Raw genomic sequence first — 1,083,600 nt, 5'->3', positions numbered from 1 at the left:
AAACTGCCCGAGTAAAATATTAAGCTAGAATATAAAAACATAGATCTGACTAAAAAGATTTAAAGTACAAGCACAATATAACCATACAAAATATAGAAACAAGACTGATTCACATGCAATAGCTTACTGAAATGATCATTTAAAAGTGTACACCCATACATACACTCTATTGTTCATGTGTGAAGGCTATTCAGACGTTCAACTCGAAAGCATCCAAACATGCTTACAGCACTGAAGCGGAAGTTCCGCCCCCAACATGTCACTCACCCCCTCCACCTTGCCGCTCACAGTTACAGCAGCATTTGTCTGAAGAGATAAAAACTGTAACCGTGATGGCGAGTGCTTCTGTGATCGGCAATTTGTATCACCCCAGGCTGCATATCTGCTTTGACACATGTACAAGCATTTGGGTACTCATTGCCAACACCTGGTTAAATAAAATGTTGGAATTGGGCCTGTTCAGATGGTACAGCTGAGCCAGCCCTGTCCACATTTGTTTAGGGACATGAACAAGCACCTCCCACTCCTCTTTCCAATGCACCATTCTGGTTTTCATAATGGCATTGGGAGTGGGGGGGGTCATCTGAATTGCATCCTCACATGCAATGCAATGCTGAAGTATTTATAGTATTATTTCCAATAGAGTTACTCTTGTGAAACACAATTTGTGTAAATTTTCTGTTTGCTCAGATTGCACACATGAAACATTACTGGACTGAAGCACTCTTGCACAGTATGTCAGCCTCTCTTTAGCTGAGACTGAGCCTCAGTTTATGTATTCAAAATCCCCCCATGTGATAGAGCAGTAATTTAATTGCACGTAGGAAGGAGTGAACAATGCCCCTGTGGTGCCGTGGGTGTAGTAGTATCCAATAGCGTGGAGGCCTAGCTTAGATTACGTTCCCTTCCCTTTTATGAAGGAGAGAATTCGTATGAGTAAACAGAGGTCTAGCCTATGTGTTATTTCTCTCATGTGGCTGTGGCTGTATAAGACATTTTTGAATGTATATGGTCACAAATACCTTAGTTATATCCAGACTGGATTTACTTACTTACTTATTTATTTTATGTGCCGCCTAGTATAAAAATTTCTAGGCGGTGTACAGAATTAAAACATACAATACAAGACATTTAAAATCCATTAAAAGATAAAAATTATAGATAAAAACATGTTAAAAACACATTAAAATTTAAAAATTGAATCTCAGTTGAAGGCCTGAGGAAACAGGTACATCTTCAGGGTTCCCCTAAAAGCAAAGAGAGAAGGAGATGCTCTTATTTCAGCAGGGAGCGCATTCCAAAGCCCTGGGGCAGCCACAGAAAAGGCCCGATCCCGAGTTACCACCAAATGAGTTTGCAGCACCCGTAGTTGGATTACTGTAACACATTCTGTGTGGGGTTGTCTTTGAAGACAATTTGGAAATTCCAGTTATTACAAAATGCTGCATTTCTGCCCAATGCCTATCAGAGTGTCTGATCACATTGAATGTGTGTATGTACGTTTGGGGACCAGGGATAGATTGGGACTTCTGTAGGTGTACCGATCACTCCGCTGCCCAAAAGAGTCCCTAACTGAGCTTGCGGACTTGGTCTTGGGTTTGGCATTGGAGTCCCCCAGGCTTATGGTGCTGGGAGACTTCAATATCCACTTTGGGACCGGGTTGTCTGGTGCAGCTCAGGAGCTCATAGCGGCCATGACAACTATGGGCCTATCCCAAGTGGTCTCTGGACTGACACACGTTGCTGGTCATACTCTTTATCTGATCTTTCATTCTGATCAGGATGGTGTTCCGTGGGTGGGGACTCCTGTGATTTCCCCATTGTCATGGACGGACTACCATCTGGTTAAGGTTGGACTCACAGTTGCGTCCCACCTCTGCAGGGATGAGGGGCCTATTAGAATGGTCTGTCCAAAAAGGTTATTGGATCCAATAGGATTCCAAGAAGCCTTGGAAGGATTTAATGTTGGCCCTGCCGGCGATCCGGTTGATCCCCTGGTGGAGAATTGGAATAATCCAACATGGCCTCCGAACCGGTTCGTGCACATCCCTATTAGCTATGGGTACACCTAGGAGAAATAAATATATAGATAGCTACTCAATGTGCATCAGAGAACATATGATATGATGGCTATTCTGTGAGTCTGGATCAGGGAAGTTCTCTTATGAGAGTCATGTGGGTTGCATACTTTATAGGAGCTGTACAAGAGCACATATATCATCTAGTCTCCTCAAGTACCTGTACTCTTGTACATTTCCCATTACATTTAATAGGGTTTAGGCAGTAGAACATCCTGGTGGATTTTGTCGTTAGAAACTATATCATCAAACATACATCTCCCCATCACCTATGAAAAAGCATACTTTTTATACCCTGAAGTTATTTATTTTTCAGCCTCACACAAATCTGAATTTATGTGTTTACACTAAATCTCAGTTTCCCTGATCCTAAATATTCGAAACATCATTTAGGAAGCCAGTCTGGTAATACTGAGAAGTGCTTTTCTGAGCACCTTAGTGCTTATTCCAGCATTATCCAAACAATTCCTAGTACTTCTTTAAGGCCTGGTCGACACATGCAACAATAAATTGGTTGAGTCCTGACCTAAAATAATAGACTGCAGCACTTCAGACTTTGGATAAAGGAACCACAATTTCAATACCACTCTATTTTAAAAACTCTCTGAAAATAGTAAACCAGTCAGAGGTTGCTGATTTGAATCCCCGCTGGTATGTTTCCCAGACTATGGGAAACATCTCTATTGGGCAGCAGCGATACAGGAAGATGCTGAAAGGCATCATCTCATACTGCGTAGGAGATGGCAATAGTAAACCCCTCCTGTATTCTACCAGAGATAACCAGAGGGCTCTGTGATTGCCAGGACTCGAAACTGACTCAACGGCACACTTTACCTTTACAGCACACAAAGGGCTGGGATAGACCCTTTCTCCCTGATGTGGTAGTTTTCTACTTGCAGGGAGAATTTATGTTTTCATTTTAGCATTTCAAAATTGTATCCCCACTCACTGTCCAAAATGCTATAATCCATTCTACTACCCCAGTGCATTCTACCAACCCATTCTGCTGCATCTAGACTTGACCTATCTACACTTTACTGAATCTTTCCCAACATGAAACTTCTTTATTTCATGCAAATAATTTGGTGCCATTTTGCAGTATACAACTGTCATTTGCCTTGCATTTGAATCATTTTTCAAATATGACAACTTCCTCACACACCCTTTTTTAATTAACCCCACTAGCTGTTTATTAACCAAGCTATGAGTAGAACATATCAGTATTCTTCCCTGCTCTCAGTTTGGTGGTGTCTCCACTGAAACATGTTAACAATACAACTTTGAAAACAAAAACAGTCTTTCCCCATCTCCCAGAACATTGCACAATGTCAGCTTAAGGGACAGGTTTAGCAGCAGTACTAATGTTGTGCCATCAAGTCAGTGTCAACTTCTGGAAGTTTTACAGACAGGGTTCCCCCCAACCCCCGCCATCAATCCACTCCTGATTGGTGTGCCAGCCTACATATTCGCTGAATTTAACGCGACCTCCCTGTGGGCTATCAGGGACCAGGACAGACAGGGCTTTGTTTTTTTCTGAAGGGAGGCTGCGAATTCTGGCTTCTGGGGTAAAAAAAATCCTCTATTTCCAGCAGCTTTTGAAAAAAACTCCAGGGCTTCTGCTTTCTCAAAAGGTGTTGATGGAGGTGCTGATGGCTATGTGAATGGCCCATCTAATCCCTCGAATTAAAATGCCTCATCCCGAGGCATAGAGCCACGTGTGAAAAACTTCCTGGCGACAACAGAGCCCTGTGGTTGTCTTTGGTAGAATAGAGGAGGGGTTTACCATTGCTTTCTCCCATGTTTTATGAGATGATGCCTTTCAGCATCTTCCTATATCGCTGCTGCCCGATATAGGTGTTTCCCATAGTCTGGGAAACATACCATTTGAACCAGCAACCTCTTGCTGCCTAGGCAAGTTACTTCCCCACTGCACCATTAGGTGGCTGTAGCATCAGTACTAGATAGATATTATTTTTTGGTTATTGGTTATTGGCTGGCTATGCCCCTGACAAATATCCCAAGAGGCTCAGCCATTGAGTTTTATCAATGGGAACTAATGGTTAAGAAACACACAGGTAACCTGAGATATGAGGAATCGGTTTTTGAGTGAGATAACTTGGAAAAGATGAAACTTCTCCAGCTGAGGGAAGGGGACAGGTGTCTGTGTGTGTTTGCTTGTGTGTGTGTGTGTGTGTGTGTGTGTGTGTGAGAGAGAGAGAGAGAGAGAGAGAGAGAGAGAGAGAGAGCATGAGTGAGCGAGCTTTGGAAGAAATGGAGATAAAGATAGATAAAAAGGACTTCTGATAGGGATGTGCTGACACGCAATTCAGCTTCCAAATTGCCGTCACCATCCCTTTTAAAATGAGGGCTTCCACAGCTCCTTTCAAAATGAGGGCTTCCACAACAAGGAGGAAAGCAGGTCCATACCTCCTGCTCCTCTGCTTACTGCCATTGCCATAATCCCAATGCTCCTCACAGATATCTTTGTGCACCGGCGGGGCATCTCCCAGCTGTTCCTGCACATGACCCCGGCATGCACATGGCCTCTGCAGATGCACAAAGATATCTGGGAGGAGTGCTGGGATTACAGCAGTGATGGCGAGTGGAGGAAGAGCAGGTATGGACCTCCCCTGCTAACTTGGCAAAGAGGCACCTTTTTAATGTGGTGATTCTCTTTATTGTGCAGGGGGAGAGTAACTGGCCCTATCCACCCCTAGCACAGTACCTCCTGTGACTGTTGCTGGTATCTATCTTGTGTTTCTTTTTAGATTGTGAGCCCTTTGGAGACAGGGAACCATCTTATTTATTTATTATTTCTCCACGTAAACCGCTTTGGAGACATTTGTTGAAAAGCGGTATATAAACATTTGTTGTCGTTATTGCTCTCCTCCTTGTTAAAGGGGCTATGAAAGCCCTTGTTTCTAAAGAGATGGTGCCAGCGATTTGGAAGCTGAATTGCGTTTCAGCACATCCCTAGTTTCTGACTAGAGATGTAACCTTGGAAGGGTGGGATCCCAAGGAGCTTTCCCAGACAGCAGGCTTTAACGTGGGTTTTCTGCAAGGCTTTACTGCAAGTTCAAGTTGCCCTCCAAAAACTATGCAAAAAGTGGATTTTTTTAACCCCTGGATATAAATCGGATTACCCTCTACCATGCAATGAAACACCTGAATTGTGTGTGAAATGCTCCTTGATAGCTTGCAGGGACTTCAGGGTAAATTTGGCCACTATGTGAACAAACACCTCCATTCCAGAGGAGATCCAAACTAAAAGCTGGGTGTGAAGAACTTCAAGCTCTCTGAGGGTTCTTTTGCCTTGTAGAGCGCCCTTTGCTTCCACTAATCACTGCTTGTATACTATAATTAAAGCGAGAATTACAAGGCTACCTAAAGTCTCCAGTGTTCTCACATCCATAAACCTGGTAGTGCTGCTCCTGGAACTTCTTATCACATGCAGAAGTGGCAAGTTTTGGAATCTATTGTGCAGCATTGTCTCAGTTCTTGTCCTAGACATGCTTGTCTGTTTGTATATATTTATGTTCAGGCTTTGGGGTGGAGTCTAAGTTTCAGTTGAGCTTCTTACTTGTTGCCTAGAATTTCAGTCAGAGAGGTTTTTCCCCTCACTGGAATAAGAGGCTGTTATGTTCGCTAGTTAGTGTTTAAGCAGTAATAGATATTCAAGTTCTTGTTTCCTGCCACCCCTGCTAACTTGGCAAAAATGCACCTTTTAACGTGGTGATTCTCTTTATTTAGCAAAGGGAGAGTAACTGGCCCTATCCACCCCCAGCACAGTACCTCCAGTGACTGTTGCTGGTGTCTATCTTATGTTTCTTTTGGATTGTGAGCCCTTTGGGGACAGGGAGCCATCTTATTTATTTATTATTTCTCTGTGTAAACCACCCTGAGCCATTTTTGGAAGGGCGGTATAGAAATTGAATTAATGATAACAACAACAACAACAACTTTGTTTCTCTGTGTAAACCACCCTGAGCCATTTTTGGAAGGGCGGTATAGAAATAGAATAAATTGTTGTTGTTATTGTTGTTGTTTACACAGTCAGAAAGATGTTATTGACTGGTTTGTTTTATTCAGACATCGAGTCCTTCCAAAGGACCTGGGATGACTGAATTTTATTGTCAGTGTTGTTGCTTTTGTTATAGATATAGTCACAGAATATAGGCTGTTCCGAGTAAAGTTGCTTTTTGTAATTGGCTGATGGTGATTTCTGTGGCCCTGATGGTGTTGAGGTGCTCTTCAAGGTCTTTTGGAATTGCACCCAGGGTGCCAATTACCACTGGGATTATTTTGGTCTTTTTCTGCTACAGCCTTTCAATTTCAATTTGTAGATCTTTGTATTTGGTGATTTTTTCTGTTTCTTTTTCTTCTATTCTGCTATCCCCTGGTATTGCTATGTTGATTATTTTAACTTGTTTTTCTTTCTTCTCGACTACAGTTATGTCTGGTGTATTGTGTGGCAGATGTTTGTCTGTTTGTAGTCGGAAGTCCTATAATAATATTTTTGCATCTTCGTTTTCTACTACTTTTTCAATGTTATAGTCCCACCAATTTTTGGCTACAGGTAGCTTGTATATTTTGCAGATGTTCCAGTGTATCATCCCTGCTACCTTGTCATGCCTTTGTTTATAGTCAGTCTGTGCAATCTTTTTACAACAGCTGATTAGGTGGTCCACAGTTTCATCTGCTTCTTTACAAAGGCGGCACTTGCTGTTTGTTGTTGATTTTTTGACTCTTGCTCTTATTGCATTTGTTCTTAGTGCCTGTTCTTATGCAGCCAATATTAGACCCTCTGTTTCTTTCTTCAAGTTGCCATTCTTAAGCCATTGCCAGGTCTTGGTGATGTTTGATTTTCCAGTTATATTGTGCAAATATTGACCATGCAGTGGCTTCTTTTTCCATTTTTCTGCTTGGTTCTTGACTTATTCTTTCTTGTAGGCCTGCTTTGTTTCATTTGTGTTTAATAGTTTCTCGTTATTGACCATTTTAAGTGCATTATTATTATTATTATTATTATTATTATTATTATTAATAATAACTAAAGATAAGCTCCCTGTGCAATTACTTATAGAAGATGAGTAATCACTCTGCAACAGCAAGCATGTAACAATATAATCCCTGAGGGCAGTATTGAGGAAGAGAGCTGGTCTTGTGGTAGCAAGCATGACTTGTCCCCTTAAGCTAAGCAGGATCTGCCCTGGTTGCATACGAAAGGGAGACTAGAAGTGTGAGCGCTGTAAGATATTCCCCTTAGGGGATGGAGCTGCTCTGGGAATAGCATCTAGGCTCCAAGTTCGTTCCCTGGAAGCATCTCCAAGATAGGGCTGAGAGAGATTCCTGCCTGCAACCTTGGAGAAGCCGCTGCCAGTCTGTGTAGACAATACTGAGCAAGATGGATCTATGGTCTGCCTCAGAATATGGCAGCTTCCCATGTTCCTATGTACTGCTATGAATGGACGTCACTGCTCACACTGTAAGGCTATTCACACAAGCAGCCCTACCAAGGCTTGGGCAGCTGTACCCGAGTAGGGCTGCTTGTGGGAGATGCTGGGATTGAGACTGATCCTGGTGCTTCCTGCACTGGTAGTCTGGGTTTTTAAACTGGGTTTTTATCTGGGTTAACCCCTGCCTGCCCTTCCCGTCCCTGTTAGGGTCATGAGGACAACCTTTTTGTCTTTCATTTGCTCGCACAGGGCTTTTCCAGGCAATGGTGGTTCCATCTATTTTTACATCCCTTAAAGACAGGCTGTCTCACAGGCTCCAGACTTTAAAATGGTCATGAAAAGAGATTGGGGGGAAGTGCTGGCAGGCAGTTGGCTCTGCAAAATTGTGTGAGGATGGTACTCCTTGTCACTCACATGGAGGGATGATGGGTTTCTTCAGAACTTGCTGCAGGTGTCTAGAGCCTGTGAGAGAGCCTGTCCTTAAGTAAGGTAGGAACTCAAAAAGCTACAGACTAAACTTGAAAAGCCCACAAACACCAGTGGCCCAAGGCAGTCATTTGGACCTGATGCCCACAGATTTTGCTCAAGACCTTGATGATTGGTGCCTTTGCTGCCTGGATATGATATAAGAAATGTGACACTTCTCCCAGGTTGGCCGTCCAAAACTTCAGAATCTACACAGCATAACATATGTATTTGTGGCCACCTCACCTACTTCTTACTGCAAGGTGGAAGGTTATCACCTAGTAGACCTAACCACCTGAGTAGATCTACCTGCAGAGACTGAATGAGTCACAGTTAGACCAGAGCTCCTGCATTTGGACACATAAAGAGTTGTGGTGTAAACATACCAGGATTCCCCGGGCACTCGGAGATGAGAAGGAAAGGGGAGAGGGGAGGGGAACACTTTGCAAGCTTTGGGTTGCATTCAACCTTGATTTTGGGGGTTGTCTGAACTCTTTCTTTTTTGCTCTCCCCACCATAAACCACAGCCATTTCCTTATGTAGATTTTCCAGTCTGTACACTTTCCCAATAAGAATTCCTTTGGAGAGGTGGTGCAATTTAAAAGGCATCCTATTCGCATTTCAATCACTACTGAATCTCTCCAGGGAGTTCTCCAGACAGCAGGCTTTACCTTCAGTTTTCTGTGAGGCTTTACTGTGAACTCAATGCTATCTCAAAAAAAACTGATGCAAAAAGTGAATTTTTTACCCCAGATAAAAATCGGGTTGCACTCTAACGAGCAGCGAAAAACCCAAATCGTGTGTGAAGTGCTTCCCGATAGTTCACAGGGCCTTTGAGGTAAATCTGTTCAATATGTGAACACGCCTGTTTCATGCTGGAGGATATGCAGGCTAAAAGCCGGAGATTTCGGATGTGCAGTTTCTCTGATGATTGCATGTGCTGAATCTGAAATGATATCCTCTCTATACCAACGTTTCTCAGAGTTTTAGCAAGACTGTAAAGGAGTTCATGTCCCTCCATTTGCTAATTTTTCAGGAGAGCGTGTATTTATTTTGTGCTCTCTGATGGCAAAATATCCATTGGTGTGCAGCAGGAAGAGTGTTCTGCGCTTACAGGTGTTCATATCCTTGTCGTTTACTTGCTGGCTTTTAACTGCTGACACAGTGATGTAATTATGTTTTCACCTAGGACATATACAATCACGCTTTCAGATAAAAAATCATTTCAGAGATTTTACTTTGTCATAGACTATGAATTAACTGTGGTCATGTACATTACAAAGTACAAGACCACAGTTAGTTCATGTGAACCTGAAAATTATTCTGCAAAGCTGTTAAACGTCTACCTTCCACAAGATGGTGCTATGTCACTTTCTAGCAAGGGCTCTAGTTTAGAAATTGCATCCTGTAGTTTCCAAACCTTTGATTCACCAGTGGCATTTGGGGTGGTGGTGGTGGTGAACCTTTCACCTGGAAATGAAACAAACATACTTCTCTGTGCTGAAATATCCCACATATCTTAAAAGATCAACTCACTTATATTTTAAAAGATACACTCACTTCTGCAACCTACTAGCAATTCCAAAGTGTCATTTTGAAATCATGGCAGACATCGTAATTTCTGTATTGGCAGTTCATACAGGAAGTTCATACAGGAATTTTATGCTGCTTCTGTTTTGCTGTGGATTTCCCCCCAGTCTCAATTTAGCTTATTTTTTCTGCACATTTAACTCTACTCTTACGATGCCACACTTAAAACTAGGGTCCCTTGTAAGTCAGAGAACCAATTTTTGTACTGTATTTCGTACTGCATGGAGCTAAGTCACGGTTGGTTCTGTGGTCGAAATGCTTTTGGAAAGCCAGGCTTAATTGGCTAACGTGGGGTGGGAGTGGGACTAATTGCACATGGGACCCTCCCTTGGTGCAATCCAGTTCTAGACAGATCCGCACCACACAATGGCTACAAGTCATAAACACACTCTTTGTAAATGTTTCCTCTCATCACACTGTGACAGCAATGTTTGGGGGTGTAGGTTCCTCCGCAAAATTTTCATTGCTGTCCAAGAAAGACTCCTTTGATTTAAACTAGAGTAAGAATGGGTGGCGTGTAGTCCTAGACATTTGACTGCCTGAGGCAAAGGACACACACACACACACATGCCCTACAACATCTATGAGTGGGTGATCAGCATTCTCAGGCCATGCTGCTGAAGCAATGTTGGCAACACTGTGAGCATTCTCAGACTATGCCACCACCAAGCCAGAGAATGGTGGCAAGGGTATTCCTAGCTCCAGTCAAGTGGCAGAGAAGAAGAGGTGTGCCCCAGTGGGGTGAGGAAGGGTTTCAGTCATGGACGACGGGGTTGCACTGATGATGGGGAGCCCGGCACTTGCCACCTCCTGTGCCCCTTCATACACTGCGACCACCTCACCTTGCCATCTCTGAGAATGGGACAGGAAAAAGTGTTGTTGTGGTCAAATATTCCATGTTATTTTTAGGCAAGATGTAAAGGTTTTTATCAACCCCTCCACTGGCTCTGATGTTTACATCATAAAGAGAATCCTCTCCCACCAGATCTGCCTCTGTGATGCTATTCGTCTTCACTGAACCTTAGCAAGAGACACTTGTGGGTTTGTGCATCCACAATGATGGTTTTTGCATCAGATTTACTATAAAGCTTTCTTCCAGGAGAATATACAGTCACAAAAATAAACATGATGAATGAGCAAACAAAAAAGATAAGAAGAGTATTTGGCCTCACTTGCTTTTTCTGTATGCTTTATGGCGGAAATAACCATCAATCAATTTGGCTTCTATGTTATTTCAATTGTTCAGCCAGCTTGCTCTGCAACAAGATGAGCTGAATGGTTTAGTGTGTGTTAGGGTCTTAAAGGAGTCTGTCTAGTGGACCTGATAAGTCCTGATACTTCAATTCTTGAGTTGCACATTTAGATGCAACATTTAGATGCACATTTAGACCATTCCTAGAAACCGTTATTATCCATATGTTTTTTGCCATTGACCATTCTCTGTGTGTGTTTGCATTGTATATCATCTTTGCTTAGAACTTAGCTACAAAACCACACCCATACAATACTTTGAGAATACTACAGAACTCCAGCTGTAATGCATCTATTTGTGTTCAGTTTTTTTTCATTTCCCTCCAATAGTTAGCTTGTACAAGAGTAAAGCCAACTGGCTCATTTTGAGCATGGCCATGTGAATTGTGAAGGAATGTGGGAAGCTCTTGCTTTACTCTTCTGGCAGCTGCTCTCTGCTTCCCACCAAATCCTCCAGGGTAGCAATACGCATGTTGGTCAGACCCCATCCCTGTCAGCAATTAGGAAGGATTTATTTTGAGGTCTCTAGGGAGTTGCAGTTCAGGCCACACAACATCTTGTCCATAAGACACAGTTTTCAGATTTCTTGGCCAAATTAGATTGGGGATCTAAGAGCTGGCCTCACTTCGACAGCAGCATTTAGTTGGCTATAGGACTCCACAGCAAAAAGGAGAAGCAAGGGTTACTGAGGGGAGAAATGCAATTAAGTTGAGATCATTATGGGTCATGTGCATATAATTTCAGCAATGATGAGCCCACTGTAAGAGTGCATTCGGAGCAGTTGTATCCAAACCCTGTCTTCTGCTTACTCAGTCTTATGGTTGTGCAGAAGGGGATGCAATTTTCACATATCCCTCCCTTTTTCTCCCCTCACCATCCCTGAAAATCTGCACCTGAGGGTTGGGGGACAGGCACAGGAAGCTGCAAAGGGAATCAGTGAGAACTATCTCCTTCTTGCACAACCAGAACCACAACACACTAAACCATTCAACGTAAGACAGAGTTTGGATACAGTGACTATCTTCTTGTCCAAATCAGGCAGAGGAGGAACTTCTTCTTCTTCTGGTTTGGAGTAGAAACTGGATTTGTGCAGTACTGGTACTTGTGTCAATCACATGCTCCTGAGAGCAATGCAGTGTACAACACTGACTGGGTGTTGCTTGTTGTGTCAGTCACAAAGCCACCTCACACCAAGAGCTGATTTTGAAGTGTAAGAAAAAAGGGGCAGGGGGACTTTTAACAATTGCTGAACAAACTTTTGATCAGAGACCTATGCAGTTACTTGAAGGAAACACCCAACCAAAACCAAAGTAGACAGCTTACCTGAAGCATGAGGACAGGGGCAACATTCAGCTTTAACTCTGAAGCAATTAGGTCTATCACTATGGGAGTGAATGAAAGGGGAAGCAGAGTTTTCTTGGCAGCAAAAATTATTCTGCGCCACTTCTTTTTCTATGTCTGTCTAGACACGGATGGTTGTTAATAGGACTTTAAGGGCCTGAAGAGGAAACAGAATGGGCAGAGTGGCCATGTGACTCAGAAGACTGTCAGTAACGGGACACTGGTTGCTTCTTTCAGAAAAACAGCTACATATAGAATGAGGCATAAGCCTGGTACACTCTGGCAAATTCTGGGGAGAATGTAGATATGAAACTGAATTGATATTTTAAAAAACACTATAGCAATGCACCTCACCTTTCCCTCTTGCTTTTCCATATTTTTGGAATCTGGGTGATACTAGCTGAGGACCTTTGACAGGTATTTTTAATTAGTTATTATGAATTTGTTCTATATGCCAACATGAAGAACCCACGGCCCTTATTACAGCCACATTTGGACCAGATTCTTATCTTATAGTGTGTAAGTTATCCTATAGTGTGTAAAAGCCATTCTACTCCTCATTACACGCAAGGAAATGTCAGCATTAGGTACTGTGCCACATCATTCATTCATTCATTCATTCATTCATTCGATTCATTTGATCAGAATGCATGTGCACGTGATGCTTTTGCAAGGTTCCCTGTGTAAAAACAAAATCTCCCTGTGAGGAATAAATGAGCACAACAGGGAGAAAATAATGCCAAACCTGTCTTTCTGAGGTGCTTTTCCCCACATGTGCCTATCCCCACACAATGAAGCACAGCAAGCATATAAGAAGCCATGGTGCTATGTAAGAAAGGTGCAAATAATTGTCCAAAATACAAGACCTTTGGTCACTACTGAATTAAATGGTCTAGGGCCAGGATTCTAGCTGCAAATAATTTGGCTTCCACCACCAAAACTGATCTCTTTTTCAGCTATTTGCTCCCAAGAGCCCAGTTTAAAAGTCACCATAGTTCCGCTGCTCCAAACATATTGTGGTCCATTATTTTTTGGATCCTGTTTACACCTTGTAGAGTTGCCACTTTCCCTCTTGTGTGTGATTTCTGTAGCTGCAATATTGTTTTATAGAAAGGGAACAATATTTATGATGGAAATGAGAGGTCTGCAGAATGGGCCAGGAAAGCAAGCACTGGGAGTATTAATGTTTGTTTTCCTTGACAGGCAGGGTGATTAAAGTGCTCTTAAAGATACAGCCATGTAAAGTTAAAGGCCTGGCTTAGAGCCACATGCCTGTAAAATTTAAAATTATATCTACATGCAGAACGAGTTTTCATTGCTTCTTGATGTTCCACATTAGGGATCAGCAACTGATATAACTCGTTACTGAACCAGGCGCTGTGTAATATACAATTAGATTTGAAATGTGCACTTATTGAACTTCAGTGGGGAATATGATTAATCAGAATCTTAAAATTTTGTATTCAAATTGTCAACTTTCTAGACCTCTTGGCTGCACGGGAGAGGATACAGCCACACTGGCAGTGCTAATTAAGGCTTGAGCAATCTGGGTGGGAGTACAATTGCCCCTGGAAGACAACAGGGAGGAGGGGCAAATGTGAAAGCACGAGTGTGGGCTGTGCTCCAGCACGGCATCCCACACAGGGTTCCTATCAGGGGCGTAGCTAGGGGAGCGGGGGCCCATGTTCATCCCTCTCTCTGGTGGCCCCCCCAGAGTGAGGGAGATAATGAAGAAAATAGGGAGGGGTGGGGCTAGAGGGCCCTCAGGAGCTGGGGGCCCGTGTTCTTTGAACCCTTTCGCTCAATTATAGCTACGCCCCTGGTTCCTTTGAAGACTACTTGAGACCTTCAGCCAGCACAAATCATGCCAGTCTGCTTCTCTGCCATTCAGAGGCAGACTATTTATTTATTTGTTTGTTTGTTTGTTTGTTTATATTTTTATTTACATATTTTTATACCGCCCAAAACTTAGGTCTCTGGGTGGTTTACAACAGATAAAAACAACATTAAAACAGTAGTTAAAAACAAGAAATTTAAAACTCTAACAACATTAAAAACAATCAAAACAGTATCAGTTAAAAGCCTGGGTGAACAGATGCATCTTTAAAGACCTTTTAAAAGCTGTCAGAGATGGGGAGGCTCTTATTTCACTAGGGAGCGCATTCCAAAGCCTCAGGGCAGCAACGGAGAAGGCCCGTCCCTGAGTGGCCACTAGATGAGCTGGTGGCAAATGCAGACGGACCTCTCCTGATGATCTCAATGGGCAGTGGGGTTCATAACGAAGAAGACGTTATATACCCAGGGCCCAAGCTGTTTAGGGCTTTATAGGTTATAATACCTTGTATTTTGCCCAGAAACATAACTAGCATGATTTGTGCTAGATGAAGGTCTCAAATAGTCTTCAAAGGAATCCCATGTATTAGAGTAGACTAACTTTGGAGCTACAAAGACATGAAAGAGGAGAGCTGGCCTTGTGGTAGCAAGCATGACTTGTCCCCTTTGCTAAGCAGGGTCTGCCCTGGTTGCAAATGAATGGGAGACTAAATGTGTGAGCACTGTAAGATATTCCCCTTAGGGGATGGAGCTGCTGTGAGAAGAGCATCTGAGGTTTCAAGTTCCCACCCTGGCATCTCCAAGATATGGCTGAGAGAGACTCCTGGCTGCAACCTTGGAGAAGCTGCTGCCAGTCTGTGTAGTCTGTGTAAACTAGACAATACTGAGCTAGATGGACCATCTTGAATTAGGTTGGATGACATTGCCACAACCTACACCATTGAGGTGGCCTTATGTGTCCCTACAGCTGTAACAAATTTGGTTCAAATTGGTTAAGCAGTTTATAAGTTAGCCCACTTGTGCCTCCAAAGTTTATGCATCTGCCATTTTGGATTGGCGAGGATGACATTATCACAAACTGTGCCATTGAGGTGTCCGTGTGTGTCACTCACTACAACTGCACCCAATTTGGTTTAAATTGGTTAGACAGTCCACAAATTAGCCCACTTGAGCCTCAGATGTTCACACAGCTTCCATCTTGAAATGGAGTGGATGACATCATCACACACCACACCATTTGGGCATCCCTATGTGCCCCTACAGCTATAGCAAATTTGGTGCAAATCGGTTAAGCGGTTTACAAGTCAGCCCACTTGCGCCTCAAAGGTTTTCGCGTCCGCCATCTTGGATCAGGGTGGATGACATAATCACAAACTATGCCGTTGAGATGTCCCTATATGTCCCTACAACTTTATCTGATTTGGTTAATATTGGTACAGGTGTTGAGAAGTTGATGGGGTGGGGGGACACACACGGATGGACACACACAGAGAAAGCCAGGTGATCTCATAAGCCTACTGGAAAGTAGGCTAAATAAGCGGAAAGCAGGTCCTTACCTGCTCTCTGCTGCCGCATGCAGCTTCCTGCGATGGCGCTGCCCCAAGAACCTGCATATGTCACTGGCACACACATGGCATCCACACGTGTGAGCGCCATTCGTGTCGTCAGCAACACCATCCGAACTGGTTCAGCGCCCAACCAGTGCACAAACCTCGAGTCGTGCACATCCCTACTATCTATCTATTCTACACACACACTTACATAATACAGCAGATGCAATACAGTTTATAAAACACTTCCTTATATATGTGTACAAGCATTTATTTACATATAATATGCCTCAATCATTTAAAACAATTAATACCACAATTATTTGACTTCAACTAGTCAAGTGTCCCCTATACTGTAGCTATATCTATACTGTAGCTGTCTTCATTTTCATCACTTCAGGTCTTCCATTAGTTAGGATACCTATGCTGACAATAGAGCAGGAGAGGACATCCAGGCGCAACTAGACTTATCTACAGATCAACCAAACATATTAACAGCATAGTCATCAAGTACAGCGGGTAAAGTCCCAGAATAAAACTGGCTCAGAAACAAAGGTGTGGTTTGTTTCTTATAAACCTTTGCTTTGCATTTAATATAAGGAATTGACACTTGGGACACTTGGAAATCGAATGAATGAATGGATGGATGACTGGATAATAGGTGAAATAAGGGCTCTTGCTTTTGGGAATGGGGACGATAGGATGGGTTGTTTAAAAACAGAGAAGTTTGGGATTGGAATTTTCCCGACTAGAGTACCCACCTGACTAGATCAGCTGGGAGGGTTCTGCTCTGCATACCAACACCTGATGTAGCCTGTTTGTTGAGAATACGGGACGGGGCCTTCTCAACTGTTGCCCCCAGATTGTGGAACTTGCTTTCAGCTGAGACCCACATAGCTCCCTCTCTCCCAGCCTTTAGGAGGAAAGTGAAGTCTGCCCCCTTTACCCAGGCTTTTGGCCAATGAACTGTCCTTTGCTCTTTTACAACTTTTAGCTGTATTTGTTTTGTTTTTATTGAATTGTTTTTATCTTGCTGTTAACCCCTCTGGGGTCTTAGGTTGAAGGGCAGTATATAAATATAAACAAACAAACAAACAAACAAAAGTACATTTTGTGTACGATTTTTGTTGTTTAAAATGTTGCAGAACATAAATTTATTGTAAAATATATATACCAAGGCTGGAAAAAGATTAGGGAAGATTATGGTAATGAATGGGTGAAGGAGAAATTCCTTTTAAAACGTAAGTCACTCCAAGCCTATGTAATAGGATATGGCAGCAACAGAAACAAACAATGTAGGCATCATATCTAAACAAGAGCTTAGTAAAAGAGGAAACAGAGTGGTAAGAAAATAGAAAGGGAAAGAGTAAAACATGATGATTGTGGAAAGAATGATCATGTGTGTGTGATTTAAATAGCTTTTGACAATTTAGCAAATATCCAGTGTTTTCAGTTAGTCAGCAAAAGGGCTTTTAGGGATAATCAGCAACTTTGTGATTAACCAACAACATAAATAATTCTGTCTATGACAGCAGTTCCAAACATACTTACTAAGGGAGCAAGCCCTACTGAACACAGTGGTACTAACTTTCAAAAAATAGCACATTTGTTTTGAACCAAGAAAGTGATCTGTTATTAGTCACCAGCATATGTGCACATGAAGTCATATCCCATGGTGTAAAACTATCCTGGAACTGAGAGCTAATTTACTTAATAATAATAATTTTTTTAAAGAGCCTGACTTTAGGTGGCAAAATACATGCATAGTGCCATTAATTGTGACTGGAATGCCCACAGTTACACACATTTATCTTTGTTTACATGAGTAATTAGCTGCTTTCCCCAACATTGCTTAAAGTAGCATACAAAATGGTAACATTTCCTACAATACTTAAGAAGGAACAATTGTGGAAGGATAAAACTCTCATTTCCTTGTTCATTCTAGGGACACACACACACACACACACACACACACACACCCCAACCATGCAAATGCATGTGCTTCATCCATAACTGACAGCACGGTGTGTATTTTTTCCATTTAAGCAAAGTCCATTAATAAACAATTGGTTAAAGTGGAACAAAATATGGCTCGGGGAAAGGGCTAACCTAAAGTAGACCTTATAGATGACCAGAAGTTTAGCACAGACAGTATACAGTCAGATGGACTGAAAACATACAGAGTTAATATAGCTGTTTGTATCCTAGATATGCACACCTCTTACTTCATAAATAACTCTTTCACCTGCCTCACAGCAAGTTAGTTTGTGGTCATCATTCTCAGAGCAAAGCAAAGACTATGTTTACTTCAAGCCATTTGATCTCCCCTCTTTAAGTTCACATATTCTGCAACAAGTGCCAATTTTACTTACAGTATATTTGAAAAATACTACTGTGTCTTTCGGTCAGTCACTTTTCTTGTGCTACTTCCCAGGGCCGGACTGGGGGCACTGAGAGGGTGGTGGGATGTATGTGGGGAGAGCACCGAGTCTTGAGCAGAATGGGTAATTCAGGGTGGGAGTTGGGGCGCAGGGGTGCCACGTGGGTAGGGCGCACCGGGAATATGCCCTGTTGCCCTGTGGGCCAATCCGACCCTGCTGCTTCAGGCTCAGATCAGTATGGCAAGAGCAGTTCACAGCCAGGAAGAGGAGTAGGCAGTATGCCTGGCTGAGCTGAGCTGCATGTAAGCATGCAGTCATTTATCCAAAGTGTGCAGGTATGTGTTGACAGTCAAACGAGACACACTCTAAAGTGGTTGTGCCTGCTGGGGAGCTGAGCTATTTTTAAAATAAAGCACAGCATTTCTGTCTATGGGGCTGAGATGTTCTTTAATAGAAGGGTTGTCCCATAATAGCAATAGCAATAGCAATAGCAATAGCAATAGCAATAGCACTTACATGTATATACCGCTTTATAGCCAGAGCTCTCTAAGCGGTTTACAATGATTTATCATATTGCCCCCAACATTCTGGGTACTCATTTTACCGACCTCGGAAGGATGGAAGGCTGAGTCAACCTTGAGCCCCTGGTCAGGATCGAACTTGTAACCTTCTAGTCACTTGTAACTTGTAACCTTCTTTTGTAACCCATAAGATATTGGGTGGAGACTAGAGAGCTGGCAACCATTATTGGGGCTGACAGAACAGCCCTGAGCATTATAAAACAAAACAAAACCCAAAGCTCAATAAATATTAGAGGCTTCACTAAATCGCCTGTACCTATAAGGCCCTGCTCTGTACCCTCGCAGCTGAATGAGAAATGAATAGGAAATGGTGCCTCTAAAACACAGAGACAGTATTGGGGGCGGTTTCCTCTGATGCAGAGCATTACTGATCCAGAGAGTCGGGCACGCCACAAAGAAGCGCTTTACAGGCCGATCCTATCCATGTTTTCCTCGGAAGTTCGTGTCGTTGCTGCGTTTAGCGGGGCTGCTGCCAAGCAAGGCAGGCAGCAGAGCAGACGACCGCGCGCGACACACGTTCTTAGAGTCAGAGTCGAAGATGCATGTTCCGGGGCTCACAGTCACTTATTTTTGACACGGCGCTCTCATCGATTCTACAGCGAAAGAGGGAGGGGGAAGGAATAATGCAAACCCTCCACCAGCAAACCAACCGAGGACCTAAAGCTTCAGAGGGGAAGGGAATCTCGATCGGGCCACAGAGAGTTAATAATCCCTGGACGCCTATTGGGCTGGCTGGGCGGAGATTTGCCATTCAGATCCTGTAGGAAGAAAGTTGCTGAGTCTTGGAAGGGAGTGAGAGAGAGAGAGTGGAGAGTGATCCAGGAAGGAAAGAAAGGCGAGAGCGAGCAAGAGGGAGGGAAGCACCAGCCAGATCCATGCAGAGATGTGGAAGAGAGGACTAAACCAGCAGGGCCTGGGAGAATTCCGCGGCTGAGGAGGCGACCCGACAGTCACTCACGCAGCTGTTGAGTCCCTGGCGAACAGCACGGCGGCGCTGGGAGGCGAACTAAGGCGAGGAGGATTGCCCGGGACGCTGCTATGGACGGGGCTGCTGCTGCGGCGGCGGCGTAAGGCAGCAGAGCTTCCCCCTGTCCTCTCTCTCCCCTTTGCTTTGGCTGCTCTGACCTGCTGGCTGGAGCGGGAATGCCCAGGATCGCGCCTGCTCGAGCGGCCAAGCCGATCGGTGCCGCACGCAGCTCCAGCGGTGGCCTTTGCTAGAGACAACCGCGCTGCAGAAGGAACGCTGCGCTCCTGTCTTCGCCGTAGCTGCACAAAAGACCTCGGGGGGCTTTTATTTCCCCATCTCCCGCTGCGGTCGTCATGTCCCGCGGGAGGGGGCTCCTGCCTTACCCCGCCGCTGCTGCCTACATCTGCATCCTCTCCTCCCTTTTCCACAGTGTTAGAGGTTAGTGCGCTCCTGCAAAATAATCGGAACCGAGAGAATGATATTTCAAGTAAACATACTCGGGTCATGATGAGTGGGGACTAGTGGGAAGTTAGATGTGAGTGATTAAATGAAGTTTCTTTGCAGAGTGGGAACCCCGGAACCCTGGCCGCACCAAAAACAGCCTCTAAGAGGCAATCTGAGCTTGAATGGGATGATTAAATATTTCTGCTTGACCGAATAAACAGAAGTCGGTCAGGCTAGTAAATAGCTGGAGTGAGCGTTCTATAAAGTTCGGGACGCAGTTAACTGTTGGACAAGGTACCGTCCATCTGGAGCCGCTTCCACAGCCCTGAGACTCAAAATATCAAGGTACAGTCCAGCCAAGTTAAGCGGTCGTCCGGCTCTTCCTCTGTTTGTTTACTGGGAAGTGTTTTAAAGTGCTTAACATTAGGAGGACTGTTTCTTGTTTCGGAGATGGGTTGGGGATTGGAGGCAGGCGAGTGGCCAAATGGGCTAAGCAAGCCAAGTAGCTTGGTAACCATTTGTCCAGTAAAGGTTGCAGAAGCGAAGCCAGAGAATATTGGTCGTGTGCCACATTAAAATTGCAGGTGCCAAGCACTGCCCCTGGAATGTATTTCCATAAGATTCGCTTAACCAATCTTGTTAGTGGAAAAAATAAGTTGTAAATATTTACTTACTTATTCATTCAGTTTATATACCCTCCTTCCCAAAGTGGCTCAGGGCGGTTTACATTAAAATAAAAACCACATAATAAAACAATTAAAACAAAAACATGTAACCAGATTAAAATTAAAACTAAAACTAGATATCATTAAAAGCCAGGCTAAAAAGATGGGTATTTAAGGCTTTCCTGAAGGCCTCCAAGGAAGACAATCCATTCAGGGCTTTAAAGATAATTACCAGCACTTTGTACTTTGCACGGAGACCTGTCGGCAGCCAGGGCAACTGTTTTGAGAACAGGCAAAATGTGGTCTCTCTGGGAAACCCCAGAGACCAATCTAGCTGCCGCATTTTGAACTAACTGAAGTTTCCAAACTACCCATAAAGGCAGCCCTACATAGAGCGCATTGCAGTAGTCCAACCTGGGGCTGGTGTACCACTGCTTTCAGGTCATTCTCCCCAAGGAACGGGCGGAGTTGTTGAATAAATTGTAGCTGATAAAAAGCACTCCTGGCCACAGCTTCAACCTGAGGCACCAGGGTGAGACCCAGTTCCAAGAGCACTCCCAAGCTACGAACCTGTTATTTCTGGAGGAGTGTAACCTCATCAAGAACAGGAAATTCTATCCCCTCTTGCAGATTACGATCCCCAATAATGAGCACCTCCATCTTGCTTGGATTCAGCTTCAGTTTAATATCCCTCATCCAGTCTGTAGGCAGGCATTTAAGGGGCTAATGCCATTTCCTGATATTGATGATAAGGTGAAATAGATTTGGATGTCCTCAGCATATTGATAACATGCAGCACTGAATTCCCTGATGGCCTCACCCAGTGGTTTCATGTAGATGTTAAAAAGCATTGGTGACAGAATGGAGCCCTGAGGGACTCCATATAGCAGCTCCCATTTTGAAGAGCAACCATCACCAAGCAGCTCCATCTGAAATCTTCCTGACACATAGCAGCAGAACCACTCTAAAACAGTGCTTCCTATCCCCAAATCCCTCAGGTGATCCGGAATGATGCTATGGTTATCAAAAGCCACTGAGAGATCCAAAAGAACCAGCAGATTCATACTCCCTCTGTCAATTCCCTGGCGAAGGTCATCAGGCTGACCAAGGCTGTCTTGGCCCCATAGCCCACCTTATAGCCAGTTTGAAATGGGTCTAGATAATTAGTTTATTCCAAGACCGCTTGGAGCTGGTCAGACACCACCCTCTCAATCATCTTACCCAGCCATCATGGGAGGTTGGAGACTGGCCTATAATTATCCATCTCCAAGGAATCCAGAGCGGGCTTCTTTAGAAGAGGTCTAACCACTGCCCCCTTCAAACAAAGTCACAAACTGAAAGTGGTCTTGCCAGAGGGATTACTGGACACCTCTCTAACTGGCTCTGCAGAAATATTGGAGTCCGGATCAGCCTGAATGCGAGAGATCTTTATCTGCAAATAACCCATTGATAATAAACTCTATATTCATTCCTTGCCATAAGTGATCTATGAAGTCTTCCTTTGTAGAAAATGCCGAGTTTATGCAACTGTTCATCAGTTTCTTACAAAGACCACTTCAGAAACCAGCCACCAAAGATGGGTCATGTTTATCCTGCAGCACAAAAGAGGCCTCTATGATGGGTTTTTCCATCTCAGCCAAGGAAAAGTGTATGCTGCAGAGGTGTTTATACTGGTAAAACTGTCTTTATAAGAGGGTCTTTATAAAGGAGGAGAGTTCACTCCATTTATGTGCTGGCACTTCCCGTGTTACTTTTGGAAATCGTGTTTTTAGAATGAGTATATGAAAATGGCTGGGAAATGTCCTATGATCCAGAGACTCATAATAATAAATAACCAAATGTGGGCCAGACAGCAATCTGAAGGTGGCCTGCAAAATGTGCATCTCAGCCTTGTGTCTGACTAGTTGTTCCTTACATAGGCCACAGTCAATGAGTCATTTTTATGCCAGGCAAGATCCCAGTTCTGTGCCACCCCACCCTAGAATTGGCATGACGGCAAATTAGAAATGGTTGCCGGCCATTAACAGTACTACTGCTTAAATTCCAGATTTTCACTGCTTCTACTCAGAAAATGCTGTGCCAAAAATCTACTGACTGATGCTATCCAATCAGTCATTTGCTTCTGGCTCTTCTCTCCCCCCACCCTTCACTAGATGTTTTGAATAGCTGAGTGGGTGTTAGCACATCTACAGGTACCATACCATCCTTCTCTCATCCAAGGTGTTAGGTACAAAAGAGATCCCAGTAACTCTCGCAGCAGCCCACCTTGCCTGAAGCTGGTGCTATTAAATGCCAGGTCCATAAATGCAAAGACCACAGCCATCCAGGAGGTTATCTTGGATGAGCACGCTGACATGGTGTGTATTATAGAGACCTGGGTGGATGAGGGGGGAAATGTAAGTCTCTCCCAGCTGTGCTCACCAGGTTTCCAGGTGCAGCATTAGACAAGGCAGGATGGGGGGGCGGTTGCCCTGGTTCATCGGGACACCATCCCCCTCACCAGATGCACTGTCCACTATTCTGATCAGTTTGAGTGCCTGCATGCAGTGATGGGATCACAAGACAAAGTTAGGATTCTAGGAATAGGACACCGAACCGGTTCATGCACATCCCTAAGGGGAACAGGCCCAATCTAACTCAGATGCCTGAGTTGAATCTTTCAAGTGTAATAATGGTTGCCCTTTATTTCCAAGAGCTTTTACCATCCCTGACAGAAATTATTCTCATCTGTTAGAGTGAAAGGCCAAAAGATCAGGAAACAGGTACTCCCCTCCCCCATACACATAGTTGATCCCTGTTTTCAAGAAGGGGCAGAAAAAATAAAATAAAAATAAAAACACAATATTGGAGGATAAACATGTTATAATTTATTTGTACTAACACTGAAGTGGTCCTGTCTAAAGCAACTAGTGTGGTGTAGTGGTTAGAGTGCTGGACTAAGACCGAGGAGACCCGAGTTCAAATCCCCATTCAGCCATGAGACTTGCTGAGTGACTCTGGGCCAGCCACTTCTCTCTCAGCCTAACCTGCTTCACAGAGTTGTTGTGAGGAGAAACGTAACTATGTACACCGCCCTGGGCTCCTTGGAGGCAGAGCAGAATATAAATGTTAAAAAACAACAACTGTAACAATTATTTTAGAGAGGAGAGCAGCTGGTCTTGTGTTAGCAAGCATGACTTGTCCCCCTAGCTAAGCAGGGTCTGCCCTGGTTGCATATGAATGGGAGACTTGATGTGTGAGCACTGCAAGATATTCCCCTCAGGGGATGAAGCAGCTCTGGGAAGAGCAGAAGGTTTCAAGTTCCCTCTCTGGCTTCTCCAAGATAGGACAAGATTTTTTTATTGAACCAACAAACTACCAAAGCATACAGTACGTTGCCAAAGCACAATTATATACAAAGTGGTTGTTTGTACATGATATATCTACAAAGATTTACACACAAGGATTTGGAAACCCACAAGGTTATGAAGTATATGCAGGTAGTACTGTAACTCAGGGGTGGGGGATTTCAAGGCACATCAGGTAATCGGGGGGGGGGGGGTTTACGTCCAACGTCCATTTCCACAATTTGTCCCATTGCTGTTTAGAAGAGATACTCTTGTCTTTTTGCACATAACCATACAAACTTTTCCAGAAGAGATTTACTGTCTCATCTGCGTGAACCTCTTGGTCGCGTCTTCCCTCCCTGAGAGAGACTCCTGCCTGCAACCTTGGAAAAGCCGCTGCCAGTCTGTGTAGACAATACTGAGCTAGATAGACCACTGGTCTGACTCAGTATATGGCAGTTTCCTGTGTCCTAACACACAAACAACACGGATTTCTCACTAAACAACATTTCTCTTCTCACTGTATCTTCCCAAGCTTTGAGTTGCTTTTTCTCTTTAGGTACATGCACACATATTTTTTTCTGGAATGCTTTTTGTTGTGCCCTTGCACAGTTGTACTATACACCACTTGTACTTTCTGGATATTTCAAAATCACTGTTCTTTTTGGTCAGATTACTGCCGGAAACTGCACTCTCCTTGCACGGGATGACCAGCCCTCAAAGAAAGATGGCAGTGGTGATGTCACAGCAAAGCCAACATGGCTGTTGTGGTGTGTGGCCAAATAGGCATTTTAGATGCACATGAGCAGATTTCAAGGGTGGGGAGACAAGTGACTTGTAATCATTTATTAATAAGAACAGAACAATAATTTTTTGGGAGACATCCCCATTAGTTTCACCTAGGGTGGAAACTAATGTTTCTGAAGTGAAATGGTAGAAAATATACAGCCTTTATATTTGCAAAGTCTGCTTTTAAAAATCTTACCCATTCTAGAATAACTTTGATTTTAAACAACAACAGCTTCTGGATTCTTCAAAAGCTCTGGTTCAACACCCTGCCCTCTTCAACCTTATCCTTGGATGTTGTGTACACAGGAAATCTTTAAATATCCCACCACATTTTTATGTTCCTTAAAAAGTATCAGATCTCTGTCTGCCTGTGCACCAAAAAATAACATCAGTCAAAGAAACAATATCCTCTTGGAATGGTTTACTTCTTACTCAGGGCAATTGCATATAGTAGATCAGGGCCAACAGTTTCTGGCTTGCTAAGCCTTTCATGCTCACTCCTTTTTCTGTCCACACTGTTTAACTCTGCATGAATTGCCTCAGCCAATCCCCTTTCCCAGGGTTCAGAATTATGGAGAAGAAGTGTTCAGTGAGACCTGCATTAACCCCATGTCGTCCATAGGCCATAAGTTGCCTGCTCCTGATCCAGGTCATTAAATGCCTTGCCTGTGATGTGATTACTTCTCCATTAACCCATGTTTACAAAGCTACCAAAAAGTATGTTCACAGCACACTAGCTGCCTGCCTATTTGATTTCCACTTATAATAAAAGTAATCCATTTCTGATTGCTTTTTAAAAGGCCCTCAAGACACACCTGTTTTCTCAGGCTTTTAATTAAAATTAATTTTAAACTGTATTTATTCTGTGAAATTGTTTTAATTGTGTTTATTCTGGTTTTATATTTTGTATTTTAAATTATGTACACTGCCTAGAGATACACGTATTGGGCAGTAGATAGATAGACAGTATTTCTAGATGATATCCCAAAATGCAGTATTGGTAGTTTGGGCATCTACCATATTGGGACAGATCGAAGTGTTTCAATAAAATAGCAACATTTTACATTTGTGGTGCCCACAGTGCTGCCCACAGCCATGTGGGAATCATGTGAGAAGATCTTATGTGACTGGGAACTGCAATCTGGCCACCTGGATGAGGCTGACTGTGTCAGTCTTTTCCTGGAAATCAATGTGTTGATTTCCATTTCAAACTGGCTTTCGGGCGGGCTCTGTGGAGACTGTCTTGGTTGGCCTGATGGATGATCTCCAATTAGGAATCGACAGAAGGAGTGTGACTTCGTTGGTCCTTTTGGATCTCTCGGCGGCTTTCAATACTACCAACTTCTGGAGTGTCTGAATGGGTTGGGGGTGGGAGGCACCGCTCATACCTCTCAGGCAGATTCCAGATGGTGTCCCTTGGAAAGTGTTGCTTTTCAAACTCTGAACTTTTATATGGTGTCCCCCAGGGCTCCATAATGTCTCCAATGCCTTTTAACATCCATGTGAAACCACTGGGAGAGATCATCAGGAGATTGGGTGCAGGGTATTATCAGTATGCTGATGACACCCAAATCTATTTCTCCATATCGGCATCAGAAGAAGAAGGCATAACCTCCCTAAGTGCCTGCTTGGAAGCAGTGATGGGCTAGATGAGGGCTAACAAACTGAGACTGAATCCAGATAAGACAGTAGGAGGGATGTGCACAAAACTGGAAAACCTGGTTTGGTTCAAGTCAAACTGGACTTGAACCAAACTGGGTCTGGCTTGGTTTTGTGCACATGTGAACTGGGCCCACTTCAACTTGAATTCAACTGTGTTTGAGTGGGGAGGGTTTGAGGCCGTACTGGTAAAGGGGGAACCAGAGGGCCTAAAGAATAAGAGTTGGAATGGGAGGGAAGTAAAAATTTATCTTCGATTCTTGGAAGTGGTAGCGGGGAACCACCACCCCCAGAGCCATTTTGGGCCAATTTCAGGCCGCTGCACCTGCATGGTGGCAAAAATTGGTCTTGTGCATGCATGGCGGCCATCTTTTTGTCACCGCACACATGCAGAGGCCTGAAATGGGCCAGAAATGGGCCTGTCGTGGCAAATTGAAGGTAAAGTTTTACCATATTCCCCTTTACCAGTAATTTTTGAGCTAGTTTTAACTGAACCGGGCCCAGTTCAGCTCAACCTGAACCCCCCTGAGCCGAACGGCTCGAAGTTGAGCCGGCTTATATACCCCTGTAAGACAGAGGTACTTATTGTGTGGGGTCGGAATTTGGGTCGGAATTTGGGAGACAATTTTGATCTGCTGGTTCTGGATGGGGTCACACTTCCCCAGAAGGAACAGGTACGTGGTCTGGGAGTGTTTCAGGATCCTAAACTCTTCCTGGTATCCCAGATTGAAGCAGTGGCCAGAGGTGCTTTCTGTCAGCTTCGGCTGATATGCCAGCTGTGTCCATTTCTTGAGATAAACGACCTTAGAACAGTGATACATATGCTGGTAACCTCCAGTCTTGATTGCTGCAATGCGCTCTATGTGGAGCTGCTTTTGTACGTAGTCCAGAATCTGCATTTGGTCCAGAATGCGGCAGCCAGGTTGGTCTCTGGGTCACCTTGGAGAGACCATGTTACTCCTATACTAAAAGAGAGACACTGTCTCCCAATACGTTTCTGGGCAAAATACAGGGTGGTGGTTATAACCTATAAAGCTCTAAACAGCTTAGGCCCAGGGCATTTAAGAGAACATCATCTTCACTAGGAGTCCCATCATCCATTGAGATAATCTGGTGAGAGGTTCATCTGCAGTTGCCACCAGCTCATCTGGTGGCTACACAGGGATGGGCATTCTCAGTTGCTGCCTTGAGACTCTGGAATGCATTCCCTCCTGAAATAAGAGCCTCCCCATCTCTGACAACTTTTAACAAGTCTCTAAAGACTTGTTTTTTCACCCAAGCTTTTTAAAACTGGATTGTAGTTTTGATTTGTTTTAAGGTTTTTATTTTTCATCTGTTCTATGTTGTAAACCACCCAGAGACTGAAGTTTGGGGCGGTCTACAAATTAAATAAATAAATAAACAAATGTGTGTGCACGCTCTCTCTCTTTCTTCTCCACCCACCCTCCTCAACTCCTACTCCCTATATGCACACTTCATATGGGCTGCTTCATATTTCAGAGAAGCAATTGCTGTGTGGCTCATAATTGATATGCAGCTAAAGGTCAGGAAAACTGTAATTATTGTGACATGGAAAGGTTGTCACATGCAAATTGCTGTGGACAATGGTCGTGGCAGAGTTACAAAACAGGTAATATAGAGTTGCTGTATTCAAAACATTATTGTACTTCTCATCTTTTCAACCAGTTGAAGGGAGCTCTTGTATTTGTGTAACTTTTTGAGGTTTTTCTTCCTAAAAAGCATGTCGGATGGATGGCATTTATATGAAACATTTGGAGCTGATGGTGGGAAGGAACAACAATTTAGTTTTTCCTGTTAGGGGAAAACATTGCTTGGTTCTGAGCAGGGTGGATTTGATTTAAATCAAACTGATTTAAATCATGATTTAAATCACGATTTAAATCACTAGCAGGGTGGATAAAAATCAATGATTTTTTTTAAAAAAATCAAAAAAATCTGATTTAAATAAAAAAATCCGATTTAAATCAAAAAAATCCGATTTAAATCAAAAAAATCTGATTTTTTTGATTTTTTTTAAAAAAATCATTGATTTTTATCCACCCTGCTAGTGATTTAAATCATGATTTAAATCATGATTTAAATCAGTTTGATTTAAATCAAATCCACCCTGGTTCTGAGCATACATGTGCTCGATGGTAGTTGATACTACACTTCAGCACTTCTAGTATCTTTAAGCTTCATTTAGCTCTTTCTAAGACAAAATGAAGTTGTAAACTGTTCAGGGGTTCTCTTCCTCGGATTCCCAGACATTGTTGGACTACAGCTCTCGTCATCCTACATATATTCTACATATGTATATCCTACATATACATATTTAGCCACTATGACGAGAGACATACAGCTCTCGTCATAGTGGCTAAAGGCCATTGGTCTAAGCTTTGTATATAGCACACTGAGTAAACTTCAGTGTCAGTATCATGTTACTGGTTTATCTTGTGTGGGGGGGTGGCTGAGTTGGAATCACCTTGGCAGGCACTGAATTGTAGCTATCTCTCTCGTGGTGTATACAGGATTCTAGAAATCAGAGTTTTCATTCACAAAGCGGCGTGCTCGTCCTTATGGTTGTGCTAAAGTACTTGAACATTGTGTGGGCAGTGTCTCCTCAAGGCTCAGAAGCAGAGCTTAACTATTAATTCAGAAACAAGCTCTACTAAGTTCAGTGGGACTTACTAACAGTAAATGTGCAGAGGATTGTAGCCCTAGTCCCAGGACATGTTTCCAGTGTAGCTGATTCTGCACTCTGGAGTTCTGTGATCAGATGAATATCTGCATGGTATCCCTAGTCATATATGGCATCCATCTTTAAGTGTTGGAGGCTGGCAGGCATGGCTAGCCATCTTTCCTCCGGCTGCTGGGGTTGAGTTATCAGCTCTGTAATAACGCATTTAACTCGAGGCAACTGCTATTGAAGCAGTAGGGATGCTTTTATGTTTCTTCTGAAAGGCTTTTTAAAATAGCAGCACTTTTGAAAATGCGTGCGTATAACATTCTTCCTCTTTTCATGTTTCCACATTGGGCTTTTAAAAAGCAAGATAACAGTTGAGTGGCTTTAGTTCCATATTCATGGATTTCCATTTGTGCATGTTTACATTTTAGCAAGTCACATTAACCACGGATGCATTATAGTACTGAGCGTCCTGTGGCAAAGGGCTATACAACTTTATAGGTGTTCTTAGTATTTGCTTTCTTTATAGGGCCTATCATGGAGCTTCTAGATACTGCTGTAGTTGTGAATCTAGAACAGGGTTCACTGCTGATATACCAATACATGAAATAAAATACAAGCATGGAGATGGCAAGTTGCTTATCACTGAGGTGTAATCAAGAGAACTGTAGGCTGGAATGCTGCTGTAAACTTGAGATTTTAATGGCATTCTTAGCAATATCATTTACATATTATTTCTATGAACATTTTGAATACTGGGCTACAGCTGGTGGGCTTGTAGCCCATATTTTGTTGCAACTGATCTTCAGAATTCTGGAACTTTTAACCTCCTGCGGGCCAAATATTTGAATAAGGTTCTAACATATCTCACACACACACTCTCACACACAACATAAACAGAAACAAAAGCAACTTATACTTGGAAATAAAGAAAGAGTGGTTTTCTTGGTCTTCATCTTGTTTACCTTCTGAACCTTAACTTACTGTTGTCATCCTAGTATCCATAAATCCAAGCTAGAAATATGAGAATTTCATCTGGAAACACACCCCTAGCCTTTCTAACCACCTTAAATGTAAAGTTGGGGGTAGAATGCTGATGAAAATGCTTCTAGAGACTGGCTAATTTTATGCGGTTAAAATGACATTAACATGGACAAGGAGTCAGGGCATTTTCTGCCAGGCTTAAAAGTAGAAGAGCAAGAAAATTATTTGAACCAATTATTTCTTCAAAGTCCTCTTCTGCAGCGTTGTATTTATTATTTCTGTGGTGCTCCAAAATGATGAGCTGTACAGCATTAAAAGGTGACAAACTCTTTCCACAGGTACAAAATATTATATGGATAGGAAATGAATTATAGAGAGAAGGAAACACAAGGAAGGGGGAAATGGGAAGCCAAAGCAAAGGTAGTTTTAAAAAGATGAGGTTTTAAGGGCTATTTAAAAAGGTGTGGTGATAAATCATGAGGGACAGCAAAAAAAGTCCTGCATGTACAGATCTAGCATACACAGCTGAGTTTGGATTTAGAGAGAACTTTTCAGCCACCACTTGTATAAAGAAATGGTGATGGATGTCTTCAGCCCTTGCATCTTGTTTCATTGTTGACTAATACACACCTGCTAATCTTATTTTTTGACACAATCATCAGAGCTTCAAATGATTCAAGCAGCCAACGCCCAAGTCTTGCGTTTTCAAATATCAGCAATATTTGAAAGCATTACAGTAAAAGCATTGCAATTGGCTCTAATAAGAAATTGGGAAGCTCTTGCTAATGAGGAATTTGAACACTTCAGCCACAAATATCATTGTCCACCCAATCTGCATTCTCAGTCATTTCTCTTTGTAACTACAACTGCTTGTAATAAGGAAAGATATGGAGGAAGTTAACCAGTACTTTTGTTAACCTATTGAAGGTAGCTCGGTGGGATTTTGTATGTTTCCAAAGAGGTGGCTGTATTGTAGGTAGGGATGTGCCCAAACTGGTTTGATGCCTCTTTAGGGAAGCGCCGAACCAGCTTGGAATCCCACATTTGAACTAGTTCAGCGGGGCGGGGATCAGTTCCTTTTAAAATCAGGTAAGCAGATCCATACCTGCTCCTGCACTGCCCGACTGCTTTCCTGGGAGTGGCGCCCACTTTCCAAAAGGCCGTGCGTGGCTACAGCACTGCTCCCAGCAGCCTGCATGCCGACGCCACACATGCTGCAGCCACACGCGGCCTTTTGGAAAGTGGGTGCTGTGCCCAGAAAAGTGGTGAGGCAGTGGAGGAGCAGGTAAGGACTTGCTCACCTGCTTTTTAAAGGAACCGATCCCCACCCCAATTGCAGCTGCCTGAACAAGTTCAGGCACATTCCTAGTTATAGGCTATTACAGCAGGAGCAATCAAGAGTCTTGTAGCCTCTTAAGGATTGAAAAAAGCACAGATTTCATGGACTTGCTCTATATCCATATATGCTTGTGTGTGTGCATGCCTTCAACTGAGGATAGTGCTTCATTTACCTGATAATATGTATTCCAGAAAAGCTTTTGCTACGATAAATTAGTTTGACTTTAAGATAGTACAAGACTCATTGCTGTTTCTATCTGTATGTCATTGAACTGATACCTTAGTATGGAAAAATACCACAGTGGGTTTAGAAACCAGCCTTGGGTCATTTCTCCTTAGACTGCATAGTGGCACTCTAGTGTCAAGTAGATTAATTTAATTAGATATTGACAGTGCACTGAATCTGTTGGGCTGAATATATATGTGCACTGGAAAATAGAAATATCAATAATATTGACTAGTCTTGTCTCATCTACAGATATAATTACCTTACAGTTGCCTACAAGTAAAGCAGCTCCTCTACATTTCCGATTTTAGATTGGAAGCCTGTGAGCAAGATCTGTTGATTTTTAATTTTACTTTCTACTGTGCCTAGGTTCTTAGGTGCTTCAGAAATAATGTTTAAAGGCTTGAATACAGTGTGATGATTAATAGATATATGTGAGCTTGTAGCTTGATCTATAACCCAATCATTAAAGCACTACAGTTTAGCCTGCATGGAACTGGATTCACATTGTGCTCCAAACTTGGAACTGAATGCAAATGCTTGGAACCTTCCATCAGAACAACCAGTCAAGCTGGTTGTTTTGATGGAACAAAATCTGAATATTCCGTGTTTTCCAAGCACCACCCCGGTGCCCCTCCCCTCCCCCGCCGACTGGCCCCAGGCCCTGACCAGCCTGCAACCTCCACCATACAGATCAAGTTGGTTTGCAAGACAACAAGCCAACCAAGAAGCAAGCCAACTGGAAGCCAGCACCAAAACCAGTCAACAAGGTGGGGAGGTCGCGGGTCAGTCAGTAAGGTGGGGAGGCAGCATGCCATTGCTGGGGGAGGTTATGCTGTTATCCTATGAGGAGTCAAACACGGAGGAAGCAGGATTGCATCTTAGGTCAAGAATATGACTGGATTTTTTTTAAAAAATGGACAAGTTAATGAAGGAATATTTGAAGATTTGTGTACCAGCTGCCGCCGCCTTGTTTTCAGAGTTCATATGAAGTTATTGATGAGAAATCATGAAGAAATAGCCTTGTGACTACATATTGCTTCCTTAATTATGAAGCAATATTAAAAAAAAATTGGTTGCAAATATATATAAAATCAGGGACTGATGTCCAGACTGGGAGTGCATTGGTGCAACAGTGTTGAATTCCAGACTAAAGTTGTGCCATCACATGCACAAGGGAAAAGGGCAGTTTTTGCCAACCTCCCCTCTGAAGCTCAGTATGCATCACAAAAACAGGAACCTTAGGAACTTGCAGGTCCCCAAGGAATGGCCCTTTCCCCTTCTCGTGTGACGGCGCAGTGCTAGTTTGGATGTCAGCCAGAGTGTTTTCTTAGAATCTGCCTTGGGCATTTTCCAGGATAAACAAATCATCCTACTTAACATGGATATCCTGTGGAAATTATTCTTTAAAAAATAATTCATTATTATTTATTCATTAAAAAATAAGTAAGTCAGAAGTAAATCAGTTGTGTAAATTGCTTGTGTGTTTTGGACATGACATGAATAAGGAAGGCCTCTGCGATTAAAAGGTCCATTTCAAATCAACAGAATTCACTGCCCTTCTCTTCAACAAAAATCCATTCAGACTGCAAGCGTTTCTACAACACGGTGTATTATGACTTCCTGTTACAGCTGATTAAAACAGATAAATGACTAGCAAAATTGGCAGTTTATTTTCAAGTTGTATGGTTCTGTATTCTAGGGGAAATTCTGGATAGATTGGTTCACATATACAGTGATGTTAGCGCAAGCAGCTCTCAGACCTGCTACAGCTTCTGTGCTGAGCCTGCTGGAAAGGTGTAGTTGAGGTGGAGGGGGTGAGCCCCGAAACGGGGTGAAGGACTTCTGCCAATGGAGTCCACCTGGTTTCGAGGTTCTCCCCGCTAACTGCAATGTAGCCTATGTTGTTGCTGAGGTTCTCTCAACTCTTGGCAGGGCCTTTTCAGCAGGTTCAGCAGTCTGCAGTGGCACAGAAGATTGCTTGTGTTAACCCTCTTCTTCCACTGGCATTGATATGTATGTGAACTGTCCTTATTTAAATAGCTGAATGACAACCAGAATTCCTGCAAACAGGCTTCAAAGAGAGACAAACCAGCCCATCATAGGTTGCAGTCTGCACACAAGTGGATTGTTTATGTTCTATTGAGTGTCATTTATAAAGCACCTTCAATGTGCTAACAACTCATTAATGCTTCTACAACACTGCAAACAGAGCGGAGGAAATCCCAGGCATCTGGTGCCTGTGTGCCTAGAAAACTAAAGTTGGTGCCTAGATATTTGAAATATTAACTCCAAACAAACAAGACGGACAGCTAAAAGTGTTACCATTTGTGCCTAGGATTCCATTCTTTCTCCAGTGTAGGCAGTACTTAAGGTGTTCACCACCCCCTCCCCCAAGCAGGGCTCCTTTATCTTTTGAGCCCTGTTCAGATGCTGTGTTGTTTGTGTGTACAGGTGTCTGTATAAATGAACACAGTTTTTGTGTGGGTGACTGTACGTGTGTTCATTTTAAAAGTGAATCTCGGTACAGGCCCCTTCAAATGCAGGGTACAGATAAGAAGGGTACCACTACATGTGTGTTGAATGTAATGTGTGGATAAGCATACAGATTGGATGTGAGTTGGATAGGGTTTTAATGTCTGCATAACCAGCAGAAACCAACAGGAAAGGCACAGCTTTTGAGTTTCTGTCTTTCATAATGCTGTTTTAGAGGCACAGGAGTCCTACCAGAAAAACAGTCAAAGTTAGCACAAGTTTTTCTGGTGGGAAACAGTCTGGAAGGGAGTGATTTTTCCACAGACATGCAATGAAGCAAATATGAATTTGGCAGTCTCCTTGAGCTGAACTCTTTGCACTGTAGAGGATTTGGTAGTCTAAAGGAGTGGGGGCTTCAGCACAATGGGATTCTCCTGAGACTGGGCTGTCTGAAAGTGGCCAGTGTATAGTGAATTGAGTGACCAGATTCCTTTTATCCCAGAATGCAGCTTGCTACAAATGTGGATGCCATTGAGTTGCTCAAGAGCTGTTTGGGTGTCTTCACTTCAGGACTCTACATCCATAGTGGCTGCATTCCTAACAGTTATTTGTCCAAATGTCTAAAGAAAGTGTTTTTATAACTTCTTAGGACAGTGTTTTGTTTTTTCTTCTCAAGTGTGAAAATAAGAATCCACCTTCTCTTGGGGTGAATAAATACAGGCTCTTTTTAAAAGCAAATCAATCTCCCCAGATTGGTTTGGGATCCAATATATCCCTTTTATTTGAATAAAACTAGCAGTAATCACCCAGCTATTTCTCAAGCCTTTTTCTCAGTTTCTTTCTGTTACTCTTTGAAGGTGTCAATATTTGCACGAAGGGCAGTGCTACCTCCTGTGAAGAGTGCTTGCTTGTTCATCCCAAGTGTGCTTGGTGTTTTAAAGAGGTAAGTTGTCACTTTTTCTTTGGTCCTTTTTAACATGTAAAACTGCACTTAAATGTATACTCTAGCCCTTGTTAAGTGGGCAAAGAAGCACTTTTTAAAGTGGTGGTCCTCTTATACTGTATTAGCACGGGGAGAGCCACTGTTAAATATTCAGACCAGCATGACATGTTTCCAGTGATCATTACTGGTGTAATGATCATTACCGGTGTGTCCTTTGTGTTTCTTTTTAGATGTTGAGTCCCTTTGATAAGTGGCACAGCGGGGAAATGCTTGACTATCAAGCAGAAGTTTGCCGGTTTGAATCCCCGCTGCTACTATATCGGGCAGCTGCGATACAGGAAGATGCTGAAAGGCATCATCTCATACTGCATGGGAGGAGGCAATGGTAAACCCCTCCTATATTCTACCAAAGAAAACCACAGGGCTCTGTGGTCGCCAGGAGTTGACACCGACTCGACGGCACACTTTACCTTTTACCCTTTGATCCAGAGAACCATTTTCTTATTACTTTTGCTGTGCAAACCGCTTTGAGAACTCTTTTGCTGATAAGTGGAATATAAATATTATTATAAAGACGAGCTGACATCCAGACTAGTGTTGCACTAGCTCAAGGAGTTTGCTGAGTTGCACAATTGTGATGCTCCAAGATGTTGTGCAACTGCTGGGGGAAGACCTTGAGCCCTTTCTCACGATCAGTGAGAAAGGGCTCGAAGGAGAGCGGGGAGGAAGGCTGCTAGCACTTAGCTCCCCACAGATGCCCCCTCTGTCCTTGCTGGGTGGGCAGATCACCCACCCAGACAATTGCCGGCTGCACCCAACAGCGCAGAGGGCTGGGAAGCATCGCCTCCCCCTTGAAACTCCCATAATGCACCACATGTGTACGTGGTGCATTATAGGGACACACACACCCCGATGCCAGCCTGGAGCCCCACAGTCTCCCAGTCCCTGCTGCAAGCAGATGATCAAGAAAATGGGGCTAAGAGAGCACTAGCTCTCTTAACCCCATTTAAGAGGGTGGCCTCTTTATGGGTGCTGCCGCCAGGAGCCGCAGAGCTCTTGGCAGTTCTTATGATCAGCAAAGACCGGATTTCCTAGCCTAGTTTAGGCTGATTGTAAGAATAGCCTCCTTCTCTATGACACATGCTGTGCAGCTTGCTGTACAACACACTGAGGTCATCCACACAATCAAAAACTGGGTTTGGCAGCTGTGTGTGCTTCAGTTGTGTGGAAGCAAGGTAGTGGGGAAACCTGGGTAGCTTTTCTTCCTACTTGGCTTCCACACAATCACTTTTACCAAGGTTTTCCTTTAATCTTTCTTCCACACAACCGAAAATTGGGAGCACACGCAGCTCCCGAACTCGGGTAGAATACAGTTTTTGATTGTGTGAATGACCTTGATCTTTTATATTATCCATATTATCCAAGCAAGAGTGGGGGATAGATTGCTTTATTTCATTGTGCACGTAAGTCCTTGTAGAAAGAGAGTATATATACATGGAGAAAGGGTGTGCCCCCCAAAGACTTAAAAAAAAAAAGACATATTGTATGCAGCTGTAAAAAGTATGTTTCTGCCAAGTATATTAGTAGTGGTGACATCAGAATGAAAAAATGACTTGTGAAGCTGTAGGTATCCAGTAGTGTTGGGCTGGTTGGGCTTTCCCCCCTTCTTCTTGGCACAGAAGTGCTGTTTGCTAAATAACTCTGCCAACACTAATGTTTATCCATGGACTGTTGTGACCGCTAGTTATAGGTCAGCCTTCAGCAGTAGTTGAGAGTGCTGCATTATCAAACCAATTATTTGGTTTAGATTTCCCCCCCTCTAAATAGACTAGAGGGCAAAGAAGAGAAAAGGACTATTTATAGGAGATAACTCCCAACGCCTACAGTAGCTCTTAATTTAAGCATCCTCATTGAATTATGCCCTTGCCAATAACAATAAGGCTTTTATGGGGTGGTGAAAAAGCTGATATCTCTATTTCCGCTATATACAGTCAGTTGTGGACAGACTGTGTTTAAAGATCCTTGGCTGTTCCACAAAAGTTCAAGTTCTGATGAAAATACTGCAACCTGGACTTAGATATAAAGTTTGAGTTCCTGTGAAACAGAGAGCTGAGATTTTAATTAGAGAAAATTCACACCCTGGACCCAAGTTTATAGAACAACACCCTTCTCCCCCAGGATTACAAAACACAAATATTATATTGTAACTTTCAAGCAGAATTCCATATGCAGTTTCATCCCCCCCCCACCACCACCAAGTTGCAGATTTTTTTGTGGAAAATCTGCTCATTTAATCAAATTTCAGCCCATCCTTTTTATGTTGCTATACCATATCCTAAATTGTATGTTTGGAAGTGAGAGAACCACAATACTAGTCTCAAATTGAGGTGGGTATTTCCTCCTGAATTCTAACTATTCAAAAATGTAACTTCCAGACTCTACGCCTCCCTCCTGAGGATTTATCAAACTTTAGTTGTAAGGTCTGTCCATCTGCATAGAGCACTGTGCCCTTGAGTCTGTTTTTCAGAGACTAACTTTTTGGGGGGTTGCAAAACAAAAGGAACTTGGCCATTACTACCCAAGAACACTTATCTGACTAACCTTGACCTTGAGTTTGGTGTAATATGGCCTGGACCTCCTGCTGGACCTCCAAGTCCTGAACCTCTGAACTCCTATGATAGTCTGATTCGATCTGGCAGTTTTAGTTTTGCCCAAATAGAACAGCTGCAGGTTTAAATCAAAGTGGAAAAAGCCACACCTAAATGAAGCTGAGTTCTCCTGAATCAGTTTAAACAGTGAGTTATGGGCTTATGGAATACGCTATGTTTATCCTAGTATGATGAGTTCATGAAGGCAAAGGAACCACTAAACAACAAGGCAGTTCACACGATCAGAAATAGGGTAGGACAAGCTTTTCTTCCTACCTCATTCAGCAGCTGGGTAGGATGGAGCCCTCATATCCAGCTGCCACTTAGCAGGTGATCTCTGCTGGCACCTCCTACCCTGTGTTTTTACTCTCACACAATGAGAAAATGGGAGTGTGCACAGCTCCCGAAACTGGGTAGGACACATGTCTTACCCAGTTAATGATCATGCGAACAAGCCGGGTATCTTGATGGAAGTATCTTCTGCTGAGAGCCTTGGACAGAATATTTCTGAAGGCATTTTCTTCTAAGAGATGCCATCTGTATCTATCAGTGTCTACTACTCATGGTTACTGTGTGCTACCTCTAGGTTTTATGTGCTGTCTCCAGGTTCAAAGTCTCCAGGTATACTTTTGAATACCAGGTGAGCATCAGTGGTGGAAAGATATATCTTTATCTCCTGTTTGTCTTTATCTTCTACTACAGATATATCTTTATCTTCTACTTCTCAGAGATATCTGATGGGCTACTTTGGGAGGCAGGATGCTGAACTATAAGGTTCTTTGATCTGATCTAGCAGAGCTCTCCTTAGGTTCACTTACCTCTGTTTTCAGGAAAAACAAGTTGCGGTATGGAAATAGCATGCCTGTGGTATTTGTGCCTTGAGGCTGAGGTGTGAACAGGACAAGAAGTTGCAAGATAAATGGTTAAAATTGAGAAAATGACTTACAGTGAGTTAGCGTTCAGAGAATGGTGGGCTAAAAAGAGAAAATACTAAACAGTCAGAGTATAGTTTACAGCAGTGTGTAAGAGATTTTTGTCACACCAAAACTCCTGCAACCAGGAATAAATGGGGGCTCCAAAAATCCTCACGTTACCAATGGGTTCTTTTGATGGTACTGGCTGTCAAGAATCCCAAGACCCAAGAAGACACGAGGAGAAGAGGAAAGGTATATATTCAATCAAAGCAGATTTATTTTATTCAGGTGAATTGCAGCATACAGCATGCAGCAGAGTTATTTCTCTCACACAAAGCAACCAAGACAATATCTAACTGACACCCTATAGATCATCAGAGTTTTCACTCACCCTTTGTGGTTTATCTCCTGAGCTTATCAAGAGAGACTGATGTTCCCCTTTTCGGAGTATCGGTATGTCAAGTTGGGCAATCCTCCTCTAATTCTTCGGCCTTGGCAGCCATTGGTCTGTATGTTGACCTGTCCCTGCTCTAGATCAGGGTTCTAAATACCCCAACTTCTCTGCCCACGCACCAACGATGATTGGTCAAGACGGGGTCCTGACCATTTATGACCCCTTGCTCAACCTGTAACTTTTGACATTTAAACATCATTGGTCGGGGAGATCGGAAAGAGGAACCAGGTGTGCTGTATGACCAGGAGAGATATGAAAGAGGAACCAGGTGCAGGTGCAGGTCGAGTGACCTTCTCCCCCTCCTCAGATGGAACATTTGGGAGGGAGCGTTCTCGATATGAATTATCGAAAAATGAGGAAGCGTGCCCAAGCCAACAGGCCGATTTTCTCTAGCATGGAAAATGTGTTGGAATAGGGGAACTTGGCATTTGCCCAAAGGTTCATGTTAAGATCAAGAACCGAACTATATCAGCAATCAGACTAATGTCAAGCATTTATCTAATACAACATGGTTAACCTATCTGCGTGCCTATTCAATATAAAAATGATCTCAAGTGAATCTTACAAGTGTTAGTCCTCAAGGACTACCCCCCCCCCCCGATAAATCAGTTGGAAGGAATAAGCCACTTTTGGTAGCACAGTACATTACACTTTTGGAAAAGTGACCAAAGCAAAAGTATCAATATTGGCTGTTGATAGAACCACTGAAACCTAATAATAATGTTAAGGATGAGATGAAATAAGCCATGAGATACATTGGTCAGTGAAAGAGTTAATGAGGCTGTTTTCACAAGCAGCCAAGCTTGGGTTTGGCTGTCCATGAGAACTGCTGCGATCTAGGCAGATACCGGTGGTGCCTCGGCGCCAAACCCTGTGGCAAAGCCCATCTCTTAGCTGAGATTAAGGGCACAAATGCACTCTTAACCTGGTTGCCAGGGATCATGCAGCTCGCACAGACACAGAGATGGGTGCCTAGAGTGCCCGTCCCCTGGGGGAATCCCCCAGTGCACTGTGTTCAGCCACACGGAGAAGGGCTGATCATGTGGGAGTGTGCTTCACATTCCCACCAACCAAAGAACGATCGTCTGGAGGGAAGGCAAAATTTGCAGAGCTTACCCCCCAGTAGGTTGCGTGAATGGCTCCAGTATCTTCTCTGCAAAAGGTCTGCTCTCTCTTCCCTCACGTGTTATCTATCATCTGTTTGTTGCTTTTGGTTCTCAGCTTCTGTATTTAAGTGTCTTCAGCTCACATGCTAAATGGGGCACTGAGGATGGTGTATTACACCAAAACGTTTGTTCGGTTTTGTTTTAGCGTACATGTTTTGTGCAAAAATCTGTAAGTTATTTTAATATCTTTTCCTCATTAAAGAGGTTATTTTGAAGCTTGTCTTTGGAGCAGTGCAATGCGTATTTCATTGCTGGTATATTGGCTTTTTCTTACAGCTTTGATTTGTGTGAGTTCCTTGACACAGTGAACTTCAATCTCATATTAAGAGTTAAACCTCAGTGTGGTTTTACTCAGAAATTCATTGACTTGTATATAGTAATAAATTGGTCACATAATATACTCTATTATATCCCCAGTTTAAAAAACCTCAAATGTACTCAATAGATTTTCTGCTTTATTAGTAGACGTTCATTTGGAGTTCTATTCTTTACTAGCTTCTGGAAAGCCATCAGCTTTTAATGGAGCTCAGCCATGACATCAGCATGGTGATGCATAGATTTTGCTCTCTAAGTAGAGTTATTAGTTCCCTCCACCATTACAAGTCTGCAGGATTTGCCAAGTGCAGGTCATGGTGATTGAGGCCATGGGGAGAAGCCCCACACACCAGATCTGACCTGTGGACCTTTGTTGGTTATCAAGAAATTATGTCAATAGCAATGAATGTTTCTGGCAAGTATGCTGCCAGTCAAGTCCAAAGTATGTACCACTTTGGACAGTTCCTTAGCCTTGGTGTGGTTTTGTTTCCAATTTACTGAGTTGGGGACCTGGCAATAGTGCAGCATGGGAGAAGCAGGCCGGAGTATTTGGCTCACTCTGTGTCACAACCAGGCCATCCTGGTCCAAGTACATGGCTGGTAGCATGGCACACTTGGACAAATACTGGAGGTGAAGAACCCTGGGGAAGTACATCACTATAATACCTGTTTTATGGACCCTTTAAATGTATTTCCATCCTTCCTGACAGCACACCATTTTAATTCTCCCGCAGTGTCCAGAGCAACGCTTTATTGGGGGCACTATGGGTCAATTTAAGTGGTGGCTCCAGCTGCGGATGCCATGTGCGTGCTGATGCTACATGGCGGGGGGGGGGAGAATTGGGATGCGCGCTGCCCCAGCAGGAAGCTGAATGGGGTGGCGGAGAGCAGCCAAGGACCTGCTCTCCTCTTTCTGAAAGTTCCCATTGAATTTCCCAAAATTTCAAACCACGGTTCGCGCACATCCCTACTCTATGCATGCCGTTTAATGTTGACTGCACATGGATTCAGTGAGGCTGTTCTCATGTGCAGCCTAAACCAGGCTAGGGAAGCCCAGCCTGTGTTAGACTGTGCGTGAGAAGTCGCTGGGATCGTGCCCGATCCTGGTGGGGTAGCACCACCTAGCTCAGCTTTTAGCCAAAGTGCTCCCTTAATCTGGGCTTCCTGCTCATGTGTGAGCTCGGGCTACTTCCAGCCTGGCTGCACACAGAGGTGGGTGCCTAGAGCTCTGTCTCCTGGGGTAATCCCCAAATGCACTGTGCTTAGCGTGCAGTTCATTGTGGGATACCTGGAGGCCGGGACACGTCATCCCGTCTCTCTGTCGATGGATAGTGGGGGACCATGGACAGCGCTCCTACCAACATTTTGCCAATCATCGGGGGTGGGTGGGTAGGAGGTACGTGAAGCCAGGCCTTCCTCACCACCTGCGGCCCCACCGCCCAGTTGTGTGAATGACCTCAGTATGTTTTCAAGTAGGAAATGATAGCTGTCAGTTATACATCAGTCCCTGGTAAGGAAATGGTGTGAGTGTTTCCCCTTCTTTTAGAAGCATTATGTTTTTGCAGCCCTCCCTACGTATCTCATGGTAGGCTCTATTATGGGGTGTTTACATTTGCCTGTTGGTTTTCCCCTGTTCAACATGCTTCTTCAATAGTAATGAAATGATGGATAGATGATGTCTTGGTAGGGTGAGGCAATTGGAAGGAAAGCCAAGTGGTGTGTGTGACATAAGCTGTGCAGGCCTAGCTTATACAGTAATGTGGTACCTGCTGGCTAACCAGTGTGCTGGCCAAGCAGCTGCAAGGCCTCTTTTTCTTTTTTCCGCTTGCAAAACTCTAGAGCAGGGGTTCCCAAGCCATGGTCCTCCAGATGTTGATGAACTACAACTCCCATCATCCCCAGCCACAACAAATTGAGTTATAGTTCAGCAACATCCAGAGGACCAGGGGTTAGGAACCCCTGCTCTAGTCTGTTTTGTTCCAGGAGTGTGTCTTTTCTGTTTCTAGTGTCTGTCATTTTTTAAAAATAATTGCTCATACAGTGGTCCCTCTACTTACGAAATTAATCCGTTCCGAATGCACATTTGTAAGTCGAAAAATTCGTAAGTCGAAAAGCGGTTTCCCATAGGAATGCATTGGGAACGGATTAATGCATTCCGGAGCCTAGAAAAAAGACCCAGACCCCCAATAAGGCTTGCAAACTGCACAGGAACATTTCTTTTCAAGAATAAACAGGCAGTAAACAGGCAGGCAAGTCAAGGAAACCGCATGTAAAATTTGTAAGTCGAGGAAACCCCATCTAAAAATTTGTAAGTCGAAAAAACCGCATCTAAAACCGGATCTAAAACTGCCGTTTGTAACTCGAAAAATACTTATGTCGAGTAGTTTGTAAGTCGAGGGACCACTGTACTTTATTGCGATCTGCAGAGTATCATCTAAATTCAAAGGTTTGGCAGTAATGTTTGTATTGTAATTGATGTCAAAACCATGTGTGGAGTATTAGAGATGTAGGAGAGAAATCACTGAGATGATCTGTATTTTTCACTCCCTTAAAAAAAAACACCTCTAATCTTAAAAAACAAAACAAAAAAACAAAAAACCTTTATCTCAGCGTGTGCATGCACACACAAATACTGTGCATGATCATAGTAGACAGTGTGGATTTAAAAAACAAAACAAAAACACAGGGCAGCCTGCCGCTAGTTCTGCATTCAGACATAATGGTGTCAAAACTGAGTTGGAGGAACATTTTTAAAACTCTCTTCTCAGGTACTCTTTAGTTGGTAAAAAAAAAACAAATGGGTGAGCTGGCTGGTGGGTTTCCTCCTTTGATTGATGGAGAGCTGTGGCAGCCAATCAGGATGGGGAGAGGGAGGAGCTTCCTTCCCTCAACTGATTCCAGGGCAGCCTGCCTCTAGTTCTGCATTCAGACATAATGGAGGTAGCCACATACCAGATGCCCAAGCAGCGAACCTTACTTCAAACCAAGTGTTCAAAATGGAGTTTGATAACTGAACCCTCAGTTTGAGTTAGGGTCCAAACTGCAGTTTCACGCAGTTACACAAACCCTGGCCATCTGTAATTCTGGTTTCATGCGATGTCTGAATACGACCTTGATATCTGACATCCTCTTGGCATTTCCTACATGCACAACTTCTAGAAATCTCTGCCAAGAATTGCACAATTCTATATTGTGCAAATATACTTCTGTTTTTATCACACAGGCTTATCTAATGTATTTGCTCACAGAAAGTTGCATTGAAGAAACTTCCTTAAAACACCCACCAATACGCACACATGCACATGCAGAAGCTCTTACAATCAGTGAGAAGAACTTCTAGGTGGTCTGCAGGGAGAGTGGGTTTGCCCGACCCTCCCCAGATGAGCACTCACCTGTCGCTGGGCAGGCGGATCAGCTGCCCAGATGAGCGGCAGCTTCCCTGCGGGTCGCCCCCAACTCACTTGGGCGCTCCGGGGGTCAGGTGCAGGGAAGTGCCTCCGCACAGTGCCCCATGGGGGACGAGGCACTGTGCGAATCCCACCCACCCCAGTCTGTCTGCTGCGGCTACAAGCAGCCATGGCAGACACATGATTGTGAAGCCTCTGCACTTGTGCCCAAAACCTCGATTAAGAGGCGGGTTACTTAAGAGGGCACAAGCCTCATGGCTCCCGGTGGTTCTCACATGCAGCAGAAACTGGGCTGGGGTTCCTTAGCCCGGTTTCTGGTGCACGTGTGAATAGCCCCCCCGCCTCTGTCTCTCTGTCTCTCTCTTTACTGTGGGAAGTGTATGGAGTAGGAAAAGGAAGCAATAACAAGTACAGGACAGATAACTCATAAGCAATAGTTTCATTTTGCATTATTTTCTTTGTCATACCTTTTGTGTTTGGAATTTGATGTGGGGATGTTTATCTTTCCCTCCTTCTCATAAAACTGATTCAGTGTTTAGGCCTAAATACTCTTGTGTGCAAGAACAGAAACATTGTTCAGATACTTTAGTTTTAATGCTGTACTAGACTATCGCTATTTGGAACAGATCAGATATACTTTTCACATTCCAAATATGACTTCTAGCCAGAGCTCTGTTGACATCTTGACAGGAATCTGGATTCATGTTAAAGCTTTTAAATAGGAAGACTATTTAAATGAACTCTAATATTTTTTTTTAATGTTCAGAACAGTAAAAAGCAGCTTTTTCTTGAAGGCCAGTTTAAAAAAACAAACCTGGTGTATTGCCTGTATTGTACAGTGACTAAAAGTATGAGCTATGAGCTGAAATCTTGGCTCTCTGGGTAGCCTTAGGTAAGCCTTTATCTTTCAGCCCCTCCCCCCTTTAAAAATGTGAATTAATAATGCTGACTTACTTTACAGGATTGTTTTAAAGATTACCAAGAGACTGGCCAACATCCTTGCTAACACTGCACATGTGCTTCAAAGGAAGCAAGTGTGCAGCATTCCAGCGTAAAGCAGTGCAGGCACTTGCTCATGGGCAAGGTGGGAGGAAGACAATTTTTGCTGATCTCCCCTCTGATCTTCCTGATCTTCCCTCTGCTCTCTGCCACTCAGAATTTCCCCCCTCCTCTGAAGCATGTACACTGCACTGAGACTTCTTCCATTGTCTGCAAAGAGCACTGAACACGTAAGAAAATCACAATATGTATAGTTTACTGTGATTATTAAACAAGGCAAAGCAAGGAGGCTGGTAGGAGTTTATTAAGGAGAGGCTATGAGGTTAATGAATTTGCCTTTCATCTGCAGTGCACATATAAAGCACCCTTATACTACTAGCCCAGTATTGTCTACCCTGATTGGCTGGTTGCTATCCAATGACCATTGTCGGACTCGGCCCTACTGCCTGAGATCCCTTTAAACTGAGATTATTCTTCCTAATTCTAATTTGATTCCCTCCCTATCCTGTTCAGTAGGGAATAACATGTTTGGGCAACCCATCACAAAGAAGAATGTTTTAAGATGTAGAGTTGCATTCAACATGTCTGTGACCAGCTCTCTTGCTTTGGTGGTAGCAGTCTAGATCGAGGCTTTCTCAACTTGATACAGCATCCTGCTTATTTGATGGTCTGTATAATAAGCTTCAACTATTACTCTCCTTGGCTTTCGTGGTTTCCAGACCCGAATCCCTATCCTATTCCCTTGACAAATAAAACTGCCTTATATTGCATAGATCATTGATCCATCTAGGTCAGTAATATCTACATTGGTGTGCAGACGCTCATGTTTCAGACTGGAGATGTCAGGTATGGTAATTTTGTATGCATGTGTGTGATTCGTACATGTGCGCACACCTGCACACTTTAAAAAACCTTGCATCTTGACTGTCTCTCAAGTACAGCTGAGTGTGGTCAGCAGGCACAACCGTGCTCCAATTCCATATGTTCAGTATATATGTGGAGGGCGGATGGAAAGATAAGACTGTTGTGAACTCGTAAGTTAATATGCTAAATCATTGTAAACCGCTTAGAGAGCTTCCAGCTATAGAGTGGTATATAAATGTAAGTGCTATTGCTATCAGTCTTGAACCAGGGTGATTTGTTTCAAAATTCCCTCGTGGTTCTGAAGCTCACTGGCTGACCCTTGAACCAGTCACTGTCTCTCAGTCTGATCTACCTCACAGGGTAATTGCAAGGAAAAATTGAATTATCCCATGTTTACTGTTCTGGGCTCTTTGTGGGATGAGCAGGATACAAATGATTTTAGATTGTGAGCCCTTTGAGGACAGGGATCCACCTCATTTATTCATTCATTCATTCATTCTCTGTGTAAACTCCTCTGAGCAATTTTTGGAAGGGCGGTACAGAAATCAAATCAAATCAAATCAATAAATAAATAAGTGATGGCTTGCCAGCTAATTCTGTGCCGAATCATAATAGCTCTGATTGGCAAACTGATTGTCTTTTTTTCTTATTCTTTAACTCCTGTTTCCTCACAGGAATTTGGCAGCAAAAAATCCATCACTTCGAGGTGTGACTTCATGGAAAATCTCATTGCCAATGGTTGTGCGGGACACTTTGAAAGTACAAAAAGCAGTATCCAGACAGTGAAGAACATTTCTTTGAGTAGTAAAGGCTCTAGTGCAACTAATTTGGATGTTACTCAGATAATGCCTCAAAAGATCTCGCTCAATCTGCGGCCTGGTAAGTTAACAGTGAATGTCTGTAATTTGGTATGGATATTTTCCAAGCAACATGGACAATCCATGGTCCACATGCAACACTGGACCATGGATTTGCACTATGGATGTGAGTATCTGTGGCTGTTTGCTCCCACTGACCCACTCCACCCCCATTTCCTTGCATGTTCCATATAGTTACTTCCTGGTTTGCAGCAAACCATAGTAAGCTGTTACATCTGAACCAGCAAACTGCAAGCGAGGATTGTACACCAGCTGTTTTATAATCCTGGTCTGCAGGGCAAGCCACATTATTGTTATGATTAATTGTAATTATTGGTATCCCCCTTATACCTTTCTTATAGATTGGAATAAATTAATAAACTAACTTCCTGACCATTAGAAAGCCAATATGGATATGAGTAAAGATATGAGCCAACACTGGTGTCTGCCTATCCAAATTTGTCTTATGAACTTTAAAGTAAAGTTTGCTGTCAAGTCGATTTCGACTCCTGGCGCCCACAGAGCCCTGTGGTTTTCTTTGGTAGGATACAGGAGGGGTTTACCATTGCTTCCTCCCACGCAGAATGATATGATGCCTTTCAGCAATGAACTTTAACAGAGATAAAGTTTCCCCTAGAAGTTTTCCTTTGTCTGGGTTGTTTTACATAGTTTCTGGAGGATTGACTGGAGATCAGAGAAGAACATTATCCAAGGTGAACCCAATAGGCGATACTGAAATAGGGAAGAAATACTATTGCAGACTGTTATGGAATGATATTTCCATTCTTCTTGGACATGTGAGAATCAAAATCCAAATGAATTCTACAACTCAACAGTGGTGGCTGGTCAGTAAGGGCAGGAGGGGCAGTGCCCACCCCCACACCCCGGCCCGGCACAACAAGAACAAACAAGCTAATAAAGGATCAGATTTACCAGCAGCCAGGGAAACCTTCAGAGCAGGGAGTTTCTTCCAGCTCCTCCTCCCCTGCCTGTAACTTCTTGTTTTGGTCTTACTGGCTGGAACAGCTACTGCACAAGCTGCTCCAACCAGTCTGATTCCTAGGCACCTCCTCCATGCACTGCCCACAGGAAGAACTAAAATAATGGATTAAAAATGTGCTTCCTGATTGCTTCAGAGAATATATTTTTAATACATTTTCCTCTTTTTCCTGGGGGCAGTGCCAGGAGGAGCCCCCTAGGAATCAGATTGGCTGGAGCAGCCAGCCAGTAAGACCAAAACAAGAAATTACAGGCAGGGGAGGAGGAGCGGGAAGAAGCTTCCTGCTTTGAAGGTTTCTCTGCCTGCTGGTAAGTCTGATCCTTTATTAGCTTGTTTGTTTGGTAGGAGGGAAGATGCAATCCCAGCTTTTCCCCTTCTGTCCCTCGTTCTGCCTTTTGCTCTTCTTTTCTCCCTTCTTTAAGAATTTGCAAGGATTTTTGCTTTCTGCCTTCTCTCCCCCACCCTGCCCCTAAAAAAAAAAAAATGTTTTCTACATTTGCCTCTGCTTTTTATCTCTTTCTGTTTTCCTCATTGCTGGCAGGCTTGGGCTGGCATGGAGGAAAGTGGGGTGGCTGGGTTGGTGGGTGGCTAGGCTTCTGCCTTGGTGGCCAGGTTCTCCCCTGCTCCAGTGCCCACCAGCCACTACAGCAACTCAACAGATACACATCTCCAGAAGTGTTGGAGTTTTCCCAACTGCATTCCTTTCTGGCATGTGCTGGTGAGTGCCCCACCTTCCCTCTGAACAACAAGATCATTCTGATGTAGTGAGACTTGAACTTCTGATCTAGCAGCTAGAGTTCCTCATATTATTAGCTTGCCGTTGAGGTGGAGAATATTTATTAAAAGAAAGATTTAATTGTAGAAATAGTTTGCAGAAAGGAGGCGTTAGTGCAGTTTCAACACTTGTATAAAAATATTTAGCCTTTGACATTTTGTGAGAAAAAGGCCCTTTGTAGTGAAGTTAAAGGCAGATACAAAAGACAGATTCATTAAATCTTTTGTGTGTGTGCTTGGAATTTTTGTTTTGTAGTACAGTCCAGGCAAACGAGATGGAAATCATGATTCCTACTTCCATTCCTCCCTTTCTGTGAGCGTTAAAAGGGAAAGGCTGTTTCACCCTTAGGGCCATATTTAGGAATGTTATAGCACTTCTGGGAGAAAGAGAGACTGCCAAAAATCTCCCTCCTGGCCCTGTGGCAATATTCTGGATTACTAAATGCTGCAGAGGTGCTTTGCATGCAACACCTCTGCACTGTTAGTGGGAAGAATGTCAGCCAGTGAATCTTTAGGCTGCAGGTGAAATTCTTACATAGGAAAAAAAAATCTAATTCAATGCATAATGAAAGCATGTTAACTTTAAAACCATATACATCAGGTTATTCTGTTGTGCAAGGCAGGAGGGGTGATTTTTGACAATTAAATGTGCATGCTGGATTCTGTGGGATAGGGCAGCAGCAGTGTTCCCTCTAACAGGGATTACCAGATGTTGACTCTCATAAAACTCCCATAATTCCCAAGCAACTATTTGGGAATTATGGCCATTCAGCCAAAAGAGCAATTGCAGCCGGGGATTCTGGGAGTTTTAGTCAACAACTGGGGATCCCTGTTAGAGGGAACACTGGCCAGCAGTTTTAGGGACATTGTTTTTTGGGAGGCAAGAGCAGATGCAAAAGGAAGAGGGGTTGGAAATCACCCTTCCTCCCTCATTTGGTGCAGTGGGAAAACCTGATGTGTCTGTGAAAGGCTAGTCTGGATGTCAGCCATTGTTGTTCTTTGTATGTATAAATTCTACATTGCCTTAGTTTTCATTGGCTTTTAAAGGCTCTTTTATTCCAAAGAGCATAAATATGTAAATATTGCCATAAAGATGGTCCACGGCTAAGCCAATCTCAACCTTCCTTGCCCTCTCAATCCTCTTCTCTTAAACTGCTTTAGTGACCTTGATTCTCTGGGGGGTTTTCTGCTCATTTTTCTCATTCCCTTTCTCCATTTTCTCTTCATCTTTCACCAGCCTCTGAACTCGTCCTGTACTAACGGTAATTATGTTCTCTCCTCATCCTATTGATTTGTTGCCAATCACCGCTAGGAGTACTGTGGCCACATAGGACCAATTTGGACAATGCTTCCCTGACCCATGCCAGAGAAGATGGAGGGATGCACCAAAAGCACGCCAACTCTGACTTCTTTCATGGATATCTTGACACATCACATCCCTACATGTGAGAGCTGCCATTTGGACAGACAGTTTCCAAAGGGATGAGCTGAAGGGTCTTTGGAGAGGAGAGCTGGTCTTGTGGTAGCCAGCATGACTTGTCCCCTTAGCCAAGCAGGGTCTGCCCTGCTTGCATATGAATGGGAGACTAGAAGTGTGAGCACTGTAAGAGCCAGCGTGGTGTAGTAGTTAGAGTGCTGGACTAGGACCGTGGAGACCCAAGTTCAAATCCCCATTCAGCCATGAAACTAGCTGGGTGACTCTGGGCCACTCACACATCTCTCAGCCTAACCTACTTAACAGGTTTGTTGTGAAAGAGAAACTCAAGTATGTAGTACACCGCTTTGGGCTCCTTGGAGGAAGAGCGGGATATAAATGTAATAATAATAATAATAATCCCCTCAGGGGATGGAGCCGCTCTGGCAAGAGCAGAAGGTTCCAAGTTCCCTCCCTGGCATCTCCAAGATAGGGCTGAGAGAGATTCCTGCCTGCAACCTTGGAGAAGACGCTGCCAGTCTGTGTAGACAATACTGAGCTAGATGGACCTATGGTCTGACTCTGTATATGGCAGCTTCCTATGTTCCTATGTCTCGGGATGTCTGTGGAAGAAGCCACAATGGGCTCTCAGCACTTCCCCCTTTTAATCACATGAACAGAGGAAATCTCATTTGAACCAACCCATATATAATATAAGGGGGCCATTCACATGACCTACCAGACGGGAGGGGTGGGGGGAAACCTTCACAAACCTTGCCTTCTCCCCCAGACAATCGTCCTGTGCTTGATGGGAGCATGGAGCATGCTCCCACATGACCGGCACTGCTCAGTTCAGCATGGAGCCGGATGGATCACTCTGAGGCTGGGCCTCTGGGTATCCCACAGTGCACCACACGCCGAGTCTAGGTGCCAGCTCTAGACTCCAGTCTCTGTGTCAGCACGAGCTGCAAGTAGACACTGTGTCAGTAGTGAGCTGCAAGAAGACACACGATCCTGGCAGTGGGCCTTGACTAAGAGCCAGGCTTCAGTGCTGGGTTTAGTGGCACTGCCGGGATCCATGTGGGTCCTCTCAGTTCTTACAGGCAGCCATGCCCAGGCTTGACTGCTCATGAGAACAGCCCAAGGGCTGATGGCTGTTGATATAATGAAGGCAATTCAGCATTACTCTGAAAGTTGAGTTGGAACTCTTGCTTGGACCTACATTGGAATGGTTGGCTCTAATGCAGCCAGCTGTGGAAGAAAGCCTGATCCTTGGGGTTGGAAAAGTTATTTCATGCGGTACTGCAGTATGTTGCTCCCAAGCAAGGCCTCTTAAAACCAGTCATTAGAGATACTTTCTAGATTTATTTTATTTATATTTTAAAAATGTTTATCTTGCCTTCCAACAACAAAAGGAGACTACAGTATTGTTCAAATTACAAAAAGGCTGAACCTCACTCTTTCTGTGCAAACCATTTGACCTTGAAACTGGTGGTTCTGAATACTTTGACTCCATGTTAATGCTAGAATCATAAGACAGTGTTGTCTTGATGTCTTCTCCCTCCCCCTGCTAGCTCCACTAGCAGGGGCAGCCAAATGTGGGCATATCCCAGACATATTTTTGAGTTGGAATACTGGCTCATGGAACAGCCCTGGAACCACTACCCATTCTACTGTGATTGCTTGGAGCATTCTCTGTAGGCTGCTTCAGAGAGAGAAGCAAGGTCTCCTCCATCAAACCAGCAGGGAGCAACTACCATTTGGCTCCTCCCCTCCTTAGCCGTCGTCTCTAGCTGCCTTAGAGGGAGAAGTGACACCGTGAGGTCTTCCGTGGGTTCAGCTGTGAATCTGCCATTTGGCTTTTCTCCTCCCAGAACTGTCTCAGGCCGGGTTCATAATGAACCCTGAATGTGCAGGTTTTCCTCTTCCTTTTCGCCCCCCTTTCCCTTTTTGTACTGCACCAAATGGTAAGGCATTACTCTAACACTGACCATCTTCAGTGCATTGGTAGAAAGGCAAGAGGTACATGAGGTAAATACATACATGAAACAGCTGCAAGCCCATGGCACCTCACTTCACCTCCAGCTGGGTGGGGGCTGGACCAAGAGATGCCACAACTTCTCTGAACTGTAGCAGCAGCAACATTTGTTGAAGGGCTGCAGTATCCTGAATCACAGCTATGCCTGATCTGAAGTTTGCCTGCCAGCATTGGAACTGGATGAAGAGCAGTCATGGAGCGCAGCTCAGTAGGAGTGTGGCTATCCATTGTTGCCAAATCATGCCGATGGGGTGGGATGGGATGAGACAGCCTTGGAGCATTTATAAATAAAAGAGTTAATGCCACTGAGATGCATGGAGAATGGTTTCATTTGCTCTTCCCTTCATCAGCCCCCTTTACCCCAATTGCCAAGCTGCAGCTATTTGAGCTTTAGATGAAAGAATAACATCTATGTGACACAAAAAGGAAAATATGCTGTCTGGATTTTGGCATATTATATTAATTACATGTTGTAACAGGAAACCTTGTGCAGAACTATTCATACTTCAGCCATGAATCTGTGGCTATTTCTGGTAATGGTTAAGATGATAATTTTATATCACAAGCTGAGTAAACCAAGAGCCAAAGAAGGAAAAGTCTTTTGCTTTGCTTATTAATATGTTGTTATCTGATGCTTCCACAGGTGACCCAATTTCCTTCCAGGTACAGGTTCGGCAGGTAGAAGACTACCCTGTGGATCTATATTATTTGATGGATCTTTCCCTGTCCATGAAGGATGATCTGGAGAACATTCAGAATCTGGGAACCAAGCTGGCTGAAGAGATGAGAAAGCTCACTAGCAATTTCCGCCTTGGGCTTGGATCTTCTGTGGACAAGAATATTTCTCCCTTTTCCTACACAGCACCTATGCACCAGAATAACCCATGTACTGGGTAAGTAAGAGGGCTGCTGTTATGTGTATTGTCTTGACATTGCTTGAAAATATATATATTTCATATTGAGAAAAACAAGCTAGTGGCTAGTACCAGCTTTCCACTGCTTAAGATTTTTGACAGTTTGCAGGATAATTTAAAAGTAGAGACACCAGAGAGTTCTCCCTCTACTATACACTTGCAAAACATGTAAAATAAAATTTTAACATTAGGAGGTTCTTTCCCATTTAGTGATTTTATTTGATATTTAATCACCGAGATATAAATCCATGTTGGGAAGTGGAAATTTGGTTCCGCAATTGTGAAAATATACTTGGCCTATGTTTTTTTGTACCTAAAATAAGGACAGTACCCAATATTAATTTGTTTATCACTTTTTAAAAGATGTATAAGTTGCTTGTCAGCAAACCTCCCAGTGGTGTGGTGGTATGGAATCTGTGAACAATTAAAACAATAAATGCATCACAATATTATAAAAGCAGAACAGAGCAGCAATAAGCCATATCATGAAAGTTTGGTGCAGAAGAATAAAAACAAATCTGATCACATGATGAAATGCCTGGGCAAACCAATGCTTTTGTCTGGCACCAAAATGACATCAGTTCATCAAAATAGTGCCAAGAACTTTCCCAGACAGTAGGCTTTGCTGCGGGGTTACTGCGAGACTTTACTGCGAGACTTTACTGCGAATTTGAATTTGTAAAAAAAAACCCAACCCAACAAAAAGGTGGATTTTTAAAATCCCAGACATAAATTGGGCTAGGCTCTAAAGTGCAGTGAAAAACCTGACTTGTGTGAAGTGCTCCCTACAAAGCTGGCTGATGTGGGAACGCACACCCTCCATTCCAAGCTAAAATCCCTGTCTGGAAATGCTCCAGGTGAACATTCCTGGAAGGGAATTCCAGAATCAGGGTGCCACAACTGATCACCACCCATCTCACATCTAAAGATCTGCTCAACTTCATGTATTAGGCTTCTGTTTCATGACCAGAAGTTCCTTCCTAGTCAGAAAACTAGGCCTGCATCGTATGCAGTTTACCAACTGAAAGTCTGATGTGGCTTAAAAAATGGTCCCAGGCAGCAAAAAGAGACTTGTTGGGTCCCTGCTAGGCTGCCTTAGATGGCTGATAGGCTGCTGTTGGTTTGTGGAGAGAGTAGCCAGGGTGGGTTCCAGATTGTGTGGGTCTACACAGAGACTTTTGACTCTCTTGTAGTTTTAATTTGAGGGAGTTTGCTTATATGGGGCACCACTTAACCATATTAAGAACATAGTGATGTTCTAAGGGCATGTGGGGGCTGTTTGAGCCGAGAACGGCTGCTGTACAAACTGTTGAGTTGCTCTGTAGATTAAAACAGTCCACATTCCTGTTGTGTATCCTTATGGACCTTGAAATATTACAAATCTGTGGGGACTTGAAAAGTTTTGTGGTGTGTTACGCTGGTATCTGTTGTTCAATGGAGGGAAACATGAGAGATTTCACTGAATCCGCACAAGTTGAGAGTGACTCCCAGCCTTAATACAACCTACAGAAATGCATAGGATGGATAATGGCCTATTTTCCTATGAGGGGGACTGATTGGTGCTTGTAAAACATTTGGAAGATCACAGGATGGATGGGTTGGTTTTTGGTGACTGGAAAGACCATGCCTGGATACACCAGAGGCTCCTGCTTATGTTTACAAATACAACCCTACTAGCCGACCCGGACAGAGCATCTGTGCGCTCTTTGGGGCTGGCTGTTCCTCCCCTCCATCCTGCCCCCTCCCTCCCTCCTGCCCCACTCTCTCTTACCCTCCTGCCACACTCACTTGCCCTCTCTCCTTCCCCGTCCGTTCCTCCCCCCCATCTGCACTGAGCATTTTACCTCGCTGCGTGGCGGGCGGCCATTTCTGGACGGACCTCACCGCCGCCACAGGCCCTCCGTACCGGGTGGCTGAAAAGGGCCCCGCTGCTGCCGTTCCTCCTCCCAGGCGGTGAACAGGGAAGTCCCGCCGCCTGTTTCCTTCTCTCCCCAGCCTCCAACGGGCGCCAGGGCTATGCGCTGCCACCTGTTTCCCACTCACCCCATTTCCTGCCACTGCCTCCCGCCTCTGGTGGCCAGGCCAGGCTTTGCCACCACCTCCTCCTCCCCTTTACCCAGGACGGCCCAACAACCCATCCTCCTGGGTGCGCCTCAGCCTATCAGGCGCCTCTGCCACCCAGCCAATCAGCTGAACGCACATTCTAAAGGCGCTTCCAGGAGGATTAAATATATAGATATTTTTTGCTCCGCAGTTGAGGTAGAGTTTATTACTCTTGATCAATCTTTGGTTCTGATCCCTATATCTTAAAAGTTTAAATACCTAAAAGATTGTTTTACTAGTTAAACTATGATTTAGTTGGAGTGATTGAAACTACTTTGTAACTACTCTTTAAAAAAAAAAACTTTTTGCCCCTCAGGTTCAAAATTAAGGCATTTGTTAAATAGATCAAATAAAGATCTATAGATCATAAATAAATAGATCATAAATGGAACGTTTACTGGAGTTAGGGACTTTAGATATTTAGTTTACTCAAATAGCCTGGACAAATTGCTGTGTGTGCGTTCATCTGTTTTCTATCATCTTTAAGGGGAGGGAAATGAAGTAAAAGCTAAAAGGGAACTAGAAACACTGTTTCAAGATGAGGTTTATTTATTATTATTACTTAGTATTATTTACAATATCATTCTCAGATAGGAAGTTCTAACTGTGAATGTAAACATTCATAGATGAAAATAGTGAGGCTCTTGTAGAAATGGGGTGGGGAAGGGTGCCCTGACAGCCCAGGGGCTATGGCTCACTAAAACAGCCCAGACGGCTCGTTGGTGTAAGTCAAGCTGCATACTGCAGTGCGATTTAAAAAAAATATTCCATGCTTTTCTAACCTAGGTGACTATTTCTTCCTTATATCAACAGTGGCAACCATCTATGCTCTAAATATGAAACAATTATACACACAAACTCTTAAAAGTCAGGTTTTCAGTCCTCTATCAAAATTCTGCAAGCAATTGCTAGATTTTGTTTAAGACTGGAAAGAAAGACAATTCTCTGCATGCTTAAGATCAAAATAATCCTTTCTACTAATTTTCCACAACCAATAAGGTAGAATTGGCCATTGCCCTTTCCCCACTCCTTTCTCCCCTTGCTCTACACCAGAAAACTATGATCTAGTAGAGCTATCACAGCATTGCCCCATTTTATCTGGTCACTAAGCCCTTCCTGCAGCTTCTTTTAGTTTTTCTGTGGTGCCTGAACATAAGAACAGCCCTACAGAATCAGGCCCAAGGACCTTCTAGTCCAGCATCCTGTTTCATACTGTAGCTCACCAGATGCCTCTGGGAATCCCACAGGCAAGAGGTGAAGGCAGGGGCGTAGCTAGCCCACCAGTGGCCCGTGTGCGGCCGTGGCGGGCGCCCCGATAGCCACGCCCCCGCGTCTGACGTCAGACGTGGGGGGCGTGGTCTGGCTCCCGAACGGAGCCTTGAGGCTCCGTTCGGGAGAATCAGCTTAACTGCTGAAGGGGCCACGCGTCCCCTTCGGCAGTTAGACGAAAGCTGGCGCTGCGTTCGCAGTGCAGCCCAGGAGCGGCTCTTCCCTGCAGGGAAGAGCTGCTTCTGGGCTGCATTGAGAACGCAGAACCAGTCTTAGCTCCTGAAGGGGCCGTGCGGCCCCTTCAGGAGCTAGTTAGGCTGGCGCTGAGTTCACAGCAAAAAAGCCGCTCCTGGCTGGCTCTGCGAATGCAGCGCCAGCCTTTGTTTAGCTCCCGAAGGGGCTGTGCAGCCCCTGCTCGGGAGCTAAACTACCGCCCCCGTGTCTAACGTCAGACACAAGGGGCTTGTCAGTGCCGCGAATGGTGGCTCCTGATTGGGCACGGCCCGTGTTCTTTGAACCCGTTCGCCCAATTATAGCTCCGACCCTGGGTGAAGGCATGCCTTCCCCTTGCACCTGGTATTCAGAGGCATCCTGCCTCTGAGCCTGAAGGAGACTAGTAGCAGCCATTGATAGACCTGTCCTCCATGAATTTGTCTAAGCCCCTCTTAAAGCCATCCAGGCTTCTGCCTGTCACCACATGCATGCAGAAGGCTCCAAGTTCCCTCCCTGGCATCTCCAAGATAGGGCTGAGAGAGACTCCTGCCTGTACTCTTGGAGAAGCCGCTGCCAGTCTGGGTAGACAATACTGAGCTAATAGACCAATGGTCTGACTCAATATAAGGCAGCTTACTATGTTTACATCCTGTGGCAGAGAATTCCACAGGTTAGTTTTGAGTTGTGTGAAAAAGTGCTTCCTTTTGTCAGTCCTAAATTTCCTGGCCCTGAACCAGGATGACCCTGGTTCTAGTGTTGTGAGAGAGGAAGAAAAATGTTGCTCTCTCCACACCGTGCATAATTTTATAAACCTGCTATAGTGATAGGCTTTGCAGTGGCGTAGCGAGGGCAGTGAGGGCCCAGGTTTGGGAACGCCCCCCCACCCCGGGTGCCCTGTCCACGGCAACACAGCCCCCCGCTCACCCATGGCAGTGCCTCACTTGCCTCCTGCCTTCTCCTGCTGGCTGGTGCTTTTGCTGCCTTGCCTGCCGCCACTGTTGCTCCTGCCACTCGCTTGCTGCCTGCTGTCATCGCTTGCCAGGGCTCCTGGGCTGGTCAGAAGCAGGAAGGTTTCCTGTTTACGATAAGCCTGCCGGGAATGGAGGGAGCACATGCCCTCTTGGGAGCCCTGGCAAGCGACAGCAGCAAGCAGGTGGCAGCAGTAGGAGTGGCTGACCAGGGGGGCAGCAAAAGTGCCAGCTGGCAAGAGGTGGGAGGCCTTGGAACACCGATAGCTCCACCCTGAGGCTTTGTGTTAAGTAATAAATGGTGGTGATGACCAAGGGTAGCTGTTTCCAAAGAAGAGGGCATGCCATTTAGGCGTGCTTGAGCACTGGGACCAGTATTCCCTCTTATAGGAATCCCCAGATGTTGTTGACTACAACTCCCACAACCCCCAAGCAAAAGCCATTGCAGCTGGGGATTCTGGGAGTTGTAGTCAACAACATCTGGGAATCCCTGTTAGTGGGAACACTGACTGGGACCTTTTTTTTTTTTAATGTTTAAAACAAAAAAACAAGTTTGTGTTTAAATAATTTCTAGGAACCAAGAGTGACTACAAATATCTGCGAGAGTGTGTAGAGAGTTATTTTATTTTACAGCTAAGTAACTGCTAGCAAAACTGGCCTTTGAAGAAATGCAGATGAGTTACAAGTGAAAACTAACTAAACTTTCTTTCAGCCTATAAAAATAAGAAAAACGTGGTAGATCAAAATGTGCTGCATGAGAGCTAAGGTACATAGACAGAGAAAATCTGCATGCTGGAATGCAAAAAATTGATTAACATATCCCTAGGCAACTTCCCCTCTTCCTCCTAAACTTCTTAACCTTTTGCTTTCAAGTGAGAATAACCTACCCTTGCTATTCCAACTGTAACCACATTCAGTTCTCAAACTAAGATAAAGGTTTACATGACTGAGCGGATAGGAACAGAGCTTAATTTGTGCCAGGTTCACCACAATCTCCCTCTCTCTTACTGTCACCAGGACACTACCTAGGACTCTGAAAAAATAAAAAGAACAGTGTCTCTGAGCCATGGGCATGAGACTATAATAATACAGGAGGGGGAATGCAGCCTTCCCTGCAGCATATATACATATGCACATATACTGTATGTAGATGTTTGTTTGGATATATGTATATAGGAGGCCCTTGATGATTGCAGGTTCTCCATTCATGGTTTCAGCTATTCGCAGTTCAGCAGTATGTACCCGGTTTCAGTTATAAGAACATAAGAACAGCCCTGCTGGATCAGGCCCAAGGCCCATCTAGTCCAGCATCCTGTTTCGCACAGTGGCCTCCAGATGCTGCTGGAAGCTACAGGCAGGAGTTGAGGGCATGCCCTCTCTCCTGCTGTTACTCCCCTGCAATTGGTACTCAGAGGCATCCTGCCTTTGATGCTGGAGGTGGCCTGTAGCCCTCCGACTAGTAGCCGATGATAGACCTCCATGAAGTTATCCAAACCCCTCTTAAAGCCATCCAGGTTATTGGCTGTCACCACATCTCGTGGCAGAGAATTCCACAAGTTGATTATGTGTTGTGTGAAAAAGTACTTCCGTTTGTTGGTCCTAGATTTCCTGGCAATCAATTTCATGGGATGACCCCTGGTTCTAGTCTTATGTGAGAGGGAGGTGAATCACGGGAGTGAATTTGTCCATTGTTCCTGTGTGTCCATTGTTCCTGTGTGTACATTTCATACTTCCGGTGGTATTTTCAGCTTGGGGGGCACTTCTGGAGGCAGTGTGGAGCCATGTTGGGAAATGTTTGTGTGGAATTTGGAGGATGTTTTGGGGGCCATTACTTGATCTCCTTGAAATTTAACTCTGCCCATTCCTGCACTAGTGTCTGAGACTAGGGCTGCAATTCTAATTTACTTATATGGAATAATCCCTGTTGAAATCAGCAGAAAACATTTCTAAGGAAACATGATGAGATTGGGGCATGAAAACCACTTCCCATGTTCTTCACCCATATCTTCTAATGCAATACCTTTCACACATGGATGTTTTAGGCTTTGCAGTTTTATATCAGACAATTGGGGACAACTGGAGTGTGTGTGTGGGTGGGCAGGAGAGTAGCCAGGAAGATGAAAGAAACTTTCAGACTTCAAAATCTTCCCAGGTTAGTTGCCATCTTGCTAAGCACAAAGTTGCCATCTTGCTAAGCACAAAGCTATTGGGCTGACTTTGTAATGTCTGGAAGCATTTGGTGAACAAAGCCGCTACTTTGTGGATCCTGGATAGTCATTCCATATTGTTTCTGGTGAAGTATCCTGATTTCATGTGAGTGTACAGCTTCATGGCTGCTGATTTTACTTATTATGTAGCAAGTAGTTTCTGATCATGAAGCAACTCTGTTTCTGAATTCCTGTGACCTTTCCAAGTCTCACTTTTGAGGAGGGGAAACAGTTTAAAACTTTGGTAAAACATGTCATGTGGGGCCTCCTCTATCTCCAGTCCTAATGGTTGAGTACAAGAAATATTGGTGTGGCTGGTACCAGAAAAAGAAAAAGTGCATGCTACTTTCAATATAGAGAACCTAGAACATTTTTGCAAACGTATTTATTTTGCATATATATGTTTAGTTTCCTGCTTTATTCTGAATACCAGATTGAATTTGAACAGCATGTTATACAGGTGAAACTCGGAAAATTAGAATATCGTGCAAAAGTCCATTAATTTCAGTAATGCAAATTAAAAGGTGAAACTGATATGTGAGACAGATGCATTACATGCAAAGCGAGATAAGTCAAGCCTTAATTTGTTATAATTGTGATGATCATGGCGTACAGCTCATGAAAACCCCAAATCCACAATCCCAGAAAATTAGAATATTACATGGAACCAAGAAGACAAGGATTGAAGAATAGAACAATATTGGACCTCTGAAAAGTATACAGTGTACTGTGCTTGATTGGCCAGCAAACTCGCCTGACCTGACCCCATAGAGAATCTATGGGGCATTGCCAAGGGAAGGATGAGAGACATGAGACCAAACAATGCAGAATTGCTGAAGGCCGCTAATGAAGCATCCTGGTCTTCCATAATACCTCATCAGTGCCACAGGCTGATAGCATCCATGCCACGCCGCATTGAGGCAGTAATTGCTGCAAAGGGGGCCCAAACCAAGTACTGAATACATATGCATGCTTATACTTTTCAGAGGTCCGATATTGTTCTATTCTTCAATCCTTGTCTTCTTGGCTCCATGTAATATTCTAATTTTCTGAGATTGTGGATTTGGGGTTTTCATGAGCTGTATGCCATGATCATCACAATTATAACAAATTAAGGCTTGACTTATTTCGCTTTGCATGTAATGCGTCTGTCTCATATATCAGTTTCACCTTTTAATTTGCATTACTGAAATTAATGGACTTTTGCACGATATTCTAATTTTCCGACTTTCACCTGTATTTGTTGGCATGCAGGTAAGGGATGGTATAGTCTTTGAACAGGAGCATCATTTGAAGCAATGAAAAAGAGATCAACAGCCAAATAAGACAGTCAGACATTGTCCTTGAATGGATGAGTGCTCTGCTGAAGAGGCTTGTATATATTTTCAGTCTAAACTCCATAGAGAGCCAGCGTGGTGTAGTGGTTAGAGTGCTGGACTAGAACCGGGGAGACCCGAGTTCAAATCCCCATTCAGCCATGAGACTTGCTGGGTGATTCTGGGCAAGTCACTTCTCTCTCGGCCTAGCCTACTTCACAGGGTTGTTGTGAAAGAGAAACTTAAGTATGTAGTACATCACTCTGGGCTCCTTGGAGGAAGAGCGGGATATAAATGTAATAATAATAATAATAACCATGAGGACTGGAAACTTATTACAGTTGAAATGTGCAGGAATTTGGATCAGCTGCCAGAATTTATTTTTTTTTAAAGACAATTCTAGCTTGAAGGGTCAAGTGAATTCCTGCCAGAATATTTTGTTCTTCAAAATGGTAGGCTGGTGATATGAATATCTACTTTCCCTTTGCATAAACTAAGGATCCTCTATATCAGCAAGACAAGCAAGCATTTGGTCTTTGCTTCCCACCAAGACACTAGCTAGAATTTTCTCAGGCTTGCCTTGGCATTAAAAATGTTTTGAAACCAAAGTTTGGAAAAAACTACATCCTTTGCCACTTCCTTAATATTAATTTAAAATATAGTGTGCAACCTGTTAAAAAACAAAATTTGCAGCTCAATCTTACACATGTTTTCGGTGAACTAAGTCCCGCTGGGTTCAGTGCAATTTGCTCCTGTGAAAGTGGACTCCAGTTTCCAGTTTTATTAGCAGCCTGTTTTATTAAATTTCATATAATTGTATTTAAAGCCTTCCCTCTTCTGGACATTTACTTGTAACAAAGAAGTCCATATCCAGTGTCAGTAACCTGGGTGTGATGGTAGAAGCTGCCCAGCAGCTGAAATAAAGCTGGCAGTGAATGAATACTTGGCTCCAGGGATGAACATTTTCACTCTGAAAGTGGCCTCGTGTTACTCAGTCAAAGTCTATTATGTAGAACACCAGGCTCACCTGGTCTGGATACTTACACACAAGACTATGGGGATCCTGGATACTATTATTTCTTATTTGACCTAAGCATCCCTGGGGTGCACTGTTCCCTCTAAGGCATACACACACTCACAAGTTTTTGGATGTCCACTCAGTTCGTTTTAGATCCTGCTCAGGTTGAATCAGGAAGGCCACATTCTGAATGCAGGTGCACACACACTGCCTTGATACTGCTGCCCAGAACAAAACTCATTCCGCACACAGATGAAAAAAATTAGAGGGACCACTGCTGGGGTGCATGCACTTGCTTCATCTACACTGTCAGTTGTCTGCTGCTGGCTGCTAGGGGAAGTGATGTGGATATTGGCTGCAAGAAGAAACCTCTATAAACCGATCCTCTGCCCTGAGATGGAATCCTCTAAATCAATAACTTTTTTGAATGATTCACATGTTATCCATATCATTGCTTGCTTCCACCTGCTCTGGGTAGGTGGCCTTGACAGGGATGAGAAAGGCCCTCCTGCTCCAGCTACCTTTCTGAAAGGCTGGGCATGTCTGCCTGCCCCTCTCTTGCCCCTAGACTAGCCCACCCACCCACACTTTCAATGCAGCTGCCATTGAAGAGATGGAAGCCTTGGCTCCTGGAGAAAGGCTTTTGCTTTGTGGGGGCTGTTGGTGTGGTGTGCCACCCTTGGCTGCTCTTTGTGACCAGAAGCCAGCAAGAAGTTGCAGCCACAGTTCTCCCCCACCCCCACCAGCTCTTGCTTGAAAAAAACAGGAGTGGCTGACAGCTAGCATGCAGATGTTCCAATGTGAATTGGTGGCAACATGAAACGCAGGATAATTGGCATCTGAACGTTCAGAGAAGGGGATGGAGTGAAAGGTGAAGCCTGGAGGAACAGTTTCTCCACTGAGAACAAAGTACTTAATTGAATATAACTACTTAAGTGTCAAGGTGCTCCTTTTGGGTACAGGGATGGAGTATTTGTCATTTCTGAATTTTCTAAACCTTTCAGTGCCTTTGTAGGTGAGGGGAAGTTTGGACTTTTGAGCGTCAGTGGCCAAGGCACAAATGCACCCTTGGAAATTCTCCCTCCTTACACACATAGATGGGATAATCTTTCTTGTGTGGGGAAACAAGTTTTTGACACTATCTTTGAATGTCACTGCTTGAATAATTTATGACAAGTCACTACTTTCACATTTTGGACTGTGTAATAGAATCACATGAGGGGTCAGGCTTGCTGAGAAATTGAGGTTCTATGTTATGAAAGGCTGCCAATTTTCCTTCAGCCTAACACTAGTCTGACATATGATTGCTGCTAAGTTTCAAATCACAGAGTATTAGCTAACTGAACCTGAAACTGCTAAGCTTCTAGGGACTCCTGTTCATATTTGTAAGAGAAAGTAAGATTAAGCTGAAGCTACTCCCCTGAAATAATAAGGCTAGTGGAGCAGGGCAAACAAATTTTTTAATCATGGTGATTCATTCTCTAGTTCCTAGAATGGAAAGACTAATTTCACTCAATTGGTCAATTTCACTATTTTCATGTGCTATGTGGACACATGAGCCAGTCAGCTCAACTATTTGATTACAGTATGTAAATTCATTGTGTTAATACAAAGAAGAGCGATATAAATCAAAGGCAGAGGATTTTTCTGAGTTCCTCTCATCTCTGCTTCCCAGCTGTTAGCAGCTGCTGCTGTTCATCATAGCCAGGTCAGGCCTCTCTCCCATGGTGGGTTTCCTGCAATGCTGAGGTGATCAAGACAAGGAAAGGAGTAAAAAAAAAAAGTTATGTAGTAACTGAGCTCTTTAGCTAACAGGTTGTGGTGAGCCAAAAATAAATTCTTAAATGGTGTGTCAGACTCTCAAGGGACGAGGTGAGCTTCTAGCCCTCCTTGAACTCCAGAATGACTGGAACACCCCCCCAAAAGGTCAGCCTCAGGAACAGCCAGGGAAGGAGGTTAGCTTGTCACCTGTATCCTCCTCCTGGCTTGCTGCATTCAGCCAGTTCCCTCTCCTGGAGAACTCCTGGCTCCCATACTCAGAAGGAACTCCTCCTCATCAGCTGCCTTGTCTTTAAATGTCCCAGTGAAGAGCTGACAGGGCTTAAAGCCTGTTTCCAGCCCCACCCCCTTCCTAACCTTGCTCCCTGTTTCCTGCCCCACCCAACCTAGCTGTCTCCCTGGAGCTGTTTCCTACAGCTCTCCCTGCATTGCCCTCTCAACCCCACTGGTATCCGACTAGCCTGGACCCTTCTCATCCCTACTGCCCCCTGAAGGGAACGAAAGCCCCGCAGGAGGGATGCCATGCCCTTCTCCAGACTCCACAGGACCACCCAAGCAACCAGGTAACATGGCATCCCGACACACTGTGTAAGCTCTGTTCATTGCGGGGCATTTTGCCCTACAATCCAAAGGAAATAAGGCTGGTGGGATCTATGTGTGTGTCCTTCTCTAATAACATTTGCATTGTTAGCTGGAATCAAGCCATATTTACATGGCATGGAGAGGGGCAGGTTGTGTGTGTGTGTGTGTGTGTGTATGTGTTTGCTGATTCACAATGTTTCAAGATGGCGACCACCCAAAGTATTGACAACACCCTTTTGGAATTCATACGCTGATGGTCAGATAAAAAAATCAAATTCACAGCACATTGGAGAGGGTCCTAGGTGAGAGTCACCAAGTTAAAAGATAAAGAAAGGAGGCATGACTTCTTGTCAGAAGGAAAGTCCAGACAACAGATGTTAAATGACAGATGTTAAGGGGTGTGGAATGTTGGGAGGAGGGCAATTGAAGACAATTGGGGAGGAAGGTGGCAAGGAAAAAAAGGTTTGATTTCAGGTGTGAGGAGCTAGGATTTTATGTAGTCCTCAGAGGAGCCAGCGTGGTGTAGTGGTTAGAGTGCCAGACTAGGACCGGGGAGACCCGAGTTCAAATCCCCATTCAGCCATGAGACTTGCTGAGTGACTCTGGGCCAGTCACTTCTCTCTCAGACTAACCTACTTCACAGGGTTGTTGTGAGGAGAAACTTAAGTATGTAGTACACTGCTCTGGGCTCCTTGGAGGAAGAGCGGGATATAAATGTAAAATAAACAAATAAAGGAGGTCCTATTATCCATAGCCAAGCTATCAGATCAGTGAGAGACAGAATGGCTATGAGGAGCAGGCAGAAGCAGGTGGCCTGCCACACAGGAGCCTTAAGAGAGATTAACAGCTGCAGGAAACCTCATAATGTTGCTCCACGCCATCTGGGTTACCATGTGCATACATGCAACAACAGAGCCTGAAAACTGATGAACAACGGGGTGGTGTAATTGTTTCCAGAGTATGGGTGGGGTGGGGTGGGGGTGGGAAGAAGCCTAATGTAAGTCTCAGAATATAAAGAAAATATGTTGTTTCACGCAAGTGTTTGTCTGAATTCTCTAACTCCATCTAAAAGAGCATGTGGCTTCCATTTTTACCTTCTCAGGCTTTTAATTAAAATTAACAGTTTAATTGTTTGTATCCTGTGAAATTATTTTAATTGTTCACTCTGTGAATTGGTTTTAATTGTTTTTATTATGTGAAAGTGTTACAGGTCGAGTATCCCTTATCTGGACATCCCAAATCCAGAATGCTCCAAAATCCAGACACCACGCCGTAACCAAAAAACCCCCACAAAACCCCCCATCTCTGCACATTTAAAAAATGCAGTCAAGCCGCCTTCCTCAGGGCCATGCCTCAAGATCATCTTGTACATAGGAAACTAGTGCCGCCGCTAGCTGCCCACCCCCACTGCCCACCCACCGCTATCAGCGCCTCCTGCCTCCTCCACTTACCTCTTCAGCCATCCGCCTCCTCGCCGCCGCCATTGTTTCTCGCCACTGGAACTCTTGCACACTCTCACAAGAGTTCCGCCTCCAATTCCAGACCCCCATCTACCAGAATTACATGGCTGTATTACATGGCTTTTCCAAATCCGGAAAAGTCCGAAATCCGGAACACTGCTGGTACTAAGCAGTCCAGATAAGGGATACTCGACCTGTAATTGTTTTTTTATTTTTATATTGTAATTTGGATTGTGCACACTGCCTAGAGATGTAGATATAAGGTGGTATATAAATATGATAAATAAAAAATATATAAGTTCTATTAATTCTACTTAGAGGGTGGGTTTCTGTGTGCAGGCTGGGGTCAGTACCATTAAATAAGGCCTTGTAGATCAGTTTCTCTCTTCTTCTTTTGTCTACATTAATTGAAATAGTGCGTGAATCATGCCAAACTTGCAGTCCTGAGTGAGTATATTTACTAATAAGTTGGTCCTACAGAATGCATGGAAACTTATTTCTGAATAAATGTATTTAGGGGTCAGCCTATTAATGTTCAGAACAGAACTACTGGTTGAAAATTCCTTAGCATATTAACTTTATGATGGCAATCTGTAGGTGATTACAGTCTGCAACCACTGTTTTAAATTGGGCTTTATTGTGCATCATTTATAATTCAGACTTTGGATATTTTGAAATAATATGTCTACATTTCCTTTCTTGAACAACTTCTGTGGGTGCAGCTGTACAGTGAAGCAAAGTCTGATATTCCTGTCCTCCAATCTTGTGTGTGTACCAAAAATGCATCACTTTTATTTCCTCACTTTCTAGTTACAAGTCATTTCCAAGTTGTGTTCCATCCTTTGGATTCCGACATCTTTTGACTCTCACAGATAAAGCTGATCGGTTCAATAAGGAAGTTCAGAAACAGAAAGTTTCCCGCAACAGAGATGCCCCAGAAGGTGGCTTGGATGCAATCTTGCAGGCTGCTGTGTGTGAGGTGAGTTACTAATTTCTGGTAAGTTATGAATGTTTGCATATACTCGCACTTTCATGTGATATTGTGAGGCACTACACATGAGCGGTGTGTAGAGCCTGGGAGGGTTCAGTGGGGAGAGCGGGCTTAGTAGCTGCTAATCACCCGCAGGGCCCTGGGCAGCTGGATCAGCCGCCCACACGACTACCAGCTCCGTCACGGAGCCAGTAGGGGCTGCGGGCATCGGAGGCCGCTTGGCCACCAGAAGTCCCAGGATACCTCCAAGACCGGGAGGCTTGTGTTAGCCTCCCGGTGGGGGTCTCCTCATGAGTCACCATGATGCGGAGCTGCACCATGGTGACTCGCAATCACCAAAATGGGCTTAGTGGAGTGCTCGCTTCGCTAACCTCATTTAAGGGGAGGGCTACTTTGGTGGGCTAGCCACCACTGAACCTCCAGGCTCGCCTGCAAGCCCGGTGGTTCTCACGATGGGGGGAAATTGGGCTGGGCTCCTTTTGCCCAGTTTTTACCCATCGTAAGAATAACCTCTGTTTACACTAGTCATTTTGGAAATGGGAAGTCAAGTAATATATATAAACACTGGCTGGCATTCTGACTAATACTGAAAATTGGCGCACACACACACACACACACACACACACACACACACACCATGCACACTTTAGAAGTGGGCAAGTAGCCACTGCGTGCGTGCTTTTCTGGCTCCATGTGCTCAGCATTAGGATTAACCATTTTTTAAAAAAAATTAAGAACAGTCAAATGAATTCTTAGTATGGTTTTACTCTATTTACCTGAATCCAAGTTTAGTTTTTTCAAAGTTCTTTGATATGGGGAACCAAGGGGGATGTCTTACATTCAGAGTCCTGTTCCTTTTGGATAAATACAGGTCTAATCTGTGTCTGTATATAAGGGGGTTGTCTTCTATTCAGGTAAATGTTATGAAGTATTTGGGCTAGCGTGGAGAAGTTATACATCTACTCAATGTGTGTACTAGTCTCTGCACCTGTAACTTGCATTTACAAGGCAGGGAACTTGTACATACAGTATAGAGTGACAGGTTTCTCTTCCTGGATCACTCTGGAAGCATAATAAGAGGAAGCATGACTCATTTGTACATCTCTGTAATACATGGCACCATCGTTGGCATATTTCCCCTTCCTGAGGAAAAATGTCAATATTGCTTTTACTTGTTGCATTGGCTTTTCTGTCAATAGCCCCTGCTGCTGTTAGTTTCTAGATATGCTTTCAATGTGAATAACCATAGAATCATATCTACTTGCTTATTTCATTGGGATTTTGGTACAGTGTTTGGCAAATGTTGTTCTTTCCTTTTTCACCTTTTGTAACTTGGTAAGGTAGGTAATGATGGGCCTACTTTAAGCTGCATCAATTCAGCTGAGCTTTATTTACTATTGCTCATTCTCCTTTATGACCCAAACACAGCCTGCTTCTTCAGGCACAGTTGCCTCTCATCAGCTGTCTTGGCAGCGGTTCCACTGCTGGCTAAATGACAACTTTTTATTCAAACTGCTGTCAACATAATAATAGGATAATATGTTTTATCACTTCCCAGGAGGGGGGTTATTTCCTGCTTTGAGCAGGAGGCTACATCAGTTGGTTGCACCTGTTGCTAATTAATTCCCATATGGCATTTCCCCTGTAACCATCTTCACACCTTTGTTCTTCTTTCCTGAAAGTGGAGCTGCTTGCTTAAGTTGCAAGAGCAGATGTCAAATGCTAGCTACTTTTTGTATTCCAGAGCAGGGATCTCGAATAGGATAGCCATCACTGTGCTATTAATATAGGGTCAGTGAAGACTTATGTCCTGACTTGTAGGCCACATACCTATTCTCTGGTGATATTGACCTCTAAGAGGAGCAGTAGTTCATTGGTTCATTAGTTCATACATTCTTGCATGCAAAATGTCCCAGCTTTAATCCTTGGCATTTCTATGGAGGGCTAGAAAGAGCATAATGGTTAAGAGGCAGCAACAAATCAGGAATTACCTGGTTCAAACTTCACTTTTGCTTTGAACTATCTAGATAGTCTTAGGCAAAACACTCTCTCAGCCTCAGTCCCACATTTGCATTAAGGCTACTGAGCTCCTTATTTGGTGGTTGTAAGAATTACCTTGTTAGCCAGTCCAAAAACTGTGGTCACCAGGACCCTGTCCCTAACCTTGCATTATGCCTCTGTGTGAGTCAGGATCACTCCTGCTTCCCTCCTCAGCTACAACTTTGGAGTTGGAAACCATGATGGGGAGGGCTTATTGGCTTGGCCATTCACCGTCAAAGCACTCTGGGCATCTCAGCAACACTGTGGCCAGAGAAGCCACCACTATCCTTTCCAGCACTTGTATTGGAACAGGGGAAAGCCAGTTTTCTGTTTGGCTCTGGGCCCCCAAATGCTCTGGAATGCAGTGACCAAAATTTCTGCCACCTTTTCCAGCTCCAGAACGGAAAAGGGTGGCAGGGCTTAATGGTTTGGTCCTGTGCTACTGAGGTGCTCTGGGCACTTCAGTAACAGAGCAGCCAAATACACTCCCAACCTTCTCCCTAAGTTTGAGGAGGAGAGATTGTGGCACATTGCAGGGGCAATCCCACCTCTGCAGCTCCAAGGTTGGGAGGAAGGCTGGGGCTCACTCATCACATTCCCAGAGGGTGGCAGCATACTTTCCATGGTGGGTTTGGCAAGTGAAAATGTGGAACCCCGAGTATCTCTATGATGAGATATCTCTATGGGTTCTAGAGCAATACATTCTCCTTGAAAATGCTGCCTACTAACTGCTGAGCACATACCCAGGGTTATATGTCCTGTTTCGGTCTGCCCTTGCACATTTACTGACTTGTATTTCAGTCAAGCAAGTGATCATGCTGCAGTGGTGATTGCTCCACGTCACCGTGTGGCACAGTTGGGTGTGATGTCAGTGCTGCAGAAGGCACTAGAGCACTGGGAACCCCTTAGCTAACACCCTTGCATACCCAGCTGCCTTCTACTGAGTCAGATCATCTGTCCACCTAGCGCAGTATTGTCCTGACTGAGTGACAGTCAGTCAGCAGCTTCCCAGGGTTTCAGACAGAAGTCTTTCCCAGCCCTACCTGGAGATGCCAGGGACTGAACCAGAGATAAGTACTTGTATTGAAAATATATTTTTATAGCTGCAAATTAAGAAGTATTCCCTCCTGCATGAGAGAGACTGAGGAATGCCTCTTTCAGTATGATGCCTGCTGCAATACATGCATGCATCATCTAAAAGGTGACTAAAGGACTATAAGGAAGTGTTCCTTTTCTCATTTTATTTTTTTCTTATTTGCAAATTTATGCAGATTTAATAGTAAACTAAAACTCATATGTGTAATCAACACAGATTATTTGAATCAAATACCAGCTCTGAGGAAATGCTGGAGAACTGTTGCCAAATGGAACTGGCATTACTGGGTTAAATGCGCCTTTCTATGACAACATAATATACATCCTCACTCGCTTACATCTTTATCAGGTGAGGTGAGGCAGGGCAGGAAAGTGCCTACTGGCTAAATCTGGGACAAGGAGACCACAAAATGTTGCCAAGGAGATATGTGTCCATGAAAATGAAGGTTAATTAGTTAAGTTTTTATCCTGTTCTTCCTGTAAGGAGCTCAAGGTGGCAAGCATGGTTTCTCCTCATTTTATCCTCACATCATCACTGTGAGCTGGGTTAGGCTGCAAGTGAGTGATGGCCTAGTGAATGGGTATACCTGTTGGTTTCTTGAGTTTCTTGGGAACTGCTACTACATACAATACATCTTGTATATTTATTGTATGTTTGTTTCAGATACTCCTATTTTCATATCAAGGCCCACACACTATTAAAGGCTCTTTGTCAACAGGCATACGTGGAGTTCATTTACCCTGCAACCGCCTGTGGTGCTCTGGCTTCTAAAGCAGGAAGATTAACAAACTGTCCAGAACACTTTCCTTTTTTAAAAAGTTTTTTAAATTTTATTTTATGCCTTTCTTTCTGGCCCTCATGGGCTTAAGGCAGTTTAAACATGATTAATATCTAATCTCATAATGAATCTGGTAGCTGGACATATTAGGAGAATAGCTACCATTCAAAACACCCCCACCCACCCCAACATCTTATCATCTGAAAAAGCAGGGGAGGGGAGAAGGGGAGGGAAGCTAGTGCACAATCTTTTTAAAAAGTTAACCTCCAAATTTCCCCAGTAGGCAAAATAGGGACAGTGATTTATCAGGACAGATATTAGAAAATAGAGACTGTAGGAACTTAACCAACTGTACCCATGGTTGTATTAATTGTGTTTTACAGGCAGAGACTAAAGTTGCTGTTCTGGTATTCATGGTGAAAAAGGAAGTAATCAAAAGGAAGTAATAAATATTTTGGCAGGGTACTTTCTACCTTAAAATGGGGGGGGAGGCATTCAAGAAATAGGATTAAAAATGAGGAACCAGTAAAAAAAGGGATTCAAGCGAAAATGAAAATGTTAGCACTGCTTATTAGGCTATTTTGATATATGCTCAAAACTTGTGCATGTGTCCAGTGCTAATCATGGCACAGGAATAGTATCAATAATTTATTTTAATTAGTCAAGTGAGCATTTACATCAGTGGAAACACAGCTGACCTAGTGGAATGCACACACATTATTGTTGCCACTGCTAACAAATGCAAAAAGCCAAATAAGTTGCTTGTGGACACTGCTGTCCTGGCTTCAGTCCTCCAAAGCCAAACAATGTAATTCCCTAACTTAGCAGAGGCGCACAAGATCAGAAATGAGCAGGGTAAAAGGGTAATGAACCCCAGGATCACTACAAAAAGCAGAAAATATAAATTGGGTATTTATATGAGCCTGCAATCCTTATGGCTAGTTTGTTCAAAGTGTGGAGTGGCACATTCTGCTTTCCTTGCTTCTTTAGAACCTCAGGTGTCTGTCTTTTGCTAGAGCTGTGCATGCAAAGAACAGTTAGCTTTGGCTACCCCTGTGCCCATTAGTTAAGACATTTACGCATTACATAGGTACATCAGACGCTGCTTATATTGAGCCACACCCTAGGTCCATCTAGCTCAGTAGTGTCTAAACTGACTAGCAGCCGCTCTCCGAGGTTCAAGGAAGGAGTCGCTCCCATCCCTACCTGGAGATGCTAGGGATTGAACTTGGGATCTTCTACATGCAGAGGAAATGCTCTGTCACTGAACTATAGCCGCATTCTCTTTGTGCTTGAAAGGCTAGCTAGAACAACCTTCTGCCAGCCTTAGGCAAGAGGAAGTGGTTGAAGAAGGTTTCCACTAAGAAGGCAGAAGAGGTCAGCACTTTGCTGAATGGAATGTTTAGAGCGTTGGGATATTCATATTTACTAGTGGTGCAATGAGCGTTTTTTTGTTTGCACTACCCATTCGTTCTGTGCATAGCTGATGTTGTGCAACCAAGTTGTGCGAATCTGCATATATTTGCTTGCATTGTGTCCATTATTCTGTTTCCTTCGTTACAGTCACAGGTCTTAAAGTTTGAGTACAAAATCTGGGGGTTTTACTGTGTAATTCTTCATGCTCTGAGTGTATTTTTCTTGTAGCACACACTTTTTGTAGGTTGTCTGCTTTTAGCCCTTTTGAATTTGGGTTTGCTATGGTAAATTTGAAGGGACCTAACAATACTATTTTTCTTATAAACGTATCCGTAACAATCAGCATATTCTGATGCAAGGAGGTGTCCACTCTTAAATGAAGACTGACAAATTTCTTCTTTTGTCTTTGTTTTCATGTAGAAGGAGATTGGATGGCGGAAGGAGGCTTCTCATTTGTTGGTCTTCACTACAGATGATGGCCCACACATTGCACTGGATGGTAAGCTGGCTGGATTGGTGCAGCCACATGATGGACAGTGTCACCTGAATGAGGCCAATGAGTACACAGCATCCAGTCAGCTGGTGAGAATAAATAAGTGTCCTCCTCCTCCCTCCTCCTCCTCCTTCTTGCTGAGCAGCTTAGCAATTGTCATCTAACTCCAACCTGTTTTTCTAATTTCCAAAACACTGCCTATCGTATACTCTGCTGATGGCATCCATGGATAAAGTACATAACTGGACACATTAGGCTAAAATCCAAGACAAATATTTTCCCACCATGTCATCTCATTAAAATGGATGAGTCGAACGTCTCATATATCATCCTAGCTTTCAGGGAGTTCCATAGAACTACTTCTGAGGTTGTTTTAACGAAACACATAAACGATTAACCCATTTTGAGGGTACATGGTTAGAATTAAAGCCCTTTTGTAAGGCAAAGTAGTACATTCTGCAAAATTGAACCGCATATTTCCTCCACTGTTCTCTTTCCCCAGCACATTTTCTACTGTTGCAGACGGGTTAAAAAAAAGACCTAGCCACTGTCATTGGCATGTATGGATGATGGTTTCTAATATTTATCTGATGTAAGCAATGCTCCCTTATGAGTGGTTTTGTACCATTGCAACTTGTTGCACTTCATTTTGGGATGAGACAATGTGTTACCCAGAAACATGCAGCTGCTGCTGAAAGTGACAGCTGTGCATCTCATCCTCTCTCCTTCTGTAACATTTGGTACAACTTATCTTGTCATGGTGTTTTCAGCATTAGTCTTCTGTTTCAGGTAATGTGTAGTTCCAGCCTCAGTTTGCTTTTCACTATTCTATAAATTTCCATTATTCTATTAATAATTCTAGTGCTCACATGTCCCTGTATATATGTTCAAATATAAATAATCAAAGAACAAAATTAACTTTGAGATGTGATTTTTACTGAGCAGAGAAGAATGCAGATGGCTTTCCAGTTCTCTGGTTGAAGAGCTGCTTTGTTCTTGCATAACTATGAGTTGTTTCTGTAGGCCAAGCAAATTGCAAACCCTAATTATTTTTGTGTCCTTTAATGAGCATGTAATGTTTCCTCTCCTCCATGTTGGAAGGATTCTCTAACTTGCTGTCTTTTGACAATAGGCTGGAGTCCTCACACAAAACTGTCTTTTGTTTTCCTGAATAAACCAAACAAACACATGTACAGCTACATTGGCTATTCCTGTGACTGGTGAATGGGCATGGAAGTTACCCGAAGGACTATATTGTAAACATGGTATTGGAGGCATGCTACATTTTGCTCACTAAGCCAGAAACTTGCTGGATGATCTTGCTCGTCTGTCTGTCTGTCTATCTATATAATTCTCCTAAATGTACCCGTCGCTAATCTCATGTGTGGCAGCTCTCGTGAGAGTTTGCAAGCAGCTGCCTGAGGGAAAGTGACTGAGACGGGGAGAAAATGGCAGCAGCAGCCAGACCAGCAGGGAGGGGAGGGGAAGCACCCGCAGCCTGGCCCAGCAAGGAGGGGAGTTGCCCACAGCCCGGAGGGGAGGAGAGTCACCTGCAGGCTGGCGGGGAGGGGAGGCACCCACAGCCCAGTGGAGAGGGGAGGTGCCCAGTGGGGAGTGGAGGTGCCCACAGCACACTGGGGAGGGATGGGGCCCACGGCCCACTGGGGAGGGGAGGTACCCGCAGTCCTGTGGGGATGGGAGGCGCCCGGAGGGGAGGGGAGGCGCCCGCAGCCCGGCCAGTGGGGAGAGGAGGTGCCCGCAGCCCGGAAGGGAGGGATGGGGAGGGGAGGTTCCCGCAGCCCTGCGGGGGGGGTGGAGGCACCCGCGTCCCTGTGGGAGGGGAGGGGTGGCGCTCGCGACCCGGCCGGTGGGGATGGTAGGGGCCCACAGCCCACTGGGGAGGGATGGGGTCCATGGCCCGGCCAGCGGGGAGGCGGATGCGGTGCTCGCGGGGAGGAGGTGGCGGCGCCCGTGGCCCGGCAGAGAGGGGAGGTGGTGCCCTGGCGGGGAGGGGAGGCGCCCGCGGCCCGGTCAGGCGGGAGGGCAGGGACATATTTTCAAGTGGAACAGAGGGCTTCCTGGGGGAGAGGTGATTGTAGAAATTTCCCTTCACTATTGAGCCAGCTGTACAGCTGATTTAGCTAAACTTTTCAGAAGCAGCATTGCACTGGTGTTTTGTAATCAGGATATCATCCACTGAAACTTCCAAGTCACCATGCATAGGGTCAGACTGCACATCTCAATGATTTTTGTGGTATGTTTAAGAATGAGACTTAGAATTAAAATAGTTTGCAAATGATTCAGGGTTCTGCTCCCTGCAATGTCAGATATACTTGTGCAAGGTAATATTCTCTACAATAAGAGACAGAAGATATAAATAGTATCCTTAGGGTGCAATCCTATTAAGCTTGTCCCAAGCTGGAGACAGTCTGTTTTTGCTCTGTTTGGATTTACCAACTCTGTAGCAAGCTTCTCCCTACTTGAATACCTAAGGAGTAAGTCACCACTGAGTGTCTACATAATGCTTCAGCTAAGACAGAGTTATTAAATGTTTGTTTTCTAGAAATTTCATGAATATTTGTGAGGTTGGTTGGTTAGTCATGTATGGCTTGCACAAACACAATGAGGTCAGTCATTCACACAAAACCTATGTTCTACCCAGGCTTGTGAACTGTGGGTGCTCCCAATTTTTGGTTGTGTGGAAGCAAGGTAGGAGAAAAACCTGGGTAGCTTTTCCTCCTACCTTGCTTCCACACAACCAAAAATTGGGAGCACACACAGCTCCCAAGCCCAGGTAGCACACCATTTTTGATTGTGTGAATGACCCAATGTGTGGGTTGCCTTTGTATACTTTGCCAGAGCTAAGCCTTCCCACCCCCACCCATGCTCCAAATGTATGAAGTGGGAGAGGGGCTTCCTTCCACCTGTCAGTCTCACTGATGTACATGCTGGAAGAGCAAGCGGTTGTTGCTTACTGCTGCATATGGGGGTGATGGGAAGGGAGAGTTCCAGTGGATCCCACCTTGCCCAAACATTACTTTAGAGAATCCAGGAACTAGTCTAAGAGCGCAGGAGGCTGCTTCATTGCTCAAGTTTTAAGTGTCTCAGCCTACTAATAAGCAAACAAAGCGACAGCTACCATTAGTGGAGAATCGAGGGAAGGAGCAATTGGGCAGCAGGCATATATGTGTGCTATCTAGCTGGTTTGATGCGACTAACCAGTTGCACTGCATGAACATTTTACATTGTTGGGTTGCTCTGTTGACTGAGACTGATTTGAGGCAAAGCCTGTTGCTCTTGTCAATGGAAGCCTTCCAAGAGAGAGACACATAGCCAGCTCTGTCATAGTCCCACTTGCATGCTTTCCACAGGCAGTGACACGAGTTGAGGAAAGATCACCCTTTCCTTCCTCACTAAGAATGCCATGGATCTTGGGGGAGTGGGGGGCATTATGAGAGTTGTTGAGGCCCAGGAGTGGTTTAGAGTTAGTTCCCCAAAGGAACAGCATTGGGAAAGGCAAGGGGCAGGGGAGTTGAACTGTGATGAGAGATTCACAGGATACAGAACATCCTGTTAAGCCAGAATGCATCAAACAGTGGGGCTGTTCCTATGATCAACTGTGAGGGCAGGCGGGGAGGAAGCCTTACTAAGCTTACCTCCCGGACAGATGATTGTCCTGTGGTGCTGGACATGCAGATTACGCGCCCAGATGCTCAGCCACTGTCCCTGACAGTGTGGAGGTGCGAGGGCCAGGATGCGTCGTCCTGGTCTCTGGACATCCCACAATGCACCATGCAAGTGTGTGGTACATTGTGGGGATTCCCACAGCAATGGGCAAGCGCCTGTCCGTGCTTCAGCACTGGCTGAAAGCAGCCGGTTCTGGCACACGAACAGGGAAACGGAATTGAAGGAGCCCTTGTTCTCTTAACCTTGTTTTAAGAGGCATGTTTAACAATGGGGTTACGCGGTGCCGGCTTGTCTGGATTGGGCCCGATCCCAGTGATTCTCACCTGCAGCCTAACCCAGGCTGGGAATCCCTAGCCCAGGTTAGGCTGTGCATGAGAACAGCCTCAAAGCTTCCTAGCTAACAGATCCTACCTAGCATCAATTGAGATACATCAGAATGAAAATCTGTATGTAATCTTCTCTTGCAAACACAGAGGCTCTCCACACATGGAGCACTGAAGAGGGTTTGGCGGGGAGAGTGAGCTATGACAATCATAGCCCTGGGCGGCTGGATCGGCCATCCACACTGTAACTGGCTCCATCATGGACCCGGTTGGGGTGATGGGGATCGGGCGCCGCCTGGCCCCTGGAAGTCCAAGAATGCCCCACATGAGTGCATGGGGCATTCTGGGGGAACCCTCATGCTGGGAGGTTTGTTGGAGCTTCCCGGTTGGGGGTCTCCCCATGAGTCGCCATGGCACAGAGCTGCGCCATGCAATTCACGATCAGGGTAACAGGGTTAGCGGAGCGCTCACTCTGCTAACCTCATTTAACGGGGGCGTATTTAGAAGGGTTTGTTGCTGGGAGCTGTGTGGCTCCCATTGTAGCACACAACCACTGGAACATGGGCTGGGCTCTCTTAACCCGCTTTCCAGTGGTCGTGAGAATAGCCTCATAAAGTTCTAAACACAAAGATATGGAAGGGGTCAGTTGTAGGCCCATTTTTTGCATGCAGAAGGTCCTAGAGTCAATCCCTGGTGTCTTCAGTTCTGGCTAGGGAAGACCCCTGTAGGAAACCCTGGTGAGCTGCTTCCAGTCAGTGTAGATGGTCCCAAGCTAGATGGACTGATAGTTTAACTCTGTATAAGGCAGCTAGTCATAACAGGATTATATCTGTAACTGATCGCTGATTACAGCTACTCACTGAAGTGGCCGAATCTCACTTATGAACACAAATTCATGCTTTTGATGACAAAGTACAACATATTTTTAATTCAGAGGTACTATTGAGTTCAATTTATTGACAATTGATGCCATAATAAATGGGAATTAAAGTACCTTCAGAGTTTGGAAATGTCTTTCATTTGAAGACTATAATTGCATGCACATTCTACATTACCATAACATGGTTGCAAATTTTTCACTTTTTCTTGGCTTGCTTTCTCTCCCCAACCAGGATTACCCTTCCCTTGCACTTATTGGAGAGAAACTGGCTGAGAACAACATTCACCTGATTTTTGCAGTGACAAAAAATTACTATGTTCTTTACAAGGTAAGTCCTGGGAACAAAGAAGTGAAGACCAATTTCCTGTTCGAAACCTGCAAGACAGAGGGGGAAAGGGTTCTTTTTCCTTTTTAAAAAGAAGCTATTCTCACGATTAGCGAGAACCGGGTTAGGAAAGCCCAACCCAGTTTTGCTGAGTGTGAGAACCGCTGTGATGTGTTGTGCTTTAAAGCCAGGGGAGTCTCGCTCTGTGCAGCTGAATCGTTTCTGTCTATCCTCTCCTTCTGATTTCATTCCCCAGTTAATTTCAGAATGGAGCTTCACTGAAAAGCAGCTAAGCTTCTTAAAGTAAACAGATAAATGTTAGTGATCATGAGGGCACCAAAAATAGCTGAGGATATAATCCTTATTTTGGCAACATTTCCAACAGCACTGTATTTCAGCCAAATCTACCATTACTTAATCTTATTACTTAAAAGCAGGGGTTATATTCATACATAATTAAAGAAAAATTGAAATTGGGCCAGTTTTGTTCCCTTTTCATTTGCTACAAATCAAATGGCAGAGGAGTCCAAAAGGACCAAATAGGTCATTTGGATTCCCAGTTGTATTTTTGCAGTGAAGGCCAGGGATGCTTACCTGCAGTGTGACAGAATAGCAAGCTTTTTTCCTTTTTGAAAAACTAAGTAACATGTTTTAAAGTTGAAAAGAAGCAGCAGAGCTCCTCCTGATGGCTGCCTTCTGAAAGCCACAATAAATTTCCCCGCACACAACACTACGGGCATCAGTCTGGGGCTGTGTGTGTGTGTGGGGGGGGGGGGGGAATTATGGTAACTTTTGGAAAACAAACTGAATAAGAAAAGTGGGTGGATTCATTACAAAATAAATGGGAGTACAAATAAAGCAATAAGAAAATAGGTCAAGTTTTTAACAAAGAAGACAAATGGGGAAATAAAAATCTCTGTTTGAAAACCTCTGTTTACATGTGAGGTACATCTCTGCAAAGTTCAAAGCCTGAAAACACATTGCATTATTTTAAATAATTTCCCCCTGTCTGTTCCCTATCAATTCACTTTCATCTAGTGACCTAATGGTATGAAGTGTCTTATCTGCTCCGGAGAAATATTTAGTGAGCAAAACAGTTTTTTCATAGCCACTGCTTAATAATGAAACTGATGAAACTAACACAAAACTTAGAGACGAAACTAACAGTATAGCTTTTCCTTCTTGATCATATTTCAATACTTCTTTCTCTTGTGTTTGTGGTTAAGAATCTTACAGCCTTAATTCCTGGGACAACAGTAGAAATTTTACATCAAGATTCCAGGAATATTATCCAGCTCATAGTCAAGGCCTACAATGTAAGTTTTTTCTTGTCATTAGTGGTTTGATGTCTTCTTACACTGCATATAGTAAGACAGCATTTCAAATTCTCATTTGTATACGCCATCTATATTCAATAATTCAAAAACCTTTGGTTTAAGATGCTTTCCGTTTTCACTCGTGCTCTGAAAAGCATGGGAATTGCAAGTTGAGATACCCATCTCAACTTCCGTGTCATTAAAATTGTAAAGTCTTTGTACAGTCTCATATTTTATGCTGGCTTGGCAATTGAGGTTCTGTGAAGCCACACTTTACTTGGGTCTTTCAGCTGGACATTGTGCTGGGGTGAAGGAAATGCATCCAAGCAGAAATTCAACAGGTGCAGATTCCCAATCACTTGCTGGAGATGCCCCTGGTGAATTTCTGCCTGATGCACCTTTACAAGGCACAGTACTTGCCCAAAATGTCACCTAAATACCATCACTTCCCACAGATGCATGTGATGGATATCTGCCTGATGTAGCTACATGATGCAGTTCTTCTATTAATAGCATGCCTGAATGTCGAAAAGTGTTTGCAAGTATTAGGGCTCTGGTACAACAGTGCAGGTGCTAGAGCACTGGGGGAGTTGCCTGAGGGCTCCTGCTGTGTCCCTGTAGACCCTTGAAGTACACACACTTCATTAGGATGTCAGCCACTGTGATTTCTGATACAGTGATTTTAATTTGGAAATATCTTGCTTGACAAAATGAAAATGGCACAGCATTCATCTAGTTTCTTCTGTTTCGTATAAGCTCTGTTCAGATGTTATGTCCAGCGCACTTACAATCTATGTACAGTGTATGTTTGTACAGTTGTTCACACAGACAGTATCTGTACCATGTATTGGAGGATCTGTACCCAGGTTCATTTTTAACATGAACGCATGCACAATCATTCACACACAAACCTGTACATGTGTACAATACCTGAACAAATGTACAGTACAGCATAATGTCTGAATCGAGCAGTCATTTCTTCCCTCTGCTTCTCCTTAAGCACAGTATATGAAACAGGAGAAACTAGATGTATTGTCTTTCATTAAGCAATGGCACTCTTTATCTTACTTTTCTAGAGTATTCGGTCTAAAGTAGAGTTAACTGTCTGGGACAGTCCTGAGGATATCAATCTGGCTTTCACTGCTACTTGTCAGGATGGCTTGTCATACCCTGGAGTCAGGAAGTGTGGAGATCTTCAGATAGGAGACACGGTGAGTAAGCAAATACAGTGATGTGAAAGCTTGGCTGGAGTAAGAAGTTATGGGCAGCATTATGGAAGGTAAATGTTGAGCAAAGCCACTTCGAAGTACACTCACGGCATTAAGGGAAGCAGCCCCTCCCCTCTGCTCTTGGGTTTTGTTTCTGCAAGTTCACATGGCATGCTCCATGTTTTCCTTCTAGCCAGTGGGGGGGGGGAGAGGAGAGAGAGAGCTTCTGCAGAGATAGATCTGCCTCTTATGCTAATGATTGTAATTGGAGCCTCCCATTTGCTCCAGCATTTTCAGAAAAAATAGCTTTAAAACAGTATTTTAAAAACACAGGCATACGTTGAGATAAGCTATAATTTGCATCAGTTTGTGTGTGGAGTAGGTCCAAAAATCTTGAAGGGGCTTTGAAGTAACTTTGGCTGGTGTGTGAACGCACACTCTCTCTTCTGAAGGAGATATGGGGCAGAAGCCCTGTGTGTAAAGCTGCTTGGTGAATTTTCTTTGGCAGCTGTTTGGAAATCTGTAGGCAATAGTGTTTGGCATCCTGCTTACTTCAAGCCTATCTATAGCTCCAGTAGTTTTAATGATAATTTTCCAAGTTTGATTGCTTAATCAGCCATTTCACATCTCTCGATCACTTCCCCTGCATCACCTACAAGAATAAGAGCAATAGCAAAAGCTGCTGGGCAATATCCAGACTAAGTTACTGTTGCATAGTCCTGTAGAGTAACTCCTGAGTAGTCCTATTGAATAGCTAGTCTAGATGCGGCTTGCTGTTTTTAATGCTACTTTACTCACTGTGGTGTTATAGTCCAGGCATGTATACAACACTTCCCCTTTGTATTTGGACAGAGCTGGGGTGTTACATTTTCTGTTTTGAAGGACTGAAACCAGAACAATAGTATTAATAAACATGCAATGTTTTTATTCCCACTGCTCTTTCCCCAGCTGCATCTTAGGTCTGTTTCACATATGGAAGCCCAGCCCGATTTTGCTGGCGCATGTGAACCACCGGGAGCTGTGGCGCAACAGCAAACCGACTTAGGGAGCCTGCAGTGTAGCCCAGGTTTTGGGTGCAAGGGCAGATCATGTATCGGTGCTGTGTGGCTCTGCACGGCACCTGCATGTGATTAGCCTCCTGGCCAGTGCTAGGAAGATCCCTATAATGCACTGCGCTCTTGTGTGGTGCATTGTAGTAGTTCCGGGGGCTGGGAAGATGCATCCCAGCCCCTGACCCTCCACATGGCCAGCAGTAGCTGGTAATCGTCTGGGCGGGTGATCTGCCCAACCACGAAGGAGCCCTTAATTGTTTGCTGGGGAGGTAAGCATTTCCACGCTTCCTCCCCTGAAGATCAGAGCCCTTTCTCTGTGATCGTGAGAAAGGGCTCACGGTCTCAGGATGTCGATTTTATACACTGTGGGATATGGGAGCAAGCTAGGTTTTGCTTATCTCCTTTAATATACATAGAATTTTGAGTGTGATTGGGATTCTACATGCATAAATGTCTGTGTGAGTAGGTCACAATCATGGGGACTATGCATCCCCCAAGAGGATTGACAGGTGGCATAAACAGGGTCTGTTTTGCATAGCTATTTTCCCTGCACCATTCTTTCCCAACAGAAGTTAATGCTTAAACTCTGCAGAGGGAGCAGCATTTTACACATACATATATTGAATTAGTTCTCCGGAAGAAGATAAAGCTGGGTATTGTGAACCTAATCTGCTGTGATTTAGCTCTTGGGAAACCTGTTGACAATCCTTGTAATCTTGAGGCTTCTCAACAATCCTTTTAGTTCTGGCTTTCTGATCTATATTGCTGTGTAATGTAGGAGGGCTCCTCTTCAATTACTTTACTGCAAGTCCCATAATCAGGCTTCCCTGCCCCTTTCCTGAAAGCTGCACGGCATTGCGGGTATTTCTAATGGCAAGACTTGCTGCTGAGTACTATCTGTGTGCTGCCATCTGGCATACAGGAGCAGAGCAGGCTGCATTCCAAAAAAGCAAAGAATTTGCAGTGAGCATTCAAAAGAGCCAAGAGATATTCTTTCGTCCTCTTTCTTCCCCCGCCCCCTGAAGTACATACAAAAATGGTCTTATAGATAAACCGTCAACAGTGCTATTATGCCACATTTACATAGTACTTTCCTCCAACTTTCTCAAATAAGTTTCTTCATTCCATGTGTGTTGTCATTCTAAAAGGACAGGCTGCTTTCTGTGCTGCATTTTCAAAGTAGCCTCTAAATGTGTTCTCTCTCTCTCTCTCTCTCTCTCTCTCTCTCTCTCTCTCTCTCTCTCTCTCTCTCTCTCTCTCTTTTTTTTTAAGGCAGCACTTATTTGTAGTCTAAGCCATTGGCCTTCACTTCTCAAGAAGAGAAACATTTAGTAGCCTGGGTTTAGTTTGAGTCATTGTTGAATCCATCCACTTAACATTTTTTTAAAATGCTATGTTTTATAATACATACTTAATGTGGTTCTCTCTGCCAATATATAGGAAGGAAACACTGCCTACTATTTTATCAGCTCCCTCCTGTTGATAAGACCATATGTATATGCCCTGCATGCCTTCAAAACTGGTATGATTGCATGTCAGATTAAGAAATAGGCATTCTGAAAACAGACTAGTTTTGTCACGAAATCCTGAGCATATGAGAGCTTGTATACAGAATCATTTTTTAGAACAATTGTTTTTAACAGCTGTTTATAAAACAATTTAGAGTGGTAATCAAAACAGAGCAAATGTGATCTCCTACAGTATTTTAAATTAATCTGAAAACACTTGGTTATTTTCTAATCTGTCCTTTTGTGAATGTAACACGTGTGTGTGTGTGTGTGTGTGTGTGTGTGTGTGTGTGTGTGTGTGTGTGATTTTTGCTGCTCTCCCCTTCCCTCTATGGCTCTCCCATATTCCCTAAAAAAGGGGGGGGGCTCCTGAGGGTTGTGGCGGGGGGGGGGGCTCCAAAGCAGGATGACTTGGGGGCCTCTACTAGCAAGAGGTGGAGAGGAATGGCAAAAATACTCCCCCTGTTGCATATTCTACTTTCTTTTGCTATGTAAACCACATTGAGAACATTTCTTGGAAAACAGTGCATAAATATTTTACTAAAGATAATGAGGTATAGTTACTCAGAGAAGCGTTTTGATGCCTCTGCCACTGACACTTCATACCAGGTCCTGCCGCCCGATCTGAGGTGTGGTTGGCGGTGAACTGGGAGTGGAACAGGGACATTTTCAGTGGTTGCGCCTAAGTTATAGAACTGCCACTGCCTAGAGACTCAGCAGGCTCCTTCTTCGGCTGCTTCCTTGGACAGTTAAAATCTTGCTCTTTAGACAGGCACATGCCTGCTGCTGGGTTGCTTACTGACTGCTGCTTTTTTTGCTCTGAGATTGTTGCTGACTTGGCTCCCCCCCCACCCCATTTTTGCATTCAAGTTGCGCTTTGGTATTTGTACTGATTTTTACTCTTTGGATTGTATGCTGCTTTGAGTACGGTCTGGTAGAAAAGTAGTATAGATCTTTAATCCGTCCATCCATCCCATATTTTCTAATGGTCTTTCCACTCACTCTCCTTGTGTAGGTTTCATTTGAAATATCAGTGGAAGCGAGGAGCTGCCCTGCTGAGAATACCTCACATACTTTCACTATCAAGCCAGATTGGTTTCGGGACACTCTGGAGGTAACTGTCACCTACAATTGCACATGTGGATGTACCAAGCAGATTGAGCACAGCAGCAGCAAGTGCAGTGGGAATGGCACTTACATGTGCGGATTATGTGACTGTGACCCAGGCCACGTGGGAGCCAAATGCGAATGTGAGGAGGGAGAGAGTGGGAACATGTACCAGAATATGTGCCGTGAGGCTGAAGGGAAACGTGTCTGCAGCGGCCGGGGGGAGTGTTCTTGCAACCACTGTGTCTGCTACGAGAGTGAATTTGGGAAGATCTATGGGTTGTTCTGCGAGTGTGATGACTTCTCCTGTGCAAGATATAAGGGTGTTCTCTGCTCAGGTAAGTGAGGCCATCTAATATCTGCTTCCCCTCCCAGCTCACAAAAGCTCTGCAACCTCTTAAAATTTGGGACTGGGGAGTGAGCAGAGCAGAGTTCTCTCGTGGTCTCGGAGCCTTTCTCTTGTGGTCACTGAATGAAAGAAAACACAGGCAGAAATCATACTTGTGTATGACTTCGAGGAAGAAGTGATGGCACAGGTCCAAGGTAACTGAAATGCTCGTTTAGGCAGCAGCCTAAAGGGGCAGAAGAGATTACACTCGCAGACCGTGGAAGGAAAAGTCTTTGCAAACTGACACAACATTCCCATGGTCTGCTCAGAAACAGCCACCTTAAGCAGTCATCTGAGTCTGAGTCATGCTAAACAATCAAAACTACTGTGCAGATGTTAGGTCTGCGTATTTCAGTTTTTTTCCCTAAGTTTGTGTACGAAGAGAGAAGAACTGAAAGTTACAGCAATAATCAGGACCAGATTCAAGTTTGAGAAGATCAAAAGCAAGGTGCCCTCCATGGGTCCCCCCTTACCTTGGTGGGGCCCCTCGCTGTTCCTTGGCTGGCCCTCTCTCTGCTCGCCAGGGAGCCAGTAGCAGCAGCAGCAGCTTCTAATCCTACTCAGGGGCCAGGGCAGGCATTTGCAGTGGGCCTTCCTCAGTGCCTGAGTCTGACAATCACCATGGAACCATGTGCTGATGCTTCCAGTAACAACAGTAATGACAACAAAGAAAATGAGGAAAAGGAAGGTGGTTGAAATTCACCTTAAGTGAAAACTTAGTATCTTGTTTCTGTTACTAAGCTTCCTCTTTTTCCAGTCCAAACGACATCTAGTAACCTTGGTTTCCAGTGTGAGATTTACTACTTGGCTAGTAATTTTCTAATGGGGCAGTATGCTAAAAAGGTGTCAAGCACTGTGGCTGTTGGGGGTAAAGTTGCTTGGAACCTATTGTGTGATAACATAAGAACAGCCTTGCTGGATCAGGCCCAAGACCTACATATCTCGTCCAGCATTCTGTTTCACACAGTGGCCCACTAGATGCCTCTGGGAAGTCCCACAGGCAAGGGCTGAGGGCATGCCCTCTCTCCTGCCGTTGCTCCACTGCATCATTACTGAGGACTGGAATCAAGCAGAATACAAAGAATGTCTAGTTTTCATTCTCCTGTCTTTCACCCTTTGATGATGGGTAGTAGGTGAGAGCATTACAAAAATAAATCTATTGGATGGCATTCCGAGTAACAATCCACACGTGCAGCCAAAAGAGAAACATGTTCAGTAGGTGCATTCCTGCTTCAGCAGTGTGGGCACCCATGCATGGAGGGTGCAGTTTTCACTGATCTCCCCTTTCCCTGGAAGCACTCTGTGCAACCCGCAAATAAGTCCCTAAGGATTGTGCAGCCTTCAGGGACACACTTGCAGGTTGTGTGGAGCACTTTCAGGGGAAGAGGAAATCAGTGGAAATTGCACCTTGCACAGATGCCTGAGCTGCTGAAATGGGAACGCATCTACTGCACATGTCCTTCTTTTGGCAGTGAGTGCACAGTGTTAGTTGGGATGCTGGCCGCCACTTAAATATTGCTTTTTTAATGTTCAAAGTGCTTTATGTACACTTTCTCAGTGATCTTTACATCAATCCTATAAGACAGGCCAGAACACCATTTTTGTATTACACAAGAGAGGAGGGAGAAGAGGCTGAGAGATCATGGCTTGCCCAATACTTGTAGCTGGAATAAGATTTGCATTGGGGTCTTCCATAACCATTAAACTGCACTAGCTTTCAAATTCCCTGGGAATTTAACTGAATTAAATGCAGTTTTTGAAATTCAGGTTAACTGAATTTCAGTGAAAGTTGCATGCCCAGGCTGTTGGAACAGGGTGCACAATGGTATGGTCAAGAAGGTGGTGGTGTGATAATAACGGAGAGAAGGCAGCCTCTGAGGCAAAGAAGGCTAAAGCCATCAAGGGCTTTGCTGGTCAAAACTGTGAATGGTGCAGGGGAGGCAGCCAGAGCACCCCAGCCCAGCAAGGAGGCAGGCTTCTGCTGCCTCCTTCGCCAACTTAAATTTCTGAATGGTCGTCAAGAGCTACCCAGAGTGAAGTGTGTTGCACTAGTCTAGTGACAGGAGCCTCAAGGTTGCAAATGCAACAATGACTCCCACTAAATCTTCATTGGATAGTAAAGGGTTGCTGCTTTTTCACACAAGAGAACTTCCTGGAGACACGCCTGGCTGCCACTGCAGTCTGTTCTGAAGTAAGGCACATTTTCCAAAATGTCCACACCTCAGGGAAAAAAATCAGGATACCTTGAAGTATGTAGAACTTGTCCAAGACATGTAGATGGAAAAAGAACATTTTGGAGGACAAAAGTTGTAGTTTTTCGTAAGGCTGTGACAAAGGCTATCCTTTTGGGATGCTGCTCCCTTTCCCTGGGCTGCTCCTTTTATTGGACATGACTGGCAAACAGCTGCTGAACAAAACCGCTGTTAGTCTCCCCAGTCACAGCACCAAACTGAACCCTGGCAACTAATATTATTATAATTATTATATTTATTATTTATTACATTTATAAACCGCCTCATCCAGAGGCTCTGGGCGGTGTACAATAACTTTTAAAAAGACATAAAACCCACAATTAAAACAATGCTGAAACAATATAAAAACAATTCAAACATGATTAAAACTATTTAAAACCAATTAAAATACTTTTAAAAACAACACTTTATAAGCCTTGGAAATAAATAGGTTTTTAGGGCTCTCTTAAAGGCCGACAGCGAGCCTAAACTGCGAATATCTGCCAGGAGTGCATTCCATACACCAGGAGCAGCTACAGAAAAGGCCCGGTTCCGAGTTGCCACCAGACATACCGGTGGCAACTGGAGACGGACCTCTCCAGATGACCTCAATGAGCGATGGGGATCATACCTGTCTTGTGGTAGTAAGCATGACTTGTCCCCATAGCTAAGCAGCATCTGCCCTGGTTGCTTATGAATGTGAGACTTGATGTGTGAGCACTGCAAGATATTCCCCTCAGGGGATGAAGCCGCTCTGGGAAGAGCAGGTTCCAAGTTCCCTCCCTGGCTTCTCCAAGATAGGGCTGAGAGAGATTCCTGCCTGCAACCTTGGGGAAGCCGCTGCCAGTCTGTGAAGACAATACTGAGCTAGATAGACCAATGGTCTGACTCAGTATATGGCAGTTTCCTATGTTCCTATACCAAAGAAGGCGCTCTCTAAGGTAACCCGGACCCAAGCCGTTCAGGGCTTTAAAGGTAATAACCAGCACTTTGTATTTTGCCCGGAATCATATTGGCAGCCAGTGCAGCTGTTTTAAGACAGGCATAATATGGTCTCTCTGGGTTACCCCAGAGACCAATCTGGCCGCCGCATTTTGAACTAACTGAAGTTTCCAAACTACGTACAAAGGCAGCCCCACGTAGAGTGCATTGCAGTAGTCAAGCCTGGAGGTTACCAGCTGATGCACAATTGTTTTGAGATCATTCTCTTCAACTGACCCTTTGTCAAGCCCAAAATAACAGGAAGCCCTGAGGAGAATCCACTTACCAAAGGCAATCCACTACAGTAGGACAGCTTGAAAAATAGATACAGATCAGAAATTTAGAAATGAGATATGTCTGCCAAGCTCTGTGAATATTTCTTTGAATACATCGCAATCTGGGTCAGACTAGACGTTATTTTATAAATGTCTCTCTTGCTGTTTTTCTTTTCTTTTTTCCTAGATAATCTGTTCAGGAGTACACAAACCAGATTGAAACCACAGCTGTTGTGTGTGTGTGGGGGGGCTGCCCTTAGCATTTTGTAAAGGGATGTACAATCTGGATCAGGGCTATATGGGGAGTGGGCAAAGTATTGACACTCCCTTATTATGGTTCCATTCCATTCTGAGCACTGCCATGTGTGCTGTTTACCAAAAAGTAAAATAAAGACAGGGTCAAGAGATACATTTCTCAAGCAGCAACTAGTTTGAGCGTAGTGGGCCAGTGTTTGTTAATTTGCAGGGCTTATATAAGATTCTTGACTTTGGGGGAAGAAGAAATAAAAGCATATTTTATAGTTTGCCTATGAGGACTCTGATGTCTGAAATCTTTCCCAAGACTGATTCAGTATAAGCTTAATTGCAGAATAAGACTCTGTGGTTTGTGGATAAAAGCAGCATAGATGCAAGGAATGAATCCTCAACCACATGGAGTGTTGAGTCATGTCAACATTGTATTTATATTTTGTGCAGATAAAATAAGGTTATTATACACTTCATGGAAAAGGATAATTAGAGCAGCAGCCAAAAGATACTATGGAAACTCAAAATAGCCTTTTGATATTGGATAAGTTGCTCTTTTAAATAGTGCCGCATGTTATGATTTGGCGGCATTGCAGATGGCACGGTATAATGTAACTCCATGTCACCACAAAAGAGGACAATGAACTGCCTCTGCAGCCAAATTCCAGCCATATGCTATGCTTTTGGGTATTTTGCACAGATATAAACCAGTAGTAGGGCAGAGGAAATGGTCCGACAGAGAAACCCAAATGTTCCAAAATCTTTTGTGACTCAGTCATGTAATTTCTTGGTGCCAGCTGGCTGCTTAGAAATCTAGATCCAAACAACTTGCAAAACATTAGAGACCCCGGATGTGCAGATGACATAGTTGGTTCTTTGTACATCTTTCTCCAGCCACTCCTATCAGCTCCCAAATGTACAATTTCGACCAGCTGTCTTGCACTGCTGAACTCTCTACAGTGCAGAGAATGTCTATATTCTTTCCGGGTCAAAGAGCATTTAGATTAGTATTTTTATGAGATCTCTGCCTTCTGCTCAGGGTTGCAGAATCACAAATAGGTATCAGAAGTGAGAGGAAAAGTAGGATCCAGACTGGAAGAAACAGCCCAAGGTTCATCTTGGTTGCTCTGGTATGCCCTTGGTGGATTGTAAAGTACTTTGCACAATAAGCACAAAATCTTACCTGCCAGCACAGAGTAAACCTGCATAGAATAAGGCTGTAAATGTGAGACCTGCAATGCGTAATAAGTAAGAATCACAGCTGAGATAGCATTTGCAGCTACCTCTTCAAACGAATATCTTTCCATCTGTGCCCATGTTAATTACTGTATTCGAATTTTCCCCTTTTATGTGCATTTTATGAGCTTCTCTCCTGTATTAAGTAAGAAGTCTCTGTATCGGAACCCCCTCATATTTCCAACCAGATGCAGCAGAAAGCTAGAAAATTTGTAACTAAGGCAGTGTTCCCTGTAAGAAGGATTCCCAGATGTTGTTGACTACAACTTCCAGAATCCCCAGCTGCAATGGCCTTTGGTTGGGGATTATGGGAGTTGTAGTCAACAACATCTGGGAATCCTTCTTACAGGGAACAGTGGTAAGCAGCATAGATCCACCTTCATAAACAACAATTCAGCTTCTAATAGGACTCCTTCACAATTTTCTGCAATATAATTCAGTTAAATATAATTCAGCCCTCTCATGGGAGGAGAGCTGGTCTTGTGGTAGCAAGCATGAATTGTCCCCTTTGCTAAGAAGAGTCTGCCCTGGTTTGCATTTGAATGGGAGACATGTGAGCACCATAAGATCTTCCCCTCAGGGGATGGAGCCATTCTGGGAAGAGAAGAAGGTTTTAAGTTCCCTCCCTGGTATCTCCAAGATAGGGCTGAGAGAGATTCCGGGCTTGCACCCTTGGAGAAGCTGCTGCCAGTCTGTGTAGACAATACTGAGCTAGATGGACCAATGGTCTGACTCAGTATATGGCAGCTTCCTATGGTCCTAATTAATATCTGCTGAGTTAATTCTATGATTGCATTCAATATTTGATAAGAGAGAGCAGTTTATTGAACAATTGTTTATAATCGTCAGGTTCACACAACAGCTGTTAATTTAGTCACTTTAGCTCCAGTCCAAGTTCTTATTAGTCAGTTGCAATAGGTTGGTGGGTTTAGGGTGTTCTCTCGCTTTTTTCTTTCATTTATGGGTGATCATGAACTTTGCTGCTATCATACTGTTTTTAAGCATCACTGTGCCTTTCTTTTTAACAATAGAAATCTGTCTGTTACGGTCTGTCCTGACGTGCTATTTGAATGCCTCACTGTTTTCTTCAATATATCTCTTTTTATATGGCTGTCACATCCTGATGTGTGTGTGGGTTTTTTCTGATTCATTGACAGTTCTGGATAACTTTAAAGATTTATGGACTCTCTGGACATATTTAAAAACCAAGTGAGCCAAATTTGGAGTCTGCAGGCCTGCTTTCATTTAAATTCTGCTCCAAGTGAGTTTTAAAAGCCATTAGACCTAGCATATTTCTATTCCACATGGATTAATATGGAAAAATGTGAGGCTAAGATGTAGCCCCCTCAGATTGTAATAGGGGCTGACATGAACAGCAGGAAGTGGCGTCCTCTTGTTTGTTTTAGTCACAGTAGGGTGATTCTGCCGTATGCACTAGATTGTGAAATTAATGCTGAGCCCCTGCCCCAATACCTTTGTACCTTTTTTCTGATGCCCTCTGCATGGAGTTTTCAGTCCTATTATCTCTAGGTCTTTATATAGTTTTTCATCATCACTGCCACCACCACCCTACAGACACCTCTCCTCTAGCGTTCTCCCCTGTCCTCCCACTGCTTCTCCCAGATTCCCTTTGGAAAAGGCCAAAGGGTTACCTCTCCTACTGTGAACTGTCTGTTGTCAGTCCTTGCAATAATGCAACAGGCTGTCGCTAGGATAATGGCAAACAGCTCTACTCTGGGGTGGGGTGTGGATATTGCACAGTATGAAAACCAGAAGCAGCCGAGACATTTTCCACTTACCACAGCTTGCTCAAGCAACATATTTCTCCGTGACACTAAGCTCCAGCAGACGTGGGCAGGGCTATTGGATAGTGGATTCTTCCAAAATAATGGAATGACTCAACATTCCATGGTTCTCTTCAAGTTATACATGCAGCAAAGCTGTGTGTCCACTGCTGTGTGGGAGGAGCCCTTGACCATACCCTGGCAAGGAAATTCAGCAACCTTAACTCTGGACCCCCTTCTCCCATCAATCATGATTACTGCATTGGTAGTCCAATTTTCAGATAGATTGTATAAGTGTAAATCTTGACAAAGCTTAGCAGTTTATGAAGAATTTTAAGTGTTCAGTTCAAATTAGTGGACTTTTGAATTTAGAGATTTTAGCAGATTTTTATGTAATATAGTGCCACCAAACAAAAGTTGTTTTGAGAATCTTGACAGATGAGCCATATTAGGGTTCAGGAAGCTATACTTCAGATCTGGTTAACCAATGACTCTGGGGGAGATTTTCTTCTTCCTGTAATCCATGAGCTATGTATAATTCAGTCTTCCTTCCAGACTACGGTTCTGTCATGGGGACATCACATTTTCTAGCACCAGATGCACTATAGTTTGCCTCTGGTGGAAAATGCAATTCTAATCCTATCTAGCATTTCTATACCTATTGAGATCACCATATGGAATAAGGTTGCATGAGTGCTATGTAGGACTACTGTTTATGGGTCACTGTTCATACTGACACACCTACTCCCTCAAATTCATATATCATTCTGTGAACTTGTATATTTTAAATGTGCTTACTGGTGGAGTATACCTCAGTGTGGTAATGCAAATCTGGTAATACTACTCAGTGTTTGTAGAGGTTTTAAAAACTAAGATAATACACCTCCCTAATATTAACTTTTATCTCAAATTTGCAGTTTAAAAAAAATTGTGCCAGATGTGCATTCTTCTGTTTTGCAAAGCCAGATCCGTATGTTAGGAAAAGATACAAGCAATAGCAAAGTCAGATCTCTCCATTATATGAGAATAAGACATAGGACTACTGGCACCAGATTGAAGCCAGCAGGAATACAGCACTATGGATAATGTCTTTGATTCGTTTTATTTGGTGGTTTTTTGTTTTTTGTTTAAAACTGACTTTAAAAAGTACTAAAGGACTGTCCTGGAAGCAGAGAAATCTCCTGTTCATTCTTATCTGGATAGTTACAGAGGGGCAGCAATTGTTTAGCATCTGAATAAATTTGTTTGCATCAGGAAATACACAAGACCACATATATGCAAAGCCTCTTAAGAAATAAATTCCTGTGTAATATGCACCTACCGCTACCGCTAATATGTGTAATATGCACCTACCGCTATATGCACCAACCGCTAGGATTCTGATGTGGCAAAACCTCGCTGTTGGCAAATTTGTGTTTGGCAAAGCATTAAAGTCTATGGGAAACAGTGGGTTAGGGGTTAGGGGAACCATGACCACAAAAAGAACCATGACCACAAAAAGACCTAAAAATAAAGGAAAAAATCCCCCCCAAGCTAAAATTCACCAAAAAAAATTCCTGTAATATTGCCAAGAGTCACCAAGAAGAATGAGCAGACCGAACCTTCGAAACCCCCCCCCCCCCCCAATCGCTGGAAATCACCACCACCCATCACTAAAAAAACCGCAAATACTCAGGTCGCAGTTGACAAGACCTGTCACAATTTCCTATTCGCATATACTCAAAACCATGGTTGGTAAAACCATGGTTGGCAAAGGATGACTGTATTTCTTTCGCTCTTTTGAAAATCCAGATTTTGGCATCTGAACTAATAATCTTTAATTACTATTTCAGTGTTCTGCAAAATATTGTGATCATCTAGGATGGAAGGGCAAAGAGATATCCCTGAGTGTAAAATTTTGTGATCTATGTAGTGACCTTTTATATAAGGAAAACCCAACTGCCCCAGCAGTGTAATGAAAGAAATCCATCCAGTGATGACGATCCACAAGAAGATAGCTACTGCCATCCAGAAAAATTTCTCCACTTCAGATCACAATATTTCGCACTTAGGTCTCCCCTTGGACTTGTTTCTGAAATATTGTCAACTCAATAAGACTGGCTGCTTGGCAGTTGTGTTAGCTCTTGACTGCTGCTATAGGTTTGTCAAGATATGGTGAAAATTCAGCAGAATCCATAACCTCATTCTTCCCCACCTCTCACTTATTCCCTTCCTCAGACATCCTCTCCCAACCCATCCCAGTTTACGATGGCTATAAATTTATCACTTAAACTCTTCTCATGTGTAAATTTATGGACTCACTGAGCTTGGGACATATGGCAAGCATTCAATCAGGGGAGTTTGTGGGGAGACTATGTATCTAGTTTATGGGGAGACTAGATTTAACCTGTTAATGTCCCTTTTTTTCCTCTTAAGTATAATTCGCTTCTTCTGATGTGCTAGGCCTAGGGCAAAAGATGTTGAGACCTGCTATTGTGCATTGTGAAATAGTCTGAAGCAGTGTGTGGAAGGGATTTGTTGGTGTTTTTTAAACACAGTCAGGTTTCAGAGGTTGATAGCCGGAGATTCATAACCCCATGTTTATAGAAGCAAGAAGTTCTAGAGATTTTCAGCCACACCCCTGCACTGGCACACTTGGTTTTCTTGCTTGGTCTTCACTGTGAGAAAACACGTGGAGGCTATTCACACAACTGCTCGAAAGCAGGGCTAAGGGAGCCCAGCCCACTTTTGAATGGTCATGAGAACCGGCAGTTAGCCCGCTTAATTCCCTCCCCTTAAACAAGGTTAGTAGAGCGCTCCATTTTGGCGATTGTGAATCGAGACTCACGAGGAGACCCCCCGACCAGGAGGCTCCAGCAATCCTCCCTGCCTCGGGGGGGTCTCCCCATAATGCCCCATGCACTTCCACAGGGCATGCTGGGACTCCCAGAGACCAGATGGCCCCCAATCTCTGCAGCCCTTACCAAATCCGTGACAGAGCTGGTAGTCATGTGGGCGGCTGATCCACCCAGGGCGAGCTACCTTCTCATCTCCGGGAGCGCGGAATAAGCCCACTCTCCCTGCAGAGCCCAGTTAGGCTGTACTCACGGATCGTGTGTAGAGCCTCATGATTTTCTCACAGGCTTCAATATATTTCTCTGTGGGCCTGATAATTCTAGCCTCTACAGCAAACAGGCCTGCTGTTTTGTTTAATCATTTAGTCAAAGGTATAGAAGAAGTGTGCCTAAGGCTGCTGATTTTGCTGCGGTGATTGACTGACTCATCACTCCAAACATCTTTCTTTCCTGGTTTGTATAACTAAACAACAAGTGAATAGACAGGCTGCAGGTGTTTGAAACTGTTTAAAAATGACTGTTTCTCAAGGAGCCCACCACAGGGGACTGACCTGGCATACTTCCCCCACAGTAAAAGCTATCTTTATATTGCATCCTGATTTCTGTGGGGCCCCATAAGTGCTCCCTGTGACCCAGAAGTGCATTCCTGAGGATTATGCAGCCCTCAGGGACCCACTTCTGGGTTGTAGGGAGCACTGTAGGCACAGTGAAGACCAAGTGAGATTTTTGTGAAAATCACCCCTCGCCAGTGACCAGCAGAGCCCTGCTAGTCGGCAGTGCCAAAGTGCCAGCGTTGCTCCATATGTAGTGCTGGCATTTGGCTAGTCAGAATGCTGGCCACTGTGTCCTGTCCTGGTCACTGCATTTCAAAAATAAGGTGGTGAAGGGAGCAACCAGAATGATAAGGGGGCTGGAGCAGCTTCCTTATGAGAAAAGATTATGGTGTTTGGGACTATTTGGTTCAGGAAAAATGTGATTTAAAGTGGACCTAATTGAGGCTTATACAGTTATGCATGGTATGGGAAGTATGGGAAGAGTGGCTAGAGAGAAGTTTTTCTTCCTCTTCCACAGCCCTAGAAACAAGATATCCTGACGGCCAATAGCGTAGATGGCTTTAAAAGTGTCTTAGCCATATTCATGATAGCAATAGTTACAAGCCATGATGGCTTTAGGCTAACTCCAGTTTCAGAGGGTCAACGGCAGGAGATGGAGCCTGCTTTTATGCTCCCAGAAGCATCTGGTTGGCCACTGTGTGAAACAGGATGCTGTGCTAGATAGGCCTAGACCTGACCCATAAGAACAGCCCTGCTGGATCAGGCCCATCTAGTCCAGCATCCTGTTTCACGCAGTGGCCTACCAGATTCCGATGCAGATGGCTGTTATGTCATCTCAAATTGGTTTGAGGTTTTGCTTCCCTTAATACTATTTCTGTTAATGGAAATAGAGGGGGTGGGTGGGTGGGGGTGGTAGTGGGCGTTGTTCATATTATTAATTATCTTATGTTGTCTCATTGCATGCCCCGTCTTGTAACTGCAAATTTCACATCCTCAAGGAGTGAAAAAGCACGGGAAGCAAAGTGTACAGAAAAAGTTGCAGTGCATCTGCTCAGAGGTGCAGCTAGGTAATTTTGTACCCTGGAGCGAATGAGCTTAAAAACACACACCCCACCCCCACCCCGGCAAAATAAGCAAAATAAAAATATCCTCTCTGTAGATCTGCATTTCACCACAAACCCACAGGTCTGGGCCAGAGTGCATTTGTGGGGGGAAAGAAAGACTACACAACCCCCCAAAGGATCAATATATTTTCTTGATCATTTATCACAAAGCCACAGATCTTTCCAGAGTGCATTTGCACAGGATTGACAGGTTTCCTTGAAATAAAAATACACACTATCTTGTGCTGCATGTGTGCATAATTTCAGAACTTTAAACCCAGCTATTCTCGAAATGTAAAGGGTTGGGCAAAAGCGGGGCGCGTTGCACTTTCTTTTATAAAGGCGAAGGGCAGAATCCTTCACATGGGGGTGGAATGATGGCCCTGGGAGGAGAGGCTTCAGTTCCAGCCGTGTCTGTAATTTTCTGCCTTGAAACAAGCCACTTCTGGCAATATAAAAAGAGATCTCTTTTCCCTCAGGTGACATCATGGGGCCCTCTAGGTGAGGGGTGCATGGTTCTGCCCCCCCCAAGTCTATACTTAGTGGTGCCCCTGCATCTGCTACCTTTTCCACTCTTGTTTTCTGTTGCAAAGTGGGTGGTTGAGACAAACAGTCCAGTGGCGCTTTGCAGACCACTTAATGTAATGTGGCAGGAACGTGGTTAGAGAAGAGGCAAGTTTATGTGGTATGGAGTGAGGTGTAAGTATGCTTTAATGAATAAACATGATAAACGTGTTGAATTGACATGATAAAACCTGAAGTAAAGCACACTTTCTGACAACCTGGACTTTAAACATGGGAATAATATATAGGGGCCATTCACATGACCTACCGGGCGGGGGCGCCGGGGGGGGAGGCATCCTAAACCTTGACTTCCCCCAGATGATAATTATTTACCTGGTGGGAGTGGGGCGCATCCTCCCCCGTGATCGCCGCTGCTCCATGCATCGCAATCCCAGCCTCCAAGAATCCTGTAGTGCACCGAGCGCAGTGCACTGGGGGATTCCCCCAGGGGATGGGCGCTCTAGGTGTCCATCTCTGTGTCTGCGCGAGCTGCAAGCAGCTCCTGCTGACACACAGTTCTGGTTGCTGGGTTAAGGGTGCATTTTCTCCCTTAAACGTGGCTAGCCGCCAGGCTGCGGATCCCAGCAGTTCTCACAGGCAGCCAAACCCAGGCTTGGCAGCTTCAGCCGTGGCTTGCTTGCTCATAAGAACAGCCTCGGAGTTGGGCAAGGATTGTTATCTATCTATCTATCTATCTATCTATCTATCTATCTATCTATCTATCTATCTTTCTATCTGATTTCTATACCGCCCTTCCAAAAAATGGCTCAGGGCAGTTTACACAGAGAAATAATAAATAAGATGGCTTCCTGTACCCAAAGGGTTCACAATCAAAAAAGAAACATCAGATGGACCCCAGCAACAGTCACTGGAGGTACTCTGCTGGGGGTGGATAGGACCAGTTACTCTCTTTTTCTGCTAAATAAAGAGAATCACCACGTTAAAAGGTGCCTCTTTGCCAAGTTAGCAGGGGATTATGTGAGGTTGTTTGCTAATACATAGCACATAACCTCACATAATTGACATGTTTATGAAAACCTAATTGGCTTTTTAAATTTTATTTTTAATCTGCACTATTTTAATATGTATCCAAGGAGGGGGAAACGTGGAAAGCTTGGTTATTTGAAGTTCTTAACGACAGAACAGAATAATTTAAAATTTCTGCTAAGGAAAGTCTCCATCCTAAACAGATACAAAAGTTCTGCTCACAAATACAGAAGGGATGGAGTCCTGCTTTGCGCAAAACTGCAAGGCACAATCCTTGCTAAATTAATTCCTTAACACTTGCTGAGAGCATAAAAACAAGGGTGTGTGTGTGAGAAGAGGAAATGAAGAGACAGGGGTGAGAGAGTGACCTAACACTTAGAGAGGTTCAGGACATCTTAAAAAACAAACTATGTAACTAGAAAAAAAATTCAAAACAAAATAGTATCATCAAGAATGACTGGAAAAGACAATTGTGTCAGCAAAAACGACTGCTGTGAATGCTAGCTCATAAGAACAGCCTCAGAGTTGGGCAAAGGTTATGTGAGGTTATTTGCAAATACATAGCACATAACTTCACATAACTGATATATTCATGAAAACCTAAATGGCTTTTTAAATTTATTTTTAAAATACAGAGTTAGTTTGAGCAGTTTGAGAGTTGCCAGTTCTGAGCTAAAAAAGAAGGTTTTTGCAGAGCTTGCCCTTTGAACCTTCAGTGTCCTGCAGTCAGGGGCATCCGCTACATATAATAGGATTGTACAATAATAGGACTATGCAGGTTGGACGATTTGGAAGCCCATTTCTGAATTCCCACCCACGCCATGAGGAGGTGGCTGATCATGGGGCAATTGCCCCAGGTAGTACGGGGGGGGTGAGTTAGGTGGGTGCTTTAAATGCAAACCCAGCACTGGCATGGGGAAAGCTGGGTATTTGTGGAGATTCTTGAGAGTGTCCAGGGGGCGGGCAGAGAGTGAGGCAGGGAAGGCTGGGAAGGAGGGCGGAGTGACTGGGGGAAAGTGCAGAAATGCCTGGGGACTGTAGTTCCTCCCCGAGGATGGTTCCTCCCCTCCTATGGAAGAAGATCAGGGAGGAACTAGAACTACAGCTTCCAGACATCCCTGGGCTAGTGGTCCCTCTCATTTTTTTCAACTCTGTGTGGAATGAGTTTTGTTCTAGGTGGCCGTATCAAAGTAGAGTGCATGCATGTGCATTCAGAATGGGGCCTTCCTGATTCAACCTGAGCAGGATCTAAAATTAACTGAGCAGACATCCAGAAACTTGTGAGCGTGTGCCCATGCACACGCCTTAGAGGAAACATTGCCCTGTGCTTCTTCCCCACTTCTCTGCCCTCATTCCCAGCCTCCTCTGCATCATTCCTTGCCCACCTGCTGGACGCTTCCAAGAATCTCCACTGTTGCCCAGCTTTTCCCCAAACCAGTGCTCAGTTGGCATTTACGATCCCCACCCCGCACTATACTACTTGGGACAACTGCCCCACGATTAGCTGCCTCCTCGTGGTAGGGTATGTAAATTCCAATTTAGGCTTCTGGATCTTACAACTTGCACAGTCCTAATATGTAAATCAGTAATGTTTTGGAATGAAGAGCAATACAAATAGTGTTTCCCAGTAGGGCATACATGGAAGCCCCATTTAAGGCTGAAGTCCACTGCATGTTTGCTTGGGCATAAACCCCATTGAATTCAGTGGGCCTTTCTTCTGAGTAAACATTCAAAGGCTTGTGCTAGTAGACTGTGTGATTTGTAATGTGAACAACTACATAAGAGGTAGAAAGCAAAACGGAGTCAGCTCCGGATTTCAAGGGGTCTTCAGAAAACTGCCCTCCATGCCCACCCCCTACCTGGGTGGGCCCTGAAGGAGTTAATCCATCACCACCACCAAAAGGCGGTGGGCACAAATGGGGTCTCAAGAATGGGCAGGGCACCCTTGGTGGCTGCCCCACAATGCCAATCTCTGACTTTGGCCCTGTAGCAAAATGACCAAAGATGATAAGGGTGTCCTAGCCCATCATAGGAATGAACATAGCTTACAAGAATCTCACAGGAAGACATGGACCATGCAACCTCAAATATTCATATCTGCATCCCTCATAGTTGTCACTGTCAGTTTAACATATTTTAGGGTAAGAAGGGGCAGTGAAAGCCTAGCAGTGGTGTGAAGATGACGTGAGAGAGGCTAGAGGAGGAGGCTTCAGGATGTGGTGATGGAACTTCTACAGTTCCGTGCATTTTGGAGTATATTCATAGAGACGAACTACTGATTGAGAGATATATAGGCACATTGTCCTGCTCCAGATTCTGGGTCATTCTTCTCATATATATGGGGGATATCCATACACCACCCCTGTCTCCACAGCACAGTACAAGTCCAGGGTCTCTCTTTCAGTGACAGGCAGGGGGAATGGATCCGAGAAGTCTGTTGCCTTGGAAAGAATGTGTGAACCCATCATGATTTGTACTTCAGGTGTGAATGTTCACATGCATAAATGTATATTGTTTATGTGAACTTTTCTAATATAACTTCACTGGTACAACTTGAATAAGTCAAACCTTGCTTTGCTCCAAGCAGCCTCTACAAGGCTGATTAGGGTTTTAATGGCAGCACTATTGAAAGGGTAATCAGATCCATGTTGGTATAGTGAAATGTGGAGGAGAGTTGGACCAAAGAGACCAGAAACTTAGGTTCAACTTTAACTAGTTGTCCCGAATCTCTAATATTTCGGTGAGGGTACCTTGTGCATCTGCCCTCCTCTTTGTTTCTTTTTCTTTTTTAACTTTTTAAATATTTTTATTGGTTTTTACAATATCTTAACAATCCCGTTACATCTAATTAATTAAATACTGGCTTCCCGCTCATCAATCTGCGCGATTCATTAACTATACAAGTCAACCATTGCTATAGTAATTCAAAACATATATCCTACACATTGCAAACTCAATTTTGCTCTACCCAATGATTTTACTCTACCCAGCCCTCCTCCTTGTTTCTAAACAATAAGCAGAGATTGCCCCTTTTTGTCACTGTGAGTGCTAGAGCCTTGTAGGAGATGGGAGAGGAGGTTGTTAGTTCACTTCTGAAGTTTCTGGACTCTATAATAAAGTTGCATTTCACAAGGTATGGTTTATTCGTTACTCTGCAGAGAGTCATATGTGTTGTAGCCTTGCCAGATAACACTATATGTATAAAACCTTAACTCATTTTTATTATACGAAATGTTAACTCTCGCTTTTCCTGTGTGTTCTCTGTGCAAGTGCTGTAACTGAGGCAAACACAAACCTGTCACTCCTTTTTCATTTTCCTTTGCACGGTAGCTCCCGCTAAGCCATGAGAAACATCTGGCAGACCTAGCTACTGCTGGCTTGCCCAGAATTCACTGCATGTCAATTGAGTTGCGGTGCCTGGTGCTTGGTTATTTGTTTGTACCCTTCTGGAACACAGACAGAAGCTATGCTCCTGTCTTGATTGAGTAATGGAAAGAACTTGCTAGAGACAGCTTAATTTGCTTGCCTAAGAAGGCACTGCTTCTCATTATATCCACTTTTAAATGCAACAGTCTATATTTTCCAAAGCTGAAAGATTGTCCAGCATCCCTCCTCAAATTTAGACAGCTCTTGAGAAATGTGTTTGTGTTTATTTTTAAATTTGTATCCCACCAAACATGGCTCCACAGAACCCTCAGGGCAGCTTACAATATAAAGTAGGGATAACAATCAAATCACACCATCTTAAAAGCCATCATACAGTTCTAACAAAAACAGCATCAAAACAATACAGAACTCTGTTGGGGGGGAATCAGAATCCCAAGCCAGCCCAGTGTTAAATGTTAGCCCTGGCACTTTAAATTGTGTCCAGAAGCAAACTGAGAGCCATTGCCTGCCCTTCGGGCCAGGTGGCATGTGCTTCCTTTGGCTCGCTGCCACTCGTAGTCAGGCTACCGTATTTTGAACCAAGTGAAGCTTCTGAACTCTCTTCAAAGGCTGCCCTTTTTTATGAACACTTCCATGAAGCATTAAAGTGGACATGTTTAATTAATTGGTTAGATTGATTAAAAGTGATTTGATTAATTGGGCATCAAGTTTCTCCCTCTCCCTCTCCCTCTCCCTACTGTATAAGTTGATATATCGGTGATGCCAGTTAGGATTTAATAATGATTAATATTATAAAAGCTGCATCATTTTAAAAGAGGCTTTCCCCCTTCTCTTTCACATAAAAGGAAGTGCTTCTTCAAGGTGCTGCCTGCTATGATATATATGTACATAAATTAAAAAAACAACCAAAAACGTAGATTTTTGCTTCAAAACGAATGATTGCCACATATGCAGCTATCAGTGGAGCTTCTGCTAAGTGTACTGCCTCCTGCAGAGGTGGACTGGTGAGGACAAGGCCTTTTCTGTGCTGGTGCCTGAAGTGTGCAATGCCCTCCCACCAGAAGTTCACCTGGTCTCCTCGTTGGTTGTCTTCCGTCGCCTGATTAAGATCTGTCCACTCAGTCATGCATTCCCCTGCATTTATTGGATTTTATAGTTCTTGGGCTGCTGTGCTATTTGTATTTCTATGATTAAATGTCTGATCTTATAAATTGTTTTAATTGATTTTGTTTGTTTATATTTTTGGTACACCACTCTGAGCATTGTATGACCTTGTTTATAAATAATCACAATATCTCAGTATAAGGGATCCTGCTTCAGTGCAGGAAATTGGACTGGAGCACCCTATGATCCCATCCAGCCCTACAGTTCGATGTACACGGAGCCAATCAGGCACTTTATAGGGATTTCCATGAAGGAAATATAAAAAGTTGCTCAACCAGTGTGTTTAATCCAGTCAGACCAGCTCCACTTGTCAAACCCAGATGCATACGCTGAATATCAGCATGTGTCCCTGTGAACAAATTGCAGAAAACTGCAGCATGGAGGCTGGCGTCTAAAGCTGTGCCAAATCTCTTCATTTGTATTGTGCTCCTGACACCACTGTGAAAAGGCCAGGGTGAAGGAGCAGCGAACGGAAAGGGGGGAGTGAGCAGATGAAGAGAGTTGGCCTTTTGCCTCTGCCTTGCTCATTTCACAATGATTCTTGCCTACAAGGGGGTGGAAGAGACCAACCAATGGCCTGTTAAGCACTTGAATGACCGCAAGACATGACAGTATAGCTCCAGGTATTTTTCTTTTAGTTAGGAGCAGTGGACTGGCTTTTAGGAGTGCTGAGCATTTGCATGTCTGACTTGTCCCATATTTCTAGCCTCTTGCTGAGATGAGGAATGTTTTTGATAAAAGCAGGAATCCAATGATGTTCCAGTCGTTCAGAGACATGATGCATTTCTGCAGAAACAGGATCATCTTACTGGGGTGTGTGTGTGTGTTTTATGCCTTGGAGTTTTTTAATTATTATTATTGGTGACTGACATGATGCACAGCAGTAAATCAATGTGAGAAGGGCTGAGGGTCCACAGGGAGCCTCAAACATCCCTGCGGTGACACTTCATTGCACAGCTGAGTAGGTGCGCAGAGGAGGGCGAAGCAATTTTTTGCTTTTCACTCTCAGGAATATATCCCCAAGGACTGTGCAGCCCTTAGGGACATATTCTTGCAAGTGGGAGGGGCTTTTGAGGAGGGGAGAAAGGCAGAAACATCTCCCCCTCCATGCTCGCTTGGCTGCACAATGTGTCATCACCTGCAGGGACACTGGAGGCTGCCTGCAGACCCTCCGCTCGACTTGTGCTGGCCTACTTGCCTGTGCACATCATACTGGCCATTATTATTAGCCTTGTTTTTCTCAGAAGTAACCACACTTGAGAGACTGGAAGATAGCTAATGGTAAGGAAGGTGATGGGTCACCTGCAGCTACCACTGCCAAGTGCGACTAATAATATTTCCCCCCAAATCCAATGTTTCCCTGTCTCTTTATGAATGGTGCTGAGCTGCCACACTTCCTGATCCAGTCCAGAAGAGTTGTTTTACACAAGACCCAGAACATCTGAGTCACTGCAGCTACCTAATTCACTCATCTGCAACTATGGCAGGAGTGTTGTACAAGTGGCCCCTGTACTGTGATTGTTTGCAGGGTTCAAGGCTATGGTGTGTGAAGACCATAGGCGGAACTGGGGGGGGGGCAGGCAGGGCACGTGCCTTAGGCACCACTGAGGTGGGGGAGCCATGCCAGTTCCTGCCACCCCCACCCCATTGCCCACCTGCCCAGCCCCAGGGCCCCTCAGCCACTTGCCTCCAGCTCCGGCCTAGGATCGGAGCAGCCTGCAAACTGCAGAGCTCTTCTCTCCCCGCCTCTCAGCTGATCGGCGGGTGGGCGGGGCTTCCAGAGAGGCCTCCGAGTAGGCCTCCCTGAAGCCTGAACTCGAGTAGGCCCCAAGCAAGCCAGGAAGGAGGCTGGCAGAGCTCCCTGCAGCAGACCCTCCCTGCAGCAGAGCTTTTGCAAGGTAGGCTGTGAATTCCTTTTTGTGGTTACCCCTGTATATAGGGATCTGCTTGCCATAGGGCTTTGATATGGGTGGTGGGGCGAGACTGAGAAGTCTCTGAATATTTAATTTAAAACAGACTGGAAAATGTGCTGGCTTTAAAAACAAAAACAATCTAAGGCCTATAAGTGGCTTGTTTCATGTCAGAAAATTACAAAAACTTCTGGAACAAATATTTATTTATTCATTCATTCTTTCATTCATTTATAAATGCACTTATGTTCAAGTTGTTTTGCAACCCAGAAGGTCTGAGTGAGAACTGCTCTCCAGTAACTTGCAGGGACTTCAGGGTAAATCTGGCCAACATGTGAATGCAGCACCTCCATTCCAGAGGAGATGTGTGTTAAAGCGCTTTAAAAGCCTCGTGTGAAAAACCTCCTGGAATCAAACTTGACTGAATTTGTTCAGAATTCCGAGAAAACAAACATAGGCTCACACTGCATGGTTGAAAGTCTCCTTTGCTAATCTGCAGCAAGGGGGCCATTTTAATAATGAGTGTTGCTAGTGTGTTCTAGGCATTAAAAGTAGCACAAATATATAGTACTCAATGTATATCACTATATACTGTGAAGTGTGCATGTGTGTATTCAGTGAAATGTATTTCCAGGCAGCCTACTTATTTTGAAATATCAGACTTAAATCCTTGGGGGCCTGGGGTGTGCGGAGGCCCTGGACTTTGAGGGGCTGGGGGCCGATTTTAAAATCTCGTCTCTGGGCCCATTCCAACCTTGCTATGCCCCTGGCGGAATAGATACTACACATGTGTTTCTGCACAACACCTGCACAGAAGAAACTTCCATATAGAAAATGTGTCTCTTGTAAATTGACCCTGAATTTTCCATCCATGACTGGGATATCTGAGAGTTAGAGTCAATAATAAAAGAACAGAACACTGCTTGTGACAGGAAGGGGCAAATTACAATGATTTTTTAGTCTGGCAGGGGCTGGTTTTGGCCCTGGCAGAACTTGGCTGTCTTGCTCCTGTTTCAACTGCCTCTGTCTAGTGTGGCAAACTAATGTATCCTCCTACCTCTTGATGTCAAAGTAAGCACTGGTGTGGTGAATGCACATATACTCCATCATGAGCCAACAGTCATCATAAGACAAAGGCTGGCAGGAATCATTTACCATCACCCCCCACCACTACCACCTTCTTCTTCCCCTATTTTGCTAGTGGCTATTTGGGCAGGTGATCCTCTAGGACAAAGTCATGTTTTTTTAAAAAGAATGAGATGAGACAGAGAAAATGACACTTGGAATCCTCGCATAACTCCTGACTGTTGTTCTAAGTCTTTTACAGAGATGGCTCATGTTTTCAGGTTTTGATCAACAACCATGTCTAGATGGTACAGTGTTCCTTTTAACAAGGATTTCCAAATATCGTTGACTACAAGTCCCATCATTCCTGTATGGACAGGGGCGCAATTTCAGTGCTTGCCCTAGGCGCTATTTTCCCTAGTTACGCCTCTGGTGAAGACATGCCAAACCATGTCTCCATCTCCAGTGCCAGTTCCTTTTCCAAGGCCTTCCATGAAGCCCGCTTCTCTCATCCCTTTGTGATATGAGGAGAATAATACTGATCCTTGCAAGATTACCATAAAGATTACAGAGGGAATCCTTGCAACAGTCTTGCAAAATGGTTCAGTGTTGTTCATATGGCAGACGGAGGGATGAGATTGAAAGAGAACAGTTTGCTAATAATTATTAGCAAAGATTAGCAAAGGTAAGATTTGAGATGGAGACTTCCCAACTAGCACTTTCTTTTAGGAAAGTAAGCTTATGAGATCACCCGGCGTTCTGTGTGTATGTCCGGGTGTGTGCCCCCTCCCATAAACTTTGCAGTGCCTGGACCGATATGAATGAAATTGGATACAGTTGTAGGGCCACCTAGAGACACCTCAGTGGCATAGTTTGTGATGATGTCATCCACCTCAGTTCAATGTGGTGGACTTGTAAACATTTGAGGTGCAAGTGGGCTAACTTGTGAACTGCCTAACCAATTTGAACCAAGTTTGCTACAGGTGTAGGGACACAGAGGGACAGCTCAAGGGCATAGTTTGTAATGATGTCATCAGCCCTGATTAAAGATGATGAATGCATGGAATTTTGAAGCGCAAGAGGGCTAACTTGTGAGAATGGTAATTATCATTTTAGACAGAGGTCCTCTCACCCTTAGACCTTGGGGACCTGGTCTGTGGTCTCCAAGGTCGGGGGGGGCTCCAAATGGCCAGAGAGCATCCTGCAGCCACCCCACACACGCATGCACGCCGCTGCTAACCTGTGTGTGTGTGTTTTCATCAAAGCCACCCCGCGGCCAAGAGGTGGCTGCAAGGGTGGTGGTGAGCTGAGTGTTCGTCGTCCTTCCCCACTGGCAGTGGCAGGGAGAGCACCCGCTGGGCCTGTCCTTTTGGCCCAGCAGCTGTTGTGAACCGCACAGGTGCACCTCGCAGTTCACAACAGCCACTGGGCTGAAAGGAAGTGCCCAGCGGTTGCTTCCCCTCGCCGCCACCTCCGGGGTGGGGGAGGAGGACTGCTCAGCTCGCCACCACCACTGCAGCCACCCCTCGGCCGTGCAGTGGTTTTGATTAAAAAAAAACACCACATAGGTTCACCACAGCAGGAGGCCCCCAAAGGTAGGTTTCGGGGGCCTCACAGTATGTGTGTGGGGGGGTGCCTCTCTGAAGCTGGTCCAGGTGCCAGAATTACCTAGGTGTTCCCCTGGTTTTAGATTATAGTGAAAGGAAAGTAAGCAAGATATTATCTGGGTGGCCAGATTGGCCACCCACACGACTACCGACTTCATCACGGAGCCAGTGGGGGCTGTGGGGATCGGGGGCTGCCTGGCCCTCGGAAGCCTCAGGATGCCCCACGCGGATGTGTGGTCATTCTGGGGGGACCCCTGAGGCCAGGAAGCTTGATGTTGCCTCCCAGCCAGGGGTCTGCTCATGTGTCACCATGCGCCACGGTGGCACACAATCAAAAAAACAAGGATAACGGAGAGCTTGCTCCATTATCCTTGTTTAAGGGAAGGGGGAATTAGGCAGGCTAGCCGCCATGGAACCACCGGGCTTGACCCTGAACCTGGTGTTTCTGTCGATCACTAGAAAGCTGGCTAGGCTGCCTTAGCCCGCTTTCTAGTGATCGTGGGAATAGGCTCACTAACAATAGCTATTGCTTGAATGTGTGAAGCTGCTATGACAGTGTTTCATCTCTGCAGGGAATAGCTTTTGGAATCAAATGTGAAAGAGTAGTAAGCCTATCTAGTGTTCTGTTGACTCTTCAGGTCAGTTTTCTGGAAATTACAGCTGCATGTGTGGCCACCTCCAGCCTTGGGGGCGGGGTGCCTCTGAGTACCAGTTGCGGGGGAGTAATGGCAGGAGAGAGAGCACGCCCTCAACTCCTGTCTGAGGCTTCCAGCGGCATCTGGTGGGCCACTGTGCGAAACAGGATGCTGGACTAGATGGGCCTTGGGCCTGATCCAGCAGGGCTGTTCTTATATTCTTATGTGTAGTGACGATAAACCATATAGCAGCCTGTCATCCCATGATGAGCCATTCACTTGCGCTTGCTCACTGTGAGCATTAGTCTCTTTCACCATGGTACTGCAAATAGGCAACAAGAAAGGTCTGTGATAGTGTGTTGGGAAAGGACCTAATTCTCATGGGGAACTATTTCAGCCCAAATAATAATCCACATGGTAACAGACACCCATGAAGAGGCTTTAAAGAGGTTTCTGCCTGGTTCTGTCATACCATTGGCTTCAGTCCAACAATGCACGTGTGCAGTAGTCTGTGCTGTGTAGACATAGCCCTGTAAAAGGAACCCCAGTACCACTGATCCGTGGAAGGAGAAGGGGAGGCTTAAATACAGCTCCCCCTTCCATTCTTGAACAGCTGCTTGGCATTCTGAAATCATGGTCCTTTTACAAGGCTGTAGACATGCATCACTAGCTACTGGATAGGTCAGGGACGTGTGGAGATGGTGCCCACGTGAATATACAATTTTCCATCCATCTGGAGACAGAGAGAGATATCCTGTGAATGCACAGCTCTATGCTGGATCCAGACAATTGTTAACTGCTCACATGCTTGGACTGCTCTTCTGCCTGCAACTGATCTTCTAAGCACAGCGATTATGTAGACAAGAGAGCTTCTGGAAATAATCGCATGGCAGAGTTCCAATGAGTAATCTTCAGTCTTTAAGAGCACTCTGGTAAAATAGTCTATAAATTTTTAAACAGAATGTTTAACTTACTACTTTTATCTGGAGAGCGGAAATGTCTAATATTTAATTTTAGAGTTGTAGCCGAAGAAGCTTCTTATGGTGAAATTCAGAAGTGAAAGAAATTAGCACAGAACAGCATTAATAATTTAGTGGCAAAACCAAAATAGAGTGATTTTGTAAATGCACATAATATATTTAACTGGAACAGGTGTTAGAGTATTAAGATGCATGTTGCTTGAAACTCATTTGATCATTTTAAACATAAATCACTTTTAAACGCTTCAAAATGGTACCTTGCTACAGTAGCCTGACGTTTTGTGTCAAGAGCAGCATAACATATTGAGCAGCTGAACAAGGCTGGAATAATTCAGTTTCAGGCTCTTCAAAGCTTTCAACAAAAATGCATTTAAAAACAAATTAAAAATGCATTTGGTCAAAGACCGTAAATAAATACTAAACTAAACTAAATTAAAAATGTTAGCGAAATGCCATGCTAAGCTTCCTGGCCACCCAATCTCTGTTGCTTAGACCTCTAATTGGTTTTTAGAATTCTCTCTTGTATTGAGATTACCTTCCAGTTTCCTTGGAAGACTTACAGGTGAAACTCGAAAAATTAGAATATCGTGCAAAAGTTCATTAATTTCAGTAATGCAAATTAAAAGGTGAAACTGATATATGAGACAGACGCATTACATGCAAAGCGAGATAAGTTAAGCCTTAATTTGTTATCATTGTGATGATCATGGCGTACAGCTCATGAGAACCCCAAATCCACAATCCTAGAAAATTAGAATATTGTGAAAAGGTTCAACAGTCTAGGCTCCAGGTGTCCCACTCCAATCAGCTAATCAATCCATAACACCTGCAAAGGGTTCCTGAGCCTTTAAATGGTCTCTCAGTCTGGTTCATTAGGAATCACAATCATGGGAAAGACTGCTGACTTGACAGTTGTGCAGAAAACCATCATTGACACCCTCCATAAGGAGGGAAAGCCTCAAAAGGTAATTGCAAAAGAAGTTGGATGTTCCCAAAGTGCTGTATCAAAGCACATTAATAGAAAGTTATGTGGAAGGGAAAAGTGTGGAAGAAAAAGGTGCACAAGCAGCAGGGATGACCGCAGCCTGGAGAGGATTGTCAGGAAAAGGCCATTCAAAAGTGTTGGGGACTTTCACAAGGAGTGGACTGAGGCTGGAGTTAGTGCATCAAGAGCCACCACACACAGACGGATCCTGGACATGGGCTTCAAATGTCATATTCCTCTTGTCAAGCCGCTCCTGAACAACAAACAACGTCAGAAGCGTCTTAGCTGGGCTCAAGAAAAAAAGAACTGGTCTGTTGCTCAGTGGTCCAAAGTCCTCTTTTCTGATGAGAGCAACTTTTGCATCTCATTTGGAAACCAAGGACCCAGAGTCTGGAGGAAGAATGGAGAGGCACACAATGCAAGATGCTTGAAGTCCAGTGTGAAGTTTCCACAGTCTGTGTTGATTTGGGGAGCCATGTCATCTGCTGGTGTTGGTCCACTGTGCTTCATTAAGTCCAGGGTCAACGCAGCCGTCTATCAGGAGATTTTGGAGCACTTCATGCTTCCTTCCGCAGACGAGCTGTATGGGGATGCTGACTTCATTTTCCAGCAGGACTTGGCACCTGCCCACACTGCCAAAAGTACACAAACCTGGTTCAATGACCATGGGATTACTGTGCTTGATTGGCCAGCAAACTCGCCTGACCTGAACCCCATAGAGAATCTATGGGGCATTGCCAAGAGAAGGATGAGAGACATGAGACCAAACAATGCAGAAGAGCTGAAGGCCGCTATTGAAGCATCCTGGTCTTCCATAACACCTCATCAGTGCCACAGGCTGATAGCATCCATGCCACACCGCATTGAGGCAGTAATTGCTGCAAAAGGGGACCAAACCAAGTACTGAATACATATGCATGCTTATACTTTTCAGAGGTCCGATATTGTTCTATTCTTCAATCCTTGTCTTCTTGGCTCCATGTAATATTCTAATTTTCTGAGATTGTGGATTTGGGGTTTTCATGAGCTGTACGCCATGATCATCACAATTATAACAAATTAAGGCTTGACTTATCTCGCTTTGCATGTAATGCATCTGTCTCATATATCAGTTTCACCTTTTAATTTGCATTACTAAAATTTAATGAACGTTTGCATGATGTTCTAATTTTTCAAGTTTCACCTGTATACCTGTGAAAGAATGCTATCTATTCCAGCATTAATTTCTAGAACTGGAATGCTTCTTGAGGGCATTCTCCTTACACATAGTGTAATGGTTCCTAATGATTTATTTTTTATTTGATTTCTATGCCACCCTTCCAAAAATGGCTCAGGGCGGTTTACATCATAATCTGTGAGGCTCAACACACGATCTGTCTGTAGAGCCTGCAGGGCTGCTGTGAAGAGAATGTGCTTAGTCCGCTCTCCCCGCAGACGATCAAACCTTGAGCCCTGGGCGTCCGGATTTGCTGCGCACATGACTACCGGCTCCATCACGGAGCTGGTCGGCTGCAGGGATCAGGGGCCGCCTGGCCCCCTGAAGTCCCAGGATGCCCCATGCGAGTGCGCGGGGCATTCTGGAGAGACCCCTGAAGCCGGGAGGCAGGTTGCAGCCTCCCAGTCGGGGGTCTTCTCGTGTGTCATCACGCGCCACGGCAGCACACGATCAAAAAAACAAGGTTAACAGACCTCGTTTAAGGGGAGGGGGAATTAGGTGGGCTAGCCGCCTTGGATCCACCGGGCTCGCCTACAAGCCCGGTGGTTCCAATGATCACTAGAAAGTGGGCTAGCCTCCCTTAGCCCACTTTCTAGTGATTGTGGGAATAGCTTCTGTATATATCTACTATAATATATATAATATGTATATATCTAAAAAATTATCAAGCAGTTTCCCACGGGTTTAAGATTTTGTGGTTCACCTTAAGTGTAGCAGCTGGGAAATGCTTGACTAACAAGCAGAAGGTTGCCAGTTCGAATCCCCGCTGGTACTATATCGGGCAGCAGCGATACAGGAAGATGCTGAAAGGCATCATCTCATACTGCGTGGGAGGTAGCAATGGTAAACCCCTCCTGTATTCTACCAAAGAAAACCACAGGACTCTGTGGGCGCCAGGAGTTGACACTAACTTGACAGCACACTTTACCTTAGCTGAATCTAGTAAGCCTGTTTATTAGTTATAAACCATAAGAAGATTGTGGCAATGGAGTGGACTTGATGTATACATGCTTTGCATTCTGTTGAATGCAGAACAAGAGAGTGTGCACACACACAAAGGAAGATCCATTTCAAATCAAGGAAGCACAAGAATTCCAGCTGAGCTTGCCTAAAACTATGAGGAAGTAGTAATGGAATCAATAACCATGTGACCAGTCCCTCTCTGAATAACAGTCGGTGCATTTCCCAGCACGGCACCTCAGTGTGAATCAGAATCAAAATATCTCAATTGTCCCCTCTAGCAGGAGTCTTTGCCACTAGCTTTGAAAGCATAAACCTTCAATTTTATGTGCTAACCAGTCAACCCAGTCTCTAGAGCAGGGCTTCACAATTTCGGCCCTCCAGCTGTCGAACTTCAGCCCACAACATCCTCGGCCACTGTGGCCAATAATTTGGGATGATGGGAGGACTGAAGTTGGTGCAGCCTTGCTCTAGAGGCCTATAAACAAGAAAATAATGTTTAAACTTGCATATAAAGGTAGATTCTTAATAGTAACATACCATTATAACTATAGGTTGCCACAAAGAAAGGGATAACTTCTGCCAGTCCTCCTGGCAATTAATGCATTTTAAAAAATACATTAGAGTTTGGTTTCAGACCTGTAATTAATTCGACCACCAATGCAGCGTCCAAATGGATGTGGATGTTTTTAGCTTGCCAGGATGTTGAGTCTTCCAAGCAGGCTGTGACCTGCTAAGTAGTGATCACACACTTCCTGCCACACACGCTGAAGGGAGCGGATGGCACAGAAGATCCAGTCCTCTAACTTCCAGTCACTCCACATCTACCCTCTGCCCTTCCCTATTTGCTGCAAGGTGAGAGGCTCCTGATCCTGCAGCTAGGGAAGGAGGAATGATGGTCCCACCACTACTGCACAATGCATGGGGTGGCAGCATGTTGAATCTGCCACGTTGTGCAGGAATCCCCTTCCTCATGAAAAGCTTTTGGGTAACAATCTGTTGCAACAATCTATTTCTAAAAACAGAAACTTCAAATGTCAATTCCAAATTCGTCTTCTTCTTTTAAAATATTTTGAAAGCCTTTCCAGCAATTAGTTTGTTGTGCAATAAATGTGCAGTTGCTGCACACCTTTTCTTAAAGAAGCACATCTGATTGGTAGATATTTACATATATTTCCCCAGCACTCAAATATCAGTATTGTGCTGTTTGGAAAACTGAAAATTAGTTTTTTCAGCTAATTGCCATTTGAAATTCTCTTTTGTGTCACAGGCACCAACTGGGCTGTATCCATGACATCACTGAACTGATAATTTGCAAACACACACACATACACACCCCAGTGCCTGTGCTGTGTTATGACCCTGACAACAGAATTCTGTGGGGCATTCTCACAGGAGTTGACAGATAAATCGCCTTGGAATTTAAGTGGGACTTGCAGTGAAACTGGCAAGGTACTTTAGAATTTGCTCTGAGTCAGTTTCAGTTCCCTTGCAAATCCTCTCTGTAGACCAAGGCTGGGTTTACACATCATGCACTGGGGTGCACATCATGAAGCAGCACAGCTATGCCTTACTTGCATTAAAGCTACTTTCCTTCCCTATGTGTTTTATTTGCCAAGAGTTGCCTCTAAGGGTGTGCACAACTGTTCGGTCATGAACCGCTGCGACACGAACTGGGCTGGTTTGACGGTTCGGTCATGAACCAGACCAACCTCCAGGAGAGAGAGGCCAGTCCACCATTTAACCAAACAAACCTCAGTCTGTGGTGGACCAGTTTGAACTGGTTCGGCAGTTTGAGGGGCTATGCTTGTAAAAGGGAATACAGTGAGGATTCCTCTTTACAAGCAAAGGGAATTGAGGCTTGTTAAAGGCTTCTAAAGGGTGGCCATGGGGGGAGGGGCTTTAAAAGTAGAGGTGAGGGGCTTACCTGTCTGGCGTTCCCCCAAGCAGCCCACCCGTGTGGCAGCAACAGCACCGTTCTGAAACTAACCTGGCCTCCGTGGATGCCGACTGGTCAGTTCGACTGAACCAGTTCAGGGAGCAGTGGTTCAGTTCAAATTTGGTCCGAATTTGAACGGAACCCCAAAATTCTGTCTGTGCACAAAACTCTGTGGTACACTTAGGGATTCCTGGAGGCCAGGACTCATTTTCCCGGCCTCCAGAGATCCGCGCTGCTGAGAGCAGTGCAGGTCATGTGGATGTGCAAGCAGTGCATCCCACACGTCAACCAGAATCAGCTGGCAGGAAGCTAAGCTGGACCTCGCCTTCCCCCCGCGCCCTCCCTACCCACAGAAAATGGTTGTGTGCACAACCTGACTATGTTTTCTACTTTAAAGCCTCCCCACATAATGGGTGGGAATGGGAGCCAGACTTGGGTCATACAGTGAGCTGAATATTAATCTACTCTACCTCTCCTCAAAATTATGGGAGGAGAGCAGCACCCAGTTTACTGCATGACCAGAGCTTCAACCTCAGGAGGCTATTGCTGCCACATGGGATGTTTCAAAGTTACTGCCAGATAGTCAATGTTCATCTGTTTCCTCTGTGGCTTATCAAGTGAGAAGGAAATATTTTCATTTATGTATATGTTTGTATAGAGGGGTCAGCATACATGTCACTTTACTGAATCCCTGCTCTGAAGAACTTATCTAAATTTAGGGCAAGGGGCAGGGAAAGGCATTCCTAAGCCAGGGGGATCATGCTTTGGCAATTCTGTGACTTGAGTATGGTTTTTAAGGCATAGTGTTTTTTGGCAAAGTATACCTTGCTCTCCACAGGCATTTTCAGAACAACAATATTTCAAGAGGTGTCCACAGTGCGCACACACACACACACACGCACACACACACACCCCCCGTCTGGTGCTTCATTTCCACACTCAAGTACCCCAAACTGATATCTAAGCAGAGCACGTTAGGACAGCAAGTTCAGCTGCAAATGTAGTCATTTGAAGTGGCTAGTTCTGGGGTACTGAACAGCCTAACTTGAAAATGAAGTTGTAATGGAGGGTGAGTTTGGTCTTGAACGTATTTAAGATAGTGTATATCAATTCTGGAAGTGCCATATCTGGAGTTTTTGTTGAGATGACTTCAGACCCTTTACTGCTGCTGCTCCTATTTAATATTAGTGGGACAGTACTTTAGTGGAATAGAATAAAAGGGATGCAGTCCTAATCCAGAGTGTTTGCAGTCTACATTGGTATGTACAATGAAAACATGAGTGAGATCAGGGTTCAGCCATGAAACTCCCTAGGCAAATCACTGTTCCTCAGCCTAGCCTCACAGAGGAAATATGACAAGGAAGGGAGGATAAAATAAGATAACAATATACTACGAGTCCTTTGCCTTGGAGGTAGGGTAGAGTGGAGAAAATCTAAATTAATCAAGGCATCCAGTCCTCTTGGATTCCTTTAGATGCAAGCTCATTGACTGAACAACAAGGTTTATCACAAATTTCATTTTCCTTCTGAAAAATCTAGGGAGGGGAGATGGTGACTTTTACTGTGCAAGCACGGCCAACATCCTGGAGTTATTTGGCTGGACTACACTCTTCTTCATTGTAAGAAACTCTGCTTCCAAGTGTCCTAAATATGAAGGAGTGACCTCTGTATAAAGATTGTATCAATCACATTTAGGACATAATTCCTGCAGGGAAAGGTTCTTGCAAAGTGTTGTAAACAGCAGCATTGCTAGGACCTATAGTAGCCTTTTTAATGCCCGTTGTTGTTGGCACAGAGTAAAGAAAGAGTGGATTTATTATGTCAAAGAAAGGAAGAAACTCAAAGATGAAAATATTTTATATTGTTCAACATTTGTTATTGCAGGGGGTGGGGAGCAGGGGGAAGAGCAGCTCCAGTTTAACTAAGCAAGCATATATTTTTTCAGCCGCATCATGAAGTAATCACAAGCATGTCTGTGCTCTTGTTCTATAGAAATAATAAGCATTAGGAACTGGCTTTCTGTTTGAATGTCATGCATAACACTTTTTTTTTGTATGGAGCATAGCTGAAGATAGCAAGATGTGCTTCAAATGTATGAGCCATCTCCCCTTTTAAAAGATTGTCCTTTATTCCAGAACATAATGGGTGGCATCTGCTTTTGAAATCTGACCTTGGCAGTCCTAGGGTAGGTAAATCTTTATCCTGATTGCTTTGATCACAACCTTGGATCACCAATGTATTAATTTCCAGGTGGGGAACTAAAGATAAGAGATCACGATTTGTCCAGGGCCACACAAATCACGATTTGTCCATGGCCAAGGAAGGGTTTCACTTGAACATCAGTCTAGCCCAACTCTGCATCATTGACCTCATTGGCTGTTTAGTGTCCCTGTCTCTGAAGGGAAGTTTCAGACATCTTCTGGAATCGTGCCCATTTGGCCACACACTTGATGCCCTTTGTTTAAATTGCCTTTAGGTCATGGAGAATGCCATTGTGGGGAGTGCAAGTGTCATCGGGGCTATATAGGAGACAACTGCAACTGCTCAACAGAGACGGACCCGTGTCTTTCCAACGATGGCCAGATGTGCAGTGGCAGAGGCAACTGCATCTGTGGGAAATGCCACTGCACAGAACCTGGTGCCTTTGGGGAGACTTGTGAGAAATGTCCCACCTGCCCAGGTGTCTGCAGCACTAAAAGGTATTGTACACCCTTCAAATAGGAACTTGACAGTGCCTCTTTTTGTGGTTCTTCAGCTTCCTTCATGGCTACCCACCCACATATAGTCATGAAGGTTCAGGATGGGGTGATGTGCATGGCTTGAAATTTCCATAATGTGGCTGAAGGTAGAAGTGATTACTGTAGCTCAGTGCTTTGCAGACATGAAGCCCAGACTCCATCCTTAATTTCCTCAGTTTAAAGATGTTCTCTGGTAGTAGCTGTGAAAGGTCCCTGCTTCCTTCTGCAGCTGCCTATGCCTCCTGAAACTATTTCCCTGAGAGTCCCCCAGCCCTCTGTGGCATAGTTTTGGGAGGCACAGACAGCTGTGGGGGGAACGGGAGGTCATCAGAAATTTCATCATTGTCCCTTCCCCTTGCACAGTGGAAAATCCTGGCTAATTGGTGGAGGGTTAGTCTGGCTATCTGCCACTGAGTCCAAATGCTGCTGTCTCCTGCTGATTGTAAAACATTGGCTATGAAACTGAAATTCCAAAGTGGAGAAGGCACTTGAACTTAGATTTATAGTTTGTTCCATATTTTTAGTTTTAGTTTATTTCATATGAAGAGAGCCAGCATAGCATAGTGGTTAGAGCATTGGACTAGGACCGGGAAGACCCGAGTTTGAATCCCCATTCAACCATGAAACTCACTGGATGACTCTGGGCCAGTCATGTACCTCTCAGCCTAACCTACCTCATTGGGTTGTTGTGAGGATAAAAATAAGCATGTACATTGTTCTGAGCTCCTCGGAGGAAAAGCGGGATATAAATGTAAATAAATAAAAACATTTCTGTTTTAAAGATGGGAACAGCTCAGAGTGCTAATGATTTGCAATTCAGTCTTGGCAATGATCTAGCTCCTATCTCTATAATATACCAAATAAAAAGCTAAAATAAAATCTGTGGTTAAGCAATGCTAATATAGTGTAGAAACAATGATAATCTTCAAGTATGTCCATACCAGAGCTTATGAATGGTTTACAAAGGTATGGAGCTATTTCAAGCTTTAAAATAAATTTCAAAAAATTGGAGAGATTAATTTGTCCACCTTTGAATTGGCCGCATATCAGTTATTAAAATGTCACCTAAAATTCTATGTCGTGGCTTACATAATGCAAAGCCTTCTGTTGCCAGTAGACAGGCTGCAGGACTGAAGAAGAAGCCTTCAGCGTCTGGGCAATGAAGTCTTCTTTGCGCAGAGTTCTGGATGTGGAGGGTGAGGAGGGAGGGATTCTGGCACCCCTTCCCTCCATTCAAAAAACCTCTCCAGCTGTATAAATCTGATCCTGAGGGTTGCACTGGCTGGAACATTGTTCAAGGAAGCCTTCAGGGCAGGGATGTTGAAGGCTTCTTGCAGACCCACAGCCTTCCTTACGGCGTTGGAGGGTTGTGCCTTATGTATACCTTTAATGTGTAATCTCCCTTGAACGATTTTATTTTATTGAAGAATTGGCAAACATTGCTTTTAAAACAAGTCTAGGAAAGTAAACTACTTGGAAATATCTCCTAAATTGATGCATAAACCAGTGAAAAAAAGAGAAATGGGATTTACATACGTTGAGCAATATTATGAGGTATGTCAATTGGATGTAATAAGAGAATGTTTAAAACCTTAGAATAATGGTATGTATGGTGAGTCTACACTTCAAAAAGATCTACTGTGGCATTGTTGAACAAGAGAAACCAAGGAAAGATCTGAATATGATTTTATATAGCAGACACTATGCCCTGTGTCAACATGGAGCAGGTCTCCATTGGCACATGTAGACAACAGGAAAATTGTGTTATTTTGAGAAGGGACCCTGACTGTCGTGTTTAAAGGCAAGCATGTCTTGAAGATATTCTTATCACTCCCCTCTCGTCCATCTTTCAAAAGGGACTGCATTGAGTGTGTGCTGTTTAACTCGGGAAGACTGGCTGATAACCAGACCTGCCAAAAGCACTGCAGGGATGAGATCATTACGCAAGTGGATGTCCTCAGTAAGTACCACCAAGGTGAAACAGATGGAATCCCAACATCAGCATACAAGCTGCATTTCTAGCAGTCAGATTCAAAGTAATTTGCTTATGAAAAGAAGGATGAAAAGGGGGAATGGGGAATTTATCTCATGAGCAAAAGAAGCTAGAACAACACAGCTTATGTAGTATAGCCAAAAGGGAATTCAAAGGGGATAGTATACCATTCTACAGCTGCATTGGAGGAGGTTATGCCAGAGTGGGACATGGCAGTCTCAGTTAAAGAAAACTGTGGGTGCATTTATCTTAGAATTCAGAAGAAAGTTTGTAGAACTGATACATTCGCCTGAAATTGCTGTGAAGACAAAAAAAAACAAACCCTACAGGCTTCAGGTCAGATTAGACATAACTATGAAGCATATTGTCTAATTTCTTTTGGATAGCACATGGTGGCTCATTTGCATGAGTTATTCCAACTTTTTGCTCTGTAGATGTCGTCATCCATGGGGTTAGAGGCCATTATTGCTCAATGGTAGAGTACCTGCTTTGGATAGAAAGATCTCTTGTTCAGTCCTTGGCATTGCCAGTTGAATCTTGGGCCACAGAGCTGGGAGAGACTCTGTCTGGATCATGTGCCAGTTAGAGCAGACCATTCTGACTAGTGTGAGGCAGCTTCATGTGTTCAGCGGCCCCTTGCTTGAAACACATTGCAGTCTGGACTGCATAAGCTGGTCTTTGTGGAAGGGAGATGCAGTTGGTACTTGAATGGCCTTGTGTGGGTTAGAGAGCTGTCCATTCCAACTCTGTGCCTCGAAGCCTCTATGCTTTTAATCTATAAGCCATTATATCACTTGAATTGAAAGTTAATCATAGCCTGCGCGCACACACACACACACACCCTCCTCTCTCTCATTTGTTGCTGCTCAGCCATGCTTGTGGTTTCTTTCTCTTGGACTCCCTGACTTTCCCCCTAATTTCACAGAAGAGAACTGTTTGCCAGTGCCAACTGTTGTGACACACTTTTCAGCTGTGGTGGTTTTTTTTCCCTTCTTATCAGCAATGTTTGTATTTCTTTTGCTATGTAAACTTGACTTCACTATCAGCCCTACTGCCTTCCTTGAGAAAAACGCCAGCATTTTCATCAGTGGCACCCGACAATGCTACAGAGATTTTGTGGCAGCATATTTAAAAGGTGATTCATTCTCAGAACCGCCACTTGAAACCCTTCAGGCTTCTTCTGTAAACACAGATGTTTACCAGTCACAAAAAAAGCTAAATTCAGATAACCACATACAGATAAGCCTGAAATGCAGGCTTGATATGGCTTTACAGGCAATGCTCCAATGATATGGACAACATGGATTTAGCACATAGATATTGTGCTAAATTGTACCCAGATCACTTCCTGCACAAAGAGAGGGGAGGAAATACAAATGAATTTGGGAAATTTGCTCACCCGGTGTTAGCAATTATGATTAGGAAATGGCACTGGTACCTTTTTCAGCTCTTATTTTTGCACTGTGTTATCTATCAGTGGATCTATGTTATTGGAAGGCATGGGTTCAGGAGATTCTGTGATCCATGTATTTTGGGCAAAGCACAAAAATCTAATTTACTGAAGGTAACGTGACCATGCTTCAAACAGACTTTTCTGCTGGAGTCCCACCCTGAGATATCTACAAAATTATCAACCATTGGTGGCAAATTACTTCTGATGGTGGGTGACATATTCAGAGGAGCAAATGGAATGCTTTATTAAAGTCCCCAATCTGGGGCTTAAACTGTTCCATTATGTGGGAGTATAAAAGATTTAGCTAGCATGAAACTAGCTTTTAAATGAACATTTTTGGTGTACATTTGTGTACATTGTATAGGCTGCAATAAAAGGGTTTCAAGAGGACCAATGCTGAAATCTGAAAAGTGAAAGAACACTTTCCTCCTGCCCTAAGGCAAAGTCATCCATGAATTTATAGCCTATATAATATGTTCCCTAACTCTTTGGCACACTTTGTAAAATTAGTGTCGTTGCTGCCATCGTATGAGTAGGATATGAGAAAACATATTAAGAGTGTGAATCTTTTGCTGTTTGGCCAGTTGCCACCCTTTTCTTGTGGATCTGTTTACAAAATGCAAAACACAAAAGTGAGCAAGTTGGAACTTGCTCAATCAAAATAGACAAGGGTTGCCTAGGAGGATGAGTGATTTGATTCAGGAAGCGGCAACTCCTTGTTTTCTAAGACAAGAAATAATGGCTGACCTACCGTGCTCAGGGACACGGGTGGCTGCTGCACTGCAGAGCAGCAGTACTCTGTCCTAAAACTCTGTGGACACCGTTGCATGATGCAAGACCCATTATTTCCAATGGGTGTTGAGTCGTGTGATTATGTTCACAGAGTGCTTACAATGGAGCGCTGCTGACAGCTGCCCTGCAGTGCAGCCCCATAGGCAGTGCTTACACACGTGTAGAGAGTGGGGGGTAGTGCCCCAGTCACCCATGTTTCCTTGCACAGTATGTCAGCTGCAGTCACAGTTTTAAGTTTCGTGAATTCCGTCTTGTGAGAAGGCTGCACTAGATCAGAGAGGTTCAGTTGCTGGGTACTTTGAATCACAGAAATACTTTCTATCTCACGGTCTGCACAAAAGAGCCTCAATGCTTATCTTGGATGAGCTGGTCCTAGAATTTCCAGTTCTATATTGTGTTGGCCACCCATAACTCTGGAGTGCAGGTGCCCCCTTAGAGCCCATGGAGAATTGGAAAATGCCTCTTAAAGAACTGGGCCTGTACTTACAGCTGATGTTCCTACAAAGGAAGAAATTGTCACTGGACAACGGATATAAAATCAAACCATGATGGTTTGAATTTGAAATGCCAACTTTCCTTAAATGTTTACTGCGATGTTTCCTGGTGTTTATTATTGCAAGAGTGTGTGCTTCCTGGTAGCAATCGATCCTTGTGTGATCCACTAGAACAAACATTTTCCCACTTGACCTCCATTCCAGGTCCTCTCACTTCTACGCCCTCCTCTTGAAAATGGCCCGTCTAAGCATATCTGGAGACAAAACCATTCCGCATGTTTTTGGAATGCAAGTGCAGTGGGTGGCGTGCAGCTTTGATAAGAGCTGTACTCACTTTCTCAGCACATTGTAGCCATATGCCTCAGGATTGGCCGGTTGGCTTGGAACGTTCAAAAATGAGTTCAAGAGAGAGAGAGAGAAGAACATGTAAATTCAGCAATTGTACAGCGTGTTGCAGAGCCATCTTCTCACATTTTAACTACCATGGGTTATCGGGTTGATTTCTTCAGTCAGGATTATGATTGGCCTTCTTTTTTCTGACTAGAACTAGAACTTATATTTCCTAGCTTAAAATAGATATCCAGTTCTCATGCATTATTTTTGCAAGTCCATAATTGGGTTTGAAAAATAATGGACAGGCATTTATGCTGCAATTGTTGTTTGCCAAGTTGGAAAATGTGCACGCATAATAGGAGCTGTTCCAAAGAGTCGGCTTGTTGTTTAGGGAAAGTGCTCCTGCTACCCAGTTGTTGCATGGATCCAAACCATTTCCTGCCAGCTAGCACATTCCTATGGGTGTAAAGGAGATCCAAACATCTTTTCCCCAGAGACCTCATTGCCCACCGGTAGGAAAAACCCAAATTCTGCACCATCTCCCACTCCCGTCATGGCCCCAGTAACATAGCCATTGCCGTTGCCTTATGGTTGCATGATTGTCATGGTTATCTCTTGCCTAAGGCCGGCAGCATATTCTTCCCCACCCCCTTAAATATCCTCCCTGCATCTGCTCTTGAGAAGCCATCTCTTGTTTTGTTTGATATTCTCTATTTATTAGAGAATGCCATCCTTCCTCAGTGGGAGCATTTCTCTCATCTTTTAAACTGTGGGAGTAAAGTAATGTGGTAAATACTAGTGATGATCACTCCTCCCCTCCGGTGTTGTCTTCCATTATGTGGGACATGATGCACAAGCCCTACAGAGATGGGAGAGACTTGTGGCGCCGCTGCTGTGGACCTGGAAGCAGTGACACCGCTCTAGAGAACGATGGTTGCTCTGCAAGCATTACTGCAGTTTTCCCCATTTGTGACAATGGGAAGAAATAGGGTAATGCTTGTAGTGCAACTACAGCTCTCTACAGCTGCTTTTGGATCCACTGCAGCAGTGCCACAAGTCCCTCCTGTCTCTTCTTGTCAGCCGCTTTATTGACATTTTTCTTCTGAGTTGTATGCTTCTCTTTTCCAGCACACACTCACAGTGGCTCATATACTGTGCAAGAATACATCAGTCTAGTAAAAGTGGATTTGTACAATTCCCATAAATTGTGTAAATGTGAAATTTGCACAAGTTATGTTCCACAGGAATAAGCCCATTGGAAATGATGGATCCACTCTCATATAACACAATTTGTGCAGTGTTTGCACACTTGTGCAAATGCAGTGTTACTAGGCTGATGTACTCTTGCGCAGTGCGTGCACCAGGTTTTTGTTGTTGTTGTTTTTAAGGAAAAAATCCCTTGCAACTCATTCAGCACATTTGAGAACATGTTGCTCATCAAAACCATAGGAGGAAGCGGAACATCAAACCAGGAATGTAGCCAAAAGAACTGGATACCTGTCCTTAAAGTGATTGCAATGTGAACCTTGTAGAGAATAAATGTGAACAATAAACAGTTCATTCTGTGTCCCCTTGACTAGTGACACTAAAGCCCTACACTACTACTAAAAAAGCCCCTTGATTCTGTTCCCCTATGTCTGGCTGTAAAAAGAATGAGAGGCCTTCCCGGCACTCGGACTATCAGTCAACCAGTGGCCAAGTTCTGATGAACTTCCTTGAGCTTGCAGCTTGCTAGGAATTCTCATAAAGAATGCTGCAATAGGTAGAGACACTCTTGTGCATCCAGCAAGACATCTCTTATTTCCTTAAGCATGTGTGCATTTCAGATACTCTCTCTTTTTAATGGAATACTTAACACTGATCAGTTATTCCTTAGCTGTTATGAGCACTGTTCTCTCTAACAGGGATTCCCAGATGTTGTTGACTACAACTCCCACAATTCCTAGCCAAAGGCCACTGCAGCTGGAGATGCTGGGAGTTGTAGTGAACCTGGGAATCCCTGTTAGAGAGAACAGTGGTTATGAGGTTCTGATGTTATGAAGGTGAAGTACATCAATAGTTCACATGGATACACAAACACAAACAGAAAGTAACTTCCTCAAGGCTTTTAAGTGTCTTCTTGACTGATCTAGAATTAGAGCCCAGATGTCTTAGGCCCCCAGGGATAGCTCAAAAAGGGTAAGCAGGCCTGTAGAAGCGAAAGTGAGAGGTTACATCAAGACCTGAGGATTTTAGGCACTTGTTCATCCCTGCTCTGCCCTAGATCTCTGGCTGCTTTTGAGGCTATTTACTCCATTTAATGGCACCTGCTGACCTTCTTAGTGTAGCCATCCCAGCATGCATTTCTGTAGTGCATGTCATAGACATTATTAGTTACTATTTTAATCCCCATTTCCTCCCTCCATTCCTCTTGCCCCAACTGGCCTGCAAAATTAAGCTTATTTCCAGACAATTATTTCCTCCACACAGATTGATAGAAGGAAATGAAACTTCCTCTTCCAAAGGAATCCATCCAAGCTTTGGTTTTGTTTGGCCTTCTTTCAGCGACTCATGCGAATTCCTCTCATAGAAGGGTAAAGAAAGCCACAACATTTCCTTTTAAATCTTGGAAACGTGTTTCGCCATTGGTTTCTAAATGATGAGGTTAGGCACCTCTTCCACCCACTTGCTTCCTTAAGGGTTTCTACAGTGTTCAGTCACTGGAGTGGTTCCATAATGCACTCCATATGTACCACGAGCCAGCCTCTCGTGCCGAAAGGAATCCGGAGCCCCACAAGTTCTAGAGTCCCAGTGTAGTCTTTCAATGCTGGGGCCAAAATAATGGGTACTTCACACATAAATTGCAATGCATTGAACAAGTAGCCAACAAAACAAACATGGAGCAACAAACACTGAAGCAATGCTGTCGTTTAGCAGCCTTGTCAACATATGCTACAACGTCACCCTTCTACTGCAAAGGAGCCTAAGAGATTTTCCTTAATTTTATTCCAGAAACTGATGACCCACAATCTATCTTGTGCGCTTACCCTGTGAAGGACTGTGTGATGAAGTTTACCTACTCAGAACTCCCAAGTGGGAAGACTAGTATCACTGTCCTCAAGGAACCAGGTGATTATATATGTGCTTTGGGGGAATGGATTCCAAACATAGGATATTGATGAGAACTGGTGAGGGAGGGTGATATTTGCAGGCTGTAGAGGCAGAGCAGTGGACCATTGGGGAACATGACAAGGGAAGAAGAGACAGAAGAAATTGAGGCCTTAATTGAAAGCATCAGTGTCAGAAGTGAAGTTTGCACCAAACTGAGTTTGTAGGCTGTACTCAAATGCCAGTGTAACACATATGCTGGTTGGGCTTAAATAGAACTATGAACTGAGCAAAAAGCATCTAAGGAATTCAAAATACATAGCAGTCCAAGACTCCTGATCTAAACAGTTCCAAACTTTGGAGATGATTCAGTCCTGAAGTTTTGTATTGAAAGCTTGACTCTTATGTTTGGTACTGAACGGCTGTAAACTTTTATTTAAGCCAGATATCAAAAAAGAGCAGGAAACTCTTTTTTCTAACTCGTGAAAGAATTCCATATTCTAGGCTTCTTTCAAATGTATCTCACAAGTGGTAACTTGCCAAAATAAATCCCAGCATGAGAAACAGAAACACATGACAGTAAACAAGCACCATAATACTGAAGATTTTTCTAACTTCAATCCAAGAAATACCCATTACCATGTGGGGTCCAGAGGCTGATGGCAGCAGCTGTAGCTTCCAGCTACACGAGTGTTAGCATTTTAACAGAATGTAGTGTTTCTCTGAAATGAATTGGTTTGTGTATGGCAGTAGAGGCCGCTAATCTGTAGAATCTCATGACACAAACCATTAGGGAGATGGCTTCTGGGGATTGTGGTTGTTATCCAAGAGAGGGCTGCTCTCCAGAATCAGAATGCAGATGCCCGATTCCAGGTAGGGAATGTTTCCACACCCATATTCCTAGCTGGACAGGAAATCACATGTGCAAAGAGGTGTGGCAAATGCAGTTCCCCAGAATAATCCAACAGCCAGGACAGGGTGTACGTAAGCCTTTCAAAAGCATTGAAATCCTGCCTACCAGTTGTTGTTTGCCAGGGAAGCAGAAGTGGGGGAGTGGAAGACCACTCTGAAGAGCTAAGTGGTAAAAGTTCACCTTCTCAAAGACATCCAGACATACATATAGCCCTGGCTGCTTGATCAGGCCGGGGAATCCCACTGCAACACTTGTCCACATGTGTACTTCTCTGGCCAGCTAGAGCTATACATGTAGAAACAGCATCTAACTGGACTGATGCCTATAACTTTTGTTTCTGCGACAGTATATATGCAAATGATTTAGGAAAGCTGATCATCCGTTAACAGTGAACTCTGGCCTCCTAGATCCCAGATTATAGATTTTACTGTCGACTGGATAATTTTCTGTCTTCATAACAATGTTTAAAAGTTCACTTTTGGAGTTCACAATTTGCACTGACCTTGGAGTCATGCACATTTCAGGGATCATCTGCACTGTTCACCACCTCCACCCCAAGTTGGAATGTTTGTAGCTATTGTCTGTATTTGTACTGTAAGGGTCTTAACATTCTCCCTTCTCTCTTCCTGACTAGAATGTGGCACTGCCCCTGATGTCAAGTTGATCTTACTGTCAGTGGTTGGCAGTATTGTGCTCCTAGGCATCATCATCCTGGCAATCTGGAAGCTCATTGTCACTATGCACGACAGGAAGGAATTTGCCAGATTCCAAAGTGAGCGCTCCCGGGCAAGATATGAAATGGTACGTATCAGTTCATGCTGGGGGAAATGGGGGATAAACGTTCAGGGATGGGAGAGGAAGCTTAAGTCTGCTGAGAATCTTGAAGCACACAAGGTAGCTTTGCAGGTAGTGAAGAGACACATGGAAAAAGCCATGCCTTGTCATATTTAGAGAAGGGCCTAGTTCTCCTGGCCCATTTACTAGTACCCTGATTAATTATATAACCCATAGTTTGACCACAAACTGAACAATGCATTATTGGCCTGGGGAGTTGTGTCCCTAAGTACAATCTCAGTACAAGTGTATCTGCTTGCTATCAATATCCCTTTGAACTGGTGAGAAATAAATCCTGTTCAATGTGGGAAGGTTGGTAGGTCAATGATACTAGCATTGTCTCAGTAAACCTTGAGATAACATGACCAGTATGTTATATATGGAGTTAGTGTAAAATGTTCTGAATACCAGAAAAGGGCATTCAGTCTTTTAATTTGACACATCTAGTCAAACTTCTTTATATATTCAGAATGATGATTCCCATTTCCTCCTATCAGTACAAATGTTGTGTATAGATCAAGCCTAATTTTGTCATTGTAGTGCTGCCTTCCTTTCCTCTCTATACAATACACCTTCCCCTTGATATACAACTACTATTGAATTGCCACCAGTCACTACCCACCATTTGCCAAAATCCTCATAAAACTGTATCAGCATCGTTCTCTTTATCAGCTTTAGAAGGACCCGCCCCCACCCCACCCCATAGTTTAGTCATGTATTACTGATTGATCTGTACCCTGTCTCTCCCAACTGATGTCAGTGGCCTATGTGATGCGCAAGGCAACACCAGGGTTCCCAGGCAGCTAGTATTGCCCTGCACATGGAAACCAGCCCCAATGGTGTTGCACAATTACTCAAAATAGCATTGCTGCACTTGTAAATCACAGTAGCGTTGCACAACTGCAGTGAACCATTCATGCCTTATTGGTTTATCCATCACTGCGCTCTTGCACAGTACTGCTGGGGCTGGCTTCTGTATTTGCATCAGCTCCAGCCATCAGGAACACCAGTGTTGCCTTGCACAACATGTGGGCCACTGAGGGTGTGTCTTCATCAGGGCTGCTGGGCAAGCTCTTCTGCACCATAGGCATGCTTGGGTCTTTCACTACTCCTGCTCCTTCATACAAGGAGTCTTCCTTCCTCACAAGAATTCAGACTCCAGGCTAGTTTAATCAACACAGGTGTCCTCTCGCCGCTCCATACTCCCATAACCACAGTGTTTTGAAAACCGGACCAAAGTGAACAGAGAGACTCTGTATGTGGACAGTGTCCCAATGTAGTCACAATGCAAAGTCAATGTAATCATCATGAAAGGACTGTACTTTTGAGAAGTTGATGGATCATAGCTCAGCAGACTGGTTAAGACTGTAGGTATATACACAAGACCTTTGTGAAGGACTGACAGCGCTGCATATGTGAATGAACTAATTGGATGAATTTATTGCTTCTAGTTCTATTGATTTCAGTGAGATTTAGCAGTAACTAACTGTTGCTGATCTGTACACTATTGTTTCATAATTTAATTTCATTTTCCTCTTTTTTAGGCTTCTAACCCTCTTTACCGCAAGCCTATTTCTACACATAGTTTAGATTTCACATTCAACAAACTCAACAGGACCTATAATGGTACCATTGATTGACAGCATACTTGAAGCTGGTTGAGTGAGAATTGAATGCTTGACAACTGCTTCCGCTTCCCCCATGGAAGACAGAACCCTCTGCGAGAGTCTCTTCAAATGCAACTTAAACATGGGGATATGCACATTAAAAGACAAATAGCCAGTGGCTCATGTTCTGGTCAGATCTCTGTCCCAAAGCCACACTGATGTGCTCAGAACCTGTGACCCAGGACTCTCTTTCGATGCCTTGGAAGTGCCAGCAGATTGAACAACAAACATACCATATAGCAGCTTCAGCTATATCACTGTAGAAAAAGGGATGCAGGCCAAGTTCATAGAGATATTCTGCCACTGCCTGGTTTTTAGAGGAAAACTAGCATTGGAGAAGGTGGTGGGAGCATTTTTTTAAAAAATCCAAGTGTTCTACAGTCTTTAGAATAATTTTTTTATAAAAAAAATAAAGCAATTGCATATGCATGCTATGTGTATCATTTCTTCCTTGCTTTCCTTCAGGCCATAGATCGGCACAAGGTCTATTGCAGTTTTTACATGCTCAACAGGGTCATTTTTAGACCATTTTTCAAAATGTTAATGTACAGTGAGGAATAAACTATCATCAGATAGACTGCTGAAAATGTATGACAATGTACATCAATAATATGAAAGAAGCAAGCTGACCAGTTAGTTAGCTGAGCCCTACTTGGATCCCATCTCCTAATCTAAGAGAGGAAGACAGAGGCTGCAAAAAGCTGTAGACGCTCTTGCAACACAATGGTCATAACATGTTTTGATTTTAACAAGCACGCTTCCTAGATGAGTTGCTTTTTATGGTCACTAACGTTGCTTGCAAAACTGACTACAAAGGCAATGTTATTGTATCAGATTTCAAAGCAAGAGAAAGAAGTCAGCTTTACAATCCTGTCTTCTCCAAGTAAGAGCATTGTCAAGTTTTCTGTTTCAGAATATTCTTACACAAACAGGCTTGGCTGCTGGAGAAGCTAGCAGAAGGGGACATAATCCCATGCATATTGGGTATTGGCCTGTGGCCGATATCTGGCAAAATGACAGTTGGGTAGCATGTTTTCACACCTGCAAAGCAACTGGAGTAGGGACATTGCCATGACTGGTGGGGGAAGGCAACAGTGGATGTCTGATAAGCTTACATTCGCACAAGAAAAGATGTTTACACTTGTCCTGTCAGTGTTTGACTCACACATTTCCACAAAAGACTTCTGCCAATTTAAATGTGCTGCTTTCAAATGGTAGTTTTGTGAAGTGGTGAGGGCCTTTGTGACTAGAAAAATTAAGAACCTTCATAAGATCTCAGTACATTTATAGGGTTCATGTGGCTTTCAAATTACACTGGAGCCAACTTGCCTCAAAATTCAAGTGGGTGGTTGAAACACCTATAAGCATCTCCTGTTGGGTTGGGCCTGCAAAAAAACATCCTACATCTTCATAACAAATCTTCTTGGGTTTTATTTACCAAGAGCCTTGGACTCCCTAACTTTATATATTAACTTCAGTTCCTTAGGCCGCTTAATAGGCTTTATTAACCCACTTTTTCTTATCCTTGGATGCCCAGCTGGGGTTTTTTAAGCAGCTGTTGCATATGAGGCACTATGCAGAAGGCAGCATGAAATAAATAAAAGGCTGTTTGGCTAGAAGCTACTGATTCTCTCACTGTAATCCAAAAGAATCACAAGGGACAGTTGCTCCGTCACAGGCCATTTGCCAGGAGAAAACAAAAAGTTATTTTCATTGTTTTGACTTTTATTTCCCTGCTGGAGAGGGAGGCAAGCCTGTAGCTATGCTCATCTGTTTAAGCTTTCCGCTATGAATACAAGCTTTATTTGCTCCCCATACACTGCTCAGCCATGTTTCATCAACATTTTTAAATTCCCCACTTAGGCTCAAAAAATCTTTACAGGCCTAAAACCCAGCACAGGCAACAAACTCCAAACAGTCCATAGCATGCAAAAATAGAATGCTCATTAAATCAAACCCAGGATTTGTTTACAGCAGAAGCAGGAGTGCCATTGAAGTGTCAAGTTATGAAGTTTTAGCCAAACCACATTTACTCACAAGCATAAAACCGCCTAGACAGTACAGTACAGTACACATCAGACATAGTATAGAAAAGGTTGCATACAAAATTAACATGGATATCATTTTGCTTCAAAATGAAAGAGCCCAGGAGCCAAAGTTTAAAAAAAGGGGGTGGAGGAGTCTCAAATGTAGTTTATGGTCAGCACTTTGACACACTAACATGGAGAATCAGAACAAGCCAGAACACTCAGAACTACACCAGCTAAAAGGTTATCTTGCTTTTCTGTTGATCTCTATAATGCTCTGTAAGGAGTATCCTAGATGCAGTTACAATGATTTGTTTTATTAAAATAAAATTATCCAGAACAGCTATGTTGTTGCTACAGCTAGTTAGTAGTTAGCCTTTCATTTCCAGAGTCACTATAATGCATTCCCTGTCCCAGCTAAGATTCCTATATTGTAATGCAAATGAGGTTTTGTTTTGTTTTTTTAAAAATGCTGACCTAGTTCCCATGTTGCAGGCAGTTTGAACCAACAGCTGGATCCATGTGTCCGAGGCATGTAAAACAGTTGAGGCGTATAAGAAGAATTAACCCTGGCTCACCGAGACATAGCTTTCTTCACAAATAGGTGGTGAATGAGGAGGATTGTTCTCTTCGGTCAGCTCAATATATGGCCACTTCCTGAACCTATGCCAGTGATTGGTGCCCAAGTACAAAGGGTATTGTTTAATGCCACTGCTGCCTTCCCATGATGAGATGATGTCAACTCGGTAGGAATCAGCTGCCCTACAAGGTCAATGTAACTGCTGTCAGTTTCAATGTAGAGTGCCCCTATTCTTCTGTTTCCTAAAAAGAAATTGAAACTTATTACTGAGTTCTCATCTATTAAGATCTCTGTCATCTCATTCCAACAATACTTCATACATAGCCTCAGAACCTTTCACATAATCTCTAACTGTCCTTTTTCAATAGGCCCCATTTTTATACAGTGTGCACCTTAGAGTAGCTTCACATATTAGAGATTTTTTTAAAAACAACAACAATGTGCAGACTTCTTTAACAAATCTGCACATCTGAAGTGTGTGAGCCAGACTTGAGCTTGCACGGTAGCACAAGGGATCTTTCCCACTCCCCACTTCACTGTGGCCCCTGAAAGTGCTCCGGGATAAAGTCCTTGGGACCAGTGTAGGGGCTTCAGAGGGACCCCCCCGAAATCTAGCTCATGCACTTTCAGGCAATAGAAAACTGCTTGCAAGTCTGGATCCCACCCACTGTATAGAATCCCATCTAAAGCTAAATGATCGAGCACATCCCTGTGCAAAGTCTGAGGCTTGGATCCCATCTCCAGTCTGAAGACAATAGCTGCAAATTCATTCAGGAGAGCCACTGTTATTCAGTGTAGATGGGAGGGTGCAAGAGGAAGGTATGACACCGAGTCAGGCTGTTGCTCTGTCTCTTTATAGAACCATTGCTAGCTTCTTAGCATATGTCACTTGCCCATTATGGTTTTCATATGTAGACACTCACAAACACACCACACAGTCCTTAGTTCTAGCATACATCAGAACCTTATGTAATAGCACAACACCAGCAAATGAAGACTCCACTACTAAATGCAACATCTAAAGTAGCAGGAATAATGGTTATTACTAACCAAGATTTCCTCATGATAGCCCTGTTCAGTTATGTACCTGGGTCCAGTGTGGGCAAATCAGTACTCCAAATTGCAGGAAGAAAATGTCCCCAGCTTAGCACTCAGCAAGTAGCCAGGGGATAACAGATACAATCAAGTGTTACTTTTCAAAAGTACATAAAGGCTTCTAGCGCCCTCTGGTGGTCAAGGTTTTACACAGCAATTGATGTAAATGCCTGAGGCAAAGAGCAACTGTGGAATGAGCCTGAACCCCGCCCTGCTCCGGCCCTGCCACATTTTAAAAGTCAACATTCGAGAAAGCTGAGGCATAGGAACAGGAAACTGAATACACAGCACTTACTGAGAAAAGATATACCACCATGAAGCATTCATGGCCATTTACAAATGTCTATAGGACACCTTAATCAATGAATGAATGAACAACATTCAGGAACTAATCCACCTAGAATTTTTGAATCAAGGTGTTCTTCCACTTAACTAATTTGGGACCAAAATATTATTACAATTAATCCACTATACAGAAGCAAGAGTGCTTAGAGGACTGCCTCCTTTCAGTAACAGACTTTTTGCAGAGAGAACATTATCTGATCTCTTAAATACAATTAAGCAATCAGAAGCACCCATCTGACCAATCGATTTAAATTTAAGCCATCGAAACAATTATGAAGTCTTCAAGGAAAGAGAGAACAACTTAAATCATGTTTATCCTTGTTGAATTCTTATTTCCTCAGAACTCATGAACAGTTTCCATAAACAATTAAAACACAACTGCTACTAAATGGAATTTTTATACAATTTAGAAGCATAATCCATTACAGAATTCTATCTGCTCAGAGACAGATTTCTAACTATTGTTCTCGGTACACATGCAAGAACAATAAGCAAACCTGCCTACCTGAAGGCTCCCAAATGCTTCACAAGGGCACATAGTTACTAGGCAAAACAGTGTTTCTCTATGAGATGGAAATACGTGGTGTTTGAGAACTGTGAATACAAGCGCAGGTAGGTAGTTAGAGGCCACAAAAATGGGAAGCATAAGACTATGCAAATGGGCTTTCTGGTTGATCCTGGCGAGATTGTGTGTGTGTGTGTGTGTGTGTGTGTGATGTCCTGCATTCCTAGTACTTCTGATGGCCTGTCAGTACCTAGGTCCAGTAAGAACCCCACAACAATAAAGCATTTCTAAAAAGGAAACCTCAGAAATCAAGATGTTTTAACTCCGTGGTTCTTTTTACATAGAAAACCAGGACTTAACTGATGTGATAGATGGCCATGATACAGCTGATATAAGTACAGGCTTTAATGCATGTGTTAGCATTAAATTCAAGCTTCGTTTTAAAACTGGTCACATTTTAAGGGCTATAAACATCAACAGAAATAAGAAATCCATTTTTATCCTCACACCCATGTGCTCCTTTACCTCCTCACACCCCCCCAAAGACCGCGGCTGCTGCTGGTGGGATGGGGGTGCAAAGGTGGCGGCTGGCACCTCAACCTCCTCTGAAGTGACTGCAAGGGCTCTGCTGCCTTCCACATGGAGGAAAGCCGGAAACAGGCTGCAGACAGCAGAGCCGTGCAATCACTTGGGAGGAGGGGAGGTGGGAGGAGCTTGCCTCCCCCCATCCTGCTGCACTGCACAGCAGGCTTCTCTGCGGGTTGGGGAGAGGGAAATGGAGCAATGCTTTCTGGACAGGGAGGGGGGAAACAGGGGGCCGGGCAGTTGGGCAGCAGCAGTGGGCACAGCAGAGACTGCACGCCCACTGGAAACTGCTGCATGGGGGCCTGGGAGTTGGTGTGTGCACACGCACACATACACACCCCCTAGAGGGAACAGTGCCTCTTACCCAAATTTCCCCTTCTCTTTTCAAGGTTAAGCTATATTTACAGGTAGAGGGGTGCTGCACGAATCAGTTTGGTTTGAATTCAAATGGTGCTGCAGCCACACAGCCACCCCACCTCCACCCCCCCAAACACAGCCCAGAGCAAATGCATGCTCCTTCCTCTTTTACCAAGCCGCTCGCTTGGCGGCAGCTTGATTCTGGCATCCATGCATGTGCAGATGCCATATGTGTGGTGGCCACACAGATGATGTCCACGCATGCGTGGAGGCTAGAACCGAGCCACCGCCAAGCAGGCAGCTTGGTAAAAGAGGGGAAAGCACACGCGCTTTTGCTATGGGCGGAGTCAGGAGAGTAAGCGGCGGTATGAAGTTATTTTTACTCCCTCTCTCGCCACCCCTCTCCCAGCTGCCCATTTGGTGCCAACCAGTTTGCCCAAATCGGGCCTGCTTTGATTTGATCATGGACCAAACCGCCCCCAGTTCAGTCCATGGTTGAATCTCTGAACCAGCTCAGTTTGAGGCGAACTAGCTCAGCGGCGAACCATTTGTGCACACCTCATTTGCATGGCATGCAGCTGAAGACAAACCAGTTCTTAATCATAGCCTGATACCTGATTTCAACAGTTTTTGAAAAGAGAGAGGAAATGCAAGCGGCGGGGGGGGGGGGGGGGGGGAGATGTTCCTGATCTCATCAGGAAATGTTCAGTCTGTGCTGAGCCTTTAACCAAGATACTTTAATAAATTCACAGAAGCAGAACTTGAAGAGCCTACAGAACTGTTCTCGTTTCCATACAAAACTATTTTAATATTATTAATCAGTCTTGTCAAATGTAGAGTATACTTTACAGTATTGTCATTATAAGAACATGCAGCACATTTTAGATTCCAGACAACTGCTAGCAGGAGAAGCAAGGTTCCCAAACAGGCTGTGAAGTAGAGGGTGGAACAGGATGGAATGCATCTCCACATACCATTGTCAAGGCATCCATCCAAATACGGGCAAGTGTATTAATTTCAGTTTTTAAAGACTTTCAGATATAAGTTTTGAAACTAAGTCAAGACAGAGAAACTGCTACACGGCAGAATGCTCAGCTGTATTGCATTCAGTTCTTCTCTCCCAACACAGTTGAGAACAGCAATTAAGACTGTTTACTAAAATGGCACATGGCAGGTTATCACAGATTTCCTTCATCTCTTCTGTTCTCACAACTTATTGTGGCTATGTGGTTCCCAGAGCCAATGGAAACAGGCCAAAAGTGAGGAGAGTAATCCTATTAAATGTCCTTTAGAGTGCTTTTTTTTTTTAATGCAGTAAAGCAGAATTTTAAGACTAGCAGAACATGAAAACTTGCTGCTTGAGTTCACACTGCGGAAAAGTGCCACAGCTGCAATTTGTGTGACTATTCCTGAATGCTTAATCAGTGCCAGATTGCTTTCAACATAGCCAAACATTCATGGGGGATGTGTGCGTGGAGATCCCAAGGAGAATTACATGCTCAATCATTCCAGCTTTTAGGATTTTTCTGCTCAATAGAACCCACTACTTGGGTTAATTGGGTGCATTAACACCCATTCTCTTCAAGTAACTCTCCCACGCCGTCTCTCTGTAAGCCTCTGCTTCCTTCAAGCGATTGGATGCAGACAAGATGCCACGTCCTACAATGATGATATCCGAACCTCTTCCAACGATAACTTCTTGAGGACTCAGGTACTTCTGCCCAAGGCTATCACCTGCAATGGATCACAGACACAGAGCCACAAAACTCTTTTGCTTTGTTTTCAGCAGTCACCTTTTGAGAGAAATGTCAGAAATTGCAGCACATTAAGAAATTCTTCATGCTAACAGAGGGCACACTCATATACTGATCTTTCTAAACTGCTTTAAAGGATTCACAAAGAAGTAGAGCAGAAAGTCTTTTACATTGGCCACAGAGGACATTTTTGAGAAGACACCATCGCCCCACTGCCTCAGGGGATACCCTTTTATGCTGCTCTAACATTCATACTACATTTCCAGTACAACATAACATTAATTAAGAGGCATGCAAGTGTCTAAAACTGATTGTGTGAAGCAGCAACCCCCACCGTTGCAGCCAAGCATATCCATAACAAATACAAGACCTTAAGATTTGAAATATGGATTCTGCAAGTTTTGACTGAAAAAGCATCAGGAACAGGAGACCGAGTCAACACACGGATACATATTCGACAGCTATCATCTACACATCTGTGTAGTAGTATTAATTCAGAGCTTATAGGCAGTCATAGGAAGACAGATTTTCTACAAGTTCTGCTATCAAATAGATCACCTGCAGTTATAGCTTTCATTGTATGACGCATCATGACGAGCATCATAAACACACAGGAAAAAACAGGCATGGCCATTTGACGTTCTGCCCCACGGAACACAGCAGGGCTTAGTTCCAAGTAAACATGTGCTGAAGGGAAGGGCCTTGGCTTGGCCATATTTATGGAGTCCTGTATATTATTGCATTTTATTCCATTTATTGTTAGCTATCTTGAATGTATGTTGAACTGAAAGGCAGGATATACAATTAATAAACTCAACTTTGAGTGCATTGTCTGATAAAACTAGAAGCACTTTCTCAGCATAGTTCTTAATGACCACAAACGTTTTGCTCTGTCAAATAAACTGTCCAATTGGCTTGAGCTAATGAACATGAGAAATGGTCCAGATGGATCACTTGCACAGGAGTACTTACCTCCGGCCTGCATCTGAACTCCTGGAGTCAAGTGAAGGAATTCAGGCCTTTCAGCAACTCTGGAGCCAGAAATAAATCCGAAAACAAAATCTGAGTGTTCTTCAGCCATTTTAACCTAGAAGACAGACAGACACAAGAGCAGTTGCACGTTCTAGTAGCAAAATGAATGAGATGCTACAGCTCCTGTGGCTGTGTGTGTGTTGCTTTAAAAGGGAGGGGGAAAACTTCAGGAATGTAGAATTGATAATCTGCTTCTGGTATCAAAGATGGCATCTGTGTGGCAATGTTTGCTTTAGAATAAACGAACACAGAGTAGTTGTTTTCTGTAAACCGCCTAGGGATCTTTTTGTTGAGCAGTATAGCCATGCAATAAATAATAATAATAGATAAGGATGCCATTAAGTAGCCACAGAATTTCCAGATTGCAACTTTTAAAAATTCAAAGAAAAGGATAAAAGAATCTGGACATGTTCAACACACGTTGACCCGATTGTAAAAGTATGTACATGTCTCTGGTCAAACACAGATGCCCTTAGATTATCACCACCACCCCCAATACATCAGTTTCTGTCCTTAGGGTAGAAGCACCTGCTTATGAGCAAAAGGCCCCCAGACAGAGTATGCAATACTGGGCTATTTGGGCCAAAGATCTAACTCATAGAAGGTTGGTTCACATGTCCTCTTTGCTCCTTTCCCTCAAATCCTTACATTCAAGACATACTGCAGAACACAACAGTTCTCCTGCCCTGGTGTGTAGTTTTCTTTCTGCTATAACCAGCACCCTTGTGGCCTTCAAGAATTTCAAATATAGTAGAACCTCGATATCTGCAGATTCATGTATTTATGGTTGGGCAATAGACACGTGACCTTGGTATATGCCAGCGGTGGGGGGATGTTAAAAAGAGTTAAATCTGTGTATTGGCAGGCCGGAGGTGGCTGGAAATGACCTCAACAGTCATTTCTGGTCACCATTTTGAAATAAGGATCCATTTTATGACTCCTTTTGCAAAAAAACCACCCCAAAACAGGAAAAAAACCTTGTGATTTTCGGCCAATTTTTACTATTGAGGGCACTGCTGGGACCCGTAAAGCAAGGTAGGCCACTTCTCCCCGCAGTTCTAGGGCCTTTTACCCCATTTTTGGGACTTGTTCCAAACTCTGGGAACCTAACCCCCGGATTTCCATAACCCCAATGACTCAGTATTCATGGTTTCCTTATCCGCGGGAGTAGTGGATAACGGAACCCTGCAAATACCGAGATTCTCCTGTACCCACAAAAGCTCTGACTTACTGCAGCTTTAGTGTAGTCGCCAGTGGCCAGTGATCCTTCTGAGCTCATCTCACCAATCAGCAGACATCCTCGTTGTAAAGGATATCCGACTTCTTTCAGCCCCCTGACAACTCCAGGACCAGGAACCACATGGGCATTAACTATATCTGACCAGGATGCTATCTTGAAAACACCACCTGAAAGAGAGCAAGTTACCAGCTATGCATCTTTTTGTCAATAAGAAAATGATTTGAAGGGTTGGCTATGAAACCATTTTCATATTATTTATTAGAACTGCAAAAGTACTGCTTAAGATCTAGTCATGTTTTCCAGGTTCTCTAGTTCAGCAGTTTTCAAGATCCTTTTCTCACAACCCAGTGGAAGGCAACCACTAAACCCCTTGTCCCAAATAATAAGTTTATTCCCATAAAGGATTCTTCACAAAATCACGATAGGGAAATACATGCTGTAGGGCTTAGAAATCAGAATGTCTTCTTAAATTCAGATACCTGTTCCTTTTGTGTAAATTCAGGTATAATCTGTATCTCACAACTACTTTTTAAGGGGGTCGTCTTAAATTCAGAGTCATCTTCGATTTAAGTAAAACACTGCTCTATTTGGACCTAAGACGGGCATAAATAAGCGTATATCACTATCACAAACCTTAGTTTCTAGGAACATTAAGGTTATCTCTTTATTAGAACGTACTAAATACGTTAGTCTCAGGCTTAGTTTCATTAGTGTTGATCTTCTCAATATAACACACACATCTGAATACAGTTCAGACCAAGAGAGGCTCTGAAAGCTTGAAAATAAAGAGCTAGTTTCAAGGAATTCACAGCATCTTTTAGAGCAATTTACAGGCTGGAATGGGAATGGAGTGGGAAGGTAGGAAGTCCAGTCAAGCTCACCTTCATACTGATGCTTCACAGTATTCCCAATGTCTGCAAACTTGCGGTCTTCAAATATCAAGAATTCATGCTGGTCTGCAAGCAGTCGCAACTGTTTTATTACTTCTGGGGTGAAATCTTCCAGAATATCAATATGAGTTTTCAAGACACAGATGGAAGGGCCCAGATTAGCAGCTAGCTGGAGCAATTCTTTGGAGGTGGTGACATCAGCAGACAGGCACAAGTTAGACTGTTTTTTTTCCATAAGCCTGAGAAGCCGGGCAGCAAGTGGATGGGTGCCAGGCAGCTCAGCCCGAGCACCAAAGCTCATTTCTTTGCATATTCGTTTCATGGGAGCAGTACCATTGTGCTCAGAAGGTTTGATTATGTTTTCCTGGATGAATTTTTCTACCCTTATCATCATCTCAGGAGAAACTTTTTTCTGCTGCTCAAGGATCTTGAGAACTTTAGACAAGGTACATACTGAGTGTAGGCGAATCCCGTGTTTCCCCAACATGGCTTCCCCTCCTTGCTCTCTGTCCAGCAGCACTATGGCATCAGTCACCTTTAACCCTTCTTTCCGAAGGACCTCTGCTGTCTCCAACACACTTGAACCAGTGGTAACGACATCCTCAATGATGAGACAAGTTTCTCCTGAATTTATGGTGCCTTCCACAAGACGCTTGGTACCTTTAAAAACAACACACCAAAAAAGCACTTTACACTACCTCACAAAAATTGAAAAATGCTGCCAGTTCAGATCAAACGATTATTGCTATTATTATAAATAAAAATATGCAATATATCAGTTGTTAATGATTAACTCCCAACTAAAACATTGCTACATTGCTGTCCAACTAAACACTCCCAACTAAGATTTCTACATTGCTGCCCCTAAGTCACAGACATACTTACAGAAAGATTAGTTTAGACCTGCTGAAAATCATTAAACTAACATGCCTATTTTCAAAATACTAGATTCAGCGGGTCCACCAGCTATAGCTTTACATGGAAAGAGAGGCACTGGCTTCATTTATCCATGCAATAGTTATATGCAGAATAGACTACTACAGTGTGCTATATGTGAGGTTGCCTTTCAGTTATGGCTGCAAGAAAACTGATTAGAGCAGGCTGCTTAGAGCACATTACCTCTGTTTTGTCTCAGCTTCAATTTGCTTTGAGGCCCAATTCAAAGTGCTGGCTTTGGTCTTTATAGTTCTAAACAGCTTGGGCTGCCTGCTGCCTAAGAATCTACCCAGTCCTTAAGATCAATCACAGAGGCTCTGCTCCCTGGTCCATCACTGACAGAGGCGCACTTGATTAGCAGGGCCTTTTCAGTGGTGGTACCGTAAACCCTCTCTAGGGAAATTAGGCTGACTCCCTTCTTTTGTTGCTTTTAAGCAAAGGTGGAGGACCTTGACCAAGTTCACACATTTATTTATTGTTCTGTCTCTATACTGCTTTCATTAAAACTAGCTGGGCCGGGCACAGAAGATGTGCACCTCTGTCCACCCCGCCCCCACCCCGCCTTCCCACCTGGCATGCCTGGCTTTCTGGCTGGCTGGCTGGCCAGCTGCTCCCCCACCCCCAGATGCCCACTTCTCTCCCACCCCTCGCTTTCTGGCGGGCCGGCGGGCCGACCCGCTTCCTCTCTCTCCCCCACCCCCACACTTTTTGGCTTGTGCGCCAGCCGGAAGGCCGGGCCTCCACCTCCTCGCACCCTCTGCTCCCAGTGGCCGGGCCAAGCTGGTCTGCCACCTCCTCCTGCCTCCTCTGGATGACCAGCAGCAGGGCCAGGCTGGCTCACCACCGCCTCTTCCAGCCGACTGGGCCAGGCTGGCCAGCTGCCGCCATTGTCTCCCATCCCCGTCACTAACCCCCAGGCAGCTGCTCTCACAAGAGCTGCCACACATGGGATTAGCAACGGGTACGTTTAGGAGAACTGTATATATAGATAATCCCAAATCGGTTTACAATATAATTAGACGAACGCACAATCAGAATGCAAAAAGAACAGATAGATAAATAAATAAAGTGTGTGTGTGTGTATAATTTCATTTTAAAGTTTAAAAACCTACATAAAACAGTAACACACAAAACACAAAGCAGCAGCAAATAATGTACACATTACCAGAACCTAGCTCTGATGCACTCTAGTCTCAAGCACACACAACACCCCCTCCTTCATACACAAGAGTAGAAATGATTCTACTTCCAAATTTGGTTTAGAACAAGTCACCATCTGTCAGGATGTCCAAACTAGGTGATTCTGCCTTATTCTAGCCAACACTTTGCAAAATCAGGATATGAAGGGAGGATACCAGTTCATTTCAAAACTCACTCATTTGGCTAAAATGAGCCTAAAACCACCCAGGTAAGATGTCACAACAGAGCTTTGCTTTTTCTCAGCTAGGACTAGAAGTAGAATCATTTCTACCTTTGTGTATGACTGTGTGCATTTATGTGTGTGTGTACCCACCCAACATTAAGAATTGCCATGTAAAAGCAAGTTCAATCCTAGCTCTGTGGTATATCTGTTTCAGGCTCTTTTTATTTCTTTCAGTTTTGATCACACTTTTATTTTATGCTGGCTATTATTTACTCTGCTATCACTCTTTATTTTTATTGCTAGTGTATTTTATTACTGGCCCTGTAGTTTTAAATTTGTGTTGTGTTTTGTAAAAACAAAAGGTGCTTTGGAATATTTTAATGAAAAGCCTTAATGAAAGGTCATAAATTTAAGGGGGGAAGTATATATATGCCCCTTAGGAAGTTGTAAGACTCACTCATTTTTATGGACACCTTGCAATCCTCTTTACTTACACAACACCATTTATAATCTAGATCTAGTTTGCCATTTCTTTTACCATAATCTTTTGCTTCCTTCCTCCGTATAAGCATTGGGATCTGGTTGATGGAGCAGATGATTGTAGCCAATGGCAAAGCTGTGTAGGGAACACCACACACTGAGTCATACTTGATCTTGGTTTCCTTTGCTGTCTGAAACAGGTGGTCTGCTACCTGAAAGGTTAAATATATATATATTATGAGATACTTTACTAGCATAAGAGGATCTCATAGTGTTGCCAATAATATGGGAAACAACATAATCCAGAAGGCATCTGCCAGAATGCAAGAACACATACCTCCCTGAGGAAGACTCCAGATCACAAAGCTGTGAGCAAAATCCTTCTGGTCTACTATTTCTTACTTCACAGGGCAAACTATGGTGCTAACTTGCATGGGTAACCTTTGCATTTAGGTGAAAGAGTGATAGCTTCTCCTCCTAGAAAAGAACTGGGTAGCCCAAACACAATCCTAGGCTGCATGCATGTTATCAGCTCTTCTGCCTCTCTCCTTGACCCCATCATGGTTTATCTTCCTCATTCTTCAAGCACCAGAAAGAACACAGAAATCCTTGCTTTTCAGTAAATATTTTTTTAAATACTTTAAATGGTCATCAGAAGTGTGCCTTTTTTATTTATGTAGGGGAAGGTCACTTCGATTTCACTTCATTTACTCCCTCCTATAACCAACTTGTATCCGGTTTCTATTCACTTCCCTCCTGCAGTCACTGTTCTCCATCTCTCTTTCATCTTGTCTTTGCACCCAAGCCTCCTAACTTTCCATAAGCATCTCTGACTCCGCCTTACGAGCTCAATAATAGTACTTAGCATAGATATGGCTAAGCATTTCACACACATTATATATCTGAATAATATATAACTATCCAAAGCATTTCACACATATTACCTCACTGCCTGATTTGAGGGTGATAGTAGCCCTATTCAGATGTTATGTAGTGCTCCCTCACCCACACTTCCATCTTGAAAAGCAGGAAGAACGTCCCACCCCACTGCTGTCACTCACCCCTCGAGTCCAGCGATCATGCTTACCATGCTGTCTGTATGAAAAGGGAAGCACAGTAAGCATGATGCCCAATGTTTCCATTTGCAGCAGCCCCCATCCGTGCTTACCCCTTCAGCAGGAGCACTCCATAACATCTGAATAGGGCTAGTGACCTGAAGTTACCACTACACAGTCACATGTGCCACACAGGATTACACATGGCACCTACAGACGCACAACTAGCATGCTTACATGTCATGCACCCAGGGTCATAGATGTTGCTGCCAGTAGCCTGACTGGACTGTAATGCCAGATGTACATTTCTTACCCTTTAAAAGGTAACTGAAACTGGACCTTCTCAGGAGTACAGAATGACCTGTGTGCCCTGAGAAGAAGGAAAGAAAGGTGTCCAGGCTAACAAGCTCTTGGCCTCAGCTCCTGAAAAGACCAACAGCTTGAGACGACGTTTTATTAATCTTATGTAATTTCCTTGTTTTAATATAGTAAACCGCTTTGGGTGCTTTTGTCAAGGCAGAAAGGTGGTATAAAATGCAACAAATAAATAATTGTTCAATTGGTCTGTGTCAAAAGATTATACCACACCTCACTCACTGATTGATTAAGTGCCGTCAAGTTGGTGTCAATAATGTCTTCAAGATCTCACTTTCTTCAAACACACCCCCACCCCCACAAATCCCACATCTTTTTTCCTTTTGTCCTCTTTGCACCCTGGGTATATCAACTTACTCACTTAGATTTAAGTGGGCTCTGGGGCACAATATTTTAGGCCACAATTAATGTATTAGTCTTTAAAGTTGCTACAAGATGGTTTGTTGCCTTTCCTGCAACAGAGCACTGGGCTTCCCCTCTGGTTTTTGAGATGATGAGCAGTATATGAACCACATTGGACTCTTCCACAACTGAATAATTCCTCCCTAGGGAGGTGAGACAGACTCTCTCCTCTCTCTAGGCACCTTCAGACAGATTTTGAAGACTTTCTTTTCTGTAAGACTTTCAATTCTGTCATTTGAAACTCTATTTCTTTTGCTTCCATACATATTAAAGTTGTTGGGGGTGGGTGGGTCTTGTTATTATTGTTTTATTGCTATCCCTAGTGTTGCACTGGGACTGGGAAGACCTGAGTTCAAATCCTCATTCAACCATGAAACTCACTGGGTGACTCTGGGCCAGTCATGTACCGCTCAGCCTAACCTACCTCACAGGGTTGTTTTGAGGATAAAAATAACCATGTACACCATTCTGAGTTCCTCCGAGGAAGACCAGGATAGAAGTGTAGAAAGAAAGAAAGAAACTTGGCTGGAGGCCGTTTTGGTTATTTCAGTTAAAAGCAACGTAGGAACGACTCATACAACTACCAGCTCTAAGGGGGCTAACCCAACAACAACCCTGCAAGGAAGGACGCTATTATTACTCCCCCTTCCCCTCCTTCTTCCATCAATGCCCCGCCCCCAAATCACACACCCTTCTCCGACCTATCAAAAGCCGGAGCCACATCCGAGCGCACAAAAGCCCGCCCCCCGCTAAGATTCGCGAGCGCCATTGGGCGCCAGGATAGTCCTTCCCCCTCCTCCAGCTCCGCCCTCTCCTCTTCCTTCAACTAACTCCCGCCACCACCTCACACTTTAGCCCCCTCCTCAAGAATCGGCCCTTGCCTTGTTGAGCAACGCCGGGTGTGACACGATGACGCGCAGGTCGACGTACACGGGGGAGACGAGGCCGCTTTTCAGCACGAACTCCCCGAAACGCAGAGCCTGCACGCCGTGCAGATCGGAGGCCAACGACTCCATCCTCTCGCGCGCTTCCCTCGTTCGCGCCGGCGGCACACGTCAACGCAAGCGGCGCAGGCGCGCAAGCAAGTCTGTCGCCGAAAAATGACACCCATCACCTAAGAAAAGCCTGCCTGTCTAGATGGCTCTATGATCACGCGGGGGCGGTTGGACGCTCTAGCGGGACTCTATTGTGCGCCCAGACTGTCATGTGTATTTTGCGGCCGGGTGAGAGAATGCGGAGACACTGGCATCCGGGGTCTCTTTCTTTCCTGCCTTCTCATTGGGTCAGGGCGGTAGAGGGCGGGGATTCACAAATGTCTCTTGTGGGGTGTCAGCCTGTGATGCTCGGAGCGCTGCAGTCGCTACTGCGTGTTTCAATACATCCTCCTTAGTAAAGTGTGCCGCCGTCAAGTGGATTTCGACTCCTGGCGCCCACAAAGCCCTGTGGGGTTCTTTGGTAGAATACAAGAGGGGTTTACCATTGCCTCCTACCGCACAATATGAGATGATGCCTTTCAGCATCTTCCTTTATCGCTGCTGCCCGATATAGGCAGGAGAACAAATGGAGGACTGTGTTGAACAGTACTGGTCGGGGAGGAAGCTCACAGGGCACCTTGTTCTCACTCATCTTTTGATTGAAAAGCAGACTTTGTTTTTCAATCAAAAGCAAAGTCTGCCTACACAAATTAATAGCAATACATTGTGTATAAAAACTATGTGAACATTTATTGTGGCAAAAGACCTCCTGTACTAGAGCTGCCACCTTAGCTGCACAAAATATGAACTCCAACTGGCAAATACACATATGAACACATGGGATGATAGAGAGAGAAAGGGCCAGCCCACACGATATGGGCCCCAGGTGGGGTGCACAACTCAAATGTCCCGGTGGGCCGAAACAAGCGTGACTTGCTGTGCGGGGTTAAGTCGATTTTAAAATAAAAACCCATTTCAACAGGGGGAGGGGTGAATATGGGCACAAGTATCTTCTCCCTGCTACCATGCCAGTGCTTAATGGTGCAGGGGGTGGGGGGCAGCCATTCATTTGAAAAATCCTTCAATATGTGGTTTTAATACAATAAAGTAGAATTTAAATAGTGGTAGTTTGGACAACCTGGAGGGGAGATGTGCTTGCCCCACGTTCCCTCCGCCACCTAAGATGGGCTGGTGGACATATTGTCCAGATGATTATTATTTTATTTTATTTATTTATTTATTTATCAAATTTGTACACTGCCCCAAACTTTCATCTCTGGGCGGTTAACAATAGCATAAAACAAGTTAGAAACGTATACAAAAACTAAAAACAATTTAAAAATTTAAAAATAAACCAGAAACTAAACCTTAAAAATTTAGGAAGCTGAGAAAGCTTGGGTGAAAAGATGGGTTTTCAAGTGTTTTTTGAAAATTGCCAGAGATGGGGAGGATCATATCTCAGCAGGGAGCACATTCCACAATCTCGGGACAGCAACTGAGAAGGCCCATCTCTGTGTAGCCACCAAATGAGTTGGCAGTAACTCGTTTAGCCCAATATTTTAATATTTTCCCCTCTATATCTATGTCAATGTGTACGTGGAGCTCTAGTTTACGAACATTTTATGCCACAAATACTGCAATAATTTTCTTGTGCTTATTAAACACCAACATGGCTAACCTCCTCTGCAATAAAGATGATCTGATTTTTGTTTGTTTAATTAGTTCAGGTTAAATAATGCCTCTGCAGTTAAGCATAGGATGTACGTGTGAGTTCCGTCCCAGGTTCTCATCTCATCTCTTTTAACAACATATTGAAGCCTTCAACTAGTTTGGACTATCCTTTTGCCCCCTAAACTAGCCCACACAATTAAGAAGAGGGACACATAGAGTGCACATGTCCTGAAGTCTTTCCCAGACATCCTCCCAGCATATTCCTTTATTGAAGGAAGAAGGCTGAAGCTAAGTCCTGGTTTCTTCAACACAGAGCTGCATGTGAGCAGCCTGCTTGCCTGCTTTTCAGTTTGAGAAGTCATCCAAGGATCTGCAAAGACATTATCACTTCGCTGATGACCTTCAGACCAGTTTTATCTTCTATCAGGGATGGCATTGGAAGTGCTGAATTCATGACTGAAACCAGTAATGAGCTGGATGAGGGCCAAAAAGTTTCAGTTCAGTCCTGACAAGACAGAGGTTCACTCTTTTGGATGGCATTGTACTCCTTCCAACAATGGATTAGTTTCGCAGACTGTGAGCACTATCAGTAGAGACCCAAGTGGCGTCTATGACACACAGAGCCTTTTACCAACTGAGGATGATACATTAACTGCAGCCTTTCTTGAACGGGGATCGCCTTGTTCCTACCATTATCCATGCTCTGATAACCTGTAGAATTGACTACTGTATGAGGCACTTTTTGAAGACTTTCTGAAGTGTTCAGAAAATGGGTCAGGGGCGTCGCTATAATTGAGCAGATGGGCTCAAAGAACCCGGGCCTCCAAGCTCCAGAGGGCCACCCAGCTCCACCCCTCCCTATTTTCTTCAATATCTTGCTCACGCTGAGGGGCCGCTAGAGAAAGGGGCGGACATGGGCCCCCTTTCCTCTAGCTATGCCCCTGATGCTGGTGCTAGTCTGGTAACTAAGATTGCTTGCTGGGAACATATTCTGTTGCTGCTTGAACAGCTACATTGGCAAGCAAGCAAATTCTGAGCACAATTCAAAGTGCAGATGTTTACCTTTAAAGCCCTACATGACTTGGGACTAAGGTACCTAAATACACACCGGGAGGCTTTACAGTCAGGGCTTCTACCCCGGATCTCCTTTGGGAGAGAATGTGTGTGTTTTACATACACCAGCCAAACTTACCCTGAAGTCCCTTCAAGATCCTTGGACCCACTCCACACACAAGTTGGGCTTTGTCTTGCAAATTCGAGCTTATCTCGAGGTATTTCCGGGTTTTAAAAATGCTGGTTTTAAGCTACTTTTTCTGAAATAGGGAGAGGCACTGACATAGACTCATTAGCATGATAAGAGGAATGCTGTCTTTGAAATGCAGATATAGCTCTTTAGTAATATCTCTCTCTCCCTCCCCCCCACCCATTGGCTAGAAGGAAAACATGGAGACATGCCATGTGAAATTGTAAAAAGAAAAAACGAGGGGAGGGACTGCTTCCCTCAATGCCGTGCGTGTTCACACAATTCACACGAATCAATGCGTGTGAATCATTGCGACTTCACTCAACATTTACCCCACAGCATGAAGCCCGCCGTGTGTGAATAACTCCCTGGAGCTTTCCCAGAGAGCATGCTTTACCACAGGTTTTCTGAGAGGCTTTACTGCAAGTTTGAAGTTGCCCCAAAAACCTGACACAAAAAATGGATTTTTTAACTCTGGATACAAATCGGGTTACACTCTAACATGGGATAAAAAACCCAAATTGTGTGTGAAATGCTCCCTGATAGCTCGCAGGGACTTCGGGGTAAATTTGGCCGATATGTGAACACATACCCCATTCTGGAAGTGATGTGAACTAAAAGCTGGGTTTCAAAAAGTTCCTGCAAACTTATAGAATGTTTTGCAAAACTAGATTTGCCCATAGAGAACACTGCTATATTGTGAAGTTCATTTTAGTCTCATGGAGCATGTGCCCCAGAAATCAGAAGAAATCATAGCCCTGGCTATATAGGCCTAGCACCTATAAATTAAAATTAAAATTATTTGTAATTTTTAAAATTAAAATTATTTGTAAAATTATTTGTAACATAAAATTATTTGTTTATCCTCCGTTTGTAGTAAGAAAGTGTTCCTTTGCTGAACGATTATGATATATTATAGACAATGTTTAAAAAGATGTTGGGATTGGCAATATAGCCCATTCTTCTTCTGGTAGAATAAAAAGTATAAATAAGCAATACATCATTTAATCTGGAATTTGTAACAATGCAATGAAAAGTATCCAAAAATTTGTGGCTTGCATGTGCAAGAAATTAGCTTTCCCTAGAACATAGTTTAGCCCCAAATAAAGACTCTCTCTTCCTGCATTTATGATGTCTCAGTTTTCTTGGAACAATTGTATTTATGATTTTAAAAAATCTGCAAACTCTCAATCTTTTGTATATTGTATTTATAAGGAAGGCAGTTTTATCCTAAAATGTAGAAGCATCATCTGTAGATAACATGTACTGCATGAGAGTACAAAGGAGTAAGAACATGTTACAGCAGGAAATCACTTTACAACATCACACATGAAGAATCAGAAGTATAAATAAAATATTTACAAAATGTATCTTTAGAAAACACATATGCATACAAAATGAAATCAGCAATAAAATAAAAAGATAACACTTAAGGCAGACCAGCGAAAGACTGCAAATGATTAAGGCTGTGGAATTTGTTTGCACCTTGAAAAATATTAAGCTTTTAACAATACATTCACCCCACCACCATCACCATTCACAATTGTTGCAAATATTTTGAAAGGTATATTTTTTCAATTGCCTGCTGTGCCCTCTGCATGTTAGACCTTATTGTCTCCAATCCTTCCTGCTGGAGTGGCATTTTTGACAGAGAAGTAAAAGCACCAGCATTGAAGAACCGGCCATGAAGGTAGGATATGGCTTAAGTAAGACAGACATTTGTTTCTGCTAGCTTCAGAATATAAGAACACAAATCACAGAAATCCTAACATAGTTAACAGTCACTAGTATAATGAGTCCAGAACAGCAATTTGACCATTGATGGCAGTTGTATAATCAGTCTTGAGTTTTGTTTTGTTTTTTAAGGCAGAAGATTTGATTTTATTCCCTTAGAAAAGCTCCATTTTCTGATAGTTCATAAATGATCTGATTGGGTGATAAACCAAAGATCTGTGAAATGAAATTTACTTTTGCAAATGGATGGGATAGAAAATGTTGTCCATGAAATGGCACTGTGGGGTCCCTTTGGGAACCAAATCACAGATAGCAATTCCTAATTGCCAGCTAAAGCCCTAAAACCATTGCTAGTCACCATATGTGCAACTATGGCCCCCTATGAGAATGTATATCCCTTCCGCCCAGAGACGCAAGGTTTGAGTGGTATAGAAATACGTTGAATAAAATAAAATATATATCTGCAGCAGACACATCCATCAAGTTCAATGCAGAGTCAGGACCATTTGGACATCAAGATGTACAGCTGTATCAGCTGCACAAGGATTGCTTTTGCTAGATCCAGTTCAGGACATTGTTCATTTCTACTCGGCTTGAACTAGAATATTAAACAACCAGGTCTCTCATCTCATACAGGTACTGGAGAAGCAGGTCTGATCCTGGCCAGTATCTAGATGAGAAAAGAAACCACCACAGAAACATTTTAGGTGACAATATGAGGACTGAAAGGAAATGTATTATTAGGGACGTGCTATCGCCTTACAGATCAAAATGCTGAGAATGATCTGGAGTTGGAGAAGTAAATCAGAGAGGTGTCGAAAAAAGACAGAGCTGTAACAATGGATGATTTCAATTACCATCACATAAAGGTAAATTGTGCCGTCAAGTCAATTTTGATTCCTGGCGCCCACAGAGCCCTGTGGTTTTCTTTTGGTAGAATACAGGAGGGGTTTACCATTGCCTCACATAGACAGGGCAAATTTATATGTGGGTATTGACAGACCAAATTTCTAGACATGCTAAATGACTGTGCCTTAGAACAGATGGCTGCGGAACCAACCAGAGGAAAGGCGACCTTGGACTTAATCCTGAGTGGTGCCCAAGACTTGGTGCAAGATATCAGAGTTGTAGAACCATTGGGAAACAGCGACACTAGTGTGATCCAATTCAGTTTATATGCAAGTGGAGCATTACCAAGGAAGTCCAACACAGATGTGTTCTGTGTTGGACTTAAGAAGAGGAAAGCTCTCAAAAATGAGGGGACTGGTAAAAAGGAAGCTGAAAAAGGAAGTCGGGGTGTGTGTGTCAAATCACTCCAGAAAGCATGGAACTTACTCAAAACCACAAGAATAGAAGCTCAGTTGGACCATATACCAAGTAGGAGGAAAGGTAGAACCAGGTTCAGGAGGACACCAGGGTGGCTAACAAGCAGAGTCAGGAAAGCTATAAAAGGGAAGACAACTTCCTTCAGAAAATGGAAGTCCTTGTAAAAGCCAATAAAATTTAAAATGCAGAAAATGGAAGTCCTGCCCAAATGAAGAGAACTCCAATTATCAAAACGGGATCCGGTGGACGGGGTGGGGTATGTGAATCCAGAAAAATATAGGCTGCTTAGTTTACCTTCTGTGTTGGGTAAATTGATGGAAAGCATACTTAAACATATAGAAGAACAAGCTTTCCTGGAGGAGAACCAGCATGGCTTCTGCAAGGATAAGTCTTGCCTCACTAACCTTTTGGAGTTCTTTGAGTGTCTACAGGCTTGTGGATAAAATGTTGGCAGGCATGTGGTTGACTTGGTATACTTTTGACAAAAGTTTTGTCAAAAGCTTTTGACAAAGTTCCTTACCAAAGGCTCTTGAGTCAACTTAACAGTCATGGGATAAGGGGACAAGTTCTTGTGTGGATTGGTAACTGGTTGAAGGACAGGAAACAGAGGATAGGAATAAATGGACAGTTTTCACAATGGAGGGAAGAAAGAAGTGGGGTCCCCCAGGGATCTGTACTCAGACCAGTGCTCTTTAACTTGTTCATAAAACAAGTTAAAAATTGAGGTAAGCAGCGAATTGGCCAGGTTTGCAGATGACACTAAACTATTTGAGGTAGTGAAATCCACAACAGATTGTAAGGAGCTCCAAAAGGATCTCTCCAAACTGGGTGAGTGGGTGACAAAATGGCAAATGTGGTTCAATGTAAGCAAGTTGCATATTGATGCATATTGAGGCAAAAAACTCCAACTTCACATATGTTCTTAAGGCGATAGCATCTGGGACTTTTAAGTTTGGAAAAGAGGCAACCACAGGGAGACATGACAGAGGTGTAGAAAATTATGCATGGAGGAGGAAGAGTGGACAGAGAGAAGTTTTTCTCCCTCTCTCACAACATTAGAACCAGGGGTCATTCCCATGAAACTGAAGGCCAGTTAATGTAGGACCAACAAAAGGAAGTACTTTTTCACACAGCACATAATTAACGTATGGAATTCTCTGCCATGGAATGTGGTGATGGCCACTAGCTTGGATGTCTTTAAAAGGGGCTTAGACAAATTCATGGAGAACAGGTCTATCAATGGCTATTGGCCTGGTGGCTACAGGCCACCTCCAGCCTCAGTGGGACAATGCCTCTAAATACCAGTTTAGAGCAACAACAAGAGAGAGGACATGCCCTCACCTCTTGCCTGCGAGCTTCTCAGAGGCATCTGATGGGCCACTGTATGAGTCAGGATGCTGCTGGACTAGATAGGCCTTGGGCCTGATCCAGCAGAGCTGTTCTTATATTATGAAACCCTGTGTATACTATGGTGTTGCCGCTGATGTGCAAAGTTGGGTTACAAAAGTAATTAGGAAATAAGTCATTTCATTGGAACAGATTTTAAATTGTTGCATTTTTCCAGTTGTGAGCAATTTAGACTAACTGTTGCAACCAGTGTATGTATGTGTGTCTGAGAAGTGGAAATGTTAAAGATCAAATATGTGCAGTCTTGGAGGAAACATATTACTTAGACCCATTTCAAACTGGCTTTTTAGAGGGCAATAGGGTTGAGACTTCATTGGTCTGATCCTTTCTGATCTCTTGGCAGCTTTCAAACATGGTATCCTTCTTGGGTCGTCTGAGGGAGCTGGGATTTGGTGGCACTGTTATTGCAACAGAGATTCATGCATTTGATTCAACTAGTTATTATTTCATGGTGGTATACAAATTTACCAAGAAGTTTATTCTGTCCCATGTAAGAATTCTTTTCTTGGAGAATGTGTGGAGTATACTTTGGGTTTCCTTGGAATCACAAGTAAAGGGCCAGAAGCAGGTGCACATTTTAACAGGTTGGTTCACCCTTCCATGTACACGTGGAAGGATAAAACTGGAAATTACTACCTATTATCCCAGTCCAGCAAATGCTGTGCAGCCTGTATGGTTTTCCCTTTTCTTTAAGCAAGCATTACTGGACAACACCCAGACTAAGTTAGTCATGACTAAGCACTATTGAAATAAGTGAAACAAGACTTATAACTAAGTCCCATTGATTTCAATGGGATTCAGCATTAGTCTGGATCTTGCCCCCTGTGTTTTATGGGGCTTTCCCCTAGGTAAACATGCTTAGGATTGTAGCCTAGGTTCCACTGGAAGCAATAAAACATGTTAATTTTAAGCAGATCTTGACTGTTCTTTGCACATACCACTTCTGGATGATTGTCAATAGTCAAAGGAAACAGTGACAATTCAAATCAACCACAGCTGATCCTACCCCACATTCCATACTATGACATCAATGGGTTATATGATGATCACATGGGTTATAAAAACTGTGGTACAGTAAACTTCTTGAGAAAAATATATACAGGGGGGAAAGCACTTTTCATCAAGAAGGAAAGGGAAAGGCACTCAGCTTTGTTCAACCACATTTACTCGCCAAAAACCCAAATCAATACCCTTTCCTATACTTTATCCTTTTCTGTTCTGATTATCTGATGCCTGGTGAGGCAAAACAAATCTCATTCAATTTGTTGACACTTCTTGCCTTCCTAGAGTAGTATTTACAGCTCTTGATCTGGCAATGGTGACGCCAGTTCTATAGAGAACAACAAGAAAGAAACATCAATACATAGAAATAAATACAATATACCTGTATAAAGAAAGGCTCCATATAAACGGAAGTGAGTGTCGTTACTTAAAAAGAGTGTGAGCCTTTCAAAAGCGGTTTTTATTGATCATTGGCCCACAAATATCTTAAGGTGAGTTGTAGATGCTGAGACATCATGAATAACTAACTCCTATAGAAAAGAGCTAGGCGGGAGGATTAGAATAGTCTAACCTGGTTAAGAAAAAATACCTGAGAATTGCACTGGGGAATGCCAGGTTACAGTCTTGTTTGGAGAATGCATTCCTGCATTGTCTAGAAAATTGACACAGTGGAGAGAGAAACCAGGTCTTCCCTAACATTCAGGTCCCCAACAGTACTTTGCCTTTTAGCTCTGACAGAAAAGCCCCTGGCCTCCTCTTTCCCCACCACTGATACAAAAGAAATACAGGCAAGCATTTCCCAAACTGTAACAGATCACAATGTGCCCGCAACCACTCGGTAGCCTGGTCATCTGTACAGTCTTGCTAAGCGCATTTTGTTATAAATAATATCTTATTGTATTTGAAAAGTGAGAGATAGATTGGTCTTTACTAATCTTAATAAATACATTATGGGATGAGAACAACTCTACCTTCCCATTCCTTTGCTTCCCCAGATTTCTCATCAGATGAAGACATGTGGCAAGATTTACCCCATAATTTGGCAGCACAGTACAAATGAAATGACCAGCTAATCAAGTGGTTATATGCCCATGGCTTGTGATAAGTTCCCACTTCGTAAATGGTCACCTGTACACATTCCTACTCTTTGTTTGTTATTGTTTCTCTTGGGCTGAATTTCTGACTTTGTTTAAATCTGCCTTTTAATGCAGTCTCATGTAAAAGTGCTTTGCATCTATGAACACGCAACAATAAAGACCCTCTCTGGCTGAACAGTGTCAAGGTGGCAGAACTGTATTTCACCCAACAGCAATTGGTTGTGCAGAAAAGTTATCCTGTACAGATAGCATCTGTTTATCGCTCAGCAGGCTGCCCATGACAGATGTCTCAGGGCAAACGTGGCTGAAGAGGGTGCCAGAACCATTGGCATCCTGCTGGGAAAGAGAAAAAGGAGCAAATCAGACATGAATCAAAGGCTAATGATTCATGTAAACCGCCCAGAGACTAAAGTTTTGGGAGGTATAAAAATACGTTAAATAAATAAATAAATAAATAAATAAATAAAGATTCAGCCATGCTGACTTTGTAATAAGGTTGCCTTGGTGTAAGGAGTTGGACTAGTCCCTTCAATAGCAATATAAGGAGACTATAACCTGGAACTGTTATCCCAGAACTGTTTAGTTTGAAAGTAGTTACTAGTAGTTGATTCACTAGAAAGTAGTTGATTCACTAGCTGAGTATTTCATTAATGAGAACTGAATGTAGTAATGGTTTTTATATTAATTATCTTTTTGAGTTATTTCACACCAGACTTTTGTAACTGGAAAAAGAAGATAACAACAGTTTGAGGGATACCCGAGAGATGCATATATACAAATGTAGTAAACTACCAATCTTACTCACTAAGAGCCATTTTGAAGCCATAAGCATTAGGATGGACCCACTATGTTTACCACACTTTGGCTAACTTTGGATTGAAATCACAACTGAGCAACTTTTCAAGCTGAAGGAGGAACAAGGTCCTTTTTCATCTTACACAATATATGAGAGTTCAACCAACGCCCTGCAATAGAAAAAAGTCTTTGACATCTAGTTTACAGATAACAGCAATTATTTTAACATCGCCTTTTCCCCATGAACGGGTATTTCAAAAGATTTCTGTACAAGAGCTATAAAAATTCTAGTAAAAAAAAGTCTCATTGTGCTTCATCAAAACATTTTCTTTTTGTTCCAGTGAATTTAGCATCTCAGCAGCAGCATGTTGCCACTTGATGATATGTTGGCTTTGACAACAAGAGTGCCATAGAATCCAGAGAGGACTTACTGGCAAAGGTACACTGAGATCTTTCTCAATACAGCATACTCAAGGCAAAGCTGATATTATAATGGCACAAGAGCCATAAAACAACCACCCTGCAGCAAGGTTAGTTCTTATTGAAGATACGTGGAGTCCTCCTTGTGAGATACTTCTGGTCCTCCGTTGGCACTTGTAAAAGAGTTTCTGCAGAATCTGAACCCAGTCCAGTTTGTTTTTCAGGAAATGTTGACTGCTGAGGGTCAGCCGAGCCTACCCTTATTACTTTGCTTTCAAATCAAATTTAAAATTACTTAAATTTTATCTCTCGTTAAAGACTGCCCAGCTCTTTTAGGAGGCTGCCTTTCAAAAGCAAGGCAACAGTGTTTTCGTTCCCCTTCTCAACTGATGCGGTTTTTAATATTCATCTCTCTCTCTTTTTTTTAACATGACTACAATGTAACAAGAATAAGTCACCCAGGAAGTTGTATATGGAACACCTGAAAGCATCTAATTCTATTTCTAACTAGTTAGATAATGCAGCTGCTGGAACAGTGCAGATACTTTCTTGGACATCACATCAAATAGAACACTTTATACAGACATATGAAGGCAGATTCTACCTTCTCTTTTTTCATACCTATTACACTTCAACGTCAAGTCAAAGTACTTGTGTTGCATTATGTTCCTAGGTTCATCCTGCTCATTATGAAACTCTTAACATTGGGAAGTGGGCGCACATCAAACTGGTGTTTGCGGCGTTCAATGAAGCTGGCCAGGCGTGAGGTATCTAGTGGGATTTTGGAATAGCTGCCATTGTGAAACTGCAGCCAAGGGTGCTGCAAGCAAGTGGCTGCCGTTGGCCTCCTCCGGAAGTCCTCCTGAAGAATGACCGTGATGAAGTCTCTGGCAGCATGACTGACCTCGCAGAAGTATTCGCTGGGGAAGCTGAAATCCACTCGGCACACATTGATGCAAGTCTCCTCTCTGCTTTCATCCAAGAAGGGAGACACACCACTCAGCATGACATAGGTGAGCACTCCTAGGCTCCAGATATCTGTGCCCAAGGAAACAGGAACGCCTTGGATAACTTCTGGAGCAGCAAATTCAGGATTTCCAAGGAGATGGTGGACGTGGTAATTACCAGTGATTTGAACAGCATCTTCTAGGTCTATCAACTTAACACGAGGCACTGGGATCCGTAAGTCAATGAGCAGATTTTCAGGCTGTAGAGAGTAAAATAGTTTTGTTTTGTTTTTTAAATGAAAAGTCTCCATCATTTTTGTAGTTAAAATCAGTTTAACTCAACATTGGTTAAGTTTCCATAACTACCTGGCCGTTAGGGAAACCTAGTCTTGGTTTCCATAACTACCTGGCTGTTAAGACTCAGATATACTTGCAGTGGTGGTGGTGAATAATACAGCAAAGCAAAGCAAACGTTTATGTTAACTCAAGACCCTTCCTCAAGCAAACATGATGCATGAAAGGTCTTAGGAACACTACAAGTATTTGCATGGGTGGGGTTTGTGACTGATTTGCCAGAATAGAGTGGGAAGGGGCTATAGCTCAGTGACAGAGCACATGCTTTGCATGCAGAAGGTCCCAGGTTCTATCCTTGGCATCTCCAGTTAAAAGGATCTTTACTAGCAGGTGATGGGAAAGACCTCTACCTAAGACGCCAGAGGCCTACTGCCCTACCAGTCTACTTTGACTGGTTTTCAGGGGTGGTTCTTTCATGAGGCAAGGTGAGTTAGATGGAAAGACAGATTGGTTCACTACAGGGTTTGATATAGTGGCATATGTTGGGGTGCTTCATATTGGCATACTTTCAACAGCAGCTTTTTGCCTTTGACAGTTCTATTTTGGTTTTTTAATTCACCAAGCACCAAGCAACCTGGCAAATTTTGAGCATGAAGGAATGGGGGGACATAATTTGAGGTGTCTGTGAAAGATAATGATAGTTTAGTGCTCATCTGCATTAAGAGTATTGCATGGTTTAAACAAAAGTAACACCAGATGATTTGTGAGACTGAAAAATCATGAACATTGTGAGTAAATGCCAACCAGATAGAACTTGCAGACAAACATTATGACACATTATGAAGGAGAGGAGAGCTGGTCTTGTGGTAGCAAGCATGACTTGTCCCCATAGCTAAGCAGGGTCTGCCCTGGTTGCATCTGAATGGGAGACCAGAAGTGTGAGCACTGTAAGAGATTCCCCTCAGGGGATGAAGCCGCTCTGGGAAGAGCAGAAGGTTTCAAGTTCCCTCCCTGGCTTCTCCAAGATAGGGCTGAGAGAGATTCCTGCCTGCAACCTTGGAGATGCCGCTGCCAGTCTGTGAAGACAATACTGAGCTAGATAGACCAATGGTCTTACTCAGTATATGGCAGTTTGCTATGTTCCTATGTTTCCTATGTTCCTATGACACAAAATAGCTCATTCTGATGTAGACACAGAGTTCACTTCCATTTCAGCAGTAGCTGGAAAAGTATATCATTAAACAGAAAGGTGATGAAAAAGCTGTGAACCAACCCTATATAGAGTGTGTGTGTGTGTGTGTGTGTGTGTGTGTGTGTGTGTGTGTGTAATAGTGCTGATATGTAACGTAGACAAGGAAGCAGAGCACTCAGCCCATCCGCACAAGTAACTGAAAATATCACTGGGCCTTTCCCACACTACTTGGTCCATGCATGAATGTTGCTAAAGTATAGAGCTGTCTGGAGTTGCCTGGCTTGAGGCTGAAAGCAAGATTTTATCTAAGCTGGCCCCTTGCGGCAGACCACTAAACTGTAGCAGCCTTGCCAAAATACAGAGCTCTCACGCCTCGAAATGGCCCTGACCTGCCAGGGAGTTTTTCACATCCGGCTTCAGTTTGCATCTCCTCTGGAATGGAGGGTGTGCATTCACATATCGGCCACATTTACCCTGAAGTCCCTGCAAGCTATCAGGGAGCAGCACTTCACACACAATTCAGGTTTTTCATCACACGTTAGAGTGTAGCCTGATCTATATCCGGAGTTTAAAAATCCACTTTTTGCCTCTGTTTCTTTAGGCAACTTCAAATTTGTGGTAAAGCCTGCTGTCTGGGAAAGTTCCAGGCTGGCCATTGGCTCCTGCCAGAGCAAGGAGGATAAGAGACTTCCTGTCTGGACTTTGCGTCAGAAGGTCTCCTTGTTCCTGATCCATTGTTCCTGTTCTCTCTGGCTTACTATTTGACTTCTCTGACCTCCAGCTTACTGCCTGACCCCCGTTTTTGGTTTTTCCTACCCAACTTGGGACTGGACTCTGCTCCTTGATGCCTTGCTTATTATTTGTCTCTCTGGCTTGACCTTTGGCTCTGCCCCTAACCAGTGGTCCCTCTAATTTTTTTCATCTCTGTGCAGAATGAGTTTTGTTCTGGGCGGCAGTATCAGGGCAGGGTGTGCGCACCTGCATTCAGAATGAGGCCTTCAGAATGAACCTGAGTGGGATCTAAAATGAACTGAGTGGACATCCAAAAACTTGTGAGCGTGCGCACATGCGCACCCCTTAGAGGGAACAGTGCTCCTAACCCACAGCTTGCTGCATGATCCTGCTTCCAGACCCCTGGCTTTGATTCTGACTTGTGCAAGCAGAAGTACTTTTCCACTTGTGCAAAGTCTCCTCTGAATCCAACCCATTATCACAGGGGTTCCCAACAGGGAATATTAGTATTAGGAGGTTCCATTCTGGTCTATTGCTGCAAACAGGGAAGCTATAAAAAGAGAAACCTTGAGCCTATGCGGATTGGGGGATTAGGTTCCTCAATACACTTAAGTGTACTCAAATCTCATTTAAAAGTGTGTGGGTGGGTAGGTGGGGAGGGAGGGAGAAATAAGAGTAGTAAAGCACATTATCTTGCTCTCCAGATCTCCAGTAATGCCCCCGCCTAAATCTTCCAATATTCTGGAATTTTTTTGGCAGGGTGTGTGTGTGTGTCACAAAATGGCCACTGGGAATGACACTGGAAATCATTTCCAGGTGGCAGTTAACCACAAATTGCTGAAAATAACCCTAGTTTTAGTGCACAAACAAAATAACCTATCTCTCTATACTTCAAATCGCTGAAAATAGGGCTATTTTTGGCCCACAAACAAAGAAACCAGGTCTCTATGACCTACCCACGAATAACAGAAACCATGATAGGAGAACCTGAGAAAAACAAGTGTCTCCTGTACTTGAAGGGGTACTTGAAGCTCTCCTGCCACCTCGCACCGCAATTGCACTGCTAAGAAGCTTCATTGAAATTAATGGGACAAGTTGACTTCAAATATGAGTAATTTCAAAAAGTTTAATTCAATGGGAATACTCATGAGTAACAGTCTGGATGTAAGCCAATGATTGGACTAGCCTCTCTCATAACTGTAACATTTGAATGTATGTGTGAATATATGTGTACACACACACAGAGTATCTCTATGGGGTACCTGAGCTGAAGGCTTGTGACAGAAGGGAGATACTTGTTAAAAATGTTTGGGAACCCCACATTGTTATAGTTTACATGATTGAATTATAGAGGACTGTTTCTTGATCTGGACTTAGAATAGATCGATATTCTGTAAAGTTTGGAACTTTCTGCCCTTGACCAATACATACTCAAGTCTTAATTTAATCATTTTTCCTATATATATCTTGTATATACAGTGCCCACCTTTATATCCAAATGAGCCACCCGACAGTTGTGAAGATATTGTAAGGCTTCCATAGTGTCTCTTATGTAAAAAGCCACTTTCTCCTCCATCAGTTCATCATGATTCATAAGGTAATCCAAGAGACGTCCATCATCCATCCTAAAAACCCAACAAGAATCCACTGTGAAAAAAGAGTCAAATAAGACTACTAACATATGAAGCATACCACTACTCTCAGAGTATAAATAGAATTTCTAAGAGAAAGAAGTGAAAACTAGAGCTGTAAGGAAGGTTCTCCCAGTTTAGGAGTGGAGAAGTGGTCTGGAAGTTCAAAATTCCACTATCCAAAGGAGGGGTGAACTTTACCTGCCCTGAGAATTCTTCTCCAAGCCTGAGCTCAGATAGGTTCACCAGCCTGTTTTTCACTCTCTCTGCCAGCCTTCCACCCTTTACTTACTGGTCTAGGCAGTGGAGACACTGCACAGGGATAATGGAAGATTTTTCTCCCCCGCCCCCATCATCTGGCCCACTCCAGAGCAGCACATCATGGGGAAAGTGGCAGGCAGTGGCATTGCTGTACAGGAACTGGGAAGGATTTTTGTCTTCATTGCTTGATGCACTGCCCTTCAGCATGCCAGAGCAAAGCTACAGTGGCCCTTGCGATTTGGAGTAATCAGTTACTGCAGTGTATTTGCAGGGGCAAGGACCACTGCATGTCTACACAAATCCCAAGGGCCTCTGCACCTTTGCTTTGGTGTACTGCTGAACAGCCCACCAGAGCAACAGCCAAGGGAAGAAAATGCCTCAGTCTTGCAACGGCTACTTTCACAATGGCATGCATGCTGCTTCAAGTGTGCCAGAATGGTTGGGAAGAGGGAAAAAGCCTCCCTTTCCCCTGCACAGCCCTGCTGCTTCTCCCACCACTGAGACCGGATGGAGGTGCAGAGAAGCGGGAAGGGCATGGTGGACTGTTTTTGGAGCTGACTTGGTTCCGTGCAGCAAATGATCTGAATTCCTCCAATTCAGGATGAAGAACCTGGATGAACCTGGATTTCCAAGCTGAGGCGAGCTCTATACAGTTTGACCATCTCTCGGAAAAGAACTATACACAAACACACACACAGAGCGCAGCATTCTAAGGGCCCACTCATGTTGTTATTTTTTTAAAATAAGGAACATGTGATTATTTCTATATAGGTGTATGCTGTTTCACATTGAGTTATGATGATCACACACACTCACACTCAACCTCACAAAGTCATCCCACCTACAATGGTTTTCATGGGGAAATGAAACAGTGTTGATGAACATCATGCAGTGCTTGAGCTGAACAAATACCCAAATCACTCATCACAAATAAGAAGGTCCAGCTTCTGTCAAGGGACTTACAGTTCTAAAACCAAGATATAGGAGGAAGGCGACTCATAGGTGTCGTGAATAGTGATGTACTGAGGATGTTGCAAATGTTGCAACATGGCTGCCTCATGTGCTGCCTGCTCCTTCTTCTTCATTTTTTTATTGATGAACTTCACTGCCACATCCTTTCTGGTGGCTTTGTGGATACATTTCTTTACAACAGCAAATCGGCCTCTAGAAGAATAAGGAAGATAGTCCATAAATAAATCATGCAAAGAGGCATCTTTAAAAGTGGTGATTCTCTTATATTTAATAATAATAATAATAATAATAATAATAATAATAATAATAATAATAATAATTCGATTTCTATACCGCCCTTCCAAAAATGGCTCAGGGCGGTTTACACAAAGAAATAACAAACAAATAAGATGGCTCCCTGTCCCCAAAGGGCTCACATTCTAAAAAGAAACATAAGATAGACCCCAGCTACAGTCACTGGAAGTACTGTGCTGGGGGTGGATAGGGCCAGTTACTCTCCCCCTGCTAAATAAAGAGAATCACCACGGTAAAAGGTGTCTCATTGCCCAATTAGCAGGTATTTAGCAGTGGGGAAGCAACTATCCCTATCCAGTCTTAGTGCAGCATCTCTCTAATAGCTGTTTCTGGTATCTACCCTGTGTCCAGTTTTAGATTGTGAGCCCTTTTGGGACAGGGAATCATCTTATTCCCTTTTCTCTAAATATTTTTTATTGAAAACCAATATATACATATTCTGTATTTCTTCTTCTTCTTCTTCTTCTTCTTCTTCTTCTTATTATTATTATTATTATTATTATTATTATTAGTGTTATTAACAGAGTAATTTCTAAGTGTGTTTTGAATCAGTTAATTTAATAATATTGTACAAGGAATCAAGTCACTTCAGTGGAGTTGATCACAACTTTGCCTTACGAAAACCTTTCTCTTTTTTCATCTTGGGTACCTGGATTCTGTTTGGATTAGCAAAGGTTTGTATTTCAGTGAAACATAATGATTTCAATATTACCTTCCAATCTCATTCAGTTCTATGTAGGCTAAATCAAAGTTCTCTTTCCAGGTCACAGTGGCTCCATCTGCGGCAGAGTCTTTGCAAAACAGGGATGGGAGAAAGCAAGGTTGCAATACAAAATGTAGTCATTGTTGTTGTGTATCTGTATCTGATCAAAGATCATAATAAATTAATTTAGCATAGTCATCGTTGCATATAAAAATGGGGAAAAAATAAACCTGAAAAGCACGTGTGTGCATGTGTGTGTGTGATAGAGAGAGAGGGAGGGAGAGAGCAGCTAAAAAACAATCAGTCCTATCTACCGTTTGAAATACCCCCTCCATGAATAACATTATTTGATTGCCCCAGCTTCAGATTTGTGATAGAGATGTGCACAAACTGTGGTTTGAGCACTGGTTCAGTGCCGCGGAGAGGGGAGTGGGAGCGCTAAGAAAAGGGAGAGCAGGTCCTTACTGCTGCTCTCTGCTGCCCCATGTAGCATCCTGCTGGGATGGCGCTCGTCCCAAGTACCCCTGCACAGCACGAGCACACACATGGCATCCGTGCATGCGTAGGTGTGATGTGCATGGTCAGCATGGTGTTGCTGACCACGCAAACGGCACCTGCACATGCATGGATGCCATGTGTGTGCTTGTGCCATGCAGGGGTACTCGGGATGAGCGCCATCCCAGCAGGATGCTACATGGGGCAGCGGAGAGCAGCGGTAAGGAAGAACATGTAATTAAATAAACAAATAAGGCACCCTGGCCTTCAAAGAGCCTCCTAAGAACTCTGAACACGTCACATCCAACTATTCCCTGGGGTTATTAGTAAACTATTTTAAGAGGGTTTCAGCTGACACAGAATAGCTTTTGATATGGTTGTTTTGTTTCCAAGCTCAGGATGCCACTAAAACTCTGCACTTCCAAGCCATTACATAGGAAGCTGCTGCATACTGAGTCAGACCATTGGTCTATCTAGCTCAGTATTGTCTTCACAGACTGGCAGCAGTTTCTCCAAAGTTGCAGGCAGGAGTCTCTCTCAGCCCTATCAGACGTGACCAAGAGGTTCACGCAGATGAGACAGTAAATCTCTTCTGGAAAAGTTTGTATTGTTGTGTGCAAAAAGACAAGAGTATCTCTTCTAAACAGCAATGGGACAAATTGTGGAAATGGACGTCGGACGTAAGCCCCCCGATTACCTGATGTGCCTTGAAATCCCCCACCCCTGAGTTACAGTACTACCTGCATATACTTCATAACCTTGTGGGTTTCCAAATCCTTGTGTGTAAATCTTTGTAGATATATCATGTACAAACAACCACTTTGTATATAATTGTGCTTTGGCAACGTACTGTATGCTTTGGTAGTTTGTTGGTTCAATAAAAAAAATCTTGTCCTATAAAAAAAAATCAAAAAAAATCTTGTCCTATCATGGAGATGCTAGAGAGGGAATTTGGAACCTTTTGCTCTTCCCAGAGTGGCTCCATCCCCTGAGGGGAATATCTTACAGTGCTCACACTTCTAGTCTCTCATTCATATGCAACCAGGGTGGACCCTGCTTAGCTAAGGGGATTGCCTTTGTATGTAGTCCGGAAACTACAGTTGGAAGGGCCTTCTCCACTGCTGCCCCAAAGCTTTGGAATGCACTCCCTGCTGAAATAAGAGCCTCCCCATCTCTGACTATGTTTAAAAAGTCCTTAAAGACTCACTTGTTCACCCAGGCTTTTAATTAAATCCTGTTTTAGTAGTTTTTAACATTGCTGTAAAATTTTTAATTGTTGTAATATTTTAACTTTTTCTTTAGTTATTTGTATTGTTTTATTGTAAACCACCCAGAGACGCAAGTTTTGGGCGGTATACAAATATGTTAAATAATAAATGAATTTTAAAAATGACGCACACATTTTGTTCTTTGATATCCAAACCCAAGTTCAAAATGTCAGCAAAGAGAAGCCTGAACAAAGAGAAGTCAATTCTAATTTTAATTAAGAGAACTTTTCCCCTCTGCAAAACTGGTATCCTCCCTTTTTGAGCAAGTGCTCACCGTATTCTGGAAGCTTCACAAACTCGGAGGCCTCGCTGGGTAAGCTAATGCCCCAAGGATTGCTGGCGCTGACTCGGAACTGATATTCACTGCCCGGTGTGAGATCTTCCATAACGAGGTAGGTGTCCAAAGTTGAGGCAACAGACTGCTGCCAGACCTGTGACCCTGTGTTTTATGGGAGTGGGGAGAGAGAGGAAGATAACTGGCATGTATATGTGACTCTAGACTCCGGACAGGGAAGACAGGCTGCCATGTTCTCGTGACCCTCCCCAAATTACACCCACATTCAGATTTAATTTGGCCCTGACTATGTTTCAAAACAAAATCCCCAGTGATTTTAAAAGCCATGCTTATTAAAACAAACAGTGGGTCCTTTTGTCTTGTTGTGTGGGCCTGACCTAGACACATAGCAACACAAGGTGACCGTAGGGCTGGCGTCAGGGTTGGCCAACACAAGCACCTCAACCATGGCCAACCCCCCGAGGTCTGGTGGAAACGGATGGGAGCCACTAGTGCGGCTGCTGAGAAGCAGGCCAAGCTGCTGGCGTTGCATTCATACCTTCTTCTCTGTATTCCACTGTGTAACCTGAAATCGTGCAGTTCCCTGTGCTGGATGGAGGCAACCAGCGGAGAATCACTGAGGTGCAGCTCCTTTCCTGAGCAATAGGGCGATTTGGAGCTGCTGGGACACCTGAGTTGCAGAAACAAACATGAGAAAAGAGTTACAACTGCTGCTGTTTGCAATGCATGAAGAATCCAGCTCCTTAGAAGCGAGGTTTGCTAGAGTAATCCTGTGCACAGCAGAATCCTTGCACAGCAGAGAAGACTATGGTGGTCAGAGCCAGAAACTGTATTCTTTTCCCCTCTGGGGAAAATCAATGCTGGGGTTGGGATTTCACTGGGGAAAGGGGTTAATACCCTTCTTCAGAGCTGTGTCCTTGGTCCAATTCAGCCTCCCCTTTGACACTTAAAAAACCACACGAGAAATCCAGTTACGGATCTCCCACTGTTCTGTCTGTCTTGACCCCAGGCTGACAATGGGCCAAGTTACACATCTAAGTCACTGACAATCAGTGATGTGGTTTGTGTTCTTCTTTCAAAGAATGGCATGTATGGGAGCTGATCTACATGTGCAGAAAAACGTGCCTTATACATTCCTCCTAGGTTTGTGTTACTTTAGAGTACAGGTATGTGGGAAGGCAGAATGACATATTTTGAAACAAAATATCCCTAGGCCCGTGTTTGTCTTGTAGTGCTAATGTAAGGGGAAGACCATGCCAAGGAGAATTGATGGGTGGAGGAAAGATTAAGGACCCCTTCTCATTCCTTATGTTGCCACACACGATACTTTTTGCATATAAGAAACTATTACAGCAGGCTGCGGCCTACCCTCTCTTTCTTGCTGACATGCTACCTGTTCACAGACAGAGTGTGTGTGTGTGTGTGTGTGTGTGTGAATATTCAGTTCCTTGCTTGCATTTTGAAGTATTACAGGCCCAAGAAAGTGCATGATTTTTCAGAATCTGCAGATAGCTAAGAGAACCTCTGTGTTATCCACAGAGCTACTTCAGTGATAACACCTAGGGAAGGCCCCCATGCACCCCAACTGCCCCCCCCCCGATATTCCCTTTACCTAGAACTGCCATATGGAAAAGAGGACAAGTTCCCTGTAACTTTAATAAATGCACAGAAGAGGGATTTTCAGCAGGTGCAGCTTGTCATTCAGGGGGAAAAGAAAAGCTGCCATGCTGAAATTACCTCTTCTGTGTATCTGTTAAAGCAACAGGAGACCTGTCCACTGCCAGCCCTACCTTTACAACTTCCATGTAACATTTGTGTCTGTGAGAATGTTTTCAGAATACATCCAATGAAGGCATTCAAGTAAAAACTGTTACATAAAAGTCAAAGTAGTTTTCCCCAGAAGTATCCAGGAGCAGGACAGTATTGCTACAGACAAATGGACTCTTGCAGTGCAAATACCATGCAAATAAAATAAAGGTAAATGGGTGTGGGTGATGGGTGAGAATCCAGTACCTTGTCCTGTAGGGCTGGTATGATCATAAGAAGCTGCCTTATAGTGAGTTAGACCATGGGTCCATTTAGTTCAGTGTTGTCAACTGTGACTGGCAGCAGCAATTCAAGGTTTCAGGCAAGGATCTTTCTCGGGCATCACTGGAGATGCCAGGGATTGAACCTAGGATCTCCTCTGCCACTGAGCAGCAATTCCTCCTCTTAGGCTGAGTAAATAGATGGCATATTCATGCTGTTAAACTGAAGATTTGCAAGGCACCAGGACCAAAATCAATGGAAGCTCTGGTTGTGCAAATATACAAAAGTCTCCGCAAACTACATATTGTGCCTGGGGAAATGCTTGACTAACAAGCTGAAGGTTGCCAGTTCGAATCCCCACTGGTATTATGGGAAACACCTATAACAGGCAGCAGCGATATAGGAAGGTGCTGAAAGGCATCATCTCATACTGCGCAGGAGATGCCAATGGGAAACCCCTCCTACCACAGACAACCACAGGGCTCTGTGAGCGCCAGCAGTCGAAATCAACTTGACGGCACACTTTACCTTTACTTTAAACAAAATGTAAACCGGGGGGACTTCACTACCTTGCACTTTGATTGTAGCTGAAGTGGATGTTGTTCCTAGTTCGTTCGTTGCCACACATGTGTAAATACCACTGTCTTGGGGCATCAGATTACAGATCTTCAGAGTAATTTCACCCGAGTCACTGTAGAGAAACAAAATGTCACTACAGTATTTTAATTGTTGTTCTGATAAGCTTTTATACGGCCTCTTTTCATGTTTTGTTTTGTTTTTTGCAGACAGTCTCCAATGAAGGTATTTTGTTTTGTTTTCAAAACATATGTCATCCACTTTGAGAAAGTTACTCCCACTGGTTATGTTTTTAATTGGGTGCCTCCTTCATTTGGGGTTTTCTCTTCTAATGGCTAGCAGGGTGATTGACACAGAAAATAAGAACCAATGGAAAAAAACAGCCAAGCAGCATCCCTTTAATGTTTTTTTTGGTGGTTTTTTTGGTAGATGCTGATGAACTGGTCACTACTTTTGTAAAGAGCAATCATGAATGTTGGAGATGGAGTTCCAGTGCTTCGAGCTTTTGCACCAACTATCTAATGACCACTAGGGGCATTGAAAGTAGATGCCAGAGGTGCTCTTACCCCAGGACTTTGGGGCTGAAGTTCAGGGCCTCCACAGCCCTGGGGGCTCCCAAATCCTCTTTAGTCTGTCCTGGGTAGTGTGGTCACCCGGCGGAGCATGATGTTGCTTAATTTGCAGGGGAATTGGGGCCTCCAAAGGCCTTTAGGTCCAGGCTCCAAAACTACCTCGGTGCAACTTTGGTAGAGGTAGCCAGTGAGGGTCTCCTTTACCTGTCCTTGCTTTCCTCTACTCTATGACCCCTGCTTTGATGCCTCAGGTGCTTCCTGTGGTGAGTCTGTTCTACTTCCTTTTTCCTTGGAGAGCAGATGAGAGCATCTCTCTCTCTCTCTCTCTCTCTCTCTCTCTCTCTTCATCATGTAGCTGATAGGATAGGTCTTTCCTATCCCAAATTTACTTCACCAATAAACTAGTTACTTAACTTAGAATCTACAGTGATCTCCACGCGTGTTACTTAAATAGCTACAACAACTAAACTCCGCACTCTATAACTGGAGTGGTAGCTTCCTTGGTGCTTTGCTAAACAACCACAAACCCCAACAATGAATACAGGTACTGCCCTGATGGATGAGGGATTTTGATCTCCATAAACACTGTTCTGTATCACCAGATAGGCAAGTTTGTAGTGTGCACTATCACTGTGGCTCTCTTCTTGTCCTAATGCCGACAGGGGAACCCTGAAGCTGGGGTTGGTGCCAGCATGCTTCACAGCACTGACTCGACATACCTTTCCTGGAAACACTGTAAACCTTCGAGGCATTCCAATGCAATACAGATGTCCCACAGAGAAGACCAACATTTCTCTCAGAGTTGCTAAAGGATATCCCAAGCATCATTTCCAGAAAATGCTTGCAGCCATAGAGCTTAAAATGCATGAAAATGTAATACAGGAAAGAAGAATATTCCTTTGGGGCTCTGGGTTGTACTCTGTGACTTGTTTTTCAGGTGCTTTGTGTGTGTGTAGGGAGGGGGGGATCACTCACTGTCCATTCTGACTTGAACTCCTCTTTGAATATTTTATTTATTTATTCCAATATTTATATCTCCTGCTCCCACCAGTACAATATTGCTTGGAGTGGATCACAAGAATAGTAAGACAATAAAACAATATAACATCTTTTAAAATAGCTAAAAAGAGGATCCAATTAAGACCTTAAAAGCTGGAAAAAACCAAACATTTAAAAACCCATCAGCCACAGACTGTAGATAAAAACACGAAAAAGCCTCTCTAAAAAGATAGGATGACTTTAAGTGCTTGTTGAAGATACTGAGAAAGAGGAAGCATGTCAAAACTCCTCCAGGAGGATATTCCAAAGCCAAGGGGCCACAACCAAAAAGGCCCTGTTTCTTTTCCACGGCTGAGGGCAGGGCCTCAGATGCTGAACAGAGGTCCCTGGCAGCAGAATCCAGCTCCCATTTTGAAAATGTCCTTGACTCCATCTTATCATGTGGTTGAGTTTCAGTTATTGCTTCCAAGGGATCTGGGCAAGGGTTTTGGAAAGGTCCAGCTCTGGATCCTTGCCTTTCATGGCCTATATATCTAGCTGTAGGAGTGTGATCAAAGAGAGAGGGGGAGTGTTCCCTTGAAGGAGGGCATGGTTCATCTGCCTCTGATCCTGACTAACTTAGATATTTACAGGCTAGTATTCAACTTAACTTTTTTGGGCAAGGTAATAGAACTTGTGTGGTGATGTCTCAACTGCAGAACCTCTTGGGCAAGATTATTTTGATTAACTTCCATTTGGTGTCAGGCCTTAGGATAAAACCATCTTGGGTCACTGTGGCTGACAATCTTTACTCACAGATAAATGAGGAAGTGTGCTGGTGCATTTTCTCAGTGGCTTTTGATACCATTGATCATGTTATCTGGCTGGGCGTTTGGAGGCACCAATAATCATGTTGTGTGTAAATTCCCAGAGTGGTCCTGCGAGTTGATTTCTAACTCGTACATGGACTGTACCATGGTGCCTTACAGACCACCATATCCCCCCACATAGTTTAAGGTCTTTGGATGAGGCCCTTCAGAGAGAGGGTGTGTGTCTAGGCTTCAGGGAAGAGACTTTCTTAGTGGTGGATGGATCTTCTACCTTTGGAAACTGCATTGCAGACACCCCCACCAGCCCTGCTCCAGTGAACTGAAATGCCATGGCCTTTGAAACAGGTGTTTCTAGGGAAGCTATTTTTAGCTGCTGCTCTGGGGGTGTGTTTGGGTTTTTTTGCACAATTAACTGATTTTGCATATTTTATTGTAACAGTAAGCTACTCTTGATGCTCCTTGGAGCTATAAAGCCAGACAGAAAGAGAAAACGCACAGGATCCTCTTCTTAAGATTTACCCTGCAGTGGAGCTATTCACATGCGCACTGAAAACCGGGCTAAGGAAGCCCAGCCCGGTTTTCGGTGTGTGTGTGTACTCCTAGGATCAGGCCCAATCCTGGCAGTGCCTCAGTGGCAAACCGACCTAGGCAGCCACCCTCCAAAACGAGGTTAGTCCTAAGCCTGTTTCTATGATTGTCTCTCAGCCGTGTCTGCTTGCAGCCATGGCTGGCAGACTGAGGAGTTCCCAGGCAGCTTCGGGGAGGGGGGGATCCCCATAATGCACTGAACTCTCACGGTGAGCTCCAGGGGGTGGGGCGACGCGTCCCAGCACCCCGGCCCTCCAAGCTACCAGCAGCAGCCGGTAGTCATCTGGGTGGGCGATCCACCCACTGAAGAGGACACCGCCGGTTGTCTGCGGGGAGGTAAGCTCTTTAGGGCTTCCTCCCCACTAACCCTATTGCCCCTTCTCACTGCTCATGAGAAAGGGCTCAATGTGTCTTGAAAACAGAACGGAGAGCCAGAACGGTGATGCCTGTGGTTAGAGCATCTGTGTGTGTGTGTCCACTTTCCGATCTCCACTCAGCCATAGGAACTTAGGAAGCTGCCGTATATTGAGTCAGACCATTGGTCTATCTAGCTCAGTGTTATCTTCACAGACTGGCATCGGCTTCTCCAAGGTTGCAAGCAGGAATCTCTCTCAGTCCTATCTTGGAGAAGCCAGAGAGGGAACTTGGAACCTTCTGCTCTTCCCAGAGCGGCTCCATCCCCCAAGGGGAATATATTACAGTGCACACACATCATGTCTCCCGTTCATATACAACCAGGGTGGAGCCTGCTTAGCTAAGGGGGCAAGTCATGCTTGCTGCCACAAGACCAGCTCCCCTCTCCATGAAGCTCATTGGCTGACTCTGGGCCAGTCCCCATTTCTCAGCCTAACCTTCTTCACAGGGTTGTTGCAAGGATAAGATGGAGGGGTGGAGAATGTAATATGCCACCTTGGGCTCCTTGGACAAAGGGTGCAATAGAAGTGTACCTAATCATAACCGCTCCTTAGATTATCACTGGTGTGAGTAACCAATCCTTTTAAAGATAATGAAGAAAGCAGCTCTAAGTTACTAGCCAAGATAATGTGTCAACAACCAGGTTAACATTTATTTGGCTTGTGGGAGTAGAGGGTAAGGCTAGTTTTCAAATTCTAATATCTTAAACTAGCACACCTACACCACAATCTTATGCATGTTTACTTGGAAGTAAATCCTGTGTTCAGTGGGGCTTGCTCCCACCAGGGGTGCACCTAGGTAATTTGGGCACCCAGACCACCCAGCCACAAGGCCCCCGAATCCTCCTGTTGTGGGGCCCATCGCCGAACCTCCATTAAAAAAATTATTATTACAGCTGCCGCGTGCCCCACCAAACTTCCATTGTTGGTTTTTTTAATTACTACTGTGGCTGAGGGGTGGCTGCCAGGGGGGGGGGAGCAGAACAGCCCTTCTCCCCCCTCCCCTCCCCCAGCAACAGTGGAAGCAAGAGCTACGCTGGGCCCATCTGTTCAGGCCAGAGTCTTTTGCCAACTGCGAGGCGCGCCTACGAAGTTGAGAGATCGGCACAAGCATGTGACGTTGCTCCAGCCCTCGCCGCAGGGGGGGAGGGGAGAAGGGAGAAGGACTGCTCTGCTCCCCCCACAGCAAACACCCCTTGGCTGCAGTAGTAATAATAATATTTTTTAAAGGAGGTTTGGTGGGGCGGGAGTGGGATGGCTGCCGGAGGGGGGCCCCCCTGGGACCTTTGAGGAACGGACTGGTTCCCCAAGGTCTGGGGGTTAGAGCACCTCTGGCTCCCACATAAAGTGTGCACAAGAGCACACGCCTAATGTGCTGGTTCATACGGACTCAATAGCTGGACAGTTTCTGATGCACTCACATTTGGGAGGGATGAAATGAATACCTTTGTACCATCACAGGACTGAATGTAAAAAGCAAACCTACCAGGAGGAAATTGTATATGCAGCTGTGCTGCTGTCGTTTTCAAGGATGTTTTGATCTGGCCCTTTCCAGGTGATGGTTGGTTTTGGTCGTCCACAGACTTTGCACTGCAGCATGACTGTGTCTCCAAGTAAGCATGTGATGTCCACTAAGGGCACGAGGAACTCTGGAGCCACTGGATCAAAGGTTATACATACAGATAACATTACATTCACCAAAGACACAAAATTTGCCACAGGATGCTGAAGGTATCAGATGTGCCTCATAGATGCCTTTGCATCAAATACTATTTGGAGAGGATACACAAAATAATACCCGAAACCTCCTGTTAAACTAGCTGTCAAAATAGTTAAAGCAAGATTGGTTGCACAAGCAAAGAATCTGCTTTCAGATGGAATTTGGGATCCTAAAGATTTCAGTATCCCCCCCCCCCTTTCAAAGCTGTGTGTAGCCTTGATGGTTCTATCTCCATATTCAAAAATATCTCCATATTATTTCTTTCCTCTCTTCTCTTCCAATGCCTCTTAAAAAAAAAGTCTCTTAACGATTTGCAAACCAAAATCTTAGAAAGCAGCACAACTCATCCAAAGTTAAGCGAGTGCAAATATGCTTAATTTATAGCCTGCAGAACTGATCTCCCCCCATCCATTTGTATGATCTCCTCTCCATCCATTTGTATGATGAATAAAAGATATTGTGTTTTCATATTCTGACCCCAAAAGAGCAACATGAAATAGGAAGTTAGAAGGAAAGTTCCTGAAGCCATTTTTATTTCAGAGCTGCTGTGTTTTTAGCCCTGCTGCTAACCAAGCAAAGAGGCACCTATGTGGCGATTCTCTTATATTTAGCAGGGTGAGAGCAACTGGTCCAATTCAGCCACAGCACAGTATCCTTCCAGTGGCTGTTGCTGGTACCTGCTGTATGTTTTGTTTTAGATGGTGAGCCTTTAGGGACAGGGGATCATCTTATTTATTTTTCTACGTAAACCGCTTTGAGAACTTATGTTGATAAGTCATTGTAGTAGTAGTTCTGTTAAAGCTTTTGCAGTGGCAAAGCTTCAGAAAGAAACCTCTTCCTACTGTTTGATCTTGCAGGAGGAGAGAATTGAAATATGCACATCTTTTCCCACTTGTAAGATGAGTTCTTGAAGGGAGAAGATGACAAAGAACTTTGGGCATTGAAGCCTCTGGGAGGTTGTGGACATTAGCAGGAATAACTGAGGCACCATAATCAATATGGGGCTGAAGATCAACCTCATTCCTTTTTAGTACCTACAGTCCTTTCCAGAGCCATTATGAGTTGTCTTGAGAGCAAGACTGCGATATACAAGTGGATCATCTAATCCTGAGATATTACTATCCTGAAGATCTTATGAATGAATAAGCCCGCCAAAAACTCTTATCAATAATATCTTTGCAGTATAGGATGGTATGTTCAAGTGGGGAGAAGTTACAACTTCTATACAGAATCGAGGTGCAGTCGTTCTCACAGACAATGACAATGGACTCCGTTGCAGTCAATACATACTGTGTGATGAATTCTGTAGTGCATGCCTGTGCTAACCTGCTGCTGCCAAGTTGCAAAACCAAAATGTAAGTATTTGAAACTGGTACATTTTTAATTTCAGCATTAAAAGGTGCCTCTTCAGAATTAATTCTATTCATTATTTGTAAAGTTGATACTGTATTTGAAATATCTACATTCATGAATTGTAAATTACTTCAAATAATAATTGAGAATATTTCAAGGCCATTTGGTAAGAGCTGAGGATTTCAAACTTTCCACCTTGAGGAAACTTTTATGGAGCTTCGCCATATCGTTCATAGAGCCCCTCACATTCTGAAGAATTCGGGCGGGGGGGTATTCTAAGGCAGTAACCCCATTAGTATAGGGCTTATCATCTGCTGGGCCTCAGTCACAGAACAAGGTCAATGCTCGGCAGTGTGGAAGCTAGGCAGTGTGGAAGATTGACAGTAGTATACAAATCATTTTCCAAGGAAGTGTGCCATATTTGATTTTTCCCCATTAAAAAAATTAAATTGCCAGTACCAGGAGTTGGCATCACTGGGCAGCTGCTGATGGCTCACAGCCTCAGAAAAATCCACTCCCAATCACTCAGCCCCTCTCTGTACCCATAGCCTTCAAAAGGTGGCAGTCTCTTAGCCAAGAGAGTAGTGGTTCCATTTTCACCTACTATCACCAAGGTAAGCCCTACCATAAATCATTTTGAAAACCACTGGATTGGAAGAACTGAAATCCACATAAATAATTAAAAATAAACCTAATCAATTTAAATATGAAGCAACCAATCTCAAAAGCCAATAAATCAAATTCAAATGAATTCTAAAGCAGCATTCACCTTTGTGAGAAGATGCAGTTACAATGAATATTCATCCAGGTATTATTATAACATTCACATTTGATTGGTTTGTATTGAACATCGTGTATTCCTCCCCTTTGTTTATGAGATCACAACTGAGTAGGGTCCAAACTGGCAAGTTCACCATACAATTAGATTTCTTAGGGTTGTGGATAGCGTATGTTTGGAATCTTGCATGCATTTCTTTCCTGGGCAATTTCCCATAAAGATAAGATTTCCCAGGACTCCTTTTTGCCAAGAAAATGAAATCCTGTGCTTTGTATTGTTTTTCAAGCAACATCATGGAAACAATCTCACTGGCACATTTCTGTCTTTAACTCACCTTCCTGGATGAAGTTTGGGTTGATGATCTGAAAAAGAATGTATAAAGAAATAGGGGGGAAATAGAGACTTGTTTAATTTCTCTTTTCATTGTCCAGTTAATCTTGGCAAAGTAAGAGAGTTGGAATAAAGACTGGTGAGAAAACTAAAGGCACTTCTGGAAGGTTCTGATTTGTGGCCCTGGGCTCACACCATCCAGCACCAGAGGCGTAACTAGGGAAAATGGCGCCCGGGGCAAGCACTAAAATGGCGCCCCCCCCCCAACATACTACATTATACTTAGGTTTTTCCTCACAAGCGGCCGCCGCCAAGCCAGGCCACTGACTGGCCGCCAGGTGCCAGCAAAGCAATGGGGGGGTGCAGGCGGCGTGGAAGGGACCGCTCATGGGGAAGGGGGCACCAACGCACTTCCTTGACTGCTGCAGCGCTGCTGCACTGAGCAGGAAACATTTGTATTAAAATTTTTTTTTTAAAAAAAATGGTCATGGCGGCGCCCCCCACGTGACCAGAAAAGATGGCGCCCGGGGCACGTGCCCCCCCTGCCCCCCTATAGTTACGCCTCTGTCCAGCACTCCTGATCTCAACATCTGCATCATATTTCAACCCACACAGATAGGAAAGATTTATGGCAGTAAACACAAATGCACTCCTGCCCCAGGTGGAGGATGCAGTGCTGAGTAAATGAGCTGCAGCCTCATCCTCGTGTCTTAAGTTCTTATCACGCTGTCTCTTCTGGCACCTCCATTGGCCGGTGGACCCACTGCTCCTTTAGCAGTCAGCATGACTGAAGGGAACTACACATAGTCCATGTAGCCAAACTGCTGCTGTTAGCATTGGACTGGTCTGGATTGTCCTGACAGAACATAAGAATTGCCTTGTTGGACCATCACATCAAAGAACGATCTAGTTCAGAATTCTGCCAACAGCAGCCAGTCCATTGTCTCTGAGAAACTCAGAAAGCAGGGCATGACGGAAGTGACATGATGAAGATAATATTCATCTCCTGTTCAGTGTTCTTATTGCTCATCAGAAGTATAGTGGCTGACATGGGGAAAATCACTCCAAGTAATCCAATTGAAATTGAAAAGACAATGTCCTTTCAATTTCAATGGGACTACTTTGAGTAGTTCTCCTGACCACTTCAGCCAATCTCTCCAGACATGAAGTTTCAATGCTTGATTATCAGGACTAAGAGCCACTGAGAAAACAATCCTCCATGAATTTGCCTATTTATAAACTGCTGAGCATCAATGCATCTTATGGCAACACATTATGTAAGTTAGTTAGCTATGTGTTGCTTGGAAAAAAGTGCTTGCTGCCTTGCTATGCTTCATTTTTGGGCTGTCTAACCAGGAGCATAAGAAGCTTTCTGTCAGAGTTCAGTCTTACCTAGTAGGGTAGTTAATTACATTATTTTGTGGAAAGACAACACTGATCAGTAGCTGATGAACTTCAGGGGGAAACTAGCATTTCAGGACTCGTACAAACATAGTCTTTACTTGCATTCTACTTCCACGTTGCTCTGAAATGCCAGTAATATTAGGAACATAGGAAGCTGCCATATACTGATTCAGACCATTTGGTCCATCTAGCTCACTGTTGTCTTCACAGACTGGCAGCGGCTTCTCCAAGGTTGCAGCCAGGAGTCTCTTTCAGCCCTCTCTTGAAGAAGTCAGGGAGGGAACTTGGAAGCTTCTGCTCTTCCCAGAGCAGCTCCATCCCGAGGGGAATATCTTACAGTGCTCACACTTCTAGTCTCCCTTTTGTATGCATCCAGGGCGGACCCTGCTTAGCTATGGGAACAAGTCAGGCTTGCTACAAGACCAGCTCTCCTCTGCATACTATATTGTATACTAGCATTCCAAAAGCTACTTATTGAATAATTGATGTGCCGAGTCACACCATTGGTCCATTTAGCTCAGTATCATCTACCCAGACTGGCAGCGGGCCTTCTCCAAGATTTTAGGCAGGAGTCTCTCTCAGCCCCATCTTGGAGATGCCAGGGAGGGAACTTGGAATCTCCTGCATGCAAGTAGGGTCAGAGTGGCCCCATCCGCTAAGGGATGCTCACACATGTAGACTTCCATTCATATGCAACCAGGGTAGACTCTGCTTAGCAAACGCAATTAGTCATGTTTCTTACCACCATTGTTGAGCATTGTTATTGAGAATGAACATGCACTGAAGTGAAAGGAAAACATTTAGCACAATTAGCCAACCAGAGGCCTGTCTTGAGTTTGCTGGACAACAGCTCCCATAATTCCTGGCTATTGGCCATTGTGGCTGCGGTTGATGGAAGTTAGTCCAACAACAGCTAGAGTGCACCAGGCTGGCAATCCCTGCCATGTACACAACCAGAGCAGCTGATCAAGTATATCTGAAGCTGGCTGGCTGGCAAAGGTAATCCTCTTGAATTCACACCAGCTCCTGTTTTAACTGGCTCTGTAGCTAGCTGATGTGTATGAGCTGTGTGTACTAGAATACCCACTGTAATTCTGTTCTAAAGGCGAAGTGTGCCGTCAAGTTGATTTCCACTCCTGACGCCCACAGATCCCTGTGGTTGTCTTTGGTAGAATGCAGGAGGGGATTACCATTGCCTCCTCCTGTGCAGTATGAGATGATGCCTTTCAGCATCTTCCTATATCGTTGCTGCCCGATATAGTACCAGCGGGGATTCAAACCGGCAACCTTCTGCTTGTTAGTCAAGATTCTATCCTAGCAAGCTTTAAAGTTGCTGGAGGTACCCACTTAAAAAGAAAAAGACACCACACCCTGTGTCTTCCATGGTAACCAGTGGTGCCAGAGGAGTTTGTTTGTTTGTTTATTTATTGTTGCATTTATATACCGCCTTTCGTTAAAAGACAACCCCAAGGCGGTTTACAAAAGTTAAAACATACAATAAAAAGACAATAAAAATATTAAGCTAAAAAATATAAAAACAAACCAAATTTAAAATCTATAAAATACAAGCATAAAAACAATACAACAGATAAAAACACACAGAAGCAGCAGCAAAAACGATTATGTAAAAGCCAAGTTTTAACAAGCTTTCTAAAAGCCGTGATGGAGTCCGAGGAGCGAATGGCCACTGAGAGAGCATTCTAGAGTCTGGGGGCAGCAACAGAGAAGGCCCTGTCCCGCATGCACAACAACCGAGCCTCCCTCATTGTCGGCACCCGGAGCAGGGCCCCCTCAGATGTCCTCGTCAAGTGGGCAGCAACCCTTGGGAGCAGGCGGTCCCTCAAATACCCCGGGCCCAAACAGTTAAGGGCTTTAAAGGTCAAAACCAGCACCTTGAATTGGACCCGGAAATGAACCGGCAGCCAGTGCAACTCTTTCAGAATGGGGGTGATGTGCTCCCAACGGGCAGCTCTGGATAAAACCCTAGCTGCCGTGTTTTCCACTAGCTGCAGTTTTTGGATATTCTTCAAGGGCAGCCCCACGTAGAGCACGTTACAGTAATCCAGCCGTGACGTGGCTAAGGCATGGGTAACCGTGGCCAGATCTGCCTTCTCGAGAAAGGGACGCAGCTGGCACACTAGCCGAAGCTGTGCAAAGGCACCCCTGGCCACCGCCTCCACCTGAGCTTCCAAAAGCAGAGCCGGGTCCAGTAGTACCCCCAAGCTGCGTACTTGCTCCTTCAAGGGGAGTGCAACCCCATCCAGAACCGGTAAAATCTCCTCATCCCGATTGGCTCTCCTACCGACCAACAGTACCTCTGTCTTATCCGGATTCAATTTCAGTTTATCAGCCCACATCCAACCCATCACAGCCTCCAGCCCCCGATTCAGGACATCTACCAGCTCCCTAGGATCAGATGACAAGGAGAGCTAGAGCTCAGTGTCATCCGCATATTGCTGACAACTCAGTCCAAATCCCCGGATGACCTCTCCCAGCGGCTTCATGTAGATGTTAAACAGCATGGGGGACAAGACCGATCCCTGCGGGACCCCACAAGCCAACGGCCACAGGGCCGAGCAGTAGTCCCCCAGCACCACCTTCTGGACCCTTCCCCCAAGAAAGGACCGGAACCACTTCAACGCAGTGCCTCCGATTCCCATACTCGAGAGGCAGCCCAGAAGGATACCATGGTCGATGGTATCGAACGCCGCCGAGAGGTCTAGCAGAACCAACAGGGACGCACTCCCCCTGTCTAGTTCCCAGCGTAGGTCATCCACTAGAGCGACCAAGGCAGTCTCAGTCCCATACCCGGGGCGGAAGCCAGATTGAAAAGGGTCCAGATAATCCGTATCATCCAAGACCCTCTGCAGCTGGGACGCCACCACACGCTCCATCACCTTGCCCAAGAAGGGAAGGTTAGACACAGGTCTATAGTTATCCAGGTTGGAGGGATCAAGGGAGGGCTTTTTTAATAGTGGTCTTACCACCGCCTCCTTGAGGCACGATGGCATCCTGCCCTCCCATGTAGCCATGTTAGTCTGTAGCAAAAACCAAAACAAACCACAGAGCTTCGTGGCAGCTTAGACGAACACATTTATTGTAGCATTGGTATTATGAACTACAGCCAACTTCATCAGTTGCATAAAGTGTTATCCTCAGTAAGTAGGTAGGGAGATAGATAGGGGTGTGTTTGCGCGTGCGCATGCAGTGTAAACAGTGAGGCCAAATAGTCATTAAATGCAAGAGGGACAGACTAGTCTTATTCTGTGTACATAAGATAAGCAGAGTGACAGCTCACAATGCGGTAATCGTGTATAACAGAATCCTCCTGTTAATTAACTGTAATCCTGTAGTTAATGAACACTGTAATATGATTGAAATGCATAATTTTGATTCAGAAGTGTATGGATACAATCAGATCTTGGTAAATTCTAATTCAAGTGTCTTGCACTGTGGTTTCACTTTGATGTTCCTCAGCTGAAGGATGGCACTTTTTCTTCTCTTCTCGCCCCCACCCCCACCCCCAGATACAACATACATACATATACTTGCTGAGGATAGCATTTCATACATCTGATGGACAGTAGCCCATGAACGATTATGCTAAATCTGATTGCTCATCGTTTACTTCACAAGACTCCTTGTTTTGGTTTTTTTAAAGCCCTTTTCCCTACATGGTAAAGAGCTGCACAAAACGGTCTCCACAATATAGCTATGACCGCTGAATGAACATATCACCAAGCTGGAATATAGAGACCACAGACTGAGCTCACTTGGGCATAGTGCAAACACACCATTCAGACATGATGTCGTCCAATTGTACAGATGTCTGCACACTGGTACACGTTTGGGTGTGAATGGCTGTACCTGTGAGGAGAGCTGATCTGAGGAGGAGAGCTGGTCTTGTGGTAGCAAGCATGACTTGTCCCCTTAGCTAAGCAGGGTCTGCCCTGGTTGCATTTGAATGGGAGACTTGATGTGTGAGCACTGCAAGATATTACCCTCAGGGGATGAAGCCGCTCTGGGAAGAGCATAAAGTTTCAAGTTCCCTCCCTGGCTTCTCCAAGATAGGGCTGAGAGAGATTCCTGCCCGCAACCTTGGAGAAGCCGCTGCCAGTCTGTGAAGACAATACTGAGCTAGATAGACCTATGGTCTGACTCAGTATATGGCAGCTTCCTATGTTCCTGTGTGTTCATTTTAAATGTGAACCTGGATTGAAGCCCCCTGAAATGCAGGAAACAGATAGGCAGTGTAAGTGTTATACCTGTATTCAACACAACTTGTAAATAACAGTACCTGTGTACACTGTACACTTGTTGTACAAGTGTTGAACGTAACATGTGATTAGGGCACAACACTTGCACAGAGCTGACATTTCATAATTTCAGTTTTAACATTTCCCAAATGCTAAAGCAGTTCAAATTTCACTTTTGACCTTTGGAGGGACGCAGGGAATAGCTTCAGAAAACTATGTCTTGAAGTCTTGTTGATGGAATTAACACTCTAATCCCTCAATCCAGGGATTCTCAAATTTGGGTCCCTAGATGTTGGGGGACTACAATTCCCATCATCCCCAGCCACAATGGCCAAAGGTAATGCTGAAAAAAGTCAGAATATACATTTTAGTTTTTGAACACAGATATACTTATTTATTCCAGAAATTGCTCCCAAGTTCATTTCAGGTCTAGCATAGAGGTGAATGTGAACACGAATCATACTTTGCTTCAGCAGCAGAGGGCAGTTTTGTGCCAGAATTGGTGAACTGAGTGAATTGCTCAAAGCAACTGAGCTGCTCTGCTGCTGTCACCCAAACCCAAATGGGTTTAGTTCAGTGGTACCATTATTATTTCACTATCCAGACAGGAGTTTCCTGTTGTGTTTCTTTAGCTTCATCAGGTATTTAAGGGCAGCAATACATGTTACTATTACTTGGGGGTGGGGGTGGGAGTACCAGTCTAATGGGGGCTGTAGCTCATTGGTGAAACATACGCTTTGCACGCAAAAGGTTTAAGTGCATTGTTGTTGCATGCATCTATGGGGAGGACTGGGGAAGAACCCTGCCTGAAACCCTGGACAGCCACTGTCAGTCAGTATAGACAAGGCTGATCTAGACCAGGGATTCTCAACGTTGGGTCCCCAGATGTTATTGGACTTCAACTCCCATAAACCTCAACCAAAGGCCACTGGGGATTATGGGAGTTGAAGTCCAATAACATCTGGGGAACCCAACGCTGAGAATCCCTGATCTAGACCAAGGATTCTCAACCTTAGGTCCACAGATACTATTGGACTTCAACTCCCATAATCCCCAACCAAAGGCCATTGGGGCTGGGGATTATGGGAGCTGAGGTCCAGTAACATCTGGGAACCCAAGGTTGATAATCCCTGAGCTAGACAGACCAAGGGTCTGACTCAGCAAAAGGCAGCTTCCGATATAGCTTTAATGTCTTAAAATTCAAGAACTCTTTTCTATAGCTATTATTCAAAACCCAATTTCAGACTTTGGAATCTTACCCTTTGTGCAAATTTTCACAAATGCACACCATTGTTTTCTGAAGCATTTGTAATGTTTCTTAGTGGCTAAACCAAAGTGCAGGATGCAGTTCTGCGCAAGAGACGTTCCACATTATTTGATGCTTTGAGCAACATGCCTTCATGGGCAAGGGGACCACAGTTAGACCATGGTCAATGTGGGCTAATAAGGGGGGTCAACAGGGAGAAAGGCCTTTCCAGAATAGATTCTATCTGTCCAGGTTCTTCTTTTTTGTGCCTTTTGATAGGGAAAAACCATGTGTATTGTATTTCTGCCTGTCATCTATAGATTAAAGGCCAAAAGCACCTCTAAAGACAAAAAACGAAGTGATAATCCTAACTGATATTTATCTTCCCAGACTGCATTGCATAGGAAAATGGACACGCACACACACACACCAATTAATGGGAAGGTACCTTAATTGCCAAATGCTTGTCCTTTGCAAAAATAAAATGTTATATTGCACACTAAATTATACGGACTGAAGGGGTTGTGTAATCAATACTCTGAAAGAGACATACTACAGTCTGCCTATTGGTTCACTCTATGGTGAGGTGTTTCTATGTGGCAGATCCTGATTCTACCAAAAGTGTTTAACCCGATACAAGGCAAATTATTAAGCACAGAACCTCCCCACCCTCCAATTATTAACAATCTCAATGTGTCTTCAGTGGACTGGTTTTGATCAAAGACAGTGGTGTTCAATTGAATATCTATGTTTCCGTTACAATTTAGCTTTGTTATTTCCCTGATGGACAGCTGTATAGACCAAAATTAATTAGAATCTTGACTTTTGGGGGCTCAGTACGTCCTCTTGTGTATTTCTGTGTTGAATTATGGTTTGATGCCATCACCTTTTCCTATCGTTTTGGCAAATATAAATGCTGGTACCACAGATAAGGCACATAAGTACCAATCTACTTGTTCTAGGGTCCCAATTTGGGAGTGTCAGTACACCCCCTGGGACCCGCTACAAGATGTGACTGCCATGACGTGACCTGTGTTTGAGAGGAAGACAGTACGGGAAAGGAGGAGCAGGGCTTAGCACTGAACCCAAAGAGCAGCTTAGGGAGTCTGGCATTAAAAAAAGCCAGGGATATTGGTTCCTATCTCTAGGAGGGTCTGCAAAAGATACCCCAATGCACACAAACAGACTTCCTGGATAGCGACTCGAAGGCATTCCTGAGACCAGGGGCGTAACTATAATAGGCAAGGGGAGACAGTTGTCTGGGGCCCCTCTGCCTTGGGGGGGGCCCCCCAGAGACAAGTCACATGACTGACTCCCCCAGCCACGCACTTGCCCGGGCTTCCTTCAGTTGTATTCATCCTCCGAAATTGATGTGGGTGTTAAGACCTGGAGCTCCTAGGACAGCATGTCTTTCTCTAGTACCATTAAATGACTTGTATCATCCACAATTTACAAAACCTTTAAAAAATAATTTAGGATGATGTTCTGTTGTGGCACATAGGTGTTATATATAGATATATAATAAATTTTATTATGCTTTTTGTTACCACTATTCAGCCTCATTAAAGACTTCTTTACTTCATGAGCTGAGCTTCAGTGAGGAGGGACATTTTAAAATCTTGTCTCTGGGCCCACTCCAACCTTGCTACGCCCCTGCCTGAAACAGGCAAACCAGGTCTCCATTGCCCTGCTTTCCCCCAACATATTTCCAACATTCCTTCTCTAGTTGGTAAAGTCACTGAGTCATCCTCTCTGGACTCTTCTAAATCCAAAGGCTAACAGAACAGCTTCCCAAAACTAATAAAAGGTAAGTATTCCCTTATCAAGACAAGCCTCTCTCTTTGTCTAGCCCCCTTCCAATTTGATTTTTCTATTGTTTTACATGGGAAGCAACTCCAAGTAATCAGTAACTCAGATGACGGATTTTTTGTTCCTCAAGCATGTCTCAAGGCACAAAGTCTCTGGGATTCAGCCCAGGGGTGTGACCTCTCTGCCTCTTCCCATCACTGCACCCCAGCTTCAGCACAGAGAACCCAGCTTACTCTTCCTTCATGTTAGACATGTTGTATAGGGAGCTTTTTTCTCTTTCCTCTGCTCCCAGGCATTCTCCTTTTTCCTCCCCAGAATTCCCCTTTCCTTCCCCATGGATGGGTATGGGTGTGTGCGTGTGTACATGCTTGTGACTTATTGAGCTAGGCTAGAAGGTTTTATTATTTATGGTTTAATATCTGAAAGCTCCCCTGTAGGGTATCCTAGCCTAGTGCGGAAACCATAGGAAATCAGCCTCTAATTCAATCCACTGGTCAGGGCCATCCACTGGGTGTCCTTCCTAAGACTTGCTCACACAGCCTTTTTGTTCCTTCCGTTCTTTGCCACCAGACCTTAACAAACTTCTAACTCTGATCACCCCTCTGCCTGAGTGGCCTACAACAGCACAGGGAGCCGCCTTCTCTTCCACTCACACTTTTGGTTAAGTTCAGCCCTCAATTCACCATTGATTGGGGAGAAGGCAGCTGTTCCCCTTCATAGGCAAGGAGGCCGTTGCTTCTCTCTCCTGCCCTTGCCTCCTTCCTCTCTTTGCCCTCTGTTTCTTTCTCCTTCTCTGAACCCCTTCAAGCTGTCATCCTCCTCCACCCCTGGTCTTTTTCACTGCTCGCTCTTCCCTCCTTTCCTCCAGCTTTCTCTGCATCTTCTCCTCTCTGCCCTCACCTCTTCCATTGACATTTATTTATTGTTGTTGTTGTTGTTGTTACATTTATATCCCGCTCTTCTTCCAAGGAGCCCAGAGCAGTGTACTACATACTTGTGTTTCTCTTCACAACAACCCTGTGAAGTAGGTTAGGCTGAGAGAGAAGCAACTGGGCCAGAGTCACCCAGCAAGTCTCATGGCTGAATGGGGATTTGAACTCGGGTCTCCCCGGTCCTAGTCCAGCATTCTAACCACTGCACCACACTGGCTCTTTTACAAGTTTCCCTCTCCATTTCTTCTCAAACCCTTTGGAGTTCCTTCTCCATCTCTCTTCTCCTTGTACCTTTGGAGGTACAAGGTACTTGCTTTCCCCAGCCTTTGATTCTTTCACTGAATCTTCCTCGCTAAGCAGACCCACCACCACCACCACCTCCTCCAAAGCCATAACCATCACTTAAGCTTGAAATAATAGACATTTTCATGGTCAGCTAATATCAGGCTACCTCTTCAATACTCAATGCTACATCTAGGTAGTCTTACTTCATACTATCCTCAAACAGCTCTTCAAACTGAGCTGGGAAAATAATTTACATCAGGGGTTCTCAAATTTGATACTGTGGCTCCTCATCACCACCACGCCCCCGTTTAAAGCTACTGGCTGACATCCTGACTAATGATGTGTAGATCAACAACATTTTATTGAGGGTCAAGCAACCTGTTTCCAGTCTAGCAGAGCATTCCTGGAGTGCTTCCAGAGCCCAGGCAAGCTCCAAACAGTATTTGCACTCTTGCCCAAAGTGCCCACACTTTGCAGGGCAGACCAGCACAGGGCTAGTGTTTCACTGATGTTAGGAGCATACACACCTTTTTAGTCCAGATGTCAGCCACTGATTTGATTTGGCAGAGGTAAAGCAAGCACATTTCCCTTTTAAATGAGAATGAGCTTGCTTGCTCCTACTACCTGGGTTTTATGTTTGAGACTGCCAGTCTAATTTCAGGCTCCCGGTTATTTTCACGAGGTATTTGCTCATTATAGCAGCAGCTGCTGAAAACTCCGATTGACACAAGCAAGAATCAAGCCAGAGGAGTCAGTATTTTCATGGCTTTCTCACTTAATTCTTTGTGCTCTGCTTGCACACTGATCCAAAATTCAGGACGAGACGCTGTTGAGGATGTAAAGCAAAGAGCTGCTCTGACTTCTCCAAGAGACAGGGAGGCAGGCAAAAGCCCAAACCCACCTAGATTCTCTGATGCTCACAAAGCCAAGGGCAGCAGCCATGGCACTTCTTTGGCCACTCACTAGATGAGCTCTAGCGACTGGCTCCCAAGAGGGGAGGAAAGGGAAGGGAAGGGACTCTCCCTGGCCCATCAGCCAAAGAAAGATCACTGCTGTGCCTGCCCTTGGCTTTGTGAACGGCAAAAGAGGCAAGCAATTGTTGGCTTCTGTCTCTGCATCCCATCATCCCTGGCCGTCTCTACACCTTCTACATGTTGGGTAAGTTCCCTCCCTGCTAAGTTGCTGGGCATGCCCTGGGGGTCCCAACCCCCAGCTTGAGAACCCCTACCATAGTGGGCATCTGAGAAGAGTTTGCACAGAGCCTGATGGTGCTAAAACTAAAGCATTGGGATGTAGAACATGTAGGCCTTATTCCCTGCCCTTAACACCAGGCCAAACAAATATTAGTGCTTCATCTCATTTTCTTCCTGATGCCATTTTCCTTTGTCTGTGAGTCTTGCATTTGGGTAAACAAAGCAATGCGGCCAACAACAGCAACAATGGATATTCTATGAAAAGGATTTGAAAATAAACCATAATTACAAGGCACAGAGAGTACTGTGGTATCAGCGTGCCATTGTTTAGCCAAAAGCAAACACGGTAAGGAAGTGGGGAGGGAGGAATTCACTGCTGTGTTATGCATCTAATTTGTCTTTTCAGCTCAAGATATTCTAATAGGTTTGGTGGTGTGTTTTTTATTCAGTTTCAGGGCCAAGCTACATGTCACGTTAAGCACAGGATGGGGGCAGCATGCTCATTTTTGTATTCTGTAAATAGCAGCTGGATAGCCCCCAGAATCTTGCAGGAGAGAGAAGAGGAGAGACAACATCTGCTCCCAGGTAGACCCCAGGGTGTGAGACTGGGTGCCTGCCTGTTTGCTTGTCCTGCTTCCCCTCTGTCTGTTATCTGAGGTGAGGCCTTGCAGGATTGGGGCCAGGGAGGAGGGTGACAGCAGTTTCCTGCATTCCAGCTGCCTAGAGCTGCCTGCTCAGGGCTATATAGGCTTCTGCCAGTGGCGGCAGCCCCTTTGGGGGAGCCACTTTGGAGGACAGCGAGGGCGAGGGACAGGTCTCTTGGCCTAGGTATATGTAGGGGGGGCATTTAATAGTGGAGCTTCTGTTTTAATTTGTCCTGGGTGAGACAATCTTAGAATGTGTCTGGGCTTAACTGGAGATGGGGAGACAGGGGCCGTGTCCACTGACTGTGGGGCGGCCATTCTGGTCGTGGTGGGGAACAGAAGAAGTAACATTGGCAGGTCAGCGGGCTGTTACAGGGGAAGGGGACTTGGAAATCTAATAGCTGTTTCCCCTTCCGGCTGTCCTGCCAGCTCTTTGACCTTAGGGAGCAGTGCCGACCACCCTTGGGACCTCACCTTGCTCCTCTGTAATGCCAGGTTGGTCCAGAACAAATCAGAAACCATCTATGATTTGATTCTGGTTGAAGGCGCTGACCTGGTATGTATTACAGAGACCTGGCTGGGGGAGGCTGAGGGCCCAGTGTGGTGTCGGCTTCTTCTTCCAGGCTACTTTGTTGAGGAGCGGGTGAGGGACCAAGGGCAGAGAGGTGGAGTGGCTGTGGTCTATAAGAATAAACTTTCCCTTACCAGGATCCCTGTTAGAGTGTTGGACCATATCGAATGTGTGTACTTAGGTCTGGGGACCAGGGATAGCCTGGGACTTCTGTTGGTGTACCAATGGTCCCGCTGCTCAACAGGGTCCCTAACTGAGCTGACGGACTTGGTCTCAGACTTGGTGTTGGAGTCCCCCAGGCTTGTGGTGCTGGGGGACTTCAGTGTTCACTTTGGGACCAATTTGTCCAAGGCAGCTCAGGAGTTCATAGCAGCCATGACGACTATGGGCCTATCCCAAGTGGTCTCGGGACCGACGCACATTGCTGGTCACATGCTTGATTTGGTCTCTCACTCTGATCAGGATGGTGTTCCGTGGGTGGGGACTCCTGTGATTTCCCCATTGTCCTGGACGGACCATCAACTGGTTAAGATTGGACTCACAGTCACACCCCACCTTTGCAGGAGCGAGGGACCTATTAGGATGGTCTGCCCGAGAAGGTTATTGGATCCAATAGGATTTCAAGAAGCCTTGGAGGGATTTAGTGTTGGCTCTGCTGGCGATCCTGTTGATGCCCTGGTGGAGAACTGGAACAGCAAACTCACCAGGGCAGTAGACATTATCGCTCCTAAGCATCTTTTCCGACCCACTTCAAAATTGGCCCCTTGGTATACAGAAGAACTATGGGGGCTGAAGCGATGAGGTAGATGACTGGAGCGCAAGTGGAGAAAGACTCAGCTTGAATCTGACAGATTGCAACATAGAGCTCATTTGAAGACCTATGCTCAGGCGATACATGCAGCAAAGAAGCGATTCTTTTCTGCCCATATTGCATCAGCAAGTTCACGTCCGGCGGAATTGTTCAGGGGTGTGAGAGGGCTAGTGAGTGCCCCTCCTCCCTTGAATCAGAATCTGGAACCATTGATTACTCGCTGTGATGTGTTTAATGAATTCTTTGTGGGGGAAATCTCTTGTATTCGGGCCGACTTAGACTCCGTCTCCACAATTACCTCAGTGTCTGATGTGGAGGTGTCCAGCTACTCCTTTTGTGTGATTAGGTTGGATCGGTTCCAGTTTGAGACTCCTGAGGAAGTGAACAAGCTGATTGGAATGGTGCGGCCTACCACCTGTTCTCTTGACCCTTGTGCGACACGGCTTATATTATCTGGCAGGGGGTTGTTGTAGAAGGCCTGGTAGAGATTATAAATGCGTCTCTGAGGGGAGGTAGGATGCCTCCTTGTCTTAAGGAGGCAATTATTAGACTACTTCTGAAGCAGCCTACCCTGGATCCCTCGGACTTGAACAACTACAGGCCTGTCTCCAACCTTCCATGGCTGGGCAAGGTAATTAAGAGGGTGGTGACCTCCCAGCTCCAGACAGTCTTGGATGAAACTGATTATCTTGACCCATTTCAAACTGGCTTTCGGGCTGGCTATGGGGTGGAGACTGCTTTGGTCGGCCTGATGGATGATCTCCAATTGGCAGTTGACAGAGGAAGTGTGACTCGTTGGTCCTTCTGGACCTCTCAGCGGCTTTCGATACTATCGACCATAGTATCCTTCTGGAGCGTCTGAGGCGGTTGGGAGTTGGGGGCACTGCTTTGTGGTGGTTCCGCTCCTACTTCTCGGGCAGGTTCCAGATGGTGTCCCTTGGAGACTGCTGTTCTTCAAAAACTGAACTTTTGTATGGTGTTCCCCAGGGCTCCATACTGTCTCCAATGTTGTTTAATATCTACATAAAACCGCTGGGAGAGATAATCAGATTTGGTGCAGGGTGCTACCAGTATGCTGATGAAACCTAAATCTATTTCTCCATGTCAGCATCATCGGGAGAGGGCATAACTTCCCTAAATGCCTGTCTGGAGGCGGTGATGGGCTGGATGAGGGATAACAAACTGAGACTGAATCCGGCTAAGACAGAGGTACTCAGTGTCTGGGGTCGGAACTCGAGAGATTATTTTTATCTGCCTGTTCTGGATGGGGTCACACTTCCCCAGAAGGAACAGGTATGCAGTCTAGGGGTGCTTCTGGATCCACGCCTCTCCCTGGTGTTCCAGGTTGAGGCGGTGGCCAGAAGTGCCTTCTATCAGCTTCGGCTGATACGCCAGCTGCGTCCGTTTCTTGAGACGAATGACCTCAAAACAGTGGTACATCCTCTGGTAACCTCCAGACTGGATTACTGTAATGCGCTCTATGTGGGGCTGCCCTTGTACATAGTCCGGAAACTACAGCTGGCCCAGAATGTGGCAGCCAGGCTGGTCTCTGGGTCATCTTGGACAGACCATATAACTCCTGTACTGAAGGAGCTACACTGGCTGCTGATATGTTTCTGGGCAAAATACAAGGTGCTGGTTATAACCTATAAAGCCCTAAACAGTTTGAGCTCTGGGTATTTAAGGGAATGCCTTCTTCTGCATGAACCCCACCGCCCACTGAGATCTGCTGGAGAGGTCTGTCTGCAGCTGCCACCAGCTCATTTGGTGGCCACTCAGGTACGGGTCTTCTCTGCTACTGCCCCGAGGCTTTGGAATGCGTTCCCTAGTGAAATAAGAGCCTCCCCATCTCTGACAGCTTTTAAAAAGTCTTTTAAAACACATTTCTTCACCCAGGCTTTTAATTAATGTTGTTTTAATGGTTTTAATGCTGTTTTAAAATATTATTTTAAAATTTTTAAATTGTTGCAATGTGTGCATCCTCCCCCCATTTTTGTCTTAATGAATGTTTTACTTTGTTTTTATTCTGTTGTAAACCGCCTAGAGACGTAAGTTTTGGGTGGTATAGAAATGTTTTAATAAATAAAAAATAAATAAAATAAATAAAAGGACTGTGACACAGGAAAGCGGGCTTTAATCCTCTGCCCCCACCAGGATCTCAGTTTAGAATGGGCTCAACCAGTTATTTGCCTGAGCGTGGCAGTGGGTATGTGGAAAGTGGTGGCAGTGGGTTCTTTTTGCTTCAGAGCCAATAGCAGGCAAGCAGGCAGGGAGGGAGGGGTGCAGATGTGTAAACCATCTGGATTAGGAGCAAGTGGTTAAATCTCCCTCTCCCCATGCCAGTCCCAAACCAGAGGCCTTATCCAACTTATTTATTAAATTAAATTTATTTATTAAATCCAAATTATTTATTAAATTAAAAAAACCAATTTGATTTTATTCAAGTATTTTACTGGAATTAACAAAAAAGCAAAACTAGCCCCAACTGTGAACTTAAACATATAGTTGGACCCTAAATGAAATGACCCCCGCTAACTTGGCAAAGAGGCACCTTTTAACATGATGATTCTCTTTATTTAGCAGTGGGGAGAGTAACTGGCCCTATCCACCCCTAGCACAGTACCTCCAGTGACTGTTGCTGGTGTCTATCTCATGTTCCTTTTTAGATTGTGAGCCCTTTGGGGACAGGAAGCCATCTTATTTATTTCTTATTTCTCTGATTAAAGTGCCCTGAGCCATTTTTGGAAGGGTGGTATAGAAATTGAATTAATTTATTATTATTATTATTATTATTATTATTATTATTATTGATGATGATGATGATGATGATGATGACATAAGTCTACTCAGAACTGACTGGTACATGCACTTCAATTAAACCTTGCTTAGAGCTGGGCTCTGCGTGACATCTCCAAGCCTTGGAAATGTACACTCCCCTGTCCCATCACCCTGTGAGCATCTACTTCCTATCTAGTTATAGTCGGTGAAGACTGGTGGGTTTGGACAACATGACCAGTCTTATTGTAACCTATTTGCTTCAAAAGAGCCCAAGAACTGCAGCCAAGATTTGAAGTGAATTGTAAATTATTTGAAATAGGTAGGCTAGAAAAAGCAGTGATTTGTGGGTTTGGAGTAAACTTATTTTTCAAATGTTTATACCATCCCAAACATCTGTCTCTGGGCAGTTAACAACAACATAAAACAGATTAGAAATAAAAACCTTAAGTCAAGACTGGTCATGTTTTATTTTAACCTATATAGGAAGTAGATCCTCATGTGAGGATGTGGGGCGGGGGTGGGAAGGTATTTACATTCCTAAGAACGGGGACATCCCCAGGAGCACAACTCTAACCAAGGTTCTGAGTGATTTCTGAACCAGCCCAATGCACTCATTGCGGACAGCTTCCAATACTGATCAATACGTAACCATTTTTCAAAAGGTGATGACAACTGAGAACCCATTCACATGACCAAAGGGGGTTGGTTCTTTCCCATAGGCTTGAGTTTCTGGGCTGACAGGAGTTGTTTTAGCATAGGTTGGCAAAGACAATCGTGGATGTGGCTGCTCATTTGCAAATGCAGTTGTAGCTGGGAACTAGACACGGGTGACAGAAGGAGATGAAAAATCAAGGATGCAGCTAGGCAAAGACATGTGGGTCATGTCAGAAATTAAACATGGGCAGGCAAAGTATTTTAAACAGGATGACTTTGGTTTTACAGCTCTAAGCACATTCCTAGCTAAAAGTAGTCAGGTGTATCCACACTACAAACTTAACACCAATCAGCGTATGCATTTCTGTTAGCCAGAGGTGGCTCAGTCCAAAGTTTAAAAGTATTTTGAGGAGCCCACACATGTCTGGAGCCAGTCAACATGGTGTGTAAAACTGGTCAGGTGTGTCCCCGCCTCCCTGCTGCTGGAAAGCCAACATGGATCAGTGGAGTATGCACTAGCATGGGATACATGCCCCACTTGATGATTCTTGTCATAAACAGAGCTTTTTCATAACATATACTTTTGCACAACTGACTTTTCATGCAATACATGGGCACTTATTTGTCATGTACAAGGCAAACTATCTTCCCTTGTGCTTCCATTGAGGAAATAATGCTATAAAATTGTGCTGATAGATCAAAACCAGCAACAATCTGGTGTCCTTTAGTGGTGCTCAGAATAGACCACCAGGGACAACCACATCACTCTGCTTCATAGTAGGGTCAGCCCCAAGAACATCTAAATAGATACATAACATTTCAGACACCATTTAGAAACAGGCACACAATTCTGTGAGGTAAGAACTGGGCAACAGAAGGGGGAGAGGGGTGAGAAAGGAGCAATGTCTACCTCCATGCTAGTGTTGGGGTCAAGGTCATCACATTCTGACTCCTCAGAACTGTTTGTCTCCTTTTTTGGCAGCATGGAGAAAAGAGAACAGAGTTACAATAGGCAGAAAGACTGTGACACAAGAACAGAAGAGCAACTGAGAGCAACATAGAAATGTGCGCTGGTAACAAAAAATGCTTTCCCAAACAGAAAAGCATGAGGCAGAAAACAACATACTGCTGGCAAAAGAAAAAGAGAAAAAAAGGGAAGCAGTCTTGAAATCATTCAGCACACACAAATGCATTAGTGAAAGCAGCAGCAATGAAGAGCTACTTCTGCTGATGTAATACTAGGTCCCCAATTTGGCAAGGTGCTTTAAACCTTCACAGCAGTGTTATGCATTCAGGAATTCACACTTTAACATAACATTCTGGTATATTCAGCAGATCTAATAAAAATAAAAATCTGGAGCAGTCAAGAGCTCACGATTCCATTCAGTTTGGGATTTCAGCTCATTGGAAGCTGAGTTTATGAGTCATGAACTTCAAACAATTTGAAGTTCGTGAACCATATATTTCGAAAGGACTGAATTCAATATGAAGTTTGCAAAGGCAGAATTGTGAATTAACCCCTATCTTAAAAATGCAGCCAAATGCACAGAGTGTGTGTATTTAGAGCAGTGTGGCTTGTGTATGCTACATTCAAGACATAAGGGAAGGGGAGAAATGATGGTAACGTAACCAACAAGACAGCTATCCTAAAGGATGCTTCGTAAGAACTGGGTGTGGTTAGCACACAATGTAGCTGTGTATTGATTTTATAGGGACAACCAGACATCTAGAGTTAAAGTACAAATCTGGCTAAGGAGGCAGAAAGTACAAATCTGGCTAAGGAGGGATTTTGTCGTGAAGCAAGAATTACATTGGCTGACATTCGCTGCAGTGCTACGGCAATGGAAGAAACTCTGCAGGGACGCAAAGTAACTGGAAACTAGCTGCACCTCTTCCTTCTTCCATAGCCCAGTGGCAGCAGCAGAGGTGGCGGGGGGAGGAGAGCAATTTTTGCTGTTCTCCCCTCCCTCCTAAATGACTATTCACTTGCAAGATAATGAGGCTATTCACACAAGTGTGCAAACCTGGGCTAAGGGAGCCCAGCCCGGTTTTGCATGCTCATGTGAAACACCAAGATCGCACCCAATCCTGGTGGCTACACGGTGGCAAACCCCCCTAAGTATTCTCCTTCTAAACTGAGGTCTTCTCCAATAAGAGCTCCAATATGTCTGAGTCATATTGTAGAGGAATGGGATTGACAAAAATCTCTCTTTACATTGTGCTTTGTTTCACATGGCTGAAGTAGCTGCCCTGATTGGCATGCACTCCCAGAAAGATAATCTTTGCAGTTAAACCAGTCTCCTCTCTCTATCTTTTTTAAAAATCCCAAGCAGCTGACGGAACTTCTATTCCCAAGGTTTTGTTAGTCAGGATCCACAAATCAGTTTCCCTAGAACTCAAGAGAAAAACGTAAGTGGATTAAGGCCACACAATATTTGTTATATTTCCATACTAGGTATTGCATACAATGTGATCTGAAGAGACTTCTATTTGTTTCATTTATGCTCTTTTATTATTCTAGCTACGTTCTAAACATTTTACTACTATTAACGTGTCTAGAAATATTTCAGAGTTCTAACCACCTAGAGACTTTGGTAGTGGATGGTATACAAATATGTTAAATAAAAGGGGATAAATTAAAGGGATTATTAAAAGCTGAATCTCTGTGTTGATTTAACAAGGGCTGCAATCCTATGCATGCATACTTTAGAGTAAACTCAATCAAACTTGTTTGTGAATAAAGATGCATTGGTTTGCATTGGCATTCTACTCTAGACATAATCTCCACTTGTATAAGCAGTTCTCTCCATAAAGCTTAGACTGAACTAAGCTTACTCCTTTCTACTGTATTTTGGTGAGAATGTAACTAGTATTTTGGATCCTTGGAGCATTAATATAGAAACAAGAGAATGCAAATAAGAAAATGAAATAGAATGTGCAGAATTCTCTTTTGAGATGCCTGATTTTTAAATAAACATTTTAGACATAGTTTGCTCCTCAGACACACACCTCAGACACAAAGGGGAAGGATGTTACCATGAGTGAATAATATTGCTTATGTCTTTGGAGATATGAAGCGGTTTCTAGGTTTTTAAGCATTATAGTTTTGATTAATTTAGAAATATGGGTTAAGATCACAAATTGTATGGAACACATAGGTAGCATAGAAATATAACAAAGATTAATTGGGATTGTTTTTATTGAAAAACGGTATATAAATTTAACAATAATTTTTTTTAAAAAAGATGATGCATGGTATTTATCCAGTGATAAAAACTTTCTGCACTACTTTAAAGATTTTATAGCTCCCTGCTGAAGAGCTGTGTGGGCTTGAAGTCAGACAGATAACTGGGGAGGAGTCAAAGACCTTTTATTGCACTCTTGGACTACTTCCTTCTGTTTCTGTTAGAATGGCCAGTTGTAAAGGAAGGAAAGTCTCCTGCACCTTTAATATTCGTGTAGAAGGAGGAATTTCAACAGGCGCAGCTGTCCATCGGGGTGACAAAAGCTGTGCTTGCTAGAGCTCCAGCTTTAGTCCATCTATTAAAGATATGGGAGCCCCATCCTTCATTACAACAATTAGGGTGAGTAGAAGCAAATACCAAAAAGACTTAACATTGCCATATAAGAGCTGGCAAAACACAAGGAGTTAGAACAAAAAAAGCAAACTTTCTGTTAAAGAACACATGCAGAGTTTGCATTGGCAACATCATAGGGAAAATGTTTTATTGGGAATGTTGGCCCCCAATTCAACTAGGGATGGTCCTTGTTTTATACCAGAGCTGCACAACTTCAGCCCTCCAACTGCTGTTGGACTACAAATCCCATCATCCCTATTGGCCTCTGTGGCTGGGGGCAATGGGAGTTGTAGTCCAACAGCTGGAGGCTCACATTTGTACACCTTTGATCTACACTGTTCTAACAGTACTGAATAGTTTGCCTATGGGTTTCTGCCAGCATGAGTCACAGAAAGTAGACTTGTTACACTTAAGAATAAAGTTCTAAAGGGGGGAAAGAATGCTGGGTGGACTCTACAGCCAAGGAATATGTCCTGCTCAAGAGTTCCACCATCACATTCTTCCAGCTGTTATCACCAATTATCACTTGAACTTCACCATGTAAGTCTCCTAGGCAGAATTTAAAAAGAAAAATATTACAAAGAAAAGGAACCGCAGTTGTATCCACTTTTGTATGTGTGTTGACTGTACACACAGATCATACGTGCACTGAACATAATGTGTCTATTCGGCTATGGACAGCCTTCAAAAGACCATGGATGTCTAGGGTTCTTCTAGGGTTGATTTCAGTAGCTGCCTCAATTAATCAAAACACTTGAGTTAAACTAATGAATTCTTTGGGGCTTAGGCAATCAAAGTCTGGATTTTTCCAGTTTGAGAACCCAGTTCCCAGCCACTTTTCTCAGGCTGTGTCAGATCTTCCAGATCTCTCTGGGTGCTAATTCACTGGTACTTGTAAGGGGTATTAATAGTTATTCACATGTTATGTTCAATGCATATACACTTCACACCAATGCATTCAAAGAGGCCTGTACCCAGGTTCACTCTTAAAATGAGCCCATGTACATGGAATAAATATGTACAAAAATATGTACATGGATTAAAATGAACCCATGAACATAACAATATGTGCATGGGTACAGACACTTGTATGCACATTCAATGTAATACCTGAATAGGGTTTGTGAGAAGCCAGTTACACTACAGCTGGGGCCTTTATTTTTAGTCCAGTATTACAAAGGGGCTAGTAAGTTCCGAACAATCCAAGTTACAAAAGTCACTGCAGGAATATCTAGAGAGAGATTCAGGTCAGACTATTCTCATACGCAGTTGAGAATCAACATAAACTACTCAACAGGGAACAGGTAGTGCGACTTTAGATTATCTTTCTCTCCTGCCAACCCTGCATGGTGGGTGCCCAGCTGGGTCTCCTTGTCATTCTTCCATACTAAGCACTGGCCCTGACAAGTGCATGGGGGCAGGCAAAAGGTAAAGTTGTGCCATTGAGTTGGTGCCAACTCCTGGCACCCACAGAGCCCTGTGGTTTTCTTTGGTAAAATATAGGAGGGGGTTACCATTGCCTCCTCCCACGCAGTAGGAGATGATGCCTTTCAGCATCTTCCTATATCGTTGCTGCCCAATATAGGTGTTTCTCATAGTCTGGGAAACATACCAGCGGGGATTCGAACCGGCAACCTCTTGCTCCCTAGGCAAATGACTTCCCCACTGCGCCATTAGGTGGCTTGTATGGGTGCAGGAGAGTATAGAAAAGCAATGGGTGAATTGAAAACCCTCAGTTGCAATGCATAGGCCATTATCAAGACTAGCATTAATAGTACATGCTGTGTTATTCTGCTAGTGCCACTAGAAGTAATGGATCAGGCCTCCTTGTCACATGTCAAGGGGGTTAAGGGTAGCCATTTGTCACATGCTGTTTGTTAGTTAAGGGTTGCAAGTGCTTCATTCTTATTTTTTACATTTTAACCCCTAAGTTAGATGGCTCGCCTGAATAAGAAATAACCATTTTGAGCGCCATATTAGGTATATTTACCAAACCAGAAGTAACTCTGGAGACAAGGCCATTTAATTTGTATAGGATTCAAATGTTCTGAGTCCACCCAGTAGAATGCACAATGAACTTGAAATTCAGTTTGTGTGACAAATCATTGTTTTGTGGCTTCCTGTTGAAGCAGTTGCTTGGAATAAAGGTGTTATGTCAATCATGTGGAACAATATGTGGGAATGGAGGGCGGAATCTGTCACTTCATATGATTTTCCCCCTCTGCAGCCCTCAACTCCCATTATAAAAACATTCAAAATGTAAACCCTAGTCAAGAGGAGGTCAACAATTAGCATATAAGTTTGATACTCAAAACATTCCTGCTTCAACACAGCAAATAACCATGGCATTTTTATACTCAAAAAGTGACTACAAAACCTGTAAAGCTTATCTAGGTCATGATATGAAGTTTCCTTATTGGGTTTTTTTAACTAGGGAATTTGCATCACCAAGATGCAAATCCACTGTCCAAGAAGTCCCGACTAATGGGGCTTGAAATGAGTGTGATCTGGGCCTACACAAGTTGGCTTCAAACCAGGTTAAGTCATAAATGTGCTTTGTCAAGTCAGTGTTTCAGTTCTTCAGGGGAATGTTCCCTTAGGCATTCTCTATGGATTAGGAATGTTCCCACCTCATTCCTTCCATCCAAATGAATACACAGGGACAACATGCATGGAACACGGAAGGAAAGAGAATGAAATTTCACCACCCCATTTCATTCAGGGACTGCAATAAGAGATCTAGAAGCTAGTTGAACTTCCAGTTCTTTTCCTTGACTTCTAACATCCATTTCTGGAATTTTATTTTATATTTCTATACCACCCTTCATGCCAAGACCCCAGGGTGGTTAACAATTTTTTTTAAAAAGCTATATATTTTTTAAAAAGCAGCTACAGCCTATTCGCCAAAAGCTTGAATAAAAATGGCAGTCTTCACTCTCCTCTTAAGACTGGGAGAGAGCCTGTAATTATACCCATTACAGAAATATTATAGGTACAATTCCAGGAGTAAATGTGAGAAGCCAATGGAAAGAACCAGAATGCATTGTTTGCTGCTATTGGCCTCTCAGAACCAGATGTTAGGAAAAGAAGGCATAATGATACAGCTTTCCTTCCTTAACTCCAAATCGGAAGGGAAGAGAGCAAAAAAGATGTAGGTTGTGGACAGTTTCAGTTGGGATACATCCATACCACATACATACATAAGTGACAAGTCTGTCATGGCGTCTCTGGGAATTGTAGTTCTGTGAAAGCACTCATAGTGGCTAGAAAACCTTTCCTCACCCCTCACAATACTATAGTTACCAGAGTTGTAAGGAAGCCCAAGATAGTTATACTAATATGGAAAAATACAGAATCAAGCTTGTAACAAAGATATGATTTTAGGAAGAAGTAGTAGTTCCACCATTAGTTTTGACATGCCATTTTGATAACTTGAGCCTTTTAACCCGAGAGAGGTTATGTTTGTCCTCCAATTCCATGGCTTGCCAATCTCAAGGTACCCTGTTCATGGGATCACTTGTTACAGACAGGTCAGGAACTATTAATAGCTGGAACATGCTTTAAGCCTTTTCTTGTCTGAGCTGCTTCATTCAAGGGAAAGGTTTTTCCAACTCTTGTGAGCTCTGTAACTGTACCCACATTTTTGATATTTCATTAAACTTCTGAAGTATATGCCCCCCTTTCCCCCACAGAAACTACTTACATTTTAGATGCCAGTGGTGAGGAGGGAAAAGCCGTGTTGTATCTTGCATGCAAAATCCGGCCAAAACGGCTATTACTACCAAAAAGTAAAATAAATTTAAAAAGCCAAAAAAGAAAAGAAAAAACACAAAAATAAAGCCAGATGCACCCCCTGTCCTCAGAGAGGATGTTGCAGGGGGAGTGAGGATGAGAAGCAGGAGGCAGTGCAGAGCTTCAGGTGGCCCTTACTCACTTTAACAGAGACTTTGTTGCCCAGAATATCCTTGGGTTTACGTAGGCCATTGGCTTCAGTTTTGCCACTGCTTTCCTTTTCCGCCCGCTTTCTCATGCGCAGGGTATGCCATGAACATGACTTCCTGTTGTACCAAAAAATGCACCAATCAAATGGCATATCTTAGTAGGAAGAGGAAGGGATGTGGAAAGGCAATGGGCACACATGTTCTTGATACCTGCAATTCCCCAACGGAGATGGGAGCCATGTGCATTATGCATATCTGGGTACAAGCATTCATGTCAGTTTCAAAGTATTCTAAAAATTGTTTTGTTATTCTTGCCATTTGAAAAAGGCATTTTCTTTAGAGGAGGATTGCAGGTCCACAGGTGAAAGCAGACAGCATACAATATGAATAGAACATGCAAGAGTTAAGTGGCAGAACACCACAATTATTTCCAGTTAAGGCAGTGAAAATAATGCAACGTTAGACAGGAAACAAGTCCATCAATATAAGAATATTTACATATTCCAGAGTTCAGTGTTAGGCCTCAAAACATCAAAAGTTAAATAATAACCACTTTATTAGATTAAGGAATTAAACCATTTCCTGGAAAGACCAGCTCTGCTACCCTTAAACCAAGAAATTGTTTCAGCCTGCCTGTGTTTTGTCAACCCAGCAGTATAATCATGTTTATTAGTACAGGACATTTTTTTCTGTGAAGAAGAGAGCATGGAACACACCAACACCATTCTTGTCCTGTGCCCCAACAACCCCCTTTTCAGGTGAAGGAGTTGAGACAGTGGAGCAGTATGCAACAAAATCAAGAACATACAGAATATAATCCCAGCAAAAAGTCTCCACGATTCTCCAATTATATATCTCATTTTACTTTACAGTGGAAAACGGGTTTCTTAAACTGTTTCAACACACACCAATGGAACACTAATGCTTTCCACAGCAAAAGCATAAAGTGCAGGCATCCAGCCATGCCTCTTTAAACTAATACCAATTGGGGCAGGGTCTCTGACACGAGTCCATGCGTTTTGATAACTGCAACTGATACGCTTGCTGTGGAAAACCAGTGTGCCCCACAGCAATAGCTTGGAGAGCTGCCCAGAAGAGCAGGCAGTCTGAAGATAGTTTGCAGTGCCAATAATGCAAGACAGATTACAGTTTAAGACTTTATTATGCTCACTTAAGAACTGTTTTTTCAATACTGAGAAGTCTTGTGCTCTTTTATATCTTTAATCAGATTAGCTGGGTGCAGTGTAGAATAGTAAAAAAAGACATTAGAGCAAGCCACAGCATCACAAGTCTAAGCTCGTTTAAATAAAACTGTGCTCGGCTGCAATTTATCAGACTGTGTGCCTGCTACAGGAGAATTCACAAAGGTTTTTCATAACAAGTAACTTATCAGTAGCCACTGAATGGTTTGGTGGTAGATGGCATTAGGCCTTGTGATGTTGGACAACTTTGTTTGCCGGTCTCAAATATTTTGCTCAGGCTGTATGGATGTTGCATTCATGCACAATCATAAAAAGTAAATGGGGGATCATTATTTGGGATGGGTGTATAAAACACACACACAGATTCCCATTTCCCTCTATACTTCAAACTGGCTGCTAGTAATTTAGAGAAAATAAAATACTTTGTACTCCAAGTGTGTGCAAATAAAGAGACTGCTTGCAATGATGCTCTTCGATAGCATGAACCCAGAGATAGATCAAATGTTTTAGCTGTGCGCAAATATTTTATTCGTGACCAAAGATGAAAGCCTCTTGAAGGTTTTAAAATTCACTGCTAGACTAAGCCATTGGGGAGCCTTTTAGTTCAGGGGCTGGGAACCTCTAGAAAGTGAATTCATAGCCACAGGCCTCTTACTAGAGTCACAAGGGGACGTCTCGGCTCCATTTCCTAGTTCTGCTGTGTGTGCTTTTCTTCTGTACCCAAACAAATGTCAGTGTTCTGTCTCATTCTATTCCCAGCTACTTTATGAACACTATATTCACGTTCATTCCCCTACCCAATAAGTAATTGTGTCATTTCCACATGGTGAGTCTTTTAACATATATTATTATGGTGGCCACCTGGAGTCACTGTTGTGCAGAAGTAGTGTTTTTCAGTAGCAAACCATACCATGTCATAACAACCAAGTGGCTCTGAGCAGGCAGAGGAGGCACGACTTTCCATCACACCTCCTCCGACTACTCCGCTGTTTCTAAACAGACAGGGCCAGCCTTAGCTTGACAAAACCAGAACAGGAAGTTCCACCAAGAAGGCTTGCATTATATTTAATGATAGAATAGTAACTTATAAAATGTCGGCGAAATGTCACCATCTTGCAGTCCTCATGGACCAAGTTAAGTCTGATTGACCTGGTGAATTCTTTTGCAACTGTCAGTACAAACGGAACATAAATTATTAGGCCCTGTACAGACATAACGCTGCCGATCCATTATCCATAGCTAGAAAACTGGGAGTGAGCCATCTGCTTACATACTTTCTTCCCTTGAAGCTGCTTTCTACTGAGTCAGACCACTGGGTCCAGCTTGCTCATCATTAATTACACTGACTGGCAGCAGCTCCCAGCATTTATGATAGTGTCTCTCTTTTCCAGCACACCTGGAGATGCCAGGGCCCAAACCTAGAAACGTCTGCATGCATACTGCCCTAAATCAGAGAGCTATGGCCTTTCCTTTGCTAGTTTCAGCCATAGGTTAGCATTGGTTCAAGGAAAATTTTAACCACAGTTAATACAAAGCAAGTTCCTCTCAGCCATGATTTGCTAAACCTGGTTAAGACGATGCGCTGCTTAAAGATAACCATGGTTAGCATCTTGCAAATGCAATAATAAACTATGGCTAAGACTAAAAATGCAACACATTTATATATGGAATTCATGCCAGTGACTGAGGAGGAAACCTGTGGCCCATTCCTTCTCTTAACCATAGTAAAAAAATTAGTAGCATTACATTTGTACTGGGTCTTAGACATTTGCTACACTGAACTTTAAATCTAATGAGTAAGCACCTAATCTTAAGTACAATACTTGAAATGCAACTGAACATTCTTTCTCGTGCAACATGACCCTACAAGAGAAGAGTGAGAACACCATCAACCAGCATTAAAACTGATTTTTGACAATTACAAATTAAAAAACAAACAAGTTTTACGGAAAAGGATTGCACCTTCTGTATTTAATATCAAAAACATTTTCTTGCATTATTTAGTTATTTCAAACTGAGAAATTCAAAAAAGGGGAAATAGTATTCACACATTTGTTAAATAAACAACAAAACATTGTAAGAAAAAAGAAGAACCAAAGACGGTAAAAAAAAACTGGTCCTTTTTAACCTCTTCCAAACATGCTCATGGTGAAAATTTATTTTACATATTTAAAATAGTACATTTAAAATTATTAGTTACATTACAGGTACAATGATGAACATTGCGACTATCCATAATATTGCACAACCTGACTTCAAATATGGGTTTCTTTAAATAGTGCAAAATACTTTACAGGAATGTACTTCAAAGGGGGTTTCTCAAACAATTATTATTATTTTTTACAAAATATTACGTGAACAGAAGAAAAATTCAAAATAAAAAATTGTTACAAGCTGTACAAGAAATTGCCATAGACAACATAAAATCTCTCTTCCTTGAGAAGCATGATTCAATACAAGGCCTGATGTATGTGGGATTTTTTGCTCTATATGCCATTATAACCAATATATATATATAAGCAATTTCAACACAAGATAAATAGAAGTCCAATCAGGTCCATTATTAGGAAAGGAACAAAACATGCCTTTTAAACTGTCTATGGATTTTAATTCTTTACAAACTATAAGAAAAAAATAAACCAAAACAAAAATCATAGCAAAAAATCCAACAAAAATCCAACTATCCCAACATGGATACCCCATGCTGTGTATCAAGCAAAGTTTGTTCCAATGGCACTGTAGATTTAAAAAAACAAAAAACAAGCAGGAAAATCCTACCATTTGAGTTTTATTTTTCCTCAAAAATCCACATACTGCTCCCAGGGAATCCAACACAGCACTTACTTTATACTTCCGTCGCTACTATCTGTAGTTGATTTAGTGAGGGGAGCCAAGATATTCCCTGGGATCCATCCTTCTGCTGCTGGTGAATGGTCATTGGCAGGCTGGTACACAAGGAACATGTTCTGCTGGTTAATGGCAAGTACTTGGACCACCTCACCCTGGTTGACAGAGATTTCATTCTCCTTCAATGCATAGTAATCTTTGACGACCACCATGGAAGAGGTTCCATTGCACCCACCCAAGTCATTCTGACAAAGAGAGGGGGAGAAACTGTGTCATAGTACATCTGGCACAAGGGTAAGTTTTTTCATCATCTTCTACACAGCACAAGTCTACGTTAAAAAATAAAGTCAGCTTCAGAAGTCAAAATACTTCTATGTGCATGTATTTCTGAGTACTGCATCTGAGGAATGTAAACTTATAATACTCGATTTACATTACAAGTAGAAGTCCATTTCCAGGAGATTGGTAGCCTGCCTCAAAATATATTTTATTGCAAGCTTGGTAAATTCATTCTGAGTCAGATATTTTAAAGCACTTTAGCAACTTCACCAGTTACTACTTAACACACCACCAGCTTTGCTAAAGCAATTCTATAATTTCACTACTCTGCTGGATCTGACAAGTCTTCCAGATTCATGGACTCATGCGTGTATTAAACCCTTTCCCAGACCACTCCTCTCCCAACAATAGAAGCATAGAGAGGTTATGGAAAGGGGAAATACAGCTGGCAGAATAAAGCATTGTTCAATGTATCAGCAGGTCCTGGCAAGTATTTAGTATGACAAGGATGAGGAGGAGGCGGCACTGTTGACCCATGTCTTTAAGAGTATATAGAATGGCGTAGGGTGGGATGGGACACAGAATTTAGGGATGAGCAAACAGAAATTTTCAGGAGGGATATGTTGACATAGGCTCTCCGAATACCTCTGTCAGCAATTATTCACTTTAGAAGTGGTCTGCTCCTGAACACAGCTGCTGTAGAACTGTGAAGAGCAAATATTCTGGCGATTGTCAGAAAAGATTTGTGGAAAACCCTTCCTTTTCCTAAATCATGGAGGCTGGGGGAAGAGGGTCAAAAGGCCATTCGATACATTTATAAGTGGAAGATGTGGATTTTATGGTTCGCGTCATGATGGTATTGTGGACAGCGTAACAAAAGCATGCAGGATCCAGGGAAGAGGCACTGTAAGAAGAGGGATAAGAATGTTAAAAAAGGCCTAAGGCCCTAGCCCTAACCGGCCATAGCCCTCCCCTGCTGTTGCTCCCCCAGCAACTATCCAGGGCCATACAACATATGATCTGGAGGAAGCTATCATGACTAACAGCCATTTTTAGACCTTAGCGCCACAAATGTGTTTAAGCCTTCTTATACAGTGGTTAGCACCATCTCTTGTGGCAGCAAACTTCATAAAACTGCTTGTTGTGTAAATAAATATTCTCTTTTTCACTGAAGTACTGTTTCTTCATCCAGGGGGAAATTGAACAATGGCAATTGTGGGGAAATATGCTCCTTTTTGACCCAGTGTGAGTTTACAGCACAGCGGCACTGACAATACTTGGCAATAGTTGTGTCTGTCCTCCTAGGTCAGCACTAACACATGCATCAAATCACCCATTCATTTGCAGAAAATAACTAGCACTCTGTGGACGATTCAGCAGAGCAATAATTGGAGAAAGAAAAAAGAGTTGCTTTGTACTCTGCCATATGTTCTGATAAGAAAGTTCCCCAGATGTGTTTGCATTTTAGTGCCTAGAAACCATTTAACACCAGGATATTGTCAGGAGGTGACAACGAAAGGGAAAGGGCATTGAGGGCCAGAGGTGAACGAATAAGGGCGGGGTGGGGGAGGCACTTTTGACTCATAGGGAATGACACAGCTCAGATAAGTCAAAGGAGTGTATCAAGTACAGCCTTGTAAAAACTAAAGCGGGTTGTAGTCATAACCTGAAACCACTGGAAAAAACATATTCTGAGCCACAATCTCTTGTGTATGCATTTATAATCTTTCCAAGTGATCAAAGCTGAGTCTTATCTGCTGTCCTGTATAGAGGGGCAAACCACATGTTACACACAAAGGCATGTAGAAGTCTAGGAAGTTTACCTTGGAAGCACACATCTAGAACTTCATAGCAGATAAAAGCAGCTTTGGGGAAAGTTGAGAGCACTCATCTCTCCTCTAAATGAAACTGAAGCCTAAAGTGTGCATGCTCTCTCTCTCAGGACACTAGTGATGTGCACGAACCGGTCCGGAGGCCATTCTACAAGCCTCCAGATCGGTCCGAACATGGGGCGGTTCATGGTTTGATGCCGTGGAGGTGTGTGTGTGTTCCTTAAAGGCAGGGGGAGGGTGTACTTAACCCTCCTGCCACTTTTCCCCCGCCGGCGCGTGTTTTTCAGGAAGCATTTGGGGTGGCAGGATACCTCCCTCCCGCCCCTTCCCCCTCTCGGCTGCAAAAGGCTTCAGAAAGCCTTTTGAGCGTGGTCATGTCACGTGCAAGCGTCACGTTTCTGTGATGTGCGCACGCATGTGCGCCACTGCCACGTCTCTGTGTCATGCGCACGTCGCTGAGACGCAACGCGCGCACGCACAAAAGGCATTCTGAAGCCTTTTGCAGCCGAGGAGTAAGGGGCGGGAGGGAGGTATCCCGCCACCCCAAATGCTTCCTAAAAAATGTGCGCCGGAGGGGGAAAAGCAGCGGGAGGGAAAAGTACACCCTTCCCCCGCCCTTAAAGGAACCCCCATCCCAGTGCCGGACCGTAGCGCCGCGGTTCTGTGCACATCCTTACAGGACACCACAGTGGTCAAGATCCAGACTCAGTTAGGCTGAGCTCATTAAACTAAATAAGACATGACTAACTTCCCATTACATTTCAGTGAGACTTAGTCTGGATCCTAAAAAAATAGCTTCCACTCATATTTCTAAAGCCCCTCCCAGACCCAATTATAGTCACAGCCAGGACACTGCTGCCTTAAAAACATAAAGACTATTGATATGAGTTAGTATCTATCTTTTATATAGTGAGGTCCAGTCACACTATCAAAAAGTGTGTTCTATCCAGGTTTGGGAACTGTGTGTGGTCCCCGTTTTCGGCTGGTGTGGAAGCAAGGTAAGAGGAAAAACTACCCAGGTTTTTCTCCTACCTTGCTTCCCCCACAGCTAAGAATTGGGAGTGCACACAGCTCCCAAACCTAGGTAGAACACAGTTTTTGATTGTGTGAATGACCTCACTGACTCAGGAACCCCAATCCACTGGCCAAGTTTTTAAATGATGGGAATTACAATACAAAGGTCACCTTAAGTGGCACAGCCACTTAATGCTTGACTAACTAGCAGAAATGCTTAACTAACAAGCAGAAGTTTGCTGGTTCGAATTTTCACTGCTACTATATCGGGCAGCAGCGATATAGGAAGATGCTGAAAGGCATCATCTCATACTGTGCAGGAGGAGGCAATGATAAACCCCTCCTGTATTCTACCAAAGAAAAGCACAGGGCTCTGTGGGTGCCAAGAGTCGAAATCGACTTGACAGCACACTTTACCTTACAAAACAACAAGGAATGTGGTCTACACAACACAGAACACTACAATACCTTGCTTTGTTCATATTTGTCCCCAGGCTGGTGCTGCTCATGTCCTGTGCTGCCATTGGAGGTAGATATCTTCAGAGGTGGCAGAGATGGGTTACGCATTGTAGCCTTCAAAGGTTTATCGGACCCTACTGGACCTGAGGAATATGGTCTGGTGATGGGCTGAGGTACCCTGCTGGTCTGGGGTCTCATTACAGCTGAACTACTGCTCTCTTTGCGCTGGTACTCGATAGGAGACTGTAGTGCTAGAACAGAATACTGCAAGTTAGTACAGGCTTCCCTATTTGCACCACCATGTTGTCCCATGTGAGGAATACCATGCTTTCCTAGTTTCAAGCAAACAGAATTATGCAGGGAAACACCCTTAAATGCAAGCTGGAACGACTTGATAGTTCTACAACAGCAAGCACTGAGAGTAACTAATGGAGAGTAACACGAACTAGGACTGGCTGGCAAACACAGTACAAATTCAGGACTAAAGATCAGGAACCTCAAGGCTCTTGGGGGTGCTTTATTCACTTGGATCATACAGACGACATCAACACCTGGCACTGCCACAAGCAGTGGTGCCCCTCCTGCTTGCACAGGATGCAGCTCTTATCGCCTGAACAGCAGCCTAGATAAGCCACTGGTTTTTCTTTCTTGAGACTGATTATGAAGGTATCTATCCTGATGCAAATGACCACCTTAAGTGGTGCAGCAGGGAAATGATTGACTAACAGCAGAAGGTTGCCGGTTCGAATCCCCACTGGCACTATATCGGGCAGCAGCTGTACAGGAAGATGCCGAAAGGCCATCATCTCATATTGCGTGGGAGGAGGCAATGGTAACCCACCCCCGCCCCTGTATTCTACCAAAGACAACCACAGGGCTCTGTGGGCACCAGGAGTGGAAATCGACTCAACGGCACACTTTACTGTACCTTTATCCTGATGCAGGGGATAGATCAAGGGGACTTCTGAAAATTTTTAGTTGAAACCAAGCAAACAGCGTGTGTGTGTGTGGGTGGGTGGGTGGGAGAACCATCTCCTTCAGAATCTGCCCCTTGCTCACTGGAGAGATTTACAGGGCTACAATCATACAGAGGACTATACATTTCAATGATCACCTCAAGACCATTTCTGCAGAAAGAGACCACCTATTGCCAGCTAAGTTGCACACATTCTTTTCTGGAAGTCTGTTGAACTTAAAATCATTTCCGAGTTCTGCTAGTCCTGTGGCTGAGCATAAGGCAGCTTTCAGGCTTAGGTGAGCATAAAACCTAATGCCAGGGCACCAACTGCTGACTCCTCTTACTTACACCTCACTCCCCCACTGCTGGAAGCAACTGTAGGCAGGCTTCTCTGGACTATCCCAGAGGAAGCCAAGTGGCTTCTCAAATGAAAAGGGAAAATGTGATGGTGTTCAAGAATTTATTTATTTTTAAAAATTATGTTAGAGACAAAAGCAGTATGACTTTCAGATTGCATAAATGTTATGATGTCTATGATGCAATTCTCCTTTTTCTGTCAGAGGGAGGTGCCTTCTCAGAGATGGAACTGAAATTTCTCCCAAAGTGAAATTCAATAGAGAATGCTGGTTCTGTCTTCTAACACTTCCCCCTAGTTGTAGGCCATGCATTACAATGGCACCAAAATATCCACAGCACTAGGTGGTAGGCTTGGTTTAGAAATAAAAAGTCCTCCTCTCTGTGGCCAGGACTGTACACAGTGCTCCAAATGTGGCCACACATAGACTTGTTCTGTTTTCAGTCCCCTTCCTAATGATCCACAGCATGGAATTTGCCTTTTTCACAGCTGCCTCACACTGCATTGACACTTTCCATGAGCCATTCACCATGACCACAAGATCCCTCTCCTGGTCAATCAATGACAGCTCAGACCCCATCGGTATATATGTGAAGTTTGGATTTTTTGCCCAATGTGCATCACTTTTGTAGTGATCAGTCACTGATCAGCCCCTCCTCTCCCCCAAAGAGTAACCAGAAGTGAACCTTGTCCTGACTGACAGACTGGTGAACTCCAGGGCTTAGCCAATCAGGACACCAGGTGGGTGGGACCTAGACAGCAGTTGAGAGGAAGAGAAGAGTTTCTTTGTTTGAAAGAAGTGGGCTGGAATGCAGCATGACATGTGGCCATGGAAATGGCTGCAAAAGGAGGACTGCAGTTCTTGGAAGATAGGACTGCAGCGGCTTGAATTCTTAATCCAGGGAGGGGTTGGTGAGTTCAAGGAAAAAGAAGCGAGGGCTTTTGGCTTCTGAAGTTTAGTCTAGGGAAGTTTAGTCTATTAGATAATTGGGTAGGGAAAGTTTGTTTAGTCAGATTTTGCATTAGACTTTTATTTTCTTTTGTGTGTTTTGCATATCCCTGAAACCGATCTATTGTTGTTTAATTGTAATGTAATGTAACTAAGCTAAGCCTGCACCTATCCAGCTAGGGTGTTGCAAAAGACTCTGTAAACTTTTAAAGGTGTTTTTGTATTGTCTTACATCCAAGTTCTTTGCAACTGGGTAACTACGATTTTTAGTGTGCTGCCCCAGTATCATCTGGGGTGCTTTCTGAAGTATTCTTGTAACCACCGTTACAAAGTTTAAAAAGTATTGCTTTTGTTTATCTGTAACTAAAAGCTGAGAGCGCCTCAGACGGAAGCTGTCTGTAGTATTTTGCTCCCCGCCCCCTTATGCTATTTGCATTTTAAAAGCTTCTCTGAGTAGATTTTTGACTCAGAAGAAAGGGGGCTGGAAGGGGGGGTCTCACTATGATGCACACACATGCCTCGGGAGCTGTTAGTTTTCTCACCACATGAAGCTTGCATGCAGAAGGTTTTTGTATACTTTTTCAGTAGCAAATGTTGGAGAGTTTCCCTGGGATTTCCACCCAAGCCCAGGGGGGGATTTAAACTCTGTTGATAATTGGGTGGGGTGGCAGCCTAGATCCTATCAAAATTATTGGAAAGTTTTGGGAGAAGCCTTTGCTCGGAAAGCATAGAGGGGATGAAGCATTTTTCTTCCCCTCACGAGGGCTTGCTCTAAGACAAGGCTTGTAATCTGCTACAACTTTACACTTGCTTACTTTGAACTGCATCTGCTATTATGTTGCCCATTCACCAAGTTTAGAGAGATCCCTTTGGAGCACAATCTTCACTACCCTGAATAGTTTAGTGTCATCTGCAAATGTGGCCACCTTGCTGCTTACCCCAACTTCTAGATCATTTATGGACAAGTTAAAGAGCACTGGTTCCAGTACAGATCCCTGGGTGTGTGTGTGTGGGGGGGGCACTTTGTACTTCCCCTCCATTGTGAAAGTTGCCCATTTATTCCTACCCTCTCTTTCCTCAACCAGTTACCAATCCACAATTGAACCGATCCCTTTATTCCACAGCTGCTAGGTTTACTCAAGAGCCTTGGATGAGTCAAAAAGCTGTTTGAAAATCGAAGTGTACTATGTCAACCAAATCACCTTTATCCACATGCCTGTTGACACTTACCCTTGCAGAAGCCATGCTGGTTCTCCTTCAGCAAGCCCTGTTCTTCTGTGTGGCTAACTATTTTGTCCTTAAGTATGTTTTCCATCAGTTTACCCGGGACAGACGTTAAGCTAAACAGCCTGTAATTTCCTGGATCCCCCCCGTTCCCTTTTTGAAAATCAGTGTTACATTGGCTGCTTTCCAGTCCTCTGGTGGCAAAATGATCAGTGACAAAATGGACTGATTGTACAATCAGTGGCCTGATTGTAGGGATAAGTTATATATTTTTCCTAAGAGATCAGCAGTTTCACATTTGAATTTTCTTGGGTGGCTGCCATCAGGCCCTGGCAACTTGTTAATTTTTATGTTTTTCTAGCAAGTTTAGATCATCTCCTTGCATCACCTCTATTGGTGACCTCTCTCATTACCTGAATGTGAATTTACCCAGCCTATGTGAGGGTAATTGAAGTCACCCATTATTATAGCTCTGACTGCCTCCCTGATTTCCTTCTCCAACTCCAGGCTACCCTCAATAGAGTGATAGCACATTCCTTCTAATACATTTCCTTTCAGGCCTCATATTATCACCCACAGCCTTTCTGGAGAACTCTGGTCTGCCTAGGTTTTCTAGTTTGTTATGTTCTATTTCTTCTTTAACCCACAGTGCTACTCCACCCTTCCCTGTCCTTCATATTGAGTATAATATAGAAGAATAATAGTGTGCCATTGGTTCTCATGTTTTCAGCAGATTAGTGGGTTGCCATCCTGTGCATATAACCACTTGAAAGTTACCACTTGGAAAATGGTTCTCTATATTCACCCTAGGCCATCCTGTGAGCTTCATGGCTGAGCAGGGATTTGGACTTCTAGAAGTCCAAAGCAGGGGTCTTCCATCCAAACCCAATACTCAAATGACTAAAGCATACTGGTTGTTTCCTGGGTGCAGCAGAGCTAATACTATTTGAGGAAATTCTCTGATATTTCTCCTTGGTGGAACACTCAAAATTTGCTTTTCTTAATTGCAGTTCTGTGTTATTTGGATAAAATCCAGGGTAAAATAGTCATAACCAAGTTCCATTGAAATTAATGGGTCTTAAGTCCGTCATTACTAACTAGTTTCATTGATCAACAGTGCTTAGGCATGACTAAGTAGTATGGATGCTATCCTGTAAGTTTGACTTTTCAGTTAACTGAACTCTTGTTCTGTGATCCAGGTAGATTCTAACTTATACCATGTTAATGACTTGATCCCCTCAGCAAAGATAGTGTGCAAACCCTCCAAAGGAGTGGGTGAGCAGAGATTGTAAACAGGCAGAACTGTAAACTCAGTACTCTAGTTGAATCTCTCCTTCCCTACCACATAATACTTAGGAGTCCTACTGCTCCAACTCTGTAGGCTGCAGAAGCTATTGATTCTTTGGGTGTTTTAGAGTGGATCTAGTGCCAGTGAGAGCTACAACAACTAGATACTCATCAAATCTAGCCTACTAGTGGACCTTCTCAGGTGCCAGGGTAAGGAGAGGAGTAAGGATTTTCCAAAGCACTCCAAGGTCATCACGCTACATTATCATTAGATGTCACGTTTTGAAACATTTTGCTAGATAGACTTTATGTTAACATGGAATTTCTGTTCAGCCTATAGCTGGCACTTCCAGTCATGTTTCATGTTAAAAGGGACGACAACAAAAGCTTAGTGTGTCTGAGACAGAATCAAAGAAATCTGAAACAGAAATATCAGGACAGCACAGGAAGTTTCATCTAGCAGTTTGGATTTTACTGAGCAGCACTTTGACATTAAAACCAATACAGAGAAAGAGCGCTTACCATTTAAGAAGTCCCTCTGTGTGTCCAAGACTTGGTTGATGTCCTGCACCCAAGCTTGCTGGATTTCAGGATTGGCAGCTTGCAAGATGAGCCTCTCGGACGTTTCCCGACTCATAAGAGCAAATTTGCAGGGATCATTGTCCACATTATCTTCGAGAATTAGGTATGTCATCTGAAGGCAGACAGAGAAAGCTCAGTGCCAATTCTCAACAGCAATTCAAGAGAGACAAGGGAAAGTATACATTCAGGCCAACTGTACAGCAGCTGAGCCAAAAGACAGTCCAAAGGAGTAAAAGCAGCAAATGCACTATCTGATTTCTTATCTGGGAGTAACCCCATAAGGAAAATCGGTTTTCAGTTTTGCAAGGGAACATTACAATTAGCAAAAACCAATCACCATACACGAAGGTCCTCCAAAATACGGATTTTTGGCATCTTGCAAATGGATACAAGCAAACTCAACACGTTGAGTCAAACCAACATGTTTGAGTGCATGTTCACTAATACTTAAAATCAGACAGTATCAATTTGCAGTAGTTCTTCACGAATAGTTTTTCTGCATCTTGGGAAATTCCCATAACACCCTTGAAGGACAGCAAGGTCTATGATAATGTCTATGATAATCCAGCTCTGGCTCCAGTCAAGCCTCCACTGTATACAGCAGGAACCAGGGCTGTCCCTAGGGAGGCACAGGGCTGAGGGTGAATCAGCATGTGCGGGGCCTCCTTAACATTTCAATATAATATACATTATCTGCACACACACACACACACACACACACACACACACACACACACACACCCCTCTACCTTTCATTCCAAAATTGAGTTCTCTTGCACTAAAAATCTTAATTTGAAAGAAGACACTTGGATTCCCAACATGACAGTACATTTACTGCAAGGGCAGCAGTACTAGCCAAGGGAGGCAGTGTGTGCACACGTGCATTCAGAGTCCAACCTTCCCAATTCAACTTGAGTGGGATCTAAGCAACTCTCCCAATTCCCTACCCTCCCACCTTACAAGCTGCTGGCATGTTTCCATGCTCACCTGGGCCTCCTAACACAAGTGGTACATGGTGGGCAGGGGCAGACAGCAATCACACAGGAGGAGCAGATGAAGCAAATACAGACAGATGAACAAACAAATGGATGATATGGGCTGGGAATCTGGATGGATGGGTCGAAGAATGGATGTTGGAACAAGCAGCAGCAGTAGGGCAGCCAGATATGATTTTTGGCACATAGAACTGCACAGAAAGAGTGCACAGCCACAGATGGTGGTGTGTGCAGTAGTGAGTTCCCAACACCAGAGAAAATGTGCAGACCGTGGGAGAGAGAGTTCACACATCTCCTCATAGCCCACAAACCTCCTTTTCCCAAGAGAAGGTGGCTTTTTCCACACTGTCTCTTCCCTTTTGCATTCCACAGCTGGTGAACACACACAGACACACACACACACCCTCCTGGGGTATGGGAAGGTTCAGTTATCCAGAGCTGCTTTTAAGGGGTTCATAGTACTCAATTGACGGTTTGTGTGCTTTTTTTTTTTTTAAACCCCCAGGCAAAGTGGAGAAGGAAACAAGCATGGGAGGAGAGCTGGTCTTGTGGTAGCAAGCATGGATTGACCCCTTCTTCCCCCCTCCTCACACAGGCACAGACCTATTTTCTGCTCCTTCTCAAGGCTTGGTGGTGTGTGGATTCCCACTACCCCACCCCAACAATGCAATCATTCTGTGCACAGCTAGTCTTGGCTGCAAGGAGGAGCTGGCAGGGCCTGGGGCTTGTTTTTGATCCAGGCTGGGCAGCATTAATAGCCTTGTGCATTAACCACCGGGGCTCCTGCTGCGTTGGACCCTGTGGTTGTGCGATCTCCATCAGAAGGCGGGTGGGATGGGGGATCAGCAGAGAAGGAGTTCCTCCTTAAGCCAGTAAGAGACACACTTTGAATCTGCAGTGGGGCGTCTGTGAGTCTCTGAAGTGCTCCCTACGTGCATGCTGGTGTGTGCTGCCTTGTTGTACTTCCCTGTATAATTGCATTAATTTGGAGGCGGGGAAGAGAGAGTGCACGTATGCCTGCCCCCTGCCCAGCAGTGGCAAGAGAAGACAGAGACAGCCCCCACAGCCTCCGGTTGACAGAGTCGAGAAAGCAGCACCACGAAGGTGGCAGGGACTTGGGAGAGCATGCACACTTGCTGGCAGGTCTACGCCTCTTCTCTGAGTGGCTGGCAGTAGCTCTCTGGGAGCCGCTGGCTGTGAGAAAAGCAGCCGTTGAGCCAGTTGAGGGGAGAGAGCAGGGCAGACTGCCTGGCCAAGCAGTCTGTGGGGCCAAGCATGGGGCCAAGCACAGGGCTGGGGGCAATTGCCCTGGTCACCCCACCCAAAGGGCAGCCCTGACAGAAAAAAACATGCAAGACCAGTTCCACAAGCAATCTGGTGAGGGCGAAAAGCACAGTACACTGAAATCTGTGTCTACTGCCCTTTGCAGATCACATGCACCCACAAGAGGGAACAGAAAAGCAACATGTACCCATTCCAAGCATCCCTATATCAGACAATGCTCTAGCCCACTGCAGTTGAAGTCATTCCAGTTAAATGAGGACAGGATCTTTTAGTAGTCACCACCATCCTCCAACTATGCAACTTGCCACAAAAAAGGCAGCAGGAACAGCAAAGTGCGGTTTCCTATAGCCCCAAATGACTCCAGGAAGTAAGTCTGGCAATACAGGAAGCAGCCACACAGAAAGCTTTCCACTGACCTTACTAATTTCTTACCTTTATGCTCCGTTTAAACAAGTACCCAGGCGTTAGAGAGCCTTTCCTAAGGAGCTCACTAAAGATGACTATTTGCTCAAAGAGAAAAACTCTGCGTTCCTTCGGCCGAGAGAGCCCTCCAGAATCCTGCTCCGTTACATAGAACGTATCCTGCTGCAGCAACTTCCCTTGGGCTGCCAGCTTGCCCTATTGGTGGTGGTGGGGAGGGGGGGGAGAATGATGTTAAGTTAAACCCAGGTGATATAGAAATAGAAGAGACACCCATCAAAGCAAGCATAATAGAATTTTTGTTCACATTCACGGTTTAATGTTTATACTGCCTTTCAAAAGGCATCCCAAGGTGGTTTACAAAAGTTAAAATACAATAAAATTCCATAAAAATCACAATAAAACCCCCATAACACATCAAGAAAAACCACATTTAAAAAAAAGCAGGAGGTCCGCGAGAACTGGCAGCCTCTAAGAGGTAAAAGCCTGAACAAATAAAAAGATCTTTAGTTGTTTTTTTAAAGCAGCCTCAGATGGCAAAGAGTGGACATTCTCTGGGAGAGCATTCCAGAGCCTGGGATTGGGGGGCGGACAACAACAGAGAAGGCCCTGTCCCGCATGCCTGACACTTTAGCCTCTCTCAACACTGGCACATGGAGGAAAGGCTCCACTGATGACCTTGCTGGGAGAGCATTCAAGAAAACACATTTGTGTTATGTTTAACTATTGTATATTTTTAGCATTTGTCCTCACTTTTATTCATTTTGCATATGTAGGTGCAGTGTCTGAACATATTATTTACAATGTAGTGTACGCATATACATTTGGGGTACATATGTGTGTGTGATCCCTATAAACATTCCACATTAAAAAGTGAAAGCAATATTCATTCATTCATTCAGTTTCTATACTGCTGTTCCAAAAATGGCTCAGGGCAGTTTACAGAGAAACAACAAATAAATAAGACGGCTGCCTGGCCCCAAAGGGCTCACAATCTAAAAAGAAACATAAGATAGACACCAGCAACAGCCAATGGAGGTACTGTGCTGGGGGTGGATAGGGCCAGTTACTCTCTCCCTGCACAATAAAGAGAATCACCATGTTGAAAGGTGCCTCTTTGCCAAGTTAGCAGGGGTTAGCAATATGGCAGTGCATCTGCCCCAGAGCATGGTCTAAAGGCACCACCATACAGCCACCTTGCAGGTCTTGGTGCAGTCAGTGCCTGCATGGGAGAGCTATGTATTCCACCATTGGGGATGGAGCCATAGCTCATCTGCTTTGCATGCAGAAGGTCTCAGGTCCAATCCCTGCCATATCCAGGTAAGGCTGGGAAAGACTGAGAAGCCACTGCTAGTCAGTGAAGAAAATACTGCACAGAATCTGTTATACTGCAGTAGAAGCTGTTATCGTTTTAATTTAGATTATTTTATTGTAAACCACCCAGAGACTTGGGGCAGTATATAAATATGCTAAATAAATAAATATACTGTCCGACTCATCTAATGGTCTAATTCAGTATAAGGCAGTTTCTTATGTCCCACACCACGCTGTATTCTAAACATGTTGTGCCCAGTGCCCTTCTATAGATACAGGATTTCTTCACTGAGCATCCAACTAGATGTGTTTGAGTTTAGAAGGTTTACTACAAGATGTTCATCAACTCCATTTTTCTCCTGTGAGACTGTTTAGTGCAACACTAATATTTCTCCATGGGCTAAGCAATTCACAGCTGTATAGAAACGTCACTTTTTTTCAGAGAGAGAGATGCAACTACTTTTGTGAGAAACAGTAATGAGCCTGTTCATACAACACCACCACCTAATGCATGGAGGTAGTTGCCTTAGGAAGCCATGAAAGAAATGGCGGTTTTGAACCGATTGGCCCATAAAAGAACCAAACTCTTTCTCCATAGGCAAGGGTCAGATCGGGGGGTGGGGAGGGAGAGTGACAGTTTAAGTACACTTTCCACACCCCCTTCAAGCACATTTTCAGGGCAGAAAGTACCCAAAGTTCCAAACAGAAGGTGGTGATGTTTCATTTTGCTAAAAAAAGAGAGGGGGGGGAGCAACTTAAAGAACAAATAAATAAGGCCCCCCTACTGGAGTACAATGTCCAGTGCCAACACCAGCACTGTGATATTCACATTCAAAACTAGCTAATATGTTTGTACCTCAAAGCCCTGAAGACGGCCCAGGTTCATCATGTCATTGCAGCGTTTAGGAACAAGGCACATTAACTCCACAGCTTTCTGTTAGAGAAAAGAGAGAACCAGATCACACTAATCACTACCACAGAAACCCATTTGAGATTTTATGTGCACACAATGTTTTAGATGCCCACAGCAACAGCAGTGTTCTCCGGTAGCTTCCTGGGTAGTCAACCAGGCCTTATTTTGTATTTAACTATTTTAAAAAGGTAAATTCCCACTTCATCTTATTGAAAGAAATAGCAGGACTAATGTTATAACAAAAAACAAACAAAACAAAAACAAACAAAAACAAAACAGAGCAATAAGGGGAAAAACACCAACAGTGGGAAGAAAAATGCATCTACAATTGTAAAAACAGAAACAGCCAAGCACTTAGCCCAAAAGCTTTCTAGAAAAGTCAGGTGGTCTTGGCCTGATGTCTGATGGAACGGAGAGTGGGAGCTTGCTGTGGATCCTACAACACTGTTCAAGAAGCCTGCTCCTGATGGCCACTGCCCAATCTCATAACAGGGCTTCTGGTGTTAAGAGTGCACAAGGTAGAATATACAGGCTCTTTGTTCTAGGCAGCAGTAAGCAATGACTCACTGGAGCTCACCACAACAGTGATTGATTCCATTACCACTATTGGCACTTCTAAGAGAAATCTCATCAAGTTGCCCTTTAGTATCTAAAGCCCACTAGACAGCAACAGTTCAACTTTCACCCTCTGACAAATACAAGCCCCAATGAAGCAACATTCATACTGCCTGCCTCAAACTCAGAAGCACAGGTGGTACTTCAGTGTTACCGACTTGCAACAGAGGAAAAACATCCCTTTGTCCAAGGCCTGTGCCGCCGCCATTGTCTTCATGCAAGTGAGCCTCTTTGCAGCAGTGACAGCGATTTGGATGAAGAGTTCCAAGGTGCAAAGGGGAGGCAAGCACCTTTCACTCACACCTCCAGCTTGCAGTCCTCCATTCAAGCCAATGCTACTCCTGACCCATCATTATGCATGTATGAAGAAGATCCCCCCCTTTCCCAAATTGATTGGGTAAGACTAAATCACTATCTGAGAAATGTGAGTTGCTCAAGGCCACTCAGCAAGTTTCTGGTCAACATCTGAATCTGGATCTTCCGAGCTCTGAACTCATGCTCTGAATATGCTACATCAGATTTTATCCTTGCCATCAAGTAAATATAAATAGAGACAGAAGGACCAAGAAAATCTAAAGTAAAAATACACAGGGTAGACAGCTATATTAAGTTGTGGTTCATAAGGCTAGATTAATTTACATACTTTAGTGCCAGTTTACATTTGGCATCAAATGCAACTGAAAGTTAATGCTGCCTAAAAGCAAACATCTGAGTAACAGACATAGGCAATCAAACCCCAATTTTGCCAACAGCGTAACCATATTTCAATTGCACTTAGAACAGACATACCTCTGTCTCTGAACATTCCAGACCAGCTTTTTCACTGTATTTTAGGAAGTCCTACAGGAAGAAAAAAAACATCCCTCTCAACATGATTCACAAGAATGCACCTTCAGTGATGAAAAAGTATTTGTCTACCTGCTGAAATGAAAACAGCTTGAGAAAACATGAAATTCACAGCCTCAAACACTGGACTATCTACTTGGAGAATATAGAAAAGAAATTTATCATGATATTTGGGTCTTAGTCTGTAATATGGGGCACGGATAAAAGATACAGACTCTTCATTAATTACTTCTTCATAAAAGCTGCTATCCCCACAATTTTATGAATAAGAGTCTGCCAAGAGAAACGCATCTTAGTGTGCATGTTTTAAATAAGTATACTCCACCTAGCAAGCAGTACTCTACGCAGTTTAAATCTATTTAAACACCCAAACAATATAAAAATCCCAAACCAAAATAGAAGGCAATCCACCAACAGATTAACTGCATCAGCAGACCACTTCCTTTAGATCCTGCCAAAAGACTGGGCAAACTGTTTTTCACCTGCCCCTTAAAGAGAATAGCTACAGAGAAGAAATCTATAGATAAATTGTCCCCACAGATAGCCTGTCCCTGGTAGCCACCACCTCATCTCAGAAACTGGAGGGCTGCCTCTGGTGAAAATTGTAATAGGGAAAGTTTATACAGGAACAGGTGGTCCTTGAAGTTTTACTACATCAACTGAGGGGATCCCCTATATTAATGTTATGTCTAAATGAGGATATATACATATCCAAACCACCATGAAGAGGCAGAGGGAAACATTAGTGCTGTCTTGTAGACTCTTGCACGAGTACTAGCAGAAGATTCTCTCAGCACAGTGCCTCAGTGCATCTGAGATCGCATGACAGTGCAAGGAACACTGTGAATATGGAAGATACCAGCTGCAGCATACATGTATTTTAATGGGCCATAAGGTCTAGAGAAATGCTTGTAAGTGTACTTTTCTCAGGCAATGCTCTTCATGTGGTAATGCGCTTCAATAACAGAAGGGATCTTTGGACTCAAGTTAATATAAATTGTACTTGGATTACTCTATGTTTTAAAATGGCATTAACATGTATTCTCTATTTTGCATTTCAAACAGGGCAACTTAGAATCAATACTGGAGCTATATAAATGGTATTAGGCTGTATTCCTCACTTCTGCGAATGGAAGGCGCTAGGATTTACGTAAGGCAGAAGCAATTTTTGCCAATTCCCCTTCCTTTTGCAGCTCTCCATGCCATACCATTTGAAGGTCCCCGATTCTCAGGAAGAGATTATCGGGGTTGCAGGGGAAGGGGGAATTGATGCAAAAACCCACCCCTTTGCATCATTTAAGGTGCCTTTTTTGGTGCTTAGCTTTTGTTAGCAGCTTTTTGTCTGTCATTACCAGAAACAGAATTCTCAATGGTCTTTGTACTACCACAAACACACCACTCGCGTATTTCCTTTCACCTTGAGTAATAGCTGGTACTTGGTTATTCTTTGAATGGGTTTGATTAAGAAGTCACTGAGAGTTAGCCGCTGGTTTATTTCTTGTTGCACCTCCTACAAAATAAGAAGCAGGCATGGTATCAACATTAAGAAGCTTAAATCATAGCAACATATGGCATAACTAGCCAAACTTAAACAGCTAGACTGGCCTCTTGTGGTGATTTTAAAAGCCCATCTTTCAAACACTACTGCAACAAGCATCTGCGTATTCCTGTAACAACTGGAGAAGAGCTATATAGAATATTCTTAGACAATGTAACTTTTTTCTTTTGGAGGGTACTATTAACCTTTGGCTATCTGGCTGCTACTGGAGTCTACCTTGTGTTTCTTTTTAGATTGTGAGCGCTTTTGGGACAGGGAAGCATTTTTTTTACTATGTAAACTGCTTCATGAAGGTTTTTTTTGTTGAAAAGCAGTATAATATTAATACACTATCTTAAAATGGATACAAATTTTCTGTGAACAGGTCACTAGCATTATTTGTCACCTACAGGAACATACACAACCCCCAATGCTAATAAACTACTTCCAGAGGGTCTAGCCACATTGATGTGTTGCAGGAAACATGACCAAAATGCTTGTGACATGTTAAAGACTGACATATTGATTGTAGTACAAGCTTTGCAACCAGGCTCATTTCATCAAGAAGCATGAAGTGATAATGATTTAAAGTTTTCTTTATGGCAATTTTAATCTATGATTTTTAGGTTTTGATAGTGGCTTGGATTAAACCGCCCTCAGATTTTATATAGGGTGGTAAATGTGACAGATAAACAAAAATAAATTCTCAGTTGGCAGATAGTTTTATAGTGTCTTGATTTAACAGATATATATTAAACAGCCCTAGGGAGAGAGAAATAGGTTCACTGGAATCCACAGTTTCCCTCCCTCTGAAGCAATACGTCTTTGCTTCAAAGGAAGGAAAATTGTGGATGCCACCATTTTTATTTTTAACTAACCACCTAATGACATATGAATAGCTACAATCAGGTATATAGCAGAAATGTGAAATTTAAGGAGAAGTATTATAATCCTCCAAAATTACAAAGAAGGTTTTAAGACCTCATGGCAGAGAAATGAGATTCCTCTGATAAAAGTTTAGGAATAATGAAGTATTGGGAGGTTGCTTTGCTCCTCTTATATAATCTCTCCCCACAGTTCCATCCATTAAACACCCTTCCTCAAAAGTATTAAAACAGCTTTATAAAAATAAAATAAGATCAATTACACTACACAACTCTTTCCAATTGTGTCAGTTTCTTCTATTTCACTGCAGAGCACCAATGACGACCCAACTATCATATCATTCTAGGTGGCAGATGAAAAGCTCTCTCTTTGTCTCTCAATATGCTTTGCTGGCCTGGTACAGCAGATGGTAAAAGGAGGATGGTAGGTTAGATGCTATAGAAAACAAGGGAAGAATAGGCAGTAGCTGAGGGAACAGGCAGTAGCTGAGGGAACCAGCTGCAGCTGATGCACAAGAGCAAGAATCCACTGAAATATGAACCAGTGACTGTGTCCCGCAACAGTCACCAAGCCAACTACCTGAACAGGGCAATGCTGGCTGACATGGTTGTAGGACCACATGCATGCAAAATATGGGATGGGTGAGCTGATCCAGTCAAATGCATTTTTAAGCTGAAACCGGAGGCATCCAGTGAACAAAGCCAAATCTTACCTCAAAATATGCACCATATTCCGCTACTATATATTCAGATTTTGGTTTGTTTTGACAGTACACCACGTACATGTGTAATCGTCTCTCCTGTAAAAGCAAATTTTACATAGCTGTTTGAGATTAAGCCCACACTGAAACTTTTACCACAGCATGGATTGCAGCAGAAAGCAAAATTAATTATTTCTGTCACCCTGAGCTGAGAGCAGGTTGAGGGTACACATTCTTTTCCTTGCCTCTATTTGCTTGGACTACTGTCTTCTGATCAGAGTTATGGGACAGCTCTCATAGGGGAATAGGAAGTTACCTTCTACCAAGTCCATCTCGCTCAGTACTCTCTACACAGACTGGCAGAATCATCTCCAAAATTACAGGCAGGAGTCTCTCTCGGCCCTATCTCGGAAATGCTAGGGAGGGAATCTGGGAACTTCTGCATGCAAGCATGCAGATGCTCTTCCCAGAGCAGCCCCATCCGCTAAAGAGAATATCTTATAGTGCTGACACATGTAGTCCTCCATTAAAATGCAAACCAGGGGAAACCCTGCTTAGCAAAGGAGACAATCCATGCTTGATGCCACAAGATCAGCAATCCTCCCCTATCAATATGCTGCTTTCAGAAAAGGAGCAAAGGCCTTCACAGTGGAGTGTGCTTTCTCCTCCCACATAGATAACATTGCACATGATGTGGGTGCTCCAGACAGGATGCCAATGATTCTTCCTGTTCAAGGGAGGAGGAGGGCGAAAGGCTGTGAGAACTAGGGGTCAGAACTCATGTTAACACAAGACACCACTTCGTTTTTGCTAAAATGTCCTCATTCCATCTCTTTGCTATCGGAGAAAGCCAGGCATCACCGGACAGAGTGAAGAGGCAAAACAGAAGTGGCAGCAAGGCTTATGTTCTATATATTATGAGGCTGCATATTACACAAAGACTGTATTGTAGGGGGATTGAAGTGTTCCTATTGCTTCCTGAAGCCAAGAGACAGGCCACATAGGAAGTACAAGACAGACCTAGAATCTGATTCCAGATCCAAACCCTGCAAGCTATGGTAGGACATGCTAACTCTATTATCCCAGCAACAGTTAATGCAAACTGGCCTGTGAGTGTGCACTCACTCATTCACTCGGACGTTTTGGTTTTAGTTTCTAATTCACTGACACACACATCTTCACCAGCTTGGTAGTTTTCTTCAGCATGCGTGCACATGCACACGCACACACTCTAGCCTGGAAGGAAAAACCTAGACATAATCTGCAGAGCACATTTCCAGCTAAGATTTCTCTTTTGAGTCACTCCTGAGTTCTGCTGAATTCAACACAAGAAGTGCCAAATAAAACATAATTTATGACAATTATTGCTTTAGTTAACCTATTGCCTCAATGGATACTTGTCAATGTGACCTTTTGTCCAGAAATGCAAGATATACATCAATTAGGAAAATCTGGACATTCAGGGGTTAAACCTTATAGAGTCTCCATTTTAGTCCTCCCCCGCCCCCAAATTTGTTCAAATCCTGTAAGTATAACTGAGCTATAGGTTAGGAGAGATCTCCCTCCCCCCGTAAAGACTGAACACGCAACTCACATGTTTGATGAAGAGTTGTGCTAAACGGTCATGCTCCTGAAGGCACTTTTCCAGTTCAGCCAGAAAAAAACTGCAAAGCAGGGGGAAAGGGAAATTGACAGCTATTCTCAAAAAGTAATACCTTCCTTTCAATACTTTGCACTCAAACACTCGATGGCTTTATATGACAATAGGCGCCTCACAGACAACCGAACTACCCCGATGGAAGTGCCATCATCTCAGAGTAGCTTGACATCTGCATCATCCTGCTAAGCAAGCAAGGAGCATTGGGCACTTACCGTAAAGGCTACTTCTTGCTGCTGGAATTGAGGACATCTCACGTGGGTTATCCTCCCAGCATGCTCCAGAGGGCAGGACAAAACTAATTAGCGAAGCCTTTAAGAGGCCCTGGAGAATACCCCCTCCCAGTTTAGTTAGTTAAGCTGAGCTTCTAGAAGGAAGACAAAAAAATAAATGAGTACATGGACTAGCAGGCGCGGAGTGAGAAGGCAAGAAAGTAATTCAGGGAGATAAACTGCAGGCCAGTGGCCTTGGACGCTCAGGGTGGGCTGAGATGTTCTTAACTCCAGCAGCAAGAAGAAGCCTTCATGGTAAGTGGCCAATGCTCCTTTCTCAACTGCTGGATGAAGACATCTCATGTGGGACATGCCACAGCTGAAGACCATGGGGAGGGGGCGTGTCTCTGGCTACCGGGGATGAAGAACATACTGTAGCACATGCCTGTAGAAGGCAGCCTGAGAGGAGTGAGCAGTGTCCAGTTTATACTGACGCATGAACATGGATGTCGAAGACCATGTGGCAGCTCTGCAGATGTCTCCTAGTGGGGTGTTCATGGAGAATGCCGCTGAAGTGGCCGCCAAACAAGTAGAGTGTGCAGTAAGTTTGAGAGGTGTCGAGATGCATTGGACTTCATAGGCTAGGGAGATGAATGCCTTGATTCGGTGTGCGAGCTTGTTGACTCAATGGTCAATGGTTGGAAGGAGATGAAGAGCACATCCGTGGATCAGAAGGATGAGGTCCTGGACAGGTAAGCTTTTAGGCATTGATGAACGTCCAATTTGTGCCATTCCCATTCTTTGGGATGAGAAGGATTCAGGGAGAATGAGGAGACCACAACGTCCTGTGACCAGTGGAAGACTGATGGGACTTTGGTGATGGCTACTAGGAAGGCCAGCTTCACTGACAGGCTGTATAGAGAAATGGAGCAGAAGGGTTTAAATGGCGGAGCATGCAGTACTCTGAGAACCTTGAAAAGGTTCTGTGATGGGAATTTGTGGACGACCAGAGGAGATGATAGGGTGGCCCTTCTTAGGAAATGTTGGAGGTGAAGATGAGATCTGAGTGTTTTGCCTTTGCAGGGTGTGAGGAGGCCTACCAAAGTCGCAGTGTGCCGTTTTATGGCGTTGGCCCGAAAACGCTTATCTAATCTGTCTTGTAGAAACAGAAGTTGTTCTGCAGGTTTCCATGGTGCACCAACATAAGAAAACATGCTATGTAGTTTAGTAAATTCTGTTAGTTGGTGCTTCCAGAATGCGAGGGTCATAACCATGGCTGCTCAGGATGTTGCGCTCAGTCACCAGGCGGCAAGCTTGAATCATTCTGGATCTTGGTGGGGTACCAGACCTTGGGAAAGGAGATTATCTGTTGCTGGTAGGAACCAAGGACTGCCCACCGTGAGGTGAAGGATTTCTGTGAACCACAGGTTATGAGGCGAGTATGAGGCTACTAGGATGACCTGCACTTTCAGTAGCCGGTTGCAGTGGCGGCTGATGACTGGAATTGGAGGAAAGGTGTAGAGCAGTTCCCTGGGCCAAATGGGCGCGCTGTAGTGTTGGTTGTTGTAATTGAAGCAAAGGAGGTGTTGGGAGTCCTGATATTGGGGACATGGACGTACACTTCTGTGAGGTTGATGGACGCCAGGTGATCTGCGTGGTGTAGTGTCTCTACTATGGAGCATAGAGTTTCCATGCGAAACTTCCTGTGCTTCACCCACTTGTTTAGCTATTTTAAGTCTAAGACTGCCCTGGATGACCCGTCTTTTTTGGACACGGTAAACAAAATTGTGCAGATGCCCCGACGCTTGGTGTTTTAGAACCGATTCTAGGGCTGATATGGCAAGAAGGTGATGTATCACCTTTTTCAGTGCTGCGTGTTTGTGAGGAGTTGGAGCGAGGTGTTTGGAGGAACTGGTCGTTGGGGCAGGCTGTCAACTCTGTCATCTTGCAACCGTGAATTACTGTGCCCAGGGCCCATTTTTCTGAAATGGAGACCTCTCAGGAGTGAAAGTATCGGCAAGAGGGGAGAGGGGGAAAACACTGTTGGAAGGCAAGGCAGGAAAGAAGGAAGGTTCTTTCTTTTGTTCCTTTTTGTTAGGAGAAAATGGAAAGCGGGTGCTGAAGAGAAAGAGGAAAAAATCTTGGAAATAGAGTGAATAAGGGAGAAGAAGCTAGGCAAAGTAAACTGCTCTGAAGCTCTTGCAGAACAAACAAAACTGGGAGGGGCTATCCTCCAGGGCCTCGTAAAGGTTTCACTAATTAGTTTTTGTCCTGCCCTCTGGAGCATGCCGGGAGGATAACCCACGTGAGATGTCTTCACCCAGCAGCCAAGAAGCAGTGGACCGGGTCTCATGATCAGTGAGACCCTGTTTTGTCTGGTGAGCAGGAAGAGCAGGGCATACTGGGGAAACCCCCGAGCCGGAAGGCTGCTTTTAAGCCTCCCGGCTGGGGGTCTACTCACGAGTAGCCGTGGCACGGAGCTGCACCGCGGCTACTCACAAGCAGATAGCCCAGGTTTGCGGAGCGCTCGCTCCACAAACCCAGGCTAAGGGGCTGGCTACAGGAGCGGGTTAGCCACTCCAGAACCACTGGGCTCGGCTGCGAGCCCGGTGGTTCTTACGAGCACAAAAATCGGGCTTGGATTTTCCTAGCCCGATTTTGTGATCGTAAAAATAGCCCCAGTATGTTATTACACACTCAGTATCGTAGCTGAGAATCTTGCTGTAACTTTTTCTTGTTCCTCAATAAATAGAACTGAACCCAAAGGCCAGCCTGTAAACAAATAATGGTGCTAACTACACAGCAATTTTAGCAAAAGGTGTGGTGGCCAGAGGTGCCTTCAATCAGCTTTGGTTGATACACCAGCTGCGTCCAGTTCCTGAGAGCAACGACCTCAGAACAGTGCTACATATGCTGGTAACTCCCAGACTGCATTACTGCAATGTGCTCTATATGGGGCTGCCTTTGTATGTAGTCAGGAAACTATAGGTGGTTCAGAATGCGGCAGCCAGGTTGGTCTCCAGGTCATCTTGGAGAGACCATATTACTCATGTATTGAAAGAGCTACACTGGCTGATGATAAGTTACCGGGCAAAATACAAGGTGCTGGTTATAACCTATAAAGCAGTGTTTCTTAACCTTGGGCCCCCAGATGTTGTTGGACTACAATTCCCATCATCCCCAGACATGCCCTTTGTGGCCGTGGATGATGGGAGTTGTAGGCCAACATCATCTGGGGGTCCAAGGTTAAGAAACCCTGCTATAAAGCACTAAACGGCTTGGCCCCTGGGTATTTAACAGAATGTCTTCTTTGTCATGAACCCCACCGCTTATTGAGATCATCAGGAATGGTCCGTCTGCAGTCGCCACTGGCTCGTCTAGGGGCTACTCTGAGACGGGCCTTCTCTGTTGCTGTCCCAAAGCTTTGGAACACACTCTCTGCTGAAATAAGAGCCTCCACATCTCTGAAAATTTTAAAAAAAATCTTTAAGGACACGTCTGTTCACCCAGGCTTTTAATTAAATACCGTTTTAAAATATTGTTTTAAAATTTAAATTGTTGTAACTTTTTAAACTTTTTGGAGTCATTTATTTTAACCAATGTTTTAATTTCTCTGTCATTTATTTGTTTTAACTAATGTTCTAACTTTTCTGGGGATTTTTTGTTGTAAACTGCCCAGAGACATACCTTTTGGGTGGTATAAAATATGTTAAATAAATAAATAAAAATAAAATAAGAGTCACAGAAAGTAGAAAGAGCTCTTAGAGATAATAATTCTTTGCTGCACAGTCTCCTCCCCTGCCCTCTGAAGTCTTTTATTTCTGCCCCTTATGGGCACACACAAATCCTAGTTCACCTAAACACAGACGTTTACAGACTCATAACCAGAAACGTGCAGCAATTACGGATTAACAGGTGCAAAACTTCAGTCAGGGTCCAGACAATGTTATGCTCTATATGTTTTTAATACTCAGCAAATACATATAGCAAGGAAAGAGGCTGTAGTTTTCCCACCCCCATTCACTTAGCTGTTAATCAGATGGTGAGCTGATACTGTGAACCAGTTTTCTATTCTTGCCCTTTACTAGTCATCTCTCTATATCTAGCAGTTGAGTGATGGTGCACATGCCAAGTAGCTTCCTATCTACTCAGTATTCCCTTGTTACACATTTGTAACTCTGTTCTGTGAGTTTACCAGTGTCGTCGTATTCAACCAACAATATTTAGCTGAACCAAGCAGCCCAATTTCAATATGCTCTCCACTTTTGCTCCAGTACAATTAAGCTTCTAAACACACTATGAAAAGAGAAATCAATCACCTTCCTTATTAAATGTACAGTATGTAATGGCTGTATTTGAAATCAACACACTCGGCCAGTAGGGCAAGCAGTGCCTGAAATAGCTATTACTTCAGACACTTGATTGCTAGAACTGATCATTAGGCCTTGTGCTAAGAGCACAACACAAGGTCACGTGCAACGTGGAGGCATCTGTAGGCAATGAACACCAGTAATACCAAAAGACTTGTAAAAAGGATCATTTTTTAAAAGCTTCAGCTTCTAATTCATACTGTCATTGAAAATCTATGAAAGCCTGCTCACTATTTAAATACCACTTAAACAAGAATACATTGATCAGAAAAGTTTAATGTAGTTGTTTTCAATCTCTCTCTCTCTCTGGAACTCTCTGGAACTCTTCCATAGCAGTTCTTACTAGCAGGCAAAATCAGTGGGGAAAGACGATAGTACATTTGAAATGCTCTGGTTTGTCTTTCTCAAGATTAAGAGTTGCTAGTTTTTCATAGTGGCCTGGCAGATCTGGAATGCTCTGATTTGAAGCACACAACAGTAATCTTGAATTCTACCATGGATTCAGTGCCATCTGCCTTGTGGCACTGAATTGAAATTAACTTTGGATTATCCCAAGGTGTGCAACACTATACATGCAGAATGAGGAGCAGGAAAAGTGGTTCAAGTCAAGAGACAACATTTTTCCATTCAAAACTCCTTACCCACTGAAGCAATAGTGATTTAAAGCTGATTACAGACTTACTCTTTGTGCCAATCATAGATCTGGTGAATATTTCCAAATACAATCTTGTCTTTCCCTTTCATGTCTTCAGGAACACCTTTTTCTTCTGTTCTTTTCATGAATCCCTTTAGTTAAAAAATGGGATTAAGCTATGGCAGAGTGCAATGGAACAGCAATTATATATCATGTTCACTTTTTATGCAAGGAAGAATAAATGACATAGCATAAAAGAAATCTTTTCTCCTCAGAGCACAAAGTGTTGTACATCTTTTTAGGAACTTCTCATTTCAATTTTAGTATTGCACATTATGTTTCAATGAGACTTGAGGACTTATTAGACACCAATTCAGCAAGTTAGCAAGTAAACTTTCAATAGTAAAGTATAATTAGAATAGTTTGCAGAGAGAGTTTGTCAAAGCATTTCTTGCTTGCCCTCAGATGGCAGATAAATTATCTGTTTTCAGTTCAAGAAGAAAGTTCACAGCATTATCCTTTTATTGCAAAACTATTTAACTTGAGAATCCCAGTGAGAATACATATCCAACCTAGTTTATTTTAACTCACCTCCACCACAGTTCCCAAGTCTTTGACATAATCTTTCTCAGTCTGTACCAATTCATTTAGAACAAACCTAAAATTCAAAAGATGTGCATATTGTAGTGACCAGGCTACATATCTGTCAGGTATAGTTTTCATGAACTCCCTCCTTACCAAAATATTATTACTGATTTCCATCACTGAAAAACGGTAAGCTATTTTAAAAAACACCTGTGCGTCTTCTGTCATGAAACGAAAAGTGACATACGTAGACTGCCCAGGCAGCCTCACATCCAGGCATTGACCAGACCTAGATCTCACTAGGCCAATATCTGGGCAGTTCAGGTTGCTGCAGGCAATTCCCACACAGCAAGGATTCCCAATAGATTTCGTCTAAGAAACTAGGATGTGTGGCTATTTCCTTGAAATTATATCCCCTACCCCACAGATTATAAAGAATTAGCAAGATCCTGGCTCTAGTTCCTGCAAGTGGAAGGGTGAGCGATGCAGCCTGGTGGGCTTGGAGGTTTTCCCATTCTGGCTGGACGACTGCATCAATTCTACTGTGGGACTCCTTATGTCCACCTGTGCTTGCTGCTGCATTCCAATTTTTGTCAGTCTTCACATTTGTAAATGAGTGCATTATAAAAATATATACCCCGGACGCCAATACTCTCATTCTGCCAAAGAAAACTGATCCTGCAAAGGCCGACTTCCAGTTTCCAATGCTTGTACAAAGGAAAGCAGTGATCACATGCCCTGCTTCTTTCAGTACCTGCTCAGCAGGGCAGCATGTATTCCACAAGCACATCACTCAAATGTGGAATTTGGTATTGTGCCTATAATTCAGCATCATGAAAACCTCTGCTTTCATGGTGTGTCTTTCCTCTCCACCCCAGGGAAAACACGCACACACACACACACACACACACACACACACACACACACAACACCTCTGGGCCTTAAGGCTGCCAGGGTAGTCTTCAAAGTCTGTGGTGAAGTCACAGAAGGCAGGAGGGAGAGTTGGTTTCCAGAGTTGAAGGACCCTTAGGGACTGGTATCCTCCTTGCCTTTCCCCACGGCCAGGAAAACGATAAAAGCATGCAAGACTTATCTATTTAATTTACAATATACATATATTATATCGTATACAATATAATCTACAATAAACAGAGGACAGCTTTCCTTGGCTGCTAAGTTACTAGGTACCATTACCAATCTGGTTATTTTTTCCTTCCCAGTGCAGACTATACATAACCTCATGTATGTGCCTGCATTATCTGGGAAACCTTCAAGGAATCTATCCTAGCAATGCTCTTGTTGGGCTAGAGAATGGAAGCAATTGCCAGATTGGGTGCAATACACTGCATATGCTGTTGGTATGTATGCGACACCAACAATCTGTTAAGAGGTAAGGTATAGCCGTGCTGCAGCACAACACTACAATGACATGGTGTCTTGGACTGTGCAGCTTCCACTGTTGATCTTTTCAAGTTCTGCACATGAGAGGAATTCTGTAAATCCATAAGAACATGTACTACATCCAATTCCTCAAGGCAGTTCCATGGAAGCACATTTTTGATAGCTGCCATGCATGTCAGAGTCATCTGTTTTTCTCTTAAATAAGCAAATGACTGAATAAAGACAAGTTGCAGAGATGGGATCATTCCAGAGGTGAAGAACCCACTGTGAACACCATTACATCTCTCTCCACCATGCTATATTCACAAGATATATTTCAAAGACAAGAGGTACATAATATTGGCAGGCACGTCTACCATTAACCCTGAATTCACTCATAATTGCATTATTCCACATCACAGTGAGATTTTTAGATACCTATTCAAAAAGTTAAAAGCCATCATTAACAGAAAGTTAACTTACATCCTGCCTCTCATAGCTTTGGCTTTTTGTTCCTCTTCAAGATTTCTCAAAGGAGGAGTTGAAGGTACTACACTTTCATTCAAGCATCCAGTGGCATCTTTTAAGCTTCCTCGGTACGAGCCTCCTTCTAATGTCTTAAAAATAAGCAGAAACCACAGAGGATTAAACAGAATATTTACCCATATAGCTGTAGCCCACTTATCTCTAAGGAGTTCTAACTCTAACAATGTGCAAGTGGGGAAAAGCCCTTTAGTTTTCCCCAAACACGCTCCCAAATCAGATCTGATTCTTTTTCAAGTGGCTTTCCATTCAGCTCAGCAGATCTCACATACTAAGAGCATTTCAATTGTGTCAGAAGAACTATTTCAGAGCTTCCTTAGAATATTGTGAGCCCCTTGTAAAGGTGGAGAAGTTTGGGCAGATAGGGGTTAAAATGCAGTCAAGATTGGGTTATTCCTCACCAAATGGTATCCAATGTGTGTTTACAGAAGAGTTCCCTCAAAGGGAGATTTCCCCCAGGAAGCATATGGGTGCATTAGAGAAGAATGCACCTGATTAATTTTATTTGTGTTACTATACAGTTGTCCAGAGGAACAATTTGTATAGGTGAAAAAATGGGAGGGAAGAACTTTAAAGAGGTATGCCAGTTGCAAAGTAATGAACAGCATACTGTACAATGCAAGTGTGGCTTTTTACTTCGAATGCTCAAGACAGTGTTAAAAAGTGCTCTTCCTACTGTGAAGCAGTGCACTCAGATATGCATTTCTGTAAGCTTATTTGCAGTTAGAAATCTAAATTGATGGAGACTATTTTTCAACATGCTCATTTCCCTTTTAAATTAGCCCCATTTTATTTCAACATCTGGATGTGTCTTTCTACACATTTTTTCTTCCGAATATGCAACCAAGTGCAAACACACTTTTTACAACCTGACCATTTCCATTTAACCTATATGTCACAGTATATAAAACACTTGTGATTATACTCATTTCATCTAGAAAACTGTTACTATGCCATTCGCATATCACAGTTTTAAGACACAGAAGCATTCCAGGAAGTTTTTCTGGCATCTGAAAAAGACACAAGTATTGTCTGAATGGAAAATTGCATAACTAATAGCAAGAGCAGCATTCAGATTCCATCCAGTCATTTCAATAGGCTGATAATAGGCAGCTATATCTTTGACAATTTTGTTTAGTAGAACCGGGACAACAAGAGTTTGAGCTGCCACCACCACTTTTTCTTTGTCCTTACAGATAAGCAGATGTTTACAAGAAATGCTTACTTCCATCTGAAATGAGATGGCAACTCCAACTATGATTAAGATAATGGAGTCTTGCAACAAGTGGTCTGATCCAAAAAACAGTTATTTTGAAAAAAAGGTATATAAATACACATTCCCTGGAAACAAGCGCCATCAAATTAAATGGGGCTTCCTCCCAAGGAGGAGGAATGCAGCCTTTTCTGCCCTTAAAAAAAAAAGTATCTAGGATTTCTTTTGTTGGTGTCAGCTGAAGAGCTTACAACTAGGTTGAGATAATAAACTGAAATTTTGATTTTAGGAAACATACACTCAAGAGCTCTTAAATCACATTTTCTCAGAATGAACATGAGCTCATTCACACTTATCCTAAAATGAAGCAACAGGAATAAAAAATACCTAGTCCTTTAAAAATATCACCCCTACACTCTCACGATCATAGCTATACATTTGTAGGTTTGCTTTAATGGCACTTCAGTAAATACTATAACAAGGAAACAACCTGCAAAGCAATCACAATTTTAAAGATTTAGTTGGTAATTAAGAGATGTTACGCACTGTATTGTAAGCAGTACATCAACAGGAGCAATCAATGGGGAATGTGCAAACGTGTCGTACTGCAATTTAACTAATCAACCAACTAAATACGGAGCCAACATGAGCACGCGACTTAGGCATTTATGCAAGACAACAATGGTGAGGGAAGCAGGGAGAGTCAGCAAAACGACAAGCATAGCCCAACTAGGCTGTTTCTCTTCACAGAACTCCAGGACTCCAGACTTACCAGCTTGGTTTTGACCAGTTTTTCTATTGCACTGACAAGATCCGCAGCAGTTGGGACATCAGAGGTGCTCTGTCGAGCAGCTAGCAAAGAGGAGGACTGCAAGACACCATTTTGCAAAGGAATAGCAGGTTAGCAGGAATGAGAAGGAATTAGGAGAGCAACAGGCTAGCAGTTTGAGGTCACATATTGGGACACAAGCAGGAACAAACATGGCAGGTACATGAAGTTGGAGGGGCGGGGGGAAGGTCACCACACAAATACAGCACTCAGCAGCAGACAGGAAGACCAGAGAGCCAGCTATGAAATTGGGTAAGAATGTCTGCCTGCAATGGTTCTATTTTCTTAAAGATCACAGAAGAACAAAGGATGAATTAGAAAACCAAGCGTCATTTTGAATGGTACCCCTCCCTGCTGCTAACTTAAAGACCAAAGTGAGGCAGAAAGACAGTATCTGCCACATACAGCAGTTTTAGTTTTAAAACAACTGCCAAATGAGAATCAGCATAGACACTTATGAGTTTGGGGGCAAATTCTGTGTGCCATGTTTCAAATAATATATCTGAAGGGAGAATCTTTCCTCCTAATTTATGTCAAAAACAGAAAAGCAACATTTGGAGAGTCAAACAATTCATAATATTCAAGAAGTTCAAGATCCGAAAGAATAAGTTCCCTTTCTCTGCTTTCTAGTTACTACAAATTTGGATGTAGGGTTTTCTAGGTTTGCAAGACCCTTCCTCAGTCATGTTTTTATACACCAGTTGCAGAATATTGTGACGCAGACTGGAAGAGCATCTGGGCCCTTTTCTACCTGTGGCCACTTTTCCCACTTCTCTGAACAAATCAGGAATGGGACGAGCAAGAAAAGTCCACCCTCACCAGTTCTTCATTGAAGTGAAGAGAATGTTGTGCATGAGAGTTTGTCTTGGAGAGCCCTAAAATTTACGAAGGGTACACTGAAGAGATACATGCAGTGAAGAAAGCCTGCCCTGGAGGACTGGGCCCCAACCTCAGAATCCTGACCCAGAGCTGGCATGAATGTGGGTTCCTTGGGCCAGTCACGGTCTCCAGCTGTTCCAGGCCTTGGTGCTACTCTGGATCCTTGCTACACAAGCCTTCTCCCCTCATGTGGGAAAACAGAACATGAGCACTGCATTAAAACTGCTCCGGGTACAGCAGACTACTTTCATATCGTTCACCTTTACTCTAAAGGGCAGCTATTGCTTAAAAACTAATCTACAAGGATAAATATACAAAGTCCATTCATTTGAGGTGCAGATTTGCAGCCTTCCAAAAGGGAAGAAGAATGACAGCAATCAAGTGCCAAGGAATATAGCGAAATTAGTAAGTGTGGCTGAAATAGACCCTGAGAGGTGACAGTAAAGATTGGGCATAAAGCCATCTCAATAAGCAGACTATTGTAGAAGAGTTAGCCACCGGCAGGTGAAGCCTTGTTAAGGACTGCTGCTGAGTGATGCATCATTCTAGTTGCTTTATCCCCAAGAATCCCTATTCTAGAGATTCTGTCAATCTCTTTTGATAGCATGTCTTTCACTTTAGGTTCTCTCAACAACTCAAATTAAGTCTGTAACAACAGAATTCCAAATACAACAGGAATTATCTTCCAGAGGTCAGCCTCTTCGTTATCTTTAATAAAGGCTTAATAAGAAAATATGGAGTGTGTGTTGACTTTAAAAAATATTGTAAAAACCTTTTATTGTATTCTCTATTTTCTATTGTAATTTGTCTTTAAGTGTTTTTATTGGATGTTTTGATCATTGTGTTGGTATAAGCCGCCGAGAGAACAATTTGTTATGGGGCAGCTAACAAAGTTCTACTACTACTACTACATAGGATGCTGGGAGAGTCCTGAGTGTGCACACTTTACTGGGGATAATTAATCCTCCATGTATGTAAATTAATTGTGTTTCCCTCCCTTATAAGTGTAACAACATTCACTTATCTTCCATCCTCAGGATTATGCCAATACCCAAGTCTGCTGCAGAGGCTATTTTAATTCTTTCTAACTTTATGCAGCAGTGAATAGATCACACCTTTACTAAAGCTGAAAAGGGCTTTATGCAGCATTCAACCTGAAGACTCCTGCAGCCCATGCCAAAATTTCAAATTCAATCCTTAGGGTCAAAAATGTCTGCGATGCTCAAGGCACAAATATTTTCCTGAGGTAGACCTTTCCCCCTCCAACAGCTCCTTTGGGTGTGAAGCAGCCATCTGTATCAGAAGTCTGCAGCAGGGGAGGGATGCACTTATCTCCTCCTCTGTGAGCCATTTTCTGATCAAAATCAAGTTGGTATTTTGCCCCACAGATGGAAAAAAGTAATTCTGAGGAAACAATTTTGATAACGAAAACAGCCTGCAAGGCAAGAGATAAGTGCCTCCTGCTTCCCACTGACCACTTTCAAACTTCTGAAGCTGGGGGTGGAGTAGGGGAACACCCTGGGAAAACCTTAATTTCACTCATGTGCAGTTTGATTCAGGGGGATTCCTCTGAAGCTTGTCAGTGAGCAACTCTGCAAGTCTTCAATGAGTGGTAAACACAATCTATAAGATACAGGGCATTTTATGCTTCTCTAGCAAATGAAGAACATCAAGGGACCCTGCAGAAGAGTGGTGGAAGAACTACAGAATCACTTTTCCAAAGTTAAGGGAGAATGCAAGGCCACAAAGACCAGCCATGAAAGAATTAAATCAAAGACCGACCCATGTCTCTGCAAGGGCTGCCACACCTAGGCAGTATAAAAACTAGCTTCACTAACGGGAACAGGGAAGGCTCCCTACAATGTGTGTCTTAGGTTCACTTCAAAATAATCTCATCTGGTGGGTATCCACTTATAAATGCAAACATGTGAGCAAACCCTGGAGTCATAAGCAACAAGTGCACTCTCTACAGAGTTTGGGCAGATTTTCGTGATTCCCCCCGCAACACGACAAAACCCCTCATTTTGGAGATAAGTTAATATGTTTAACGATTTTCCAAAACCAAAGTGGAGAGCTACTCATACAAATGGCTTACCAAATTTAGCTCTATCCATAACATTGCATTACGGGCAACCACTCCCATGGGTATTTTCATATATGAAGCAAGTTTTAGAGGAGCATTAAAAGGGAAGATAAATTCTATAACACACATCTCTTATCAGACATGTATATGTATTAACTGAAACAAAACTGAATGCCCAATCCTGTTTCTCTACTTTAGATGCCCTTTGAACAGTATTAGGACCCATGTGCCCATATAAAAGTAAACTTTTACAGAGTGATAAAAACAAGTTTCGAAACGTAGATGAACTGCCTTGATATGAACCACCAGGAGATTAACAATGCTCCTATCCTCTGGGCCCAGAAGTTATGGTACTGTGAACAGTATCTGTATTCTAACAACCCTCCAATGTCATGTTAAGAGAGGCAAAAACAAGGCAAGAACATTCACCATCAGTTTGCTGATGGATGTGGAAAGCTTTTCCAGATCTTGGCACAATCTGCATCAGAGACTGATCCATTACATGTGACTGACCAATTCACCTTGGCTTGCCCATTTTATTTCCTGCTTCACAGGGGGATACAACACCAGCATCATGCCAAACCTGCACATGCATGGCTGTTGCTCTACAGCAGTGGTTTTCAAACTTGCAATGAAAAAGATTTGCCCATAACCAGTGATCTTCTCCTGCAGTTGTGTATGGAGGAGCTTGGATATGTTTTAGTATGCACAGTCAGTGGGAAGATTGCAGAGATCAACAGAACTGGCCACTGCTCTATGTACATCCAGTGTTCACCTAGAATATGCTCAGGGACACAAAGTGACACAGAAAGTGCTTCCTGATGATAAAACGTGTGATAACCCCTGCCCTACAGCAAGAGGTATGGAACGTAAATTTATGAAGATAAGAAAATTCAAGCTACACGAGAAGCAGGCAGAGCCACATATACCCTGACAAAAGGTAAAGATGAATATGCCTAAGCACTGCAACAAAGATGTAGAAGGTAAATTGCCCAATATTGGTCCTTCAGGATACAAAGTGCAGCTGCATAACAGAACACCAGTTCAGTACAGTTATTTGGGGTTGTGGGAGAAAAGAGTTAGAGCCCTACCATCTCATCTTGCGTTGGGTCATTATCAAAAATCTTCATTGGTGGGGGGAGTGGTGTATGAGATTCTTCATCAGGTTCATCTTCACCCCAACCTTTCTTACTCTTCTGAAAGCAAGAGAATTAACATCACAAAACGGGGGAAAGTAACAATACTGAAGGGAGCTCTATGCTTTTAGTATTCCATTATTGGACCAAACTCAGACAGGACCCGAAACAGTGCATGAAGGAGAAATATACCAAGAACATTTTAACAGAACAATTTAAAATGCTATCAACAGCAATTAAAACCATCAGTAGAGTCATCAATAAGAGCATTTGTCAGCAGCATTAAAATGTGACTAGAGCTCCACAGACCTTGCCCAAAGGCAGCTAAGAAACAAATTGTTCCAGTAAGAACTAATCAGCCTACTTTCCTTTCACTGTCTCTGTGACTGGACTATATCTGGTTCAAATTGAGGTTCACAAGTTAGATTGCACCTCAAATGTTCATGCATCCACCATCATGGATCAGGGTGGATGGCATTATTACAAATGATACCATTGAGGTGTCCCTGTGTGTCGCTCACTACAACTGTATCAAATTTGGTTCAAATGGGTTAGACAGTCCTCAAGTTAGTGTACTTGCTCCTCAAAAGTTTATGTGTCTGCCATCTTTTAAATGGGTTGGATGACATTGTCACAATCTACACCGATGAGGTGTTCCTATATGTCCCTACAGCTGAAGCAATTTGGTTCAAATTGATTAAGCGGTTCACAAGTTAGCCCACTTGCACCTCAAAAGTTTATGTATCCATGATCTTGGATTAGGGTGGATGGCATCAGAAACTATGCCATTGAGGTGTCCCTGTGTGTCACTCACTGTAACTGTATGCAATTTGGTTTTAATCAGTTACACTGTCCACAAATTAGCCCGCTTGGGCCTCAGATGTTCCCATGGCCGCCATCTTGAATTGGAGTGGATTACATTGCACACCATGCCATCTGGGCATCCCTATGTGTCCCTACAGCTGTAGCAAATCTGGTTCAAATCGGTTAAGTGGTTCACAAGTTAGGCCACTTGCGCCTCAAATGTTTACGTGTCCACTATCTTGGATTGGGGTGGATGACATCATCACAAACTATGCTGTTGAGGTGTTCTTATGTGTCCCTACAACTGCACCTGATTTGGTTCACAATGGTCCAGGCATTGCGAAGTTGATGGGTGACTTCGCGCGCGCGTGTGTGTGCGCGCGCACACACACACACACGATCACACACACACACAGAGAGCTTGGTGATCTCATAAGCTTACTGGAAAGTAGGCTAAATACACATATATTGGTGGGGAAACGGTAGAGAAGAGCACTTTCTCCCTTTTATACATGTTTGCAAAGATGAATAGTTGAGAAGCTCCCTCACACAACAGAAGAGGGAAGATTATGTACATCCCCAGATCTAGGAAAAGAAAAAGGAACCAAACTAGGACCATGCAAGAACCAGGGAGGGAAATAAACAAGCCTAAGTGGCTAGGTGTCTGCTCCCTGTGTATGAAGAGGATACAGGTTCCTAAAGCTGGCATGAGACTACATGTTTTTCTATGGCTACTTTAAAAACTTATTACTAGTCAACATCACACAACAGAAGTTAACACAAATATGCTATGTCTGAGTCAGCATTATTTTAGAAAGTGTCATAGTGTTTCCATACCTCATCAGCGCTATCTCCCTGAGGTGTGGTCTCATCACCAGGCTTGGGGGAACCCAAATCAAAGCTTTTCCTTCCTTCGCGCACTTTTTTCTGCTTTTTGATGTTACTGTCTGCCTTCCCACTGTTCAGTCGGCGGACAGGGCTCGTTAACCATTTCTTCAGTGTGTTGGTTGAGCGCTTTGGACCAGGCGAGCTCTGGATGGAATTGAGGGATGGCTGAGGCTGCAAGTTGGCAACCGATTCAGATTTCCCTCCATTTTCATTGGAGGAGGCGGAATAGGAGTCTGCCAGCAGAAAGAGAACAAGGATGTTACATAATGTCTTGACCTAAGGTCAACAATTCTTTCTGGAAATGACCTAGTGGCCAAAATGTAGCCCAAAAAGGTTTTCAAGCCCAAAGAAAAAAGTTATTTTTGAAGTTACAGAAGAACACTCAGACGATTATGAGCATTTCAAGTGCCCACTAAATGTAGTCAACTTGTTTGTCATTCTACAGATGCCCCCCAATTGCTTCCTGCTCTTTGGTTGTGAAATACTATTGGCTAGAGATTATTTGGTAGGATTGAGTATGGAGAATTTTGTCTACAGGTCCTCTGTACTGGGACCCCTCCCAGCTCCACAGAATTACTATTTCTCATAACAAAAAGGAAGAATAGTTCCATTTTTGGACAGATGGATATCTGTATGCACATCTGTTAAGGTATGCTTGGTTTTTCTGGACAAGTTAGTGGCCTTAAGTCCCCTTGAAATGCCAGAGCTGCCTTATCTGTAAAATATAGTTGGCATTGGCTATTTGCTGCCAATATTACTTTCCATCTGTTTACGCACACTAAGCAGCATGAAAGGGGCAGCAGATAAGTAAACTGTTGAAATTGGTTCTACTCTGCTATCTTATGTGTGATAGGCTTTGGACATTTTCCATCCACAGAAACCACATGATTTGAAGGCATGTGGCGGGGGGAGTGTAAAGACTGGAGAACCCAAGCCACATCAAAATGCCATTTGTCAGCAAATTCCAAGGTCTAAGACTGATTCATCTAGGAGAATGAAGAGAGGCATAGGACATAAGTTTGCCTCCCTCTCCCAGTTTTACAGAAGGGCCTTAAACTCATTGCAGGAACATTACAGAATGAAAAATGTGTTCACACAATGCTTTAGCAAAATCTCCCAGCTACAGCAGCACTGTCTTCTAAAATGGACTACACCTGAAATGGATCCACTGCCAATGCACTCGTCTGATCACTTAGTTACTCTAGCAATTGCTGAATTAATCTGCAAGAATGCCAGCTTATATATGAAATTTTGGGTGACTGGGAGGTGTCATATTGACAGGTCTGTACAATAGAGCCTTGTTCATCAGCACAGGGAGCCCAATGTAAATCACGCCAGATTTGTAAATTGGAGAAACATTATTACTGGTCTCCCAAGTCCTTAAAACAAAACACAGCCGCCTACTCTTTCACCATGGTGTTATTTTGTGACTCTATGCTTCTACACAACACTCTGTATGCAATACCAAAACTTCTACACATGCTTTGCATTTGATCTGACAACCTTAAATACATATTACTGGGCTGGCAAATGTAGTCTGCACGCTATAAACTAGCCCAGACTCTCCCAAAAATATAAATAAGAAAGTGAGTTTCTAAGTTTAGACACCAAACTCTAAGTTATGAAGCTTCTAGGTACACAAGCAATGGCTTAAAAAAAAGAAAATGAAAGTCAAGTCAGGTCTAAAATAAAACTCTTCATCTGGACATGCTTTTAGGATTGCAAATATGCAAGGTGTACTTCGGGGTATGTTTTCGTGCTCAGTACTAGCCAGCAGCAAAAATGAGAATATGAGAAGGGTTAAGTTGGTACAAGGTTGGCAGCCTTCTGTCAACAGCTATACTGCTTTTTTAAAAATCTCACATCCCACCCCACACAGAATGCTTAGAATAAAGTGTTATGAAATGTTCCGAAAGCCTAGAGTGGGCATAAGGGTGGTACTTCACTTGGTAGCCCACAGTACACAAGTGCCAAGAAGAGCAGTAGCTAATCTTATTCTACTATCTTTAAAACGACTGTTCCTTGATACCACATGATTGGCGGAGGTCTAATTATGGTACACTGGCAGGTGATATGAAAGGCAGCCTTGTTCTATCTTTAGAACTGCTGAAGTATCTAAAGGCCCAGCCTGAAGTCAAGACCTACTTTTTACAAACCAAAAGCAAAAAAGAGTGCGATGAAATGACAATGGAGGGACTAATGCGCTGTACTTTTATGCAAACGTGTTTGGAACCTTGCAGAGGGCTGTCAATCAAAGGAATCAATTGGTGGGAGTTGGTGTGGACAGAAACGTCAGTTGAGAGTTAGTTGGGGGTTTGGGTCTAGTTAGAAACAGTCTCAAAAAGGAGATGTTCTGTGACTCAAGGAATAAGGCACCCTGAAATAAGGGCTAGGGGCTCTGTGGTCGCCAGGAGTTGACACCGACTCCACAACACACTTTACTTTTCTGTGAAAGTGCCTGGTTTGGACTTTCAATTAAAGAATACCTTACAACAAAGTAAAGTGTAACCTTGTCACATCAGCAAGTACAATACCGAGTCTTGTAGAAATAAAACCTCAGAAACATCCATTCAAAACAAATTTTATTCTTGTTTGTTTTGAATCTCTAGTCTGTGTTCAGTTCTGTCACTTCCTTACTCATGCTATGCAAAGATACATTCACCAACATAGTGAGAGACTGAAAGGAGAGTAGAGTATTACAGAGGCTTTGTCATTGTTTTTCTTGCTGGCAGCATGTGGAAAACTTCAATAAAGCATAAGGAATTCCTACAAGGTTGATTTCCCTCAAAACACAGAGTCCTACATCACCCCAAAACCTCACAAAGGGAGACATAAGGAATCCTATATAGTGGCATGTAAATATCAGAGAGAGACTGAACACATCTTAAATGGTGTCCAGTCTAAAGGCTGGTCACCTCCAGACCTGACTACTGCAATGCGCTCTACGTGGGGCTGCCTTTATACGTAGTAAGGAAAATGCAGTTGGTCCAGAATGCAGCAGCCAGGTTGGTCTCCGATTCATTTCGGAGATACCATATCAATCCTATCTTAAAAGATTTACACTGGTTGATTTACACTGGTTGCCCAGAAACCCATCAGTTTCCGGGCAAAATACAACATCTTGGTTATAACCTATAAAGCCTTAAACAGCTTGGGCCCTGAGTATTTAAGAGAACGTTGTCTTCGCTATGAACCATACGGCTCACTGAGATAATCAGGAGAGGTTCGTCTGCAGTTGCCACTGGCTCATCTGATGGCGACTCAGGGACAGGCCTTCTCTGTTGCTGCCCCGGGGCTTTGGAACATGCTCCCTACTGAAATAATAGCCTCCCCATCTCTTTTAAAAAAGCAGTCAAGACACATTTGTTCACCCAGGCTTTTAATTAGATACTGTTTCAATAGTTTGATGATTTTTAATAGTTTTAACTTTTTAAATCTTGAATTGTTGTAATGTTTTAAACTTTTTACTTGTTCTTTTTATTGTTTTGTTGTAAACTGCCCAGAGACTTGCATTTTGGGTGGTATACAAATATGTTAAATAAAAACAAACAAACAAACAAATGGCCTGCCTTAAATTACAGTTGAGTGGGTAGCTCATTTAGCTGCCCCAGGACATCATCAGGCGAGTCCTCCTGCTCCTAACCAAGACAGAGGTTTTGTGAGTACTAGGCCTTCCCCAATCTTTGCAATGGCCAGGCAAATCAAGTACAACTCACCACATTGACAGAGTTGCCATAGTTACTGAAGTGAATAAAGCCCTGAAAACACACCAAGATCCAGAACATACATTACAATAGACACACAGGAGTTTAAATGTATGTCTATGTGCGTAGAGCAGAGCAACTTGCTCAGCACCGAGGTCAAGATTGGAATTTTGACTGTGGTGGCAAGGACTATCGGGATTAGAATGTTGGTTGAAATTCATCACGCAATTGTGTGTGTGTTCACACGTGTGTAATTATGCTCCATTGCTTCCAGGCAGTAGTTAAGATGGACGGTGACTTAAAAAAAAAAAAAGAGTAAAGCCTCAATTGTGTTTTAGCAGAAGCCTGGAGACAACAACTGTTTCACAATAGTGCATGCACAGGAGATAATTCTGGGAGGAATAAAAATGCAAGGACTAGAGGCTGACAAGTATTTTAAGAAAGAGAACAGAATTTGAGGAATATACTATTTTCCATTGGGAAGTCATTTTCTCCAGTAGTATCCATTTAGCTGTTACACAAATGTACGGCACCTCCCATGTTTCTAGAAATCTCTAGTCTAAACTGTATTTTATCTGCTAGATAAAAGTTTAATGGGTTTTGGGGTTTTTTAATGGGTTTAATGGGTTTTTTTGGGGGGGGGGGTTTGCAGAACAAGAAAATTGCTCTCATTGGCCAGAAGTAAGCAAGAAGCATCGCTTATTTCTGTGAATGCTGAGAAATGTGCTTAGAACTCTGTTAAAGATTTCCAGTTCCCTCACAAGATAATACTTCCTAGTTCTTCAATCGAGCATGGATGGAGGAGAAAAAAGCTATAATACTTTGCACATCAGTTTTAAAGTGTGGTTTTAATAGTAGCCTGATCAGTGCTCTTTTGTTACTAACCATTTATTAAAAGATAAATTCTCTCTTAATTTAGAGGTGTACAAGAGTTGCACCTCCTCGGTGTTCCCTGTAACAGGGATTCCCAGATAGTGTTGACTGCAACTCCCGGCATTCCCAGCTGCAATGGCCTTTGGCGGGGGGTTATGGGAGTTGTGGTCAATAACATCTGGGAACCTCTGTTACAGGGAACACTGCACCTCCTTAGTGTACAGCTTTATAATTGTGTAAGCACACACTCAAGGGTTTCAAGTTAGTTTTTAATTTTAAAGAGCCTACTCAAAGTTCTAGCGACTATTCTGAAGACTGTAGTGCCTATAAGATCAGCAACACCTATTACATCGCATGGGGCTGAGAGTATCTTGAACAGATAGTTATTTTTCCATGAGAAATTTTGCCTTTACTTCGAGCACATGTATGACTGAAGTTGAAGCACCCCTTCTTAAAAAGCAGCATGAAGACCTCTGTTTCTGCACTTTGTTACATAAGGATATACAGAAATCCACAACCACAATCTTCTAAGTATTTATTGAGCCAAGACGTTAGCACCAAACTCAGATGTCAAGGATGGGTCATATTATTTGCTGAGATTTTAAGGAGTGTCTCCAAGGAACATGGAGCTTGATATAGCTTCAGCCAAAATTAGACGCCTCAGTCAAAACTAGACACCCCAAACACCTGAAGCTTTCACTGTCATGAACACATACTAATTTAGGAGGTTAACAAGTTTAGACAAAATATATGTTCTCTCTTGTGACTAGACCACCTGCCTACAATCTGTCTTGCATGCAAAAATATCTATTTCTGGCATGCCACAGTTTTATTGCTGTGAACATGAACAGACTTTCACAAAACAGGTGATGAAAAAGTAGCCATCAGACAAGAGAGAAAAGTTTTGTGGTTGGAAGTTATGTGGATGTGCCAACCAGTGTCCCCTCTAACAGGGATTCCCAGATGTTGTTAACTACAACTCCCAAAATCCCCAGCTGCAATGGCTTTTGCTTGAGGATTATTGGAGTTGTAGTCAACTATATCTGGGAATCCCTGTTAGAGGGAATACTGGTGCCAATAGTGTAATGCAACTGCTAAAAAGCTCAATGCAATTTTAAGCTGCATTAACAGAGACAATATCCAGATTACCAGAAACTCTATTCCATGCTAGTCAGACTCTATTCCACTCTACCACTCTATTCCATGCTAGTCAGACTTCACTTGAAATACCATGTCCAGTTCTGGGCCCCATATTTGAAGGAGGATATTGATAAGTGTCCAGAGGAAGGCAACAAAGATGAAGGCAACCAAGGGGTACAGAAATGAAGTCTTAAAGAGAGTAGTTAAAGGAGCTGGTTATGATTAGCCTGGAGAAGATAAGAGTTGACTTAAGAGGCATCAACAGCTCATTGAAAATGTCAGTGCACAGCAGCTGTGAAAAAAGCTAATTCCATGTTAGGAATCATTAGGAGGGGGATTGAAAATTAAAATGCCAATATTATAATGCCCTTATACAAATCTATGGTGCGGCCACATCTGGAGTACTGCATACAGCTTTGGTCACCATATCTTAAGAAAGATATGGTAGAACTGGAAAATGTGCAGAAGAGGGCAACCAAAATGTCCAGGGGCCTGGAGCACCTTCCTTATGAGGCTAGGCTACAGCATCTGGGGCTCTTTAGCTTGGAAAAGAGGCAACTAAGGGGAGACATGATTGAAGTGTATAAAATTATGCATAGAGTGGAGAGGGTAGACAGAGAGAAATGTTTCTCCCTCTCTCACAATACTAGAACCAGGGGTCACCCCATGAAACTGAAGGTTGGGAGATTTAGGACTGACAAGCGTAATTACTTTTTCACACACTGCATAATTAATCTATAGAATTCCTTGCCATGGGATGTGGCGGTGATGGCCACCAGCTTGGATGGCTTTAAAAGGGGTTTAGACAGATTCATGGAGGACAGATCTATCATTGGCTACGAGTCTGATGGCTGTGGGCCACCTCCAGCCTCAGAGTACGATGCTTCTCAATAGTTGCAGGGGAGCCACAGCAGGAGAGAGGGCATGCACATACCTCTTGCCTGTGGGCTCCCCAGAGGCATCTGGTGGGCCACTGTGTGAAAGAGGATGCTGGACTAGATGGGCCTTGTGCCTGAGCCAGCAGGGCTGTTCTTATGTTCCATGTATGCATACGAGAGCTGTCTTCAGATATTTGAAGGGCCATCATGTAGAAGGAGCAGATTTGTTTTCTTTTGTTCATGCAGGACAGGACTAGAACCAGTGGGTTGAAGTCACAAGGAAACAGATTTAGACCAGACATCAGGAAGCTGTTCCTAATAAGAGCTCTTTGACAGTGGAATAGTTTGCCTTGTACAGTGGTAAAATCTCATTCGTTGAAGGTTTTCAGACAAAGGCTGGACAACGATCTGTAAGACGCTGCAGCAGTATCATGCTTTGAGCAGAACTAGACGACTTCCAAGCTATCTTTGAACTCTGTCATTCTGTGAAAATGAGACGATTGTATAGGGCCATCTGTGTGAGAAGCAGCAAGACTGGAGCAAAAAGGTCATTACTATTGCAAAAGTAATTATATCAATATAATTTCCATAAGAAGTTATTGTGAATGCATGTGTTCTAGAAAGAGTTAACTATTTTATGTAATAGCTAGACTTACAGGATACTTGGCAGCAACAGGCAAGAGAGGAGTGAGAGCTTTAGGTTAATAATCAAGATAATACAATCACAATGTAGGTGTCAATGCAACAAAGAAAGAAACCTAAGTGAAAACAGCCCTTACCACCAATCAAGTGTGTGCATGTGTGTGTGTGTGTGTGTGTGTGTGTATCATTGTTGACACAGGAAACAGATAAAGAATTGGAAGATATTAACAAAGCAACTCTACTATTTCAGTGAACACCATGAATCTAGGCAACTACCTATTCAGTTCCAGATTTCCTTGCAAATCTCAGCTCTTGCCTGTACCATTACTGCTAGCAGTTTAGTCGGTTTTAATACATTCTAAGGAATTCTTTCATCCCAGGCAAGAGTCATGATATATGCTATGGTTCCATATGAGAACTCATCTAGTGTCAACCCCTTCCCCCAGGTGGCTTCACAAGTCAACACTTTTGCTGCAGTAGCACATGCGACATTCCCATAGCTTCTCTTTTGCTGCCCAGCAAGAAACGGCCTGAAGTTCTGAGATACTTTCACGTGCACACACACACGATTCAACTAGACATGCAACCTCTGCCGCCTGTAACATATAATAGATTTGCAACATTCCTGACATGTGGTTTTGTTCCTATTTTCAACAGAAAGTAGAAAATTTGCAATCTGGAAAACTGAGTCTCAATGAAATACCTTCCCCCTCCCTTTTCTGTTCCTGTTCAACAACAGAAACAAGGTAGTCCTTGCTTCAAAAGGGAACTCCCTTAAGCTTGACCACCACAACTCTGCGTAACTTAAGTGGACATCCCTTATTTCAGGATGGGTCTGCTAAATAAAGCAGCAACTCTTTAATATTCCTTGGCAGGGGATAAAATATAGTTTCTTGTTCATGTAAATTATTGTGCAAACTCATTCTTAGCCTCATATTGGATAGACTTGAAGGATTCATCAAAGTCAGAGTGTTCTGGTCAGGATTTCAGGATGAGGTTATACTATTTGCTGAATAAAACCAAAAGCAGCAGAATCAAGGCTGAAACCCCTCCATATTTACCTTAATACAGTTCACAAGTCTAAGGTTCAAGCAGTCTACTTCTGGGATGACCAAGAAGCAGCAACTTCTAAGGAGGCCAAATTCCCCAAATAGAAATAGACTAAATACAAAGTGACAGACTTTTAGAAATCAAACAGTTTGCAAACCCGTTATTACTTGGAACAGGAAATCTGTTTGATTCTAATGTTTAGTTTGCTCCATCCAGGGTTGTCTAGGTCAATAAGAAATTTCACAATCAAAGCATTACTGTGCAGTCACCATCCTCCTCTTCCCCCACCTGCCAGTGCAGGGAATGTGATTATGGGAAGAACATGAAAGCTTTTTCTTCTAACTAAAGGACCTTCATTATAGCTCTCTCTGCTGATCCTGCTGCCTATTTCCTTGACAGTGTCTTTCAGAGAGGCCTCTAATTTAGCAAGAAAATAACCCCAGAGCAACATGAACCCAACCACCTACTGTACATCATGTACCACCTATTCTGATTGAAGGATGGGATTATCCCATGCACAAATACTGTATCAGGAAGCTAATTTATATGGCTTTTTAAAAAGTCACCTTGCCAGTACTACCAAATCAAGTTTTCCCTAGGAAAAGCAACAAAAAGTAAGAAAAGCGATATCAAACCATTGCCAACAGATATTGGTTCAAATATATGCTTAGATACAAACATTTATATATTAGGGATTCAAACTTTGATATTGTATGGGAAGAGACTTTAGTTCTGTGATACAGCACACACTATTGGGTATATGAGCATGGACAAGTGCTGGCCTTGGATGACATGATCTCTTCCAATAACGAACTCATTTCAAAGTTGACATTGGAAGGCCTTTCACAGCTGAATTTGAGAGCTGGTGAATGAAGATGATCTCTGATGCTTTGTGAAACAACGGGACTTGTGTTGGTGGTAAACAGCTGCTTGGAAAGCATATGTATAAAGGCTGCATTTGAACTTCACACTACAACAACTGGTACTCTGAACCATTTGGAAAAGGACTATGGGGTGTTATGCAGGGGAATATACTGTAATTGTACCAACTTGGCATTTTTAGCAGAAACTAAAAAGCTGACAATGTTTTTTCAAGTAATTGCCACCCTGGCCTTTTTATCCAATACAATTCTTGAACCACATTAAAAGCAGTACTAAACAAGATTTAATTATAGTTCTTTTGGTACACATAATTTTATTATTTATTAAAAGCTTTTGCAGTTTTGAACCAAATATGTGGCACAGTGCTATACCTCAATATTAATGTTATTTGCTTCTTTTAAAAGAAACATGAGTTTCAAAGATCGACTATCAATGAACAAGATTGTACACATTTCATATACCTATATAATATATATTTGTTTTGCTCTGGATTTTAACATTTGCGAGTTTGAAAAGCTGTAGGTTTGTACCCATGTCTACATATCTAAATTCAATAGTACACATTCCCCAAAAAGATGTGAATTTGCAAATTCGGGGGGTGGGGGGCCCCTAAACCAACTGGGATCTGCTAAAAATGTTTGACCTATTTAGTAAAACTTCACAGGGAAGTTGTATTAATTTTACATAGTGATTCATTTTATATGGTGTATAAATAGCTGAAGTTCTTCCAAAAGTCAAAAGTATTTGAACTGAAATATACGATGAGGAAAAGGATAATTCAATAAGGCACAATTAATCCAATTTAAATGTTATTTTCAAATAAATTCAAAGCTTTGCTGGAAATATTTTTATTGAATATTTGCAAAATGTTTTAACACAGCTCAATAGTATATACTTCCTTACATTGTTTTAAATAGTAAGGAGGAAAAGGCAAGATGGCACCAGTGGTCCCTCTAATTTTTTTCATCTCTGTGCAGAAAGAGTTTTGTCCTGGGCAGCAGTATCAAGGCAGTGTGTACGCATGTGCATTCAGAATGGGGCCTTCCTGATTCAACCTGAGCAGAATCTAAGATGAACGGAGCAGACATCCAAAAACTTGTGAGTGCACGCATGTGCGCATGAGAGAACAGTGGACAGCATTGCAAACATACCATACTAATTTTAGCATACCTAAAGAGCCAGACATTTCTCCCTGGAACATATGCATGCATATAATATAAATACGTAACTCTTTGTTCACCCTAAAGTTAATATGACAATTTGACTGGAACTGTAGCCATTCATTATGTTACATTTTTAGAAATGGAGCATTTTCCAGTGAAAAATATAGCAGCTGAACCTGAAAGCTTTCATATCAGCATCAGCATCAGTGTTCCCTCAAAGGTGTGAACATGTGAGCATGCTCATTTGGTTTTTAATGTCCACTCAGTTAATTTTAGATACCGCTCAGGTTGAATCAGGAAGGCTCCATTCTGAATGCATGTGCGCACACACTGCCTTGATAATGCCACTCAGAACAAAACTCATTCCACATACAGATGAAAAAAAAAATGAGAGAGAACACTGGTCAGCATTGGGGGTTGGCATGATTTGCGAACTGCTGAAGGCCTACACCATCAGAGGGGGCCTACTGCTGAACCCTGAAGCTCACTCTGTAGCCTTCATGCGATAGCAGCAAAACAATTATCTTGAGAACCACCCAAGTAAATGGGGACTCATGAAAGGTAGTTGGCAAAAATCCCATGTAACCTGGAGCCACCTCTGTCCAAGATCTTCCTTGGAGGCCCTTCTCCAGAGCCATACAAACAGAGGCAGATAACTAGGGAGAGGAGTTTTGCTGTTGTGGTGGTCTCAACTGTGGAATGCTCTCCCATGGAGGCTTGGCACAAACTCCAATGTCTTTCCAGTGCCAAGTGAAGACCTCTTTACATGTTAATAATTGCTTTTCAGATCTATGAGAGTGGTGTGTGTTTATTTTCCTGCTCTTGGTGTTGCTTAATAGTATTTCAGAGGTTATTTATATTTTTAAGCTGTAAGCTGCTCCGGGAGTCTTTTGACTAAGAAGGATAGCAAACATAAATAAGCTAGCTTTATTTGGTCAGCATTTATGACCTGTACTATCTGAAGAGACAAGATAATAGTTGCTACTGGCCCTAGCCTTCCTTCGGCAAAGAACTATGTCCCAGTTAACAAAAAAATTCCTTTTTATAGAGCAAGATCTAAGTGATGCAATGTTTATATGCCATCTTCTATTGCATAAATGTACCAGTTGGCATATGTTAACACAGAGGATCCATCAAAAGATAAGTTCTCCAGGAGAAATGAAAATTAGATCTCCCACCATGATCCAGAGAGATTTGCATTATGCAAGGAGATGTCTGCAACATTAAGACTGCCACTTCAATATATTCTGCATAAAGGTTGATTTAAAAAAATTGATTGAAAAATAAAATTGGATTTTTAAATTTTAAATCACATTTTTTTCATATAAATCAATGTTTTTGACTTAAATTGGATTTTAATTTTGTAAAAATCATTTAAAAAACTAGGTCAAAGCTATCATGAATATCATATCATAACTTCTCATTATATTCCATGATCATATTAACAGAAATATGTGGATGAGAGATAACAGACCTGATCAATCCTATTTGGCAGGTGGTGTACATGCAGTACACACATAGTCAAACCCTTGCCCCCGCCCCCACTGCCACAAGTGCAATGACAGAGGTGGTCAATGAATGAATAGAGGATTCAGGGGATGGAGCAGACCTAAGCGAGGAGGAGCTGATACATTATTATATATGCAAGGGGATGGGGGTGTGGATAGAAAGTGAAAACACAAATGACCAAACATATTCATGCAATACTGAGGAAATCTTTTTGGAGTGTATCCTCCATTGCAGAAGGGGAGACACCTATCATGGCAGAAGGTTGTAAAAAGGGACCCCATTTGGGAATATTTTAATTAAGTTTCTGTGGGTAAGACAAGCATGTGTGCAAAATGCAAACAAAGAAATGTAAGGCCCAGTTGATCGAATGAAACAGCATTTTGAGAAGTGTACCTACTATAGTGAGTACCTACCTTCTAAAAATGAAACCTACACCTCTGAATCGTGATTTAAACCAATTTTATTTAAATTCGATTTAAATCAAATCAACCCTGTTCTGTATAGCACCTAGGATAGTGCTAGCACTAAAATAAGTGCTGCAGATTCTAGGTTCCTTACCGATAGAAGGATCTATTTGTTTGTTTAGCAATTTTTACACAAAAAAGCCTGCATAGATGGTTTAAATGGACCAGCGTCAGACCAGATTCAAGTCTCCTCTCTGTACATAACCCGGAAACTGCGGCTGGTACAAAATGCAGCAGCCAGGTTGGTCTCCAGGGTTATCCAAAGAGATAATATTACCTTCATTTAAAAAGAACTACACTGGCTGCCAGTAAGCCTCCGGGTGAAATACAAAGTGCTATTATCACTTATAAAGCCCTGACTAGCTGGGGTCCAAGATATTTAAGAGAATGTCACCTTCTTCATGAACCCTGCCGCCTATTAAGATCATTTGGGGAAGTCCAGTTGTGGCTGCCATTGGTTCAGTTGGTGGCAACTCGAAATTGGGCCTTTTCTAGGGTTGCCCCAGGACTTTGGAACGTGCTTCCTAATGAAATTAGAGCTGCCCCTTCTCTAGATGTTTTTAAGAAGGACCTGAAGACACACCTGTTTAGTCAGGCTTTTAGTTATGTTTTAGAGTTTTTAATCTGCACTTTAAATTGTTTTAATTGTGTTAAAGACTTAATTGTGGTGTTTTTAGATTGAGAACCACCCAGGGACTTACGTATGGGGTGGTATAAAAATTTGTGAAATAAATCATTTGCATCCCCTTCATTTGCATTGCTTTTTTCTCTTAAAAGATTACTATACAGATTTTCCTCATGCTCTAAATAAATCGATTGTGATATGATTTGGCATGCTATTTGATCTATTTATACATTAAACACACACACCTGGATCATATTAAATCCCCCTCAGTATACCACAAAATGTTTTCAGGTAGCCAAGCAGAAGCTTTAGAAATGGAAAAATTTCCACATAAAGGGAAAAGTTTATAGAAAGATGTTCACCCCACATCTCTAGAGCCATTTTTCCCCCTACAGTGGGTGCAGGAGTGCATGCATATGTGTATGTGTAAGGATAGGACCATGTGCACTTCCACGTCATGCGAAAATGTGCACCAGTTGAGTTGGACTCTGGTTGTGTGTTCCCCAAGATCCCGCTCTTGGAACTATTTTTGCTGGGGATTTGGTAGCCTTAAGTTGCCTTGTACTGTGCCAGAAACCTGCCATCTAGGTTCTTTCCTCAGGACCTGAATCCCAAACTCTTGCCCTTAGCTAAGTAACTTCCATCAAGGTCAAGTTCCCCTGTACATGGGCCACATCTGCCCAGGACCCTCTAGCTCTCTTCAAGACTCCCAGCATAAATGTATTCTTTGTTGTTAAAGGTCTTGTTCAAGTCTGTTGCTCAGCTGGGAAAGCTATCTCTGATCTGCCTTTATCCATGACTAACAGCCCCCCAAAACCTACTGCTTGATGTATGTTTGCAATTGGTTTCAGGGCTATTTTACCCACTTTGAGCAAAAGCATAGTCACAGGACATAATATCAAACATGTGCCTGAACGCAGGCAATGGGTGTCAATTAAACTCTAAAAACACATTTACCAATATTCAGACCAGCTTCTCTCCAAGGTAGCAGGAAAGAATTTCATTCAACTAACAAGAAAAAAGTTCCCTTAGAAACCGGTCATATTCACTAGCAGACAGCTAATATACCTACCTCAAAACATACAGACCAAGACCTTCAGCGCCCACATAATTAACAAGTGCCTCTGGTTTAACAACATGAACCACACAACTTGCTAAACCTTGGAAATTTCCTCTTGAGCAAAGATGTAATTCCTAGGTTGCAAGATAAGCTATTGCTCCAACTAGTAATATCACTAATAATTAAGTGGGTGGAAACTAATTAAATATTTAAAGTTATTGTTAATCCCTGCAAACCAAGTTAGCCCCTGCTAACCAGCAAAGAGGCACCTTTTAATGTGGTGATTCTCTTTATTTAACAGGGGGAGAGTAACTGGCCCTATCCACCCCCAGCACAGTACCTCTAATGATTGTTGCTGGTGTCTTGTCTATCTTATGTTTCTTTTTAGACTGTGAGTCCTTTGGGGACAGGGATCCATCTTATTTATTTATTATTTCTCTGTGTAAACTGCCCCGAGCCATTTTTGGAAGGGCGGTTTAGAAATTGAATGAATGAATGAATGAATGAATGAATGAATGAATAATAGTCACATTCATAACTAATGAAGTTTTATTCAGCCCCAAGTTAAAAGTATCAACACACGTGTGTGTATTACTTTGTTACTAAAACCAGACATTTACCCTGTGGCTCAACAAGATAACCCCCAGAAGTACATTAAAATCATATCATAGTGTTGGTCAATCGGGCAGCGGCAGGAGGGGGAGAATCTAAATCCCAACTCTGGTAATACCTTTATTAGGACATACATTCTGAAACAGGCTTTCAAGTTGTTCAGGACTCTTCAGCAGGCTGGATGTTCAGCAAAACAAAGGAGATGGTTGTGGTACCTGGATATAGTTTAAAGTAGACTCTCTTCCAAAATGGTTACTTATCAGTGGAAGAATATTAAAGACTATTCCATTGACCTCTACTGCTTAGATTCTTCAGATGTCACTTATGGCAGTGGTGACAACTGCCATCTGGGGCGGGGACAAGGATGCTAGTTGCAAAAAACACACACTGAATATTACACATGAGCAATCACATTATTGCCAATGAACCTACTCACAGGTAACAGACACTGCATAATTTGAGCTACTCAAATCTAGCAGCAGCCAGCACCCCTCCCCCCTCAAAAGAAAACAACCCATGGCTGGTAAAAGATAGCTTAGAGTGTTCAGCCAGCCAAGGGAGAGAAGAAGCAGCTGATCTGCTGGGAGGCAGAGACATGTGTGCACTTCTCTTTTGCCCTTTTATGTCTAACCCAGGAAGGCAGGGGTGCAGGATGCCCAAAGCAACAAGGTGAGGGAATCACCTTGACTAGCAGGCTATTCCCTCCAGTAGCAGAGCAGGGGAGGGAGCTGCAGCAGCCGGAGGAAAAAGCAGCAAGTTCCCTGCCTCCCAACAAATTAGCTGCCTCTATTCTGTCCTGGCTGGACACTATTTATTTTTTTTAAACCCACTGAGTGTTTTCTTTTCTGTCCTTTTTTTGGTGGTGGTGGGGCACAGCTGCCTGCCCGCCACCCACCCACCCCTGACTTATGAAAAGAGGCAACTCAGAATACATCTGTACCATTTTCACTGCCTTGAATAGAAAGCATCAGTATATTGATATAGTACTTAATTTACCCAGCTCCCTTGAGAAGCGCATCTTACTGGGAAAAGTTGAAGGAAAGAGAAGAGGATGACCAGCAGCAAGGTGGATGGACTCGATTACAACAGAAATGAATGCACCACTGAGAGACCTTAAAGGCCAAGTTGAAGACAGATCATCCTGGAGAGAATCTATCTATGCCATTGCTAAAAGTCAACACCGATCTGACGGCACTTAATCAATCAGTTAACGTGCTATTGTTTTAGAAAGCAGATCAATACCATTTTAAATCTGTGAGTTCGTTTAGAAACTATGTTCAATGCTTGCTGTGCTTCAGGCCCACATATGCCTTATTCATGTAAGCAATGCACTTAATAGTATTTTTAAAAAATCCATCATGAGTTCCAAGGCTCTTATCTTTGTTAAATAGCCTTAAAAAATATTCATATAGTAAAACAGTTCTTCTAATCAGTGAACAAACTGGTTAAATGGATGCCCATTTTATGGAGTTGTGGTGTCCAAACTTCAGGAAGTTCCCTTATGAAAGAGGAAATATCTACTGACCTGTGTTCAAAAATGTTATCAATGTTAAACTGTTACACAATACATAGCTTCTGGTCACCTGATCTTTTTGTTCGTTTTCTACTTTGGAACAGCCTTTAATAATTTGATTGTCCTAGATAAAATGCTGCCCACATGGGATCTGGGAGGTACTGGACCTGACAGTATTCACCCAGACTGCTTGCTTTTGGTTTATCAAGTTACCTCAAAAACTCAGGCAAAACGTTCTAGCAATCCTACCCCTGGGGATGCAAAGCACAGGTCCTCCCTGAAAGCAATGACATCCCAATCCAGGTCAGGGCCACTCCCACAAATCCTTAATGTGGGCCCCAAAGGCATGGGACAGAACAAGCAGATGTGCTAATCTTGAAGACGACTCTCCCTTCCCTTAAAGATCCCACAGCTTCCAGAGTATTACGACAGGCCCAAGGGTCCCACTGCCACCAAAGAAGCACTGCCCAAGCAAAGCACTTGGAACGGCTGGGTTCTGAAAAGGTTTGTGGAGCCACACCACTCCCCAAGCCCCATTGGCACAGATTGCTGTAGTAGCCATACAATCTCAGCTCACAGAGACCTTCCTCATAGTCACAGAGTGGATCTCAGGCTGTTGGCTTCTGGGGGAAAAGACTTGCAGAGCCACACACTGCAAAAAAAAAACAACCCTTTAGAAACAACACATGCTTTTTCTAGAAAGTAATCCCAAGAGGCATCTTTTTGAGATGTTTTTGACCTCAGAATACTTTGTACAAACCATATGACCGGAACAACTGGAGCAGAACCTGTGATTAATTGACATCTTTCAGCCCACTTAATCCAGAAACAAACTTCCCTGGTTTCTTGCTATATGCAACATGCAATAAGTACTCGTAGCCACACCTAAATGAAATCCTTTCTTCTTGTTAATATGCCAAGGCCTCACTCAAACACAACCTGCATGTACAGAAAAAAGGATAGTCGTGCCTCTTGAATTAACTTGGGCAAGCCCTCCCAGCTAGGCCAAGCACCTTTGAAAACGCTACCCACCTCTTGCAACCAATTGCTATACAGTATTAAAAATCCATTGCTGCAATATTACTTTGCAACGGTTGGCTTGAGTATGAAGCATACATACTTGTGGTTTATACTGGCACTAAGGGAAAGGCAAAGAGCACAAACATAGCCACCTTGTAACTCAGGTTTAGAAGTGGCCCAACTCCATTGCATTAGTCCTTCTCTCTTCTTGTTTCCCTTTACATTTTGGGATTCTGCCACCTTGGGGAGATAAAGGTGCTAACTATTTAACAACGCTGCATTTTTCTAAATTTCGAGTTTCATTTGCTCGGGCCCAGTTAAATGTGTTGCCCTCTTCTCTCTTGGAACAGAGGTTTGCTAAAGATCATCCTGTAACGGTTTTTTGCCCTTGTGGCGCTGGCCTCTTGGAAACTGTCACCCATGTTTTGTTATATTGTTCTTTGTATCGGGACGCTAGAGAAGAACTTATTTTCCCTCTGTTACTTAAATTTCCTGGAAGGTGTGAGCCTTTTTACACATATTATTGCCTCGTGGATTTAAGCTCTAAGATTACAAAAACTGTAGCTAATTTTTTTTATATACAGCCAATAGGTTAAGGTCTCAATTAAGTGCTTAATTGCAGGAGCTGCTTATTGTTTTTAAGTAACTCACTATGAATGATTGTATTTTGTTTTATTGTGTTTTAGCATTGATTATTGATCGTGGTATTGGATGCATTTGCTACCTCTATTCTTGCTGGCCAATGGCTGTAACAAAATTGATGATGATTAGTCCTTCTCTCTTGGATTCAGAAGGTAAGTGGTTTTAATTCTACCTTCCTTTTTCAGAGATATGGACATATGGAGCTGCCCATCAAGGAAGACTATTTGTCTACAACACTGACTGGCAGCAGCTCTCTGCCATTTAGACACGTTTATTTCCCAGCCATACCAAGTGATGCCACAGACTGAACCTAGGACCTTCTGCATGTAAAGCATATGTTTTACCACTGATCTAAAGACCCTCCCCCAGCAGGTCTTATTTTCTAAAACTGCAGAACACTTTTAAAGAATATAGCACATAGAGTTTAGCTTCTTAACAGTCATGTATTCAATCTAATTAAACCCATTACATGATCTTTGATAAGCCATATTTCCAGATATTAATACAAATATTAATGAACCAGAGCAACACATATGCTTCTCTTTCCTCATTGTAACACTATTTTAATCCCCCTATGAACCAATAGTACTCAAAAGGAGGCTGTGTACATACATTTAGCAACAATGACTTGGAAAGTTAACACCTCACTTTGCTGGAACTATGTCTTACTACTGTGAAACTGTCAAAATATGCCATTTTAAAAGTGTTTCCCTTTCCTGTTATAATACCAGAGACCTCTACATTTGAACTACACCTGCCTAATATGGTAACAAGCCACCTAATGGCAGAAACACCTATATCAGGCAGCAGCAATAGAGGAAGATGCTGAAAGGCACCATCTTATATTGCACAGGAGACAGCAATGGTAAACCCCTCTTGTACTCTACCAAAGACATTCACAGGGCTCTCTGGTCGCCAGGAGTCGACGCTGTCTCGACGGCACACTTTACCTTTAATATGATAACAGGGAGAAACTGGCGAGCCCTCCCACTAGGCCCTACTAGCTTCAAGATGGATAGCTGGCATGAAGGAATCCCCACACTATACCAGGCCTGCTCAACTTCGGCCCTCCTGCAGATGTTGGCCTACAATTTCCATAATCCCTGGCTATTGGCTGCTGTGGCTGAGAATTATGGGAGTTGTAGTCCAAAAACAGCTGGGGGGCCTAAGTTGAGCAGGCCTGCACTATATCATAAAGTTGCCTCGGCCTCACTCACTGACGTGATATTCCAAGGCCAAACCACTTGAGATAGAACCATGCTGTTTTTGCAGATAGGTTCCATATTTTGCTCAGACAACCAAACAGAAAAAGAAAATAAAACCCTCAGAACAATTTATGTTCCCACAAAATGCAGGAACACTCTCCCCATTGGAAGAGTATGAATTAGGGCTAGTGTTAGGAGTTCAAACAAACCTTAGCAGGTTTCGTGAGTATTTTTGCACACAGAAAGTCTAGATGTTGTGGTACAGGATGCATTCTTGCCAACTGCAAAGTGTTTTACTAGAGTTTTATACGAATTCAATGAATATTTGTATACTGCTTTTCAACAAAAGTTCCCAAAGTGGTTTACATAGGTATAAATAAATAACAGGCTTTGAGAACATTACTTTGGATCTAGGAGCCAGACAATGGACACTTGAAAAAATTACTGACCTACTGGCAGACATTGTAGAGGGGGAGGGTAAATGGACTTCTCTATTCCCTTTACAAGTAACATTCTTAGAACAGAAAGGGGGCTGCCTGGGACAAATAATGATTTTATTAAATAACTATAACTCTGAATATCCCAGTCTAGGCACCACAATTCTTATATCATAAACAAACATCCAGATCTCTTTTATGGTTCTAGAATACATTTGGGAAAGATGTTCTCATTCTCTCTCTCCCTCTCAGAACAGTCCCTTTTATTCTATTTTCCTTTTTCTGACTGCCCTGTATCCGATAGATATTCCCTGTAATATTAACATCTTGCTGCATTATTGCTTTTTATCTGTAAAACTGCTTTGTTGGTGTTTTCTTTAAAAATATATGCAAAACTGATTATTATTTTTAAATCTTGGTGCCACGGCTCCCTGGCAGCTAGGATTTGTCAAGCCCTGTCCTAGAAAAGCAATTATACTCTCCCCATGGGTAAATATCGCTTTTAGATATAATCTGGTGCATACTTCTTGCAATATGCAAGATAATATTTTGGCAAAACTCACTTATCTATTCTGCATAACTCTGGGCACTCGTATATTCTCCCCAGTGGAGAAGAGAGCTGGTCTTGTGGTAGGCAAGCGTAACCTGTCCCCTTAGCTAAGCAGGGTCTACCCTGGTTGCATATGAATGGGAGACTAGAAGTGTGAGCACTATCAGATATTCCCCTCAGGGGATGGAGCCGTTCTGGGAAGAGCAGAAAGTTCCAAGTTCCCTCCCTGGCATCTCCAAGATAGGGCTGAGAGAGATTCCTGCCTGCAACCTTGGAGAAGCCGCTGCCAGTCTGAGTAGACAATACTGAGCTAGATGGACTACTGCTCTGACTCAGTATATGGCAGCTTCCTATGTTCCACTGGCAGTAAAGGCAGGTTGGTGAGGCGAGGCATTTTCCAGTGGGGAAGAAGGTTGAGACCCCCTCCTTACCCACCCTGTGCCAGTCCCCTCCTCAAAACTGCAGCATTGCACTGGCATTTTAGAGATGTACAACTTGCAGTTTCCCTCTTTTCCATAATCAGACTTCCAGCACTGAGAAAATACAAGTATAAAAGGGAGGGAGAAAGAAGGAAAGTGCTCAGAACTGTACATTACTATAAATGTGTAGTTTGAGCTTTCCATGGTTTGGGTGTGTTAAGGAAAACAGCATGCATAGGGCCTCCAGAGCTGGACTGGGACCATAGCTGGGAGGAGAGGCAAGAGAAGGAATTAAAGCCCTCCTGTGTTATGGCCTCCATGCGCTATTTTCATTTTTTAAAGAACACATAGAAGGCTCGAATTGTGTGCTTAAAGCAGGGTTTCTCAACGTGTGGGTCCCCAGATGTTATTGGACTTCAACTCCCATAATCCCCAGCCCCAGTGGCCTTTGGTTGGGAATTATGGGGGTTGAAGTCCAATTACATCTGGGGACCCACACGTTGAGAATCCCTGGTTTAAAGTAATGGGAAGCCTGACCCTCATTTTTGTCAGGGCCACATCTTAGCCTTTTGTTGGGGCTCCAAATCCCAATGTGCATGGCTGTGGACACAAAAGCTTACTCCAGAATACTGTGCTGATCCCAGACAGTGGCTACAACACCATGTGGGCCGCACAGACTTGCCCATGCTGTTGCAGGGCTCTAACACACACACAGTGGTGATGCCACAGCAGCACACCACCTGCATTATGCTGCATGATGTGTCAGCCAGTGTTTCTGTATGTGGGGAGGAACATGTCAGCCAGTGTTTCTATATTAAGAGCACAACACACCAGGCTAGCTCATTGGTATTATCAGTGTATTCACAACCAGCATGGGGCATGCAAGAACAAGCAAGCTTTTAAAGATCCTCAGTGCTTGGCTTGACAGAACCCTCACTCCCACATTTCTGCCCATCAAAACATGCCCCACCCCACAAAAGAAACTTGTTACCTATTCTGTGTCTTACATAACGACATGGAAAGATATATAGTATGATCAGTGATGAAACCACTCCTGATTGTTAGACAAGCTTTCCCCAGACAGATCAGAATAGTTCCAGTTGTTTCCTCATAGTTATCATTCAGGAAGCACAAGGAAACTTGACAAACTTGTTCTGGGCTCTTAATTTTTGCCATCATTTCCCTTACCATGCAAAATTTAGCCCAGTCAATTTGAACATATATTTACATTCTCCACTTTATCACTCTGTTGGAAACAGAAAATAAGGAATTCAAGGTCCATAACATTTCCATAGAAGAGCAGGTTGTGGTGCAAATCATACTGGGGAGGAGTCCGCCTAGGTTGCTTGCACGCTGCACAAGTTTTGCCACTGTTCAAGGTCAATCCCCAGCACTGTTAGGAACTTTCTCCTCTATTATGAAGTATAGTAAGAAAACACTCAAGGTGTTGGTTTCACAATTTGTTTTAATACAACTGAGAGGCCCCTTATCAGTATGGTACTTTGTACAGAGAAGAATACTGCAAATAGTCACATTCACTGCCCTTTGGCTTATCAAAAACTGCAGCCAAATGCAAGAGCTTAACAGAACATGTTTTCTTATGGGGGTGAAGTTGCAATGAATTTGCAACTGAATTTGTTCTCTTATTTGCTCCATATTTTGACTGGATAGTGCTATAAATGTTACTTCCCGAGCCTCAGCCTAGCCATCTATATAAAGGATGAGGGATTGATTACCGTGATCAAAATAAAGATTTGCCTACTTGAAATGGCAATTATGCCATTTCAAAAAATCCATATGCATATGGATTTTTAATAAAGCCACATAAATCCCAAATGTAACCAAGTATCCATGCCTGACAGGATACCTACCAGCTTCATGTGAGCAGAGCTGGGACCCTTTCCTCTCCTTATGGTCACATAATCCTTTCCTACAGGCTTACCACTCACCCTTCTTCCCAGCGTGAGCCAGCGTGGTGTAGTGGTTAGAGTGCTGGACTAGGACTGGGGAGACCCGAGTTCAAATCCCCATTCAGCCATGAAACTAGCTGGGTGACTCTGGGCCAGTCACTTCTCTCTCAGCCTAACCTACTTCACAGGGTTGTTGTGAAAGAGAAACTCAAGTATGTAGTACACCGCTCTGGGCTCCTTGGAGGAAGAGCGGGATATAAATGTAATAATAATAATAATAATAATACTTGGACAGGTTAGCATTAGAAGAGGCATTTTCCAAGGGGACTCACTATCCCCTCTGTTGTATGTAATCGCCATGTCCCCATTTGTATGGAAATTCCAGTCGGAAATTCCAGTCAGTTGTATGGAAAGTCCCAGTCAGAAACTGAATCACTGCTAAACACTGTCCGTATATTCAGTAGCGATATAGCAATGGAATCTGGTCTAGACAAGTGTGCTGCATTAATAATGAACAGAGGGAAAATAACAAAAACAGAAGGAATAGAACTGCCCAATGGAAGCAAGATCAAGAACCTGGAAGAGAAAGAACATTACAAATACTTGGGCATTCTCCAGGCTGATAACATCGCACACACTGAAGTTAAAAGAAAAATTGGAAGTGAATACATCAGGAGAGTTAGAAAAATCCTCAAGTCCAAACTCAATGGCGGGAACACCATACAAGCCATAAACACCTGGGCTATACCTGTTATCAGATACACTGCAGGAATAATAGACTGGACCCAGGCAGAGCTAGAGACGCTGGATCGTAAGACCAGGAAAATCATGACCATCAATCATGCTCTGCACCCCCGCAGTGATGTCGATAGGCTATATCTCCCTCGCAGCTCAGGTGGAAGAGGAATACTGCAAGTCCATCAAACAGTAGAGGAGGAATATAGGAAGCTGCCATATACTGAGTCAGACCATTGGTCTATCTAGCTCAGTATTGTCTTCACAGACTGGCAGTGGCTTCTCCAAGGTTGCAGCCAGGAGTATCTCTCAGCCCTATCTTGGAGAAGCCAGGGAGGGAACTTGGAACCTTCTGCTCTTCCCAGAGCAGCTCCATCTCCTGAGGGGAATATCTTACAGTGCTCACACTTCTAGTCTCCCATTCATATGCAACCTGGCAGACCCTTCTTAGCTAGGGGGACAAGTCATGCTTGCTACCACAAGACCAGCTCTCCCCTCTATAGGGGAGAGGACACTACCATCTCACCTAGCCTATCTACTCTGTTTCTGTGGACTGAAATCCACTTACATTATGCTGGTAGCCCCTTCCTGTGCTGTTGAAGTAATATGAGATGTTCATCCCCAAGTCAGCATTGCATACACTGCAACTGTTGCTATTTACTAGGGCAGTCCCTATTTACTCACACCTGTCCCTGGTAAAATGCTGGCTAACTTCCATATTAGTGGTGTGTGCTATGCATTGAGAGAAGCTGTATGCACTTAAGGAGTTTGTAGAGCATGTGAGGTTGTGGTGCTCCATGATGTGCAATTGGCGGGGCACATACAGGGTTCCGCAAGGTGTCGTGCAATGCACTGTGCAAGATGTCAACATCTACCACTTGTGGAAGAACTAGTCTGGAAGATACTTCCTTTCTTTGCACAATGTCCTTGTGTTGTGTCCTTGCACTAGCACAACACTGGACTGGATGTAGACCACTGTTCTTGTGGCACGTTTTGGGGAGATATCGGGTATGCCTTTTACAATTTGCTTCTTAGTATGCATGAGTGCACGGGAGTTCTCCAGGTTTCAAATACCTCCTTAAAATTTCTAGAAATGACATGGGGTGGGAGAGAGAGAGAGAGATCCTGGCTCTGGAGCACTGACACAAAATGCCAGAGCATTGCTTTCTGTTAATCTCCTCATAACCACCAATCCAGAGAGAGTACAATTTGCAGAATTTGGTTTGAGCAGCCACTCTATAAGTGTAACCCAATCCATTATGAAATACTTAAAAAGAAAGCTGCTCTTGCACTACACCCAGCTTCTGACGCTAGTACAAGGCAGCCTACCACAGAGTAAATGAAAGCAGTGCATATTAGCAGGTAGAGAAGAACCATCAGCTACATCGTGGTGGGGGGGGGCGGCAGCAGCTCAAGAGCGGGGAAACGAGGTTAACAGAGCACCCGCTTGGTTAACCTCGTTTAAGGGGAGGGTATTTTAGGCGGGCTAGCCGCCTTGGGAGCACTGGGCTTGCCCACAGGCCTGGTGGTTCCCACGATCACTGGAAAGTAGGCTAAGGGAGCTTAGCCTGCTTTCCAGTGCTTGTGGGAATAGCCTCAAAGAAAAGAGGCCTTGAAGAATATATCAAGGAGAGTGAAGAAGATGGTCAATAATGGTCAAATGGTCAATAATGCGAAACTATTCAACACCATTGAAAGAAAGCAGGCCTACAAGAAAGAACAAGTCAAGAACCGAGCAGAAAAATGGAAAAATAAGCCCCTGCATGGTCAATATTTGCACAATATAAGTGGAAAATCAGACATCACCAAGACCTGGCAATGGCTTAAGAATGGCAACTTGAAGAAAGAAACAGAGGGTTTAATACTGGCTGCGCAAGAACAGGCACTAAGAACAAATGCAATAAGAGCAAAAGTCGAAAAATCAACCACAAACAGCAAGTGCCGCCTTTGTAAAGAAGCAGATGAAACCGTGGACCACCTAATCAGCTGTTGTAAAAAGATCGCACAGACTGACTACAATCAAAGGCATGACAAGGTAGCAGGGGTGATACACTGGAACATCTGCAAAAAATACAAGCTACCTGTAGCCAAACATTGGTGGGACCATAAAATTGAAAAAGTTGAAGAAAATGAAGATGTAAAAATATTATGGGACTTCCGACTACAAACAGACAAAAATCTGCCAAACAATACACCAGATATAACTGTAGTTGAGAAGAAAGAAAAACAAGTTAAAATAATCGACATAGCAATACCAGGGGATAGCAGAATAGAAGAAAAAGAAATAGAAAAAAAAATCACCAAATACAAAGATCTACAAATTGAAATTGAAAGGCTGTGGCAGAAAAAGACCAAAATAATCCCAGTGGTAATTGGCTGGGTGCAGTTCCAAAAGACTTTGAAGAGCACCTCAACACCATAGGGGCCACAGAAATCACCATCCGCCAATTACAAAAAGCAGCTTTACTGGGAACAGCCTATATTCTATGATGATATCTATAATAATAACAATGATATTGATAATAAAATTCAGCCATCCCAGGTCCTTGGGAAGGACTCGATGTCTGGATAAAACAAACCACTCAATAACACCTGTCTGACTGTGTAAAATAATAATAATAGTAATAATAATAATATTCACTTCATTGCTGTTTGGAAAGGGGAGGGAACAGAAAAGCAGTTAGCATGGACTATGGTGAGATTCAAGCATGTCTCAACAGACCTGACTTGGGTGCAGGACATGCTAAATAGAGTGAAGAGGGAGAAGCCAAATGGAAGTAATTTGTACCTGCTAGAATGCAGCTAGATTCAGATTCTGGACATGGACTTCCTTGTTATGGTAGGCAAGAGAGACAAACATCTAGGCACTTTTACTGTAGAACCACTTATTTCTAGTGATAGAGATGGGTTGTGGAAATGAGGCATGTTGGAAATGAGCTCCAATTCACAAGTCCCCTAGCCATTATGATCCCAGCCCAATACCGTAAAATTGCATAAAAGTTACCTTAAAGTCAGTGAAACAATAACATAAAACAGCAAAATACAACCATTAAAGAGGCAAACAGAAACAGGAAAGCCGATAGACCCGGCAGCCCCTAATGGGCACACAAGGACAGCCCTGCTGGATCAGGCCCAAGGCCCATCTAGTCCAGTATCCTGTTTCACACAGTGGCCCACCAGATGTCACTGGAAGCCTACAGACATGGCATGCCCTTTCTCCTGCTGTTACTCCCCCTGCAACTGGTACTGAGAGGCATCCTGTCTCTGAGGCTGGAGGTGGCCTATAGCCTTCAGACTAGTAGCCTTTGATAGACCTCTCCTCCACAAAGTTACCCAAACCCCTCTTAAAGCCATCCAGGTTGTTGGCTGTCACCACATCTTGTGGCAGAGAATTCCACAAGTTGATTATGCATTGTGTGAAATATATAGCTTGTCCCTACAGTCAGGCTCTGTACCAGAAGCCTGGAAAGTAGCCAATGTAACACCAATTTTCAAGAAGGGATCCAGGGGTGATCCAGGAAATTACAGGCCAGTTAGCTTAATGTTTGTTCCGGGCAAATTGATGGAAAGCATTCTCAAGAATAAAATTTTAAAGCACATAGAAGAACAGACCCTGCTGATGGAGAACCAGCATGGCTTCTGCAAAGGTAAATCTGAAAGTATGAACATTTTGGAAGCCTTCATTACAGAGAGCTGGAAAGAGAAGGAGAGCTTTTGGTTTTTGCAAGCCCTCTCAGCAGCTGTTTGCCCTATCCCTATAACTTGCAGGTTTGAGGAAATGTGGAGCAGCGGGGGGCGGGGGACTACCAGATCAGCAGGCATGACTTCCCTTGAATTGAGTCTGGGCTTTGAAGAATTCTACAGAAAGGGCTCAAAGCTCTCCAGGACAACTCTGAAAATTCCAGCCCATTCTGAATCAAGATTGGTGGTTTTTGCCAGTCTATTTATTTCCTTTCAATGAAAAAAGAATTAATTATTTAGATCAGACATGTTTTACCCTTACTATAGAGAACATGCTATATGCAAGACCCACCCAAATATGAAGATCCTGACCAACTTTTAACTAGCATATATCTTAAGGGCCTGTGTTATTACTTTAGAGCAATTGCAAGCCTATTGCTTGCTAGAATACCTGAGAAACTGCTGGAATTTCTTTAGGTAAACATATTCCTTGGCAGGACAAGACATTTGCATGTGCAAGAAGTACTTCAGGACAGGCACCTTGGGAAGGTATTACAGGTCTTAAGATACTCACAGAGGTTGAAAGTAAGCAGAAGTTAAATGAAGAATGAAATTAAGAGCAACAGCTAATTTTGCTATTACAAAGAATTGGATACATCCTATGTCCATTCATTCAGAAGCAAATCCCTCTGTACTTACTCCCAGGTAGGACTGCAGTCCAAGATGCAGCAAGCCTTGTATTGCTGAGCCTTCAAGGAGCTCAGTGTGGTATGTATGGCTGCACCCCAGTTTTCCCTCACAACCACCCTGTGAAGTAGGTCAGGCTTCAGTAGGTCACTCTGTGAAGTAGGTCAGGCAAGATACTGACTTGCCCAAGGCCACCCACAGGGGCGTAGCTATAATTGAATGAAAGTGTTCAAAGAACATGGGGCCCCCAGCTCCTGAGGGCCCTCCAGCTCCATCCCTCCCTATTTTCTTCATTGTCTCCCTCACTCTGGGGGTCCGCCCGAGAGAGGGATGAACACAGGCCCCCCTCTCCCCTAGCTACGCCCCTGGCCACCCAGCAATCTTTACAGAAGAGAAAAGCCTTGAACCCACAATTCCCTTGTTAAAGCAACTCTACTCACTATACCAAAACCAGCAAAATTAAGCTCCTTCACAATACGACAGTAATCGGCAATTCAATGACCACAAATATGAGAATCAGCTGAAATGAGCCTACATTTCACATAGCATTAGTAATCTGAATAGGAGCTCCAGCCACTAGACTCTTATCCCTATTTTCCTGACTTACTATATTGTCCCTGTGGCTCTCCTTTTAGTTCTTCAGCTCTGCAACCAGCTGTGAAAACAGTAGATTCAAAACAATGGAAAACTGCCAGTTCCTTCAAAATCAGATACAACTTGGAGGAGGATTTAGTGGCACTGGCACATCAAAACATCTAAGTGGTACCAAATGCACACATCTTACCCACTTAATGAGGGCTGGGGTGGAGAAGAGAGAAGTTTAACTAGAAATCAAGTAGTGGAGATCATTTACTATAGGTAAAGTGTGCCGCCGAGTCGCTGTCGACTCCTGGCGACCACAGAGCCCTGTACTAGACAGCAGTAGTATGACCAGTTATTCCTTATTGTTGTCCTATTATTACATCCTATGTCGTTCATTTGAAGAGAGAGAGAAAGCCAGTTGCTGGACAAAGCAAGTCAGAGCAAAATAAGAGATTCAGACACAGAAGGACTAAAAATACAGGGGCTGTCACTGCTGAACATGAAATCAGATGTTCAAAGGTCAATGTGCAGATGTGAAGAGAAAGCATTAATGTCCTATCATTGTGCCTAGTGTATGGATATTATGACAAACAAAGGATCTTGCTAGCAGTGGTTCTTATAGGTTCAGGCAGGACAACCCACCCCCAGACTACACACCATGTTCATTATTCCCAGTCCCAATTGGTAGAAGTTAGGGAGAATGCCTACAGAACCGATTAGCCTAATTCAGAAGTATGAAGATCACTAGAGGGAACATAGCCTAAAGAAGAAACACTTGTGTGTGGGGGGGGATTGTTTGTTTTTAGACAGGAGGGTTACCTAAATAGTTGTGTGATGAGTGAGAAGCAAACCCATAAGTATCATAATCAGAGGCCTGATGACTCATAGGTTTGGAAACTTTTTTTTATCAAATATGCCACATTAATGCATGATCTGATGCACAAATAATTCATTATGCAGATGCACCCTGGGCAAAACAGGAAAGGCTGATCGTTACAGCACTATCTTCAAGGGAGGATAGAGATGGGTGTACATTGGAGTACATTCTATGCATCCTCCAAGAGAGTTTATTGAAGAATGCATAATACTAGGCAAGAGAACTGATAGAGGATAACTGCACACCTGTCTGTTCAAGGGCAAGCAACAATACATTCAAGGTGCTTATAGTGGTAGCATACTTTGGGTAGTTAGAGAAACAGACTATTAAACATAATAGTTCATTATGAATACATCCAGAAAAGGAGGGTACACAACTCTGCTAGCAATTTGATCAATTGCTCAACTACTATTATATTTAACAATTTATCAAGCAGCTAGCAAAGCTGTGCACTCTCCTTTTCTGTATATAGTTATCAATTAATGATGAGGCTATATAGACACCAGTTGATGACAACTTCAGAAGAAATCCTGCCATTTCAGAGGGCTCGGATGGTAATTCCTAACCAGAATCAAAGACCTTCTTTTCTAAAAGATGACCTTTTACAACTGCTGAAGAAGAGGTATTTTGTTTACAAGTAATTGTTGTTTGCTGCCATCTTCTTTTGTATTCCCTGCCTATTTTAAAACACTTAGATTCTTACAATTTTAAAAGGTTATTTTATAATAATTCTGAAGCTGTTTTGAGAGCCTTTGGTGATCTTGGGGGATGTAAAAAAAAATCATGGTTTTAGTTCATAAATACTTATATGCAAGCAGGTCACTGCTGTGCTACTTTGTTCTAATTAAAGACTCCTGCTAACTGAGCAAAGACACGCCTTTCAAAGTGGTGATTCTCTTGTATTTAGCAGGAGGAGAGCAACTGGCCCCATCCACCCCAGCAGAGCATCCCTCCAGTGGCTGTTGCTGGCATCTCCTTTACACTAGATTGTGAACCCTTTGGGAACAGGGAACCATCTTATTTTTCAATGTAAATTGCTTTGATAACTTTGGTTGAAGATCAGTATATAAAAATGTGAAATAGTAATAAAAACAATTTCCTACCCATTTTCTCAGCGGGGAAATGACTTGACTAGCAAGTCAGAGGTTGTCAGTTCAAATCTCCGCTGGTGTGTTTCCCAGACTATGGGATATATATAGTCTGGGAAACACACCAGACTATGGGAAACACCTATATCCCTATTTCCCAGACTATGGGAAACACCTATATCGGGCAGCAGCAATATAGGAAGATGCTGAAAGACATCATCTCCTACTGCGCGGGAGGAGGCAATGGTAAACCCCTCTTGTACTCTACCAAAGACAACCACCGGGCTCTGTGGTCGCCAGGAGCTGACAGCGACTCGCCGGCACACTTTACATTTACCCATTTTCTCCAGTACTTTTCTTATTTGTAGTGGGAAAGAGGTGAATGAAGGTGAAAATAGTCAGGTATAGAGCCAAGGCAAAATACTACATCTTTTGATTCTGATGCCATATGAGCACAGATGAAATGCAAACATGACATGTGTGCATTCCAGATACAAGAGAAAACACTAGCTTAGCTAAAGATGAATGGTAGAACACATGCTTTGCATGCAGAAGGTCCCTGCTTCATGCTCGACATCTTCAGATAGGTCTGGAAAAGACCCTTATCTGAAAGGCTAGAAAGATGCTGTCAGTCGGGAGAAGCAATACTGAGCTAGTCTGAATTAGTATAAGGCAACCTCCTACAGTCACATCTCTGCTAAGTTCATATATGGATAGCTGGACCTACCAAACACACATTTGGAAGTTCGAAGCTTCAAACAGATAAAATCCACAGAATCTAATCAAAAGTGCCATCAGTGCAAAAAAACAGAACAAAGGGCACATAGCTTTGTTGCATCCACACCTCCTTATTTTGAAAACATAAAGGGACCTGTACCTATACTTCTTCCCACTGTGAAGCCAACATCGGAGGGGGGGTAATACTTGTCCAATCTAGACAAGTGGTGTTGGGGGTGGGTTTAAGTCTCCATGCCGCTGCTCTGATTAAAACCAAAGTTATTGCTACTTTTAAAAGGGAAAACTAAGGTATCAGGAGATCCAGTTGTGTGCATTTTCAGTCTAACTCCAGAATAAGTGGAGAGGTACAACATGTTCTCAGAGGATTAAATGGAAGAGCAGCACAGATAGTATTCCACATAATATGTATATATAGTAGCATGCAAAGAAGTCATACCAAACCAAATGCATGCCTATTTCTGGAGAGGCACAGTTCTAGCTAGCATTCAAAATGCTCACACTTCAGTAGCCAGAATCTCTAGTTTGTCGAGATTCGATTAAAAAAAAAAAAAAAAAGATGTATCCTTGTTGGCATCCCAGCTGCTTAGGATTTCTTACTTATACAATTATCCTAAGGGTTTGTGAGCCCAGTTAGAGTACTGATCAAACAGAATAATTCTTGTGAATTTTTTAAACATTTAAATTTGTGTAAACTACTTTGAGACATACGTTTTGGTAGTATATAAATGCAATAAATAAATAATTGGGGCCCAAATACACTGGAAGGACTAAGTAAAGCAAAGAATTTGCAACACCCTGTTAGCTTTTAGAATCATTTGTGCCACAAAATCTGCTAAAAAAAAAAAGTTCAATATTTAGACTGTGAACCCATTCTCATGATTGGAGAATGGGCTCGGATGGGGTGAAGAGAGGAAGCTGTGAAAAGCTTATCTCCCCCCACAGACGATCCTGCCCATGTTGCTGGGCAGCTGGACTGGCCACCCACATGATTGCTGGCTTCTGCCGGGAGCAGGGAGGGAGCAGCAAGTTTGGGGGGCCAGGAGGTCCCCAGAGCTTCCATAATGTTCTGTGCAAGTGCCCGGGGCATTATGGGGAGCATCCCGATGCCAGTTGGGAGGCTATTTGTGTGTAGATGCCATGAGAAGCTGCGTGGCACCAACACACAAGCATTTAGCCCACTTTTGGGACACCCTCGCACGCAAAATCTGAGCTGCGTGGTGGGCTCCCTATGCGGGCTTGCTGCCGCGCCACCACTGGGAGCTGTGCAACTCCTGGCGGTACACTACACACACGCACTGGGCTTCCTTAGCCTGGTTTTCGGTGCATGTGTGAACAGCTTCCATATGTTCCTCCCTGCAAAGCTGTGCATTTAATGGATTACATTTCCACCCGATGCCCTCAGCTGCAGTAGAAGGATGCGTATATCCAAAATGTCCACAACATGCTGACTTGCAGCACTACCTCATAAACTGCCCTCAGTTTATCAGCAGAGAGGTTTTTTAGCAGATCTTCTGGGAATATGCATACATTCTGGCCAGATACTGAAGCTGTCTTCTACTGTCAGACTGTGATGTGGCAACGACATATACAGTGGCCCAATGCAATGGTGGCGGTGGTGGTTCTTTAACTGGCGACCCAGCACTGGCTAAAGAGATTCTCGGGAGCATTCCAGCAGTAAAGCAGGGCAGTCTTGGGAAAGCACACCGAGTGGCTGAGAGGAAGCGCAGGATCGCAGTGTCCTGCAGTTCCACTCAGAGCTTCTCCCATGTATTTATTATCTATTTATTTATTTATTTATTTATTTGATTTATATACCGCCCTTCCAAAATGGCTCAGGGCGGTTTACAATTAAAACAAACTACTAAAACAATAAAAAGCTAACACAAATTAAAAACAGTATAGCAATTAACAATTAAAAAACATTTTAAAACAGCAATTAAACAATTTACAGTAATTAAAAGCCCCAAAATCGGGTTAAAAAAAATTAAAAACCCTGGAAGGCCAGGCCAAACAAATACGTTTTAAGGGCTCTCCTGAAGGCTAATAGAGAATTCAAATTACAGATTTCTGGAGGGAGCACAGTCCACAGCCCCGGAGCAGCTATAGAGAAGGCCCGCCTCTGAGTCGCCACCAGACGAGCTGGTGGTAACTGGAGACGAACCTCCTCAGATGACCTTAATGTGCGGTGGGGATCACGCAGAAGAAGGCGCTCTCTAAGGTAACTCAGGCCTAAGCCGTCCAGGGCTTTAAAGATAATCACCAGCACTTTGTATTTTGCCTGGAAACATATCGGCAGCCAGTGCAATTGTTTCAAAATAGGTGTAATATGGTCTCTCCGGGTTACCTCAGCAACCAATCTGGCTGCCGCATTCTGAACTAATTGAAGTTTCCGAACTACGTACAAAGGCAGCCCCACGTAGAGCGCATTGCAATAGTCAAGCCGGGAGGTTACCAGCTGGTGCACCACTGTTTTGAGGTCATCCTCCTAAGGAATGGACGCAGCTGTCGAATCAGCCGAAGCTGATAGAAAGCACTCCTGGCCATGGCCTCCACCTGAGAAACCAGGGTGAGGCCTGGGTCCAGGAGTACTCCCAAGCTGCGCACCTGCTCCTTCTGGGGGAGTGTAATCCCATCCAGCACAGGGAGATCTAACTCACTCCTCAGATTCTGAGCCCCCACAATGAGCACCTCCGTCTTGCTTGGATTCAGCTTCAATTTGTTCTCCCTCATCCAGCCCATTACTGCCTGTAGGCAGGCATTTAAAGAGTGAGTGCCATTTCCTGAAGATGAAAAGGAGAAGTAGATTTGGGTGTCATCAGCATACTGATAACACCCAGCACCAAATCTCCTGATGACCTCACCCAGCGGTTTCATGTAGATGTTAAAAAGCATTGGTGACAGAATGGAGCCCTGGGGGACTCCATATAACAGCTCCTGCTTTGAGGAGCGATAGTCACCAAGCTCCACCATCTGGGATCTACCCGAGAGATAGGAACAGAACCACTGCAAAGCAGTGCCCCCTATTCCCAACTCCTCCAGGCGACCCAGAAGGATACCATGGTCGATGGTATCGAACGCCGCCGAGAGATCCAAGAGGACCAACAGAGTCACACTCCCTCTGTCGATTCCCTGGTAAAGGTCATCCATCAGGCCGACCAAGGCTGTCTCAACCCCATAGCCCGTTCTAAAGCCAGTTTGAAATGGGTCTAGATAATCAGCCATCCCGCGCTTCCTCCCAACTGCCCCATATCACTTTCTGCCTGCCCCAGTCAGCATATTCTAAGGCAACCAGGCAATGCTCCTCATCCTCTTGTCCCGAGTTGGCATGTAGTGAAACGTGGTTGAACACAGGGCACAACGTCAGGAAGAGTTCCATCCTAGCAATCTTTCCTTCTTCCTTCATTCAGACTGAGGGCCGAGAAAGCCCTTGTACTGTCAACAGCTTGAAGGCTGGTGGCAGAAAGGCTTCCTGAAGGAATGTCTGGAGATTCATTATGGGAAACAGCCTCTGGGGGAAGAACTGTTCCTTGTGGACACCCCATCAGACAGAAATCCATCATGCATATCTGTAAGAAGATATTGTGGCTGGACTGGGGACTTGTTGAATTTCTGGCTGGACAGTTACTATATAGGTGACATTTTAGGGAGGCCCTGTGCCTTGCAGAGATGCACCAGGAAGAAACTCATCATGGTCATGTATAGCATTAATTGGGGAAGCTGCACCTGTTGAATTTCTGCCTGGATGCATCCCTCCAGCTGAAAGACCAAGGCAAAGTGTGGGTGCATGAAGCCTCATTTATAAAGCCAGACTATTATACCAGACTGTACAGTCTTTACATCTTATATGACATGGGAGTTAAGACAGGCACCTTAACTTGCAATTTGCATGCTTTTTAGAGCACAAGAAAAAATGTAAAGCCATCTTAAACTAAAGATTTTTGGATTGTTGAATTGCCAGGCTTTTAAAAAAGGAAAATCTGATTAGGCACTGTGGGGAAGAGAACCATAACATGATGCTTCCCCATGCTGGCTAAGTGGAGTTTCCATATTCAGAGGCAGCATTCCTCCGGTATAGAACCCTTATGTTCAAAGGCAGTCTGCCACTATGTTGTATGCCGCTATGCAGCCCCTGACATCTTGTCTCTGCACATTCCCTCATAAAGACCATCTCCGCCTTGTTGCTGCCATATGTGTTTTCACATCCATTCCCCACCTGCCACTACTGCCCTGCACACACCTGGAATCTAGAAGGCGATTTATGCAGCAAAGCCTTTCTCTCCTTGTGGACCTCTCTTGCTACACTTGGGCAATTGCATGCCACTCTTCTTCTTAACCTCAGTTGCCTATCTAAAATTGGGAAATAATGGCCTTCCACAAAGAGCTGTTAAGAGTCAAAGCTAGTAAGAAAAGGTCATTGTCTACACAAAGCATTTATGACAATAAGAGCAATTGTATATCTGCTTGGCAAAGACAAGTATGTTGGACACCATACTTACTGTAACTACCACCCTGTATTTCCACTCCCTCTAAAAGATATACCCATTGTTAAGAGCACCCCCCCCCCCCACTACAACAGCTGGAGATATTGTTTGTTCGAACATAGCTTTGGCCAAAATATTTTGGAATTGCAATCTAAGTACTAGTGAGGAGAAAAAACTGACCTTCTAAGACGTTTTCTAGACCCCTCCCACAAGTTCTTAAGCATGCATTGCCTTCAGTGATAAAGCAAGGCCACAAAAATGCCTGGTTAAGCAGGTTTTCCTTTATTTGCATTAGAATTATCTACAAAATATAACCATGGTTCAGTGAAATCAGTGTTTTACTTTTTCCAAGTTCACTGTTAGCCTCATCATAATTAGCTTGGGATCTGCAGTCATGGGACACTAACAACCTCATCCCATGCATGTTTACTCAGAAGTAAGTTCCACAGTTTATTTTTTGTTTTATTTTATTTTTTACATTTATATCCCACTCTTGCTCTGAGGAGCACATAGCAATGTACATGCTTATTTTTGTCCTCACAACTACCCCGTGAGATAGGTTAGGCTGAGAGATACATGACTGGCCCAGAGTCACCCAGTGAGTTATATGGTTGAATGGGGATTCGAACTCGGGTCTTTCCTGGTCCTAGTCCAACACTCTAAATCACTAGGCTATGCTGGTTTAATGGGGCTTTCTCCCACTGTACACAACACTGCAGCCCTAAGAACCATCTGACAAGGAGAACCAGTGTGATGCAGTGGTTAGAATATTCGACTTAGGCTGTCACCATTTCTCACTCTAACCTACCTCACACGGTGGTTGTGACAATGACAACAAGATAATCCATAGATACCACCAGAGGAAGGCAAAAAACTGCCTTATTCCAAGTCAGGTTATTAGCCCATCTTACTCACTATTGTTTCTACTGACTAGCAGCATCCTCTCTAAGGTTTCAGGCAGAAGTCTTTCCCAGCCCTACGAGCAACGTGGGGGGTTGAACTGGGGGCTTTCTGCATTCAAAGCAGATGCTTTACCACTGAACTACAGCCCCACCTCCAAAGGTGGCATACATGGGCCTCCCATCCCAACACCAAGACTTGCTTAACTTCAGCACAGTGGCTATATTGGGTGCTATTCTAAACCATGCTGTGACCTCTGTACAAAGACTGGGCTATTAAATGCAAGGAATAATAGTGGGGAAGGGGAAGAGAATGAGATAAGATAGAATAGTGATACTGGAATGTCTAAGAATAGTGGATATTAACCTAAAGTTCTGTTTTTGCTTCCTTAGCAAGCAAGCAGCCACATGCTTAACAGAAAGATAAAAATAAAACCACTCACTTCACAGAAGCTATCTGAGGGAGTGTGCAAACACAGAGTCTGTGACCGATTAGCAGTAATTACAGCCGTTTGTACGTATCTATGCACGCAAGATTGGAGAAAACAAGCTTGGAGGGGGAAAATTAAAAGCACAAACATAGATCCATGTGCTGATTTTACTACCATTTCTACATGTAGTACACAAAGTATCTCCTCCCTAATCTCCGTGGTCAGAAAGAACCCTGCGCTGGGTTAATAGTATCCAAGAGGTGTTCAAGTCAGGGTTATTCATCTCTAGCCATTTGTGCAACCAGACTAAAAGCAGGACAAATATGTCTCTGTTCGATTTAAAGGAGAGCGCTGCCTACAGCTCCTCCTTCCCCACCCCAGCTCTCAGTTCCGAAGAGCCTCTCGTCTAGTGGCTACTAACCTTTGCACGTCGGGAAGCAGCAGCAGCACTTTGTAATGAACCAGCCCAAACAAGGCGTGCGAGCATAGCCGTGCCTTCCCCCCTTCATTCTGCCGGCGGGGTACTCATGGCAAACAGCTCCCAGGCTCAATACAACCCACCGGCGGATCGGAGCCCGGACACCACAGCGATCTCCCAAGAGAGTGAGAAAGAAAACTCCAGCGGGGAGGGGGAGGTGGAGCTTCTCGAGGAAAGGGGCGGCGCTCGATGCTCAACTTCAGTGGCTGCAAGACCGGCTCCGATCGTTATGCAACACGGGCAAAGCACCGAGGCAGAAGAAACACACCTACTACGACTCGCGATGCTTTTCTCCTTAGCCAAAACATTGCACAAGGAAGTCTCCCTTCCACTGGGGGAAGACCAAGGGCAACTTGCCCGTGTTGGAAGCGTTGCCGCTAGGCGGCAGCGTGCCACTTTAAAACACACACACACACAGACCCGAAAACTAGGTTGGTTTCACTACTAGGAGTACGTGTTTCGTCTGCGGCCGTCACACCTGTGCTCAGTCGCCAGCAATAAAACCCAAAAGAGAGATTTCCCCCATGGCCACCCTCGCAATTGAATCCTGGACGGACATGTTGGCTCCTCCGCGGTAGCTCAATCCAATCCGGTTAATCATTCACTATGAAGGGGGGGGGGGGGGGAAGCAGCCTGTTGGTGGCGCTCGCAAGTGCGGAACGAGCTAACGCCAGAGAAACCGCATGCAAGCAACCCGTTTTAACTTTGGCGGCGGCTGCTGTGGCTGCTTGTTAAACATGTTCACTGCTTTGGGTCTGAAATTGAACGGCCTGCTAGATTTTTTCGACTGGTTCCTCCGCAAGGTTGCCCGCTGGCCAGAAACAGCCTGCCTTTTCCATCGAAGAGAGGTTTACTAAGCAAGTGATACTTCTTGGGACACCATGCTAAGCAGCAGGGTCACTGGCTAATTGCTACAGAGAACAAATTGCTATTCAAGGGACAGCTAGGGGAGCTGGTTCAAAAGTTGAAAACCCTATTATTGTGCCTTTAACAGCAGGACACAATGATTTCTCCAGTTTGGGAGCTGTGTGTGCTGTGCTCCCAATTTTTGGTTGTGTGGCGCAAAGGTTAGAGGAAAACCTGGGTAGAAGTGAATGTGTGGAAGCAAGCACTAATGTCGTTGCAAATTCAGAAGTGCAGAAGGCACTCTCCATGACAGCCGCCATGGCCATGCCCACCCCAACAGCCAGAGAAGCCAAGAAGTATCAGCGCTCCATCCCTGCACGTCCCACCCCCCCCCCACTCCCTTGGAAGCAAGGTAGGAGGAAAAGCTACCCAGGTTTCCCTCCTACCTTGCTTCCACACAATTCACCAAAAATTGGGAGCGCACACAGCTCCCAAACCTAGGTAGACATAGGTGGATTACAGGAGAGGCAGTGGAGGCAGCTGTCTACAGCGGCAAAAATTCCCCCAGCTGAATTTTTTGAAATAAATAACTGTATTTTAACATTGTTTTTTGTGTCTCTTGTCAGTTGTGGACGTGGCGCGGCTGACCAGTGGGGCAGAGGGGCAGAGATGGCAGTAGCCGCCAGCAGGCTGCGTTGTTATTGTTGGCAATGAGAAACGGCCAGCCTTCCCTCAGATGCCCTCATCTTCCTTCTCCTTCAGGAACGGGAGCCTCTGGTTCCCCTCAGGTCCCACCAGCACTGCCTCCTCCTAGGTCCCTCTGCCCCCCCCCGCTCGCTTCTTCTCCCCTCGCCGCCCCCACTTCTCCCCACCCCCTAATTTCAGCACCACGCTGCTGCCACCCTCTTTCCTCCCTCCCAGCCTCCTCCCCGCCCCCAGCAGAAGTGGCCTCCGCCAGCAGTGCCGGTGGCAGCGCAGGTAGCAACAAGGCCGGTGCTCATCACCCTGTTTGCCCAGCAGTTGCTTTGTCACCAGGCGCCACTGTATGACAGACACCCACTCGATGCAACAGAATTTGGCAGCTGGTGCAGCAACAGCTGGCAACCACGCCAAACCCACCGGCTGACCCACTGATGAGGGGAGGTGGCAGTGACCACACAGGGCCACCCTTGCAGGCTGAGGCAGTCAGGTGGGCAGTTGCTTGGTTGTCGAGCAGGGCAGGAAGAGGCGGCCATGGCTATGGTCGGGGTTGATGCAGCCGCTGCCTCCATCGCCACCTTTGCTGCCAGCTGTGCAGAAGGAGCTGGTCTACAGTGAGAAACCCAGCCCAGCAGCTCCCCTGCAGCCATGCCCCCACGCAGCGCTTCCTGCTCTCTGGAGCCTGCCCTGCACACAGGCCCTCCAGTCACCTCATCAGGGGTGCTCTTAGCCCTGGACTTCGGGGCCGAAGTCCAGGGCCTACATAGCTCCTGGGGCCCCCCAAATCCTCTTTAGTCTGTTCCGGGTGGTGTGGTTGCCCAGCCGAGCATGATGATGCTTAATTTGCAGGGGAGGGGGGGCCTCCAAAGGCCTTTAGGCCTAGGTTCCAAAATTACCTAGGTACACCTCTGCACCTCACATCAGGTCTGAACAGTACCCCAGCTAATTGCAGCCTCCCTTTCCCCTGGCCAGCTCCACCCTCTCCTCCCTGATGCTGCGCGGGGCTCCTCCTGCCTGCCTAGGGAAGTTCAAGCCCGGGTGCCATAGAGCTCTGGGTAAGGTTGCTATTCCTCCAATGGACTGGTGTGTGTGGCGTGCTGGGGAGAGTTGGGTAACAAGGGGGTAGTTGTTGGGCCCCTGCAGGTAGAACACAATTTTTGATTGTGTGAATGACCTCTTCACCTTTTATGCAGCTGATGAAAGCACAGTAGGAGGAACAGTGGAAAAAACTGGCAACCTTAGCTTTATCAGTCACTTTGAGTCACAAACTGGCTTAAGGGCAGTCCTTCCTCTTGCAGTAGGCCTATTCATATGTATGGAATTATGAACTAGGGGTGTGCATGGAAGCATGCATACACTACTTCCTGTATTATGCTGACTGGGACAGCAAGAAGGAATACAGCCATGCCAGTGATTTTTAATGCAGCGCTAGAGGGGAAAGCATGGCAGAGGAGGTAAGAACACCCTCCCCACACCTTAAAGAGACCCACACCCCTACGTTCAAACCAGTTCGAATGCAGGAGTTCCGGACGTGTTCGGTGGTCTGTGTATAGACCGCCGAACATGTTCATGCACATCCCTATTATAAACAGGGTTCAAGTATCAAACACTTCAGCTATGAATGTTGTTCATGCAGGAGGGAAAATAAAAGGCCATTATTTTAATACTGAATGTGTGCATTGTGGTCACAATAAGTTTTATGGGCAGAAACTGAACAAGTACAGCCTTCTCCAACAACAGTGTGAAATGTGGAGGGGAAAGTACATGTGTGAGTGTGTCATGCAGAGAGCCTTGTTTAGGAAAAAGAGGCAATAGAGTTGCATCCCTGCCCCCATGGCAAGATCCCTGTGCCTTGTACAGCTGTGTGATGAGCAGAAATTGAGCAGGTGCAAATGTATGTGACATGGAATGCAGTGAAGGAGAAAGTCACTCCAGCTGAATTTCTGCTTGTCAATGTCCAGGAGTCCTGCTAGAATTGAGGGGTTAACTAGACCAATAAATCTAAGGTGTGCAGGACTCTTTGTTGTTCTTGCTTACAACAGACTTAACACGGCTACCTCCCTCATTATTCTTAATTGGTGTGCACTTTTTAAGTGTGTGAGCCACCACAATGAAGCCCATTGATTAAGCTTCTGGTGTTGTCCTTCAGTGTTTATATGATCTTGACTTACTTGTTTCTCGTATATGATGAAATATAATTCTTTTAAAAGGCTGTGGTTGTCAGAACTCAGGATTCACTACTCAAGAGCACTGGATTAGCTTCAGTCCCACTATTCATTAGCTTTAGCAGTAGCTTCATAATTAGCATCAGTGGCCATATTCTGGAGTGGGTGGTTTGAAGCTCATAGTCTGAAAGGGTGTGACAGACATCCTCAAGCAGAGTTGAGCTGGATGTTATGGGAGGGCAACTCTCAAGGTCTGCTGTGATTTGTTGCCACTCCCTTGCTTGTTTGTTCTTAGAGATAATTATTTGAAGAAAACTGCAGAGAGCAATTTATTTTTCCTAGTTTATTGTGGTGTGCAGCACTTTCAGCCTAAAACTTCCTTTAGAATGTTGTTCTTAGTGGGGGTGACCCCCTGCCCCATGTCTTTAACAGCAGCCCAGCACAAAGAGATCAAGCAGGTAAGGCTTTTGCTGGCGTGAAAAGAAAGTGGCAAGTTTCACCTGCTGAATTGGGCGTGTTGAGCTGCTGTTAAAAGCACAAGAGCAGTGACCATGTCGTATGCAGTGCATCAGAATTTTGGAAATGGAAAAAAATATTACAAATCAATACGTCAGGATGACTCAGAATAATTACATATTAGCCAACCCGCACAGAGCATCTGTGCGCTCTTTGGGGCTGGCTGTTCCCTTCTCTCTCCTGCCCCACTCTCCATCCCTCCCTTCTACCCCACACTCTTGCCTCTCTTCCCCTCCCTCCCACCCCACTCTCTCTTGCCCTCCCCACCCTCTCCGCCTCCTGCCCCAGTCTCTCCTGCCCTCCCTCCCCTCCCCTCCCCCTGCCCGTCTCTCCTGCCCTCCCCCTGCCCCACTCCCTCTTGCCCTCCCCCTGCCCCACTCCCTCTTGCCCTCCCCCTGCCCCCTCCTTCTTGCCCTCCCCTCCCCCTCCCTCTTGCCCTCCCACTCGCCCACCAGTGGGCCTGCCACACCAAGTGCCGCCTCTACAGCCTGCCGTGCCCACTGCCGCCGCTTGTCAGTCTTTGCGGCCAGCAGCAGGCCAGCCACCTCTCCCCCACCCCCACCTTCTGCAGTATCGGGGCCGTCTGCCGTCTGCCTGCCACCCGCCCGCCTGCTGGCCGCCTCACCACCTCGGCCCTCGGCTGGGCCCGCCACTGCTTCGCCGCGGCCAGGTCGGTCCCGCAGCCACCACCTGTCACCAGGCCAGGCCCGCCAGCGGCCATGGCTCGCAGGGGCCAATTCTCCTTCTCCTGGGTGTGCCAGCCAATCAGGCGCCTCCGCAGCCCAGCCAATCAGCTGGGCTGCCGGGACGCATTTTTCCCTGGCACACCCAGGAGAAATATATATATAGAGATTTTTAAGGTTCTGAAATGACACTAGAGTATAAAAATGATTCAATTTCTGCCTGCCCCAATGCTGAGCTCTGAGTGGTGAGGGCAGGCGGTGGGTGACGTGGAGTATGCATGTGTAAAACCGATTTGAATCAAAGTGGGTTCAATTTGAACCCGCCTGGTTTGACTGGTTCGAGCTCGAACCAGTCTGGTCCTCCAAAACGGCAGGCTGGTCTGAGTTTGATCTGAACTGGGCCTAAAATTCAGATCCATTTGGGATCAAACCCAGTTCAACTGGTTTTACATGTTTGCAAAGGGAATCTGGTAAGGATTCCTTTTTATAAGGAAAGTGGGGGAACCCTATGGGGTTGAAAAGGGAGGGCGGATGGTGGGCAATGGGCCAGAGGCAGCTCCCCTAGGCCCCGCTGGCAGGCTTGGACTGGCTCACCGAGCAGCAGGGCATTTTCCCGGTGCACCCTCGCCTGGTGCACCCCGCTGCACTTGGTGGGCTCTCGCCATGCCAGCTGCCTGGCTCCCCTTTCCCCCTCTCCCTGTCCAGAGAGCCCCACCTCCTCTCCTTCCGATGGGTCGTGAGAAGTAGGCTCAGACTGCCCTTAGGGCAACAGGGCATATTCCCAGTGTGCCCCACCCCACCTGGTGTGCCCCACCCCACCCCTGTGCCCCAACTCCTTAATTACACATTCTGCTCAAAACCTGGCCCCTCCCCACATACATTCCACCACCCTCTCAGTGCCCCCAGTCCGGCCCTGCCCGCTGGCACTCCCCTGCCATCAGCACCAGCCAGTGGGGGCCCGGTTGGGGGAGAGCACCAGCGGATCCTGGGGGAGACCCCACTAATGCCTATCCTTCCTTTTCAATCCCATAGGGTTGCCCTGCTTTGCTTGTAAAGGGAAATCCTTACTGGATTCCCCTTTGCAAGCATGTAGAAACACTAGAACCCGGCCAAAATGGTTCAACCCAGTTCTAGTGCAAATTCAAACTGCCGGCCAGTTCTAACAAACCGGCTCACTTACCAGGCGGTTCGCTTTGAACCCGAACTGAACCGCCTAGTGTGGTTCCGTGCACACCCCTAGCAGGGAGTAGTGATGGTTGAGTGCTGACTGTACAGCAGCTGCACTTTCTTTTTCATTTTTTTTAAAAAAAGAAATTATACCTTTGTTCTTCCACCTAGAGATGAAAAGCTGGGAAAGCAGAGGTGTTAGGAGGGGCTGCCTGCCTGGCAGACATTGAAGGAGACAGAGCTCCTCCTGGAAACTAAACAGAGTGCAAAAAATAGGGATTGGGTTGTTTATGTGGTTTAAGGAAGACTGAGAGGAGACAGAGCGGGTGGTTTGTGAGAAAAATGGGTTTCAGGCTGCATGGAGGGACTTCAAGCATGAGTACAAAGGTTTGAATTGGGCTGTTGCTGTCCAGTCAGGATCAATCCAACAGTGTCCCCAGTAGGCAGGCTGGACTTCAGGAGCAGGCAGGTAGAGGCAAGGGCACAGCAAGCCTGGAGTGGGCCCTGGGACAAAAAGGGCCCTTTTTTCTTTGGGGTGGAAGTGAGAGAGACAAGTAATAGGCAGGGACGAATTTTTGGAAGAGGAAATTATTTGGGGGGTGATTTGGGAGGGAAATTGATGTTTTTAAAGAAAATTAATTGTTGGGGAAATCAAGTGGGGAATACCTGGCAAGGAAAAAAGTAGAGGCACTACAAACTTTTCTCTCCAAGATAGCCCCTAACATTCTGGAGATAACAGCTGCCACTAAGAGCAGGACCACTAAACACCTGAGAAACTTGTCTTACAGTGGTACAAGCCACCCCCAAATGGTTTTTGGGTTTAGTTGGTTGGCAGATCACAGAACTGCATGGAAGGAGAAACATGAAGGATTGCACTCTCCACCTACTGCAACTGATAGTAATAAAATACATATCAGGAATCACAGTAATTAGAGGATTGCCAGTGTTTTTGCTAGTGTTGCTCTGATGACACCCACAGCAACCTAATTCACAGTCACTTCACAGCTTAAACCTTGCCAGCATGGAAATAGTGATGTGAGAAGTGTTGCACAAGCAGGATAACTTGACTAGATACAAAGTTGGAAAGCTATTAAATGTTTCCCCCCCAAAAATGGTAGGTAGCTATGTTGGCCCAGTAGAACCATGTCAAATGTCACAAACTAGTGAGCAAACCATTTCTTCCAGAACTCTTCTTCAGGCAAGGGCAGTGGAGGATCTTAGTGACCCACTGTCACTGTATATTACAACTGCCCGTTCCCACCCTCTCCCCAACAGGGCTCTTTTAACTGATGTTAAAGACAGGGCAAAAACCTGCAGGTGAAACTTCTCTGGCCATAGACATCCAGCAATGGGAAAAGATTAATCTTGTGATTTCTGCCTGTTGTACAGCTGCTGATGCTCTGTGATCTGTGACAGGGGGAAAAGCTGGTAACCTAAATACCCACATTTCATCTTTATGGAACCATGTGTCCTTCTGAACTACCTACTGACCACGTGTAACTAAACATTCCTAACACAGCACCCTGTCTTTCAATCTGCACCATGTTGTGTTGAAATCAGTTATGATGTGTTTTTTACTGAACAAGACAGGTTGTGACAATGTGTCATCTGTTGCACTGGATTATGAAAATGTGGAGATTTCCAATGGAAAATTATAACAGAATATCTGCCATAGCAAAATATTTATTCAAATAATCAAATGCAAATTTCCTATCATCCATGTACTCTGGCTTGCTCCTCGAAGCCTAATAACACACACAAAGAGAGGGAAGCATAATGAACCATTGTCTGTGTTTGATGCACTGCACAGGTGCTATGAATGGCCAGGGAATAGAAAATAGAAGCAAATGGGTTCCTTTGACAGTAAACTTAGGTGAAACTTGACAGTTTCAGTAAAAGCTACATCTAAATACTTTTTGGCTTGTGGTTAACATTCCTAATGACTAGCTGCTTCAACAAATTATGAGGGAGAAGCAAAACCTCAGCAGGTAGGTCCATGATATTAAACTTCATTCTAACAGTTCCTGAAAAGTAAACTATTTACTGGCAGAGTAAACTAACCAAACCTGGTGTTTTTAATCCAGCAATAAACAAACTGCTGTAGTACTTCAACACATGCAAAACCATGGGTTATTTTTGAGCCTTGTGGTAGGCAGATAATTATGCTTACAATGGAAGGAAGGATGGAGTGGATGGTATCTGTTATTTATATATTTTGTACTTCTATACTGCCTTTCTCCAAAAAGGCCTCAAGGTCTTTATACATAATATACATATACACATAAGGACATCTTAATTTTTTAAAAAATCATATTTTAAAAAATCACAGCAGGATCAAAAACTATGCACAGGACCAGCTTGAGTGCTGGCACCACTTGAGGCGATGCCAAGACACTACTGGCCAGCTCCCCCGACACCAGCCACACACCTGGACATTGACATGCTGTTGTCAGGGACATGGCTGGCAGCAGGGCACGTACCACACATTGACATCTCCCAGTTTGCTGGTGGTTCACTAGCCACCTGGATGGTTTCCTTTCTCTTGCTCGGAATGAGAGAAAGGAAGGAAGTCAACCAGCAGGCTAGTGAAGTCCTTGGCAGCTGGGAGATGCTAGGTAGCACATCCTGGCCATCAGGTGTGGGCAGGGAGGACAAACTTGCCTTCAGGCCGGGGGGGGGGGGGGAGCCAGTAGAGGTGACACCTATGGGTGGTGGTGGGTGAGGTGGGATGGCTTAACTCACCGCCCCAGCGTGCAGGCATGGCCTGAGGCCATCACCTCACCTCACCTCGCCTCACTGATGAGCCACCTCTAACTACACATCCTCAAAAGGAGGGAATAAATGACCAACTGGTCAATCACATCTCCCCTTGCTGTCTGAATAAGAAGGACAGTCTTCAATTGCCTATGAAAAAGCAGTAGTAAGGTGACAGAGTAAATCTTCCCTGGGATGGGAGGGAAGTCTGGGGGCAATTACTAAGAAGACCCTGTCACATGTTCCTGTTGGTGTAAGCATAAGAATCAGGGCCTCCCCTGTAGATCTTGGGTGGATTAGGATGGATATTATTATTAGGATGAGGAAGTGGGTATTATGAAGATGGGGAAGTCTCCAACAAAGTTGGAGAATCCTGTGTACACTTGCAGTCTAAAATGGGCTTTCTTTTGAAAATAGTATAGGTAGCTCCGTTGTAGAGCTGGAAGCGACTTTTGTGGCCACTTGTAGAGTCTACTGAGACAGTGGGTGACATCCTTAAAAAAGCTGCATGCATGCAGTGAAAGGCTGCACAGCTGCAGTGGTATCATACCCATTTCTGAAATGTGGGTGCTCGCATGTGGGGGGGGGGCAATTATAGCTGATCTCCCCTTCTCTTGGAAGTGCTCTGAGCAATGTGTAGTTATGTTCCTAAGGGCCCTCAGGAGCATATCTCAGGGTTGCCAAGAGCACTTCTGAGGGCCATGCACACAGCTTTAGTCAGGATGTCAGCCACTGTTACATTTAAGTGATAGATCCACAACTTCAAATTTGACTGTGTGAATTTAACTCTTGTGGGTGCCTACGATACTATTAATAATGTTTCTTCACAGTAAACCAAACAATCCATCTGTCCAGGACTTGTTGACATGCTGGTTTCAATTTTAAGAACAGTGTAAAAAAAGAAAACACAGAGTTGTTTTTGTCAAGTATGATGTAAATAAATAAGAAGAGCACAAGCCTCCAAAGGGAAAACAAGAACAAGATTACTTTAAGGATTTGGGAAATAGCCATTTGCTGAAATAACACAACTCTCTCCTCCAAGGGCCAAAGTAGACAAGGTAAGAAATGTGTCACTGCATTTCCATCGGATATGCATATTCTCCAACATTTCACAGATGAAAATAGGGACCCACTTGCAACAACCAATTCTCGTGCCAAGGTTTACTGCTCCATTTGCCCAAGCCCCTCACCCACTATCACACATTCCTAAAGTTTGGATTCCACCTGCTACATGCTGTGAACTGCATAGTGCCTAACTTTTATGCACCTATTTACATACTGGTGCATTAAAGACATGATCCACCCACCCGCCCACCCACTTGGGAGATTTCTTTTCTTGAGACTCTGGGGAGGAAGCTGTATCTTGAAGAATGACAACTTTAACAACTCACCTGCAGGTGGGGAGAGAAAAAGAGCAAGACATCCCAAAGAAGCAAGAACAAGGAGGGTTGGGATGAGGAACAGTGATTTACTTGGGTCAGGTTGCAAATAATAGGGGCTCTACTTGGTAAACAGAAGCAGCTGGAACCTATGGGATATGATCTGCAGCAATTCCTGTTATTGTGGAGGATGGACAAAACAGTTGCCATAATAACTGGAGCTGATGCTAGCTATTTCTGAGAGTGCCTGGTTTGCACATTATTTGTCTACGCAAATGTGTTTTTGGGGATGGTCAGTACTACTTTCAGGGAGGGGAAAAATGCTGTGAACCAACTCTATGTCTTATTTATTTGCAGTATACAAGTTTTTCTGTTCTCTTATGAGAAGGCTTGATTGATACTAACTAGGGCATCCTGCAACTGGATAGAGAGCAGTCTATTTTCTCCTGCCATGGCATGCCTCTTGCTCCTCGCATTTGCTGGGCCAAACACAGACAGCCAATCCACAGTCATGAAAATCTGCCAGCTGACAAATGGGGCTCAGATGTTAATCTTACTTGTGACGTAAGTGCCGTTAGTGCACAGCAGCTCCTGGAGTGTGCAAGAGGCACTGAATCCAATGGTTTCGGCCCTATTTGGGGTGTGCTGCAGCCATTTAAGTGCTGTCTTGAGCACTGGATTGTTGCGGACCCGGGGGCATAACAAGGTTGGAGTGAGCAAAAAGAGCAGACGGGCCCCTGGCCCTGCCCAGACAAAAAGAACAGACAGGCTCCTGCCCCTGCTCCCCACCATCTCTTTTGGAGAGGCAGCATGGGAAGAGCAAAGAGCAAGCTGCTAGTGGACCCCCTTTCCCTCAGGAACATCTGCCCCTCCTTGACCAAGCTCCTGTGTGAACTGGAAAGTACCTCAGCCATGCTGGGCTTGCTGAGGGCTTTATCATTGTGTAAATACCTACCCATCTCTGCATACTAAAGATAATAACAACTAGCTGAACTGGTGAAGAGTATCTCTGCCCCTAGTCCTCCCTCGGTGGCTAGCCATTCTCCCGGGCGGGCGGCCGTTCACCGGGCTGCGGCTTCTTCCCACCCCCAGGCGGCCGGCCGTTCTCCAGACCACCACTTCCCCCCCTCCCCCGCCCGGTGACTGGCCATTCGCTGGGCCGCTGCTTCTCCTCCCTTGGTGGCTGGCCATCCCAGTCGCTCATCATCAGCTCGCTCACGAACTCTTGCAAGAGCTGCCACATGTGGGATTAGCGACGGGTACGTCTAGGAGAATTAAATATATAGATGGCTACAACTTATTAGACATTCTCCTGTTGAAATCCAAAGGCCAGCATGGGAGAAAAGACATGGACTCCTTTTGGCAATGAGCCAGTGTCCATCACTCCTTCTGAACTCAATGTCCTCACTAGAGCTCGGTAGGTGAAAGCACGATTCAGGGTTTGTTTGTTTCTTAGAATTCTGGGGCTGTGTGCACATGGTCCCAAGAAATTCTCATCTGCAGATGTTACTGGGTCCAGAAATAGAAACATCTGTAACCTCCTTGGCACCCCCTCCCACAGTGGTGCTTGGCCTGGCCTGTGTTTAGAAGAGTCCAGGGAAGAAACAGTGCTTGAAACTAAGGTTAGGAATAGGCCAGGAGGTCAGGGAGGAAGCATGGCTAGTGAGAGCGCCCCTCTCCAACACTCCAATCTGGACTTTCCGCATGGCCACTCCAGAATATTCCTGAGACTTTCAAACCAGGTTTCCATGGCTTTTCTACCTTTCCAGGACATCTCTGCATTCCTCACATAGGTGTTAAAACCGGTTTCTCTTTCTCAGATTCTCTTATCAATTCCCTTTCCCAGATCTGCCTAAGCCCTAGAGCCAACAAGCCCCTAGACATTTAATTTCCTGAGCCAGTTATCTCTCTATCTGGACATTCTGAACCCATTATTTCTAATCAGGGATTTTTATAGAAGGTTCCCTCTTCACCCTCTAAGAAAAGATAGTCAAGTCCCCCAGGGCACACAGTCTTTGGGACTCATTCTGAAGGCTGTTAACCCCTCTGCTGTCCATCACTGCACCCCAGCTTTGTTCCCGAGAATATACTGTAGCTTCTCTTTCCACAACATCGTACAGGGATATATAGGGAGCACTCTTTCCTTCTTCCGCTTCGAGGATATTTCTGTTTTTCATCCCCAGTTCCCCCTTTCTATCGTGTGTGTGTGTGTTCCAACGTATGCTTCAGGTCCCAACCAGCTGGGCTAAAAGGGTTTTTATTTAAGATCTATTTTTCACCAAAAAAAGGGGGTAGACTCCTTCCAAAGCAGGGAGGTCAACTCCTCCCCAGGATAAAGAGAAAGCTCCTGTAGGGACCCTGACCTGAAGGTTTGCCCAAAGACTGTAGACTCAGGAGAGATGGTCCATTCTGGTCCAATCAGAAAATGCACTTAGTTTACTGTGTGAACCAATGGCGCTCTGTGCATGAACCTCTCTGTCATGAGGGTGTGAGCCGTAGACAGAGGACCATTTCTTAGGCTTTAGTACCCAGGTGGGAATGAATTTCAGCTGATTTTCCTGGCCAGCGGTACTGGACCAGTGTCCCTTTCAATTCAGGTGACTCGTGCCAGATCGTATCTCCTTCTCAACCCTAGTTGCCCAATCTCCCACCATTCCAATATGGACTTCTGTTCCCCTGTCAGTGGCCTCTCAGTGACACGAAGACCATTGTCACATTAGACCCCACTTCTTAGTACCCAGCAGCCTCCCTTCATTTGCATAATTCCACCCCAGGCTTTGCTCTGTAGCTGGAGAGACAAGTGATGTCCATCCTTCCAAAGAACAAAACTGTTTCTCAGCAGTCTTGCCTAGTTCCTATACCCAAACTCATTTGGGTTTCTTTCCCTTTCCGTTCTGCTCCTTCTGCTGATTCTCTGGATCAGCTTAACCTACTTCCTTCACCTGAACTCTTCAGGCTTCTCTTTTTCTGGCCCGCACTGTTTTCTCTGAATCTCCAGACCAATCCAAATCTACTTTTCTGGGTTTTTCTCCCTTCACTCTGCCTCCTCCCCCTTGATCGACTCTACCCGCTTACCTGATCTGAATTTGCTTGGATGTCTCCCCTTCCTCCTCTCACTCCTTCTCCGGAACTCCAGATTTACTCAATCTACTTTCTGTGCACAAACTTGTTCAGGCGACTCTTCTTCTCTCCCTCTGTCTTCTCCTGGTTCACTTAACCAACGTCTTCTTGCCTCTTTCCCTGCACTTCTTGGGATCTTTTCCCTCCCTACCTCCCCTCTCTAGACTGGTTCTAGTACCTTTCACTAGCCTCTCCCCACTAAGCGGACCTCCCCATTACCGCTTTCCTTTCCCCATCACCCTTAGTCATAAGCACCCAAGTAGTAACCATATATATATATATATATATATATATATATATATATATATATATATATATAATATATATATCCTCTATAATAAAATGCTTAGGTGTAATCCCGTGTCCCTGTGCCCGTGTCTTTCTCGGCTGTTCTGGGCATGCGCGGAGCGCATGACCAGACGTCCGAAAAAGATATGGCCGCAGAGACACGGCGGCCATGTTGGAGAGTGGCAGTCGAGGAACGGGCTACAGGGAGGACAGAGGCGGCAGCGGGGAACTGGGAGAGCAGAGGCGGCTACGAGGGGACCGGGAGAGCAGAGGGGGCAGCGGGGGTCCGGTTTCAGGGGAGAAACGGCCATGGGGAGGCAAAGGGAGAAACGGCGGCAGGTCTGGCCCGCCCGCCGAAAAGGACAGAGGCGGCTGCGGGTCCGGCGGGTCAGCAGGCAGCACCCCGACCGCGGGGAGAGGAGAGGCGGCGGTGGGTCTGGCCCGCCGAAAAAGGAGACAGAGGAAGAAGCCGGGCGGCAGAGAGGTGGGGACACTGAAGTGCAGCTGGAGCCAGGAAAAGAAGGCAGCAGGAACAACAAAGGAGCGAACGGGGCGGGGGGGCTGGGAAGAAGCAGAGAGGCAAGGCAGGGAAGCGAAGCCTGCGCTGCGCCTCCTCCTCGGAGCCTGGAGAAAAAGAGGGGGGGGGAATTGGCGGAGCACCTCCCGCCCAGGACCGCACATCGGCTCTCCTGCGCCGCTCACCTCCCTAGAGCTGATCACGGAGGTGCTGTACACTGTGAGGCTGGCCATGGTGCTGGGTTCGGAGCCGCTCCCTCTCTGCTCTGGCTGTACTGGATGGGAGGAAGGAAGGGAAGGGGTGGGGAGGAATCTGCTTCCTTGCCAGCTCCGCCCAGCATGTGAGAAGGGAGGAGGAGAAAACTAGCACACACACCCCCACTAGAGCCCGTTATTTCAACGGGCTTAAAAATACTAGTATATATATATATGGTTACTACTATATATATATGCATGCAGAGGTCAAGTATTAGAGCCCAGACAAGTGAAGACCCAAATGTCAGTGTAACATAGGAATAACTACATGCTCCATCATGGTCAAACCTCATTTTGTCCTCTATATTTTATTTGGCCTTTTATGCCTGTGGGTGTTTCTTTCTGGGTAACTGCTTGCTTTATAACCATGCTCTGAGGGCTCCAAGAGGGGCTAACCAGCACCCTTCATAACATAGTGATAAAAGCTTAAAGCTGCCTTCCCCTGCTATGGTATTGATGTGGCTTGCCCCTTGTGGCTGCTGTTTGCATTTTTAAATTACACATGCAGACCCCGATCATGCCATAAGGCCTATGGGAGGGGCTCTGGATGGGGCTACAAGCACTAGGAAATGGGGAGAAAGAAAGTTACAGTGACAAGAATCTGTGTTTAAAGGCTACACTTTGGAATTTGTAGCAATGCATGTAACTGCAGCGTGAGAAGCTATTGCCTATGTTCCTTAAATGTCTCAGAGATGCCTCCTTCCAGCTACTGCAGTGGTTGTGATTAAAATATGAACGTCAGTGACATTCCTTTTGTAGCATTTTAAAAGCTAATTTTCAGTTTACAGATTCACTTAAGTCACAAGGAGACTTTTATCTGAATCCAATGGTTGTTTTTGCCAAGATAAGAGCAAGGATTCCCTAGTAATTTGTATCGTGAGTCTTTTTATTGTTTAAAGCAGGCTTGCACAACATAAGGCCCGGGGCCCAGATTCAGCCCCCAGGGATTTACTGGCCTCCAGGTATCCTGCAGCAACACAGGAGCTGGAAACTGCCTTATAGCGCCATCCTATGCATGCTTTCTCAGAAATATGTTCCATGGTGTAGCAAGTGAGGCTTACTCCCATGTAAGCATACCTAGCATTGCAGCCTGAAAACAATGACAACTTAGGGAGAGGATAGGATATGGCATTTGGTTGGGGCTGGCATACACTCCAGGGACCCCACTGATTGAGCAGGGACAGGATCTATTTTCTGGCCACTATCCTTGGTTAAAACTATGAGTCCATTGATAGGGGGAATAGATCCACAAGTAACTAATAATATATTTTTTAATTTTAATGTAATAATTTGCTGAAAATTGACCTCGGCCCCTGCACGCCAAGCTGTGGATGGTTCCAGCCCACTAGGGCATTTGAGTTGTGTAGCCCTGGTTTAAAGGCTACTGAGGACTTTCCAGATGAGCAGGGACCTTATGATTCTCTCAGTGCCACCTGCTGGGCAGCATCTGAATTCTGAGAAGAAGCTGCTCCTTTTATTTCCTACTTAAAAGAAGTAGTAGCAAAGTCCCTGCTCAGCATATGGCCAGAGAGTAAGATCATGCCCCGAAGAAGCACGGAAGCCTATGTGGGCATGTGAACTGTAAGATGGCATTTGAAGCTTGTGCAGAAGCTTTCACAGTCCCGTACCTTATTGCCGTTTGGAAAAACCCTGAGACAACAAAGCAGATTTTGTCTAGTGAAATCTCTTCAGGTCCCTACATTGTTCTTGTATTCAAGTTCCGCTCCTAAGTGAATAAAATTTTATGCCTGCCTCTATCACTTTTGAAAATAAAAGGAGATGTAGTAAGGAAGTGTACAAGCCACACTCTGTCTGTCTGTCTCTAAATAAACTTTACTGCATTCAAATTAGAACAGTAACAAACTTGTTTCCCTAAAACAACTCTTTCTGTTCTATTACAGCATTTACAGAGGAAATAAAGAAGTGATGGATTTAGTTATTCCAGTGCCAGAAGCTGAAGGTTCTTTTGTTTCTGGGTATTTTACCACTGGTGTATTTCAAGAAGACTGAGGGAAGTAACCTTAATGAAAGCTTTGGTTTGCCAAATAGAGCAGACAGAAAAAAGTCAGTCTGATTAGATTAAAGAGATTACCATAACCCCCCAAATAGGTTATACACAACAAAACGTCCCTAATGTTTACAGCAGACAACTTTCCTCCAAAGTATTTGGTAACTTTCTTTCACAATACAAGGGGATGGAAAAACAGCTTAAAAGCACCTGTTTTGCATGTGGAAAGTTCCAGGTTCAAATCCTGGTAGCTCCAGGCAAGGCTGAAAGACCACTGTCTGAAACGGTGGAGAACTGCTGCTATTCAGTGTAGACAATATTTAACTAGATGGACTAGACATGACTCAGTGTAAAGCAGCTTCATATGTGGATACAAACCTTTCATTGTTCTATTATTCTATTTACAATTCTGTTTTAGGCAGTGAGGGAAAGGCAAATGTCACATATGACCACTGAGGCCATCAAGTGCCACAAGCAAAGAGGACAAGGTATGCCAAGTCAAAATTGGCTGGAGGTCAATAAATGAGTTGTAGAAAATAAAGTGACTTGGTATGCACTGCAGAATTAAGACCTGCTGCATTTAATGGAACGTATTCTTAAGAAAGTGCGCACAAGAGGGCAGGCTCAGATAAATATGCTATGCCGAGTGCTACAAGAGAAGAGACTGACTATACCAACAAACAAATTACTGCAGTTGTTTCTTGGCCCAAATATGGAGATTAGTGAGAATGAAAACACAGTTGGCTGCTGAACCTCTGCAAGTGGAATTGTTCCCAGGGCTTGAGCACAGTCCATCCATCAAACATCTTGCATTCAGTTACAAGCTACCAAAGAAAGAGTGAAGAAGTAAGAGAACCTAGGTTAACTTCCGTTCTAATATCAATGGAGATAACAGCCTGATCCTGTGTCCCATTGTAGCTGTTACAGCAAAAACAGATATCCTACGTGAAGCGAGTGCAACACAGCTTGCTTCTGCAAAAGCCTCCAGCATTAACTTTAGTTTTATCTGGGAAAGCCCCCTTGCACCAGAGCTAAGGAAACAGGGCCTACTTTCGGACAAGAGTTTCTGTCTGTCCTCCTGATCCCAGACAGCAAGCCACAGTTGGTCGCCTGTTCTGATTAAAAATTGCATTCAGAGGATGAGGTGGAAAAATTATAATCTGGAAGATAATGAGGCGCTTCATGTGACACTTGCAAAGTGCCAGGAGAGTTTGTGCGGGGAGAGCAGCCTTAGCCCCTAGCCCTGTCATGGAGCCGATAGGGACTGCGGGGATTGGGGGCCGCCCGGCCCCGGGGGGGTCTCTCCAGAATGCCCCGTGCACTTGCGCGGGGCATTCTGGAGAGATCCCTGGGGTCGGGAGGTTGGCTACAGCTTCTCGGTCGGGGGTCTACTCGTGTGTCTCTGCGCGCCACAGCAGCACATGAGCAAAAAAACGAGGTTAAAGGAGCACTTGCTCCGTTAACCTTGTTTAAGGGGAGGGGGAATTAGGCGGGCTAGCCACCTTGGAACCACTGGGCTCGCCTGTGAGCCCAGTGGTCCCCACAATCAGTAGAAAGCGGGCTAGGCTCCCTTAGCCCGCTTTCTACTGACCATGGGAATAGCTCCAATAGATCTGGTTTTGCTTTTAGGCTGTCTCTGCCACAACTGATTAACACAGCTGTATGATGGCTGCTGAGCGAGTAAACGGTTTTTTTTCTGGGCTAGTAACTTTTTGCAGGCTTCTTTGTAAGGTTGCCAGAAAGACTCTTGTGACTTGGAGCCACTTTTCCACACAGTGAAGTTCTACCCCAGCCTTTGCTTGGTTGCAGTTGCTGATGCCTCAATGCAGTGAGTGGAGCAGGCCTAAGAGCAAGGCAAGGGAGGGCAGCCATGGAAGCAGAAAAAAGAAGCTCTGTTAGGTGCAGGAGACAGTTTAATAGGGGGAAAGCCAATTGCAGTCCCAATGCTACAGACAGCTCTTTATCAGGGGTTTAGATTACTAGGAATCTAATGGGAATAGGAACAACACTCTGAAAAGAGCTGAACTCTCCTGCAGGATTATTCTGTGAAATAGTTTTGTGTAAAGATTCAGCAACTCTGGGAGAGTTATTGGCTTAAAGTGGAGCTTCCTGTGGCTTATGTATTAGCTTCTTGTTCTACATTTTATTGCCACCAATAATGGACTGCTGAGTTTGGTGAGCCTTCCATGGGTAGGCTTGAGAAGAGGAGGAAAGGGCTCCTCTGCCTTCTACTGAGCCAGACCACTGGTTCATCCAGCTCAGCACTGTCCACACTGACTGGCCATGGCTCCCAGGGATTCAGGAAGATATTTACCAGTCCCACCTGAAGATGTCAGGGACTGAACCTGGAAATTTCAACATGCAAAGCAGATGTTCTGTCACTGAGCTACAGTCCTTCCTAGCCATTTTTCCCCATGTAAATTCTAAAATTTGACCACCTTCAAGGAGAGTACGCCATCTTCTTTTCTTAAAAAAAAAAAGTAGTATTTGTTTAAAGTATTTTTAATTGAAGTAAATCTATAAAGTGTACACTGTTGGTAGAAAAATATTTAACTAAGCAAGTACCCCACCCCACAGTTTCTACGTTATGAATGTTATTCAAATAACTTTACTTTCTTATTCTAGAGTCTGCAGATTAATTGTAGTAGTAAAAGGTAAAGTTGTGCTGTTGAATTGGTGTCGACTCCTGGCGCACACAGAGCCTTGAGGTTGTCTTTGGTAGAATACAGGAGGGGTTTACCATTGCCATCTCCTGCACAGTATGAGATGATGCTTTTCAGCATCTTCCTCTATCGCTGCTGCCCGATATAGGTGTTTCCCATAGTCTGGGAAAGATACCAGCGGGGATTCGAACCAGCAACCTCTTGCTCCCTAGGCAAGTTACTTCCCTGCTGTGCCATTAGGTGCACCATTACTACTACTATTTGTAGTTGTAACATGAATAGAAATGTCAATGTTATGTGAAACGTCCCAAGTAAAGATGGTGGATCTGTACAATATTTCTACTATGCTGATTTCATGCTTTACATAATGCTATTGAAATAAGTGGAGTGACATAGGAGATGTGTTTTACATGGCTGGGTTAGACAGGCTGCCTTCCATCTATGCATTTCTCTGCCTTCTCCCTCAACTGGAAGATGTATCACTTAATACTTCAGAGATCCTTTCTAGAGCTATACTGTCAGGAATAAAAAGAGCCTGTTTTTTTTGCTGTGCTCCATGGAGTAGTTCAGACAGAATTAAAATCCAAGCAGATCATAAACTTTATTTCTCTTTCCCCAAGATTTCTAACTTTAGAAGGATAACTCCTTATTCAAAAGAGATAAATGTACATCCCCTGCTGGAAAAACTAGACACACATCAAAAGTGAAAGTTTCTCATAAATTGTCGTCCTGAACTTAGAGAAGTTCATACTTTAAACACTTGACAGGCGAGCTCACATTTTTGAAAAGCTGTTTTTTATGATAAACCATGATGGGATCTTTCCAAAGGGTTGGCACACCCATATCTTAGTAAGTAAAATTTGTCTAAAAGAGAAGAGAAGGCTAGGCAAGGAAGAAAAATGCTGCTGCTGCTGCTGCAGCCTTGATCATGACATCAAGGGTACACATTTGGCTGCTGCAGATCAGTTATATGGACACTACACACTCGAGATTACTAAACACAGACTAATAATCTCTTTAATTACAGTTCCATATTCATGATAGAGCTCCCCCCTCCCCCGATTCATCCAGTTTACCTAAACAGCTATGATATTCTAGGCCAGTCCAAGGTAAGATGGAAAATTAATTCCTGCCACACCCTCCCTGTTCTGAATCTACTCCATACTAAACAGCAGACTCCCTGCCTTGGTGAGCCCAAGGGACAGCCTGGCCACTGCTGCCAGTCAAAGAGTGATACATGGTTATGAGATTCACTTCTGGATGTTGCCACTCTCCAGCCCAGCGCTCACTAAGGGGGTAAGCCCATCTCAAGGCTATGCTACTTCAGACCACAGGTAGGGCCTCTCAGAATTGAATGCTATTTTATACAAATATTTCCTACACCTAGAAAACTTCATCAGGGAGAAGGCTAGGCTAGAGCCTTTCTCCCTGACATGCTAGTTTTCTTCCTACAGACTACTTTTTGTTTGTTTGAGAGAGCACTCATTCCATACCTGCCACTCAGGTGAATGGGAAAACAGGGACATGTTAGCAGGTATGTCATTCACGTGAGCTATTTTACATGCAGTTTGAACAGATACAGCCCAGACGCAGCTTGACAACACAAGAGCTACAACCACTGATTTTTTAAAAATAATGTATTGGCCCTCATCTCTACATTAACATTACATCACTTTAACATCCAATTCCTATTTTTAATTTCTTATTTTAAAAAAGTCGATATTTTGTTTGAACAATCAGAGTAACACTGCAAGTCATGAATGCCCTCTTGTGAAGGAATTAGGAATAGCACACATATCTGCCACAGTAGGAGAACAGGAGAGAGAACAGCCCAGTAATAGCTGTTAAAATTGCTGAAAGCCAGGGGTGGTGCAACCATGAAGCAGGCTGCTTCGGGCAGAAGATTCAGGGGCAGTCCTCAAGGGTGGCACAAAAGCCTACCTAATATCTCCCCCAAAAAGATTGGCAGAGGAAGGAAGGCAACATGATGCCCTGCTTTGTCTCATCCCCTTCTCTTCTTAATTAAAAAGGGAGAGACCCCCCCCTTTAACTGAACAAAGAGTAGGAGGCACCTTTTAAAGTGGAGTTTCTCATATTTAGCAGACGGAGAGCAATTGGCCCTATCCATCCCCAGCAGCATTTATCCAGTGGCTGTTGCTGGTGTCCACTCTGTGTGTGTGTGTTTAAGAATAGGGAAGAACCAGAATTCTTCTGGTCCCCATAAGAGAACCATCCTATTTATTTGTCTGTGTAAACCTCTTTGAAAACTTCTGTTGAAAAGCAGTACATAAATAGTTGTAGTTATTGAAGAGATTTGAAAGAAGGAAGAAATAGGGGATGTGATGTTACTAGAAAAAAAGAGAGAGCAGGGAAGGGATGGGAAGTCTTTTGGTCCTCTGCTTCAGGTAGCAAAATGTCAGGGGCTGGCTGTGTTGAAAGCAGTATGAGAGAGGTTGTGCTCCCAAGGTTGTACACAGTTTTATTTTGTTCCATTGTCAAACAGGCTTCTGAACTAAGACAAAAACCTGAAAAATCTGTTTTCCAGAGAATGAGGGATGGGTACACATACCACAAGTAGGGATGTGCACAAAACCGGTTTGCCCGGTTCGGTTCGAATTCAAACCAGGTTCGAACCAGGAGGGGGTGGTTCGGTTTTGGTTTTGCTCTAACCTCCCCCTGGTTTGGTTCAAATTTGAATCGGTTCAAACTGATTCGAACCAGTTCAAACTGGTTCAGACACCCCAAAATTGGTAAGATGGTAGCTGGCACCCAGGGGTACCAGATACCCAAACCCCAAAGCAATCGGACACTCGTACGATTTTTTATGAATTTTTGAAAATTATTTCTATTTTTTTCTCATAGGATATAATGGGACTCCAACCAGCCCATTATTCCTTATTGTGGAGCACCCATGGGTGCCAACAACCATGCAAACCCCGAAGCAATTGGGCACCCCTATGATTTTTTATGAATATTTGAAATATTTTTAATTATTTTTCTCATAGGGTATAATAGGACCCGAACCAGCCCATATCCCCTATTGTGGAGCACCTAGGGGCACAAAAGTGGGGTGGGTGGTAGACAACCAGGGGTGCCTACTATCCACAAAGTTCCAAGGCAATAGGACACTCCTCTGATTATTGGTGAATTTTAAAATTATTTTGGAATTCCTCATAGAGAATAATGAGGATTGCAGCAAATGTATAGCTTCACATCAGGGAGAAAGGGGTGTCCTAGAGCGGAGTGTGGTGGGTGGTAGTTCCCAAGGTGGGCAAGGAAGCTATCAGAATTATTTGAAATGAATTGGGCAAAAGGCTGATTTTTAAGTGATTTTTGAAGTTTACGCGACTTTAAGGTTTTTCTCCATAAAGAAGCATGGAGGTGTCAGCAAATGTATAGCTTAACGTCGGGGGGAAAGGGGTGTCCAAGAGAAGAGTGTGGTGGGTGGTAGTGCCCAAGAGGGGCCAGGTAGCTATCAGAATTATTTGAAAGGAATTGGGCAAAGGGCTGATTTTTAAGTGATTTTTGAAGTTTATGTGTCTTTAAGGTTAGAAATGAGAGTGGATTCATGGTTTGTCATTGAAAATCTTATATGCTACCAAAGAATCTAAACTCAGAACACTTCAGAAACAACAAAACCCAGTACCCCATGGGTTAGCAACCCATGGAGGTGGTTGGCACCCTCGCTCTGGGCCACCCCAGCACCCCCCAAGTGCAGTTATGGGGCTGCTGAAACCTGCATTCTTCCCTATGGAGAAAAACCTTAAAGCCACTAGTGGGGTGCTGGGGTGGCCCAGAGTGAGTGGTGGTCTAGTGCAAAGAGGAAGTGTTCTGAGTGGGGATTCTGAGCCTGAGGTGTTCTGAGTGTGGATTCTAGGATAGCAAATGAGATTTTCAATGAGACACCATGAATCCACTCTCATTTGCTATCATAGATTCTACACTCAGAACACCTCAGAAACAACAGAACCCTGTACCCCATGGGTTAGAAACCCATGGGGGTGGTTGGCACCCTATGTGCACTACACCACCACTCGCTCTGGGCCACCCCAGAACCCCCCAAATGCACTTATGGGGCTGCTGAATTATGGGCACTTATGGGGCTGCTGAAAGCTCCATTATACCTTATGAGGAAAACCTTAAAGACGCGTAAACTTCAACAATTCACCAAAAATCAGCCCTTTGCCCAAATCTTTTGAAAAAATTCAGGTAGCTTCCTTGCCCCTACCTGGCACTACCACCAACCCCACACTGCTCTAGGCCACCCCTTTCCCCCTGACGTGAAGCGATACACCCTCCATTATACCTAATGGGGGGAACCTTAAAGACGCGTAAACTTCAACAATTCACCAAAAATCAGCCCTTTGCCCAATCACTCTGAAATTGGGGTGGTAGCCTCCACCCATTAGGCACTACCACCCCACCCCACTCTTTTGGCCCAGATCCCACGTTATGCCCCCAATCTGCCCCAAAGACACTAAAACTTCAAAAATTCACCAAAAAAACAGCCCTTTGGCCAATCCCTCTGCAATTGGGGTGGTAGCCTCCACCCATTAGGCACTACCACCCCAACCCACTATTTTGCCCCTGGGACCCGAAATTTGAGTAGACGTCACATCAGACCTTTTTGCTTTGAAGTCAATGGGAGGCAAAAAGGTGGGAAATTCAAATAGACGTCATTGCTCAAAATGGAGGGGGAAGAAGAACGCATTTTTTGGCCACAAAATGGAGGGCCGAAACAACAGATATTTCGGAGCCGAAACGGGGGTGATTCGTTTCGGCTCCGAAAAATTTCGGATGGCTAGAAGGGTGATTTGGTTCGGATCCGAATCACCCGAAATTCACTGTTTCGGGTACAGATCGTTCTGTACCCGAAACGTTTCACACATCCCTAATGCAAAGGATTCATAGCTTTTGAATCCTTTGCATCCTCTAGGAACATTGTAGCACCAGAAATTTTGCAATGCAGTAACATTCATTAGTACTTTTCAACACTACCTACTGTGAAGGCTGTGACCTCTTCTGCAGAATTCTGACATGACTATTGTAATTCATACCTTTCTTTTTCAAAGGCCCACATGGCTATCTGATCAGAAGCTTGTTCACGGCTTCATATGCTGATTTTAAACATTTCTTACTCAGCTTTTTTTACACTTTGAAATCTACTCTGAGTGGGGAAAGAGGCAGTTTTGGGACTGACACACTGACCAGACAATCAGGGCACAGTCCTGTTCTCAGAAGGAAAGGGGGAGTTGCTTTACGATTAATCAAAGGGCAGCCAATCCTGTTCAAATCTGGCCTCTGCTCAAACAAGAGAAACAAGCTCACCCTGAGCATAATAATGAAATGAAAAGAGAATTATACATGTCCAAAATTCAGAGAGTACACTTCCACAGCAAATTTATTTATGCCTGTATGCATTTGCAACTGAAAATACAGTGGAGGAAACATCAGTCCAGTTCAAATTTGGCCTACCTTTTCCTGAAGGGAAGAAGCAGTCCATCTCCACACTGCTCCGGGAATGGGAGATGCAAAGAGCACTGCTGGGGACCAGGCCTTCCTGAGGAGGGCTCCGCTCGGTTGTCCGTACTAAGCACCAGCCAGGCCTTTCACTGGGCCTCTCTAGTAACTCCACAGTTTGTCCAACCTGGATGCTCAGCTCACTGCTATGGCTAGCGGTATAGTCTTGTAGCACCACAGTCAGTTCACATCCTCCAGACAGCTGTCAGGGGTGGGGGGAAAGAGAGGAGAAAAGAAGTGAGCCAAGGTTAATGACATTTAATATTACATTTGACTCCAGTAAGCAGAACCTATGTTCTTTGATTTCCATTGTGACTCTTCCGAATCCTTATTATTTTCTTGATCAAAAATCCAGTTTGATCAGCTTTGCTATGGCTCACTTTTCCTTTATAAATCCTGCAGTTTCTACATTCTTCTACCCAAACAGATCACTTGTGTCCTGCAGGGGCATAGCTAGGGGAGAGAGGGCCTGTGTTTGCCCCTCTCCCTGGCGGCCCCTCAGAGTGAGGGAGATAATGAAGAAAATAGGGAGGGATGGAGCTGGGGCCCCGGGGTTCTTTGAACTCCTCTGCTCAATTATAGCTACACCCCTGGTGTCTTAATAACAGTGACTATTGTGTCTACACAGACTAAGTGACAACCTAGATGTGGTCATAGGAGATCCGTAATTGCAGTGTGCTGTTTTTTAAAAAAATGCAGCTTGAGGCAGGGGAGCATATCCCATAGGGACCACAGCACTTAGGGAGGGTGCTGCTAACCTGTCCCGCATGCTGTTTCCCCAGTTAAATCCACCCTGCAACTGCAATATACGTTGGTGTGTGGGGTGTGTGTCTGTGTGTGTACAAGTATCATATGGGCATTTGTAAATTAATTTGGATTATCCACAATTAAGCACCTTTGAAATCAATGAGAACTTAGTCATGACTAATGTAAGTTCCATTAATTTCAATAAGACTTAGTTATGACTAACTTAGCCTGAATGTTGCCCACACAGTGTGAAAAAAACGGACACATGGAGGTCATTCACACAATCAAAAACTGTTTTCTACTTGGGCTCGGGAGCTGTGTGTACTCCCAGTTTTCAATTGTGTGGAAGCAAAGTAGGAGGAAAAGCTATCCAGGTTCTGATGGCACTTGATTGATTAAGTGCTGTCAATTCAGTGTTGACTCTTAGCGACCACATAGATAGATTCTCTCAAGAATGATCTGTCTTCTACTCAGCCTTTAAGGTCTCTCAGTGGTGCATGATGCTATTCCACTGTTAAAGTTTAGCAGGTTTAAGCCTGGCCAGTGCTTAGATGGGAAGGCACAAAACAGTGGCGTCCTTGTTTAAAGTTATGCCTGGGAAACCCCTCTTATCTATGGTTAGAATGCTGCTACCAAGGTGACCATGGCTTTGTACTCTGCATTCTGATTTATGTTTGCTAAATTTGCTTCCAACAGTCTCTTATCTCCTGTTTCTCAGCAAAGGATAGTGTGTTGTAAGATCACTTGTTTTAATTGATGGAGCCCATGAGGCATCTACTACTCCCCTTAGGAAAGAGGCAATGATTATTATAATCATTGTTAGCTAAAGAGTGCCATCAGTGTAAATGGTGCATTACAAAATTAAATAAAGCAGATACTTGCATTAAGTGTTTGCTATCCAAGAATGAGACAAAGGGGAGAAAATAGCAAGGGAGGAATACTGAAAAGAGCAAATTCTCAAACACAAATATATGCTATGTATGACTGAAGTCATGATGCTTGCAGGGTACACACTGATGAGAGTATTCCTCGCTATTTATTTCAATGCTCCATCTATAAGGAGGCAAGAATCAAATTCCATTCCAGCTTGCTCTTTAGGTTTTAGCCAAACATACTGCATATTTGCATTTTAACTTGCAAGAGAGAGAGGTTTGTTAGAGTAAGCAGCTTGGGCCCTTATAGCAGAAAAAATGAGACACATCCACATGGGCATCGATACCTGGCTATTTTAACTTTTTGCATTCTGTTTACACCTCTGCTGAAACAATAAACATTTCTGAAACTGAATATAATGACAAAAAACTTCTAATCAATTACAGAACTGAAGGGATGAAAGGAGAAGCAAAAGTAAATTCAAGCTCTTACATTGATAGGATCTGTTATATCATAATCACTCTCAACAGACTGAGGCACTGGACCGGGTCTCACGATCTGCGAGACCTGGTTTGGGGCGGTGAGCAGGAAGAGCGGGCTAAGCTTGCTCTCCCCGCTCATGAGCGGGGAGGGAGCCTTGGGCGGCCAGATCGGCCACCCACACGATTACCGGCTCCAAGACGGAGCCGGCAGGGGCTGGGGAGCTCGGGGGCCGCACAGCCCCCAGAAGCCCCAGTATGCCCTGCATGAGCACGCAGGGCATACTGGGGAGACCCCCGGAGCTGGGAGGTGGCTTTTTGCTTCCCCTCCGGGGGTCTACTCATGAGTAGGTGCTGCGCGGAGCCGCGCTGCGGCTACTCACGATTAAAAAACCCAGGTTTGCAGCGCGCTCACTCCGCAAACCTGGTTTGGGGGCAGGAGTTCTTGAGCAGGTTACCCGCTTCAGAACCACCGTGTTCGCAGCCGAGCCTGGTGGTTCTGACGATCGGGAAAAATTGGGCTAGGCTTTCCTAGCCCAATTTTCCCCGATTGTGGGAATAGCCCCACAGAGGAGAATAATATGATCTATGATCAAACTTGTTTTTACAGTGTATCCAGACAACTTTAATTTGGGGGATTGGGTGCACAGTCCCCCCAGTGCAGAGGTATGAGGTCCTTCGGGCCATGTTGGTCTTTCACATAAACCACCATGGCCTTGTGGTAGCAAGCATGAATTGTTCCCTTTGCTAAGCAGGGTCTGCTCTGGTTGCATATGAATGGGAGACTACAGGTGTAAGCACTAAAAGATATTCCCCTCAGGGGATGGAGCCGCTGGCTGCACACTCCCCCTGGGAAGAGCACCTGCAGGCTTGCATGCAGAAGGTTCCAAGTCCCTTCCCTGGCATCTCCAAGATAGGAATGAGAGAGACTCCTACTGCAGCCTTGGGGGAGCTGCTGACAGTCCCTGTACTGTAGACAATACTGAGCTAGATGGACCAATGGTCTGACTTGATATATGGCAGCTTCCTATGTAGCCCATACAACTGGTTTTCCACAAGGAACATGGCAGGGTCTTGATGGAAAAATCTGCCGTTTGCCAAATATTTTCTTGGGTCTGATTGTGCATAACTGTGCCTAACCAAAACTTCAGAACCATCACTTGGACATATACTTAATATGTCACAAGCACAGAACAAGAGGGACCAACAGCATCCATGATGATTGCTGCTCGGGCAGTCTTCCTAATTCTTTGCTCCAGCCTGCTACTAGATACTATTTATATACCACTTTTCAACAAAAGTTCCAAAGCGATTTACATAGATATAATATTTTTTTAAAATGGTCCCCTGTCCCCAACGGGCTCACAATCTAAAAAAAAGGAACATAAGATAGACACCAGCAACAGCCACTGAAGGGATGCTGTGCTGGGGATGGATAGGGCCAGTTGCTCTCCCCCTGCTAAATAAAGATAATCACCACTTTTAAAAGTTGCCTCTTTGCTCAGTTAGTGTTGGGTGGGGGTGGTTGCTGCTAATTTCACCACATCCTTGTTCTTCTCTCTGCCAGCCCTGGCAACCAGTTTTCCTTCTGTACTGGATCTCCAGCTTAACCCTGGTTTTGGCTTATGACTGTGCACTATAATTTTCACGATCATTGAGAATATTCATAACTTATTTGGACTCCTGCTCCATTGCTCTTGATTTCCCGAAACTTCTCAGCTTCCTCTCCATAACAATATCATCTGTGGAGCTCACCATGCAAGTGCTTAACCAAAACACCACTCTGTAATTGTAATAACTCCGTAACAAACTGAAGCTGAATCCAAATAAGACGGAGGTACTGACTGTGCGGGTTCAGGAGCCGAGAGAGGGTTTAGACCTGCCTGTTCTGGATGTGGTTACACTCCCCCTGAAAGATCAGGTACGTAGCCTGGGAGTGCTCCTGGACCCAAAGCTTTCCCTGTTTTCTCAGGTTGAGGCGGTGGCCAAGAGCGCTTTTTATCAGCTTCGGCTGATTCATCAGCTACATCTATTTCTAGAGGTGAATGACCTTAAAACAGTGGTACATATTATTATTATTTGCATCCCACTCTTCCTCCAAGGAGCCCAGAGTAGTATACTATACACTTAGGTTTCTCCTCACAACAACCCTGTGAAGTAGGTTAGGCTGAGAGAGAAGTGACTGGCCAGAATCACCCAGCAAGTATCATGGCTGAATGGGGATTTGAACTCGGGTCTCCCCAGTCCTAAGTCCAGCACTCTAACCACTATGCTGGTAACTTCCAGACTTGACTACTGTAATGTGCTCTACGTGGAGCTGCCTTTGTATGTAGTCCAGAAACTACAATTGGTACAGAATGAGGCAGCCAGATTGTTCTCTCGAACAACACGAAGGGACCAGAATGTTGGGGGCAATATGCTAAAATCTTTGTAAACCACTTAGAGAGCTCCGGCTATAAAGCGGTATATAAATGTAAGTGCTATTGCTATATAACACCAGTTTTGAAAGAACTGCACTGGTTGCTGATATGTTTCTGGTTGAAATACAAAGTGCTGGTCATTACCTATAAAGCCCTTAACAGCTTGGGACCAGGCTATTTAAGAGAGCGCCTCCTCTGTCATGCATCCGCCCGCCTTTTATGATCTTCTTGAGAGGTCTGGTTGCTGTTGCCACCAGCTCATCTGATAGCAACTCAGGACCGGGCTTTGGAATATGCTCCCTACTGAACTAAGAGCATCTTCTTCTCTATTTGTTTTCAAGAAGACCCTCAAGACTTTCCTGTTCTAGTAAGCTTTTAATTAGAATTTTAATAATTTTAATAATTTGTTTTATATTGTTTTTATCATGTTTTATATTTTTTAACCTGTGATTTTAATGTTGGGATTTATACACCACCTAGAGATTTACATATCAGGTGGTATAAAAATATGATAAATAAATAAAAAAAATTGGCTGGGAAGGAATGTAATAGAACAGTGATCTAGACTCATAACACTAGATTCATAACACTGACTAACTGACCTTGAGGTCAGATCTCCCAGAAAACCCATTAACAACAAAGCATTTGTTTGGCATAGCATTTCTATGTCAAGGGTATTATATTGAAAATGGAAAAGCAGGATAATATCGATAATAAATAATAAGAAACTGAAACTTACATGAATAAATAAGATATAAAAGAGGGAGAATAAGATATTAGAGGTGATTAGAGGTGTGCATGAATCATTTTTTAAAATTCAATTTGAACTGGAATCGAAATACAAACATACAGATTGATTCATTGAGCTGGCTGGCCATTGCCAGCTGGTTCAACCAGTTGAATAGAAAATTCACACAAAAAAATCTCACGATTCACCCATAGGGTACAATGGGGAACTCAAATTACCCAATAGTTCCCCATGGGTAAGCCCTAGGAAAACCAAAGTGGGTTGGTTAGTAGGGCATGATGGGTGCTACCTACCACCCAACCAACCCACAAAAGAAATAGCAAGTGGGCAATTTTTAAAAAAATTTAAACTCCCCCCCCCAAAAAAACCCCATAGGATCCTATGGAGGGTTAGGTTAAACCAAATTTTAAAATCACACACTTGCCCATTTCTTTTGTGGGTTGGGTGGTAGGTAGCACCCAACATGCCATACCACCTAACCCACTTTGGTGTCCCTAGGACCTACCCATGGGGAACAATGGGGTGATTTGAGGTCCCCATTGTTCCCTATAGGCAAAACAAGCAGAGTGCAGTGCACAAATTTTGCAAGCCTGCCTTGAAAAACAACACTGCAGAATAGACGCACACACAGTCCCTCCTGACACAGAACAACACATTTTGCCAGACACAGTCCAAAGATGGCCAAAAAAGAATCACTGATGCAGAATCCACTGCCAGCCACAGTGCCTGCACTGCAGTAACATCATTGGCACAAGTCGCTCTCTCACACACAATTATGACACCGTCCTTACTTGCAACAGCTGCCACAGCACAGTAGCAGCCTTAGCAGCCAGCAAGCATAGCCTTAAGCTCAACCAGAACAATGACTTCTGCCACATTTTTACTGAGTGAACCTTGCAATGTAGATTGCAGAACAGAACAGAGCAGTGAGTGAAGCACAAATTAGTCAAGGCCAGACATGGAGCTCATTACAGCAATTACCAAGAAATATTACACACAGACACATAGAGCTAAGCTGCCACTGTCCATTTCTCACCACAACACCATCTCACAAACAGACCAAACCACAGCTCAAGAAAAGAAGGCAGGCATCCAAGTTCTGCCTTTGCCAATCTGAGGTCCAGCAAAACCAGATAGATATGGTTGTAAGCAATAATAGCACAGCATTCTACTCAGTGCTGAGAAAAGAAAATCACAAAAGCAAACCTTCTTTGATTCCTTCCTCCTCTCCTGATTTAAGGGCTCTCTCTTCCTCCCAGTCCCTTTGAATACATTTTGAAATTCCTTCCTTTTTTGTCCCCCCTTTGTCAATCTAAGATCCAGCAAAACAGTTATAGGAGCAATAATATACTCAGTGCTGATAAAAGAAAACCACAAAATCAAACCTTCTTTCCTTCCGTCATCCTGATGTATCCTCTTCTTGCAAAAGGGCTCTCTCTCTCTCTCTCTCTCTCTCTCTCTCTGCCTCTCAGTTCCTTTGAATACATTTTGAAATTCCCTCCAAAAGTGTTCCGCCCCCACCATCCTCCCTTCCCCCCATCCAATGGGGACATAGTTGCCCATGCCAACACTTGATTTGAATGAGCTGAACAAGAAGGAGATCTCAAGCCTCGAAAGCTAGTGCCAGAAAACCAATCAGCATGGGGGGGGAAAGCCAGTCAAAATGGTCTCTGGACTCACATGAATTGATTCACGTCAAATTGGGCTGATTCAGTTCGACCTCAAATCAGCCCCTTCATTTAAGAGGTCTTTTGATTTGTGGTCAAATCAGCTAATCATCCCTAATTTGGCACGAATCGAATTGCACATCCCTACTTGTGATCTCCTCCTTTAAACGAATATAGTCTATGTGCCATGTATAACATGACCACTAGGTGTCCATGTTTGCTGTTTTATGGCAAATTAGGTGCCTGTATAAAGCCACTCATGTGGCTGTGATAGAGGATATGCCTAGACAGCACATGGATACGATTCAACAAATGCTCTATTAGCAAACCGAAACATCAAAACAAACAGGCGTATATCTAGGAGAATAATTTAATCTCTTCCCTTCTGCATGTTTGCATGCAAACAAGTTTCTTACAGTAATAAGCTGATATGTTTTTGTGAAGCAAAGGCAGAGGGAAGCTTCCTTCTGGTGGCTGATACATTTGGAAAATACAACAATTTGTACTGCCAGAAAGAGTCAAGGAACAGGGGAAGAATAATACCCTAAATACCTAAGGAAACCACTAACTAATTCTGGGAAATCAAATTGAACTGGGGGGGGAAAGCCAAGCCAGGAAGCAGCATTTCTAGACATTTACATGACCATCATTACACAAAGTATCTTGCTTTCTATTATATAACAACATGTTTTACAAAGTCATTAAAGGTAAAGTGTGCCGTCGAGTTGGTGTCGACTGCTGGCAACCACAGAGCCCTGTGGTTTTCTTTGGTAGAATACAGGAGGAGTTTACCATTGCCATCTCCCACGCAGTATGAGATGATGCAGTTCATCATCTTCCTATATCGCTGCTGCCTGATATAGATGTTTACCATGGTCTGGGAAACATACCAGCGGGGATTGAAACCGGCAACCTCTGGCTTGCTAGTCAAGTCATTTCCCCACGGCACCATTAGACCCCTGAAAATTACAGCATTTATTTTCTTGACAAAAATGGTTTTTCTTCTTCTTATGGATATGGAGAAAGGGCAGTAGCTTCATTCAAACACTATAAAACAGAGGCTGCACTTGAGTACAGCCTCCCCAAAGAGCAGAAGTCCTGCCCTGGCTTGTCACTCACCCCACTTCACTGTGCTGCTCACAGATACCGTGGTCTTCATCTGAAGAGGCAAACGCCATATCCGTGATTCGTGGAGCATCCATGATTGAGTGGCTCCGGTTCACAAGCCTCCCAGGCTTGGAAACTCCCCCGTCACGGATATGGTGTCTGCCCCTTGAGACTAACGCCACAGTCTCAGTGAGTGGCGCAGTGAAGCGGGGTGAGTGACCAGCTGGGGTGGAACCCCTGACCCGCTTTCACACTTGAAAGCATGTCCTGGCTATTTTTAAAATAATGTCTGAAGAGGGCTACAGTCGGTTAAAAGTGCAGACAGGTCATCTGCTTTACATGCAGGACCTATGTTCAACCCCTGACATACCCAGATAGGACAGAAGGATCCTTGTCTGAAACTTTGGAGAGCTGCTGCCAGTCAGTGTCCGAGCCAGATGGATCAACTGACTCAGCAGAATGCTGCCTTCATTTGGGGCCTGAAGAAATCTTCTGTTGATTAGGCACACTGAATATTTTGGACAGCTTCAGGGTTCTCATTCTTTGGGGGCAGTGTCTGGCATTTTACTGAATTTTGGATCCCTCGTTGGCTTACTAGGAACATTACTCTCAGCTAAGAAGCAGAACAGGTAACAGCCAAAGCATCCCCATCCATTATTTGTGACCCTGTGCCTCAGATGAGAACTAACATAAACATCAATTTATGACATGACTCTTGTCAATAGCTTATTAAATTCTTAATGCTCTGAGATAACAAAGACTACTTTGGGCAGAAGGCCAGTATATCTGAACTCTTTGCTGCTACTAACAAGAGACCTCTTACAGATTTTTCATCTTTTCTCATTAGTTAATATGTCACTCAAAGTAAAAGCTGAGATAGGGCTCCATCACAATGTGCTGTCATCAGACCAATTCCACTGAAGTTCACCAAGGACAGAAAGCAGTTTCCAGTAAAACTACTTAGAGGATATTTGGAGAGGCTTGTTTTCATCATAAGGAACAGGTTGCCTTTCCACCCCGCACAGAAGGACTTTCTTTTGAGTGAGTTGTTAGTTATTAGACACACATCATCCAAGATTTAGCTGGGGTTGAGGAGAAGGAAACCTAATGTCTGGCTGTTTTATTCTTGTTGCGATGAAAGCTCACTTCCGGTTTCCCATAGCAACCTATACCAAAAGGACTTGGTAAATAGTTTCCCACCTATATTAGCAAATGTATATTACTTTAGCCCACGCAGAAATGTATATTTCTCTAGCCAACTGAGTAGGAGAATATAATGTGCTGGTTAAAAGTAAAAAACAACCCCCTCCACACACACAGTGAACAATGCTAAGACTCTTACAGCACAATACTATGCAGGTTTACTTGGGAGCAAGTCCCATTTGTGTTCAATGGGGCTTACTCCCTAATAAAAATGTTTTAGGATCACAGCTTTAGTAGCTGGCTTGTTTCTCCAAGTAGCACAGTACAAAAGAGGCAGTGCAATGTATAAGCTCAATTAGCATTCAAAATAACAAAAAGCTTCCAGGTTACCGAGAACCATTTTTCAGGAGGAGTAAGTGTTAAAAGGGGCGGGGCGGGGTGGGGGGGAAGTGTGGTGGTTTGCTAATGCAGCTAGGTAGGCTGTGTTATATGGAACCTCTATATTCAGAGGCAGTATGCCACTGAATATGGAATTGCTGGGTGGTGGGCAACAGTGAGGGAAGGCTATTGCCTTCATGCTGTATTTGTGTGCTTCCCAGAGGCATCTGGCAGACCAGGGTGGAAAATAGGATGCTTGGCTAGATGGACTCTTGTTCTGACCCAGTAGGACTCTTCAATGGTTTAAACAGAAGTTAGAGGTTAAAATTATAGGACTGTTCAGTCATTTCCCCAATCAAGGGACACATGAGAAGGAGACGAGGCACTGTACAGTGGCTACATCACCAATCACAGGGCACATGCTGACCATGTCCCCACTAAGATCCATGCATTAGATGCTAATGGGAAGGGGCTCAATGTTGGTAGTGCTTCTCCATGCATTCAAGCACACTGGTTGCCTCAGTTAATCATGACTAACCCAAGTTCCATTGATACACTCTTATGATGACAAGAAGCATGGTTAAAGAGTTAACCATGGTCACTGAGATCTAAATGCTCCTGCAGAGTGTGACATGAGAATCTGGAATTTCCAGGCAATCTGCTGCCATTAAACATCATTTAACTGGGATCGATAATGAGGAGCTGATCACGCTCCTTGTCATAATGAGAACATGGCCCATATTATGCCTATAGCTCCTACTCCTTCTTGAGCAGATTAAAAAAAAAAACAATTATATGTAACTTTTAATCTCCAGTTCTGAAACATTGTCATCCAAATATTATGATATGCAAATTAAAAATGATTGTCTACAACTTTTTATTCTCATGCATATATTATACCTGACAAAAGTTGAGGCCATGAGAGCAAAGGAATATAGAATGTCACATAGGGGGCCATTTTTCCTAGGCAAATGGGTTAGTACACTTCTCTGCAATATGCTTGTGTCTTGTTATTTTTGCAATAACCCCCACCCGCCTCAATTAAATTGTATTCATTTTCTTTATCAGCTTTACAAGCCATGTAGCTGTATTCAATAAAAGGAGGAGGAAACATTAACATGAGCCTGAGCAGAAGCAACCAAGTAGGCCGAAAAAGAAAGAAGGAATTGGGCGGGCGGGGGTGTGTGTGTGTGTAGAGAAATGATGAAGAGCTGATTCAAGAGAAAACCTATAAAAATCAGGAAAATAACCATACGGTTACACAGCACAAGGTTCACAATTAACACGAAAAATAGGGAAATGCAGAAGCAATACAATGGGGCTCTTTGAAGCAAATGGGATTTACTTTTGAATAAGTGAAGAGTATCAGTGTTTGTAGCAAAAGTCAGGTGCTGCAGTAAAATTATAGTCAAAGTCTAGGCTATAATGCACTAGCTTAACCTAAGCACTGAAGCAAGAGCTTTGGTGTAAAAACAGTCCATACACGGATGTAGAAGTATGCTGTCTGTGATTATTACAATGGCGGAGTGCTACAGGAATAAAGGAAGCGTGCCACCTACACTTGCTAGGAACATAAGAAGCTGACATATACTGAGTCAGACCATAGTTCCATCTAGCTCTGTTTTGTCTACACAGACTGGCAGCAGCTTCTCCAAGGTTGCAAGCAGGAATCTTTTTCAGCCCTATCCTGGAGATGCCAGTGAGGGAACCTGGAACCTATATGCTCTTCCCAGAGCAGCTCGATCCCCTGAGGGGAATATCTTACAGTGTTCACATGTGGTCTCCCATTCAATGCAACCAGGGTGGACCCCGCTTAGCTAAGGAGACAAGTCATGCTTGCTACCACAAGACCAGCTCTCCTATCCTGCTACCTGCAGCAGGATTTGCTCCAGCAAAAGTTAGAACCCATTTCCTCAAGGTAGCCATCGTTATCTTAATCAGTCTATATTGGTTCCTATCAGCTGTGCCAGCAGGAAGAGGGACCAGCAAGCCAAAAAGCATCCTCACAGATATGGACTGCAAGGACAGGAAGTAATTTAGTGGATTATAGTGGTTATTTTTAATCCATAAATGCCTTCTACTGGCTCCAGTCATTTCCTTCCTATGGGTAATACTGTACTGTGAACACAGCTAGAGTCTGAAATGGTACTTCTCCATTAAAGAACGATTTCCTTTTTTTAAAAACACAAATCTGATTTTGTTTATTCTGATCTGTTGAAAGGAGAGATATGTTAAAGATGGTGAGAAAAGCTCAGGTATTTACTTTGGTGAATAAGGAAACACAATCAACATGTACTGCACAAATCCACAACAGCTTTCTATTCATATGACTTCCCGCTTCCAGGCCAATTTAAACAAAGTGCAGGTCTTCCTTGAGTACTAACATAAATTGCCATTTTTCTGTCCATCAGGCTTGGATGCCTCTAACTTTAGTCACTATAAACATGCAATTCAGAGAGTGAAAACAAGAGAGTACACAGGAAAGTTGAGGGAACAGAGAATGACAGAGAATGACTTACATCTGCAACAGGAGGGAACACTGATTAGATATTTGAAGGCTTATCAACATAGCTAGGAAAATTAAGCATTTCTCATTTGTTAGCTCTCAGGTGTATAATGTTCAGCACTGTTTGGAGCCCTCCTGAATAGATGGGAAAGAGAGGGACACAACATTCTCTATGTAATTTGCACAATGTTCTCGGCACAATTTTATGAGATTAATGTATTGCTCTTATTAAAATGGATGGGGTCACTCATTTTTGTCCTACTTCTGGGTCAGTTTATGTATGGCTGATAACATATTAAATTATCGAGTGACCAGGGAGAAATGCAAACATTTGAGTAATTGTAATCATTCCTCTGTCATGAGAGTTACATGTTATGTGTGACCTGAGGTTACTGTTGAAAATAGCCACCCCATGTGGAAATCTCCCCTTTCCTGCAAGGTGAAGAACAACTTACCATGTAACGGCATCAGCCTATTGTGTGATCCTCCCCCATTAGCAGCAGGCAGGGGCAAGACACAAAATGTTGCCTTCCTCGTGCCTGACGGGATCAGCCCTCTTTCAAAGTTGCCCCATGTAAACTGTGATAGGGTATGGGGGGCAGGGAGAAAGAAAAGTTGCTAGCAGCCTGTTCTTCTCTCTCCATGTTCCTTGAAACCTCTGAAGGAGTATGAGGAGAGGCACTCCTTGGAAAGTTTGGAAGGGTCAGATTGGTCCCAAATAGCTGCTCCAATTGTGACAGTGCCAGCACCCCAATCCTTTGCTGCCTAAGGCAACTGTTTCAGAGAAGAAGGTGCAGAAAAAGAGATGACAGAAAAAGTTGTTTAACACATACGGTGTAGTTCTGATGTATCTTGATGATTTAGGTTTCTCATTTAGTGAAATCTTGAATGACTTCAGGTTCCTCAAGCAGGTGCTGTTGCTCTATATGTGTTTTGAACTAAAACAAGAGATGGGGCTGTTCTTATGTCCTGCACAATAACAGTTAAAGGGTTAACTATGATCAATGAGCTGGTTACTGTTGGAGATGAACTTCCAGTGCATCGACCTTTTGCACCAACTGTCCTAATGACCACTAGGGGCATTGGGAGTAGAGACAGTGAGTCAGGGTCTCCCTATCTGTCCCTACTCTATGACCCCTCAACTGACTCTGCAGCACTTCCTGTGCTGAGTCACAATCCTTCCTTTCCTCCTAGAGAGCAGATGCAAACATCTCTCTCTCTCTCTCTCTCTCTCTCTCTCTCTCCTTACCTATCCACTATGTAGTCCTTTAGATTAGAGATAGGTCTTTCCTATCTAAGTGTATTTAACCAATAAATATTTAGTGTTTAGTCATACAAGGATCTCCATGTGTTTTCTCTAAACAGCTGCAATATCCAAACCATCCTCTGCTACCTACTCTGTAACTGGAGTGTGTGCTCATTCCTTAGTGCTCTGCTATTTTACCTATTGTGGGTAAAAATCAACAACCTTTAACAGTTACACACCCGGAGACTATGATATGAGAACCCACACTTTACCAGCAACTGTAGTCCCACTACTGCGGTTAAGACGGATTAAACTATGATGATCAGCAGCTACAGCCCATGGCCTTTGAGCAAACCATCCTTCCAGGAAACCGAGTTCCTGGAAAAGGTCTCCTCGGTAGTTTGACAACTGAAAAATTATCTGTGGGGATGGTGGGCTCTCTCCCCCTGGAGGACTTCAGCAGAGGCTTGGCAGCCATCTGTTGGGGATGTTCTAGCTCTGAATTTTGGACTAGATGGTCTACAGGTCTCCCCAACTCTATGATTCTGCTCTCAGTCTACTTGGAAGAATCAGAGAGAGATTAAATTAGTTTTGCAGCTATCAGGGAAGAACTATGATGTGTGCGCAGTTCTGTAGATCAGATAAATGCAATGTGTCTTTTAACAAGTGGAAGAAACAACCAAAATAAGTGGAAATACACAGACATATTAGCCAAAAGGAATGTGGCTTTTCAAAAGTCAGGTATCATTCACCTTTTAGTGTTCCAGATTGCTTGAGCAGATTGTGCCTCATCAGGAGTCCCTAATAGACAACCACAACTACATCCTGAGTCTGCTGATTTTTGGACTGATGTCGGCTGTCTGAGCACAGCATACACATCTGCTACACAGCTTGAACAGATCCATCGGAAGGATTTTTAGATGTACTTCAGCAAAGAAACCATGCAAGCACTATTCCAGATTGGTTAGCAGTGTATCTGCATTCACCTGGAATAGCTTCAAGGATAGAGGTACCCATATTGCTATTTTTCTTCTTTTGCTCAACATCTGGCTACATCAGGAGTCAGAGTAAGGGAAGGAAGTCAAGACAGGTCCGATTTCTTCCAAGTCCTCAGTACCATCAATGGGAATCAAATGTAGTCCAAGCAACCTGCTCATATGCCTTAATTGACATTTAGACTATTACAGGGAAGTTTGGGGATGGGGATATGAGGGGATATGAGGCCGAGGGATTCTTACATGTGGGACTATTTGAGACCTTTATAGAGAATTCTGCCCATAATCAGGATCTTTTACCTGAGACAGGACCCCTAGCGGTGTGCTGTGCTGAATAATGGCACTGTTTACTTATTCACACAAGCTGCAAGTTTAAGAAAACTGAATCATATTTTCTGTTTCCTCAAATCAACCAAGAATGCTGTTTCCCTTACACTGTTCATGCTCTTATCAAGCACTTGCACATGCACTTCATATGCCTTGTTGCCAACTAACTTACCAAATTAACTCTATTACGAAGCTAATCTTACCTATTCTCTCTCATTGCCCTTCCCTATGGTGCTGGCCAGGCACCAAGTAAAGAGTCAGGGTTCTTGCTTGTTGGAGAGTTGGCTATTCTCTTCACTTGAGCAGAAGGTACATCTTCCTAAGGCATTTATAAGTCCTTTTTTATAGTTTGGACTGGTCAGATAAGAGGGGGGTGACCTTCTAATTGGCTCCAAATTATATCATCTTTCTTATTCTTTCCCCCTCCCATGCCATGGGTTCAGAACATGTCAAGATATATCCCATAACTTAATCACATATAGACGGCTGGATGTTTTTCTGATATCTGATCCAGTCAAACTCTCTTGTCCCTTATCTCCCATTATCGTATATGGCCTCTCAGAACAGCTTGCTTCACACACACACACACACACACACACACACACACACACACACACACTTATATACCGCCCCAAATCAAAGTCTCGGGGCGTTTCACAATCATAAAACAACAATACAAATAAATAAAACATGAAAATCAATTAAAACTCCAAAAAGCTTCCTAAAACAAAAATTAATTTACAATATTTAAAATTACAAAAGCTAAAAGACATGGTTAAAAAGATGAGTGTTCAAAGATCTTTTAAAAACCGCTAGAGATGGGGAGAGTCTAGTGTCAGCAGGAAGAGCATTCCAGTCTTGCAGTGACAACTGAGAAGGCCCGTCCCCGAGTGGCCATCAAATGACTTGAAGGTAGCCACAGATGGGCCTCCCCTGACGAATGCAGTGGATGATGGGGATTGTGCAGAAGAAGACGCTCTCTTAAATACCATGGGCCTAAGCTGTTTAGGGCTTTATAGGTTATAACCAGCACTTTGTATTTTGCCCGGAAACCTATTGGCAGCCAGTATTGTCAACTGTGACTGTCAACTGTGACTGTCATACTTCAATATAGGAATAATATGGTCTCTTCGAGATAATCCGGAGACCAACCTGGCTGCAGTGTTCTGTACTAATTGTATTTTCCGGACTACGTACAAAGGCAGCCCCACATAGAGCAAACTGGAGTAATCAAGACTGGAGGTTACCAGCAAATGTACTACTGTTCTGAGGTCATGAATCTCAAGACATGGACACAGCTGGCGTATCAACCGAAGCTGATAAAAAGCACTTCTGGCCACTGCCTCAACCTGAGAAACCAGGAAGAGGCGCGAATCAAGAAGCACTCCCAAACTGCATACCTGTTCCTTCTGAGGAAGAGTGACCCCATCTAGAACAGGTTGGTCAATATAGTTTCCCGAGTAATGACCCCGCACAAGTACTTCCGACTTGTCTGGATAGAGTCTCCGTTTGTTATCCCTCATCCAGCCCGTTACCACCTCCAGGCAGGCATTCAGGGAGGATATGCCTTCTCCTGATGAAGTTGACATGGAGAAATAGATTTGGGTGTCATCAGCGTACTGATAGTACCCAGCACCAAATCCCCAGATGACCTCTCCCAGCGGTTTCATATAGATGTTAAAAAGCATTGGAGATAATATGGAGCCCTGAGGGACCACATAGAAAAGCTCAAGTTTTGAAGAGTAACAGTTTCCAAGTGACACCATCTGGAATCTGCCCAAGAGATAGGAGCGGAACCACTGCAAAGCAGCACCTCCTACACCCAACTCCCTCAGACGTTCCAGAAGGATACTATGGTCGATAGTATCGAAAGCCGCTGAGAGACCCAAAAGGACCAACAGAGTCACACTTCCTCCATCAAGTCCTAATGGGAGATCATCCATCAGGCTGACCAAGGCAGTTTCTACCCTGTAGCCCGCCCAAAAACCAGTTTGAAATGGGTCTAGATAATCAGTTTCTTCCAATACCGCCTGGAGGTGAGAGGCCACCACCTTCTCAATCACCTTACCCAACCATGGGAGGTTGGAGACAGGCCTGTAGTTATTAAACTATGAGGGGTCTAAGATAAGCTTCTTAAGAATAGGTCTAATAATTGCCTCCTTTAAACAAGGGGGAATCCTGCCCTCCCTCAGAGAGGCATTCATAATTGCCACCAGGCCCTCCACAACAACCTCCCTGCCAGATAGTGTAAGCCACGTCGGGCAAGGATCAAGTAGACAGGTGGTAGGACTCACCGTTCCAAGCAGCTTGTCCACATCCTCAAAAGTCATAAACTGAAACTGATCCAGTTTAACCACACAAGAGGAGTTGCTGGATACCTCTTCATCTGATACTGCGCTAACTGTGGAGTCGAAGTCTAAATCGGCCCGAATACAAGAGATTTTGTCCACAAAAACTCATTAAAAGCGTCACAATGGGCAACTGATGAATCCAAATTGTGATTCAAGGGAGCAGGGGGTCCTACTAGCCCCCTCACAACCCTAAAAAGCTCTGCTGGACGTGAGTTTGCAGAAGCAATATAGGCAGAAAAGAAATGCTTCTTTGCTGCACGTTTAGCCAGAGCATAGATCTTTAAGTGTGCTCTATGTCGTAATCTGTCAGATTCAAGTTGAGTCTTCCTCCACTTGCGTTCCAGCCGTCTACCCTGCTGCTTCAGCTCCCTCAGAGCTTCCGTATACCAAGGTGCCATTTTTGAAGTGAGTTGGAGAGGACACTTAGGAGCGATCACATCTACTGCCCTGGTAAGTTGACTATTCCAATTTTCCACCAGGGCATCAACCATATCGTCGGCTGAGCCAACATTAAATCCAAGCAAGGCTTCTTAGAATCCTATTAGATCCAATAACTTTCTTGGACAGGACACTGTAATAGGCCCCTCACCCCTGAAGAGGTGAGAGGTAACTATAAGTCCAACCTTAACCAGATGGTGGTCCATCCATGACAAGGGGGAAATCATAGGAGTCCCCACCCACGGAACACCACCGTGATCAGAATGAAAGACCAGATCAAGCGTGTCAGCCCGGAGACCACTTGGGATAGGCCCATAGTTGTTATGGCCGCTATGAACTCCTGAGCTGCTCCAGACAACCTGGTCCCAAAGTGGATGTTGAAGTCCCCCAGCACCACAAGCCCGGGGCACTCCAACACCAAATCCGAGACCAGGTCCGCAAGCTCATATAACTTTTTAATTTCAATTTAATCACAAGCTCGCTCCAGCAAGCGTGTAAATATACAATATACTATTATATATTTAAAAGCAAAACATATATACTGTATGTCAAAGACATTTCACACCAATATGTAATGTATAATGCCTTGGCCTCAGCATGTTTCAGTCTCAATGGGGATTTCCTTGTCATATCATATCAATATTTCATTCTCCTATTGCCCAATTTAGCACTTGTGATGGGTTCTCTGTAGGGCCTTCCAGTCCTTTGGTAAGAGGAGCAAGACCCCAGCTACTGGTAATTACTCCAGGATTCGCTGTGGGGTAACACCCTGTCCTGCAAAAGCACTTCTTGCTGCAAGAAATATGTCCCTGAGGGTTGTGTGACAAAAAATATTAAAAAATAATTATTAAAATTTTTAAAAACCCAGTGCTTGATTAACTGAGGGCACATTTTCCATCAATCAAATAATTTTAAATCAATTAATCTGATTAATTTATTACACTTTGCAGTCTGAGTGAACTCCCACATGGCACCCATCTGGTCATGGATACACGCATATGGGGTCCTCACTGCACATACAGCATTTCCCAATTGAAGATCACAGTAACTTGCTTAATGCCAGTCAGTGAGACAAGGGAAATACTTTAAGAGCTTTGAGTGAACTATTACCTCTCAGTGTAATACACCACAACAGTTTGGGGACAAAGAGACATCGTAACTTTGCCTGACATATTCTAAGATAAAGTATTGTAGTTAACTTCCCAGTAGTTACTGGTGAGTGAGTGAGTGCAGGACCGCCGAGAGTGGGTGTGGACCCTGGTGAAAAAAAAGTTTGGGGCCTCCACCACAAGGCTCCCCTGCCGCCATAGTTGTGAGGCTGCTGCCACTACAAGGCCTGCACAGTTTGAATAGAGCACCCACCCACCCCCTGGCCATACACATGGTGGCTAGAATTATTTTAAAGATTGGCCGAACTGCCAATCTTTAAAATAATTCTAGCCACCATGTGTATGGCCAGGGGGTGGGTGGGTGCTCTATTCAAACTGTGCAGGCATGCTGGAGTGCCTCACAGTTCTCAAGGGCCACTGGGCCAGACGGTCAGGCTCAGCAGCCACTCCTGCTCCGCCCGTTGCCACGGGGTGTGTGTGTGTGCTTGGGTCACACCCCTCCACTCCCCAGCCATGCACATGGTGCAGGGGCGTAACTATAATAGGGCAAGGGAAGACCGTTGTCTGGGGCCCCACTGCCTTGGGGGGGCCCCCAGAGGCAAGTCACATGACTGACTCCCCCAGCTGCACACCCGCCCAGGCTTCCTTCAGTTGTATTCATCCTCTGAAATTGATGTGGGTGTTAAGACCTGGAGCTACCAGAACAGCAGGTCTTTCTCTAGTACCATTCAATGACTTGCATCGTCCACAGTTTACAAAACCGATGATGTTCTAGGTTGGATATGGATATGGATATATAGATATATATATATAGAGAGAGAGGGGGGGGTGCATTTTAAAATCTTATCTCTGGGCCCACTCCGACCTTGCTATGCCCCTGACATGGTGGCTAGAATTATTTTAAAGATTGGCAGTTTGGCCTTGTGGCAGGACAGGTGTGGGGTGGCGGCAGGAGGAAAGACAAAAATATATGCAACATATTTGGGCCCCGGGCCCCCTTCCGGACTGCCGGGCCCCGATAATTTGTATTGGCTCCCCCACCCCTTCGTCGGCCCTGAGTGAGTGAGTATGTATGTATGTATAGAGGATATTCAGTTTGTTTATATGCAACAAATAAAAATACCAGATAAAGAAAAGACAATTAAATACCATGGAAGTCCAAATCCAAGATGCCATGACATCAGTGGTGATGAGGTTCTTTGAAGCTTGTCATATTCTAGCACAAATTATCTTTACTTTCTGTGTTTGCGTTACTGATATGCAAAATATGGAAAGGTGGTCTGAACTGAGAAGCTACTGCCCTTTCTTATCCTAAGAACTAGTTTAGTTTGCACACACAACACCCTAATTAATCTCTCAGTTCATGTTCATCTGCAGTGGAAGAATGTAACCTTGATTAGGCTTTTTTCAAGGAAGCTCTAATTTGGGAGCCCCACTCAGTAATAAACAATACATCTCTGGTGATTAGAAAATGATAAAAATAAATTGAAATAATGGCAGATTTGTTTGATACTAATAAAATAATGCTGAACACATTTGGCAGTATCACCTTCAGCAACCAAACATCAATTCTGAATGCATAAAATGAAATCCTGATAGATGGGTTCAAATTATTCCCTCATGTTTTTCTCCTCTAAAACCCTGAAATCAGAGAACAGATGTTTTATATGAAACTGGTTTTAATTTTAATTGGAAGGGATTATTCAAACTAAGCAGAAGCCAGATGGCTCTTGAAGTCAGGCTCCCTTTTGCCCCTTTCTGGAGAGACTTCTTTGAATCTTAGTCTTTTTTGTTTTTGTTTTTTTGAGGTTGTTTCCCATTTATGAATCTGATTGTTGCTATGTTTCATTTTTATCGACTGTCCTTAGGCACTGTTACTGTAAATTAGAGCCCAACATCCAACTTGGACTCAAGGGAAGATTGGAATAAATTTCACATAATGGTTCAGTGGTTTGAACTTACTGAGCAGAGCAGAGCTGGATCTACTGATGAGCTTATGGTGGGAGAAAAGAAAAATACTGAGAAATTAACTAGCAGCATAGCATTCTCCAGTTACCAAGCAAAAACTGAGTACTTTGGCTTCTGAGGGCTGCTGCGTTTCTTTCTCATTTAAATGGAACTTCACAGGTATTGCATTATAGACTGGTAGCACTCCAGGGGGGTCTTAAGTGAATGGCTTAGGATAAAGACTGCACTGCTGATGTTTACTATTTAGAAAATGTTGCATGCCATAGACCACACTCTGTGTGCAGCTCATACTCATAAATCTATCAAATATTAGCATCTCAGAAAATCATTGCAGTGATAGAATTGCAGAAGAGGCAGTTTGGTTTAATTATGCATTGCGCATGAACCTGCACTTTAGTGCACACCCCTGTTCACTTCTATTCGGTCAGTTAAAAGCAGGTATACAACACAGTCACTCCAGTGTGATTCATTTTGCTTTGCTTTCTGTTGTCTCTCTCCACCTCTCTTCTTCCCTATTTATTCTTGTACATCTGGGTAACCCATGCCTCATGTTCTTGTCCGATGTAACAGCTGATTGCCAAAGGAAAGGCTTCACAGAAAATACGCTCTGGTGGATGAGTGAAAATAGTGGAGAGCATTTCACTCAAGGGACTTCAATTTTACTAACTTGGTGGATCACTTACATTTGGAGGAATTGAAATTTACACTCCAGTGAACTACTGAATGTGAGACCATGAAAGACTCAAATGCACAACCTTTGGAACACAGACAAATATCCTCGACTGCCTGGGAATAACTTCTTAAACAGAAGAAAAATAATCATGAAAATGATGCTGCATGAAACCCCTGGGGATGCCGCACAATTCTGCTGGATTATGTGATGACAGATAGGCAAAAAACAATAAGGCAAAATGTTTGGTCTGATCTGAACCTGCCTTAGGGGACATGTGCTGTATGAGCTTTTTGCTCTTTTCCACAGCAACCAGAAATAATATATTTGGGACTTTTAATTTAGAAAAAAATGACCAAGGAGAAGTCATTATGGGGGAGGAATGTGATAAAGGTTTATATCATCATTATGATGTAGATAAAGTAGATGGAAAGAAACTTTTCTTCCTCTCATAACACTATTGCTAGAAATTAGGGTCACCCAATGAAACTCATTTGCAGTCGATTCAGGACAGGCAAAAGAAAATACTTCTTCACACAACTGATAATTTATGGAAAAAGAGGTGATGGACATTCATTTCGATGGAGTTCAAAATGAGACAAATTCACGGAGCATGATAACCAGTAGAATCACTGTGTTCAAGAGCAGAGTACTCATGAATTAGATGGCAAATATTTCTCTCATTCTGCTCCTTTATTGTTTCTCTTCTTCACTCTGCTCCATATTCTACTCTTCCTGCATTCCAGTTTAACTAGGAAAAATCCTAACATTAATTCAGGAACTAGAACAGGTTCAGTTTGTCACAGCCATCAGTTCATCTTGCCTTCCTCTACTGACACATACATATGCACTGATAAAACAACTGGGGGGGAACAAGCTTTGTGCAATCGTATGTATGAGTGAAACAAGATTCTTTGAGCGCGGTGTCTTAGTGATGCACGAGCACACACACGCACCCTTACCTGCCTGCAACCACAAAACAGAATCTCAATACAACTGTATATCAGATCATATGATTGTTTGCTTTTGTGCAATGTTTTATCCATGCATATGGGTACAACACTGCAAAAGAAAAACTTTTGTTACAATCATGCATACAATCACATCAAGGTTTTATACCAATGTGCACGTGCTCACATGTATATCAATAAAAAACTCCATTAAAAGAATCTGGATGCAATCTGAATCAAGACTGCATTTTTACAGTATTTTACAAATACACACATAGACATTAGTGATGTAAAGCGAGGGGGAAAGATACGAATGAACTGAAAAAACTGAAAGCTGAAGCAAAATGCATATGCATTGTGCTTTGTACAACATTTGGAAATTAAACAAAAACCAGAACATGTTTTGTTCTGTTAGTCATTATTCTCCCTTTTCATGGAACAACATGCTGCGAAGGGGTGGGGCGGTTACTACCCAATGATTTATTTCACTTTATTGTTTTGCATATTTTGAAAACTTTCAATAAACAATATAAAAACATAACAATGGAGAATTTCTAAAGCATTGGTTTTGCTTGGAAAAAGAGGATGGCTTAAATTGGAGCTCTAGAAAAATCATGGAGAAATTCATATCAGGATAATTTTGAAAGCATCTTTACGCTGAATATGAGTCATTGGGAGGCAATAGTAAAAAAAATAAAAATAAATATGATAAATAAGAGTTGTTGCATTATGAACTTAAAGTTGTTGCATTATGAACTTATGAAGTGGCTATATAATGAGGCTGTGAACAGGAGGAGAGAAATCCAGGCTTGGGCAGCCCTTGTGCACTGCCGGGATTGAACCTGATCCTGGCACTCCCAACTTTTGACCCCGGCCTTTAGTTAGGGTTTAAGGGCACGAGTGCACCCTTCACCCCAGGGTGGGTCATGAGTATGCTTGGGCTGTGTGCATACACAGAGTTGGGAGCCTAGTGTGCCTGACTCCCACAGGAATCCCCCCATCATTGCATGGTGCATTGTGGGATTCCTGGAGGCTTGGAAAACAAGTCCTAGCCTTCAGAGATCTGCGCTGCATGGAGCAGTGCCAATCATGTAGGAGTGCAATGGCGCACTGAAGAGGTGCTTGGAGACTGTCTGAGGGAAAGGTAGGTTCATCCCTGTCTTCCCTTGCACCTGCCCTCCCTGCCCATCTCATGGTCAAGTGCATGACCTCACTAAGTCAGAGCATTGGTCCATCTAGGTCAGCACTGTCGACACTCATTGGTCATGGCTCTCTAAAGCTTTAGATAGCAGTCTTTCTCAACCCTACCTGGAAATGCCATGGATTACATCTGGGACTTCCTACATGAAGAACAGATGTGCTACCCTTGCATGATGTACTTAGTGCCTGGCAGTACACGTGCACTACCAACCTTGGGATTTTCCAGCCGCCTTGGGATTTTCTTAATGAAAGGAGATTGAAAATTAAACGGCTAACATTATAATGCCCTTATACAAAACTATGGTGCGACCACACTTGGAGTACTGCGTACAATTCTGGTCACCACATCTTAAAAAGGACATTGTTGAACTGGAGAAGGTACAGAAGAGGGCGACCAAGATGATCAGGGGCCTAGAGCACCTTTCTTATGAGGCAAGACTACAACACCTGGGGCTTTTTAGTTTAGAAAAAAAGACAACTGCGGGGAGACATGACAGAGGTCTATAAAATCATGCATGGTGTGGAGAAAGTGGAGAGAGAGAAATTCTTTTCCCTCTCACACAACACTAGAACCAGGGGTCACTCCATGAAATTGATTGCCAGGAGGTCTAGGACCAACAAACGGAAGTACTTTTTCACACAACGCGTGATCCATTTGTGGAACTCTCTGCCACAGGATGTGGTGACAGCCAACAACCTGGATGGCTTTAAGAGGGGTTTGGATGACTTCATGGAGGAGCGGTCTATCAATTGCTACTAGTCGGAGGGCTGTGGGCCACCTCCAGCCTCAAAGGCAGGATGCCTCTGAGTACCAGTTGCAGGGGAGAAATGGCAGGTCAGAGGGCACGCCCTCAACTCCTGTCTGTAGTTTCCAGCAGCATCTGATGGGCCACTGTGCAAAACAGGATGCTGGACTAGATGGGCCTTGGGCCTGATCCAGCAGGGCTGTTCTTATGTTAAAGGTGGGGTATAAATTTAACAATAAATAAAAAATAAAAACCTCAACCCTTTAATTACTCTGCACTATCAATGCTAGTTGCCTTACTGCACTCCTGTTTGCTTCAAAAAAGCAACAAAGTATTTGAGCAATAAGAGAAGGAAAGTAAATTCATTTAGTGAGAATGATGCACTGATGTTCTCAGTTTGAAGAACAGGAATTGCAGATACCATGTGTGTGGAACATCTCAAAATGATAGTTTTTATATTTATTTATTTATTACATTTATATCCCGCTCTTCCTCCAAGGAGCCCAGAGCAGTATACATGGTTAGTGTTTGAGCCACATGGCAGAAATATTCTGGTGTAACATCAACCTCAGCTGTCACCCTGTGCTCCTGTATCCTAGAGCCACAGCCCTGCATGGGAGCATCTCAGAAACACATGATTGGACACAACTGGAAATAGAATGCTGGACTAGGTGCTTAGATCCAGTACAGGGCTTTTATTTTCTTAACATTCATTCATTCATTCATTCAATACATTTATATACTGCCCCAAATCAAAGTCTCGGGGCGGTTCAAAATAATCTTTTAAAAGATCCCCTCCCTACCCTTCCAATGCTGCAAAAAAATCCCAAAGTTCTTGCTTGCAACACTTTCCTGTTTCGGGGTGGGGCTGGGGTGCTAGTAAGAAGTGTTCAGTGACTGCTAGCTGCTTTTTCTACTCCTCACAATAAAAGAAACCTAATTATGAACCAGCAATTTATTTATTTTTTAACAAAGGAAAGGAAGTGATGGCCCTCCAAAGCTTGTTGTGCTAGAGGAGTGATAGAGTGCATGTTTTGCATGCATAAAGTCTCAGGTTCAATCCTCACTGTCTTTTCCAGTTAAAAAGAACTTAAGAAACAGGACTGGAAAATACCTCCACCTGAGACCTTGAAGAACTACTACCACTCAGGGTAAACAGCAATGGACTGGATGGGCCAATGATCTGACTCAGTATTGGCAGCTTCAGTTGACTGCCACTGTTTTGGCTCTAGTTTGGTAACAGAAAATGGGAGACAGAAAGGGATCAACATTCTCTAGTTTGAATTTGCCTGGATGTCATCAGTTATATACCTAGAAAAAAGACATACACAATGTTTGCAGAGAGACCACCTCTGTAGAAATATAAATGTGTTCACTTTACTTGTGCAGTGCAGTGGCAAAACAAAGACTGTGGCAAACCAAACACAAGTCAGCAGGGTTGCTGACTTTTCTATCTAGAAATTAAGTCCATATAGGACCAATGTACACAATAAATAGTTAGAGGATGACAGCTGAAACAAGATATAGTTTAATAGACCAACATCTGAAGGTGGATGAATGCAACTCTATAAGCTTCCCAAGTTGATCTGAAAATTCAAGCTGCCTATAGCTAAACCAGCAAATAAACAACTGCATTATTCTAGGCAGTCATTCTTTAGTTTGGACTAGGGACAAATTGATTTTCTATCTGTCCTTGATCACTGGTTAATTTCTATATGCTAAACAAGTTCCTTGGAAATCATCCCATTGATTTTACTGCATGTTCCTTTCTCATGTAAGTAATATGTTTGGTGATGGTGATGAGTGATAATACTGTTGTGGGTCTGCTGTCTAATTGTTGTGAATGGTTCTTGCCTTAAGCAATACCTGAGCAGGGTCTGGGATTTGACCAAAGAATGTTAATGTTTCTTCATGGTCAGCTGATTTCTCTTTATGGGAACTAATTTGTAGAAGATGGTTTCTTGATACATATTGGAATGGGAAAACCATCAGCTTCATTCCAACTTAAGGGAGGGGGCAGGGGGTCTGTGTGTGTGTGTATGCGAAGAAACAACTGTTTGCAATTTGGGGTCAGACAAACACAGGTCCAGAGAGATAGCTAAGAGTCAGCAGAAGCTGGAAACATGATGTGGTATGAAGGGTCAATTTCTCTAGGTATGAAGGGTCAGTTTCTCTAGGGATCTGATCAGTAGCACATCTGTTGCCTTGACAGGAGGCAATCTGCTTGCTTCCATTTATGTTCTACCTCTATATTTGTAAATAGAGAATATTTCAGACACACCTTAAGTCTCTAGGGGTCTCTTTCCTAAAGGAAACCAAAACCTGATCCTGGAACTTCTTGCCACTTGGGGAACTGGGGGGCATAACACAATCTTGATCAAAACAGAAATGGTAGAAAAGTAATTTCAGGAAGCATACGATGAACAAGGGTGTAGATAGATTCCTGTGCTGTAGGAAAACTAGGAATCAGGCTCAATACTCCTCCAAATTCCCAAATGATGCCTATCAACTTTTGGATGCCAGTGAAAGGTTATATGTGGCTGACAATGTAAAAGCTTCATTTTTAGAGAGAGGCAGTTCAGCCAACATTTCCCAGCCAGTGTGCTGCTGACTTGCTCTGACATTAGCTGGTGCACTGCACTGCCTTACTCTGAGTCAGCTCCAAAAGTGGGGAGCTTTTGGATCTGATTTGTTCTTTTAGCGATATTTGCACGCAGCAGCAATGCATGAGAAAACAAACAAATAATCACAGGGCAGCACAGCTGCCGCACAAATAAAAAGCATCTGTGCTGCTGTGCCTGATTTTTTTAAATGTAAGTGTACCTCAGGATGAAAAAGACTGAGAAGTATTAAGTTAAGCAACACTTTTGAACTTTGAGCACATTCTTATTTTTACTAATCCATTCACATCATATTTTTACTTTCCACTGAGGGCAGTAGAATACGTAATTTAAAACTTAGAATGCTCTCTAGGATTTTGGAATGTATTACATGCAGGAGGGTCCTTAATAAATAAACAGGTTAATTAAATGAAGGCTATCATAAAGCTATGTTTTTGTACTAATGTGATTAATGCTACCTATTTAATTGTCGGGCACCTTTTAAAAAGAATAAGCCGATAACTTTTTAAAAATAATCTGCCAGTTATTGCAGTGTAGTGAGGTAAATAACACCCCACATTATGGCGGGGGCGGGGGGGACACACCAGTTCTCATTACCACTTGCAAAAGCAGTAGATAACAAACAACTACATTACTACTGACTATCTCATGAAGATATTTGATAGAACCTCAATGGCAGCTTCAACATGATGCTGTTCTGTGTGCTTCCTTGGATCTAATATTGCTTCTGCTTGCCCTTACAGCAGGCCTGCACAACACAAGGCTGGGAGGCCAGTTTTGGCCCACAGGTAAGAATATCTTGCAGCGACAGCAGGAGCCATAAGAGCTCTTGGGCAGTGGCTCAATGCAATTGGCCACTGGTGACCAGATGTTCCCTACCCCTGGGCCTGAGCCCATGGACATTCCCCTTGACTCCAAGCCTCTGCCCTCTCACTTTCATTAATATTTTTAATAATTCATTTTAATGTAATAATTAATGTGCTGAAAATTGACCTCGGCCTCTGCACACCAAATCATGCTTGGTTCTGCTCCACTGTGGCATTTGCCTTACAGTGGTGGCACTGGTGGTCCCCACCTCTCTCTCTCTCTCTCTCTCTCTCTCTCTCTCTCTCTCTCTTTTTCTCTCTCTCTCTCATGATCTGTATCACCAACATATATGCCCTTCTCCATCTTTTATAAGCTATATCCTAGGAATCTATTTCACTCGTACAGTTTACCAACTACAACAAAGCAGATGATAATGTAAAGGGGTTATCATACAGTCCTGCAACCAAGACACCAGCATCTTGTTTGTGCAACTGATGCAAAATGAATGTCTTCGCGAAAGAAACAGAAAATGCATCAGCTTCTCATACTTGCATCATATAACCCTGGCAGTATTGAGTACACTTCAGAGAAGCAGAAATACAGAGCTATAAACCTTTTAATCATCACAAAGATTAAGTCAGCAACAATATTAGTTAGGAAAATCAAACTCTCAGAGAACACTGTGGAAATGTTTCATTCTTATCAAGATGCAGTTCTGAAGGAATTATTATTACCCTGCTGTAATGACCATCTGCTAATATCTGCTATAAGCTTGCAGTGGATAGAAGAATCAAAAGCTTTTGCTCACATGCAAAGAGGGTTAAAATAAAGAAGAGAGTAAAAATAAAGCATAGGGGAAAGTGTGTCCCCAAAGAGTGCGTAGACTAATATCATTAACTTTCAAAGAGCAGGAAGATTAGATAATTTTGCAGAAGACTCATCCAGCTAAGACTTCTATAAACTGCATTTCTGTGTCAGTAAAATGGAGATAGCAATGGTAAACACCTCCTGTATTCTACCAAAGACAACCACAGGGCTCTGTGATCGCTAGGAGTTGACACCAACTCGACTGCATACTTTACTTTAAATTGATTTAAGCCACAATGAACAGGAACAAAACACCACTGAGACCTAAGGAAAAGGTTTTCTTGTTTTCTAAAGCTTATTTTTGAAAGGAAAAAAACCCACTAGGTTGTATCATACCAAAGGATGGAAAATGTCAATCCCTCTGTACCTTGCCCTGCTGCATCTTAACAGGTACGTTCCAAGCAGACGAACACTGATCCCGGGGACACTGTCAACCTGACGTCACTGTTACTGGGTTGACAAGATGTTTCCATGACAAATTTGAAAGCTGATCTACTATTCCCTTACATTCTGAAAATGCCCCAAGACCACCTATCTTTTTCACATGTTTTATGGAAGCCATTCTCCTAGTCATTCAGCCTAACTGAAATTTGGCTTTTCGTCATATGTTTTTGAATAGTAAAACAAAGCTGTTTGTTGATCTCTCCCCCTGCTTTCTGTTCTGGTCTTGCTGTGACTACACCTTTATGACCCATAACACAATGGGCTTTCAAAATTCTTGGCTATACAGGAACACTAACAAAGAGTGAAGAGACATACTTTTAACACTTTGAGGATTCTCCCCCCGCCTGATGGCTATGAATTATTATCTCTAGCAGGCAGAGACCATAATAGATAGCAGATGTCTGAACTTTGCATGATCGGGAAGAGATTTTGCATGGATTATGAAATGACACAGCTTTCCAGATGTATCAGGGTGTTTCAAGGTAAAGTAATTTCTCTGTATTCTATAGCCATGGATGACAAGTGGAAGGGGTACAGTAGAATTTGGGTGGCTTTCCCATTTCATCCCATCACAGCTGTTGCCCTCCAGCCTGCTTTCAGAACAATGCAAGCAGCAGGCTGCCGGGTGCAGATGGAATTCCCATGACAGTTGTCGCTCTGTTAACACAATGCAGACTTGCATGTGGGGTAGGAAGGTTTCCAGTATTATTCCAATCTAGAGCCTTTGGAGTCAGGCGGTATATAAATTGAATAAATAAATAGTTTAGCATGTCAGCTTTGACACAATGCGATGCATATGTTCCCTCTCTGAATGTTCTTTTTGTGCAAACAGATGCCAAATAAAAATTATTTGCTCAAGGTCCTAAACCTTCCAGGGTTTGTGAAGAGTGGGAGACACCATAGGTACATCTGCAATATTATGCACTAGACTGGCTGTGACAGGGTTATGGCTATGATAGGGCTTTTCATTGTGAAACTGTATGACATTCCATAGACCAGTGTGAGTGTTGAACAAAAGAAGTCCACATTGATCCTTGATATCCTATCCTCGAGCCAGCATGGGTGTAGTGGTTAGAGTGCTGGACTAGGACCGGGGAGACCCGAGTTCAAATCCCCATTCAGCCATGAAACTAGCTGGGTGACTCTGGGCCAGTCACTTCTCTCTCAGCCTAACCTACTTCACAGGGTTGTTGTGAGGAGAAACCTAAGTATGTAGTCCACTGCTCTGGGCTCCTTGGAGGAAGAGCGGGATCTAAAAATGTAAAAAGAAAACTAACAAACAAACCACAGTTTTATTGGACCCAGTTCCTGAAGCAGGGTTCCATAACTGCATGGAAAGTTCTTAACACTCATTTCCCTTGGGGAGGAGCCATAGCTCAGTAGTAGAGCACCTGCTCTGCTTGTGCAGGAAATATCAGGTTCAATCTCCAGCATCTCTAGGTAGGGCTTGGAAAGACTCCTCTCTGAATCCTGGAGAGCTGCTACCAGTCAGTGCAGATAATACTGATCTAGATGGACCAATGGTCTGACTCAGTATAAGGTAGTTTCAAATGTTCACACCTTCTGCTGTGGGCTAAGAAGCAGGAAGTGGCCAGTAATTGGGGCAACTTAAAAAGAAACAAGTTCTGAATGTTAGGACATCCTGCTTAGATCATTCATCTGACCTTCCACATGATGCTGTTTGCATCAGCCAAAGATTCAGCAGTGTAACACTTAATTCATTTGTACGTTGTTGTATTCTTCTAAAACATAAGAACTCTGTCACAAAATATAAATGAGCAATTATTACAGGCAAGCAAGATTATTCAGAAAAAGCCAACACACAATTTCTACCTCATTGAATCATTGTAATCATTTCAAAGTTGCTTCACTGGCAACCAAGGATGGGAGAGATGACCTGGGAACTTCCTGATTTGTCTCTCTTAGTAAATACATCTCATTCATGATTCTGATGATAAAAACCAAAACAAATATTTTTGTTACATGGCTAGTTGGATCAGATTTCCCACTGTCAGCATCAACACACAGGACATGTCTGTAATGCTTTGCATCGGGATTCAGTCCCTTCTTATAGGCTTTTCAAACACGCCACACTTTTCAGAAGCCATGCTTTTTCCTAGTACGCCTATTTCTTCTAATTTAGGAAGCTGTTTGTTTTTTTAAAAGATGAATGTGAGATAAAGGGGGGCATTTCCTTGAAATATACCAGACATAAAGGAAAGGATTTCTTCTACTCAGCTGCACACTACAGTCCACTGCTGTGATCCCTACGATCAGTACCAATCTCTGTTGGTCACAAAACAATCCACATCTCTTTCATATACAAAAACTTTTTGTATATGTTTTTAACTGGTTTTATGTTATTGTAAACCGCCCAGAGATGAAAGTTTGGGGCGGTATACAAATTAGATAGATAGATAGATAGATAGAATAAATATAGTTAAGCAATTGCCTCAAAAGCTCCTGAACCAAACTGGATAAAGATTTCAAACCTATTTTTAAGTGCATGTTCAATTTCTTGGAGGATTTCTAAACTGTGAAACAATCATCAACCTCTCAACTCACTAGTGTACCTCTGAAACAAAATGGTGGGAAGGGTTAAAGTCTACCAAAACCCATCTAGTACACTCTGAGGAAAGAGAGGTCTTTGCTTGCATCTCCTTATCTAGACAAATACGTCTTATCCGAAAAGATTAATGAGTAAGAACAAACTTCAACAGAGGAAGCCACCTGCTTCAGAACAAAAGAATCCCATTAGTAACATGCTCAACAGATCTCTGAATTGAGAACAATTTGGCAGTCAACATTAACTCTGTTTAAAGTGAACAAGTGCTGGCATGGATAATGAAGCAACCTCTTTTGCATACATATATACATTTATTTATTTATTTACACACCCACAACTCACACAAGCACCCCACACTGGAGTTGCAGATCAACATCTCCAGTCCCAGCATGTATCAACATCAACAACACAGCAAAACATGTACTGCATACATTTCTATTTGATTACCACCATTTTTGGAAATTTTATCCGTTCTGCTCTGTGGCATCTATTCTAGTCCAGAGTTTTTGAAGTTTATTAATCTGTGGGTAATCTCTTTGAACAATAATGAATAATTTAGCCCTTCAATTACTTCAGCTCTTATGAGCCAGAAATGCTTTGTAGAGCAGTACCCATATTGTCTGAAAGCTGTTATTTCATGTTTAGGCAGTCGTCATAGTAACTCATGGATGAGCATGTGAAAAAGCCCAGTAAGCGAATATAGAAGAGTTATAAGCACATGTCAAATTTGAGAGTGGATTCCATTCCAGGATCTACTGTCTGTCCAAGCTGTGGGCTTTAAAGCTTAGAATATCATGAGCTCATGTAGATGCTGGTGACAGTCTAGTAACAAATTATCACTGATCTTCTACTTTTATCATCTGCCTGGTTTTCTGAAAATGACCTGTTTGTTAGACACTGGAAAACAGGCTGAAAGGATCAAAAGCACTTAGGAAAAGCATGTAAAAAGCGTTTTGCTGGATCAGACTCCAGAATTCTGTTTCCAGCAGCAACTCAGCCAGATGCATCTTTGTGAATTCTCTTTTGTGAAAAGAAGATTAGACAGCTTTTGGTCAAAGGGTGACTTAGATGTGCAGTATTCTGTCTTAGGTCATAATTGTTTGAACTCATTATACCCTAGCAAACAATTATACCCCAGCAAGCAGTATTCTACCCATGCTACAATTCTATCTAAGAATTTTGGCGGTGGTGTTGCTGAGAATACAGGAAAGAGCAGGAGAGGGGTGTATATGGCCAGGTTCAAGAAACAACGTCTCCCACTGTACAACAGGGGTTTCCAACCCTGGATCCCCAGATGTTGTCGGTCTAGAACTCCCATCATCCACAGCCATTGTGATGAGAGTCCAACAACATCTGGGGACATCCCTGCACTACAAGATGAAGACTTTGAGAGCAGTGTCCCCTCTAATTTTTTTCATCTTTGTGTGGAATGAGTTTTGTTCTGGGCGGGAGCATCAAGGCAGTGTGTGCACACATGCATTCAGAATGGGGCCTTACTGATTCTGTTGGGAGTTGTTAATTTTACCCCAGTAAGTAAACAGTAGAGCACTAAGGAAGAGAGCACCTACTCCAGTTACAAAGTAGGTAGCAGAGGATGGTTTAGTTGTTACAACTATTTAGAGAAAACACATGGAGATTCTTTTAGAACTAAATCCTAAGTATTTATTGGTTAAGTACATTTGGATAGGGAAGACCTAATCCTAATTAAAGGATCACATAATGAATAGGTAAGGAGAGAGAGAGATGTTTCCATCTGCTCTCTAGGAGGAAAGGAAGGATTGTGACTCAGCACACGAAGTGCTGAAGAGTCAAATAGGGGCTCATAGAGTAGGGACAGATAGGGAGATCCTTACTCACTGTCTCTACTCCCAATGCCCCTAGTGGTCATTAGGATAGTTGGTGCAAAAAGTCGATGCACTGGAACTCCATCTCCAACAGATTCAACCTGAGCAGGATCTAAAATTAACGGAGGGGACATCAAAAAACTTGTGAGCACAGGCATGTGTGCACACCTTAGAGGGAACACTGTCTGAGAGTCACAGTGTCTCAAGTGCACCCACTTCCCTTTTCTGTGTGCTTCCTATCACTACCTCCTCTGTTCACACCTTGTCTTTTTCTCTCGAGCACTGTGGCACTTCTCTCTTGAAGTAGTTGCCCCAGCTGACCTGTGGGCTCTCTTGGTGGGCCAAAATGAGGAGGTGAGGTTCCTGGGACTGTGGGCTCTCTTTGGTTTCCCAGTCTCAACAATCCTACAATTTGTGCCCTGCAGCAATATATGTAGCTGGGCTAAATGAAGAGGTGGAGAAGAAAACAGTGGTGGCAGCAAAAGAGGAGGCCAATGGAGGAGAGAGGTTAACCCCCCCCCCCAAATATTGTATGGTACTTTTGCCCCACAAAAAGAAAAAAGAAAATCTGAGGGGGTGGGGACTATGGAGAAGGTGCAAGAAATACAAAAAAGCATAACAGCTTTGCCACTGCTAAACAGAGAATAATCCAGGTGGGGTGGATAGAATTTGGAGCGTAACCTTGTAGACCCTGGATCTACTAAATACCTAGGAATTTAGTAGAAAGCCCCTGGTGTGCATGTGTACATACACACATGCATGCACACGCACACCAATACACACACACACACCCCTTTCCTTATCTACAAAAAGACATTTTCCATTGTATCAAGAAGAGGCTGAATAATTCATTCAATACAGAGGTGCACTTTGGAAGCCTATTATCATGTCCTTTATCAACGTTAATATTAGGGCTGCTAGCTTTAATCAGTAGATTAGTCCACTTAAATTGGGCCCTCTTGATTAATCAACTAAATATTCAGCTTTAAATATTAAAGAGAGTGGTTGGCATGATGCACAGCCATGGGGCGATGGAAGAAGGGCTGTGGGTCTGCAGGAAGCATTCAGTGTCCCTGCACTGAAGGCTTTTTGTGAAGCAGACCAGGTGCACAGGGGGAGGGAGGAGGAGCGATTTCCGTGCCTCTCTCCTCACTGCAAAAGCCCTTTCCACTCATGGAGACCTGTTCCTGGGGGCAAGGGCATAGCTACCAGTGTTCGAAGGTGTCCAATGAACACAGACCCACAGGCCCCCAGGGGCCCTGTCACCTGCCCCTCGCCTTTGCCCCCTCCCCCACCGCGGCCACGGCTTGCTGCCATGGCTTGCCGCCACAGCTTGCCTCCTGCCTTGCCGCCCCTCTCTGCCATCGTTTGCCTCCTGCCCCTGCCACTCAGTAGCCAGTCCGCACAGTGGTGGTGGGGTGCTCCACAGCTTCTTTCCTCGTTTGCATGAGAAGAGAAGCCATAGAAATGGAAGGTGGACATGGGCCTTGATGCCTGATCTGGGCATGTGTGCCCTCCACTTTCTAGCCCATCACACAGTGCTGAGGAGTTCTATGGCTTCTCTCCTTGTTCGGTCGGGGAGAGAAGTCAGGGCACATGCCCTCACCGCTGCACGAACCAGCAACTGAACAGCAGAGGTGAGGAGCGGCAGGATAGGAGGCAAGCAGCAGGGGCGAGGAATGACAGAGCCAGGAGGAGGAGGAGGAGGGGTGGTGGTGGCGGCGGCGGCAATAGCGAAAAGAAATTAAGTTTTTAAAAAAGTAATTTTGTTGTGGTGCCAGAGGCACTGCAGAAAAATTAAAGCCCTACCCCAGTGTTCATTTATGGAACCCAGGCCCCACTGTTGACCTTGGTATGCCCTTGCCTGAGGGCTATGGGACCCTCAGAAACATATTTATGCCAGTGGAAAAGTCCTTTGCAGCTAGGGAAGAGACATGAAAATCCTTGCAGGGTTCCCTAGCTTGAGTCTTGGTACACTGGAGAGCCAAAGCATGACTTTCCTGCGCAGCGCTCCCTTGGTAACTTAGCTTTGTGGAAACATATCCTTAAGGATCACTTTTTCTCACTTCTTGGAAAGTGTTCCAGCATTAATGTATCCCATTATATGGAGAATACTGATCACATCACAGGGGGCAGAATACTGACAATGCTTCTCTGGATAAAATTTCAGAAATGGTTGTTTGTGAAAACAAAGAGACCATTGGAACTATCTGGTTGGCCTGTCAGCCTGTAACTCGGGTAAAGAAGTTCTGCTAGACAAAATTACAGTAGTTCAAAAGGCAGGTTTCAGATATAATTGCAATAAAACATACACACGAAGGCTATACTCACGACTGTGTGGGCGGGTAGAGGGAAAGGCAAGGTGGAGCCTATCTTACCCCCAGATGATCCTTTCAAGTCGCACTACAGCAAACACACACAATCTCTGGAGGCCGGCACTCATTGTCCTGGTCTCCAGGAATCCCATAATCACCACACAACAACGGTTTGCACTAGGGGATTCCACCAAGAGTCGGGTCGCTCTAGGCACCCAACTCTGCATGCTCGGGCTGCATGCACACAACCCTGGTGCCAGGGTTAAAGGCACCCTCATGCCCTTAACCCGGGCTAAAGGCTGGGGTTAAAAGTTGGGTAAGGCTGGGCAGGAGTGCCAGGACTGGGAGTGATCCCGGCACTGCACACGAGCAACCTAGCCCAGGCTGGGCTGCTCATGTGAATAGCCTTACAATCATTTATGTACTGCTTTTTAGAGAATTCAAAGTTCTCAATATATATTATCTGAGTAGTCCTTATAACAGCCTTGTAAGGCCAGTCAGTATTTATCCCCACATTGGAGAGAGAGAGTACTGATGTTGAGAAATGGTTTCTTGCCTAAGGCTACTTAGTGAGTTCATGTCAGAGGTGACATTTGAACTGGAAATTTCCTGGTTTACAGCTGGGTCTGTAAATAAGCCTTCCTCTTATGCATTGGCTGAGTCTTATAATACACTAGCTCTTATTTAGTCACAAATAAACTAGAACACGGTCACATCTGCTGCTGCTGAAACAATCTAAACAAGAACATGCATGCATCTTACCCACAGGAGGCAACTAAAAAGCCATGGAAGAGAGAATGTCTTCAGCCTCTCCAGAATTTGAAGGGAGAATCCTGGACGTAGTTGTCACTTCTTGCAATGTGAGTTATTAGATTATTATTAAAATCTGTGTGGCCTGAAAGAGACCCCTTTGATATTAAACCCCTCCTCAGGGTCAGGGTGTCTCTGAAGCACACAAATCAATGAACACATTTGACCTGAAGCAAATGCTAATGAATCCTGCTACACTTATATGAATGTTCAATTAGAATGTTCAATTAGGGTGACTTGTTAGCCCAATTTGCCTTTTCTTTCTTCTCCCCTTCCCTAACTCTCCACCTCCCAGCCTAGCCAGAAATCACTGAATCACTCTTCAGTGAAATCATTTCTAATTAAAGCTAGACCCACAACTTGTTTTCTTACCCATCTAAAAGCCTCAGACAAAAGAGTGGTTCCAAAACCCAAACTCCAGAAGGGATCCCTAAGAAGAACCTTTGTTGAAATTTGGATTCAAGGCATGATCTGGACTCCTTTTTCACCTATAATGGCATTGCACAACTTCAGCGTCATACAACATTGCATTGCCTATAATAGTGTTCTCAGCATAACCTTGAATCTTCAAATCAGCAACTGTTTCCCCTTAGCTTATTCAGACAGGCACTGCACACGAGCAACCTAGCCCAGGCTGGGCTGCCCTAGCCTGGGCTAGGCTGCTCATGTGAATAGCCTTACAATCATTTATGTACTGCTTTTTAGAGAATTCAAAGTTCTCAGTTTTTGTTATCTCAGTAGACCTGCAAGGTGGCTGTATGGTGGTGCCTTCAGACCATGCTCTGGGGCAAATGCACTGCCACATTGCTAACCCCTGCTAACTTGGCAAAAAGGCACCTTTTAACGTGGTGATTCGGGGGAGAGTAACTGGCCCCATCCACCCCCAGCGCATTACCTCCAGTGACTGTTGCTGGTGTCTGTCTTATGTTTCTTTTTAGATTGTGAGCCCTTTGGGGACAGGGTTCCATCTTATTTGTTTTGTTATTTCTCTGTGAAAAGCGCCCTGAGCTATTTTTGGAAGGCCGGTATAGAAATTGAATGAATAATGAATAATGAATAATAATAATACAATTCTTCTCCCACTATAGAAAGTGAAGATTGTCAGCTCTTCTACCAAATTTGCAATGCATAATGATTATCACCCATTATATACAGACAAGTGAATTTTAGCCCGTTGAAAAACGGGCGCTAGTAATGCTTTCGGCCCCCGCCGCCGAACCTCCCAGCTGCCTGATCCCACCATTTGTACAGGAAAGAGGAGCTCGCTAGCAGAGCTCCTCTTTCTGCAAAGGCTCTTCTCAAACTGGCGCTTTGAGCGGAAAGGACGCCCTTTCCGCTCAAAGTGCCAGTTTGAGAAGAGCCTTTGCAGAAAGAGGAGCTCTGCTAGCGAGCTCCTCTTTCCTGTACAAATGGTGGGATCGGGCAGCTGGGAGGGCGGTTCGGCGGCGGCATTTTTCAGGGCCAATTTGGCCCTTAGGAATTTGGCGGGGGGACGGGAATGGTGGGATCGGGCCCCAAGGTTCCCCCCCCCGCCCGGCTTTACTGGCGGCGCCAGGCCTCGGCGGCGGCTCTGCCACCACCTCGGCCAGCTTCCCCGCCGCCTCTTCCCCCGGCGCCTCTCTCCTTTATTTGCGGCGGCCGCTTCTGGCCCCGCCGCCGCATCACCCGCACTCCCGCCGCCAGTTGCCCCGTCGCGGCCACCGCCACCTCTGGCCGTGGCCACGGCTGCGCCGCCGCCTCTCCCGCACTCTCCTCCTGGCGTAGGCGGCGGCCACTTCTCCTTCTCCCGGCCCCAACATGGCCGCCGGGTCCTGCCGTTCGTGCCTCCCTTGCCCTGTTCTGGGCATGCCCAGAACAGGCCAGGCACGAACGCACGCTTGGTGTCCGTCCACGGACGGACACCAAGCGTTTTATTAGAGAGGATTACCTTGCTTTGCGGATTTACTTGTCACTCATTGACATCCATAAACTTGTTTTAGAGTTTATGTAACTGATTCACCAGAATTTTATTACCTATTCTTTACATAGGGGTCATAGGCCTGAAGTAATTTATTAAGTGCCTATTTCACCTTAAGGACTTTATAATCAAAAACTACTGTATTAAAAACATGCCAACTAAGAGAAACTTAGGGGAAATATCTATTTTCAAAAGCAGCAGAGAAGAGGAAAGGAATCCAATCACAAAGATAAACATCTTTATGTGTATTAGCATCTTTGTAGTTCTTACTCATAAAAGAAAGTGAAGGTAACACATGTTCTATGTATGAAATAATGAAAAAGTGACAGATAAGAGAAGAGACCCTACTCATGCAGCCACTGGAAAAGCCCAGTCCAAACTGACCTTCGGTCAGAGCCACCACCAATGCAATAATGATAGGATGCCACTATCCAGTCCATACAGGCACATACACACAAGTAGCTTGGAATGCACAGAGGCTGTGCAGAGTCGACATGGGCTTGGCTTTTCCCTAATCCTAAACGTATTAGCTATAATTAAGTGTCATTAATACCAGCACAACATAAATCCATGTAAAATGTTTAGGTACAGTATGAAAGACATGTATGAAATGGCCATCTACAATTGTAGAAATACCCACTACAAAACAACAACAACCCTTTCAACTGCATGATCATGCAACATTTCTCTCAATAGTTAACTTCACAACTGTCCACATTTTTGGAAAACATGTTTAATTGTCTAGACCTCAGCATGACAATTTGCTCTGCCGCAGTGAGGGAGTTTCTGCAAAGTTTCACCACACCCTCCAACCCCTTTTATGAAGAGCTAAGTGGGTGGTCTGTGGAAGCATCTCCTTGAGACTCTTTGACCCGAAACCTGCTGTTGTCTGTTAAAAAGTAATCTGTGGACAGGAGTTGCATACTCTGGAGGAATGGGGATTTATTTGCCAGACCCACCCTAAAACCCTTAGGTGGGCTCAAATAAGAAACAAAACACTCTTTAGCACTTTCCATCTCAGTGTTAACTCGCACTTAAGACATTTGTAATCTAAGAAAGCCTACAAACCTGTTCTGATCCCATTAACTTACTTCTCCATCTCTTTGTGAGAGGACCTTGAATAAAAGAGTATGTGGGAGCGAGCAACCGCCCTCCTGTGACATGGAACGGCTTCTTAAACCATTTCTGTATTTGCATAAATGCTAGTCCACTCTGTAAACTCTTACCTCCATTGAAAAGTCACACAATCACATCCAAAGTTGTTAGCATTTGTTGCAAAATAAACCTTGTTTCCTCCACAAAGGGAGAATAAATTGATTTCTAGCTTTCTCCTAGCTAGAAATGAAAAGGAACCCCTTTTGTTCCCTGACCAAATGGATTTGAATAGTTCATTTTACTAGTTAATTACACTATTACCCCCTTGATCTAATGTGATGTAAGAGAAAAGGGGAGGGGTTCAGTTCATACTCACTCCCTTCTTGATCTGTTTTGGTTGCTTCGAACTGATCCACTTTAACATTCTGCTTCTTTGCTGGCTGCAGCCTCTTTGCAGTTGAAGGTAAAACTGAAAATGTTTCGCTTTCTCTCTGTGTCTTTTCCCACTCCCCTCCCTTGTCTGATTTTTTAATGAAGCTTTATAAGTTTGCAACGTGATTTATTTCCTGCAATTTAGCACCACGCTGTCATTCTGAACAGAGACTTTGTACCACCTCTGCAAACTTGTACGTATTGCCAAGTTGTGTGCCAGGAACTGGGCTAGCCTTATGCCTTGGAAGATTCAGCCATTCTGCCTACAGCAGGATCACATGTACAGCAGGAGAATCTTGTGATATACAGACCTCACATCAGCAATTACCCGTAATAGCAAATATCCACTAACATGCAGTTTAGCTTTATGGTTATGGGATTTACACAAAGATGACATTTTGTGAAGATATTGTTTTGTAATTTGCTTTTTTCATATTGCCTGGACTGCAATGAGACTTAGTGTTTGGCTGGCTACGATTGTTTGATTGCAGTCAATATTAATGAATTTATGAACGGAAGTTCTGCTTCTTTTCAAGCTAGGCATTTGTCTCTAATCTACCCAATGGCTGATATGGTGCACAGCATAGCACAGGCAGTCCTGCACTGCCAAAACAATGCTGGCACTGCTGCATAAGAGTGGTCTTGTGCTAATAGGCAAAATTGTATACTCGCACTTGGGCAACACTACAGCCATTATTTCCAACAGCCACAGAGTCACACAGTGCCAGCACTGTTTTAGGCACCCACAGCAGTATGGGCAGTGCAGAACCACCCACAAAACACTGCAGATTATGTCAGTCAGTATATATGGTATACTAAGTGATTGCACTATCCAAAGCAATTGGGCAAAGAAAGCAAAACAAAGGTGAAATGCAAGGCGTGAGGCAAGAAGAGATCTCTACATGGGTCTTTCACATCATATAGTGTCACATCATATATAGATCTTAGCCTATTGAGAAGTCACAGACCCCATTAAATCTGCATACGTCTCCTTGGGAGGTCTAGCCAATACTTTTGGATGGATGATTTATTCTGTTTTCCCATACAAACATGTGGAGGCTCCTGAGGTCATCTTGTGGGCTGCTAAATTATAACATTAGATCTCAGTTAAAGAACCAACTAGACGTTAGACATTAAAGCCCTTTGCCACAAAATACTATTCAGCCAGCTAGGCAACCAAAAAATGGAGGTAATGACAAATACGTCCCTCTCACCAGAAGTCTTAAGCTCTACCTTTTATGTTGCTGTTGCTCAGAACTATAAGAGTTCAGCTTCGGACTGCATATTTAAAGGTGCTCAACATTGGTGTGGTCAGGGAGGTATGAATGACAAACAAAGGCGTTTTCGTTAGGATGAATCAGATGCTCATAATGTATGAATCAAACAGCATGAAAGCTGCTTTACACAGTATGCAATTACACTTAGCTACCTGTTCACCGGGAGGGATGAAAATGCATTGCTTTTCCTTGACTTTTCTCTCTGTTGTTCACGTTACTTATAGCAACTATTCTTGCATAAAGCTATGGTTGTAGTGGACAAAACCCTCAATGCTTCCAAGACAGTCTTGTCAAAATACAAATGCAAATTTAGGGAAGAAATGAAGAGATTTCATTGCCATCTTCATATTTGCAAATAAATACTATTGATCCCCTGCAGGAGTGTAGCTACCAATGTTCAAAGGTGTCAAATAAACTCAGGCTTCCATGCCCCCAGAGGTCTTTTCATCTGCCCCTCGCCCCTCCCTCACCACTGCCATGGCTTGCTGCTGTGGCTTGCCTTCTACCCTCTCACCCCTTGCCCCCATTGTTGGCCTCCTGCCCTGCCATTCTTCAGCACTGCTGCTCCTCACCCCACTGCTTGGTAACCAGTTCACACTATGGGGGTGGAGTGCTCCATGACTTCTTTCCTCGCTCAAACAAGGAAAGAAACCATAGAAACCCTTGGTGCTGCTAAGAAATGGAAGTCGCATATGTGCCTTGATTCACATGTGCCTTTTGTAGCCCATTGCACAGCGCTACGGGGTTCTATAGTGCGGAGAGAAGCTATGGAAACTGCCCTCACCGCTGTGTGATCCGGCTACCGAGTGACTGGGGTGAGGAGTGGTGGGGCAGGAAGAGGAAAAATAGGAGGACTGGCAGCAGTGGTAGCAATAGGTTAAAAAAAGTCTTTTTTATAAAGTAAAATATTTTCATAGTGCCAGAGGTGCAATCAAAATTAAAAAAAATTAAAGGGGGACCCTCCAATATTCATTTATTGAACCCAGACCCCTGTTGACCTTGCTACACCCCTGATACCCCGACCTAGCACTATGCTGCTCATAAAGCAAAGAGCTGTTTGCCTTTGAAGCTGATCAGGTCGTAATAAAAGGCAGGTGTTTGCGGAAGTCTGTTCAGGAAGGATTCAGAACCTCGGGCAACTTTTTAAATGTCCCCTCTGAATGAAATGAGAAAAAATTAACAATACACATCAGGATGCCTTTATATGTTAACATGGAAAAACATATCGCAACCTGTTAAACCCACACTTTAAATGTGGTATTTCATCCTCAGATGATTCTGAAGGTTTACATGGGAAAACCAGAGGAGAGGTTCTCCAGTTCTTTAGTTCTTGGTTGTGCTTTTATATCTTGTAACATTTGACAAGAAGCACTTTACATTATTCATTGTCTCGGACAACAGATCAAACTGGAAGAGCTAAGTTAAACTCTGGCCTTATTTGGTGCCTTAGGGCCTTAGTTCTCTGAAGCTTAAGTGGTGCCAATAATCTTGAACATAAGCAATCAACCATCTGGAAGAAGCCACAGCTACTGTATTCAAGAGGAGCATGGACTCAACTTCAAGCAACAAATTGAACAGATTATTTCCTCGAGATCAAAAAGAAGTCCCAGGGGGAAAATCAGAACAATACAATACTGTTCAGGTACACACTGCTAAATTATTTTATTTTAACTTCTATTCTTTCTTCCCTACAAAAAAACATATATATCTGTTTGACTAGAACTGTTAAAGAAAAGCAGGGGGGTGGGGGAGGCAGCAAATACCAACTAACCAACCAACCAAAATCAATCATTTTAAGTAACCTTAAATCCATGTTGTTTGTCGCCTTATCTGACCTATTCAGGAATCTACATAAAGAAACTAATTTAGGAATATAGAAACTTTGATACCACTTTTCCTGCTTTTTCCAATCCAACACAAATCTAATCCAGAATTCAGGCTCTCAAAGGATCCCAAGAAAATGCAGAAGGAACTCTATTTGCACAACAGCCCTATATACCTTCATGAAAAGTCACTCCTGCAAGTCAGGGGCAGGGTGGTGGTGTTTCCAGAACAGTGAGAGTCCTAGCATGGGGTGTGTGTGTGTGTGTAATTGGTAAAAAAAGTATAAATATGATAGATAGATATGAAAGGTGAAGAGATATATTGTACCATCTAATTATGAACACTTTCAAAGCCCTGGCCTCTTGATAAAGTAGGGATGCAAAAATAAAATAGGGGTATTTTGGTTACGTGTCCAGACTGACTGAATGCTTTAATCAATTAGGAAAGAAACTTGCAAGACAGTCTGACTGACAGATGCTTCACTGAAGAATGGTACCAGTGTTGTACCAGTGAAAATGTGGTACCAGGCCACATTTATTGAATACTTATGGCTGATGTTGAGTAATAGCCGGAGAAAATTAACTTGAAAGCTAACAAGTCCTTACTGAGTGATGTATTTGATAAGATAAGCACTCTTCTACAGTGCTAAATAGAAATATTAATTGTTTGCTCACCAGGGCTAATGAAAGTGTCCTATTACCTGCTAACTACAACTTTCTGTTCCAGTGAAATGCAGTTATTAGGTCCTTCTTTTTTTCCTGGAAGTGGTGGGATCATTACATTAATACATGCAGCAATAGCAACCAAGAACTCTTCTGTAAGGTGCCAAAGCAGTAGAGCCATCTCAACCTAACTTGGATCACAGTGTGTGTACTGTGAGATTTAGTCATGCTTAACTTAGTCTGGATGTTGTCCACTTGTAGCTAACTACCAATTTCAGTCTTTGGACTAAAAGATAGGATAAGAATTAGGGATGCACACGAAATAGATCTTGCATTCCATCCTGAGCTTGGAATGGAACTCAAGATCCACGGTCCATTCCACTGGAACAACCGGCCAAGCTGGTTGTTCTAATGGAATGACCCTATTCCACTGGAACGTTCCAAGCACCATTTTGGAATCCAAAATGGCACTCAGAACGTTCTGAGTGTTTCAAGCTCAGAATGGGCTCATTCCATTTCCATAAAAAACCTAGTTTGACCTAAAGAAGCATCTTGGGAAAGGCAAAAGGGACAGCTCTCCACTTGTCTCAAAAAAATCTCTATCCCCCTGTTCACCATCTCCCTATCTACCCAATAGTAGTGCAAAGTTATGCTAGCACTAGTAGTCTGTTATTATTTAGACAGGAGGTGTCAAGAAGTAGTTCCCCTTCCCAGAATCACTTCCTGCCCCTTATGCAATGTGCTATAGGCTAAACAAGAAGCATGCAGTTGATGTGTAGGCATGCCCCAAGTTGGAGAAAAGGTGGTGGCAAATATTTCTGTATAGTAGGGATGTGCACTTCAAACATGTTCAAACATGTTCATTTTAGAGTTCTCTTCATTTTCGTTTCATTTCTATACAGTCATCCCTCACCAACCACAAGGGTTCCGTTCCGGGAAAACCTCGCAGTTGCCGAATTCGCAGTTGACAAGCAATGGAAAAGCATTGTAAACAGGGGGTTAGGGGAATTATGGTAGCGAAAAGACCCAACAATAAAGAAAAACTGACAAGATATCACCCTGAATCCCTTTACATCCCCAATGGACAACAAGAGAGAGCTGGTCTTGTGGTAGCAGGCATGACTTGTCCCCTTAGCTAAGCAGGGTCCACCCTGGTGGCATATGTATGGGAGACTTGACGTGTGAGCACTGTAAGATATTCCCCTCAGGGGATGGAGCTGCTCTGGGAAGAGCATCTAGGTTCTAAGTTTCCTCCCTGGCTTCTCCAAGATAGGGCTGAGAATCTGAGAGAGATTCCTGCCTGCAACCTTGGAGAAGCTTCTGCCAATCTGTGAAGACAATACTGAGCTAGATAGGCCTGACTCAGTATATACCGTGTTTCCCCGAAAATAAGACACTGTCTTATATTTATTTTTCCTCAAGGAGACACACTATGGCTTATTTTCAGGGGATGTCTTATTTTTATTAAGTGTGGTACAACAATCTACATTTATTCAATTATAGTTAAGTCTGCTTCTGGAACATCGTCATAACTCTCATATGATCCATATAAGACCCACAGACTGTTGCTGGTCAGTGTTGGGGAGCAGCAACATTACTGGTGTGTGGGGGGGGGGGTGAGAGAGACCCACAGACTGTTGCTGGTCAGTGTTGGGGAGCAGCAGCTTTATTGGTGTGTGTGTGGGGTGAGAGAGACCCACAGACAGGGGCATAACGATACCGGTAGGGATGGCAGGCTGCAAGCTGAGGCATACGGTAGAGGGAAGTACGGTAAAAATCTCCTCAGAAAATCTCCTCCTCAAAAATCTCCCCTCCTCCTGGCGGTGGCGGGCAGCGGCGAGAATAAGCGCGGCGGTGGCGGGAGGCGGAGAGAGTACGCCGGGAAGCGACGCCGGGCCAGACGGCAGGCCTCGGCGTTGCTCTGCGCACTCCCACCCGCCACTGCCGTGCTTACCGTACCGGTACTCTCGCCGCGAGGTACGGTAAGCATGGCGGTGGCGGGCGGGAGTGCGCAGAGCGACGCCGAGGCCTGCCGTCTGGCCCGGCGTCGCTTCCCGGCATACTCTCGCTGCCGCCCGCCGCCGCCAGGAGGAGAGGAGATTTTTGAGGAGGAGATTTTCTGAGGAGATTTTTACCGTACTTCCCTCTACCGTATGCCTCAGCTTGCATCCTGCCACCCCTACCGGTATCGTTACGCCCCTGTCTGTGGGTCTCTCTCACCCCACACAAACACCAGGGGGATAGGGGAAAAGCTTCAGCAAGCAGCCTGCTACTGAGCCAGGAGAGATCACCACTATGTCTTATTTTCGGGGTATGGCTTATATTGCACAACTGCTTAGAAATCCTGCTACGGCTTATTTTATGGGTATGTCTTATTTTCGGGGAAACACGTAGCAGCTTCCTATGTTCCAATGTTCCTAAGAGGAGTTGGGAGGGGTGTGTGTGCCAGAAATCACCCAAACCCCCAGAAATCACCCAAACCCCCAGAAATCACCCCCCCACACACACAACCCAATTACAAAAAAAATCTTGCCCAACCGCTGATACTCGGGTTGCAGTTGGTGAGACCGGTCACAATTTCCCCGTCACAGATATTCAAAACCGTGATTGGGAAGTTTGTGGTTGGTGAGGGATGACTGTATACTTTCCTGTATACTTTCATTTCAAGTTGATTTGGATCCAGCTCCCCATTCATTTCAGGACCTATGTTTAAAAAAAACGAATAGGCAACAAATGGGGGCACAGAAAGCAGACCACCATTTATAACCATTCATAACATTAGTTCCTAGTGCCACTCATTTTGGATTGTGTTTCAATATGTTGGTTGCAATATATATTATTTATGGCCATTACAACATGAACCCAGCTCCCAAGATAGCCCCATGTTGTCAGTCCCGATCTCATGACACGTTGTTTTTCTGGGGGAAATCACATAGATAACTAGCAGTAGAATGAATAAATAAAAACCCGATCGTACTCAACATGCCCTTCCCTAGCTTCATAACTACTGGACACAACTCAGACATTGAAAAACAAGCCAAAGAAGAAAAAGAAGGAAAGAAAAATGTGCTGCTGTGATTCATATATGCACAGCCTCCGGGGTGCAAATGCAAAGGACTACATAAGCATAGCTGTTTGAAAGCTGAACTTCACTAACACTGAAAAACGCCTACCTGCCCCCTTCAGCAAGGAACCCCAAAGGCAGCAATGGAAAAATGAATATTTCTCAAAGCCTTGAGTGTGGGAAGCAAACACGAGATCTTTCTGCTTTTGATTCACGTGTGCATGTTCCTATCTCTTTCTACCAGGCAACGGCTTTGAAGGTTGACCCCTTTATGCATCACTGTGAATTCAAGCACATTCCATGGAGGAGGGGAACACATGGATGGCTTTATGCGGATGACCCAGAGAGGGAGGAAAGGAAGTCGTCATAGTCGCACTGCAAATTGTGGGAGTTGCTGGCTGAACTCGCTCAGAAGCAGATGGGGATAATCTAAATTTACACTACTAGCACATGCTTTAGATGGTTTGCTTTTGTAAATAGCGAAAAATTATCAGCAATGGCAGAGTTCTGTCTTGCTCACCCCTCCAACTCTCCATCAACTATAAGTCAGTAAGTGACTTCCTGAAGCTGCAAATTAATAGTTTAAGAAAGATGAAGTATTTTAACACCTTTCTTACTGATAATTATTCTGTTGCTCTTTCTAGAAACACTTAACAGATTCTAGAAACAACTCCCAAAGATTTTTAAATTAACATTTTATTGTGGGCGCCCCTCCCCCTCATTTTTTAAACTTTGTTCAATAACATATAACCACCCCCTCTCCCCCGACTCACAGATTAGGAAACATGGAATTAAACAACCAGTAGTCACAAAAGAGATAGCTGACGTGATATTGCCATTACAAATTTAGGTTCAGGCATTTCCTGACATGCCAAAAAAGCATAGCCCATCCTAACCTCCCATTTCCCCAAAACATCAGTTTGTGCACTTTAAAGTGAATATTTTTGTATCTATATTTCCAGATACTATATTTCCAGATACTATATTTCCATAGACTAGTGGTTCCCAACCAGGGTTCCTCCAGATGTTTATTTATTTAACCTATTTTTTAAATACCGCCCAAAACTTACTTCTCTGGGCAGTTTACAACAAAAAATAACAGAAAAGTTAAAACATTAGTTAAAACAAATAAATGACAACAAAAACTAAAACACTGGTTAAAATAAATGACAGCAAAAAGTTAAAACATTACAACAATTTAAAATTTAAAAACAATATTTTAAAACAATGTTAAAACTATTAAAACAGTATTTAATTAAAAGCCTGGGTGAACAGATGTGTCTTTTAAGATTTTTTAAAAATTGTCAGAGATGGGGAGGCTCTTATTTTGGCAGGGAGCGCATTCCAAAGCTTTAGGGCAGCAGCGGAGAATGCCAATCCCAGAGTAGCCACCAGACAAGCCAGTGCAGACGGACCTCTCCTGATGATCTCAATGGGCGGTGGGGTTCATGACGAAGAAGACATTATCTTAAATACCCAGGGGCCAAACCGCTTAGGGCTTTATAGGTTATAGCCAGCACCAGCACCTTGTATTTTGCCCGGAAAACCTATTGGCAGCCAGTATAGCTCTTTCAATACAGGAATAATTTGGTCTCTCCGAGATGACCCAGAGTCCAACCTGGCTGCTGCATACTGAACCAGCTGTAGTTTCTGGACTACATACAAAGGCAGCCCCACATCGAGCGCATTGTAGTAATCCAGTCTGGAGGTTACCAGCAAATGTACCACTGTTCTGAGCTGGTTTTGTGGTAGCAAGCATGACTTGTCCCCTTAGCTAAGCAGGCTCCACCCTGGATGCATATGAAAGGGAGACTAGAAGCAGAGGCGTAACTAGGGAAAATGGCGCCCAGGGCAAGCACTGAAATTGCGCCCCCCGCTCCCACCCACCCCAACATCTGATAATCACTCCTCGTGCCCCTATTCCTCTTCCAAGACCATCTTTAAAAAAAAAACACCATGCTTTTTCCCTACGTTATTTTCCAAAACGCACACACTAAATTTAACAGCATCGCTGAAAAGAACAGGAGTCTCGGAATTCTCCCCCGCCCGCAAAGCAGAACCCTTCTTTCGCAGCTTGAGATCCGGCGGGCCGTTGTTTGAGGAGGGATGACGGTGCTCTCTTGCCTCCTCCTGCGCAGTATGAGATGATGCCTTTCAGCATCTTCCTATATCGCTGCTGTCCAATATAGATGTTTCCCATAGTCTGAGAAACATACCAGTGGGAATTTGAACTGGCAACCTCTAGCTTGCTAGTCAAGTCATTTCCCTGTAGTGCTATTATGTAGCTAATAACAACCAAGAAGGGCAACAACACATATAGAGACCTGAGCATCCTAACCACCAACTTCTGGCCCAAGAAACTCATGCCAGCCCCTCTTGAATTAAAGCACCTCATTATAGCAGGCACCTTGCTCAGCAGGGTCACTTAAGCAAATTTTGTCAGACCTGAATGCTGCTGGATGTTGGAGACTTTACGGTCTCTTCTCCACCGTGCCCTGTCCCAACCGGCTCAGATCATCCAAATTTCAAAACAGGGACACTCCCAGTGGCTTGTAGCACCCCTACTGCTCTCACACCAAAGCTCCTTGCCGGAGCGTTTCCTTCCTCCCCCAAATGGCACACTGCAGGAGGCTTTTTTCAACTTTCCTTAGCACTGTAAGTATATTCATCTATTTTGCAATCGTCTGTCCCTATGGCACTGGCTTCTGGAGCAAGCATGATAACAAACTGACCCCAGCAATTATTTTGATTTGTTTTATTGTCCGCACACACGCACTCACTAGGTTTTGGCCCTCAAAGACTGTCTGCAACCCTAAACACATTTACCTGGAAGTAAGCTCACTGAACTTAGGACGGAGCTTCTGAATCGAAGGCGTCAAAGATGGCACGCCTGCGGGGCAAGATTTAAAGATGTTAAGATCTATGCTCGGCTGCAGCAATAGATCCGGTGGTGTCTATTGTTGAATCCCTGCAACTGAAAAATATTCAGCAACTTTGATGACTATTTGAAGTGGGGGGAGTGTTTGTTAGTGTATTTGCACACCCGGGAGGGGGGTATCCTCTCTCCTCTACCCCACTCCTCCCAAAAACAAACACCCCAGGGATAATGCTTTACCGAAGACAGGTCCCAGGAAAGAGGGGCTATCCCGGGCAAACTGGGCTAGCGGAGCTGAAGCACCAGTTCGAATCCACAGAACTCGTAACTGTGGCGCCTGAAGCGTCTGCGCGTGCACTACTCTCGCGCTCCCTCACCTTGCCGGCAGCCGCAGTAGCCCCAGTTGACCCTGCCTCGGGCGTTCCTGTAGAAGCACCAGGGCCTGCTCCTGCCGTCAGGGTTCCTGCAGAAGTTGCGCTGCTCCCGCAGCGCCTTGCCCTGCGGCGTCTTCTCCAGGAAAGCGGGCACCTCCGCCCAGTGCAGGCACTTGGAGCCGAATTCCATCACGTTGACAAAGCACCCGCCGCTTCCCGAGCAGCCGCCGCTGCCGCCAGTGAGCTGCTGGTGCTGGAGCAGCAGAGATGGCGGGGAGCGCTGTGGGGAGGAGACGAAGCCCCGAGGGACGCGGAGGAAAGGGCGACTAGGCTCGGCGCTGCCCGCTTTAGAGAGCGTCCCTAAAACAACAGCTGCATGCAGGAGGCGAGCTGGGACACGCATGCGCGACTCGGGGGCGGGGCGGGGAGTGAGCCCTGAGGTCCGTCATAACGAAGAGACATTGTTGGTGACGAAGAGAGGTCCGTCGCAGAAGGCAAGCCGAAGGCAAGCAGCAAACTTTTGGCACCGCGGCCCGCGCCACGGCACCCAGCCGGAGCCAAACAATGGGGGGGGGCACTCATGGGGGAGGGGGCACCACACGCGCTCCTTTGCAGACTGCTGCTGCCAACAAGAAAAAATTTGGGGGGAAGGGAGGGGATCGGCGGGGGGTCATGGCACTTTGTTTTTTGCGCCCCCTAGCAAGTGGCTCCCAGGGCACGTGCCCTGCCTGCCCCCCCTATCGTTACGCCCCTGACTAGAAGTGTAAGCACTGTAAGATATTCCCCTCAGGGGATGAAGCCGCTCTGGGAAGAGGAGAAGGTTCCCAGTTCCCTCCCTGGCATCTCCAAGATAGGGCTGAGGGAGATTCCTGCCTGCAACCCTGGAGAAGCCGCTGCCAGTCTGTGAAGACAATACTGAGCTAAATAGATCAAGGGCCTGACTCAGTATATGGCAGCTTCCTATGTTCCTAGGAGGTTGTTTATCTCAAGAAACGGACATAGCTGGTGTATCAGCCAAAGCTGATAGAAGGCACCTCTGGCCACTGCCTCAACCTGGGACACCAGGGAGAGGCTTGGATCCAGAAGCATCCCCAGACTGCGTACCTGTTCCTTCTGGGGAAGTGTGACACCATCCAAAACAGGCAAAACAAACTCATCTCTCGAGTTTCGACCCCACACAATGAGTACCCCCGTCTTATCTGGATTCAGTCGCAGTTTGTTATTCCTCATCCAGCCCATCACTGCCTCCAGGCATTTAGGGAGTTTATGCCTTCTCCTGATGATGTTGGCATGGAGAAGTAGATTTGGGTATCATCATCATACTGATAGCACCCTGCACCAAATCTTCTGATGATCTTTCCCAGTGGTTTCATGTAGATGTTAAAAAACATAGGAGACAATATGGAGCCCGGAGGGACACAATACAAAAGTTCAGATTATGAAGAACAGCAGTCTCCAAGGGACCCCCTCTGGAACCTGCCCAAAAGGTAGGAGTGAAGCCACTGCAAAGCAGTGCCCCCCACTCCCAACCCCCTCAGACACTCCAGAAGGCTACTATGGTGGATAGTATCGAAAGCCACCAAGAGGTCCAAAAGGACCAACAGAGTCACACTTCCTCTGTAAATTTCCAATTGGAGATTATCCATCAGGCCAACCAAGGCAGTCTCCACTCCATAGCCCACCTGAAAGCCAGTCTGAAATGGGTCTAGATAATCGGTTTCCTCCAAGACTGTCTGGAGCTGGGAGGCTACCACCCTCTCAATTACCGCCACAGAAGGTTGGAGACAGGTCTGTAGTTACTCAGCTCTGAGGGATCCAAGGTAGGCTTCTTCAGAAGTGGTCTAATAATTGCCTCCTTAAAACAAGGAGGCATCCTGCCCTCCCTCAGAGAAGCATTTATTATCTCTACCAGGCCTTCTACAACAACCCCCCTGCCAGATAGTATAAGCCATGTAAAACAAGGGTCAAGAGAACAGGTGGTAGGCTGCCCCATGCCAAGCAGCTCGTCCACATCCTCAGGAGTCACAAACTGGAACTGATCCAACCTAACCACACAAGAGGAGTCACTGGACACCTCCACATCAGACACTGAAGTAAATGTGGAGACTGAGTCTAAGTCGGCCCGAATACGAGAGATTTCCCCCACAAATAATTCATTAAACACGTCACTGCAGGTAATTGATGGTTCCAGATACTGATTCAAAGGAGGAGGGGCACATACTAGCCCTCTCACAACCCTGAACAACTCCACTGGAAGTGAACTTGTGGATGCAATACAGGCAGAAAAGAATTGGTTCTTTGCCTCATATACTGCCTGAGCATAGATCTTCAAATGTAGCAATCAGTTGGATTTGAGTCGGGGTTTTCCCCACTTGTGCTCCAGTCACCTACCTCACCGCATCCGCCCCCGTAGTTCTTCTGTATACCAAGGGGCCAATTTTGAAGTGGGTCGGAGAGGACACTTAGGAGCAATCATGTCTACTGCCCCTGTGAGTTTGCTGTTCCGGTTCTCCACAAGAACATCAACAGGATCGCCAGCAGAGCCAACACTAAATCCCTCCAAGGCTTTTTGGAATCCTAATGGATCCAATAACCTTCTCGGGCGGACCATCCTAAAAGGCCCTTCAGCCCTGCGAAGCTGGGGAGTGATTGTGAGTACAACCTTAACCAGATGGTGGTCCGTCCATGACGATGGGGAAATCACAGGAGTCTCCACGCAAGAAACACTACCCTGATCAGAGTGAGAGACCAAATCAAGCGTGTGACCAGCAATGTGCGTCGATCCCGAGACCACTTGGGATAGGCCCTTAGTTGTCATGCCTGCTATGAACTCCTGAGCTGCCCCGGACAGACTGGTCCCGAAATGAACTTTGAAGTCCCTCAGCACCAAAAGTCTGGGAGACTCCAATGTGAGTTCTGTGACCAAGTCTGTGAACTCAGTAAGTGATTCTGTCAGGCAGCTGGGTGATTGTTACACCAACAGAAATCCCAATCTATCCCTGTGTCATGCCCTCACCCATGGAGAGCAAAGAGGAGGGGGAAGTTGACAACCCTCCAGCAGAGGAGGAAGCACCCGAAGGGGAGAGCTCGACAGTTGGGCTGCAGGAGGCAGCTGAGACAGGCCAAGATGAAGCTGTCAGAAGCAGAAGAGATATGGGGTGAAAAGTCAGACCTTGAGCTGGAAGAGGAACAACCAATTACCCCTCAAGAGCGAAGGCATGCCAAATGCTGGCAGCAGCTGCAGCAAGTGAGGCAAAGTCAGTGTCTTCTTAACATACAAGATTAATGTTGAATCTCCAACAGCTGACTGGAGGAGGAGAGCAATTAGCCGAGCACCATAAATTAGCCAGCAGACAGCAACTGCAGACAGTTCAAGCTGCTGAAAAGCAATGCGTCACTTGGGCTTATTACAGATCAGCCTTTGGCTGCTTGGATTTCCCAACTCCTTGTTTGGACCCTTGAGACCCTGACTCCAGCCACTTGAGACCTGGTTCCTGAACCAGACATCGGGCTGCTTCACCCTGCCTTGAGACCTCCCTTGGTGATGTCGTGGACCTTGGGCTCAGGACTCTTGTAATCTGGTGAACAAACTAGGTGCAGGGGAGACAGGGTGAACTTGATACTCAATAGTGATTTGTTTCTCTTGTGCTTTGTTTCAGACACAGGATGATCCCTGAGCTACTGGCTTTTCAGATGGTGATCTTGGATCAAGCCTTGCACGGATGAGCTTGTGACACCCTGGTCCCCAAACTCACGTACACACATTCAATATGGTCTGACACTTCAACAGGATCCTGGTAAGGGAGATGTTATTCTTATAGACCACAGCCACTCCACCTCCCTGCCCACGGGCCCGCACCTGCACCTCAACAGAGTACCCTGGAGGGAGAAGCTGAGACCAGACTGGGCCTCCAGCCTCCCACAACCAGGTCTCCGTAATACATACCAAGTCGGCTCCTTCATCCAGAATCAGATCATGGATGGTTTCTGATTTGTTCTGGACTGACCTGGCATTACAAAGGAGCAAGGTGAGGTTCCAAGGGTGGTTGGCACTGCTCCCCAAGGTCAAAGGAGCTGGCAGGTCAGTTGGAAGGGGAAACAGCTATTAGATTTCTGATTTCCCTTCCCCTGTAATGACCCACTGACCTGCCAATGTTACATCTATGTTGTTGGACTACAACTCCCATCATCCCCAGCCACAATAAATTGTAGCTGGGAATGATGGGAGTTGTAGTTCACCAATATCTGGAGGAACCCTGGTTGGGAACCATAGGCATAGACTAAAGTAATCCATAAATCAGCCAAATACCAAAGCACCAGAATGTTTCACGAATATTGGGAGCATTTGGTTACTTACTTTCTTTGTTTCAGCAAGTGGTACTGAGTCTGTTCTGGCTTTAAAGTTAAATTATGCATGACATCTCAGGGGAAAAGACTAAATTGCTCTCAAACCTCAAACTGCTCCTGCTAACACTGTTAAGGTTGAAAGCATAAATAACTTCAAAACGAAAAGCCTGAAGTTTGTTTAGATAGATACACAGAAGATAGATAGATTAGAACTGTCCCTCAAAATTAAAAACAATCTTCCCACTACATTTCAGGAACTTACAATGTTACCACTGCAATTTAAAACAGCCATCTGTTGAGGACACTCAAACTCTGGATTTCATACATCTAGCAGGAGGCTGGACCAGATGGCCTATAAGACTCCTCCTACTCTATGATTCTATGATACAGTCCCTTCCACAGCAAGGGGCAATATGGTTACAATACTTGAAACGGTTCACAGGTACACCCCCCCCCAAGCTATTGATCAGAGCCAACACCATTCACCCCTCTTGCCTACATGCACCCACACCCATAAACACACTCTTAAAATTGCAAGGAAAGTATTTTTCTCAAATCAATAATCTGCATATATTTGATCTATCTGGGAGGATGCCAAAAATTTTAATGCGTGGGTCCGCCACCCCACTTGCCCCCCCCACGTGGGTCCCCCCCCATCCCTTGTCTGACCTAATTCATACAACCATAATTGCTCCTTTGAAAGGCCCTGTTTGAGTGCTAAGTGCTGGTTGGAAGCCATTTATGTGAAGTGGCTCCCTATGCAACTGTACTCATCCCAGCTTAACCCTCTTTTTCAGAAACAAGGTGCAAGAATGGTGCAAATGGCAGAGATGTTGCTTCATACAAGCAGTTTTCCACTTGAACCACATTCACCTGCCTTCCTTTTCTATTGGCAACAATACTACAAAGTGGCGGTGTAAACTGGGCTCCTGGGAAGTGTAAATGAAGGAGGTGTGATTGGCTCAGCTGCTGCTTCTATCACTCCCAACAGCCCACAGTGACCTTTTTTCTTTCTTTCTTCAAGGCCACAATGGCTAATTAACCCTTTGGATTTCTTTAATAGGTTTGCTGGGGAAACAAAACTCTAAGCATTTAGTGGCTAAAAATAAATATGGGCTGATTTTCTTAGAATAAAATCAATCAATTAATTCATTAATTATATACACATGCATTGCAATATGAAAATATGACATGAACACGGGCTGCAAACAAGAGCTCCAGTTGACTCTGGCAGACACGGTTTGGCAAGCATTATGGAGTGCATAACCACAAGCACTGTCAGTAAGGAGACAGCAATACTGTAGATAGAATAAGTTATAGCTTTAAATAAAACTAAGTAAATACATATGAGGTGTTCTATTTACAGTGTATAGATCTCTTTTATTCCGTGCCTATCCAGAGTCATTAGGTGTAGCAGGCTGCAAATTTCCCAGTATTTACTTGAATACAATCAGGTGTGCTATCAAACTGCATGTCTGGCAACAGTGAAACGCAATTGAAACTTCTAGAGGAAAGAGTTTGTATGGATTCCTAAAACTCTCCCTGGCAGCTCCTTAGAACTCCAAGCCGGACCTGGATTCTCTCCTTTATACTAGTGACATGGATCTCATCTATATCACAGCTTACAGCAACTCAGCCAAGCATGGCTTGAACTCACCACTGCCTTTCTATTTGACCAGCAACTCATTGAATCATAGCCAAAGTATCACTCCTGCGTTTTCACAGCTCTTGATTCTCCTGTTCCAAAAAAGCAATCCCTAAATGTTGTCAGGGTTGCATCATTCGCCCTTAGAAGGAGCATTGTTTGTCCACAGACCTCACAAGTTGGTCTTTTTTACATTTATAGATGTAAGCCTCTGATCACAGTTCAGAAAACAATTTTGCAGAACAAGAGATACAAGCTCTTCAAAAGCACAAGCCAGGTAGAAAACAAGTTTCCTTGACATAACAATCACCTCTTGTGTCAGGCATGACACTGGCAGCAGCCCTAGGAGTGGCAACAGACAAGACAGTTCTGTCAATATATCACCCCATGGATGCAGAGTATAGGATAAATACAGATGTATCTCGCACATATTTTTGTGCCTTGCAAAACCTCAGGGTGAACATTTTTGTTGAGGCACAATTTCTGGTGGCACCCATTCTGCACTCCAGGCATCTTTAGCTTAAATGGTACAGCTCTACATCACAGTTTATAGCAGCTCAGACATGCATGGTCTTAACCTTATCCAGATTAAAGTGTCTGGTTAAAATCAGCACTGACGCATAGCAAACTCCAAAGAAAAGACTAAGGTCTAGCCAGTGGCAGCTGTTGAATGGCAAAATTGGGGAGGAAGGAAGAGAACAGCATCTCCTCCCCTATAGCCTGTAGATGGTAAGGAAGGATATTTGCTTGCTTGTGTCCAAGAATCTTTCACCACCTCACCCAATTTCTAGTTCTGTTCCCATGGTATACAAAGGGAATGGTGTGTGATGTATCTCCAAGGATGGGAATGTGTGAAGAACTGCCCTTTGCTCTAATTCTGCAAGGATCTTCTGGCAAAAACAAACAAAAACCACCAGGAACTTTTCCACACAGGGCTTTTAGTTTGCAGCTCCTCCGGAATGGAGGGTGTGCATTCACATATTGGCCAGAATTACCCTGAAGTCCCTGCGAACTATCAGGGAGCACTTCACACATGATTTGGGTTTTTCATTGTGCATTAGAGTGTAGCCCAATTTATATCCGGATTTAAAAAAAATCAACTTTTTGTGTCGGTTTTTTTGGGCAACTTCGAACTCGCAGTAAAGCCTCACAGTAAACTCGTGGTAAAGCCTGATGTCTGAAAATGCTCCAGAAGAGTTGACAAAGAGCAACAGGGAGGGGGGGGCAATCCTTACTTCCTGAGCCACGGAAGCAGCTTTCAGGCAGAGGGAGCTATTTGCCTTATCTTTGTTGCATCCTAACACACCATCCAGAAAAGGGTCAGAGAAAAATACTGCAACTTCAGCCCAGCCAGGACAAGTCATATGGGGAGAGAATAGGTTCCCATCTAACTTATATAACAATTGCTTTAGGCTTGGTTCTTCAATCAAGTTGCTAGGAGTAGCCATACAAACTTCTGGGCCCTACCTTATCTCCCTTCCTGTAAAACACCCCCTTCAGGGACCTGGACACTTCCCTGACTCGTACTAAATACCTATGTTTGGCCCCTTGGATCTTGACTTTGGCCTGATTGAGACTGGCCCTGCAGTCCTGACAGATTGGAACGGACAGCGAGAAACTGGAGAAATGTAGCCATGTGGAATTTGACTTGTCATTGAGTGTACACACTTTCCAGGCTAGGGGTGTTAATGGCCAGTGTGGCTGAGAAGGAAGTAAGGACATTCTGTGCCACAGACAGTCAGAGACTGGGAAACTATCTCAGTTATAGGTGCCAATCAAGAGCTAGAGCTTGGAACTGTGCAACTGTTTCACAGAACGGCATTCTATGAAAATTCTCAGTTCCCCCACTATACAAATGTAAAAAATAATCCTGAAGTCAGTGGTGTAGAATTCACAGTACTTTGACTTTATTCATATTTAAAGCTGCAAGGCCTTAGCTTTCTTTGAGTTTAAGATGACTTTTGGTGACGTGCTTCATTTTAATCAACCATTCCCCACAACCTTTTTAAATCCAGAGGCTCTGATTGTTAATAAAGTTCAGCAGTTCCACAACCTCAACAGTGAACCAGAGAACGTTTCTCTAATTACTAAGACAAAACACATACAAACATGGTCAACATAATAAAAAGAAGAAGCATAACTAGATTTTGCGCTGCAGCTGAACAATGTATTTGCCTAGTTCTGCTGACCTTGGGGACATCTACGGAGAATCATACAGCTGCCACTTTATTGTCAGGAAAAGAAAGCAATAACATTGGAACATGCCTTTAAGGCAAACATAATTTATTTACCTTAGCACTCCTATAAAAGTTATTGATTTAAGATTTACTCCTGTTTCACAGGCTGGCTCTCCCAACAATACTAGAACTCAGTGGCTTATTTATTCATCTGCTTCTGGAAGGACATATGCTTAATGGCAGAATACCTAACACGATCCCAAATACAAGGTTGGCCCTAAGGTGTTTTTTGCATCCTAGTAGAAGTTCGACTCAGAGCGTGCTGAGCGGGGAGGAGCAGAACAGCAAACCAGAGACCATCGAGGAGGCAAGCCCTGCCAACCCAACTTCCACTCAGGGAGTTGTGGCACTCTCCCCGCCCCCCGCCGCCCCCCACAGGAATTGGTGCCCTGAGTGACCACCTAGGTCCATCTAGAGGATGGGCCAGTCCTGCCCAAATGTACAATACACAATATTGACACTGGGCTATTCAGAAAAGTTCCCACTTTATCAACTTTCACAACTAAACTCAAACCAAAAAGATTTCAAAATTTAACAAGCAAAAGGTATTAATAGGGATGGAGCAAAACAAACTCTACTTGAACCTGAATAAGTTACTGATATTAAAACATTTACAACTCAGACACTCCTTTTGTGTGGTGACCCCTTGGATAAGTAAAAATATAAATCATCGCAGCTGAAGGAACAAAAGACAGTACAAAACAGAGCCATATTCTCTTACAAATAACAGTAATCAGGCAACTGCATACGGAAATCTGAACAATGCATTCAGTGAAAAATGAATCCAAAGAACCTCAAGTAGTCTGTTGTGTCACGGAGGAGAAGGTACAGATCCTGAACTCTAGCAAAGAAAAGTCTTGCCTCCAAACCCTTTGAAGTAAGTCCTTGCCAACCATTCCAGAAATGCTGTCCAGGCCTGGCATCCTAAGCACTTTATTGATATGCTGCCCCTGCTCCAGTTCCTGGATTTCCTGGACCTGGCAGCTCCTCTTCCCACATGGCTTATCCATTCCTGACAGGGACTCTTTTACCCACCAAAGGCCAAGTTGAAGACAGATCATCCTGGAGAAAAACTATCTATGTGATCACTAAGAGTCAACACTGAGTTGATGGCACTTAATCCATCCATCCATAGCTGCACTGTCTATTGCTGTGGAGAATGATCCATTCTAACAGGCTCACTTATGGGCCTGGGCACACTGGATTCTTTCTTAAACACCCCCGACTGCCTCTGGAAGCCCATGGCATGTTGCCTAGTTTGCAGCCCAGGACCAGGGCAACCTAGGATCCCTTGAACTGTTAAAGGAGCATCTCTTGTCCCTTCATGCTCATGGGGCACCTCTTGAAGCTTGCTCCGCTGTGCATAATCCAGGAGCTGCATCTTCGTAGCCATGGGAATACTGCAAGGGATTTGGCGGCGCACCTGCTAAATCACACAATACTTCACTGGCACCCCTAAACACATATTTGCCCCAAGCAATTATTGGGATTGTTTGTGCTGCAGGCTACCCTTGCTAATCTGCCCTTGACTCCCTGTAATTTTCCACCATGCATTCTTTTCTACTTGCTGTTCCTGAGCAAAAACAAGACATATCCCATTGGTAATACTTGGAAAGGAACATCTCTTCTATTTTCTGCTGTAGCCAAAACCACTTCTTTTATCTTTATTCTGTACAGATTCTTAGCAATTCCCTTGGAATAATTACTTGGTGGGTGACCCGCAGTTCATGGTGTTCGTGCTCCAATAAAGGTACATTGCCTATAGTGTCTGTTTTTGGAGTGAATTTGGACTAGAAGTTTTAACTTCTCATGATGCTAGCAGCAGAAGTAGCTCACATTCATTTTCAAAGACAGCGAACTACATGCCAAAGTGGAAATCAGCGCTAGCATGTGAATCATCTGTAATTTACTATCTCAGGCAATGCATGTAAGCACTTTCCAAAAGAAACAACACTCCACTTTTCCCTCAGCCTGCTCATCCATATTTCAATTCTTTTCTAGTTAGAATTAGCAATGCTGCATTTTCAAGAATAAATCGTACCTTGTCACTGTCCACTGTGTTCTGAGAGGTCCGGGATGCAATTGAAATTGTGTCAGGCTGACTGCTTCCATCTCCTTGGCTGTCGGCATCTTCTCCTCCCTCTCTGCCGGGAAAGAACAGGATATTTTCCTCAATGGATTTGAAAACCACTCAGCAAGAGTGTGAAAGCTGGTTGCTAGATGATCACACTTGTGTTACAACTCAATGTGTAATTTAGAATGGTGATGTCATCTCTACCATGAGGTTAGCACATAATAACCACGTTTGCTCTAGTAAATTGACTATCCCAGGCTTATACAGTGACAGCAATGCATCTCAAAATAGCTCCATAATGAGGGTGGTAGGCCAATGCCCCATTCAACTCGTATTTCGCACTTAACCAAACCCAGCCATCTAAATTATAGCCTTGCTGTTTTGCAAAGCTGATGTCAATCGCCAAGGGTCATTTCTCAATGCCCACATTTTCGGTGGTCTAGAATAAGAGCTCATACAACCCTTTTTCTTTTTTCTTTTCTTTTTAAAAAAATACTAATTATCCATTTGCTACTGTATTCTTCATTTTCTATGGCTCACATGAGTTGAAAGTATTTTCCGGCCCCTCCTTTCAATCCTTCTCTGTGTAAATGTATTGTATTGAAGGTCAAGGATTTGTTTTCCCTGTAACAGAGTGCTTCCAGAGTGCGGGGGGAGTGCTGGAAATAGTTGCACTCCTACAGAATAATTTCCACGCAGAGCAGGAAGTGTGGGAACTAGCACATGAGGTAGCACTGCTTGTGCATTGTTGTTAGAAGCACACACAAAGTGTTAGTCAGGCTGTCAGACATTGGATTGAAAATATGAGAATATCAAGAGAAAGTAACCTTCTATTAAATTTGTATCAACATTTTGCCCCAAATATAGTAAGGCACAATAAATGACCCGACCTCAAAATTATATATACTTTGGACCAAATCCAAAGTAAAACAGGTTGCTTACCTGTAACTTATGATCTAGAGGTGATCCGTTGTCAGTCATGAGAAATGGGGTTACTGTGCCTGCGCAGGGACCTTCCGGATGGATTAATTAGCTCCTCTCTGGCACCCCTCCCTGCTGTGCCCATGCTCAGTTGGACACCATTTTGATTCAGATTCTTGCAGACCACCTGTAGTTTAGATGATCTTCAACTGTCCAAATCAGGTAAGTTTTTTTGTTTTGTTTGTTTTTTACAGTGCCGCAGTGGGGTAGGTATGGATGGGTCTCATGACTGACAACGGATCACCTCCAGATCAAAAGTTATAGGTAAGCAACCTGTTTATCTAGAAGTGATCCATTGCCATCATGAGAAATGGGTGATTTACCAGCTTCCCCGCAATGGTGGAGGGTGCAGCCATTCCACCCACTATTCAAGTACTCTCTTCAGTACCTCTCTTCCAAATTTTGCTTCTGCAGCCAGATGCAAATTTATTGCATAGTGCTTTACAAAGGGTAAATGTGTAGTCCATCTCCACTACACACAAGTCCTCAAAACGCGCTCCAGACAAACGTGTAGCAGAAGTAGTGTATGTTCTGGTAGAGTGTACTTTAACCACTCTCAGAGGCTGTTGTTTCTGTAATGTATATGCTAAGAAAATTAGTTTCACCAACCAATCTGATAGCCTCTGTCTTGAAACAGAAACAGTTATTTAAACAGACCTTGTGTTTAAATAACACAAAAGCATTTTTGAACGCCTAATACTCTTCACTCCTTGCACATAATACAGAAGGCACTTTCGGATATCTAATGTATGTAATACTCCTTTCCAGCTGTTTTGAGGCTCTTGAAAAAAAGTTGGAAGTACAATATTTTGATTCAAGTGCAAGTCAGTCACTACTTTCAGAAAGAAATTCAGATCAGTACACATAACTAGCTTGTTAGGGTAGAATTGTGTGTATGGTTTGTCCACCCTTAAAACGGTTAGTTCACTTACTCCACGAGCAATAGTAATAGCGATCAGGAGCACAGTTTTTAATGTCAAATGTCGCAAACCCGTTGCATGAAGCGGCTCAAAAGGCGGCTCCATCAACGAGGCCAGTACCAGTGATAAGCTCCACTGTTCCACTGGGTGTCATACTGGAGGATAGAGATTATTGAGACTTCGCAAGAACTTTTTGCAGCGCAGATGTGAGAAAGCATTCCGACCTTGCCATCCTTTGTGCTTAGTTGAAAGAGTAGCAGCAAGGTGCACCCTCAATGTTTCGTTCGGTAGGCCCGATTCCTTTAGGGTGGTTAGGCATAAGAGAACTTGATCCATTGAAGCCCTGTAAGGGTCAAATGCACAATCTCTAGTGTAAAAAGTAAAGCCTTTCAATTTGTTAGCGTAACTTGTCCTAGTCGAGAGTCTACAACTATTTAACAAGATCTTCAATAGCCAGCTCTCCACGCCATCAAACGCAGAAGGTCTGGGTGTAATATTCTCCCTTCATCCCTTGTCAGTAGATCGGAGTCTAGGGGCAGATGGCAATAATTGTTCCTGGCAGTCTGAGTAGCGACGCAAACAATGGCTGATGTGATCACCATGGTATTACTGATATAGCCCTTGTATTGTCCTTATTCAGTTTGCCCACTACCCTTTGAGTAGGGCTTGTGGAGGGAACATATATGACAGGCCTCGGCCCAAGTCGTGCTGAAAGGCATCCCCCAGAGATGTTTGCCCAATACCCGCTCTCAAACAAAACTGCAGATACTTTTTGTTCTTGGCCATAGCAAACATATCCACTTGCGGAATACCCCAACGAAGAGGTCAAGTGGTCAGAACATGCCTGCTTCAGTTCCCATTTGTGATGTTGTTGGTTCGAGAATGTTCTGCTCAGGTTGTCCACTAAGACATTTTCAACGCCCTTGATGTGGATGGCTATCAGATAAACATTTCAGGATGTGCACCAGTTCCATAGTTGCATTCTTAGAGCACATAGTGAGTGAGAAACCATGCCCCCTTGATGATTGACATAGGCAGTTGCCATCTTATTATCCATTTGTACCTGTATGACTGAGTTCTGCACCAACAGTGCAAAGGACTTCAGTGCCAGAGAAGCTGCCATCAGTTCCAGGAAATTGATGTGCATCCTTTGGTGCTTCATTGTCCATAATCCCTGAATTTGATTACTTTGTTGTGCCCCCCACTGCTGTCATGCCCCCACCCAAGGACATTGGAGAGGAGTGGGGGGCAGGGGACTTACTAGAAAGTGGGGAGGTGCCTGAGGAGGAGCAGGCTGGTAATTTGAATGGGGAGGTAGTTGAGACAGGCCAGGGTGAGTGTTTGTCGCAGGAGGGGCCAGCAGGGCTGGGTGATCTTTGGAGAGAAGAGTCAGGATCTGAGCCAGAGACTGAATGGCCACTATCTCCTCGAGGACGCAGGCGGGAAAAATGCCAACAGCAGGTGAGGGAATTACGGGAGAAGTAGTCGACTGACAAGAAGGCAGCAGGAGCCGGACTGAATCTATGGCAGCTGGCAGGGGTGGAGTGTTGATTAAGTGCACATGGCTGCTGACTATAAATTTGGCAGCCTGTGCCTTGAACAAACTGCTGGAAACAACACGTCTAATCTGCTTGGAGCTTGTGTTGGAGAGTTTTGTGACTCTGGAATTTGGGCTTCTGAAGTTTACTGGAAAGCCTGGGTTATCAGATAAGTACTTGATCTATGGTGCTTTCACTCTTTGTTCCTGTATTCATGGTGAGATTGTTAAAACCTACTCTTTATCAGTAAAGCTGGAACTTGAGCTACAATTCCAACTGGCTATTGTGCCATAAATCTCTGGTCAGCTTCTTCAGTAGAGTGAACTTGTGACACCCATCAGAGAGGTATCTGTGGTCACCCATTGTGTTGGGGTTAGAGTTTCAAAACCTATTCCCTGTAGAAGATTGTTCTTCACCTTCCACCATCTCAAAGATCTTAGAACAGATGAGGGAATATGTAGTAGCATCAGCTAACCGTCGATGTTTGAGCGGAAGAACTGCAGAATCCAGAGCCGCAGTTGCTGCATCTGCAGCTGAGCATAGAGAACCATTGCATTGCATGAGGCCATCAGACCAAGTAACCTTTGGATTTGTTTGGCCCGCTGCCAAGGTTGGTCTTCAAACTGGCTCACAGTGAGGTAGATCTGTTGGAACCTGTCCTCAGGCAAATACACTCTCTTTGTTTGCACATCTAACACCGCTCCAATATAATCTATTGATTTGTTTGGTTGCAGTTTTGATTTGGTCCAATTGACCTGGACCCCCAAGTCTTCCAACAGTGGCAGAACATACTGGATTTGTGAAAGTAACTCGTCTTTGTCTTAATGTAGCAGGTTCTACCACCAGTCATGGTGGTGGATGCGGTTGGGTATTCCCCTCAGATGATGGTGGCAGACACTGAGGGAGATCCACCTCTGAAGGCACAGCTGGTACTGCAGGCATTGCAATGGTAGCAGGAACGGTTTGAATGCCCTGGTTAACTCTTACTGGGGCACTGTAGGTGTCCCAAGGCTGTACTGTCCCAGCAGGCAGAGCTTGAGGTGCCTGTTGTTGAACATGTGATGGTTGCACTGCAGCATGGCCTTGCAGCATCTGCTGTGCCTTCAACAACTGAAATTCTGCAAAATCCAACAGAGTTGCCAGAGACAAAGTGTGTCTGAAGTCACATGCATGCAAGGGGTCTCTCTGTGGCACAAATTGCTGCAGTAGTACAAACATGGAGCTTGGCTTCAACATTGTTGCAGTACTGGCCATCGGAAGCGTGACTGTAGTTGCAGACGGCCACACTGGCTGAAAAGATGACAACGGAGTAGTGAACTCAGGACATTCCTATTCAAACCCCTTGCATCGGTATTGACCCATAGTCAATGTTGACTCTGGCGCCTCCATACAACACCATTCTGAGGCGCAATGAGCAATTTTTCAAAGGTTGTAGGATTGCAGATCCTACAAGTTGCTGGAACATGCTGTTCACCCAGGCATAAGAAACAATGCTCATGCTCATCAGTAAAAGGTAACTTAGTGCTATACCAAGTGCAGCGTTTAAAAGTAGTCTTCTTTTTCTCCTTCCCCTCCATTCTAACAGCAGAGCTGAAGAATTCCAAAAGTAACAGAGTCCAACATCCAGAAACCAAAGAATAGTAAACTCATATCCACAGTCCGAATACACGTATAAATCAGTCCCTTTTATTGCCTTTCTTTCCTAGCAGCCGAGGAGCAATAACCCACAGATCTCGACATATCAGCGGCCGAAAAGAAACAGAATCAAAATGGTGCCCAACTGCCGGATTAAGGAAAGTACTGAACATGTGCATGGCAGGAAGAGACGCCAGAGAGAAACTAATTAATCCACCCGGAAGGTCCCTGCACAGGCACAGTAACTTCATTTCTCAGATGACAATGGATCACTTCCAGATTATATAATTTTTGCCCACCCAACAAGGTCATCAGAGGGGCCTTTGCTCTGTGTGCAGATGTTGAGAATGGCTCAACTGTTGTGGACAGGGCCTTCTCGGTTGTTGCCCCCAGGCTCTGGGATGCTCTCCCAGTTAATGTTTGCTCTCTGATGTCTGCGGCTGCTTTTTAAAAAAGAAAAGAACCCAAGACTGTTTTATTCACTCAGGCTTACCTCTTAACGGCTGCCAGGTTTTCTCAGCTTTCTTGCATTTTTAAAAAAATGTTTATGTTTTTTAATGTTGATTTTAAGGTTTTAAATATAACTTTTATGGAATTTTATTGTATTTTATCTTTTGCAAACTGCCTTGAGATACATTATGAAAAGCGGTATAAAAACTGAATAAATAAAATAAATAAATAAAATCCAAGCTACCTAGGCTTTTGACTTACTTTGCAGCCCACTCTACAGACTACTTTATATACAAACATATACATTATCTTCCTGAGCTTAAAATGTTAAAACATTATATACATTATCTTAATGAGCTTAAAAACTCAATTATCAATTTTAGCCATTTCTTCCTGAGTGGAATGGTGTGGGCACAACCCTACAATGGCCTTTCCTAGAAAATCATGTCCCCATGGTCCTCAGGGGGACAGTTAAGTAAGTCCACTTTACATTCTGTTGGCATTTAAAATTAGAACCTAGTTGAAAGATGTCTGCCACAGAATCAGCAAATAATAGTGGCTAATATAAAACACAATCCAGGTTAGGAGATCCTGATAATAGAGCCTTGGTAAGAAACTAGCTTTGATGGAAGGCCACTCTGAAAAGGAGATGCAAGGCAGTAACCAAGTCCTCCTCCAGCTAGTCCCATTGCTAGAGCCAGTTACTCCTTATCCCTCTTCTGGACTGAAAGTTAGGTGGATGCAGCACTACTTAAGAAGGCCAGATTTGGCTCAGAGGCTTCCGCATGCTGACCACTGCAACAGAGGTTTATTGTGCTACTGCTATTTATTGACATTATTATTATTTATACAATTTCTACTTGGTTGATGAATTTGCAGAAACCCACCATAGCAAAACAAGCATCATCATAAGCAGAGCATCAGAGGTTTAAACAGGTAGATTTTGTGAGGAATGTCTAAGATTACCTCTTACTGTTGTTTCTTTGTTTTGAAGGGGTCTTAGGAAGCTGTATTGGCTCTTTCAAAGCTCCTTTTACATGTATAATCCTTTCTTGTATCACTTCCCGAATATTTTTTATCCATTCTTGTTTTGTTTCAATACTGGATGCCTAAATTAATCAGGGAAAACAGAAGACAACATTATGATGTTTTTACAAAGATGGGTCCATGTTTCCAGTGCTTTGTTGCAGTTCTAGCCACTCCTTTGTCTGCATTGTAGAATTAACTGCTGGGGTGAGCCAGCAAAAGTGCAAGTGCCAAACGTAGATCGCCAGCTGCACTAGCAAGAGCGAGGCAGATAAGTGCTAGATAAATATATGTAGCACACAAAATACAATATGCCCTATAGTGGGGAAATGAGATGTTGTTCCACTGCTAGGATTTCTCAAACAAAACATCCACAATCCTAGATTTGTGTTTTTGTTTGTGTTTGGGGTGGGTGGAGGTGGGGGGATAGCAAGAATGACTAGTTTGTTCAGGTGGGAAGAAAATCACTACAGCTAAGAAATTCCGTGTCAAAATGATTGTAAAAGAGCAAGGTTTTTATAGAGGATCTTTCAATGAACCAGCTTCTCTTCTGCTGTAAGCAATGAATGGGAAATCTCATGCTGTACTTCAGACAATGATGCTGCAGACCATTTCACTTCTATATATTTGTAAACCGCCCAGAGACTTGCGTTTTGAGCGCTATACAAATGTGTCACATACTTACATACATACATAAAAATAAAATAAACCATGTTTTAGTTTGCACTGCAAATGCATTTCTATCTGACTGCTCCTTCATTCTAGTGCTCCTGTATTAGGTGCCTGCATTCATTTGGGCCATATGGGATTTCCCTAGTGGTGTTTGGACATGATTTAATTTCTCATAAAATTTCTGGATCCTACTTAAATTTTTAGAAAAACTTAGTAAAAATTGAAGAATTGTACATTAGAACCAGGATGCTCTGCATTAGTAACCCAAATGTAAGCATGAGCTAACTCATGATTCAGTAATAAAACCTGGGTTAGATACAGAAATCTTGCAGGGTCAGATCTGATTCAATATCCATGAGCGTGACTAGGGACATTAGCAGAATTGAGAGCAGGCAGTCAGGTTAAAGTCCAGGGAGAAACTTGAGTAAGACGAAGAACAGGAATATAGAGTTAAATAGAGGGTAGTCTTAGACACAATGCTGCATACCAATGCCCAAAGAACAAATGCAGCCTATTTTCTGTTAAAGTATTTCATATCTTTCTTACCAAGAATAAGTGTTTTAGAATTCTGAATCTGACAAAGCTCTTTTGAGGTTACGCCCACTGAGTTCAAAGTCTGAAGCTAAGTGAAACCTCTTAAGTGTGTGTGGTAACTATAAAAAAATGATCCTATGGCACCTTAAAGACAAAGAAATGTATTGTGATCTAAGCTTTTGTGAGCTTAGAAGCCACTTTGCCAGATATAATAAGTAGAATCCTAATCTATATAGACACAGGTATGGTTGTTCTGCTGCTACATCATTAATGGATGATCAAGTAGATTCTGTAGGCAGCCAGTTTACTGGCCATTGCAGGTTCAGAAGCAAAAAACAAAAACAACTGTGTTGATGACAGAGAAAACAAGCTGGAGACTCACTTTCAGCACTGTTTTGTTGTCAGAGGAGGGAGTCCGTCCAGACCACAAGGCAAACTTGCAGGGATCGCCTTCTACATGCTCTGTAACTCCTAGTTCTGAGGTCTGTTAGGATGAAGAGATGATTGCAAAACATATTTTCAAAAAGTTTAGAAATGAAGATAGACAGGTCTCACATATAACATTCTATTACACTATCATGCAATGATTTTGCCACATTAAATAGTGTTAGCTTTTCAAGTATCCTATGTACTTTGCTTCCTAGTAAAAGACCAGGAGGGTCAGCTTTATCCTGCTTTTGCCTGGTAAAGTAGAATAAAGCTAGACCACATGGTCAAATCCCTGATGGTTTTGGAATTTGATCATGTATCACCAGATTGATCACATCTTCAAATCTGAGACAAAGTCATCTACCTTTATATCTTTTTTTTCTGTACTTAGCAGAGAGCCTATAGAATGTTCAACCTAGCAGACATACCAGTAATTTGTTCTTGTAAACATATTTTGTGTGTCCCGCAGAATCTTTGATTTCCTTGCTGAACACAAGAGAGATTTCAAAGAGAAACAAGTGCCTCTCACGGCCCTTCCGAATGAGAGACTTGGGGTCCCAGACTTGGAAGGAATCCTGAAGGATCAGTTCTCCCTGAACATCCAAGTTTTCATCAAAACCTACAAATAAAACAAGTCAAAGAAAATAAAAACGTAAAGATAATCCCATGCAATTGATTTCAGATGCTGCTAGATCAAAACCAAGAAATACGTTTATTCTCGAGACAATTATCGAAAGTAAGGGAAGCAGGCAAAAGGGTCATGTTTATTATAAATGCCCTAACACTCTTTGAGACACCAAAATTGTGTGTGATGTCCCTGTGAGATCAAGCTTGTTTTCTATCCTTGGTTTTATCACCCAACTTCCCTTTTTCTCCTCTAGAGCCCTATTCAGTTTTTGTGTGAATGACTGTACTTGTGTTCATGTTAAGTGAACCTGGGTACAGCTCCCGCAAATGTAGGCACAGATAGAAATTATACTGCTGTACCTGTGTTCAGCATAATGTAGGAATAACTGAATGTATGAATAAATAATGTATGAATAAATACTTGTATACAGAGCCATACCAGCGTGCATTTGTACCAATCTTGAACACAACGTGTGAATAGGGTTTTGTTTACTGTAAAAGGGATCAAAAAATTAAGGTGAGAACAGACATGTTAGACCCTCGCCTGGTCCCAAGTTGCAGCTGGGAAGGGGTGTGTCCAATTGCAGAGCAGGCATATGGAGGTCAAAGGGGTCAGGGGTAGCAGAAGTGCTCATCTGCTGAGGCTGGGGTTGAGAGCCAGAAGATCAAAAAGGCCAGAGGTAGAAGATATGGTCAAGAAAGGATGACCCTGGATTGGGTAGATGAGAATTAGAAGGGCGAGAAGCAGAAGATGTGGTAATAGATGGGTGGTGATAAGCAGTGGTTTATGGGAAAAGGGAAAGGGAAAAGGAAAGCCAGTCTGTGCTCCTCAGACTGAGGAACCATGCCTGGAACAAATGCTATAGAGAGCCAGTATGGTCTCTATTGGTTCATCAGGTTTCTTGGGCTGAAGAGCTGCAGTATCAGATCAAGTCATTGTGGGGTGGTGCCGTACCATAGCAAAGAACAGGCTGATAACTCCCTCTGCTTGGGAGGGATACCTATGAACCACAAGTGTAGAAGAACATTAGACTGGACCAAAGTTGTGCAAGTGGACTTTTCTCATCCAATGGGGCTTTCCTGATACCTTCCTGCACCCCTTTTCATGATATCTTTCTTAACACCCCCACTCCTTCAAAAGCCTCTCCTGAAGGTTAGGGAACTATCCAGAAGAGGATGGGGAACTGTCAACAATTGCACCCTGTGCAGGTGGAGGTTCTGCTCATGGAAGGTGCTTCTGCCCAATTTTTGGCAATTCTCTCTGACCCTGCAATCCCCCGCTCCATGCCTCATCCCACAACCTTTTGGAGGGTCCCCTGACCCCACCAACACCACATGAGATGCTTTTTGGACCCTCAGGAGAGACTGCTGTGGTGATGCTGAGCCATTAAAGCCCAATTTCACAAGTTGAATTCTGCTTGTGCATCTCTGGATACAACCTAGTATGCAAAGCCAGAGGATAAGAACATCAGATCATAAAAACAGCCCTGCTGGATCAGGCCCAAGGCCCATCTAGTCCAGCATCCTGTTTCACACAGTGGCCCACCAGATGCCACCGGAAGCCACAGGCAGGAGTTGAGGGCATGCCCGCTCTCCTGCTGTTACTCTCCTGCAACTGGTACTCAGAGGCATCCTGCCTCTGAGGCTGGAGGTGGCCCAAAGACTAGTAGCCATTGATAGACCAAACCCTTCTTAAAGCCATCCAGGTTGTTGGCCATCACCACATCTTGTGGCAGAGAATTCCACAAGTTGATTATGCAGTGTGTGAAAAAGTACTTCCATTAGTTGGTCCTAGATTTCCCGGCAATCAATTTCATGGGATGACCCCTGGTTCTGGTGTTATGGGAGAGGGAGAAGAATTTCCCTCTATCCACTTTCTCCACACCATTCATGATTTTATAAACCTCTATCATGTCTCCCCGCAGTCGTCTTTTTTCTAAACTAAAAAGCCCCAGGTGCTGTAGTCTTGCCTCATAAGAAAGGTGCTCTAGGCACCTGATCATCTTGGTTGCCCTCCTCTGCACCTTTTCCAGTTCTACAATGTCCTTTTTTAGATGTGGTGACCAGAACTGTACTCAGTACTCCAAGTGTGGTCGCACCATAGTTTTGTATAAGGGCATTATAATTTTAGCCGTTTTATTTTCAATCCCCTTCCTAATGATCCCTAGCATGGAATTGGCCTTTTTCACAGCTGCTGCACATTGAGTCAACACTTTCAACAAGCTGTCCACCACGACCCCAAGATCCCTCTCCTGGTCAGTCACCGACAGCTCAGATCTCATCAACGTATACTTGAAGTTGGGGTTTTTCGTTCCAATGTGCATCTCTTTACGCTTGCCAACAGTGAACTGCATTTGCCACTTTGTTGCCCACTCCCCCAGTTTGGAGAGATCCCTTTGGAGCTCCTCACAATCCATTTTGGATTTCACTACCCGAAAGACTTTGGTATCATCTGCAAATTTGGCCACATAGCTGCTTACCCCTGCTTCTAGATCATTTATGAATAAATTAAAAAGCACTGGTCCCAGTACAGATCCCTGGGGGACCCCACTTCTTACTTCCCTCCATTGTGAAAACTCTCCATTTATTCCTACCCTCTGTTTCCTGTCTTTCAACCAGTTAGCAATCCACACATGTACTTGTCCCCGATCCACCCATCTCTGCTAACTGGTCAAAGAGGCATTTGTTGATCCTCTTATGAGAATATATCTTGTATTTCGCAGGGGGAGAGTGATTGTCCAGTCCATATCTAGCCTCAGTATAGCATCTTTACAGCAGCTGTTGCTGGTGTCTCTCTTGTGTTTGCATTTAGATTGTGAGCTCTTTGGGGGACAAGAAACCATTATTTCATTCTTTTGCTATGGAAACCACTTTGAGAACTTTTGTTGTTGTTGAAAAAAAGTATACACACATTCTGGTATACACATTTGGTATACAAACATTCTGAACAACAACAACAACATGCTATAGCATAGTAAAGGGATATAGCAACGATGTGGTAGAATTATGTACTGGTAAAAACTGGACAACATGTAACAACTTCAAGCAGTGTGTGAGTGTTTGTGTAAAAAAAAAAAAGACCTTCAAAGGTGTGATATTCTTAACGGCTTAATATCTGTTGTGACTGAGAATAGAAAATCTTCATAGCTAATAAAGCCAAGTATTTGCAAGAAGTATCTGCCATCAATCTACAAAAATAGCTGTCCGCACCAAAACAATCCAAAGATTTTCTTCTCCTCCCACAACATTTATATATATAGGCATTAGCAAATTCTCCTCCCAGCTCCCAAGTTCTGCTTACCTTCCAGCATGCTAACATGCATGGCATCATTAGCTTTCTTAGGGACACTGAGCATCACTTCCAAACCATCCTTGAGTTCTCCTTTCCCTTCTTCACAGCATGTTAAAAGCTCCTGAAGAAAAACACAGAATACAGTTGAGGACTCAATAAGGTTGTCCTTTGTTGGTTGCCATGAATCAAGGTATTGGGAACTCTGAGCGAGGGACTCCAGCTAGATGCAAATAATGTTGAAACAAGTTCAGTAGCAAGCACTCATTCTCAGCTTTACTGAGTGTGAAAATTAAATCGGACAGGCATTTATACTACTATAATGCCCCAGTCAGCTGTCTCCTCTGTGATCCCAGGCACCTTTTAGCTCTGCCCAGTGATGAAGAAAAGAATCTCTCACCTGCCTATTATACAGTGTATGGGCCATTTCAGATGATACTTTGCCCAACCAGGCCACCCCACATGATAAAGATGTGAGCACACCATGAATGCACACATCTCCCCTTCCCTCTAATATGCTGTTTTTCTGTCATGTGGGGCTGCAGTTAATCTGAACTACTCGAAAATAGTATTTGGACTGTGTATAGAGGAGTGATTCAGACGAACCACCCAATGCAACTAACAGTGTGCTTGAGAGGGAAAACTGTGTGTTCTCACAGTCCACTCCCATTTTTAACAAGTAGGGCAGGCCAGTCAGGCAAACTGGCCCTACATGATAAAAATGGAGAAGGGAGAGCTTGATGGGAGCTTGAAAGGGTCGACATGGTCCTAAGTCACGAGTTTCTTTGAGATGGCCCCTCCACATGTAGACTAAACATGAGAGTGAGACTGTGGCCTCCAGACTTTGATGTCCTCATGACTTGCTAGTCTGCCCTGAGCTCCATGCCTCAGCCAGAAGGTTTGAAAAGGAAAACTTATAGCCCTCCATGCTGTCAGCAGTTCTGTATGATCAGGTTCCCAATCATGAGGACTGCTTACACATGGAGAGCTGTATGGGTTTAGGCCCACCTTTTCAGACCTTCACCTCTGTGTGTGGAGGCTAAGGGCCAGGGCCAGTGGTGTGTCCCTACTTTTCTCTCCACATGCAGAAGCCTGAAAAGACATTTAGATGGTGATATTTATATGAAAACACTACAACTACTATAAATATTTATATATGGCTTTTCAACAAAAGCTCTCAAAATGGTTTACATAGAAAGAATAAAATATTAATAAATAAGGTGGTTCCCTGTCCCAAAAGGGCTCACAATCTAAAAAGAAACAAAGTAGACACCAACAACAACCACTGGAGGGAGGCTGGGCTGGGCTGGGCTGGGTAGGGACAGTTGCTCTCTCTCTGCTAAACAGAAGAGAATGTCTCTTTGCTTTGTTAACAGGGGTAACTGTACAACAGGCCTGTACATATCCACAGTTTTCAATTTTTCTGAAATTACTGTGTTGAAAAGTAACCATTCTTCATTCAGGACATACAGGAAATATTATGAACTGCCCAAACAAAATCAGGAGTGTCAACAGTACCCAGAGGGCTCTTGGATTTACTAAGATGCAGAGGGATTCTAATTATTATAATTATTTTCTTTTAAATCGTTTTTACATTTTATATCCCGCTCTTCCTCCAAGGAGCCCAGAGCGGTGTACTACGTACTTAAGTTTCTCCTCACAACAACCCTGTGAAGTAGGTTAGGCTGAGAGAGAAGTGGCTGAGAGAGAAGCCCAGAGTCACCCAGCAAGTATCATGGCTAAATGGGGATTTGAACTCGAGTCTCCCCAGTCTGCACTCCAGTCCAGCACTCTAACCACTACACCACGCTGGCTCCAATTAGCTCTAATTAGCTGTTCCAAGCAGTGGAATGCAAATCACATCCACCTAACAGAGTGACGGCTTAAATCATGTTAGATTATAGCCTTATGTAGCCCTCTGTATGTGTACAAGGGAAGCTTGGGAGAAGCAGCTTAGCTTTGTAGCAAAGCAGCAGTTTTGGAAATCCCAAAGTGCTGATGTTGCCTTTGACATCACCATTGCCTATCTACGTGTTCTGTGCTCCTGGAATGCCTTCTCAACTTGCAGATTCGTAAATAAACAAAACGACTACAAAGGTACCACAGCCTCCAGAGCTTGCTTTCCTCCAAAGGAAATTGACCTTGGAAAGGTTCCCCTGAACTTCCAGGAAAGGGAGAGAATGAAACAATACTTTTCAATCAAAGGTGCTTTCTGATGTCACAAGCATGAAGCATGCATTTCCATTGATCTTACATATTTATTTATTGTCTCTACTCAAATGGCCTTTTCATCTGCTGATTTTATCACGACAGCATCCTATAAATGACATTACTAATACTATCCACATATGAATTCCTAGGATTCAAGGAGAGTTCAAGACCACATCTAGCTGCTTTTTCATAATGTTATAAAGGAGACTGCAGGACTGACATAAAAGAATGAGGATGTCTCCTAAATCTCATATAGCATTTTTAGTAGTTTTAATCCATTAAGCAGATCACCATTAGGTAGTGTTGCAATTTTATTTCATCCTACATGAAGCAGTTTGTTTTAAAACTCTGCTTATAAATTCACATTTCTCTGGCACAGTAAAAACACTCTCCCTTTGGCTGAAGTGATTATGACATCAATGCTGCTCAACTTCCCTTCAGCCTTCTGATAGGTGTGGGAGGACCGACTGAGTTGTGTGGGCTTGTTTTGCACTAATTCCTGAAAATGACTGAAAAAGGATTTGTAAAAGGAAATCCAGGAAATCTGTGATTTGTAGATCCCTGCATGATCTCAAGTCCCTTCACTGACCATAAAGATTACATTGAAGTGGAGATGAGAGGAGTGAAGACCACAAGCTTAATATTAGAGCTGGTTCTATAACAAAACAAAACAAAAATTCCCCTCCCCAAAATATTGCCCTCTCACATGGCATGCCAGCATTGGGGGGGGGAATATTTTTTTATTTTTCTCCCCCTTAAAAAGGCAGGGAGGAGACAACTGTGAAAAAAAGGGCAGGGGATAACAGTTCCTGTCTATTGCTCTTTTTGTTTTTCACCCTAGTAAGAGCTGAGAATAATTTTTGTCAGGGTTGGTGAAATCTGCCCCTAAGGAATGAGAAATCTCTTGAAAATAAAAGGCAACCATGATTATATTTGAATGATTTAGCTCATGTCCCTTAGGGAAATAGGGAAATAGGTTCAGTCACATAGGTCTTAGCAATTTAGCTGTGACAGTGGCCCCGTCCTTCATTTTACCCCAGAACTGCTAGACTTCAGTGCTCCTATTTGGCTTTTACAACTTTGTACCTCATATGCAGAAGGGGCTGCTAAGTTCCTTTTAAAGGCTAGAGAGCCCATGACCTTTAGGCATATCAGCCAGACATCCAACTGGTACAGCCTGACCTACCATATACAAATATGACAAATATTTATATACTGCTTTTCAACAAAAGTTTCCCAAAGTGTTTTATATAGAAATAAAGCAAATAAATAAATAAAATGCCTAAATGAGGATGGTAAAATGAAAGAAGGGGCCATTGTCATATAGAAGCAGCAACACTAACACTGCTAAGAGTTTGAGGCCTATGTGACAGAACAGGCCTAATCTCCCTCAGAGACGAGAGCTAAACCAAATGCGATAATGGTTGCCCTTTATCTTCAAGAGATTTCTCTTTCCAGGGAGTGTGGATGAGCAGATTTGGCCAGCCATGACAAAAATTCTTCTTTGCCTGTTACTAGGGGAAAAGGCAAAAAAGAAAAAGAAAAAGGCGGGGGGGGGGAGGGAAATAGGCACTGTTCACCCCCCCCCTTCTCTGCAAAGTTGCTTCCCCCCTCTTCTTTTAAAAAAAGGTCATAAAAGCAAATAAAAGTAATTTCCCCTGGCATGCCATATAGGAGGGCAATTCTGGGGGAGGAGAGATTTTTTTTAGTTATAAAACCAGCTCTAACACTAATCTTGTGGTTTTCACTCCCTTCATCTCCACTCCTATGAAATTGTTCTGCACATGGCTGCTCCCTTTTGGAAAAAAAAACAGGGCAGAAAAAAATCAAATAAAAATACAATATTGGAGGCTAGTAAGCATTTTATATTTATTGTTCTAACACTGAAATGGTCCTGACACACCAACAGCACAGATTTCTCACTGAACACCTTCTCACTTCTCCAAGCTTTCCATAGCTTATTTACTTTAGGTACATGCACAATTTTTTTCTCCAGTGTGCTTTTTGTTGTGCTCTTGCACAGTGGTACTATATGCCACTTGAATCTTCTGGATTTTTCAAAATCACAGTTGTTTTTGATCAGATCACTGCAGGAAACACCACTCTCTATACTTGGAATGGCCAGGCCTCAAGAAAGGCAGCAGCAATGATGAAACAGCAGAGTCAATATAACATGGCTGCCGCCTGTTTGTGGTAGGGATGTGAATGAACCAGTTTGGTGGCTTCTTAAGAAAGGGCTGAACCGGCTCGGGCTCTTGCAGCCAAACTGGGTGGGGAGTGGTTCCCTTTAAAAGCAGGTAAGCAGGCCCTTACCTGTTCCTGCGCCACCCCATTGCTTTTCCAGGCACAGAGCTTGCTCTACAATAGGCCACAGCCTATTGGCTATGGCACTGCTCCCTGTGCACAGTGTCGGCACCGCACATGACTGCTGTATATGTGTAGTGGCCACTGCATGGTCAGCACCAACAGGTGTTGAAAATAAGCTAGGGTGTCTATACATATCTCATTAAAAAGAAAATGGATTGCTACCTCATCTTGCTTTAAAATTTTTTTTCAAGCGTATATGATAGTGACCCACATCTTGCACAGTGCTATGAGGGCAGGAGAAGAGTTCCGTCCATGCAGAGGCAGAGTAGCTGGAGAAAAGCTGTGTTTTTCTCCATAGTAGCTAGAGAAACGTTGTGTAAGCCTTGCTCTGCAAACCAGCACAAGCAGGGGATATGCAGTTCTGCTCTCCTCTCCCTGCAAAATCCCTTTTCACTTCCATGTATATGTCCCTGAGAGTCACACAGCATGCAGGGACATATTACTGCTAACTAAAAAGGCTTTTGGAGAGAGGAGAGAGAAGCAAAAATTGCTTCCCCCTCTACCTGTGCTGGGCTGCAGAACAAGGCTTCAACAAAGCTTTTCTGCAGCTACTCTGTGAGGGTGGAGCCCTTCTTCTGTCCCCATAGCATTGCAGAGAATGTGGTAGAATGTAATTCTTGGGGGGGGGGGAACCATGCAAATAACTTATTTCACAGATGGACAAAGGGGACAAGCATAGAACAACAGGTAATATGATTTGCCCTCTTTCCCAAAACATAAAATAAAGGATGAAGCAAAAAATAGCAAAATATAGCAATACAAGTTTGGAAACTGAAATATGCTGAAATACTTTTGATTGACTTGAATCTCAGGAGGGCTTCCTGACCCTCTGGAGTGGCTTTTCAGGAGGCTGCAACAGGAAGGAGGTGGTGGGAAAGTCCCATTCTGTTCCCAAAACTCCATTTGCCATTCTTAAGATCTGAGACAGTGAGGCGGTTCACACCAGCAGCCCTACCCGGGCTCGCACAGCCCTACCCTTGTAGGGCTGCTCATGTGGAGCGCTGGGATCAAGCCCAATCAGCGCTGCCCTGCTGGGTAGCCCAAGGTTTCCTCCCGGGCTATTTCCCAGGTAAGAGCCCTTCTACCTGGGATCCTGGAGGTGTGTCTGCTTGGGCTGCCTGCCTCCCCGGCCTACCTCCCCGGCCTCCAAAACGCTACGCCACTCACCATAGCGGCGATTGTATGCTGGCCAAGCAGCACAGTGAGAGGATTGCCACAGTTATGTGTGGGAAGGTAGGCATAATGCTGCCTTCCCCCCAGCCACCAGGGACATTGGTTGTGCGAACCATCTTACGGTCTGAGATGTCCTTATCACTCAAATGCAAATGATTATTACTTCAATTTTATACTTTATTTGTTTGTTTGTTTGATTTCTATACCGCCCTTCCAAAAATGGCTCCGGGCGGTTTACACGGAGAAATAACAAATAAATAAGATGAATCCCTGTCCCCAAAGGGCTCACAATCTAAAAACAAACATAAGATACACACCAGCAACAGTCACTGGAGGTACTGTGCTGGGGGTGGATAGGGCCAGTTACTTTCCCCCTGCTCAATAAAGAGAATCACCACATTAAAAAGTGCCTCTTTGCCAAGTTAGCAGGGGTCATAGCATGTACTTTACCAAGTACATCACAACTTATAAATAGCACCTAACATTCAGACTAATGTGCACACCAAAAATGTTTTGTGTGCACAATGGGAAAGGAGCAACTTTTGGCAAACCCAACCCCCTTCTTTCTACAGCCCTCTGTGCCTTCCAAAATATGTCCTCTAGGGTCCCAGGGACATATTTTCAAAGGCACAGTGGGCTGCAGAGGAAAGGGCAGAGCAGTGAAAACAGCTCCTCTTGCTGCGCACACAAAACGTTTTTCGGTGCACACAATGTTAGTCTGGATGTCAGCCACACCATAGAGAAGACAGATGTGGCACAGTTCAAAGAGTTTGCAGCTGAAGGCAAGTGTTTGGGGCAAAGGTGAGGGGAAAGGGTCAGGTTTCTTTTTTTTAAACACATGAAGAACGGTAAGATACCAGACTATTGCTGGCAGCAAACAGCAGCAGTAACAATGCTATGATACTCCAGGATACGCTTTGCTGAAAAAAGCTAATTTCAGACAAGTCTGAAAGAAGAGAGAAAGATGAGTTGACAACCAGGCAAATGGAGCAGCATAGCAGAAAGTACAAAAGTGGTTATGGGAAAGAGGAATCAATGAAGATAAAGTTTAAATGCAAATGGACAGTATTATAATATTGAATAAAACTGTGATTCTCCAAACTCTGCTGCCTAATAGAGTGCTTTGTAAATCACTTTGTTGGATTGTTAAATTACTCACATTGAGCTATTGTGGGATTCACATTCTCTGCCAGTTAATCTACCCATCAACAACATAAAGGGACGTATAAATAAACACTGCAACAGTAAAAGCAAATCATTGGTGTACCTTCAATAAAAGTTGATACTTTGTAATCCTCTGGACAGGTTTGATTAAGTATGAGGAAATGGAGTTGGCTAGACCATGCCTTTGTTGAATTTCCTAAAAAAAAAACACCAAAATGCTATTACATACAAACACAGGACAATAAAATGGTTCCTAGCAGCCACACACAATCAATTTTAGCTGCAAAGTACTTGGGCTGACCAGTTCTGTGGATCTAGTAATTATTATGTGGTTTCTTGAAGAACAACAGTACACCACAGAGAAATTTTGGAACTTCCCCTGTGGTCATTCAGAGAGAACTGCTGGACATAAGTGTTCCGTAAAGGCTTTGCCAAGAAAATAATAAATGGGTTGCTTTAAGTAGATATTTACTCCCATATACAGCCTAACTTATTTTGATTTATGGGGGCTTAAATCAGACACTTACTATAAAAGCCTAGGCTAATCATGTCTCAGTGGCAGCATGGTGGTAGATCACTATTACAAACCCCTTATACACTTGAAGATGTAAATTGCTTAGTAACCTACAAGACTCCTTGGGGAATGGTTTACTAACTTTTGAATGCAATCCTGATCCATTCAAACCAATGAGGCAACAAGGGGAACCAGTGAAAATGTCCTGATTCTCACCACAGTTTCCAAATGCAGCAGAGCCCTCTCTGACATCTTCAATTTGCTCCTAAACCCCAGACTTGCTTTATGCAAAATGTCTGCTCTGCACAGTCTGTAAAATGTCCACACTGAACACAGAGAAGGCACAGGAGCACAATGCAATGTCAGAAGGGAGAGGAAGGTCCCTTTCCTAGCAGGCTTCTGAATTTCAAGGTCCCAGCCATGCATGTTATGTGCCTCTGAAGCTTTTAAGTTCCCTGAGGAAATTAGGAAGTAGCTGGAGTGCAACAACAATCCAAGTGATGGGACAGAATGTTGAGCAAAGCCAGCTCTGCTCCCCAGGAATGGGATCATGTTACATGGAATAATTCACTATTCTGCCCCACAACTTACTCCCATTTACACTGTCAGTTCAGGTTACTAAAACAACAAACATAAACACTAGTTTGTAAATTTTCACTTGTGATGATCCTATACACATGTTTTTCTATTGCGTACACATGTTGGGAATCACTAGTTGTTCATGGCTTCCAAGTACACATGCAAAAGTGTGCACATATAAGGAAACACCTGCATGGAAATGAAATGAAATGAAATGAAATGAAATAAATAATGGGAGAGCATCATGTTACAGCCTGCACATGAGTTGCACATATAATGTTTTTTCTAAGGTGTTTCACATACATTAATGCAAGAATCTTTACAATGACCCTGCTATGCAGACCAATGCTATATTCTCAGAGTGTAAGTGGTTTGGTTTATCGTCACTCAGTGAGTTCATGGCTGATCTGCAGGTTGCTTATCTGTAACTGGAGTTCTTCTGGTGGTCATCTGTCCAGTCACACAGATGGGCTTCTCACCTGAGCGAAGAAACCTCCGGAACATTCACAAGCTAATCTTTTTCTGGCTCTCTGATAGGTAGATAGGCTCCTCCCCTTACAGCTAGGTCATGTGCTCCGCATCCTCCTCAGTTCTTTTTTGTCTGCTGAAGAAGAAGCTTCTCGGGACATCAGGACAAGCTAAAAGATTAGCTTGTGAGTGTTCCGGAGGTTTCTTCACACAGGCATGAAGCCCACTGGTGTGAGGGAAAGAGACCACTTAGAAGAACTGAGCTTTCCAGTGGCAGTTACGAGCAGTAAAAGCTCTTAACTGCCACACTAAACTAGATCCAAGTTCTTTCCATGTAGGAATTATGTAACAAGTCAAACAACCATTGTTAGCCCAGGCTTCCCACTGCTTTTTGCCTCAGCTGCATCTTAGGAAACTGCATCTCAGCTCAGAATCTTAGGAAGCTATCTCATATTCCAGGGAGGAAAAGCACAACCTAGCCTAGTCCATGGGCCAGGAAGTGCAGGTATGTAGCTACATGTCAGCCCTCAATGTTATGTCCCAGAGGGGAGGGAGCCTCGCATGGCAGGGAGGAGATGCAACCCTTACCAGGGGCTGTGAACTTGTCAGGCTGTGTTCCATAGGCTTTGAGCAGGCAGGAACAAGATATCAGCTGAGCGTACTGAAAACTCCACCCTATAACAAGATCTCTGCCATGGGATTCCTTCCTTGCACTGCAACCCACCCAGAAAGTGCTCTTGCTGGTGGTCCACTCTTCCAAATAATATGCTGGCTGTTGCAGGCCCTGTAAGCCATCCGAACAGGAGTAAGCTGCATGTATGGTACAGTCCCAGCCTGATCCATCGGATGCCCAGCTGGGAGGCACATACAACTTCCCATTGCAGTAGTCTCCTGGGTGCTTTCCAGACAGGAATTTAAAATTGCTTCGTTATGCATAGGCTTGGGGTGCATTAGTACAATCTGGGATTTTACACCATCCTGCATACAGGAACAGCAAGGTGCCATTCGCAGAGCCACACCTGTATTCAGATCTTATCTTGACATTTCAGGTTTAAAGTGATGTATGTGCATGATAAAATAGTAGCTGATTTTTTAAAAAAGTTTTGAGAACAGTTTGCAAGCTTGCTGAGTTTATTCAGAAGTAAACAATTTAGTTCAATGAGCTTCCTCCCAAGTAAGAATGCATAGGATTGCAGCTGTATTTTTCCCTTTATGCCTTTCAAAGGTAGGGGTGTATGTGTGTATATCTGTGGGTTTTTTATTATTGTTGTGAGCAATTGAAATGACTCATCTAGGGAGACAGCTTGTGCATGTGTTTGGCTCTGGTGCTCTCTTTTATTCTCTTGCGCAATGATACCAGCAGTGCTAGAAAAAATTGCCGTTTTTTTTGCAAGAGCCTGGTGCTCTTGTACAAATTCACCAAGGGAGTGGGGGAGGAAGGGAGGGAAATCTATCACCCACCCCCTCCTCTCCCATCAAAGCCTCAGCATGGGAGGAAGAGGTGTGAAATCTGATGGCTGACTCTAACCAGATTCAAAATGTTAGGATTTACTGTCGGATTTTACCCCACTTCCTCCCACACAGTCTAGAAAGCACCTTGGCACAGTGATGATGTAGCAGGAGGCTCAAAACACACACAGCTCTAGGGGCTGAATTCAAGTCCCTCCAGGTGACTATAATGGAGCACGCAGGCTTACACAACTTGCTTTCTGTTCAACTGTTCTTTGGTCCAGGTTGGGTCAAAGTTTCTGGTGTCAGAAAATGATGTAGCAAAATAATAGTCAATTAGTCCATATAAATGGACTAGTCTAGATTCGTTTTCCTGCAGAAAATAGACCAAGGAAACTGGGATCTAGTTAATGCTGGGCTTTGGGTGCGATTTTAGGCTGCTATCAGCTCCCATGTTGAAAATAATATTCAGTTCAAAGTATAAGGCCATAAGTAGTAAGACATTCCATGTAAATGCTCTCAGAGAATCTAATTTGCATCTTGGTATTCTCTACCCATGACTTTCTGCTACCCTGAAAATACAAAGTGCACAAAAAGTATCTAATCATATCAGGAGCACTTTGCAATCTTTTTGCATGAATGTCTGTACTAGCAGCCAGGAAAAGTACAGTCAGGTTTGCAGGGCTATAACCCTTACAAATACACAAAATTTCATCTCCCCTTCCCACCTCCACCGCCTTTACTTTTCAGGAAAAGGGATTTCCTACCCATCAGCTTTTTTCCCTTTTTAAAAAAATCAACTCCACAACCAAAAAAATCATCCGCTTGCAAAACGTGGGCTAAAACATCAACTTTTGGGTATTAAGCAATATCAAATGATTTCCAACCAGCACAGCTCAGCTGGGTTGGAAAAGCTTAGCTGGGCAAACACTTTTTAATCTGTGTCAACACCCTGCTAAACATGTAAATCGGCTGAAATGTTACATCTCTTCCTGAAGCCTTTGAGTAAGCTGAAATGCCACCTGCTGGTTAGTGTATTTAACTGTCATACAAATTTTCACCAAGGAAGCGGGGATTATTCCAAAAGAGAGCCTTTGTGAGATCTGCTCAGTTAAATATAATAATGTTTCCTTCATTTTCTTTTTGCTTAATTCACTTGAAAATTTCTAAATACTAAGCTGAATAAAGGAAAAATTAATCAATCTAATGTAATGAAGAAAGCCATATAAGGCTCTAGCAGTTGGATTATATTTGGGGGAGCTGGAGTGCTTGGTTGCAAATAAGAATACAGATATCCTGGACATCATGGAAACCTGGTGGAATGAAGAGAACCAGTGGGATGTGGTTACTCTTGGAAATTAACTGTATCAAAAGAACACAGAGGGGTGACTTGAGTGGTGTAGCTCTATATGTCATAGAATTGAACCAACTAGAAAACCTAAGGTGACTGGAGACCTCCACAGAATAATTGTGGGTGGCAATTCCAAGCCCAGAAAGTAATAAAGTACCAGGGACATACTGTCACCCTCCTGATCAAAATGAAATCCTCTACCCCACCCCACCCCAACACTGGTGGGTGGCTTCCAATCCACAGGGAAGCAATCTCTATCAGCTAAACTATCCTTACTTGAACTCTCCCCTTCCCACTTACTTTCCTTGGGTTACCAGTAGACCAGAACATTCATCAAACAGCAAATAACTGATGCTGATCTCCAAACTGACTTAGGCAGATCCCTCTATAACTTAAATGTTGCTAGGTTCTGCGTGGTAGTGTGCAGAATTCTCCAGGCTCTGACCGCCAGCAAGAACTAATATTTGAACTATTCAGCCCTATTGCTATTATCAAGTGCAGGTATTGGCAAAGAGACAAAATTCCAATACAGTATATATAGACACTCACAGCCATTTAGTATAGCGTCTTAGAACAGTCGGTCATAGAACCAACCACAGGGGAAACAACCCTTAACTTAATCTCAAGTGGTGCCCAGACCGGGTGCACAATATAAGCGTTGATGACTCAATAAGTCTACAATGACCATACTGCTGTCAGTTTCAACATATATGTAAGTAGAAATTTGCAAAGCAAATCCAACACAGACAGAGTTGACTTCAAAAGATGAAGCTTCTCATAAATGAGGGGACTGGCAAAAAGGAAGCTGAAATGGAAAGTCAGGAAATCCCTCCAGAACGTGTGAAGGTTATTTAAAACAACAATAATAGATCAGCTAGAATGTACACCACAAAGTAGAAAGGGTAATACTGAGCCCAAGAGGGAGAGCAGAGCTGGTCTCGTGGTAGCAAGCATGTTTTGTCCCCTTAGCTAAGCAGGGTCTGCCCTGGTTGCATTTGAATTGGAGACTAGAAGTGTGAGGACTGTAAGATATTCCCCTCAGGGGATGGAGCTGCTCTGGGAAGAGCAGGAGGTTCCAGGGTCCCTCCCTGGCATCTCCAAGATAAGGCTGAGAGAGATTCCTGCCTGCAACCCTGGAGAAGCCGCTGCCAGTCTGTGAAGACAATACTGAGCTAGATAGACCAGAGTCAGTACATAGCAGCTTCCTATGTTGGCCTGGCTAAAGAGTGGCATCAAGGAAGCTTTAAAAGTAAGAGTTTTTCCTTCAGAAAATGGAAGTTCTGTCCAAAAAGGAACACAAACTCTGACAAAGGAAATGTAAGGTGACAATAAATTATGCAGGGGTGGGGGGAGTTTGAAGAGTATATGGCTAAAAACATCAAGGGGAACCTTAAAACATATTAAAAATATATTAGAAGCAGGAAGCCTGCAGGGTGGTGATTGGATGTTAAATGAGAAAAGAGTAAAAGGAACACTAAGTGGATATGGAAATTACAGAGAAGCTGAGTGAACATTTTGGTTCGGTCTTCACTGGTAGTGGTCCGTACGGGTAGGGTGCAAAACAAGCAGCTGGTGTGGCTCATTCCCACTCTCCTCTCCCTATCCCGACTGCCTTGCCTCCCCCACCACCATGTTAACCACAGGCGTGCGGGTTGGTCATGGTGTGCTGAATGCACTCCTCGCCCAGGGCACTGTTTATCTTGGGGTGGCTCTGGATGAAATAATATGTGATCGCCATCAGAGAGATTAGGAGCAAGAAACAGGTTTCAGAATCTGACTACAGACCAATTCTATGCATCTTTACCTGGAACCCAATGGAATGATTATTGTATATTATATTCAAAGTTTGAATGTATTATTCAAAGTCTTCCATAAACATTTTGGCATTGCTGAAACGCCTCCTGTATCCTCACTACTTCCTCACTACTTGAAATGCCGCCTTTATCCTCACTACTTGCACTAAAAACTTTAATTTATTCATTTCTACTGAAAAAGGTGTCCAGACAGAATACAATCTCTCTCTCTCCCCCACCCCCTGCCCAGTGTGGTGGAGTAAGGGAGATGTATTCTTCACCAAAACTGTTAGTTTATACCCAAAATGAGAAACTAGAGAACATCTGGCAGAACTCAGACAGGACTCAGCATCTTCCAGGTCTTTTGGCTTCCCAGTTTAAATCTCCCCCCTCCAAAAAAAAAAAAGACCCTTCCCATCTTTCTGCATGGGAGTTTCTGCACTAGAGAGATACCATCCAGGAGAGTACTGGTGGCACTGACTGGGCTTCCCTTTCATCTCATTCTCCCTGGTTGTCACTGTAAGAATTAAAACCATACAGTTGTTTGTGTAAAATAAAGAGGGTGGCGGTGATGGGGAAGCTGCATATATTATGGCCTAATCTGACAGAGAAGAGCAATACATGCTTACATCGAAGAATGTCCCTGCATGCTCTAAGATCAGCTGGCTGGAATCAGGCTTGTTTTTGCAGTAGGTGACATACATCTGAAATTTATCTGCCTGTGAAAATAAACATCAAGAGGAGAAAATAGCAAGATAAGCAAATGCTGTCCTTGCACCCCTTTCCATTAAGCTAGCACAGAATGTGAATAAGTGATATAAATCTGACCCGCTAACCAGAATAGCATTACAGATTAATGGAACAATAAAAAGCAAAATATGTGCTTTGTGCCAGAATGCTATAGGGAAACCTTAGCTACATCATTCTGGAGATAAACATGATTGTTTTTACCATGAACTAAATGTGTGTCCTGTCACTGCTTTTGAAAACCCTATCTAGTGCCTACTGTTATATTTCAATAATGTTTAAAAAATCATTTTGGCTGCTCAAACATAGCTGGAAGAACGACAGATTGGATAAAACGGTCAGATTTTATTTTAAAATACTAATTTAGCCAACGATGACATTTCTAATAATATGAACACAATTTTATTTGTGTCAAGGTGAGGCGGGTGACTACTAGTGAAAGGGCCTTTTCGGTGCTTGGCCCCGTTTATGGAATAACCTCCCCAGTGAGGTTCGCCTGGCTTCACCACTTTGTTGGTTTTGAATGCAAGGTGAAGACCTTTTTGTTCACTCAGGCCTTTTAAATTTTGATCTGATTTAACTGATTTTAAAATGTCTTATAAATTGTTTTATATTGTATTTTGTATTTTCATCCCCCACCTTTTTTGGTTTGTTATGATTTAATTTGTTGTGTGTCTTTATTTCATGCTTTAATGTGTTGTAAGCTGCCCAGAGAACAATTTGTTACATTCTGGCCTGATCTCCAACTCAGAGGAGCCCTTTGATCCAAAGCAAATCCATTTTAGCAAATGGATTCTAGAATTTTAAAAATGCATAAGGGGTAGAAGAACCAGAACTGAGAGAACTGAATACTGAAAGGGAAAAAGAGAATGTACTTTATCCCAGGGGCTCCCAGATTTTTTATTCAGTAGAGCCTTTTGCGGGCACTCACCAGGAAGGCCAGTTTCCTGATCTGGAAGGGATCACCTCATATTCATAGATCAATTCCTGCTACATCCATTGGCAGAAGCCTGGCATCCTGTGATACCTACCATTTGGGAATTACTGGCTTAGTAGATGCTTGATAGATATGCTTGAAGAAAAATTTCCTAAAAGATTTGCTTACTCCTTGACAAAGCACTACCTGAAGAGCTATGAACCCCCTTGGCTACTTAAAGCTGCCCAGTCCCTATTCTGAGTACATTAATAAATGGTGCTATGTTAAGGTTCATTACCCAAGTGACAAAGCAATGACCCACATCTTCAGGGAGTTGTTCATATTTTTCAAGTTCTTTCAGGAAAATGCTGGGGAGAAAATAAGAGAAAGAACTCTAGTTAGTTACAGTAGACCTATGCTCTCCTGTCATCCCCAACCAACCTATAGTTTAAAATAATACAATATTAATTATTGTTTATACCATCTAAATCCTCTTTGAAATCCTTCTCAGCTGAAGGAGTCAGAGGAATAGAGCTGTGCAAATTGATTCAAGACTGAATTGATCTGAGCTCAAAAAAGACCACTTCAAGTGATCTGAACCCGAAACAAAACACCCTTAAAATAAAGGGCCTATTCTGAGTTTGAATCGAAATGACCTCATTTCAAGCTCAAATCGACTCAAGTGTTCCGAGAGCCATTTTGGCAGGCTTCCCCCCTTGCTGATTGGGTTTCTGGCACTGGCTTCTGATTGGCTTGAAATCTCCTTGCTTCTTGGTTGGCTTGTTATCAAACAGATCAATGGCCAAATTCCCAAGGACTAGGGGGTAGCGATCCTTGTCCCTATATTTAAAAAAGGCAAGAAGGATGTCCCCACCAATTAAAGACCCATCAGTTTGCTCAATACCATTAGCAAACTTTATGCAAGACACCTATACAGGATTCTTAGGGATTGGCTGGAACAGGAAAATCTTCTTGCTGAGGAACAAGCAGGCTTCAGGGAAGGGCGCTCCACTATCGATCGGTGCCTAGTTCTACAGCACCTTATCGGGAAATACTCCTCCTGAAGGGTGGCCTCTCTTTATGCCACCTTCATTGATCTCAAGGCAGCATTTGATTCCATCTCACATGTCAAATTATGGGATAAGTTGGAAGCCTCCTCCATTGACCGCCGCCTCCTATACCTTCTGCACACCCTGCATGTAGACACATCACTCAAGGTGAGATATAGCCCCCAAGGCCACCTCACAAGAGCTGTTACAACTCAGAAGGGCATCAAACAAGGATGCATTTTGGCCCCACTCTTCTTCAGTTTCTACATTAACTCTATGGTGGGCCAGCTCAGCAATCCAGATTTCCACCCTCCAAAGCTCGCTGGGAGAAAAATTGCCATCCTGTTATATGCAGATGATGCAGCCATCCTCTCAAGGACCCCTACTGGCCTTAGAAGAGCACTGAGGGCCCTGATGCTGCACTAAAGGGAGGACTGCCTGGAAATCAACTATCACAAAACTAAAATTGTGGCCTTTGCCAGGAGGCCCAAGATCCACTCTTGTTGGATTGAGGGGCATAAGGTTATTGGGGCATAAGGTCTTGTGGCAGCAAGCATGACTTGTCCCCTTAGCTAAGCATGGTCCACCCTGGTTGCATTTGAATGGGAGACCACATGTGAGCACTGTAAGATATTCCCCTCAGGGGATGGAGCCGCTGTGGGAAGAGCATATAGGTTCAAAGTTCCCTCCCTGGCATCTCCAGGATAGGGCTGAGAGAGATTCCTGCCTGCAACCCTGGAGAAGCCGCTGCCAGTCTGTGAAGACAATACTGAGCTAGATAGACCAATGGTCTGACTCAGTATATGGCAACTTCCTATGTTCCAAGTTGCACACTTCAAATACTTGGGAGTAGTTTTTCATTCTGGCAGCTCTAGGAAATCTCACGGACAATACGTGGCTTTAAATGCCCAGAGAAGCTCCTCTGCCATTCTCAAATTCCTGCAGACAAGAGGAGACCATTATGTACCCGCGGCTCTTGAACTGTTCACAGCCAAGTGACTAGCTCAGCTCCTCTATGGTGCTCAATTGGGCTCCTTCCCCAACATTGCGACTCTGGAACTTGTACAATTTAAATTCCTGTGGGCAGTGCTCCAAGTATCAATAGCAATAGCAATAGCAATAGCACTTACATTTATATACTGCTCTATAGCTGGAAGCTCTCTAAGCGGTTTACAATGATTTAGCATATTGCCCCCCAACATTCTGGGTACTCATTTTACTGACCTCGGAAGGATGGAAGGCTGAGTCAACCTTGAGCCCCTGGTCAGGATCGAACTTGTAACCTTCTGGTTACAGGGCGGCAGTTTTACCACTGCGCCACCAGGGGCTCAATCAAGTTGTGTCTCCAATGCCACTCTGCCCCTGGAGACAGGCCTGATCAAGCTGAAGGCTAGGGTGTGGGTGGCCAGTCTCTGTTATTGGCTCAGACTGTCCTTTTGCCCAATTGGTCTTGCCCCCCCAACCCTACACAATAATTACCAATCGAGCGGGATTCAGACAATTGAGACAAAAATGCTCCTCTGAGCCTTTTCCCCTTGACCTTGCTCAGCATGGGCTGCGACCAGGCAAAAGCAACCATCAAGCAGTGCATTATATACACTGAGCGCCAAACCGGTCTCAGCAGTGTCCCAAAATTTCATATCAGTGACGGGCTTAGATATTCTGCTTCTCCAGCAGCATACCTCACCCAACTAGAGGTTCCAAAGCACAGAAGAGCATTCATTTTTTCTCGCTGTTATGGCCTCCCTTCAACAGTGCAAGAAGGCCGTTATAGAAGGACCCCATTTGCAGAGCGACTATGCCCCTGTGGCCTAGGGCAGATGGAAACTACTGAGCATGTTCTCCTCTACTGCTCGTTCAATAAGAGACATTTGCGCCTCCCTCATCCTTCCATTGCTAAGCAAGTATCCAGGTCATCTGAGCCAATTCTATAACTCCTTGCTACTCTCTGACTCTAAGCCTGCAACTGCGATCAGCATTCGTCGGCGGATGACCAGGAGTGACTCCTGTCAGCCTTAATCTGACTCTCGGTGACTCTGGGCAGGTCCTACAATTGCTCACGCACCTCCATCTTCACTGTTCCTTATAACCTTTAATCTGGTTGTTTTCCAGTTTTATTACTCAGGCTTTTATATATTTCTGTCTTCTCATGTCTTTTAACTTTATTACATCCATTTTTATGCCCCTCCCCTTTTATGACTTCCATGTATTTTTATGACTTTTACTATTTCTCAGGCTTTTAGGCCCTCGTGCTTTTGGTGTATTATCTACCATTTTTAGTATTTTTAGCCCTTTTAGTATTAATATGTTCCATTTTATATGTAATAAATTTTTATCTACTCTCACTTTTAACACGTAATCTCCTTTATACTTTATGCTGGTCTGTGACCATAATAAAGATTAATTGATTGATTGACTGACTGATCAAACAGATCAAGTGTTGTCATGGGTGACTGTGTCCCCAATGGCTGGGAGGAGGGAGGAGGAACAAAAAAGGAAGGAATTTCAATATGTTTCCAAAGGGCCTCAGAAGGGGAGGCAGAGAGAGCCCTAAGTGTACCCTTGAAGATGATAAATCAGGAGGGGAGGAAGGCCAGAATCAAGGAGGTTTGATTTTGTGATTTTCTTTTCTCAGCATTGAGTGTATAATTTGCTGTGCTATTGCTGCTATAATTTGTTTTTGTTGGATCTCAGACTGAAAAAGGCAGAACCTGTTTGACTGCCTTACGTGAGTTGTGGTTTGTTTTGTTTGTGAGATGGCGTTGTGGCAAGAAATGGACAGTGGCAACTTAGTGCTCTCTCTCTCTGTGCAATATTTTCTTGGTGATTGCTCTGAGATGAGCTCCATGTCTACCCTTGAGACTAAATTGTGCTTCACTAGCTGCTCTGATCTGCTCTGCAATCTGCATTGCAAGATGTACTCAGTCAAAATGTGGCTGAAGTTGTTCTAGTTGGGCTATGCTTGCTGCTAAGGGTGCTGCTGTGGCAGCTGTTGTAGTACTGACATAAGGAGCCATAATTGTGTGAGAGCAACTTGTGCCAATGATGCAGTGCAGGCACTGTGGCTGGTAGTGGATTCTGGCTCAGTGATTCTTTTGTTGCCATTTTTAGACTGTGTTTGGAAAAAAAGTATGTTGTGCTGTGTTGGGAAGGACAGATTTCCTTTACTGTGTGCTCCTAATCTGCAATGTTTTCCAAGGAAGGGATGCAAAATGCATTGCAAGTTGCAATGCAAAACTTGTTCTGTGCATTCTGTGAATGCAGTTTGTTTTGGCCATGGGGATCAATGGGGAACCCGAAACACCCCATTGTTCCCCATGGGTAGCTCCTAGGGACTCCAAAGTGGGTTATGTGGCAGGGCATGATGGGTGCTACCTACCACACAACCCACAAATGAAATGTGCAAGCAGGAGATTTAAAACAAAATGTTATCCTTTCCCCCCCAAAATCCCATAGGAACCTATGGGGTAGGTAGTACCCATAATGCCCTACCACACAGGGTTATAGCTACAATTGAATGGATGGGTTCAAAGAACCCAGGCCCCCCAGCTCCTGAGGGGACCCCAGCTCCACCCTCCTTATTTTCTTCATTATCTCCCTCACTAAGGGGTCTCCAGGGAGTGGGGAGAACACAGACCCCCTCTCCCCTAGATACACCCCTGCTACCACACAATGCACTTTGGTGTCCTTATGAGGTGCCCATGGGGAACAATGTGGTGTTTTGAGTTCCCCATTGTTCCCTATGGCCAAAACCCTCAAATCACTCAAATTGTTTTGATGTTGATTTGTCCAGATAGTCGGCTTGGCTTCTGTTTCAACGAATCAGAGGATTTTGCTATTCATTTTGAGTTTAAAATGAATTACAAAATTGGTTTCCCTACAGGCAAATACTTCACCTCTCTGGCTGTATTTATAATCATTCATATATATGTGTGTGTGTGTGTGTGTGTGTGTGTGTATATATAATATAAATATTATACATATATATATATATATATATATATATATATATATATATATATATATATATATATAATATATCAATCACTCAAAAAGAACCCTCCAAATTAATCTTGAATTTTGCTTTATATATTTTATGCTTTGGTGGTAGATTAAAGTGTGTGAAACCCAGCATGTAAATTCCACTAATCTTACTGAGGTCTGGTTTACATTACAGCTGAATTGGGATGCCCCTCCCATTTTCTTCCCCCAATTCTCAAGCAGAGAAAATGGGGAAGGGGGCAATTTCTGTAATGTTTTAGAATGGGGTTCTGATAAATTCTGATAAATTTCTCTGTCCACTAGCAACTAGAACTTCCTTTGGAATGCCACGATAGACCAGTTCAGATGAACGGTTTGAGTTACATCCCCAACCCGATGGAATGCTGTTCCATGGCTCTGTATAATCATGTGAGGCCAGAATGTCCAAATCAGCCCTTAACTGTGTGCTTTAAGGAGTGAGAACCGGCTCTCCATCATAAGTAGTGATGGTCTGAACAGACCCTATTCTGAGGCAGCAAAAAATGGGAAGGGGTATTTGGCATTTTCAGGCTGCAGTTGCGGAATGCCATTTTTGAATGCTTGCCTGTGAAAAAAGTACTGCAAATAGCAGGTAGAATGTTTCTAGTCTAGCCTGCTCTTGGATCTGCTAATTTTATACTTGCAGAGTGTTTTGTTCTGTTTTTACATGAGGGAGCATTGAACAGTGGAATCTTCTACCTGCAAACTGAAGTGGTACAGTCTGTTCTACCACCCCAGATCTCTACCACATCATTCTGCTGCATATAAAAGGCCTGAAATGCTTCTCATTTCCTTAGAAATTTCTACCAGTGTGAGTAGAATCCTTCAAATTCACCTAGAATTCTGCTTTAGATAAAATTCAGTAGCAACTCAACTTTGAATGAAAATTTAGCCACATTTCAAAGTAACACAGTGCAAACAACTGTCTGATAAGAAAAATAGTTTACGTCATCCACAGCGGAGGCCACTTTTGCATGGCAACTCTTCAGGCCTGACTACGGTATCTAACAGATTACCACATCAATCACACCAAGAATTTCCATGCTACTGCTAGATATTCCTAGAGTGTGTATCAGTGATGTGGAAAACTCTTGACATGATTGGTTTGACACATGGCAAACCACAGTAAGCTGTTACTTCTGGGCATGGTGGGAAGGAGGCATTACACAAAAGCCATTTCTGTCCTAAAGTAACATGTTAGCCAGCCCTGGCAACTATTTCCCAGTTTCAAGTCTATATCACAACTCTCTGTTATTGGCACATATTGCATGGCCCTAAAGAACAGGGCATACTTCTGTAAGGGAATCTTTCTGAAAATGTTTAAGAAAACATACTTATTGTGAAAGTCGTAGATCTCCTGGATATTGCCAAATATTATGTGCTCTTTGTTTAGAATCCCTGGGGGGATCTCCTCCACTCCACTTGTCATTTCCCAAAGGTAGGTCTGGAAGACAACAGCAGTTCTTAAACACTGAAGTGCATAACAAAATATCTATTTTTTGCCAAAGGCACAAAATAACAGGGCAAATCTGTGGTTCTAAGATTAAAACATACACAGGCAAACACATATTCTGCACAATTAAAGAAAATGAATATGGATGCTTCAATCATATAGAAGTCTCAGCACAATGGAAGTGATAACATTAAAGTTTGTTTGGGAGCAGAAAAATGTGCATAGGAAATCAGATGTGGCTATTGTAGTGAGTTTTCCAGAATGATGCCCAGACAGATTGCAGACAGTTCAAAAGTCAAGTGAGTTCACTAGTTCATTGACAGTGGCTGGTTAAGAACATCTTATGTGTCAATGGTGAATACACCAACCTCACACACCAACACTTATTTCACTCATACAGAACACAACACATTTGCACCCATGCAGATGACTAGTACAGGTAGCCTTCAATATGGGGTCTCTTCAAGCATCCCTGCATACCAGCTGGGAATTGGAGAGAGTGGCCATTTAAACTTTAAGAATCCCCTGTCAATCTGCTGATCAGCGGGGAGGTTTAAATACTCCCTACTTCCCAGAAGGGAGGCTTAAAGAGGCCCTGTGAGTAGCTGGGACAATTTAGTTATTCCGGTGAGGATGGAGGTGTAGAAAACCACAAATAGGCAAAACGACCCCCTGCAATAACTAAATTGGTATATAGCCCACGAGCAAGCAGATACTGAATCCGTGAATATTGAGGGCTACCTGTACTAGTCATCTGCATGGGTGCAAATCTGTTGTGTTCTGCGTGAGTGAAATAAGTGTTGGTGTGTGAGATTGGTGTGTACGAAACACATTTTGTGTTACGTTCTGAGCTTGGAACAAAATGCAAAATGCACGGAACGTTCCATTGGAACAACCAGGCAAGCCACTTGTTCTGATGGAACAGCCCCATTACAAAATGGGGCTCGTAACAGGGTCAGAACATTCCACCTCGGAACAGGTTGTTCCATTCCAAGCTCAAAAGAGGACCCCTTTTTTAATAGGATAGCTCATAATAGGATACCCTTTCAACTTCGGAACACTCAAAATGGCCCATTTTGAGGTGAACTGTTCGGACCTCGGAATGTTCTACACATCCCTAGCTGGGACACTCTCTAAGTGTCCCAGCCACTCGCACTGCATGAGTGCCAAACCTAACCTCATGTTTTAAGCATTACAATATCACAGATTCAGCTTTTGCAGGACTTTGCTGGGACGTAACCATAACAATATTGGACAACTTCCTGTATATGTACAGCATTAACGATGCTCTCTTCTACCATTTGCCTGCAAGGAACTGTGAACCTTCACAAAGACCTGCTGTAACATCCAGACCAATTTTTATTTTTCAATGCCCTGCCAAAACTTAAGAAAGGGCCATAACACCATCTCACAGTGACCTTAAATATCCTAGGCCTTTGGGGATTTACAGCAAAGGTTTTATGTCCACTGGGCATCAGAAACACCATAGGATCTTTATTTAAAAGAAAAAACACACACCAACAGCATTTGTGCTTTCCAGGAAACGTACCTCTAAACATTCATGAAGGTCCCTGACATATGCCTTCTCGGTCTGAAGCAGTTCTGCCATGATGAATCTAGAAGGAAAAGGCCTTTTAGTCAATGTGTATATTAAACACACATACAGGCTGACATCTAGACAAAGTTACTGAATAGTCTGGATGTCAGTACTACTCAGGAGTTACTCTAAAGGACTACTAAATTTCAATAGGACTTTCACCAAGTAATTAGTCAGAGTGTCACTCTGTACTACTAAAAAAAGAAAGTAAATCATTTTAAATGTTATAGACTAGAACCAGGAAGACCTGAGTTCAAATTCCCATTCAGCCATGATACTAGCTGGGTGACTCTGGGCCAGTCACTTCTCTCTCAGCCTAACCTACTTCACAGGGTTGTTGTGAAAGAGAAACTCAAGTATGTAGTACACCGCTCTGGGCTCCTTGGAGGAAGAGTGGGATATAAATGTAATAATAATAATAATAATGTTTATTCAGCAGAAGTCATAGCAACATAGGAAGCTGCCATATACTGAGTCAGACCCATAGGTCCATCTAGCTCAGTATTGTCTACATAGACTGGCAGCGGCTTCTCCAAGGTTGCAGGCAGGAATCTCTCTCAGCCCTATCTTGGAGATGCCAGGGAGGGAACATGGAACCTTCTGCTCTTCCCAGAGCGGCTCCATCTCCTAAGGGGAATATCTTACAGTGTTCACACACCAAGTCTCCCATTAATATGCAACCAGGGTGGACCATGCTTAGCTAAGGGGACAAGACATGCTTGCTACCACAAGACCAGCTCTGTTCTCCTCCCACTGAGTGCGACTTACTCTCAAGTAAGTTTGGGTAGGATTGCAGACTTCATCTTTCTGAGTAGTCTGAATAATACCTTGCAGATGAGTTACTGAACCATCTCAATGTATATTACTGCAACTCAACTTTAGAAATGTTAGCAACTCAACTATTAGAGACTAGAAGAGCAGGGTACACTTGACATATTACAACAAGCAAGTTTCTCCTACTTCTTATAATGTATAAAAAAGGGAAGATAAGCACTTCCCTTACAGGGAAGAAACAAAAGCAAAATGAAGACATTTAGAGGCCATTTTAAAAAACATTTGCATTACTATACTGGCAAACCTAGTTACTCAAGGGGGTTCCGTTCCTATAATGAAACTGTGGGTAAAGAGGCATTATGCCTATGGGAAATAGGGGGTTAGGTTCCAGAATGGTGGAAAGCAGCTACAAAACACGAAATTGGTTACTGTGCTGTGCTTGGCGGAGTCCGTGTGTACCCAGAGATGCTTCCAAAAGATCGAAATCCTCCCCCGCAATTTGAAAAATCGCAAGGGAAATGTGGTTTTAAAATAGAAACAAGCCACAAAATGGCTCCTGTAGACAAAATGGCAGCCAGAAGTGACCTCCACAGTCACTTCTGGTCCTCTATGAACTGTGGATACGTGAGTTTTAACCCTTTTGTATCCGTGGATAATGAAAACGGGTGTCAATTAGACACCCGCAGACACGAGTAAAAGCGGATGGTGAGTTCACGATTAGCGAGGTTTCCCTGCGTGGTTTAACAAGGTTTCCCTAACTCTGTGTACTACATAACTCCTCCTGATCATTCTCCACACCCATCAGCCCACATCGGTTCCTTCCTAGTCCCTATACATTTGTATTTTCTCCTTGCATTATGGAAATCCATTTAGAACATATTTGGACATATTTGAAGCTTTGTATATTATAGCTATCTCAGCAGCATAACTATGTACTTTGCATAAAACTTTGCATAATGCACAGCTGTAAAATATCTGGAGCCAGGATTATGTGAATTTTTTGTTAATCTCATTGTGGTTGTATAGAAAGAGTTTTTTCCTTTATATAAAAAAGAAAATGTTAGTCAGACACAGGAAGCAAGAAAAGTCAATTTCTGCATAACTTTTTGTTTGAATGTATTTTTTGTGTGTAAACTGCTTTTTCAGATTATCTGTGTTCCACTGATAACAGACATAAAATTCAGTTTAATCAGCCTACAAATAAAGTATTTAACAGAGCAAGGGATGACTCACATACAGTCCCAGCTGGTACAGAGCCACTAGTGTGTCTCCATGTGAAAACTGAGGGTCACCCCACCCTGAACTGATACATTCCCATTATAAGGCAGCATAATCGCAACCAGTTATGAACCATTCCTCAGAGAAGGTTGTCAAAAGGGGCTATCTGTCCTTCAAGCCAGGCTACAGCTAGGAGGGTCTGATTGTGGAGCAGAGAGAGGAGGATCAAAGGACCAGGGCAGCAGATGTGCTCAAGATATGCTGGAATCGAGTACTAGGTTGGGTAGATGAAGATCAGAAGAAGGAGAAGACATCCTTAGGGCTGGAGCTGAGTACCAAGTGAGGCAAGGCAAGACAGTGCTGCTTCTCAGTTGAGTGAGCCTGGAGCAGCTGTCCAGTCAAGACTACTGGTTCCTCAGGTCACTTGGTCTGAAGAGCTACAGTGATGGTTCTGGCCTTTACATGGGTGGTTCTGTCCTACAGCAGAGTGGACCAATGCAACCATCACTCCCTCTGTCTAGGAGCTGTTTGATGATGTGGGGAGTGAGATGCCTGAGCCCTGCTGCAAAAGTCCCTGGTTTCAGAACCCCCTGTGCCTTACAGAGGACACCTCCCAGAGAAAGCATGTAGTAATAAGGATACAACATCACAGTGGATACTGAGGTCAGTTTCACAACCAGCCCTACCTGGGTAGGAGAGCTGTATCCCAGGTATGGCTGGTTGTGAGAATTGCAGGGATCGGGAGTGATTCCGGTGCTCCTCCCTTAGGTAGCCCGTTTCAAACCTGGGCTAAAAGTGAGGTAGGAGGGTGTACGTGCACCTCCTACCGGGCTGCCGGTAGCTCCTCCTAGGCTGCTGGCAGCCTGAGCTTCCAGAGCCATGGGAAGGAGCAGCCCAGCAGTGAGCAATCGCCGAATGCACTCTTGCAGTGCACTGTGGGATTCCAGGAGGCCCTGTTGACTTCCCCTCAGCTCCCAACTGCCCCCCCCCCTTGTGCGAGCAGTGAAGCCTTCTCCCCAGCCCCAGCAGTCATGTAAATGACCCTACCCGGTGTCTAAAGGCAGGTATCCATCAAAGCAACTGCTCTCTATTATTTATGAAATGTAGTATTTTAAAATATTCATTTTGTTTTTCAAAAGCATCTCTCATAATAGTCACTGTCAAAGACAGATGATCCTTTGGGAAGATGCAGGAGTACAATTATGTTTTTCATCAAACAGAAATGGCCACATGTCAGAGTGTCTGTAACTACTGGAACCACACAGTCCTGTTAGCCATACGGCCGTCTTTTGCCTGAGTAACATTCCGTGCAGAAGTACAGAGCGTGAGATTCTACCCGCCTCACAACTGGGTGGGCTTGTCAAGCTGCTGAGCTGGAGCGACTGCTATTTGCCAGTCATTTGATATGTTGTCGAGGGACCCGTTTCTCACCACTTACTCTTTCTTTCTGGCTGATTTCCGTTTTTCTTCATTAGCCTCATGATTGGCATCACGTAGCTTCACCTCCCGATCTGACAGACTTGCTGGAATGATGTCCAATTCCAAGTCCTTGTTATCCTGAAAAAAGTAGTGACTTGGATTTTAAACACATTCCTATGCTTTGTAAAAGTCAGCAGATCTACAAAGTGGAAGAGATGAAAGGAATGACAATAGCATAGAGAAGAAAAAGAGTTACAGTATAATAGAGAGAGAGAAAGACCACCTGCAGTTATTTGTGAATAGCTAAAGGCATATCCAGTTTCAGAGGTGGTGGAAGAGGAGGGCTGGAAACAGGGGTCTAGAACTTCATTCACCATGGCAGCTGCACTGCTAAGGTGCCCAGAGCACTTCAGAAGTGCAGGGTCCACCAGCAAGCCCCACCACTCACAAAATCCTCATCACCTTGTCCAGCTCAGACTTAGAGCTGGGGAAGGAGCAGAGTTTTGTCCCTGACAGAACAACAGAATTTTAGAATTAGAAGAGACTAAGGCACCGCCTGCATTGGACTGCTCCAGATGTCAGCCAATGTTCACCGTGTTTTACTAAACAAGAGGATCTTGCAAATCTGTCAGAGGGACGGTGGGGGGGAACTCCAATACATAAATGTGAAAAGCCCTATCAGGTTTTGTCTCTAGTTTCCTAGCTACCTGTAAAGTTCATATCAGCAGCTCAACCTGTGAATAATTAAAGCATTGCCTTGGATCTATACAACCTCCCATTTAGCCCTTCAGGTGGCTTCTACAGGACAATTGCCTCTTGGCTGCAAAAGAATGAGTGAGCTGCAAAGCAGTTCTCTTGCCCACCTTGGCATCCATTCAGCTTCCTAGGACCCAAGTATGTCAAGCATGTACAATATGTGAAGGAATATAGGGCAAGAGGCTTAAACTTTTACATGTCCATGTAAGAGATCATAAGAACATACAGCATAAGAAAAGGTGTTGGATCCAGCCATAGGGCCATCTAGTCCAGCACCCTGCTTCATGCAGTGGCCCACTAGGTCCATCTTGGCCTCCACCAAGTGCAACTCAAGTCTTATTTTTTGCATCTGCAGCATCTAAATTCAGTCCCAATTTAAGGTAATGGAGTGAATGAGCTGGATTACACTAAATTGGGACTGGATGAGAACTTTTTGAAAGGATGACTCCTGGAAAATTGGAGCAGGGGCAAAGGGCAACCCCCACCCCCAGGAGACCTTCTGACCTTGAGTGTCCCCCATGGGAGCTGTTTTTCCTCCCTTCCTACATTTTCAAGGTGCCCTTCCTTGAAGGATTTGTGGAGCTACGCAGTGGATTAGCGGCTCCAATACTAAGTTCCAAGTCTTGTTTTGAAAGCGTGCACCCTGGAAAATGAGTCCCCTGGTGGGACTCTGAGGGCACACATTTGGTAATGATTGCCTTTCCTCCCGCTCTCCATTTTCCAGGGGACACCATTTTTAAAAAAATCCTCTTAGCTCAATAATTGATATGTTTCTCCCTTGCTTTGCCAGAAGGCTGAGTTTTGAGATTTGAATTGGTTTTAAAGGGAAACTACTGTAATTGTTTCTGATTTTGGTGGAAGCAACTGGTTCTTTTCAGAGTTCATCTGAGGGGCTTGCTCATCTCTAGCTCTAGTTTTCTGAGTGAAGTATTACCTGTTTGTTTTGTGTTGACTGATCACAGTCCACATTAATTCATGACTGCTTGATTATGCCTGCACTTTTAGTAATGTTTGGAGTAGGTTGCTGCCCACACAACCATTCACCTGCCATCTTGTCTTAAATTGTAATTTACACACATTTTCTGTCAAAATCCACCTTGAGTGGTCTCTGTGTTGTGCCAAGGTAAGGCTGGCTGTGCAATTCATGAAAATTTCCTATATGAGAGTTCTAATTTCTCTGTGAGTTCTTGTTTGTTGAAGGTATGTCCAAAAAACACGTGACTTACAGTACCTCTGTATTGATTCCAAGTGCCTTTTCCAAAGAGTAGCGGTATTTCCCCATCCTCGCTGAGAAGTCCCGATAGTGTTTGTCGACGGTGGTAACCCATTTCCTAATTTCAGTGGCATGAGTATGTCCTTTTTCTACAAAGCTGTCAGCCAGCTGGATGAGAAGCTTCACTTTCTCCTTGGTTTGCTGCTCGAAAGAGTGTTCCTTGGTTATCATAGCTTCCCCGAACATCTTGTTCAATTTCTATTCACACAGTAGCCATATGGACCTCATGTTCTTCACAAACAATCACGAACATAAAATGTTCCTGAGATCTTTGGAGACATAGTGTAGGTGGATACAATCTTTCCATCTAGTTATCTAAAATGCTTTTGGATTTCCATGTCCTCTATAGCGACATGTGCACAATGCAAATATAAAACTGAAATTTATATTTGTCCATGCTATCTTTAGTGCAATTTGAGATGGCAAAACGTTACATCTGCAATACAAGTTTTTTTCTTCCCATGGGTATCTGTTGTTACACAATAAAAATCTAAACTTCACATCTAGTAATACCTTACCGCAGGGATAGGCAACCTTGGCACTTGAAGCTGTTGTTGAACTACAATTCCCATCATTCTCCACCACAATTTATTGTGGCAGGGAATGATGGCAGTTCTAGTTCAACAACAGTTGGAATGCTAAGGTTGCCTATTCCTACCTTACAGAATGGTTCACTTCTGAGGCAGTCTTTGGAAAGTGACAGTGTGAGCAGACAGCGACATCATCACCCTGCCTATGTATAAATATTGGGACCTACTTTAGCAAAATGTCTAATCACAGAAGAACATTGTTTGGCTGGTCACTTTGGGCTGGGAACTGGCAGGAAGAGAGAATGAGTGATGAGGGTAAAAGGCAAAGAGATTGTAGACTGGGGCAGCAAAAGGAGGCAAATGCTGGCATCTGAAAGCAGCAAGGCAAACTTTTCATAAGATTCTGAGGAAGAGGTTGTGTTGTTACTTCTAAATTGCTGCAGTCATTGAATCGGGTCCCCAAAACTATAACCCTAAAATGCTTCAGACTTGTTTTCCCAAAACAGTTGCTCACAATGTTACTGGTAAGCTGCTTTTGAAACTGAAAGGAGTTTCAAAAGCAGATTGTGATATGGTAAGGAATCCAGTCAGCTTTCAAGGAATTCCATTGGGCTAGAAGAAGCCCTTGTGAAAACCAAAGCAATTCGTTGGATTTCAGCCATAGGGCCCAAAAAAACGTGGGGAGGCCATTACATATTTTTTGCTGCAATTATATTGTAACATTGTAACAGGCTGCATGTGGTCAGATGTAAGTGACAATGAGAATAATACCAGTGATTTGCTGCTGCTACAAATGAATTCCCCAATCCTCTTTATGTCTGTACAAGAGACTGCACTGGCATAATAAACAAAGGCCATAAAACTTTTTTTCATGTGTATAGTTGATTCATATACAGTTATTTATACTTTTCAAAGAAATACTTCATTCCTAGGCAAGCAGTATCAAGAGGCATTTCCAGAATCAAGCATATATTATTATTCTCATCCAGAAAAATGAGTGTGAATCTGAAAACACTGAGAGAAGCTTATGACTCGTTGAAATGAACAGCAAGGGTTACCTTGGCAGGTACTTTGAATTCTCCATATTCTTTCAAAAGTTCCTGAGTTTCTTCTGCTGATTCCCCTGTTGAGTTGTGAGTAGAAAGATAATATTCTCCTGTTTCCTGGATCCAGTCTAAGGCCTACAAAAGGAAGCGCGGTGGGGGTTGACCACACCAACCAAACAAGGATGAAAAAAAAAATGGGTTCCTTGAATTCAACCAGGTTTCAAAATAGACAATCTGAATTCTAGCGCAAATCAGAAGCTTCACTAGCCCCCAGGCAGAGGAAGACATCTGTATCAGGCGACAGAAGGAATCTACAGGAGAGCTCCAAATACAAAGCTCACAGAATTCAGCAGCAAGCAATCAACACTGACTGTGCACTGCTTTGAATGTCTCATAATCATAGACATGTAGATAAAATACTACTACATCAGACCTTCCCACCCCCTAATTGCTCACTTTAGTGGTAGGTGGGTTCTTCAGCATACACTGGCATTGCTAGCTCATATGAGTGGTGTGGCCTAACCCATGAGCACTGCTGGCTTTCCAAAGTGACCAAGCACAGGAGGCGTGCCAAGGGAGATGCCTTTCTCCAGGTCACTTAGTGCAGTTTCACTTGAGAGCTGCTATAGAACACAGGTAAAGGTAAAGGGTGCCGTCGAGTCGATGTCGACTCCTGGTGCCCACAGAGCCCTGTGGTTGTCTTTGTTAGAATACAGGAGGGGTTTCCCATTGCCATCTCCCGCACAGTATGAGACGATACCTTTCAGCATCTTCCTATATCGCTGCTGCCTAATATAGGTGTTTCCCATAGGGAGCTGCCTTACACGGACTCAGACCATCTGTCCATCTAAGTCAGTGCTGCTGACACTGTAGTGGTTTGGCAGGGGTCTTTCTTAGCCCTACCTGGAGACGCCAGGGAATGAACCTGGGGCCTTCTGCAAGAAAAGTGTGTGCTCTACTACTGAGTTATAGCTCCAGCCGCACAGCAAACTAGAGGTTTTAGAAATTGCTGCTCTGGACATAAATTCAAGTGGGCGGGGGGAGTCATCTTACATTTAGTAGTACTGTTAGGTTGCAACCCAGAGATCATGCCTTTACTTTCAATAATACATATGCAGTGGGAGCACTTACCACTGCTGCCCTTCTCACCCAGTTCATTCCTGGGTCCCTTTGCCCACCCTCCTTCTGCATGAAATTCAGGACTTCAGTTTTGCCCCACAATAGACAGGGGACTGAGGGTGATCTACAGGACCCTGCAAAGAACCAGGTGCTGCAACAGCTATCTCTCCCACAGCATTCACATTGTTCAAGGGAAAAGTATGATCTCTGGGTTGCAATATGGCCACCTTAGTAAGCCAATCCCCAGCTAGCTCACCTGGTCAGTGTGATACGGATTAGGTCTTGAAACCAGCTCTCCAGGATCTTTTTCAGTACTGACTGATGCAAGAGACTGTATCATATGTGGGGACTCATAATGCAGAGTGTGCGCTCCCTGAACAACAATTCTTCCACAGCTCAATAAATATTAAACAGTTTCTCATTAGCTGTCAGTCCTAACAAACAGAGGAGGAGAGAGAGTTTTCTTAAGCTACCTGCTTAGCACTGCGTTCAAAGACCACATATTGCTGGCATTGATCTAACCGCCGTTTCTTCAAGGTCCAAAAATGAAGTACCCGGTTCTCCCTCTGTAGCAGCTCACTTAGAATGGCTGGGGAGGAAAAGGCAGACAGCCATTACCCTCAGTGGGTCAATAAGTGTACACAAACACAAGGCAATGCAAATTCAGCTTGCTTCTTCATCACAGAGATAAGGGCTATCTGGTGCGTAGCACTCCAGAACAGGCTTTAAAACACAAAACAGCAGAGGGAGGGCACAAGAGGCTCACCAAGTGTGTAGTTAGCCAACACAGAGATAGACTCACTAGTGTGGACCACTTCAGACCCTGCTTTTAAAAGACAAGCAGCAGTTTGAAAAAAAAATTTTTTTTAAACGTACAAGCCATATAAACAGCAGCAGTTAACATATCCAGCTAACTCATGGAGAAGGAAGAAGCATCATGTTTCCAGACACTAGCAATCCCTGGATTTGGAAATGTCCACCTTGGGCTTCTCTCACTCATCTGATCACTTATATAGTATTTATTTGGAATGCTATTGATGACACATTAGGCTTGGACACACTGTACTATATAACAGCAGCCAGCTAATGAAAATGCTGTGTTGTAGAAAAGACTATTAACTTCAACACTTTGAGGAATCTGCCATACAGTTCTGATTCAGAAAGGTTACTATGTTCACCATTTGATAGTATTACCATTATCAGACAAATCAATTCTTTGTCTGACAAGGTTTTTTCCTGGATGCTTAATCCACATGACTATTTCCTAAACAGATCGGGTGATAGACCGCAAGACTTCCAAAGCGGTTTTGGCAGTATATTGCCTTGAACCATTACTAGATTTCTAAGTTAAACATTCCAGCAAGAAGTTTTCAGATTCAAGGAAGAGTTGTCACAAAACATTTTGGTCCCTGAGGTAGAAAACCCAACTGACACCACCTCTTTCCACTAATTAATATGGGCTACACTTCACCAGGAATAGTTCTGTGCAAATTTTATCGAAGTGTAATTCTCTGGGGTTCACACAAGAGCAATCTCAAGTGGATTGTGCCTCATCTGTTTGTCTCCCATTCTGCACCAGGGGGATCAAATCAGAACAGACAAGGCATCTTGCTCTCTGCATCACCAGGCAGAGAGCCAAAGGCCCCACCAGGTACGGCAGCTGAGCCAGAGCAGGTGGTCTGTGCAGCAAACAAGGGCCAGACATACGATAACTCCAGACTTGGTAGTCAGACTTATTCAGTCTGAGCAACTTGCTGCTAGAGCAGCCGCACAGACTCTTATGGCTGACCTCAGCCTTCCCTTCTAGTCTGTTGCCTTTTGGAACCTGACCATCTTTGCAAACCCAACTACACATACCTGTCTCTGGCACCTTTGGCCTTTGTTTGCTGCTCTGCACCTTCACTCCCGCCTGGCCTGGACTACGTACTTGCCTCTCACCCATCTGGCCATATGACTGCTTGCTGGCCTAACCCTGCAGGGTACAGACACAGAGATAACGGGCCCCAGATTTGCTGCTTCAAGTGGCTGCCTCACTTTCATTTGTAATAGGTCCTGTGGAAATGTTCCTATTGCTCAAAATGGGAAATGTATATCTAATCTAATCCAAAATAAACAGACCAATTGGTCTTTTTCTCTGTTCTTAATAGGATACTTGAATAACCTGGCAGAATCAGAGCACACACAATTCAATATTTTTTCCTAGATACAGAAGTACAAGGGTGCAGACTCTGTTGATGAATGCTTGGACAATATTAACCAAAGAAAAACAGGAGGTCGTCGAAGCATGGATTTTATGGTAGTCTGGAGCATTTTCAGACTCTTAAGTTATAGCAAATACCCCAGTGTTTGGAGCACTTAGAACCAAACTACACAATCACTGCACTGCTATTAATCTGCTCTTTTCTACCACTTCAAAAGTAATCCAATCAGAGATGAAAAATGGCTTAGTTCTGCTGATTTACTTTGGCTCATTTTTCTCAGCACTTCACAGAATTGAAGCAACTGTTTGATTATGGCCACCAAAGAGATCAGCAGAATCATCCCCAAACCTTCACCAAGCATGCATCATCCCTGTGCTGGTTTGTGATCATAATCAAGGAATTGATTGAATTGATTGATTGCATTATCCCCACAACAGACCATGTTCTTTTGATCATGTGAAGGACATCAGCTTAAGGAAGTAATCCAAATGTCCACTGTAACTAAATGGTTTGGGGTAAGGCGGGCGGGGGCGGGGGGAGAAGAGAGCGCGAGACAGAGAACAAATGCAAGGCACCAAACTCTGTGATAAGTTAACACTACCTGCATTTCAGTTTTGGCTTGTCTTGGAAGAACAGGAGTAGAATGGAACCCTGATTTGTGCTCTATGACAGACCCAAATGCTATAAAAGCCCATTACAATAACTGAGTCTGTTATTGAATGTAGTACAAAACAGTTACTTCTCACATGTTGGCTCCTGCAGTGCAGGGAATTCAGTGATCTTCCCTTCAACAAAAGAAATATATTCATGGCAGTACTTTGTAGCTGAACTAATCAAAGTGTTTCACATCTTTCAGTTTCAGTGCTTAATTAGAGCAAAAACTCATTGTCAGAACGGATACATGTATAAGAAGGGATGGTTCATTTCCACACCTGTGGATTGTCTGGAAATAAGGAAGCATTTGAATAGCTACAGGGCATCTGAACATGCCCTCAGCTTCACATCCGACTTTGTACCCTGCAAACAGCTAATCTGGCATAACCCTCAACTTGCCTCTTGGATCCCACCACTTGTCTCTTCCTGGACGAGGGTACTCCAGGAACAGACTAGCAAAATACCACCTGGTACATCTGCTTGATCTGTCCAGCCTGCAAGCTTAGAAGAATTTTGATCCTACCATGAGCTGAGCACCGATACCCTGACAAATATTCAGAATAAATAAATAATAAAGAGTTATCCTTTCTCAGGAGGTGGACAGCCCCCAAAGTCCTTATGTTCTCAAAAGTCCTTAGGGCATTTCTAGTTGCAATGGTGAAGGGTTTATGCTACCAAGGCAGAGTGCTGACTGGAAGCTGACTGGAAGCTGAAAGGAGCATGTGATGGGGGAAAGGATCTGATTAGGAAAGAAAGGATTTCAGTGGTCGCTGCTTTCCATGCACTGATAATATGGACGTGGTATCAGTGGGAAAGGTATTATTACTGAACTTTTTTAATTGCAGAAGATGGTACCTTGATAAACATTTCCATGCTTAGCATCCATCTCCTGGTTTTCTGAGTCAGTAAGTACAGAAAAAAGATGCAATGCAATTCATTTGTATAATCTGATTGTATCCTGTGTAGGAAGTGAAAGGTATTATATACCGTGTAAGAAGTGGAAGCATTGGTAATTATCCTTTGTGGCAAAGGCTTAAAAAATTTCATCGGGCGTAAGCAAGTGCTTGTAGTAAGGACAGGAATAGTTCGTGTGCTGTGTATTTCTAAGACCAAACTGCTATTCCATTAATGCATCTCCCAGAGAACACACTAACCTTTGACTTGCTGCTCGGGTCCCCTTGTATGGCTTACTACCCCTGGCATGCTGACGTTGTTTCGGTGAATGTACTTGAGAAACACTTCTGCATTCCTTCGGGCTAGCGTGCAGGCCTGTGGGCAGCAAACATCCCCCTCTCAGCACAACAGTTACTCTTTTGACAAGCAAAAAAGAAGAATAAAAACATCAGGGAATCTACTGAACTGTGACATGAGCTGCTTTTCTCATTTGACCTCCGAAGGATGTTGATGTGCATGAGAAAACACCCAAAACCTCAGACTGCAGTCTCACACATCCATCATCTTAGGGATGGTGTTATATAAGAGAAAATGGCCACACAGAAAAATGGGCTGATTCCAGAGGAATAGTACATGAAATAACACCCCCACAAAGAATGATACCAGTGGACTGATTCCGGAACACAGTCCTTAAAAATTATAGCATTACAGGATCTGTATGCTGCTTGGAAAAATAGGATTGGTATACAGAATCTGTATACTGCTTTGCGGAGGTGGGGGCGGAATAGTTAACAGCTCACTACAATCTATGGTGTGCTGACTGAGGTGGGGAGTGACTGGGCATAGGGAGGGGGGCAGCTACTAACTCATGCCACCTGCTTTAGAAAATAGAAACAGAAGAAGCAGTTCTAAAAAAATAAAAATCTCAGACAGAGATTTATTGAGCCTCGACACCAGAGTTCCTCTGAACTGGAGATGCCAAGGATAAAACTCCGCCATGCCCTCTACCCAGGACTGTGGTCTCTTCCACCTGCTGCAGCTGCTATGCCTGTTGCAGCCAGAGAATGGAGAATTAGGAGTAAGGGAAGCAATGAAGGACATGGCTTGGGTTCTTCCACCTCATAACATAACCACAGCTCAGAGCAGCAAGAGCAGAAGCGAACAGGGATACTTCAGGGATCCCTTCCCCTGGTAGTTTAATCTTATCCCATCACACACACTTCCCACAGAAGTCCTGCAAGCAAACCTGAAACTACCTGGAAAGAAAAACAACTGTTGAGGTCTGCCCAGAGCGTCTCTCATGCTTGAACGGTACACTGAGCTCCTTCCTTACGGCCAGCATTTTGTGGCATTTGAGCCTCTGCCTTTCCAGAGTGCTATCTAGAAACTGTACCTGCTTTCTGCAGATTTGTTATTTAGCAAGGAGTCTGTACTGACACTACATGGGAGGCAAACCTGTGCAGAAATGCTGCTCATGTACGTTGGCTGTTCACATGAGCAATGTAACACGTTACATGAGGGCAATGCAAGATCATCGGCTCCTTTCTGTGAAATGAAACATGGCAAGCGGTAATCGATCAGTCTGAGAAAGGGATAAACTCATGTAAGTTGGTTGTTCCCACATTACATCACTCATGTGAGTAGACAGCAGCGTAGGACAAGTTTCATATTGTTAGAATTGGTTCTGAGAATGAAGTAAACCCTGGAAGTTGCTCGGGAATAATCTAGCATGGCTAAAGATTCTGTAGGCTGTTCAACCATGAAACATAACAAAGAAAAATGACATTTGGACTGCACAAATGGTGATGATTTTTGCCTCCCATAAAAGGATATGCAGATAAGCCAGTTATTCTATAAGAATATGTCAGCAAATAGAACAGAACATATGTTATGTTTGAGCCAGTGTGGTGTAGTGTCAAACTAGAAGTGAAGGGACAAGGGCTCAAATCACTACTCAGCCATGAAGCTCACTGGGTGACCCTGAGCTGGTCACCCGCTCAGCCTAAATCACCCTCACAGGGCTGATGTGAAGAGAGATGGAAATGTGGGAGTGAGGAGAACCTTGAACATTGCCTAGAGGTCCTAGTGGGGATAGAGGCTAGGATACAAATGTAATACATTTAAGAACGTATTCCATTTTAAAAGTGCATATTCTGCACACGGGCTCCTACCCAGTGTTATTGCTCAGTTCATTTCACAGTTAAAGCATGAGAACTATAGGGAAAAGGGATCCTTGAGAAAGGCTGACCTTGAGAAAGGCTTCCTTCTGTTCCAGATGTTTGCTGATTAAGGGGATGACATGATCTATCTCAGAAACTGGTCCAAGCTTATCCCGGCCTCCACACCAGTCTTCATCCCTTCGATACTCCTGCTCCAAACTCTCCAGCACGCTGCAAACCTAAGGCGGAAACCAAGACACAGCGGCTCAGCTACTAAAGCTACCACCAGAAGCATACAAGATACACCACTACTGCAATAGCATATTGTTAATAAACCAACTCAAAGGGAAGGTTTACAGAGTTGTGTGGGATTCCTAACTTAGTGTGTGTACTAAGCAAAGGAATGCAGATGGTCCCCTGCAGAGAAGCTTCCAACCCACTTTGCAAGCCAAACAGATGAAAAAGCTGGATCCCTGATTCAGACTGGCTGGGAAGCCATCACAAGGCTCCCAAGCAGTGTTCCCTCTAAAAGGGATTCCCAGATGCTGTTCACTACAACTCCCATAATCCCCAAGCAAAAGCCATTGCAGCTGGTGATTCTGGGAGTTGTAGTCAACAACATCTGGGAATCCCTGTTAGAGGGAACACTGCTCCCAAGTAGTGCAAGAAGGGGAAAAATGGTCTTGATTTCTACGTTTAATTCTCACTTGTCCCCCACAGGAGACAGATACTTTAAAGACACCTAGCTATAAATGGGGCAATTATATTCTGGAGTGAACAAATCAACATTTGTCAGAGGTGATGCCAGGCTGGCCAATTCTTTTCTTCGTTTAGTGTGGGACTCAAGGGTGCCTAACATGGCACTAGTGGTCTGGGAATGGCTTGAACTTGGTTTTTAATCATTGAGGCTGTTATGCTCAAACTGTGCTGAAAACCTTGGGTTTCAAGTTATTTCTTTCCAGGCTTCCTTTTACATACAGAAAATGTATGAAAATATGTTCATGAATCAGTGGTGTGGCTCGAACAACTCAGGGCTGACCACCCCCACTGCCAATACACTTTGGGAAGATACACTGCACCTGTGTGCATTGGACAGCAACTTGAATACCATTTCCCCATAGACTGTATATCTGCTGTTCATCCATAACCTGTACCTCGCCCTACTAAAAGGCTTCAGTGAGTCTCTACTGTTGCAATTCAGAGCTGTCATCCAGAATAGGATTATGACAAGGAACGATGGAGCACGGCACAGAGAAGATCCGTCTCCTGCAGGCTACAACTTGTACAAGTCAATAGGTGGTAATTGACACTAGTACTTCATGTAACCGATGGATGTCATATAACCAACTCTCACATTCTATGATAGGCAAGACATCCTCCAGCTCACCTGTTCAGAGGTTTTGTAAAAGGCGACAGAGGCATTAACCAGCTTCAGCCTGTCCTCCATCTTCAGCATGAGTTGCTGCCAGTGCAATGCCACTTTTTCTGCACATTCCCTGATGGCCTCGGCATCATAGTGCCCAGCCTGCAGCAGCACCTCTGCCTTCTGCTGCACCTGGAGGGCACTCTGGTGTGTCTTCTGCAAGGAAGTGGCATGAAAGAGGGACTGTGTATGAGGAGAGGAAAGAGAGGTTTTTGTATAGATGTGCCAGGCATATGGTAAAAAAGGAAGAAAGAGGTGAAGCAAGGTGTGAGCATGAAAATGTGAGAGAATGAAACACTTTTTAGAGTGAGTCCCACAACCGACAGATTCTCTTCATATCTCATTTTGCAGAACAGTATTCATTAATTCATTCATATGGGTTTATAAGTGGAAGGGACACTGACATTGCTAATGATTTCCAAGCACTTTTCATGCACTCAGTGCTTTGGAATCTTTGCTTTTCCTCCACAATAACCCTGGGAGGTAGAACACAATTATTCCCAGGTTATGAAAGAGAACTGAGAGAGAATGGCTCATTCAAGGCTACCATACTACCTTTGATCATTGCAGTGCATCCACCTTTAGATTTTAATCATGAACCTGAATATCAGCTTTAAAAAACTGTTGAATAGTCCAATGCAAAGAGACCAGTGAGCAAGAAGGGTGGAGGGGGGACGACTGCTGGGCAGAAACTACTGGGGTTGGTACTGCATGCCCAGTTTATGGGGAAGCTTGTTAAATGATTTATTTTTTCTTTACAAAAAACTCCAGTTCAGCAACTAGATCTCCTCTCTTCCACTGTGTGCTTTTGTAGATACCAATCACATACTGAGATTTTAAGCACTACCAATATTTAATCTGGTATTCTTACTTCTGAACAAACTTTCCCTCTCCCTTTGGTAGTATGGGAACCATTCCTCACAAGGGGTATTTAGTTAACACCAAGCACAAGCCTCTTTGAAGTGCAGCAAACTGTGCTAATAGGAAATGTCTATCCAGCTTCACAGAGAGGTTATACTGGTTAATACTGCCAAGAGATGGAGACAGCCAAATGATAAAAAATTGCGTCCACTAAAAGCTGAAAACCTCATTTACCTTAAGGACTTGCCGACATGACACAATCACTTTGTTAAAAAGGAGCCTCTTAAGAGATTATCAACACCTCTGTTGAAAAGTGTCTATACATTAAAATACCTATTATATTTTTATATAGAATATAACATATCTATTATATTATATCTAAATATCTCTAGGCATGTCAGCTAAGGTCATATAACAAGTTTTATTCCAGATTGATTGATGTACAATTGCCATTTTCTGCATTTGCTTTAGGACATTTTCACACATGATACTATAAAGGACATTAAAAGAAATTCTGAACTTATCTTGAGTTATCTGTGTACATGTTTGAATGCTATTAATGTGGGACAGAAAAGAGCTATTTAACTGAGTGCACATTCTTGCCAATTGAGACTTTAACTTCATATTGCAATTTACACTTATGGGAACTGGGTGGTGGAAAATGTTTTTAGTGTCATGTCCTTACAGCCACATAAAGTGAATTAGAAACTCTAGAATCTCCAACTACACGGATAAGCAAGGACTTAGGGGGGGAAATCACAATATTTTACAACAAAGATAATGGTTTAAGCACATAATGGGCAATCTAATGCAGATTAAGCGATCTCAGTTTTGAGCCTAAAAGAACACCCTTCTTGTAATGTTTGACTAGCTGCTCTTCGCTTTAGGGCAGCTTTGTCATCCACACACCTGACCTGGTGGGAACGTCAATCGTTCCCAGACTAGTAATAGATCAGTGTGCACCCTGCTGCTCTCCCAACTCAGATTGGAAGAAGCATCATCGTGCAAGTTGTGCATGCAACTGTCCCAATCTTTAGCCCTTAAAGATCAGGAATACAGTCTAGTGGAAGGGCTCCTACTGAGCCCCAACTAGAGCTGTGCAAGAACACTACCATTCATTTCAAGTGGGCTCATGCAGAATTGTCCCAGGGAAACAGCCCATGCAGGGAAACATTTAATGGGAGAGAATCCTATTTATGGTTTGAAACTAAGGGCTCTGAGTAGCAACAGAGTCATGGTGCAACTCTGCCAGGATCGAGGTATTATGTTGCTCACATGAATACAATATTTAAATATGAAATAATCTGTTTATATGACACATTTTTAAAATATGTGACTACGTCAGTGTTTTTTTATCTGCTCATCCATTTCATACAAGATACCTGTTACGGGCTATATAACACCTCATGATATAGACACAAGGAAGAAATAGTCCTGACAATCTCTTTGATGTAAAGCTAGAACATTGAACTTGTTTTAAGGAGACTTGGATTCAAAACCCTGCCCAGCCATGAAATTCACTGAGTGGCCATGAGCACATCTCTCTCTTTCTCTTTCATAACCTATTTCACAGGGTTGAAGAAGGTAAGAAGGTGAATCCCTCATGTACAGTATGGAACTCCTGGAGGAAGAGTAGATTACACTCTGGGGAAATATCTCCTGCTGTGACTCAGAGACCAAGAGACCTACCACAACACAGCTTAGGAGCTCCTTTCCACCACAAGAGGATGTCATCAGAGCATAAAAACATTCAGTATGGAAGTGTGTACAGATATGCTTTACAAACCTTGTACTCTGAAAGAAACCAAATATCCCTGTTCAAATCCATTTCCATGAGCTTTAATCTGAATGGATCATTTGCAAGAGAATTACAAAGGGAGGGATGACAAATGTGCAACTTTTTCATGGACACTAATATTTTGTCTCTAGCAACAGAGAGACAGCTTATCAGGCTATTGACAAGCTTGTCTGACTTGTCTAACAATTGATAAGATTTTCAGCTTGTCCAGCTATAAAAAGGAAATCATTGCTTCCAATTCTAGTCTCTGCGTACTATTAGCAACTATTTGCTTACTATTAGCAACTATTTGCTTTCCTGATGCTTTTGTTTCCCTCCCTTTCATCACCACTCAGTTCATGACTAGTGGGGGATGACCTCATCTTTGCTGTTTTGAGGGAAAGGGGAAGGAAATCCATTGCTGTTACCTCAATGGCCAGCTGGAACTGCTCATGCTCCCTCTGGAGCTGCTCAGCTTCTGACAAAGAGCTTGCATTGACAAGGCTGGCATTAAGCATTGATTCTCCATTCCGGATCCAGCCAAGGACCTGGTAGCAAAAAAAAAAAAACATATTAAAAGTTAAACTTGGTTGGCACAACTGACCACATGGTTCTATCACACTGATGCATTCTCCACTATCATTCTTCACATAACACGTTTTAAGACTGGGTCATAGACAAGCTACTCATGTTAAAAGCAGTCTGAAACAGCTTGTGAATAATAGCTTATGTTCCTTCCACCCACATAGATCTCTGCTCTCTTTCAAGTCTAGCACATCTAGGGATGTGCACAAAATGGATTTTGTGTTCTGTTTTGAGCTTGAAATGAAATACAAAATGGTTGAAACATTTCACTGAAACAGTGGTCAACCCTGGCTGTTTCGACGAAACAACTTGAAAAGTTTCGAGTGTTCCGGCTATAAGGAATGATGGGGAAGCTCGAAACACCCAATTGTTCCCCAAGGGTAGTTCTTAGGGACACCAAATTGGGTTGGGTGGTAGGGCGTGATGGGTGCTACCTACCACCTAACCCACAAATGTAATGGGCAAGTGGGTGATTTTTAACAGATTTTTAACCTTTCTCCAAAGGTTACAAATTTGGAGAAAAGGTTAAAAATTGGTTTAAAATTGTCTGCTTGTGCATTTCTTTTGTGGATTGGGTGGTAGGGTGCCCTACCAACCAACCCACTCTGATGTCCCTTGGAGCTACCCATGGGGAACAAGGTTTACTTTCCACATTGTTCCCTATGGTCAGAACAAGGAGCACACACAGAGTGCAATGCATTTTGCAACTCTGCCTCAAAAAACACTGCAGAAGCACACAGTAAACAGGAATCTGTCCCTCCCAACACAGAATACATATTTCGAACACAGTCCAAATGACCAAAAAAGATTCACTGACCCAGAATCCACTGCCAGCCACAGTGCCTGCACTGCATCATTGGCACAAGTTGCTCTCACACAATTATGGCTCCTTATGTCAGTATTACAACAGCTGCCACAGCAGCACCCTTAGCAGCAAGCATAGCCATAAGCTCAACTAGAGCAACTTCAGCCACATTTTGATTGAGTACACTTTGTAATGCAGATTGCAGAGCAGACGTACAAGTTAGTCTCAAGGCCAGACATGGAGCTCATCAGAGCATCCACCAAGAAACATCACATAGAGAGAGAGAGAGCTGGCAGTGTCCATTTCTTGCCACAACACTATCTTACAAACAAAACAAACACCAACTCAAGGAAGGAAGGCACCTAAATTCTGCTTTTGTCAATCTGAGAGCCAGCAAAACCAGATAGTTATAGCAGCAATAGCACAGCATATTATACTCAGTGCTGGGAAAAGAAAACCGCAAAATCAAACCTATTTTCCTCCTCTCCTGATGTATCCTCTTCGAGAGATTATAAGGGCTCTCTCTGCCTCCCTGTCCCTTTGAATACATTTTGAAATTCCATACTCGTGTTCATCCCTCCCTCCCCCCAGCTAATGGGGGCACAGTTGCCCATGACAACACTTGATTTGTATAGTAACAAGCCAACCAAGAAGCAAGGAGTTTGCAAGCCAATCGGAAGCCAGTGCCAGAAAACCAATCAGCAAGGGGGAAACAGGCCTCCAAAATGGCACACAAAACTTCTAAATGTTTCAATCGAAACAGGATTTTTCTGCTCCAAGCTCAAACATGCCCTTTAAAGGGTTCTGTTTTGAGCTCTAAACACTCAAAACAGCCCATTTTGAGTCGAAATATTTCAGTGTCAAAACGTTCTGCACATCCCTACAGAAAACAGAAAAGTTATATAAAAGACCAGCAAAGATCCAGTTTTTTTTAGAGATGTATGCCCTTTAGAGTTCTCACATTGGTGGAATCTCAGGTAAGCACTTGGAAGTCATTTTTGTGCCTCTGAGGAAGGCTCTGGCTGAAATGTGCCCAGAATGTGTGGATATTTCTATTAAACCTATTGCTCTGAACATCTTTTTGAGGTTTTGCCTTTTTTGAGCAACCCCCCCCCCCAAAAAAAATCAGTTTGAAACTGTGCGGGAAGAGCATCTATACATCTTATATACCTCTTCTCCTCTCTTTGAAATCCAGCACATAAAACCTTGTGATCGATCCATCTGACTGGTGGCCACTGCAGAGTGGAAAGTTCCCAAATTTTGAAATCAGCAGCCTGTTGAGGTATGCCAGGTTTGGGAGGTGGGCCCTTTTAAGTAGGCTGTCAAGGCCTGTCTTTTTAGATAGGCTTTCTGTAGTTAATGTGCTTTTTATGTGATTGAGCTTTATTGGCTGCTGTATAGTTTTCCACTTACCATTTTCTCTGCCACTTTTATTGATGCCTTTCGATTTGAATTTCATGGTTTTAATTGCTGTTACCTCCCTTAACAATCATTGTATGAAAAGGTGAGTTATACATTTTCAATAAATACAGCACAAGTCAGTTCCATATTAGACAGTGTCACTCTAGTGTCGATGACTCAGCCTATTCCTTGGAGAAGGAGAACAGGTCTTGTGGGAACAAGCATGAATTGTCCCCTTTGCTAAGCAGGGTCTGCCCTGGTTTGCATTTGAATGAGAGACTACATGTGAACACTGTAAAATATTCCCCTTAGGGGATGGGCCTGTTCTGGAAAGAGCACCTGCATCTTGCATGCAGAAGGTTCCAGGTTCCCTCCCTGGCATCTCCAAGATAGGGCTGAGAGAGAATCCTACCTACAACCTTGGAGAAGCCACTACCAGTCTGTGTAGACCAGGCTTCCCCAAACTGCGGCCCTCCAGATGTTGCTGAACTACAACTCCCAGCATCCCCAGCCACAATTTATTGTGGCTGGGTATGCTGGGGGTTGTAGTTCAGCAACATCTGGAGGGCCGCAGTTTGGGGAAGCCTGGTGTAGACAATACTGAGCTAGATGGACCTATGGTCTAACTCAGTATATGGCAGCTTCCTATGTTCCTATGTACTGATGATCATCAATGACCACTGCAGATAAGTGTTCATCCTTGAAAGGGATCAAATTTATTTTTAATGTCTACACACCATATTACATTTATCCAGTTAGTGTGTAAATATGTTTTGATGCAGCCAGATTCACACCCCGAAAAACCCTTCTTTGAGGAAGAAGAGCTGAACCCTACAGGAGCTTCTGGCACCGGCCACAATCCGGCAGTGACCACACTCCTTCAGAACCTGACCCTCTTCTATCATCCCCAGGACCCCAAAAACAACACACTGCCCAATCAGGGTTGATGTCCAGAACTAGTAGATGAGTGCCTGCCTAGGTAACTCAGGGCCTTGCTTTGGATGGCCCTGCTTGATATGAGGAAGCAAGGGAAACCTAGCTTCAAGAAATGGTGGATCTTCCTAGCCCTGTATCAACCCAGCTAAATATTTGCTGGTACAATAGCTCAACTAAAGAAGCTCCTTGGACGCTTTGCTCCTGCACCTGCCACTCCAGCTTGCCTTCCATTCCTGACTCCAACCATGCTCCAGTTCCAGTCTTCAGCCTTTCTTTCTGGCAACCCTGTAATAGTGGCCTTGTTCTGTCCTGCCTGCCTCCTACCCGCACCAGCCTCGGTATTTGCCAGGATTGACAACCTTGACCCCACACAGCCCTTCTCGCCCATGGCCACTAACAATAGAGATGGACAAAAGTACCTGTAAGGGGCTATCAGGAATGCCTAACAAAACATAGCACTACAAAAGCTTGGGGGTACTACTGGACCCGGCTCTGCTTTTGGAGGCTCAGGTGGAGGCAGTGGCCAGGGGTGCCTTTGCACGGCTTCAGCTGGTGCGCCAGCTGCATCCCTTTCTCGAGAAGGCAGATCTGGCCACGGTTACCCACGCCTTAGTCACGTCGCGGCTGGATTACTGTAACGTGCTCTACGTGGGGCTGCCCTTGAAGAATATCCGGAAACTGCAGCTAGTGCAAAACGCGGCAGCGAGGGTGTTATCTGGAGCTGCCCATTGGGAACATATCACCCCCATTTTGAAAGAGCTGCACTGGCTGCCGGTTCGTTTCCGGGTCCAATTCAAGGTGCTGTTTTTGACCTTTAAAGCCCTTAACGGTTTGGGCCCGGGGTATTTGAGGGACCGCCTGCTCCCAAGGGTTGCTGCCCGCTTGACAAGGACATCTGAGGGGGCCCTGCTCTGGGTGCCGACAATGAGGGAGGCCCGGCTTTCGTGCACTCGGGACAGGGCCTTCTCTGTTGCTGCCCCTAGACTCTGGAATGCTCTCCCGGTGGCCATTCGTTCCTCAGACTCCATCATGGCTTTTAGAAAGCTTTTAAAGACTTGGCTTTTTACCCAGGCTTTTACATGATCGTTTTTACTGCGGCTTCTCTGTGTTTTTATCTGTTATCTGTTGTCGTGTTTTTATGCTTGTTTATATGTTCTTAGCTTGATGTTTTTATTGCTTGATGTTTTTACTGCTTTTATTGTATGTTTTAATTTTTGTAAACCGCCTTGGGGTTTTCTTTTAACGAAAGGCGGTATAGAAATGTAAAAATAAATAAATAAATAAAAAAGTATCCTCTCATCGTATCCTCCCAGGTTCTGTTATGCTTTTTAGCCATATTCCTGCTCTGTTTTTTGTGGTGTCTTACACTGTTACTTTTTTGGCCCCTGGAAACAGCTAGTATATGAAATAGGGCCTCATGGGAGTTGAAAAATCAATAAATAAGTGTTTATTTTATTTGTTTCCTGGGTGTGTAAGCTGTTTAGCATTTTGCCATTATTTATTTGTACCTCTCGGGATTAGAAACTTACTTTATATGTTCAATTGAAAACTGAGATTCTCAGGATTTTAATAAGAGCCGGTGGGTCAAATAACAGAGCTTTGGTTGCCACATGTGGCCTACTTGCCTTATGTCATCCTTTGCTTAATGGGTAGGAAACGCAATTTATTTCTGAATATAAGCTCCCACGATGGATATTTACACTTCTGGATATATTTGCCTGCACCTCCTAGACGTATTTCTTCTAGCAGCTGGAAATAATGTTTAATTATTTTCAAAATGCCAGAAGGTTTATTTTCTTTCTTCTTTGAGTCTATCTAGAAACAGATGAATTAATTTATTTCACAAATAGATATAACTTGTTTTTAATGCATGATCAAATGCTGTCATGAGCTACAGGGCTTTGAAATCCAATAGCTTTGGTTCCACATTCTAGCTAGCAGCCCTTCCCCCTGATGTGATCCACTCCCATCCCAGTCATGATTCATTAAAATTCTTAAAGAAACCACCACCACCCCTCGGTACATCATATATCACTTTCATCACAGCAATTTGCCATCCTTCAGGGTAAGGAAATTAGTTGTCCTAAGGAGGAAAAAGGAAGAAGAAATAACTAGACCATGTATTTGGCTGGCCCTAATTTGTAAAAAAAAAAAAGAGGGGGAAAAAGATAACATTCTGCTTACTTCAGCAGTAGAATTTGCTTTTTCATTTATCTGGAATCTCTTTCTTCTCAGTGCATGCTACTATTGCCATGAGAAGCACATCAGAAATTCTGAGAAAGAGCAAAGGGCTTTCATTCATCAACCAGGACACTGAGATATCAGACTAGCACTACATATACATCACAAACCCAAACTATATAACCTGCAGGACTGAAATTCTGTGCTTTAGGGCAAAGGATCAAGATGGTCAATTATGATTTGATGGGATATTGGCATGTTTCAGCATCGCTCTTCAGTGGCTTTACTATGCTGTTGATATGCCTCTGAGAATGTTAAAGAGAACTAACCTTTGTTTTTCCCCAAGGCACAATGAGATGAAGTCTATCCTATGCTACAGGAAACTAGGTTAAGATAATTTCTTCTAATGTATTATATTACTTCTTATTATTATTGTTTACACAGTCAGACAGGTGTTATTGACTGGTTTGTTTTATCCAGACATCGAGTCCTTTCCAAGGACCTGGGATGGCTGAATTTTATTATCAATATTGTTACTGTTATTATAGATATCATCGCAGAATACAGGCTGTTCCCAGTAAAGTTGCTTTTTGTAATTGGCTTTTTGTAACTGTTATTTATTGATTGATTTACACAGTCAGACAGGTGATATTGACTGGTTTGTTTTATCCAGACATCGAGTCCTTTCCAAGGACCTGGGATGGTTGAATTTTATTATCAATGTTGTTGCTGTTATTATAGATATCGTCGCAGAATATAGGCTGTTTCCAGTAAAGTAGCTTTTTGTAATTGGCTGATGATGATTTCTGTGGCCCCTATGGTGTTGAGGTGCTCTTCGAGGTCTTTTGGAACTGCACCCAGGGCACCAATTACCACTGGGATTATTTTGGTCTTCTTCTGCCACAGCCTTTCAATTTCAATTTGTAGATCTTTCTATTTGGTGATTTTTTTCTATTTCTTTTTCTTCTATTCTTCTATCCCCTGGTATTGCTATGTCGATTATTTTGACTTGTTTTTCTTTCTTCTCGACTACAGTTATATCTGGTGTATTGTGTGGCAGATGTTTGTCTGTTTGTAGTCGGAAGTCCCATAATATTTTTACATCTTCATTTTCTACAACTTTTTCAATTTTATGGTCCCACCAATTTTTGGCTACAGGTAGCTTGTATATTTTGCAGATGTTCCAGTGTATCATCCCTTCTACCTTGTCATGCCTTTGTTTGTAGTCAGTCTGTGCAATCTTTTTACAACAGCTGATTAGGTGGTCCACGGTTTCATCTGCTTCTTTACAAAGGCGGCACTTGCTCTTTGTTGTTGATTTTTCTACTTTTGCTCTTATTGCATTTGTTCTTAGTGCCTGTTCTTGTGCAGCCAGTATTAGCAATAGCAATAGCAATAGCACTTACATTTATATACCGCTCTATAGCTGGAAGCTCTCTAAGCGGTTTACAATGATTTAGCATATTGCCCCCCAACATTCTGGGTACTCATTTTACCGACCTCGGGAAGGCTGAGTCAACCTTGAGCCCCTTGGTCAGGATCGAACTTGTAACCTTCTGGTTACAGGGCGGCAGTTTTATCACTGCACCACCAGGGGCTCTGTTTCTTTCTTCAAGTTGCCATTCTTAAGCCATTGCCAGGTCTTGGTGATGTTTGATTTTGCAGTTATATTGTGCAAATATTGACCATGCAGTGGCTTATTTTTCCATTTTCTGCTTGGTTCTTGACTTGTTCTTTCTTGTAGGCCTGCTTTGTTTCATTGGTGTTGATTAGTTTCTCGTTATTGACCATTTGAAGTGCATCTTCTTTACTGTCCTTGATATATTCTGCAAGGCCTCTTTTCTCCTCCTCCACTGTTTGTTGGACTTGCAGCATTCCTCTTCCACCCGAGCTGCGAGGGAGGTATAGCCTATCTACATCACTGCGGAGGTTCAGAGCATGATTGATGGTCATTATTTTCCTGGTCTTACGATCTAGCATCTCTAGCTCTGCCTGGGTCCAGTCTATTATTCCTGCAGTGTATCTGATAACAGGTATAGCCCAGGTGTTTATGGCTTGTATGGTGTTCCCGTCATTGAGTTTGGACTTTAACTCTCCTGATGTATTCACTTCCAATTTTTCTTTTAACTTCAGTGTGTGCAATGTTATCAGCCTGGAGAATGACCAAGTATTTGTAATGTTCTTTCTCTTCCAGGTTCTTGATCTTGCTTCCATTGGGCAGTTCTATTGCTTCTGTTTTTGTTATTTTCCCTCTGTTCATTATTAATGCAGCACACTTGTCTAGTCCAAACTCCATTGCTATATCGCTACTGAATATACGGACAGTGTTAAGCAGTGATTTGATTTCTGACTGGGACTTTCCATACAACTTCAGATCGTCCATGTACAGCAGATGATTTATTTTACTTGATGTTTTAGAAGTTTGGTATCCGAGGCCTGTTTTGTTTAGTATTTGTGAAAGTGGGGTCATGGTGATTACAAACAACAGAGGGGATAGTGAGTCCCCTTGGAAAATACCTCTTCTAATGCTAACCTGTCCAAGTGTCTCGCCATTGATCGTTAACTGTGTACTCCACATGCTCATTGCTTTTTTAAACAAATATCTGAATGTTTTTGCTGACACCAGTTGTTTCTAAACATTTTAGTATCTATGTGTGAGGCAATGAATCGAAGGCTTTCTTGTAGTCTCTATGCAACACTTAGATTTGTTTTTCTTCTCTTGCAATTTTCTAAAATCATTTTGTCAATCAGCAGCTGGTCTTTTGTGCCTCTGGTGTTCAGACAATTTCCTTTCTGTTCAACTGGAAGCTGTTTGTTAGTTAATAAGTGTTGCATCACTTCATCTGCTATTATTCCAGTTAATAATTTGAACATGGTTGGCAGGCAGGTTATCGGTCTATAATTACTTGGAACTGCACCTTTTGCTGGGTCTCTCATTACGAGATGAGTTTTCCCAGTTGTTAGCCATTGTTCAATATCACTGCCTTGCAAAATGTGATCGAACTGTTTTGATAGTTGTTTATGAAGGCTTGTTAGGTGTTTAAGCCAAAAGCCAGGCAGTTCATCGCCACCTGGTGCAGTCCAATTTTTAATTTTCTTTGCTCTTTCACTTATTAATTCTGGTGTTATGATTAGATCTTGCATTTGTTGGTTACATTTTTTGACCTCTTTCACCCAGCCTGCTTTTTTACTATAATCTATTGGATTGTCCCATAATTTCCCCCAGAATTGCACTGTTTCTTCTTTATTTGGTATTTCTATGTTTCTTGCAGTTTCTCCTTCTATGTTTTGGTAGAAACGTCTCTGATTCAACTGGAATTGGAGATTCTGCCTGTGTTGTGTAATTCTGGCTTCGTATCTGCTAATTTTCTTTGACACCGCTGTTATTTGCCACTTTATTATTTCCAGGACTTCTCTAATTTTCCTTGAATCTAGGTTGTATTTTTGGATCAGATACTGTTTGGTGTTTTCATTCTTCAGCTTCTTGTCTTTCATATCTTTCAATTTACTAGCATCTGATTTAAGCCTGGAGATTTTATTTTCTAATCTAATCTTCCATTTAGGTGATGTACTACTTTCTTTTTTTACAGGTCTACTGATCTTATATCCAAGCTCTTGTGTTGTTATGGTTGCTACACTATACATTAGTTGGTTTGTTTCTTGCAAATTATTGGTTGTTATTTCTGCAAGTGCAGCATTGACATCTTTTAATGCCTGAGCAAGTTGTTTTTTGGCAACTGTTTTTAGTGCTGGAAGTCGAACCCTGGTGGTTATTTGGTTCATGTGCTCAGTTATTTTTTGTTTTAGTTCTTGTTGCTTTTCTGTTAAACGGCATTCAGGTTTTTGAGATGAAGGCAAAGGGGAGGTTGCCTGGTTTGATTTTGAAACAGTTCAGTAACAGTGGCATCCTCTATTTCCCACACCTCCTCCACCTGCGCCTCAGCAACTGCTTCAGTTGGTGGTAATTCTTCTTCCATATCCTGAGCCTGTGTTGCTCTTTGCAGTTCTTCCAGCTCTACTCCTGTGAATACTTTATTTCTTATTATGAATCTTCTCTGGTCTGCTAGCCTTTGTTCTGTTATTTCTGTATCTGGATGCTTCTCTTTCCAAATTTGGTACATTCTTTTTAAATAACCTGTTCTAGTTGGACTAGCCTTATAATAGCAGATCATTATTTCCTTGTTGGTGTTTTTCGTATATTTTTTCGGTTAAGCAATGTTTCTTCCAGTAACTTTGCAGTCTCCAGCCCTGGTTGCTCAACTGAAGATCCTGAGTCCTGTTGCCCACTTGCCACCAGATGTCCAGGGACTCCAGCACCTGGCGCGGTCCTTGTTGACCCGGGCGACGACCGATCCGGTATAGATTTATTAAAGTTACATCTTACCATATTGTTGATGGGAGAGGCACTCTTCGTCTGGCTCCTCTGGTGAGACCTGTCCAGTATGGTTGGACCTCTGGCATAGCTCTCACTTTCCTCAGAGCACGCAAGCCCCACAACCATGCCAAGGTAGTGCCTCATTGGGGGGGTTATTATTATCATCATTATTACTATACTATTACTATTATTATTATATAATATGATATTTTGCAGCTTAAGGAAAATGGTACATCCCATGATTCAGGATGCACCATGCTGACACGAGTTTTTGTGCAGAGACTTCAAAGGTTTGATTTTCTTCCTCAAAAAAAGGGAGAGAGGAATTGTTCAACTGAGTGTTATAGTTCATTTAACGTAAGAACATCCCTGCTGGATCAGGCCCAATGCCCATCCATTCTAGCATCCTGCTTCACATAGTGGCCCACCGGATGCTTCTGAGAAGCCAACAGGCAAGAGGTGAGGGCATGCCCTCTCTCTTGCTGTTGCTCCACTGCAACTGTTATTTAGAGGCATCTTGCCTCTGAGGCTGGAGGTGGCCTATAGCCAACAGACTAATAGTCATTAATAGATATACCTGTCCTCTGTGAATTTGTCTAAGTCCCTTTTAAAGCCATTCAAGCTAGAGGCCATCACCACATTTTTTACCTCTCTAATACATGGCCACAGGGACAAAACTGCTTGGCATGGATACATTTTCAATGTCTGTGTAACGATCAGGCAGTAACAGCCTTTCCTTTCCTGTAAAGAGTGAACTGGAAGTGTTCCCTGTCCTGACTGACAGGCTAGGGGTCAGCCACTCAGCCCATGGTGGGTGGGACCTAAAGGGCCATGAGGCAAGAAGAGAAGAGTGTCTTTGTTCAGAAGGAACTAGGGCGGAGGTGAGGGAAGCACAGGCAAAATGGCTTAGTGAGGAGCCATGGAATTTTGTTCCCTCGTGGTCAAAAGCTAGCCTGGAGATTTCTCTCAAGAAGTTGGAGGCTGGCTGGAGAGCAAGAAGGGTACGGCCAGGAGTGGTCTGGCTGCAAGGGAATCTCTCTCCGCATGTCCAGGGAAAGCCAGGAAACTTGAATCCTCTGCCATGGCTTTGATGAGTTCAAGGAAAGAAGCCAGGGTTTTGGCTTCAGAAAGGCTTAGCCAGGGAATAGTTTGTAGTTAGAGCATATTAGATTGCTTTTCTTTTTGTGCTTTGCAAATCCTTACAACTGGTCTATTGTGTTTTATCTGTAATGTAACTAAGCCAAGGAAAACAAACCAGTGCCCCTTTCCAACTAGGGTGTTGCAAAAGTCTCTGTAGACTCTCAAAGTTACTTTTTGTATTTTCGTACATTTGTGTTCTTTGCAACTGGGGAACCATGACTTTTAAAGTGTGCAACCCCAATATCATCTAAGGGTGCTTTTTGAACTGTTCTTGTAGTTACTGAGTATTCCTTTTTCCTGTAACTAAAAGCTGAGGAAGCCTCAGACTGAAGCAGTCAGTAGTATTTTGAATAAAGTTATCTCTTTTTGTTCTTTGCATTTCACCTGTCTCTGAGTAGATTTTTTATCTCTGGAAATTATTACCACAAGATTTAACCACACTTTCCACATGTGGCTTTCCAACCAATTTGTGGGGAAAAGACAACATAAACCTGCCATAGTCTGTAACCACTTTTGGTTTGTTTTCTGTAGTCCCAGATGATTGTTTATTGTATTCTGGGTTATCAACTGGAAATCTTTAGGTAGAAACATCTTTCACATAAAATTCATCATTATAAAGAGGTCTTTGAAGATTACCCTAGAAAAATGGATGAGACTATGGGCATGCAATTATTTTGCCACAAAGCTGAATGATTGAAAGCTGCCTAAAACAAAGAGGCAAAACTGAGTGCCTTCTGCTGTCATCACATTTCCATGGGTCAGTCTCTCCCTCTCTAAACTAACTGTGCACTTCAGACCAACTATTTTCTTCTGACCAGCTATGCAATTCATGACAAAGACGCAGACCAAACAAAAATCTCCGCATGACTCTCCATTCTCAACACATATACAATTTCCAATGGAACTATTACCAGAGACTTTGCCAAATGCCATGAAACTGCTCATAAGCCGATCAACCACAGAAACCATTTGAAATGATCATAAATATCTTAAGGTTTTACTTGCTTATTACAGGCAATATAATATATGCACAGAGCTGATAAGTAGCATAAGGCAATCAGATACACCAAAAACTCTGGGGAATATTCCAACTACTTAGCTGTGGCTGGTTGGAAGTCTGAATCTCTCTCCCTGCTTGCCCTGTCAAACAGCATCTTTTTAATGCTTTCCCCCTCCCCTCTATCCCTGAGGTTGGCTTATTTAAGAACAAAGAAATAATAATAACCAGCAGCACTGCTGCGACATTACTATGAGAGCCTGCAATCGGCACAACTAATCAATACCAAGTATGTGAAATATATGGTTTCTAATTGCCAGCTATTTGGTGATCAATATCTTTTCTGCATCACCAGCTTCTATCAGATACAACTGTCTGGCATGTTACTGACTTAAACAGACAAGAAGTGTAAATAACTCGGAGAAAAGGATTACAATAAATTATCCTTATAAGTCAGGGCCAGCTCTATGAATCAATCTGAAGTCACTAAATGCAGCCTGTGCTAATAACCCACAGCTTGAGGGTTGTGGACCAGCAGTGCTGGATCATCTGACCACAGGCTTAATTTCTTAGTTACACCAATAACTCCAAAGAAGTTTGATTCCTTTTGTGCAGCCATTTAACTGATCCTTACAAGCAGATAGTCTGGATTTGCAACAGTTCTGTATAGACAATGAGCACTGGTAGTAACTAATTAACTACAGGAAAGCAATAATATGTAGAGGGAGGTGAGGTCTGAAAAAGGGAAGGTAACTTCAGAGGAGATTTGAGTTCAGACATGGAAATGTGAGAAGAACTGATGGTCCATGCTGTGGCTTTTCTCACCAAAGTCTGGTACCCTCCCCTACATAGCTGTTATTTTCAAAATGCTGCAAAATGTGGAAATTCAGTTTCATGACCAACATGACCTATCTTTAATACAGGGCCAAAAGGGCTCTGAAAGGCCTTAATTTCCTGGGCTTTGACATGCAAGAGGAACATTTTAGCTAGCAGCCTCCCCCTATCCCTGATCCAATTAATGATTAATTAAAGTGCCTTAAAGAAATTCCTCATTGTAGGGGGTGGGAATCTCATGAGGTGAAACATCTGGACTGTGAATGTGCAATCCCATTCCTCTCTTAGAACAAGACATTTTGCTTGGGACCAGTGTTCCCTCTAACAGGGATTCCCAGATGTTGTTGACTACAACTCCCATAATCTCCAAGCAAAAGCCATTGCAGCTGGAGATTCTGGGAGTTGTAGTCAACAACATCTGGGAATCCATGTTAGAGGGAACACTGCTTAGGACATACCAACACTTACAGAAGAAGGGATTTGGAGAAACCGAAAAGGGTCAAGAGCAAACAAATGAAGTGAGAAGTCTTTGTCAGAAGAGATTCAGACATGACAGGGCTAGCCTCTTGTAAGGAACGATATGAGATCTTCTTCAGCTGGATCTGAAGGTAACCTGGCATCAAAGAGCTAACTGTATGTTATGTGCAAAGATATAAGGCACAGTCCCAATGCCTTTAATCTTGGTATGTTGCTATTCTATGCAACATGTCAGATGCTGGAGAAAGGGAGGGAAAGATCTTCCCTCTCACCATGACAAGAAAACTGTTGCTGTTGCTGCTTGACCAGCCTGTAGTGGGGTTTAAAGGGAAGGGGAGGAAGGGAATTCAAGAAATTTGGAGCTGACTAGGGAGTAGAAAGGGATTAGGGCTTCCAGGAGGCTTTACAGACAGGGCCCGAATGTCCTTTGGGAGAGAGTGTGTGCATTCACACACCAGCCAAACCTACCCTGAAGTCCATTCGAGATCCTTGGACCCACTCCACACACAAGTTGGGCTTTGTGATACCAATTCTAGCTTATCTCAAGATAGTTCCGGATTTTTAAAATGCTGGTTTTAAGCTACTTTTTCTAAAAACACCAGAGCAAACAGGGAGAGGCACTGACATAGAATCATTAGCACGATAAGAGGCATGCTCTCTTCAGAAATGCAGATCTATCTCTGCAGGGAACTCTCTCTCTCCCCACCTCTCCAATTGGCTAGGAAGGAAAACACTGACACCTGCCATGTGTACTTGCAAAAATGAAAGCCAAGAGCAGAGGGGAGGGGCTGCTTCCCTCAATGCCACGAATGTATTTCAAAGCGGCTTCGCTCAACATTTACCCCAAAGCCTGAAGCCAAGCGTGAATAACCTCCTGGAGAGGGAGAACAAATACTGCTTAGCTTCCTGGTTTTGGAGGAAGTACTTCCTGGTTTTGGAGGAAGTGGTTTGACTTATTTTGAAGCCAAAGCTGACATGAACTATCCTTACTACTCTGTTCTAGTAACCCCATGCACCTTGTGGAGCATTGGCCTTCTTCACATGTTTTGAAAACACTGTTTATATTTCTATAGAATAGTTAAGTGTTGCCTAACTAAATTTGTTACAATGTACTTATGTAGGCCTGTACACTGTATATGAATAGACACACCTCTGCTGGAGTGCTTGGTTATTGTTACCGTGATTGCTCCGCAACCATTTTGGTTACTAAGGGCATGATGTCAATTGCTAGAGATTTGAGAGTTCTGTAAGCTTTCAAAAGAGTCTCATTAAAGCAGACAGGGCCACAGGAGTTGAAAAACTCCTGCAAATGATTGGGTATTAATATAAAATTCTGGACAATCTCTTTGGTCACTTAAGACAGAGAGCTAGTCAATGAGAGCTGACATGTGCTTCTTCAGGGAGAAGACTCACTGGGAAGTGAGAGTCCTTTCTGGTTTTATTAGCCTGGAGGAGGTTCTAAATGACTTCAAGCAAGCCTTTGATTGCCGCAGCCATGCCTGAGTGGAATCTTTAAGGCCTGAACATCCTACTTCAGCTCTCAGGAAGCAGACCTGGCCCAGTACAGCAAGAAGCCTGTGTTCTTAAAGGGAAGCTCATATTTACCTGTGCTTGTGTGAGGAGAGGAACTGGTAGAAAATTAATATAATGATTTGAACTGATATTCTCATCACTCTCTTAGATTCTAAACACCACTCAAGAGCATGGGTGGACAAAGTTAAGATCTCCAGAAGATACTCTTTCTTTTTCTTTTTTAAAAGCCTACTTTCCAGTAGGCTTATGAGATCACCTGGCATTCCGTGTGTCCATCCCCTGCATCAACTTCGCAATATCTGGACCAATATGAACCAAATTGGGTACAGTTGTAGGGACACATAGGAACAGCTCAACGGCATAGTTTATGATGATGTAATCGACTCCATTTCAAGATGGCGGATGCGTAAACTTTTGAGGCACAAGTAGGCTAACTTGTGAACTGACTAACTGATTTGAACCAAATCTGTTACAGGTGTAGGGACACATAGGTATGGCTCAAGGGTGTAGTTTGTAATGTCGTCATCCACCTAGATTCAAGATGGCAGACACATGAAGGTTTGAAGTGCACATGGGAACTGATTTGGGCCAAATTTGGTACAGTTGGAGGGACACATAGAGACACCTCAAACACATAGTTTGTGATGATGTCATCCACCCCAATTCAAGATGGCAGACACATGAACATCTGAGGCGCAAGTGGGCTAACTTGTGAACTGCTGAACTGATCTGGACCAAATTTAGTCCAGTGTAGGGATAGTGAAAGGAAAATAGCAGGTTAGTTCTTACTAGAACAACTTATCAGAACCTTGGGAGCTACCAGCATGAAAAAGTGGCTTGGAATGGTGGAGTCAGCCACAAAATGGCAGCTTGTACACACATTTACATCAACAGAAATTTTTAACATCAGTTTGCTAAATTCCAGAAGAATTTTGCTGCAGTACAGGTGGGGAGCAAGAAACTGGCAAGAAATTAATGGGGGGAGGGAGTAAAAGCAACTCTGAATGCCCAAAGAGAGAGAGATTAAAAATGCTGTAGTTATGCCCACACTCAGCCAGCCAATCAGATCTGCAAGACAGCTGGGAGGGAAAAGAGGGAGAAACAAGCCCAAATGCCTGAAAAGCTACTATAGATAAGTCCGGGAGCTATCAGTAGCTCCCTGAGCTAATGAATGCCCACTCCTGCTCTAGAGAAATAGCAAGGGAGTATTTCTTTTTAAAACCATTTGTTATTTTGTCCTTAATAGTATACAATCCTATAACTTCAGCTGTATCTATTTTTAAACCTTATCAGGTCTTTAAGTTTGGCTCTTCCATGCCCCAAGTTAACACCACCTACTAAGGGGAACTGGATAATGGATACTTATTTTTACACAGATTTATTGGTGGCAGCAGGGTACATTAAGGCATTAAAGTTATAGAGTAGTAAAACTTCAGTCATGGGAACGATCTTCAAGGTTCAGTCCTCTAAATACCTCCAAGAGATATGGTGCCTTGAAGAGCTTAACTTAAACTGCTGCACAAACACCATGAGTAGCCAGATTGGAAGCTCTAATTTGCTGCAGGCTAAGGAAATTCCTTTATGTTCTGGACATGGTCAACAAATAACGCCAAACAAGTCATCGTCACTCATCCATAGATTCTGGACACATTAATTACTCTATACATTTTCTTGGAAGTTTAATACATATTTTCCTTTGTAAAGTTCTTTGTATGTAAAATTTGCCTGGAGGATTCAAGGACAACAGTCATTGCGCTGATCATTATCAGAAGGAAGAGAATGTAAACTACTACAATTAAGAAATTTTCAAGTGATTTCCTAAAGGGTTTGCTGAAATGCACAGGAATAGGGATTAGCCTTGTTCCAACATACTTGTTTATTCATCATTTCCCTTTTCCCATGACTTTTGGTAATCTCCATGAAAACACAGGCAGTCTATTAATTGTCAGAAGCCCAAAAAGAACTACTGTGCAGACATTCTAGCTTTAGATTCAGACAAGGCAGTGAAGCACAACCCAAGATTCAGATTTCCCACTTCTTTTAACTCTCCTCTTCCATCCAAGTTACATGTCTTGCTGTGGCCCAGGCGGGCAGATCTATCAGAAGATTTAACCTTTAATTATGAAATTAGGGCTGGAGGCATTTTAGTCTTCACTACCCCGTTTCAAAAACTGTGAAAACTGGGTTAATGCTTCTGAATTGTCTTCAGAGTATTTTTCCTTTTCTTTCTGAAAGTAACTTTAAAAAAATTGAACCTAGAGACAATATTTTTGAGAATGTCTTCTGTCGCCCCTTTCCTTTTATGAAAGGCTAAGCATACACTACTGGGCATGTTAACAGCAAGTGTGCTAATAGGGCTGAAGCCAAACAATGTGCACATGACAACTCTCACCACTTACCTCTGCACAGGATCACTCTGTGTGGAGGTAACCCTTCTCAAAGCTAAATCTTTGCATAGGCGAACAAAGACATCAGGCCCTCATCCACTTTACCATAGCTATCATATTTTCACAGAGATGTGGCAAATCTATGCTTTTCTTCCTAGTCAAATTGTTGCAGAATATCGGCTTCTCATTTCTCTCCAATAGGAATGCAATTCAAATACCCTTTTCAAGCAGATTCAACCCACCATCCTATTTAGTCTTTTGTAACTTAGGTCTACAAAGCTTCTTAAAAGCTGCACATTCAAGTTTCTTATGTTCTAGCAGAAGCTTATGCATGTATGTACAGAAAAAAAATATTTGCAAACTTCCTTTAATCCTGGTCTGATATCTACTATTATTGCATTAGTCCAAACATTTGCAGGAAAAAGGACTCTAACTGCAAAAATTCAGTGGTGTGAATAGCAATGTTCCATTCTAACACTAGAATGTTTTAACTTGTAATTAATTTCTCCCCCTTGTTTGTGTCAGATTTGCACTTTCAGCAGTTGTTTGGATACACTGCACATAATGAACAAGGTAAAAAACAACAACTTTGACAACCATTTTAACAATAAAAACGTTAATTTGTGACTTGGGAGGTGATTGGAAATTAGCATTTATTTACATATATAATATCTATCTGCACTACACAAGACATGCTTGCCAACTGGCACATACTTATTCAGCAGTTCATCATTTCAGCAAAACTATGTACACCCCCTAGATAATTATGTGATCACAACTTTCAATTACATAACTGATATGGTTATTATCTCAAAATGCACATAGTGGCTAACAAAAGGCAGTAACCTTTAAGCAGACATTTTCAACAAATTGAAGATTCTATTAGTTTGGAGCGATGTTAAATAGTTTAGGATTTGAGTAGAGCCTCGAGATTCCTTGAAAAGCATCCAATTTCCTTTGTGCCTGAACAACAGAAAATATTGTGGGATGCTCTTCGAGCCAAGCCATTTTCTGAAGACTGAACAATTTCAATGTAAGCAAGTTATCTAGAACCACTGTTATCCTGGATAAAATGAATGTTTTTGCTTTTGACTTTCTCTGAGCCTGTTCCACTGAACTCAGAGTTACGGGTGTGCAAGGACTACATGGAGTGATTCGGTCCGAATTCGAACTTAACTGCCACTCCATGAACCAGTTTGTAGGACCAACTGGTTGGTCTGGTCAAACATATGAAAAAGCTAAAACTGGATTAGAGCGGTTTGCAATCAAACCACTCAAACTCCCTGCTTAGTGGCAAACTGGTTTGACCGCAGTTCCCTACTCAGAGTAGTTAGATTCCACCCCAATTCACTTAAGAGTTGTCAAGAGTTCAACTGTTATGAATTCCTACAGTAGCTCAGAAGTTTCCAAGAGCTCAATACAATTTCAGTTTGCGTGTGGAGACTTTTTATGTAGACTTTCTTCAGTTCTCGCCCTTTTAAAATCACTTTGAAATCATTTGAGCTAAAAACTCTGTGGCCATTAACCTTCCTGCTCTTCTGGAGTCTTAACAACAGATTTCTTTCTAGATGGGCATCTGGATACCTGTGGCTATGGAGTCACATGTCTAACAATGCACTCCTATGCTTCTTTATTCAGAAGCAAGTTCCACTTTGGGGCTTACTCCCAAGGATGTGTATAGAGGAGTTCATTCAAAGGCTATCCTAGGGCTACCCTAGTGAACCCACAGCTGAACTTGCAGCCAGGTCCATCAGGGCAATGCCTAATTCATTGGGTCTGACCGGAAGTTTCATACACAGACTTCCAAACAGAAAGTGTTCAGCATTGACATATAATGGGAGAAACCCTGCATGTAAAATGGGGATGCATATACAGCACTGCCCCACTACTGGAGAATGTTTATACATGTGGGGGTGTAATGTGTGTACATCAAAAGCTCCTACACACAAAATGAGACTCTGTTTTTAATTATCTGTTTTTCCACGCTGGTCGTGCCTGTGTTTTTCCTCCAGTATTTGCTTATCATTTAATGGAGTGTCTGCTCCCTGGAACAAGGACCCAAAAACGTGCCAGGGGGGCATGTGGTTTCAAATCTATTAACCTTTCCTCATGATGAATCCCTATGAGGATTCATTACACACCAAAGAGTCTAAACACCTCAAAAATCCTAAAATATTAACTGAGTACCCAGTGGCTTGCGGGGTAGTTGGCACATGGGATGCCACTAATTCTCCACCCCCACCCACAAAGCAGTGGGGTCAAAATGAACAGAAGAAATGAAGGTGTATAATGAAGTCACCAAAGAATCTAAACATTTCAAAAATTCCTAAAAAATAAACTGAGAACCCCAGTGTGTGTGTGTGTGTGTGTGTGTGTATTTGACACATGGCAGTTGACAGATGAAGGTGTGCAATGAATCCTCATAGGGATTCATTGTATGGGAATGTTATTAGACACCAAAGAATCCAAACACTTGAAAAATAGTGACTGCATATTTTACTCCATAACTCCACTTCTACAAGAGCTAGAGCTCAGCTTAAAAAAAAATTAGACGTGGAGATCCATGTTAGGGTTAGGATAGGGCAACTTCGAATCCCCATTATTTCATATGGCAGAAATATACAAAATCAGTAGAAACTAAAAGAAAAATCATTAGAAATCAACCACGTGCCCCACTGCTTTGAAATTTGGGTGGTAGGGGGACCTACCCACTACCCAAATTTGGTGCCCCAGGACCTTTATAAGTGGTCTCAATCGATCCAAATAAAATCAAATCCAAATTGAATCTGGGGTGATTCGGGGGGACAGATTCAGACACAAAATAAATCAGGGGTGATTCGATTTGGGCACAAATCAAATCTAAAAAATTGATTTGTGCACATCCCTAATCACTAGAACGGTGACAACAGTTACTACAAGATTTGTTCCTACAAGACAACTGTTACTACAAAGTTTGAGAGTAGTGAGAGATGAGTAAGATAGACAGAATGGAGATATTTACTAGTAACACAGGTTAAATCTTCCTACATAGCAGGACAATATTTGGAGAACCAAGCAACTGTATGGCACAGAAGAAAATTACTTCAGATCATCAGGTGCTAATATTCTGCCATTATCTCTCATAATAATTCTAAGCTTTTCAGTAACTTTGCTTATAGACTGGATAATCCATGGTAAAAGACCATGGACTTAAAAATCTCTCTTGGTCTCTTAACATAACTGAATGTGAAAACCAATCATGCATTTTATGATGTATTCTACAATTACAGTATGTTTGGAAGGGCCGTATCATACATGCTTTATCTCCAGTTGTTCCAAATTTCACCTCTTTGCCTTGACATTCAAACCTATTGAGTGTACATTTGAAAACAGAAAACTTTCCTAAATGAGAAAGGGGAGGAAAAACAATTTACAGGATTTCCAAGTGCCATTATGTTAAAATGCAACCATATGTAAGCATTCTAGAACTCTTTTTACTGCATCAGCAAAAGTTAAGTAGAGTTAGCACAGGTATTGGTGGCAACCCACTCTTCCTTTGCTCCTAAGAGCAGGGGCAATTTGGTAATGAGTTTGAGACCATCCATCGTTTCAAATGCTCTAAAGTGAAAGTGAAGCACATTTGGATCTGGACTGGAAGTGAATAACAAGCCAAAATCAATATAGATTCCAATTTCACTAAGTGATTCTGATTATGACTCATCCCACAGGAAGCCAAATCCAGTCACTTTATGACAGGGCACTGATATATTTAAACCCAGCTCTTTCCAGGGAAAGCTATAGCTGTAATAATTCACAGGTTAATAAGCAATTGACTTTTAAAGGATTCAGCTGAACAAATAAAACGAGTTCTTGCTATGAGTTTGCTGAATGGCCTCCAACTGAGGAAGGCTCTGATAGTCCTCCCCATAATATAAAAGAAACTCTAATAAGCCACGGCTGTTAACATCTTGAAGTAGTTCACCTCTAAATCCAAGCACACTTTGCTCGCCCTAGATATTATTCTAAGACACATGTCTGTAGATTGTGGGGGACATACTTGGAGATACTATTACCCATTATCATTATGTGATGCATCTGCTAAAATGATCACACACACACACACCTACACACACACTTTCTTTTTGTTAAGAAGATAAATCTGTGTGTGTATACAGAATGCAAGCATGATAATAACCAAATCCAAAAGAAAAGATTCCAAATGACTCCAACTACAAGCAATCACCACAGATTTCCATATGGGTCTTATGCCTAATGTGCTCATTGTTGGGCTGAGCTTGAAAACAATCCAGAAATTTCAGTTGATTCAGAATGCAGCATTATTTTCAGAAGAATCTAGCTGCCCTGATCATATTACTCCAGCATTAAAACATGTTCAATGCATGAAAACATTTTCACTGATAGTCAATTTGTTTCAAGGGTGTAAGTGTCTCCTCCCGTCTGCCTCCCTCTCTCTGTGACAGCTGTTCATGATGCATCAGGGGACTTTCAACTATCATCAGTGGCAGTAAAGGGTCAGCAAAATGGAAGTACGGGTCCTAAAAGCTGCAAGGCCAAGCATATATCACTATTTTAAGATCCGAGAGAGTTGGCATTTGAGCTAAAATATGAGATTTAAGAAATTTTGCAGAACTGCCAGGGCTATGAGGAAGAATAAGGAATAATATAGTTATAGAGCCCCCCCACCTGACCCCCAGACTGATTCTGGCAGGGTCCATCCACAGAGCTATTTGTCTGATATATTAATGGATAACATTCACATGACTTATCTTGATAATAAAATGCTAGACATTTTATAGCAATGTTTCCTAAGCCTTCACTGCATGCAACAGGAACATAGGAAGCTGCCATATACTGAGTCAGACCATTGGTTCAACTAGCTCAATATTGTCTACACAGACTGGCAGCGGCTTCTCCAAGGTTGCAGGCAGGAATCTCTCTCAGCCCTATCTTGGAGATGCCAATGGCTCCATTCCCTAAGGGGAATATCTTACAGTGCTCACACATGTAGTCTCCCATTCAAATGCAATCAGGGCAGACTCTGCTTAGCTAAGGGGACAAGTCATGCTTGCTACCACAAGACCAGCTCTCCTAACATGACTTCTTCCTGCTTCTCACTATGCCACACCAAGTGTCTAGTTCTTAACAAAGATGTTTATTAGTAACAGTTTGTTCCAGATCACAGAAAACAACATAAGTATCATTAACATTTGTATGAACTGGGACAGTTTTGAGAGCAACTGTGTGCATCTGACACTTTTTATTTCTGAACAGGTGAGTTTGCTTACAATAAAAAGACAACATATTCCACGAGGCAGAACAGAACAATGGGTCCTGGCCAAATCCTTTTGTTTGCTATAAAAACAATAATACTTCAAGTAATCCATAAGACATTTCCAGAGCTCTGCACAACAAATCAGGAAAGTGTTTCTACACAGCAGGTAAAAAAAGTTATATGAAGGTGAGTATCTCCAAATATTTAACCTATTCTTCCCCACACACCTCATTATAATTGACAATCAAGATTCCTCCTTATTGTTACCCGGGAAAGAGTGAGAGAATGAGTAGTGAAAGGTAAAAAGGCCCACCTGCCACTATTCATAGTTTAAATAATCAATTCAAGACTGGTTTTATAAGCTGTTAGGGATTTAAGAGCTTCAAATGTATCTATTCAAGCAGCCAGGGCTTCAGCCAACTCTGTCCCCCACCTGCTCAATAGATAATGAAAGATATTAAGTCCTTCTCACAACCAGCTCTACCCAGGCTAAGACAGTCCTATCTGGGTAGAGCCAGTCATGAGAGGTACCAGGATCGGTCCCAATCCTAGAGCTTTGCAACCAGGTAGCCCGGGTTTCCAGGCTAATGGTGTGCCCTTCTACCCCACTCCCCCATCATGTGAATGCTCAGGCTGCCCGCAGCCTGAACATTCACAAAGCTGGGTGGCAAGAGCACCTGGCAGCAGGGACATTCCCCAATGCACCACATTCCTGGCACAGTGCATTGTGGGATGCTGGAGGACTTCCTCCTTAGGCTCCCAGCTCTGCCATTCACCCAGGCACTGGTTGTATGCCACGTGATTGGCAGAGCCTTAGAACAAGTGGCAATCACATGTGGGGAAACACTTCAATAGCATGCATGCAATGTTATCTGACAATGAAGAGTAACAGGCAGTGGGTCCATGACAGAAGGAGCTTCTGACAACAGCAAACTAGTGTGCCAAAAGTCTGGGTGTCACCCTCCATGTCCATCAGAATTCCGCAAAGCTCTGTATTAGTCAAAATATTTAAATCTAATTCCTTATTTTGCATTCCTTTATATTTCTATATTCTACTCACAGAAAATGAGAATAAACTATCCTATGGATTTTGATTGATAGGCCATTGACCAAGGTGAACTATCAGTTGATGGGCAAGGATAAAAGAATGTTATATGTGCTAGCCAGTTACCTGAGCAGTGAAACATTTCAGTGAACAGCACTACCTGGATCTGGTTTCCTTTGGAAGGGAGACAAATGAAGGCTTATGGTAACTTTGTAAGGTCCCTCTATAGCTGGGTACTGGGCAAATGCAAAATTCTGCTCACCTTTTGCTAACAGGCAAGACTAAAGAAAAGTACTTTTCCCTCCTGTGTGTTTTGCCTGCATGTGGAGCTAATTGTTGATTTGGCCAAGCTCTTATTGAGATGCGTTTTGCACCAGAGAAATTTTCCCCCTCCTCCTGCTGAGTCAATAACCAGCCTTGGAGGCTTTAAAAAGGTAAAAGACAAAGGAAAAAAAAACTTTATTCAGTGACTACAGACTAGTTCCATCTGAGGGTTTTTGCTTTTTGATACACTTCAAAATAATTTAATTGTTTAAAAGAATACTTCAAAAGCACCCCAAATGATGCAAGGGTGCACACTTTAAAATTTAGTTACTTAGTTACATATAACATATATTTAGGAAATGCAAAGCGCACACAGAGAGAAATATGTTTCTAACGCAAAGTCTGACTAACACACTTTCTCCTACCCTAAACTTCCGAAGCCACTAGCCTTGGATTCCTTTGTCCTTGAACTCACCAAGCTCCTGATGAGAATCAAGCCTCTTACAGTCCTGTCTCCCAAGGATCTACAGTCATCCTACTTTGCTGCCGTGTGGCAACCGGGATTGGATGTAATCCTGGTGGTACACACGAGCATGCAAAAATGGGCTAAGGGAGCCCAACCTGGTTTTGCACGCTTGTGTGAATAACCTCTGTATTTCATAGCTCAAAAACACGTATTTGAAGTGCCTGATGTCATATTTTGACAATTGTATTTTAAAACAGTTGACAAATCTGGTACTCAATATACATACAGTTTGGGAAAAGTGACTCAGAGTCTGTGTTGAATTTCAAGGGAAGTCTCGAGTGCAGAGTATGTATAGAGCTTTAGTGCTGACATGTTTAAGCACAATATCCTTCAGGTTGTGGGAAACCCTGCTGAAGCAAGAGGGTATGTCCCATGACACACAACTCTATAGAATTTGTCAGTCTTTTGCGTGCAACTGGTGATGTCACAATTTCCAAAATATAAACTGGGACCCCTACACAGGATCATGATATATAGGTAATATAAAGTTAATGGAGCAAAATGGTATGATTGATGTATACTATGTTTGTAACAGTGTTTTGAGAGCCAAATTACACGTTACATTAAATGGGTAGCTAGTTTGTTTTAAAAACTGACATAGCTACTTTAGGGAGGACAATCAGGATCAGGGCTACAGCATTTGTGGAGCAAGGAGAGCTTTTTTTTAACCCTTTGTCCCCTGTGTTACTGTATCTGTGAAAATTAGGTTCTCAAAACTGCTATTAGTTCTTGGAGGTGGAGGGAAAGTTCCATCTACTAGCTGCTTCAGGGGCACAATTTTCAATGGGACTATGACATAGGGGCAAAGAGTTAGCCTCCTCCCACCTTCTTTGTACAGTGGTCCAGTCTCTCATGCATGCTATTTATATCGAGATTTTAAAACACATTCATATACAGGGCCAAAGTATGCATTTAAAATAATACACAATTTGTGTCATGTTTTCTACACGCTCATGAAATCACCATAAATAACCATCATGGCCCTGATGATCATACTATTTTAGTTTCGTAGCAGTTTAGTATTTCTGACCATATCTCCAAGTTTTTGTAGTGTTGCACCATTTGCTTCTACATGGTTTGTGTAGCCCAACAGTTTCCCCCCACTTGATCCCATTTTCCATTTCTGGTTTTGCAAGTGTTCATGGTGAAGGAGACAGACCCACAACACATTGTCCCCTGCTAACTGAGCAAAGAGTACTACCTTTTTGAAGTGGGGATACTCTTTATTTTGCAGGGGGAGAGCAATAGGCCCTTTCCATCCATTCTGAAGGTCTGCTTCAGAATCTATGAAGTCCATTCCTATTGGAATGTGAGTGGAACTCACATAAATATTAAAGGGGCCTTTTTCACAATGGGAAACCTTTTTTTTCTTTCATGCATCTTAGAGCTTAGCCCACATCTACAATTATAGAAGGGGATTGACGCTTCAGAGCCTAACAGGTTTTGCATGGCACAGCCAGAGTGTTTAACAGCTTCCATGTATAGGAAAAGCTATCTTGCAGAAATGTTTGAATCAACACAAAAGAGGCTAATGGCAATGGTGAAAACCCTGACCTGCTTGACCTCTGCTTGCAGGTGCCGGAGCTGAAGGCACTGCTCCAGTCGCTGGTGCGTCTGATCAGCATTGAGCTCCAGCTCATGCTGCTTCTCATGAAGGAACTCCAGCAGCTCTTGCACTTGTGTCGCTAGATCGATGTCCTTTTCACAGATCAGTTCAATGCCTGTAATGAAATAAAATGTCATCAGATGGGAAAGTACACAGCCCTGCTGTTCTACTGCTAAAGAAAGGAAGCCTGGAAAAATGCAGCGACCTGTAACCACCAGTTGAATGTTTCTGTTGCTGTTTATTCTAAATAAACCCACTCACATTTACACATGAATTTGTGGAGCACTAAGAAGTCAGTATACTGGAGTTTATCCTATTGTATGGTTTCTCTGCAGCTGGTGTCTGCTGGGCGGCTTAAGAAAACAAACCACACTATTCTTCAGCGGTTGCCTGTCCTGTCTACGGCCACTGGAAGGGACCATTTTACAGGGAATATTCTCCCTCAGCCTTCCTGGGATGCAACATTTTAGTGAATTTTTAAAAAGACAAAATGAGGTGGTGGGAACCTCTGTAACTCCTGTACTTCATTGACTGAATGAAAAGCAGAGCACTGAGTACATCTTGATAATGTTCACAGTAAACACTGATTATGGAGAATCAAGATTATCCTGGTCTTTCACGCAACATAACAGATAAGAAAGAAATGTTTTTTAAAAAACCACCCCCTTTCTGAATGTGCTGAACTCAGAGCAGTGGGTTCCGTGTGACCATGCCCTTGCTAGTATGGCTGCCTGTTCAGAGCCAAAAATCAGAGCCTCAGTTTGAGACCTAGACATGGTAGAATAAGCTGCTCTGTGCTATCTCTTGGCCCCTTTTTTGTATTTATAACTTGATTGATTTTTTCTTCTTCTTTTCATTATGCAATCAAACACTTAAAGCATGTGGGGGGAGAAAAGAAAAAAAAGGGGGGGGGAATCAGGGAAGAGAGAGAAATATCTGGCTACTTTAGAACATGAGAAAAAAACCCAAACAAAGCAATTATTGGTCGTTCCTGTGCAAACTACTAAAAGGGAACACCAATGTAATTATGTTATCTATTTAACCAGAAAATAATTTCTGCACAGAATCTTGGACTTGTGGACATTCCAGTTCTGCATGGAAGCGTGGACATTTCCAGAATCTGGCTGTTGAGTTAAGCTGCTCATCGAGCACCTGCTCCTGATAAAGCAGCTTTGCTATTAGTTCCAGCAGAAGCCCTGGATCCAGTTGATTTTTTAAATCATTAGATTCAAATTGTTAAATTCTTTTAGAAATTCAATGAAATTATTTCTATGTACATGTCTATTTATGTGTTTGTTTTGAAGATTTATATGAAGCATCGGTTGATTTGTCATGAAGAGCCAGCATGGTGTAGTGGTTAGAGTGCTGGACTAGGACCGAGGAGACCTGAGTTCAAATCCCCATTCAGCCATGAGACTTGCTGAGTGACTCTGGGCCAGTCACTTCTCTCTCAGCCTAACCTACTTCACAGGGTTGTTGTGAAAGAGAAACTCAAGTATGTAGTACACCGTTCTGGGCTCCTTGGAGGAAGAGCAGGATATAAAATGTTAAATAAATAAATAAATAAATAAATAAATAAATAAATGAAATTACAGTTTCCAGGCTCTATAAGTACAACATGAACACAACCCTGTTTTCAACTTGATTCTCCCTTTCTTCCCCTAGCTTGTTTACAACCATCAGCAGCTTCGGGACTGTTATACTGTATTACAATGACTGTTAATTTATGGCTGCTATTCCTAATCAACAATATCATAACATTTGTTTACACATATATACATCATATACCAAAATAATCCTAGCTCAATTACCCTCTAGCTCATCAGAGAAGAAATATCCCTTTAGATATTTCATTAGAAAAGCAATTTGACCACACATCCTTTCTGCTCGTTCAGCATGCAGGAACTGCTTGTTATAGCATCCATTGGAAAGGGAATACAAACTGTCAGTCAGCCACAACTGATTGAGGCTCAAAACATTAATAATGTATCCTGCAGGGCTTTAGCATTCATAGAAGCTTAGAAAAGTTTCAGGTGAGGTAAGACCCCACAGGAATTAGGCTGAGCTTGGAAAAGTGGGTGAGAGTGTCAGAGGCGATGAGCAATAGGTGGGAGATAAAGGGGTGGACAGCCCGGTACGAGCAACATGATGATAGGCAGAGGAGTTCAAAGAAAGGTTTTGCATGAAAACAAGTTCTAGATTTGATTCTTGGCAACTCCAGGTATGACTGAGAAAGACCCCTGTGTGGAATTCTGGAAATCCATTATCAGTAGAGATGTGCATGAAACTGTTCGGAGGCCCTTTTATGGGCTTCTGAACAGGTTTGAACACTGGGGGAGGAGGTATCGAAGTTCAAAGCTGGGGGGCGTGTCACTTTAAGGGTGAGGGAGGGTGCACTCCCCCCTGCCCCCCCTCCTGGTGCTTGGTTTGCATAAAAGCCTTCGGGGCAGCAGTGTACCTCCCTGAGGCCCCTTTCCTCTCTTCAGCTGGATGTGGCCAGAAGTACCGGGTGCGCGTGTGCTCCCCCGCCCTTAAAGTGAAATCCCCCACCTCCCTTGAGCCACCCCCACCCGGTTCCGTGCACATCCCTAATTACCAGTCTGCTCAGACAATATTGGGCTAGGTGGCCTGACTCACTAGAAGGCAGCTTCATACATTCATCTGATATGGGAACAAGGTCATTATGAATCAGATGAGCAAGAAAACAGACACATGGTCAGTTGAGAGTTCTGCAGCACCAGGGATAGCTCCAATGAAGACCCAGACTCAACCAAGCCGCTTTAGGCCAAAGCTCCACCTCTGAAGTTATGAGGAAAGTACATTGCTTTGAATTTGAGCTGTGTGCTGTGGTGCTGTTGAGCAGTCTAAAGTTATGCTTTTTAATTTTGTAAAGAGGGATTCCAGAGGAGTGGTGTAGATGACTGGTGGACTTTTACAGCAGGGAGTTTGGGTCTTTCAGTTGAAAATCATGCCAACACCTCTTCATGCCAGATCATGTCAACACCTCTTCTGAGAGTTCTGTGGGAAGATCCCCTCTGGAGGACTTGGTGGCAGCTTTAAGCACAATGGGAACTCTGGAGCAGGTTTCTCTGGCTCAGTATCATTGTCAGTAATCTCTGGGGTCTGAATCACAATATTATCTACATTTCTCTATATATGACATTTCTCCCTATCACATACAGCATTGTGCAGCAACATCCTCACTTTCTAGCAATGGCCACATGCATCACATCCCTGCTGTCCTGAATTAATTCCTCTACCAACCAATGCAGCAAGGAGTGAGCGATGAAGAGACGGAGAGTGAAACGGCTAAAATGGGACAGATACTGAGAGGATGAGGACTATGAGAGCCTGAAAAAAGTTGAGTGGAGAGTCTGGTTCTGGGCACCAAAGTAAAAGAGAAGGGGACAAAGTGGTAAAAAGATACTGAAGGAAGCTTTACTGGGTTCTGAGCATTAAAAAGGCTTTTGAAGTGAGGGGAGCTCAGTACGTAGGAAGCTGCCATATACCGAGTCAGATCACTGGTCCATCTAGCTCAATATTGTCTACACAGATTGGCAGCATCTTCTCCAAGGTTGCAGGAATGAATCTCTCTCAGCCCTATCTTGGAGATGCCAGGGAGGCAACGAAACCTTCTGCTGATGCTCTTCATCAGCAGAGCAGCTCCATCCATGAATACCTTACAGTGCTCACGCATGTAGTCTCCAATTCATATGCAACTAGGATTGACCCTGCTTAGCAAAGGGGACAACTCATGCTTGCTACCACAAGACCAGCTCTCCTCCCAGGACCAGTTTTCTGAAGGACAATTTGACGCTTTGGTAACATTTTTCATCAGATTTGCAAACCATCAGGCACAATATTCAGGGACATGAGCATTTTGTTTGGTAAGGGGATTTAGAAAAGTCTGCAGTTTAAACCCAGTTATATTTTCATATGATTTAAGGAAACCAATCCATCCAATAAAAATACTCATCCATGAGTATTTTTCCAAAATCAAAGAATTTCAAAGAAGCATTTAAACATGTGTTCTGTTAACACAGATATGCATTTGAGAAGACCCTGCTTTCTCATTGTGTATGCCAGCAGTGTGGCATAAAATTGTGTGACACGTGACAAGACAGAAAGGGCAAATCATTCATCACAGGAGAACCGGCTACCCTTTGATATCCTAGGCCCTTCACTGATTGCCACTGATGTGTTATCGCAATCAGAAATACACCAGCCATGTGTGTGTGATTGAAAATCGCGAATGCAGTCAGATCAAAGGGGCATAGTGAACTCAAGCATACTAAATGCCGGAAAAGTCCCGAGGACACAACACCATATGCAGGCTAATTAGAACAAATGTGTGCCATGTCTGGCATTTAGGGAGGAAACTCTGTTCCCAAAGGGGAGGATACATTATCAGGCTCTGAAGGTGACGTTCATTCTATCTTATTTGGTAACTAGTATTTTTAAGCCCGTTATGATAACGGGCGCTAGCTTTCTATCCCGTCTTTTCTGTCTCTCTCTCTCTCTTTCTGTCTCTTTTTCCCCCCCTTGTCCCCTCTCTTTTTGTTTTTGTTGTTGTTGTTGTCTCTGTTTTTGTTCTTCCTTATTTTGCTTATACTTTTGGGGGTGTGTGTGTGGATGAATAACGGCCAAAATGGCCCATGAGAAGGTGGCCGCCCCCGCCTATCGCCCTCCCGCGCACCCAGCTGCCGGAGCCCACCTTACCCGCTCCAGCCCGAAGGAGAAGAGAGGAACTCGGGAACAGAGCTACTCTCTGTGTTAAGCTGCTGCCCATACTGTCGCAATGGACGCAATAGGCGTCCTTTGCATCCATAGCGGCAGTTTGAGCAGTGACTTAGCACAGAGAGGAGCTCTGCTCGTGAGCTCCTCTCTTTTCCCTCGGGCTGGAGCGGGTAAGGTGGTCTTCGGCAGCTGGGTGGGCGGGAGGGCGATAGGCGGGGGCGGCGACCTTCTCATGGGCCATTTTGGCCCTTAATCTTTTTTGGGGGGGAGCGGGGAAGGTGATTTTGGGCAGCTGGGAGGGCGGGTGAGCAGGCGGGGGCGACGGCTGTGAGCGGGCGGGGGCCTCGTTGGCGGCTTCGCCGCCACCTCGCCCAGCTTCCCTGTCCCCCGTCTCGGTCTTCCCCCGCCGCCATTGCCCTCGCCTTTTTCAGGGCGGCCGCTTCTGGTTGCCTCGGCCTCCTCTCGCCGTGCTGCAGCTCATGGCCGAGGCGGCGGCTCTGCCGCCGCCTCGGCCACTTTCCCCTGCCGCCACACACCGGCTAATGGCCGCCCGTGGCTGTGGGACACTGGTGTCTGCGGTCCTGTGTCCCTTGGGCTCTTCTGGGCCTGCGCTTCGCGCAGGCCCTGAACAGCCCAGGGAGGCAGGGACGCAGATCCCCAAGGTTCCAAAGCCACGGCCACTCACTTAGCCTTTTATTATATAGGATGAAGAGTCATTTTGTTTGGGCCAAGAAAGAGAATGAACCCAGCTGTTTTCGCTTCTATGTGTCTTTCAGTAAAGCAGTTTACAAGGCCAGATATCCCAAGATGGCAATGCTCACCTTGTGTCGGTCTCAAATTTGCTTGCACTTTCAGCAGGAAGATTTAAGTTGTGAGTGGAAAAAAGAGCAACCTAACTCTTAAGTGGCACAGCAGGTAAATGCTTGACTAACAAGCAGAAGATTGCCAGTTTGAATGCCCACTGTTATGTTTTCCAGACTATGGGAAACACCTATATCGGGCAGCAGAGATATAGGAAGATGCTGAAAGGCATCATCTCAGACCGTGCGGGGGGAGGCAATGGTGAACCCCTCCTGTATTCTACCAAAATAAATCCACAGGGCTCTGTGGGTGCCAAGAGTCAAAATCGATTTGATGGCACACTTTACCTTTACTTTAACTATCCAAAGCTTTTTCTCCTTATCTCCATTGTAATTTAGAGTATCTAACAGAGCTGAAAGGTATGTTGCATAAGCTTTCTGCCGCATTCGCAGACACAAATTACATGGGAAGTGGACAAAGCAGACAGATCTTGTGTGAAAAAACAAAACTTCTGTGTTTTCTGACACCTTCCTCCTCTCAGTTCAATGTTTATGAGGACTGGGAGCACCTCTAAATGCCACATTTGAAGCATGTCCAGTACTGATTTCCACAGAGGATGTTGCTGGCCAAATACATGATGCCCTGGAAATCCGAGCTTTTCTGCCACAAATGGCCACCAAATCTGGGCTATAGTTGGATTTGCACCACTTTCCCCTGTTAGTAAGTTTTCCTATGCATTAGGTTTGCTTTGTATACACTTCCTGCGGAATACAATAGGAAGCATGGGTGGGGTAAACAGCCTTCTGAGGGGGGTGGGTGTTGTTTCCACCTACTACATGCACATGCACCTTTCCCCTCCTCTTACTTTGGTATCTGTTCCAGAAACGTGTTCCTTCCCCCCACCATTCCCTGCCTTGCAGGTCGCTTCAGCACACGAGCAACTAGGCATGCTGTTAATTTTGGAAGCTGTAAACCGCTCCAAGCTTGTACAGGAGGCTTTGCTGGCGTGGAAGCACTCCACCGCTCCAGCTCTAACATTTTTTTTAAAAAAAGATATTCATGGAAAGGCATGATGAAAGAGAGGGAGGAGGTGCACCTCTTTAAAAATGTTTTCGTTAGAGGTGTCTACAGGAAACTACGGGGAAAAAACCCAGTACAGAAGAGTACACAAAACAGTAGAGAAACCATGAGTGTCTGCAAAGCCCACAGTCACTTTGGATTACTTTTAGTGAGCAATCCCTCTGATACCATGATCCCTCATTAAACCCTCTCATTTAGAGAGCCTCTGATAGGACAAGGCTTTGAGGAGCCAAAGAGCTTCTCTTTCCATCTGTTTTGATTGATGGCATGAGTAATTAACCTTACTTACTTTTTCCTAGTAGTTTTTACTTCCTTGAGATTATTTGGGGGGGGCGGGTAGATGTGAAAGTAAGCTTAATCTGAGACTCAATGATGCTCTTTTTTCCTCTAAGTATGTGTTGAAATGTGTTGTAAAATGTCCAGCCAATAGGTGGCACTAGCATTTGCTAGTAGTGATCCTAATTGGAAGCAGGGTCCCTTCTTACTTCCTGACTATATTTCTTGTTGAACTTGTCTCTTCCTGTAACACAATTAAGAGGTCTTCCCTATAATGGCTGCCTCTCAACTCTCATGACAGTATAGTGTTAATTATATTGTTATTGTACACCGCCCAGAGCCTCTGGATGGGGCATTTTATAAATGTAATAAATAATAATAATAATTATTATTAATAATCATATAATTATTCATATTATTATTATTATTATTATTATTATTATTATTATTATTATTATTATTTCTTGTTTACACAGTCAGGCAACCAGTCAATAACACCTGTCTGACTGTGTAAACAAGAAATAATAATAATAATTCATGGCACAGAGATATCTCTGCTCACATTACATTTTTGCAATAGTGGATTTGCCAGCCAATGCTAACCCACCTACCTGAGGCCTGGACTTCCATGATGTACTGATGCAAATCTTGCCCTTGCTGGATAACCTCAAAGGTCATGTTGTTCATAGCCAGCTTCCGCTCAGTGTGCCGCTGGAGGCGCTGCTCTGCTAGAGTCAGATCCTCAGTATTGAAATCATTCATTTGCCTTAACAAGTCTTCATTCCAGGCATCTAATTCGGCTGTCACCTTCAAAGTAAAAGCAAGCAAGACTGGATAAAAATCCAAGGGCGCCCAAAATCTGGTTACTAAGAAATAATATGTAAAATGGCTTCATATATGTATTTTCAACCTCTGATTCACCAGTCTATGTAATTCAGCAGTCTATGGCTGCTTTGTAACGAAGATTTGGAATAATTATTTATTTATTGCAATGGAAAATAACCCTCACCCTCAAGTACAAGGTGTCTTATGCACACAAACAAATGTAACAGTGGAATCTTAAAAGGAAGATCATTTTGAAATTGTGGTTGATTAAAATTAGTTATTTTCACACACAACAAAAGTTGGGGTTTTTTTAATGGCGCTTTCCTATGTGACTTGATTGAACTTCCTTAGGCTGTTTTGCCTGACAGTATGTCAGCCTTGACAAAAATGCAGAAAAAAATGGCTGAAAATCTGTCCAGGGCTTTTAAAAATTTATATATTTCTACCCCATCTTTCTATCAAAAATTCCCAAGGAAGCTGACACAATTGCTCAAAAACAACTATTAACAACTATTAACAATAAAAACAAAAGCATCACAGGAACACGTAAAAGCAGCAGAAGAATCATTAAAACTGTCAAAAGTTGCTAAAACTTGGGAAAGCAGAACAGTGTTTAACCTGGCACTCAAAAGTTGTCAGGTGTGTGAACAGGTGGTCAGATAAGAACATAAGAACAGCCCTGCTGGATCAGGCTCAAGGCCCATCTAGTCCAGCATCTTGTTTCACACAGTGGCCCACCAGATGCCACTGGAAGCCTACAGGCAGGAGTTGAGGGCATGCCCTCTCTCCGGCTGTTACTCCCCTGCAACTGGTACTCAGAGGCATCCTGCTTTTGAGGCTAAAGGTGGCCTATATAGCCCTCCAACTAGTAGCTGTTGATAGACCTCTCCTCCATAAAGTTATCCAAGGGAAAGGAGTTTCATATACAAGGTACCACTACTGAAAAGGCCCTGTCTCTGGAAGAACTGTCCATTTCATCACACCTCAGAAAATGGAGGCACTGAGAGTTGGGCTTCTGATGGAAGAACTAGGCAGGGTTGCATGGGAGTAGGCAGTCCTTCAGATAAACCAGCCTTCTGAATTGTGCCCAGAAAAAAACTTCTAGGCAGTAAAGTTCTTGAAGCACTGGGAAAATATGCTTATTTCTATGTATCCTGTTCACCAACCTTACAGCTGTATGTGGAAACCAACTGAAGTTTCCACACAATCTTCATAAGAAGTCCCACCTGAAGTGCATTACAGTACAATACAATGTAATTTTGTATATGGCCCAAGAGGAGGTAAGAGGTAGGGGTGTGCATTTTGGAATTTTCTTGTTTCGATTTGTATCCGAATCGAAACACCCCCGTTTTGTTTTGTACCCAAATTTTCTGAATCCGAATCAGCCGTTTTGTTTTGTAGCCGAATTTTCCGAATCCGAATCAATTTGGATTTTTAAAAAGGGTCCCAGGGCAAAAACAGTGGGTGGTGGTGGTAGTGTCCAATGGGTGGAAGCTACCACCCAAATTTCAAAGGAATTAGGCAAAGGGCTAATTTTTGGTGAATTTTTTAAGTTTACACATCTTTAAGAATTTCCCCATAGGGAATAATGGGGATTCCAGCAAATGTATCGCTTCAAATCAAGGGGAAAGGGATGACCCAGAGCGGAGTGTGGTGGGTGGTAGTGCCCAATGGGGGCAAGGAAACTTCCAGGATTATCTCAAAAGAATTAGGAACATAGGAAACTGCCATATATGGAGTCAGACCATTGGTCTATCTAGCTCAGTATTGTCTTCACAGACTGGCAGCGGCTTCTCCAAAGTTGCAGGCAGGAATCTCTCTCAGCCCTATCTTGGAGAAGCCAGGGAGGGAACTTGAAACATTCTGCTCTTCCCAGAGCGGCTTCATCCCCTGAGGGGAATATCTTCCAGTGTTCACACATCAAGTCTCCCATTCATATGTAACCAGGGCAGATCCTGCTTAGCTATGGAGACAAGTCATGCTCAGCCACAAGACCAGTTCTCCTCTCCATTGGGCAAAGGGCTGATCTTTTGTGATTTGTTGAAGTTTACGTGTCTTTTAAGATTTCTCCCATAGGGAATAATGGAGGTTTCAGCAGCCCCATAATTCCACTTGGAGGGCACTGGGGTTTCCCAGAGCGAGGGGTTGTGTAGTGCACATAGGGTGCCAACCACCTCCATACACACAAGCCCTTGGGGTATTGGGTTTTTGTTTCTGAGGTGTTCATTGTAGATTCTCTGGTAGCATATGAGATTTTCAGTGAAAAACAAGAATCCACTCTCATATGCTACCAGAGAATCTACACTCAGAACACCTCAGAAACAACAGAACCCAGCACCCCATGGGTTAGCAACCCTTCCCCTGGCCAATGTGGGGTCAGTAAAGAGTGGCAAGAAGCAAAAGAGCCAATGCGGAACAAGGAGGGAATTGTCAGTAGGTCAGCCCATGATTTAGGTCACCGATCAGAAGGCTGGAAGGGTGGGAAATTCAAAGAGATGTCAAACACAAAATGGAGACTGACTCAGCGATCACTACAAAATGGAGGTCCGAAACAACAAAACGTTTTGTAGCCGAAACAGGGGCGTTTTGTTTTGTATACAAAACTTTTGGATCTGGAAAATGGGTGTTTTGTTTTGTCTACAAAACACCCGAAACTGGCTGTTTTGGGTACAAAACGTTTTGTATCCGAAACGTTTCGCACATCCCTAGTAAGAGGAGCTGCTTTGAAGATTTATTTAGCAATTTACTTGTATTATTAATACTATTTTAAATTTGAAAAGCCATTTATTTTTCTCTCACATTGCCTTCACAAGAAGGTCACTACTCTCTTTTTAGACATGGGGAATAGAAGTCAAGAGACAGAACTTTGGTCAAGACTTCTCAGTGAACTGAAGGCAGAAATGTTCAGTCCTCCCAAGTCGAACTATCTGATGCGAGTTTTAAACTTCTCTTTCATCCTACTGTTGAACTTCCATCTTCTCTTTCAATGAGTAGTAGCAGTAATGTTATTCAATGTGCCTATACAGATCCCGAACTATTGTACCTGCTTGTTTTAGGTTAGTTAAAACAATATCATGATGACTGTCTTCTAATGTGATCATATTGATGTCTATGTTGGGATTGTTGGGATCCTACTGACCTAATGTAAAATGAGGCTTATCTGGCTTTTGGCTGGTTTAATCCTCCCTTGAACTGGAACTGATTGGCTGGAGTTGGTCTAACTTTAATCCTCTGGGTTTTGAATAAAGGTTCAACTCACTGCACTAATTTGTATTACAAGACAAGAGAGCTTTTCTTTCTCCTAATGTTCAGGATTCTACTATTAATAATGTATTCTTAGTCACAGCAGACTAAGAAAGATAGAAAATTTTCCCTTGTTTTCTGAACGTGTGAATACATTTGCTGCTGCCACTTTTTTTTAAAGGGAATACAGCAGCAAAATGAGGAGAGTCTGTGCAAAGCCATCATAATGAATTTCAAGGACCCTTACATGTACTTTCCTAAGCACATAGCTTTATCATCAAAATATTTATAAGTTTCTGCCTATTTTCTGCCTAACTTGAACATTAAACATGATTAGTGATGGCCCTCTTCTTGTCATTAGGCAAAGGCGAGGTTTGGCCAAGCTAATCAGCTTGAGAGGTCTATCTGGAACAAAGCCTAACTGGTGTCATGGGCAAAATGAGGTCATTAGCGAAGAAATCCACACAGAAACAAGGGAGGGAAAAGTAAGAAATGTGATTAAGGTACAAGCAGGGAAGGAAGTGAAGTGAGAACAGGCGATGTAAGTTTTGGGGATGTGTAAGTATATATACATAGGAAGCAGCAACATTTTTAAGCAGGAAGGCAGTAGCACTTGAGATGCAGTTAAGATAACCAGATGCTCAGGCAAAGGGCTGTAGGGTGTTCTGGTATATCAGAGAAGATGATTAGCAAAGACTAATCACCTACTCTGGGGACCATACAAAGCAACCCACAATGCTGCCATGGCAAAGCCTCCTACCAGGACAACCCACAACCAAGATGGGGCAACAGAACACACAGCAAGTCTGCCGGAGACAAGCAAGCAGGAGGGAAGGAGCTTGAGGATGGCTCTCCAAGAAGCACTCCACCTGGCTTTGCAATGGCTGAGACTTCTACTGCTTTTCTAGCAACCACTTCTATCATGCCTTCAAAATGAGCCTTGTTTCCTTTCTCAGATGACTCATTTTCTGAAGGTTACCGTAAGTCAGGGTGGCCACAATATACAGGGTCTCATGACTAGACTGTTAGGGTCTGAGCTCCAGGTGAGAAGTAAAAAATGGGAGCAGTGAGGGGATGGATGGTCCTCCATCTGCTGTACTTTATACTCTCTAGGATATGTCTTCATGCTACTTTGTCTGGTTTTTTTGCTAGTTCTAGAACATCTGTGCTCTTTAAGAGGAGTCTAAATTCCTGTGAGCAGCTTTGAAGATGGCCAGGCCTTCAATGGAGGACTGACCATCTTCAAAGGTTTTATCTATAGGGTTTGGGACAAGGATACTTAACAACTGTATTCTCCTATATTAGTCTGACTGGTTTTTAAGACCTTCCATGGAGGTCTTTCTCAGTACTCCACATTTGGCTGGGATATGAGCAGAAGGTGGTCCCAGTGACTGTGCCCTCAATTTGGAATTCCCTTGAGAAATCCATAATGCTAGGAAAAGTTGAAGGAAAGAGAAGAGGATGACTAGCAGCAAGGTGGATGGACTCAATTACGACAGCAATGAAGGCACCACTGAGAGACCTTAAAGGCCAAGTTGAAGACAGATCATCCTGGAGAGAATCTATCTATGTGGTCACTAAGAGTCAACACTGACTTGATGGCACTTAATCAATCAATCAATCTAGGGAGACCCAGTCTGCTCCCTTTCTAATAGCCTTCCACTGTCAGATGAAGACCTTTCTTTTCAAACTGTCCTTGGTGTTAGAAGGCTTTTTAGCCTCTTCTGGTTGTTAGTGTTTAATTCTTTCATTAGTGCATGTTATCTGCTGTTCCCCTCCTGTTCTGTCATTGCTGGTTGTTTTATTGGATTTTAACTAACTGCTGATTCATAGATGTTTTGTCATTAGCCATCATGCCCATTTTTTTTAAAGGGCTGGGTACACATTTGTCAAATAAATAAATCATTTTGAATACCACTAAAACATGCTTATCAGACATGCATATTTAGTCCGATAGGCCCTTGTTAGGTCCAAAACCAGGCAGTTAAAGCTGTAATATAGCAGCAGATGTTGCCTGGATGCAGTTGCATATCTGTAGTAATTTCCTGTTTAAATCTGGCCTGCTACAACTGCTGTTTGGATTTGCTGCAGATCCCTGACTCTCTGGCCTAAATTCATCAGTAACTAGCCACAGCAAGGCAAGGAATCAAAGCCTTGAAAATGAGAAAGGTCTTTTGTGAAGAGAGAATTAGTTATATCCTGGTCCCTTAGAAGAGACCTTAGACATCAAGGGGCAATTACAGCTGGACTCAAAAAAATGGAGTTAGTGAAGCTAGTTCGGATAAAGATCACATGAATACTTGGCATGAGTCCTAGAAGAATCTCTAGGACAGTGCAGTTTTGTCCCTTCTATTCTCTGAGACTATACAAGTTAAAGCCGCCAAGAATTGCAGTTGTGATTGTACGCACAACTACATGTCTGAGCACACAAAAAGTATACAGTTTTAATAGATACATTGCTTGTGCACATGGCTCAGGTGTAGGTTAAAAATATGATGAATGGAGGAAGCAGAAAGCTGTGACAAAAAGGAACAGTGCAACAGTGGTCTTTTCAAAATGTTGGAAATCCATGTCAAAATAATGGTGGGAAGCAGAAGACATCAGCAAAACACATCTGTGGCCAGCAAGTAAATTGGAATAGCTAGATTCAGAGGGGAATTCAGAGGGAGGGCATTTTAAGTACTGTATCCCTAAAGTTTACTATTCCAGACCTCCCATTGGAGTTGGAGAAGCTGTTTAAGGAATAAAATTCAAACTCTCACAGCAGGAGTACCACTCATGGTAACGTAGCTATAAAAGCCTGCCTTTCTGAAAAACAAAGTCTGTCCTGTAATAGGGACAAGCCAGAGTGCAGACATACATCTTGCTTGGAAAATACATAGCACAGTACAAGCAACATGAAACATGGCACTCTTATGCCTACTCAAAATCTGTTCAGACTAAAATCAAATAGAGCTTTAATGGCAACGACAAATGAAGGTTTTTAAACATCCTTATGTGCTTCACATTTCAAATGTGGAATTAAATTAATTGCAGGAGGAACAGCCGTTGTGAGATTCATGGTGAGATTCATGAGGAGCATTTCCGTATCAGCTTAGCGAACAGGGCAGTCCTGCTCCCATTGAGTTCAGCTTGCATGTGGTGAAGCCCCACAGACTTCTGGATCAGTGATTCCCTGGATAAACATCCTCAGATATTTATTTTTTTACAGAAACTTTTTCAGTTTCTCTTTTACCACACATATTATTCTATCCTGCCAAAAATGTTTGTTAATAATGTTTCTATTTATCTATCATTTTTATACCGCCTGATATTAGGGATGTGCACAGAACCATGGGGGGCTGGTTCGATGGAAGGGAGGATAGCTTTAAGGGCAGGGGAGGGTTCCCCCCACCCACGGGTTTCCCCCGCTGGCACTCGCTGAAAAACCGGTCCTGCAAGGTGACAGCATGCCGCCGTGTCTGCTCCTCAGACTGGAAGCAACAGGAAGTAGCGTGGGTGTGCACATGCCGATGAGTGCACGTGTGCATGCTACTTCCTGTCACTTCTGGTCCATGGAGCGGATGCGGCGGCAGGGAGGTATGCTGCCACCCAGCCAGACCAGTTTTTCAGCGAGCGCCTGCAGGGGACACGCGGCAGTGGGGGCAAGTGCACCCTTCCCTGCCCTCAAAGTTACCTCCCCCCGCCACTGAACCTTCTAACCTCGCAATGTTTGAACCTGTTCAGAGGCCCGTAAAAGGGCCCTTTGGTTTGTGCACATTCCCATTTGTTATGTACATCTCTAAGCAGTATACAAAATGTAAAACTATATTAAAAAGTAAAAACAGTTTAAAAATCCACAAAACATAATAAAAACAGTCATAAAAGAAGTTAAATTATTAAAATTAATTGCAGTTAAAAGCCTGCAAGAACAGGTGCATCTTGATGGTCTTCCTGAAAACAAACAGAGAAGAAGATGCTCTTTCCCCACCCCCTGAAAAGGGAGCATATTCCAAAGCCTCGGGGTGGTTACCTGAGAATACAAGTCCTCTTATATAAGGCAAACTGAAAACACCTGCTCCATTTTGTACATATTCAGTTTAGTTTCTGTCTCTGTGGTTATTTTCCTTGACTGAAGACTAAAAATACTCAGTATTGCTCTGGGTGCTAGCTTTCTATTTGTTGTATTCCATATACCACCTAAAGATATATATATCAGGCAGTATAAAAATATGGTAGGTAGGTAGGTAGATAGATAGATAGATAGATAGATAGATAGATAGATAGATAGATAGATGTTCTCTGATTGCTGAGTTCAGCTTCAGAACTTTACTCTGTGTTTCTCCATCACCAATCGTATGGTGGGTTACTATGAGAGACAGGGCCTTCTCTGTTATGGCACCATTCTGGAATGTCTTTGCTCACTTTTCAGCAGGTCGTAATACTGCTTCTTATTCCATTGTTATTGCAGGTTAGGATATTTCACAAGCCAGTTTGTGGCTTACAGTCCATACATGTTTTACTCAGGTTGCACTTGTTACAGAAATACTGCATTTTCTAAATAGCCAAAATGCAATATTCCATATCTTGGAAAATGCAGAATATCTCCCAGATATTACAGCCTTTGTGAACCTGATGTGAACTGTGGTGCTGCAAGCATCACAGATATCTGCTGACTTAAAAAGAGGCTGATGTCATATCTGACAGAGAAAGACTCATCTCCTCATTTTGCTCAAATGTCATTCCATTAGCAGTCATGCCATTTTGTGAACATTGTTAGTTACTCTTCCACATGCCTTTTCATTCATCCTGATGTGTTTTCAGTGTTAAACAAGATTGTGTGCTCCAGTGCTCAAGCACCCAGACAACACATATCTTTTTCAAGATCCCAAACCTAACTCAGTGTCAAGACATCAGCACAACTATACCCTCCAAAAAGGGAATAGCCCAATTAGTATACTTACTTTACAGGGTATGAAAGGAATAGCATGCCTTAGCTGCAAAAACGTAGGCTGAACAAGTACTGCAGAAGGGCAAAAAGTATTTGTGGCACATGTTGAGTGACTGTTGGGATTGCCACAGAACAGGCAAAAAAAGTGACAGCTAGGCTTTTGGTTTTTAAACACAAGTTTTGACCTATCAACTCCCGCTCCTCGTATTCCCAACAATGCTCCACCCTGCCTGAGCAACCCACGTAACTCTTACCTCAATGGTGTACTGTTCAAAAATCCGGAGCTGAAGGAATATGTCTAGCTTAATTTTCCTCTCATGGAAGAGCTCTTCCATCTGTACCTGGGCTTCATCAAGCTGCTGGAGGACGGATTCAATGTGGCTGATGGAGCTATTGTGTGGTGTTTTATTGTTGGAGACAGCTGAATCCCTGGGGTAATGTCAAAGATGAATGGTTCAAATCCAAAGTTGACAAAAGGTAATAAGAGAAAAATTAAATGCTCTCAGTTCTATACATAGCTAAAAGAACTCAAAGGATGGAAGAAGTTGCATCCAGGATTCACCTCTCCCTCTTGCTAAATGCCTGCATTTCTGGCATGATACACAAATAATAGTAGCCAACATTTCATATCTGGTGACACTTTGATTCTTACAGACTAACAAAAAGTGGGAGAGAAAGGGGAGAAAGTGAATGATGCATACATCTCTTGAGGACTCCAATGAGCAAAAACTCCTTAGTTTTATTCTAAGTGACCTCCCAGTTCTCCCAACTCTCAGGCTGTTTCAGAATCATCAGTGTCAAAGCAGCTGCAAGCAGGTTGCTCGTAGTACTGCTAATGGTATTCATGTAAGAACCCACCAGTTGCAGGTTCAGAGTGTCAGAATTAAGAGTACATTAATATGTGGAGACTAGAATGTCTCAATTTTTCCTAAATTTTTAAATCCTGAAATCTTATATGGTCAAAAAATAGTGTTTTAAAACACACACACACACACACACACACACACACACACACACACACACACACACACTCTGCTAGCTCCTGTCACTAGTGATGCTAGTTTGGGCCCCTGCAGCAAGAGTAGCATTGCTACGAACACGAAAGGGTAATCATGCAACATACAGTTGCACAGTTACTCTCAGTGCAACTCAGTACCCAAGGCCAAAGCTGTTTAGGGTTTTGAAGCTAAAAAAATACTCCATTTGCAACTGTATATTCCCATATTGCAACCCATTTACTGGGTCTCGCAGATTAGAATTCAGCATGAGCCTCTGAGAACCAAGTCAGCTCCCATTTGCATACCCTTATTCTTGAATCTGCATAGCCTTGCCTGGATCTTATTATTTAGGGTTCAACTAGACATAACATTAGGAGACCAATAACAAGATGTCCCAGGTTTTATTGCTTTTTAAAGTGAATAGCTGTCATGGGGTGTTTGTGTGTGATTCAGATTAAGGCCACTATACTGAGCCACCTAATGGCACAGCGGAGGTGTAACTTGCCTAGGGAGCAAGAGGTTGCTGGTTCGAACCCCCGCTGGTATGTTTCCCAGGCTATGGAAAACATCTATATCAGGCAGCAGCGATATAGGAAGATGCTTAAAAGCATCATCTCCTACTGTGCGGGAGGTGGCAATGGTAAACCCCTCCTGTATTCTACCAAAGAAAACCACATGGATCTGTAGTCATCAGGAGCTGACACCGACCCGATGGCACAACTTTACTTTACTGGGAGAAGGAAGTCTAACCCCTTTCCCTCCACACCATTTCCCACTGAAAATTGTTGGAGCTGCTATTTGCCATAAAGGGAGCAGGAATTACAGGTACCGTAGAGTTATACTCATTTATTTAAAACCACAGGAGACTCAGGCACAGACTCTGTTGTCATATCTGGTTTGGCCCACAGTCATGCCAGACTGAGATAGAATGGAGTTACAGTATATAGGAACACAGGAAGCTGCCTTATACCAAGTCAGATCATTGGTCCCCCTAGCTCAGGATTATCTACACTGACTGGCAAGAGCTCTCCAAGGTTTCGGGCGGAAGTCTCCACCAGTCCTTCCTGGAGATGGCAGGGAGTGAACCTGGGACATTCTGCATGCAAAGCAGATGCTCTACCACAGAGTCACAGTTCCATCAAACATCTCACAGTGCTCAAATGTAGTCTTCCATCCAAATGTAAACAAAGGCAGACCATGCTTAGCAAAGGGGACAATTCATGCTCGCTACCATAAGACCAGCTCACCTCCCCAAGTGATATGATACATCTGGCCAGCTCCACTGAATCACTTGGGGAGGCGTGTAAGCACACACATTGTACTTAGAGTTTTCTTTTATCATCTTCAGTTGCAGTGGATATTCTTAACTTAATGGACCCTACTAGCAAATAGGTTAAACAATTATTTGTTAATCACAAATAATCTGCAGAAATAAAGTACTTCCAGGGCAATCCTCTTTCAAGCCAGCTATGTAACATCAGAGTAAAAAAGATAAAACTTTAAGCTTCTCCTTTTATATCTTTATATCCTGCAGTATCTCAATCATATTTTTGCTTTCTGGAGGAAACAGAAATATTCCTCTGAAACACCCATTATATGCATTTTGAATGGTATAAACCTGTCTCTTCTAATTCATAATGAAAATGCCAGTTAACAGGAACTTTTCAAATGTATGAATACTTCACTCACAGATACAGATCCTTGCTAAACAGAAAGCTCCTGTAGGTGTTAAAATATTGTATTCAGTATTATATGAAACAACATGTTTTATTTAGTGGCAGCCAGACACTGCCTAGCAGAAGTAAGCATATAAATTACCAGGCCCCAGTTTACAACAGTATTCTGTAAATATCTACCTCAAAAATATGTTCACAGTAACCGATTAATCATACTCACTTTCATTTATCCCTGCTTGTTCTCCATTACACACAGTGGCCAAAAGTGATTTAAGACTATTTTTTAACAATTTCTACAAATCATTCCTTGCAGTTTCAGTGCAATAAAATTTTTCTGAATGTAAGTAAGTAAAACACCAGGGCAGTTCATGAATTCTTCCGTTAAATTTGAAGTTATGTCCCTCTGTTTGGCCATGTCTCTGAACCTTACCTGAGCTGCTGGATTAGATCTTCACCTTCCTTGATAACATTGAGGGTAGCGTCTAGGGTAGCTGTTTGCTGCTGTTGAAACTGCTTAATGAGTTCTTGAACGGCATCCACAGAATCTGCACATACGTCTTCCAAGAGCTCCTTCTGCAGATCTTCCATCCATGTCCACAGCTGCACGGAAAGAAAACACAAATGAAAAGATTTGGGGAGGGGGCAAAGGGGGGGGGAAAGTGAGAAGGAGATGAGTAGTTTTGACCCCTTAATCCTCTAAAACCAGCTCAAAGAGCTTTAATCAGAATGCCAACAAACACAGCACACTGGATGCCAAAGTACAGTGAAAATTACAGTTTTAAAGCAACTTCTATATTATGTAGGAACATAGCAAGCTGCCATATACTGAGTCAGACCATTGGTCCATCTAGTTCAGTATTGTCTACACAGACTGGCAGCGGCTTCTCCAGGGTTGCAGGCAGGAATCTCTCTTAGCCCTATCTTGAAGAAGCCAGAGAGGGAACTTGAAACCTTCTGCATACAAGCATGCAGGTGCTCTTCCTAGAGCAGCCCCATCTCCTAAGGCGAATATCTTACAGTGCTCACATGCAGTCTCCCATTCAAATGCAAACAGGGTAGACCCTGATTAACAGAGGAGACAATTCATGCTTGCTACCACAAGGTCAGATCTCCTCCTCGGCCCATGGAATGGAATATGAAAGTATGAGTACACATAGCATAGGTCATCATTTTTGACACTGGAGAGAATAAAGAGAAAAAGAAGGTAAAAATAAACTGCAACTCCACAATTACAGAAGATAACCAGAATGCTAAAATATCAGTGGGAACATATTGGTTATGTGGTACCATCTGCTCTAATATAAAATAAATAAATGCTAGTTCTCATATAAACTGTGGGTTTATCATGGCCTTCTCTCCCTTCCCTGAGTTTTACTAAATGTTTCAGTGTAATTAAGAAAAGAGTACTCCAAATTCTTTTCAGCCAGTTTTCAGACAATGGGTTTTCAGTGTTTGTTGCATTTGTACTGAAGTTTAATTTGTGTAATGCAATAAAAACAACAAATTAGCTCTTCCTGCTTTACTAACAGAATCTCTCTCTAACAACGTGGCATACAGTACCAGAGGCGTAACTAGGGAAAACGGCGCCCGGGGCAAACACTGAAATGGCGCCCCCCCACCGTGCCCCCCGCCGCCGCCCCCAACATACTACATTATACTTAGGTTTTTCCTCACAAGCGCCCGCCGCCGCCGCCAAGCCAGGCCACTGACTGGCCGCCAGGCGCCAGCAAAGCAATGGGGGGGGCGCAGACGGCGCGGAAGGGACCGCTCGTGGGGAAGGGGGCACCGACACGCTCCCTTGACTGCTGCAGTGCTGCTGCACTGAGCAGGAAACATTTGTATTAACAAAAAATGTAAAAAAAAAATTTTTTTAATTGGTCATGGCGGCGCCCCCCACGTGACCAGAAAAGATGGCGCCCGGGGCATGTGCCCCCCCTGCCCCCCCTATAGTTACACCTCTGTACAGTACTTCATCATCTGATGAAGTAGAATGATACCACTCCTTCAATTAATACAGTTTAGATTCAGCATCTATAACCCTTCTGTAATGACTCAATCTGATAAAATGCAAAGGTCCTATCTCTAACCCTGTTGTCTTTGTGTAGCTTTAAAGGCACTAGCATTTTGCAAAATCAATGGTTTCCAACCAGGCATTCAGTAACAGAATGATGGCTTTATTTCAGTAACAGAATGATGGCTTTAAATGTTTACTCTCTGCTTGCTGTGCTAAGCAGTAATTGCTGAGTTTGCACTTGAATAAACATATCTCTACATTGTGGTTACAGGTATTGTGTAAAGTTAAGTGATGATCAACTTAGTGCAACTGCAATATCCATTCAGTGTAGCGTGGTGATATACAGCAACTGTAAATGCTGAAAAAACCTTGATCCAGTCTTCTAGGCTGGATCCATTGTGTCCTTGGGAAGCACGGCTGCCTATGCAAGTTTTCCATTCACTCTCATAAAGGTGGAAGCTAAAAAACAAAACAAAACAACCCAAGGAGTATCTGTGATGCTTCAACATCTGTTGAATTGAAGGAAGCCATTTAGAACATCTAATGGGTTTCCAGAACTGCCAGGACGTGCTGGAATTGATGCAAACATGTGCAAGCTTTTAGGCTCATCTGCTCACCTGGAAGAACTGTCCCTTTGTTGGCAAACTTTTACATCACAAAGATGAAAGAGGCAACTTACATTACATGGATATACAAGATGGAAGAGTGTGGGAGGTGCAGGGAAGAGAACAGGAGGAGACTAAAGTTCTTCAAAGTGCCTGAAATGCCAAATGCTGCCTCCTTACCCACTCGACCAGCAGGCATGAAGAACAGCTTTCTCCTCCTACTTATGTACTGGTTTTGAAAAGAAGGAAGAGCACAAAATGGAAGAGGAGGCAGAGGAGAGCAAGGGGGAGTGGCAGGCTGAGTGGTCTCACCACCACTCTTTGAAATCCATCACTGAAGGAGGAAAAGTAGCTCTTCGTGCCTGCTGGCTGAGCACATCAAATCACCACTGTGAGCCATCAGGCAAGGAAGTAGGGCCTAGATGCTCCAACTCACCACATGCTGCCGAGCCAGGCAGAAGGGGGCAGGTTAAGGACACCACCCCTGATAATCATTGCTGGCAGGGAAGCAAACAGCCCCCATCCAGGACTAATCGCATCAAGAGGTGAATGTAGGCATTTGCCTCGTGAACAGCTACATTCACCTCATGATGAGACCAGTCCAGGACGGGGGCTGTTTGCTTCCCTGCCAACAATGTTTCCCAAAACAATATCATGACTATGCAGATTTTTGTTTCACTTTATGAACACCACATTGGGGTAAGCAAGGAATTTTTCATCAAATCAAATTGGCTACCAACCCTGAAAGGTTATTTCCTCCATCTCTGCTTTCTTATTTTGCGTTTTCACTAATGTTCTGTCCCACTTTTTGGGCAAAAGTGACTCCCAGAGAGGGTTAAAAATTAACACCCACCATAAAACTGCAATATAAAATATTAGAGATGCAATAGGAGCGCACAACCTTCTGTGAATGGAAGATTCGTACAAATGCAGAAGGGCAGCTTTGTATCTATATCATTATCTTTTTAATGAAGTCATAATATTAGAACCTCAGTATATTATACTTCCATATCCATAACACCCTAAAAATATCAAGGAAATATAGAGAGGTAGTCACAATCAAATTACTACACTACATATTACTTTGATATTTTAAAGTGTATAGTCATTTACAGTCATGTACATTCTATGAACATGAGCCAAACACACACGTTCTCTCCCCCCCCCGCCCCGATCTCAGTCTCCCAGCTCTATAATTCCATCTCACTGTCACAACAGTTTATCAAACATGACAATGACCAAGAAACAAAATACAGGATGGGGTGATATCAAGAGATGTCTTCAGTCACATCTCTTGCCTCTGGACTTTAGATTCTCATCCACCTAATCCAATACCTGACCACCTCCTTCTGTAGAAGTTAATGGAAGCCATTCACTATTATAGGAAAAAGAAAGGACAGTCAAGCTTCCCTGCTAACTGGGCAAGAAAGCACCTTTTAAAGTGGCCGTTCTCTCACATTTGGCAGATGAAGAACAACTATCACTATTCAACTCAACATAGCATCCATCACAGTGGCTCTTGCGGATGTATTTTAGGTTTCTTTTAAATTAATAATATTTCAAAAAGGATGTTTTATAAAACATACTACATTATGAGAAAGCAACAATGAATGATAAATTTCTTTCATCTTTCAATATAACAAAACATTTCCCCCTTTCTGGGGTATACCACTTTCCTATCCAAACCCCTCCTCCCTTGAAATAAACAAAGAGCAAAACAAAACAAAAATACTCCAGTTGCAGAATCATCCAACATCACTTTCTACAAAAAATTTCTGCCACAATTGTAAACCATTTTGGGATAGGGACCCATTTCTTTTGCTATGTAAACCATGATGAGAACTCTTTTAAAAAACAGTATATAAACATTCTTAATAATAATTTCACAGGCATGTTATTACATAAAGGGACATTTTATTGCTCACAGCTGTTGAATTCTGGAAAACCAACATATGAGAAAACATAAGAATGCTTAAATAATTTAGTTACCATTTTAATGATATACCCCTAAGCTGTTATAACTGCGATGATATTCTACCTTTAGTTATTTATACTGTTTAGGAATATTATTTCTTTCATATTTAAAACTATTACCTATGTAATCATACAATTAATCCAATATACAGCAAATGTAGATTTTAACAGTGATCCAGTTTAGTCAAACATAAAAATATATAGGCAATAGGTCCACATGATTTCAAAACAAGTCATACTATAATTCCACTTGCTCTGGAAAATAACCACCACCAAACCCAATGTGAAACTGGTTTCTCCAAGCTTAATTTCATAAGTTGCATTACTACATTGTAAATTAATCCACCCTGAAGTATTCTAGTGAAGCTGCCCATTCAGTCATGATTACTAATTTAGACATCCTTGCCAGAGCTCAAGCCTGAAGCAACCTATCTTGTTGGTTGTTTTATTAGACCCAAATGTACCACAATGAAAGCACAATGAAAGCATTTTAGAATAGCTAAAATGATATGATACTAAAGAGAAATAATGAATTCCTTAAAACAGGAGAGAGAATGAGAGAAATGGGTGAAAGAAATAAAATATTTATTTATTTATTTAATTTCTATACCGTCTGATTCCAAAGGCTCTGGGCGGTTTGGAGTATGAAAATACGTACATATGACATATGAAAGTATGTACGTACATACACACACACACACATAGTAACACTTACTCTCGGCTAGTTATTTCTCAGGGTCAGAAATCTGTAGCACTAATACAGATGGGGCAAACTGAACTCTTGCAATCTATCCACACAAGATTTGTTTGATAGCATCTGAATTTCTGAAGCCACATTAACTGGTTTTTCCTAGAGCATGGCCTTTGATTACATGGATTTGCATACTAAAAACTGTTAGTTCTCCCTTGACTTGGAAGGTTGTAATCCTCTAGACTTTACTGGTCCCAGGGAAATCCCTGTACAAGAGTTGGTGATTGATTGTTTAATTAAATGCCGTCAAGTCAGTGTCAACTCCTTACGACAACATAGATAGATTCTCTCCAGGATGATCTTTCTTCAATCTGTCTTTGGCCTTTAAGGTCTCTGAGTGGTGCATTCATTGCTTTTGTAATTAAGTCCATCCACCTTGCTGCTGGTCATCGTCTTCTTCTCTTTCCTTCAACTTTCCCCAGCATTATGGACTTCTTAAGGGAGCTGGATCTTTGCATAATGTGTCCAAAGTATGAGAATTTGAGCCTGGTCATTTGTGCCTCAAGTGAAAATTCTGGATTGATTTGTTCTATGATCCATTTGTTTGTTTTCCTGTCTGTCCATGGTATCCTCAAGTCTTCTCCAGCACCAAAGTTCAAAAGCGTCAATGCTTTTTCTATCTTGTTTCTTCAAAGTCCAGCTTTCGCATCCATAGAGTGTCATGGGGAAAACCATTGTCCGAACAATTCTAATCTTTGTACGTGTAGACACATAACAGCATTAAATATCCTTCCCAAGGCATTCATTGCTACCCTACCAAATGCTAGTCTGTGGCGTATTTCTTGACTGCTGTAGACAGTTGATCCTAAAAGGCAGAAGCTATCCACCACTTCAATGTCTTCATTGTCAGTTCTGAGGCTGGTTGCTGTACCTGTTGTCATTAGTTTAGTCTTCTTTGCATTTAGTTGTAGTCCCATTTTTTCACTGTGCTACTTGACTTTCCTTACTAGAGCTTGCTGATCATCCGCATTCTCAGCTATTAGAGCGGTGTCATCAGCATAGTGCAGGTTTCTTCCTCCAACTTTAAAACCATGTTGATCTTCTTCCAATCCAGCTTCTCTCAGTGTAGTCAATAAAGCACATATAGACTTCTTTCTGGTATTCTTTGGCTTTCTCAATTATCCAGCGTGCATCAGCAATGATGTCTCTTGTTCCTCGGCCTTTTCTGAAACCAGCTTGAACATCCGGCATTTCCCTTTCCATGTAAGGCTCTAATCTGCATTGGATGATCCTGAGCATTATTTTGCTAGCATGTGAAATTAAGGATATTGTGTGATGGTTTGCACAGTTAAGTCTCCTTTCTTTGGTATGGGTATGTAGACTGACCTCTTCCAATCTGTTGGCCACTGTGTTGTTCTCCAAATTTGCTGGCATAGTTTGGTTAGAGACTTGACTGATTCTTCTTCTGTTGCCCGCCATATTTCTATAGCTATTCCATCAATTCCTGTAGCCTTCCGACTTGGTAATGACCAGAGTGCTGATCTACTTCATCTTCCCGTACTAGAGGTTCTTGCAAGTAGGGAATATCTTCTAGAGTACCTTGGATGTTGATGTCCCGGCTGTACAAGTGTTGGTAGGTAGTAGTAATATGATTAACAATTTGCAATTGAAATCTGATTTCTGATTAACTTTATTTCAGACATCCTAGGTGCATTTACTTTTATTTCACACATCCTTCCCTGCATTTGGTAATCCAGACTACAGTGAAATGCTGCCTGTCTTGAAATTGGAGGACAAGATTAGAGAAAACGAGAAAAGCTCCCTTTTAACCTAGGCCAACTTTCATACTGCTGCCCTATTCATACTGCCCACTGTAGAGCATTTATCCACATCTCAGTCTTGGAGAAGGCACCAAGCAACCGACATCTGGGCCTGTGACCGTTGGGGAAAAGAAAACCTTGGAAGAGAGATAGACTGAATGTGTCACATTTCAGACCTTGAGGCTCAGCTTATCCACTTCCTCATCAAAACTGTAACCAAACTACTCCTATGTAAGCAGTGGGAGTAGTAGCTCAATTGCTTTTATTGTGTATCAGTTGCAAGTGCAAATGGTAGGTTGAGGCAGTGGCGCTCTTACCTCTGGACTTTGGGGCTGTCCTTTAGTCTGTCCTGGGTGGTGGGGTCACCGCTGGCCCACATTGTGCCGGGCAGCTGGGTGTGATTATGACCTGTGTTGGGTGCTTTAGAGACAGAGGGCGGAGTGGGAAAAGAAATATGTGGGATGGGATTATAATAAGTTGTATGTTGAAATGTTTCTGCTTCTGCATATTTGCATAAATATACCTGTTTTATATTTTTACACACTTGTGAGTTCAGTTGCTGTTTGTGCTCTCAAGAACCCATGTATTAAAAAATACTGAGGGGGTTCCCACATTCAATGGGAGCCCCCTGGAGGGGTTAGCGTGGAGAGCAGGTTTAGCCCGGTCTCCCCGCAGACAACCAAGCAGGCTGACTCCGTTACGGAGCTGGCAGAGGCTGGGGGGATTGGGGGTCACATGGCCCCAGAAGCTCGCACAGGACATGCTGGAGAGACCCCTGAGCCGGGAGGCTGCTTTTAAGCCTCCTGGTTGGGGGTCTACTTGTGAGTTGCTGTGGCGCGGAGCCGCGCTGCGGCAACTCATGATCATAGAGCCCGGGTTAGCAGAGCGCTTGCTCCGCTAACCTGGGCTTAGGGGAGGTTTATTTAAGCGGGTTAACCGCTTGGAGGCCACCAGGCTCACCTGCCAGCCCGGTGGTTATCATGGTCAGGCGAAACTGGGGTAGGCTCCCCTAACCCGATTTCGCCTGATCATGAGAATAGCCTCATTGTGTTTGTCACAGTGTGTGTAGGGGGGTGATACTTAAATTGCAATGATGGGGGAGGTCTCCAGCAAGGGTGGGGGCCCGCCAAAGGCCTTCTGGTCCAGGCTCCAAAATTACCTAAGTGCACCTCTGCGTTGAAGTACCTACAAGCATGTGAAAATCCACTGCAGATAACCTCCACTTACCACAAAGATAACATGGGGACATGTGTCAATTACAAGGTAAAGGTAAAAGGTAGGTAAAAGACATTAAAAAATCATATGTTCACAGCTCTAGAATGCTGAGTTGACTGGTATTGTTTTTTGATGGAACAACCTGTAACTTTCATAGTTATGTGCTGTATTATTTATTTATTTATTTATTTATTTATTTATTTATTTATTTATTTATTTATTTCATTTATAGACCGCCCAATCCAAAGGCTCTGGGCAGTGCACAAGTTTAAAAAGACATAAAAACAAACACCATTTAAAACACACTACTTAAAACAATATAATTTTTTTTAAAAAAAAAAATCAAAACTATGTAAAACCAATTAAAATACTTAAAAACAATTTAAAAGCCTTGGAATGCCTGGCCAAACAAGTAAGTTTTTAGTGCTCTTTTAAAGGCTGACAGCGAGCCTAAACTGCGGATATCTGCAGGGAGTGCATTCCATAGGCCAGGAGCAGCTACAGAGAAGGCGCAGTTCAGAGTCATCACCAGATGTACCGGCAGTAACTGGAGATGGACCTCTCCAGATGACCTCAATGTGCGATGGGGGCCACAAAGAAGAAGGCGTTCTCTAAGGTAGCCCAGACCCAAGCCTGTATATATAAAAAGATGAGTGGAACCTACAGCAGTGTTCCCACTTCCAAAAGTGTGAGTAAAGTATGTAATGGATCCATTTTGCTCATCAAAATTCTGAAATGGATTGCAATATCCAGGATGGATGATACTATCTACTATGAGTGCACAAAGAGACTAGTGCAGCTAGGCCTCATGGCACATGCCCAATGACTTCCAGGGTAATGAGGACACAGTCATATCACTGTCTGCTAGGCAGAGGGGAATCTTGTTAACAGATGGGTCAAGGTCTTGCATACTCTAGATGTTGCCTTATCTGTACTGAGACTTTCTACACATTCCTCTCCAGGCCTCCAGAGTATTAAAGGAGCGATGATGTGCTGCCTGTATAGTATGTCCTGGGACACATTAGTCTTCTCCAAGTCTGTTCTGAGCATTCCAGCACACTGAAGAGACAGTAACAGCACTGTCCATTCCTTTTGCCAGAGGTCCAGTAGCAGTCAGTGCAAAGCCTATAGTGACCTGAGAGGTGATGTTAGCTTCACCTCATCTGCTTCAAAGGTCTCCAGTATGCTGAGAGGACCATTCCCTGGCATGCCAGAGGCCTCAAAATAGACCCTACCATGAATTAGGGACATCCCCCTTGGTGTGCAAGAAGACTTGAAACATGGGAGATGGGCGTAGCACAGTCTGGAGATGCCCCAGATTGTGTTAAATACATTGTTTGTGTATTTTCATAAAGGACTAGGAATCTGCTGAAAAGCAGCACATTCTGGACCCACCAGAAATGGTTCCGGCCCAAACTATGGTTGAAGTGGAAGTCCACCCTACCACTCAAAGGAGATCAGGCATTCTTGCAAGAAATATAACACCAGCATGGTGTAATATTCAGAATTGATAATGAAGACATTGAAGTGGATAGTTTCTGCCTTTTAGGATCGACCATTAACAGTAAAGGATCCAACAGTCAAAAAATATGCCACAGACTAGCACTTGGTAGGGTAGCAATGAAGGCCTTGGAAAAGATATTTAGATGCCGTGATGTGTCTACACCTACAAAGATTAGAATTGTTTGGACAATGGTTTTCCCCATGACACTCTATGGCTGCAAAAGCTGGACTCTGAAGAAGCAAGATAGAAAAATTATCGACGCTTTTGAACTTTGGTGCTGGACTTTTGAGGATACCATGGACAGCCAGGAAATGGACCATAGAACAAATCAATCCAGAATTTTCACTTGAGGCACAAATGATCAGGCCCAAACTATCATACCGAACACATTATGCGAACACCCAGCTCCCTTATATTCTTATATGCTGAGGAAATTTGAAGGAAAGAGAAGAAGAGGACAACCAGCAGCAAGGTGGATGGACAGCAATGAATGCACCACTGAGAGCCCTTAAAGGCCAAGTTGAAGATAAATTATCCTGAAGATAATCTATCTATGTGGTCGTTAAACGTTGACACTGACTTGACAGCACTTAATCGATCAATCAATCAATGGTGTAATGGTTAGAATGTTAGGCTAGGACAAGGGAGATGCGAGTGCAAATCCCTATTCTGCCATTTATTTATTTTATTTTTTATTTATTGTTGCATTTCTATACCGCCTTTCGTTAAAAGACAACCCCAAGGTGGTTTACAAAAGTTAAAAACACACAATAAAAAGGCAATAAAAACATCAAGCTAAAAAATATAAACAGGCATAAAAACAATACAAGTAAAAACACACAGAAGCAGTCCTAGGAGATCAAATCAGCAACTATTTTCCTCCTGAATATTTACTTAGGATCTCTAACGGGGACCATCGTAGGGCTCTTTCAGCGGCCAGACTTAACACCCTTCATACGGCAGTATTAGAAGGACGTTTTGGGAAGGTGCCCTACAATCAAAGATTATGTCCACGCCAGAATGGTGAAGTGGAGACCACAGAACACCTGATCCTGAGGTGTAGATTTTATATTGAATTAAGGGGAAAGCTTCTTTCCCCACTGCTAATTCATTTTAATTCTAATTGTCCCTCTGGTAGGGACAAGGTTCTTTTTTTGGTTGCTGCCAAGTCAGAGTATGTTTACAGGAGGGTAGCAAAATTCTTATTTATAGCAAGTAAGATTCGATTTAGAATGATGGAGGCACAAGATGCTGGGTTGTGCATTTTAGATTGACTGGTTTATTTGAATGGAATTGGCTATATGTGCGGTATCAGAAGCCATTAATGTTTTATCCATTTTATGTTAAATGTATTGTATCTATTTTATGTATTTATTCTTGCTGGGTTTTTTGTATGCTGGCCTTGGGCCAAAATAAACAACAACAACAACAACACAGAAGCAGCAGTAAAAACGATTATGTAAAAGCCTGGGTAAAAAGTCAAGTCTTTACAAGCTTTCTAAAAGCCGTGATGGAGTCCGAGGAGCGAATGGCCACTGGGAGAGCATTCCAAAGTCTGGGAGCAGCAACAGAGAAGGCCCTGTCCCGAGTGCACGACAGCCGGGCCTCTCTCATTGTCGGCACCCGGAGCAGGGCCCCCTCAGATGTCCTCGTCAAGCGGGCAGCAACCCTTGGGAGCAGGCGGTCCCTCAGATACCCCAGGCCCAAACCGTTAAGGGCTTTAAAGGTCAAAAACAGCACCTTGAATTGGACCCGGAAACGAACCGGCAGCCAGTGCAACTCTTTCAGAATGGGGGTGATGTGCTCCCAACGGGCAGCTCCGGATAAAACCCTCGCTGCCGCGTTTTGTACTAGCTGCAGTTTCCGGATATTCTTCAAGGGCAGCCCCACGTAGAGCGCATTACAGTAATCCAGCCGCGACGTGACTAAGGCATGGGTAACCATGGCCAGATCTGCCTTCTCAAGAAAGGGACGCAGCTGGTGCACTAGCCGAAGCCGTGCAAAGGCACCCCTGGCCACCGCCTCCACCTGAGCTTCCAAAAGCAGAGACGGGTCCAGTAGTACCCCCAAGCTGTGTACTTGCTCCTTCAAGGGGAGTGCAACCCCACCCTGAACCGGTAAAATCTCCTCATCCCGATTGATACCCACTGATACCCACTGGATGACTGTGGGCCAGTCATCTAACTCTCAGCCCAATCTACCTCACAGAGGTGTTGTGGGGATAAACATAACCATGTACTCTGCCCTGAGCTCCTTGGAGGAAGAGCAGGATATACATGTACTGTAAAAACAAACAACAATAATCAGTCAGGTACTATTACTCATTACAACTGAGCCTATTCTGGTTCTTCTGACAAACAAGATATGTAATTGGCATCTTTGCCCATGATAACGGATTTCTAATGCCTAAAACCTGATGATGTTCCTAGGTTCTGCATGAACTAGATTAGTACAATCAAATATAATTTCTACTCAAGGCAAATGTGCTTAAAGTGGCCACACTTGCATCACTGAGTATGCCAGGGACTAAGGAAAAATGGATGAGAAACTGAATCCCATAATCAGAAGTTAATGTTACTGGGGGATTAGATGCTCATAACTTGTGGCTATGTTCCATTTTAGAACTGGCAAAAGCACGTTCTCATTTTAAAATCCTTTTAAAATTTGTCTGTCATTATTAATCTGGAGCCAATTAAAAGCAGAAATTGTCAAGAGCAAGCCAAATTCTATGCTCATTGTACAGATCAAGGTGAAAGTAATCACTGTCAACATAGTTATTCCAGATTTTTAACCAGTATAAGTTGACAGAAAAATGTATACCTCTAAAAGTTGCAGGCACCCAGCACTGAAAAGAAAGTGATTTATTAGACTGTTTGGAAGGAACCATGAAGTTCCCACCCTTTTCTCTGTCTTGAAACATTCCATTAATCTTTAGTCAAGGCATGTAGATTCTCCAGCAACTACATATTTTCCTTCTGGTGCATATTATTATCATTTACTAAACATGGCACAGGCTTTAACCCTCACAGACATCTTCAAGTGCTTTGCCTTATCACTCCCCCTAGAATTTCAAAAGTCAATCACTTGTGACAACTCTGAATTGTTCTGTGAAAACTTTCTAAGGATTAAACAAAGCTTCCTGCCTTGAAAGGAGAACAGTCCTACTGAATGAATCAGCTTCTCAAAGTATCATTTTGATTTTGGCATTTTATACAGGTTAAGGGATGCAGCCTGACTCTTGCTGAAAATAATATATCAGTGACTGACACACGGTTGTGGCACAATGTTGCCTGCCACAGGTACACAGGTGGCCACTGCTCAGCTTCATATGAGAATCTATTGAAATGTCTGCCTGTTTAGAATGGCCTATTTATTAGTATTCCGGATGAGTTTAAAAATGGCTTTGAGGCCAGTTTGAAATGTCTGATGGCAACTATGCACACATCACAAGAGCAAGAGAGCATCTGCATGGAGCACTGGGCCACCTCATGGGGATTTTTTCACAGGCAGTGTGCAAATGTCATGCTCTGCATGGGTAGAATGAAAATAATGACATTTCTGTGCAGCCCATATAAGCAGTAATTCTTTGGTATTATTTCCTCCTTGACATGCTCAGTTCGCTAATGTAAAAGTGTATTGTGTATGGAAATCAATTTATAATGGTACCGGCACTTGTAGACTGTTGGACTCTTACCCTCTTATTCTTTTTAAGCTCACAGATGGCAGAAATTCGATGCTAGCAGCACTGTAGGTTCCTCTGAATAAGCACAGGATGTGCTGTCAATTCTCTACTCCCTTGAACAAAATATTATTTCTAGACAGCAAGCAACACTCCACCCTGCAATAACCCAGAACCCAACATGCAAGCACTATCCCTATAATGCTTGATCCACTATTACAGAACCTTACTAGCACCAAATTAATACACCAGCACGCCATCTGGAGGTGATAATCTAAACGATGGAATCAGAAAACTTTGTAAAAGTTAATGAAGTCACAGAAAACAGCATGAAGTCACAGAAGTAAATTAATGATATGAAGACTGTGATCAATGAAACTCTGTGTACCCTTTTGTTTCCTACAGAACAAAAAAGGCACTAATCCAAATGGATGGGCTGGAAGTCTATGAAAAACCAAAAGAGTATTAAGTATCATTGCTCTGAGATTGCAGGAGAGAGCAAGATCCTAAGCAAAAGCACTGCTTACTCTGCCAAAAATACGAATTTAACATCAGGTCCCATGCTAACGGAGACATTTTCATATCCTGGTACCATGCTCTGTCATAACAGCCTTGCCATTTCCTAGTTGACTTTGTTTTGCAATTTCCAAACTGTTATGTTTCCCCTACCTAGTCTGTTTCTTCTCTCTGATCTAAACATCAGAAGCAAGATCACTTCAGAGCAAGGAACAGCACCTCAGGGGAGACAAGACGCTGCTGCAAGAGCTGTTGGACAAGCCGTGCACACATCTTCAAACTGCAGCCATTAATACACACACATTCCTCAACTAACCAACCAAACCATACAGGGTTTACAACATAAATACAGGTGAAACTCGGAAAATTAGAATATCATGCAAAAGTCCATTAATTTCAGTAATGCAAATTAAAAGGTGAAACTGATATATGAGACAGACGCATTACATGCAAAGCAAGATAAGTCAAGCCTTAATTTGTAATTGTGATGATCATGGCGTACAGCTCATGAAAACCCCAAATCCACAATCTCAGAAAATTAGAATATTACATGGAACCAAGAAGACAAGGATTGAAGAATAGAACAATATCGGACCTCTGAAAAGTATAAGCATGCATATGTATTCAGTACTTGGTTTGGGCCCCTTTTGCAGCAATTACTGCCTTAATGCGGCGTGGCATGGATGCTATCAGCCTGTGGCACTGATGAGGTATTATGGAAGACCAGGATGCTTCATTAGCGGCCTTCAGCAATTCTGCATTGTTTGGTCTCATGTCTCTCATCCTTCTCTTGGCAATGCCCATAGATTCTCTATGGGGTCAGGTCAGGCGAGTTTGCTGGCCAATCAAGCACAGTACACTGTATACTTTTCAGAGGTCCGATATTGTTCTATTCTTCAATCCTTGTCTTCTTGGTTCCATGTAATATTCTAATTTTCTGGGATTGTGGATTTGGAGTTTTCATGAGCTGTACGCCATGATCATCACAATTATAACAAATTAAGGCTTGACTTATCTCGCTTTGCATGTAATGCGTCTGTCTCATATATCAGTTTCACCTTTTAATTTGCATTACTGAAATTAATGGACTTTTGCACGATATTCTAATTTTCCGTGTTTCACCTGTATAAATGCAAGTGTATGTATGTGTGTGTGTGCGCACCGGCATGCGCAACTATACATATGCATTCTATTATGGGCAATTGGGACATGGGTAGGCCCTCTAAAGCCAACAGAGAGATACTTGAATAATTTAATTAATATATGGTGTGCACCATATTTCATTCACAGTTAAAAGCCCTTCATGCCATTATAGAAGTTGAAGGGGGGAAAAATATGCACTGCAGACCAGTTCCTTTACACTGGCTTATCTGTGACCAAAGATGATTGTTTGCTCAGCTCCCCTAACTCTGCTGAAGCTTATTACAAATTACTTGTTTGTAGTACATAATTCAGCTAATACTGGCAAAGCCTTCAGCTTCTGCGACTGTCTTTACGGATCAAGAGTGCTGCGGCACACAGATGCTACAGTGCATGGAAAAACAATGATTCAGATTAATCCATTCTCCTCACAGTATAAAACTTATCTTCCAAAAGCACACACTGCTGAATAGCCTTTGGTCTAAAGGGGAAAAATGTGAAGTATGCTTTAATTACACCCCCAGGAGGCCTCCAATTTCAATGCCCTGTCCTCCATGTCTCTACTGCAAGAGCATCTTATCTGTACATTTTTCACTTGAACTAAAACAGCATTTAGCCTGGCCCTGAACAAGCCACTGAAACCCATATGGGGACATGTATTCTGGACCCATTTCAAATAGCCTGGAAACTAAAGCCAACTCCAAAGATTAGCTGGATTTTTGCTGCAAGAAACATACTAGAAAAGGTTAAACGTAACAGATGCTTCATTAAAATGATATGTCTTAAGAAATACTTATCACACACTATGTCAGATGATGCTATTGTGATTGATAGTCTTCTTAAAATGTTACAACCAATACCATTCCATCTTGCAAAGTATACATTCTACATTATCAGTAATTAATTATTATGGACTTGTTCCCCTGTTCTGGTACTTCTGCAAACTTGCATATTATTTATTTATGTTGTAAAGATTGTATAATTGTGTATTGCTTCCACTCTTTCTTGAAATTAGGACATCCAGATCAAATCAGGAGGCAAATTGACATTTGATCTCTGTAAGGCATACAATTTGCTCTTGTCTTTTGAGTTTTTTGTACTATACATCACCTATTCAGTCTAGTGTACACCTTGGGCAATATAAAAATACATAGTGTGTTGCAGATGTTGCAATGCTGGCCCAATATTATCAGAAGTCCCACCACACTGCAAACTTCTTACCTCTTTGGTATGAGTGTGGAAAGAGACTGACATGTCCAAAAGAAGCTTCCTCTGTTCGACTCTCCTGACAAAGTCTTGAATCCGCACTTCTAGATGTCGTGCTGCTTTGTAGATCTCTTCGGGGTCACACTCTCCAGTCTGAGCCAACTGCTCTGCAGCTTCCAGTAGCTTGTCCGCATTCGTATAGGTATTCTGCCAATGAGCAGAGCAAAGAGTAGAGTGTTAGCCACATGAACGCTGGCAATTAGGCATATACTAAAAGCGCTTGCACTCTGAAAATGCAGACACTAGAACTAGCATCGGGAAACAGCAGCAGTTATTCCAACTGATGCTCTTAACAAGAAGAGGTAGCAAAAGCCCACATAGACTAATCGCCAAATAGCCATGAAATAGTTTCTCATTTGAAACGCACCCCCCCTCCAGAGCTAGCTTGTCTGACAGATTAAGAAGGCTGAGCATTTGCTTATTTCCGCAATCCCTGGAATCTTTCAAAGACGTTGTAAAGAAGCCACTCAGTGTTAACCACTTCGGAGGTGCAGAAGTGGTCTCCCAGGAGATATTTCACAATGCATGCAGGCTATGAAGGAGTATTGATGGCTGGCATGTTGCAACATGTAAATCACATAAAGTGGGAGCACTTCTTTTGCACAACAACAACAAGGTCTTTCATTAGCTTTTGTGCATTACTTAGGAATGCATTCCATCTATGGTATTCTGGCTCCATTCAGTGCAGTTAAAAACAAGCAGGACTTAGCAACATGCTTACTATGTGCTGGGTTGTTTTCATTTCAGCAAATCCAGGTGCTCACACACGAACTCTAATACGCGCATGGAGCTGCATGCAGGCAAGAGCCACTCCATTGTTATCGGACAATGAAGAGAAACAAGCAGTGGGTCCATGACAGAAGGAGCTTCTGACAACAGCACACTACTGTACCAAAGGTCTGGGTGTCACCGTCCGTATCCATCAGAATTCCACAAAGCTCTGTATTAGTCAAAATATTTAAATCTAATTTCCTTATTTTGCATTCCTTTATATTTCTATATTCTACCCATGGAAAACAAGAATAAACTATCCTATGGATTTTGATTGATAGGTCCTTAACCAAAGTGAACTATCAGTTGACAGGCAAGGATAAAAGAAGAGGGACAAATGGAGGCTTATGGTAACTTTGTAATATCTGATTTATTTACAAATATACAGGGTAAACATCTGGTGGGGTACAGCTGCACTGCACTCCTATCAATTTATTTATTTAGCTAGCACATTTCTATACTGCCCCATACAGAAGTCCCTGGGTGGTTCACAATCTAAAAACAATCATTAAACATCAACACGATTAAAACAATTTAAAATACAAATAAAAACTCTAAAACCTGAACCTATCAGGAACAGAGGACATCAGATCCCCAGAGATATACCCCTTTACCTTAAGGTGCTTTCCACTGGATTTCATTTACAGCTCTGTTAAGGCATTATGTAGAAAGTGGAGACATTCTACATGGTTACAGTGTCCCAAGAGTGTGTACCAGCAAGCCCCACCCAGGGGCGGAGCCACCATTGGGCCAATGGGTTCAAAGACACGGGGGAGCTGGTTTAGCTCCTGAATAGGGGCCACATGTTAGAGGGCCGCTGCATTTGCGGCACAGCCCAGAGTGGCTCTTCCCTGCAGGGAAGAGCCGCTCCAGGCCGCGCCACGAAGGGCCGGCGCTGCATTCGCCTGCAGAGAAGAGCCACTCTGGGTTTGCAGCGCCAGCCCAAGTCTAGCTCCCAAAGGGGCTGCATGGCCCCTTTGGGAGTTAAACAGCCAGCCCTGCGCCGGCCTGACTCGCTCCCTCCCGAACAGAGCTGTGGGGCTTCGTTCGGGAGCCAGGCCTTGCCCCCACCCCTGCGCCAACATGCTCAGAGACTGCACTGCCCCCCATTCTCTATCACTGCAGTATTTGTCTGAGGAGCAAAGACCATACGCATGGAGAGATTCTGCCAGTGACTGGAACCCTGGGGCACTCCCGCATTCCACATCACTGGGAGGATCTCTCCTCACAGACAGTGTTTATCTCTTCAGACAAATGCTGCAAGGGTGGGAAATGGGGCTGGTGGGATTTCAGAGCATGTTGGGGCAGAGTGGAACTTGATGGTAGACTGTTGGAGATGCTGTATTCGGGTATAGTGTCCTCAAGTAGAAGAGCTGGACTTGTCTTTCTTGTTTCTCCATTTAGTCTGCCTTTCTGTATATCTCCAAAGCTACTTGTCTTTTGTTCTTCCTTATGTCCTACTAATCAAATCTCTTTATTTCGGTCAGCAACCAGCATAAGGCTAAAACAAATGTAGAAGAAAAAACAGTCAAACTTCTACTACAAACAATAAAACCAAATAAATTTTAAAAAGTCCTCCTGAACGTAGGTCAAGGTACTGAAAATGAACCCGTCAGGACTACTAAAAATACATAACTGAGAATAAAAGGAGATAGCAGTATTTCATACTTATGAGATTATTACATACCGATCAAAATTTAAACAGTTGCCTTCTCAATTCCTGAATCTGAGAGGGGTTAAACAATTCAGGAGCTCGGGAAAATTTTGTTGATAGATTTACTAATAGTAAGTAAAACTTTATTTCGGTCGTAGACCAGCAATACAACAATATTAAAATAATAATGATAATAACAATAATAAGATGATAATATAAAATCTTACTAATTTACTAATAATATACAAATGATCCCAATACCTGTGTGCCTACCTACAGTTAGCCACACTGTAGCTGCAAAAGTTGCTCTGGCCTTAAATCCATCACCTAATTCCCCATTATTAAGCTCTTATGCAAACAGAAGGCTGCACTACAAAATTTAACTACGATCATCACTTTCATCCGGGGGAGGTGGTTACATTTCAACTTAACTCTTATAGTTTTCCCACATCCAGAAAGCTCTCTGCAGAATCGTTAACCATTAGGTCCCACTAATAGACATGAACTTGTCTTCCTCACCACCCATTAAGGAATGTGTATTCCTCTGTCAGATCAGAAGCACAATAACCAGGTATCAGGCCAGGGCAAAACCATCATAAAAGGTCACACAGTAACCAGAGCTTAATCTTCATTAATAAAATGTATGTCATCAAAACGTAGTGCAGCTCGGAAGTTTAAAAGTAAAAAAATGGGATATCGTATTTTGAACCATTTCCCCAGTTTTACTGTGACACATGACATTGGCTGGACAAAAGAACAGACTGTTCATTTCCCCAGTATTGCAGGCCCCCAACAAGAAACTTAAATTAGTTTTCAGGCAGAATGAAAACATATTGGGCAGGATATTAGTCATGTTTAAGCATAGCTGGAAAAAAATGAGACCAGTTAATCATGACTATCTTAAGTCTGGTTACTTTAACTGGAACTTTGTCATGATGCCAGCTCATTATGCCAGGTCTCACGATTGGTGAGAAGAGCTTCTTTGTGGTCTGCAGGGAGAGCGGGTTTGCTCAACCTTCCCTGCAGATGAGCACTCACCTGTCGCTGGGTGGGCAGAATGGCTATCCAGGTGAGCGATAGCTCAACTGTGGCTCTCCCGTGCCTTGCCCGGCAGCTCCTGGGGCTGGATGCAGGGAAGAGTCACTGTGCAGCGCCACGCCCCCTGAACCCCAATAATGCACTGTGTGAGTGTGCAGTGCATTGCTGGGACCCCCTCCCCTGAGTGTGCCCACTGTGGCAGCCATATAATCAAATAAATGAGGTCAAGGAAGCACACGCTCCCTTAACCTCGTTAAGCTAGGGGGCTACTTTGGCGAGTTTGCCACTGTGTGGCCACCAGGATCAACTACGATCCCGGTGGTTCACACAAGCATGCAAAAGCGGGCTAAGAGAGCCCAGCCTTATTTTGCACGCTCTTGTGAATGGCCTCTGTATTTCATAGCTCAAAACCATGTATTTGAAGTGCCCGATGTCATATTTTGACAATCATCATCATTAGATATAACAGCCTTAGGAGGTATGTAGCAACACTCGGTGGGAGGGAGGGAGAGGGAGAGAAGGCTGAGGAGTGGGTGGAGGGGCAGCTGCTGCCAAGGAGGAGCAGGAGGGCTGAAGAAAGAGCAGTGGCATTGCTCACATCACTCACTCACTCAGCTCACCCAGCTGCAGCTCACTCCCTCAGCTCCAACCGTTAGCCTCTGATGCCTCGCTGAGTCTCCTCGCAAGGAAGATGGGCAAGCCGGGGCTTCACATCTGGCCCTTGGTAGTCTCTCCTGCCCTGGCTTGGCCATCCTCCTCATGAGGAGACTTGGCAGGGTGTCAGAGGCCAGTGGTTGGAGCTGAGAGAGTGGGGGAGTTAAGGGGAGTGGGTGGCTGCGAGTGGGGTGGCTGAGAGTGGGGGAGAAGGGAGGGGATGGTTGAAAGTGGGGGAGTGGAGGGGAGATGGTGTCTGTGAGTGGGGTGACTGAGAGTGGGAGAGTGAAGGGGAGGGGTGGCTGTGAGTGGGGTGGCAGTGTGTATAGTAGGGATGTGCACGGAACCAGCTGGTCCGATTCAGTTCAAGTCTGGACCTGACTTGAACCTGACCGGGCCAGTTCAGCCCTGCACCCCCTTGAACCCCGCACCCCCGGTTTGTTTTGGTCTGGGGGGGTTTAGTGAGTTGTTTGGGTTTTTTAAAATTTAAGTCACTTACCCCCTTTGGGGGAGTTCCTTGAGGCGGCGGGGAGGGAGTTCCGTGGCGGTTCCCCCTCCCCCCACTGGCCTCCATTATTACCACCAGCGGCCCGTTCGGGTCTACGAACTGAGGAGCGGCAGCCATTTTGGATGCCGCTGTGCCTGCGCAATTGACCTCTGCGAGGCATAGGTCATACTGAGAGTGGGGGAGGGGTGGCTGAGAGTGGGGGGAGGGGAGGGGAGAGGAGGGCATGGCTGCAAGTGGGGAAGTGGAGGAGAGGATGTGCTTACTCAGAGCCTGTGCTGAATTTCAAGGGAAGTCTCGAGTGCAGAGTATGTATAGAGCTTTAGTACTGGCATGTTTAAGCATAATATCCTTCAGGTTGTGGGAAACCCTGCTGAAGCAAGAAGGTATGTCCCATGACACACAACTCTACAGAATTTGTCAGTCTTTTGCATGCTACTGGTGATCTCGAACCCCTACACAGGATCATGATATATGAGTATTATAAAGTTAATGGAGCAAAATGGTATAATTGATGTATACTTTTTTTTTTTCATTTATATCCCGCTCTTCCTCCAAGGAGCCCAGAGCGGAGTACTACATACTTGAGTTTCTCTTTCACAACAACCCTGTGAAGTAGGTTAGGGTGAGAGAGAAGTGACTGGCCCAGAGTCACCCAGCTAGTTTTATGGCTGAATGGGGATTTGAACTTGGGTCTCCCCGGTCCTAGGCCAGCACTCTAACCTCTACACCACGCTGGCTCTGTTTGTAACAGTGCTTTGAGAGCCAAACTACACGTTACATTAAATGGGTAGCTAGTTTGTTTTAAAAACTGACATAACTACTTTAGGGAGGACAATCAGGATCAGGGCTGCAGCATTTGTGGAGCAGGGTGAGCTTTTTTTTAACCCTTTGTCTCCTGTGCTACTGTATCTGTGAAAATTAGGTTCTCAAAACTGCTATTAGTTCTTGGAGGTGGAGGGAAAGTTCTATCTACTAGCAGTTTCAGAGGCATAATTTTCAATGGGACTATGACATAGGGGACAAAGAGTTAACCTCCTCCCACCTTCTTTGTACAGTGGTCCAGTCTCTCATGCATGCTATTTATATCGAGATTTTAAAACACATTCACACACAGGGCCAAAGTATGCATTTAAAATAATACACAATTTGTGCCATGTTTTCTACACGCTCATGAAATCACCATAAATAACCATCATGGCCCTGATGACCATACAACATCACATAAAGCTACTATTTTAGTTTTGTAGCAGTTTAGTATTTGTGACCATATCTCCAAGTTTTTGTAGTGTTGCACCATTTGCTTCTACATGGTTTGTGTAGCCCAACAGTTTCCCCCCACTTGATCCCACTTTCCATTTCAAGTTTTGCAAGTGTTCATGGAGAAGTAGACAGACCCACAACACATTGTCCCCTGCTAACTGAGCAAAAAGGCACCTTTTAAAAGTGGGGATACTCTTTATTTATCAGGGGGAGAGCAACTGGCCCTACCCAACCCCAGCACAGCATCCCTCCAGTGGCTGTTCCTGGTATCTATCTTATGTTTCTTTTTTAGATTGTGAGCCCTTTGGGGACAGGGAGCCATTTTATTTTATTTATTTTATTTATTTATTATCAATATGAAGTGCTTTGGGAACTTTTGTTGGAAAATGGTGTGTGTGTGTGTGTGTGTGATCACTGATAGTGAGATCTTATGCAGTTATTCAGAAAAACACAATGTAAATCATCACATTTAAAGAACCGCTACTATGAAGAAATTGATATTGTCAAAACAGTAGGAATACGCCAAAATGGGGATAGGGTTTCACAAAAATCTCCCCACTTTGAAATGCACTTCTTTGTTTTGGTGTTTGGCATCATTAGGAAATAAGATTAAAATGCTTGCCCATTCAGAGTGAGGGCTGGAAACATTACCCTCACTCTGATTTGGCTTTATGATATCATCATAATGTTTAAACCTAATTTCTTACATGGTATCATCAACAAGCCTATTCAAAATGAGGTGAAAGGTTCCTTCCTCCTCTCTTGTTTGGCTTTGTGGCATTGTCATATAGCCATATCTGATTGGCTGCATGATGATGTGATGTCATCACCCTGCCTATTCGGCAATGATTACCTGGAATCAACCCAAGATACTCTTCTTCTTTTTTTTAATGGCATTGACACACATTGGGTTGATTCCAAATGGTGGAAATAAGCAGATCCCTACAGGTGACCAATGAAAATAAGATAAGCAAGAAGAGTTTTTAAAAACTCCCCCTACAAAGCTCCCTTGATTTTGTACACGTAAAATTTGGCACAGCTCAGCAAAACCCAAAGTGTTATTTGCTTTGCTATTCCATAGGGTAAATCAGATGTGTAGAGCTCCCTATATCTGGAAACCATTAAAAAAAATCTCCTGAAAATATTATTATTCCTTGGTTTGAATTTAACCTTTTTCACAACCAATACAAAAAGAATGTGAAAGCCCTCAAAACTCATTAGTGAAACAGCAGTATCTTGCTCAGCACCATTTCAAGTACAAAACCAATTTTCCATCTCAAATCTCTTGATAACCTTTCTGTGATAATCTATGCATAATCACCTTTTGAAAGTGATAATATATGCCATTGCAAGAACAGGAAAACCCACTACAGGCTGCAAAATGGCTAATTCATTAATGTACGCATATGTAATTAATTTTTTGTGAAAGAACTAGCAGGGTATAATTTAGTTTCTTCACTTCTAACAAAAAGAAATGGCAGATACAATTATGCAAAAAGTTGTAGGGGGAGGAAAGGCATTACTGAATCAGATGAATTTATTTACCTGACCATATTGAAGTATTAATTAATAAAGTATTTTTCCCCATTTGATTAATAAACAATGGATAGCACAAGAGAAAAGAGAGATTGTTCATGAAAACTAATAACTGGATATTGAGCACTAAGGGGAGAACGGGGAGACCAAGTCCTGCCAAACCTCAGTGACTTAATGGGGCATAATCTAATTAATTCCTTGACCATGTTTGACCTAGAACAGCGCTCCAAGCCAAATAGGGCCAGGACACTGACAGAGTAATCTGGTGGGACAGTCACCCTTCTCTCCTCTGTGCAACAAAGAGCAGTGCTCTGAGCTATGTGCAGTGAGTGCAGGAAGCTATATCCCACCAAACTGCAACAGAGTGATCTGATGGGTTCAGCTTCCTGCCCAAACAGCACTAACTCCACTTGGTCAAGTTCTCCTTGGTCAAGTTCTCCACAGAGACCTTGGCAGTGCACTGTGACTGTCCCATAATGACCATGTTCCATCTGGAGTGGTGCTCCAAGCTAAGCATGAATTGAAACCTAGCCCAAGGAGGAGACCTGCATTGTTGTGGAAAGGAGTTCAGTTATTGGGGGAAAGACGACTTCTCCCATGCGGAACACATTTGACAGGCATTTCTCTAGTAAACAAACAAACATAGGAAGCTCCATCTAACTCAGTATTCTTAAAACTGACTGGCAGCAGGACCCAAGGTTTCAGACAGGGGTCTTTCCTGAAGATGCCAAGGACCGAGCCCAGGGGCCTTTCGCGTGCAAAACATGTGCTCTACTACTGAGCTATGGTCTCATTCCCTGATAATAAATCCAAAGACTCAGTCTTTTGCTGGATATACAGTAACCTAGTGTTGGGGTTTCCTACCCTCCTCCACATGAGACAGGGTTGTTTACCCAGTCAAACAGCGGTGTGCCGAGAGAGGCAGAGGGCTCCAGGTGCCAGAACAACCCCAGTAATTCCCTTTCAGAAGTCAGGAAGGGCACAGAGAGGTGGGCAACAACTGCTGGGGGATGGGTGGGTGCAGCCCGAGAGGCAGCAGAATGGTGGAGAGGTAATCGTGATGATATCAGCTCCACAGCTGCAGCCTTGTGTGGAAATGCTAGTGGTGGAGTTGGAGAAAAAGGCCCCTTGGGAGGCCAGGGATTGGGTGGCCCATCCACTTGCCTGGCTGGGGGAGAAGGGGCAAGCTGGAATGGGGAAGGATTGTCCTAAATATAGGGCTTTATTTAAGGCATGGGCTGCCAAAGATGAGATGATCAGCAAGGATGGGGTTTGTTGGTCTGGTGGACTCCCGGAGAGGAGCTCAGACCTTTGATCCTGCTGATAGGCAAAGAAGTGGAGTAAATAAACTACCCTCCTCCCCCAACTCTGAGGCAATGCCTGTGCCTATAATTTAGTGCGAGAGGGTGGGAAGGTTAATTAGAGAATTCCTTCTCCCTAAACCGAGCCAGCGGGGTGTAGTGGTTAGAGTGCTGGACTAGGACTGGGGAGACCCGAATTCAAATCCCCATTCAGCCATGAAAACTAGCTGGGTGACCCTGGGCCAGTCACTTCTCTCTCAGCCTAACCTACTTCACAGGGTTGTTGTGAAAGAGAAACTCAAGTATGTAGTACACCGCTCTGGGCTCTTTGGAGGAAGAGCGGGATATAAATGTATAAATAAATTTATAAATATAAATGCCACATGATATTGTATTGTGATACACCAAATATAACTGTAGTTGAGAAGAAAGAAAAACAAGTTAAAATAATTGACATAGCAATACCAGGGGATAGCAGAATAGAAGAAAAAGAAATAGAAAAAAATCACAAAATACAAAGATCTACAAATTGAAATTGAAAGGCTGTGGCAGAAAAAGACCAAAATAATCCCAGTGGTAATTGGCACCCTGGGTGCAGTTCCAAAAGACCTTGAAGAGCACCTCAACACCATAGGGGCCACAGAAATCACCATTAGCCAATTACAAAAAGCAACTTTACTGGGAACAGCCTATATTCTGCGACGATATCTATAACAGCAACAACATTGACAATAAAATCCAGCCATCCCAGGTCCTTGGGAAGGACTCGATGTCTGGATAAAACAAACCAATCAATAACACCTGTCTGACTGTATAAATAAATAATAATAATAAACACAGACATCTAGTAATTTCTTAGAAACTGCTCAAACACATTGAGAATGCCCTTGATAAACAAACAAACAAATAATTGTGAATGTTTGCCCATGGTTCCCTTGACATGTTACAGCCACACTGAGAGATGCTTTCCCATGAATTCAACCCGCATTGCAGCGGTAATGTTTAAAGGTGAAACTGTTCATGTGGGTCCTTCCTTGCTGTAGAACTCGAACCTACCAAGAAAAAGGGTGTCAATTTCAGGGCTGTTGAGAAACTGCAGTTCAGGATTTTGCAGGAAGCAAGGTCCTGGGTCCTGGCAAACAATGTCTGGTTTGCTGGGCAGACTGCCTGCAAGGTGCTTAAACAGGACTTGGATAAAGCACTACTAATCTAATACCTATCAGCTGGTATCACATATCAGATTCCAAGCAGAAGGATCCAGGGCAAGCAGAAGGACGCAGGGCAAGGTTATGTTTTACAGGACCAGAGAGAGCTCCTAAGCAAGAGATATGTTACTCTGAATACATGCATGGCCCAAGTCCCACACCTTAGCTGAGACCCAGCAGAAAGTTAAAGCAGAGCTCTGCCTTTGGGCCATGCACTGGCTGTTGTCTTCTCTGTCAGGAAAGGGAGTCAGGGACCTTACTTGACAAGTCTGAATCCCTAGTCCCAGTGGCATAATCAAAGTTCAAGTCCACTTTCTCTGCCTAGCCTGCAGAATGTTCTCCCTCATACTGGACAATGGGATAACTTAGGATCTGAAGAATACCCAAGGCAACTTGCTGCATATGTAGACTTCAGAATCAACATCCAACAAGTTTAGGGCTGAGACATGATCTCAATGGCTAATCCACGTATACACCTAACCTTCTTGCTTTCTGATCAAGTACTGATTTCTCAGTATTTGAATCCATGGGGATTTATGAACTGACTCCACTGAAATACATGGTGCTCAGGATGATGTACAGTGCCTGTCTGCTTGATCTGTGACAGCTTTTTCATACATGCGAGTCACCACTTGATAGAACCATTATCAAGTGGTGAATATAGATATGTGTAAACCAGCCTAACAATCCAAATGAGACTTCATTTCCAAGAGGTGCTCTTTAATTCTGATTATGTTGACAGTGCCAGATAATAAAGCAATTTTTAAAATGACACCATTAGTAAGAGGCCACATTTGTTTGCTTTGCTTGTGTGAAGCAACAGGCAGCAAGACTGGTTGAGACCGGGCCATCACAGCTTGACTATCAATCTTCATCATCAGCAAACATGTTGTTAAAAAGTAGTATATGCCAAAAGTAGGACATCCTCTTGTCAGGATGCCATGTTACAATACTTGGTTGCTTGTGTGACCCTGTGGAATCTGGAGATGGGCGTGGCATCCCTCTTATGAGGCTTTCATTCCCTTCAGGGGGCAGTAGAGATGAGAAGGGTCCAGGCTGAGCAGATCCCAGTGGAGTCAAAAGGGCAAGGCAGGGAGAGCTGTAGGAAACAGCTCCAGGGAGACAGCTAGGTTGGGTGGGGCAGGAAACAGAACACAAGGTCAGGAAGGGGCAGGGCTGGAAGTAGGCTTTAAGCCCTGTCAGCTCTTCACTGGGGCATTTAAAGGCAAGGCAGCTGATGATGAGGGGCCGCTTCTGAGTATGGGAGTTGGAGGTTATCCAGGAGAGGAAAGTGGCTGAATGCAGCAAGCCAGAATGACAACTCAGGTGACAAACTAACCTCCTCCTCTGGCTGTTCCTGAGGCTGGTCTCTTTTTGTGTGTGCTTACCCCATCATTCTGGAGTTCAAGGAGGGCCAGGAGCCCACCTTGTCCCTTGGGAGTCTGACACCTCTCTGCTCTCCAAATTAAATGCACTCCAGCATAAATAACATTATTTCTAAGTACTCTTCCTCCCTCCAATCTCTGTGCGGAATCCAACAGGCAGTAGCTGAAAGGGTAGTCCCTTCCTTGCAACCAAACTAAATAAGATATGCAAGTTTTGCCTGCAGGTTTGGGCTAGAGTTTCCTATTTCCCAGGAAAATTACTGGGTAACAAAAATAAAGCCCTGGGCTGCTAGAATCCCTTGTTTTCTGTTGTTTAGTTAAGCAGAAATGATTCAAACATTAAGAAAAAGGATATGGTAATCCTCATGGTATTTTATCCTTTTAGAATACTGTAGGTGCACCCATGATAATATTCCCTTGCATGTGCAATGGTAGCCCATCAGGAAGAAAGCTTCTAGACTTGATCTTCCAGACAAGCTATCCTAGTTCTCCATATGTTGAGCCTTTTTGGAGTATGCATGTGTTGGGAGGGGGTGGAGTCCAAACTAGAGAGCCTCAAATGGTACAGCTCTTTACTGTTTTAGCGGTTTGTTTTAATTGTAAACTGCCCTGAGCCATTTTGGAAGGGTGGTATACAAATCAAATCAAATCAAATCAATAAATAAACAAACAGTCCCATGAGAATCACAAGAGGCTATTCACATGAATCAAGGCTTGGGCAGCTCATGAGAAGCGCTGGGATTGGAGCCCATCCCAGAGCTGCCTCCCCTGGTAGCCTGTTTTTTTTTTAACCCAGGCTTTTACCAGGGTTAATGGGTGCGCCCTTTACCCCAGGTGCGGGGTCATCTGTATGCTCAAGTTGCAGGCAGCCCGAGCATACACAAAGCCAGGCACCTAGATCGCACAGCTTGAGGGGAACTCCCTCAATACACTGTGCAACTTGCATGGTACATTTAGGGATATCTGGAGGCTGGAGCCCATTTTGCCAGGAGCAGTGTGCCAGAAGCGCTGCCAGGAGCAGTGTGGATCGTGTGGGTGTGCCACACACAGGAGAAGACCGATCGCCGGAGGGGGGAAGCAAGCTTGGTCTTGCCTCCCCCCACGCGCCTTCCCCGCCCACTGAATATGGTCGTGTGCATGGCCTCCATGTGTTTTCACCAACAGTTTGCATCAGCTTTTATATAGTACAAGCCTAGTTAATACATAGACAGCAGAGTTCTTCTTGAAAACTGAGACATAGTCCACCACAGTCCCTAGTCTCCACTATCCTCATGAGGTAGTCAAAGGACAAGTGCAGAACATGATTTGACCTCACATGGTTTTATCTAATTTGGGTTCATGTGACCAAGCAGATTTGAATCTTTATTCAATTTCAAGGTTTAATTCAAAATAGACCTTTGAGGAATAAGAATGGTATAGGTGAAAGGCAAGGCAGGTCTCATAGGTACCTCAACCCATCTTGCAACCTAACGAAGGTTTGTTCTTTCCCGACTTAAAAGAGCTTCCCAAGACTAATTTTAAAATACTCACAGTAATAGGTCTTCCATCCTGTTCCTCCACATGAGACTATACCCTAGCCAAATATACCTCCATCAGAAAGATGTTTTTCAGATGCAGAACTTTCAAGAGAAATATAAGGGCCCACTGCAGCTGGTTTGCCGAACAGAGCAATCCTTTCCCACTTACTCAGTATCCTCCATGCTTTGGCTTATTTCCACACACATGCTTCTTGAAATGAGTGTTCTATTCATCATTAACATACAGAATTAAGATAAGGATTCTTTGTACTTTGGGATGAGTGAGGAGGACTGCATTTATGATGCTCAGTACCTTGTCTGTCTGCTATACTGTGATCACATAAGCCTTTTCATTTCAAACATACACACACAATTAAAGCAACCCAAAATCAAGCAATAAGAATAGAAAAATCAAGTGTGTGCTCGTACAATAATTTATTTTTGTTCACTCAAGTAATCCTGCCATCCCCAGCCCTCCAGGCACATGCCCAGATGGACAAATTTAACATGTGAACCAGGTGGTGTAGTGTGTGTGTGTGTGTGTGTATGCACATGTGCATACATACATATGTGTTACGTTTGTATATCATTCTCTCCTTCTTGTCCCCCGCCCCGCTCAGTCTCCCCAGAAATCACTGTGAATGGATGATGTCATTGGTTTGTACCTGTCAAGGTTGCTCAGAATTACTGCAGAGATGCATGATTCACGGTATCTGCACTTTCTAGTCTTCTCTCTCTTTTCCAACATAGTGCTTAACACATGAAAGCACTTGATAATATAAACATGAGTGTCCTTGCTCTCTTGGTGGCCACTAGGTGGTGGTTGCCAAATGATGCAGCTTGTCCCCCTCCCACCATATGCACCATTTCTGTTTTTGTCTCCAGGAAAACAGGATTCTCTCCATTGTCAACCAGCACTTATTGTCTGGAGCGAAGCACGGAATGTGGTCGGGCCCATGACATGGGTACCATTTGGTAGTGGTCGTGACATCACTAGCCATAAGCAAGGTTTCTATGGCCCAGCAAGGTAACCCCTCCATCCATAACCTAGTGGCCATTGAGCCACTAGCACTAGGTCCTAGATAGCAATACTTTCTCCATTACCAACGTCAATATTTTTTCATTATCTGGAAAAATCCTATATTTTATTTTTAGAAACCCCAAAGCATAAATACCATTGTTGCTATATGACATTATAATACTGAGTAGCTGTGGAGTATTTTTACTCCTCTAATAATTTTTATTCAAAACTGGACTAATTCAAACATCTGCAAATCCACTTGACTAGACAATAAGGTTATACTAATGTAAACATTAGGGGAGGATCAAGATCTTGATTTTTTGACAGTATGTTCACAATTTCCCATGACTTCAAAGTCACCAGTAGGGGTGTGCACAAAACTGGTTTTGCCGGCTCGATTTTGGTTCCGGTCAAACCAGACCTAGTCTGGTTTGACCATCGGACTAGTTCAAACTGGTTTACGGACTGGTTTGGTGGTCCAAGGAGAATTCAGTGGGGATTCCCCATTACCAGTAAAGGGGGGGGGCTTCCCTAAGTCTAGAGGGGGTGGTGGGATAGTCAATTAATACTTACAGGTGCTATTGGCAACAGCAGTGGCTGCAGGGGGCAGCGGGGGCTCCCCCACCCCTGCTGGCCTCCCCCAGATTAGCCAAGGCAGCCAGTGGCCTGGTTTGGACCTTTTCTGGCCCAGTTCGGGCCTCCGCACAAGCATGGAGGCCTCTGTGCATGCGCAAAGGCCATTTACACGACTATGCATTGCATGGTCACGCAAATGGCCTCTGCGCATGAGCAGAGGTCACTAAAATCACCTCCATGTGTGCACGGAGGCCCAAAAACTGGGCCGCCGGCAGCCCTGACTACTCTGGGGGAGTCTGGCAGGGGGTAGCTTCTGCCACTGCTCCGCTGCCAATTGTATTTGTAAATATTGACTCTCATCCTGCCTGCTCTAGGCTTAGGGAAGCCCCCCTGCCCCTTTACTGGTAAAGGCGAATCCTCACCAGATTCCCTTTTACCAGTAAACCACTGAACCGGTCTGAACCATTTCAGTTCAAACTCGCACCGGCACCTTCCTTTGGGGTGCCATTCCAGTTCGAACTCAGACTGCCCAAACCAGGCCAGTTCAATGTCGAGCCTGGCTCAAATTGAGCTGACTCACACATCTCTAGTCAGCAGCCTTCTCAAATATGCCTACCATAAAGAGACAACCCAATTAGCTAAATGATACAAATGACTCAATTACTTGCTCCCACCAAGTATACATTCTAGAAAAAATGCAGCATTCTCTTATGTGCTATCTAAAACTATGGTGGCTGACTGATGTTGTTTTAACACAGAAATTTAATAGATAACAATTCCCCTATAAATTCATCTCCATGAAACTTTTCACATGAGGCTTCTGAAGCCCTTCAACTCGCATCTCCTCTGGAATGGAGGGAATGCATTCACCTATCAGCTAGATTTACCCCGAAGTCCCTGAGAGTTATTGGGGAGCAAGCAACACACAATTCAGGTTTTTCACTGTGCAACCCGATTTATATCTGGTAAAAAAAAATCCACTGTTTGTGTCAGGTTTTGGGGACAACTTCGAGTTCGCAGTAAAGCCTCCCCGTAAACCCGCAGTAAAACCTGCTGTGCGTAAAAGCTATGTGAGCTGCGCTTACTACATTTCTGCATGCTAGACAGCTCTTTACAACATAGGAGCAGTAAAAGAAAGAAAGTTGCCAACATAGCAATGAGAATGTCACCTACAGAGCAGTGTGCTAATACCATTCCTGGTTGGAAAACTGAGACTTCTGCTTCAGCATAAAATGTAAATATCATTGTGAGAGAAAACTACCCATGAGTGCCCAGAGAGAGTTGGCCACAGCATATAATGAGTACAGATGGTTCTATTCAGTGCTATCTGAGTTCACTGTAAATTTTCCACTCCCTGAATTTACTTTGAGCCATTCTTGGGCTACACTTCCACCAAGGTGCTGGGTTTTAGGGGTGTGCAATTCGGGTTTTCAGTGATTCAGTTCGGGACCCGAACTGAATCACCCCCGTTCTGTTCTGTGCCTGAATCTGGGCTACCCGAATCACCCCTGATTCGGTTTGGATTCGGATTAAATCCGAATCCGAATCCAAATCGATTTGGGTTAAAAAAAAGGGTCCCAAGGGTGAAATAGTGGGGTGGGGTGGTAGTGCCCAATGGGTGGAGGCTATCACCCAAATTTCAGGGGGATTGTTCAAAGGGCTGATTTTTGGTGAATTTCTGAAGTTTTAACGTCTTTGGGGCAGATAGGGGGCATAGCGTGGGTTCTGGGTCTAAAGAGTGGGGTGGGGTGGTAGTGCCTAATGGGTGGAGGTTACCACCCCAATTGCAGAGGGATTGGGCAAAGGGCTGAATTTTGGTGAATTTCTGAAGTTTACGCATCTTTAAGGTTTTCCCCCATGAAGGGTGTATTGCTTCACGTTGGGGGGAAAGGGGTGTCCTAGTGCCGGGTGGGGTTGGTGGTAGTGCCGGGTAGGGGCAAGGAAGCTTCCTGAATTTTTTCAAAGGATTTGGGCAGAGGGCTGATTTTTGGCGAATTGTTGAAGTTCACGCATCTTTAAGGTTTTTCCTCATAGTAAGTTATAATGGAGCTTTCAGCAGCCCCATAAGTGCACTTGTGGGGTGCTGGGGTGGCCCAGAGAGAGTGGTGGTGTAGTGCACATAGGGTGCCAACCACCCCCATGGGTTTCTAACCCATGGGGTACAGGGTTCTGTTGTTTCTGAGGTTTTCTGAGTGTGGATTCTATGATAGCAAATAAGAGTGGATTCATGGTGTCTCATTGAAAATCTCATTTGCTATCATAGAATCCACACTCAGAAAACCTCAGAAACAACAGAACCCTGTACCCCATGGGTTAGAAACCCATGGGGGTGGTTGGCACCCTATGTGCACTACACCACCACTCTCTCTGGGCCACCCCAGCACCCCACAAGTGCACTTATGGGGCTGCTGAAAGCTCCATTATAACTTACTATGAGGAAAAACCTTACAGACGCGAAAACTTCAACAATTCGCCAAAAATCAGCCCTCTGCCCAAATCCTTTGAAAAAGTTCAGGTAGCTTCCTTGCCCCAACCTGGCACTACCACCAACCCCACCCCACTCTAGGACACCCCTTTCCTCCCGACATGAAGCGATACACCCTTCACGGGGGAAACCTTTAAGATGCGTAAACTTCAGAAATTCACCAAAAACCAGCCCTCTGCCCAATCCCTCTTCAATTGGGGTGGTAACCTCCACCCATTAGGAACTACCACCCCACCCCACTATTTTGCCCCGGCACCTGAAATTCAAGCAGACGTCACATCCAACCTTTTTGCATTGAAGTCAATGGGATGCAAAAAGGTGGGAAATTCAAATAGACATCATAGCTCAAAATGGGGGGGGGGAGAAGGCAAAAAAATGGCGGTCCGAATCACCCGAATTTTCGGGCCTGAAATTCGGGTGATTTGGCTCATGCCCGAAATTTTTCAGATCTTTTCGTAGGTGATTCGGTTCGGCCCCGAATCACCCGAAATTCGCTGTTTCGGGCACAGATCATTCTGTGCCTGAAACGTTTTGCACATCCCTACTGGGTTTTACATCACCGTAAATATTTTTACAGAACTCTCCTAACCCCTTTAAAAAAAAGGTAGAGAGAGTCCTTGTCTTGATCTCAGAGTCCTTTCTGCTAGCAAACAATGCATCACCTTTGTCAATGATAGTCCAGTTGCAGCTATCAGCCATACCAGTGAAACAGACAGTTACCCTTGCTAACTGAGCAAAGACCTTTCAAAGTGGCGATTCTCTTATATTTAGCAGGGGGAGAGCAACTGGCCCTATCCAACCCCAGCACAGCATCCCTCCAGTGGCTGGAGAAACCTTATGTTTCTTTTTAGACTGTGAGCCTTTTGGGGCAGGGAATCATCTTTGCAAACTTTGTAGAAAAGTGATATATAAATATCAGTAGTAGTAGTAGTAGTAGCAGAAGTGCAGGTGTTGAGGCAAAGGATGGCTATCTCTTCCATTGCCTTCTTGTGACTTTCTCAGAGGCATCTGGCCAGCTGGTGTTAGGAAAATAATGTTGGACAGAATTATCAGTTGGTCTGATCCTACAAGGCATTCCCTTCTCCACCACTTTGCTCCATATTCCAGCATATTCCATATTCCAGAAGATTAGTTCATGAAATCTTAGTACAGATGCAAGGTTGGATAAGATGGACATAGAATTTGAAGTGAGGAGTTTATCTTTTCCTGCTGCCCACCAGGGGCGTAACAAGGCTGGAGTGGGCCCAGAGACAAAAATTTTAAATGGGCCCCTCGCTGATACACACACACACACACACACTTCACAATATATAGTCATGTGACTTGCCTCTGGGGGGGGCCTCGAGGCGTGGGGGGCCCCAGGCAGCCGCCTCCCCTTGCCTAATAGTAGTTACGCCCCTGTTGCCTACCTGTAATGGGCCTAAAATGGAAGGCAACACTAAGCAGTGGGCTAAGATGAAGCTCCTTATTCGCCTTGTCCGACCACAACTGAGCCCTTGCTGAAAGGCACTCACTGGCTCTATACCAAATAATTTCACTGCTTCTCCCTTCCTTCCCAAAAGATTCAAGAAGTCTTTGTTAGGCCTTTCGGAACATATGAAGCTGTCTTCTAGACCACTGGACCATTCTAGTTCACTACTGTTTATACTGACTGGCAGAGACTCTCCAGGGTTTCAGACAGGGCCTTTCCTAGTTCTATAAGAAGATGCCATGGACTGAACCTGGAAGTTTTTCACGTGTGGCTTTTGGTTCGCATCTCCTCTGGAATGGAAGTGTGTGTTCATATATCAGCCAGCAATCAGGGAGCACTTCCCACATAATCCAGGTTTTTCATTGCACATTAGAGTGTAGCCCGATTTATATGCGGGGTAAAAAAAAAATCCACTTATTACATCGGTTTTGGGGGGCAACTCTGAACTCACCATAAAGCCTCACAGAAAACCCATGGTAAAGCCTGCTGCCTGGGAAAGCTCCTGGGAGGGTCCTTCCACAAGTACAACATGTGCTCTATCACTGAGCTATAGCCCTTCCATCAAAGGTCTCTCTCCTCTTGCTTGCAGCATAGGGAAGTCTCAAGAGGCAGAGACAGTGAGGTGTGAGTTTCATTAAGCATGTCTGGTCTGGTGGCTGTTCTCCTCTGCTATTCTCATCTTATGCATACCTCTCCATGAAACTAGATGAAAGAGCATGCAGATGTTAACGGGAAGGATGGGATTTAGTTTGCCATGCAAATATGTCTTGTTATATTATGCGCAGCTGGTGGATATGGCATGTGTGGGAATTAGGTACTGGGGTGGAGGCAGCTTAAGAACTTATCTGGGGTATTAGCATTTCTGTGGTCAGCCAAGAGTAATCTGGTCTCCTGCACACCCTAGTACAATTCCCAATGACATATATAGCTAACAGGAAGGAATATTTCCCTACGAACACTTTTATTTTTGTTTTTCTTAAAATCAGACAGTGATTTGCCAATAGTATTTTTTTGAGGTACTGATGAGTAGGGCATGTGCATAATCACTGATAGAAGAAAAGCTATCTGTTTCAGCTCAGATTGAAAAAGCACAAAACTAAAGAGTGCTTGATAAGGCATTGTGTGGTTGTCATGTTTGCTGAATGAAAATGGTCACAGGCATATTAGACAAAAGGAATCTGCAAAATATGCAGCATTATGAATCTGAAACTCCCACTCACATTTGTACACAAACATTTTGCAAAATTATATCATTTTATTGGCAGAGTGCTTTTTAAAAAATGACATTATGAACGAAATCTGCAGGGGGGGAATCAAATGCCCATGTTTGAATTTGTACATACTTCCTATCCCCCATCATGAACAACTGCTCAGAACTGTAAAGCTGTGCCCACATCAGCACTTGTCACATTTCATTTCAGCTTTAGTCCCTCACTGATCCAGAAAAACTGTGCCGTGTTTCTCATACAAGCATGCTTCCTCTTCTGAGAACTGCATGCTCAAACTTTTAAAATATTCTTAATTAATAAATGGTGAATTTGTGTAATGGCACTCATCCATCCACTTTCCAGTTAGTTTCATGCATTGTGTTGGCAAAGGAAGAGACAGGTGGGATTGTAAAGTTAGCTGATTTCTAGAAACATGAAAGAGACAGGTTTTTAGCTTCTCTTAGCAAGAAAATTAACAAGGTGTCTAGACAAAAGATGGAGGTGGCTGGAAAAAAAATACTGTTCTTGGCCAGTGGTTGCCTATTCCTGCTCAAGCACTGATTTGCTACTCTGAATTAAAAGGACACCATTCAGCCTTTTAGAGAGGCAGCAGTCTTTCTAACTGCAGGGAGAGTGCCATCTGCAGGCCCAAAAATGCAAATTCCAGTTCCCATCTCTTCTGCCCATTCTGTGTTGCCATTGTTAACTGCCCTCTGGAAAGAACAGACAACATTTGAGTAGCATAGAACTCTTATACTCCACTCCTCAAATTTCATACCAATGTTGTCTACAGACTGTTCCTAAGGCCTCCTATATAAATGGTCAAGATTGCCATTACACACTTGGTGCAATAGTAAAATGTGAAACTGGAAGCATAACGTAATTTTTTCAATAGTACTCAATGACATACGACAGCATCTCAGGGAAATGAAGTGGTGCAAATGTATAGGGCTTAGCTCATAACATTTCTGTGTAAATTAAATGTGTGCTTGTTCTTGCACCAATGAAAGCTGGTCCCAAAGGCAGAGTCTTACATCATCCTATTTGATCTCTGAATTTTAAATATTTTATTTATCATATTTGTACACTGCCCCAGACTTCCATCTCTGGGCGGTTTACACCAACATGAAACAAATTAATACAGAAATGAAAAGCTTAAAACATTTTAAAGCCACAAGTCTAATTAAAAAGCTCTAATTAAAAGGTCTAATTAAAAGCCTAATCTGAGAAGAGCAGAAGCAGATTCACAGAGGTAAGCAAGCTTTCCTATACAAAACAACAACTCTTTTTCCTTCAAACGGACTAACAGGAGGAGGGGAGATTTTGAGGGGCTGGTATTTATTTATTTATTTATTTACTTACTTACTTACTTACTTACTTACTTACTTACACAGTCAGACAGGTGTTATTGACTGGTTTGTATTATCCAGACATCGAGTCCTTCCCAAGGACCTGGGATGGCTGAATTTTATTGTCAATGTTGTTGCTTTTGTTACAGATATCGTCGCAGAATATAGGCTAATGGTGATTTCTGTGGCCCCTATGGTGTTGAGGTGATCTTCAAGTTGTTTTGGAATTGCACCCAGGGCGCCAATTACCACTGGGATTATTTTGGTCTTCTTCTGCCACAGCCTTTCAATTTCAATTTGTAGATCTTCGTATTTTGTGATGTTTTCTATTTCTTTTTCTTCTATTCTGCTATCCCCGGTATTGCTATGTCGATTATTTTGACTTGTTTTCAGTGTATCATCCCTGCTATCTTGTCATGCCTTTCTTTGTAGTCAGTCTGTACGATCTTTTTACAACAGCTCATTAGGTGGTCCACGGTTTCATCTGCTTCTTTACAAAAGCGGCACTTGCTGTTTGTGGATTTTTCGATTTTTGCTCTTATTGCATTTGTTCTTAGTGCCTGTTCTTGTGCAGCCAATATTAGACCCTCTGTTTCTTTCTTCAAATTGCCATTCTTAAGCCATTGCCAGGTCTTGGTGCTGTTTGGTTTTCCATTTATATTGTGCAAATATTGACCATGCAGTGGCTTATTTTTCCATTTTTCTGCTCGGTTCTTGACTTGTTCTTTCTTGTAGGCCTGCTTTGTTTCATTGGTGTTGAATAGTTTCTCGTTATTGACCATTTGAAGTGCATCTTCTTCACTGTCCTTGATATATTCTTCAAGGCCTCTTTTCTCCTCCTCTACTGTTTGATGGACTTTATTTATATTTATTTATTTATTTTTGCATTTATATACCGCCTTTCTTTAAAAGACAACCCCAAGGCGGTTTACAGAAGTTAAAACATACAATAAAAAGACAATAAAAACATCAAGTTAAAAAAAATATAAAAACATATAAAAACAGGCATAAAAATAATACAACAGGTAAAAACACACAGAAGCAGCAGTAAAAACGATTATGTAAAAGCCTGGGTAAAAAGTCAAGTCTTTACAAGCTTTCTAAAAGCCGTGATGGAGTCCGAGGAACGAATGGCCACTGGGAGAGCATTCCAGAGTCTAGGAGCAGCAATAGAGAAGGCCCTGTCCCGAGTGCACGACAGCCGGGCCTCTCTCATTGTCAGCACCCGGAGCAGGGCCCCCTCAGATGTCCTCATCAAGCGGGCAGCAACCCTTGGGACTTGCAGCATTCCTCTTCCACCTGAGCTGCGAAGGAGGTATAGCCTATCTACATCACTATGGGGGTGCAGAGCATGATTGATGGTCATTATTTTTCTGGTCTTACAATCTAGCGTCTCTAGCTCTGCCTGGGTCCAGTCTATTATTCCTGCAGTGTATCTGATAATAGGTATAGCCCAGGTGTATGGTGTTCCCGCCACTTTTCTCACTCTCCTGATGTATTCACTTTCCATTTTTCTTTTAACTCCAGTGTGTGCAATGTTATCAGCCTGGAGAATGCCCAAGTATTTGTAATGTTCTTTCTCTTCCAGGTTCTTGATGTTGCTTCCATTGGGCTGTTCTATTCCTTCTGTTTTTGCTATTTTTCCTCTGTTTATTATTAATGCGGCACACTTGTCTAGTCCAAACTCCATTGCTATATCGCTACTGAATATTTGGACAATGTTTAGCAGTGATTCGATTTCTGACTGGGACTTTCTATACAGATCATCCATGTAGAGCAGATGGTTTATTTTACTTGATGTTTTAGATGTTTGGTATCCGAGGCCTGTTCTGTTTAGTATTTGTGAAAATGGAGTCATGGCGATTACAAACAACAGATGGGATAGATATTATTATTTATTATTATTATTATTATTATTATTATTATTATTATTATTAATTCAATTTCTATACCGCCCTTCCAAAAATGGCTCAGGGAGAAGTCTCAATGTGTGAGTCTGTGTTTGTTTCTTGCCAGGGCTAGCATTTGCCAGGGCTTGCTTTGGGAGCTCTGTGGCATTTAGTTGTTGTTTCTTTCTGACTGGAGAGGGACGGATGGAAGAGTCACCAAGGACTGTAGTGAGTCACATTTGGTGGGAGGGGCCACATTCAAGTGAGCCACATTCCTGTTTCAGTTTGAAGTCTACTATCTATATAGGAGGTGAAGGCCCAAGAGCTTAGCGAACAGGGATAGCACACAGGGCACTGGAGTTTTGGATGGAGTTTAGTGGGGAAGTGTGCCAGGGAGCCTAAAATGAGTCCCCTTGGTCACAAGGAGCCCAGTAGGAAGAGAAGGTAAGTACTACTCTCTCTTTCATATTCTTGAGAAAGGAAGTTGGAACAGTTAAATAGCTGGCCAATACAGCTTAGATCGAACTTTCTAATAAACAATCTTTAAATACTCTAAACAGCCAACAAAACCAGTTATGAAGACAGAAAGTCAGCAGGGGAGGGGGCACTTCCCAATGTATTGCACAGAGTGTTGCATGTATGACTGTTTGCTCCATGGGCAGAAGTCATGGGTGTGTCCTCGGTGCAAGGAGCTCCTGGCTCTCAGAGAACAAGTTCGTTCCCTCGAGACCAAGGTGACAGATCGGGAGAAGCTCAGGCAGGCAGGCAGACCTTCCGGGATGTGGTAGAGGCATCCCACTCCAGGGCTGATAGCTCCTCTGCTGTCAGGGAGAATGAAGGTCTTGGGGAAGGAGGACATCAGACTGAGGAAGAGGGAAATGCTCCTTTAGAAGGGACCCCTTCCGTGGATGATGAGCCCATGTCCTCTCGCACAGGAGATACTCCTCCAGGGGATGGGGAGCCTCCATGTAGTGGGTGATTCAATCAGTAGAGTTATAGAGAGATGGGTCTGTGACCTGTGTGCAGACCGCACGATTACTTGCCTGCCTGGTGCGAAGATTGCAGACATCACGTGGCATCTATATAGGCAGGAAGTGTTGGGGAGGCACCAACGATGTTGGGAAATGTAGTCAGGAGGTCCTGGAAGCCAAATTTAGGCTGATAGATAGCATATTGAAGTCCAGGACCCCCAAGATAGCATTACATAGGAAGCTGCCATATACTGAGTGAGACCATAGGTCCATCTAGCTCAGTATTGTCTACACAGACTGGCAGTGGCTTAAGTTGCAGGCAGGAATCTCTCTTAGAGAGTCCTATCTCGGAGATGCCAGGGAGGGAACTTGGAACCTTCTGCTCATCCCAGAACGGCTCCATCCCAAGAGGGGAATATCTTACAGTGCTCACACATCAATTCTCCCATTCATATGTAACCAGGGTGGACCCTGCTTAGCTAAGGGGACAAGTCATGCTTGCTACCACAAGACCAGCTCTCCTCTCAGAATTTGGGCAGTCATGATCCAAGCCATGCAGAGGCCCATTGCGCATGCGTGGCAGCCTCCGAAATGGCTGCCACGAGGGGGGAAGGCCTGGAATGGGCTGATGAACACCCAAATTGGGCACTTCTTGGCATAAGGAAGGCTGGTGGGGGTAGGGGGAACCTCTGCAGACACCCCCGCATGGCCTTGGAGAATAATAACAATAAAATCAACAACATTTATATACCACTTTTCAACAAAGATTTCCAAAGCAGTTTACAAAGAGAAATAATAAATAAAATGGATCCCCGTCCCCAAAGGGCTCACAATCTAAAAAGAAACATAAGATAGACACCAGCAACAGCCACTGGAGGGATGCTGTGCTGGGGGTGGATAGGGCCAGTTACTCTCCCCCTGCTAAATAAAGAGAATCACCACATTAATAAGGTCCCTCTTTGCCCGGAGAAGCCTCCCAGAGGGGATAAGTACTAAAAACAAGTGGTTGTTTTTGGTTTTGGTTTTTTTTACAAAAAAATGTTCATGAACCTTCCCGTACCCCCCCCAGGGGGCAGGGGGTTCGATTGGGGGGCAAAACCAAACTGGCCCAGTTTTGTGCACACCTCTTCTTGGAGAGGAGAGCTGGTCTTGTGGTAGAAAGCATGACTTGTCCCCATAGCTAAGCAGGGTCTGCCCTGGTTGCATATGAATGGGAGACTTGATGTGTGAGCACTGCAAGCTATTCCCCTCAGGGGATGAAGCCGCTCTGGGAAGAGCAGAAGGTTTCAAGTTCCCTCCCTGGCTTCTCCAAGATAGGGCTGAGAGAGATTCCTGCCTGAAACCTTTGAGAAGCCGCTGCCAGTCTGTGAAGACAATACTGAGCTAGATAGACCTATGGTCTGACTCAGTATATGGCAGTTTCCTATGTTCCTATGAGATGGAGTAGCATTGTATGTTTAATAATGGATATAATTTAACAACCTGATAACCTAGGAGGACCAGAGTGCTCTACAGAAACCCTGTGGGGTTTCTGAATACAAGGCCTGAAAAGAAATGTGATACTGGGGATGTGCTATCAGCCTCCAGATCAAAATGCTGACAGTGACTGGGAGTTGCAGAAGGAAATCAGGGAGACATCAAGGAGAGGCGGGGCAGCAGTGGTCCCTCTAATTCTTTTCATCTGTGTGCGGAATGAGTTTTGTTCTGGGTGGCAATATCAAGGCAGTGTGTACACACCTGCATTCAGAGTGGAGCCTTCCTGATACAACCTGAGCAGGATGGTCAACCTCAGTGTCATGGACCCTTTAGGAAACAGTGACCATAGTGTAATCAAATTCAGCATACATGCGCGGAGAGAATCACCAAGGAAGTCTAACACAGACACTTTGAATTTCACAAGAGGAAACTTCTCTAAAATAAGGAGTTTGCTGAAAAGAAAACTGAAAGGGAAAATCAGGAGCGTCACTTCACTCCAGAATGCATGGAATTTACTCAAAACCACAATAGTAGAAGCCCAGTTAGAATGTATACCAAAAAAGGAGGAAAATTACCACCAAGACCAGGAGTATGCCAGCATGGATAACAGGTAAAGTCAAGGCAGCTATAAAGGGGAAGAAGACTTCCATCAGAAATTGGAATTCCTGCTCAAATGAAGAGAACAGAAAGGAACACAAACTCTGGTAAAAGAAATGCAAGGTGACAATAAGGGAGGCGAAAAGAGAGTTTGAGGAACATTTGGCTAAAAGCATCAAGGGGAATAAAAAAAACTTCTTTAAATACATCAGAAGCAGAAAACTTGCCAGGGAGGTGGTTGGACCATTTGACAATGAGGGAGTGAAAGGAATTATTAAGGAGGATATGGAGGCTGCAGATAAGCTACATGAGTTCTTCACATCTGTCTTTATGGCAGAGGATACTGAGCATATACCTGTTCCTGAACTGGGCTTCTCAGGGACAGAAGCTAAAGAACTGATTCAGATAGAGGTGACAAGAGATGACATTCTAAACTGTCTGGAAAAATTTAAAACTAGCAAATCGCCAGGGCCAGATGGTATCCATCCAAGAGAACATCCTTAAATAACTCAAATGGCTCTGTAACGGAGGACAGGAACATCACCAATGTAACACCAATTTTCAAAAGGGGATCCAGGGGCAATCCAGGAAATTATAGGTCAGTTAGCTTAACATCTGATCCAGGCAAATTGATGGAAAGCATTCTCAAGGATAAAATTGTAAAGCATATAGAACAGGCCCTGCTTGGGGAGAACCAGCATAGCTTCTGCAAAGGTAAATCTTGCCTCACTAACCTTTTGGAGTTCTTTGAGAGTGTCAACAAGTGTGTGGATAAAGGTGAGCTGGCTGACATAGTATACCTGGACTTCTAAAAAGCTTTCGACAAAGTTCCTCATCAAAGACTAGAACCAGGGGTTATCCCATGAAATTGATTGCTAAGAAATTTAGGACCAACAACCCGAAGTACTTTTTCACACAACGCATAATCAACTTGTGGAATTCTCTGCCACAAGATGTGGAATTCTCTGTCACATTCAACTTGTGGAATTCTCTTCCACAAGACAGCCAACAAACTTTATGGCTTTAAGAAGGGTATGGATAACTTCATGGAGGAGAGGTCTATCAATGGCTATTAGTCTGGAGGCTATAGAACCCCGCTAACTTGGCAAAGAGGGACCTTTTAATGTGGTGATTCTCTTTATTTAGCAGGAGGAGAGTAACTGGCCCTATCCAACCCCAGCACAGTACTTCCAGTGACTGTTGCTGGTGTCTGTCTTACATTTCTTTTAGATTGTGAGCCCTTTGGGGACAGGGCTCCATTTTGTTTATCTTATTTATTTGTTATTTCTCTGTGTGAACCGCCCTGAGCCATTTTTGGAAGGGCAGTATAGAAGTCGGATAAATAAATAAATAAATATAGGCCACCTCCAGCCTTAGAGGCAGGATGCCTCTGAATACCAGTTGCAGGGGAGTAACAGCAGGAGAGAGGGCATTCCCTCAACTCTTGCCTGTGGGCTTCCCAGTGGCATCTGGTGGGCCACTGTGTGAAACAGGATGCTGGACTAGATGGGCCTTGGGCAGGAGGACTGTTCTTTCGTTGGGTGAATAAATGTGTCTTTAAAGACTTAAGTTGTCAAAGACGGTGAAACTCATTCCAGCAGGGAGCGCATTTCAGAGTCTTGGGGTGGCATCAGAGAAGGCCCGTCCCTGTGTCGCCACTGGACGAGTTGGTGGCAACTGCAGACAAACCTCTCCAGATTATCTCAATGTGCGATGGGGCTCATAATGAAGAAGACTTTCCCTTAAACACCCAAGGCCTAAGCTGTTTAGGGCTTTATAGTTTATAACCAGCACCTTGTATTTTGTCTGGATACAGCCAATGAGCTTATATGAGGGCAATGAGAGGGGGAGGGGCTATATGGGTAAATCCAGTACAACTTAATTCCAATACAACTTAACTGCATTCAGTTTGTAGCACATCTGACCCACCCACACAATTTAACATATGGGGGGCAAGGGTGTTTCACCTGTGTTGAACTGTATGCATTTATATAGCAGATGTGACAACTATAACTACTACAAACACTAGAGTTTGCCTGGATAGCTCATGCTGTTGGTCGAAGTGGAGTACCCCATGAAAGCAACACCCTGTCTTAGCAGTTGTCAGGAACCAGGCAGGACCATAGATGGTTGTTGTATCTAGATCTTGGCCTCAATGGTACGGAAAAGCTGGAGCACTAGGTGCAACAGATTCTGCTCTGTTGAGTAGGAAAGAGTGAAAGACCCAGCTGGTATTAGGAGACCTGCCCAATCCAGAGGTTTCACACTGCCTGCCAATTGCAGGAACTGATGTTGAACACTCCCTTTCACCTCTGAAGATGGTTCCAAGGCTTGAGCACAGACAGTCCCCGGTAGCTTCCTGAGCTAGGTCTCAGCCTTTAACCATAAGGTTCTGGCTTCAAGCCCCAGAGTTCCTGACAGTCAGGTCATTTCCCACATTTTTGGTGGGAAATTTTGATTCTGAACCAATTCTGTTATAACCAGGGACATTTTTATTTTATTTATTTTATCTATTAAAACATTTTTATACCGCCCAAAACTTACGTCTCTGGGCGGTTTACAACAGACATCAAACATCAAATTAAAAATTGTAACTAACCAGGGGCGTAACTACAATTAGGCAGGGGGAGGCCGTTGTCTCGGGGGCCTCCGCCTTCAGGGGGCCCTCAGAGGCTCTCCCCCACCCAGCGCCTACCCGATCTTCCCGCCCAAGCTCAGGGAGAAGCGCGGAAGACAGCTTCCTCTTCAGCGGGCTCCTCATGTGCCTGGCAGGGGGCGGTGGCAGCTTTGCTTCTTCCGCAGCCTGAGCGAGCCCAGCTCTTAAGAAACGGCTGCTGGAGGAGTGTGCGGGAGGAGATGGGATTCCTCTGCCCGCCACTTGCTCCCTGCTGCGGCTGCTGGGCTGCGAAGGCTGGCCAGACCGCAGCTGGGCGGGGTGGGGTGGGGTCCTTGGGCCTGGCTTTGCCCCCCCTGCCGCCGCCTAGGTCGAACTCGGCCGGCCGGCCTGCCTGGAGATGGCCTGCTGCCAGTTGCTGTCCCTTGGGAAGTGCCTGCACACCAAAGTCCCTTGCATGCCACCGCCGCAGGCAGTGTCAGTCAGGCAATGCCTCCCCTCGCCTCACCTTAAGCGCATGCGGGCTGGCATGGAGAGGAAAGGGGTGCGTGCCGGCAGAGATTTCTGCTTTCCCCCCCTCCCCACTGCCTTTCTCAGTGGCCTCCTGGGGATTTGGAAAGGGGCAGAGTGTAGGTCGTGAGCCCAGCTTCGCCCCCGCCCTCCTTCTCCTCTCCCCTTCGGAGTGCGGAGGCGATAGCAGGCAGGCATTCTCTCCAGCGGAGGAGGTGGAGAAGGGAATTGCTCAGATGTGAAGGGAATCCCTGGCAGCTCGCCCGACTGCCTCAGACACCTCAGGGTCGACAGGGAAGGAGAGTGGCATTCTGCGGTGCATTGCTTTGCCAACCTCCTTCCGCTTGGACATTTCCCAGGCTAATGTCCCCAGCCCCTTGAGCCTGCGAGGCGCTGTTCCTTGGGCTTAAAAAGACCCTCAGCCCCCGCTCGCTCCAAGGGGCTAAGCAGAGGAACTAGGTGGGCTGAAGTGGTTCTGGATTGCGTGGGAGGATTCACCTCGCCACCTCTTGGATAACCGCTCAGTTTCTTTAATCTTTGGTTTCCCTTTCCTCTCCTCCTCGGGTCGCCCTTATCAACCGAGTAAAGCCACCGTCAAAAACTCCCCTCGTGCTCCAGCCCCTCTGGCCGAGCAGAACAAGGCCAGGTTGCCCCGTCTGTCCTGCAGGGAGGCTGGGGGTGGGTGGGTGGGGGTTGGTCACCAAGCCAAGCGCCCACCGGCCACGTACAGTTGACCCTGGCCTCGGAGCATCCCGCCGCAAGGAGGGAACCATCTAGTTAGCAGAGACATCCGGCCAGAGGAAGGAGAGGTAAGCAGTGACGGGGGGGGGGGGCATTTAAGATTCTTGTCTCAGGGCCCACTCCAACCTAGTTACGCCCCTGTAACTAACAATACTTTAAGTATAAATGATCTTTTATGTAAATGGGCATTAGAGTGGTGGGGTGCCTTTGGGACAGCTGGGAACATGGAGACGCTAGCAAGAATTAAGCTACATATACATGTTGACCAACTCAATAACTGATTATTCAGAGTCCTTCCTGCAGTTGAATGCATGGATTTGCTCAACTGAAACAAACAAACAAAAACAAACCAGTATGTCTTATGTGGGTGGACTTGCAAGTTTTGTCTACTTGTGGTGCTTGATAACAAATGATTTCACAAATGCAAATCCTCTTTTGATATTTCAGTCACTGAGTAACAAGTATGAATGTGTGACTCCACAGTCAGATACCTTTAGAATGTTATTTATTACATTTTTATCCCACTCCAGCAAAGTTCTCAGGGTGGGGTACATATACACCCCATTTTATCCTTACAGCTCTGTGAGGTAGGTCGGGTCAAGACAAAAAGTCATATACAGACATTATGAAATCTGGGGACAATCAGTGCCTGGAGGGGACCATCTAGCTAGCAGCCTCCACATGTTTATTAAGTCTTGGGCCCAAATCCTGTGCCCTGCATTTTTATGGGATAAAGACTGCACACACATTGCCTATGAGTATCAACAGATGGAGGTTGGAAGCAAGGCTAGCAGGTGCAATTAGGACCCTTCTCCACATATTAAATATATCCATTCAATTCACATCATCTCCACAGGGCTATAGTGGCCCTAGGTTGCCCATAGAAAGCTTTGTGGCTGAATGAATTTGTATCCAGTTCTTCCTGGTCAAAGCCTGATACTTTACTATTCCTTCTACAAAATGAATGAAAATTTTCAAAGTTGAAGGATGTCTTCTAACAATCATGGACCCCCTGGATTGCCTTGGGTCCAAATCCTGTGTATATATGTAGTCTCTGCACAATCTGTGTCCTGCATTTTTTATATTGAGATAACAGTTTACTTCCCTATTTGTTTTGAAATCTCCACACTGGAATTTACCAATCATTAGGGGGCCGAATCCAACAATATGCTTTATCTGACTTGCACTGAAAAAACCAGCTCACACAAGCGTCCTGCTTACATGAACAATGTGATGCAGGAACCATGAACTCATATGAGACCATGGCTTCCCTTCTGGGGTGTGTGTGTGTGTGTGTGTGTGTGTGTGTGTGTGTGTGTGTAAATCACCACTTTTCCTTTTAATGGAAGGGGTGCTGTGCTCTACCGTGAGTTTGTAGTTCCAATCTTGCACTGGTCGCATATTTATACTGATTACATACTCAAGTGAGCAGCTTGTTAATGCAAGACCCAGGAATATTACAGAATCAACTCATGAAAAAATTGGAGCCAATGCAAGCATAATGAGGCAGCAGAGGTCCACCTTTAAAAAAATCAGATTCACATGGGAAAATTCCCTGAGGATACAGGGATACTTCAGGGGCATGCTTTAACCTTTCTGTATTTCTTATCCTATGGGACCAACAGAGCAAGAAATCACCATTTATATTCAGGGTTGCCATTTCAGTTGTTGGTGGAGGGGGATATATTAGTATGGGGCAAGGTTCAAGAAACTGCATTATCCCCGCGCCCCCCCCCCCAAGGAATTAATTACTCTTAGAATTTGGAGTGTGTTTTAAGAACATTTGCTGTGGTTAGTTTTTAATATATCGTGATAACCAGAGATAGAGGTCCTCCTGAATAATAAATCATGAGGGGAAGAAAATGCCGTCCACCCTGAGATCCCTAAATGGTGTATTTGTTCTTATTTTCATTGATATTCCTGTCCACACACCTAGTTTTGTAAATGAAACACAAGAGAGAAAGTAAGTGTTACAAGATAACTAACATCAAGCACCTGGTGGGTGACAGAGAAATTCCTTCTCAGGCCACAAAATAAATATATCCATGTCAAGAAGCAACTCTTCAAAAGAATCCCAGGTTTGATCAATGCCTGGTCTCTGCACTTTGCTCCTGCTATTACACTTCCCAAAGCAAAGCATATTCTTTTCACAAGCCTTTAACCTTTGATAAAATGTGGGAGTCTCTTGGTTTCTGGCTACATATGTCCTGGTATACCACACAGCACTCTGAGACTGCATTTCAGACAGACTCCATAAAATACTAAGATCCCAGTGTAAATCTATCCAGATAAGCACAAGTCAAGTTGCTATTGAACTTGATAGGGAATCTGATCATTAACTTCACTAGACAAACAGCCAGCATTCTGGATTGAATGAAGCAAAATATTAATAACCAAAGATCTAAAGACAAACAGAATCCAGGCATTCGATTGGTAAAGCAAAGTATTAACAACCAAAGGACTGATTAAGGAGATACAATAAAGCGCCATTCAGACATTTGAGCCCTGTTTTGGAATTGTTTAAAGAAGAACCTGGAATACTGAAGTTTCTGATGCCTGACTTGGTGTCCTCATTTGTGGGATGGTGAATGTCCCCGGCTCCCTTTTGCACAACATAAGCAGTCTCTTTGATTATGCTGAGCAGAACTGCAGGAAGCTCAGGCCTTCAGTCCCCAGGACTTCCTTGTTAGGGTCTTTGTTGCCTGTCAACACAGAGCAGGACAGCAGCAGATAGTAAGTTTGCCTCTCTTGATGTGTGACTCTCCTGCCAAGTTCTCCCCAGAATCAGGCAAAGAAACAACATATTTTGAGTCAGCAGGTGCAAACATTCATAGCCACTTTCAAGGATTGCAACATCATATGGTTCATCTTGCATCTCAAGCCTTGTAACTGTATGTGGCTTTCCTAAACCAAAATTCAAAGTTTTAATTAAAACCACCATTCACAAAACAAGAGTATTCAACAAATTAAACATTATCATCATCATTAGTGGCTGACATCCAGACTAACATTGCATATGCCGAGAAGTGTTGCATGCATAGACACCCACGAGCAACAGGAGAGTGGTGATTTTTGTTGATCTCTTCTTCCCGCTTTAGTCCATTGTGCCTCCAAAAACATATCCCTGGGGGTCTTGGTCCTCAAGGATATACAATTGGGAGGCACAATGGGCTGCAGAGGGAAGGGGAGACTGGATAAAATTACCCTTCCTCCATTGCATATTTCTATGGGTTTCTTCATCCCATATTCCTATGGGTTCAGTAAGAAGATGGGAGTTGTGGAAGACTAGAGAAGGCATCATGTTTTAAAGACAGTGAAGTTTTCCACACCCAGCTTTTAGCCCGCATCTCCTCCGGAATGGAGTGGGCACATTCACATATCGGGCAGATTTACCCCAAAGTCCTTGCGAACTATCAGGGAGCACTTCACACACGATCCAGGTTTTCTGCTGCTTGTTAGAGCACAACCTGATTTTTATCCAGGGTAAAAAAATTCACTTTTTGCATTGGGTTTTTTGCACAGCATTGAGTTTGCTGTAAAGCAGAAAACCCGCGGTAAAGCCTGCTGTGTGGAGAACTCCAGTGAGAGAAAAAGCAACTGGAGCTGTCAAACAGCAAAATCAAGGGTAAGCAACATGGGATCTCTCACCCAGCAAACCAGTGTGTAAGTCAGATGTTACCTAACCTCTTATAAAAAGTGAGAAAAAATGCTAAGCAATTTTCACCCCATATGCATCAAAACTCATCTTTACTGCATGTCCAGGACTTGGTTTGTGGTTGCCTCTTTCCCAAAAGCCAATCCGGCTCTTACCAAGATGATGTGGTCCATTGCATAGTTAGACCATCTGTTCACAATGGAGCAAACAAAACAGGAACATGTCAATTCTTTTCTTCAGTTTGAGTGAGCAAACTAAAGCCAATTCTTAGCTTCCTGTGCAGACTACAAAAACTGAAAGTTAGACAATTTGGGTACAAGCATTGGTACTAGAAGACTTTCTAGACCCTGGCAGACGTCCGCCTAGAAGTAGTTTATGTCTTCTGCAAGCATGTGAGGTAGAAATTTGATCTTTCTCAAGTGAAAATGAAGATACTTTTCAGAGTTGTGAGGGAGCTCTCAGATTCCCCAAAACACAGAATGCATTCTATTATTCCAGTCACAAATGTGGCAATGTGGGTTCCCAAATGACCCTCTTCATGTACAGCCCCATGCTGAATATTCTTGTCTACTCATTTTATAAAGAATGAAGAAATCACAAAATCACATGTTGGAGGGGGCCAAAATGTCCAACTCCTTTCTGTGAGGCAGAACCATCCAGCCACCAGCTTCCCTCTCGCCCACAGAGATCAACCCATGAAACAGAGGTTACAGGATGCCACCAGGAAAGAGCAGATGCGCAACCAAAAGGTGCTTAGAGAACAGCTGGAGAGGACTCCTCACACACATGAACCAAGCCAATTCTGGAGGGGAAGGCACAGAGGGTGGGGAGAGGGGGAGAGGAGCTCCCGCAGAGCAGTTTGTCAGCATTTCTATCTTCTTCTGTTTTCACTTGGCATTGGCTCCTGTCTTCAGATTATACCTTGCTCTGAGTGATAATAGCATTACTTAATAACTTCATGTGTGAAATTGATGGGATTGTAGCATGCTGTGGAGACATTTTATTTGCCATCTCCTAGAAAATTACTGAAATGGAAACCTTTCTGTTTAGCTTTTGAATAGATTTTTATTTACTACTATTTAAAATATCTAAAACCTCCTCCTCCTCCTAATATTGATATACTGCTTTTAATTTATATACTGGTATATAAATTAAAAGCAGTATATCAATATGAGGAGGAGGGGGAGGAGATTTTAGATGGGAGTTTTGGAGTGACATAGTGGGGTGGAAGGCCGTATTGTGCTGAAAACATGGCACGATGTGAAAAGACAATGAACTTGACTATCACCTCCTCATATTAAGTTCAGCTATAAAGAACACTGAGGGCCAAACTGCACATTTATGTTACACCTGCAGCTTGGGCATGTGTGTGAGGTGGTGGTGGGGTGTTAAATAGCAGCACCCAAATATATGATCAAGACTGGAACTGTGGCACATGGGGAGTTCCCTTCACTGCAGTCCCAATGAAAATCCACCCCATCCCGAAGCTGCTCCAAGAGGAAAGCTGCTATTGGCATCAATGGGAGCTTCTATCTTAGAGCTAATTACAGCTTTGGGCAAGTGTGGCGGGTGGGGGGAGGTTGTCAGGACTGTGGGGAGAGAGGCAAGAGTTAAATATCTGTAGTCCCAATCCTGCTGCCCCCCATCATATTGCTATTCAACAACAACAACAACAACAGTTTTCCCCTTTATTCCTCCATTTTTATAAGGACCTCTCTTTTACTCCTCCCTGCTTAACAGCAGGGCTTACTCTGAAGTATATATGCAAAGTACAGTATTGTCAGGCAGCAGCTGCTGCAGACAGAAAAGAGGCTGAGGAAAGTTTTGAACAAGGATCAAGTTAGACATACAAGTCAGCTTGTATGTCAAGTTAGACCTACAGGTCACTTACTTGTGAAAAACAGCTTCTAGTGAGTCAATTTTCACAGTGTTGCACCTCAGTAATTTTTCAACAGACTCACACCAAATTTAGAAAGGTGGTGATGCTTGCCACCTAGTTGTTCTTTGTCAAATTTCAGGTGGATTGGACAGATGGTTTAGATTTTATAAACAGTAGAACGTCCAGGGTTTATAACAAATGAATTATATGTTCTAAGTATAAAACCGCTTCAAACGTTTCTATATTACAGTAATCCTCCTGAGATGGGAATGTTTACAAACTGAAAACAAGTCAACAAAAAAGAGTAAGTTAGGGCCAGTGAACCTTAGAAAGATGATGGGAGGGAATTAAGGGATACTTTGCTAACTTAAGAGTAAGAGAAAGCCCAGAGGAGTTCAATATGTATGTTATGGGAAGTGTCAATTAAGAGGAGACATACTTGTGTCTACTTGTGGCTGTAAATGCCAAGGAAGAGATGAATTAATTATGACAGTAAAGTGGAATGTATAAGCAAAAGCAATAGGAAGAAAGTAATAGATGGGATGACATCCTTTGGCCTGAAAGATAATATCCTCAGGGATATAGCAATAAGAAGGATAGACTGGGGATTCTAAATCATCTTTGCTATGTCAGCTTTCAGAGATACATAATGGCCTTAGAGTCTTATAGTCAGAGGTGCACCTAGATAATTATGGAGCCCGGACCTAAAGGCCTGTGGAGCCCGCTCCCCACAAATTAAGCATCATAATGCTCGGCTGGGCAACCACACCATCCAGGACAGACTAAAGAGGATTTGAGGGCACCTGGGGCTGTGGAGACCCTGTACTTCTGGGCCAAAGTGCCTTTGCTTATAGTCAAAGGCTTCCAAGTCACCACACTGAAGGTTTAGCCTAGAGACTAACACAAAGGGCAGTCAGCTCACAAGGGACACTTCCACGTCTGTCAAAAGCAGGGGCGTAGCAAGGTTGGAATGGGCCCAGAGACAAGATTTTAAAATGGGCCCCTCACTGACATTCCTATCTTAAACTGTATTCTCACCTAGATTGTCCAGTAGACTATACTCCTTGACATATGCCCTTCATTTTATCCGAGATTTATGAATGGTGGGTTGTAGTTATTAAAAGATGAGAAATGCAATCTGTACATGCTTCAACACAATATGGTTGAATATTGGTTCAGATCAAGCCAAACCTGAACTCTTACTTCTCCAAAATTTATACCCTGAGTTTCTTGCCATAAGAGACTCAAGGCAACTAACAATTATGGAAAGCAAAACATGATCCAAAAATAGAGAAATGTAAGAGCTTAGAGAAAACTTTGCACCGCAACTGGGTAACATTGACAAACAGAAGGAAACCTTTTTCTTGATCAGCAGCAAGTGGGAATCCCCCCCTTATTTATTTGTTTGCTTATTATTTATTATAACACCACCACACCATCTTGTTCCTTGGTGAACAATTCTATAACCTGGCTCAAAGGAAATCTTCACACTTTAAAGGACTATCAGATTTCTCTCTTTTGTGAGTTAGGACTTACTTTCTGCATCTAACCAACTGGGCTTTAGCCCACAAAAGCTTATGCCACAGTCAGTCTATGACTGCAATCTCACACATACATTCCTGGGAGTAAACCTTATTTAACACAATGGGACTTACTTCTGAGTAAGCATACCTATGGTGTATGCTTACTACTGTGGGTGCATCCTGAAGGTATCACAAGTCTCTGTTTTTTGCATTTTTGTTGTTGTTGCTTTATCAATTTGAAGTTGCAATAATTCATTCAATGGGTGGAAACTCCATTGAGCTCAGTGCGGTGAAATGTACTACTGAGTAACATGCAAACTTATCCTTTTCAGGTAAGTTTTAGCAGGAAGGACTCACTCCCAGTTCAAAACAAATCCAGGGAATGAAGCGGTACCATGAGCTCTTTCTCCCTCTACCCCACTAGAAACTGAAGAGTGGGTTCTTTCTTCCTTCTAGATACAAGCCCCACTAAGTTTATAGTGCAATCCTATGTGTGTTTACTCAGAAGTAAAGCCTACTAATTTCAATAGGACTTACTCCCTAGTAAATGACTTACTCCCTAGTGGAGGATTTCTGCCTTAATCCCCTGCAGTAGTAGACATGCAAACAGAAACGTGTCGCAGCCCAGGGGAGATGGGGGGGGGTAGCATTTCCATCCCACCACCCCAAAGGGCAAAACCCTCCACCTTCCTATGCTCACCCTTAAATCTCCACCACCAGGTAATGCCTACCTCAGGACAGAGTAGGGGGATGCTCGACTAGCTTCTCCAGTTCTCCTCTTCCTGCTACAACCTCAATCTCCTCTAATAGCGCCAAATTCTCCAGTGCTTTAAACTCTGATTAAGAGTAACAATAATTCTCAGGGAAAGCCAGCTCAGCTAGATTGGGCTAGAGAGCAACCAATAAACAGGGAGAGCGCATCTGAGTTCCTTCCTGACCGGTTCCTAACTCTAAGTTTGGATGTTTGCCGATTTGCACTCAACAAAGAGCAAGACTGTTTAAAGTAGCGTCAGCGTGGGTTTTAGGCAGGCAGGCCACTTTGAACTGAACTCTCCCGCGGAGGGCTCCTGTCGAGTCATGGTCACTGTCCACCTGCCAGCCAATGAGAGCAGAGGCAAAAGGGAGGTGGGGAAAGGAGGGGAGGGAGAGAGAGTGCGCTGCGTGGTGCGAGTACCATCTGGATTGAAAGAAAGGAAACTGGGAGTGAGGCTGCCGCTGCGGGGTGGGGGAGGGAAAGGACTACCCCTAGCTCTCTCTCACACACACACACACACACACACACACACACACACACCGGCAGCCATCCCTCGGCCACAGGGCAGCAACCATGTAAAAAACAATTTTTTAAAAAAATACCGGGCTTGGCAGCGGGCAATGGGGAGTCATGTGATGTGTCTCTGGGGGCCCCTCGAGGCAGTGGGGCCCTGAGACAACGGCCTCCCCTTGCCTGATGGTAGTTACGCCCCTGGTCAAAAGAAAGGAGTTTCTGAGAAGAAAGACTGCCTCCTCACACCCTCATCCCAGTCTTCACGGAATGACCTAGTAGAAAGGAGAATTGTGGATCTGGTAGTTTAGAGAACTTAGAGTAGGAGAGGGCTGTCATAAAGACTGAGTGGGTACCACTTTTATATTTTGCCTAAGATACAATCAGTTATAAAACCACCTTAAGTGGCACAGCGGGAAAATGCTTGACTAACAAGCAAAAGGTTGCCAGTTCAAATCTCCGCTGGTACTATATCGGGCAACAGCGATATAGGAAGATGCTGAAAGGCATCATCTCCTACTGCACAGGAGGAGGCAATGGTAAACCCCTCCTGTATTCTACCAAAAGAAAACCACAAGACTCTGTGGGCGCCAGGAGTCGAAATCGACTTGACGTCACACTTTACTTTACAATCAGACTATAAAGCTAGTCTGCTGTGACCCCTCTTATCACAGTTTGCACTCTTCTTCTGAACTCTGCTTTTCCCCCGTCCTCCATCACAATATAATGTGGATTGATTCCCATGGAGAAATGTAACACATTGCATCAGAACTGTAGATATTGCAAGAGAACATGCAAGTGTTTCAGGAAAGTACCATGAATACGAGGAGGCAGAAGGCACCTAAACATTCAAATGGAGGAAGAAAAAATGAACGAAATGTTTGTATCATCCTGCATGTATTACTTAGGTTGCTTTGCAGCTTCTTATCAATATTGCTTTATTTTTTGCTGCTTTGTTCTGAACTAAGCTGAATACCAGTGTGAGAATCCCAATCCTGCTAACATGCCAGGCAGGGGCAGAGCTGCAATAGGATCTTTGGGTTCCCAAGAACCCATGCTGCCTTGCCTCTGGGGCCACTCCACTCATTTCTAGGGCCACCTCGTTCGCCACTTCTCCTCACCTCATTGCCTCACCTCATTGCCTACAGTGGCAGTGGCAAGCTCCCTGACCCAGCAGCCCACAGAGAGGCTGCCCTCCCTCCATCGCTCAGCTGGCCTCTGCATATGCGCAACGGCCATTTGAGTGGCTGCCATGGCACTTGACTGCCATGCTGACCACTCAAATGGTCTCTGCACACACACAGAGGATAGCTGAGCAGCAGGGCAGCCTCCCCACGGGCTGCTGGGTCAGGGAGTGTGCTGCTGCCACAGGAGAGAGACTGCCCGTGAAAACAAGGGCCATCTAGGCCTCTCTACACCACTGATGCCAGGGGTGGTTCATAGCATCCTATCCTAATATTCAGATGGGGAAAGAGCCCATGCTCTTAATGTCCTTAATCCCTAGTATTTAAATGATCATAAGAACTCCCCTCTTTTCTCACTTCACACCTGGGAAGCTTGGGACTATCCCAAGGTAGTCTTGGTCCTTCCTCTCTGTCCTTGGCCCTTTTCTATCCACCTCCATCATCACTTCCACTCACTCAGATGCTGCTCTCTCTGGTTGTCTCCAGGCCGACTCTGATCTGTGCCCATTCCTGCAGCTCACTAGACATAATCCCCTGTATTCCTAAAAGCAGATCCTTCATGGCTACTTGCCTGTCAGTAAGGGATCATTTATTAAATGTATACTCTAGTGTTCAAACAGCAAAGTGGCTTAAAAAACGTTTTTTTAAAAACCAACAACAAAAAGTTTAAATTTAAAAAAGGGGGGTCAACTAAAAACCAGCAGCAGCTTGTGCAAATCCGTCAAATGTATATGTAAGCCCAAACAAAGCAGTCTTACAACTCTCACAAAAAAGCAGACGAGGAGCATTTCTTAAAGCCTTCATGGGCAAAAAAATAATAATTGCAAAGCCTGGGATCATGGTGATAAAAGTCCGACTTCTAGTCGTTGCTGGTCTGACTGGGCACAAAGAAGGCATATAAAGCAGGACCTGATCTGCCAACCACCACCAGAGGGAGATCGCAGTAATCCCAGAGTAAGCAAATCCCAGGCCATGAAGGGTCGTAAAAACCAAAAGAAGTTCCTTGAATTGAGCCTGGAAGCACACATGCAGTCAACGCCATTGGTGTGACACAGGCTAAGTATGATCAGGCCTCCTCCTCCTCCTCCTCCTCCTCTCAAAAAGGTACTATACTAGCTGCAGCTTCAAGGGCAGCCTTATATAAAGCATATACAATAGCCAAGTGTGGTTGTTACAAAAGCATGGAATAGCATGATGAGGTCATCTCTATTGAGCAAAGGACTCTGTCGACAGAAGTATAGTTAAAAGGCACTTCTAGACACAGCCGATTCTCAAAAAGCAAGTCTGGGTCTAGAAGCACCCTAGCATATTGATGACATCTGGCTTCAAAGCTCCAGATGATTTCACCCATCAGTGGCTTCATACTGATGTTAGATAACATTGGTGACAATATTAATGCCTTTGGAATTCCACATATCTCCATGGAGATCAGACAATGTCCTCAGTGGGTATCCTCTGAATAAGAACAGGCAGAAAGAACAAAATCACTCAAGCAACAGCCCCACTCACCACACACGGCACGCAGCAAATAAGGCAAGAAAATTGTATGGTCTGCCATGTCAAAAGCCTCAGAGAGATCTAACAAATACAACAGGGAGATATCTTCATTGCCTAGATATGATCTTCACCAGAGCTGCTACAGACAGCGGTCTCTGTATAATCAGGCTGAAAACCTGAATAAGTGAGGAAGCGTACATCGTCTAAGGATACCTGTAGTTGCTTTCCTTACACCATCTGTTTTACCACCTTTCCCCCAAAAGGAAGATTCTCTAAAGCTAAATCCTCCTGGCACTGAGCTTTTGGCTTTCCACCAGCTCTTTTCTCTGATCAGTTATCTTGTGAGCATAACAGGTTTCCCAGCTTTGAATCTCCACATATAGTTTATTTCACCTATTTGGAAAGAAACCTCAAACATTCTCAGAACTCACAGCACCCCAGAGTCCTAAAAACAGCAGCAAACTCAGTCACAAAGATGTTCTCTGTCAATACAATATGTTCAGATCTTTCATCCTCTTACCTGTGCGACTTCTTCAAAATCGTCATGTCTTTTCTGAAGAGCTCGTGCCCTGTGAAGAGACTTTCCCACTCCAGTGTGTTTACTAAGAAAGGCCTCCCCATGGTTTTCAATCCAGTCCAACACCTGGACAGAAAAGAAGAATATCCAATTATCTTCTGTGGCTGTTCAACACAAAACATCCAATTATCCACGGGCACCACTTCAAAACAACACCATTCCACATAAGTGGATTCAATAGCCTGAGGAGTGATCGGAGTTTATCTGCTCTAACACTCAACACTGTTGAAAGCCAAATCCAATCAGATCCAAAGTAAAATGGTTTTTGCTGCTTACTGATAAATTGCTATTATTGAATAACTGTTATCTGCTTATTTTCCACCATATATAACATGTATTTCTTGTTGATCACTCCCTGTTATGTAGCAGAAATGAATTTACTCTAAATTGCTGAGATTTTAAAGAAAGAACGAAAGAAAAACCACCACCACTATCATCATCTGGGGGAGACATTTACATTGATTATGATTCCCTTGTATTCATGTTTCTGTGCAAAGAGAACTACTGCCTTGGATGTGCAATCATTCATTTCACACAGGCAACATGCTCCAAGACAAAACACCTAAAATACACTGAATTAGCAAGCAGGAGATCAATTTAAGTTGAGGTGATGTGGGTGGCTATTTGGACATTCAGTGCAAAGAGACTTAAGTTCAAAACCATAACACATAGTTTTGAAATATTACCCTCTCAAGTAAGATCAGATTCCAGACTATTCGCCGTAACTGATCCCAGTGAAATTAAACCGGCAAATCTGATATGCAGTGGGTTTAAAAAATGATTGTTCCAAAATATATTAGCTGTCCTACAGCTGTCAGGTAAACGAAGCTTCCCCTCAAACAGTTCTAGTTTTGATTTTACAGTCAATTGTCCATCAAAAACACTGAAAGTCCATCATGTAAAGAATATCACACAGATGTATTCGATATACAGATAATTCAAAACCAATGTAAGAGCATTAACAATGTCATATCAAACCATCAGTCAATTTCAGCAAGAATATAGCCAGGAAACTTGGCACTGTAATTCAGGCTTGCCAGAATGTTAGCACCCTTCTTCCACATGTCCTCCTATATGTTCACACACAGAGGTGCTCTTAAGAAAACTGAGGGAATACTTATAAAACATGATGTTTTAAGGCGTTTTTAATAGTCTGTGTTCACATAATCACATAAATACTGGTTAGAGAGTTAATCAGGATCTCTGAACCCTGGGAGCTGATTGTGAGAATGCAGAATTTCCGGGGAATCCTGGTCAAACTGTCATGGTTAAACCGCCTTTAACCAGGATAGATAACCAAGATCTCCATTAGATTATTCTAAAGTATTTTAAAGAGAAATATTTCCTTTCCCCCCTAACAACTGAAAATAATTTATTTACATATTAATAAGGAAATTGTATGACTCTGAATTTTTTTCTAAATTTGAGCAGAATTATATTGTTATAGTTTAACAAAATATACTTAATGCACACATTTCTCATTAGGAAAGTGCATTCTTGGCCAAACAATCCTCTCTGATGTAACATTCTGAGCTTCCTTCTTTGCAGAAAGTGGTAGCATGAGCAGCATATGTCACCACGACTTTAGGTTCTTCCTTAGACCATCTGACCAAGGTCTTTAGCAAAATATTCTTAAGTGTTTTGTTGTCAATTTGCATTCACTACTAATGAGAATGCTTTATGTCAAATGGCCAGTGGAAAGAGAAATGACACCCTCTCCCAACTTCAAAGGATACTGCAAAGAATCTCCATTCATTGTTACAGGACCTTGGACACACAATTGAACTGTTCTAATTGCAACCAGCAGAGGGTGCTTCTGGTACATTGTTAATGCATGGCTGAGCAAAAACAATTTATGCAGTTTCAGTTTCACTTTTGCATAGAACTCGTGGGTTTTTTGTGTGTGGATTTTTCACCCTCACCAACACTATCCTCCTTGGAATTTTAATTGGGGCTATAAAAATTACAGGAAAATCCTGAAGGGATATGCCTGGAAAAGTTCTAAAAGTCAGTTAAAATAGTTGTGCACTCTCCCCACACACCCTCAGCGAATAAACGGGGAAAGCTCTTCAGCAATGGCTTCAAAGCTCTGCAATTCTAAGAGAGACCTACAGGGAAACCCTGAGAGAAACTCTTCAGCCTTTAGAGAGCAACAGAGCCCCCAGATTTGCTAGCCCCAAAGGCTTCAGAATTATTTGGTTTTGCTTTTCGATTCTCCAGTGCCATCATCAGTGGGGATGATATGAGGAAGTGTCCTCTAGTTAGAGTCAACCTCAACCTGTTCCAAAGGAGGAGCTGTGTCTGCTCCTAGAACAGGGCTGCAAAACTTCAGCCCTCCTGCAGATGTTGCTACAATTCCTATAATCCCTGACTTGCCGACTGCAGCTGGGATGATGGGAGTTGTAGTTCAGCTGGAGGGCCGAAGGTGAGCAGCCCTGTCCTAAAGGAAGACAAAAGAGTTCCCATTCAGCAGCAACATACCAAAAGGTCATTCACATGACCAAATAGAGGGGAGATTGAGGGAGGGCAGGGCACTGCCCCCCACAAGCCCAGACAACTGGTGTGGCAGCGAGCAGGAAGTAAGGAAGCTGGGCCGTCTGATATCCCACTGTGTAGCAGCACACTACATTGGGAAAGCTCCCTGCTGCCGGGCCACTCTTTCCCCCACGTTCTATGGCCAAGATGGCTGCTGTCAGCCCAGGAACAGCAGCTGGCAGCACAACAGTCCATATGACCAGGCAGTGAGGTAGAAAGTGCACACTTTTCCTTCTACCTCACTTTTAGCCTGGGTTAAAAAGCAGGGCTACCCGAGGGAGGAGCAGTGAGACTGGGAACGATCCTGGCATTTCACACAGCCAGCCCTACCCAGGCCAGCCCTGTCCTATTCAGGTGGGGCTGGTCATGTGAACAACCTCCATGTTGTTCCCCAAAAGGAAGTAGTACTACTGACATAAGTATGTGAATTAATGGTTGAAAGACATTGTGCACAGTGAAATGTAGAGGGGGCCGAGAGGATTTCCTCAATAAATCTTTTTTAGAGATACTAGAAAACTGCTTCAAGCTCAAGTTCAGACCGAAGGAATACAAAGAAAAGTCCACTAGTGTTCTCTTTCCTAACCAATAACATCATCTACCTACAAAGAAACCAAAGAAAAGGAAAAAAGGATTAAATTAACTTCTTTTTTTATTATTACTTGTATTTAGAATACCTTCAAGCCTCAAAAAGAACAACGAACACCAATTCGGCACTACTTTTTTTAAAGCAAGAGCTTTATTGCAAGTATTGTGGCAACTCCAAATTACTCTTGCTAATAGCCCTTGGGATCATGATCGGGTGCTTTTCTAAGATCCATTGACAGTTTACTTCACATTGCAATTGCACTGAGCTCCCAAAGATATCTGGAAGGAGGTCTTTCTGTCTCAAAACATTCGCTTCAAACTCTGAGAGTTCCATTTGCTTCATTAATTGGAACTAACTGATCCGGCGCAAAGCATCTGCACCCGTAGTTCACCACCGCCTCCCCCCCCGGCCATCACTTTTTTGCCTGCCTGCCCTGCCCCGCCTGTCTTCTCCCCCCACCCTCTTCTTCTTCTTGTTCCCCACCTGCCCCCCCATCTCCTTTTGCAGCACCCGCACCCGCTTTCCAGCTGTCTGCCTTCTGGTCGCGGCTGCCTGGCCACTCGCCAGTCCGCCGGTTGTGGCCTAACCGGTTCAGCCACCTGCCACTGTCTTCTTGTCTTCTTCGGTCGGCTAGCCACTACTGCCACTGCCATATTCATTCTCTGGACCATCCCGTGGCTATCCGGTAGCTCTCCAAACTCTCACGAGAGCTGCCACTCATGGGATTAGCCATGGGTATCTCTTAGAGAATTATATATAAGAAGATTCACACACGCACACAGGCTTGCAGTTTGCAGGCATTTCTCCTGTACCACAAAATGACCATGCACATTCCCTTCACTCCTTGCTAGCCGATGACCAGAAGAGCTACTTGCTTTCAGGATGTAATAGTGTTACTGCCAAGAACCATCAATAATACAGATTTTGGGAGACTGAATGAGATGAACGAAGATATCTGGTGCAATTTTTTCTGTGTTTTTCTTAAGCAAATTTCATGGAAATCCTATACAGATTGAAATGCAGTGAATTGAAACAGTATAGCTTGTTTGTTTCTTCATCACTTTGTGAAAGTCTGGCCTTTCGGTCTTGCTAAAATTACCCAATAAAACTGCCCAAGTTGATTGGTAGGCATCATTTCCCATGCTTTTCCAATGAGAAAGCTTTCCTGCAATTTCCAGAAAATTAATAAATTTTTCCAGGTGTTTTTTATTTAATTATTATTTTTCTGGTAGTGTGGGTGAGGTCTGAAAAATGTGGGAAATGTTTCCCAAGTGAAAATATGTTTCTGTCTTTCATGGTTTGGCCTGGGAGTTTCATGTCAGTGAGTGAGTGAGGTCCAAGCAGCTCTATCTATATATAACACAGCAAAAAAGGCTTGAAATGGTTAAAATACTTCCAGTAAAACTCTTGCTGGGAGTGGGGGATATGCAGTGCTGGCAGGATGGAGGTGGTTTTTCAGAACTTAATTAGACAAGTCCTGGGCTTACACAAGCTTTTTGCTTGTCCAGGAATCTCTAAAAACCTAAACCTAAAAAAACCCCATTTTGTGCTTTTGTTTATTCTTCTGCTTTTTATGAGCCACAGTAGTAGGGATGTGCATGAATCTCGATTCTTTAATCCCTTGTTTCATCACTTGAACCTCCTTATTCAGCTGCAACATATCTTGTTTTAAGTCCTGTGAATCTGCTTTTATCTGTTGTATATCCTCTTAAAGATATAAGATATAAAGAGTTTGCATATCACGGACTATAGATTGTACTACTTCGTTATTTGTGTCTAATTTGCTATTAATAGTTTGAAGTAACTCTCAAATTTCACCAGTGGACCTACCATTTGAGGAATCGTTCCCACTGATAGTTTTCTAGCCGTGTGGGTTTGTGGGCCTATGAATCTCAATTCTTAACACATCCCCTGCACCTTTAAAATGGAAGAGTGCAGGTGCATACCTGCTCTCCTACTGCTCGCTGTCACTTCCTGAATCAGTGGCACTCCTCCAGCTATCTTGGCATGCCAGTGGTGCTCTCCCCCAGCTGCCCCTGCATGCTGCCAGCATGTATGTGGCCTCCACCAATGCGTGGGCAGCTGGGAGAGAATGCCACCAGCGCACCAAGAGAGTTTGGAGGAGTGCTGCTGATTCAGGAAGTGGCAGTGATCAGTGGGGCAGAAGGGATGCACCTGATCGCCCCCATTTTAAAGATGCAGGGGATGTGTTATGAATTGCCCTTTGAATCACGATCCATGCACATCCCTACAGAGTAGTTCCAAAGACTTGGGATAGATATCTTGCTTTTACTTTTGTTGTTCTTGTCTTTGTGAATTGATACAAGAGAGCTGATGAGGACGGCTTTTTGGTTGGTGTGGAAAGGAAGGTTGAATTGGCTCGAAAATGGTCTAGTTTTTTCAGAGCTAATTCGAGGAGATTGCTCACACATTTCTAATGTTTTATTGTACACTCTTGAAGTCTCTGCCCTTTAGGGGAAAATAAAAAGGAAAACAGTAGGTTTCACATGTCAGTGTAGCACCATATATGTTTTAAAGTTTTATTTATGGTAATTCTAATCTGTTTATATGATTTTTAGGTTTTGGTTTTATTGGATTGTAAACTGCCCTGAGATTTTATATGGGGCTGTATATAAATGTGGTAAAATAAATAAATAAAATTTTTGTTACACACGTAGAAGGATTTATGTGTAAACCTGACACCCTTAGAGGGAGGGACATGGATGGAATAAGTAATAATAAGGAAAGCAGAATAAAAACAACACACAGAGAGAGATCAAGGAGGCTTAATAAATTCTAATCCTGCATAATGACCAATAATGCTTACCAAGTCCAACTTAATTAAAACAAAATTCCCCCTTTGTTGCATTAAAACCATTGCTTGAAACAGATCCTCCCCTCCCTTCTCTTCCCCAATTATCATATCAAAGTTTTCATAGCTCCTACCAGAGCCAGAGGAGGAGGGGGGAGTTCGCTGGGGTGAATCCTTGACTGCAAGAGATTCACAGTAGGCTGCCACCTACTTGTGGCAACTTAAAATAATGTGGGACAAACCACTCTTTCCACATAAGATTCCTGGAGCGGCGGGGGTAAAGAGGCAAAACCCTCCCTAGAAGGGATAAGAAGTCTTAGGCCTCCAAAGGCCTCCAAAAGTGTGTGAGTAAGGCAGACCCAAAATGAAGAGTAGCATACTTCACCAACAAGGGTTTATTATCAGATTAAAAGAAAAACAAGAGTATGCAATTGTCTCTTCATAAAGCAGATTATAAAAGAGAGAGTTTTCATTAACCCAGCAACTCAGATTAAAGGACAACAATAAAGGAAAATAAGTTCCCTCACATGTCTAACTGAACTGGTCTCCACCTTATTACTCACATGCAGGGATCTTTCTGTTTTCTACAGCCGCCTTGGCCTCCCATTTCCCCAGCAGCTTCACAGCTAGCTGCTCCCACAGGGCACTCCTGGGACAGAACAAACCAAAGAAAAGGTTTTCTCATCTTCAGTAGGTGACTACATATGTAGTTCCCGCCCAGTCCTCAGGATCAGTCCTTTTAATTTGATTTTTCCAGGCTTTCCCCCACATCAGGTATTTCCACAGAACAAGCCCATTCCATATAGAATGTTCCGAGTGTTCTGGTTTTTGGGGTTCTGACCTCAAGACAGCGAGGCTGGTGCTAGGACCGGTGAGAGGTATCTTTAACATTAAAGTAATTAAAGCTCTTCTTCCCAGTAGAAAGGCACTGGTACTGCAAGCTCCCGCTGCCACAGCATTCCAGCCACACGATTCCAGCCACACGGCATTCCACATGGTGGTGGTGCATCTCCAGAGCTCACCTGGCCTTGGCGCATGCTTAATTAATTTAACCGTCGATTAATTTAATGTTAAAAGGTACCTGTCGCCGCCCCCTAGCACTGCCCTACTATCTTAATTTTTTTCTTTACGCATAACACTCAGAACATTCAGAACACAGGACCCCCGTTTTAGAGGTATTCTGTTCCAAGCTTGGAACACTCAAAATCACCGTTCTGAATGTTCCAAGCTCTGAATGTTCTGCACATCCCTAGTCTACACTGAATGAAAATTATTCTCCAGGGTTTCTGACAGAGGTTTTTCTCAGCTTTGCCTTGAGATGCCAGGGATTGAACCTGGAAACTTCTGCATTCAAAAGCATGCTCTACTACTGAGCTACAGCCTCTTTAACAATTGCCTATTTGCAATTTAGGTTTATTTAAAAATACTGTACTAAGAGAAATTGGATGAGATAGAGGAAGAAGAGTCAGATGGCCAGTCTAGGTGGTTAAATCTCCCAATGTATTCCCCCCCCAAAAAAAAACAGCCATGGAGGACTGAATTTGGAGGCAGAGGAGGGCCATAGCATGGGAGGAGATGGATTAGCCCTTTCCCCCATGACAATGCACTGATTCCAACCCCACTGCCACCTGCTAAACCTATTAGTTGTCCAGGTTCCTAACAGCAACTTCAAGATGGAGGGGATCTGCAATGGAGAATTGGTACTAGGGGAAAACCCAACCCCTTCCTGCAATGCAACCCAGATCAATTCTGGGCCTTCCCACAGTTGCTTTTAAAAAGAAAAAAATACATTAGGAAATCAATCCATAGATCTCCCACACAGCATCTAATTTGCCCTGACTATGTAGGCTGAAGATTTGGAACATGTATACAGTATATGCCTTTAAATACTGAAGTGGAGTAGCTGATAATTTGCTGGGGGTTTTATGTTGTATTTTCTGTGGTGCATTTTGGAAAGAAATAATTTTATTTTGTAACAGCTTAGAAGATAAAAATAAGAGGTCACATAAGGGAACATCGTGGTGCATTTACAATGCCCTATCATAGGCTAGTAGGAATAAATGAAGCTATATTTGCCAAAAGAATATGCAACAATGAGATTTTCTTCCATGTAGTGAGGAACAATACCCTATACCAGTGATCTCATATATATATATATTTGGGGAAGGCTCCTTCTGCAACGGATGGGAAGGGAGAGACTGAAGAGAGGCAGTCGCACGCGCGAGAGAGAGAGAGCACACACACATGTGTGTGGAGGCAAGTGGAGCAGGAGGAGGGGAGCAAGAGAGAGAAAACATCCATGTGAGTGTGGTGGCAGGGTGGAAACAAAAGAGAGAGAAAGCATGGAGGTAAGATGAGCAGAGGAGGGGAGTGAGAGAAAGTGAGAGACAGCCATGCAAGTTTGGTGGCTGCAGCAGGACCAAAAGGTGGAAACAAAAGGAACGGGGGGAGGGGGGGAGAGAAAGAGAGAGAGAGAGAGAGAGAGAGAGAGAGAGAACGAATGGTGGCTGAGGGGATTAGAGGTGGCAAGAGGAGGGGGAGATACAAGCCAGAGGCTGCCACTGGGCTCTGCGCAGGTCACTCTGGCTTGAGGACAGCACAATGAAGAATAGTGCTCTATACTAAGAGTATTCTAACTCTATACTGGCAGTTTCAAGAAGATCAATAAGAACACATAGTAACTTGCTTCTCTTTGTTGACCTAAGGGACTCATAAAGCAAACTAACTGCTCTACCTCCCTTATTTCTGGAAATGTACAAGACGTTAGAGGCGGTGGTCAGGCAGGCTTGCGATAGCACCCAGGGATACTGGGGACAATAGAAACTTCATTTCCCATGGACCATGTCATCACTGGATGCTACTGCAAGCATGTGCTGCATCTGGATAAAGCAGCCTTATTTATCTATTTCAGAGCCAGCCCTGCCATCCTCTCATCTCCAGTAAATTGCAACAAGTAGAAAGCAGGGCTTTCCAAGGCTTAAGGGCCCAACCTGCTCCAGACCCTATCCAGAATCCTCATTAATGCTAGAGCAGACTGAATGGCTCTGCCGTGGTCCACATTCATTGTCATGTCAGGCATGACGCTATTGTTGCCATGTACAAAAATTTCTCTGGAACTGGTCTCTATCTAGGAAAAAATGGTGTGTGTGTGTGTGTGTGTGTGTGTGTGTGTGTGTGTGTGTGTGTGTGCACACACTGCAGCAGTCCAATACATGCAATGCAACTGTTTTGGGATGGGTCGTAAAACTGACAAGTCTCTCTGAGCTCTACCAACTTCAGTTTGCCCTTCGCTCTCCACAGCTACTTCTCCCAAATATATGCATGCATTGGGCCACAAACACCTCTTTCTAGAAAGTCTGGGAGCTAATCCAGGAGCTATTAAGAATAATTTTCTAATCCCATCCTGCTTACTCTTCCCCCTTTCCCCTGCCACTGTCTTTAGGAACTGACCTCCCCTATATAATCACCCAAGAAAAGACATGCAATCTGTTTTCACCTTGAAGGAAGGAGCAACCTATCAATATTATTTTGCTCAGCACAACCAAATTAATGAAGAAAATTAAGTGTCAAGGCAATCACAACTCTTAAATCATCTCCCTTTATCTTCTTGCCAACATTAAGCCAAAAAGCTGACTTAAAGGCAGCACGCAGGTATGTTTTCGAATCCGGCAGCTAAGCTGCAAGATTTGCCTTCCTATACATTCTCTTTATATTGCACAACAAAATGAGTTGTCTCACTTGATCTTTGCCTTAATCACACATGGCCTTCCCTTTGCTAACATCATCTCCCACTGACCCTACCTCCAGCTCACTCCTCCCTTTCTCTCAACGTGCACCTCTCCCCGGTTACCACTCCATACAATAACACCCTCTGCTTATTATTAAGAATTTGTATATAATATAGCACTTTTAAACAATAACCTTCTCGAAATGGTTTTCATAGCAAAAGAAATGTTCCCAAAAGGATCACAATCTGCAAACACACACATGGGAGACAGCAGCAACCAACAGCCATTGCAGGGATGTTGGCTGGGGTTGCAGAGGGGCAAGATGTATACGTTTGTTATGTTGATGTAGTGAATATAAATATAAATGGATAGTAGTTCTGGCATATGTTCCAATTCCTTTTGGACTGCAGCTGTAAGTTTTGGGTTCAATATATACCTAGTTTCTTTTGTTGATTATCAGGATAATTTTCAAGATTATTTTTATTTATTAATATTTATTTATTAGATTTATAAACCATTCCATCCAGAGCGTTGCTATCCTATTATTGCTATCCTCTTGCTATCTTATTATCACACATCAACCCAATAATATGTATAATTGAGATTATGTTGACCCCTTCTCTCCCTGTTGATTAAGAAACTGACACAGCATATTTCTCACTGGTTAATTCCTGATTTGTGGATTAAGCACTTCATGTAATGTCGCCAAATATCCTATTAAAAACATTTTAACAGAAGGCAGGCAGGAAAATGAAGATTTTTTAAAAATATTTCCCCTTCCAACTTCAATCATCATCCATGTTATTAATATTGTGTCTTTAAAAGTATATGTGGGTGGGTGGGTGGGGGATATTTTAAAATGTTAATTTTGGGAGGGGGATATCAAAGTGCTTAATGCTGAAGTTCTTGTAGAGCAAAATTTCCATGCTCTGCGTGGGCAGAAGAGCTATAAATAACTGAATCTGTGCTTGTTCTTGCATTGAAAGACAGAAAATGTGTTCTCTGCCTCAGCATATAATAATACAGCACTGCCCTGCAAGGGAGAGGCAAAAGTACTTGACAGAAGGTTGTTTTGTTTACTTTACCAATCATATAAGGGTTTAAAATGTTGCTGTGGGCCTGGAACGCTTTGTTCAGTAGCAAAATCACATTAACAGCTTCCTCTCTGTGCTGATGCTCTTTTGTACTTCTTTTGTTCTGAGCCAACCAAATCTGCTTTCCACCCACTGGCCAAGATGTCAACCCCAAATGTTCAATTAACACAATTCACATTCACATTCACACACACACACACACACACACACACACACACACACACACACACGTATATAAAAATAGAATAATAATATAATTTAATTATAATTATATAATAAGATGAAATATCAGGCTACAGATTCAAAGACTTGTTTCCCTTCACAAAATAGTAATGCAGCACAATTCCAACTTCACTAAGTTACCATATATGGAATTTCTTGTTATTCAAAACTTTTGGCCCACAACGTGCTGCACAGGCTTATGCTGCCATTTCTGATCAACCTCCACTGCTGCGAGTGTCTATGGGAGCAGTCTTGCGCCAGTGCACAAAAGTTGCACACTGGCACTTTGAGAGTGCAACTTACGTTGTTGTTTCCAATGTAGGTCGCATCCCTACCTTTGCACAGTCCTTATCATGATATGAGGACACTTACTATGCATTGCACTTTTCTTATTCATATACACTTCCTCCTCTGAGACCATGGGAGGGATCGTTTTAATTTAGAAAAACAGTAGTGAATATCTATAAAGAAGAGTGCCATATTTACCCAAATAGGAGATGGCACTGAATTTAAGATGACTCCTTTAAAAACAAGTTAAATTATATCTGTATTTACCCACAAAGAAGAGGAAGCTGAATTTAAGATGCCCCCGCACCCACTGCCAGACACACACAATTTCTAATATCAAAGAACTTGTAAAAAGCCTAGCCTTGGATTCGCATGAAAAGGGGTATGTGCCCTATTATACTATGTGGCAACCGACTTCTGCCCTCTCAAAGGATGTGCAACTTGACATGTCTCAGCATCAAACTTTAGATGGTTGGTGCCCAGTTGCGGGGGGTGGGGTGGAGGAGCTAGGGCAAAGCCTTGTGTGGGTCCCCCAGTGCTGTGCTGGGCCCTCCCTGAGGGCTGGGCAACAGGGCAGCCGTGGTCCTGAGCATCTGCATGAAGTGTTCCACAGTTTTCCAACAGAGGCTGGGTAGGCATCTGTCAGAGCTGCTGTAATAGTTCCCTGCATTGATCAGGGGGTGGACTAGAAGGCTCCTAAGGTCCCTTCCATCTTTACATTTTAACTTTGGTGTATTTTGCTTCTTTCACATTAAACAATGGACAAACTCAGAATTCACAGGCCCTAAATCTTGAAGGGCAGAGCTGGTCCAAACTAAATAATCATTGCACTATCCAGCCAAACGAACAAACAAACATTTAGTTACGGATAATTTATCAAGTATCCACCTACCCTTTCTCCAGTGAAATAAAAAGGGTTAAAAAATGCTGAACTCTGAGTGGATCACACCCATTTTTAGTCCTTTTTGCATTAGGTTTAGAGATCAATCTCAGTATTTAGGGATCAGTCTAAGCCCTTCAGGTCTTGTTCCACGGGAGAACCACCAAATATTGTCCCTGGATGTCTACATCCATCAAAATCAGCTTCAGCTGTAAAAATCTAGCTTGAGTACAGTTGGGGTAAGCAGCGAGGTGGCCAGATTTGCAGATGGCACCAAACTATTGAGGGTAATGAAATCCAAAACAGACTGTGAGGAGCTCCAAAAGGATCTCTCCAAACATCCCGTTTGGAGAGTTGGGTGGCAAAATGACAGATGTGGTTCAATGCAAGCAAGTGTAAAGTGATACAGGGAGAGAGATCTTGGGTCCATGGTGGACAGCCCATTGAAAGGGTCGACTCTGTGTGTAGAAGCTGTGAGAAAGGCAAATTCCATGCTAGGGAATAATTAGAAAAGGGATTGAAAATAAAAATGTTACTATTACAATGCCCTTATAAAAATCTATGGTGTGGCCACATTTGGAGTGCTGTGTATAGTTAGGGTCACCATACCTCACAAATAACATTATAGAATTGGAGAAGGTGTAGAGGACAACCAAGATGATCTGAGGCCTAGAGCACCTTCCTTATGAGGTAAGGCTACAACCTGGGGCTTTTTAATTTAGAAAAGATGACAGAGGGGTGACATGATAGAGGTCCATAAAATTATGCATGGTGTGGAGACAGTGGATAGAGAAAAATGTCTCCAAGGATGTCTCCAACCAAGGATGACCCTGTGAAACTGACGGTCAGGAAATTTAAGATTGATAAAAGGAAATACTTTTTCATATAACACATAATTAACCTATGGAATTCTCTTCCTCAAGATGTGGTGACAGCCAACAGCCTGGATGGCTTTAAGAAGGGCTTAGATAAATTTATGGAGAACAAGTCTATCAATGGCTACTGGTCTGGTGGCTATAGGCCACCTCCATCCTAAATACCTGCAACTTGTACTTAAAGGCATTTTGCCTCTGAGGTGGCCTACAGCCACAAGACTAGTAGCCAATGATTGTCCTATCCTCCATAAATTTACCTAAGCCTCTTTCAAAGCCATCCAAGCTAGTGGCTATCATCACATCTCATTACAGATAATTCCATAGGTTAATTAAGTGTTGTGTGAAAAAGGACTTCCTTTTGTTGGCCCTAAATTTCCTAGCCATTAGTTTCATGGGATGGCCCCTGCTTCTAGTGTTGTGAAAGAGGGAGAAAATTACTCTCTATCCACTCTCTCTACTCCATGTATAATTTTATATATCTCTATCATGTCTCCCCCTAGTTGCCTCTTTTCGAAACCAAAAAGCCCCAGGTGTTGTAGCCTTGACTCCTAAGGAAGGTTCTCCAGGCCCTTGATCATCTTGGTTGCCTTCTTCTGCAACTTTCGCAGTTCTACAACGTCCTTCTTAAAAGACAGTGACCAGAAACGTACACAGTATTCTAACAGTGGCTGTACCATAGATTTCTATAAGGGCATTATGATATTAGCATTTTTTAATTTTCAGTCCCCTTTCTAATGATCTCTGACATGGAATTTGTCTTTTTCACAGCTGCTACACACTGAGTCGACACTTTCAGTGAGCTGTTCACCATGATCCCAAGATCTCTCTCTTGGTCAGTCACTGACATCTCAGACCTCATCAGCGTATATGTAAAGTTGGGGTTTTTTGCCCCAATATGCATTACTTTATACACTTTATACTATTGAACTGCATCTGCCATTTTGTCGCCCACTCATCCAGATTGGAGATATCTTTTTGGAGCGCCTCACAATCTGTTTCGGATTTCACTGCTCTAAATAGTTTAGTATCATCATCTTTGCTGCTTACTCCAACTTCCAGATCTTTTATGAATAAATTAAAGAACACTGCTCCTAGTACAGACCCCTGGGGGACCCCTTATTACTTCCCTCCATTGTGAAAACTGCCAATTCTTCACAAACCCTGTTTCCTGTCCTTCAACCAGTTACCAATCCACAGTTGAACTTGTCTCTATCCTATGACTGCTCAATTTACTCAAGAGCCTTTGATGAGGAACTTTGTCAAAAGCTTTTTCGAAGTCCAAGTATACTACGTCAACCAGATCACCTTTATCCACAGACCTTTTACCGATATTACAGAATTCCAAGAGGTTTGTGAGGCACCACCGATAGAACCCTCTGCCTAGGGAAACCCATCTGGCCGCTTCCCCATTCTCTTTCAGGAAAATGATCACACTATCCTCTTTCAGAGGGCTCTCTCTTTCACGTGAAAATCTCTGGAGGAGAAAAACTGCTCTGCAATTCTCTGATTTTAATGTTCTTCCATAGCCTTTAAGATCTGGGGATGATGTCTTTTGGCAGTCCCATCAGGCTGTTGCCTGCTATTGAATAAGTTTTTTCTGTGGTAACTCCTGAGCTTTGGAATCAGCAACCCATCACAGTGTGACAAATCTGAGAGTTTCTCCTTTTAAGCAGACATTAAAACCTTCCTTTTCAGATGGCCTTTTTATAATTACTGGACAAGATCCAGAATAAGTCAATCATAATTAAGTCCCACTGAAACTGATGGGATTTTAATTAGCATAACGAACATCTCATTCATTTAAATGAATGAGACCTAAGTTAGTCATGACTAATTTAGTCTGGATCCTACTCCATGTCGTTTTGTTTTTATGCAGGTGTTTTCTCTTGTCTCTCTTCTGTTTTATGACTCTATCTGGTGAATTTTAACTGCACCACATTTTGGAGATCTATATGACTCAAAAGTAGGAGGTTACATATCCACTTTTCATAAATACAGAATATGGTTTTACAATGTTTTTTGACAGTGTATTTGGATTCATTTTTAAAATGCTAACATTGTCTTGATGGATTTTATGTACTTTTGTATTGTGTTTTATGCTTTGTCATCCTCTTTGAGGGCACTGCCAAGAAGCGGGGTGCCGGTGGTGGTAGGAATAAAATACGTAATAATGTCTCAAGAGGTCATTTCTAACAACATCAGGATGCTATGTCACAGAAAAATATCATGGGACTGCTTTTGAGTTGTATGGTAATGTGTATGTGACCAGAACTGTCCCTGTTACACCTACACTCTGTTGAACATCAGGACTGTATGTGCCACTCTCTATATGAGAAGCCATAGGTCCAGGCCATGTGGATCTATTGCAATATAATTCCTATTTATAAAGGAAATGATGTAGACATAGAACAGTCTAAGCCACTGGCAGTAATCTCTAGCAGTATCTGTAGAAATATATGCTTTGTGACATTTATGTCTTCACAAAGGCACGCATATCTTATGGCAAGATTAGTGTGAATGTCTCAGGACTGAATCAATACAGTAATTGAACACACAAACATCTGTCTGCTTTCTGGAGAAACCAAGGATATTTCCTTGCCCCTGTATTTAGAAAGGATTAAAGACACACTTGCCAGGTTTGTTGAATTGATATTGGTTTCTGCATTTCTTGTACATATTGGTTCTGAGCAATAATTCCCAAATGTGAACATCTGCTTCCTTACGGAAGGGAAAGGGAGGACAGCTGGAGAAAGGGGAAGGAGGCATTAGGCAGCACCAATATTTGGAAGAATGTGGAGCTATTCTGACGATCGGGGAAAATCGGGCTAGGAAAGCCTAGCCCGATTTTTCCCGATTGTGAGAACCACCAGGCTCGGCTGCGAGCCCGGTGGTTCTCAAGTGGTTAACTCGCTCAAGTACCCCTGCCCTTAGCCCGGGTTTGTGGAGCGAGTGCTCTGCGCCGCAGCTACTCGCAAGTAGACCCCCCGGAGGAGAGGCGAAAAGCCGCCTCCCAGCTCCAGGGGTCGCACAGGGCATACTGAGGCTTCCGGGGGCCGCGTGGCCCCCAAGCTCCCCAGCCCCCGCCAGCTCCGTCATGGAGCCAGTAATCATGTGGGCGGCTGATCTGGCCATCCAGGGCTCCCTGCCCAATTGTGAGCGAGGAGAGCGGGCTTAGCCCACTCTTCCCTCTCAGCTCACCAAACCGGGTCTCACGGATCGTGAGACCCGGCTCTGTGTGTGGTAGGACAACAAGCCATCTATGAAAGTAATAATGGCACTATTTAGAATGTTACAGTGCTTTCAAGTGTTCCAAGCAGCTGATAAAATATCTTCTTGCAATCCTTACAACAACCACCCTCTACCCTAAGCAAGTAGTTTATTAGTCCCATACTGAAGTCTTGCAGTTGAGAAACAGAGATTGAGAGACAGTAGTTTACTTAAGACCATCTAGCGACTGAGAGAGACCAGATTCAAACAAGGGACTTCCTGATTCACAGCTCAGTCCCTTATGCTACATCCCTTCACCTCGCCAACTAGACCCCAGGATGGGAGGGGGAAAATCTTGAGGCTAGGAATAAATAAATAAAATTAAAGGAAGGGAGAAGAAAAGGAGAGACATAGGTCCTTTCCCAAGAAGTCATGAGCAGTTCTTTTTATTGCTTAACTATTAGCAGTACAAAACAGATTTTTTTAACCAGTATATTTCTAATACATTTGTTCCACAGGTAAATTGGAAGTTGAAAACCTGAAAGGAAATTCAGATGAGGAAAATTCAGAAGCATCCCTGGTCAGCACACCATGTATGCAGGGTTGCATTCAGTCCTTTCCGCAGACATGCATATGCAGACTGCACGTCTGGCAAATAAAACAAAGAAGAAATTGTGATGGGGAGGGGGGATCAGATGAACACATTCCAGAATAAGGATTGATTTTCCTGGCATCCAGATGATGTAAACAAAATTAATCTCATTATTCCAGATTATTTCTAGAGTGGATTGGGACGAAGTGGTGGTGTGGGGGTTTACCCATCCCTAATTTTATTCGTCTGTAAGCATTGCGTAATAACATAGAGAAGGTCATTCATCCATATACTAACTCTGTCTTGCTGGAGGGTATAATTCCTGCTCTGTAGTTACTGCGCATATTCCTGCATCTATTTGTATTAGGAATTTAATTTACCGGGCTTTATTGAAAATATCTTGAGTACGACAGGTATCAATGCAGAGAAAAAAGTATTTTGTGCTTTTTTCCACATTTAACAGAAAAGATGTTTCTATGAGTTTAGCAAATGCCAAGATAAAAATTAATTTGCCATATAGTTGCTACTTGCTTTATAACTAGCCATTATAATTAATTGTGGCGGTGGGGGACAGTTACCATTAGACCACTGCAACGCTTTACAGAACCATTCTCTTCTGCTTCTGTTACATTTATTTATTAATGTGATGCTTCGTGAATTACAAACTACATCAAGGGCCTCATCAAGGAAAGCACAGAAGCCTGACTGGGTTTTCCTAATGAGAGAGATGCTTCTCATATGAGAAAAAGATAGTAAGACTTAACCCAAAGACTTAGATGAAAAGAAATGTTAATTCTTGACTAGACTGGGTTTTCTCAAAATAAAAACAGCTGAAGCAGGTATTCACAGCAAACTTTGAATTTGTAATGTTTCCTCAGATGTTTTTAATGTGAATCTGACCCTGAACGCTCATCCAAGAAAATTAAACACTGAAATCCAATTTCAAAATCTGTTCAGGATAATTGATATTAGCTTTAAATATTAGACTATGAGTAGTCACACAAGCCACAGAAAGTATTCCAGTATAGACCATGGGTTTAAAACAAAAAACAACACAACAACAAGCTAACAAACATTAAAATTATGGGAGACAGTTTGATCAGTGGTTTTGAACCATGATAGTTAGAAATTAAGCTTCCATACTAGTATAGTATAGTCATTACTCTGTTGAATTCAATAGGATTTAAGCAGATACAGTTGTACACTGGTTTGTAATCAGCCAATAAATAAGATAACAGTATTTCATAACATAAACATATGAATTAACATATAACTATCTTAACCCACACAGAGCATCTGCACACTAGTACTTGATTGCTCTCCTCACCTGCTGCCACAGCCCCCCTCACCTCAGAGATCTCTCTATCCTCACCTGAGCCACACATCTGCTCCTCCTCCATCCGGTTGCTTTCATCCCCCTCACCCCTCTTGGTCACTCCTCCATCCCTTTACTCCATATCCCTCACCCCTCTTGGTTGTGGCTACAGTGTTGTTGGCTCCTGTTGGCCAAGCTGCTGTTCTCTATCCCCAGAGAGCTCCCGACCCTCACCCGAGTCCTACTCCTGCTCCTTCCCACAGGAGCAGCAGCAGCAGAGGTTAACCGGGTCCTTCCTTGCTGCTGCCACCACCATGGCTGCTCATTCTCCTCAGGCTGCTGATGGGCTTGGGCCCATCCCTTGCCCTTCCTTCTTTCTCTCTTCCCCTCCCCTCCACTTGCTCTTCCCCTCTGTCTTTCTCTTCCTCTCTCTCCTTTCTTGAGTTAACAGATCTTGTTCATCTTGTTTCCTCATCTAATTCACACAGTGGCAGCCTCCTTCTCCTGAAAGGTCTCTTTTCTCCCTCACAACCCCTCTCTTTGCCCTGCCCACTATCCCTGCCTTGCCCACTATCCTTTTATATAGAGAGATTCCTCTCCTCTGCAATCAAGAACATTTTCCAACCAGTAACAGCTGCATTCCAACTGACCTTAACCATCACAGGCTCCTCCTCCCTATCTATATATGGAATCCCCACTGCCCAATCACCAAGGTGCCACAGGCTGCTCCTCCCTATCTGCATATGGAATCCCCACTGCCCAATCACCATGGTGCTTCTGCTCTCACAGGCTCCTCCTCCCTATCGGCATATGGAATCCCCACTACCCAATCACCACGGTGCTTCTGCTCGTGAGCTCTCATGAGAGCTGCCACGTACAGGATTAGTCACGAGTATGCCTTAGAGAATTATATACATAGATGAGAGATGTGTCACATGCAAAAATTACTAGCTGGCCCGAGCACAGAGCATCTGCACTTCTAGTTCTCCCCCCTCCCTCTTGACTCTCCCCCTGTTCTCAGCTCCCCCAGCCACTGCTTTCTCTCCCACTGCCTTCTTCCCCTCACCGCTGTTTTATCACCACCACCACCGCCATTTTCTCCCCATCCCCCGCTGCTACCATTTTCTTTTCCCCTCCAGCCACTGCCATTTTCTTTCCCTCACCACCATTTTCTTCCCCCTCTCCGCCTGCGCGCCTGTCCACCACTGCTTTCCTCTGCCCCTCCTGGCAGCTGCCTCATGAACTCTCGCAAGAGCTGCCATACATGATAGGACTAATGACAGGTATGTCTTAGAGAATTATAGATAGATATATATCCTGATAAATATATACATTTTTACCACAAACTTTATAGTAAGGTTCTAAAGGAACCATAACATATAAATAATAGACCCGAATATGTTGCACAGCAACCATCAGAAGGTACAATCAGCACACGGATCAACACCAGACTCCATGGTACATTTCTTCTACCTTCCCTGGCCCATATCATTGAGCAAGACTCACTGCATAAACTGTGACCATCAAGTAGTGAATTATCCCATGCTCGTTATTGTCAGCCATCAGCACAAGGGCAAAGAAATAGCCCTGTAATGGCTTCAACTCACAGGGTCATTTCTTCTAAATATATGGTTAGCTTATCATGAGAAGCTTAACATGGGAATGGGAATATAATTAATATCTTTCCCAGTTCCTAGCTACTTAGAATGGGGTGTACCAGTGATTGCATCAGTGCATATTCACAGACCATGACAGAAGTCAAGAGACACCATTCTGCATCTAAGAACAAAAACAACAAACATTCAAGACAGGTACATCAATTGATGCAAATGTTTTTAAATGATAAAAGGTACAGGTTTGATGAAGAGGATTAAGAAAACAAAACCATTCAAAAAAGGGTGAAGGAACTGAGTAGATTTTTAATTGTAAACCGCCCTGAGCCATTTTGGAAGGGCGGTATAAAAACAGAATAAATAAATAAATAATAAATAGATCACAGGCAGGAGGAAAGGCATGTCAGAAAGGTTTCAACTGTCAATCTAAACACTAACGACAGGATATGCTGAGAATTTTCAGTTACAGCAAAGTCCTAGGAAATTCCACCTACAAAAGCAGTTGAGCAATGAAATGGCCCACCTAAGAAAGGTCAAGGAACCTCCTTACCTAGACATTTACAAGAGAATCTGAATGAACAAAGAGTTAGCAGTACCAAAAAGACATGAGACTATGAGAAAAGAAGCAAGCTTTAAACTGGTAGTAAGTAGAAAGGCTTGTTCTCATAAAAGAGAATCACAGAGAGCCCAACATGCTTCAATAAAATCTTTGTCAGGAGCAATGGGATACTCCCCCCACCCCTCCTTTATAAAATGTCCTTTTCGGAACCTGTCTCTTGAAGGGGATCTCTCTTAATGTAGTGAGTAAGCTAAGAAGTCCTTAGAAAGTTGTATTATTATACTAAAGTGCAGTTGATGTACCATTGTATAAAGAAGTAAAGCCAAAACTTTTAAGAAGGGCAAAAGAAATGATGTTATCATGTTACTGAAAAGCACAGAGCTACTCATTAGGACATGATCTTTTCCCTTATTGAGTAGCTTAGGGCAGGAGTTCCCATCCTGTGGTACTCCAGATGTTGTTGAACTACAACTCCCATCACCCCTAGCTACAATTCACTGGGACTGGGGATTATGGGAGTTGTAGTTCAGCAAAACTTGGAGTACCACAAATTGGGAGCCCCTGGCCTTGTGGATGGATCCTTCTTAAGAGAGGTTTCCAAAAGACTCGCTAATAAGGGAGAAAAAAGGGCAGAACCCAGCTCTGAGAATAAATTTCAGTGAGTTTTGCTGCTCCTTCCTATGTTAGAACATTTACAGTGAAGATCATCTTGTTCTCCCTTCAGGGAGATCCATACATCAGCTCAGTATCTGAAGCACCTGCATCTGCTCATGGAGGAATTGTATGAGTTGCACATCTTCTCTCCACCATTGTTTAAAATATTCAAAGCTGCTACAAGTCAGAAGCTTGTTATAATTCCATTACACTTTTTGATTTCCTGGAGAGGAGAGCTGGTCTTGTGGTAGCAAGCATGACTTGTCCCCTTAGCTAAGCAGGGTCCACCCTGGTTTCATAAGAATGGGATACAAGAAGTGTGAGCACTGTAAGATATTCCCCTCAGGTGATGGAGCTGCTCTGGGATGAGCAGAAGGTTTCAAGTTCCCTCTCTGGCTTCTCCAAGATAGGGCTGAGAGAGATTCCTGCCTGAAACCTTGGAGAAGCCACTGCCCATCTGTGAAGACAATACTGGGCTAGATAGACCAATAGTCTGACTCAGTATATGGCAGCTTCCTATGTTCCTATAGATAGGGATGTGTGAAAATTGTCCCTTCATTTCTGCTTTGGCTGTTTTATCCCATGGTACTGGATATCTGCAGAAACTCTGCCAAGTGTCTTCAGCTATTTGCATACTTTCTAGACAACTTTTGTGCATATGTTCCTCCACCCCAACTAGCTTGCACAAATTAGGGATGTGCAAAAAATTTCGGGCACAGAACGATCTGTGCCCGAAACGAGCAATTTCGGGTGATTTGGGGCTGAACCGAATCACCCCCGATGTCCCCCGATATTTTTTGGGCCCGAGCCAAATCACCTGAATTTCGGGCCCGAAAAATTCGGGTGATTCGGTTCATGGTTGATTTTGGGGGATTTTTTGAACTTTTAGTGACTTTGGGGCAGTTCGGGGGCATAGCATGGGATCTGGGCAAAAGGAGTGGGGTGGGGTGGTAGTGCCTAATGGGTGCAGGCTACCACCCCAATTTCAGGGGGATTAGGCAAAGAGCTGATTTTTGGGAAATTTCTGAAGTTTTCATGTCTTTGGGGCAGATTGGGGCAGAAAGTGGGGCCTGGGCAGAATAGTGGGGTGGGGTGGTAGTGCCTAATGGGTGGAGGCTACCACCCCAATTTCAGGGGGATTGGACAAAGGGCTGATTTTTTGAGAATATTTGAAGTTTTGGTGTCATTGGGGCAGATTGGGGGCAGAAAGTGGATCTGCCCCAGAGGAGTGGGGTGGGCTGGTAGATAGTGCCTAATGGGTGGAGGCTACCACCCATCCCCAATTTCAGAGTGATTGGGCAGAGGGATGAATTTTGGTGAATTTCTGAGGTTTGTCTTCATAAGGTGAAGTGTGTTAAATTGATTACTCATATTCATAGTAATTGAGAGTGTGAAAAAGTGAAAGTGGGGTCATGAGAGTTGTTTAATTGAAAAAAATCTCATTTGCTATGATAGAATGAGAAAATTGTGAGAAAATTGTGTGGGGCAGATCCACTTTCTGCCCCCAATCTGCCCCAATGACACCAAAACTTCAAATATTCCCAAAAAATCAGCCCTCTGCCCAATCCCCCTGAAATTGGGGTGGTAGCCTCCACCCATTAGGCACTACCACCCCACCCCACTCTTTTGGGGCAGATCCACTTTCTGCCCCCAATCTGCCCCAAAGTCACTAAAACTTCAAAAATTCTCAAAAAATCAGCCCTTTGTCCAATCCCCCTGAAATTGGGGTGGTAGCCTCCACCCATTAGGCACTACCACCCTACCCCACTATTCTGCCCCAGGCCCCACTTTCTGCCCCAATCTGCCCCAAAGACATGAAAACTTCAGAAATTTCCCAAAAATCAGCCCTTTGCCCAATCCCCCTGAAATTGGGGTGGTAGCCTGCACCCATTAGGCACTAACACCCCACCCCACTCCTTTTGCCCAGATCCCATGCTATGCCCCCAAACTGCCCCAAAGTCACTAAAACTTCAAAAATTCCCCCAAAATCAGCCCTTTGCCCAATTCCCCTGAAATTGGGATGGTAGACTCCACCCATTGGGCACTACCACCCCACCCCAAAATTTTGCCCCTGGGCCCCCTTTCCCCCCCGAATCGATTCAGATTCGGGTTAAATCCGAGTCCGAACCAAATCAAGGGTGATTCGGGTGGCCCATATTTGGGCACAAAACAGAACAGGGGTGATTCGGTTCGGGTCCTGAACCGAATCACCGAATACCCGAATTGCACACCCCTAGCACAAATGTCTGTATATTCAGTGGCCAATCCTGGGAAATTCAGCACTCTATGCGGCCTGTGCAAAGACTGCAAAGAGCAGCAGTAAACCTGACAACATTTTCGCCACCTCTGTACCTGGACTATAATGCCCTTTCACTATAGGGGGTGAAATTTGACTACAGGTTCAAAATCCATTCTCAGTTTCATTAAGAAGTAGATTATCTGGAACTACGGTTGATAGATTTGCCTCCCCACCCCCAGTCTTTGCACACATTTCTAGTTGTTGCACACACTGCACACAGTTGTTGCACACATTGCCCTTCAGTGTAAAAACAAAACAAAATAAAACTGACAAGAGGCCAGGTAAGTCTGCTCTTTGCAGCCTTTTTTTTTTTTTTTAGCAGATCCTGAAGCTTATGCAAGTTGTTATGCACTGATTTTATTCACTGAGAGGCATACATAAGAATCTGCTTATCTATAGGCTGATATATTCCCACCCACCCCTCGGAAATCAAAATACATACAGTTGAAGGGGGGGGGGAGGTTCACTCCTTATTCAGTCGCCTGGTCTATCTCTACTTTTACCGCCACCATCTCCTCCTCTTCTTCCTGCATGGAAATAAACTGTTCTGCAGCCACCAGCCACTGAGATGGAAGTGGCATTGTTTCCTCTCAACTCAGGCTACAGGGTCTTTCATTCCCTAACAGGAGGAAGAGGAGGAGAACGAACAGGACAGACAGTGTAGAAGAGCAAGGTGACGAACCAGGGTCTGGTTCACTGGTATGCTACACACAGATTTCTGAATGCACTTAGATCTTTAAAAAAAACATTTCACCTGTATGCAGCCTAGAATTGGAAAAAGAGGCTCTCAGGCTGCTGCTTATACACATTCCCCTCTCATACTAAGCATAATAGGCTGAGATCAATATGTCCAGCATAAAATGAGTGCACTGTAATTTCTTTGGCTAATTTGGGATCTACAACGCATACATTTCAACAGCTGCGCCCCAATTCTTGTATTCTCGGAAAAGATACACAACAATTTCATATACACTTTCTGTACTCCACTCATGATCAGACATATACATTTCAAAAATAATCTGAAGATCATCATAGGGATATAATTTATTTTGCCCTTACTGCTACTCTTTTCTATTAACTGTCCTTCATGCACAGACGGTGTCTCTGACAGGCAATTATCCTCTTACAAAGACAACCTCTGAAATAATTTCTAACAGTTCCCCTATGATAGTTACATAATCAATGGTGACATCTCACATGACAGGGTCCATGAAAGTATAAAATCAGTATTGGATATGTTGCTAGGGTACAGTATGGCAATATATTAGCCAACACGGCAGCAGGAAATAGAAGATATCTTTATAAGGTTTTCCAGATGAGCCTCCAAGTCAATTTTAGGGTGACAATGGGCTTTCCTTATAAAGGAACAAATAAGCTAAGCTTCAGTTTCACAAGCCTGAGAAATGACATTACCTGCTGGACATCTTGCTGAAAAACACACAGTTGAAGTCTCTGATGCAACCGGACTTTCCTGTGCTGCCAGATGCTCTCCAAGCGGCGCTGGTGATGCAAGACTTCATGGACAACATCCAAAACCTGGTGAACAGCCTTGGAATAATTAGCTGTGGCAGTGAGAGATTCTGAGTTCCCAGGGCTCAGGGGACGCTGTAGGACATCCAGCAGAGCCTTTCCATCTTGGCTTACCTTCAAGATTAAAGAGAGGGAATTATCTGTAAATGACTGGTGTTATGAAATTGCCCAGGTAATTTTGCTGCACGCACCATGGGGGGTGGGGGGGTGGGGAATCATGCATCATGAAAATGGGCTCTCCTTTTGCTGACACCATAAAATTTATCTGGGACTATAATCCCAGAAGATAACTAATGTTTTATTCTGAAGACTCAGACATGTAATTCATAAACTTCATGTTAATTAAAAAACAAAACAAAACTAGAGACAAACACTTTTCAACTTTTTTTAAAAAAGGCTATGAAGGGGTGTTCTAAGCTGTAATGTTGATTAAAACTATGAAGCCATTCACACGCGCAGGCAAAAGCAGGCTAAGTAAGTTCAGCCTGGTTTGGCCTGTGTGTGTGTACTGCCAGGATCAGGCCTGATCTTGCCATGGCATCAAACCTGCCTAGGCAGCCACACTCCAAAATGAGGTTAAGGGAGAGCGAGCGCTCACCCACACCGATTTCTGTGATTGTCTGCCGGCTGTGGATGTTTGCAACCACGGCTGGCAGACTTCAGAAATCCCAGGCAGCTTTTGGGAGGAGAGCAGGGATCCCCATAATGCACCGCGTACTTTCAAAGTGCATTATGGGAACTCCGAGGGGCGGAACAATGTGTCTCCCCCCCACCTGCCCGGAGTAGCTCCGAGCTACCAGAGCTGCTGGTAGTCGTCTGGGTGGGCGATCCACTAGCCAAAGAAGATAACCTCGGTCATCTGCAGAGAGGTTGGCTCTTTAGGGCTTTCTCCCCGCTTGCCCTCTGGCCCTTTCTCACTGCTTGTGCGCAAGGGCTCTGTATGTGCAAGAATAGAATTGCCTGCTGTTTATACCAATGCCACAGAGCAGAATCAAGCCCCAAAGAATATACTTGAAAACATTTCCCCTCAAGCCTGTTATGAAAACATACCACAAATTAGAACCTCGCTAAGTACTTTGCTGCACAAAATATGTACTGCTACATTTTGAAAAATGCTCTGGGAATCCATAGTTGGTTTAATGGCTTTTCTCTGGTTTAAGAGAGGTTTTTTCTCCTTCTTCTGATGTTTTTGTTATAGATATTACAGAAACACAAAGAAAACAAACAAACATAAATTAGCTGGATCCTGAAAGTCTCCATCCAGGAATGAAGGGATTTTGAAAGAAACCACTTGTTTAAAATTAAGCAGCTAGCTGTCATTTGTGCTCTCCAGTGCTCTCTTTAGGATTTAAAAATAAGGCTCTTTTATGTGAGTGCTTTGCATTTTCAAGGATTATACAAGGTCAGACAAAGTGCACTAATATCACAGCGTTCTAGTGTACATCATTTATGGGAAAGGATCTAACCAAGACTGATTTAAGCACATTACAAATAAGCATGGCAGGAAGAAAGGTGAGTATGTACTCATAGAAGAAGAAGAAGCAGCACTCATGCATTTCAATGCAGGTCTTTCCAGTGGGATTCTAGACCCAGCCCTTATTCAACTGAGGACTGGATAAGGCAAGGCAAAAACAAACAAGCAAAAGGCAAAAGGCAAACAAAAGGCAATTGCCCAGAGATGAAAGTTTGGGACGGTATAAAAATCTAAAAAAAAGGGGGGGGGGGAGGGAGAGCAAAATAAAGGTGATCTATAGCCAGCAAAGAGCAGCAAGAACAGAGAGTTCTAGTTGCTCAGAATGGAAAGCAAGTCTCATTCAGAAGCCTTGATAGACTGCAAAGACTCATCCCAATCTGGCCTATTGGGATGAAATGGCTTCCTTGTTGGTGTGGTTAATCTCCATGTAGCTCTTTCTTCTGGCTACAGATGTAAACTGTAGTGTACACACTTAATCCCAGTTGGAGGTTGTCAGTGCAAGATCTACCACAGGTTCAAGACTTGACAAAGAGAGATGCAGAAGCTGCAAATGTATAAAGACGCCATCTCTTTCACGTCTTCTTGTAGAGCTTTCTTGTAAAGTGTAAAATCACCCTTAGCTTTGATGTCAGAAAGGTATGTTTTCCTTGTCCTTATGGATATAGAAAAATGTGGAGGAGTGCTGGACTGGTTTTCAGAGATAAGCAGGTTGTTTCCTATCCATCGTCATGACTCTTAGCCCCTGGTTCCTGATTATTCTCCCCAATGAATAAAGTATCTCCCTCACTCCTTTTAAATCCATTATGGCTTTTTGGTGGAAAAATGCAAAATTTGTAAACATCTAGAAAAATTATCATCAATATACATAGTAAATATATGTAAATTTATGCTATTTAGTGAATGTTCATACATCATCAAGATAGCATTTGAATGCTTCTTTCTGCGTTGATCAACACAATGCTAGTTATGGGTCAATATGAATGAAATCACAGTGCAAAATCACAGTGCATAAAAACAGTGCAAAATCAAACTGCACAAAAACAAAATAATAGATCACAATGGTGAATCTCTAATGCATCACACTAGGCTTGCAGCTCTCCTGCAGAATGATCCAGTCCTAGCTGCAGGCAGATAGGATCACCAGGATGCTACATGGATTATGTAGCTGCATCAGAGGGAGCTAATTAATTAATGAGCCTTCATTAATTCCAACAAGAACTGAAACTGAAGCAGGGCTCAGCAAATTCCTACACATCACACCCATCACTTTGATTTACTGTATTATATAAAAAGTCCTTTGCCTAAGGCTTTGGAGAGGATTACAGGGTGCATGTTCATTATATAGTAAGAACGTGGGGAAGAGGAAGTGTGAACTGCACACACACAACACTGCTAGAGCACTTAAGGAGACAGATGTTCATCTGGGAACAGATAGTGATGTTGAACACTCCTGATGCAGGTTCCCTTCTCCCTCTCCCGCTCCCTTTCCCTCTCCAGGACTGCCATAGGAAGTGCTAGATACTGTATTAAGATTCTCATCACAGGCCCTTTTGCAAATCCTCCTCCAATCTGAAATACAGAGGGTGGCGGCCCATGATAATATATGAGTATACAAAAACAGCCTTATACTGAATTAGCCCATGGGTCCTTCTAGGTCAGTACTGCTGACACTGCTTGGCAGCAGTTCTCCAGGTCTTCAGGCAGGGGTCTGTTTTCCCCAGACTTATTGGAGATACAAGGAATTGAACTCTGAGTTGCAGATCATCTGGCCACAAGGCTCAAATACGACCGTGCTCTCTAAGCAGAGATGCCACTGAAGAGTGCTTGGAAGCTTCTTCTAGTGGGCATTTGTTCCAGATCTTGCCTGCTCCAAAGATATGTTTGGTGATGACCTGGGACAGGATCTTTTCAGTGGTGTCCCCAAGATTATGGGATTCCTTCTCCACAGATGCTCAACAGGCTTCTAAAATGGTCTCCTTTCACCATCAGATGACAACATTTATTTTCCTCTAAGCTTTGATTTGCTGCTGTTTCCCTCCTTTTGGCATCTTATTTGTGACTGTGATTTTATCTGTTTATTGTTTTATTGTATTCTATTGTTTTAAACTTGTAAACTACTTTGTAAATACAAGTAGAAAAGTAGTACAGAAAACCAAACAAACAAACTTGGGAACTTCTGCAGACAAAGTGTGATCTCAACCATGACCCTGCAGCCCCTCCTCCTCTCTCATTTGCCCCAGAGAGCTTTGTTGGACCTCCTTGTCTTTTGAGTGCTAGGTGAAGTGAGTCTTTTTAATGCACCTAGGCTTTTAAATGTGCTTTACTATTACTGATGTTTGTTCTTCTGGTATTGCATTTTATTGTTTTTATTGGTGCTTGTTTTAATCATTGTAAGTCACTGAATTAGTTGATATACTGGCGAGGCAATATGCGTAATGGATCTACAACAAATTCTTCTCTCCAGACCTTTTTATTGCATAACCGACGCAATAAAGAGGTCTGGAGAGAAACATCTTAATTCAATTTTTTTTAATTACCTAAAAAGTAGTACTGAAAAAATACTTTAAATAATTTCAGTATTGAAACTGAGCAAAGATTAGAACAAACAAGAAAAATTGTGGAATCATCACCACTTGGGAATAGTCAACCATCAGGGATTGAGATATCAAATTAGAAAGAGTGTTGAGCCAGAGAATTTGGGGACTTTTGCAGATGTGACTTCTTCTATGTTATCTTTCCCATGACTCAGAGTCACTTCATGTTGTTTAGGAGCCCATGTTGTGGTAGTAAATTTACAATCCTATGCATGTTTATTCATAAGTAAGTCTCACTGTGTTTCATGGAACTTAATTCCACATATGCGTGCTCAGGATTGCAGCCTTGTCTCATGTGTCTAATGTGAATAGAGAAACTACATACCTCTAGAGAAGAATAACAGAAGACTCATTAGCTAAGCTGCTTAAGCAGTCACATCAGCATGGCACTGAGAAGCCAGATAAATGTGCCCTGCAAATTATTCAGTTAATAACCCCTCCGCACCCCAAATGCATATTCAACAATCTCTATTAATTACTGCTGCGCAATCGACTAGTGGTTATTAAAGTCTCTTCTGGAAACACTCACCTCTGTGTAGGCCTGGGTGACCTGTTCATAAAGGGACTGATGATGATGGATGGCCAGCTCCAGGTCTTGCATTTCTGATGGGAGACCTCCTTCACTGCACATTTTACACCAGGCATCCACCCCAGAGAGGAACTGAAAGGGGAAATTCCCAAAAGACATCAGTGGGATGCAACAGACAGACCCCTAGCAGCAGGACAGAACTGATACAGTTTTAGAGTCAGTAGCATAAGAAAGAGAGACCAAGCCAGCCTTCTTTTGTGTGCGACAAAGGAGATTCACTCCTTGTATGTCGGTTAGGCTGAGACAGAGAATGACTGCCCTCAGCTCACCAGGAAGTTTTGTGGCTGAGTGGGGATTTGAACCCGGGTCTCTCAGGTGCAAGTCCAACACTCTACACGACTACATTTCACTGACTCTCAGTGACAAGACGCTTCATCGGAACCTCTATGTTCATGAGCTCTGCACACTTTAGAAAGCTTAATAAGCTTACCCTGGCCATTCATTTTCTGTAGATAAAGCTATCCAGATCTGTTGCTTGCTGGTTGGTGCATTCAAGTGAAACATGACATGCTGTTGTGCCTCTTAACATGGTCACATCTTTGGCTAACTCTCAGGCGCTGGGGAGGAATGGCGAGGTGAAACTCACCCCTACGGCGGGTCAGACATGCTCATGGTGATGCATTCACCTGCCCGCGTCTCAGGAAAATGACATGGGGAGAGTGGTGGACAGCCCCAGTGGAGACTGACCTCCTGGCAGCAGGGCCAATCAGGGGAAACCACCTCGCAGCCACCCAAAGGGGTGGAAGGGTTGGTGAGCCCAATACCTGTATAGGGTTATTTAAACAAGAGACAGCCAATGATGAGGGCCGGCATGGAGAGGAAGGCTGTCCAGTTCCAGAAGCCCTGCAACTCCCACCACAGCTAAAGTTGACCAGAAAAGGGGACTAAGATGGGGACTGAGGTGTGCTGAAGCTCCCTATCTGACACCCCACTCTGAGGCCACAACAGGGGTGGGAAGGCAAGCTGTAAAGGGCCAAAGGAGGACCAAGAAAGTTCACACTAACACTGTACACACTTAAGTCCAAGGGGCCTCATTACCCGTTGCTAATTTCTCCATTTCTCTCAGTCATTTTGTAAAATGATCTCTTGCTCACTCTGCTATGCTTAAATAACTGTAAAACCCATCAATAAAAAGAACAGCTAATTATACAGCAGCTGCACCGACTCATCTGGGAAATACAAAAAACCCCTCTGCTGTCCCAGCTCTATCCACTCTTGAAGAGCTGCCTGTGCCGATGCCTTCTTGGCAGAATCATGTTTGCTTTAAGCATTGCATTTGTACTTACTGATATTTACTACTGCAAGTGTTTCTGCCCTAAACCTACCTGTGTTGGCATGCTAATTGTTTTGAATAAGGTAATCACACAGAATTATGGGCCTGGACAAGATATGAAGGTCGCCTTGTATAATCTAACTTCACAATACCACTACTCCACTGCCACTTTGGGGCAGAGTCCTCAACCTAAGTACTATATATTAGCACGTTTTAGGACAATGATCACAAATATAGATCAGCATCTGCTATGCCACAACCACTTTATGGTGAGGAAGGAGGTTGAGCAAAATACATCTTCGTGGCTATTTCCAGGGTTCCCCCACAATATTTTTCACAATATCAAGCCATCAAAATCTCTAGCACTGCTTCCAGTCACCTGGAGATTGATGCAGAGTGTGGATCTGCCAAGCTATCTGGCTGAACTCTACTGATGGTTCCACACGCACTGTTATATGATGACACATTGAAAGTGTTTGTACATGGGGAACAGAATGGTGATCTGCAGAATCAAACCAGAAACGGGGGAAGTGGTACTCCCAGGAAGAAAAATCTAATAGAACATGAAGCTGGTACTATCATGACTATTTCTCCCTCCCATACTGATGGCTGCTAGCCATTTGGACTAGAAGCCATAAACACTGGAACCACCACCATAATAGTCCCATTGAAATTAATGGTACAAGTTAATGATGACTCATTTTAAAGGGATTGTTATTGAGTAATTTAGTCTTGATGTCAGACCCTGATTCAGACTGTCCAACAAAGGGGCATAGCTACAATTGAACAAGGAGGAACAAATGTCCCTGGGACCCTGAGGGAGGGGGACCCACCAGCTGGGTGACAACTTGCTCTTTGCTCTCCCCCTTGTGTCTCTCTGAAGATGGGGTGGGGGGCTGGAGAAGGAACCCATCTTCACTTTGTCCCATGGCCCATTCCAACCTTACAATGCCTCTGGTCCAACATTTGCAAAACTCTGGCTGACATCCTGACTAAATTACTCAGTGGAAGCTCTATTGAAATTCAGTCCGTTAGCTTGACAGATCTACAAAGCAGATCCCTCCAGAAGTGGCCTGGTGACTCCAGGAATCAGTATCAACCTTGACGTAACTATTGAAAGCAATCCTGGAGATTTTAGTGGCTTGATCTTGTGAAAAATGGGCGGGGGGACTAAGTATCCTTTAGAGTAAATCCAGAGTAATACTACTGAGGAACGTAGTCTGGATGTCAGCCAATATGTTTAGAAGAGGTTCCCAAAAAATGAAAGTGGAGCATTTATAATAATCATAACAAAAAAACTACCATCAAGGCCAGCTTTATTGTGCCCTGGCATTTCAGGATGCAGGAACAGTAGCTGCTGTTGAATAACAGGCTAAAGAAGGACAATTGCTCTTCTCTTGCCATCACTTATATATGTAACAGCCACTACTTATATATACATATGGCACTTTGCAAAATGCCTATACAAATTTTGATGAGTTACCCAATCATTTTACTTAATAGTAGCTACTGTTCCTACCTCCTGAAATGTCAAGGTGAAGTTATGATGGCCTTGATGGTGTCTATTGCTGGAGTGGTGTGTAGGAAAGTATTTGCCTCTGTGTGTTTGTGTGTGTGTGTGTGTGTGTGTGTGTGTAGGTGTAGGTGTGTACACATCCACACTTAGGTTATTACTCTTTTGGAACATGGAATCAATCTCACATACAAATGTCAACAAAGCAAAAGACATTGAAAAACATTCTATAAATGTGTTTATCTATCTATCTATCTATCTATACACACACACACACAGTTTGATCTAAGATCATAAATAAACAACTAACTAACTAACTATACACACACACTCTCTCTCTCTAATGTGGCAAGCCCTGCCGACACAGTGCTTTACCAATTGAAGGTAGAACAGAAGCACCATGGTGATTGGGCAGTGGGGATTCCATATGCAGATAGGGAAGAGGAGCAGGGAGGAAGCGAGCAAGCGGGTGGTGAGGAGGAGGCGGGCGAGCAGGGAGCGGGGAGAAGGTGGGGAGTAGGCGAGCAGGGGGCAATCAGGTAAGCGAGCAAGCAGTGGGGAAGGGGAGGGGGAGCAAGCAGCAGAGAGGTACAGGGAAGTGAGCAAGCAGTGGGAAGGGGCCTGGCGAGCGAGCAAGTGTCGGGGAGGGGGCGAGTGAGAGTGGGTGGCTGACACTGAGCAATAAAGCAGGGGCTGTGGGGGAATAAGGAGAGCAACAAAGTCCTACCGCACAGATGATCTGTGCAGGTTCAGCTAGTAATATATAAGGGATTATTATTATGGCACCATACAGATAAAAGTGCCATTTATATACACGTTAGTATATAACATTACACCTTCCTAACTTCCCATATTAGGAAAGTGTAAAAGCAGAACCTGATGGTTTTACTCCTTACTAACCATAAAAAAAAACCCAAGAACACCAAATATCTTACATAAAAAATTCCTAGATAGTATAGAATGACAATTATGTACCCTACGTCTGTGGGTTACAAAACACCGTTCAAAAATTAATTATCTATTCATTCTATTAACTGGAACAACTCTTTTTAAGAACTTACAAAGCCTGTTAAATGCAATTTGAAATGGTAGGCCAGAATGACACCCACAGTTAATGATATATATTTTATATTCTTCTATAAATGATTTTAAGAGACCAAGGAGCAAGAAGAAAATCATATAAATCAGAAATTATGACAGAAACAAGGATGTCCACACAGAATGCCAATCCACAGCCTGGAAAGGAATCCCATCCGTATCCCTTCCTCCCAAAACTGATTTAATCCCTAATTACCTGCATCAGTCCTCTGGATTTTCAAACTTGGACATCTGAGGATTCTGGCACAAGGAGTGTAACAGGTTGGGGGAAATCACAGAAAGACGCAGACAAGTCTTTCCTGCACAGTTAACTTACCACTAGATGTCTGATGGGGTAAACAAGAACACAAACCTTCCAAATATACCTATTTATAAATGAACAGTATCCTGATTCTCACACTGTAGCAGTTTCTGGTGTGAACCATATTTGTACCCAGTTCTACAGAATGCCATTAGCTCACATGCATTTGACTGTAGAATATCATCTTCCTTAGTTTGGTATCACATCTGACCACTTTGCTGTACCTACAGTGCTAACATTCTCAAATGAAGAGTTATCTGGGAGCTGGATTCCTACAGCACAATTAAAAACATACAGATCTGGGACTCCTAAAATAAACCATCGAAGTCCCATCCATTAGGAGTGCCCAGCTGGCCCGTGAGAGCAGCTTTTTGCACATAGGAGAAAGGATTGGCAGCAGGAAATTCCCATGTGCAGATTAGCATGAGTGTGGGGAAGGTTCAGTGGGAGGCCTGATGTGTTTTCTAGGTATTAGTGAAATATTATTTATGAAATTAAGGTTTCCATGTCAGTCACTAGAACTCACTCAAAGCAATTTATCACACAATATGCTCCATAACTCCTTTGGTAGCTACAGTCTTATGCAATGTACACCCAAGTCTCCTATTTTTTAATATGATGGTCTGATTGAAAAATGAGAGCTAAATTCCTGACCCCAAAGACACTGCAATCTAAGTCAAGAAATAACTCAAGGTAAGCTAGTGAAAAGAACTGGAGCCTTCTTATTATTCCCATTCCCATTTATTCTCTATATCCAGTTCACTCTTCTCATTGTTTTGTTGACTGACACCTTTAGCAGAGGGCAACACCATCACTGATGCCAACTATGGTCCCTACAGAGCACTCACAGCAAGATGCCGAGTGATGGAACTGTCAAGATATAGCAAGGCTTGTCTCCTTTGGGAAGATGCTCTGTTGCTGGGGCATGATTGCCACATCTTTCTAAAGAAAAGACAAATTATGCATACAGACATGCAAATTATTGGGAGGGGCCATAGCTCAGTGAGGGCACATGGTTTGTCTGCAGCAAATTTCAGATGATGGGAAAGTCCTCTGCTGAGGCCCTGGAGAGCGGCTGCCAGACAGAGTAAAGAAAAGTGGACTGATTCAGAAGGAGGTAGTTTGATATGTTTGTGTACATACAGCATTAAAGCTGAGATAAGGTAATGACCCTGGCCACGCAGAGGCCCACTGGGCATGCGCAGTGTCCTCCAAAATGGCCACCACGACGGAGGTAAGGCCTGGAATAGGCCGAAGATTGCCTGAACAGAGCAATTTGCCTCATAATGGAGGCTGGCGAGGGGAGGGGGGACGTCTGGAGACACTACGCTGCGGCCTTGGAGAAGCCCCCAGAGGGGGTGACTACAGGGTGTTTTTTGTTTTTGTTTTTTAAGATTGCGAACTCCCCCCCAACCAAACCAAATGGGGGGGGGGTCAAGGGGTTGAAGAACCGAACTGGCCCGGTCCAGTTCGGACTCAAACCAAACCGAGCCAGCCGGTTTTGTGCACACCCTAGTGGCAGTAGGCATAGGTTGTCCCTTTTGCTGGGCTGGGTCCACCCTGTTTCAATATCGGACCATCAAACCAAACAGCTTTGATGTTGAACCTGTTCAACATCAAACCTGTTCGCACATCCCTAGGTGTCACAAGACTAGCTCCCCACCCAGCTGGATTTGGACCAATGGCACCTTGGGCTATGACTGTAGTGGTAAGCCCTGTCCCTCTTTTCAGGTCCCCAGTAGCTGTGTCCATGATGATATACAGCAGACCTGAGTTCTACCACATATATTCATAACACGTTCTGTGGCTGTCATAAGCATAATATTTGGGGTAGCCTCTGTAGCAAGGTCCAGGAGAGTAAAAAGACTTCCCACTCTCCAAATCCCCTGAGATGCTTACGCTTGCTGTGCCTGTCCTAACATCTGACTGTTGGGAGCCTTCTGTATCAGGTTCTCAGTTAGCATTAGCCTCCGCTTCTGAACCCATCTTGGGATTCTTGTTCTCCTTCTTGGAGTTAGCCTTGCTCACAGGCATAGGTGAGGTCGCCACTGATACTGCTGTTGTCTTAGCTGGGGCAGGATGCTTCTTGTTGCACTGCTTCTTCACTCCAGCTTAGTACACCGGCTTCCCTTGTTTAGCAGGCTTAAGCCCCAAGGAGGAAGCTTCTGGTGTTGGCAGTGTCTGCTCCTTTAAGAGAGGGAGTGCAGGGCCCAAGAAGGAAACCTTTGGTATTGACAGTGCCTGCCCCTTTAAGAGAGGGAGTGTGGGGCCTGTCTTTGGTACCAGCGCTGGCTGTGACTCATTCTGTGTCAGCTGCTCAAATTCCTGAGAGCACAGCATACCAGAGCTAGTACAGTGCTGCGGGATAGCTAGCTAGTGGGAGTGGCTTGTAGGGCGAATGTAGTACGTAAGGCCATCTTCCACAGCAAAGCACGGAGGTGGGAAGCGTGTTTGCATTGGGCTTGTCTAGTAATGTCCTGGCAAATAGCACAGAGGTCATTTCGGTGGAACTCCCCAATAGGGATGTGTATGAATCAATTATTTCAATTCCATTTCTGCCTGAATCAAATCACCCCTGATTAGTTTTGGGTCTGAATCTGTCCCCCCGAATCACCACAGATTCAATTTGGATTGGATTGGATTCAATTCAGATCAATTTGGACCACTTATAAAGGTCCTGGGGCACCAAAGTTGGATGGTGGGTAGGTCCCCATGGGTGTCACCCACCAACCAAATTTCAAGGCAGTGAGGCATTTGGTTGAGTTTTAATGATTCTTTTAAAAAAAGTTTTTACTGATTTTGTATATTTCTGCCATAGGGAATAATGGGGATTTGAAGTTGCCCTATCCTAACCCTAATATGGATCCCCATCTTTAATTTTAAAAAAAAACAACCCAAAAAAACTAAGCTCTAGCCCTTGTAGAAGTGAAGTTATAGAGCAAAATGTGCAGTCACGATTTTTCAAGTGTTTGGATTCTGTGGTGTATAAGAACCTTTACTCATAATGAATCCCTATGAGGATTCATTGCATACCTTCATTTCTTCTGTTCATTTTGACTGTGATTGCAGTGCCAACTGTCAAACGCCATGTGCCAACCACACACACACTAGGGTACTCAGTTTATTTTTTTAGGAATTTTTGAAGTGTTTAGATTCTTTGGTGTCTTCATTATGCACGTTCATTTCTTGTTCATTTTGACCCCACTGCTTTGTGGGTGGGGGTGGGGAATTAGTGGCATCTCACATGCCAGCTACCCCCAACCTGCAAGCCACTGGGTATTCAGTTTATATTTTAGGAATTTTTGAGGTGTTTAAACTCTTTGGTGTGTAATGAATCCTCATAGGAATTCATTATGAGGAAAGGTTATTAGACAACAAAGAGTCAAAACACTTGAAAATATTCCTAGAACATAAACTGAGTAGTACCCCACTGCCATGCAGGTGCAAGGGGGGTGTAGTTGGCATATGGCAGTTGACCGTTGGCACTTTCCAAATGGACAGTCATATTATAGTCAAAATGAATAGAAGAAATGAAGGTGTGTAATGAATCCTCATATGGATTCATTGAAGAAAAGTTATTATACACCAAAGAATCCAAACACTTGAAAAATAGTGACCACACATTTTGCTCCATAACTCCACTTCTACAAGGGCTAGAGCTTAGGTGGTGGTGTTTTTTAAAAAATGAAAGCTGGAAATCTGTCAGAAATGATAGGAGGGATCAGAATATTAAAGCAATTTGAATAGAATCTGGTATGATTTGATTCGGACCCAAATCTAGCCAATGGACCACAGGGGTGATTTTTTCTGTCTCTAAATCACCTGAATCAACTAGATTTGGGTATAAATCGATTTGTACCCAAATCAGTTTGCACATCCCTGCTCCCCAAGGCATGCTTGTCTGAAATGGGGAGTTTAACAGAGCAAGTTAGGCAGCTCTTAAAAGAGACTGGAGCACCCATATACTGCCTCAGGATCTCTAAAGAGAAAAAACTTGAGTGGGGGTGGGGGAGCAGTTAAATACAGACATAAAATGAGATTTACTGAAAAAATGAGAGGACAGACAGATAGAATAAATGAAAAACTAAGTTAAAGAGAAAGGGTAAGAGGTTTGTTGACAGCTCTCCTCACATGCAGTGCGGCAGAAGGACTCTCGAAGTCACTATCATGGTGGTCAGAAGAAGACTGAGGGAGGTAATCTGTGAGGGGCTATATGTGTGTCACCAAGGGGGCGGAGCTACCACCAAAAAGCTTATAGCTTACAGTTCTAGAAGCTTCCATGGTCCTGTCTACACAGGCGCAGACATCCAAAGTGTGGAGGACAACAGAACCACTAACAAGTAGCAGCATATTTTGGTCACTAGGTCACTAGAGTGGAGAAGGGAGAGAGTCTAAATGCACATAAGATAAAAACATATCTGGAGTAAGGATGGTGATTTTAGTATTATGGAGACTGGAGAGCAGCTTTAAGGGACCAAGGCAGCCATAAGGCTACAGCTGCAGTTGTACGCACAGACTTAACAAAGGAGAACGAAGTTCAGTGTCTGACATGTTATGCAACATTGGCATTATTGTGCATGTAAATGTTAGCCCCTGTGGTGTTGCACAAGAGCACAGTTGTGCAACTACTTAAAACAACAAACACACATTTGCACAATGGAATTTATACTGTTTCCAATGGAAGTTCCATAGTGCAACTGCCTTCTTAAGCAACACCACTGCAACTGACTTTTAGGTTTTCAACAGCACCGACTGATCAGTCACTCTGGCATTGCACTGCGCATCACATTGGCCACTGTCCCTTTCTTAGGAGTAAAGATAATCAAGATCTCATTGAAAATGTTAAACAGACTCCAATCTAAGATAATCATCTTCTGGGAATGACTGTTTGGCTCCTGCCTTAAATTTCATAGCACACTGGAAAGTTTGATTTTCTAAATTATAAAATGATGAGTAAACAGGATATCTCGCTAGAAGAAGCATCAGAGCAGATTACATGTTTCAGACCCAGCTGATGAAGCTGCAAGCCCAGTTTGTGTGCTCTGATATAATTATTATTACCCCAAGCAGCTGGAGTTTATGGCTCCACATCAATATTCCCCGCCCACTAATGTCTCTCTTACTCCAAGTGAGTAGCAACTTCCGTTCAGCTCCCCTCCCACTTTCCAGTTCTTGTTTGCTCAGTCCTGGGAGACTCTGGTAACTGGCCAGCAGTCTTTCTTTCAAAAACCACCAAGAAAAGGATACTGTATCTTTCAATTGCTTTATTACAGTTGTGCGGGTGAGCGGAGGAGGAGGAAAGGTTAAAAACTCATGATGCAAATGTGGCTATCCTTTCATATAGCTGGCTTATTCAGGCCTAAACAGTTTGGGTCTGCATATCTAAAGCACAGCTTCCTCCCGGTGTCCCCTTGCAACCTTGATGTGCCTGCACTTGACATCTGGTGCTTTCCCCTCTCACACCTCACCAGAAACAGAAGCACAAGACGCTGATGCTCAATGAGCAGGAGAAAAGAGAAGCTCACATTGCTATCACTCAGGTGCAGACCATACCCACGGTGTGAGTCCTGAAATGATCAGACACTCAAACCTGTGTGTGATGCACCACAGATGGGGATGGAACCAGCAGGTCTGAAGTTTAGACTGTGAAGATCGCAAAGCTGTTGCAACGCAAATGTCCTATGAAGGCTATTTTAAGTTACTCTGTGTGGCACCTCTTATCCACATCATTAGCTATTTGAATGGAGTTTCTCACCATGATATGGTGATATTTTCTAAGGTCCAGTACACAACTTCCTTTTCAGTCAACTATGCTGGTAATGCCACATTAACTCTGGGCTGCACAACTTCAGTCCTCCAGCTCTTGCTGGACTACAACTCCCATCATCCGTTATTGGCCACTGTGGCTGGGGATGACGGGAGTTGTAGTCCAACAGCTGCTGGAGGGACAGAGTTCTGCAGCCCTGCTCTAACTGCATGTGGAACTGCTCCATTGGAACAACAACAGCCACTATGTGGAGTGTTTTTAAGTGGCTTGGTGGCTATAATGTATAGGCTGCCCTCACTTGCGGTATATCAGAGTCTGAACAGCTTCCAGATATTCAATGAACTTTCCTAGTGAGGCATCCAGTGACTAGCCTTTAGCTGGGAGATTTTAGCTAGAACATCTGAATTGTATTGGAGGTGGTCAGAACCTCACGCAGCCAGAACCTATGCATGACAAAGTCCAACTGATTTCCATCCCACGTAAAAGTACTTGCAGGCTTGACATATAAGAAGTAAAAAACAGAATTGCCTTGCCATATGTGACTACTCGAGCATTGTCTGATGGTATGGGATGCAGCCACTTTGCTGCAGCTAAGCAGTATCTGGCTTGGTCAGCAGCTGGATAAGAAACTACCAGGGAGGCCTCAAATACTGCCTTGCGTTCCAGTGAGGAGAATTAAATACGGGATTTAATATCCACATCTGGATATTTTGAATGGTCAACTGGAGTACTCCAAATGAAGTGGTTGCATCTTTCAGCCTAAAGCTGTGGGATTTCATGCGAATAATTACCATGTCTAGTTTGGCCCCAGAATTGAATCCTAGATCTAAAGATTCATCCAAGAAGAAGAGATGAGAGCCCAAAACAACACAACAGAGTGTGCCGGATTTTTCAGAGGAGAAGACTGCCAAACTTCTCAAAGATTGGCATAAACAACTAGCACACATTATACTTTGCAAAAACGAAACAGGACAGGAGGGAAGAGGGGAGAGAATTCTGGGCCTGATCAGATAAATGAGACATAAAATGAATATCTGAACATCAGACTGTGGGATAAAGAGGCATTAATCAAGAAGTAAAAGTACCCTAGGTTTTAAAAAAACAAAACAAAACAAAAGCACCCAAGCCCTTACTAGGGAGAATAACAAAGAAACAAACAATTGCTTGGCTGATTGCTGTTGTTTTTGCCACCAGCATCTGAAGAAGAAAAGGGATAAACAGCACTGGAAACATCAAGGCAAAACAAAAGGAAATCAAATCAGAGCCCCTGATTGAGAAACCACTCATATTTCCTTACTGCACCAAGAGCCCCAGGTGCAAAACAATGTTGTTTTGCAACAACATTGCAAAAGACTCGGGGATTGTGGGATCAGGAATACCCATAAAAGCCTGCTCAGACAATCCAGGAGCCTTCCCCAACACCAACTGTTGTTCTTAAGCCCCAGGTTGCTGGTGCAACCTCTCAAACTACCTTCAGGAGAAGGATACTGTTCTTGAGCACAAAGACCACCATGACATTTTTTATGGCTGATATGATGTGCAAGTCTAATAGGGAAGAAAGACATCGTTGGTGGCAGCACTGCTCCACAGCAGAGGCAGAGTGCTGATGTCTTCCATCCCTGTTGTGCACCATTTTAGCCTATTATATTTAAATGTACACATCACACTTCTATGCTCCAAACACCTTTGCTAATACCAGCAATCATAACCCTATCAGAAAAACAGAGGTGAAGTAAATGCTTAGACCAGGATTCTCAAACTTGGGTCCCCAGACATTGCTGGACTACATCCTCCCCCCCCCCCATAATATAAATTCATTAGCAGTACTTTCAGGACAGATTTTTAAAACAGTACATCTTCACACAATGCACAATTAAGCTATGGGATTTGCTGCCATAAGATGTGGTGACCACTACTAGGTTAGATGGCATTAAAATGGGATTAGACAAATTCATGGAGGAGGAGAGCTCGACTGATGGCTACTATGGCCATGATGACAATATGGAGCACCCATATTCATTTGAGTATTTTATTCATAGGCCACTAAATATCACTTATTGGGGGTGGAGGACAATGGGAAAGCTCTGTTGCCATCATGCCCAGCTTGTGGAACTCTTAGAAGCATCTGGATGGCCACTGTGGGAAACAGGATTCTGGGCTACACAGATTTTCAGTCTGATCCAGTAAGGCTCTTCTTATGTTCTGCCACTCCCCGCTGCCATAACTTGCGGTAGAGCACTGTGGGTGGAGTTGTATTTCTGTCCCCGAAGGCAGGCATGGGGGGCCGCCATTTTGTCTCCCCCTCCACATGAATGGGCCAGCCAATCCAGCTGTTGTCTGGCCTCCCCACAAATGTGATGGAGGCCAGCCAATCAGGAACCGGTAGTGCCTGTATAAGCAGCAGGATTTTGGAATGGCTGTCAGTCGCTTTCAGGCAAGGCTCCCACACACCCCATTCTCCGTGAAGGTTATCCAGTCTACATCGGGGGCCAAGTAGGCATTTTTTGGGTAGCACCTGATTGGCACTAGGCATGGCCTTTTTTCGCCTACTTCTCACTGAATTTGATTATAGGGGTTACACCAGACTTAGGATCTTGGGTCACTTGGCAGGAGAGTGTGGGTTGGGGTAGGCTATTTTGGTAAACAGTGCTGGGCTGGAGGACCATTTAAGGTGGGAAGGGGCCAAGGAACAGCCCCTCAGGGTTTTGCAGCCCGTTGGGTTGGGATGGGCTTGATTCACCATCCAGAGTTGTGCGGCTTGGGTTGGGTCGGGCTGCCCTACCCTCAGTGGGGGGGGGGGAAACCCTGTGGTGCGACGATGTCAGTGCTTGGCTGAATTAGCACCTGGCCCTGCTGTGGAGCAATCTTCCTTATGACGCTGACCCACACGGGTAGAGTACCCACACTCTGGTTAGTTTATGTTCCTCATTGTAGGTTGTTTGTATGCAATACCAATAAAGTGGCCCTAGTTTCTCCAATTAAGTGTGTCCTGTCATTATTGGGGCCTGGGGGTACAATCATGTACATAAAGAGATATCTACAATTAAAGTCACTTTCAATGTCTCTTGCATATGATATTTCACTTTCAGAGTATCCATATCAATCACTGTCAGTGCCTATTTTTTTCCTTGGAATGACTGAGGTTGTGCCTGTACAACTGTCCCTTCTTGCATTTTATTTATTTTGTTGTTGATGATGAACATTGGTTTGTCTCAGTTTGTCCTGTTCTTTGTGGATTTGTGGTACACACATGCAAAGAGTTGTACAGAGACAATGGATCCAGCCAGGGCCAAGAAATAGGCTGCAGCACCTTCTTGAAGACCCGATCTATCCATTCCCATTTACAACATATTGCCAACAAAAGAGCAGGACATACCACCTGTATGCTGATAACGAATAAAACCAGGCCAATATCCCAAAACCAAGTCACCCATGGGCTGGAGATTCACCTGACCCATCAACAATTACACACCTGTTCAGCCTTCTGATGAAACACAGCAGACATGGCCAGGATGGTACTGCGCTCATCCAATGCTGCAGCAAAGCTCTTCCACTCTTGATCTAGCTGCGTGGAGATCTGCTTAATTTGCTGAGATGCATAATGGCCAGCCTCTGAAAGCCTGGATGCGACCGACATAATACGATTGATATTCACATAGGCATTCTAGGAGAGAAAATATAAAAGATGAGAACTGCACTTCTCACTATCCTTCTTTACATCCTTATAACACAAACAGTTAGCATATTTGGGAATGCGGGAGAGAGTGCATAGTCATAAGCATAGGGATGTGCAGAACTGGCTCACTCACGAATTGGACTGCCACGATTCTAGTGGTTCGATTGTGAACCGCTTTGAACAGTTTCGTTGAACCAACCAGCCCAGCTGAATCAGTTCACTTTGGCGCAGTTCAGTCTGAATTGAACTGAATTTGCACCGCACCGCACCAGTCCATGCACATGCCTACATATTTATTTATTTATTCGATTTCTATACCGCCATTCCAAAAATGGCTCAAGGCAGTTTACACAGATAAATAATAAATAAATAAAATAAGATGGAACCCTGTCCCCAAAGGGCTCACAATCTAAAAAGAAACATCAGATAGACAGCAGCAACAGTCACTGGAGGTACTGTGCTGGGGGTGGAGAGGGGCGGTTACTCTCCCCCTGCTATATAAAGAGAATCAACATGTTAAAAGGTGCCTCTTTGCCCAGTTAGCAGGGGTTAAGCGAGCATCTTTTCAGAAAATCTCAGAGCCAATCTAGCAAGCCAAATCACATGGTGCAATTCTTGTTTGAGTGTACCACTTTATCCTGCACATCTGAATGCAGGGCCAAATTGTGAAGGAAGTATGGATTGACAGAGGCTGAGGATTAGCCACCTCTGCCTGCTTCCAGCTTCCAGCCAATTGCCTCCCTAACAGCAATACTAGCAGGCAAGCAGCTGCCTCTACCTGCCAGTAGTGGAACAGTGATAGCGCCCCTGTTGCCACCGTGCTCCTCTTCTTCCTCCCTCTTTTCTTGCTCTCTGCAAGGCATGGGGCAGGAAATGGAGTGGAAGGAAGTATGAGGTGCTCCACTCACTTTCTTCCACTTGTTCCCCACCCACTAGCTTTTCAAAAGTCAGGGAATGGGATGAGCAGGAAGAGGAGAGAGGAGGAAGAGACCTCTTTATGGCAAAGGGCATCACTGTAATAAAGCAAAAAGGAACACACAGAACACACACCAGCCTAAAGTGGGAGCCACAAGAGACTCCATGAAGTCTGGAAGGACCTTATGATAAGGACGTGCTCTCCTGAAGAAATACAACTCATGCTTTGATTTTCAGAGAATCAAGTGGCAATCGTACCCAACAGTGGTAGAAACTCTAATGAAGAACGACTTGCTCTCGAATGATCTCTTCGAGAGCCTGATTCCCATGGTAGGATCTTTAACAAACTAATTGCATGTGGCCCAATGCAGATTTTAATTGAAGTGCATATTGTCTTCGCATAATATAAAGAATACAGTGTATGGAAACGACAAACGGTAAGATCTTATTTCAGAAAAATATCATTAGCGGGTAATTGTAATGTGTTTCCTATGCATCTGCAACTCTAGGGAGAGAATGCATCTTGCCCTAGTTCTTCTTTTTTTTTTTTAGACAATTAGTGCCTTGACAACGGGTGGGCTGATCTTGCCATGTTGGAAAACAGCTTTGCACATTTCTCTGAAGTCATGACTCATCCTTCCAAGGGGTCACATACAAAGCATAAAACCATTTCAGGGAAGCAGTTATGAATAGCTTCAATTAGAATAAGCAGCATGTGCATGGGGATATTCAAATACAAATCGGCAATCAGTGTGATTTGTGCCCATTTAAATAGGACAATGCAGCTCAGTTTAGAAGTGTAATGAGATTAATAGGATCACCGTATAGACTTTAAAGTTGGTTTTCCCTTCTAATGAAACATATTAACATATAGAAATAAATATTGCACAGTTGTAATAAAAGAATTTTGCATGCTGGAATTTTTAAAAAGCTGACTGTTCCATAAATAGATAGATAGATAGATAGATAGATAGATAGATAGATAGATAGATAGATAGATAGATTCTTAGGCTGCATAGTGCTGCATAATGCTTATCCTCATAACAGCCATTTTAAATAGATTTTTCACTTGCTTTTTTTACAAATGGAGATCTGAAGAACACAGAGAATGACTTGTTGAATGTTCCCTGTGAGTACACCGGGGATTTGAATTCACTTGCCCCAATTCACATGGGAAAAGGTTGGATCTACAGAAACAGGGGGAGCAACAGCCTGTAATGTGTGGAAATGGCCCATTATCCAACAATCTGTGCACTCAATATGCCTTTTTGAGGGATGAGAGCATTTCCTCCATTTTGCTATCATTCGGTGGTTTCATTCTGTCCTGTTTTCGTCCCCTTCTGCCTTCATCTTTAACTTGGAAAATATCTAAAGATAATTTCAGAAATGGAGCATATGCAGTTTACCAGTCCATGTCTGTTTTCTCCTTATATATCACCAGTACATATGCATATTGATTAAGTCACAATACAAAGAGGGGAATGCTGAAGTGATTGCACAATCATACCAGAATTATTGTCTGTGTTGTGATTTAATGCACATCTGTGCTGGTGCATATCAGACACCTGCAAGAAAAGATGCAAAGTGAAAATGGCAGTAAACTGCTCATGCACCACTGTCTGGCAAAAGTCCAAAAGTCAAAACGAAAGGAAGGCAGATTGTTAATACATCGATGCCACTCTAGAAAAAATACCGTATTTTATGGACTATAAGACTCACTTTTTTCCTTGAAAAATATCCGCCAAAATTCAGGTGCGTCTTATATGTTTTAACAGTTTAATATGTTAAAACTCTGAAAAACTGGATTAAAATTAAGGTGCGTCTTATAGTCCGTAGCGTCTTATAGTCCGTAAAATACGGTATTAGTTAATTCAGACCCTTCTCCCACAACTATATTTGGATTAACAGGCTTGTTCTCACCGTCACAGTGATCCCCAGGATGTGTTAAATCCCAGATCACGGAACCACATGTGCTCCTGCAGAGCATGTCATATGGGAAACAGGAACACCTCCCAATCCCTGGATGGCACCATGCCAACTCGGCATTTAAACAGGATCATTAATCTGAGATTTGAACTCTGTCAGTCGATCCTGGTTAAATGTCAGGTTGGTATACTGCCAACCAGCAATCAGGATGTTTCTGCTTCCTTCATGCCATGCTCCATGGGAGTGTGCACAGCTTGGCGATCTGGGATTTAATGTTTATGGGGGATTGCTGTGGATGTGAACCCCATGAATTTCATAAGCATCCCTGTTCAGGTTCCAAATGTGTGTGCAGACTTGCTGCTCCCCTACAGAAGATCAGCACTGTGAGAATTTTCTGAGTGGAGCTCCAATAAGCTCTCAGGCAGGGAAGAAACAAAGCAGTAAAAGGGGTCCTCACTGACTTTCACACAGAAGGAATACTTTACAGCACTGATCTCCTGTGGGGGGAATGGTGGGGAGGCAGAGAGATCCAAGCCTTCTTTCCCAAGCTTCTGTACCACCTAAAATGTGATACAAGTTATGACTGCTGCCTTGTGTGCTTGAGGAATGATCAGACAGAATGTTCCTGCTCTTTGATACACATTTGATCAAGATTCATTAGGCAGGAACCGGGGACAAGGCCTACCTGGTGGTAGTGCCTTATTTCTGGAATATGCTCCCCAGGGAGGTCTGGCAGGCTCCCACTTCCACCATTTTAAAGTGGTGCTTGAAAATGCTGTTTACTCCATAATGCCCTGGTAGAATCAATGGTGGGTCAGCAAAGCTATGTTTGCTTTAACTGCTGCCTGTTAGAACTGTTTTGTGATACTTTGTTTAACACTCTTCTGTATTTTATATTTATTAAATAAACATTAAATTTATTAAATTTATTAAAGAAATTTATTAAATAAATAAGAAGAATTCCATTTGATACCCACAAGAACCTCACTTGTAATGCTAGAGATAACTTTGCACCCTAATTAAGTTCCCTGAAATTAGAAAAATTAAAAGGATTTTTTTTAAAAAAAATACCATAAGTATGCAAATCCAATTAGTAAGTACCTTGAACATACATTTCTTCTTAGGTTTCAAGGGCTACAAAATATGTCTCCTAAACATGCATACTGTTGTCAGGTTCCCTCAAACAACTCAAGGGCACAGCTTCAAAATAAGCAGGTCTTGTACAAATAACCTTTTCCTGGCAAGCAGCAATCACGGAGGGGAGGGGGATGAAGTTCAGGCTGGAAAATTGCCAGTGAGAAGGCAATTTAGTAATGTGTGGGTATAAATGGGTTCCTAATATCAGTCTTGATTTGACTGTTGTATCTCTCTATCCCGTTGCCATGGCATTTGTAGTAGCCTTTCTGACGTCTCAGCATAGGGGTGAGTTCATCTTCAGCAGTGAGAACTATACTGGAAATAATACCATACGTTGTAGCAGACCTATGTATCATGATACATATTTATTGTTTCCATGACACATTACTTTATGTACATGCTGATGCACACAGGGAATAGACATACAAGTGGTCTTTCTAATTTAAAACAAAGCTATTGCACACCAAAGAAAGCTTCATCTGGCTAAATGGTGGTTTTTAATTTTTCATAACTTGATAGTAGATGAACCATCAAGTAGATATGTGGCAATTAATCAATGATTTCTTGAGAATTCTTATTATAGAATTCTGAACAGCAATTTAAAAAACAACATAACCTCCCCCTCAAAATCCCTTAAAATTTGCTTAGAAATCATCTTTGAAAAATGTAATAAATGCTGGTTCATGCCTCTTTTTCTTATTTTTGCAACATGTCACACTCACACATATACATACATATATATATATATATATATATATATATATATATATATATATATATATATACACACACACACACACACACACACACCAAAAAAGGTAATGTATTTTTAATCATTTTAACGTATTTTCAAGCCTTTCTTTGGAGCCATGAGGACTATATAGTATTAGTTTAATTTTAAAAAATAGCAACCCTTACATTCTGTACACTGCCTTGAGATTTTTATACTAGGCAGTATAGAAATCTGATAAATAAATAAATAAATAATGAATGAATGAATGAATGCATTCTCTGAGTACTAATAAGCCCCCCTCCCCTCCAAAAAAAAACCAGACAAGGAAGAGTAAATCTTACTACTGTTGCTAAAAGTTATTACTTATCTTATACATTGGCCTTGATGATCAAACTTTAGGATAAAGGTAAAGCTATATACGATGTATGTGAGTCTTTTGCACAATGATGGTGTATAGCCCATGGTGTGCTGATAGTGAAGGCTTGTGCAAGGAAAAACGTGCAGAGAATATGTAATATAGAGAAAGAAAATGTTCTCTTAATGGCATTTTCCTTTAGCAGTTTCTTGCTCTATTTTGTTACAGCAAACGGAAAGGTAATTGGAAAGCTGTTAAGATCCCGTAGGGATTGGGACTCGGCCATGGCCATTACTTGAGCACATGCTGTGTAAAGCTAGGCATTACTAATCAATACCCAGCTAGTGACAGTCCCCTGTGAAACTCGAGCATTAAACATTCAGAAAGGCTCAGTTTCTGCTTCATGAACCACAGAATAATATTATGGCTGGGAGGAGTCCTGAACATAAAGACCTTCTCAATCAAACCAACCATCCAACCAACAAATCCTTGGTGGTTTCTCTAGAGACATGGCAGAAACAAACAGTGGAGATGAGCCAGATGAGAAAAGGTCCCTCCTCTCCAGTCACATGGAAAATCAAAAAGACGGTGGTGCGTGGAATGTGGGTGTTAACCTTTCAGTAATGCCACAGTGTTACATGTCTCATCTTAGAGGACAGGATTCTGAAACAACACTGACATAAAGAGTCCATTACAAAGTTTGCACAGCTTGGTAGAACCAGGAAGCAGAAAAACAGGACAGATAAATGGAGATAAACCACACCACATCCACACACTTGTGGGCACATTGCAGAGGGATTCACTTTTTGCCAGATATCAATGCTACAGAAGAAAATTTCAGCCACATAGTTTTGGTTGTAGTAAGTGCTGACCACATGATGAGGAAATCTCTCTACCAGCTAACAGGAACACCAGGTAGAATTTTTCGATTGATTTGCATAGCAAAGTATGCAGTATATTTGCTGCCTGAAAATTCAGACAGAACCTGATTGCGCAGTTCCATTCAGCACTTAAACAGAGCATATAGCCAGTGGGATTCAAGTCAGCAGATTGCAATCACCGGAGCTAGTACTCTGCTAGAACATTAGGTTTATCACTCCCAGTCCTATGAAACATGACACATGGTGACCTCAAATAACAAAGCAGCTTGTTTTACATTTCCTCAGAAGCTGATGACAGCAGTGCATTTTCACACCGCAGTGAGCTCTTGACCTCAGGCCAAACACTTGAACACTCAGGACTTGTCAAGAGGCCTCCCTCTCCACACCATCACAACTTTTGCTACTCTTTTAAAGTACTGTCTTTGTGTGTGGGCGGGGGTGGTGGATTTTGGAAGCTCTCATAGCATTCCAACAGGTAGTACAAATGGTCCAACAACTTCAGGTGCTCACTGTGGAGAGGAGAGCTGGTCTTGTAGTAGCAAGCATGACTTGCCCCCTTAGCTAAGAAGGGTCCACCCTGGTTGCATATGAATGGGAGACTAGAAGTGTGAGCACTGTAAGATATTCCCTTCAGGGGAAGGAGCCACTCTGGGAAGAGCAGAAGGTTTCATGTTCCCTCCCTGGCTTCTCCAAGATAGGGCTGAGAAAGATTCCTGCCTGCAACCTTGGAGAAGCTGCTGCCAGTCTGTGAAGACAATACTGAGCTAGATAGACCAGTGGTCTGACTCAGTATGTGGCAGCTACCTATGTTCCTATGTTCCGCTTCCCAATGATGGTTTAGAGCTGTGGAAATATAGTGGGTCATGTTCTAAGCTGGCCAGGCAATGGTGGCAACCAGGAGGACTGCAATCCTGGGAAGTCAGGACTCCAGGGGTCTGAAGTCTCTACCAAGGATTTGGTGAGTTCAGGAGAGAAGCCAGGGCTTTGGCTTCGGGGAAATGTTTAATCTAGGGAACAGTTTGTTAGCTCGCGTTAGACCTCTTATTTTACTTTAGTGTGCTTTGAAAATACTTACAGCTGTTCTGTTGTGTTTTATCTGTAATGTAATTAAGCTAAGGAAAACTAAGCCAACGCCCTTTCCAACTAGGGCGTTGTAAAAGTCTCTATAGACTCTCAAAGGGGCTTTTTGCATTTTCTTACATCTATGCCTATGCAACTGGGTAACCACAAGTTTTAAAGTGTGTCGCCCCAATATCATTTGAGCGTGCTTTCTGAAGTATTCTTGCAAATACTGAATGTTTCTTGTACCTGTAACTAAAAGCTGAGAAAGCCTAAGATTGAAGCCGTCTGTAGTATTTTGAATAAACCTTTTCTCTTTTTGTTCTTTGTATTTTACCTGCATCTGAGGGGATTTTTAACTCAGGGAAAAGGGGTTTTACTCTGGCGCAACACATCTCAATTTTGACTCTTCAGCAAATCTACCAGATTTTCTCATCACGTGTAGGCTGCACATGGAGAGGTTTTTGTGTACTTTCCCAACAGTGAAGGGAAGGAGAGTCTCCCAGGACACTCACCCAAATCTGGGGGAGGGGGCAAACTCTGTAATCATTAGGGTGTGGAGGCAGTGCTACAGAAGAAGCAGTTTACGTTTTAAAGGAACAACCTTTGTTGAGCAAACATGGAGGGAATGATTTAGCATTCTTCTTCACCCCATGTGGGCTTGCTTTGAGACAAAGGCTGGGCTAAAATCCACTACATGGCTATATTTGGTATTTTGATTAGACTTCTCTTGATGCCATACAGAAATAAAAGTCACATAAGTAAATGTGAAAATGACAACACTACTGGGCTATTTTTATTGACTCTCATCAAGGCTATCTCAGGAAAACAACGAACCTGGTAAAATATTGTATTGTTTCCCTGCCCCTGCTCCCTCCCCCCCACCCAACAATGTACATAGCTGCCCAAGATAGGCTTGTTTTTAAATAAAGCAAGCAAGTATACTAGTTTCAAGGCAGAAGTGCAGCTGCCACACGCTCCATCCAACCTTCTGCTCTGCAAGCCTCCAGGGCCTTCCCTCCTCTTTTCACCAGTGCTGCTTCTGTGACTTTCTCATCTCCATCCCACACACATCCTTAGAGAAAAAAGTGTACATACTCACCATGGAATTCATAGCAAAGTGGTTATGCTGTGTCTGCAAATCAAGGGCATGTTGGTAACTCACTCCAATTTCAGTGTGACTCTGCAAGAACAACTCTTTGTTGTGGCTGATCCAGTCAAACATCTAGAAGGAAGGAAGAAAATGTCAGGTCTACAGACAGGCAAGAGGGAAAAGCTCACTCTGGGCCTCCACTGCTTTATACTCATGTCATCAAATAGTACACATATAAGTCTTCCCATACATTCCCTTCAACATCTGAAGTCTTGCTCTGGGTTCCCGCAACCAACTGAAGTTCAACATGAGGAGCAGAGATGCCTTCTGGTGAAGGCATCGATGCTCTGGAATGTCAAGATAACTTTATCACTGGTGCCAAGAGAAGACCTGGCTCTTTAAAAAGTCTTTGGGGAATGATTGATTGATTCTCTCATTGTATTACATATTTCATTTTACTGTTATATTGAATCTCTTTTCTGTGGGCTGCTTCACATTCCCTAAATATGGAAGAAAAGCAGGATAGAATTTTTAATTAAAAAATAAGAGAACCCACTCAAAAAAGCAGGATAAAATTTTTAATTAAAAAATAAGAGCACTCACTCTAGGATCAGTACAGAGCTATGCTTTTCTAGATCTTAATAAAAACCTGGCATATGAAATACTAAAGTATAGCTCAATAAATATGGCATATGAAATATTGGCATAAGAAATACAAAAGTACAGCCCAGAAATTTTAACTGACTGATCAAAAGAAAAGTCCACTCATGCTGTCATTTCACATTTTACATAAGTACTCCTAGGTCAGGTCAATATGAGCTACTTGGCCAGGGCTGGAACAATCATTTAAGTATGATTTTGTAAGGCTCTGGGAAAATTGGAAACCTATCTGAGAACATGTGGGCCGATCCTGATTTCCACACTAGACTCTCTAACATTTGATGCAGGTCCAAATATGGAGTTTTTATCATCTCTTGTGACAAGGCAACAATGGCCATCTTGCCATTTGCTGGAGATTTAAAATACTGAAAGGAAAATAACAATGAAAACAAGTGAATTCTTTCTATTCCATGAAGGATTTCAGAAGAAATAAGCAAGAAAGGAGAAGCACGTTTGTAACAATGGACTTACAGTGCCGACAGTGGCCTGGGCAAGCTGGTCTTATCTAACTACACTGGAGACAAAGAGGAGGAAGAAGAACAGGAGCCATCGGGTGCAAAATGGGTGGTGCCAGGAAGCATAGCTGCCACAGTGCAGCCAGTTTGGGGTCAGGCTGGAAGACCTGAGTGATGTGAGTTGGAAGAACATGCTCAGTCTCTCACAAGGGCGCAGAGAACTCTCATGAGACTGTCTAAGTTGGGCAGGGCTTTTAGTGTGGGAAGGGCAGTGCTGAGGAGGTGAGGTCTGCGGGCAAGGCTCGAGTTCCCAGGAGAGGAGCCCATCCTCTGAGGAGGAGGAGCAGCAGCAGGAGGATGCAGGTGACTGAAACTCCCCTCTCTCCACAACTGAGGTGCTTGGAGAAGGGGGGTGATGTTAGATAAAGAAAAAGCAGGAGGTGTGGAACAGGCCGAAACGGAGGCAACCAACACCTCTGTATATAATCTTTTAAAAATCGGGGGCGGGGGGAGTTACCACAAATTGACCTTTGTGGGAAATTTGGTGCAATGAACTGGCTTTCTGAATATTCTGACATGACTTGAGATTATAATTCCACAAGTCCTGGCTCAGTCCTCTTTTAAACAAAGTTCCAAGAAGAGGCAGTGGCTAACATCCTGACTAAATTATTTGACAGAAATCCCAATGAAATTAACAGGACTAACTTGTCATTCATTTCAACGCTTCTGCTGAGTAATTTAGTCAGAACGTCAGCCAGTATTCCTAAAAACAGTCCATCACAGCGAAATCTCCCCCACTATATCCTACCGCAGCCCTCCGCTTATAGGGATTTCACCTGAGCAATTGTGTTAATCAGACTTCTATGACTGCCACAACATGCCTCCAGATAGGACAGGACAGAAAACTGCAGAGTGTGCCAGAAGGACCCTTTTGTTTTTTACACCGGAATTGCAACCAAGACTGAGCTTAAGACACATTCAAGCTGACTTATTCATTAAACCGAAGTCCAGTACAACTGTCTAGGCGCTAGGCCATTCTGAATTTTTGACATGCAACCATCGAACACCCCTGTAGTGCTCTGTCACTCACACTTGATAAGGCTGCTGCAAAATAAACCCCAGAGTGAGTAAGTGGCTAAATGAGAAAAGCCTATGAAGAGGCCTGCAGACTATCCATCCCAGTCTTTAATGGACAGGGTTGGGTTTAAGATTTGTAGTAAATTGGCAAGAGGACTCCTGCAATGCAGAGTTGGCAAAGAATACTACTAAGCTGTGCTGTTCGCTCAGTGGATGGAATAAGTGCTTGGCAGAAAGGGGTTTTAGGGAGATTAGTGTTTTTTAAGGTTGCAAACAGCTTCTATTCCTACTTGGTCTGTGGTGCTGAGGTTCTACTGGCTCATATTTACGGGCATACGGAGCTGTCTTTTTCTATTAACTTGCCTCATGAGGGAGCCACCCCTGATTCGAGGTTCAGATCCTGGTTTATTCTGGAATATCCTGGTTGGAATACAAGGATTGCTCAGTTTAGACATAATGAGAAATTCTGGTTTGGTCGTAACTACAATCAGAAACAGAATCCTTGACTCGTGCATATGAAGGAAATGGGGAGGCACATGCTCTTGAGGCTGGAAGATGTCATGTGAAGCCAGGGTTTTATCCTGGCTCTGCATTATAGCTGAACTGGCCCATTGCCTCACCTCAGCCCCTGAAGCAGCCAAGTGGAATGGCAGATGATAGAGTCCGTTCTGGAAGAGGAGAAGCCAAATGGCAGCAATGAGAGGCAGAAAGGGGATGGGACCACGGCAGACAAGACCTGGTGCTGGCTTCTTTGGCTCACTCATTATACTAAAGAAGGTCAGGATCCCTATTTTACCACAGTCCTTTGTAGCTTTGTGGATGGTTTTGTTGCAAGTTCCAGCTCTTCCCATTGGCTGTATCCGTTTTTGAGAAGTTGGCATTCAAGTCAGCTCAAGCTTCTCCAGTGATTAAAACAGAAGTAAAGCACTTACTCTAATTCAGCCTACAGGTCTTTCTCCTAATTCTCTTTCTCATCTCCTCATTGAGAGGTAACATGCAATTTGAGTCAAGAAGACTGATGCAGCAATTGACTCAAAGAAAAACAGTACCAGTAACAATAATTTATCACAGAGTGAGATTCATGTCCAAAGAATAGACTTATCTCTCCGTTTTAGGAACCAACTGAACTATATATACATGCATATATGAACCCAACAAACAAATGAACAAACAAAAACTCAGCACTTAACTGTTTAAATTAAAGTCAAAACTTGTATGGTTACATTTTCTTATATGTAATGCTGGATTACATTATTGGTGTGTGTGGGGGGTTCATTTTCTTCACAATGGATTTAAGGTGTCCATGAGTGACTTCACAGGAGCATAGTGAAGGAAGAGGGGGCCATTTTCCCATATGGGCAACCTCCCCACTTTCAGTGGATCCCCCTGTGCAGCGCACACATACTCCACTCACTCGGCTTCCCCCATCCTCCTTCCATCAGCCAGGAGGATGGGTGGAAGGCAAACAGCCGAAAGAGGCAGCCGGCAGCATGCACCCCTGCTGAGCCAGGCTCCTGGATGATGGAAAGAGGATGGGGGAAACCAGGTGAATGAGGGTATGCGCACCCACCTTCCATCAACCTGGACTCAAGCCCGGCTGATGGGAGGAGGATGGGCAGAACCCAGCCAGTAGGGATGCGCACCACCAGCCCCCTCCTTCAGCTGCTTGCCCTCTACTCGTCCTCTTTCCATAGGCCAGGCTCCTGGCCAATTGGAAGAGGGCACACATGTGTTCCAAATGGACGGCATACCATCTCTCAGTTCCCAACCCCACACAGTCAGTACTTCCGTCTTATTTGGATTAAACGTCAGTTTGTTATCCCTCATCCAGCCCATTACCACCTCCAAGCACACAATTAGGGAAGATATGCCGACGGATATATCTCAGTTGTTTATTCTCATCTAATCCTAGGGCATTAAAAGAATTTACTGATGTACTCTCAGATGACATAAACAGTAGTCTATCTTCTCTGACAAATCCTGAAGACTGGAGATGGACTAATGTTACCCCAATATTCAAAAGCAGGGGGCGGGCAGAATCTGGGAAACTATAGACTAATTTCAATACCAGGAAAGACACTAGAATAGAGTATAAAGCAGTTGATCTGTAAATATTTTTCAAATCTATAGGAAGGGATATTACCATCCATGTAGCAACAAAACATTTTTGTCTAGAAGAAACACCATACACAAAGCTGATAGAAGAACTATACAAGAGATTCATTTTGTTAAGTAGCTATTCATTGCACACAAAATGTGAACATTTTCTGAACCAAAGTAGAGCTGTTTCAGGAGAGAAGAGCTATCTGGAAACAAGCCTTAGAAAATAATAGCAAATCTATGCATTGTGCACAAGTAAATTATCTAGGACCAACCTGAAGTCCATATATGGGGAGAGAGAGAGAAAGAACCTAACAGATAGTTATGGGAGGAGTAAGAAAACTTTTATTCTTTTATTTTCACTATAACTGTTCTGGGAGAAGAAAGAACTCCATTTGGGTAAAGTATGAGTCTTCACATAATTCATAATAATTCATTGCAATTCTTCATAATTGCAAAATTATGTGGACACAGTCAATTGATATTTTTAGATTTTGTGTTTGTTTGTTTTATCTCTGCTTATTCCAGGCTTGCTTGCAAAACGATGTTAGCAGCATGTAACTACCATATCTACACATTTGCCAACAGTATTTGATCTGGTTTTCATTATTTCTAATAGTTCGTCAAAACAATGCAAGCCAAACATATTTTCTGTGCAAGTGAATAGTGAATTTTAGCACAATCTAGAAATGAGTGGAATTTGTGACCTGCCTCTCAGGGAGCATTCAGACATAATCAGGGGCATAGCAAGGTTGTAGGGGGCCCAGAGACGAGATTTTAAAATGGGCCCCCCGCCATCACTGCATTCTTCTCCTCCTGGCCCAGTGTCTCTGCTAACTATCCCAACTAGTTAAAAGGTGAAGTGTGCCATCAAGTCTGTTTCGACTCCTGGCGCCCACAGAGCCCTGTGGTTTTCAGTGGTAGAATACAGAAGGGGTTTACCATTGCCTCCTCCCACACAGTAGAAGATGATGCCTTTCAGCATCTTCCTATATCGCTGCTGCCCCAAATAGTAGCAGTGGGGATTCAAACCGGCAACCTTCTGCTTGTTAGTCAAGCATTTCCCTGCTGTGTCAATTAAGGTGACATATCCCAACTAGTTACAAGGTGTAAATTTATTTTGTATTTATTTTTATTTATTTTACGTTTTATTTCCCGCTCTTCCTCCAAGGAGCCCAGAGCGGTGTACTACATACTTAGGTTTCCTCCTGCCGCTCCGTGTCTTCTTTAACTTATAAGTTAGAAAAGCTCAGGCTTCGAAGTGACCTCTTCCGTTCCAGGCAGCAGCCGAACCACCAGTCATGCATCTTTCTGGATCATGTGGGGTGCCGCCAGCCAATGGATGGGGAAGGAGGAGGAGCCCACAAGGCAAAAGGGTGGAGGGAGGGAGAACTGAAACAAGGAAATACGGCGACGCGAACAGGGAGAGAATGTTTTTTAAAAATAAAATAAAATGAAATGATTCAAGAAGAAGCTGTGGTGGGTGCTGGGTGGGGGAGACATGTGACATGTCTCTGGGGGGCCCCCCAGAGGCGGGGGCCCCTAGACAACTGCCTCCACTTGCCCTATTATAGTTACGCCCCTGGACATAATCCTTATCCCATGGCAATGGAATTTGCCACAAAGCATATACAACAGCATGTGACAAACTGCTTTTAATGCTCTTTTAAGCCTGTCGTGGCTAATTACATGGTATGTGTTGTTCTAACTGTTCTTTATTATTGCATTGTTTTTAATATATGTTGTGCTGTGTATTTAAAAAACACACTGAAAAGCAGTTTGGAAAAATATCACATAAATACCAATATTTCACCTCTACATTTCTTGATAAGTTTCGTCTTGGAAGGTCTTGTTAATCTAGCATTTGTATACTTCCTATCCCAATCTCTATCGCTCTCTCTATCTCTCGCTCACTCCTTTTCTTACCACTCAGCATGGCCATGGAAGCAAGCCTCCATGATATTACCCTCAAATGAAGAGGAAGCTTCAAGAACTATGACTGAAGAAGTGAAAAGGAATTTGCTACTGCTCCACCAGAAATACTATGCTCATCTGAGAGTAGTCAAAGACATTCCCTCCACCATGGAAGATACCAGCTCAGTACTGACCACTATTGCACAGTTAGGAGAACTTTCTTATGAGTCTGACATTGAGTTTAACCATACACATGGGACAATTATTCAATGTGGGGTGCTTGGAAATGCAAGCAACTAGTGATGTGCATGAACCAGTTCGAAGGCCCTTTTATGGGCCTCCGAACCAGTTTGATAGACCAGCAGTTCCACCGGTTCGAAGGTGGGGGGATAGCTTTAAAGATGGGTGAGGGTGCACTTACCTCCCCTTATGACTTATTCATCTTTTATAATTTCCTAGTAATTTTTCTTTTTAAAAGGCCTTCTGAGTTTGTTCACAGATGAATGTCCTCCAAAGATTATTATCTCTCTAGCTTATTATCTCATGCGTTCCATGGTTGAAAAGCAAAGGCACACACTGAACGGTACAACTGAGTGCTACAAAATTACATTTAATTTACCAAATTATTCCCTCCTGAAAGAATCAAACACACTATGAGCAGGCTGCCTCCATACCATATTTTGCTAAATTATCCACTACAGCCTGAGGCCTCTCTTTGACTAATAAATAAAACATTCATTACCAAGAATCTGATCATGACCTCTTGTACATTTATTTTCAATTCTGAATTGGGATTTAAACTATGCCTGTCTAACCTCTAGTAGTAGCTCATGTCTAAATGCTTAAAGAAAGATGCAGAGAACATCCAAAGCTGCAATGCATGCTGTTAACATGAGTTCCAAGTTAAACACCAGACCAAGTGCCAAATCCCAAGAAGCAAACACACAGTAAGATTTACAAAGGGGGTGAACAAGAGAGCTGCCCATTTGTTTCCAAACCTGCTGATGAACTCGTTAAGGTATGCAGCAGCTACAAGGCCTCTGCAGCAACACATTTATCTGATTAATGGAGGAGGCACATCAAGGATGACCTCAATTATCACACTGTAGAGCACCCTGTGACATTCAGTCTATTTACTACTGGCGGCTCTTCAGCTATTCTTCACATCAGGGAAAAATACAACAGTACTTTAACTCCCAATTACTTGGTGATGTTTGAGAAGACACTAGGGCTATTCCTCCCCTATTGACATTAGGGGAGGAGAAGCCTCCTACCCGAATTCGGAAGCTGCACATGTTCCCAGGTCCAGGGTCAGTTAAAAACTGATGTGGTCCAGATCATTTTGCTGGTCCAGGGTCAGTTAAAAACAAGGTCAGAAGCTGGGAGCCTGATCATTAGGAGTGCACCTATGTAATTGTGGGGCCCGGACCTGAAGGGCTTCGGAGCACACCCACCCTCCACCCTCCTTGAGGGCTGGGGGGAGGTGGGGGCAAGTCAAATCTTTTTTAGGCTGCCGGTGTGTGCTGGGGATGGGGGCTGCCGGTGGGATGTGGGCATTTGAGGGAGGGAAGCGGCGGCAAGAGCTCCTTCTCTGAGCCCGCCTCCTCCCAAATGATGGATCGGGCTGTTTTCAGCCCATTTAGGGGCTCTCTGCACATACAAGGGGCTGAGGAGGAGGGACTAGCAGGAGGGCTGGCTCGACTTGTTACGCACTGAGGGGCGGGGGGGGCCCTCTGGACAGGCAGCAGGCAGGGGAATAGTGGGTGATCACCTCTCCACACATGTGTGCAGAGGGCCAAAATGGGCCGAAAATGGCCCGATCTGTCTGCGTCTGCCTGCCTACTTGCCTCCTTTCCCTCCTCCGCTGGAGTGGATGCTCCACACAGTTCTTAAGTTATCTCCAGTCCAAACTCCATGCCTCTACCAGCCTTGGCAACGGTCCCTGGTGCAGATGCTGCTTTTGCAACCATACCCCGGGGAAGGAAGGCAGGGGAAGGCAGCAGGCCGGCTTGGGCAGAGGCAGGCGTGTGTATGACTCCCTTCCCCAGAACCTGCTTCTGCCTCCACTTGGCACTGAACAAGGTGAGGGGCTGAGGAGGAGGGGCTGCTCAGAGGCTGGAGGGCTGGCTCAGCTTGCTGCACATGGAGGGGCGAGGGCCTCTGGACAGGGCAGCAGGTAGGGGAGTAGTGGGTGATCACCTCTCCGTGTGCGCATGTGCAGAGGCCCCAAATGGGCCAAAAATGGTCTGCTCTGTCATTTGGGAGGCAGGCAGGCTCAGAAAAGGAGCTCTTGCCACTGCCTCCCTCCCTCGAATGCCCGCACACCCTGCCAGCAGCCCCCATCCCTGCAGCAGAAGTTTTTAAAAAGATTTTTAAAAAGATTTTACATGTGCTGGGCAGCAGGTGGGCTCTGGGGTGGTCCCCCAGAACATTTGGAGCCCCCACCCCAGGAAACAGAAGACCACGGACCAAATTCCAAAGGTCCGTGGTTAAGTGCACCTCTGGTGAAAAGCCCTGCTAGATCAGGGCCAAGGCCTATCTACTGCAGCATCCCATTTCACATAATGGCCCACCAGATGCCTCTGAGAAGCCCACAGGCAAGAGCTGAAGGCATGCCCTCTCTCTTCCTGTTGCTCCCCTGAAACTGCTATTGAGAGGCATTGTGCCTTTGAGGCTGGAGGTGGCCGAAAGCCACTAGACTAGTAGCCATTGATAAACCTGCTCTCCATGAATTTGCCTAAGCCTCTTTTAAAGCCATCCAAGCTAGTGGCCATCACCACATCCCAGGCAGAGAATTCCATGCGTTAATTATGTGCTGTGTGAAAAAGTACTTTCTTTTGGTGGTCCTAAATTTCCCGGCCTTCAGTTTCATGGGATGACCCCTAGTTCTAGTGTTGTGTGAGAAGGTGAAAATTTTCTCTGTCCACTCTCTCTACACCATGCATAATCTTATACACCTCTATCATGTCTCCTCATAATTGCCTCTTTTCCAAACTAAAAAGCCCCAGGTATTGTAGCCTTGCCTCATAAGGAAGGTGCTCCAGGCCCCTGATAATCTTGGTTGCCCTCTTCTGCACCTATTCCAATTCGACAACGCTATTTACTGAAGAAAAGCAAACCCTAATAATGGGCTTGATGTAAGGTATAGCTTGGCCCTTAAAGTGCTAAATGTAATATTTTATTCAAGGTGGTTTTACATGGTACAGAATAGGGTCAAAACAAGAAACACAAGAAAGTAGGCATGTCTCCTCGGCATATTTTCAGTGCCTCGATTGAAGGGTGGGGGGGAAATGACATCGCTTGTGTGCGGGTACCAGTGAATTACAAAGGCATTTCTCTGCAAGGTGCCTCACCTGCCCCTTTGAACTCACTCATGCTTCTTATTTCACTACTTCTGTGTAACACAGAAACCTACCTTCAGAACATTTGGGTATGGCACTTTGTTTTAGCTCTTCCACTTTATCACATCATCACATATAATTTCCAGAATCAATTGCAATTTTCTGTAACCTTTCAGCTTCCTTGTGTAGACTCACAGTCTCTATAGTCAACAATGTAAAATCCCCAGCCTTTGCTGTGTTAAATTGTCTTTGCTAGACAATTTAACACAGCAGTTAAATTTGGCCACTGTAGTACTGTTGTACCCTTGGAAGTTGTACTCTTGCAATTTGAATAATGTGGAGGACATCATTCGTTATGTACTTCATTGTTTCTTGTATAACAACTCTGAGACAGACACTTTTGAATACATATCTAACCAAAATGGCTGGTTCACTGGCCTGCAAAGTTTAAACATATCTATCTACTTAAAGATACTAACAAACACATAGAGGTGATTCTCACAATCGCCCAAAAGCGGGCTTAGGGAGCCTAGCCCGCTTTTGGGTGATTGTGGGCTGCAACAGGAGCCGCGCAGCTCCCGGCAGCTAACCGCCCTAAATACCCCTCCCCTAAGATGAGGTTAACGGAGCAAGTGCTCCGTTAACCTCCTCTTTTTGCTCATGGGTTGCTGTGGCACATGGAAACACATGCGTAGACCCCCGGCCAGGAGGCTACAAGCAGCCTCCCGGGCTCGGAGGTCTCTCCAGAATGCCCTACGCACTCGCACGGAGCATCCTGGAACTTCTGCACAACCCCTGATCCCCACAGCCCCCACCAGCTCCATGATGGAGCCAGCAGTCGTGTGGGCAGTCGATCGGGCCACTGGCTTGATCATTTGCGGGGAGAGCGGGCTACTCTTAAACTCTTAAAGTAGCAACGTTTGCAGTGGGCACAGTTAAATGTATTTACTAACCCCAAGCAATGAGTTAATAAACTGAAAGGTGACAAATATAACTGATACGTACAATATTGATGGAGTTTGTTTCCAGGATCTGTTTACCATCTACAATATTTTTAAAGGCAATATTTTGCTGCACAATGAGACTACTCACACAATGGATCCTGGGGAGGGTGGGTGGTGGGGAGGCAGGGTAGAAGCTATCTTCCCCCCAGATAAGCAGTCCTCTTCTGTGTGGTGTGTGGCACACACAAACAGGCACACACACACACACACACACACACACACACACACACACACACACTCTGCACTGCTCTGAGCAGTGCAAATGAATGGAGGCTGGGAAAATGAGTCCCAGCCCCCAGGAATCCTTTCATGAAGTGTGCAGGAAGCACAGTGCATTGGGGGATTGTCCCGTGAGTTGGGCACTCTAGGTTCCCGACTCTGTGTGTACTCAGGCTGCATGCAGCCCAAGCACACAAACCATGGCCTTGGGGTTAAGGGTGTGCTGGGGCCCTTCAATCCTGGCTTAAGGCTGAGGTTAAAAGTAGGGTTAGGTGGGAGCACAGTGCCGAGATCGAGACAGATCCTGGCACTGCACACAAGCAGCCTAATCCAGGCTGGGCAGCCCTAGCCAGGGTTAGGCTGCTTGTTAGAACAGCCTTAATTACAACTGATTTACAGGTAGCAATGATTCTTAGTTCATATAACAAGATCCCATCCTTAGTGACACATCAGATATCCAAAGCAATCTTTGGAACAACTGGATAAAGCCCAACAAAAAATGAAGTAAATTTCCAAAAAGAGTTTATGTCCATTTGATGCTTAATGCATCTTACAAATATTTAGCAGCCTACAATCTACTAGGCAAACACAAATTAAAATTTATGAGTTTAATGAAAGATCATTTGGCCATCATTTACACTAGCAATTAAGAATATGATTAAATGTACAAGAACTCAAGCAATGTGATGACAGAGCACACAAAAGCAGCCTAACACCGGGGGGGGGGGGAGACGACACTTTTAGTAGAAGACGAGAATCCATCACTTGAAAATGATTTGGCCTGCTACAAGTGGCTGCTGCCCAATTTTAAGTCAGCTCTGCTAAATAGGGATGAGACCTCTGAGCCAAGAACAATAGTTTCTAACATGATTTTTCACAGTGTTTATTAGCATACCTTTTGCAGTAATATCAAAGTCACATCCATGATGTCTGGGAAATGTCACTATATGGATCTAGCTCAGACTAAATGCAATGGGAAGACTGAAGAAAGCCAGTGTAGCACAGTGGCTAAGAGACAGAGCCACAAATCTACAAATTAGGAAGTCCCTGCTTCAAGTCTCACCCCTGCCTTGAACTCACCAGGCAACCTTAGGCAAGCCATTCTCAATCAGCCTGAGCCCCAACCTGTCTCCAATGCTGAGGCCATGATGACTTAACTTACAAGGTGGTTGTAAGGATTACAACAAAATAATGTATGTGAAGTGTAAACAGGTGCAATACACAACACTTACAAATGCTAACTTTGATTACCGGTGACTTCTGGTATGGTAGGGGCCAGCTCCCATGCTTACACTCTAATCAAATGTGAAAGCAGCTAAATAAACTTAATAACCAACCAATAGTGAAAGAAACGGGGCACACAATTTGCAGATTAAGTTGCCACCTCTTAAAAAGGGAACAGGTGAGTAGCATTGAGGCTGCTCTTAAAGAACACCACCTGGCAACTCTTTTTATTATTACACTGCAGAAAATCCATTATAATTTTGAACCCATGTATCATGACCCCAGCCCGGAACAGTAGCATGGGGAGTCTAACCTTGAGGAAGGGGGAGCAGTTGAGCTAGAGCAGTCAGCCCCAGGATCAGTCCAAGCCTTGACACCAGACTGAACCTGAGCCCACAGACTAAGACACCCTGGAAGCAGAGACCTCAGAACTGGTATGCACTGCACCCTCCAATGAACAGGACTCCTCCACATACCTCGAGCACTGCTCAAGCCTGCTGTTGGCAATAGGAATTTGATGAAGCAAAGGAGAAGTGCTAAACTCCAAACCAGAGTCAGCCCTTCTAAATTTCTGTGCTCTCCAGGCAAGGAACCAGAGCTTGTGAAGGGCAGTCTGAGCCTGGAAGTATTGAAGACGCCATTCCACCACTGGCCCTTGTAGGAGCAAGTGGCTCACCCTGGAGCTATCCAGGGTGCTGCAACCCTGACTGCCTTGCCTTGTCAGCTCCTGATTTCAAGGAAGGACACTGGGGGTTCCAACATTACTAAGCACAGTAGGGATGTGCAGAGAACCGGCTGGCCTGGTTCGGTTCGAGTCTGGACCAGACTCGAACCAGACTGGTCCAGTTCAGTCCAGCACCCCCTCGAACCCCCCCGGCTCGGTTCGGTGCGGGGGGTTTGAGAATTTTTCTATTATATCCTACGAAGAGAAAAAAATTTTTTTTACCTTCTCCCCTTTGGGGGAGTTCCTTGGGGCAACGGGGGTTGGTGGTGGTCCACGGTGGTTCCCCCTCCCCCCACCAGCCTCCATTCTCACTCCCTCCAGCTCATTCGGCCAATTTTAACTTTGGTGTGGTGGCCATTTTGGACGCTGCCGCGCCTGCGCAATTGGCCTCTGAGACACCAGCATGCCATTACTAATTGTTAATTTGTGGCCCCTACTGCGCTTCCTCCTCGCAGGGAGAAAGAATGGCTCTGGCACCTACTAAAAGCAACTGGTCCGGCACACACGGACAGAAGAGCCACCTCTATCAGGGTGGAGATCGGCTCTCAGAAGTGGCATCTGCGATTCCAAGTTCATTTTAGCCCATGCACAGGCAGATGTCTCACCTTTCCACTGGGGAGGGAAAGGGTGTCTGCGGAGAGCTGGTGTGCTAACTGATCCAAATCTTTTCCCCCAAAAGTGTTGTTGCTGAGCAGAGGAATGGCCAGTTTGGATAGAGATGGTGAGAGGGAGGGGGAGAGAGAGATGCTTGAGGTGGGAAGGGATAATTCTGGTGGGTTATACATGCAGCACAAATGGTGTGAATGTGCTCCCTCCCTCCCTGCTCCCCCCCCCCGTCTTTGGGAAAGCCTTTCCGCTGGGAAAAGGGAAGGAAAAGGGTGTCTGCAGAGACCTGTCACCTGGCATGCTTCTAATCACCCTACTGGACTAACTGGACCAAATCTTTCCCCACAAGTGTTAGTGCAGAGGAATGGCCAGTTTGGATAGAGGTGGTAAGAGGGAGGGGGGAGAGTTTTTGCAGCATATTATTTTTTTGCTGCAAATTTTTTTTTCTTCGTAAAATATAATATAAAAATTCGTGAACCCTTTGAATAGTGAGGGTGTGTTTGGTCCGGGGTCGGACCCAACAGGGTGGTTCGGTTCAACCCCGAACGGTCGAACCTGTTCGCGCATCCCTGAAGCACAGGAGCACAACTATAGGAGCTCTTACTATGAAATATTCTGCATGGTGCTTATTATTCCAAACAATCTTCCATAGTTATTTTTTCAGATGGATACAAGTATTCTAAACACATAGTAACATATTTAGGCAAGAGGATGAAGCTAGACAATCAAGCACAATTGATCTGCTGTTGTCAGGCGATTCAGGAAAAGAGCTCTAACTGTGATACCAGATCATATTCCCAACAATGGTGAAACGTGCATAGGAAATATGTTTGGTAGATAATCAGGGCTAATTATCACCAGACTAGGTACAAGAAAAGAAACCAGACTAGGCACAAGAACAGAACATGAATCTAAACATGAAAATTCCCCTTTCAGGAGAGAGTTAAAACACCAATTCCACAAATGTTAAAATGTATCAATTGTGGTAGAATCACCACATGCCCAGAAACTAAACACCAAAACAAATCAGAGGGGATAAAACATGACCCTGTTCATCACTGCATGCAGAGGGACTGAGTATAGTCTGTTCTTCTCCCATAGTTAGTGCTGCTGTGTCCGATGACTTTTGTCTTCTTTTGAAACCAATCTCTTCCAATCAATCCCACTCTATGGAAAGAGCAGTTGCTATTTAAGAACACCTGTAACCATGGCAGCAGTTCACTGTGCCACAGGTCACCCCTATGCCCGCCCAGTTACTGTTGCTGGAGGTGTCACTCCCTCCACATGCTTCTGGATCAGCAGCTGCTCAAGCATCATCCTCAAAGAGCCAGATTTGGCCCATGGCCACAGGCTGCAGGCCTCTTACCTACCGGCATATAAGATTTCTTGGCTGGAGAGATAAAGTAATTTGGGATATTAAGGACTGTTTTACATGTCATTGGATTAAGAATGCACATACTCATCACATCTGGTTACATGTATCTATTTCTATTTCATCTACACATGAACTGCACATATGCCAAGAATAATTATTCTCTGTCACATGAACTGTCAAGCTGAATAGATGCAGGTAGCTGCTTCAAATGTGATGGTATCTTCCACATAGATTTGCAGTAAATGATGGTGTTTGCCTTTGGGAGAATCATGATAAAGGGCAGATTTGTTTTTGCATCTCTGTTTTATTATGTGTATGTGAATGATGTCTTTGTTGCTTACCTGCCATCAAAGTTAGGTGTACAAAGTCAATCAGGAGTCACAAATGGCTAAGGTCAACTGAACAAGAGAATCAGGATGGGAAAGATGGAAGCATGGCTCCACTCAGATGCAGATCTACTATTTATGGGAGGAGCCAAGATGGCGACTAGCTAGCACCACTATTAATGAACTCCTGCCTTAAAACTGGACTTCTCTTCATTGTAGGAAAAACTACATAACCCTCAATCATGACAAATGAAAGCAAGAGGGGGGAAAATAGGAAGAGCCCTAACAACCACTCAACCAAGGCAGGAAAGCAGATGAGGATCGACCCTTACCTTTCCACCAACAGAGCCGTAAGTACAAATTTTACACTTCATGCCAAGAACAGATTTATGGCTCACACTCACCCCTCAAGAAGTCTGCTACAAGGGAGGCGGCATTGCATCAGGCATCTCCTTCACTGTCTAAGAACTCCAGGTCAGAAAAGCCCCTGGAGCAGGGAAACAGGGGACCTAAGAGAACCAGATGTCCCTGCAGCCACTCCTACGGACCCCTACCAAAATATTTAGGAGATGCATGTTTACTTACAGCAGAAACAGCCGTACAAATTTTAGGGCATTTAAACACAATCTCAAATGAAAGGAGATAAATTGAGGCATTCCTCTGATGTATTTGTACTACACAAATATACAATTAAACCTCCAAACACAGTGCCCAGCAATGTCCAGGCAGACAGCAGTTCCCTCCTCAATTCCAGTCGGGAACTTTGCCCAAATCACACACAGTTAACATGCTGGACTGCCAAAAACAACCCATTCATCTAAATCAACACGTGTACGTCAAACAGAAATCAACCTTATTAACGCCAGGAAATGGGCTCATCGTAAAGTGATTACTAACACTCTGAGCCAACTTTTAAACTGTCACTCCAGATCTTTAGACCTGGACTCGATCCAATTTCTGCCAAGATGCCCAGGTTTTAAGATAATTCTGCTCACCCTCAGTCATCCCACATTCCCATGCCAGCTCCTTTGGAAGGAGCACCTTCTCCATAACACCTCAATTTGACAGCGACCATTTCCCAATCACCCTACGCCTAAAACCTTTTGCCAGACAACTCCACACAGAGGCTCTCTACCAATGTCACATCCTACCAGCAGGAAGAGCCTGCCACATCAAATGGTCCACCCAACTGGACAATGCAATAACGGAGGAACTCTCCTCAGAACAATTTCAATCCATTTGCCTCTCCCCGCTCTCTGCAGATTCCTCTAACTTAATCACTGAAAGCTATAGCAACCTAGTACAAGAACTATAAAAACACTTAACCTGCATAAACAATGGCCACCCCAAGCCACACCTGCACTGCTCCAATGCTTGGTTCAACTCCGAATGCAATGAAGGAAAAAAAAATTCTCATCACTAACTACAACACCTACAAAGCCAACACAAGTCTAGTGACAGTGCAGGACCTCCTCAAACAGAAAAGGCAATACAAGCAAATTCTCAAACACAAGAAAAGAGACGCTATGAAAGCTCCTTGATTACGCCTTCTTTGAACAGTCAGAACCAAAGACTCAGCCCTATTCTGGCACATCACTGCGGATCGCCCTAATAATGACTTGACAGCGTCAACTCACCAGAATGAAGCTGGGAATGGCACTTCAATGAACGATACAAAGGTGGAGAGGTGGACCACGGATGCCCTCAGCAAGATGCAGAGGACCTGCCCCATAGCAGCCAGTGGTGCCAGCTGAGATCATGGACCTGATCTCCCAGCTTAGACCCAGAAAGGCAATGACCTAATTCCCTCCCCGCCCCCCGCCCAGCTTATAAAAAACAACTCAGCATGGTGGGTTTGCATTCTGGCTGTGCTTTTCACATCCATTGACAAGCACGAACACATTCCTGAGGACTGGGGGCTCACAGTCACAGGTAGCAGAGAAACATATCTCCAACCTGCCCCATGCTGACCATGTGGCAATCCTCTCAAGGACCCCCATAGGACTTAAAAGAACACTGAGGGCCCTTGCCCAATACCTATTGAACATCAATTAGCACAAAACTAAAACCATGGTCTTCACTAAGAGACCTAGGGCACAATCTTAGTGCATAAACCAAGAGCCCCTGGTAGCGCAGTGGTAAAACTGCCACCCTGTAACCAGAAGGTTGCAAGTTCGATCCTGACCAAGGGGCTCAAGGTTGACTCAGCCTTCCATCCTTCCGAGGTCGGTAAAATGAGTACCCAGAATGTTGGGGGGCAATATGCTAAATCATTGTAAACTGCTTAGAGAGCTTCCAGCTATAGAGCGGTATATAAATGTAAGTGCTATTGCTATTGCTATTGCTAAACAGGAATGGCATTGACCAGGCCTCATGCTTCAAACACCTGGGGGTTTCCAATCCACATGGAAGCTATCTTTATCTGTGAAACTATCCTTACATGGACTCTCCCCTCCCCACCTATTTTTTGGGGACTACTAGTGGACCAGAACACTTATCAAACAGTGCATAATGGATGCAGAATGCCAAACCAATCTAGACACGTCCCCAAACTCTCTTCTCTCTGAAAGTCTAAGTTACATAACAATACTTCTGGATACCTTGCACAGCTAGAAGTGACTAACCACAGAAGGGCCTTTATCCTGGCTCGCTGTGAAGCCCTTCCCTTGGCTGTCCTTGAAGAAAGATACAGGAAGACCGCTTTCCTGGAAGGTCTGTGCCCCTGTGACTTAGAAAAAGTTGAAACTATTGAGCATGTCTTCCTTCACTGCCTATTCTATAGAGACGTATGAAATGCCCTTATTCTCCCACTACTTGACAGGTCACCAGGACGCTCAGACCAATACTACAGCTCCCTATTACTCTCAGACTGTGATCCATCTATAACATACAGGTGGACCTCACTCTACACGGATTCAGCATCCATGGTTTCGCATATCCACGGTTGGGTAATTGACACCCAACCTCAGCATACATGGAAAAAATGGCACAAAGGGGGTTAAATTCACCTAACCCCTGTGATCCTATAGACTTAGTAACTCAGTATAGTGGTGTGCCCGGACCGGTCCGGAGCCATGGAAAAGGCTTCTGGACCAGTCCGGCAGTCTGGCAGCAGGGGGGAGTGTCACTTTAAGGGCGGGGGGGTAGTATTTACCCCTCCCACCCCCTCCCAGGGAAGAACCCTGCTGCCCCCAAAACGTTTGTTTAAAGATGAGTGCCGGAGGGGGAAGAGCGGCGGGAGGGGTAAGTACTACCCCCCCACCCTTAAAGTGACACTCTCCCCAGTGCCGGACCACGCCTCTGTGGTTCTGTGCACATCCCTAACTCAGTATTCAGTTTCTGTATACGCAGTAACTGCAGAATATGGAACCCCTGCAAATACCAAGGTAGTGCTGTACAATGTTGCCAAGTTCTGTGCGGCAGCATGCAGAATTTCTGGGCTCTGACCACCAGCAAAAACTAACTTCCTCAATCATATTTTATCTTTTGCAGATTTTAGCACTGCAGCAATTCATAGCTTATAGCATGTAACTTTCAACAGCATCCCATAGATTTTAGCTCTACCGTGACTCCATAGTCACATAGCCATGTTACAGTTCTTTTATAGCTTTTTATGGACATTCATAGTTTTTAATCTTATAGTAATTTCATAGTAACCTTGCAGTCTTTATGCTAATAGGCATAGACCCGATCACTTTTATCTGCTTTTAATATCACCTGTTACATGCTCCTTTTACCTTGTTCTGGTCTGAGACAGTAATAAAGATTGACTGATTGACTATTTATGGTTACAACTGCTGGATGATCACCAGGTAAAAAGAAGAGGCCAGTTCAGGCAATGTATGTTACAAAATTCTGTAAATAGCCAAAGGCCTGCATGGGCAATGAAGTATTTTTTTATCCTATCCTGGGGCTCCCGCAGCAGCTCTCTCCCCTGCTTTATGCCTCTAGTTTTCAGATTTTGAATGCTGCACCTGCACTGGCTCCTGATCAGAATTTCAAGTCCCTCTTTTGCAGTGATCTAGATTCAGCTCCACTCGGATTCCAACCTGAAGCCTGACAGTGAGTCAATTTGGAGCGAGGATCCAGAGGCATTAAAAGGTTGCTGCCTTGTTTTCTTTCCAATGTCTTTTAAGTTCCTGTAGAGCATTTTGTCCTCTAATTAAACAGGACCAATTCATTTATAATTTCCTAGCGTCTACTGTTTTGCTAAACATAACCAGCATCCCATAACAAAAGTGGCAATGAAAAACTGGTAGGAAATCTTGTGCAAAATATGTGGGAAAGAATATCTATCTGAACCTTTGGTCCTCAAAATACTTTTTGAACCACAGAATTGTATAGTTAGGCATTGCCTACAGGCTCCAGGAAGCTGAAACAAAGGTATGGTACATGGCGTTCCAGTTCAGCAGCACTCCAACTGTGGAGCAGTTTCCTCAGTGCTACAGATGGAAGATTGTGCAAGGAGATTGCAGCTGGGAGTTTGAAAACAATTTGCCCAGCAGAAAATACACAGTTCTTTCCATTAATGCCCTGCCCTTCTGCTCTGAAAGGTTACTCATGTCTGAACTTTCCTTTTCATAGCTGATAGTAACCACTTCAAATTGCATGCCATTGCTGCTGGAACATTAAAAACTACAGGATACAAGAGGTGAAAGGGCAAACTGAGAATCAAGTCATGCAGCATCTAAGAGCACAGAGCAGGGGTTCTCAAACTTGGATCCCCAGATATTTTGGGACCACAACTCCCATCATCCCACAATCACTCAGCCATTGCGACTGCCATTGTGGCTGGAGAAGATGAGAGTTGTAGACCAACAACACCTGGGCACCCATCTCAGCACCCCTGGCATAGAGCATGGGGACAGAGCCCATTTCTTGTCCCACGTTCTCCTAGCATTTTTGCAAGGACCGGGTCCTCACTTTGACCTTCCCTACCACTCCTCTATTACACTTCTCCTACCTCTGCTGCCACCTCACTTTCACTCTGCCCATCTAGTTTCCAGTTCCAGATGGGGAGGACTATATGTCTGGATGGAGAGAAATAATTGGAGGTGAATATAACCCTCCCCTGCTTTTGCTATGTTTTTAGTTTTTTTCTGGATTACAAACACCCTGGGTATTGCCATACATGGTGCTTTGCGGGGGTCATGTGTACAAAAGTTCAGTGGGAGTTTCTGATATAATATGCACATACAGTTCTAGGAATGAGAAAATTGAAAAAGAGGAGTACTTTGGAATTTTTTCTCCTTCTTTGCACCCTTGAGCTGCCAAAATATCAAAAGTGAAGTGACAATGCAACTGAGGAGAGAGCAGAATGTCTGATGTGCCTCCAACCCCAATCCACAGTACCCGTTTCACCATGGTAAAAGTAGGAAGCAACTTTCAGCCCAATGCAGTTCAATGACGCTTACTCTCAGGTACGTGTGCATAGCAGCCTTCATCTGTTTTCTAAACCTAAGGTTGTCAGGCAGAAATTGATGCCCAAGGGACACCCCAGAAGTAGCTTACCACCCCCTTGTGTGCAAAATGCTGTGTCTAGAGGTGCTGAGATAGAGGTATAGCAAGTACTCCATGAACAAACACCACAGAAATGCTGTTCATCACACCAGCTCTGCCTGATTACTCAGAAGTAAGCTCCACTGAGTTCCATGGAACTTACTCGCGCAGCATCAAGCATAGGTTTGCAGCCACAGTGGGCAACAGACTAGGCACACCAGCTGTCTATGTGTCGTCAGGGTTTTCCCCTCCTGATTTTTTCCTCTCTCTTTCCTCAGTGGGAATCAGAGGAAAGACCCATCTGGAAGGATCTGGCTGGCCGGCCGGCTGGCCGGCTATTTTACACACACACAGACACACACCAAGGTCTTTGCAGATGGTTGGAAAATGGGGAGTTGTTCGCAATACTAATGTTACCCAGAGGACTAAGACTACAATTTGGAGAGCTGCTCAGGAAAGCAGCAGCATCCAAATCTTCTACAGCCTGAGAGATCTGGAGGCCATTTGGCACATCCCTCTATCAAAGAGCATGTTCAGATTTTACAATCCAGTTAGCAGGCCTGAGCTCTGCAAGTGCTTTGAAAGAAACCGGGATGATTAGAACTACAAGAACTATAGCTGAGCTGTGGCGGTGGGAGGAGGGCAAATCACATGTTATTGATAAAAACTATGTGTGTGGATTTTCAATGGTTTATGGGGTCAGTACGTACAGTCAAAATCTCCCTCCACATGATGCATCCAAACTGTCCTTAGGGATGTATTCGTGTGGAGACCATAAACATGCGGGCTCAGGCTCCCACGGTTACAGCTGCAACTTTGAAGCAGCAATGTCCACAACTGCAGTGGCACATTTGCGATCGCAGGAATCACTTCTGGGAAGATGCAGCTGCTTCCAGGGGGATCAAAGTCACACATGATATGCATAATATGCAAAGGCATATACACACTGTGAGTCCCAGAACACGGTCTAAGGGCACATGATACAGCCACCTTGCTGAAGCTAAGCAGCTCTTGGTGTGGTCACATCAATGTATGCAGCCTTAAGCAGTGGGGCTGTAGCTCAGTGGTAGAGCATCTGCTTTGCATGCAGAAGGTCCCAGGTTCAATCCCTGGCATCTCCAGGTAGGGCTGAGAAAGACTCTTGCCTAAAACTAAAACCTTGGAGAGTCACGGCCAGTCAGTGTAGTCTATACACTCAGTATAAGGCAGCTTCCTCTGTTCCTGTATGAATGCGTCTCTTGAGACAGTTGAGATGCATTGCATCTAAGATTTTGAATCTGAAGTGGTTCATTAATAACCTGAGAGTGGTAAATCATGGGTTTTTCCTGAATGTATAGAACTGCCTTGAGTCTCCCCAATTCTAGAATGGGTGATACATTCTAGTTGCTGCTGTTTGCATCCTGAGAAGACTTGGCTAACCGAGCACTTAGGACACAGCAGGATAAAACCCAAACAACTTCCAGTGCTTATCACTGGGCAAGAAGCAAGTCCATGTCTACCAGTTTTGTCTACATTCCCATTTCCAACACCCCTAAATCTCATCCACATCATGACTCCTCTCCTCATTCTTAAACAACAGTAGATAGTACTAATGGCGCAGCAGGGAAATGACTTGATTAGCAAGCCAGAGGCTGCCAGTTTGAATCCCCACTGTTACGTTTCCCAGACTATGGGAAACACCTATATATCAGGCAGCAGCCCCAATATAGGAAGATGCTGAAAGGCATCATCTCATACTGCGTGGGAGGAGGTAAACCCCCTCCTGTATCTACCAAAGACAACCAGAGGGCTTTGTGGGCGCCAAGAGTTGACACCGACTCAATGGCACACTTTACCTTTTTTACCTTTACTGTAGAGAAGAGGTCATCCTTGAGGGCAGGACCTATGGCCTAGTTTGTTTCTGGTTTCATATGCTTTTGATGCCATCAGTGAAATGCCATTCACGACAACTATCCAAATAGTTTTACTTCTGCTCTCACAAATACTAGAATTCATCCAATGAACTATCCGACAGTGGATTCAGTGGATTCAAATAAAATACATTGACACACTATCTAATTCATGTACAAAATTCACTGCCACAAGATGTGGCAATGTCACTAGCTCAAATGCCTTTAAAAGGAGATTAAAAACATTCATGTAGGATGTGTCTATCAATGGCTATCAGTCATGCTGGCTATATACAGAATATCCACGTTCAGAGGCTGTACTGCCAATGAATGCTAGCTGGTGTGAAGCAAGAGCAGCAGAGGGTTATGGGTGCACTTTAAAAACACATGCACATTCTCTTATTCGATTAGCAAACAACAAATTAACAAATTATCAAATATTCAGCATTCATTGTAGTAACTGCCTCAAATCCCACTTCTCAGCTTCCTGGCTGCAACTGATTAGCCCCTGTGGGAAACAGGACGTTGGGCTAGATAGACCCACGGCCTGTCCTAGCAGGGCTCTTCTTAAATAACCCACCTCTTACTGCCCTTAAATTCATACAGCATTCTAAGTGGGATTTCCTTTATCAGAGAGTTTAAGGAAGAGGATTCTTGGGATTATATGTGTGGTGGTCTAAATGAAAGAAGATGCGAGTGAATGGCATTACTGCTTTCTTTTCTTTTAAAATCCAGAATTACAACTAGAAACAAGAGATCTGAGTGCATGTATGGGGCGGGGGGAGCTTCAGTGAATCTGGCTCCAACACTCTAACTTTGAAGAATTCTGGGTATCTCTCTGCTTTCATCAAAAGTATTTCTAACCTTGGTGGCATAAAAAGCTTGAAAGCATTCTAGCTGCTTCTAAGGGGAAAGGATTCTCACAGGAATCACTAAGGAGAACAAACATTTACCTAGTCCTGCACACTCTTGTTTCTAGCCCAGGACAAGCAGACCAAAGATCTGTCCCACTGCATGTTTTAAGCTCCTGCAGGGGCAGGCACAGAGGTATTCTTACCCCTGGACCTTGGGGCCCTGGTCCATGGCCTCCAAAGACTGGGGGGGGGGCCCTCCTGCCACCACCCCGCACCTACTCCGCTGCTTCCCCACTGCTGTCCCCTGCCATGCCAAACTGTGGCTTTTCTGTAATTTTAGCTGCTGTGGGGGTGGGGGTGGTGAGCCAAATGGCAGGGAGAGCAGCCGCTGGGCCTGTCCATCCGTCCGTGACATCACGGGCTTGTGACAATCCATAACCGCTCACCTTGCAGTTTAGTGCTCCCCGCCGCCACGGTGGGGGGAGGCCTGCTCGGCTCACCCCCCAACCTCAAACATGGAGGCTAAAATTACAGAAAAGCCACAGTTCGGAGCAGCTGGGCCTTGTGGCAGTGGGGGAGGCCTCACAACAGCGGCGGGGGGGGGGGGCTTGTGGCAGCAGTCCAGGCGCCAAAATCAGCTAGGTGTGCCATTGGCAGGGAGAACTCTTAGGAAGCAAAAAGGTGTGCAAAAGATAGACACAGGATTAACAATCAGCATGCAGTTCATGGTCCTCTATGCTGTGTTGGTTTGAAGGGGTTGGCACTCTGCCTCTTTGGCCCAATTAACAACCACACTGGAATGGAATAGATTAGGGACAAAATTAGCCCACCCTCCCAGCCATAGTGTGGACATCCCACAGGAGACCTGCTTCTCAAATTGATGGCAGTTATGCTAAAAGCGTTAAAAAACCAGAAAGGTTTATGGCTTATAATGGCCAGAGAGTTGACTTGTCCATACCACACCCATCCCTCACATCTGGCCAACTTTGGATATGTTCTGAACTGAGATTGCCTCCCAGGTTGAGGATGGGGCAAGGATGAGGCAAGGATTGGCAGTGGGCCACCACACCCCCAAAGACACCCTGGAGACCTACCCCAGAGCTTACAGGGCAGGTGGGTGGTGATGTTTGTAGCTGAATGAAGAAGAGCCACCACCAAGGCCTTTCCGTGGTGACTCTCCCCCTACCCCAACCCCCGCACCTCCCACCAGCATACATTCAATTTTGGATAAAGACCAATTGCTGAAGTTTTTCCAGGGTAAATTCCCCACTCTCAGGCCTTTCAGTGATGACTCCCTCTTACTCCCTCTCTCAGAGGGTGGGAATGAAGAGGAGTCACTGCCAAGGGCTTCTGGCTGCAGATCATGGCTGAATGGGCATTTAAAAACTGGGTCTCCGTGGTTCTAGTGTGCCACTACCTGCCCACCCATCCCTGTCCATACAAAGTCTTTTCATATGGAAATGTGGAAGGCACATGAATTAATTAAATGCTAGCCTTTTTAAAATATGTTCTTCAATTTTCATTTTTTTTCATTTACAAAGAACAATTGAAGAAGACTGGAGGTCGGGAAAGCAGGCTTGGTAAACTGGAGGACCATCCCTAAATGGATAGTAAGAACTACTTTTAAATATTAAATACATCAACCCAACACATATCAGTTTGACTGTATCTATCCCAATACTAAAAAAACCACCTTGATCATTAACATAATTTACTGTTATGTTAAACATAAAACATTTACTAATGTAAACACAGGCATGTAAACATAATGTTGAACACACATTTATTGTTTAATTGATTTTAAGAGTTTAAATGTGATTTTTATGGAGTTTTAATGTATTTTAACTTTTGTAAACCTCAGTATGCCTTATGAAAGGTGGTATAAAAATTGAATAATCAACCAACCAACCAACCAATAGTGCAACCATATGCATGTTTAATGTAAAGTATTGATGCACTGAGTTAAATTGTGCTTACTCTCATGTAAATAGGCAAATCCATACACTTTCCTCCTGGTGGCCACAACAGAAAATCACAGGGGTAGAGGGAAGAAAGAGAGAGAGAGAAGAGAGAGAGTGGGGGGACTGTTCATTCTTTACAAGGTATTAGCCAATCCTGGACTCACAATTTAGATTCTAGACTGTCCAGTTCAAAAGAGGACACATACTACCCTAGAAGTGACTTTTCCTGTGAGACAGCCCACTGGCCAGTAGACAAGACAAAAGAAATGTGCATATAATGCCATGCATATAATGACCTAAGCTACTGTTCCTCCTTCTCGCACCCTTGCCATCAGCAACAGGCCAATGGGAGTGCCCGTTCCCAATGGCTGATGGGGTAGTAGCAACTTGTATCCCACTGCCACAGACCAGTCCAAAAGTAGTTGTTGGTTGGACAGTCCTGGATGAACTCTCATAAGGGCAAGAATGGGTCCTCAGAACCAGGGCCAATTTGCCCATTTGTGGTGACAGCCATATGGCCACCTGATCACAAGTTTTCCCACACAGCCAATAATTCAATGCTCTCTGCTAGCAGGAGTGTTCCAAACCGATTGCCACTATTACCCCTTTGCTAACTATACATTAAGCCCAAAAAGCATGTAAGAAAGCCCTGATGTCACCGTTTAAAAGAACACAACTTCAGGATGACTTCCCTTGGAAGTCGCAAGGGAAGGGAATATTTAACTCTTTCTCCACATGCAGCTCCTCAATGTCCTTCGCCCTCCCTCTTTTAAAAACAAAAACAGCAGCAGGGCTATCTCAAACACCTTTGCAGCAATCTATAGCTAGCCCCTGGATAAAATTTGGTTTTGTAATGAACAAGGTTACAAAGCTAATCCCAGGAAATGTCTGCCTGAGCTTTTAAGTGCTGAAAGACCGTGCTTCTTCCAGGTTCAGTCAGAGCCGCTGCGCACTGATTAAACATGCACCTGAACAGCCCAGAAACAACAAGGTGATTTATTTAATTGCTGCCAGCTCTTCTAATGCAGGCTCCCAGCAAGTGAGAAGATACCACTGTTTTTCACGCATGCAGAACCTTGGCAGTTTTCAAATTATTTCAGGGGGCGGGGGAGATTACCTAAAAGACATCAGTATGAATAAGCACTCTGAAGATGGGAAAGCAAGCTGCCAGAAAGGTGAAAGGCATAAATTAATATAATGTACTTTCCAGTCTCATCTGCCTCATTACACTGTCCTTTATTTCAATATGAATGAAATTACTGATAAAAAGAAATCAGGCCTAGAAAGCATTTATGTGGAGTTGGTTTTTTAGCAGCACAGAATTCTGAGATATTATGTGCACGTACATGCATATAGAGAAGTGCAAATATGTTGCATGCTCAGATATGTACAGGTCTCACAACCCATGAAGCCTGGCTGCTCCCTAAAAAAATCTCCACTGCCAGAGAGGCCAAGACAACAGGCTGTTGCTTAAGGAGAAGAGAATCTCCACATTCCCAAGCATCATGGAGGCTGTTAGCTCTCCTGAGAGCCTTTGTGGCTGACTGGTGAGACCACAGCAACAAGAATAGTGGAAAGGTAGCACCTTGGACCATGCATGGGTGGAAACCAGGTGGTGAATTGTGAACAGGTTTAGTTTATGGTCTAAGTTCACAAGTTTCCACCCATGCAAGCAACCGTGACCCCCCCCCCCGCCCTCCCCTTTTTTGCCACACAAGTACCTTCAACCACATGAATGTGCTTCATATAAACAAGGCTGTAAAGAGACACAGGTTATTCCCATAATGGCAGAGGCCTGAAAAGTGCCACCACAATTCTGGCAACAGATACAGTACTGGCATTTCCATTAAGTCTATATCTCAGTTGGGATGTGAACCCTATGGATCCTGGTGGATTCCTGATGGCTCTGGGAGAGTTTCCTACTGAGAGAGTGGACGATCCTGTTGATGCCCTGGTCTCCCTTTGGTATGAAGAGAAGGGTTGGGCGACTGACATGGTTGCGCCTAGGCATCCTCTCCCAATCTGCCGAGCCCAAGCGACTCCCTGGTATACAGGTGAGTTGCGTCCAATGAAGCAGGTTGGTAGACGGCTTGAGCGTTGTTGACAGAATGAATGTGACTGAACACAGGCTAGAGCCCATATTAGGGCCTGCTCTATGGCAGTAATGGCGGCAAGGAAATCCTACTTTTTTGCCACCATCATGTCTGCTCAATGTCGTCCAGTGGAGCTTTTTTGACTCGTTGGGGCCTCCTAGGTGAGGACCCCAAAGACCATCAAAGAGAACCCTCAGCAGCCCGCTGTGACCAATTTGCATTACATTTTGCGGATAAAATCGCTCGTATCCATTCTGACTTGGATGCTAAGATTTTTGTGGCACCAGAACTTGCCCTTCATGGTTGATGAAGGCTTCTAGGGAGGGACTGGGTCCATGGGTGGCGGGGGTGGTGAATGCCTCTCTAGAGCAAGGGGTGGACCCCCCCTCGCCTGAAGGAGGCAGTCATTAGGCCGCTTCTAAAAAAAGTCCTCATTGGACCCAGATGACTTAAACAACTTTTGACCAGTTTCAAACCTCCCCTTCTTGGGCAAGGTGTTGGAGAGCAGTGTGGCGTTTCAGCTCCAGGCAGTCCTGGATGAATCTGATTACTTAGATCCTTTCCAGTCTGGCTTCTGACCTGGATATGGGGCTGAAACTGCCTTGGTCACCCTGGAGATAGAAAAAGGGAGTGTGACTCTGTTGATCCTCCTGGACCTCTCAGTTGCTTTCGATACCATCAACCATAGTATCCTTCTGAGACGTATCTTTGGGTTGGGACTTGGGGGCACGGTTATACGGTGGCTCCGCTCCTACCTGGAGGATCGTATTCAGAAAGTGGTGCTGGGGGGTGCCTGCTTCACCCCTTGGCCTTTGGGGTGCCATAGGGATCTATTCTGCCCCCCATGCTGTTTAACATTTACATGAAACCTTTGGGAAAGGTCATCTGTGGGTGTGCCATCAATATGCTGATCACACCCAGCTATACCTATCTTTAGGTATAGCTTTGCAGGGCTTGGAGGGCGTGCTGGACTGGATGGGGCAAACAAACTGAAACTTAATCCAGATAAGATGGAAGTGCTCTGGGTTGGTAGAACTGATCATTCGAGTAATTAGGTAAATCTGGTCTTGGACGGGGTCACACTTCTTCTGAAAGACAAAGTCCGCAGCTTGGAGGTGCTTCTGGATCAGATGCTGTCCTTGGAAGTAGGGATGTGCACAAAACCAGTTTGCCCTGTTCGGTTCAAATTCGAACCAGGTTCGAACCAGGAGGGGGTGGTTCGGTTTTGGTTTTGCTCGAACCTCCCCCTGGTTCGGTTCGAATTTGAACTGGTTCGAATCGGTTCTGATGCCCAAAAATTGGTAGGATGGTAGCTAGCACCCAGGGGTACCTGCCACCTAAACCCCAAAGCAATCGGACACTCGTACGATTTTTTAATGAATTTTTGAAAATTATTTCTATTTTTTTCTCATAGGATATAATGGGACTCCAACCAGCCCATTATTCCTTATTGTGGAGCACCCATGGGTGCCAACAACCATGCAAACCCCAAAGCAATCAGACACCCCTATGGTTTTTTATGAATATTTGAAATATTTTTAATTATTTTTCTCATAGGGTATAATAGGATCCGAAGCAGCCCATATCCCCTATTGTGGAGCACCAAGGGGCACAAAAGTGGTGTGGGTGGTAGACAACCAGGGGTGCCTACTATCCACAAAGTTCCAAGGCAATCGGACACTCCTCTGATTATTGGTGAATTTTAAAATTATTTTGGAATTCCTCATAGAGAATAATGAGGATTTCAGCAAAAGTATTGCTTCACGTCGGGGGGAAAGGGGTGTCCTAGAGTAGAGTGTGGTGGGTGGTAGTTCCCAAGGTGGGCAAGGAAGCTATCAGAATTATTTGAATGGAATTGGGCAAAAGGCTGGTTTTTAAGTGATTTTTGAAGTTTATGTGACTTTAAGGTTTTTCTCCATAAAGAAGCATGGAGGTGTCAGCAAATGTATAGCTTCACGTCGGGGGGAAATGGGTGTCCAAGAGCAGAGTGTGGTGGGTGGTAGTGCCCAAGGGGGGCCAGGTAGCTTTCAGAATTATCTGAAAGGAATTGGGCAAAGGGCTGATTTTTAAGTGATTTTTGAAGTTTATGTGTCTTTAAGGTTAGCAATGAGAGTGGATTCATGGTTTGTCATTGAAAATTTTATATGCTACCAAAGAATCTACAGTCAGAACACTTCAGAAACAACAAAACCCAGTACCCCATGGGTTAGCAACCCATGGAGGTGGTTGGCACCCTTGCTCTGGGCCACCCCAGCAACCCCCCAAGTGCAGTTATGGGGCTGCTGAAACCTCCATTCTTCCCTATGGAGAAAAACCTTAAAGCCACTTGTGGGGTGCTGGGGTGGCCCAGAGTGAGTGGTGGTCTAGTGCAAAGAGGGTGCCAACCACCCCCATGGGTTGCTAACCCATGGCGTACAGGGTTCTGTTGTTTCGGAAGTATTCTGAGGAAGCTGTAGTACACATTGTTGATTTAAAATGCTTACAGAAAAGAGAAAGCAAAGCATTTAAATAATAATAGGACAAACATGGGCAAGCAGATACAAATAAATATAACTCCTGTGTATTTGATGAGTTTGTCTTGATTTTTTAAAACACTCTTTTGATAAAAAGGCATAACAAAGAGAATAATGGGGAGCAGGGCACCCGTGGAGGTTGATCAGTGCTGCTGAACCCTTCCAAAAAGCTAGCCTAGATCTGTTTCCAGGAAACCCTCTTTCCACACTCTCTCTCACTTGCCATTTGCTCAGGGACACTTAGTACTGCTGCACTTAATGGACTGTAATAAAATAAACTGCCTCCTAAACTGCAAGAAGAATCATGTCATCAGCTTTGTAATGCCATTTTATTTCAGCACATGCAGCTTTCCAATGTTAAAGTACATCCTGAAATGAAGCAATACTTGAAATGGTTAAGGCAGAAGTGCATTATTAAACATCTGACTCTGAATGCCCAAATGGGAATATTGTCTCTCTAAAGCAAGACGTTTCAACAAAACAGAGCTTTCTCATGCACCCGGGTGCTCTGAGGGATTTCATCCCTTCCTGCTCTACTGCTCCTGGTCCCTTTGGGGACAGGGAGCCATTTTGTTTGTTTGTTTGTTTGTTTGTAAACCACTTTGGGAACATTTGTTGAAAAGAAGTGTGAAATTGCCAACCTCCTTGCTAAAATATATAACTTATCCCTGCAATCAGGCTCCATTCCGGAGGACTGGAAAGTAGCAAATGTAACACCGATTTTCAAAAAGAGATCCAGGAGCAATCTGGGAAATTACAGGCTGGTTAGCTTAACATCTGTTCCAGGAAAATTGATGGAAAGCATTCTCAAAGATAACATTGTTAAGCACATAGAAGAACAGGTCCTGCTGGGAGAGAACCAGCATGGCTTCTACAAAGGGAAATCTTGCCTCACAAACCTTTTGGACTTCTTCGAGAGTATCAACAAGTGTGTGGCTAAGGGTGATCCAGTTGACATAGTATACCTGAACTTCCAGAAAGCTTTTGACAAAGTTCCTCATCAAAGATGTCTGAGAAAACTTAGCAGTCATGGGATAAGGGGATAGGTAAATGTGTGGATTGCTAACTGGTTGAAAGACAGGAAACAGAGGGAAAAGATAAATGGAGAGTTTTCACAATGGAGGGAAGTAAGAAGTAGGGTCCCCCAGGGATCTGTACTGGGACCAGTGCTTTTTAATTTATTCATAAATGATCTAGAAGCAGGAGTAAGCAGCAAGGTGGCCAAATTTGCAGATGACACCAAACTCTTTCGGGTAATGAAATCTAAAATGGATTGTGAGGAGCTCCAAAACGATCTCTCCAAACTGGGGGAGTGGGCATCAAAATGGCAAATGTGGTTCAGTGTTGGCAAGTGTAAAGTAATGCACATTGAGATGAAAAACCCCAACTTCAAGTATATGCTGATGGGATCTGAGCTGTCGGTGACTGACCAGGAGAGAGATCCTGGGATTGTAGTGGACAGCTCATTGAAAGTGTCGACCCAATTTGTGGCAGCTGTGAAAAAGGCCAATTCCATGCTAGGGATCATTAGGAAGGGGATTGAAAATGAAACTGCTAATATTATCATGCCGTTATATAAAACAATGGTGTGGCCACATCTGGAGTACTGCATACAATTCTGGTCACCACATCTAAAAAAGGACATTGTAGAACTGGAAAAGGTGCAAAAGAGGACAACCAAGATGATCAGGGGCCTAGAGCACCTAGAGGCAAGGCTACAACACCTGGGGCTATTTTGTTTAGAAAAAAGATAACTATGAGGAGACATAGTAGAGGTCTATAAAATCATGCATGGTGTGGAGAAAGTGGATAGAGAGAAATTCTTCTCCCTCTCTCATAACACTAGAAACAGGGGTCATCCCATTAAATTAATTGCTAAGAAATTCAGGACCAACAAATGGAGGTACTCTTTCACACAACACATAATTAACTTGTGGAATTCTCTGCCACAAGATGTGGTGACAGCCAACAACCTGTATGGTTTTAAGAGGGTTTTGGATAACTTCATGGAGGAGAGTTCTATCAACAGCTTCTAGTCAGAGGGCTATAGGCCACCTCCAGCCTCAGAGGCAGGATGCCTCTGAGTACCAGTTGCAGGGGAGTAACAGCAAGAGGGAGGGCATGCCATCAACACCTTCCTGCAGACTTCCAGCAGCATCTGGTGGGCCACTGTGCAAAACAGGATGCTGGACTAGATGGGCCTTGGGCCTGATCCAGCAGGGCTGCTCTTATGTTTTTATTTTCAAGAATAAAATCCAAAAACCAAGAAGAAAAAATTATCAGAGTGCCTAGGAAAAAAATCTCTTATTGGCCACTGCTTTTAGAGCTATAATCCACCACCACCATCAGACACTTTTCACATCAAAAAGTATTGTTTAACAAAACATCTACTCACTGTTTGTGAACAGAACAGAATGGAATAGACGTTTTGCTGAAAATAATGTTTATAGGCCCTGAAAAAGATTATAGTTTTGAAATGCACTGAGCCAATAAAGTAACTTTTTCGAGGTAGTCCGATGGTTTTTTTCCTCCCCCCCCCCCTTCTCTCTCTCTGTCAGTTCTAGAACACTAACTGCAGCCTTTTTTCAAAGAAAAGGGCTCTAGTATTCAATTCTATGAAATGTCATGTTTTGCCTAGCAGCTCACAAGATTGCTTAGCAGTTCATAAGCAGATTCATCCAAGATTATGGCACAATCTTGGATGAACAGCAAATTAAAATGCAATTCATCACATTTTAAAAATCTCCTTTTCGTCCCAAAAGCTAATGCAATGTACACGGCTCTTCTCTGTTCCCCATCTTTGTCCAACGAGGCAACATAACATAATTCTTCCCCCTCCCCCCTCCCCTGCACACACCATCTTTTCCCTCTTATCCTGTTTGATTGGGCCTTGAGCATGTGAGTCCAGTGAACATTATGGCTGAACAGGCACTTTCATCAGGGTTTCTCTGGTGAAGTTCAACAGGTTGAGGTTTGTTGTGAGACTATTATTTGCACTACAGCAGCAGTGCAGAACTTTGGCCCTCCAGCTGTTTTTGAACTACAACTCCAATCATCCCCAGCCACAGTTGTAGTTCAACCGTTACAAGGGGGCCCAAGGTTTGCAGTTCTGCACTATAGTATTGTTTTGATTTTACGGATTACACTGAGTTGTGTTAGTGTACATTTTCCTCTATTGGTTGCCCTGAATGATTATTAAAGCTGCCTATTTACATTCAGTAAATAGAATTGGGCGGGCGGGGGGCGGGTGTTTCTAGTAGACCAGATCAGAGTCTATATACCTACAATGTTAATACTAGCTATGAGCTGGGTGTTCAGTGCTGCATGATAAGTTTTCCTAGTCCATATGCACTGGGATAATAATATTGACATGGGGCTGTTTTAGAATAACTGAGAAATTCATCTCCCAAAATTACAAGATAACCAAGGATGGACACCAGCATTAAGTATTTCCAGAAGGTCTGCAGTGTATGTTGGCTGATAAATGTTTTCTGCCTTTAGTATGTTTATTACAGTACAGTATGAGGCATCCACCCCACCCTTCCTTTCCAGTCCAAACAAAATTTTAAAAAAATCAAACCACCTGAAACCTGATTTAGCATTTCTCAAATATCTCCAATAGTTTGCCTTGTTTTAAGAAACTATGCTGTCTGTGGGTTTGGTTCTCACAATATCTGATATACACTAGTGCTGTGTTTGTTTTTATTAATGGTTCAACAACCCGATTGTCCTGTGCTGTCCAACATAGACAACACCAGGGTTTGTCGTCATCTGCCCTTCTATCAGGTAAGTAGTTAATCTGTATAGCAAAGACCTGAGACTTTACCCCCAAGTTCAAAATTTGTCCTGTGGAATCAGGCCATCGCCACATGCACACTCTGCGAACAGCCCCCTGTTCCTTGGCCAATGTTCCCCCACACAGTTGGCTTAATTGAATCACTGTCTGTACTTGAACCACAAGAAGAATACGGCCTCTCTCCAGAGATTTAATTTCTTTGCACATGTGGAATCTTAAAGGTCCTGCTCCTTTTATTCCTTCTGTGCTAAACAGAAAAAGCGAAAGTTACCCAAGTTAAGCAAAGCGGGTATTCTATAGAGGGTATCTTCTGAGAGAGGAGCTCCAAGTATGGCTACCACCCCCTGCTCACTGCATACTACCAAACCAAATGCTTGTGCTGTGGAACAGATGACAGCTTGCCAGACTGTCTGGTTCCCACCTGGAGCCTCTCATCACTTAAGAAAACCACAAGTTATTTTTCATACTGGTATATAGCTGTGAAAGTGAATGTAGTCAACTACCAGCCCCCTCCCACCCCCAGCCATCTTTGTAAGGTTACTAGATAAAGAAAACTGAAGCGGACTTATCTGCAAGGAGGACAGACTATCCTGATGGAGCATTATGAGGACATAAAGTACCCAAGTAAGGCAACTTGAGGATATGGGAAGAATCAAAGTGCTATGACACACAAAAGAAGTGGTCTCTGGGGGTGGGAGTGAGGCAGTGGAAACAGTAATTATCAGTTCAGTTTGCTTCAGTATCACATCATAATAAAGTACATGGTGGGATTCATTCATTCATTCATTTAATTTCGATACCACCCTTCCAAAAATGGCTTACACAAAGATATAACAAACAAATAAGATGGAACCCTGTCCCCGAAGGGCTCACAATCTAAAAAGAAACATAAGAGACACCAGCAACAGTCACTGGAGGTACTGTGCTGGGGGTGGATAGGGCCAGTTACTCTCCCCCTGCTAAATAAAGAGAATCACCACATTAAAAGGTGCCTCTTTGCCAAGTTAGTAGGGGTGGGTAATGTGCAGGTCAGCATTGTTGTATTATTTATTTATCATATTTTTATACTGCCTGATATGTACATATCTAGTATGTGATGACATCGTCTGCTTGGGCAGGACTCCTCCCTCACCAACAGATGTTAATGGTGCCAATGCAAGTGCCAGTAGAGTATGCAACCATGCTTCATCAGAGCAGGTTGTGACTTGGGGAAATTAGCAGAGCTATAGAAAGCTCAAGGACCACCGAGAAACATCATCCAGAGCATCCCGAGTACCACACGTGCCACTCATCATTGCAGCACTTCAGTGAGTAACCTATCCTTGAGGGGAATGCCTCATCTCATTCCTAAGGGGCCATGTCAAAGGACAAATACATGCCCTGTACTGTCACCATGACACTGCAAGTAGTCTGCCACCCTCTAGTGAGGGTGATTTTCCTCACCTAACACAAGTCCTTCCTTCTGGCTCCAGAAAAGAAGGCTTGGGCTATCTGTTTGGGTACTGAATTTGTTACTACCAAAACAAATCCCAACTCCCCTCCCCTGCACTGTCTGCACAGTTGCACTGGTTGTACAAGTGCTTTTATAACCCAGTACAAATGCAGGGACAATCCCCACACAAACCCTCTCCAAAGCTCCTTGACCTCATATGTTGCAGCCTGAGGTCAGGGACAAAGGGAGGAGCAGGTCCTAGTGACCAAATATTGTGGCTTGGCTACCAAGGTCAATCAAAGTTTGGAGAGCTCTGACTACAAGGCACCCAAATTAGTTTACTATTTCACAGTGCAATTTAACCTTATGACACCATTCACATATGGTTCTATGAGCCATTTCACACTAAATCCAATCAACTATCCATCTAGGAGAACATTCTCTCCCTTGACTGATTTTTTTTTTTTTACTACCCCTATTACCTGTGACACCTATTTATGATATTGACCTCCCTGCACATCATGACCAAGGACATTGATAGACTATTGTACCAGCACTTGGTGGGTGAGGCTGCACTTCTGTGATTGAGCTTCTATCATACCTAGCCGACCATTCAGTAGTCTGGGAACATGATGCATGTGTATTGCTTTCCTCAATATGTAACTCATTCATCTCCATTTGCACCATTTGCGATTCCCTTTCCTCAAGATTTCTCTTTTATATATCCTCTCCAATGGAGGCTGCCACACTGCTTTGAATTCTGGTTGCCCTTCTCAACACAAATCCAATTCTTCTAGAAAGACCAATGGAAAACAACATGAAGAAAACTTAATTTGGGATGCCTCATATCTACTTGAGTATACCCAAAGCAGATCAGCTTTCATCAGAACAGCCAGAGGTGAGTTATTCTTGGCTCTCATGCTGCTTGCTACTTCCAACAATTAGTTCAGTGATTTTGCTTTACAAGTCACATAAAGTACATTTGCTAGCAACTTGAGGCTTATATCCCCGATTAATTCCTCATGTTACTAATTGCAGAAACATATATATTTGGCTATAATGTATCAGTTGCCATGATATCACCATCACAGTGAGAAAGAAAAAGGGTATTCCTTACCTTTTCTGCATCTTGCTCAAAAAGCCGAAGCTGAAAGCACTGGTCTAGTTTGAGTTTCCGGACATGCCACATCTGATGCAAATGTTGCCGTGTTGAATGCAGCTTGTCCAAAAGGCTGGTGATCTTTGGCACAAGACTTTGGAAGTCTGCACTGCCAGGTATGCAGTTCCTACCAGAAAAACCATCACTGCACCTTATGCACTGTAATAACCTTTGACCTTCACGGTCTAATTCTTCCACTGGAGCTTTAATGACTTTCTTCTTGAGCTGCGTGTGTTCATCTATCAGTCTTCTTGAGCCTTCAACATCCACTGGAAATTCCTTCCTAGCCAACATTTCTTGAAGGTCCTCTAACCTGGATAATAAATGGATGGCACTGTTGAAGAACTCTTCCAAAGAGACCCTCAACTCTATCCATTCGTCATGATTGTAATCCAAGGATCCTTCAAACTCCTCTGTTAGTTGGGAGGGATCTACCAATTTTGCTAGGCCTTCAACCGAAACCATACTTGTCTAAGGAGAGAGGAAAAAAATAGAAATGGACTTGTTTCAGGGAAATAAGCAGAACTCTTATGCTTTGGGAACAAATCATCATTAACTAGTAATTTATCAAATATCATGGAGAAACAGTAAGGGCGGGGGGGACATCTTGCCTGCCAAGTCTAGCAAGGGCCTTTTCCACTTCCTCCACTGACTACCATGGTAGCATTACAGTCTTCAAGGAATTGGGGCAGAAGCAAATGCACCCTGAGATCTGTGATGCAGGCTTCCTAAAACAAAAGGGCAGTTGTTTTGAGGAAGCAAGAATTGGTAGTAATGGAGGATTTAAATAACCCTTATACCTATTGGGAGCCCTTTAAGCATCAAATCTCCAACCAATACCAGGACATGCCTTGCTGACATGTTCCTATTTCAAAAGGTAGAGAAAGGAATAAGGGGATCAGCTATCTGTGACTCAATCCTAACCAGTACAGAAGAATTGGTCAATGAGATAGAAGTAATGGTAACTGGGGGGAAATGACCATGCAGTGCTTTAATTCTTAATTTCATGGAAAGGTGAGTGTATGGTGAGTGTATGGTAAAGGTGAGTGTATGGAATAGAATTCCCTGCTAGATAAGCTAATGGGGAAAGGAGTCCAAGATGGATGGGGGTTCCTGAAGGAGGAGTAACTAAAGGCACAGACATAAACAATCCAAATGAAGAAGAAAAATGGGAGACATCTTAAAAAAAAATAAACCATTAGACTGCACAAAAAGTATAGTGATGAGCTGAAAATAAATGGTGAGCACACTGCTAAGATGGTGAAATGTTAAAAAATTGCCCCCCAAAAAAGAAAAATGAACTGCTCAATTCCTACTTTGCCTCCATCTTCTTCCCCCTCAAGGGGAACTGTATGCAATGTCACAAAAGGAGTGAGGGGCGAGGACTGCAATTCAATACTGATAAGCACCTGGTAGGGAAACACCTGTCTATCTGAAATCAATGTCCCGATGCTTTATTGCTTTTCACAAAAGTTCTATAAAGCGGGTAGCTTTTGATTTCCATTTTACAGTCAGAGATCTTAAAGGACTATCCGATTCAGGTGAGCTATGGTTCAGTGCCACTAAGGAGTGTGTAAAGCTCAAAGCCCTCAGACGCAGCCCATGCAGATCCCATGTAGTTTATACAAGGACACATGAGGCAGAATGCACCAAACTTTCACAGTATGGTAGGTACCTTCCAAACACAGGTGCCTACATTTTCAATGTGCACTGTAAACTTTCTTGTGGAAATATGCCTTTAGAACAGGGGTGGGCAATCTTGGTTCTCCAGCTGTTGTTGAACTACAACACACATCATCCCTAGCCACAATAAATTGCAGTTCAACAGCAGCTGAGACTTTTATACACAGCAGGTTTTACCACAGGTTTACAGGGAGGCTTTAATGCAAACTCAAAGTTGTCCCAAAAAACCTCCGCAAATAGTGGATTTTTTTTTTACCCTGGATATAAATCAGGCTACACTCTAACACACAGTGAAAAACCCAAATTGTGTGTGAACTGCTCCCCAATAACTTGCAGGGACTTCGGGGTTAATCTAGCTGATATGTGAATACACCCCCACCCCCATTCCAGAGGAGATGCAAATTAAAGGGCTTCAAAAGCCCTGTGTGAAAAGCTTCCTGGAGCATTTCCACACAGGGCTGTTGCTGTGAATCTCCTTCAGAAGAGAGTGTGTGCATTCACACACTGGCCAAACTTACCCCAAAGTGCATTTGAGATCGTGGGAAGCACTCCACACATAAATCAGGCTTTGTCTTCCGAATTCTAGCTTATCTAGAATTTAAAATGCTTTTTAAAATGGGTTTTTCTGAAAATGCTGGAGCAAACAGGGAGAGGCACTGATGTAGAATCATTAACATGATAAGAGGGAAACACTCTTTAGGAATGCAGATATAGCTCTTGAGAAATGCAAATTGAGCAGACTTGCCTAGCTGCAGGAAGCAAAGTCTTTAAGTTCTAGTTACAAAAGTAAAACTTCTGTGTTTGCTCAAGCTGACTTTTTTGAACAATATTAGTCTGCTGGCTTAAGGTTTTACACTACACATGCGCTGGAAAAAAGGGAAGACATCTGTTAGTGTATACAAATGCTCCCAGTCTAGGACATGAGGTTTTGAAGGCAACATTGTGTTCCTACCCAAAGGAGTGCTCTCTCTCCCGCTCCCCATTGGCTAGAAGGAAAACATGGAGGCATGCAATGTGAACCTGCACCAAAAGGAAACTCGAGAGCAGAGGCTGCTTCCCTCATGCTGCAAGTGTAATTCGAAGTGGCTTCGCTCAACATTTACCCTGTAGCTTTACTTGCTGTGCATAAAAGCCCCTGCAGAGCTAAGTTTGCCTACCCGTACTTTAGAATGTGAGATGTGACTAATCAAGAAGGTAACTGAGTGAGCTGGAATCTTCTGAAACCAGATTTCCCACAGCCCAAATCAGTATTCCAGCCATTGGCACCACAGTTTAGCTTTTTAAGGATTCCGTTAATGGGTTGCTTTTAAACTTACACATTTTACTGAAAGGAACCTTTTAGAAAGCATTGGGGACTACATTTACAATGCATTAATTGCACAATGCCTAAGATGTTGTGCTACCATTTGATTGCACTTTCAGGAACAGACTTTTTTTGAATCACTGGTGCTTTTGAAGCTAAAGTAGCCATTAGAAACGTATTGTGGGGGTAGGGAGAGAAATATTCCTGTAACATAGCATTTTAAACCAATATGCATATTCTGTATCACTATAGATGTAACTTTCTCATAGCCCTTAGCTATTCTGGCTTGAATGCTCCCCTAAGTAGATACACAATATTACATTGGATTCGTCTTTTTGGATTATATAGCCATTATGTAGGTTTCAGGCATGCGACTAGAAGCAGGTGCTTTGCCCTGCCAAAATATACATCATACCGCTCTGTATTTTCTTTCAGATTATTCCAGTTGGCTTTTGCCACAGGCAGATCACAAGCTTCCACATGGCTGATATTTTTCCACCCTTCTGAACTATTATTAAGCAAAATTAATGTAAAAATTAAACGCCACTGGAGTATTTATATAAGAACGTGCCGTGGATATAAAGAGCCACTTACAAGTCATGGGGGGGAAGTTACATCAATTAATGTATAAAAAATTTGTAATGTGTAAAATGCTTTGCCAATCTTTATCCTATAGATAGATAGATAGATTGATTGATTTCTATACCGCCCTTCCAGAAATGGCTCAGGGCGGTTTACACAGAGAAATAACAAATAAATAAGATGGATCCTTGTCCCCAAAGGGCTCACAGTTTAAAAGAAAAATAAGATAGACACCAGCAACAGTCACTGGAGGTACTGTGCTGGGGGTGGATAGGGCCCGTTACTCTCCCCCTGCTAAATAAAGAGAATCACCACATTAAAAGGTGCCTCTTTGCCAAGTTAGCAGGGGTTAGAATCATAGGTTAGAATCAGAGAATAATAGGATTTGAGAGTTGGATGGGACCTCGGAGGGTTTCACCTCTGCTTGGTGCAGGAAACTGCTGCAGCATCCCTGACAGATGCCTGCCCAGCCTCTGGTTTAAAACATCTACAGTAGGAAAGCCCATCACTGCACAAGACAGACTGTCGAGCAGTTACAATTAGAAAATTCTTCTGATGGCTACCCTAAACCCACTTCCTTGTCATTTCAACCCATTGGTTCTCACCCTGCCCTAAGGAGCAAGAGAGAACAAGCTCACTTCTTCTACATGAGACATTTTAAGACAGCCACCACATCCCCTTTTAGGCTTCTCTTTTCCAGGCTAAACATATCCAGCTCCTTCAACCTCAGAGGAGTATTTTCAGACCCCTCGCCATCCTTGCTGCTCTCCTCTGAACCTGTTCCAGTTCACCAATGCCCTTCTTAAAATGCACTGCTTAGAACTGGACATAGCTTGTTGTCTTAACAATCCTGGGAAGGACTTGATGATTTCTAAGTCTGTGCATGGAACAGCCTGATCCCAATCCAGACCATGCTTGCATTGTGCACACAACGCAGGGGGTGATCTGAATTACATTGAGCCGATAATGAACATAGGCTCGATGTATCAGGATTTGCAGGAAGAGGCGGACTTACCTTTTATTAAAGATCCAGATTGACTGAAGAAATTTGTTGCCTTCTGGACAGTCACAACAGCAGCAGCATTAGCATTTCAAATTGCCTGATCTCACCATATAATGTCCCAGGAAAGGAAACAATGTCATGACTTGGGATGTGCAGATTGATTCAGGTACGAAACAATCTGTACCTGAATCTAGCTGATTCAGGCAATTTGTAGACAGAACAAATTGCCCCTGTGCACAATTGCCCAGATTTGGGTACAAACCAAATCACGCATATTTGGACCTTAAAAAATTCAAAAATTCGGTCCTCCATTTTGTGGCCACAGTGGGTTGGGTGGTAGTGCCCAATGCGTGGAAGCTACCACCCAAATTTCAGAGAAATTGGGCAAAGGAGTGATTTTTTAAAAATAAATAAATTGAAGTTTGCGCATCTTTAAGCTTTCCCCCCATAGGGAATGGGGATTTCAGCAGCCCCATAACTCCATGTGGGGGGACACCAGGGTGGCTCAGAGTGGGTTTTTGTGGGTGGTAGTTCCCAATGGGTAGAAGGAAGCTACCACCCAAATTTCAAAGAAATTGGCCAAAGGGGTGATTTTTACCAAATTTCTGAAGTTTGTGTATCTTGAAGCTTTTTCGATAAGGAGTGATGGGGATTTCAGCAGCCCCATAACTCCACATGAGGGGCACCAGGGTGGCCCAGAGCAGGTTGTGGTGTAGTGCACATGGGGTTCAAACCAGCCCCCAAACCACAAGCCCATGGGATACTGGGTTTTGTTGTAAGAAAATCCTCTGTTTTGTTGATAGTGGGTTCTCTGATCATTCATTATTTTGCACTAAAGATGATGAATAAACAAAGATGTTCATTCATCATCTTTGGTGCAAAATGATGAATGAACTAAGACTCCACCATCATTGTTCGTCTTTGAAATTTGCATGGTAGCTTCCTTCCACCCATTGGGCATACCACCCACAATAACCTTTTCATGCAAACTTTAAAAAAATGTGCAAGCTTTTAAAAAAAATCACCCCCTTGCCCAATTTCTTTGAAATTTGGGTGGTAGCTTCCACCCATTGGGCACTACCTCCCACCCCAACCCCACTCTTTTACCCCGGAACCCCTTTTTTGCCCCAAATTGATTTGGATTTGGATTTATTCAGATCCAAATCAAATCTGGGGTGATTGGGGGGGGCAGATTCGGACCCAAAACAAATCAGGAGTGATTCAATTTGGGTAGAAATTGAATCGGAAAAATTGATTCATGCACATCCCTAGTCATGACGTTGCATCTTTTTCTTGGTGCATTTCCAGGGCGGGTGTGTCTGTGCCCTATAGTTACCTGCTTATTCAGGTTGCATTGACCTCACTCTCAACTGGTTCATTTGCCTCAGTGATGTCAGCACACAGCCAAATCGTAATTTCATCTCATTAACTACATCATTGCCTGGGTTTGCCTATGTAATTAATTCAGGAACTACATACAGACATTAGAAAAAAGACAAATTACAGCAAAGCAGCAATGAGAAGAAATAATGGCAGTGAACAGGGTTGGAAAAAGATGAATGATGAGGAGAATTTTTGAGGGTTTTTTTGCTCCCCGCAAGTATTATTTTCAACTTGAAAATCAAAATAGGAGACTATTTAGCACAGCCCTACTACAATGGAAGGAGAGTACATTTTTAGAATTCCTATTATCCAACAGCCTTCTTTGGGGACTTTTAAAAATGTTATCTCCCCATTCATACAAAGCAATTCGTCCTTCACAGCAGGCTCACTGTTGAATGATGGTTATCATCTCATAATAGAGTTGTACTGAAAGTGTTAACGAAAAATGAAAAAATAGCCAAGGGAACTACGGAATGAACATGAGAACAAGTCGAAGTTAAGACAGTCCTTTGATTAAAATTGTTCCAGAAAGGAAAGCTGGAACCTTTGAAACATTTTCTCTCTGTTCCTTAGATCTAGAGGTGATGTTCTGCTTCACAGACCTACTAGTCAGGAGATAAAATCTGTGCACAGAGCAGGACCTTTTCTGCTGTGGCACCTTTTTATGAACACTGCTTGGCAGGTAGACAGGCTACCCCTATATGCATTCCACTGGATAGTCAAGATTCTTCTACTTCCAAAAGCTTTTAGGTTCCTCTTTGCTTTGTTGTCCTTAACATGGAATTATCATTTATTTACTATTGCCCTTTGTTTTAGGCAATTTCTATGCGTTTTTAAAATGGCTTGGTTTTAATATGATTATGCTTCATTAAACTGTTGATCTTTTAAAAGTGGTTTAAGAACTCTGATAAATAAAATTAAAGCAAATCCTGTTGCTGCCGAGTTTGAAAGAGATTCAGCAAAATACATTGTACCTTTGCATCTCTGCGTGCAGCTAGACATTATGAGAAATACGTGGTTGCCACTAAAAGGAGGAAAACTCTGCGGTCTTCCACATGACCTCGGCTGAAAGTGCGGGTGGGCTGGGGAAAGGCAAGGAGCTCATCTGCATTCTCCCATAGACGAGCGGCAACCATCTGTGCTCTTGCCACGCTACGCGCCTACACAAGCGGCAGCACAGCAAGGGTTGTAGCTGGGAGCAGGAGGACTTCCCCCTCCCGCATCCCAGGGTATGCCGCGCCAGAAGCGTGACCGCTCCTTCCCCCCAGCTCGCTGCCAGAAATTGCAGTGGGCCGGGAGGAAGCTTTTTAACCTGGCGGTGATCGCCCAGATGATCACCTGCCAAGGTTAAGCGAGGAGAAGCTACAGGTTCGCTTAACCTCAGCTAAACACCGGAGTTTCAAGTTGGGTTAGGTGGGCGGGCAGTGGCGGGATTGGGCTCGATCCCAGTGCTGCACAGGAACAGCCAAGCCCACGCCAGGGCTAGGCTGCTTGTGAGATCTGCCTCTGTGTCTAGTCGTCTTCCCCAAAACAGTTTTGGGCGGCCCATGTCTGCCTTCACATCGAGTTCTGCACTCAGGTTTAAATTGTCCTACTAGACATGTAAACAACATTGTACAAGTCTCTAAAATGCTCCTTGGTTGGAGATATTCTGAAGCAGAAAAGAACAAAAACCTTAGTGTGTCCATAAAATGACCTTTCACTTTTTACAATGGATGGTAAATCATTCTAAAAAGCAGCAAATTTTAAGAACTGCCAGCTGGAACAGCGACCCTTTAAAATTTTGAGATGAACATTAAATTTAGCCAGAGTATGTCTGTGCAGACCGAAGATGCCTCACTTGGTTTTTAAAACAGCCTCAAAAATTCTCCTCACCATCACAATCTGACTTTTCGACACGAAGGTATGACAGGAGGTATTTTTATTTAAAGTATTCTGCTGATACATTTATTATTCAGATAGGCTCCCCTTGGGGAATTTGAGATGAATAGGAATATATTATCAAACTTCATCACAAAGAGAAAAGGGATGTGGGAAGACAAGGTAGCAGCCTATCAGCTGTCACATTTCTCTCGGTTTCAAACATACCCAATCAAAACCGCAGTCTGCTCATTCAATCTTTCCAGGAGAAAAGAAAAATAATTTGCAAAAGCACTTTGGAATTAATGACAAGGGAGCTTGTTGGGTCATCTCTCTTGTTGACAGCAACCTCCTGGAATTTATATTAGTCAATCAAGTGTCAGCCTTGCTCATTTTTGCTTACCAACAGTTTGTGACTGACTGCATCCTCCGGGGGAATCTGGCCATCTTGGGGGTTGTTTGAGTGTCAAAAAAACAACCTAAGGAACAGGTTTCTCTGCAGGAACAGCAGCACAACTTCTATAGACAGCCCTGCAGGGCTTAGCTGCAGGGCTGTTGGCACCAGGTGTTATCAATGAATTGTCTAATGAAACCATATCCTGGCACAAATTTTCAAGAACATATTTGGTTCTTGCTAAAGATCAATTTGAGCCATTTTGAAAGGGTGGTATATAAATTGAATAAATAAATAAATACCTACTGGATGTACTTTGCTAAACTTCTGTACCAGTTATGCAGTCACTGTATGTCAAACCAAAAGCCAAAGCCAAAGCTATATGCACCAAGCTTAGGTTTGTGTTTAATCAAACAGACTGGATTTGTTCTTGTTCGTTGCATATGGATGTGTGCCCTTCATTCAAATGGAAATTCCTTATAAACGACTTTTGATCTTACCTCAAAGATAAATTTTGAACTCCCAAAATTTGTCTTCTGCTTCTGCCAGAAGTTATCAGGCTTGATTATAAGGGCAACGTGAATTTCAGCAGGGAAGGCCTCCTGAAGCGTCTTCAAGAGAGGCTTGATCAGGTCCCACTTAGACCCTCTCATATCAATGATGACAGTGAACCCTCGTTTGCAGACATCTTCACTGTAAGGATAAAACATGGGATAGATAATGTGCTTTCAGTGGTACGCTGCAAGGCAAATCTCAAGTGAAACAATAAGCAAGCACAAGCATAATCTCTTCTGACATACTCGGTTGTCCATTCAAATAGTCTAGTTTCCCTCCTCCAATGATTTCCATTGAAGCAAATGCTATTATTCACCAAAGGAACTTGCTCTTTTGCTCACAGCTATTGCTAGTAAGATGTTTCTTCAAGTGCACAATCATTCACCTTCAAACCAACTCTGTCACATAGTTCATGACCTCCAGCATGAAATGTAGTTCAAGAGACATGTGGCTTGCCCAAGGTCATACAGTCAACCTCTGACTGAGATGGGATTTGACCTTAAACATGTTTCCAAATGAAAAGGACACTCACAAATATCAGCGCTAAAATAGCATCATATAGCAATTTCTGGGATCCCAACAATTATTTGCATGTGAGTACTAGTCTTGCTAAAATATATTGGGGAAAACAGATGAAGGGATTATTATTAACCTTCAGGCGTGGAGGAAGCCAAGCGGCGACCCGTGTCCTGCCATTTCCATGGGGCTCCCCCCATCCCCATCCCCTGTACCTGACATGTGACATATATCAGATGCAGGGGACATGGCTTCGCTCCCAAACAGGGCCCGGTGGCTCCATTCGGGAGTTAGATCGGCCAGCTCATCCACAGCTCGTCTAGAGCAAAGGCAGGGAGGGCCGCGCTGTGAATGCAGCGCTGGCCAATCAAATTCCCGAATGGGGCCACACAGACCCGTTTGGGAGCAAAATCAGCCAGCGCTATGTTTGTAGTGTGGCCAGGAGTGGCTCTCCCTGCCTTTAAAAGGCAGGGAGAGTTGCTCCAACCGCACTGAGAACCAGCGCTGGCTGATTCCTCTTACAAATGGGGTCACACGGCCCCGTTCAGGAGTGAAATCATGCCCCCGAGTCTGACATCAGATGCAGGGGGCTGGGGCCACGAGTTGTGGTTCCTGAGTGGTGGCGGCCCAGGTTGTTTGAACCCATTTGCCCAATGGTGGCTCCGTCCCTGTTAACCTTGCTAATATTTCCCTGTTTCCTGTGATTTTTATAAAGCCTTGAATGGGGTTCCCAACCTTTTTTAAACAAATGTACCCCTTCTGTCACAAACCTTCAGTTCAGGTAGCCCATAGAGATTTTTAGTGTATGTGCACACAAATTTAAGTGTTAGTGTTAGAGAGATAAGCTGCTCCAGTCAATGGGTCACATCCAGGGGAGGGGCATGCTGAGTATCATAATGTAGCCAGCCAATTAGGATGAGAGGAGGGTCTTCACCTCCCTCCCTCCCTTCTTCAGTGGACACATTGCTGAGGATGCATCAACTTCAAGCCTATATGATCTTCAGATCGGAAACAACACAGCTGCAGCTGAAAAGCAAGAGGGCTCTGAGTACCCCCTGGGAGCCCTTCAAGTACTCCTAGGATGCCCTGTTGGGAACCCCTGAATAGCACAGTGGAAAGCAATCAACAATAAGAAACAGAAGAAATAAAAAGAAAAATCTGAGAGACTTCCAAATGCTGCAGACATGTGTGGTGTTTCCAATAATGGTAGTAGCCAATATAATAGGTGCCCATACAACCTCAATCCACATAGCACTAATGATTGTAATTAAATGCTAGTGGGGAGGAAACTCACTTTTCCCGAGCCACAGTGTTCAGGCTGAATGCTAGGGGAAAGAAAGTCAAGTTCTCATAAGTACTATCACGAGAAAAGACTTCTGAGTAGGGTCCACACATGGTCTGAGAGGTTTGTATACCCACCTCCCAAATTGCTGGCCATTTGTTTTATCAAATATGTTATGCCTTTGTTTTTCAGTAAACTTAAGGAGTCTGAATGGAATCATTAACAGATAATAGAAAGTCAGCAACTTTTTATTTATATATCTATCATATTTTAATACCACCTGGTATGTACATCTCTAGTCGGTGTACAAAATTTAAAACGCAAAGGGGCTATTCACATGGCTCTTCGCACGGTCAGGCAGGTGGCGGGGTGCAGGGTTCAACCTACCTTCTCCCGGGGGGGGGTGTAACCCCATCCAGAACAGGCAGATCTAAACCATCTCTCAGGTCCTGACCCCACACAGTCCGTCTTATTTGGATTCAATTTCAATATGTTATCCCTCATCCAGCCCATTACTGCCTCCATGCAGGCATTTAGAGAAATTATGCCATTTCCTGATTAGGTCGATATGGAGAAATAGAACTGAGTATCATCAATTTATTGATAACTCCTTGCACCAAATCGCTCAATGATCTTTTGCAGTGGTTTCATGTAAATGTTAAAGAACATTGGAGATAGTATGGAGCCTTGTGGAACTCCATACTTTAGTTCTCACTTTGCAGAGCAGCAGTTTCCAAGTCACTCCATCTGGAATCTACCAGAGAGGTAGGAATGGAATCTCTGTAAAACAGTGCCTCCCAATCCCACCTCCCTCAGGCGATCCAGAAGGATACCATGATTGATGTGATCAACAGCTGCCGTGAGATCCAAAAGGATCAGCAGAGTCACACGTCCTGTGACGATAGCCAATTGGAGATCACCCATCAGGCCGACCAAGACAGTCTCAACCACATAGCCCAATCAAAAGCCTGTTTGAAATGGGTCTAGATCAGGACTGCTCAGCTTCAGCCCTCCTGCAGATGTTGACCTACAACTCCCATAATCCCTGGCTATTGGCCACTGTGGCTGGGGATTTGGAACATAGGAAGCTGCCATATACTGAGTCAGACCATTGGTCTATCTAGCTCAGTATTGTCTTCACAGATTGGCAATGGCTTCTCCAAGGTTGCAGGCAAGACTCTCTCTATGCTCTATCTTGGAGAAGCCAGGAGGGAAGTTGAAAACTTCTGCTCTTCTCAGAGCAGTTTCCATCCCCTAAGGGGAATATCTTACAGTGCTCACACTTCTAGTCTCCCATTCATTTGCAATCAGGGTGGACACTGCTTAGCTAAGGGGACAGGTCATGCTTGCTACCACAAGACCAGTTCTCCTCTCCCTTATGGGAGTTGTAGTCCAAACACAGCTTGGGGGCCTAAACTGAGCAGGCCTGTTCTAGATAATCGGTATCATCCCAAACTGCCTGGTACTGAGAGGCCACGAACCACTCAATCACCTTGCCCAACCATGGAAGATTAGAAACGGGTCTATAATTAGCTAACTCTGAGGGATCCAATGCAGGTTTCTTCAAATACAGTCTAGTCACAGCCTCCTTAAGACAAGGAGGCATCCTGCCCTCCTCCCTCAGAGAAGCATTTATAATATTTACCAGACCTTCTCTGATAATATGATTACCAGATGAGATAAGCCAAGTTGGGCAAGTGTCAAGAGAACAGGTTGTAGGAGACACAGTCCGAAGCTGTTTGTCCACATCCGCATGAGTCACAAACTGAAAGTGATCCAATCTAATCCTATAAAAGGAGTTGGCGGAAACCTCCACAACAGACTGCAGTGACTGTAGAATCCAGTTTGGCCCAAATAAGAGAAATTTTATCCACAAAAAAGTCATTGAAGACCTCACAGTGAGTGTCTGATGGTTCCAAGTTCAAATTCAAGGGGCAAGGGGACATAGTAACCCCCTCACAACCCTAGACAACTCCACTGGACATGAATTTGCAGAAGCAATGTGTGCAGAAAAGAAGCGCTACTTGCCACCCGGGTTGTCAGAGCATAGATCTTCAAATGTGCTCTGTGTTGTAACCTGTCAGATTCACAAGTCTTCCTCCACTTATGCTCTAGTTGTCTACTTCACTGCTTCAGCTCCTGCAGTTCTTCCGAATACCATGGGGCTGACTTTGAAGCAGGTCAGAAAGGTCGCTTTATGTCTATTGCTCTAGTGACTTCATTATTCCAAGTTTCCACCAGAGCATCAACAGAATCACTAGCAAAGCTAACTCCAAACCCTTCCAAGTCTTCTTGGAATCTTCTTGGATTCAATAACCTTCTTGAGTGGACCAACCAAATAGGTCCTTCACCCCAGCAGTGGTGGGTTTTGATTGCAAGTCCTACCTTAACCAGATGGTGATCCGTCCATGACAATGGTGAGATGACAGGAGTCCCCACCCATGGAACACCACCCCGATCAGAGCAGAAGACCAAATAGAGCGTGTGAACAATATCATGTGTCAGTCCAGAAACCAATGGAGATAGGCCCATAGTCATCATGACCACTATGAACTCCGCTATGAAATCCTGACAACCTAGTCTTGAAATGAACATTTAAGTCCCCCACCAACAACAACCTGGACCACTCCAATGCCAGCTCTGCAACCAGGTCTGTCAGCTCAGTTAGGGACTCTGTTGGGAGGCAGGGTGATTGGTAAACCAACAGAAGTCCCACTCTATCTTTGGTCCCTAGACTTAGGTACACACATTCAATATAGGCCAACTCCCTGACAGGAATCCTGGAAAGGGGGATGGTATTCTTACAGACCACGCCACCCCACCTCCCCACCCACATCCTCTCACCTGCTGCATCAAACCAAGCTAAGACCAGACTAGATTACTAGCCTCTCCCAACCAGTGTTCCCTCTAACAGGGATTCCCAGATGTTAACTACAACTCCCAGGATTCCCAGCTGCAATAGCCTTTGGCTGGGGATTATGGGAGTTGTAGTCAACAACATCTGGGAATTACTGTTAGAAGCAAAACTGCTCCCAACCAAGTGTCCATAATGCACACCACCAGGTCGGCTGCTTCATCCATAATCAAGCCATGGATTATTTCAGACTTATTTTGAACTCTCCTGGCATTACAAAGTAATAAGGTGAGGTTCTGTGGGTTTTTGGCACTGTTCTCCAAGAGGTTGTAGGCCTGCTGGAAGGGAAAGCAGCAGTTAAATTTCTGAATTCCTTTCCCTTGTAATGGCCCACAGACCTACCAATGCCATATCTTCATCCATTCCCCACCACCACTGGAATAGCTGCCCCAGAGTCATCCCCACTACACCCCTTCTCTGGACAACCCAAGAGAATCTAAGATCAAGTGTAGACAACCCCAAACACCTAGCCATACCAGGCCCAGCCAATTACTAGGCAACAATCAGGGGTGTAGCTAGAGGAGAGGGGGCCCCGTGTTCAACCTTCTCTCTGGCAGCCCCCCAGAGTGAGGGAGATAATGAAGAAAATAGGAAGTGGTGGAGCTGGAGGACCCTCAGGAGCTGGGGGCCTGGGTTCTTTGAACCCTTTCCCTCAATTATAGCTACATCCCTGGCTACAATAACAGTGCAGTGAGCAGGAGTCTTCCTTTTAGGAGTCCAGAACAATACACTGGCCTCAGCCCTCCGTCCCATCTCACCCACCCTATCAGGCAAACCCAGCCCGTGTGCAAGATTACAACAATTAAAGTGAACAAAGACAACAGAGAGCCAAAGGGAGATGTGCACAGAAGCCGCAGCCAAGGTCTCTCTCTCCCAATCCAGAAATGGAGGTGGGGGAGGGGGAGAGAAGCCAGATGCGGGGGGACCTCCTACTCCACAGCGTCTCTTCCAGTCACCCTCTGAGTTGGCCTTATAAAGTGCTGCTCGCCTTTATAAGGGCCAAGAGTTTAAAAGACCAATCAGCGTAGCTCTCATTCACCCTATAAAGCAAACCCAGCAAGGCATTACCACAATAGGTATGATTGTTACAAGATTGTCATTTGTAAAAGATGTTAAAAATAGAGCACACTCCCAATCCAGATGCGGGGTGGGGTGGGGAGAAGCCAGATGAAAACAAACTCCTACCCCACAGCGTCTTTATATGTTCACCTTGTTCTAAAATCTGTCTGAACAATAGGAAACAAACTTCCAATTGTAAAAAATTCAGCTAAGATTAAACAAACTACTTTTGAAGTGTTACATCAGTGGCATCCATCGTACATCTATTGAAAGTGGTGTAATTTTAATAGTGTAGGTAATTCACACCCCTGTAAATTGCTGGAGTTGCAACATTCCTAGCACATTACTCCATATGTGGTTGACCTCAGTGTCTTGTTTTTCAGGGAATAGGAAAAATCATCAGTCAATAGATTGAACTTGTACTTGGGACAATATTTTTAATCACTTATCCTGATCTTCTAACAGCATTCATTACATAAAGATTTAGTCATTCCTTTGGTCCGTTCAGCATGCTCAGTACTTAAGCAACACCAAACAGCTTCCAAAAATAGCTACTTGGTACTTGACAGTGTAGGACTGGAAGAATTCACTATGGTAGAATTCACCCATCAAATGCAGCTTTTTAAGGACTGCTGATTTTCACACTAAGTGATAATCTTTTGTACAGAAAACAAAGCTCATGTAATTTAATCTTCTGTAAAATATGCTTTTCATCAGTCTGCCTGTTACGTCCCTTGAAATATTTCTTTGCTTTATGGTCTTCAATGTTTTTTCTTTTATTTTTGAGGATAGGAAGCCTTGTTTTTGCTGGCTGACATCTAGATTAACAAAGCACACATGCAGCATTCCAGAGTAAAACACTGAAGACAACTCACATAGGGGAGCAATTTTTACCAATTTCTCTTCCCTCTGAAGTACTCCTTTTCACCTGAAAATATGTCCCTGAGGGCTGCATAATCCTCAAGGACAAGTTTTTGGATCACACAGAGAGCTTTAGAGGGAAGAAGAAATTGGCAAAAACTGCCTACACAAGCACAAGCACTCAACTGTTTTGGGTCACATTCAGTAATGGATAACCACAGTTAAATGTGGCAGAGGTTATAACTCCATTATGTCCAAACTCACAAAACCACAGTTACAGGCTGAAAGTCACCTCCGGTTTGCCTTGCCAAACTCCAATTTGAACCTTTGGTTATCTCTAAGGTTCACTGCCGACACCTGAGGTTTTGCTGTTGAAGCGTTATGTCCAACTCCTTGTGCATCTATAACTATGGTTTCATGCCAATTTCCAAACCCCAATATCGTAAATCTGTTAGCTCGGCTAACCCAACTTCGGCTAACCCAATTTACAACCCCCTTCAGCACTCCCCCTATGAGTTAACAGAAAGTAGCAGTGAAGCTGCACAAAGGAAAACAAAAAGGCTCACAAAGAAAACAGTAAATGAATCAAGTCCCTCTGAACTGAACTAGGTACCCCCCTCTAACAATAACTGTTCTTTTTCATTCCTTGCTCTGTTGTTTTCTTTTCAGTTATTATTCAAAGGGCACCAGAGCAAAGAATTAATGGAACAAGAACGCAGAGCAGGAAAGAACAGAACAAGGGCAAACTGGAACTCGGAAAAGTTGAGAATTCAAAATAGAACACGGTCCGTGGTCAGCGAAAGTTGCTAACAGCATTGGTGGAAATCACACACTGCTTAATATATGGCTCAAGAGAACTAGCAGCCAATCAGGCTTCCCTGAGTGAGCACTTCTGCTTCCTCTCTTGTGATCTCCTGAGCCTGCGTGTCTCCCACTGAGCTTTCCTCTTGAGACGTCTTCTCAAGACAAGGTGAAATCCCAGCCTTCTCCTGATCAGCCTGCTCCTGATCAGGATTCATGTCTGACAGGTGTTCCGATTCCTCAGCTCCAGAGTCTGGTCTCCCTGCCACATCCTGTTGCTGTGCCTCTGAGCCCTCATTAGCAGGCGAATCCTCCCGTTCCTTCTCTGATTCTTCTGAGTCAGAAGTCTGATCCATGACACCCAATCATAGAGGCAATGGTGCAGACCTACCCAAGGACATGGCTGCTCCATGTTTTTGATGCTTCTTGCTGGCAGCCTCTCGGAAAACCAGCCCTGCCCCTCCTATCAGCTATGGAGTTGCAGATATGCTACAGGGATGCTGTCATGCCCCATCCCAGATTGGTCAGCCTGTCAAGCTGCACAGTCACGTGGGAGCATCTCCAATTCCCACTATGTTCCTTGCTCCACTCACCTGGCAAATGGTAGGCCAAGAGCATGGGGTGACAGGATAGGCACTAAGTGCTTTGCTACTCGAGGAGAGCGCAACAGTCATGTAAGTTCATAAGCACAAACACTGGCAACATAACCAGGGTACCCCATCACAGCACTGAGAGGGGAATACTTTGTGGGAAGGACTTCCCAGGTTGGGTATAAAAGGCAGACCCATGCAGGGAACCTGGAGCAGCAAAGTTATATTATTTTCACATAAGGGCTGAGGAAGGGGGGCATATATACCCACCTTCCCTGGGTGGGTATATTTGTTCCCTAGTCCTGAGAAAGGGGTATTTGGAAAGATGCTGCATGTGCAGATATTGAACAATGGCATTATTGAGATACAAGGTTAGACATGTGCATAAGCTCTAGAGAAATGTATCTTGTTAAGTGGTCAGTGCTGGTCTGAAGATGGAATATGTATTGGTGCATTTTTGGATCCTATTCTTTGTATAAATGATAAAGCTTTGGTATATATACTCTGTAACGGCCCATAATTGGTGCTCTTTCACCCCGTGACTGAAGCCCAGTATGCCATGATCAATAAAGCTTTGAATCTGATGGAACGGTGTGGCCCATGCCGATAAAATGACCCTTGAGGAGTAAAATTTATCCTTCAATGGGAAATGGTCATCACCATGCTGGAGACCTAGCCCATTATCCCATGGATCACTCTCTCACAAGAGTGGCAGACTAAGGGCAGTGAGGGATGATGCTCTATGCAGTAAAACTGTGGGGACAGGTACCTGGGCAAGTACTGTCCAAGTTCCAGCAACTGACACCAAGCTGAGGTCAAACCCTGCCAGCATGCCCATGTGTGTCTGGTGTGTGTGGGGGGGAGGGAGGAACTCCTGTCAGATTTGAGGGACAGCCACAAGCAGCTGTGCTGTGCTGCTGTGGTTTAGAAGCAGTGGGCAAGGGTATCCCAGAGACTGCTTTCCTAAACCCGGGTTCATTGCTGGGTGAGCGGGCTGGCTATACTTGTGAGCTCACAGTCAATGTTGGGAATTACCCTTCTATGGACACACCACAGCCATATTCCCAGTAGACTGGCCCTCTCATGAGAAGGCTAGCCCACTTGGCAGCAAGCTTCCAGGCAGCAGATTTTTAATGGATCTGCATGGACTACTTTGCCAGGGTCACCCCTCGCGATATATTCTCTGGACACCCCCCCCCCCGCCCAGCATCCTTTGCACTCCCCCAACTGCATATTCCATACTAGCAAATGTGGATTTTCCCCTCCCCTCACATAATGAAAGTGGAATCCCACCACCACCCCTGGCCTCAGAACCACCAGAGAATTTGTGCTTGTGTGGTGCTTTCAGGGTGCAACGTTACTTGCAGGGAGTTGGCAGTGCCATTGCTGGCAGAAGAAGCGCTGGCATTGCAGGGCATTTAAAGGACTTTAAATGCCCTTTCCCTGTTGAGGGCGGGTGAAGCACTCCAAAAAGCATGATTGCACTCAGCATGCCCCCTTCAAGACTGTGGCCAATCACAGCCACCCTGCTGAAGTGATGATGCTTTACCCGCAGTCTGGCGATAGAGCTGGCTGGGATCAGCCTTGGAGGCCAAGCAATATGGAGCAGCTCCCCTCTCCTGCAATGGGAGTTTGGCAGGCAAACATCTGCAACACAATTTGGAGTTTCAAATCAAAACCTCAGCCACATTTATCTCCAGTTAGCCGTTATGGCTGAATGCGGCCTTGGTCTGGAATGCAGCACACTGCACGCATGCTTACTTTACTGCACTTACTCTGCAGTTAGCAATGTATTTTTTCAGTAAAGTACCTAATGTCATAGCAACTTCATTACAGCTGGAAACCTTAGTTACTTAAATAACAAAAGCAGTGAGTTGCAAAGTCACATCTTATGAGTATGCAAAACCACAAATTAACAACATAAAAGGCTTAAAATCCCCTTTGCATATCTTGAAGCTCCCAAATGGCATGTTAATTCACATTTACATTTAAATTCACACTTTGCAAATTGTGTGGAATTTGTAGAAACTGAGCTTCTCTTAGTGTTCCAGCTGGAGCTGCAGATATGAAAAAAGATGCATCTTGCAGTGCACAGGATCAAAACGTAGAACAGCCTTGGTTTAATTGAATAGCCTGAGGAACAGCCAAATGTAATACAGATCGTGAGTACAGAGGGGGAACCCACCCCCGAATGCTACAGCTACTTAAATTACAATCATATGCAGCTACTTAGTGCTGGGGTAGAACTGATGTTGATATTAAGGGCTAAGATCCTGCATCCAGTTACTTAATGTTCATTCACATGAGGATTTAATGAGACCCTGACTGTACTTAATGTTTTTTTACCCCCCATTTCCCTCCTAAATCAATCTTAGAAGCATCAGGACTCCATTTGAAGCTTGGCCATCCTTGCCTGATAGTCATCCTAGCACATGTACCACTATCAACAACATACTCTGTCTTCGAAGTAAGTGGTAATTAGAAGAAGGCTATTTGGCTGGTGGCAGATTACCCAGCATTAACTAATAGCATCTGACAAGTAGCTATAGACGCTGGATGCTAAAATTTGCCCATAACGTTGCAAAAAAGCAGCATGTAATTATCGTGATGCCAGACAGTTCAGATTCCGTGGTAGATGAAATACAGGACCTGGAGGCTTTTTTAGGTGAATGCCATTAACCTAATTAAAGTATTAACAGGAGAGAGAAATGGCTCTCTGAAATGGAGAGCAAGAGCCTTGCTTCAGGGGTGACATTTAGGTAGTGCAGAGGAACGCAATCCCCTCCCCCCAGCTCCACAAGACCCTGGTTTAGACCATGTGCGATCAGGCTTCTGACATGCCTATATCTCTGGTCTACACACTGATGCTATACCCCACATTGCCCCCTAACCCTCCCTCCACTGAAGACTGAAATGGCAGCACTGCCTTCATTATGTTCAGAACTTAATTAACAATGCCCTTTGGTACATTGAGTAGTCTCTATGTACTGTAATTATTAAGGCCTTGCCCAGCCTAGAGACAGAAATGATTTCTCTGTTACACCAGACTATAGTCTGCAAGGAAGTGGAGAGAAGCCTTTAAAAAAAAAAAGGAAATAGGAAGCTGCCTTCTACTAAAATCAGGCCATTGGTCCAATTAGCTCCATATTGTTTAAATTAACCGGCAGCATCAGCACTCTGAGGTTTCAGGTTTCCCCCCAGTCCTACCTGGAGGTGCCAAGGATTGAAATAGGGACCTTCTGAATCAAGGCATGTGGCTCTACCACTGAGCTATAGCACTTCTCCATATGTTCAGTCAGGTAATGACAATCTGGAAATGTGGAACTATTATAAGAACAGCCCGGCTGGATCTGGATCAGGCCCAAGGCCCATATAGTCCAGCATCCTGTTTCCCACAGTGGCCCACCAGATGCTTATGAAGAGCCCACAGGCAAGAGGTGAAGGCATGCCCTCTCTCCTGCTGTTACTCCCCTACAACTGGTATTGAGAGGCATCTTGCCTCTGAAGCTGAAAGTGGCCTGCAGCCACTGATAGACCTGTCCTCCATGAATCTGACTAAGCCCCTATTAAAGCCATCCAAGCTAGTGGCCATTACACACTGTCCATCACCACAGTAGCATGGAACAGTGACTATTTTAAGGAACGGTGAACACAGTGTGATCAAATTCAGCATACACATGAGGAGAGGACCAAGAGAGTCTAACACAGCTACTTTTTCTTGATTGCCAAGAAATTTAGGACAAACAAAAGGACGTACTTTTTCACACAATGCATAATCAACCTATAGAATTCTCTGCCACAATATGTGGTGACAGCCAACAGCTTGAAGACGACAGGTGTATCAATGACTACTAGTCTGAGGACTATAGGCCACCTCCAGCCTCAGAGGCAAGATGCCTCTAAATACCAGTTGCAGGGGAATAATAGCAGGAGAGAGGGCATGCCCTCAGCTCTTGCTTGTGGGCTTCCCAGAGGCATCTGGTGGGCCACTGTTTGAAAAAGGATTCTGGCCTTGAGCCTGATCCAGCAGGGCTGTTCTAATGTTCTTATGTTCACATCTCTTGGCAGAGAATTCCATCGATTAATTATGTGGCTGTGTGAAAAAGTACTCTTTTTGGTTGGCCCTATATTTCCTGGCCTTCAGTTTCATGGAATGTCCTCTGGTTCTAGTGTTGTGAGAGAGGTAGAAAATTCCCCTCTGTCCACTCTCTCTACTCTATGCATACTTTTATACACCCCTATCATGTCTCCCCATAGTCGCATCTTTGCAAGATTAAAAAAAGCCCCAGATGCTGTAGCCTTGCCTCATCACGAAGGTGCTTCAGGCTCCTGCTTGCCCTCTTCTGCACCTTTTCCAGTTCTACAATGTTATTCTTAATGTTAACTGTAGCTAACATTACTTAAGTTCAAGAAAAAGCCATGAATAAAACATAACTTCAAATATCAATGAGCTACCATTTGTCGAAAGTTTGGATTGTTGCACACTGTACATGTTATGTATATGTTTTGGACTGTTGTCACCAAAAGCAAGCAGAGGATTAATTAACCCTTTGAAGTATTAATTTCTCCTCCTACCAAGAAAAATAACTTGCTTTCATTCTAGCTGATTTTTGACTGGGGACACTATTTTTATAATCTGTTTAGCTTATTAACATCCAAGTTGTTTACCGCTTATTCACTTTCCATAGCAATTATTATCTGGCAATGTCTCTCACGGGACAGATTCTCAGAAGTGTTTGTAGATGTGATAGTGAAGTATAATTCAACAACATACAAATGCCATCATGGCCAAGAAGACTCATCCCTCCCCTGATATGTTTAGCGGGAATATTTGCCCTTCTTTAAAGCTAGGGATGTGCCCAAAGCACAGTTTGAAGTGCAGCCTAAGGAGCAAGAGGTTGCTGGTTCGAGTCCCCGCTGGTATGTTTCCCAGACTATGGGAAACACCTATATCAGGCAGCAGCGATGTAGGAAGATGCTGAAAGGCATCATCTCATACTGTGTAGGAGATGGCAGTGGTAAACCCCTCCTGTATTCTACCAATGACAACCACATGGCTCTGTGGGTGCCAGGAGCCGGCACCAACTCAACGGCACAACTTTACTTTACTTTCAAGCACTTTTAATTAGGAAGGGAACTTTAGGGAAATTAGGAAGGGAATTTTAGGGAAAAGGAGAGCAGGGCCGTCCCTTCCAGCTTCCTGCTGGGGTGGTGCGTGTCCCCAAAAGACCCACGTGCCGTCAGCACACACAAGGCTGGAAGCTGGAAGGGGCAGCAAAGAGCAGGTAAGAACCTGCTCTCCTTTTCCTTAAAGCTTCCTTTAAAGTGCTTGTACCACGTGTCAATCCATGCTTTGGGCACATCTCTATTTAAAGCAACACAGCTTGAAAAGACAACTCCTGGTGCTGTACTTACCAGTTCCCAGTGGGGACATGACAAAAGGCAGCTGGTTTAATGAAATCAACCTCAACTCTGCAATGAATCTCAGAAAATTCCTAACACAAGTAAAACCAGTTAGAATACTGCCATATTTTCATCATCAGAGGTACTTCTTCAAGGCGATGGTCTCAAATGTCTAATCTTAACCTGATCATATTATCCGTCTGTTTTCACTGGCAACAACTATCTTATCCCAATATCAAGCAAGTTTTGGAACATTCCAGGCTTTTAAATTAGTTTTTCAGAAATCTTTTAATAGTTACATGTGTCTTTTATTCAGCATGGTTTGCCCCAAAGCTCTTGACATTTAGAATGTTCTGTAGTGATTAGATGAAATAGTATAACATTTCCACTATCTTCAGATAAGCACGAGTGTATGACGAATGATGCTGTGTTACACATTTCTTGGGCCTCAAGTTTACTTCTTAACTCTGCATCAGAAAAATATCCACAACTTACACCTGTTTGGCCACTACATCAGCAAACAAGTTGCCTTGGCAACAGATCTCACATTCTTGCTTCAAAGTACGTGCCAAATTCTGAAAATTTGATTCTGAGCTGCTTTGAAAATTCCCAAATTAGGAATGAATGTTCAGATCAGCCTCTCTGAAACTATTTTCTTTCAAACTTGAATCAATCAATACAACATCTGTTCACACAGGTGGCCCTTGTTACCCGCGGTCCAGGCACCCACAGTTTCACGTATCCATGGTTGGGTCACAGGGACCTAGTTTCTTTATTTGTGAGGTGAAAACAGAGTTATTTTCACCTATCTGCAGTTCTTAAGTGGCAGGAACTGACTTTTGACATCATTTCCTGCCACCATTTTGTAGTGCTGAGCCATTTTGTGGCTCTTTTCTGGAACAACAACAAAAAGCTAAAAAAAACCAACAACCAACCAAAAATGGAAGCTTTGGAGGCATTGCTGGAGAGCAAGGTACTGTGCTTATTTCTGCTCCCCTCTGCTTTTTCTTGTTATATTTAGCACACTTCAGTGTGCTTAGGAACCTAACCCCCCTCCTCCTCATAGGTTTAAGGTCTCTTTATTCGTTATCCACAGAAATAGGCAGGAATGGAATCCCACGAATAATGAGGGACACCATTACTTATCCAGTTTTTTTTTAAAGTCCCCCCATCCATTGATGTTCTATATGTCTTTTGCTCAAATATTAAAACCAGCCAGTGGATCTCACTGACCAAAATTTTATATGTGCACACATCCCTGAACAGTAGAGGTGGCTGCAGAGTCATAAATATAATAAATCTACCTATCCATTGTGGCTTGTACAGCCTCACAATTTTGAGTAATCGTTATTGCTGCTACTGGCCGCTGCATGTAGGATGTTTCATATTACCATGGATCACATGGGTATTCCAGGGCAGTAACGCCATCCAATATGTGGATGCAGCAGGGTGGGGAGGGGAGGACCTCATGCAGTGCTTAGGTCCTCAAACCTGTGCTGGCAAACAGCCTGATCCACAAAAACTCTGTACTGGAATGTTACCCATTCTGGTAATGTAACCACAGAAGAAACAGGCCGCCAATTCCTGGCAACAGTCTCTCAGATGGAAACAGAGAAGTATCAGAAGTGGCTTTACAGCTTTGCTATCACACTCCTGAGTTTGTATTGGGTAGCCAGGGTCTGTTGGCCATGCGGTGGGGGCGGGTAAGGGGATGAGCAACAGTGTCAGTACAGCACAGAATTTGGTGGGCTAGGATGGATCCAAATTTTTATGGATGTGTTGCACAAGAACAGCCTGCTGATGGATTTGTCCGGCGTCAGTATTAACTATTTCATATGTATTATTATTTTAATACCTAACTCTTAAATTGGACACAGGAGGTTACAGAAGCTCAGGAACAGGGAAAGCTGAAGCATTCTACTTGGTTTGCTCAAATCAGATATTCTAAATATTTCAAGGCTTCACAGTTCCCTGTGCAAAATGGGAATTGTCACAGTGTCTCTCCTCACCCAACTTTGCTTACAGCAAGGACAGCAGGGAAGAACAGAATCAAACTCTCAATTCAGCTCTCAATTTGCCCTTAACTTAGTTAAGTGTTTTTGACACAAGACACGTCCATAAGAAACTGGGAGACACAGGGGCTCATACACTTCAGCTTTCATAAATACCTGAATAAAATACTATCACACATTATCTACTTTCTTTCCTTTTCACATTAGCAATTTTGCTATTTTATGTTTCTCTGTTTGTAACTCAGCTTTGTACAATGTTAAGACAGTTCTGTGCTTGTGTATGTCAGACAGTTCTCTCTGTGTTGTGTGTGTGTGAATCAGATTTGGATTTAAGTTGTGCTTAATTCTTTCCCTAGAAACAGCATTCTTGTTGACTCTGTCAACTCAACTTTTGTTGTCAAACATGCATTTTATTTTTGTTTTTCTCATCTTTTTAGTGCAGCTTGAATTAATCCAAACATTTTACAGTCCCACATTTGCATTCTTGTGTCACTCACAGCTTTGCCATGTGCGGGGGGGGGGAGGGGGCGCGCTCACACGCTCCAGGGGTGTGTGACTATGACTCCCATAATCCTCAGGGTGATAAGGGTTCTCGTCCAACAACAGCTGGACAGCTTCAGGTTGGTCATCGCTGTTCTACTTCAATACTGAAAAAGCCACGATGCTTTTTCTCCCCACCATCACCAAAAGAAAATAAGATTAGTTTGCTTTTAACTGGAAGTAGACTTAAACCACCATTACTAGTGCTTTTCAGAATCACACTGTAAATTCATTGGTAGTCAATGGCATGCAGTCAGAGGCAGACACTGGAATCTGTAGTTACCAGAGCCAACAGCCATTACTAGCTGAAGGGACATAAGGCAAATCTGTGAGTGACACAAGAATGCATATGTGGGACTGTACAATGTCTGGATTAATTCAAGCTGCATTAAAAGATGAGAAAAACAAAAGTAAAATGCAAGTTTGGCAACAAAGGTTGAGTTGATGGAGTCAACAAGAATGGTGTTTCTAGGGAAAGAATTAAGCACTACGTAAATCCAAATCTGGATAACAGGGTTTCAAACCATGTGTGTGCACGCTCTCTTGCTTGAGTGTGAGTTATACTGCAATTGTGATAGAAATGATTCTATCTTTCATTATCTCTACAAGTTTCAGAAGGACTGAGTGAATAGTTAGGAGATAAATGGTGCCTTATTTATGTGTCGCCTTGTCACATTTACAGAGATTGCCTGGACATAGATATCCTATTGTAACTGGGCATCAAGGGTTGCTTTAGATTAGGAAATTGAGATTTTGGAGCTTCTGGGTTGTACTAAGGCCCCAAATTTCTGGTGCCTGAGGCACACAATTTCCCCAAATTAAACTGGCAACACACTTCACCATGATTTTATTTTAAGAGAAGAGAAAAATGAAGAAGAGAAAGATTAGAGGGGAGAGCAGGAGAGAGGAGGAAAAGAAAACAGAAAGAGAAAGAAAGATGGGAGGAATGGAAGAAGCTTCCATATTATAGGCTGAGGTTAAAGATGGGTCCCAGGGCTAAGACAATTGGGCGACACTTTCTCCCTATGGCAGCTACATATGGCAGTCTAGCAAAGAGGTGATCCATCTCTTGTACTTGCTGCCTGCTTGGGGCTGCAAAACGTGTGTGTGTGTGTGTGTGTGTGTGTGTAGCACCCGGCAGACCACAATTACATAGTTGGTGGGCTGCATTCAACTTAGTAGGTCATAGGTTGTGTAAGCCTACTCTTGATAGTCCTATTATTCATGGGCTTATCTAAGCCATTAAAGGGAAGACTGGAGGGGAAACATTTCTCAGGAGATATCATAGCTTTGTGGATATGATCCAGAAATAGAATACATGAAGCTTCATTGTTTTAACACAGGGATATAAAGCAGAACTGTGTTCAGGTTCCAATAAGAATCCACAATCGCAGCTGTCAAAAGGCCAAATCTAATGGGAGTATGTTGCCGATATTCAGGTTCTCGTTAAAACTCAGCTGATGTCTGACGATTTCACATCACCCCCACTTGCCCTCTTCAGCTGATGTTATCTCAGATTTACTGCAGTCATCAGTGTCTGGCAAGTTTTCTCTTGAAACAGCCATGTGGATAAATATGGTATTAATCAAGTCTCCTTTCTTTTCAATAAAGTGAAAACTCCAAGATTAGAGGCTGATACACATGCTATCTTATCCTCATGGCAAGCTCTGCCTGCATAGTGATTCTCCATGTAGTGGGGCATGGCATGTGGATTCTTCTGATTAAAAAGAAAGTTTCCTTGCCTGGTCCAGATATCTCTGGAGGCATCAGTGGGTGGGTCGGACATCCTCAGCAGATCTACATGGCAAGCTGCAACAGAAGTTTCAGTGGGCCAAACACGCATACCCTGTGGATGTTGCTTGCCATGCAGCTAAGGTAATGAGAGCCCTACATTTTCAGGTATTTTCTAGGAATGTTGCTATGACATTGACATACTTTAGTGAATACAACCCTATTATCTCTTTCCCATCTAGTATCTCTTTCCTCCAAGTCATTTGGCAGCAATAAAAAGGAGCTTGATTGAATGAAAATCAATACAGAATTGCTACTTGCTGGGAAATTAACTGCGAGAACTATCATGCCCTTCAGAGAAAGACACTGATGGACACCAGGTTACCTGAGGGCATTTCTGAGGATGCAACTGGGCTGGAAGTCCAGCTGTTGTAAATAAATTTGTTTTTGGCACAGCAAAGCCGGTAATTATGATCAGAATAATCTCCAAGTCTTTGGTGTATACTCTGAAATCAAGGGGTCAGCGATTCTGATATGTGATCCAGTGGCAATGGAATTCCATCACAGGCCAGGATCTAATGAAAACAAGGAAGCTTCTGCCTCCTGGATGGTGAATAAACCCTGCCTGCCTTATTCAAGGAGAGACTGAAGGAATGTGGTATGTTCAGTCCACATGGTGCACATTTTAAAAGGAAGAAGTATGCCTTCAGACATTCCACAAAGATATAGACAAGTGCTATGGGTAAGATTTAAAAACAAAAAAAACCCAACAGAGAGGGTTTTAAATTAGGGTTGCACTCAGTATTTGTCAGATTTGATTTTCATGTCAAGAAATAATCTTTGAGGAGAGAAGAACAGTTAAATGAATAAGATCACCTCTTCAGTGAAAAATCAATTTTCACTTGAATATTTTTGGCATCGTTTACTACAGCACTTCCCATAATGCATGCTTTTCATGCTCCCCTGATATTACTACCACAAGATTTTTCTTTTCCAGAATTATCTAAGTTTTTGTCATAATACTTATCTTCTGACTCCATCTGATACCTGTGGAATCACATGGGTTTATGCAGCCAGTAGGACAAGACACAGGGCACTTTTTTGTGTTGGGACATTATGTCATCACAGGTAATCACATGAGCTGAGACAGCAAATAATATGCTTTTTTATATATAAATATATCCCACTTTCACCCACAGAGTGCTGTCTAAAGCAACTATAACAATTATTGTTAAACAATATTAATAAAATAATACATTAAACTGACAGCATATCATCTTATAAGCACAATCAGAGAAGGCCTGCTAAAACAAATGTGTCTTCACTTGATGCTGAAAAACTGACAGGAAGGAAGCCACGAATATGCCAAATACAATGAATATTTATATACCACTTTTCAACCAAAGTTCCCAAAGCAGTTTACATACAGAAATTAATGAATTAATTAAATGGCTGCCTGTCCCCAAAGGGCTCACAGTCTAAAAAAGAAACATAAGAAAGACACCAACAGCAGCCACTGCAGGAATGCTGTGCTGGGGCTGGATCGGGCCAGTTGCTCTCCCCATGCTAAATAAAGAGAATCGCCATTTTAAAAAGGTGCCTCTTTGCTCAGTTAGCAGGGATTCCTAAGGAAGTGAGTTTCATAGGGAGCAGGTACCACAATAGAGAAGATCCTCTCATATGTTGCCACTAACCAAGCCTCAGATGAAAGAGAACATGCAAGGTGGCTTCTCCAGCAAATCATAAGGGGTGAGCATATTCATATGGGGGAGACAGTCCTTTATGTATCTTGGTCCTAAACCATGTAAGCACTTAAAGTGTTGCTAGTCACTTTAAATGGCTTTAAAGTGACTAGCAACAATATGTCGGACTATCATCACTTAAATATGTCATCATGACAGTGTTGGCTACACTGTTCAAAGAGCAGATTAGCATAGATTCACATTTTGGGCTGACTGCCTATCAAATCTCAAAAGCAGATGTCAATTTTTGGCAACAGCAAAAACAAATTTGATTGTGGAAGACTCTTCTAGACTCAACTTTGATTTAAATTATAACAAAACAGATGTGTCATTTAAAGTTTCTTTAGCACCTTTTGGTCTATCACTTTGATGGCAAAGCTCAGTTATCACAAAAGAACTAAGAGGCCAAAAATGGATAAATTAATTGAAAAGTGGGGTCTTGTCAAACATTGATATTCAGAGTTTCATACCACTCTAACTAGTATGTAGTATTATATACTAGTATGTAGTGTTATAATGGTGTGTGTGGTGTGTGTGTGTGTGTGTGTGTGTGTGTGTGTGTGTGTGTGTGTAGAGCATGGTGTAGTGGTTAGAGCATTGGACTCGGACTGGGAAGACCTGAGTTCCAATCCCCATTCAGCCATGAAGCTCACTGGGTGACTCTAGGCCAGTCATGTATCTCTCAGCCTAGCCTACCTCACAGGGTTGTTGAGAGGAAGAACATAACCATGTACACCACTCTGGGCTCCTTGGAGGAAGAGTGGGATATAAATGTAAAAATAAATAATATTTTTGAAAATGAATTATTTTGATAATTCATTAATAATTTTAAAAGTGTATATAGCACCAGAAGTGTGCAAAACTAAAAGCTAATTGAGACCTTGCTTGCCAAGCATTTTTCCAGTTGAAGGAACGAGCAGGTCAAAATAAAAGCAGAGTGCAAGGTCTGAGCAAGTGAAAGAAAGACGGAGGCTGGGGAGAGCTCATTCATAGTACTGAGCGATCCAGGAAAGATTTTGCAAAAGTCTGGGGGAACATAATAAAGAAATAGAGAAAGAGTAAGAAAAATCTGGACCAAAAATCTCGACCATGCCTGCACAACTGCAACACAAAAATGCAGCCCCCCAGCCTTATAGGTGGCCCTGCCCGTTACTTTACATCCCAATCCCAGGCAAGATGCATCACCAGGTTTATGGAACCTCTGGTGGGCTACATTCAACTTGGTGGTTTATATTTTGTGGAAGCCTGTTCTAGTCAGGGTAGATCTTTCCATGAGGTGAGGCAAGATAGTCACACCAAGCAGCTGATAATCGAAGTACCAATAGGGCGCTAACTTACTCTTCACTAGATCATCGGAATCTGTCTGCTGCTTGTCAGCTGTCACTGAAACACCTCTTTGCCAAGTGATCTGAGACAGTTCTACCTCATGCCCCACTGGGCTTGTTAAGAATCAGGGTAAGAAAGCAGAAAAGGAAATATCAAAAGGGAAGTAGAATACTGGAGACACTCTCTAAATCAGGGATTCTCAACGTTGGAGTCCAATAACATCTGGGGACCCAACGTTGAGAATCTCTGCTCTAGATGGAGGATGCACACACTGAGACAAGTAGAGAGTGCTGCCACAAAGGAGGAGGTGGCGGCGGCAGCTGGTGGTATATGTGCCTATGAACAAGCAGTGGCTATCTCTGCTGCCACAAAGAAAAATTAAGTGGAGAAAGGTCCATGCAATTGGGTGAGCTGGCATTGGCACTCTGTCTCATCCACATGGAGATCTTGGGCCCAGTGGTGGGTGGTGGTGACTGGGGGCAGGGAGGCACTAGCAGGGCAGGTGATGGGTGCAGCCACAGGTAGTGAGAGGTGGAGCCAATTACGGGCAGCTGTGGAAGTGGAGCCAGAACTAGACGGGTGCCTTAGCAATAACTGGTAAAGTGCAGATTTGCTGCTAATGAGTGGGATCAAAATACAGCCCCCCCCCCGACACTCACACACACAAGCACACAAATCTCAATTGCTCATCATCAGAGATACAGAGAAATATGGAAAACATCAGTAGCTTTACCGTGTTTAATAGGACCACAGTAGGGTGTAGATTTATAACTAACATGGCAGGATCAAAACACAAGCGCGTGCACACACACACAAACAGAACTGTACAAACCACAGGTAAAGCAGAGACCAGCTACAAAAGTCTGCTTCTGTAGAGAGTAAATGCATCCTGCTGATTATGAATCCTACTAGTAACAAACAACGACGACAACAAGAAAGAACTGAGCCAGAGTGGTGCAGTGGTTAGCGTGCTGGACTAGACTGGGGATATCTAAGTTCAGATCCAATTCAGCTATGAAACTCACTGGGTGACTCTGGGAGACTTATCTCTCAGCACAACTTTCCTCATAGGGCCTTTGAGAGGAGAAATGTAACTATGTGCACCACTCTCAGCTTCTTGGAGAAAGTCCAGGCTATACATGGAAAAGTAAACAAATCTATAAACCACAGGTAAAGCAGAGACCAGCTACTAAAGTGGAGAACAAATGCATTCTGAAGTTACAAGGGCAGCTCTGCCTGCCTATTTCAAAAGTGTATAGACAAAAAATAGAAAAAACTACAGGCTTTTCAATGAGGTTTGCTACAGCTATGAACCATCTTCTGTAACTCAGAGAATACAATGGGAAGCAAAGATGCTCTGGGACACCCTCTCCTACTCCATGCCTGCTACTCTCTGCCCAGCTTGGGTGCCCACCACTTAGCGTGGGTGTCCATCCTAGCAAGCAATAAATGTTTTTTAATAGAGACAATTTCTGTAATCCTGGCCCAATGAACCATAAGCCTCAGTGGACATATGAATGTTACAGACACTGGTCACAATTCAGAGAAAAACCTGGTTAGCTCTCTGCATAGCACATGGATTTTTACAAGGATTTTCCTTCCAACAGAATCAATTCCTTTTCTACACCCACTACACCCACATGAAAAGCCACTTCTGCAAATACTTGAAAAGCAGTTTGGATTCAGAAATCCATGCATATACCCTAAAAGAACTTTCTGGCTTCTTATGACAGTTTCTAATATAATTAGTCCAGTCTTACAGTTTGCTGTTCCTTCCAATGTTTTATGGCATGTCATTTTGGTAACGGGCCATAATGCTTTGCATACAGATCAGATCAAAGTGCAAGAGAGAGAAAACAGAGATTGTATTCCTCCCTTCCAAACAAAGAAACCAGCAAAGGATCAGACTTACCAACAGCCAGCAAGCCAATACTGCCCTGCTGTTTGTTTATAGACATCTAATAAAGGTCTGAGCCTTCAAATCTAAGGTTCAGACCTTTATCAGATGGCCATAAACAAACAGTAGGGCAGTATTGGGTTCAGACACTATTTATTTATATCTCACATTTATATACCACCTAATATATAAATCTCCAGGTAGTTTACACACAGTTTAAAATAGAGGAAACAACCACACACACACACACACACACACACACACACAACCATTACAGTGATTTAAAAAAATTAAAATTTAACTAAAAGCCTCTCACTGAAGAGGCACCAGCTGCGACAGAGTGAGCCTGACTGTGCTTTGTCTCTCAAAGTGGAGGGGACCTGGACAGACATGGAAAGACAGAAAAAGCTCTCAGACCAAGTAGAACATAGCCTGTCCCCTTGATTCTGACCCCTCACCCTCAGACTCATTCTCCGGGAGACCCTGAATAGAAGGGTAAAATCTTGAAACCTAGAGGCCTGACAACAGCCTGACCTGACAAATCACAGTTTAGTTGACTTGCTGTAGTATGGATGTTAACTCCATATGCTGCAATTTTTCTTGCTTTGCAGACAGACATGGCTTGTCCAAATGGACTGTGAAAGGTAGAGTTTCAGTCAGTGGGAAACATTTAGATCACACAAATAGGCCTAGGGGAGTATGTTTGACATTTGTTTGGGTATAATTTCAAAGTGTGACTAATGTGGAAGCTAAAACAACTAGCAGGATCTGTTGATTAAGCCCAGAATGTCTGCAGAGAGCAAGCTAAACTCTACCTTAATGAAAATGAATGCATCGTGCAAATGCAATACATCTCAGTGGGACTGTATTTAGGCATTTAGCACCATAGGCAAAGTATTTGTATGGCATGCTCTCATTTCATCATTTGGATCTGGGAGCTCCTGGATCCAGGCTGCCCCTCCTCACTCAAACCACCTAGTTCTGTCACACTAATTAGAACTGCAATGTCAGCAGTCCTCTACTGAGATTCCCAATTCAATCTTCCATTTATTTCTTCCAATGAGCACCAATTCCTAGGTCCCATTAAAATGATGCAACTTACATAGGAACATAGGAAGCTGCCTTATACCAGGCCAGACCATTGGTCCATCTAGCTCAGTAATGCTTACCCAGACTGGAAGTGGCTTCTTCAAGGTTACAGGCAGGAGTCACTCCCAGCCCTATCTGGAAATGCCAGGGGGTTTAGCACCTATGCATTGCATCTGGTCCTTCCCAATAGCTTCAGGACTCCAAACATTTTATTTTCTTATTAATAATTCTTTAGACAGCATGAACAGTTTTAACAAACATACCTTAAGGTAAAGATACATAACTGATAAAGACTTACATCTTTCAGCATAGCATATAATTATTTCTCTCAACTTTACATAAAATATAAGTACTCATCCCACATCTCAACCCCCCTTTTAGATAAAGAAAATAAAACAAAAATGAACAAGAACAAAATTAAAAAACAAAGAAAAAGATTCTAATAACAGAATCACTCTGATCATTAATTTCTACAAAAATATATTTCACAATGCATACAGATGCAAGAATGAATTCCAATTTTCTGGAATTTGTTACCAGGACCTTCTCCCTTATGTACCCCAAAGCAGTAAATCACAAATTCATTGTTCTATCTCAGAAGTGCCCTTTGCTTTCAATCTATGTATATAATTAATTCCTGTAGAGGGGATGTGTAGGGATATGGCAAGCTCTGTCCCCACTGCAGCCACGAACAAGCCAGGCCCAGAGGGGGCGACATGCGCAAGGGAGGGAGGGAGGAGCATGCGCCAGGAGCTGGTTGAGGTGGTGGGCAAAGCCCTGCTGCCCTGAAGAGGAGGGCAAGAGGATAACAGGCGGCAGGAGGAGGATGGGTGGCGGGCAAAGCCCCACCGCCCGGAGGAAGACGGCGAAGCAGAAGGAGGTCGTGGCGGCGCCCTTAGGAGAAGGGCAAGAGGATGACGGGGGGAGGGGGGAGGACGGGGGGTAGAGGGAGGTGGAGGCACCATCCTGAGGAGGACGGGCGGTGGGAGGAGAGCAGGCGGCAGGCAAAGTTCTGTTGCCCCGAGGAGAAGGAAGGTGAGGCAGAGGGAGGCGGCGGGATGGCCTGGCCCTGGCCCCCCGGGGTGAGACGGCGATGGAGGCGGCTGGGCTTAACAAGAGGCGCAGATGCTCTGTGCCGGGGTCCACTAGTTTCTGAAGTATAAGGTGTTTAGCTACCTCTAGTTTTTTGGACTAACTTCTCCACACCCTTTCCGCAAACCTTCACTTCTTTAATCCTAATCTCTTACTGAGCACTTGTGATTTATTTAAACAATGTATATCTTGCTCTGTATCATCTTTTTTTAAAATGGGCATATGCACCAAGTTAGTGTGATGATTAACCATTATGCTTCAGACATTGCCAGTTATCAAGTATCTATATATATAATTCTCCTGGGTGTGCCTTGGAATGGGCGTCCCAGCGCCCAGCTGATTGGCTGGGCAGCGGACATGCCTGATTGGCTGAGGCGCACCCAAGAGGATTGGTTGCCATGGCGGCAGCCCAGCCATGGAGGCCAGAGGCGGCGGGCCCATCCCATCCGCGGAGACAAGGCCCAGGAGGGGGGAAAGAAAGTGGGAGGGGGCAGAAGTGGCAGTGGGGAGGAGAGGTGGCTGGACCCAGAAGCGGAGACTGGGGCAGAAGGGGTGGGGGAGAGGTAACCGCCAGCCCCAAAGAGCACACAGATGCTCTATGCGGGGTCGGCTAGTAGACCTGATTTCTCATATTTATCCCTGATAAATAAATATCACAATTTGGTCTTCTTAACATGCATTTTAAAAACATTGCCAGCATGCACGCACAGCTGCACACTCACCAGTCATGTGGGATCACACCATGAGGAAACAACGCGCATTCCACTGAGTATATTTGAAAGAGAACTTGTGTCATGGTTTTCTCTGTGTTTGAGTACGCAATACTGATATGAAGCAGACTGCTGCTTCATTCATCAAAGGAGATCAGTTAAAAATGTCCCATTTCCAGACCTTTTGAGTGATCATGAAATGCTGGCTTATCTGTGTAGCTTAGCAATTTTGATACTGCATACAGGTTGACACATTCTTCAAGCATGAAAAATATAGACCAAAAACAGACTTAAACTAAAAGCACATTCTAGAATTTCATTTCACAACCTAGGGTGTAAAAATCTCCTTGGGTAAATGCCATTTAATTTGTTACACACCCAAGCATTATGATTAAGGCAAATCCATGTCTCAAACCAGGTAATTGCAAACTTCAGTAATACAGTTAGCAGTGGATATGAAGATGAAGTAGACTCCTGAACTTCAAAGGAAATTGGTAAAAAAATTTCAATTTCCAAACTTCTCCATAATCACTATGGGCTGGATCTTTTGATAGTGACTGTATGTGCCGATACATCAAATAACTGTGCGTACAGATAAATGCCTCAAATATGAACATCTATAATTTGATCACTGAAGTAAAGCATTACACTTCTGTTTCCATATATCTTCTACAAGCATTAGGAGTAGCAGTGCAGCAACAGACGAGCAAAATGGTTCTTTTATTTCTAGACAGTGGTTTCTACAGCAGCATGTCAACAAAATTATAAATTACATCCCACTCTCATCATTTTGTGGCCAGCTCATAAAACAATTTAAAAATCTAACCAAAAGTCTACTTTCCATGTGAGAGCCTTCAGACAGTGTTTTACATATGTACTGGTTTTATATGTGGAATGTTTACTGCTCTACACATAGGCTTGTTGAACAGCGCCATATACGTTCTGTTTTAACCAGTTCATAAGCGAACAGATGCACAGGCCCTTCTTTTTTCTCAAATGTAGTCTTTCATATTTATAAATGTGGACAACAGAACTGACCTAACCTAGAGGATTTTGCTGCTTTTTCCAGAATCAAAGTTTCTGAGGTTTTAAATTAGATTTCAAGCCCATCTGCTTGCAAAAATAGCCACGGTAATATAAGCTAATGCACTTTTGTCTTACTGAGTTTCTGCAGCTAGCCAAAGGATAAATGTGTTCACTGTTATGTGAACACAGACATTCTGTATTTTAGTCTATGTTTAACTCCAAAATATTTTTCCTCTCTTTTACAAACTGACTTATTTGTTCCCAAAGCTGCAAAATATAGACTTCTTTAGGAAAAAGAGACCATAAAATTTCCACCCAACAGCCTGCACAAATTATTACTACATGTAAAGACCACCACTGAATTATATTTTGAATTAAAGGTGACTATTTTACCAAATACTCACTTCATGTTAACAAATTATGTTGCTCTACCACAAAGAGAAATTAGTATATACCTCACTCCCCCTCTCCCCCATGTGTCTGTGATATAGACCTAGCCTGGAGCACTAAAAATGTCTCATGACAGAAGGGAGAAGGGGAAACAGGACTGGTAATTTTGTGGAATAAAGCAAATTGAGATAATCACAATAATCTCTTCATTGGGCCTCCATTGTAATGGCCATGGGTTGTGTGGGTGTACTCAGTTAGTGGGACACTCCACAAAGTGACTCTTTTCAGCTCCCCCTTTTGAAGTCGGAATGATCTGAACAGTGGCTAGTAGCAAAAGGCTTCTTTATCAACAGGCAGAGAGAGGTATAATCAACAGAAGGATAACCTGGGAATAACCACTTTCTGCCCACAGAGCTCTGAGGGAACACAGCAGGGTTATAAGCACTCTTAAAGATATAGTACCTATATATCATATCCATAGGCCTCTCTCTCTCTCTCTCTCCCTCCCTAGGCTAACCTCAATCAATGACCAACTTCAATGAATAATGAGCATGCAGCTGGGTCATGTCTGTTGGTCCTGAACCCACATTCATTTGAGCTTCTTTATGCACAAGGCTCTCTCAGAAATGCCAGGTACAGATCCCAGGTAGAGAGCCTAGCCATGGAAACCTGTACACAACATAGGCGCTGTACAGTAGGTCAGATAAACACTCAGAGGTTATGGGCAGGGCCAGCAGCAGACATGATCTCAACATCTTGCATGAAGTCATCATCCATGGAATTTTGCCAACTCAGCAGGGCTTCTCTCTGTTGCTTGCTCAAATCCTTGACTTTGTACAAGGGGTGGGATCACAGCTCAGTAACAGAAAACATGGGTTTTGCATATAGCCAGTACCAGGCTAAGTCCCTGGCATCTTTAGGTAGGGTTTGGAAAGACCCTGTCTGAAACTCTGAAGAATGATGAGCAGTCAGTGTAAACAATATGGAGCTAGATAGATTCAGTATAAGGCAGCTTTGTACATTTATCTCTGTTACCATATAAGAAGTGCTACAAGATGCAGACCTGGCAGGAATCATTTTAAGAGCAATATCCTTTGTCCTCAGAGAAAAGAGGCACAGAATTAGGAGATTCTGTTCAGAAGAGTTTAGAAGATGGAGGTACGTATTGTGTGGGGTCAGAACCCGGAAGATGATTTTGATCTGCCAGTTCTGGATGGGGTCACACTTCCTTAGAAGGAACAGGTACGCAGTCTGCGGGTGCTTCTGGATACAAAACTCTCCCTGGTGTCCCAGGCTGAGGCAGTGGCCAGAGATGCCTTTTATCAGCTTCGGCTGATACGCCAGCTACATCCATTTCTTGAGATAAATGACCTCAGAACAGTAGTACATCTACTGGTCACCTCCAGACTTGACTACTGCAATGCGCTCTATGTGGGGCTGCCTTTGTACGCAGTCCGGAAACTGCAGTTAGTCCAGAATGCAGCAGCCAGGTTGGTCTCTGGGTCATCTCGGAGAGACCATATCACTCCTATCTTAAAAGATCTACACTGGCTGCCGATAAGTTTCCGGGCAAAGTACAAGGTTTTGGTTATAACCTATAAAGCCCTAAACAGCTTGGGCCCTGGGTATTTAAAAGAATGTCTTCTTTGCTATGAACCACACCGCCCATTGAGATCATCCGGAGAGGTTAGTCTGCAGTTGCCACCAGCTCATCTGGTGGCTACTCAGGGACGAGCCTTCTCCATTGCTGCCTCGAGGCTTTGGAACACACTTCCTGCTGAAATAAGAGCCTCCCCATCTCTTAAGTTGTAAAGGAGCCCACCGCTCTGGGCTCCTTGTAGGAAGAGCGGGATATAAATGTAATAATAATAATAAAAAGACGCATTGGTTCACCCAGGCTTTTAATTAGATATTGTTTTAATTTTGTTTTAATAGTTTTAACATTTTAAATTTTAATAGTTGAAATGTTTTAATCTTTTTATTGGTTGTTTTTTTAGTTTTGTTGTAAACTGCCCAGAGAACTTGCATTGTGGGCGGTATAAAAATGTATTAAATAAAAATAAGAGTCCTTAAAAATAAATATAAAAGTTGGTTTGCAGAATACAGTATAGAATGTGTTTGAGACTTTAAAGGAAGGGTTTCAAATCAAGCCAGCATCATAAAATAAATGCCCACTCCTAGAATTCTGCTGTTCTGTTTCCAACTGCTTATCCTTCTGGTCATACACTGGAAATTCCCACTGTCACACAATCCAACAAGGGTCTATAGACATGCAGAAACAGATCGCCAAGAGCACAGGATTCCTACCCAGATGGTTATTTATGAATGTCAATGGGTGCTGCATGTGCAAGTCTTCTTCCAACAACCACAGTGCCACATGCACTTAATTCTTCAAACAAGACTGAAATCTCACCAATCATTTGCTCCTTTTTTCCAAACAGTCCATCACCGAACAACAGCAAATATATACAGCCCCATCTGCTCTCTGGGTGTCTTGCTAGATTTGAGCCTTAACATCCCTTTTGCCTGCATTGTTAATTTTATCTTTTGCACTTTTCTTGTTCCATCCTAATTTTCCCTTCCAATCCCTCACTATGCTCCTGAAAACACTTTATCCTGAAATATCTCCTTTAGCTTTTTATCTTCTTGCCATTGCTAAGATAATCATATGTGAAGTTGCACTTGTTTGTTTGTTCGCAGTTTGTTCGCAGTACTCTCGCAAGTACCCTGGAATAGATATGTTTGGTGTATCTAAACTCCTTACACATCAATAGGGTTGTGTGAAGCAGCCCCATTTGGTTTAGAGACTGCCTTAGTGCTTCAAAAGCGGAGCCGATTCAAATTGGTACCTCAGGTAGCTGGGCCAATTTGGCACAATTCAAAGAGGTCGCTTTGAATCAGGGTTGAAGCATCAGCCACCCAACGCCCTGCACTTATCAGGCAGGCCTCTTTGTAACTCAATTTTCACTCCCAGCAGTGAGGGAGCGGGAGCTGCTGTGGCTTTATTTTAAAAGAGATAATGCTTGTAGTTTTTTTCAAACACTGCAACATTCCCTTTTCTGGGAGAGTCTTTTCAAAAGTAAAACCATGGAAGCCACTGCTCCATCACCACAAGGAGTGAAAATGAAGTTAAATAGACAGCTGCCAGGTAAGCAGAGGGGTCAGGGGGAGGACCTATTTGGAGACAATTTAGCCTGATCGACCTAAACTGGAAAGTGGTTCAATTTGGGTTGCATTGGGCCCAGCTGGGCCAAATTAGGCCCATTCAAATCATGGCTCCAAAGCTGAACACATCCCCACACATCCATGGCATCCAACTTTAGTTTTTTGAGAACTCTCACATGATAAATACTCTTGTGTTTCAGACCATATATATTCATCACATTAGCTTTACATATGAACAAATCCAAGATTTCAAAAACCGCATTCCCTACATTTTTTGGAGCCAACCTAGTGTGGGGAAAATCTGAATCCATAACCTATCATCTTTATGATACTATTTTTTTAACACACAAGTAGACTTTGATAATGTGATGTTTTATTTGATAATGTGATGTTTTCTGAAGTTTAAGATGTTTACGTTTAAGAGGAGCAGGTGCCAAAGATAGTCAGTGAAACTTAGATCCCGCTATTTATTTTCCTGCTGGCCAAGTGGCCAGCACTGATCCGATAAACTGAGGGAGACACAGGGGCCATTGATATGAACTACCAGGCGGGCAAGTAGGCAGGCAGGCAGAAAGCTTCCCAAAACTTGCCTTTTCTCCAGTTGATTGTTGTTTTGTTGGTGGGAGTGCGCACACAGTCAGACCTGCTCTGTGCCTGGATTCGTTGTCCTGTTCTCCATGAAGCCCACAATGCAGCCCACGTCACACATGCTGCATTGGAGAATTCCTCCAAGAGATGGGTGCTCTAGACACCATTCTCTGTGTGCAGCTGCGCTGGAACAGCCCATGCTTGCACACAAGCAATTAGCTGGGGGTAAGGAAGCATTCACTCCTTTAACCTCGACTAACAGCCTGGATAAATAATGGGGCTAGGTGGTGATGGCCCAAAGAGGTCAGGCCCTATCCCAGAGGTTCTCACGCACAGCCTAATCTGGGCTGGGCATCCCTAGCCTGGGTTAGACTGCACATGAGAACAGCCTCATGTTTCAAAAATTTAAGCGAAAGATCTGAGTGTGACTACACAGATCTTTCCTTGACTATACATAAATGGATCCTTTGGACCATCCTCATTCTAATGGCTCCTTTATCTACATATAAGCAAACCAGAAAAAACACAATAATGTTGCACAAATGTTACTGGAGATATAACATCTGGTCTGATGTTTTGTGGTGAGGGGGTGGTCAATAAGTAAGGCACAAAATATCACAGCTTGGGAGTAGCTATGAAAAGAATGCAGTTCAATAGTAGTAATTTTTTTTTTAAAGGTCATGCAGCAGGAAAGGAAATGCCACAACAAAACACACACACACACACACACACCCCTTTTGTCCCAGACACTTGTTTACAAAGTAGAACTGCTTCTTAGGGAAGTTTTTCCATTGCTGTAGTGGTTAAGAGTGTTGGACTGGGAGATCTGAGTTCAAATCCACATTCAACCATGAAACTCAGTGGGTGACTCTGGGCCAGTCACTCCTAACCTATCCTCACAGGGTTGCTGTGGGATAAACAGAACCATGTACACTGCTCTGGGCTCCCTGGAGGAAGAGCAGGATATAAATGTAAAAATAAATAAATGTCAAGGTATCTTGAATAGATTTAGGACTAGGTCTAAATTTTGACAATGCTTTAATTTATATATGCAGAACTCAGTGACTGCAATCTATTCAGTACTATCCTAATCCAACAAAGTCTTTTCATTGATGTGTGTGTGTGAGTGCAATATTAGTAAATGATATTTTAGTTTCGCACAAGGATCCAGTGGGTGAGCAGGATGAAAAACAGTCCCAGAATCCTCTAACAACAAATAAGAAGAACAAAACCACTACTTGATTAAAAGGATTCAGTTATGGAAAACCAGAGAGCAGGCTTCCAAGACAGCAAAGCCCATGTTCATTTTGGCATCAAAATAGAAATCATTCATATTGGACGCTTTAATATTCTTCCCAGTATTTAGGGGAAGCTGGTTTAAAAGAAATGATCAGATTACTAAAATAACTGAAGGACGTTACCAGTTTCTAGATTAACACAATGCAGACAGTAACATGAACGCACTCTGGAGGCTCAGCTGTAAATGAAATAGGATAGGCTGCATCCTCTCATTTTCATATCCTCATATTATTGATACTAAGATTGGAAATAATCTTAGCATTATTGAAGATTTATGATTAAATCTTAAGCACACTTACTTGGAAGTAAGCCTCATTGAAATCTCAGTAGAACTTAATTCTAAGTAAATAGGCGCAGGATCGGAATGTTAATTGCAGGTTTTCATACTTTGACAGCATCATCTCATTCAGACAGAAATAGGAAGAGTTCTACGACCAAATAGAATGTTGTTTGATAGTGCATGCAGTGCCAAGTCATCATAATCATAAGAACAGCCCTGCTGGATCGGGCCCAAGGCCCATGGAGTCCAGCATCCTGTTTCATACAGTGGCCCACCGGATGCTACTAGAAGCAGCCTACAGGCAGGAGTTGAAGGCATGCCATCCCTCCTGCTGTAACTCCCCTCTACAGGAATTAGTTATATAGATTGGTCGGCAATTTCACATTTGAGTTATTTGAGGACTCTTGGATGGATGCCATCCGGCCCTGGAGATTTGCTAGTTTTCAGTTTTTCCATCAAAATGCCATTATATTGTAGGGAAAGGCTGGGGGGCCTATATCAAGAAGTCTAGATTAAAAAAAAAAAAACAAGCTCTAAGAAGTGTGGCTAAGAGGTGAAGACAAATGTAATATACAAAAAGATCATAACATAAGAACAGCCCTGCTGGATCAGGCCCAAGGTCTATCTAGTTCAGGATCCTGTTTCACTCAGTGGCCCACCAGATGCCACTGGAAATCCCACAGGCAAGAGGTAAAGGGCATGCCTGCTATTGCACCTCTGCAACTGGTATTCAGAGGCATCTTGCAGAGGCAAGAGGTGACCTAGATCCACCAGACTAGTAGTCACTGATAGACCTGTCCTCCATTAATTTGTCCAAGTCCTTTGCAAGCCATCCAAACTAGTGGCCAGCACCACATCCCATGGCACAGAATTCCATAGTCTCATTATGCGCTGTGTGAAAAAGTACTTCCTTTGTCAGTCCTAAATTTCCTGGCCATAAGTACCATGGGATGACCCCTGGTTCTAGTATTGTGAGAGAGGGAGTAAAATTTCTCTCTGTGCGCTCACTTTCCCCCAGGCATAAATTTATACACCTCAGGAAGCCCTGCAGCAAAGGAAGAGACCACCTGCTTCCCAGACAACCCCCAGAGTGAGAGACTGGTGTTGGCTGTCTGCTGCTGCTGCTGTTGAGTACCTGCCTGCAGGAGAGGGAGAGGATGAGACCATCTGCCAGCCCCCTGCCTGGCCTGTGGGACTGTGGCCTCTGGCAGTGGCTGCTTTGCAGGACTGGGGCCCTGGAGTGACTCAGCAGTCCCTGCTTTCCACCTGACCAGGGAAGCCATCTCTGGCCCTATAAGGGACGCTGCCTGTGGTGGCGGGGGTCGCCCCTTTGGGGGAGCCACTTCGGGAGACAGCGAGGGCGAGGGCCAGGTCTCTTCATCCATTTACTAATGGAGCTTCTGTTTTAATTTGTCCTGGGGGAGGCTCTTTTATAATGTGCCTGGGCTTACTTCAAGATGGGGAGACAGGGGGCATGTCCACTGACTGTGGGGCAGCTATTACTGTGGTGGTGGGGAACAGAAGAAGTAACGTTGGCAGGTCAGCGGGCCGTTACAGGGGAAGGGGACTTGGAAATCTAATAGCTGTTTCCCCTTCCGGCTGTCCTGCCAGCTCTTTGACCTTAGGGAGCAGTGCCAACCACCCTTGGGACCTCACCTTGCTCCTCTGTAATGCCAGGTTGGTCCAGAACAAATCAGAAACCATCTATGATTTGATTCTAGTTGAAGGCGCTGACCTGGTATGTATTACAGAGACCTGGCTGGGAGAGGCTGGGGGCCCAGTGTGGTCCCGGCTTCTCCCTCCAGTGTTGAGGAGCAGGTGAGGGACCAGGGGCGGGGAGGTGAAGTGGCTACTATCTTTCTTACCAGGATCCCTGTTGGAGTGTCAGGCCATATTGAATGTGTGTATTTACGTTTGGGGATCAGGGATAGACTGAGGCTTCTGTTGGTGTACCGATCGCCCCACGGCTCAACTGCGTCCCTAACTGAGCTGATGGACTTGGTCTCGGGTTAGGTGTTGGAGTCCCCTAGGCTTGTAGTGCTGGGGGACTTCAATGTTCACTTCAGGACCAATTTGTCCGGGGCGGCTCAGGAGTTCATAGCGACCACGACAACTATGGGCCTATCTCAAGTGGTCTCGGGACCGGCGCACATTGCAGGTCACATGCTTGATTTGGTCTTTCACTCTGATCAGGGTGGTGTTCTGTGGGTGGGGACTCCTGTGATTTCCCCATTGTCATGGACGGACTACCATCTGGTTAAGGTTGGACTCACAGTCACACCCCACCTTCGCAGGGGTGAGGGACCTATTAGGATGGTCCGCCCAAGAAGGTTATTGGATCCCATAGGATTTAAAGACGCCTTGGAGGGATTCAGTGTTGGCTCTGCTGGAGATCCTGTTGATGCCCTGGTGGAGAACTGGAACAGCAAACTCACCGGGGCAGTAGACATGATCGCTCCTAAACATCCTCTCCGACCCACTTCAAAATTGGCCCCTTGGTATACGGAAGAACTACGGGGGCTGAAGCGGCAAGGTAGACGACTGGAGCGCAGGTGGAGAAAAATTTGGCTTGAATCTGACAGATTGCAACATAGAACTCATTTGAAGATCTATGCTTAGGCGATACGTGCGGCAAAGAAGCTCTTCTTTTCTGCCGGTATTGCATCCGCAAGTTCACGTCCGGCGGAGTTGTTCAGGGTTGTGAGAGGGCTAGTATATGCCCCTCTTCCCTTGAATCAGAATCTGGATGGAACCATCGATTACCCACTGTGATGTGTTTAATGAATTCTTTGTGGGGGAAATCTCTCGTATTCGGGCCAACTTAGATTCCGTCTCCACAACTACTTCAGTGTCTGATGTGGAGGTGTCCTGCAACTTCTCTTGTGTGATAAGGTTGGATCAGTTCCAGTTTGTGACTCCTGAGGATGTGGACAAGCTGATTGTAACGGTGAGGCCAACCACCTGTCCTCTTGACCCTTGCCCGACATGGCTTATAATATCTGGCAGGGCGGTTGTTGTAGAAGGCTTGGTAGAGATTATAAATGCATCTCTGAGGGAAAGTAGGATGCCGCCTAGTCTTAAGGAGGCAATTATTAGACCGCTTCTGGTTTACGGGCTGGCTATGGGGTGGAGACTGCCTTGGTCAGCCTGATGGATGATCTCCAACAGGGAATTGACAGAGGAAGTGTGACTCTGTTGGTCCTTTTGGACCTCTCGGCAGCTTTCAATACTATTGACCATAGTATCCTTCTGGAGCATCTGAGCGGTTTGGGGGTGAGAGGTACTGCTCTGCAGTGGTTCCACTCCTACCTCTCAGGCAGGTTCCAGATGGTGTCCCTTGGAGACTGTTGTTCTTCAAAATCTGAACTTTTGTATGGTGTCCCTCAGGGCTCCGTATTGTCTCTGATGTTGTTTAACAACTACATGAAACCGCTGGGAGAGATCAACAGGAGATTTGGTGCAGGGTGTTACCAGTATGCTGATGACACCCAAATCTATTTTTCTATGTCAGCATCATCGGGAGAGGGCATGACCTCCCTAAATGCCTGCCTGGAGTCGGTAATGGGCTGGATGAGGAATAACAAACTGAGACTGAATCCAGATAAGACAGAGGTACTCATTGTGCAGGATTGAAACTCTGGGAATGATTTTGATCTGCCTGTTCTGGATGGGGTCACACTTCCCCAGAAGGAACAGGTACGCAGTTTGGGGGTGCTTCTGAATCCGAGTCTCTCCCTAGTGTCCCAGGTTGAGGCAGTGGCCAGAGGTGCCGTCTATCAGCTCAGGCTGATACGCCAGCTGCGTCCGTTTCTTGAGATAGATGACCTCAAAACAGTGGTACATCTGCTGGTAACCTCCAGACTGGATTACTGTAATGTGCTCTATGTGGGGCTGCCCTTGTGCATAGTGTGGAAACTACAGTTGGTTCAGAATGCGGCAGCCAGACTGGTCTCTGGGTCATCTAGGATAGACATATTACTCCTGTATTGAAGGAGTTACACTGGCTGAAAATATGTTTCCGGGTAAAATACAAAGTGTTAGTTATAACCTGTATGTATGTAAAATTTTAAATTGTTGTGTTTTAAATTTCTTGTTTTTGTTTTTAACTAATATTTTAATGTTGTTTTTATCTGTTGTAAACCGCCCAGAGACATATATTTTGTGCGGTATGAAAATATGTAAATAAAATAAAATAAAATAAAATAAAACAAAATATTATGTCTACCTGTAGTTGCCTCCTTTCCAAATGAAAAAGCCCCAGATTCTGTAGCCTTTCCTCATAACAAAGATGCTCTAGGCCCCTGATCATCTTGGTTACATGCTTTTGCACCTTTCCAGTTCTACAATGTCCTTCTTAAGATATGGTGACCAGAACTGTATGCAGTACTCCAAGTGTGGCTGTACTATAGATTTGTATAAGGGAATTATAATATTAGCATTTTTCTTCTCATTTCCTTTCCTAATGATCCCTAGCATGGAATTTGCCTTATTCACAGCTGTTGTACACTGAGTTGACACTTTCAACTTCCACCATGACCCCCCAATCTCTTTCCTGGTCAGTCACCAGCTCAGATATACACTGATGCGGCCATCAGTGTATATGTGAAGGGGGTGGGAGTGGGGGGGTTGGCCCAATATGCATCACTTCATACTTGCTTACACTGAACCGCATTTGCCATTTTGTCACCCACTCACCCAGTTTGGAGAGATCTTTTTGGAGCTCCTCACAATCTGTTTTGGATTTTACTACCCTAAATAGTTCAGTGTCATCTGCAAATCTGGCCACTTCGCTACTTACCCCAACTTCTAGATCATGTATGAATAAGTTAAAGAGCACTGGACCCAGTAGAGATCCCTGGGGGGAGTCCCACTTCTTATTTCCCTCCATTGTGAAGTGTCCATTTATTCCTACCTTCTGTTTTCTGTTCTTCAATCAGTTACCAATCCACAGTTGAATCTGCCCCATTATCTCATGACCGCTAAATTTACTCAAGAGCCTTTAGTTTGGATCTTTTCTGTTCTGGTAAGTTCTGGTAGGGACTAATCTGCCTACTTTCTTTTCACTATAATCTTAATTCATAATTACCCATTTCTGCCTCAAACATTCACGTGTCCACCTTCTTGAATTGAGGTGGATGACATCATCACAAACTACACCATTGAGGTGTCCCTATGAGTCCCTACAACTGTACCAGACTTGGTTCAAATTGGTTAGGCGGTTCACAAGTTAGCCCACCTGCACCTTAAGCATTCACAAGTCTGCCATTTTGAATCAGTGTAGATGACATCATTACAAACTACACCTGTGGTCCTCCAGATGTTGCTGAACTACAAATTCCATCACCTCCGTCACAATAAATTGTGGCTGAAGATGATGGTAGTTCAGCAACATCTGGAAAGCCACAGGTTGGGGACCCCTGAACTACACCATCTCTATGTTTCTTACAGCTGTAGAAAATTTGGTTCAAATCAGTTAGGCAGTTCACAAGTTAGCCCACTTGTGTGTCAGCCATATTGAACTGGGGTGATTGATATAATCACAAACTATGCCATTGAGATGTCCCTATGTGTCCCTAAACAGTACCAAATTTGGTTCAAATCAGTCCAGGCATTGCGAAGTTGATAGAGGGACACACACACACACACACACACACACCACAGAAAGCTGAGCTATCTCATAGGTTTAAGCAAAGCTCACAGAACTTTATTGGGCTTCAGCATGAGCCTGGTTTTAGGGAGAAAGACCCTGAGACATTTCACTTGTCTTATAGAAACTGCTCAACCTCTCTTGAAATTTCTAACTGGCTTTTTGTTGGATAGAACCCTGCAGGGCAAGGGCTATAATAGGACACACAAGTCCCAAGAACCCATCCTGTCCTATCTCCAAGGCTGCCTCGCCAGTCTCTGGAGTTGCCTCGCATGCCTTCCCTCCCCACTGGACAGCCACTCCCGGGATTGCCACGTGAGCAGATGCAAGAGGCGGTAGGGGCAGTGGGGCAGGTGGTCAGCCACAGCGGTGGTGGTTGTTGGGGTACTTGCTGGCCAGTGTGCCAAAGAGTGGAGGGTGGGGTGCTGCCACAGAAGAAGATGCCCATGTTCAGTACATGTACATGACCCATTCTCCCCTCAGTATACCACGGGAACCCTGTAATTTGCTTTGAATGTTAGCACCAAAAGTTCAAAAAGCCAACTCTACCTAGCTTTCTCCTGGCTCTGCAATGGCAAAGACAGACATGCATACCAGCTGATCATATGCTAACCAAACCTCAGTGGTTTAGGCAGTCAGTAAAGGTAAAGTGTGCCGTCGAGTCGGTGTCGACTCCTGGCGACCACACAGAGCCCTGTGGTTGTCTTTGGTAGAATACAGGAGGGGTTTACCATTGCCTTCTCCCATGCTGTATGAGATGATGCCTTTCAGCGTCTTCCTATATCGCTGCCAATCTGTACATTTCCTTATTTCTATAAGTGCCACAAGAACATTCGTGTCTATATCTGCCCATTTACCACCTTAACTAAATGAAGAGGTGGGGGTATAAAAACCACCAAATTACTCCAGGGATTGAGAGGCAGGAGGCCTTTTAGTGGTACAGGGAGATGCCTGAATCACCTGAATCAGACCATTGGCTCATCTAGCTCAATATAGTCTATGCTTACTGGAAGTGGCTCTTTAGAGCAGTGTTTCTCAACCACCGGTCCCTGGACCGCTGCCGGTCCCCGAAGGGTTGAGTGCCGGTCCCTGACTGGGAGTCAACCCCCCCCCCCCAACTGAAATCAAGGCACTCACTTCCTCAGTTTTGCACATGGCACGGAAGAGGAAGAGTATCATGGAGGCATGGGACCCTTCTTGTGCCTTGCCTCCACATGCTGCTGAGATCTTCCTACAGCTATCTTATTCCCTATCTTTACAACTTCAAACTGTATGCGGTGCGGGGGCATGGAGGAAAAAGTATGGCAGTGGGCGCCACTTGAAGGGCTGCTGGTTCTTGCATGCTCATTGTTTGCAGCCAAAGGTTGTTTGATTGAAACCGAGCTGCCTGTTGTAGTCGAGGCGCCTTGAGAGGGAACGCTGTTTCCCTCTTGCATCAGTGGGGTTTGCTTGTATGTTGTTTTCATTGGCCCCATGTAGCTTTTGAATTTTTCTAATGGCCCAACATCCCCTCTCCATTGAGTAATCACAAGCACCTCCACTCCAGACATACTGGAGACAAATTTGTTCACCCAGGCTTTTAGATTCAGGGGTTCTCAACCTTGGGTACCCAGACGTTGGTGGACTTCTACTCCCATAATCCCCAGCCATAATGGCCAAATGCCATTGTTGGGGATTATGGGAGTTTAACTGAGGGGCCCAAGGTTAAGAACCCCTAATATTTCATGTTTGCAAAAGATTCCAAATTTAATTATTTTAATGCTTATATTATTTTCATTCTAAACTGCCCAGAGATGCAAGTTTTGGGCAGTATAGAAGTCTGATAGATAGATAGATAGATAGATAGACAGACAGACTTGAAACCCTTTTACTAACTGCTGGTCCGGGAAACTGCGCATGAAGAATGTAGCGGTCCTTGAAACTCTGCACGAAGAATTTAGCGGTCCTTGACTCCAAAAAGTTTGAGAAACACTGCTTTAGAGTTTCAGACAGGGGTCTTTCCCAATCCTGCCTGGGGATGCTGGGACAACACAGGAGACCAGCTAGTCAAGAACTGTACATAACGGGCTTCTGCTTGAAACTTGCAGAATCTTTCTTTTCAAGAGCTTATCTCTGTTAAGTTAAGTTAAAACAAGTAGGTTGAAAGTAAGTGGAAACTGAATGTGTTGAGTCATTTTCACTCTTTAAAAAATGGTATGTGTAGATTCAACTCTGTACACAAGGCAAAGTAAGGTGCAACCACGTACAGAGATGGTAACCAAAGAGAACACTTATTACTTTATGTCAAGACCTTCCCAGAATGGCCTATTAAGACAAGCAAACAGATTTTCCAGTCTGAAATCAGTGGCTAAAAGTAGCTGAAGAAGTGAGATAAAATAGAAGTATCTTGCCATAGACTCAGTCAGGACAGCTTCAGCATCAAAAGATTGGCTTCAGCATCAGGGACCCATTTGGGAATGGAAGATCTCATGCAAGATGAGATTTATAGCAATGACAACAAATCAAAAGTAGCATCATTTCTCACTGTTGCCTTTAAACATCTGCCACAGTATGCTAAATCTCTTTCTGTTACACAGTGTAGTTATCAACGGAGTTCAGAGAGGGAAAGAGACCACGGCACCATATGGTTCATCATACAATCAGCTTCCCTTCCAATACCTGTATTAGCCTAGAATACAGTGTATCCCACCAACACATTAAAGGCCCTTTAAACCATTACTATTCCATGAATTATTACTCAAGTCCCCAGTGAACCTTCTTTATGTGGAAAATGTTTAATCCTTTTCACATGGGGAAGAAAATCAGATGACACCATTACTATTCAAGAAAGCTCCAAAGATCCATTAACTTCATCAGTTTCAACTCATTTATTAATGTATCCTTTTGATGCATGTGCACTGGCAAATCATGACCTAACAGAGATGCCAGATATCTAGTTACCTAAATTAGTACAAAATCCCTTGTGTTATTTTAAAAACATATGGTTATTTATTTATGTAATACTATGATAGCCTTTGTGGGGGAAGAGAGACTCTCACAACACTTCTTTTATTTTAGGATCATGTAACAGAAAATAGAGCCCCAGCATTTAATCCATATCAATCAACAAAATGAATTTCACACTGCTTCTAGTATGACCTGCTAATAGGTGCTATACTTTGAGATCATCAAAAAACAGTTTGAAATTAAGCCAGAGCAGCACTTTATATTAGTAAAATTTGCCAAATCAAGAATCTGCCCCTAATGTAAGCCACTTGATTCTTTAAAAAGAAAAAAAGAAAGCAGGCTTCAATACCTTTACATTGTCTCAAAAAAAAGTAACTCCAGGGAGCTGCTCAAACATCTTAGTGTGCCTAGGATACCTTCTGCCATTGCTTTCTGAGTCTTGGATGTCACCCAGCAATGGTGAAATATTTGAGGATGTTTTCTTCACTGAGGACAAATAAATGTAGACATGTATAAAGAATAGGTCTCAGAGGTATCATGTGTTTCCACCACAGAAAAGATGAGAATCTTGGCTCCCAGACAGGCTGATGGATTCAGCAGAAAGAATAACTGGAGTTGAGACAGAATGTTCCCTTAGCCATATGGGAGCAAGACACAAAGAATGTAAATGAGGAGATTGCTTAGGCTGAGACTTGCTATCTATTTTGGTTTTCTTTGCAGGATATCTGCATAGTGCATGCCAGAACAATGGGCAGGGAGGCCCTGTCTCCATTCAGCTTTTCAAAAATCTCTTTGCAGCTAGTAGGGGAGGTGTTGGCCCATTAGTTTATTTAGGGAAGTTGTATCCTGCTCTTTAGACAACAATTTCCTAGCGCAGCTAGCATTAATTAAAACATAGAAAAAGGGTAGTGAAATGCACATAAAAGGATATGATAAAACAGGACAGCAGCAAAAACAATAAAAGCCAGATTGAAACAATGCATACATGCCCTAAAAAGCCTGGATAAATAAAAAGGTCTTGATTGGTTCAGCCTGGTTTAGTGAGAAGCTTCATTCCTTGGTTTGGAAAATTGAGAAGAGGAAGCTCTAACAGTTCCCAGTAGAGAGATCCACTGGACATCTGCAGGAGCAGCACACCCACTAGGCAGACCTAGGTGGTCATCTAGGGCTCCAGTTCTTAGGGGGCACAGTGTAATGTAATTTTTACTTACCCTGTCTCATTTACTTCCCAATGGACTTGTTCTGTTGGACAAGAATGTAATTTTCCCTCACCCTGTCAAATTTCAATACCAGGATAATGTTTTAGGATGTACTAGACCATAATTTTTAATTATTCTATCAGATGTTAGTACTAAGCTTTTCTGATGGGTAATATTTTACAATGTAATAGACTGAAATTTTTCAGTACCCATTTACATTTCTATACCAGGTTAAGCTTTTCAGATAGGTAATGTTTTCTGAGGGACTAGACCATAATTTTTCATTATTCTGTCAGTTTTTAATACCTGGGTAAGCTTTTTTGAAGGGTAATGTTTTATGATGGCACACCTAAACATTTCTAGCATTAGTTACCCACTCCTTTCCCAGTGTTGGGTATTGTGAGGGTCTTTCAGAGGCTGTCACAGGGAAACCTGAAGGTTCTGAGTTCAAGTTTTGTCTTGGTGCCACTCCAATGTAGTGGCCAAGATAATACAATACATTACAGAATATAATTTTTAACTAAATGCAAGGGAGGGGGGAGTAAATGTAAAAATTGTGTATCAATTTTCCTGGATTGAACAATTGCAGATAGTAGGAGGAGGTGAGTTGTATGTTTGAATAGTGCCACTGACATGCAAACATGCTACCCCCACCCCCATTTGATGTGCCAAAGCCCAGGAAAGGTTTTATCACATAATTAGGAACATGGGATGCTGCCTTAGATCAAGTCACACCATTGGCCCATGTTACTCAATATTGTCTTTACTGACTACAGCTCTCTAAGGTTTCAGGCAGGATCTTTCCCAGCCCTACCTGGAGATGCCAAGGATTGAATCTAGGACCTTCTGCATGCCAAGCAGATGCTCTACCACTGAGGTGTGATACGAGCATCTCCAACTCTTCTGATTGCATAAACTGGCCCCAAGCCATTTGCAGCGGTGCGGAATTCCAATATGTATTAGAGCTAAATGAACACTGAATCATACAGCTGGGAGGGAGCAGTAAGAATCTAGTCATGGGCTTGCGTGTGTGAAAAACACTGTCTTATTGCCCTCATAGTGAAAGGCTTTGGTGTAGTGGTTAGAGTATTGGTTTTATACCAGTGAGATCCAGGTTCATCCTCTTGCAGCTATGGAGCTCACAGGGTCAGCTAAGACCTGTTAGTCTCTCTCAACCTAATCTAGTAATTTACATGATAGGAAGGATAAAATGTTGATGATAGGAAGGATAAAATGTGGGAAGGAACACTGTATGTTGAGAAGGGATTCATCAGTGGCTAAAAAAAACCTTCACTGGCTCCTGGTCCATTTTAAATCACAATTCAAAGTGTTAGTGTTCACCTTTAAAGCCTTATATGGTTTGGAACTGGAATAATGCAGGAAAACCTGTTGCTATATCAACAGGACTTATGAATGCCTGTGTACCTAGACATCTTTGGATGTTCTCGTGCAGGTATCCCCAACATCAAAGGTGAGGCAGGAAATGACTGAGCCTCTTCCATTATGGAACCCCAATTATGGAACTTCCTCTTCAAAGATGCTTGTCTGGTGCCTACACTGTTTAATGTTTGGCACTGGGCAAAGATGGTTTGTTCTCCAAACCTTTTAATGGTTTTAGTTTTTAGCTGCCAAATTCAGCTGCTATCTTTATTTTGTGCTTGTGATTATGTTGTGTTTTTAGCCTACTTTCCCATAGGCTTATGAGATCACACAACAGTGTGTGTGTGTGTGTGTGTGTGTGTGTGTGTGTGTGTGTGTGTGTGTGTCCCCCACCCCATCAACGTTGCAACGCCTGGACCAGTATGAACCAAATCGGGTACAATTGTAGGGACACATAGGGACACCTCAATGGCATAGTTTGTGATGATGTCATCCACCCCAATCCAAGATGGCGGATGCGTAAATTTTTGAGACACAAGTGGGCTAACTTGTGAACCACCTAACTGAATTGAACCAAATTTGCTACAGATATAGGGACACATAAGGATGCCCAAATGGCATGGTGTGTGATGATGTCATTCACTCCAATTCGAGATGGTGGCTGCATGAACATCTGAGGCGCAAGCAAGCTAATTTGTGGGCTGTCTAACCAATTAAAACCAAATTAGGTACAGTTGCAGTGAGTGGCACATATGGACACCTCAATGGCATAGTTTATGATGATGCCATCCCCCCCAATCCAGTTGCAGTAAGTGACACACACGTACATCTGAATGGCATAGATTCTGATGATGTCACCCACACTGATTCAAGATGGCGGACACATAAACTTTTGAGGCACAAGTGGGCTAACTTGTGAACCACTTAACCGATTTGAACCAAATTTGCTGCAGCTGTAGGGACACATAGGGACACCTCAACGGCGAAGATTGTGACAATGTCTTCCAGCTCAATTCAAGATGGTGGATATGTAAACTTTGGAGATGCAAGTGCACTAACTTGTGGACAGTCTAACCGATCTGAATTAAATTTGGAACAGCTGTAGTAAATGACACACAGAGACACCTCAATGGTGCAGTTTGTAATGATGACATCCACCCTCATCCAAGATGGCAGACACATGAACATTTGAGGTACAAGAAATCAAACTTGTGGGCCAAATTTGAACCAAATTTGCTACAGCTGAATGGACACATAGGGATGCCTCAATGGTGCAATTCGTGATTATGTCACCCACCCTGATCTAAGATGGCGGATGCATAAACTTTTGAGGCACATGTGCACTAACTTGAGGACTGTCTAACTGATCTGAATTAAATTTGGAACAGCTGTAGTAAATGACACACAGAGACACCTCAATGGTGCAGTTTGTAATGATGACATCCACCCTGATCCAAGATGGCGGACACATGAACATTTGAGGCACAAGAAATCAAACTTCTGGGCCTCAATTTGCACCAAATTGAGACCAGATGTAGAGAAAGTGAAAGGAAAGTAGGCTGATTAGTTCTTACTAGAACAAATTGTTCAATAGGAAAATGCTTCTGGGAGGTTTTGTTTGAAATTTATTTGAAACTAGTTGCCCTGCACAGAGTATCTGTGCAACAATACACTCCCCGCACCTTCAGGCCGAGTCTCTCCTGCCCTCCCCCCACCTTCTGCCCCAGTCTCCGCTGCCCTCCGCCCACCTTCTGCTCCAGTCTCTCCTGACCACCTGTCCGCCTCCGTCCCAGCCCTCTGTCCTCCTCCTCGGCTTTGCCCGCCACCTGTCCTGGCCCTCCAAAGGGCAGCCAGGCTTCATCTGCCACCCATCCTCCTCTGTCCCGGCCCTCCTCCTTCTTCCACGGCTTGTCCTCCCTGCTTGTTGTCCCTCAGCCACACAACAGTTCTCCTCCCTCAGCCGGGACCTCCCTCAAGCACGACCCCTGTGGAGTCTCGCCAACCACCTCCTGGCGTGCACCCCTCCCACCCTTGCATGTGTCTCCTCACCTGGACCCGCCCCTGGTCATGGCTGCAGCAGGGGTGGGGCCTGCCACATCCCCATGAATCCCCCTGGCCCGTCTACTGGAATTAATAATATAGATATAAGATGTGGTAAATAAATGTTTGAAACACACACGTGCACACACTCACACACTACCCTGAGTTATTTGGAGAAAGTGCAGAATACGTGTATTAAATATTTTATACTGTCTTTCTTACTCATGAGTCAAGGTTGCAGTTCAGCCTGAGTCTACTGTATCTCCTGCACACACATTTAATCCACAGCTGTTAAAATAAGGTGAGTAAATGAGATCTGGAATGTTGTCATCTGGGTTCAGAACTTCCTCCTCCTAATTTATCACTATATTCCATCACTGTTTCCGCCCCCGCCCCTTCACATACCCCACAGAAATATGCTGCTGCTGCCCTTTCCATTAAGAGAGATATCTAGGGTCAATTGATGGATAGCATCAATGAGGATAATAATCTGTCTCGTTCTGTAGCTGCAGGCAGAAAGAACAAAGAGAAGACTGTTAAAGTGTGGTCGATATGACAAATTATAGCCCTTGTTGCAGAGAACGGGTTTTTTCTTTTTCTACCTGTAAGAAAAGAACCCAAGCCTGTATATCTGGAGTCATCCTAACGCCCTAATCTCAGCACATATTAGTGTAGCAAATGCTGTATTCACTTACACGTATGTTAAACTTTGCTACAGTGAAAGCAATATGAATAACTGGATATAGACTATTCCACTTCAAAGCATCATGAACACCAACAAGATCAAAATAAACAGAAAAAGGGAAATCTTTATTTATCACACGACGGAATAATGGCCTGTAAAAAGCCAAGGTGGGGGGTGGGGAGAGGAAGAATCAGTCAGGCCTTATTAGGAAGAACAGTAAATTCTAGAATGACAGGACTTCTGAATGAAAAGAAATTAGCGCTTCAAACATCACGGGAGCAGGGCATTAAAGAGTTAATGTGTACAAAGCCCAAAGCAAACTTGTAAGAGAGCTTTAGCGATCTTAGGGTCAAACCAGTCATGAAGCAAAATGTGCCATTGGGACTTTGGGTTGTTTTCCTTTCTTAAAACAGCATGCAGGTGTGGGGGAAGATAAGGATTGGGCCGATGATGGTACACATTGAGGGAGCATTTAACCCTTTCTCTCTGCACTGCAATCCTCATAAAAGTGTCCCCTTGCAAAGCAACTTTAAGTCCTGGGAGGGAAACCTCCAGTGGCCCCAAGGGAAGCTTCCTCCCTGAGGCTTATAACAGCTTGAGGGAAGGCCCTTTTCATCGAGTCCATGGTAAACTGCCCCCTCCCTATGTTTCATAGTCCAAATCCTGATCAGACCCCTCCAACAGTTGCTATTTTAAGAAAGGCAGGAGGAAACAATGACACATTTAGCATCATGTCTGGTTTCCCTCTAAGAAGCAGACCTTTCATTTGTAAATGCTGGGAATAATCTAGCCAAGTGCAGTATTTTAGGGGGGGCCCTTGACTCACACGCTCCATCACACAAAAGCATTATGTGCATGAATGCTACAGCTATACAGGTTGGGCCAGTTGTGTGAGCATTTCCACCTGATCAGCATCTTCCATCCCAATGAGTCGTCATTAGGGTGGGAAAGACCCACCCAGTTAGACCTTTTCAGTCATCATTAATCTATGGATGTGGATTTCAGGTTCAGCACCCACAGGACCATGTTGGCAACCCCCCTCCCCCATACACACCAATGTACTACTTAAACACACACTCACACTCTCCACACATACAATATTTGTCTGCAGAGAAGCTACAGATTAAAAATGACTGGACCCATATGGTTTTGGCTTTTCACACATATACTACTGCCACAAAGGATAGCTTCCAATGTAGGTGAAAAGGGTCTGAGCTTAAGCATAAATCTTGTCCACTGAGATCAATGGGACATAATAGTCCTTAGCTTTGCCTGCTCTGTGCCCATGTAGGTTTGAGCAATTTGGACAGCTCATCATCTCCAGCAGTATAACGGGGAGCATTAGTCAGTAAGACTAATATAGTAGAGCCAGCGTGGTGTAGTGGTTAGAGTGCTGGACTAGGACCGGGGAGACCCAAGTTCAAATCCCCATTCAGCCATGAAACTAGCTGGGTGACTCTGGGCCAGTCACTTCTCTCTCAGCCTAGCTTACTTCACAGAGTTGTTGTGAAAGAGAAACTTAAGTATGTAGTACACCACTCTGGGCTCCTTGGACGAAGAGCAGGATATAAATGTAGTAATAGTAATAATAGTAATAATAATAATAATAATAATAATAATAATAATAAAATCAGGGTGCAACAGTACTAAGTCAGGGTGGGGAAATGACTGTATCAGAGCCTCATGAGAGTGCTCCTACCATTTTATCTTGGGAATGTGAACAGTCTTCAGAATAAGCTGGTGGGTTCTCTGCTAACTGGGAATTGCCTGGTTTTCCTGCTCACTGGGCAACAAAGCACCTTTCTTATATTTAGCAGTGAGAGCACAACTGCCCCTTTTCAACCCAGCACAGCATCTCTCCTGTGGCTGTTGGTGTCTCCTTTGTGTCACTTTTTAGATTGTGAGTCCCTTTGGGACAGAGCATCATATTTTCATTTTATTTGCTATGTAAACTGCTATGAAAACGTTTTTGTTGAAAAGCAGTATATACATATTTATAAATAATAATTCTTTCTGATAAACATAAGAGAGTTGAGTGACCACACATGCTAATGAACTGGACTCGAAAGAACTATTATTGGTTGATCACATCACATGATTAGACCACATGCTATTAAAGTTGTTTAAACAGTGAGCAGTGCTAACAAACTAATTATAGCACTGAACAGTTCATTAGGACTAACAATAGTAATTAGTTCTTTGTGTTAATAAGATCTTTAACATGAGCATCAAAGAGCTGATGGGTTCCAACATTTGGGACACATTAGCTATGTTGTGTGATCCAATAATGGACTAAAATACTATTGACCCAATCAAATAGGCATAGCTGGGGGTCTGAGATAGATGAGTGGTAGCAAATTCCTACAGTCCACATTGCTAGGCAGATGGGGTACTTCACTGTGGAAGTATTCCCATTAGTTCTAACATGATGTCAGGGCCATTTATACATAGGGTGGGAGATGAGAAGCAGAAGATTGTCAGCTGGGAAATAACCCATCAAGATAATAAAGCCAAACGTGAGCTGTACAAAGCAAACTCACAGGTTTTTTGAAACAGCAAAACTCATTATCTCCATTGCTGTGTAACTAATGCTTATTAAAAGATTCATTAATGATCTGGGAGAACCAAAGAGACAAAGTTTGAAGATAACAATCTTAATTTAATAATCTGGCCTTAAATCTAAATGGGTCTGTGAAAAGATACATAACGATCAAATCATTACAGGAAGCAACATTAATGCTTGGGAATGTACTGAAATACTAACATGTGTTCTTCAGCCATTAAAACACCAAAAATAATTTTGAGAGTATTGTAAGAAAATATAAAATAATGCAAAAATATATGAATGTTCTTTATATAAATTGTATGTTCACACATTATGGACAATATACACTTCTAATGTACAGATCCTGGGTGTGCCAGGTGTGTGTGGGGGAGTGTACAAAGAATAGGTAGTAGTAGCCAGTGCCTCAAAAATCTGTATAGAAATCCTTCTTCCAACTCCATCCACAAATTACAAGATTAAAATTTCATCATGGGCTTAAAACACATGGTTGCATAGCTGATCAATCTGCCTGGTCATATGGCTCAGTTGTAGTACATACCCATTCTAATCAATCCCTCATGCAGGAAAGTGGGTTAAGCATAATGAAGAAGCTTTCAGGAACAGTGTTCAGAACTTCCCATGGGCTCAAGGATTAAAGCTCCTTGGTTCACTGCATTGACTGTAAATTGAATGGGAAAGGCCCATAGCTCAGTGGAAGAATACATGCTTTGCATGCATAAAGTCCCAGATTATGCCCAATACCTCCAGTTAAAGGAACTCAGATAGCAAGTCTGAGAAGGATCTCAGCCTGACACCTTGAAGTGCCAGTGCCACTCAGAGTAGGTAACACTAGGATGGATGGACTAATGGTTTGATTCATTAAAAATCAACTATGTTAATCTGAACAGCATTTGGTGTCAAGGGTCAGCATCATTGGGCAGCTGCCAAGGGTCCAAGGCTCTCAGAAGACTTCAATCAGTCTTTGTACCCATAGCTTTTTTATAGTGATGGTAGATAACTATGTCAGCCAGAAGAGATTCTCTATTGTCTTCTCTTCTTTTCCACTCCACCTGCCAAGTTATGTCCCACCCAAACCTTGAGGAGGCCCATGGAGGGCAGTTTTCCAAGGGACCTCTGAAACACGGAGCCAGTCCTGATCTTGAGTTCACTATTAAGATATACAAATACACAGAGTACCATCGGTGTACATGGGTCTGCTGTCATTTACTTATTGGAAAGAATAGATCATTATCCTAACAAAGTAAGACTCCTAAGTACCTTGTTGAATTTACTCAATCGGTGTCAATTCTTCCCCTGAAGCCCAGAACGTAAAATTCTAATGCAGTTGACTGGCTGGACTCGATCTTTCACATGTAATATTGCTTGTCCGATAAGTGAATTCACAGGTACAGGGTTCTGTTGTTTCAGAAGTATTCTGAGTGTGGATTCTATGATAGCAAATTAGAGTGGATTCATGGTGTTTCATTGAAAATCTCATTTGCTATCATAGAATCCACACTCAGAATACCTCTGAAACAACAGAACCCTGTACCCCATGGGTTAGAAACCCATGGGGGTGGTTGGCACCCTATGTGCACTACACTACCACTCGCTCTGGGCCACCCCAGCACCCCCCAAGTGCACTTATGGGGCTGCTGACACCTCAATGCTTCTCTATGGGGAAAAACCTTAAAGACACGTAAACTTCAACAATTCCCGAAAAATCAGCCCTCTGCCCAAATCCTTTGAAAAAATTCAGGTAGCTTCCTTAACCCTACCTGGCACTACCACCAACCCCACACTGCTCTAGGCCACCCCTTTGCCCCCCACGTGAAGCTATACATTTGCTGACACCTCAATGCTTCTCTATGGGGAAAAACCTTAAAGATGCGTAAACTTCAACAATTCCCCAAAAATCAGCCCTCTGCCCAATCATTCTGAAATTGGGGTGGTAGCCTCCACCCATTAGGCACTACCACCCCACCCCACTCTTTTTGCCCAGATCCCATGCTATGCCCCCGAACTGCCCTGAAGACACTAAAATTTCAAAAATCCCCCAAAAATCAGCCCTTTGCCCAATTCCCCTGAAATTTGTGTGGTAGTCTCCAACCATTAGACACTACCACCCCACCCCACTATTTTGCCCCTGGGACCCGGAATTCGAGCTGACGTCAAATCTCACCTTTTTGCATTGAAATCAATGGAGGCAAAAAGGCGGGAAATTCAAAGAGACGTCATCCCGAATCACCCAAATTTTTCGGGCACGAATCAGGGGTGATTCGGCTCAGCCCAAAAAAAATCAGGGGACATCGGGGGTGATTCGGTTCGGACCCGAATCACCCGAAATTGCTCGTTTCGGGCACAGATCGATCTGTGCCCGAAATTTTTTGCACAGCCCTAGCAACATCTGGAGGGCCGCAGTTTGGGGAAGCCTGATTTAATCAATTAATAAACAGGGAACAATATTTTCATCAAAAATTTCCTCTCCTCAAAAATGAAAGGCAAATAATCCATAGTACAGTTTGAATCCTCTTGAAATAGTGTGCTATTTTTTAAAAAAAAACTACAAAAAAGATTTCACTATTGGTTGAGTTCATGTACTGTGTCAATTCCTTCATAGTAAAGGATCTCTGAGGATGGTGATGATGATAACAGATTCAGAGTTCATGATGTAAAATGCGCAGCATGGAGACCCTAGAATGCTGCCTCCCATTAGCCATTAGATGACATGAATTCCCTGCAACCATCAAAACTGACTATTGTGTGTGATTAGGTGTTCTGCAATGATTTCTAATAGATCTGAGGTCTCTGTCAGGAGAGTGTGCAATGGCACTGCATAAGGAAGTAAAAAAAAAACCCTTCATGCTCTCTAATAAGCACACAAGCAATAGTTACAAGAGTTTCATTTAACGTACTGAATATACTCACAAAAACAACAAGTGTGTTGGCCTTGGGATCTTGTAAGACCAGCACATACCCTCCCTCTTTTTCATCTCTGTCCCAAGATCTTCATTTGTTTCATAGACCTCAGTTCTTCAGAAAGCCCAAGGAAGACTGATGAGGAGCCATAGTTCAGTGGCAGAGTACAGGCTTGGTATGCAATACCAGGCATCTCCAGATAGGATCAGGAAAAATGCCTGGAGATCCACTGCAAACCAGTGTAGCTGATACTGATCGACCAATGGCCTGACTCAGTATAAGGCAGCTTCATCGGATGATGAGATGGAAGAAGGGAAATAACAAAATATGTTCATAAGAGATGTGCAAATTGTTTTGAGGTCAGATTGATTTAACTTGAATCTGGTCGATTTGAGTCTGGTTGATTTGACCTTGAAACAAATCTGCCCTGGCAACCCTGGCCAAAATAAAACTCAAATCGAATCTCCCCATATTTAATTCAAATCTATTCGAGATTCAAGTTTCCCTTAGTAATTAATATTTCCTCAATGTCTCTGAGCTTCACTGCTATTCTGGTTGATTCCTTGCAGTGTGTAACGATTGGCTGACGATCCCCCTTGCTTCTTGTTTGGCTTGTTATCCTGCAAATCCTGTGTTGCCAGGGGAAACTGTGTCAGCATTGGCTGTGGGGGAGGAACAAAGGAGTGTTGGAGGAAGATGGAGGGACTTTCAAATGTACTTAAGGGGAGTCCCTGAGACAGCCATTTCCTTTTGCCTCATGGAGAGAGAAGAACTGCTGCTGTCTGCTGCTGCTGAAAGAGTGAGGTGGACTGCTGTGCTGAGTAATTTTATATTTTTCTGACATAGGAAATAATGGGGATTTGAAACAGCCCCATTATTCCCCTTGGGTAGTGCCTAGGTACTCCAGAGTGAATTGGGGGGGTATGGCCCCATGGGTGCCACCTACCACCCAACCCGCAAGGCAGTGGGGCACTTGGGTGATATTTAAGGAATTTTGTAGTTTTATATGATTTTTGTATTTTATGGGGAATAATGGGGATTCATAGTGGCTCCATTATTCCCCATGGATAGTGCCTAGGTACTCCAGAGCGGGTATGGGCATAGGGCAGTATGGGTGCCAACTACCACCCAAGTCACATGGCAGTGGGGTAGTCGGGTAATGTTTTGGGAATTTTTGTGTATTTTAGATTCTCTTTTGCTAACTAACTTTTCCCCATCATGAATCCCTATGCAGAAGTAATGTAATATCTGAGAGTCTAAACACATTAGATTCTCAGATGTTATATTGCTTCTTAATAGGGATTCATTGTGAGAATAGGTTAATTAACACCAGACATTCTAAAATACATAAAGATCCCCTAAAAATCACCAGGGTGCCCCACAGCCTTGTTAACTGGGTGGTAATTGGAACCCATGGTCTCCACCCCCCAACCTGCTTTCGAGCACCTAGGCACTACCCACGGGAAATAATGGGTCTGCTTTGAATCCCCAATGGCAGAAAAATACAAAATCACTTAAAACTAAAACATTCCTAAAAGATCAACTATTTGCCTGATCACTTTGCAGTCTGGGTGATAGGCAGCACCCATGGCAGCCTGCAATCCAGCCTGCTTTGCTACACCCTAGCCCATTAAAATCGAATTTGGATCTGTTCAAATTCAAATCTAATCTGAATCAAATCTACCCTGATTTGAGGGCAGCAGATTCAAATTTGTATCAAATCAGACTGATTTGATTCAAACTTGAATCGAATCACAAAAATCATTTCATGACATTCCTATGTTCAGCCAATAGAAGGAAGGATAGAATTAATTTGTTCATCCAAGCTTTTAACTAGATATCTTATGTGAATTTGTTTTAAACTGTTTTGATATTGTAGTTATTGCCACCCTAAACATGCCTATACAAATATATTAAATAAATAAATAAATCCTAAAGCTTTTGTGTATCGATGACCAACTGCCCATACAGCTACATAAGAAATGGAGCCATAGTTCAGTGCTAGAGCAACTGCTCTCAATGCAGAAGGTCCCAGGTTCAATACCTGGCATCTTCAGGTAGGGCTGGGAAAGACTCCTGCCAGAAACCTTAGAGAGCTGCTGCCAGTCAGTGTTGACAATACTGAGCTAGATTAGCCAATGGTCTGACTCAGTCTAAGGCAGCTTCCTCTTTTCCTAAGAACAAATGAAGAGTCCTGCTGGATCAAGCTAAGGCCTAAGTCCAGCATCTTGTTTTCCACAGTGGCCAGTCCAATGCCTCTGGGAAGCCCAGAAGCAGAAGGTGAAGGCCTACCCCATCGCCTGCCATTGCTCCCTTGACATGGGCTGACACGGAGCCAATTAAAAAAGTAACATTGAAAAGGCTGATCTACCCCAAAGCTAAGCACTTTCTAAATTGCTAAAATGTGCTCCTACTGCCACCAACACAACTTAAAATTATAGTGCTTAACTTTTCACCATCTTATATTATTCAAAAGAAATTCAATCACAGCAAGCATCTAGCAATTCTCTGAGTGATTTACCTGAGTAATAAAGTGTATGTGTGAAAATTCAGTTCAGATATATGAGGTATTTCCACTCTACCCCCAGAGGAAAAGCAAGAAGTGTGTGAAATGGCTGGAGTGGGGAAAGTGTTTGTGACAATGATCTATGTAGGAAAGCATTAGGCATCACATTTCTAAGCCTGTGATTCATGCAAAACAGGATAACATCTAAAGGAGCAGCTTTATTGCTACATTATCTGGCAAGAGATTGATGGCTAGCTGACATTTATTCACGGAAGTTTGACCTACGGTCCTCTCCACTCAAGGCACATACATAATACCCCCACATAATATGGTTGCACCGGATGGTAAGCCCAAACTGGGTATTGTTCAAAAGCTCAAAAATAAAAGTCAAAAACAAACATGACAAAGCCATTCCAAGCAGCCTTAAAGCAACACTTTTCTGTGGAAATCAAAATTCGTTAGTGCTGTGCGTAGGACATAGCAGATACATCTCTCAACAATTATCTGCTCTGCCTCTCTGTTTTAGGGGTTCTTTTCCCATTTCAAAGCCCTTTCCCTGCACCCCCAGGTTACTCTATAACTGCAAGCTTTGCTATAGTAATATTCATAGGCTTCAAACTGAGCATAGAAGTCAAAGAAACTATTCTTCCCATGTGAATGCAAGTTAGAACTGCTATATCCCAGCAGAGAGGGCCTCCAGTTCCCTTAAATCCCCGTGGAGATGCAAAGATCTCCTAGGGATCTTCAGCATACAAAAGGTTCTGATTTTTTTGCATATGTGATAGATGAGGAAAGATCCCTCATGAGGATCCCTCATGATGAGATGAGGAAAGCAGAACACGGCACACCAGAAAAGGCAGTTCTTGGATTCTTCTGACCTCCTTGGTCTTTTCTTGGTTAATCTCTACTTCTCCCTAGCCAAGACTCAAAGGTATAACCCTGCAGGTAGCTCTATTCTACTTCCTGTTTCCACATACAATGTCTGTTATTGGATCTTGCTTGCGGATTCTTTTTGCTATAAATGCTTACAGGGGAGCCCTCGGGGCAGGACTAACCTGAATAAGGGTTGTTTTTTGATGCTCTCTTAAATTTGCTATGCTATGTGTGGCCTCCTAGATATTCTCCCTGGTAATCCCTGCAATTGTGCTTCTGCTGTTCCTGGCACTTCTGGATTTTCACCTCCCCACTTAGCACTTGACCACAGCTTCTGATCTTTTTCAAGCTTCCAGTCCCGGTAGATGCAGCTCATGATTACTGGCCTCTGTCACTCTTGGGCATATGTCATTCTTGGACACATGAACTAGGTTCCTTCCACTACCCGGAGATTCAATTTGACTAACTTTTAAAAATATGTACCATGTTTTATTACATTTGCATTAACAAAACAAAACAAAAACAGCACCTCAAGGTCAAAACAATCATTTTAAAATAAAACAGTCATCCGTCAAACCAAAACTGAAGAAAAATATCTGTGGAGATGCAAATACCTCCTAGATACTCTCTCCTCACCTATTGCCTATGGAACAAAGAAAGAACTTTTTCCATGACATACCAACGCATCTGGAGAAGAAAGGGCAAAAAGGGAGAACAGACAGAAGAGAGCACGCTAGGGATGGAGGTTCGTGGATCCCAGCCTTCAGGGCTTTTTCCTTAGTCAGGGTTAGCTGTTTATCAACTACACAGCTAATGTAATCAAGGCCCTTATTACCATCACTCTAACAACAATGTTCAAAATAACATTATCCACTATTTGTAAGTCCTTACTGATATAATATATTGTTCTATGTGAATCAACGGACAAATCATTAGAACTCACTAACTTTAGACCACAGATTTTTGCTTCTTTTCCTGCCTATAGCCAGGCTAGGCTTAGCTGCTGTTGCCCTCTGACCTGACTGTGTTAATTCCACCTTCATGTGGCAAACACTTCCAATGTCTCACTATCTGACAGTACAGCATTGGCCTGGGAGGAAAAGAATTGTTGTTTACTTTTCCTTGCTACTCTCTCTCACTAAGTAGATTTTCCAAACCCTCTCTCAAAGCTGCATAATGACAACTTCTATACGACTGCAAACTTAACCTCTGTGTTTTATGTAAGCAAGTCAATAGAAAGATGCAGACACCTTTCAGAAAGGTCATAAAACTAGTAAAAGTAGCTTCAGAAAATTTCAAGAAAACATAATTAATTATGCATACATGTATACACAAACATGGATGTGCAGTTAGAAATGTGCTCTGCGGCAGAAAAGCCGAGGTTTCTTTTTATCCTTTTCAGCCTGCTGCCAACTACAACAAAGAGGAATCTGGTGACCACTTTTCATTGATCTACTGCAATTACAAGTAAGATGCTATATATCCTCCCACTAAGTTAAGTAGACATTAGCCCTGATCGGGTGTTCAAAAGAACGCTGCTAAACACAATTACGGCTGCCTAGAGAAAGTAGGAAGCCCTGCTCCTGCAGGTCAGTCATTTCCCTCCTCTCGCTGCTCATGGAAAGGGCAGCATTTGTGTGAAGAGGGAAGCGTCATAACTGTGAAGAGGGAAGCGTCATCACACTGATGGCAGGTGCTACCATGGTCAGCAGCCCCTGCTACCTGGGCAGGGAGGTATCTCTTAAAGTGAATATTTTATTTGGGCATATTTATTAGCGGGAGAGTAACTGGTCCTATCCAATGCCAGCACAGTGTTTTTGGAGTGGATATTGTTGGTGTCTACTACTTTGTGTTTCTTTTTTGTTTGAGAGCCCTTTTGGGACAGGGAATCATTTTATTCTTTTTTTTTTTTGTAATGCAAACTGCTTTGACAGGGCTTTTTGTTTTTTGAAAAATGGTAGATACATATTTATTATTAATAATAACAACAACAACACCAGAATGAATAGTAACACCAGAATTAATAAGTGAAAGAGCAAAGAAAATTAAAAATTGGACTGCACCAGGCAACGATGAACTGCATGGCTTTTGGCTTAAACACCTAACAAGCCTTCATAAACAACTATCAAAACAGTTCAATCACATTTTGCAAGGAGGTAATATGGAACAATGGCTAACAACTGGGAAAACTCATCTCATCATGAAAGACCCAGCAAAAGGTGCACTTCCAAGTAATTATAGACTGATAACCTGCCTGCCAACCATGTTCAAATTATTAACTGGAATAATAGCAGAGGAAGTAATACAAGACTTATTAACTAATAAGCAGCTTCCAGCTGAACAGAAAGGAAACTGCCCGAACACCACAGGCACAAAAGACCAGCTACTGATTGACAAAATGATTTTAGAAAATTGCAAAAGAAGAAAAACAAATCTAAGTGTTGCATGGATTGACTACAAGAAGGCCTTCGACTCATTGCCTCATACCTGGATACTAAAATGTTTAGAAACAACTGGTGTCAGCAAAAACATTTTGTTTGTTTGTTTGTTTGTTTGATTCGATTTTTATACCGCCCTTCCAAAATGGCTCAGGGTGGTTTACAATTAAAAACAGAAACCCTTAAAACCAATAACAATTAAAACAGAAATATAAATATGAACACCAATTAAAACACATCTTAAGAAACAATTAAACTATCAGAACAATTAAAACCCTGAAAACCAGGTTAACATTAAAACAATTAAAACTAATTAAAAACCCTGGGCCAGGCCAAGGAGATGGGTTTTATGGGCTCTCTTGAAGGTCAGTAAGAAATTAAGATTATGAATTTCTGCTGGGAGTGCATTCAACAGCCCGGGAGCAGCTACAGAGAAGGCCCGCCTCTGAGTTGCCACCAAACAAACCGGTGGTAACTGGAGACGGACCTCCTCAGATGACCTTAACGTGCGGTGGGGATCATGTAAAAGAAGGCGGTCTCTAAGATATCTCAGACCCAAGCCATTCAGGGCTTTAAAGGTAATAACCAGCACTTTGTATTTTGCCTGGAAACATATCGGCAGCCAGTATAACTGTTTCAAAACAGTCTCTCCAGGTTACCCCAGAGAACAATCTGGCTGCTGCATTCTGAACTAACTGAAGTTTCTTGACTACGTACAAAGGCAGCCCCACGTAGAGTGCATTGCAATAGTCAAGCCGGGAGGTTACCAGCTGATGCACCACTGTTTTGAGGTCATCCTCTTCAAAGAATGGGCACAGCTGTTGAATCAACTGAAGCTGATAGAAAGCACTCCTGGCCATGGCCTCCACCTGAGACATTCAGATATTTATAAAAAAAGCAATGAGCATGTTGAGTACACAGTTAACAATCAATGGCGAGACACTTGAACAGGTTAGCATTAGAAGAGGTATTTTCCAAGGGGACTCACTATCTCCTCTGTTGTTTGTAATCGCCATGACTCCACTTTCACAAATACTAAATAAAACAGGCCTCAGATACCAAACATCTAAAACATCAAGTCAAATAAACCATCTGCTCTACATGGACGATCTGAAGCTGTATGGAAAGCCCGAATCAGAAATCTAATCACTGCTGAGCACTGTCCATATATTCAGTAGCAATATAGCAATGGAATCTGGTCTAGACAAGTGTGCTGCATTAATAATGAACAGAGGGAAAATAACAAAAACAGAAGGAATAGAACTGCCCAATGGAAGCAAGATCAAGAACCTGGAAGAGAAAGAACATTACAAATATTTGGGCATTCTCCAGGCGGATAACATCACACACACTGAAGTTAAAAGAAAAATGGGAAGTGAATACATCAGGAGAGTTAGAAAAATCCTGAAGTCCAAACTCAATGGCGGGAACACCATATAAGCCATAAACACCTGGGCTATACCTATTATCAGATACACTGCAGGAATAATAGACTGGACCCAGGCAGAGATAGAGACGCTAGATCGGAAGACCAGGAAAATCATGACCATCAATCATGTTCTGCACCCCCGCAGTGATGTAGATAGGCTATACCTCCCTCGCAGCTCAGGTGGAAGAGGAATGCTGCAAGTCCATCAAACAGTAGAGGAGGAGAAAAGAGGCCTTGAAGAATATATCAAGGACAGTGAAGAAGATGCACTTCAAATGGTCAAGAACGAGAAGCTATTCAACACCAATGAAACAAAGCAGGCCTACAAGAAAGAACAAGTCAAGAACCAAGCAGAAAAATGGAAAAATAAGCCACTGCATGGTTAATATTTGCACAATTTAAGTGGAAAATCAGACATCACCAAGACCTGGCAATGGCTTAAGAATGACAACTTGAAGAAAGAAACAGAGGGTTTAATATGGGCTGCACAAGAACAGGCACTAAGAACAAATGCAATAAGAGCAAGAGTCGAAAAATCAACCACAAACAGCAAGTGCCGCCTTTGTAAAGAAGCAGATGAAACCGTGGACCACCTAATCAGCTGTTGTAAAAAGATTGCACAGACTGACTACAAACAAAGGCATGACAAGGTAGCAGGGATGATACACTGGAACATCTGCAAAAAATACAAGCTACCTGTAGCCAAACATTGGTGGGACCATAAAATTGAAAAGGTTGTAGAAAATGAAGATGCAAAAATATTATGGGACTTCCGACTACAAACAGACAAACATCTGCCACACAATACACCAGATATAACTGTAGTCGAGAAAAAAGAAAAACAAGTCAAAATAATCGACATAGCAATACCAGGGGATAGCAGAATAGAAGGTGGGGGAAATAGAAAAAATCACCAAATACAAAGATCTACAAATTGAAATTGAAAGGCTGTGGCAGAAGAAGACCAAAATAATCCCAGTGGTAACTGGCGCCCTAGGTGCAATTCCAAACCACCTTGAAGAGCACCTCAACACCATAGGGGCCACAGAAATCACCATCAGTCAATTACAAAAAGCAACTTTACTGGGAACAGCCTATATTCTACAACAATATCTATAATAATAACAACAATACTGATAATAAAATTCAGCCATCCCAGATCCATGGGAAGGACTCAATGTCTGGATAAAACAAACCAGTCAATAACACCTGTCTGACTGTGTAAACAAGAAATAATAATAATAAAAGGTAATTGTCAGACTGGCCTTCAACAATGTTACTATGTAGGGAGTGGGGCTTCCAAAGTGGTATGAAAACAAAGTGTTATAAGCATGTCCCTGTTTTCATCTGTGAAATGTTGAAGGGCATTTCAGAGTTTCTACTACTTTTTCTTCACTGGATTGCTTTGGCTCTGCCCTGATCTTCAGAATGCACCCACATTACATTCCAGGCTTTGCATGCATATTTGTCCCAAAACAACCAGCCCCAATATGTCTTGGGCTCTTCCAAAAGAAAATTTCTGGATATACCGTGTGTGTGTGTGTGTGTGTGTGTGTGTGTGTGTGTGTGTGTGTGTGAGAGAGAGAGAGAGAGAGAGAGAGAGAGAGAGAGACGCATGCACATACCAACTGGTCCTGTACCTGCTTTGAAAATAGGAACACATTCCGACTGCCTACAGTTCTGACTGAATAAACTAAGTATAGTGACTTTTAGGCTGCAAATGCCCCTAAGCATTTTTACTTGGAAATAAACTCTATTAAAATCAACACAAACTATTTCCAAACACAAACATTTAGGTTTGGGCTAAAATATGCCATTTGTGGTCGTTGCAAAGTGTACAATGTGAAAGAGTGCCAACTTTTAGAAACTGAAACAGAATCTGTATTTCACATTTGGATTATGGCACACCAATTGCAAAAATCATATTTGAATGTTTGTGAAATGCCCCAAAAGAAACCTCCCACCCTCTCTTTTTCTATTCTTAATGCACAAAATAAAATAAACAGTAGCCCTTTTGCATGCCACACAATCAAAGCGAACCCTCCAGCTCTGCTTAAGCAAACCTGTCTCTGTTCTGCTCTCATGTTGTTGTTTTTTGCCCATTTGGCTAGATAAGATATGATTGGAGTGCACATGAAAGGAGAAAGGCAGAGCTGCTGTTTTCTCTTCCAGCATGTCAAAAAAAAGAATACCAAAGGCCAATACTTGGAAATAAGCAGTTTGCCAAGAACATCTCCTCCCCACCAAGGCTTTTCCTTTGAACTTTTACCTTGGCACACTAGCCAAGTAAGTCACAAGTTTACGAAGGTCTTCCTGCCTTATTCTGTCATGATTGCTGCGTGCTGGAAATGTCAGGATGGGACCTCCTCGTTTATCACGGCCACCTGCAAAAGAGAGAGAGAGAGGATTGTTAAAAAATAAACCAGGAAGTGCATTATGTCCATGAGCCAAACTGACAGACACAGAGGTCATTCACACAATTGAAAACTGTGTCCTACTTAGGTTTGGGAGTTGTGTGTGCTCTCAATTTTCGGTTGTGTGGGTGCAAATAACTAGGTAGGAGGAGGGAGAAGTGATTGTGTGAGTAGCTGGGTAGCTTTTCCTCCTACCTTGCTTCCACACCATCACTTCTCCCACCTAGTTGTCTGCACCCACACAGCCCAAAACTGGGAGCACACACAGCTCCCAAACCTGGGTAAAACACAGTTTTCAATTGTATGAATGGCCTCTTAAACTACTGCGATATAGTGCCCCTGCCCTGAGAATTTTCCTCTCACTACACTGTTTGTGTAGATGTTAGCATTCATAGGAAGATTGGCTTTAAGACACTGTCATGAATTCAAACCAAATTAACTATACAACAGCTTAGTTTCACGACCATTTGCTCAAACTGACTCAGTTTGCATTGGTCTGGTTCAAACCATCAAACTGGTTTGGTACATCCCTAACATGAACCCTGATGGGCTGAGATCATTATTCTCAAGATGACAACTCAAAAGTGGCATCAGCTGCTAAGAGGGACAGTGAACAGCAGTAGTGACAAATGAGCAAGCAGCACTGTGCACCTCCCAAAGCCCCCTTTCATGCCAAAAGATTTCCCTGTAAGAATTTGGTGTAGCCCTAAGTTTAACTCTACTGTTGAGTAGAGTTTTACATTCAGTGCACACGCACAATTATACTGTATAGAGCAATACAGACCTGCTTTTTAAAATGTAGGTGTTCCTCATGGCAAGGCTCTTGGGTAAAACATATGCCACTCAGTTCTTGAAATTTGCCCCCCCCCCCACTACAAACTGCAAAGGTGAGGGGGAGAGGGCCATGCAATGGCAAGGTGAAACTTTGCAGAACTTCAGTGATCATCATGCCAATATTTGTATAGATGAATTCAGCCCTGAAGTTGATATTTTCTAGTGTAAAGACATGTACAGCAGTTCCCAAAGTATCCATCATGTAATAGGATATTCTGCTATAAAAGCAAAAGAACATAACCTTATGCATAACTTCTGCAACGTCTTATTTCAGGGGGCGGGGCATGCCCAGTAATGAGAAATACTTGTTTTTTAAGCAGTCTCGTTGTCTTAAAACTTACTTCATTTAGGAGAAAATTTGCTCATAGGCCTCTTACAAAAAATTCTATAATGAACAGTCATTAATTTGAAACAATTATAGGTTGCATTCACACTTGTGGTTTGGCCTGAACAACAGATCTTACCACTGCAGGTGAGCACAATTGTTCAAGAATAATTGATATAATCTCTAGTAATTTGTACATAGTTAATGAGAAGTGAATCAACCATTACCTTGCCAATTTCCATGGAAACCTTAACACACCATCTCTAATTTCAGCTACCATGGATAAACAGGTAGGTATAAAGGAGCAGGTTTTGGTTCTGTTTGTAGGTGTTGCTGTCATCACTAACCCCGGTCTATGGGAAGCCTGTCCTGAAGCCTCGGTCCGGCAGTGCATGTTAACTGAGAGTCCATTCTCACAGTCCCTCAGTATAAGTTGATGAGGGGAAAATATGTTCACATTGACTTTGAGCCATTCTAAGACTAACAAGCTGGTCATTTGCACCTGCCACATTTTGGTTTTTGACACACTATCAACAACTCACACTGCAGATGGTTTGCAGTGCTGTGTCAAAAGCCAAAATCTGCACATGCTGACAGGAAATCTACATGGTTAGACTTTTCCCCCGAGACTGCTATGTGCTAAAGTATCCTGGAAATAGGTTCTGAATTAGGACAAGAATGTGGTGGGAGATGGATTGGAGAGAATGAGGAGACTCCCTCTGAAGAGAGAACTATTATGTCAAGCAAAGAGCAATAGGCCTTCCTGTTCCATTATCTAGGTAACAACCTAGACTAAGCTCCTCGCATTTAAAGGCAAAGTGTGCCATCAAGATGATTTCAACTCCTGGCTCCCACAGTATTAGTAAAGCATACACACCCTCTCCTTGTGTGTTGAAACCTCAGTTTGTTTGAATTTTCCATGAACAAACACTCAGTTTGAGAAGAAGATATGAGGTGACTACAAGTTTTGTGCTTAGAAAGTCAGTCCACATCTGGCAACATTTGGGATCAAGTCATGGAGGCTATTCTCACGATCGCCCAAAAGCGGGTTAAGGGAACCTAGCCCACTTTGGCGCGATCGTGTGCTGCAATGGGAACCGCGCAGCTCCTGGCAGCAAACTTCGCTAAGTATCCCTCCCCGTAGACGAGGCTAACAGAGCGAGTGCTCCATTAACCTCATCTTTTTAGCAATAGCAATAGCAATAGCACTTACATTTATATACCGCTTTATAGCCAGAGCTCTCTAAGCGGTTTTACAATGATTTAGCATATTGCCCCCAACATTCTGGGTACTCATTTTACCAACCTCGGAAGGATGGAAGGCTGAGTCAACCTTGAGCCCCTGGTCAGGATCGAACTTGTAACCTTCTGGTTACAGGGCGGCAGTTTTACCACTGCGCCACCAGGGGCTCTTTTTTAGATTTTTGAAAAATTTATATTTTGGAAGAACTCACTACAGAAGGTGACAGAATACCAAAATCAAGTTACATGAAAATATACATTGCCATTTGTCTTTATACATTGAGTGAGGGGGGGAAATCGGCAGGAGATCCAAAGGCAAATAAAGATGGAGAGGAGGACGGGAGGAAACGGAAGGGCAAAAAAATAGCATCTCGATAGCAAAACCAGCACTCACTTGAAAGGCAACAGCTTTGCATGCTTTTTATTTATCCAAACCAAGCAAGACAACCAAAAAAAAAGAAAGCAGTTTGTCCTATCTCGGGCTAACTTACTCAAGCTGACCAATTCCAAAGCAAACACACGCTCTCAGCCCTTTGGCCGGGGGGCAGGGGGGAGGAGATACGAGGCTCGGGGGCACCCCACAGCTGCCGGTTGTATTGCTACATCCACACCAAAAGCTGCGCCCCGGCTGAGTCACGGGTGCGAGGTGAAGCAACGCACCTCTGACGACAGCGCTCAAGTCATTGCTAGGATCAAGTAAGAGATCTCAGTGTTTTTATTAAAACGGAGGCACAGAGAGAGAGAGAGAGGGGGAGAGAGAGAGAGGGAGAGAGAGAGAGAGAGAGAGGAGGGGAAAGGGAAAGAATTACCAAGGTATTCAAACTTTATTAAAGAGAGAGATTTTAATTAAGCTCTAATGGCTGAAGAGAGAGAGAGAGAGAGAGAGTTGAACGGAAATCCACTTTTAAATCCTAATTTGTTTTCGTCCAACATGCTTCACGAGAAATTTTAAAGATTGATAAGAAGGAACCATGAATGACGGGGCGGGGGGGGAGAAGAACATGAAAAGAGGAGGGGAAATAAAAATTAAAGAACCTGCTAAAATCTTTTGAATTTACACGATTCTTAAGCTAACTACGAGACAGTATTATTTGGTACAATGTGTATTTGTGGATGTACATGAACAGTATATATATTATCCGGATCATGTTGTGCTATGTACACATCTTTACAATTCTTCCTGAAGGTTAAAGCAGTCCATTATGTTCTCGAAAAGTGCACGTCTTCATTGGCACTGGTCAGGCTCTTGGTCAGCGTGGGTCACTGGCGGGTTTTATTGCGGCCCGGTTCCAGCCAGTGTCTGCCAACGCGGTCGAAACACAAGTCCGGCATCAGGTGGGGAGAGTGCAGGGAAACAGTGCCGTGTTCCTCAGTTGGAGACCCTGAAAAAAGTGAAGCTACAAAGCGGCTGAAGTCAGTGTCACCCGAAAGCAGTCTCTTGGCTTTTTCTTACACAGCGGGCAACTTTCCTTTTGAATTCTCCATTTCTATCTTCCCTCCATTCTTTCGCCGCATCGACGTTTGTGGGCGAGTCGCCGTTGGGGTCCGCCAGCATAGAAATTACACTAATCATGATGGTTTCCACGGTATGGATGGGAAGCCAGCGCTCCTCCGGTTTCTCATAGCCATACTTGTCTTCGCCGGGCTCGTGCAGGATGGAAATACAGACATCGCCGTTTTTGTCAACGTTTGGATGCCAGATTTCGGTGATAAACTTCATTTTTGGCGGCCTGAGTGGATAGTCCTTTGGGAACGTAAGGTGAGCCTTGAAGACGCCACCTTCATACAGTGTATCTGGAGGGCCAATAATAAGGACTTCCCATCGATAGAGATCATTGTCGTCTATTAAGCCTGCTGAAAAGCCTTCCACTGGGTTCTTGTTGAGCTCTGCCAGCTGTCTCCGCAGTAGCAGGGCGGACTGGAGCTCCGTCATTCTCCCTGCGTCATTCTCCCTCCCCGGCTCTGCCCCCCCTCCTCCTCCCCCTTCCTCTGCCCCTCGGAGGAGCCTGTCCCCGAGCAGCAGCCCCGGACTGGCGGCAGCGGCAGCAGTGGCTGCGGCCCACCCTCTCCTCCCCTCCCCTCCCCTCTCCTCTCTCTCTCTCTCTCTCTCTGGGGCTGCTGCTGCCTTCTCCCCTCCAGGCTCTCTTCTCTCTCCCCTCGCTCTTTTTGCTCATGTGTTGCCACGGCGCACAGCGACACACAAGTAGACCCCGGACCAGGAGGCTGCAAGTAGCCTCCTGGGCTCGGGGGTCTCTCCAGGATACCCCATGCACTCGCATGGGGCTTTCTGGAACTTCCAGGGGCCCCGTGGCCCCCAATTCCCGCAGCCCCATGACGGAGCCGGCAGTCATGTGGGTGGCCAATCCGGCCGCCCAGGGCTACCTTTTGATTGTCTATGGGAAGAGTGGGTGAAGCCACTCTCCCTGCAGACCTGGAAGAAGCTCTTCTCACTGATCGTGAGAAGAGCTTCATGATCTATTAATCATGGTGTTACTCCAAAATGCATTAAGAGGTTGTTGTAGGAGTTAAAATACTAAGACTGGTCAAGAAGGACTTCTTTTAATCACATATTTCATGATTAGCTTTAGAAGACATCCAATAGAAGGAGAACAGTTAACTTACTCTGATGAAGACATTTTTTGGAATGGCTGTATAACTGGGTACTGTAGCATTGTTACTGCATGGACATTTTGTCTTGTCTTTTGTATTCGTATTTATATTTTGAATATGTATTATCCTTCATGTGAATATTTGCTATTGCGTAGTTACTGTATGGAGACTTGGTCTATCATTCATATTTGCATCTACATTTTGAATATATATTATCTATTATGGGAATATTTGGTATTAATACTGATAGATATATCCTTGTTTACATTATAACTCCATTGCTTTTATTACTAGAGTGACCTTTTTTTCTTTTTCTTTTTGGTAGAGTTCAGTCATAGTATTGATCGGTGGATCTGTCTGGTGCTTTTCAGTTTATTCCAGATCGTGGTAGGCACTGTTTTTGACTGAACACCAAATCTGCCACCTTGAATAAAAATCCAAGATGGTGCTACCCTGTATATTTTTCTGGACTATGGAAATATTATGCAACTGGCACTCAGATTTCAGACAGACCAGACAGCTTTTAAGATGGCCTGAAACTGTACACATCATCAGCTTATCAAAAATACAAGCTTTATTCCCTTTGATTAATACTATGACACTACATTAATTGATGCTACAAGTAAAGGTAAAGTTGTGCCATCGAGTCAGTGTCGATTCCTGGCGCTCACAGATCTCTGTGGCTTTCTTTGGTAGAATAGAGGAGGGGTTTCCCATTGCCATCTCCCGCGCAGTATGAGGTGATGCCTTTCAGCATCTTCCTATATCGCTGCTGCCCGATATAGGTGTTTCCCATAGTCTGGGAAACATACCGGGGGGATTTGAACCAGCAACCTCTTGGCCCCTAGGCAAGTTACTTCCCCACTGTGCCATTAGGTGGCTTTTTGAGTTGATGCTACAACAGCTAAAAAAATCAAACATATTAGAAATGTCAGTTTCATTTATTAAGTGTTGAAACAAAAGACAGCTTATTTCCCATTTATTTTCTTAAACAGGTTTCTTAAATGGTTTTTTATTGATTTTAAGGTTTTTTATTGATTTTCACAGCTATTCGTGCAAGGGAAAAAGATTTGTAGGCATGAAGTGCATTGAAAACAAAATGGTCACTCAGCTTATCATTTCTCAGTTCTGTTCTCGCTGCCAGAAAAGGCGGGGGGGGGACACTTGTTCTCCCATTAACTAGCAATAGCTCAGCTCCATAACACTCTGGACATTGGTCATATCTTACTCAGCAATCCAGACTCAATATTAAGACTATTTTCAGACAATATACTGTATAAAATCAATGCAAGTGAACTACACCTACAATAGTTAACTCCCTCACTTCCTGGGTAATTATGGGTCTGATCTTTACGAATCAGTCAATAGAAAAGGATATGAATCTGACAGATGGAAATATAGGTTATTGTCAAGTTGGCAAGAACCACTATTAATTCAATCATATTTGCCAGTGCATATTCTTGTACAGTGATCCCTCGACTTACAAAGTTAATCCGTTCCGAACGCACGTTCGTAGGTCGAAATTTTCGTAAGTCGAAAAGCGCACCCACGGAGGTCTGGAAACATTCGTAAGTCGAGGAAACCGCATCTAAAAATTCCTAAGTCGAGGAAGCCGCATCTAAACCGGCAACGACTTCCGGTCATTTTTGTCGTTCGTAAGTCGAAAACTTCGGATGTCGAGTAGTTCGTAAGTCGAGGGACCACTGTACGTCATCACAGCTTACTGAGAAAGCAGTAGAGTTAGCAGAGGCATAGGCTTTCTAGTTCAAACAAGCTGAGCCAATGCAATTGTATTCGGATATCTTATAAAACAATAGAATCAGTGAACTAGAGAAACTTGGCTACTACTTATCACATTTGCACCCACTCAATACAAGAGCTCAGGGCAGTGTACATGGGGCTATTTCATTTTATCCTCACAACAGCCTTGTGAGGTAGATTAGGCTGAGGTGCTGTGTAGTATGCATAGGGATATCAAGTCAGCTTCTGGGTTGGGTGGGGAGGATTTGAACACATCTTCCTGGTCTAATATATAATGGTGACATGAGAGAGAAAATGACGGGGGGGGCACAGAAATGGCAATGTGCATTCACAGTGGGCAAGCTGTGTCCTATATATTAAATTATGAAACAAAAGTGGGGAGAGGGGGAGGTTAAAACTACTTATCTTATATATGCTTCTCTTCACTCCCCCACCCCCCAATTTTCTGGAGCTGCCCTTGCCAGCATACTAGCTATTACACCATAACAGCACTTCCTTCATCCACCTGGTAGGAAAAGTTTAACCTGCTAAAACAAGTTCTGCAGGTCTTTACTTTAAACTTTAAAAGACACAGGAGCAAGGAAAGTAGAAAAGCTGGCAGCCATAGGCTGAAAGCTGACTTGTAAGATGATGATGGGCATAACCTCTGTATAGATTTCTTCTCTGCAAACTCTATTAATTCCACCGCCACCCCTGTTATTTAACTTGTCTTGTTGCACTTATTCTGGTCCAATAAAAGTCACAGCAGTTAATTAAAAAGGCATGTTGGCTGATTGGATTTCAGGAGATATATCGGCCTTGTGCGAGACTCTGGGGGCTACTCTGGAAGCCCCTGCAGATTCCAGGGGAATTTGCAATGAGCTTTAATTCTAGGCAGATTTTAGCAAGTTTTTGAGTAAACAAAATCCAGGTGGGTGAGAGTTTGATCTCTCTTTGGTTTTACTGGCCTCACGAGAAAGCAGTTGAGCTTAGCCAGTCAGCATATGTGACTTCATTAACCCTGATCAAGTGAGTTAAAAGAAAGCCTTTAAGATTTCTCTTAGCCTGTAAACAGGTGGATCTTTTTGATGGCATCTGGAAATAACGTAGGGAGTAATGGCAGGTAATAGTTGTCCTGGTATGGATTATAGTTATTGTTAAAACATATGAAGAGGAATATGTGGCCAGTGACCCCACAGTCACACTGCTAGGTTTTCTATTAATCACCCCAGCCTGTGAGTGAATTCAGAAACTCCAAAGAGATTAGTTCATTTCTTATTTGGCTGAAAGATTCTTTGCATCTAAAAAAGACTGGTGGAGACATGTGTTTAATTTCATATTAATATATAGATTAATATAGATTAATATATACTGTGCTTTCCCAATTGCAGTCATCCCAAAGCATCTAATCGTAGTCTGGGGATTGGAGACTCCCTTCTCATAGGCTGGCTGGCTGGCTTGCTTGCTTGCTTGTTTGCTTGCTTGCTTATTTATTTATTTATTTATTTTTGATTTGATTTGATTTGATTTGTATACCACCCTTCCAAAATGGCTCAGGGCGGTTTACCTCACTCATTTGCCTCACTCCCTCTACCACAGTATGGTGGGAGGTCAACTGTTTACAGCAGAACTTTTTTAAAATTGATGTTGGGGCTTTGTTGATATTTTAATTGTTTTTAACATAATGTTTTCTCTGGCCAGAGTAAGATATGATGGGGAACAGGAGGCAGAGCAGCCAGAAGTCCCCAAACCTGAACACCTGAATGCAGGAAATCACAGTTTGGACCCTAATGCAACCCGAGAGTTCACTCACCAAACTCCAATTTGAACCCTCGGTTTGATGCAAGGTTCACTGCTCAGGTGTCCAGTTTGCAGCTACCTTTGCTACATCCAAAATAAGTAATGGAGGCAGCCTTTCCTGGGACCAGATTTGAGGGAAGGAAGCTCCTCCTTCTCTCTGTCCTGATTGGCTGCCATTGCTGTCCATCAATCAAAAGAGGAAGCCCAGCAGCCAGTTCTCCCTCTTTTCTACAATCCTGCAGACTGCAGAGAGGAGGCCAGTGTTTACATCTGGACAGATAAGTGGGGAAGGGGTAGAGTGGAGTGGAACCAAGGGTGGAGTAGAGTGGAACCTTTGGTTCAGTGTTATCTCCAAATGTGGCCTCTGAGTGTTCACTGCTTTGGCCATTATGAGGGAAAGCATTTTACAAATGGAATAAATAATAATTCCAACAACCACCCTGCCAAAGGGCATGCTTATCCTAATTAAGGGTGCTTCTAATGCCCAATTTGGAACACTAGTTTTAGGGTTCCTCAACTTTTATACTGGCCTCTGTGCCTTTAAAACTAGGCTTGTGCATTTCGATTCGGGTACAAAACATTTTGTACCCAAAAATGGCAATTTCAGAGGTTTTGTAACCAAAACAAAATCAAGAATTAAAAAACAGAGATTTTTGTTTCCAAATTGAAATGACTATGTTTCGGACAGAATGCTTGTTCTTCGGGAAAGCATTGCAATTGAAATTTACTTCTCTGACTCGCTCCAATACAGCTGAGGCACTGAGTGATTAGCAGAAGATAAGATATGCAAAAACCTTTTGAGCTTGAATGGTTTAGTTAAATATGTGTTGTATTCAGTGTAATTGAAATGCAAACTGACCTTGCAAAGGGATTTGGAAGACAGCATTTTGAGACAGAAATATCCAAATATCTTTGGGAGCTCAATGCAATTCCAAAGCTCTTGCTAAAAGCCCTGGTATAAATTGTGTGGAGAAGCTTTTCGAGAAGCTGGTTAGGAAAGTTCTGAAATTACACAGGTTTTTCTTTCCAAAGGTTTAGAAAGAATCTCTTGACTTGTTCAGGGCTCTTTTGAAGAGCTATTTTGTTTTTCTTCTGATTTTTATGAGTTATAGTAGTGTCTAAGTTTTGTTGCCCAAGTTGAGCAGTCTAATGTAATTTAGGCCACAATGTAATTTGGTGGGACATGATGTCTAAGCCAGGGGTTCACAACTTCTGCCATTGAAGGGAAAGGTCATCCACATGGGACTACAGGAGACAAAAGGAGTGGGGTGGGGAATATCCCTGTCAATTTATTGACATTCCCAGGAATCTTAGTTGCTTCTCTCTTTCTTGTAACCATGATCCATGGTTTTGCACTTTCTTAAATGCAGTGAGGATAAATCTCAACAATTCTGAACAGTAGGCTGATTTGTTTGGGCTACGGCTCACTCCACTTCAGTTAAATGAACATTTGAAGCTGTTCCATAGTACTAAGGCAGGTTTCTATTTATTTATTTATTTATTTATTTATTACATTTTATATCCCACTCTTCCTCCAAGGAGCCCAGAGTGGTGTACTACATGCTTAGGTTTCTCCTCACAACAACCCTGTGAAGTAGGTTAGGCTGAGATAAGTGAATGGCCCAGAGTCACCCAGCTAGTATCATGGCTGAATGGGGATTTGAACTCGGGTCTCCCCAGTCCTAGTCCAGCACTCTGACCACTACACCATGCTGGCTCATTGGTCTATCTTGTTATCTCAAATTACCTGTGGTCACCGTTCCATGAGGAGGGAGTGTTTTTATTGAAAGATTGCTTGCATCCACAAATGGGTTGTGCTGCTGTGCTAGTGCCACAGGGACAGGCTCCCAGCCGCTGCAAAATTCTCAAATAACTGTGCCAAAAAATTAAGTGTCATTGTTGTTCATCATTCTCTTCACTCTTTCAAATTGTTTATATGGGGCTTCAGGGGCAAAACAGTGGGTTGGGTGGCAGTGCCCGAAGGGTGGTGCACCCAGATTACAAATAGGGCAAAGGGCTGATTTCTTAGGAATTTTGAGGTTTACACGTCTTTAAGATTTTCTCCCATAGGGAATAATGGAGGTTTCAGCAGCCCCATAACTCCACCTGGGGGGCACTGGGATGGCCCGAAGCGAGTGGTGGTGTAGTGCACAGAGGGTGCCAACCAACCCCCTGGATTGCTATCCCATTGAGGTACTGGGCTTTGTTGTTTCTGAGGTGTTGAGTTTAGATTCTCTGGTAGCAAATGAGATTTTTAATGAAAAACCATGAATAGACTCTCATATGCTACCAAAGAATCTACTCTTAGAACAACAAAACCCTGTACTTCATGGGTTGGCAACCCATGTGGGTGGTTGGCACCCTATGTGCACTACACCGCCACTTGCTCTGGGCCACCCCAGTGCCCCTCAAGTGGAGTTATGGGACTGCAGAAACCTCCATTATACCCTACAAGGAAAATCTGAAAGATGCGTAATTTCATTAATTCTTTAAAAATCAGCCCTTTGCCAAATTCTTCTGAAAAAATTGTGGTAGCTTCCTTGTATCAACTGGGCACTACCACCAACCATACTCCACTCTGGGCCACCCCTTCCCCCCTCCCCATGTGAAACTATACTTTTCCTGAAACCTCCATCATACTCTATGGGGGAAATCTGAAAGATGCGCACACTTCAAAAATTAAGCAAAAATCAGCAGTTTGCCCAATTCCTTTGAAACTTTTGTGGTAGCTTCCACTCATTGGGCACTATAACCCCCACCCACTCTTTTGACCATGTGACCCATTTTTAAATCTGAATTAATTCAGATTCGGATTCGGATTAATTCGGATACAAAACAAAACGGGTGATTCGGAAGGCTTAATTTTGGACAAAATACAAAATGGGTTTGATTCAGATTTGGTACAAATCGAAATAGAAAAAATACAAAATGTGCAACCCTATTTAAAACCAATTTGCCAGACTGGTAGGAGATGAAACTTTTCCCATTGTTTATTTCAGTGTCACAAAAAGCTTCACCTCCTGCAGATCTATATGTTTCAAGTGGCAGCCTCAGTTGATTTATCAACAGTTTCAACCTTTGAAACCATTTCAACCATTTCAAACATAATGAGCATTTCACAATGTGTAGATTGTCTGTCTAGTACAAATGTAACCAATACATTAAGCAAATCAAGAAAGGCTGCACTGATTCTACAAGAATAAAGACATCTCCCCTTATTAGATCTGATTTGTGTGGGACCAGTGGAGAACTTTTTGTCACCAACAATTTATCTATCTCTGGCATCTATGTTTCTGTATTTATGGTATCTATTTACTGGTTTGAGATTTTTCCCCACTGGGCACCATACCAATAGTCTGCAATGTATAAAAAGAAATTGACATAAACAAGGTAGAATATGCTACCAAAACATGATACCAAAACAACCATTTCAGGATGTTTGCCCTGGTATATATATCTCCAAGTCCAGAATCTCACTTCCTTATACCAAATTAAAACTTGTTTTTTCTGGCCCCTTATTAAATTCAAAAACTTGATAGTTTGTAGACAGATTGGAAGTAATGGCATAATTTCACTGCTTTATTTGATGGCCAAAGCGGACCACGGAAATAAACATCGCGGTATGTGGAAAATATGAGCTAAGGATATGGGGGTTATTAATGATACAGTTATGTGGCAGAAGAGTTTATAATCAGCCTTTTATTGTTGAATATAAGGCAAACAGCCTTTAAAATTTTGGTGTGCTGGTATTTGTGCCTCTTTCAGTTTAAGTCTTGTGACCAAAGATCATTCTAGACACTGTTGAACAGTGAAACAAGGAAATTGGTTCATAGTTTCATTGTTGACAGGCTTGTACCAGAAAGAGCAGTGTGTGACAGAGATCATAAGACATGTTAAAGCTATAATAGAGTATGCTATTTCATCTCTCCCAGTACTAATTCAACTGGGCTACATGGAACAAGAGAAAAGGTCAACTCTTAGAAAGGAGTTGATAGCTGTTCTCTTCTCAGCAGCTAAGTTTCTAATGGCTGCAAGCAAGGTGGAAACCAAGAGTTTTCAGCAGTCAAAGGATGATACAATAAGGAATGAAAAAACCTAAGAGATAGAACTTCATCTCAAATCTTGGCCACTTCAAATCTTACCAGATATCTTTTGGGAACAATGGTTTCCCTTCCTTACTTGTTTAGATAAGGCAAAACCCTTGTGTGAATGTCCACTGTGACTTAGATCCATTTCATTATTTTAGTTATTTACAACTAATATGCCTACTGTGAAGTAAACAAAAACATCTTGCTTCCCTTGATATTTCACATACACACACACACTCTCTCTCTCTCTCTCACACAGATTATCTTGTCTGTGAGCTTACCTGAAGTATGCACTAATTAGTGCTTTATCACTTTTATGACTGATTTCTAGTTTATTAATGGCATATCAAAAGAAAACTTGGGGGGGGGAGATAATAAAACAGCCATATCCCCTAAGTTCTACAATCAAGAAGATTTCAACCAAATAAAGCTGAAACAGGGGTTCTTAAGCTTGGATCCCCAGATGATGTGGGGGATCCATCCCCTTAGCTCCCATCACCCACTTTGGCCATTGTGGCTTGGGATGATGGGAGTTATAGTCCAATAACATCTGGGGAGCTAAGCTTAAGAACTGCTGAGCTAAAATTGGTTCATATTCATAAATGATATGGATATTTGTTGAACTTCTATATGCGCATTTACATCAGTTATGAATTGTTTGGTATTTCACTAACTAAACTTAATTATTTCTGAATTTGGTGGGTTTAAAAAAAAACCGTGGAAGATTGCATACAATATGAATTTGAAATTTGTTTTCCACTGTACATTTTGCTCTATTTAAATCTTAAATTCAAATACTATTTCACTTGTCAAACTACTTGTTACAGAAAGTGCATCATTAGAGCTGAAATACTTGTATTTTTCCAAAGAAAAATGGATTTGCAACAAAACATTGTCATATCCCTGGTGTGAAAAAATTTGCGAATGTTACAAGTTTGCGACACTGCATATGTGTACATACAAGGATCCACAGAGTGCAGATTCTATGCACAACCTCCCGCTTTGCTGCTCAGGAGAGGCAGGGGGTTAACTTTAAGCTTAAATGTCTCAAACCCTTTCCCCCTCAGAAACCCAAAGCTGTGAACTGGCTAATGAAAACACAAAATTACTTATCACCTTATTGCCCCAGAAGCAGAAGGGGTTGTGATTGTCTTGAGAGAGTATTCTGCAAGCTGAGGAGCATCTGCCCTATTCCCTGGGGCCGAGCAGCAAACTATGCTGCACTACCAGGTCTGCTCCAGGGTGACCAGAGTGGCTCAGGTGTGAAGACTCCAGGATGGCATGGGTGAGGTGTGGTCAGTTAGTGGGACAATAGCCACAGCTGGAACTGAGGAGTGGCTGTGGAGGCAAGTCTTTAGGCTGAAGTGCAAGGAGGTAGAAACAAGGCTGCCTGGAACACCGTGAGGCTATTCCCATGATCACTGGGAAGCGGGCTAAGGGAGCTTAGCCCACTTCCCAATGATCCTGGGAACCACCGGGCTCGCAGGCGAGCCCGGTTCTCCCAAGGCAGCTAGCCTGCCTAATTCTCCCTCCCCTTAAATGAGGTTAATGGAGCGAGCGCTCTGTTAACCTCATCTTTTTGCTCGTGTGTTGCCATGGCGCACAGCGACACATGAGTAGACCCCCAGCCAGGAGGCTGCAGCCAGCCTTCTGGGCTCGGGGGTCTCTCCAGGATGCCTTGCACACTCGTGCAGGGCATCCTGGGGCTTCCGGGGACCACGCGGCCCCCGATCTCTGTCGGCTCCATGACGAAGCCAGCAGTCATGTGGGTGGCCAATCTGGCCATCCAGGGCTGCACTTTGATCGTCTACACGGAGAGCGGGCTAAGCCTGCTCTCACTGCAGGCCCGGCAGAAGCTCTTTTCACAGATCGTGGGAAGAGCTTGAGTATCTGGATGAACAGAGTTGCAAGGTACAAGGCTTGGAACTAGCGAGCCTGCAAGAAACAGGGTCTGACACCAGCTAGACTGTTAGGACAAGATCTGAAATAAGGAGGCTTGCACTAAGAGAATACACCATGCTGAGCTGTGGAATCAACAACCGGTCTGAGCAGGAGCTGAGCTTAAACTATATCCAGCAGGCCCCCACCCTCCTTTTGGATCCTCAGGGCTCCATCCTTAGGCTCCAATTCTGCTTTCTCCTCTTGAGGAGGCCTTTATAGACTGAGCTGCCAGACATGCACTCTTGCGTCTCCATCTGAGCTTGGTGCTGCAGTCTCTTCCTGGGCCCTGGTGGAGATGAGGGTGGGTCTCCTGAGGGGGAGTTTCAAGGCCTGTGTCTCCCCTGTACCCCCTGAAGCAAAATGGAGGGCAGGATCCAACTGCAACAACTCTGCCAATTTGAGTTCAGTGGCAGTGGTTTTGGGGGGGTTCATCTGCAATGGTCTCTAGGGGATCCACAGCAGTGGCTTCTTGCCAGGCGGGGGCCTCCTGCTTGTCAGAGATGGTTCCAGGGGCAGGCCCTGCATGGCGATGACCACTCTCGCAAGCTCTAGTCCAAATGTTCATCCTCCAAGGAAACCCCAGAATTCTCAAGGGGAACCCTGACAATGTCCCTTTCCTTTTGTTCAAGCCCTCCTTCCCCCCTTCTCACCACTGAGTTCCATTAGCTCTGCCCATCTGGTTGTCAAGTGCCCTCTGAGTCTGAGCATCCTGCTTCACCGAGTGTGGGGTTTTTGGGGGTCCCTGTAGGTCTTTTCTCTTCATGTTTTTGTAAAATGTATGTATCCGGTTGCCCTGAGTAACACAGGTGTGCCAGTTATATGTCCATCATAAGGGTCATAATATTTTCAGCTCTTTTGGAAATAGCTATAAGACAGAAGCTCTGGAAAGCCCACAATCCAGAGCAAAGAGTTAAAGCCCCCCCTCCATGCTTTGGCTCTCCATAGTTCTGGTTGGGGGTGGGGGGTGAACCAAACATGCCATCTCTCATGATGTGCTTAATAATGCGCAGATTGACCCTTAGCCACTTCAGTTCAAATGCAACTGAATTGATGAACATTAACGTTAAGAAAATATCCTTAATCAAGATGTAACATATTTTGTGGAATGAGGATACAAAAAATTTTGATATGCAAAATCTTAAGAAAATTCCAAACATTTTGACCAACATCAAAGCTTCTTCCCACTCCCCCCGCCCCCCAATTCATGCATCACATTCTACAAAAAGGCATCTTTAATTCAAAATACTGCCTTTGCAACTGTGGGAGAATTTCATTCTCTGTTATAATCTGACCATGTTTCCCCATTCAAAGTCACTCTTCCAAATGTTTCATTGGGTATTTTCCCCAAACATCTGTAATAGCATCTCCCACATTAATCTATAAAGTGCATTCAATGTAAAATAGTAACAAATATCGTGAAGAATTAAAAATACATAGAAAACGGAATGATCTGTCTGGGAACAGGGAAATGCTGAAAGATGACGCTACCTCTACTGAGCCAGATGGTTGGTCCATTTAACCCAATATTGTTGATTCTGACTGACAGTGGCTCTCCAGGGTCTCACACAGAGGTCTCTTTCAGCACCTGCTACCCGATTGTTTTAACTGGGGAGGCCAGAGACTGAATCTTGGGCCTTCTGCATGCAAAGCATATTTTCTACCACTGGGTAATAGGCTCTCTCCTGTGTTTGGCAGTTGAGACGACCAAGAGGAGTTGCTTTCCACAGAGCAACATAAAGGGACTACTTTCTTTTAGTCTATGGAGATTTCTAGGCGAGACGAAAAAATTTTGCACCAGTGGACTGCTTTCCAAATGGACAGTCTTTTGTGAATGAATGCTTGTATGCATGCCAACCATTGCCATTAATGAACAACTGAAGGAGAATTTAGTGTTCAGTGCCTAGAAATGACATAGCATTCATACACAATTCATTTCACTTTCTTTTTTTTAATGTCCCTTGCTAACTCAGCAAAGAGGCATCTTTTTTAAAATGATGATTTTCCTTATTGAGCAGGGGGAGAGCAACTGGCCTTATCCATCCCCAGCACAGCATCTCTCCAGTGGCTCTTGCTGGTATCTATTTTATCTTTCTTTTTAGATTGTGAGTGCTTTAAGGATAGGGATTGATCTTTATTTATTTATTTCTCTATGTAAACCACTTTGGGAATGTCTGTTGAAAAGCAATAAGAAATGAATATTAGTTAAATAAATAAATAAATAAATAAATAAATAAATAGCAGGAAAAAATGAACTGTAAATGTCACCATGCTTTATTTTCTTCTTACAAGCAACCCTAACTCTCTCCAGATCTTCCCAAATTGCATTCCTGATAACAGACACACTGGACATAGCCAGGTTTGTATGAAGACTGGGTATCATGCAGATGAGTAATTTAGAAACAGTCATGCATGTCGACACAAATTGGGGCTGCAGGAAGGAATGCTGCAGGCCCCCATGACTGTTTCTAACATGAGTGCCAGTGGGGGGGAAGCAGCAGGGCGGGGGTGAGCAGGTGAGGAGCCCCTTACCTGTTTTTTAAAGGTGCCCTTCCCCGCCCCACAAGGGAATGAATGAACAGCTTGTGCATATCCCTAATTGATGGCACTATATAAATATTATGATTAAGGAAGTATAGCTTTTGTGAGACTCTGCTAAGGTACTTGTTGGAAATTACTCATCTGCTCCCTGGCCATGTGCTCGCTGATACTGATCAGGGCTGCAAGAAGGAACACTGCAGACCTACGCAGCTGTTTCTAAAATGAGCGCTGGCAGGGGGGAAGTGGCGGGGAGGAGCAAGCAGGTAAGGAGCTCCTTACCTGTTTTTTTTTAATACACACACACACACACGTGCGCTGCCCATCAAACTGGCTCAAACGCAGCCGTAACGATCAAGCCCTGATCAGTCCTCCTCTCCCCTAAAGAGTGAACCGAAAGTGAATCCTGTCCTGACTGACAGGCGGGTGACCTCCAGGGCTCAACCATTCAGCCACCAGGTGGGTTGAACCTAGAGGGCCATGAGGCAGGGAGAGAGGGGTTTCTTTATTCAGTTGAAGCTTAGCTAGGCTGCGCTTACAGCAGGGCATGTGGTCAGGGAAATGGCTGCAGAAAGGAGGACTGCAATTATTGGAAGCAAAGACTGCAGGGGCTTGAATTCTCTCCTGGAGTTAGGGCTGAGTTCAAGAGGGAAGGAAGCCAGGGCTTTTGGATTCTGGAATGTAGCCTAGGGAACAATTTGTTAGTCAGTTTGGGTTAGACTCTTGTTTTCCTTTTGTGTGCTCTGTATATCCTTGCAACTGGTCTAGGACTGTGTGCCTGTAATGTAACTAAGCTAAGAAACAATAGCCTGTGCCCATACATCCAGGGCTCTGCAAAAGTCTCTGTAAATTTTTAAGGGTGCTTTTGTATTTTCTTACATCCATTTTCTTTGCAACTGGGTAACCATGATTTTTAAAGTGTGCCACTCCAATATCAGCTGGAGTGTTTTTTTGGAAGGAACCTTGTAACCTAATGAGTATTTTAACCTGTAACTAAAAGCTGAGAGAGCCTCAGATGGAAGCTGTCTGTAGTATTTTGAATAAAGTTTTGTGTGTTCTTTACAATTTTAAACAGCCTCTTTAAGCGGATTTTTAACTCAGGAAACGGGGGCTGGAAAAGGGTTTACTCCGGTTTACTCATTAGGGGTGTGCATTTTGGAATTTTCTTGTTTCGATTTGTATCCAAATTGAAACACCTCCATTTTGTTTTGTACCCAAATTTTCTGAATCCGAATCAGCCCTGTTTTGTTTTTTAACCGAATTTTCCAAATCCGAATCTGAATCGATTTGGATTTTTAAAAAGGGTCCCAGGGCAAAAAGAGTGGGTGGTGGTGGTAGTGTCCAATGGATGGAAGCTACCACCCAAATTTCAAAGGAATTAGGCAAAGGGCTAATTTTTTTTGTGAATTTTTAAAGTTTACACATCTTTAAGAATTTTCCCATAGGGAATAATGGGGATTCCAGCAAATGTATTGCTTCAAATCAAGGGGAAAGGCATGACCCAGAGTGGAGTGTGGTGGGTGGTAGTGCCCAATGGGGGCAAGTAAACTTCCAGAATTATCTCAAAAGAATTAGGAACATAGGAAACTGCCATATACTGAGTCAGACCATTGGTCTATCTAGCTCAGTATTGTCTTCACAGACTGGCAGCGTCTTCTCCAAGGTTGCAGGAAGGAATCTCTCTCAGCCCTATCTTGGAGAAGCCAGGGAGGGAACTTGAAACATTCTGCTCTTCCCAGAGTGGCTTCATACCCTGAGGGGAATATCTTGCAGTGCTCATACATCAAGTCTCCCATTCACATGCAACCAGGGCAGATCCTGCTTAGCTAGGGAGACAAGTCATGCTCAGCCACAAGACCAGTTCTCCTCTCCATTGGGCAAAGGGCTGATCTTTTGTGAATTGTTGAAGTTTACGTGTCTTTTAAGATTTCTCCCATAGGGAATAATGGAGGTTTCAGCAGCCCCATAATTCCACTTGGAGGGCACTGGGGTTTCCCAGAGCGAGGGGTTGTGTAGTGCACATAGGGTGCCAACCACCTCCATACACACAAGCCCTTGGGGTATTGGGTTTTTGTTTCTGAGGTGTTCATTGTAGATTCTCTGGTAGCATATGAGATTTTCAGTGAAAAACAAGAATCCACTCTCATATGCTACCAGTCAGAGAATCTACACTCAGAACACCTCAGAAACAACAGAACCCAGCACCCCATGGGTTAGCAACCCTTCCCCTGGCCAATGTGGGGTCAGTAAAGAGTGGCAAGAAGCAAAAGAGCCAATGCGGAACAAGGAGGGAATTGTCAGTAGGTCAGCCCATGATTTAGGTCACCGATCAGAAGGCTGGAAGGGTGGGAAATTCAAAGAGATGTCAAACACAAAATGGAGACTGACTCAGCGATCACTACAAAATGGAGGTCCGAAACAACAAAACGTTTTGTAGCCGAAACGGGCGTTTTGTTTTGTATACAAAACTTTTGGATCTGGAAAATGGGTGTTTTGTTTTGTCTACAAAACACCTGAAACAGGCTGTTTTGGGTACAAAACATTTTGTATCTGAAACGTTTCGCACATCCCTATTACTCATGCCTCAATTTGATCATTCAGCTACAAGTTTTCTCACCATGTGTAAGCTTGCACGTGGAAGGTTTTTGTACTTTTCCAATAGTAAGAGAAAGAGAGCTTCCCGGGAAATTCACCCAAGCCAGGGTGGGGGCGGGGAGATAAACCCTGTTGATAAGTGGGTGTGGTAGCAGCGAATTATCTACCCGGAAAGTTTTGGTGAGCAGCCTTTGTTCAGAAAGCATGGGGATATTTCACATTGTGCTAACCCTCACTTGGGCCTGCTCTGAGACAAAGGCTGGGTAAAATCCATTACAGCAGCATTTGAACAGATTCGGCACCTCCAGAAAGGGAGCACCAAACCTGTTCATGCACATCCCTACCATCAATGTATACTGGGGCCTTAAGGAGTAACATAACCAAAAGAAAACAAAAATATGTCCCTGTCCTGAGGAGCTTACAGTTTGCTTTGATAATGAGCAAAGCAAAAAAGGAAAAAACGAGAGACAGACAAGAAGAGAGCAGAGGATGGATACAAACAGGTGTGGTTACGTAAACTTAAGCTTTGTTTCCATTAATGGTAAAAACTAAGGTGGTTAAGACAAAGGCTTTATGGAAAGAGTGAGCTATGAGTGGGGATTTGAAACGAAGAAGATAAAGAGCAGTGCTGGTTGGGGTGTACATGAAGTGTTATATCTCAAACCGGTCTGCCATGAACCAGGCTGGTTTGACAGTTCGATTGTGAACCAGACCAGCCTCCAGGAGAGGCAAGCTGGTCTACAGTCGAACCGAACCTAGCCCGGTCTGCAGCAGACTGGTCTGAACCACATTGGGGAAGTATTTTTAGCTTAAAGGAGAAGGTGCCAAAAACTGTGAACCGGTTCGGCGGTTCAAGGGGCTATGCTTGTAAAGGGGAATCCAGTGAGGATTCCCCTTTCAAGCAAAGGGGAACCTGGCTTAAAAAGGTTTCTAAAGGGCAGCTGGGGAGGGGCGGTGAGAAAGCACCTTTAAAAGTGAACTGAACCTCCTCTGTGGAGGGCCACCCTACCACCCCTTAGAAGTCTTTTAAAGGCAGGATTCCCCTTTGCTTGTAGAGGAGAATCCTCACCGGATTTCCCTTTACAAGCATAGCCCCTTGAACCGCAAACTGGTTTGACAGAATGGAACAGCCAGTCGATTTGACCAAAACAGTTTGCAAACCAGCGGTTCAGTTCAAATTCAAACCGAACAGCTAAAATCGGTCCGTTCACACCTCTGGTGCTGGTGTAACCCTATGTGTGTGTAGCCCTCTACTGGATAGGAGTGTATCTGAATCGTTTTTTAAGCCCTGATGGGTTGCTGTAGGAGATAGCGCAAGACAGAATTTTGAGGAGGAACTCTGTGAAGAAGAGGAAATCTTGAGAACAAATTAGAGCTTGAAGAAAAAGAGTCTGAGAAAAGAAGAGAGAGAGAGAGAGAGAGAGAGAGAGAGAACAAACACTGAACTACTTAAAAGGAGAACAGAACAGCAGCTTTCTGATCCTGAGCAGCATTCATTCAGTCACAGCATCTGCAGCATGAGCCAGGGAGACTGGAGCAAATGCACAGAAGCTTCAGAAGCTGCTGCTTCACCCATTTGTCGGATTACAAAAGTTGTGAGACTCCTGTTTTTGTTTTGCTTGCTTCTACCTTTGTGAATGGCCTGGGTTCTGTGAACCCATCCGCTCAATTATAGCTACACCCCTGAGGACAGGGCTAGCCCAGGTAGGGCTGGTCAACTGGGACTCTGGGGTCACTTCCGATTCCACCGCTCCTCCCCTGGTAGCCCTAATCAGCTCCACAGGTTTAGAGTGAGGTAAGAGGACAAGCACATGCCTCCTAGCTCACTCTCTGCTCCTCTGGGATTCCGCGCTGCCAGCAGCTGCTCTTGGGACACAGGCAGCCATCTTAATAATAGAGCCAGGAGGAAGGAGCAGCCAGGCAGTGAGGAACTTTCCAATGCACCATGCTGCTCATGCGATGCCTTGTGGGATGCCTGCCGGCCCCAGCCTGCTTTTCTTCCCCCACCCCCCGATTGCCACTGGGCTCGCCACTGAGCTGCTTATGTGGACATGTGGGTGGCGGAGCCCTTTTGGGCAAATGGTCATCTGGGAGTAGGCAGGTAGCCCATCCCCTTGTGGTTGTGTGCTCAAAGTCTTTGAAGAGAGCAAGATACTTTGAAGGATGGGTCAAGTACGTTAATTATACCTATTCATGCAAGGTATAATGGGAAATAAGTGCACAAAGATAGGTTGTGGCAAGGTAATAGGAAGATTTTGAGAGAGGCTTATTTAGCCCAAGTGACAAGGGAGAAGGCAGAGTCTCACTGGATCAGACAAACATCACAGAATCAGAGTTAGAGGGGGCTAAGCCATCTAGTCCAGCTCCCTACTTGACTGTTTCAGAGCTTCTCACAAGATGGCTGTCCGGACTCTGCTTGAAGGCCTCTAGTGAGGCAGAAGCTCATTTAGTCTAGTATCCCGTTTTCCACAGAGAACACCCAGATGCCTCCAGGAGATCCACATGCAAGGCAGGAAGACAATAGCCCGCTGCTTTGCTCCAGCAACTTCAGTTCAGAAGTGTATCGGCTCTGAACCGGGAGATTTCACAGAGCCATCATGAATTATTTTTCTCACAGGAAGAATGTACTCCCTACCTAGTTGTAAGGCACAGACCCTGCAGTGAGATCTCACCCACAGAGATGCAGGACAGAGCACACAGAACAGTACATGATCTGCAGATTAAAAGATAGTGCGGCTTAGGCTGTCATAATAGACAGCAAAGATGTGCACACTCCATTTCAAAAGCCACTGGCGATCCTTGCCACTGTCTATAGTGTCTGCAAATAGTTGGGAGGTAGTGTAGATGGCAAAGCTGCTATCGAGCTGGCTGTGTCAGAAATGATTGCCTTTTCATGGAGAGACAAAGCAGCGAGGCAATCAGACAAGAGGTGTCCCGAGTGCACCCGTCTGCCATCCCTTTAAAGAAACTGAAGAGAAATGTATCGACCAAGGGCAGCAAGCAATCTTTTCTGACTGCAGAACCTGAGCAAGTTCAGGCCAGATTGCTACTTAAGGAGTAAGTGATTCATGATACAGCAGGACAGGACCACATTTCCTTTCCAAACAGGAAATCCATTCATAATTCAAAGTGGAAGGTGCTACACTTCTAACGATTATTAAAAACAAGAATCAATTCATATAATTGGCTTCTTCCATTCCTACCATATGCCCGAGGATCATTCTATACTCACCATGATCATAGCTACAAAGTGAACAACATTTGGGGCATGCAAAAGCAGCTCATATATGTAGTATAACCTGAAGGATGTCCAACCTCTGTTATCTTGTGGACTATTTTGTTCCTTCAGCATTGGTCCAGGGCCCAGGAGTAGCAGGATCAGCTCCAGATTTGTGTAGGTCCTTAGGCAACAGAATATCATTGGTCCCCTTTAGCCCTGCCTCTTTGGCACTATCCCTTCTAGCCACAGTTTTTGGCACCTTCTCCTTTAACCTAAAAATCGTTTTCCAGTGTGACTGACAATTCAATCAAGATCTAAACACTGCTTTAAAAGTGGAGAATTTCACTCTCTTTGAACTGTCTTAACTGCAGCAAACATTTTAGTTGCAAATAAATGGCACACTCCCACTGCACGGTCAAATATAGACTTAAACTTCTTTGGTTACTGTTTATATCTTTTTGTTTTATTTATTTATTTAGATAGATACTCTCTCTCTCTCTCACACACACACACACACGCGAACACTCTCTCTTACTTAGATATGAAGTAGTATGCAAAAACACACACACATAAAAACCAAGTGAATCACAGTTGGAATAAACTTAAATACCCACCCAAGCTAGAAATGAAGTCTCATCCCAAGAAAATTGGCAAAAAGCCAGACTTCACGTTGCTCTAGGCCAGAGGTAGTCAACATGCAGCTCTCCAGATGTTGCCAAACTACACCTCCCATGACCCCCAGTCACAATGTATTACGGCCAGGGAAGATGGGAGTGTAATTCATCAGCAACATCTGGCACACATTGCCTACCCATGCTCTAAGCAAAGGTGCATATAGAGTTATGAAGATCCAGAAGATTTCAGGGAAATTTTTAAACCCTTTCCCCAAAGCTTTCAGATTGAAAAATGCTCTCATGAAATAGACAGACTTTCAGAATGAAATGAGTGAACTGTTCTTTAAAGCAATGTTTTAAAATCCTATGATTACCATCAATTCACTCTGCTGGAAATCTTTTATAGCCAAGATTCAAAGGTTGTAATGCTGGTAGCATCACTACTGCATTTGACTAGATTAACAAGCAAGCAAGACTTGTAGGATTCAATAATGGAGAAATATTTTATATGCAGCTGATTATGGAACATCTTTTGGTATTTGGTTCAGGCATGCAATCTGGGAGCATGCCAAGCATATAATGTATTAATGTAAGTCTCGGTTTAATAAGGAAGTTCAGACTGCAAAAGAAAAGAAAAAGAGGAGGGGGAAGCCAAGTATTTTATGCAACCATAAAGATGAACACATTCATTGTAACATAAGCTTCTTCTTTTTTTGAATGAACTCCACAGATCAGATGCATGGAATGCATTCTCCTCAGTTGCCAGATATATACACAGACAAGTACATGCTTTTTGTTGAAGCACAATGACCTTCGTCTCAGCTGCACCACAATAAATCTGTTAGTCTTTAAGGTGCAACAAGACTCTTTATGGGCTTTAAAATATATATTATTTTGCTGGAATAATTCAACATGGCGACCTTTATAAAGTAAACATGGCATATGTTTCAAATATTTCCATGTTTTAAAATCTCTTCTGATTGTTTGATAAAACTACCAAGTCTAAAGTCCAGCTGAACAGCCAAAGCTACCAGGTCTAAGAAGATTTAAATATCAAATAAGCCAAGCTAATTCTTTCTCAGACTGAGAAAAGCAGACAAGTTCACCTTTCTGAAAATGAACATAAGAGTCATCTTGCCATAAGGTCTATCCAAAATGGAAATCTAAATAAAATATATAATACCACCAATCTGATTTCAAGCCAGACAGCAGAATGTCATACACAGTATACAGGGACTTCGTTGAAGTTTCCCAGTGTGTTCTAGACCAGGGGTGGTCAACCACAAATCACATGTAGAAAGGTGAAAATGCACCACAAATCTTTGGCTGCCACAAATCAGCACCCAGCAGACTTCACTACCCCTGCCCTAGACCCTGGCTGAGTGATGGCTTTTTTCAAAAGCCTCATCTCCAAGGCTTGGACTCCAATCTCCTTGGACTCCAAGAGTCCAAGGCTCTATCCACTTCTCCCACTGAGTGACTCTCTCACCACTTCCTACCACCAGCCACCTTGGGAGTTATTTTTATAGCAGAAATACTACTTTCTTTCTGCTAATAATAAAAAGAAATAAATATATTTATTTCTATATAAATAATCAAAAGGCTATAACATAAATATATTCACATTTCAGTCTTGTCCACCTTACTTCTGAAGTAGAAATACTTCATAGAAATAAGTTGGGGTGATGGGCTGGAAATCAGGGACTGATCCTTAGTATGAGGCCAGGGATACTCTCCAAACGCATCCCTATTTTCATCTGTGAAGTGTTGCAAGGATATGACATTACACTTAACAACAACAGTAACGGTGATAATATAATGTTCACAACACAATGACTGCTTTTGTATATTGCCACAGACTCTTTAAAATGAACAGTGGAGAAAGGAATGGCAATTTTTCCAGCACCACCTTCTGGCCAGCTCTTGCTTTCTGAGAAAAACCAGTCCTTTCCCTTCATTTGCCAGAAGAGCATTAATTAGTTCTTCTCAGAATGCAAGAGCTGGCCAGCAGGTGGCGCTGCAAAAAACACGCAAATACGTTGCTCTGTGTCTTAACAGAGCATGCATTGAAGCCTGTGAGACTGTAAGTAAAGTCGCGCCTAGAAATTATGTGTAAGCTTCTCATGTAGCGCATCTTATTGTCAGCTAGAAGTATGACATTCACTTATCAAAAGCAGATGACAATATAACATACAGATGTGATGTCCAGTTGTCCTGTAGTTTTAGAGTTCTAATATTTTCACATTCATATATAGTCCAGATCCAAGCATTTGGTTTAAATGTAGCACTGGAACTAAATCTGACGTTTACAAATCCTGAAAACACTTCAGCTTTATGTAGAATCATAGACCATCACCTTTATTTACAGTCAATAACAACAAAAATTGCTTCACAACTTACTCCATTTAAACCAGTGTTGCAATATGTGGATTAAAATTCTGCTCAGTCGAAATATACACACCACAATCCGTTCTTTAATAATAGGCCAATGAAGACCTAAAATTACTGTATTTTATACAGCATTGCGGCTACACTTCTCTAATTTTCACCAGCACAATGCACTCGGCGAACTTCAAAAGGAAGAACAAATGAACCCACCTGAAACAAAGGCCACTTTTTCCTTTAGTATGGGCAGGACATCAGCAGCTTTTAAGCCATCATTTCGGAAAGATCCTGCAAAACAAGAAAACAGCATTGTTTGACTAAAAGCAATTCTGCCTTTTGACCCTGTCTTTAATAGATTCCTCCCCCACCCTGCAAATCAACAGCAAGCGATTTCCTGCAGTTTGCTAGGGAATGGCCTAAACAGTGTTGTTATAAAAAGAAAAAGGAAGCAAGGATAATGTCCAACATCCATAACAAGCTCTCAGTGGCCGAACCATGACACTGAGTTTCTTCTAGAAGAAAATTTCAGAGGAAAAAGAGGAGGGGGAGGCAAATACACTCTGCATTTTATTCATTTTTCCTTGAAGGTTATTACTGTTTAAGTTAGAGGTAGATAGATAGCCATCATTTCAGTCAAAGACCAGATACAATAAAATTTCACACACACACTACATAGTAATACATTGCTCATCTGTCAACAGAAGTTAGAGGTATATACCAGTAAGAGATTTCCCCTCAAACAGATGAGAGGAATATATTTTCAGGTGCAAGGAAAATGTAAAATAATCTTGACAGCCTACCCCATATGCTTTGTACGTGTAGCAAATTGGATGAATTGAGCACAGGTGGAGCTTTCTATCTATCTGAGTGCTGGCAGAAGAATAACAGACTGGTCCTATAAAAGTAAATCCCTTTGATTTTGGTGGTTTCCAAGTAAATATGTGTAGGCCTAGACTATAAATGTGGCTTAACATATGTGAGGTCCCAGATGCAAGTATGGGGTAGAGAATGGATGAAAGAATGTTGAGCGCACCTATTTCTTTCATGGAAGTGTTGCTGCTTTAATAGCTATATGATCCTGCCACTATCTTGGCTCTGGGCTGCAACAGGAGGGAAGACCATATGAGCAAGAGTTCCATATGGGAACAACTTGTTTGACAGCCTGTTGATATTCTGTTGTTGATCACTAAAAAAACCCAGCTGGAACCTTCCCCCCACCCGCCGCCACCATTTCTGGGATATGGGGAGGCGGAGGTTCCCATCTCTACCTTGGAACAGGTTCCCAGAATGACTACTCCTCCATCACATATCCTTCCATACCACCCAGCTTCAGACTGTGCCCAATGCACAGCATGAAATAATATTGCACCACACATGTGAATGGATATGCAAATGCTAAAAGCAGGGGTTCCAGCAATGGCTTTTAACTCATACTCTTACATCTAAAACTATTTGCCGGACCCAAAATGTTTGTTATATAGTAGCATGCTTATTTGGTCCTGCTGTAGCTTCCTCTTGGTTCATTCTCATATAGGAATCTGATTAATAAATCATTACTTGTCCTCCCTAGGAAGGCCAATGAAGTACAGATTTCCTGCCATTCCAAAACCAGGAGAGTGTCTGCTCTATGGCAAGGCGAATGAGTCATTCTTTGGCAGAAATAAGGCTGCTCAGCTGTTGCTGAAGAGTATGAAGGAGGACAATTTTCTGGTTGCTATGGTGCACTGAGAAGTGAATGCAATACATGTTCCTCTACATGATAAGAACTATAAAGCTATAAGTCCTCCCCCTCCATAGCCAAGTCAAGGAAGGTTGTAGCAGGCAAAGAACCAGTTATTTTCATAGATGAAAAGCCAAGAAATGTGGGGCAGAAGATAATGTGCTTGATTAGAAGCAGTTTCTGTCCACTGGCCTGAAACGAAGATCTCCTGAGAGCTGCCCTGTAACATAGGCACTCTCTGTGTTTCCTCTTTCTAAAGAGGTGTGAATAACATAATGGGCTTTGACAGAGAACCTGAAACTCAGCAGGGAAGGGAAATACACTTTTCACAAGCACATTTGCCCCAAATTTCACATATTAACCTCCTAGAAAACCTAGGACAGTATTTTCTAAAAGCCTGTACAAATAACACAGTTTATTTTAGATTACCATAATTCACAGGATGAGGTATGATCAGCCAATTTCAGGGATGCTACTGAGAGCTCACCTGCCACTGTAGTTCTGCTATCGTAAATTATATCCAGCCCCATATTGAATCTACCAAACCCTGTTTAGGCCTCCTCTGGATGACCCCTACAGGTGTTTCCCTAGGAAGCAATCCTGAGAAAGACCTTTCCTTTCAGCTCAGCTGGTTCCACAGGAAACCCTCAGTCAATTAAATAGCCCTTTAAGTGCACTTTTACCTGGAGAATTCAAATTCATATCTCCATATCACTCTCCTCTCAAAAATGCTATTCAAATACCTCAGATTGGAAACACATTGACTCTTGAGTTCCATGTCAATCAACAGCCCTTATTTTAAAATAAACCAGTGGGGACCCGCAATATTTAGTTGTGTATCTCCAAGCCCCACCACAGCTATTCATTCCAGTCAGTCTGGGACCAGTGCTGGATTTAGGTACAAGCTAGGCAAGCTACAGCTTAGGGTCTCACATTATGAGGTGCGGCTCTGTTTTTGAAAGGCTTCAGCCAGCGCTGGGCTCCCAGCCTGGCCAGGAACGCCTCTCTCTGCTTTTGCAAGGAGGAAGAAGGGCTACTGGCCACACTGCAAACATGGGGCTGGCCAAAGTTTACTAGCAAATGGGCTGTGTGGCCCTGTTTGCTAACGTGGCCATGCCCCCTGCATCTGACGTCAAGCGTGACATGGCCCCTGAACATGGCAGCCTTTGAAACACGCCCCTCCCATGCAGTGGTGGCTCCGCCCGATTTAGAGGTTTGAGCAGGTCAGTTCCTTCCATCCATCTCCCCAATTACTCCCCACCCAAAAGACATCCTTAACATTTGATGACTAAGCTGCCCACAACATTTCATAGCTTGCATTTCCTGCAAGCTCACAGTCTTTAGCCCAATTCAGACATTATTCTCTACAGTGTACAGATGTCTGCACATTCATTTGTGTGAATGCCTGTACCTGTGTTCATTTTAAAAGTGAACCTGGATACAGGCCCTTCAAATGCATGGTACAGATAGAAAGTGTACTTCTGTACATGCATTCAATATGACATGTGAATGACTATACCTCTGTACAGATCTGTATCTGTGGACACTGTACACTCACTGTACAAGAGTGGAACATAACATGTGAATGAGCCTTTTGTCAAGCTTCATAAACAATTATTTTAATTTACAAACTAATATATTTCTGTGAGCCACAGGAGTCCCACTAAATATGTAGAAACCACTATATTATTTCGGAATGGCTTCATTTTGCTTCTGTTCTTATAGACCCAAAATCAGTAGAAGAGGGAATTATGTTCCTTGTTACAGAGTACAACTTGGAGCTCTAGAGAACAGAGGAAACAGCTCCAGAGTGTCTCACCTTTAGAAAGACTCCTGGGTCTCACTTTACTAGGGGTCAGGTCAGATGATACAAGGGATGTACACTTACCGGTTTGGCGGTCCTTTTATGAACCACCAAACTGGTTTAGAGGAACCAACATCTGGCAGGTTCAGTGGTGGTGGGGTTACCTTTAAGGAGTAGGGAGGGTGATCATCCTGCCCACCGCACTTCCCTTGCCAGCGCTGTCATGAAAACTACTGGCATGGGGCAGCAGCAGACCTCCTTGCTTCCCCAGTCAGTGTTGAACTGGAAGTGGCTGGTGTGCATGCATGGGTGCACGTGCAACGGCCAGCCACTTCTGACTGGGACAGCAAGGAGATACGCTGCCACCCTGCGCAAGTGGTTTTCATTACAGTGCCGGTGGGCATGCCCGACCTTAGGGTGGGGCAACCAGGGTGCTAGCCCTGGGCTCCACGTTTGGAGCAGCCCCATTGTGCCAGCAAGTGGCAGGCAACCTCGCAGACTGCCCACGCGCTCAGCTCCTGGCGGTGGCGTGGGCGGCAGCCACTGAGGCTGCCCGCTGCCACCATGTGTGCTTGCCTGGGAGAGGGGGGAAGCAAGCTGACCCAGTCCATTCACATCCCTAGATGATACCTTACCAGCCCACCTGATTGGAAAGGGGACACACTGACAGCATGCCTGTCATGACAAAACACCCTCTGTGGATGTCCTAATGCTCTCTTGGTGGTGGTGGGGGGGGCGCTGCTCATCTGAATGAACACTTTCCTTTGGAGCATGTGCAGAGAAGCCATTCAGACAAGCAGGGCCCCCACATGCAAAAGGGATGTGCCAAGAGACTGTCAGGACAGCTACAGAAGACATCACAGCAGCCATGCTCTTGGTAAGTCCCCTTTCTAAAGAAATGAGTTGGTAAGGTATTGTCCAAATTGGCTCGAAGTAATTCTGGGAATATAAAAACTCTTATGATCAAGGTATTGCTCCTCTTTCTGACACAGGAAGGAATGCCTTTTCTAAGACTGTATCTGCTGTGACCTCTCCATGTGTCACCTGATAAAACAGAATGCTTTCTTCAAACCCTCTGTTTTATTCACAAATATATGGAGATGAAACAATTAATTGAAACTTGTATATTCCTCCAAACAATTAATAAAGCACCAGGAGAAGACACGTTGCCTCCTGAAGTTTTTAATATCAATTCTGATTGGTGGGCACCCCTGTTGGCTACACTATTTACTTACATTAATGAGAATGACATAACTCCAGAGAGTTGGAAACTTAGCATAATTTTTCCAATATATAAGGGAGATAGGTCAATGATTAGAAGGATTTGACCTATCAGTTTATTGGATGTCAGCTCTAAAATCTATAGTCGTATTTTTTTGGTTTTGCTCCAGAAGTTAGTAGAGTGGAAAGACTAAAATTCCATTCTTCATCAGGAACAGGCTGGCTTTAGAAAAAGACACAGCATAACAGACCAGATTTTTGTGCTACACCACTTAATACATACAAATGGGCCTCTCTCTCAAAACAAAAATTGTATGCAGCTTTTATAGATTACCCTCAGCCTTTGATTTGATAGATAGGCATCATCTTTGGGACAAATCGCCCATACACAAGAGATTACTCCTGCTAATATGGGGATTATATATGACACTAAAATAAGAGCCAGAGTGGTCATGAGGAGGCACTTCCAGATGAAATACAGAAAGTTTGAGGCGTTAAACACAGTTAGCCACATTTTTATATAAACAATCTTGTCACTGACTGGATTGACTTGTTTGAAATGTCCCCCTCCATTTGCGCAGGGCAGAAAGATTGCTGTTTTAATGTATGCTGATGATATGGTGTTATTATCTCTGACTAAGGTAAGGCTGACGAGAATGTTAAACAAATTTGATGAATACTGTCAAAATGAATTTCTCAAAGTTAATTATTCTAAAACAAAGGTGATGGCATTCAATAAACATACAGTCAGATATAAATGGAATATGGGTGGATATGAAATAGAACCAACATCGTCCTTTAGATATCTGGGTTTCTATTTAGATGAGTCAGGCACATGGAAAACACAGTTACAAAATACAAAACTGACAGTTCTAAAGTCAACTAGAGCTATTTTGAAGTTCTGCTATTCCAGGGGAGGCAGATTAGTGGCCAAGCCTTATAAATCTTTGTTGGAAAAGTAACTGCCCAAGTTCTATATGGGATTGAAATTGGGGGGCAAAAACCAAATGTTTTCAAAGAGCTGGTGGTTTGTGAAAATAAGTTCCTGCAGAGTGTTTTGTCATTACCTCCCGGGACCCCAGCCACCTTGCTCAGAACCGAGACTGGGCTTCCTTCATTAGAAGCTAGATCCATAAAGACAATCTTAATGTATTATAAGAGACTCTTGGAAATGCCTGAATGTTGTCTTCCCAAGCTCTGTTTTAGTGATCAAGGGAAAGAATCTGGTTGGGCAAATTTTGGTTGGGATTTGTTACATTCCAAAGGCCTGTCGCAAGAGTGTCTAATGGCTTTATGGGCTAGACAACCATCGGGATATGGAATTAATAAAGACCTCAAAATTCTCTTATTGGTGTTCTTTATTTAAGGATAATTATGAATGTGCTCAGTATTTGCAGGGTCTCTCCCTTGCTCCATTAAGAATAGTATTTACAAAACTATGATTTCACACGATGCCCTCTGCCTTTTTAGATGGAAGATTGAGACAAATCCCTAAAGAATTACCGTTTTGTCTTTGTGGCACCTATGAAGTTGAGGATATAGAGCATCATGATTTGTATTGCTCTCTTTATCATGACCCTAGAAAAAGATTTATTGGACAAATTTTAAATTTGATTTGTGTTAAAGGTGCTAAGGAGAAAGTGTGCTGGTTGTTGGCTGATGTCAACCCACATATTACAAATCAAACTGCTCTGTTTGAAAAAGCAGCTATATCCATTCATAATGCATTTTTGGAAAATATTGCTGTAAACTGTAAAGGAGACCTTTTAACTTGAGAACACTTTAGCTTATTTTATTTTATTTTTGAATATGTATTTTTAAATCGCTTTGTAAAGGTTTATAGCCATATACAATAAACTGAACTGGAAACATTAATTGAATGCATTTTGTCAGTCAAGATTCTTCAGTCAGGTGACTGCTGTACTAGACTCAGCCACAACAGCAGAAAATTGGAATGTAGTTCCAGGATTGTCACCTTTCCTTTTAATGACCCTGCTCACACAAATTAAGGATGTGAATGTTATCCTGGTGGCAAGGAGATAGATGGTGAGAAAAGAGCAACCTGCTGCATATCTCTATTTCAGGTTGCTCATAGGCACAAAAGCAGAGCTGGTTAAAAGGATTGCAACCCCATTCAAGACAAGCCTCCTGAAAACGTGGCACATAGTAATCCAAGATACCCTGAACACAGAACATTTTTATATCTTCAAGTATGTCACATAAAGTCTCCCTCGGAAATTAATACCAGTCTGCACTCTGGCATAATGTCACTGAGCCATGCATGCAATAAAACAGAGAGGTGTCAGAACCCCCCTTTCACAAGCTGTCATTATGCTGGGGGAATTCCTTGGAGCAGTCAGGAATACACCTATGCTTTCGGGATGCAAACTCCTTCTATTAGCAACTTCAAAGCTTAAAAGGGAAGCCGGTGGTGAGAAGCGCACAAAGAATGTCAGCAATGAAGTCACAAGGAGGGACTAGTCAGGAAAAGATGCATTCCCCAGTTTTTAGTTTGCCAAAATACACACAGAGAACATTTTACATCACAGCATTTCCATGCAAATGCCCAGCTGTTTCTAATTCATTTATTTCCAATGAGTATGTTTCCATTTTAAACTAGACACCATGTGTGAAAGACAGTCTATAATTTTTCCCCCTGTGGAATACTATGCATACAATAAGCCTTGGGCTGCTTAGCATGTCAAATTCAGCACCAATAAGAACTTTGCATCCAGCTTTACTGATCTTCCCTATCCTTAACCTGGTTTACAGGAATGGTGCCTGAAATTTTAAAGTGACTGGCAGGAGACAAGTGGTTTTGTGGCAGAGGAACTCTCCCCCACTGAATAACTGAAGATCACAAAATGACATCTTCCTTCACAGAATTGCTCATACTGCTGACTGAAGAAGCCAGAGGCTAATACAATTTTAATACAGTCGCAGCAGCTGACTGAAGTAATTAAAAAATACACCCACCTTACTCTTTACCTTGGTTAACCCTGCAAAAATCAAGCAAATGTACTGGATCAGACAGACTGGATTCCATGTTCATCCATTTCTTAAGCATAACCAGTTTGCAGCATTTCCCATTACTTTACTAGCAGAAGCCCATCTACAGCACCTTCCTACCTAGTTTTCTTTGTGAAAGATCTCTGCCACTCACCCTTAAACAAATTTAGGGAAACCATCTCAGAAAATTCTCTGACATTTTCTCATTGGGAGGAAACATGAAATACTCCATCATATTTATATACTGCCTGCTATATATATCTCTCTAGGCGGTGTACATAATCCAAGTTACAATATAAAAACAAAACTATTAAAATAGTTTCATAGAAAAAAACAATTAAAAATAATTCATAGAGTAAAACAAACCATTTAAAATTAGTTTTAATTAAACACTTGATGAAACAGGTGTATCTTAAGGGACTTTTAAAAAGCGATCAGAGATGGAGCAGCTCTTATTTTGATAGGGAGTGCATTCCAAAGCTCTGGGGCAGCCACAGAAAAGGGCCGTCCCTGAGTTGCCACCAGATGAGCTGGCTGCAACTGTAACTGGACCTCCCCAGATGATCTTAATAGGCAGCAGGGTTGCACTTTCAGGGAAACAACAGTAGGAGTGCGGGCATGCCCTCAGCTCTTGCCTGTGGCTTCCCAGAGGCATCTGGTGGACCACTGAGTGAAACAGAATGCTGGACTAGATAGGCCTTGGGCCTGATCCAGCTGGGCTGTTCTTAGGAGAAAGAAGGCAGGCTCTTAAGTATCCTGGAAGTAAGCAGTTAGGAACATAGGAAGCTGCCATATACCAAGTCAGACCATTGGTCCATCTAGCTCAGTATTGACTTCACAGACTGGCAGCAGCTTCTCCAAGGTTGCAGGCAGGAATCTCTCTCAGCCCTATCTTGGAGATGCCAGGGAGGGAACTTGGAACCCTCTGCTTTTCCCAGAGCGGCTCCATCCCCTGAGGGGAATATCTTACAGTGCTCACACTTCTAGTCTCCCTTTCATATGCATCCAGGGTGGACCCTGCTTAGCTGTGGGGACAAGTCATGCTTGCTACCACAAGACCAGCTCTCCTCTGCTTCAGCGCTTTATAGGTAATGACCAGTACATTGTATTTCACTCAAAAATATATCAGCAGCCAGTGCAATTCTTTCAGAATTGGTGTTACATGGTCCCTTCTGATTGTCCCAGAGACCAAAATGGTTGCCACATACTGTACCAGTTGTAGTTTCCAGACTACATACAAAGGCAGACCCACATACATAGAGCAGTCAAGCCTGGAGCTCATCAGCATATGTGCTACTATTTTAAGGTCATTTACCTCCAGAAATGGGAGTATGGGATGTATCAGCCAAAGCTGATAAAAAGTGCTGCTGACAACTACATCAGTCTGATAAACCAAAGAGAGTTGTGGATCCAGGAGCACTCCCAAACTACATACCTGATCTTGCAGGGGGAGTGTAACCCCATCGAGAAGGGCAGGTCTAAACCATCTCTCGGGTCTTGACCCCGACCCTCACCTTCTCCCGCAAATCAATTCCAATTTGGATAAATTTCAGTTCCACCCCTATGTCCACCCCTCCATTCCATGCATTTATTGTTCTATGTAAAGGTGAAGGAAGGGTAACATGTATAGGATGGGAGAGTGTTCAGAATTCAGCCTTGCTCAGACATGGAAGACAGAGGAGAAAACGCTGCTATCTGAAGTGAATACAAAATTTAAGGAAGAATGAGAAAACTGACAGAGAAATATCTGGTCTTGGTTATGCCTTGTGGGTGAGCAGTTTTAATAATCCTTGTTTCCAAGAGGAAAGTCCAGACCCGACATTTGCATACTTCCTAGAGTGTGTGTATGATAGTGGCAGGAGAAACTCTGCCTCCACCATACTGTATTTGTTGGCATATCTGCAACATATGAACACACAGAGGCATGTTGCAGATAGGGATGTAGTGGAGTAGGGATGCACAGGGACAGAGCACCAATACTTCTCGGCTTCTTTAGCTGTTGGGGGTGGGCATGGCCATGGGGGCTGTCATGGAGAGTGCCTGCACTTCTGAATTTGGTTGGCCAATGTGATTGAGAAGGTGGTGGTCTTCCAATTTCAGGCAGTCTTGGATGAAACAGACTATCTAGACCCATTTCAAACTGACTTTCGGGCAGGTTATGGGGTGGAGACTGCTTTAGTCAGCCTGATGGATGATCTCCAAAGGGGAATTGATAGAGGCAGTATGACTCTGTTGGTCCTTTCAGCTCTCTCGGCGGCTTTTGATACCATCAGCAATGGTATCCTTCTGGATCACCTGCAGGGACTGGGTGTAGGGGGCACTGCTTTGCAGTGGTTCCACTCATACCTCTTGGGCAGATTTCAGAAGGTGTTATTTGGAGACTGCTGCTCTATGAAGCGAGAGCTTTTGTATGGTGTCCCTCATTTTTTGTCTCAAATCCTTTTTAACATCTTTATGAAACTTCTGGGAGAGATCTTCATCAGAGGATTTGGTGGAGGGTGTTATCAGTGTGCTAATGACACCCAAATCCAGTTCTCCATGTCAGCTACATCAGACAATGGGATAACTTCCATGACTACCTGCCTCGAGGCAGTAATGGACTGGATGAAGGATAACAAACTGAAATTGAATCCAAACAGGACAAAAGTGCTCACTGCAGGAAGCCACAGTTGGATAAATGGGATATATCTGAAAGGGGTTACACTCTACCAGAAGGAACAGGTTCAAAGTTTGGGTCTACTTCTGGACCTAACCCTCTCTCTGATACCTCAGGTGGAGGCGGTGGCCAGGAATGCTTTCTATCAGCTTTGGCTGGTTCCCCAACTGCACCCTTTCATGGAGATGAGTGACTTAAGACAGTGGTGCACATGTTGGTAATCTCTAGGCTTGACTACTACAATGCACTCTATGTGGGGCTGCCTTTGTACACAGTCTGGAAGGTGCAGTTGATGTAGAATGTTGCTGTCATATTGGTCTCTGGGATGTCCCGTAGAGACCATATTACTCCGATTCTAAAAGCTCTACACTGGCAACCAATAGGTTTATGGGCAAAATACAAAGTGCTGGTTATTACCTATAAAGCCCTTAATGGCTTGGGCCCAGGATATTTAAGAGAACACCTTCTTCGTTATGAACCTCGCCGCCTATTAAGATCTTCAGGCGAGGTTCATCTGAGGATGCCACCAGCTTGCATGGTGGTGACTCAAAGCTGTGCCTTCTCTGTAGTTGCCACAGCACTGTGGAATGCACTTCCTGCTGAGATTAGAGCTGCTCCATCCCTGTTGGCTTTTAGGAAACAAGACACATCTCTTCAGCCAAGCTTTTTAATTAGTTGGTGTTTTTATGGATATTTTGATCTGGTTTGTATATGTTTTAACTTTTAAATTCTTGATTTGTTTATTCTTGGTTTGATTCATGCTGTAAACCACCTAGAGACATTGGTAGTGAATGGTATACAAATTTATTAAATAATAAATAAATAAATAAATAAATTTGCAACTACATCACTAAGTGCAAACATACAAAACACTGCATGTATGGTGGGGGCAGTGCCTGAAACAATACCACTCTCTGCATGTTTATCACCTGATTAGTAGCAGCGAAACATATGGAAAGGGCTAAAAGTCCTCTAAATGAGGGACAATCAAGCAGAGAATACCTTTAAATGAGAGACATCAAGGTTTCTCTGTACAGTGAAAAGAAGCAATACTCAGAGAGGGCCTTGGAAGCTTTAGTCAACATGAAATCACCCCCCACCAAAACAAAAGAAAACTGGGATTTTCTGTTGTTGACTTTATGGTGCTTTGATTCTAATGTAATGAGCAAGAGTATTCTAAATAAGAATGTGATGGAAAAACTTTCATTTATTTCTGGGAGCATTCAAGCATGCAACCCACCCACCCACTTCACCAGTAGTGTGAAGATTTCTGCTGTATATTTATTTATCATATTTAAATATATTATATTTATTTCCAAATATATATAAATATATCTCTAGGCAGTTACTAGTGAGTTAAAGCATAGAAGTAAAGCTGCTTGAATAGTCCTTAACCCCACTGTCTTTGTGGGAATCTTAATTGTGGGCATTCCTGTTACCTGGGAGACCCCAGTTACCACAAACCAGACAGACAAGGATGATTGAAGGAAGCAATAGTCACCATTTATTGAACCAAAACCAGCGCTGGTGGCTCTTCCTGGTGCCTCACGGCCCTCCAGAAAGAAGCCCCGAATCCCCCGGTTTTTGGGGTTTTAAACCTTGGCATTGTTACACATCTGGGCGTTAACATTTGGCCCAAGAACCAATTAGTTCATTTCATTAACACATGTGTTTGCCTCAGGGCTGGACTTTGCTCTGAATTCCGGTTTTACAGAAAAGAGATAAGCAAATTAAGAGAAGATTCTTTCACATTCTAAGAAGCAGGGCAGTTTGGAATAAGCTGATCATTCGATGCCTATGCTAATGAAGTTTGCAACACCCGTACCCTCTTCCCCCACCCTGTCTGTCCTTGGCAGATAAGTAACTCAGCAAGGAATTTTCCATTCCACACTTGCAAACTCTATTAACCATTTCTTGACCAGTGCAAACCTGAGTTCTGTCTCACTCTTTTTGCAAAGACACTTTCCCATTCCATGAGAACAAAGTAATTACAAAGCAGCTTTCAGAAAAGGCATTTCCCCCTCATTCCACATTTCCCCCCTTAGAAGCCATTTTATGGCTTCTCTTCCTGAGGTACATAGCCATTATATGGGGGGCAGTTTCTTTTCTTACTATCGCTGAGATAGTGGATTGCAAAGCACTGGTTATACATAGTTATACACTGGTTATACACTGGTTATACATGCAGGGCAACAGTAGCAGTATTAACACAACAATAGGAAAGATCATAAACGCAGATTTCAACCAGTTTAGATCCAGTGAGCCAATTCCATAAGTCCCAGTCTGTCACACTGCCGATCCTCTGAAGGCTCCCCTTCCTTTCACTTGACCACTGCTTTGGTCTGTAATAGAAAGACATCCCTCTCGGGAGAGACAGTTCAAGGCAATCCTGCTTATGCTAGAAATAAAAGACAGATGCATGTTTTACCAATTTCCCTCCCCTGGGTAGGGACAACATGCTGAAACTGAGTTCCTGAGTAGCCCAATACAATAAATAAACCTGAGGCTATTTTCAATTTGATCTTTTGGCATTTTCTTTCCAATTTATGTTCTTGTTTTCCTGCTTGCCCTCTTTTCTCCCCCCGAAGTCCAAAACAGAAGATAATGTCTTCATTTACTTCACCTGATGAGCAATCCTGAGCAGGAGGCAAAAACAATGAAAATCAAAAAGAGAAAATAATAATGTTCACATCCATACCCCCTTGTGGGTTCGTTGACTGTAAAGGCATTAAAATCCGACAGGTCAAACAGTCTTGTCTCTCGAGAGGCCACAACATAAGCTCCAGTGCTCGAATATCCAGCTGTTTCTCCAAAAAGTCCAGAGCGGTGTACTGCATAAGTCTGCTCTTTCACAACAACCCTTCGAAGCAGGCCAGGCCGTTTAAATAGCTGGCCCAGTGTCACCCAGCAGTGTGGTCGAATGAGGATTCAGACTCAGGTCTCCCTGGTCCTAGTCTACCACTCTAACCACTACGTTGGCTGCCTACATACTTACAGACTTCTGTCAGGGCAATCAATCTCCATCCAGTGTATCTGACTTCATGATTCGTCAGTGACATCTGGCCTTTGGGATTTTAACTGCTCCCATCTAAGCCACGTGTAGGTAGTGTTCCAGCTCTCCATCTTCAGCCTCATCACTAGCAAGCTTGGTAGGGCAACAATATCCTCAGAAAAACCTATAAAAGAAACAGTCCTTGCCCCCCAAGAAAAATACTATACCTATTGAAACAGGATCAAAACCCCTTACGTGAGGTCCAGTGTCTCATGAAACAAACAGGCTTCCTAGTTAAAAGATATCATCAAGAAAAATGTCCATAGTTTCGCCGAGGAGTGAAGCCTGTGATAAACACAGTCATTATCCAATCTCTAGTCAGGAGCTGTGAAAACAGGGTACGGATTGTACGACAACACACAAACTTGATTCCTATTAAACTGGGAGGTTTTCCAGATAACTTGCAAACCAGTCTTGTGGAACTCCCTTCCACTTGCAGGAGTGGCAAAACAAAATTCCTTTCACCAAATCTCATGTCTGGGATCTGGAATTTCAAGATCCAGTTGCTGTGAAGGCAAAGCAGGGCTGGCGGTGGGACGAATTTATAAATTTTGAAGCCTCAGACCCATTGATAATAGTTTACAGCAAAATCAATTAGCAGAAACATTTCATACATATTACAAAAATATAAAACAATAACTGCATTTGACTATCTGACTTAAAATCTCTTTTCCTTCTTACCCACAATGACAAGTTGCTGTTCAGAGATCTTCCTTTTCACTCAATATTGGGAGTGAGGAGACTACACTCCAGTCATAATTTAGCATTTGCATGTTGGAAACACTTTTCCATGTACAGTCTATACAAAAACAACTGAAACAGAGTTAGAAGAATCTAAGAGCCCCCTCTTTTTAGTCAAGCAATTTCATTACAGCCATAGGCCATACAGAAAATGTAAAGAAAATTAAAAGTATACATTAATACAGAACTTTTCTCCAAGCTCCCTTTAGCTCAAGAAAGTATTACAAGTTTGTAATAAGGAAATCACCATAAGCCAATACTACAGTATAAAATCACATTTGGCAAAAACAATTGCATCTGAATGACAAGGACACACACAATCAGACATTTGGGAGAATGGAGTGGACAGAACTCGCCCTTTCTTCAGCATATATATACAACCCAGCCTCTATATAGCAAATTACCAAAACACTCTCACATATATGACAAAAAAACACCCATCAGCAAAACAAATAGGCAGAAAGGCAGAATACCCTCTGCATTTTATCAAAACGTGGAATTTCACACAAAGCCTAATAGAAACAGAACTGAACAGAAATAAAGTTCTCAGGAACAGAATCTTCACAGAAGCATCTCTGGACACCCATAGAAACATACACACATATACACACCCACAGCTCCCCTGAAATTAGCATCAGTCACAGTTAACATTTAAACAAACATTTTTGATGGAAAACAGGGAAGTTCACATTTTAAATATCATTTTAAAAACACAACAAAATAAACAGCTACATATTTCAAAATGCATTTAAACAAAATAAACTGTGATATAACATTTAAGTCTGTTTAGGGCTTAACCCATGAGCAAGTTAACCAGTCAAGCGGAACAAAGAAACCCCAAGAAAACACAGTCACTAGCAAACTGGTCTATAAATCAACATTCTTTTCATTCCGTTGAAAACTTCCCTTTTGTCAACACCCCGGGTTGGTGTGAGCAGATGCAGGGACTTGGTGAACTGTCCCTGCCCCGGGAAATCAGTAAGTCAATTTGGATATACTCAATTAGGCCTGCCTCTACTACCTGAGCCCCAAGGAGCATAACGGGCTCCTATCCTGGCACATGTCACGTAACGTGCACAAGCTTTTTTCCCCTAAGTAGACATGTTGCAGACATGTAGGGATTCCTGCAGTAGCCTTGCGGGGCCATTTCTTCCCCTGTGGGTGGACTGATGGTAGTGTTCTACCAAAGTGTGTCCCAACCCTCTGGGCATTGCCTGCCTGCTGTCTGGCTGAAAGGACCAGCCCTGGTCCCTGGCTGGTGACTCAGCCATCCTGGTTTCATCCTCTGGGTGTTCTGGGTGCTGTGAGTCCCAGAGATCTGTGAGTTTGGACAACAGGATCCCCTGTCGGGCTGGATCTGCTTGCAGACCCTCAGCCACTCTTTGGGCTGCCTGGTCAGCCCTCCTGTTGCCTTGTGCCTTCCTGCCATCCCCCCTTTGGTAGCCCCTGCAGTGCATAACAGCCACTTGCTGGGTACACCAAACAACCTTGGGCAGGCAGAAGATCTCCTTACTGTGTCTCATCTTCTGGCCCCTTGTGCTGATGGTAACCGGTTTGTCCTCGCCCTCCTTGGGGAGGCCAGGCTGACAAAGTCTCCTGGCTCCTGCCTCTCGGGGGCCCCTGTGATGGTGGTCCTCCAACACCTGTCCCTGTGGCATCCTTCTGCCAGACTTGTTGTGACCACCGACCTCCCAGGCAGGAGTTCCCGGTTTCTCGTGGGGCACTCCTTCCCTTCCCTGTGACCCTCCTCTCTATCCTGACCTGTTCCTTCTCCTGCTCAACTTACCCATGCCTTCTGAAGTGGTGGCCGCCAAAAGTTAACCTTTTGTCTCTGGCCATGAGCCTTTCCTTGGGCATTCTCTGCCCAAGCCTACTGGAAGGCTCCCGGCTTCGTCCTGCGCTATCAGGACTTTGGTGGCCTCCGGTTTCCCGTCCCACCACGCCTTCCACTTCCTTTCTATCTCCTCTCCCCTGTCTGCTGCTTTCCTTCTCTGCTCTCCTACAACCCTGCTTCTCCACCTTCTGTCTGTCCCTCCTTGTCCTACAACCACCCAAACATTACCTTCCTGGCTTCACAACAAGCAACTCCAAACAACATGCCAAACCTTCAGTACTTCACACTTTTCCTTTTCCTTTCCTTAAACCAGCCTCTTTCCATCTGCCTTTCAACAATTAACCAGCCTTTACATCACATGCACCAAATAAACCTCCGGAAACGTCTCTACCTCTCTGCACCTTTCCAAGTGAATCTGTGCCAATCTCCTGCAACTTGCACTTCTCCTCTTGAGATTTACCTCCATCTCTGCTGGGCAAATGGTCCCAGCCTGCTTGCCTGGGCCTCTGCCCTCATGGCTACTCAGAGGGTTGCCTGTTGCTTGCAACAGCTCCTGAGCCATGGGGGAGGGCATTTGGTCTCAGGGACCAACCTGGTACCTATGTAGGGGTTTAGCCTGGGTCCCCTGTACTATATTCCACACCTTCTGGGTTACTAACATCTTCAGTTGGCCAGGATCATGATGATCCCATAATCTCCTGCCTTCCTGATTTCTGAGTTGGGGGAGAGAGCAAACTGCCTCCTTCCTACCGTGTTCCTAATTCCCACTGGCCTTGGGGATACGGAACCCCAAGTGCTTCACACGGTCCTGGCAGGCTTGGGCCTCTGGCTCTCGGGACTCTTGTAGCCTGAAGTCCCTCAGAGCCCCCCCAAACCTGGCTTGAAGCTCTTCAGCATCGACCCTTCCCCTCCCATTGTTTTCCCAGAGGCGTGCTCTCTTACACTCTGAACAAACAGACAAGTGGGGGGGGGGGAACGGACTGCGGGTAAGGGATCCACGCAGTGAGGCACAAAAGGATTTTAGACAGACAAATTCACACTTCGCACCTCCAGTTTCCGCTCTCCTCCCGTCGCCGGGACAGAAAACGTACTCAGGAGTCCCGCCTCTGCCAGTGCAGGGCCACACTCGGGGTGGGTTTCCCCCTTTGGGGTCCCCCTCTGCACTCACCAAACTTTCAAACTGCACACATTCACACCAACTCCTCCCTTGTTCCTCCTCCCAGAGCCTGTCCTGCTTGTAGGCAGTGCCCTCTGCCCACAGCGGCTCTTGACCTAGGGTGGGCTATTCCCTTGGTCTCCTACCCGTCCCGGGACTCCCAATACTTCACCTGTCCGGACCCCTTGCGTTGGTGTGCCTCGTTCCGCGCCCGTCTTCGGTGGACTTGGGAGTCTGGGTCTCATGCCGCGGGGGTCAAAACCTTCCTTCTTACAATGGGAGAAGTGGCGCCGAAGGGTTGCTCTCCCACGACGTGAGAAAGGGACCCCCAAGTAGCCACCGATGGGCAGGTAAATCACCAGCAGACCATCCGAGTCACGGCACCAGTTTATGTTACCTGGGAGACCCCAGTTACCACAAACCAGACAGACAAGGATGATTGAAGGAAGCAATAGTCACCATTTATTGAACCAAAACCAGCGCTGGTGGCTCTTCCTGGTGCCTCACGGCCCTCCAGAAAGAAGCCCCGAATCCCCCGGTTTTTGGGGTTTTAAACCTTGGCATTGTTACACATCTGGGCGTTAACATTTGGCCCAAGAACCAATTAGTTCATTTCATTAACACATGTGTTTGCCTCAGGGCTGGACTTTGCTCTGAATTCCGGTTTTACAGAAAAGAGATAAGCAAATTAAGAGAAGATTCTTTCACATTCTAAGAAGCAGGGCAGTTTGGAATAAGCTGATCATTCGATGCCTATGCTAATGAAGTTTGCAACACCCGTACCCTCTTCCCCCACCCTGTCTGTCCTTGGCAGATAAGTAACTCAGCAAGGAATTTTCCATTCCACACTTGCAAACTCTATTAACCATTTCTTGACCAGTGCAAACCTGAGTTCTGTCTCACTCTTTTTGCAAAGACACTTTCCCATTCCATGAGAACAAAGTAATTACAAAGCAGCTTTCAGAAAAGGCATTTCCCCCTCATTCCACATTCCCTTAAAAAGTGCTGTATTAGGGATATAAGCTCCAGTCGTTTTGTTACTGAAAGGAAATCTTGGCTCACTAACTGCTATGACTCTGCTCAGGACGGCTTTACATACCGTGAGGTACAAAATAACCTGCCCACATACCCTAAGCTCTGAACCATTTTCCTGGGGAACTTTGAAAAAAGAGTTCACTCCCTAGAACCATGGAAACCAAACAGGCCATCTGCACAGTAGACTAATCCTACAGCCCTAAAAGCCAAACCATTTGTTCCATCTAAGACAAAGACTATATTCACTTTATAGCCGAAATTTATTCTCAGATGAAAAAGATTAATGCCACCGGTGTGTATTACTTTGAGCTGATCCAAGACTAATATTTTCTCTTCGTTTTCTTGTCCTGTCCTTCCTCCTCCTATTAATTATACATGGCCACCACTTGCTGTAACATCTTTCCCATTCCAAGCCATATGGGCGGCTGAAGCTTTCCAAAGTCTCAAAGTCCGTTGCCAAGGCTTGTCAGAGAGCCAGCACTTTGGACCCATTCTTTAATGGGAAGGTCTGTCTCTGAAATTTCCTGCTTCTTGGATCCTAGCACAGGAGCAGCCTTTGTAAAAAGAAAAGCCCCCACCTTCCTTGCTGCCTCCCTCCCACCCCGCACTAAAATCTGGCAGAGGTGTGGGGGTTTTTAATTCTCTTTCCCTAATTGCCAAGATTGTTGTTCTTTATATGAGGCACTTGGCAGTGCTGGCCTTCAAAGGCACAGTGCCTGAATGTACAAACATCAAAAGCATAGATGCTTCCCAGCTGGACATAAGGCCAGAGAAGAGGCAAGGGCTTTGATCAAGGCACAGCCCTTTGTACCAGCCCATGCAAAGGCAATCAAACCTCATCGCACCCATGGAAAAGACACATTCCAAGTGTCCAAGTGGCACATTTTGTATCTCATCACTGCCTAAACACCTTGCCCTTCCAGAGAAGGAATACAAACATGTGATGAAACCTGTGGTTGGGGTATATTTGTGATATAGTCGTGTCAGCAGACATCAGATCTCCTCCCCAGAGGTCCCATTTTCACTGCCATTTTTTAGAACAAAGGAACAGCAGGAATCCTTTCTGAGTAGAGGGCTCCCCCCATTCTGAACCACCTCAGTATCCCAATGCAAATGACCGAAGACTCCCTTCTCTCCTAAGACCTCTGCCTGTGTGCCAAAAAGGGATCTGAAGGGACTGATGGCTAGTGAACATTTGTGGATTCCTACAGCTTAGCATCTTCTCCAACATGTCACAGAAAACAGGGACACTTAATAAGTGCCCTCTTCTCACCTCAAAGATGACTGCCCAAGCCCACCCATGACATATTGCTGATGGCTCTACTCCACCTTCCATATGTTGCATTTGCTCTAACCCCAGCCACCAACATTTCTATAGATCAGGATCCACACACTCAAAACATTACAAAGAGAAAGCTGCCCATACAAATTTAACAGTAGTTTAAATTTTCAAGCAATAAATCAGCCATTGTCTACACATACTGTAATACAAACTGCTCTAAATCACATAATATAAATGAATCAATCCTGGAATAGCTGAAACCCTTCTCTGGTTTCTCTCTCTCTCTCTCTCTCTCTCTCTCTCTCTCTCTCTCTCTCTCTGTTCACTTCATCTACTGCTGGCCCATTTCAACTAGCCTTGCTGAATCAGGCCCAAGGCCCATCTATTCCAGCATTCTGTTTACAACAGTGGCCCACCAGATCCCTCTGGGACACCTACAGGCAAGAGATAAAGGCATGCCCTATCTCCTGCTGTTGCTGCTGTCATGTTCTCGTCCACAGGTGGTGATCAGGTGTCACATCTAGTCTCACAGAAGTAGGTGTAGGCATAGTCAACAGAGACAAGGATCAGAGGCCAGGAGTCAACAGAGTGAGTCACACAGGAGCAAGAAAATAGCATAGTCAAACAGAGCCAAGGGTCTGAAGCCAGAAATCAGAACAATCTAGGAACATCAAAGGCAGCTTTGAAACAATATTGCTTCAAGAGCTCAATGCAGAATGAGTTCTTATATAGCCCTGTATCTGAGAACAAGGCTATCAAGCCCTACCCTACTTCTATAGTCTGTGGCCATTTAAAGGGGCTGCACACTATGTTGTAACACCTCCGACAGCAAGGAGGTGAGTCTTCGACCACCAGAAGTAAGCCCAGGGCATCTTCTGAATCCAAGGACATGGGCAGGGGAGTATTCTCTAGGCAAGGTCAGGTGGTGGTTCTCCTGGAACAGATGTCTCTTTGGGTTCTTCAACTCCAAAACTCTCTTTACTTGGTCCAGCCTCTGCTGGTGCTATGATTGGGTTTCTGATCAGAGCCTCAACGCCAGGTTGTGCAGCTGTTTCCAGGGGACCTGGGGTCCATAGTGGTGCTTCACCCTCAGAGCTGTCAGGTTCTGACCCTGATGGGTGTGGCAACAAGTTAAGGTTGCCACACCCGAGCTGGTATTCGTCTCCTCTGCAACTGCTATTCAGAGGCACCCTGCCTCTGAGCTAGAGGCAATCTATAGTCATCAAGACTAGTAGCCATTGATAAACCTGTCCTCAGTGAATTTGTCTAAACCTCGCTTAAAGCCATCCAAGCTGGTGGCCATCACCACATCCTGTGGCAGAGAATTCCATTGATTAATTCTTTGCTGTTTACTTCCTTTTGTCGGTCCTAAATTTCTTGGCAATGTTCCATAGGATGATCCCTGGTTCTGGTTTTGTGACAGAGGGAGAACATTTTTCTCTCTCCCCACTCTCACCATACCATGCATAATTTTACAGACCTCTATCATGTCTTCCCTCAGTCCCTTTTTTCTAAACTAAAAAGCCCCATATGTTGTAGCTTTGCCTCATAAGAAAGATGCTCTAGGCCCTGGATTACGTTTGTTGACTTCTTCGGCACCTTTTCCAATTCGATAATGTCCTTCTTGAGATACAGTGACCAGAACTGTATACATGATACTCCAAATGTGGCTGCATCATAGATTTGTATAAGGACATTATGATAGTAGCATTTTCACTCCCTTCCTAATGATCCCGGACATGGAATTTGCCTTTTCCACAGCTGTTGTGGACTGTCGGCACTTTCAACTAGCTGTCCAGCATGACCCCAAGATCTCTCCTAGTCAGTCACCAAAAACTCAGACCCCATCAGTGTATATGTGAAGTGGGGGTTGCTCCAATATGCATCACTTTACATTAGCTTACACTGAACTGCATTTGCCATTTTGCCGCCCACTCAACCAGTTTGGAGAGATCCTTTTGGAGCTCCTCACAATTTGTTTTGGATTTAACTACCCTGAATAGTTTAGTGTCATCTGCAAGTTTGGTCACTTTGCTGCTTACCCCAACTTCTGTATCATTTATGAATAAATAAAAATCACAGGTCCCAGTACAGATCGCTGGGGGACCTCACTTCTTACTTCCCTCCATTGTGAAAAATGTTGATTTATTTACTTGTGCCTTAATTATTAAGGTAATTCACAAAACCATAATGGACCAACTACGACAAAAAACCATAATGGACCAACAACTACGACAAAAAACAAATTATAAAGAGACCATTGATTGCACTGACCATAAAAGGTGATAACATTCCCCCAACCATATGAATTAAAAGGAAGGTAAAATAGAGTCTAGCAAGAAGTTCAATGGCTGTGTATATGAGAGAGATAAGATCAGGTGATGCTGGAGGGGCAGAATCCCTTTATGTGCTAAAATGCCTTTTGACTCTGGCCATTAGTCAAGGAACTATAAAAACTAATTTCTCAGTACACTTTCTTGGAAATTTTTGCTATGTTTACAACTGTTACAACTTGTAATATTGTACTACTATTGATACAGCACCATCCATATACATAGTGCTTTACAGTTAGATCTCTGCCCCAAAGGGCTTACAATCTAGATATCAACACAACAACAGACAAGGAAGAAATGAAAGCAGAGCAAACAGAAGAAGAATCTATATGTTTAATTATCTTAGCCGGCATGCGTGTCCAGGATTTGGCGGCGGAACTCTCGCGACATGCTGCGAGAGTTCCGGCAATAATAATGGAGGCGGCCTGGCCCGGCCAAGTGAAGAGGGAGGAGGAGAGGGGGAAGAAAGCAGCAACCGGCAGGTGGATGGGGGGGAAGCGGCGGCGGGGGGCAGATGGGGGGGATAAAAAAGCGGCGACGGTGGGGGGAGAGAAAAGCAGCGACAGCGGGCGGATGGGGGGGAGAGAAAAGCCGCAATAGCAGGTGGATGGGGGAGAAAAAACGGCGGCAGAGGGTGGGCGCACGGGAGGGAGAAAAAAGCCGCAGCAGGAGAAAATGGCAGTCGGCAACAGGGGAGGGGGAAGAGAGCGGCAGCAGGCAGGCCGGAGAAAGTGGCGACTGGCAGGTGGGCTGGGGGGGAGGAGAAAGCCGGGGAGGGGGGACTAGAGGCACAGATGGTCTGCGCCTGGTTCAGCTAGTATGCAGTTATTTCAGTCACATATACTTATGCTTAGTTTATGGAGTTAATTCATCACTTCAGATCATTGCCATAGTTTTTCATGCTACTATAGGCTGATTGTTGAAAAGCAGTATATAAATATTACTATTAGTAGTAAAGTATACAAAACTAAACTAACCTCTACTTTCCTATTGCAAATTTGAAGAAAGGCTGGGTTCACTGTTCATACAATCACAAAGATCCTAGTTTAGAAGTGAATCAGAATTAGTGAGCCCTATGGAGTTGATTGTGAGAATCTAGAATTTCAGGGAAATCCTGGTCAAGAGGCTTCAGTTATCCAAACTTTATTCAATCCTGGCTACCTATCCTGGTTAAATGCCGATTAACCTGAGTGGTTTGACAACAATTGCCCTAAAGTTCTGGGTTCTCACATCAATTCCACAGGGCTCACTAATCCTGATTAACCTTTTAACCAAGATCTTCATGATTGTCTAAACCAAGCCAAAGACAAATTATCTATTTTATACAAACAAAGAGATAAAATTTGCTGCAGAACTGCACAAAACATTCTTTAAATAGATGTGACATGAAAGATCCAAGATCTTGATTTCTCATGAATTTTTTTTTAAAGGCCAAGTGCTTTTTGGGGGGAAGGGGTCCAAATCAGATCAAGGCCATGGCAATGGACAAAAATGTTTTTAATTTCCCCTGCACTACTTTCTCAATTAAATCCCCCCCACCCAAATTTGCTTACAGGAGGAAATCTAGAAGTTAAAATTGGGGAGGAACACCCATTAGCCCCAGTCTAATTCTAGCCCCTCCTATAAAGCTCTAGACCTTTTTAAAAATGTTGAATATTAAAGCTTAATTACTTATCTAGCAGAAAATACAGTCATCCGCAAATCTACCTCATCTCATTAATCTACCAGGATTGAAAAGAAAAACAAATCTCATAATTACATACAATTGTCAGAGGTGTTTTCCTGGAATACTGGCCATACAAAAGAACAATATGCTGGAGCCCTCCCAAACATCTGCTTCCCAAGGGGATTTGATGCCAGACACTAAGAAAGCAGCTTTAATTAGAGGCCAAGTCAAACCCTCCTCTTAAGGCCTCCAATTTTCTTAAGGATCTTAACCTCACACACAAAAAGAACTGGTATTCCCCTTCTCTCTCTCCCTGCTTCTGCCTACTGAAATTAAGAAACAATCTGTTCACATTTTTCGTTTAAAATGCCTTTAGGATCTGACTTCTTACTATTTTGTGCTTAATGGGGTATCTGTGTCCAATCTTCCTTCCTCTCCTATTCTGCTATCTTTCTGCCCTTTGACTCATTCGGGACCTTTGCCAATAAATCAGATTCAGCATTGTCTGTGGTTTTGGAACGTGAAGCATTTATATGCTAAACAGAGATTAAAATTGGGCCCAGCAGGTGGTCACTAGTTGCTAGCTGGGTCCAATCCTCTCCAGGAGGCCAGACTGCAGGCAGGCATCAGGAGTCAATTCTGCCAGGGTGCTGGGTCCTTTGCAGCTCCCCAAACGTGGCTTGTGCTGATGCGGGCTCTGGGAGAAACAGAGCAGCTGCACTCTTGGTAGTTTTACAAGTGAATCTCTAAATGAAATAGTCTGCTGTTGTCCAATTTAATCCAACTGTTATCAGAGTCCATTTTCAAAGAGGCCTGTCCAAAAACATTGATAACTAGGAATCAACCCCACCCTTTTTATGAGATTCCAACTCAATTAGCATTTTGTTAGTTGCTCTTGGCTAAGGCACTTAGTATGATGAAAGTGCAACAGAAATGATTTACAATATTAATTCAAGGAAAAACCACAAATCCTAACCATAGCTGGATTGCTTGTTCATGCTGGGAAAGAGTCATTCTTGAAATATTCATATTTACAGGTGATGGGCATTATTTGCCAGGCAGCACTATAAATCTGAACAAACTAGAACACTTTATATGCGTCAGCTGTGAGGGGGCTGAGGAGAAGGGAGGGGGAGGACAGCAGAAACCTAAATAATTTATGTGAGCCGCTTATATATTCTGACATCCTTGACACACTTTTTAAAACATTAATGAAAAATCATTTTATGGATGGCTGAGTCATGACTGTCAGTCTGTAAGGTCTCCATGTCTCCACTTGATTCTTCCATTTGCTTTTAGCTCTTCTGACAGAACCTAGCTGCTCGTAATGTTCAAGTTTGCAACAGCATTGGAAAGATGCCACACCCACAGATCGGCCAGGAAATGGTCAAAGCAAGCATTCTGAGTGGACACCTGCAGAATGATCAATTCCTTCTTAGGTGGTCTGTCTATGTGTAGCCGTAGCCATCAGGCCCTAACCCTGCTGCTCTTGCATTTATAATCCTGCTGTTTATTTAATTAAACTGTGGTGCTGCTAATTATTTTGGAAAAACATATTTTCCCCCACATTTCTGAAGGCCTCTCAGGCAGCAATACTCTTGCTGCTTATTCTGGAACAGTCCACACCAGTGGGTTTTCTTCAGATTCTGTGGCTTGAACGTACCTGTCCTAATCACATCATTTATGTATTTGTTAGATCGTGGTAACTTGCTCTTCCACCAAGGAGCTCTTCACAGTGTATGTGGGATTACAGTATCTTGTTTTATCTTCACAACAATCCTTGTAGATGTTCATCTGAAAAGGACTAACTTCCTCAACTCCCCAACGAGTTTTGCTGTGACTGAGCAGGGCATCCGAACCTAGTTGTAAACTCATCTATATCATTCTATAACGGTAAAGGTAAAGTGTGCCGTCAAGTTGATTTCAACTCCTGGCACCCACAGAGCCCTGTAGTTTTCTTTTGGTAGAATACAGGAGGGGTTTACCATTGCCTCCTCCCACACAGTATGAGATGATGCCTTTCAGCATCTTCCTATATCGCTGGTGCCTGATATAATACCAGCGGGGATTAGAACCGGCAAACTTCTGTTTGTTAGTCAAGCATTTCCCCGCTGCGCACACTAGTAGTGTACATTTGATCTTAGTACTTTCCTTCTTCACACTTGATATTACAAATGAGGGAAGATTCACTTGACTCCTTTCAGTATTCATATTAGCCCTGCCCAGGTATTATAAAAAGAAAAGATGCTGTCCTCATGTATAGCATCCCCAAAAGCACACTAAAAAGTCCTGCCCATGCACTGGTGTGCTCAGAAGCTCCACCACACCTGATCCCCACTATCTACAAATTACAGTGTTTCCTGAGACAGATGCTTTACTTGTGGAAAGCTTCTTCCCATTATTGAGACATCATCTGAAAAGGGCTTTTGTGGAGGAAATACATTTGAAACCTAGCCTGGAGCATTCCCAGACAGGGCTTTTAGCTCACTTCTCCATTGGAATGGAGGATGTGTGTTTGTCCATTAGCCAGATTCATGCCGAAGTCCATGCAAGATATTAGGGAGCAATTCACACACACTTTGCGTTTTTTCATTGCATGTTAGAGCCTAGCCTGATTTATGTACAGGATTTAAAAATCCACTTTTTGTGTTGGGGTTTGTTTGTTTGTGGTTTTTTGTTTTTGTGTGGGGTTGGATTTTATTTTTTAAATTTTTTTATTTTTGGCAAATTCGAGCCTCACAGTAAACCTGCTGTTAATCCTGCTGTCTGGGAAAGATCCTGATGAATTAGTACAACATAGGTCTGACTATCTCATGAGCATGAGCTCATCAGGCTTCCTAGGGCTGTAATTTTTAGATGACTGAATGCCTGCTGAAACCCTGCTGTTAATGGATTTGTATGGGATACCACAATGAAATAACTGGATATGTTAAAAAGGCAGCACACACTAGTCTAATACCTCTGCTATTTATTGCTTGCCAATTACTAGAAAGCCCAAGCAGAATGGCATTGTTCAGATGAAACTTTGCCTGACCCAGATCAACGTGATTAAGATGTGAGTGCAGATTACATTAAGATGTAAGATTTGCGATTAAGTGAGTTCAGCACAAGTAAGCAAGTTTCCTTTCCAGAGCACAATTCCTTCATCACATGGTTCCTCCAATCCACCCTTGTACACAGACTCCAAATACTGTTTTAAAGTTGTACTTTAAGTGTGTGTAGAGTGGTTCGTTGTCCATTTGTAGAGAGGACAAATTACTCTCACATTATTAAGGAACAGCACGTGACGCTGGAGCCCCTGTTCATGGCATGCTCACTTCTTAATCTCAAAGTCAGGTTGGTTGGATGAAGTATTGTCCAAAAGGACCCATAAACTAGTGAAATAACATTTATGTCTGAGGACTGTCTCTGCTTAGTGGTCCATCTGAAATTAGAACTTTTCAGGTCCCTAAGAAAGTTGTATAGGCTCAACCAGACAACTACTACTCATATAGTCCTCTGCTGCAAAAGTAAAACGTTTCCTATTTAATTCTGAGACCTTCTGGGCTTGCCTCTTAATGAGGCAGTACACAACAAAATAAATCATTTTGTCAGGATCAAGCCCATAGCAAGAACCTGAGAGAACTGCAGAAGCAATGCCTTCCTGGGAGACTCAAGGGAAGGTGGGACTAGACCAAGGGCCACTAGGACCAACCCACTTCTGTCAAGCATACCTTGCTGACCCACCACACCCAAGGGAGAGAATGGGCAGGCACACAAATCAGCAAAAAGGTTGGCCCAGACCCGAGTACCTGCCGAGCAAGGTGCGGAGAATATAGGCCAGCCTGAATGGCATAACAGGAGGAAGTGACGGGAGAGCTTCCTATTAGGGCAGATAGTTTATATGGGCTGTAATGATGTAATGAGCATCACCAAGGGAGAACAAACATGACTGTATCCCACAGCATTATCATTTAAAAGTAAACAAAGCTGTTATTACTGTGTTTGTGTCTTTTACAGAAATTTGGAATGGCCTACTCAGCTTCATGAAACTGCCCCCTCAGGATGAGGGACCTGAGATTAGACAGACAGACAGACAGACAGACAGACAGATAGATAGATAGATAGATAGATAGACAGAAGTTGTGTGAAACCACCCTAAATTAGGATATGTATTTAATCTGATGATGGCTTCCTTATTCTTCCTCATCACTGTTCTTACCTCTCCCTTAAATATCATAACACATCTCTGGGGCTCTTGGATCCCTAGAAACTGGAGCAATTCTAGGAGACTATCCTCTTACTGGTTCAAAGTAGGAAGTTAAAATAGGTGGAGAAGAATCATACATGGTACAGAGAGCTCCTTGGATAAAAAGTAAGTAAAATGTTTATCAGCTGTGCTGTGTAATCTGCAGAATTATTGATGCAGACAAGGCTTACATCTAAGCAGTGGAGTCCCATATGTGTAACTGGGTAAGTGGGACCCCATACTTGGGGTCTCCAGGGTGCTTTCCAGATTGGGTGCTTTCCAGCAGTAAAATGCTTTGGCTTGGCAGGATCGTACTGAAAATGGAACGAAAGGTGGAAGCCGTTTGTTACACAAAGCCACCAGCAGGGGGAACAGTCTTTTCTAGCTTGTGCAAACTCCCTAAGTCCTCCTACAACTGGGAAATAGAGCTGGGGTTTTTTTGGGGGGGGGGGTTGTGACACACATGCAACATTGTAGCACTGCAACCCAAAGATAAAACCCAAAAGAAAGCATGGGAAATGTGAACGGCACCTTGCTGTCAGTGCTGGGAGTGTGATATTGAAAGTATGGAAGCACACTTAATGGATATGTAGTGAAACTGTTGTAGTGTGTAATCTAGAAAGCACCCAAGTAAGACTGGGAAAGACTCCTGCCTGAAACCCTGGAGAGTTGCTGCCAATCAGTGTTAGGGTTGTGCAAACAGGTTCGAATTCAAACCGTCGAACATGCCCAGTTCAAGGGTTCAATGTTGAGCTGGCCTCGAACCGAACCTGCCCCTGTTCGGCTTGATCTCCCAACCACACAGAGGCCCATTGTGCATGCACGGTGACCTCCAAAATGGCCACTGCAACTCCACAGAGGCCCGGAAAGGGCTGAAAATCACCAAAACCAGGCCATAAATGACACCGGGGGAAGCTGGTGTGGGGAGGAAGAACCTCTCGAGGACATCACCCCATGTCCACGGCAGCACCCCTGGAGGCAGTGAGTTTCAGTTAAAAACAATTTTTTAAAGTAGAACCCAAATTTGAACTGAACCAGGGGTTGTTTGGGCATGTTCGAGTGTGCACAAAACTAAACGCCTGTTCCAGTTCGAGTCCAGTTAATACTCAAACTGAACTGGGCATCAGTTTTGTGCACACCCCTAGTCAGCATAGATAATAATGACCTATATGGATCAATGGCCTGACTCAATATAAGAAATCCCATAAGGTTCCTATGTAAATCTAAGTTTGGGGTGGGGGTTATATATTTATTTAATTAGTCAGAACAATGACAAGCTTTAGTGGCTTTACCTAACTGGTTGAAATCCAGACGAAAAAGAAGAGGCTAATCTCATCCAGATACCCCAGTGTGAACTCCCTGCTATACTTTTCTTGAAGTTCAAAATAAAAAAACATATTAAAAGAAATTTATTGATATCTAAGGTAGAAGGCCATGCGTATAATCTCATCCCATATATCCTATTACGCTGCAGGACTGAGCACCCGAGTTAGCAATAACATGCTTTTCATCCCAAACATGATTTTCTTACAGAAGGGGGGAAACATATAACAAGATTAATTCAGCCGCTGCTTAGATTCTGCAAATTGCCTTCTCTTTTCCAAAGGCAGCTCTAAGCCACACAAAGAACTGGTCACAGGTTAATGAAATCTGACTGATTTCCAAAGGGAGCAAGCTGCTGCTCTATAGATCCCTGACATCTGTGGTCAAATGACCATCTAACTTGACTATGAAACACAAGAAAACCCATTCTGGAATGTCTCTTTCCAAACAAACCCCCATTTTAATCGGCACTTCCAGTCTGGAAAAACAGGACTTCAAACGGAAAGCATTCTTTAACAGCAGGGCTGAATGGAGTGCTACACGCTTGTATTGTTTTTAACTACTTTTCTTGGGCGGGGGACCCATCATTCTACAACGTTCTATTAACACCCTGTTCTTATATAAAGCAAATTTAAATAGTTGCTATTTTCTTTTGATTTTGTGTTTTGTTCTAAAAATCACACCAAAAAAATGCTCTGCAAAAATTAGAAAAGCAGGCAGCAGGGTGAAAAGACCTAGCAGCAGAAAGGGTAGCTGTTAATCCACAATGCAGTGTTTTAAAACTCCTCTACATAAAGTGAAATGAGGTTGTAGTCATACTTTCTGTTCCGTGACCAGCGATGATTTCTTTAACCTGGTTTCCAGTTAACTGTTGACACAACATTATTCAGCTCTTAAAGTAAGACAAACTTCTTCAGCAGCACGCAAAACTGTGTAGGAAATGTTGTCATAGACAGGAGTGCCACTGTTGATTGGAATATTTTATTAGCCTAATTGGATAGTCTGACAATTTCATATGTCAGAGGTGTGCCAAGTTCCCATTCACTGGCTGAGTCTTCCAGCCATCTGTGGTGACCAGGAGCCCTAGTACTGCCAAACACAAGTATTAAAAATCATGAATCAGAGGCCTGCAAACTCATGGAAATGAATTACAAATCAGCAGCTCTAAAACAAACAAAAACCGGAATAATGACTTGACAATTGCAAATAAAAGAAATCCATTGCATTTAGGATTTAGTTTATAGATGCAGTAGAATCAAGAGTTGCCACCTAATGGCACAGTGGGGAAATGAACTGAATAGCAAGCCAGAAGTTGCCAGTTCAAATCCCCGCTGATAAATTTTCCAGACTATGGGAGGTGCTTTATTTACAAGTGAAACACCTATATTGGGCAGCAGCGTAACTATAACAGGGCAAGAGGAGACAGTTGTCTGTGGGCCCACTGCCTTGGGGGCCCCCCAGAAGCAAGTCACATGACTGACTCCCCCAGCCGTGCACCAGCCCGGGCTTCCTTCAGTTGTATTCATCCTCCCAAACTGATGTGAGTGTTAAGACCGGGAGCTACCAGAACAGCAGGTCTTTCTCTAGCACCATTAAATGACTTGCATCATCCACAATTTACAAAACCTTTTAAAAAATAATTGGGGGGGGGCATTTTAAAATCTTGTCTCTGGGCCCACTCCAACCTTGCTATGCCCCTGGCAGCAGCGATATAGGAAGATGCTGAAAGCCATCATCTCATACTGCTCGGGAGATGGCAATGGTAAACCCCTCCTGTATTCTACCAAAGAAAAACCACAGGGCTCTGTGGGAGCCAGGAGTCGACATCGACTCGACGGCACACTTTACCCTTACTTTTGGAATCAAGTGCTAAAGATTTTCTGGACTGCTCCACTTTGATTGCAGGCAGAAAGCTGTGTTTGTGGTCTGCAAAGGGTGGGGGAATGGGGAAGACAGCCTGCATATACAAACTAGCTTGTCAAGGAAAAGCACTCAGTCTGCTCTCTCTGACATGATTCTGCCCCCCCCCCCATGTTAAGAGATGGTTCCCCCCAACCCCACCTCCCTAATAAGAAAGTATTCAAAAACAGTGTCCCAAATCTGAAGTGAAGCACTCCAGAAAAATCTTAACCACTCCCCCTCTTATTCTACATTTCTCATACATCCGGTAGAACAGGAACCATGAGAGAGTCAACCACAAAGATTTTGAATTCTAGAACAATATATTTATGGGGGAAATTCCATACTCAGCAGAGCTCATCAGTTTGCAACACAACACAACAGGAAGAAAGCAGTTATTCTACCAAAGAAAACCACAGGGCTCTGTGGGCACCAGGAGTCAAAATTGACTTGACAGCATACTTTACCTTTACTTTAGGAGCAGTTTAAGAACTATTTTCTTTTGCAGCAGGTAGGACAGTTAACTAAAACATGTATATTGCCAAAATATTTAAACAGAATCAAGTTATAAGGATTTATCACAATGAGAGGAGAACTGGTCTTGTGTTAGCAAGCATGAATTGTCCCCTTGAATAAGCAGGGTCCATTCTGGTTGCATTTGAATGGGAGACTACATGTGAGCACTGTAAGATATTCTCCTTAGGGGATGGGGCCACTCTGGGAAGAGCATCTGCATGCTTGCATGCAGAAGGTTCCAAATTTGCTCCCTGGCATCTCCAGACAGGGCTTGGAGATACCCCTGCCTGCAACCTTGGAGAAGCCACTGCCAGTCTGTGTAGATAACATACTGAGCTAGATGGACCAATGGTCTGACTCAGTATATAGCAGCTACTTATGTTTCTAAAATGTAATCCAACAAGCACTTCTGCAGTGCAACCTCCTTTCATTGCAATGGACCCCATGAAAACCTTAGTTGAAATGAATGCAAACTAGAGTAGCGTAGTGGGTAAGAGAGTGATGCAAGTCATTTTGTCTGGTTTGAATCACACCTCGACCATGATCTCAGTAGTGAATTAAGGCAAGCCAGCTTTCAAGTATTCCCCATGTCTTTAATATGGGATAAGAGTTACTTACTTTACAGGACTGTCAATCTTCCAGCTGGCTTTGAAAATGCCTCTTCCACTGGCCCCTCGGATCCTGACCTGCTTTCTCCAGAACTGAACCTTGCCTGCTTTGGATCACATCCTGGTCTCTGCCCCACCCCCTGCATGGACAACCTGCTTCGCAAGGCCTCACAGTATCCAACATCCTGATCTTGGCTGAGGGGACTGGGTCAGAGGTCTACCAGTAAATAGCTCAGCCCTAAGCCTAGGAGCTCTTTTAACACTTCCAAATTCTGTCAAAATGTATATAACAAAACTAAAAGGAAGACAACATCGCAGTACCAGAAGCAATACATTTTAAACAGTTGCCCTGGCACTATGTCTATCTGTTGGGGGTTGCTAATTTTTACCCCCAGTAGGTAAAACAGCAGAGCACTAGGGAATGAGTGCACACTCCAGTTACAGAACAGGTAGCAGAGGATGGTTGAGTTGTTGCAGCTACTTAGAGAAAACACATAGAGGTGGTTCCCACGATCAGTGGGAGCCACCTGGGCTTAGCCTGCTCTCCCTACAGATGAGCAGACAGTCTGTTCTGGGCGGCCGCAACAGCCACCCACACAACTGCCCGCTCTATCACGGAGCCAGTGGGGGCTGGGGAGTTCAGGAGCCGCACAGCATGCTGGAGACCCCTGAGACGGGAGGCTGCTTTTCAGCCTCCCGGTCGGGGGTCTTCTCACGAGTAGCCGCACCGCAGCAACTCACGAGCAGAAAAACTGGGTTTGTGGAGCACTCACTCTGCAAACCCGGTTTAACTACCAGGCTATTTAAGCTGGTGACCCGCTTAAAAACCACCCGGCTCGCAGCCAAGCCCAGTGGTTTTCACGATGGGAGGAAATCGGGCTAGCCTCTGCTAGCCTGATTTCCTCCCATCGTGGAAATAACCTCATGGAGTTCCTTGTAGAACTAAATACTAAGTATTTATTGGTTAAGTGCACTTGGATAGGAAAGATCTAAAGAACTACATAATGAATAGGTAAGGAGGGAGAGAGATATTTCCATCTTCTCTCTAGGAAGAAAGGAAGGATTGTGACTCAGCACAGGAAGTGCGGAAGAGTCAGATCAGGGGTCATAGAGTAGAGACAGGAAGAACAGTTAGGGAGACCCTCACTCACTATCTCTACTCCCAATGCCCCTAAAAGTCATTAGGACAGTTGGTGCAAAAGGTCAATGCACTGGAACTCCATCAGGGGCGTAGCTAAGGGAGAGCGGCCCCCCAGAGTGAGGGAGATAATGAAGAAAATAGGGAGGGGTGGAACTGGGGGGCCCTCAGGAGCTGAGGCTCCATGTTCTTTGTAGCCTTTTGATCAATTATAGCTACGCCCCTGAACTCAATTTCCAACACTATGTCCTTCAGAGAATATCAGAGTGTTCATCTGCTGCTCTCTCAATCCTGCATTTTTTCACAAGCACTATTATTCAGTTGTATACCAATTGTTCTGCTAAGTGCAATTCTGCTTCAAGAAAGGATTCAACCCTAAAATGGGATTCATTGGGATGCAGCCTGTTTCTGAATTTCAAAAGTGCTTTATTTACAAGTGAAAATGATAATGCAAACTACATTTGAGAGAAAGCGGAGGAGGAGCTGTGTTAAGGTTGTCGCAGCAAAGACAACAAAGAGCTGTCACTGCTGCAACAAAGCAGTCTTTAAAACTTATTGTAGACATCAATGCTTGAAATATCTTTCCCCATTAGACTCAGACAAAAATTTAGCTCTGTCTCATTGAGAACACATCGAGTCACCAGCATCACTATGTAGAACATCCCAACGGTGTTGTCACCTAATAAATAGCAATAATCATAGCAGCAGGATTTTTAAACACTTACAGTAACCGAGTCCTGTTTTGAGCCCCGGAATCTCAAGATATTATTTCTCAACTATTTCAATCACTTCATAATTCCAAACTATATCTGTTAGACATTTGAGAGCCAATATGGTGGTTAATGTGTCACTCTTGGACCAGGAAAAATTGGGTTCAAATTCCACTCAGCCATGAAGTTCACTGGGTGATCTAGGACTAGTCATTACCTCTCAGCCTGAACTACCTCACAGGGTGATTGTGAGGATAAAATGGGGGAAAGAACCATGTATGTTGCCCTAAGCTTCTTGTTATACAAGTGGGATGTAATGCTTTTTACTAAGTGCATATATTGAAATTAAATTATTATTATTATTATTATTATTACATTTATATCCCACTCTTCCTCCAAGGAGCCCAGAGTGGTGTACTACACACTTAAGTTTCTCTTTCACAACAACCTTGTGAAGTAGGTTAGGCTGAGAGAGAAGTGACTGGCCCTGAGTCACCCAGCTAGTTTTTATGGCTGGATGGGGACTTGAACTCGGGTCTCCCTGGTCCTAGTCCAGCACTCTAACCACTACACCACGCTGGCTCTCCTAGGATTGGATATAGTACACATTTCCATTCTGTATATGACCAACTGGTATATGTTTATTTTTCGACTTAGATTGCCCCTCATGAAAGGGGCAATTCAAACATGAGCATAAATAGAGGTTTTATATTATATTTCTTGGGCCAGACTCATACGGCAAAAGCTCAAGAGAAAAAGAGAAACAGATCACTTGAACTAAAAAAAAATATGAAGTTGGGGTTTTATATATTTATTTGCTTACTCAATCACCTCCCTACAAATTTCTACTCAGCTTATAGCCATGGGGCATTCTCCATGGACTGGACCCAAGGCCAAGGCACATAAAACTTCAAACATAAACCAGAATAAGATAATCAATAAAAGTTGTAAAACCATTTTAAAAATACATAAGCATCAGCAGAGAACCATTGTTTACAGCTTTAAAAATACACATTTTTACTGCCTTCATGAAACTGCTAAGAGATTGATTTAATGGGGCATCCCGTGGGAGGGAGTTCCACAACTAAAGCACCACTACAGAAGAGGTTGTGATCCACAGCCCACTGTATCCGCAAAAAATGTGTAATGTTGTCAAGAAGAGAATGGTGAGCCTTGACTATATATATCTATCCCCACCCCCAAAGTCAGCTGAAGGTACTTAATTAAATTGGGATGTTACAGGTTTTTAACTAGGTGTAAAGCTGTTCTTTTGGAGAGTGTGAGCTTTGGCTGCTATCTTTAAGGGATATTGTTAACAGTTTAACCTGAGGAAATTCTAACAGCTTTAGCAGAAGGAGTTGCTCTTCTCTGGTCCTGCCCCCATATTCTGATATTAAATAAAATGATCAGCCAAGTCAGTCACACAGCTTAAGACCACTTAAGATACTTTTTGCAGCGTTTGGACTGCATGTTAGGAAACTGTTGCCCATCAGCACTTTCTTTTAAAGTGTGTTTTCACTGATACAGGTCAGAGTATCCTGGGGACCTAGATCCAAAATTACTTTGATATTGATCTCAGATTGTCCTGATCGCTTCTGAATATGTGTGTACAAAATAGTCAGTATATCTTCATGGCCTTTTTTTTTTTGCTCAAGTACCTAAATTCTAAGCACTATTTTAATATGAAGTGCGGGGCCTTGGGTTGAAAGCTGACCATTAGATCCTAAAGAAAATCTAATTCCTCCCGCACCCCAAACATCAATTGCCCAATCTAGAGCTATTTTATTTGCTCTGAACTCCTGTTATTCATTCATTCATTCATTCATTCATAAGAGAGCTCTCACAGTTTCTTTGGACCACACATATTTCATGTTTTACTCCAAGATGTCAGTACATATGCCTATCTGAACATGACTTTTAGTCATTTTAGCTCGTCCCATCAGCTGCAGACTTATATTGAGTATTGTTACATGAGACAAAATTACTCTTAATTTAGGCAACCCTTCCTATATGCTATGCTTCAGTAAAAGGAGTATTAACTAATCAATGCAAATTAGAGTAAGCAACTGAGAAAGAGAGAGAACTGGGAAAAGAATACAAATACACTCTGACTGTATTTACACCCTGACTGACTGTATATACACCCTGACTGATAAATGACTGCAGCATCTCAACAGATTAGAAACTGCAAGAAGCAAAAATTCAAATGGGATCCTGGTTCCACATCAATTGTATTTCACCATCACTTCTATTCATCCTGCCCTCTAACATGTCAATAGCCTGTTGCTCAGGAAAACTGCAGAATGGTAATTGAAAACAGAGCCTCTTCCATGAGAGGAAATCAGCCCAGTTTTGATGTCTTTTGCAGCTCTCAGCCAATCATTCGGGACATCGGGAGTCTTGGAAAATTAATATTTGAGATGACAATCTCTGAAACGGATACGGCGAATGTGCTTATCTCCAACACCTTCATGCCGAATAGCAGCAATGATAACCCCTGAATAAGAAGTATAGCTGCTTCCTGAGTCTGGATTTCACTAGCCTCCCCTGACAACACTGGTTAAGGAGAAAAGCCACATAATATGTTTGGACAGGAAACAAGGATAGGGTAAGAACATAACCTCCTTACTGAGGCAGTCTACCAGAAGTCCACCTGGTCCAGGATCCTGTTTCCAACAGGGCCAGTTCCAGATGCTTCAGAGGAAATGTCTAAGAGCCCAGACTAACATTAACACCGGATTCCAGTTTCTGCTGATTGTTCAGTTGCTGAAAATTTAAAATACCCTTTCCAAGAATATATAAGCCCTAGCCACATAGGGTAGATTCAGAGAAGCAGGTATTCCAGGAGGTTTTCCAACAGCGATGTACTCCTGCTTCACTATTATTAGGGTTAGTGGGCGGCGGGGAATTCAAACAAGGGGGAATTTACAGCAACTCTAATACAGTAACAGCAGGGTGCTGTTCATACAGCTAGCAGCATTATCCAACTTTTTTCATGACAATAGGCCCTTAGTGTGTAATATATGCATCTTTTAAAGTTGTACTCTGGGGTAGTGTTGAAAACAGCTGTGTTTTTATGGAGCTGTATGGAGAGACCTCTGAGATGAAGCGTGAGATGGAGGTGTGGCTACCTGCCTGGGAGCGACTTGGGGGAGTATTGGCTCCGCCTGCAACCCCCCTCAATTCCTGTGCTCTGCAATCTACTTCAGGTCCAGAGCTCCATCGAATACTGATTTTTTAAAAATAAATAAATAAATTCTGGTGTTCTAGTGCTCTAACAGCAGTGTACTAGTTGCTAGAGGAAGGTCCATCTACTGCAAAATCCATAGCAGATTTCAAACTCTGTAGTGGGGGCGAGGGGTGGGGAGATTATAAGCAGAATTGGGGGGAGGTCTTGGAGGGGGATCAGGAAGCCTGTGTTCCCTTCCACTTGTTTATCCTTTTAAATATATACATATATATACCTCCAAAGTGTTCTTGTTTGAGAACACCAAAACTTCAGCAAAACCCAGCAACATTTCCTTTTATAAATGGAGAAAAAAGTTATAACAGTTCCATGGTGTCTGGGGAGGGGGGCTGCCTGGGGCCCTGTTGTGCCATGAGTTATCCTTTTCAATGAGGTAGCGATGTAGTAGACCTTCCAGTTGTTCTAGTGTACTGCTATACTTGCACAAAAACACTGTCGGAAAATCATATATTAAAAAAAATAATAATCTCCAGGCGACAATAAGCATGGAAAGCGCTTCCATTCCAGAGGGAAGCTTCCCATCCCTTGACCCCACCCCCAGTGAGACCACAAAATGTGGTTTGAAGTTAGTGTTCCATTAGAGTAGCTGGACCCATTGATTTAGAATGCAGTTACTGTTGTGCAAGAACACCGGGAATTTCTTTTTTAAAGACAGAAAATTACACTTGCTGGGAAGGGATCCCCAGGCAGCATGCAGGTGCACACACATGTATTCCCTTCATTCTCTTGACTACCTGGGCACAGGTGAATGCATCCATTGTAAGCAGGAGCGGGGGCTTCCTCTACAACCCTATTGGCCAGAAATGGGCAGGATGGATCAGTGGGGAGTCAGCTGTGTGAACAAACCAACATTTGAAAAACCATAATGAAACATAATCAACCGTAATAAAAAGCAACAATGTGAGATTTACTTCAATTTATGCTTATCTACACTTGGACATACTTATAGGTGCTTTATATACTCACAACGGAGAAGTGACTTGCCTAGGGAGTAAGAGGTTGCTGGTTCGAATCCCTGCTGGTATGTTTCCCAGACTATGGGAAACGTCTCTATTGGGCAGCAGCGATATAGGAAGATGCTGAATGGCATAATCTCATACTGTGCTGGAGGAGGCAATGGTAAACCCCTCCTGTATTCTACCAAAGACAACCACAGGGCTCTGTGGTCACCAGGAGTCAACACTGACTTGAAGGCACAACTTTTACCTTACTTTATATACTCCCAACATAATTTACACCACTTCCTCCTGCAATGATGTCCCCAGTCTGGAAAAACCTCCAGCACCTAAGGACAGCTCTGTGAATGGTACCTTGGATCCCTTCTATCACCAATTTCCATATAGATCATATTGTGCACTGAATGGGGAAGGGGACAGCAAACACTGTGAAACACTGGCTCTCTGAATCCTTCTGGCAGGCAGTAAAAACCATCCTATTCCAGCATACTTTTGCTTAGATCTGTCCCCCTCTGCTAATTGCTTGAAATTACTATTTTATATTTTCATGACTATGATGATTGTACAACTTTTTAATGTTTTTAACAAATATATCTATAATTTCTGTTACATTACATTGAATTGTTAGCCACTTTGGGTACAATTCTACTGTCAAAAGCAGGATATAAATAACAGGCATATATATTATTATAATAAATCATTTATTTATGTGTTGCATTCTGCACCCCTACACAGCCCAATGGGTCCTTGAGGCAGCTTGCCAATATCACAATTATGTAGCAAAACATTAGGGGGGGAAATAACGGCAAACAATTAGAAACACTATCACAACATAGTCCAATAAAAAGGTCCATAATGAAATCAATAATGAACAATCCAGCTGAAAAACAAGTTAATAGAAATATTCTCTCAAAGTACCATGAAAAGCTACAGCCATTGAAACAGGGCTGACCTTCTGCTAACCCCAACCTCCACCAGATCCCTTCTCACTAATTTGACTACTTCATTGGGGGTTGCCAATTGGCTGTTGTTGTGACAAACAACATGCATTTTAAAAAGCATTTGTTGTGGCCGTTTTCTTTTCTTTTTTAATACTTCATAACAAAGCAATGCTATTAGCACATGTCAAACAATCCCCCACCCCCATCCCTTTTTAAGTGAAAGGATTTATGCCTTGGGCATGAATATTTAGTACAGAGGCCTAGGTCATACTTATATTAATATGATAATGATATTTAAGCTACACATTTTAGGTGGCTCAGTAGTTTTGATTCTTTATCAAGGACACTAAAAAAAAGCCCTGTTTTTTGCTATGGATCACATCATTGCAAAAGAAATTCATGTTGTTAAAATATCTGAAATACTTTTGCTGAGAAAATACTAATTTAATTGTAATCAACCACTTAACCCAATATTAATATACAGTTATACAGTACCCTGCTTTTAAATATTAATTCTCAAAACAGTCTACAATAAGGTCTATGGGAGGAGAGCTGGTCTCGTGGTAGCAAGCATGAATTGCCCCCTTTGCTAAGCAGGGTCTGCCCTCATTTGCATTTGAATGGGAGACATGTGTGAGCACTGTAAGATCATCTCCTCAGGGAATGGGGCCACTCTGGGAAGAAGAAGATTTCAAGTTCCATCCCTGGCATCTCCAAGATAGGGCTGAGAGAGACTCAGGGAACTTAGAACCTTTTGCTCTTGAACCAAATTTGCTACAGGTGTAGGGACACATAGTGATATCTCAAGAGTGTAGTTTGTAATTATGCTGCCCATCCTGATTCAAGATGGTGGATGCATGAACGTTTGAGATGCAAGTGGGAACTGATTTGGACCAAATTTGGCATAGTTGTAGAAACGAATAGGGCACTGGCGGAGCCACTATAGTGTGAACAGGTCTGAATAACATGGGCCGCCTCACTTCACGGGCCGTGCCTCACACCCCAGCCACACCCCCAACGTCAGACGTCAGGCGTGGTTTGCCTTTAAAAGGCAGGGAGAGTCACTCCGGCCGCACTGTGAATGCAGCGCTGGCCAGATTTTACTCGCAAATGGGGCACATGGCCCCAGTTGCGAGGAAACCATGCCCCTTGCATCTAACGTCAGATGCTGATGTGACTACGGGGCATGGCTAGGGGGGCCATGGCGGCGAACTGTACGCAGGCTGCCACTGGCCTCCCTCTGCGCCTGAAATAGGGGCACGTCAAAAGTATAGTTTGTGATGATGTCATCCACCCCAATTCAATATGAGAGACTCATAAATGTTTGAGGCACAAGTGGGCTAACTTCTGAACTGCCTAAGTGACTTGTACCAAATTTATTCCAGTTGCAGGGATAGTGAAAGGAAAGTAGGCAGATTTGTTCGTACCAGAACAACTTGTATTCTTTCAGTTTAATCTTGAATATGTTCAAGAAAGGCCTTAAGTCTTGCCAAGCATCTTGCCACGGAAATTTCTTTGGCTTCCCTTACTGAAAAACTGAAATGGCACCACTAATCACAAACTCACACAATCTCTCACAGCAACAGCTGTTTGATAAGATGGAACATTAGCAGCTTCACGCAAAAAATTATCAGAATAAGCCTACAAATCAAGGCAAATGGCTGTCATTAATGCCAAACACATCTGAAGGCTAATGGGGAACTTTGCAGACAACCTAAAAAAGAACAAAGTGCTTGTGGTGACTCAAACAGAGCATATTAATTAATCTGGCCCAAACAGATGCAGGCTTTGGGGTATCTAAGTACAATAATACGTTTACTGCAGCATTTTGTGTTCGGAGACTTTTCAGTGACCTCAGCTCTGAGAGTTTGAGTAGTACTGAAATCCTTCCCAGTTTCAAACATGGAAGGCTACTAAACATTAGCCACAACCTGGCTGCCTTCCCACCACATCGCTTCACTCTCCTTTCTTTGGCACTATTAATTTGGTATGGTAAATTGAGAAGTGATTTTGTTCTCAGTTCAGATGTTACAGTTTTGTCTCACTAACATAGAATTAAGAGGAAAGGAAAGGAACTTAAGCAGCACACCTCATCTGCACAGACACAGAACAGAATTTCAGAATTTAAAATGTGTTCAGATTGAGGTTATCTGTAAGTTATTCCTCCAGCATTTTCAGTGTTTTGGTTGCAAGCTGTTTCTAAAATACATTGAACAGGATCAAGCTGGAGGTTGTTATTGAGACCCCCAAATAGCTTTCTTTCCCTTCCTCTCCAAGAAGCACCAGAGTGCTTCACATATATCATCTTCCAGAAAATGACAGATGACATTCATTGCCAATAATGGATATCATCATATGACAGATCATCATGGTCAAACTGCCTCAAGCACCTTGTGGGGAATGCTTGCATGAGGGTCAAACCCAAGGATCCCTTGCATGAAGAATGCTTGCATGAAGGTCAAACCCAAACTCATCAAGGATCTCCATGTTCACAGCCACAGATGCCATATATCAGTACAGCAAGGGAATCTGTGTATGGAAGTCTACATCCATGCACAGATTGCTGTTGCTGGCTCAAAGTGCAACTGGATCAATGTGCAACGTACCTTACTGGATCAGTATGCAATAGTGTACAACATTTACAACAAGGTGCATGTGTGGATGTCTGTGACTCAGACAATAAGAATAATTCAGTCAAATACATAGATGCTTATTATATATCGCACTACAGCCCTGTTTTCTTAAGCTGAAAAACCCTATGCGAATCTCAACTCATTTATTAAAATCTCTGTTTTCTTATAAGAAATTAGACCAACAAGTGTAACCATATCATCCAGCTTGCAAAGGGTTTTAGCTTATCTGCATGGTTTACTAATTATTATAACAAAGACTACTGACAAAAAGAACATCAGAAGATTATGGGGCTGCATTAGTAAATCATGTTAGCAGATCACTGAAAACTGTGTAAATAGTTCAACGAGTTTTTAAGGAGGTGATATCTGCTAATGACTTGTGACAAATCACCGAAAACAATTAGCACCTCCAAGATACAAGGCATTAAGTGGATTTTAACAGTTTTCTGTGACACTAATTGCATGGTAGAAAAAGATGTCATATTCATATATAATTGAATATCTTACTTTGTCCAATTCATGGTGTTCTAGGAGGAATCTAGAAACAATAATTCAATTCAACAATTAGGTCCATGTCCACTCTGTCTGTTAAGTGGTAAATCTCTCTACAATCTGAAAGACTGTAATAATCTAAAAAATGATCCCTTGTTAGGTAAAAGAAATACCAGCTCCTTTTAATCTTTTTCGCCTTCCAGACAATCCTTATTAAGAGTGTTAGAACATAAGAACACAAGAGCTCTGCTGGAACAGACTGAGGGTTAGGGACAATGTCAGCATGCAGCACCCTCAGGCAATGAGGTCCCACCACTAGAGCCTGCCCTATCTCTGGGTCCCATTTCCTGCCAGCATGGCCTTCCTCTCAGCTCTGCCACAACTGGAGGCACTGTTTGAATCCCCTTCAAATGCCTCAGCCCTCACCACAGAGCATCACTACAAAATGTGGGCACAGAGGACAAATTAAAATGGTGCCTCCAGCCACAGTAGTGCTAAGCAGAGCACTGCTGTCGCTGCCAGCTGGTACTGCCCTCCAGATGAACCCCAGGAGGAGGTAGCATTAGCAACAACAGCAGAGTCCAGCAGTGCTGCTCCTTGCAGTGCCACCACAGCTGAAAGCATAATTTGTATTTCCCTACAACACCCTGGATCTCTAGCGTCGCTCCAAAGTAGCATGGGTGTAGTGGTTAGAGTGCCGGACTAGGACCGGGAAGACTCGCGTTCAAATCCCCATTCAGGCATGAAACTTGCTGGGTGACTCTGGGCCAGTCACTTCTCTCTCAGCCTAACCTACTTCACAGGGCTCCTTGGAGGAAGAGCGAGATGTAAATAAATAAATAAATAAAATACCTGACACTTGTCCATACTGGGTCTAGCAAAGCAGCAGTTAGAGGCAAGAGCTCAAAGAAATAGCTGAGATGAACCAGCAAAGCCAGATTGCTCACTGTAGGAGCTAGGAGTGCTGCCCCTTCTGGGAGCTCAGCCCTGGCTCTGATCCAAAGCAGGTGGCTGAGTTGGCCTCCTCTCCTCCCAAGTAAGCCTGCTGGGAGGGAGTCCCCAAACACACAGCTAGGTGAGCACTTTGCCTCTGGCATTGGAGGCTGACCCTGGCACAGCATTGGCTCTATTCCGGGAGTCCCAGTGCAAAGGAGGGTGTTCTAGAGATAGGACAGGATCCTTGCTGGGGAACCACAGATTCCCAGAGTTCCTGGATCCTCTGAGAGGGTAACTCCTTGGAGGGCCTTCTCCAGATCAGAGTCCGGGTGGGTCCTGACACCACTGCAGCCCTCTGCCACTTTGTAAGCTCACCAAGGCCTGCCGCCCACCCATGGCGGCAGCAATGACAAGAGGCTTACCACCCCCACTGCACTTCTGCCACCCACCCTTTAAGCCCACCACGATCCACCAACATGAGGGGGGGAGTGGATGCCATTTTAGCCCAGACTTGTTTATTATTTATTATTTATTTATTCGATTTCTATACCGCCCTTCCAAAAATGGCTCAGGGCATTTTACACAGAGAAATAATAAATAACTAAGATGAATGGATCCCTGTCCCCAAAGGGCTCACAATCTAAAAAGAAACGTAAGATAGACACCAGCAACAGTCACTGGAGGTACTGTGCTGGGAGTGGATAGGGCCAGTTACTCTCCCCCTGCTAGGAGCTAGCTCTGTCAAGAATCCATCTAGTCCAGCAACCTGCCTCCTAATCCAGGTATCTCCAGAAAGTCCAGAAAGAGAGCAAGAAGGCAATAGCACTCTCCCATGAATTCCCCCCCACCCCCCAGCAATTGGTATTCAGGGACATATTGCTTCTCTTAGTAATTTCTTAAATCAGGCATGAAAATACTTTGTACTCTTGCTTTGGGAAACTGAGGTGTTACTTCCATGTGCCACAAGGAAAATAGTTCTGCAGAAAGCAAGTCCAGAAGTCAGGGGACAGGATTTCAGTGAAGATTGCTGCCAAATATAAGCATTAAGCAAGCCACCATTTTGGACTAGGATCCAAAAAGTCACTTCGGCTCAAACTGACGCCTTGCACAAGCCCAGTGGCATTTGTACTTTTCCCTTTGAACAGCTGACACACAGCCCTGTGCCATTTCATAATTGCTGTTAAGACACCCCTTCATTTCAAATGCGGTTCACCCTGTATCTTGGGGAAGTTGCTGTTCAAGAAAAACAAGCCTAAAGCTCACATAATTTGTTTCATGATTCTTTAGGCCCTGCTCTCTATTACTTAAATAAAGATCCAATGCCTGTATTGACTCATAAACTCACTAGTTTACAACTCAAACCGTGGTACCATACCACTGAAACCACAGAAAATATAACTTGTGACCTCAGATCCCAACAATGATTAATATGCAGTAAAAGCCAACAATATAACTGTGACCTCAGATGCCAACAATACACTAAAAGCCTAAGCTTGCTTACTTGGAATCAAGGCCCACTTAATTCAATGGAGCTTATGCCCAGGTAGGTGTGCATTGGACTGCAACCTAATTAGATTATCAATATGCCTAGCTCTTTAGAAGTCAATTTTCATCTCTGTAGGTGCAACTCATTACCTTGACTCTAGCAATGGAATCTGAGCAGGGACAGGCTTCCAGGGCATGTACCTCCTGTAACCTCTTAACGATATATAACAGTAATTCTTAGCACTTATAAAGCACTTTCAAGTGCTCATGGTGTTGTAGCAATGTGGTAGCAATCTAGAAACAACAATTTAAACAGACAACTAGGACATGTACACATATGCTCTGTATATTAATTATGCATTTCTCTACAATTTGAATAAAAACATTAAAAACAATCTCTTTTAAAGTATGGATAAATCACATACATGAAATTATTGTAATCCATACAACAATCCTGTATGATAGGTCTGTAATATAATTATATTGCTGAGAGAGACTAGTTTGTCTAAAGTTATCTAGGTTCGGTTCAGATGATAAGGAACATGAGCGTATATGTCCCCCCCACCCACCCACTCGGTGTGCTGCCATCTAATCACACACTTTGTCCACACCACCCCTCTAGCTGTGGTTCCAACACTACTTTAGTATTTGCATTGTGCACAGAGAGGTAGTTTGGATGAACCAGCCCCCACATTATTAAGCGATGGCCCAGCAGATGGTGAGGGAGGAGAAGTGCATACCTAGTGCCCACACTCCTCCTCCACATGTTTATGCTGGCCAATTCCGTGTATCACCCACAACCGTCCCTAGTGAATTAGTGATAGAGGCATGATTATTATTAGTTGTTATTAAACAGATTGATATGGCATTTCCCAATAAATGTTCTCGAAGCAGTTTACATGCCGCAGAAGACAGACTCAAAACCAGTGGTGTAGCAAGGTTGCAGCCTGCAGGCAGCCCAAGGGCAAAGTCCAAAGTGTGCCTCTCTTCAATGGCTGCTCACTCCCCTTCACTCACCTCCCACCCCTGCTTTGCTCACTCTTTGATGCCTGCCCGCCCACCGGGCCACGCTTGCCCCAATTGCCAGCAAGAACAGGCCTGCTTAAAGGGACTACCTGGAAATGGGACTGTGCCAGTGCAGAATGGGGGTGAGCGTAGCCTGATAGCAGCAGAGTCATAATACGGGAACGTGAAGGTGGGAGGTAAGCACCCTAAGGGGGGGGGGGATGGCAAGCATGACCAGCAGGCACCTGTGGCCCAGGTGCACTGCACACCAGGGAGGATAAAAAACAATGATTTTTTAAAAAAAATCAAATTTGTTTTTATTTAAATCAGATTTTTAAAAGAAAATGCTTTTTGAGGGAAAAATCTATCTAAAGATAGTTTTCTATTTAAGATACATTATAGTCAAAAGGTTATTCATCATGAAATAATGATTAGTTTTTAATTATGTAGCATGAGGCTGTATATGTGCAATGTTTAAATTTTTTGGTAAATGAATTCCATTAATCCATTCACAATGTCATGCTGTTCCAGAGGTTTCTGTAAGATTATTTTGGGCAATTTTTCTATCTAGAAGAGGACCTTAATCTGGTTGTAAATATTAAGATTATACCAGCAAGAATGAGTCTTTATGTAAAAAAAAACCCATGATTTAAATCTAGTCTTACTGACTAGTGAATCAAATCGTGATTTAAATAAAATCCACCCTGCTGCACGCCCTTGCTCAATGCTGACTACGCCAATGCTCAAAAGAAAATGTTGTAGTGAAATAAGACCAGGTAGTATATAGGGATGTGCGTTTTGTACCCAAACGTTTTGTACCCAAAACAGCCCATTTTGGGTATTTTGTAGACAAAACAAAACACTCATTTTCCAAATTCAAAAGTTTTGTATACAAAACAAAACGTCCCTGTTTCGGCTACAAAATGTTTTGTTGTTTCGGACCTCCATTTTGTGGTCATCTCTGAGTGAGTCTCCATTTTGTGTTTGACATCTCTTTGAATTTCCTGCCCTTCCAGCCTTCCAATCGGTGACCTAAAGCATGGGCTGACAATTCCCTCCTTGTTCCCCATGACTCTTTTGCTTCTTGCCACTCTTCACTGACCCTACATTGGCCAGGGGAAGGGTTGCTAACCCATGGGGTGCTGGGTTCTGTTGTTTCTGTGGTGTTCTGAGTGTAGATTCTCTGCAGGCATATGAGAGTGGATTCCTGTTTTTCACTGAAAATCCCATATGCTACCAGAGAATCTACACTGAACACCTCAGAAACAACAAAACCCAGTACCCCACGGGCTTGTGGGTATGGGCGTGGTTGGTACCCTATGTGCACTACACAACCTCTCGGGCAACCCCAGTACCCCCCCAAGTGGAATTATGGGGCTGATGAAACCTCCATTATTCCCTATGGGAGAAATCGTAAAGACACATAAACTTCAACAAATCACAAAAAATTAGCCCTTTGCCCAATTCCTTTGAAATAATTCTAGTAGCTTCCTTGCCCCCATTGGGCACTACCATCCACCACACGCTGCTCTGGGCCACCCCTTTCCCCTCAATGTGAAGCGATACATTTGCTGGAACCCCCATTATTCCCTATGGGAAAATTCTAAAAGATGCATAATCTTAAAACATTCACAAAAAATCAGCCCTTTGCCTAATTCCATTGAAATTTGGGTGGTAGCTTCAACCCATTGGACACTACAACTACCACCCACTCTTTTTGCCCTGGGACCCTTTTTAAAAATCCAAATAGATTCGGATTCAGAAAATTCAGCTACAAAACAAAACAGGGGTGATTCGGATTCAGAAAATTTGGGTACAAGACAAAACGGGGGTGTTTCGATTTGAGAAATCGAAACGAGAAAATTCCAAAATGCACACCCCTAGCTAGTATAAAGCAAGCACACAATGCCCATACATTAGTTTTCCTCCTCCCCACCAAAGACACATGGGAAATGGGAATGAGTATCTGTATACTCATTCACATGTGTTGGACATTAGTGTTGGACATTAGTGTTATGGAGCTATATGCATGTAAGGCTCCTTCATGCATTTGAGAACTGCTATGCATGTAGAAGTAGTATACTTGTAGAACTCTTTCACATTAATGTCCAATGCAAAGATGACAGAAGCTTTGGCCACTGTGTACCCAGCAAACACAATCCCATTTGCCCCCATGCATTCCCTGAATATGTTGGGGGCTGGGAAGTAAATGAATGAATAGCTCACACACAATGACAAAGTAAGAAAACACGTGTGCCCACAGCCAAAAACCCGTTCCCTCCCCAGTAACAATCCTTTAGTCAATCAATTTTGGCTTAAGGGAAAGTCCTCATTTGTGTAAGGAGTCAGGATAGCATGAAGATATTCCTCCAGAACAGGTGTGGAGTCTGGATTAGGGGTGTGCATGGAACTGGCTGCTCTGGTTCTGAATTGGACTGGGTCAGCTAGGTCCGGCACCCCCTTGAACCCCCCTGGAGAGAGAGAGAGAGCAGCCTTTCCCCCCAGTGCAGTAGCCATTTTGGAGGCTGCTGCACCTGCACAATGGGCCTCTGCATGACCTGCCATGACTAAGGGAGGCCGGCAGGGGGAGGGGGAACCTCCACAGACCCCCCGCCCCGGCCATGCAGAGGCCCATTGTGCAGGCATGGCAGCCTCCAAAATGGCTTCCAGACTGGGGGGGGGGGGAGGCTGAAAACTGGCCGAAGAATGGCTGAATGATCTTTTTTTTTTTTTTTTACTAAGGGAGGCTGGCGGCGGGGGCGGGGGGGACCTCCACAGACACACACACCGCTCCAATGCTTCAGACAATTCCCCCGGAGAGAATAAGTTTGAAATTTTTTTTTAACTTGAGAACTCCCTGAACTGGCTGGGGGGGGCAGGTTTGACCAGGGGTCAGTCAGAAGAGGGGGTGGTTTGGTTCAACCCTGAACCGTTGAACCAAGCAATTCTATGCCAAACAGGTCTAACGTCGAACCTGTTTGCACATTCCCAGTCTGGATCACCAGTGGCAAGCATGGGATCACAAAGGTCTAGCTGGGATAAGGTGAGTTCAACTAGTGGTGTGCACGGACCGGTTCTAAGGCCATTCAAAAGGCTTCCAAACCAGTTCACACGGGCGCTAGCTCGACACCGGGTGGGGGTTCTCCCTTTAAGGGCAGGGGAGGGTGCACTTACCCCTCCCGACGCTCTTCCCCCGCTGGTGCTCCGTTTTCAGGAAACTTCTTGGCAGTTTACCTCCCTGCTGCCCCTTCTCCCGTTCCTGGCCGGAAGCAGCGACTGCGCGTGTGCGCACCCACCGCGCACGTCACATGGACCCACGCACATTGTGCACGTCACACGCATGATGTGTGCGGCATCCGTGCATCCATGCAACATGTGCGGCACGCGCACAGGCACACGGACAGTCGTTGCTTCCGGCCATTTCTGGCCAGGAACGCGGGAATAGGCGGCAGGGAGGTACGCTGCCGACCCAAGAAGTTTCCTAAAAACGGAGCACCAGTGGGGGAAAAGTGGCGAGAGGGGTAAGTGCACTCTTCCCCGCCCTTAAAGGGAGAACCCTCAGCGTCGAACTGCACTGCGGCGGTTCCGTGCACACCACTAGATTTAACCTTATCCGCCTTGGGATTGTTTTAATGAAAGGCAGTATACAAATTTAACAATAAAATAAAATAAAATAAATAAAAATGTAACAAGCTATCATGAAAAATACAGCTGTGATTAAAATTCAGAAATGAATAAAGGAAAAATAGTAGCAGAGCTAAGGAACGCAGGTTAAGCAAAAAGCAAAGAAGCAGTACTAAGTTCTATTGGGCAAAGCATGATTTGAACTTTGACCATTGGGTTCCATATGCATATATGTTATTCTCACAACAATTAAGCCTGATCCTGTAAATCTTACTTGATGGCTGTAACTGTTCATTCGCATTGCAGTAATTTCTTAAGATCATTTTGTCTATAAACAAAACCAATATTACTTTGAAATTGGACAGGGCCATCCTGCAGCTTTAATAGGTACTTGAAACTGCACATTTTCAAGCACCCACAGTAGCCAGAAACATTAAATACTGACCATTAATTTAGGAGAGGTTAAACAGATGCAATAATGTTCACAAAATGAAGAATTAAAATGCATAAAGGCAAGCAAATTGAAATAAGCTATTCAGACTATTTTCCACTGGGATAATTATCAGACCAAATTAAACACGACAGATTTATTGGGTCTTAATAATCAAAGCTATGGATGTTAGGAAGAGACAAGCAATGTTCTGATTGAGTTGCAACTGGAAATCTTTACGTAGGCTGAAATTATTAATTGAGCAATGCGGTGAATCAGTTAACAATTCCTTTAAACAGAGCATTTTGAATAGACACACACACACACACACACACACACACACTTTAGGTAATACGATATCTTTTTTTTCTGGGCGGTTTACAACAACAGAAAACAGATTAAAAATGAAAAACTTAAAACAATTTAAAACCACAATCCAGTTAAAAAGCTTGGGTGAACAAATAAGTGTTTAGAGATTTTTAAAAAGTTGTCAGAGATGGTGAGGCTCTTATTTTAGTAGCAAGCGCATTCCAGAGTCTCGGGACAACAACAGAGAAGGTCCATCAAGAGACAAAAAGCATTCCTACCCCTCCTGTATTCTACCAAAGACAACCACAGAGCTCTGTGGTTGCTAGGAGTCGACACCAAATTGACAGCACATTTTACCTTTACCATCACTTGTGGAACATCCAAATAACTAAACTAAACATTACAGAAGATTGGATTGTTGCCTTTAGTTTGCTGCTTTGCTCTGATTCCAGATCCATTGCTAACTTTTGCCCCTCCTCCCATATTTCAGGCAGGCTTTTGGTGGCTTCTTTTTTTTAATTTTTAAAATAAAAACCAGGCACCTGGCATGTTTGGCTGGTGAAACCAGAGGTGCTCACCCCTGGACTTCCAGGCTGAACTCCAGGGCCTCCACAGCCCCTGGGCCCCCCTCTTTAGTCCGTCCCAGCCGAGCATGATGGTTGCCCAGCCGAGCATGATGATGCTTAATCTGCGGGGAGCGGGGGCACATGCTCCAAGATCTTTAGGTCCAGGCTCCAAAATTACCTAGATGCACCCCTGGGTGAAACATTTATGAACATAGGAAGCTGCCATATACTGAGTTAGATCCTAGGTCTATCTAGCTCTGTATTGTCTACACCAGGGGGTTCTCATTGTTGGGTCTCCAGATGTTATTGGACTTCAGCTCCCCACAATCCCCTGCCCCAGTGGCCTTTGGTTGGGGATTATGGGAGTTGAAGTCCAATAACATCTGGGGACCAAACACTGAGAATCTCTGGTCCACACAGATTGACAGTGGCTTCTCCAAGGTTGCAGGCAGAAATCTCTCTCAGCCCTATCTTAGAGAAGCCAGGGAGGGAGATTGGAACCTAGATGCTCTTCCCAGAGCAGCTCCATCCCCCGAGGGGAATATATTACAGTGCTCACACATCAAGTCTCCCATTCATATGCACCCAGGCTGGACCCTGCTTAGCTAATGGGACAAGTCATGCTGGCTACCACAAGACCAGCTCTCCTCAATTTGGTACATTAAAAAATAACCGTGTGTGTCTGTTGTTGTTAAACTTCAAACAAGGAAATGTTTGGAATCTTGATAAGAACATAACATAAGAACAGCCCTGCTGGATCAGGACCACGGCCCATCTAGTATAGCATCCTGTTTCACACAGTGGCCCACCAGATGCCACTGGAAGCCTACAGGCAGGGCATGCCCTCCCTCCTGCTGTTACTCTCCTGCAACTGGTACTCAGAGGCATCCTGTCTTTGAGGCTGGAGGTGGCATATAGCCCTCTGACTAGTAGCCGTTGATAGACCTCTCCTCCATGAAGTTATTCAAGCCCCTCTTGAAGCCATCCAGGTTGTTGGCTGTCACCACATCTTGTGGCAGAGAATTCCACTAGTTGATTATGCGTTGTGTGAAAAAATACCTCTGTTTGCTGGCCCTAAATTTCATGGCAATCAATTTCATGGGATGACCCCTGGTTCTTGTGTTATGGGAGAGGGAGAAGAATTTCTGTCTATCCACTTTCTCCACACCATGCATGATTTTATAGACCTCTATCAGGTCTCCCCGCAGTCGTCTTTTTTCTAAACTAAGTACCCCCAAGTGTTGTAGCCTTGCCTCATAAGAAAGGTGCTCTAGGCCCCTGATCATCTTGGTTGCCCTCTTCTGTACCTTTTTCAGTTCTACAGTGTCCTTTTTTAGATGTGGTATCCAGAACTGTAAGGCAGTACTCCAGGTGTGGCCACACCATAGTTTTGTATAAGGGCATTATAATATTAGCAGTTTTATTTTCAACCCCCTTCCTTATGATCCTTAGCATGGAATTGGCCTTTTTCACAGCTGCCACACATTGAGTCAACACTTTCATCCAACAGCCAAACAGCACTTTGAAACAAGGAAAGGAGGTTGGAATCACAAGGAACAGTCAATCACCTTCACAATCACAAGTTATAACCAATCAACTTCTGCTGGAAACAGGAAAAAGTGGCTGCTCCTGAGCTCAGTTCTTGAGGATGACTGTATGTCTTCTAAAAAGGGAAGAGCACAGATCAACAGTGGACTTGCCGCTCAACAGATCTATATCACTATGCACAGCACAGGAAGCTGCCATATACTGAGTCAGACCATTGGTCTACCTAGCTCAGTATTGTCTTCACAGACTGGCAGCGGCTTCTCCAAGGTTGCAGGCAGGAATCTCTCTCAGCCCTATCTTGGAGAAGCCAGGGAGGGAACTTGCCAGATGTTTTGCAACAGTAGAACTACACTTAGCAAGGATAATTGTGTAAATATGGTATAGTGAGTAAAGATTATGCAAATATGACCACCACCATCCCTTCTCAATGCCCCATTTGCAGACTGAAAATGGGGAAGGATGTTCTGCAGTTTTGTGGATATCCCATGAAAATTCTGCCAAACATTTCAGAATGTGAGGATTGTTTCAGTAAGGCTGACAGTAGGGGTGGTGCATGTTATCCACCACTATCTTGTCTTGAAGAGAAAATGCTGCTGCTGCTTCTCACAGATATGCAACACAATGGATGGCAGTGGAACAGGAAGTCTGTCCTACTACTGAATCCACCAACACTCCTACATTATCTGAAACTGATGCAGATAATTTATCAAGATCAGAACTAATTGTGGCATGTGCTATAGTATTGATGGCAGGCTATAGTATTAGACTATAGTACAGTAGACAAAAAAGGCTATAGTATAGTAGACAAATAGTATAGTATAGTATAGTATAGTATAGTATAGTATAGTATAGTATAGTATAGTAGACAAAAAAGGCTATAGTATAGTAGACAATAGTATAGTAGACAAAAAAGGCTATAGTATAGTAGACAAAAAAGGCTATAGTATAGTAGACAAAAAAGGCTATAGTATTGATGACCAGCTTTACAGACATGTGTATATGCCCTTACAGAGGTGCAAGCGATTACCTAGCTCTTTCCCCCAAATCTGAATATCTGATTGTGTGGCTCTCAAGAGGAACATGGGCAGCTATACTGGAATGCAGCCCCAATCACATCTCCTGTACAATGGCAACAACTACAAAGACAAATTGTCATATACAAAAAGTATGTATTCTGTCTTGCTGGGTTCTGCCTTATAGGTTACCTAGGAGAGGTAGGTAACCTGTGGTAACCTGGTGGGCCACTGTGTGAAACAGGATGCTGGACTAGATGGGCCTTGGGCCCGATCCAGTAGGGCTGTTCTTATGAGAGCGCTGTTAAGGGGCACCCCAACATATTAGAACCAGAGGTACCAGCCCAGAAGTATATGGAATTCAGGCCTGTGTCTAGTTCCATTTTAATAAGAAATGAATTATTGCCTGAACTCAGGGTGAATTGACACCCCAGATCTCAACTGGTTTGTGAGGGAAGAGGCGATCCAGCATTGTATTGTGAAATGGATACTCAAGGAAGCACAAAAGCCAGGCCAGAACAATCCAAATGCTAATATGTGATTCACTACCAGATAATGTCTGAGGAAGAGGCCAGAGGCTGATCTCCCCTCTCCTGTTGCAAGAAGTCCACATTAATCCTTGTCAATGATTAACTCAATTGCTCTCTATAAAAATCCAACATAGGTAGATGCATACAAAGAAAACACCTATAGACTTTAATTCATACCTTACTAACACTTTAACACCTTTTTGGGGTCAGGCTGGCAAATCTGGGAAGATGCCCATTTGCAGCTCAAAGATGCAGATTTGTTCTGGGTAAAGTCCCCCCCCCCCCTTCTAAGTGCACAGTTTACAGAAGATGAGATTTAGATCTCTCTGGACTGGCCAATATCCTGAATAATTAAAAGACATTATCCAGAAGGTAACAGCATTGTTGCCCCTTTTTGGGGACCCAGGAAAAGATGAGATTTGAATAGATTCTATGAGAGATCAAAGGAAAATATAGCTATAAAGAACAGGCATACTGGACAGAGAGCTAGCAATCTTGTGCCTACATGCAAGATCTGCTCACAAGCAATCCCAGAGTTTGCTGCTAAGCCACGGGGCAAAAAGCAGGAACTCTGTCCATGGACAGGAGTTGTCTGTGACTTCTACTGCGCAGTGAGAAGTCAAGACTTCCCCAACCATGGTGCTCTGACTCTCAGCTGTGCTCTGAGCAAACTGCATGCTTGATCCAAAAGCTCCTGTCTCCAGCCAGAAGCCTCGCTCCTTCAGCTGAAAGATCCATCGCTCTCAAAGCCTCTGATCCTGGTAATATGCTGCCCCTACAAGCCTTGGATCCCTTCATCCTTTCTCCTTCTCCTCCCCTCCCCTTTCCCTTTACTAATTCCTCATCTCCCCAAACCATGCCAGCCCTCAGCCTTCCTTACCCCCCCCCCTTTTTCCATCTATATCTGAATTGTATTAGGCTATAGGAAGATTTAATACATGCACATATAGCAATAGCAATAGCAATAGCACTTACATTTATATACCGCTCTATAGCCAGAGCTCTCTAAGCGGTTTAAAATGATTTTAGCATATTGCCCCCAACATTCTGGGTACTCATTTTACCGACCTCGGAAGGATGGAAGGCTGAGTCAACCTTGAGCCCCTGGTCAGGATCGAACTTGTAACCTTCTGGTTACAGGGCGGCAGTTTTACCACTGCACCACCAGGGGCTCTATATATGTTAGTTAGGAACACTGGGTGAATATTGTTGCTGGCTAGGGTTGAAATACTGTTATAGAATGTTCTGCTTTCTGCTCAGCTAGATTGATGTTGTTATTCTTTTATACTCAATAAAGCCCATTGAATCATTTAGGATTGGCTTGATCTCCTTTCTTCCTTGCGCCCAGATCCTACATGGTCACTATATAAAAGAACTTGGTCACTTGGTGACACTATGAGACAGGCCTAATTTTATATGCTAGCTAATGAGCATATTTAGTATATAAATCAGGCCTGAACCGTAACAGCACCTTCTTCTGTATGATCCCCAATGCACACTGAGATCATTGAGAGGGGTCCATTTCCGTATGCTGCCGGCTCGCCTGGTGGTGACTCGGGAGGACATGCCTTCTGTGTGGTCACTCCTGGGCTATGGAATGCGCTCCCTATAGGTATTCATGGTTTAACATCTTTGCCAGTCTTCAGAAGAACCCTTAAGACACATTTTTTTCAGCCAGACATTTAGTAGTCCCTGAATGTTTTAAATTGTTAAATTGCTGTTTTTAATTTGTGCTATTTTGTTTTTCTTGTGTTTGTTTTTGTGAACCGCCTAGAGCCTTTGGAGTCAGGTGGCATATAAATTAATTAATTCAATAAATAATGTGGTATACTTAATTGCAAGTCTCCACAGTAGTCTCTGCTATATGGTATTGGCAAAACCTAGAGCATCTCAAGGGTTGTTGTTTTTTAATTTACATTGTCAAAATGTAGCATGTATCTTAATCACTACCCCAAAACAAGTGTAAAACTTAGGAATTCAACTTGCTATAGTTTGTAGTACTGTAGTTGTAATTCAAAGCAAACATCTTCGGGTATGCAATTGTAGAATATGATAAGTATTTTTAAATGGGGTGGGGGGGAAGGACGATTTAGCCCCCAAATGAGTCAAGTATCAAATTCAGGCTTGCATTTTGCCATTGTGTGAGTGGCTCAGCGAAAAAGAAAAAAAGGCTGTGAGAAAGGAGTTTTGTTTCAGAAAGGAGTTTTGTTACAAAAAGTATTTTTATTCCAAGCTAGCTAGAACAGCAGACTAGGTTTTGCCATTGTGCAGGAGACGTGGGCTGCTACTGGAGTCCAGGATGTGTCTCTCACTCAACCCAACTATAATCCTTGCTTAAGGTTTCTTATAAAGTTGTTTCTAGCCTGACTCCATTCTGATGATAGTGCAGTTGTGCCAAAAGATGATCCAGCTGGCTTTGTTTTGTACAGATTTATGCCCCTTTTCAACCCTCAGCTCTGCCTTCTTATGCTACCATGAACCCAGCCCTTCGAGTTAAAATCTCGGTGGTATGAGGCACACTGATTCACTCAGGAGCTTAGAAAATAGTAACTTGCAAAAACGTATGACAGACTAGAAAACGGATCAGGCAAGAAAAGTGGGCAAGGAGCTTTGTTGTTTAAAGCTGGGGAAATATATTCACCCTCTTACTTGTTCAAAACTGAATAGGACATTTTGTCTGGCGACAGCAGAGGAATGGAATTGACATGCACAATGTCTCTTCAGTTAACGCTGGTTCCCTTTAGAGAAGCAGAGAAAATAATGAGATACTACAGAAAGTTTGCAAGATACTTTGAAGAACTGCAAATGCAAAGGAAAGGCTCATTCTTCCTCTGTTAAAAATGGAGCAACAGAAGTAAAAACTGATGTAAAGAGTGCAGAGAAAAGATACTATCCTCACCCAGTCAGTTTGTGAATGATAGAAAATCTGGAGGAGCAGACTCTCCTTAACTCCCTTCACAGAAATAGAAATTGAGAATGCCATAAAGCAGGGGCAGGCATTAGGTAGCTTTTGAGCTACTGCTAACTCCGAGGTATATCTGAAGTAACTCTCCAGGCATTTGGGCTTGCTTTCCCCTCCCACCCCTTTCAGGGCTGCAAATCTGAGTGGCAAATCCAAATGCAAAGCTGAATGGCTGGCTGAGTGGGCACATGGCAGTGCCCTTTTTAACCTCTCTTTCTCGCTTCAGGTGCTCAGGGTTGCTTTTACTTTCTCTTTCATTCATTTCTTTCCAGTTTCTTCACCCACAAAGCAGTTTCTCTTGCCCTCCTCCTGTCCTATTGTAAAATTCTCCTGGAATTCAGATGTTGTTAAAATCCCTTATTCTGTCAATGCAGTTTTATACATGATCCTGTTTTGAGTCTGGCTCCACCTCTTGAAGCCACCCTTTTGTAACTGGCTCTTCCTCCCCAAGCTTCCTGACAACATGTTCCTATTTTCCCATTCAGGTGAATGGGAAAATAAAGTCCGTCCGTCCCATTCAGGTGAATGGAAAAATAAGGACATGCTGGCAGTGATGCAAGCCGCTATTTCCTAGTGGTCAATCCCAAGGCTCTGAACAGATACAAGAACAAAACCGCCCAGAAGTCTTAAGCTGGCTCATTGCCGCCATAAAGAAAGGAAGTGTTTTCCTTTCTGGGTGGAGTTTTCTACGATTCAAGTTTCCTGACAGAGTCAGTTGCTCCACCTGTAGCAGCACTGGTACTAGTAGCTTTGACTCCTACTCAGGTCAGTGAGATTAATAATGATATAAATAACTTTATCTACTTTTTCTGATTAAAATCGATTCACAAGTGACAGGCCCTGAGGATGGAAAAGCAAGAGTAGTTCCTGCCATGAGCAGAGTCAGGACCAATTCATCATTGGGCACAGGGGCGTAACTATAATAGGGCAAGGGGAGTCAGTTGTCTGGGGGCCCACTGCCTTGGGGGCCCCCCAGAGGCAAGTCACATGACTGACTCCCCCAGCTGTGCACCCACCCGGGCTTCCTTCAGTTGTATTCATCCTTTGAAACTGATGTGAGTGTTAAGACCTGGAGCTACCAGAACAGCATGTCTGTCTCTAGTACCGTTAAATGACTTGCATCGTCCAAAATTTATAAAAGCTTTAAAAAAATAACTTAGGATGATGTTCTATTGTGGCTGGCACATAGGAGAGAGAGAGAGAGAGAGAGAGAGAGAGAGAGTGTTACTTCAGTGAGCGGGGGCCATTTTAAAATCTTGTCTCTGGGCCCACTCCAACCTTGCTACGCCCCTGATTGGGCATGTGATGGCAACTTGAATCCACTTGGCTGCCTGCCTGTAGTGGAACTAGTGCCTCAGTGTCCGTCACTTTTATTTATTTGCTTGTTTATTATTAAATTTCTATACTGCTCTTATTACTATGACGATGACTATTTATATACCGCTCTTCAACCAAAGTTCTCAAAGCGGTTTACATAGAAAAACACAAATATAAAATGGTCCCCTGTCCCCAAAGGGCTCACAATCTCTAAAGAAACATAAGGTAGACACCAGCAGCAGCCACTCGAAGGATGCTGTGCTGGGGTTGGATAGGGCCAGTTGCTCTCCCCCTGCTAAATATAAGAGAATTACCACTTTTAAAAGGTGTCTCTTTGCTCAGTTAGCAGGGCTTTTCTACCTGAAACAGTACTTAGAGCAGTGCACCCGGTAGAGTTGCCACCTTTGGACTTTTGAACCGGATTTTACACTATTTTAAATCTCCTCCAACAGTATTCCCTCTAACAGGGATTCCCAGATGTTGACTACAACTCCCAGAATCCCCAGCTGCAATGGCTTTTGCTTGGGCACTATGGGAGCCAACAACATTCCTGTTAGAGGGAACACGGCCCTCCAACTATTTTTTGTTGGGGGGGGGTGTATCTGATGTCCTAGACATGCCACCATAATTTGCCACCCTCATCCTGCCTGCTTTGCACTTTTCTACTCAGCTGCTGACTGCTGTCCAGCAGCAGCAGAGAAAGAAAAGGGTTAAAAACCACCCCTGCCTTTTCCCAGCCACAGCAGCAGCCTGATTGGTCCTCCTCCTGGAGCTCGATCTTGTGCTCCTCCCTCTGCTCAGTATTTAAATGCAGCTGCCCAGCAAGGAAGTGATGAGGAGCTGGAGGCAGAAGCTGAATGTTGGGCTTGGCAATATATTTTATATATTGTCTTTTATTAAAATAAGCTTGTAGTGGACCAAAATTCCCCCGAATTCTTGTATGTGGCTTCATTCTTCACAAATTGCTAAAATAAGCAGTAAGCATTACCCCCACCCCACATCAAAAGTAAATTATCTTTTGGCCTATTTTAATGCACTTGCTTCAAAATAAGACTTTGCAAATCAAATCATGGGGAACAAGCTTTAAAGGCTCCCTTGCTCTTGAAATTCTTGTTTATTTTTTAAATCCTAAGCAATTGGGGTAACTCCACATATACCATTCTGCCGTCTTGTTTAAAATCAGAGTGGTGAATAAATAGATAGTCACTGACAGCAAATTGGTGGCTTTTCCTTCTGTTGGGCATGCACTATAAATGCATATACCTTTGCTTAAATGTAGTTCAGGGATCAAACTGGACTGCTTACTACTGTGATAGTTGCTTTTTTTTAAACAGAGGTTTCATCTGAGTTTACATGGTTAGGATTGGAGTGCATGTAGCTAAAAGTCAACTTAAATGGAACTGCCTTATACTGAGTCAGATCATTGGTCCATCTAGCTCAGTGTTGTCTACACTGAATGGCAGCAGCTCTCCAAGGTTGCAGGCAGTTGTATCTCTCAGCTCTACCTGAAGATGCTGCTAGAGCAGACATCCCCAAACTGCAGCCCTCCAGATGTTGCTGAACTACAACTCTCAGCATCCCTAGACACAATTTTTTGTGGCTGGGTATGCTGGAAGTTGTAGTTCAGCAACATCTGGAGGGCCGCAGTTTGGGGATGCCTGTGCTAGAGAGTGAACCCAGGACCTTTTGCATGCAAAGTAGATGCTCTTCCATTGAGCTACAAGGGGGATAGCTTACAGTGCTCAAAAGTAGTCTCCCATTCAAATGCAGACCAGGCTGGACCTCTCCCCTCCCCCGCTTAAAAATGGATTTAAATGCACCACTTGTCCCAACGGGATTCTGTGATCCAGAGGAGGATGTTTTGAACCTCCTCTGGATCACAAACGTCCTGAAGGGTGTTTGGAGAGAAGGAGGCATGTGTGGTGGCTTTCATTTTTTCCTTACAAATGTACCAGATTTGTCAAAATATGCAAAATATGCATATATTATACAAATTAACATATGCAATTTGTTATGCATGGAGACTTTTTTGGTGAATAGCACCCATTATTTCCACTTTTTTTGGCGATGGATTTTAGTTCTTTTTGCCATTTGGATCTGGCAACCCTAGCACCAGGGCAGTGACACACAGCATACAGGATTGGGCTTTTGGCTTGCAACCATTAACCACTGAGAACATGGGTAAACAGCGGCAGGACAAAAGCATAATGCTGTGCATGGTGGTCAGAGATGATCAGCATACAAGTATTTAAAATACATAGTAATATATATTTATTTTGGTCATAGACCAGTAAAATAAAATAAAATAAAATAAAAACAGATAAAAATGGAAATAGGAATGATAACAGAAAGTTCATTACACCATGTGAATCCACATTTGACATATTATATAGCAAAATTTAGTCACCGTATCTACAACATCAGAATTTAGGTTGGCAAGCAGATAATTTAAATAAAATTCATCTTGATGACCTGGGAAATTATTCAAGAGCGGGGCTATTAATTTACATCTTACTTCTCTATAGTGATCACAGTACAACAGGACATGAGCGGTTGTTTCGATTTGGCCAGATCCACATATTTTAAATACTTTTGTATTTTGTATCTAAAATGTTTTTCAGAAAAGTATTTTGTATCTAAAACAGATTTGCTCATTTTGTATTTTGCCAAATACATTGCCGAAACCAAAACACAATCTCAGCCAATCATTGCTTTGCTTTCTTGCTTCAGGAGCGGCCTTTTTAGTGCAAGCAGGCAGCCCACTGGCTTCCAATCATCCTTGTGGGTGTGCTTTGTTCCTCCCTCTCTATCCCCTAAAGAATCATTTTACTATTCAATTTACTATTATCATTTTACTATTCAATTTACTATTACACCGTGCGTGGAGCATTGAGGGATTCCTCATCTCGGTGTCTATTTACTATAGTTTTACTATTCAATATACTATTACATTGTGCACAGTGCATTGATCCCCCATCTTTGTATCTCCTTGGACTGCATGCAGCCCAAGGAGACACATGACATATGGCAGATATATGGGAGCACTCACACCCTTAACCTCAGCTAACAGCCAGGTTTAATAAGGGGATGGGGCTCCATGGAAGCACCGGGATCCACAAGGATCCCAACACTTCACACAACCAGCCTAATCCAGGCTGGGCTGCCCAGTTCTTCTCATGACTAGCCTCAGTATCATTGTGGGACAACAGAACAATACAGAAAATCAAGCAGCCATCCTTGCTTAGACTGGATTAAAAACTTCTAAAGTTTTAAAAGCCATCTTTTCCCTCACAACAGCCTGAAAAGTTGCTCACATTGAGAGAGGGGGAGGGGAGGGAGGGGCTGCCTTACAGGAGCAGATGACTCCATGGACAGTATCCCAAGTTTGTTTCCCCCCATTTTATCCTCACAACAATCCTTTGAGATAGGCTAGGCTGAGAAATAGTGAGTGGCCAAGATCACCTAACTGAGTAAGGACTTTCTGACTGAGTGAGGGCTTCAACCTGGATCTCCCAGTCCTCAAATAAGCAGAATTAACATTGGATTCATCCTGTTGTGTTTTGATTTCTATTAATATACTTTCTGTATATTTTGCACAGGCACACCCCAGAGAAAGGCCTGCAGATGCACATGGAGGATGGTGAAAGTGGAGAAACATAGCAAACATAACAAAAGGAAACAGGGTATTATGTTGTCCCTAAACTATACCAAATGTGGTCCAAATCAGTTCACACTTGCACCTCAAATGTCCATGTGTTTGCCATCTTTAATCAGGGTGGATGACATAATTACAACCTATGCCTTTTAACCATCCCTATGTGACCTGTGGCAAATTTGGTTCAAATCAGTTCACAAGTTAGCCCAATCGCACTTCAGTTGTTCCTGCATCTGCACCTCATCTTGAATTGAGGTGGATGACATCATCACAAACTACACCATTGAGGTGTCCCTGTGTGTCACTCACTACAACTCTACCAAATTTGATTCAAATTGGTGGTCCACAGGTTAGCCCTCTTGAGCCTGAAATACTCATGCATCCGCTATCTTGCATCAGGGTGGCTGACATCATCACAAACTACACCACTGAGGTGTCCCTATGTGTCACTCACTACAACTGTACCTAATTTGATTCAAATCAGTTAGATGGTCCACCTCAATTGCACTTAAAACATTCATGCTTCCACCATCTTGAATTGGCTTAGATGACATCATCACAAACTATGTGTTTGAGGTGTCCCTATGTGTCCCTACAGCTGTAGCAAATCGGTTAGGCAATTTACAAGTTAGCCTACTTGCATCTCTAACATTAACACATCCGTCATCTTGAACTGGGGGTGGATGACATCATCACAAACTAGTGTCCCTATGTGTCTCTAGAACTATACCCGATTTGGTTCATAATGGTCCAGGCATTGCAAAGTTGATAGTGGGGGACACAAACACAGAGGACACATGGATGGATACGCACACGGAATGCCAGGTGATCTCATAAGCCTACTGGAAAGTAGGCTAAAAATCAGGAAATATTCCAGTTTTTGCAGGACAAATCCAAGCATATTAGTATGTTGGATGGGTATGCCATTGTCCAGTGGCTATTTTTTTTTAGATATAATACAAGTCTAACACCAAGTTATCCCGCAGAACAGTTATTTTCCTTTGCTGGGATGATTTATAGCCCCAGAAGACACAACTTGAGTGATTTAATCTTTGAAAAACTTGAATTGCTTAAAGGGATGGAAACAAGTTTGGATAAGTAATGAATATCTCAAAATTGTTTCCTTTTTCAGATTTGTATCTAGGTGGCCAGATTTGGCTTTTAAAAAGCCAAATTCTGGTTTACGGCCCATTTGACCGACGAGTATACTCCTTAGGTTCTGGCAACTCTGGTTTGTTTTTCTACAACTAGTATACAACAAGTATAACAAGTATAACTAGTATACAACAAGTGATTCCAAGAACTGCTTCACATGATACCAAAAAGGTGACATTTGGGTGGGGGATCATGAATACAAACACATTTATGTCATCAGTTTCTAACCTCATATTATATTTTTAGTTTGTGAACTGCCCAGGGACTTACATATAGAGTGGTATAAAAATGTGCTAAATAAAATGAATGGATGGATGGATGAATATATATGAGTGCATATTCTGTAGTTGTACCATTTCAACCACTATCATACCTATTTTCTAGCTTCAATATTGTATCTAACAACATTGCTAGGATAACTTTGAAATGAATTTCAAACATTCTAAGGTTTTGAAGTGAGAATTTTCAATGCAGAAAATTGCTCAGGCAGCTCAGTCTAAGGAAATAAGATGTATGGCAGGAGATAAGAAAAGGCCGTTTTTTGAAGTGGACGTTTCTAAAATCCCAAATGGACCTCATGGAAATAACTTGCTCATGCTATTTCTCCACTACCGCACCATCTCACTTAAAATAAAATGTCCATCTATTTTCTTTTAAATGTTGGGAGAACGTGTAAGCAGGTAAATAGATCCTATATGCAATTTTACTTCGACAATAATGAGAGTCTTTTAAAAGCATCAAATTAAGCCAGTGGAGACGTTCAGCATATTGCATATTGAAGTAAATATGCAAAAAGCAACATTATAGCTAGCATACAGTGAAGAAGCAAAGATAAAATCATAATCCTAGTTAAGTAAATGAGTCTTACCGGAACTTGTCTCTCCCAGCAACCTTTCAAATACATCTCTTTTTTGTTGGAGGTGTTTATCATCTTTAGTATTATAATTGTTTTTTACAAACTGCCTGTCCTGAATGGTCAAGCAAATGTTCATTCTGCTTTCCCGCTGTCCATGGTAAAATGTAATTGGTCTGAACACTTTAAAAAAACCCAAATGGAGCCATGTTTTCATTATCAAAGGCCTGGAAACTTGCTGAAGTGGTCCTGTTCTCCTTTTCTGAAGTGGGTGATCTTTACCAAAAAGCACAGCCAACAAGTACTTGGTCTAGAATGGTTTCACTGAAATGTAGGAGGCAGCTCCAGAGCATCTTTGGACAAACAACAAGGTAGAAATAGCCAAGAGGCCAAAGGAGTCTTTTGACTCAGCATTCAGCTGGGAGACGAAGGGACACATGCCAGAAATTGAGAGAAGTTTCCCAGGGGCGGAAAATGAAAAATTAATGAAACTCAAGGCGACATCCAGAACATGTCAAAAACAAATACAAAGGAATGAGGGCAACTGACAGCAGTCCAGGCTGAAGTACAGGGCTTGACAGCTGGCACTTTGAGAATGTGAACAGAATATAAATTGCTGGTGCTGTAGATTTTTCATTCTCCACTAGAAAAGAGAGAGAGGAACATACACACACAATCTGCCCTTTCCTTGTCTCACTGCAGCCCTCTGAAATATGCACATGACTGCAGCTATAGTTTTTTCTTAAGGCTGCCATGTTGACTGTCAGATGCAAATATTAAGGTTGCAATCCTAAACACACCTACCTGAGAGTAATGACCACTGAACTCAGTAACTGACATTCTGACTAACAAAGCACTGATGCCACGGGGAAAGCACCAATGCTTTTAAAGAGTACCAGTCAGACTAAAGCGGCACTGGGACTAGTGTGTGGTAGGGGGAATCCTCCTCTGGAAGCGCTCTGTGTCACCCAAAAATATGACCTTGAGGGTTACATGACCCTCAGGGGAGATATATTTGAGTGGCATAGAGCCCTTCCCTGGGGAAGGGGAGTATGTCAAAATTTGCCCATACTACTGAGCCAGCCGTGGAGCTGAGCTGGACTTTTCAGAAGCGCTGATGCTTCTCTCATTGCACTGCTGCTTTGTTAGTTTAGTCAGGATGCCAGCCATTGGACTTGTTTCTGAATTAACACACACTGGATTATGCTGAATCTCAGAGGTTCTCAATATCTAAACTTCATCCCAAGCCTTTGCAAATTTGTACAATGTTTGAACCAGTGGGTGAAAATACAAAACTAGGCTACGGAAGTGTCATATCACTTAATATCTGATATTAATTACAATAACAAGTACTGCCTGCCAATTCTACAGTCTCCTGATTCTGTAATCATAGGCTGACATCCACAGTAACGCTGCACAGGTTCTGAAGTGGTGATTTTCATTTATCCCGCTTCCCTCTGAAGCCAACTGTGACTCCCCAAAATATGTCCCTGAGGATCAAATAACCCTCAAAGGGAAGAAGAGATCACTGAAAATCGCCATAGCATCAGTGCAGCATTACTCTGGATGTCAGCCATAATCACTAAAGCAGACTGGATTACCAACTTACCAACTGAAAAAAATGAAAGAAATCCAGACTCGGGCCAGAATTAGCCATTATACCCAAAACATAGAGTTCCTACTGAAACCAGCAGATCCTTATCTAGTTCCTACTCTTTCTCTCTGTAACGTACTAATGAAACACATGACATGACTTCGTGTATTTCCCTTACTACTGCCACCCAGTGCCACTGTTAATTATATGGAGCAGGAGCAAAGACATGCACAATGAAATAATTCTACCCTGCTTTATAATGCTTTCCCCCCAAAAGGTGTCTTTTTTTTATAAGCAAAATTTATAACACTAAAATACAAATCCATGAAACATCAAGATATAAAAACAGCAGTAGCACCAATAAATAAGACCTGTTAACCAGGGTTCCAAAATGTGTAGAGAAACTGCTCTGTGTTCAGCACTATGTTTTACAGACAAACAGCAAATGTGTAGTTACCAGGGGTGTGGCAAGCAGGAGTTGTGATGTCATAGGATAGGACTAGCGGGTGAGCTCCCCTTTCCACATTTATTGAACATGAGGAGGATTTCTTGTGACTAGGGCTACTGTGTCTTTTACAGTCAGAAATAGAATGTCTTTACATGCTAGGAAAAGCGGCACCTGTTGAATTTCTGTTTATTGGACAGCTGTTGCATCATGGCCATCCACCAAGTATGATGATATATCATGGTGTATGTGCAACTACTTTGTAAGCGAGTGTCTGTAAGTATCATCCTGCCAAGTGAAGAGCAGAATGTACCACACGCATGCTTCCCCCATATTTCTAATGAGGTATGACCATGTGCTACAATTCCTTCAGTTTGCAGAATCATAGAGACAACTGGCTTACAACTGGCACATGGATACCATGATAAATTATCAATTAGTTATAGTCATCTGCCTTGACCTATATCACAAAAGAAAAGAAAAGAAAAGGTGGAAGTAGGATTGGCTTCTTTTGAACCACCTCTGTAGATTTCCTTTCAACACGAGTTGGACCTGCAGCCAGTAGGAAGTGGCAGTTTTAGCCCTGTGCTATAGAAAACATCATGAGCTGATTTCTGTGTTTCAAAGCATGGTGAAAAGAGAGAAGTTCCTTATATCTTTTTATCAGGAGGTGAATGTCATTTAATATAATAAATATGAAGTTGAAGACTGCCTAATTTGTGAGAATAAAGAGGGGAGGTGTCAGACAAAAGGGGTGATATATAATATGGTATGCTTGGAGTGCATGTAGTTTTATATTGGCGAAACTGGTTGACCCCTGATAAAAAGATATAAGGAACATCTGACAGACATACAGCATAGAGATAGAACAAAACCATGGGCAGTGCATGTTAAAAAACAACATCAAGGCAGAGTAGTGAATACAAAGCTATTCACTTTGACTTGAATATCTTGATTCAACATCAAGACAGATGTGAGGAAACGAAAAAAATCAGAGTAGCCATATATGTAGAATAGTTAGAACATAAGAACAGCCCTGCTGGATCAGGCCCAAGGCCAATCTAGTCCAGCATCCTCTTTCACACAGTGGCCCACCAGATGCCGCCAGAAGCCACAGGCAGGAGTTGAGGGCATGTCCTCTCTCCTGCTTTTACTCCCCTGCAACTGGTACTCAAAGGCATCCTGCCTTTGAGGATGGAGGTGGCCCACAGCCCTCCGACTAGTAGCAGTTGATAGACCTCTCCTCCATGAAGTTATCCAAACCCTTCTTAAAGCTATCCAGGTTGTTGGCTGTCACCACATCTTGTGTCAGAAAATTCCACAAGTTGATTATGCGTTGTGTGAAAAAGTACTTCTGTTTGCTGGTCCTAGATTTCCCAGCAATCAATTTCATGGGATGACCCCTGGTACTAATGTTATGGGAGAGGGAGAAGAATTTCTTTCTATCCACTTTCTCCACACCATGCATGATTTTATAGACCTCTATCATGTCTCCCTGCAATTGTCTTTTTTCTAAACTAAGTACCCCCAAGTGTTGTAGTCTTGCCTCATAAGAAAAGTGCTTTAGGCCCTATTTATAGTTGCACCCAACTATAAATGTTAGAGAGGAAATGAGGGAAGCAATGAAATTCATTGGCTATTGAGTGTATGAACTTCATTATGCTTTTGTGTTTTTCTCCCCTCAACCCCTGTATGTGTTATTGGAAGCTGCACAGGATTGGTTGATTGCCTTCCGTTCTTTAGCTGAATCATGGTGTGGAGTTGTATTTAAGAACAAAACTCAGCCACCTTTTCATAGCCCTGGGGATGATGCCTTACATCGAAATGTCTACTATTTTGTTACATCTGTAGTTTAAACTTTTGAATGTTTTAAAACTTTTAACTTTTATTGCATACTAGTATTTTTAAGCCCGTTATAATAACGGGCGCTAGCCTCCCCCCCCCCTTATGCGTTCTTCATCTCTTCCCCCCCCCTTTTTTTTGGTGTGTGTCCCTGTTTTTTTTTTTTTTACCTGTTTGTCTCTCTCTGTTTCTTTCTCACTTTCTCTTTGTCTTTGTTTTCCTCCGCCCTTTTTCCCCCCTCTCCCCTGTCCCTGTGTCTCTCCTTTTTACCTTTTTGTTGTTGTTGTTGCTCTTCCTTCTCCCTTATTTCATTCTAACATACTTTAAAGGCTATGTTTTGTGTAATTAATATGCACTGAGGAGGGGGGAGGCGGCTCTGTTGCTGGGATCTGGGCACAGGAGGAGGCAGGGTGTTGACCGCCGAAGTTATGGTGCCTCCCTCCTCCCCCTCCCTGGTAGCCACACGTGGGGTGATTTGGGAGGATTCTGACTCACTGGTTGTCTCGGGCCCGCCGCGGTGTCTGTTATTTTGAGGGGCCTGCAGTTAAGGTGGTGTCGGTCGCGCGCGCACTCCATTCTCCTGAATTCGGCTGAGCCCTTTCTGGAGGTGTTGTCAGTCGGAACCTGGAGGTGACCATTAGCCTTTTCTTCTCAGCCCTAAAGGCGCTCAACAGGTCCTCTCTCTCTCTGTGTGAGTGAGAGGTGGGGGGTGGCGGGCTTCACTGCCCGGAATGACTCTCCCGGTTCCCTCGCCTCTTATTTCTGGGTGCTGCTGCCATAGTCACTGAGGGCTCCCCCTCCTGGGGGGTGGGGAGTGGAGCTCTGGGGGAAGAGGCGGCGCTGTTCCTCTTGTATGTATTCTTCAGCCTCTTCCTCTCCCCGGATCCCTCTTTCCTCTTGTGTGTGAACTTTGCGTCTGTGCCTGCCGATCCTCCACAAACCCATACTGCGATTCACACACACACAACCATTTTGCTCTGATTGATTTGGGTTTCAAGTCAGCTAGTGAGATTGTGGGGCAGGGTGGTGGCTGCTACCCCGATCTCCTTCCTCAAGGCAGATGGCTTCGTTTGCCCCCTCCCCTCCTCTCCCCATTCCAATCCAATCCTCCCCAGGTTCGTGCCAGGTTTCAGCTTCATGCTGTTAGACGCGGCAGCAATATAACCGGCCAGCATGGCCGCCTGAAGCTTTCTTCATATCTTTTGCGGTCTTTGCCCTTCCCATGGCTGCCTGTGTCAGTTCCGTGGCCAGGCAAGGAGCTACCGCCCGCGGGTGTCCTGGAGCCGCCGCCGCCTCTGTCTCCCTGCGGCTGCCGCAGCCGCTTCTTCCCTCCCTGTGGCCGCCTTTTCCACTCCGCAGCCAGCCAAAGCAACAAACATGGCCGCCTGGTGTCTTTGTCCGTTTCTGCCTCGGCCGTACTGCGCATGCGCTCCGCGCATGCGCAGAACGGCTGAGGGAGGCACGGACACACGCCTTGGTGTCCACAGACGGACACCAAGGCTTTTATTAGAGAGGATTAAAGAAGGTCACTGAAAAAGATATACACACACACTTCTAATTTTTTGCAGGCCAGTCGGAAACTGTAGATGGAACTCTAGGTGGAGAAATCCTTGTATCTGCCATTATTTGCTCCGGCTGGATGGAACAAGGACCCCTCTCCCAGCTTGATCCTATGCAGACACAGGCACAAATATTGGTTTAGGTGTGCCACCCCTGCTAACTTAAGCATAACCTCTTAGTCTTCAGGCAAAGGTGTGGGGCAAAAGTTTCAATAGGAAAATCTCCATTTTTTGTTCCTCCCCTTCCCTTCCTTTGCCTGGCCTGTTGACACCAAAGGGTGTATAGAGAATTCTCATCAGGTATCCAGCCCTCTTTTGAAAGCCAAATCCATATATGTAACTGGGAGCGGGGTGGGGGGCAGATATCCTACTCTAAGGCTATTGGGAGCAAGCACAATCTGACAAACCATGTTTTCAAATCAAAATAACAGGTGGTTTTCCCTCAAGTGATTTTGAGGCATGAGAGAATCATCAAATGGAAAGAGAAAACCCAGGACATTATTATGCTAAAGGTGACCAACAAGGTGACCAACTATAGACTACTTCCTATTTCCGAGGTGGATTTTCAATGGGTTTTAATAATTTCTCAGGGTTCCAAAATAAACTTGGATGGATGAGATGATATTTAGACAAAACTTGAGCATCCCAAAGGGAAGCAGAAACATCCTGGCATTAATCAGATCTCAGTTTTCAAAGTCAAAGAAAGACAACCTTGCCTACACATTGCTGCTACATTTCCTATCTATGCATCTCTTCCTTCCTGTCATAGAAGGCGAAGAAAAGGAACCTAACTTGTTCTCCAAATACTTTCCCCCCCTAACAGAGTAGTAAAGTCCTGTACTAATCTTCTTGCCAGAAACCCTGAATGCCTTGGGAGCATGGCCAGGCCAAAATCACTGAAGCAATTGTTCTCCAATTCAATTAAACTCTGAAATATACTGTAACATCTCTCTGGAGATTCAAGCGCTAAAAATCACTCTGCTACAAATTGTTTAAAAATCACAGAAAATAGAAAGTAGAATTATGCTTACCCCAAACAACCCAAAACTAATTGTCACCCCTCTATCACTGGGGGATTTTAAAAAATACCTTAAAAGAAGAAGAAGGCAGCAAGCTTTATTCAGATCAACTAAAATATTAATTGAGCAATCAACTAATACCTCTTGAGTACCCCTTCTAAATGAGCAAAGAACCTTTTAAAGTGGCGATTCTCTTATATTTAGCAGGGGGAGAGCAACTGGCCCTATCCAACCCCAGCACAGCATCCCTTGAGTGGCTGCTGGTGGTGTCTACCTTATGTTTCTTTTGAGATTGTGAGCCCTTTGGGGACAGGGGACCATCTTATATATGTGTTTTTCTATGTAAACCACTTTGAGAACTTTGGTTGAAGAGAGGTATATGAGTATTCATAGTAGTAGTAGTAGTAGTACAAGTAATCAATGTAGGGGTAACTTTAGTTAGTATAAATAATTTTAATGGGTTAGTCCAGTGATCTTCACTATTTTCCTAGCGGAGACTGTAGCCGTGATCCTCCTTCTGAAGAGGGGATCTGAAAGGGGGCATTGGCCCTGGCTACAGCATGTGTGGGGGGCAGGAGGAAAAGGAGGGCAGCAAGAATGAAAGAGCATGGGCTAGTTGGTTGCAGCAGCAGCAGGAGAAACAAAGAGAAAAGAATGGGGAGGAGAAGGAGGGGAACAAGAGTGAAAAAGCACGGGTCAGTTGGTTGGCGGCAGCGGAGAAAGAGAGAGAGAGAATGAAGAGGGGAGGAACAAGAGTGAAAAAGCACGGACCAGTTGGTTGGCTGCAGCGGCTGCAGGAGAAAGACAGAGAAAGCAAACACATGGGGCAGGAGGGGGGAGCAAAAAAGGGCACACTGTGGGTATGAGGACAAGAGGCAAAAGGAGGAAGAAAGGTAAGCCTGGGGCCACCACTGGGGTCTGTGTGGGCCTCCAGTGGCCCTCGGGTCACACAATGAAGAACAGTGGGTTAGGCTGAGAATAAAAAGCATATTTGTTTGGTTTTTGAGGCTATGTTTCAAGTGTGCATCTGACGAAACAGAAAAGGGGTAGGCAAGCTTGAAACTCCAGCTGTTGTTGAGCTACAACTCCCATCATCCTCAACCACAATTTATTTAACAGCTGGAGTGCCAAAGTTGCCTACCTCAACAGAACATGAATGAATCAACTTTCAATGAATGAACATGGTGAATCAACTCTTAAATTGCTTGTGCTACTATACTATGAACTAAGTCTTACAGCCCAATCCTTATGCGTGTTTATTCAGAAATAAATCCCATTCATTTCAATGGGATTTTTTGCCTTGGTAAGTGTACTTCATTGAACAGAATAAGGCTCACAGAGTCCTCTTGGAAAGGGAACTTAAAAACAGTGCCAGGAAGCAACCCAGGGTATGATAACCAGATAGAAAGTCCAGAGTTTAAATAAAGGGTTAATGAACACAACAGAAATCAAAGTTAAATCTAGCAGTTCTGATGTCTGTGAAGCCTGATTCCATCCATGTATGTTTACTTGAAGGTGAGTCCCAGTGAGTTGGATTTATTTCCAGTTAAATGTGCATAGGGCAGTGGCCTTAGAATGGATGAAATTGACACAGAATTCCAACTGTCACTGGGAATCACCGTCAACATTGAAATGCCAGGGTTTCTGTTGGTACTTCCCAAAATTATATCTGCTAGCATGTGAAGGATATAGACAGTTTTTGAGAGGCATCAACTTTTTAATGTTTATTATATCTCTATTCCACTCTCGCATGGGTTCCCAATGACCTCTCATCCAAGAAACCGATCAGCTGCTCCACACTTGTTTAGTTCCAACAATACGCCAGCATCAGGTGGCTCCAGAGTATTCATTGAGGATCCAGAAACACCTACCTACCTCCTGAAACCTGCTTAATCCTCTGCCTACGCAGATCTCCTGTTGCTGCAAAGATCAGACCAACCTGATCCTCAGCATACAACCTGAGACAAAGTCACGTTATCTGCTAGCTAGACCATTACTAATCTCACATGGCAGGACACAGCACTATTGGTCTCCATTCAGGGTCCATTTAGCTGCTTTGTATTGCTGTAAGTGCTGAACAGCAGGAGCGAGAAAGGGGTGCTTAGCACATTAGGGCTGTCAGATTTTATCTCTGCTTGCTTCTTTTCCAGGTCTAGGCAGCAGGACCTTCTGGTTCACACCTGCTGATGCGTGCTCTCCCAGCTCCCACCCACCCATCTCCTGCTGCTGCCTGATAAAAGTCTAAAGCAACTGGCGTGGAAATGACCAATCAGCCATAACAAGTTCCAACAGCAGTGAGTAATTGAGAAGAAAATGTTATGTTAGTGGCTCAGCCAAACTGAGTGAGGATTTTCTTCACTTTGGGGTGCTTTATATGTAAGGAACCTGGAGGAGAGTCAAGGATGGGCTTAGACTGTTAGGCATATGGAAAAGAGCTCAAAAGGCACTTCAGCTTAGGGAACAGATCACAATTCAGTTTCGCAAAGAAGAATGTGTCTACTTTCAGAGATCCCATGAAAGCACCTGTGGCAGACCAAAAAAAAAAAAAAAGATAATGCACTTTTCCGCATATTAAGGTATGGGTCAAACTGCAGTGCTCGCTCTCTCTCTGTCTCTCTCTCTCTCTATATATATATATACACACACACACACACACGCACGCACACACACATATATATACACACATATGCTAGAGCCAAAGGATAAATGCTCAAATCTAGTTAACTTGTGTTCTTTCTGTTGGTGTATTTACTTAGTTCTACACCCAAATTGTAAAAACTCCTGTTCATAAGCTTTCAAACAATCTCCACTTTCTTGGAGTCATTCAGCCATCCCTAAAATGTATTGGATTAATCTGCAGTTGTCTCATTTTATTAAGCCCATGAGGAAAACAGATATGGCATCTGAAACATTAGACTAATCGTAATCTGTCTCTCTCAATAAATACTGTTTTGAGATATTTCCAGAAACATCCAAGCAGCCCTGTAGAGGCACACAAAGCAAGAAGATGCCTCTTTTCAAATAATGTTCTACAATCCCATTTGCTTTGGGTTTTTGTTATAGGCCTGTTTTCATTGTCTATGTGTTTTGTTATTGATTTATAATTTCAACTAGGATTTCATTTAGCTAAAGGGGAACAAACCGCAAAAGGTGACCTAGTATGCCACCCAGCCTTCAGATCACATCTAACACAACTTTTGTTGGTTCTAGGATTGTTATGCACCTCCCTTTTCTGGAGCAGGAATCATTCTGCTTTCACATCCCTACTTAATCAAGTAGGCTTGTCAAACTGGTTCTAACAGGTCTCCTGTACCTGTAACAGATGCATGATAAGCCAAAATGCAACAGGTGATGTTTTCAGTCAGTGTATGTGCATATTAGGAAACGATTCATCTGTTGAGTTTGTGTCTGTCAAGAAGATGTTAAAGTCACAGTAGCCAGACAGGAAGAGCTGGCAAAGTAACTCAGGTAAGCAAAGACTGCTTTGTTGCACATTCTTATGCTTTATCACCCAGAAACCATAACAAATGAAGCTAGGGGGGATTGTGTATCCCAAAAGCCCAGGCAATGTAGCTTGAGACTAAAATCACCATACAGGCCAAATTCAGGGGGAGTCTTATGGATTTACTTATTTCTTTAGTCAGCCACAAAGAACAGGAGAGAGGTCAATGCTGGGTTATCTCACATGAGGTTGCTTCTTTGAAAAGCAACAGAGCACAATAAAATAAATATAAATAAGAAACCCAATGGCTATGTAAAGTCCTTGTTGGTCCATCCATCAAACTGTATTCACTGTCATCAAAAGGTGACTGTATTCATGTAAGATCATTGTGGTTGTGAGCTTAGGCCAGTTAGAGCGGGCTAAGTAGTAGGGTAGTAGGGCGAGTGCTGTGTGTTGGAGTGGGGCTTCAGGGTAGCGACACTGGTCCTTTCCGGTTGAAACTAAGCAGGAGTAGACCGGGTGCTGTGCACACATTCAAGGGGAAACCTGAAATAATAGGGCAAGTAGTACAACTCTGGGTAGAGTTGCCAGCTAGGGACCTTTATAGAGGACATGCAACTATTCTGGGCACCAAACAACTTAGAAAAAGATTGTTGTGGTGTCTGAAGTTCTGGGGAGCAGCTGGAACATTTTGTTTGCTCAGAACACTTTGCTCTGATGAGCAGCTTCTCTTCCTCTTGTCTCCTTCCCCTGCTGGCATCCTACTGACCATCCATCCAATGGAGGAGCCAGAGTGGAGGTTCTGCTTCAGTGGCAGGTTGCAGAGCCACCTGCTCTGTGATGCAGGAGCACAGATAGGTGGGCCAGGCTGCTGCAGGCTGCTTTCTTCATGTGGTGGCAGTGATGGTGGCAGTGAGAAGTTAGCCGTGAGCTAACTTTACTCAGTTAATGTTTACCCCAGGAATGTGCCTAAACCATGGTTCAAGCACTTTTAGGGAAATTGTACTAGGAATTTGAAGAAAAAGGAGAGCAGGTGCTTACCTGCTCTATGTCACCCCATGCAGCTTCCTGCTGGGGCAGCGCACATCTCAATAACCCTCTGTGCGGCATCAGCACACTAGGCATGTGCGAACAGGTTCGACATCAAACCGGTTCGGTGCAACTGTTCAGGGTCAAACCGAACCTCCCCACGCAATTACAAAAAAAAAAAAAAATTATTACACTTACTTCTTCCGGGGGAGTTGTTCAAGGCAGGGCGGGGGGTCCATGGAGGTTCCCTCTCCCCGCCGCAGGCCTCCTTTATGCCACAATTGCCAGGCCATGCAGAGGCCCATTGTGCAGGCACAGAGGCCTTCAAAATGGACACTGCGCCGAGAAGGAAAGGCCAACGAGTGACCGAAAGCAGCCAAATATAAGGGAGACTGGCAGGGGGAGGGGGAACCTCTGCAGACTCCTCCCCCTGCCACCTCAAACAACTCCCCCGGCAGGGGGGGATAAGTGTAACTGGGGAATTAATTTTTTTTAAATTCACACACCCCCGACCATATCGGAGGGTTCAAGAGGGTGCCAGACCAAACTGGCCTCTTCCAGTCTGGGTCCAGTTCAGACTCGAACCAAACTGGATCAGCTGGTTCCGTGCACACCCCTACAGCACACACATGGCATCCATGTATGCACAGGCATCATTTGCATGGTTGGCAACACCATGATGACCATGCAACTGGCACCCACACATGTGCAGACACCATGTGCGTGTTGGCACCAGGCCAGGGCGGGTATTAGGATGTGCACCGCCCCAGCAGTCCAGATTGGACTCGAACCTGACTGGACCAGTACAGTCCGGCACCCCCTCAACCACCACCCCTGGTCCAGTCCGGGGGGGGGTCGCAATTTTTTAATTTTTTATAGGGGGAAAATTGTTTTTAATACGTTTCCCACCTTCAGGGGAGTTCCTTGGGGTGGTGATGGGGGGTGTCCCATGGAGGTTCCTCCTCCCCCCCACTGGCCTCCATTATCACCCCCTCCATCCTGTTCAGCCAGTTCTTCGGCCTGTTTGGGCCTCCATAGTAGTTCGGCACGGCAGCCCAAATGGCAGCTGCTGCGCATGCACAAATGGCCTCTGCGAGGCCTTGCAGAGACCATTTGTGCATGTGCGGCGGCTGAACAGTTCGGTGCATTGACCAAAATGGCGGCCGCCACGCATGCACAAATGGTCTCTGCCAAGCCTCACAGAGGACATTTGCGCACGCATGGTGGCCGCCATTTTGGCCACCACACTGAACTACAGAGGCCCGAATGGGCTGAAGAACCAGCCGAACGGGCCAGAGGGGATGGTAACGGAGGCCAGCGGGGGGGAGGGGAAACCTCTGCGCGCGCACACACACACACACACACACACACACACCGCCGCCCCAAGGAACTCTCCCAAAGGGGGGAAAGGTATTTTTTAAAAATTCGATAACAAAAATTAAAAAAAATTCAAGAACCCCCCAAACCGTTGGGGAAGGGAATTCAGTCCAAGGTTGGACCAAACAGGAGGGTGTTTGGTTCAACCCCGAATTTATTTATTTATTTATTTATTTTTACATTTATATACCGCCTTTCGTTAAAAGAAAACCCCAAGGCGGTTTACAAAAGTTAAAACATACAATAAAAAGGCAATAAAAACATCAAGGAAAAAATATAAAAACATATAAAAACAGGCATAAAAACAATACAACAGATAAAAACATACAGAAGCAGCAGTAAAAACGATTATGTAAAAGCCTGGGTAAAAAGCCAAGTCTTTACAAGCTTTCTAAAAGCCATGATGGAGTCCGAGGAACGAATGGCCACTGGGAGAGCATTCCAGAGTCTAGGAGCAGCAACAGAGAAGGCCCTGTCCCGAGTGCACGACAGCTGGGCCTCTCTCATTGTCGGCACCCGGAGCAGGGCCCTGGCCTCAGATGTCCTCGTCAAGCGGGCAGCAACCCTTGGGAGCAGGTGGTCCCTCAAATACCCCAGGCCCAAACCGTTAAGGGCTTTAAAGGTCAAAACCAGCACCTTGAATTGGACCCGGAAACGAACCGGCAGCCAGTGCAACTCTTTCAAAATGGGGATGATGTGTTCCCAACGGGCAGCTCCGGATAAAACCCTCGCTGCCGCGTTTTGCACTACAGTTTCCGGATATTCTTCAAGGGCAGCCCCACGTAGAGCGCGTTACATTAATCCAGCCGCGACGTGACTAAGGCGTGGGTAACCGTGGCCAGATCTGCCTTCTCGAGAAAGGGACGCAGCTGGCACACTAGCCGAAGCCGTGCAAAAGCACCTCTGGCCACCGCCTCCACCTGAGCTTCCAAAAGCAGAGCCGGGTCCAGTAGTACCCCCAAGCTGCGTACTTGCTCCTTCAAGGGGAGTGCAACCCCATCCAGAACCAGTAAAATCTCCTCATCCCGATTGGCTCTCCTACTGACCAACAGTACCTCCGTCTTATCCGGATTCAATTTCAGTTTGTTAGCCCACATCCAACCCATCATGGCCTCCAGCCCCCGATTCAGGACATCCACCGCCTCCCTAGGATCAGATGACAAGGAGAGATAGAGCTGAGTGTCATCCGCATATTGCTGACAACTCAGTCCAAATCCCCGGATGACCTCTCCCAGCGGCTTCATGTAGATGTTAAACAGCATGGGGGACAAGACCGATCCCTGCGGGATCCCACAGGCCAACGGCCACGGGGCCGAGCAGTAGTCCTCCAGCACCACCTTCTGGACCCTCCCCCCAAGAAAGGACTGGAACCACTGCAACGCAGTGCCTCCGATTCCCATACTCGAGAGGCGGCCCAGAAGGATACCATGGTCGATGGTATCGAACGCCGCCGAGAGGTCCAGCAGAACCAGCAGGGACGCACTCCACCTGTCTAGTTCCCGGCGTAGGGAATTGTCGAACTGAACCAGTTCAACGTTGAACTGGTTCAGGTTCAAACCTGTTTGCACATCCCTAGAATGCACTTTTTAAAATGGTGAAGCTCTTCTATTTAGCATAGGGAGAGCAACTGGCCCTATCCAACCCCAGCACAGCATCCCTTCAGTGCTGGTGTTATATTGTGTTTCTTTTTAGATTGTGAACCCTTTGGGGACAGGAGAGCATCTTATTATTTATTTTTCTTTGATAAACACTGTGAAACCTGTTGAAAAGCAGTATGTAAATGTTTGCAGTAGAGAGACGCAAGCGAATGAGAGACTGTGCACACACCACTGGGCCAGCATGCGAAGGGCTGGATCAGTATCTAGCTGGCTGCCCTGCCTTGAGCCAAGAGGTGAAGTTTCTGGGAAGAGCAGGCCGGGTGACCTGTAAGGGCGGAGGACAGAAGACGGTGTGTGTGGTAAACCTAACCAGGTGATTAATTCAGAGTTAAGAAGCAAGGGGCTTGAGAACTCTGCAACTAGACAACAGACTCAGCAGACATACAGCTTACCTGGTCATCAGCTTCACAGTGGTGAGCTGTATTTATTCTCAAAGTATCGGATTTTTATCAAAACATGCATATTGCAAAGTGGAGAGTTTTTTTTGGTGAAAAGTGTTCTTCTGTTTCCACTTTTTTGGTGATGGATATTGACATTTTTTCACCATCTGGACCTGGCAACACTAACTATGGGGTGCTTGAAGTCCTAGCCTGACAATAGCCTAGACTATAGGCCGGCCAGCTAACTGTAGTGTGCACAGCAGTGTTTCCATTCCCCTAGCGCTGTTTTCATCCTTTGCCATCATTAAGTGTTCCAGGTGCAGGGGTGGGAGAGGGGTAAGCCTAAATCTCCTTCTTGTGGACTTCTCACAAGTGGTTGGCCACTTTGTGAAACAGAATACTGGACTAGATGGGTCTTGGGCTGATTCAGCAAGGCTTTTCTTATGTTCGTATGCAGCCAAACTCAAGTACACTTAGCAGTATCTTTTTAACACTTATCATTTGCTGCCCTTTTATCTTGTCTTCCTCATTGTCTATTTTACATTATACACTCTTTGTGGAGCAAGAACCTGTGCAGTTTTATTTATCTATTTTTACTCATGAAACTGTGAAGTGCTATATACATGAATGGCATGATATCAAGGCATACTTAAAGTACTCTTCTGGGAAGATAAGAATTGGAGAGAAAATAAATAAAACAATAGGATATAGAGGCTAACTATAAAAAGTTCTCTTCCACCACAGAAACATATGTTCAGAGCCATCAAGAAGTACCAATGGAGTAAACACTGGAGTATGGAGTAAACACTGGCAAAATATTCCAGAATTTTGAGAAATCATGCAGAAAGGCCTGCCTGCCTCTCATTAAAGGTATTTATTCATTCACAAATATCATCCTCAACCCTGTGATCTACAATTTATACTTTCAAAAGATGTAGATTTCATTTCTAGGTAGCTTGCATCTTTTTAAATGCATGACCTCAATCATACACTTATTCCAATCCCATCACTAATTTAAAGCATCTTCTGTAATAGAAACTGTTTTATCTCAATTGATTACCATTTGGGTAACACTCAAAGCTTGATTTGAAGCAGGACTTATCAAAGCCCTCAAACTAGTCATCTCAAATACTATAGCTCTTCTCCAGAGCATGTGAAGCAAAGCGTGTGCTTCTGAGAGTGGCTGAATGCATTTCCCTCAACACTGAGAATGGTACGAGGGCGGAGATCAGGGTGCAGGGCTGCCAAGTCGGAGGATGCTGTTAATATGCACACATGAGCCTTGGCACACATTCTGTTACTTTCTTTGAAAGTTTGATCCTTCAGTCAACATCCCAAACCTCATCCTTTCTGCAAGATTATGCTATTTTATTATGCAGATGAAAGCAGCAGTTTTTTTGACCTAGACTATTCAGTAATGGTTCACAATTACTTATCTAACCAAATACATAAAGGAACATTCTGGTTTCCTTTTGTGCTAGAGATTTGAGTGGGGTACGAAGTTTTCAGTAATAGCCATTGCTAGCTATTGCTATTGTTACAGAGAACTGTCAAAATAGACAATTCTACTTAGAACAAAAGTATTGCTTGCATATCATTTCATTTGTAATGTTTTATTTTTTATGAAAATCTCTTGCACACAGAAAAAAGTTTGTTTAAATATGCAAGCCCTGAATAACCTCTTGCAGATGAATCTGTAAAGGTTAATATAGGATTCCCTCCCCACTTTTAATTCTCTAATAAATTACATCTGTATTTTCTGTTTGGCTTACAAACAGAAGTAAACAATGCTTCATGCATCTTGAAAGTAAACAATATGAAACTAGTTATAAATAGTGTATAACCAAATTATAAGTGACATTTAAAATGCCAATAGGAATTTTTTAAAGGATACATAGTAGCTGGACTAGGACCCATCATGGATCGGAACTATGGCCCAGAGTAGGGTTAAGCCTCCTCTGATCCAACAGCTGTTCATTAAAAAAAATTAAGCCTGTCAGGGCTTCAGCTCAATGCCACTGAACAATAACGTGCAGCAGCACATGGTCTGCGCACCCTATGCATTCCAAAGTTTCCAAGGCAGTCTGGTGGAACCTCAAGTTTTTGTCACAAAGCATCAGGGTGTTGTTGTTGGTGTTGTTGTTACAAACAGGTAAGTTTATAGCCCCTGCAGATGTAGCAGACAGCTTGGAAACAAGACCACTGAGCATACATACACAGTATCTAGTAGCTAGTGGTGAGAAGATGAGAATGAGCAAATTGAAGTCAAATATCAACAACACAGAAATAAGGAATGGCAGCAGGTCTTAGCACCAGAGGATCAGAGAAAGAGAGGGGTGCACATCATTGGTGGGATGCAGCCTCCCTGTTATGCAGGCAAACAATCTGGGAATGCATCTTGGATATATCACTGCACCTGGACCATCAGGTGAGTGCCAATAGCCATAGATGCTTGTCACAAACTCGCATCTAATGATAGAGATGCATCCCTGAAGGAGAATTAAGTTAATGAGCACACATCACATCAGGATGACAGTGGTCTTATTGTGATCATCCACAAATAATTCACAATGCTGGCTTTTTAACAGTAAAACTCGAAATGGCACAGAGTTTGTGTGCTTTCAAAACCACCTCATCCTATATGTTCTGCTGTGATCTGTAAGATTAACCAGGAGAGCCCTGTTGGCTCTATCATCCACACATCATGTCTATTCACTGAGGACATGTAGAGAGCCCCAGTCCATAAGAAGGACTATTCTATACTTCACCACTGTGGAACTTCCTCTGCTTGAAGACTTGAGAATTCTGAATATGAGCATCAACATACAGGAAGGACTTGTGGTGCTCAAATCAATGCGGGGAAGGCTTACTACCTACATTCAATCCCTTTTAACAGAAAAACACGTGCTCCTCTTAATAATTATTTCCATACTTTAATGGCAAACGTCTTCTTGTTCATTTCCATTTGAACTCATAGATTAATTCACAAGAGCTTGGCATTTCACAAATCAACTTCCCATTTGCAATATCTGTTTCATTGATTGCAATTCATGGCTATATGTTGTGGAGAAAGATGCATTATGAGATCAGTTGTTTCCACTTGGAGGAGCCTCTTCCCCTCCTCCCACCACCATCTCTATTTCAGACAAAGGAACTCTGATAAATAGATTATTATGCCTAACTAGGCATCACTTCTGCACCTATTTACTTCCCAAATCAGAATCCGTCATATCAAGGTGTCCCCAGACAAATACAAGGAGAAAAACAAAACCCAACAGAAGGAAAATTAAATGAATGAAGTTTAAAAGATGCACCTTCTCCTGAATTTCAAGGCTTCTCTCTGTGGTGCTGAAAGTAATTCAAGCTGTGATTTCTGCTACCACTTTGTCTAATTACTCCTAAACTGTTTAGCTTTTTATCCCCTGGATGCCTACATGTGTTAAAGCTGAAATCTAGTCATATTTCACACAAGTCATCCCCTCTAATTGAAAATTACAACAGAGAACAATTTTAAATGCCTACAGTCAATTTGCATGCTTTTAGATTCCCGTTCACATTAAATAAAAATGTTATATGAGTAAGGATACTGCAAAAGCTTCCATTATTTGGGATTTAGCTTAGACCTATGTATTTGCAACAATCAACATTAAAAGCAAAACTGATATAGAGTACAGGTCAACACTTCATTGAAAATATAATGAACCTTGCCAAAAACCAAAGAATAGTATGTTAGAAAACTGGGGTTCCTATTCCTGCTAAATTTTATAATTGAAAGCAAGTGGAACACAGCAGCCAGGACAGGGGATTTCCTATGTCTAACTTCCCTTACCATGATCACAACTGGAAGTGATGAATAACCTGGTCAAAGCTTTGCAGTAGATTTTGAATGGCAGAAAAACCTTAATGTGGCCTCTTTTGACCAGACAGTGGCTCGTTTGAGCAGCACTAGTATTCATCCAGGTGCTTCTCTTAGTGGATCCCATGGGGTTCCCACCCAGATACCTGTCAGGTGTTCACAGGCCATCCTCCTTACACCTGCTACATGCCATAACCTAGATGACATATACAAATGATGTTTAAAGATGCAGGTACGTCATCCACATTTCATGTGTTCACCGTAGCAAACCCTACACACAGCCGTCATGTTTGCTGCAGTGAGTGTGGAACTGCCCTTAGTAGCTGTCTTTTTGAATCTTGTTGAGAGCATTGCTGATTTGTTGGAGCCTATATCGTTCTTTAAACATAGCTGTAGATTGTCTGGCTGCTTAATGTGATTTCTTATATTTATTTTTCAGCCGTAACTCAATTGAAAGACGTTTTTCTCCTTCTAAGCCACAGCATAGTAATGAATTTCCTCACTGCTCCCATCAATCTCACTATCTCTTTGTTGTTCTTTAAAAAGTAAAGAGAGACTATCTCCCTCAGCACGACAAAGTGGATTTTAATCAAACATTTCTGTCATTGGGATTGTGCATGCTTCCAGTGAGGAGGGACTGATAGAGCTGATACTTTAACAGCCCCAGGAGATGCTCACCACCTTCAGCTAGCAAGCAAGCAAGCAACTGAGGAGGGGGTTAGCTTCTTCTGGAGAGAAAGCTCAGACTCTTGAGGAGGAAGTTCAGGTTCTATATACAGTGCATATATGTCTTTCTGTTTTCATAGTTTGTCTCAAACCAATTACTACTGAAAGAGCCACACAGTTTCTATTTCCAAGTACTGGTTTTTCAAATCCTAAAGCTACACGTATTGATAGCAGTATTCTGGAACAGCTGGTTTTTTAAAAAAATGTGAAGGACAAAAAAATATCGCAAGCACCTTGTGCAAGCCTGCACCTCATCTTGCGTTTGTCTTGGTTGGTGCTCTTCTTCAGAATGTAAGTGTAAACTGCACAAGTGTAAAATATGTGAATGTAGTGTAAACTGCACAGGAATCATAGGTAGCTGTGTCAATCCTTTTGGTGGGGTGGGCATCAGAAGCCAGTGTTGGGTTATGCCTTTATTAGGACCAACTAAAAAGCTTGCTCACTACTTTGTGACATTTTAGTTGATCCTCATAAAGATAATATCCTACTTTGGCTTAGGTATACCAGTAAGTGTGCTCCTTTGTGGTGGTGGAGGTGGTATTCTTTCTGTGTGCTATCATAGGAGACTGAGTAACTCAGGGAAATAGAGAAAATCGACACAACATAAAACAGCCTTGGACAGGGTAAAAGAGAAATATTCAGTCAAAAAGCATGAGAAGGACAGTGAAACTTTCTTATACAATGCACAATAGTCTATAACCTGTAATTGCTACCTGTAATGGCTTGCCACACCTTTTCTCCTTTAGTTAAATATACGAGGGACAACTTTTAAAGGAGAGTGTCTAGGTGGGTCTGAGTTATCTATTCTGGGAAAGTACATAATTTGTCCATTGGCTTTTCTTCTCCCTGCCTAGGAGACAGGAAAGGGACACTGCACTCTACCTGTAGGACATCTGGCATCATTGTCCTCACCTATGGTACCTAATATTTGAACCAAGTTCCCATAGCTTGCTGGGTGCTGGTACGGAGTTTGAGATTTAGTTGTACAGCAGTGGATAGTGGCTGTAGCGGCCTTTTGCAGGAGATTTCACAGTGCAAATCCTTGCCATAATATTGATCCAAACAAAATGCTTTAACTGGGTTGCATGAATGGCCACTTGTTAAATGGCTATGGAGAGCTAAAGCAGGAGTCCAACAAAGCAGTCTCCTTTTGAGTCACATTGTAATTGATTTTTTTTAAGCTTTCTCTTGTATTGTAAACAATGAACCACTTACAACAGGCAGCTATCAGCTCTTCCCCTTCCCAGTTTTCTCAAATCTGAACTGAAGAGCACTTGGCATTTATAAGGTGCAGGCTATAATACAGGTTTATTTCCTTGCTGTTAACAGGAGCCTGCCCCTCTCCCACTCTGCTGTATTGAAATTCAGGGTCCACAGTGAAAGCAGTTTTCTTGAGTCAGGGCCCTCCTGTGAAGCAGAGCTTTTCAGGGGGAAATCCTGAGCTAGATCACTCTGCCACTGCACCTTTTCACCCGTTCCCACCAGCTGAGAACTCCTTTATAGATTCCTCTCATTTCAGACATTGTACAAGCCCACTACTTCACAATCCCACACAGCATGATCAGTTCAAGAGGGTGGGCCACCACAGATGTTTGAGAAAGCTGGACAAAAACCTTCTAACACAGTCTTTGCTTTCCTCTTGGTCTGAACTAGGCTTGCTATTAACCATATTACTGCATCTGCAATTAAGATTACAAGAAGAGTACATTTCCCACACACTTTTCCAATGTATACTTTTGGATGAACTGGAGATTCTAATTTCCATTAGCGATTGTGAGTGCAGGGTGGATTAATGCAGAATATCAAGGTGTGATCTTGGATAGGTAATCCACGAGACAGAAGGTGAAACAATACTGTACCAGGGCCTATGTGGGCAGTGGCAGTTGTCTGAAGTGCTTCAGAACAGCTTCATGGGCAACCACCAACTTTTAAAAACAATGCAATGTGTCTGGCATCACAGTCATGCTACAAAGGGACAGGCACAATGCATTGATATTTAAAAAGATGGCGGCTGACAGCACAGCTGCCATGAAGTGGGCTGCTGCCACTGTCCCCACCACTCAGTTAAGTCCCAATCAGGGGGAAGGAACTCCATCCTCACCATCAGACCTCTGCTTCGTAATAAAGGCCTCTGGGTGAACCACATTCCTGCCAACATGTCCCTATATTCCCATTCAGGTGAATGGAGAAATAGGGACATGTTGGCAGGTATGGAGCCATGCTTTGGAGATTAAAGGGAACAATGCGTCCCCTCAGTCCACTCCATACTGAAAGGAAGCAACATTCACGTAGTAAACCAACTGAGACAAGCTTGCTTGACCTAGAGAATTTAATTAGAATGTTTGGCTGTCTACAGTTTTCAAGTTTTATTCCTACTAACTTAAAGCTTTCTTATTAACTTGCACAACTTTACAGCTTGTGTGTGAAAAGGAAAAATCCAGTCTCATATATCAAGAGGTTATGTGTTTAATTTCCTCCTGGCATGTTGACATTACAGAGGTAACCCTTTGCTAGCCAATCTTTAGGGCTGTGAAGGAAATCTATATTACAGAAGTGCTGTTTCTAATTCTAGAGACAGGAACTCCCTAAAGCTGAAACCCACAGAACCTATTTACAACACATACCACAGGTTCACCAACATTATCCACAGGACACTGGGCCACAAGCAAAGACGACTGAACTCAGTCCTGCATGCCAGAAGTGATTTTTAAAACAACAGTTTAACTGAACAATCCAGATATGTCAAGCAAGTGACCCAGATCTTTTAAGTCTCAAGAGAAGAGGCCAGAAACAGAAAAATAAAACAAACATACTAGCCACAATAGTTGTAAGATGAAATGCCAAGGCTACTAGTCGATCTGACTGGAGGGGATTTTTTTTTTTTTCAAAATATGGAAAATTAAGTGGACTCCAGCATAGACGTTACATGCAAATATGTGCAATAATATCCCGACAATAGAAACCCCTGGCTGGAGGGTGGAAGAAGCAGTTGGACATCCTTTGTGGGGGAGAGGGGTGGGGGTGGGGGACAGCCAGCAGGGAAGTGTTCAACACCCTCCATCACCATTCCTCCAGAGGCTGTTTTTCATTAAAAAGACTGTCTGGACTTCATTAAATGCATTTGTATATATCTAGTTTCTCTCAAGACACTGAGCATAAAGCAAATCTTATTCACCATTCTAGTGAGTTTAAAGGACAGTGGGCAGCTGTGATGGCTACTTCCTCCCACAGAGGAAACTCTACATCAAACGGCCTGGGAATGTCAGAAGGGAATGTGTAACAGCAGAGAGACCACAAGAGATCAATGGGTTAAGCTAGAACAACAAGGGTTTTTATTTTTAACAACAATAGACAGAGTTGCCTCACTCGGTCTCCCTTGGTACCACTAACCCCCCACAGTCTCCCAAAAGTCCACCTCTTCAGTTGACACTCACAGGGGTAAACTTCAGGTTTGCTTTCTGATTTGTCAGTTCTCCTCTTTCTTTGGAGAGGAACCCATGAGAACTTCCTGGGTAGAGTTTCTTCACTCCCTCTGGAAAGTGGCGGGTTATAGCAACTACACTCTACTTTAGCAGGACTGATAGGCCCTGTCATGGCGACTGGGGCTGACTCTCCATGTGGCTCAGAGATGCTAGCTGATGACCAGAAGGAGGAAGTGTTGTTGTTCTTCCTTCTGGGAGTTTTCCTTCACTCCTGCTGTCTCCTCTTTCAGCCAGGCTACCCATATTCTTATGGTCCCGGAACACCCAGACAAAGGTGGAGCCTCCGTTCCCTCTCAGACTTCCACCCCTAGCTGGGTTTGATCCAGACTCTTCTCCCCACACTTGTGCCAAAAGGACTGCAGCTGCCCATTACGGGTCCAGGTTTATCCCTTGTCATTTTTGGTAATTGTCCAGTCATTCTCCAGAGGCACCTGGAGCTCCTCCTGGCCCACAGCAGCATATAGACTAGTTAGCTATGCCAAAGCACTGATGAAGTCAATGAGACAAGTTCAGCATGTCTAACTTAAGTCTCATTACTTTCAATGGGCCTTAGTCATAACTAACTTAGTCTGGATGCTACACAGTATTGTCGAAAAAGAAAAACCAAACAAAACCCTGCCTTTACAGCAGTGTGAGGCTGAACAATTGTCAGGCTGTGTTTTTAAAAGCAAACAGAACTATTCATACCTATCAGTTAACCTTGCCCACCTAACTGAAAGATACTGTACAGGGGTTTAACTATAATAGGGCAAGGGGAGACAGTTGTCTGGGGGCCCACTGCCTTGGGGGGGGGGCCCAGAGGCAGGTCACATGACTGACTCACCCGCCTGGGCTTCCTTCAGTTGTATTCATCCTCCGAAATTGATGTGAGTGTTAAGACCTGGAGCTACCAGAACAGCATGTCTTTCTCTAGTACCATTAAATGACTTGCATCGTCCACAATTTACAAAATGTTTTTAAAAATAATTTAGGATGATGTTCTATTGTGGCACATAGGTGTGTGTGTGTGTATATATGCATATGCATATGTATGTGTGTGTGTGTGTGTATAATTTTACTATGCTTTTTGTTACCACTATTCAGCCTCATTTAAGATTTCTTTACTTCATGAGCTGAGCTTCAGTCAGGGGGGCCATTTTAGCTTCAGTGGGGGGGGGCCCTCTGGGCCCACTCCAGTCTTGCTATGCCCCTGATACTGTATGTATGTAGGTATGCATGCATGCATTTATGCCTGTGTATGTCATCGAAGTGTTCACCAGGGCCTGAATCCAGTACAATACCTGGATGACTAGACCTTGAACAAACAAACAAACAAACAAACAAACAAACAAACAACTCCATGACCATTCCAGATGCTGTGGTTTAGCTTGATGCTGCAGTTGTGAATAAGGAAGGAAAGAAGAGAGGGCACCAGCACAGGAAGGTACAGAGAGGCTACCCCAAAGTTGCACTGAAAATATTTGATGCAGCCTGATATGTATCAGGTCTTACAATTCCGTCTCAATCAGAAGAGAATATTGCTTTGGTTTACCAGAGCCCTTGAAGAACAGCAGCAAGACCTGGTCTACGTTAAAACATTTCCTCTTGAGACCAGCTCTCTTTTTGCATCTCTGTGAGAACCAGCCAAATGACATCTCCCCAGAGAGCACATCTGTGGTGGTGGACTATGCCATGTCTCTCTCTTCCTCCAGCTTCCTGCTGGAACAAAAATACCTCTTCTAAAGTGCTTTTGGTGTATCCCAGGGCTGATCAACTTTTGCCCTCCTGCAGACATTGGCCTACAACTCCCATACTCCCTGATTACTGACCACTGTGGCTGGGGATTATGGAAGTTGTAGTCCAAAAACAGCTGGCGGTGGCAAAGTTGAACAGGCCTGGTTTAACCCCTCAGCCCGCATTCTCAGCCAAGATGAACCCCAAGAACTTACAATTGCATATGCTCACATTCACCCCTTGTTTCCCTTTGGTCTTCTCCTCTCTTCTTGCTGTCTTTCTAGTGGTTACTCTTGCCTCTCCCTTCCTTCAGCTCTGCCCTACTGTTTCATGCACCTACACAGTCAACATTTAAATGGTAAGCTCCCTAGAGCAGGGACATAATTTTTTTGCTGCTATTGCCCTGTACACTGGTGATGCAATGCCATCAATAGAAAGAGTCTTTCAAGTTATGGATAAACAGTAATTCCAGATCCCTGTAAGCAAGGTTGGTTCAGGTCACTCTGGTTCATAGGTTTCCATTGGTTAGTGCAGTGGTTCTAAACTTGGATCCCCAGATGTTGTTGGGACTACAACTCCCATCATCCCCAACTACAGTAGCCTTTGAAGCTGGGGATGATTAAAGTTGTAGTACATCATTGTCTGGCCAACGAAGTTTGAAAACTCCTGTGTTAGTACATTCTTTAATGGTTACTCCAGAAAAGAGTCATCAATACATATAAACTGGACATTATTAAGAACTCGTAATTTTCTCTCTGTCTCTACTATTGCTGGGTGCCTACTGAGAGTCAGCGCCCTTGAATTTGAGGATAGCTTTCTCAAACATGAAAAGAAGGTGCCCTTAAAGGGACAGTAACACACTCAACTAGCATATACTATCCAAATGTTAGAGTCCTTGTAATGTACATAACCAAATCAATCCCCCACTTACTTGCATCATTTCCAGAGCCCACAAGTAATGAATTTTTTCTCTCCCCTCCTTTTCTTCCCCCTACCTCCAAGGCTTTGCACTGATCCTTGCCACAGTGCATGCATCTATTTAAAAAAAAAGAAAGTAAAGCCTTTCACCCCATAGAGCATGTATATCCTTCTTCAACAAGGAGAGCTTCACAGCCTTCCTAAACTAGAGATGGCTGGCATTCATAAAGCATGGAAGGAAGTGGCTATTATTCCTGCAGGAGAGGTGACTGGGTCAGAAAAGATCCCCTTGGAGAAACCCAAAGCAAAGTAACTGGAAGAAAACAGTCTTCCACTGTCTGGAATGTTCATTATTGCCAGCAGTGTTTTATAATGAAAGGAAAGTACAATTGAACCTGTACAATGAATCAATGGCATTGATTAGTTGTTTATTTTAACTTATTGTGACAAATCAATGGAGCATATGCCTGGTGGTGGAAAAAAGTGGCTTGCGTCATAGGAATCTATAAGCACCTCCCCGTTCTCTGTTTTAGCATTATGACCAACATGGATATTTCCCACTCCATGTGCATGAACATGTGCAAAAAATTGAACAGCAGCAACACTATGCTTTACAATGAAGGATGGAAGTGCAGCTAGTGTCACATGGCATAATTCAAAATCGATGTCCTACAATGATCACATTTCTATGGGGGCCAGTGACTTTGCAATGCATGGCACTATTCTGACCAGGATAGCTCTCGGATTATATTTCCCTGTAAAGTTTACCCCCTTGTGCAAGAGCACATCTGGGGTGGCGTCTTCATCTTCTCTGGCCTCAGAGATTGAGTACTGTCAGCTCTAAGCTCTCTTTTATTTATTTATTTATTTGATTTATATAACACCCTTCCAAAATGGCTCAGGGCGGTTCACATCATGATAAAAACAATTAAAACAAATTAACAATTAAAATCAAACTATTAAAACAAAATAAAACCAATAAACCAACAGCTAAAAGCCCTGAAAATCAGAGCAACAATTTAAAACAATTGAAAACAGTTAATCATTTAAAACCCTTGAAGGCCAGGCCAAATAGATAGGTTTTAAGGACTTTCCTGAAGGAAGGCAATGATCTCAAATTACGAATTACTGCTGAGAGTGCATTCCACAGCCCAGGAGCAGCTACAGAGAAGGCCCGCCTCTGTGTCGCCACCAGACGAACCGGTGGCAACTGGAGATGGACCTCCTCAGATGACCTTAACGTGCAGTGGGGATCATGTAAAAGAAGGCGCTCTCTAAGATATCTCAGACCCAAGCCGTTCAGGACTTTAAAGGTAATAACCAACACTTTGTATTTTGCCCGGAAACATATCGACAGCCAGTGTAGCTGTTTCAAAACAGGCATAATATAGTCTCTCCGGGTTGCCCCAGAGACCAACCTGGCTGTCGTGTTCTGAACTAACTGAAGTTTCTGGACTACGTACAAAGGCAGCCCCACGTAGAGCACATTGCAATGGTCGAGCCGGGAGGTTACCAGCTGATGCATCACTGTTTTGAGGTCATCCTCTCCAAGGAATGGGCGCAGCTGTCGAATCAGCCAAAGCTGATAGAAAGCACTCCTGGCCATGGCCTCCACCTGAGATAACAGGGTGAGGCCTGGGTCCAGGAATACTCCCAAGCTGCGCACCTGCTCCTTTTGGGGGAGTGTAACCCCATCCAGCACAGGGAGATCTAACTCACCCCTCAGATTCTGAGCACCCATAATGAGCACCTCTGTCTTGCTTGGATTCAGCTTCAATTTGTTCTCCCTCATACAGCCCATTACTGCCTCTAGGCAGGCATTTAGAGAATGAATGCCATTTCTTGAAGATGAAAAGGAGAAGTAGATTTGGGTGTCACCAGCATACTGATAACACCCAGCACCAAATCTCCTGATGACCTTACCCAGCGGTTTCATGTAGATATTAAAAAGCATTGGTGACAGAATGGAGCCCTGGGGGACTCCATATAACAGCTCCTGTTTTGAGGAGCAACTGTCACCAAGCTCCACCATCTGGAATCTACCTGAGAGATAGGAGCAGAACCACTGCAAAGCAGTGCCCCCTATTCCCAACTCCCCCTGGCGATCCAGAAGGATACCATGGTCGATGGTATCGAACACCGCCAAGAGATCCAAAAGAACCAGCAGAGTCACACTCCCTCTGTCGATTCCCTGGTAAAGGTCATCCATCAGGCCGACCAAGGCTTTCTCAACCCCATAGCAAGCCCTAAAGCCGGTGTGAAATGGATCTATATAATCAGTTTCCTCCAAGACTGCCTGGAGCTGGTCGGCCACCACCCTCTGAATCACCTTGCCCAACCAAGGGAGATTGGAGATTGGCCTGTAACTGTCCATCACTAAGGGATCCAGAGAGGAGGCACCGTACCCTCCCTCAGTGATGCATTTATGATATTAACTAGGCCATCTCCAACAAACTCCCTGCTAGATAGAAACAGCCAAGTCGGGCAAAGATCCAGAGAGCAGGTGGTAGGCCTCACCTGCCCAAGCCGCTTGTCCACATCCTCAGGAGTCACAGACTGAAACTGATCCAATCTAATAATGCAAGAGGGATAGCTGGACACCTCCTCCATAGATCCTGCAAAAACAGTGGAGTCCAAGTCGGCCCGAATACAGGAGATCATGTTTGCAAAAAACCATTAAAGGCATCACAGCAGAATGACCCCGGGGACTGATTTGAAGTAGAAGGAGCAGAAATCAAACTCCTCACAACCCGGGATAGCTCTGCTGAGTGCCAACCTGCAGCTGCAATGCGCACAGGTTTTGCCACACACACTGCGACAGCATAACTCTTCAAATGGGTCACATGTTGTATCCTGTCAGATTCGAACCGAGTTCTCCTCCACTTGCGCTCTAGTCGCCTACCCAACCGCTTCAGCCCCCACAACTCCTCAGTATACCAAGGGGCCATTTTTAAGCAGGTTGGAAGGGACACTTAGAAGCAATCATATCTACTGCCCTGATGAGTTCCTTGTTCCAGGCTCCCACCAGGACATCGACAGAATCACCAGCCGCACCAACATCAAAATCCTCCAAGGCCTTTTGAAATCCCACTGGGTCCAGCAGCCTTTTCGGACGGACCATCCTAATAGGTCCACCAACCCTGCAGGGTTGGATTGTGGCTTTGAGACCAACCTTAACCAGGTAGTGGTCCATCCACAACAATGGGGAAACCACTGGATCCCCCACCCACGGAACACCCCCCTGATCCGAACAAAAGAACAAATCAAGTGTGTGGCCGGCAACATGAGTTGGTTCAGAAACTAACTGGAATAGGCCCATAGTTGTCATGGCTGCTATGAACTCCTGAGCCACACCAGACAAGCCAGTCCCAAAGTGGATATTGAAGTCCCCCAGCACTAAAAGTCTAGGAGACTCCAACACTAACTCCGCAACCAGCTCCGTCAGCTCAGTTAGGGAGTCAGTTGGGCAGCGGGGTGGACGGTACACCAATAGAATCCCCAATCTATCCCTAGTTCCCAGCCACAAAAATATGCACTCGATATAAGTCAGCTCTCCCACAGGGGCCCTGGTAAGGGAAATGGTACTCTTATGGACCACAGCCACTCCACCCCCCCACCCACATCCTCTAGTCTGCTCCACGACAGAATAACCTGGTGGGAGAAGCTGAGCCCACACTGGACCACTCGCCTCCCCCAACCAGGTCTCTGTTATACATGCCAGGTCAGCTCCCTCATCCACGATCAAATCGTGGACAATTTCAGTCTTATTCTAAACTGACCTGGCATTGCAGAGGAGCAAGGCCAGACTCTGTGGGTCATTGGGGCTGCTCCCCGAGGCCTGAGAGTTGACAGCGCAGTTGGAAGTGGAAACAGTTACTAAATTACTAATTTCTCTTCCCCTGTAATGGCCAGCTGCTCTGCCAGTGCCAATTCTTCTATTCTCCACCACTACAGTAATAGCTGCCCCTGAACTGCTAGGCACACCCCCAGCACCATCCCCCTCAAGAGAGCCCAAACACATATCCGCAAAAGGCCTGGCCCAACCCAACCCCCCAGCCCTCAGTCCCACCCTCAAAGGCCCAGCCCCAAAGGCCGGCCCCCTTTGGCGACCAGCTTCGGTGGCCGCCTACAGGCAGCCCGATGGCTACGCCCATGGCTACGTCTTTGGCAAACCTCCCTGCTTTTAAGCCAACAAGCCCTGAAAGCCACACCTCTCACATAGAGCTCCCAGAACGAGCAGCAGGTGGTTCTCCTCAACAATCTGGGGGCTGGCAACCTGCCAGCTAGAACTTGGCAGCACACAAGCAGGCTGCTCCCTGTCTGGGCTGGAAGCTCCAGAGGAGGCAAAGGGACCAGTTGGTAAGTCCCTGCAGGCAGATGGAACAGCCTTGCAGCTCCTTGTCCCTGCAGGCAGATGGAATATTTGCAACTCCTTGTCACCTCCCAGTTGTTGCAAGTCAGGCTTCCCTGCTTTGTTGGCAGAGGCTGACACCTCTGAATCATTCACCTTCCAAACCAGGCCAGGCTTGTGGCTCACATTTATTTACCATATTTGCATCCCGCCTACCTGAACAGCAGCATACACGGGATCCTTACAACAAGCCTGAGAGGTAGTTTAAGCTGGCTGGCAGCCCAAGATCACCCAGTGCCAGTTCAGATGAACACAGACAAACTAGATTGTTATTATTCTACATTTATATCCCTCTTTTCCTCCAAGTAGCCCAGAGTGGTGTACATGGTTACACCAAGTGAGGTAGGTTAGGCTGAGAGATGTGCGACTGGCCCAGAGTCACCTAGTGAGTTTCATGGCTGAATGAGGATCTGAAGTCTGGTCTCCCCAGTCCTGGTCCAACACCCTAACTAGGGATGTGTGAACCAGTTCAAATTTGAACCGGGGTGGTTCAAAGGTTCGGATTCGAACCGAACCAGCCATCAGGTTCAAGCTGCAGGTTCGAATTCGAACTGAACCAGGGGGTGGTTTGGCTTGAACCAGTTCGGACCTCCAAAAGTGGGTGGGGTGGTAGCTGGCACCCATGGCTACCTACCACCCAAATCCCAAAGCGATTGGACACTCATACGATTTTTTATGAATTTTTGAAAATTATTTTTATTTTTTTCTCATAGGGTATAATGGGACTCGAACCAGCCCATTATTCCTTATTGTGGAGCACCCAGGGTTGCCAACAACCACCCAAACCCGGAAGCAATCGGACACTCCTACAATTTTTTATGAATATTTGAAATATTTTCAATTTATTTTCTCATAGAGTATAATCGGACCCAAACCAGCCCATATCCCCTATTGTGGAGCACCTAGGGGCACAAAGGTGGGGTGGATGGTAGACATACAGGGGTGCCTACCACCCACAAAACCCCAAGGCAATTGGACACTCCTCTGATTATTGGTGAATTTTAAAATTATTTTTGTATTCCTCATAGGGAATAATTAGGATTGCAGCAAATGTATAGCTTCACGTCGGGGGGAAAGGGGTGTCCTAGAGCGGAGTGTGGTGGGTGGTAGTTTCCAGGGTGGGCAAGGAAGCTATCAGAATTATTTGAAAGGAATTGGGACAAAGGGCTGATTTTTGAAGTTTATGCGTCTTTAAGGTTTTTCTCCATAAAGAAGCATGGAGGTGTCAGCAAATGTATAGCTTCACATCGGGGGCAAAGGGGTGGCCTAGAGCAGAGTGTGGTGGGTGGTAGTGCCCAAGGGGGGCCAGGAAGCTATCAGAGTTATTTGAAAGGAATTGGGCAAAGGGCTGGTTTTTAAGTGATTTTTGAAGTTTATGTGTCTTTAAGGTTAGCAGATGAGAGTGGATTCATGGTTTGTCATTGAAAATCTAATATGCTACCAAAGAATCTACACTCACAACACTTCAGAAACAACAAAACCCAGTACTCCATAGGTTAGCAACCCACAGGGGTGGTTGGCACCCTCTTTGCACTAGACCACCACTAACTCTGGGCCACCCCAGCACCCCACAAGTGGCTTTAAGGTTTTTCTCCATAAGGAAGAATGGAGATTTCAGCAGCCCCATAACTGCACTTGTGGGGTGCTGGGGTGGCCCAGAGCAAGGATGCCAACCACCTCCATGGGTTGCTAACCCATGGGGCACTGGGTTTTGTTTTTTCTGAAGTGTTCTGAGTGTAGATTCTTTGGTAGCATATAAGATTTTCAATGACAAACCATGAATCCACTCTCATTGCTAACCTTAAAGACACATAAACTTCAAAAATCACTTAAAAACCAGCCCTTTGCCCAATTCCTTTCAAATAATTCTGATAGCTTCCTTGCCCCACTTGGGCACTACCACCCACCACACTCTGCTCTAGGCCACCCCTTTGCCCCCGACGTGAAGCTATACATTTGCTGACACCTCCATGCTTCTTTATGGAGAAAAACCTTAAAGTCGCGTAAACTTAAAAAATCACTTAAAAATCAGCTCTTTGCCCAATTCCTTTCAAATAATTCTGATAGCTTCCTTGCCCACCTTGGGAACTACCACCCACCACACTCCACTCTAGGACACCCCTTTCTCCCTGGCGTGAAGCCATACATTTGCTGCAATCCTCATTATTCTCTATAAGGAATACAAAAATAATTTTAAAATTCACCAATAATCAGAGGAGTGTCTGATTGCCTTGGAACTTTGTGGGTAGTAGGCACCCCTGGGTGTCTACCTCCCACATCACTTTTGTGCCCCTAGGTGCTCCACAATAGGGGATATGGGCTGGTTCGGGTCCCATTATACCCTATGAGGAAAATAATTAAAAATATTTCAAATATTCATAAAAAATCATAGGGGTGTCCGATTGCTTTGGGGTTTGCATGGTTGTTGGCACCCATGGGTGCTCCACAATAGGGAATAATGGGCTGGTTCGAGTCCCATTATACCCTATGAGAAAAGAATAAATAATAATTTTCAAAAATTCATAAAAAATCATATGAGTGGCCAATTGCTTTGGAGTTTGAGTGGCAGGTACCCCTGGGTGCCAGCTACCACCCTACCCATTTTTGGATGTCCAAACCAGTTCAAACTGGTTCAAACTGGTTTGAAACGATTCAAATTCAAACTGAACCAGGGGGAAGTTCGAGCAAAACCAAAACCGAACCACCCCCTCCTGGTTTGAATTCGAACCGAACTGGGCAAACCAGTTTTGTGTACATCCCTAACCCTAACCACTGCATTACACTGGTTAACCCCTTTCACATAATTAAAGTATGTCCCAACAGCACATCAGGATGTCCTGCAATGAGGGCGAACACATTCTTGCTGCGTCCCCATGTTCAACCCATGACCCAGTGGACCCTCATCTGAACCAGCCTCAGTGACTGAACTATATCATTGAGTGGAGACTGAACCCAGTTCTCCTAAGCCCAACAAGCTATATGTTGACAACCCAGGGTTGTCAACATATAGCTTGTGCAACTCCTACCATGCTCCACACAGATTACTGAACCAAGATTCCAGGTCTAAGAAGTCCTGCCGCAACTAGGACAAATGGTTGCTACTGCATACTTTGGCTGCCGTATTCCCAGGCAACCCATTTAAAATACCAGCATAGGCGTCAGTGGAGAATAATGAAGAGTGCGGCACAACTGTGACCAAGGAGAGCTGTGGATGGAATTAGCAACATGTCAGTATTTGTGGCCAAGGTGGAAGGATGGGGAATGAATGGTGGCAGGCTGTGGAGGAGATGGGGTGATGGAGATACTCACAGTTGGCAAGATGGCTGCAAGAAACCCATCTGGAGATATGAAAGGGTTTGGAAGGGCATTGGGAGTTGCAAGAGGGCATAGCACAGTGTGACTGAGGGGGAGAAATCCAGCTATTGTGCAGGCACAAGTGAGGAGAGCTGGTCTTGTGGTAGCAAGCATGACTTGTCCCCTTAGCTAAGCAGGGTCCGCCCTAGTTGCATATCAATGGGAGACGAGAAGTGTGAGCACTGTGAGATATATTCCCCTCAGGGGATGGAGCCACTCTGGGAAGAGCAGAAGGTTCCAAGCTCCCTCCCTGGCTTCTCCAAGATAGGGCTGAGAGAGATTCCTGCCTGCAACCCTGGAGAAGCCGCTGCCAGTCTGTGCAGACAATACTGAGCTAGACAGACCAGTGGTCTGCCTCAGTATATGGCAGCTTCCTATGCTCCTAAGTATGCAGTGCTTAAAAACTACCCATGACTTCTGCCACCAGGCCCCAACCTCCCTCCTCCCTCCCTCTCCTCCTGGCCGAAATGTCTTGGCTACGAACAGAAACAAAAGCTAGTTACTGGGCTTCCCAGTTTTGCCCAATCACCCCAAGAGCTGACTGCCATGTGTCCTGAAGTGCCACTCTGAGGATGGTGGTGGCTCGGATTGGGAAGGGATGCCTGTGAGGCACTTCTTCCCAGCATGGCTCACTGCTCCAAGCAGGAACAGTGGTGGCAGGACTTGTGGTAACAGCAAGATTCTAGCGGTGATGGGTCTGGAAAGAGTACAGCAGCAGCAATGGAAACCAGCATCTGCCCCCAGGTAGCTATAGTGGCCAACGTTTTGACTAAGGCTGTGTCCATGCAGAAATGGTATATAAATAATAACAAATAATAGTATGATAAGAAAAACAACAACATACGTGTACAAGTGGCTCACTGAGCATAAGTGTGGCTCACTTTCTTGAGCTATCTATTCTGCAGGCATTTTATTAGCTCATCCCTTCTTATTATCCCCTGCTAACTGGGCAAAGAGGCAACTTTTATCGTGATGATTCTCTTTATTTAGCAGGGGGAGAGTAACTGGCCCTATCCACCCTCAGCACAGTACCTCCAGTGACTGTTGCTGGTGTCTATCTTGTGTTTCTTTTTAGAATGTGTGCCCTTTGGGGACAGGGAGCCATCTTATTTATTTATTATTTCTCTGTGTGAACCGCCCTGAGCCATTTTTGGAAGGGCAGTATAGAAATCAAATTGATAACAACAACAACAACAAGTTAAAATAATCAACATAGCAATACCAGGGGATAGCAGAATAGAAGAAAAAGAAATAGAAAAAAATCACAAAATACAAAGATCTACAAATTGAAATTGAAAGGCTGTGGCAGAAAAAGACCAAAATAATCCCAGTGGTAATTGGCGCCCTGGGTGCAGTTCCAAAAGACCTTGAAGAGCACCTCAACACCATAGGGGCCACAGAAATCACCATCAGCCAATTACAAAAAGCAGCTTTACTGGGAACAGCCTATATTCTGCGACGACATCTATAACAACAGCAACAACATTGACAATAAAATTCAGCCATCCCAGGTCCTTGGGAAGGACTCGATGTCTGGATAAAACAAATCAGTCAATAACACCTGTCTGACTGTGTAAACAAGAAATAATAATAAAATAATAATATGGCATAGTTGTAGTTTTGATTGTGTTGGGGACTGATGCATGTAAATGCTTTCAGAGTGGTGATTCTCTTAAATTTAGCAGGCGGAGAGCAACTGGCCCCATCCAACCCCAGCACAGCATCTCTCCAGTGGCTGTTGCTGGTATCTGCCTTATATTTCTTTTTAGATTGTGAGCCCTTTGGGGACAGGGGACCATCTTCTCGATGTATTATTTATTTTTCTATGTAAACCGCTTTGAGAACCTTGGTTGACAAGCGGTATAGTAATATTATAGTAGTAGTAGTAGTAGTAGAAAGCCTGAACCATATACTAGCTACCTCATGGTGGAAGAAGAAAAAGAACAGAGAGGACAGAGAAGAAGCACGTGTCCTAAGGGTATCAGTCTACCAATAGCAAGAGATTCAGAGCAGAGACACAGCAGTAAGAGAGAACAAGGGGGCAGTCCTATACCCTCTGCCTCTACTCCTAATGTTCCTGGTAGACAATAGGACTTATTGCTGTTGAGAGTCAATGCCTATGGAGTCACATCTCCAACAGCTGCTAGACAGGTATCTAAGCCATTTAAGTTTCATGCTGCTGCTCCAACCAGTGATTCACACTGGGTCTCAATTCTTATTCCAACGTTTGCCAAAGAAAAACTAACATTGAAAAGAGCAGTTCTGAACCACAGCTTCTGGGTTTGGTGCTGGAACCTACCTCACATAAACCACCCCATACCATTTTATTTCAAATAAATGCTTAATTCACAATAACAATTACACTTTTTCATGCTCATAATCATCAGCTTTAATTTATAAGCACACTGGCTCATAAATTGTGCTGAAAAGCAAAAGATGTACACCTTCATTACTCTGTAATCACTCTATTTGTATATAGTTAAAATGTATTAAAAGGAAAACTAATCCACGTTAACAGCTCAATCCCAAACACATTTATCTGGAAGCAAGTCCTTCTGATTTCAAGTGAATTTATTTCCAAGCACCAATGTAATTGTGCTCAGGATTGCAGCCTTAGTGGTTTTAATTATATACCATTAGGCTGCATACAGAAAACAGATTTTCAGACTTGGAGGAATTACTGTAGATCTGCCATTGTCCATAGTACACAAACATTTGCTCTTTTGTCCCACCATTGTCTCTGGGCAAAACGGTTTTTCATTTTTTGGAATGATTCAAGCTGTACCCTATGAACAATGAAAACAGCTCCCAGAAACATTTGGCAATGACAATATATGGTGTGATTTTTTAAAACATCCCATGTACCAATTAGACTGTGCCCTTGATGAGATACGCACTTCTTCCCCCATCCCCCACCATGCTGGAATAGATATTAAACCATTTTGAAAGGGCTTTTAAAATATCTTTAATTTTAGCACATGAAAGGGTGTATACTTATTAGTCTCTGAACACAAGCATTATTACAATTTTTTTTAAAAAGTTGGGACTACCACTTTCCTACAGTTTATGGCTACTTTTTCCTGTATTGTAAATTATCATTGATTAGAACATAGTAAAAAATAAAAATAAAAATAAAAAACAACCCCCCTCCAGACCAGTATGACTACAGTAAGTTGCTGTATAATTCTGATAGATTGCATTTCGGCTTACAAATCAATTAATTATTAACAAAAATGTCAATATTAAACCAGTAAAAAGCTAATTATATAATCTACAAACAGACAAAGAAGCAAAATAAACCAACATTAACAGCAGTAGTTAAAGGATCCCCCGCAAAGTCCTCCCGTGGCCCAAAAGCTTGGAGAAAAAGTATGGTTTTGACCAGTTTGTGAAATACCCTTTGGAAAGTGAGAGACACCACTCCACAGAGAAGGAATTCTATGATCTGGAGGCAGTCTGTTCCATGTGCAATCAGGCCTCAACCGATGTCTACATGTACAACAGCCCCCTCCCCCCAAAACATCTTCTAAGATGGGTAGATTCATTTGGGAGCAGATGATCCTTTCAATACAGACCTACAGTAGCAAATGATCCAAGAGGCAAGTCATTTCTCAGCACCTTGAATTGAACCTAGAAACAAACTGGCAGCCAGTGCATCTCTTTCAGTACTGGGGTGATATGATATCTCCAAATACTAACCTGGCTGCCTCATTTTGCACTAGTTGAAGTTTCCAATTTTTGTTCAAGGGCAACCCCACATAAAATATGTTTCGGTAATCCAAATGAGACTTGACAACAGCATGGGTAACAGTAGCCAGATTTGCTTTCTCAAGGAATACTGACATAATCGTGCATCAATTTATTTTATACTTCAATAAGTTCTGCAATCCCACATTATAGCTGGTAAAACTGAGCAAGGAAGATGATAACCAGCTGGCTCTTGACTGCATAGGTCAACTTAGAGAAAAGCAGGGAATCTTATCCTGAGCTTCAGTCACAATGTTGTTATTACCATTTATCCAAGGAAAATATTATATACATTGCATATAACTGACCTCCTATGTGATCTGATGAGGACAATAGCAAGATATACTTTTAAATAACCTAGACTAATTTGTAGAAGGAAAGATATTGTCACACAGTTTGACCAGAGCACTGGTCTCCATTCCCAATGTTCTATTAATGCTGAATACATATACTATATACTATATACTAACTGCTGTTCATACACATACACTGGCAATCCTGTCTAATGCTTCCATTTTGCAAAGTTTTGGCAGAACATGGATCCATTCTGCTCTACCAAAAGTCCAGGGAAGAACTGTGGTGACTCACAGCACTTGGCCCCAACACAGTACGGGACCTGTGCAGCACCTGGCCCCAACACAGTAGCTTCCATTCCAATGTGAGGAGGTCTAACTTAGCCTGTGGGAGACCTTCTAGTGTGTTCTACATGGCCTTTGGCGTGCTGGAGGCCTCCAGTCATGGGAGGTGTGTGTGGTGCAGCCAGTGGTTGTCCATGAGGCATCAAATGCTATCCCCCTCATGTGCACATACATCCCTCCTTTCCCCCACCCACAATGCTGTCCTGCCCCATACACATACATCTGCATCTCCCCTCACATTACTGGACTGAGGAAGTAGAAGAGCAAATGAGAAAAGGACAGTAGAGTGCTTGAGATGCTCTTCAGGGTATCTGCTACCCTTTCCCACTCCTCCCTCTTTTCAAAGTTGGCTCAGGGCACAAAGGAGGAGGTAGTATCAGTGAAGATGGAAAAGGGGAGGCAGAGCTGTCTTATAGCAGCTGTTTGACAAGTGGTGGCTGTATGTCCATACTTGGGTCAAGCGAGGCAACACAAGACTGCAAAGGGAGCAGAGGAACCACAAAAGGCTGGTGCCAACTAAATATGTTTATTTAGTGCCAACAACTATTTATATACCGCTTTTCAACAAAAGTTTCCAAAGTGGTTTACACAGAGAAATAATAAATAAATAAGAAGATGGCTCCCTGTCCCCAAAGGGCTCACAATCTAAGAAACATAAGATATACACCAGCATCAGTCATTGGAGGGGGTGGGGGGGTGGATAAGGCCAGTTACTCTCCCCCTGCTAAATAAAGAGAATCACCACATTAAAAAGGTGCCTCTTTGCCCAGTTAGTTATACAGGCTGGGGCAGGTTCCCCCCGGGAAGGATCTCCTCTGAGTTAGAGTCCAGGTGAACCCCAGAACTGTGCCACTGCTCAGTGGACAGGTGCTCTAGTATTTACCACTGATGACTCAGGCAGTGGCAAAAACTCCCTGTAAAAAGGTAAGGATTTTAAAAAGCAATAATGGTGAAAATTACTGGGGGAAGACAAATCAGGATTTTCCTATTGGGTCCCGAGACAAACAGGGAGGCCCTGAACAGTGCTCTCAAAATCAAAGTGGTTAGATTGCACACCCCTAGAAATAAGCCACCACTTTGAAAAACTATGCTCAAAGGCACTCTATTATTTGCTATTTCTGTTTCAGAATTCTCTGCCATAGATTCACTGACTAATCATCAGCGAACTACTCAATATGGCCCCCATCAGTGTTTCTCAACTTAAAATGGGAGCACTATCTCCTAGTTGATGTAAATGGAATATAGTGAATACTTCACTGGTGTGTATTATCCATATTTGATTACATTTGTGTTGTCTATGGCCTGCTTCACTGCTTTCAAAAGCTAGAGCCATCTTCTTGCATGCACTTTGAGACCTGGCTTTCTGCTTGCGGCATATTTGAGTGTGCATCGGGTTGGCCCCACCCCTGTCTATCAGGCTCTGCTGCTGATCTGCCAAGCTCTGCTCCAGCCCCACCCACTCGTGTATCCTATTCCCCATCTAATGAGTCAGTTGCTGCCCCATAGCCAAGCACAGGCCCTGCTGCACCTCACATAGGACCATCTGCCAATCCCTCTGACAGCTGTCCTACTTCTGCAGTGGCAGCATGGAGGAAGAGGTTTTGCTGACCCCTATAAGGAGCCACTCCACAACCTGCTCTCCAGGCACACCTGCACACATAGAGCAGGATTGTAGGCTACTCTGATATTTTCTGTCCCTGAAAGCAGAATACGGGCATAGATACATAACACTGGCTACAAAGTGAGTCTAGAGACAGACATCTCCCCCCACCGCCGAGAGCTGAAAGCAATTTCAAAGAGGGATCACTGCCCCTCACCCTTCTCCCACCTTTTGTGTTGATTCAAAAACCTGAGCAACTGGTTTAGCCAGCTATGCCGAAGAAACGTCCGTGTACACCATGGGAAGCAAAACTTCTCTCGAACCATTTTCGACTGTCTTAAAGAGGTATTGTCTGTCTCCAGCCTAAGGCAGTGCTGTCCTCTTGCCATAATACTAACGATAGCTTCAGGAAAAGAAACAAAACACACAATCTTTTTCTAAGCAAACCTTGTTTAAATTGGTTTGCCCCAATGAGGTATTGCAAGGAATTAAAATTGGAGACAGGGACAATAGTAGCTTTTGGCCTACAAGGTATGTTTCAGCGGAGACTGTTAATTAAGTGTAAAACCAACACACTGCTGTTTCACTCAGGTTTGTTATTCCAGTCACTGAACAACCAATATCAGAATTCTCATTTTGTTATATGATTTCTGCAGATTTAGTCTTAATGAACTCTAGCACACCGTCGTTATTAAGTTACATGACAAAGTCATAATGAGGTTTTACTGGAAATATAAGATACAAATTAGCTTCTGTCAGTAGTTTCAATTTATTCTGAGATGGTGTTTCGACATATTTGAAATTAACCAGTACAGGCTGTGTGCAATCAGGTGGGACGAGGACTGCTGTATTACTCTTATATGAATAATGATTATAGAAAATACATAAGCAAGAGATTGATCATGAACACCTTACATCTCAGAGGATTCCCCAAACCACTAACAATTACAGCTGTGTGGACATGGAGTGCAATCCAGAATAATATAGGCAAGCTTCCATCTCTCGTAATCAATGGGGATGAAGGTTAAATCAAATCTTACCGAAATCAATAGGCTATAAGCAAACCTATCCTTCTCAAAATTGTGCCCAAGATTGATCAAGGTACATTTACTTTTGATAGACTTTCTTGTACTTCCCTCCCTGGCAGGGCCAGCTCATTGTTTTTGGCACCTTGAAGTAAAGGCAATGTGCCACTTGCCAACCCTGCCCCCTTACCCAGAGCTGGTGCAGATACTGCCCCACCCCCTAGCCAGCCTTGTCCCCACCTTGCCAGCATTGATGCCACCTCTTCCCCCCACCCCCACCCTGGCCTCACCTTCTGGGTTGCGCCTGTACCACTGTTTGGAGATCCAGCTGGCAATTGGTTAGACCACTCTTAAAGAAGCCTACCCTGGACCCCTTAGCGATGGACCGTTACAGGCCAATCTCCAATCTCCCTTGGTTGGGCTAGGTGACTGAGAGGGTGGTGGCCGACCAGCTCCAGGCAGTCTTGGAGGAAACTGGTTATCTAGACCCATTTCAAACTGGCTTTAGAGCTGGCTATGCGGTTGAGACAGCCTTGGTCGGCCTGATGGATGACCTTTACCGAGGAATCGACAGAGGGAGTGTGACTCTGCTGGGTCTTCTGGATCTCTTGGCAGCATTCGATACCATCGACCATGGTATCCTTCTGGATCGCCTGTGGGAGTTGGGGATAGAGGGCACTGCTTTGCCGTAGTTCTATCTCTCAGGTCGATTCCAGATGGTGGAACTTGGTGACAGTTGCTCCTCAAAACGGGAGCTGTTATATGGAGTCCCTCAAGGCTCCATTCTGGCACCAATGCTTTTTAATATCTCATGAAACCGCTGGGTGAGGTCATCAGGAGATTTGGTGCTGGGTGTTATCTACTTCTCCTTTTCATCTTCAAGAAATGGCACTCATTCTCTAAGTGCTTGCCTAGAGGCAGTAATGGTCTGGATGAGGGAGAACAAACTGAAGCTGATCCAAGCAAGACGGAAGTGCTCATTGTGGGGGCTCAGAATCTGAGGGGTGAGTTAGATCTTCCTGCGCTGGATGGGGTTACACTCCCCCAGAAGGAGCAGGTGTGCAGCTTGGGAGTACTCCTGGACCCAGGCCTCACCCTGTTATCTCAGGTGGAGGCCATGGCCAGGAGTGCTTTCTATCAGCTTTGGCTGATTCGACAGCTGTGCCCATTCCTTAAAGAGGGTGACCTCAAAACAGTGGTGCATCAGCTGGTAACCTCCCGGCTCGACTACTGCAATGTGCTCTACGTGGGGCTGCCTTTGTACATAGTCCAGAAACTACAGTCAGTTCAGAATGCAGCAGCCAGACTGATCTCTAGGGTAACCCGGAAAGTCTATATTATGCCTGTTTTGAAACAATTACACTGGCTGCCGATATGTTTCCGGGCAAAATACAAAGTGTTGGTTATTACCTTTAAAGCCCTGAACAGCTTAGGTCCGAGTTGTCTTAGAGAGCGCCTTCTTCTACATGATCACCACCGCACGTTAAGGTCATCTGAGGAGGTCTGTATCCAGTTACCACCGGTTCATCTGGTGGCGAGGCAGAGGCGGGCCTTCTCTGTAGCTGCTCCTGTGCTATGGAATGCACTCCCAGCAGAAATTCGTAATTTGAGATCATCACTGTCCTTCAGGAGAACCCTATCTGTTTGGCCTGGCTTTCCAGGGTTTTTAAATGATTGACAAACTGTTTTCAATTGTTTTAAATTGCTGCCCTGATTTCCAGGGTTTTTTAGCTGTTTGTATTGTTTAATTCGTTTTATTCTGTTTTTATAGTTTGATTTTAACTGTTAACTTGTTTTAATTGTTTTTATCGTGCTGTAAACCGCCCTGAGCCATTTTGGAAGGGAGGTATATAAATAAAATAATATAAAATAAAATAAAATAAATAAATTGCAGCATCCCACACTGTCCTCTATTGCTACTGCTGCTTCTCCATCACCAGTGTGCACCCATACCTCTCTCTCTCACACACACACAACCTACCATCACCTTCTAGGGCATTCTAGGGAAAGGCTGCCCACTGGCTGCCACAACCCACCCCCACCCCCCAAATACCCCAGAATGCTACATAAGGGGAATGGTATGCCAGCCATCAACTGCTGAAAGAAGTTCTACCTCTACCTGCAGAGGTGGGGTTAAAAATGATTTTTTAAAACAAGAACGCTGCCACCACCACAAATCGTAAGTTGTCCCCCCCCAAAAAAAACCCTGAAGCAATTTTGTTTTCCCTAAAATTGGTTTCAATTACAGAGGGCCCAGATTTTTGGACCCCCAAACTTTTTGGCTCAACTCTAGATGCAGGGAATTGATATCAGGACCTTCTACATGCAAAGCATATGCTCTGCTACTGAGTTATGGCCTTCATGTGCTTGAGGAGCACATGGGGATGGCTTCCACAATCTTTCCTCTCCCTTTTATTTTCCACAGGAATTTTATCTAATGTTATTATTTGAAATTGTTAAGTGACAATGAAAAACAGCCAAAGCTTCCAAAGTGGCACAATCACATTGTTTATACCCTGTCCATCTGCATATCTGTCAACATATTCCATAAAAGAATTTTTCCTTCTTTGTCTAAATTTGCACAAGATTTTTTTTTCAACAGACCATATCCCCCCAAGCAGGTCTGTCCTACAGAAAAATTTTATGGAGTTTTCTGTAGTACCATGCAGATTTGAATGCTGCACACAGATCAAGGTACCACATCTTTCAAAGTTCTTCCTACCCCACCAAGAGGAGTCCCCAGTAGGGAAAACAAGTTGTTCCAGAACTGTTGTTTTTAGTGTGCCACAGGGAGCCAAGCCTTTTGAATATACTAGTTACATGAAGTGCTTTTGTTAGGGGAGTGCAGAATGTTTCAACATCGAAACATTTTTACTCAAAACAGGCCGTTTCGAGTACTTCAAGCTCAAAACAGAACACCCTTTAAATAAATGGCCTGTTTTAAGCTTGGAGCAGAACAACCCCATTTCAATCGAAATCTTACGACATTTCAAGCACCATTTTTAAGGTCTGTTTTTCCTTTGATGATTGGTGTACTGGCACGGGCTTCCAAATGGCTTGTGACAGCCTTGCGTTTTGGTTGGCTTATCATACAAACCAAGTGTTGTCATGGGCAACTGGCTGGCGGGGGGAGGCTGTGTGTGTGTGTGTAATCAAAAGTAGGTTTGATTTTGTATTTGTCTTTTCTTAAAACTGAGTGTATTGTGCTGTGCTATTGCGACTATAACTATCTGGTTGGCTGGATCTAAAATTAACAAAGGCAGAACTTGGGTGCTTGCCTTCCTTGAATTTTGTTTTGTTTGTGAGACTGTGTTGTGGTGAGAAATGGACACTGGTTGCTGTGTGTGTGTGTATTCGTGTGTATGTGTCTGTCTGTCTAATATTTCTTCGTGATTGCTGTGATGAGCTCCCTGTCTGGCCTTGAGACTACCTGGTGCTTCTAGGATCCTATAAGGGTTTTGGAGAAGGGTTAAACATTTAAAATCATCCACTTGCCCATTTCTTTTGTGGGTTAGGTGGTAGGTAGCACCCATCATGCCCTACCACCCAACCCACTTTGGTGTCCCTAGGAGCTACCCATGGGGAACAATGGGGAGTTTTGAGTTTCTCCATTGTGTTCCCTGTGGCCAAAACACTCAAAACATTTTGAATTTGTTCCACCAAAAAAGCCAGGATTGGTTGCCATTTCAATAAAACATTTTGGCCATCTGCATTTCATTTTGAGCTTGAAAAAGAACACAAAAGCTGTTTCGTGCACATCCCTAGCTTTTGTAACACAATATTCCTTTTTGCAAGGAACACTAATGGAAGACAATCAATCTCCCTTGGTTGGGCAAAGTGATTGAGAGAGTGGTGGCTAATCAGGTCCAAGTGGTTTTGGAGGAAACCTATTATCTAGACCCATTTCAAACAGGCTTTAGAGCTGGTTGAGACAGCCTTGGTCTGCCTGGTGGATGACCTCTACCAGGGAATCGACAGAGGGAGTGCAATTCTGCTGGTTCTTTTAGATCTCTCAGTAGCTTTTGATACCATCAACCATGGTATCCTTCTGGATTGCCCAGGGGAGTTTGGGATAGGAGGCACTGCCTTGCAGTGGTTCCACTCCTATCTCTCATGGAGATTCCAGATGGTGGTGCTTGGTGACAGTTGCTCTTCTAAACAGGAGGTATTATATGCGGTCCCTCAGGACTCCTTTTTGTCACCAATGCTTTTTAATATTACATGAAACCGCTGGGTGAGGTCATCAGGGGATTTGGTGCTGGGTGTTATCAGTATGCTGATGACACTCAGATCTATTTCGCCTTGTCATGATCATGTAATGCACTCATTCCCTAAATGCCTGCCTAGAGGCAGTAATGGGCTGGATGAGGGAGAACAAATTGAAGCTGAATCGAAGTAAGACAGAGGTGCTCATTGTGGGGGATAGGAATTTGAGGGATGGGATAAATCTTCCTGTTCTGGATGAGGTTACACTCTCCCAGAAGGTACTCAGTTTTGTGCTGGTGATCTTAGACCCAGGCCTCATCCTGGTATCTCAGGTGGAGGCTATAGCTAGGAGTGCCTTTTTTCAGCTTCAGCTGATTCGACAGCTGTGTCCATTCCTTTAAGAGAATGATCTCAAAACAGTGGTGCACCAGCTGGTAACCTCCAGGCTTGACTTTTGCAATGTGCTCTACATAGGGCTGCCTTTGTATGTAGTTTGGAAACGTCAGTTAGTTCAAAATGCAGTAGCCAGAGTAGTATCTGGGGCAACCCAGAGAGACCATATGATGCCTATATTTAAACAGCTGCACTGGTTGTCAATACATTTCCGAGCAAAATACAAAGTGCTGGTTATTACCTTTAAAGCCCTGAATGGCTTAGGTATGGGTTACCTTAGAGAATGCCTTCTTCTGTATGATCCCCACATTTTGAGGTCATCTGGAGAGGTCTGTCTCCAGCTGCCAGCAGTGTGTCTCTTTAGCTGCTCCTAGGTTGTAGAATGCACTCCCCACAGAAATTTGTGGTTTAAATACATCATTGGCCTTTAAGAGAGCCTTAAGACTTATTTGTTTGGTCTGGCCTTCCAGAGTTTTTAAACTGTTTTAATTGTTCTAACTGCTTTAAATTGTTTTAATTGTTCAGATTTTATGGTTTTACATTTGATTTTTGAATGATTATATTTTGTTTTTAAAATTTACATTTAAAAAAATTACATTTTATATCCCGCTCTTCCTCCAAGGAGCCCAGAGCAGTGTACTACATTCTTAAGTTTCTCCTCGCAACAACCCTCTGAAGTAGGTTAGGCTGAGAGAGAAGTAACTGGCCCAGTATCACCAGCAAGTATCATGGCTGAATGGAGATTTCAACTTAGGTCTCTCCGGTCCTAGTCCAGCACTCTAACTACCGCACCACGCTGGCTCTGTTGAAAGTTGAAAACCGCCCAGAGCCATGTAATAAATAAAAAAATAAGTCAAAGCAAAGCACTCCAGTTTTTCTGCATCCAAAATGTTCTTGCATGTGCTGCAACAAATTTTAACATGTCTCTCACATAATTTTTCTTTCATATTACAAAATAAATATTGGGCAGCATCAAATTTTAACAGTGTAGGTCTCAGTCAATGGAAGCTCCTTCCACTGACTTAAGCCTGCCACTCAAGCAAAGAGCTAGGATTCCTTTGCAAGGGAAAAGGAGCTTCCATTGATGGTACACTGCTCTGTTAAAGGTTTGGATCCCAGCCATTCCCTTTTTCATAAAACCAGAACAGCTGTAAATCTTATAAATGTTCTCACTGACATCATTCTTGGTTGTGGGCAGGTATTCTAGAGGAGGCTCATGAATGAACTTCACCTTCCTAAAAACTAATTTTAAAACACATCCAAAATGTGGGAATGCCAAACAGTGGGGTGAGGGATTCATCAAGGTCTGAGAGAAGAAAGAGCCATCAAAGAAAATTCTGCCACAGTATTTTCAAATTTACCTTTGCATATGCAACAATTGTCCCTATTTATTAGGGTGCTGCAATAATTTTGTTTTCACTAAGTGATTCCATTCATTCATTTTTGTTTAGGAAAATCACATTGCTTTGTTACTGATTCATTATCATTTCATACATTTTTGTAATTCCCATTTGTTTTCATTTCTCATTCTCCATAGACTCTGATGAAGCAGAGTCACTAATATATTCTTGGGGGAATTTAACCTCCCTACATATTGGAAAACAGCTCCTGGGGGGCAAAAGCCCACCCCCAGGTGATCTTCTTACCCCATGGGTCTACTGTGATGATTTTGTCCAAGATCAGCCATTCTGAAAGCAGAGTTTTTAAATTCCCACAACTTAAATAAACTTCGAATGAATACATTAAAAATTAATAAGACATTTGTTTTTCATTCAGAGCTCTGGTCATTCACTTGAGAATGAATGAATGAATGAATGAATGAAAAATGAATCAAATGGGCTCCATGCTGTTCATTTTCCCATGTGTTCTTCAGTGAAAGCATAGCTCTATTTGTGAGGGACAGTCCCTATTTTATGGTCTTGGTCCCTGGTCCACCATAGCTGATATTGAGACTAACACTGTGTACATCGAAAAACATGTTGCACCTACAACAGGGAAGGGCGATTTTCACTGATCCTTCTTTCCCTCTGCAGCCCTCATGTGTCCTGAAAAATATGTCCTTGAGTGCCCCACAACCATCAGGAACACATTTTTAAGAAGCACAATAGTCGGAAGAAGAGTAAAAACCACCCCTGCACACATGATGGATTACACAATGCTCATGTGGATGTCAGTCACTGTTCCTGTTTTTGCTTTTGGAGAGATGCTCTTGTTAAAAGTGTTGTTAGTGGGGTTTGCTAGCACAGCCTTTCTTCTAGCCATGTGGCTCAATTTTCTAGAGGTTCCAGCCAGTGCAGGGCTCCCAGCCTGGCCAGGAATGCCTCTCCTTGCCTTTGGAATCAGGGAGAAGCCATCCCAGCCACACTGGGAGCCCAGCGTTCACCAGATTTTACTTTCAGATGGGGTGCGCGGCCCTATTTGCTAACGTTGCTATGCCCCCTGCATCTGACATCAGATGCAGGGGCGTGGATGAGGCTCCAGGCATGGCCCCTAGGGTGGGGCAGCCTGGGTTCTTTGAACTCATCTGCACAATGGGTGCTTGCCCCTGCACGCGCATGAGCACGAAGGCACCTTGAAGCACGCAGCCTGACAGTTCATATGCAACAGCTGCTGAGGTATATTTTGAACTGTCGATAACATATTGTAGTACATCTTAAAGCAAAATAATTGCATCAGTGCAAGACAGAATACTGCAGGATAAACTGATACAATATAGAAGTGCAGAGCAGAATGGTGATGGTGGGGCTCACAAAATGATCCTTGGCATCAGAACTGGGCTGTCACAACCACTTTCATCTATAAAATGTTGGAAGGTAGGCCTATGCAAGCATAAGGTCCAGAAGTTTATCGTGTATTTTATCTTATATTAATTTCTGAAAATAAGATTCTCAGGGATCTAGCAAGAATAAATTTGCTGCACAAATCAGCCTTGTGGGTCACAAACTGCTCAGTGCTGCTCTAAAAGGAAGAAAACGCTGCAATAAGCACTCAATAAACTACACGTTCTCAATCTAGAAGATCCATATTTTAAATTCTGGAATGTTGCAAATTATTATCCTTGCCTTTTATAAACTGTGAACAGGAATGGCAGAATTATCTGATGGGTTACATAAATATCCATCATATCTGTAAGCTGTGGACAATAAAGCCTTCCACACACACAGCCTGCTGAAAGCAAGTCACAGAATAACTTATATGATCATTAGGTTAGCTGTAGGGATTTGTTCTTTCCTCCCCCCACCCCCTTTTAAAAGCAACGTATTTCTTAAAGGCACTGGGTAACACTGTGATTGTTTTCAGTTAATATTTGGATTTAAATGTTTGCTGCTTTATAATAAACAAGTACTACAGTAATTGTTTCAATGTTATCACTTAAAAGACATTTTCAGTTTCTTACAAGTAAGATACCAACCCAGGCAGAATGAAGTGGCTGATGGGGGTTCCACATTTGCATCATATGCATTAATAAGTGCAGCTTTCAGTTTTTTTCTTTGAAACCCAATTATCAAGCTCCAATTTACCCCCTCCAAAGAAGATGTCTGCAGGCTTTCTGAAAGCAATAAGTGCAATATATTATGCTAATTAAGCTCTAATAAACATTATTTTTGTTTCAAAAGGACGCATGTGAAGGCTGGCTGTTGCAATTAAGTTTAGGAATTGCCCATCTATATGTATGTATGTATGTATGTATGTATGTATTTATTTATTTATTTAGCACATTTTATACCGCCCTAACCCAAGGTCTCAGGGCGGTTCACAACATGATATGCATCATGTCTGTTTGTCATAAACTGTTCACAAAATTATGGAAAAGAGCATATATGGTCAGTTATAGAAGACATTTACATTGATACACGCAACCAAAATTTTACTTAAAAATTGTAACAATGCACATGCATCCTGTGGAAACGGTAAATGATAAGGCCCTAGGGATGGCCTGCTTGGACATCCTGCCTGTCTTCTTAGCCCTATTCAGACCACCACTGCCTGCAACATCCAAGCAGGATCGGGGTCACACCAAGAGTACACCTGCCCTGACACACCAGGACAAGAAACAAAAAGGACACACCAGCAAGGACACAAAGGACACACCAGCAAGAAACAAAAAGATCCCCCATCAAACTGTCCACTGACCAAATGATGAAAGAACAAGCACAACTTGATGTAATAAATCTATAGTGGCAAATGCATTCAGCCTAAGAAAAGACAAAACAATGGGAAATCATATCAATCAAACAATTGTATGGTATAGGAGGAATAACAAAGTCCACGATACAGAGATTGACATGATACATAAATGTTTAAGAAAATCAGGCATTTAAACTTCTACATGACTCTTTCTTCAAAAAGCTCAAAGTGGCTACAAGGGCATCTCAATAGGCTCCCAGTCAGACATGCGTCAGGTTTCTACCTCCTTAGTTTCAGTAATGCCACAGCATTGGGAACTCCTAACGTAGTCATATGTTAAAGCATCTAAGTTGCAATCTAATTCACAGTTACATATACCTGAGGAAAAATCCACACAGCAACTGCTGATTCTCCTAATTTGGCATTGTGATATATAGAAAGAAAAATTAGGAGTGTCTCGGAAAAAGGCATGTTTCTCATAACTCCCCTTTGAGTGTCCTGCAATAATCCCTATTAGCTATGAGGATGGATGAGAAACCTACATAGACTGAAGATTTTATCAACAACTATCTTGCTCAGATTGGCAGGAAAATTCACTGGCCACATTCGTATGTAATACAAAGCCACAGTTAAACGGGACAGAGGTTGGAATTTGTGTATGTCCAAATGCGTGAAACTGTGATTTTGCAGCAAAAGCAACCTGCAGTTTCCCTCGCCAAACTCCAGTCTGAACCTTCGGTTTGATGTGAGTTTGGCCGCCCCAACGGAAGGTTTTGAGGCAGCAGCATTACATCTGAATACAGAAGCCATGGAAGACGCAAGCACTACAGAGCTTGCTCGGCAGACCAACAATAGGAGGGGCTTCCCTGCCTTGAAACATCTGCAATGCAATTCAGTCAGAAAAACAAACCACAGGTTCGGCAACCTCCGGTTTCACAATCATTAATCCTTGGTTATATTGACCCCCTACCTTACTTTTTCATGCTTGGGTATATGAGCCTCCTGTTATATATCAACTCAGGGGCATCACTCAGTACTCAAAAGATCCAGGGCCCATTCCCACAGCCCTCTTTTTGATCATTAAACTCAATCATCCCTCTTTTTTCAAGAATAATTACATTCAACTCTTCCCCAAGGGGAAACTGGAGGAGACAAGTGCTGTACTGGGGGCAAAGGCATCTGTTTTGTCCCCAGCAAAGAACCTGTTAGGGAGGAGAGAAAGATGAAAAGCAATTGTTGCTGCAGGAGCAGCAGCAGAGGCCACCCCACCCCCTATTCAAGAAGGGGGGGCTGATTAGCATCATTGGGCAGCCACATTCATTGGGGGGAGCCAAGTCCCATGGGCTATCCCCTAATTACACCCCTCATATCACCCCTCAAGATCTGCAGGACTTCTTTTCTCACTAAAGATACAAGCAGTTGTTATATAAGATGAGCTATTTGGATGTAGTTTTGCTTTCTGCAGAGATCACAGCCCTGTGCTGATGTGTTATGTACATGTTGATGCTGTATGCAGACACGCACAAGTGGCAGTACGAATCAGAATAGGTGCGTTCATATCCAAAGTGTATTTGTATAGGAAAGTAATCATGCAGGCATGACATTACTTGCAATTTGTTTTAAACGTTCAAATAAACACAAAGACTTCTTGGTTAAGTTGCACAGGTGGGTGGGACGCCTTTTGCTCGAAACATGTGAAAGTAATTGTAAGTACATTACAAAAAAACAAGGACTAAAACGTACTCTTTACAGAAAAATCACATGATACATAAGAACAGCTTCAATATTGAGGAGACTGCTGCTTTAGCCTGGCAGCATTATGTGAAGGAGTTTTGCTGTGTGTGTGTGTGTGTGTGATGGTTAGAGTAAAAAGCTGCATGTCATCTGAAGGCCAAGTATAAATTCCTCTGGCGTGCCTGCTCCAAACAATGGGCATGCTGCCAAGCCTATCATCTGGCAATTAGGCCTCATTTTCCTTTCCACGTCACTAACAGAGATGTTAAATAGGATTTGGTCCCAGCAGTGAGCCCTCAGGGGTTCTCCTTGTTACTGCTTTCCACCAAGGCTTGCTGACATTCACCTGAAGGTCTGTGAGAGCCAGTCGTGATTCTTAACGAAACAAAATCTGACGTACAACATGTTTTCAGGAGCGTACTGAGAGGTGAGTGGTTGATTTATGAACACGCTGTTAATGGAGCGTGCTGAACAGAAAGCCCTTCACACTCTCCCCTGCCTTTCCTCCCCACATACCTTGTTTCCACCCCTCTGTACATAGTTTCTCCCTCATGGAGCTTAGGACTGTGTCAGAACAAATTTTAAAGTGCCTGTTCTGGAAAAATGTGGCTCTGAATGCATACTAAATTCCTTGGGGCTTATAGCAGGCCCCAGGTGTCTGGACCTTAGAACCTAGTTCTCACTGAGGTAGTAAATCTGTGTTGTGGATGCACCCAGGGGCGGATTAACACATAGGCAAGATAGTCACTTGCCCTATGGCGGCAAATTATGAGAGGCGGCAAATGGGGGGGGGGGTCAGGGGAAAGTTAAATCCTATTTAAAACCTTTTCCCAGCCACTGCTGTGTGATGGGATGGTAGCAGAGACGGGGGAGGGCACTCATGGAGATGACGGGAGACCGAGGCGGGGGAGGCGGAGGCAAGAGCTCCTTCCCGGAGCCACCACCTGCCGCCCAAATCGCAGGCCGGGCCATTTCCAGCCTCTGCACATGCATGTGTGTGCACAGAGGCCTGAAATGGACCAAAAATGGCCCAACCTGTGATTTGGGCGGCAGGTGGTGGCTCCGGGAAAGAGCTCTTGCCTCCGCCTCCTCTGCCTCGGTCTGCCCTCACCTCACCTCCACAAGTGCCCGTCCCTGTCTCCACTATCTTCCCTGCCGTGCAGTGGCGCTTGAAAAAATTATTTTTAAAAAGACTTTTAAAACCCTGACCCCTCCTCCAAGCCCTCAAGCCGGGGCAGCAAAAAGATTAATCAACTCCTGGCTTTATCACTTCAGACTACAGGTAAGGGCACACAATGCTCCTCCATGCTTAAGAAAACAAAATCACTCTGCACACACAAAAAGAAGTCTGGGCCTTTCCCTAAGACATTTAGCTTTCTGTGTGCAAGGAATGGACCTTTATGAAGGTGCACTCTGAACACAAGGGAGACCTAGGTCTGGGTCATGGCTCGTGAGCATTTTCTGCATCACCTGCATATTCATGTCCAATATTTTGTGAATGTTGACATTCACATGTGAACACTGATGATCCCAGATGAGTTTTTTGAATGCCCAAAGATGGTGTTTTGGACTTATTCATGTCTACGTCCCATTGAAATTAATAGGACTTAAATTAGTCATGACTGACTTTCCCCTCTAATTTCAGTGGCTGACGTCCAGACTAATGAAGCACATTTATTTATTTATCGTTTGATTTCTATACTGCTTTTCATTAAAATAATCTCAAAGCAGTTTACAACATATTTAAAACAATGCACTATTAAAAATACAAAAAGTACAGATATTAGATATACATTTAAAATATTATATATGTTTAAAAGTTTTAAAACCTATATAAAACAGTAACACACAAAATACAAAGCAGCAGCACCGTACTCTCATATAAAAGCCTGGGTGAAGAGCCACGTCTTGTTTTCTAAAAACTGTGATGGAGGCTGAGGAGCAGAGGCCAGCTGGGAGAGCATGTGCAGCATGCTGCATTACAGACTAAAGCAGCACGGGTGTTCACATGGAGTGATTAAATTTTCACCAGTCTACCCCTCCCTCTGAAGCTCCATGTGCCACCCAAAAAAAATTTCCCTAAGGGCTGTGTGACCCTCAGGGCATATTTTTGAGTAGCACAGAGTACTTCGGAGGGAAGAGGAGATGGGTGAAAATCACAATTCATTGCTGCATCCTTTAAACCAGGGATTCTCAAACTTGGGTCCTCAGGTGTTATTGGACTTCAACTCCCATAATCCCCAGCCTCAGTGGCCTTTGGTTGGGGATTATGGGAGTTGAAGTCCAATAACACCTGAGGACCCAAGTTTGAGAATCCCTGCTTTAAACTAACTATGATCCCCCAAATTCCCCAAGGTACTTGTCAGACTCCCAGGGGACAAGGTGGCCTCCAAGCCCTTCTTGAACTCCAGAATGACTGGAGCACCCCTCAAAAGGTCAGCCTCAGAAACAGCCAGGGGAGGTTAGCTGAATGCAGCAAGCCAGGAGGAGGTGACAACGAGTCCTCCTCCTGGCTTGCTGCATTCAGCCAGTTCCCTCTCCTGGAGAACTCCTGGCTCCCATACTCAGAAGGAACTCCTCCTCATCAGCTGCCTTGTCTTTAAATACCCCAGTGAAGAGCTGACAGGGCTTAAAGCCTGTTTCCAGCCCCACCCCCTTCCTAACCTTGCTTCCTGTTTCCTGTAGCTCTCCCTGCCTTGTCCTCCCAATCTCACTGGGACCCAACCAGCCTGGGCCCCTCTCATCCCTACCGCCCCCTGAAGGAAACAAAAGCCCCAGAGGAGGAATGCCATGCCCCTCTCCAGACTCCACAGGGCCACCCAAACAACCAGGTAACATGGCATCCTGATAAGTACCTTTTAGAGTAGAAGCTGCAGAGAAAGGCAAGTGGCAAATTGTCAAGGAAGCTGGCTCCAGTACTCCTGAGGGAGTTAAGCAGACATTGTGCCTGCTGTCCCCTGTCACTCCCCAAGTCCCAGGTAAGGGAGGGGAATGGGGAAAGAGCAGGAAAATGGTGAGGGGAGGCAAGGGAATCCATCTGAATGTCATAGAATTGATGGATTTCCAACCTGACCTGACAATCTTAGGAGGTCATGTTGGTCCCTTCCAACAACTTTTCTGTTAGGTCAGGTCTGATCCAATAATTTAAACAATGCACAGGCCTAAAATTTATACACCACTTTTCAACAAAAGTTCCCAAAGCGTTTTGCATAGAAAAATAAATAAGATAACTTTCAATTACCAATAAGCAACTAGAGCCTCTCCCTTCCCCATACTCCGAGAAGCAGAGCTTATAAAAAGAACTGTTGAGAATCTCTTTACTAAAACTCTGAGTTAACCATATCTTTTGAGGCAACCTCCTCCTGAATTCTAAGCACGTGGGAAGATCAGAGACTGCAGTTGTTCAGTGAACAGGGATAGGTGCACTACACATGCTCTGAGTACTTTTCTCCCCATGATACAAGATTCAGCACTGGTATTGAAAAGAGATGCCTGGACAGCTTGGCAAAATGAAAAGGTGGGGGTGGCACATTACGAAAGACATAATAACCTGTTTCTCTGAAGTGTTTTTGAAAGGAGAGATGCAGGGAGGGGGGAATTGGGAGTTGATCTCTGGGGGTGGAGCGGGGGGGAAAAATCCATGTTGCAGCTTTATATCTATCCATAGTTAGAATTCGCTTTAAGCAGCTGACATGTGCCATTCTGTTCCTCCATAAATAAATCCATCCCTTGTTCTCCCCCTAGACCACTTCTTTTGTTCGAGCAGCCCAATTCACAAAATAAATGTGTCTGTTTTCTCTTTTTGTAAATTTAGCAGCATAATAGAAGAATACAGGTTTTTTTATTTTGCATGTTTATCGTTGAACCATGTAATTTATCAATAAGTAAGAAAGTGGGTAGAAAGTTGAATCAAACTGTTCCCCTGCCCAACCTCTTCTGTCCTCCATTCCCCCCAATTTCTGTTGGCTGGGAAAAGCAAAGAGAACTAGGCAATAGTAAAAGCATCTAATTGGTATTCGGCACCAAAGCTTGCACAAGGAAATTTCAAAAGGAAAAAATCCTCAGCATTTGCCTTTATTAGCAGAAAATATGCTAGTTTTTTGTCTTGGTTAAAACATACAGCTATGTAAATAACATATTGTTTTTGGCAGCACCATAAAGAAAGTATTTTAAAATTACAGTGATTTATATCCAACTTTAGTAGGAAGTCTGGGCATGATGCCTACTGCCAGGGCTTCAGCTTGAGCTAATATCAGCAACGTAGCTGTTGCTAAAGTCAGGATAGTCAGAGAGGATGTTTTCTCCAATAAGGTAGTCTGAAAATTATGGTTGTTCTGACTGGACTGGTACAGCTGAAGAGCAAGATATTATTTCTACATTATAAGCAAACTTCTTAAAGTGATTTACATTAGAAGTCACATTAAAGAAACAATCTTCATAAATAGATAAAGCCATTTCTCCACTTTCTTACACTGGTGTTCTGTTTTGCTTTTTAATGCAGCAATAATCTTTCAGAACCCACAGGTCACATTTATTGTAATTACTTCCCCTTGTGGTTTTTTAATCAATGGGGACTTCAGGGCGAGAGCAGTTTATGGTAAGTCAGGTTACTGTCTTCTAGAGCTGCCGCAATAGCCACATATTTACCCAACAAGGCCTGTTAATTATCTAAGAGTAACCTGGAAATGAAGATAAATGGATCCTAGTCTCAGAGGCCAGTTCGTCCAATATGATCCCCAGTTTTCATCTGGCAAAAAGAGTACACAGTCTTCCTCTCCTACCTTGAATACAGATGGCTTTTAAAAGGAAACTAGAGCAGAATCTAGACATTCTCTGCTTGCCCCAACAGTCCACAGTAATAGATCTGAGCCATATAAATAACCATCAAGGCCATCGATATTACAAAAAAGTGCCAATACTTGCATCAAGAAGGAAGACACACGCCCTGAGAGAATCATGGAGTGCATGGTTGGATATATTAATGTGCATGCTTATGAGCTCAATAGCTTCCTGAAAAATTCTAGTCCATTCACATGGAGAAGCCTCTGTGCATCCATATTCAACACATGTAGGCCCTAATCTAGTGATCCATGAGTGCAGCAATGAACTGCTCATGCACTACTAGGTGCAATTAACTGCACCTGCTAGAAGCTCAATGGGGAGCACTGCAAGCTTTGCCAGTACTCCCAATCTCTTGTTTGGGAGGGATGGAGGGTCTGAAGTTTATCCCTCAACATCTTCCCCTACCCACCTGACATACAGGGGATTTGATTTCACTCTCTTCTCTGCCCCAACACCCAGAGTTGTCATTATCATAACAGACAGCACCAGCTATCTGTTTGGTACTGTGTGTTGAAATCCGAATCCAGCATAAGCACTACTTAATGCAAAGATCTAGTACCAGGAAACACATGCATATACAGGAAACACATGCAGTATATGCTTTGTTGGCGGGGGGCGGGCGATCAAGCCATTTCCCAATGAGGCAGACAGGACTGGCTCCAGGTCATGGGGGAGCCTTAGTAATGAGCCTTCAGACAATCCCTAGTGGTGGTTTACTTGGCACCCAGGCAATTTGTGTCATGATCCAAGCTCCAGGATCCCCCCAACCAGGGATGAGGTGGACAGTTCAGAGGACAAGTTCAACAGAGAAGCCTACTACTGTATACCAGTGGAGCACCCAGAAGAATCAGACCCAGTGCCCCTGCCACAGCCGTAACACCCCTGCCCTCTCCCTCAGAGGAATCTATGGAGGACCAGCCCACTTCAGTGTAGCCCTCCCCTCGAAGACACAAGAGTCAATGCCTGTGTCTGGCCGCCCCCTCGGCTGCCCCAACCTACCCAACTCAGGAAGGAGGAAAGAGCAGGCAGGGCAACTTCGGCAGCAGGAGGGAGGAACGGGAGCTGGAGAAAGGGAATGGGGATGGGCTGCCTTTAATAAAGTTGATGAAGAAGGAAAGGGAGGGGGTGAGACCCGGATGTGAGTCATGCGAAGAAGCCCTTAAAGGCAGCTGGACGATGAGGAGGAGGGCAGATGTCCTGGAGGTGGCTGTAGCTCCTGGTGAGGAGTCAGCCCTGGAGTCGAACAAATTCTGTTACAGAGGAGAGTGGAAGAGGAACCAAAGCCAGTGACCAGCAAGCAGGCCTACTGACGGTCTCAGTTGATTACCAACATTTAAAATACGGTAGATCCAATTGCTCCAAAACTGTCTGCCAAAAGATATTGATGTTTCATTTCCATTTGGGCGAAACAAGTTCTTCTAGGAAACTGAAGATGGATAAACACATAAATGGAAATAGTATTTAGCACACTAACACTTCTAGGCTTCCCCCTTGTTACATTTTTCAAAATCAAATGAGATTCACTTTTATATAGCCAACCTACTCCATGCAGGGAGAAAGGTTTATTTCGTATTTCCATTACAATTAGTTTTGATTGCTTTTCATTTTTAATACTAAATATTTTAGATAATTTCATCATTATTAATTCTAGTTTGTAGTGCAGTTTAAAAAGCCCACCTCAACAGCCATCAACAACTATGATGGATTAACTAGAATCAGAGTACACGTTAGGTGCTTAGCATACCAATGTGTGAAGACCATGCTTTATTATTTCTGCTCCTTTGACTAGCTACAACGCTTCTGACCTCCTCTATTATAGCTTTTAAATGAAGTTTATGGAACTATAAACACACAAGTGCTTCAGTCAGCTAGCAAATAACTGAAGGAAGCACATTAGTGAAAACTCTTTTATTCTCCAGACCTTTGATAAATCTTGTTATTAATCTCTGGCCCCTTTTTAGACGTCTTTGTTTCTCTTCTCACTTGCCGTATTGAGTCTCCGGAAAACTGTAGAATATCACATTCTATTCAAGAGATCATCCAAGTCTAATGTTTTGAATTTCTGGCAATACTAGAAATAACCAGACATTCTAAAGAAAGATGTACTGTACACGCACTAGCCCTCTTCAGACATTATTTTAAAAGCAGGGGCACTGTACTCATAGCATATGTATATCATCTCGAGAGCATGCTCTGAAACCCTGCCCCTGTCCTCAGAAGGCGCACTTGCCCACTATCCACAGTTGCAGTCCACAGAGACAAATGCTGTAACAGTGGACAGATTCTGCCTGTGTTCGGAACCTGTGTTCGGATATCCCAGCCTTTGATCAAGAAAAAAAAAATCTGCCCACAGTTACATTTATCCTGCTATCTTGGCAAAGAGGTATCTTTTAACATGGTGATTCTCTTTATTTAGCAGGGGGAGAGTAACTGGCCCTATCCACCCCCAGCCCAGTACCTCCAGTGACCGTTGCTGGTGTCTATCATGTTTCTTTTTAGATTATGAGCCCTTTGGGGCTAGGGATCCATCTTATTTATTTGTTATTTCTCTGTGTAAACCACCCTGAGCCATTTTTGGAAGGGTGGTATAGAAATTGAATGAATGAATGAATGAATGAATGAATGAATAAATAAATAAATAAATAAATAAATAAGATATCTCTTCAGATATATTCTGTAACTAGAGGACAGCAGATAAGTGCAGCTTTTTAGTGCATCCACACAGAGGCAGGTCTTCAAGGCACACTCTTAGGACCTTATACGTGAATACAACATTCCTTCCCCCCCCCCCTCATAACACCTGAATGTGTACACAAACAACCCTAAGGTAACATCAGAAGGGCCTTAAAAATGTCTGAAGGTACCCTTAATGGACAGTGGATCTAAATGCCATCATCTGTGGCCTCTTGCCTTGCAATTGTCTGTATTATTTCCATGTTCCTACAACTTCTGGAAACAATGAACACTACAAATAAGTGCCCCTCTGTTTACTTAGAGTTTCCATGTGCTATATTTTTAAGAGCGCTTGGCCACCTTTATTCTTCCAGGCCATCTTTAGACCGAATGTGAGAGGCAGAGAGATTCAACAGGAGCAGATTTTCTCAGCATGGACATGCAAGGATGAAACGATTCACACATTAGGTTCAATGCACATTGAGTCTGTGTGCACTGTACACATGACATTCCACACACATACAGCAGTACACTTCCTATCTGTACCTTGCACTTAAGGGATCTGTACCCTGGTTTACTTTTAAAATGACATTCACACAAACAAATGCATGTTTACATACACCTGTATGCACATATACAGTAATGTCTGAATAGAGCTTCCTTCTCATAAATATGTAAAGGCCAAGCTACACATGACATTAAACACTACATTAACAGACAGGCTTAACCCAAGTGTAAAGAGTCTTCTTTTAATGTCAAAAAACATCTTTTTCTCACAAAAATTGCCCATTTCTCAGGCAGATACTGGCTGCCAATAAGTTTGGTGGCAGGATTTTCATCTAGGATATGCTACTGGAAGAAATGAGAATCCAATCCAGTCCCTCATCTCCCACAGTCTCTTCCCGCCGCCATATGGAAGGCTCACTTCCTGTGTTTTTATAGTTTGGGTGGTACTATAGTCTGTTCCCAGCCTGAGGTGGAAGTCAAGTACTTTGATTAATATAAGCTAGGGCACCTGCCTAAAGAACTAAAACCCCAAATTTTGCTATGCCTCCTTTCAGTTCCCAGGCAAGTCAGATTTGGCAACAGTTTTGATCTTACAATGGACCATTATAGCAAACATTTCCCATAAAATCTCTGTCTTGATTATGGTTTGTCACTGCATACACGGCAGCTGACAAGAGCTATTGCCATCAATTGTGCAGGATTTCACCTGTAAGCAGCAGGAACAGGTTGTCAGATCCAGGGAGTGGCATTTTTTGACAGAAGCAAAAGAAGCATCCATTCTGATCAACTGGGAAATAACTGCTGTGCAAACCAGTCATGGTTTTCCACCTGCCTTGAATGAAACCTCTTAATAAACAGGTAGCAGCAAAAGTTTATTGAATCATGAAACACATTATGTAACTGTAGCACTATGCACCTTGGCTTATAATGCATACACAACTTATGGGAGGCAAAAAAAAACCCAACACAAGCCAGGCCCTCAGGGGAGAAATGCCTGCTTTATATACTGTACACAGAGAGAATAATACAGATACATTTCAATATTGTGTAGGGTCTGCCCTGCCTTTTGCTATTTTGTGTTCACCTTGCAAGCTTATTTATTGTTTCACACATTGAGCTGCCTTTTTATCATTTCCCTCTGTCCATCTATCATATAGGAGAGATATATAGTGCAATGTAAATCCTGAGCCTATAAAAGCAGTTACCATAGCAACAGAGCATTCTTGTTTTGTATAAACAAGAAAGGGAGACAGAGGTCAGTAACATGAATAGCACATCAAGTCTACTCCAGAGGTGTTCTGCTCCTCTTGTGAAGTTGCTTTTGGATAATTAATCAGATTCCTACACTCCGACTTTGTGTATATATTACAGGCAATTTATTTATTTGTCTTCAGGTGAATAATTAGGGTCTGCTGTTCAGGCTCAGACTGATGGGGATTTAATTTGATGTCTAGCTGCCTAGGAAAACAGGTTGGAAGATGCTGAAATGAATAAAACATATCAGGCTGCTTCACTGAGCATAGGAGTGAGTTTCAAACCCTCAAGACCTGCAATGTTGAAATACCTAAGAAGTCTAAAGCAACCAGTCAAAAACAGCCTTGTTTGAGGGAACTTAATCGCCCTCACCTTCAACCCTTCTCAGAGCTGTAAAAAAATAGACCTAAAGGCCTTAGTTGTGAAAGCACAGGTGACATCCAGGCTAACTCAGCCATGACTAAATCCCACTGAAATTAATGGGACTTAAGTTAACCATGCCTTAAAAAATAATAATAATAATTTCAGTAATGCTTTGTCATGACTCTAATTTCGTGGAGCAAAGAGGTGGCAAAGAACATTATTAAGGGAGCAAGGGTTTTGTTATACATTAAATGCTTAGAGGCAAGGTAATTAAGGTTGTTAGTTTATCTTATTAATTATGTTAAATATGCCTACTGTTGTGACAAGAAGCAAATCTGTCTACAACTTTCTTCAGATCAGGAGACGTTGCCAACTTTTTTCAATACCCATGATAGCTAAGGATGTGCACAAACTAGTTTGTGCACTCCAGAGAGGTGTGTGTGTGGGGAGTCATCCTTTAAGGGGCAGGGAGGGTGCCCTTAACTGCCCCGCCACTTCCCCCCGCTGGCACTCTCCCCCAAAGCGTTTGTGTGGGGCTGCAGAGTACATCCTTGCAGCCCCGGTGAACGTCACCACACAGAGGGCCGACGCATATGTGCATGCCATGCACGCACATGTGCGTCAGCCATTTGCGTGATGACGTTCACTGGAGCTGCAAGGAGGTACACTGCAGCCCTGCACCAACACTTTTGGGGAGAGTGCAAGCAGGGGGGGCAGCAGGGCAGGTAAGGGCACCCTCCCTGCCCCTTAAAGGTCCCCTCACCTCTGAATCAGCTTGAACGCCAGACTTTCGAACTCATTTGTCACTCCAGAAAAGGAGCACCAAACCATCTCATGCACATCCCTAATTATAGGCAAGTCTCTTAAACAGTCATTTTCCATGCAGTTCCTCAGGTAATGTTTCACTTGTTGAAGGCGTGAGAATGTTATTTCACATGCACTTGATGCACGAATATTCACACCAATCACACATAATTTGCATAGTTATCCTGTTCTAGACAATGAGACAGAAAAGACTGGGGTGGAGAAAGAAAGAGATCAGTACCAGGCCAGCTAAACCCTGCACTCCCCTGCACACAAGGTGTCATCCAGCCAAGTTCCTGGCAAGGAAGGAAGCCAAGGATTTGGCCTGGCTCCTGGAATGCTGGAGGGTTGTCTGACCTGTCGGGCTGCACTGGCTTCTTCTGCTTTAGAGAAAGACATGGATGAACAGAGGAGTGAGCGAATCAGACTTCTTTATTATTATTATTTCTTGTTTACACAGTCAGACAGATGTTGTTGTTGTTGTTGTTGTTGTTGTTTTTTATTCGATTTCTATACCACCCTTCCAAAAATGGCTCAGGGCGGTTTACACAGAGAAATAATCCTATATAATAAAAGGCTAAGTGAGTGGCCGTGGCTTTGGAACGTTGGGGATCTGCGTCCCTGCCTCCCTGGGCTGTTCTGGGCCTGCGCGAAGCGCAGGCCCAGAAGAGCCCAAGGGACACAGGACCTCAGACACCAGTGTCCCACAGCCACGGGCGGCCATTAGCCGGTGTGTGGCGGCGGGGGAAAGTGGCCGAGGCGGCGGCGGAGCCGCCGCCTCAGCCATGAGCTGCGGCACGGCGAGAGGAGGCCGAGGCAACCAGAAGCGGCCGCCCTGAAAAAGGCGAGGGCAATGGCGGCGGGGGAAGACCGAGACGGGGGACAGGGAAGCTGGGCGAGGTGGCGGCAAAGCCACCAACGAGGCCCCCGCCTGCTCACAGCCGTCGCCGCCGCCTGCTCACCCGCCCTCCCAGCTGCCCAAAATGAAGCTGGGCGAGGTGGCGGCGAAGCCGCCAACGATGCCCCCGCCCGCTCACAGCCGCCGCCGCCTGCTCACCCGCCCTCCCAGCTGCCCAAAATCACCTTCCCCACTCCCCCCCAAAAAAGATTAAGGGCCAAAATGGCCCATGAGAAGGTCGCCGCCCCCGCCTATCACCCTCCCAGCTGTTGAAGACCACCTTACCCGCTCCAGCCCGAGGGAAAAGAGAGGAGCTCACGAGCAGAGCTCCTCTCTGTGCTAAGTCACTATTCAAACTGCCGCTATGGACGCAAAGGACGCCTATTGCGTCCATTGCGACAGTATAGGCAGCAGCTTAACACAGAGAATAGCTCTGTTCCCGAGTTCCTCTCTTCTCCTTCGGGCTGGAGCGGGTAAGGTGGGCTCCGGCAGCTGGGTGCGCGGGAGGGCGATAGGCGGGGGCGGCCACCTTCTCATGGGCCATTTTGGCCGTTATTCATCCACCCCCCCCCCCCCCAAAAAAGTAAAAGCAAAATAAGGAAGAACAAAAACAGAGAACAACAACAAAACAAAAAACAAAAAGAGAGAGGGGACAAGGAGGGGGGGAAGAGACAGAAAGAGAGAGAGAGAGACAGAAAAGACGGGATAGAAAGCTAGCGCCCGTTATCATAACGGGCTTAAAAATACTAGTACATAAATAAGATGGATCCCTGTCCCCAAAGGGCTCACAATCTGAAAAGAAACATAAGATAGACACCAGCAACAGTCACTGGAGGTACTGTGCTGGAGGTGAATAGGGCCACAGAGGCCTTTTAAAGTAATTAGTTCAGGCTGTAGGACCTTAATATATCACATTTGTATTGTCTGACACTTTGCTCCCCCATCCAGTCTGATGGATGGGGGAACAAAAGGGAGAGCGGAAAAGATTTTTGGTGGAGCACCCACAACCTCTTGCTGCCCCTTGGAGTCATCCCTGTCTCATAACTAACTAGTCTGGACGTTGCTGCAGGAGTCCCCACAGTTGCAAATTTAACCTGTATTTGATCTGATGGAGCTTTCCCACCATGACTATTTCGAATATTGCCCTGAGTGTCAGAATAAGGTAACTTAGAACAATCTCATATTAATTTTTCAGTTCAGGCAGCATGGGTGAACGCCTGCAAATAATATTCAGTAGCTAGCATACATGCCTCAGATAGTTTACTGGTAAAATCAACCACCATGAAAACATCCAGAGTGTAAGTTACTGAGCAACGCTTGTCCTTGATCCTCCTCCAACCCTTGATTTTTCACTGGTGCTGCCAACAGCTGCACTCACCCACGACATCAACCAATATTTATATGCCACTTTTCAACAAATGTTCTCAAAGCGGTTTACATAGGAAAATAAATAAAAAGAAAGAAGACGATTACCTGTCCCCAAAGGACTCACAATCTAAAAAACAAACGTAAGACAGACATCAGCAACAGCCACTGGAGGAATGCCATAATGAAGATAGATAGGGCCACCACCACCCCCTTTAGTAAAGGGCTAACCAAAACTGCCTGCACTGGACTGGCAATGGGGGCGAACTGTGGAAGCAGCCACCACAGTATCACATTGTGTGTTTATGACAAGTGCACTACCTCATTGGTTTATTCTAGCTTTAAAGGGCAACTTGATCTTTAACGGAGAAGGAAAGAATGTAAGTACTGTTACATGTGTTTAGCACAGCATCTCTATCACAGCTGTAAGGGAACTTTGGCATTTGGAGCAACGGTAGACTAGCAAGAACTCTGCTGGCTGCATCAGATGGAAAAGTTCTCAGGTTTCAAGACAGAGATGAGCCTATCTGTCTAAACGCTTTGGGCCATGAAGAGAGTATGAAGTTAGTATGCCTCCCATCCTGGTGATCCCTGGTCCTTTTTGCCCACCTTCTCCTCCAACCTAGTGTGACAAAACAAAAATCCTGCTAACTACAGCAGACCGAAGAAGTTATCACTTTCTCAAGGGAATCCCTCTAAGCTGGATGTCATGATGGAACTAGACTTTGAGATTTGCTTCTGAGTAGCTTTGGACTGCACAGTTAGTTTATCAGCTAGTTTATCAATTACATCAGTTTTAGTTGATTAATCAGTTAGATCTGCATATGGGTATGAATGGTTCTGAAGCAACAAGCATTCTTTCTGTATTTTAAGATGATGCACACATCATCATCTCAGGAGAGGCATTACTTCCTATGTGAGGGGAAATGGGGAATGCCTCTTAAGTAAATCCTAAGTCCAGTACATCCGGAGAACCTTTTGAAGTTTTTTTAACTGATTAACTTAACAGGTTAACTAAACACTGTTGTACTATTACATCTTATTAGTTAATCTGTTAGGGCTGAATTTCATGCAAAATGTTTCACCAGAAATACAAATTCTGTTTCACCATAGCCCAGATCAAACAATAACCGAAACTATTATTTAGGTTATATATGAGCCTCTAAGGTCATTCTCACGACCAAAAATGTCAGGGTTAGGGAGGGCTGACAGGCTCCTCCCTGACTCCCTACACACGATCATAGTGCTTCAGACAGCTCTGCTGCTTGCATGGCACATGGGCGGAAGAGCTGGGAGCCGGAGGAGGAAGTCCAGCATCCCACAATGCACCACACCAGGGCACTACTGGGAGCACACAAGCGTCATAGAACCCTTGCTCTAAGATGGCATTATCTCAGGAATAATTGCATCTGACTACCCTAGAACAACCTATGTTCCCTGGACCTAGCATCCCTTGAAGACACCATCAAGGACTGGCCCTAGACCAAGCCTACTCAACTTTGGCCCTCCTGCAGATGTTGGCCTACAACTCCCATAATCCCTGGCTATTGGCCACTATGGCTGGGGAATATGGGAGTTGTAGTACAAAAACCACTGGGGGGCCAAAGTTGAATAGCCCTGCCCTAGACCAAAAGGCACCCCCACGTGAAGGTTATCTTTGGTGCCCCCCTCATTTATTCAGATTTTGAATTCTTTATTTTTTATTCCATTTATATCTCTTTTTTACAACCACATGCATGATTTCTCCCCATCACAGAAGATGAGTTTGCATGTGTAGGTGTGTACATCTAGATCAAAGCTGTTCAACTTCGGCCCTCCTGAAGATGTTGGTCTACAATTCCCATAATCCCTGTCTATTGACTGCTGTGGCTGGGGATTATGGGAGCTGTAGTCCAAAAACAGCTACAGGGCCAAAGCTGAGCAGCCCTGATCTAGATTTACCCATATATGAGCAAATAAAAACAACTTTTTAATGCTGAGAATAACTGAAATGCCCAGGACCAACCACACCCCAAATCCGGGATCCCAGTTCCTTGGGCCACTTCCCTGTAAATCTGGCCCAGCCATCAACCCTCAAGTCACCACAAAGCCATGCAGATTCAAGGGTCATCCTCTTCCCTATACATTTGTACTGCTGCCCAGGCCTACATGCATAGGGCAAGAGGCTAAAGGAGAGAGAGGAGCAAAGGTTATTGCAAGATTATTATTGTCCCAGCTCAAAATACACGACCTGTTCTTATTCACCTTATAAAACTAATTACTATAAACCATAATCCAATTAGTTTTTACCCAGCACCTTGGACAGGGGAGAAAATTAAACATAATAGAAATGTGAAAAGAAAAAGGGAAAAGCAACCTCGCCGTGCAAAGAGCCATTCATGGGTGCAACTTAAATACTGCATAAATTGGGATTTGATTGATTTTTATTATGCAGCCTACTGTTGCTGTACTACCCTCACATACTTGCAAAACTGCCTGAATTTTCATTGTATAAAACTAAAGAAATCATAGCAGGGAGATGCCTCGCTGTAGCTTAGGAGTTGATAGGGACCACTTGGGATGGTTTTGTTCAGATGAGAACACCTGCAAGTTGGCACCACTCTGCTGTACTGCTTCACTAACTTGCCTCCAAAGGTTGCAGACAAAGAGCTCTACCTACATTTGGAGGCAGAGGGAACACAAAATCTGTAGCACCATCCTGAGCCATTATGGGCTGAACACAAGAGCAATTTCAGCTAAATGGCAATGGCTTAGCTCAATTCCCACTGACTAAATTGGCGTGAAGTGCTTTACTGCAGTACAGGTGGCCTCGGTCAGGGCAGTGTGTTTCATAGTTCAACAATTGCTCTGTGCAAGTGCAGAATTTGGTATTAGATGCAGGATTAGCCTCTCCAGAATCACAGATTTCATTTGTGAATGATTTGAGGAAATAAGCAAATCTCTAGCAACGTACAAAGATAAGACTTGAAAAGGCTTGCTGATGCCTAGGGTCTCCTCAGCTGGAAGCACTAAGTATGATTTCCCAGTAGGAAAGGTATGGTGCACCCATCTCCTGCAATGGCGGAACAAGAAGGAAAATATTGGAGGGGCACACAAGAGGCAGAGTTCATTTCTGGGTGAAATGACACACACACACACACACACACACTGAGTATGTAAAAAGTGCCTTTCCATCAAATTACCACATTGGTCTAGCAATGAGGAGGAGTTATTTGTCCCCACCACCTCTCACCTTTGCCCCCCTATTTAAGTCCTTGCACCTTCTCTTAACTATCCAAAGCAGAGTATATTATGTTTTTATTGTTGCTGCCTTCTGTGTGTTACTGTTTTATTTTATACAGGTTTTCAAATTCTTGAATAGAGATATATTTATATTTTATATTTGTACTTTTAATTTGTATTTTAATTGCCCATTGTTTTAATTGTACTGTAAACCACTTTGGGATTTTTTAAATGAAAAGCAATCTAGAAATTGAACAATAAACAAACAAACAAATAAAACAATCAAATCCATGTAAAACTGGTTAATCTGAATAATCCATCCATATATATCACACAGCACTGTCAGAAATGGATACACAAGCATTAACGGGGAGGAGGGGAAACAAGTTTTATTAAATAATAAAACTGGAGTTTTTAGGTAAGGTGGTGATATAAAGAGATAAAACTGCAGAAAGAACACCAGGACCTGAAATCCAAAATGAAGGAGAAGTCCAGGAGTGTGTCAATTGGATTTACAATAGGAGCCCAGCACTTCTGCCACATATTTTTGACTAGACAGCCTTGGCTCCTGATCTGTAAACAATTAAAGATAGCAGCCTACCTCTGCGTTATTGTGACTATGATGAACTTTTTTTAAAAAAATGCTGTAGGAAGTACTGTATAGTAGTAAATGTGAGCAAGATGTTCACTGAAATGTTTTCAAGAGCAATAAAGCAAAGGTATGGGTTTAGTATGGGAGGATCAGAAGCATGAATTTCCATATTGTGTGTTATATAAGAGGTCAAATACCATGAGCATCAAGGCCCCACAAACCTGTAAAAAAATGAGACACAGTCTGAATGCACACATCTATCACCAGGGCTCTGGAAATCCACTAGTCTACTTGTCTGATGAGTGAAAAAAATCCTGATGAGAAATGTACCAACATAGCTCAACAAGTTAAAAAAAAAAAGTCTGGCTGCTGAACAGAGCCCACATTTCTTGACCCCTGTCTATCACAAATGCTACGAAACAGCCAAAACAAGGAGCTCTGGAACAAAATGGGGGGAAAGCCACACCAAATGCTATCGGAATGGAACCTGTTTCCATACTAATCCATTGTAAACTTATAAACCTTGTATTGTGGCAACAGCGGGGGGGGGGGGACTTAACTCCAGGGCTTAACTATTTGCTTGCTACTAATTGTCTAAAAAATCCAGGACAAAAACATAAAAGCAGTGCAGTGCAAAAACAAGAAATACTTATCTCAGAGTGCTTTCTGGGCCTAGGTCAGCGGTTCCCAAACTGGGAGCCTCCAGATGTTGCTGAACTACAGCTCCCATCATTGTAGTTCAGCAACATCTGATATTCCTAATTTGGGAACCACAGGCCTAGGTCACTCCTGAGTCTGTGAGATGATGATACAGCAGCACTGGCTACTACCTCATAGCAATATGTATGCCATTGAATCAAAGTGCTCAGCAGTGCTGGCATAAAGCATTTTGTTGTGAAGCACTACTGCTGCAAAAAACCACACAAAAAAACCAGCCCCAGGGACTTGCTCTCATAAGCATTTTGTTGCTCCACCAATATTATACGATGTGAGTAAATGTCTCAAATGTAGCAGCCTACCTTTTCAATATGTTCTCTCAGGGCTGCTTTGCATGTTGCTACTGAAAATACCTGTTAGGAGTTTTTTGCAGTAAGGTTCGCAAAGAGCCCACACATATGGGCATTGTTCTATGCAACACATCCTCATGAAGGAATATGGAGAAGGCAGAGCAGGATGTCCCATGAGGTTCTTTTGAAGTTCAGAGCTGCACACTGCACTCCGGCAGCCCAGCCCAATTTCCTCCCCTCCCAGCTGCGAGTTTCAGTTTCTACTTGCCCCAATATGGCACCTCATCTTTGGCTCACAGAGAGTCAGAAGGCAGGAGGCATATATCATGTACTAAAAAAATGAAACAAACCACCCCTCCACAAGGGACAGTTTGAATGGATCACCCTCCCACACAATTAGGTAAAGGCACAATGCAAGGCACATGGGACATATGTGCTCTCATGCGTAATCGTGTGGAAGTAGGGTCAGCAGGACAGCATCATCTAAATATGTCCAAAGTCTTTCATGATGTACTAGATGTTGCTCTGGGGTGTTAGGTGAAAAATAAGTTGGAAACAGTAGCTGACATCAGGACTAAAAAAGCATGTACACAAAGATGCTGCACCCACTACAGGGGAGGGCCAATTTTTGTCTCTCCCCACCTTCTCTCTGTAGCAGACTGTGACTCCTGAAACTATGTGCCTGAGGGCTGTGCAACCCTCAGGGACATATTTTCAGGAGTTACAATTCAAGTTAGTTGTAGAGGGAAGAAAACGTTGGTGAAAATCGCCCCTCTCCTGGAGTGTGTGCCAAGTGTTCACTGCACCAGCACTTCACTAGTCTGGATGTCAGCAAACCTATTGGAAGAAATAAAATTATAAATTATATTTTGATTACTTAGGTGGGAAACAAACAGCTGGAAATCAATACTGGGTTGGAGAAAAAATTAGAGCTTCTCCTTGAAGCTTTGGTATTCCCAGATTGTTTAACTTTGTTTTTGTTTGCCAAAAAAAAAAAATTGTTTTTGGTTTTTAAAGAAAGAGCCTCAAAATGGCTCTGTGCTATAAAATGGAAATCATTTCTGGCCACTCCGCAACCGCGAATAGTGGTGATCTAGCCAATTTTTGCACTGTAGGTGAAGAAACCGAGTCTCTAAGACCCATCCGCAGATATATGAAACTGTGGTTGCTGGAATCAGAGGTGACAAGGGCCACCTGTAAATCCATTACACCTGTGCTGCACTTAGATACTACTACTGAAACATGCCCCCACACACTTTTGCTTCCTCTTTCTCTCTCTGTAACCATAGTAGCAGTCTCCAATTTTTCTCCTGTGTCTTCACTTTGAAAAAGCAAAACTGAGTCCATAGAGCCTTTTCCATTTGCAAACAAACTAGCTGAATTCAAAAAAGAGACTGGTGTGGGCGGGGTGTGTGTGTGTACACAATATAGCAGGGCACTCACAACTGCTAATTGGAAATTGCCCTTAAATTATGCATCAGTCCACCACTAACTATAGCATCTTTTGCTCTCCTCTATGGAAAAAGCACACCTACTCATGCATCTTTCACATCATCAATACCAAATACAAGAAACAGCCGCTGGATAGCACCTAGGTCTAAACTTGGCCAGCCTCTTGTTACCGTTCCACCATGTAATATCTACAAAAAGAAAATACATATGAAAGGAACAACAGCACCTGCCTCAAAAGGGATCTGGTGGTTGCTTCCAAAAGTTGAGTCACTTCCTTGGAGTGACCCTCAGACAGAGAAGCCTCTGTCCACCATACCACTACAAAACCAGCATCTGGGACACCATTCCAAACTGCTTTAATATAATGATTGGTACCCTAACTTACACAATGGTACAAATGTAAACCAATTCCCCCCCACTCCCCACACCAACCTTTCAAAAAGGCTGAAAACTGGGGGGGGGGGAGCTTGGGGATGGAGTGGAATGCAGAGAAGAGAATGCCGAGGGAGCCCATCCAACTAGAGGTTTTAGATCGCAAGTTGCTAGAAGGTAAAGCATGTATTAAAAGAAGACAAGATGGGGCTCTGACTTAGTTTGCATATATTCAGTGACAGAGAAAGGAATTATTTTAGCCTACTTTCCAGTAGGCTTATGAGATCACCCGGCATTCTGTGTGCATGCGTGTGTGTGTGTCCCTCCCCTGCCCATCAACTTCACAGTGCCTGGACCAATATGGACCAAATTAGGTACAGTTGTAGGGATACAAAGGACACCTCAAAGGTGTAGTTTGTAATTTGTAATGATGTCATCCACTCAAATTCAAGATGGTGGATGCGTTAGTTCTCCCCCAGCAGTAAGCTTTTTGCCAGGCTGCCACTTCTCCCCCTGCCTGGTGGCCGGCCATTTGCCAGGCCACTGCTTCTCTCCCCACCCCCAGGTGGCCGGCCATTTGCTGGGCCACCGTTTCTCTTCCCCCTCCCCCAGCGGCCAGCTGTTCACTGGGCTGCCGCTTATCTCACCCATCCCGCGGCCGGCCATTTGCTGGGCCGCCACTTCTCTTCCCTTGGTGGCTGACCATCCCCGTTGCTAGTCATCAGCTTGCTCGTGAACTCTCACGAGAGCTGCCACACATGGGATTAACTACAGGTACATCATGAAGAATTAAATATATAGATACGTCATGTCCCTTGTAAGGAGACTGTATTAAAAGGCAGGAATTAGTGAATACTCTTTCATTCTGGGCACATGAGCTGGGAAGCCATTACCCCAATTAACTTCCCAAGCAGACATATACCTTAATAGAGCTGAGGTGAATCTGAACCAAGTTGATAGCTCCCATGATCCCTAGATGCCTTAGAGGTACCACAAATATGAAAGAGCACCTAAGGGTTCCCTGCACTCTGCAACCTTCCTGACCAGGATAAGATCCTCTTCAACATCCCAGGTTCTGACACATAACGGCAAAGTGAGGTTGTGAAGGGGAGTATCACCATCCAGGTACGGAGGTGTGCAGGCTCAGGGAAGTCTCTAGGGCCCTAATGCACCTATGGGAGTATGCTTGGGCCTACAGGACTCACTAATTAGTAATCAATCAAGTTTTTAAAAATGAATTAGTCTTTGGTTTCCAGCAGATAACCTCTTAATGAATATGTTTTAAATATACCAATTATAAATTGTACTTGGGAAAGTCCACCCATCACTAATAAGCATTTACATGCAATGTTTACAGCACAAGTATTAATGCCCATGATTAAAAAGTAACATGTAAAGTAAAGTAGTAAAGTAAAGTAGTCCTAATTCAATAGAATTTCCACAGCTCTTCATCTTATTCTAAATCATCTAGTGGGCAACCTTGCTGTTAACAAGCCTCTCTATGAGGGGCAGGTGTTTTCATTGACAGCTCATAAATGGGGAACCCTGTTAGCAAATTTGTTTGATTCACCCTGCCTCCTCAATCTGGCCAGAATAAATTGTGCTCAGACCATAGATTGACTTGTTGATAAGAAATAACGGTGTTACATGAATCCACAGTACCCGTCAACAACAGCCCTGCATTAGTCCCCAGTATCCTCAGGCGGATGTAATTAGCAGCTCATATACCTCACCTGGTGCTAGCTTGACAGGAAGCTGTGTTAATGATATGAAAGCAGGAGCGCATTCCAGCACCATCTGATAAATCTCATATCTCTATTTGACAGGCACAGGCCTGAGATTACTGCTTTGAGGTCCCAGTTTTCCTCACCTCAAAGGAACACAGCAACTGATAATCAAAAAGGGAAAACAACTTTGATGGAAATCAGCATGGGTCTTATAAGGAGATTTCAGCCTATGTGTCAATGTCTGCAAAAGATGCCCTGAGACAATTAAAAAAAACGAGGAGGACAGAATATTCAGGCAATATAAACACTCAGATTGTGAGTCTCTGGATACATATGTATTTCATTCCCATCAAGTGTCAGTCATATGAGACCCCAATACGACTTTTTGTATCCGCAGCAGACAAACCAAATGTACAGATTTACTGAATGAGGCACAAAATGGGAAAGTTGTTAACATAAAGGCATAGGTGGCATAATAGACGAATGGAAAATGGAGGTTTAGATTATAAGGATGCTACTGAATTTATGTTCCCCTGGAGCAATATAGGGCACATCAAATGCAAAGAGATCCAGAGCCGGAACACCCCACTTTGCAAATATGCCGCTGAGAAGATTGGGGTCCAAGGCCCACTCGTGGGAGACCATCACCATCCAGCTCAACGTGTCTGCCTGGACGTTCAGGGACCCCTGGGTGTAGACTGCATGAGGCGATACTGCATGCACAACACACCAACACCAAAGGTCCAGCGACAAGAACAGAAGGCTCCTTGAAGACGTGCCACCTTGCCGATTGGCATAGGCTTTCGCCGTCATATTGTCTGTCTGGATCGTCACTGAGCAACCTGCAAGCACGGGCAAAAACCCTTTGAGTGCATGGAATATTGCCAACAACTCCAAATAGTTGATGTGACAGCCCTTCTCCCTGATCGACCAATGGCCATTCAGGCGAAACATGTCCAAGTGAGCCCCCAATTGAGCTCTGATGCGTCGGTTGTAAGCAGCCATCGTGGCTGGGGAGCATGGAAAGGGGCGCAGAAGTTCAGATGACGAGTCTTGGCCCACCATGCCACGGCATCCCACACCCACCGAGGGGGCATGCACTCCAAATGGGCCAAATCCCGAAGGGGATCAAAAACATCCAAGAACCACCGCTGAATGACACACATCTGAAGGTGCATTTGAGGGAGCACGTACATGGCGGCAGCCATATGTCCCAAGAGGTGCTGCACCGAGTGCATAGGCCTCTGGCTAGAAAAATGGCAGTCAGCCTCGCGAGAGTACACATACGTTTGTCTGGGAGGAAGACCTTCTCCAAGGCCATATTGAAGATCAGCCTTATAAATTGTATCCTGCGGGACAGTTCCAGCTGGGATTTCTTGAAACTGATCTGGAAGCCCAGATCCTGAAGGGTATCTAATGACCATCCCTAGAGTGTCCAGGGCAGTCTGTCTGGTGCTTGCCAGGATGAGCCAATTGTCCAGGTAGGGCAGGACCTGCAACCCTCATTCCTGCAGAAAAGCCACCACTGCGGCCAGGCATTTTGTAAAAACCCTCGGCGCCGTCATGAGACCAAACAGCAATGCGTTGAACTGGTAAGGGATCCCCCTATCTGGAAATGCAGGAAATGTTGATGCTGAGGGCGTATCGAGACGTGATAATAAGCATCCTTCAAATCTAGGGAGACCATCCACATGTCTCTTTTCAGAAGGGCCAGTATGGTTGGTACCGACAGCATCCAGAAACGCCTGTACCCCAGGTGCTTGTTCAGGGCCCTGAGATCCAGTATGGGATGCCAACCCCCATCCGGTTTCCGCATGACAAAGTACCGGGAATAGACTCTCCAGATTGGCAACACGTTCTATCGCATCCTTCGACAAGAGAGCTGAGACCTCCTGGTCCAATTCTGGAGTAAACGGAGTAGTCACGACCCTGGACACAAGTGGTGTCCTGCAGAATTTGAGAGCATAGCGCAAACGTATGACCATGAGAACCCACTGGTTCACAGTTACCCTGTCCCAGCCCACCAAAAATGGGGCCAGGCGAGTCTGAAAGGCCCCCGAGTCATTGTTTCTTTTGAAAAGTATTTGGGTGCTGTTTCTGAAAGGCCAGCTTACTAGGTTGGAGGCCTGGCTTGTATCGAGACTGGAACTTGTTGCCACGAAAGGAACGCTCAGACCAAGATTGCTGCTGAGAAGAGGCCTTCGGCTGGTGATAAGGAGACCACCTGGAAGGCTTCTGCAACCTGGGGGGTCAAGGAAGAATAAGACATGGACTTCGCCATGCTCCTCAATTTCTGGACCTTCTGGAGTGTGTTGTCCGTCTGCTCTGCAAAGAAGCTAGAACCCTCAAAGGGGAGGGCCTTGAGCCTAACGCTGGCCTCATAGGTCAGTCCAGATGAACACAGCTGTCGTAAATCTGTTAGCTCAGCTAACTCAACAGGATTTACAACCCCCTTCAGCACTCCACCTATGAGATAACAGAAAGCAGTAGCAAAACTGCAAGAAGGAAAAGAAAAGAAAAGGCTCACAAAGGAAATAGTAAATGAATTAAGTCCCCTGAACTGAACTAGGTACCCCCCTCTAACAATAACTGAGTAATAAGTGAAAAGAAAACACAAAGCAAGGAATGAAACAAGCGAAGAACACCAGAACAAAGAATTAATGGAACAAAGCAGGTAAGCATAAACAAGGCAAACTGGAACTCAGAAAAGTCTGGAATTTAAACAGCACACTGTCTGCCTCCAGCAAACAGTTGCAAACAGCATCTGAGCAACTTAGAGACTGCTAAATATATATGGCTCAAGAGAACCAGCAGCCAATCAGGCTTCCCAGAGTCAACACTTCAGCTTCCTCTCTTGTAATCTCCTGTGACTGCCACTGAGCTTGCCTCCTGAGACGCCTTCTCAAGACAGGTGAAATCCCAGGCTCCTCCCCATCAGAAATCATGTCTAGCAGCTGTTGCGAATCCTCAGCTCCAGAGTCCGGTCTCCCTGCCAAATCCTGTTGCTGTGCCTCTGACCCCTCACTAGCAGGCGAATCCTCCTGCTCTGACTCTTCTGAGTCAGAAGTCTGAGCCATGACAGCAGCCAGGCATGCCGCCTGAGAGCCACAGACATGGCCATCACTTTGGCTGTGCACTCCACCAAGTGTCTAGCCAAGTAGAGCTCCTGTTTCGCCACCTCACTGCTTCACAGAGTAACACCTTAGCCAGATCACGCTTGTCCTGCAGCAGGAGATCCCAAAAGGGGGCCACCTTCTCCCACAAAAACTGGTTATAACAGGAATTCTTAAATGGAGAGCCGAGGCCGAGTAAAGCCTCCTCCTGAAGGAGTCCATCTTCCTGCCCTCCTTGTCACCCAATGCCGACTGGCTATGACCTCTGTAGAGACACTTCTACGACAACAGAATTAGGGGTGGGATAATGCTTTAGGAAACTCGTATCATCCTGCAGCTGCACCCTGTAAAAGTTCTCCAAGTGCCTGTTGGGTTGAGAGAGAGTCGTGGCTGGTACCTTGGCCTCCACATCAATAAGGCTGAACAAGGGGTCCAATTCCCCTTTCTGTTGGGTACCGAGGCTCATGCCCAAGGCAGAGGCCATGCGGGCCACATATGCTGAGTATTGCTTAAGCTCCTCTGACGGAGGAACAGGCTTAGAGTCCGATTGGATGTCCATAGGGGACAACCCCAGGGAAACAGCCTCCGAACTCTGAGAACTAGGTTCGCTCTCACAGTCCGACTAGGGAGACACCAAAGAGTCCTGGGCCAAGGCCGTCAAAGGGGAATCTGCCTTGCTTCCCACAATATCTGGTACTGAGGCAGGCAGCTCCACTGGCAGCACCTAAGCAGGCATCGAAGCCTGTTGTGGAACCAGAGCTTCAGAGGGCGAATCACGCCGGTCAGGTTGATCTCGAGGGGAGCGTTGTGGAGAGTGAGATTGAGGCCTCCCCTCTGAGTGTGAGGGAGGCTTGCGCCAGTCCTGAACAGTCCCGGCTCTCCCATACACAGGTCCCTCCAGGTACCAAGACCCGTATCGGGGCCTAGCATAGTCTGAATAGTCCGAACAATAGTCCACCTGGTAACATCCATAAGCCCCCGAGTCATTGCGCCAAGCACCATAAGAGGAGGGCTCAAACTCATCCAAGGGAAAACGGCGCCACGTCATTCAGTACCAATCCACATACAGGTGCTCACGACAGTCCCAGTCCCGACCCGGTCTGTAATCAGAGGAGCGGTCTTCTGCGTCCAAACGGGAACTTCAATCCCTAGGAGGGAGACACTCCTGGTGCCGTTGAGGGGACAATGTTGAGGCCGCCACTTATGCATCTCTGGCGGGCTTGTCCAGTGAATAAGACTCCTTCTCAGATGGAGGAGGAGTGCACCCAACATCACACTTGCCCCAGGCCCCATAAATTATCTCAGTAGCCCTGGAGGGAAGGAGGGGATCTCCCCCTTCCCCTATAGCCCCCCTGTACCTGCCAAAAATATGTTCCTAAGGGCTCCCCAATCCTCAGAGAAGTATTTTTAGTGGGCAGGGGGAGCTGCAGAGGAAAGGGGGAACTGAACTACGTTCAGGCAGAAAATGAAGACATTAATATTCAGGCCAAACTAAACACGACATGGGAAATTTCAGAACAGAACGATCTATCTATCTATCTATCTATCTCTCTGGGTGAGGCCCATCAATGACTAGGCAAAGTCATTTTGTGTAGATTGCACATAAGAAAGTTCAATAAATTAAATATATGTAATAGTACTTTGTATTAATCTGCTTGATAAGAGTAAGTAAAAGAAAAGTTTTAAGTTTGCAGGGTTACTGCTTTAAACATCATTCATTTTATTCAATAATGAATACAATTATTCCTTGAATAATGACCATATATGGTAAATTTAAATCACAGTAAATTTGAATCTGAGGAAGATCTTCTGCTTTTCTTGGAATTCCAAACAATTCCTAATTCATCCAATAATTCATTTTGGAATTATTCAATAATCCATTTTGGAATTATTGATCTGATTGAATATTATGAATCTGCTCAGGACAATGACAGTTAAAATATGATGATTATATTCAGAATTCATTCTGGAAAAATACCAAAAAAAATAAAAACCTTTCCCCAAGCATATTCTGGTGTAAAAAGGAGTGAATTCAGCTAATTTAAGCAGCAGGATTGTTCATGCAAAATTTGGTATCTGTAAGTACTAGTCAGGAACTATGACTTTATTTCACACCAAACAAACAAAATTCATACACACACACACACACACACACACACCCCGAACCAGTTCAATCAGCCACCGGTAAGAAAGGTGGGGGGGGGATTGCTTTAAGGGGCAGGGAAGGCACTGCCTACCTGTTAGCCTCCGCCCCGCCACTTTCCCCCTGCTGGCACTCTCCAAAACAGTGGGCGCATTGGGCTGCAGCATTCCTGCTTGTGCTCCGATCAGTGTCGCCACGCTCATGGCCGACACAAACAGTACACACGGTGCGCTCATGGCCAATGCAAACAGCAGGACCGCTGCATCCCAGTGTGCCCACTGTTTCGGAGAGCGCTGGAAGGGGGAAAGCAGGAGGCTGACAGGTAGGCAGTGCCTTCCCTGTCCCTTAAAGCAACCCCTTCGCCCTTCCCCCTCGCGCTTCCAACAGTTCATGCACATCCCTACAGGAGACCCAGTTTGGATCAGGGCCATGGTGCTGAGGAAAAAGGTTTTAACCTTTCCCCTCACATTGATTTCTCCAATTTAAACCCCCCACAAGGTGTTATCAGCCACTGAGGAAAATCATTTCCATACAATACAATGGGTGATAGCAGAGTTCTCTGTAAGAGGGACTCTCAGATGTTGCTGACTACAACTCCCAGCATCCCCAGCTGCAATGGCCTTTGGCTGGGGATTCTGGGAGTTGTAGTCAACAACATCTGGGAATCCCTCTTACAAGGAACACTGGGTGATCATTTAATTTAGGGCACCCAACAAAACTAGGTATAGAGGGTTGGGTCAAAGAAAGAACCAACAAGCATGAATCAAGATACAAGTAGTAGGCACCAATGAAGTGGTTTGTTCCACAAGTACAGAGGTTAAGATTATTTTTTTTAAATATATAGAAAGAGAAAAGACTAATCAGAGCACAAGTTTTCAATTACCAATCAGAATTCATCCATCTTTCTATATGAAGGTACTTGGAGAAACTTGTATTGATAACTTAATATATATCTCCTACAAATAACATGTGGCAAGAAGGAGAGCTGGTCTTGTGGTAGCAAGCATGAATTGTCCCCTTTGCTAAGCAGGGTCCACTCTTGTTTGCATTTGAATGGGAGACTGGGGAGGGATGGGACTGCTCTGGGAAGAGCATCTGTATGCTTGCATGCAGAAGGTTCCAAGTTCCCTCCCTGGCATCTCCAAGATAGGGCTAAGAGAGACTCCTGCCTGCAACCTTGGAGACAGGGGCGTAACGATAGGGGGGGCAGGGGGGCACGTGCCCCAGGTGCCACTTGGCAGGGGGCGCCAAAAAGTGCCCCCGCTAATCGCCTGCCTTGGGCAAAAAAATTATTTATTTATTTATTTATTTATTTATTGTCATTACGGAGATCTCCGGCGGGCGGGAGCTCCCATTTGCTGCCGGAGAACACATGCCCACCATGCTGGTTGTCTCAGCTCCTCCCTCCCTGCTTGCTGCACGCACGAGGAGTGGAGCGGAATACTTGCTTTAGTTGAGAGAACAGCTGCTGCTGGGGACGTTCTGTGACTCCACCACACTGCCCTATGGCTGCATTTATTCTTCTGTTCTACATTAACAAAGTAAGTTTCATTGCTCAAATCTCTCTCCCCCCCGTGTGTGTTGTGTGTGTGAGAATGTCCCTACTCCCTTGCATAACGTTCTCCTTTTAGCTCTTCTGTGCTTTGCATAGCAGGCTCCCCCCCCCCCCCCCAACCGACGGTAGCTGCCTGCAAGTGGAGCCAGTGGCGCTCTCCTGGCTTGCATTGTGTGAGTTTCTGGCTTGCAATGTGTTTCTGGCTTGCATTGTGTGAGTCCCGGTGGGATTGCAAAAGGAAACTCATGCATGCAAGCCAGGAGAGCGACTTGTGGCTCCACTTGCATTGCGCGAGTTTCCTTTTGCAATCCCACCTCTGCAAAAGGAAGCTCATGCAATGCAAGTGGAGCCACAAGTCGCTCTCCTGGCTTGCATGCATGAGTTTCCTTTTGCAGAGGTGGGATTGCAAAAGGAAACTAGTAGTACTAGTACACAAGATCTTTGCAGCTCTGCTAATAATTACAACTTCTGGATCATCCCTTAGCATGGGGGTGGGTGGGGTGGCAAATTTAATTTGGAACTCATTAATATGGTTTTTGAATAATGTTCAGTCTGTCTGGATTAATACTAGGTTTATTCTTTATAGCAGATTTTTATTAGCAACATACAGTCTACAACATTTTCAGCCTTGTTCATTTGTGCCTTGTGCATATTGTAGATGTTCTGTCTCCAAAACATAAGTACAGCATCTATATTTTTGAAGGGGGGTGAAATCCCATTTAATACAGTGTGAACAAATTGGTCCAAAAAGTAGCAATGGGAAGTTTTTCTTTATGCCCCTGTAGCTTTAATAAGATAGAGTGCACAAATATCACTTGATTAACAGCTGCGATATTAATTTCCCTTTTTGGTTGCTTGACTCACAGCGAGAATCATGTCAAGGCAGTGGAGAACCAATTAAATTGATTTTAATCTTTGTTAGGGAAGATAACATGCCTTTTTCTCTCCTTGTTTAAATAATTAAAGTTTCAGTAGGTATTATTTCTGGCTTTAAAGAAATTGGTATCTTAATGTAATGGAATTCTTCTAATTACATACTTAATAGTTTTTAAAAAGTTAATCACGGTTTTTCATTCAATGTGCATTTTGTTTTACATATTAAACTTATATTTTCCTTTGAGAGAGTTTTAAAAATAAGAGGAAATTGGGAAGGCTTTTTTAAAACAAAGAAAAATCTCACCCCTACTTATTCATGATCTTTTTGATTTGCCTGTGTTTTTATTTCAAGCAAGTCAGATGTATATTGGGGGGTATTTATTTATGTGTATTTATTTCAAGCAAGTCAGATGTAATTGCAAATAGCATGCAGAAGATCCCAGGTTCAATCCCTACCTCCAGGTAGGGCTGGGAGAAACTCCTGCCTGAAACCTTGGAGAGCTGCTGCCAGTCAGTGTGGGCAATAGTGAACTAGGTGGACCAATATCTGACTCTGTAGACAGCTTCCTATGTAATCAAACCATAACTTGCCCTTACGTTCAATCCAATTGGATGCATTCACATTCACAGCTTACATCCAATAAACTGCTGAGTAAGCCCTCCAAACTAGGATCACACAGTGTGGTTTGCAGTTCTGGTATATGAGGCCCAAACCTCAGTTTTGCTGTTCAGGTGCATAAGCAAACGGTGATTTAATTAAACCAGGACGTTATTTATTAAGACTGTGTATGAGAGGGAAGCAGAAAGAGGAGGAGATCATGGCTCAAATAATGGTGGCTGAATGTGGCCATTGAGTTTCCCAGGAATACAACCAACGTAAAGTGTGCTACAAATAGACATTATTATAGAATTAATAAACATAGAATATCTATGATAGACTAGAATATATGTCTATTATAATTTAAGTCTCTATTATAATATAAGCATAAATCTTGAATAGACTAGAATATCTATGATGGAAAAGACTAGAATACCTGTCTTGTCTTTTCCATTTTGGGACACAAAACCTATTACTATGTTTAAAAGCATTTATTTTCTGGCCATGAGGACTCCAAACCTAGGCTGTTGGTATGCAAGACATTTCTTTAAAATATATATTTCTAAAGAGCCTTGTAGCCTCATGTTTCCTTTTTCCTGTCCCAGTATACTTGCATGGATGAAGCCCACAACCCACATTTGACTATGGCTGTGACACATTTCCATATTTCTGGGGGCGGCCGGGTGGGGGGAGCACGGCGGGGGGGCGCAATTTCAGTGCTTGCCCCGGGCGCCGTTATCCCTAGTTACGCCTCTGCTTGGAGAAGCTGCTGCCAATCTGCATAGACAATACTGAGCTACATGGACCAATGGTCTGACTCAGTATATGGCAGCTTCCTATGTTCCTTACACCACAGGCCTGCTCCAAACACTGACCCACTCCAATAATTCTACCCGCTGAGGAACTCTTGAAGAAAAATCACCTACTGCCTACTGCCAACTCAAAGAAAATTTTCAAAAATGTTTTTCAACTATTTATTTTATACCATCATCATTTAATACAGCTTTCTATATCAGTCTGCTTCTTTTGGAGACTTTATAGGATCAAAGTGCAGCTTGAATTAACTGCTGAGGACCTGCCTCTCTTAGCATCCACCTTCCTTTCAGTTTTGTAACCCTTATTTCCTTCAGTATAGTGAGTAAAGGTAGATCCATTTCACTGTGATCTTAATAATTTCAACAAAGAGTTAAATTCACCATATGCAGTGGGTTTTATTTCCACCCCTATCCCTGCCAAACATTCTGTGGGGTTCACTTCCCTTTTTTCTTGATCACACACATATTGATCAGAAGGCTTTCTCCCCTCTCACACACAGTGAATGTATAGATCTAATAACCCATTGAGGGCAATGTTCACTTTTAACAGGGTTTGGCACAATTATTCTTTATTAACACGGATCTGTTATTTTACAACTTCATTTGCTGCTGTCGATTTTATGAGCTGAAAGAAGGAGAAAAGCATGAAGGCTTAATAATTCCAGCAGAATTCAATTCCAGCAGAATCCAGTGAAGAACAACCACTTCATGCTCTCTCTCTTTTGGAAAACAGTCAATGTGTAGGATTCTTGTAAAGCATTTCCAGAAAATGGCAACAGACATTCCTGTCAGAAGTTACTGGAATCTTGGGTTGAAAATACAGTAAGGAAAGGGATCTATCTGGCATTCCAGATGTGTCTGGAGCCTTAGTCTCATACGTAAAAAGGTCATGGTCCTCGGGAAAAATCTTGACTATTTTGTCATCTGAGAGCTATATGTATCATCAGAACCGCAATGTCAGTGAGGCACTTCCTCCTTCCACAGCAGCAGACTGAGGCTATAGGAATTCTTTGGAGCAAGCATGAAAGTTAAATTATGAATACGCAGCTGTTCTAGCAGAGAGTGAGCTTATTATCATGACTATACAGGGGTGGGCTGGGGGGCAGGCACACTCCTACTTCCTGCCTCACAGACAACCAGGGTCTCCTTTGGGCTCTGCAACTCACACACCCACATAAATGCCGCAACAGCATTTCCATTGCTGAAATTGGGTTCACATATTCATATACCACATATACCCACTATGCATTTTGGGGGTAGTGAAGAGGCAGCCCTCAGTATTGCAGCAGCTCTTCTCTTCCTGGCCCTACAAACCACAGGACTCTATGGTTAACATGTCCACCAGCTACCCAGGAGCAGTTTAAAGACATGCAGCAGCACAGAAAAAAATGTATGGCGGGTTCTGTTTTCCTCATACCTAACTTTTAACCTGGGTACTGAATCTGGGCTACCCAGGTTTGGAGCTGCTGGGTTGGATGGCCTCCTAGCTCCACAGACAACCATGGATTCCTAAGTTAACCCTGTCCTACCCAGGGATTTGTGGGTGTGAGAACAGGCTCAGTGACTACTTTCTTGCCCAATGACTAGTTGCCAGCTTCTTGTTCACTTCCAGTCCTGTCACACTTTCAGAGAGCATACCATGGATCTAAAAACAAGACCACCTTGTTTCTCCTGTACTTTCCCTAACAAGAAGCTTCTAGAACTTTCTGTCCTGAGCATCCATAATAGCTAGCAGAGGCAACGAGGCAATTATTTGCATAGTGTCTAGTGGGGTCCTTGGGCCTTCTTGTTAAGGCCCACTTGGTCTATGTGTTTGCCCAGATTGTACTCATCCATTTAATTAAGAAATCTCCTGGCAGAAGCAAGCAAAATACTCCAAGCAAATAAAGTTAAGGCAACTCAGTGACCAAACTTCTTTGCCATCCTTCTCATCATCCTGGGCTGTTTACCTTGCGGTAACTTATTATAGTGGGGCATGGAACCATATGGTAAGCTGTCTGTATTGTTGACCAAGTGGTGAACAGGTTTTAACCACACCTGATCAGAAATCTGGGGAAGGAGGAGAGCAATAAGATCCTTTCACCACTTGGCAGGACAATACAGATGTCTGGATGGCCAAGGATGTCTGGAGGACCACTGTGGTAGATTACAACTTGGAACTGTCATCTGCATTCACTGATAGACTTGAGCTCTATTCACATGTTCTGAGCGCCAGCTGAGCTCATGCTTACAACTGCAAAAGCAGGAAGTCCCGCACCACACCGCTCACTGCTCCAGCCAGCCTGTTCACACTTAACAGCCCCATTTTTTGAAGGGGGAGCTGTTGTATGCACTATGGCTGGCACTTACCCAAGGTTGCAGCTCACAGAAGCACCGACCATCACGCTTACAACACCTCCCCCTTAAGATGGGCCTGTAAGCATGAACAGCAGCTGGAGGGGGTGAGCGACATCACAGATAGGACTTCCTTCCCACTTGCACTTGTAAGCATGAACAAGGCTGGTCCTCATAACTTGTGAATACGGCTTTGATGAGGAAGCAATTTGAAAGCAAGCGTGCATGGGCACAGGGAAGAAGAATGATCAGAGCTAACAGCATACATCCTTTCCCTCTTTCTTCCCATCCCTTAATTATTTCAGGATAATACAGAGGGAAGGGGAACTGGGAGTGCTGGGTAGCTTTGCCAGCAGAACGCAAAGAACAGGTACAAAATGCATTCATTGTGTGTTGAATATTACGAGCATAGCATACCTTCGATTCATAGGAACATAGGAAGCTGCCCTATAGCGAGTCAGAGACCCGTGGTCCATCTAGCTCAGTGTTGTCTATACTGACTGAGAGCGGCTTTCCAAGGTTTCTTTCCAGGGGTGGATTAAGCCTTTCGCCACCCATAGGCGGCCAAGGATTTTCTGCCCCCACAACCGCAAGCAGGGTAGAGGTGGTGAGGATGAAGCCCCCATTTTTAACTTCTAAATGCTTCAGGGCATGCCAGTCATTTGAGAGGGAGGAGGGGAGCTGGAAGGAGCTCTCCCTTGCTCCAGTTCCTCCACACAGCGGAAGCTGCCTGCCTTAAGGTAAAACAGGGGAACCTCCTCTCCCACTGCCACAACCCTCCCAGTCTCCCCATTCTACAATGCAGGGAAATTTTAATGTAAAGGCCAAGAGGCAAACTTGCCTCTTGTCCCCCGGTGCTCCCCGCAGCTGCTGCTGTGCAGCCTTCACTGGCCCCCATCCCGCCACTGTGGTGGCATTTAGAAGTAAAAAAGGATGATTTCGTCCTCACCACCCCTACCCTCCTTGCTGCGATGGTGGGGTGGCAAGAGGCTTAATCTCCTGCCGCTGCCACCAGCAGTGGACGTTTTAAACGTTTCTTTTTTTAAAAAAAATTAAACATTCAAAACAAAAGGAAAAAAATTCTCCCCTATCCCAAGATCTGCCGCTCCTCCAGGATTTGCCACCGTAGGCAATTGCCTCCATTGCCTCTGCTGTAATCCGCCATTGAGTCTTTTGCAGCCCTCCCTGGAGATGCCAGTGATTGAACCCGGGACTTCTGCACGCAAAACAACTGTTCTACCACTGAGCTGTGCCCCCCCCATAGCTTTCCCCTTCCTAATATTAACAAAAATCAAAGAGAAAGGATCGTCCTCCCCCCTCCCCCACCTGCATGTACTTTGAAGGGAAATACATGGGGGAATGTTTGAATCATGTGTACAGCAATATTGTACTTGAGTATCAGAATCCAGATAAAAATGGGCTAGTTCAGATATCATACCAGACAATTGGCTTGATGCTACGAGAACAAATCCTTTGCATATGTTCTCCCCATCCCTGCACTCCTCCCGCCTCACACTCTGTTTCAGTTAGTTACTTCCCCTGTCATGGAAACCATAGCTTGCCATTCTACACAGATCTGCAAATTACGGTTTGGTCAAATGAGGAAATAACTAATTTAAGCAGAACTCATGAGGGGAGTGGGAGCAGAGAGCACACAAGCCGTTCCGGTAGCACAAAGCCATTCCTTGACATTCTATCTGAACGGAGCCATTGTCTCATAGGGAGAAGCCTTTGGCATGTGGCAGGTAGCAAATTTGGATCCTATGGGCATTGTCTTGTTCTGGGCCCAAGCTTTCTCTCAGAGTGCCATGCTACAAAGGGACCGCCAAGTGACCTTTAAGTTCTAACCGTCGAGATTTCTAATGCTCAATTACCTGTATTGTTCAGTGGACTTTAATCAGGTCCTGAGAGTTTGGACATGATTTCTTTCCCAAAAAAATGTATCAAATAGAGTTTCTCTTATCCATGTAAAAGAAAATCAATGTTATAGCTAGAACAGCCTTCCACCAGACTCTAATAATCAGTAGTAAAAGTCTGTCTTGCAGAGCAATACTTGGCAAGCCAGTAGTGCTTCAGGGTCAGTACAGGGATTTCATTCTTTCCTACACAAAATCATTAACACTGACGCCACAGATCTGCTACTAGTAATACTGAGTAAACATCCCAGAAAGATTAATAATATTTTCACTGAGCTCTGTATTTAAAAAGGAAAGAAGGAAGCAGAATTTTGTCCCTAAGCTGATAATATGGGCCACGTGTGAAAACAATAAAATAATAAAAAGCGACATGACTAAGCTTTCCATTAAAAATTTTTTAAAAAAAAAAAAACATTACCCCAGGAAAAATGTTTCTGCTTCAAAAAGGCAGATAATCTGACAATATTTTCTTCCAGAATACTAGATAAGGTTACTTAATGATTTAAACAAGATACAGGATTTAAAATTTTATTAGTCCCCATGGACCAATAAGTAAGTTCCAAGTGAAAATTGCCTGCCTTATTTTAAAGTAAGTTTCAATATTTATTTTAGCTGTGTTATACTAGTGGTAGTAATAAAAATCAATAATTTCCAGAAATGACAGCTTAAACATTAGTGGATTTGGGGATATAACCAGCGACAAGTTGTGAAATATATCTTACAGTAGTCCAGACACTATAATGCTTGATTTTAGCACAGAACAAGTCTACACTGAACCAGAATCCCTAACAGAACAGCCCATATAATCCATCCTCATACATACACCGTATCACAAGTACTGTATGTTTTCCATAGAATTGATTTTATGGCTCCATCCATAAAATCTGTCTTAATGTGTTAAACTGACAGTCCATCAGGTTCTGTATCTTATCTCTAACAATTGTTAAGTCATCAAAACAGATGCTTCAGGGCCTTTCCACATCTTTCAAAGGAGGACACCTATGATTTTAAGTATACATCAAAGCATGTTAAATGAGTATGCAACAGACACATGAATCATACAGGTACAGCCATCAGGGATCTAGGACTGACTGATTTGGTGGTAGACCCAGGCTTGCTTTCTAATGTAATGTACAACAAAGTTATGAATGGAATGACAAATTTTACTCTTGCTTATGCTCATATTCCGGTAATGACAAATTTTACTCTTGCTTATGCTCATATTCTGGTAATTTAATAGGTTTAATTGCCTAACCATTTTGGTTAAAAGCTGTTGATTTATCTAATGTACAGAAATCTGGAATCCTGCAAAATGATAGACATCCATATATTATTTTCATGAATGTATATTATTCACTGCAATCACAATAGCATTCAATTTATATTTGTAAAATATATTTATATTTATGAAATAAAACTTAAATCCTCCCAGTATCATGGGATCCGAATGCCTTAACTATTAAATAAATACTCAGATCAGCCAACTAAGATGCGGAAAGGAAGCCTTGTTATCCCATCTTTAGGAACAAAAAGTAAATATATAGTGTACAATAAGAATAAGCCACACCAGGGATGTGAATCTAGAATTAGACTTTTTTGATCATGCTGTCTAATCAATGGATTAGCCATCTGCATAATGTAAGGGTGATGTAAGAAACTCAACAAAAGGCACACATGTAAACCCCCTGCTGAAATCAATGAAACTTAAAAGTAGACAAAATTGGTTGAGTCATACTGCTGTCCCTTCCTAAAGGCCTTAGTATTGGAGTTGGGCTGAATGTTCACTTATTCCGATTGGTGGGCTCAAGTAAGGGGGTTGATTGTGTTTTATAAATATTTCCTCTAAGCCTCCTTGATGCCCATTATCTTTTCAGTCTATCTGCTGCTGTCCATTCCTATTGTTTCTCCTTTCAGCTGCTGCTTTGGTGGAACTTTTTTCTGAATAGGGTTTCCTTCTCCCTCCAGAGTGACCCTAGCTAATCAGGGATCGCATAATGAATGTGATAATGTCTCCTTACCACATAGCCAATGAAGTGTGACTATGTAACAACCACTGAAGCAATTGAGAATGAGGAAATTGCTTCCAGCATCAGTCACATGAGTGATCTCAGGCACCAGAAAACAAAAGAGAGAAGACCTCAAAGGTACACGGAGAGTGATGTATTAAGCTTCAACATGTTTTAAGTCATAGGACACTTCTTCAGTCTCTGACTTAATCTCTTGATAGCTAAAACAATTTTGTATACTCTCTCAAAGAGGAATTCTCCCTCAGTGTCCACATGTATAACCCTCTGCCAGTCAGATCACTGATTGTCTGCACACTCTGCATTAGCAAATATTTTCACTCCTTTCAACACAGTCCTTCCAAAAACGGGAGAAACTCCAAAGAGTTTGCAAAAAACATCTATCCATCTTACCCAGAATTCCTTCAATCTACTAATTTTTTTCCTAGTCTAATCTCTTGATTTTATCACTTCTAAGCCCAAAGTATTCAAGCACTTTGGTAAAGAAATAAGAATCATTAGGTAGGTACAAGGTTTCACCTCATATCTATAAGGGAGGACTATAAAATCTCGAGGCCCTCTGCACTGACCAGTTCTTGTAGAAAAATGTGAAGCTCCCTTTTGCTGTCTAAAATGAGTCAATTCAGAAGAAGCTCAATAGGACGTCAACCATCAAATTAGTAGTGGCAGCACCTACCATTTCGCAATCAATACTACACCACAAAAGAACATTAGGACTCCCTTAATATGTTAGAGGTATATTTATCCTTTTCTGAGCAAGGACCATTTACAAGCATAAAACTTCTGGTACATTTACCTTGCTCATGAATCACCACCCAAAGCAGATTAAAAGCAGGTGTTTCAACCAGATGATATACATGTAATTGAAGGTATGATGTATGTCCTGTTGAACTTTCCTGTGCAGCCAGCACACGACTATGCTTTTGAGATGCCCAGAGATGAGATTGAGGCACCAAACAGTGAATACAAACAACGCTATTAACATTTCATGATGGAAGCTGGGGGGTGGGGGGAATAGGTTCAAATCACCAGTAAAGAAATTTTGCAAACTACTCCTATTACTCAGAAGCTAGTGTCAGTGTGTTCAGCGGGGCTTACTTCTAGGTGACTGGATATTAGTGCACACTTAGAGTTTGATCCTATCCTTCAGTTATGCCAACTAGGCAGGATAAAATCACTATTAAGTATCTTTGCACTAGGAGAACATGTTATAGCAGCATCACAAGCTGCAAATAACCTTGAAAGCACAGGAACCCACGGCCTTCAATAGCAAGCACTTCACTTATTGGCACAGCTTCCTTATGATAACACATCCAAAGGATTAGCAGGAAATCAAACGGGACCTAAAAGGTAACATTCCAGTGTAACATATTCTCCAGGGCGCTTTCCAGATTAGCTGCTCATCAGCAGCAAAATGCCTCCGATCTGGCAAGTCGCATTCAAAACATAAACAGCAGGGGGAGCAGTCTCGCAGCAACTAACAAACCGAAAAAATGGCAACTTTTTCACGCTGGATATACAATGTCCTAGCTCTATATCTCAGCGATTAAATTCGAAACAAGGCATTGGAAATGTGAATGGCACTCTGCTGTCCGCGTAGGGACTGCGGTGTCATGATGCAGGAAGTGTGGAAGCACACTTCCAAGATACTTCCTGACCCTGTTGTAGGGTCTAGTCTGGAAAGTGCCCAGGAAGGTTGCAACAGTGCTACATGTTCTGCAGGAAACTCTCCCCTGATCACCTTGCACTGGCTCAGAGATGGTCAGACTTACACACACACAACCACTATGAACCATTTTTGGAAGGGCGGTATATAAATCAAATAAATAAAATTGCAAGGTCAGAAAGGCTTAGTGAATGTCTTCCCCTGCCCATCAGCCCCCCAGTCTCCCAACACACCATTTACTTATCCCAGTGGCAGTGGGGAGGGAACTCCTCATTCTCCTACACTGCCACGCTGATGAATGGCACACCCCTCAGTGCCACTCACCAGTGGGGGCCTGGTGGGAACTGGGAAGCTACCTTCTCTGGCAGTTTCCTTTCCCTCCACTCTAGCCTCCTGCTCTCCGTTGAAACTCTAGAGAGGAAGTATATTCAGGTCAGTGGAGTGCTGGCCTACAATGCCTCCGCAGAGATGCTGGAGGCCAGTACTCTAATGACCTCCCTGCAGCAGCAACTGCAAGGAGAAGGGACAGCAGGCAGTGGGCAGGCAGAAGGGACAGCAGAAGCAGGAGAAGGGACAGCAGGCAGTGGGCAGGCAGGCACATGAAAGTGGCAGGAACATAATGTATAACCTATATACACCAAAATCCAAGTTAATCCTCAGTCTATAATGGGGGACCATGTTGTGGACGGTCTATAACATATCAGAACCAGAGGTATCAACTCAGAAGTATGTGAAATATAGGCCCAGAATACAGGCCTGTATCTGATTTCGTTTTATATCAAGAAATGAAATCAAACCTGAACTCTGACATACTGTTCCTTGCTCTGTGAGGAGCAGGAAGCAACCTGGCATTGTGTTGTTAAAATGGGATATGCAAGGGAACAATGGAGCCAGGTCTGAATGCTGCAATCCATATGCTAATACCACTGGCTACCAAGGTGTCTGTGGACGGGTTTGCCAGACCTGTTGAGTTCCTACTTCCATTGTCAGTGATGGCCCTGCAAGGCCCAAGTGATTAAGCTCAATTGCTGTCTATAGAAATTCAACATAGCCAAATGCATACAGAGATCCGTCTGTAGATTTTAACCTTACCTCACAGACAAATGTATTGATTAACTCAGTCTCACACAGGCACACCTTTTCATGTATACTTTAAATATTCTCTTGTTTTCAATTACAAGCAAAACACTGGATAAAGGTACATAATGGAATGACTGTCTGACACCAAATGAGACCAATTCCACAATTCCATTACTCAACTCTGAATTTTAACACCTTCTGGGGACCAGACTGCCAAGATGCAATTTGCAGCATCTTAGATGCAGATTTCCACACCCCTCCCTTCCTGAGCGCAAGCAGTTTACAGAAGGTGAAATCCAAAGATATCTCTGGACTAGCTGATATCCTGAATAATTAAGATCTTGTTCAGAAGGTGGCAGGAAGTTGACACCTTTTTGGACATACAGGAAAAGAGGAGATTTTTGAATAGATCCTATTCAAGGATCAAAGAGAAAATGACTATAAGAATGAGGCTTTTGAGACAGAGAGTTTAGCATTCTTGTGCCTACAACAAGATCTGCTCACACGCTTTCCCAGAGTTTGCTGCCCAGCCGCGGGGCTAAGCAGGAACTCTGCCCGTGCTCAGAGGCTATGACTCTCACTGCGCAGTGAGAAGTCAAGGCTCCCCAGCCATGGAGCTCTCAGCTATGATCTGAAACAACTGCACAACTCCTGTCTCCGCCAGTGCCTCACTGCTTCAGCTGAAGTGATTCGTCTCTCTCCAGCCTCTGATCCTGGTAATATGCTGCTCGGAACCCCCTCATCCCTTCCTCTTTTACTGCTCCCTTCTCCGTTCCCCCCCTTTTTTCCCTTCTACTAATCTCTGATCTCCCCCAAAACCTTATCAGCCCGCAGTCTCCCCCCCCTTTTTCTTTTCTGCCTGTATCTGAAACGTATTAGGATCTAGGAAGATTTAAATACCCACGCATATGTAGTTAGGCACACGGGTGAATATTGGTGCTGGTTAGGAAATACTGTTGCTGATATTAATAGAGTATTCTGCTTTCTGCTTTGCTAGATTATGTTGTTAGTCTTTATACTCAATAAAGCCCATTGAAGCCTTTCAGGAGTGGTTTGATCTCCTTTCCTCTTGCGCCAGATCACACACAGGTCACCATATAAAGAACTTGATGACATTATGGGCCAGACCTAATTTTGTATACTAGATAATGAGCATATTTGGTGTATAAATCAGGCCTGGTCTGTAACAACCATTAGATAATAATGGGGGACCATACCTTCCAAAATATTACAACTAACCAAGTTTTCAGTCCCAGAGGCTTATTGCTTTGCTATTTTCTTGTTGCCCCAGTCAAGATGTTTCAAACCATCTAATGATCTATCATCTAAGTTCATACAATCAACACATGGAACACTGGTGTATAGCAATAGCAATAGCAATAGCACTTACATTTATATACCGCTTTATAGCCGGAGCTCTCTAAGCGGTTTACAGTGATTTAGCATATTGCCCCCAACATTCTGGGTACTCATTTTACCAACCTCGGAAGGATGGAAGGCTGAGTCAACCTTGAGCCCCTGGTCAGGATCGAACTTGTAACCTTCTGGTTACAGGGCGGCAGTTTTACCACTGCGCCACCAGGGGCTCAGTGTATATATGGGATCTAGTCCAGGTGTATATATGGGATCTAGTCCAGGTGACAAGGCAGGCTTCTTATCTGTGGCTCACCATTGCTTGAAATAGAAAAGAGAACCCATATTACTTCTGAAGTCATTCTACAGATTTTTTACAAAGCAAACAAGCGTATTATGCTCAGTTTTTCTCAATAAATATTATATTTGAATTCAAATTTAAGGAGAACCATTTAATCATAAATTTTATATTTAACTTCAGGATCTGCACCACAATTGGTCTATTTAAATATTAATTTTAATATCTGCTTGGGTTAAAAATTATGCTACATCATTATTTATCTGTGCAATAGCTTATAGAGAAGACTCTTATTAGTATACCACAAGCATGGCAGCCCACAGTCTTATCTTGTTTTAAAAGTGTGCGGGGGGGAAGCATGTTTCTTGCTCACTACGATGTGCCGGAATCATTTATTCTACATCAGAAGAAGAAGGAAGATTTTGACATGTGTTGCCCATGAGCTAAGCCAAGGGCATTAATGTACAGCAAGAGTTTTTGATGCTCATCTTACAACTTCTGAAATATAGTAACATCAAAAGCCAAAGTTTGCTAGAGTGAAAGTTAGAGGAAATCTTTCATAAAGTAAGTAATCCCTGCTGAATCAAAATGCTCATTGGTAGTACAATAAAGGTAGACTCTTTGAAGGGCTTAGCGGGGCTCTCAAATCCAGAAATAGATCAATCCAACTTAAACAGGGATATTCTTCCTCTAGAAAAACTGGAGTGTCTGGATTCACTTAGACATGATTTAGCACCTCTTCATATGTTGTTAGATTAGAGCAATGTGATTTCTACTAGAAAAGAATGTTATTCATGGTGAAGAATTCACCCCACTGCCCACTAACTAGTAAGGGAATCACTGCTGGCTGCTTCCCGTGTTATCCCAGTGGCACGGGGGAGATGCTGCATCATGCTGCATGCATCTTTTTTACTGGTCTGCTAGCACTGGATTCAGAGAGCCTGTAGACACAGTTGACAATGTGGCTCATTCCTGCTAAAGGTGCATGTTCATTTTTTGAATGAATGGCAGTTCACTTCAGGTTCCATTCGCTGAAAAACAACATGGACGGAGAACAAATTGAATGAATGGGTACAAATGAAGTTTTTTTTTCCTTTTCTTTTCAGAACCCACATTCATACCTATTTATTTTCAGGTAAGATTTAAAAAAAATAAAAATAAAAAATGCTTACTTTTAAAAACAGTTCTACTGATTCATCACCACATGTGTCAGGCAGCCACCACCTGCAAGCACACTTTTTTTTTTTAAACCCATATGCCCCAAGAGAATTTAGGAAAATTTTGGAACACCCTGTAATTACTGAGGTCCCTTTCAGCTTCCCCCCCCCTTTAAACAGGAGGATTTTCACCTTACACCGAGTCAGACCTCTGGTCATCTAACTCAGCACTGCCTACATTGACTAGCAGTGCTGACCTCAGTATAATATTGTGCTTTTTTCAGTGCTCAGAAGGCCCTTTAGGAAAGAGATGGAGTCCTCTCAAGAGCTGTGGGGAAAGTGCTGTGGAGTACTATACAGTACTTCCCGGCACTCCACCCTTCCAAGATGGTGCAGGGGCTCAAGATGGTTCAGTTTCCCTTAAAGGAGCCCCACCAGCACAGGGCAAAGCATAGCACTGTGCGGTGGGTGCACTATGGGTGAAGCTGACAACTTCAGCTGAAACCTAACTTTCAAAGAAACAATATCCAAATACTCTAAACAGCCTACAAAACCAGTCATGAAGATAGAAAGCATAGGAACATAGGAAGCTGCCATATACCATTGGTCCATCTAGCTCAGTATTGTCTGTACAGACTGGCAGCAGCTTCTTCAAGGTTACAGGCAGGAATCTCTCTCAGCCCTATCTTGGAGATGCCAGGGAGGGAACTTGGAACCTCAGATGCTCTTCTCACAGCAGCTCCATCCCCTAAGGGAAATATCTTACAGTGCTCACACTTCTAGTCTCCCTTTCATATGCAACCCTGAAAACCCTGCTTATGGGCAGACACTGCTTAGCTAAGGGGACAATTCATGCTTGCTACCACAAGGCCAGCTCACCTCCAATGTGGGGGAGGACACACTTTCCAGTGTATTGCACAAAGTGTTGCATGTATGACTATCTGCTTGATGGGCAAAAGTCATGGGTGTTTGCTCGGTGCAAGGAACAGGTTCGTTCCCTCAAAGCCAAGATGGCTGATCTGAGAAACACAGAAAGGTACATGGATGAGACCTTAAAGGATGTGATAAAGGCATCTTATGCCCAGGCTGAGGGCTCCTGTGCTGTCATGGAGAATGGAGGTCTCAGGGAAGGAGGACATCATTCCAAGGAAGACGGAAACTCTCCCTTAGAAGGGGCCCCTTCCATGGATGATGAGCCCATATTCTCTTGCACAGGGGATACTCTGGGGGGTGGGCGGCGCGCCTCCTAGAAGGGTGATTCAGTCATTAGGGTTATAGAGAAGTGCGTCCGGGAGATGGGTCTGTGACCCACTAGAAGTCAAGGTAAACAGCAAGGTAGCCAAATTTGGAGGAGCTCCAAAATTATCTCTCCAAACAGGGGGGAAGTGGGTGACAAAATGGCAATTGTGGTTCAATGTAAGCAAGTGTCAAGTGACGCATATTGGGGCAAATAAGCCCAACTGGATATATACGCTGATGGGGCCTGAGCTATCGCTGACTGACCGGGAGAGAGAGTACAGGCAGGGGGTGCTTTCCTAAGTACAGAGGGGGTGGGAGGAAAGTAAATTTATATTTCAGATATGAACTGTGGCGGCCGCCACAGGGGGTAGCAAGGGTGGCTCCTCCCTACCCCTGCTGGACTCCTGCCTAGTAGCCCAGTCCTGTGGCAGCCCATAGCTGGCCGGTTCGGGCTACTCAGGAAGAGGCTGGTGGGGGTAGGGGGATCCACCTCCACAGCTGCCGCTGCCGCCACGGCTCATACCTGCAAGTACAAATTTACTCCCCTCCTGCCCCTTCTATACTTAGGAAAGCCCCTCTGCCCCTGTTCTGAAAAAGGGGAATCCTCATTGGATTCCCCTTTACCGGTATAGCTCCAAGTCCGGTTTGACCGGATCAAAACCGAGTCTAGCCAGGTTGGCTTGAATCCAGTTCGTATTCGAGCCAAACTGGAAAATCGGGTTTTGTGTACACCTCTACGTTCTGGTCACCATATGTCAAAAAGAACATTATAGAACTAGGGAAGGTGCAGAAGAGGTCAACCAAGATTACAGGGGCTAGAGCACCCTCCTTATTATTATTTTTATTATTATTATTATTACATTTATATCCCGCTCTTCCTCCAAAGAGCCCAGAGCGGTGTACTACATACTTGAGTTTCTCTTTCACAACAACCCTGTGGTTAGGCTGAGAGAGAAGTGACTGGCCCAGAGTCACCCAGCTAGTTTCATGGTTGAATGGGGATTTGAACTTGGGTCTCCCTGGTCCTAGTCCAGCACTCTAACCACTACACCACCACGCTGGCTGACTACAACACCTGGGGCATTTTGGTTTAGAAAAAAGATGACTGAGGGTTGACATGACAGAGGTCTATAAAAGTATACATGGTGTGGAGAGAGAGAAATGTTTCTCCCTCTCACATAACATTAGAACCAAGGGTCATCCCATAGAACTGATGGCCAAGAAATGTAGGACGGACAAAAGGAAGTGCTTTTTCACACAATGCATAATTAACCTATGGAATTTTCTGACACAAGATGTGGTGATGGCCACCAGCCTGGATGGCTTTAAGAACCTACCTCACAGGGTTGTTGTGAGGATAAAAAATAACCTTGTACACTGCTCTGAGCTCCTTGGAGGAAGAGCAGGATATAAATGTAAGGGGGGGGGGGCGCTTAGATAAATTCATGGAGGACAAATCTATCAGTGGTTACTAGTTCAAGGGCTAAAGGCCACCTCTAGCTTCAGAGGCAAGATGCCTCTAAATACCAGTTGCACATGAGCAACAGCAGGAGACAGAGCATGCCCTCAGCTCTTGCCTGTGGGCTTTCCAGAAGCATTTGGTGAGCCACTGTGTGAAACAGGATGCTGCACTAGACGGGCACTGGGCCTGATCCAGCAGGGCTGTTCTTGTGTGGGAATGGCTGTCTCCACATGGTGCCAGGAGACTGTGCAGAGTATTCAGGTTCAACACAAGCTCCACACAGGCACAATAAACAACTAGTTAGGGGGCCACACTTAAGGTTCATGGGGGCTGCCATTGGCTTCCAGGCCTTACAATGAAGAACACTGCCCTGGGGTTTCAGATGGGTTTTTCCCAGCCCTACCTGGAAATGCCAGGGATTGAAGTTGAGACCTTCTACACACAAAGCAGATGCTCTACACTGAGCTAGGGCCACATCTCCTTCAACTCCCAAAGTGTCACAGCCTCTTACATAGGTTATAGCAACCTTTAAGCCTCCCAGCATCAGCTCACAGAAGTGTTTTGGCAGGAACAGATGAAGCAGCATCTGCAGAAGATCTGGTCATGAGGATGCTAGAAGTCTCTTTCAACTTAAGGGAGTTTAACTTCAGAGCGTTCTAAAAATTAAACTCTAAATTTAAACTCTCTAAGCGCTCTAAAATTAAATACACTATTAGAAATCAGTGTATATCATAAGAAGTGCACTATTAAAAAGTACAATCTTGTTACCAATTATCCATATAAGTTATTTAGAGAATGTGTAATACAGTGCTTGTTTCCATTAAAAGAAGAGCCCTCTTCTTAGAGCCTTAGAGCCCTCTTCTCCTTTGCATCCGGTCACCCTATTATATGTGGGTTCAACAGCAACCCTCAGGATTCTGATTTGTACGAATTTGTCAGAATCATTCAGATTACTTGTTTGCCAGGAGCACTGTACAAGGGAGAAAAAAAGAAACTAGCCACATGCAGAAGAATTGTGTGAGTTCATGCATACATATTTCCATCTCTTTGCAATAACAGCCCCGCACCATGGGCTTGGATGAGATTTTACATGAACTTCACTGGTGAGTAGTTATCCAATATCAGTATGCTGCACATGCGTATGTGTGTGTGTGCATGCACGTGTACACACATGTGTGTGAGATTCAGCTCAAACAAGCACAGGTTATTATTAGTGTTCTAAGACCGAAGCAGCTCTTTGCTTAGTTTGTTGGTCTCTCCCACTGCAATGATCAGCAATTTTATCTTATATAAGGATTCTGGCTTTTAAGTGGTATGCAGCTGAATAAGACTGAAGTTGTCCAGAAGTGAGTGAAACAATAAGAATGTTTGGGGGATGGGGGGGGGGAATCATGCTCTGGAACAACCCTGAAATCAATCTTCCAAGCATTGGAGAGATTGGATAATCCCGAAATTGCTGCCATTACGAACAAAGCAGGGAGTCAAAAGCAACCTGAGCTGAAAGCCAGACTAATCCTTTAATTTCCCCCCAAACCAGAACAGAACCTAAAAATCTTCATGTTACTGGTTCAGTGTAGAAGTTAAACTCTTGAAAAATGATGTGATGGTGTATCTACTGACCCCAAATCAGGAGCTTGTAAAACCAGTTTCTGGGAGGATTTGTACACACTGTAAATTTGTCTAGGATTCTGTGCATTGCTGTGAAGCCATAGGCAAGAAGACTGCTATCTAATCTAGTAGACTGTGAAGAAGAGAGCCTGGGGGACGAAGGGCAAGAGGACAGCATCTGTGGACCCTGCCTTGCATCTCACCATACTGCAGCAGTCAGCTAGTCTTGCTATGGAGTTTTTGTAGAAACATTATCATGCTAACCTGTTTCCAACAGGCAAGCATATAAACACTTCTACTACTACTACTATTACTGCAACAATTATTTATATGCTGCTTTTCAACCAACATTACTGAAGCGGTTTACATGGAAAATAAACAAATAAGATGGCTCCCTGTCCCCAAAGGGCTCACAGTCTAAAAAGAAACACAAGGTAGACACCAGCAACAGTCACTGGAGGATAGGGCCAGTTGCTCTCCCACTGCTAAACAGAAGAGAATCACCACTTCAAAAGATGCCACTTTGCTCATTTAGCAGGCATCAGTCTGTAAGGTCGCCAAGAAGAGGGGAAGAACAAAACTTCCCATGCTGGACCTACTGGGCAGTCGGGGACCTGGCAAAGGAAGCACAACCCCACCTGCCCACCCAATGCTGTCCCCTCTTCATCTCCACAGAGGTGCTTTGCTGGCCTCAAGGAAGAGTATTCAGGCCAGCACAATGCAGGCCTAGAGTGTCTCCAAGGAGCTGCTCAAGGCCTGCATTCTACGGGCCTGAATACACTATCATTCTAGCTAGGGTTAGATTAGCTAGGCCATCCTGTATTTCCAGGGGAAAGTGGTTATCCAATCTGGGAACCATTCCCCCCCTATTTTGGCTCCACCATGCAGAGAGTGTGCCCTGGGAAAGGGCATGGGTGGGCGGGCAAGGAGGCGAGGGGAGGCAGGAATGATGGGCGGGGCTGTGCAGCGAGAGCCAGGGGGGTCCCAGCCTGGAGATCCTCCCGTTGGCACCTCTGGTATTTTGCCTTGCAAACCGAGTGGGGAGGGGTCTTTGCCAGGTTGTCCTTTTGAACACACCCCTTTCACTCACACTTCCCTGTCCTTCCGTGCCTCTCCGCACCTGCTCAGCTTCCTTCCCCTTCAGCCACTTGTTGGATGTGAACACCCAGCGATGCTTTGTGCACCAATCAGCATTAAATGAAGCCCAGGAGGAGCCTGGGAAGGGATGGGCTGTAGCTGCTTCCTAGGACTAGAGCCACAGCCTTCCCGGGAGTTCCTTTGCAGCCATGGGCAAAGGGAGGATCACGGGGCTGACAGTGAGTAACATCCATTTCCCCACATCTCTGACTCACCATGGCTCTGATGCTATTGTAAGTGCTGTAGCCAAGTGCCCCTGTGTGCTCTTTGCAAAGCAACAACATAGACTGTAGGCATGCTGGTTGGAGCGGCAGCTGGCCTTCAGAAAATCAAATATAATCAAACACCAACACTATGCAATAGGGGGGTGATTTGAGGCTGCAATGTATTAAGATAAAAGCGAGATCGTGCTAAGCAGAGGCTCCATCGTCATCTGTAAAGCAATCTGATTACCCCCGCCATTTATTCCAAGCTAAACAAAGCAGAGAAGGATGCCTCTCTGAGTTTTAAGTGCAGATGCTAGTTGGTTCCTTTAGGGATATTCTCATGTACATGTCCCACTGTAACATGATTTTGACACTAGAGATAGGAGAGACTGCCTTCTGCCTGCCCTGCCGTCAGCACGAGCAGATAGCTTTTGCAGGTATCTGGCAGCCAAGCCAGCACGTGCAGTAATCATGGGCCCACCCCAGAGATGACCCTGCCCCGAAAAGCCCCCCCCCACACACACACACCTGTATTCAGGCAACAGAATGTTGGCAACCCTAATTCCAGCGCTCCTTTTGAAAGGAGGAGCAGGAGGCTGGAATGGAAGGAAAAGACACTGCAGGAGAAGACCCCACCAAGAAGGCAGCAAGGCGAGAAGGAAGAAAGGGATAGAGGAGGGGTAAGCAGGCAGCCAGGCAAGAAGATCTAGGCTAAGGAGTGGAAACAGCTGTTCAGCATGCTTTGTCTACCTCACAGTCTAGGAAAGAAGTCTGGGGCAGGGAAATGGGTGGTGGGGGTGGCGTCAGAAAAGGCTGATCTGTATGCTTTGCACTCTGAAAGGGCGGTGGCAGCAGCCCACTGCACAATTGCAAATAAGTTGTGGGTCACGAAGGGAGCCCAATCTAAATCCAGTGTGCTGGGCCCAAAGGATCCTGTTGGCACCCTGGTTGTCTATTATTAAAAAGTGAGTTCCCTTACTGGAAGGCTGTATCTGTGGTCAGGCCAGCAGGGGCCCAGATGGTAGCAGCCGCGCAGTTGTCTAGTAATCTTTTGTGTTTTGCTGTTTGAAGGTTTGTCCCAGTGGGGATCCTGTAGAGAGTGTGGAAGGTGGAGTCAGAAAGAAAAGGGAGGGAAAGGAGAAGGAGAAAAATTGAGTTACTTCTGAATAAATGTTATCTTATGTTAAATCAGCATAAGATTTCTTCATTTCTTCATACAAGGGAATTTCTTCATAACTACAAGGGAAGCAGTTATAAAATAGTGTGCAGCTCCAAAAGACTAGATTTAACGAACCTGGCAGCATGGGGATAGATGTGTGCATGAACATACTAATGGATGCTTGTAATTTAAACTGCATATGTTCCCCCCACCCTTTTTAATCAGCAAATATAATCCAGAATCAACATATCGTTTCCCCATATTCCTTCCCTATGTCACTACATTCCCATTTTTTGTACCTACTGTAAGCTGCTCCTGCTGATTCAGTCAATATCAATCACCTTATAATATATGAAAATAAACATTGTGATATAAATGATATTGATGTTTTCCCGCATGAACCATAACTGAACAGATTCAGGTTTACCAGATAGGTTGCTGAACGTATACTGGCTTGAACCAGAAGCAAAGAGTGAAATGTCTCTTATCACAAGCCAAGCAGAGTGCCTAATAGCAGACTACAGCAGTACAAAGAAAAATGCTTTTCTTTCTTCAGCCACAATTTCAGCTCTGTTAGCTCAAAGAGAATGGGAATTGGTGCACCAGGTTCATAGCTAGCTGGGGGGAAATGAACATGTCTAAACTCCTAATATTCATTTTGAAATTCTGTGGATATGAAATTGCACATCCACATTTGTTAATTTTTACTGCATTTGAAATTAATCTTGGATATTTGTTTTAGCTCCCATTCAAGATACTATTGTGTTTTAACACTGTTGAGAATTATCTGTGCAGAAGTACTCTGGAGAAGTCCTCAAAGCTATTCTTCCTCCCAATAATCAGATAAAGAAGATCTGTATTAGTGGCTAAGAAACAGGTACCTTCATATAGCAAATTATTTTAGGTGCAGATACTCCAAGGCATCCATCCAATGCTTTCCCACTACAAAAGGCTATCCTATGCAGCAAAGGGCCAAGTTACCCTTTCCAATGAATGAATAGGACACACCATTTGTGCACTGAAACGTATATGAGGCTCCAGATCAGAACAAATTAATATTCTAAAGCTATGCAGCAGCTACCTGCTTTGAGCTAGAATTTACTCAGGTTCTCATCCAATGTGCCGTCCCCAAGCATTACATCATCATAAAGTTACACCGTCGAGTCGGTGTTGACTCCTGGCGACCGCAGAGTCATGTGGTTTTATTTTGGTAGAATACAGGATGGGTTTATCATTGCCTCCTTCCGCGCAGTGTGAGATGATGCCTTTCAGCACCTTCCTATAGCGCTGCTGCCCAATATAGGTGTTCCCCATAGTCTGGGAAACATACCAGTGGGGACCCGAACCAGCAACCTCTTGCTCCCTAGGCAAGTTACTTCCCCGCTGCACCATCAAGATGGCTTTACATCATCATACCCTTTAACATTCCACAGATAGAGAAACTTGTAGTTAGAAATGGAATCAACATCAAGAGTCTGGAGGGGTCTAACTGTGGAAAAATCACTCATATTGGATCCTATCCTGAACTGAGAAGAAGGAACTAATTCACCACTAACTGTAACATGCCTCTTTGCACCTTCCATCACTGCAGCCACCCATTTCCTTTTCTCCCACATTTAGTTGGGGGCAGCTGCAACAACAGAGAGGTCTGTGTGAGGCCTCTGTTACTTCTCGGCATCTGGAACAGGGAAATGGTTCGCTGAGTAAAGAGGCACCTTTTCAAGTCTTCTTTGCAGCTGGGGGAAAGTCAGGGTCCCTATCTAACCACAGCACAGTATTTTCCCATTGGCTGTTGCCAGTGTCTATCATGTGTTTCTTTTTAGATTGTGAGCCCACCTGGGACAGGGAGCCATCTTATTTTCTTATCTATGTAAAACCATGTTGAGAACTTTTGTTGAGAATCAGTCTCTAAATATCTGTAGAGGCAATGGCGTGGGCCATGGAGCTTTCCTACCCAGGGACCTTATTACTTGCAAGGTCGGTCAGGGACACCCCTCTAATGAAGCAATGTGAGAGGGTTGCCTAGAGCACCAGAGTGGTGGAGGTGGTGGATTGGCGGTCTCCTTGGACCCACCACAACCTTTAGCCTGCTCACCCCATCCAGAATTCCTGCCACTGCCCAAAACATTGTTTTCTTGAAGCAAGCCAGCTGCCACTCTAGTCCTCCTTCCCACATCCCACTCTCTGCCTGTTCAAAAGGCTGAGGTTGTGGATGCTGGGGCAGCAGGAAGTGATCAAACACACTTCCTGCTGTTCAAATTTCCCTCTGCTTTTTGAACAGGCAGAGGGCGGGACACAGTGATGTAGAGGAGCAGCCAGTGATTGCTGCCATTACCACATCCACCAGGTAGAGGGCAAGGGGGCTCTCTTTGCACTACAAGGGTCAATCCAAAGCTCTCAATCAGACCCTCACAAGGCTTTAGAATGTGGGCTGGAGAAAGGCAGCTACTCCCTGGCAGCTTCTTCTGGTTGCTTCACCCCTGTTGCAAGCCTTGAAATATATCCAAGGTGACAAGAAGGCACTTACAAAAGGCAGTGCACACATCCAAATGCAAACCAAAACAAGTTCTGCTTAGCAAAGGAGACAATTCATGCACACTACTGCAAGACCGGCTCTCCACCCCAATGATCTTCTTCAAGTATTTGAAATCATTTTTTTGTTCAACGTCAACCCTAAAGAGAAAGGATGTGAAAGAATCCTCCAAATAACTTCTCTTTCCTTAGTCCTTATTTTGTTTATTTTTTTTAAAAAAAGCTGTACCATTCCAGAGTGTTTTAAGGTTCTAAGCTCTTCCTGTGTTTCACTGCATCTCAGGTTATTTTAAATGCTTATGAAGTGTGTGTGTGTGTGTGTGTGTGTGTGCGCGCGTGTGTGTGTGTGTGTGTGTGTGTGTGTGTGTGAGAGAGAGAGAGAGAGAATATGCACATGTGTATACAGTGTGTGTGTGTGTGTGAGAGAGAGAGAGAGAGAGAATATGCACATGTGTATACAGTATGTGTATATGTGTGTGTGTATATATATAATGTCATGACATTATTAATCTTCCACTGAAAGGAACTATGAGAAAGATCAAACCTAACAACCTGAGACTGCAGCCTGGATGAGTTATTTCGGGCTTCCATACAGCCAAGAAAAGTATTGAAAATATAGGCATCAAGATTGAAATTCTGGACTCATTAACGTAAATGGGAATGTTGGCACAGATATAACAGAGCCAGCATTTTGCTCCCTGTCTACCTTGCTATTTATATCTCACTCATCATTCTGGAAGTACAGTATTAAAATTTCTGACAGCAGTGGTTCATAATCTAAGAACAACACAAGGATTTAATGACCTTCTTGGATATTCAATCACAGGCTTCCAAAGATCTTTTATGATGTAAAGGGATTTATTTATACTTTAATTTAATTCAACTTTAAATATTTAAATCCATGGCACTGGAAGAAAGGGTTTTTCCCCATGCAAATGACCCTGGCAAATGATTTGCTATATAGGAAGCAGAAAAATTAATTACAAAGGCTTAACCAGCTAATAAAGGCTTTGTGTGCAATATCATCATGGTAATTTTTGATAAACTGAAACATGAATCTGATTAGCATTATGCTGGCTACCCGGATTATAATACCTCTTTGGATATATCCTTATTGACTGGAGCTTTACAGGTTAATAAAATGACTGGATTACAGTATAGGTTGGGAAAGCATCTTATGCCCTTGCAAAAAAAAAAAGGCAAAAAAGGAGGAGGAGGAGGAAAATTCTGGGGATTTCCCACCCCGTTTGCCTGCTGCTTGCAACAGCTAAGAAAATCAGAAAAGTAGAATCCCTGTATGATCTATCTATTGCTAGGCGGTACTATTTCTTTCTATAGTGAAAGAGCAGGTTTGGTCCTCTGGCTGGCTGATAGTGCAGTCCAGAGTATGCTCCCTTTCAGTTCTATTGTCCCCATGAAACTATTATAACCACTACACTACCAGCAGTTGGAGTTTAATGTACTTTCTGTCAGGAGGAGAAGGCAAATTCCCCACAGTTGCTTGTTCTGGGCTGACGGATGGGACTTCTTGTCTTCCAAGAATCAGGGACTGGTCTTTTCCTTGCCATGATGGGAGTCAGCACATGTAACTATTTATTCCCTCAGTCTCTGCAAAGGGTGGTCATGGTGCAACCTACCTTAGGGTCCTTTCAGACAGGGGGGGGAGGCAAGATGTGAAGTCTTTTGCACTAATTCCAAGCACAAATGTACTCACCCACTCCTGCAGATTCTGTCCTCCATCCCAGCACGACCTTGTGATGCTGTATTGAGACATCAAGCAGAGATTTGCAGTGTCACCTGCTGGTCAGCTCTTGCTTTTTAAGAAGAACTCAGCCACGACTTTTGTGCCAACTGGCAAACAGGTTCTTTTCAGAAAGCAAGAGCTGGTCAGCAGGCAGGGCTGCGAAAATATTGCAAGGTCTCTGCTTGGCATCTGAACAAAGCATCACACGAACCTAAGATCATGCTGGTAAGTAGGATGGAAAACGTGCGGGAGTGTGTGGAGGAGGAGTAGGCTCGCACTTAGAATCAGCATGAAAGCTCTTCATATCCCACATCTTTTTGCCATCTCAAAAGACCCTTAGGTAAGATTGTAACCCAGCTGTGGGTTGTGATACACAGTTATTTGAAAGGTTAAGTCAGCAATGAGACCACATGGACATTAATGCATGTGTTGCTTGCTCTCCAGCCGATTATGAAAAGCTATTGTTCTTAAAGCATGGCTATGATCAACGTTAGAGCAGGGGTGGCCCACTTGAGGCTCTCCAGCTGCTGTTGGACTACAACTCACATCATTCCCAGCTGCAACAAATCACAGCTGGGAGAGGGATGGGAGTTGTAGTCAACAACAGCTGGATAGTCTCGGGTTGGCCTTCCCAGTATCAGAGCAAAATTCAGAAGAAGTTAAGCAAGCCATCAGTGGGGCAGAAGCAATTAGCTATGGACCTTCAAAATGCTCAACATTCTCTAAACTGTGCTCACTGGTAACTGCTGCTCTGCCTGGTCATAAAAATGTTCCCGGCAGCACTTAATCATACCAGCAGGGTTACAACAACTGTCACAATTGCTCATGTATAGAAGACCAAAAAGTTAGTGCAGTAGCATTCTTGACAGGCCAAAGTGTAAACAAAACCCCAAGGATTTAGGCTGAGCTTGTTGATAACTGCTTGGCTAATTGCCACAGCTGCAACCAGTGGTTATCACCAGCCCTTTCTGCCACTGTCAATGTGCATTTCTCTTCCAGGCCCCTGCAAAGAGACATGATTTGGCTGGCAGGAGAGACAGCTATATCAGCTTGTTATCATTCTCATGTCTTCCCCCTTCTCAAGACAGCTTAAGGATAACTAGGGAGATTTAAGTATCCCAATAAATTCAGGAGGAAAAATAGACATAAGTGCTTATTGAGGTTGGACATCTTTTAGTCACTGGTGGAAGTGAGTGCTTGTACTAGGTCCAAAGCAAATGGCAGTCTCAATCTCTCTCTCTCTCCCTCCCACTTCTACTATCATCTGGGAGACATTCAAATGCATTTTATCGATCGCTTGTAGACATACAGTCTTCAAGAACACTTGACGTCATTTTAACCACTTGTATCTATTAGCACAGTGCTACAGATCCAACCTCATCTAATCTCTGATTACACAAATTAAAGGGCCCTATTTCTTGTTCAAACAGCATAGTAGGTTCTTGTTATTATAACATTTGTTCTAGGCAAACAGCTTTTGAGTTGTATGTTCACAACGGACCAAGACAACTACATATTCACCCACTGATGTTAACTCCAACTTGTTCCCATCGACTTTTACCAGCTTGTTGATTTCAAACAATCAGGTTTGAAATTTATTGGCATTTTGTCTCTGACTTTGATACATTCAGCTTTGAGCATTTTTGTTTTTAAATCAAGTTCCATGTACAGGTTTCCTAAGAATATTACTCTATGAACCGGGCCCCCCAATTTGGGCCATCAGTACCATCTCAAGAGATGAACACTCATAGTAATCTTTGGCAATATCTACCACCCTAGAGAAGGACAATAGGTGACAACTTTGTATCACTTACAGCTTTTTTGGTGTGGGCACCCCTTCTTTATTCCTGCCCCCAAACGATTAGGGTAAACTTGCAGTCATGTTTGCACAGAGGAGAAGGTGAAGATAGCAATGAATAAATGGTTGTACTCTCTCCATGGAGCAATGTTTGGAGAACACTCCTGCTGGTTTTCATTTCCATTCCTCTGACAACATCGATAAAACTTTACGGTAAGTTTTGTGTTTTTCAAAGTTTTCAAAGCTTTTGAAACACCATAGCAAATTTGGCCACTGTAGGTCCAATGGCCAGGACAATGAAAGCACAACACACTTAAATCTGCAAGTAATGCTATCACCTGTTTTACATCTCTGGGGTATAGACCTTGTCAAAAACCACAATGAGCATTCTTTTTCCCAGATGGTGGTATTATTAATTATTATCATTATTATTATCATTATTATCATTATTATTATTAATTCGATTTCTATACCGCCCTTCGGAAAATGGCTCAGGGCAGTTTACACAGAGAAATAATAAATAAATAAGATGGATCCCTGTCCCCAAAGGGCTCACAATCTAAAAGAATAAGACAGACACCACCAACAGTCACTGGAGGTACTGTCCTGGGGGGTGGATAGGGCCAGTTACTCTCCCTCGGCTAAATAAAGAGAATCATCACTTTAAAAAGGTGCCTCTAAAAAGGGATATTGACTACCCCAGCTGGCTTATGTACTAATATTCAAACTCTGATTTCAAGCACTTGAAAGCCTCCAATTTTGAGCTACAAATCAAACCCATGAGTATCACAGATCCATTGATTTAAGAGACACCAAAAGACTATCTCATCCAAGCCACTGCTACCTCTGGATTGCCTACACAAATAAGCAAGCCACCCATAGTCTAATCTACACCATTTGAATTGCCGTCTGTTACAAGGCAGAGACCAGCTGCACCATAAAACAGCACCTGCAGAGCAAACAGCTGCAGATAACTCAAGCAAGTGATAACACCAGCAAGCCTGCCATGTGCTGCAGGGAGAAGATAAAATAAGATTTGACAGCAACTCTCCTGTTTTTGTATCACTGCTCCAGGATTTAATTGTGACAATAATGGCTCTTTTGCCTTGTAGATGAAGGGCCTTGGAGAGAGAGAGAGAGAGAGAGTGAGTGTGTGTGTAGAGGCGAAAATTGTATGAGCCAAGTTAGTGGGAAAGTGAGTTAAAAACCAGGCCTTCCCATTTCCTTGATAATGGAACATGCCACGATTACGTCTGACATCAGGTTCAGAGACTATAACCTTTTAAAAACATAATTTTCACTGTATGGACCACCTTAAGTGGCACAGCAGGGAAATGCTTGACTAACAAGCAGAAGGTTGCCAGTTTGAATCCCTGCTGGTACTATATCGGGCAGCAGCAATATAGGAAGATGCTGAAAGTCATCATCTCATACTGTACGAGAGGCGGCAATGGTAAACCCCTCCTGTATTCTACCAAAGACAACCACAGGGGCTCTGTGGGCACCAGGAGTCAAAATAGACTTGACAGCACACTTTATCTTTACAGTCAGTGTACACATGTACAAATCTGACTACATAGTTATCCACAGATTATGCTCAACGCACATTCAGTAGTGCACTTCCTATCTGTACCATGCATTTGAGGGGGTCTATACCTAGGTTTACTTATCAAACACGTGTACAGACACTTGTATGCATGTAGGACATAATGTCTGAATAGGCTGTATGTGTGCCTCACATCTTGCCAAAGCTACTATACATATGTTCCAGGCTCCATATTTACGTTTCTGGAGAATACCCAAGGGGGACGGAATGCTCGTGTGCAGAAACAGCAGGTCAAGCCCGCTCTCCCCGCACAATCTCCACACTGCTCGTGTGGAGAGCCTCCTTGACTCTGTACCCCAGACCTTGTTTTTTGTGTTTCTAAGACAGCCATGTTTCAGATTACTGAATTGTGGGCCTCTGTGTTAGGAGCTACCTGTGTTGAGACTAGGAACCTGAGAGGCTGACTGCTGCTGCTCCATGTGGCAGCCAGCTGAACTACACCAGTTGTGCCAGATGATAGAAATTCTCAGGGGGTGGCATTCTGCCCAGCCAGACTATTCATTGAACCCTTCTGGGACCAGAAAGGATCGAAAGTCTTTCTCTCTAGGCTCTCAGGTTTTCTTCAGTTTAAAAGTCTCTTTGATCTGGTGTGTTGCATTTCCTGCTCTGGGTTCCTGCTTGGCTTGACTCCTGGCTTTGGCGCTTACTCTCAGCTTGTTTTTCACTCTGGATTTCTGTTTAGGGTTGCCAGGTCCAGATGGTGAAAGTAGTCAAAAACCGTCACCCCCCAAAAATGGAAATAGTTGGTGTTATTCACTAAAAAAAGTCTCTAAAAAGTATCCACTTTGCATGAAATTTGCATATGCTAATTGGCATAATATATGCATACTTTGCTTTTTTTTAAAAAGGACAATTTGAAAATGAATACAACTCATCACTGTGGAGAAGCCGATGACTAGGAGAGCTGTGTGTGTCCTCACTGCAGTCTAGGTGCTAATTTCTCAAGGCCCCTGCTTCTTAGCCTGAAATTCACCAGTCCTATATCCAGCTGCATGTAGCAGGGTACCACACTGGGCAGTTTAAAAAAAAAAAAATTGCTTAGTCATAAAACCCATTTGTCTTTTGAATGCGAATTATGGATGGAAATGGGCTTTTGGCTATTCCCTACTCAGAATTCTGTTTGTCCGACTTATGCCCATGTTTACAACACACTCTTAACGGTGATGCTTGATACATACGCAGGCAGGATATGGGTCCCCCCGCCACTCCATACTTCTAGCAAGTGTCATTTAAAAGTACTGTAGACCAGGGTTTCTTAATCTTGGGCCCCTAGATGTTGTTGGACTACAACTCCCAACATCCCCAGACATGGCCTTTGTGGCCGAGCATGATGGGAGTTGTAGTTCAACAACATCTGGGGGCCCAAGGTTAAGAAACCCTGCTGTAGACAGTATTGGAGCCAAAGTGTCTAGGCAACCGCAGATTTTTTTAACAAGCTTGCTTAAATGCAGCCAATTCAAGTTTTGTAACTAGCCACCCAAGGGGCTACCACCTATGCCCCAATTGCATCCTCCTGTATTGACGCTACATTTCACTGAAGTCACAGGAAGTTGAAATTCTCTCTCTCTCTCTCTCTCTCTCTCTCACACACACACACACACACACACACACACACACACACACACACACACACACACTTACTTCTCCTTACCACTTGGCAAGATGCTGCTACTTGCCTTGGGCTCTCTCAAGCCAGTCCTCAACGACTGCACCCCATCACAGGCAGCTTCCCTCATAGTCCATGCCAGGGCAGGAGCACTTCTGATTAGCGTGCAGCAGCATGGCATGCAGCAGCAACAGAAGGCTGCTGGCTTAGTGCTGTGCAATTGCACCAAACGCAGTGGTGGCCATGAAGCTTCTGTCTGGATGGCGTGGAAGGAGGAGCAGGGCTCATACACGGGATAGTCTTTGGCGGCCCACCCATTAAGTTACAAATGTGAACAACAGCCTGCCGGCTCAACTGGCTGGCAGCAGGATGGCCCGGATTCCAGACACCCCCTCCAACACAGAAATAGTTGGAGGGAGTTAAAAATGGTCCAAAATCCAAATCAATAGTGGCTATTGGCAACATTATTTCTGTTGTTCACTAGACTTTGTCCCTTGGCTTTGGCATTGACTCCTGGCTTGCTTTCTGACCCCAGTTTCTGGTGAACTCTCTCAGTTCTAGTCCTCTGCTGGGCTCTCCTGGTTCTGATGCCATTCTCCCACCTAACCTTTGGTGGCTGCCCATGACCCCATAATGTGGAAAAAGCTCTGTCACCTCAGTTTGGAACAAATTCCACAGAGGAGCGTTTGGGGCAGGGGGTGGACTTTGTATCTCACTCTCATTGCTCTTCATCATTGAGACTCTCCCTCAAAAAAATTTGCAGGTCAAGATAGGCTGTCTAAACCACTGTAATTGTCCACTCACTCAATGCTATGCTGTGCACCAAGTGTACAAAACTTTCCTGGCTTTTTTCTGAGTGGTATGGACCTCCTCAGCACACTCCTCTAATTCAAGTTCGTTTTCAGGGGAAGCATGGTGCACAATGTAAAGCCTGTCCAAGAAAACACAAAACAGGTTGCCATGAAAATGACTGAAATTCTCAGTAGTAGAGCATCCGCTTTTCATGCAGAGGGTCCCTCCCAGGTTTAATCCCTGGCATCTCCAGCAAGGGCTAGGAGAGACTCCCGCCTGAAACCTGAGAGAGCTGCTTCCAACCCATGTAGACAATACTGAGCTAGATGGACCAATGGTCTGACTCGGGATAAGGCAGCTTTCTTTGTTCCTATGAAACACTTTAGTGACCATAGTTGCCAAACAAGAATTCTTGTACATACATTCTGTGGCAGGTAGTGCTATGCATGTGCACAAATTACACCCCCATATGGTTCACAGGGCCTACCTTCTTGAGTAAGAATTCTACTCCTGTTGCAACTGCATATGAATATTACCTGCACTGCAATTCCACATTTTTGTTGGCTAACTATTGTGCCTTACAATAACCTAGGGTAGTTCCTCAGTCAGGAATATTTCTCTACAGGAGAATAAAAGAAATTATCTATTACTCACAGAAATTCAAGGCAGACCAAGAACAAGCTGGCAAATGTGCCCAATATTTACCTTTGGGATTATCATACATATGTGTAATGTGGGCCCTGGCCAAATGAACGTGTGCTCACAAAAACCTTAATCCACAGACTAAGGTATTTTTAGCATAGCTCCCTTTTGCTACCATGTCAACATGAGACCACACACACACACACACACACACACACACACACACACACACTGCATATTTAACATCACACTCATTTATAAGAATAGCACATGTTCAGCTGATGTGGTTTTCTTGCATTAAAGCTATGAATGGGCTTACTTGCCCCAGTATGGTTAGTGCTGTCTTGTTAAGAAGCTATAGTTGCTTCCAGATGCTAAAATAGCAATAGCAATAACACTTACATTTATATACCGCTTTATAGCCAGAGCTCTCTAAGCGGTTTACAATGATTTAGCATATTGCCCCCAACATTCTGGGTACTCATTTTACCGACCTCAGAAGGATGGAAGGCTGAGTCAACCTTGAGCCCCTGGTCAGGATCGAACTTGTAACCTTCTGGTTACAGGGCGGCAGTTTTACCACTGCACCACCAGGGGCTCATTAAAAGTATAAAAGTATCTCATAAAAGTATATCATTTGAAGTATCTGGAATCTCCTGGCTACTAGTAATTGAATAGCTTATGAGATTTGGGGCACTGAGGGCATTCATACTAGAATATAGGAAGTCACAAATGGATCTGCAAAGAAACATTAATGATAAAGGTAATGAGAAGGTATCTTTATTTTATTACTGTCTGGCTAGATATCTGCAACAAATTAAGTTGTTAGCAATTTAGAAGGACTTTACTGTAGGTTGGAGGTCCAGAGGAAAGCTCTTTGATATAAGTCACTATGAGCTGGTCTGAATATTTAAACCACTTAACAGGTTTTTTGAAAGACAAACCATTCAATTTATTTATTTGGCACATTTGTACACTGCCAAAACCTTGTGTTTCACAATGGTTTAAAGGTTAAGTGTGCCATCAAGTCAATTTCAGCTCCTGGCACCCACAGAGCTCTGTGGTTTCCTTTTGGTAGAATACAGGAGGCACAATGGTTTACACAAAGATTAAAATACAGCCACAATAAAAACAAAAAATAAAAACAGTTCAAAATAACTGAAAAACGACAGCAAAATCAACTTAAGAGTTAGTCAAAAAAATAAATCAATGGATTAAGGGAGCCAGCGTGGTGTAGTGGCTAGAGTGCCAGACTAGGACCGGGGAGACCCGAGTTCAAATCCCCATTCAGCCATGAAACTAGCTGGGTGACTCTGGGCCAGTCACTCTCTCTCAGCCTAACCTTCTTCACAGGGTTGTTGTTGTGAAGAGAAATCTAAGTATGTAGTACACCGCTCTGGGCTCCTTGGAGGAAGAGCGGGACATAAAATGTAAATAAATAAATAAATAAATGATAAATCAATGTGTTTTAAGAGATTGCTGTCCAAATGTTTCTAAAGCTTGCTAGAGATGGTAAGGGGAACCCTGAGTCACCACGAGACAAAGTGGTAGCGACTGGAGATGAACCTTTCATCTTCCAGAAAGACCTACAGTAGGTCCAGTTCTTACTGAGGTGTGAGCCAACCTGTGCTGTATCACTTCAGACTGTAAGGGATTAAATGCTTTTCCTTACAAATATTTACATGTTGAAAACTAGCTTGTTAAGAAGGTTAAGTTAGAATCCTTCCCCCCCAACATCACCAGTTCACTATGGAAGGAGTACCCACAGCCCAGACACAGGTTTACTACCCTCACCGGACTTTCCTCTATTTTTAGGATCTTGCTTGATTCCCACACTAACTAGATATAGATTTGGATCAAACCCAGAAGTGTTTAAATACTGCAAGGTAGGCTGAGCTCCCCTGACAGAAGGCCCCTTGCTGTGAAAAGCACTCCATCAACCCTAATGATTAATTATAGTGCTATTGTTATAATAGATAAGGTCTATGTATGGTCAATGGAAAACTCCCTGGAAATTGTAATACAAAGAAGTAGCAAAATTGTTCTGTTCTTAACAGACAGCTTCAATGACAAGCATGATAACCAGAGCCCATCTTTTCCCTCGCAACAGATGCTATCGTAAAAACACTTAATACAGAACAGGGATCATTTTTCTGCATGACCTCTTTTGGTGCTTTTGAGATATAAGCTGTCTTGCAAGAAAGCAGATTATTTTATTTGGGACATGGCAGGTAGGAATGGAGAGAACCAGTATGAGGAACCCCTTCTAACTAAGCAAAGAGGCACCCTTTGAAGTGGTGATTCTCCTATATTTAACAGTGGGCGAGCAACTGTTCCGATCCAACCCCAGTACAGGATCCCTCCAGTGATTGCTGCTGATGTCTACCTTATGTTTCTGTTTAGATTGTGAGTCCTTTGGGGAAGGGAACCATCTTTATTTATTTTTCTATGTAAACTGCTTTGAGAACATTTGTTGAAAGTACTATCTTATTTGTGAAAAGCAGGATCCTAGTGGAGGCATGTGTCTGAGCGCAATAGCTCTCTCTTTAATGTATAGAATATTATAAGTGATATAACAACTACTAAATTGCATAGGCTCTCTCTCTCTCTCTCTACACACACACACACACACACACACACACACACACACACACACACACACACACCATGATTAACACCTCTAGAATGGAAATAGTTGGAAGAAAAGTTTCAGTCCTGACCACCACTGCCATCTAGCTTGCTTAACAAATCCAAAAATGCTCCCGCACACCTTTATTCACAAATATCTCTATTGTATTTTGTTGAAGAACCCTTCATAGCACACAATCAAACTGATGGGTGGTATCCACAGTTTGCCTTACTCCAGAACGAAGAGCCTTACTCCAGATAGAAGTCTTTGCTCCAGGAAAAAACTCTTTGTACTGGAGTAAGGGAAACTATGGATACTATCCATTTTGTTCTGAAATAACTATTACCACCCAGTTTTGTGGTCAAACACACGATCACAGATCAGCCTACACAGCCTACAGCCTCAGAGGCTTCTGAATACTAGTTGCAGGGGAGCAACAGTGAACAGTTAGAGGAGTTCATTTCAATATTACAGTTTCCCCAAAGCCCTTCTCCATGGCAGTGCCCCATGCAGTGGGCATAGTGTTTTAAAAAACCCTCTCACATGCACTTCCCAATCAAATGCAGCATCTGTACACCAATGTTGCATACTCCTGGAAACTGATATTTTATATCTGCATACTCCTGGAAACTGATATTTGAAACTGATATTATGCCTGCCACAAAAAGCACTGCCATGGCAAAAGGAATTTTTGTTGGCCTCAATGTGGGGCCATAGGTTGACATCCAGACTAGCAAAATGCTACGTGAGAAGTGCTGCTGCTGCCACTGCCACCTCCAAGTTCCTGACAAAAGCAGCACCAGCACTCACACAGGTAGGGAACAAATTTCAACAACCTCGCCTTTTCCCAGAAGCCCTCTTAGACCAGGAGCACAGAGTACAAAAAAACCTATTTCGTGGCAAAGCATGTGAGAAATTAATATGGGTGGTTTTGTTTGATTTTAAATGCTCCCTAGATGAAGAATTACTATAGTGTCACTCTTGCATGTGTGGTGCTTGGCTTTGATGATATCATCATGATGGCTCAGTAATTATTTCACCAATTTCGTTGTGTAAGGTGTCATTTTCGTTGTGTAAGGTGTCATGAGCCCCTGGTGGCGCAGTGGTAAAAAAAACTGCCGCCCTGTAACCAGAAGGTTGCAAGTTCGATCCTGACCAGGGGCTCAAGGTTGACTCAGCCTTCCATCCTTCCGAGGTCAGTAAAATGAGTACCCAGAATGTTGGGGGCAATATGCTAAATCATTGTAAAACGCTTAGAGAGCTCCGGCTATAGAGCAGTATATAAATGTAAGTGCTATTGCTATTGGAAAGGTATTTTCACAAACTACAAAATATGACCATATGGTTTCTGGTGATTTGTTTATTTTTTGCATGCCAAAAAGAGATTAAAAGTGATTTTTAAAGCCAAATTTTGAGCTAATTGGCCAGGATCCTGGCTTAGTCTTAATCAGAGTAGACCCACTGAAATAATGGGAATTCATTTGCTCAGGACAAATTTAAATATCATTATTGCAATGGCTCTACTCTTAGTAGTTCTTAGGCAAGATCCCGGCATAGCAAGCCTGTACACACTTTCCTGGGAATAAGCCCCATTAAACTCAACAGGGCTTACCTCTGAGTAGGCATGCATGGGATAGCACTGTGTGTAATAAGACAGTTGGTGAAACTGAATTCCTTTCCTTCCCAAGAAGTCATTGTTAGAATCTATGAAATTGTTCACAATATGATACACTTTATGTTAGGCCTATGCACAAGAAAAAAACATTGTACAAGATCTGACACAATATGATCCTAAATAAAAATTGTTGGAATTAGAATTGGCATATTTTTAATATCATATAGTTGAATTGTGAAAAATCAGATTTCCCCCATAGGGATCAATAGGAAATAAAATTTAATAACAACTCTGAAGTGTGTGATGACAGCATTGTGTCTGCTGAATTTGAAGGTAACCACCATGACTGGAAGACTTTCCTCTATCAGACACACAATTAAGCTGTTCTGACGATAGCTCTGGACTGGGCTCCCCTAGCCCAGTTTTCAGTGATCGTCGGAACCACGGCTAGCAGGCAAGCCCGGTGGTTCCACGGCGGCTAGCCCACCTAAAAACCCCTACCCCTGAACGAAGCTAATGGAGTGAATGCTCCGTTAACCTCGTACTTTTGATCATGTGTCAGATGCGGTTGCCTGCAGCCATGGCTGATATACTCGGAGGGGGGGATCCCCAGGAAGGCACCATGCACTTGAGTGGTGCCTTCCTGGGATTCGGGGGGGGGGGCGATGCTCCCCTTCCCCCAACCCCAGGAGCTCCCCAATGAAGCTAAGGCCAGGTGCGGGAGCACATGACTGGAGCAGCCGCCAAGCAACAAGCAACTGCTTGTGTGCAGGAAGAGCAGGCTAGTGAAGAGTCGTGTGAAGCACCTCAATGATTCAAACCAGAAATATGTCCTTGAGGGCTATGTGGCCCTCAGGGAAATGTTTTTAAGTGGCACATAATGCTTCCAAGGGAAGAAGACATAGTCAAAACCACTCCACCCCACACACAATTGCCAGTGCTGTGTTAGTCAAAACCATCAGCAGCTCCAGTGCTTATGTAGCACCCGTGCTTTGCTAGTCTGAATGTCAGTCACAGCATTTAAATAGTCCCTTAGTCTGTCTGTGCTGTCATCTAATCTTATCTTATTTTAAAATATTTTATTATGGTTCAGTCAGGCCATCACACAGCAGCCAAACAACAATATTCATCCAACTCTTCTTTCATTAAAAAATGGAAATAGTAATATATATTGCACTCTTTCCTTAAGTTATATAAGGCCTAACACCTTAAACAACACCTCATCATCCTTACAATACTACTATTAGGTAGGTGAGTATTATGAACCTCTATGATATATATGAAGGGTTCATTCTGAGAGATGGGGAGGGTATTCTCATGATCAGTGGAAAGTGGGCTAAGGGAGCTTAGCCCACTTTCCATGGATTGTGGGAACCACTGGGCTCGCAGGCGAGCCCGGTATCCCCAAAGCGGGTCACCCGCTTAACTCCCCCTCCCCTTAGCCCAGGTTAGCGGAGCGAGTGCTCCGCTAACCCGGGTTTTTTGGTCGTGTATTGCTGCGCCGCGGCTCCATGCCGTGCCAACACACAAGGAGACTCCCGGGCTCGGGGGTCTCTCCAGCATGCCCCGTGCACTTGCGCAGGGCATCCTGAAACTTCTGCGGGCCACACGGCCTCTGATCCCTGCAGTCCCCGCCAGCTCCGTGACGGAGCCAGCAGTCGTGTGGGCGGCCAATTCAGCTACCCAGGGCTGCCTTCTGCTCGTCTGTGGGGAGAGAGCAAACTCTCCCTGCTAACCCCGTAACGGCGAGTCTTACTGATGTGAGACTTGCCTCGGGGAGCCTGTTTAAGACCACCCAGTGAGCTCAGGACAAATCTGAGATCTAAGCCAACTTCTTCCAGCACTGATTATGCTCTTATCCGCTATGCTTCACATCAGGTTTCAAGTAAGCTAACAGAACAGCTACGAATTGGGCAAGTTTAGCAGGGGGAGCATTAGTGATCATCACTAGTTATACCCCACTTTCTTGTACCACAGGAAAACAGGTCTGTTTTTCTAACTTAACACAGACTAATTTCAGTAGAGAATATTTCCTTCTTAGCTAAAATATTTGCCCTACAAGGCCACTTTCTTGAGTCTAGCTTACTCTTTGGAACCTCGGTCTGCACTGAAATTAATAGCTTCTGCTCTCATGGTTGCAGAGGAGGTTTTGAAAACAGGAATACACCACAGTCACATTCTCAAATGCTGCCACTGTGGTCAGAGACCACCACATCTGTAGCCATAGTGGTGTCTAACTTTCAGCCTTAACTAGGGCCTCCCATCCTTTGAAGTTAAAAGAATCACTCATATAGAGCTGCCAGAGAAAATATTACTATGTATTATTTATGTAGCATCTACATCTAAACACTGCAAAAACAATCCGACAAGCCCTACCTACAATCAATTATCTTCCTGCCAGGAAGCCATGCACATATTTTATTGGGGAGGAGGAAGGAGAGTCCACCAGGGCAGAAACAGCATTTTTAGCCTACTTTCCAGTAGGCTTATTAGACCACCCAGCATTCTATGAGTGTGCCCGTCTGTGTGTCATCCATGTGTCCCCCACCCCCATCAACTTTACAACACCTGGACCGATATGAACCAAATTAGGTACAGTTGTAGGGACACCTCAGTGGCATAGTTTGTGATGATGTCATCCACCCTGATCCAAGATGGCGGATGTATAAACTTTTGAGGCACAAGCAGGCTAATTTGTGGACCGTCTAACCGATTTGAACCAATTTTATTACAGCCGTAGGGACACACAGGGATGCCCTAATGGCATGGTGTGTGATGATGTTATTTACTCCAGTTCAAGATGGCAGCCGCATGAATATCTGAAGTGCAAGAAGGCTAATTTGTTGACTGTAACCAATTTGAACCAAATTAGGTACAGTTGCAGTGAGTGACACACAGAGACCTCAGTGGTGTAGTTTGTGATGATGTCTTCCTCCGTGATTCAAGTGGGTGGACACGTAAACTTTTGGAGGTGCAAGTGGGCTCACTTGTAAACCGCTTAACCAATTTGAACCAAATTTGGTACAGCTGTAGGGACGCATAGGGATGGGCCAATGGTGTAGGTTTTGATTATGTCATCCACCCCAATCCAAGGTGACAGATGTGTGAACTTGAGAGGAGCAAGTGCACTAACTTGAGGAGTACTAATTGATTTAAACCAAATTTGCTATCGCTGTGGTGAGTGACACACAGGGACACCTCAATGGTGTAGTTTGTAATGATGTAATCCACCCCGATCCAAGATGGCAGACGCATAAACATTTGAGGCACAAGAGATCTAACTTGCGGACCTTGCTTTGAACCAAATTTAGTCCAGTTATAGAGATAGTGAAAGGAAAGTAGGCAGATTAGTTCTTACTAGAGCAACTTGTATTTCTATGGCACCATCCATGCACAAAACACCTTACAAAGAATGAGAGGGCAGGTTCCTGCCCTGAGGAATGTACAGTCTAGATATCAACACAAGGGAGACAACAGAGGTAAAACAGCTGGTAAACAGAGGACGAATATGTGACTATCTCAGTTACAGGTACACAGGATATAGTGTTCAATGGTTGTGCAAAAGATGACTTATGTGTGAAGGTGCACATGAAGAGCCACAACTACAGTGGTATACTGGTAATAGGTGGGGATACTATGAGTCCAGGATACAACAACCACTTTGGACAGACATTTTCAAAAATCAGAAAGAACGTTGGCTCCATACTTCCATTGAAAGATGAAAACCACTAACACAATGTGCATTCTCTAAAGGCAGATAAATCAATGAGGACATAGATTTCAACAGATATTTCCTTGGGAGTTTTAGCTTCATCAGTGAATAAAGACTTTAATTCTTCCCAGCTAATACATTAATTGTATTGACATCAGCCTGCCTGCCTGCCTTGGAAGGGTTTGAAGGCCTTTTCTGCCTGGTCTTTGAGAAAGTTACTCTTCTGTTAATACAGAGGAATTCCCTATAGGAAGAAAACCTATAGGATTAGGCTTCAAAGAACACAAGCAATTCTAGTTACTGAAAGAGAAACATTTATTGATTTTCCCTGAGCCAGCATTGACAATTGGGGTTTCAAGCCAGAAAACAACTCCATTTAGGCCATCAAGGCAAGCTGGCCCCATGTTCAAACATTAAGTGTATGATAGCCGGGCCAAAAAAAAGAGGGGGGATGTTTATGCTGAAATGGTACAGATGCAATTTTACACAAGGGGATTTCTGCTGTCAAAGCAAAAATGTGATTGTTACTGCCTGTGCAACGAGATTAGTAAAATATCAATTAAGGCCAAAACTGCACTTTTACTCTGAGCTGCTTGGATTAGATTGTGACTAACGAAGGGATAAGAACCAGTGTTTGTTTATCCTAATCACATTTCAAATGCCCATCCTTTCTATTATCCTCTCCCACACAGCCGTTGCTCCAAATGACAGCATTCATCCCCCACTGGCCTCAGGAAGCGCTTTTTTGTTGTTGTTCCTGCCACAGAGCTCTTTTCCCAGATCTGAATTCCCACCCCAGCTCCTTTTCCCATCCCTGCCTTTACAACAATTAGCAAAATGCTACTTAAAATCCTATATGGACAATGCATTGCAAAGCAGGAAGGCCAAAACTGGTTCGTAACTGACGCCCCACAAACAAACACATATTTGTCTTTCTTGGCGTTCAGCTGGGCAAACTAGTGGGAATCTTGTAATTAGAAGTTAGGAGGATATAATTATGAAAACTATGTGGTCTGGTAATGGCGGACTACTCCCCTACAGAGTTGGTTTGAGAGAGCTTGTAAGACACACACAGAAAGACTGAAATGTCCTAAGCCATTTATGTACATTAAAATAGGTTATAGCAAATGATCAAAAGGTTATTATTTTGCTTCAGATTTACTTCAAATATTATTACATTTATTACTCATTTAATATGACACTTTTAAGTTACAACCCTGAACACAGATAGTAAGGAGTAAACCCCACTGAACACAACAGGACTTACTTCTGAGTAAATATATACAGGACTGTGCAGGTACTCTGCAAAGCCCAATACCACCTGTAAGGCACCAAAGCGTCTTGAAAGGAAACTTTTGCAGCAGGCTTAGACACCTTACTCTTTTATCCCACAAAGAGAGGTTCACTGGGAGAGGGACTTACTGGCCTGAGTCTTGCTGCTTCACTGCCTTTGAGAGTTTAAAAAATACTGACCCTGAATTGAACCTATCAGTTCAGCTCTCTGTCAGGAGTAACTCTAGTTTCAGGGAGCAAAGGGGTGACAAAGTGTGTTCCTGGGGGAACAAGGATTTTGCTATGCATTAAATATTTACAGAGGTACAGAAATGGAATGCTAGTTTATTTACCTTTTGAAGGAAGCTTGTCCGACATTTTCAAACTTACTCATAAAATAGGTCAGACTCTTCTTAGAAAATATGGTCATTTTAGATGTCTGCTTACCAGATTAGTTTTCGCTTCCTGTCCAAGACCATGGGGCAGGAAAGAGCCACATGGTGAGAGAGGTCAGTAGCAAGCTAGCTGAAATCTACAGAGAAGATGACCCTGCATGTCCATGAACACATGGTCTCACTCAACCCAGTTCCTAACCAGGAAGGAAAATAAGGGGCAGGCCTGGTTCCTGGAAGGCTGAAGGAGTCTCCTACCAAACTGGATGTATTGGTTTTTGCTGCTTGTTCTGAGGTTAGAAGTGAATGGGGCTACTTTAAATAAAAGGGGCCTTTTAAAATAATTAATTCACACTATAGAACCATAATATACTATGACTGTTCTGTCTGACACTTTTTTTTTTTTAAGGATGCAGTTTGATGGATGGGGGAGCGAAAGCAGAGTGGTAAATAGTTGGGGCGGCCCACTTTGGAGTCTTTCCTGCTCCTTGTACAAAATGTCAATGCTATATGATATTTCAGAGTAACATACTTGTCAATGAGAGAAAGATAAATTGCAGCCTGCCCGCCTGCCCAGGAACCATCAGGTGATCCGGGACATCGATAAGGTCCCTGCTATTGGTGCCACCTATAAGAGCTTCGCCGGGTTAGGCTTCCCTAACATGAGCTTCTCATTTATGAGGGAAAACAGTAATTAGCTTTGTTTTGCCTGCTCTGGAACCTGACCACCAGCATGTCTTAGGCCATATCATCTGCTCCGAGGGCTTGGATTCCCATTTGCTCATGGTGGAACCTGACCCACAGCCCACTTCAGACAGGAATCCAATGCAGGTTTCTGCACTAGAACGGAATTAACACGTTTAATGGTTTGACTCCCCTGTACGAAAGACCAATGCTAAGTGATTAATATTTCAGAAGTTTTGTTTATACTTTATACAAAAGAGACACTGTACCTGGGTACAGCATCTCAAACGAGTGTGGTAGTCCTGCTTGTCCCCATCACTCACCTCCTCTGCCCGCCATTCAAATTCCCAGTGAGGTTTGACGAGGCGAACGCCGCTTGCGTGATCACAGAAGTTCCCACCATCACAGAAGAGTCATTCATCTCTTCAGACAAATGCTGCTGAAAGTGTAAGTGGCAGGCAGAGGAGGTGAGTGATGGTGATGGGGTGGGACTGCCAGCCCCATTCGAGATGCTGTACCCAGGTAAAAGTCTGAATGAGGGTAATTGGCCTTTCTGGGCTGGTTGTAAGAGTAATTAAAAACCAACTCCCCATTCACTTCTCTTCTTCCACATATTCAATAATACCTTGTTCTCTCCGTTAATATTGCGTGTTCTTCCATGCTGCTGTATACTCTTCTTTCATTGAGCACACCCAAATTAACTTCCTTCATCCTCTGAATCCCTCTCCAAAAGCTCCCCTTTCCTTTCACACAGAAAATCTGGTGCAGGGATGTTTGAAATAAGAGTACTCTACAGGGTTGTGATCTTCTGAAAGAATGAATATCTTTTAAAGGCATCTTGCAACGAGAGGTATCATTTTGGGGGAGGGGGGCTCTCAGCCATGTGTTTCAGACCACATGCACTTATTCCTTAGAGATGTACAAAAAGTGACAACAAAAGCTTTTGAAATTAAAAAATGCTTTCACCACCACTCCTTTTTTGCAATTTAATCTTGAATGTCTCCAAGAGCAAACTTTTGAACCTTGTTGTGTTGCCCTAATCCATTCTTTTGCCAACATGGTAGCTTGCTTATTAAAGTTATATATCCATTGGATCCCTGAAGGGCTGACCATGTGATCAAACCTTGTAGGGGCAAAATGGAAGCATGCTTCCTCTCTTTGAATATCTTGTACTAGATTTCAATCTGGGCATCTGTACTCACTTAACTAATGTTTCCCTTCACCAAGTAGCCTTGTACATGTTGTGTGTGTGTGTGTGTGTGTGTGTGTGAGAGAGAGAGAGAGAGAGAAACTTCAGGGGGAGCAGGGAATATAGCCAAACTACAATTTATTCCAGTGGAGAATCTTGAGTAATGAGAGATAGCTGTACATTTTTAAATACAGTGAATAGCTTCTACCCATCTTTCCCAGCACAGCAGCACAGTCATCAGGCTGGGGGAAACTAAGGACATCCTAGCAGTTTTATATTAGTAAGTTTAATTATATTTTGTAACACATTTGCTCTACTTCCCCTAAACATCCAGCAGCAGAAAACATGATTTACATTACAGTGTTAAAGAAAGGCTTCTTTTTTATTATTTACTAGTATTTTCAGGCCCGTTGAAATAACGGGCGCTAGCACCTTCCCACCCCCCAACTTGCCTCTGCGTCTAGCCCCGCAAGCACCAACTGTCGCCGGTGCCAACAGCCTCCATGCCGTGGCCGGTTTCCCTGGCCGGGCAAGGGCCCCAAATTCTCCCTCCTGCCCGGCTCCGGCGGCACCGCCAGGCCTCGGCGGCAGCTCCGCCACCACCTCGGCCGGCTTCCCCCGCCACCTCTTCCCCCCGCCCAGCTTCGGCGGCACAGCCTGGCCGAGGTGGCGGCATCGCCGCCGTCTCAGCCAGTTTCCCCCGCCGCCGCATACGTGGCTTTTTCGGGACGGCTGCTTCTGGCCGCCCAAGATGGCCGCCGGGTGCTGGCGGTCGTGTCTCCTTTGCTCTGTTCTGGGGGAGGCACGAACACACACCTTGGTGTCCGTCCACGGACGGACACTAAGGCTTTTATTAGAGAGGATATCTGATGAATAATGCCTTTCAATCAAAAAGGACATATATCCTCCTTTTTAACTTTATGGTGAGACAAATACGCTTAAAATATCCCCTTTGAAAATATGGATATTGTTATTACACAATCTCAAAGATTTAATTTAGGAGTTATATGGCTTTTTAAATGAATGCCAACACTTTTCTTCATTGCAGAATCTTGGCAAGACTTTACAATTCACTTGCACAGTATTTCAGTGGCTAAGGCAGACACATGTCTGATGGTTTGAGGATATTTACAGTTGTAGCCAAGAGTTCGACAGCACAACTTTACCTTTAGCCAATAAAGAGAAGGAGGAGGAAAGGGGAGAGAGAGAGAACTGATTTTAATTAAGCATCTAATTGCTTTCTGAGACAACAACATGAAGAAGCCATGATTGCATGAAATTGTGCCTGGCTTTTTTAAATAACAGATTTGCCTGCAGCGCTATTGTCTATCATCTGTTCACTGGGTGGTTATAAATAAGTGCTAAATCATCAATGCTGTTAACGTCATGTAGAATTTTGCAGTCCAACTCCAATATAAACAAGTTCTTTTTTGTGTGTTTTTGGAATCTGTGGACCCAAGCTGCAGAGACCCAAGAAACTGCACACCAAACAGAATAAAATACACACAAGATGGACTAGATTTTAATTTGTATTCATCTTATCCTTCCTTGCCCTAGGCAGCTGCTTTTCACAGTTGCAACTTTTGTCTACTAGCTCCAATTGTTCTGCTCAGTTATCCCCCTCCTGACGGACTGCTTTAATGTAGATTGATCTCACCAGACTCAGTCACTTCTGTCACCAGTCCAATTCCGACTCAGGGCTTGAGTGACCCCAAAGTCCTTTACAAAATAAAGTTTGGCCTGTCGGATATTCCAAAATCTTTTTAAGACTTTCAACCTTTTTTTTCAGACTTTCAGTGCTTCAACTGGTACCTCTGCCAAGACAGAGAGTTTTGTCCTGGTATCACATAACGTCTTACTGCTGCCTGGTAGAAATGGTAACTTGCACAACTCTTAATGACTCAATACCTTTCCCCGAAGGTGAGAGTGCACCTGCCCTACTGCTTGGTACTTAGTGAGGTAAATTCAGAGGCCAGTAATAAGTCAACCAAAACTTGTCAGTTATGTGTGCATTTTTAATTTTGGTCCTTTTGTCTTGACCTTGCCTTTTAAAATTCCTTCAACATTCACTGTCCCTCAGTATAGTAAAACATGATCTTACAACCACAATGGATCACATGGAGGTTATTAAGGAACTTGTTCATTGATTAGGTCATTCTACAGAACTTTAAAACTTAAGTTGGGTTGCTGGTGAGTAAAACACACTATATTTATACAGTCAGTATAGAGGCACATATATGATTGCAGTCAACATCTCTTTTTGTCTGTTCTAGGCTAAGGCAGGGGCTATCAGTTACCTTCATATTAATACTAACATTCTAATGGAGTTCCATCACAAATTAAGGGCTGACACACAAGGGACAGTCACCATAGAGAGAGACTTTACAAAGCTTTCCATCCATAGCAACTTCCATGAGGTGAGCCATCCATAGACAGTGCATCACCACAGAGATCAGGGCATCTTCTTCATGTTACCACAAACTTTTTACTTGAGTTTTATGGCAGTTAGGAAAATGCCTCAAAACCTGCAGTTGGCTAAGGAAGACAATATTATTGCCACATGGAGACAGTTATCATGGGAAGGCATTTAAATATACCTTAACACACTGACTATTTTGTTTACACTGGCCCAAAGATACATATCTTTGTGCTCAATAATAAACGACATGGAATATGAACCAAGACCACTAAAGACAGACAGACTTGCTGTAAAGCCATATATAGGCCAGTTGACCTCTCAATTCAGTAGCTGCAAGCTTGTCCAAAACAAGGATGAAATGTAATCAGTAAAGGGTATGGCAGGCTCCTTGTACAAGCGTACCTAACAACTGAATTTTCTTTTGTCTGAAGCCTTCTTACTGAAAAACATCTCCAAAGGCTACCATCCTCCTTTGAATCCCTTGGTGCCCCCTTTGTTACCATCGTGCATCTTCCAGGCAAGACTACTTTTGACTTACTATTGGAAATCACTCCTAAACAAACAATAGACCAGTGACTGTAGAATCTGTAGCCACGTCTATGTTTTCGACATGAAGTTGTCATCTGTACATAGAAATTACTGTTTTATTTTTTGCAGAATACAGATGGATATATAATCTCTCAAATATATCAACAAATGGACAAAAAGAGACTGCCACAAAGCAAGTAGTCCACTGGCATATTGAGATTAGCCTTCAATTTAGTTTAGGTTATATATTATATTAACCGTTTATGCAGTCTAGGTATTGTGTTCTATGCATTCCTATTATATCTTTAATTCTCATCTTGTTTATTTAGATATTTCCCCACACAAAACAGTACCTCAGGCTAGCCCTATTCAAATGTGCCCCCGCAACATGCTTACAGTGCCTGTAATGATCAAAGGGGAGTGGAGAATGCAAAATCCTCCCTCTAGCTGGGAGGAGTCCCAGGTAGGCTGCCACCATCCACTTTTTAATATAAGCAGTTTCACCCTTCCATGGGAATATTCTGGGAGAGTAAAGTGGAAAACCCCTCCCTGCAAGAAAGGCTAGAGCAGTCTTAGGCCTTCAGGAGTGTGTGACTAGGGCAGGACTCAATAAGGAGTGACACTCTATAACAACATCAAGGATCTATTAATAATTGGATGATAAGGAAAACTATAGAGGCATCAACAATCGCTGCTTCCATTCTGGTAAAACCCTTCCCCAGGAACTACAAGAACCATGCAGTCAGATCCAAGCACTTAATAAATAAATAAAATAAATATATAAAATTCACTAATGCATCTAGCTAAACTGGTTCCTAGCCTTCCTACCCAGTTCCAGGTAAGGAATGTCCAGTTGATTCCCAGCCCAAGGCTGTTAGTGTCCCCTTTTCCTATAGTAGCCACTGATCAGACCTCACTCTCCAGGAAAGAACTGAACCCAACATACACCTCTGCTACTCCTCTATAGGCTCTTACCTAGTAAACCGTGCCCCTCACTCTGGATTGGGCCACAGGGTTTTGATTCTCTTGGGCTTTCTTTCTTATTTGGAGAACTCCACTCTCCAAACAGTTACTCGAATTGAGGCCTAGTCCTCCCACAAGCCTGACTATCACTACAGTGCTGAAAAGAATAGGAAGTCCCTCCCAAACATGTCACTCACCCCCTTGTCCTCACCACAGTCACAGCAGTGTTTGTAAGCATAACCCAACCCTGATGGTTGATGGTTCCACAACTGGCAGTCTGGGGTGATCATGGCTTCCCTATGCAGACAAACACCACTACAACTTTGAACAGCGAGATGGAAAGGATGAGTGATGTGCTGGGGTGGGATTTCCAACCTGCCTAGACACTCTAAGCATGTCGGGAGGGCATGTCTGAATAGGGTTTCTATGTGTATATTTAGAGTCAGTGTCAAGCCATTTCTTAGCAGCTGCCAAGAGCTCAGAGCCCTCAGAAAGCAACCATTGCTGATTCTGGAGACTACCGCTGTGCCAACAGCTTTTGTATGATGGTGACAGAGTAACTCCCTTGGGGTCCATGGTAGGCAATTTGACAAAGGCTCCTTGAAACTTGGAGCCACCCCATCTTCTCAATCTCCCTCACACATCTTATGAAGTAGTCTCTTGACTATGAGGCTCCTGCTACAGTTAAACAGTTAATCTTCAAGGTGTCACACATGTTGAAGGCAGCCTTCTATTTTAGACCCATTACCCAAACACAATCAGTAAAATATCATACCATCTTCAAATATCTTTCTCCCCTTGCATTGCAAATTCCTCCACCACAGGAGTGAAGGACCTATTAGGATGGTCCGCCTGAAAAGGTTATTGGATCCAATACAATTCCAAGAAGCCTTAGAAGACTTTAAGGTTGGTTCTACCAGCGAATCTGTCGATGACCTGGTTCAGACTTGAAATAATTAACTTACTCGGGCAGTAGACAGGATTGCCCCTCTCCAACTTGCTTCTAAATTAACCCCTTGGTATACAAAAGAGCTACGGGGGCTGAAGCAGCAAGATAGATGGCTAAAAGGCAAGTGGAGAAAGACTCGTCTCAAATCTGACAGATTACAACACAGCTCATTTGAAGATCTATGCTTTGGCAATGTGCACAGCAAAGAAGCAGTTCTTTTCTGCCTGCATTACTTCTGCAAGCTCACATCAAGCGGAGCTGTCTAGAGTTGTGAGAGGCCTAGTACATGCCCCTCCTGCTCTGAATGAAAATTTGGATCCATCAATTACCCGTTGTGATATTTTAAATGTCCCATAGTCTGGGGGTAATTCTGGACCCAAACTTCTCCCTGGTCTCTTAGGTTGAGGCAGTGGCAAGGAGGGCTTTCTATCAGTTTTGGCTGATATGCCAGCTAGGTCCATTTCTGAAGATAAGTGACCATAAAACAGTGGTGCTTATGCTGGTAGTATCCAGACTTGACTACTGCAATGCGCTCTACATTGGACTGCCTTTGTACATAGTCGGGGAAATGCAGTTGGTACAGAATGTAGCATCCAGGTTGGTCTCCAGGGTTACCCAAAGAGATCATACTACACCCATTGTAAAAGAACTACACTGGCTACCAATATGTTTGTGGGCAAAATACAAAATGCTGGTTATTACCTATGAAGCCTTGGATGGCTTGGGTCCAAAGTATTTAAAAGAACGCCTTCTTCTTTATGAACCCTACTCATGAGCCTATTAAGATAATTTGGGAAGGTCTGGTTGCTCAGTTGGTTGTGACTTGAAACTGGGCCTTTTCCAGGGTTGCTTTGGGACTTTGGAATGTGCTTGCTAACAAAACCAGAGCCTCCCCTTCTCTGGATATTTTTAAGAAGGACCTAAAAACATACCTGTTTAGTCAGGCTTATGATTATAGTTTTAGAGATTTTATCTGTATTTCAAACTGTTTTGACCGTGTTAATGTTGTAATTGTTGTGTTTTTAAATTATGAACTGCCTGAATATGGAGCAGTATAAAAATGTGTTAAATAAATAGAATACAATTATTATTGTAAAGCACCCAGAGGAGGCGATTTTGTATGAAATGTTATCACCGTTCAGCATATAACAGCAAGCTGAACACACCATTAGCATTATTATGTGAAGGTTAGGGGGAAGAGTCAAAAATAGCGAAGGTATGCAGAATGCTTTCAGGTTCACCAAACATAAGTGTGTGGGCCATGTCAAGAAACAGCTTCTTAATGAAACTCTTTATAGTGCATCAACCTCAAGCCCTTTACATGAATGCCATGCTTAAGCGTCCTTGTACAACTTGGTCTCTGCTCTGAAATATAAACACCCTCAGCCTATAATAGGGCCATGCAGCACTGCACACACAGTTCAGACTCCAGCCATTAGCAATTAGCAGTGTCTGCTCACTAATAACTGGGACTGTCTCCAAGCAGAGGCCAGAGACTTCCAAGCACTTCAGATCTCTCAAGTATGCAGGACTATTCAGCCACAAGAGGTTTGGATTCTAATGATGGCTCCATTCATTTGTAGGCCAGAAGCCAAGTTTTTCCCAACATGTCAGTGCTCTGCATAAAGATGTCAGTGAAAGGGAGTGCTTTCAAGCAAACGATTCCCCACACCCATTCTAGAGGGGGCGCGGTCCCATGAGACTATACCACATAAGCACGAGGCGTCGAGGTGGCTTTGTTAAAGAGCACGGATTTTCTGGACATTAGAAATCCAGTCTTTAGATTACATCCCTACATGAGTGCCAGTATGGTGTCATGGTTAATGTGTTGTACTACAACTGGTGAGACCTGGATCTAAATCCCTACTCAGTCATGAAACTCATTGGGTGACCTTGGGCCTATCGCCACCCTTCAAGTTACTGCAAGGATAAAGTGGCGTGTGGTGGCGGGGGGACAACATATGAGCCAGCCTAAGCTCTTTGGCAGAATATAAATGGGTGTGTGTGTGTGTGTTTGTATGACGTGAGTGAGTGAGTGAGTGAGTGTGTGTGTGTGTGTGCAGGAGAGAGATTGAGAAATTCAAATTAAGGATATAAATGTAATTTTTAAGAGAACTATGAAAGTTCTGAGCAGCATCAAACCCATAATTATGTGAGGGTTGCAAACTAACACAAACACACACCCCTCTTCTATCAGATTGACTGCAAAATAAAACATTATTCTTCACTGGCTGCATTCATGATGTGCTTCTCCAGTTTTGCTTGTCCCTCCCAGTATAGTGCTTCAGGCTCCACTTCTGCCAGATAAATTTCAGGAGAAGTTAGCTAACTAACTTTACTCAGTTAGCAGTTACCCCTAGAGTAAGTAAAGTGTGCTGTCAATTCAAGCCCTGTGGTTTTCTTTTGGTAGAATACAGGAGGGGTTTACCATTGCCCCCTCCCATGCAGTATGAGATGATGCCTTTCGGCATCTTCCTATATCGCTGCTGCCCAATATGTTTCTCATAGTCTGGGAAACATACCAGCAGGGATTTGAACCAGCACCTTCTGATTGTTAGTCAAGCATTTCCCTGCTGCGCCACTGAGTAAAAAGGCACCTGTTAAAGTGGTGAATCTCTTCTATTTATCACAGGTAGAGCAGCTGGCCCTATCCAACCCTTGCACAGCATTCTTTCAGTGTCTGATGTTTCTTTTTAGAATGTGAGCCCTTTGGGGACAGGGGAGCATCTTATTATTTATTTATTTATTTGAAAACCACTGTGAAATCTGCTGTTGAAAAGCAGCAAATGTTTGTCATTTTAGAGAGCAGCAAGTGAGTGGGAAACCATGCATGCACCACTGTACCAGCATGCAAAGAGGCTGGCTTAGTGGTTAGCTGGCTGCCCTGCCTCGAGCCAAGAGGTTAAGCTGCTGGCCTGGCTAGGGAAAACAGGCTAGGAGACCCATATGGGAGGTAGACAGAGGACTGTGTGTGGTAACCAGGAGATGGTAATTTACGGTTAAGAAGCAGGGGCCTTGAGAACTTTGCACCTAGAGAGCAGACATACTGCTCACCTGGTCATCAGCTTCACAGTGGTGAGCTATATTTTTCTCATATTATCCAATTTTTATCAAAATATGCATATATAATACCAATAAACATATGAAAAATTTTGCAAAGTGGAGACTTTTCTGGTGAAAAGTGTCCTCTATTTCCACTTTTTTGGTGATGAATATTGATTTTTTTCCACCATCTGGAACTTCAGTGAGGCTCAGGCTTAGCTTGTAATTAGCTTGGAGGTTCTGAACGTAGGAGGTCCTGCTGGCATTCCTGGCATTGTCCAGTCTAGACCATCTCCTACTTCAATGTACGGCTTCATACACCAAGCCAGCCCATGAGAAGTATGGGAGGAGGAGCCTCTGGCAAAAGGAACCCAGAGAACCATAATGCTTCTTCTCAGGACTAGACAAGACGCAGTGAACAGAAAACAAGCAAAGGGTTGTATGACTAAGCAATGGGCAAAGGCATCCACCTGAGCTTAGCACTCTGTTCTTTCCAGTCATCTTTTATGTTTTGTGGTTGAAAAGTTTGTCCCAGTGGGGATCCTGTAGAGAGTGTGTGGGATGGAGGCAGAAAGGGAAAGAGAGGGAAAGGGGAAAATTGACTTATTTCTGAATAAAATCTTAGTTAAATCTACATAAGATTTAATCAGATTTGTGTTTATGAGGGAAGCAGCTATAAAACAAACTCCTAGCTCAACTCCGCTGTTAGGTTGTCCCAGGAACCGAGCAAATTCAACAGGAGCCACATGATGTACTAAACAAAATGAATAAACAACACAATGTGACTAAATAATCCAGAAAAGGGATACTTAAAAAGTCAATCCCAAATTTTATACACGTGTCCAGATCCTGAACTCTAAGGGTCCCAGGAAGGCAAACGTCCATCAGTGGAACCATACAGGTTTGATCAAGACCAAAACATTCCTAACCTAATCAGTGCTCTTGTGAATCCAAATAACTGGAGCAAGTGCCTATGCATACAGATTGTGGTTGCAGACACACTGCAAGCAAGACACTAAGGCAAGCGTAGTGCATGAATCTCGTCCACCAATGGCTGCAGAAACTCTGAACGTCCAGAGCTCTTGCAAATGTAAAGGACCAGGATGCAGTGTTTCACAGTTTGCACAACACAGCAACTGGCCTCAAGGAACTGGCCTTCCTTCCTAAATGATGTTCTTCCACTGCCTATAACAAATCTGCCTAGAAGAATATACATTAAATAGTTGTGCTGCTTAATGTTTACAAAAGCTTCCATCCTTAAAACACAGACCAGATAAAAGCATCTGAAACAAGGAAGGCTGAACATGCTGCACAGAGAATCATCACATAGTGGTGAAGGAGGAGGAGCTCTGAGCCAGAGAGGGCCTAGTTCAAATCTTACCTAAGCCACTGTGCTTTAGCCCCCAACCTGATTGCGGGCCCTTTGAGGACAGAGATCCATCTTATTTATTTATTATTTCTCTGTGTAAATCACTTTGGACACTTTTGTTGAAAAATGGTTTATAAATGGTTGTTGTTGTTGTTGATGTTACCTGTTAAGATTTATTGTGATGTACATGAAGCACTTAGGAAAAGCAAGCCAAAGGTTTCTGATATGGAACTGGAATGAGATTTAACAGTGCTCTAGTTCCAAAGGTTTGCAAGCAGATTTCTTGAAAAGTCTTAGAACGATCAATCTTTGCCTTAAAATACATGATCAATTACATGAGAATGAAGGCTGGGAACAATCAAGCAGAATCTCTGTGCAATTTTGTTGGCAATCTGAAGGCAATTCTTAATTAGAGATCAGCTCTCAAGGAAACAAGACAACATTCACATGAGCATAAGTGGACAGCATTAAATATTTCTAGAGAGTCTATTTAGGAAGGCATGCCTTCATACATTAAGAAGAAATGTTCCTCACATTATTCCCCCCGCCCTGCCCCAGGAACATAATGTTCAGAGTTCTCCTTGGCTCAGATTACTATAGAACAAACAAACAAACAAACAAAAACCACTCAAAGCCGAGCCCAACATCAGCACCAAGACAGACCAGGCCACAACCTGGGCCTTTGGAGAGCACACCATGCCAAGCCCAGACACATAACTCTAAATTCCCCCTTTACTGCTGTTCTCCTGGCACTAGTGACACTAGGTGGAAAGTTAATTGTGGCACACTCTCATTGGGGGAAAGGCTATCTCTCTGGAGACAACATGCCGTCCAAGACGGCACAACCCTCCCCCAACGAGAGAGCAAATGGCAGGATCTCTCAGTTCATGCTAGGTGACTATCAGAGGCAATACATGAGAGGCTTGCACAGCAGGTTGTCTTGGCTTCCCAGCATGAACTGGCAGTTCTAAGGTCTGAGATCTCATAGTCCCCTGTCACTTGCAGAGCACCTGAAATGGTTGGAGGCATCATCAGAGATTCTAATTTCCTCTAATTTCCATGCCACACAACACAAAAGGAAAGGCTCTACAATAAGGCAGTTCACATGATCAAAAACTGGGGAGGACAAGTGTCCTACCCAGGCTTGGGAGCTGTGTGCACGCTCCCAATTTTCAGTCATGTGTGAGCAAATAACGAGGTAGGAAGGGGAAGTGATCGTGTGTAAGAGTAAGCTGGGTAGGATGGTGCCATCCAACCTAGCTCTAGTACCCAGTATTTTAACAAGGTGGGAGGAAAAGCCATCTAGCTATTTGTTCACACAGGATTGAAAATCAAGAGCATGCACAGCAAGTGTCCTACCTACAGTGTCCTATCCCAGAACAAGTGTCCTATCCAGTTTTCAGTCATGTGAACTGCCTTAATATAATTAAATAATAATAATAATAACAACAACAACCCCCAGTGAGGCACTACCTTGGCGTGGTTGTGGGGCTTGTGTGCTCTGATGAAGGTGAGAGCTATGCCAGAGGTCCAACCATACTGGACAGGTCTCACCAGAGGAGCCAGACAAAGAGTGCCTCCCCCATCAACAATATGGTGAGACGTAACTTTAATAAATCTATACCGGATCGGTCGTCACCCGGGTCAACAAGGACCGCGCCAGATGCTATAGTCCCTGGACATCTGGTGGCAAGTGGGCAACAGGATTCAGGATCTTCAGTTGAGCAACCAGGGCTGGAGAAAGCAAAGTTACTGGAAGAAACGTCGCTTAACCGAAAAATATATATGAAAAATGCCAACAAGGAAATAATGATCTGCTATTACAAGTCTAGTCCAACTAGAAGAGGTTATTTAAAAAGAATGTACCAAATTTGGAAAGAGAAGCTTCCAGACACAGAAATAACAGAACAAAGGCTAGCAGACCAGAGAAGATTCATAATAAGAAATAAAGTATTCACAGGAGTAGAGCTGGAAGAACTGCAAAGAGCAACACAGGCTCAACATATGGAAGAAGAATTATCACCAATTGAAGAAGTTGCTCAGGCGCAGGTGGAGCAGGTGTTGGAAATCGAGGATGCCACTGTTGCTGAACTGTTTCAAAATCAAAACCAGGCAACCACCCCTTTGCCTTCACCTCAAAAACCCGAATGCTGTTTAACAGAAAAGCGACAACAACTAAAGCAAAAAATATCTGAGCACATGAACCAAACAATCACCAGGGTTTGACTTCCAGCTCTAAAAACAGTTGCCAAAAAATAACTTGCTCAGGCATTAAAAGATGTCAATGCTGCACTTGCAGAAATAACAACCAATAATTTGCAAGAAACAAACCAACTAATGTACAGTGCAGCAACAATAACAACACAAGAGCTCGGATATAAGATCAGTGGACCTGTCAAAAAAGAAAGCAGTACATCACCTAAATGGAAGATAAGATTAGAAAATAAAATCTCCAGGCTTAGATCAGATGCTAGTAAATTGAAAGATATGAAAGACAAGAAGCTGAAGAATGAAAACACCAAACAGTATCTGATCCAAAAATACCACCTAGATTCAAGGAAAATTAGAGCAGTCCTGGAAATAATAAAGCAGCAAATAACAGCAGTGTCAAAGAAGATTAGCAGATATGAAGCCAGAATTACACAACACAGGCAAAATCTCCAATTCCAGTCAAATCAGAGACATTTCTACCAAGGCATAGAAGGAGAAACTGCAAGAAACCTAGAAACACCAAATAAAGAAGAAACAGTGCAATTCTGGCGGAAATTATGGGACAATCCAATAGATTATAATAAAAATCAGGCTGGATGAAAGAGGTCAAAAAATGTAACCAACAAATGCAAGATCTAATAATAACACCAGAATTAATAAGTGAAAGAGCAAAGAAAATTAAAAATTGGACTGCGCCAGGTGACGATGAACTGCATGGCTTTTGGCTTAAACACCAAACAAGCCTTCATAAACAACTATCAAAACAGTTCAATCACATTTTGCAAGGAGGTGATATTGAACAATGGCTAACAACGGGGAAAACTCATCTCCTCATGAAAGACCCAGCAAAAGGTGCAGTTCCAAGTAATTATAGACCGATAACCTGCCTGCCAACCATGTTCAAATTATTAACTGGAATAATAGCAGATGAAGTGATGCAACACTTATTAACTAACAAAAAGCTTCCAGTTGAACAGAAAGGAAATTGCCCGAACACCAGAGGCACAAAAGACCAGCTGCTGATTGACAAAATGATTTTAGAAAACTGCAAGAGAAGAAAAACAAATCTAAGTGTTGCATGGATTGACTACAAGAAAGCCTTCGATTCATTGCCTCACACATGGATACTAAAATGTTTAGAAACAACTGGTGTCAGCAAAAACATTCAGATATTTATTTAAAAAAGCAATGAGCAGGTGGAGTACACAGTTAACAATCAATGGCGAGGCACTTGGACAGGTTAGCATTAGAAGAGGTATTTTCCAAGGGGAGTCACTATCCCCTCTGTTGTTTGTAATCGCCATGACCCCACTTTCACAAATACTAAACAAAACAGGCCTCGGATACCAAACATCTAAAACATCAAGTAAAATCAACCATCTGCTGTACATGGACGATCTGAAGTTGTATGGAAAGTCCCGGTCAGAAATCGAATCACTGCTAAACACTGTCCGTATATTCAGTAGCAATATAGCAATGGAGTTTGGACTAGACAAGTGTGCTGCATTAATAATGAACAGAGGAAAAATAACAAAAACAGAAGGAATAGAACTGCCCAATGGAAGCAAGATCAAGAACCTGGAAGAGAAAGAACGTTACAAATACTTGGGCATTCTCCAGGCTGATAACATCGCACACACTGAAGTTAAAAGAAAAATTGGAAGTGAATACATCAGGAGAGTTAGAAAAATCCTCAAGTCCAAACTCAATGGCGGGAACACCATACAAGCCATAAACACCTGGGCTATACCTGTTATCAGATATACTGCAGGAATAATAGACTGGACCCAGGTAGAGCTAGAGACGCTAGATCGTAAGACCAGGAAAATCATGACCATCAATCATGCTCTGCACCCCCGCAGTGATGTAGATAAGCTATACCTCCCTCGCAGCTCAGGTGGAAGAGGAATGCTGCAAGTCCATCAAACAGTAGAGGAGGAGAAAAGAGGCCTTGAAGAATATATCAAGGACAGTGAAGAAGATGCACTTCAAATGGTCAAGAACGAGAAACTATTCAACACCAATGAAACAAAGCAGGCCTACAAGAAAGAACAAGTCAAGAACCGAGCAGAAAAATGGAGAAATAAGCCCCTGCATGGTCAATATTTGCACAATATAAGTGGAAAATCAGACATCACCAAGACCTGGCAATGGCTTAAGAATGGCAACTTGAAGAAAGAAACAGAGGGTTTAATACTGGCTGCACAAGAACAGGCACTAAGAACAAATGCAATAAGAGCAAAAGTAGAAAAATCCACAACAAACAGCAAGTGCCGTCTTTGTAAAGAAGAAGATGAAACCGTGGACCACCTGATCAACTGTTGTAAGAAGATCGCACAGACTGACTACAAACAAAGGCATGACAAGGTAGCAGGGATGATACACTGGAACATCTGCAAAATATACAAGCTACCTGTAGCCAAGAATTGGTGGGACCATAAAATGGAAAAAGTTGAAGAAAATGAAGATGTAAAAATATTATGGGACTTCCGACTACAAACAGACAAACATCTGCCACACAATACACCAGATATAACTGTAGTCGAGAAGAAAGAAAAACAAGTCAAAATAATCGACATAGCAATACCAGGGGATAGCAGAATAGAAGAAAAAGAAATAGAAAAAAATCACCAAATACAAAGATCTACAAATTGAAATTGAAAGGCTGTGGCAGAAAAAGACCAAAATAATCCCAGTGGTAATTGGTGCCCTGGGTGCAGTTCCAAAAGACCTTGAAGAGCACCTCAACACCATAGGGGCCACAGAAATCACCATCAGCCAGTTACAAAAAACAGCTTTACTGGGAACAGCCTATGACGATATCTATAATAACCAACAGTATTGATGATAAAATTCAGCCATTCCAGGTCCTTGGGAAGGACTCAATGTCTGGATAAAACAAACCAGTCAATAACACCTGTCTGACTGTGTAAACAAGTAATAATAATAATATGTAGAGGACTTCCGCCTTGAGAGCAACCACTCCACTTACTTCATGAAGCACCACCTTCTACCTGAATCTATAATATTCACATGAATAAACAGTGGAAGCAAGGTTGCTCCACTTTTTGAAGACTTTGGTCTATATCTCTGTTACTTCAGCTTAGGACTAAACTAAGCATAACAGTGTAATTTTTGTTGTTGTTTTAAATTACAAGTCGCTTTGAGTTGCTGCAAATTTAATCACAAGGGAGGGAGTGTTTAACCCTTTCTCAGTGGGCTGCTTTATGTATCAATTCATAACCTTTTCCCATAGGGGAAACACAGCCGGGGAGCCATTTTAAGCAGAAAAAGAATCAACAGGAAGAAAAGGTTACGCATCCCTTTATCACCTACCATTCCTTCACCAGATGATGACAGTCTCCTGAGGCTTCTTTTCATGTTTTAAAAGCCAACAATGGAAGAAAAGTACACAGGCCCTCAAAGTGAACACGATTAGAGTAAAAGCACAATGAGAGGGACATGAGCAAAGCACACAGCGGAGCTGTTCTCACGTGCACCCTAACCCAGGCTAGGGCAGCCCAACCTGGGTTGGGCTGTGTGAGAACCGCCAGGATCAGGCCTGATCCTGACAGGGCAGCACCACCGAGCCCCACTTTCAAACCTGAGCCCCTAACCCGCCGGGCTCCAGGATCATGTGTTCGCTGGGGCTATGTTTAGCCCAGCCGACACAGAGATGGGCCTAGAGCACCTGTCTCCTGGGGAAATCCCCCAATGCATTGCACGTGTTGCATGGTGTATTGTGAGATCTCCGGAGACCAGGGCAATGTGTCCCAGCCTCCAGAGCTCCGCGTATGCAGGTATGCAGCGCAGATTGTCTGGGAGCACAGTCCGTGCTCCCAGCAACATTGGAGCAATTGTCTGGTGGGCAGGGTGGGGGAGAGCTAAGCTTGACCAGTCTTCCACCACCCCTGCCCGCCCAGTCATGTGAACGACCTCAGCCTATACATAAAGCAAAAGCTTTCCTCAGTTTGTGAGGCACAACTGCAGTAAGACTGAAAAACTACTTTTAAAAATGATAGCAAAATCTTAAAAGTCGCAAAATGTTGTGAAGAAGGGGGCGGAAAGCGATGGCTGTTAGTGGCATCACCAGCATTATCCTATAAATGCCCATGACCCTCCAACCAACATCCACGTACCAAACTGTAATCTCAGTAGTAATGAATGTACATTTCAGGGGCGTGTGTTGACTAGGGTAGTGTAAAGCAGACCCACTGCAGTTTGGGGACTGCCCCAGCACTTTAAAGAGGTCCTCATTGTGCCTCGGGGCTTTGGGGCAGGGTGCTAAGTCACTGCAGCTGCAGCCTTAGAAAAAAAACTACATTTCTCAGAAGCACCCACACCATTCCCAGGACAGCTAGTGTTAGGGAAAAAGTCATTTTAAATTCAAACTGCATGATATGTTGCCGTCTCCCTTTCTGCCAGGAGTGAAAATAGAAGAAAGCAGCCTGTCTCCTACCCCCTGCCCAGAACTGTAAGTAGTACTTTTAGGGGTTAGTGGGGAGCAAACCAAGCTTCAAGGGGCTGAAAGTGAAAGGTTCGGTCTAGTGTGTTTCACTTTGGCCCCAACCAGATGACACTTTGCTTCAGGTTGAAGTGGGCCAAAGCCAAATAGGTCCCTGAAGCTTCACACAGCCCTAGTGTTTACAGTCTCCTTTGATTGCTGGAAACTTGTGATATCCTCACAACAGAAGCACTGTCTTGAGAGAGAACATCTGGATTCCACACAACAAATCTTTAAAATACCTGGTATGTTTATTGCACTAAGAACATGATTGTGTGGAAAGTACCTAAGAACAATGAAGTATATGTGAACCCATCAGCCTCCAGCTATTAGATGTTTCATCTATCAGGAGTCTGTGGTCTGTTTCACAATACGTCAGAATCATTCTTCTGTGTTCTTTCCTTTTGCCTGGATCTAGTCATCTCTGAAGTTGTACACCAGAGCTTGTTTCAGTTACTTCACATTATCAGCTTCCAGTACCGCTTATCCAAACAGTATTTCAAGCTAACATACAATTTGGATTAGGCCTGCATTCCTATTCTGACATTAATCTTAGTTATTTTAAGTTTCAGCTGAGTCCATTGGCTCTGGAACAATCTAGTTTGAAGGATGAGCTGGACAGAGTACAATGAGAACAGGCCAATTGCTCAAATCGTTCTGGGGAAGAGTTGCTGGAGACCTCCCTACTCCAGTTCTACAGACTACCTAAAAACAAACAAATACCTTTCAGAAAATAAATGCAGCTGCAAGAATCGCATGCATCACAGCAGTCCAACTACGGCAGTCTCCTCCGCTACAGTTCATTTACCATCTCCAGCTCCCTCTCATCACTGGGAGTTAAAATAAACTATAAAGTCATTTAAAGTAATAACATGAATAGCAGCTTTGCAAAGCATCAACATTTTTCAAAGACAGGACGTACAAGTTGGAAAACCAAACAATGCCGCCGCCCCTCCCCCCCCCCGCCACTGAATACCAATGAAAATGGTTCACTTTAACAAGAGACAAAATTGCATTCTTAGGAATATAGGCAGCTGCCATATACCGAGTCAGATCACTGGTCCATCTAGCTCAGTATTGTCTACTCAGACTGCCAGCGGCTTCTCCAAGGTTGCAGGAAGGAGTATCTCTCTCAAGCCTATCTTGGAGATGCCAGGGAGGGAACTTAGAACCTTCTGCATGCAATCATGCAAGTGTTCTTGACAGAGCAGCCCCATGCCCAAGGGGAATTTCTTACAGTGCTCACATGTAGTCTCCCATTCAAGTGCAACCAGGGCAGACCCTGATTAGCAAAGGGGACAATTCATGCTTGCTACCACAAGATCAGCTTTCCTCTCACCATTCTTGATGAATTGGGTTACTGTAAGTTCGTTTATACTCCAATTTCAAACTTTTTGAAGCAATGATGTTCTGTTTGCAGTGGTCACAATCTCTCCAAACATAAAGACACTCAGAACTGAGAATAATTATTTAGAGGGCTGAAAATCCAGGTGAAAGAAAATGACTCTTTGTATAAAATTAAGATTGGCCTGTTTCATTCCTTGGACCCACTAATAGTACTCAGGATCAGTTAAAATCACTCAGCACATGTATGCTGCAGATACTATCTGTTGTCATTCTACCTATCTGGTAACACTGGAACTCAACAGAAAGCAGGTACCAAGGAACAGCATGAATCATTCACTAAAGATAATTAGTCAAAATGAAAACTCTCCATGGGAGCTAGAGGTGGTAATGCTGAAGAAGGAGCATCTATCTATTCACAGTCAGTTTTCCTAGGCACCATTAGGGAGGGGAAAGGGGGTAACACAGCATGGTGAGTGTTGCTCCTCCTTCAGTGGCAGTGTCATTTTAGATTTTCCCAAATGCCCCGGCAAACTGACATATGTCAAGGAGGTGAGGCATGGGAAATTTAATATGGGCAGGAGAAGGCAGCAACGGAGTGATTCTTGCAGCTGACAGGGTCACACACTACCACTACTGTAACACAAAGATGGACCCTCTTGGAGGCTCCAGGGGCTGGCAGGGTGAGCCCGCTTGTGGGTATGAAGCCCCAAGCCAGGACCCAACCAGACTAACCCCTGGGGCTGGACTAACCCCTGGCCCTGAAAGCAGCTACATCCTGTCTAGCGGCTTCAAAGTTATAGCGAGCATCTCTGGGTTGATATCTGGCAAACTAAGGTGTGTGGACTGCTATAAAATCTGACCAAAAATGGGGTGGTCACAACAACCTGTGAAAACAACATTTGCCATCAGAGTTCTTCTGTTGTGGAAGAAGAACTAGAAGAAGAATTAAACTCTTCTTGATGGAAATGTCCAACCAGTGATCCCTTGTACAGGTAAAAATCTGCCTGCCTCTTCCAAGTGGTCTGTGTCACTTCCATTCCTGCTACTGGGCTGCTCCCCTTCTTCTTGTCTCCATGGGCTAAAGGGAGTCAGCAAGTCACCAAACCCCTTTCCCAGGGTCCAGAGCAAAGAGAGCCAGGGACTGGCCTTTTGAAGCTATGCCAGTTGGCTGTCAAGGTCAGCAGACCATCCCATACAGCAGCTGGAGAATGCTTAGCAGACAGGACTTTTAAGGGAGACCTTCCTTGCTAGCCTGTCCTAGCCACCTGGTGGAAAGAGCTCTGTGTGCTCTCATATTTGTGCGTGCATGCTGAAGGCAGACAAAATCTACTTCCCAGCATTGCAGCTAAAATGAAGACTTATGTCACAGAGCTTTAGGAAACCAGAAATGGAGAGCCCAGAGTGTTGGAAGTGAAGGACTATGCGTTGTCTCTTGACTCAATGACATAGGAGGACAGACTAGTGAGTCAGAGGGCTAGAGGGTCAAGACACTGGTCATCCCTTCTCTACTGCGCTGACACTATTCCTTTGGAATGTAGATTGCTACTCTCAGGGACACTTCCTTCCTTCCTGCTTTGTACTTCCTCTCTCTCTTCTCTTCCTGTTCCTTCTACCTTGCAACATGCAAGCTTCTCTCCCTGCACCATGTGTGCAGAGATGCAGAATCCATCTGTATCTAGCTAGATAGATAGATTAGAGATCCTAACTCCTCACTTTCCTATCTAAAATGGAGTTCTCTAATAAATATCATTTATATTGATCTGAAACTATGAACTGGCTCCAAGTTACTTTACTCTCAGCATACACTCATGCCTAACCAAATTCCGCTGTGTTGTGCCTCTGTGCACTCTGCTATAATGAAAAAGGGTTTCTCTTACCAGAGAGAATTCCAAACACAGAATATAGGGCTAGATGGCTTCAGAAACTTCTCCAGGTTAACAGAAGATGGGCAGCACTCTATAGAGCACTTCAGTGGGAGGGGCATTTAGCTAACTTTGAGGAAAGACTCTTTTCTTTCACAAATCACACACCCCTGTCCAGGATCCTCACTCTGGAAAGAGAATTAACATCTTTTGCAGCCTGACTCAATGTTGTGCATGCTTGTTGGCAGTAATACAACAGTGACTAGCGATAACTTATAAACCTTCTGCCAATATTTCTTACACAAATAGACTATGGCTCTTTAAAAATGCATTTTGCCCCTGAGTATAATCAAGTCGATGCTCTCCAAAGAGCACTATGGGCTGTAAGCATCAATATTTTTATAACCAGATAACGAACATATATATAAGGCAAAGGGCTTATCTATGTGTTCAACAAAGAGCACAGCAAAATATTGATTAGATCAATACATGTGTCCATTCAACAGGAACATGTGTGTATATTCATTATGCTTTAATGTAATGATTTGGAGCTGCAGCAGATATGCATACATTCTCAGATCAAATACATCCTCATAAATACACACACAGCCTACATATTCCCTGTTATCTTTAGCTTTAAAGCTGACTCATATGTATGTTTAACTGGAAAAATCATCATCAATCTGATGAGTGTTGGAGGAGAACGTGTATGTACAGTAGAAGGGAGGACGAATATTGCAAGATTATCTCCTCCCACCCCCAAGATCCTTGTCATTCCTTGTCAACAATGATGCTTATAAAAGTTTTGCCCTCACTGAAACAATGTTCTCAAGTACAGCAGTTTACTTTCCCCTGCAGTTCTTAATCAAAAGTGTTCCCATATATGGGAGAAAGGGAAGGAGAGCGTTCAAGGACATCATTAGATCGGGGCAAAACATGCACCATAATGACAAGGCTTGAGGTGTCTATTTGTATACTCACCCCTTGATATTCATAGCTGTATCTTGGGTTCTGTTTCTGAGCCACACAAGTATATGATGGGGGCTGAATTCATACGTAGCACAAAACCAGAGTCAATCGGGGCAGAGGTTGGAAATCCATTACGGCTGAATTTGTGCAACCGTGGTTTTGAGCCAAAAGTGACTTGCAGTATGGCTCGTCAAACTCCAATTTGAACCTTCAGTTTGCACAAAGGTTTGCCACTGAGACCTCCAGTTTGGCTACCAAAGTATTAAGTCTGATCCACCGCCATAACCGTGGTTTTGTGCCAATTTTCAAACTGCTATCATAGAGATGGCGGTGTCGGCACGCAGCCGCTCCATGTCAGCGGCGCTTCTCACTGGCTGCCTCTCCGAGCAGCAGCCCCACCCCTCCTGTCAGCTCTCCAGCTATGGACTTGCCCGGCAACAGGGATGCTGCCATGTCCCATGCCACGCTTGTCCAGGGGCATTCCCTCTCCCCACTCTGTCCCTTGCTCCCCGCACCTGGCAAGCAGGAGGGAAAGGGGACAGGATGACAGGACAGGCACCAAGTGCTTTGCTCCCCAAGAATGAAGCAACAACGATGTATGTTCACAAGTACAGACACTTTAGGTAGCACGCCATCACGGTGCCGGGATTGGAACAAATAGCGGGGTGGGAGGGGGGTGCCGAGCAGAACAAATAGCTCTGTGTGTGTGTGTGTGTGTGTGTGTGTGTGTGTGTGTGTGCCAAGAATCCCTAACCAAGGATTCTCAAGCAGCCAAATTCTATTTTTCTTTTCACATAAAGGTTTGGGAACGGGGGCCCAGCCCCTTCCCCTTGAGAGTTTGCACTCCCTAGGGTCATCAGTGCTCCAGTCAAAGGAATGCTTCGACATATGTGATGATGACGGAGGATGAACTGGGGCGGACTGCACTTGCTCAAGGGCGCGGGGATGTCCCCAGGCCATGGGGACGCCCCCTCACAACTCATGAGAAGAACCATCAGAGAGGAGGGGAGGGGAGAGGAATTGCCAAGCAAGATCTCCAATAATGTGTGATGACAAAACAACCCCCTCTCCCGTGGACCGCTCTCTTACCAGAGTGCCAGGACATTGGGGCACTCTCGAACATCGGTCCAGGTTGCTGTATGGAGGAAAGCCATGGGGACAGGTACCCTGGTGAATGCTCTCCCTGCCTTGGCAACTGCCACCAAGTAGCTGTTAAGCTTGCCCCCTGCCAGCCCGTCCACCCATGTGGGCATGTGTACTTTTGATTGTGCCCCAAAATGGCAATGCTGCTCTCCCGGGGTCCCTGGAGATTGGGGCTCCATTCTCACATGATTCCCCACACCGTCAGATCTGCATATGGCACAAAACCAGACCAAACCCAGGAATTTTATTTTATTTATTTATTACATTTATATCCCGCTCTTCTTCCATACATGGTTATGTTTATCCTCACAACAACCCTGTGAGGTAGGTTAGGCTGAGAGATGCGTGACTGGCCCAGAGTCACCCAGTGAGTTTCTTGGCTGAGTGGGGATTTGAATGGGTTTTAAGATCTGTCCATGCACCTGGTGTTCCCCCTGTCCACGTATGCAGCTAGGCTCTAACACATGGCGCATCTAAATCTCCTTTGGGTTGCAAGGCTTCACAGCGGGTGTGTGTGTGTGTGCATCGCTTCTGTTATGCCTTTTACCATGGAGAGTTGGGGGCCCCACACAATCGGGGACCCCGTAGTTAGGTTAGCTCAGCTTGTGATCCTGCAGTCCAATGGGAGACCATTGAAGTTACAGCCACATGGTCCTCTCCCCAGTAGAATGACTCCCTCATGAGAGGGATAGCCCACCAGCAGAGGGGCAAGAGTGAAGTGTAGTTTGGTCTGCATGGACTGCTTTGAAGGTAAAGCAACTCTGGAGGTAAAGGAACTTTGTAATGACATGCTCTTTCTCAGGGGCTCCCAATGTTAGATCCCCAAATGTTGCAGTCTACAACTGAGAGCCAGCGTGGTGTAGTGGTTAGAGTGCTGGACTAGGACTGGGGAGACCCGAGTTCAAATCCCCATTCAGCCATGAAACTAGCTGGGTGACTCTGGGCCAGTCACTTCTCTCTCAGCCTAACCTACTTCACAGGGTTGTTGTGAAAGAGAAACTCAAGTATATAGTATATATAGTTCAGGGCTTCTTGGAGGAGGAGCAGGATATAAATGTAAAATAATAATAATAAATAATAATACAATTGCCATCATCCACAGCTACAATTCCCACTGGGGAACCGTGCCCTAATAATCCCCAATATATTGGGAGCCCTACATCTCCCATGCCCAATATCTGGGGAACCCTGCCCTAACCCATCAGGGGAACGCAGGCTAGCAGCACAGAAACCATTTTGTGACATGAGCTGGTTAACACACTTGGTCTGCTTGCCATATGCAGGGCGCTCTCTCACATTCCGCAACCAAACTGCAATTTTTATTCATGATTACAGAAAGCAGATAGAGCCAGGAGGACACAAGCGGCTGCCTAATAGATGCAGCCGTCTTAGGGCTGGCACTTTTGGTTTTAAGCAGCTTGTTGAATGTGGAATGCCACTGAACGGCATCTATTTTGTCACGCACACTGGAGAAACAAAATTAATTGATTGCACAATTACAGAGCACTGGCTGAACACACACTGAAGCATGAACAAAGCCATAGAGATGGGTCTTCAAAGTTATCAATTAAACAAGCCCTGCCATTTGCAAGCTTAGCGGCTGCTGGGATGGCCTCAGAGACAACCCCAAGGCAATGGCAAGGACCCGTTCTTTCCCAATTAAAGGCACATCAAGACATATTGAGTAAGCCCTTTGCAGGCATGCCTGAATTTCTAGATACGTTTGCCCTAACATCATCACTGAGCCCAATTTTCAGTACAGTGCCTTCTTTGCATTCCAGGGACATTGGTACAAACATCTATTTTTTCCAGTGTACACAATACCTTAGAGTCAAAAATGCTCTTGGGTAGGCCCTTCCACTTGAACATGTGCCCCAGTTCCCCATGCAACAGCCATCCTGTTCTGGATGGACCCTCAATCCTCAGGAGCAGGCTTTAAGATTATGCAGGGAGCTGCAGAGGGAGAAGGTGCTGCACTCTGTGAATGCAACTCTGTTCCATTCACAGAAGGAAAGTTTGGATCCAAGACAATGGAATGCAGAACCTGGACTGCTTAGGGCCATTTTACACTGCAGGCGGTCTGGCTAGCCTCCCTTGTTTACAGGTCCGTTCATACTTCTCACCTGATTCTTCTAATGGTCGGCAGTAGGGACTATACATTGTCACAGAGAGAGTTTGCATTCCCCTTTACTGGAAAGGAGTGTCCATATCCAAGTTAATGTTTTAGTGAAGGGTTCTTAACAGCTTGGGGAAAGTTATTTCTTTACATTCAACACAGTTTGTTAACATTTTGTTAATACTGATTTGTTGCTTCTAAAGGCAATTTTTGAGGATTGGCTTCCACAGGATACACAAGTTTGGCTTTTCTTCTTAGGTAGGCCAATGAATTGCTCACACAAAGAACATGTCTTTAAAACAGTGAAATGTCTGCAAACTGCCCTGCCTTGAGGGTCTAAGGCTGGAATGACAACTCCACAGAGCTTTCCCTTGTGAATTAAATGGGTATGGCCTGCTGCATCAAATGGTGCCTGTCATGGCAATGAAGCTAAATCGTAAAACAAGAACCAGTGACAAAGGAATGGGAAAGTCGCAGGAATCAATACAAGAGAGGAAACAAATAGGCTGACCAGAACTGACCCTGCTCTACATGCCAGAACCACCTGAAAGAGCGGCAGTGGCGGGGGGTTTGCACAGTGGGCAATCTCACATGACCATACTTAGTCAGGATCTGAAACAGAGAAATCTAAGGGAAAAACCAATTGGTGGGTCCACTGGACTCTTACACAGCTCAGTGTGGAACAAACCTTTATGCCCCAGTCAATAATTTATAGGAATATATAGCGTTCAATAAACTGTTAGGCACTTTTACAGCATGCATCAGGAAGAGGAATAGAGGCAGCAAAGACTACAAGTTGAAATGCTGGACAAGCATGTAGGGATGTGCAGTTCGGTCCGGATCCGGACCGGTTCGTCCCGAACCGGTCCGGATCCGGCGGCTCGATCCCGGACTGAATCGGGCCCTTCCGGGACCGAGCCGGACCGAATTCGAGCCGGTTCGGTACCGAACCGGCTCGGGTTTCCCGAACCAGTTCGGGAATGAAATTGAGTCTCTGGAGTGTCTCTTTAAAGTTCCAAGTGTGTCCTCCATTTTGTGTCTCCTTCCCGAAACTTTTGCTCCTCCTTGCATCCATTTTGTGATGCTATTTCCAGGCATTGTATTGGCTGCGCTATTGATCCTTGATTGGCCAGAATGAGTCCTTTGGTCTGGTAGGCTGCTTGGCTGTTGCACTGTTGAGAGCTGGCACCCTGTTGGCCGTGGGGGGAGTGCAAAGGTGGGGGCTCCCAAAGGAGGGAATTTCAAACCTATATAAACCCAAGCCTCTTCTCTGGAAACTTCTCTTGGCTGCAGTTGTGGGATCATCTCTGAGACCTGCTTGCCCTTTGCTGGCTGCTCTGGTGTCTCTGTGAGTCCTGACTGTGTCCTGTGTCTCTCTGTGTGTGCTCTGTCTAATCCTTTGTCCACCTGCCCTTTGTGACTCTCTGTGTGTCTCCTGTCTCTGTCTGTCTCTTGTCTGTATACTGTGTGTTACTTCACTTTACTTTCTTCTTAATTTCCCCCAATTTTCCCTGTTCCTTGTCTGTCTGCTTTTCTCCCCCCCTCCCCCCCTTTCCCTTCTCATCCTTTGGGCCTACCCTCCCCCTCCCCCACTCCCACCCACTGCATCCTCATTGCTTTAAAACTTCTTCCATTAATTATTGCTCTTTGTCCTGCCTTGTTTTTGTCCAACTTTTTGATTTTCACATTGCATTGCATTGGTTTCATTTATATATTGCTTGCTGGTTTTGCTTAAATTGTACCATTTTGTTTGTTTCTGCTGACTGCTGCTGCCCTGCGAGTTGGTTCCCTGAATCCCTCCCCCCCACCCCCAGAGGATTCTGTTGTTGTTTCTTGTTGTCCCATATAATCAGTTTTGGTTCCCTGCTCCCAACTTGCCCCTTCAAGTCCAACCACACCCCACCCCAACCCCACCCCATCCAGCCTTCTCCCAAGTTTGCTGCTGCCAAACAGAGTCCAGTTTTCTTTGCTTGGTTCCACTTATTCATTTGCTATTATTAATTTGCAGCAATTGTGGTTTCATTGTCTCTGTTCACTTAGTGGCCCCCCTCAGAGTCTGTGTTTGGTTCCCCCTCCCCACACCCCCACCCCCAAGTTTTTTCTGCTGGTTAGAGTCTTTCTTTTCATTTTTTTTTTTAAACTTCTGGCTTGTGTTCTCTTGATATATATTGCTTTATATATTTTGCTACCCTCCTCCTCCTCCCCCCCCCCCGCCTGCCCCCCCCACCCTCCCTCCTCCCAGACCCTAGCCCAGGCCCAGCTCCTCCCCCAACCACCCCATCCAGCCTAATCGCTGCTGCTGCCCGAGTTGTTCCAGTTTCTCCTTTGCGGTTTGTTGTTGCCCCCTCCCCTTCCCCCCAACACCCCTCTGCCACACACTAGCCCCCAACCACACACACCCTCTCTGCTCCCCCCACCACAACCCTTTTTTCTCCTTGCCCCCGACTCTCTCCACTTACCCCAGGCCCCCTGCCACACACTAGCCCCCAACCACACACACCCTCTCTGCTCCCCCCACCCCACCTCTTTTTCTCCTTGCCCCCGACTCTCTCCACTTACCCCAGGCCCCCTGCCACACACTAGCCCCCAACCACACACACCCTCTCTGCTCCCCCCACCTCTTTGGACCGCTGCTACTGCTGTGTCCTCCCCCCACACCTGAATCCCCCCTCCCTGCTGCGCTGCGCTTCTCCTCTCTCCTCTTTCTCTCTATCATCTCTCTTTCTCCTCTCTCTCTCTTTCTTTTCTCTCTCTCTCCTCTCTTTCTCTTTGCCCCTGCCCCCCCTCTCTTTTCTCTCTCTCTTAGTCTTTTCTCTCTCTGCTCCCCTTCACTTTCCACCTCCTCTCCCACAGCTGCAGCCGCACACAGTAGCCTACCCACCTGGCGGCTGCCATCGGTTTTTTTTTTTCTTTTTATAGTTTTTGGTTGATTTTGTCTCTGCTTGGGGGTGAGTTGAGCGACACAAATAGTGTTGTCTCCTCACTTCTGCCCCTCCATCGTTGTTGAACTACCCCGGTTGCCTGTGTGCCTCGTGCGGCCGCCCTGCTGTGTCTCAGCCCAGGGTGGCTGGCTGGCGGCGGCGAATCCGTGACCAGCAGTGAGTGGCAGGAGAAGGACCGGAAGAAGAGGGGTTAGTGCGTGTGCGATTGTGCACCTTTTGTTGCCCCTTTCTCTCCCTAGCTGGCGGTTTTAAATAGGGACACCCCTATTCTGAAATGCATTTGGGTGTGGGGAGGAGGGAGGGAACCTTGGAGAGGAGATGTACTGTTGTAAAACTTGTGTCTTCATGCCCATGCCCAATAAAGAAATTGCTGCTGTGTGTTGCGTTGCATTGCATGCGTCTTGCAGGTGGTTTTTGAACAGGTGCCTTCCAGAGTGCTTCCTTGCCTCTGGGGCAGTCTGAGTGGGGTCCAGGGTTCTGATGCGATGCTGCCACTACATGCTGGGCCCATGCCATGCCAGAGTGCTTCCTTGCCTCTGGGGCAGTCTGAGTGGGGTCCTGGCTGGGCTCTGATGCTGCCACTACATGCTGGGCCCATGCCATGCCAGAGTGCTTCCTTGCCTCTGGGGCAGTCTGAGTGGGGTCCTGGCTGGGCTCTGATGCTGCCACTACATGCTGGGCCCATGCCATGCCAGAGTGCTTCCTTGCCTCTGGGGCAGTCTGAGTGGGGTCCTGGCTGGGCTCTGATGCTGCCACTACATGCTGGGCCAATACACACGTATGATGATGATCATGATGTTCAATCCATGAGGCTGCCATCAAGTGTTTGCTGCTGCTTGCTTGCCATGGCATTGGGCAGGCAGAGTCACAGAGTGGGTGGGTTCAACCTCTGTGTTGGTGTGACTGGGTTCTGGTTTTGGTTGTTTGCAATTTAGAGTCACTAAATAGGCTGCATTGAGTTTGATGCTCCCCCCACAGGAGCATTACTTGAGAACCACCCCCCAGAACCCACACTTTGTGTTCAAGTTCACTAAATAAGGGTTTCCTCCTTTGATCTGCAGGTTCCCAAGCGTTGACTGCATCCCTCCCCCACCCCCGGTAGGTGCTGTGCCCTCCCCCCATCCACTCTCCCCCCCCAAAAAAGTTAAAAACTTGCCACCCACACCACAACTACTCCACCCAACTGCCCGTGCCACCCTCCCACACCGGGGTTCCACCCTTTAACCCCCTATTTTTCTAAAAAAAACCCTCCCAGGCCCATCTCCCCAATTGGCTTGGTGGTTGACTCCCAAATTCAAAAAGGACACCCTCCCCCTCACTTCGATTGGCTTCCCCCCCCCATATCAAAAAGTCTTCCTTTCCCCCCAATTGGCTTCCTTTTTTGAAAACAAACTTCCCCCCCGCCTCCTCCAAATCAGCTGCCTTTTTTTTGGCCCCTAAGCCCCTCCAAATTATTTTTTTGACCCTGTCTGGCCTTCCTCCTAAAGTCTCCCTCCTTCTGACCTAGCAGCATGTCTGAGCGCCGTGTGGCGGGCAGGGCTCGCTCAAGGCTGGCAGGCAGAGGTGGGAGAGGCCAGGTGCGGGGTGCGCCTGCGGCACGGGGAGGGAGAGGACGCGGGGAGCCTGAGGACACCCCAGTTCTCCCCATTGGAGAATTCTTTGCTCCGGCCCCATCTTTGGTGCGCAGGATTCAGTTCCCCACGCCTGCTGCCGCCAATCGCGGCAGAGGCAGAGGCACCGTTAGGGCTGTGGCGGGTCCCTCCTCGCCGGCGGCACCAGGTGCTGCTGAGCTACCGCCAGTTGTTGAGGTGGAGGAGACTGTGGAGTTGGAAGAGCAGGTAGAGGGCGGTGAGGACCGTGCGGCTGGCAGCGATGCAGCCAGGTTCTCCCTCCCTCTGGGGCCCCTTCCCCCTATCCTTTCGCCGCTCAGTGGGGCCCCCCCTCGTGAAGCCCGACACTCTGGTGGGGAGCGGTCTGGCGAGGTGGTGGAGGAGAGGCCTGCCTCTCCGATGCCAGTTCAGCCGGGCCCTTCCTCCGCTGTGGAGGGCGGAAGGGGCGGGTTGGGTGGCAGCAGTGGGCAGGCAGCGGCGGCCGCCCCCCCCCCCAGGACTGCAGCCACCCTGCGAGAAACGGCCTAGGACGGCGCCCAGGGCGCAGGAGGCCAAGGGCAGTGGTGCATGGGTGCATTTTGAGGTCCCTCAAGATGACCCATTCCACGCCCGCTGTGTCCACTGCAGGATGCTTGTCAGCCGTGGAAGGGACCCTGCGCACCTGGGTACGACGCCTATGTGGAGACACCTAGAGCGTCACCACCCAGGTCTCAGGGGACAGGCTGGCAGCGCTAGTGCGCCTTGTGCATCTGCCACTAGGGCGGGCAGCGGCAGTGTGCCAGCCAGCAGGCAGGCTACACTGCCCGTCCAGCGGTGGACGCAGTCCTCGGGCAGCCAGCGTATTGTTCGCGTGGACCATCATCACCTCACCCGCCTCATAGGGGAGATGATTTCCACCGATGACCAGCCGTTTCAGGTGGTCGAGAACAACGGCTTCCGCCGGATTCTCCAATACCTGGCTCCCGAATATGTCATCCCCTCAAGGACCACGTTCAGCCGGAACGTGGTCCCCTCCCTGTACCGCCGGTGCAGGGAGCTCGTGTCGGCCGAGCTGCGTGCAGCTCCGGCCGGGACAAGCGTGCATTTCACGACTGACCTCTGGACCAGTGTCAGTGGGATGCACGCTTCTTTCCTGGCCCTCACTGCCCACTGGTGGGGACCGGAGAGTGAGGGGACCTCCGCGGGCGATGCTTCCGGGTCCGGCGCGGCTCCCGCTGCACTATGGCACAGGTGGGCCGTCCTGCACGTGGAGACGATGGACACGAGGCACACCGCGGAGGAGGTGGCGGCCGTACTCGACCGCCAGATAGAGGAGTGGATTGGCGGGTGTCCACACCTCTCCCGCGGCTTCATTGTCACCGACAATGGAGCCAACGTTACCGCCGCTGTCGAGACAGTCATGGACTGTGTGAACATACGGTGTATGGCACACATGCTCCATCTGACCGTCAGGGACGCCCTTGGCCTTAAGGAGCTGAAGGCGTCCCAGGAGAAGGGGGCCCGCCCCATCCCAGCTGCTGTTGCTGCCACGGCCATGCTTGTGGATAAGTCCCGCACGCTGGCCGCCCACTTCCACCGCAGCGAGAAGTCCAGGAGACTGCTTCACCAGAAGCAGGATGACCTTGGCCTTCCTCGCCATCTCATCCCTACGGATGTGGAGACGCGGTGGAACTCCACCTTCCTCCTGTTCCAGCGCCTGTTGGAGCAGGAGAGAGCCCTTGTCGCCCTGGCGAGGGACGAGTCCTTGGATGTCTGCGACTTCTCAAACGCAGAGTGGAAGCAGATGTCCGAGGCGGTGTCGGCACTCGAGCCCTTCCAGCTTGCCACGAAGGGCTTGTGTGGCGACACCACTCCCTTGAGCCAGGCGCTGCCCACAGCTGTTGGTCTTGAGAAGCTGATGGGTGGACTCCATATCTCTCTGACCACGCCAGAGGGTCGTGCTCTGGCTGGGAGGCTGAGGTCTGGGGTTGACAAGCGGCTCGTTGATGTGCTGGGAGACAGGGAGGAGTATGTCCTCGCTTGTCTCTGTCACCCAGCCCTCAAGGGCAATGCCGTGAGTGCCGACGACTTGCCCAGGTGGAAGGGCATCCTGGTCGAGAAGGTTAGGGAGGAGGAGGCCGCTAGGGCCCGCAGAGACCAGGGTGTTGGTAGTGGTGCGGGGGCAGCCCTCGCGGCCCAACCCGCACCCAGCAGCAGCATGGGCGGCCAGCCGGCGTCAGCTTCCCCTTCCCCTCCCTCTTCCCAGTCCAGCAGCGCGGCATCCCAGGCGGCGCCATCGCAGCAGCCATTTGCTACCGACTCGAGATCCGCCCAGTGGTTTCAGCGGTTCTGCTATGGCGCCATGCCTGGTATGCGGGAGGCTCGACCTGCCAGGCCCCCCTCCAGTGCTGAGCAATGCGTTGCGCAGTACTTGGAGGAGCCTGTGGAGGGAGACGGCGTGGACTGCGCACAGTTCTGGGCGAGCCGCCGCCAAGTCTGGCCGGACCTGGCGGTGGTGGCTGTGCGCCTCCTCTCCTGCCCCCCAACCAGTGTCCAGAGCGAGCGGGTGTTTTCACGTGCCGGGGACGTGGTGACACCCTCTCGCTCCCGCTTGGACCCTGGTCTGGTGGAGCAGCTGGTCTTCCTTAAGGTGAACCTCCCCCTGTTGGGCTACCCCAAGCTGGAGTTTGAGCCGGGCGAGTGATTACCGTGGGTTGCCCCATGGTTGGTCACCTGCCTGGCTCGACCTCTGTGCTTATCCCTACCCTCCCCCCTTCCACCTCTAGCTGAGCTGACGTGACAGATGCTGAGCCGTGCCAGCCAGTCGCAGCGTGTAGTGTGCCCACACAGAGATGCAGTTGTAGTAGTAGTTGTAGTGCTGCGACTGGCCAGATGTTTACAATGCCCACACCCACCTAAAAAGAAACCCAATGCTGACCAGCACAGGCCCTTTATCTATCCACCTGTCAGCATTTGGGGACCTGGCGTGGGCACGGCACACACCCCCAAAGTAGCACAGCCCACGGAGTACTAGACTTAGCGGCAGCGGCGGGTATACGTTCTAAAATGCAGTGTAGATATGTAAATACTGTATGTAAATAAACATGTAAATAATTTTTTCTTTAAAAACCCCATGTCAAAATCAAGCCTCAAAATTATGCAAAAGAAAGAAAAAAAGGTGACAGAGGGAGAACAAAATGATGAATGCCAAATGAATTGATTTTATTGAAAATGTTACCAGAAATCATGTGTGGGGGGCTTGGTTTACATGGAGAAAATGATTGGGTGATTTTTTCAAATGAAACGAATGAATTATTATCATCTTATGTTCATCTTGATTGTGGTCACTGTTGATGTTGGCTGATGGCAAAAAACCCAAAACCATCAGAATAGCAATGAACTGGCTGCCAACACAACATATTGATTGATAACTGTGCAGGGGGGGAATTGGGTCTGTGTGTGTGTGTGTGTGGTGCAGGCGCAGTCTGTCTCTTCCTGTTGTGTGTCTGTCTGTCTGTCTGTCTGTCGGTGTGAATGGATGCCTAGCACTGTCTCTGTGTGTGGATGCTTTCTGTGTGTAGTGTGGTGTGTGTCTGTCTACATGTTTTTTTTCCTCCCCCCCATGCCTCCCTCCATCCTTCCCCTCTCATCCTCTCCCCTTCCTCTTCACCACCTTCCATCCTCCCTCCCTTCCAGCCCACCACCGCCTCACCTGCCCCCAACCCCGGTCTGGCAGATGATGAGAGTCTGGTCTCTCCCACCGAAGCACACACGTGAGCACGTGTGTGCACAAATATGTGGCTGACCAACTCTGAGCCGGACCCTCCCCCCTTCAATCCCCTCTACATCCCTCTCCCCCTCCCCTTTCCTCCCCCCTGCCTCCCTGCCTCCCTCCCTGCCTCCCTCCCCCCTCCTAGCTAGCAGCGCACACATACACACACAAAACACCTGTGGTGGCAAACACCACCAGCACACATGCACTCACACTGGTGCCACCACCTCTGCCTTGGGCCTCTGTGTCCTTGAGCAGATATGTGGTGGTGGACCAGAGAAGCATTTCTTTCCAGCAAGGCAAAAGGCATGCACTCACTGCACACACACACACACACGAAGAGGTGAAAAGACAAGAAGAGGCAACTTCTAGAACCAGCAGCAGCAGGTGAGTGTCGTGTAATTGTGTTGCTTCCCAAGGCCACTGCCCATGCTCAATGCTCAGTCTGCTGAAACTAAAGAACTAGCTACAATCACCCTTCCTCACACGCAGCTCAGCTCAGCTCAGCTGCACAGCACACTGACTAACTAGACACTACAGCTGGTGGTAGAAAAAACAGAAGTCTAGATTCTAGAAGATGTCCTGGTGGATTTTAAACTTTCAAATCTGTGCTAGGATTGCCTCGCCCGCCTCCTCCTCCTCCTCCTCCTCCTGCCTGTAATTGTGCCCTCTCCCCTTGCAGTTGCGCCGTCGTGATGGGTTGGCGATGTGCGTGCGCCGTCTACTTGTTAGCTCTCTCCTCCTCATGTTGGCTGGGCTTGCCAGGCACTGGCTGGCAGCAGCTGTTGGCTGTGTGCTAGGCTCAGGCTGTGGCACGCGTGACTGGACTGGGAATGTTATTGTAGCGGCAACACTGGTTGTGGTGGTAGCAGTAGTAGCTGTTGTTGTTGCTGGGCTGGTGGCTGCTGGCCTGTGCTGACTCTGCGCACTTGGTCTGGTCTGGTAATTTGGATGCAGATGTAGGGTGTGTGTGCATCATCCATGGGGAGCAGCAGAGCAGAGCAGAGCAGGTTGGCTGGCTTCTGTCTGTCGGGCCTAGTCAGTGGCAGGCACTGAGTGAGGCGGTGGTTTCTTTGGGCATCACATCACCCATCATGCAGAGCGGCAGGTCTGCTGCTCTGCTGCTCCGCCTCCTGCTTCTTCTGCTGCTCTTGTGCTTAGTGTGCTGCTCCGCTGCTGCTGCTGTGCTGGCAGGCAGCACAGCAGTGGCCTTTTTGTTAGATCAGAGAGTGGGTGTTGTCTCTCTGAGTGTCCTCCTCTTACTTGCTTGGATAGGAGTGGTGGTAGTAGGTAGGCATTAAGATGGACTGACTAGGTGTTACGTGTTAGGGCACCCAGAGAGAGGGGCCAAAAAGATGGGGTGGCAATTGTTGGGTTGCTCCTAGTATTATTGGTGAATTTTTGAAGAAAAAAATTTTTCCATTGGCTAGAATGGGGGTTTGGGGCTGCCCCAGACCCGCCTCTGTGGGGTGGCAGCACCGCCAAAGTGGGTCCGGGGCCATGGCAGAAATGCCCTCAGTCCCTCCCAGCAATCCCCGTAGAGATAGGAGTGATGGTTCTGTTGTTTTTCTGAGGTGTTCTGAGTGAGTGTGGATTCTGTGATAGCAAATGAGAGTGGATTCATGGTGTCTCATTGGAAATCTCATTAGCTATCATAGAATCTACACTCAGAACACCTCATAAAAACAACAGAACCATCACTCCTATCTCTACGGGGATTGCAGGGAGGGACTGAGGGCATTTTTGCCATGGCCCCGGACCCACTTTGGGGGTGCTGCCACCCCATAGAGGCGGGTCTGGGGCAGCCCCAAACCCCCATTCTAGCCAATGGGAAAAAAATTTCTTCAAAAATTCACCAATAATACTAGGAGCAACCAATTGCCTTGGGATTTTTGGGGTGGAGGACACCCATGGGTGGCTACCACCCACCCCAGCTTTTTTGCCCCTAAGGGCTCCACATTGTGAGTTATGGGCAAGAATTAATTTTTTAAAAAAAATTGTAAAAAATCAGAGGAAGGTCCAATCGACTTGAAATTTGGGTGGCAGGTAGAACACAATGTCCCCTTCAAAACCAGCCACTTTTTGTGATCCAAACCGGTTCGGTTCGGATCCGAACCGGTTCAAAACCAGACCGGACCGGGGGGGTGGTCCGGCAAAACCAAAACCGAACCTCCCCGGTCCGGTCCGGACCCGATTCGGACCCGAACCGAACCGGGAGAACCGGTTTTATGCACATCCCTACAAGCATGCACAGACTACAAAAATATATTATTACAGTCTACTGGTGGCAAAATAAATATTGTAAACTCTGTTGAATTCGCATTTCTACATTTTGCCTCAATCTGAAATAAGTTTAGTACAAAATTCAGAGATTTTAAAATAATGATAATTCACCTATTTGTTCCCATGCTATCCAATGTAGCAGCCACCTAATGGCACAGTGGGGAAATGACTTGATTAGCAAGCCGGAGGTAGCCAATTCAAATCCCTGCTGGTATGTTTCCCAGAAACATGAGAAAAACCTATATCAGGCAGCAACAATATAGGAAGATGCTGAAAGGCATCATCTCATACTGCACGGGAGGAGGCAATGGTAAACCTCTCCTGTATTCTACCAAAGACAACCACAGGGCTCTGTGGTCGCCCGGAGTCAACATCAACTCAACGGCACACTTTATCCAATGTAGCAGAATCACATAACTTGAGAATCATACACTGAGCAGGAGACACTGATACAGTTCCATGGCCTAAGGCAAAATCCATCCTTCATTAAAACTTCCCAACCCGATTTATTAACTGGAGGAATTTTGAGATAAGAAGTTGTTTCAATACACAATTGAAAGACTCAAGCGAGCCCGCAAATACACTGCAGGATAGGCAACCCACCCAGAACCCCCTGAAGTTCTAATCATATGTAGGAAGTGAAAATGCACTCTAATTAGGGGCTACTAGTTGGCCACTGTTACATTTCAACACACTGGCTCAAATCAGACATCTCACAGTTAAGCAACCTTTGCTATGCAGGGGCAGCGGTGCACTAAGGTAATTTGGGTGCCCGGACCACCCAGCTGCAAGCGCCCCCCCCATGCGAGGCCCCCCAATATCCTTGGGGGGGCTTGCCCCACCAAAGCTCCGCTTTTAAAAAAATTCTTACCGCAGTCAAGGGGTGGCTGCGAGGGGAGGGCGAAGCAGTTCTTCTCCCCCCCCCCACAGCGGCGGTGGTGTGGGAGCAGGAGCAACGTTGCACCCATCTGTTCAGGCCAGCATCTTTAAGCAACTGTGAAGTGCGCTTGCACAATTGAGAGATCGTCGCAAGCCCATGACGTCACAGGCTTGCATCCATCTCCTCTGCGCAGGCGTGCCTCGCATTTGCTGAAAGACACTGGCCCAAAAGGAGGGGCAGATCATTGCTCCTGCTCCCACCACACCGCCACCAGGGGAGGGGGGAGAAGGGAGAAGGACAGCTCCATTCCCCCCCCCCGCACAGCCACCCCTTGGCCATGGTAAGAGGTTTTTTTTTAAGCAGAGCTTTGGTGGGGCAGGCGCAGGGGGGGCTGCTGGAAGCCCCCGGCCCCAGCTATTTGTAGGCACCCCCTGACCTTGGACCTGGTCCCCAAGGTCCATGGGTTAGTGCGCCTCTGTGCAGGGGTCTCAGACTTGGGTCCCTAGATGCTGTTGAATTACAACTCCTATTATGTAATCCAACTATATCTGGAAACCCAAATTTGGGTCTCAACATCTGGAGACCCACACTGCCTAGAGAAGTACATATCAGGCAGCATAAAAAGATGACAAACAAACAAATTTGGGGATGTGTGGCTTAGCATGATGTCTGGATTGATAATTATTTGTAATCAGCCAGGAAACAAGAATCAGAAGCTCTTGTTCGAAGTGGGTTTTCAAATCACCGTACGTGGACCATAGTTTACCAGGATATCAGAACTGACAAACCAGAGCTACAGCTGTCGCTCCTGCTCAGGAGGCCCCTGCACCACAGAAACAAGAGTGCTGAGCACACAGAAAGTGAAAACAGATCTAAGCCATGGTTTGCGTGTACATTTGGAAACTCAAACCATTGTTTTGGTTCTAAACAATGGATAGTGTTTGGTGCAATGTCCAAATTGAGCCTCTGTCATTCTTCCTAAAATTTAAATCTGGCCTATATTTCAAAGATCACTTACTCTGGGGTTGTTTTCTTGACTTCCCTAATACATTAGGATTAGTATATGCAGGGCTACTGTCAAGAGGGGAGGGAGGACTAGAGTTGGGAGTAGGCAGCCATTGCATGTATGTGTGTGTGTGTGTGTGTGTGTGTGTGTGTGTACACACACACACACACACACACACACACACACTTAAATATGCAGTCATGTTTAAAACTGCATCTTAGCTTGTATTGTTGCAGAGTTGTTGAGAAGTGGGGGATGAAACCAACTGGAAGCAAAAATACCAGCTGTGGCAATTTAGAGCAGACCAGGTGGCAACCACAGGATTATGCCAGAATAAGAGGTTTGTGGCTTGCATATATTGTGACTATAATCCTGCCCCACTGACCTAATTGTTGCAGAATCAAGTATATTTTGCACACTCAGCATCATGCAAACATGGATCGACACCTGAAAACATAGCCATTTATACATATGGGCTTCATTTGCAGCTCTTTTTCTAACTTGACCTACTTAATAAATATGAAGGGCCGAGATCCTTATCACAGAAAACCACAATTCACAGTAATTGGGAAGAACAGAAAACAATCAGCTAGTGCAGAGTCATAACAGAGTCATGAGGCCCTGTTGCAGCACTGCCAACCTGTTCGGGCCAAGAATCCATCACCAAAGCCCTTACATACATTTTCCCCCCTCAAACCATAATTTCAAGAGAATTATTCTGACCAGTGACAGAAAGTATAGTTAAGAATGAGGAACGTTTAACACCGGACCAATTCACATTTACGACAGCCTCTGGGTGAGCACCTTGAGGATGCTTATGGCCAAGCTGTTTGCTGAAACTGGTATCCCCATATGGGGGCTATTCACATGCGCATTGAGCTTTGTGACACTGTAGGAGTCCTTCCCCAAAAGGGCTGCTGTGATTGTGTGCATCATAGTGGCTACATCATGGTGGTGCTGATTTTCATAAAAAGCCCCTCTGAGAATGCTGCTGCTGCTCACTCATAGGGACCAAGTCCATTTTCCTGAAGCACATGAGAGGGGCCCCACAACCTTTCAGGGTCAAAATCATCACTGCTTCCATTGTAGATTCATGGAATTTTTAAGAGTTAGAAGGGACCTTCTCCTACTCCAGCTCCCTATTCAAAATGCTGGAGTAGAAGTAGGAACATAGGAGACTGCCTTGTTCTCATCAGAACATTTGTCCATCTAGCTCAGTATTGTCTACACCAGGGATTCTCAAATTTGGGTCCCCAGATGTTATTGGACTTCAACTCCCATAATCCCCAACCAAAGACTACTGGGGCTGGGGATTATGGGAGTTGAAGTCCAAGAACATCTGGGGACCCAACGTTGAGAATCCCAGGTCTACACCAACAAATGGCAGCTCTCAGATTTTAGAAAGGGGTCTTTTCCAGCCCTGCTGGAGATGCTAGGGATAAAACCTCGGAACTTCCACTTGCAAGGCACTACCACTGGCAAGTCTGTACACAGCTTTCTTGATTTTTGACTGAGTACTGTAATACTAAATTGGAAGTGTGAAAAGCCCATGCAAAGCACCTCATAAGGAAGAAATAGTTCCCCTTGTTTCAAAATTGGAAATCAGTCATGCAATCTGTCCAGTCAGTGTTGATAGTGTGCAATTACTCTGTGTGGGGCAGAATGCTAGGAACAGGAGATGAACCAAACACACCTCTGCGACATCTGATATTTTCCACATCATCATGATAGCTCAAAAGACGACGGAACAGATGGCCTATTATCCACTGCCTCTTGAGCACCACCAATGCTCTGGTCAGAAGGAGGTACTGCAATGTGCTGACTCAGTGATGATCAAGTGACACATGGGACCCAATGGGATTTCACTTGGCATTATAAAGCATCAGATTCTGGCCTGGATTCCCAGTCTCAGAAGTTTGCTTGTTTATTTATTGACTAGCTGATTAAAATGATACACCACATTTTTCATCACCAACCCAAGGCAGCTTACAGCAACAAAAATTGTAACATTTGTAAATTGTAACAATAAAAACATACTGTCACATTTAAAAGTCACATAACATCAGAACACCAGTCAATAAAACTCGGTCTCTGACCAGCAAAAATATCAGAACACAAACAGGCAGTGCAACAGTAGAAAAACGAAAGCCCATTAGATAGCTTTAAGACAACCCATAACAGCCTCTTCTGAACAGTTGCCTCTTATAGTGCAGCCTAGCCAACTCCCTAAATGATGAAAAGGCTCATCTTTACCATCGCAGATGGCCCCATTTTTCCAATTTGCCAGTTCATCAGCTTACTTGCCTTCCTGCCCATCCAGTAAGTACCCTCCTTTGATAACGGCCAGCCTCCTGCTCGCTTGGTTGGGCATTGGCTGTGCTTCAGAATGCAGAATCCTTAACACAGAGATTTCAGAACATCTTAATAGCTTGGAGGGTGGGGGAGGAAACCAGATAACCAAAAGCCCAGTCCTAGCTATGTTTACACGATGCAAATATGCTTGGGACTGCAACCTGAGAGGCAAAATTGCCATTTTAAAGAGTTTTTATGAAAGGGTAGCCACTGTTACATGCAAGCTCAAATACATATTTTGGAGAAAGTCTCCCATACTTGGTAGTGAGCCACATTTAATCATGCTGCTTTCTTATAACTAAATTTAAAACAGATTCCCCAAGTAATAAAAAAAAAAGAACAGCTTGACTGTTTGGAATTTTAACATGTGGCTGACATTCCAAATATGTAGGAACAGTCATGTTCACCACTCTCGGCCTAGTCTGTTTGGCAGCAAAACAGCTGTTCCATGTTCCAGGTACCACAGAACAGTCATGGTGTTACACTCATATTTCTACCCATCTCTTTGTTGTTTACATACTCATCCTAAGGGAGAATAAAGCCACAAATCTTCAAAAATAATTAGTGTTTTAAATTATCAACTGTACACTCATTAAAGTGGTGACTCTCAGTTATGATTTATGAATCGGTTCATCGGTTCCCTATGGGGAACTGATGAACAACAGCCCTAGGTAAACAATAGTCCTATGCAGACAGTGAGGCTGTTCTCAGGCTTGAGTGTGGCTGCCCATGAGAACTGCTGGGATCCACGCAGATCCCGGTGCTGTCATGGCATTAAACCCAGTGCTGAAGCCCAGCAGATGCGCCCTTAACCCAGCTCCTGGGATTGCGTGTCAGCGTGAGCTGCTTGCCCATCCTCTAAGGAAATCCCCCAGTGCACTGCACTCAGCGCATGGTGCACTGCGGGATACCAGAGGCCAGGATCATGGGTCCGGGCCTCCGAGCAATCTGCCATGCTCCACGCTGCACAGAGCAGCGCTGATCATGTGGGAGCACAGTGCACACTCCTAACATGGACAGATGATCATCTGGGCGGGGGGGGGGGGAGACAAGCTTTGTGAAGCCTTACCCCCAGCTACCCAGTAGGTCATGTGAATGGCCCCAGAATGTTGTACAAATATACAGATACCTGTACACTTGTATACATTTTTGTGTGAATGACTGTATCTGCATTCATTCTAAGAGTGAGCCTGGGTACAGGCCCCTCAAATACACAGTACCGATAAGAGGTGTACTGCAATAGCACAATGTAACATGTGAATAACTGTATCTGTGTACAGTTCTGTACCTGCGTACACTGTACACTTGTATGAGTGTTGAACATAATGTACGAATAGGGCTAATATTCAGCTGCAAACTATGGAACCCTTAATTTTCAGATTTCTGAATCCGTTAGGACTGCAGTCTTCAAACTTGGGTCCCCAGCAGTGTTCTCTTTAATTGTTTTCATCTGTGTGCAGGTGGAGTTTTGTTCTGGGCGGCAGTATCAAGGCAGTGTCTGTGCACATATATTCAGAATGGAACCTTCCTGATTCTATCTGATCTAAAATTAACTGAGTGGACATTTAAAAACGTGTGTGCACGCACACGTCTGCATGCCTTAGACGGAACACTGGTCCCCAGGTGTTGTGGGACAAACTTCCATCATTCCCAGACACAATGGGCAGGTAGTACTGTGGCTGTGGACAATGGGCGTTATCTCCAACAATATCTGGGGATTCATATTTGAAAACCCCTGCATTAGGACCACCTCACCCAGCCATTTTTTTTAAAAGTATGGCTGTTAATATAACGGGACTGAAATTCATCCCCACCACCACCATTTTGGTCAATGTTTTCCTGGGCTGTAACACTGGGGGTGAGATGCCAACACATGGGTAAGAGGGACAAAACAAAAGTTTTGTGAAATTAGACAATGGGGATCCCAATATGGCTTCTAACCTTCCTGAGCTGGTGTTCACTCCAGCACACTTCATCAACTCACAGTCATCAACATCCTGGTTAATTCAAAACCTTAGCTCTGTGACTTGTGTGAAGCCAGGCACTGTGGTATAACAATGGCTTCCAAACCAGCTAACTTCAAACTCTGGGTTTCATATTGTGGTTTGGAAGCTAGAGTTAAAAGCACAGTGTCCAGCTTTGCATGAGCTGCTGCAGAGCCATGGCTTAAACAAACCGGATGTTAACATCATGGCTCTGCAGAAAGCCAAGAAGGGTAAAGGGAGGAGGGAAAAGACAGAGTCAGGAGAGTTAGAAGCCATGTTCACATGGTTTCCCATTTCATCTGATCCAGCCCAACTGGGCATTTGTAATGGTTTACCATTTAAATGCTAAAACCAACCATTTAAAAAATTACCTTTGTAGAAAAATTTGCAAGTTTTGCAAACCAAATTTGCAAGTTTTGCAAACAAAAAACCAAATTGCAGACAAAACAAAAACAGGAAGAAATTGTCTATCCTAATCTTCTCCTGAATATGCTAGCTTTCTAGGTGCACGGAGTTCTGTATGGAGGAGCATCCTAGTCTTCGCCTGAATATGCTAGACTTCTAGGTGCAGGGAATTTTTTTTTGTACGGCAAAGCAGTCCATCATGTGAGCCCCCCCACCTGCAGTCTGAAATGCTACAGCCCTGACACAGGTGTGTATCACTTCAGCAAGAACTAGGCCTGTCTTTCCATTCAGTTCATACATCAATATTTACTCTCAGCAACCAGTTCCAATTAGGTCCCAAGTTCTGGGTTATGGAGGAGTGCATTTGTGGCAGTAGGACTTGGGAGCAGGCCGGAGCGGGGCGGAGGGGAGGGTTAGCTGCCACTTCCCACTCTCTTCTCCAACTTAGTGCTCCTTGCCAAAACAAGTTGCTGACAAAGGGCTGAAGCAAATGGAGCAGCTGGATAAAGAGGCAAGTAAGAAAAAAACACTTGGGGAAGACAGTTCAATATTAAAGTGAGTTTGAGGGTTGTGTTGGAAAGAAAATAGTCATTCTACTTTATAAATGTGGACCAGTTTGAACTGATGTTTAACAGGATGCAGATATTCAGAAACTAATGTTCTCTTTCCATCAGTGTCAAATGTAACTTTTTGGTATCGAGCAGGCAGATAGTAAAAGCTAAGTTGGCTGGCTCCACAAAAGAAGGTATCAGAAATTCACAACCCTCCTTTCTGCCAGAAAATACTTTTACAAGATTATTATACCAGCCAGCATTATGGATAAAGTAAAAGGAAGTCATAAGATAACCGCACAATAAAAGCAGCACTATTAACACAGGGTCATCATCACTCTGGTGTATCCAACCTTTTGTGTGCTCTTCTGTCTTGACAACTCAGATTTGCCAACTTCTGCTCCAAAAGTAGCAAACAGGCTAAAGGGCTAAAGAAGATACTGCATAAAAGACTTAACCAGTGACTTAATTTGCAACTGCAGAAGCAGCACTGTCAGAATACAGTGTTCTGGATTCCTTCTTCACGGGAGCTGCTAGAAATATGAAGGGACAATTAATGGGTGTATAACTGTCATAAACATGGATGTACACATGTTTTGAAAAGAAATTGAATTGTCCTCTACAAACAAACGGCATCTCCTAGTCTAGGGGTTCTCAAACCTGGGATATTGCTGGACTATACAAATGACCCAAGAGCATGTGTGCAGCTGGGGATAATAAGAGTTTTACTCCATCAGCATATTGGATTCCAAGTTTCAGAACCCCTGCCCTAAACTGAAGATGTGTTTAAGGACTTCAAGTTTATGTCTAGCTTCTACTTGCAAAGTGTTATTACAACCCAACTCTAAAATGTGGAAATGGCCACAATCTCAGAAGGCTTTTAAGCACCATCTCATAAACTATCCACGTTACATTCAGTGCACATACAGCAATACATGTGTGTTCAGTACTCTACAGAGGTCTAGCCCTCATGTTGATTTACTAAACAAAAAAGTGTACATGCCCAAACACTCATACATGGACACAACGGCTGATGTCCAGACTATCTGCACTAGTGCAACAACGAAAGATGCACATACACAAGAAGGTACACAGGGGAGCAGATGCTCAATCTCATGCACTCTTGGTCTACTTGTGCAAGCATGGTGCATGTGCCACAAAGATAGCTTTGCCTCACTCACTGCAGCATAAATGGACCGAGGAAAAGGTTTCATTGGAGGCACAGCACAAGTTGCACAAGCTCCAGCAGGCTGTGCAAGAACCAGTGCAACACTAGTCTGGAATGCAAGACTTAGAGGAACTAGCTAGCACACCACCTTGTCACTAGTGCATCATATTTGTGCTGGAGCAGTATTAGTCTAGAATTCAGCCAATATAACCTGTGGATTAGCCATCATGGCTGATAGGTCTATCAATAGCTAATGAAACTTCTGTGTGTAATGGTAATGTACTTCCAAGTACCTGGAGGCCAACAGGTGATGGCCAACACCTTCATATCCTGGTTGAAAAATGGCAGCAACTAGCTGACCACCACTGAAAACAGAATTTTGTACTATATGGATATTGCTGTGAGCAGCAAGGCAATTCTCACATAGCCATATTTACTCAGAAGTAACTCCAATGATGCACACTTGGACTTACTCCCGGACAAATATGTTACAGATTATACAGTTTTAAAGCCTCAGATCAGATCATCTAAAAAGAGTAGACAGCTTGAAGAAGAGTTCACTGAAACCCCAAAGCAACCTACCCTACTAACCCTATTAAAGGTAAAGGGTGCCGTCGAGCCGATGTCAACTCCTGGCGCCCACAGAGCCCTGTGGTTGTCTTTGGTAGAATAAAGGAGGGGTTTACCATTGCCATCACCCATGCAGTAGGAGATGATGCCTTTCAGCATCTTCCTATATTGCTACTGTGATATATAGGTGTTTCCCATAGTCTGAGAAACATACCAGTGGGGATTCAAACCGGCAACCTCTGGCTTGCTAGTCAAGTCATTTCATCAAAAAGAAACCATCTGGATCCTGGCTGTCCTTAAACACAGGGAATTGGGGGTGGGGGGGTGCAAACAGTTTGATGCCGAACAGGTTTTCATAGAACTGGGCCAGTTCAGCAGCTCGATTGCGAACCAAACTGGGGCCGGTTCAGTCCACGGTCGAACCAAACAAAGCCTGGTTTGGGCAGACCGGTTTGGCATCGAAGGGCAGCAGGGGCAACAAGAAAAGCAGTTTAAGGTGCTTACCAGCCCAGCCCCCCAGTGCAGCCCAAGCATGTAGCGATCTCTCTTTAAGAAAGCTGCCCATGTGACAGTGGTGTAGCCTCTGCACATCCGTGGAGGACGGAACTGCGCCGCCGCTGTGCAGGTAGGCTGCTTAAAGAAGGAGCGCTGGCACTTGTGCACCAGTGGGGGGTGGTGAGCGGTGGCAAGTACTTTTCTCACTACCCCCCACTTCCCTTCAATAGATCCCTCACCTTTTTAATTGTAAAGGGGACTCCTCACCATATTCCCCTTTACAAGAATTGCCGCTCGAACCGGTTCGGTCAAACGGACTGACCAGTCAGTTCAACGGAATCGATTTGGCCACATGCAGTTCAGTTAGAATTCAATCTGAATTCAAACCAAACCGTGGTTTTTGGTTGGATGCAACACAGGGTGCTTTCAGTTTCTACATTTGAAGAGCGGAGAGGGAAGTCCACGTCCAGGGGAAAATATTGGCCATTGTGAGCATTGTATTATGTTATAAATATTATCCTTTCAGCCAACAAAGCCAACATTTTTACATCTTGTGGTATTTTCCCCAAGACCCTGACAATTTATTATTTTCAACATAAACTGTTTAACAAAGTCCAAACATTCCATATTATAAAAAGATACAGCTTTTCTGGACTGTCTTTTGGCTCTTCCTTAGAAAAGAACAGAGAAGAACATTGTAGCCTCCCACCAAGAGTACATAATCGTTCCTACTTAAACAACAACATGTGCTTCAAGATCCTAATGTTAAATAACTGAAAAGGAAATAGCAATTTTTATTGTTAATGGAAAAGTTTCCAGTCATCACATAATGTCAAAAGCCATGCCGGCCAAGGCAAGACACACACACTCAGAGAGAGAGACAAACACACACATATTACTATAGTTATTTTTAAAAGTCAGGTCTTTAGAGCCCCATTTTTGACAGAGTACGGTACTGTATAGATCAGTGACTCGGTACAGGCGGACCTCGCTATATGAGGTACACTATTCACAGTTCCATGTATCCATGCGTGCCTAATTGACACCTAACCTCATTATCCACACATACAAAGGGGTTAAAATCCACGTATCTGTGGTTCCTAGGTGGCCAGAAATGAACTTGGGGGAGGCATTTTGTGGTTCATGTGTTTTTAAAAAGCATTTTCCCCATGATTATTCATGGAAAACACTGGCAGAGGGAGCCAGCAAACGGCGCGTGTTCCTCCCACCAGCGGCCTCCTGCCATACACCCTGTGTCTGACGTCAGGCGCAGGGGGTGTGGCGTCACTCCCAAATGGGGCCACACGGCCCCATTTGAGAGCATATTCCGTCCAGCGCTGCATTCACAGCACAGCCAGGAACACTCTCCCTGCCTTTAAAGGCTGGTCAGACCTCCTTCAGAGGTCTCCAGGGAAGAACTGAACTCTAACACACACCTCCCCTACTTCTCTATCGGCTGTTGTCCTGCCTCTCACTCTGAATTGGGCCACAAGGATTTGATTCTCCTGGGCTTTCTTCCTTATTTGGAGAGGCCCACCCTCAAAGCAGTAACTAAGGCCTAGTCCTTTCTCCAGCCGCAATTCCGTTATCCATGGTTCCCCCGCAGAACGGAACCCCACGGATAACAGGGTTCACCTGTACAAGTCCTTGTAGATCTTTTGTTGTGGGCAAAGATGCACCTTTTATAGGGATGATTCTCTTTATATTAAGCAGGGGGAGAGCAACTGGCCATATTCAACACCAGTACAGCAACTCTCCAGTGGGTCTTACTGGTATCTATTTTGTGTTTCTTTTTAGATTGTGAGCCTTTTGGGGACAGGGAGGGAACCATCTTCTTATTACAGTACTCTTAAACCAGTTTCCGAACTTTTGGTGAAAAGTGGTCTATATGTAATCTGGATTTAAATCCTCACCCAACCAATCTAACCTTTCAACTTAACCTCCCTTAAAGGGTTAGGGTTGTGAGAATCTTCCTGGACTTCTCAGCTGCTTTTGATATCATCAGCCATCATATTCTTCTGTTTTGTATCTCTGGGTTGGGACTTGGGGACATGGTGGCTTCACTCCTAACTTGGGGGGGGGCATTGAGTATGACCCCCCCCCCCAAAGTTAGGAGTGAAGCCACCATGTCCCCAAGTCCCAACCCAGAGATACAAAACAGAAGAATATGATGGCTGATGATATCAAAAGCAGCTGAGAAGTCCAGGAAGATTCTCACCACCCCCAGACGGTGGTGCAGGGGGACACTTGCTTCTCCTGTAGCCTTTTGTCTTATGCTGGTCTGTGATCGTAACAAAGACATTAAACCAACTATCCTTTGGTCTATAGGGTGCTGCAGGGATCCATTCTGTCCCCGATGCTGTAACATCACGCACAGCATGATGTTCACAGCATGATGGTCACGCACCACCTGAAAGAAAAAGTCTGCAGCTCGGGGGTACTTCTGGACCCAACGCTGTCCTTGGAGGTGCAGGTGGTGGCAGTGTGCAGAAGTGCTTTTTACCAGCTATGGCTGGTACACCAGCTGACTCTCTACTTGGGGAAGTTGGTCCTGACCTCAGTCACTGTTTGGAGACAACCAGATTAGACTACTGCAATGTGCTCTACATGGGACTGCCCTTGAAGATGGTGCAGAAGTTTCAGCTGGTCCAGAATGCTGCTGATGTAAGGATGCTTGTGGGCACCAGTCACTTCATGAGTGTTAGACCCATCTGTAGCACCTTCACTGGCTACCAGTCCACTTGTGGGGCTAGATTCAAAGTGCTGGTCTTGACTTTAAAATCCTTCACAGCTTGGGGTTGGAGTACCTATCGGGCTGCATTCACCCATATGTACCTGGCAGGGCCCTCTCTGTTAGGCATCTCAGGCCCTGCTCACGGCCCCGCCACTAACAGAGATCTGCTTGGTGAGAACGCGAAACAGGGCCTTTTCCGTTGTGGCCCCCTCAACTTTGGAACACCCTCCCAGAAGAGTTTCACCATGTTCCCTCCCTCAGCATTTACCCAAAAAAACACCTTAAAAAAACCTCTTTTAAAAGAGGCTTTTAAATATTTTGTCTTCTGCTTATATTTTAGCTTTTTACTTATACCTTTTTTTTAATTTAATGTTTTTAAACATTTTATAACAATTTATATTTTGCAAAAACATGCCCAAGTTGCCCCCCACCCCACCCCCATACCCTCCCCCAAGAAAGAAGAGGAAGGGGAAAGAAAGAAAGAAAGAAAGAAAGAAAGAAAGAAAGAAAGAAAGAAAGAAAAGAAAGAAAACAGAAGAGGAAAAAAGGAAGAGAAGAAGGGAGACTCACCATTGCACTAAGATTTGGATAGGTCAGAAAGATTCTTATTCTAAGAAAAGATTAAGAAAGTTATCCCAAATTTCAGACCATTTATCCAATTTATTTACTTTTAAGAGGGCCCATTTTTCATGTGCCGCAAGCTTAAGCAGGTCCTGTACCCAATCCTCACACCGAGGGGGATTGGGAGATTTCCACAGCCTCAATATCAAGTTCTTGGCAACCAGCAGGCTCCGCCAAAGCCATTGTTTAGAGCTGTATTTTAGTCCCCAGCTGGTTGGAATAAACCCCAACACTGCATTTCGATCTTTCAGTGCAAGAGATGAATCCAGCACTAAGTTAATTCGCATAGTGACCTCTCTCCAGAAGCCTTGCACTATGGAACATTCCCAGGACATGTGTTAAATTGGCCTGTGGATTATTGTATCTCCAACAGTTACTATTTGAGGACATTTTTAATCACATAAGGTATAGAGGAGTCCAGTAGGCCCTGAAAATAATCTTCTGCTGGATGAGGCGCAATTTAAGATCCAATGTACTGCATTGAACACTACTTAAAATATTCTGCCATTGCTCAGGTGACAGTTTATCAGAAAGTTCCAAGTTCCATTTGTCCCTAAGTAAATCTAACCCAGGGTCTATGTCTCTATGCACACTGGCATATAGGTACTTATTTAGTTTTGTGAGAGAGGCCATCTTAGCCTTAAAGATAGCTGGAGTTGTGGTTTTTAGCCTGGTCTTTTAATTTTTGAAATATTTTTATTTTTTTATATATTGAATCTACTTTTATTAATGTTGTGAGCTGCCCTGAGGAGTGATGGGATATAGATATTTCAAATTAAATAAATAAATAATAAACAAGGGAGAAGAAAATTACAGCAGCTACTTATAAACGTTATTATTGTGAAGCTAATCACAATGGTTCTGGTACAATATTTACAAATACTCCATCTATATACTGACATTTCCTTCAACAGACTGATTAACATGAGCTGAACTCAAGTTTTGTATTTATTATCTCACTCTTCGTCCAAGAACTTAACGGTGATGTTCTTTCCGCCCATTTATCCTCCTCACCACAACCCCGTGAGGTAAGTTAAGCTGAGGAGTAGAGAGTGGCTGAGTGATGATTTAAAATCAGCTATCCAGGTTCTAGGCTAGTACTTTACTTGCTATCCATACCACAATTAAACTGCCCAGAGACACAGATTGTGGGCAGTATAAAAATATGTCACATAAATAAATAAACAATCTATGGCATAGGTGATTTCCCCTATGTTCAGATCACAGCCATTTGTTCAAATGCACAATGAGTTTAAACCCTTTCGGGGGAAACAGTTCATTTTGTTCCCCTTAACAGAAAGGCCCTCTGCATGTGCACAGAGGCTTTCGTTCTTTGAATTCCTTTTAATAACAAACATAACTGGAAGCGGGGGGGGGGACGACTAACAACAACAAATATTTATATACCGCTTTTCAACAAAAGTTTCCAAAGTGGTTTACACAGAGAAATAATAAATAAGATGGATGGTGTCCCCTGTCCCCAAAGAAATGTAAGAAAGACACCAGCAACAGCCACTGGAGGGGTACTGTGCTGGGGGTAGATGGGGCCAGTTGCTCTCCCCCTGCTAAATAAAGAGAATCACCATGTGTAAAAGGTGCCTCTTTGTGCAGTTAGCAGATGTAATTAAGTACTGTTACCTCCGCTCTTTCAGTGCATGCCTATTGGAAACTGAAATGGGAGGAGGGCAACAGGCCTGCAACTGCCGAAGACTAAAATCTTGCCCACTCATAAGAAACTGCCCCATGATAAACACAGGCTACATTTGGGAGTAACTGAAGCTCTTCTCATGACCGGTGAGAAGAGCTTCTTCCAGGTCTGTGGGGAGAGTGGGCTTAGCGTGCTCTCCCCACAGATGATCAAAAGGCAGCCCTGAGCAGCCAGATCGGCTGTCCCCCCGAGCCCAGGAGGCTGCTTGCAGCCTCCCAGTTGGGGTTCTACTTGTGTGTCGCTGCACACCACGGCAACACACAAGCAACCAAATGAGGTTAACAGAAGGCTCCATTAACCTCATTTAAGGGGAAGGGGGATTAGGTAGGCTAGCCGTCTTGGGAGCACCGGGCTCACCTGCGAGCCCGGTGGTTCCCACGATCCCTGGAAAGCAGGTAAGCTCCCTTAGCCCGCTTTCCAGTGATTGTGGGAATAGCCTCATTGTATTTTTAAAATACACTTGAAAATAGACTTGAATGATCTGATTTGGACAGATTTCCCACTGAGATTAATGAGAAGCACAGCCTCTTTTGCCCTAGAGGCTCTTCTCAATGTTGGGTCCCCAGATGTTATTGGATTTCAACTCCCATAATCCCCAGCCCCAGTGGCCTTTGGTTGGGGATTATGGGAGTTGAAGTCCAATAACATCTGGGGACCCAACGTTGAGAATTCCTGTGTCTAGTGGATAAACTTCCATTTTGGTGCATGAGAAAGTTATATGTAGGGAGGCTTGACTAAAATAATTGGGCTCATGGAGATCCAAAGGACAGCAGGAGCCAGTGCTTGAAGTCCCGGTAATTTAAAGGTCCCAGACAGATGTGAGTAAATGAGCAGGCCACTGGTCTCCAGAGAGCATAGAAAAACTGACACTAGATCCCAGGGAGATGGAACAATGCCTACAAGATGGAACAATACCTACAAAGGCATTTCTTGTTAATGTATAGTTAATATACATCCATGCCATACTGTCAGGTCTGGCTTTATATACACCAGGCAGACAGAATTGCAAGAAGCTCAAACAAAGGGACCTAAAGAGCCCCTGGTGGGACCTAAAGAGCCCCTGGTGGCGCAGTGGTAAAATTGCCACCCTGTAACCAGAAGGTTACAAGTTCGATCCTGACCAGGGGCTCAAGGTTGACTCAGCCTTCCATCCTTCCGAGGTCAGTAAAATGAGTACCCAGAATGTTGGGGGGCAATATGCTAAATCATTGTAAACCGCTTAGAGAGCTTCGGCTATAGAGCGGTATATAAATGTAAGTGCTATTGCTATTGCTAAAGAAGATAAAGGACACCAAATTGCTCCTCGAATGTTTCAAAACAGACAACAGAGAAGGGGTTGAGGATTGGATATTGAACGTTTGTACCGGGCCAGTGAAATGATGCTTGGGCAGTCTGAGAGATACTATACAGGGAGCCATCTAGCAAATCTGGACTAGAGCACTGAGCATACTGAGGAGGGCATGATTAAGGAGCAATAGCCACTTGTGTGCCTTCATCTCCAATCCCCTCTGCACTCCCATATCTATGGTGCAGAAGCCTGTGAAGGAGGTCAGGAGCAATGGCAAATTTGGTAAAGTTTAACCACAGACTGTCAATTTGGACATCATACCAAGTCATAGCTAGCACATACTGTATTTTGTAAATCCACTTCAAATAATGTTTCCGATTCTGGTACGCTAGCCAATCACAGACTGGTTTGTCCATTCAGATGTCCTGACAAACTGTGGTTGAGCTTTATCAAAAAGAAGGGGTTGGCATGTTTTCAGAATTGCGCCCGTCTGAATATAGCCAAAGAGAAATCTGACAACTTGAAACATAACAGGGAGGGGAAAGTATATCATCCTTCCACTTAGCAGGAAACACCACCACCATTGGTTCTAACAGAATGCAAACAGTGCAGAATAAAAGCCTCATGCTTCACACAGGACCGCTTGCAGACAATTGCTTCAGCATACACACTAGCCCACAACAGATAGGCCAGGGTTCAAGACCTTAAAGGCCTTTAGTCTCTCCCGGCTTTCAAAAGAGTCGTGATTAATTTTCCCATTTTCTCCCCGGAGCCATCCATAAAAGCTCCATCCCCCATTAGTAACTATTAACTGACCCTAATCAAGCAGGAGCAGAGCTCTAGTGTTGCCATGTGGTTTGTGATGCTTAAATGTAATTACAGGCAGCAAGACATTGTGACATGACAAATATTTTTAATAACATTACCAGGATTGTTAGTTCTGCTTTCTCGGTGAAAGCAAACAGTACAAATTCCAGCTGGAATGTTCACATTAATCCTTGCAGTAGGGTGGTTTTATTTCATTTTTTTAAAGGCATGCTTGGTGAAGAAAACTCCTTGATATTAACCCAGCAGGAGTGCAGATCCAGAGAGACCTTAGCACAGCCAATCTTTCCCCAGCTCAAGAACAACAATTCATTATGAAACTTCATATAATGTAAACACAGGCTGTGTTATCTATTAGCCACTTACGTTCTCTCAGCGGAATAATAAGCAAACCCCAAGCAGGCTTACCTGGAACATTCCATTGAGATCGATAGAATTTGCTTCCAATTGAATGTGTTGAGAATCCAGTTATAATTTGGCTTCCAGGGGTTCTCAAACTAGGGCCATTGTTGTAAGGAATGATGGGAGTCAGGAACATAGGAAGCTGCCTTATTCTAAGCCAGACGATTGTTCCATCTAGTGCAGATTGTCCACACTAACCAGCTCTCCAAGGTTTCAGATAGGACAAGAGTCTTTCCCAAGCCTACCTAGATGCCAGTGACCTGGGACCTTCGGCATGCAAAACTGATACCCTGCCACAGAGCCCATCCCCAAGAACATATGAAGACCCAAGTCTGAGAACTCCTTACTAATGCAATCCATGGATGTTTCCTTTAACGACATTGCCCATTATTTTATATCATTCCTCCTTTCCACAAAGCTGCATTCCTTTTGATCAGGCCCATATATCAGAATTGGTGGGTTGTTATTTAAATACAATTGATTATTTGGGGGTTTAAATATATGCTACTCCAAGGATGAATATCTATAGCTTTATGGTCTAGAACACATGTTTCGTATGCATGTACAAAACGTTTAATACCTCTCAACTCCAGTTAAAGGGCAATAGAGTTGGGATATACTTCTTTCCAAGGCTCTGAAAACAGGTTAAAAGCACAGAGAGCCTATTGGTCAATTAGGTAAAGGGGTACAAAAGTAATATTAACGTGATGCTAAGGCCAAGTTGAAAATTCTCAATAGTTAACTTCTGGCTTGAATTTTGGAAGGGTTGAGGACACCTGCTTTTCTTTGTTACCACCAGATTTGCAGTGGCACTCCTTTGGGTGGGTGGTGGATGCCATTTTCATAAGAACAGCCCTGCTGGATCAGGCCCAAGGCCTATCTAGTCCAGTATCCTGTTTCACACAGTGGCCCACCAGATGCCTCTGGGAAGTCCTCAGGCAAGAGCACGCCCTCTCTCCTGCTGTTGCTCCCCTGCAACAGAACTCCCCTGGGAATAACACTGTTCCTAGGAGACTTCTGGTAAATAAAAATGGCAGCCATTTTGAAGGGCATTACTCGGGTGAATACACCCCTTTCTCTCCCTACCAATCTCCCAAATGCCCCTGTATTTTCATCAACTGTGAATGGTGTGATGAACAGGAGGGGGAGGGAGAATTTATGTTTATTCCTAGGTTAAAATACAACAAAATAGTGAACAAGCTTTTGAGTTCTCCAGCCCTATTTTTCGGGTTGGATTAAAATAGTTTAGAAGAGTGGGGAGAGAGAGAAAATACACCCTCAACATGGTGAAAAAGCCTTAGACTGCTCTAATTATGGAGTGCAGAAGTATTATGCTGACGTAACTAGGTTAGCCCATGCTGGGTACAAAATAGATCTAAGGTTGCACCAAAGGCTTCAGGAAGACAGAAACATGGATGGAAAACACAGAAGCTAGCAGTTATACAGGTCGATCTCTAGCACTAATCAGAACACAGGTAGAGAAAAGAGATAAAGAAAGAGTTGGTTCCGATGATACCAGCCCCAGCAACCCTCGGCACACGTGAAAAGGAGCACAACCACCCAGACATTATTGAAGTTAAATTCAATTGCATGAGAGGGAGTGTTCATCTGAATCACTCCTCTTTAAATAAAGATTTGGGGTGCATGTAGAGGAGCAAATCAGATGACTGTCCCTCTCAAGCCACTGAAGCACATCAGGGGGTCCTTCTGTGACATCAAGACAAGCATCCTCTGGGCACGTTCTCACTTTCTTCACGTGTGCTGAGGGCTGCTGGGGCCAGTACTGCCTGAACCGGACCCAATACATGGTAGTTCTCCAGCAAAGCTGGATTTTTAAATGTTAGACGATACGCTAAGTAGAAAGCGAACAGAAGCCAAATTGGGCAGTAGGCCTCATGCTTTCAGGACATACCTCCAAAAGTGAAGTCTCATAATTAGAAGAAATATCTTGCAGGGAACTTTTTTTATTCTTAGTTTTGCACTAAACAGTTTAGCAGCCAGAGGTGCCTCAGTTTAGTTTTAGGTCCCAGATCATTAACATGATGTGCACATCATCTATCTGTCTCTATATATTTATTTCTCCTAGGCATACCCGTTGCTAATCCCATTCATGACAGCTCTTGCGAGAGTTCGCAAGCAGCTGCCGATTAGTGATGGGGATCGGGCGAAAATAGGGATGCGGGCCGGGCCGGCGGGAGCAGGCAGTGGGCAAGGCTGGCAGGAGCAGGCAGCAGGCCGGCCCGACCACCAGGAATTGGCGGGCGGGAGGGAGGAGGTGGCGGAAACTGCAGCTAGAAACTGTGGGCGGGGGGGAGAAGCGGGCTGCTCCCGCCAGTGGCTGGCTGGCAGGAGCAGGCGGCAGCAGGCCAGCCCAGCCACCAACTGGGAGCAGCCGGTGGTGGCGGGTTGGCCCAGCCACCAACCAGGAGCAGCAGGTGGCAGTGGAACGGCTGCCAGGAATTGGCAGGCAGGAGGAGGTGAACCATGGGCAGGGGAGAAGCGGGCCGGTGGAGACACAGATGCTTTGCACCCGGCCCAGCTAGTTTGTATTAACACGCTTGTTACCAAGTCACAGAGCATGTCAATATTTATTATACTCCTGTTCTGGAATGGTTGGCCCCAATAGTGACTAACACACCCCTTCTTGTTTAGTACTTCTTGGGTGGGGTGCAAGGCACTGGCCTGCCTCTCTGCAGCCTTTATACCTGATACAACTAAAACAACAGATAGTGCTTACAAATATGTAAGCTTGCATCCCACTGTGTACTGACTGCACACGCAATAAAGGTGGAGTCGTGCCAAGATCATGCCCGCCATCTTGACATGCTCTCACAGTGTCCGTCAATTATATGAGAAGGGTGTTCATTTGAACTGTAAGTATTTGGAGTCCATGCAGAAGGCTGATTCAGATGAACAGACCCTCACATGATTAATTAACACTTTGAGAATGCATCAGGAAATCCTCCTGTGACATCAGAGTGGGTGCGCTTTAGTAGTGTGTTTATTTATTTATTTATTTTATTTTATTTTATTTTATTTTATTTATATACCGCCCTTCCAAAATGGCTCAGGGCGGTTTACAATTAAAACAACTCATAAAACAATGAAAAGCTAAAACAAATTAAAAACAATAAAACAACTAACAATTTAAAAACATTTTAAAACAAAAATTAAACATTGTCCCCAGACCCCAGCTCAAGAAAACACGTAGACTTAGTATAGAAGAAAAGAGCCACAACTTTGTTAACTATTACACAAAGCATGGCAGACTGGAACACCAGGTGATTAATCACCCTTAGAGAACAGTGCGGGCCAATAGAAGCAGATCAGAACTCTGAAATCCTACCCAGCACCCTACTGGGGGACACACCCTGGCTCGGGAATGGGCAGGTACACCCCACCCAATTCCTTCAAAGCCAACCCTCCCTTCTGTAAGAGAGGATCTGGATACTTCTAGGCATTCGTCCACCCCGGACCACACAGCCCAAAGGTTGGAGAAGTCCTGAAGCAGGGTTCATGGCAATCATTCTCCCCGTGCCGCACAGGCTACAAAGGAGCGATTAACCAATCACCCCTTTTACATATCCAAGGGTGCTCACCGATGTTCTAACTCTCAAATTACCACCCCACCCGCACTGTTCCTGCCATTGTGGCTGACCTAACTCTAACTACGCACCCAGGACACAGAACGGAGTAGGCGGAAAAAACCCCAACAGTGGCCAATGCGTTGGGAGCAAAAAATTCCTACTCGGCCCCTTCAGGCGGCCAGTTGCTAGACCCGCTCTGTACCGGGGGGGAGGGAGGGGAGAGCTCCTTCTCCTGTGGTTGCCTGGTCCCAACTGAAAAGAGAATGAAGAATGAATGAAGAATGGGGCGGGGATCAGCCAATCCTGGCCGAAACCCCGCCCCTTGACCAAAGGGGTCAAACGGAACCCTTCTTGGTCTTCGTGCAGGACAGGCTGGGACAAACTCCCTCCCATCTGCACGAGGCCGGGGGAGGGGTGTTAAGTAATTAAAAACCCTGAATCAAATTAAAAATTTAAAAATATTTATTTATTTATTTTTTAAAGCCCTGAAAGGCCAGGCCAAACAAATGTGTTTTAAGGGCCCTCCTGAAGGCCAACAGAGAACTCGAATTACGGATTTCCGCAGGGAGCGCATTCCACAGCCCCAGAGCAGCCACAGAGAAGGCCCGCCTCCGAGTTGCCACCAGACGAGCCGGTGGCAACTGGAGACGAACCTCCCCAGATGACCTTAATGTGTGGTGGGAATCGTGCAGAAGAAGGCGCTCTCCAAGGTAACTTGGACCTAAGCCATTCAGGGCTTTAAAGGTAATCACCAGCACTTTGTATTTTGCCCGGAAACATATCGGCAGCCAGTGTAATTGTTTCAAAATAGGCGTAATATGGTCTCTCCGGGTTACCCCAGAGACCAATCTGGCTGCCGCATTCTGAACTAATTGAAGTTTCCGAACTACGTACAAAGGCAGCCCCACGTAGAGAGCATTGCAATAGTCAAGCCGGGAGGTTACCAGCTGGTGCACCACTGTTTTGAGGTCATCCTCCTCAAGGAATGGACGCAGCTGTTGAATCAGCCGAAGCTGATAGAAAGCACTCCTGGCCATGGCCTCCACCTGAGAGACCAGGGTGAGGCCTGGGTCCAGGAGTACTCCCAAGCTGCGCACCTGCTCCTTCCGGGGGAGTGTAACCCCATCCAGCACAGGGAGATCTAACTCACTCCTCAGATTCTGAGCCCCCACAATGAGCACTTCCGTCTTGCTTGGATTCAGCTTCAATTTGTTCTCCCTCATCCAGCCCATTACTGCCTGTAGGCAGGCATTTAAAGAGTGAGTGCCATTTCCTGAAGATGAAAAGGAGAAGTAGATTTGGGTGTCATCAGCATACTGATAACACGCAGCACCAAATCTCCTGATGACTTCACCCAGCGGTTTCATGTAGATATTGAAAAGCATTGGTGACAGAATGGAGCCCTGAGGGACTCCATATAACAGCTCCTGCTTTGAGGAGCGATTGTCACCAAGCTCCACCATCTGGGATCTACCTGAGAGATAGGAACAGAACCACCGCAAAGCGGTGCCCCCTATTCCCAACTCCTCCAGGCGACCCAGAAGGATACCATGGTCGATGGTATCGAACGCCGCCGAGAGATCCAAGAGGACCAACAAAGTCACACTCCCTCCATTGATTCCCCGGTAAAGGTCATCCATCAGGCCGACCAAGGCTGACACAACCCCATAGCCCGTTCTAAAGCCAGTTTGGAATGGGTCTAGATAATCAGATTCCTCCAAAACTGCCTGGAGCTGGTCAACCACCATCCTCTCAATTACTTTGCCCAGCCAGGGGAGATTGGAGATTGGCCTATAACTATCCATCGCTGAGGGATCCAGGGAAGGCTTCTTAAGAAGAGGTCTAACTATTGCCTCCTTCAAACAAGGAGGCACCCTACCCTCCCCCAGAGATGCATTTATGATATTAACCAGGCCATCTCCAACAATCTCTCCGCTTGATCGAAGCAGCCAGGTCGGGCAAGGATCCAGAGAACAAGTGGTAGGCCGCACCGCTCCAAGCAGTCTATCCACGTCATCAAGAGTCACAGATTGAAACTGATCCATCCTAACACTGCAAGAGGGATTGCTGGATACCTCCCTCACGGACCCTGCAGAAATAGTGGAGTCCAAGTCGGCCCGAATACAGGAGATTTTATTCGCAAAGAACCCACTAAAGGCGTCACAGCAGAGTGTCTCTGGGAACTGATTTGAGGCAGAAGGAGCAGAAATTATACTCCTCACCACCTGGGATAACTCTGCCGTACGTGAGCCCGCAGATGCAATTCGCACCGACCAAAAATGTTTTTTTGCCACGCGCACCGCCATTGCATAGGTCTTCAAATGGGTTCTATGCTGCATCCTGTCAGATTCGAGCCGAGTTCTCCTCCACTTGCGTTCCAGTCGCCTACCAAGCCGCTTCATCCCCCGCAACTCCTCCGTATACCAGGGGGCCATCTTAGAAGCAGGCCTGGAGGGACGCTTAGGAGCAATAATATCTACTGCCCTGGTGAGTTCTCTATTCCATGTTCCCACCATGGCATCGATAGAATCACCGGCCGCACCAACATCGAACCCCTCCAAGGCCTTTTGGAAACCCGCTGGGTCCAGCAGCCTTTTTGGACGGACCATCCTAATAGGTCCGTCACCCCTGCAGGGGTGGATTGTGTCCGCGATACCCACCTTAACGAGGTAGTGATCCGTCCATGACAATGGGGTAACCAACGGATTCCCCACCCACGGAACACCCCCCTGATCTGAACAGAAGACCAAATCCAGTGTGCGGCCGGCAACATGAGTTGGTTCAAAAATTAATTGGGATAGGCCCATAGTTGTCATGGCCGCTATGGACTCCTGAGCAGCACCAGACAAGCCAGCCCCAAAGTGGATATTGAAGTCCCCCAGCACCAAAAGCCTGGGAGACTCCATCACCAACTCCGTGACCAGCTCCATCAGCTCAGTTAGGGAGTCAGTTGGTCAGCGGGGTGAACGGTACACCAACAGAATCCCCAATCTATCCCTAGTTCCCAGCCTCAAAAATACACACTCAATATAGGTCAACTGTCTCACAGGGGCCCTGGTAAGGGAGATAGTATTTTTATGGACCACAGCCACTCCACCCCCCCGCCCACTTCCCCTAACCTGCTCTACAACAGAGTAACCTGGAGGAAGAAGCTGAGCCCACACTGGGCCACTCGCTTCCCCCAACCAGGTCTCAGTTATACATGCCAGGTCAGCTCCCTCATCCATGATTAAATCATGAACAATTTCGGTCTTATTTTGAACCGACCTGGCATTACAAAGGAGCAAGGTCAGGCTCTGTGAGTAATTGGTGCTGTTCCCCAAGGCCTGAGAGTTGTCAGAACAGTTGGAAGTAGAGATAGTTTAGCCAGCATCTCGCCCGAACCACTCATTCTTTATGGATGGGGTATCCAGAGCTTGTACAATTTGCAAGAGCCCACCAGAGGCAACATCACTAGAGCAGAAAAAGTCACATTCCTCTGAACTGCTAACCTCAGTTCTCCTCCAGAGCAGTAAACAGAGTCCAACCTGCTACTATTCCCTCACTAGGAATTATCTCAGAGATCTCTCTTGACCTCTTGCTAATTAGTGGGGAGTTCTGAAGCTCCCTAATAGCTCCCTAATTTCTACTGTCTGCCAAAGACAATGCAGTAAACATGGGATTCCAGGTAGGGAAACTCTCCCTACACATCCCCAGGCCCATAGTCTTCAAAACGATTTAAACACAAAGATTTGCAAGGGGGAAACAAATGTGGGGCCTTTGTTTCCCAATACTTTGTTTTCAAATCTGTGAAGAATTTTAAAAAGGGGCACATGTTTTTATTTTGGGAGCAGGAGGTGACCATGGCTCCTGCTTTAATGCAACATGAAAGGAAAAACAAAGAGGTGTGTGCTTAAGAACCTTTGTAATCAAAGCTGGCAACAATACGTGCTTTCTCTCCTTTCTCCGCCCTTACCACCACTGTTTAAACTATGCTCTTCAGCAAGGAGTCTGGGTGCCTTTCAGATGTAAATATTTTACAAGGGAATACCATATGGGAGACGCAGCTGTTTGTTTTTATTAGCAAAAAGAAAATGAATCTCTTCACTTTGCACAGAGGTTTTATAGAGGCCTGATCTGCAGCTCTCTGCCAATATTTAAATTACCTTAGCTCAGATTAACCTCTCAGATGTGCTCAAAGAAAGATGGCCTCTACCTATTGAGCAGAATTTAAAGATGACACAAAGGAAAATCAAGATTGCATGGCATTTGGGTTATCCAGCGCTCCCTATGTTTGGATGAAAACAATGACTCTGAGCTAATTGCTAAGGGAGGATTGCTTAATCAGGCATGATTGCATTTAAACATTTACATAAGAATGACACTGCCTGCTAGAAGTCAATCATCAATACCTGTGTTCAAATCAAAGAGGAGAAAATGAATCATATCAGTTTGCTCCTTAACAGTTTCCTGTCCCACCCTGAGCCAAATAGCTAATCTCCTTTTTTTAGTTCTTACACTTGGCATATTTTGTTTAGAGATGGGTGACCACAAACATATACACAGGATCAATTTAGGATTGCTAAAAGAACATTTTTAAATGTTTCAAAAAATAACTTGGCTTTTCTAAGTCCAATTTCAAATTTGGAAATCCTTTCACACTTTATTGACCCACACACACACAAGACAATCTCCTGGTGCTGACTCCCCACAAGCCCCCAAAGACTGCCCCTGTCACCCTTTCCCAATTTATCTGCTATAGTGTCAGCAGCTGCAACAACAGTGGTAAAACCTACATCTTCCAGGGTCCTTGGTGTCCGTGACACTACATTATTGGTTCCATATGCCCAAAACTGAACAGCCATATCAGAACAGTATATATTTTAAAGTCAAATTGTACTTGTGCTCCAGTCTAAGTTATGCATTCAGCATGGGAAGCGTTGTTGTTTTTTAACCAAACATAGAGTTTTGATATACAAACATGCAAGCATACAACAACTATGGGCTGTACTAGTCTAGAAGACCTCCAAGGTACCACCCAACTCTATGGAGTGGTTTAGTCCAGGAAAAAGCTTTACTACTTGGTTCTCCTGCATGAGCAGGGGTGTATCTAGGGTAGGGCAGGCAGGGCACGTGCCCCGGGTGCCACTTGAAGGGGGGCGCCATTCTCTAAATTTTTTTTTTTAAAGGTTGCCAAAAACAAAATGGCCACTGCACATGCTCAAATGGCCTCTGTTTTTAGTGGCCATTTTAAAAAAAATTAAACAATGGCCACAACCCATGCTCAAATGGTCCCTGCAAGGCCCTAGAGGCCAGCGCGGGGAGGGGGAACCTTTGCAGACACCCCCCCAGCCTTTAGGAAGCACCTCAAAGGGCTACAGGTAAAAATAATATAATATAAGTCACTGTACACATATTTAGTTTGGAACTAGGTACAGAGAATCAGGGCTTGTGAATACTGAGCTGAAGCTTATGAGCTAGGATTGTATTCATTTGCTCTTACTTTGCTTCTTGTGACAAGTGAGTTAAATGTGATGTCTTAATAATATGGCTATTAATGGTGAGTTTGTCTTTGAATCAGTGTGAAATCCTTAGTATTAAGGCCGACTGGGAGTTCCTTGCTCTCTTTCTCTCATTTTAATTGTCTTTATGAAATACTAGAATATATTACAAGCTGTGACACGGTTTACTCTGCATATCCTTTAATTATTTTCAGAGTAGCTGGGAAAAGCCAAATTTTCCATTTATTTTTAATACTTACGTAATAGTGATGCTACAATGCATAGTAGAGAATTAGAACAGGTATTTCTGTTTAGTTTTCCAAGTACACCTCCACATAGTATTTGGGTATTTCATGAGCCCCAGCATACTGAAATTTGTGGTTTTCCAGCATTTTTTGGTCTGGCTACGTTGCTAAATAGTTTTTGAAATATTAAAAGATTAACAAGCTTGACTTGCATTTTTCAGCTGATATTATGGTAAAGTTATCTGAAAGATGGGTGTCAGATGTTTGGACAGGGGGCGCAATTTCAGTGCTTGCCCTAGGCGCTATTTTCCCTAGATACGCCTCTGTGCATGAGTAAGCCAACACTTCTACAAGGCTGGCTGCAAGATCAGCTGTTTTGTTGGTTAGAGTGTACTGGAGTTATTCTTATAGAGTAAAGCACATGGAAAAGGTTAAGTTGAAATGAAAAACCCTCATGGTTTTTGCAGGCAAGATTGATGCACACAAACTGAGAGGAAATCTAGTATCCTGCTAAGGATGAACAGACACCTCTTGGATAAGTAAATGTGTGAGATGTCTCTGCCCCCACATCCATCCCACCCACACTCACAACTGCTTTCCAGTTTAATTTGGAAAATTTCTAAAATTAATTTTGGAATTGATGCATGCACAGTATGATGCTGGTTTCAGTTCACATGCATTAACATCAATATGCCTTTTTGTGAAGTGTTATTCAATGCATATATGGCCTTGTGCTCACAGGTAACCAGTAACAACAACAACAAAAAATGCACAACACTCTGAACAAAGCTCAGAAATAAAAAATGGAAGACTGCTTATACATTGATGCCATGCCACAAACAAGATCACGTACTCCAAAACCACAAAATCTAGGTAGAAACTCAAGACTTGTTAAGCATCCCTATATTTGTGTGGATTTTCCATGCCATTGTCCACAAATCATTCTCAGCTCACTCACATGGATTAAGCACATTAAACTGAGGTCAGCCCTTACCTGGAAATATATCCCATCCATTCAGCGAAATCCAATATGGCCCTACTATGAAGCAACATTCCAGAGGTACCTGCGTTTTCCTGTATGTGTGTGTGTGTGTTTGTTTTTTAATTAGTTTATTCCAAAGTTTGGGCAGGCTTGCTATTTTAACTTAGAGGCCCCATTCACACATAATGGGAAACCAGAGTTGAGGGGCCTGAGGTTGAATTTCTTGTACGTCCAAATGTGTGCAACAGTGGTTCGGACACAAAATCAATCCGAGGTTGCCTTCCCCAAACTCCAATTTGAACTTTAGGTTTGTAGTGAGTTTTACCACTTCTACTGAGGTTTCCTTCAGGGGTCGTTACATCCAAATGCTGCAGCAACTTCTAACCAGAGTTGAGGGAGGAAGCTCCTCCCTCACTCTGGCTGTGATTGGCTGCCAGGGCTGCCCTTCATTCCAGAAGGAAGCCCACACAGCCAGTGCCCATGCAGCCAGTTCCCCTTCCTCTCTGCAGTTCGGGTGCTGGCAATTACATCCAAACATGGATAGGTAACTGCATGGGGAGGAGGGCGGAACCGGGGGTCCATTTGGCCCTTGGTTCTGCATTACGTGCAAATGCAGCATCTGTTGCAGATGATAAAATGTCTAAGGCTAGACCTCAATAGATCCAACGTCCATATTAAATGTTTAGAAGTGGATGCAAAACACTTCTTGACTTGTGAATTATGTCACTGAGTATTAACATATATGGAGATATTTCCGAGAAGAGTTATAACATTAAAAGAGAAGCCAATGAAGGCAGCTATAACATTTATACCATTCGACAGGTTCCCATAAGACTTCAAGGAAGGCCTGCATTCTTTGGAGAAAATTCCTCCAAGCCATCCTCTGTATGCCAAGGTGGGGGCAGGGGGGAGGACTGAATTCCCAGTTGGGTAGATGGTGGGAGCAAGAAATCAGACAGGCAGTGAAAGCTTCCCTTGTTGCCATTAAATGGCTCATCTCAAGTATCAAAACCATACTTTAAAGATGGGACACTGAGGCCAACAAACAGTGGCTATGTTAAGTCAAAGGCACTCACTGGAGACTAATCTGACCAGAGCACTGGTATTCAGATACAAGTCTAATGCTATTCACTGGGCCACATTGTGGCTCTCATCATTTTGCATCTTACCAAGTTTCTTTCCACTGAATTTATCATCATCATCATCACCACCATCATCATCATCATCATCCAGATAGACTTGTACCACATGTGGAACGGTGAGAGATTACCAAAGCTTACCAATATCAGCACTGCCTTAGTTTTTCGGTGCTTGTACTTGCAGATTTGTTAACAGCCACAAACAAAGGGGAAAGAACCGGGGAAAAAGACCCCACAGGACTTTCTCCATCCCTGTGGTTAGTGCACGTGCTGGCACTTTTTAAGCCTAAAGGGTGGCTGACCTTGCTTTGGGCCCTCAGGCCTCACACGGAGGTGCCAACTGGAAAGGTGTCCAGGTTTTGTAGTCTTCCCTGTTTGGAATATCTCCCTGGCAGGTGCTTGCCCCAGTTGTTTGCCTTGGCTTCTAGCGTGGGAGGATTCCACCAGTTGTGGCAGCCGGGGCTCGGCAGGGCTTCTGCTGGAGCTTCTTCTGCTGTCGCGCCTTTGGGGCTTGCTGCTCTCTTCCCTGGCTGCTGAGGAAGCACAGGTGGGTCAAAGCTTCTCCCTCCCTCTTCCGATCCAACTTACTTTTACCCTGCCCTCCTCTCCTTTTGGGTTCCCCTTCTTTTGTACACTTACTTTCCCATCCATACGGCCTCATCCCACAGTATAAAGTGCACTGGTGGATGGCCATGGACATGACTCAGTAGTGAACAGCTGAGTGTAAGCAGGAGGAAGCCATCTTTGATCACGGCTGCTGCTTTGCTATCTCTTGTGAAGTGTCCTTTGGTGGTGCAGATCCTTCTTGCAGCCTTTTCCATTGTCTCCACTAACCCCTGGGCTGAATATGAGTGACATGGTCACATCAGACCTACCCTTTATGTTCCCTTGCCTACTCTCGTTCCTTTAGAAAACAAGGTCCAAAGCAGCCCATGGATAATACCCCCAGAGCAAAACGCTCCCCCAAAGAAGTGTGAATTTTGAAGCTGAGCAGAATGTCATGGGATCATTTACCATAACCATAAAGCAGACACAATGCCCTCTAAGTAGAATGACCCAAAATATTGTTGAGGTTGAACTGGGGAGGAGGTACAGTAAAATATGTAAAGACAGTGACTGACATGATGGGCAGCCTTACATGCAGGTTAGGGACCTGCTAGGGCTGCCCCATGGTGTCATGTGATGGGGCTGCTGTGGAGCGATTTAAAATGGCTTCCCGGCAGTCGTGGGGCAACTGACTGGAAGCAGCTTTAAGTTGCTGGTGTAGCCCCGATGCTGTAGCCCCATCGCACTACACCACTGGGACTGTCTTTCCAGTTCCAAAGCATCCCCAGTGGGTCCCTAACATCAACACAGGGCTACCTGTCATCTCAGCCAATAGAATAATCCCTTTTAAGAAAGAGCTGGACAAACTTAGTTGATTCTGCTGCAAGGGAATAGAGTATACCAGATCCCCACGACCACCACATTTCCCCAGGATTGGCAGTCTTGTGACATCACCAGGCCCTGTCTCTGAAATTTCAGTTCGGGATGCAGCCAACCTGGAAACCCTAGTGAGAAAAATAAGGTTCCTGGGCCTAGCTTGTCTGGTAAGGCTTTTCCCTTGACCTGCACAGCCCTGTGCTGCTGCCGTGTGGTGAATCACCCACAAACCATCATACCAGGAAACAGAGATGGATGCTTTTTAGGAAAAACTCTGGTGAGCTGGGTAACTGCCATACCACACCAATCCTTAACAAATAAAAAGAGATTAATTAAGAAGACTGTAGTTAATATGCGGGATTTCTAGAGTTTAGAGCCCATTTCATCTTATACTGCTAGGGTAGATGACTCGGTGAGCCATGTGAGCTCTGCTCAAGCTTTCCTTCTTTGCTAGGATGAAAAACAGATTTCAAAATCCAAGGCACCAGCTTCAACCATAGTCAGCTTCAGATTTTTGGCCATTAACTCTGAACAGGGCCAATAAAAACCACATTACAAGTTAGTAGGTGCCAGCAATAGATGTCTAGGAAAGCGGTACCAGGCATTTTTCAATCAGTGCTGCAGTTTTCTCACAGTGTTACATATTTTTTGGAGGATGTGGCTCTGTTCTTATATTTGATTCAGCTTTTGAGTCAAACCTCTCGGCTTACCTGGCTGTCTTGGATGTTAAGTTAATCTGTTGTTGAAATTTCTGCCTGCTGCCATGCTTGTTTTTTAATCTGTTTATGGTTATATCTTTATTTTATAGTTAGCTGCCTTTAACAGTCCAGTTCTTGGACCAAAAAATAAAATAAAACATAATTTTTCTTATAACTAACAGGCTGATCAGCAGCAGTTCAAGACCCCCTGGTACTTAAAGTGGCATAAGTATAGCTTAATACGTTTTAAGAGTATCAGTCTGAAACACTCTTATGAGGATAAACTAATTGTGCTGACTTGCGAAATATATTTTCAGACCTTTATGAAATATTTGTATTCACAAAACATTATCTTCATATATAATAAATATATTTGCATTACATTATTGGTCCCTGATTTATTGTGAGAGCCCTCATCTTTTATTTTGGTTCACCCTTTGAGGTATGTATGTATGTACAGGTATTACATTGCCATACTGTTTCAAGTCAAGCTCCCAGAGCAGTTAACAATTTAATTTAATTTAATTGCTAATGAATTAATATGAAAACAGATAAATCAGGGCTGTAGAACTTTGGCCCTCCAGTTGTTGGACTACAACTCCCATCTTCCCCAGAGATCAAGAGGGATGATGGGAACTGTAGTCCAATAACAGCTGAGCCAAAGTTCTACAGCCTTGCTATGAAGCGTCCTACTGAGTCAGAGCTTTGGTCCTCCCAGTTTAGAATTATCTATTCTGACTGGCAGTGACTCTTCAAACTCTTGTCACTTGAGATTCATTTAACTGAAGGTGCTGGAGGCTGGCATTGAGGCAGTGACCTTCTGAATGTAGAGTATGTACTTGATCGCTGATATATGGCCTGTCTCCTAACACAATATAATAATGCAAAACCAGTCTGGAAATTTCTAACATAATAAATATTTCACTTCAGCAGAGCAACAAGAGGCTGCACTATTATGAACTGATAACTGCTTAAAGAACAGAAAAGAGAGAGTAGAAATAAATGGACCATTTTCACAATGGAAGAAAGGAAGGAAGAAGTGAGGTCTACCAAGGATCTGTATTGTGACTGGTGCTTTTTTATTTGTTCATATATAATCTGGAGTTAGGGGTAAGTAGCAAAATGGCCAGGTTTGCAGAAGACTCCAAAATATGTAGGGTAGTGAATCAGAATGTATTAGAGATCCCAAAGGAGTGAATTGGCAACACATAGCATAGCAGTTCAATGTATATAAGTGTAAAGTGATCCTCAGCGGGGCAAAAAATCCCAGTTTCACATGATGGGGTCTGAGTTGTTCGTGACTAACCTGGTATAAGATTTTGAGGTATTGCTTGCTCAATAAAAACATCAACTTAGCATGCAGCAGCTACAAAAAAATCAAAACTCCATGCTAGGTACATAAGAACATAACAACAGCCCTGCTGGATCAGGCCCAAGGCCCTTCTAGTTCAGCATCCTGTTTCGCACAGTGGCCCAGTGGTATTATTAGGGTACGTAGCCACATGTTTGATTTTATTTATTTATTTATTTATTTATTTATTTATTTGATTGATTGATTGATTGATTGATTGATTGATTTCTATACTGCCCTTCCAAAAATGGCTCAGGGCCAGGTATTTAGAATACTGTATACAGTTTTGGTTACCACATCTCAAAAAAACCCACAAAACGATAAAGCTGGAAAAGGTGCAGAAGAGAGTGACTAAAATGATCATGTAACTGGAGAACCTTCATTACAAGGAAAGGCTATAATGTTTGGGGCTTTTTAGTTTAGAAAAATGGAACCTAAGGGGAACATAAGAACAGCCCTGCTGGATCAGGCCCAAGGCCCATCTAGTCCAGCATCCTGTTTCACACAGTGGCCCACCAGATGCCTCTGGAAGCCTACAGGCAGGAGTTGAGGGCATGCCCTCTCTCCTGCTGTTACTCCCCTGCAACTGGTACTCAGAGGCATCCTGCCTTTGAAGCTGGAGGTGGCCTATAGCCATCCGACTAGTAGCCGTTGATAGACCTCTCCTCCATGAAGTTATCTAAACCCATGAAGTTATCCAAACGGGATATGATGGAGGCCTATAAAATTATGCATAGAGGTTGTCCTCATGCACAGCCTAACTCAGGCTAGGGAAGCTCAACCTGGGTTAGGCTGTGCATGAGAACCGCCAAGATTAGGGCCGCGTCTCCTAGCCTGGCTTAGTAGCCTGGCTTAACAGCACCAACGCACTGTTAACCCAGGCTCCGAGATAGTGTGTCTCCTCAGGCTGTATTCAGCCTGAGGACACACAGAGATGGCCATCTAGAGTGCTCATCTCCTGGAGGAATCCCCCATTGCACCACACTCGGCATGCAGTGCATTGTGGGATACCTGGACTCTGGGACGGTTCATCCCAGTCTGCGGAGCTCCACGCTGCCTGGAGCAGCAGTGGATCATCTGGGAGCATGATCCACGCTCCCAAGAACATTTAATGGATTGTCTGAGGGGAAGATAAGATTTGGGAAGATAAGATTCCCCCGCCCACCTGGTCATGTGAATGCCCCCCTTGGTGCAGCTAGGGAGAAAAATGTTTCTCGATCTAATTTCTGCATACACAATTATATTTGACTCAGGATAAAAACACGTTTTCCCTATCCCACAACACTAGAACCAGGGGTCATCTAATGAAACTGATTGGTAGGAGATCCTTTTTCACAAAAGCACGTAATTAATCTATGGGATTAATTTCCACAAGATGTGATAATGCCTACTAGTTTTGATGGCTTTAAAGGGGATTAGACAAATACATGGACAACAAGTCTATTAATGGCTTCTAGTTATGATGGTCATAAGTTCCCTGCATATCTCTAAATATCAGTGGCAGGGAGCAGTAGCAGAAGGGGCTCACCTCCACAGTGGGCTTCTCAAAGGTACCAGGTGGGCCACTGTGAGAAACATGGTGCTAGACTTCATGTGCCACTGGACTGATCCAACCAGCCCCTTCTTATGCTCTTATTTTGTAGAGTAAACTAGTTGGCAGATCCTCTCTGGACAGGTAATTACACAACTGGAGTGCCACTATTAAGAAGGCTGCTGAACCTATAGCTTCCTTCCATATCTCTGATGAAGGGGGGCACTGATTGCAACCCCCACGCCCCAAAAGATTGCAATATACAAGAACCAATATATTGGAGGTAGTGTTCCTTCAGATATCCAGTGTTTAGAATTTGCACACATGAAGAGCATATGAACACGATATTGCCTTCTACCGAGTCACACCATTGGTCCATTTAGGCCCATATTTACTCTGTCTGGCCGGAGCTCTCTAATGCACCAGGCAAAACTCCTTTCTAGCTCTGCTATCTGAATAACTTAAGTGGAAAGGCTAAGGATTGCGCTTGGGACCTTGGATGCAAAGGATGTGTGTCCTGTCACTAAGCCATGGTGCCTACCTGCCTCTGGTCTCTACCTGCCTCTGTTCTGGTGACCTGAAGTATTTGTTACTGTATATATCAGATGTTTTAATTCTGCCCCCCACCCAATGATGTTTGTTGTGTTATAATTATATTGTATTAAGGAAGAGGTCCTAGCTCAATATAAGGCTTTAAAGATCAAAACAAGCACATTGAATTGCTCTTGGAAAGCATCTGGTAACCAGTGCAGTTCCTTTAGAACAGGTGTTGTTTCACCTCCTGGCAACTCCGGTCAGGAGTCAAGCAACTGCATTCTGAACCATCTGTAGCTTTTAGGCAGTCTTCGGATGTAGACCAGCAAAGAGTGCATTTCAGTAATGTGAGGGTTATGAGGCATTTCTCAACAGTGGCAAGGTCCCTGTCAGCAGGAAGAGGGAGCAGCTGGTATACCAAGGAAAGCTGGGGAAATACACTCTTTGCTATCTCTGTCACCTGAGTACAGAGTAGCAAAACCAGATCCAAAAGAACCTCCAAGATGTGAATCTAGTCTTTCAGAAGGAGTATAGCCTCTTCTGCAGTCGGACATGCTCAGAACACCAACATCTCTCTATCATCAATAGTTCTGTCTTATCTGGATTCAGCATCAATTGATTGGTTCTCATCCAATCTATTACTAACCCCAGACATTTGATAAAGCATTCCACCACCTCACTAAAATGAAAAGTGAGGTGTAATTCTGTCTCATCTGTATGTATTCACAACCCTCTAATGAGATGTTCCAGTGGCTTTATGTAGTTGCTGAAAAGGATGGGAGAAAATAGAATCTTGTAGTATCCTACAGGAAATCATGCGAGGGAGGGGATATGGCAGCATCTCCGGCATCACCTTCTGGAACCTGCTTGACAAGTGGGCATAGAAGCACCTCAGAACTTTGCCTCTCATTCCCACCCTTACTAATCAGACCAGAAGCAGCATCCCATTCACACATAACATGAAACTGGAGTTTAAGGAGCCAGAGGTTGCCAATTCTGCATATCCAAATGCAGGAAACTCTGGTTCCATGCAGAGAGTGACCCAAGGTTTTGCTCTCCAAAGTCCAATTTTAACCCTCGAGTTATAGTGAGTTTCGCTGCTCCAGTCCAAGGTTAACCACAGCCTGCAGTACATCTGAATGCAGAACTGCAGGCTGCATTCCCCGTAACTGGAGTTGAAGGAGGAAGCTCCTCACTCTCTCCTGCTGTGATTAACTGTGTGGACTGTCCTTCATGCAAGAAGGAAACCCACAGAGCCAGTTCCCTCTCTGCTCTGCAGTCTCCCTGAATGCAGAGAGCCTGCCCGCAGTTATGTCCACATTCAGACAGGAGAGTGGGGGTGGGAGGGAGGAACTGTGGGTCCATTGGGCCTGCGGTTCCACATTAAATGTGAATGCAGGCCATGATAAATAGTACTGAAGGCCAGTGTTCCCTCTAACAAGGATTCCCAGATGTTATTGACTACAACTCCCAGAATCCCCAGCTGCAATGGCTTTTGCTTGGGGATTCTGGAAGTTGTAGTCAACAACCTCTGGGAATCCCTGTTAGAGGGAACACTGCTGAGAGGTCCAGGAGAATTAACATGGACACACTCCCTCTGTGACCCTGTGAAAGTCATCTGACCAAGGAAGTTTCTGTCTACAAGCCATGTCTGAAGCCAAATTACAATGGATCTAGATAAATAACTCATCCAAGAGAACCTGAAGCTCTCCGACCATCATTCTATTGCTCCCCACCACACACACACGGTTTGTGAATGGCCTATTGTTAGCTGGATTTAAGAATTAAAGAAAGGTGCAATCTGATGGCTGCAGCCTATAACTCTCAGCAGGGTGGAATAAGTGGAGAAGAGCAGAGATCAAGAGCATAGGGATCTTGCATCTTTTCTGCTATATTTCTTTCTCCAACAAACAGATTTTTAAGCTTTATGGTAGGAACATATCAGTCACAACCTTTGAAGCTCACTATGGTCTTTGAAGTAGTAAAACTCACCTTCAGCAACTTTGGAAAAGGCCTTGAGACTCACAGAAGACTAGTTTTTCAAAGGGCTCCACAATGAAAAGCTGTCTTTTTAATACTTAGGCAGATGCCTAAATGGAGAACCAAGCTCTTTTGAGGATCTAATCTACACAGGGAATGCAAAGACTCAAAAATAGAAACCTGAATTGGTTTGATATGCTGAGGCTTCTGATGGCATAAAGCCTAAGGCATGGCAAATCCCTCCCCCTCTCCCTTAATGTGTCTGCAATGGAAAGAAAACACTTGAGACTCATTAGAGTCTTAGTCTGGTGGGCATGGATGGAAGCTCTCATTTTTCCCAGTGTTGTGGAAAAAAACTGAAATGCATACATTGGTTGCTACATCTGTTATTAACTCAGCTAAGTCAATACCAGTAACCTTGTTAACTAGAAACATCTTTGGGCTCATATACCCACATATCCCTGGTGTAACTGAATCCCTCTGGTGTCCTTTGGTTGTGAAAATACTGATGTCATCTATTACCACTGGTATACCAATAGGTAAACCAGATGGCTAGTAAAACTTGAAACGCTTCCCCAGGACCCGTTTTGGTGCAGATGATAGGGCTGCAAAGGTTGCTCTCGCTCTTGTCTCGTCTCATATCTGTAGTGTTTCAAAGCAAATTCATGATGTAGACTTCTTGCATTTGCAAAGTGGCTCCTGGAAAGGTTTCTATATACTGGATTCCTATATAGTTGATGGTTAATTAGCTGCAAGCAAGTTGCATGGGTGACCAGTGATGAGTAGCAGTGAGTGTTGTTTTCTGTGGTAATTCTCAGTATTGTATACGGCCCCTAATCGAGTTAGAATTGTTAGAATGCAGTACCTGCAAACAGTAGGCACCACAATATCTTCTACTCATGCGGTGAGGAGCTTCCTCTCACCTTCACTGGTTCCGCAGGACAGTTAGTCCTAATCAGGTGGCGGCGGCTGTGCACAGCACTGCTTGGTTGACAGATATAATCCCTCCTGTCTCCTCCCAAAGCTGTTTCAAAACATCTCACAAATGGATTGTTCTTTTTAAAGGGGGCTACATGAAAGTTCCTTTCATTCATTTAGTGACTTGTTTTTCTCTCTGAACCATAGGTATCGTGTCCATTGGAGAAGGGAGGGACAAATGTCCCTGGGCCCGGAGGGTCAGGGGGCCCACAAGCAGAGGCCTCCTGCTTCCTGGGAGTCTCCCAGTGATCTTGGGGGCCACCCCGCCACCACCACTTACAACCACTGCCTGCCCGCAGCCCTGCCGATATTTTCATCTTCACTGCTGGGGTGTGGAGGTGAGCTGAGCAGAGCAGAGCAGACCACCCCCTGTGGCAGGAGCAGCGGGGCGCTGCTGCTGGTGGGCCTCTCATGCACACCTGCACAGTTTGAGTATAGATGTTGCATGCCCATGACATCATGGGCATGTGATGTCCAGACTCAAACTGTGCATGCCGGAGAGGCCCACAAGCCGCACCGCCCACCGCCATGTGGAGGTGGTCTGCTCTGCTTGGCTCACTCCCCACCCCCGCAGAAAGAATATGAGAAATATCAGTGGGGTGGCCTCCCAGATAACTTGGAGGCCCCCAAGGAGGCAGGAGCAGTGGCGCAGCAAATTATATTTTAAAAAACTAAGGGGGCCTCTTGGTGGCAGGGGGGCCTCTGGGCAAGTGGTGCCGCTGATGATGGGGAGATGTGGGGCAACATGGAGCTTGGGGGGGTTAGGTAGACTGCCCTGCTCCCTTGTTTCAGAGGTCAGATGCAGGGGGTGTGGCTTGGGGCATGCGTCCCCTGGCCCCCAGGAAGTTCACTATGCCCCTGCTCTGAACTACTACAATCAATTTGTAAGATGTTATAAACATCTTTGCAGGAGGGCAGGGGGGACTACATCTGCTAGCCAGCCAGTTCTGTGCACAGCTCAAGTCGGCGTTGACTCCTACCAAATATAACCACAAGGCTCTGTGGTCACCAGAATACAGAAGGGGTTTACCACTGCCTCCTCCCACGCAGTATGAGATAATGCCTTTCAGCATCTTCCTATATTGCTGCTGCCCGATATAGGTGTTTCTCATAGTCCCTCCTTCCAAAGCTATAAGCAGCTACAAGGAGATGGAATTTCCATTTGGAAAATGGCATGGTGGGAAAGGGTTAACCCCTCACCCCTCCCCCAGCCGCTTCCTGGCTCTGATTCAGTCCAGGGAGGGGCACAGCTGCTGTTAAACAAAGCAAAATATATTAGAGACCCAATCAGTGATCTCCCACATTATGTGTCCTTTGCTCCCCCCAATCTTAGGCATAGTTACTCAAGACGTAATTCACATTTATTTCAACAGGATTTACTCACAATTCCTGCATAGGACTGAGCTGTAAGAGCTGTAAAATAGAATCCTTAAAAAAAAAAACTTATCTACAGAAGCTTTGCGGCAATGGTGAATAATGCCTCATAACATGGAATTAAGAGGGATCCCATTGGTTAAACGTTGAATTTTTTTTCTTTTTTTCTTTTTCTTTTTTTGTGCAGAAGGCATGCTTTGAACAAGTCTCTCTCTAGATAACACCTCCACATGGTCTGGATATTTGCCTCTTGCCATATGTGTGGCACTCTTTCCAAAAGAAGGGTAGCAGACCACACACCTCTCCAGCAAAGAAGCTCAACACTGCCTAAGGCCAAGTCGTTTGCAACAGTCTTGACCTTGTCAGTGTTTACAGGGGTACAAATCATTGCCTCCATGCACAAATTCCAAGAAGGAGAGAGTGCTATGGATTTTAATATCACAATTACTATTTCTGTACTGTTTTCTAGAGCTCCCCTTTCTTTTCTTTTCCCTTCATATCAAATTAGAATCCGTAGCACCACTTGCCTGAATTTACTCATGGACTTTGCATGATCTGGGCTCACTAAAAATGCTGGTACCTGCTATTAATTTAAGCTAATAGGAAGCAATCCACATCTCTCTGATCTGACTTGGCAGCCCCACCAGGAAACACTGTGCTACACAATTTCCATTTTAAGTAGGCTTTCCCTCAAAAGTCAGCAGTCAGAGTTCAGTGGAGAGCGGGCAAAAGCTAAAAAGAACGCAGAGGGGAAAGGATTTCTTGGGACTATTTGTAAACGGAGAGGTTACTAACGTTCACCAAGCATGCTCCAGGCAGCACCCCGCTCTCTGACCTGGTGACCCTAGCTATGTTTGTGCTTATAATAAAACCATTCAAGCAAAGAGGAGGAGGGAAAAAACACTATATTTAGGAGTGCTGCCCACATGTGAATTTTTTCTTTTGCCTCATTTATTAGTGGGCATATGGAAACAAAGACAATTTAACTTCAAAGTCTCACAGAGTTGTTTCGCTTTTAAGCAGAGTTCATGCATCTATTAAAAATACCACAGTGATGGTATTCACTGTTTTGTGTGTGTTTGGGGTTTGTTTGTTTTTGTGTGTTGTTGGGTTTTTTTGAAAGACAGAATGAGTGTGCTTTTCTGGTCAAAACTATGCATGTCATCCCAATTCTGCACTCCCTCCCTGCTTCCCATCCTTTGCATTGAATGATAATCCGAAACTGCCTATTTTGTTCATATATCTATTCCCAATTTTATTCCTCAGTTTAGTAGCAATTATGAATCCCTGCACGAAACTGGAACCTGGACTAGAGGAAATATTCTGTTTTGTAAGTCTTTTAGCACAATGATGCTGCTTTCTGCTGAGTCAGAACATTGGTTAATTGAGTTTAGCATAATCTACACTGACTGGCAGTGGCGTTCCAGGATTTCAGACAGGGGTCTTCCCCAACTCTGTTTAGAGAGTCCAAGTATCAGGGATCTTCTTCATGCAAAGCATGTGCTCTCTACCACCAAGTTAGTTTGGGTGACTTACATGGTCTACTCTTGCTTTATTGACATGTTACATCTCTACTGACATGTTATCCTCATAACAACCTTGTGAAGTAGGCTAGGCTGAGAGATAGTACTGGCTGACCCAAAGTTACCCAATGAGCTTCATGACTGTGTGGGGATCGGAATTATGGGAGAAAATATGTGGGGGAGCTTTAATAAATATAAAAGTAACAATCCCCACCCTTTATGTCCTCCCCATTTGGCTAAAATAGGAGACGGCAGAAGGTGGAGCAGAGGGATTTCAACTCTCTGTAGACTTCTAAAAACAGTAGCTAAGGGGGTTATCACAAAAGTACGGGGTTGAGCATTAAGGCCTCAAGAGATAATTTGTGGAGGCTATGGGGTGGAGACTGCCTTGGTGGGCCTGACGGATGAACTCCTATTAGAAACTGACAGAAGGAGTGTGACTCTGTTGGTCCTTTTGGATCTCTCAGCAGCTTTCAATGCCATGGTATCCGTCTGGAGCATCTGAGGGGATTGGGAATGGGAGGCACTGCTTTGCCGTGATTCTGCTCCTACCTCCCAGGCAGATTCCAGATGGTGGAGCTTGGAGACTGTTGCTCTTCAAAGCAAGAGCTCAGGTATGGAATCCCATACTGTCTCCAATGCTTGTTAATGTCTACATGAAACCGCTGGAGAGATCATCAGGAAATTTGGTGCAGGGTGCTATCACCCAAACCTATTTCTCCATGTCAACATCACGGGGCAAAGGCATGACCTCCCTAAATGCCTATCTGAAGGGAGTGCTGGGCTAGATGAGGGATAACAAACTGAGGCTGAATCCAGGTAAGACAGGAGTACTTATTGTGTGGGGTTGGAACTGAGGAGACAGCTTCGGTCTGCCTATCATGGATGGGGTTACACTTCCCCAGAAGGAACAGGTATGTAGTCCAGGAGTACTTCTGGATCCAGCCTCTCTCTGGTGTCTCAGGTTGAGGCAGTGGCCAGAGGTACTTTCTATCAGCTTTGTCTGAGATGCCAGCTGCAGCAATTTCCTGAGATAAACTACCTTAGAACAGTAGTGCATATGCTGGTAACCTCCAGACTTGATTACTATAACACTCTCTATGTGAGGCTGCCTCTGTACATAGACTAGAAACTGCAATTGGTGCAAAATGTGACATTCCTATTGGTCTCTGGGTTAGCTCAAAGAAACCACATTACACCTATACTAAAATAACTAACTTCACTGGCTACCAATATGTTTCTGGGCAAAACACAAAATGCTAGTTATAACCTATAAAGTCCTAAACCGTTTAGGTCCAAGGTATTTAAGAGAACACCTTCATCGTTATGAGCCCAGTTTGACCCAATGGCTCCCATCGCTCATTGAGATCATCTGGAGAGATTAATCTGTAGTTGCCACCAGCTCATCTGGTAGCTACTCAGGGACCAACATTCTCCATCGCTTCCCCGAGGCTTTGGAATGTGCTCCCTGTTGAAATAAGAGCCTCCCCATCTCTGATAACTTTCAAGAAGGCAATTAAGACACATTGTTTCACCCAGGCTTTAAATTAGACTTTTGATTAGATTCACAGATTTTAATATTGTTTTAAATTTTAAATTATTTTAATGTTTTAACTTTGTTTTAATTTGTGTTGTTTTATTGTAAACCACCCAGGGACGTATGTTTTGGGCGGTATATAAATATATTACATACATACATACATACATACATACACACACTTACAAATGTGAAAATAAAATATCATAATCAAAGACAGCTAAAAAACAATAAGAGCCAATAAAACAACAGGAGTCAATATCAGAGCAGCAATTAAAACTTACAGGTAAAGGCCTTGCAGAATAGGGTGGTCTTGACAGCTTTCTTAAATATTGACAGTAAGGTGGCCTGCTGAATCTTCTCAGGGATGTCATACCACAGCTATGGCGCCACCATAGAAAAGGTCCTGCCTCTAGTTACCACCAACCATATCTATGACAGAGGACAGCCAGAAAGCAGGACTCGTGAGATTGATCCTAATGCCCGAAAGCAGGTGGAGAGCTGGTCTTGTGTAAGCAAACATGAATTGTCCCCTTTGCTAAGCAGAGTTTATCTTGGCTTGCATTTGGATGGGTGACTACATGTGAGAACTGCCTGTTGTCAGATATTCCCCTTAGGGGATGGGGCCATAGCTCAGTGGAAGAGCATCTGCTTGCAAGCAGAAGGACCCAGGTTCAACACCTGGCACCTCCAGGTAGAGCTGGGAAAGACTGCTGGCAGAAACCTTGGAGAGGTTGCCTGCACTGCCAATCAGTGTAGGCAATGCTGGGCAAGATGTTTTGACTGACTTCGCCTTATACTAGGTCATTATAAGGCAGCTTCCTATCTTCTTATGCCCAGACAGCTCATATAGCCCAAGGATAGCCAACCTGAGGCTCTCAAGCTGTTGTTAGACGACAACTCCCATCATTCCCAGCTGCAATTTATTGAAGAGCGTTGTAGCCCAGCAACAGCTGGAGAGCCTCAGATTAGCCACCTTTGATACAGGCATAGGTGTGACTTTAGGCACCCCAGTCTCAGACCGGTGGTACAAATATTGTACCCTTCCCTGCAGTTATTTTCAGATGGATGTTCAACAAGCATCAGCTGCTTATTTTCTCTTTTTGTCATCAGCTTCACACTAGACAAGAACTGGCAGAATACCACAACAGCAATGCCTGTAGTCAGGGCAGTTCCAAAATTTACTGGAGGATAGCAACTCATCACACAGTATTTAGTTAATTTAAGGTAGGGCATGTTTGTGGGCAAATAACCTTCTGCTCTGAATTTTGCAGCATTCTGGCACAAGCCAGATAGAGTTACATTTGACCTTAAAACCTCTTAAATGTACTCCCCATCAGCTCCTATGGGTCAATTACATGCCTGGCTTTTTCTGGAATTTACTTTTTGGCATGGTTAAAGAATGGTGTGGAGGTGCTTGGAAGGGTAATCAAGTAGAAATGGGCTAATCCTTTTATATTATGCACTTTTCAGTGCATTAAAATAAAGGGCACAATCCAGCCAAAGCTAACTACTCTTAAGAGAAACTTAAGCCCCATCTATGGATGTGTATTCAGAAATAGGTCACACTGGCTCAGATCCAGACTACGAAAGCGGGTGGAGAACAGAGAGCCAGGCACACCTTCGCCACTAAGGCTGTGCCCCAGTGAGAAGGATGAATTTTGGAGTACCTGCCTTCCCCTTAGATCACCCTGTAACTGGTAGAAATATGTTCCTGAGGGTCTCAGTCCTCAGGGAAATACTTCTGTGTATCTCAGAGTGTTTCTAGAAAAAGGAGGAACATACGAAGTTGTCTTATCCTGAGTCAGACCCTTGGTCCATCTAGCTCATTATTGTCTACACAGACTGGCAGCAGCTTCTCCAAGACTGCAGGCAGGAGTCTCTTTTAGCCTACTGGAGATACCAGGGAACTTGGAAGCTTCTGCATGATGGAAGCTTCTGCATGATGCAAGCATGAAGATGCTCTTCCCAGAGCGGCTCCATCCCCTAAGGGGAATCGCTGACAGTGCTCACATGTAGTTTCCGATTCAAAGGCAAACCAGGGCAAACCCTACTTAGCAAAGGGGATAATTCATGCGTGTCGCCACAAGACTGTCTCTCCTCCTCCAATGAGGGGGTTGAATGTTTTGACTTTCTGATACATAGTGAGGGTTGTTGCCAACACTCTAGGGGCGGCCTGCAGCCTCCAGGAATTGGCATCAATCCCCTGGCAAATACTGAAAGCAATCCTGGAGATTTTAACAGGATGATATTTTGAAAAATAGGGGTGTGGGGGGGGATCTTCAAAAACAGTTTCCACCAGCGTTGGCAAACCTACGTGTAGCTAAGCCTCTTCGACACTATGCTACACCAGTTCTTCAGTGCACCTTATCACATCCCAAGAGAGAGGCCACTGCACTCCACAAGATGCTTCCAGCAATCTTTCCCTTTCCCCTGTCTTTAACTTGGTCCCTGTTTTGGTCCCAGCCTGACAACCTGCTACTTCTTCACACGCATACCTTACATCTCACCCTCCCCATAGCGGGAGGAGAGGAGAGGTCACCTCCTCCAGTTCTGATGACCAAGAGAGCTCTAGATTAGGGTGACCAACCTGAAGCTCTCCCACTGTTGGGACTGTACCTCCTGTCATACCCAGCCACAATTTACTGTGGCAGGGGATGATGGGAGTTGTAGTCCAGCAACAGCTGGAGAGCCTCGAGTTGACCACCTCTGCTCTAGATATTTCTCAGCATTGAACACTCCTCAAGAATACATCCTGGCCCATTAACGCATGACCTGCCTAACAAAAGAATGGCTGACCAGCAGTCCTAACAAGAGGATTGCGTGTAGAACCTTATCTCTATTGAAGTCAATGGGGCATACAGACAGAGGCGTAACTAGGGAAAACGGCGCCCGGGGCAAGCACTGAAATGGCGCCCCCCCACCGTGCCCCCCCTTAGGTTTTTCCTCACAAGCGCCCGCCGCCGCCGCCAAGCCAGGCCACTGACTGGCCACCAGGCACCAGCAAAGCAATGGGGGGGTGCAGGCGGTGCGGAAGGGACTGCTTATGGGGAAGGGGGCACCGACGCGCTCCCTTGACTGCTGCAGCACTGCTGCACTGAGCAGGAAACATTTGTATTAACAATTTTTTTAAAAAAAAATTTAAAAAATTTGGTCATGGCGGCGCCCCCCACGTGACCAGAAAAGATGGCGCCCGGGGCACGTGCCCCCCCTGCCCCCCCTATAGTTACGCCTCTGCATACAGATGCTGAGGTTTGGCTGGATCTTGCCCAGTGTTTGGGAATGTCTAATTGATCATGACATCTCACTATATCTAACGAAGTTAGTCTGCTGAGATTTAGCAAGGATAAAGTTACAACAAATTTTCTTCCCATTGCCTAATATATCAATCCATTTATAGACTCAAATTAAAGACGCTATTCTTGGAAAAGCTGATGTGCATTTTGCATTAGCCACAAGTTCCCTCTGAACGACATTTGTAAGAGTCATTAACTATATCATATCCCTAAACTGGGGCTCAAGAATCATCAAACCAAACAGAGAGAAAAAAGTAGCCATTCTTGCTAATAGTAAAAGCAGCTCTCTAGGTTTCTGTTATTGTCATTCTCAGAGTGACTGGCCAGGTGTAATGAACGTAAGTAATAAATGCAGGAACTCACCACACTGTGGCTGGGTCTGCACATGCAGTAGAACAAGGTGGAAGAGTGCCAAAGAAGTAGAGTGGGTTGTACCACTTTGGTGTAAAGTAAAGGTAAAGTTGTACCGCTAAGTCGGTGTCAACTCCTGGCAACCACAGACAGAGGTGCACTGAGGTAATTTTGGAGCCTGGACCTAAAGGCCTTTGGAGCCCCACCGCCCCCAGCAAATTAAGCATCATCATGCTTGGCTGGATGGCCACACCACCCAGGAGAGACTAAAGAGGATTTGGGGGCCCCTAGGGGCTGTGGAGGCCCTGGACTTTGGCCCCGAAGTCCAGAGGTAAAACCACCTCTGACCACAGAGCCCTGTGGTTGTCTTTGTTAGAATACAGGAGGGGTTTCCCATTGCCATCTCCCGTGCAGTATGAGATGATGCCTTTCAGCATCTTCCTGTATCGCTGCTGCCCGATAGAGGTGTTTTCCATAGTCTGGGAAACATGCCAGCGGGAATTCAAACCAGCAACCTCTGGCTTGGTAGTCAAGCCATTTCCCCACTGCGCCATTAGGAGGCTTACAGGTAGCGAATTCCACTTTGGAATCTTTGCCCAATGCTTAAAAAAAAAAAAAAAAAACTCCCTGCAAATGGGTCTAGCCAGCCCTTTGCCAGCTGTACTGCTTTTCTGTTTGCATGGAAGTATTAACATTGGTGACTGTTGGGATGCCATGTTACCTGGTTGCCTGTGTGGCCCCGTGGAGTCTGGTGAAGGGCACGGCATCCTGTGGAGCTTCCGTTCCCTTCAGGGGGTGGCAGGGGTGAGAAGGGTCCAGGCTGGTTGGGTCCCAGTGGGGTTGAGAAAACAAGGCAGGGAGCGTTGCAGGGAACAAATCCAGAGAGATAGCTAGGTTGGGCAGGGCAAGGCAGGAAACAGGAAGCGAGGTGAAAAGAGGGGCGGGGCTAGAAGTAGGCTTTAAGCCAAGGCTGTTCAACTTTGGCCCTGCTGAGGATGTTGGCCTACAACTCCCACAATCCCTGGCTATTCGCCATTCTGGCTAGGGATTATGGGAGTTGTAGTCCAAAAACAGCTGAGGGGCAAAAGTTGAGCAGGCCTCTTTTAAGCCCTATCAGCTCTGCACTGGAGCTTTTAAAGACAAGGCAGCCAACGAGGAAGGGCTGCTTCTGAGCATGGGAGCCAGGAGTTCACCAGGAGAAGGTACCGGCTGAATGCAGCAAGCCAGGAGAAGCACTCAGGTGACAAACGAACCTCCTCCCCTGGCTGTTCCTGAGGCTGACCTTTTCTGTGCCTACCCAGTCATTCTGGGGTGCAAGAAGGGCCAGGAGCCCACCTCTTAGCCCTGGGAGTCTGACATTCTGACCTGGGAGCAGAAGACACCTGCTAACTGGGCAAAGAGGCACCTTTTAACATGGTGATCCTCTTTATTTCACAGGGGGAGAGTAACTGGCCCTATCTAGCCCCAGCACAGTACCTCCAGTGATTGGTGCTGGTGTCTATCTTGTATTTCTTTTTAGATTGTGAGCCCTTTGGGGACAGGAATCCATCTTACAGTATTTATTTGTTATTTATCTGTGTAAACTGCCCTGAGCCATTTTTGGAAGGGCAGTATAGAAATATAGAAACTGCATGAATGAATGAATAGAATATATGATTCCTCCACCTGCAGACTGAAATGCTGCAGTCCATTCTCACACCTCAGTGTGTTTCCACTCATTCTGCTGTACATGCATAGACCAGGCTATGCACAGTCCTGAGAGTGACAGAATGTGGCTATACTGATTTCACAGCAGATTTGCTTATTAAGCCTTGACTTGAACGGCTGTGCAACTGCATGTGACTTCAAACAGGCTTGCACAAATTGTAACCCATGAAGCCGAACTCAGCCGGACTGCCGGGTGCTTGCAATCCTAGGTAGGCAGCAAAACCCAAATGCTTATTGTGCTTCATTGTCGTGTGGGCTACTCTTGGCTTGGTGGGTCACAAATGATCCAGGTCTGGCTTTGAATAAGCATCGAATTAGTCCAAATAACAGCCAATCCATGTATCAATTCAAATGACATGAACACAATCCTAGACTGAAGGTGGGAGCTGCCTACTGCTGTTGCTCCTATCCCTAAATGTCTACTCCTGCCTCTGCTGTTCACTGGTGTGACTTTTACATTGCCAAAAAACCAATCACATACTTAATTCTTCTTTTGAAATCAATGGGCCTTCTAAGTGCTTAATTTGAGTTGGATCTTGCCGCAGACCCCAGAAACCTGCACTGAAACCCTGAGAATTCAGTCCAAATACACACACACACACGCTAGCCTAAACATGACCCAATTCTTGATTGCTGCTTTTGACAAGAGTCCTGTTCTCCAGTAATCCCCCTTCCACTGTGATCAGTTCATCAAGGCATCAAGTTCCTGCCCCTGGGGAGTATATTGTTATTAACCCGTTATTAACAATGCCTAATACGTGAGTACTGGTGCCAGGCCAGCAAACCTATCAGCCAGCATTAGGGTGGGCCCAGCAGGTGAAATCCAGTTCTTCACTCCCCCACATTGGGATTACTTGAGATTGAAAAGGGCTAAGGTAACCTCCAAAAATGGTCCAAACGGCTTTTTCAGAATCAGTGGAGCTGAAATCCCAGGTTCCGATTCTTTTCCATATAAGCTCAATGCTGATGAAGCCCAGCAGTCTACTTGAGGGAGATCATGACTGACCAAGAGTGATTCACTAAGGGTATTCACATGTGCAGCCTAACCCAAGGTAGGGCAGCCCAGCCTGGGTTAGGCTGTGCGTGTGAAGCACCGGGAGCAAGCTCACTCCCGGCGCTGCACTTGTGCCAAACCACACTTACAAACCTGGTGTTTAGCTGAGGTTAAGCGGACCTGTAGTTTGCTTAACCTTGGCTGACAATCATCTAGGCAATCACCACCGGGTTAGCCCTTCCCCCGGCCTGCTGCCATTTCTGGCAGTGCGCCATGGGGGGTAGGGAGGAGTGGCTGCACCGAGTGTGGTGGCTGCTGTAACCATGCCCTGGGGCACCCTGGGATGCAGTGGGGAGAAAGTCCTCCCTTCACCACACCACCGCCACTCCCTCTCACCCAAACAAGTTCACCATCCCTTAAGCACAAAAGCAATGTGTGAGTCAACATCAGTTTCCCTCTCTCCCTCCTCCCCCTCATACACTCCTACATCCTGCCCCTGCCCCAAGAAAAGGATAAATTCATCCATCCATGTGATGCGTTTGGCTAGGCTTCTAAAGCTTCTGCGTTGTCTCAGGTTTTATGAACTCTTTGCTTGTAATCACTTCTTGTAATATACAAAGTCACCCTCAATACAGTGTACACACACACACACACACACACACACACACACACACACCCCTCACACTGGTTTCCTCGGTTTTCTGAGCAGTGGTCATGTCTCCTGTCACTGAAAAATGGAAAATAAAGATGTGACCGCAGTGGGGAATTGTTGCAAGCTTTCATTACAATCGCAAAGGCAGAAGGAGACAGACGGAGGCAGAAGCAGCAGGGCGGCAGCAGAGGTCCACGGGCAATTGCAGTGGCAGTCAATAGTATGGTTGTATTGTAAAGACAAAGGCCAGAAGGCAAAGGGGGGAGGGAGTTCTGCTGAATGACACACACTGCTAAAGAAACACCAACCTAGCTTGGAATGAACCACTGCTGGGATATGGAACAGTTATCAGGACAACTTGACCAAAGCACACTATTCCCAAAACATACGCAACAGCCCCACAAGAACACTGGGAGGGCAGGGAGTAATGATACGGTCAAATCCCTTCCTAATGATTTGATCCAGCTGTTAGTATGGGCAACTAGTCATGTGTAAGAAAGAACTGCTAGTCTTTGGCTGTGGAGTCACATTGCCTACACTCATCAGAAGACACAGCTAGCCAATTCAATATGGCTTGGATGAATATCATGATACTGACGAGGATGCGCAACTGCATTCACAATGCATGTGGCATGTTTATATGCGTGGCTCTCTCTGGCTAGATGGGAGTTCTGTGTCACTGTGCTCGGAGACTTAAATCACGCTTTAAATTATATTGGCTCACGGAAATTTGATGGAACAAATTTTGTTAAGAGCAAATTTATTTGTCGGCACTTGGACTATTCCTGCTTTTTCTTGCGGCAGACTACTACTATGAATATATATATACCACTTTTTAACAGTTCACAAAGTGGTCTACACAAAATAATAAATAAGCTGGTTCCCTGTCCCAAAAGGGCTCATCATCAAAAAGGAAATACAAGGTAGACACCAGCAATAACCACTGGAGGGATGCTGTGCTGAGGATGGATAGGAACAATTGCTCTCCCCCTGCTAAACAGAAGAGAATCACCACTTTAACTTGGATAAAGAAAAGGTAAAGTCGTGCCCTCGTGTTGGTGTTGACTCCTGATGACCACAGAGCCATGTAGTTTTCTATAATACTAGCCGACCCCGCACAGAGCATCTGTGCACTCTTTGGGGCTGGTGGTTACCTCCCCCCCGCATTCTGCCCCAGTCTCTGCTTCTGGACCCAGCCACTTCTGCCCCCCACTTTCTTTCCCCCCTCCTGGGCCTTGCCTCCACCTCCGGGCTGCCACCACAGCAACCAATCCTCCTGGGTGCACCTCAGCCAATCAGGCGCCTCAGCCACCCAGCCAATCAGCTTGGCTCAGGGACGCACATTCCAGGGCACACCCAGCAGAATTAATATAATAGATTAGTATGTTAAAGCCTGTTTTAAATACAGGCTCTAGTTATGGCGCTCCTGGCCCCCCGCCGCTATTCCCCTCTTCGCCGCCCGTCCAGCCGCCCTCCCAGCTGGTTTTTGATCCCTCCCTCCCCCCCCTACTATTTTTCTCTCCCAGCTGCTTTTTTCCACCCATCCCCCATGTTTAAGGGCCAAATCGGCCCATTCACTCACCCCTGGCCGCAGCGAGCCAAAAAAGGGGCCTGACGGGGCTAGAGCACCGCTGCCTCACCTGTACTTCCGCGGCGGCAGCCGCCGCCATCGGGGCCAGTTGGCCCGCCGCTGCCTCACCCGCACTTCCTGTAGGGTGGCGGCCGCTGCCATCAGGGCCAGTTGCCCCGCCGCGGCCACCGCCACTTCTGGCCGAGGCTCCGCCGCCGCCTCGCCAGCACTCTATTCCCGTTGGCGGCGGCCGTGTCTCTGAGGCCCCCGCTTCTGGGCCCCAACATGGCCGCCCGTGTCTGGGTGGCCGTATCTTTTTGGCCCGATCTGGGCATGCGCTCCGCGCATGCCCAGAACGGGCCAAAAAGACACGGGCGCACGGGAACACGCCGTAGCCTTTTATTATATAGGATAGGCTAAACGGCTATTTACAGTATATGGGAGATCCTCTCCAGGCTCAGACTGGCAGAACAGATAATTTTAGGTGCTACAAATCTCCTATGCAACCTTCTTGCAGACAACACAGAATATAAGAGGACTATATATGAGGAAGGCAACAGGGAATCTAGCAACTAGTAATTTTTGAAAGACTACAGGGAATGAAGAATCAACTGCCAATGTGCTAATGCACCGTGTATTTTTATCTGAGACATCTGCAGGACCAAATAAGACTGGGTTGAAAGCATAGTTCCCCGGCGTACAATACAGAGTGGGCTGTTCCAGCTGTGTTTTGTTTAAGGAAACGTGTGTTTCCAAAGGCTAGTCTCTAAGGTGACACACAATGCTTAAAGATATTCTTTCTTGATAAATAAAGAGGATAGTATACTTAAAAAAAAATCTTTCTCTTCCTCCTATGACTTCTTTAAACCTTTAGAGAATTCCGACTCTATCATCACTTTAGATGTCACCCAAATATTGTACAGGACAGATATATCAGTACAAAAGACATCTTTTAGCCAAATGGTCTCTGGGGGTGAGGAATAAAGCGCTCATGAAATCCCCTTGGTTATCACTGTTTTTACCCTCTTTCACTGCCTGTTTGTTTCTCGGGAGGTGGCAGTGATCATATTCCCTGCTCCATGCAATACCTCCCCCCCACCCCCCACCCGCCATTTAAACCCACAAGATGTAGCTAGAGGAAAGCAGAAATCATTGGCCTTGCTCTGATTTGGCTTCATGACAACAATGTTCAGCCAATGGGATTTGGCTACATGACCTCCTCTGAAATCAATGAGATCAGTTTCCTACCCTCACTCTAGCATCTTGTGGGCAAATGAAAAAGGTGATAAAAATGACACCCAGTTACAGCAGGGAGTGTGGTCACTGCCACTGGCAAGTGGAGTGAGCACTATTCCCCTGTACACAGGCCCTCCCCCAAATTAGTAGCCAACGTGATGCACAGTCTTCCGTTGGCATTTCCAAAGTGCCAGAGCTGCTGCGCTCATAAAAGGCAGCCCCGGCAGCAGCCTGTGCAAGGACCAATGGAAGTAGTACTGTGCAACTGTGGCAGCACTGATTTTAAGGACCTGTGCAAGAGCGCTTTTGCGCAAGACTGCTGGGCTGCCTTTTATGTGCACAGCAGCCCCAGCAAAGTGCCAACAGAAGACTGCACATCACGTGGGGCACAGAAATGAGGGTTTCACAGCCTGCGAACAGAGTGGTGAAGTTAGGGAGGCATTTCGGCTCTGTCCTAATAAATATACAAAGGTAAAATGAAAACAGCTACATCCTATCCCAGATCTTTTTGTGCACATATGTGTGTGTACATGTACGTGCGCATGTGTGCACAAGAAATTTTTAGAATGTTACCAAATCATTTATACATATAATAGGTGTGCAGATGTTACTCTATATCCAGCATCCAGATGTTTTTCCAGCATCCAGATGTTTCAAAGTATCCCTGCAGCAAGAACCACATTTTCCCAGCACCCAAACAGAAACATTTCTTCACTTGGGAGATGAAGTTTCCTCCCAGCTGGTGCACCAACTGTGATGCTGAGTGGTGCATGGAAACTACCCATCTGCATGTTGTCGAGAGCTCCAGCTGAACACTGTGAACTCTGAAGAAGCATAATTTCAAAAAAGAAAAGAAACAGAAATTATAGTAACTGAGTACTCTCTCTCACATTATCTTCAAAGCTCAGGAGCAAGTATGAAGTTATTTAAAAACCACACCCCCAAAAGTGGCAGGCACCAAAATGCTCCACTAGTTCATTTGCCTTTCTTCTCCGGTTCATTGAATTTTATTTCTATATTGATTTATTACATTTCTAGATCATCTCTCTGCTTTAAACGGTACTCAAGATGCTGTACAACTCCAAGGAAGGCAGCTAAAAACAGTGACTGACATGTTGTACACTGTAATAGATCCAGTATGCTCTGTGTCGGGGCTGCAGTGGAGGTGGAAGGTATAGAATCTAGGAGGAAAAAGGTTGTGGTATGCAAGGACAAGACAGTGGATTTGAATTTGGGATACTGACAGTTTAATGAGACAGATCTTATTTACAGAGAGGCTTCAGCTCTCTTGCTGCTGGCTGTTTGTTAGCCCCGCCTCTACTCCACAACTGGAATAAAAGTAGGTAAAGCCCCATTCAAAAGCTGGCCTGGATCAAGGAATGGGTTAACCAAACACACCACAGAAGGCAGCCCCAATGCTGGAGAGAACCAGTGGTCCCACAATCTGCATTACTGGTGATTCTCCCACTGTCACAAATGGGAGAAAGAGTGGCAATGCTGATTGTGCTGCCACCGATTCTCTCCAGGGTCAGGGCTGCCTTCCGGCTCTGCTGCAGCCCTGAGAAGGAGTGTCCCTGCTCCGATACTGCCTGCGTCATCTCAGCCAATGAAATACAGTTCATGGATATACAAAATGGATATACAAAATACACAACCAGCAAAAGCAATAAAGAATAAGGGCAACAGTCAAAATACCAGCCATACCAATAGGCAAACGTCTGTCTGAACAAAAAGGTGGATGTATACTAAGCTTTTTTCCCCTTCTGCACAGGCAACTGCCAGCACCCCACACCCCGCCCCGCTTTCTTTGCACTTTTTGCAACCAAAAGAGAAGAGGGAAGGGGAAATGATAAAAACTTCTTTTTGTTGCTTGTTTTGTATTGCTTTATAATGATTGCATACCTACATATACAGAGTTCAAGTTTAAGAGTTCAATATGACTCAATAAATGCCTTTGACTAGTCAAGTAATTAGTCCTGTAATATACTATTGGTGTAAGTTAGAAGTTTGAAAGGAATCAGTGTTCATTTTCTCTCTTTTTAAATCTGTTTTCCTCTTCCTCATCTTTTTTTTTTAAAGAAACCACCCAGCTCCTATTACACTTCATATGCTCAAATGCACAAAATCTTATTCCATCCACACTTTTTCTTCTGGCATTGCACAAAGTGTGCCCAGCTGCACACTGGCATAACCCATGAGTGAATGACAAAATACATCCAAGGAGCAAGCCTGGAAAACATCTGAGGAGAGAGAGAGTACTAGAGCCTAGGCACCACCACCACCAAAAACTTCCTGTCCCAAATGGCCACCAGTTGCATCTCTGATAGCAGTGGGACCCAAAGCAGTGACACCTTTCCTTCCCCCCACAAATCTTAGTATTCAAGAAAGTTTATAGATAGGCAGGCAGTCTTTTAAGCACTCTAGCAACAAATCATTCCGGGTTTCCAAAGTTACAACCAGCACTTTGAATTGTGTCAGAAATGAATCAAGAGACAGTGAAGAGGAGAGAACAAGGGAGTCACTCCCTCATAGGAAGCTGCCTTATACTGAGTCAGTCCATTGGACCATCTAGCTCAATATTTGTCTACACAGACTGGCAGCGGCTTCTCCAAAGTTACATGCAGGAGTCTCTCTCAGCCCTATTTTGGAGATGCCAGGGAGGGAACTTGGAGCCTTCCGCATGCAAGCATACAGATGCTCTTCCCAGAACAGTCCCATCCCCTGAGGGGAATATCTTACAGTGCTCACACATGTCTCCCATTCAAATGCAAACCAGGATGGACCCTGCTTAGCAAAGGGGAAAATTCATGCTTGCTACTTGCTACCACAAGACCACCACCTAGTGGTGCAGCAGGGAAATAACTTGCCTAGGGAGCAAGAGGTTGCTGGTTTGAATCCCCACTGGTATGTTTCCCAGACTATGGGATACACCTATATATCGCAGTAGCGATATAGGAAGATGCTGAAAGGCATCGTCTTATACTGCACGGGAGATGGCAATGGAAAACCCCTCCTGTATTCTACCCAAGACAACCACAGGGCTCTGTGGGCACCAGGAGTCGACACCGACTCAACGGCACAACTTTACCTTTACCACAAGACCAGCTCTCCTCCTTGTGCTTTGCTCTGTATTTTAGACTAGCTGGAGTTTCCAGACACTTGCCAAAGGCAGCTCATGTCGCGTGCTTTACAGAAGTCAAGCCTTGACCTGACCAAGGTATGGGTAAAGATGACGAGGACTGTTTGGGCTCCCGCTCTCCCGTGGTGCAGGAGATCTCCGCCCTTCCATGGAAGAGATGGCGAGTCCAAGTGTAGCTCCCTGTTGCAGCAGAGCTCCAGCCTAGTCTGTACAGATGGGGAACATGCTGCTGGGACTGGATTCAGGCTAGAATACATATCAGTAAGGCTCTTTTGTGCTGAAAGATGCTCAACACTGCCAGAGCACAGTCCATTTAGCATTTGACTCCCAGACCTGCCATTTTATGTGCGTTTGGCTATATAGTCCACAGAAGTCAGCCTCCTTGGGTGGACGCTGGTTTGTTTTCTTTCTTTCTTTCTTTACATTTATATCATCCTCCAAGGATCCCAGAGCAGCGTACATGATTATGTTTCTCCTCACAACAACCCTGTGAGGACCAATGGTTTGAATCAGTATACAGGTGAAACTCGGAAAATTAGAATATCATGCAAAAGTCCATTAATTTCAGTAATGCAAATTAAAAGGTGAAACTGATATATGAGACAGACGCATTACATGCAAAGCGAGATAAGTCAAGCCTTAATTTGTTATAATTGTGATGATCATGGCGTACAGCTCATGAAAACCCCAAATCCACAATCCCAGAAAATTAGAATATTACATGGAACCAAGAAGACAAGGATTGTAGAATAGAACAATATCGGACCTCTGAAAAGTATACAGTGTACTGTGCTTGACTGGCCAGCAAACTCGCCTGACCTGACCCCATAGAGAATCTATGGGGCATTGCCAAGAGAAGGATGAGAGACATGAGACCAAACAATGCAGAATTGCTGAAGACCGCTAATGAAGCATCCTGGTCTTCCACAATACCTCATCAGTGCCACAGGCTGATAGCATCCATGCCACGCCGCATTGAGGCAGTAATTGCTGCAAAAGGGGCCCAAACCAAGTACTGAATACATATGCATGCTTATACTTTTCAGAGGTCCGATATTGTTCTATTCTACAATCCTTATCTTCTTGGTTCCATGTAATATTCTAATTTTCTGGGATTGTGGATTTGGGGTTTTCATGAGCTGATCATCACAATTATAACAAATTAAGGCTTGACTCATCTCGCTTTGCATGTAATGCGTCTGTCTCATATATCAGTTTCACCTTTTAATTTGCATTACTGAAATTAATGGACTTTTGCACGATATTCTAATTTTCTGAGTTTCACCTGTAAGGCAGCTTCCTATGCTCCTAGGTTAGGCTGAGAGATATGCGACTGGCCCAGAGTCACCCAGTGAGTTTCATGGCTGAATGGGGATTTGAACTCAGAACTCCCTGGTCCTAGTCCAACACTCTAACTACTACATGGATGGACACCCAGTGTCCACAAAACAGTTAATCTAGACTACTTGGAACTAGCTTGGTCTCATATTAATCAATATGGTCTCGGCTTCAGTTCAATTGTGTTTGATTTGGGGACTGGGGCCAAAATGTCTTCATTTTTCTTTATACTCACTCCCTGTTTGCTCATCTGTCTTTGGTTTTTAGCAAACTCTAACAGCTGCAGCTTGGCACCGTGTCTATTTTAACTTCACTTTTGCCAATGGAACTCATAGTAATAACCGAACTGAATCATATACAGCTGAACTCCCAAGTTATGACTATCCAAAAATTAGAGTTATCTGAGCCTACACTGTGTCTTCCACGCATTAGTAATACTCCAACTTATCCAAACACTTTATTATTGCAGTAAATGATTTCTTACTGTCTTTCTCACTAATAAGCCAATGGATCCGTGTTTTTTGTTCTGAAATTCAAAATCTGTTTTTTGCCAAAAACAGCACCGTAATTCATATACTGATCTGTAGAAAGGTACATTAAGATTTCAATAGTGGAAATAGTCACATTCTGAAATCTAGCCTGAAAACCTGCTAACAAAATACTTTTTAAAATGTTAAATGGACTTCAATCAGTCAGCGTAGGTTTTGGAGAAGTGAACATCTCACATCTGTTTTCCCTTTTTAAAGCCTTCTGACTGGCCATATGAAGTTCCCCTTGCTAGTATTTCCCAGAGTCCTCAATCTGTCAACACTGCAGCAGTTACAGCTCTGTAAAATGTAGGATTTCACCCCTAATAATGAACAATTAGAAAGAAAGTGGATTTTAATCTGAACCCAGAATCAACTCCACCACAATCATCAGCTTCTATTGAACATGAGGCTGCTTTTATTGAATCAAAATATTGGCCCTTCCAGCTCAGTATGGGCAGAAACTCTCCAAGGTCTCAAGCAGAGGGCTTTTCAAGCCGCACCAAGATAACTGGAACTGGACATGCCAAGAATTGAACCTGGGGTCTTGGACATACAAAGCATGTACTGTACAGGCCCCTTGCACAAAACAGCTCCAACATTATAGGTGCGCTTCTGCAGCAACATGGAGGAACATGGGATTGGAACCCAATGACACTATGACACTACAGACACAACCTGACAGAAAGGTTCTGTCCAACCACTGAGCCCCATCAAGGAGTGAAGTAGGATTTCCTTCTCTAGAGACTTTTTCAACAAGAAGCTGAACAGCCATTGACCAGGGATGCTGTAGCAGTTTCCTGCATGGAGCAGGGGGTAGGACTAAGAGACTGCAAAGGTCCCTTCCAGTTCTAAAGTTCTTTGATTCTAGCATACAAAATAATCCCTGCTTGCATGCCTAATAGCAAAACAGTTTACCATTGCCAAAGGCAATGACTTTGCTGCCACTCCTATCCAACTACTGGAAAGGAATATTGAAATAAATCTTATCACCCTACAGGTCTGCGCTGTATATAGGGGTGTGCATGGAACCAGTTTAGCCAGTTTGCTTCAAACCCAGACCAGATTCAAAACAGGTCCAGGTTGGCCACTGAACCAGGCCAAACTGGTTTGGAGGATATACTTGTAAAGGGGAATCCGGTGAGGATTCCCCTTTACAAGTATGGGGGCCTGGGAGACGCTTCGGGAGGTAAGGGGCAGTCAGGTGGGGGAGCTGAGAGATGTAAAATGCTGCTTATCCTGCCAGCTCAGCTGCTGGCTCCACGACTCACTGCTGCTTGCCCTCCCGGTGCAGCCCCAAGCATGCTCTCCTTCCTTTTACCAAGCCGCCGGCTCATGGCAGCTTGGTTCTGGCCTCTGCATTACTTCTGGCCTCTGCATTACTTCTCTCACTGCCCCCCCACAACCACCCCTCTTCATGCAGAACTCGTTTGCCTGAATCAGACCTGGTTGGGTTCGGTCTGCAATCAAACCTACAAGCCTTGAGGCTTGAGGCAAACCGTTTTTGCACGAACCATTCATGTGCACCCCTAGCTGTATGGTGGCGGGACTGCAGAAAGGCTTTACCTCTTCACTGTTGTTGTTCGTTGTTGTTTCCGTGTATATACCACCCTTCCTAAAGTGGCTCAGGGCAGTTTACATTATAATCAGGAACAAATAATAAAACAATTAAAATAAAATAAAAACATTTGAACCAGATTAAAATTAAAACTAAATATCATTAAAAGCCAGGCTAAAAAGATGGGTCTTTAATGCTCTCCTGAAGGTCTCCAAGGAAGATAATCCTATTATATCCACGAGAAATGCATTCTACAATCTAGGAGCGACAACTGAGCCTGATCCCAGGTTGCCATCACATGAATTGGTGGCACCCGAAGACAACACCCACCCCCCACTTGTAGAGAAAGATCCTTTCAGGTAACCCAGACATAAGCCAATCAGGGCTTTAAAGGTAATCACCAGCACTTTGTACCTTGCCTGAAAACGTATCTGCAGCCAGTGCAGCTGTTTAAGAACAGGCATAATGTGGTCTCTCCAGGATACCCCAGAGACCAATCTGGCTGCCGCATTTTGAACTAACTGAAGTTTCCAAACGATGTACAAAGGCAGCCCTACATAAAGCGCATTGTAGTAATCCAACCTGGAGGTTACCAGCCGGTATACCACTGTTTTCAGGTCATTCCCAGAGACGTAAGTTTTGGGAGGTATAAAAATGTGTTAAATAAATAAATAAATAATGAATGAATGAATGGACAGAGTTGTTGAATCAGTCACAGCTTGTAAAAAGCACTCCTGGCCACAGCCTCAACCTCAACCTGAGGCACCAGTGTGAGACCTGGGTCCAAGAGCACTCCCAAGCTATGAACTTTTTTCTTTCTGGGGGAGTGTAACCACATCCAAAACAGGAAGTGATATCGCCTCTTGCAAATTACAACCCCTAACAATGAGCACTTCCATCTTGCTTGGATCCAGCTTCAGATTTTTATCCTTCAGCCAGCCCATTACTGCCTGTAGGCAGTCATTTAAGGGACTAATGCCATTTCCTGACATCGATGACAAGGAGAAATAGATTAGGGTGCCATCAACAAATTGATAACACCTATCAACATATTGATAACACCCAGCATCAAATCCCTGATGACCTCACCCAGCAGTTTCATGCAGATGTCAAAAAGCATTGGTGACAGAATGGAGCCCTGAGGGACTCCATATAGTAGCTCCGACTTTGAAGAGCAATTGTCAACAAGTGCCACCATCTGAAATCTACCTGAGACATAGGAGCGGAACTGCTGTAAAACAGTGCCTCCTGTCCCCAAATCCCTCAGGCGATCCAGAAGGATACCATGGTTGATGGTACTGAAAGCCGCTGAGAGATCCAAAAGAACCAGCAGATTCACATTCCTTCTGCCAATTCCCTGGCGAAAGCCATCTATCAGGCCAGCCAAGGTCATCTCAACCCCACAGCCCGCCCTAAAGCCAGTTTGAAATGGGTCTAGATAATCCACAGTTGCAGAGGTAGGCTAGCGGCAGCCTGGGTGCTGCCTCCGCCGTGGCCCCCCTAGCCCCACCCCCTGCATCTGACATCAGATGCAGGGGGCGTTTAGCCACACACTCTGTGTCTGACGTCAGATGCAGGGGCATGATTTCACTCTCAAATGGGGCCGCACAGCCCCGTTTAGGAGCTCAGTCAGCCAACATTGTGTTCACAGCACAGCCAGAGCAACTCTCCTTTTAAAGAGCAACAGCGCCCACTGAGAGCCACTCTGGCCACACTGCAAATGCAGCGCTGGTCGATCTAACCTCCAGATGGGGCAACGGGCCCCCATTTGGGAGCGAAACCGGCCAGCGCTGCATTTAAAAGGCAGGGAGAGTCGCTCCGGCCATAGCCAATTTCGCTCCCAAACAGGGCTGCAAGGCCCCATTTGGGAGAGAAATCACACCTCCAACATCTGAGGCCATGAGGCGCAGCCCCTCAGGGGCGGCAGCCCATGTTCTTTGAACCCATTCGCCCAATGGTGGCTCTGCCCCTGATAATCCATTTCTTCCAAGACTGCTAGGGGGTCTGCCACCACCCTCTCAATCATCTTACCCCACCATGAGAGGTTGGAGACTAGCCTATAATTATCTGTTGCCAGGGGATCCAGAGCAGGTGTCTTAAGAAAGGGTCTTAATAATGTTGTTCCACTCCTGTATTCTACCAAGAAAACCAAAGACAGCCACATGGCTCTGTGGTTGCCAGGAGTCGAAACTGACTCCATGGCACACTTCATCTTATCAGCAGTGATCCCAGGAAACTGCATGAAAAAGTAGAGGAAAAATTCCCACACACATCCCTTAAGGTCTCTTAGGTGTTGTTACAGAAAGCTGAGGATGTGGTGACAGCTTAGGAGTAAAGATTTGCCTTTTATCATACTGAGACACTCCAGATGAGAACCTGCTACCTTCTCTAATATGTTCTTTGACACTGTCCCCAAGTAGTTTACTAGTTACAGCTTCATGTTCTACATTTCACATTCTGATGAATGCTTTGTCTCCACGCAGTCCTCTCGAGGTACACAAGAGGTATAAACGTAATTCAAATCTGGCAGCTGCAGAAAATTATACCTCTGGTTCAAGAATAAACAGAAGACAATATATCCATACATCAAGCCCTGCTATACTAGTCATGCCTGGTAGCTTTTAACATACATTTGTAGCAGTGAATGTTGAAAGCGTACGGCTGATTTAGACAAGACAGAGTCACTGCATGGGCCCCACTGAAAAGCATTTGCCAGCAGAGAGACGCCACACTCCATATAAACCTATGATGCAGCCCCACTTGAAATACTCTGTACAGTTCTGATTATCCCATTTCAAAAAATACACTGGGTCATCAGAGTATAGGTAGGAGGCTGCCTTATACTGAGTCAGATATTGGTCCATTTAGTTCAGTATTGGTTATACTGACTGGCAGCAGTTCTCCAAGGTTTCAGGCAGGAGTCTTTCTCAGCCCTACCTGGTGATGCTGCTAGGGAGTGAACCTAGGACCTTTTGCATGCTAACATGCAGACTCTCTGTCATTGAGCTGTGGCCCCGTCTCCTAAGGATCCTAGCACTGTTAACGACAACCTTAACAGCACTCACCTATAGACATCCATCCAAATAAAAACCAAGGCAGGCCCTGCTTAGCAAAGGGGACAATTCATGCTTGCCACCACAAGACCAGCTCTCCTCACCCAATTCCTGGGTGACCACATGCGAGTGCTATATCATCCCTGGGATACCATCCCTGCCCACGTGATTAGGAAAAGGGACACACCAAGTATGGGCATAGCAAGGTTGGAATGAGCCCTGGGAGAGAAAGGTTTCCTGCTCCCCCCCCTTCTTCTTCAAAGAGGTGTGTGTGTGTGTGTGTGTGTGTGTGTGTGTGTGTGTGTGTGTGAGAGAGAGAGAGAGAGAGAGAGCGAGAGAGAGAGAGAGAGAGAGAGAGAGAGAGAGAGAGAGAGAGAGAGCTGTCAACCAGCTGGCTGCCCCCAACCCTCAGGGACCCAGGGATATTTGTCCTCACTTCTTCAATTATAACTATGCCCCTGGATGTCACAACATTCTCATGGAATATTCCTTTATTGCATGGAGGGGCTGTTCATCTGAATAACCCCTCTACACGAGCTCCAAATACTTGTGATTGGGGGTTTTGGGGTGGGTGGGTGGGTTTTCTTTTAATTACTTGTCTAATAAACCAGTGAATAGAGTGCATATAAAGTGGCCATTTGAATGAATCGGCACTCACACACTCACATACCCTCCATGCAATAAAGTGACATGCTGGGAGGGCATTCGGACATCCATGGAGGACATCCCGACAGGAGTGTTTTTGGTGTGTTCCCTTCCTAATCACATGGGCAGGGATGGTATCATCTGAACTGGCCTATTGTTGGGTAGGAAAAGGTTAATAAAACAAGCTGGGGGGGGCGGGTGGGTTGGAGCCACTTCCCCCCAAGAAAAATGTAAAGAAAGTGAGGCTTTTTTATTTTAGAAAAAAGTGACTAAGTGGTAGATAAGATAGGAGTTCATAAAATGATGCATGATGTGGAGAAAATGGACAAAGATAAGTCTTTATCCCTCCTGCACAAGACTAGAACTGGGGTCATCCCATGAAACTGACTGGTGGGAGATTTAGGACCAACAAGAGAAAGCCCTTCTTTGATTGAAGGATTCATTCATTCATTTTTACATGCCTATCTCGCCCATTCTCCAAGGAGCCCAGACCTGTGTGCATGGTTATGTTTATCCTCATGACAACCCTGTGAGGTAGGTTAGGCTGAGAGAGAAGTGAATGGCTCAGAATAACCCAGTGGCTGAATTCAGATGTACACTATAACTGCAGTTAACACTAACCTGAGTTACAATTCCAAACTCCAATTCACGCCGCAGACGTACAGTGAACTGCCATTAGCCTAACTGGAGTTGAGGGAGAGGGGAGCCCCTCCCTGCTGCTCCGCCTCCCAACCTGATCCCAGCCAGCCCCTTGGCCAGACAGCGGGCAAAACGTCACTGCATCAGCCGCTTGCCCATGATTCATTCATTCATTCATTCGATTTCTATACCGCCCTTCCAAAAATGGCTCAGGGCAGATTACACAGAGAAATAACAAATAAATAAGATGGCTCCCTGTCCCCAAAGGGCTCACAATCCAAAAGAAACATAAGATATACACCAGCAACAGTCACTGGAAGTACTGTGCTGGGGGTGGATAGGGCCAGTTACTTTCCTCTTGCTCAATAAAGAGGATCACCGTGTTAAAAGATGCCTCTTTGCCAAGTTAGCAGAGGTTAGCATGATCAGCTATGATCTCCAGCAGGGTGTGCTGAGCATAATCGTGCATTTTCAAAGTGCACCGCCCACCCTTAGCAGGAGAAGCACATCAAACTCCTTTTAAATGCCCTGCAATGCCAGCACCGCTTCTGCCAGCCATGGCCCCCCCAATGGCCCTGCATCCCAAAAGCACCATGCAAACTCCAATTCCTGGGGGGTTGGGGGTCCAGGGAGGATGGAACCCACATTTATTGTGGGAGGGAAGGGGAGAATCCACATTCGCTAGAATAGGATATGCAGATGGGGCAGGGCAAAGGATGCTGGCGGGTCTGCCCCACCATGACCAGGGAAGATGTTGCGAGGAGAGACCCCAACAGAGCACTCCATGCAAGCACTCTAAGCAAGCAGCTTGCTGCCCAGTAGGCTCATACTCTCATGAGAGGGAGAGCAAGTCTACTGGGATATGCCTGTTCCTGTTAAGGCATTATCCCCACTCGTGTACTGCAAGCTTATGAGTTGAGCTGGTCAATTAACCACCAGGGAATCCAAGGGGGCCCCACTCCAGTAGGCCCCCCCCCGACTATTTTTGTTGAAAAATAGAATTAAAAACCCACAATCTCCCTCTCCCCAAATCCTTCTGCAGTCTAGCACATACCCCAGAGGACATCCCCACACCCCATGTGCCATAGCCTGGTTGCACCCATGGCCGTGGGATGGGCCAATGGGACAAGGCTCATCCCCAAGGACAGTCCGCTGGGATAACACTTGCCGTGGCTGTGAGCCAGAAACCATCCTCGTTCTATCCAGAGCACCCATGGCCTAAAGCTCTTGTGAAAGAGGTGTTAGGTGGAGAAGGGGAAGTATTTGCCCTCAGGGGCGTAGCTAGGGGAGAGGAGGCCCATGTTCAGCACTCTCTCTGGCGGCCCCCCAGTGTGAGGGAGATAATGCAGAAAATAGGGAGGGGTGGAGCTGGAGGGCCCTCAGGAGCTGGGGGCCTGTGTTCTTTGAACCCTTTCGTTCAATTATAGCTACGCCCCTGCCCTCTTGAATCAGCTATGGTTTTCCTGGGGAAATCGTTTCTTTCCTCTCCACTCTGATGGTCCCTCTCATGAGCTGTCCTGGAGTGTCCCTGTGGCCTGTCATTCTCACACCTGGCCACTGAGCCCTGAGTTAGGTGGCAGGATCCTTGAAAAAGGGTCTCAGCTGACCCAAGACTGTCCTCAGTGACCTGTCGTGCTCATGAGCTCACATCTGTGGGCATGAAACCCCCAAAGGGGAAGGGACTAGGCTCCCCTTCCCCATCCTTTCTGTGTGAAAAATGGAACTTGACTACTCTGGAATCCCTTCTGGGGGTCTGCCTTTCAGACCTTGCCAATAGCACCCCCACACAAACTATTTGCATGAACACTGCAGGCAACGGACTGCGGAGTGGACCGTTCCAGACATTTGAAATTCCCGGGCCATGGCCAGCATTGTGGCGTATGTATGTAGCTCTTGATGCATGGTGATTCCTGGGAGTAGAGAGCCTTGGTTTCCATCCTCCCTGGGACAGCTGTATCACCCATGGGGGGCTGCAAGTAGGAGTGCACATCTCCACATGGGCGGATAGGTTGGTAGAGCGCAGGGTTTGACAGTGGACGGGCAGCAGTTGCCGGGACTAGGACAGCACTTGCCCAGGTGCCCGTCCCCGCAGCCTTCCTTCATGGAGCATCCTCCCTCACTCTCTTTAGTCTGCCACTCTCATGAGAGTGGTCCGAGAGCAGATGGGCAATTCTGTCATGTTCCGAAGCCCTGCTGCCACAGTGGCTTCTCCTGTGGACTGTCCTGCTCATGAGTAAGACTCAGAGAGCAAACATCCGGGCTGCCCCCCCCCACTTGCCCACCCTTTCTGTGTGAAAAGTAGAACTTGGCAGCTCCAGTTTCTCTGCTTGGGTCTGCCTTTTGGCTTCCCCCTCCCAGCACCGTGATGGGGTGCCTTGCTTGTGCTTCCACGTGGGTTGTTTGTGCTTGTGGACACCCATGACTGTTGCCCCTGAGGGTTTCATGGTGGAATGGGGATTTGAACTCAGATCTCCCTGGTCCTAGTCCAACACTCTAACCTTGCTAGGGATTGCTAGGGTGGCCACTGGCTAAGAGGACTCTAAAAGGGCTTAGACAAATTCATGGAGGAAAGATCTATCAATCACTGTTAGTCCTGATGGTGATATGGAACCTCCAGGATAAAAGGCAGAATACCAGTTGCTGGGGGGGAGTAACAGCAGGGGAGGGTTATTGCCTTCATTCAAAAGGCATGCCAAGCCATCATTTGCATGCCACTGCAGTCCTTTCCTGGGCCAAAGAATGCAGGTCTGCAAACGCCACATAAATGTGAACTAGGGTATAACCTATTTATTTCTCTGTGTCTAACACTGATATCTCACCCTTCCTGCAAAGAGCTCTGAGAGTGGCATACATAGTCACTTCAGAGTTTCATGGCTGAGCAAGGATTCGAACCCAGGTCTCCTCAGTTAAAAGCAACATACTAACCACTGTGTCATGCCCACTTACCTAAACAAGTAAGTGTTTTTCAGCAGCCTCTATGGGACAGCTATCCTGCTTCAATCAATCCTTAGATAGTTAAAGGAGCACTAGAAAAAGAACAAAGGTTGCTAGATGCCAGGGTTTCCACCCCTTATGGACATCCAGGGGAAGCAAGGGCAAAAAGTACTTCACACTGGGAAAAACAACGACCCCACAAAAATAATGCTAGGCCATAGGCTGAAATTATTATTGCAATCAACTGCACACAGACAAATCAAAACAAATTAAGCAAAGCATGCATGTGTGCATAAGCTAATTTGCAAAATGTTATAGTCCTATAATAACCTTTTGGCTGGCTGAATTCAGAGCATTTTGTCAAAGGCTAGAATGTCAGAACAAAGAAGCATGGGCTGGAGTGGGGGGAACAGAACCATGGGGAGAGGGACTAATACTCCCGGGGACAGTCAAAGAGAACGATGCCAAGCACAGAAGTCCCATCATGCTGACTAGAACTTGAGGGTCATGGCCAATGGAATCGGCACACTTTTGGCTTGGCATCATCATGCAACTGAGTAAGGTGAGTTCAGTATTACTTTCGTCCTTCAGAATTAAATGCAGAAGACTTGTCATGAGGTGAGGTGAAGGGAATCAAACCATTGGACAGATCCCTGCTACAACAATGGCTCATGTATTACTAAACCTTTTATGGAAATTGAGTCAAATCCAGACTTATTCAGATTACATGGCTGTTTGGGAAATCCAGTGGTCAGGGATCATTTTCCTTCTCGTAAAGATGCCAGGCAATGTCACAGTCATGCAGTTTTTAAAACAATACAATATGCCAGAATAAAATCACCACGTTGGCTCCCTCTGTTATTAGAGGCAGACTCCTCTGATCCCTGAGGATCACTTTCTGCACGGGGTTTGTCACATGAACATGGGTCATTTTCTTATGTGTTTTTTTGCATAAAGACATGCATTTTGCCTGGAAACCAATTTTGCCTGGGAGCCATTTTTCTGCATGTGTTCCTGAGGATGCATGTTTTTGCGAAGAAAACTCATAGAAACAGTTACACCTGGATACCAGGATCTGCTTAGTCATACAGAGCTGTCATGATGGAAAAAAGACAGAAACAGAAGTGAAATTAATGTGTGCAAACCTTTTAAGCTGTATTGTCAGCCTTTTTAGGACCATGTTCTTTTCCCACCACAGGAATGGTGGAAAGCTAGAGCAGGCTCTGAAGAGATCCTATCTCTGAGGAAAGATATATTTGGCTTCTTCTGATACTGTTCTTTGAAAGATGCTATATCGTTCTAGATACCAACCTGCCAAGCCAGAGATTGTTACTATAGATCATTATTTGAAAAATGAGCACATTAGTATATTCAGTATGTTCCTACTGTTTTTATTTACTTAATGCAGCCCCTATTTTCTGGTGCCTGACCCTGGTAATTCCCCCTGTTTCTGCCTCTGGGGAGATACCCTGTTAAAGGGTATCACAGGGTATTAAAGGGAGGGTCACAGCTGTATTGTATTCACCCACCTACTTCTGCACTCTCTCTGTCTCTCTTTCTCTGAAAGATGTTGTTCTCCACTTCTATCAGTCAGATTGGGTACAATCTTCAGACCTTCACTCTAGCTAGTCAGCTCTCAATAGCACCCTCCCAACTCAGTTTCTAGTTTTCACATCGGAGCCCTGTGTTGCCCCTAGCAACCCGGTAGGCCTGGAGTCCTTCTTTAGACGCTCCAAGTGTAAAATTGATTCACTGAACCATTTATAGCCACACTTGAAGCCTTGTGGATGAACTCCATAATGCCAAGCAATGTTTCAGTATCAGTTACTATCTACTATTCTCGAAGGTGGGAGGTAGGAAATGTTCTGAATCATCCCCCCTCCCTCTTGAAAAAACAAGGTTTTGTTCGAGTGCAAGCCATCTCATTAGAGGCCTCTTTCTCCTCTTTCTCTTTCACCTCCTCCTGCCATGGCTTAGTTCATAAAGTAAGGGGTGCCAGGTTTGCCTCAAAGCCATGACCGGGAACCCAGATGTTCTTCCTTTGAATCTCAGTTTGAAGAGGTTAGTTGAAGATACTCAGCTATGCAGGAAGAGCCATGCAGGAAAACTTCAGGGATTCTTGGACTAGCTCATATCAACATAAGGTTTCTATGAAAAAAACGCACATGAAGAAAGCCCACAAGAAAATTGTGCACAATCTCCCCCATCATAAAAGCACACAAGAAAAATGCACACATGGAGCATTGATCACATGGAAAAATGCCCACATGGAAAATTACCCACACGGAGCATTGCTCACATGGAAAAATGCCCACATGGGAAAATGCCCACGCAGAAAAATTATTTCGTTGGAGCGTAGTATATATGTGGGCATTTTTCCGTGTGGGCATTTTTCCATGTGAGCAATTTTCCATGTGGGCATTTTTCCATGTGAGCAATACTCCGTGTGCTCATTTTTCTTGTGCACTTTTATGACAGTGGGGTTTTTTCTGTGCACAATTTTCTTGTGGGCTTCTTTCATGTTTTTTTTTTCCTGGTTACCCAACATAAGTCAGAGACCAAGGCTGGCACCAGGGGTCAGCCAGGTTGAGCACCAGCTTGACAGCTTATTCCCATCAGAGCTTCTCCCTGCCAACCCCTGAAGTTCATTGCACACCTTCTTGCGGGAGCAGTGGTAGCACAAGACACTTGGCCAAGAGGTTAATACCATTGCTGCTTTCTCCTGCCCTCCCCCTTGGCAACTGGGCTTCCTCCCAGAGGGTTCTTCTGAGCTTTTGCAGAGCCTTCTGGGAGGAAGCCCACTAGCAGATGAGGAGGAACTGCCTCCACTCCCAAGGGATGTGGCAATGGTAGCACCTCCTCCTCTTCCCACCCTTTTCATCAATGAATAGAAGAGGATGAAGTATGGAAGTAGTCGAATTCAGGCTCCAACACTGTCTTGTTCTACAGACAACAAAGACAAAAATGTCCCAGGAGATGATCCATCATATGAGCTCAGGGCCAATTTGGGGGGCCCTCAACAAAGCACTTAGGTGGTCCCCCAATGCCTAGGGGAAGATTATTTTGGTGGCACGGTAGGCAGCAGCAACCTGGAGCACTTCTTAGTGACCACCATCCTTTTACCAACAATACAAGGCTCCTGCGCTGTCACTGTGTCAAAGTGCCACCCCATGGCAGGGTGCCGCCCCATAGCAGGGTGGCAGCATTGCATTCTTGATATATAAAGATGGTGGCCACCAGTCACCACTAGGGTTTGGGCAAGGCATACCTGGAGGTAGAGCAGCAATAGTCTGGAGTTCTACCTGATGGCTCCTCCAAGGAGGTGGCGCGGCCCCAAGAGACAGTGATGGCCCAGCAGGCAGTGAACCCTGCCAGGGCTCCTGGCCCCAGAAACTGCTAAGGATACTATGGTGATGTAGGGTAGTCATAGGACACAGCAGAATCCTTTTGTCCCCTCCCCTGACCATGGTAGAATGTATCATATCCCCTTAGTCTTTAACGTAACTTCTATACTGATGCAGTCTGAAGGAACCAGCTCAATTATATTGCACAGAGTTCATGTACTATAATGGAAAAATCAGATCCCATAATCATAGTCTGTAACCAACCAACACAAAAAGTAAATAAACCAAGTAACCTGACCATACCAGCAACTGAACAAATTATGTATGTTTTCAATTTAGCGCCACTGGAAGGAAGAAGAAAAAACTTGTGAAAGTTATGGTGACTCCCATCTTTAAATCATTAATTGTTCCAAATACTACTGACACATCCTTGATGCTAATTAGGAAAGAGTAAATGAGGAGTGCAAGGGTTAGATGGAAAGAATGCTCTGCTTTCAGCTGCATGTCATTTGAAAAAATGCCTTATTTTTCCACCAGGCATTGGAATCAATGTTCAAGATCTGGGTGGGTCCCCCCAACATTAGTGATTATCTTCTATAATATATAGTTCCACAACATGGAAGCAATTTTGCAAGGCAACCTGGGGAACTGGTGTACTGGTTTCTATAATAATGTAAAGTGGGAAGTTGTGATAAATGGCAGTAAAGCATAGGACAAGTTGGAGGGAGGGAGGGAGGGAGGGAGGGAGGGAGGGAGGGAGGGAGAGGGAGTGTTCCCTCCCTTCTGCCCCTTTTCTTTCCCATGCAGATATCCTTCAACCCCTTATCTTGGAAGAGGCAGGCAGAGGCGGCCCAAGATATTCTGGTGCTTGAAATGAGGCACAGAATGCTAACTTACCCCATGCCCCGGCAGAGGCCAAGTCCCTTCCATAAGCAACCCTTGTAAGCTTTGAAAGTGGCACAGGGGGTTCGGGAGGAGGTTACCGGCATCCCTCCCTCCTCCCCACTCCCTGTGCCACTTTCAATAAGAGTTGGTTTTGAAAGGATCTTGCAAACTGCGAAATAGTTCCTTGAAAACGGTTCCTTGTAAACTGTGCAAGTAGCCCCAAAGAACTACTCCAGTGTCAACAGTGGAGGGAAATCTTGTCACCCTGCTAGTGCCCCAATAATCCGCCACCTGAGGTGACTACTTCACCATGCCTTGTAAAAGGGCTGCCTCTGGAGGCATCTCTGCACATTCTCCTCCTCTGCCTTACACCTCTCCATATGTCCTAAGGGGTGTGACAAAAAGAAGGAAGGGGAGTCTCTCCTCTCCCTCTGCACCACCAATTGAGGTGTGTGGGTAGGAAGCGTGAAGGACTTCTGCCTCAAACTACCTTGGCTAGGACTCAGTGGAAGGGAGTACCACACTGCACAGTTGTCCTGTGCTGAAACTGGCTATCCCCGCTGCTCATCATTTGATCAGATTATCAGTTATCAGCCAATCAGAGAATGGTTGAACATGCTCCCATCACAGCCGCTTATGTGCAACAGTTCACAAGATGCCACTTAAGCAGCAGCAGCAGCAGCAGCAAAGCGACTGTAGTGATTCATAAAGTCCAGAGCTTTCCATCCTTTATTTAGCTTGGCCTTCAGCTGAATTATGACTTTAGTGTCATCTTTTTAAAGCAAGGACTACATTAGAAGAGAGATGGCACTGGTTGTACTGGAAGAACATCAGACTTTTTTGCATCTTTTTTTCTCAGGGAACAAAGCAGTATCAGAGCAAACTAAACTGTGCAGAACAGAAATACCTGCACTTACATAATTTACACAGAAATACGCAACCCATTGTCGGGAGTGTTTCTGTATAGAGCAGTGGCGAGAGCAGACAGGAATGAAAACTAAAGGATGACAGAGCATCACAAAACACTTGCCTTGAATAAAGCAACAAAAGGCATTATTTTTCTGCCAAACATCTTCATTGCCATTTTCTCACATGAACTGAAGTGTTCCACTTTTACCAATTCAGTCCTCCTGACTATCACATGGGGGACTGATTAATTTGATCAGACGAATATTAATGAGCTGTCTAGAAAGGGAATTGCTGCCTGATCTCTTGTTTACTCACGCTCTTACTCTTCTTCTGTGTCTCCGGGCTATTCACATCTTGTAAGAAGTGGCAAAATGGGGAATTCCAAGGGACTCAGGCATTCCCCTGCACAGAAGGTAGTTGCCCATCTGCTCTCACTGCTTCAGAAGATTCTTGGTTCACCAGCCCAGCCCTATGTGATCAGGATGTGCATGCTGCAAGCATGTATGTCCTCTCCCCCCCATTGCCCACCCCCGTGTGCCAGAGCGCTGTTCATTAACCACTTGAGAAGATGGTTCATCCCAGCTGCTCTTCTGCATGCACTACAAATACAAGTTTAAACTAATATTTGCAGCACATGAAGAAGAGTGGTTTGGACAAATCACAACCTCACACAATAAGGGAAAGGTGCTCATCAACTGTGGTCAGGTTGATTATTGAACTATCATTCAAAATCATCCCAGTCATACGCAAGAGTTTCATTAAATTCATGCCTCCCACATAAAGAAAGTGTATAAGCTCTAACCTCATGCAAAGCACACAAAACGTTGATGCTTGAGTCCCTCATACATTTGCTATTCACCACTTTTTGTAACATACAAAGTCCCTCTAAAATAACAATCCCTCCCCCTCTCCCTCTTCCTCATATAACACACACAGATGGACTCACTCATCCACAAGATGAATTTAGCCACAACATAATAGGTTAATCACCTAAAATTCCTGTCATGTTTCAGGTATTGCAAACTATTGGCCACCATAATATGTTTGAACTTTGCTGTATGTACATGTTGCAGAACTGGCACTAAATATTGAGCTGGTTGTGATGTTGTTAATAAACCTCAAACTATCATACTTCAGACACCTTATGCGAAAACCCAGCTCCCTTGAGAAGTCCATAATGTTGGGAAAAGCTGAAGGAAAGGAAAGAAGAGGACAACCAGCAGCAAGGTGGATGGACTCAATTACGACAACAATGAATGCACCACTGAGAGACCTTAAAAGCCAAGCTGAAGACAGATCATCCTGGAGAGAATCTATCTATGTGGTCGCTAAGAGTTGACACTCACTTGACAGCACTTAATCAATCAGTCAGTCAGTCAATCAATCAATAAACCGGAGGCTGGTTCACACAACCATTACAATCAGGGTAGGAGGTAAGGTACCCAGATTTGCATGGTGCCAGAACCCACGCAAATCCTTCCAGGCCAGGTTGCTCGAGGCAGGGTAACCCAGCTTTCGTACCTAGCTTTTTACTGAGAGGAGAGGAGAGGAGAGCTCTCCTACCTTGATTCTCCAGTCATGTGAATCCTCGAGCCTCTGTTTCCCAGCCACTAGGACCCAGCACACCCTCCTCTGCATGGAAACCATAGAGAGCTGTAGCTACATGAGCTGCTGTCAAGAGACACACTAGTCTGCAAAACATACTCTATGGTTCTGAAGTGAGAAGGAGCAACTTTGGCAGGACTGGGTCCGCTGCCTGCTCCTTTGTAGCCAATGGAAGGGCAGCCACTGATGTCACGAGGCTTTCCCAGTCTGCTGGCAGTGCAAAGCATGCTGAGAAGGCATGTGGGACCTTGGAAGACTTTCTATGAGGGGGTAGGGCTCGCAGCTGCCAATTCCAACAATGGACCCAGTGGCTGCCTGTCTATTTCCTGGGTTTTCAGACCCAAACAGAGGTGCTGCTCAAGTACTGCTAATGGGATAGGAGTCTCCTGCCCTCCAACCCGTCCCCAAATGGTTGTGTGAACAGCCTTAGGGCTTAATAAGAGCTGCGGTTCATCAGTGGTCTGGAATCAGTTTGAAATGTTCGCACATTCCCAGAACATGTGAAGTTAAAAGAGTGTCTTAAAGAATGTGCAGAGCACCTTCCCTGAATCACTTAGTAACCCCAACCAACCCACACACATCTGGGATTAGGGAGAATGGTTTATAGAGAAGATAATTTGCATTCCAGAGGACCTACATCACTCTGCAGTGAACTTTCCTTTGAACTAGCAAGCTTTGCCCTTGGACAATCTGAGCTGCCAGATCAAAGCAGAATTCTTTACAAATCAGGCAACAGGTCATTTGCAAATTAAAATAAAGATAAATTTGCTACATCTGAACTGCTAGGTTGCTCAGATTTAAAGACCTGGAAACAAAAATCTAGCTCAGACCAGTTTACTATTCAGCCTTAAGGGGCAGAAATATGCAGCATGGACATGTTTTCTTCTAGGAACATTACCTGATGCATGCAAATATTAAAATATCTACTCTGATTTTCTTGGTTTTTCTTTTATCATAGTCTGAGTAGCTAGGACTGAAGTATGAACTTCACGGCCAGCAGGATGAAGGCTAAATATTCAATGTTAGCAGGTAGGAACCTGAGACTTAACTTAGTACCTCCCACTTTAGAAAGCACTGTGGATATGAAAAAAAAGAACATTTTGCTCAATTTTTAACATCTGTGCATTGCGATTAATTATATTTCTCCAGCTTTGGTGGTCACCAAATCACTTCAATAATTTTTTTACTGCACTATGTTATATTAGCATTTGTGGCATATTTTATTCTCTGCATTGTACTGTTTTACTAATTATTGTAAGCTGTTGGATCATTTGGGGAGAAAGGCAGGATATATTTAATAAATAAATAAAAATTATTCTATTGAGGAGTTTGGATTCATATCCATGCACTATGACTGACTGGAAGCCATCAAAAAAACCTGCCCCCACTCCTATATCTTGAACAGCAATCACCACTAACCCAAGTCAGAGAAACCCCTGACTTAGGTCCACCCTGATCTAAGCCAGGGGTTCTCACATTTGCCCCATATGTCCCATCCCAGACCTTATTTTATTTATTTATTTATTTATTTATCTATCTATCTATCATATTTTTATACTGCCTCGTGTGTACATCTCTTAAGATCTTATTTGGAGGCCCTCTTCCGAATGCCCCTGCCAAACAAGGTGAGGCGGATGGCTACTAGGGAGAGGGCCTTTTTAGTGGTTGCACCCTATTTATGGAATAGCCTCCCCAGTGAGGTTCGCCTCGTTTCATCACTTTGTTCTTTTAGATCCCAGGTAAAGACCTTTTTGTTAACTCAGGACTTTCAAATTTAAATTTTGATTTTTAAATTTGATTTTTAGACTGATTTAAAACAGTCTTTAAATTGCTTTGTATTGTATTTTGTATTTTCTCTCCCCAACCCCTGCTTTTCTCCCTTTTTATTTATTTAGTTAGATTTAGATTTAGATGTCACCCTACTCCCATAGGACTCAGGGCGGCTTACAAGATAACATAATTATGTTATGATTTTGTTTTAATGCTGTGTTGAGAACTGCCCAGAGAACAATTTGTTATGGGGCAGATAACAAAGTTACTTATTAATTATTTATTTATCATCATCATCATGACTGACTTAAGTTCCATTAATTTCAATGGGACATAAGTAATGCTCAGTGTAGTCTGGATCCTGCCCTTTGACTTTGATTCATGGCCATGCTTGGACTTCAGCTAGGAGTTCACAACTGCTACCCTCAGCTAGCCTTCCTTTGCAGTCAGAGATCACATCACCTTGATTGGATATTTTGTTTTACACACACATCCCTGTCACAAAGTGAAATTGTGGAAAAAGCAACCTGACTTGAGTTGTTGGGGCAGGGGAAGAGAAAAAGAAAATCTATCAAGTTTGACTGTGAAACCAGAAAATAGATAAAAGAAAGTTAAATGTGCTAGAACCAATTTCAGCCCATATTTAAAACCAGGAGATGCACCTTTAGCTTGGGTATTATTGCATGGATGTATATCAGGCAAGACATATAAGGCTTTGTCTTGAAGGTGAAGAGGAATGGGAGAAAAGGTTAATATCATCACTGCAGACACAACAGGGTAACAGTTCAACAATAGTCCATTTGCTGCCCTATAACAGGACCCAAAGTTTGCTGCTTGAGGCAGGCTGCCTTGCCTTGCCCAACAGTAAAATAACAGAATTTTAGAGTTGGAGGGACCTTGGAGGTTGTCTAGTCCAACCCCCTGCTCAGTGTGGGGTTCTGCCACAGCACCTCTGACAGATGCCTGCCCAGCCTCCACTTGAAAACTTCCAGAGAAGGGAGTCTACCAGTCCATGAAGCAGACTCTTCCACCGTCAAACAGATCTTACTGTTAGGAAATTCTTTCTAATGCCTAGCCTCACCTGGAATACACAGTATTCCAGGTGAGGTCTCACCAGCACAGAATAGTGTGCAACTAAGAATAGGATGCTAAACATCTGTGTGGTGGGCAGTAGATAGATCACTGACCTTCACAAACCACTTGGACAAGGCCATCACTTTCCTAATTCTCCATCATAAGACAGCAATAACAGCAACCTTCCTCATATGGCCATTGTAAAGAGAAGCAAAGACTGTAAAGTATAACAGCATTGTATGCAAGCTTGATAATAATCCTTATTAGATGAAATATCCATTGAGTCCTGTAAAACAGCAAATATATATCCTTTCCACCAGAGGCACTCTTATCCTTGGACCTTGGGGCTCTGGTCCTTGGCCTCACAGCAGAAGGGGACCTCCAAATGTCCCGGGAAGGCCTGCCGCCACCCCACGCCTGCCCTGCCGCAGCCCCACCCTGCCGATCTTTGCCATTTTCGCCACCATGTGCGCGGCCACCAGGGTGGGGATGAGCTGAGCAGGCTGTGGTGGCTGCGGCAGTGGCGGGTGCAGCGGCTGGTGGCCTCCAGCATGCCTGCACAGTTCGAGTATCAGGCATTGCATGCCAGGGACGTCACACACTTGCGACACTCGATACTTGCCTTGCGCAGGCATCCTGGAGGCTCTCACTGGTGCTCAAGGCCCGGACAGGCCCACCAGCCGCAGCACCTGCTCGGCTCACCCCCCACTCCCCTGATGCACACATGGCAACAAAAATGGCAAAGATTAGCATGGCGGGGCAGCAGCGGGATGGCAGCAAGCTTCTGGGGAGGCTCCCCAAATGCAGATTTCTTTTCTTTTTTAAAAAAATTAAGGGGGGCCTCATGCCGCCCTTCCGGTGGGGGGCCCTCCAAAGCCCTTCAGGTCCGGGCTCCAAAATTACCTTTGTGTGCCACTGCTTTCAACATATCATCCCCCTGTACAGTCTTATTAATCAAAAAGGCTGAATAACAAAAAGTCTTGACTGTTGTCAGGGAATCTAATCAGAAAGACATATTTTGCTTCCTTGGCCCATTCGATTAACAAGGTGGATGGGAACATTTCTTGAAGGGTATTTATCCTAATGGCTCTGTGTGTGGAGGCGGGTGTGTGTGTGTGTGTGTGTGGCTGTGGTACTTGACTGTTGTGAATAACAGTGCAGGGGCGTAGCAAGGTTGGAGTGGGCCCAGAGACAAGATTTTAAAATGGCCCCCTCCCCTCACTGAAGCTCAGCTCATGAAGTAGAGAAATCTTAAATGAGGCTGAATAGTGGTAACAAAAAGCATAGTAAAATTGTGTATGTGTATACACACACACACACACATATATATCTCCTATGTGCCACAATAGAACATCATCCTAAATTATTTTTAACAGGTTTTGTAAATTGTGGATGATGCAAGTCATTTAATGGTACTAGAGAAAGACATGCTGTTCTGGTAGCTCCAGGTCTTAACGCTCACATCAATTTCGGAGGATGAATACAACTGAAGGAAGCCTGGGCGGCTGCACGGCTGTGGGAGTCAGTCATGTGACTTGCTTCTGGGGGGGCTCCCAAGGCAGTGGGCCCCAAGACAACTGTCTCCCCTTACCCTATTATAGTTACACCCCTGTAACAGTGACTATGTTTTCGCTTTTTTTCCTAGGAAATATGTCACTCCAAACAGAGCAAAAACTGGCCAATGATTTATAGCTTATAAATGGACTCACCACAGCCACACTGGAGAATGATTTGTCACTATTCAGGTACACTGCCCTTCTGTCATTATCCGGAAACATTTAAACCAATCTTTGGTATTCCTATTGATTTTAGCTCTATAAAGAAGTAGGCCTTATCATAGTAAAGCACCGATGTGAGAGTCAGTGCAGTCCAGACTAAGTATGAGCAACACTGCAACGATCTATCTCTGCACCTCCCCTTTGACTGTCTTATCTTTTTAGGATGAAAACTATTTGTTCTTAAGAGTCAGTTTTTTAATTGCTCAAAAAACTCTCTCACTTAGCAGCATTTCCCAAAAACAGGCCCCCTCCCCCAATAACTTTGACTATATCACACCACCTGTCTTATGTTAAAAGCCCTGTTATGAAGTTGTCAAGAGCAAAGGTGGCTAAAGTTTTACTGTCAGAGGAAGTGGGAGTCCAAATGAAATTAACATGGTCTCTGACAAGTTGGCAACATAACAAGTTAATTACTACTGGAATCCAGCAATAGTGAAGCATCTGAAGACAGCTGAATTGCCTGCAGAGATGGAAGGGAATAAATGTGAAACTGTGAAACACAACTCAGGGCCAGCTTGGACAGTGGTTCCTGTCCAGCCCCACTCCCACAAGATCCCACATGAGCTCACATAGAGGATATATGTCTCTCCCATGCAATGCACCATCCTGAACTGCTCCAAATACTACTAAAAATACAAGATACACATGCTTCGAGTACTACTTCGGATGAGTCCGCAGCTCCATGTCTGCAACGCCCATCATTCCCTCAGGTTCCTTCTTTTTCCGTTCACTGCCTGCTTTGCCTACTTTTTTAAAAGCCCTCATGTGTTTTAACCAGTCCCCTAAGATGCTTCTTAACTTTCCCCCAAAGCACGAAGTTCCTTCTGATCATGTTAACCACTGTGAATGTGCTTCAGAGCCCCCCTCTCTGATGAGCTCTTCCTTGCTTAAGTTCGCTCTGTCCTTGCCTTCTCCACCTGTTTTTCCTTCAGGTTCCATAGGAACATAGGCAGCTGCCATACACCGAGTTAGACCATTGGTTCATCTAGCTCAGTATTGTCTACACAGACTGGCAGCGGCTTCTCCAAGGTTGCAGGCAGGAGTCTCTCTCAGCCCTATCTTGGAGATGCCAGGGAGGGAACTTGGAGTCTTCAGCATGCAGGTGCTCTTCCCAGAATGGCCCCATCCCCTAAAAGGAATTTCTTACAGTGCTCACATGTAGTCTCCCATTCAAATGCAACCTGCTTAGCAAATTTATGCTTGCTACCACAAGACTAGCTCTCCTCTCTCCTCCACTTCCTCAGTTCATGCCCTGCTCTGTATCCTTCCTTCTAGTGCCCCAGGGCTCCTGTCTCTTAGCCTCCCATCTGTAAGTGAAATCTCTGAGTGGGAGCAGCTCAATATTGGCTCCACAGGTCTGTAAACACACATGCATAAACACCATGGGCACAGCCCGCCATTAGGATTAGGCAGTGGGTTTGAGAATATGGGCATTACATGAGCGTCCTAATTTTCATCTGCAAAATGTAGGAAGGATATGTACACTCAAATAGTAAAATTTAGCCAGTTTAGTCATATAAGCCTACTTGTCAATCAGATAGTCATATACTATCTATTGGTAAATAGTTGATCATCATATCATCTCTGTGTATAAAATCCAATCTCAAATCTCCTTCTAAGCGAACCATTCTGACCAAGAAACCTTCCCTAGCCTCTAATCTCATACATGTGAAAACTGGGTTTGATTGCTCACTTATGAGGGAAATATGACTCTGCACATGCACAGGGGTATTCCACACTCCACATAGTCTGCAGGTGTCCCAGATCAAGCCAAGAACTGGCATGAAGCAAAGTAAATAAGGCTCCTTCTGGCAGCAGATTCTGAGGGATTTACTTTACCGGTAGGTCACTTGGTACATTTATCTATCTATCTATCTATCTATCTATCTTACATATTTTTATACTGCCCAAAACTTACGTCTCTGGGCGGTTTACAACACAATAAAAACAACATTAAAACATTTGTTAAAAACAAAAACGAAAAATTTAAAATATGACAATTTAAATTTTTTTAAACAATATTCTAAAACAACATTAAAACCAATCAAAACATTTAGAGCAAGTGTGGCATAGTGGCTAGAATTTTGGCCTGGGAGCAGGGAGCCAATGTTCAGATCATGTGAAACTCACTGGCTGACTTTGGGCCAATCACTAAGGTCATTCTCATGACTGGCTGTATCCAGATAAGGAATGAGAAGCGACAGGATCGGTCCCAATCAGTGTTCCCGATAAGGCGTGCGCATGTGTATGCGCACACAAGCTTTTAAATGTCTACTCAGTTAATTTTAGATCCTGCTCAGGTTGAATCAGGCAGGCCCCATTCTGAATGCACGTGCGCGCACACTTCCTTGATACTGCCACCCAGAACAAAACTTATTCTGTGCACAGATGAAAAAAATTAGAGGGAACACTGGGAGCCTGGTTTTTTTTTAACCAGGGCTAATAGTAGGGTAGAAGGGCATAAGCATGATCCCATCGTGTGAACATTCAGGTTCCCTGCAGCCCGAGGGTTCACAAAGCCGGGCAGGAAGAGCACCCGGCAGTGGGGAAATTCCCCAATGAAACACGCTCCTGGTGGAGTGTATTGTGGGATGCCAGAGGACTTCCTCCTCCAGCTCCCAGCTCTGCCACTTCCAAAAGGAAGAGAAAGAAGGAGGGAAAACGAGGGCGAGATTTAAAAAGAAAGAAAACGGAATAGGGATAGGGCAAGGAATTCAGATACAGCAAAATGTCTTGGGCTGGCACTATCCCAGGAAATCCTGCTAGGACCTCAAATACAACTCAAATACAGCCTTAGCCCTGTATACATCATGTTTAGCCTGTGGTGAATATCTGAAAATTACCCAGAAAGAAACATAACTTTTGCAACGTAATACCTGGCTTGCATTTGCCTTGCTAGTGACAGACCATTTCCTCCTCTTGTTAAACTGGATGGCAACATTCCCATTAATCTCTGCTGGGAGCAGAATCGGAACCAGTCTGTGTATTCTGGACATTTTTAAAAGGCTAAAGGCATCCAGCTTGAATGACATACAGTGTCTTGTTTCCCACATAATGTGTGTTGAGTCAGTCTCATGGCAGGATTGATATCCTTCTCTGAGAACAATTGTTCTTTGGGGACACAAAGTCACCTCAGAAACCTCGCACAGCACATTATGAACTCAAACAATAATAGTTACATCAAAAATAATATTTTCCATTCTCACATACTATAGAGTTGTACGCTGTTCCTGAGACACACGGATATGGATTTTTATGGAAAACACATGTCAAATCCCAGCATGCATGCCTTGTTTATGCCTTCCTGCAAAATAACTACTGAAAGGACCAATTTCCAGAAACCGCCTGGTGGGACATCATCAGACCACTGTATGCCAACAGTATCTTCGAACATGCACTCCTGGTGCAATTACCTATTTTCTAGTCACTTGAAAGATATATTTTTCAGTGTCATAAGAACAGCCCTGCTGGACCAGGCCCAAAGCCCATCTAGTCCAGCATCCTGTTTCACACAGTGGCCCACCAGATGCCGCTGGAAGCCTACAGGTAGGAGTTGAGGGCATGCCCTCTCTCCTGCTGTTACTCCCCTGCAACTGGTATTCAGAGGCATCCTGCCTTTGAGGCTGGAGGTGGCCTATAGCCCTCTGACTAGTAGCCGCTGATAGACCTCTCCTCTATGAAGTTATCTAAACCCCTCTTAAAGCCCGCCAGGTTATTGGCTGTCACCACATCTTGTGGCAGAGAATTCCACAAGTTGATTATGCAAAAAAGGACTTCCGTTTGATGATCCTAGATTTCCTGGCAATCAATTTCATGGGATGACCCCTGGTTCTAGCATTATGTGAGAGGGAGAAGAATGTATCTCTATCCACTTTCTACACGCCATGCATGATTTTATAGAATGCTATCATGTCTCCCTGCAGTCGATCATCTTAGTTGCCCTCTTCTGCACCTTTTCCAGTTCTAAAATGTCCTTTTTTAGACGTAGTAACCAGAATTGTACACAGTACTCCAGGTGTGGTTGCACCATAGTTTTGTATAAGGGCATTATAATATTAGCTGTTTTATTTTCAGTCCCCTTCCTAATGATCCCTAGCATGGAATTGTCCTTTTTCACAGCTGCCTCACACTGAGCCGACACTTTCAACAAGCTGTCCACCACGACCCCAAGATCCCTCTCCTGGTCAGTCACTGACAGCTCAGATCCCATCAGCATATACTTGAAGCTGGAGTTCATGGCTAGTATCTTGGATAGGGATGTGCATGAGCAGGTTTGGCATCTCCTCTGGGAAGCGCTGAACCGGCTCAAGGGCCAGTGTTTTATTATTATTATTATTTTTTAATTTATCATATTTTTACACCGGCCAAAACTTATGTCTCAGTTTGAACCGGTTTGGCTGAGTGGGGTGCAGTTCCCTTAAAAAGCAGGTAAGCAGCCTGGCTGTTTGACACAAGCAAGCCGCGGGGACAGGTATCACAGCAACACCTTTCCCTGTCTTGGTGACTGCTGTAATGAAGCAGTCCAAGCAGTCCCTCTGCCAGCCCAGTCATCCATTGGCACATTTCTGTTTGTTTTTGCCCACTACAGCCACCCTACTTTCCTGGGGTCACTGATAACCGGGGCTCCCCTCTCCCACAATTCACCAGGGTGGCCAATCTGCATATGCCATAACACCAGTCCAAACCCAGGAAATCTGAATGAGAGCAAAGTTCTATCCCGGTCCCCGTGTTTCCCTAGTCTGCCCACCCGGTACAACCCAAACACACGAAGCAGCTGCTACTCCTTGGGAGTATGAAAGGGTTGCCTGGAGAGGAGGGGGTCGTGATGTATAAGTTCTATTATTTACCAGAGAGAATGGGAGACCCACACAAGCGGGGGGGGGGGCTTGATTTTGATGGCCTACTTCATGGGAGTGCAGTCCAACTGAGGCCCTAAACTCACTGAGCACCTGGTCCTTTCCAGTGAACTGGCCCTCACATGAGAGACCTAATTCCTGGTTGGCAAACAAACACAGGGGCAAGAGTGAGCTTGGGTATTCCTGGACTGCTTTCTTGTGGTCGGCCATTACAAGAGCCTCCTTGGTCACAGTGGACCAGACTCCAGGATAATTTGCCCTCCCACTTATACATATCCCCTCCTAGGAAGTCATAATGATCCCTTCCTGGAGTAACAAAAAAATAGTGCCCCTCTGTATCCCCACCACCACCACCAGTAATTATGCTTGTGCAAAACTGTTTTGGTACAGGGCTCTTATGAGGGTGGCGGTGCAATTGCTGTCAGGAGACGGGCTTACATGCCATTTAAAGGGATTTAAATACCCTTTCCCTACTGAGGGCAAGCGGTCCATTCTGAAAAGTCATGATTGCTCTTGGCATGCCTCCTTGAAGATCATGGCCACTGGCTGCCCTTCAGATTTTCGAACGCTTTGCTCACAGTCTGGTGACACAAGCGCTATGGAGCTTGCTAGAATGTGACCCTGGCAGACCAAGAAGAGGGAGTGGCTCTCCTGTCCTGAAACCAGAGGTTGCTGGGTTACAATTGGACGAATTGTGATTCACGGTTACAAAGATTAACCTCAGGTTCATCTACTCACGGTTTGTCATTAAGTGTGAATGCGGCCACTGTAACATATTAAGCAGTCCTAAGGCTTCTGCTAAAATCTTGTATGTTTTTTGTAATAAGGATTGCCTCTGGCTTTGAGGTTGGCTATGCTCTCAGATCCTGGCACATATTTGTTTAAGCTTCTTTGATAAAGAAAAGTGTCAACTGTCAAGTGTCAGTGTTGACCCTTCACAAGAGCCATCCTAAACTCTGACCAGAAGCTTGTCTCCAGCTCCACCCTCCAGCTCTTGTCTCCATAAAAAGATTGGAGCTGCAAAGTTCCAGACATCCCTCTCAAAATGTTGCCTTCACAACTAGTGAATGCTGGCTCATAATCTAGGCCCACAATGAGATCGCTCTAATAGGCAAGATATACCTTCTCTTCCTCTAGTACACATGAATGGAGTACTAGAGGAAGAGAGGGTATATCTTTCCTAAGTTTTAAGGAAGCAACAGCAATGGAAAGGGGTGTGACTCTGCAAATCTTATCACACTTTCTGGAAAAGTGGAGCACATACATTTGGTACTCATGCATTTCTCTGTCAGGCAGATGCCCAATTTCCCCTTCATACAAAACAAGGAAGCAGAAAAAGAGGAAGTACCAAGTCACTTCTGCATCTGCTATCACCACTTCATTGAAACATGTAACTCGGCCCTCATTATTCAGGGTCTGGCCTGAAGGCACCTAAAGCAGCTATCTCGCTGAAGCTGCAGGTCTGGGTGTGGCCAGTGCTTGGATGGGAAACTACCTGGGAGCCCATGGATGCTGCCTTAAGTTCAACAATGGAAGAAAGTCTGGATAGAAATAATAATGAATAAAAGAAATAATAAACAAATTTCTGACCAATCAAGGCTGCACAGCTCTGAATCTCTTCTGCAGCATAGAAAGTAATCTAATCCTTGAGTTGGCTGAAATAGTATAATTCCAGGGGTTTTGGCTGCAGATCAGTCTTTGCTATCATTTCTGAGAGCTTCATTGCCTGTGATTATTCAGAGCCCATTTGTCTTTATGTTCAGAAGTCCTTTTTTGCCAGTGTATTTTGAGGGAATTCACAGCACCTACGAATAAAAGCTTCTGGCACTGAATCACCCAAAGATGTTCAAAACCTGCTTTACGCCACCTTTCTAAACCAGCAAATGTTGAGTGTTTTCAATTCTCCACTGATAAACTCTCACTTGAGAAACTGGAAAAGGTTCAGAAGAGGATGAATAAGATGGGGAGGGGTCTGAAACCAAGTCTTATGAGGAACCATGAAAGAAGCCGGGTTTGTTTCATCTGGAGAAGGGAAGACTAAGAGGAGAAATGACAGCTGTCTTCAAAGATCGGAAGGGCTGCCACATAGAAGAAGGAACAGACTTGTTCTCGGTTGCTCTTGAGGGCAATGGATGGAAATGCAAGAAAGCAGATTTAAGCAAGACATTAGGGAGATTTCTAAAGTAGAATTGTAAGAGCTGTTTGACAGCAGAAGAGTCTGCCTTGTGTAATGGTGGACTCTGCTTTAACGGCAATTTTACTAAAGATCTGTCAGAGATACTGTAACAGTTTCCTGCTGGGGGGTTGGACTAGATGACCTCCAAGGTCTCTTCCAGCTCTAAAATCTTCTGACCACATTTGCACATAAAGTGGAATGGACCCACTGTTTTGCTTCCCACCCCACTCTCCGGCCTAAATTTGGATGTCATGGAGAGCACTCTCTGCAGTCAGTGAGACTGCAGAGAGGAGGGGGAACTGGCTGTACGGGCTTCCTTCTGGCACGAAGGACAGCCTGCATAGCCAACCATAGTTGAGCTTCATCCCTCAACTCCAGCTGAAGGGGATGCAGCCTGCGGTTCTGAATCTGGACACAACGCAGGCTGCGTCTAACCTAGGGTTGCGACGATACTCACTACAACCTGAGCGTTCAAATTGGAGTTTAAAAGATAGAACCTTGGGTCAGTCACCACATGGAACTGGAGTTGCACACATTCACACATAACTGTAAGGAAACCTCTGCCCCCTGAAACTCCAGTTCCGCGTTAAATGCAAATGGGGCCTCATATTCAATGAACTCATGCTGAAACTATTTCCAATGTAAGTGACACCTGATAGCAAAGGCTGATCTGCATTTGCACCGATACACATCAGGGATGACATTCAAGCATGATTAGCTTTTGTTTGGGGCCACAAAAGCCTTGTCAGATTTCACATTGATACATTTGGTACAGTGAACAAGTTGTGTAATTAAAATACTTTATTTATTTGTGTTTTGTCTGCCATGGATCTCACATGTAAAAGAATTCTCCAGATAGCAAGCATTCAAAATTAAGCCTATGCCAGATATAGAAAGGGCCAATTCCATGCTAGGGATCATTAGGAAGGGGACTGAAAATAAAAATGCTAATAATATAATGCCCTTATACACATCTATGGTGCAGCCACATATGGAGTACTTTGTACAATTCTGGTCACCATATCTTAATAAAGACATTGTAGAAATTGAAAATGTGCAGAAGAGGGCAACCAGGAGGATCAAGGGCCTAGAACACTTCTTTATGAAGCAAGGCTACAGCATCTGTAGCTTTTTAGTTTGAAAAAGAGGTGACTATGCAGAGTAATGATAGAAATGATGGCGCAGTGGTAAAACTGCCGCCCTGTAACCAGAAGGTTACAAGTTCGATCCTGACCAGAGGCTCAAGGTTGACTCAGCCTTCCATCCTTCCGAGGTCGGTAAAATGAGTACCCAGAATGTTGGGGGCAATATGCTAAATCATTGTAAACCGCTTAGAGAGCTCCGGCTATAGAGCGGTATATAAATGTAAGTGCTATTGCTATTGCTATTGCTAAATGTATAAAATTATGCATGGAGAGTAGAGAGTGGAGAGAGAGGAAATGTTCTTCCTTTATCACAACACTAGAACCAGGGGTTACGGGTGTGCACAGAACTGTTCTCAATGGTTCAGTTCAAATTCTAAACAAATTTGAACCAAACCACTGAACCGCAAACCAGTTCATTACAACCAGCTGGTAGTTCGGTTTGTGCTAGTGGTGTGCACGAACCGGTTCAAAGGCCATTCAAAAGGCCTCTAAAATGGTTCGCACAGGCACTGGCTCGACGGCTCGACACTGGGGATCTCCCTTAAAGGGTGGGGGAGAGTGCACTTACTCCTCCCACCGCTTTCCCCCACCAGCACTCCGTTTTTAGGAAACTTCTTGGGGCGGCAGCGTACCTCCCTGCCACCCCTTCCTCCATTCCTGGCCGGAAGTGGCCGGAAGCAGCGACTGCATGTGCACCTGCCACGCGCGCGCCACAGACATCTCATGCACTCTGTGCACATCACGCACATGACGTGCGTGGGTGCACATGCAGTCGCTGCTTCCAGCCACTTCCAGCCAGGAATAGGAGAAGGGGTGGCAGGGAGGTACGATGCCGCCCCAAGAAGTTTCCTAAAAATGGAGCGCCGGCAGGAGGAAAGCAGCGGGAGGGGTAAGTGTACCCTCCCCTGACCTTAAAAGGAGACACTCACCCCCGGTGTCGAACCACACAGCAGCGGTTCCGTGCACACCACTAGTTCAAGCAGTCAAAGCAGATTGGACTGGTGCAGCCCAGTTCAGCCCAGTTTTGGGTAGTTATGTTTATAAAGTGAAATCCAGTGAGGATTCCCCTTTACAAGCAAAGGGGATTCTTAACTCTAAAGGTGTTCAAAGAATGGGCGGGGGTGGGTGAGAGGGCACCTTACTGGTGGCAGCACAGCAGCAGCTCCTCAGTGGTGGCAACTCCTATAGGAGGCTGAAACCAGACCATCACTGGCCTGTGTTGTTGGGGAGGAACACCAATGGAGCCTAGAGGAGCCACTACCAAAGAGCAACTGCCGCTGTGCCACCGCCCTGCTGCCACTAAGGTACCTTCTCCCGCCCCCCTGCCCCACTTTGAACCCCTTTAGAGTTAGGAATCACCTTTGCTTGTAAAGGGGAATCCTCACCGGATTCCCCTTTATAAGCACAGCCACCTGAACCAGGCCAAACTGGTTCAATTTGTACTAGACCCAGTTTGGTTTTAATTCAGACCGTCCCCCTTTGCGGGGTTCTGGTCCATTTCAAGCTCAAACTGGTCGAACCAGGACAGTTCCAATCAAATTGGGTTCTATTCAAACCAGTTCTGCACACCCCTACCAAGGGTCATTCCATGAAACTGAAGGCCAGGCAATTTAAGACCAATGAAAAGAAGTACATTTTCACACAACGCATAAGTAATCGATGGAATTCTTTCCCAAGGGATGTGGTGATGGCCTAGCCACTAGTTTGGATGTCTTTAAAAGGGGCTTAGACAAATTCATAGAGGACAGGTTTATCAATGGCTACAGGTCTGGTGGCTATAGGCCTCCTCCAACCTCAGAGGCAAGATGCCTGAGGGAGCAACAATAAATCAGGGGAGCAACAGCAGGAGAGACGGTGTGCTCTCACCTCTTGCCTGGGGGCTTCTCAGAGGCACCTGGTGGGCCACTGTGTGAGACAGAATGCTGGACTAGCTAGGCCTTGGGCCTGATCTAGCAGAGCGGTTCTCATGCTCTTATGCCAGGGTAACTCAAGCTTGGGTCACCAGCTATTACTGACTACAGCTGCCATCATCCCCAGCCAAAATAGCCAAAGGCCACTGTGTCTGGGGATGGATGAAGGGGATTGTAGTCCAACAACATCTGGGACCCAAGTTCTGACCACTGACATGAATACTGAAGTAAAGAATCTCTGTGCTTTTCCTCTCACAGAACAGAACAGAAAGCCCCTGAAACGTTCATGGCTCTGGAGCAGATATGCTCATCTCATGTCATCTAGCCATCAAAAAGAGACACATCCAAGTTACTAAATTGTGGAAAGGGAGGGGGGAAGATGCTCCCCAAGGACCTACTCAATAACTCTTACAATTTAAGCAGCAGAGGTTTGGGGAGATATTCTCTCACTCCTGTTACATGGGGAATTGATTCAAGCAGCGGTATTAAGTGGAGCTGTAAAATCCCAGCATCCTTGGGAGTAATACAGATTCCATATCCTTCCCTGTATGTCATTCTAGGATGGGCCTTCTACCTTGTATTTCCTCAAAGCTCAATTACCTCTGGCTAAGCTACCTTTATTTCACATGGCTGTCAACACATATGTCTTTGAGACATATTCTTTCGGACTGCTTTTTATTCCTCTTTTGGTGCTTATCAATTTGCTTCCTCCACCGTCCCCCTACAACATAACCTGGCCTGACTGTTGAGTGGGACAGTGTGAACCCACCAGCAAATCCAGCTTTTCTCCTACGTAAGGCGCATGGCTTTGCATAACTGGGGGCCCTTAATTAGTGCTAGAGCTCAGCCCCAGCACTGGTCTTCCATGCCAGAGCTCAACTCAGCAACATATGAAAAAAGCATAGATGAAGGCACTCCTGGGCACATGCCAGAAACATTTTGCTGCCTCCTGTGTAACTCTAGCATGGCCCTCCCATCAGCTCTTTTTCTAGAAATTGAACACTGGTTACGAAGCATGACTTGTGTCTAGCCATTAAAGGTACCTTCACATCTAGCACCCAAAGTGCTTTTGAGCCTCTGTAATGCACAGCATGCACTGTAAGTACACCTTGTTAGATACAGGGTAGAAAGGGCAGAAAGCTAAATAGAGCCACTTTCAAATTACAGATAGAATCTTCTTCTGTGAAAAAAACAAAATGAAAAAGAAAGAGGCGTGGATAATATGGATTTCAAATTTAGCTAATTCACTGACTGGTGTAGAGCAAATATATAAATATTTATATATTTACATATAAATATAAATACAGCAATATAAATATAGCAAGTTCTCCAGAAATAAAATCAAAACTTGGTTTGCGACCCTATTCTGAGTCAGCCCGTTGGTCCGTCTAGCTCAGTATTGTCCACTCTGACTGAGAGTGGCTCTCCAAGGAGAAAAGAGCTGGTCTTGTGGTAGCAAACATGACTTATCCCCTTAGCTAGTAAGGAGGTTCTGCCCTGGTTGTATATGGATGGGAGACTAGAAGTGTGAGCACTGTAAAATATTCCCCTGATGGGTTGGAGCCACTCTGGGAAGAGCATGAGGTTTCAAGTTCCCTCCCTGACTTCTCCAAGATAGATAGGGCTGAGAGAGATTCCTACCTGCACCCTTGGAGAAGCCACTGCCAGTCTGTGTAGTCAATATTGAGCTAGATGGAGCTATGGTCTGACTCAGTATATGGTAGCTTCCTATGTTCCTATGTTCCTAAGGCCTCCAAACAAGGTCTTTCCCAGACCTGATCTCTGAGATCCCTTGTTCCTGGAGATGCCAGGGAGGGACTGAACATGCAATCTTCTGCATACAAATTATATGCCCTGCTGCAAAACCTCCCCCTAGTGATGGTGCAAAGAGTTGTCACTCTTCAGTATGCATTCACCTAAACCTGGTCCAGACATCTTCCTGCTTCTCTACAGAACAGGGGCATCTGATCAAGAACGTGAAAAATAAGGTACCAGCTTCCATCGTGTTAGGCAATAAATGCAGAATAAATTCTGGTAGTGTAACCAGAAACAACAAGAAGATTTACATTTCAGTTTTCCTTGTTCCAAAAGTTTATAGGAGACTTGTGCCTTCTCCCACAACAAGTTTTCCGACCAACTACGAGCTGGCACTCACCATTTCCAGGGAATCAATACACCAAACAGCTGTAGACCTACAGCACGCATGTTGTGTGACCTTAGTACTAAATGGGTTGCCGTCTACTCAAGCCTTTAACTCCATTATTGAAGTGAATGCTAATGGAAACCAGATCGGAAATAGCCAGAGGAAATTGACTTCAGTGTGGCTACCACAGCCTTATTTGGTAAGCATGTTCAGATGTGTTCCTTTTACTATATCAAGGCAGGATCACTTCTGCCTCTAAGCTTGTACAGAATAATGCAGTCACCCTAAACACAAATATATTTACATGGCAGTAAACCCCCATACAAATATCTCAGACTGACAATTGCTTGAGATTAAAACTTGCCTTCGACTTTTCTATAGATACGTGGCATTTATCTTGTTTGCTATTTGCTTTACGAACTTGGAACGACATGTAAATAGATTATCAAGTCTAAAAGAGTGGTGTCAGTAAGCAGCAGTGTATCTGCAAGGCAAATGTTTTCTGGTGAATATACCTTTAAAAGGCACAGTGGCAGAGTAAAAAAAAAAAGCAGAGTGCTTTGAAGTTGCAACTAAATGTGTTCATCTGTCAACAACTCTTGTTGTTCCAGATAAAAAATTAAAAAGACTAACAAAAGCAAACTGTTGAGATTGCTATGGGAAAACATCCGCTAAAAAGGAAATTAACTTTTACAAAGATCAGAACAAAATGCTGAACCCTAGGCAGCCTCAAAAGCTCAGTCCTGGAAAGTGGTGGGCAACCAATGGCAACTGAAGAGTTTGCAGTACTTTGATGGGTGAGTGGATGTTTCCAATGATGAAGGTGCACAGATTCAGAACAAACTGAAGAAAAATACCCCAAACCCCAGGGGCCTTCTCAACACCAGAAACGTTTCCTCTTGATAAGGGCAGCCCTCCCATGAAGCAGGGTGACATGGCTGCTTCAGGCGGCAGAATGTGGGCCAGTTCTCAGGGGTGGCATAGTGGAACACTAGGGAAACTTCTTAATGATCAGAATGATGGAACTGGTTATTAGGCAAAGGGCGCTCTCTCACTGAAGGTCTTCCATCAGGGACTGGATAGCCATATTTTTGGGATACTCTAGCTTTGGATTTCCTATATTGAGCAGGAGGTTGGTTAGATGGCCTAAAATCAATAAAAGCCATTTAAAATACAACCACAAGGACACATAAAGCAGAACCGCTAAAGAATATAACTTCCTTTAAAATTTCTTTAAAGGTATCTCTTCCTTTCTAGAGATGTGCAAAATGTTTCGATGTTGAAACATTTTACCTTGGAAGAGCCCATTTCAAGTGTCTCAAGCTCGAAACAAAATACCCTTTAAATAAAGGGCCTGTTTCAAATTCAGAACAAAACAAACCTGTTTTGATTTGAAATGTTTTAACATTCAAGTGCCATTTTTGAGGCCTGTTTTCCCCTTGCTGATTGGTTTCCTGGCACTGGCTTCTGATTGGCTTGTGATCTCCTTGCTTCTTAGTTGGCTTGTTATCATACAAATCAAGTGCTGTCATGGGCAACTGTGCTCCCACTGGCTGTGGGGAAGAAGGAGGGAAGGGGAGCCCAGAGATTCAAAAAGTATTTAAAGGGACTGGGAAGCAGAGAGAGCCCTTTTAGTGTGCCTCTCTTGAAGAGAATACATCAGGAGAGGATAACATATCAGAGACTGCAGCAGTAGAAAGCAGACTGTGGTGGTGCCCCACTTGGCCCAGTGGAGTCAATGGAGTCAGTCAGAGAGTGGCTTGCTGGCTTATTTATTTATTTATTGGATTTTTATATCACCTAATATAGAAATCTCTAGGCGGTGTACAGATTAAAACACAATATAAAATATTACACATTTAAAATGCATAAAAACAGATAAAAATCACAACAGAAAAAACACATTAAAATTTAAAATTTAAATTTCAGTTATCTGTCTCTCTTTCTCCCCCGCCCCCACCTTCTGCAGTGCCAACTGCTCCCACCCCCATTTTTAGCCTACTTTCCTTAAGGAAAGTAAATTTATGAGATCACCCGGCATTCTGTGTCTGTGTGTGTATATCTATGTGTCTATGAATCTGTGTGCCCCCCCCCCGCCTCATCGACTTCGCAATGCCTGGACCAGTATGATCCAAATTGGGTAAAGTTGTAAGGACACATAGGGATATCTCAGCAGCATCGTTTGTGATGATGTCATCCACCCCAATTCAAGATGACAGTCACGTGAACATTTGAGGCCCATTTGGGCTAACTTGTGGACTTTCTAACCGATTTGAACCAAATTTGGTACAGTTGTAGCGAATGACACAAAGGGGCATCTCAAGAGTGTTGTTTGTAATGAAGTCATCCACCTCGATTCAAGGTGGAGGATGCGTGAATGTTTGAGGCACAAGAGGGCTAACTTGTGAACAGCCTAATCAAATTTGCTATAGCTGTAGGACGTAGTTTGTAATGATGTCACCCACCCGGATTCAAGATGGCAGACATGTGACTGTTCGAGGCACAAGTGGGCTAACTTGTGGATCATCCAACCAATTTGAATCAAATTGGTATCAAATGGTTGTATAGTTGGGTATATGGAAACTATGTGTCCCTACAACGGCATAGTTTGTGATGATGTCATCAACCCAATTCAAGATGGGCTAACTTGTGATCCACCTAACTGATCTGAACCAAATTTGTTACAGGTGTAGGGAAACATAGGGACAGCTCAGTTTGTAATGATGTCATCCACTCTGATTCAAGATGGAGGATGCATGAACATTTGAGGTGCAAGTGGGCTAACTTGTAAGGATGGTAATTATCAATTAAGGTTATAGTGAAAGGGAAATAGGCATTTTAGTTCTTACCAAAACATTTCTTTAGTTGTAACAGCAGCCCCAGTGGCTTTAACTGGGTCTTGCTGTGGGTTGTTCTTCTTCTTCTGTGGATTTCTTCTTCTTTGTGTAACCAGCCCCCAGTGGCTTTAATAATTGGAGTGCTGTGCTGACTGTTTTTCTTTTTCTTTTGCAGGCACAAGCTGCACTTTCCTGTTGCTATGTGCCTGGATTGGAATTCATTTTTTATTTTTGTAGGCTAGTGTGTTCTGTGACTTCTGTCTGGTGCTGAGCCTGCCAGGCTCTCTCTGTTTCCCTGGTGTTTTGGGTCCCCCCCCCACCAGCTTTTGCTTTTTGGGTGGGTGTGTGTGTGTGTGTGTGTGTGTGTGTGTGAGAGAGAGAGAGAGGTGACCTACCCCCAGCTGTTGAGTCCCTGTGTCTGCTCAGCCTGAGTGCCTCCAAGAATAGCACTGGGCCAGATGCTAGCAGAAGACACTGGAAGGTAAGCCACTACCACCCCTGGTCAAGTTAGAGTTCTTTAAATAGGGCCTGGTTAGGGGAAGGGATTAGGTAGTAGGTAGAACTAATCCCTAGGGGTGGGTTAGGAGAGGCCACAGTAATCCCCTTTCCCTTCCCTTTGATTTACCCCATTTTCACATTCCCCTCCACCCCAGCCCACCCCACCCCAATAAAGCATGCTTCTTTATTTGGGGCGGGTGGGTTAATTTTTCTAGCTTCTGTATCTGCATTACAGTGCTATAGATAGCACTGTGTGTAGCACACACAGCATAAATAGACCACCCCTGACCGCACAGCCCTTTTAAAAATACCTGCCTTAAAGGCAGTTCTTCTCTCCCCCGCCAACAGAGTTAGGGCTTGCATTTAAACAACAACAACACCAAGATGTCCAGGAGGGTACAATGCAGAGACAAGAGCAGAGTGACAGAAGGAGGGGTGATGCTGGTCGTGGTGGGTGACAGCAAGAGCGGCCTACTCCTTGAGTCACTCCCACTGCTGTGGCTGTGCGCAGGCTCGCCTTTCTGGAGGCGGATGGTCCTGCAGTACACCCGCCAGTGGCGGCTCAGCTAGAATTAGCAGGGGAGGTCCTTCCCTGTCAGGGAAGAAATTTTTCCTGTGGCAGTGGAGGAGGAGGTGGTTATTGTGTTGGCTGTGGCAAAGGAGGAAGAGGAAGCAACTGTGTTGGTCTGACACATAGGAGGAGCAGGAAGAACTCATTCCACTCTCAGCCCTGGACTGAGGGAGGTGGTGGTGGCCCTCAGAACGAACCAGCAGCCCCAGTACCACCATCACTGTAACAGGGTCAGACCAGCTCCAATGGCAGCATGGTATGGGACCACTTTGAGCTCTGCCCTGGTGACCTAACTCATGTTGTCTGCATCCACTGCAGGGCACAGGTCAGCAGGGGGAAGGACCCTTAGGGTTTTGCAGTGTCAGGAATGCTGAATCACCTGCAATGATGACATCAACTGGGGCCCCTGCTTGGAACATTTATTCTGTCAAAACAACCATATCAAGCACTGTTTCTGCCCTCTGAATTTTTGTTTTGAGTGCGAAACAAACAGCAAAATCCCTTTCGTGCACATCGCTATTCCTTTCCACACACAACCAAAAAGGATTTTGACATTTTAGAATCATGGGCGTCACAGAATCAAATTATGCAAATAACACACTATGCCATTTTGCTGAGTTTATTCACTATACAGAATTTGGGCTGTCTGACTGCAGATCCAGAATAGTTAAAACTCACAATAGTAAGTCAGCCAGCTATTATTCAGCTGTTGAATCTGAAGCTCTGATCTTGCTAATGCAACAGTACAAGCATGGAAATATAAAACAAATAATAAAATCAGAGTTAACAAGGCTCATCTGCCACTTCCAATGCAAATTATATGATCTTGGCATTTCAAAAGCCATTATTCGCTCTAACTTAGTCTCTACTTGCTATTATCAGTTTGTGTTCTGTTGCTATGTGCTGGGTCATATACATTACAAGGGTTCTCACCACATTTTTCAAAACATGGGTGTGAGAAAATAATGCCAATGATACTTTTCTTTTTTTAAATTTACACGCATGGCTATGCAGTGATTTGAGTTAGATATGAGAAGGGACATACTTCTCTAACCATGGTTGATTTGCTAGATTATGATTACCTGTGTTATTGGAAACATCAAGAGTAATGAGGCGACAGATAACCGAATTCCATTTTGTTCTGGATATTGAAGTCCTGAGATACCGGTACTACCAAAGGTAGTATACTACCAAAGGTAGTATACTACCAAAGGTAGATACTACCAAAGGTAGTATCTCAGCATTATTTGACAAAGGAAAATTTGCTTGCAGTGGGATTCTGGTTTTTAAATCACAAAAGTCTTAGAGAATTTCTACACCCCACAGTTGATGTGTGGAATCCCATCACTCATAGCTGTTGTGTGAAAGTAGCCCAGCTTAAGTCCTGTTCTAGGGTTCAGTAAAATGCCACTGTACACACTTCCATGCATAGCCACCTAGTGGCGCAGTGGGGAAGTAACTTGCCTAGCGAGCAAAAGGTTGCCGGTTTGAATCCCCGCTGGTATATTTCCCAGACTATGGGGAACACCTATATCTGGCAGCAGCAATACAGGAAGATGCTGAAAGGCATCATCTCATACTGCATGGGAGGTAAACTCCTCCTGTATTCTACCCAAGGAAACCACACGGCTCTGTGGTCACCAGGAGTCAACCCCAACTCAATGGCACAACTTTACTTACACACTTCCATAGTTGCAAACAGGTTGGAAGCACCACCCCCGGCCTGTCACTCACCCCCCCCCCAGCCTGTCACTCACCACCACCCCCAGCCTGTCACTCACCCGGGAGGCCATGCTTTTTACTTTCACCATTGTATTTGTCTGAAGAGGTGAATGCCATAAACATGACCACACCCATTTCCATGACTGGAAGACTGCGGTCAACCACCAGTGTTTTACTGAATGCGTGAACACAGCTTTACTATTACTGGATAACAGGGTCCACAACATCAGCCAAAACTGGTTCTCTCAGGATAAACAGATTGTGGAAATGAGGTTATAACTTTATTTTCAACCACACTGAGGATCAGAATGGACAAGATCTTATGGGTTCAATAGAACAAGGGTGGGCCGTTTTGACACCCTATCTAAGATATCATTCAGGCAAATAATTCCAAAGATATTATTCCAGAAGGGTAGCTGAATATGTAGTTTGTTACAAGAATAAAAACAATCTATCATGTGGTATCTTAAAGATTGAAAGATGTATTGTGGTATCAACATTCATAAATTAGAGCCGACCCTAGTTCAGATGAAGATGAATCTCATTAAATAAGCTTGCTGAGGCAGTCCCCACCAAAATAATGTTGCAATGTAAGTGGACTAATTTCCTTCCATAGCTCAGCATTCAAAAAATTTGTCACACAGAAATCCTATGTAAGCAACTTTCCACTGAAGTCAAACTTCCAGTTATCTTAATGGGTCAGAACAAGAGGTAGATGAAATTGGTCAGTTTATAAGGCTTTGTTTCCTTTAGCATCTCTGTCCTCTCTGCCCCACCCCAGATATGCCCTCAAAGGATGGGATCCAGACTCTGTAGCATGAGAATCAGGCCCTGTAGAAGTCATTTCAGTTGGAAAACATTTCACCTCTAAGCTTTGCACTTTATGGCAAATGCAAAAATAAAAGGCCACTTTATCTCATGCAGACGACCATCTGACATGACAAGCTATCTGTCAGCTTCATAACCCAGGACCCCATGTATCTGCCTTGTCTCACTATAAATGTCTGCTTAAACAGCAAGATTATGACAGCTGTACCATGCACAGGCTTGTACATAAACACTGAAAACTCTCTGGAATGGTATGAATGGGAGACAAGAGCCAGGCTGCATTTTGGAGAAGGAAAAGGTTGGGAATGGTGGCGGTGGTCATGGTAATGATGATAGGGAACTTGTCCTTAGCAAAATGCAATCACTGGCTGTAATTTCTAAATAAGCCTTAACTCAATTACAAAAGCCACGTTCTAAAACAAATAAAGAAAGCTGACAGATAATTTGCACATTTAATAATCTATTGTTTCCCTGGTACTCTATGGCTTTACAGCTTGAGCTTACTGAGAGGCTGACCACAGGTATGACTCTGTGGCAATTGCATCTCTTTTTCCATCATAAGCTTGCAATATCCAGTTATATTTTTAGAATATTTGCTCATGTTGAATGACATCCAGCTATTTTAGGGCGTTTCTTTTGTTTTTTTGCAGCATGTAAGATGGGAGTGGGGGGAAGCTAGGTTCTGAAAGCTGGTTTTACAGACTCCTTCAGGCTTGGCTTTCTGACCCATTCTGTTGTATTCTCCAAAGGACCACGCTGTCAGAGCCTGCTCAAGATTGTTTGGAGTGTCAAACATAAGGAGAATCCGGCGGGATCAGACCCAGGGCAGACCTGCCAATGAGACTGAGTTAGGTGCTCCCCTCAGAAGGTTGACTGGCAGAGTTGGCAGATCGGTAGGGGTGGAATTCCCCTGCACAGCTCACCCCTGCTGGCTCACCATACCCAGCCACCTCTGCCAGGCTTCTGTGTTTCTTTCATCTAGCAGTGGCACACCAACTGCAGCCACCACTCTCTTCCTCCTCTTCCTGCTCCCGCCTCTGGAGTCAGTAGGGAAAGGAGCCGAAGGAAAGGAGTAGAAGAAAGGAGTAGAGCGTGGAGAAAAGGAGTAGAGTGCTGGGCTAAAGTGTATCTGGAGATGTGGCAGATGGTTGTGCCAGTGAGCTAGTGAGTAAAGGAAGAGGAGGTGGGAAGGGGAAGGAGCAGGAAGAAGGATCTATCAGAGGAGAAGAAAGAGTTTAAGCTTGGCCCACTTTATGTCGGGGTAAAAAAATGGCTTTTTCCGGGATAAAGTGAAAGTGGCTGCCAGTCAAACTTTTGAGATGCGAATAGGCGGCTGCCTTCTGTAAAGCTGCGATTCTTATTTGAAGTGGCTTCAATTGTGACATACTCCGAGAGCTGAAGCACTGTGCAAAAAAACTCCCAGGGAGCTGGTGGGAATGGGTGTGCCACTGGGGTGTGTTAGAGAGATAAGAGCCACGGGGAAAATTCTGCATCTGAATATAAATAGATAGATAGATAGATAGATAGATAGATAGATAGATAGATAGATAGATAGATAGATTCTATGTAGCTCTTGATAAACCCATCCTCCATGTATTTGCCAATGCCTGTTTTAAAGTCATCTAAACAAGTGGCCATCGCCTGAGTTCAGTGCAGTGGGTTTTGCACAATGGGTTCACTACAGACTACAACTCGCACCATCTGACTCTTCCACAGCCACCATGCACTGAATGCCATGTAAACTGTCCCTACACACTGAAAGCATGGGACCTACGTCAAAGTGATATATGAGTGCTGTTATGGCATTGCTACAGAAGCTCAGAGACTGTCAGACAGTGTAAATTCCCAGAGGCCTTTGCAACTGGGATACCAGGTTCCCCTTTGGACAAAATGATGTTGGATTCCCAACCTGTGGTCCTCCAGATGTTGCTGAACAATTTATTATGGCCGGGGGTGATGGGAGTTGTAGTTCAGCAACATCTGGAGGACCACAGGGTGGGAATCCCTGCTGTACAACATAATTCATTCCCACTGTGAGGCAGCACTACTGAGTGCACAAGGTGTGAAGCACTGTGGGTGCATACTATTTGGATACAACAGACTGCTGTCTCATAATATTGATGGCCATACTTGTGCATGTATATAATTTAAGCATATATTGATTCCCCTACCCATGCATGAATAATGCATATTGACAAAGCCATTCTATTTAAATGATTTCCCCTCCCTTTTTTTTCCAGGGGAAGAACAAATGTTAAACAGTACATGGATGGGTGAAAGACATGGTGTTCTGGGCATGGGGAACAATGAAATAATGTGTCTGTTGACCAAGAAAAATACACTGCAGCTCCTAAGTCTGTTCATTATATATCTATGTCCAGTCAGCTGAAACAAAAAGTGAGAGGCTAGCTTTTATTTCACCTCAGTTTCCACCAGACATGCAAGAAGTTGCTCTCTGTCTGCACCTGAAAATCAACACTGAAAAGGAAAAGAAATTTCTGCTTAGAGTCCTCAACTGAGACAGCCAGCAGCTTGCTGTTGTGTGTGCTCGCTCTCACTCTCCCTCCCCGTACACACGTGCGCGCACGCACACACTCACCCTACTCATATTATGTTCAACTCTTGTACAAAGGGTATACAGTGCACACAGATCTGTACACAAGTACAGTTATTCACACATAATATAGTGAATACAGGTTCACTTATACAGTGAACATACTTTATATTCTGAATGCATGTTATATACTGAACTGTACCAGGTTCACTTTTAAAATGAATGAAGGCACAGTCATTCAGATAAAAACATGTATGAGCATACAGACATCTCTACACTCGTCCAACATAAATGTCTGAATAGGGCTAGAGATCTTGCTGGATTAGAGACAAAAGAATTATAGACTAATGAGTAGGTGAGGCCCATCACTGGCAGGGCAAAGTCATTTTGCGTGGATTACACTTATCGGAAAGTTCAATATATATGTCATATACTTTTTTATTAATGTGCTTGCAAAAGGAAAGTGAAGGAACAGTTTGAAATTTGTAGAATTTCAACAAACATTATTCATTTTATTGAATAATGACTATATATGGTACATTTGAATCTGAGAAAGATCTGCTTTTCTTGAGCAAACATACAAATAAACATGATGTCATTTTGCAATTATTGATCTGATTGAGTATTAAAATCTCTTGAGAACAATAACAGTCAAAAAATGATTATATTCAGAATTTCATCCATTTTTTAAAAAAATAAACATTTCCCCCAAGCACATTCCTCTGTAAAAAGTAGTGCATTCAGCTAATTTAAGTGGCATGATCGTTCATGCAGAATTTGGTATAAGTAAGGTATTCAGAATTTCTTCCAAAAAACTACCAAAAAATTACATAAATTTTCACCAAGCATATTCCAACATTAAAATAGTGCATTCTGCTAATTGGAGTGGTGGGGTTGTCTACGCAAAGTTTGGTATTTGTAGATCCTTGGGAAGTATGATTTTATTTCACGCAAACATACAAATAAACATATTCCTCAAAATATATAAAAGAAATGCATCTCAGAATCTTCCAGCAATTGAAAATTCAAATCCGGACACACCAAATCAGAACTAAACCAGGTGAGTCCCTTAAACACGGCATCCACAGCTAGAAGGGGACCTGGACCGTAGCGCACAAGGTTCCCCTACACTATGGTCCTCTCCTGATGAATATCCCTCACCCTACCCAAACAAGCTATTTACCTAAGGAGAGAAGCTGCCAATAGTGCCAATATTTACTAGTTGGGGCAGGGTGGGGGAGCAAAGAACCAACCTGGAGATCTTGCATATCCCTTTTAAAGTTCAAAAGGGAGGATGAGGCTGCTGTGACTCCCTCACAAGGACCATTGGCCCCCCTTCAACCACTTTTATGTCTTCCAAAGGTAAAGTGTGCCATCAAGTCAGTGTCGACTCCTGGCAACCACAGAGCCCTATGGTTGTCTTTGGTGGGATACAGGAGGGGTTTACCATTGCCGTTTCCAGTACAGTATGAGATGTTGCCTTTCAGAATCTTCCTATATTGCTGCTGCCTGATACAGGTGTTTCCCATAGTCTGGGAAACATACCAATGGGGATTCGAACCGGCAACCTCTGGCTTGCTAGGCAAGTCATTTCCCCACCACGCCATTAGGTGGCTCTCTTCTAGAGAAACTTAATTTCCCACAGGAAAAGCAGGGAGGAAAGTGAGTGAAGGACTAGAGTAGGAATGGGATGGAAGACACAGCATTAAAAGCTCCGACAACTGGGGTAATATCTTACATATGATACAGCTCTGACCTAGCTTTGAGACTCTGTGCCTCCCACTACACACAGAAAGGCACTTCTGATCCAGTTGTATGTAAATATAGATATACATACAGTAAGTCCAAATTTCCACTCCCTCCCCTCTGCCCCATCAACTCCTTTTTGCAGATGGGAGGCTTCTACTGTGGGGATTAGGCAAATTGCCCAGCGCACACATCATTTCCAAGGTGCAAGGTGTTAGGTGCATGCATGACTGTGAGAGCTGAGCTGCATCTCTTCATATGTAGGCTACTACCATAAACATCATCAGCAACTGAACTGGCCCTAAGAAAATGTACACCTTGTGTTACTTAATATCACAGGGCAGGGCATTTCTTTCCATACTTAAAATCCATAAATATTTCTGGGTTTCTATTATAACTGTTTCTTTTAAGTACAGTATGCACATGTTCTACTGTGGGGTATTCTTGTCTACTTCTTATTTCCCTCCAATGATTTGTTCTAGTCTACAGAACAAAGCATACAATACTTGTGGTGGCAGTGATTACTCTTGAGTTTGGTGCATTCAAACTGGATAGTAAGTTTCCATCCCGATATGACTGAAAAGGCACACTTAGGAGTAGAACCAGAGTAACTACGTTGCACAGACTGCCCAATCCTCATAGCAGAGGTGATGCTGACAGTTCACCCAGACTTGTTTGTCATTCATGGCCTCCACTCCTCAGAAGAATCTGCTTCCCTCTAGCCCATTTCCCACCAGTCACATGTTTCACAATGATTCTGATTACTCAAGCCTGAGTTTGGCCAATCCAAGTCAGATCCAGAACATATAAAATTTCCTTGAACCTTACAGAAGTAAATGAACCTGTATCTGCAGTCTGATAATACAGAATTAAATGCTGTCTTTAAACTACTCTCACCTTTTGCTCACTATGCAGTGTTTAAAAACTGCTTTACAGCAACTTAAAACAAGTGCAGAAATACTGGATGTGCCCAAAGACCTTAAATTATGACAATCATTATTTCACTGGGGCAGCCAAAGAGGGTGAAATCTCACCAGCACTTAAAAATAAAACCACAAATATTGATGTACATGAAGAGCAAGAGGATGAAGTTGGAAATAGTCTGACATAGTGCCTAAGATTTGGCTGGAAATGTGATTCAGGCAGTGCTAGAGGATGGAAGTTCACTCCTAACACTACATGTTTCCAGAAACCATCTGGATTCCTTAATAGTGAAATATATATATAAACATTTTCTGCAAAACCAGACCTCTAGCCCTCTCCCACCCTGTCGCCACACTGTCCATATCCAGTTCAAACCAGGTCATAAAAATCCAATTTCCAAAAATAACTTTTAAAAAATAGATTAGCTGCTATTGGCTCTCTCTGAAGTGAAAAAAGCTTCAGGCTGCTGCGAATGATCTACTGCAAAGGCGACATCCACATTTCACTTTCCAGAAAGGAAATAATGACATGGGAGGTTTTAATTCAGTTTCTTGCACTGCAGTCTGGTAGTCTACAGGAGATACCTTTAGAAGTTATTATCCCGGCTTTTAACACAGCTGCCTGCTAGATACAAGGAGAACCCTGTTTTTTATCACATGCTTTCCAATCATGTCTGCTCGTTAAAACGCAGCTGGGCTGCACTCCATACCAACACACCAGAGTCGTCCAATAGCCATTTGGAGACATCACAAAGGAGAATCTGCACATGGCAAGATATATGCCGGCCAGATGCTGAGGACCTCTGTAGCGCAAACTGCATTCCTGCTGTTGGCACAAAATGCATGTAGCAGAGCTAGTGGCGACAAGGTGCATTGTTGTCACTACCGCCGCAGTTGCTCCCATGCTGTACAAAACATGTAAGTTTCTGCCCACTGTGGCACTTGTTTACAATAATGTTAACTCTTCTTAAGTGGAGAGACTCACCTTGGCAAGGTTGCCAACTTACTCATTGATCTTGCAGCTGATGTCTTTTGATGATGCACTTATGATACTGCACACGTGGTACATGTCCCAAGAGCTCCATTGCCTTTGTCTGGTCTGCTTAAGACAATATGTCTGATGACTTCTTGGAACCATGAGAGGAGCAGCGTGTGCACACACAACTGTGACTGGGGATGATGGGAGTTGTAGTTCAGCAACAGCTGGAGGGTCAGGTTTGCCCAGTCTTGATCTAAACACTTCTCGCTTGAAATACAGCTCTGTGTGTGGAGTTCTGTGGCAAAGCAGATGTTTTTCCTGCAGATTCTTGCAGAAGATCCGAGTTTCAACCACTGGCATCTCTAGATAGGGTTGGGAAAGACCCACACCTGAAACCCTGGAGAGCCCTTGCCAGTCAGAATAGATAATACTAAACTCGATGAGTCAATAGTCTGACTCCATATAAGACAGCTTCATACATGTCCAAAGGAATGTATAGTTTGCAGGAACAGGAAAAAGTCACACAGGAAGTTGTCTTGATCTTGGGGAGGAAATACCATTAACACCAGCTACCTTAAAGACATTCCATTGGGGTACAATGAACATGCATAGGGTTGCAAACTCTGACTGAAGGTACTGATTTTCATGGAGGGTTTTTCCCCAGTATCAAAGCATGGTTGCTTTTCAATCATTCCTGGAGATTGATGCTGATTCCTGGAGACTCCAAGCCTATCCTGGAGGGCTGGCAACCCTAAACATACATACAGCAGTATCAGGTTACTGCTGGTATTCCTCTCAGGGGATGGAGCTGCTCTGGGAAGAGCATCTAGGTTCCGAGTTCCCTCCCTGGCTTCTCCAAGATAGGGCTGAGAGAGATTCCTACCTGCAACCTTGGAGAAGCCGCTGCCAGTCTGTGAAGACAATACTGAGCTAAATAGACCAATGGTCTGACTCAGTATATGGCAGCTTCCTATGTTCCCTCAACCACATGCATTCACTGGAACGTCTAAAGAGAGCCTAAACATGGATGTAGGTGACCTGATTTAAGTTCCTTCACAAGTCATGCGGAATGCAAATCAGGGACAGGGGAGGGAAGAGGAGATGAGATCAGGCACCACACCCAACAGTGATTTGCTGATCTAGCCTTGCTGCCTTCTGATTGGTCGCTCCTGGAAAGGGGACATTATGCTGTGCCTCAGCATCAAGTATGATTGGACCATTCACTTTTCCCTGTTGAGACTCAGTATAATTACTGGTCCCCTCAGAGAAAGCTGCCCCTTCTGCTTATGTCAGTGCTCTGGCTTAGCCCCCTTGCAATCAGGAGGCACGCCCAATATGAATGAGTCATGCAGAGTGAAGGCACCAGCAGTTCCTCTGAGGATGGGTAATAATTACACTCTCTGAAAGCAAAGCCTTCCAGCTGTAAGAGTGGCATGTGTCTCCAATTTTCATTCAGAAATAAAAGTGTCCCTCAGCAGTCAGAAATTTGGGGAACACTGAGACCTAGTGTGCACAAAAAGATGGATGAATTCTGCCAACAGTGGCTTTATCTGTTTTTTTAAAAAAACTGGCAACGTAACAGGCAAAAATAGTCCTTTCATATTTACAGCGTCAGCTTTTTGAAGTGCCTAATTCAAGCAGCTGCTCCCTTCAAAAATAACATTATTTCCACAGCAGACTTATTCTCTTAAAGTTTAAAAAGAAACATTCAGAGCCTGTATAGTTATAGGCTTCAGCAAGAGAGGGCTGAGCCAGTCAGGGCCCAGGCTTCTGAGCAGAAACAATCAAAGCAAAACAATGTGTTTGCGCGAGATTCACACACCATCAATCCCAGACCCTCGACTCACAGGATCATTACTTCACACCAGTTAGGCTTGGCTTGCTCCTTCAGCTTGAATTTATCCAAATGTGTCAGATGGAGTCTATTAGCATCATTCTCTGAGCTCCCCGCTCCACTATTTGGGGATGCAGCAGGCAGTTAAAATTGCTATGAACCTCATAGCATACTATGGAAACTTGTGCCATAGTATGAAGGCAACTGCAGATAGTTCCAAAAAGACCGGCTATTATGTGATATATTCCTTGGAACAGGAGGCAATGAATGTAAATCAAAATACACACTAGGACTTGGTACGGCACAGCCTCATCAGTTATCACAGCACCTAATTCCTGTACCTCGGAGGGGGCCATATTTTAAAGTAACAATCAATTTAGTGAAGTATAATTTTTTTTTGAAAAAAATTGTTTACTGCACCCTGGCAAAATTTGTGACTTGCCAAGTGAAACACAGTGTGCCAGACTCTGCTGTAGGAGCTTCATTGGTTTCCTATTTGTTCCCAGGGTGCAATTCAAGGTGCTGGTTATTAGCTTTGAAGCCCTACGTGGCTTAGGAACCGCCTGCACCTCATGATTTCACCTTCCATGGGGAAGGCTCTGTATGCCACTGTGTTTCAAAGCCTGGCTGGCAAACACACAGGACAGGGCCTTCTCTGTAGCAGGTCTCACCTCCTGGAACGTTGTGCTGCTCCACCCTCCTGGCCTCCATTTGGATTCCTGCCGACCCAGCTCTCCAGTCAGCTTCCAGCTCTTCCATGAGCAACTGGTTAACTGTCTGGTAGGGCCCTTGCTTACTGCTCCTTCTATCCCCCTGCTGTTGTCACACCACTGATGCAGGTGCTATAAACTACATAGCCAGTATTCATGGGCAACCAAACCACAGTCATGGGATAAGGCCTGCAGTACAGGAGAGCCTCATTAATCGTGGACCCGTCATCCACAGTTTCATGTATCCATTGTTGGGTAATTGGCACCTGGAGAAAACCAACAAAAAAGGGGTTAATTTTCACATTTCCATGGGTCAGGGGTAGGCAGAAATGATCTCTGAGGTCATTTACAACCACCATTTTGTGCAAGGAAGCCATTTTATGGCTTGTTTTTATTTTTAAAGAATAGGGGAAATATAGATTTTTCACAGGGGGAAACAAAAATTGCAGCATTTGAGAGGCATTGCTGGACAGGTGGGGACAGACTGAGCATGGTAGGGCACTTTATCCTACATTTTTAGGGCCATGTTACCCATTTCCTCCACTTTTTTCCTGACCTCCAGTAACCTAACCCCCACAATCCCATAGACATCATTACTACTACTACAACTATGAATATTTATATACCTCTCTTCAACCAAAGTTCTCAAAGTGGTTTGCAGAGGAAAATACATAAATAAGGTGGTTGCTTGTCCTCAAAGGGCTCACAATCTAAAAAAGAAGCATAAGAGACACCAGCAACAGCCACTGGAGCAATGCTGTGCTGGGGTTGGATAAGACCAGTTGCTCTCCCCTGCTAAATAAAGAGAATCACCACTTTAAAAGGTGTCTCTTTATTCAGTTAGAAGGGTATTCAGTATCTGCAGTTTCCTTATCCGTGGCAATTGCGGAGAACAGAACCCCCATAAATACGGAGGTTCACCTGTAATCTCATGGCTATATAAACATTGGATTCACTCATACCAATTTTCCTGAATATCACCCGCCTGCGAACTTCAGCCCACACCCGACCACTCCATCCATAGGCTTCTTCAATTTGGGAGCAAGGACAATTGGTTTCACGTCATGCTCTCGCCCTTGCCTACTGCCACAGGCAAATAAAAAGAACTATCTCGTGCTTTAGGAGGAATCCTCTCTCAACATCAAGAATAGAGCAACATTAATTCCAATATATCTTAGATTTAGCAAATTCATGATTAACCCTGACAGTTCATTACTTGAAGTATATATCAGTCATTGGCAGACAGAATGAGGCCCTCTGAGCCTGGCTCCATAAACTAAATTTGGGGAAATGGGAAATACATGAGGTCACTGATGATTCACATAAATTCTTCTGTGATTATATCATACAAACAACCAGATCAAATGCCCAAACTTTGGTACAGATTTTCATACCCAGCCCCACTGAAATAGCCAGTGCAACCTTGTCCCTTTCCCTTGCCCACTGGATCCTCTTTGGTATAAGACTTGGATATTTCACCGTGATCTACTAATTTTACTAAGTGCTGAACTAGCATCTCTGGGGACTACATGTTTCCTTACCTTTCTATCCCAGTAATATGATTTGCTCACAGCTAATGAAATATGCTTTTACATTAAGTAGGCTGAGCAAAGAGTTCAATAGGCTCCCCACCCCCTCTTCTGGATGACATATGGCCCAGCAACAACCACCAAAAAAAGTTAACACCAACAGCTTTGACAGAGAACTTCCTCCATTTCTTTAACATGACAGAGCAGGAGCTGATAATCCCCATAGACCTCCATTTTCCTCCCTCCTCTCATCCCACTTCTTCATTGCCCCAGTGGTTTATCATGTCCAATTAGCCATCTGCCATGCTAGTATCATCAAATAAAGGGAGTGCCCTCCCCTCCACCATAACCCATCAGCAGGCCCTTTGTCCAAGCTGACAAATAAGATTCAGACACCATTGTTCTTTGCTGATGCTTCTGTCTGCATGTAGGCTGCCAGTTCTGATTAAAACAGCAGAAGTGCCACAGGACACTCCAGGACTCAGGATCTGTGCCAGTAGCTCCACACAGTATCGCGAAAGTTGTATTTAGCTAGACATCTTCTCTTTTCAGCTTATTAACCATATCAGGTGAAATCCTGCTTTCCTGCATATTGCTGGTTGCACAAGGATGTCTTTACTGTGTAGCTAGAAATTCAGTTAATATTACTATTTACATATTACTATTAAACCTTAAGTGGCGCAGTGGGAAATGCTTGACTAACAAGCAGAAGGTTGCCAGTTTGAATCCCCGCTGGTATGTTTCCCAGACTATGGGAAACGCCTATATCAGGCAACAGCAATATTGGAAGATGCTGAAAGCATCATCTCATACGGCATGGGAGGAGGCAATGGTAAAGCCCTCCTGTATTCTACCAAAGACAACCACAGGGCTCTGTGGGCACCAGGAGTTGAAATCGACTTGATGGCACACTTTAACTTTTTATTACATATTAGCAGCAGCATCACACTATGCCCATGCTATAGGCCAGCTAGGAGATGGCCTAGAAGTATGGGCATGTAAAACAGTGAACCTTGCTAAAGCGAAGCAGGTCTAGATTTGTTCAGAGTTTGAATGGGTAGCTACCTAGCAACTCTATGTGTGCCTCCTTGAGTTCCACGATGGAAGAAAGGCAAGATATGAGCATTTTATTTTCGTTTTTGTTTTTTAATCATATACAAACAAGGCAGACCAAGTTACACATACAACTCAGCATAGGCACCAAGCCACAGGCCCATTACACATCAGATGTACAAAGCAATATATTCTGTGCTGTGCTTCAAGCCTGACAGGTGTCAATGTGCAAATGACCTGGGCAATCTGCACTGTGGCTGGGTGTAGTGCAGCGTGTCCCCATCTCACCAGTTCATTGCCACAAACAGTGACTGAAAGCCTGAAAGGACAGGACCAGACCCAGACTGGGCTAGAGCCTAAGAGAGGTCCGGAAACGAAGCTCCTCGTGACAACACCCATATGGCCTGAACCTTCTGAAGCGACAATCTCAGGACCCAAGCCCTGCGGGGAAGGGGGGAATCCTCCCCCTCCATCACCCTCCCTGAGATCTGCACATTAACACTGGCAAGAAGTAGCAGGATAATCTGGAAAGGAGACGTACCAGACCCCAGTCCTTTTAAGGCTGCCCCTCTCCGAGCAGGGAGGCGGAGTTCAGCAGAGTAGACTCTGCTCAGAAATATATAAGAGCTCAGTCTACCTCTGGCTGTTGTTGGATCAGTGTGTCCCATGGACCTGTCCATGGTGCTGTCCTGACCAACCCTGCCTTGCCACTTGTTGACCAGACCTCATGAGTTCCATGCTGTGGACAGGACTGAACAGTCGGGATTCATCTTGGCACTGCTTTATCCACCATGGCTCCATTCCTGACGGAAGACATTATGAGCTAAACAGCAGGCCTGCACAACTTCTGACATTCCAAGCTAAAGGGAGCCCACAGCTAGCCATACATTGTGGCTGGCCAGCCCCCTGTTGTCCTGTCAGAAGGCAGTTTATTAAAAAAAAAATAGAGTTTAATGTTTGTTAAGTTACCAACACCTGCATGGGTACTTGATTTCATAAAGGTTCAGCAGACAACATGCTGATCACAGATGAGAATGGAAACCAAATGTAATGAGGTCTGACTTCCTAGCAAGAGACAGAGGTATAAACTCTTGTCTATGAGCCCTGAGGCTCAACACTATGTACGTTGTTACCACTGCACTCTGAGGGAAGGGGACAGAGCATCAATAGTAGAGCATTTGCTCTGCATGCACAAGGTCCCAGATTCAATCCCTGGCATCTCTAGTAGGGCTGGGCAAAGAACTGCCTGAAATCCTGGAGAACTTCTGCCCATGAGCATAGATGATACTGTGTGAGATGAACCAATGGTCTGATCCATGTAAGGCAACTTCATATGTTCACCAAGGAAGCCAAGGAGATGAAATGGCTTGGGAGAAATAGAGATACTGCTGTGGAATGGACTGGCATGTACAACCATCTACTGCCCCAAATCCCAAAAGCTGATATTGCTAGACTTCCTCCCAACTGCCCTCCAAAGGCACAAGTGTCTAACTTAGGGCCAGGAGATTGTCCATACTAGTTCCCCCTCCCCGGTAGTTTAACCTTTTTTTCCCCTGGCAGGACTCCTGAGCTTTATCTACCAAAAGAGATATACCCTGGATCATATTGGGGGGAAATCCTCTTGATCTAATGAGCCAACTGGGCTGCCTCTTTTTCCCCCTAGCAGAAATCCAGAAAGCAACGAATTTTGTTTTGTTTTCTGAATGACTGTGTGCATGTCAGAAGGTTTCACCTACCAAATTCTTCTGCTATTACAGGCAAAGAAGCTCTGCCAGCAAAATAAAAATATTGGCAACTCTTGCTGTAAGATGCAACTTATTTAAAAGGTTGCCCATTATCTCAAAACGCACAATAGATGGCTCTCATTCATAACAGATAGCTCTCATTCAAGTGCCAACAAGCACCCAAACACGACTTGTTTTTGTACATTACAATGTATGTATGGTTTCCTTCAAAGTAAGTCCCAACAAAATTCACCGGGGCTTACTTGCAAGTAGGTATACATAGGCTTATCACAGCCTTAATCTGGCAACGCCCACAAAACACTGAGGGTGACAGTTTTTGTACTGCTCTTGCTCCTCTGCCTTCTGCAGAAATTAAGCATGGCTTGAATCATCTGCTTTGATAATATGGAATTAATATGCTCTATATGCAGTTAATTACCTGCTTTCCATTTGTGGCATGCTCGTAGTCAGAACTGTAAACCACTCTCCCAGGTTGTCTGGCCATGCCCCCTACCCATTGCACATCCTGGCCTAGGAACTTGGGAGGTGTGAATTCCCAACCTGTGGTATTCCAGATATTGCTGAACTACAACTCCCAACATCCTTGGCTACAATTTATTGCACCTGAGGATGATGGGAGTTTTAGTTCAGTAGCATCTGGAGTGTCACAGGTTGGGAACCCCTATCCTAGGTCATGGTCCCCTACACATTCACAAACAAGTCTCTATTTTCACTGGTGATATGTTAGAGCAGGGGTGGGGAACCTTGGCCCTCCAGCTGTTGTTGAACTACAACTCCCATCATCCCCAGTGGGAGTTGTAGTTCAAAAACAGCTGGAGGGCCAAGGTTCCCCACCCCTGTGTTAGAGGATATAGAGGAGGTTTTCCTGGCACAGAGAGAGATAGAGAGGAAAGGTTCCAGATACGTTGTTGTTGTTGTTGTTGTTGTTGTTGTTGTTTGGGGGGGCTCTGTTCTTTTATACATGAATTTTATGAAATCCATTTTCTTTTTCCAAAAATGAGAAAGAAAGCATACAATTGCTCTAGCTAAAAAGAAAGCATGCAATTAAAAACATATATACACCTAAAAATAGAAAAACAACAAATAAGAAAAAAAATAAGTACTCTGCAAATGTTAAACACACAAGAGCAGGAGCAGTTAAAAGCCAGCAACACTCTCCACATTCTACTGATATCCTTGCCGTTGTAAGGAGTATTGCCTTCCGCTTGCAGGCAAAGTCTACATCACTGCCCTCCATCTAAACGCCCACTCAAGGCCATTTCTACAATATAAATGGCCACAGCACTTCAACCTACCAATTGCTGCTATTAAAATGAAGATAATTTCCTCTCATTATCCTCAGCCAAGCATGATGTGATCTTAGAGTAAAAAAGCACAGTATGCCTAATTACAGCAGTTTTGTTCCAGTAGTGACACTAAAAAGGGGTGGGGGGTGTTGCTTCCGATCACGAAGGCTGCAAAAAAAGATTTTTGCTTTCACATTAGGGGCAACTTCTTGTTAGGTAAGTGTTAGGTAAAGGGATAAAAGAAACAGGTCTCTACCTGACTAGTCATGCCACATTTGGGCCGATTCTGGATCAAAGCTACATCAAGGCTGAAGCTGTGGAACTCCTTCAAAGCCAATGGGCATATTCCACATGGAAAACTGGAAATCAAAACCTACCCATCTAGGCCTGGGCTGCACACAGAGAAGAACGAAGTTGAACGAACTGTACCACTTCAGGCTGCAGGTGACAGATTTCAGTTTTAAATAATTCCGTTCTTTAAAAAAAAACAACTTTCTGAAATCAGAAGGTCAAGATAACAGGGAGAAAGGTTCAATCCCAACTTTTTGCCCAAGTCTTTATTCGGTCTTTGACCAGCATAACAACAAAGTAAACAAAAGAACAGTTAAGACAATCTACTCCTAGAAGGTAATAGGGGATCTCTATAAAATTACCTAGAAGATAATATAGTGAGTAGAAGAAGCTAAAAGTGAAGACTATGAACAAGAAACTATATGTAAAAATTAATCAACACTGCTATCAGAATGATACTGCAACTTTTTGCTTGCTGTTTGCAATTATTTGTGTTTAAAAAACAGAACAGAACCAAGGGGGAACATTCCAAAACCATGATCACCCACTTACAGTCTGAAGTGAAACAATCCATTCTGCTCCATGAGCCCACCAGATCGTAACCTCAGAAGTTACAGAGAGAACTTGAATGAAGAACTACAAGCTATTCTTGGATGTTAGTGTTTCCTGAAGAATGAGCTGGAAGCAGTCCCTGACTTCCTATCTTGACTGAAGTAGCTCAAGAGACCAGTCACGTTTTACACACACACATACACACACACACACACACACACACACACACACACACACACACACACACCCCAGCAAGAGGAACCAAGTACATGGCTGACATGTAAAAGTGTCACTAGGTCACTGCACCGTATGTGAACTATACAGTTCTTTGTTTTTCTCGTCAGCTGCATGTGAGAGTTCCGTCCTCAGAGCATGGCATTTTTGTCCAATCCATTTGTGTGTGTTCCCCTTTCCTGTGCCTAGGTGTCTTTTGATGCACTACAGTTCTTCTCACTCTGTTTTTCAGACCCTCTGGCAAAGCATCAAGTCCCATGAGGCTTAATTCTAGTTTTGTGTTCTATACTATAAAATGAGAATTGTTTATTCACCATAATATTAAATGCAGGACCTCCATAAACATAAAATATGAATGCCTCTCATTTGGCCATTGGCCATGCTGATGTTTCAAGTCATAAATTACTGGGGAATTTGGATTAATAAACCTAGCACTCCACAAGTGTTTTCCTTTCATAGATTCATAAATACCAATGGTTACTGTACAGTATATGTCACAGTGCCAATAAAATTGCAGTTTTTAAAAAAATCTAAAGTGAAACTTCATTGGAATTATAAGTCACAGCAGCTGAAGCAACAAAATACTTCATTCTGCCTCCTTGGTCGCTATAAGAGACCCAATGCACCTGTCCCAAAGGAGAATTTCCCCCACCAATCCTCCCTTGAAAGATATGTATTTCATTTACTCCCCTGCAATCAAACTGTACACTAAACATCTTGGACCCCCTTGAAGCCCTATCAAGATTATTCTTGACTGAAGGGAGGAGACTATTATCTGGACCAGTTTGACTTCTACTGACACCTGTGTAACCTGTTCACTCAATCCAGGTATACATTGAGTCATACTTATGCATACTCAGTTTTAATGAGGTTCCCTTTTCTTCATGAAAAAGAAGTCCATTGAATTTTTCTCCATGGCATGATTCTTTTCTAACAATAATTCCAGGAGGGTGGGCATCTAGTTTGTTGAAGCAAAAATACCAAAGAGTGTCATGACAACATAACAGGTTAACACATTTATTGTAGCATAAGCATTTGTAGAATCTATCTGATAAAGTAAACTGTAATCCATGAATATTTATGCTACAACGAATTTGTTAGACTTTAAGGTGCTACAGGACTCGTTGTTTGTCCTAATAATATATTTGCTTCTGTTATGGTCTTGAGCCAATGTGACTGCACATGACCACTTTCTATGCAATCGTAAAGAACCTATAGTGGCATTTAATTCTCCTTGAATTCAAGTGATTACATCAGCTATGTGGTCAAATGGCAAAAAACATTAAAATAAAGTTTCCAGCTACATTTACATTGACCAATATGCAGTGCCAGCTCCTGTCTAGTATCATGGCAGGGTAAGACTGCCACAATGTTCAATTCAATGCAAGCATTCCTTGTCAAGATATGACTATCTATTTCATATCTCAGCTTCCTGGATTTCTGCGTATCATGGAGGTTGACCTGATCAATTATGAAGTCTGAAAGCAGTGGAGTAAAGGCTTCATGAAAGCCCTTGTCCACCACCAGGGACGAGCAGATTGAATCAATGTCTACGTTCCATTAAGATTCATATAGTTCTTCAGCCTCAAGGAACTCCCCTTTGCAGACATCATTTCAAGAGCTTCTATTTATCAAACAGCTTGTCCAATGCCAATCATTCATTTTCAGCTTCTTTAGTAATAGAACTGCCAGTCACTTGTGCACAAATGAACAGCAAAACTCTAACACACTGATGGAGAGTAACAAGGAAGAAAAACCACACAGAGAATAATTCCTTGCCCTAAAATGTTGAAATACTCATTTTCTACCACCTCAACAAAAAATTCAGTGACAGATCCTGCATATTTATATCAAGTGCAATCAATGTTCAGTTTAAACAATGCAAAAGTAAATGAAGTCTTTCCGCACTCCGTAGAAATAAGACTAATAAGTGTGCTTTCTTGGCATTTGTGAAGTTGTATTGTCTTGTTCTGTCACTTCTCCTTTATCAGTATTTGAGTTAGGCAAAGATGTTTCTGTCTGTTTTTACCAGGGTGCAATAAAGCAGTTTGTGAAATACATACACCCGGGGGGAGTGGGCAGGCGGACTACAGATCTTTTATTGCAGTGGAAAGTATTACTAGAAAGCCCATTTTAAATAATATAAACACAACTTCCTTTTGCTACAATCAACAAAGTAATTTGGATTCTTTCTTACAACTGACAACCTCAAAGAGCGCTATTTATCCAAGATGCCTGGGGAACACCCAAAAGTAAAAGGTATGTATGTATGTATGTAAGTAATCTTAAACTCACATAAAATGGAGTGGCATTTATGTATTATCATCTACACAAATGTCAAATCTGCTATGTAAATGCTCAAACATCAGAATTTTACATGCATATAACATATACTGTTAAGTAGTTGGCAACTAATGGGACATGAGACACAAGGCAGGTCATTTTAGAAAAAAAACACCCCCAAACCCAAAATCTACATACAGTGTGACATATTCACATGGTGAACAACTGTGCCACTTTGGATGAACTTCCTCCAACCACATATGATTCAGGACGTGAGTGCACATGTCCCACTTCCTCTCCCAGTACTTCATTCCCAGCATGCTGTTCCACATTCATAAGACTCCTTTAACGTAGGATTTAAAACAGGTGTGAGGGGGCAGTCCAGACAAGCTATTCCCCCATGCTGTCATGGAAGGTGGAATGGTGCATGGGTGGTTACCGCAGGGGGTGGGTGGAACATGCACACTCACATCTCTCATTGCAGGTGGGCAGGCCAGTTTGAGTATATTGTCCAAAACAACCACAAACAGGCCTAGGCTATCCATGGATACAACCATGAAGAAAGATGGTATTCATCCCATCACAACAGAAGCAGAAAACGCTAACAAAAGACCAGTCTATGATCTTTGTCATCCTTGAATTTTATTTACCAAGAAGTTCCATTTCATCCAACCTCCAATTCTTTTCTCAGTACTGCAAACATCACAGCTGTGGCACTCATGACCTCCATGATAGAATAGTGTTTGATCCAGGAGCCTTATTTACCTCCCTTTGCTGGAATTCCTCTCTCTGCTATCTAAGCATCTATTCACATTTGTTCATTGCACCATAGCCCAGGTTAATGGCCAGGCGGCCTCCGTACTCTCTTCATTGTTTTTGTAACTGCCATCAAGGCATTTGGGTGTCTTTATTCTCACTTGCAGAGAGTTCTCTGACACAGCATTACCCATCTCTCCACCCTCCTGTTTTTCTTCTGGGCAAGTTACATTATGCTTTCATCTGGTCATAGCAAGCTGTATGAGGGAAGGCCTTGTAGCTCAGTGCTTTGCCTGCAGAAGGGCCTAGGTTTGATCCCTAGCATCTCCAAGTAGGTCCAGAAAACGTTCCAGTCTGTAACTCAGTCAGTGCAGACCAAAGTTCATCAATGTGTGGTATGTGTACCCCACCAAGGTCAGCAGGGGAGCTGCATTCAACTGCTGTTTGAGGTAGGATGGAAACCTCTCCTACCCAGCTGCTGCTTCCCACACAATCACTTCCTCCATCTCTGGCCTTGGTTTTCAGTTGCAGATGGGAGCACACTCAGCTCCTGAATTAGGGTCGGGGGAGGCTTCTCCTACCCTAATTATAATCATGTGAACAGCCCTACTGGTATTGATTGGCCAGAAGCTGACTGATGGGGTTGGGCACAGTCAATGAGACAGACAAAGACAAATCCCGCACTTGTGCCATGTGCCCAAATGAGCCATATTGCTGCTGTCAAAAGAACACACAATGAGTGATTCTGTAACAACTGTGAGTCATTACTACCTTGTTGAAAGCTTTTAGAGACCATAACAGAAAGCAGCTCTTTCTTACTCTGATATTCAACACCAACCTAAGAAGAACTGCAATTTGCAAAGGCAGATCCCCGTTGTCTCAGAATGCTGATCGAATGTACGCATAGCATACCAATAAGAAAGGCTGGGAGAGTGTAGGTTTCAGCTCTCCTTCTTCTCTTGGATGATCACTGAGGACTCTTGGTTTCTTGCAGCCAGTCACACCCACTAAGTTAGCACCAATAAATAAAATCTCCTTGCTGAAGACTAAATGACACCCTGCCACCCACCACAGCTACAAGCACTGATTGAGAGATTTGGCAGGAGCTGGAGTAAACAAGCAGCGGGGATTTTTCTGGTATCGTATATCTATAATCTATAATCTATAAATATTCCCCCATTTGACATGAGTGAAGGGGGAAAGAGTGTGTGTGTGTGTGTGTGTGTGTGTGTGTGTGTGTGTGTGTGTGTGTGTTTCTGCTGGAGTGGAGTTAAAGTGGTTCAGTAGTTTTAAAACTGGTTTTCTTGTTCTGGGGGAAGGATTCATTTTCTGCTGCAGTTCAACTGGTCTGGTATAGAAAGGGGTTTCTTTCCTGTTGCAGTTCACCTGGAAACCGATGCCAGTTCCCAGCACGCAATGTGTGCACTGCTATCCACTCTGGGTTAATGGTGGCTACTATCTCACATGGACCGAACTAAAGGTGGAGAGGAAGAACCCCTCCAGGCCCCACCCTCAGCCCTCATGTTAAAGTGTGACGTGTGTCAGCCTGTGTCTGATGCTTTCCTCCATTCTGGGATGTCTTCTTGTTTCATCCAAGCATCTAATAGCACTGTTCCCTATGCAGAAGCCCAAGAGCTTCTGTTTTACTGTTTATGAGGGTGTTCAGTTGGATAGTTTTCTTGTGAAAAGGAACACTTCAGATTTAGAAGCAAGCCATTCCCAGACAAGCATGCAACAGGTGTTGAAGCCGGAGGGGGCGGGGTGGTGGGGGAAGCGCCAGCAATGTGCTGGTGAATATACAAAACCTTCATAGGTTCATAAAGCAGGTTGCTATAATCCCAGTTATCAGGCAGCCACAATCTTCACTCAGCCTAAGGATCTTCCCCACAATTAGGGTTGCCACCCGTCCCCTCTCTCTCTCCCTTCCCTCTCTCTCTGCACCCCGCTTTCCTGCTTCACTCCCTCTCTTATCCCTCTCTCTCTTGCCTCTTTTCACATCTCTCTATCTTGCCCCTTCCTCCTCTCAAAAATGTTGGCCAAAAAAGTTGGCACGCTGCACGACATGCAGCACTTTATATTTCCCAGCAATAATTTGGCCTGCCGCACTTTACATGGCAGTGGTTCAGCCCTCCTAACGCAATTCACCTCTAGCCCAGCAGGTACATACTCAAGTTGTGTGCCCCTGGCGTTAAAAAGCGGCAACCCTGCTTGGACATCTGAATTGGACATCTGTCATACTATGGCCCTAAAGCCACTGCCCTTCTTCCAACATATGGAACACACTGCTGTAAAGATAAAATCCATTGGAAAATTGAGATAAAATCCAGATAAAAGATAAAATCCACTGGAAAACTCCTTAAATACTTTAGAATTTACTTGCTGCTTAAAAGCTTGAGAAAGACTTGCGCAGGCCATGGACCAATGAGGTCTCACTCAACAGAGGCTAGTTTCATATGTCATTGTCACTTCCATGGTGCACAGAGAACTGGTTAAACAGATGGAGCATGTGGGGACAACTGTAGAAACGGATCGTCACTGTGGGCTAAGGTTAGAAAGTAGGAAGCTGGAGAATGGCTGTGCCATCGAGACATGACACAGCACTCAAGAGCTCCTCTTACAGGTCTCTTCCTGGCTTCTGGTTAAGGCAAAAGAGAGGAGTATTTAAGAGTCATAAAATAGAGGGTGGGCAACTGTCCCAAATTATTGTTCACATGTCTGTTTTAAAAGGTGATGTGGTTATTATGAAAATTAAGCCAGCTTAATTGGAGAGGAGAGCTGGTCTTGTGGTAGCAAGCATGACTTGTCCCCTTAGCTAAGTAGGGTCTGCCCTGGTTGCATATGAATGGGAGACTAGAGGTGTGAGTAAGATATAAGTGTAAGATATTCCCCTCAGGGGATGGAGCCGCTCTGGGAAGAGCAGAAGTTTCCAAGTTCCCTCCCTGGCTTCTCCAAGATAGGGCTGAGAGAGATTCCTGCCTGCAACCTTGGAGAAGCCGCTGCCAGTCTGTGAAGACAATACTGAGCTAGATAGACCAGTGGTCTGACTCAGTATATGGCAGCTTCCTCTGTTCCTGTGTTCCTAGGGCACACACAGTGCACACCTATTATCAAAAAGCTTAAAACAAAAGGAGGGGCCATAGCTCCATGGTAGAACTATGGGTCAGCATGCAACACACTGATGGCACAATCCAAGTTGAAAAGAGCTGGAGAGCATGCAAACTACCCTCCAACCAAAAGGCAGGGATATCCAACTGCATTTATGAATCCTGAGGGGCCACTCATTATGGTAGGGCTGCTGCCCGTCTGCTCTGGGGGGAGAGGGTAGGGCTGTAGCCCCCTGGCAGAGGACCTGCTTTGCCTGCAGAAGATCCTTGGAATCTCCAAACAGGACTGGGAAAGACCCCTGTGAAAACCTGGAGAACCACTGTAGACAATATGGGACTAGATGGGTCAATGTTCTCACTCAGTAAGTATCCGTAAGCTTCCTATGTTTTAAATGATCATAGTGAGTAATGGCATTGAAAGACTAGGTGCTCTCTGACTGCATGAAGAAACTTAGATTCAAGATTAGTAAAACACATAATTAAAGCAGAGGTTAATGTGAACCAAACAGGATCACTGCTGTTCCTATAGAAGATCTCCCCTGGGCTTGGCTGCCCACTGAGTTTTTTTGTCCCTGGCAGAAGACATTAAACAGACTTGCCTTGCCCAGTTGGCCATCTGACCTAGAAACTGGACACCAGCTCAACAGACTCAGCATCTGCCTTTGACCATGCAGGAACCTGCTCACTAACCTGATTTTGACCACACCATCTGCCTCTGGCCCCTTCTGATCTTCATCTACCTGCTCCAGATCCTAAGCCCTGCCAGTCTTGACAACATGATCTGTCTCTGGCCCTTTGGAACATCATCTGTCCAATCATCAGCCTCTTGGACCATACTCCCCACTGAAAGTTAGTGAATCAAAGGAACATAGGGAGCTCCCTTAGTCAGGAATTGGCCCATCTAGTCTGTTTGCACTGACTGGCAGCATCTTCTCCAAGGTTTCAAGCACGAGCCTTTCCCAGCACTATCTGGAGATGCCAGGGATTGAACCTGGGACCTTCTGCATGCAAAGCAGATGCTCTACCACTGAGCTATGGCCAGGACAACAGCAACAACAAGCATGGTCCTCTGTATGCTTCAGCTGAGAGGATGCAAAGAAGCTGTTTGGCTCTGCATGCTTTGATCCTCCCATTATCTAAAAAGCCTTAAAAACAGCTAGGGAGAAGGCAGAATGAATCTGGGGGAGGGGTGTTCCAAAGAAGAGAGGTAGCCACAGAGAAGGCTTTCCTAGGGGCCCAGGCACCACACACTACACCAGGGCCTGGGACACTAAGGAGGGCCAGCTGAGAAGACCTCACAGGACGGGATACAACCAGCTGAGAGAGGCGATCCCGTAAATACACAGGTGCTAAGCCCATAAGGGTTTTGTACGTGAGAACCTGCACTTTGAACCAGCACTTTGACAGAAAGATACATATATCTCTTTCTGACTGTCATGTTTATATGCCAGTATAGGTATATGTATGTAATAATACATAACTGAGTGTGTATGTTCCATAGTTAGGAAGCCCTTATTGCTGGATGGGATCAAGTTTATTACCGAGCCTACAGGACAACACATCCTTCCAGCTCATTGCCTGGAGAATCTGGAGGTCCCCAAGAATCCAGAAGTTGGCCATCCCTGATCTATGAAAAAAACAAATCTCAGGGAAAGATTCAAACTAACTATGATGCTACAGGTTCATGACCGCCAGTCCTTTCTGGTGATACTAGTGGACATTTTCACGGAGAGATTAGTTCTGGAATAGTCCAGGACATTCAGCTGCCGATTAATGCTCTCTGTACTAGACTTTCTTCCATGAATGCAGTGTTGACTGCTCCTCTCCCCCCACTTCCCCCATGCACCCTTTTCTGGCATCCATTACACCGAAGAGCAACTCTAAGGCCTCTCCACGCATACATACATGAAGCAAAGAGACAAGTAGAACAAGAAGCCTCCCTCGAAAGATTTTTCCAATAAGGGATATTTGATTTTTGCCAAGTTCAGGCCCACAGCCAAGAGCCTAGACTTCTCTCTCAGCTGATCAGCGTTACTTGCATTAATTTAAAAGCCTGCCTGTTATAACTACAAACAAATGATGCTTTTTTTCATATCTATGAATTAATAATGGATTCTTGTGTGAAATTGAACCCATATTTTACACCTCTGAGTGTGTACAAAGAGTGCAAACGAAAGTCTCTCCAACGGGTTACTTTCTTTGGATACCTCAGAATGCCAAGAAACCTTCCAGGGAATCCACAGGACACCTAAGCAGAATCATAATCAAGATTATTTTGGTATAGAATGTCTGGCAGAGCAGTCAGAAAAGGAAACGTCTGATCAGAGAGTTATTTTTAGCAATGTTTCTTGCAAAGGTAATGTCACAGATAGCTTACACACACACACACACACACACACACCTTACACACAGAGAATGTCTGAAGCCAGACATGTGGCCACCATTGAGCAGGGGAGGACAAGCGGCCCACCGCTGCCGCAGCCCCAAGCACTTTCAGGGGCCACTAGTGGCTCACCCCCACAGCTTTGGGGGGCTGCCCAAGTCGCTCATCCACCCCTGCCCTGGCTGGTTCATGCGCCAGGAGGAGGAGCAGCAAGCTGATGGGCATCTCACCCATCTTGCTGCTGGTGACCACGCCCCCGGTAGACTGGGGAGGATGGGAGAGGGTCCAAACAGACCCTCTCCCCTGAAACTGATGTCAGTACTGGGGACTGGGTCAGTTGGCCCCTGTAATGCTTCCCCAGCCAGCAGTTCATTGAATTGCTGATTGGAAGCGCCTTTCCCTGGCTCTGCGTGATCGAAAGCCACATCGGCAGGGGAGCCACCAGCTGGACTGTGTCCAAGAGCCCAAGTGCTCCAAGTCCAAGAGTCCAAGTGCCTCTGCCTGAACCCTAAACCAGAAACAACCTTTCCATGAAAGGCAACCATCATTCGACCACTAAAGGAATTGCGGAAAGAACCTGGAAGAACCTAAAAGGTATCTTCTATCCCATTCACAGCCTCCCAGGGCACTTCCACTACAGGACCAGGAGAAATCGGCAGTTGCTTTACTCCTTGCCTTCTTAAGGTATCAACAGGCAACCGTGTCCATCAGCACCATGTGTCTCAAAAGATACACACACACAGTCAGACCTTATTCCACTTAGCCTCGGAGATCAAAGCATATTCACATAAATGTGGTGCAGCCTTCCATGGAGGGCAGCCAGCAGGGCTGTCACAGATCTGCAGGAATAAACTTCTTGAAAAGTTTGGGCGATGATGCGATTGTTCTGCTGGAGGAGTCCGAAACCCTCCATGTGACTGATGATCAGGCTGAACCAATGGTAAAGGCAGCTCATAGACACAGAAACCAGCTCCAGTCTGGAAGGGTCAAGCCTCCGTTTAAAGAGAGCACCTAATCCTTACGATCTTTACTGAAGGCTCCACCAAGGTGCCTGTAATGTTTCCCTTCCCACTTTCCCATCAAGGTTCTGCTAGTAAAACTGGAAGACATTGGAGGAAGGAGGACATTTATTTGACTTTCATCAGAGTGAAGATTATTTAACATCAAGCTTATGGGTAGCTTGTGCACACACATTTTTCACAATCGGCACCCCCTACATGTTCTCTTCTTCTGTACATGCCGCTGCTTGTATCCAGACTTCTCCTGGATGTGAGCACCCTCCTCTGAAACCAGAGAGCAAGTACCAATTCCCTTGACACTGAATTACATCTTGACATGTCCTCTATGATGACCTTCGGAAAAAATCTGCCTGCCTACCTAGAAAGTTCAGGGGGGATGGGGAGAAGAGAGAGACCATTCCTTTGAAGAACAAGAAAAAAAATGCATTAGTTAAGTCCACACACACACACAGAGAGAGTCGGTACTCTGGCTGGCTTACAAAGTGTCCAAGAAAGTGGTACTACCAGGAGGAGGGGGACGGCAGTTCAAAGATTCCATCAAGGATCAAAGGATTACATGGAATGGGAGATGTACAAGAGGGAAATGAAAAATCCTGGCGCATGCACAAAAAGTGTTGTAGACTGGGGGCTGAATTGTGAGCAAAGAAGGGAGGGGAAGCAAAAGGAAACTCCACAATCATGAATGAGGGTATCCTCCCTCCCCACCCATCATCCTGATTCTCCTTACGGATCCAGCAAGGTACACACAGTAGGCAGGAGCTCAAAGATGGCTAATATCTAAGCCTCTGGCTCCATCACCAGACCCAACCGGTGCATCAGCTTAAAAGGCGTGTTTAGGAAGCCAGTGTCTCCCCGTAGTAGTCCACACACAAAAAGCCATCCTCGAGTAGACCATGCTGCTCGTACGCCTCCTAGGAGACCGGTGGGGAGTTTAGAGGCGATGCCGCCGTGATGTTTGAAAGAGCTGGAACTACTAGCGCAGGAGGGTCTCTGGGGGAGGAGGCAGTGGGCGCGTTGCAACAACCAAGCCTGCTCTTGGTTCCTCCAAAGCGAGCGAAGATCGCCCCGTTCCTGCGCGCAGAGTGAAAAGCAACATCGGGTTTTGATGAGGAGAAGGCGGAGGATTTGCTAGCCATCGAGCCCAACAGGAACAATGTACACTATCGAGGTGGGGAAGCAGGAGAGATCGAGACCAGCATCAGATTGCTTTGCCTCGTGCAACTGATTGACAGCCGACAGTTTGATCCCCCTCCCGCTGCGCGCTCCGTTCCAGAGCGGCGGAAACAACCCCAAGCCCAAGACACAAAAAGCATCGCTTTGCGCGGAGACGGCGGCTTCTCCTCGCAGAGTGTCTGCCTGCCTGCCGGCTCAGAGGAGGCTGAAGTCTTTTTGCCAATACCAAGCAGGGGAAACAATGCCGGGTGGGAGAATCGCACGAGAGCGGGGAGCACCGCCTCACCAGCCGGGGATCCCACTCCGCACGCAGAGACCCCGCTGCTGCCTCCCCAAAACAAAGGGACGCCGCCGCCGCCGCCAACCAACACCACACACTCGGCGGCCGCGCCGTCAAAGCATCACCCGAGGAGCAGGAGAAGAGGACAGCCCCTCAGCCCGCAAGCTCGCCTCCAGGTCTCGCCAGGGCGCTGGCAGCCCCGTCTGGCTCCCCCGCCCCCCTTGCCCTGCCTCCCTTCTGGCGGCAGCCGCCGCCACCGTCCCCCTCCTGGTTACCTGTTCGGAAAAAGGCGTCCACCTCGGAATCGGGGACTGCCCCTTCCTCCGCTGCCCCTTCGGCGGGGTTCATGGCTGGGCTCGGGCAGAAGGAGGAGGCGGCTCAGCAGCGGCGGCGGCAGCAGCGATCCCGGCGGCTGGGTAGTATCCAGAGAGTGTTGGGGAGGCGGTGGAGGAAGAGCGAGAGCGGGGCGAGGGGCGAGAGAGAAGGAGACACACATTCACACCACAAGGCGGGGGAGAGGGAGAGGGCGTGTGGGGAAGAGGAGGGAGGGAGGCGCGAGGGGAGGAGGGAGGGAGGGAGGGAGCAGCCTTCAGCAGCCAGCCTGGGCGCTCCCCATCGCTGCCAGGGGGGGTCTGCTGCTGCCTGCCTGCCAGCCCTGTGGGGTAGGGGCCCCCTCCTCCTCCTCCCAAAGCGTGCGTATACACACACCCCACAAACACGCCTCCACTCTCCCCGCCAACACACACAGACAGCAAGAGCAACCAGCAGCGGATCACGCTGTGCCCGCCCCCTCCTCTCCTCCTCCTCCTCCTCGTCTCTCTCTCTCTCTCTCTCGCTATTGTTCAGACCTGCTCTCTGATCGTTCTCTTCTCCCCCCGCCTCACAACTCCCCGGCTTTGCCGGCAAGCTCCCTCCCCGATTTGCTTCACGTGTGTGATGTTCTCCCCCCCCCCCTCCGCCCAGCAAGGTGGCTTTCCCGAGATGACAGCTCTCCGTCCCCGCTGGCTCTCGCGGCGGAAGGGTGTCCCCACTACCCACCCCCTTTCAAGACCACGGTTGTCAAGCGCTTTGGCCGGACTTCCTGAAAGGAGCAGGAAAAGCTGGGAGGTGAAGACTCGCCTCCGGGGAGCAGAGGCTCTGGGGCGCGTGAGGAAGAGGGAAGCGCCCAGCGTGCGGGTCTAGGGGCGGGGGGCTGCCTCCTCTCCTCCTCCTCCTCTGTCGTCTCCAAGCCTCAAGCAGCATCCCGCCCCCTCGCCCCGGCCACCTTCCCTGGCTGTCAAAGCAGTCCCAGCTGCACCCCGAGCCCTGGGTCTGCCTTCCCAGCCCACCTTCCTACATCTCCCCTCACCCCGCCTGGTTGTCTTTAGATGATTCACCTCCGCTTGCTCTCCCATTATAGAAGCAGCAATTAACATTGTTTTCTCCTTAACCGGAAGATTTGCAAGCAAACGGCGGGGGGAGTAGGTTGGGGAGATGTTCAGGTGCCCGGGGAAAGCTGCCGAGGGAGGGATTGGGGCGAGCTCAGGAAAAGGGTTCTGAGAAGGACTAGCGGCTCCTGTTGAATTTCAGGGCGGGGAGAGAGATAGTGGCTCTGCAGACGTCACTTTGGTAATTGTTGCAGACTGTAGTATCAGCCGGTTTCCAGACAGTAATTAGGGGGCATGACAGTTTCCAGAATAGGACTTGAAGTTCCATTTCTGAAGATGCCCACAAAGGTTTGTGTAAGAGAGGCAGAAGGAGGGGAAAGGGGCGGAGAGACAGGTTTTCAACAAGTGGATTCCACTCCACCACCACCACCCCCGCCCTCTAAAGAGACTCCTTCCTTCCAAGGTAATGCTCTGCAGCTTGGAGGCCATGGAAAGCGTTGCCAGTGACATCACTCCTCTGCATGGCTTATGCCCATGTCTGCATTCTTTCTTCCCATTCCAGATGCTGGGGGTGATTCTCTTCCTCCCATATCCATGTCTACAGGATGATGGCTTCAGACCATACAGACCAATTTTGGGGGTGGGGCTGGGTGTTTCTGCAGCCCAGTACAGTCAACTCTACAGGGGAGCATATGGAAGTTCAGGTACTCTGTTCCAAAAGACTCCACGGATGTGTTAACAGACCCCCATTAGGGCACTCTTGTTTCACTCAGGCATGACCAGGAGCAAGGACAGGCACTTGGTGCCACAAGCAAAGCTGTCCTCTACCTGGATCAAGTAGCAGTGTCATGTGAGCAGAAACAAACTAGTGGGAAAGCAACCTAGCAAGCAGGGAGGTACCCCCACTATTTATGAGTGAACCTTAGTTTCTAGAATGCTTAAAAAAACAAAAAACCAACCATGGTTAGTATCCTCTAACCTATTCAGACACTCCAGAATGCTATTAAGGGTGGGCTCTCTAGCTGGTTATGCAGACTGAACACAATACAGCCCTTTTGTTTTGTCCTTCCTCTGAATACCCACACCTTTCTCAAGTCCAGTCTCCTTTGTCTATTTTGAAATGTAAAGTGTCCCCCACCTTTGTGATTTTGCAGTGGACAAAACCCTCTAAAAGGTCCTGTCTCCCCATGTGTCAGTTGTTGGTCTTTCTGTTCCTGACTCTTGCAAACTTGGTTGCTGAAGGAGGTACCATTGCCGCTGTGGGAACTTGGCAGTGCAAGCTGTCAGCCACTGCTCCAAGAGACCCACCCAGCTGGGTGCCTGGCTGTGCTCCCACACACTTTCTCTTTCTACGCTGAATCACTGAGCTTCTATTAAGCCTCTAAGTTGGAACACTGGACTGTGGAGCCCAAATCACTAATACAGAGCTGGAATCGCGAGCTTTGGGTGCGCCTTGCCTGTGACAGCTGAGGGAAACGGCTCTGTACTGCCCTGAATGTTCCTGATGACCTTTGAGTCCCTCTGTGTGGGCTTGGATGGATTATTTCTATCTGGCTGCATAAGATCTCAAGACTCCCTGAGTGGAAATGCCTAGATAGCTCAGAGTGGTTTCATTTCTCCATCTCCATTTCTCAGCCTACCCCACCCCTGTCTTGCAAGATTGTTGCAAGGGTAAAATGGGGGTGGAACCATGCATGCTGCCTTGAGCTCTTTGAAAGAATGGTAGGATATAAATCAAGGCTGTCAGTATTTAAGGTCAAGGGTTAGGGCCATTGGGCAGTTGCTGAGGATCCACTGTACATCCCTGAGACATCACTGTGCCCATAGCCTTCAAATGGTGGTAGCAGAGCAACTCTCTTGGGGCTTATCCAAGTACAAACATTCCCTGAATTTGGAGACTCCCTCAATTTAAATTTGTCTCCACCCAAGTCAGTAAGTTGTTCCATGGTAAAAAAAAAAACCCCTGTTGTCAAATTCCTGAAGCATTGGGGTACCCTCTGGTCTGACCAATATCCCCCCTGCCACTCACAAGTTCTGGAACCTTAAGAGGTCCCGTGCAAGAAAAGGCTCCTGTCTTGCCATCATCAGGTTGTCCTTGCAGCCTGCCACTATAATCTTGCCTCTTGGGCGTGCAGATGGGTCTTCCCAGTGTTTATGACACTGACTTCAGATGTTTGGTTTGTTGTTATTGTTGTTGTGTTTGTTTGTTTTTAAAAAGAAGAAATGCAGTATCAAAAGGCTGAGAGATTGTGTAGTGATCAGTCTCCCCTCCCTACCTAAAGAGTTAACAGGGAGTGAACCCTTGTCTTGACTGACACGCTGGTGAACTCCAGAGCAGCCAATCAGTATACCAGGTGGGTGGGACCTAGAGAGCAGTTTGCATGTGAAAGATTTTTGTACTTGCCCAAGAGCAAAATAAAGAGAGTTTTCCCTGAGATTCTACCCCAAGCCCAGGGAGGTTCAAGCTCTGTTGATAAGAGGGGTGGTGGAGGCAGCATTTTAAACCTAAAGGGAATATAGAATAGTTTTAGGAGAAGCCTAGCCAGGCAGCTCAACAGGGATGATTCAGCATTTCTTTCCTTCACATGAGCTTGCTCTGAGACAAAGGCTGTAATCCGCTACAGATTGTGTTATGGTTTTTCAGAAGATGGTTTAAAACATCTGCTTCTTCCAGCAAGTCCCTTAGCCTTATACTACTGTGGTAACCATTGCTCTAGCTAAAGAGGCAGATGTGTCTTGTGGAGCTCAACATTTGAAGGCTAGAGGAGAAAGTCCTGCCCAACCAGAGGATATTGTCATGGCTGCATTTTGCAGAGAGCTGCTGTAAATACATATTCAGTCAGAGTACTGCATTTGAGTGGTGTCATGGTTAGAGTGTTGTATTAGGTCCAGGGAGACCCAAGTTCAAATTCCCAAATCCCCATGTTCAAATTCCCTGAGTGGCCAGGAAACTCTCTGGGTAACTCTGGGCCAGTCACTTATCTCTCAGCCTAACCTACCTCACAGGGTGGTTGTGAGGATCAACATAACCATAAGCACCGCTCTGGGCTCCTTGGAGGAAGCAAGGAGGAAGAGTGGGAAATAAATGGAATAAATACATAAAATATCAATGCAACATCTTGGTCTTCCCTAGACTCAAACAAAGGCTAAGTACATGTACTGGCATTTACAGGTGAAACTCGAAAAATTAGAATATCATGCAAAAGTTCATTAATTTCAGTAATGCAAATTAAAAGGTGAAACTGATATATGAGATAGATGCATTACATGCAAAGCGAGATAAGTCAAGCCTTAATTTGTTATAATTGTGATGATCATGGCGTACAGCTCATGAGAACCCCAAATCCACAATCCCAAAAAATTAGAATATTACATGAAACCAATAAAACAAGGATTGTAAATAGAACAATATCGGACCTCTGAAAAGTATAAGCATGCATATGTATTCAGTACTTGGTTTGGGCCCCTTTTGCAGCAATTACTGCCTCAATGCGGCGTGGCATGGATGCTATCAGCCTGTGGCACTGCTGAGGTGTTATGGAAGACCAGGATGCTTCAATAGCGGCCTTCAGCTCTTCTGCATTGTTTGGTCTCATGTCTCTCATCCTTCTCTTGGCAATGCCCCATAGATTCTCTATGGGGTTCAGGTCAGGCGAGTTTGCTGGCCAATCAAGCACAGTAATCCCATGGTCATTGAACCAGGTTTTGGTACTTTTGGCAGTGTGGGCAGGTGCCAAGTCCTGCTGGAAAATGAAGTCAGCATCCCCATACAGCTCGTCTGCGGAAGGAAGCATGAAGTGCTCCAAAATCTCCTGATAGACGGCTGCGTTGACCCTGGACTTAATGAAGCACAGTGGACCAACACCAGCAGATGACATGGTTCCCCAAATCAACACAGACTGTGGAAACTTCACACTGGACTTCAAGCATCTTGCATTGTGTGCCTCTCCATTCTTCCTCCAGACTCTGGGTCCTTGGTTTCCAAATGAGATGCAAAAGTTGCTCTCATCAGAAAAGAGGACTTTGGACCACTGAGCAACAGACCAGTTCTTTTTTTCTTGAGCCCAGCTAAGACGCTTCTGACGTTGTTTGTTGTTCAGGAGCGGCTTGACAAGAGGAATACGACATTTGAAGCCCATGTCCAGGATCCGTCTGTGTGTGGTGGCTCTTGTTCACACTGCCAAAAGTACCAAAACCTGGTTCAATGACCATGGGATTACTGTGCTTGATTGGCCAGCAAACTCGCCTGACCTAAACCCCATAGAGAATCTATGGGGCATTGCCAAGAGAAGGATGAGAGACATGAGACCAAACAATGCAGAAGAGCTGAAGGCCGCTATTGAAGCATCCTGGTCTTCCATAACACCTCAGCAGTGCCACAGGCTGATAGCATCCATGCCACGCCGCATTGAGGCAGTAATTGCTGCAAAAGGGGCCCAAACCAAGTACTGAATACATATGCATGCTTATACTTTTCAGAGGTCCGATATTGTTCTATTTACAATCCTTGTTTTATTGGTTTCATGTAATATTCTAATTTTTTGGGATTGTGGATTTGGGGTTCTCATGAGCTGTACGCCATGATCATCACAATTATAACAAATTAAGGCTTGACTTATCTCGCTTTGCATGTAATGCGTCTATCTCATATATCAGTTTCACCTTTTAATTTGCATTACTGAAATTAATGAACTTTTGCACGATATTCTAATTTTTCGAGTTTCACCTGTATATGTATCCATCCCCATCGGGACCTAAATGGTAAGCATGAGGTCTGCCAGCTTTGCAGTGCACCCCACCAGGTGTGATTCCTTCTGGGGTGGCTTGAGCTGTTCTGTAGGTGGCACTGACTTTCCTTGATCCCAGTAATCGTTGGGGTCAGCACTGGCTTTGTTATTGTCCTCTGAGGAGTGGGCCTCAGTTTGTGGGTCCAAGCTCAGGTGGGTCTTGACATGATGGCTACTTCCATGGTGGCTGATTCCCCCGTGAATCATTGCACTTCTTACTGTGGCATGTGAATGGTATCCTAGTTCTTCCAGCCTTGATCACTGTGATTATCTTGGCATGTTTGACGTGGCTAGTTCCATTTTACAGTGCCCAAGCTCCATGCTGAGAAGCAGCAAAACTTGAAAAGCAATCGGTTCTACTAAATATACATGTATGTTTTATTTCCTTTATTTCAAATCCTGTCTGCCACAGGACTCATTACAGCTATTCCTTGATGAGAGCTTCCTAGAAAGTTAGCTGGATTTTCAGCTTAGGCTGCCTGTCATCTTCTGAAAACCTGTATCCTCAATTTAAATGTCAATAGGTTGTTACCTGGCAGAGGTATGGTTATCTAAGCTCCAGTAAATGATGTCATTCATTCATGACAAGCTCCACTTGGCCCGGAGTTCTGGAGCTATTGCCAAGATGGAAGGTCTTTGGATTTAAGAAGAGATGTTTTTCCACTCTTTATTTTATTTTATTTTTTTTGCTGGATTCTCCTGATGCCTCTGTAGGAGTCCCATATCCAGGTGAGAGCTGTTCTGCATCAGATTGTAGCCCTATTCAGACAGTGGCTGTTTGGATCTAGGTTTAATGTGGGCTATCAACATTAGTGTGGCTGTGTGAACCTGCACCAACGCAGGAATCTCAGATTCATCTCAGGCCATAAGCCACCTTGGTGTGGGTCCACACAACCATGCTAGTGTCGGTAATCCACATTAAACCTAGATAGAATGATTGTGTGAACCAGGCCATTGTGTTATATGTACATACAGATGTCTGTACACATGTTCATGTTTTTGGTGTGAATGACTGTACATGTGTTCGTTTTAAAAGTGAACTTGGGTACATATCCCTCAAATGCAGGATACAGGTGGTAAGTGTACTACTGTATGGACATTTGTCAGGCTCTTCATGGGGCCAGCTGCCCTCTATCATCAATGGGGCTAGGATGGATTCAGAGTCTTTAGCCAATGGGGAATGTGGCTCCTTTTGCCAGGGCCTGTTCTGTTCCTTCTAGAGGTGCTTCCCCCAAGGCTCAGTTGGAATTCCAAGGCTCCTTCCAGAGCAAGCCCTCCTCCTGGACTGGCCCCTCATCATTGGCCAGTCCTCCCTTATATACCCCCAACACTTGGGACAAGTCTCACGAGCTCTCCGTGTTGATTGAGATCTTGGACCAAGATCTTGCAAGAGGTTTCCCCAGTCTTGCAAGACTACGCTGCCATCTGGATGCGAGTTGCCCGATACCTGTCTGGGCCAGCTGGAAGCCACCAGGGCGGGTGTCTCATTGTTGTTCTCCCCTACTGGGTCGGGTCAGCCTGGTAAGACTCACACAGGGGAGGCATGGGGCACGCCCCGTTCTCCCAGGACTTTCTGCCCCATATTGGGGACTCCCTGACAATGTTGAACATAATGTGTGAATAACTACATGCATATAGATCTCTACAAGAGAGGAGAGCTGGTTTTGTGGTAGCAAGCATGAATGGTCCCCCTTGTTAAGCAGGGTCCAGCCTGGTTGCACATGAATGGGAAACTTGATGTGTGAGCACTGTAAAATATTCCCCTTAGGGGATGGAGCCGCTATGGGAAGAGCATCTAGGTTCCAAGTTCCCTCCCTGGCTTCTCCAAGATAGGGCTGTTAAAAGGATTCCTGCCTGCAACCTTGGAGAAGCTGCTGACAGTCTGTGAAGAAAATTCTGAGCTAGATAGACCATTGGTCTGACTCAGTATATGGCAGCTTCCTATGTTCCTATGCATATAGATCTGTGTACAACGTACACAGATTGTATGTGTGTTGAACAAAATGTATGAATAGGGCTTGTGTGCCGCTAGAATCCATGCAGTCAGTACCATTATGATCTGCCTTCAGCAAAGTATTGCAGAAGAACCTATCAGTTGTGAGCTCATTGGTGAATCACACCCCACCCAAGCAGAGATGAAATACATCAGCCCTAAGTCCATCTTTGTTTTGCTATGCTACATTTTCTGATTCTACTCTGTAATAGAACAGTTTTTTAAAAATGGTCTAAAAAGTATCACGTTTGCACTACAGTCATGTTTTACAAAAAAGACTGCCTGGATTGCTCAGCTAGAATAGCCTTAGAATAGGACCTTATGCCCTGATCAGGCCACAAGAAGGCACAGTGTGCTCACCAAGTTGTGCTACTTGCTGGTTCAGACTTCCAGAGAAGCCTGTGTTAACATATCAAAAAATGGTAAGGAGAAAAAAATTAGGGGAGAAAGCTTGAGACCCCAGGGTGCCCCATCTCTCTGATATGCTGCAGTTAAAGATAGACATAAGAACATAAGAACAGCCCTGCTGGATCAGGCCCAAGGCCTATATCTAGTCCAGCATCCTGTTTCGCACAGAGGCCCACCAGATGTCACTGACCAATGGTAGATATTATGAAGCTATCCTAGCCAGCAAGGTAAGAAATTGCATAGGCTTTGATGCCCATGCAAACATATAGGGGACTTTACAAGCAGTAAAAAAGAAAAGAAACATGTAGGAGGGTAGAGGAAAACACTTCCACCCTCATCCATCTTTGCTCCTTTTTCTTTGCAACATTCCACAGCAACCATTGGCTTTAGTTGATTCACTGATTTAGCGCTCCAGTCCCAGAGGCAAGGTAGCATTGACATTTGCCCTGGTTGCACTAGAAATATCTGACACTTGCTGTGGGCTGCAACCATGGGAAAGTCTGACCTTGTGCACCAGACAGTTCTCAGCTCCTCACTTTAAAGTTCATCAGCTTCCCTCTTCTCTGAAGATTATAATTATTATAGCATAATAAGGATGCTTTTGAAATTACACTAGGCTGCACTTCTAAGGATATGAACGGTAACTCTATTTAATCTATTATCTATTTCCTAAATAACTGGACAATTTATTATCTTTATGAATGCATAACTGGAGCACTTGTGGGCAAGAGGTAGGTGCCAGCAGTCTCGGGGTAACCCCCAGGTATGTTCGTTTCACAAAAATCTGAAGGAAAAAACCCAAAGAGGCCAACACCCCCGTCCCCACACTGTCTCAAAGTAATCCCATCAAACAGAATGTTCATGGACTCAGAGGGCAGTTAACAGACAACCAGGTGATTAGAGCTAATGGGACTCAGTGACTAGGGGAGGAAGGAGGGCTTGAACAAATGTGTGGGGAATTTGTCAGCTTGAAGATTACTCCCTCAAGACAATCATAGCCTTTTCTGCTTCTGAGGGGGGGAAAGTGCTTAAAACTTTCACCATGCTCAGAAAACACATACGCACCAGAGATATACAACTGAAATTTTTTTTGTGAGTTCATACTTGTATGATATACTTGAAAAAGGTACAGCATAATCTAAATGCCAATAGGTCAAGTGGATCTACTTCCTCACCAGTATGTTTAGAACTGGGGTCTTCCCCTCCCAATAATCAAAATCCATCACAAATATACTGCTGACATCTTTCCCTGTTCTTTCTGCTTTGTTATAGTGCCACATATAGTAGATACTCAGTCATTCAGATTTTGGTTCTAGGAGCTGTATGCAAAAGGAGAGTGTATTGTAATTCCTAGGATTTATCTTTTCTCACTTTCCCTTTGCCACTTCTCTTCAGTGACGGCACAGCTCTTTTGTCATACTTCCTCTCTTACACAGTTACACGCAGACACTACTGTGGATAAGGTCACCTGCAGCATCTAAATGAACCCTCCATCTCTTCCAAATCCCATCTGAAGGCACATCTTTGTAGACATTTGGTGAAAAATAGACAGGTTTGTTTTTATTCCCAGGTTGCTGATAAAAGAAGGTGTATAGAGCTTTACCTTCCTAAAGCCCTCAGTGAACTGACCAATTAGCAAAGTGTGATTTAAATCATAGTAGCTGAGAAACAAACTGAGAAATAAGTGTCATCTTCTGTCAGAAGCTGACTGGAATCGACATAGGTTGGTTTTTATATTGAAACACTTGCTCTTTGTGAGGGTGTGTGTGTGTTTTTTAATTGGCAGGCATGTATCCTTCCTGGTGAACTTGGTTTACCTTTATGCAGATAAAGGCAGAAAAGCCTCTGCGCCATCTTCACAATGAACATCAACATCTACAGATAGGGTGAACTCAGCACAGGAAGAAAGGCATTATGGGCTGAAAGGGTGGCATCTGGGGAGAGCAGCAGGCAGCTTGGGCCCCCTATATTTCAGTCCACGTGTGATCAGGAGCGATTCTATAACGAGTTTGGTAGAGGAAAGGGGTGGCAAAGAGCATTATTAGGGGAGCAAATATTTTGCTATACACTGGATACTTATAGAGATAAGGCAGTTAAGGTTATTAGTGTTTTTACCTTATATAGCCACAGGAGAGATGCTGAGCATCCCTTGCTAAATGAGCAAAGAGGCACCTTTTAAAAGTGGCGATTCTCTTTATTTAGCAGTGGGAGAGCTACTGGCCTTATCCAGCCCCAGCACAGCATCCTTCCAGTGGCTACTCAAGATCATGTCTTCTGCTCAAGATCATGTCGCAGGAAAGATTAGTAGGGATGTGCAGAACATTTCAAAGTTGCAACATTTTGACTCGATGACTACTCGTCCCATGAATTTCAATCAGTCTACTCAAAAGTAACTTAATCTGGCTGTCAGCCACTATTTACAAGTAAAATGCTTAAGATTACATCCCAGGACTGGACCCAGCACTTTCCCTAAGAACACTATTTTTCTTGGTAGAAAAGAACCAACAGCTTTCTGCACAACAGACTGAGTGGGTTCACATGTAGCAGCCGATTCCCCGGGAGCACATTCTCTCCGTGTGAATCTGCACTTCTGTTCCAGCTTCTGATACGTTGAGATTGGTTGTGTTGTCTGAACCCACCAATCTCACCATATTCTGCCCTAATTTGCTCAGGGAACCCAGCATCTCTACCTTCAAATTACTTCAAATCTAAGTTATTATTTTATTAATTATTATTATTTATTCAATTTCTATACCACCCTTCCAAAAATCCTCAGGGTGGTTTACACAGAGAAATAAGAAATAAATAAGATGGTTACAGATGTCAGGTTCCCTGGGGGTTAAGATGACACAACCAACCTTAGCATATTGGAAGCTAGAGAAGAAGTAGAGACTCGCATAGAGAGTGTGCACTCCCAGGGATGGAACCAGCTGCTCAACCCAACCTCAGGTGCCAATGTATGTGTGAACCCAGCCACTCTCTGTGGGATGAGAAATAAGGAAAGCCTATTATTCCTGGCTTGGCTGAAACCACCAATATTACTACCAGTTGTGTGTGGCATATCATAGTAAATGATATGGCACATGAGAGATGGTTTGTGTCACCAAAGGGGTAATACAAACCATCTCTCATGTGCCATATCATTTACTATCACTGCTAACACTCATGAGGAGTTAAGAACACCATTAACATTCTAGCAAGTGTTGCAACTACTGTCAAAACATGATTGTGTTTTGAAGTTACACACCAAACAGCATCCTTCTTGGGCTGTGCTGTTGCAAACTACCTCAGCACCAACATGACAGCTCTTGACAACTTGGAGAAATATTTTCAACCCATTAATACCAACATAGCAGATGGCTTTATTCCATACTTACACAAGTGTTAAAGTGAATGGGGGCGGGGGGCGGGGATGCGGTCATCATTCTGAAAACACAAGTGAACCTAATAGAGTCCCTCAGTTTTATGTTGTTCGTACTGATAGTTTTATGGAGTCTGTTCTTACGTGCAGCCAAGCCCAATCTTGGCTGCTTGTAAGATTCACCGGGATTGCTCAGCGTTTTGGTGGCAAACCCACCTGTGGACTCAGCCTCCTAAATGAGATTAAGGGAGTGAGTCCTCCCTTTGCCCCATTTTCTCGGTTTTCTGTAGCACTGGCTGCTTTCAGCTAGCACTGTAGTAGTGACGGGTGCCCGCCTGTTGCTGCTGGGATCCCCTCAATGCACCAGGCAGCAGTGCATGATGGGATTTCCAGGGGCTGGGACGACGTGTCCCAGCCCCCAACCTCATGTGCAATTCTCCAGGGGAGGATTGTCTGGGTGCACAGGGAGCACACTCAGCAAGGACTGAAAGATCGTCTGCAGGGAAGGTAATTTTGAGCAGACTTCCCTGCTGCCCACCCTCAAGCCCTTCTCGCTGATCCTGAAAGAGGGCTCATGATGTTTCTTGTTTGTAAAATAGCAATTAATGGTCAAAATAAAACTTTTTGTAACATGCATTTTTTTGCTATGTAACGACCAAGATAAATGTCTCCTGCTGAGGAACAGAAGACAAAGCCATCAAATGCACAAGCCCTGCTTGAGTAAGTCAAAAAGATATAACCTTCACAGGCCGATGCTTCCAACCATGACAGCAAGGATTTCCAGTGTATTTTATTGTAGGTACCAGCCAAACAGCTAAAATGCAGCACTTAGGATGGCCCTTGTCATCAGCTTTCAGCACACTGGAGTATCAATAAAAAGGACCATAAATATATTATTTTGAGAAGGTCAAAATGAATTGGCCTTGCAGAATTGCAGCATTAGCCAGTTCAAAGCCTCAGTCTGCTTATTGTTGGAGTAGTTCTATTGTCTTCCGTGGAAAAGCTCCAATCAGTTTTAAGTTCATTTCACAGTTTCATTACTTGCATGTTTTCAGGATGGCTGCAACGAGTAGTCATGTGATAGAAATAATGCCCTCTTTAATAACACACAATTCTGCTGGATTGATGCTCTTGTATGTATTGTCAACGTCTTGATTCATGGGGCATTTAATGACTACAAATGCTGTAGGTGTCTGGTTCTATGTAATACATAATGGACTGAATAGGCTCAGCTGGCAAAGTATGTATGGCATCAGTGTGTAAAATAAAGGGGTTGGACCATTCTGAGAGGTATCAGGATTTTGGGGTCTGAGGCTGCAATCCTAGGCACACGAACTAGGCAGTAAGCCTCACTGAATTTAATGTGGCTTACTTCAAGGTAAACCTGTGTAGGGCTGGACTGTGTTTCTCTTCCAGGCTTCTGACAAGATGGAGTGAGAAACTGAATAATGGCACAACCCTCTTGGAAAGAGAGTGCTAGAGATGCTTGCTGGGCCACCCGTAAGGCATAACACAAAAAGCCTCTGAGAGCAACAGTACCAATGCTGCATATTTTAAAGGCATGCATTGGATTCAGCTATCTAGGGAGCAAACCTTCCTCAGCATCTTGCTTCTCTGAAATACTTTTGGCAAGACAGAATACAAGGTTTGCCTAAGGGAGGTATTTTATCAAGCCTTTGGCATGCCTAGATGAGATGACAATTGCAGTTAGTGGGCAGGGAGAAACCATTCTGGATGGCAAGGGATTTCCCTTCCAGTATGAAATGTTAGTAAGGAAACTTACTTTTGGAATGACTGAGTGCTCTAGATTTATTGCAGAGGCACTGAGGTAACAGCATTATGAGAACTTCTCTAGGAAGCTAGCGGTAAATATTGTATATTTGCCAGTTGCCATGTCCCAGAAACTCAGAAAATGAGACGCAACAAGAAGGTGAGAGAGATTTCAGCAGCTTGCTGAAAGCACAGTATTTACAGACTGGATTCATCCACAGATCCTTTCACACAGTGGCAGCAAGTCACGGCACACGGAAACATGAGCAGCCATCTAAGTGTATGTTCACAATTCCAATTATTTGCCACTTTTCTCCTCATATCCCTTGGTCTTGGTTCAGAAACTATTCACACCAGTCGCCCCTCAGTTTTGCCCTGTAATGAAAATACCACCCCACACCACATGTACTGTTCATGAAACTATTTGGGTGTGCTTGAGCCTAGCTCAAACATTGATTTCCATTGATAAAGGCTGTTCTCACAAGCAGCCCAACCCAGGTTAGGGCAGCCCAGCTTCATTTGGGCTGTTTGTGTGGAGCACCAGGATTGAGCCCAATCCCAGCACTGCCCTCAATCTGTTCTGGTTTTGGTTTTGAACAACAGACAGTAGGACTGGACATTTTGGTCTTGTCCTAGTGAAAAGGCTGGGAAGGTTGCTATAGCTCTGGCATCAGTTATTGTTGACTGCCAGCCTCATACACATTTGGCAAGAGAAGGTGGCTGACCATTCAGATAAATGCAGATCAGCCAGGCTAGGACATTTCCAAAGAAGATCATATCCTTTCCAAAGGGGGCTATTGGTAGTGTGTAGGTGGCTTTACTCTGTGTGTGTGTGTGTGTGTGTGTGTGTGTGTGTGTGTGTGTGTGTGTAGGTAGGTAGATAGACAGATAGACAGATAGACAGATAGATAGATAGATAGATAGATAGATAGATAGATAGATAGATAGATAGTTGATGAGCGGCTTAGATGCAGCCTCTGTAAAATGTTTCTATTATTCTTTTTTCTATTATTAAGCTGGAAATATACATTTAGATCCCAACAGTAAGGGCACAGAGCCTCAAGATATGGTATAGTGACTTTTCCCATCCTGGTTAGTTTGGATGACGTTAGTATTGATTGACAATTTTTATTATCCAACAGCTGTTCAACAACCTAAGGGAAATAAGCCTTAGTTCAGTTCCAAGTAGACAACTGTCTAAGTTACAGAACTGCATAATCACAGTTAAACCATATTTGACAAATCCCACCAGAGGGGCCAAGTGCCTATGAAGCAGAAGCCTTGCTTTGAGTGCATACTCTTATGTCAAGTGTATTGTTATTTTCTTGCTACATGTATAGCTCACCAGTCTCCAAGGAGCTCAGATCTCACTTATTTGTGTGTATGACTTTTATCCTGCCCTTCCTCAAAGGAGCTTGGCACACGGCTACTTCCCCATTTTATCCTCACAAAATATTGTGACAATTAATGATTCACTCTTACCCTGTAAGATTTGTGGCTGAATGGGGATTTGAATCCAGGTCTCCACAGCCTAAGTCAAATACTCTAACCACCACTCTCTCATGCTAGAGTCTCATAGGAGCTCCTTACTTGGTGCCCAGCATGGTGTTGGGTGGGTGGAGTGTGCCTTGCTTGGGAGAGAGGGGAGATGTGAGGCACACCAATCCTGGGCCATGTGTCTTGTGTGGCCAATCCACTGGGGGCTGCGGAGCTGCCTTATTGAATGACCTGGTCTCTGGCTGTAGCAGTTTTGAGTTGGCGCAGCATGGTGCTCAGTTTGGGATTAGCCAGTCACCATTTTGGGGCCAAGCAGGAATTTTTATCTTCACCTGATTGGCCCTTGGTGGTGATTTTATCACATACTTCTTACTGAGTTTATTTGGGTTGGGTTAGGCATGTTTGCAAGTAAATCATATAGTCTTGGCCACACCTGCAGGTGCTAGTTTGGAAGTTTTACCTTGAGTATATTGGTGTCCAGCTGGAGCTACTATTATGGTGAAGGAGGATTTCCAGGGAATAACCCCTCAGATTTATGGGGGCCTGGGATGTCTGGGAATGGAACTGCTCTGGGGACTTGTCCATCTCACCCACTCAGAACTTTGGGGATCAAGGGGTGATGACTCAGATGATCCTCCCTTGACACAGTGAACCAGGGGTTCCCAACCTGTGGTTCTCCAGATGTTGCTGAACTACATCTCCCATTATCTGCAGGCACAATAAATTGTAGCTGAGAATGATGGGAGTTGTAGTTCAGCAACATCTGGAATACAACAGTTTGGGAACCCCTGCAGTAAATTATGTAGCCTTGAAAGATGATGGAGTGGCCACTAGCCTCTGCCACTAGCCTCTGAGCTCAGTGAGTGTTCTGGCACTCACCTGGCTTCTGTGCATGCATAGAGGCCAGGTGAGTGCTGAAGCCACCACACTCCTGCTGGGGGAAGTGCCACCACACCTGTAAGCTGCCTAGAGCAGCAGCACTGCAGTAAAGACCTGCTAATTTATTTTTAAAGTTGCCTCTCACTGCCCACCCACCCCCCAGCACTGCCCTCACTGGCCCTCAAACTGCTGAACCAGTTCGAACCGAGCTGCTAAACATGCTGAACCGTTTTACGCACCTGTGGTTTGGTCTGAATTCAGACTGGACCGTAAACATTGGTCCACGCACACCCCTACTCCTGGAGCAGGGGTGTGAATGTGAGTTCGCTACATTTAAGCCCAATATTCTAGCCACTCACAGAGTCCCACTGAATTCAACAGAAGACTAAAAGGGACAAGACTAATGTGTAAGTCCTATTCTGTTACTTCCAATGTAATGGCACATACCGCCTATTCCTATGCATATTTAGTCATAAGAAAATCCAATTGGCTGACTGTCCACAGCCCTCCAGCAACAGAAGGAAGTCTGCAGGTCTGCAAAAAGCTTTCAGTGTTCCTGAGCTGAAGGCTTTTTGTGCAGTGCGCATGGAGGGGGAGTGAATTGTGCATCTCTCCCTTTGGTGATAAAGCCTTTTCCACTGGTATAAATATGTTCCTGAGTGACCCTCAGAAACAGACTGATACAGATTGAAAGAGGGAGGGAGGGAAGAGATGTGAAAATTGACCCCTCTCCCGCTCCGCGGCTGATCCGTTCCACAAAATGTCTTCAATGCAGGGATGCTAAGGCTTTTTGCAGACCCACAGGGCCTCCTTCCATCGCTGGAGGGCTGCGGATCATGTCAGCTACTGGATTCAATGAGGTTTACTTCAAGTAAGTGTGCAGAGGGCTGTAGTCTTATATAGGAGTCAGTCCCACTTCCAAGTAAACATGCATAAGATTGAACTGCAAGTCATGTAATCTGGATAGTACCCTCTATTTATTAGCATGGATGGTAGCCGTTCAGAAACATTCTCCTTAACCACTAAAATTAAACAATGAATGCCATTTTATTGCCACATGCATTCACTTGAGTGTGCTTATAGGACATTAATTTCACACATGACTGGACATAAATACAAATCAGGTTTCCAATCCACCTGTACAAAATACGTGCCAGTTGAGGAAATAAAAGAAAAGTTTTAGTCTTGAATAGTAGAGAAAAGACCTCAGTTTGCAGAAGCAAAGTGAACTGCATGAATTCTATCAATCATGTGCTTAATTGGATTTTTTCAAATAGACAATGATCAGAAACTGCAAAGAAAATAACTTACATTTTAGATAGGGATTTTGAAAATAGCCTCAAAAACCTTAAGAGTTAAGAGGCTAAAAAGATAGAAAAAATATTTCCCCCCAAAAAACCCAGCCTGCCTTTGGATCTGCCAAGTACAAACAGTACATTGATAAAGTTTTGCTTTTCTGACTTCAGAAACATTTGTGATTGATGTAGAGATGTGCAAAACCAGTTCGATCGTGAACTGGTCCGCAACAAACCGGGTCGGTTTGAGTGATTTGATCGCAAACCACTTCGAACCAGTTCTAGCCGGCTTGAATTCAGACTAAATTGCACCAAACTGTCCAAAAGTCACTATTAGCTGTGTACGTTCACAGTAGAAGAACACTGCAACAAATATTTGTCCGACTGGCTGAAAATCCACAGCAGATTAATCAGAGGCAAGACCAGATGACAGGGAGATGTGGGGGCAGGATAGCATCCCAACATCTTAGCTAGCACACACATGACAACCCAGTATAAGCAAAAATTTCTTATTCAGAGCAGAAGTGCTTCTGGAAATCAACTCCCTCCAGTGACTGTAATGCTCTCACGTGTGACCAGCACACAGACTTGTCAGTTCACAAGACACGTGCAAGGTGTTGTGTTGACCCATCAAATACTAATTGGCGTAACCCCAAACTAGAAATTCCAGCAACACAGGAAAGAGTAACCTGTAGCGAAATGTGTGATGGTAGCTCAAAAGCTCTGTGATAACAGGTACCTCTTCTATGAGGTACTTTCTGTCTTGCTTAACAGTCTTGCAGCTACCATCACTAAGGAAGGTGACCTCTGAAAGCACCCAAAAGACTGTAGGTCCCAAGAGGGTGGTTAGTACCGCTGAGAAGAATTATTACTTAGGTTTATCTGAGGCAATTCTTTATCCCATTCATGCCAAGTTTCTTCCATAGACCCCCACCACTTCCGAACAACCACCTGCTTAGTTGCCACATGTCTCTCTATCCCTGAACTAAAAAGGCAATTTGTACACCAGCTAAAGACAGAGGGATAATTAAAATTCACTCACACACACACACACATTTGTGTATGAGTGTGTGTGTGTGTGTGTGTGTGTGTGTGTGTGTGTGTGTGATTGTGCACATTACATGCCTAAGACCTCTCATCCTACCAGAACACATAGCATCTTTGTTAAGGGCAGACACCAGGGAGAGAAACTGCAGATGTAATGAGGAGAACATTCTGGAAGGAAGGAGCAGCTCATTCTAGTCACGGTTCAGTATCAGTCTCAATTTACAATCCCAGACAACAAAGATGATGATGATGATGATGATGATGATTACATTTATATCCCGCTCTTCCTCCAAGGAGCCCAGAGCAGTGTACTACATACTTGAGTTTCTCCTCACAACAACCCTGTGAAGTAGGTTAGGCTGAGAGAGAAGTGACTGGCCCAGAGTCACCCAGCTAGTGTCATGGCTGAATGGGGATTTGAACTCAGGTCTCCCCGGTCCTAGTCCAGCACTCTAACCACTACACCACGCTGGCTCTCATCAATAAAGATCAATATTTATATACTGCTTTTCAACAAAAGCTCCCAAAGCGGTTTACATAGAGAAATAAAAATAAATAAAGATGGATCCCTGTCCCCAAAGGGCTCCCAGTCCAAAAATAAGCATAACATAGACAGCAGCAACAGCCACTGGAGGAGGTTTTCTGGAGCTGGTTAAGGCCAGTTGCTTTCCCCCAGGAAAATAAAGATAACCACCACTTTTAAAAGGTTCCTCTTCGTTTATTTAGTATTGTCCTGGAGTAGAATGAAACTGTGTAAGGAAACAGAACTTTGGTCAGGTGTATAATGATACTGTTTTGATTTCTGGGTGTTGTGAAAAGAAAGGAGAGGATTGCTGGTCTTGTGGTAGCGAACATGACTTGTCCCCTTAGCTAAGGGCACACCCTGGTTGCTTTTGAATGGGAGGCTAGATGTGTGAGCATGTAAGATATTCCCCTCAGGGGATGGAGCTGCTCTAGGAAGAGCAGTTCCCTCCCTGGCTTCTCCAAGATATGGCTGAGAGAGACTCCTGCCTGCAACCTTGGAGAAGCCGCTGCCAGTCTGTGAAGACAATACTGAGCTAGATAGACCAATGGTCTGACTCAGTATATGGCAGTTTCCTATGTTCCTATGAAGGATTAAAATGCCCCAAACTTTTTTTTAAAAAAAGCTCCTCCACATTGGAAATCATAGAGAGGACCCCCGAAATAGGACTGGGGTGAGTTCAAGCAGGAACCTGAGATACAATTGCACGGAAATACGACGGCCAAGTGTTGCTGATATTTCTCTAATATAAAAGTACACTTGCTTTTCAGTTATATTGCCTGTTCTGGATGGGGTTACACTCCCCCTGAAATATCAGGTACGTAGCTTGGGAGTGCTCCTGGACCCAAAGCTCTCCCTGGTTTCTCAGGTTGAGGCAGTGGCCAGGAGTGCTTTTTATCAGCTTTGGCTGATACGTCAGCTATGTCCATTTCTAGAGGTGAATGACCTTAAAACAGTGGTACATATGCTGGTAACCTCCAGGCTTGACTACTGTAATGCGCTCTATGTGAGGCTCCCTTTGTACGTAGTCCAGAAACTACAACTGGTACAGAATGCGGCAGCCAGACTGGTCTCTGGGACAACACGAAGAGACCACATAACAACCGTTCTAAAAGAACTGTACCGGCTGCTAATATGTTTCCGGGTGAAATACAAACTGCTGGTTATTACCTATAAAGCCCTTAATGGCTTGGGTCCAGGCTATTTGAGAATGTACCTCTTTTGTCATAATCCCTGCCACCCGTTACGGTCTTCTGGAGAGGTCCGGTTACAGTTGCCACTGGCTCATTTTGTGGTGACCCAGAACCGGGCTTTTGCTGTGGCTGCCCCAGGGCTCTGGAATAAGCTTCCTGCTGAAATAAGAGCATCTCCTTCTCTGTTTGTTTTCAGGAAGAACCTCAAGACCCTCCTGTTCTCTCAGGCTCTTAATTAGAACTAATTTTAATAATTTAAAAAAACGTGTTTTAATAATTTTATTATATTGTTTTTATTGTCATATATTTTAATTTGTGACTTTTAAATATTTTAAATTTTGTACACTGCCTAGAGATATACATATTAGGTGGTATGAAATATGACTGATAAATAAATAAAATATTGGGAGGCCTTGAAAAGGTAGGGAAATGTCCATGGCAGTGTGTCTACGTTGCCCAAGCCACTGGGCCAACACTCCTGGTCCTGCCAATCTGCACTGACGCCAGCACAACTGGAAGGTCAGGGAGTGACCCAGTTGCTCAGGCAACTGTTGCCAACTCCCTACATCTTGCAGTGGTGTGTTGCAGTTGTCTCGTTGCAGTGCAGCAAGACAGGGAGTGTCGTCCCATGGCAACATGGAAGCATTCTCCCATCCTTGTGTGAGAGCAGTTTTAGAGTGCTCATCCTCAGTGACATCACTATAGAACCAAATCTGAGATCACTCCAGGAAACTGGTGGGACGGAGCACCAGAGCACCAGCAGCAGGAGATACAAGTGCAATGAAAGGCAGTTGCGGGGATTTTCAGGAACACTTCATGCCCTCTTCTGAATACTTTGGAAAATGATACTAGAGAAGTAAAGAACAGTTTAAGGGAAAGACTTAAGAGCAAAAGACAGGATATGGAGAAATTCTTCCATTATATATGTACATTTGGATGAACAAAGAACAATGTCTCACTCTAGTTCTAACTTTTGGAACAAAGTTCCATTGAACTCAATGGGATTTACTGCCAAGTAAAAATACACTGGGTTGGGTTGAAAGAGGCATTCCTTCCCACCATGCCTCCTTTCCCCGCAGGGTCATCTTTTTGCTTTTAGACCTAATTCAGTAACTCAAAGAGGAGCATTCATATGTAATGCGAAACCACAATTAAAGGAGACAGAGGTTGCAATTTGTGTACAACCAAGTGCATGAAACTGCAGTTTTGTGGCAAAAGCTAGCTACGGTTTCCCTCACCAAACTCCAGTTTGAACCTTTGGTTTGTAGTGAGTTTCGCCACCCCAAACTGAGTTTTTGGTGTGGCAGTATTACATCAGAACACGAACGCCACCATAACCACTGTTTTGTGCTATTTCTGGAACCATAATCATAGAGAGGGTGACCCAGACCTGCCAGGATCATGCCCCCTCCATGCCCGCGGTGCTCCTCACTGGCCACTTCTCTGAGCACTTGCCCTGCCACCAGTTGTCGATCTAATAAAGCAGTTGCCCGGAATGAGGGATGCCACCACATCCCATCCCAAGTTTGTAAGGCTGTCAAACGGGGAAATCACATGGGGTCATGCTTTCTTCCTACTCAGAACCTTGTCTCCCCATTCCTGGCAATCAGGAGAAAAAGGGGACGGGATGTCAAGACAGGCACTATATGCTTTGCTCTCTGAAAATGAAGTGATGGAAGATGTATGTTCACAAGCACATGCAGTCATGGTGGCAACATAAGCAGGGCAGCCCCGGATTAGACCACTGGGACGATAACATATGGCACAGCGGCAATACCCAGGGTTGGGTTTAAAAGGCAGTCCCACCTAGGAATTCTTGAATGGCTGTTTTTTTGGAGGGGGGGTATAATGATGTGGGGGAAGGGGGGCTAGTCCCTTGCCCTTGGGTTAATGTGAGTGGTTCCTAGGCTTACTCATGAAATCCCTTCCCCCATGGACCGCTCTCTCATGAGGCTGTTAGACCATGGAGACACATACACAGGGCAGATTGCAGATGCCGCCCTGGTTGCTCCACAAAAACAAGCCATGGAGACGGGTACCCCAGCAACACCTCTCCCTGTCTTGGCAACTGCCATGAAGAAGCAGTCAAAGCAGGCCCTCTGCCATCCTGTCCACCTACTTGAACATATCCGTCTTTATTTTTGCCCAGAATTGCGACCTCACTCTCCTGGGGTCACAGACAACCAGGGCTCACCTCTCCTGTGATTCCCCATGGTGGCAGATCTGCATACGCCGCAATGCCACTCTGAACCCAGGAAATTTGAATGGGAGTAAAGATCCACCCCCAGTCCCAGTGTTTCCCCAGTCTGCCCAACCAGCAACGTCCGGACACATGGAACATCAGGTTCTCTTCTGGGTGCATCAAAGCCTTCGCTGGAGAGCAGGGGATCACTGTGCTAAAGTTCTATCATTAACTAGAAAGAGTGGGGACCCCCTTTTTTGGTGCTTCAACTCATGAGCATGCAGTCCAATGGAAGACTGAAGGTTTTCGAGCCTAAGGTCCTCTCCAGTAGACTGGCTCTCTCATGAGGGGGCTAATTCCCAGGTGGCAAGCCAACACAGGGGCAAGACTGTGGTTTGTTCTCCATGGGCTGCTTTGCTGGGGTGAGCCATCACAAAAGCGTCCTTGGACACAGTGGGCCAGGCCCTAGGATCCTTTGCCCTCCCTCATATATATGTTCCCTCCTAAGAGTAACAGGAAAATAGTGCCCCTCAGCATCTCCCTGCTGAGAAATTGTGGTTGTGCAAGACTGTTTTGTTGTAGGGCTCTTATGAGGGTGGCAGTGCAATCGCTGTCAGATGAAGGGTTTGCATGATAAATGGCTTTTCATGATTTAAATGCCCTTTCCCTACTGAGGGCAGGCAGTCCATTCTGAAAAGGCATGATTATGCTGGGCATGCCCCTTTGAAGATTGTGGCCAATGGCTGCCACCCTGCAGATATTCTGAAGCCTTGCCCACAGTCTGGTGACGTGAGCGCTACACAGTTTGTTGGGATGTGGACTCGGCAGACCCAGAAGAGGGAGGGGCTCCCCTCCGCTGAAAATGGAGGTTTCTGGGCTGCAGTTAGACAAACATCTGTGATCCAATTCACTGTTAGAAAACGTGAACATAGGTTCAGTAACCTCCTGTTTCATGTTGCGTGCAAATGCAGCCATTGTCTAGTTTCCGTTTGAGCAGACAGTTCTAGCAATGGGTGACATTGACAAAAAGATAGGACAAACCACCTTGAGCTATTGAGAGGGCAGTGGGAGGAGAACAGAATCCATGAGTATGCTTCTGCAGTAGAAAGGCAAAAATTGGTTAGGTGAAGAGGAGGGTGGGCTGGATATATTCATCATGGCATTACTGACTTCCACAGAAAGTCAATGTGTTGCTAAGTAGAAAAGCCTAGAAAATTATTAGCTTATAGTTCTGGATTATTATTTTTTAAGAGTTCATGTTGCTATACTGATAATCTAATTTCAACACTGAAGCCTAAAATACAAGAAAATGCAAGTTAAATGTGTAAGAATCTATATAAATAATCACTGTGTATTACAGTCATATATAGATATCCCCCCATGGGGCTACTGGTTACAGAATTAGAAGCACGAACTTAAATCTACTTCTGTTGTGATTGTTTGAATTTTTCTTTTCTACACAGCTATTAAATGTATGAGTCCTCCTTTGCATCTTGTCAGAGGTGCCTCTACTTTCTTTAGTGCAACCAAATATATACAAACTAATCCTCCTCCAGGAACTCTACATACATATCTTCTCTTCTATATATGTGCTTAACCAGGGAAGCCAACAAATTCCCCTCCTTTAGGCATCCAGACTTGAATGCTGGGTACCTGCTAAAACTGAAGGTCATTTAGAGTAGAACTAGAGCCTCCCACATGGAAACTGCCACATGCATTTTGAAAAGAATCGGAGGCCTCCATGTGATAGGAGAGAAGACTGCTGTTTTCATGCACTGTGCCCAAATGTCTTGGGTTTGAAAAGCAGGGTGGCCCAGGGATACCTTTCCTGGCTGCTCTATGTCCTCCTTACATGTCTGGGAATGGGAACAGATCAGTGAAGACTGGGCCCTATTCACATGTTATGCTCAACATATGCAAAACTTCTGTACAGAGTGTGCACGTATAGAACTATACACATGTACAGTTATTCACATATTCTATTCAATGCACATTTGGCATGTATGTCCAAATGCCAATCTGTACCCTGCATTTGAAGAAGCATGTGTCCAGATTCACTTTTCAAATGAACGCCTGTGCAGTTATTCACAAAGAAACATATACATGTATACAGATATCTATACTCATGTAACAATGTAATGTCTGCATAGGGCTGCCTCTTCATCATGTGAGAGACTTTTAGAATGTGAGGCATTGGTTGAACACTATCCAGAGATTGTCCAATCACAGCCTAGTCCAATCACAGGAACGCTATCCAGAAATAGTCCAATTACACTAATGCTTCTCATGCTCCAAAGTCTCTGATGCAATAAGAGGCCAATGTTGGTTGGTTGGTTGGTTGGTTGGTTGGTTGGTTGGTTGGTTGGTTGGTTGGTTAGTTGGTTGGTTGATTGATCGGTTGTGTCTGTACACCACCCTAAACTTCAATCTCTGTGCAGTTTACAACATAAAACATTTTAAAACAGAAATGAAAACCTTAAAACGTTTTAAAACCACAAATCTAGTTAAAAAAACTTGGGTGAAAAAATGTGTATTTAGAATCTTTTTTAAAGTTGTCAGAGATGAGGAGGTTCTTATTTCAGCAAGGAGTGCATTCCAGAGTCTCAGGGCAGCAACAGAGAAGGCCTGTCCCTGTGTAGCCACCAGATGAGCTGGTGGCAACTGTAGACAAACCTCTCCAGATGATCTCAATGGGAAATGGGGCTCATAGTGAAGATGACATTCTCTTAAATACCCAGGACCTAAGCTGTTTAGATCTTTATAGGTTATAACCAGCACATTGTATTTTGCCGGAAACTTACTGGTAGTCAGTGTAGTTCTTTTAATATAAGAGTAATATGGTCTCTTCAATATGACCCAGAGACCAACCCTGCTGCCACATTCTTTACCAACTGCTGTTTCCAAACTACATACAAAGGCAGCCCCACACACAGTAGTCAAATCTGGAGGTTACCAGCATATGTACTACTGTTTTGAGGTTGTTTATATCAAGAAATAGACACAGCTGACATATCAGCCAAAGCTCTCTGGCCACCTCTGGCCACCACTTCAACCTGAGACAGCAGGGAGGGGTTTGGTTCCAGAAGCACTGTCAGTCTGTTCTTTCTGGGGAAGTGTGACCCAATCCAGATCACTGGCAGATCAAAATTATCTCCTGAGTTCTGAACCTGCACAATAAGTACCTCTGTCTTATCTGGATTCAGTCTCCGTTTATCTCTCATCCAGCCCATCACTGCCTCCAGGCAGGCATTTAGGGAGGTTATGCCTTCTCCTGAAGATGTTGACATGGAGAAATAGATTTGGGTGCCATCACCATAGTGATAATACCCTGCATCAAAGCTCCTGATGATCTCTCCCAGAGTTACATGTAGATGTTTAAAAGCACTGGAGACAGTATGGAGCCCTGGGGGATGCCATATAACAGGTCACATTTTGAAGAATTACAGTCTCCAGGCAACACCATCTGGAATCTGCCTGAGGGATAGGAGTGGAACCACTGCAAAGCAGTGCCTCCCACCCCCAACCCCCTTAGACACTCCAGAAGGATACTATGGCCGATAGTACTAAAAACCGCCAAGAAATCCAAAAGGACCGACAGAGTCACACTCCCACCCTCAATTTCCCATTGGAGATCATCTATCAGGCCAACTGAGGCAATCTCTACCTCATAGTCCACCCAAAAGCTAGTTTGAAATGGGTCTCAATAATCAGTTTCCTCCAAGACTGTCTGGATCTGGGAGGGCACCATCCTCTCAGTTACCTCGCCCAACCATGCAAGGTTGGAGACAGGCCCATAGTTGCTTAATGTTTACCACCTTTTTTGTCACACTGAGGCACATGCAACAAGGACACACTAGGCCAGTGCAAGAATGTACAGGATGAATTGTGGAATCCACCACTCTAGATTCCACAATCTGCTCTGGAGTTTGGGCAGAACATCAATACAGATTTCAGAATCTATTCCCAATAATTTTTTAGAGGAATAAGAGAAACCAAGGGCTTCTGCTCATCCCTGTTATTATTTAGAATATTTACATATTGTTGTTCAACAAAAAAGTTCTCTAAACTGTTCACATAGCAAATAAAATGAAATGAAATGAAATAAAATAAAATAAAATAAAAATAATCTTTATTTGTAAGGCTACCCCATAACAATTGTTCTCTGGGCAGCTCACAAAATAATGAGAAAGAAAATGATTTTCTGTCCCAAAGGGACTCACAATCTGAAAAAGAGCATGAGGGAGACACCAGCAACAGCCACTGGAGGGATGCTATGCTGAACAGGGATAGTTGCTCTTCCCTGCAAAAGAAAAAGAAAAAGAAAGAAAAGAAAGAGAGCCACTACTTTCAAAAGGTGCCTCTTTGTCCAGTTAGCAGGGACCAACCTTGATGCCTTTCTTTAAATTTAATTTTCCTCCTTTTTGACGTTTTTAAAGGAAACATAAGGAGGCTTATTTTGTTACTTGTACTGCTGCAAATAACTACTTCTAAAATCAGTAGACAGTGGTTACTGCAATGCTTGCAAAGAATAGGATACACCAAGTAGGTAAATTATATATTTTATTGGACCAAGATAGGTTGGTGGAGAAGGGTGCGAGTTTATTTGTTTCATGGAAATTTCTCTCTCCAATAAAGATCTGGCTTCAATCACTCATGCCTAAGTAATTTCTCATTTCCATTACTGCAATGCACTCTGTGTGGGCTGATCCTTGAAGATGGTTTGAGAACTACAAATATTGCTGGAAGTTAGCAGAAGTAGCTTCTCCTATTGTCAAGGGAAAGCCATATCAGCTGCCTGTAATGCTATTAAATATTCAGAGCCCCTTTCAGGTGGTGGGGGGGGGAAGGTAGCCATTCTAACTTCATTAAGCTTGCTCTGCTAAATGATTGTCCACTTCCACTGCATTTATAGCTAAACAAATGAAGAACCTTTCTGTCAGGATGGAACTATAGAGGTTGAGATTATTGCAGAAAACAGCTGAGAAGGCCCTTGGCTGCAGTAACTTGACTACAAGCACAAGAAGAAACCAGGCTAATCAGATCCCAGGACCTGCTAATTGGATAATTGTTCTTCAGCTGGTGTCTGTAGTTGAATGGAACAAGCATGAGGACAAATCATAACTTGATTGACCAGTTTGTGACTCTGAATGGAATTTCCACAAAGTGAGATGAGAAGAGATGGAATCAGGGTCAAATGTTCCTTTAGGTAAAAACGCAGATTTGACTATACTACATGCTTGGGCTATCCTATCCATACCTCCTTATGACAGGGTTTATGCACAACTTTAATCTTGAATTGCCATTTGCCCTGTTCTTTCCTCTAATCCTGTGCTGTGGTGGGAAGGAGACAAGGCAACCCAATTCCCTCCTACAGTTCAACATTTATTCAACATTTATCTTACCTAATGTGGTAAGAAGAAGTCTAGGTGAGCTGCAAAAAAGTGGCAGAGGATGACACATCAATGACTCATTTAGAAAGAGAATATGCAGCAGAGGACATGGTTGCCTTGGGGAATTTAAAGGTATATTATGAACATTTTCCAAGTTTGAACCTGGCAACCTTAGGGCAAGAATGAGCAACCTGTTCAGGTTTCAGACATAAGAAAATGCTGTGAGCTGCAGCTAGTTAGTGTATAGATCTTTTGATGCTAACATCTCTTGTACAAATTAGTATGATCCAGATGGATACTAGGGCTAAAGCTGCTGATTGTCACTTCTTTATCCTGTGATCCATGCAACGTCCAATGTAACACCTGGCATAGCAATCCTTGCAATGTTGTGTAGATGATAATCTGCTCTGGGCTTGTGAATGTACGCTACTGAAAATGTTGGCATGCAACAGTAAGTGCTACTAAAAAGAGTTTGTTGAGAATGCATATTTTACTGGGTTTGAACATTTGATTCCTTTTAAAAAATTATTTGCTAACTTGGCAAATATTAAGAAAAATTAATTTTGTGCAGAATGGATTGCTCTTCCAACATGCCATTCTGCTTTTCCTTCAGTACTCCTGAAGGCCACATTTAAGCTTCTCTAAGCAGCTGGCATACATAGTTAATTGTCCATTCATAATAATGAAGCTGATTTCAGATTATTGGATTTGGCAGCATAGTAAATTGGGGGCCCTTGCCTTATTGTTTAGGGTCCTTTAGAACACTATGATCATGTTTAAGAATATTCCAATACCCAAGAAGACCGGCAACTTTTTAAAGAAAGCTGGGTTTGTTAAAATTCCAAAATGAGCTTACGGGGCAGAGAGGCACAAGGCATGTGCATTAGGCATTGAGTTGACAGGCGACCAGACGGAAAGGAGAACAGGGCTTCTGCACTTTAATAGTTGGGCAAAAGAGGGAATATCAGCAGCTGCAGCTCTCCCCAAGCTCCACCTGCCAAAATCCCCTCTTCTGTATCACTTCAGAAGATACAAGAGGCAAGTCCTCCTCTGTACCTGGCTACCCTATATGAAGGGAATATTCAGCCTGAAGGTCAAAGGGAAACTATTCCCACCACCGCTGCCTGCCACAAGAGACTGCCTTTGGGATGTGGGTAGATCCTTCCCCAAAATATAAGAAATAATGATGAAGTCCACTTACCCATGCTCTGATTGACTCAAGTTTCTTCACATCCAGGCTCTAAAGACCCTTGCCATTTTTAAAAAATGTTCCATGAACCACATCCACTTTGCAATCATTTCCAAGGGGGAAAAAGACGACTCAAAATATCCCTGTAAATTTTCTTTAGAGGGGGAGGGGGGAGAATTGTCTATGCAGCCAATCCCGCAGTGTTGCCAGGACTGTACTCCGTACACAGCACTTTCCGCTTCATATTGAATAAAACACTCCACTAATAGTTAACATAAATCATTAGGGTAACTTTATACCATAAAAGATCAAACCATTTAATCTGGTTTGTTCTTTTATATATTCCCCGCTTTGCAAGGTTGCCATGCGACTGATTGGTAGCTAAGCAGCAATAAGTAAGTGATGGTGCTATTGCTCCCTCTAGTGTAAATATGCATTATCATTTATTAGATGGATAAAGTCAGAGGCAATAACTCCTCATCCTACTCAGTAGAAGGGGAAAGTTGCTACATTCCCCAGGACAGCAAGGAGAGGGAAGTTTAATATCACCTTAGTGATTCACTCGATGAAGTTCTTAAACAGAAAATCCAAATGGTTCTTTGACCAGCTGGGAGACTGGGTAATTTATTGTAGCAATATAAAGAAACATTAGCACTGGGCAAGGCTATCCTAAAGTTCCTATGATTTCTACAATTGTACATATGAAGCTGTCTTATGCCAAGTCAGACCCTTGGCCCATCTAACTCTGTGTTGTCTGCACTGGCAGACAATGGCTCTCCAAAGTTCCAGACAGGGGTCTTTCCCAGCTCTCTGAGGAGATGCCATATATTTAACCTAGTGCTTTCTGCATTCAAAGCCTGCGCACTACCCTGAGCTACAGACATTTCCCATACCTCATTATTGTGAATCTCTTGGCAGCCAGTAAGTAGGGTGAGTTTTGAGCTGGGCAGACCTTAGCTCACAGTCTGTACGCTAAGCCGCTGTGCTATGCGAGCTCTAAACTACATTTCCTTAAAGGAAATGCACTAGAATCTGCCTCCTTGCATGCCAACTGCTTAGAGAAGCTTAAATATGGCCTTCAGGAGTACTGAAGGAAAAAGAGAACAGCATGGTTGGAGAAGCAGATGGTCCACAGGATTGGTGTTCAGTGTGTACATGTACGAATAACGAGCTATCTTGCAGATTGTGTGATTAGAAATGCCACCCACTTTCTCTCCCAGGAAAAGGTGGGGGGAAAGGTTCGTGTACATTCCTGCTCATTATGTGACAAAGGAGGTGATTACTGAAAAGGTACAACGAAGGAGTGAAGTGCACTGATTACAGAAGCACAGTAACCAGTTCTGACTACCAGATTTCAACAGATTTGTGCCAGCTCAGAATCGGATTCTCTTTTGCAAAGCAACTGGCTTTTTGGATGGATGTGGATATGACTTGTTTGGGTATTAGTGAACATATTTAGGAGGAACCACTATCTGGTTCCGTGTGTCCTCTGAGGCATCGATCCCTGCAAAGCGGAATTGGTTATTCCATTATTCTCCCACACTGTCATACTTGAACTATGAACTTCTGTGGAATATGGATCTAAATTTAATAATATCAGCCTGATATAAGTTAAAACAAAAGCTAAGTTATTGTTGATATAACCTTAGATTACACAACCTTCATTCAGGTGAGTGGCTTGATAGAATCTAAGGAATTTGGAGTCTCTGGAATTGTTGCATGGAATTGTTGCAAGATTGCCTAGATGGATACTGTGGATGGTACACATTCTGTTGTTATTCATGGATCGAAATGTTCTGTGGCGTGTAATAACTGATTTGTGTGATTTGCAATATCATGAGAAATGTCTAATATTTGCTCATCACCTTTCAAGATAGAAAGCATTCAAGTTTTTGAGGTCTCTCCTGGCCTGCTTATTTTCTTCTATGGAGATCAAAACCCCCATAGCAGGCGGGGGTTGGGAACTTGTCCTTAAGGGAACCTTTTTGATATCATACAATAGCCTGGCAATCATACCATAGAAATGCAGGGCATAAACCCTTCCTAGGGCTGACCACCTTGGGAATCTCTTCAAAGCAAACAGGGGCCACATTCACATGTAACACGGAACCACCCCCCACTCTCCCCTCTGCATTCATATATTCAGGAGAGCGTCTTCGAGTCTGCAGTCAGTAAGACTGCAGAGAGGTGGGGGAGTTGGCTGTGTGGGCTTTCTTCTTGACAGAAGGACAGCCCGCACAGCCAATCAGAGAGGGAGGAGCTTCCTCCCTCAACTCAAGTTTGGCCAAATGCAGCCTGGAGTACTGCATTCGGATAAAAAGGAGGCTCCCTAGACCCCTCAGTTTGGAGCAGCTAAACTTCACTCCAGACTGAGGGTTCAAACTGGAGTCTAGTCAGCGGTAAGGACCCTCCAACTCTGGTCCCCTTTTACATGTGAATGCAGCCTAGAACAGACATTGAGAGGGTGTTTAGTTGCTTATGGACAGGAAAGTAAAAAAGGGGTAGGGCTTTGCAGCTCATAGTGTTAACACTGACAGCCATATTGCAGTAAAAAGAACTCTTAGCTAGCACTCCCAGAGACAGAATGGATGACTGAAGCCATGTATCTTGAGGAGCAACATATGCAGAGATGGACAATCGTGAAGAAAGCCAGTCAAACTACTATAGAATTAAGAAGCTGGAGAACTGGAGGACACTGATGATTCTTTCCAAGATCAGTTAACTCAGAAATCTCATACTAAATTAGATAATAGGAGCTGTAGAAATGTAGAAAATTTGGATGACAGGTGACAGTAATTTTAATAGATAATAGTCCAAGGAGGAAAGAATCTTGAGCCAAAACATAAATAATTGAGAAAACATCTCAATGAATTATGAGGCTTAAGATTCTCTAAGGAAGGACTCTTTTTTTCTGATATTGGAGGAATATTAGATGATGAGGCAGTGATAACTAAGCAAGCAAGAAAAGGAAGACAGAGGAAGAAACTGGAGGAATTCTCATTAAAGCAAACAAGTCACAGCAGATTCTAACAGGATTACATATGGAACAGGAACAATGGAGAATGGTTCTGTCCTGAAGAATTTTACTTTGTTTTCTGGAGAGGTTGTGATTTTGTTTATTTTTCAGGAGATATTGAACACACTGCAGATTTGGTGACTATGGAGTCAGAGAATGAGGAGGTGAGAAAGCTAGTAAAGATGTAGAGTACTCAGTGAAGGTTAGGAGAGGTTTTTTGGGGTTTGTTGACTAAGGAATGTTCAGCAGTTCCAGAACTGTCTGATGATATGAAAGATTTTAATGTAAATGGTTTGATAGGATATAGAGTGGAATATATAAAACAGTGTTTGTTTCTGAAATGCTTCAGGGATTGGAAAAATTTTATGGAATAAGAATCAGGAAGGAGCAATTTGAGCCCCTGGTGGCGCAGTGGTAAAACTGCCGCCCTGTAACCAGAAGGTTACAAGTTCGATCCTGACCAGGGGCTCAAGGTTGACTCAGCCTTCCATCCTTCCGAGGTCGGTAAAATGAGTACCCAGAATGTTGGGGGGCAATATGCTAAATCATTGTAAACCGCTTAGAGAGCTCCGGCTATAAAGCGGTATATAAATGTAAGTGCTATTGCTATTGCTATTTGGCAAATGGAACTGGAAGAGAACCCTGACTTGCATCAAATATACACTTACCTGTATAGAGAATTACAGTCAGTGACAGTTCCACAATAAGTCTAACCATATGATAACATATGCTTGCAAATGTGTTTGCTGCATTCATTCTTCATATATTTAGGTGTACATCTTAAATATGTAAAATACAAAGGAAGCCCTAGAATCAAATTAATTTCTTTTTTCAAGGCTCCGTATGTCTTGTTTGCATACCTTTATCACCATATCTGAAGTTCAGTAGGAGTACTCCACTAAACTGTAAAATCCAATGAGTCCAGTAGATTTGGGCTCCAATCCCTTTTGGGCAAGCAGCCTGTTCTTCAGTACAGAGGCACTTTCCTGTCCAATGCCACATTCTCGATTCCATATTGTGATGCACGCAGAAGCATCTGGCCCATTATGCTGACTTCCATAAATATGCATTAGTTTTAAATATTTGAATAAAAATGGTGCCCCCTGAGCTTTCAATTAAAACCAAAGGATGTGCAAGTTCAGGACCTTTCTTCAGTTCTCTGAACTGAACATTATTCTGACTGAGAATATCAAAACACCAGGAATACATATTCAAAATGAATCATTGTCTTAAATTTTGGCTGTCGTCTTATCAATGTACAAAGTGCTCTTCTGAGAATTACAGTGCAGTTGTGTTTGGGGCTTTTGACCCCTCAGACTTCATGGACAAAAAGGGTGTTAAGATTAGATGCCACAAAACAGCAGAATGATAATCTAAATAAACCTATTTGTTAGAAACATCTTTTAAAATTCAATGAGACCTTGCAGAAACCAGTCTTGAGTTGAAACTAAAATTATCTTACCCTGGATATAATTAGGATCAGAGGGATTAATGAGCACATGCAATTACACATTTGGTTTCTTACCCATGGTTTGCATTTTTAGTGCAGAAAGAAAAAGAAGTCAGTAGGGTGGAGAAAATGCAAGGGAAAAAACAAGATATGTACATCACACTGCCATGAAACATAAAGGCTGCATTGTTTTAAGTTAACACAAATTATTGCTACCTTGGATAGGAGTTCTGGCAGCACTTATTTTAGTTCATTGGATGTTCCTAGAAGTGAGCATTAAATGTATTCTTGGCTGTTGACTTTAGGAGAGAAGTGCATGTGGGTGGCGGAGAGACTACAAATTTATGATTGATTTATTTAAAACATTTATGCCCTGCCCCTCCAGTACACTACTGCTCGGGGTGGCTCACAACAATAAAATAGATACAATGTAAAATAAAAGTAATAATATTAACCAAATTAAATAAAACAAGTTATAAGGCAGGCTAAAAAACACAATCAGTATTAAGTTTCAGATTAAAAGTTATTTTAAAAGCTAAAAGCTTTAGTTAAAAAAACTAAAAGCTAAAGAACCTATCAGATATAACCAAAGATGGAGCATTAAAAAGCCTCTTTAAAAAGACGTGTTTTTAGATGTTTTTTTAAAAACACTGAGGGGGGGAGCATGGTGAAGCTCTTCAGGGAGGGTGTTCCAAAGCTGTTCCAGCCAAAAAGGTCCTGTCTCTAGTCCCCACCAACTGGATCTCTGTTAGTGGCGGGGCCATGGGCAGGGCCTGAGATGATGAGCAGAGGGCCCTGGCAGGTTCATATGGGTGAATGCAGTCTGACAGGTACCCTGCCCCCAAGCTGTATAGAGCTTTAAAGGTCAAGACCAGCACCTTGAATCTAGCCCGGAAGTCGAGCAGTATGAAGCTGCTGCAGGATGGGTGTGACATTCATGAAGTAACTTGCGCCCACAAGCATCCTTGCAGAAGCATTCTGGACCAGCTGAAGCTTCCAAACCATCTTCAAGGGCAGCCCCACATAGAGTGCATTGCAGTAGTCTAATCTGAATGTTACCAACGCATGAGTGACTGAGGTCAGGTACGACTTCTCCAAGTAGGGTCGCAGCTGGAGTACCAACCACTGTTGGTAAAAGGCACTTCTGCACACCACCGCCACCTGCACCTCCAAGGACAGTGTTGGGTCCAGAAGCACTCCCAAGCTGCAGACTTTGACTTTCAAAGGGAATGTGACGCCGCCCAAGACCAGATTTACCTCATTACTCAGATGATCAGTTCTACCAACCCAGAGCACTTCCATCTTATCTGGATTAAGTTTCAGCTTGTTTGTCCCCATCCAGTAGACAACAGCCTCCAACCCCCAGTTCAGAGCATCCACTGCTTTCCTGGTGTCTGCTGACTTAAACAATAGGTAGAGGTGGGTGATCAGCATATTGATGGCACCAAAGCCCACACCCATGGATGACCTCTCCCAGAAGTCTCATGTAAATGTTAAACAGCATGGGGGATAGAATAGATCCTTGTGGCACCCTATAGACCAAAGGCCAAGTAGAACAGAGCCACCATATAACTGTGCCCCCAAGTCCCAACCCAGAGAGACCTCCCAGAAGGATACCATGGTCAATGGTATCGAAAGGCGTTGAGAGGTCCAGGAGGATCAACAAAGTCACACTCCTTCTATCTCCTGGCATAGGTCATCCACCAAAGCAACCAGGGCAGTTTCTGTCCCATATCCAGGTTGGAAGCCAGACTGGAGAGGAGCTAAGTAATCAGATTCATCCAGGACTGCCTGGAGCTGAGATGCCACAACACTCTCTAACACCTTGCCCAAGAAGGGGAGGTTTGAAACTGGTCAAAAAGTTATTTAAGTCATCTGGGTCCAATGAGGGCATTTTTAGGAGGGGCCTAATGACTGCCTCCTTCAAGCGAGGGGGGACTACCCCCTGCTCTAGAAAGGCATTCACCACCCCTGCCACCCATGGACCCAGTCCCTCCCTAGAAGCCTTCACCAACCATGAAGGGCAAGGGTCAAGGACACATGTGGAAGGCCTCAGCCTTCCAGGCAGCCTGTCCACCTCCTCAGACAACACAGTCTGAAAACCATCCAATATAACAAGACCAGATGTTGCATTGGCATTTGGCAACATCCAGTTCTAGTGCCGCAAAAATCTTAGCATCCAAGTCAGAACGGATACGAGCAATTTTATCTGCAAAATGTAATGCAAATTCATCACAGCGGGTTGCCAGGGGTTCTGTTTGATGGTCTTTGGGGTCCTCACCTAGGAGGCCCCGAACTACTCGAAGAAGCTCCACTAGATGACATTGAGCTGATGCGATGGTGGCAGAAAAGTAGGATTTCTTCACCGCCATTGAGTAGGCGCTAATATGGACTCTAGCCTGTGTTTGGTCAACTTCATTCTGAGTTTTCCGCCAACAATGCTCAAGCTGTCTACCAGCCTGCTTCATTGTCTGCAACTCACATGTATACCATGGAGTCGCTTGGGCTCAGTGGGTTGAGAGAGGACACCTAGGCACAACCGTTTCACTCGCCCAACCCATCTCCTCATACCAAAGGGAGACCAGGGTATCAACAGGATCGTCCACTCTCTCAGCAGGAAACTCCCCCAGAGCCGTCAGGAATCCATCAGGATCCCTAAGCCTCTGAAGACGGACCATCCTAACTGGTCCCCCACCCCTACAGAGGTGTTGTGGGTCCACCCTCAGTTCAGTCTTCACCAGATAGTGATCTGTCCACGATAATGGTATTGAGGCCTCCTGGACTATCCATGGAGCACCACTGTCCATCATTGACCCAAAAACCAAATCAAGCGTATGGCCTGCCACATGTGTGGGACCAGAAATCAGTTGAGACAGGCCCATGGTCATCATGGAGGACAAGAAGTCCTGAGCTGCACCAGACAAGGCGGCCTCAGCATGGACTTTGAAGTCCCTCAAGACTAACAGCCGTAGGGTTCTCAACGCAACATCCGAGACCACCTCAAGCAGCTCAGGCAGGGAGACTGTTAGACAGCGGGGTGGGCGGAATATCAACAGAATCCCAACTTTGTCTCACGATCCAATCACTACATGTAGGCACTCAAACTGGTCAGAAAGGCGGACAGTGAATCTGGTGAGGGGGATGGTCTCCCGATGAATCAGGGCAACCTCACCTCCCCGTGCACCTTGCCTTGGCTGATGCTGCACCCAGAAACCTGGTGGGCACAATTGGGAGAGATTTACATCCCACCCACCCCTCATCCAATCAGGTCTCCATAATGCATGCCAGGTCCACGTGCTCATCCAGAATAACCTCCTGGGTGGCTGTGATCTTTGCATTTATGGACCGGGCATTTAATAGCACCAGCTTCAGGCAAGGTGGGCTGCTGGGAGAGTGACTGGGGTCTCCTTGAATGGGAGAAGGGCCAGAGGGCATAATGGTTTTAATATAGCCAGCACGCCTTCCCCTCACCTGGCATGTCCTACTTCCACCATCATATCGCCCTCTAACAAGGACCACCTTAATTGGAAGGGCCTCCTCCAAAGTAACTTGCCCCCCTAACCCATATTGTGAAGTCCAACACCTTGGTAATAACATTTCAGATGCAGTTTGAAATGTTATCTTTTTCCATTTTAGATGTTTACATGTATTTAACTTAGGTTGACAGCCAGCTTTTGATTTCAAATAAGTGGCCATTGGATAAATCCAGGACATAATTGCATAGGCCAGGGATGCAACTTGGAGAATTCAAAAGTGAGTATCAAAAAGGTTTAGCATATGAATGTATAAAATCACTGACTTACTACAACATATGAATAAATAGTCCACTACATATTAAAATATGTTTCTTGATTCTTCAAACAATGATGTGAATACGTTACTAAAAATGATTGTTTATGATGAATGTTATCAAGCTTGCTCTGAAGTTCATCACTATACTGCCTTTTCAGATTCTGACACAGATGGTTACCTGCCAGAATGATTTCACTAGTCAGACAAGTAAAATAGCCTGTCAACAACCCTTTCTGCACTAGGCAATCAAAAATTCACACTGGTGGCTAAAAATATTTTGCCTTGGCAAACAGGACACTTGTAAAAATCACAAGTGTTTCCTATTTCATTTGAACAAGAAAGGTGGCTGCGGAGTCTTTGAAATGAAACTTCTGTGTGTGCCTTCTGTAATATATCTGAAATTCCATAATGTTCACTTGTGGCTACAGTGCACCTGTACAAAAAGCTTATGTGATCCCCTCACTATGTTCCCTTTTCACCCAGCCTCATCTCTGAGGGAAGAAAGGGAGACAGATTAAAAGACAAAGTAAAGTTTTGTTTGTTTGTTTGTTTATTAAAACCTTTTTATACTGCCCAAAACTTATGTCTCTGGGCAGTTTACAACAGAATAAAAACAAAGTAAAACATTCGTTAAGACAAAAATGGGGAAAAACACACATTGCAACAATTTAAATTTTTTTAAATAATATTTTAAAACAGCATTAAAACCATTAAAACAACATTAATTAAAAGCCTGGGTGAAGAGATGTGTTTTTAAAGACTTTTAAAAAGCTGTCAGAGATGGGGAGGCTCTTATTTCACTAGGGAGCACATTCCAAAGCCTCGGGGCAGCAGCGGAGCAGGCCCGTCCCTGAGTGTCCACCAGACAAGCCGGTGGCAGCTGTAGACGGACCTCTCCAGCAGATCTCAGTGGGCGGTGGGGTTCATGCCAAAGGCGGTGTTACCTTAAATGCCCAGGGCCCAAAATGTTTAGGGCTTTATAGGTTATAACCAGCACCTTGTATTTTGCCCGGAAACATATCAGCAGCCAGTGTAGCTCCTTCAATACGGGAGTAATATGGTCTCTCTGAGATTACCCAGAGACCAGCCTGGCTGCCGCATTCTGGACCAACTGGAGTTTCTGGACTATGTACAAGGGCAGCCCCACATAGAGCGCATTGCAGTAATCCAGTCTGGAGGTTACCAGCAGATGTACCACTGTTTTGAGGTCATTGTTAACAGCTAAAATTGCTGATAAAGGAGGAAAAAAATATTTGGGCCCTTTTCTTCAAGCCCTGTACAGGTGGATTGATTCCTACATGCATACACATTGCTGGATGTGATTACTTTTAACTCAGTGACTTGCAGCTGAATGTACAAACTGCCTCCAACCAAGCATTTTGCTTGTTGTGTTGGAGCCATTTCACATATCAAGTGACTGATATTGAAGTCAATGGGACAGATGAAAGTAGGATTGCCCATTCAGGTCTTCGTCTGTATGTTTTAATAAATGTATGGCAAGAAAAAAGTCTGTCGGCTTCATGTTTTCCCATCAGGATGCTGCAGTGATAAGTTACCATGGAAAATCAGGTCCTTTATTTGCCCTGGTAGGCTAAACTGATGGGAGGATGTGTGACTGGAGAAACACACACACCAATTGACAGAGCACTGACTCACTGGTTTTATGGAAATGAATTGAAGCAGTTTATTCTGGCATTAAGTGTTTTATAGAGAAAATAAGGAAAATTAGACATAGGGACTTAGATGCATGCACGGAAAAGAAGCATATAAAGAAACATTCTTAATACAACATAAGTTTCATACATGCCGTTAGATCAGACTCCCTCCCCTCCTCTTGCTTAGATTACTTGGAATCTGTACTTGTTCCCAGCAATAAACAGAATTGTGGCTACAAAGGAACTATTCAAATTAGAAAAAGAAGGGAGAGGGGGGAATAAATATCTACCAGTCTTTGAGCTGAGGAACTTCTAGAAGTATTTGTTGAGGGAAATAGCCTTCTAGCAAACACAAAGCAAAGATGGGAGCCTTATCCAGTCAGGCTCCTCAGCCTGGGGCTGAAGATCCTCTTCATATTAAATAATGAAATAAGCTTTGCACTAGGTAATTAAGACTCTGGGTGATTGTCAAACAGTACTTTATACTGTTCGTTGTGTGGGGATAGATGCAATGTGTCAAGAAGAAGAGTTATCTGGACCCTGTGATCTATCCATGGCAGGCTGCCATTGGCAGCTCATGTTCCACCAGCAATGGTTTACTCAAGGCCTTTTAAATGGTTACAGTTGACATCTCTATTGTTTCCCATACACCAGTATTCCTTCATCCAAAAAGCAACATTATTCTCTGCTGACGTGGTTTAAAAGCAAAGAATGGCTCAAAACCGGCGGTTCTTAACTCAGGCTACTTGAAATGGATCCTTAAAAGTCAAGTCTTCCTCTAAACACATCTGGGTAAAATTATCACCAGATTCTTCAACCACATCTTCAGAATTTCAGCTATCAGGCAGCTGTTACAGTGACAGAGGCCCTCCAAGGAGTGGTGGAGCCAACCATACATTAAGACTAGGGATGCACACGGAGCCAGGAAGGGGTGGCTCAATGGCGGGGGGTGTCTCACTTTAAGGGCAGGGGAGGGTGCACTTACCTCTCCCTCCGCTTTTCCCCCACAGGTGCTCGGTATTTTTAATGTCCTACAGGGTGGCAGTGTACTTCCCTGCTGCCCCATTTGCTGACCAGAAGTGGCCAGAAATAGCTGGTGCATGTGTGTCCACTGGGCGCGCGAGTGCACATATCATGCTTGCGCATGTTGGGTGGAATTGCAGGCAAGCGTAACATGTGCAGGCGCACATGCCTCAGCTTCCTCCGGCCAAGGAGAAAACGGGGCGGCAGGGGAGTGCACTGCCACCCCATAGGACATTAAAAATACCAAGCGCTGATGGGGGGAAAGCGGAGAGAGGGATAAATGCATCCTCCCCTGCCCTCAGAGTGAGACCGCCCTCGCCATCGAACTTCAAAACCCCCCCCCCAGTGTTTGAACCTGTTCGGAGGCCTGTAAAAGGGCCTCCAAACAGGTTCGTGCACATCCCTAATTAAGACTTTCCCATTAAAAATAACCAATGCTGTGTGCTTCTTCTATAGAAATAATCTCAACCACAAAATACAAATACAAAATCTCCTATCCAATCTGTTGTTAAAGTAAAGTGTGCCGTCAAGTTGGTGTCGACTACTGGCGACCACAGAAACCTGTGCTTCTCTTTGGTAGCATACAGGAGGGGGTTACCATTGCCTTCCCCCACACAGTATGAGATTATGCCTTTCAGCATCTGCCCAATATAGGTGTTTCCCATAGTTTGGGAAACATACCAGTGGGGATTCGAACCGGCAACCTCTGGCTTGATAATCAAGTCATTTCCCCGTTGTGCCATTAGATGGCTCAGTCTATAGTTAGTTGACTATAATTTATATCAGTGGGACCTTTGGATTTCTGTGTGCTGCTATATGGCCAATTATTTGTATAGATAATCACATTTTTAAGAGTTCTTAAAAGGAGCTCATCTTCTTATAAATCCACATACAGTGCTCTTTCTCACAATCGGTGAGAAAGGGCTTGAGGGCTCAAGGGGAGGAAGCCTTAAAGAGCTTACTTCTCGCACAGACGATCCCTGGTCTGGGCCTGGGCACGGAGATCATGCACCCAAATGTACAGCTGCCTCCTCTAGCACTGTAGAAGGTCAATGGCCGAGATACCTTGCCCGGCCCCCAGAACTTCCATAATGCACTGCACAAGTGCATTATGGGGATTTTCTGGCACTGGCTGGGAGGCCGTGGCTGCAGCAGCATCGCACAACACTGACACATGATCATTTAGCCTGAGTTAAGGGCTCACTTGCGCCCTTAACCCTGACTAAGCGGCAGGCCTCTTTGTCAGGTTTGCCACCATGCTGCCACTGGGAGCCAAGCGGCTTCCGGCAGGCTTGGGTTCCTTAGCTTCGTTTTTGCTGATCATAAGAACAGGCTCACAGTCTAACATACAGACTACTCTGAAATGTGTTCAGAATTTTTAAATCACTAGCTCCTCTCATGTTGGGTAGCCTATCGAATACAGGTAAGGTGATGCAACTGGGTTTTTTAGGTTGTCAAGAATGATGACAAACAAGCATGGTTTCTGATGAAGGAGGGAACTAAAGAGATCAACCAGCTGGATAAAGAAATGAAACACTAAGCAAGGGATGCAAAGCTAGAAGGAAAAGCTCTCATTTAAGAACACAAGAACAGCCCTGCTGGATCAGGCCTGAGGCCTATCTAGTCCAGCATCCTGTTTCATACAGTGGCCCACCAGATTTCTAAGATGACTGGGTCAGGACTGCAGGTAGCAGGCAAGCAAAGAGCTGCTTTCCTAGTGCTGTGCTGCTTCAGGTCTGTCTCTTCCTCTTTAAAGCCAAAAGAACAGCTGAGGAATGGCTCTGTGTTTTCAAAAACTCGAGAGAGGGAAAGGACAAAATGTCTTTGTACAACAATCTAGTGTTTGCTGTGCTCATACAAATATTAATTATTCAAAATGATGTATATGAAATAGATCTGACTGCCTTCCTCATGTTATGCATCCTGTGTGGCTTTTGATGTCAAAGAAGTTGCCCATCCCTTAAACATATAAGTGTATTTAAGACTGTAGCTTAATCCAACAAGCTGTTTTGTTTGGCATGCTCTCCTTGTTTTCACCCCCAGAAAATCCTCCTTGTCCTTGCAAGAGCTTTGCAGATTTATTCAATCACAGAAATTAGATGAAAAGAAGAACCTTGTATGTCCTTTTAATGCCCTTGGCTCAGAAGTGAGTACTGACACCCTTGATTTTTGTGATGGTAAATTGACTCATTATTAAGTCTCAGGAACCAGTTATCCTTGGAATTTGTGGTAAATGGCAAGCAATATTTCCACCCAGGTTAGATCAAGCACGTCACTGAAGAAGAAAATTAAAATATAATGTTCAGCGGGTCAGTACTGCAATCATATCCAGTTCTTCATTGCTCATTGTCTATGGTAGGGGCTCCCATCCTTGAGTCACCAGATCTTATTGGACTACAATGTACAACTACAATAATACTGGACCCCACCATTGTGGTGGGGGATGATGGGAGTTGTAGTCCAAAAACATCTGAGAATCTAAGGTTAGAAAACCCCTGGATTACAAGAATGGTCTGTGTTCAGAATTCTTTGACTTCTCAAGGGGCAGTAAGAAGTGAGTGGAACCAGCTTTTTCCTGGAACCCATGTAATATGCTTCCAGATATAACATTTTTGGTTAACTACTTCTAGCCCTTTATGCTCCCAAGAGGCTGTCTATTGCTCTTTCTAAGGAATATTCTACTTCTATGTTCCAAGAGGATTTCTGTTTTACCTTTATTAAAATTATGAACTCCTTTAAGAGAGAACTGTCTTCTCATTCCTTTTGTTATGTAAAAAAGTTGGAGAATCCTTTTTTAAAAAGGGATTATATAAATATTCTTACTAACAGCCATTTTTGCAGAAGAGATACTATATATGAAGTGTTGGGAGGCAGGAAAGAATGAATTTAGGAAAGAGAGGAACTGGGTAGTCTATCCAAGGTATGGATGAAAGGAGAATGAGGAAAGGCAAATTTATTGGAAACATTGGTTAGACAACTGACACATGTCCCTTTGTGCCACCTGCATGCTGTCCCAGGATGTTCAGGTGTGCAGAGCATAGGTGCCCTCATGCTATTGCAGTTAAGTTCAAAGTTGATGTTAAAACGAAACATTTCTATTATGTAATTGTTGTTGCGGTCATTTATTTTGTATTGCCAGCACCTAGAAAGGCAAGACATCTATGTTTCCTTAGACGGCCTGATCTAGAACTGGTTGTTCTTATTCTCTTCCCCTTCCATACTTCTCTTTGCCCCCTCTGCCAATATTTGGAATTTTCAGTTTCTTGGCCCTACAAATAAAATAAAGTGTGTTCAAAAACTATATAGCAAATATGATGGTGATTGGGGGGGGGGGATGTGGAATAGGGAATCTCCTCATAATCACCTTGATATGTATTTCATGAACAAACAATGCATAGTAATAGTCAGGCTGGTCCACATATAGAGTAGAATGAGGTGAAAGACACTTGGAGGCTGTTCTCGTGTGCAGCCTAACACAGGCTAGGGAGGCCCAGCCTGGGGTAGGCTGCATGAGAGAACCGCCAAGATTGGCCTGATCCCAGTGGGCCAGTGCCACTTAGCACAGCTTTTTAGCCCAGCTGCTAGCAGAGGTTAAAGGAGCAAACACTCCCTTAACCCAGGCTAAGGGAACCAGACTGTGTGTTCAGTAGGGCTATGTTTAGCCCCAGAGGGAACAGAAGCAGACTCCTAGAGTGTCTGTCTCCTGGGGGAATCCCACAGTGCATTGCATGTGTCGTGAGGTGCATTGTGGGATCTCCAGAGGCCAAAATACATCGTCCCGGCCTCCAGAGCTCCGTGCTGCAAGAACACAGTGTGGATCATCTAGGAGCACAGTCTGTACTCCCAGCAAGAGTACAGCAATCATCTGGGGGATGGGGAGAGGTGAGTTAAACCAGCCTTCTCCCAGACCCACCACTCCGCTTCCCCGGTTGTGTGAACGACTTCTTGAGATGTTAGGATAAATGAACCACTTCAAGTTCAAATTGCTGGTGAGAAATCACATTTATGAATGCTCTCCCAAATATAAAACACACTGAAAGTAGAAAATCACAAAACAGAGAGTAGGAACCTTTCTCTTTGGCATACTTGTTTTGAATTTGCAGAAAAGTGAGAGGAAGCATTCAAAAATGGCAGAGACCCTGGAATAGGACAGCCTCAATTAGACATCCAGCCTAAATTAGTCCTAAGTCCCAATGAAATTAATGGAACTTAAGTTAATCATGAATAACTTGTCTTATTTATTTCAATGGTGCTTAGTCATGACTAACTAATCTGCATGCTTCCCATTCATTCAGACAAGTTGTGTTCTGTTTATTCTTTTTTTCACCAATCTAAGTTCTTATTTACAGGGATTTTCTAGTGAGTTGTAAGTAGTAAATAGTTTATCTACATATCATATTTATATATCACCTGATATATACATCTCTAGGCAGTGTAAGGTAAAGTGTGCCGTCAAGTCAATTTCAACTCCTGGCCCCCACAGATCCCTGTGGTTTTCTTTGGTAGAATACAGGAGGGGTTTACCATTGCCTCCTCCCGCACAGTATGAGATGATGCCTTTCAGCATCTTCCTATATCCCTGCTGCCCAATATAGTGCCAGAGGGGATTCGAACTGGCAACCTTCTGCTTGTTAGTCAAGCATTTCCCCACTGCACCACTTAAGGTGACTTCTAGGCAGTGTACACAATCCAAATTACAATATACAAACGAACCACTTTCACAGAAAAAATACAAGTAAAACAATTCACAGAATGAAAAAATAATTTTACAAGATAAAACGAAACAGTTTATCAGAAGAAAGTTGGTGTTTGCTGCTGTTATCATATTCAATACAAAGTTTGCTTTCCCTCTACATGTTCAGCTAAGTGATATTTGCATTAAAATCTAAGATTTATACAAGAGTTAAAAGGAAAATGGTTGGGAATTGCCTTGAACCATAAATGCTCTGTTAACATTGAGCATATAGCTGAGTTAAATTTATTTCATTATTGAACCATTCCATGTAATGATGAAGAAATGGAGGAATACCTGGACATAATGCCCAAAAAGGTTTGCAGAAGTGACAGGCTGGATTCCAAATGCTCAGAGTTTGCAATTCCCCAAGTTCAAAATTTCTGTCACTGCGGCTTCTGTGCTGGGAGCAGTATAGGTATTGCTGGGATTAGGGTGAGTGTGAGCGTGTGTGTGTACACACACCCATACATATAGACACACACACACACACACACACACACACACACACACACATACATACATATTCTCCCCCTAATCCTAAAGAAAGGCTAGCATCTGCTTGTAGTTTCCCAAAGTACTTCATATGCACACCAAGCAGCTGCAGAATGCTAAAATCCATCTTTATTTTCCCCACTATCAACAGTTTCATGATCTGCATTGCCATTGAAAGAGTACTATCTTCCATTGATGTTGCTCCTCTGTTTCACTGCAATCTGCCCCAGCCTTGTGCACAGAATTCTGTTCTTCTTCTT

At 44.0% G+C, this 1,083,600-nt stretch overlaps 4 protein-coding genes, 1 long non-coding RNA gene and 1 other non-coding gene across 26 annotated transcripts; 3 read left to right on the top strand and 3 right to left on the bottom strand.

Annotated features, from left to right (window-relative positions):
- The first annotated feature begins 19,134 nt into the window (after positions 1–19,134).
- Positions 19,135–127,691, top strand: ITGB5 (integrin subunit beta 5). 4 transcript variants are annotated; one of them, XM_053267775.1, is made up of 15 exons: positions 19,135–19,931; positions 34,943–35,028; positions 46,470–46,674; positions 52,522–52,771; positions 66,518–66,686; positions 72,449–72,610; positions 77,644–77,739; positions 78,963–79,052; positions 80,129–80,263; positions 83,836–84,265; positions 115,435–115,657; positions 117,553–117,656; positions 123,753–123,869; positions 125,396–125,562; positions 127,140–127,691. In XM_053267775.1, exons 1-15 carry the CDS (start codon positions 19,847–19,849, stop codon positions 127,233–127,235), a joined length of 2,415 nt encoding a protein of 804 aa, XP_053123750.1. In that variant the 5' UTR covers positions 19,135–19,846; the 3' UTR covers positions 127,236–127,691. The 4 variants fall into 4 exon arrangements, with proteins under 4 accessions (XP_053123750.1, XP_053123768.1, XP_053123760.1 ...); XM_053267793.1 differs by lacking the exon at positions 34,943–35,028 and having other exon boundaries at positions 19,884–19,931; XM_053267785.1 differs by lacking the exons at positions 19,135–19,931; positions 34,943–35,028 and adding an exon at positions 35,396–35,413.
- A 5,781-nt stretch (positions 127,692–133,472) lies between these two features.
- Positions 133,473–143,497, bottom strand: UMPS (uridine monophosphate synthetase). Of its 3 annotated transcripts, none has more exons than XM_053267816.1 (6): positions 143,165–143,495; positions 140,510–140,663; positions 137,664–138,332; positions 136,774–136,949; positions 135,483–135,597; positions 133,473–134,490 (listed from the first exon to the last, which is right to left on the bottom strand). In XM_053267816.1, the coding sequence occupies exons 1-6, from the start codon at positions 143,297–143,299 to the stop codon at positions 134,309–134,311; spliced, it is 1,431 nt and encodes a 476-aa protein (XP_053123791.1). In that variant the 5' UTR covers positions 143,300–143,495; the 3' UTR covers positions 133,473–134,308. The 3 variants fall into 3 exon arrangements, with proteins under 3 accessions (XP_053123791.1, XP_053123808.1, XP_053123800.1); XM_053267833.1 differs by lacking the exon at positions 143,165–143,495 and adding an exon at positions 142,708–142,906; XM_053267825.1 differs by having other exon boundaries at positions 134,412–134,549; positions 143,165–143,497.
- Positions 143,498–147,358: 3,861 nt separating this feature from the next.
- KALRN (kalirin RhoGEF kinase) lies at positions 147,359–1,067,465 on the bottom strand. Of its 16 annotated transcripts, none has more exons than XM_053244819.1 (50): positions 1,067,190–1,067,465; positions 945,547–945,777; positions 698,133–698,207; positions 671,846–671,960; positions 610,602–610,794; positions 601,852–602,364; positions 565,682–565,804; positions 557,370–557,561; positions 543,886–544,017; positions 539,172–539,402; positions 514,443–514,565; positions 473,139–473,330; positions 457,190–457,359; positions 454,340–454,514; positions 445,699–445,894; positions 438,142–438,308; positions 412,258–412,377; positions 409,156–409,374; positions 407,858–408,007; positions 405,870–405,984; positions 402,334–402,449; positions 400,754–400,876; positions 399,124–399,306; positions 397,156–397,274; positions 393,678–393,744; positions 392,010–392,119; positions 385,905–385,974; positions 384,573–384,662; positions 377,893–377,985; positions 370,887–370,998; positions 367,387–367,577; positions 366,912–367,013; positions 365,264–365,406; positions 358,741–358,843; positions 298,524–298,770; positions 236,964–237,247; positions 235,278–235,382; positions 231,168–231,263; positions 229,123–229,256; positions 227,266–227,332; positions 226,723–226,826; positions 221,396–221,465; positions 219,814–219,900; positions 218,097–218,189; positions 216,623–216,673; positions 215,162–215,239; positions 213,004–213,189; positions 210,233–210,404; positions 204,947–205,188; positions 200,645–201,598 (listed from the first exon to the last, which is right to left on the bottom strand). In XM_053244819.1, the coding sequence occupies exons 1-50, from the start codon at positions 1,067,191–1,067,193 to the stop codon at positions 201,347–201,349; spliced, it is 7,326 nt and encodes a 2,441-aa protein (XP_053100794.1). In that variant the 5' UTR covers positions 1,067,194–1,067,465; the 3' UTR covers positions 200,645–201,346. The 16 variants fall into 16 exon arrangements, with proteins under 16 accessions (XP_053100891.1, XP_053100794.1, XP_053100759.1 ...); XM_053244784.1 differs by lacking the exon at positions 1,067,190–1,067,465 and adding an exon at positions 962,541–962,714; XM_053244801.1 differs by lacking the exon at positions 1,067,190–1,067,465 and adding an exon at positions 962,541–962,714 and having other exon boundaries at positions 235,278–235,379.
- Positions 587,246–587,317, top strand: TRNAA-UGC (transfer RNA alanine (anticodon UGC)). The gene has a single exon. It is a non-coding gene; the product is annotated as a tRNA-Ala (tRNA).
- On the bottom strand, positions 675,479–676,327 carry LOC128322866 (ubiquitin-conjugating enzyme E2 G1-like). Its single transcript, XM_053244999.1, has one exon. The coding sequence runs from the start codon at positions 676,322–676,324 to the stop codon at positions 675,812–675,814; it is 513 nt and encodes a 170-aa protein (XP_053100974.1). The 5' UTR covers positions 676,325–676,327; the 3' UTR covers positions 675,479–675,811.
- Positions 770,124–780,734, top strand: LOC128322870 (uncharacterized). The gene is made up of 3 exons (XR_008306040.1): positions 770,124–770,260; positions 776,597–776,722; positions 780,148–780,734. It is a non-coding gene; the product is annotated as an uncharacterized LOC128322870 (long non-coding RNA).
- Positions 1,067,466–1,083,600: the final 16,135 nt, after the last annotated feature.

This window comes from Hemicordylus capensis, chromosome 1, assembly GCF_027244095.1.
Source record: "Hemicordylus capensis ecotype Gifberg chromosome 1, rHemCap1.1.pri, whole genome shotgun sequence".
Classification (NCBI taxonomy): Eukaryota; Metazoa; Chordata; class Lepidosauria; order Squamata; family Cordylidae; genus Hemicordylus; species Hemicordylus capensis.
The sequence above is the reverse complement of the archived record's forward strand: the minus strand, read 5'-3'. Positions and strand labels throughout refer to the sequence as shown.

Coding starts and splice junctions, on each gene's coding strand:
- ITGB5 (XM_053267775.1), top strand. CDS start 19,847: ATGTCCCGCGGGAGGGGGCTCCTGCCTTACCCCGCCGCTGCTGCCTAC. Junction 52,772..66,517: donor CAGAATAACCCATGTACTGG/GTAAGTAAGAGG, acceptor CTCACTTTCTAG/TTACAAGTCATTTCCAAGTT. Junction 115,658..117,552: donor GGTGTCTGCAGCACTAAAAG/GTATTGTACACC, acceptor ATCTTTCAAAAG/GGACTGCATTGAGTGTGTGC.
- UMPS (XM_053267816.1), bottom strand. CDS start 143,299: ATGGAGTCGTTGGCCTCCGATCTGCACGGCGTGCAGGCTCTGCGTTTC. Junction 138,333..140,509: donor GAAGGAAGCAAAAGATTATG/GTAAAAGAAATG, acceptor TTGTTTTTAAAG/GTACCAAGCGTCTTGTGGAA. Junction 134,491..135,482: donor AGTTCAGATGCAGGCCGGAG/GTAAGTACTCCT, acceptor GATCCATTGCAG/GTGATAGCCTTGGGCAGAAG.
- LOC128322866 (XM_053244999.1), bottom strand. CDS start 676,324: ATGACGGAGCTCCAGTCCGCCCTGCTACTGCGGAGACAGCTGGCAGAG.
- KALRN (XM_053244784.1), bottom strand. CDS start 962,586: ATGCCGTGCCCTTCACCAGACTCCACGGGGCCACACAGGCAACCAG. Junction 473,331..514,442: donor ATTTTGAAGAAGTCGCACAG/GTAAGAGGATGA, acceptor GCTCATTGGCAG/AATACCTATACGAATGCGGA. Junction 201,599..204,946: donor ACAAATATGAACAAAGCAAG/GTATTGTAGTGT, acceptor TCTCTTTGTCAG/AATGACTTGGGTGGGTGCAA.